Here is a 1,153,433-nt window from a genome sequence, read left to right on the forward strand (position 1 = left end):
TTTTCAGTCTGGCTTTAGTCCACTTCAGGATGTGGTTTTTAATCACTTGAACAGTAGCATTTAACTCAAAAAATATGAGCTTTTTTTGCCACTTACTATCCCAAAGTAGCTCAGCCTAGTGCCCCCATTTAGGTCTTCATCTCCTTAGGAGAGGAGATAACAGTTATGACTACTGATTCATCCAGCAAAGGATGACAGCAGGTTAATTTGTTACCTCTTTCCCATTTCATTCTGTCTTAAAAACTGGATGTTGCTGCTACTGTCTGCTAGCTCTGGGTACTGCTCCACGGGCAGGACATAATATCCCTCGTAACCTTGAACCCTTCCCGTGTTCAGAAGCTGCTGCTTCTCTCCGTCTGTCCATACGCGGCTGCCCTCTCGGCCATCCCGTGCCTTCTGCTGCTCCTTAGCCCAGGCCGAGCCCAGGGCTCGCTGCCGAGCCTGGTCTAACACTCTGGCCTTCTCCTCGTCCAGCGTGTCGGGGCTCAGCCCGTAGCGGATGTTGATCAGCAGGGTGGAATACTGAAACTCGATGTTGGTAAACCTTCGAGTCCTCCCGTTGACGAGGAGAGTGGGCTGGGAGACGGTGACGTTGACGCCGCTCTCCAGGACCTTCCTCCCGCTGGTCATCGCGAGGGTGACGAGGTCGCTGTCGGCCGAGCCTATCTTGACGAAGTAATGGGTGTCCTTCCCCTCGATGCTGTAGTGCATTTTTTCCAGGTAGTGGGCGCTGTTGAGGACGGAGGCAATCTTTCTGCTATCGTCTGTGGCTATGCTGGAAATGCCGGTGGTTACGCGGCCTTCCTTCACAGCAAACATGATTCCTTTCCCAATGATAGGAGTGGTTGTTGCGAACCAGTGACCCGCTTTTTCTCTAATATTGGCGTGTAATCTTTTAGATATGACCTGCCCCTCAAGAGCCATGAAAGCTTGGTTGTGTCTTTCTGTCGTCTGCTGAACTCCTGTAATCAGCTGCAGAAAGCAAAACAAAACAAAAAGACACCAAAGAAGGCATAGATCTGAAAATACTCGTTTCAGAGACTGAAACTATTCTTTGCTTTACTTTTTTAAAGGAAACCATGCAATGAAAAATTCTATGCTATGGGAAGACCACCCTCAGTTACCCACTGCCTATACATATCCCGTTCAGAATCAGGTAAATACTCATTTGGCAAATTATTTTGCTATTGGTAATACCAAATAAAATATTTGTCATCAATCACCCTTTGTAGCACACATGGACTTAATTTTGGCAAATTATATAATGCCCATTACAAGAAGAAGTTTAAAGACCCAACTCCGGCACAATTTTAATCTGAGTGGAAAATAAACAGAATAAATCTATTAAAAGATGTCACTTAACTTCTGGACATTTTTGCCCAGAGATTTCAACCAGTATATATGACCAAAATGCTTATGAATGCAAGCCTTTTTGAAAATAGGAGAAATTTGGGCTCCAAAATTCCAAAGCAATTTCTGAAGAGGGGATTTAGACTCTCTAATGACTCAGAAGCCTGTGAAAGCGGTACATTTAGGCTTATACGATCATTTCTGTTTTATTACCACAAATGTGAAGTAAGCCCAGCAAAGACTAATTTTGACCTAGTACTCCTTTTAAGTTTATTAAATGGGTTGGAATTTATTATAAATGTTGAAAGCATAAACCATTTTCCACCCTTAACCTGACAAGTAAGTATGGACACTGTAACTGAAGTTAACTGGAGTAGCAAACCAAAGCTTCTAACCAAGACAAGACAGAAAATGATGAGAAATCCTATTACAGGGTGAGAAGTAGAACCATTTCTTAGCAGCACAGCACGTACCAACCTAAGTTTATTGCAACACGTACGTTATTAGGATGGTTTTACCAAAGGTACAACAGATGATGAATTACCCTGACAAAGTCTCCCTTTGTCATTGCTAATCAAGTTAATCAAGTTACAACTTGTTAATCAAGGAAGAACTCAATAAAAGACAAACTAATGACACTGTAATTATGATAACAACGAAGGCTGGCAAGAAGGCATATGTTCATTAGTATAAAATTTAGCTATACTCACTTCATTTTACACTGAAATAAACACTTGGCCTTCTGCTGTAATTGCAGAAGTGCCAGCAGTTCTCTTTGTAGAGTAAGGCAAATTTATCAGGAAAAGTAACTTCATATTTCTGCCTACCTGGCCATTTTCACATGCTTGACTCTCAGACAGCTCGTACGGTGGTGACACAAAGTACATTTTTGCTCGAGGGAAACCAGGTATAATGTTGCTGAGCTGAAATCCAAACATCACCAACCAGCTTTTGACATCTGAAAATCAAAAGTAAGCAGGCAAGTGAGAAATAAATGTGTATAATAAATACAAGAAATCAAAAAATTTAGCAAATCCATCCTTGACCTCCTTAATTTCAAGTAGCAGTGGAACTTATGATTTATATTACAGTGTGGCACTTAACAGAATTGTAGTAATTCACCATGAACAGGCACAGAAGATATTGTTTAAGATATACTCTAAATTCATCAGGGATATACCATCTCTTCCATTCTTTTTCCACTACAGCACATGGATTATCCAGACATTTTACTGTATGCAATACTTGTTCCATCTCTGACACCTTCTGATGTGGCTACTTTAACCTATAAACTGTAACAATACAACCTGTATTGTAAAATGATGTTTTATGAGGTTAGTACTCCTAAAAACTTCTGCAAAGTTCCTTCAGGAAAATACATGGCTTCTCTTCTATGTCCTACTTCTATAGCTGTCATCAGGTCTCAGGAGGCTCCATTAAATGCAGCGAGAAGCTAAACTTGTAATTCAGATGTCTAAATTTAGGCACCATGAATACCCTCCCCATCCCTCCAGGCCCCGTACGGAAAGGTAGGAGCTGCATGGGAAAGTTCCAGCTCAGCCCTGGGGTGAGCCTCCAGAAGTTCCAGCTCTGGATTCGACCACTAAAACTCTGTCTTCTTATGTGGTTGAAAAAGCCAAGTAACTAAATTAATAACAGTAATTCTCACTCAGCAGGTATTAAGAACTAATGATGTATTTTAGTTATCAAAGTGATGTTTTTAACCAAAAAAAAAAAAAGCCCATCACCCCATTTTACAGAAGTTTTCTGCTTCTCTATTCTGGCTGTCATGGAGATAAGAAGCAGCGTGGGAGCACGGGCACTTCTCACTTGATTTGGACCTACGTTCATGACCATTTTTGTTTAAAAATCTCTCGTCTTTCACAGTGGCCTTCCCTCCTCTCTGGCCTTCAATGGCTCCTGGTGCTGCTATTGCTGCTCCTCCGTGTGAGCCGAGCTCCGTGGCTGACAGGAGACCGGACTGTGGCAAGGCGCTCTCGCACCACCGGGACATGCTCCACCACAGCACGGCACCCGCCTGATGGCCCAAAGCTCGTTTCCCCCAGATTTCTAGCAGAGATACCGTTACATCATAAAAAGTGTAATACTTCTTGATTGTGGACATTTGACAGCATAAGTCGTCTTTTCTTAGCCATTCTGACGCTACAATAAGTAGTAAAATACTCTGCTTTTTTAAAGATATTTGTATGTAGCTCCCATCACGCAATGCCTACCATATTATCCTCTACCTTTGGACAGCACAGGGTTACTGCTGCTTTTTAAGGCTTCAACTTACTTTATGGTATAATGGTACGTCCCAAACAATTAACTTCAGCTGCCCTAATTCCGCAAAAAAAGAGGAGGAGCTATATACAAAGTAGTTACTATTTTGCTTAGCTAACGTGCTTTGCAGCACTGCACTTGCTACAGGAACCCCTTTTCAGCAAAACCTGTGAATAAAGCAGCGTCCGGTTTACAGTAAGGATGGTCTGGGGTGGGGAAGTATTTTTTTGTTGTTTTCCGTTTGTTTTTTAATAATCTGTGAGAATCAAGGTGCTACCATAATCACTTTTTGTGCAGGATAGTCTGTTTAGTCCATACAGCAACAGGGATTTTCCTCACCAGTGAAGTATCTTCACAGACTACAGGGTGTGTGTTATACCGAAATGCAATTTAGCTTCCTAGATTTCAACCAGTGGATGGATAAGTTAAATGAATGCCATTTCAGAACACAGCAAAATATCATACAATGACACCAAAAATCTAAATCAAACAGTAGTGGATGAAAATGGGAATTTTGTTGAATTTAGGACAATAGAATTTGATCGCACGGTAATTTTTGTTACCAATATTTTCACACTGTCTCCAAATTGCAAAGTAGCTACAGTAGAACCTACGGTGTGTTACACATACGATTAAACCCCAACGTACTAATGAAACTTGCTATGATTTTCTCTGAAGGAAAGGTACACTTTTCTTGAAATTAAAATTACTGCTAAAATTAAGATGGCTCCTTTTTAAAAATGATATCACTGCTCTAATTGTATACTGCATATTCAATTCTGAAAAAAGCTTTTCCTGAGGACGTATTAATTACCTTTTTAGAAATTGCCAGCAGCTAGTTCAAGTACTGTGTGATCTCACTAAGTGAAAAATTATTACTAATTAAGAGGAGGTTACAAGTTTTCCCCAATTGTAACATATGTGATCAAAACTACTTTATTGTTTCTCTTTCTCGGCTCTACACATTCCATAAAATTTCTTAGTCTTTCAGGAGGAAATAATTTTAAAAAACATCAAGATATTTGTTTTAAAGACTAAAGACTGTTTGCAAATTAGAAGTTAAATGGGAAAAAGAGGTTTAATTAAATCCATTCTTGGTGCTAATTCATAATGTGCCCATTGGCTCAGTCAGCAGTTAATTTTGAAAGTAGCCCTGAAGGGGAAGAGAAGCTGAGCAGTTCCAGTTCCCGATTCTGCAACCAACCTGTCAGGGATTCTTGTAGGTGACTTCATTTTTCTTTATATAAAATCAGAATGAACACATCTTTGTGCAGTACTAGTTCAATAGGAAGAGTACTATGGCTGTGCTGAAATTAAATATTTAGACAAAATTTCCCCCCTTCTCCATCCTCCATAATTCATTGTGGCTTCTCATTTAATGCCCTTCATTCGGGGAAGAGCCATACCAAAGAATCAGGACGAGCCAGCCCTTTTCATAGCACAAAAAGGAAAATGGCCCAACCGTGTTGGGAGGACTCAGCAAATGGCTAGTAAGGAGAAGTCTGATTTCTTTTCCAAATCAACTTCCAAAGTGTAGTGTTTTTTTATAAGAAATGTAATGAGGTCTCACCTGTTACATAATTCTTTAGATCCAGTTCATTGCTGAGAGGGTTGTTACTCTTGAACATGTACAGATTGAAAGGAGCGGGTTCTTTACCAATGTTTTTCCACATGGTGTAATCAGGAGATGTCCAGCGTCCAGCCAGGACATCATAGTCCCTTTGGGTAAAATGGACGAGCTTGGTTAAAGGATCATACAGCCCTCCATGGAACCCGATAACCAGCTGGAAATCAGGGTTAGAGTCATAATAGATCTCCCCATACGCTGTGTACTGAAGCTGTTTGATCATGAGGCCGTTGATGCTGAACACGGCCAATGGAGTGCCGGTGTTATCAGAGGCGACGTAATACTCTTCCCCGCTGCTACTCTCCATGGCAAAGAGGTGGCCTTGCAGATCATAGTACAAAGAGGCGATTTCTGAATTGGAATGGTTGTAGACATGAGTTACCCTTGTTGGATTGTGAAGATCAGCATAAAAGTACTGGAGATGATGCCCCAGGTTAGTCTTACAGGAAGCCCTTCGGCCAAGTCCATCGTAACGGTACTGAACACTCCACCCGTTGGCTTTGTTGTAAGCTCTTGTTAAGAGTCCTTTGGAGTTGTACTCAAACACATCTGAGCCTCGCTGACACAGGAATCCATCATCATCGATCTTGTACGGTACGTCACCTAAGCGCGTAATCCTGTCCCTCAGGTCGTAGCGCAGAGGCATCAATCGGACACTGTTTCCAGGATTCAGGAGATGAAGGTTTCCGTTCAGATCGTAACTGTAACGCCAGGTTGGCCTGTCATTTACCGCTACGCTTTGCAGTTGCCCGTCTCCGTCGTAATCATAGGTGTACTTGGTTGTGTTGGCATAGGGACCGAGTTTCAGTTCTCTTTTGGTTACCCTTCCCATGCTGTCATATTGTACAGTCATCCAGTACATCAGCGATCTGAACATTTCATACTGAACCTCTTTAATGCGCCCATGGGTGTCAAAGTGCTTACTCAGTGTCATAACTGCTGTAGTAATAATTTGATTTATGTCATAATAAATAACTCCAAATTTGCCAAAGTGCTCTACTTTGCCAGAAATCTCATCATAACGGTAAAGATCAACTGGAAGAGGCGTCTCACTTATTATAGGTTTGATGCTCGCGATTCGAAAGCTATTATCATGATACGTATAGTCGAACCTTGCATTGACCATACCTTCTTCAGAGAACCTGTAGATTTGTTTGTCAACGAGAGGACCAATTTTACGATAGCGGATCGTACAAGAAAATCCTCCGCTTTGCAAATTCACCATTTTTAGGACACCTGTAGTTTCATCATATCCAAAAGTCACTGCAGTGCTGTCATAAACAATTTCAGATAGTTTGGATAGCTTTCCATACTTGTAGAAGACTTGTCGGCCAGTACCTAAAAATGATGTTTTCAAAATCCTCCCATCATCACTGTAATCAAAAATCACCGACGCATTGCTCTCAGGAGGATTATAAATATTTCTAATGTAGCCAATGGAGGTGTGAGTAGACATGCTGTGCCGAGCGACGCTGGGCATTGTAACAGCATGAAGTCGGTCTGAAGAATCATACTCGAAAATGTACTGTCGTTGACTCTGAAGCAGCAGCACCATTGACTACAGGGAAAGAATTAATACACAGTTACTGTCTTTCAGCACGTGACCTCTGAGAGGGTATTAAAGAAAAGAAAATTTTACTGAAGAGGAACTAATGTTAAATGAATAAAAAGAGACCTAGCTACATTAGTTAGGGGAACACAGCTGCTCAGGAATATTGTCAGATTGCCAGATGAGAGGATCTGCTACTTGGAAATCAATATGCTGACACTCCAGAGAAAGTGTAGGTTAGCAACCTATTAGCTACACTCCCTTTCAGAGGACTTCTATTTTTTTTCCTAGGGATGCAGAGGAGTTAGATATGATTTATCTTTCAGCTAGCAGTTGTACTTCACAACTATTACTGTGAAACACATGAGAAACTAAGCAGAGAACATCAGCTCTGGTTTGCTTAAAACAACAAATTCAAAGAAGGAAAAGGGAAAATAATACGCAGTTTCTAAGTATTTAAGACACTTTCATGATTGAGGTGTCTTAATTAGGCTAAGTAAAACTGCATTACCACGTTTTCATTTAATAAATAATGATTAGAGATGAATTATCTGTTTCTACTTGAACCTTTTGTCAGGCTTAGTCATGTATTTTTGGTCTTAATTAAGCACAGTTCATTGTGTTTATGCCATTATATGGCAGCCTAATCGCTTTCAGGAAAATATCAAAAGACACAAACCATGAAAAAGTATTTCCCATTAAAAATTAGTCAAATTCAGTTGACATTGAAAAATAAGGAATTTTGAGACCAGGAACAAAGGGATCTTAACAGCTGGAATACACCAAACTTTGGATAATTTCTCTGTATGTCATGTAGAGAGCTTAAAATGAAGCTGAGTAGTACTTTGTCTCTTTGTAGCCAATGTCAGAAGGTAAAACAACATCACTTACTTTTTCTAGGTAGGTGTAGCTCCAAACTTTCCCATCTGCAAACATGCGCGATACGATCCTGCCTTGCTTGTCGATGTCTGTCCTTTCGCTCATGGCACCACGTTGCAGCCCGGCCAGGCGCCCGTTGAAGAAGTACGACACGTTGACAGCAGCCAAGCCACTGCTGGGCAGCCAAAGGAAAGGCCGCCCCAACTGATCGTAAATTATCCTCAGTGTAAATTTCCGGTGATCGTCATAGATTTTTTCCGTGCGTATGTTCCGGTCGTAATCAATGGACAGTAAATTCCTCCCGTGCACCTATTGAATGAAAGAAGGCCGTACTTAGTTAGCAGTGAGCGCTACACCTTTAGGGATTTTCAGCGTGAAAATGGCATGCACAACGGAAAACTTGATTTCCCCACATTTTTGAAAAGTGTAGGATGCCTTCCTGTTAACTGGCTTTTGCTTTCTACTTCTCAGTATTTTCAAATATGTAACTTTGAGTGTTTTACTAGGGTATTTCCCGTATCCCTGCCACATGGGAGCTGTAATCCTATGGAGAAAGGCTTCCTTTATTGTCAGAACAGACAGACATACAGCACAGCCAGGTCTTAGCTATTAGCAGAGAAATGAATCATTTTGCATGGAAGTAATTCTTCTACTTTTGCCATCAATGGTTCTTGGCCTTTTTCCTTCCAGTGACTTCAGGAACAATAGAAGAAATTATGATTTTGTGTCTCTATTGAGGTTTAGCCACTTAGGTTCTGTAGCTGCAATACCCTGTTTATGAATTCATTTCATTTGATGTTTTCTTCATTTACTTTCCAAACACTCAATAGATCCCTCAGCAAGCTGATCACTTGGGATGGGTTTAATTTCTTCTGATTAAAAAACCTGATCATACAGGCTGGGAAGATGGACTTCTAGTTTTGAGAAAAAGAAGTGTTAGATATTTTTCTTTTCTTCCCCATTTTTTTCAGTTACAATTTTCAAATCAAAGTACAGCATAAAGTGTTTCAATCCCAGATTTTTTATTTTTATCTTTTTAATAAAAGAGCAAAACAGAAACAAAGGAGCATAAGAATGCCAAATGGAGAGGCTTCTAGTGAGAGTGCTATAATGAGAGATACATAAATATATTCACTGGAGGCTAAGCCACAGAATTCAGGCTAATGCTGCAATCTGACGAAGCCTCTCAAGTAATTTAATTGTAGATGCATCATTAATAAAGTAGAAGTCTTTAAATTAGATATAATTTGAGAGCAATGACTACTTAAAAAGTATTCATCAGTTTCTGGGAATTTGCTCTTCAGTTTATATTTTACAGTAGCTTTGATTAAGCAACATTTTCTCTTATCCAAAATTAAACTGCACATCAAACAATATGTAAATTAACCCTGAGCCTTTCTCGAGGACATAAAAGTTATTCTGAGATATTTTCACTGGCAGGGGTAAACCCAATTCCCATCCCAACCAACTCCGTAGGAATTCAGTTATACAGAAACCAAATTTAAAATTAATACAATTTTGTGTTTGTAAAGAAATAATTATTTCAAATTATCACTCATTATCCTAATTTTTTCCATTAATAAAACGTAGCTCTTTAACAGTTCCAATTTCCTCAGTGGGCAATTATTAGAAAAACCTCTCTTCTGTAGGTTTTCCCTAAGGTTATCCCAGCAACAGCTTCTCCTGTGATTCAAAGAAAAGATAGGGTTGGGGTTTTTTTTAAACCGCCTTGGCAAAACAGATCATATTCTGTTCTCCCATTGTGGTGGAAACAAAGCCAGGGAAGCCAAACTCAACTTCAGTACTTTCTCAACTGGTTACTCTAGTTTTGTAAGTATAGGATCAAGCCTGATGACAGACACATATCAAAAACCTTTCCTTCACAGAGCTCCTGGGGAAGCAGAAGAGACCATTCACTTCTCAAAAGTCTTTCAGAAAGATTACAAACTGAATTTTAGCTTTTGGTGTTTCGTTCGTTTTGTGTTGGTTTTTTTTGTTTTTTTTTTTTTTTTTTTTTTTTTTTTAATTTCTGAATTGTCATAAAGTAGTTGGTATTTCTGGAGTTTCTTCCCTCCATTGCCGTAACTGCACGTGTAATCTGCACACATCACTTGGAGAATAAAGAAGCACCTGCTTGGATAATTCAGTAACTCAATTTTCATTTGTAAAAATAAGTAAAACCAGAGAGTGTAATTGTAGTGTCATAGTAATTATATAGCAACCCAAACAGAACGACTAACTCCCACTCTTCCTGGGAAAACTAATAACGCTGTCACAAGTATCATGATTGAAGACTACCTAACAAATTCCTTCTCTTTGTTCCACTACCTACATGAATATTTGGTTTTCCCATGGCTGCTGCTGGACACGTGGCAGCAGGGACAAGCGTTTTGTGCCTTGGGTAAAGGGACCTGCAGCAAAAATTACTTATGTGGGGCTGCACTGTAACAAAAACTCTTCAGAAGGGTTTCTTATCAAGACTTTATCTGAAACTACTGCAAGACACTGAATGTGTGGTGCATAAAATAGTAGTGGACAGTGAGTGGGAAACATAAAGGTGAAGTGCAGGTCTTCCTTTCTTGGCTTAATGAAGTCTGCCCTGGCAAGTTTGCAGAGGCCCACACATACAGCTGCCATCTGCCCACAGCATGGATGAGCAGGGCTGGGGGCACAGGCAGCAGCACTCACTGCCTGAAGAATCATAGAATCGCAGAATGGTTTGGGTTGGGAGGGACCTTTAAAGGCCATCTAGTCCAACACCCCCCTGCCATGAACAGGGACATCTTCAACTAGATCAGGTTGCTCAGAGCCCTGTCCAACCTGACCTTGAATGCTTCCAGGGATGAGGCATCTACCCCCTCTCTGGGCAACCTGGGCCAGGGTTTCACCACCTTCAGTGTAAAAAATTTCTTCCTTATATCTAGTCCAAATCTACCCTCTTTTAGTTTAAAACCAATAGCCCTTGTCCTATCGCTACAGGCCCTACTTGGTCTGTCCCCATCTTTCTTACAAGCCCCCTTTCAGTACTGAAGAAAAGGGGCATGGTCTCCTGTAAGTACTCATTAAGAGGTGAATCCTGGAGAATAACAATCCCTTTCAGTAACCCTGGATTCAGGAGAAGGCTCCGCAGTCTCTGGCTGGTGGTCCCGGCACTGTGTTAGTTGTGCAGCAGTGTTCCCCCGTCTGTACCACTACGTGCCACAGCTGTCCCAGATGCCACTGCCGACCCTGCCTGCCACCTGCTCCCCCAATGTTCCAACACACTTGCTCTATTGCATTCACTAAAGAATTTATAAAGATGAATTAGAATAAATGAGATGCAAATAAATTCTATGCGTTCTTCCTCATTTTCAAATTTCATTTTCAGTCCACTCAACCTGTTATAATCTCATAGTGATTTTCATTTAAAAGAGCTAAATGGATATGTGATTATTGTTACAGGAACTAACACCAGACAATTAAATGTTGAGGTGTTGCTAGATAAAGCAGTGTTTTGATTTGCATAAACATGATGCAAGAAAACCCATCTCAGGCAAGGTTTCAGCTCTAAGACGTGTTTAACTTTAGCTAATTACCACAAGTACTTCTATTAAATTTTTAGTATTGAGAGTTAGGATTACAGCAATTTCATTTCAGGGTCCTATTTATTTTTATTTTGAACACCTAGTCAAAATGCAGAGCTGATCTATTTTCTACTTACAATCAACTTCTGCAGGTCAACACATCAAAAATCAATCACACAGCCATGAAATTTAGTCATTAAGGATTAGCTGCTAATCTCATTCCATTTTTTGTCTAACCTTCCTCCTCTCCCCAACAGGTGCATTCTGAGCATTTGTGAGAGTAAGTAAAGACTTGTTAATTCAACACTGTGAATTAGATGTTAAGCAATAGGAAAATACCAACATTTAACATCTGGTTCTTAGTATTTTTTTGTAAATCACCACATAGTTGTTTACATATATTGCATTTAATATATCATCTTGAACACATAGAACTGTATCTCACGTCAAATGATGTCGAAAGAATTACTAGAAGAATCAGGACTTGATCAGCGCTACATTTGTTTTCTGTCCAGAATCTTAAAGCCCTTCCAAAACTGTATATGCTGAAGCAGCCAGTCAAAGTTTAGATACTTAAGGGGTGAAAAACAGGCCAGCTAAACACAGAATGGGATTAATCTGGCTGCAGCGGATCTTTAATTTGGCAGGGGATGGATTACATGACCTGAGTGTTTTTCTTATCCTATGCTTATGACTTTGTAATTATGGCAATTATTTTCCAATCGTGCCATTTGGGAAAGGGAATAAACACAATATGCCTGTCTCGATGAATCTGTAGGGGGATTGTACAGAAGCAGAACTTAACCGCTCAGGCTGTAATCGCATTTGCTCCCCAGGACTAACTGTGGCAAGTGTGCCATAGCATCTTTACAAATGTTGAGTGGTCAGATTTTTTTTTTTTATCCCCCACCTTCAGAAGCAGAGTGACTTACAGCAATATTCTGGGTATTTTTACCAACCCCTTTTGGAATACTTTTAGTAATGAAGCTTCTATAACTGATTGCAGCAGATGATCCCATGCAGTTAACTGACCTCTCAAATAAAGAAAAGATTGTCATACCAAAGACAATCCCGGAGTTGTACATTTTTAACAAGTAAAAATAGGAAAGACGTGTCCTTCAAAATGTAAAAATAATTTTCTACCCACAGAAGAAAAGATCATTATTGCAATGACAGATTCTACTTACCCTGAGCTTTCTTCCAAACACAGTCACTTTGCCTTTAATTTGTTCCTTCCTCAGACGCCATTCAATTGAGTTTAAACCATTTTCCATTGGTAGAGAAATATTACATCGTCCTATGGTGGGAGTCACAGTCCCAGCCAGGACATGAGGTTCGCTGTGAAAGCTAATGCTCATGCCATTGGCATACATCACTCTCAAAGTACCATTATTACAGAGCTGGTAGCTGTTCCTCACTTGATCTACAGCAATAATGAAAAGAAAATAATTTAGCTACTCCAGTCATAAAGAAAACATATAGCTTAATTTGATTGGGTTTTTATTGCACTCCTGTTGATGTTAAATGAAGTCAGCCTGCAATTACCATTTACGTGGTACTATGGTGGGAATTACAGATGTTACTGATTCATGTAAAGAACGGTACTGTAACAGTGAGCCTGCAGAGAGATTCTGTGTTTATTTCATTATGTTTTCCCTTAAGTCTTAATTGTGAATCAAAATGCACAGTGATATGTGTTCAGCCACGTAATTTTTTTCTAATATGAACAAAAACTCCTGAAAACTGCTGGATAAACAACAAACCATTAAACTCCAGGACAAAAAGAAAAAAAAGACTGCTGGAATTTTTTTAAGTGGGAAGAAGCAAGCACCTCTTCTTTTTCCTTCCCTCTGTTTAAAAGCTGTCTCCAAGCAGAGGCTTTGTACAGCGTTACAGTTTGGCTTGAAATCCCCAAGGTGTGAGGCTGCAGCAGTGCAAGCTGGCAGCCACAGCCCTTTGCTCGCCTGCCCTCCTGCCACCCCGCCAGCACGCACTGGCCTGATGTGCACACCCGCTCTGCTGGCTGCCGGAGAAGAGCTATAAAAATAATCCTGTAGGTTTATGGCCGAGCAGTTCGCCAGCTGTGTGACACAGCCAAGGCCATGCTCAGCCAGGATGGAGAACTACAGTGCGCAACCGTCACCAAAGAATCAGCATTTGTCTGACAGAAGGACAGCATCCACATAATTAATCATCTGGTATAAGAGAAATGAAGACTTTGTAACCAGACATGGCACGGTATAATAGTCTATAAATGTTGACATTTATGTCAGGAGGAGACTATTGTTTGACGATGATATTCTTATTCCAGTGGCATTATATCTTAATTAAAAAACTCCCATCACTCACTAAATTCCTTTCAGTCTACCTTTGATAATTGACCATTTTCGTTTCATCAGATAGAATGCCTGGGTGGTGCTGGAAAGCTCTACACAAACATTTAACCACTTTGTTGCTGGTCTCTCCTGCCATACTTGGGCTGTAACACTGTTCTCGGGAGCACTAGCTGTGGCACAAGATCATCCACTGCCCTGACTGTTCTACATTTTATTTAATGGTAGTGTATAAATTTGGAAGATTTCATTTCTAATAGCAGGAGGTTACCTGAGCCTCTCTCTCCAGAAGGATCCCTCCCCAGGAAGCCAACGCTCAGCAGACAGACCGCATCTCTGCGGCACTGAAGTCAGCACCAATTTTGCAGTGAAGTACAGAGAAATATGGGGGTGGGTAAAGTGAACCTGACCCAAGAGCTAGCAGCAGGACCATCTTACACCAGCAGACAATGACCGTACATATTTGACAAAAAGCATGATTGCGAAATGTCTCTTACCTGTCCTGAAGACCTGTCATTTTAGCAATGAGCTTTATGGGAGTTTTTCTTGCAAACATTATGTGGTTTTCCCCTGCTCATGAGTGTACTAATGACACGAATCTTTTGCTAATTGCTTTCTCAAGTTGTGTGTGTGGTTAGATGTGCTGAGAAGTGTGCTTTGGTACCTTGAACAACTGTATAGGAAGCCTCCACAGAGGAGAGATTTGTGATGACCGTGACATCGTCATCCCGATTAGAATTCTCAATGTCGATGGTAATAGACTTTTCCATTTCTCGATGAAGGCTAGTTACCACTCCAGTGGGACGTGTTACATTGGTCAGACGCCCTTCATGATCATAGCTAATAGAAAAGTTAGTGAGAGCAAAAAAGCATGAGGATATATGTTCATTTCAATACCCAATGTATTAATAATGCACCACATTTGTGACAAAAAACCCCAGAATGAATGAGATTTTCAAGAACGTCCTGGCCATACCTATTTCTCTGTTCTTGAAAGAGTCTATAACAATGAAATAATAATTTTTAGAGATACTGATCTCAACTACATAAGTGCAAATCCAAGTTAGCAACTTTTAAATTATTAAATTATTTAATTAAATTATTATGGATAAACAGAGCGATATTTGGATCAAACAAGTATAATTAGTAAATTCACCTGTATTTTAATAGTTGCATTTCACTCAAAGGAAGTGGACTTACGATGGATACTACAATATACAATTGCATACACTGCACATTTGCAACTGAATACTTAGTGAAAACTACTAAGTATGATCTTAAGTGACATCTCAAGGAATAAACTTGCCACAAGAGATTAAAAAAGACATCAGCTTGAGAACACAATAATTTCATTTAGACCTTATCTGTGATATTGAACTGTACTTTGGGGTCAGTATTTTTGGCTCAGAAACATGAATGATGAGAAGTTACAGCACAGGACAGGTCGGAGTTGCACAAAGGGCAGCAGTCAGCACTCAGAATATACCTTAGAAGATGAATTAAGTCCTCCAGAGGCATAAAGATAAAAAAAAAAAAAAAAAAAAAAGAAGAAGGGCTCTCCATGAGTTTACTGAGTTAAATTTATTTAGAGGTATAAAGCCTGAGGAGGGGGGAAAGAAGGAATGCTGCCTGAAATCAAATCATACTGTTTCTCCCTTTCCTTTAGTATGCTATATTTGTGTGCATACATATGCTAAAGCAGCAATCTCTTGGATCTTAAGGGCAAGAAATGGGGACCTGAAACAAAACCAGTATGCCAGTCTGCCACTCTGCTTGCTGCAATTCTCTACTTGTGCAAGAGTCTCTCACCCAGCCGCTACCAAACCGCACATACTTCTAAACAGCAGAAAGGCAAGAAAAAATGTCCTGTGTAGATAAAGGGAAAAGTTTAGGTATACATTGAAACCAACTGGTCATCCTTCGAACGTAGAAATCCAGGGAGCGGGAAGCCTGGAAGAGAACTGGTAAATCCATTGCACTGCCTGAGAGTAACAGAAGAGAAGAGGAGCACATTTAGTATCACGGAGCTAGCTGAGTTCTTTGTACGTCGTGGTTAGCTGTAAAGATGAAAAAAAATCAGTGCTTTCAACAGGACTTTTCACAATTAAATCATTCAGAAACCTCAAAGTAGACCACCTGAACTGTACAGGATATCTCCAAAATTAATACACAAATTGGGTCCTCAACTAAGACAAATATAAAATATGCCTTTCAAATCCATTGCAAATGGTTGTACCCATTCAACTGAACATTGGGGAGGAAGGAAAAAAAAAAAATCACCTGTGGAGCAACCAGCCTTACCAGAACCAATGGAAGTATTAGGCAAAGAAGTAAATAAAAGAAAGCGTCATGTGACCTAACAGGGACCAATAATAGTGTTCATTTAAGCAGGTCAGGATCAAATAAAGATTAAGCAACATGATTTTTCTTAATGAAAGTCACAAGTTCCTACCCTTATATAGACATACATAATTTTTTTTCTCGTATTTTTTTCATCTCATATCAATAAGATACTGGATAAAGGATAATAACAAGGTAATCTGTGAAAGGGGGTTAGGTTAAGTCTATACAAAGGTCTTCACAAAAAAAATATTAAAAAGTACTCAAGAAGTACAGATGAGGGAAGAACATGATCCAGTCAAACATCCATCTAGTGCGGAAAAATGAAAAGTACAAAAAATTGACAGTTTCAAAACTCTAGAAGGTTAATAAGTAGTTAACCATAAGAGCCTGTATGTCGACCACTTTGGGATGTTTGGTGATGAGCAGAGTGACGAAGAGAATACTTAGGTGTCAAATATTACAGAAGAAACAATGGTATTTAGGACAAACGAGAAAAATCCATGAGTGGCTTCAGCGTGACTATGCAGAGCTCGGTGAACATCCAGAAAAATGGCTGGCAAAATTCTCCATCAGCAAATATATTTTAGGCAATGTAAATGAGACATTAATTTAAACTCTTCATCCACATTGCTGGGTTTTTAATTAACCCAGGAAAAATTCCTGGGGATTGCTGTGGGCTACTCACTGAAAATCTTTGTTAAAAGTGCAAGGACAGTCTAAAAAGTAAATATGGATGAGGGTGTACAGAGACTGAAACAGAAAAATGAAAATATTCTAACGCTATTTCTAGAAATTCATTTTTTGCCCCCTGCAATGGGGCATGTTTCCCAGTGCTGGTCACAGTTTTTGAAATCAGCTATGGCAGAGATTAACAGGGTTTATAAGCAAGTGATGGACACGCTTAAAATGATACATACATAAGTACTCTCTATGAAGATCTGCAGACCATTTAGTTTACGAGCTAGACATATAAAAACTTCACTGCTTAAATGATATATACACACTGCAATACCAATACCAAAAGAAAGCATTTCTACTTTATCCATTGCATCAATAAAATTCTACTTTAAAAAATATCTTAAAGGTAAAAAAGTTTAAAATTCATAAACCTGAAACCTTTGAGGTACTACGAAATTTAAAGTGACATATTATTGAGTGTTTGGGTTCTTTAAAATTTATGTATTATGTGAGAGCAAGTGCTTAGCAGAATACAACAACCAGATATTTAGCTGCATAATAAAAATAAAGCTATCTAGGAATTAATGGTTATATACCTTTGTTCTTCATGATATGAACCCAGGTCTAATGAAGCAAAAAAAAAAAAAAAAGAAAATTTTACACTGGAAAATATACTAATCAACCTGGGACTGCTCAGTATCTTTTTCAGAAGCAGCCACTACGTTATGACAGTCTATGACAGAGCATCAGGCTAGATGAATTGGATCTGATACGGCAATCTGTATCTTTGAATATGGTGGGATATGGATACAGTGAAATTCCTAAGCTTTTGTTAGTGACTTCAGTTAGAGTAAGGTTTCATCCCAAGTTTTTCTACTAATAAAATTACAAGGGGAGAGATCCTTTCTTAATCCCATTGTCTTAAGAAACCAGCATCTCCCTGTGACCGCTAGTAACTCGCTAACATACTGTGAATAGTTCCCAGCGCCGGCGTGGGAACTACAGTCTCGGAAACCATTGCCTGCTTGGGCAGACTTGGTCACAAACGGTTGCCCGATTCTGTCCGCAGCCCAGAGAAGACTCCTGACAGCCTGGTGGCTCGCGTGTGCTGGGCTGACAACACAGTGACACAGGGACGCGATGGACACCGTACAGCTCAATTGTGAGACACATCTGAGCATCTGTGACCTTCTCAGATAGCTACACACACCTGATCTGGGCATCCCTTCAGCAGGCTTGTGAAAATGCACCGTAGGCTCTTCTCCCATGTCCAATATTATGGCACCTCTACATCTCATCAATTTTTATTGCTAGCTTTCTGCTCTTTGAGGTTCGAAATATGTACTGCTCGAGGTGGGAGTAGCTAGGACAGTACCATATACAGTACTGCAGAAAGGAGTAACAGCAGCTTTTGAATTAACATAGAGCACGGCAAGGTGCAGATCCACATACATTTGCATCTATCCCTATTTTCTCTCCCTTATAAAAACCAAGCTGATTCAAGAAGAAAACTGCAGCATTCTCTCAGGAATACCACCAAGGACTGCTTCAAAGATCTGTGCTGTCATGCCCAAAACCAAGCTTAAATTACCCCATGTGAGCCCGCTGTTAGCTGTTGTATTATTTAAGAGCCTTGCTTGTTCCTACTGCAAATGAACTGCGTGCATACACACATGCTATATATATATATAAAATATACATATAGAGTGTGTATACACACACATAAAAATAGTTTGTGTATGCATTTCTCTGCATATCCACATGCATACCTAGATATACTGCACAAATTTAATACTGTCAGCCTTTTCAGGGTACAGTTTCAGACAAAACAGAGGAATATACCCAATAAAATAGGATGGCACTTCAACGTCTGGTTGATATAAATGCACTGAAATAAATTTTTCAGAAGGGTTCCTAAACTTTAGTTCATGTGTTATTTTACTACTAAAAAGATATTTTTCCTTTTCCAGTTCTGCTGCCATATTAACAATTTTGATCTCTGTATGAATGCATGAATTTAAAGCCACAGAAAACTATTCTGTTGTCCTTACAAACTCTCATTGGCTAAGTATGTCTTTTATCTTCAATTGATATTAACTTAGAGCTACCAAATAAATTGCATAGTGATGAATACAGAACTTTCCCCTTGGAACCGCTTCAAAGAAAAAAAATATACACCAGAGACCAGTACTGAGTGACTGTGGACTGTGATTGTTTAGGTTTGTAAATTTGATTTAAATAATTCCCATAATCTTAATAAACCCCTCAACTGTGGGGGGTCCATGGGATGACAAAGCACATTGAGGAGTTACCATAAGTCAGCTGCTCAGGATCAGCCTAAAGGAGATGTCTGTCTTTTTCTGGTATTTTGTAATGAGTATCTTAAGTGCATATCACTAACTTCTAGTCCTCACACAGGGTTTTCCATGCACATATAGAGATACGTATCTTCTTTCAATGTCTTTGTGAATGGCAAAATTTGTTTTATACATGCACTACAAAGAAAGTATATGCATTTTTAATATAAAAAAAAGTCTATACTGCCCTCTCATCTATGGGCTCTATGCTTATGAGAATGTACGTACAAATCTGGGAGAAAGTAAGTTATTTCTGCTGCCTCCTCAAAGTTACTAATCATCTAAGATAGCACCCCAGGCTGTACTGTTTAGACCTAAATACGGTACTTGACTTCCACTGCCCTGAGGCAAAGGGTTGTGCATATTTTCTTATTTATCTTGGAAAAAAAAATCTAGTAATCGTGTAAGCACTATATACACATTAAATTATATTTTCAGATGCATCTCAGTAAGACATCAAAGCACCTACCTTCTATATTTACTTAGGAATCGTAGTACAATTTTTCTAATAAATCATGCTAACTTAGGACTTCATGTGATTCTCAGCCACCAGTTACACCAGTTTTGTGACTTGTTACTTTATGACGACCTTTTTTAATGTTTCATTGATTTTCATGTAGAGTTTTAAATAACTTTGCCGCTTAATTTTCTACAATTAATTTCTGGTGTTTTGAGAAATAACTAGTTTATATGAATTCTGTTTTGATTCTTGAGCAAGCTATTGAAGGAAAAACAACAACAAAACCTACCTAGAAGGGCATCCACATCTCATCAGCAATAACGTGAGATTTTAAGAGCCTGGTACAGTGAGCTTTTACTTAATCTTGTAATCAGCAGGTAATACCTCCATGCGTTCACGTAACTGGATTATTTTGTAAATAATGTGTGGTAAAGAAATAGACTTTGCAAAATAGTAAGGACAAAAAACCTCCACATCTCTACCCACAGGCTAGATGAAAAATCACAAAGGTTTAATTTCCAGGGCCACATCAGAAAGGGACCACGAGAGGGCACTGCTTTCCTTTTTACGGAAACAAAACACAGTGCACAAAATACTGATGCGCAATGCTGATTTTGAGCAGACTGAACGTAGTTCTTTTTATTCCTGTATTACTTATGTTTTCTCCAAAAAAAAAAAAAAAAAAAAGTGGTGGCCAAGACAAATGCATTAATAAACTAAAGTAGGTGTCCATCATTGCTAGTCTGTAACTTTAAAAATAAGCTACAATTTAAAATTGAAAATAAAGCCCTATTCATACTTTCTACCCACTAGTTTGAGAGATGCTATTTAGTAATCATTAATTAGCTATTTCAAACACAATACATGGCATCATACTTGCCATACTTAAAAGTTATAAATATTTTCTATATGTCATTTAGTTTCTATTATAAAAATTGTTTTGATCAATAAATGGCAATAAGACTACTAAGAATAGGATAACTATTAATAAAAATCTGACTAGTTTTTCTATATTTTTAACATAGTTTTGAACTTCATCTCTGATGAATTTAATTTAAAGAGGAAGTTCTTTTTAATCTATATGCTCATGAACAGCAGTGTGCTTTTGGGTTATCTACAAATTATGGAAGTTACACCAGGGATCTGAAAGATAGCTGGGGATCTCATTTCCTCGCTTGTCTCAAGAATGAACAATCAGTGAAGTTAATCAACATTTTAACCACCACGAGTAATATATAAATCTAAACAGAAAGATATATATAACTTGAGTTGCAAAAGAAAGGGCACCATTAGGGTTCCTAGAGAGGCAGCTCAGTAGGAGCCGCAGATTGCTGGGGCTGCTCTGATGTGAGTTATCTGCAGCGTCGTGAGGACTAAGAGCAGGGCCCCAGCCTGGCAAATCACCCCCGGGTTTCTGCCCGCGGCACACAGTCCTTCATGCTGGAGGTGGGTGGGCTTCCCCACTGGCCTCAGACTGTGGGCAGGAATTTAGGGGGTTCTGTACCCACCCAAAGGACCCGGCAAAATGGATGAAATCAAGAAGCCACTTAATCATTTCCAGTACCACACTAGACTGAGATGTAACGGCCTTATTCAGTAGCAGTGAAAAGCCTACCACAAATTTCAGTAGGGTCAGTTTAGGGCCTACTCACTACTCATTTGAAAAATAAATGTACTCTTAATATATCCAAAAACATTCTTACTCATAAAATGTTGTCCATCCTGTTTCATCACTCTTCGTTGCTAAGAGACCACTGTTTCCGTTATATGTCATTAATCCGAGCTCCAGGGTCTGTGTTGAGACTAGCTTGAGTCCACCATTAGTGCCAACAGCCAGCGTGACAATCTGATTATCCGGCATCAGTAAATGGCGGGGCATCCCACTGGCATCCCGACGGACCTTCAAGGAGTTGCCATTGTTGTCCATCACCTCCGTGACATCGTTATCGCTGCTATAGGTGAAATTGTACAAGTACTCCCCGGTAACGAGGCTGAGAGTGTACTGGTGAATCCCATCAGCATTGAAGACATACAGCTCCTGTTCTCCTGGAGATGCAGCTTCATATTGGTTAAAAGAATTAAGAATGGGCCTGTTTTTACTGACAGCCCTAATGCGGATATTTCCAAGATCAGCTATGTAGATGGTACCATCTGGGGCCACAGCTAAGGAAGATGGTGAATTTAAGATGGCATCAGTGGCATACCCATCATCCCCAGAATAGCAATTACAGTTGACATCATTTTTGCAATCACAGTCTGAAGCTGCCCCTGCAAGAAGGCATATTTCTCCATTGGTAGTTACCTGGCGTAGCCGATTAATTTTTTTTTCATCTGTCTCACTGATGTAAAGAACTCCTGTGTGTGAGATGGCAATGGCACTGGCTGATTCAAGTGCAGAATGAATAGCCAGTTTGCTAAGAGAGTAGTCTATACCAGGAACCTGGCAGTGCATGGGGCGTCCAGCAATAATGCTAACTTGATGATTTTCTGTGATCCGTAAAATAACATTGTTCTCTAGGACATAAAGTGAGTTGTCCATGGGATTGACAGCGAGATCAGTAGGCCACTCCAGCCGTACCTATGAGTTGCACAAATTATTACTGTAAAACTCATAACTGAAAAGTACACTTCTAGTGTTTAAAATTCCATGTGTAACAACAGCAAATTAGTGAGGGGTTTATCAGCGTAAATCATGAAACCAAGTCATGAACGGCAACTATTTCAAACAATGATTTTGTTTTTCGGAAATATTAAAGCTACGTGCAGTGGTAACTTTGGCTAATTGTGTTTCTGTGCAAAGAATGAATGCTACATTGTGGAAGCTCTACAATAATTACAGAAAAACAGGCAATTAAGACAATAACTCCCATTATCTCAACCTTATTTCTCTATAGTTGCATAAATAACCTGTGTTAGCCACAGTAGAAAGATTGTTCACTCATTTCAGAAATAAATCAAATATGCTATCATCTTGTGCTGAATAATGTATTTCTTAAGTGGCCAGGCAGTCATCCAAAAGAGATGCCCATCTCTTATATGGCAGAAAAGAAAATAAATGCAGTAACAGTCTACCTGGGTGACATCCATGCTGGAATCACAGCTGAGAGGTCGAACAGCAGTTAGGTCATTGGAGCCCAGCAGGGTTGATATAATTCCGTTCTGATCCACTTTTCTAATCATAGTGGCATCAACAAAATACATGAGTCCGTACTTATCCACTGCGATTCCTGCAGATAGAAAAAACAGGCATCAGTGAAGCAGTGAGGCTCTTGCTTCAAGGCGGGCTTCATCTTATTAATTAACAAGCTTACAAGATAGTGACGTTTGTTCACTTTCCCTGTTCTTTCCTCCCTTCTAATCTGAGCACAAGTCCTGGAACCCTTCAAGTACCTGTAGTTCTGCTGAATAAATGGCATCAAGCAGGTTTATCCTTTGGGGCTTTAAAGAAAAAAAAAAAAAACCACAGAAATCCCCCAAACATGCCAAAGAGCCAGCAGAATGCATCAGTTTATCTCCAAATTTAAACTCTGTGTGATATAGTGCATAAACGCAATTTAAAAAAAATTATCTCCTAAATTTTCATCTCAGAAAGTTGAGGCGTTGCTTTCTTCACCTGAAGGATTTATTGAGGATGAAGAACTTTCAGAAATCTTTTAAAATTGCCTTAAAAATTTTGAAAAATTAAGAGGACATCATATTCTTTCAGGACGTTTATTAATTCTTTGACCTATTGCAGTAAGGAATATGGGAAGAACATCTGGTGTCTCCAGATGAAGACACAGGGGTTTCCAGCCTAGAAGAAAAGGAAAGGGTCAATGCCGGTCACATTGGGAGTCCTTAGAGAGGGAAGGCACAGAATGAAAGAGTGCTCCCTCGGAGGAACAGAAGGACGCTGCTGCCTGTTGTGAAGGAGGGCAGGCTTTTTCTCACTTGCCTTTCCTGCTTTGATTTGGCACTTCCTTCTCCATTCCTTGGGCTGAAAATAAAATATTGATCTAAAAATTTTGTCTTCAAATGGTTACAGTGCTCATTCTGTTGGCCAGTGACAGAAGATACAGCTTTATCTTCTCAACTTTTATATAGAGGCTTAGCTTAAAACATGCAAGCAGCTCTGTCCTGGTAATATACTCTGTATGTATTAACTGAAACTGTTACAAAGAAACAGGACCTTTCATTTTTATTCGCTTTTACAATCATCTAGTTGTTTTCAACCATTGAAATAAAACCCAGAGATGTTTGAAACACCTGGCAGTAACACCTGATTAATTCATCCTTACAATTAAGATGAAACACAGGAAAAAAATCTTGAAAAGAAATACATCCCCAAATCTCTACATCATCTTGGAAACTTCTTGTTAAAAATTAGAAACTGCAAAGGGAAAAAATCCTTTTATTTTTCCTCCCCCTCTGAAGAAGAAGGGGATACATAAAATAAAAACTCAGAAAAAAGGCACAGCAGGCAGTTTTTCTCCCCAAAGACTGTATCTCAAACAGTAATTTGTTTCCCAGTTTACATGCTTGCTTCTTGGAGTGAGCGGTACCCTGCTAATTTGTGTTCTGTTCTCCTTTTGCAGCATTTAGTGTTGGGGTAATAAAGTTTGCTTTAACTAAACAAAGCACGAACACTTGCCAATCCACTGTAATTAAAGCCCAGAATAAAAATTACCGAGCAAGGAGTGATTTAATTGCCAGATAATTATTTCCACATCCAGCCTAGCCTCACGCAGTCATTTTCTCCAGCTTCTTTTCCTACTTTACCTCGAGGGCTCATTAGGGTTGCATCCACTGCCTTCCCTCCGTCCCCACATCTGGCTTCGTCAAAGGGCAAGCATTGCTCTCCAGTCCCTGCCACCACTTCAGAGTTACCAGCTAGGTCTTTCGTGCCACTGAGGGACTTGACTTTGTATATCCGTCGGCTATTGGTGTCCGATACGTACAGGGAGCCTGAAACAGGGTCCACGGCCAGATAGTATTTATGAGCGGGATTGTTGCTTTAGAGAAAAAGAAAGCATAGAACAGAAACAGCTGAGCAGTCTAGAAATTTCACAGGCTTTCAAAGCTTAGATACTCATCAGGCACAGAGAGATCTGGAAAGAAAGTCTGACACCTTCATACAGAGATTGGGTCTGAAGCACAACTGTCTGAGGACCTAACTTGATTAGGGCCTGGTCAGTGTTACAGAAGGATTGTCGTTTTAAATCTCATTCATCCTGCTACACTAAGCCTTGCACAGCAGAGCCCAATAAGCCAAAGCTGCACAGCAGACTTTCCTCTTGATCTCTTTAGCCCTTTAGATCTGCTCCAGGTCAATTCTCTTTGGCTTATCTCTACCTGTTGCCCCCCCTCCCCACCACCTTGTTTAACTTCACTTGAAAGCAGAAGTCATAGGAGTAAGATCAAAGAATCATCTTCTGAGTTACTTACATTATGCCACAAGATTTGTGAGATCTTGTATAAATAGGAGGCAGAGGCATAACAAATTTATTCCTAAAGCAAATTTGTTCTCATTCATTCTTATCAAGACTCTCATTTACGGCAGATGAAGTTGGTTATGTAACTAAAACCAGAGACCCCCAAGTGTCTGACTTTAACTCCAGACCTTCTGCTATTGAAAAACTGGTCCTCAGTTTGCCATTAGAATGGGTACTCATATGGAAAGCTAATTCTCTTCTGAAATATATGTTTTTTGACAGCTTGTCACATTTTGGAACTACTTTAGCAAATCATCTGCAAATTGAGAAATGTCAGTCTTGACGATATATATATACATTCACATACACAGAACTGCAGTGCAGAAATATTTTCAAAATCTTTCCTGGCTAGTTTAACTCAATTTAGTTGGATTTTAAGCATGATGTGAATTTTCCAGCCTTTGGAGCCTATGGGTGAGCGTAAATAAGGTCAATGGTGGTTTCAAAGCATAGAAGACAAATGAAGACAGGAAGAAAAAAAAATGAAGGTTACTTACCAGTAACCAGAGATATTTGCCTCCAAATATCCACACTCCTAGTTTCACGTGGCAAAACTGCCCATCTCCAAGAGTGGGGATACACAGAGGTAAGTTATGATGGACATAAGCCATTTCTTGACCAGACTCGCTGAAACTACAGTAAGGCCACTTTCGGCAGACGGATTATCAGCAGCACAAAGACCACTGCCTTCATGTGGTCGTGACCAGATTTGGAGGAATGAGGAGGCCCAAAAATATCACTTTCTACAGTTATCTGCCTCTACGCCAGTCTTTGACGTGTCATGATTTTAGGCCAATAATAGTTCTAAAACTGTAGAAAGTAGGAAGGGATTGGTTTGATCAAAATTCAGTAGGCAGAGGTAATACCATCTGCTGAAGTCTAGGAGTGTAGAAATTAGAGATGAAAAAATACAGTAAACAAAAAATACTTGGCAAGTTTATTTCATGCATGGATCTCAAAGTACTTTAAAAAGATGGGCATTATACCCATTTTACAGAGGAGGAAACTGAGGCACAGAGAGGTTAAGTGGTATAGACAAAGTTATGCAGGGAGACTAGCGACATGCTTGAGATTAGAGCACAATCCCTTTATTCCCCAAGTTCCTCTCCTTATATTCAGCAGCAGGCTGCATCTCTTCACTAAACCCTTATCACATCCCTTCTCATCCCTCCAAAACAAAGCTCCATCTTCTTTGCCACACAGAAAATTATTTCTTCCCATTTACAAGATTTCTGCAGCCTCCCGTGTATCTGAGCCATACAAACACCTGCACATTTGTCACTTTTTTGAAATTCTGCTCTCTTCTTCCACCATGCTTTTCCCTTAACAACCTTTGCTGTGACACTAATGTTGTGCTATGCTTCACAAATACACCCAGACTTAGCTCAAGGCTTTGCAATAGCAGCAGACAAGCCAAGAACTGAGTGCTACAGCTGCAGGCTTGCTGATGCCATGTCCCCGCTAGGCTCCAGCCTGGAGTGCCTTTTGCCTGGTCCTTCTAAAACATGTGCCAGCCCACCTCAGCCAGATGGGGAGACCCGAGGCAGGTACAGACTGGAGCTGGGCACAGCCATAGCTGCTTGCTGCCGGAGGCAGGGGCCTTGCCTGGGCTCAGTGATGGGAGCTGCTCTCCACAGTGCCTGGGGGAGCTGCTCTGCCACCTGACGCCGAACAGCAGCCTCTCCTTGAGACTGAAAGGGTCTCTCTGCGTTTCGGATGTGATTTTGCCAGCCTGGGCTTGCCTTCCTGAGTGAGCACCCCCTGCTTCCCTTCTGCCCACAGCTAGCCTTGCATATGCCCACTGTCACCAGGATGGGATAAGGTACGAGTCAGGGTAAAGAGCAATGGGAAAACATGGGCTTATTTCCCTCCCCTCTCCTGCAGTCATCGGTGTGTCCATGGAGCTCACCCTGCCTTTCTCTGCAGTCTCCCCTCAGGGCAGTTTTACCAGGGAGTCAGTCACCAGCTTTAGTTGCAGATCAGGGAGTGACTCACTGGAGCTGCAGACCTGCTGTACACCCCTTTGCTCTTTCCTGAGCTCAGAAAGGGAACAGATAGGGGAAGACTCTCCACGTAAAATATCTGAGGGACTCTGGCAGAAAATGACTGGTGCAAGGCGACATGCGCTCACTGTGTCCCCAAAGAAACTACAAGATGACTACCTCAAACAGGGATGTATTTTATAAATGAGCAGTAAATATTTGTCAAACTGGCATCTGAGCAATTAAAGACCTCTGCCTCTCTTTTCTCCATGCCACTGTATTCTTTTAATTGAGTTATAGGAAGCCAAGGAGTGTACCTTGTTTTAAAAGACTTTCTATACCATTTGGTGTTGCTCAGAGGCCTCTGCCAATCCTGCCTCCTCCCCTCGCCCTGCCCGGTGGAGGCAGCAGTTACCACCTTCCTCGGGTCCATGAGGGACCCTGCTGCCTGACAACAAGCACAGGCAGCATCAGCTTGTCTCCCCTGGTCTGCTCATATGTGCATCAAATTCACAACAGTGCAACTAAAGCTTTTCTTTAAATTCAACAAAAAAGATAAGCTACCCAGAGCAAATCTCTAAGCACCTGAAAAATTAACTAAGCTTATAGTTGCAAATTATGATCCTCCAGCATCACCAGTAATCATTAGCATACTGTAAATGAATTCATCCAGATAAGAAAATTTAGTGGAGTTACACTTGCCATGCCAAAATATATTGTAAAGGGGAAATTATACTGTTTAGTCCAGACATCCTTTGCGTCTAACTTGTATTATAGAAATGGAAAGTGTATTTTTTAAAGGGTGATGCACAGGACACTGTGGAATAGTTTACAGGTTTACAACAGTTTTTACAAGCTCTTCTTGTTCTTGCCCTTGATGCTCTCCAGCACAAACATCGCCCATGTCCTAGGTGGGGCATGGAAGAAAGTGCAAGCGTTTCCTATGCTGCTGCCATGCAGAAGACCTAGTGCTCAGGTGAGACAAGGAAAAATCTTTTCTCCTAACATCCAGAAAGGTTATGCCTCCCTCATGAATCTTACAGTGACTGCACCTAGTGGTTGCATACAACCAACCCCACAGGTTGACTGACTGTTAAATCTATTTGATGAAAGAAAATAGAAACTAAATTATGAAAAAGGACAGAGGGTTCAGAAAATCATTAATGACCAGAAAATGAGTTTTTGACCTATTTGCAGTCATTAGTGCTTTTGTGAACCTTTCTGGCATTTGTAAAACTGCTGTTGTAGTTTACCTCGACCATTTAGACCGATTATAGACAGCAGGGAGAAGCGTTTATATAGAAGTTAGCTTGGGGTTCATTATACTTGCATTCTACTAGAAATTTCTAATTACTGTCAGAACTTATTTGGTTGCTTTTTGACTGCATTTCATAATTGCTAACGCTTATCATATTCATAACACACAATTAGCACATAAAAATGTTTCTATATATGGTACATGAAGAACATAACATTACACAAGAAGCACAACACAAAAAGCAAACACAATGAAGCAAACAAACCATATCAAATTATATGGGAAAGAGCTCGTGTCTTACCTATGTTTAAACTCTTTATTTCTTTATAGAAAGGGAACAGAAGAAAAAAGAACAAACAGTTAGCTGAAGAATAGATGGTAAAGCAAACATAGTATTTGTTTTATTTTACAAAAGGACACAGGAGAAGATATCTCTTTTCAGCACTAGCCTTTGCTTCGTTTACGGATGAAGAGACTGGGAGTGATAAAGTTGCAAGCTAGATCCCTAGCAGAATACCTTGTCCCCAACCCCCACCCCACATATATTTTACAGGACACTTTCTGGACCATTGAAAGAGTTTTCACATGGAAATACGTGTAGCTTGTGGGCTAGGAATGAGAGAAACTGGCAGATTTCTGAGTACAGAACTGGGAAGGTAGAAGCACTGGGCTTACGATACTGTCCGCCAGTTGGAGGCAACCTCTTTAATCAAAATAGTTTTCCAACAGGATATTTCTTAACAAATTTCCTCTGCCCCCAGTCTCTAAAATAATTGCTTAAAGCAAGTTTGGATGCTACTTGGTATCTATTTAAGCCCATCAAAGCAAATCTTAGGGTGAATAAAGCCTTCTAAGTGAGCAGTAAGGTACTGTACAATGGGAGATATATAGCATTGATTGCGCCCTAAGTTTACTGTCTAGACCCGAAGTCAAAGGAAAGTGTTCTCTGCTTCCCAGAAGTGAAATAATACATTCTCCACACCAGTGTTTCACTGTGTTAATGTCATTTCCATTTAGGAATGTCCAGTGAATGAAACAAAGGGGTGCATGACTCCTGACCTGCAGCACTCAATGCACAGCCCCAAACTTGCAATACCAACGTTAAGCGTGACATGCAACATTCTTGAGTCAAAACTCCTATTAGCCACTCAGATCAGGCCCCTTCATAAAGGACAGCGTGAAGCAAATATGCACACTGGGATATTGTGACTTATAAAGTTGCTCAAGATTTATATTGGCATACGTAAAACCAAAATTACATCCGTTGTGGAATCTAAATAAAGTGATGTGATTTGGTTTGTAATACTTATGGACATACTATTTGCAACATTATTCAAACTGCTTGATACTAGCTGAAGACGCTGCTCTTGTTCATACTGAAATGGCTCAAATCTTCCAACTCTTACGCATGTAACTTGTACAGATTTTAAAGTGACCACTGAATCACAATTGCTGCTATAGATGATATTTGCTGGAACGGACCTTAATTCCCTTTAGAGGAACAGGGGGCAAAAAAGATCACTGCAAATCCTAAAAATCTGTGTGTCAAGTCATTTGCAGCTGTCCAACAGCACTCAAAATACGATAGCTTCATTGTTCGTTGCTAATAGTTGTAACAGAAGCTAAAGAAACTACTCTATGGAAAGCAGATTTCATTAAAGAAAAGAGAAAGTGGACAAATGCAGAGTAAGTCCGTCTTCTGTTTCTTTACTGATGTCCTTTTCCATTTTCCCTCACATGTGCTGATGTGCTCAAGTTCTCTCTTGCATAGAGAGAAATCAAAGTACTCAGACTAAATACCGTTCCAACATTGGAGGCAACGTTTTCAAATATCAGGTGTGCCAGGAAACTTTGCCACTGGCTGATACTAGGAAGTGAGGTGCATATAAATGCCTTATATTAAGCATCTCAATTTGAAAATGTTTCTCTTCACCCATAAAGCTGTAGTCCTATTTACTAGAAAGCTGAACAGAAGTGAACAAATTAGGAAAAAAAAAAATCAGCATATTCTATATAATGCAGAGTTTGTGTATATCGATATAAATATTTATAGCAGATCACACATCCATAACCAGCTACCTTCTGTGGTTTATACTGAGCTGCTAGCAGAAAGCACCAGATGATCTAGGGCTCTTCTTTTTAAAAAAAAAAAGAAAATATAATGAGGCAGCCTGATGGTGTATGAGGTAGGTGTCAGAGAGTGATTTCAGAGTAGAATTGGCCTGAATCAGATCTCTTTTCTCTTATATAAATCAGAATTCACAACAGTGACATCAACAGAATGACATGAATGGAAGAGAGGTGTAAAGTAGAGCTAGGCCTCCTATTCTCTAACAGTCCAATCGTTTTGCACTTTTTTCCCACTAATTAAAAACTAAAAGTACAGTGGAAGCACAGGAACTGGTTACCAGCCATATCATTAAAAACAAGGCTAATGACCTAAATTCCCTCAATGTACTTTGCAGCTATATCCAATTTACAAGAGCACTAATCCTATTGCCTGAGTGGGCTGCAGAAATATCAGAAGGCAGCCAATCTAAACTATTTTTCCTCATTTTTCTGCAAATACTCAATAGTGCTGTAACCATAAGGTCCAGTTACATGAATTACGGTTTGAAGCAACAGCTCTTGCCTCTCCTAGAAGAATGAAAAAAAGGAGATGGAACAGAAATGGGTGAAGTGGTACACTCTACACTTAAGCTTTTCCTATTAAGTGACCAAATCTTAATGTTGGGGGGAGGGAGCTGGGGGGCGGGCGTGGGATGGGGGGACAGAGATACAACCTTAGAAAGAGTTCTGATGATGCGAAGTGACTCTGTATGTCAACCTTAACCGCACTTGCCAACCTGCAGACTCATGAGTATGGGAAAGAAGTGGGAAAGTGGCTCTCAAAACTCTTCCTTCTAACCTCATAAGGCTGTTATACCTTTGCTTATCACTGTGGCTCAATACCTAAAGGCAGTCAGTTCTATAGTTTTCAATCAAAACTAAATGATGTATAGTACTGAGAGGAGACTGTATCACCAACAAGACAGAAGAAGGTAGTTTGTACTTTTTGTACAAGTTGGTTTGTACTTTTTAGCCCTTGTCTATAGTCATCGCTCTGATAAGCTACAGACTTTGAACTATGCATTTCTGTGCCCCATTTCTCCACTGGAATTTAAATAGGTTGAAAGTGACAATGTTTTACAAAATTATAAAAAGTAATGGTAAAGGCTGATTTGAGCACAGGCTACAGAAATGAAGCTCTAGGATTAACACCTTACCTCAGCTCCAATATACTAGTAACATTCCTGGATGGGAAGATACGCCGAATATAATTAAAATCTCCAACAAAGAGACTTCCATCAATACCCACTGCCAGTGCTACAGGGGCCAAAAGCTTATTTCCTTCCGCCAGACCATTGCAGCTAGGACAGGATATGCTTCTTCGGCGCCCATTCCCCATAATGCTGGTGATCACAGCCGGCTGCTGAGTTAGAAACTGATTTTCTCCGTTGCCTTTGTGCAATATACCTAATAATGAAGAGGAGAAGTAGTGGTTATTTAATCATTTATTGCAAGGGGCTTCAGGTAGTTCTCTTTCAGTAGCTGCTGTGAAGGACTGCACACTGAAATGACTCCAGCACTGTTCTTTGATGGTGCAAAAAGAGTGAAAGAGCTTTGCAGTAGTAAAAATAAAGGTGTAATGAAGATTCTCTGTTAAAAAACACACATACACAACCACAGGCCCAAACCTAAACCCAGACTCCTTTGGTATTCATCAGGAAAGAAAACACTGCCATCCATCCCTCTGGCCTGGCACAATGGTTTAGACTGTCTTACTAACCGGGAAGTGAGAAGGCAAACCGTGGAGAGGACACGTTCCTTGCTTGTCTCCCTGGATCCTCTCGCTCCAGTCTCCTATGTTATGTTTTGTTTGGAACTTTGTGCCAACCTTGTTGTTCTCTTCCCACCTCACAGTCTTTCACACTTTTTTCATGGAAAATGAAAATGAGAAATGGAGATGGCAGAGAAGAGGATAGCACAGAAAATGAAAAGACAGGAGAAAGATGAAACTCCTGGAAGGGCTGCTAAGGATCAGTGATGAAAGCCAAGAGGGAAGCCAGTGGTAAGGATCTTTATTAGGTTTCAAGAAATACCTTTAAGATAGGATTTCCTTTCAAAATATTTGTTCAAAGAGCAGAGCCCTGCTCCAAGAAGGGATTGGATTCTCTGACAGGGCAACCATTTTCAGTGTATCAAAAATCGTAGATATCTGGGCAGAAACTTTTAGCCTCCTGCTCTTTTGGAAATGCAGTTGTATGATTCTAATGTCAAGTAACTGGCTCCCCACTGGTGACAACAGTGAGTACCACGCACTATCCAAATGGCTATCTCAACAGTGTTTGATCCGCCGCACAGCACTCAAAGTGTGTTCAAATAGCCTGATCTTCCCTATTTTGAACACGACTATAGATTTCTTGAGCAACAATACAGTTTGCAATTTGTTAATGCAGGGATCAGCAGGGAGGCTGTAGAAAACACTTTACAGGGATCAAATGAACTACATGCTAAGCACTCAGCTCCCTAAGAATCTCTCATAAAACATGAAGACCAGGAACATTCATCGTAGGATATGTAAAGACAAAGAGAAGTGAGGAAAAAACAGAGGTGACAAAAGAAAAAGACAAATGAGACTCAGTATCTCATCACAGATTCATACTTCTTTTAAGCCCCATCTCAGATTAGAGAGAAAAAGGTCAAACAAGAGAAACCAGGAACGGGTGTGATTAAGATCAGAAAAACAGGGAAGGAACATGGAAAAACATTATGGGGGAATAAACAAACAACAGAATAAAGGATAAAGATTTGGACTTTAAAAAAGTCATGCTGTGCAGAACAGTAAAATATCTATTGAAATTCCACAAAAATTTTCTGACAACTGAAATATGTCCCATACCTTACTGAGATAAAGATGAAACAGAGTGGAGAAAGTGCATTTTTAAAGTGAAAATATAATGCATGTAAGAAGTGTTCACAGACAAAACTCCATATACCACAGAAAATACATAGAATTAACTAACTCACCGCTCTTGACATTAAGTACATGATGTTTATCCAAAGACCATCCTCCTAAATTTGAAGGATCTAGTTCAAATCCTTGCAGCAGTGCTGTCCTCTTCTCCCATAAAATGAGACTGGGGCAAGTCTCATATTCAAAACCCACAGAAACTGAAATAAAATAAAATAAAATCTAATATACTTGTTGAACAAACACTGAATTAAATGCCCAGAGCACAGTCAAATCATTCCAGTTCCCCAGCCCCTTCAAGTAGATGGGGTGATTACATTCCTCTCTTTTATTCTCTTTGAATAGCTGGCACTGGGAAGTGACTGGTTTGGTGAGAGGATAGAGAGAAATATAATTTTTAAATAATAAATTTATTCTATCAGATACCAGGACAAGATCAAACTCTTAATTTACCAGATGCTCACAGCATTTATTCAGTGTGTTCATTTTACAATACCATATACCAAGGAGCAGTGAAAATTTTGTGTGCTTTTAAGCACACACACACTGTAAGCATTACTCAGGAAAGAAATACCCTATGCAATAATGTAAGAAAGAAAAGCTATAGCAAAGAAAATTTTAGAAGATATAGAAAAGAAGTAAGATTTTTAAAGTTTTTCTTTCCCCACCGGCACAGCTCCAATGCTCATTTTAAGCGTTGTATCAAAATTGTTCTGATATTCAAATGAAAATGAAAACTTAAAAATATTATGATGACTTTTTTTTCCCACCCACTAGAACCAAGCGAACTAAAACCAGCTACAGAACTACAAGACTGAATAGCACTAGAAAAACACCACTTTCAGTTCAAATGTATTATACCACAAGAGGCTATAATAACAGCATGCATGAAAATCCAAATGCACTGAAGACTGCTAGCCAGTCCAGCATGAGGTTCATTAGTTAACTGAAAGAAAATAAAACCACAGTGATGGACTAGGTTTCACCTAAGTTCCTGTAGCCAGTTTTTCCCATTGTCTGGTCTAAACCTTCTAAGTCAGCTACTGATCAGGAAACACAGGCATGTTGATGGAGTTTAGACCCTCTGAATGTGATCTTTAATGTGTAAAAGAAACATAATAGAAAGATAAGTTGTGTCAGGAAGACAAGAACTGTTTGTTCTATACATGCTTCTCCAGAAGAAATCTTTGCAGGTTTCTTACTAAGAATTACAGGTGTTATATGGAATGTTTTGGAGCTTGTATATGCTGACTTACCTACAGCATCTGACAACCCATAAACCTTCTGACCATATGCATCTGTTTTGTCCCAGATAAATGTATATGCCAAGTTGGGAGATGCCTGAAACGATTTTTGAAACAGATGCCCTTCTACCGCTACCATCAAATGAACTTTGATTAGATTCAGTGGCACAAGTGTCTGAGTCATGGCAATCTTAAGTAAGGATTTGTATCCAGCAGTACGGGAACTCAGGTAGCTGAGCTTTATACTCGACCCAGGGATCTCAATTTCTTCATGAAGAACCTGAACAGGGAAAAGATCAAACATTTTACATTAATCCTTTGTTGTTTTTTTTTTTTAGAATAAGCCAGCCTTGCATACTGTTATGAACTTCCGAGTTTATACTGCTGGGAACGGTTATCCTCAAATCAGTGCAGTGATGCCATTCAGCCGACATTTCTGAACAAATAATTATTTGGCATCTGTGTACACTTCTTTTTAAGAGCCCGCTACTGACAAAAGCACAAGAAAGTACAAGTAATTTTACTGCAAGTTATATGCAAGGGGAATGTAAGAGATACAGTCACAGAAACCTGCAACTTCCACTAATGGTATAAAGACTAACTGAATAAAGTAGTGAAACAATAGTACCCCTAGAGTTTTCCTTTGTCCTAAATAACATACAAGAAAACTGTGGTTAGCAGCACACAGTTGGCCTTTGCAAAATTCTCTTGAAAGACCTAAGCTGTCAACTGTAATAGAGAGACATATTTGATATATTGCATGATAATGAGAAGGTGCAAAGTAGTCAAAGTGTCTGGGTGACGTAAACCTGGGATATTTCCTGCAGACCTCATTAGAAAACCTGTTATCTGTCAGAATGAATGCAAGTCTACAGAGGGATTTGCTACAGCAATTCCAGGGGACAAGTGGTGACTCTGTGGTAAGTGCTCAGGTCAGCACTAGCATCTGACCAGTGATTTCTCTATCCTTTTCACTCACGCTGCTCTTACCTGGGTTTCTGGTACAATGGGATTTCGGCCAGGAGCATCACTGAAGAAAGTTGAAAGTGGTGATGAAATGATGACTGGATCAGGACGGACAAAACCACTTAGATCACAGCTGGGAATGGAGTTCTCCTCTGTCTTCATCACAAGTGTGTCCATGGCATAGAAGCTATTCCACGGTAACCATACTGTCCTCTCCTGACTCATAAATGGGGCCCGTTCAAAGTGCAAGGTTAGGGATGCTCCGCCATTTGCAACCAAGTCAAACCTAGAAAAATGTGGGCTTTAGAAGGGACAAGACTGAATAAATCCAGTAATATCATTCCTGGCTAATGAAATAGGTATATAGGTATACCTAGAGCAATAGGTATATTTTAAGTGTCATGCTTCAAATGATCAGTAATGGAATGTGAACCTCCGGCAACTAGACAACAGAAATCCAGCCATGACAAACAATGATTTGAAGTCACCCGGAACAAACCTTGTTCCTATATATTACAAAATCTGCATTAACTAATAAAAAAATGCACAACAAACAAACCACCACATTTATTATTACAAGTCACCTTTTTATATAAAATCAGCAAAGAAGCCAAGGTCATACTGAGCAGGACACTGAATTGTGCCTTTCCTAAAAGATGCTGTCCATCAAGCACGGAATGGGGCATATGGCAGTAAGGGAATAGTAATGAAAAGTTTTGCTGTTCTGTGTTCTTCAAATAAGGTAAGAATTCCTGTCCCCAGGAAAACTGATCTATCATTTTTAGAGAGATTAGCTGTTTACTCCCAGCCCCCTACATAATCGTAGCAGCCACGTAGTGCTGCGCAGGCATTTTGAAATCTGGCCTGAATGAGTAAAATACTCCTAGGCTGTTCTGACGAGAAGCAGATATCAGTTGTTTTGTGTAAATGCTGGCAAAGTAACAAATTACTCAATGATTTCAATAATCTATTCAGATCTAAATATAGTTCAGCTCACCATTTACTGTAGTATTAAACCACTGAAATCAACAACATTATACTTTTATGATAACAGAATAATATTCTAGGAAATGTGGAAATGAAATACTCCCTATAGTTCAGTTGACTTATATTAATTATTTCAATTGTTTGCATGCAAGATCGAGATAAAACGGCAAATGTTTACAATGCATGTCACAGATATACTGTCTTCGTTACCACAGCCAGTAAACTAGATAAACCATGTCACATTGATTTTTTTTTTTATCTGAATATGTATGCATATCAAATACAAGGGGGAAAAAAGCCCTTTTTTGCACAGCAGGAAATTGTCTAAATATATTCAATTAGAATCTTTTGATTACATTCTACCCTGAAGAAACTCAAAAGATAGTGTATCTTCAAAAGGAAAGAAAGGCAGAAGGGAACTTTTAACAAAATATACTACTCTATAATGATACTTTTTTTTTTTTCTAGCAGTGTTAGCATGCCTTGCATTTTAAAATAAAATATTTCTGGTCTCAGCTGGATATTACTGTAGTCCACAAATGTTTTCATAGATACAGAGCAATTTATTTGCAAGGAGTCTGCCTACTGACACATTATTCTCAGAAGCCAGCCTTTTCATATTTACTTGCAGTTAGTATTCAAAATGCCACGCGAAAAATTACTTTTGTGTTTACTTAATAGCTCTTTGCCCTGGGAGGAATGCAATGCGTGAGACCACATGGTTCCATTAGATCACACCATCTGTTAATCAGCAAAGATACTACATAGGAAATAGGTACTCAATGAAGCAAGCAAACTCACGTGCCATCCTGACGAGTGATGGTATAGCCGTACTTTGGATACTTGACAAACGACACATTGACCCCAACTAGAGGAGTTCCATCTGTAGTCACCACTTGGCCTCTTATAAGAGACACAAGACTGAAAAAGAAAGAAAATTAAAGGTATTAAATTTAGGTACAAAAGCAAAGTTACATTGTTTATAAACTTTTAAAACTTGTTTAAAAACTTGTTTAGAAATTTTTTAAACATGGAAGTTAAATGTGCAAAAAGACGTAGCTATTTTTTTTTCCTGAAAACATCATTTCATCTTGTTTCTGCACAGAAACACTCAGTGAGATCTAAATAATTTTGCAATCAATATGTTTTGTTATTTATTGCTTTAGCAGGGTAAGAAATAACTTCTTTTTCTTATACTAGTACGGGAAAATAGTCATAACCACTGTTCTGTCCCACTTTTTCACCTCTTTCAGTGGAATGAGAGGTTGAGCTAAGAAAAGAGAGAGGTCATTAATCTTTCATGGTGGCTACTTCTTGAGACTATGGCAGCTTCAGTATACATGAAACTTGGGTTCTATCCCTGTGGCACTTTTAAAAAGTCAAAAACTTTGGTTTTAAAACTTTCAATTTGACACTATACATTAGATTTGCCTAAAATTGGTACCGAAAGTAACAGCTGAGCTGTAGAATTCTCAAAAGCACCTTCACAACTTAGAGGCTAAGGCCAATTTTAAAATGTCATTAATATGCCATTTGCAAAGATAAGTTAAAATACTCAACGTACTTTAGATGAATAAAACAGAACTAAGACTCCCGCCATGAGGAACCTTAGAAAACATATTTTTAAAAAAAATTCTAAAATTTCAAATGAGATTTTTTCAAAGGAGACCCAGGACTGAAGTGCCCAGCTCCCGCTTAGCCTAGAGCTCTCATTCTTTGACTGTTTTGAAGACTCCAACCCATATTCATATATAAACAACGTGATTATTTCTAGTACAACTTCTAACATTTCTTGGATGGCACAAGAATGCCTGCATATTGCTGTACTTGTCTAGAAATCTGGAATAACAATCACCTGCTTTTTTTAAAATACATCAAAATGTAGGAATAAAGTGTTGGATCTTGTTAATAACACAACTAAACATTACCACGTGATAGTAGAATACACATAGAGGGAATACACTAATTTTCATTCTGGGTGGCTTAATGAGGCAACAGCTTGAGCACTGGTTATCATACAATATGTCACAGGAAACTGCTTGCTTCTCTTCACTCAAGGAAATTTTGCTGACTGTACCATATATAGAGCAGCATGTACCAACCACCCTGTGGACTATGTGCTTTTTATGCTGTAGCCTGTATTCCTTTTTGGACAAATTATTCAGCCTCATGAATTAGTAAGCTTCTCTCTTGTCTTGTTTTCCTTTTCATGCAACATTGCAGAAAATTGCAAGATTTCCTCCATTTTATTTTTACAGAGCTGATGAGGAAAAAAAAAACCACCACAAATTTAGATGAAAACAGAACAATTTTCTTCCATTTTTCCAAACAACTCCATGTGTGTATGCGTAGGGTATTTTATAGACTAGAATAAAGTCTGTGTTACACAGAACAACATCCAACAGGGCTTTTCTGATAGAACATAGAAATTATTGTGCTATTTGAGCATCATAGGCCACGGGGACCTGACTGGTATATCCAGAAACATTATGATCCTCATCTTACAGACAAATATTTAGTGACTTGCTCTACATCACCCAGTAAGCCTGTAATGAAATCCTTCCTGAAAAAAACAGTTCCCTGTAATGAAGTCCAGTGTTTTGGGTGTTATCTTAAATGAAGTTCTTTCTTCAGTTTTAACTTTGGCAACACGAACACAATTAACATATTCATCAATTTCTTAGCATCGTTCAACGAAGACATATTTAAATAATATTGATAAATAGGAACACCACTTTCTTGTAAGCATCCAGTGGCATCAAATATCAATTAATGATGTGCTTGCTGGCTTTTAGATTAATTATAAATATATAATTAATAATCATAGGGAGAACAGACATAGAAAAAGAAAACTAGGAAGAAAATGAAAACCTAGTCAGATATATTGATGATGCAAGTAAAGCAGTTTTATATAAGGAATAAATAATAATACCCCCTAAGTTAATGTATTTTTAAAATAATTTGTAATGTTATTCTACTGTTGAAACTTGTGTTAATGGCAGTAAATAAAATGCAATCTCTTTCTAACTGTAAACTAGTTTGCATTTTCACTGGTTTTAGATTGCAATCTTCATAAAAGATAAACCTCAGAAGCTCCTACTCAGTGGAAGGAACCTTCTTCTAGGTTATGTTAAAACGCTAATAAAACTTGGTGTTATAAAATAAAGGTGACATCATAAATCGCAACAGAGTGCCCTCAGTGGGAACGATGCCTGAGATGGAAACGCATGAAGCACCTGAAAGCAGCACCTCATGTTAAAACATGAATATCGTCTCTGAGAGAAATCTTCCTGCACAATGCAACTGCACAGATACAGCATCACATTTATAGCTGCTACCTGCTGTTGAAGGGATTTTCTCCTGGGATGATATGAGTGCTGTCCTTCCCCACTAAGAGCTTGATTCGATCATAGAATGACTTCACAGCTGGCGCACCGGCATGGCTCTGTTGTATGATGTCAAGAGGATCACGAGAACCCCGGCACAGCAGGCTGTTTTGACAAGTGGACTGGAGGCAGCAGTCTGGGTCCAGGCAGTCAACCAGGCCATCTGAAAGGTAAGAATCCCCAAGATTCAGCTGGCTGCACAGCGCTATCAAGCAATAATAGCTTGGATGTCTTAAGGCGCTGGGAAAAACGTTAATGTTTACTCTTCATAACATCTCTACGCCATAAAACTGGTAAGTGAACCAACAACGCAATGAGGATGAGACCTTCTCAAGTACACTGGTTAAACACCATTGCTGCTACAATTAATTGACACCAGCGTTAGACGAGAATCAATCCCAAAGAAACCTGTAAAGGGTTGAAATTAGGAAGAAGAACTAGCAGGAGTAGTACAGGATTTTTTGCTTACGTGTTCTATTTGTTTTGTTGTTTGGTTTTTGGGGGATTTTTTTGTGTTTGTTTTTTTAAATCTTTTCAACTGTTTGTTTTACAAAGTTTTTAGATTTCCTTGCTAGGCCATAAGAGTCTTGGGAATTATGCTGTTCAATTTCATTTGTTCCGCAGATAAAAGAGAAGGAGATGGTGGTGACAGAGTAAATTATCATTACCTAAGTAAAATAAAAATGACATTGTACCCATTTTGTCAATCAAGAGGGAAGTGCTGCTGGAACTCCCACCTCCCATAAATACCTGACTCAGAAGTTGTTCACTTGCTCAGATAAAGAAGGATTAGTCACAAAGCTGGTGGGCTTAGTCATCATATTACATACTAGGATGTCCACCAAGAATATTTCTTAAGAAGTATTTAAAAAAAAATAAAGAATTTAAACACCAGAAATTAAAATGGGATCCTCAGTGGGGAGACCGATCTGTATACTTGGATAAATCACAATTGATTATTTTTAGCACGTACAGTAACAGCTTCTAGCATCATCCCTTCCTTCGGTATCATCATTTAACTGAAATATGTTCTCTCAATGGAGTTTTACGGTGATTTAGAAATTAATAACCATTTACTTTAAAATATTATCATCTAACAATTCAGAAACATTTGTCCACTTACTCTGGCAAGAATCAGACATTCCTTCTGCAACGTACTTAGGTCTGTAGACTTTCAGAGACTCCTGAAGGCATATTAATCTGATCTTTGAATACAAATATAGCCAGGGCACATACAGAGTATCATACACAAGACGGAACATTCCAGTAGGTTAGTTGACAAAAATACCTTAGAGGAAGATCATGACTCATGTATTTTCAAGTTTTTCAAATGCAAACAGAACAGCATTACCCTAAAAAGTAATATTTGGAAAGACAACAGCAACAAAAGTAAAACCAACCCAAACCAAAACCTAAACCTATAGAAAGCCTTCTTATTTTACCATTAGGCTTGTATTTCCAACAGCTTGTGTGTGCCTGAAATGACTGTTTCTGATCGAAAACCAAAATTGCCAAGGTATGCTGACAATGTCTTATTCAGCCCTCTAAGGAAATTTAAGTTAGACAAACTACCTTGTTGGGAGAGCTATACATTACTTTAAGGTCAGTCCCCTGTTCACATTAAGAGCTCCATTGATCTTGAAATCCTTTCCAATGTGGTGGTAGGAATTTTCTTTTTTACTACATTCCATTTTTCACCCAGTTTACATAACCATTGTAAGGACACCTTTAGCTTCAGATTATAACTCAAGGCAGTTTTCCTATTAAGCTCTGAGAACTTTTCCTCAGCATTCTGCATTCTTTCTTGGTTTATGGCACCTCTACCACTATGAACATAAAGCTGCCCACTGCTTAGTCTGCTCAGTTCTTCCACTCCGACGACCACCAGCCAAGAGAATGCTATCAATATGTTAGAAATAACAGAAGCAAAACACAGGATATAAATTACTCCCTTTGACAAATTTACATTTACCTGTTCAAGCTGCATCATATTTTTGCTGTACCTGTTATTAGAGGTGAGCATATGTTACGTCTGTAATGACCTCATCATGCAGCAGATTATGGGATGCTGTGACCGAACGCTCCTGATGACACCACGAACTTTCAATCGGCATATCAATCCCTCAGCATCCTGTCAGTCATGCCAATCACATCTTTATGCTCGCAAGCCCTCTTGGATATAGTCTGACATTGCAATCTTCAGTAAATTACCCTGTCACTGCCAATCTCACCGTTCTCTCACAAACAATCAAGCAGGCAATCAAACCACTCTGAATTGCCAGTTCAGGACCTGGGAGGCTAGAAACATCTCCATTCAATACCTGGGAGAAACCTCTGTACGATTCCTTTCATGTAGGAAGGTTTTTATGCAGTTATGTGAATTCAGATTTGCACACTTCCAGATGCTTACAAGAATATTTAGGAAAGACAGGCATATACCGTAACATAAATACACACGATTCTCTTCTTTGCAACATTATTCCTTATAATATATGGCTATATTCCCCCATACTAATTTATTCCCAGATGGCAGGATTTGGGAGTCAGGATATTTTTACCTTATGCCAACTAGTTGATGCAGCTTGTTGCAGGGGCAGAACTGAGGTACGGATCTGTTCAGCACACACAGCCAGAACCCAGGCACTGCTGTCTGTGGTCAAAGGCTTATGCACCGCTATACTGCTTGTATTCAGAGTTGCATTGCTGCTATTATTTACCTTCTTGCTCTGAATTCTCTGACTCTATGTATGGAGCACTGATTACTGTCAGAATATATTTTTTTCTAGTTCATGTTTGCCTATCTGCTACCCGTACCTATTACCACAGAATGGCTGAGGCTGGCAGGGATCTCTGGAGGTCATCTGGTCAAACCCTCCTGCTCAAGCAAGGCTACCAAATGCCCAGGACCATGCCCAGCCAGCTTTTGACTATCTCCAAGGATGAAGACTCCACAACCTGCTCCAGTGCTCAGTCACCCTCATGATAAAAAAGTGTTTCCCAGCACACATTTGTGTCTGGGGTTGTTCCTCCCCAGGTGCAGGACCTTGCACTTCATGAGGTTTCTATCAGCCCATTCTCCAGCCATGTTGTACCATTACATATGAAGTGAATTGTTACAGAATCATTTAGTTGCATTAGACTCAGTTGATTAAAACAAGGGCTAGAAAAAACGTACCTTCTGTAGGAGAAAACTCTGCCATAAGCATGAATTTTAATTAGAATTCAGTACTTTGTTTTTTAATATATATTTCAGAACTTGTCGTCTTCCAGATTTCCTCAGGCACACTGAATTATTTATATGGTTAATTCAATGACAAAACCCTCACCATTATCTTCACCAAGATACTGCTGCGTTTCCTAGCATGCACATCTGAGTTTAAAGTGGCCAGTTCGCAGCTCTCTGAAACTCTGTATGCTAAAGCGAAGGGACGGTAGAGGGAGTTAAAGATAGTGCTGAACCTCCTCCAACACTCTGAGACCAAAAGAAGTCTTGACTTGGCCTGAACTGCAAAGAAAGAAATAGCAAATTTTGATCTGGTTTAAGCTGGCAGGATGGGATTAGTTCTCCATTGCTCTTTGTGGTTCTTCTGAATTCCCAATTCTTTTCAAAAACAAATCAAGTGACATGGTATTCCTCTTGAATACTTCATTTCTGCTAACGGACACACACATTTCTTGACTTTCTGTAAAGTGTTCCACAAGCTTTTTGGAAGACTTAACTATGCAGCAAAAAGAAAGTTATAAAGCATTTCATGTAAGCAAAATAATCTACTTGTGCACGCCATATTTTAAGATGGCTTTACTGTTGTTTTCCCCTGGAACATCATTACAAGGCGTAAAAATCACTCCATAGAAATAGTGATATGTTTTACTGCTAATGTATTTAGAACCTCTCATCATCAGTTTTCCTTCACCGCTGAATACATTTCTCATCACATTCAGGTGACCGGATTCCAGAATTGTGCTACACCTTTCTTTGGAACATTGACACTTGAGCTATTGGGTTTTTTTTTAAATTCCTACAATAAATTATCTTTAATTTCCACTCTTCTTCAAATATTTGCCAGTTGTGCTTCAGGTTCAATTCATGATGCACATTAGAACGAGTCAAATTTAACCTGACATCCAGGTGCTTGGGAAAATCCTTTCTGTACCCAGCAGGGGACAATTTTGTTTCCAAAACAAAACTTCTGAGCACATGCTCAGTAGAGGGCATCCTTACACTTCACTGGCTTCAGGAGCTGGTGACTTTCAGAGTGTAATTCCTGAAAATTTTTCTTTTTCCAATAAACATTTCAGACTGATGATTAAAATGGAGGCAGGGAGGCGGGGGGGAACAGCAGCTACTATGAGCCCTGAGGGCAAAAGGGCCTTTGATCACTCCAAGGGCAAATTAGTTAATTTATCATGATCCGATTTTAATTATGTGTAGTATTAATATACCCAAGGTGAAAGAATTAGAGATGCTCTATCAGATTATCAAAAGAGTAGGCCTTCTCTCTGCCAACACAGAAATATTTTAATTGAGCTCTAAAACTGCATGCAGAACTGTTGCCACAGCCAGGCTACTCCACAGCCCAGTACATCTTATTATCAGGAAGTTTTAGCTAATATTTAACCCAAATTTTCACTTTTGTAGGTTGATCTATTTACTGTTAGCTATATTGGCATACATTGCTCAAAATAATTCCTCAGAACTTTCGGGTGCTAACAAGAAAGGAGGTGCTTCTCGTCCTCTTCCAGCTCTATTCCTCAATTAGCAAACTGGAAAGCGTCTCCGTAAGCTGTCAGGATATCCATTACACCACTAGCTTTTATAACAAAACTGTGGGCACAACGGTATTTTCAGAACCATAAAGTTATCTTTCAGGAAAATCTGGACTGTAAATCCCAAATTGTGGTAAAGCAGAATAAAACTGACTTCTGTGTAAGCTGGGTGTGCCTATGAATACCTGGAAAAGCTCCCTAGTGAGGTTTTAAAGTACCCTGGAATATGCCAGCCCCACTTCACTTGCCCACTGAGGACCCTTGTGCTGCCCGGGGCTCTGGTAGACAGCAGAACCCTCATCTAAGAACACCAGCTGGAAGAAACTACTGGAGGTGTAGCTCCAGCTATGCACTGAGCGCATGGTGGTCCTTCACAACCTGTGAATACTGGTGGATTATTGATGCCCCAACTTCAAACCACACATCGCTTAGAGCAGAGATGACCACGGGGGCTCCGAGATGAAAACAATCTTAAAAAAAATAGGTTCATTTAGTTCTAGTGTGCACATGGATACCTACACTGCAACCGGTGGCTTTTTAAACCACAGAATTTGCAGTCACTGAATTTCTTGCTTTCGCTTCTCCACAGGTTATAAGAGCATGTTATTGTAGTAACACATCCCGGGAGGGACAGTGCAAGGATAAGCTGGCTAATGTGCATAAAGACGATTAGAGGCTGACATGAAGTTTTAGCAAAATCACACAGAAGCACACTCATTAGCTCTTGTCAAACTTACATAATGTCTGGTTTTGATACAGATTTTATACTCGAGCCTACATAACTCTGGCCCCCATCCACAATAGATTTCAACTACTCATTACATTTAATGTTCTAAAACCGACGATTGTACAGGCTCTCAGAAGATATTTTCTGCACCAAGAGTATTCTGGGTATTTATATTGAGAACTTTATAAAATCTTTTGTCTGTGCTGAATTAGAGACCCCTGCTGAGGCAATGCTTGTTGAGGCAAGCTAAATTACATGATTTGCTTTTGTGCTGTGAAATACTTGTATTATCTTAAATGTCACGAGCCTGATGCAGTATCAAGTCACAGGATTTGTAATTTTCTAAAAGCAATTTTTTTCTAAATGTTTATTGCAGGAAGACACTTTTCTTTCTATTTTCTTTCAGTCTAATTTCAGAGATGAGTTTTCTAAGACAACTCAAATAAACAGCCTTTCAATCAGTCAAGTGCACTGTCCTGACAGCGAACTTCTCTAGAAATGTATTTTTCTCATGTGTTGAAGAGAATTCATACTGGAGCAGATAGCTGGCTTTCTCTCGTTCATTATCTTTAATGTATTGTGCCAAACAGAACTACTGCCAACTGTATTTCTTGGTGGGGTTACAGCTATATAGTAACAAACTGAAGGGCAAAATTTGCCTTCTGAGATACGCACAACTCTCTTTGAAAAGCCAAGTGGAAATAAATTAAAATGTACTTTAAAAAGAATGTCCCACTTTGCATAACAAACAAGGAATTTCACATTCTATCTAGCTTAGTATTCTATACTGCTATATGTTGCTTCTTTTCCTTCCACACCCAACTACATTTTGAGGAGAAATGTGATCTGTGAAGTGATATAAGCAGTGACTGCATTTAAGCTTTTTTTTTAGCCTGCACGTACCTGCCCTCTCCCCTCCTGATCAATTCGGAAACAAATCAATCTAGGGAAATTTTGGTTATTTTCTGTTTTTCTCTCTCTGAGATGAAATCATTTACTGTCTTGTCAATAAAATTTATAAACGTGAGTAGAGTAAGTGTGAAAGGATGCAAAAGGTGGGAGAAGAGAGAAAGAGGGAAAAGTCTAGAAAGAGCAACCCCAGCGGGTAATACGGGACTCCTGACAGCACTGCTTCTGCAGAGGCCAGAGTTCTTACTTAAATCTCTCTCCCAAATTATCCCATTGAGTTCAGGGCAAAGGTCCCTCAAACATGAGCTCCTGGTATCAACTGCATCCAACTTCTAGTGAAACTATTCCGTAGAAAAGAAATATGATTTTTGGCTATGCATTACATTGTCCATTTTACTTGGAGGCACTGTAAGGTCTGGGGTGAAATCTAGTGAAAGATACACAATTTATGAAGACTGTTCCAAGATACTAAAAACATTTTTCAATTTAGGAACAAGCAAATTATTATATTTACTGTACAAAGATGGATATAACTGGCCACTGTAGTGATTTCCTTATGCAATATTGCAAAGGAAATATGAACTTATAAAGTAAAGTACCTTCTCTCACTCCTGAAAATATCATTTCTAATCCCTTAATTTCCTAAAATAAATCCATAGTGAATCAAATGAGTTATACATGTCTATTGGGGGGGATTATACATTGTAATCACAATTATAGGTCTTAAACCAAAGCTATTTCTAATCCCTCCAAAAGATGCCTAATAACTATTAGACTACTGAGGGACTGATTAAGGAAAGGGATTAGATTTAGAAGTGGCCACAGTGAGTAAATTATGTAATCCAAATAGGTTTTGGAAAACAGAAGCATTTTCCAATTAAAAAAGATCTTGAAAGTGAGTCAATGCCAGAAAACCATTACCGCTCAGTTAGGCTTCCTCCTTAAAAATAAATAAATAGATAGACAGATAAATAAACGGACAAACAAATAATTAAATAAGAGACTTCCAAGCTTTTTCAGCAAAGTAGCCACCCTAGACAGGTTCATAATGAAAACCCAGTTAAGCCCATATCTAGATTTGATGTGATGGTAAGGGCAAATACAGATGAATTTGCCAGTGCTGCCTTGGATCAGGCACAGCTCTACCTGAACAGCTCTAAGAGGAGAAAACAGCTCTGGACACACTCTTCTCTCTCTGCTCTGGAATCCTGTTTTATTTATGTGAGTAATACACATTGACATCTCATTTAAAATGAAGATTTGTAAGTCTCAACAAGACAGGGACACATCTGCCTCTTCTCGGAATAAACCAACTAAAGGGCATTAATCTAAAATTGAAAGAAAATATTAAGTATAAACTTTCATTTTTCTCTTTTTGAACTATGGTATGGAGTTTGTGTTGTGGCAGATAATAAGACAAAACAGGACAAATGGGAATCCCTTTGGAGTCCGTGGCAATGCTCTTCTTGACATCCATGAAATGAAGACTTGGCCCAAGGCCTTTGAATCTGATTGTGAGATAAAATTGCAGTAAGAATGGCTGAACAGTGAAGGAGCACCAAAATATGTTAAAACTGTGGCTGCATGAGGAACAATGGAAGACAGAAAATGATAGTTGCAGTTCAGTGACACACTGAAGCAACTCTATTTTAAAAACATGACTAGATGGAGGGAAAAGGAAGGAGGTTCAGCTGCCCAGATAAGGATCTCATTTAAGCAAAAAATTGTACTTTTAGCTACCCTACTGCCTCTTGAAAGAACAGCTTGTGTCTTCAGTACTACTCCAGAACTACATACTTATGTTAAGAGAGCAATGCTGTTAATAGAGCAGCAAATGAGTTCAACATTGCGCTGCAAATAAACTCAGTTAAATTCAAAAGAAAAGAGTGACTGGGAGGAGAGATGATTGCTTTAACTTTCAATAATCTTGCGTTTTATGTGAAACTTGAGGTTCTGGTAACTAGTTGAATCTTTAACATTGATTCCCATAGTACAGTTTTCAGCTTCGTCTAATGAGAAAACTTCATTTTACCTGTTCCTTTCTATACACAGTCACAATTGCATTAAGGTGCATCTGGAAGTACACAGCACACATCCCTTCTTTCCTCTCCATTCCTGCACACTCCTGTGCTCTCCCCTGTGTCAGCATTAATAAACCTACAGGTCAAAGGATGTGTTTCTGGCCAGATGTGCACTGAACCGGACACATAAAGAGTAGTGGAGCTTAAGGCAAAGGCAGAACTGCGCTTTAAGATACTGAGTATTAAGTGATCAATGTTATGTTCAGTTTTGAGTTTTGCTGTAGAGCTCTTTGACAAACTGACGGGAATGACAAGGGCTCTGTCCTTACAGGTCAGAGTACATTGGAAAGGACCCCATGCCATCTCAAAGAAATCTGAAACCCAAATATAATCAAGCAAACTGAAACAGCAAAAATAACACAGGCACGAGAGAGAGAAGAGTCTGTGGTGCCACAGAGCCTGTGGGTAACTCAGCCTGTGCCACCTGCACCAGGTACGAAACAGCATGGCTGAGTCTCAGGGGCTGGCTGTTGGGCTTTTCAGACAGACCTTGCAAGTACATGGAGAAACAGGGAGCAGAACAGGTGTTGAGTATCACCTCAGCTCCCGCATAGAAAAACCCCACAGAAACGTAATAAGGATGAGACTAGGAGAGAGTAATAATGATCCTTAGATGAAAGTACTGAGCTAAGGGTCAGGAGACAAGAGTTTCATTTCTGTCTTTATTGTAAAATCCCCATGTGGAAATGTATGGGTCAGATGGACTTTTCAGGTTGTTTAGACCTTGGGACAGGTGTAGATTTACCAACTACCTACACTCCCACAAGGAGCAATGGGCAGCAATCTCTCTGCCTTTGGAAAAATCCGACTTCAACCCGCAAGCATTGGGAACGTCTGAAGAGTTCTCCTCTTAGTCTTTCTTTTTCCTTCAGGTACAAATACGGTAAACCAGAAACCACGCGCCTGCATGGTAATGCTGAATAATACCATACGTCCGTTGTATGGTGTATTTATTCTATGTATTCTTTGACTTCAATGAACTTCCATGAAGTAAGTTTTAGAATTTTGCAATTTTAATTTGGGATGAACAGCTGACTGGTCTCACTAGTCATTTTTTCCCTGCTTGCCAGTCTGTATTACAAGTACAGAATATTGCCTTGGATAAGTAAGTAACCATCTTATTCCAGTATTTCTAATAATGTTTTCCAAACTCATGTCTTGTTTTGAGGAAAATCTGATGATACATCCATTTTAATTTTTTCCTTTTAATCTTAAAAGCCTGTAAAACTGCAAACCTGACCAATTCACCTTTTAGTTTCTTACACTGCATATTAACACAAGTTTAGTGGGTTTTTGTTGTATAGTTAAATGCCAACTAATGTAATTTGGCTGCTAGATTCTGCTCTTTACAATTCAGTAACAGCTATAAAGTAAGTTCCAGTTTTCTGAAACTGAATTAGCTCTATCTCTTTTAAAATATTTCTGTAAGCACTGATCACATGCGAAACCAAGGAATTAACAAAGAATTTATAAATTAAAACTAGTGGATTTGTCAGATGTGGTTAATATCATGTAATCAAATACACCTGTTCCTCAGTTTGGGACTTACAAATGATTTCTAGACCCTGAAATTTTATATAAAATTAAAGCACTGATTTTAACGACAATTTTAACCTAGAAGCAGCCTTTCAAATAAACCAAATGTTTCTTTGCAGTTTTAGGGAATACCATGAGTAAAACATTTATTAATCAGCAAACAACAGATGTGCTCTTTAGATTAATTATTGGCCAAAGAAAAGTGAACAAGTCTCTCAAGGAAGAAAGCTGTGTCTGATGTTTGATTTTTAATGAAGAGCAGAAGCACGCGAGAAAGGATCTACGTGACTTACTAAAGACTGCAATGAAAGGTATAAGAAAGCTACTTCAAATGAAGGAGGTACATTAAGCAATCTTATTTAGACGGCACAACTTGTCAGATCTGCTTTCAGCTCAGCATAGCCTATTACACTATGGAAGGTTCTATAAAATGGCATCAACAAAAGCCATTTTTGAAGGTAAACAGAACACAAATTCTGTATTTAATAGGGATATGCCTGATAAAGGAGCGAGAAAATTTAACGGGGATGTCAGAACCTTACCCTATATGACTGTTCCGTGCACCTTGCTCAGCCCTTTAAAGCCTGGCATGCGAACTGTGCAGTATGACAGCAAGCTACAGCCACTTACAGTTGTGTACGCGAGAGCATGACCCTGTCCTCTAGCAGAGAGCGGGAAAAATGTTGCTAAATACCCTGCTCAACCAGCCGCTGTGCTTGTGCACACAGGCACAGTAAGTTGTTTGGCAATTCGCATGCACCAAGAGCCCACAGGAAAAAGTTCTGGTCCACTGGGCCATGCTCTCCACCGCGGGCGTCAGTGGGATGTGGGGTGGGACCAAGCCTGCCTGTCCGCTCCCGACGCAGGCGTTGTGGGTCACCACATCCCTCCACGAGGCCACAGCTCGCTCAGTCTCATTTGTTTCAAAAGAAACGTAACACCACCACTTGACAACAATGACAGCCGAAGTCTTTCTGAAGGAAAATGACTCACGAAGAAAGCGTGTATAACCCTCTGTTCTTTAGGGACTGGGAATTGAAAGACTTATGCTCACCTCCCTCATTATCCTTGTTATCGGCACAGGCGGTTTCCATGGCAACGTTGCATCCAGGCCCCCTCCAGCCGGTCTGGCAGACACACTGCCAGCTGTTCTGACCCAGCGTGCATCTCCCGTTGCCATTGCACAAATCAGGGCAGCCATCTGGTTGAAGAAACGGAGAAGGTAAGTACAAGCCACGCTCATTCACACCACCACTCAGACTCCTGACAGTATTACTGTGCAGACAAAAAGGCTCGTTCCTGCTGGTGGGACAAACGCTCTCCTGGCCCAGAGCCACAGCCCTGGGGTGGAGAAGGAGGGTAAAGAAAGGGGATGCCTCAGAGAAACAGGGATTTAACTCAAGCCAAAAGAGGAGGAGTCCTACCATCAGCCATAGTGTGTTTTAAAAACACTGTAAAGGTTCAGATCGTGAGTTAAAAGGCAGTAGACAAAACTAACAGTCTGCTGACAGAAGATTGCAGCCTCTTATGTTTCCCCCTCTGTGTGTGTGCATACACCTATATGAAGGAGAATCTCTTCTGCAACAAGCATGTCAATGTTCAGGGTGCCTTTTACAGTGTGCTCTGTGTAACTCTCTGGAGCTTCTCTAAACACGAACTTTCTATAAATAGTTTTAAAAGACCTACTTATTTAACACTAAGTTTTTATATTATGATGTAGCATATCATGCTTTCTGAAAGATATGTTAGAAGAGATAACCCACAGAAGATGTATGATTTGAATTGACTATAGATATGATGTGACTTATTGTATAGCAAGAGCTGAATTAGGAACAAAAAATACTAATTTTCTAAGGTACTTGTGTGTTCTAAGAAAATGTCTATAGGTAACAGAAGAACACCACTGCTTTCTCCTGAAACTAAACGAGTCCCAGAAGGCAGTATTGTATCTCACTGAATATTCATTAGGAAAAAAGGTAAGAAAACCAAATTCCATCCTGTGAGGTGCTTGAAGCCTTGGCATATACAATCAAATCCATCAACATCCAATCCACACAAGCGTGTGTATTTTTCTGTGGAGGTGACAGATAATTTGAGAGTCCTGCAAGCAGACCTCTCATAGCAACTTTTCATTAGTCTGAGCAGGAGGAGAAAGCTGTGTTGCCATACTGCCAGTAGATGTTGGATCCCAATTTTTCACGAGCTCTCTCATTCGGGTTGGAAATACAGCCTAATGCTGCCACCTCTACAATCACCAGAGAAGATGGAATAATTAATCTCATTGCTGTTGGTCTTGGGCAGAAAATTTAATTTCCAAACAGCTCACAAAGCTTCATACACTCTCATTTTTCCCTCTACCAGCAGTGATGGGTCACCATCAGCATCAAGATCTGCAGGGAACTGCTGCAGCCCTTTCAGGTCTCAATGACTTGCTGGGTTAGTCCTTTGCATTTGCCACCGTGAGCCCAAGCTGTGACTATTAATTAAGTACTCCACTCCCTCCCCCAGGCATTTTAAGAGCACCAAGAAACTAATGGGCACCCCACCAGAGTGTGGATACTCTTTTCACCAGCTGTAAGTGAGGAAGGCAGCAGTGAGAAATACCCTGAAAGCAAATAAACATGTTTTTCTTGCCTGAGCAGCATCACTTCAGATGTGCAGGACTGGAGAAAGACTAAGATGACAGTAAGTTGCCTTTGTGCCTCTTGGCCTCTGCAGGTGACTGAGAATAGGAGGAACTGCCAAACTAGCACAGCTTTCATACTCGTGCTGAAAGGTTGAACAACCTTCCAGAAACCCCTAATTTAGGCTGCCTGTGTGTTCCTATAAACCTGGTCAGAAAGCCACAGCTCTCAGTTTGTGTCTCTTCCTACCCCTCCCAGCTGCCTTTACTGTGGCCAGGTGATGCTAGAGAGAAGTTCCTCTGACCCCGCACTGGTTTTCACACTGCTGCGGGAGCTCCCCGTGCCGAAAAGCAAGCTGCCTTGTGTATCCCTGCTACTCACACAACTAGTATCACAATACATAAGCATTCACTTTTACTTTTTCTCATCGGGTTGTTACCTGATACATTCATAGTGATTAATTAAATTTTAATAGGACTAAGTAGACCACAGCCTCATTAATTTTCAAGGCAATTCTGAAAGTTTCCTTAACTATTTTTTTTGAGAAAATGAATGCTGGGCTTATGGAAGGTGCTGGACCAAGACCTCTGAGACCTCTGCTGTCCCACAGAAAATGTTCTTTATAGATAACAGCAACCAAAGTTTCTGTGCATTGTCCTACCAAGGTGCCTGAACCTTCGTAATTTCTAGCACTGGTAGAGCAGCTTGGTCTCTGTGGAGTAAGACACCAGACCTCTGTCAACAAGGCCAAGACCGCTCAGTTTACACAGAAAGCTATCAGCAGATAGAAAAAGTCCTAGAAGTTTTATTTCAATGCTGTTCTGTAGTAAAAAATTACAGTGCCTCTTTCATGTAAATGTAAGGTTATTTTTGCATTACACATCTTAGCTATAAAAAATTGCACTTACTTTGCAGCACACGTAATGTATTTTCAAGGCATTTATTTTATCTCTCTCATTTGTCAGGTTGTTTGACTGACCAAAATGATAATGCTTGAGGGGAGGCATCGTACTGTATGACAAATTATTTGTTTTAAATGAAAAACAAATAGCAATTGTGAATATACACACACTGTTGGCTTTATACTGAGGCACTGAAGAGAATTAAATCACCAAAGCAGTTTGGTTTGCAGCATATGAGCAAGATGAAAACATGAACCGTGGGAAGCTAGCAAAATCTCTGAGAAGTTTTACGTGCAGCTGGGGATTAATGGACATGACTTTTCTTTTAGCTTAACGAGAGAAGCAAGCATCCCTGCTACAGACATGATGTTGCTAGGAAACACTATGCTACCTCTACAGAGTTTATTTAACTGTGGCCTTCCAAAGACAGACCTCAAGTTTCAATAAACTAAATACCAGAAGGAAGGGAAAAAACCAGCAGTAGACAATAAGATTTAAGTGCTTTGACAATAACGTCTTCCTTAAAAGACGTATTAAATTAATGATGTATTAACTTCCAAAACAGCTTTAGGTAGGGACAACTATTTAGATATTTTGCATGGTTATGTGTGTTTCTGTACATGCGTGTGTGCATATACGCATTTTTGTTTATCTTCAAGGAAATATTTACATAGCATTATAGTCTATAGTTCTAACAGCCTGTTGACCAACTAGACTACAGAGCTCCATAATGATCTATTAGTAACAAGTTTTCTTCTACAAAAGTTTATATTTAGGCAGTGCACTGAATATCTCTATGTAAATCTTCCTACATGTGCACAGTGATTAGTACAGATGAAGATCCTCTGCACACAAAGCATTTCCACATGGCTAAGGGGCTTTCATGCACTTCATCGGGTTTTGATAGTGGGCAAGGTCACATAGTGCCTAACCGAGGAGCCCTCAGAGCCTCAGCAAGCCCTCGGTGCCCACAGCTGGCCATGTGCTCTTTGCAGGAAACGCACACTGCACAAAGCACATCCTGACACTCAGTGCTTTGTTAAAGCTTGCTTTCATTCTGCAGTCCTAGCTCACACCAAGCAGCCCGTTACCTCCTGGCTGTCCTAGGAATTCACTCACAGAGTAAGGCAGTCAAAGAGAGAGGTAGTCACAGAGGGAAGGGCTATCAACATCTAACCCTGAGAAGTAATCCACCATGGTATGGAGCTCTCAGTCACAGCACAGAAAAGGGCCCTTCGTGCTCAGCAGACAGGCTGCTATTCCTGGTGTGAAGAGAAATTCTACTCATCTTTTCCACTACAGTATGCTTAATGGAAAATGTCAAAAAGCTAGGTTAAAAAAGAAGAAAGCGCTTGTTTAAAGAGCTAGATTGACAACCTATTTATTCACAGAACAGGCAGAGTATGGGCAACAGCAGTTCAAATGTCTCACACTTTTCTAGCAATGTCTCTGCACGGGCTGCTGCTGCTGGAGATGAAACACCAATGCAGCCTCCCTTCTCCTGCAGTCTCCAACTTGCCCCTGGGACTGCTTACTGGGAGCTTGAACACAGGTACATATGCATTTACAATTAAAACAGCAAGAAGGATTTCAGTACTTTTTGCAATGTAGCATCAGGAATCTGTGACTAACATTGTGAGGGACCATCAGAGTAAAAGAAGGTTTCAAAATCAAAATACTGAAATCCATTCCTCTCCATGCGACAGACAGATAAAACACCCAGCATTCATGTAAAGCAAATGTTGGAAAGCAGTGGTAAAGAAAAAGGAGAAAATAAAAGCATTATAACTCTGGATCTAACAGGGAATGATGTAAACTGGTGTTTTGTACATATGAGATCCAAAAACCCTCTTCAGCATTCTCACCGAACAGAACAATCTCTATAATCTTGCAGTTCTCCAACACTAGGGCTAGTATTTAATGCCTGAATTTATTTCCTCTCTTAGTTTTTTTTCCAGCTACTCAACTAAATTGGAGTAACAAATTCAAATGGACAAATTCATTAATGGACTTGATGGTGTTTCTTGCTTCTCTTTGTTCGAACAGGCTGTTACGTTCTTAACTTGCATATAGCTTAAAAAGCCCATTTCTTGGCAAGTTAGTATCATACCACATCTACAGCGGTAAGTAGCTTAAGAAATCTGATAGAACCTCTCACCAATCACGACAACTTTAAGACAACTCTACAATTTGGTAAGCAGAGATTCAGCATATTTATCTGTTTCAGTGCGCGGGGACACTTGCCTCCCATATACCTACACAGTTTCTCAGTAGTTGAAAGCCCTTCACTTACACTTCCTCAGCTTGTCCTTTCTGGCTCATTGCAGCTCATGACAGCTCATTGCAATGAAAGGAACTCTGGTGATACGTAGTGCAAATGAATACTCAGTAACAACATGAGAAGACTGTGGCTTAATAAAAAAAAAAATATTGTGATATCTTTGCCATAAAATAGTTGAGGTTACTTCTACTAGGAATTAATTAGATTTCTTTCCCTTAAGTGCGCCTGTTACTAAGAGGAAGAGAAGCTACCATGGACGCCAAGTAAATAATGTAGTACCAGAAGAACAGAACACTATTTAAGAAAACACTATGAGAAATGAGAACACATCTATATGAAAAGGAGTATTTAGTCAACTACTACTATATATATACAATTATTGCATTCATCTTATTTAACATTATTAATATTAATGGCAAAAGGAGATCAAAAAGGTTCGAGATCATTGGTCAGACATATTAGGAAGAGAAAGCTCCTGTCTGAAAGCCCTTATAATCCAAACAACAAAACGAGCTTAAAATACTAGATTTTGTTACTTGTTTGTAGAGCTCCACATTGCCACAGTCCATGATGGGACCTAGAATATGCTACAACAATACAAATCAAAGTGCTTTTAATAACAATAGCAGGAAAATAAATAGCGAGTCTAGGAAACAAACATTGCTGTTACCAAGGTCATTGTGAGCAAAATTAATTCTACTGCTCCCTCCAGGCCTATGTGAGCTTTATCTATTTCTATACTTTCATATATTCAAAACTTATGAGAGATTTATGAAAAGCTGAATTCAACAAGAAAGTCTGCAGAATCATTATGAATAGTAAACAAAATCAATATGGACAGTGTTTGTTTCTAAGAAAGTGATAGTGCTGCATATATTTACGAGAGAACACTCAAAGGTTTTATCTACAATGAAATTATTCCAAGACTAAACTGTAAGGTGATTAATTCATTTTTGAACTCAGAAAATTAATTTCCAGTATCCAGGCAGTATATCAAACATTCTAATCCCATTTTGGGTAAATTCTGCACAGAGTTCCTTTTCATTCCACTGATACTAACGAACTCCAGGTATACAAATACATACGTACCCAGCTACCGAGGTATACATAAATTTTCCTTTGCATAAACTACTCTAAAACTACAAAACAAACATTTTAAGTAAATCAAAATACACACTGTCCAATTAATTTGTGGTTTCAGTCTAAACCTTAATAATCATCAGAATTCCCACTTATGGTGGGGCCAGACATTCTGGAAAGGAAGGAAGGGAAAGGACAGCCAGGAGAAGAAAAGTTAAGAGAAATCTTGTTCTTTTCAAAGTTTTCAGACTTTGAGGGAATATGTAACCTCTTAGTACAATTAAAGGAAAAAGGGGAATAGGAGGGATGGAGGGGAAAAAAGTAAAATCTCTCTAGGTGATATCTCGTAACCACTTAGAGAAGCAGACAATGTTTTTAGCCTCTACTCGGTTTCTGTATGGAAAATTAGATGTAAATCAAGAGATTACATCTTCTGAGTCCTTCTGATCCAAAGCTTTCTATCAGCCATATATCCCCCAAACTCCTCTAAACAATATCTTCAAGCAGACAGAATGGGTTCCAGCCCCTCTCTCCATTTAGTGCACACGTAGTATCTCTTGTTTATCTTTCTGCCTAACCCCATTTGACACATCCTTATCCAAAGCGCGTTGGCAGTCAGTGGAGTCTTTCCATTTACTTGAGCTGACACTGGACCAGGTGGTCCTATGGGTGAAGACGCCCCACAGTAAAGAGTATGTTGTACAGCGCAGTGTTTTCTAGCTCACAGGATACACATGAGTTTCAAGGGGAACATTTAAATTACATTTAAACCTTTCTCTTCTCATTACAGCTGTTAACTACAGAACTGCAGCAAATAGAAGTAGTCTGGGATATGACGGTACCTAAAGAATATAGAGAAATGACATAAAAGCAGTAATGATAATAGCCTGTTTAATTTGGATTTTAGAGGATAATCACTGTTTTCATATTTTCTGTTCATTCCTTCAGTGAGCTGCTGGTATGCCTACGGCTATCTAACAAATAATAAATGAGGTACACAGAACAAGGTACCTAGCAACACTGGAAATAAAATTACGCTTTTTATTTGCTATTGTTATTTTTTAATCCTTCAATTCCAAAGCCTGAAGGGCTTAGTTAAAGCCAAAGAAAGGGCATACAAATAAAAAAGATACATAGTATTACAGTAGGCACACACAAATTATTTTCTATAGAGTAATATTTCAACTAAAATAAACTCAAACCCAAAACACGTAACTAAACCAATGTCACTGCCATATAGTATTGGCTGAGTGACAGGTGAGGTCCCTTTGAGTGAGTCTGGGCAGTCCCAGGACAGGCTGGAGAGCCACCCAGAAGCACTAGCTCAGGTCTTCAAAGCGAGATAGTCACACAGATTGACAAATTGTTAAGAATTAACCCAGCCTTTCAGTGCAATAAAAAGTCTGATTTCACTGCTCAAGTATCACAGCAGTGCTGCTTGCGGTTCCAGAGAGTGCTCCCACAGAGCAGGAGCTTCTCCGAGGCACTGAAGCATTTGTCTCCATGATGCTCTGGCTGGCTTCCTTGCTGCCTTTTTTTTTTCTTTGTTATTTTTTAGAGAAAACATTTGTAAAAATGTTTTAGATACCCTAAATATTTCTTTTTAGCTAGATATCAAACAAAAGAATGTATGGAATAAATAATAACTTGCAGTTGTGTCGAGGGAGATGAATACAGGCCCGAGTTAAAACTAAAGAATGGGCCAGCTACAATTTTATTTATTGAACAGGCTAAAAAAAATGGGAAGGCTGAGAAGTAAGTTTCAAGAATCCAGAATCCTGATTTTCTGCACTCCAATACTTTCTGTGCAGGCAGACAATTATGAATGTTAAGTAAGGGTCCTTAAATTGCCTGGGATATGTAAGCCATAACAGAATTTCCTTCTAAATTTTATTTACTATATATCTATGCAATTTCTGTCTTTCCCATTTCAACGTAGGAACTCAGAGAATATCTTTCCAAACAAAATAGGAAAATGTGAGAAAAACATGTGTGACTGTTTAGAAGAAGAGAAGAAAACCTCACACAAAGGGGAACTGCTGGTATTAAAAAGGAAGTATTAAGAAAAGTCACTTGCATCTTTCTGAATTAAAAAAAAAATATTTAAAAAAGATACAGACACACACATGCACAAAAAACAACCACCAAAACCCAGAGGAAAGCTCATGTTGCAATATAGGTCACAAAAATTTAAGATTGAAAATGCCCCCATGGGTGTCAGAGCATCACGCCTTGTTAACAAGGGATTGTTCCATTCTATCCAACTTCATTTTAAGCGACTCAAGCTCCTGGGCTCCCATTACTTTCTTGGAGAGGGACACCATCGAGGTCTCCCCCTTGTGCACAACCAACAGAGTTCTCTAACTATCACCAGCTGTTGGTGTGACCCCCCCTTCAAGCTGCCAACAGCTGGACAGGGAAAGAGGGTGACAGTTTGTGCTATACTGTCCTGAGACTTGAAACCAAACAGATCAATAATCAAAAAATCCATGTCCGCTCAGAAGGTTCAGTATACACAAAGAGCTTCAGCTGAGCCCAAGAATTCAGGTTATTTTTATATATATTTAAGAGTTTCAAGAAGGAAAGGAGACTGCATCAATGGGAAGTTCAGACTGAGAAGGTTCTGCAATGCTAAGAGACCAAGTGCTCTGCTGTAGCCAAGAGGCCAGATCCAGTCCTGCCAACATGGGATGTCCATAGGATCCTGTCTCCGCACAGCTCCTCCAACATCCGCAGGCTGCAGGCAGGGGTAAGGGATGGAACGAGTGCGGTACGCAGGCCGTGTGCTGTCTGCATCCCCCTGATATTGCTAACCTTAACACAGAACCCCAACGTCACATCCTGCATAGAACCTAACTCTGTGCACAGTGGCTTCATCAAGGATCAGGTGATGATCGGTTCAGATGTGTACCAGCATAAGCAAAATAGTTGTATGGAACATATGGACATAAGTAAAGACACCGCTGCAGCCCAAAAGCTGCAGTGCCTACATGGTTTCCTCTTTAGGCTAAGCAGATTATTTGCTGAGATTTTTGAGCAAGAGCTAAAATTGGACCCCAGCAGCACATTCAAGTTACACAGTGTATTCTTTTCAAACAAGACTCATATTCAACTCATATTCATATACCCAATAAAAAGATACATAAAAGATGCAGTAAAATTTGTATTTAAGATAGCTGGTTCTTTCAAATTAATCCTACTGTGACAAAATCCATTTAGAATATAATTCCGGGTGAAATTGCATTCATAAAACCAGTACCACAACCATAATCTTTTATTGTATTAATGTTTCTGATATGGGATACAAGGACTGGCATCATGCTTTGTAATATGTAATATCGTTTCTGAGAAAGAAGCATTCTCAAGCTGGATTTACCACAAAATAACGTCTATATAAATAGTTTAGTGGCAGTGTAATGATAACGTGACCTATCAGACAGGATGTGTAAATTCAGTCAATTGAAGAGTAACAAGCAAAACACTGACCTCATAGTTAAAAGAATATATAACCTAATTAAAATGTAATAACTAAAATCCCTACGTTAATGACAGTGCTATGGCAGGGAGTTTCAGTCATTCGTTCATAAAAATTAGGATTCACACAGCAATTGCTACTCAATCTCCTTGCACACAAAGCAATTGGCTTTATTATTTGAAATATGTGGCAGTTGCAGCTTTTCAAAAATATGCATTCAAACTTTTTTGAATAAATGTTTTGGTAAACTGTTGGTATATTTTTAGATATACTTATTTACTAGAAAGCTTCAAGAGCATGCTCTAGTGCCCGAGGTTGTGGGTGGATGTGGTGTGTGGTTGTGGGTGTTTGTTTTGTTTTGTTTTTGGTGTTGGGGCTTTTTTGGGTTTGTGTTTTGTTTTGGGTTTTTTTTTTTGGCTTTTTTTTTTTTTTGTTGGTTGGACTCGATGACCTCAAAGGTCCCTTCCAACCAAGAAGATCCTGTGATTCTGTGAAGAATCTCATACACACTGATGCACGAAGATGTGTCACATTTCCATACTCCTTACCCATTCTACCTTCTTTGTGTCACAGAGACAGACAAAGAGGAAAAAATACAATGTAATTTTTATGTCAAGTGATATCTCTATCTGTCAAAAGGATATTTGATATCGTGCTGTCAAATCCCAGACATTAGATTTCAAAAGCTCGGTTTCATTTGGCTAACTGAAATTTATAAAATTCAAAAGAAATTACCTACTTTTCCCCTGTTTCACTCCGAAAACAAGACAAAGCCCTAATTTTACAATTGTTAACAGCTAGGACTATGTAGGAACTCAGAATCATACCCAACTTACTGAAGTACCTGTAGTTTCTATTGTGACTTCGGAGGAAAGCATGAAGTCACGTGATGGTAAAGATTTTTCTAGTTTCACATTCCTCTGCAGTTTTCATACAGAGCCCAGACAACAATGGGTGCTGCTGCTGCTCCCTCCCACGGCCCCAGGCAGGCTCAGCTTGCCGGTGGAGATGGCACGGTGCCGTGCTTAGCCAAGGTTGAACCCACTTTAATGATGTTGAGAATGCAGCCTGTATAAACTAGAGGCAAGCCCTATCCTTCACCTGTTCAGATATGAACTTCTAAAATCCCACAAGATGGGATTTTAGTACACATCAAGATGCCACAAAGGTAGGCCCCAATTTCAAATATTTCCAATTTAAGACCCTGCTGATATAAAAAGCCCAAGATCAGGATTGAAAAGGGCAGGATCGCTTTGTCCGGTTGTGCAGGGTACTCCCAGACCTCTCGTGTGATTGACCGCCCTCCAGTGAGGCAGATGTACTTTCCCTCTATGAATGCCCCGATGGGCCAGCAGTGGAGACTACGCTGTCACTGGCTAGCTTTTCTCAAGACATAAATGCCACCCAGCATTTCTCCAACTTTAAAAGAAAATCGCAGTCAGTAGCTTTACTGTTAAGAAAATATTTTTAAGCAACAGTACTTGTTGCAACAAAGTTTCAGTGCAGAGACAGCGAAGGTAAATGCCAAAACAAGTGAAATCAGACATTTTTGGCAAGCTAATGTATAGGTACATTAAATATAACCACATTAAAGTCACTCTTTAGGACTTACATAGACCTAAAACTATCCTACAAACGGGATATCTGTAATTAAGTGTGAAGCACTGTCCTCTGCTGTGCTCACACATTTACATCTGAATTTAGATCTCTAAATCAGATTTGGTAACAAAATGATTTCTAGCATTCTGCAAACAACAACGGCCTAACACAAAATGGTAACAAGGCAAACTTTTGAACTCTGGTCTCTTCAGAAACAATGCAGAGACAGAACCAGGGAGAAGGAGGAAGCCACCAACAGGTACGCTGTGCAGAACGTGAGAACTGACACTACAAGCCAAGGCCTCGGCCCTGTCAAACACAGGGTATATTGCAAATACTGAAAAGTTTATCTGTCTGAGAAAAACTGAGATGAATGTAAAACTAAGCGTTAAATCTGAAGTAGCTAGACTTCTTGGGATCACATCCTTCCTCATTGACCAGACTGACTCTTGATCCTTCTCAGTTGTATCAGTAGAAGGCCAGGACACAAGCTGGTCCACGTTGGCAAAATTCAGCCAAATTAAACCGAATTACAGGGATTTCAATCAGCTCCTGTACAGCCTCAAGGCTCATGGCGGTTTGCTGTGCCTGGGCCCTTCATGTAATAGATAAAATTAACATAATGGTTATTCCTTAGGAAAGCATGCCTTTTCTCTGGTTTCTATGTGTTAACTGACTACCATGGTGAAACCCCTTGGATTATTAAACCACTGCTGGTGATTTTACAGCCCTTCCTCCCTCCTGAAAGGGTCCCGGATAACCAGCGCTTTTCCTGTCTGAAAGGCAATGAATCACTTAGAAACGGAGATACCAAAGAAGCCTGACCATTCCAAAGAAGCAACCCTTGGAGCCAAATACCACCAGCACCAAATTTTCCTTTCCCAAACATTTTTAGAAAGTCCTACTAAAACTGAACTAACATTCTAGACCTAATGCAATTTCTGATTTTCAGGGAAGAGACAGTTCTGAGTTCAGTCATTAACTTCAGAATACTCTTACTCACTTCACAAACCCTCCAGGCAGGGCACGCAGGACCTGTGCTGTCAGCCCCTTCTGAGGGGAGGTTGGACTCCATTTCCCACCCCCTCACAGGCCATTCCCCAATACAACATACACCGGCACAGCCAAATTCAGCTAAGCGAATTCTGAAACATTTCTTCTTAACAAGAACAGGTACATCAAATACTATTTTAATTCTATCACCAATGGCTTACTGAAGAAATTCAAAATAATTTTCACGGCCTTATTTCTTATCTAGGAGGCTCAGGATATTTAAGGGACTGCCCAAGATAGAGGGATGGAAACTGGGGCCAAGAGCTGTGCTAAACTGACAAAAGCTCCTCTAATCTGCGTAGGAGGCGGAGATTTTAAGAAGCTAGTTCAAGACTGCGGAATTAATTCCTTCACTCTATAAATAAGAACTTACATATATACTTAAAAAAAATAAATCACATATTATCCACTTTCGCTCCAAATACAAATTGCATTTCTTTGACCATAACTCCTTTAACATACAAGTAGCTTTACAAAGCAGAGGAATTTAAGTCAACCAAAATGCTCTAGTAACCGGAGCCAGCATTTACAGTAACCAAACAGAACTGTTTCCCTTATGCCAGTACTACTTAACAGTAGTTTACACTGGTATTCCTAATCCTATTTGAATGGAGAGATGTGCGGGAATGGGATTTGTGCACACACATGCATAGCCAAGTAGGGCACTGTAGTGAGAACAAGCAGACATTCTATACTTACATTGCTCAATATGCTGTAGAAGATGCTCAGCTTGGGCGCCGAGTGGTGAGCAATAGCCCATCCAACGTACAATCAATAGGGTTTTAGGAAGTTTGCCTTAAAAGCTATGGGCTGAATCCAATGCCTGACCTCATACTAACCCTGCTTTGAGGAGGAGGTTGGACAAGATGACCTCCTGACATCCCCTCCAACCTGAAGGATCCATGAGCCCTTCAGTTTTAGAGATTTATAATTCATAATTCTCAGGGCAGGGAATCCCAGTTTTCCCAGGCATTATTACAAAATAATTACTTGTTACTCATCAGATATTTATGTCTGCATAGAATTTATAATTTTGCAATTAACTTTCAGCTGTGCAAATGCAGATCCTCTATAAGTGTGCAGGTTATCTCTATCAGAAGAATAAATATGAGCCTTAACATAAGTACGCATTTTCCTCCATTACTGCGTAACAGCTTAGTATGTTCTATGAGCAAATATCCCTTAATTTGGTACAGAACTTTGCAACCCTTTCAGGATGAAAAGTGCTATATAGACAGATGTATTATAGTTTGCAGCTGATCTTCTTAAAGTATTAATTACATGGATTACATGACTGCACATGGTATGGCTTCAGACTAGAGAGTCCAAACACTTCAGCTATCCCAAAGGAAAACCAAAAGCAAGCGCTGAAGAAAAAAAAAAAAAGTTTTTAAAAAGTATAGTGGGATAGTGTGGAATGAAAAAAGATTTAGTAACATAAACTAATTGCTTCTCATACCCCTTCTGGCTTCCAGGAATCCTAACTCTTCATGACAGTAAAATACGATTCTGAAGTGACAAAAAATAATGGATATTTGTGTAATAAAATAAATATATCTCACAGGTTTGTTAGTGCTAGAATTTACGGAGTTTAAATATATACAAATATAAAGGATGAAATAATGCCCACAACATAGCAGCAGTACTCTGCCACATAGGCAACATACGTGAAACAAATTAAGATACATAAACAATGCATTCTGAGTTCTGTGAGTATTTGTGTATGCTGAGTTGTTTGGCAGATATAGGATAGAAGATGAATATTTTACTACATAAAATATATTTTATAAACACGCCTTTAATTCTAGAGTGCTATGCATCCATTCTGCATCCCTTTTCACCATACATAAGCCTCATGAATATCATGCAATTTTCCAATTTCTGTATCTATCAACTGCACAAATAAATAATAAAAGCTACAGAAATAAGAATGTTGTTTTCACAAACTGTTTTTAATCCTGCATGCACAGACAAAGCATAGGATAGCTCTCTTTTTGTTCCTTCTCTAAGTAGTGAAGGGGAAAAACTCATAATCCTTCAAACTTAGCCAGTTCCCTTGATATTTAAATCCTAAATAAATCTGGGAAACTGATTTTGATCTACTAGGGAGGTGATCTTCACCATTTCACCCCCAAGAAAGCCAAGAGTGCTTAATCTGCACTTGGAATAAATCTGAAAGAGAAAAGACTCTTTAAGCTCTGCTCGCTTTACATTAAAAACATTTACTATCTGGTAAGGGATAGCTCTGCTCCTCCCCTAGCCTCGCTAGAAGTGACAACTCTCTGCAACAAATACTTAAGTCTTTCTGCTTATAGACACAGTATTTCTTTTCCATTCCTCACCTGAAGCCATCAGAAGCACAAACCAGGCTTTTAACTTGGTTGCCTGACGTCTATATTTGACAGTTTTTAAGCCCGGCTGGGCCAGGCGGGATGTTATTAGTTATACTGGGACTGCTTGCTAGGAGCACTGCTCTCAGGAGGAGACGCACAGTATCTAAGAGAGTTGGAGGCGCAGGCAAGAAATCTAGAGATGGCTCCACCTTGGCTTCAATACAATTGTATGATCAATACATGGGATCAAGCCACTTTAGTCACTGATTCATGTCAGGTGAAAAGGTATCATCATGATATTTACTTCAGTTTTAAAAAAAAAAAAACAGAACCAAAACCAGAAAAGCTGACTTAACAGTATTAAAAACAAAGACCAGTCAAAAGGTCAGCCAATTACCAATAACAAAAAAAACCAAAAACAAAACCCCCCCACACAACAGTAACAAAAATCTGTGCATGGGACATCTAAAGCACAATTTGCTACAGTTTTGTGCAATTTGCTTTTTCTTTCCAACACTGAAAACATGACGTGAGTAGCTAATGGTATCTCCAAACATACCAAATAGATGTCAAGGAAATTTTACTTTTCTGTTTTCTATCCAGGTGATTAATTAGCATTATTTACCCTCAGTGTTCAAATAAAATTACAGCTTTGGTTCCTGTACTCTCTCTGTTTCCCATAATTTTAATTGGGTATAGTATATTGTTTTCATTTCTTATCCATAGTTAACTGTTACTATATTCCAAGGAAGGTTAGAAACACATATTAATTAGGCTCTCCTTTAGACAATAACTATTTGTTCAAAGCTGTGGAACCAAGCAGTATATAGCAGCCTTTTCCACCAGCCAGCAACATTTCCTCAGTTCAGAGCCGAGAGTGAGAAGTACTGCCCCAACAGCCCCAACACAAACTGCAGAGGGCTTCCATAATGCTCCACTCTATATTCCCTGAGTCGCCAACAAAAGAACGCCTTCCACCATCAAAATGTCAGCTGAAGGTCTCTCACCTGAGGATTGATGCAGTTTGACTCTATTGAGTTTATGAGATCTCCACGGGTCTTAATCAAGGTAAGTGAACTCTGGAATGGCTTTGGGTTTCAGAGTAAATACGTAGGTGGGAATACATTTAATCAGGCATAGTGCATATCCAATTTACTGTAATAACTTCTGTAAGTGGTTAGGAAGTTTTTGCAAAAATCCTTCTTAACTGGATATTGCTCACTGGAAAGACTATCCGGCAGTTTAATGACATCGCCTTTCTCCTCAAAGTAGAAACCAGTAAACTGAAGACATTTAAGTGCATTTTCCAGCATGCACACCTGCTTCTCATTCTGAGTGAAACAACTTACTAATTTGAATTATTTCCTAAGCTGGAATGAAGCTACCTAATTCAAGTAAGGATCAGTAGCAGCAGCCCTGTGAAACATTATCTTTAATAAGCCTGTAATTTTTAGTCACAGGACCAAAAAAAACCAGCAGCAGCACTGAAAAGAATAGACATCTTCCTTTTCCCTTCACTGTCATTTGTTCACATTTGAGTGACATCTCTCCTCACATTTTATCTCAAGCAATAAAATACAATAAATAATTAAAATCTAGGGGCATATTCTGCAAATAACTTTTACGAAAGCTCCCATTTAATATCGATAGGAACATTCACCTTAAGAAATCAGATACTTTATGTACACCTTGCTAGAAATTTTTAAAAATACAGTGTTTTATCTCAGAAATGCTGAAAAAAAATCCTTAGTATAGCAGGGGAAACTGTAACCATAAAGGTTGAATAAACAGATGAAGTTTTAAATGGAAGGCAAACATGTTAAATTACCTCAATTCTGCTGAATAAGTATTTCCCCTTACAAAGCACCTCATATTTAAAACTTTCCACACAGTAACACTTCCAAATTAGGTAATAAGGATTTTAGGAATTTCACGGTAACTAGAAATACAAACACTGGTGAAAGAAGACAGACTTACTGAATTCTCTGTGTATGGAAAATGCAAAGATTAAAAGGAATGGAGGAATAATCAGGTGTTAAGAAGCACCACCTTCATTTTATTTTAACAAAATTTTATGTGATAGGAGAATATTAACAATTTCAGGAGACACTTCAGTGTATCAAAAAAATTTGGTATCTGACTGATATGTCATACGTAATTAAGTCTTTTTATAAAGGATATGAACTACTTTGAAATTAAGGAAGGGGGGGCTGACTAATTTTGATTCCCTTTTTTCTTCAGCATACAAGCAATCAAGATTGCTATAGAATACATAACAAAAGATTCCAATGAAAATTCATGAAACTGATAACATCTACAGGCCCCTCTGGATTTGAATTAAGGAAAGCTGCAACTGCAAGCGAATGCTTGGGCATCAGGATAGATTTATTCATTTCCCCCTCAGCCTTCTAGCTACATATGCAAGAATAACGCAGTAGTATATAAATTGTTTAGGCTTCTGGTTCATAAACATCTCCGTAGAGGAACAATGCAGAAACAATGAGCGCAGTCCTGTTCACACAAGCGTGACGTCTTCTGTAGTGCAACACTCACCTAGAATTTCCTTCAAGCAACCGTTGCCCTCTCAGCTCTCACAAACAGTGACCTTGACTCTAATAACCTGTTCTCTAAATATGGAAGGCTTTCTCTACTCTAAATCAATATTTCTGACTTATTTTGGAAAAAAAAGAGTTTCAAACATTCACAGGACACAATGAAGATATATATGGATTGGCTTCATGATAAAGAATCAATTAATAACGATCCAAGGGAGGCAATAACAAAAAGCAATTTTACCCCTAGTTTCCAAAGAAGTCAACAAAAAGATGCATTGGATATAAAAATCTATGTCACTATATGCTTCCCTCCCGCCCCCAATTCAACTATCTATTAACAATGCTGCATGGTGAGCAATGTCAACTTTCATTTCATATTCCTAACAAACTCCTATGCAGTAATTTTCTGTCTTAAGCCTAAAACATCTTTTCAATTTTTTTTTAAACAAGAAAAGGCATATTGTCATTATTTTTCCTGTACAGTTATCAAATTACTCTGAAAAAAAATAATGTAAGGAGTAGAACTAATCAGAATCTGTTAACATTTTGACAAATTCATATTGTGCTTTCACTTTTCAGGAGTAAACAATGATCCACGGCTTCCTGCTTTCAGTAATACTTTTCTTGTTCAAATGCAAGTGACTCTGCAATTTAAAAAGAAAATAGGGAAGAGGGAGAGAGACACCCAACTGCCTTTTCTGTAACTGCTTAATTCTGGGCACACTGACTTGCATTGTAAAACTGTATGCTATAATGCTAATTCCTCTATTAATTTCAGAGAGAAGTGACCTGTAACCCACCATATACACACTTTGCCTTGCTTTCCTAAAAGGAAAGCAAAGAAGTCAGACCAGTTTACGTGCTGAAAAGTTGATGGCACCACACTACATTAGGAACTTGAGTTCTACTCAGTGGTATTCCCAGTGGTTAAAACAAGTAGTCAGATTCTCTCATCTGTACTAATGTGTCTCTGGTTTTAGGAGAATCAGCATCTTCTGGGACATTCAGGGGTTTGTGTTTGTGCATGCTGAATTTACAAAAATAGCTTCACTGCTATTCTTGAGGAACTCTTTCCACAAGAAGCTCAGCAATCCCTTTTGTTTCCTAACAACTGGAAAATCACAGTATTCGAAGCAGCACTACTTTTCAGATTAATAAATCACCATGTTCTAGGTAAACATGTTATGCCTAAACTGATCTCTTTTTTTTGATAATTTGTTCTTTTGGCCAATTGTCATCTTAGTATTGTTTCTAGCCTAAAATCACAACCTAGTATTTTTTTTTTCACTACAAACTGATTTAGTTTATAATTAAAAAGAATAGTTTTAAATCATGATTACACCATTATATTTATTTTTTAGATAACAAACTATTACCATTAGTATTTCTCTTCAGAACAGGGACGGCATCTTGATGCACTGTCGTTCTTCAGCTCAGTTGTTCAGTGCTCTGAAAAACTGACTGTTTGAAGGCAAATTAAAACATATGTGGTCTAGACGCGGTATGAATCTTACTCATTTGTCACACTCAGGAATAACTTTACTCTTTCAACATCTACCAAAAAAAAAATCTCATCTGCAATTTTATGATTAATTGGAATGAATACAGAAGAGATTCATCTTTACTTTATATGTGTTTCTGTAAAAATACACTAAAATGTTACAAGTGTATATAGTTTTTAATTATATGACAGATTAACTGTCAGCTCATGTAGTTCAGTCTACCCTAATCACTCCAGAACATTTAAGAAAATACACTTAAACTTTTTCTTGCAGCTGTTTTGAATGGTATCTTGTTTTACAGCATTTTAAAAGCAGGCCACTGCCTATTGATGCCGAGTTGATCACCCCCTGCTTTGCGCTGGACTGTTACAAACTGTGAATAGAAACTAAAAATACAACGGGATTAGAAAAAAGCAATAAACACTGACATTGATTGGCAGTTTGTCAAGATTATGGCTCCCTATGTTAAGAATGGAGGAAACCCACAGTCTTTTAAAAGGCATTGTACAACAAAGAAAACAGGAAAGAGTTGAGCAGAAATTTGGTGCCATTATGTAAGCTGTGTTTGAGCGAACGCAGAAACTCTTTTACACTTGAACATCTGGGACTCACTGTATTGCTCCCAGTAACCAAAGAGACAGCACAAGAAAAGGCAATGAATCCCAGATGTTGGACATCGGTCATGGGCCATGGAACCAGCAGATTACAGTAAGGCAGGAGTAAAAGTATCTTTTAAGTTCAGTAGAATGGGAGGGAGGAAAAGCTTTACATGGATAAGCAGACAAACATGCCTCCTCTGCCTAAATTTCCATTAGGGATAATGTTACAATCCACATCAAACTGTAATTTTTGTGAAAGCAAAAGTTACTACTTTTCCATGAAAACTGCTTAATTGTTTAAGAAAGGTACTTATCTAGAGTGAAATATTTAAGTCAAGTGTGTAGCACCCAGTGCTAAGGGCGAGCTCTCAGATTTGAAAATCTTCAGGGAGGCAGATGGACCATGAATGCTTTCTGCTCTTACCCTGTTATTGAATGAAGAGAGAAGGAGGATAAATACAGTAACCTTAATTTCTCATGTCCCACTTTTCCTTCGGCTTTTAGTACTATGACTACGAACCGCTGCTAGATTAATGAGACAGCAGTATTGCTCTGTCTCTGTCTCTTCCAGCATGGGTGTGTTTTGAATACAACTGACAGAATGAGATGGACAGCTGTATGACAATCAATACTGTACCGCTGAAAATGCTACATAAATATGTCCTGGAAATTGCAGAAATCTAAACAGTTACAATTTTCATGGCAGTTATAAATTGGGTAATAATGACCCCAATATTACTGGTTTTAGTTATTACATTTCAGTTACATAAACAATGTTTGTAATTACTTTGGGCAAACAAGATATACTACATTATACGATGATTTCTGTTGGACAGAAAACTTTGCCTCTTTTTACATATATAGAAAAACTGTATTTAAAATGAAATAGAGTGAGGCTACCTTAGGAATAATCTCCAGAAGCGAAGTTACCCTAGTAAGCATTTCATAAGCAGGTCAGAATAGAAATGGAAAGAAAGAACAAAAGATCAGAGCTGAATAACAAATTTTATAAGAACTTTGTTCAATAAGAATGGCTCAAGTTACCTCATAGCTGGTATCCTGAACAAGTCCCCGCATTCAATCCTTAAGATCTTTTTAAAAATTTTCTTACTATGGGCTTTTAGTGAAAGAAGGACGTATCAATATTCAACATCAGTGTGTATTTCATCCTCAGTGAGTAGTTACTGCACAAGAGATAACTGACAGTTTAAAGAGAAACCTTTCAATAGTTTCGTTTTTTTCCCCAAAGCCCTAAATAGATCACACAGCAAAATCCTGAACTGACACTTCAGAAATGCTATGGAGACCATTTTTTCCTTTTTCTTTTTGACACTAATATTTTAATACAACATTAAACTAAGAAAATATTAAGTAGAGAGTTTCAAAAGCATCAAATATCTTAGGAACACAAACCTCTAACTTCTAATGCATCTTATTGCTAATTTGATACTATGTAGGAATTGGAGACAAAATTGACAAGAAGCTGCAAAGGTAAAGCCTTATGTCTGAATTGTTATTCCACAAAGTTTGCAGCAATCAGGCAAAACACATTTGGCTTCATTTGCATCTTCAAGCATGAAAGATTATGTGATACTGATACTGAAGATACAAGAATTACACTTTGAGAATGTATAAGCAAGAATTCAAGTGATTAAGAAAGAGATCTTTAACAAGGAGGGCTCAAAAGAATGGGCAGATATTGTTCTCTTTTGTAGCTGTTTCTTAAAAGTATAAATATTATATATATAAATTTTTACATATATATTTCTCAAGATCTGGTACTACATTTCTATCTATACAATCTATGCCGCTGACCTCTCACAAGCTTTCCTCTGTCTTTGCTGTTTTGTATCCAGCAACACCATGTAATTCACTCACTTGCTGAAGCTCTGCTTGACACCACAGGGTACAAAATAACATAGAAAACATTATCTGTGGAAGAAGAGGAGATTTCCTGGCGCTGTGAATACTCCTATGAACAGCAAAATCAGTTTTGCCCTTTCAAAAGTTAGATCAGCTGCCTGATTGATTGCCCTCCCCCTCTTTTTGTGGTCTTTTAAGAGTTCAAGAATTGGCCAGAAAATCAATATAACTCATGTAGAAGCCCCTCCAAAAGGAGAAAAAAGAAATGTGATTTTAGTTTGGGAAACTATTCACCAGTATCTGCTGGGTGCATCTTTGAAGTACCAGACAAAAACGCAGGAAGCTTTGCTGAAAACACACTCATTAAATTTTTTGGGCTAGAAAGGGAAGAAGCAAGGTCATGTTCTGCAAATATCCTATATATAGAGAAAGAAAAAAGCCACTCAAGTGTTCTGACACTGCACTGTGACATATTTCAATCATTTACAGGAAGCCCTCAGCAAAGAATGCAAACAGGAAAGTTCTTCCTCATGAATAAGCTTGCCTTTTAGCCAAAAAAGATCCCCAGCTTCCCCATGTAAATTCTGCAAATGAAAAGGAATTCTGTTTCTAAACTCTCTGAAAGTCAAACCACTCTCAATGTATACAAATCTCTACACAGAATATTTCCTTCCAAATATGTACACTATTATCAATTATCTTGCTCAGCTACGCTAAAGAAAGAGGATGCATATGGTAGTTCTGGATTCCTTAGTGCTACAGAAATTGTTTAGAAAGTTTACTCATCCCTGATACACAAAGTATCAAAATATATTTTAGCTACTGGGATAGAAATTTACAAGGTAAAAATGAGAAACAAAAATCCCAAACAAGAGCTATTTATACAGCATGTGATCTGGGGACTATACAGACAAGAGATTTTATTCACAAGTTCTGGAGGTGAAACAAAAGATGACACATTTACAAAACCAACAAAGCACCCCAACAGCAAATGCAGTTGGAAAAGATACAAATCATCATCTTTCCAGGAAGAAATTTCTAATTCCTTACCTACAGGGAACTTAGAATCATAGAATGGTTAGAGTTGGAAGGGACCTTAAAGATCACTGGGTTCCAAGCCCCCTGCCCTGGGCAGGGACACCTCCCACCAGACCTGGTTGCTCAAAGCCCCATCCAGCCTGGCCTTGAACACCTCCAGGGATGGGGCAGCCACAGCTTCTCTGGGCAACCTGAGCCAGTGCCTCATCACCCTCACAGTAAGGAATTTCTTCCAAATAACTAAATCTCCCCTCTTTCAGTTTAAAACCATTACCCCTTGTCCTATCGCTCCACTCCGTGATAAAGAGCCCTTCCCCATCTCTCCTGTAGCCCGCCCCCTTTAGGTACTGGAAAGCCATTATAAGCTCTCCCCTGAGCCTTCTCTTCTTCAGGCTGAACTTGCATCAGCAGCAGTGATGCTGGACTAGATGACCACTGGTCTAATTGACTAGCACATTTCCTTGGTTTTGGTTGTAAAATGCAACGTGATACAATGCAACATACATGACCAAAACGTCACTTTATAAGGAAAACTTCTACCTTGTGTGTCTCTCTATGCTTGCATGGCAGAAATGGAACGGTAAATTATGTGCAGAGAATGACAGAAATCTTTGAGAATCTCTCACATGAATTCATGAGGTACCTGCTACCCTTCTGTTTTGCTGCAGAGACGCACGGCAGGGAAACCACCCTGTCACACTCCAAATGAAAGCTCAACACCACGCACCTGAAAGACTGCATCACAGATGTGCTCATCAAGAAACCTGCTACCGGCTGTAAAAACAATAGGAGAACTCTATTATACAGGCGATGAACCTGAATCCGCAGATACAGAAACAGCCAGTGCCTCCAACGTTTTGGTCCCGTCATCACATATATTACTAACATATTTCTGTATCAGTAATGAAAAGTGGTCATGACCCAAATATTCTAAGCATTTTTCAAATAAAATGAAAAAATCCGTTCCTCCCTCTACAGAGCATACAATCTAAATTTCTGTGATCATCATTAGAGGGTTTTTTTTTATGCCTTGATAGGTTATAAACTGTTACAGATTAATTTTAAGTTAGAAGTGCATCAGAGAAGTCTAATACATCTAGCTCCTTCTAAATTGCTCTTTGTCAGATACGATGGCTTTCCACTGTCTCCTCCCACACACTTTCCATCTCTCCTGAAAATTGCCTCATCTTTGAATCATTACTGTTGTAATTACAACAAGAAAAATCAGTAGTAGAAGAAAAAATCTTTGACACAAAGAGCATTATCACGGGACAAAAATATCCTGCTGTATCCAAAGATAACACAATGCTGCATTATTAATGTTTCTATCGATTATTGACTTCATGATAAGGTAAAAATCTAAATCTTTACACTACATATGTGCTATTCCTTCTAGTCTACAAAAAACATAAACATGTCTAAAAGCTGGAAAGGGGGCATGGTCATCCCAAAACACTGGGGGGTGTGTGGAAATTTAGTAAATTTTTTTTTTAGTAAATACAGAGGTGGAATACTATCCATCTAGTGTTCAGCTGGGTGAGTCTTGGTACTTCAAAGAGAGAGGATTTGAAGTGTTCACCTACTGAGTGTAATATTTGCTCTTTGTTTGAAAGTTTTGGAGTGGCTCAACATATACATCGACAACCCATTGTTCTGCAAATACAGAACACAGAGATTAGTCTCCTTGATTGAACAAATGACCAATTCTACTTCTAAGAGCGGCATGAGATTCTTAGAGTGGTTGACCGCACAAATCTTAACATAGGCCATTATAAAATAAGGTACTTAGAAAGAATGCTTCCCTTTAAGCTCATTTAAAATAAGACTGGAAGAGAACTCATACAGTTCAATGATTTTCTACCCAGCTTTCTGCTCCATGGCAGGATGAACTACCTCTCTGCTATTCCCACTCCAACCATTCTATGATTCCATGATTCTGTTCCTGACAGATGTTTGTCTGAATTGTTAGAAGCTCCATTGATGAGGATTCCACAACTTCCTTAGACAAACTACTTCATTTACTATTAAAAGGTTTTTCCTAACAACGAAACCAAATCTCCCGTACTGTAACTTAAACTTCATATCTTAATCACCCCGGACACAGAGATTCCTCTCTTTTTCCTGCACATTTTTATGTATCTGAAAATTTTAAGTTATTTCCCACTGTGTAGGTGACAGGATCGAGGTTCTTTCAAATCTTTCTTCTGTATTCAAGACCCTGAAAACCGTGAAGCTAAGGTATAGGGCTAATACAGACTTCCTTATTTACTAAGGAACATGCCCTACCATTTGACATTTTCAGTACAGAGGCCAAGGACTCGGTAGAGGAAAGAGAGTGCCAGATCCCCACCTCTGCAGCTCAATTCTGAAAAGCGGTACCAAGGCCAGGAAGCAAAGTCTGCAGAGACTCACACATACATCAGCCCTGTTTGTGTTCTGCCTACCAGGGAGATAGATGGAGCTTCAGCTTCTATGGCCGTCAAAGGGGGTACAGCTCACTTGCATTGAAAATTTAAAAAAAAAAAAAAAAAAAAAGGGAACAGAGAAGAGCAGAATTGTCTTGATCGTAACCATTGTGTCCGTATTATAGAACATCCTTTACTACAAGCTTTTGCCACTTTGTCTGAAAACAGGAGTGCTCAACCTACCTCTACTGTGGAACGTGAGCAGACAAGAGCAAGGCTTTGGGAATATGACAGGATGCCACACAGAAAACCTCAGAGATCATCTTTTGGTGAGAGCTTACCTTACACGATACAGTATGTTTGTAGACTTGTAAATTTTACTCATAAATATTTAGGATTAAATCCTGGTTTCACTGGCCTCTCGGTGAGATTTTTACCAATGACTTAATAACAGTCGTATTTCATGCTGCAGGGATATGAATTACAGATGGAATAATGCTTTTCAAATGGTATTTTTGACTGCTTCTTAAGATCTCCACATATATCACTGTCCTTAGTACGCAGGCCTGATAGTTTATACAGGAACATCTTCCACAACAGTTTAAAGCCAACAGTTTTAAACATCCAAATATTATTTTCAGTGAAAGTAATGGATCTGTTTTATAACAGCACACTTTAACAACACTCAGATGATTCAAGGAAAAGCTAAATCCCCCATCTTAAAAATCCGGCATGAAATTGATTCAAGATTTAGCAACTGCTATATCTTAGTCTTCTGCTTTGTTATTAGTTTTCCAATATTTTTTCCCCTCATCTAGATTACCCTCTATTATTTAGCTATAACTTCCTCCATAATTGCAATCAATGAATAGTAATCACTTAATAAACATATCCTGACAGGTCTATTTTTGCTCTGGGAAAAGATTCATTTTCTTTATCATCACTCCAGCAAGCAATTTTTCTTCTTACCTTAAGTAGCAAAGTGAAATGTAGTGCTTAGTGTAGAGTTCTGCTCTGCTACATACAGCACCAGAGCAAGACCAGACACCACTCCTTTCATTTTTATATTATTTGGATAAAGATTTATCAAACTCTGTGTAATTTGGAATTTGCATTCACTGATTTTAATACATATTTCTGTTGCTGCGCGTAGGTAAAAGCTGCTTTGCACAAACAGCTTGTTAACACTTAGCTCACAGCTGCATTCCAGGATACCTTTCAGAGTGTTTTTCTTTAAATGCAGGCAATGTAGAAAGAAACTGCCTTTTTGTTAAATTTTTTTGAGCTTAGATACTCAACACTGAAATGCCAAAGAGTATGCATTCTGTCAACCATCTATAGTGGCGTAATTTGATATTAAATAGAATAAAATATCCTGAATGAACTTGGATACCTGCAGGCTGCTATGACGATTTCTTTTCCACTGCCATATGAATATAGTGCATGAAACTGGTAAAGAAACACAAACAAAAGAAAATGTATTTTGGGTTGTATATAGAAACCTGTTGGTTTTTTTTTCCCTCACAAATTAGATCAATTTGTTCTAAGTGGGCTTGGTCTAAAGTCACCGGAATCAAAGCAAGTTTTTCTACTGACTTCAAGAGATTTCTGACTGGTGTGGCAATAAATTGAAATTCAGAGTAAATAAACTGTCACACTTTTCTTCTTGAAGCCCATATGGAGAAATTCTCAAATGGCTTATGCTGTAAGCCTGGCCATTCTTTGCTCCTGGAGACCTAATATGGGTATTCAAAAATTCAAACTATGCACAAGGAAAGGAAAGATTCAAACTCTGCTACGTGCTATTTTACTCTGGTCTGGCCTGGCTTTGCTGTAGGACAAACGGACTATGCTGTTTGCCAAGTACCTTCCAAACAGGATGAAAAAAATGTCTTTGGATTAAAAAAAAAAAGAAAAGATTTAAAAAAAAAATACAAATCAAGGTTTGAATACATCACATTTGCATTACTGAATATTATCTTTTTAGGTGGACAATCCTCAGTGAGTAATTCTGATATTACATGGTCTCTCTACCTTTCAGCTGAAAGCTAAACCATAAAGGGAGCACTCTAAATTAAAATGAGTTTCCATAAAATATAAGTACACTTTAGTTCTTCACACTAATGTTTAAAACATCTTGAGGAACTCATCCTTGTTCTGAAGTATCAATTCATCCTAAGGACAAATTTTCCAGTCGTAACTTCTAGCACTTTTAGTACAAATACTGACAAAAAAAATTAGTTTTACCATCCTTATCCTCCAAACTCTTTCTCTGTTTCAACCCCACGTAACCCAGACCACTGGGATCAAGCTGAGCTGTCCCTCTGAACCCAATCCCATTTCTGGCATCACGCTTTGTGCTTTAGCAAATGACCTCACAATCAGGCCTGACGATATGAGCATATGAAAATTCCCACTAATACAGGCCTGTCACAGGAATATGTATCTGTCTACATACAACAGGCAACTTATGACTGCATAAATCATAGAATCATAGAATTATCTAGGTTGGAAGGGACTTTTAAGATCATCTAGTCCAACCATTAACCTAACTCTGATAAAAACCGTCACTAAACCATGTCACTAAGCACCATATCAACCTCTCTTTTAAATGCAAATGTATGATAACTACAGGGGCAAACTTAAATTTTTTGCCCTAGTCTCAGCTTTGCTGCAGGCAGACGTGCATTAAGTTTGAAGGAAATCTTTCTGATCCGTACCAAACAAAAAAGCTTATGCATATTTTAAGCACTTCAGCAGTATCACCCTTTCTCTGAAAAGAAAAATTGATTATATACATGAATAATAGGGAAAATATTTCACAGCTCTGAAAATTAGACTAAAAATCTCACTTCGGAGTTTACTAGTTTGGCTTGCCATTTTCAGAATTCTTTCAAGATATCAGTGCCAGGCATCTTTTTGTGTGCACAGTAATGAAGACTTTAAATACACTCAGTATCTCCAAACACCGGCTTATTAATAAAAGACTATAAAACAAAACAATTTTTGCACAAAGCAGCAACTTTTAAAATAAGCAATTGTTACACAATGTAATGCCAAAAAAATTTAAGTACTAGGCATTTTGTAAAGATCTGGGAAGTACTTAATACGAAAACAAAATGCCTGGATTAATCTAGCAGAGATACGTTCATACGAGGGAAGTCAGAAAGCAATTGTGAAAAAACACTCTGCATCTATGCTGGTGACAAAGTGTTCAGTCATAAAAGCTTTGATTTAAATCATATTAGCATAGCGTGGTGGAAGCATGCAGCACCACAACATCAAAGGATATGCCTCAAAAATACAGATCTATTTTTCTTTTTTTTTTTTCTTCTCTCCAATGAGAGTACACTTTTAGTTTCCAACTCATATGTGTATCAGAAATGGTTTGTATATCCAGGGAGAAATCAGAGGGGAATGAAAAAGAAAAACAGCTTGAGGGATGCAAGAATCTCACCATACTTTCAAGTAAAGAAATAACAATTCACTTGTAATAGGACTGTCCCATTAGGGTCCCTGATTGCCATGAAAATCTCAATTGACCTACTTCTTTTCTTTGTTAAATTTACCACTTTAAGATAATTAAAACAATTTGGCCTTGGATTTGGACACATTAGGTATCTTTTAAGGTATACCTCACAGCCCTCCAAACATTCTTCAGAGAAAAATACTCTCACCTGAATCTCACATTGTCCTAGCAGCTGGATGCTCTTGTTCCAGATAATTTTGCTCAGAAGAGATGTGACCACTCAGAATTTCCTAGTTTTGATTACAGCACAGGGGAAATCACAATTTTTTCCTTTGTTCTCAGTAACTTTTCAAAACAATACAAATATACTACCTGACTGCTTGTAGAGACGAAATAAAGAACTTGATTTAGGAACAATTAATTTCTCTTCAGAATAAATTTTCAAGCAGGATAATTGAGAGGCTATAGAACATCATTGCTTTGCATAAGTATAACCTTTTTGAGCTTCCCAGGCTGACGCATCACAGCTGAGATGCCATCGTGTTAGTCACGGCGCTCTGCGTGATGCCCGCGCTGCAGTGAGCAGCGGTCTATTAGGGAAGGGTAGAGCCACACGCTGCAGTGCCACCAAGGCCCTCCCACGCTGAGATCCTCTCTATGCAAACACCATGCCCACTGCCACAGCACAACGCAGGAGAATGCTGGGCAGCTATTTCTGTAACACCGGGAACACTTATTCCTCCCCAGCTTGACCCTGCTCTGCGTGGTGACGGCGGGGATGTGTTTCAGATGTGATGTATAATAGCAGGAGAGCACTGATGCATCAGAGCAGGAAATTAAAAAAGATGCCACTCACACAAAGGAATGTTTAGTTAAGTTTGAAAATCTTGGCTCAGATGATACCGTGATGGACCATTTGTTACATCTTTACTTACTAATGTTCATTGGCTGTGGAATTTGTTGTTGGATTTTTTTTTTTCTCTCTACAAATCAGTTTGTTACTGATTTTAAATGATTCCAAGAGCTCATCTGCATTTCACCCAACACATTTTTAGTCAGAGATAATACTTGAAAGCACTAGGGTCCTTAAAGGAACAGCCTATTACAATACACAACAGTAACTATGTTTCTACGATTTATGAAAAGAAAGCAATATGTGCCTGTTTCGGTGCCTGTCGTTTGCCTACCAATGGTGCAGTGCTCCCCATTCCAGCCCTCTCTGCATTCACATTTCCCATCTTTACAAGTTCCGTGCTCCGTACAACGGGGATGACACACACGCTGGTCACAAGCCACTCCTGTCCACCCTTCTTCACAGCGACATGCTCCGCCAATGCACACCCCGTGAGTGCCACAGTCTACAGAGCACACTTCTGGGAGAAGAGAAGAACACGGGTTAGAGGTAGCTCATGCCAGCGGCAACGGGGCAGAGGCAGCAACCTACACACGAAGGGAAAAGTGGGTAGAAGAGTCAGGCTTCGGCTGAAAAGTGCACACTGTCAAAAGCTGGGCTGGTCATATTCAGTTCAAAACCAACATTTAACTTTAAGTGAAAGACAAATGAAATTGTATTAAAAAGCAATTTTAAGAAAATCTGTTAGCGTACGTTGGGAAACCTGCAGTAGAGCTGCATCCCCTATTCAGATACAAACAAGTTTCAGAGGCAGCTTCCTCGGCACCTGCCAGTCGTGCAGAAGGGGAGCACGTAGCTCTGTTTTACTCAGACCTGGCCCTCTGCTGATCTTGATACAGACATTGATTTGCTAAGAGTGAGACTGAAACTCACCTAAAACTCATTCAGCGGAGAACGGTGACAATTCAGGGTCACTTAGATTCTAGGAGTGACAGGTAAAAGAGGCTTTCACGGGAGAGCTTTTGGAATCCTATTACTGACATGGTCAGTTCTCCAGTGTCTCTACTGCTCTCTGCCAGCTGAAGTTGTAGAAGAGCAAAGAGAGGGGTCTCTCGCCTCATGCATCACCAAAGAAATTGACAGCGAAACTCTCATTCATTATTTTTTCTGGCTGCTGATGCATGAAGCAGAAAATACACTTCTTGATATTCATTTCACTGATGGGGTATTCTAACTCATTAATCTCAAAAAATACATGAATAAGTGTGAAAACTGTAAATATTATTTTGAGAGACGTGCTTATGACCTGCAGCTCTGTCTCAAGGCTCATCTTACAACATAAATGTAAAATTCCCAGTACTTTTTCCCCACAAATAGAGCATTTGCTGTCTTGTCAAAACTGTTTTTTTCTCTTTAGCTCCTTCTGTTAGAGTAATCAAGTTTTACAACTGTAGCTTTGGAGAGGATGAAATTTTTTAGCCTATACTTTGGTGCCTGCTTTTTAGTGTCTCTTGCTCTAAAACTGTTTTGTTTTTTTTTCCCTAAATATTCCATGTACCACTGAAAAGGGAAAAATACCCTTTATTTGAAAAGAGATTTTTCTGTTCTGTGATGTTTTTCATAAACAAGTAGCATTTTGATGCGCAGTAAAGCAAACCCATATTAACTGTAGTGTTCTCTATTCCCCAAATGTTATAAACATATTTATAAAGTATGGAAGCTTTCGTTTACAGTTGGGAAGCAGATGTGAAGCACTGAGGTAACTTTTTCAGTCCCAACGAAGGTCAGTATTAGAATGAAATAGGAACTCCAAACCTGCATTGCCCTCACTCTCCAGCTGACAGTCCCAAATTAAGAATGTCACAAAAAATAGCGTCTAAGATATTTACATACAGCTTCCCAATGTAACTAAACAGGACCAAACAAGTTCCAAAGACAATTTTCTGAATTATTTGCATTTCAAACTTGCCATAGATATTAACATTATAACAAAAGAGGAACATTATTGCAAAATCAGGATAAAATGTTTTTCTTACCGACGGAGCAGTCAGGACCCATCCAGTTGGGGTCACAGGTACAGAGCCCCGTGTCAGACAGGTAGGTACCGTGGCCACTGCACTGGTCTGGGCACTGCGCTCGGGGAAGCTCACAATTTATTCCACCCCAACCCGGGCTGCAGAGACATTCTCCATTCACACACACACCGTGGTTGGAGCACGTTGGATCTAAGCAATCAACTGCAGAAGAAAACAAAAACAATGGAGAGAAAGGTCAGTTCACACAATATGCTGTTTGGAAAACATGCCGATGCGTGCTCTGAGAAGTTTTTATCACTGTGATAAATAAAGCAAATTGATGTAGTTCTTCAAGTCACATTAACACCTGGTTTGAGAATGGGAAAGTAATTTGTTTTACATTAGCTCCAAGTAAAACAGGGTGTGACTGAACAAGTAAAGCTTACTGCAGGAATGCTGCAATGAAGAAGCACAAAGAATTAAAAATAACTCTTGAAATATATGTAATGAGTTCCACACATAAAGCATTCACGTGGGGACATTTCTTCTGAAATACATTGAAGTTCCAATGACTCATGTACTACATTTAAATAACAAATAAAAAAATAACTGAATAAATCACACATTTTAAAGGATATTTTTCTCCGGAGTATCTTCATCAATACTGCTATTATCAGTATTGAAATGCTAGAGCATTGCGAGAATAACGTTATGATATCCACTTTAAATACCTAGAAGTCAAAATATCAGTGGCTTTCAGCTTCACTTAGACTCCTAAATTATTCAGGCACTTCTGAACATCTGATTCGTGTTCCATTAGTAGCTGAACTGTGAAACTGAGAGTCCCAGTTACTTCAACCCATATTCCAACCAGCAGAAAATACTTCTTAAAGAAATAAAGAAGAAAAGAGATTTCATCTTTTCTCAATCCAGAAACAACAGAGTAAGAAAGTGAAAATAGTTATGATGGAAAATCATCCAATGAAATTTCAGTTGCCGTTTCAATCCTGATAAAAAAGGAATGTTGTGAGCTGTCTTTCAAATAAACTCTATCAGTAACGTTATGGTTTTCCAAATTTTTATCTTACATCACAAATTTGTATAAGTTTATTACGCTCTACTGCAAATACCAACATAGAGGCTTCACCAACTGCCTTATGCTGTGGAATTGAGGGCCAAGGTCAAATTCATGTCCTAAATAAAATGAATTCATCTCATGACTGGTATATATTAACTCACAACAGAAGGCCCGAGAATGATTGGCATTCCCTCTCGCAGCTCCAGGAGGATCTGAGTTTATAATGAAAGTGATTTATCTCTCATCTTTTCCAAACTGATCCTTCTAAATTAAGGCAGAGACATTTTCACTCTACCTTATGTGAACAATACTTGATCTTTCAAATCTCAACTTTTCTATAAACATAGAGTCTTGTCAAATTATTTTATGTAGTTGCAGAACATTTAAAGTAAGTATATAGATTAGATACAACACAGAGGACTGAGGCAGGCACATTTAGAGATGCAATAACACAAGTTATCAGAATCGTTTTGATTTTAATTCAGATTACAGTAGTACAGGAACAAATTACTATAACATTTCTTGTAAGATTTTCATTTTAATGATGACACTGGCTACAGGTTTTTTTCTTTTAAGATTTAATGCTTAGTTAATTGGACATGAAAATATGAAAATGTAATTTCATATTTATAGGTAAATCAAGATTGTTTTGTGGTTCAGTCTGGATAAGATTTGATAAATTAATAAATTGTTGTAAAATTATCCAGAAAGCTTGTCCTGTGCTGTTATTCCTTCTTGGTGTTAACAAAATTAGAAACCATCCAAAGTTTAGAGTATGTCTTTCATACTATTTCTGTTGAACCCAGTAGACACAGAGCTGCAATAAACGAATCTTATTGAATAAAATCAATAAAGAACACAAAGATTTAGGTCCATTTACTTTTAGGATGAAGGTTACTTTTCTTCCTCCCAAATCCAGTCTATTCCTTTTCTTTTAGATGATATTTTAATGGAAAATTAAAAAGGGTATATGTGTATAACATTGCATGTGGCAGGACAGCTAACTTTAGGAGATAACTGATGAGTCCTAATGCACTCTCAATTTCAGAAATGTATCATCTTCCTTCTCAAATGAAAGTATTAATGAAAGCAATGTGGAACATATGAAAACCACCACCTTCTGCTACATAAACTGTCTTCCCTCTGTCCTGAATTACAGTATTCATGCAGCTGAGACTTATTTCCACAGACTAAGCCTATCAATACCCCTAAGCCCCCAATCTCCCTTGTTTTATAGAATAACGCAATAACCCCCTTTGTTGTTCTAGACAAATATACTTTATAACTGTTTTGTTCTATCATATGGGTAAGTAATAGCTTTCAAAGTTTAAAGTGAAGAGAGTTTTTACTTTGAACTCAAATCTTGTTCTATTTTAATAGATGCTCTCAGAGTTATCATCTTGGGCCAGATCCTCAGCTGCTAAAATTAGCATAATGTGATTACCTGCAATAGAACTACACCAACTTCTGCTGCAAAGGTTCTGGCCCCAAGTCTTTAGAAGGGTTTACAATGGTATTTAATAAGGATTTATAAATGGAGCTTCTCTGGTGTTTAAACAAAGGAGAATGCGCCTTAGCAAGTAAGTATGTTAGACTTAGAACTCATAGCCCCTTGGCAGCTTAGATCATTAGAGCTCATTTAGTATTGGGCCCTCTGTAGATTTGACAAAAAAGGTACTGAAAGCAATTTATATCCCTAAGGACAGAAAAGGAGGTCAAGGAGTTTTCTGAACAATATGTACCATAAAACCCCCAAAGAGCCATGAATTACACTTACGAAGTTAAATGTCATTGAAAAATGACTCGACCATGAAACTGACAAGAAAAGCACCCTTAACTTAACCTAATTTGGCAATTTCACTCCTCTCCCCCCAAACCAGCCTGAATGAAACCTGACAAATAACGCCACTTCATCTTGTGTGCAAATTTGTTAATAGAACAACAGTGTTTATGCTGCAAAAAATGTGCATCACAAATATTGATTTTGGTGCCACTTTCATTTCAGGTAAATTGTTTGAACAATATGACCATGATGAATATCAGAAATAAAAAGCTAACGGGAAGAAAAAAATGCTGACCCACTTGCTCTAATTCAATATCCTAGTGGAAAACGGTGGATGAATCAACCTTCGCCATTCCTTTTAGAAGCTCAAATCAATACAGGAGATTTCATATATTATATATAAATACAGATATATTTATTTGCATCACTCTACCATTAGAATGGTAGAATTTTAATTCACACGAAAACTTCAAATAAGATCAGCTGATTACTTGCAACTGGAGAGGCACCACTTCTTATTATACCCTTTTTCTCATAGGTCTTGAATTAATCATAGAATGGTGATATGGGAGAAATATGTACAGATCAAATGGAATTTTAGAGTAGAAACATGATGGGGTTTTTTTTATTTAATTGTAAATTAATTTATTGACTGACTTATTGCCCAACGATGTAGGCAAAGGTTATTTTAACCTTTCTTGTGATGTTATTGGCCCCTTCCAAGTTTGCAGTCAATACCTCCTGCCTTTGTAATCCATTTATCTTTTTAAGAAAAAACTTTTTTCAAGCACACTGTTAATTAAATAATATATATCCTTTCACCTCACATAGTAATTCACCTCCCCAAAAACTTTGTTGACTGACAGTATTTTCTAGCGTTTCCAACTTTGAATGGTGTTAACATTAACACCTTTGCAAAAAGATCTGTACTAGCTTATTATTTAAACTTTTCTGGAGTGGGTGATGTGTTTGTTTCACCCATTTCAAACTTTGACCTTAGGGTAAGCTGAATTAAGCACTACAAGAGCTTATTTCTCTTATAGAAGTGCTAAGGGGTTCAAGATGTCTAGCTCAGCTATACCATAGCCATTCTAGACAACTGAGAGTAGAGAGAGAATTCCATGCAAGGAGCTGGAAATAACCATCAAGGTGAGGGAGGAACTGCTTACAAGGTAAAACTTGCAGAATCAAATGAAAGAAAGATAATTTTAGGCCAATCTACCATACTCTCTCTAATAATACAAGCATTTATACGACAACACAAAACATGATTGCATTTAGTACTAGAAAGAGAGCTTCCGCATTCCTAGGGAATAGACTGAATGTCGTAGGGCACGCTAAAGATCGTCTTTTCCGTCTTTGACTTTAGCAAGAATACTAGCTATAGCAAGGCTTTTCAGATTTCTTTTTTTTAGTATTTCCTATAAATGTACACCCAGGCTGAACTGAGAACTACCAATTCCAACAGACAAAAAGGACATTACAGACTTTTCTGGATATAGCTTAAAGTGTAACCCATTAAAACCAATGGAAAAACTCTATTTACTTCAACTGAGTTCTGGATTAGAGCTTTAATATCCAGTGTTGGGAAGCTTTCCTGGAAGGAGATGACAGGAATGAAGTGAACAAACAGTTGCAGTGTTGGCAGTCTTACTAGTGAGGATCCTTGCTTTTTTTTTTTTTTTTTTAGCAAAATAAGTTCACTCAGACTAATGCAAGCTCTTGTCCTAAAAGACTAATTCCTAAATGACTGCAGGTCATGCTCAAAGAATAGAACCCTTAGTGGTTTAGGTCCCTGTAGTTTTCTTCCCTTTGTTTTCTGATGGGAGAAACTGCTGTTTACTATAGGGTAAGATAAAAATTGATACAAGTGGACAGCCCTGCATCCCATTCAGAATACCCCATAGAGACTCTTTAGTCCTAAAACCATGCAGCTCCAGCCCTATCACTTCAGTCCTCAAACGGCTCCTCCTTCTGGAGAATTAATAAGCTCTGGAATGTCAACATAAAGTCACTTGAACTATTACTGCTCTGAGGATGTGCCTAGGTATGCTGAACTGTCTATTTAGCAATCATCCGGGGAGTTCAATTCCCTTTCAAAACCGTACTAATATATTTCTAAAAGAAAAGCAGTCTAATTTATGTTGTACATTCTAACAGAAATCACTGTGAATAAAACCAATACTGAGTTTAATCTATGACCACATTTTCCATGGGTTATTTTGTTAAATCTGCTGATTCTACGTACACGAGGAATTGGAAAGTTTCAAGTGAAGAGCTTTTCTGCATTTAAAGGACAGTTATTGTTTGTGTGTGACATCTACCTTTCTTTAATCCCATATGATTGCAGCTAACAGGAGTAATTTGCCCTATGTGAAGACTGTCAGTATCATGGATACCTAAGCCTTTCAAATTTGTTTCATCAACTTCTGTCTTAATAATGACTGAAACGTTTGCTTGGTGCGGAGCTGCAGCTATAAAATTTTGTGTGCTGCTTTTTCCTCTGTGTTTCACATCTAAATTGTTCAATAAATATAATCCATAAGGAAACATTTATCTTCACTCTTCAACAAAGGAACTATTCAGGTTTACTTGTGGCAGACTCTTAATACTGCAAAACAATGTATACAGAAGCCCAAAAGTTTTGTCTGAACTTTGTCAGACCAGTAAAATTGTGATGGACTACATTTTTACCCCTTTTACAATAATCTGCTACAGTAGTTTTAAATTTAAATTTTTATTCTGTTCCTTCTTTTTTTCCTGCCTATTAAATAAATCCCAAACCCAGAAAACAACCTCACAACATAGAAAGAAAATGTCCTACCTTCTTCACAGTTTTCTCCTTTAAAGCCAACAGAACAGACACAGTTCCCTTCGATGCAGGAACCATGACCTCCACACGAGGGATCAATACACTGGCTGATGGGTACATCGCATTCCGGACCTTTCCAGCCACTGTAGCATAAGCAGGTGCCTTTAGAGTATTGACCATTGCCACTGCACAGAACCGGGCAGGCAGCTGGAAAATTGAACGAAAGACAAACAGCATCCAGGGTCATACATGTATTCATGTAAAAGCGCACTAAAAGTCCACTCACCAAATACTTATATGTATGTTCACATATCTTAATTTACTGGGGAAAAAAAAATCTAAGGTAATTTGTAGTAATTCAGTTCTTCATTTAGTAGAGAAATCATTTGATTACTATTTAATAAAGCACGCATGTTTTGGGCATTCTGAGAATACAACTACTATTCTTTATAGACTATTGATGATGTTTGGGATAACTAATGGGGTAACATGACCAGATTCGAGTCTGACATGACTCTGCTTTGTTCCACTAGATAACATCCAGTTTTCACAGACAGCAGCAGACAAAACATTCAGTCCCCAGAACATTTTATTATATAGCATCTTTCTTCTTCCATAAGACTTTTAAAATGTAATGTCCCAAAATTTTTTAGACCCTTTGACTTGTTTTTTTCAGTGTAAGAATCTTGAACATAGGAATAACACAAGCTTTCATCTACGATAAATGCACCTTGCCACCAATATCCCTGCTGAACCTTGTTTTCCCAAATCCCAGAGTGACTGCCTTTAGCCTGTGTGTATTGGCAAGAAAGCACCATTAACCCTTATTCCTCCCTCTTGTATTACTAAGGGGGTAAGACAAATTCTGAGCAAATATTCATTTATGCAAATGAAGTGAAGCCTATGAACAATAAAGGTAGTCAGCAGGTCTGGGATGCCTGGAATCAGATGTTATACATATGCAGAGCAACGGAAAGAAACAAGTAGTTTATTAAAAGCGAGTTGCACATAAATGTTACACTAAGGCACATTCACACTCCTATATGCCCACGTCTCCCATGCGAACATGACAATCTGCAAACTTACATGCCTGCCAAAGATTGAATGTGTGGTCACCAGCCAGAGAAATGGAAAAAATAACAGAGGAATAACTGAAAGTGGGAGTAATGAAGTGAATCTTTGAGAGAAGGTACACTTCTGTGCTCTTCTCTCTGATGCAGTTTGATAAAGACAGAAAAGTATTTCCCTGTCTTTTCACCCTTCAAAGCAATTAGAAACTAACAGCCAGTTTTACAGTGCCAAAAACACACTCAAAAGCTACTATTAATCATTAAAAGGTCCTAATGTCTTCTTTCTTCTATTATCCCTTTAACCTGAATGATCAAGAAGAACCCAAGTAATTGATTTCCTACAAAGAAATGTGTAATTGTCCAGTTATACAACTTCTCCACTGTTAGTCCTGTAACCCTTATTAATCTTAGCTGTCTCATTGATCTGCTGCAAAAACACTCTTCAGGATAGTTTTTTTCAAGAATTTTCTTATTTGAAATGGGAAAAACTTGATCAGAAAAAAAAATATTTTTAGATTTGTAACCTGAGATGTTAGCTAAAACTTAAGAGTGCTGAGAATTATTTCGATTAAGACTACAGATTGATGGGCCACATATCACATGTATAATCTTTTTTAGCCTATTTTTTCCACAGTAGAATAATAACAAAATTAGTATGAGGATTTTTTCTACCCCTCTTCTGTCTTAGGGCTATATTGTCTGTCTTTTGGTTGCAATAGGACTTAATTCTGCTTCATTCCTGGTGTTCTCTCTTACTGAGTTGTTCAATCTTTTTCTTCGTCACTCCAAAAATGAATACAAGTCTGAGTAAAATATTATTTCTAGCAGCAACTTTCTGATTTCACATGTGACAAGTGCTTTACTGAGTTCAGTGAAAAAGTTTATGCGAAAGTTCTACCAGTTTTGCTTTTTGCAGGTGGTTTCAGAATTAAGGTTACTGACCCAGCTGGATTGAATTACAATACAGACAAATAATGTCCATAATGCACTCTAGGACAGCCTGTTTTACCTCTTTTTGCACACCCTCAGGAAACACCCTTCCCTGACATACATCACGCTGAACTAGGAGCAACTTGAATGCAATACCACTAACTGTTCCCCCTGTCTGCATGCCTTACATCATGGACTCTATCTCAGTTCCTCAGCACACATGGGCTTTTCACTGCCTAGATACGCTAACTGCTGCCACTGCGAGTCATACAGGTCAAATGAGGACCGCTTCCACTCTTCAGGGATGAAGACCTGGGGACACAGTCAATTCCTTTGTCTGTAACTCTCCATCTCACTGCAATTAAAAGTCTTGTTTGGGCTGACATTGATACATTTTCCCAAATCACTGTAAGAAAGGTAATTACTTCAGTCCTCTCTTCACTTCTCATGGTGTAGAGGATGTGGAGGTGAGTGATCAGAACGTAGCTTGTCCTGAAGACCTGAAGTAATCATGAGTGGCAAGTTTCTTGGTGCCACCCTCCACACACTGATGCTCAACTTCTGGGACACCAGAGGCTAGCACAGCAGAAGGAAGACTACTAGATGGTGCTGCGTCCTGGGGTAAAGAGCTCCTCCCACAACAGTTTTTTTTTTAGTGTTCCCTTACTCTGCTATGGTTCTTCAGGAATTTAAGTAAAGCTGAAAGCCGTGTCACAGCTTTTCACTCCTCCCTCCATGCTTCTACCAGGTCAGAGGCCTCGCTACGGTTCATAAATCTATTCAGTCCTTGTGAAGCTTGTATGTTAAGTCGAACAGTATTCTGCCTTCAGTGGTCTGCCACTGTGATGTGTGCTGCCAAGATGTTAGTGACACCAGAAATGACTTTGGAAAAATGAGAGAATCTGTCATTTAACCTTAGGGATGGAATTAATACAGTTAAGATTAAGACACTTGCAACCTACAGACATAAAGTTTAATCTACAACTCTCTGCTGGGGCTATTCTACAAACTATGTAACAGGAATATCACTTTGACAATAAGAAAAATTGCAGAGGTTCTGGGTTAGATTTTGGCATTTCCAAGACTGCCTTGTCACTAAGATTGCAGGAGAAACACACAAGCAAGAATGCAAGCAAGTGTAGGTTATAAGTAGCTGGCTTGTCACCGCTGTAATAAATAGCTCTTATTAATGTTTCTGCTATGGGTTTGTAGGCTGTCTTAAGTGAGAAACAGAGAGAGAATCAAACTGCTCTTCCATAGAAAACAGGAGCAGGCAGTCTAAGAAGACTAAGAAGCATCTGCTACACTTAATTGCTAGACCATGTTGCTGCAAGGCAAGACCCCGAACAGTCCACTCTAATCTTACATTCAGGTGGCTTCAATTAATGTGCAAACAAGTCAAGAGTCATCTAGAGTTCTTGTTACGTACAGCCGCTTATTTTCCCTATGTGAAGTGGATGGCCCCTATTCAAGGACAGAAGTGACTGTTCAAAGTCTGTGAAGGAAGGTTGGTTTATGGAATGGAACAATCAAGTTCCACCTCATTTCTGTGGACAGATAGGTTGCATAAAGACAATTGCGTATCACACACCAGCACTGTCAAAAAGCAGATAGACGTCTTCAGGAGTACTTATGGCAACACTCAGGTGAGTTAAACACAAGGGTATATCTCCTGAGTGAAGTCTGAATAAGCACAACAGGTATTAATCCTAAATGTGGTTTTGGTGATGTGATTATGCCCTTTACCAGTATTTGAACAAAACCAGACAAAGTTCCTAACATGGGCCTCAGCTACAGATCTTTAAGTCCTGCAGGCTGCATACATTTAAGAGCATGAATTGAGCAGGAAAGACCAAACATCCCTTTAAAAGTTTTCTCTCTAAAGGTTATCTTTGGATAGGTATTTTGGAGTAATGTTAATATTCCCTGATGCATGAGGAAAGGTGATTTGGTAACAGCCTGTTACACACGGACTAGGAGGGGAGAAGGTAAGGGATAATGCCCAAATGGTCTGGCATCAAAAGCCACCATTGCATCCAGTGACATTTAACACTCAGGTATCCCAGCTGCAGTCTGTGTATACACTCCTTTCACCCACACTTACAGCATTCACATGTACATACTCACCAGAGGTGTTCTTCTAGAGCATGGCAAGAAACCAGTAAAGGATATCTGAGGAGTCAAACTCTTGGAGGCTGTTGCAGAACTCGGTTTAGTTACACAGCTGCTTGGTTGAGAGCACTTGAAGTTCCAAACAGGATTTGAAGGCAGAGTTCTGGCTTGGTTCCTCTTGCTGTAGAGCAAACATTACCCTGGTGCAGAGAGAGCCCTGCACCACTAGGATCTGGGCTGTCAGATCTCTACTGCAGACTTTTCTCAGCTCCTCCTCATCAAATAGACAAATTGGTATACTTATCTTGAAAGTTAAAGAGTTTCTGGGCACAAAAATACGCAGACTTGAAAGGTTTTTGAACTTACATCTGCAACGCTTCTCTGTCCTGGAACAGGTCACAAGCAACGCCCTTATATTGCTCTTATTTTGCAAGCAGCTCAGTTTTACATCCAAAGGTAAATTTTCATATAGGGCATAAGTTTAGCTTCCTTTGTGCCATCTACAGGCTTATTCAGAGCCCAGACAAGCTGTCAGGAGTCACAGTGTATCAAGTCAAAATGTTTCAACACATGTACCACAGAATTCTGTGGCGAGATGCTCATGGCAGGCTGGTGAGGGGAGACACTGGTCTGGATGGACAAAATTGCATCAAGCCTGTTGAGGTACTGTTTGAGTAAGGACCAGAACAGCTGTATCCATAGTGCTTGTAAACTCTAATCTTGCCTATAAACCAGATTCTTCTTACCACAAGTTGGTGCACATAAAAGACGAGCGTGACTGCTTATTCACAAGGTAAGCAGTGAGGAAAATTAGGACTGAGAGACGAAATGCACCTTTAAGGCTGCATTAACAGAGCACTTAGACATTACCTGAAGTGCCCTTACATCCTAAGTATTGCTAACTGTTCCGTCAACCAATTTTAACAAGATTACCTGAAAAGTTAAAACTCATGGAAGAACATTCCCTGACTGAACACAACCACATGTAGATGAAAATCTACAAAGGCTACTGTACACAAAGAGACATCATCTACTGTAGGAAGCCCTAACACAAGTTACCTCTAGAACTGAAACAATTTGCTGGAGAAGCATCAAAGACAGGTATAATTTTTACTCTTCTTCAACTATGTGCTTTATGCCCCATCAGAGCTGAAATCCTGGGTAAAATGGAATTTTGGTCTGAACAATTACTACAGCTTTACTTCCTTAGAATAACCTCTATACAAATATTCGTTCAGAAAAAAAAACATTCTGAAGAGACACTATTTATATTCCTGTGTAAGAGATGTTCAGTCCTTGTTGAACTGTAAAGAACCTCGTCAGACCTAAGAGAAATAAAGAATATTTTTATCTGTAGATGTTCCTGTTCAGGAGGAGGAAGTGAGTTTCAGTCCTGAAACTTTTGCTAAAGAGTACAGATTAAGAGAAATGTGCTTGACATTGTGCACACGCACTTACTAAACTGCATGAAGATCACCTGTTCCGTAGGTGCGGTCACATACTTGTATGTCTAATTGGCCTACTCTGATTAGTATGGTGCAACAGCGGAGGATATGCACTCATATTAGCATGCATAGCACTTGTTGAGATTTACACAAAATTCTCTTGAGGTCAGACATAAACTTGGTTCTACTTCGGACACCATAACCAACACCACCAAACATACGGACACATTTTGAGTCTTCTCATCAAGAAGAATTCCCAAATTTTTTGAGCCTGGTTTTGCCCAAAAAATTCTCCCCTGTACTCAATAGTGCAGGGCAGTCCAGCATCTCTAAGCTTGGGGGAAGTCATTATGTATCACGAAACAAAGTACATGTTTTTCAAGCCTTTAATAGAACCATATTAACATTCTATAGTTGTCCCTCAAAAATTGTCTGAACCTACAGATCGGGCAGTTTTGATATAGTCTTTTGGACACAATTGCACAAAGTCCTAGCAATATAAAAAAAATGAAGCACACACTAGCATAACAGAAATCAGGTTGTTATTTGTTGCACTGACCACCGGGAATTGTACTGAAGACAGATGTAGGTCAAAATTCTTACCACGAACCTTACCAGTGAACCTTCTGAGTGCAGTTCCTCTGGGGGATAATTAATTCAGACTCTGTAATAGTTCACACTTGGACGTCCTTTTAGCAGAGATTAAGCTGCTACTGGTGAGAGATTATGCCTGATTTTTCCAGTATATAAAGAAACTGGATTACTGTTTATGACAGTCTAATCTGAAACCAATAAATGCAATCCAGGTCAGCTGCCAACTGGAGTAGAAATACAGGAAAGATCCCAAAGCAATTGTCATCTACAACTGCCTAGTTCCAAATACCTAAAACCCATGAATAGGGTCACACTGTACTGGCTTTTTTCTCTTTTTGGTCTTTATTTTGGTGACACATATGCAGCATTTACTCTACAAATGCTAATTTCTCTTTATTAGATTAAGATGTAAGCAGGTGAAGACATATTTTACTGGTGCTAGAGCTGAATCCTACTACAATTGTATACCAAAGCCCTGAATAATTTTAGATTCACTTTACAAGCTACAACCAAGTTGTTGCCTATAGCCAACTCCTAAAGTGAAGTTATATCTATTTAGATTAAAAAAAAATTTCATTTATCAATGGCTTACAATCCACAAAACCACTAAAACCAAAGGAATGGAAAAAATTTGCATTTTAGAAAATCAGCCCAGCATTTAAGAAGTTAATTTCTGACACCCTGATTCAAAATGTTGGCTCGAGATGTTACATTATTATTTTAAACAAAACAGAACTGAAATATAAAAAATTACCAAATCCTTGTTACACCAAGTGTTTGCCCATAAGACATTTCTAAAAATTAGGAGACATTAATTATATGAGTATTCTTATTTATAGTTTAAAAATACAGTTGTTTTGTTTGACAACACTTTCTTTCATATTTTATTTTGAAACCTATTTTAATCAGTCGGGTGCACATTTCACTATTTGTCTGCGTACCTGTCAGTTTTAACTGGAGTTCATTTATGGGTATGAAAGTCTGAAATAACTTCTAAGAGCACTTCACAGCTTATGTTGTTTCACTTCTACTAGTTTATGTCACTTTTATGCTTCTTCCCTGGTAAGAAGCTGCCCCACCCCTAGTAAACTTAGTCCCAAGAAAATCATTCTGGAATGGGAGACTGAATGAATCCAGGTGCATTTCCTCTCTTCTTTATGCCTCACAAACATATTTGCATGGCCAGGAAGAATGGTGTTTGACGAGACTGCCTGCTCTTCTGAGATCACTATCTTCGTCAGGCTGAAATGTTCTTAAGAACAGTGACAATTTGGAAGAGCTAGAACATCTTTTAGGTCGCTCTAAGACCCTGTGCTCTTCTAAGCAGAAGTCATCTTGAAGAAATCCACCCAGAAGCACAAGAATGAACAACTATAAATAACAGTTACTGACGTTAGATGCTTTCTTAATTACTTCAGGAAATCGTTTGCTTTGACTAGAGAACACACAAATAATTTAACTGCTTTAACAGTGGTGTTACTCTGTGCTTGCAGGCAGGAGGGCAGGAATCTCTGCAATCCTCACTGCAGCTGCCCAACGCCCCGCCGTGCCAAGCTCCCTCATCTGCCTCCGTCAGACCGCACATTAGTAAGCAAGGAAGAGATTCACAGAAGAATTTCCAGAAGGACAAAAAACCTATCAGGTGTGTCAAATCTCTGACATTCAGAAACCATTTGGGGAAAGCAGCACACGCTGACTTAAGCACTAAAGTATGGATGCTTTAATTAATCCGGGGTGAATTTAATTGCTTTAGTTAAGTGGAAATCGGGTTAAAAATGATGCAGAGCATGCTGGGGTGTGTTAAAAACATGACATATGAGTTGGATGAATCGATAAATTAAAAGCGCACAGATGTTTTAATTAAACCCAGGAAAGTTAACGAAGATCACTAGAGACTTTTAAGCCTATGATTAATTCAATTCATTTAAAATACCTGTAGAGATATGGGGATGCCTCCATTTTGAGAGTTATAGAAGTTCTCAATCGATAAATACTTAAGCTGTTCTACAAAAAAAATGGCAGGATTTTTACAGAAGTGACTGAACAGCATTAATTGAGCAATGAATATTTACATTCTTCTGAACACTCAGCAAACTTTCCTTTGGCCAAATTTATCAAAAAGGTCATAGTTTTTCTCATTGCCTTCCATGTGACGTTATCTGTCAAAAAGACCCCACTTGCTGTTCCCTTCTCTACCATTCTACAAAGCATCCAGATACATTGGAACTAATTTAGCGATGGATTGAAATGGCTGAAGCTCCATTACTGCCAGTACGAATATGAGCTTCGACAATCTAGCTAGCCTTCAACAAAGATTTAATTCTTAGTTCTCTAAAGATACTGAAATCCTGAGGGGAAGAAAAAAAAGGCCACTGTACTGCATCACTGAAAAAGCCACAGCTGAATATAAAAAAGATTTTCAAGTCGTAAAAAACAAAATAAAAAGTGGAGACAGAGAGAAAAGAGGATATTTGAGTACAGCAAGGCAGTTGAAGAATCAGCTGGCTGTGCCAGGGTTCAACTGTCTCGAGGACTTTCTCTTGTCAGCACATTGTGGAGCCAACACTTGGTCAGCCTGTTTGCTCCCTCTCCACGATTGCAGCAGCTCTGCAGCTATCACTACCTGTATCAAAGGAAAGATTGTAGTTCTCTGTGCAGTGCACTAAGATGATTTGCAGAATGGTAGATTGATTTGCAGCCGATCCAGCTAGAGTCCTCCCTATCTATAACATCATTTAAGAGCAGCACAGTTCAATTTCTTTTTCATATGCATCAATGCATTCAAGGAAATGGAAGTTACCCTGCACTAGTTCTGGTTTACCACAGGAGACTGTGACTGATCAGCTTGCCATATATTTTGTGCCTTTGAAAATAAAGGCAAGTAAGAAAAAAAAAAAATAAAAGGAGCAGGGGGAAGAATTCTTTTCAACTCTCTGCATGATATATGGGATTGGAGGAAAATATAGATGGTGGATAAAAATGTCCTGAAAACACTGCCTTGCGATCTAAAAGTCTTTCTTTTTTTTCTGTGGGAATTGGTGACACAGAATCAGAGCTGTGAAATTCCTGTTTTAGATATAAGCAGTGAAGTTGATACAACTACAGGAACATGCAGAGAAATAAATTTTACTTTCTACCAACAGATGGAAATAAACAGATGTTGAAATTGAATACTGTCATAGACAAGCATGTAGATCTTCATTTGTATGTCTGGATAACTTCATCATGAGAAAAACTGAGGAGGAAGGGAAAACGAAACTATTTCAGAGGTTTCAGTAGGTATCTCAATGGAAAGAGCCTGTGAGGAATCAAAGAAATGATGCTTCAAGCTCATAAGAAGCAGCAGTAAGGGCAAACACCAAATACCAGAATTATCCTTCCCAACATGTGTGTTGTGATTCACAACAGAGAAGCACTAACAGCATGAAGTCATGTAAGCATCTAGAAAAAGAAATGAAAAAGAGCAACATTTCTTCAAATATTTTGGTAACATTTTACACTGTTCCCAGTGAATGGTGTGAAAACCATTACTCCTCTGGTACTGATTTAGCTCTGGCTAAACAGCAGTGCAGTAGATGTAGGATTGCATCCTAGGCTGCAGTGTTCAGGGTATTTGAAACCCAGACAGCTTTGCTCTCATTTCAGTTACTGCTATTGGCCTTATTAAATTTAGCAGAAAAGATTTAAATCATAACATGATAAACTGCACAGTTTCACGTTAGCTGCAGATATTTAAAGATTTTTCTACATTAAAATTAGAAATTTTTTTGTTTATTTGAGAAAGCGAAGGGAGATGACAGCTAACTGAATTTAATCTCATTCAATTAAGGTCTAAACATAGGAAAAGATCTAAATTACAGGTTCAAGTCTAGATATAATGCAGATACGAAAAAAGTCGCGCGTGCTGAAATCTGAAGCTGTGATTCAGGGCTGTTTCTGTTATTCAGGGACGGCAAATGTCTAAGGACCTCATAACAGCTCTATTTCTATAACGTGATTTACAATACTACTTAATCATAGTTCCTTCAATGACATTTACTATCTTCACAAGGACTCCAAGATGATCCCAACACAACTGCAAAGACAAAACTCTTAGAACTTAATGAAATAAACAAATACCAGTACAAGTCCTTGGAGACAATGGAATCTAAAAACAAAATGTAGATTGCAACACAATTAAATAAGCTAACCAATTAAACACAAAAGCAAATTACAAAGCATACATCACAGTGAGCACAATTCAGCTCAGCAGAGCAGAGTTAGAACACAGAGCCACCGATGAAACTATTGTAAGATTGGAAGAAAGATTTTTGGCTTGCCAGAAAATAAGCTGCATTCTGCTGTATTTGTATGCATGTCCACCTCCTTTATTTATTGGAATCCCATTGAAACAGAAAATATTTGTGCAAATAGATGTGCTGTTGCTGCACGTGTATAAGAAGAGAAGAAAGATAAAGCGAAGTAACTGATAATAGAGCAGACTTCAAAAGCAGCTGTGAGAGATCAAATGAACACACCCTGCTTCTATTAAGTATGAAAATATTACTATAATGCTGCTGAAGAAAAATCCACTAATAAGATTTTACTGTGTTTCCATATGCTTTCCATCTTGGACATAAGCAAAGTAAACTTCCTTATACTAAGCCAACAACACTTGGTTCCAGTTTGTCGGCCTCAGCTACAGCCCTGCCTTCGGCTCTGCCTTCAGTCCCTGAATTTCTACAGGTTGGGTGATGAGTGATCAGATAAAGATGCTCCAGTGTTCACTGTAATCAGAGACTCATAATTACTTACATGCCTGCTTCTTTTTATCTATCATGTTTTGTTCAGCAGTGGCATTAGCAACTTTCCTCAGTTATTTCCCTCCTCCTTCATAACTGAATTCCTCAACTTCCTTTTTTTTTTTTTCATTCTGTTAGTCTTGTCTTTGAAATTTTCTCCTATAGAAATAAGTCTACCTCCTTAGCTGCACCACTGTCTTGCAAGCTCTTTGAGGAAAGGAGTCATACATAATCTCAAGTTCATACACTGCAACATTAATTTAGAACCATATGAAAGGGCAATGCAATATATAGGCACAAACTTGGCTGCATGTTTTCTGTTGGTTTAATATAGAAAACAAATGTGAATTAAGTTGCTATGCTAGATGCAAGTATTGGGTATATTTAGCAACATTAAATAAATATTTTAAAAATTTTTAAAGCATTTTTGCTGCACTATAAAGGCACAACTATGACAAACAGGAGGAAGGACGTGCTTCTAAACAACGGGAGCACTCCCAGTTGAAATTATTCAGGAGAAGCTCTTCTGTAGATAAATTCTTTATAACCCTGAATTCAATGCTGGAATCAGCAGAAGCCATAAAAGCTTTAAGAACAACGAGAAGTTAATATTTTGCTTGTTGAAATCTATATTTTTAAAGTCGGTTTTCTCAAATATTCACAATGCTAAAAGTAGCTCCTGGGTCCCCTTTCAACTTTGTAAATGTTCCCTTACAAAGAAAGCAAAGGATATGAAGCACCGATTTCTAGCCTGGCGCAGGCAGGGAGTTATCTGAGCACCTTATGTCACCATCCTGTTACTAAGAGCACATGCTTTGCAAAGACCTGCTAATCCTCACATTTAATCTACAATGTAGTATAGGGACAGGTACTTGTTTTTAAGGAGCAATGACATGTTAAGATGCTAAATGACTTGTGTTGTAACAGAAATTTAACAAGTTATCTGTTGTAGAATTCAGGAGTCCAGACTCTCCAGTCCCCTGTTTTTACCTCTAATCTCCATCAGAGTTCACGAGGATTGATGAGGAAAGCTGCAGACTAGAGACGATGGTTCTTGTATTCTATTTCTTGTCACACTACTGACTGTGTGTCTTGAGCCCCTCTTGGAGCCATGACCGCTAACAATCAGACAGAATTCAGCCCGTGACCCTTTCAGTTCTTGGTTCCTGTTTAAATTGCCAATTAAAAAGAGTTAGAGTGGTGGATTTTGTGTTGGCTCTACTTGACTACCTGACACTGGATCAAAGCTACTATCTCATTTCATGCAGGCAAGCTAGCAGCTGAGAGATGGCAATGACTGTCAATCATTGTCAAAATAGGTTACATGTCCATTTATTTATTCTGTAATTATTTCAGGCACAGTTAATGGCACAAAACCCTTTTCAGTGTTCTGCAGTTCTGTAAAACTAAGAAAACTGAGGGCAGACAGGCAAGCACTGCCCTGTACATAGAACTCATTGGAAGGCAAGCGAGGACATGATCAGTTTGCTAGAAATGAAAAACGTCTGCTAATAAAATAGGAGACTGGGAAAACGAGAAGAAAATTTGTAACAAAGGCATTTTAAGGTACTGAGTCAGAGAGGTGGGAACTGCTGGAGAGGAACATTGCCAAAGACAGCCTTGTCTGTTCAAGTATCAAAATGATGCTTCCACCCACTGTGAGAGAAGGTTTGAGTGACAAGCTAGGGCTGCGCTGCTGCTGCAGCACACACATAAGTTGGCACACAGACACACATAAACACACACAACCCAAAAACAAACCCACCCAGAAAGAGACACTAGGAGAGAAGCTGAACATGCTGAATTTTGTCAACTGCAAGAAAGGATGTGAGATATGTGTGGGTGACAAGTCATGAATGCAGAATTTCCAAAGAAAAGCACACTTTTTTTTTTTTTTTTGAGTACAGTGTGATGAGACATGCTATGATTATGAACACATAAAACGCTTGCCAATTAAGTTGTTATTTCTCCAATTTCTCTTTTCTCTCTAACCCACTACTTCTCAGCCCTCCCCAGCACTCTTGCTCTACCACAGTGGACAATACCATAGTTCTACCTGTCATTAAGGTTCATAATCTGGATGTTGTTTTTGACTCATCCGTTTGCTCGCCTCACGTTCAGGCTTTGACGAAGTCTTACAGATTTGTTCTGCATTGCATCTGTTTGTCAGAATTCTTGCCCTAGCTTTCAGCAAATAAAATCTACATTAAATCAACACTTTTTTCTCCAGCATTGATAAATCCAGTCTTCTTCAGTCATGACTGTGTGCAACAGTGCTGCAAAAATTGTTGTTAATCTGTTAATCTAACCTTCAGCTATGTTGCTCTTTTTTCCCAGGTGTGTGTCAGGTCCTTTCCTCTTATCACATGAAACATGAACTTCATGCTCCAACTTCATATACACACCTGCGTCACCCCAGACTGTTCACTGCTAGAATTCTGACTTCAACCTCTCCATGACTTATAATGCTTTTGAAAGTCTTAAATAAAAAGAGCTCTTCTCAGCTCTTTCCTATGGTCTGTCTCCTTTGGAGGCCCTATTTGCCCCTCATTATCCACATGATGTTATCTATCTGCCCCATTGGGATAATGAACTGCCTTTTACCACACTGTTCCCCAAAACTGACAACAGCCACACCGCTAGTGTGTTTATAACACTGCCTATCACATTTTTTCTTTGTATCTCCACATCGGTCAATTGGTTCCCATTCATTCCATTTCAACTTGTATTGACATGGTAAATTCCTGGAGGAAGGCTCTGGTTTTATTTATTTGGTTTGCTTGTAAAGCACTCACCATAATAGATTAGCTTTAACAAGTACTATTGCTCACGACAATCTCTTTCCAATGCCACAAAAATGGTGGTTTTCATATACTATTGTTCCTCTCCCACTCTTTTCTCTGCCAAACCAATCTGCATTGGGTACCATCATGTTTAATCTTCTTCATCTTCTTCACTTGTCTGATCTAGAATCTGTTACTGCATGAGTTTGCAGTGATTCACTTGAATAGTTCAAGACACACATTCACCAGTTTGACTGTGCCACGAAAGACCCGCAGCACTGCCTCACCACAGGCCCCATCTCTTCTGTCTGGCTGCCAACATACACGGGACAGGCAAAGGAGAAAGGCTATCAGTATCACCTCTCACCTTTCCCTTCAAAGTCCCGCGAGCTTCTCTCTGCTTGCAAGATTTTCAGTTCCTAAAATTTCTAGCCAGGTTATGAAGGCAAATATTGTTTTCCTGACTCACACAGAGAGAAAATACTAACTCCTATACATTACCAGCATATGCCGGACACCCCTCGTTCATGTGTGCCACATGCTCTACAGCAACGAACCAAGTACTGAATTATTCAGCAAGATGCACTCTGAAATTCACGTTTTCGCCACTGCAATCACTCCCAGAAGCTCTTATGCCACTGGGAGTATCCTGGACACGGCACTAAGAGAATAGTTTCAAGCAGAGTATTCAATAGAACAAAAAACCATTACTTTATGCACCATTGCCCAAGCACTATGCCTCTGGATAACCTCAGAGCAAGAAGAGTCCCAAACAACTGAAATTTGAATAACAACTGAGAAAAAGCAAGAGTTGCTACTTCTAGCAATTATACCTTACTTACCTAATAATTGACAGCTTTTTACATTTTTATACAGAGATTAACAGTACACACATAAAAAAGAAAATGGCAGCGGTAGGAACTCTTATTGTGGTGTGGGCAATCATCAGAAACAGCAAATCCATTAGAATAAATTTAAAAAGAGATAGACTGCACTTTACAGCTTAGTAACTATTTCAAACTAAATAGATGTCGCAAAAGAAATAAAAAGAAATTTAAAAAAACCTACCCTTCTTTTTATACTTATTAAAGTGGCGCCGTCCTTTGCCAGTAAGCCAAAAACAAACAGAATGAAAATAAAATAATGAAAAACCCACACAAGGAGAACAGGAAAAGAAACTGCGTATAACATAAATCTGAATCATTAGAGTTCTTAAAATCAGATTAAAAAGTCAACCAATCAAACATAGCACAAATTTCTGGTTTAAAAAAACCCAAAAGCCTTCAATTCATTTAGATTAAAATATTAAACATGTTTCTTATTACATTGCACAATCAACTAAAAGCATCTGCTAAACGGCAACTTCATGGCAGCTAACAAGAGCTACTTGACTCCAGTTTTTTCCTTCTACAAATGGGACACCGTCTCTTAACAGGCTTTACACATCATGTCAATGTAGAAATCCCACGTGATGGTACATTGTTTCACCTTTTCAGATTAGCCAAGTATGCTTATGATGCAAATCCTAGTATTTTACACCGCAAAATTAAAGGGGGGTCTGGACACATTTGTAAAACAGAATATGATAGTGTCTTTGGAAGTATTTTTGTTAAAGGAGTGGAAGAGTTGCATGCCCTTCAAAAATATTATGAGATGAAATGAAATTACAGCCAACTCCGAGTCACTTCTAGGAGCCCAACTCATTGAAACACTGAACTCTACAAATGGTGAAAAGCAGGACACAACGAAGGACGCCTGCTTGTAGACTTACCACAGAATTTGGCGGTTGAAAGACCAAACTATTATCAGACATTAACAGTGGGAACACTAAGAAAGAAGGATGTCTTGATATACTTGGTTGTTATGTTACAGAGGTTACAGAAAAATAGAGATGAAAATAAAAAAGTGACAACACACCAAAATAACACAATCATAGCTGCATGTCTGATTCTTTAATCGATTCTTGGCCATGTTATCTCTTCTTATCAATAACTCCTAGAGCTAATTGTGCACGAGAGGTTACTCACAGTGCGGTTCAATTTAGTGCAAATCTTCCACTGGCTTTAAGTAGCCACATCATCTTTAGCAGGATCCATCTCCACCCACTAAATTATCTTTTGATTGTATCAGACTTTCTTTTTCTTTATATGCTATATTTTATCCTCATGGGATTAACATGTATCATGACCTTTTTTGTGTGTTAGGTGGAATTCTTAATTAGGTTAAACTCCAAAAGATTTCAACGGGAATCTTGCCTGAACAAGGATGGAGTAAATTTGTTGATACCGGCTACCTGAGAATAAGTTGTTTCCACAGATAAGGGAGAGAAAAAAAAAACAACCAATATTTGAAAAGAGCATTTGAGAGAGTGAAATTTCTGCCACTTCAATCAAGGCATGAAAGTGTATTTCAGCCTGTGGGTTGGGACAAAAGTTCATCTCTTTCTAATAATTTTCATGGTATTTTCCTGGAACTAATGAATCCAAAGTCAAATCTGTGCTGTCTCTCATAGTTTTCCTTCATTTTTATCTTTTAGAACTACATGGATGGAGTAAAGCAACAGAGGGAGTCCCTGTGCACCCTCTGCAAATAATTTGCAGGTGACTCCCCTCAAGATTCATTGCCTCTGATGCCCTCAGGACCAGCCCTGTAACTGAGGATTCACTGGTGTAAAGGGTCATGGCTTCATCTCTATCAAACTTGGGTTTCACTGAATGTGAAGCTCTTAGATTGCTGTGTTATTGCATGAATCAAGTTTTTAAAGCCATCTGAGGAGCTTGTTCACATTTTGTCCACATTTCTCTATTTGAGTCTTGCCTCAAATTATTTGACAGTGGAGAACTGAAGCACTGAAAGATGTGCTCCTAGAGAAACAATAATAATAAAAAATCAGATGGAAAGAAAATCATCGTCCTTCCACACTTGTGACAGCTTAAATATAAATTTAACTTTATGGTAAATGTGTATTAACATGTTTCCATACATATAATATGCTACAAAAGATTTAATCCTCTATCTTGTTTTACTGCGTTTTACCACGCATGCAATCCCAATTCTGATTTGTCTTCTGAAACTGCTCTCACATACAATCAGCATTCAAGTAAGCAGAGAAATCTGTGGACACAAGAACAGGTATGACAGCGCCTGTGAAACGGGTGAGGCACACAGCCCTTACACTCCAACTCTGCCGCACACTTCTGGGTAGGTCTCAGAGTATCTTGATGTGCAGCTACATGCTTGCTCAGCAGCACGAGAATGCTGTCAACGCACCCATGTTGTCATTTTATGTGGTTTTCAAGCTTCTTTGTTCTTTAGAAATACCATGATGTCTGACAAGAAAACACTAAGAGAGTTGAAAGAAGCTTCCAGGGAACCATTTCTGCTTTTGAGGGGAAAGAGACAACATAGAAAGGACAAAGTGAGAAGCAGGGGGAACATGCTGAGGGGTAGGAGAAGCCTGACAGATGCAGTTTGACAAGTACCCTATAGAAAAGCTATTTATCTGACATAGCCTGAATGAAGTGTTTTCTAGAATTCACATAGAATGCAGTGTTACACAGAGGTTCAGTACAGAATGCAGGACTGCTCCACTACTCAAAATGCAAATGAGTTGGTTTAATGGCCATGTATGTGTGAAGAGTGGTAGTGAAGCACACAGTCACTGCATGCATACACTTTCACAGGTTAACACCACAGAAATGCATATAGCTGTCAATGTGTATTTATAGCACACATTATCACACCAGTTACTTTGTAATATATAGATATCTCCTCTATGTATTTGCCAAGTGTCTTAATTTCTCAGTTAATCAAACAACATGCAAGCTGTATTTGAAGCATTCTTTAAAATAAGTAGGGCTAGCACTGAACTAACATCATTAGCTTTAAAGGCCCTTGGGGGCTTTTTCTTTTCTTTGTACTGGGGCACCTTCAAGAGCCAAATATGGAGAGACAGACTGGAAGTTACTCACTCCACTACAACTGTAACGGATATTGAAGGAGTATTTCATAGACATGCACAGGCATGGTGGATGCCACCCTGCTACACCAGGGGAAGAGGTGGGGCACAACAAGCTGTCCTCAGGACTAGAACAGGAATCTAAGAAGAAATGAGCACATTTCTAAGGTGTTTCAAAAAGCTTTCAAGCACCAGGCCTTCCCCCTTTGAGCACTAACAAACCTGTCCCTGGGGAAAACAATTGTAAGCACATGATATTGATAGTGTGCCTAAATCTCACACAAACTAAGAAGGAAGCAAACTGGAACATGTTATGACTGTGCTCAGGAACAGCAGGGAATACAACCAAGTCATTGATTTTAGACAGCATACGTGATACCAGCTGTATAAACTAAAGAGGTCCTCCTTTATGAATCTTTTCCCTACAACAGCTATCCCAAACTCTCAGAAAGACTTAGTAAACACATACTGCCAATCCGTAGATGTCTTTTAGATTTCTGTTCAATCCTTGATGTTCATGCATCTCCCAATTTTAGTGTTAAAATTTACAATCAACATTTAAGAAAAGGTTTGTTTTAAGACTTTATCAAGCGCTACTTATTTTCCTAAAGGCAAACTTCCTTTGGTCAAAGAGTAATTTTATATGTAAGAAAGATGCTATGTACTAGAAGTAAGGCTCAGCAAAGCCAGAAGATATGTTACGTGTTATCAGTGAAGATAATATCTTCTGTTGCAGACCAGTTAATGATTATCAGAAAGCAGTAATGATAATTCATCCACTTTTACAGAAAATAAGTCTTTTTTTGCCATTTTTGCCTACTACCTTTGACACAAAAAAAGTTGTGGTTATGCAAGCTCAGCAGCAACGTAGCAAAACTTCCACTTGATAACATTTAACTAAGAGATCCAAGAAAAAAAAATGCATATTGATCTATTTGAATCTAGCTTGGACCCATGTTAACTAGCAGGCACTGCGGATCCATACATCACAAACACACACTGTGGTTATTTGTAAACACAGGGAAAATGATACCTTTAGCACAATCTGCTCCGTGAAATCCTGGAAAACAGTGGCAAACACCTGATACACACTCGCCATTCCCATGACAATTACGTGGGCAATCTTGCACTGAATCTGAAATACAAGCATCACAGGCACATCAGCTGGTTCCTATTTAGGCTACAAATTATTTGATTAATTTTTCTTCATTTTATTTTGCCTTCAAATACTTAGGAGAACAATCCCCAATAATATTAATACCACAAAGTTCAAGTGAAGCAGAGAGGCACCAAGTTTGATAGCAGCATGACTAAGCGTAGAGATCCAGCGATATACTAAAGTCGCATATTAAGTCTCTGAGCACCATTAGAACTCAGTGTTCTGACAGCACTCCAGCCCCCTGTTCCTACAGGTAGACAGCACTGCCTCTTAAGACCTCTACAGCTATGTCTGAATTCATATTATGTAGCAAACATATTATGTAGCAAACATTTTTCCTTCATCAGGAAAATCTACAATCTCCTTTTTGCAATGAGACTTTGATCTAGCACAAACCACTCTTCCACGTGAAACTAATTATCCTAAGGAGTGTATCTTCTTTTCCTTCTACAGACATTTAAAGCCTCGTTAATTAAGCTGACAGAAATATCTGCTGAACACGACAAAGAGGAGCTCTCTTGCTCTGACAAACATTCTTTGTCCTAAAAAAATTAATAAAAAAGGTGCAAGTAGCTATGCAAGAGGATGAAGAAGAGTTCTGTAAAAACAGAGGACGAGGTTTAACACCAGAGTTTAAGTGACTGACTGAAGTGTTGATTACTTCAATAATCTAAGAAGAGTAAGCACACCAGCCTGATAAGGTTTCAACTGTACCAAAATACTTACTTTCCACAACTTCTGTTATTATTTGCATAATATACACACTACTTTGCATAATAACAACCTAGAAATAAATTTCCAATTTTGAAATTAGTTTTTAAAATCACTTTCATTTGAAAGCTGTTGGATTTCAGTGGAACATATTTTCAACACTGAATTATTGGAACAAAAAATCTAAGCGGAATGTTGTTACTCTTCACTATTACTCCCTGTTGTTGTGGGACCTGTGGGCCCAAACTACATGGCTCCGTCAGTCCCAGACACCAAGCAAATGGCAGCTGTACAACACAGAAAGGAATTTTTAGATTTAGAATTAGCAAAACCATACAGAGTATTTTTCTGTCAAATTAAACTGGAAAGAGGAAAAATATTCAAGCACAAGTTTAAATTTAATTTCACAGTTACAGGACACCAAATAAAAAACCCTCTAAAGCAAATTTTCAGAGATGTCATTAGCTTGGCTTCTTGGAATAATTCATGTAAGCAATGGAAAGAAAAATTGAAACGTAATGCTCAAAGATATCAGTTTGTCTCATGAAGAAGCTTGTCTATAGATTTATTCATTATTTTGCTTCATGGCACAAAAAAGCATTTTCTGTGCCTTCAAAATCATGGTAAATTTAGTATTGTCTGGGAGTTAACATAATTTCTCTTACTCTTTCTTCTCTTCCACATCAGAGAAACATTCAGCTGTCTCAGATCCTTTGATTATGAAATGTCTGATACCAGGTGTGTGTAGAAGAACCTCTGAACTGGATGAAGCACTATACTTTTCTCTACATTTCAGTCCAATTACTATTATTGCACTATCAAGTAGTCTACCTGACTATTAGACCTTTGATGCTCTTGCAAGTTGTAGCCTAGACCAGGCAACTCTTTTAAGGACAGCTTATGGTATCTGAAGGTTTTCTAAGCACAGTAGGCACATAGAAGATATAAGCACAAATGTTCTTGTTGGTTTTGGAGAAGCAGAAAAAGCCTTCTATGGGCAAATATGCAAATACATATATTTATATCAAAATGCACAGCACCTAGTAACTCTTGCAAAACCACATACAAAAGAAAAATAATTTTTTCATCTTAATTGAGGTTAACAGAAACAATTACATTCATACTTAGTGACGTAGTATTGGCTATCCTCCTACACCCTTTAGGACTTAAGCCAACAAACTGAATTTTATACTAACGTAAAAGGAAAAAATTAAGCTTCATATCATTAATCAGGCATGACTGGAAAAGACCTCCAACTATTTTTCATCAAGCTTAAAATCTCACTTGGACTTTTTGCAGTTTCTCTTTCCCTAAACTAACAGGAATTACAAATTTATAAAACATAGTGCCATTTAACACCCAAAATACCACATAGGCTATCTCAGAATTTTTTATGCCACTGTGACAAGATATTCAGCAAAGTTCATTAAGTGCTTCAAAGTTCAACAAATCTTCAAAAAACCTTGGAGAATTCAGACTCAGTTTGATTTTCCACTAAACGCAACCCCGTTCTTCTAACAAAACTGACTTCTCAGGTCATAGGATAGATGTTCTTCTGCTCTTGATTCTGCCATGTTGAGGAGATGGTCCACTATCAGGTGAGTAGTAAGCTAGAAGACAGCATTTGGCTAATTAACTCACTCAATCTCCAGAGTGACAGCAAACAATAAACTCATTCACAGGTGTCAGTTTCTTATGCTGTCTTTCTACTAAGATTGAACAGCTCTCCCGCTGGATACTATTCCACGTGGGTGTAAAGCAGTTTCTCCAGAGAAGCAAATAAGAAGTATAAAAATGAGAGAGATGAGGAGAGGAATATTAATTGGGGAATGCCTCTATCCAGACTGAACTTATCTGAGTCTTGTTTCCCGGAACTAAATTCATGACCTACGGGAATGCTAAAATCTTATAAGAGAAATCAGCAAATTAAAATCAGCACCCCGTTACCAGAGTTTTTGACAGAGTAGCGTTGAGAAAAAAAAAATGCACAATTTAACATAAGGATAAACAGGCCGAATACCAAAAGCGTTATGACTTTAAGCAAGGGAAGGTATAAACAGAGAGGAAAAACGCTCAGCTTGTGGAGATACCTACCCAAAATAACTGTACTGAAAGAGACCACTTCTTTGTCCTTGCCATCGTTGTAGAACGCCAGGTGCCACAAACCCACATCCAAGTATTGAACAAACACAGCCTCATTCTGCACAAGGGTCTGAATGCTTCGACGTTCCCGGGGGGACTCCACCACACTCCATTTCTCTTTCCCATCCAAGCGTTCCATGAAATCATACTGCAGGGTAAAAAAAACAGGAAAAAAAAAAGAAAAGAAAAAAAAAAACCAACCAAACAAAACCAACACAAACAAACAAAACCCCAAACAAACAGACCTGAATACAGAATGATATTTCAGCTCAAAAATCTGACACTATATTTTCTCTTCTACTTTGTCATAAAATGGTATTTCTGGAAGATATGTCAATGTAAAATAAATATTTACTAGTCGACCATGCAATGCACAGAGATTCTGTGGCTCTTATCATTTCTTAAACAGTGACATAGAATTATGCATCTTTGCTCTGCAGAGGTGATTAAAAAATGTACAAATGGTATTTCTTGGCAGGCTGGGTTTTGAGAAAGAAGTTGAAATCAATGATTTGACCCATCAAATTTTAGGTTCCTATAAAGCTTTCAAAGCTGGAACCCTTCAACCTATGAGACACACACCCTTTTTCTAAGCAATCACCTACAATAAATTCTTGCTGCGAGAGGAACAGAAGTTTCAGATGTAGCTCCGGACACAGAATTGAATGGAAGCCCCCGGAACATGAAAACAAACAGGAACAGCATAAACAGGAAATGTGTCTGTCTAACGTTAGGTAACTCAGCACCTGATAAAAATACACTGTACAAGGTTTACATCACAGAGTAAGAGTTGCTTACCTGAGTTTGTACGTGGAACAATCAGGGACAAGTAAGATACAGAAACCAGAGGGAGCATGGAAAGGAATAACACAAATCAAGTGGCTGAAGGAATTGAACTTATATTAAGGAAAACTGAGAATTTCTGGTTGCATGGTTTCCAAGCAAGGTAGAACATAACATTAATCTTTGGAGAAAGGATCAAACAGAGCAAGTGATTATTTAGAGTATAAGAGGGATGGCACCATTAATGGCATGAAACTAAAAAAAGAAAGAAAGAAATTTAAGATGAATGTCAGATAAGCTTCCCATCTATTAAGCTCAGTAATAGCCTCCCAACGGAGATGCCACTGCATCACACAATTAAACAGGACTGGAAGAAATATTGGTTAATCTACAACAGGGAATAACTCTGCATAACAAAGCAGCTGGACTAGCTATCCTAATAGGTTTTTTTTTCTGTCTTTAATGTCTGTGATTCTGGAGCTCTCGAGCTGATGCTGTGCTCATCTTACTAGCTCCCATAGTCCCTATCTAAGGGAAGCCCTTAAGAAACAACAAAAACAATAAATCTAATCTTTTGATAGTTGTATAACAAGTCCCCTATGAAAACACATCTTGTTTTAGACACATTTATCTACGTAGGAGTAGATAGAGATAGATAGACACGTCTAAAGAAAGATGTATGTGTTCAATAAAATACAGTAATAGTATGTGCTTGCTTGCCAGTAGTTTCATTGCATTTCCCTCCGTTATCTCTAGCACATAGAGTCTGTGCTTGCGAGAGCTCTGAGAAAACATACACCTTCGCTTGCTTTCAGTTAAAACAGAAAACTTGCAAATCTTGTAATCTTGCAGCCTAAAAAGACTAAATATTCACAGAGGACTGTATAGAACACTGTATTCCATTCACTAGCAGTGAGCTCCAGCAAATAATACATGATGTGCAATAAAATTCCTTCTAGTAAAAGAGGCAGGCAGATGGACTGATTTAACACTTTACTGCCATGCTACACTTCTATCTAAAACTGGGGATTTCTATCTGAAATTTTCTAACAGTTATATATGAACAGTTCTCGATACACTTAGCCTTACAACAAAGGGAAAAGCATGGAAGTACTATTGCCTTCCTGTTAAACACGTGGAACTGACACCCATATGCAGCCACAGAGGAAATCCACGGCAGGATTGGAATTTGAGCCCAGGTCTACTGACGCTGAAAGCTGTTGTCACAGTAGTGCACTATCCACTCTTTCCCATGCCTTTAATCATGGGAAAGAGTAGGACAAGTGGAACAAAAAGTTTCACCAAACTGTTAATATCAGCTTGCCATCCACTTGAGCCTTTTTTCACACAGGATTTTTGCAGGAGAAGGTAAATTAGGTAAATGAGTGCATTTAAGCCAACACACAGCAGAGATTTAGAGAATTCTGGCACGTCAGTAACTTTCAGAGTATCAGAGGTGTCAAACACACGTATATCTATCTCTTAAATCAATGACATTTGGAAATATCACTAAAACCTATTGTCCAACAGTCAGAGGTTAAGGACAGACTCATCACCTCCTCAGGAAATGTTATTACTTGGGCAACATCTTGGGAAAAAGAAATCTTGCTCTTCAGAGCAATCATTCACAAAGGGTCAACTGAGGAAGTAGCAATAAAAGCTGACATTTCTCACTGGCCACATGCTGTTCGTCTCTGCTTGTGCTGGCAGGTTCCTCTGCCTCCCCTCTGTTTGATGCTGATTCTACCTCATACAGTAGAGAAGGCTCAGCAGTTGGCAAGATCGAAGGGGAAGAGTATTCAGGCTGAAACTGCTTGAAGTAGTTTTAGCTGCAGAATCTCTTTCACAATGATGGGGTGTGACCTAGTGAGAGCAGGTGCCTTGGCATGACTTTTAACTTTGGTAAAATTAAGACTGGTATCGCCCATCTTTAATCAAACTATGAAGAACTATAGCATGCTCAGGCAAAACCAAAATGACTAAACCTGAGTAACTTCATGAATGGTGAAGTACCGGTGCAAACTGATATAAAATATAACACAAATTTTTTATCCCTCTTTGGATTCCTTTGGACTGAGGAAAAAAGAAGGAAAAGAATGTATCTGCTGGTGGTTCCCTGGGTGTACAAATCTTAATGTGTTGCCATCTACTAGGTATTTGTGCCCCAAAATCTAAAAATCTCTTACTGAAGAGTCACCATGATGGTACTGTGAATTCATAACCAGATAAGATTTCTTCACATAGCTGGCTGAATCATCATTTTGCTTCTTCTGGGCCTGTTGATTTTCTGATTTACCACACTTGTATGATTAATTACTTTTATATAATGTTATGCTGAAGATATCGCTCTTGCTTTAAAGCTACTTACTAACAAATACGCACAGATTAGAAGACCCATATAGAAAAAGAATGAAAGTACTTTCATGATCCTTAAGAAACAACTGTGGAATTTTTAAGCTAACACACCCAGCTGCTAAGGAAGAGACAAATAAATCACATGAATTAGGGAATGGATCTGTTAAACCAAACTAAGCCTCTGAAGTAATTTGGAAGTTTCACGGACTCTTTTGTTGTTGTTGTTGTTTTAATGACCCTTTATATTTCATGGCTTCATATCAAAACTCACAGAAAAATTGGAAAAACTGCTCAGAAATAAAATGCATCAGAAATCCCAAATGACTACATCTTCAGAGTTCAATTTTGCAGGAGGGAGAACTTACTATGATTAAAGCTCTATATAAGCAAGTAACTTGCCAGCCTACTTCTCGAAACAAATTCCAAATTCACATTCTCAGCGAGTTTGTATATTTTTACTACACAGCATACCAAAACCCGACTGCATACTTTTATTTACAAACCTAAAACTTACACTAAGTTCTTTCTGGGCAATTTGTTTTTATAATTTCTCCATTCAGTGCTTTCTATCCTCCAATGCATTTTATTCATAGGCTAATAATGACTTTCTTTTTCCAGCAACCATGAGGACTCAGAAAAACAGTTTTGGAACTTTCCGTATACGGCAGTGACCACATTGTACAATGCCATCCCTATAGCACAGATCGACTGAGCCCAGTTGCATACAAGAAGTGACCTAGTTGTGAAAGCACAGAGAAGCAATGAGAGCTTGCAAGGGTCAAAACTAAAAACACAGAGAGCCTGCACAGTCTTTGGGGTTTTCTTAGATTGGAAACTATTTACGTATCTCCACAAAATCCCTAACAGTGTTTCAAATTAGGAATTGAAAAGAAAGATTTCTTAGAGCTCTTGTCTTAACAATGGATTCATATTCAAACCCAGGAGGGGAGAGGGGAAGAAGGGAAAAACATTGCAAAAACAGTGCATTGAAAAAACAGTGCAAAACAAAGTTTGGCACTGTGGCTAGCATTTGTCTTTATGCCAAAGCCCTGTAAGACCTAAGCAGCCAAGAAAACATATGTCAGGGACACTTGTTTGCAAAGTGCTTTAAAATTAGTTCTTCATAAAATCCAGTTGGTAATTATTCATTAAAATACACCCATGAAACATCTGATACCCACAGCGACAGCCAACGGATTTGTTTCAACATCTGAATGTGCCACAACACAGTCAGTGCAATGCAGCACAGCGTTCAGTGGTAACAGCACAGTTGCCATCAGGTAACTTTAAGGTCGTCAGAGCACCTAAACGTGTTTGAGCACTGGCTAAAAAACAAGGTAACACTGAAGGTCCCAGCAATTCAAGTAGTTTCAAATAAAGGCATTTCCTGTTCTAAATGAAAACAGTTTTTAGTTTGACATGAAAGATTTGTAAGTATGGAACACTCTGCTGGAACTGAAAACAATACAACTCCATGCACCGCCTTCTGCAGGCATTACAGTGATGTTTCTATAAGGTTACCTTATTTCATGCGTCATTTGGAACGTTCTACCAATGTGTAGTAACATCATAATTGCTGTAATCTCTGTAGAGTCACTTCATGCATTATTTGACATTTACAGTTCATTTTCTATACATTAGCAATTTTATTAATATGACTATCTTCTACTAATTTCCTATTTATCATTCAAGCCTGCAGTGTGTATTTTGTTATTTCTACGTATTACTACACAGGTTGGAAGAATCTTGCTTGAAAGCAATGCATTCCTGTTTGCAGTCTGCTTGCCACTCAAAACCACATTTTTACCTCTCCTCCAGAGCTCCATTCCCTGTGCACACAGCACACAAGGGTGCTTCTCGACAAGTTTACAGCTACATCGGTTTGACTGACTAAACCAGGCATTTGGAATATTTGCTAAACAGTAATACTGAGAAGGTTAAATCTCAGCAGGGCTCTCAGACAGGAACCGCATCTTGTTGTCTCAGGTTAATCATGTACCTAATTTGCTGATTATTGACTTGCTCCCACAAAGGATTTTACTTGGCTTGACATATCAGCACTGATCAGTGATGAACTGTCAAGTATAGTTGTTCACTGCTTTACAGCTCATGTCCCTAACCTGCAGAAACAAGGATTTTAAATTTCAATTTTAAAATATCGTCTGGTGTCAACTTCAGAGTATTTTCATTAATACAAAACCATTCTGCTTTCTGTCAGAACAACGCTTCTTTTCACTAACTCAGGTCTGTACCAGCTTGCCTTTCTTTTTCTAAAATTATTTCTCTTGGTAGCAGCTTGGCTGAATTTTGATTGCTGGGCAAAAATGCCAAGCAATCTTCTGCTGTACCACCCTGTCGACAAGCACCAGGACCCTGCATGAATATGGGAAAGCAATTCTGCAGATTATACTGGTGGATTTCACTAACTCCGGTCATGGAAGAGGGTTGGAATTGTTTCCTCTAAAGACTGGAAAACAGGTTCTCTAAGGAGGAATCCAGCTCAGCAGAAAACACAGTTGATATTTTGCAGTATTTAATTCACCAGAAAGGTCATGGAATTTATATCCTATCCACTTAAGGTGGAGTGAAAGAAAGAGCAACTTTGCCTGATCATAGCCCTCTCAGATGAGAGCATCATAATGAAACCTAGAACCAACACATTTGATGACAGTACGACAGTCCAGCTTGAATTAAAAAAATATTTTGTATTAACAGTTACATCCAACTGGATTTCTTGTAAAAGATACAGGCATACCTCCATCATGTCTTAGTCAGACAATTATAATTAACTTGTATTTATAGTAAACCGTGATGATTGCTTAGGAGCTTTGGTTGCCCTTGGCCATTTTCACTTCATGATTTATACTTTTGTTTGTTTTCCTCAACTAAATTGCTTGGGTTTTTATAGTGGAATGACAGGGAAAATGTGTGCCAAAATTCTGAATTAAATGAGATATGCTCAATGAATTATGCCATTACCTCATTGCAAGAGTTAAAGACCCATACACATAATTTTACCCTCAAGACAACATATTGAAACATTACAGCCAAAATCAAAACATTCTTAAGAAAGGATCCCACCCTGGTACGTATTCTCTGTGGCTATCTTCTGTGTTTCATGGATGTCTGGAAATGGCTGAAAATTAGTCAACAGCCCTCTAAAATTTCCCCAATTTATCTAGTCTTCGTACAGAACTTCAGGATGCTGTATGTTAACCTCTAGCTTTATGGAAAACTGACCACTTTCCCTCTCCTCCTTGGGATGTGGACTGCTGATCCTTATTTCTTACCAGACGGGTATATATCCATTCAGTAATTCACAGACCATTTTAAAACAGCATACTACAGGAAATTGATGGAGTTTGGATAGTCAAAGCTCCTTGTTCACAAATTCTTAGAAGTAGAGGTCATAAACCCATGTAAACCTCTTCTCTCCTCCCAACTCTGTTTAAAGATTTTGTTTCTCAATTCAGACTACAGGCAAGAATGAACACCAAGGAACAAGAGTCAATGCAGAATAGTTCCATAAATTTGCCTCACATTGGGAAGCAGATCCAAAATACAATGAATGCAAGTGTAGTTTTCCCCAGAAAATTAATTGGTTCACTGTTTGAATCATGAGTTTGCACATGCACATGGACACAGTTCACTTAGGGCTGATATCTTCTTGCAGGCAATATGAATATACCTTCCCTATATGGTAGTATGTAACAATACAATTATGTTAAAGCCTCCGGGCTTTTAGCTTAGATCATGCATTTTAACCATTTATGTAATTACAATTAGCTTTGTTAAATGGAAAAAAAAAAAAGTAGCAGCAGTTCTTTGCAAATCAGGGCAAGGCACCTAAAAATGTTAAATGGAGCTTTCCCAAAAGGGATCATGGAGTTCTACATTTGCTTTTTGGAAATCATATACTGTAAACCATTTTGCATTTTAAGTTTAGGTGATCATTTCTGAATGAAGAACCGATTTTTAGCAGCAAGCATATGCATGAAGGAATGAGTCCTTTCCAAAACCTGGTTGCTATTTCTACTTCCCTTGCACTCTAAAGAATGGAGGCTCTTTCCCTTTAGAATGTGTAACTGCAAATATATTATTTCTCATTACAGTTCTAATCTAAGTAAATGGGAATCCTTCCATTCACATTAATGATTTTTCGATATAATAAAACAATTCTCTCTGTAACAGAAAATATAGCTGTATCTTCTCACAGCAAAGACATTAAAACACCCACTGCACAACCTAAAAGAAAAAGATACTTAAGTTTGGTCTCACTCACTTTAAAACTATCTTTACCTACAGGCCTTAGCTCTGTACTACAGGGTCACTGTAGAAATACAGTATTACTGATTTCTCATCTTTGAGGCTGGTTAGAAATCAAGAAATGGCTAAGACTTGCCCCATGTCCGAGTCAGATATTATACCTAAATGCTGTCCCTGAGGGAACAGCAGTAAAATTAAAGCTCTCAAACACATGTTACTGCAGTATGTTCTCTAACAGGGCTGGGCAGCAGCGATGCCAAAGTCTGTTGCATACCCCAGTGATGCCACTCCATCAGCCTGCGGAGACTAAAACTTCTATGAAGGTAGAAAATTATATGATAACACATCTAGCTGTGTGTGCATTCCAACCATATACAGTACTTTGATACTGTAAGTTTGACCAACATCTCTCATCATTTTTGACTGGTGTATAACTGGGTAGGTTTATCGCAATTGGTGCCAAGATTTTGTCAGAGATTCAAAAACTTGAGTGCCAAACTGTAAGTTACCTTAAAAACCTAAATGGGCAAGAACATCACTGATTACTTCTTTTATCAATGTACTGTTGAGGTATGTAATAACCTAGAAATCTCAATATCAGGGTATTCAGTCAAGTATCACAAATTAAGTAACTCCCAGGAACCCCTAACCTTGAGCTCCAGAAGCTCCAACATAAATCTAACATAGATGCTCTAAACTTTTGCATTTTGACATTTAAAGCCAACAAATACATCGATAAAGTACCTGGGCATGTGATGGTGGGAGTCCTCTTCTTATATAAACACCAAAAAGAGCATCCTTCCCTAAGGATATGTTGAACTTCAGGAACTGTGGCTGGCTGATATGGATCTGAGACCGCCAAAAAACTCCTGGGGGCACTTCCTGGGTGACCCTGCGGCCCACTTCTGTTTCTCCACTGTCTATGCTGCTATTCCTAGTGACCCACGGTCCTATGAAATAAAAGCAAATATAAATCAAATGAGATAACCACTTTTAATACGGGCGTTTTTATTCATTCAAGATGAACACCTGTGGTAATGCCACCTTTTAAATCAAACCATAACTTTCCTTGCTTATTTTGATGCAATCTGCCTGCTGTTTCAATCAGTATGTAAGGACTTGGCCACTATATTTGAAGTAAGAAGGCTCTGAACCTTATTCTGTGGAGCATCTGCAATCTTCTAATCCCTCCAAACCTTTAAATCTGCGATTGCTCTTTACTGATCAAATATAGTAACAGTAGAGAGTCAATTAAGCACATACAAATCTCCCTGTGCTCTTTTCAGTTGCATCTCGTAGGCAACCAGGGTATTAAAAAAATTACCAGAAAGGTGAACTAAAGGGGTAACTTCCATCTAAATGAACTGATTGCAAATTTTCATTATCATTGTTTTATACAGTAAAGTAGTTCAATAAACTCCAGGACATAGACAAGAGAGTTGACAGAAGAAATTAAACACACAGCAAATGATAAAGAGAACAGTGTCTGTACTCAAACTTGCATCTTCTCCTCCTTGAAAGAAAGTCAGTACAACTCATGCCATGCCTTTTAAGTTCTCTCTGCCTGAAACAGGGACTTATCTACAAGTCTTTCTCCCTTGTGCTGTGGTTAGTTAAAATCCATCACTTGATGGTTCTTGAACATGCATTATTGAAGGCAAGATACAAGACCTTTCTGGTTGAGTGCTCTGACTTCCAGCCCATGAAAAAGTCAAGCCTTAAAATATGGTGTAAATCCCTCTGTTCTCAGCTGAACAGGATGGTTCTGAGGCTGTATTTTAAACATAGAGTGCAATATGTGAAGAGTTAGTGCTTTCAAGCTACAGTATACAGCAATGTTTGATTTTCTGTTTCATATTCCCAAACAACATGGTGATAAATCCATTCTAAAATTATTACAACAGACACTATAAAGACCAGAAAACCACAGAAAATATCTGTTAACAATCATAGAAATTTAAAAGTACCATTAATACCACTATTAATACACACTGGATGGCAGTGATACCGCTCATGCAACCTGACAGTGTTTGTTAAAAGCTCAATGTTTACTTAACATTTTTTTCATGGTGTAATGCTTTTTTCAATAAATGGCAAGTTACTTTTGAAATATATCCCAGCACTGTATGAATGTAACAGGATGGCACAGAATGACATATAATTCCAGCAGGTAAGTACATGACAGCTTTTCTGTCTTGACTATCTTTAATTGAGAGAGCTGCAATAGCATGGTTTCAATTATAGATTCCAAATTATCTGTTAGCAGCACTTAAACTTGTACATAATGAAACAGATATTATGCTGGCAGTGTTTTGAAATGGTAAAAGAATGCTCTGAATACCAACTGCTATACAGTTTTTGGCAACTTGTTTGTTTTTTCATTTTCTATGTTAATGGGTCTACAATCACAGCACTAAGAAAAAAAGAAAGCAGAAGAAGCTGCAAAGAGAGGCTGCAAAGAAAGGAAAAATGGCTGAGGATGTCAAGCAACGTGCCTTTGGAGCCGCACAAGAACACAGATATCAACCAGATTCAAACATGTAATGTTTCGTAAAAACTACACAATTTCAATTCTAATGGATTACCGCAACAGAGGAAATCTCAAAGTTCCTACCTCAATGAAGTCAGGTACCATCTCACTAGAATTTAAATTAGTCTTTACCCACATGGATAGGGAAACCAGGTACAGAACACATAAAAGCACCTGTTGAATGCTGTACTGGAATTACTGTCAGAGCCGGGAACTTGGCCTAAGACTGAGGGCTCCTTCATCTCCTTTGAGTACAACGTTGCACTTACTTCACATCACAATTCCAAGTTATGGTAATAAATGATGAATTTTTTCCATCCACTGTGCTGTAAATTATTTCCTTGGAAGCAGACTGTGCATACTTAAATGAACATCAATTGTACCTAATCTAAGAACAGTCTCCTTGACACACTCTGAAGAACCTTGCTCTTTGGGATCAGTATATCCATAGTCAAAGCAAAACAGTCAAAGAAAAAGCTGTTTCCAGGAAGTATTACAGTTGGCATTATTTTTATGATAAAAGCTGTATAAGTAATAAAGGCGTCAAGATTAATAGACCAGTGCCTCTTCCCATATTCTGACTCTGTCCACAGAGTCCTTATACTCAATGAATTATCTGCATTACGTATTTTTTCAGTTTGATTAATTTAATGACTACAACAAAGCTGCTCCAGTCCATGGAAGCTAGTGGAATTCCTCGACATAAAGAATACTGAAGCCAGTAAGTGTAATCCATTTCTGAAATCCACACATTAAATGGGTGGGAATCTGGAGCTTCAAACTGTTTGAAATCAGTAGCCTCCCCCCATGTGGGAATCTGCTTCTCATCTCATTTCTTTTTAAACAATACTTTATCTTTATACTTTTTAATACAGTATATATAACGCTTCATAATTTTTAATACAGTTCTAGAATTCAGTGCAGCAGTGGTCACATACATTCAGAGATATGGCTTGTATTAGCAGCACAAATCGAATAGTCCAATTAGTTAAAAATTAAGCAGCTTATACTCACTTGCCTGATGTCATAAACATTTATATAACATATATATATACACACATATATATATCAGGGATATTAAGTACTGAAACACCTCCTAACACACATAAGTGGCCTATGTCACAGAATAAGTTTCAGAAAAGCAAATCCTTGTCAGAACCCTTTAAGAAGCGAGGTGGTGTTAGAACGCTCTCATACATGCGTCTGCTTTACAAATTACCAAGTCATGTATTTTTCATCTACATCAAATAGAAATTAAACTAAATATTGCTTCAGCCATTGTACCTGACTTTTATCCAGTGCAGCAAGCTTAGTGAGCGTGGAGATGTGAAGACCACCGTAATCTCTGGTGGTTTCACTGGCTATTAAAGCAGCTCCAAAACACCACCATCAGTGACTTTTGCTAATTACATTGCTTCCAAGTCTGCCAAGTATATATTCCCTAGAATTATAACTTTGCAAAAAAAAAAAAAAATTTAATTCTTACGGAGGCTCAAGTTTTAGTATTTCTGGTTGAATTTAGCCTTAGACTCCTTTGGTTTTCCAAAATCTGTTTTCTATTTCTATCTGGGAAGGGTATTCTTCAGGAGTCAAGAATCCTCAAATAAATCAATTAAGCTAAAAAGAAAACATTCCAGTCATCAAAAGAACCAGAGTTACATTCCCACAACTTCATCATGCACCTCACAGGTAAACAAATATATTAGATGTCAAACTTTCCCAAAAAAAAGTTATTAGAAAAAGACCATTCCTTTATATTTCCCATGAAAAATTTGAAATTATTATCTTAAAAAATGGTGAAAACCGCAGATGAGACAATTGAATTTGTAATTATCAGTCTGCCTAGAGGCATGATTCAGGTTCCTAATACTGAAATGATTCAGTTTGGAATTACCTTTGGAAGCATCTCCCCACAGATGCTTTTTTTTTTTCCCCCTCTACAACATAAATGACCTGGTTTCTAGTTGTCCAAACCACTCCTTCTGGAACATTTCAGTGTCCCAGGAAAATCTACCTAGGAAAAGAACTGACAGCTCTAGAGGTTCAAATACCGCAGAGGATTTTAAGAGCAGGTTAGATGAGCAACTTTCACAAGTGATCGAGATATACTTAACCTACAAGAAAGAATGCAATGGATGGATGACCCTGTATTTTCAAGTCTGTATTTCTGCAGTACGGTACGTCTCTGCTCATTATCCAATCCATGCCACATCTGGGAGAAACAGCTTCTGCCGCACCTCTGGCATGCTCAAAGGAATCCTTATTTTTGCTTTGAAAAATTTAATACATGAGATCCTGTTTTTATGGCTCTACATTACAATGCTGAAATAACACAATTCAGAAATACTTGAAGTTGCACTGAAGTGTACGTTTTATATTTGCAAGTTTAACTAACAACTTATAACGTTTTAAGTCCAGCAAGCTATCAGAGCTCTAAAGATTATGTGTTACTGAACCATACTCTCATATATTCCTGTTGAATTACTCTCGTTGGTATGAGACAAGAGTAGTGTGAGTGTCTTGGTTCCACTCCTTGCTTTGACACAGCCAGTGCACCTGAGTTGGTCATGATCTTCACGTTCTCAGATGACTACTTGTAAAACAAATATTTACAATGACCTATTAAAAATTATCACCTTGAAGATAAGCAATGCAGAGCAATCACATAAAAATACTACAGGAGGCGTCTCAACACTGGCCTCTTCATGTTCCTTGCTCCCCAAGTTAGAAATACAGCAGTGAAATGCACAGTAGATACAACCTCTGAACCTCTTCTCTTCGATAATATGCTTAAGTTTATTTTTTTAAACCTGAAAAGCAGAACATCATCCTAGCTTCATATTTGCAATGGCTTTTTCTGTACTAACAGCTTCGCTTATAAAACCTGTCTCTAGAGACTCTTAAAGTAAACTTTTTTTTTTTAATAGCTTCCTTCAGCCTTCACCTCCTAATGTAGAGAATGTATCTTGCCACCTGACTCCCTCCCTCCAGCTATTTTTAGAAGCTTTTCCATTTGATGGACCACTGCAGATCACATTCAAAGAACATCAACTGTATTTAAGTGAAGTTACAGATGTGACAAACTGACAAATCTGGGAAAAAAGACTAACCCAAACCACTCATACTATTGTGAACAAATAAATCCCAACATCATTAACTCTGCTGTGGGTGACTGTTTTTGAGTTTTGTCTGTATGTTTGTCATCCATAACCCCATGGATACTTGGGGTTTTCATCTGTGATTTCCCCTCTATAAACATCTACAAAAGAGAGTTTTAAAAGCATACTTCTTCATCTTATCCAGGGGAGCCATTTCAATCGCTCAGTCAAACACATATTTATCAACTAAATAACACTTATTCATTTAAACTGCTGTGTTATTTACCCAGTTGAATTACTATTTTGGCATATATATTTGAAAAGACTGTTTTTGCACTCAAGTATATTTGCCTTTGAAGCTATCAAATAGGCAATACATGACAACAGCAATGCAAACTCCCCCTGCTAACTTGTCAGCAGGCCTCATCTTTGAGCTTGAGGTCAGATTCAAGGTGGCAGCTGATAGGACATGCCCAGTCAGCCTTTAATTTAACTGATGTCAAGCGGTGTCAGCTATGGAGGCAGAACTGTATCTACACCGAAACCAGAGATACTTGAGCATTTATTATAGGCTCCTCTCACATACTGTAGCTAAAATTAAAAAATAAAAATGAAATCTGGCTACCAGCAGTGTCACGCTACAGACATCACATTTAAATAGCAATTAACTCTGCCACTTTGACTGTGTGCCTTTATGATGGTGATGACTGTAAATTGCGTCTTGATAACACTCTTGAAAAATCTAGCAGAATAACCATTTCAACGGATCCATAATGAACTACAAAGATAATTTGGACAATTTCAAATTAAATATAAGGAATAAATATCACCAATATTGGTTAAAGAGAATTCTCTTTCGCTTCTCTTCCTGTACCTCTGCATTTCTGATAAATCACTGCTGCAGACATAGCTTTCCTTATCTTTCTATCTTACCTATTTTTCTGGTAGGGATTTTCACAGATGACTCAGGATTCCAAAGAAATTTATGGTACAGCTGTGTAAAGGAAACCATTCAATATAAAAATACACTCCACTGAACTTTTTGCCAAAAAAGAATCTGTGGGAATTACTATGGTTAGAAAATGCCTTTTCTATAAAAATTTCTTCTGTGGAAAAATCAGTGCTATGCACTATTACCACACCAATCACTTCCTATATGAACTTATGCTTCAAAATATCTACTAATAATAGCTAAGTGCCCTAGGACCCAAGTAAAAACAGATTCTTTTTGAAATGTGTACAATAGATTGACTGCTGATGACAAATTCCCACAGCTATAATAAAGTAAAAATCCAGGAAATGAGAATTTGTCTGGAGAAGCTGCTGTGACACATCTTGAACTTCAGCTATGCTGAAGATGCTGAGGTACTAATGAGCTATATTTTGTGAAGTGAGGAGAAGCTTCTGAATTTGTATGAGCTTCCAGGAGCCTAGTAAACCAGCTTCTGAAACAAAATAAAAGTCTTGCATTTTCTGGTCAGTATCCCACATTTCTATTGTGGTGAAAGGAAAGAAACTCTGCAAAGACAGCGTCAAGTGCTTAAGGCCACTGCTCTGGCTCAGCTGCAGTCAATCTGGCCCTGCAGGTGGAATTAAGAAACATGCTTTCATACCCTGAGACACCTAAAAAGGTAGGTACATCTTCACATTCATGTGAGCAAGGCTTCAAAAGATTCAGTGTTTTCAGAATGAAAGGTAAATTTTAACTGAAATAAAATTAAGATCTGTTAGTTCACTGCATTTCACAAAGAACAAATACATACTTGCACCAATTTCTACATCAACATAACAATCGTCTCTGATGGTATATAATACACTTCATCACCTAACTTTAAACACGGCAACACATACCATCAAGAAAATCACAAAAATAAAACTCCTGTTCTGTTGAACTTAGTCCAAATACTTTGCTTCTGCTAAGACAGCCCCAGAGCCTGGTATTTTTCAGAAGACCGCATCTGCAAGCCTTCATAGCGTCCATATTAACACTTCTGCTTGCTAACGTGTTAATTAAGATCTACATTACATTAGCCACATAACTACTTAATAAGATTAATTCACCTGGAAAATGATGGCATGTCTTGATTAAATTGAATGAAGGTAACGGAAGTGACATTTAAAATACATTGATTGTTATTACATTTTGATCATCTGTTTTAAAGCAACTGAAAGGAAATAGTAGAAACCAAAAGTCTCGTGTCATTTACATTGTTAATGAGGTACGAGTTTTTCATCTTTTTGTCTTTTGCAACATGACAAAGAGTTCCCTCCAGTTGTTCCTGAGCCCTTACACTGCCTGATGAGTAGGATTTGGTTTCAGCAGAAACGCAGCTGGGGGTAGCACCAGTGTCTCAGGCTTTCAGATCAGGGTCTATTCTATCTGCATCTCAACCCCAACTCATCAATACGTAAGAGCAGCGTATCTTCCCATTTAATAATTTTGTTATTCCTTTAACATTGCCCATCTGCTGCATTGCCAATAAAATACCTTAACGATTAGTCAATAATCATTTCTGTGTGCAAACCAAAATGTGACTCGGAGCTGCAGCATCTGGCAGAGGTCTCAAAATCATTTGGAGAGAGCTGAAGACAACCTAGACAGCTTCAGAGTGACTGCCGAGTTTAGCAGTTAGGCAAATTTCTGTTAGATTAGTAGAAATCTGTTTTCCCCCTCTCTCACCTCAAGCAAGTAAGATCTTGTCATATTTAGCAGCAAATTTAACCGTCTTTATTACATTATTGCCATTACATTTACAATGCTGAATTTGATAACTGGAAACAAGCTTACTTCGATAACTGGAAACAAGTAACACTTCAATACTTTACTGTTTAATTAACTGTAATTGTCTTTTCAAAATCCACACACTGTAGTAGACTTAGTGAAATATCTCATAAACTGAGCATGAACCCGGATCGAGCTACTTCGTCCAAAGAGACACAAACCCTGGATTAGGTGAGTATCAGAACACACATTCAAATCGACCTTTTCCAATTAGTCGGTATATTTATGGTAACTGAAGTGATCTTTCAAGTCCACAATCCTTGCCCGTAATTATCTTTGGTATCTTTTAAAATGTGGGTTTCTAGGATCGGAGACCACAATCTCTTACTATGTTTTTCAGCTTTATAGAAACTTAGTATAGCAAATAATCAAGATAAAAAATACTAAGTCAATTTTGAATTAGTAGACAATTTGCTAAATTTGTGAGCACACCAAAGACAATATGTCATAAACAGAAAAACTCTACGCTGAAGTATTCTTTACTAGGATTTGCAGCTGGAGTTAGTTTGGATATTTCCACATAAACAGTAGTTTATCTTAGGTGTCCTCTGAAATGATTAAAGTTGACTTTTATAGTGTATTCTGTCAATTAGAAAGGAAACAGCACATACATAGTCACACATGTTATGGAAACGTGTGTCTAGCCTACTACATAATTTTACATGTAGAATATATTTTTGGCATAGATTAACAGAATCTGGGCAGAGAAAAATCCTGTAAGGTCATCTAATTCATTTCTTTGTGAAGAAGCAATTATTCCAAAACATGCTCTTTTTTCCCCTTCCCTTTCCCCCCTAATTTAGATTTATTATACCAAAATTCCAACATTATCCTTATGCAACTGTGACAGACAAATGGGCTTCCCTCTCAGGAAGTTTTGGTTTTTTTTTTAATGTTATTACTATCTATTTCATCCCTGTAGCAATTCCACAATTCTACGGCAGTGCCAACTTCTTGGGTTTTACATACTATTAAGAGATACTACCCCATAATTTGTATTAAGAAAGGAATTTTTCTCTACTTTTGTCTCTTAATCTAAATCCCTAGTTCAGTACAACTTCCAGAGACTAAAGGCAAAAAAAAAAAAAGAAAAAAGTGCAAACTATCTTGTGCTTTGTTTAGTCAGAGCATGGTGGACTTCACCTGCAGTTTTACAGCAACACCATTGCACTTGCCTACTCCTTTCAGACATCCCCAGTATTAGTGAGATGTAGTATGTAATTACAAAAAACCTGTGACTGTGTTATCTTAATAGTGAATTTTGTTTTCATTAAGATAGGAAAATGCAGTAATAAAGTAATTTACATTCCTCTTAAATTGCAGTTTTAATATTTCATACCAGAATTTAGTCTCTTAATAAGGAACAAGCAGATCAAATTGAAATATCTGCTCTTTTTTTTTTTTCTCCTTTCAAATTGCTCTACTTTAAAATGCCTTGCTTGCTGAGTAGGCACAGCTTGCGTTTAAGTGGCCGTTCTCAGACTAGGGGTTAAAGGTTTCTTTGGGAGACCCATGTTTTGAAAAGAATGGCTTCATCCTGAGTTGTGTCAATTATAGAAAGGTCACTCTCCACAGCCAGAGCCCTGAGTCCTGAAACGGTTGTTGTGTTAAAAGCTGTCAGAGACTTTCCTAAAAACTGCTGGGACAGCAATATTAACTTGGACATAACAAAAGGAAAGGTGAGGTAGAAAAACTTTTCACCCTTCCCTGCTATGAGAACTTGTCTTTTAGATATTCCTTGTGTTCATCCAAACCTGTCATTCATATTATTCCACTGTGGAAGATTATCTGCCTAAATATTGTTCTCTCCCCTTCCCCCAGATTATCAACATTTCAGCAACCTTCTACGAAATGTCAGAAGAACAAGTAAACTTTTCCAACATGCTCCGAGGAAAGCTAACTGCTGCAATTTAAGACAGAACTGGCAGTTCTGTCTCCTTGTCTCCTCTACAGGAGGTTGCCGCTCCCAAAACAGCCGGCATCTTAGTCTCTTCAAATGTGCAAAGCTAATTAGAGTGGGGCTGGGATAAACTGCCAGAATTTGCACCGAAGTGCCCCAGGCAGATGAGCACATTCCAATTCAACAATCCTGCTGCCCTATATTTGCACAGAGATGGCAACAAAAAGCTGCAGGGGAGGGAATTTGGACTCGTGTTAAGCACTGTAGTTGTCTGCTAAGTGACCGTAATTGCAGACCTGAGCTCTTCAGGCTCCTGCCTAAAACCATAGGGTCTCTCACCTGTGCACAATCTGGAAAAAGTTCAGCAGTACTATAAACATTCTGCCTTGTACTGAGGGATGTGCTGTTCATCCAGTTTGACCTACAGTCAGTCAGAGACGAAAGCCAAGCCAACAAACTCCTGCCTGAAAATCTACAGTTTTTTGCAACCGCTAAGATGTAGGAATTAATGAAAAGGAAGAAGCCAAAATTAGTCCCTCCATGGAAAATGTGAAGAAGCTGAGATGCAGCAGCAGCATTTATTGAAAAGAGAAACAAATCTATGAAGTGATCGGGCACACCAAAGAACAACTCAGCTTCCTTTCCCAGCTCTACTTTAACTGATTTTTTTCCCACTATATCCAATGGGAGTATCTTGTGTTAGCATTTGTTTCTAACACTAGCTTCGGCAATCAGCAAGTTTAACATGAGCCACAGGTCCTCAGCTCTGAACAAAATTCTTCTGTTGACCACTAGCAAGTGCTCTTATTTCTCTTCTGTTTCAGTCCACCTTCATAGTACACTATGGCCTATCACGGAATTGTAGAACTCTATGAGGTGCTTTGACTAAGTGAAATGTTCTGTTCTCTCTTCATGTCATAATTTTTGTAATAACCAGAAAAGGCCTTATTGCAATGTAGGAAAGAAAACACCTGAACCTCACCACTAAAAAAAGGATTCAATTTAAACTATTAAAGTCCTTTTCATGACATGAAAATATAATTTTAATATATACTTCCTCAGTTTAAGGAAGTATTTCTGTTTCTAGATTTTCCCCTCATTCTTCTCATTGTCCCTTCTCTATCATCCTCCACTGAAACAGTTTCTCTTTAGGAGAGAAAGGATCCATCTGTTGCCCACATTGCTCATACTAATATCACAGGATAGATTATTTATTATGGCTCAAACTCTGCTGTCCTTGATGTTTTCTATTATTCTATTGCATCTGAGAAAGAAGAAAAAACAGCAGTTTGGTCCCAGCTGGAAGCCAAAGTTTTTGACTTCTCCCAAGCAGTAGAACGTACTTGCCTACTAAGTCCAGTCTCCTTCTCTGAGCTCTCATAGCTACACCTGGAAACAGCATGTATAGCCAGTAAAACACATTTTCTGACTGAGCATTTCTTCATTAGTGCCTGAGGGAGCATACCTTTATCAGTAGATGAGATTCTAGAAATTACATGATTTTGTGCACTGATGCACAGAACATCAGTGCATGATAAGAACAGCCGCACCCGCGCAGCGAACCAGCAAACATGCAGAAAACACCAGCGATGCTAAAACCAGCCTCAAACAAAGATTCCGCACACATCTCCGTGACAGTACACCTAGTAAAAACTGCGAGAGAGCTAAACGCGTCAAGCGCCGAGGGCCCGGAGCCGCAGCCTCACCTCTGCCTCCAGATGGCACCGTCGCCCCGTCCTCGGCGCCCGGCGGCCCCGGCCGCATCCCGTTGTTGAAGGTGTGTCCGTCTGCGGGTTGGAGCTGCCAGTTCAGCCCCAGGAGGTGCATCGCTGCCGGGACACAAAGGCGGGGACAGTCAGTGCACGGGGGAGACAACACAGCTCATGTCAATTAAGTATCTTTGGGAAACACACGGTAAGGCAACTTGTCTCAGAGGAATGCCGATACGCTAAAAAAAAAAAAAAAAAAAAGGCAACAAAAAAAATCTCCAAGAGAAAGCCTCGGTGACTGGCATAAATCTGTCTTATTTTTGTTCACTTATCAGATCTTCTAAATTACCGAAACACAAAAGTGCTCACAGTCCAGCGTTATCAAAAGATCGAGGTAAGCGTTTTGCGCAGCCTTTGGCATTGTGCACACCTTTGCGATGCACACATTCCAGGGGGAGACACGCCTGGAGAAAAAGCACGACTGCAAATACTAGCTCCGAGTTTAAATTACGTGCAAGAATTCATACATTGATTATAAAATTATCTTTAGCCCTATGTACACTAATGACATTGTAACGCAATTATTTTGCGTTTATTACAACTTCTCTAGGTCAACACATTTAACAGCCTCTGTCTTCATTTTACAGGTGAAACTTTCCCGACAAACCCAGGTCCTTGCCAACCCTTTAACCTCACGGTTTTTTGCACGAATCTTGGCTGCTGGGGCCACGGAACAGTGAGTTACCGTAGCTACCGTGCCAGGGAAGGTGTGCTGCCAGCGGAGCCCTCTGACAGCCACACAGCACCCCGGCCTCTCCAGGGGTCCCCGAGCCAGGGGCAGGTCCGCAGGGACAGCCGAGGCCAGGCAGCTGCGCCCCACGCCTGTGGTAGGGAGCGGCAGAAAGGCCACGGCAGCACCTTCGCCAGTGCCTGAGTTACAGCTCTGTGGTAGGGGCTAATTGAGTAAGTCCTGTGCATAATGCATGAGTCTTGACAGGTCTGAATCACTCAGCGAGGGGATTTATGTGCATCTTCACCTCCTATAAACAGAAGCTACCTGAATACATCTCCATACTTTCATAGTATTATCCCTATGGCATCCGCCATACAGAGGGGTGGTGAGGCATAGAAAAGCCCACAAAGCTGTTTTTATTCACTTTCTTTACATCCACCACGAGCACTCTTCCTGGTTACCCAGGATGTATGTAAACCTACATACCTCAGAGAACAGCATTTTCTGTTATATACTAAAATGGTATTTGAGGGGATCCACTGTCAGTTTAGGGGCAGAAAATAGATGTGATTATGGGCACCCCTGTAATTGTTCATTTCTGCAGTGTCAGATCCACCTAAGATTAGCAGGTATTTTGTGTTCAATTACAAGCAATTGTAGAAGAGCTGGCGTGGTCATGAGTGGACCATCAGTGGCCACACAGCTGAGTGTCCAGAGATTAAACATTAAGGATAGGTAAGGCAAAAGAGTTATCACAGGAACTGCAATTTACAGTGCTTGAAACATCACTCACATAATCTCCGAATACAGGGAATCCATTTAGATGTGACTGACTCATACGCAGATTCCTTAAGGCCAAGAAAAGAAAACAAAGCACTCCACATATCCAGAAACCACCTATCCCAACTCCTGGAAATCTCAGCACACAATCACAGTTCAGTCTCCGTATTTTTGGCAAAAGCAGCTGAGAAGCAAGATGCTTTCACATCACCTTGCCCTAGACATACCTACGGACCAAGCAGATCCTTAAGAATAGTAACTATAGCCAGGGGACATTTTGTGTGAAGAGGGCAGTTGCCAGATTTTGCATTCATGCGGAATTTTCAAAATGTTTTTATTAGGAAAAAAAGCTTGAAAAGACATTAAAGCGTCTTATATTTTAAAAATTACCAAATTACCAAAAATTACTGTTTTGTTGAGAAACTACTCAAAATTTATTTCTAGGGAATGTTTAAAAATTCATGGAAATATATATAAAAATTTTATGTGAGATCAAATGTTTTATCAAATTACAACTTTTTTGTTTTGTCAAAATAAACATTTTAAAAGGCTTTTTTAGTCTAATCTCAAGCAACTAATTTTCTTCCCAGTATGGCAATGAAACTGAAAAATTACTCATCAAGCTCAAAGAACAAACAAGTGGGCAGCGTATACAGACTCTTCCCACCGAGCGAGAGACACCGTCTGTGCCGCAGAGCGAGGGGGCCGGGGCCGGCAGGTAGCAGAGCAGCTCGGGCTGTGTTTGTGCTGTCAGCAATTCCCGGGCGACGCGCACACACCAGGGCTCCAGAGACAGAGTTCAGCTGGCCCACCCCCAAAAGCACAGAGTGCATAAAGACTGAGGGAACTTCAGAGCCCCAAAATGAAGACAAGTCATAGAGGGGAATTAGACTTTTGTGTTTCATACTTTCAGTGTGTCTATTCAAAGATGCTTTTCTTTTTTTTTTTTCCTTTTTATTGCAAGCGTAACCATAAATGTAGGTCACTTGCAGAGATGAAAGTGCTGCTTCAAGTGTGAACCATTCCTTACAACAAAGAGATAGGGAAATCATAACTAATAGTCCGTCCAAGAGAATTATAGTTGCTAACTTATAATTACCAGGTAAATACAGACAAGGAATTATAAAAAGATCTTATTAACATGGTATTAAGAAAAACTTTGAACCACCCGCTTCCAAGTATGTCATGATTTCATTAATAACTCCATTGCTCTGTGTTTTAATCATAGATGCACATTCGGTAGGAGCAATTAGAGCTCCTTCCTAACGGGGCAGGGAGTTGCACGTCTGCTATAGTCCCTTACACAGAAAAAATTACAATCTCCTGCACAGCTCACATATCCATTACGTGATCTACAAACTTCCACCAAGACAGCTGAAGTCACAAACATGAGGAACGTTCACCTTCTACCAACAATACCTCGAGAAAAGTATGTCACAGGGGCCCGAGGGAAAGCTCTGTGTTTGCATTGCACAGAGCAAACCTGACTGGCAGCCGAGCAGGGGGAATATGGAGCCACCTATTCTCTCCTGCTTCAGAACGCTATGAGATGGCAAATTTATATGATTAACCTTTTGTTCTGTTAATCAAACAAAAATGCCTCTAGCAAAGGAATAAGTAGAAGCCCGTTTAATTAGAAATATGGGCATCCACTCAGAAGTGCAGTGCACGTGTGTCAGAAGAGAAATTTGGGCTAGGGAATTTGTGCCTGTTTCCTATTTTTTCTGTTCTGTGGCTTTTGATGTTTTTTTGTTGCTGTTGGGGTTTTTTGTTGTTTTTTGAAACTACAACTAAATTATCTGTGATGCTGTGGCTTTGCCTTCTTCCTCCCCAAGGACAAACTTTCATCAGATACTACAGTAGTGGCCACATTTTCTCCAAAAGATATTCACCGGAGAACTGAGTTGGGGTACTCAGCTAGGTCCAAAGCCAATCACCAAGACGAACGCTGATTTTCCTAAACAGCCCACTTACTCAAACACATTTCCAGAGGTCTACATTTGGTTTATAGATTAATATTCAGAGATAAACACATCCCTGAAGATTTAAAACACAAAAAAAATGACATTTTATCTGTTACATGTATAGTGTACTCATAAATTGTATTTTACAGGGTACTTGCATATGTTTTGTAGGTATTATTTGTGTTTGTTTGCTTTTTTTCCTTCAACATTAAGCATATTTTCTAAGTTCTTGTCTCTGATCAGGTATCAAATATATTTTCAAACATTGAGCTCGGCAGAATTTATCTGGTTCATTTAACACTAACATCTAGTAACTCAGGATAGTGAATTGTGTATTTCTGTTCTCTAAAAAATGAGAATGTAGAAACAATAAATTTTGAAGTAAACCCCTTGAGGTTTAGGTAAAAAGTAATAATCTGCCTCTCACTCCCACCTCAACAACACACACAAAAGCACCTGGAAGCTAAGCCTGCATGCCCATCAAGAACAAAAGCCGAGAACTAGTTCATCACTCCAGGTGGTGGAGCTGTCAAGGATCAATCTAAGACTTATGTAAGTCAGAGGCTGCTGGAGTGAATCACATACTATTTTAAGAAATCCCCAAAGGTACACAAATCCACAGAAAAATGACAAAACTTACATGCAAAACTTTCTTGAATGTTCTCTAAGACTCAGCAGTGTCCCCACACTCCTCTTCCCTTCAGTCTTCTCTCATTCTGGCCATAAACCCAATGCTCACTCTGTTCAGAGTTCAGTCTATTGGACAATGGTTTCCAAGCTCAGAAAGCTCTGTCTTCCCTTTGTGCTCTCCTGTCGCTCTTAACCATGTATTTTTAAAATAAGAGACCTCTGGTGTCTTCACGTGCTAGAGGTCTGCCTGTAGCACAACTCATTATCTGTCTGGCAGGGCAGAATCAGGTGTTGCACTTACCCCTTTACTCTGGGGTGTTCCTTCTTAAAGGGAGAAACATTAAAAACCCACCATTTTCCCTATTCCTACTGCATCTTCCCAGTTGAGGTCTGGGAGATATACAATGCTTGCTTATTAAAAAATTCAGTATTCCCTAAACGACTCAAAAAGATGGGGAGGTTATAACAGTGAAGAGAACTCAGAATGTTTCCATATATTAATTTTCCAGGTGGTCACACTTACCAACCCTAAATTATTGTCATCCAAAATGAACCCATCAAACTATGATCTCATGTTGTAAGGATATATCGAGGCATATTATGTTTAACTGTAGCAGGCCAGCCTCTTCTCATGTGAAAAAGCAATTGGTCCATTGTATCATGAACAACACTAGCAAATGAACACTAAAAGCATATTTGCTGTATGTAGGCTATTGTATTACAGGGGAGTGAAAACACTGGAAGTTTTCTTTCCAGCCACTCCTGAGGTGAATGATGATCTAACTCTTGTTATTCCACTCTACTTAGTCTCAAGCAACATCAGTGTGATTTCCAAATCAGGTCTAATGAATCACAGACATATGAAACAAAAGGTACCTAATAAATCTTAGCAGCATGTAATTGTATAGCATATATAGTCAAAGAACTACCTGCACATCTATTTTTTATTTCATGTGGTCTGTATATTGTTTTAATGCACCACAATATTTGTATGAAGTAAAAGAAGTTTAGTGCTTTACACTTCTGTGTGCATATAGATGGGTAACCCAGATAACTTGAAAAGAATAAATCTATCCCAAAAATTTAAAAAATATTAAACATTATTACATGCTTATTTTGTATTAAACATTCCTCAGCTGAGACTTGTGGTTCTTTACTAGTTACTACTTCATGATCAGGCAACGGACTTCAGGAATACCAGAAACTGATGTTACTGATCTCAATTAGTATTCATAAAATAACAGTAACTTAAAAGACTACCAACATAGTAATTTAATGTTCTACTACTATTCCTCTGGAGAAACAAGTTCAAGTTCAACCCAAGTCACAAGCGAAATGAGTGTGTTAGGCCTATTCCCTAGTGATTACTTGCCCCCATTACAAAATGAATGCACAATTCATCACAGCTGACAACCTCTCCTCAAGAGAAGCCTGAGACAGGAATAGCAGGGGGCTGAAGGGCAGGAAAGAGCAATGCAGGAACTGCATAGGAGAAACTTGTGTGGTGCCTGAAAACACTCCACTGGATTCTGACTAGTGCTCTCAGGTCTCCATCTGAGGAGCACAGATTATTGGGTAGCTGTAACAAGGAAAGTAAGGAGCCTTCCCCAGCTCCTCAACACCAGAAGAGGTCACAAGACAGTTCACAAACACACACCCCATCAGAATTTGCTCAACTCAATCTCCACTGAGATCCATATTTTGCTAACATGTTTTAGGATGCAAGCAGTTGTCTCGAAGAAAGCTGCTGAATCCAAGAACCTGGACTCACACTTATATTAATGCCCTCTCATATTCTGTTATTGGGAGAAAGGGACAGTGTTTCCAGGAAGTTCTAATCTGCGATTCCTCCACTTTAACATACATTAAAGTGTTTGGAAAATCATTACAAAAAAAAAAAAAAAAAAAAGTCTTTGTTACTTGAAGGAACCATCTTAAAATAAACAATGGGAAACAGTATCACCTTTCCTTGCTAGAGAAACAATGATGCTTCTAAATTTCACGACTAACTGCCCGAACTTTCTGTTCTTCCTTGAATACCTGGTGTGACTGCAACAAGGATGCCAGAGTCCTCCTGAGGGTATCCAAGAGAGCTCAGAAAAATTCATCATGTTCCCAGGCCTTTTTCCAAATACAAAACAGAAGCCATATGGCTTGCTGGGTGGACATCTGCCATTTTTGATATATTATCTAAAGGAAAGTTTAAAGTAGTATTTAAAATATCCAAAACCTATCATATATAGTGCGATAGGATTCCGAACGGAAAACAGGCCATGCAGGGTGGTGGCAGAGTCTGCTGCTGGTACTGCATTTGTCAAAAAAAGGGCTGCCGAGAACTGTGCAAGGACAAAATGCAACCGAGCAACTGGGCCATAAAACAGCAGATGAAATCCACACTGGGCTAAGATAAAAAAACATACGCTGGAGAGGAGTAATCTTAACTCCACATATAAAATAATGAGCTCTGAGATGACGATTATCAAACTGAAGGGAAATTTTTGGCTAGATGATAAAGCTTCGTGACAATTTCAAGTAAGTCAAACACTGAATCATTATGAGAAGAGCGAACAAAGCAAGGAATATTGTTATGCCACCTCCACTCAGCTCAGAAAGGACATTGGAAGATCAGTAGGGAGAAGTACATACATGATTTGCCCGTTCTTACAAGACAACCACTTTTGGATGCTGGAGATAAGTTAATGGATTATTTGACTTTTATCTGACCCACAGCTGCTCTTACTCATATTGCAACACTCCATGGTGTATCCACTAGTCTCAATGTTTCTTCAAGTGTTAGGTGCAGTTTTGTCCTCTATGCTGTACCACAGCACATCCCTATCTTTCACAGAATCACATGGGGTTGGAAGGGACCTCTGGAGATCATCTAGTCCAACCCCCCTGCCAAAGCAGGTCCACCTAGAGCAGGTTGCACAGGAACTTGTCCAGGCGGGTTTTGAATGTCTCCAGAGAAGGAGACTCCACCACCTCCCTGGGCAGCCCTGACAATCTGAGGAGTGTTTAGATCCACACATTACAGGAAAACCCTTGAATTTTTATGCCACAAAGCATTTCCTAGAAGCAGTACGATTTTTAGATACCCTAGGGCATGAGCTTCAGTACATCTAAAAAGGCTGAGAATATAGTATATAAAATGGCAATGGCTGACATGCCAGAAGGTTTGTGCAAGTTTCTCAACCTACTGCAGTTATTCACCAGCACAACAGTAAATATTCTATTTCATTAAGCAGTGTCAGTTATAATTACAAGAGACACATTTTCAAAATACCTTGTTGGAGATCTCAGGGACACAGAAGATAAGAGTTTAACTTTTGCATTTAGAGAGATTAAAGGTCAGGTAAAAAAATAATTCTCTGGACTACCAGTACTTAGGGAATTTATGAACTCGTGTTGTAATATTAATGACTAAGATCCTACAGCCATCATGCAAAACATTTGGATGTACTCCTGATCATACTGGCTCCTCTACTTGTGAGCATTCAATTGTTTGCAGGAAAGGTTAAAGCAGTATTTCAAAAATAGATCATTTGATCTAAATTTAATATCATTGTTGTAGAAAATATGCAAAAAGTGCTGCTTATTGACCATGACCACTCAAGCTCAACTTATTTCCAAGGTCATTCATTCTCTGCAAGTCATCTTAATCAACAGTATGCTATTTGGTAGGCACTACATTTTCTTAAAAAATTAAATTAAAAGTTTATTTGGGAACTCCATTTAAAGCATTACTGAAATATACAACTTTAAGAATTAACAGATCACACTATTTTCATTAAAACAATGGGTTTGCCTGTATTATGGCTACAGAGCACAATTAAGAACCATTTTTCTGTCTTATTTATCCTACACATAACATTGAACAAGACCTTGCGCTTCTGAGTGACTTTTTTTTAGTTTACAGTGTTAAAAATGGAGAATTCCATTACCTACAATGGCACCGCTGCATATTTTTGTATCTTGTAACATGTTTTTTTCCACTTCACCAACTGAATTAAGCTTATATTGTTACCCACACACAAGCTTTGATATGTTACCCATCTACAAGTTTCTACTCTTAACTCTGCCTGAGCTCTTCAACAGTTTTACTTAAAATAACAGCAACAACTTCTTATAACTTTCCAAAGAGAAAGACAGTGTATTTTCTGACTCCATGAGGAAAGCCGTGCAGACTGATTACCCAGTAAGTTTATGAAACAATGAACACAATAAATGTCAGGCTACCACTTCCGCTAGATTTCTCTCAGCTGCAGAGAGAATACAGCTCTGTGCTTCTCTAATCCAAGAGTGATCCTAAAAACAGTCTGCCAGTAAAACTGGAATTTCTGGGACATAAGCCCAGGGAACCAGAGGCGGACCCTTATCTTTGCAAGGCTAGGGCTTGCTGCGTAAGAGGGGAGAGCACGGTGCCCCCCTCTATGGTAGAAACCTCAGGCGTGCTCCTTCCACTCCCCAGGGAGACACAGGAGACATTGTGCCTATTTGAAAACACAATGGAAATGAAAAACAACTTCACAGAATCTGAAACGTAAGAAAGCAATCCTCAGGCATAATTTCACCCTCAGCATGTAAACTCTTTTAGACAATAAACTGTTTAGAGCACGGCTTTCACTTTATGAAGCAACCAGCCAAGAAGCATTTTATAGAAATAGGATAAAGGATCTATGAATGAGTGTATTGTTATAATTGGCAGGAAAACTTCTGCTGGGAATTATTAATTGCTTTCCTTTGAATAAATGTTATTAGAGATGAAAAATGAGATGGAAGGAAGGCTGTAAGATAGTTCATTGTCACATGGAAGAAATAGGGGGACCCAAAAAAGGCAATTTTTTTTTAAATTGGTCACACACCCCCTCCAAGCTGACTGACTTCTTTCCCTGTGCACATCACTAAACTGAATGGAATGAATTTTCAAAGCACAGCATGAAAGATATACCCACAAATCCCATTAGTAGTAATGTGATTTGTGTGCTTATCTGCCATGCAACTCTTTGGAAGTTCATTCATCTATCTCCAACTTCAGTCTTTCCACTTCCAAAATACTTGAAAAGCTCTACACAGACTTGCAGTTACTGTGGGGGTGGGGGAAACTGGAGGACATGAAGAGCTGGCTCCCAGTTCGAAGGATAACCACAGGCAAACAGAGCTTCAGCCTGCAGAAATGCGAGGTGTACCTTGGGTGGTTGTTAGTTTCCCAGACTGGGACTGAGAAAGAATCCCCGGGTTAGACTTTTCAACTTTTCTCATTTTAGTCCTCTTTACTGAAATGTTTTGATTTTGTGCCACTTTGAGCAATCTTTTTGTCACAAGAAGGGTAACAGCATTGCATGCTACCTTCAGAACCTGGAATCTCACTGCAAAGACCTTAAAAGAGAAGCAGAATACAGTGCACTATTCATTTATTCTCGTGACAGGCCTTAGATTGTACAGCGTAGAAAACTGGCACAAGATTAATCAGTTCCTGAGACTGTATAAAATGAACTCACTTCTTACAGCAATTTTAAGAGCCAAGGCTGCAATCTTTTTGGTCTTGCATCTGCACTAGATGACTGTAACTAATAAGAAAAGTGTTTATATTTTTATTTACCTAATACAGCATCTTTCAGCCTGGAAGATCCCAAATCACATTATACAATATCCGCTTTACCAGCCTTGCCAAAACACTGCCACTTTTGAAATAGGCTTAGCATAGCAGAAAGGGATGCTCTTGACTAAAGCACAATGGAAAACCTCTTTTTCTTTTTTTTTTTTTGTTTTTTTTTGGAGCAATTGTGAGCATTTAATGTTAATACAAAGCAAATTGAATCCAATTTTAATTTCACACCTAAAAGACACCATTATCATGAACAAAGTACCCAGCACATCTTTATTCTGTTTCCAAGGGGAGGAAGAACCTAGCTGAGACTTGAAACTGGTGTTTCAAGGAATATGGACACAAATACACTCTCTTAAATCACTGATGCCTGAACTTACAAGAATTAGAATAACTGCTTTACTTTTAATACTGACTGTAACCCTAAAGGATATCACGTCCAACATTTATTTGACTACATTCATCTTCCGAAACTGAAACTGCCCTAATATCTAGAAACATGTCCAACAAGATTTTCATAATCTAAGTGTTCCAAAGCATTCAGATCTTGACTCGACCTCTGATTGTTAGCCATATTGCTAAGAAAATTGTTTTTACCTTTATTACTCCTTTGCATACACTAAATGAATTGGAACTGCATGATTATGAATGGCCAAAGTTCCGTCCACAGTGCAAAAAAAGTGTAATTTCTAATCACAGAGTATATTCTTCCCTTAATAGAAATTACACAGAATAGTTTAATTTAATCACCTGACTGTAAAACCTTGCATGAATGATAAAATTTAAGGTTTTACTATCTACACAAAGTAATTATTGGAGTTAAAAGTTCATTACAAAGAGGTAATAAATCTGAAGATGAAAAGTAAATATGATTTCTTCTCTGAAAGCTTCTCATTCACTTTCAACACTATAAACTGTTTATAGTTCTTTCACGATATGCCTCAAAAGGTACATCTAAACACAGCCTAAATTGTATCTCGATACTGAGATAGAGGTAAAAATTTTATTTAGCATCTAGGCAGATTTAGACCTCTATATGCCTCACAAAGCTGACATTATTAAAGTTTCGTGAATTAGATGTCCTACTGATCTGGACTAGAAACACATATGAAAATCAAATATACAGATTTTATTTGATAGCTTGTACAATCAGTCAGTTACAGCCTTGTAACTCACATTCCTTTGTGGATTTCTTTAATGGTAACTTTTTAAAAAATAAACAATTATGAAATTGGACTCAAGTCACATTTTTGAGAACTTTTTTTCCATTGTCCTTAAATGATTTCTATTAAGCATTTCCCATAAAGGGTTTACTATAACTGGGACATATTCAATTTTTAGTCTTATAGCTGTCTTATTCTGGGCAGGTTTCCAAGTCTAAAGTTTGCTTATTTTGCCTTCACAGGAAAAATACTTTTTCTAACAAAGCGGAGACTGAAATCTTGCCCTCCTGCATCCGTGCCTTCTCATCTTCCCATCTAGAATTCTAGAGCAGGTAAGGAGTGCAAGCTGCAAGTGAGGACATGATTTCAGTGTGATCACACCAATATGGAAGTACATTAGAGAACAGAGAAATCAATGAAGGGTTTATATGGTGCCAGGATTTTAGTTTCGGATCACTGCTTTATTTTGAAGTGGCAGAGTTGCAATTTTTCAGACTGCAGTAATATACATTTTACATGGAATTTCTCTGTGTGTGTGTGTTCATATATGATTATCAGTTACATCACCAAAACACCCTGTTACACAATTCCATCAGCCAATATAGGAATGAAGAAAAGCTTGCATATGCATTTTAAGTCCCGAGAAACATCGTGATGGCACGGGGGTTGGAACTCGATGATCTTTAAGGTGCCTTCCAACCCGAACCATTCTGTTGTTCATTCTATGATTCTATGATAGCACACCAGTCTACACAAGTCCACTTCAAGCACTGTCCACCATGCATAATGGAAGACAATTATATTTAATTTGGATACCTACATCCTGATTCATCTAAGGAACATCATCATAATATTAATATTTAATTATTGTATTTTTGTATTACTTTTCTTTATCTATTATGACTTAAATTGCCTTCTATAATATGGCTTTGTAAGACTAGCTCAATGTGATCTTCTTGATACAACAAATTTCACAGCAGAGTTAGTAGAAATGACTGTTACGGATGGAGCTGCTGTCCACAACAGAAAAATGAAGCCAACTTATTGTACAGAGCATCTGATACCTAAGCATTTTAATGAAGCTTTCCATCTCGCATACAAAATGGCGCAGAAGCCAATTCCACTGTCTGAGGTCAGCAATGCAGAATGCTCATCATCAGTCAGTTTAGCGCTGTTTAAAATCAAGGCCCATAGTAATCAAGGTCAAAATTGTCACTGACTTCAGTGGAGAGAGTTTCACTTCAGAACTCATCTATTTATTTTACGTATTTGAGACTGTGAATATCATGACTGAAAAAAAAAAAATAGTGTTTTCTACAGGCAACAGCAATCCACAAAAAACTTTACCCTCCAAAGTCAACAGTTAAAATTGTGGGGTGAATTGGACATGACTGATAATGCATTATCACATGCATCACTGTAAACAACTAATTAATGAATCATAGAATAAAATATGAGCTACATATGAGCTACAATTTGGCTTCAATTACATACACTTTGTAAAGCATAACTGAATTATGTTCAATGATTAATACAATAAATTTTATAACATGTAACAATATTACTTAATAATACTAAGAAAATAACTAGGAATTATCCTTCAAAGAGAAGACAATTTACACTACAAGGAGCAAAAACCGATATACAGTAGCTAGAACTACACATTAGTGTTTCACAGCTAATGCTCGAGTTGTGCTTCTTCATGTTGGTAACACCCAGTTGGCCAGTAACCAAACCAAGATTATATATCTTTTTTCTTTGATGGATGAAACAGTAAATACTATATTTAAAAAAAAAAACCCAAAGCCTAAACTATATTGAAAATCTATCTAGCATTTCAGCCTCACTCTTCACTATGAAATTTATTTTCCTTTTTTCTTTTCCTTTCAAGAATTTGCTTCATCTTGGAAGCAGGTATCAAAGCTGCTCCTTGATAACTTAAAAGAAAAATTACTAGAAACTCCTCAGTGTCACTGTATCTGACAAGTTTCTGCAATGTATTTACCTTCTTCTTTCACAACATTACTAACATTTAAGTACCCAGAAAGCGCTACAGCTGAGAGTCTTTTCCATCCACTTCAATTTGAAAAAGATGCATTTGATGTTATGGTCTAATAGAGAAAATCTGCTTCTGTCTACTGGAAGTGGCTGTCCATACTAATTAGTGAGAAATAAAACCAACACAACCTTTATTTTGCTAGGATACGAACAGAAATCAAAATGAAGACACTACACCAAACCTATTCATAAATCTTTACAAATCTCACCTTCTAGGACAGGTTTAAAACAAAAAAAACCCACCACCCTGTGATAACACCTACAGAGTTATTTCACCATTTTTTCCCATTTAAATGTGATTTTGACAATTTAATGACTGCATTCTTTCAAAAATAACAATGGTATTATGTGACTGTCATCTAAATGTAACTCAGGATTGCTATCAGTTCATAAAATTATTTCAGAAATCTGTTCACATCCCATGTTTTTGCGGAGTTTACATAAACTGCAGCTCTCAGTTCATTCTTGGAAAGTATTTTAACATTTGCATTCAAGTCCTCAGAGATAAATTTTCAGTTCAGATGCAGGACTAACAAATTTCCATCCCCATACTACATTATGGAATTTTATGCAAAAGCAGTTTTCTTTTTATAGAGGAGGACCACAGGCCTTTGGGACGAACGAGTCTCTGGAGCATTGCACTGTTAGCACTCATGTTGCAGAAAGCACCATGAAAAAACCTGCTTTCACACTGTGCTTTCTAAAACATGGTATTACCCCATGCAATAAGTAACGAAGCTGAAATGATCAGCTATTGTTCTGAGCAATGTAACTGACTGCACAGTACCAGGGAGGTCTGAGGAAGCAACTCGTTTTATTCTGCTGCATATTTCTGAGCCAGGCCCGTGAAGTTCTTTGAACCTTTGCTAAACCAATTTTGCATTTGAACTATTTTCAGAACTTACCTTCTCCATTTTAGCAAGCCAGACACAACACACTCCCTGCCTCCTGTCAAGGAACAATGGGAGGGACTGAGCGTGGGGCGGCTAAGCACTCTCATTGAAAAAACCAGAGGATGCTGCAATAATTGTCCTGAGAGGCTAGAAAGGAAACAAGACTCTACGCTGACAGCTTAGCTCAGCGTGAACTCTCATTTTTCACACGGAGCTAATTAAAAACTGAAATTAGTTAAATATGGAAATGACACTTGCAAGCACTTTAGCTGAATTCTGGCAAAATCCCTCTAGAGTGCTGCGACACTACCTGCTGCTTCAAAACTCCCCAACTGAATTTCACAGTTAAAAGGCTGAGCAAAGGAAAAGTTATTACAGAGATTTCCAATTCAAAATGTGTCTGTAAAATTCTAAATTAAATTTCATGGTAGTCCTTTCAGTAACTAGGGACATACTGTGCAGCCCAACGATATGGTGCTCAAATAACGTCCCCGCGTGTGTTCTCTGATTATCTTACCTTTAGGCACTGTGCTGGTTGTGCCAGAACTGTGAAGCTCACAAGGACGCTGGCACTACAATGCTACAAAGATAAGCCATGTATAGGCTGCTACAGAAGTAGTTATTTGGAAAGTATGGACACATCATGCATAAAGGAATTAATTCCACAGTTTAACAGCAGAAATCTCAGAAATCAGGCCCCAAGAACAAAAATACTTTATGCCTCATTATTTTAATTTATATTTGTAAGTGCTGACTACATATGCAGAGAAGGGTCTATATTGCAATAAATTACGTGGCCTAAATATATATATCAGTACTTTATAGGCAAGGTAATAATATAAAGCACTTCTGCATATTTAAATGGGCATAAAGAACCAAGGGACTGGATATGCATAAAAGGTATGATGACTGACATTAGCTTTTTGACTAAAGCACCATGTGAATACCATTTTGGTGCACGTGACTTGCCTAGTATGCATAAAAGCAAGGGTATTCGCCCAAGGGCAAATATGATTTCTGAATGCAATTTAACAAAACCCGCCCATGGAGCAGATCATTTTGGATCCATACCAAGGCATTCAGGATGGCCAATCACTTTCAAAACAACTGGAGCGTTTTGATTTTATTGTTTTTCCTACATTCCATCCCTTTACCCTTGAGGCAATCCCCTCCCACTGGCCTGCCGCCACTATTGCACCAACAAATTTCTGTCTAGGAAAGCCAGCAAAAGATGCCACGTAGCATGAAAGCCACTGTTACTCCCAAGTCTGCTGGCAGCAGGTATTGCTGCACCCAGCCTGCCAAAACCTCTTCCCTGGCAGCGAGCTGTATAATCTGTACATCACACCCAGGCTTTGCTAGTCCAGGGCCTTGAAACATCTCAGCTTACCCAGCTGGAGGGGATATGCTGCAGCTGCACCATCAGACCCTCTTATTTTATTGAATTTTGAATATGCAGTTTCAAAGCAATTCAAATGAATTTGCCCAAGGCCTCAGATCAGTAAAACTACTGATACCATCTGCAGCAGGCTTCCTAAATTTGAAGCATTTAAAAACAGGTGACAGGATAGGAGCTTTCAATGTAAGGACTGACACTCATGAAAAGCCTGCTAAACAAACTTGGTTATGCCCCATTTTGGCAAGGAAGGAACTGTATGGCTTTCAGCCTGATTCTCACAATAGCACTGGTAGTAATGGGAAGTTCCATTTTAAATTATTTTTTAAATCATGTACATTTTTCCAAGATGAAAAGGAAGCATTTGTTTGATACCTGAATTTCATCTATTTTAGAGCATCTATATGAATGGAGATAAAGAGCAGACTATGATGAACATGAACTCTTAACAAGAGAGTGTATTAAGAAATCCAGAAACCAACATCGAGCAGGTTGAAGCCTCTTTCAATTTTATGAAACTCCAGCGAGGTTACTAAAACACAGGTTGCTCTAAAGGAGGAAATGCAAAGGCAGGATTAGAACACCCTTCCCTTCAAGCAGTATTTTTAACAATGCCCATTGCTTAATCATATTCAATACCCTTAAACATCTCAGATTATGTTGAAATACATGTATATACAGTATTGTTTAAGGCCTGCAGGTACACAGAGACTAACAGCAAGGCTACAGTAAACAGTTACTACATTTTGACCAAGGTCCCGTGTTTAGAACTCTGCTTTTACAAAACAGAGGAACTGTAAATATCCAGAAAGGGCACAATAATTTTTTTTTTTTTAAAAAAGATACCTTGTTGCCCAGGGACACATGTAGTTACACTGAGCTGAGTCTCCTACAGATTCTGCGCTGCCAACGTAACCCAGATCTGCCAGCAAGGAAACCACTAATATTTCCCCACTCATAAGGCCATCCAATTCTTCTTCCAGCGAGCAGAGGCAAAAGATTAAATTCCCTATGTAGCAGTTGTCCATGCCCATGGCCTATTTAGAATATGCCTGATTGACAGGTACAAGCTTAAAAACTACCGGGACGTATACCTGGCTGGCTCTCAAACCAGGAGCCAGAGCCCCAGCCAGAGGAAGCAGAGCGTGCCAGCCAAAGTCCTTTGCAGGAACTGTGTCGAGGTGGTTGTGGTCCCAGCCTTGCACTTACCCACTTCTCACCGACCAGGGAGTCAGTGAGCTGCCCATCGGTCTCTGTCGTTTCATTGCCCTGACTCTGCCTGTATACACAACACTGTACAGAGTAATAATACAGCAGATTACTAGTACTAACTTCTCTTGCCTGTGGGTTTTAACATCACCCATGTTATTTGTATGAGTAACTACCCTATTTGGGGATCAGCATTCTTAAAAACAGAAAATATTTTTATCATCTTCTTCTTCCTCTTCTGTCATCCTACCTGAGTGTACTAAGAGGAAGATAGAGCTTCATGAGGGAGCTAGAGGCAGAGGAGGGGAATGTGGGGAAGGGTACTGTCAGATACAGTCAAGCAGCTTACTTTGAATAGCAACCGTAAGCCAATGACTTATGCCTTTTAAAGGCTCCCTCAAGAATAAACTATAAAGAACTTGCTAGAAAGAACAACACATATTCCAATCAACTTGTGATTGTACTTGAAATCTGCAATAAACATTCACTCTCCAAAGTGCTTTATGCTATACTCGGCACATGACGCAAATCTGGGTAAGCACCACTGGGGTAAAACCTAAGATGTGCCTACAAGGGGGACATCCATGCAGACAACTGCTTTTGTCACTATTGCTTCTGGGAAAGTATTTACTCAAGAAGAAATGAATAGTGGCTTAAAAGGTGAGAAATTAAGACTGAGGATTTTCATCTTCAGGCACTTCAAGGTATGTAATCATTCTCTTGTTCTTTTCCCTTCTCTTGCACTCAGAAAAACCCAATAAAATTTAAAAACTTGAATCAGAAAAAAACCTGAGCCTGCAGCCTCCCTTTGGGGAGGGAGAAGAGAGGAGGGAGCAAAGGGGGCTGACAGAGAAATACATTATTTATTATTTCCATAACCAATACAGCATAGCGGTGTGAGCCATGGAATTACATCCACCCAGCACATATGCTACAGACATCTTTGCCCTTGCAGAAACTATTCCAGTGCTCGGAAGATGCAGTACGCACAACACAGCAATATCATCCTCATGACATAAACCATCCTCCATGTGGAGAAAGCAGTGGAGCGAAGATTATTCCCAAAGCTGGGGCCAATAAAGGGCTACCGGTTCCAGGAGACTAGCAAGCCAGGTGCCCCCAGAGAGTTTACAAGCTGGTTCTTTGAGCCATAGGCGAGAACAAGACTCCTAAGATCATTCAGCCTCACACTGAACTGTTGCCTCATACCAATTTTCTTTGTAAACAGAGCCTAAAATCATCCCATAAGAGGCAGAATGAGTCACTTTCTGACTTTGCCAATACAGGATCCTCAGTGGGAGATACACAGGTTTTGCCCCGTAAAGTGATTCTGGTGTTCCAGACAGTCGAAGTCATTAAATTAATTCTTTGAATTGTAAAACTTTAGACAAGGTCATTTGCAAGTGCAAACCTTGAGTTCAATTATGTTTTACCAGTGGATGACACAATGACAAGAAGAAACCTGTTTTTATAACTCAACAGTCTTTTCCCTTTGGTTATCAATTTTTAAATACAAGGCAAGAAAAAAGTGTGCTTTTGAGAAAATTCTGAACACATAAATGTTTCAGATCAGTTCTACTGCACAGAACAAAAAAATGTTTCTTTTAATAGTGTGATTTGATCTAATCTGGCTTATGATTTTTCTTAAGGTACAGCAAATGCTGAACAGAAACCGGCACATATTTCATTTCAAGATACAGAGCCAAATTCATCCTTGCATTTTTGTCATGCCCCATTGGTGTAAGCCAATTATTTTCAGTGTAGCTATATCAGTGTGAAAAAGGAATAATGCAATCATGAATCAAGTCCGTACTATTTTTCATGACAATTCCACTTCAGCAAAGCCTCAGATATAACCTACTGAACCACAGATCATGGTAATATTTCATAAAATTTATTCAACAAAATATATTAAATAAACTTACCTTTCCGCCTGTATCTTAGCAACTTAGCAACCCTTAAAACATCAGAACACTGGGAACAAGCCTACAAAATCTTACCTACAAATGCAGACTTTACTTTTGAGAATAGCTGCGCCAGCACTGACGACAATAATTGAGAGAATAAATTTTGCAGAATGGGGCCATAATGCATACATTTTACCTGTATCTGCACCCAGTCCTTAAGGTATCTCTTAATTAGTGTTATCATTTTCTAGGCTATTCACTAGATATGTCATGTAAATTCAACAGCAAGGATATTAAGGTTTCATTACAGGAGATATAAAAATAAAAATATCCCTAAATAGCTTAAGTGTTCTATGGCCACTTGTCACTTGTTTTATGGTTTCTACTGATTACAAAGTGAGCCAGAGAAAGAATGTGCCCCGAGGCACTGCATCTTAGGCCCAGGTACCCTTCACAGCACCAGCTTTATGCTCTGTGACCAACTACGGCCAACGAAGTACCACACAAGCTTTATACCCTACTATGAACCCATCGCTAGAGAGCCAAGAACAATGCTGTCTAACTGAGGTTCAACAGCTGTATGCAGAACAGGGAAACGAACCTTAACTCCTCAGGAAAAATTCAATGGGACTGTATGAAAACCGCAGGAGCTGGTCCATACCAGTTTTAATCATATCTTTAGATAGATGGAAATAAATCCTAAGCATTTGTGAGGGAAACGGGTTTACTCTAAAGCAACCTGCAGTCTTCCCTCCTAAGAGCCGAAGAGGAACTTAACTGTGCACACGAAGCGTACAACCACCGTCAGCTTGTGAAGTGAGGGAGAATTCAGTCTCAACAGGACCCTGTCGAATTGATAATTAGAGCAAAGTAAGAAATCTGGGGTTAAACCCTGTTGTCTTAACTCAAGATTGTTCCCTCAGTACCTTTTCATCAGCTTCTGCATGATTTGGAGTTTAAATTAAAGCTTCTACCCCTGAGCTCAGTACTGTGAAAAGAAAAACTGCTCAGGAAAGCCTGGGTCTTCACTCCGCTACAAACAGGGCCAGATCCTCTCTGCTCGAGCCTCTGGGGTGCTCATCAGTTGTGGTTTGTGAGATGGGGAACACATTTCTTCCGTTATCAGTGCCAGGCTGACATCGCAGCTGTTGCGAGTCACCCCCAGCTCCCAACAGAGCCCGTGGCTTCCCACCGGGGCTGGGGCCTGCTGGGCCTGCAGCCCGGCCCGGCCCCTCTCCACAGCACCAGCGCCGCAGGGGCTGGCTCTGCAGGGAGCGGGGCCCAGCCTGTGGAAGCCGTCCTCCAGCGCTGCCAACAGCTGCATGTTCCCCAAGGGAAAGGGGAGAAACATGGCCCCTGCCACCTCAGAAACACCGTGACCAAACCCACACACGATAGATGTGGGACGGGGCGCGAGGGATTCAGTAAATGTAAACATTGAGGCACTAGACACACAAGAAAAGACTTTAGCAACACCCCCTGTTAAATATCCTCATGCTGGATTTACCAGAAATACCGTCAAATGTTGTAACTAAGAATCTGAGCAGTTCCAAGCAGCCACAGCAACATCACTCTGGCATACCCGAGACACTGGCACCCTGGAGACTGAGCTGGCAAAAAGTTAGAAGAAATAGCACAATATTGCTGTTTTCCCTCCTTTTTCTTTTTACTAGAAGACAAATACAAACTTATAATTACTGGAAACTTTTCCTGGCACAAGCCCTGCCAAGGAGAGGCAGCCGTGCCAGGGAAGCTCCAGCCTGGGGCTGCAGGGCAGGCGGCCGGGAGGAGAGCGGGGGCCCTGGACCCCATCTCCATGACCAGACCCCACACACAAACAGGCTCCCCTCACTTTTCCCTCTTTGACATCTCCCAGCTGCCAGCCGTGGCACGCTGCTTAGCTTAGTTTACCTCAAAATTTCCTGGTGGATGGCTGTACAACACCTTCCTGTAGGCTGTGATTTAGTGGATGCCCGCTGATATCAGAGAGAGAAGCATTTATCCTTCAGTGTCTGCCTTGTAAATCAATCGCTAAATTATGTGCTACTTCATTCACATTTTTTTGGGCCTCTATCTGACGAGAGACACCTGCTGTGGTGATAACTGACAAAATATATGGAACCTGGGGAGAGGATGAGGGAAAGACAGGGATGAGGAGGACTCTGACTGCCTTTGCACATGCAGCCTACTGGCAGAAGTGCTCAGGCAGTGGCGTACAAATGCTGTAGACTGAAGCTATTGAATTTTTTAGCAGCACAATACACCGCAAACCATTGCTGCTGCACCAGAATACAAGCACTTAACAAGCAATCTTCAAAGCAGTAAAATAAGACGTACCCAGCTGTGTTTCAATTCGTATACCTCAACAAGAAAACTTGTACTTTTCTATGCTAATTCCACAGAGAAATCAAAGAATAAAAAGCTATCAAAAAACTCAACAAAATTCTAGAGTTGAACTTGAACGATCAAAAAATAATAATCTAGTTTTATTAATCTGTATCATGGAAACACAAGCGATTCAAAGCAGCTTTGCAACTTCTCTCCTAATTAATCTGTATTAGGTTATTGGGATGAAATCACGATCTTACTGTCAAGATCAAAATAGTCACCGTCTTCTCCACAAAACAACTATTCAAATTTTTAAAAGCAATTTGGGAGTTGTCAACATTACAAACAAATAGGTACTGCTAACATTCACATCTCCTTATATTTCACCTTTCTTTTGCAATGCCTTATAGTTTTTTTTCAGCAGTAACATACAAATTACTTTCCTTGGAATCAGACTCAAGATTCTTGTAGATTCTTAAATGAGAAAACATGTTATCGCTACTAACAGTAACGCAAACGAAACAGAACTTCTTCTACTCGTGATACTATTGAAAGGAGGAGTGTGTAATATCAGCAGCAGAAGATGGATGAGTAAAGCAGAGGTGGGAAAGGGTAGATTACTGCGCAGGCAGAGTAAATTTGCAAGCTTCACGAGGGGGCTGGGATCTGCTCCCTCCAAAAGAAAATCAACCAGGAAGCAGAAATAACACACTGCTCTTTTTACTTGTTCTGTAAAGTTCTTTTCATCAAGTTGTATGGGAAATAGAGGAAAACTTCTCTTCTTCCTTTAAGAACAGAGCATTGATGTAAAATATTTAATTACTACTGTTACAGCTTCCACCCCATTAGATTGTACTATAACTCATTTTATTTTTTAAGGTGAATATCTTGCTAATAAAAGACACTAGACTGATGGCCCCAGAACCTGATATTTGCTATTTATTCTCACAATAGGAGTAGCACTGAAAAATTCCCCAAGTGGTCCAGCTTCACTGCTACTCTGAAGAAATTGCTCCTTTATCACTGTCTATTCTGGAAAAATAATACACCTCAGCTAAAATAATGATAAAAAGTAACTTAGCACTGAGTGTGGGCAAAGGGTGTCATACCTGCCTGATATCCTGGGAACAACCAGTGGATTCACTTAATATCACAGGGTCGGTTCCCCTCAACAGAGCCTTCTCAGAGCTGGGCAGTGCTGATTGCTATTTCCCCTCTGCTCAGCCTACAAGAGGAAAAGAAATGCAGAAATAGCTGCACTTCCCCAAGGAGCAGCACTTCCCCAGCAAGCAGCCTGAAAAACAATACTTTGCCCCACAGGGACAGTAATTTGGGGTCCTGAAATAAAAAAGGATAGATAAGGTTATGCTGAAAGAGCAAGTCCTGCATCCTAAAAGACGAGGGGAAGCTTTTAACTGCTTTGGTAGCACCCAAGGCTACAGCCCTCTCCTTGCATAAAGTTCCCCGGGAAAAAGAAAGTAGCTGGGGAACAAGCAGCGGAGCCAGACAGTGAGAAAAACACTCTGACACACAGATCCCCAAAGCTCAGTTGACCCTCATTTTAAGCGTTAACAGAATATGAGAAATCATCTTTAAAAGTATACCAATATTCATTAAAATAACTAACAAAATGTTAGTTATTCACAAATAAAGGTGTTGAAATGTTAGCTAGAACAAATTATTTTGCCTACTATAAGGGAAAACAATGTTAAAACATTGCTCCAAATGTGTTGTGAACATCTAGGATTCTTTGGGAAGTGAATCTTGTGTTATCATTCCAGCACTTGGCGAAGCTGCCTCATTACCGACAGCCACAAACATTCACACACAGAGATCTCTCCTCCTGAGCTACCTGAAAATAGGCATAAATTGTCTATCACACTTTACCACCTTATGCTATGATTTCTTTCTGAAACCCACTGCTCTTCACTAGAACTAGTTATTACATTACTTGCAAATACCAGAATATAGAGCCTGATACTACTCAAAACAGACACTCCAAACCAGCAGACCTAAGATCCATTTTTTACAGTAATGTAAAATATATACATTACTGAAACTCAATTTAGTCATCTGGAATGCAGGAATAATAACATTTACTTTCCCCACAGTAAAGTGCTTATAAGCTAAATTAGCATTAACTATTATTCATCTCAATTCTAGAAAACAGTGAATCATAGCCTTAACTTCAAGCGTTTTTTTTTTTAAATGAATAAGTAATTTTATTGAGCAGGAAATAAAACTTTTGTCTTTCTTTACAATTTCTCCAACTATCATTATTTACCAGAAGCTAATTTAGCCTATTTACAGAAAAATCAAGTCCTCTTTTTTGGCTCCTCTGTGCTAGAATTAATCAGAAGCAGCATGAATCCATGTTTAATTTCAATCACAGCAGCTATTGCTTTACAAATAAATAAAACTTACAAAATTTTTATTGCTCCTAAATAGGATGCTCGCTTTTTCTTAACAAAAAGAGAATTTAGAATAATGACTTCTACAGGAACTTTTGTTTAATTATGAGAGCACTACAGAACATGTGTTTTCCCTTAATAAAATTGAAATGCACAATTCAAACTACATTTTCTTGAAAGACATCAGCAATATCTGGATCATCTAGAAGATGTCCAGACCATCAAGAATTAAAATTCCCATAAGAAAATACAATTTTGGGGGGCGGAGGGAGAAAAAGAAAAGAAATAGTTATGATTAAAAGACATTAAAAGACATCTGTCAACCCTAACTTCAACCATACAGGCAAGCACTATGAGGTGGTATGTGGAATTCCTTTTGTAGACCTGGGACTTAGTTTATTTCAGTTTAAGTTGCAAAAGCTGGTTATCAATTTTCTAGCTAGATTTACTAAGAGGATAGCAGAATTTAGCCCCATATGTTAGTCCTTGGCTAGGACATTAGTGCTATTTGTTTTCCTAGCATGGCATCCCAGCCCATTTCTGCCTTGCAAGCTCATACAACAGATTGATGGTGCCAGAGAGACACTGTGAAGTGGTGCCTGCACCACTGCCAAGGGCAAGGAAGAAACGGATGGTCAAATCCAGATGATCTTGCATTAAGAGAGGAGGAAGTGAAAAATCTGCACTGTCTACCCTGCCCCCCCTCTCGCCCCCTGCTCGCAGGAGATTGCATCTAACCTTCAGCCAGTGAAACAGAGAGAAAACTTTGCTTTAAAGCTTTAGAGTAGAGGTGCCTAAAGGCTACTGGCAGCTCGAGTTTTGCCCAACAATGGGCTGGTTTTAAATCCATACTGTCAAAATGAGAGTTAGAGGGATTTTCCCCACCTTCATAACTGGGACAAACTGCTTTTGCCTGAAGACTTTCCCAGTGCCCCCTTTCACAAAAATGTACACAGGGAAGGGCAGTTTTCTGCAGAAGCAGCTGATCTGTAAATCTGTTGGGAGAGTCTAGATTTAGCCCTCAGAAAACCTTGCAAATACTATACTAAAACTTATACAAACCATTGCACTGGAACTACAGCCAACCCTGTAGCAATGATGGGTCTAAGTCACATTTCTCATTGTAACCATACAATTTTATAAGTCATTATCAATAAGCAATGATGGCCAATATGTACTAGGTTACTCCAACATACTGAACTCTTTGAGATATTGTGAATTTCACCAAAGAAAAGCCTACATGAGCTATGATTCATTTTCCCATTCCTGACTTACATGTGCATTGCCAACAAACTTCAGAAAGGTACATGTGGAATATTTTCAAGAATGGGTCAAGGGTAAAATTCTGACAAATACATAAAATAAGCACGCTAAAAACCAAGGGAAATATTTTCATCATTTCTGTCAATTTATAGCAATACTAGTTATTTTTAGTACAGCACAAATGATTATCTCTGTACGACACGTGCATCTAGTAACACACAACAAAAAGCAGGTGAAAGAAATCAGAAAAAAAATATATATAGGAATCAGTTCAATTTGTAGATATCTATACACATAAACACAAACAACAAGCAAACTAGAGACATGTATAATATAATTCTGTCTACTACAAATTCGGCCTTTTCATAATCTGCAGCCCAACCTCTATTATAAACTTGCCATTTCAATCCAGACCTTTGACTTCCAAGAAAACGCTTTAGGAAAAAAACTGTTTATATTTAGGAAAAGCTTTAAAAGGTAAAACTATCATAGAATAATATTATCTTTATCTTACCAGACTAGTCAGAGAGTTCAAACTGAAATGGCATTTTATACTAAGCAATAATGTCTCAATTTGTAAATGGCATGCAGGGCATCTATATTACTGAAAAACGGGGATAATGATTGCAGGATTTCAAGTTCCTGATCTGACAAAGGGGATATTTTCACGAAGGTGAGACACAGGGGTTTCAAAGGCCTCCCGCACTCCACAGCTGGCACTGATAAGTAGTGTGACTTACTAAGGACTTGAACACACATAGTGCGCGTGCATGTTTTCAGCAATCGTATTTACCAAAAGATATCCCAGCAAAAGAGGATTGGAAGAAGCCCTACAGATGCTTCAAGTGAGGAGAAAGCATCAAGGATTTTGTATTTTCCTTCAGCCAAGAAAGGACATGATTGTGTTTAAATTTCCAGTCAAGGGAGAAAAAATTCAGTGTTTAATACAACTGTATGCCTTCACCTTTATCTCCAAGTACCCCGGTGCGTAACCATTATGATGGAGACGAGCTAAACAGTGACTGCTGAAAACTCAACTTACTGTCAAAGCCCATCTCCTGTCCGCTGATCAAATCAGTAAATTCTTCATCTGAAGATTTTCATAAGCATGTTTACTGAGCAAAGTGAAAGACTGAATTACTGCTACCTCCAAAACCCCATATCTTACCCTTGGTATTTGATGCCTGATTTGCCTCGTGAGAAATACAGAAGTCTTTTGTCTCTGAAAACAGAAAAATTTGGGGTCACAGTAAAACTGAGTAAGAAAACTTGCAAATTTTGGCTAAAAGCATCCATGCAGAAACTTACTGGTGATCCGCTGTGTTCAGTGATTTACCCATGTGTCAAACCCCTGACTTGGGAAACTGCTTTGTACAACTGCAAAAAAATATAGCCAATTCCAGAGTCATGAGCGTACTAAAGAAAAAGCAAGGTATGCAATATATGCAACCTTTATATATACTCTTTTGCCAGCTGCTTTGAGATTGTCAGAGTATACAAGTTGTAGTACGCAGCAGAAGCTGTTCACGGAGAGCATTTAAAACAAAATCTGCTAAGAGTATGTAAAACATAGCTGAAAGCTGAAAAAACCCCTAATCTACATGTTAAGAGAACTAGAATTCCTAAGCTTTGGGTCGGACCATTCTATTAGGAAAAGCTAAGATCTGTGCTCAGGATAAGGCTCCATGCTCAAAAGTTAAAAAATAGGATGGATGTTATAGAGTCAGTCCAAGGCCATGTGCTGCCCCTTCCCTGGGAAATGACTGTGTGTGCACTGGTCACAGGTACAGGCAAAGGCATCCACCACACGAACTGACAGCCCAAGGCCCAGGACACAGAGCTGTTGGCGCTTGGCAGGGGAGAATTTGTAGCACAAACCCACAACCTGCAGTTCGCTCTTTCCCTGTGTCCCTGTGTCCCTTGAAAAAGGCAGTGCCAAAATGAGCCCAGGGACTGCACAGATTGCCCCAGCAGGGTAACATCTGCCCAAGGACCTAACCCCTCAGCTGTGCTGAACATCAGCAAACGCTGTTCTACTAAAAGTAGCTACTGAGACGTCTCCTACTTCAGACTCGGGTTGAAATGCAGGTAGGGATGCAGAAAGCTTTGAAACTGGTATCCAGGAATTCCGAAACGGTGAATTCCATACTAAATATCTGTTCCTCAAATCGTGGAAACCACAGTCAAAACTGTATTATTTTCAGATGCACACAGAGTGGAAGCAAAGAAAATTCCCACTCTTTCAGTTTACCTGTCGTGTATCTAGTATCCCAGGAGTTTCAAATCAATGTTGAGCAAATCGCACTGTGTTTAAAAGCCTTTTCCTGTTCTAGCTGTTAAGTTTTCTGCTGGTAAATATGGGAGAAAAGATAAGTGATTTATGAGTGCTCACTTTAAAGTCAAACAACATATTAAAACAATACTTCATAGCACAGTGAAATAGAGTTAAGCAGACCATTTTCACAGTGATTTTTATAGAAAGAACATGCATAGATTTTTGACAGGAAAGAAATAAAAGATCTAAAGATGAAGAGAGCTGCCTATAGTAGATGTTGTTAAACCTTTATTTGTCCTAAAGCAAAAGATAAAACTCGTTCTGTCGGAGTTCTATATAAAATGTAAAAGAAGAGATGAAAATCACAGCTTTTCAACCTCCGTAATTTCCCGTGACAAATATTCTAAGATGAGATTGAGTGAAACCCTTCACCAAACTACATCCTGAAAACCAATACTATTTCCAGTCTCTCTTTTCAGATGAGAGTGGGTAGTACTGATCCAATGACAGAAAACCAATCAAGTAGCAAGATGCATCTTGCTGTTTTCTTGAATGTCTGCAAGTACACTGCTTTCAGTCCCAGTAACACACTTCTGGAGCCCCAGGTCTAATTGGCAGCACTTGCCCGTGGCTGCTTAGGCAATTGCAGTGGCCCAGGTTGTGCAAGCAAATAACGAGGCCCTGAATTGACTAAGGAGTGTCACAATGACAGAAGAAAAAATTGGCTAAGGGAGCACATCAGCAGCTGTACATGCATCCTCAGGTGGCACTCAAGGAGAATGTATATTTTATTTTGTAGCCCATTTGCTGCAAAAGAAGAGAAGTTTAAGATAGGCCTGGGCATACAATACAGCAATCCAAGCAAAGAAAAGGAAAACAACTTTTCTGTATTTCTGAGAACAAATAGCTGTCTCTACCTTCACATCATTGTTTTACTATTACCAGCTAATACAACAGCAGGCAGAAAGTGCAGCTGCGGTCCACAGAATATTTGGCATTTCTGGCCCAAGCATAATCCCTCATGTAATGAAAAACCTATTTCTATTTCTGCATCCTTGCTACTCTTCATACTGAAGAGGCTTGCGTCTGTCTCCCATTTATTGAAGCTTATTCTTCATCTAGACAGCCAGGTCTGGTTTGTATTAGAAATCAGGTTTTAAATCACTATTTTTCTATTATTTATTTTAGGATTTTCAGGAAGCCTCTGAAGGTGCAGAAAAATTCTTCTTGTGAAAAAGACCCTAAGACTCTTAATGAACCAAGCCCCAAATCCCTGACCCATGTTAAAGAACTTTGATGTTTTTAAGGTTCAAATTAAATTCTGGCTTTAAAGACAGTAACATTATTTTAAGAGTTAAAATGACATTAAAATGTCCAAAAAATGTTAAAAACTCCCCATGCAAGAGTAAGACTAATCAGATCCCTGAGTTTTCTTTAATGAGCAGGCTCCATCCATTATGGGCTCTTCCTTTCGCTTTTCTCATGTGGTTGGGGTTTGGCATTTCAGTGATTAATGGAGGCTCAAGATGTAGAAGGGGATATACACGAAGAAAGAAACAAGAGGTGAAATAAACTTTTGGCTCAATAAATCTTATGGCTCCAAATTGCATCTCCTTTCTCTTTGTGCTCTCTGCTGCCTTGTGGCCAGTTTTAAGATGATTCTCTATTTTTAGGTCCCAGTTCTGCACCACGTTCCTATAAACATCCAAAGTTCTCTCCTTGGAGAAGAATTTCCATGATATAGGCATAATAACCCATTACTGTGAGGTAAATGCGACTACGATGTTGCATTGCCTTTCCCTGGCAACTGTTAGCATGCCTGCTGTGAAATTGTTTAACTTCTGTTTCACTTTAAAGTATTTTGCATTTAGCACAGGCCAGCAGATGTCGCAAGTTCACACCTGCCCCCGTATTGCCTTGGGGTATTTGCTACGTACTCCTGACGATTTTCCAGCATCTATTAATTTTCTCAGCATATCAAGCACTGTTTCCCTCTCCTTTAAAGGCTGTTAATAACTGAACACAGAAATCTTCTAGCAACAGTACGTTCTTACAGAAGAATCTCCTTTCTTCTGCAAAATAAAACATTACCCTCACAGCTCCAATTCAGTTGAGACTGATTCCAACTGTTGGGAGCAAAATCTGAGTTTGCTGATAAACCACATGCCTTAGATCAAACTCGCTCCCCTAGAATTACACAGGCGTTTCATGGTTTCCATATTTAGGAAACAGCTGTAGCACAAAGTTCCTGATTTAAAATTTAAAGAGTTGTAACTTTGTTCTTCTGACTACCCAGAAGTATTTCAGCTACATTGCCAGACCTTTGATAGCAGCAGGTTGGCTTCGCACTTTCTGCCGGCACAATCAGGCTAAAGTTGGTTTATGAGGCCAAAGTGGGATGATGAGAACCAGCAGTTCATGCCTTGCCTCCTGCTGAAGCAGTCACGGATAGGGCCTTCAGATCGTCTCCTGGCTTCCTCACAGAACTCTTCAGCCTCTGATTACTACATTAGTTACACGCAGCCACCTGCACCTCAGAGAAAGTGGGAAGCCTCTTGCAGGAGGAATGAATAAATTGAAAGGAGAAGATGGAAATATACAAAATATAAAACGTAATTGCACAAATAGTGCAGTAGACTCAGATTTAAACAAAACAGCTGTTAACATACAGGTACAGGCAGCATCCGTGCAATAGACTAACCTCCCAAAGAGTCTTGTCTGATCCAGGTCAATTCCTGCAAGGCAAATAAAGTCCTGCAGAAACAGGGTTCCCCTTCTCATCCAGCAAATGGAAACCTATTCTGCCACATTGCCATTGGTATCTGAAAACATCTTCTGTTCTGTGGCTTTCCTCAGAAAGTATTTAGTAAGGAAAATGTTGGAAGAAATCAGCTGATCAACCAACCAGCAAATTAAAAAAGAAGCTTAAAATTAAATTAACTGCAGCACTGTTATGCATTATGTATACTACATTTTAAAAATTGAACACAACACAGGGTTATAAATCTGGACATCCCAGAAAAGAAAACAAACTAAACCCAGATGTAAGGTCTGGTAAGATCAACATAAAGAGAATGAAATTCCTTTTCCATTCAGAGACTACATTAATACAAATGCTTGTCTTTTCTAGTAATTATTTAGTAATAGCCAAGATAAAGACACTAATAGTGTCTAATAATCACACAGTGGGGCTCAGTAGTGATTCTCTCATTATCAAATCTGCTCAACATACAAGTCAGAACATGATTTTTCTAACCAACTACATTCTTCATTTTGGCATTGTAATTCAAGCTTCTGGTGTCAGAAAGAATTATGAGAAATGAACTAGGACTAGAATACCCTGAATATTAAGAAAGTATATATGCATCAGTCAAAAAAGGAGCCTCCACCTCCTACACCCCTTACTCTATTAAATAAAATAGGCTTTGCCTCACCCATACCCATCATGGTCAAATTCTGTTGTGGAAAACAAACATTCCCTCATACTCAGTGAAAGGACATCATGTCTTAGAGTTTGGCATTTCTCATTATTCAGGCAAAAATGCCTCAAATCACTAGAAATGGCAATAACTCCATGCTGTGGTACGAACTGGGGACTGACTGCCTGGGGAGCAGCTCGGTGGGAAAGGCCCTGAGGTCCCCGTGGATGGAGCACCAAACAGGAGCCAGCAACATGCCCTGGCAGCAAAGGTGGCTGGCAACATCCTTGGCTGTAGGAACAGAAGCACAGCCAGGAGATTGGGGGAGATGATTATTCCCATCTGCTCTGCACTCATAAGTCTGCTTCTAGGATAACTGCATCCAGTTTTGGGCTTCCCAATACAACAAAGACATCAATAAACCAGAGCAAGTCCAGGGGAGGCCATCAGGATGGTTGGGGGCTGGAGCACCTGCCTTGGGAGGAGGAGCTGAGGGATCTGGGTTTGTTTAGCCTGGGGATGAGGTGGCTACAGGGGCTCAGAAGCAGCCTGCCAATATCTACAGGTCATCAAGATGACAGGTATACGGTAAGAGCATGAGAGAAAAGGATATACATTGAAACAAGGCTCAACTTTGATATGGGGAAACATTTACTCTCCATGAGGACAGTCAAGCAGTGGAACAGGTTGCTCCATCTCAGCCCTTGGAGGTCTTCAAGATCAGGCTGGACTGACCAGCAGAAGATTGGACTAGAGACCTCCAGACGTCCCTTCCAGCCTGAATTATCCTATAACCTTGTAAACCTAAATCTGGAGTGCAAAATTTGTCCCAGGGATCAGCTAGGTTGTCATGGTAGATGCTATTCTCCCTGACTATAACTACAAGGCTATCATATGAAGAATTAACAAGGCACAATATAACGTGAATATGGTGTGCTACGTATTCAAACTCACTGACTCAGTAAGTCAATGACTTTATTACTGGACATATAGAATGTATAAGACAGCTGGGATTTTTTTTTATCTGAGTAGTGAAGTGACCAGTTAACTCAAAGTATGATGCAGCAAGACTACATAGAATTAAAGCCTGAATGAGCAAAAGCTGAAATGAACCCCAAACCTGTTTCTTAAACAGTGTTTTAAAATACTGAAAGGAAGTAAATTAATGACATTGTATTATATGGTGAGTAAAGGTTTCTGTCATTTCATAGTGATGTGTCATTTCTCTTCCCACTGTTCAACTTCTTTTGCTCTGTAATCTCTGTAGTCTGTTACTCTCTTATTATTTTCACAACTTGAATTTAATTCCTATTTTTGTATTTTGTCCAACTGCAAGTTCCTTGAATATTCCATGAATAGCCTCTTGTCTCTTTAGTACACTGAAGTATTTTTTATTTGTGGGTTTTTTTTTTCATGGCTTTCGTACTAGTGTTGTAAGAGCTACCTTAGCCATGCTTACAAAATCCATGTCACATCTTTCAATCTGCTGTTTCCCCATTGAGCAATAGTTATATTCCTAAAGGCAAACATACTTGTACACTTGAATAAATCCGTAAGAGGGCTAAGTGCAAAACAACACAATGAGTTAACACAGTACCACACCAACAAATAATGAATATAAACTAATCCATAAATGATCAACTGGTGATCTCAATATAAATAGCTGCTCACAGAGGAATGTTTCCCTAGGGAGAAATGAGACATTTTACACTGATATTGAACAGTGACTTTTCAAAGAGAATGACCACAGGTTTATTTGATAGGTATCTCTGACTTGGCATTATATTAGCAAAATTTAATCTTCAATATCCCTTATGCTCACCCTTCCCCTGAAAAATGGTCTCATCTCGGTATGTTGGGCTGGGTTATAAAGCATGCCTCACTAAACTATCTCAAAGGTTTCACATCATTTTTCCCTCTGACTTCCTGCAAGATTTGTTTTGCTTCTGCTTATCTATACTATCTCTTTTCCCTGACAAACTTCATACCTGTGATTCTGGGATTAAATGCTAGACTACTCAAAAAATTCATAATATTCGGTATTTGCCCTGATGAAAGTGAGAATAGGCTCTGTTCCACAGCCATTATGAAACCCAGGATATTTTCTAGTTTGTGCATGGTAGGACAACAACAGCACATGTGAAGTAGAGCGTGTGCTTCACAACTGAGCTAAGAAAAAAAAAAAAAGCACCTCTGAGGAAGCCATTCTTGCAGCTTTGAGCAGAAAATGCTGAAACCTGTTATGTATAAATAATAATTGTATTACTAAGCTACTAATTTCAAACATTATCTCTAAAATTTCCAGTTAGCTGTTGTTATACCATTATATCCCATTGCTCATTTGTCTGGTACTAACCTCTACCACCCCACGTCTTGAGCAGAGCAGCACCAGGCAGTAGCTCGAGCATCATCTAGGCAGTTGTTACTTTACCCAAGTTCACAGCAATACATTTTAACAGCTTCTGGGGAGCACTACCAGCATCTGTCAAGAATGTTTTCTCAGACCCATCCTAGATTGTGTCAGGCAAGAAACGTTTCCTCCAAAACACAAGTCCAGTAACACACAACAGAAAACATCCTCTTGGTCTCCTCTTTCTTGCCAAGGTCCCAGAGTAAGTTTATCTGACTTGGTAGCTAAGCAGAAAGGGTTTTCAATTTCCAGCGCTAAGCATGTGATAGAACTTTGTGAGTTATGGCAACATTAGTCTCACTCTCCTTTCAAGTGCTGAGGTTTTTCTGTATGAAAATCCTCAACAAAGAGAAAGAGAATTGAACAGGCGGATAAGACTGGCCCTCCATGCTGAAAGGCAGCTACTTCCATTATCTCGGAGATCTCTCCTAGGCAAAACAGCAGGTACAGTGACAGAACCAATCTGGAGATCAAGCTTTTATTTTTGACTCAGGAAAAGCAGAGGCAAACTGTACCCAAGGAATTTCACGTAACAATCCTCCTGTTCTTTGCAGCATTATGCATAACCAGCAGCTGGAGCGTTTTGTCTGTAGGAAAATTGTCTCCTTCACCTCATGAATCCCTCACGCCTTTGGACTGTGAAACAGGACACTTGCTGGGCTCAAAAGCCACATCTAAGGTTCCTGGAGCCGGGCTCTGCGATTCCCAGCACTAGTGCATAGTTCTGTTAGGGAATGGGGCCAGATGCTTTTCCCTGAAAGGCTCAAAGCCTCTTCTCAGAGGTAGCATCAGACAAACTTACTGAGCTACTACTACTCTTTTCTCTCTCAGATTGACTGCTATCAGTCAATACGAATCACCGGATGTGTGACATTTAGAATATGACAGGCATATTCTAAAATTTAATTATTGCCCCTGAACTGACACCTGTCTTTGATGCAAATTTAAGAACTGAACCTTCTGTCATCAGCTAACCTTGCAAGATGCAGAGCTCCCTCGGTTTACATTGATTTCAAGTGAATCTGACCGCAGTGACTGGCAGCCAGTGACCTCTGCCTCAGAGGTTCCAGCTTCGCATGATTTTCCCTTTTTTCAGTCTTGGTTCCCAAAATGTCTAGCATATTTGATTTCAGTGAAGTCTGGACAAGTCAGTGGTTTTCTGACTCTACAAGTGAAAAACAACAAATGCAACCTAACAAACCAAATGAAATGTAAGTTGCCATTTATCAAAAAAACTCAGAGAGGGAGAAAAAAAATCAATTTATATATGATCGCCACTTGAGCAAACTGCTTTGATGAATCCTGATCTCTGGAATCAGGGTCAAAAAGACAAGTGGACTTTCGAGTAGAGGAAATTACAAATATGAATAAAGAAGAAACTTCACACAAGCACTTACATTAGCAAATATTTGACTTATTTGTGGGAAGAAAATAATTCAAGTTGATATCAACACCTGAAGAATACAATTTTATGCAAACTCTGGTTATGTACACATATTTGATGCAGAGTAAAGATGAGACTTCTATTTCCAGGTCTAATTTTTAGAGAAACCATAAATTTTATTGCCTGACTGTCACAGAAACAAATTAATACTTCTGTGGGTACAAGACGGATAACCAAATAAATTAACTGTTTATTTGCCTATAGGTCTTTTATCCTTAAAACACCTACTATGATGCTTTCTAAAATCAAGACATTTACAAAAATACTTGTTCTGTGCACAGCTATTTTTCAAGCTCTAATTTTAAATATATAGAGGGAATAATAAAAAAAGGCATTTTCATTTCTTAGTTAACTGCCAGACCCTTTGGCAATTCAGCACTTTCTATAGCACAGAAAGCACAGAAGTGAATGTATTGTTTTAAGTTTATGCAGAAAACCAGAATTTCTCTTAGACCTCATGTGTCTTTAAGGCCAAATAACACTGAAGAATAAATGAGTAATAACATTTTCATGTGCAACACATGCTCTAAAGATGTAGTGCAAAAATGCTATTCTCGTAATTTGTCATTTTCCTTTTTTTTTCCCGTGTTTTCTCGCACATGGTAGCACTAGATAAAACAGCATCAATACTCTAAAAGTTATCAGTATGAGTCTCAAGATACTATATTGAAGTGAAGCATCTTAAACCCATTGTAGCGTTTAATTTCCACAGGAAATAACAGGTTTGGGGTTTTTTTCCCCCCAAATAAAAGTCTAAATACTTTAAATTACCACATTTTTAATGTAGTGACATGTTGATGGTCAGATGTTCTTTGACGATCAAATTTAGATTGGCAGAAACCAGAGCAGTGTAGGGGCTTACAAAAATGTGGTATTTATGTTTGGCAGCAGTTACTTTGTGAAAAACACAAGGTGACTCTTTTTCCTCTCCTTCTTTCTTCTTTTTTATATTTTTTTCCCCTCCAAGTTTGGCATGAATCTAAAGAGCTAAAAACTAATTTAACATGACAAATGCTTTCATCACTCCCTTAACCTCTGAAGTGAACACTCTGACAAAGACAATATGTGTGGTATATGCTTTCCTTTTGACACTTTATAAATTACTTTCTTGTAACTGGGTTTTACCACCAGTCCAATATCTTCAGGATGTCCTAATCTGAATGGCTGGTTCTACATTCTTCATACGTCACCCCAGGATAATAGGAATAACTCCTGGGCTTTGTGAAAGGATGTACGTCTCAGACAGGACTGCAGGACAATTTTATTTACATACTGCATGCTGGAATTCACCGAAACGTTGTGCAATGCTACTAGCTTATACTCTGCATTTTGTTTACATCTGGCTACTGAAGAATGAGGGAGAAGTGATAAACCTGGCTTTAAATAAGCAGACAACATTTTGTATACCATGTAAGGAAGAAGTTAACTGAAGCGAATTTTTCCTGTTCTCTGCTATTAAAAATAGTGTAACACCCATGGAAACATCTTAAAATGTTCTTTTTTATGGAAATTATCTGATTTTTTTTTTCCTTTAACAAAAACCCCACAAAGTTGCTTGTTTGACTTTCAACCCAATGAATCTGATGTGTGTCAAAGTCTCTGCAGAAACTCTGTAAGGGTAAAGGAATTCAGGTATAGAACAGTAAGTCTAAGACAAACAATTGTACACACACAAAACCAAGTGTATTTTGCACACACAGATGCCATATCACAGCAGACCAGTGCCACACCGACCTGCAGAAATTTTTCCCAGGCATCAGTCAGGATAAGTTTAAGAGTAAGACTTAGGAAAACTCAGGTAATGAGGAAACAGTCTATTTAAATATCCAAACTTCAATGGCATTTTATGATCTAAACTATCAATCTGCATGCATCTTAAAGAAAATAAAAATGAAGTTTCCTTCTAACAAGATATATTGTCATTATTTTGACAAATGTTTAACTTCTTAACATCTCAGTAGTATCTTTATTTAACACCAATTATGTACTGTTGCAAAAATTTCCAAAGGTTATTATGCACTATGTATTTATTTTTAAACTTTAAACACACTGTCTTTTCATTTCATTAATTGTATTTTTATTTGTGTGTTATCAGAAAGGCAATCAGAATGCCTAAATATTTTTTAAAATATTTATTCTTTTCTATCATAATACTTTTTTTGCTTGTCTCTATAAATTGCCCCTCATTAGAAATTTTTTCATGTCACCCATAATCTTTGACAGTCCTCTGAAAATCCCATGTTTACAGCATGTCTTCAATGATCTATCCATATCAATTCCTCCCATCTCTTTTATTATTGGACAATTTACTTAGAACTCCTGAAGACTGAGAACTTCAAAGTATTCTTTCAATACAATTTACCTCATATCTGCCAGCATTGCCTTTTTCATTTAGTCCTGCAATAGTCTTGATTAGCATTGATGTGATCATCTTCACAAAGCCTAGATATATTGACAAACCTAAGCAGCAGAACCATTTGCTGCAAATTTTGATGACTTTTTCCATAACTATTATTTTTAGCTGATGTAACCCTGGTGATAAAACCTCTGCTATGGTGAAGAGCAAGAAATTTTCTTCGTGTACATGTACGGCAGAAAAACAATATCAGCACCTTTAAAGCCTCTCCTGCGCTTGAAGTTCTGACAGCAAAACCCACCAGGAGATGTTAGTGCAAAATGAAGTATTCCCTTCCTCCTGCGCGTCTTGGGGGAACTTAAAATTTCTCTTCATCCCAAGACTGCCAGCTCTCCTGGTACATCAACAGCTCTCGCTTTCCCATTGTCTCAACGATTAGGACAGAATTGGGATTTCAGTTTGATTTGAACATTATTCTGGTCACCCGTTTTGAAAACAGAAAAAACATTTTTCCTCCTGACAGAGCAAGACAGAGTTATTCTGTCTTCGCTGCAGCTCAGGGGTTAGCAGGTCAGGAGCTCCAACAGAGCTGCAGAAGAGTGGGACAGCTGGTATTCTGCAATGCTGCCCTTTCCCCATGAGAGCAGATAGTTCTCCCAGGATTCAAGTTCTGCACGTGCCCAGGAGAATCACAGAATCACAGAATCTTCTTGGTTGGAAGGGACCTTTGAGATCGAGTCCAACCACAAAAAAACCCACCAAAACCCAAAAAAAAAACCCCACCACCCACAAACACCAAAACAAAAACAAAAAAAACCCCACACAAAACAAACACCCACACCCCACCCCACCCACAAATAGACACAAACCAACAATCTCGGGCACTAGAGCATGCCCTGAAGTGCCACGTCTACACGCTTCTTAAATACCTCCAGGGATGGCGACTTCACCACCTCCCTGGGCAGGCTGTTCCAGTGCCTGACCACTCTCTCAGTAAAGTCATTCTTCCTAATATCTAATCTAAACCTCCCCTGCCCCAACTTCAGACCATTTCCTCTGGTCCTGTCATTATTCCCTTGGGAGAAGAGTCCAACACCCACCTCTCTACACCCTCCTTTCAGGTAGTTGTAGAGGGCAATGAGGTCCCCCCTCAGCCTCCTCTTCTCCAAACCAAACATGCCCAGTTCCCTCAGCCTCTCCTCATATGACTTGTTCTCTAGACCCCTCACCAGCTTGGTGGCTCTCCTCTGGACATGCTCCAGAACTTCAATGTCCTTCCTGTAGTGAGGGGCCCAGAACTGAACACAGCACTCGAGGTGAGGCCTCACCAGGGCCAAGTACAGAGGCAACATCACTGCCCTACTCCTGCTGGCCACGCTATTCCTGATACAGGCCAGGATGCCGTTGGCCTTCTTGGCCACCTGGGCACGCTTCTGGCTCATGTTAAGCCGGCTGTCCACCAACACCCCCAGGTCCTTTTCTGCTGGGTAGCTTTCCAGCCACTCTTCCCCAAGCCTGTAGCGTTGCCTGGGGTTGTTGTGACCGAAATGCAGGACCCGGCACTTGGCCTTATTAAACCTCATCCCATTGAAAAGGTAACCCTCCAGGGAACTGCAGGACAAGGAAACCTTCTTAAGGCTTTTTATAATAAGGAGATGACTTAGTGCCTTAAGTGTCAAGCACCTTAAGTCATACCATTGGAGGACAGCAAGTCCCAGCAATCTGGTGGGTGGATTAGCTTATAGCTGATGGTCTTACACCTGCTCATGTGGAATGAATCTGACAAGTTTTTGCTGAGAATGAGAGAATTAAATTAATGAATGGCCTAAAGCACCTCCCTTTTACCTTTCTGTTGCACCTAAGGCAATGCAATTTCTTTTTTGTTTTCTTCCTTTTCTTTTCTCTCTTTTCCATCACTTCCTATTATGATCACAGTGGATCTATCAAATGTATTCACGGAATTAATTGCAGCTATTTTCTGGTTTTGATGGCTACTCTTCAATATACTTAATCTTTACTGTGTATGGCATGAAGCTTCTTAGGTAACTTCTCATTATTTAATCCTTAAGCCAACACTCTCTTCCTAGAATCTGCTTTCTCGTGGTCATTAGCCAACTCTATTTCACTCATCACTCTTCAGTCAGGAAAGAACTCAAAAACTTCTGTCAAAACGGATCACTTATGTCATTACTTGAAATGATAGATCATTCATCAATTATTAAGAGAAAATGCATTGCCTTGCATTCTCTCTTGTCTTAGTATATGAAAGTGTATAAAGCAATAACCATGTCACAAAGCTTTGCTTTAGATTACAGTAACCTAAATACCACGGAAAAATACATTTCATAATCCATCACTTCAAAGTTATGCACATGATTAAAATATTCAACTTGCAGTATATCATTTCCCATGTGCATAATCACTCAAACAGAGAGCTGCTGTATGATAACTGTCAGGTTCAATAAATCATTTGCTCTCCAATCTTTTTATTTATATATCAAACTAAGCTTGTTATTCTTCTGAGGCGAGAGGTACAAAAAGATGGTTCGCTCTGTAGTACTGAGTATGCTGGGATGCAGGCCTGGCCTAAAGAGACAGCAGCAATAAAGGAACCAGTCAGCTCTCTCTTACTACTCTAGATATTAATTACATATGGAAGCTCTTTAGTATGAAAAATGGGATTTCCTTAGAAAATAGTGTCTATCCTGCTGAGTGAGATTATATAGGATAAAAAAAAAAAAAATTCTCTTCAAATGAGGAGAATAGGGTGAAAATTCAGTACATCTTTATAGGTCTTTTGAGCACTATATATGAGAAGAGTTTCAGAGATGAACTAAAAACTGCGCAAAATAGGTCTGGAAAGTATTAACAGAAAATATCGACAAGCTATTGTAATTTTGTCATTTACTCAGAGAAGCTAGAGTGTTTGTGCATTATGTCAATGTTATCAACATACTGTTGAAGGCACTGTAAAAGGTACTAAACACACAGCTCATTTGTGCAGACACTCAGAAAAAACCTCCAAAACAACAGACAATGAGGGGGAATTATGAACAAATTAATTAAGAACAAAAAAATAACAGAAGCACATTAAAAAAATCTTGAAAGACCACAGAAAGAATTAGGACATGGTGTGGTCAGTATTAATATATTAATCATGGGAATAAGCACAATTATTTAGAATTTCCTTTCTATATTTTTTGCTTACAAAATGGAATTATCTAACTATTTAGATCTAATACCACCAGGAATTTAGGCACACAGACAGATACAGGCTGACTTATTGATCAAAATTATTTTGTGTTTTTTATCTAAAGACAGCATGTGATGGTAATATTTGAATTCAAATACCAGTAGCTTCTGCTACTTATATGGATTCACCACCTATCACAATTTTTTCAAAATATTTTTAAAACATGGTAGTACATCAAAAAATCCTTATATCTCCCTCTTTTTGGACCATCTGTGAGAGATGCGTATCCGACACCTGAAGTTAACACTGTACATTGAGATCTCTGGATTGATTTCTTGCTTCCACCGCTCTTGAAACAGTGATCAGGATTTGAACATTTTCTTTTTCCCCATTATTTAGTATAAAGAATAATAATTTTCTTTGCTCATTAAGAACACAAATTTGTGAAACAGACTGAGTATCCTTTTATCTGCTGAATTTCCATTTGCTGACATCGCCATGAGATTTGACAGAGAAAACACAGCCTTACCTATGAAATATGCTAGCAGGATGGCAAGCAGGACTGCAGCAGCAATTGCAGATAAAGCAGCACATTTCCAGCTACAATACTTGGAGGGTTTTTTCAGCTTGAACGCATTCCTGGAGAAAGTATTTCTAGGTAACAGTCTGGGAGGTGGAGTATAAACTGTTCCTGAGGTCAATGGGTAACCAGGGGAAGAACTACTGAAGAGTGGAGTAGTTCCAGAAGATGTCTTAAACAAGAAATGCCTGAAAAACAGAAAATGGAACATAGTTGAAAATGGCAAGTCCTGCAGTTAAGAAGGAATATCTCCTATTCCTATTCCATTCCAGCTGCTACAATGTGTTCAATTCAACTAAAAAGAAAAAGGATTTTGTATGAAGAAATAAGGAGATGAAAGTTCTCATTGTCTTTTTGCTACCAGAGCTTAATAACTGTCACTAAAATACAATGTCAGGACATGTTCTGTCAAGACATCTGCTTAATCCTTTCTGTAACTACATGCAACTTGACCAGACACCAGGTAAAACACCAGCACGCCCAATGAAGTGTCTTTGAGTATCAGCTGGGATCGCTCAAGTGATCTGCTCAAAGCATGAGCAGTCGAGTAACAAAGCTCAGATTCAGAAGCAACATCACTATCAATTCCTTATGGCCTGCGTTTGACTTGGACAAAGCAACTAATTCCACTACAAAATACCTGTAATGTATACTAGTATAACAGAACACTTTAAGAGAAAACAACCTTTTTGAGTTCACAGGTTTACATGGTTTCCCTGAAGAATCCACTACCCAACAAATATTTAAGACAAAATAATTATGAGTCTCATTAACACTCTTAGCAAAAGCTGCCAGCAACATACATTAAGAACATATTGAGCAAAACCCCACAGTCCTGTAAGAAAAGATCTTGCCAGAATTAGAATTAACCATTATGTTTTTTTAATGGTACACAGGTTTCATTTGAACAACTAAGACAATCACCAAAACCACATGACTCGGCAGGAAAAAGGGAACTTCAACTGCCCATACATTTGTCAAGAAGAAAATAAGGGACAAAATATATTACCTAACAAAATCTCAGAAAATGCTGCCAACAGATTCCAGAGAGAGGAAATGAAGAAAGCAAACTAGGAGACTTGCTTCTTTAGATTAACTTCTCACAGTTGGGAAGAACTAACTACAAGCATTTTCCCCGTAAATGATGAAAAGAGAAGCACAGAAAAAAGGCAGTGGTCTCCAGCAAGGCCACTTGTTTTGAGACAAAAGAGCTTTGAAGATGTGTTCCATACCCTGTCCCTTCACAGCTCTGAAAAACAAGAGCTCCTTGGAATCAGTGAGAACGAAAATACTCAGTGATTTCCAAAACGAGCAAAACCATAGCCTAAAAGAATTCAAGTCTTTAGATACAAAAACGTTTCACAATTTTATTCAGATCAGAATCCAGTCTGTCGCTCTCAAACCACCTGTTAGAACTTTAAAATCAATTTCAGTCCCTGTCTATTACAACGATTTGGAAGTTTGAAACTGTGTTTCCTAAGTAGGTTTCCCAACCCCTCATCATACATGCTCGTACTTCCAAGCACAGTTTACTGTACACTTATTATATAGAATAACTGAAGTGATTTTAAAAAGTATTAAAGCATTTGTTTTGAAATGAAACCCAGAGCATAATGAATTGCATAGAATTTGCATACAGGTAGAAGACAGAAAAAGGACAGCTGGTTAGGTTTCCCAGATTTATGATTAAACATTCACATTTGAAGACAGTCTCCGAAAATATGGTCTTACTTTTTAATGCAGTCATTAATAAACTCTATTAATGAACATAAAAAAATCACTTAGTTTGACACTGCCTTTTTTAATTTATTAGTTTTTTTAAAACCCCAAATGACCTTGTACATGCCTTACAACAGTGATCAAAATTTAGTTTTTTTCAGGAAATATTTCAGTCACCTAAGCCAGTGGTAGTATTCACTGTCAGAATATAGTATTTGTAAAACAAAGAAAGAAGTGGAATAAAAAGGGAATATTCTAACCAGTTACTTAATGGAAACATTTGTCATTTTTTGCAAAAGAAAGTTGCCCTTCTTTTTTCTTTATCAGTGAGGCTCATTAGATGTGAGATTTGCTTCTTTTATGCACATTGTACATGATCTATAAGAATCAAAATTACTGAGCCTGTAAAATTAAAAAACGCACCTTCCAGTTACAAGAAAGCAAGAAATAACTGAAGTCTGATTTCACAAACACTTCATTTGAAATGTTTCTTTACTTTGCAACAATTCAAATAACTGCTGGGAAAATGATGTTATCAGGCTGGTTGTGTTACGTGAGATCTACTGATACTTCTATTCCTTTTGTCTGGTTAAAGCCTGATTAACACTTGTCAGCAGAAGGAGTTTTAGTCCTTTTTGCTTGCTCTCCAGTGTTCGGAACACAATACCAGTTCCACATAGGAACTAGGGATGGAAGTGACATGGAGCATGAGGAAGGATGGGAAGAGGAGAGATCTGGTGAGACAAAGGCAAGCTCTCTTTTGGGCTAACTCTGACTCATCCCAGGATCCCCTTCTCCTCCCTACATCCTCACGGCAGGAGTCACCCTTTTGGGTTTGGATCGAAGGGTCTACAACAAACACTTCTTACACAGTTCTTTGCTTTTCCCAGCCCAAAAGCAGAATAAACTGGAAATTGCGGTCCTTGGCTCTGTCTTTATCTGAAATGTCAAGATTTTTAAACCCTGGAATTTTATGTCCCCTTTAGCTGAGAAGGCAGCTACAGTACTAACAGAAATTTTAATATAAAGCATTGTTAAAGTAAACTCAGATATATAATGAAACTCTGCTCCCATTAAAATTGAATTAATGAATATCTAGATACGTTTTAATAGAACATGTCAATCATATACTGTTTCCTGTGAGAAGAAAAAAATGGATGAAAAAAATAGTCCTACCGTGGTCCACTTTGAGATACATAAAGTATATGAAGAAAACCAAAATACATGCAAACAGGATCTCTATTATATTGTTAAAACTTATCAGAACTTGACAGAAGCAAAAAAGGCCAGTTGAAACAGATATGTGGAACAGTGTCATTCTCAAAGCAAAAAAAGAAAAAATATCATTGGATAAACTCTGAATCCTGTCACACTTGTGAATCCTACCCATGGATTTTGAAAGTTGAAAGTTTATTGTCTCCATATGAGGATTTCTGACCAAGTGGCAATCATCAGAAGGTAGCACACCATCTTAAGGTACAGGAATTCTGCCTTCAAAAAATTTAAAAAGACATTTAACTAAAGATATGTTAAATAACCACCAAGCCCTGCTGGAAAACAGGCACTGCATTCAGAAGTTGGCAGCTGGATTAGCAGGAATACCATAAGTGATAGCAAAGCTCACCAGAAAGACTGAGAACATCACAGACAAAATACTTGGACCCCCAGAGTTTTAAGTCTAGATTCAGCTACTAATGGAAATAAATTGACTTGTCTTAACTCTATCCCTAAGCCCAATGATCTATAGCTATATTTTTATGTGGGATTTGACATGCTCTGGTATAACCAATTGTCTGTGGGCCCAAGCTGCACAGAGAGAACATGAGCATTTATCAACATTAATTACAGTCTCACAGCGGTAAGACTAGGAGGTATTGTACAACGACTGCTTATGAAAAGAAATTGTCTTATTTATACCCATTCATTAATTTCAAATACATTCCATATCAGAATTAAAAAAACCTGTATGTTCTCTGTCTTACCTGTTCACCTACTGAACACTATTAAGAAAAAGACATTTTCTACCACACAATTAGCATTAATGATTTGATTTATATTGCGACAAAGTTTATATTTTGAAAACATGGGAGTAAATTTGCTAAGTCTCAGTCCAGTCCCCCTAATTTCTGTGCATCATTAAGCCATTCCTATACTAGAAAATGACAAAATATGATTGTCAGTATACAGCGATTCAGGAATTTAAGCACCCATGAAAGCTCTGGAAGGAGGTTGAACGCTGCTCACAGAAAACAGGTTAACCCTTTAGCTCGCTCTGTGCTCTCCTCTCCTGCACGGCAGCTTTTGGGGCTGTAAAATGCTCCCCTCTTTGTTTTAAGCAGCTGCTGATGCACTGGATCACAGACGGGGACCTCATCACTGGTGCCAGGAGAAAGGTGACATCTCTGAAAGTTGAGCTTGCAAGGGGACATTTGTCTGTGGTTCTGTGGACTAATGGTAAATGGAAAAAGCTATATTTTGCTTTCTTCATTAATTCAGAGCTCTCTATAGCATTTATTTTCCCACAGGTCAAAAGGATCTCTGGTGTTGAGGGAACAGTGGTCTGACAGACACTGTATTAACTTCCATATTCTTTGAGAGAACAATCTTTTTTTTCCCCCCTCCTTTCTGGCCACATTGTCATGGCAGCACACTGCAAGAATCAGTGGAGAAGAAAAAAAATTGGTTTTTGTGATGAAAAACGGTAATAGAAAGGAAGAACAAGATACTTTCTAACATAAATTGCTTCTTTCCCTCCTCATACTATCCTAAGCTTATTCTGTATGAAAAAAGAAATAGAGAGCTGTAATGCTTAAATTGTCCTTCATAGTTTTTTCTTGCAGGTTTTAAACAGTAATTAATAACTAGAAAAGCTACATAGCAAGGGAATAGTAACAGCTCTATTTAGTGGTTCTAGGACATAAAAAATATCTTTAAGCTGTGGCAAAATCACATCTGTCTACAGTTTTATTGTACATTTATTCTCAGCAGAAAAAACCAATGAAATATAGAACATAACACATTGGCTTTCAGTGAGGGGAAAAAAAAGAATCTTCTGTTGTCTTCTAAGTCCTCCAAAAAAGTAGCCAAGAGTCACTTTATGCCAGTGGAAGGCTCAAAGTGGCTGCCAAATTCAGACAGTGAAGTTTTATGGCAGTCTTCTAACTTCCATACAAAAAGAAACCAAGATTGAAGAAAACTACAATCTGCTCTTATGCCTTTTAAGCTAAAATGAACCCTGGGTGTTAGACTGGTGCAAGTTTTGATTACTTGTGTAAGGGTGTCTCAGTGCTTCCCCCTAATGAGATTTAATTGCATGTTCTTGCTCTCAGGTCCTTGCAGAGTAACACAGGATTACCAGCTGGGAGTACAGAGCTGGGGGCTCTCTGACCTGCTAACATGGCACAGAAGTTTCTACCCTTTTTAGCGTTTAGAACACGGGGACTTGGGTATTCCCCAAGTGCTCTAAAGTCAGCAATAAAGATTTAAAATGTTATCTATGTGTGCTGAAATTGTATAGTTACAAGGAATTGTCTCAATTTTATAAAATCTATAGACTAAACTCAGTGAAACAGATTTTTCAGTGGAAAGCTGTTTAAAATACACACTTACTTAAATGAACTGGTCATTTCACAAAGTTGTGCCTATGGGCACCCTCACACCTAAATGCCTGCTGCAACCTGAGGATGGCCCTCACGATAACACACCATTTCAGTGGTTTTCAGCCTGCTGCAGAGAATCAATTTGCAACTAACAGTGCATGGTGTAGGAGCTAAGGACACTCTATTAGCCACGGAAACAATAATTCAGAATGAACACATCAATACCACTGGGACACTTCTATCCACTGTAACGCAACTCTGAACCTCGCAGCAGCCGCCCGGCGTCCAGCACAGCTCTAATACCAGCTTCCCAGCTCCTGAAAGGTTCACGATTTCTTAAAGGCTGGGTTCTTCACATCCCCAGGCAAAGTCGTCTAACAAAATGCAGAGTGTTAAGCAGAGTGTCACGGATGTTGCCTGAAGACCAGACTAGCTTGTCACTGCCATCTCCACACTCCTAACAAAGACACAGTTGGACACACAGAAGCACAGTAATTGAAAGCTGCCTGACAGGAAGGTAGGATGTTGTACAAAAAGGCAGGTGCCAGCCTTTGAGCATCCTGATCTGTCATATTATTAAACAAAACCAAACAGGCAATGTTCACAAAGCCGTGATTGAAAACGGAGCAGGTAAAACAAGGCAAAACATCTGTACTGTACCACAGCTGCAGCATTAGCTCTGTACTGGACACCCTTTCACAGGACAACCTGCTTTTCATCTGGAAGATGCTAATTGAGATACTGTTGGATAAGCTTTTATAGCCTTCCCTCTCTAAACCCGCTGTAAGCTGCCCCTCGAGTGCTCTGGCTGCTGGTACGTCCCAAAGTCAGAGCCTTGGCTCCTCTGCCGGGAAAGCTGCTCAGTCGTGACAAACAGCTGTGAGAGGGGCTGGAGAAAGACACAGTGAAAAATACGGAGAGAGGAAGGATTGCTGAAATGGGGGTCATCAGCAGCTCAAGAATTGGAGAGGGAGAAAAAAGGCATAAAAGGCATAAAATCTGAACGGGGAAAACCCGGGAAGGCTAGTGAGGATGCACTGAGGCGAGTGGCTAGTGGTGATGGAGTGGGTGGCACAGGGCAGCTCAGCGACCCCAGGGAGCTACAGGGGCCACCCCTTACCTTCCTGACTGGTGCCTATGTGGCCAAAAGAGATCCTGGGTGCCCTGCAACTGGTGTGAGCACACTCCCCCAGCCTTTCAGCTTAAATCCCAATTAGTTTCTGTGTGACTTAGCCAGTGAGTAATTGCTTTGCCCTTTAAATTTATGCATATCTTTCTTCCACTTGTTCGTTCTCTAGGAATGCAGCAATGAAACTGCTAGTTAACGCCTAGTGAAGAGTAGCAGGAATACCTACAAACACAAAACCCCAGCTACTTTGCTTATGTACTTACATTAAACAGGAGCAGGATCAACAATGCATATATAGGAAGATTTAGGCAGCTCTGACTCAGCTCAAACTATAAGACCTTTACCTTCTTAAGTGGAAAAAGTAGTGTCCTTTCTGCTGTAAAGTTCTGAGTAGTAGGTTGTATAGTGCAGTCAAAGTGATGGAGTCCAGTAACCCTACATTTGTTATTCTGGTAATGATGATAATGACAACAGTATTTTGCATTTCAATAGGTCCGATCATTTTTAGCTTTCTACATCAGTTAATGAACATAATTTCAAAACACTTCTATTTTAAAAGGCATGCATGTAAACTCTTTACTACCTCTTGATTCAAATACTCACTTAACAAGAAAAAAAAAGTATTAACTGCAGCACTATTTCAAGTCTATAAAGAATAGAATCGAATAATAAACTCAGATCTCTAAAATAATTTTATCAGTCTACATGTAAACTTAAAAAATAGAAACCTAAATCACATCATTTGAGATCAATTTTTTTTTTTTAATAAAAAGTAACACCCTCATTGTACCTGCCTCTTCCTGTACAGTCACTCACGCTGCCTGTTCACCCTGCACAACCCAAAACTTGAAAATGCAAAGCAACAAGATCGTGCAAACATGCAATTATCTGCAATCTGTAAAAACTTCTTTGAGCTTTTGTGTATGAGTGGGAGTACATCTAGATTGATTCTCTCAACCATCATTACGTATCCTGCTTTTCCAGTGTTTTCCTTCACCCTTTTTTCTCTCCTATCACAGTCTACATTTGTTATGAAAACAATGCTACAGTAGCCTGCTAAAAACGACCTTTCTACAAAGTTTTTGGAATTCCACCAAGTACATGGCCCAAATGTGAGTGAAGTCCTTGGGGATGCTTTTGACCGTGCTTTACTCGACTCCTTAAAATGCTTTTGATTTTTAGATAGATCCAGAATCTATCTAGGCAGCTCCCATTTATTTGGAAAGCCCACACAACCTTCCTGCAACTATCACATGCAGGAGTAAGAGAATGAAGGAGTCAGCTCCTCCCCCAGCCCTCAAACTCAGAGGACTAAACTGCTGTAGCACGTGCCTGTAGCCGTATAGTTTAAGTAAGTGGTAAGAGAAAGCCACGTAAGAGAAAGCAAAATCAGAGTGAGGAGTAATTTCACTGTTCCAAGTAGTTGTTTGTTATGCTGAATATATCCTAGAAATTTGCATTAACAAAAGGAAAAGAAATTCTTTCACTTTTCCGTTCCAGAACATTTTGCATCGTGTATAAAGATATCAAAATATTGAGACACCACTGAAAATAGGCAGACAATTGTGGAGAGCGGCTGTAACTTGGAACTTCTACACATTCAGAAACTTTTGGTTTACATATTCAGTTCTGAAGTTCTGCAGCTGATCTTGACATTTGAACGTGGTACAGCATCCGAATGCACTAACAACATTTCAGATATTTATAGACTCATTAAATGGTTTAGGTTGGAAGGGACCTTAAAGATCATCTAGTTCCAACCCCCCTGCCAGGGGCAGGGACACCTCCCACCAGACCAGGTTGCTCAAAGCCCCATCCAGCCTGGCCTTGAACACCTCCAGGGATGGGGCATCCACAGCTTCTCTGGGCAACCTGTTCCAGTGTCTCACCACCCTCACAGGAAAGAATTTCTTCCTAATATCTGATCTAAATCTTTCAGTTTAAAACCATTACTTTAACATTAAAGTAAAATCTTAAAAAACCTAACACAACAAGAAAACATGCTCCCACTCTTCATGTACTTTGCTCTTGGCTTTCTGCCGTAGCCTGTGCGTAGCCACTGAGTACCACACTCATTTCTTCACTGCCTGGAAGGCTGCAGCTACAAAAATGCTGAGGGCAGATGTTTCCCTGCTATGATGCCCCATGATTTTGTAGTTCATGCACTGAACTGGTACAGACTGGGATTCAGCTCACGGTGTTATTCCATCCATTAATCTCCCATTTCTGCTCTAGCTTGCTCTCCTCAGGCTCACCCAGAGTGACTGTGTCAACCCCAGGAGAGGGCAAATGTTCTGAAGAGCAACATGGGGATTCTTTCAAGGCTAATTTTCAGATTGCTCAATCTTTGAACTAAACTTTGCTTCAATGACCCCAGATTTGGACCACTGCTCTTACGCTAAAGCCCACAAGAGCTAAAGAAAGCAATTTCATAATCGTCAGAATAGCGACCATCATCCTTTCTCCTGAAATATAAAAGAGAAATTAGTATGTTACAATCTTCCTTCAAGCCTAACAAAAGATCCTTGTTAGCAAGCTCAAAGAAATTATAGACATACATACAAAATTATGTTTAAAACTGAAAGATTTGGACTGAAAATATTTCAGACTATGAGAACTAATTACGAGACTAAGGAATAAGACTAATTCCTATTTAATTTTGTCTTCTTTTCCTCCTGAATTAAGTATTATTAATTATAATGGTACCAACTAAATTAATATCAACATAAAGTACTGGAACAGGCATTAGTACATTAGGCAATCTCAGGCAAACATCCATCCATGAAAGCCCTTCTCTTATCCTCACTTATGAGTCATTGGGTTTTTGACCGGTGCCTGCAGATGGCCCTGTGTGAGGTTCCCGTACCAGAGAGGACTCTCACGGCACAGAGAGGGATGCAAACCTTCCTTGCAAAGCCATACTTTTCTCCCTGTGCCCTCAAAGCATTTGAAGCTTTAAAGCAGAGCGCTGCCTTTCCGGCTGTCTGGAAGTAATGAGACCCACACGGGGATGTTCAAAGGTAGTATTTTCATCATTCATCCTCTTCGAAAGCAATGATTAAAGAAGCAATAAAGGAACACCTCTTAACTGGAAAACGTAGAAACCAGCACTTTGGAAAGGAGGAGGAGGAGATGGTTTGAAATAGACTGCAAGAGGACAATAAAAGTTAAAGAGCATTAAACAGCAGCTCCGAGCCTAAAGGTAAAGCAGCTAAGTACTGCAGAAACGAATCATAAAAATAGTACCATAAAAATGCTATGGCAATGCATTACTGCATCCTTAGTTAAAGATATTTCAACCTTTCCTTTACGGACTCTTATTTCAAAGAAAACAGAACAATTACGCAGCCAGCCCAGGGGCCTGTTGCAGCCATAAAGAAGCAGTAGACAGGGAAGATACAGTCCATATTTGTTTCCCTTGAACCAGGAACAAGCACACTGAAATTAAGCACACATCCCTGGAGGTGTTCAAGGCCAGGCTGGATGGGGCTTTGAGCAACCTGGTCTAGTGGGAGGTGTCCCTGCCCAGGGCAGGAGGCTTGGAACAAGAGGAGTTATAAAGTTCCCTTCCAACCTGAAACATTCTATGATTCTAAAAAAAGCCTAATTAGCAACTCTGTATTTTGCATTGCATTTTGCAATCTTGTAACTCCAGTAAAAGCAACAAGCTACTACAATACAGGTAAGCATAATTACGTAAAAAATACAGAACCGCAAAGGGTACAAAGGAACGTGGGGTATAGCTGCCTGAAAAGGGCATGTGAAAAAACGTGTAAGCAATAAAAGCCTAATTTACATCACAAAGAAAATAAAACAAATTTGATTAACACTCACCCCCCCCATCAATATTAACACAAGGGGTGGAGAAAGGATATTTTTGGGAAATGTGCTGTCTCCAAACAGTCTAAATTCAACCCAAACTGCCTAAAACAGCAAAGGAAAGAAGGGAAGGGGAAAACATTCTTCCCAGGAAAAAAATAACAACATGCAGACACTGGTCGTACTATTCAATGATTTCAGCGCTGGGTACGGTTAGATAAGGAGACGCCTGGAATCTAAATTATGATCTGAATTCTGTAGTGCTGACACGAAGCACCCCCTTCAGACAGCTCCGGTGCCGCTTTTTGTTTCATAATCCGTAATGTGACCACTTGCACATTATTTTCAGCTGAGAGCAGAGTCTACTGAAGGTAACCGAAAGGTGAAAACTACAAGTTGTGAAACTCTTTCCTGATAAAGCAGGTGCTGTCAGCGCTGGCTTTGCCTCCTGAGCACTCCACTACCAAGATTAATAAACTGACAACAAGAAAAAAAAATTAGAGAGTAGTGCACTGTGAAGAGGCAGCGTAAGAGGGGTCACTGTTTCACAACAAGCTAAAGCTATAAAGTAAAAGCCGAACAAAAAAGTTACCAAAAAGCTCTCTTTTTTGTGCGGCTACTGGTATGAATGCAGATGAAATACCAGCTTTAAAGTGAAAGAATTACAGGCAAATTCTGAAAGTCTCCAATGGTTCTGCAGGCATCAATTTCAGCAAAATTCACTGCAATCCAGAGAAAAAAATAAAAACCATCATCTTCTGAGTTAATATTCTTGTGATGAAACTTGTCATCAAGTCCTGTCAGGTGTGTAATTTCAGAAAAGAAGAAAAAAAAAATCGATCCTGAACCAACTCTGGAATAGCCTTAGAACACACCAATCCTGTCAGGATGTTTTCCAATATCTTAATGCTTGCCTATGACAAACCTATCTATGGGAAAGCTCCAATTAACTGCCGGGTATCTTGCAACCTCCAAATATAACAGTATTCACAAAGTAACCTTTTGTCATCAGCATGAATACATTCATATTCCCAGAGGGTTTATGATTAAAAAAAGAAAAGGAGAAGAACCAAAGTTAGCAATGGAATTGATAATCTCCACTGACAGGGAATTGGCACAAAATCAGACATTAGAAGCAAAACAGGCAAACGAATGCCCACTTCTGTTTCTCAGAGATGACAGTATTATGAATATCCCAAGGAATTCCCTCCATATAAAGTGTTTGGTAAATTGGGACAATCTTAAGCCATCAAAAATGACATATTTCAGGTAGTGTTGTACCCACGAACAATTTCATATGAAAACAGATAGACAAGGAACAGTAGGGGATCATTCTACACTAGAATTAAAACCATGCTATAATATTGGGCAAAGAACCATACAGCAACAACGGGCCTGGGCTGAATACAACCAACATTTCAATCTTGTAGTTCTAGCAATAAATACCAAATTCAGGATGCCAAAGATAAGTTCTAAATAGCAGCAATGCTCTCACAGAAGCAGCAGTTAAGAGCAAAGCTTCACGCTTAATTGATTTTGTTTGGCCAAAGTTAGCTCCGAACATTCAGTAAGTGAGAATCCCTTTCCTTTATTTTCTTTGGATATCTCAGGCTTCAGATAACCTGCATTTGCTTTTCAGCCCCCCCCACTTCTTCATGGCACCCATGTTAGCACTTCAGCAGAGTAGGGCAATACTACTGAAGCCCCCTGTGAGCCTTCCAAAGCGGCACTGGGGCACAGACTGGGCACAGGCTCCCTGCTCTTCTCAGTCTCGTTTGCTCCCCACGGTGCTACAACCTCTGATTAACCACTGAATATTAGCGGCCTGGGTGTTGTAAGCTTCAATCCGGCCACACCGACTCCTCCCAGGGCTCCAGAGCAGATGCAGTGTTTAATGGAGAAAAAGTCTTATGAGGAGAGGCTGAGGGAGCGGGGGGTGTTCAGCCTGGAGAAAAGGAGGCTGAGGGGAGACCTTATTGCTCTCTACAACTCCCTGAAAGGAGGGTGTAGCAAAGCAGGGGGGTCGCTCTTCTCCCAAGTCACAGGCGATGGGACAAGAGGAAATGGCCTCAAGTTGGGCCAGGGGAGGTTCAGATTGGATATTAGGAAAAATTTTTACACTGAAAGGGCTATTAAACATTGGGACGGGCTGCCCAGGGAAGTGGCTGAGCCACCATCCCTGGAGATATTTAAAAAAATGGGTTCACATAGTGCTTAGAGAGATGGTTTAGTGATGGTTTTTATCAGTTTGGTTGATGGTTGGACTAGATGATCTTAAAGGTCCCTTCCAACCTAGACAATTCTATGATTCTATGACAGGCTGGGAGGGCCCCGGCCAGGGGTGTGGGGCGGTGTGACCATACCATACCTGGCTGCTCTGGGAGGAGTCCCCCACAGCCCCACTGGATTCCCAACTCCAACATAACTTCTCAGAAGCTGTGGCAACCAAGGAGCTGAAATCATGGCAGGAGCCAGAGCTAGAAGCCGTCCGGCTCCTCCACCCATATGCTGCGTTTGCAGCTATCGGGGCTAGCAAGAGCACCTCGCTATTCCAATCACTTTTACTAGCACCACAATGGCTCATTCTGAATTCTGGGAGATCAGCTCTGCCAGCTCTGCTATTTAAAGCCCAAGTTAAATATGTTTGACATTCCATACCCCAAATGACAACAAACCAGAATATTTAGAACGGCAGCATGTCAGGCATTTATTTCTTTATTTAACTGGCAGCCCTAAATGCTGCACCTTTTCATTTATATGCAACTGTTTGCCCCACGGCCATCAAGCTGTTAAGACGTACAGAAGAGATTAAAATGAGCTTGCATGCTGGATGAAATATAAATTAAAATTATAGTACTGTCGGTCTTGAATCTGGGACTGTTTCTCAAGGTCTCCCAAAATGCATAATTTCAAATGAACCTCTGTTGTTACTTCAGGTTGGAGGCTGTCTAGGGCACAGTGATCATGAGATGATTGAGTTCTCTATCCTTGGAGAAACCAGGAGAAGGGTTACCAAAACTGCCACCTTAGACTTCCGGAGGGCAAACTTTAATCTGTTCAGAAGACTGCTAGACAAAATCCCTTGGGAGGATGCCCTTAAGGATACAGGAGTCCAGGAAGGATGGACATACTTCAAGAAAGAAGTCTTAAAGGCACAGGAGCAGGCTGTCCCCGTGTGCCGAAAAACAAGTAGGCAGGGTAGGAGGCCAGCCTGGCTAAATAGTGGTGATGGGGGATATAGTATAGGGGAGAACTTTGTAGAGTAGGGTAGATGGTTGGACTCGATAATCCCAAGGGTCTCTTCCAACCTAGATGATTCTATGATTCTATTCTATGATTCAGGAAAAGCAAATGTATAATTTTTCAGCAACACAGTCCAAATGACTTACAGTTAAGTTGTCCCTGAGCCTGTAAGTAAAATATGCTGTAGTAATACCACGGGCTGTGTACGCAGGGATGGTCCAAACAAATAAAAGGCTTTAAAATGGGACGTGTGAACAGAGAGATGTCCATCTGTCTATCTTCCAATGCAAAGCACATCAGAAGCTTGTAGATATTCTAATGTCACTAACTCCCAATGCTGTGTCAGCCAAAACCATCACTGACACGAAACGAACTAACCCTCATCTCCTAACAAGCCAAATAGTCTCCTCTGTGCGCTCCAGAGACCCGTGCAGGGACATCCCCCAGGGGTGTCCTCCACATCACCCACCTGGTCTCAAGCGGGACGTTGCTATTGAGGACCCAGCTGTCCTGGAGCTGTACGGACTCCGGGGTGGTGGCCAGGTCGTTGGGCGCCGGAGTGGGCGCGTGGATCTGGTTCCGTCTATTTGTGAGCGAGTTCCTGTTGAGGGAGTTGGCAGAGGAATGATGATGGGACAGAGAGTGGTTGTGAGGCGGAGGAAGAGGTGGCCTCAGCGTCGACTGGCTGTGATGATTTGAAGGGCCTAAAATAGAAAAGAAAAATAAATCACAAATGTGTGTTGATGATACTATTCTCCTTGACATTTCCAAGGGACCACTGCCTGGAAAAAAAGCCAAACCCCACAAACGGGAAGCTAAGCCTGCGGGCCGCTTGGACCTGTAGGCATCAAAACATGGTTAAATCACCAGTGATCATCAGAGATCAGAGATATAAAACAGTGTTTCAAGGCTGCACAGTTGGGATGTTCACAAAGACTATATTTAGATTTAAAAATACTTCTTTATGGATTCTCCTGGAGAACGGCTCCTCTGTGGAGGAGCCAGGAGAGCAGTCTAGACTGACCATTCTCTACACCCACTCAGAGGAACTTTTTCCTCGCTGTTTCTATCAGGGACTTCAAGGGAAGAATCTTAATGGATTAAAAAGAGCTTTTGTGAATATGGTCTTTAGGCTTCCATAAAATGTAATCAGAGATCTCAATCTGCTTTCACTCACTGTTATTTTACCAATCAGCTTCAAAAGAACAGTATTTGTGCCAGTGAAAGAAGATTAAACTCCGAATATGAAAAGAGAGCAACAATGCAATGATGGTATCTTTCATGTTCTTCCACGTGATCAGGATTTGGCCTGTACTTTTCAATTTAGCAACGCCACAAACACACACCAAGATCTGAAAATCATGCTACTCTCTCAGCCTCTTTCATTGAAAAATGACAGATAATGGTTTTTGAGATACAGAAGGATATACGCTTTTCTCATTCTTTGAGTACTGACATGTTTGCATTGATAATGAAAATCAATTTTTCTAATCAATTAGGCAAGTGGATTAAAATAAAAAGTGCATGAGAAGAAAATAGAATAAGCAGGTGTCATTCTAGCATAGTCACTTTTCTGAACATAAATGCAGAATGGTAAATAAGTTTAAGTGCAATTCTGTATGTTGCAATAACTTTTAATAAAAATAGCAAGAGAGACTAAAGAAAACAAACCCTGTAAGTGTATTATGAACTGCGTGCTTTAGTCATTATATCAAGTTGTAGTTTTCTAGTGAACAATAATCAGAATAAGTGATATTAGGGAAATTGTAATTATAATGATGTATGTTTGTTTTTAGAAACTGAAGCACATTCTGTACTTAATCAAACAATAAAAGAAAACATCACAAGGGGAAAACATTTGCAACGAGACTGATCTATTTTTACATGAAACAATGAAGTATAGAAACACTGCTGAACTGATCAATTAACTGTACGTTAATTAAGCCCAATATCTAAAGAAAAACAGCAAACCTGCCCAAAACCCCAACAAACTGCTCAAGGCAGGCTATTCCCAATTGAGAACCAGGCCACACAGCCAGGAACTGAAACCGGTGCATCATTTCAGGCCTCTGGGTGCCAAGGCTCTTCTCAAAACTCCTTTCATAATCAGGGGGATCTCTTAGACTCCCACATTAAGCCATCCATGAGAGAAGAAGTAACCACCTCTTTTCTTTTGTATAGGGAAACCCACATGTTTCTGCACCTCAGACCCTGGTAACTGGAGGGACGAGTGGCACGGTGACTGGTGAACATGTCCTGCCTGGTCCTGGGGGACCTGCTCCTCCCCTGGCACTCCTCCCCCAGCTGCCCGCCCCAAGGAAACACAGTGCAAACACCTGCTCCAAACAGCAGTACAACCAGGAACAGGAGGAGAACAGAGGTTTTGGAGAGAGATGGTTAATGTTCTGAAGTGTTTCTGGGAGGCTGGGGAAGCACAGGACGATGAAGAAGGGACACGCAGGTTTCCAGGGACGTGTGCAAGGCAAGCAGAAGTTGTCTTGGGACAAGAAACTTTAAGAAGGGAATGATAATAAATTCCTCGACCTTCCCATGCTGCTTTAAATCTGCACAGAAGTTCCTTTATCTTTACTGAATGCCTGCTGCCTGAATGCTCACCTTATGGCAGCGTCAAGTCCTTTAAATACAAAGTCACCTTTCATGAGCACATCCTAAATTTTTAGGGCCATCGTATGTGCTGCTCTCCTCACTACCCCTGCCTCGGCTATGCCTCACCCAAGCTTGAAAGAGACTGTTTAGCCCAGCAAACTCCACGTCTAAAACCCCCATTTGGAACTCCTAACCCATAAACATCTAATCTACACCGGGTCCTGCGCCATTCCCCAACAGCATGTGGAGTAAGAAAGACACAGCAGGAAGAAGATGTGTTTGGACAATATCCACGCACGTAGAAGCTTAAGTGGAATTACTCTCCTAGTCTGTGTTCTGGCTTTAAACAAAGCATGTTTGGATTTCAGTAAGTAGATATTTATGAGTGATAAAACACAAACGCATGCCCTTTTGTTAAAAACTACTTTAGAAGATTCATGTGCTTTATATTTTCTCAGTTTACTTTGGATGCAGCTTTTCCTTTTGGAGGATAAATATGGAAAAGTCATACCCACATAAACAAAAAAGTTTTGCTCCGAGAGACACAGTAGCGCCAGCTTATAGAGATTCTGAATCTTGCAACCTCAAAATCATAGAGGCTGTTCTTAAAAATGAGCCAACTGCACATCAATAAGAAGGAACAGAATTTCTGTAAGATTAAGGAAGGAAGAACTCAATTCAAGATACCACAAATTAATTTAATCTGTCTCAAGGCTCAGTTCCCACACAGTAAATAAAATGTACTGCACAAAATAATCTGTGCAGAAGTAACTGAACATATATTGCAGCTGCAAAACCTCAGAAATCTGGCGTAAGATGAATGTACCATTTAATATAGAATAATAAAACAAATACCAGTATCAATGCTACATAGATATTACATAGTTTATATTAAAACATATAAAAGCTTATATATATAAAAAGTACTAACTAGGGAGCATACACACACACTCATAAGTATATATGAGAGAGATAAAAGCTTAATATGCTGCTTCTTCATACATCTGTTTAAATGAATCAAAAGCAGAGGCTGAACACTATTGAACTTGCCAGGGATATAAAATTGGATTCACATCTGAACATCTGAGCACTTCTTTATGAGCATCTTTGCCTAAATTAAAACTTCAACAGCAGTACCTACAAATCTGCTGAGCTCAGAAGTTCAGAAAAGTAAATCACTTGTCCCATAATAAAAGATCAGCAGCTTAAAGGACTGGCACAACGTACCTGACGATAGGACATGCTCTGTGGGCTCCTGCCGACTGCTTTATTATTTGGACACAATAAGTGTCTTGATGGAGTACATCTGGCTTTTTACATCAGGAAAGAGATTTTACTTTTGATATAGCAGTTGCCAGTATCGATCTGGGGAAAAATACTGAGGAAATTATGCCTTTTCTCAATTATTACATGAATTGGGGGTTTCACCAGAATACACCATAAAATCTCCAATGTTTAGGATTTAAGGAGAAGTCTCTTAAAACCACAATGAAAATTAGAGAACTGGAAATCTGAAATACTGGTAGTCTCCATGTTTTGGCTTTCCTTTTTTTTTTTTTTTTACTTTTTAATGTAAATTCACAAATCAACAAACATACCTAATTCTAATAAAATTTAGTACACATTGATTGTGCTGTGCACTTCTGAAAATTCAGGGTCCAATGACCATATAATCAACATGCGATTCTTCAAGAGATCTTACTGCAGTCAATATCAGCAATGTTCATTTCAAATGTGCAAATTAGAACTGAGTGAGGATAAACTGTGTTCTAATTAACTAATCTGAGAATAAAAAGTCTAATCTACATATCTTTGAAATAATCATAAGCTATCCAATTGACTTATTTGGGCTTAATCAGAACCAAAATGCTAAAAAAGAAAATTAAATAACGTTTTGCTCTGCTCATTCTTTCATCCAGTAAAACAAAAAATCAGGCTAGTGCAAAGGTAAAATTCAGCTAAAGAATGATGCAAAATACCTCGTCTCCTTAAAAAAAAACAACAAACCAAACAAAAATCCAGCCCTGAGCATAATTTTGTCTCTGTGGTCTCAGCTTTGCCTATGCCAGTGAGAGCGAAGGCTCTGCAGCCCACAGCACATCCTCAGGGATCAGGAAAAGCCACTGGATGTCACAGCGTGGCAGGTACGACAGGGACGGCTGTGTGCTCCACAGCACACGTTTCCAAACACCACTTCTCTCAGCTATTTTTGCAGTTCAACTGTTGCCTAGAATACCAAGTGAAACTTCAGATCTGCTTTAGCATGGTCAAATTATTTTTCAAAGTTCTTCCCAGGCTTTGGTAACACACGTACTAAATCCACGCAACACAATGATCTGAGGGGGACAAGTTAATCTCCCACCTCGGAGATTAAATTCGAAGCAGAATCAGCAGCATCCCTCATCTAAGCAAAGCAATCGCTTCCCTGCATCCCTGTTCTTTGTCAATACTACCTCAAAAAGTAATGTAGATTGCATCTTAGTTGTGCTGAATTGGCCTCTGTGCCATCATTAAATGCTAAGGATAAATATATATAAACACCTCTAAGGATAAATATATATAAACACCTCTCATCAATCCTTTTCACAAAAGAACTGAAAGAAAAAAACTAAACATATATTATTTTTCTGAAATGAACAATGATGCAGCTATTTCCTTATACATCTAAACAAGTACTGAACATACAAAGACAACTAAACTGATGCATTAAAAGAAAAAATTGAGTAAACCCACAGAAAATCTTTGTTAGCCAGCATCAGAAACCCAGTCTTCAGTATTCCTAGTTCTTTATTCAAATAACTCCACTGCACTGTTTTCTCAAGGAAGCCACATCATCTGCTATCACAATGAGTAACAGGTTTTTCACAGAACCACAGGGCCACCTTCCAAGCTAAATTCATCTTCAAAGGCAGATCACATTACTCAGAGTCAGGAAGAAAAGAAAGCACCGAAACACCCAGGAGTATAATCCAGCATGACAGGGAGCTGCCGCCTCCACGGCCAGCTTTCACCCTGGGATTTGAGCTCGGTGGGGTGGAACCAGGGGTCCATCCCAGCAATATCGACTCTGTTTTATGCTATGCCCGCTCCAGTTCTTGTTCGCTTGCTTTAATTCTCTACATTATTTTGTGCAAGGCTACAGTTAAATGGAGTCTAAATGTTCTGAAAATGTTTTCAACATATGCTGTAAAGAAGCAAGTTATCTCGCTCATAACCATGGATATCATTAACTCTCTCTCTTGTTGTTGTAAACCCAAAACATTTGCCAGGTGTTCCTTCTTTTGTCCGCATGTTTTTACAGTGTTTGAGGCAAGAATAGGTTGAATGACTGGCTGTCATCCCAGACTGTACATTTCAAACTGAAAATTCAGCAAACGTGTGGTATAAAATTGTAAGTCACTTATCAGTCTCTGCCAGTGTGCTGCAGCCATCTCCTCAGCACAATATTAGAATAGAAAATTAAGCGGTGCTGTGACAGAAAAAGAAACAACAAAAGCAAACAGAAACCACCTCATTGCTTACCCACAATATACAGATAATCACAGGAAAGGGGAAAGGTGGTTTAATGGATAAAGTCTACGACTTTGTCCTAGTGTCTGTATCCTCCTCTGACTTAGCCAGCCCCTGAGTGATTCTGGCCAAATCACTTGATATCTGTAAGCGTCTTCATCCATAGCCCTAGCAGGAGCACTGAGGGTAAATTACCTCCCCGCTTACGAGGCAGCTCAGGCCAGGGAAATGCTTGGTGCCTGTAGCTCTGGGACTGCGGGGCACAAGCCCCTGGCTGGGCACGCAGGAGCAGCAGCAGTCAAACGAGCTCGGCCAGACCTGTTCTTGCTGCAGACATAGAGCCCGGTGGCTACTCCATCACCCTCCCAAAACAGAGGTGCTGAGATCCAGACAGCTGACTGCACCTAGGCAGAACCAGCCTACTTGCAGCAGGAATATTAGCTTGTTCCCAGCATTGCTGGAGCTAAAAAAATGACAGATTTGGTCTTGGAACCAGATGGGTGGCTTGGTTGCGAAAATACGGTGTGCATACTCACATAAGCAAAGACCCTTCACTAGGAGTATAACCTGAGGAATTACAGTCATATAACCAATTTTCTCAAGTAAGGGTCACCTACAGAAAGGTTAAAAACCACTGCCCTACAAAATAGTATTATCTGAGATACCATGTACTAATTATATTTGCTGAAATACATCACTTAAATATTCATTATCACACCGCATGAGGTGTGCTGGCTGCATAAAATAATGGCTAGTCAATGGCAAAACACATCGCTTTAATAATAATGCTTGCTGTGGACTCAGTGTCCTGGGATACTTTGATATAGGTATATGCATGTGTGTGTGTATATATATGTAAAGATAGGCACATTATTTCCACTTTTACATAGTATAAAAATGAGCCAGAGAAAGGTTAAAGAACAGTCTTCTTTCCAATTAAAAAGCAATTCATGCATTTCACATCTTTCCAATCTACTGTTTCATTTAGTTTTCCAATAATGAAATAAATATAAAATGTATTTCAGAGAGACTAAGCGTGTATTTATCTTCTTTAGCTTAGATATATGACTTTTGTCTGAAGAAGGCACTGATGTAAGAAGAACTAAAAAGAACAGCGTATACATATATTTCTAAGCAATAAAGTTGATTATTACCATCATCATCACCATCACGGAACATTTCAGTGCAGAATGCTAAATGTTGCTCTGTATTCCTGTTTCTTCAGAATGGGAAAGAGTTGAACCTTATCTAGAGACTTAGACAAACCCTCTCCAAAGCCGACACAATCCCATACACTGAGAATCACATCAAAGAGAAAGTGAAGACATACATTTTTCTGAACAACATACAGAAACTTCTGAACAGAACTATTTAGGCCAGCATTATAAGCCTGGTGACATTTTCCTGATGGGAGTACAGCTTGAAAACTGCTATTTCCCTGCATGGTCCAAGGGTGAGCCCGAAAATTTTCATAGTGACGTAAGAATAATTGTCCTGTAATTTCCAATTCATTGTGAGTCTGGAGTCAGGTGCAATAGAAAGTCATCCCCGAAGCTATTACAGCAGTACTTTGGATTTTACATACCCCAGCCAGCCAGCACACAAAGCTGCTCTCCAAGGGGGCAAAAGACACGCCAGTCACAGGTGCTCTAATGCACATTATCTTGATTATTTCAGAAACATCACAGAACGTATCAGACATTGCCCAAAATAATACTTTTTTTTTTTTTTTACACCTAACCTCATAAAAAATTTATACAAGAAGGTTTCTCTCAAAATAAATTAATGAAAGTAACTGTGTCAGAGAGAAGATCTAATAGGAGGCTGAGACCTCGGCAATGCCTAGGTGAGCTTTTTAATAAATCAGCCTTCCAGGTACTGCCGATCCTTTAAGAAGGAGAGGTCTATCAGCAGAGTAATGATTTTGAATCCTTCTGTTGTTCTAAGAGTCTGTAATATCAAGTTTCGCCACTGAGAGGTTTGGCAGCTGAACTGTTAATGAAACTAAATGTATTGAACATGGCTTTCAGCATCAAGTAATTTCTCTGTTTCTCAGACAGTTATCATCACTTCCCAGCAGCACTAACTTGTGTCAACTGCTGAATTTTTTTCTTATTCCACCTTAGTGCCTTGGGAAGATTCAACATATTGCATACTGCACACCAGTCTAGAATTTTTTCAGTTGAACAAAAATAAATTAGATTTCTTGTTTAAAGGAAAATAAAATGTTTTAATCTTACTACAATGCTCTTCCATGGGTTTTCAGGGTTAGAGCATTTTTTTCAGAAATATCTACAATATTACCCCTTCAGCTCAAAGAAAGCAGGAAAATAATAATTAAATACAGGTTTTCCTTTAGGTTAAACCACCCGATAATCAAATGGTGGAAATAACCACTGATACATAAGAATTGTTAACATGAAGACTTACTGACGTACACCAGTAAATACAAGGTTTCTGCAGGAGCTTCCTGGGACAATTCAATTTCACAGCTCCTGGGAAGCCAGGTATTTACTACCTGGACCATCTGTTTCCCAACATGTAAACAGGTAAAAATAATTTGTGTAAACTATACGGAAAAAGCAAGAGGAGTGCTGCATAAAGCTGTAGTGAAGAAAAGCAAACATCATGCAATATATATGTTGCAATGAACCAGACTTTTCAATAGGTTATTTCTCATTTTAAAAGCAGGCAAGATACAAATAAGTACAAGAAAGAAACAAGTATTTGTCTGCCTCCAGGGTACCACAAGCTACAATACACTACATGACTGGCATTTCTTCCATATGCAGTGGAATTTGCTTTGAATCCTTTATTGGTTGGTACGGGACAAAAAAGAAAGGCAGAAACCATTCAAATAAGAAGTCCCATCCAAGTCGCCTGATTTTCAAGGTACCAGAGAGGTTAACTTCAGCTACAATAATAACAGGTTCTGGTATTTAGGAGATGAAACCCTGGGTTAAGGAGTGGAAATACAGGGTATCACAAGGTGGGGCACGAAAGCCCTCACACAGTTTATCACTCAGCAACAAATGAGCCAACATTAAGCCAGCAGTTCTTATGAAAGTTTTTAATTGGAGTTTTCAGCGCGTGAAGGAAAAAAAAACAACCCTCAAACTAACAAAGGACCATACCCCCACAGTCACACATGATAAAACAGAAAAATCAATACAGGAGAATTTCAGCTACGAAAATGATCTTTGTCACTGGGTGCTGCAGCGAGGCTGGAACATCTCAAAACATGGCATCTGATATGACTGGCTTTCGGGGGCCCATCCCAGTCCCCATCACCCACTGCCTGGATGCCAGGTGGGTCCCTGATGAACCACTGTCCTCCTGATGAGGCACCCACTGAGTTTGTGCTGTCCCGCAATCAAATATTTAACTGCTGCTGCATTTACCATGAACACATTTACTGCAAGCTAGAAAAACAGGCTCTAGCAAAGAAGAAACGAAGCAGTCCACTGAACGCTTTGACTAGCTGGAGAAGACCAAGTGTTGTCTTATCTAAATAGTATCCTGCAGAAACTTAATCCTCATCAAGATGTTAAAACTCAGTGCAGCTCTCCATTATGTCAGCTTGAAGAGGCTCTTGGAGCAAGGCTTTTTGCTTTTTTTATATTTTTATTTTTCTATAAAATACACCTGTCTAATCACTTACAGTCAGTGAAAAAAAAAACGACCGTCACTACTCACCCCCTGGGACCGTGCTGCTCGCTTATCTGACACCCTCTGTCCAGTTTCCCCAGCCTGCCCCGACACCATAATTACAATGCAACTATAAGCTTTGGGCGCCACTTTAAATATGCACAGTTCTTACTTCTCTAGCACGGAGAAGGCAATCGAATTTACAACCTGAAGAGACTGTGTAATCATACTGGCAGACACCAAACACTGAAGTGGTCCCACATTACCAGAACAAACAGAGCGCTGGGAACTGTAATGTCTTTCGGCAAAGCTTCTTGTTCCCAGTGTCAAGGGGAGAGCGAATAGCACAGTCCTACCCCTGATCTATATGACATACATGTTTGAAAACACAGCTTCGCCCCAGGTATTAGGATCAACATCATCTTTACCTGCCCTTCTTTGTCTCAAGGCCATGATTTTATCTTTCTGAGAAGACCAGCAATGCTAAGAGACTCAAGTAACAGCAGAGATGCTCAACAAGTCCAGGCATTTCTGCAAGGACATTTTATCGACCACATTTTCCAAGGAACATTCAGAAACAGAGAAGTCAAGCTTAAGAAATTCCTAAGTCAAGAGGGTATTTTTTTTCCTAAACATCTCTAGTATTTTAAGTAAAAGTTTCATTATACTGTTACCTATAAATTAGAACCATCTATAGTTTTAGCTAGTGGGATAGTTACTAGGTGTCCCTACTTAACATGGAATGAACGAAAATCAAATTACTTTAAAAAATAAACCTTATGTATCTAAATTGTTGCTGCTAGGTAACTGTGACTCTCCATGCCAGTAACAGTTATCTTATGAATAAAAAAATAATTAAGATATCCGTTCATTTTTAGTAGTCTTCTTGCTATTGAGATATGTGAAAGATTTTCATTTACACACATTTATCAACTCAGACAACTTCACTAATGGGGAAATTTATTCTGATAAAAAAAATCAAGCTGCATCTTCAGAAGGGTATCACAGGTGGGCACATGCATATGGCACCTGGATCAGGAATAAGTATCTTTTATGAAGCACAACTCCCAAAAATTAGGGTTTCCTTTAACATAGTCACAAAGGCAGACGGATGCCCTAATAGCAAAGATGTTATTTTAAATTAGTGTTTCTGAATGAGACATTTACAAACACGAGAAGGCAGAAGAGATGTTGAACTGAACAGTAAAACATGGTATAGAAAGTGACCATAAAACCAAGTAACTTCGACTCAGGCATCGTAGACTATGGAGTTTTTATCTGTCAAAACTGCTTGTAGTCAACTTTACACACACTGAACTGATCAATGCCAACAACCACAATGTAGTAAGAATGGTAATACTTAGTGTCCTCTAAATTATCTGCTGTATGTTTTGGGGTGTTTTTTGAGGTGCTTCATAAATGAAGCCTCATAAGGTAAGGATGCGATAAGAATTTTACAGGCACATAAAGTGAAACACAGAGAGTAATGAATTAATATTGAACCGTGTGACCAAATCCTAGTCCCCTTGTTTCATCCTGGTCTTTTTCTTCTTACAACAGGCCTTCCTCATCTGGCACATAGTAGTCTGGCACATCACTTTCTCCAGTGATAAAGTAAAACGAATGAAAACTCATCCCAGTGCATGCAAACAGAAAGTAACCCGCACTGGGGGACAAGAGGTTGAAGAGCAGCCCCATGGAAAGAGATCAGGGGGTTTGGGTTGATGGCAAGTTGCATGTGAGTCAACAGCGTGCCCTGTTGGGGGCACAGCCCAAAGGGCCAGCTGTGTCCTGGGGTGAATCAAGCACAGCATCAATAGCCGGTCGAGGGGGTGACTGTCCCACTTGAGACCACACTGGTGCAGCTCCACCTCGAGCACTGTGTGCAGTTTTGGGCACCTCAATCTAAGAAGGACATCAAACTATGAGAGTGTATCCAGAGGAGGGTGACCAAGATGGTGAAAGGCCTCAAGGGGAAGACTTACAGGAATGGCTGAGGTGACTTGGCTTGTTCAGCTTGGAGAAGAGAAGGCTGAGGGGTGAGATCTCATGGCAGTCTACACCTTCCTCAAGGCGGGCAGCAGAGGGGAAGCTGTTGATCTCCTCTCTCTGGTGACCAGCAACAGGACACAGGGAAATGGAATGAAGCCACTTCATGGGAAGCTCAGATTGGACGGCAGGAAAAGGCTCTTCACTGAGAGGATGGTAGGTCACTGGAACAGGCTCCCCAGGACAGTGGCCATGGCACCGAGCCTGACAGAGTTCAGGGAGTGTCTAGACGAAGTTCTTAGTCATATGGTTTAGTTTTGGTAGTCCAGTACTCCTGAGAGAAGCAGGGAGTTGGGACTCAATGATCCTTCAGGTCCCTTCCAACTTGAGATATTCTTCTAAATTTAACTACTATCTCAAACAGGTTGGGTTTGTTTTTTTTTTTTAATGCAGAATATTTGAATAATGTATTTAAGTAAGAAAAAAAAAAAAGAGGCAACCTCTACACTGGATAAAGATCTAGAAATGCAGTATATTTCTGCCTGACCTTTTAGCTAGTGTTAAAAAAATAACAACAAAACAATCCAAAAAAAAAAATCCACAGCTGATCATAGATTTTCCAACTGATGCATAACACAAGTCCTACCCACTGGAGAGGATCACATTTTTAAGCTAATGTCTAATTAGTACATTTTTACAAAAATGTAAAGACCAAAAGCTATCCTCTACAGGGCATGCAAGTCAATCATCATTACAGCTTAAAGACTGTTCCATGCATATTATCTGCATCATAAAAGAGTAGTCTGGAATAAAACCCAAACTACACATCTGTGTGGGATGCTGATAGACATCTTTATATGGTTTCACTATTTCAATTTACTTGCATATTGTTTGATACAAGCTCAGGGAAATACGACAAGCTGTACCATGAACAGAGGGGAAGAGAACTCTCCGTTGCTGTACATTGCCCTTTATTAACTGGGACTCCACAAAACTCTAAATCTATGAAATGCTCAAGAAAAAATTATTAAATTATTCATCAGTGATAAGACAATTAAGAAGCAAACTAAGGAGCAAGTGGAAGCTTGGTCCTGAGGGAGAACAGCTGGTCCTCTCATTAAAAGTACGTTTTGGCAGCAAAGAACCTTCCGAACTGAAGGAACCTGCTGCTAAAGCAGCCTTGGAGTCAAATTTGGGAGCAAGTGACAAAGACAGACTGGTGTGAAGAGAAAGGTGGGTGTCTCTGGGCATGGCTGTGTGGCTGGAGCAAGCTGCATACATCTTGCTTTTGGCAAAAAGCTGCTGTGACTTTACTGCACTTTGGAGCCACAGCATTGGATGGTGGCTGCCGCAGCCACTGGGCAACTTTGTGCTGCCGTGCAAAACTACACTGAAGTAAGCTTAAAACTCAAGGAAAGCTGTTGTTTGCACTGAATAAATCCTTAGCCATGCATGGAATCAAGTGGTGAGGCCGGTGTCCAAGTCACTAAATCACCATGTGCACGGATGGGTGATTCCTTCTTTATCAAGCAGGAAAGCACGCTGCAGACCCTGAAGGGGTGTCGGGTGGGTAAACACAGGAAAGTTTCATGACCAGCTTGAGATCTTCCCAGGACCAGGTACCACGGATGTGCTGAATATGATCATTGTCCATCTGCACAGCACACAACCACGCATGGCCAGGAAGGGGTATTTCACCTTTGCAGTGGCAATGGTGGAGGTGCTATTGGAAAGATAAAGGAACTGCATGATGTTAGTGACATGGAAAGCCTTTCAGAGGTGGAAAAGAGAAGGAAAAGGATAAAGAAAGGGAAGAAAAGACAGCACTTAGTGCAATGCCTTTCATGTAGTGAAACAGCCCATGCAAGCACAGCACCATCCTGCTCTAACAGACACGCTCATAGTGCCAGAGCTCCGAGGGCATCTGAAAAACTCCTCTTTAAATCCCATTGCTCCATTCCTTCTCATCCCTCTCTTTCTGCTACAGATTAGCTTTAGCCTGTGGGTTTTTTTTCATACTTTCCTTTTGTAGTTTTTATTTCTTTTCCTGTCCTGCCATCTTTGCAATAGTTCAGCAGATTTACCCCTCGGCTCATCATCTCTTACAATCTATCCTTCAAGATAATCCCTCTTAAGATCCTAGTGAAAAAAAACCTAACAACAAATCATCTCTCACTCACAGCATCGCAAAGGACGTATTATAATTCATATAATTCCATTGCTGAAAAACGTAGTTGGTGACAAGCATGATTTGTGTTCTTTAAAGACAGTATCCTTAGACATGTCTACAGCAAAAAAAAAAAACTTTCTGTAGCATCCACTGAAATACGAAATTCCCACTTACTGGCACACCTTGTTCTATACATTTGTCCTAAAGTTTGACAAACTTTTTCAAATAACAAAGGTCCATACTTTTTAGATGACGTAAAAATGCAAAATCGGATGCTTCATCTTAATTTCATACAATCTTATTTCCTAGTTAGAAGAAACATTAAGAATTTTCCTCCCTCAGTGCCATCCTCTTGTCTCCCATATTTCCCCGTGTGTGTAGAGTATCTTTACAGCTGAAAGTACAAAGACACAACAGTTTTTTTCCTAAGCAAATAGTTCTGCTTAAAATTGTTACTCCAATTCTTGCGTAAGATTCAAACATCTTGCATAACTGGCAGGAATCCTTACTTCTCTACATAGCACCAAATTAGTCTCAGCCTGTTTCAAAACCTGTTTCATGATATGAAATATAACAATTTGCACTCCAATCTTTCTGCAACTATTTGTTCACTCGGGTCAGCTGGCAAAATAAACATTTTAGCCTTTCCTACTGCTCCAGATATGTCATACCAAAGCAGGTTTTGCATAAAAAGAAACGGCATGCTACTATCTTTGTAACGTTTTTAGGGCCTTAGTTATAAATACTTCAGTGATGCTCTAGACAGGAACTCAAGCGATGCAGATAGCAGCTCTTCACATGAACAGCAGGGAGAGTTGCAGATTCAGTTTGAATCAGTCCTACACTAATTTACTCTAAATGATCAAAGAAAAAGGAAGCATAGACAAAGTTGAATTTCTAAAATGATGGAATTTATACATATCAGGTTTACAATTCACTAGGTACACATGGTTATCTCAGCACATACAGGTGCTGGGTATTCAGGAATACGCAGGACAACACCCTGCTGTACAGAAATGATCCCCAATATACAACCATGATCCCTACCTGCTCAGGAATGGATGGGAGCATGGGAAGCAAATGGAGAAGGGCTCTTTATCAGGGAGTGGAGTGACAGGATAAGGGGTAATGATTTTAAACTGAAAGAGGGGAGATTTAGATTAGATATTAGGAAGAAATTCCTTACTGTGAGGGTGATGAGGCACTGAAACAGGTTGCCCAGAGAAGCTGTGGCTGCCCCATCCCTGGAGGTGTTCAAGACCAGGCTGGATGGGGCTTTGAGCAACCTGGTCTGGTGGGAGGTGTCCCTGCTCATAGCAGGGGGGTTGGAGCTCAATGATCTTTAAGGTCCCTTCCAACCAAACCCATTCTATGATTCTATGAGGAATGCTGCTGGCCCTGAGCCTGGTGCCCAGCAGAGCCGCTGTGCCAAGCAGCAGGGCTGGGGTTGCCGGGGCAGGCATATCTCCTGGGTTTGGCCAGTGCCAGCCCCAGTGGCCCAGAGCCACAGAGGCAAGAGGGGAGGCCAGAGGAGTTAGCAGGGACATTGCTGGGAGAAGGAGGAGAGGAATGGGGTGGTAAAGGCCTCCCTGAGGCACTGAGTGCTGCACCTTTCCCAGGGTGCTGCCAGGAGCTGGGGAACCAGAAGAACAGAGCAGGCACCCTGGAAAAGGAGGGAAAGAAAAAGGCTCAGAGTTCCTCCAAGACAGTCTGCATTTCTCTTCAGGCAAGATTCAGGGTAAATTAAAAGTAAGACAAACAACCAGGAGAGCTGTCAAGGTCAGGACAGGGGAATTCTGCCGGTAGGAGGAATCCGGTATTGGGCAGGGTAAATAACTGCAGCCTTTAGACACATCTATACAGCTGTATCATATACACCTACATCACACACTGTTGACACACCTATACCTGTAATTACTTAGAAATACACAGCCCTGTTTTATTGATTAGTGCTACACACGTGCAGCAGCTTTTGTAACATACACCTTTTCCCTTAGTCCTGGTAATAATACCTTGCTTCCCAATTCAGAGAAGTTACTGGGAAGTCCTCTGACATACATCTCTTAAACCTCAGTACTATTTCAGAGGGTTTAAAAAATAGGGAGCCAATAGCTACATAGCTGTAGAACAGTAAATTAAAAAAGATACTTTCATGGACACATCTTTATTCTTTCAACACTACAGCTTTTGCAAAACTAACTTATTTTTCTTTCCCAAGAAGGAGCAGTTTCTTCCAAAAATGTTTCTGCTAAGAAAAAAAAAAACAAGCCCATGATTTTTAAGCCATGTTAAAGAAATTATTTTAATCCAGCCACTTAGACATACCATTTGAAGGGTCAACCTCACCCAGGGCAAAGACCGATAAAAGAATTATTTTAACCCCAACACTACAAAGTGCATCCTAGGAGTCAATCCTATTCAAGGCAAGCAATGACAAGACAAAATTGATATATAATTGATATATTCTATACTCTTCAAAAAATAGATTGTTACTTCCTAAGCTAACATAAACAGATCTGTCTCTTCTTTACGCATTAACAATTAATATGGATCCTGCTTATAGACATCTGTAATGCTTTGGGCTGTATTTATGGTGTGATAACTGTGTCATTTTGAGACAGTGCACCAGGATGATAGAAAGACATAGCTGAACTGTTCACTCATGATCCTATCTAAGGGACAACACTGTTATCTTGTTACAAAATACTGCCCCAAGCAATGAAAAGTTTCATAAATCTTTTTCTACCAGAGTTGTCAGCTTCTATTTTTGCCTGTAGCTGAATGTGATTATAATCTGTTTTCACCATACAAGAAAACAAAGTGATCTAGAATATGATGACTGGGGAACATTTTGGAGCCCTCCTGAGCTGCAGGATATTTCCAGCTGCTCGCGTGGCTGATAACGGACTTAATAGAGCTAATGATTTCTAATACCACTAACACAAGGCTATTTTCACAGTGGGTAAATAATGACTCTTTTGTTTTGGAAATAGTTAAGGAGTCATGTAGATGTTTGATAAGTACATGATACAGTACAAATGCAGCAATATTTGGGTAACTAATGGTAGATTACAACATAGCTAGAAGATAATATACTCTTTTGTTTCCTTTTAAGAACCTAAAAGTTTATAACCCTGTTAACACCACTGTGACAGCGAGGAGATTTCACTGTCAACAATTACAAGGAATGTTTTAATCTAAGTATAAAAATGCATCCATTTGTTTCAGTGCACTGCATCTTCGTTTTTATGTTGGTGATTAATATTACGAATCTTCACTAGAAATAAAATAAAAACTAATTGGATAGTAAAAGAAATTTTCTTGAGGGTTGAATGCATAAACTGCATTGATGGGGCAAACTATGAATACCATATATGCCTACAGTATTTTACTGGATCACGACTGCATGTTTGTGATGAGGATTAACAACATTTACTTAGTTTCCTCGTTTCCCAGCGTGTAATCTCTGTTCCCCATTCAAAGGCATGTGTTCCCACCAGGGAGAACTCCACTCTGCAGGCTAGAACATTCCTTCCAGTTTTTTGTTTGTATGACATTATATCTTAAAAATTCCCTGTGGTAAAAATGTATTTCTCCTTCCCTCTCCTCCTCCCTTCCAGAAGTTACATACCTATCTATATATGTTGCACATATATATTTTTCCTTAAAGACATTATTTCACATTAAGTTCATGGTAACGGTAAGGGCTGTTTGGGACTCCTACCCTAACTCACTGCAGTTCTCTGCACACCCAGCCTTTCATGCCCCCTCTCTTGCCCCTAATGTTTTCCCTCCAGCGTCCCCTGCCCCACGCTCCCTTCTCTGCTTGGAGCACCCAGCCCTGCTGGGGCCCTGCCCTGTCACAGGGAAACCCACCAGGGCAGCAGGCAGAACCTGCCCCATCTCCCACCAGAAATGAGGCCCCCAGTCCCACGGTGGGGCTGAGACATGGGCTTCTCCTGAGTGGGGCGGGATTCCCTAAAAGGGACTGTGTTTCAGAGTGCTCAGTGTTCTTCTGTCACCCAAAATGAGTGATGTCAAGCTGCCTACAATCCAAACTTCACAACAAGCAGAAAGAAGATTAATTATAATTCCGATGAAGGGAACAAAGTAGGTTTAAATAAAATAATTCAAGCTAGACAGAGCTCCTAAAGTCAAAATGAAAGAAATAAAAGAACTTAGGGCACAAGCAGAGGATAATAAATGGTATAATGCATCAAAGCAATATCTATCCATTATAAACTTTATAGATTTTAGGAAAACATATGATAACCCCCATCGTGATTCATTTTCACGTAACTTGAAATATTACAGGAAGCAAGCAAAAATAATTAAGTTTACCAAACTGTATTTCAAGGTACGGCTTCTACGGTTAAACGAAATGCAAACTTAAGCAAAGAGTCTAATACAGCTGCCGGTGTCAAACTGAGAATGCAATCTCTTCTCTTGTTTGTCGCTGCTATTGTTTCATTATGAGAAGAAATTGCAGACTGGAACAACAGAAATATTTCATGGTCTAAGAGTTAATAGCAGATTTTGCTTGTGCTGGTGATAGAGCAGTTCTAAATGACAGGTCAAACATGCAAGGAACACCACAAGATTGTTCCACATCACAAATAAATCAGGTTAAATATTATGAAAAATGAATCTAGCAGGAACTCCAGGTTCCAAATCAGGTTTTGTATCAGAAGCCAAGAAATACAGGGTTCGTAAATTCATACGCTTGACAGACGTGAGCAAGCCAATGGATATAATCATAAGGAAACAATACCTTGATCAAGTAATGCGACAGCTGCATTCACTAACTTTAATGACTTACTCAAATGTTACTTCTCCCTTAACATACAGATATGGAAACAGGAAAGCCACTAGATACAGTTATTTATGCAATCTGAATGCTAATGCTTTCAGAAAATATTAGGTTTTACATTAACTCAATTTCTAAATATAAATATTCAGAATTGAACACTTTTTTTTTTTTTTAATAGGACTCACTGCAAGACAGAACTTCAAGACACAGTAAAGACTAAGCTACAGCACACAACACAGTGGGGTACCACTGACAACCTGAGAAGCATGTCAAAGGGCCTACCCATCCTTAACACTGAGAATATTGAGCAAGTTTGAGAACAAGATGGCTAAGCTGCCAAAAGAATGAGAATTAAGGATTGCATAATTGAAATCAACTATAATATCATAGGGCAGAGATATATTACATGCATTAGCATATAAAAAATGAAAATGTGGGAAACTTGGAGATCAAGGAGCTCTTCTTCTGTACCAATACGGGAGTTGTAATGCCAACTAAAAATAGATTTAAACAGGCAGATCAGGATTTATGATAGGAATAGACTGTTGTTAAAGAAAAAAGTAATAATCAGTGAATTAAATATTTTCATTATTTGGAAAATGTTTATGGAAAAAAGTCTAGTAGAGAATACTTAACAAAGGCGGTCTTGAAAATGGAGAAGATATATAGGTAAAAATCTTGCTAAGTCTGAAACTTATATTTTGTTAAAAATAATTAAAATATAATATACTATGCAGTCTTTCAAAAGGAAGTAAAGCTATGTGACAGGTGATGGGACAGGAGACGTAACTAGTGTTGAGAAATGCAAGAGCATTTGAAATTCTTTCATTGACTTCATTGACTCTAAACTAACTAAATGTCCAAGAAGAAAAAGTTATGGAGGGATGAATTTCTGTAAACAGACCAATGAAATTAACTGCAATCCAGTAGATAGTCCAGGATAACATTCTAAATGCATAACAATGGAAGAAAATAAAAATGCAGCTTATCTGCTAAGCTCTGACATCAGGTGATTGCATGCTTCATCCTTATTACCAAAGTGAAAGACAATCATGGGCTGACTTACGACGTACCCTGCGCTAACATGCACGAATATGCCAAGCTGGGAAATGCCGCATCATTCACTCGCCCTGCGTGGAAGGTGTTAGGTGTTACCCTACATTCATCCTGCCTCATCCATGCTTAGTGTTGTGAAAAAGGCAAAAAGATTAAAAACATCTACTTACCACAACTGTTCTCTGTACACCGAGATCAGCATTTAGAACAGGAACCTCACAGCATCCTCCGCTGCAGACAGAGCTGAGCCACAGTCCCCGAGAGCAGAGGAAACCCAGAACGACCGAGGACCTTAACGCCTGCCCCTGGCTGGCACCCAGGCTGCTGGTATCTAGGGTCATGGTGCCAAAATCTCCCAAAGCTCTCTGCATTTCCATCTGTGTATTAGTGAACACAAGCCCACCACTTCTTTATCGACTATGCCCCTGAAAAGTTTATTCTCTCTATCAGTATAATGCAGACGCAGGTAAGAAATCTTAAATGATTCTGTTAGAGAACGAAGAATTGGAAAAACTACAAGGTGTGCAGACATAGATTTTTGATGCTCAAGTCTCAGCTGAGTGAAGCCAGTATTTAAAAATCAGTCAGTAATCTCTTCCAGTGAATCCTTATAGTAATGTTTTAGTGAGCCGTGTGTGTATCTATGGTGGCGACAAACACTTGATGAACTGCTATGTTGTGGACTAATAAAGGAAAGAAACTTCCCCAAAGGCTCAGGTACCCAAAAGGTGGCTTGTGATTTGCAGCATCAACAGAGCAAAATAAAAACAAAGGCACTGCTTAGGCACAGCCCAAGTACTTACATTACTGTCATATATGATACACAATAATACATTATCTTCAGTTTTATAACACTTTGTAATTTTTCAGTAAAAGAGGCAATACCCTTCTGCTCTCATTTTCTGGTAATTCTCAAGATTCGTACTAGCCAGTCCAGATGCAAGCATAACACATTTGTTCTTCAGATATTATTAGTTTACACATTTGATTTTCTAACTCCAAGCAATTAGAAGCCCAGCGCAACTGCAAACAAAGCTGCTGGTCAAGGAGATGTTGCAGACTGAAAACAGAATAAGGCTTCTTTAGACCACAAATTAAAGAGCTACAATGCTACAGGCGTTGTTTATTCACGTTTGATACAACTGTAAGAGACAGGCACGCTGTCCGCCTCAGTTTTTATGGCGGATGTGGAAAAAAAAATATCTCAAAATTCATAAAAGCTAGAAATAGCTCATCGTTCATTTGTGGTCCCTGAATTATCTATCTGGCACCATCGCTGTCAGGCTTGTGCAGACATACTGCTGGGCTGCTTTCAATCCCATCCCACAGAACAGGAGAACTCTGAAAAGGGAAAAACTATTTCGTTTTTATTTTTCTTTCTAAACACCATGTACTCTCCAAAACTGTATTTATTTTCTTGAAGTAAAAAACAATCTTCGTTACGTGAGAGAAGAAAAAAGTAAGGGAAGGAAATATAAGTGGGAAATGCTGTCACTGACAAGGACACTGCTGGAGGTAATGCATAAAATGGGTTCACTCGCTTTGAAGTTAGAGCTTCCAGAGTTGAATGAGGCAGGTGAATACTATCTTTGTTTGTCTTATATATATATGTAGATACATATATATTTCTGCTATTACCAAGTAACTCAATAAAGCGTTTAAATGCACATTGCACTTCCATCTGCCATTTCTCCTATTTCTATATCGAATTTTGACACAGAGGTTTTCTCTCCTGAGCATATCCATCAGTATCATTCCCTACCCAACTGGTGATTATCCTCTACAAATCAGTCAGTATTCACCCCAGGATGTACATGAATGCAAACAACCTTTTCCTCCCAGACCGTGCTCTTCCACAGGGTGCAGCACATTTTCCTCCCAAGAGGCCATTGTGCACCACCATCACAGTTCGTGACAAATGGTGAGCCGACGGTGCACGCAATTCACCCCCAGCAGAACGGCAGCGTCACTGAGGCACGTGAAGGCTGGGCAGTGGGTCTATAGACGGGAGAAAAGGAGCGGGCAGGTGCCCTGGCTACCTCGCTTCTACATCCCTGTCACCTCTGATTAATTTATTAAGTTCCCATTATCAGCCTTCACACCTAAATTGATCTATCGAGTATTGCAGAACCCTTTTCCCACGCCTGCTCTCTGCCAGGCTATGCTGATTGCTCTCATTATTCCTTCTTCCCAACAGAGAGATACTCATTACTCAGTACGTAAATCTGACTCGTTTCCACCCTTTGCTTATAGCTCCAAATGTGTCACTCCACGCAGATTATACTAGCATTTCTTACCTACTACATTATTTCACATCACAGCTTTTAACTGAACAGATTTAGGGAAGGAATCAAACACAAACTGTTAAAATGATTATTAAAAAGCAAAAAATCCACAGGAAGCAAAAGAGCTTCCTGAGGCCTCTGAAATTCAAACATCTCTTGTTTAATTCTCATTTATACCTCAAAGTTTTCCAGCTAGTTATTTTAGAAAATTAAAACAAAAAATATTGTTTGCAACCATACCTGTAAAGCAAAGTACCACAGAAAGCTCTACAGCACTCGGGACTTTACTCGGCTCCCTGCTAAGAATAAGCAATAACGTCTTTAAACCATCATTTGCTTCCATTCTGTGACTTCCTTTCTATTGCCACAGCATTCCTCTATGTAAATCGGATTTATTTATTCATAGGCACTGGCATACCATTACTTTTGTCAAAACTGGTCTCGCACATACTGTTGTCTCTGCGTTCTTATAAACGAACTGGAAAAGCAATTAAGATTCCCCAGCATTTCGGGGAGGGGAGGGGCAGCCACCGCACTGTTGCTAACACAATCTCCGTAGGCGTACGCTAGTGCGAAATGACTGCATCTCTGTGTAGAGGGAGATAAGAGAAGTGACATAGATTAAAACAAATTGTTGATCCATACCAGAGAGAAGCTCGGCAAACAATAGCAGTAAAAGCATAAATGTCAATTTGGGATGATAAAGGATACAATCTAAATGTAATATGAGAGGCCTCCAGACAAAAGGAAGAAATAGAAATTACACATTACTGAAGTACCAGACGCAATAAACAAACAAATATGTAAACACACACATGAATATGCATCCGGAAAAATTCAGATCACAGGGTTGATTGCTCAAGAAACTAGATTTCAAACTAAAATACTGAACGACTTCAAAAAAGTTTGACTGCTAGCTTTGAAGGAAAAATCTTATTTACACTCTTGGTAATTTTGTTATAATTTTGAATAATCCACAAGTATCTCAACATGCCTTCCCCTACACCCTGCATTTGCACACTGATGGCACAACTGTCCACAAGACACTGAAACCAAAGCCAGGAGATTCTTTCTTACAAGAAACTGGCTTTTTATCTGCTGAAAAGAGCTGTCAAAAGGTTTCTCTAATTGCTTTCAGAATTTCCTATTCTCTTCCCCTTAATGTTTTCTAGTACCCTGCAGCAGTTTGCCCAATGAATTAAGGTTTCAAAGTTCATTTAAATAATCCTATGCCTATTCTAGCCTTGGCAAAAAAAAAAAAAAAAGTAATTTCATCCAACCTATGACCTAACAACTAGTCACAGAGATCTGTTAAAAGACCTATCCAAAATTCACTCACAGCCCCCCTTGGGAGTAATATTGCTACATTCTACCTGGGCCACTGGATGACCCAAAACTTTATTTTGTTATGAGAACCTAAGACATCTAAGAAGGTTTAATTTAACTTAATACAAAAGAGTTCACAAATGCAAATATAATTATCAAAAGCTACACATTAGTAATCAGTTTCGAAAGCACAGCAGTGCAACAAAAATTTCCGCAGTGCCACCCAACTGGGAGATATCCCATTTATGATTCTGACCTATATTTGGGGCTGTCTGCAGACACACATCAACCTGTCAAGATCAATTTTTTGATGTCAACAAAAATCAAGACAAAACCAAATTAACCAAAAAAAGGTGCACATGCAGACATACACAGCTACACACAAACACGTTCAGTCAGTGTAATTACACAATAGCGGTAACAGAATTGCCGCTATAGCGAGTTGTGCATTTAAATAATCATATATTGCAGGTGCCTGGAGGTAGTCCCATGCTACAGCCCCCAACATCAAATGGTAACAGTGACTGTATTCACTGCTCAACCCTCTCCTCAGTTTAACATTTCAACCTCTTGCCTTCAAACACGCAGAGACGAGGGAAGGTGGGAAAGAGTGAAAACTTAGAGGCAGATGTTGAATTTCTCCATGTCTGAAATGCAACTCCTATTTGAAATACAGTCTCTAAATACTGGGTGAAAAATTTTAGAATAATGTAAAATGGCATCACTGTTGTTGCACTTGAGTCCTTCAGAACGCTCTCTAAAACTAGTGGAAGTTACTGTTTCAAATTAAGAATTTGCTGTGTTAATGATATATTATGAAAGACATAATATTGTTCTTTCAAATGTTCTTTTTAGAAATGTGAGCATCTGCTGAATCTGCCTTATAACTTAAGGTTTCCATTCACGACTATTCCATATTCTAGTAACAAACTTCCTTTTTGTTTACAACCAAATGGCACTGATATTTTGTATTTTCAGTATTTTAATTTTTGCTTGTATCCTAGGGATATATTAAAAGGAAATCTGACTATGCAATACAGCTGTTTCAAACGCTGCATCCATTCATTGTTATTCCAAACAAAAATGTATATTTATTTTGTAAACATTCTATTATTTTCTAGTGATTTTTTAATTTGTCTTATTCTTAAAGATGTAAATAAAGATTAATTTAAATGTAGCTGCTTCTACACTGTTTTTCTAAAGATTAATAAAATCAATTAAAAAAATGAAAGAATAAATACATAAATTTAGATGTCCACAACATATCTGGCTATTTTCCATCTGTACATACATCCCATGCACTACAAACACCACCGATTATTAATCTTGTCCTCTGTTGCCTACTCAAATATTCTGGTTTTCTTCCTCAGAACACCCCCAAACTACCTGGTCATCATTCCTCAAAAAACGTATTGGCCTAATCTTGTTTTGGAAGATGTCAGGCAAAAGACTTACACTTTTTCTGGCAGGCAGGCAGCAGGAACAGTTTGGTTTGCCCGTATCACAGAAAACCGAGGAAGTTTCTGTTTGAACAGTTAGAATACCCTGTGCACTGGGGCAAAGATAAGGCATGGGGAAGTATCTTCTGTATCAGGGAAATGCTTCTTGCCATCCCTGGGTCCGTGTAACAACAGCTTTATTTCGCTTTGAAAATTTCACATTTTCAAAGACTTTGTCTGCAGTCGGTTGCCTGCCAGGATCAAAGAAGGGCTTTCCTCTCTCCCCCGGAACCGGGACTCCAGGCTACTGCACACCACACATGACAAGCAATACAACAATACCATACTAATGTCACATATTTCAATGTACGTGAGAAAAAATACTTACAAAATTATTAGGAACTTGTAGCAGCCTCAGACCCTCCTCTGCACTGTCCTGACTTACAATGTCTCTGCTCACACGGACCGGTGATGAAATGGCCAGCAAAGCTCCGCGGCAACAGTGACAGCATAACATAGAATCATAGAATGGGTTGAGTTGGAAGGGACGTTAAAGACCATCTAGCTCCACTCCCCCTGCCATGGGCAGGGACACCTCCTACCAGAACAGGTTGCTCAAAGCCCCATCCAGCCTGGCCTTGAACCCCTCCAGGGATGGGGCAGCCACAGCTTCTCTGGGCAACCCGGGCCAGTGTCTCACCACCCTCACAGGAAAGAGTTTCTTCCTGAGATCTCATCTAAACCTACCCTCTTCCAGTCTAAAGCCATTAGTCCCTCTTCTATCACCACATGCCCTTGCAAAAGACTAGCAGTTGCTAACCTTCTGCTATCACCTGGCTCAAAGACCAGCATTCCTTTTTCTCCAGCCATCAATGGTAGCAGATAGGGGCACCTGAATGTGTGGAATCCACAGAGTCTGAGGGTCTTGGACAGGGTGATGTTGGGGTAGAGATATGCCCATCTCCCAGACTGGTGACATTAGTGCTCCTCTTTCTATCTTACACTGCGCTCTCCACCATGGTGAGAAGTCCATATTCAAGTCCTGCTACACCTCCACTTACAGAAGAGATCAGGAGGACCGGGGGTTATGAAGAGGACAGTAAGAGTTAGAGAAGAGGGTCTCCATTCACAATGAGCCCTTGTCCAAGAAGTCTAATGGTACCATAGGACTTGGTGGTGATGCAAAACTTTTCCTGATGTCAGTGCACTAGAAGACACTGCTGCACCCTGTGCACTCTCCAAAGCATTTCATGCTGGGCAGAGACAAACGATCCTACTGTGGGATGCTACACAGAGAGGAGAACCAGACCTGCAGAAGAAGCCACCAAGGGATGCCAGGCTGCAGGGACAGGACTGTGAAACTACCCTGAACTGAGGCTAGGACTTGTCTCTTACTGGTTAGTCAGAGAACAGGAAGCCTGGGACTGAGGGCTAGAAAAGACTGAGGTGGGACGAGGAGTTGGGAAATGGAAAGCTGTTAGTCAGGGTGATGGAGGCAATGAGAGAACAACACACCAAGGTGCTGGGAGAAAAGACAGAAAGACAGACCTACCAAAGACAGTGGAGAAAGAGAGAAACGCTTGAAGATCCCAGTAAAGGAAAGAGCGACTGAAAACTATTGAGAATGAAGAAAAAAATCAAAGCAACAACAACAAAAAAAACCCACCTGCAGACAGAGCCAGACAAAGAGAAGAGTGGAAGTCAGTTCATAAGGAACAACAGAAGCTGAGCAAGGAAAATGGGAAGTAGGACTGCATAGACAAGCAGACTGTGCACTAAATAAATAGGAACTCTGTAGAAAGTCCACCATAGACTGGTGAGAAGAGAGCCCTGCTCTCCTGGGGCATGTGCTGTGCGAGGGGACCAGAGCAATGCTCCAGCTTTTACTGCATCACAACATATAAGACTGGGCAAATTCAGATAGAACAGACAGCCTTGTTTCTGAGAATTAGCAAGCTTATTTTGCAACTTTAAGCTAAAGATCTTTTAAAGTTTTGTGTGGTTTATCTTTCTTTGGCCATTTTGTTGTAAAACAGACAAGTACTAACAGTGAAGAGGGCACTACGGCTTCAGATGGTGAGCAGGAGCTGCGGCCGCTACCAAACAACACATAGCTATTAATTTGTTTGAGGGTTATCCTTATTATTTCTCATCACAATAATATTAAATAAGCTGTGCACGTACACTGATGGAAAACAGACTTCACAGTTTCTATCAGCAGTGCTGTATTTGTTATAAGTTTGAATTTTTATTTGAAGTTTCCTGAGCTGCTTTGTTAGCGAGCGAGTTGATCTCAATTTTAGGTTGACACCAAAGCAGAGCAGATTAACTCGGAAACGATGCCCAAAGCTTGAAGTGCTGCTGGATCATTTGTCCTTATTGAATGAAGGCAGACTTCTGCATTATATTACACACTGCTACTGGGGCCACAGTTTTAAATATTGTTCTTTTCATCACTCTTTGTCAATTATCCTACATACAGAGGATTTTTTAACCAAATAAATATTCCTGCATGGCGAATGTCAGAATTAGGAGAAAAGTCCTGAAAAGCCAGCTTATAAATGAAATTCTGATTTCAGTAAATTCATCCCTCTCAGATAGCTACATTTCCAGAATAAATTATCATCTCTAATATCATTACCTGAATATAGCAAACCGATATTGTAAAGGGCCTTGGCACTGAATGATGATAGGCATCAGAGGCTTAATGTTTAATTACAGAACAGAGTTTTCTGGAGAGTTAAGTGCTAATATCATTCACTTGCTGCTGTTGGCTACGTAGCAGAACATTGTGGTTGTTACGATCTGTCAAGGAGAAGTGATTCATAAACTTTGCTGCGTGCTACTCAAAGGCACAGCTGGTGGGAATAAAAAATGGACAGCTATTTATGGCAATAAATCCCAACGGGAAACGTCTGACTTTAAGCATACATGAAAAATAAACAGAAAGTCTTAATGAGAAGAGCAATATGCATTCCTATACATTGTGAAGCAGAGGAAACAAATTAGTTACTGGTATTTCCCTTATATGTGTATGTTTTAGGGGCTAGGAGTAATCTCTGAATCACAAGTGTTACTATGAATAAACTAATTCACATGTTAATTAATGAAAGTACCCTCCCTGCTCAACAAAGAGAGCAAAGCAAGCTGGGCTTGGCATCTTAATTTAATACCCTCTCCATGTAAAGTATGCAGCAAAGGGACAAAAGAAGGAAGGGATTGAAGAAGATTCAGATGTTTAATTTTTGGTTTGCTGCAAATAGTAGGAACACTCAGTTCATCGAGGAACTGAAGACAACATCCCTGTAAGTGCTCACAAGGGCTGATAATTCCAGTGACCCACTGGCAACGGTTTCGTGGGGAACAGCAGGTGTAGGTGACTGACTCACAGATCCATTGTGATTCTTTTCTCCCCAGCCTGTTCCTTTATTCCAAACCATTGAGCAAGCTGGAATACAGCGAGTTAAAAATCCACACACACACCCCCCCGACAATATATCAAGAGCAAAATATACATCTGAGCATTTTTTTCACTTTGTCCAAAAATGCTACCAATAGAGAATGCAAGAGCGCTGCGAGCATTTCTGCAGGCACTGCATCTATCAGGCTGCTGCTCCCACCAAAGCAATCTTTTTTCCAAATGCAAGCTCTTAGCACCACAATTGATAACGTTCACTTTCAAAGACAATTTCAAAAGGCAAGAATGTGCAAGTCTCATTCCTAGATATGCTGAACAGTAGTAAGAACAAATGTTCGTCGTGGTGGTAATGAGAGGCCCAATTTCTATGCTAGATACAGCCTATTTAAAAAAAAATAAAAATCTACACTTTTCACTATTGACCTGCTTCTTTGTATGCAGGAGTAGTTGCATACATGTTTAAGAGCAAAGGAAAAAAGAAACAAATCCTTTTTCATATAGGAGCCTAAATGGAGATTAATTCCTGAAAATCTAAAGCTTGATTTTGGATACTGAATACAAATTTAAATTTGCCTGTCAGAGCTCTGTTCTCCACTCTCATCTATTTCAATCTAGTTAATGAAATAATGTTTTGTATAATAAATAACAGGGGAATTAAGCCATAGAGTTAACAGTAAGCATTAAATAATAAATCAATGCAGGTCTTGCAAAACACATAGCTTAAAGTTGTTCGCAGAAGAACAGATACATTAGAATTGATCTTTAAAAATGAAGCAGAACCGTAAGTTGTTTGGGAAAGGTGATCACTCCTATTTTGTAGCTGCTGGCAGAGGGCTCTGTGACTCTGCCGTGGCTGCAATAAGGAAGAACTGAACTGTTTACTGATAACTGGAAGACAGAAGAATAAGAGGAGGCAGGAAGAAAGGAAAAACAAACAGTGCAGAAAGGCAAAAAATAGAAGAGGTGGAATAAAATAGAGTCCTTTAACAGAGAAAGGACTAGCAAGGGGCATGGTGTTTTTCTGACATGTGGTCCAGAGAGCTCAGCAATGAGAATCCGTTTGGACTTACACACAGAAAGACAAATACAGAGCAGCACCTCCCAGATGGTAGGACAGACTCCAAAGGAGACATTGACAGTGGACCCAAAGCAGAGGTAATTACAAACTCATCTTTCCACAAATATCTGTAAGGCTGCAGCTTTCCAGCTGGTTTAGACAAAGTCCAGCCTGCTGCCAGAAGAGGCAGTTTGGTCCCAGCCCTCCCACCCAGCCTCTCTTCCCTTCTGCTGGCGAGTGACCACCAGTGTGCTCTGAGTCAGACCAGCCTCATCACCCAACTGAACACGAATCTCGCCATCCGGCCTGGCCCCACTGTCGGTCAGAGCACTTTGATGCCCCAGCTGGCCAGGCAGCTCCTGGAGCCGGCACAAAGGGAGGGAGAGTGGCAGCCATGGGATGCCAGCAGCCGGGGAACACAGGGCAGAGGCACAGACTTTGGCTGGTGGAAACCAATGACAGAAATGTACCCCAAGGCACAGATCAGCGACGGGATTCCCTGGCCAACAGATGACGAACTTTGGATTGCTACCAACCTCCACCCACTCCTACGCCATGCTTAATGCTTGTCCAGCTGTGGAGGAAGCTGGTGCCAGAAGCCATCAGCTTACAGAACTTTTCCCTGTGGGTGAGATGAGTTTTCCTGTCATCTACGTGGGTCGGTCCTTTCTTGGGAGTACTGGTGACGATACAGGGCAGGGATGGTGACAGCAATGCACAGCCCATGGGCAAGTATGTGCTCTGCCATCCTGACCCCCTGCCGCAGCCGGAGGAAACGGGGTAAGGAGTCTCCAGCCACATGGAGGTGCAGGGAAACACACGTAGTGTGAGAGACTAACTAGAACTAATTACACATACTGTTAATTCACTTGCTCTATTAAATACTATTTACAGAAGACCTAGGGTCTTAAGTAAATCAAGAAAAAACAAGAAAAGTAACCAAACTACTTAAGTACTTGCTTTTCTTCTGCAGCCCTCCAAAAAAAATTCTAAGTCATCTTAATTATAGTTTTAGGGAGGGGAAAGAACAAAAACATATTCTACTAAACATTACAGTAAATGCATTTAACACATTTTGAAGGATAAACATTTTTCCAGTGGTCTTATGACGGAAGCACATATATTCATAAACTCCCTTGACTTACGGCATTTGTACAAGTGGAAAAAATAATGTCTGGCACAACGGCGCTTTCAGACGTGTGTGTGCACACACTCAGTGTCCTATAATTTTACTAATTCCTGATTAGTTTGGTTTGTAAAGAGTCATATTTTAATTCTGAATTAATATGAGAGAGTATTTCACTGTGTAGATGAGTCTATTTGATAACAGGATATTGACAATTAAAATTCATAGCATCTGTAAAGTACCTATTTTAGTAGTAAAAGAATTGGATAATAATGTGTGTTTTTGTAAGACACTAAACTAAGACTGAAACAGCCTTTGAATATGAACTCCTTTACAGAACTCCTACAGCACTCTCTTTAAGATATTATACAGACTCTTTCAACTTTACAAAACATTATATTTGGCCAATATTGTACTGCACTTTAACAGGAGACACCGGCTGCACTTACAGATATAACGCATGGAGCCGTGCATCTCTTTTATGAAAATGAGGCACTTTAGAAACATTAATGCATTTTAAGAAAAAGGTGTCAGTCTTCCACAGAAGTGACACAAGTCGGCTCCTTCTCGAGATGGAGAGGGACGTCCAGCTCTGTGTGTTCAGCTGGGGCTGCTCGCAGCCATCAGCTCAGTCTGAGCCAAGACTTGTGCTGCCAAATGAAGGCAATATTTTGCCCATAAGTCTCAGCACTAGTGAATACTCAAAAGAAAAAGCTCTCAATATAGGCGTCATTATAGACATTACAGACACTGGGAAACGGAGGCCTTTTAGAAAAGCCTGGGTCTGAGGCTTGCTGCTTGTCGGCACCCGGAGAGGCTTGTCAGCAACACCCATAACCTGGATGCATCTTCACCCTGCGGTACCACGGTGCCTGGTCAGGCAGGAGCACGGGCAGAGCAGGATGGCAAGGATCTGTGCAGACCGACCCTTACCGGATAGATTAAAACTCACAGGTGTTAAAATAAAAAAGAAGCCAAACATTTTCATAATTTACACTTCAAAAACTTAGCATCAGATGCCTTTTTTTTCCCCTGTGATGATTCTAGGAAAAAATGAGTTGCACTAGCCAATCCAAAATTTTACCTAATGTATGATGCAATTTCCTTCCAAAAAGAAACCTGCTACACGTCTGCAATAACAGCAAATAGAGATGATAAAAAGTAGATTTAGTGGCTAATAGTGGTTAATAGTAATGTAAGATTATAATATAGGTAATATTACCTATATTATATAATATAAATATTTTATAATATTATAATTATTATAATTATTATATAATTATATATAATATATAATATAATATTATGTAATTATATTATATAATTATAATTATGTAATTATTATAATATTATAATTTATAATATTATAAATAATATAGCGATATAAGTGTTTCTTAAAACCACGTCCACTAACAATACTTAAACTAACGGTGTTCCGCTGTATACTTCTGTTTGGATCTAGATTATTCCAAAACACATTTCAATAATTTTGAAGCAGAGCAAAACCAGAAAAACATTAGTTTCTACCTGCAAAATGGTACCCAAAAAACACAGGAAAATCTCTTACATGTTTCTCACTGAAATTGTGGTTTTATAGGAAATCAGCACTGCTTCTTATGACTTGGATCGTCCTACCCCCCTGCTATACGGGCAGATACATTTCTACTATACAAGTGGAGCGATATATTGTTTTTCTTCACTTCAAAAAACAAATTCTAATCATATGGGTGAGTTTTCATGCTCTATGTGAAAGCACATAGCTGTTCTGTAAAGAAAATAGACAATTAATATACTATGTATTTTTTCAGAACATGGTCACCATGTGTAATGAATGCTTTGTTTGAAGTGCTTCATAATAGTATTTTTGTGTATCTTTTTGCAGAATTTTCTTAAAACACAGTGTAATTTGAGCAGAGCAGCATGACTGACTGACTGAAAAAAAAACAAACCCAACAAAACCCCCTCCAACCAACCCACACCTAAATCTTACCCACTGCTGTCTCCCAGGAAATAGTGACAGATTCTGCGAGAAACCTGGGACCCATGCACATTAGAAATTCTTTCCTGCCGGGTTAGCAGGTGTGGGCTATGTCAAATAAATTTATTGCAGTCTGTGCTAATAACGAAAATTATAGAAAACCTAGATGAAAGTGCTCTGCATCCAGCTAATTTGAAGCTACCTTACGAGACAATAACAAGCTTCTAACAGTTTTTCCCTTTTTTAAAATACACTAATTATGCTTAATGTTCCCTGTCGCATTAGCTTTCATGGTAATTATATTTCAAAACTTTTGCAATTAGGGTACAGTTAATATTGTGGAATATTGCAATTATTTTTCATTGTGACACCTCTATTGAAAACCGGTGGCATAATGATCACATTGTTCAACTAAATCAGAACTGTAGAAATATGGCAAATGAACCAATTATACATTATTATTTCTAATTACAGATAATGCCCTTTTCCTTGCTTTGTCCAGAAGAATTTCTCAAACACCCCGACTCTTCCTACCTTTTTAAAAAAACAACTAACAGATTTCTCCACCTTCACTTTTTTCATACACATACTAATGTATACGTATAGAATGCATATGTATACTGCACATTGTAACACATGTGAGCACGAACACGTGTGTACAGGTACATCACCATATCCAGACATAATGTACAGTTGACACAGGTTCAGTCAATGCTTGCTATAAATGTAAATACCACTAAGCTGTCCTCACTCTGGGTAAAGGTTTTACTCGCTGGCTGATCCTCAGAGGTAACTTCAAATGCACTCAGCGGCTTTTCTAATTCAGCCCCGTATTGCCCCAAACGACATTTCCTTATTTCTGCTCAACCTTCCTCTTAAATAAACTCCAAGTCTTTGGCTCTCTTCCCTTAAGCCTCTAGCTCTCCTCTCCATCACTAAACCTAAACATCAATAGCCCCAGATTTACAGCCCTGATTCTATGTTTATTGATAAGATCAAGTACTTGATAAATGACAACAGCAGAAGTTTTTAAGAACTAATATATATGATTGTTAAAATGGGATGTTCACTCCCAGGTTTTGAAGAGGCTGTTTGTAATTAAGCTGTCCTATAATCTGCTAAAACAGAACACTATTACACAAAAGTGCACTGAAAAAACACAATGGAGGAGTCAGAAAGCAACTGGTAAAACAGAGCAGCCCGACAGGTAATAGGAGAAATTCTAAGCATTTTCAGTACTTTAGCAATCTGGAGACTAATTAGCATTTACCAACATTTACGTTCTTCATATGGAATTTTAATCAAAGCTCACTTAATTAAGTTTTCATTTAAATTACAATAAACCAGTGATAAATAAATCAACGCTCAAATCACTGACTTCAAACAGAGAAGACCTTTACCAAAAAGACTGGCTTGCCAAACCCACCATCTGCACATTTCCCAGCTACCAGCCTAATGAACTTCAAGGTTACATTACCAAGTGGAAGACAGAATTTCTAGCCAACCTCAGACAACAGAAATAAAACCTGTATATGTTGTCACACCATGAAAAAAATCTGGCAACAAGTTTACATGACTCCTTATTACCCTCAGGAAAGAACAACGTAAGATTAAAAGCAGAACCCTAAAGATCATTTAAGGCAGAAATCTGAAAATCGCAAATCTCAGCTTATTCAATATTGAGGAGTAAGGTTTTTTAAGAGTAAAGCGCTTTTTGGTAACCTGAACAATGAGCACATTTTTAAAATGAACTATATAACTCTATCTCCTCTGACCCTCTGAAACTCTAAAAGCTGATTTGAGTGATTAAATGACAGCTGAAGTCCTGAGAAATCTGGCACAGAATATAATTTTAAAGAATGCCTCAAAGTCCTGCCATCACTAATGTCTCAGTCATCACCCACCTTCCCATCATTTCTTGGCATGTATTAATTGATTCTTTTTTTTTTGTGTGTGTGTCTTTACTTTTCTGGACATAGTATTTTTCATGCAATTTTTGTTTCCATTAGCTTAGACATACAGTTTCCGCCATCTGCTGAGCATTGACAAAATCCAGGACAAGTAAACTGAGCGTGTTTCTCCCACTCCGGGTAACACACTACTTCAGTACACGTACATATGGGAAGGAGAGTGTGACTCACAGGGGTTATGTGCACATGTATATATATGCATGTGCGATATGAAAATCGCCTATAAACTATAAAAGTCTCCAAACCAGATACGGGCAATAACCAAACACATCTAGCAATATAAATATCTATTAAATAATATCTGCTGAAATATTACTAATAGCAAAATATTATAATAGCCTTGAAATAATTTAACAATAGGGTTATAAGTAGCGGTTATCAGTTTAACAACAGAGATTGAATTATTGTCCTAATGAAAAAAATAGTAAGTATTCAAAATAAGTAGCTTTTTTTCCTAAGCTAATGGCCACATATAAGATCAGTGCTATAACGTCCATCATATTTAAGAACAAACTCATCTTCAAAGACTCCTCAAACATATTCTTCACTGGCAAATTCAACAGTGAGAACATTTTAACACAGTAACTGTTCCACAGGACACAATTTTTTTTTATTTTCTACAGAATAATTCTGTCAAATGCTTTCAAAATTTTCTATCACATTTTAGATAAAAGGTTTAAGGTAATGATCCCCTTAAAAAATAAGGGCTGTAAGATTTTGAAGATTTACAAAACAAAGACAATACTTATGTGTAGTTATTTAATTGCCAGTTCATCCCCTGCACGATCACGTCTATTGGATCAATTTTCCGGAGCAGTGAAGCATGTAAGCATAGGTGTTAATTACCCTGTTCTCTGCAATGATCATTTTTTCTATTGGACAATAATATTTGCTTTACTGACAGCTGTCAGAATATTCCATTAAGATCTCCAGAGGATACAAAATGTAAACTTCACCATGTGACATGCCAGGCAATGTAATATTTGAGCACAGTGATGCCCATCCAAAATGTGAGAGTAAATTTCATTTGTGAAATTCCATTAATTTTGTGGAAGAAACTTAGATATTCCAATTCAATTAGAAATCCGCTGTTATTTTAATTTCCTTTATTACACTTTTTTGTACTTTTTTTTTTTAATCAGATGTGTGTTGTGTTTATAAGTGGATAAGCAATTTTATTTCCTGAAATCTTCACTATGCGGTTTTAATTCTATGCAAATTCCTGATGAATTGATTAGCCCAACAATGCCTATGTGAGGCATAACAATTCTCCATAATGACATAGCAGAGCTAAATGTCGCTCTGAGCCACTGATATTTAAGTACTCCCAAAGTGAGTACCAACGGCTTTTTTAGAGCTCTTCCAGTAGTCAAAAAAGCAACCTAACTTTATTAAAAGCAACAGCATTATGTTTCTTTCACTTGTCTCATCTTTGTCAAAATTCCACTTTTACTTTTTCCTGGTGATTCAATTTTTATCAATATCGAATCTCAAACGTCTCATGAAAAGGATTCAACAGAGACAAATAATAAGTGCGGGAACCTGAAGTTTGATTCTAAATTCAAAAACTTATTCACAATACTGTCTCTATGTCTCAAATAAATACAGAATGTTTGCAGTGGACCAGCCAATAAATCACTATTTTAACATTGATTATCTATTCTTTTTTAAAAATCCTGTAAGTAAGCTTTTAACACTTTCAGCTAAAGAACTGTGGCATAAAAAATTCTGCAAAAATCCTAAGGTTTCCATCAAGACAGCATAAAAACTATCCATATTCGGATATAGATCACTTGTAAAGTATCAGCATTTTTAATATCCTTACTTCAAATTGCTTAGCAATGAAGATTCAGCTATAGAGAACATTGTTTTGTTGGTTTACATTTTGTGTTTGTGAAACAGAGATTGCCACACGAAAAAGTACTAAAAGTAGCACTAGGCATTGAGTTAGTGGCTCAAACAAGATTCAAGAAAAAATGAAGCAGGAAACCAGTGTCATTATTTGAATTTTGATGAATAGGGCAAACTAGGAATCATTAGAGAGTCTTTAACCACCATGTAGTAACACAGATTAATAAAAAGCAGCTGGGAGAGCACTAAGGAAAACACATTAATTTTATGAAGCCTGTTACAGCAGACCGATTTGTGCCACAGGTTGTTCCGTGTTTGAGCAATTTGCCATACGTCTGCTCTAAACATTCTCCATTGCCATGAAGTTTACTCATGAGAATATTTAGCAGCATTCACATATTCATAGAATCATAGGTTAGAGTTGGAAGGGACCTTAAAGATCATTGAGTTCCAACCCCCCTGCCATGGGCAGGGACACCTCCCACTAAACCAGGCCATTCAAAGCCCCATCCAGCCTGGCCTTGAACACTTCCAGGGATGGGGCATCCACAGCTTCCCTGGGCAACCTGTTCCAGTGCTTCACCACCCTCACGGTAAGGAATTTCTTCCTGAAATCTAATCTAAATCTACCCTCTTTCAGTTTAAAACCGTTACCCCTTGTCCTATGGCTCCACTCCCTCATCAAGAGTCCCTCCTCAGCTTTCCTGTAGCCCCCTTGAGGTTCTCAGGGGCTGTAAGGTCTCCCCGGAGCTTTCTCTTCTCCAGGCTCCCAACTCCCTCCGCCTGTCTTCGTATTTTTCTTATGCTATTAAATTAACAATGTCTCATATCTTCAACAGATTTCAAAATGCAAATCGAAGGTAGAGAAAGGACATACAGAACTTGGCAATTTCTATAGGAACAGAGTGGCCAGGCGAGCTGAGAATTCTGCTCTCATGGTTGGCTCGCTTTGGGAAGCACTACCCGCTTCCCATCTATGACATTTGCTCTGTCTTTGCTTTGCAGTGAGACAATACAAACTTTTATCTGAAAAAAGGAACAGGAGTCTAAGAGTTGCTCAGATTGAAGACTAATGGGGGGGGAGACACAGAGGGTTTTGGTGTTGGGCAACACAGGGGGAATGTAGAAAAACTATAGAGGGGAATGCTTTCTTTTCTATTTTATTTATATTTTTCCATTCTTTGGTAACACTATGCTTAAATCAAAATCTTAAATGATATTATTTCACCACAGTTTTTCTCAAACTTTTTAGATGCTTTCTCATAAAATTACCTGAGAGGATTTTTTTGAGAACTAGAAATAATTAAATTTTTGCACACACTGAAACCTAATGGTGATATTTTTGTAGATCCTTTTAATATTTTTAATATAAGTCAGTGTGCTAGAGCATTAATTCCTGAAAAGAACCAACTGCAATGTATTTCTTTGTCAAATGAACCTAATAGATTAGTTATTAAAAAACAGTTCAAAATTAAGATTCCCAGAAAGATAGCTAAAAAAAAACCAAAAACCAACGAAAACCCAAACCAAAACCACATCCATCCTCCCCATCCAACCAAACCAAACCCAACCAGAGAGAGAACCAACATCAAACCAGCAATCCAGAAACTGAATTCGGGCCTGCAGACCCCTTAGGAATTTGTAAATTTGAATTGAATCTGCCTGTCATATAAAGAAAATACCATTATACAAACCAACCTATACTACCCTATGAAGAAACTGGTCCAGCAGGACCCACCAGTACTGATTTCCTGAAAGAAATGTAAATGTTAAATATTAAGAAGGTGCTATCATCTGAACTAAGCTTGACTGAACAGTTTAACTTCCGCGTTCCCCAGAAGAGTCAGCTGCACTGTTGGGGTTCTGGGTCTCAATGAGCAATCGCTGTAGCTCCCCAGAATAAGCCTGCCACGATAAAGAGCTGTGAAACAGTACCAGTTGCTTTCTGACAGCAGGATATTAATGGAAATTGTTCCAAAAAAAGAAAATGAAACAAGACTCTCTAATGCATTTGCGTTTCTGGCATGATCTCAGAGGAATTGAAGAATGAAGACTGTGGAATCTTTCCAGCTGTCAACAATAAAAAAGAAAAGAAAGAAAAAGCAAGATATTTAGAAGAAATGGTGTGTGGTTGGAAACACAAGTGAAGAAATAAGTTTTGTGGGCATCTATATACTTCTGAATGATGATTTCTAGTGACTTGTATTATATAACTTTTTTTTTCTGTAAATGGTTTGGAAGAAACGGATGAGCTACCTGTGTAGATGGATTGGGCTTTAGTTGCTGACAGCATGCTTTTAAAAGTTTGGTTTCTAGCCAGTCTCTTGAGTCTCTTCCTCAGATGAGTTTTGTAAGTGCAGTCCCTCACCAGGACTTGCTGCATTACCAGAACCACCAATTCTCCGTCTGTTCATACACATCGGTCTCCATAATCTCATCAGGCTTTCATGTCACAGTCTGAAATCGGAAACTCAAAGTCTTGGAAATTCCTCCTTTTCTACAAGGCAGGCTGGTTTTCCCTGTGCCGTCTTCTCCAGCTGCATAAAGCACTCACAAGTATAATTGACTAGCCTTACCATGTCTACTAAATTCATAAATTTTATAATAAATAGCTATTTTTAACTGGTTCCTGCTCAGTGTCTGCTTCAGACCACAAGGAGACAAACTATTCATGAATATCTAATTAAATTTTGCTACATTTTGAACTGGAAAAGATAGGGGAGGAAGGAAGAAAAGATTTGAAAATTGCAGAAACATCTAATTAAAACAAGAATTATTTCATTTTTGAAATGCTGAACCATTTCATTGGGAAGCAAATATTTTCACCTTTCATTTTAAGGATTTGCTTCTGTTGTTTTTATTTTAACCCCCACTGAAAGAAAGTTGAACAAAAAGGATGAAACTTACAATGGAAAAAAGCAAACCCACATTTTGGTTTAGATTGAAGGAATTCATATTGTTCCTTCTAACCAAATTTGCAAATTGAAAAAATCCAAACTTCTGCTTTCATTCCAAATAAGCCTTACCAGTTGCCTTTGTTTGTTTGTTTTGCCTCCACATTACTCCCTTTTGCTTTTGTAGCAAGTTTTCAGCTACACTGGAAATGAAGGTGCCAGGAGTTGATAAAACCTGCATTGCAGGGTCACTAAGGATTTATATGCACTCCCAAACCATCCCAGTCCCAGTTCTCATTCTCACCACTTGATAGAATAATTGAAAGCCATCATTTACCACTTGAGCTCTAGCTCCCCAACTCCCTTTTCTCTTGATTTTGTAAAATTGTGTTTTCAGAAACCTGGAGCTCACAAACTTAGAAAGATTTTACACCTTTTACATTTGGTAGTCCCTATAATTGACAGACTTGTGTCAAGTGAAACAATTATCCACCTGTTTGTGGGAACAAATATTAACAAGCATGCTCAAACACTATGTTTTGTTAGGCAGAACATTTCACACTTCATTACAGTGTGTATTAACTGAGAAGTGAGCTTGGTGTTTGGTATGCAAAAAGTGATTTGTAAAAACCAAAATAATTTCCACGGTCCATACATTACAGATTTCATTAATCCACTGTGCAATATTAAAGTCCAGATTTCTCAGTTCTCCCCAAACCATGTGAATTAGCAGCTGGGACTTCCCATTTTATGATTACTAATAACTGTCCCCTAGGCTTAGAGATTCAAGACCAAGAAGGATGTTTCCAAATAACCGGGTCATAAATCTTCTTCTTACAGAGTGCTGAGACAATACTGAACTTTCCTCTTGTGGTAACAAATGGAAGTTTTGGGGCATGATAGTTCAGAATAAGCCAGGCCCTCTTCAGTAGATTTTGAAAGATTTAGCAGCAGAGAAAGACTCCCTGGCTTTTAGGGGTTTGGTATATATAGGCTTCTATACCCACACATTGCTTTTTAACATTTATAAAAGGTCACGGTCATTTTCTACAGTGTTCTCATTATTTCTCCTGAATTAACAGAGCATCAAGGACAAGGAGCCTTCTCAAAACAATACACCTTCTACAGCAAGTTGCCAATTCTCTTTCCATTTGCTTTACTATTTTTTTTCAGATCCCAGATATGCAAGATAAGTACCAGCTATCACTATAACCATAAAGATGCCGTTATGCTTCTGCTTGTATGTACGCATTTATTTATTTCACAAATCATTAGACCTGACCTGAATAAAAGGAATGAAAAGCTCAATTACTGAAAATCACACTGTTACAGCCCTATGATATCCAACACAAATGCATTAAATAGAGAGGAACTATTGTAAAGGAGCAACATGTAAGGCAATACCTTGGTGGGGTGAGGCAGGGGCTGAAGGAGAGCTGAATGACAAATAGCACCCTGCCTAGATGGAAAAGGTCACTGCCATAAAAGCAACCTAGGGAACTGGGAGCAAGCGCAGCATCACTACAGATGGGCAGAAAACACAGAATCCAAAAAAATGGAACAGAGCGAAAGATGCAATTTCATTCACGTGTGAATGCCACAGATTGAGCTGTGGAAACATTTGAGGAGCTGACAAAATGGAACAGGATTCCCTCTATGCCTTGATGTCAAGACATCTGAAAAAGTAAACATTTCCTCAGTCCAGCAAATAAGTTTTACAAACATTCAAAGTCCTCAGCTTTTCTGTGTAAGAAATTACATATATTTGCAACGTAATAAAGAAGGCAGTATTATTTGGTTGTTTAGCTTATGTGATAAAAATAACGCCTCATCTGCAGTTTTAGTATGTAATTACTACAAACAACAACATAGGAATTACAAGTAACAAACGAACTGGTCAGTTCAAGACTTTCACTCAGACCCTTTCAGCTCCTGACTCTGGAGAGTGGTGTAAGCCAGTTATCAGGACAGACAGGATGCACGTAAAGCGCATCCCCACAGACCATCTCCAGGCTGGAACGCCATGCTCAGTTCTGAAAGCATCCCACCATCAAAGGCTCTGAACATCTACCTCCCCTCCCAACATAAACCTATGGTGTGCACCTCCCTCATGCTCTCTCTACAGGAGACATTTCTAAATCTGCACCAAAATAAAGCAGCTTTTTACTGGAGGAACCACATACTTTTATTACATTCTCACTGTAAGAGTGACTGCACAAGGCTGCTGCTAAAGTTGATGTGGTAAGAAAGACAAAATCCTGGTCTACAAAAGCATCCATCAGCAAAAGCCAGCAGAAAATGCAGTGATGCAAGCAAAGGAGTCCTCTTTACAATATGGCTTAATCCATTTGAGGAATTGGATCAGGAAGCAAGAGGAGAGCATGTTTTGCTTGGGTGAGCTGTATTTTCAATGGAAGTTTTTGTCAATAAAGCTCTGTGTGAAAACCCTTTCAGTGTACAGACGCCCAGAGGGCAACTGGGCTGTTAGAGGTAAACAAAAAGGGAAAAATATTCAGAATATAATGATGGAGTTCAGATTTCTTTCTGTTTATGCTGAAGGGATATAAAAGACGCGCATGGGAGAACTGTCAGGCAAAGAATCAGGCATGAATGGGGAAAAAAAATAATTAAGTGAGAATAATTAATAACCACTGAGCAGTTTCTCCAAGTGATGTGGTGAGTTCTTCATCTCTTGTAGTTTTTCGAATAAGACTGAACATCTTCTAAATGAGCTCTTCTAATTTTTATTGATTGAATCATGCTTTATATGAAGATAAACTCAGTTTCTAGAGAAGTTAATGTGATCAATAGATGACTTATCTAGAGATTTGCCTGATAAGATGCTAATATTTATAAGCATATTAGAAATAAGTATTATATAACTGTAAATCTTTTGAAGTATTTCTATAACCAGGAATAATAAGTAAGCACTAGATAAGTGAATAATTTATCATTTAAATAAAACAGAAGCAGATAGCTTTGTCTTATCAAAATCAGGAAATCCATAGGAGAAGATACTGAATCAGATGAAAAGTGTCTTCTTGCCTTCAAGCGGTTGTAACAGCACTTACTTGGATTTATAGGGAGAAAGAATTAAGCTATAAGAATTTTTATTATTACAAAACCAACCAACCAAACAGAAACCAAACCATGGGAACTTCCTGTGCACAAATATTGCAAAGAATTCTGAAAAAATTGTATGATAAATTTTAGGTTCTCGATTTTATAATCTGTGCAGTGCATGTGGCTTACATATGCTTGACTCTTTGCTTTGAATCAGCTACCAAATTGTGTTGGTGACAGTTAAAAGCATGAAATGTTTTCTAAATGTTACATTTCCATGTAAACAGCTGCAGCATCCACTACAGAAATTGTCAGGACTATGCCACTGCTGACGAAAAAGGAGGTGTATCCCAGAATATTCAAAACACTGTATCAGGAGACAAAATCCTCAGAGAGCCTGAGAAATTCTTTCCATAGAGCACAACTTACAGCAGAGAGCATTAGCAAAGAAAATTTTAGACTTTTCTACACACAAAGGAAAACCACAGAAACAGCATCTGGACTCAGCATACGAAAGAAAAAAAAAAAAAAAAAAAAACACAAAACCACAATGTGAAAAAGAGTTATTCTGCTTATAATTGTAATATCCCCAATGTCTTTCAGTTTTCAAGCAATGTACCAGGTCTAGGCACCCATTTTCTTGGCACAACGGCATACAGCAATAATAACTAGCCTTTACATTTCAAATGCATGACATTTATTGGTGATCTCAAACCAGCTGCTAAGAGACAAAATAAGGATTGGTAATGAAAAAAACCAGGGCCTGACTGGGCATAGTAACTAAGTTGTTTCCCAGCCACTGTGGTAGATACCAGGAAAGAGCAGAGTAACATGCTGGAGAAATGGAACCTTGGGAAGTTGGTAGCACAGCTGCTTTCCTGGGCTGCTTTTATTACTACAGAGACTGCCAGTTCAACGTGTTTACAAGCCTCAAAACTAAAATGATGTAAAAGCAGCTAAGAAAAATCTCTGCAGCTCTCAAAACCATGGTGAGCTTAAGAAAAATACAGAAGCAACAGAATTAGAATGTGTTCTCATTTCTACGGTTTTTTGTAATGCATTATCATTTTTATTACCATAGAACCTTCTGTTACGATTATGAATTCATAAATTAATAAATACAATGTTTCTGCAATATCTTAATATCTAAAATCACGTCTTCTGGCTGAAATTCAGACATCTGCTGGCATTGTCAACATATGCTACACGGATTAGCAGCAGCAATAATATCAGTAATAGTTGCAGCAACATAGAGATAATACTTAAGAAAAAGTACACCCTTCAGTTTCAATGGGAAAACACAGTTCATGCTGTTCCCTCCATTTCTAATTCCAGTCCAAAGCTCTAAAATTAGCCCTCACGCTCAACAGATGCAACAGAATTAGAATGTGACTGGCCATTAAGAATTTCGAGCATTTAAGTATTAAAAACAAGATTGGGGGGGGGGGGGGGGGGGGGCGGGGGGGAAGTATCTATTTAAAGACCTTGCTACTAAATTCATACACTGTTTAAAACAATATGCATAGAAAGAGATTATGGCTTAAAACCCCGAAGCTAGGAGCCACACTTCATAGCATACACACTAGAAACCAAGAGGTTTTTGTTTCTATTCAGTCTTACCTTCCGTAATAGAGGAATCTTGATTGGACATTGTCACCTGCTGAAGAGAAGTCTTTGAGAAATACAGTGTGTTCTACGCTCTTCAGCTACATTAAGCATTAAGGAAAGGATTCTTCAAATTAGCATTGCTTTCTTATATGTCTGGGGCAGTGCGTAACAGCCATAGGTGCCAAGGTAGAAAAAAAGCCTATAGCCCTGAAATTCTCAATAACAACAGTGGATCCAGAAACAAACATACATACTTTTCCTCTAAATTTGGAAATAGAAATTAAAATGATCAATCTGCAACTCTTCTTTTGCACTGTTGTAAAATGTCATCAGGAAAAAAAATGGCTTATAGTATTTCCCTGTGAATATATTGAATAAGAAGCACTGTTTCTCAACATAATTGTGTATACAGATGTAACGCAGGGCTGCCTTTCGGAGGCAGACACAAGCATAAGTTAGAAAAACCAGCACTAGAACCTTAACAGTTCCTCTAGCAACCCAGCAACTGGGTATCATGCTGGGACACCTATGCATGCCTAGGTTTCTTATCTACAGTTTAAACCCATGTCTTTCTGGCAATAAGATGAAGGTGCTACCCACTGACATATCCGAACTCTTTTATTTAGTCTCTTCAGTAAGCCAAAGTCAATCCTTTATGAGGGAAAAAAAAAAAAAAAGAGCTATGGATTCTAGATTTTTGTTGATGCTGCTTTATTTCCTATCATGTAAGTTGGCAGATACAGACACTACTTTCTTCATTCAGTAGGGGGTGATACTTAATCATCTGAAGGTTATGTAATTATTTTTCTGTAGGACTCATTTATTTCTTAGAGATCGCTATCTTCTCTATGGGTTTGCATTATACACTAGAAACTGGAAATATCTGTTTATTTGATACCAGATTGTAGAGGGTTATAAAACACACTTCCAAGCACTCCCAGCAGAGGATCTCAAATAAGACCTCCAGCTACAGTGCATTAATGGAAATTCTGGCTTCCTTCAGAAAAGAAAAAGATTTTTACATTCTAGATTAAACTGCAAGGAGATAGTGGTAATTAAACATTAATAATTATGAAATCCTATAGACAGGTAATATCTGTTGAATGCAGGAGGTCCTTTCAGATATTTATGCTGAATATAATGAATATTGATATTATACATAGTAAAATAACAACTACAGTCACAAGCATAAAGAGTCTTATTCTTTATTTCAACTCTAACTCACAGGCAACACTAAACAATTGTTTTACTCAAACCAACCTATTTCTTCATTCCTCTCTCCTCGCTGCCAATAACTGCTTGTGAAAAAAATCAAAGCAAACTCAGTCTTCTAAGCAGCATCCAACCTATTCTGTGGGCAAATATTGCTTGCTGAGCCAACTGCTCTGTGTTACTGTCTCTGAGCCAGAAAGACATGTTAACATTGAGTCCTGGTCTCAGCTGGGATAGAGTTAATTTTCTTTCTAGTGGCTGCGGTGTTTCAGATTTGGTATGAAAGCAGTGTCAATGCATATTGTTTTAGCTCTTGCCAGGTGATGTTTATATTAGTCAAGGACTTTTTTCAGCTTCCCATAGAAGCTGAGAGGGAGCACAGACAGAACAAGCTGGCCAAGGGAATAGTCTATACCACAGATGTCACAGTATATAAATGGGGGTTGGCTGGGGGCAGGAATCCGCAGTCACTGCTTGGGACGGGCTAGGCAACCAATTCACCAGCTGGTGAGAGCAACTTATGCTGTATTACTTTATTTTGTATATTCTTTAACCATTATTATTATTATTATTATTATTATTATTATTATCATGTCATTGTTCTATTAGACTGTCTGTATCTCAACCCAAAAGATGGGGGTTTTCTTCCCTTTTTCCTCCTTTTCTACCTTTTCTTCCCCACCTTCTGGGGAAGGGGGGCAGAATCAAGTGAGTGGCTACGTGGTCCTGGCTGCCAGCTGGGGTTAAACCACAACGCACTGAAAAACCGCACATGATCTCCCTTCCAGCTAAACTTCAGTAACTTCTTGGGAATTGTGGCAATATCTAATGCACAGTCTAGAATTTTCCCAAAATCAAAATACTGTGAAAATAATTCTGCATCTACTTTCTAATTGCTAGAATAGTTGAAGATGAGGAATGTATCCAATTACGGATCCATTATATCAAAAACTATTGTGCAAGAAGGTATATCTAAGGTGTTTTACTCAGGTTGAAAATCAAATAAACACGAACCCAAATGCTTTTACTGTTGGGATTCCAAAACTTCAAAACTTGGTTTAATAAGAATAAATCTTATATAAAAAAAAGTAAAGGCAAAGCTGCTGACAACAAAACCCTTATCTTTTTTCCTATGTAAGATTGAAAAACAGCCTGTTATGTTATATTATGATTGAAGCCATTAAAATGGCATTCCAAAAAGATGAGTCACCTTATATTACCAGAAAGAAGATACATACAATATATACAGGAAGAAGAAATAAACCTATTCCTACTCTTATCTGTAAGAAACCATCCTAGAAAATGGTGTGACAGGAACCGACCTTCTTTTAAAAGGGGAAAAAAAACCCACTAACTTTTCATGGATAAAAGGTCTCATTTCCTTCTATAATATTTGTGGGTTTCAAAATACTATCAGCAGGTGCACCAGACTTCAAAAACCTCTTGTCCTTCATCGCTTATAATTGTACTGCATATTATATTAAGAAATACAAGCAGAGGAATGTAAGTGATGGGAGTTCAATTAAAAACAGCATAATATCTGTTGCATAGAAAATGATTCTGCAACTGAAATCAGGTTCTAATGAGAGAAAAAAGGAATACATTTTCACATATTTTTAATTACATAGAATTTCCTCAAACATGATTTTTAATAATATATTCCATTAGGTTAACATCATATTTAAAGAAAGTGCATTTTCTGATTTCATTTTAAGTCTGATTTTGAGCAATTATTGTGTCATTGTTCTGCAGTAGAAAGGTTGAATTCATTTACGATGTGGTTATGCTAGTTATGATTGATGTCGCTTCTCCAAATGATAAACCAATCACCCCGATGATGTAATGTCATTTTAAGAGTGCTATAATCACATTTCTCTCAAACTGGAAGCTCTGATGAGTTCTAACAAAGATTTATTGTAGATTAAAGGCCTTCATAATATCAACAATAGATTGCTCATTTGATGGAAGATTTGATTAGGTAATTTTTTTAGGCAAATGAGTTTTCCAGATACATCAAGAATGGCTACTGTGAAGGGCACAGGGCAGTGCATGTGGATGACTATCACCTCATATCCAAGAAGACACATCTTAAACTTGTTGAGGAGCTATCCTGTAATTGTAGAGGTTGAAGCAACCATAAGTGTACAATCAGAGAAACAAGTGGACACTTACTAGATAATGTAATCAGTACAAGACTTCTGCAAACAGTTCGTCTTCAGCATGTACTTTGAAGACTGTGATAGAAATGTTTAAGGAAGAGCCTAGAAAGTGCTAGCAAATATTTATTAATGATCAAAGATTATCTGCAATCTAAGCTTTAAATATAAATATCTTAAAATCTTCCTTTTAACCCAACCCCAAATTTAAACAAAATATTTGATTTATTTACTGTCTCCCAAATGTCTGGATTTATGTTGCTAAGTTTCCATAGGAACTAAAATAGGTTTTAAAAAATATTTTTAAATAAATTAAAAAAACCCCACGGTATACCTATCTTCTTATAAACTATCTAAAGGAAACATTGTGAGAACTACCGAAAAAAATGAGATCGCTAGAAAACGCTTATTAGTTTCCAGAGGATGTACTAAGACCAGGAGAACACATGCTATAGAACACTCTCAGTGGTGATCAAACAATTATGCCCATGGCTATGCTTAAGAAAAAAAAAAACCACAAAGAAACCAGAAAATCCCAGCTATTTCTTAAACCATGAAAATTAAAAGTCATTATATGACTGTTTATTAAAGAAGGAAATTGAATATTTTGGGGAAAAAAATTTAAAATACAGAATGAATAAATCAGCCATTCATAAACAAATCAAAGCATGCCAAAAAGGTTCCCTGGGTCAGTCCACAATAACAAGTGTAAAATACAAAGCTTTTAAGGATATAAAGAACAATGACCATTGTTTCCAATGAAACAAAAAGAGCTTTTCCATCAAGTTTTCAGATGTTGTTTTACTGCACCTTCCTTCATTTGGCTTCAGTAGAAAAGCCATGCTGGTTTCATTCAGTCTCCAACGGCAGCTACAAATACCAAGTACCAGGTATTCAAGTATCCTCTAAGTGTCTTTTTTTGGTTCACATTCCCTGACCTTGACTTTCTTCTACTTGTTGCATCTCCCTCCCATTTAATTTTCCCATTCTCCTTTAAGCCCTAATAAACTGTTTGATCCACCACACCCTTGAGACAACGTGCTCTGTTTTGTTCTTTACTCCTTTCTTCACCTGCCAACGTTCACCTGTCCCTAAGCTCTGAGGAGCAGCACGCACACCCCAACAGCTCACTCCGGACTGGTAATGGTCCATCACAAACCAGTGAAACAGAGCTGCTTTTTCCACGAATATAACTTTGCATTTCCCTGCCCTGAATTTTCTCTGCCATTTTATTGCCCTGTTACTTGGTTTTGCAAGGCCCTTTTGTGATTCTTCAGTCTGATCTCATCCTTAGTACCCTGCCATCACCTGCCTTTCTCACCCCACAGCTCACCCACTTTCTCCAGGTATCTTCATGTCCCATGAAAGTTCATTGGGGAGCTCCATCTTCCACTTACCATCTTTCAAATAACTACTTACCTTTACTTACTATTTCCCTCTTACCCCATGTTAGTTTAGTTTGCTTAAAAACAGTTAGTGACAGATTTTGTTGAGACCCTTCTGAAAATACAAAGACCCTTTATCAACTAGATCATCCTTATTCAGACATGGCTGACCCCTACAAAGAACTCTTAAACGTTTCTAAGGCAGGACTACCCGTTACAGAAGCTATAATGACTCATCAAAGATTGATTATATCCGCTTCGTTTTTTTCCCTTTTCTATGGTTTCTGCTGAGTTGCCCATTACAGATTTTGAGGTCTGCAGCTCCACAGAGCCCCCTAAACCTCTTAAAAAAACCATCAAAACCGGTATCATATTTTCCACATTCAAACCTCAAGTATCAAGAAAGCAAGCTCAATCTCTGAATTATTATCTCTTTGTGTAATTATATTTTAACGTATCTGAGATGGCAATTAGATCATAGGGTTAAAGGCTAATTCAGGATGGAAGGAACCCCAGGAGGTCCTTAGTTCAGCCTCGTGCCAAGCAAGGGCAGCTCTGAGGTCAGACCAGGAAGCTCAGGATTTTAACCAACCTGTACTGAAAACCTCCAAGGATAGAGACTGCACAGGGTCTCTGGGCAACTTGTTCCAATCCAATGCTTCGCAAAAAAAAAAAGTTTTGCTTTATATTGACTCTGAATCTTATGTTTCAACTTCTGCTCGTTGTCTCATCCTCCCACCACGCACCACCAGCCACTGCCTTAAGGGCACTGCTCAAGGCCGCTGTATGCACCCGCAAAGGCCAGCAGTCCCACACCACACAGCATCTCCCAGACTGCTCGCTTCTGTATCGGTACAGTAAAGAGCGACCGTGACCAGACCAGAAATTGCATGTAAGATACAAACTTACAGTGTTAAGTTAAACAGACAGGAACTGCACAACAGATATCTATGTTTAAAAAAATGAAAGGCGAAAATAAAGGTCTATAAAAGCCTTCTTTCATTTTGCCTGTATTTCTAAAAAAAGATTGCTTCTTCATTTCTCAATTTTTGGCTGTCAAAATGAAAAGTCAGCATCTGTTAATAATAAAAAAATAAAAGGAAAAGAAAGAAAACCGAAAGCACTACAGATTATATGACTGATAGCAGAGCTGCAAATGTTGTAAAACAGTGGCCTGAAAGACAAGAATTAATTTGCTGAAAAATAGCAGTATCTTAGTTAAATGTGACATTGGGAGTATAGAACCAGACAGACTCTGAAATAAGAACAGACACAGAATGGCAGAAGCAACACACATTTTTAGATACAGAACGTCACGACCTACATGAGATACTGGACTAGACTATGCAGAACAAAGAACCATGGTGCGTGCACCTCTCTCTTACAAAATGCATTAAGGAGCAGGAAACCCACCTAGAAAAATTAGTCCCTTTGATGACAAGAATTCAATAATATTTTTTTCACTACTTATAACACTCCTAAAACTGAAAAGCTCTCTATATTAAATGAAGGAAAAACATACATGAAGTATGGCATTTCCAAAAAAGTTTTCTTGAAATAAAGCTGTAAGATTTTTGTTTGTCTCGTTTCCCTATATGCTCTGAATTTTGTGGTGATGCAAGAATTACACATTTGTAAAAAAAAAAAATATAAATGCATAAAACCGGCACAAACATGTTACAAACAAACTCCATGTGTTTGCAATTTTCTTACCACTGCTGGAAGCCTGCTGTGGCCCTGAACACGCTCTTAGCAGATATGAATTGGGAGAGAACTCCTCATCAGGATTGGTGTCCATGATTTGATGGGACGTATTGCTGTCTAGCAATGGCATCTGGCAGCTAACTGGTGGAGGATTATGAGAACTGGGCAGCTGAGCAGATGGGAGAAGGCTAGACGAGGATGTAGGTGGAATGGGACGACCTGGGAAAGAGGACACAGGGATCAAAGATCAGCAATGAATGTAATGAAAAAACTCAAACAGCCAAATAATTGCACCGTAACCGTCCATCATTACATAGGATCGCTGCGCGCAGAGCCACAAAATCTCTCCACTGCTACAAACTTCTCCCTTTGTATCACGTTCAAGGCATTGTGAGCACCTAGTGTTGGGAACTCGTTCCAAAAGTCTCTTGGCAGCACCAGGCTGTAGCTCCTCTGGAGAGCGGAGGAGCTGGGAGGACCCCAGGGGAGCAGCAGGGGGTGGAGGTCTCTGCTCCACAGGGCACCGGCACTGGTCCCCTGCAGCCCAACACTGCCGGCCCCTGCCACGCGCTCAGGTGCTGCCCAATGTATGCGTATCAGCTACATATTTTACCGGGAGAATTTTCACATAAATAGGGTTTTTTTTAGCTAAATAAGACCAATGAGAAAGGACTATAATGAGTTGACCCCTGAAATCACAACACATACATGTAACCATCTCTTAAAACAATAGTGATGTTCTGATATTCATTTTCTTTTTATTTTTACCGGGGAAATTGCTCCAGTACAGAAATCTACTAGTGACATGTAGCAAGAGCCATATGAAGGCTACCTCCAACTAAGGTTTTTCCTACACTGTTGTAGACCATTCCCAAACCCACTGAGGGATGTGACAGAAAGCACAGGGGACAGCACGACTGAAAGGCAATTACTCCACTTGTACAGATGGGCTAAACTGGAACACGGGACAGAAACTCTAAGCTTTCCTGTCCTTTCACTCTTATTTCTTTCTGCTCTGGTGCTGTAGGGGCAGAATTTCCTGCCTCGCTCACCAGACAGATTAATTTCAACTCCAAAACCTGATCCTTGATGTGTACAATGTACCTCAGCCCACTGCAACAAGGCATATTTAGTCACTACACTAGTGGCATCAAGTCAATAGTAAAATAATTCATAATTGTTTATTCTTTGCTTTTGTGAACTTCAGTAACTTTCACTCCATTCCAAATGCACACAGATAAAGACAGGTTTTACAGGGTTTTTTTTTTGCATTGCCTATTAGAATATGACCAGTTATGGGGATGAGAGGAAAAAGAGAAATACACATTCTGATCTCTGCAAGTTTATCTAGTGCATTGGAGAAATTGTTCATGAATAATTTATACACAGGAAAATATGACCTCTGCGATACTGCCAAAGTCTGTGAGGCAAAGAGAGATCTGCTGCAAGCAAGCAACAAATGTTAAAACGAAGCAAAACTACATAAAATGGTGCATTCTTATTTCCATCATTCTTAAAGAAACAGTAGTGGAGCAAATACACACTGGCTTTCTCATCAGTTACATCTTCATTGTTTGAATCAAGAATCCCTCACTTTAGATGAATTACACTCAGGTTTACACCATTAGGTAAGCTTCTAGAGTCACCTGTCAAATTTCACAGGAGGAAAGAAAAAATAAAATCAAGAAAATGAAAAAAATTCTGGCCATCACATTTAATTTATATTTGGGGAGAAGCAGTCAACCAAAGGTACTCATATCTACTCAAAAAGCCATCTTTCACGGCATGGTACCAGTAAATAGCATGAACTACTTCCTTGCCTTCAAAAAGTTTGAAGTAAAATAAATACCTGAAGATAGGCAAATGACTGTTATGCTTGGGTTTTATTACATTTTTAGCACTGGATAAATTGATGATAAGACTAAATGACCAAGTTACCATATGGCAGAAATGGGTTTAAGCTACTCCATAGTAACCCCCATCTACTGTCTTTTATGCTAGAGAAAATTCAATATGCACTGAGTATTTTCTTTGTGGACTTGCATTTATGAGGAAATAATTCTAATATTGATGACAGGAATAATTACTGTTATTATTCATGATTATGCTATTCTTATGAAATACCACAGTGAATAGCCTAAACATTCAAAGGGTAGTGACTGAGCAAAACCAGTTTCTAATTATTTCTTTGCAATGTGTTGGAAACAAGCAGAGAGGCTGAGGTTTGACACACCTCAGACAGGAGCGTGACACCGTGCCCATTGTCTGCATTTAATTTTCACATATTCTGGCTCTGCTTCAACATTATGAAGTTAAAAGAAGAAGCTTTATAAACTCAAAATCTGCATTTAAAGTATCATATGGAAATATATTACTGTATTATACAAATTTTGGACGTGTGAGGTTATGAGAGGAAGGGAAAAAGATTTTTCCATCTGTGTAAACTGCATATGGTATTTCAGAGAAATTTAGGTACATTTTTGCAGAATACATTGAGACAAATGAAAAAAACCCAAGAATTCTTTTTTGCCAGGAAAGCTAATCACACTGTTACCTTCATGAAATAATACAGACCAAATCCCTGAAGACAAAGTAAAATATCTAATTACTAAAGCTCTGTTTGTAGCTTAGAGGAAACAGAAAGTATCAAAGAGTTAAAAACTTGCATTATTTTGGTGGGAAGTTGGCTCCCAAGGAAGATTTGTCCAAAAGCACATGGTAATTGAAAAACATAGATGCCTGTGAGCCATACAACCTATTGTCAATGTATCCTGTGGTTAGATTTCCTAATAAGCTGCCAAATTTGATTAAAGCTTTTCTTGTGTTTGGGGCATTCTTGATCTTCCCATCAAGTTGATTTTGGACATCTACTAAACATTAAAGTGCCACTACAGCCTTTCCCTCTACAGTAGCGGGGGTCTAGTGGAGTGTCTTCTCTCCGTACGGCCCTCTACCCCCAGCCCCTGAACCACATGAAATATGTTAAGACACCCAACCTTTTGCAAAATTTGGCGGGAAGTGAGTGGAAAAATTACTGAAGAGGAACAGAAAGAGATACTATTAAGCTTTGTTACCTTAGGAAACGAATCTAAAAGAACTATCTGTAGTACCACAGTTGAGATGATGGTTGTGAAAATACCAAGGAGAACTGAACATATGCAGATAGGCTATAAAGAACGTGATAAATGCAATTTATTTGTTACTATATACTCTTTAGAAATAATGGGTTCAATTCATACTGTTGAAAACTAGTATATTGGTCAAGTAAGTTCAATGTATTCTTGTACCATTTAAAATAACAGACCAAGCTTTATAGGTTTCATAAACCTGAGCTTCTTGCCAGAGCCATTCATGTGTCTGCAGATAACTTAACAGTTGTATTTTGAAACACCCCATCTCTTGAAATAATTCGACATTTCCACCACTTCACAATGGGACTTGCAATACCCTACAGTATTATAAAACATACTGTGATGTATGGTAACATCAGTATTCTATTAGGCTGCCGTTTTGAAAAGTTAAATCCGTAATGTAAACAGGATTATGTAAAATTTGTGTCCACTCCTCGTATGTTAATATGATAAAGCTTCTGTGAATAAGATTTTTATGTAGTTGTGAATTGACGGAAACCCTATGTAATGGATACTTACTTCTATTGACAGCAATAATTTAATTGTGTAATATACCCAAAGAAACATAAAACAGATACAAATGCTAGGAAGGGAAACCAAAGTCTAAAAGCTGATACATTACAATTTCAATAGTAAAAACTAATATTAGTTCTTCTTCCAATATCTGTTCATATGCATGTTCATACCGCATATACTCATGCACGGCAAGGACTACTACAAATGCTGAATATAGTATTTCCTACTACAAATGCTGAATATAGTATTTCTAAGGCATTTTTCTTTTATGAAACTATTCCTCAATTACTGCTATACTTCAAGATCCCAAAGGCTTAAAATCTGCCATAGAATCAACACTCAAAAATTGTGTCATCCTTGTAGCTGACAATGATGCCCCAGCTCCACAACCTTCTTCAAGAAGACACCCACAAAAGCTGAGTATGCAGACCAGACATCAGTGTGAGGAATTCCCATCTTCTCCTTGTTAAGGACAACTTCACAGCCAGACAGAGGTTGAATAAAGCACAAGCTCACCAGTAAGACCCTGCCACATGTGGTCATGGGGTGACAGAGCAGACCTGCTCAAGCCCTGACACTTATAAGACAGGTAAGAAGAGTTCTGTTCATCCTAATCACTATAACACATTTGGGAAAGAGATACCCTGGTTGCTGTTAGCCTGAAAGACCAAAACCCCATCACCAGAGAGGGAAAAAAAAAAACCAACCCAAAAAACTGACTGCCTGCAATCACTCCTAGCATTAATATACATAAATAAGAGATACAATCAAAGAAGAGAAGCACAGGCTGCTGATCAGTTACTGAAGGATTTTCGTGATGCACTTTCCATATTTGCCCCTTCTTCCTTCTCCTGCAAAGGACCTATGGAGTTTTGTGAATGAATAAAGCCCATGTGTGTGTGAAGCCCTGGCCTCTATGTTCCACCATGGTGCATGACAGGAAGCAGGGAGCAAAAATTACATAAATTACTAGAATTTAAGAGTTTTGACACATGAGCAGTCACTGTGAAAATATGTATTACAAAAATACCTCCTGAAGAGCTGTTAAGTAATGTTTCAACTGTCATATAGTATAGTGTTACTACTTAACAATACCATATAAAAACCAGAAATGTGTATATATATATAAATATTTATATATTTAAATATATTCACACACACACATTTAGATAGATGTACATAATATCAAAAAAATAACATTATTTTAAGAGGTCTAAAGAATCAATCCAGACACCTTAAATAGCCATTTTGCCATTTACTTTTTTGGAGGAAGATCACAACCTGTATGTTGCCATCCCACACTCCCAAGTTATCCCTTTCTGTATAAAAACTACCTTTGTTAGAAAAGACCTGAATCCCAGAGGTGATAAATACAGATCTCACCTGCATTGGAATTCTCAAGCTCGTCCCTTCAGGAGAATCTCACTTCTAAGGTTAGCACATGTGCAGCAAAAATCCACATAGATTGTTCGACCCCATGCATTTTCAGCATGTTACACTGAGAATTTCATATACCTAAGCAGCCTATCTTTATTGATAAATTCAATTTATGAAACCATCTTCCGATGTGCAGGGGCTTTTATAAGAAAAATCAAGTTTCAATAGCTTTAAACAGCTGGTCATTTTCATAATCAATATGTCATGATGTAACTATTTTATATTTCTCTTAGGCTACCTGCTATTAATGTAGAAAATAAATATAAATGACCTGTAATAACTATAGTTAGTTCCTTTTATTACTATCAATAAAGTCACTTTTGTGTTTGTTCTACAGCTCTGGTCACAAGGACCAGGACTCAAATAGAAAAGATGTACGCAAGCCAAAAACTCACTGCGCAATCCTCAACACATTAGACTGCAGAAAGAAGGGAAACTTTAAGATAACTGTTTGGGGTTTTTTTTAAACAACCATTTGGACGATGTAGTAGCATTCAAGTATTAATGCAGGAAGCTAGGGAAGTAGAAAGTGAAAGGAGATTAGTAGGTTCTACATAACTGATGGCATCAAAACAGAAACTGTAAAACACTTAATTGGCAATTAAGAGTTTGACATTTACTGATTGAAGATGATATTCATGTTACACCAATACAGAGTATAGCACCCTGTATAAAGTAATCCCATAAAATCATGTTAGTGACTTAAGTGATGGACAGTATTATTAAGAGCAGTTGCTGTGTTGCTTGTTTACTGAAATTATACAAGGAAGGCTATCCAGAAATGGCACTGGCTGGACATTAACTAGAGATGATGGAAGGGAAGGATCAGATCTCCACCCTCCTTTTCCCCCTTACTTCAGGGCACAGGGCCGGAAAGCCACACTGAATTGATATGAGGGACATGGCCAGGACCCTGCTACCAGGGGACACACACACACACCATCCTCCTCCTCCGGCACACCACACCTCCCTGCATCTCCACGTCAGCCTCATGGAGGCACCTACACTGTCAGCAATGTTAAGTTTACCTTAAAGAGTGAGAAACGTTACTAAATGTGTCAGGAAACAACTATGTAAGTTAAGAGGCATGTTTTTGCAGTGCAAAGCACTATAAATTAAGCAGGCAGCTGATGAAGGTGCAACTTTCCTGAGGTATAGCACACTCAGCAGACTCTCACGTTCCTCCCCAGAATAATTGCTTTCTGCAAGAAAAAAAACCTGTCCTTCCAATATGTGTGCAAAGCACGTCTTGCCAGTGGGCTGGGCACTCGCAAGCAGAGTCATATTTAATAAATTAAATATATATTGTCATAACTGGCATAAGGAATATAAATACTTTGTATTTGATGAAATTACTAGAGTTAACTGACAACAGGAAAAATCATCCACTTTCTGTATAGTAACAGCGTCTATTATTTTTGTAGCTAAAATGGCATTTGTATTTCAACGCACGGGAGGCCAGAGTGGAGCCCCAGCAGGCAAAGCTTTCCTCAGGGGTGAAAGTCGTCTTCCCCCAAAGATAAGCAGCCTGCGCTGCTGGCTCTGGGGAAAAGCACAAGACACACCACCTAACAGTCACCTCATCTAGCAAGGAGCAATGCTAATTTATCTGTAAAGAAGATTCCATTAACCCTTTATTCATCAGACCGCATTTCAAGTTGACAAAAGGCCAGAATGAAGCACAAAAATAAAAAAAAAAAAAAGGGAAAGAAATCTAACAGTTCGTGATTATTTTCTTCAGCATCAAGTTGCTTTCTGTTGCCTAAACTCCCAATGCGTTTTTTCCCCTAAGGCAAACAAGCTCCAAAACAGCAAATCAGGATTTGGATGACGGAGAGTTATCACCAAAGAAAGGTACTTCCAGTGCTTCTGAAGCTCCTATCTCTCTGAAAGCAACAAATGAACAAAACCAGCCAAGCTAAGAAAAATGTTTTCCCAGAGTCTATTTCTCTATTTCACAAGAGTCATAGGAGAAAATAAGGTCTTCCTAAAAGCACGGGGCTGATATCCCTGCACAGACCTGTTTATTGATGTTTTCGGATATTTCTCTGCATCGAAGCAGAGAGTCAGGGCAGCTAAAGATGACATTGATACCATGATATCATACCAGGGAAAGACAGAAGGTGGCTTTGAAACAATGGAAAGAGAATGCTAAAAAAGAGATCCAAGCACTGTAAGTCATCACCTGCCATTTACATAAGAATGAACCAGCCAAAAGAAACCAGTACTATGGGTTTGTATCTCCCATTTAACAAATCCAGAACCAGATGAAATGGTCTGAAGTTGCAGCAGGGGAGGTCTAGATTAGATTTTAGGAAGAATTACTTTACTGAGAAAGTGGTCAGGCACTGGAACAGCCTGCCCAGGGAGGTGGTGGAGTCGCCATCCCTGGAGGTATTTAAGAAACCTGTAGACGTGGCACTTCAGGGCATGCTCTAGAGCCCGAGATTGTTGGGTTGGGTGCTTTGTTTGTGTTTGGTGTTGTGTTGGTGTGGTGTTTTTTTGGTTTTTTTCTGTATGGTTGGACTTGATGATCTCAAAGGTCCCTTCCAACCATGAAGGTTCTGTGATTCTGTGAAAATGAACAACACCCTACCTGCCCTGCTTAGTTCCTTGAAAACTTTGGTTATGCAAAAAAAGCACAAAATCCAAGGGAGAGCATGAACAGAATGAAGATGATAAAAAAAAATAATGATAATTATGTAACTATGGTTTAGGCAAGAATAAGGCCCAGAAGGCAATTTCTGACCATGTCTAAAGGAAGGTTTGTGTCTTTTGTCAGTAGCTCCTCCGAGAGCAGAGCTGTGTGGCACAGAGCCCGGCTACGCCGCTTTCACCAATATGCTGCAGATTCTGCTCTGCCAAGTACGAAATGGTGGCACCATTTGCGGAGTGAGACATCCATGTCTACAGCTATGTTTTTATGGACTGCATGTATGACGGCTTGGCTACTGACCACTCCGCTCCCTGGTGCTGCCCGGAGCTACAGTCCTTCAGAAGGGCTTCAACTTGGGTCCCTGAAGCCTAAGACCTTTCTTCCTTTATTATTTTTTTTTTCATTTCAAGGTGGCTGAAATGTTGAAAGGCTGGTGTTGCCGTTCCCCCAGAAGCAAGAGGCACAGCTCCATCACATCCTCAGCACATGCACTCCCGCTGTGTTCAGGGTGAGTGACAGCATTTCTGTTGCCAAGATCCCCAAAGACAATACTGAAGCCACCAACAAGCCATTGTCCATACCCTGCCCTCTTGAGCAGGCCATGGAACCACCTCTTCTCTCAGCCACCCCCAGGTTTCCTAGAGCCTTTCTGCGAAACATTGAAAAGCAAAGTCAACTCTAAGGGGACCAAAGGCCCCAGGAAAAGGGCACTGAAGAAATTAACACATACCTGCCAAAATCTCTACCTTTATGAAAATATGAAACACAGTAATATAGGATGATCTGATGCAGCATAAAATATAGTTTTGAAAGATTCTTAGATTTCCATTGTACAAGTAAAATAATGCATTCCTTCAGAAAACATAATCCTAGAACTCATGATCTTACTTGTGTACATATAGCATTCTAATAGCGTAGAAGTTAAAATGTTGTTTAAATAAAATTATCCTAAAACTCAAGGCTATTTTCTCTTAGGTACTGTTCATAATTCATATATATCCTATGCAAGCAATCCTACAGAAGGTGGGAGTAGCTATAAATCAAGAAAATCCAAAACACAACAAAATAATCTTAGATTCTTTGTGACAGTAATGTGTAAAGTCTCGTTGTAGCCCTAGTTAAATTTTGCTGACAAAAGAAATTGTTTATAAAGTATTACAAGTGATAGAAAAAACCAAAAATTTTAAAATGACAACCAGTTTCTGTTACCAAAAAAAAAAATAAAAAAATCCAGTGTTAAAATATATTCATATTTAATATATTCTTCTTCCCTGTCCTCTGAAGTAGAAGCATTTACTGCATACCCAGGAATACAGTTTGAGAACTGTATTAGGAACTGTAATAGAAAAGGGATGAATGAAAAAGAACCAGCAAGTCCTGGTCTCTATTTTTTTATTACAGATGCATTCTACTAGCTTGTTCAAGTTTTGTTATCTTCCTTAAACTGTTTGACCTTTGTATGTGGTTAATATTTCCTGAAGTACTGCACGTGTAATTCTTGAATATGAAAATCACTGTACCAATACAAGATATTATCCTTACTAAAATCTATGCAGAAGAATAAGACTAACTTGGAAATCAATCACTTCTGACTTTCTGTGTTAAAGTTAAATTAATTTTCCTACGCAATCCATCTACAAAATATATCAGTTTTATGGAATTTAGATATTAAAAATAAGTAGACAGTCATGACTTAAAAATTATCTAAACCAATTCAGTATGTAAACGAACAATTTGCTGCTGTCAAAAGCTAATGTCACTTAATTCTTGCCTTGTTAAATCATCTGATGCCCCTTCCTTTTTTAGTTAAACAAAGATAAATAATAAAAACAATTTACAGCTAGAAGATGTTAGGGTTTTGCAGCTGTTCAATGTCTTTTGGGCAGATTAGATTCTGTAATGAGAAGTTATAAGCCTCATTTTATAAAAGCTGTTGCTGTCTTGGGAAAAACATCAGTGAATAAGATTAGAAAACCCTTTTCCTTCATGAACCTATTGCACTAGTGAGCTGATTACTTGGCATATGTTTGATACCTTCATAGCTGGAAAACAGTAATTTGTTTCAGTGATTTTTTCCCATCACTCAAAGTCAAAACGTCTTTTCTAATCTTACCATACCTCTGACTTAGCCAGTAAAATCAGAGCAAGAAGAAAAAGACAAATCCACATGAACATCATTCACATGAACTTGCATTAACTTAAGTTCTTTGGAAAAAAAAAAAAAAAAAAAAAGGTTCTACTGAACTAACTACAGCTAACATTAAATTATAACAACTCATCAGCTGTCCCCTGTGGGACAAAAATAACATTCTAAGATAAGGAATGTATTTAGAAGAAACTTATTGGAAGACTTACATCCATCATATGTAACTGAATTTCCACCTATATAGTAATAATATGTGCAGCTTTTAGAAATTGGGAAGAAAGAAAATTTCCTATTTATCAGTTGTATCAGCTCATACAGAGCTATGCATTCATTCCAGAGAGTTCCACTAATGAAAGGGTTACTAGGCCCTAGGCAGGTAATTAGCAGACATCCTATGAAATCCACCTCACATAAATCTACAAGCACTTGATCTGATTTTTATTCCAGTGACACAGAGAGGTAGACTATGCTGTGCTAAAAACTTGTTTCCGCTATCCAAACACCTCCTGTTTACCTTCCCCTTATTTTATTGAAATTCTAAATACTGTTAAACAACTGCTCATGCCATCTCCACTACATATCCTCCTGAATGATGCTGATGCTGAATTATTTCTCTTAGAGAAATTTATTTCCAGGTACGTTGCAACAATTAGTGATTCAGGTGCCTGGAGTCACTAATAGGCGGGAAAAATAGCACTATCTTGAACAAACATGAGAAAACACCAACCTGTAATTATTTAACAAACTCTGTGAAAGTCATACAAAGATAGTACTAACTGGTGGGAGCTGGATACCGATTAGAGAGTTTATGTTAACACTTTGCAACCTGCTGAAAAAGCAGCTCTAATTTCTGGTGAACAAATTGGAAACGGACACCAGGCTTCACATGATCACCATTATGTAAATGGCTAAATAATTTAAATAACAGGCTTAAAACCTGCTGCATCATATGGAGGAGTGCCAGTGCTATATTCTGGCTAAATCTGCTCCAGGTTATCAAAGTCTGCTTTTCTAAGTTACACCTCCAGTTTAAATACAGTGTTCCTATTTGCTTTCTAAACGCGTGTGGAATGCACTTCTGAACTGGTGCTAAACATCTGCTGTGATTCCCTCTAGATATGTTTGTATCTTAGTGCTGGGAGACACTAAGGTGCAAGCAGAGAAGTATGAAGGGAATTAATCTTCCATTACTCTTGATACTGATACTTATATTTACATGATATTATCTTGATATTTACACTTTTCTTGCTTCATCTGGTTCCTTCTCTCAAGACCCAGTCTTGCATTTCTTACACAACCCGTATTGACATTAGCAGAAGTTTTGGGTGTAACAGGCTTGACTTTTTTTAACAGATCCTGCTTCAAAAATGAACATTCCACAATGTAACAGCACACAGCAGCAAAATCTCAGATCTATATAAGTCAATATAAATTGTATTTTTGCCTTTGGCACAGCCGGGATTTCACCTGAGAGTCCTAAAATGCTTCTGAGCAGAGAGAAGTTCCCCCAGCAGCAGTCTTTTCCTGATGGGAACACCAGACAGCTGCTGCTCATTTGGTTAGGGATGGTCCACGGTGCCCAAGTCTAGGAACACAGCTTGGAGCCAAACTGCAGCTCAAAACCAAAGCGGGAAATGAAATACCATCACTAAGATGGAGTCAGGCCTATTTAACCCTTTAAAACCTCTCTGATGTCTTCTGGTAGAGCTGGCTATTCCCTGAAGAAGACATGGAATACAAAAAGTAACCCAAACACAGGATTATGAACAAAACTACCAAACCACTTGGAAATGAGCAATTTAAGTGCAGATAAAATTTTGTCCAGTCCCAGCATTGAAAGAGGTTTGAAATATTTTCCTCTTTGTAAAGTTGATTTCCCATTTAGAGTTTGGGAAGAAGAGTCAAATAAAGAAACAGAATACAGATTATGGAAAAAAGAACAATATCATTCACTGTTTGTGGGCCACACCTTAAACAAACACTGGAATCTACTCTCTTTTCTTACTTGAAAGCTGCAAATGTTGATTTCTTGAGTGAGGTTTATGTCAAATTTCACTTTATGTGAAAAGATTCAGCCTAAATAAAGCCTGAGTGGCAGATTGCAACACAACAGCTATCAGACCATTAACTATTTTAGCACTGCTGTTCATCACCATAATTAATGGCACTCTGGGAGAAAAGTACAGGAAATTAAAAAGATAAAATTTCCTTTTAATGAAAAGAAATCACAGACATGAAAGACTACCCTATGGAAAAGGGAGCTTCGCTCTGCCGTACTAAACAAACCTGTAACCTGATTAAAAGGCATTTGCAAGCACAAAATCGGATAAGTTAAAAAGGTAAGAAAACTTTTTGTTATAGTTGCAGTTAAATTTGCCAGAACGAAGGAATAAAGACACATGTTCTTCCCCTAAAAACAAATGGGCTTTGTTCCACGCCTTTTGGTAAAGCAAAAACCCACTGAATATCGAACAGGCTACAGAATAGCCTGAACGTGCTATTCTGTATTTCAGCGTGAACTGTATCTTTAAAATAATGATAGTTTCATCTTTTTGATCTTAGAGCACTTTATAACTACAGCTCAGAAATACACGGACAGAGAAGAATTAAAGCAACTGAAGCTGAAATATGCTACTTAGGAATCCAAAGTTTGTTTACACCATTAGAAGGCACTCAAATATATATCCCCATAAATGACAAGGTCCCAGCAGCAAATTAACAGGAACAATTTTCCCATCTCAGGAGCTGTCAAGATGGGCTCTGTTAGCCAATTTATCTTACTCTAGCACATCTCTGGTGCTTGTCAATCAATATGTGAAACATTTGGTGCTGATTGCCATTTTTCTATCCACTTCCTTTTGCCTCTCGTACCAGGCAATTTACTGCAAGTCAATCAAGGTTGAAGCAGACCTTGTTTAAATAAAACACTGTTGAGTTCTTTTCACACCAACAATTTCAAAAACAGAATGAGCTGTAGCTTTTCACATTTACATTTATACTACATTTTCTGTTTTTCCCAAATGCCATGCTCAAGCTATAAGTCATAACTAAACTCAGCCGAAGGCTTATGGAGAAAACAGTCAGGGAAGATGAACTGAATATAACTGTATATGCTTTCACTGTCAAAAATTCAGTCTATCAATGGAGACAGGGAACACTAAAAAGTACTTAAGTCATCTGGGATCACTTTTTTTTCACCCTTGCTTGAAGTCAGGCCTCCACACCATAAAAGCAACTTGTAACTTGCCTGATCTTCTTAACTCAGGATAATTACGTTAAATATTCCTTTACACTGCAATTTTTAGGTAAGAAGGAGACCAACTCCGTATTTATTGCATAGCACAAATAAAAGTATGAAGATAATCAATTTACCAACCAATAACTTGGCCCGATGTTAAATACACTTAGAGCTTCCCTTTCCCATGCAGACGAAACAATCCCACAGCAACCCCAGGTCACATCGTGTCTAACCTTGGCACTACCTTGGCATCACCTGTAAGCAGTGAGGTAGAGAAATACGGCAGAAACAACTTCCTTTGCGATACATAGTGTTACCTGATGTACAATTGAAACAACAAACATAATAGTACAGAACACTTGGCAAAAACAATTTTTAAAACTTTGACTTGTTTCTGCACAGTAAGACTTGGTTTTACAAACAATAACTACACATCTTTTCTGCTGTGCACAATGCTATTTCAGATGTTAGGTTCACCACGGATTCCAAAATTAACCCCATGATCATTCACAACAGTGGAGCGCACACCTACTGCCTTCTGAGTTAGAAGAGCAATTACATACCTGTGCTACAACTATACAGACTGACAACCATTTATTCAGCTTAATCCCATTATTTATTAGATCCAGGTACAGTAAATCAAATGATGTACAACAGCAACAAAAGAAAATGCAAGTCAGATCAGCCCCTAAGATCCCACAAGTAATAATCTCATAAGAGTAACAAAGGACACATTCCTTTAATAACAAAGAGACAAAGTGACTATGGTACTGTCTTTATTAATAAGATTATCCCTTCCTCCCCTCTTTAATTTTAAATGATGCAAGGGCATCAGACATTCCGCCCCCAACCTCAATAGCATACACATATGCTAGCATATATATAATACATATTATTTTATATATAATTTTTATATATATATTATTTTCTAGTGCACAGCATTCCATATATATGCTAGAAAATAAATCACTATATACATATGCTAGAAAATGAACAGATTTTGAAACAGACAAAAAATTATCAGTTCCTTCTCTGGTCAACAGTTTACAGCTATCATGAAAGTATCAAAAGAGCTTAGATTATTAAAAAGGATGCCTGCTGTAAGAGTCTCAAATTTGCCTGTAGTTAACACCTTGTAAAATTTCATGACAGGAACATCCCTGCACATTTGCTAGTACTTTAATATGAGACCTAGTATCTTCTCAATCCATAGCACATATGATAGAATACATAAAACACCTATAACAGAGTCAAAGACTGACTGAAAAATAAAGCAAGCATATTGTAAGGTGCATACAATCACCAGTCTCATCCTGTGCAGTATTTAAATATCCATACATTATGCCAACATAATGCATGATAAAACTCAAATGAGTTGTAGTTCACTATCTTTTGGATAAAGAACGCACTCATTTAATTATGAAAGAAGAAATGCTAAACGTTTTAGAACATTAGTCTAATAAGAAGCAGAAACCTCTTGCTGTTTATCCTCACTAGGGGTTTTACTGCAAGTGACCCTTCTGAGTCAGTCTCCAGGGTAAGGATCTTCCCTTACACTGCTGCAAGTAAAAGGAAACAAAAATCCACATAATATATGAGTTAGGTATATACCACACATGTGGATATTATATATGCAATATATGTACACACACAAGTATGTGTGCATGCCTAGGATATGCGGTGTCCTAACCCTATCAAGAGTTGACCTGTGAGTTATTTTCAGAAAAAAATCTCATTACTCCTGAGAAGGAAGATGGATCTTTCACTTTATATTGATGTCATTAAGGAAAAAAAATAATGCAAACAACAGACCAGCAAGCTAGAGATAGGAAAAAGTATTTCCTGCAAGGCAAAACCAGTTAGCTTGATTCATGCAAATATGATGCAAGTATATGCTTCAATAACAATAGCCGGTAGCCCACAATAAAAATTATCATAAAGGTAGTACAATAATTTCAGATTCCTAGTTTAGGCTTAACTAATGACAAAAGATAATGGGTGGTATTAAGAAATTTCCCATTCATTCCACCTCACAGATCTAAAACATCCCTGAAGAAAAAAAATATGCCATTTTAATCCTCAGAAAGCTCTGGGTTTATTCAAATCTAGACTTTGCTGCTGGCTAAGGCATGCAGGGTATTTTTACAGTCCTCTCAGCTGCTAGTCGGAGCCTGCGGAAAGCTCATGCCTGGAATGTAGGTTTACAGCTGGGCTCTGTCAATTTATTGGAAAGGCATTTCTTCCAGAAGAAAACCAAACACAACAAATAAAAGCTCTACACCTGCTTACAAACTGTTTCTCATTGCTCATAGCAAAAATTGTCTTTTCATCACTAACATATTTTTCCCAACAGTTATAGCGATTTCTTGGAGTATGTTTTCTGATTATGCATGTAAAAGGGAATGTAAAATGTTTCTGCCATAGAAAGAAGCAATAAATGATGGGTGAAGTTATTTGAAAGCTGAGTAACCTAAATAAGCAATTGGCTTCGGTTAAAATGGTTAGAGGAGTGTCCCCTTTCTGCCCGCGCCCCCCTCCAGCTCCTCTGTCCCCCAAAATCTTCTCAGACTTTCCATTAGAGCCCTACAAAGAACAAATGCACCATTTGATGGATTTTAGGGGAATGTAGATGAAGTTGGTAGGCCAGAGAGGATCGATACAGAGAGAAGCAGCCTACACAGCCTGACATATCACCTGCCAGAGGGTTACAACGGAAGAGTTAGTTACAATTCGCTCTGAAAAGTCCACCACATATTTCACTATCCTTACTGTGAGCCAAAAGTCCAGGATTTCTATCTGTTCCTATCCCTCTTTCTCCCCCTCCCCCAAGATTGTTTAAAACCTTAATTTTAACCTGAACCTGCAATTTCAGCTTCTAAGAGAATTGCACTTTCCTGTCTCTCTACAGCCCCTGGGACTAATTGAGAAGATTACCTGAAGGCTCGAGGTCTAAACGCTCAAGGAAGAAAAGCCTGCTTAAAACGGTTTCTACAAAGAAGAATGACAGAAATAGGAACAACGAGATCTTTCTGTCACTGGAGGCTTTTATATTACAAATGACGGTACGCTGTATGTGATCATGTGCCGGGAAAAACAGTAATAAGACAGTGAGTTTCAGTGATTTCTTTTATTGCAGTACATAGAAATCTAATTGATAGATAAGCAGCTTGTTTTCACTACAAATTATGAAACTAAAAAGGAGTTTTGATCTAAAAACATTCTAATCTAAGCAGGGATCAAATTTCTTCTGTCTTTGCTAACTTGCTACGGTGAACAGACGAAATTTGTTAAATACATCAGGCTGAAATAATGCTTCTCTGCAGCTATCCTGGAGATCACATTAAAGTGGCGCTGAGGACTAACTGGACTATATACATAAGAAAGAGTCAAAGACAATTTTTAAAGATGCCATTTTACCTACACCTAATGAAATGAAAACTAGAAAATCCACACTCCTATCAGAAGTCATGGCCCCATCAAAACCTGAGGTACAAAACTGTTCCAAGCAAAGTCGGTTAATAGAAATAATACATCACAATCCAGTCCATTTGGGGCTTTTGTTCTTAAACACTTCAGTAAATGGGCCTGTTTGTTAGCTCCAACAGATAATTATGAAGTGCAATAAAAAATTCAAATTATGTTAATAGGCCAGAGAACAACGGCTGTTTCTGAAATCACTGGCAATTACTACACATAATGGTTCTCAATTAAGCTGGAGGGTATTTTCAATCGTTCATAATTCACTATTTTAAAAGTATCATAAAAATATATAAATGTGAGCTGTTAATAAAACTTTCAGATCAACAATATAGTTGTTTCCCACTGAAAGTAATACCTATTTTATTTGTGTAGTGTTTTTTCTCTTGTGAATGGTATGTGAAGATACTATTAGAGAAAGGAAGGTCATGACATGGGAATTATATCTCATAATGCTCCTAAGTGCAAGAGGAGCTACATTCCTTTCTTAAGCAACTTCAGTTTCCCCTAGGAATACAGTCAGCAATCACACAGGTCTTCATCAACTCTATTTTTAGATACTGCAGCTCGCTATATAAACTTTAATGCATATGTGGATGTGAACTGGGGAACTCACTGCTACTCCATTTTCAGATTTTTACTTCAGATATTTTTCAAGGGAATATTTTTCAAAAGAAAAAAGGAAAAAATTAAGGCCTAAAATAAGACCAGGAAATCCTAAGGATCATCCTTCAGTTATGAGCTTGATGCACCATAGACTTCCACCAAACCAAATAAAATAAACACCTTTAATAAATGAAGCCACTAAGGAAAGATCAATAGGCAATAATTACTATCCACACTTCCACTAAAACTACCACTTACTTAGCCACCGCATGTGTAACCTTGCTTTAGGAAAACAGCACATTTACCAACTGCTAAACTCTGATCATAACTTTCCTACATATGATTAATGAACAATTTACTGGAAACATGCCTGAAAACCTTAAATAGATATATTTAAGCACACATGTGTGCCAGTGTTTTATTTACTTTTTTATTTTAAAATCAAGCACACCTTAAAAACATTTTCTCTAATCCAACCACTTCAATCTTCCTCCTGCCAAGAAGCAAAACTTCTTTAATTTTTATTCAAATACATTTGCATACATATTCCTAAGAAAGAGTAAATCACTCAAAAAGAAGTTCCTAACTGTAGAAATTTATATTTTCATATTTAAACAGCTACTCCTAAGACTTGAGCACAACACTGTGAATCAGCAGTGGAAGACAGTCATTCATCATCCAGACCTTAGGATCTGTTGAGACTCTTTATTGCTTTGACCTCATTAAAACAGTGCAAACCATGAGCTCACATAAATCTGCCTCTCTAAATACTTCCGCATTTAATTTTTTAATAGTTCCACACAAAGGGAAAGGTTAAAGCCAATTAAAAGAGATACAAATACCATTATTATTGTCCTGACAAACTGTTAGTTATTGGATTTGGTCATTTCACTTCAGAAAACCATTACTCTCATTTCTAAATGAATTAGTAATTACACTGCTTATTGACTTTCCTTGGGATTTTTTGTTTTGTTGTGGGTTTGGGTTTTTTTAATCCCTTCTTTTTTTTTTTTTTCCATTTTCTCTTTCACTACTTCCTTTTAGTTTCAAACTTAAAGCTAAACTAAATGTCAAGTGTTACAGCTGGAAAAGGATATCTACATAAGGACCAAATTGTAATTTTAACTTCATTCCAAATGGCGGAAAAAATATTCTGAATTCATTCCTATGCAGTAAAAACTTGTTTTTCTGTCCCATTAAGATCATCATACAATATCAACAGATGCTTAAAAGCATCTAGTGATGAAGGAACCGTTGAAAAAATTGAAACAAAAGTACTGATGAACGATAATCTTTCAGCCTGCAAGATTTTGCTTTCCTGTACTATGTCTAGCAAAACACACATACCCCCCCAACAACCACCTCCCCAAAAAACAAATGAAAACCCTCATTAAATAGCTACCATTTTTATATTGCTTCATACTGTTTGGCACTGTGAGCAGCAGGCATCATTTTACTTAAAAAAACCAAAAAGTAACACAAACCTAGGGGTTAAAGTCTCCCAGAATTCCCAATGACCTCAGTAGCTGCTACGCACACAGAACTGCGAACAGAATATTACCATTAACATTATAATCATAGTAAACAAGCATCTGGCTGTCATTTAAAATACAGCTTTTCTGTATCGATAATAAGAAGCATTTTCTGCTAATTTCTGTTATCTGTAAATCTCTCTTGGCATTCCAACTCTGCACTTAATGTGCTGTACACGCTTCACTTTATGCACAATGAACACTCTCATCAAATGTCAGCATGTCGTCTTGTTATCTTAAAGATAGGCAGGGATTCATTCAATAAAACATCTAAAGAATGAGGAGATAAGGAATAAGGAGGTATCTACTTATTATGCCACAGGTATTCAACAGAAACATATATATATATATAGATATATTTCTCTTTACGTTGGGGAAATAATCATAATTGCAAAACAAGCAGTTTTATTTCTTGGCTAGCCCCATTAATTTAATTGCAGAACAGGAGCTGAAGTCAAGTTTAGATCAGTTACTTTTTTATCCATGTATCACATCTGTAAAGCAGCACAGTATTACAGTACAGGAACCCCAAGTTAATTGGACCTGCTTGTTTTCAGGTACCACTGATGCTCATCGCTAACCTATTCCCACAGGATACCTGCACAGGTGTAAACCAGAAACCCAGTTGCAAAGAGCTGCCATATTTTGTTTTTCATACTTCCTGTACTGTTAGACTACTAGAAAATCTGCAAGTGACCTTAAAAAAAAAAAAAAAATACAAGCACAGCACAAAGGTAAGAAGCAGCAGCCTTGAGAAACTAAACTTGTGAAACTAATTTCTTTCCTTCTTGATTTCCTTGTGTAAATCACAAGCAACCCACTTGACTGAATTCACTAATATAAACCCAGCACAAGGAATGTCACAATTCTGCCACAGGTTTTGAACTTTAAAATGGACACTGCAAAGTATTTCATATGCATCAGAAATAGCAATATACTTATTAAATAAAAGTTTAAAAATCTAAATTGACTTCAAATTGAGTGCCGATCTTTTCAATTTTTATTAAACTTTATTTCTCATTCTTACCCTCATTTAGATGCTTGCAAAATAAATATAATTATATCCAACTTTAATAACTTTGGTACCTTGAGCTGCAGGTGCTAGTATGCTGTATCTATTACCATATTTTAAGCCCTTTTAAGAAGATTGCATTAATTTCTATGATAATTTAGAGCCCATAATGCATTCCAAGATGCGAGTACATGTTAATCACCACAGAATGATTTTCCTGTATACTAACGAAGTCATGCTGTAACCAGTAACTACTAACTTTTAAAATTCAATATTGCCGCTGAAAGACTTGATTAAAATTTTGTTAGAGTAACGATGCCCCTGAGAATGGTTTAAAAAAGCCAAACTAATCAACAACCACATGAATTGCTATATCCTTCCTATAGAAATTATTAGGGCTGAAAATGTTTCTAGTATCCACACCATTCTTTGACCAGTATTAATACAAGTTATCTATGCATATCCATCTTCTGGCACTACCATAGACTTAGCATAGCAGCTAACTCAAAGACAGCAGGCAGGAAAGAGCCTTCATTATTAAAATGATAAAATGTTCAATATTACAGGTACATCAAGGAGGAAGAGCTGACATTGGTGATTACATAACTATTCTGAGATTAGAATATTTTGATTGATAAAAAAGGGCAAGAGTTTGCCTCTATGACTTAAGTCAAAGTTGAGCTTGTTTTATCAACTTGAGCAAAATACAAAACTAAATATCTATACAAAGAAGTGAAAATTGGTAACATTTTTCTGGAATAAGCCCATTTACAGCTTTTCGGCAACCTAAAAGTAACTACAGGATGCGTTTTCTGCATTACCCTCTTCATTGCTGTTGCTCCTTGCCAATTGATGTACTAGAGGCAGTACATTGCTTTATCACTACCAGAAAGGTGACCCAAAATGCAGAAACACTCCCATCTGCTTCCAAAACATTGCCGGGTGAGCCATCACACAGGCCGAGAAAAGCTTTCGGATTTGCTACCGTTTGCCCTCCGGCCACGCAGGGACACTGGTTATCTGGTGCATGGCTACGTCAACACACGTGGCACTGACTATATTAAACCTCAAATCTGCCTTCAACAACCAAGGAAGAAACAGCCCTAGCAAGTATTATTGCTTTGCTCCCCAAATTCAACACTTTCACTCAACAATGGATGGTTTCAGCCATGTTATTGCATGTGAAGATTATAGTTCCATCATCCCAGATCTAGAGTACTAATTTCTTGAGGACTCTGGTCAAAGAACAAGCTTTTGGGGAGTTTACCACAGTTTGGTTTTTTGGTTTAAGAGTTAGCATAGACTAGACTGGACTATTTCAGTTGGAAGGGAGCTGCAAGGATCCCCCAGTCCAACTGCCTGAGCAATTCAGGGCATGTTCTTAAGGGCATTGTCCAAATGCCTCTTAAACACTGCTGGCTGCGGGGCACCCACCACCTCTCTGGGCAGCCTGTTCCGGTGTTTGACACCCTCTCGGTAAAGAAAGCGGTTACAACACAAAGTAGCACCACCATCTTTGTGTCTGCCCAGGTCCCACGTGATCTAAACAACAGAATCAAGTTGACATTTCAAACTTTCTATGTGGTTAAACTTTTCCATGTTGAGTTCTCATAAAGGAAAATTACTGGTTTAACTTTTTTTTTTTTTTTTGCCTTTAGACAACAAGCACTTTCAGGTGAGCGGCTGAGAGCCACTGACATTGCGATAATTCAAATTGTTCCTCCCTCTGTCAACAATTATCCTACCTGCAGAGGTTTAACTGGGTGCTGTGACTGAGCAGCGTGAGGAGGACTGCATGTACCGATCTCATTACAATGAGTCTCTTTCTCCAAATCTCTTCTTACTTATTCAAAGATTTTAAAAGTAGCAACTACTTCAGTGCCATCCTCTAAGGTAGGCTTCAATTTCTGGGGTCTTTATGATGCTGTCAGCACAATCCTTGAAATATACTATGATGTGCTGGAAGAAACAGCTCCTTTGTGAAATATGCCTTAAAAAAAAAAAGAAAAAATGGAGGGGGGGGGGGGGGCGCTTCTAGATGAATTTTTATTATGATCACTTAAAAGACTTTGCACTCTTTCTGGCATCATACTTGAAAATGGTGAACACTTTCAAATTCCACTGCCTTCAACAGAAGTTCATTATGCCTTCCCAAAAAGTGTCGAAAGGTAGAAGAAAGATTTTAAAAGACAGCTTAAAAGGTCCCAAATCCTCTGAAACCCACAAATCTATCATTAATTTTCCAGATGAAAGTTGAATTGAGAGATAAACTTTTCTTCTTACAGAAACCTTCAGTGTATTTACTCTTCTTTTACATTTAAGTTGTTCACTTTAGAAGATTAATATTTAATCGAGAAATAAAGTATTTAAAGCTGGTCTTTTTTTTTTTTAAATAACAATCTGGGATTTCTTTCATGGTTGTGTATTTTTGGAGCAGCAGTCAATGCCATTTGAGCAGTGACAGGATTTAAGCCGCCACCAATACAAATTAAATCATTAGCTGCTGCATGTAGAAAAAAAATCAGAATCTTGAATTTATGTCTCGACAAGCAGAGGAAGAATTTATTCTCACACGTTTTATATAAATAACCACTTAAATCTGTACATATTAAGTACAAAATGTGTGTTAGCATAACAAAGTATCCAGTTCATACAAATGTGATTCTTGCCTTCCTCATTGAAAGAGAAGAAATTATTAAAAAAAAAAATAATTAAACAAAAACCCCAAACAGTAGAATAAAACAAAGCAACTGCTTGAGGAATTAAATAACTAAACAAACAAGTGCAGGATATTTACTGAAAAAATATCAAAATGGCTAAAAGCGTAGAGTTGTAAAATCAGTCAAAACCCGTGACTTTCTACTGCAATAGACCTTAGACATTCTAACAGCATAACCCTACAACAAAAAGTGCTTCTAAACCAACATAATCAAAACCCTGGACAAGATTTAGTATTTCATTTGCTATAACTCCACTGATTCAATACGATTAAACTCAATGATCTTAAAGGTCTTTTCCAGCCTAAATGATTCTATGAATATACAGTACCGAAGATGAAAATCAGGCCTACTCACTTATTGGCACAGGAGTGAGAGAAAAAACAGTAAAAGTTAATATAATCAAGTCTCAGTATAGAAAAAGGATTAATGCTATACTGTCAGAACTGTTTTCTCCACACATTAATGCTTTACACAGTTGGAAAAAAACGAAAGGGCCTGAACAGGCAACAAGCATCATGAATCCTCCTGGGAGCTCTGGGGTCTCCAAAGGACCAAGAGGCTACAATAAATTAACACCACTTAGAGGAATGGAGGGGAGGACAAGGCAGAGCGGGAAATACAAGTACCGACAATAATTAAGTACACGCAGGGACTCTTCTATTTTAGTTCATAAATTCTCCTTCCTGATACCAAGTCGCAAATTGGGTAGCTCAAAGAACAAGATAACCAATAAAATACAAACTGATTTTTTAAAATCAGAAACAGTTGAATAGTGATGATTTGGTTGTTTACTTTTTTAAACAGGGAACCCCTGTAATCTCAGAGATGGTAAATTTATAGGACTATACAGCCAGACATTTAAAAAATGTTGAGCCCTTGATAAACTTCAGTGCTTAAAAAAATAATCATAATAGTCAGAATCCATGACAGCTTTTTTAAAAAAATATTTTACTTCAATTGTAAAGTTGAAGAGGAATTTTCTATTGTGTAATTTTCTATGTCAGTCAACCCACAAAAAACCTGAGATAGAGTTAGGAAGAATTTTCCAATTTACAGCATTACATTACAATATGTCTACACTATCGATATTTTATGACATAATAAAGTGTTTCTCCTTTGTCACTGTCAAAAAATAAGACAATTATTGTAGCTCCCCCCTCAGCCTGTTCTGCTGTAGAGTTGTCTGGTATATCCTAGAAGATGAAAAGTATTTTAAAAAATATTTTTAACTTAACTGCACAATGGATGCACCTAAAAAAAGGCTACTTTGTATACCTTTTTCACAAAGTATTCTCTGGTTCCAAGAAAAAACAAACAAAAAAAACCAACAACAAAAAAAGAAGAGTTAAATATAAAACTGTGTTAAAAGCTTAAAGCTTGTTTAAAAATTAATATCAGTGGTGATGCACAGAAAATGCCAACCAAACACCTGATCAGCATTATTCTATAAGAAATCCGGCTCCCTTTTTGAGTAACATTTTTTGAGTCAAGTTTCTTTTTCAATTTAGCAATTTCCCTAGAACTTCTTTCTGCATTTAGGCTGTACTACCTAACAAATGGCTTCAATGTCCTTTTCCTCCCTTGAATGGCCATGCATATTTTGCCAGAAACATGAAAAGTAGGAATGCAATTGCATTTGTGCTGATGCTAAATGTTAATAGATTTGCCTAAATGTCTGCTAATAGCACCCCTAGAATTAGCTAGACTAGTAGTGCATGCCTAATGTGTTGTTTTTGTTGTTGCTGCCTTAGCTGTTTCCTCCTTTTTTTCTCAGTAACAACAAGAAAGGCATTTTTAGTAAAATGTTTCTATACATCTGCAGCCTGTACAGCAGGCATGCCACTAGCAGCATGTAGCACTGACACAGCATCATTAAGATTATAAATCCCACCGTTCTACTGATTCCTTAAATTAAACATGAAAAGTTTAATGTTCTTTTAAATTAAACATGAAGCCCCGACTTTGCCAGCCAAAATATGTCTTTCTATTCACCTCTTCCTCCAGGTCACTTCGGTTAGAGGACTTAGCTCCATGCAGCCAGAGGATGATGCTCTCTTATTGGTGTGTACTTTCAGAACGTTGTGGGTGAACAAAGCCTTTGAAAAACATTTCCTACAGGCCAAAACATTTAATAATTCTGCTTTATGGTCCCAGAGCTCCAGTTTGCTTAGAATCACAAAGCAATTTACAAATGTAAAAGATTTTAAAAATAAAATGTTATAAGTGGCTTCATTGAACAACCATATTTTTAAAACTAAATAATCTGTGAAAATCAGATACTGTATTATGAAAAAAATCTGTATTACTAATTTGTGTTTGCAGTAGCTGTACAAATGCATCATGTGATCAAAGTCTTCTACTGTTTCAAAATATAATAAATGTAAAAATATTTTGGAAGACAACACCTTTCTTTTTAATAAGGACTAATTTCTGGCTGTCAGTTGACTAAGCCACCTTGAAATACTTTACCATTATGTAGCGCAGGACAGATACTTAGTCCTTCTATTTCTGTTAAAAGTACGTAAAAAGGCTGTATTCTAATTTTAGTCTCTGCAGATAGCCACTGCAGACAGAATATTTACTACTAGTGGAAAAAATGCATTGAAGAGAAAAAAAAAGCCAATAGTTTTTCCAGGACCAAGAAACTAACTTTCAAATCTCTAATTAGAAATTCTGGTCCTGATTCTAATGATGATAATATAAAAAAAAAACAAAACAAAACAAAACACAAACCTACAAGTCTTTTCATCTATGTAAATGGAAACACACCACTGTAAAGGGTATGAAAAATAAGAATCAAGTCTCTGATTATATTACCTTTCAGAAAATTTGTTCGCATGTTATTAGCAAAATGTTTATTTGTTAATTATAGTTTTAATTAAGATACAACAATAAATTATCTTGCAATATTTCTGCAGCTATTTACAACCCCTGAGACTTAGATATCTCATTCTATATCTGTAAAGCTGACTGAAGTAAATTAAAGTTACACCAAGACGATCACAGTTTGCTCACCCAAAATTCCTCCTGAAACTTGAAAGGAGGAACACAGTGTTCCTCCAGGCACCTCTGCAACCTACCACAGCATAAACACAACAACTGCTATTCTTATAAAGAATGCCTCAAACCTGGTTTTCAGGAAGGAAAATCCAGATTTTATTATTTTTTTTTTTAACTGACTGCTACACTGTTTGCATAATCTAGAATCTTGCTAATGTCAAGCAAAATCAAAGAGAAATGGCATGACTGGGAAAGAAAAGCCTGTATGTAATGGATCCATTTGCTGCCTTACCTTGGTGTCACCTGTTCTCCTCATCTCAATAATTTAAAATTATTCTTTACAATATGGTTCCATTAGAGGATATCAAGTGCGCTCTTCGCCACAATAAAGCATATTCTGCCTGTAGGAAACTCCTGTCTAAACAGTAGGTGTCCAAAAAGTCTAGGTGTAGGAAGACTCTTCCAAGATGTACTGCACTGAAATATGGCTCATCTATGACCCATACATTTATGGCATAACTTCTGACTTAAGTCTGTAGCACTTCTGTCACAGAAAATTGCAGCCGTTTGATTTCATGTGAATTTAGAGAATGCCAGACTACTATGGAGAGCGAGGTATGTGATGAGGAGCACATCAGACGGAAAATACACCCCACATGTCAACACATTCTAGGTTCAGCAGGAGATGCAGGAGCCACCTGCTCCAAATCTCAGTAATATTAATTTTCAGAATTCTGCAGGTCAGGGGCATTCTTCCAATTACAGGCAAAAAAAAAGTCTCTCCAGTATACACACTGCCATGATTTGAAAAGCAAGGTATGCCAGATTCAAAAGCAGTGTTTTCTCTTCCTGAAAGCAAAAGGATACGCCCTTTGAAGACACATGTACATTAGATTTTATCTTTCAGTGACAAGAATATACGAGACACAACTTCCATTGTGGTTCCTACCCCAAGTGGCAGTGAGCTCCTTACACACCATGGGACAGCGAAGGTTCCCTCTTCAACCCAGAGTAGTTCTATCCTCCTATAAACATGTTACTTCAGTTGAAAGAAGAACAAAGAGTTAGTTTCATAGGTATTCCACTGTGACTGTAACAGGAAAGCAGACCTTTGTTCATTTATTTCTTTTCTTCTTTTTTCTGCCCACCTCCATCTTAATTGAAAAGAAAGAAGAGCCACATGGATACCTTCCCATATTCACCACCTTCTTTTCCTTGAGTCAGAAAGCACAAAGAAATGCAAAACTAAAAGATGAATATTTGAAAGGCAAGTATTGTCAGAAGATGAAAGCTACGTGGCTCTGTGATTCTGATCTATGGGTCAAGGACACGGCAATACAACAGCACTAATACAACTATATCACAACAGTTGCTTTTTTGATATTTTTTTCCAGATTATTTGTACTTTTCTCATAACCTATCAATTATCTGGATTTTTATGGTCAAAATGTAACAAGGCCAATATATATCTGCCAGAAAATCCACAAACAGAAACAGGTTTTATAGACAAAACCAACAATTATTCAGTTTCATGTACACTGCTCTGCTGACATAAGCAGTACTTTCTCATGCTGTGCATCAGAAGTCTTAAAAAAAATTACTAATGGGGACGTGTGTGAAAAATAAAAATTAAACTCTTTAGACTGTATTTACTTAGTATTTCCACACAATTACTAACAAATTAGCTAATACTAGAAGTACCGATTTCCATTTTAGTAGCAGTGCTTGGAAACACCTGGGAATAAAGAAATTGTACAGTATTATTCAAATGCATAAAGCGCATCTCACTGGCAAGGTTTCATAACTGTCCAGCTAACTCTACTCAGAAAGCAGAATTCCTCTTCTTCCCCCTTTAAAGAAGAAAAAATGTTTTTCCTCTCTTCAATCAAAGTATTGCAGTAGAATGGTGCTTTAATTTAAAAGGTATTGAAGCTGTTTCCATTCTTCTGCTTGAAAAAGTCCTTCAAGTGCTGCCATTTCTGTATTTCTCTGGTCAAATATATTTTGCTGCCTTAGTTTTGCATAAAAAGGAACAAGGCTAGGTCAAGGATGCAAAACCACCCTCTGACATGAAGACCACCTGACCACTCCTATCTTTCTAATGACATATTGCTTATTAACACCTTAACTTTTTTCCAATAATATTCTGGTATTAATGTCACATTGCACTTCATAATGACAACAGTTGCTTCATAAATATATATACACACACTAGAAAAAAATAACTGAAAAATATGCCAGTTTCCCACAGCAATAGCAGTTGACAGCAAATAAATGTTACCCTCTTACCTCAAAATTTCTGAGTATGCATTTAACATCATTATTTCTGCAGCCACGTTATTTGATTTCATTATAGAGCTGAGCAAAATCTTGCATTTGAAATGTCTTACACTCGAAAAGTGACTCTTAGCTGGTAGGGGTATATTAAAAACAAGCATGGTCAAAGCTGTAGAGCAGGAAAAAAGATGATCACAGCCGCACAAACCTAACACTGATGAGTCGACATGGAGAACCAGATACTGTGCTGGATATAATCTAAAGTGTTACTGCCTTGTTGTGGCTCTTTCTTATTTTCCCCGTATCAAGGAGTAGCACAAGAGGTGAGACAACTTGATTTGAATATCAGCTCTATTACATAATTAGCATATATGGTAAGGATGTGTTAGAAACGTAATGAAAGGCAAGTGAATTGATACTGGAAAGCATACCCCAGGAAGAAAGTCCCTTTTGAAGTACTATATCTAATATTTTCATTAGGAGATGTATTAATGATAAAGTGCTGATAGTATTAAAGGTAGAAAAAAAACACATGAAAATTTATTTATTTAATTTCACCCTGTGTATTCTAGGAAAAGCAGAGAAACATGTTTAGATTTGGATTAGATGGTTTTAACCATCAAAGTTCAGCCTTTTGACAATGAGCTGTTTGACAAGCCCTGCTTAGCACTGCAGTCACTTGAAGCCTGTACTATATAGCGACATCTCTAGTAGAAAGACAAGAAGGTAACAGAAAGCGGTTATCCATTTCTTCAAAGATCCTGGCATAAAGTCCTAATAGAAACACAGGGTATCATTTTCTCTAAAAGGCTTTATACTGAAATGTGATTATCAGGCAATATGCGCATATTTTACCCCGCTCACCTCCACAAAAGTGTTCACAATCATAGCTGTATTGACAGCACCACTAAAGAAATTGGCTATGAGGAAGTATAAAACATTTGCTGTACTAAGAATGTATCACCTTCACTTCTTAAATTTCAATTCCTTTAGCTCGTGGAGTAGTTGGTGATAACTGGACTACAGCTGGCCATCAGCCTCCCTGCCCAACCACTGCCAGTAAACCCTTGCCTTGCCTTCCCTTTCCCCATCAATCAGCAAATGATTCTCCAAACTAAGACCTTGGGAGACTGTAAAAGCATTTTGGGAACATGTAAAACCATTTTGAAATAAAGACAGCTTAAGCAAGTTAGGATCACCATTACAGAAAGCTTGCCTATCATACCTACATCTTGAAGCAGTTCAAGCGCAATTCAAAGCTAAACTAAAAGCTCTAGTGGATTCCAAGAAGTGGAATCTGTGGCATCTAAAAATGTACTCTTTGTATCATTTGAGACTTAATCTACAGAACATGTTATAAACCATCATTATATGTTTTCTACCTGCACAAAAGTCTCTGATCTTCCTTGACATTTAGCAGTCAATCCTCATCCTGGTTAGATGGTCTGAAGTACAGCCTTTGTACTGCGCTCTTCCAACTTGAGCAAGGAATTTCAAGCCACAGAAACTCAATGACACAAACTGGACTTTGTTACCTGGTTACATGTTTTGTTTGCCTTATACAGAGCTGCTCTCCCTTTCGTATGATACTTTCTCTTTATTTATCCCCTAACATTGCAGTGTACTGCTGATGACTTTTCTCCCACCAAATTTCCAAGATGCCTATAGACAATGACAAGCAAAAGGATGATAGGGCACTGATTTTGATTTGTATTACGGAATGTAACCTCCATGCAACTCTTGCTTTTCAAGCACACATTGATTCCAGCATTGGAGATACTAAAATTGTTCAAAGGAGACAGGCTGGATTAGGTAGGAGACACAGGTTCATTAACATCTTACCTGTCCCTCCCTTAAAAAATTAATAAAAAAAGTGCCTTATTCTATTCAGGCCTTACTCTATGTCTACTAGCATGTACTCATTTTCTGCTCAAAACTAGATCTTGAATATAATTGACTGTGCAGTACATACGCTGATGTTGCAGAAGATCTGCACAGATAGATGTAGAAGTTCTCCAGAAGAACCTCTTGGTTGTCACAGCCCCATCGTGACCTGAAACTGTCAGAAAATTGCATCTCGGATAACATACAGCACATCCCTAACTTCACTTTGAGAGACAGGCTTGCTGTCTGCTGGCATCCAGAAGGAACTAGCCTTCTAGTTCATGAGCCTTTTAGGACCTTTGTTCCAATCACACTGTGCCCAGGTGGGCCTTCCCAAGGCTGGCCTTTAACGACTTAACCAGAAAGCCCTCTATTCTCTTCTTTATATCAAGCCAGTTTCTGTATGTTTACAAAGAGGCTGATATTGTCATTTCAAAAAATGTTCCAAGTGTTTTCAATGTAGGCCTCTAAGATCTATACAGAAATCCTTACGCGATTCCTCTTGAGCTCACTATTAATGTGTATGTACCGTTGTAATTTGGGCTTCATTTGTTTTGCTTATCCATGCCACTTCCCATCTTCATGTTGTCAACTTATGTTTCGTTCTTTTAATAGAAAATAGTATATGATTGAACGCCTGGAGGAATGAATCTTGAATAATGTGTGCTTTTACACTTGTCAATCTTCTCCAGTCTTTAGCTTAAGATCTTTTGATAATCTTTGTATTTTAAATGCCAGCAGCATGTAGTTTAGTACCATTTTGTTTTAGCTGAACAATAGCATTTAGAGAAGAGTTACAGAGAGGATTAGTGGTTCCTGAAAGCAGCTGTCTGACAGAGCTCTGACCTGCATGCCTACATCCACTGCTCACATATGGGAGAGGAACTTGTAAACGTGGCACTCGGCATAATTAATGTAGCAATTCCTAACCTTCTCAAATATGCATTTTATTTTGTTTCTAGGGACTTCATATCTTCTTTTGCATCTTTCTCAGCTTATGTCCAAGAATGTTTACTGCTTCCGTGTTGCAATCTCTCTCTACCAACTCAAAATTTAGTTTTTTTTCCTTATGTGTTTCACATGCACTATACATTCCCAGCTCAAGTACAAGTTTCTTGCTCTAGTCATAAATTTTTATTTTTGGATAGGACTAACATCACCTTCCCTGAACAGTTCACAGCTTGCTTCTATATGTGTACACCTTTAAGCATAACATCGCAGTCTGTGTGAAAGTGTGTGACTAAGACATACTAACCCATACTAGTGTCTCGCAGCCCCAGGAAGGTACAGAACAACTGTATTGGTACATCTGCAGTTGGCTATACTCCTATATTTTAAATGTGGGGATTAATTTAATTTGTGATTTGACTGTTAATTAAATAAAGTTTACTGTTCTAGGCTAAACATCAAGTAATTAGGACTTCATTTTATTTTAGTACTAATAAAATCTTATTTGGGACTTATTACCAATAGCAAATGCTAAGCTGAATTCATCTGCCTCACTCAAAATCCTAAAAACGTAAACCATGATAACTTTGAATCAGCCCAACTCAAGAAGTTCCATGTTGAAATGTTGGAACTATTGTAGTATTCATAAGAGAATGTTTCAAATAAGGAATACAACTCCATGTTCTTTGTCAATATTGTAACTGCAGTTTAGGTTTAAAAAATTGGTATTGCTCCACTTCGTAGAAGCAACTCATGTATTTTGGGAGAAAACTGAATAGTCATTTCCTCCAATGGATCTTAATAATTTGAAAAAATTGCTTTTATTTTAAAAAATAACCCTTCACTGTTCTTCCATTTCTCTTCTACTCCCATAGAAAACAAGTTATTCCTCATGTTTGGAATGTTGTCCTGTTTATGCTGCTCAGCCATTTGTCTGTTTGGTAGGTGCAAAGTGAGACTGTCTTGTTTGTCCAGGCTTTGGTACATACAACTCATGTTGTATGCTGCTGAACAGCACTGAGGTAGAAAAAACCCTGCACCTTCAGGAAATAAAAAAGCTGCATAGAGTGAGGTCATATCTATTCAAGTGGAAAATGTGGGATAGAGTGCACCCTCAGCAAGTTTGCCAACAACACCAAGCTGTGTGGCACAGACGACACGCTGGAGGGAAGGGATGCCATCCAGAGGGACCTGGACAGGCTTGAGAGGTGGGCCCATGCAAACCTCATGAAGTTCAACCAAGCGAACTGCAGGGTCCTGCACCTGGGATGTGGCAATCCCAGGCACAAATACAGGTTGGACGGAGAATGGCTGGAGAGCAGCCCTGAGGAGAAGGACTTGGGAGTGCTTGTGGATGAAAAGCTCAACATGATCCGGCAGCGCGCACTGGCAGCCCAGAAAGCCAACCGCACCCTGGGCTGCATCAAAAGAAGTGCGGCCAGCAGGTCACGGGAAGTGATTCTACCCCTCTACTCTGCACTCGTGAGACCCCACCTGGAGTACTGTGTCTAGCTCTGGAGTCCTCCACACAGAAAGGACATGGACCTGTTGGAACGGGTCCAGCGGAGGGCCACGAAGATGATCAGAGGGATGGAGCACCTCCCCTATGAAGACAGGCTGAGAGAGCTGGGGTTGTTCAGCCTGGAGAAGAGAAGGCTCCAGGGAGACCTCATAGTAGCCTTCCAATATCTGAAGAGAGCCTACAGGAGAGCTGGAGAGGGACTCTGTCAGGAAGTGTAGTGACAGGACAAGGGGCAATGGTTTTAAATTGGAAGAGGGGAGATTTAGATTGGATACCAGAAAAAAATTCTTTACTGTGAGGGTGGTGAGACACTGGAACAGGTTGCCCAGGGAAGTTGTGGATGCCCCATCCCTGGAAGTGTTTAAGGCCAAGCTGGATGGGGCTTTGAGCAACCTGGTCTGGTGGGAGGTGTCCCTCCCCATGGCAGAGGGGTTGGAACTCGATGATCTTTAAGGTCCCTTCCAACTCTAACCATTCTATGATTCTATGGTATTTCCTCTTAAACCTTTGTGCTCAACTTCTACTGCCAGACATGAACACAACTGTTTCCAAAAAAACACCCATCAAAACCAAAGAAATGGAGAAATAAATAAAACAACTCCTTTGAACGTTCTGTTTTGAAACTGAAAATCAATTATATATGCTCCCAGGCAGTTTGGGAACCTGTCCTCTTGCTCACTCTCCCTATGTCTAACGTAGCCCACAAGCACATCAGGGCAGGGATCAGCCACTGAAAAGCACTTAATAGTGTGTACATGATGAATAAATAATGCAACAACTCTCAAGGTTATGAGGTGAAAACACGACAGAGCTGGGAACATTAACATGAACCTGTACCTTAGTTCCCTTTATGAGGTAGAGGTGATGAAATAATAGCATGTCAAGATGGAAACTGTGTGAGTACTGACACCTTTCATGAGTAATGGCTTAAAAATAAAAAACAAAACCAAAAAATCATTATTTACACTAACTCCTATCCCTTAGCTCTTGAATGAGGAATTGTAATGGTTCCATGATTCACTTAGGCCTTTCTGAGCTACTTCACAAATACACCTTATTCCCCTTACTGCTTCGTCCTTCAAATAAGTGTCTACCCTCATAATGTATTTCACAGCATAAATTCTATGCCGATACTATTCTTCACAAAAGCCATCAGCGCTTCACTGGTTCAAGAGGCAAACCAATACACTTCTTCACACATACTTAGCTTAGGAAGGCTGAAGATGCTCTTCAGAACCTGAGGTAGTAAGATTTCTGGACCTCTTTTGTACGTCTATCACACATGTAAGATGACGTGTACATCAGAAATGCTAGCAAGAATTTTCCTTTAGCATTCTATCATTTCGAAGTTCAACCATGGGAAGATGCAAGCAAAATAAAGAGAAGCAGAAAGGACTCAACTGATTTAATGAACTGACCTACAGTAAACAATCCAAGCCCTAATATTGTCACAAAATTACTTTAAATGTTACAATAAATGCTAATCATTATGCATTACTTCAAATTTTCACTTGCAGAGCTGATGAAAAATGCTTATAATACATTTGAAAGCTAATATGTTCAACTGTTCTTCTCACATCTGAGAATAAGGTGACAGCCAAGCACCCTGTTCATGTCCCCCTAGCTGCAGTAGAGACCCAAGCTTCCTACCAACACTTGTGCAGAGACCCAAGCTTCTTACCAAGCTGACCGGCAATGCTGAGGCTGCTGCTCAGCACACGGAGCAGAAAAACATTTCTTTACTCACTTTCATTAAGTCAGATACTGCCCACTCAAAATCAGTAGGTCATATTTAAGTATTAACACTGTTATGTTCCAATGCAGAGGTAAGTTTAAACTCACCAAAGCAAAAAGAAAACATCTCTTTGTTGTGACAAGAGTCTGTTTCATAGACCAATTAATTTTTGATGAAACTTGTAAGACTTTTGTAACGCAAAGTTGAAAGCATGCAGTGGAGATGCTCTCTTTTGCTAACCATTTATCAAGACAATGAATAAAAACCAGAAGCAAACCAAAAAGCATGAGAAAAATTAAAGAAGTGAATCTGAAGTTGAAATGGGGTTTAAAATGCAAGTAGGATCTGAAAGCACCACAAAAAGGTAACCATCACTCTCTCAGGTGGTCAGAGAAACCTGGAGATGGGGCTAGGAAAGCTCAGGGGAAATCCATCTACTGGTGGCTGAACTTTCCAATGCACTTCCCACTGGTGACCTAGAAGAACAGTACATGCTGGAGTATCAGTACCAGTACTCAACAAAACTTAATGTATTTGGCAAGTAATGTACTACTATCCCACAATTATACGTTAGGATTTAAACTTGCTGCAGAAGCTGCTGTGTGGTCAAAGTTACTAGTCATCTTTTGTGTACATTCTCCGTTTTAGAAAGACTAAGCAATACACTGGGAAAATCAACCATTCCTTAAAACATTTTTTAATATAACCAATAAGAAAAATATCTTAAAAATCCCTAATTCGATGTGGATTAATCAACAAACAAGACAACAAAGCAGAAAATGTTTCAGATGCAAGTGCAGAGATTACCAGAAAGCCCTCCTAATAGAATTTGGAGTATTCTTAATACTATCCATCAGTTCTGATAGCTAGAGCTGCCTGGTTTGTCTGTAATGTAGGAAAGATTACTGCATTTCTCTTAATGAATCGATACTTCAGTGTTATATTAAGAATACGAATACAATCTTTATTCCCTGTTTCAGAGGGAAGAAGAAAGTCTCAAGTACTGTAGTTCTACAGCCTGTACCTAGAACACAAGAAACTTGAGCAGCACCCTCAGGAATAGCAGGCTGGGCAACGGGCACAATGCTGCAGAATAAATCTCTTAGAAATGAAATGTTCTCAGCCAGAAGCACTAAACCCTGTGACCTGGAGCAACTTGTTGCAGACTGACCATAAAAAGATGAATTAAAAGGCCCTGAGCTTTTCAAACTGTGTTTGGTCTAGAGAACCTTTCACTTCTCTTTTTTTCTCAGGCTTTAGCCTGCTTATCTCAGTGAAAACTGTTCTTAAACACACACTGTTCCATCTCAGCTCAGAAAAGAAATAGCACTTGGGATGTGTAAGGCCATACAGCTAAAGCTTGCATAATACAAACTACTGCTGTTCAGGTATGTGCCCTAATATATATATAAAACATGCTTTTCATAGACAACACTATATACACACACACACATATATATAAGCATATTAGATGTATGTATGTGTATTATATAAGCATATCATGTTTTATATATGAAAAGAATTTATATGTTTTAGAAGCATATTATTTATTGTATATAATAATACTTATTCTGTGTGTCTGGATATATATATATATATATCTTGCCTTAGAGGTTTTCCCCCTTTCACTCTGTCCCATGGCTCTGATGGAAGGAAAAGGGGACAGGATTAGTATATTTAAAAATGGGTCTTCCTTGGGGAAAGGGGGTGTCACAGACAAGTGCTGCTTCTATATATAGTATAGATAAATATTATGTATACATTCTATACATTTTATATCAAAACCACTAACTGGATATTGAATTGCAAAACAGACATTAATAATTTTGGACAAAACCTGTGCTTCGTCACCGCTTTTTCTGTCTTCTGCTGGAGGTTGCATAGGTATAAAAAAAACTTAAGGCATCTCAGGCAGGGGGGATGGAACTTGATGATCTTTAAGGTCCCTTCCAACTCTAACCATTCTATGATTCTATTCTATGATTCTAAAATAGCAGGTGAGAAATGGAAAACAAAGTAAGGGGTTCCCTGCAGTATGGACAGCTAAGGGGTAGAACTCCTTCCTAAGAGAGACTGTAAATACCAGAGTCTACCTGAGGTCAAAAAGCGACTAGACAAAAGAAAAACACCTCAGTGGCCAGTAAATATGAAAAGACTAATCCTGGATCACCAAAAGCAAAATGTAAAACACTTTTCTCATTTGATGAGATGTGTGTGGAAAAACTTCTCAAGTTGTATGTCCATGTGTTCTGGTTGAAAGATCTGCCTTTGGCTGGATGGCAGAATCTTGTTTTCTTCCCGGAAACTTACTGCTAATTTTTTTTTCATCTCTATCCCAACATTTCTTCTTAACACATATATTTGTTTTTCTAGGTGTTAATACAGCAACAGTTCTTTCTGTTTGAACTCTGGAACTGACAAATTTTTCTATTTACGCTTATCACGGTCTTTTTTAACAATATGAAACAGTAGAATTAGGCCTAACAGTAGTAAATTTCTCACAGGACACTTGCAACAGTCACCTATGGAATTTAGTCACCCTATGGTGTTTTTACATGCTTACTTCAAAAATTACAAAGCACTCCACATTTTGCAAGTATGATTGGATAACGGTGCTCCTTTCTGGTTTTAAGGTATATTCCTCTAGTTCTACATTTATTGGCTGATTGGTCTCCTTGCAATCTTTTCCACACTTGTTTAAAATTATTTAAATTTTTAAATTATTATTTAAAATTTTAAATGCCAGTGAGAGCCTTGTAGATCCTGATAAGAAGCATTTCGTATGCTAGTGCTGAGAACTGTGCCTTGACTCTCCACGTGTATCGTGTCGTTACTGATTGTGATTAATACCCACAGCAGACTTGGGTAGGAAGTTGTGTCTTTAGAATCCCGAACAAGTATCTTAATCTTTGGACATCATATTCTCTTTGTTGTAATGGATTAGATAGAAATCTAATAAAAAAGGTTTTAAATAGCAAATAAATGGCCACTATCAGGCTTATTTGCCTTTGATATTTTCAAAGCTTTACTTTTAGATATTAAAAAAAGGCACAGGCTGAAGTTAAAAAAAAAAAGAAGCCAAAAAGACAAAGAAGCAAAAGAAATTCATGAACAAGTGTAGCTTTCAGTCATATTCAGCAAGTATATAAGCATTTGTTAAGTTTTGGAATATATTTAAATTATGTTTAAATGTTTCAGTAAACAAGGACAACAATGGCACTAAACAAAATATAACATAAACTACAGGCAATTTCAAAAATAATGTTTATAACCACTGAGATGACAAATTCTTTAGAATGAAAGCAACAACAACAACAACAACAAAAAGGTCTGTCACCTATTACAGAGACTGGTAGTTTCATAACAAAAATATGGTAAGGAAAGCTAGAAAATTGGACTATGAATATCGCAAAATATCACAAAATTTATTTTATCATTTCAGTTACCTTTTTGATTTACAGTATTTTCCACTAGATCATTTCTTTCCCTCTCTTTCCAGTCCATAGGGAGTTAAGGTCTACCACATAATGGTGTCACCACTAATCTAAAGCTTAAAGCAAGAATAACACCACTAAGATCTCTTGCCTTGTTTCAGATAATAAATAGATTGCACTGGACAGAATAATTTGTGCCCAACTGATCAATAATGGCATTTTATCAATTTCTGCTATCAGTTTATCAAACTCATTTTTTTCCTGCTTCTTTTATAAGAGCAGTCCATTTTGACATGGCATCAGTTCTAATTCACCAGCACAAGATCAAGAACCAGTAACACCAAGGTAATCAGAATCATTTGATGTTCAGTCTGAGGCTGAATAATTTCAAATGAACACATTCATGCTAAAGGGATGTCCATATATTTTAAAAACTTTTTTTTTTCCCTCCAGAAAAAAAACCCAACACAACTACTACCAAAGTATTTTAAATTATCCTAGGGCATCAACAAATGCAGTTTATCTGCTGGCTTCCAGCTATTACATAATGGGTAATTAGATGCTGAATCTTCTAGAGACTTAGAAAAACAGTCTACATGTTAATTGCTTTTATGAGTCCTTTAATGTAATCTGGGGACAGAAAGAATTTTGGACTGTCTCTGAATAATAACATTACTGGCAGCAAGCTTAATTTCGTTCCCTTTTTCCCCCCCAGATATTTCTTAGAGGTTTTGACAGATATCGTTCCCTCCTCCCTGTACGCTATATACATATTTTTTTACCACAACAGTATTAGATTTTCTATTTAATTCCAACCAATGGTCACTGACCGTTTTCAATATAATGTCCTAGCCACCACTAGATTTTTGCCTTCCCCACAACAATATTTTAAATAAAAAAGCTTTGTCTCTTCCTTCTTGCTTAGCATCTTTTTTGCGAAACTGTAATTGAAAAAGGGACATTTGCTTTCCTTTCTCCTTCCAAATCCTCCCGGTGATCTTTGACCTTTGATTTCCTACAGACAAAGAACCATGAACAACCTCATCATGATTTCGATAAGCTGACAGTGGTGAATCATCTGGCTACTACTGCCACAACACAGAGTGCTAGAGGCTTGGCTTAGAACGGTGTCTACAAACACCTCAAGAAATGAGGTGAATGTCTAGATCTGAGTCACCAAAAGTAAAATCTTTGTGTGATTTAGTTGAGAAAACATGGAGTGAATTTGAGAACACAGAAAATGAAAAAACCACAAAAATTAAAAAAACCCAGAATATTAAAAATTAACATGGGAATATACAAACATAGGAACTTCCAGAACACTGCATCAGCACTGTATCTTGTCCTCAACAGCAACAAGTATGGGGCTAGAAAAAAGTATATGAATAGGATAAGTATATTGTTAGGCTTCCCAAAAATTTTTTCCCGTCTCCACCAGCTTATGTTTCTTGAAGGAATAAGACAGAATTTTGTAGCCAGAAGAAGAAAAGCAGCATAGCAAGAGAAAGAATGTCAACAATGGAATAAAATCACATGCTTTAGTGGAAAGAGTAAATCATGGAAATTCACATACATGCTCTTACAAGAATGTAACCTTGTGATGGTCTACACTTTGGCCTCCCAAATAAACAGAAAAAAATTTCTGTTCAAAATTTTTATCTCAATCATTTACATGTATCAACTACAGGATAATCCAGGAAGTTCACAAGTTCCCATAAATTTATGATCTCCCTTAACCACCTATTGTAATAACGATGCTGTAATAATAACAGCAGGAGAGCAGGGTACAAGAGACACAAGTTTCAGAGAAGATCAGCCTGAACACTGAAACTCATCAGCACAAGACAACAGAAAAATACTCACTATCAAAAAGAAATCACATGTTGACATTAACTGTAAAAGGTGGGTTTTTCTCTCTGTTTTCTTATGCTTTTGGGGATGTAACATGGAGGCATGCCGTAAATTCCACAATTTTTCTGAAACCTGTGCATTCTGCAGTTATTCAAGTACAGAATCCCCGAACCACCTCTTTGAAAGCCCTAGGCAAATCAAGTCTTCCTAAAGCATTATCTTTAATCACAGAATTCCTGAAGGGAAGAAAAACTGCCAAGAAGCAGTCTGTGCTACTGTGAACAACAGGCTTCTGGGTTGCTAAAGTCAGAAAAACCTACAAAACCAGAAACTGCTTCTAGAATATACCTCATGAGCACAGTTCAAAATGGTACCTGGATTCTTTTCAGAGAAAGTTTAGAAGAGAAGAGGGGGGAAAAAGGAAAAAAAAAAAAGCATTGATGCATAATTCCTGACAGTCCAGCACTTACTGGAATAACATAACTTCAGTCTTACAATTGATTATTCCACCCTGCCAATATGGTTTGACCAAAGCTCAGACTAACCTCTACCAAACTCTATCACGAAAAGTAGAATTACTAGCCTTGGGACTATATAAAAACAGAGTGTGTGAGGGAATGATTAATCAACATAGCTCTTCAACGGCTGAGGGGATGCAGGAAGGCAGATGCTGGTTAGCACGAGGAAGGAGAACACTTTTGCCCTCAAAAACTCCACAAACGGAGGAAGCAGCCTGAACGTGGGGTCCTGCCCCTCGATTCAACATGACCAGGACTGCAAACATGTCAGTCCTCTTGCTTTTTGCCTTTTAAAATTCAATTTATTCTCATTTTCTCAAGATTTCCTAGTCATGATCCTACTACCACTTAGGTACACCTCTGATCTAGTAAAATAGCATTGTTATTACAGAGATATTTATGTAACAGTAAGAAAAACAGAAAGAGGAGATTACCAACATATGTAACTGTCGAAAGCAGGCAGACAGATCTTTTTGCAAAAGTGGTTATGAAAATCCAGAGTACAATACATTGCTGTACTACATACACTACTGGTGAGCTGCAATCAGGCTGCGTGCAAGTTAGTAAAAATCAGAACAAGAAAGATTTATAATTAAACTAATCAAAATCTTACAGGCAGTATAATAAGTACTTCTGAATTTTTGATGTGGCATGCTGATTCTTAAATTTTGAGAACTACTGCTCTACATGATACAAGCACCCTATTGGGCTCCATCAAATAAAAGTCTAAGCCTTGGAAATCTCAATTCCTTAACGCAAATCTGGATGTCAGACTATAGAGACTGATGTGTATTGCTGAATGAAAAATTGATCTTTATGAAAATAACCTAAGGGCTCTAAGAATGTATTATGGCATGCAGAGAAACTACAATAATCCATGTGCTTACTCTCCAGTGCTGAAGAACATATTTTTTTTCAAGATACAAACAAAAAACCCCACACACCTAGCAGAGTAAAGGGATCCCACAAAATTTATATCAAAGTAATTTCTTAAAATAAACAAAAATCACCACAAACTTTTGTTTTTGTAGCTTCGTAATAGGATGTTGCATCAGTCTGCTTACTCTTATAAGGTTAAATATACATTCTATAACTGCCAACACAAATAAAATAACTTGATATAGTTTTAACTCTACAATTTTGACTTAATTTGGTGGAATTAAGATGTTCTATCCATATTAATGTGTGCCTGCCCTCAGATTCTGACATGTGAATTATTTAGAAGTCAGCATTATCGTCTAAGAAAGACAGTGCTTCAAACACACACTCCCTGGCATCCACAGAATTCAACTGCATATACACAAAAATTAAACTTTTCTATAAATACTTGTTAAGTATTTTTTAATTACCTTAAATCTAAAAGCTACACTTCCTCTTCACACAGAAGCATCACTGACTTTGCTTTATCAAACAAGCCTGGGAATAGAGCGGGAAAGAAGGCTGTGCCAACTCTATTGAGGTCAAGTGGATTGAAGTCTGCTTGTGCTATCTGAATCACACATTGGCAGATGAAAAGACATGCCTTTTACCATCTGTAATTTTAATGTGCCAGATTTTGGCTGCCATGCAACCTAAAGTATTTACTTCACTGAGGTACACAGAAAGAAAAAAGGACACAAGAAGTTTTTATGTAGATTTAAGCTGACAGCACCAGATAAAACCAGTTTATGCTACAGTTTAACCATTTAAACTTAAGCACCAAATAAAATTCTCACCCATATAGAGATGTTCTGATGAAAAAAAAAACAAAAAAAACTGATTGTCTCTTATGTCTCCATGGCTTCCTTTCTGCATTTAGAAGAAAACAAGTATGTGGATTTTTACAATGGCCTTGAAAATGCCATTTCACTAAAACTGAAGGTACATACAAATGTCTGATCCTTTCAGGGCTTGTGGTCTCAAAAGACCACAGCAAATGCAAATAGCTGTAGTTGTTACTGAGGAAACAGAAACAATGAGAAGAATAAGAATGGCAGCGGCAGTGAGGACACGAAACAAGATACCTGACAGAAATTATCTTCCTTGCAGCAGGAAAAGGGGGATCTGGTTCTATTTTGCAATAATAGGTCATGTGGTAGACTGAGAACTTCAATCAGCTCTATAAACCTCACAGTCTATTTTAAATGACCATGATTTATGCTTTGTCCAGAAACAGTACACATTGGTGCAACAAAATACTTTTGGCATATTAATACATTTGCCCCGTTGCTCCCCTCTTTAGTCTTTAATCCCATTCATATTAACCCCTTATTTCTCCAAAATCTGTACTGAATAAACTGATACTATATTTTCCCTGTATTTGTCAATAGTTTTTAAGGAAAATGATTATTTTATTGTTTGGTCAATCAGATGTCTACTGAAGGCAGCAGAGTACAACAGTATTTACACTTCTGCATTGTTCCTTTTCTCTTGGCACTAGCACAAATGAGAAGGTGGCAGTTTAATAGTGAAAGCTTAACACCCCCCACCCACAATTTGTGTGAAAGGGTACACAAAAGGCAGATGTGGAGACCTGTCTCTTACTGCTCTCATTTCAGTTTGACTGCTCTTTTGTTGTTTTTCCTTGTTTTCACTATTTAGCTTCAAGAGCCATAACTGTGTAGGACAAAGGAAGTTCACATTTAAGCAAAAATTGAGATAATTAAAGAAATTTTGCAGATTAGCTGAAATTTTAATCAGTTGTACTCTGAAATGGAGGAAATTCCTTCACAGATACGTTAGAAACAAAACCCACCATTTCTGGAACAGAAGGAAGAAAAGCAACAAAGCGTGCCACAGAGATACCGTAGTTTCTGTCTAAAAGCCTTTAAGCAAATGCAAATCTGGCAGAACGGAACTATTTAAATATAAGGAAGAAAGAACAAAAACATGAGATACACAGACCGGATTTGAAATCATGCTTTTCATCTAACTATCTTTAATACCTACTGAAAACAACAGAGACATTCCAAATGGCAGGAGTTTTTCTTCATTTTGTTCTCTGAGCAGCTCTGAAAGCAGCATTGAGAATATTAAAGTTTCTAGATGTAAGTTCCAACGTCTTCCAAAACCAGAAAGATTTGAATTGTGAGCACTGTGGCTACTGAAAACTGTAAGACCCCTTCCCGCAAGACCACCCCCATTGAAAGACATTACTTTTCTGGTCCAAAAACTGTTTTACTGTTGCAATTTATCTTTACCCTGGAGAAAGTGAAAACTCGGGCACAAACCCAGCCTTCAGACCGGCTGCTGCAGCTCTCCCGGGCCACTGCCTGCCACTTTCCCCACTCAGACCTATTCAGTTGTGTTGTTACCAGAGACAATGACAAAAAAGCAGAATTGTTACACGTGCACAGAATACAGGAATTTGTAAATGATTTTTGCATATCAGAGATTCAAATGTTTTGCAAGATAGATACTTAAATATACACATACACACATATATATGCAATATCTCACTGTGCTGCACACCCTTTAACGTGTTTGGGGATCTCCCCAAGCAGTGACCATCGTTATGTGCTCACACAGACACTTCGAGTCCACTACGGCAGAGGGAATGGACTAAACATCCCAGCTCCGATTTCTATGATTTTCAATTAAACTCCCTTTTCTGTTGGAACACAGATCACCTGCTCCACCGTGCATACCTCTGTATTATTAATTTGTTAGCTTGCTCGAATCACAGTTGAAAACCTTTCAGCCTTGGTTTGCAGCAATAAATTCGACTGACAGCTGAAATTTGGAACGCTCACTTAATATTGATTCTGAATGTAATAACAAGCGACATGACCTTTTGGAGAGTGTAAAATATGGCTGCCACAACATCTGTGCCACATTTCTTGCTGTTTAGTAATATGCTCTAACAGCATGTAGCTGGCATTGAAGTTAAGCTTTATTATCAAGCAGATCACTCCATCTCTCTGGCTTCATTAAAAAAACCCCACAAACCCTTAGTCCTCACCCCACCCCCAAAACGCTTCCCCCGTCTGGAACTTGTGCACATATCGCTGTTTCTAAGACCTAATTTATCCTGCAATAAGAAAAGAGATACTGGACTACTGAAAGACACCCCATTCTGTCAGACATGGCAGTTCCAGCAGACTGAAAAAACAGTACACGTCTTTAGTCAGTGAGGAGAAGGGATTTTACATCAAGTATCCTACCCAAATCTCTAACAACTTATACTGTTCACAGTTATCTTCCTATGTATGAGAAAATACCTTTACATCTTTCCTTCCATTCTGACAAAAAAACGCCCACATAAATACCATTTTTGTGACACCACGAACATCATTTTAATTTAGCATTACCCCAGGATACCTTGAACTAATTTTGCTAGGCTGGATACAGAATTGGTTGCATCTGATTTCCTTTCAGTAATTTCCTTTGAAGTGTTGGTATCTTTAAAATATAGTCCAAGTAGGCAGAATATCAATTTCTGTATTTTTTAAAATCCAATTTAAATAACTTCAAATTAGCCAAGCAGTCGAATTTCAAAAACAGAATTCTGCTACAGAAAACACCCCCCAACGCATTATAAAAAATGTTTTAAGTGTCTCCTCACTTTTTTTTTTATTGACATAACAAGTAAACTGAAACAGCGAATTCCTTTATCCTTATGAACAACATCTCCTTTATCTCTTAATGAATAATATACATAAGGAGCCAGATCTTTACCATGACTGTTTCATTTTGTATTTTTTGATTTTAGTTTCTATGCTGCCAACCACCTGGTAGCAACGAAAATTCTAAATGCTTTAAAACTGACCCTTTAAGGAGAATTAAAAACCTTTGTAGTTCACAGTTAAATAAAGTTTATAAATAAAAGACCTGCTGGCGCTCTAACAAATACGTATAATATAAAGAACATGAAAATATTTTATTTTTAAAAATCTTAATAGACCATATACTGCAAGCTTTGCTAGTATATATACCCGTACTGGCCTTCTGGCCTATCAAGCAGATTATGAATACCTCACAGTTACAGATGGAGAACCAGAGAGCTGTTCTTTTAGTAAATATTTTATAAAAAAGTACAAAGACAAAGAACTGAAGTATACCAAGTACATAAAAATATTCCTAGTGACATAACCCTGGAATAGGGGGAAAAAACTCCCAATACACAAGTTTCAAAAGGCATTAAATATCACTGTATACATGTATTGACACATACTAATTAACGAATATTACCTTTACCTTTAATAAATAGATGTATATTTGATTATTACTGAAGGCATAATCTCTAATGATTACAGATACTCAGAATTTGAAATTTATTTAGATCAATCATATATACACACTATCACATTAAAACGGCTAGTTCCTGTTTTTCTCTCCCTTGCTCTGAACATAATTTAATTTAATTAGAAGCACCTGAACCAATCGACTCTCCCATTGTGCTACAATAGATGAAACTGAGACTGTAAAAAAACACAATGAAAGACTGCTTGGGAAAGACACAACAGAATGACTAAAAGAAATAATTGTTAAACTTTTTCAACTACAATGAAGTCTGGGACTCGTTTGAAGGAGTTGGAGAATAAAATAAAATACCTTAAAAGCTGTTACTGACATTTGAGTTCCCTCCTATCTTATAAGTAGCTATTATCACAGAGAAATAAATTCCATGAAGGGTAAAAGTAGTAGAAAAAAAGTGTTATTGAAAGACCCACAGAACTCATGGGTTTGGTCTTTACCCAAGCTTTCATATTACATCCAGAGTGTCCAGAAACTTTGGCAGTTTAATCTCTGCTAAGCCTATTTGAAATCCGCACACCTCGGCTGCATGACCATTGTGCTCTTGAAGAGAAGTATTGAGAAGTCCTACATGACGGAACCAATTGAAGTATCAGAGATAGCCACACACTTGCAGCTTTGGAAGAGATTTCTCACTATGCAACTGTATTAGACTTGAGAGTTTAACTGCACAACCATGCATTTGAGTTTTAAGTAGTATACATCAAAACCACTGGGATTAGTCTCAACAGTTTCAAACACTTCCTTAGAGGCTAAAATCTGCAGCTTCTCTGCACCACGAACTCGCTGCCCTCCTCACCGAGACGCTGGTGTGTCCTTGCTCGCTTGCACCCTTTGAGGCATCGGCAAAAGCAGAGGTAAACAACCACGAATTGGATTACTCCTACATCCTCAGCTGAGATAGAATTCAAAACTAATCTGATTATATGTACATTATGAGCCACTAAGAATCTTTTTGCAGCAATTACCAAGCTTCCACACATAAAAAAAGGGCATTTCATTTAGCACTGGGCTAATCTACCAAGAGGTAAGCTTCAAAGGGAATGTTGGGGGGGGTGGAGGGTGGGGGAGGGAACAACCAAAAAAATCCTGAAGTAGATTTATAAAGCAGGGATATTTCTTTTCATTGAACTGCAAAGAATTATTTCAGACTCTTAAATGCACCGAAAGACTTTCATATAAAATACAATTTCTCCTTTGGACTTTCAAAGCTAATTGCCAGTGATAGAACTTCTGTAAGTTCTAAAAGGCTCCAGAGCAGCAGTTGCAAATGCTGTTGCTGTTTCCAATATGCATTTCAAACCCAAGAACTCTGGCTGGTTGGGGGAGAGGGAAGGCACACAAATGAGCAGCGGCTGACACCTGCCTTAAAAAGTCATAGCCAAGATTATATGACAATTATATTTATGCTTTTTAATTGAAACTAAAATTTGTCAGACAACCAAATATGAGCTATATGTTTGTTTATAGATAAAACAAGGCTGAAAATGAAAACCTGAAGTAATACAGTATAATGTTATACATGCATATATGCTCATGCGCACCTCTAAAACTAGATTCTTACCAAAGCTGTCAGTGGCTATATTAACATAGCTGTAGGAGTACAAGCACACAACACAGAGTAAAACTCAAAGGTAAAGAAGGAGGAGTTGTAAGTGGAGGAGCGATGCAAGAGGGAAAACCACAAGTGGCACCTTCCACATGGCTGCTCAGAAGTGAGGGCATTCAGACACTTTCCTCGGGTGTCCATCCCCTACTGTGGAGAGTTTGGAAGAAATTCAAGTTCAGTTAGAAATCTGTGACATGTTGATGATCATGGAGACACAGTAGAAGAGAATGTGTGACTGGAAAAGGGACCACTGATCTACAGAGGACAAGCAAGGATGAGAAGGAGAGGGATTACCACTTGACTGCACCTAGTACCAGTTTGAAGAGACCATGAAATGACTGAGTTAGGGATCTTGAGAAAGCCTGGGAAGGTCCAAGTTTGGACTCTGAATTTGAGAGTACGCTTTGGTGTAGTCAAGGAATTGCTAGACAGAACCTCCTGGGCCACAGCCATGAAGGACATGCCCAGGAGGTGTGGCACACAGTGACGGGCAGCGAGTCAGGGATGGATGCAGAGGATTAGATAGGGTTTGCCAAGAGTACTAAAAGCTGATGGATGTTGTCATAAGATGACATTCAATTGTGAGAAATCATTGCCATGGGGGCAAGTCCTTGCTAATGCTATGCTCATCTAAGAAAGGCAAGGAAGAGAACCTAAGGAACTATAGGCTGATCAGTCTCACCTAGAATGATCCCTGGAAAGAGTATGAACTATTTCTCTTTGGAAATCTTTTCCAAAAACATCAATGACAAGAAGATAATCAGGAATAGTTAACGCAGATTTACCAGAGGGCAAAACATTCCACAATGAAATGACTGCTTTAGAGGTGAGGAGAACAATCAATGTCGCACTTAGTTGTTAGTGAACCTTTTGACACCCTCTCTTACAGCATTCTGAACTGCAAGCTGAAGAAATATTGTTTGGAATGGACTTTTCAGTGAGCCAAAAGCTGGCTGAATTGCTGGGCTCAAAGGGCAGGAATTAGTGACGCAATGTCCAGCTGGCACCCAATAGCAAGCAAAATACTGCCTGGACAATGAGAGAGAGTACATGGTCAGTAGATTTTTGGTTGGTGTTAAACAGGGGGAGTGGCTGATACTACAAATTGCATAATTTCAATCCAGATGAACCTTTAAATTTGATGAATGGCAGAGAAAGGCCTCATGATGTTTTGCAGGGAAACAGTTCTCCAAAGGTGGTGGAATAATCCCAACCACTGGTACAAGCCAGGAAGCGAACAGCTGAGTGGCAGCCCTGCTAAAGTCTACTTTCTTTAGTTCTACGGAATTCACAAAACATTTTTAAATTGACTCCAAAGCCTGGACGATGGCTTTATTAGCTATTCAGACCTAGATGCAACAAAAGCCTCAGGGACTTGCAGTTAAGCACCGCAGCACTTGCTTCCAGTTAGGCACCTGTGATTCTCCATAAATAACATGGCAAGAATTAGATAACTCAGAAGCATGAGTAGAAACAGCAACAAAAACTCTGGAGGCTTCTCAAAGGAGTGCCTGGAGTTAGTCAACAGGAAGCACGGAGCATACTGAAGCATCCAAATCTCATCCTGCCTCTCCCTCCCTGCAAACCACAGGCAGGCAAGGCAGCATTGCAGGACGCACATCTGTTCATCCAGGATCTAGACTTTTGAATGTTTAAATTTACAAGCCTGGAATAGTTAATCCATATCCCACCTACAAAAATTGGCTTTCTTAAGTGACACAAATAATCAAACAACATATCAAACAACCAACAAACTCAAACAACATGTAATATGAGTTCATAACTACAAGGTAAACATTTGAAAACCAAAGCAAAACTAACCCAATGAAAATATTTACTCGAAGAATTCCCAGCTAAACTTAAGGAGAGTCACTTTCAGATAAACTCAATAATGTTTATTTGCTTCTATGTTGTTTTCAAGCTGCAAGAAATTCCTTCAAAAGAACTTACCTGCAATAGCTTCAGTGCTTTTCTGAGAAGCATAACAGTGAAGACTCTGCCCCAGCACAGTACTTTTTGAAGCACCCACTTCTGCAGTCAAGATTTGTTTCAAGAATCTTTAAATGACAACTGCGATAAATGCTGCTGTCCAGAAGTATCTTAAGAACATATCTTATTTCCTCACTTTTGTAACTCCATTTCTAGGCTAGCCATGTTGTTGCTTTGGAAACCGTTTATTTGCCATCTTTTAACTTATCTAAAATAAAAGCTAAGTGAAGAGAAGACTTCAGATAGGGTTACTGTTTCTTATACAGTGTCTTGAGAACATTTGCAAATTGAGACAAATCTTGCGAATATCCAGATTTGGGCTATGTGTCTAAAGAGCCAACAAGTGACAGCAGCTAAACCCGAGCACCTCTGGTCTCCCAGTGCCCTCCGAGAAGAAGCAGGTGGCAGCATGACAACTGATGCCAAAGGACAGAGCAGAGCAACTAATTAGTGAGAGAACTTCAAACAAAACACACTCTTCTGTCTTAACTTAGATGTTCAGGATGGGCTTCAATTAATTCTAACATTTTAAAAATAGTTACCTGACCATAACTAGTTACCGTCTGCAGTTAATGCACAGAGGTACACACCACAACAGAGAAATCTCCCCCACGTCAACCTGAGACGAAGCATGCAGGAGGGATCTCTCTGTAACTGCATGCCTTATTTTACTGACGATTAACTTTGATTAAGAGGAGATCTTTTATATTAGTGCAAATTAGACAAGATGAATTCTATCTTTATTTTCAAGTAATAAGAATCTTAAGCCCTCAGGCCAGAGGTTACTTGGAGCCTATAGAACGGTAGAACAACATAATTTGCCTTAGCATGTCACTTGTGCCACCTCCCTTTAATGTCTAACATATTAGCATATGCTTTACTCTTTATTACCCTGTTGAATTTGGCGCTATTTATGTCTACTGAGTCATGTATGTTCTATTCTGTTAATGTGACTAACAGCCTTATTCGGTATTTTTGCTTCAAGCTCCGGCTCCTAGAAGGAGTTGATTATGTGAAAGCCTCAGTGTTACAATTCCCCTAGCTTCAGGAAAAGACTTTTTAAAGAAGGATGTGGGTGTAGTCTAATGATTTAAAATAAAAAGGCCTCTAAAAATAATCCATTTATAGAAAATAAGCTCATGATATTGTCAGACTTAGCCCATAACCTGCACTTCAAAATTCTCCTTATTTTTAGACCTGTTATTTAACTATACATATATTTTAACCTTGTTGATGGAAAGAAAGATGACAGCCACAGAATCATCTAGACAAAACACCAACATCTAATTTGCATGTTTACTAGTATTATACATTGAAAGATGAGGGTTGCTTCTCCCCAGTAACTTCCCTTCCAGTATGATACCATAGCAGTGACTTTTCTGTATATTTTTATGTCATCCTTTTCATTCAGTTGCTTTCCTGTGCAAGGAAGCTTCTCACAGGCACAGTCCCATCCCCTAACTCCTCTGCAGCACTGAAGGTATATCGGGTGTAGGCAAAGGCGGATCTGCAAACACAGCGAACACCAAACCATCTCCTTTCATCATCACCTGTAGAGTTTGGACATACACACCACGCTGCACAAGTGCCAATATGTTAATCTCAGGCTGTGGGTAAAATTTATCTCCCAAAGCTTTATCACTCTATGTCTGTACTAGATAAAACTTACTGTGGATGTTTACAGTGAGAGCTGAAGAGTTCATCTACATATCTATTTGCATGCGCATATCAGTCAGTTGCAGAAAAAGCAGAAGAGAATAGGATTGGTAGAGCTCTCCATTGACATACGGAGCATGAACATTTTTCCAGCTATCATAAATATGTATTCTGACAACATTCCTCCATCCCAGTATGCAAGTAGAGACCAGAATAGCAAAGAGTAGTGAAACATACCCTCAGAAACCCAGTTTCCAAGTATTTTCCAGGAATATGAAATCACTAAGAACAGACAAACGCAGGACATTCCCTGTAACAACACTTTTTTTGGTACAGGTGAAAACATATTCACACAGTCAAGTGGAAAAATATTCAAAGCATCTTATTAATCACAAATACAGAACAAACATATCACTGCAACTGAAAATCATCAATGCTAATGCAGGAGGCATCTCTGATTAGAAAATGTTCAAAAGTGATTATACAGATGAGCAAGACTGATTTTTGGGATCATCTTCTTTCTACATCTGACATGTAAATGTAACTATTCTGATAAATCAGAGTAGGAAGCAGCACAGTATAATACCAAAAAGTTGTATTTTAGCTTACATTGATTTGACCAACTTTTTAGTAAGGAAACTGATTAACTGTAATGTTTATCTGTCGCTCTGCAGACAGGTTGCAAAGTGGAGATGTAAAACATGCAAACCATGTTTTCCAGAGTGGGTCAAAAACTCTTCTCTTTACACTCAAACTTCTTAGGACTAGTATGTTTGTGACCTTGGGGAATGCAAAATTATATAAATAATTTAAAAGAGAAAGAAGAATTAAGAGAGCCAGGGGAAAGGAAAAGGAGTTAAATCTTGAAATGATTCTAGAAAAAATCCCAGAAGCCATCTGCCATTAACTCAAAAGACATTATATGTAAAGAACAGAAAATGTCATCCCTTTCTTGTCCCTGTTTCTCTGCCGAGTCATAATTGTGTCACATTTCACAGACCCGGAAAGTGGATTGACCCACAGGATGCATCTCTTGGCTGGGCAGAGCTAATGGGACTGTGCTTGCCATCTACTGGCTGGAATACACAAGTATCACTCCACTCAGTTGTGTGCTGTTTGACCTATCAAACACATACAGATTTGCAAGAGGAAGAAAATACAGCCCAAGCAGCACATGGCAAACATTCTCAGCCCAACAGACAAGCGGAGAGGATGCAGCCATCACAAAGATGAAGGGGTAAAGAAATGCAGAAGAAGAGGGATAAGCAGGGCACTGCTAGCAACACTTTGTGCTGGTAGATTACAGCCTGCCATATGCCCCTGCTGTTTCTGAAGGATGCACGCTACTCCAGATATATGTCTTTCCATCACAGTTTTAGGGTATGTTTTTCTAAAACGTCTTCCTAGGTATAAGATAAACTAATTCCCAGCAGAACTAAAATTATATTACATGTTAACAGTTCCTAGGGTGATTATATATCTGAGCACAAGCATGTGCTCACATGTACCCAAGGTAAGGAGGGCACAGATAAGGTCATGGACAACAAAAGCTGGAGCGCTGAGGCCCTGTTTCTAGGAATCCTTGATGCTCATGCATTCACACCGTCTATTCCGTCCTCCGGAATCAATTAAAAAAAAAGTCGCATTCAGAATGTGGCACATATATATATAACAGCTCTTCTATATATACTTCTACATATAATAGCTATACATATTCTATATAGATATATATATTCTATATATATATATCTCCTCTCTATATACTTCTATATATAATAGCTCTGCTGGCAGCAACACTTTGATTTGTTTGACATTTACTAATCACGTGTTGAGCTGAATTCTCTGCTGAAACACTGCAAATTCTCAGTTGCAGAAAGACAAGAGCTAAGGAAGGAACAAACAAGTACCAGCACCACAAGGCTGGAGGAACAGAGAAGCCAAGCTAGTGTTCTGTTAAGTAACTTGAGACAACTCTACACATAAGCATGAGAAAGTGAAGGATTAAGCACTAGGGATAAGCTGTACTCACTGAAGTTCTTTACTCCAACACCAAATGTCTAAAATGGTAATGTTTTCCACTTAAGTGAAACCTCCACGAAATCTTCAGTGTAAACAATAATTCTCTCTTTTCTAAATTAGGCCCCTCTTCCTGCCACACTTAAGAGTAACTTATCAAGCTTTTAACACAATGCCATTAATAAAACATTGTCTGAAAATCAGGATTAAAATAATCAGAGCACCACGGAATCGCATCTTCAAATCCCATTAACACTGACTCAGATCACAATTCAGAAACAGTTATAGAACGCTTCATGAAAATAACACTATTTCTAAACATTAAAGGATTCAAAATACTTCTCCATTTGTTCCCTCTCTTCCTTGGTGCTCAGTTTCCCTTACTAGCATGTAGCCAGAGGTACATTTCAGTGCTGATCCATCAGTATGGGAGTTAAAAAATGGTATTATGGAACTTCAGCAGTTTTACATAGCTTTCTGGGCCATGCCTGATTCCATGTTTAAACATCTCAGCTTTGGAACTACCATTTTATTAATCAAACTACAGAAGAGGAAAAAAGATGAAGTGAAAGTAGATTTCTGCTTAAGTCAAGATATTTTAATAACTTCTTATAAAAGGAAAACAAATAGAACCACATAACTTTATCTTTTATCATATTGAGTTTTGATCAGAAGTTGTGACTTTCCATTACTTTCCCCATGTCTGCTAATGGTTCCTTAAAGAACACAGTAAGAGTTTTACAGTGGTTTAATAAAACATTTGGTAACAAATATGAAAAATATGGACAGCCATGTAGTATCACTGATGCTTTATTAACCATCATTATTGGATGTTTCAAACTTTGGTCAAAATGAAAATTTAACACACACACACACCTCTGGTACCACAGAGGGAGAGTTCCATAAGGAATCCTGAAATATTTCTGATGAGGAAAATACAAACAGAAGAGAAGAAATGGGTATTTTTTTTTTATTTTAAAATAACCTACTACATGAGATTATGGGAGAAATGTACCTCCAAGCCACCCTATAAGCTGGTACTACCTTTTACCTTCAAATGGAGTGCTAGGTATTTTTCTCAAAACCAAGAAACCTCAACAACTAGAACCAATTACTGAAAAAGCCTATTCCTATACATTTATTTCTTAACATATCTCTGAGCATATTTACTCATTGTAACAAATATTAAGATCCCAATGAAAAATTTCAACCCAAGATAAAAACGTGAAAGGATCTACAGGCGTCACTGAAACTCTCCGCAAGCATCCCGAAACTATCAAATTCTCTTCCTTCTTTTACGACACCAAAGAATAAAGACTACTTCTCTATCCAGAAGTTTAAATGGTCAAAATGACTTTCATTTCCCAACCCAACAGAGAGGGAATCAAAGTATGGTTCAGAGGAACAGTAAGTTCCTCAGGCTAGCCCCAAGCACACTGACGAGCTACAGCTGTTGAATTTTTTTTTTTCCTTGATAAGCACACTAGTTACAGTTGTGCTTAGGATTCATTTGAGAAAGACTATACTCCAAAGCAAAATTGTGCAGTTTTAGGGCTTTTTTTTAAAATTAAAAATGTGCTTCCATGAAACTGAAATTTTATAAATAAAACGTGATTACTACATCTTTTTTTTCCCCCCACATGCTCTTATATGTCACTGTATATTCTTCTCTGCTCAGACGCTGAGAAAAAGTTTACAGTCAGAATCATTTAATCAAGTGTTTATACAACTGAGCTTGAATCATGTACCATCTTCATATGGCAAAAGAATCAATGGTATTATTAACTATTACTGTTTTCCATTTAAGAAAACTTAAGAATAAGCCCAAGGATACTTGTGATATTTTTCAAGCTATTTTTCTAATTAATTTAATTCCATTCCTCAGTAATGCTATAAATAATTATTGCATTATAGAGAAATTGTGGTTGATTTTGAGTTAATAACACAGTGACATGTGAAGTACTTTTCTTATTAAAAAAAAAAAAAAGGCTACTTTTCCTCCCAGTTGAGTGACAGCAGTTAGTCCTTATAAAACAAAATTCCCACAGGTCTCCCTGATAGGAAATGGACAGTGACATTGCACCATCATTTTAACACTGAGGTTTATCTTCAGCTATTTCACCGTCCTGCACTTTTCTTCGCTCAGTTTCATGCAACGCATGATACAAAACCCCTGTTCAGAAATCTGTGACTGCAACGTACTAGACAAAAATTAAGCACGTAGTTCTTTGAGTCACCTTTGCCTTAGAAGGACATCCTCACTATGCAGCCACTTTTGCAGCCACGTAAGATGGTAGCAAGAACAAATCTGGGAAGAAGTGCTGCGCAGACTGTACAAAATACAGTAACATCCCAGGAATGAGGCATTTCAATGGGTGAAGGCTGATGCGCACTGATCTTAAGAGATACTCTAACAGTGGAATGACAGAGTAGGTTTTACAGGGAGAAGCTGATGTGGCAGCTCAATAAACCATCACAGTCCACGTTATTTTCCATATAAGCTGGTGTAGCAGAGATGGGATCGGGAATATGGCTGGATGAGGACCAGAAGCACTTACTGAAAGGGATTTCAGCTGAAGAAAACATTAACAAACTCAGTGCTTGACAACGCACTGGTGACTTCATAAATCACGACAGACATTTTTACTAATGTGGACCAACCATGCTGTCTCAATTGAAAGACAGGGATAATTCAGCTTTTATATCCTTTTTGATTACAATATGAAGAGCACTAAGCTAAATATCTTTGAATATATGCTTTGAAAACCTCTGAAAAAAGGCTTTTGTCCTTCATCTCCTAATGAACTACTTCTTGAGATTAAAAAAGAGCTTCACTATCTCCTGCTTGAATTTTCTCTGTGTAGTTAATTACAACTAAGGGCACTAGAAAAAGAAACACTCTTGCTGCATAATATTTTTAAGTCAAATAACAATTACTGCCAGAGATTAAATGCAGTTCAGCATTTGCATCTATTTGTTGTCAGTGAAGCTATAATGTACAATAACCAGAATTTTGGTCTAATCTTGAAAAAATTTAATGGAAAAATTGTCCATGAAGAAACACTATACATTTTTAACAGAAATTTAAGTGTCTTAATACACTTTTTGGAGAAATTTAAGGACCTTAAATTCCAGAAATAATTTTTCCTATTTAGAAAAAACCTATAATTCCACAATGGCTTGCAAAGAAATTCCTAGAGGAATGAGAAAGAATTCTTTTATGCAGACAGAACCAAGTGCATCTATCAGTGGTAACCAATTCTATATCAAATAACCATAATGAACACTAAAAATTTAAAAAAAAAAAAAAGGAATAAGGGAACTAATTGCTATAGATCTCACTTTCCATTCAATGTTGCTCCTCTACTTAATACTACTGTTAAATTTGGATAATATTGATTCCACTGCTTAAAGGTTATAGTCTAAAAGATGTTTAAAATCAATTTAAAGTAAATTTGCATTTTATATAGCTCTCTATGGGAAACACTGGTGTATAAACTTAAATTATACTTACCCACTATATTCTGTGTATTCATTATTATATCAATTTTATGTGATACAATCCTGCAGAAGATTTGGTTTTGAGTTGACAATTATACTTAAATTCCATTTCCCTACTATGGTCTTAAGCCTACATACTAAACCTATGGTGTCAAATTAAACATCCGTAGCTGAAATAAACAACTGTAACATCATCAACAGTACTGCAGGAATAGTGCACGTTATGGGGGCCAACATTTCCATTTGAATTCAATGGTAGAGTAAACAGGTTTTTTATTATCTTGCAGAACTGAGGGGAGAGGAGGGAAAGTAACTAAAATGGCTTAACTGGGGAATCAATTTCCCCACCACCCCTTTCCTTATATCCAAAAAGAGATCCCAGTAAAACAACACTATACAGGTCCCCCTACAACACTGATAATCCAGCAGCAGATAATGTTTATCAATTATACACATTTTTACACAATTATATACACATTTTAATATACATTATATTATACATTATATATAATATATAAAAATATATAAAACAATATATTGTTTTATATATAACAATATGTATACATATATTATATATATACACATTATTATATACACATTTTTACACAATTATTATTACACATTTTTACACAATTATTATTACACATTTTTACACAATTATACACAATTGTTTATCAATTATACACATTACACACAATTAAACACATCTGATTTGCAAGAGAAGAGATTTTTAACCAATTTTACGTGTAGCATACTAGTATTTGCCCATTTGTACCTGCAAGACTAATGAGCTGCACGGTTTGATTCACATTTTGCATAAAACATGGGTTTTATTCCAACTCAAGAAAATTATCATACAGCATGACTGACACAACTCATGGTCTTCCCTTAAAGAGAAAAAACCCTGTAATACACCTCCAGAAAATAAACAATATATGCTTCTACCCCTAGCCCTTCCTCCTTCCTGCAGACAGACTCAGCGTGTGGTTCCTGAGGAATTAGTTGTAGAAGAACTCCCCTGCTGACAGCAAAATGCCAAATGCACGTCCTGCACATGTAATGCGTCTGACATTTCCACATCTCACCAGGTTAACGTTTCTGACAAGTGCTTAAAAATATATATCTTTTAAAATGTGTGTTTATTGCTGCCTTCCTATCTCCACTTTATAATGTTTTAAAATGTTATTTTACTCATGAAACCACCTCCGCATTAGTCTTTTGATTTAAGTAAAAGTAATTGCTTTTTGAGGGTCAAATACCTTTCTGGAATCAATGGGTACATTTCAGTTGATGGATGGTATAAAATGTGCAAATACTATCTTCTTCATATACAACAGAACTGTTAAAAACTGAAAAGAATCAACATGATTGACAGATTTAACAGGGGCAGCACTGAAAATGTTTTAACACCCTACATTCTTTAACGTTGTTATTCTTTGCAGTAGGAGACCTTGGGAAAATCTGCAAAATTTTCAAGTGTTAAAGCAATTTCTTTCCTACTTCTGTTTTTTTCCCATGTAAGTACAAATCCCCAGTTGGGACCTTTCACAAACCAAATAGGGATCTGGCATATACTCAGGATCAGTGCATCAACTATTCTTGTAGTTGAGTCATTACAATTTTTCTTAGGGAGTAGTGTTTAGTATTTGCCGAACTGCAGGACTAAAACTGTACCTAACACATTTTGTGCATACCTTCCAAAAAGTCTTACAACATTATACACAATGGACAATACATTAATTTTTCTCAGAACTTCTAAAATGCTTCTGGACAGTAGGTCAGTCCTCATCTTTAAAATGTAAATTTTGGAAAGTGCTTTTATCTAATTCACCCAATGAGACCCTTTGTTTTAAATCTGGCTTCCTGTAAAATAATTCTAGTGCACATATATATATTTACACACATTTACATGTATGTTTTATTTATATATTTGAATTCATATTTGAAATATTTTCCCCTTAATAAATATAAGTTTTTCTCTCAATACTAGTGGTATTGCCAATGACAGTAACAGTCATTGATACTACTTAAACTTTATGATTTTGCAATGGGATTCATAAATTATATAATTTCTTTTATAAATTGAATTGAATAATTAAGCCTTCCTCAGTAACATGCTGCACACCATAAAAATGACGAAGCTCAGAAAACCAGAGGTATTTTAAACTGCTACAGAATACCTGCACCATTCAGTAAAGGCATTTTTTCCTTTCTGTACTGTCAGTCTTGTACTTTTTAACTTTGCCGACCACTGATGATGATAAAAATAGATTTCAAGGAAAATTAGATGGTTTTGAACTTCCTTGGTATTCAGTCGGAGAGGTCATTCCTGTTTCAAAGGAAGACAGACCTCACTGGATGCAACACAGAACACGGAGTTCTCTGTAAAATCCCGGTATCTGACCCAGCCACAACTACTCATTTTTTCCTCTCACTCACAATATATACTGACAGGTATATAGAGGATGGCAAATGCTGCCATCAAAACATTTTTTGCTTGAACTGAAATCACTATATTTCAAAATATTTCTCCTGAATCAACAAAGGAAATGAAGCTTATCATTCTACTTCACAGAAGATAATCCAGCTCAATGCCCTTACGCATAGAGGCATCTCTGGTGGATCAGAATGGCTGCCTGTACACAGTAAACTTGGGAAAAACAACTATGGCATATTTAGATGCAAAATAGCCATGTCACATACTTTGCTGAAATACACCAAAACCAAGAATATTATAACATATGCACTAGAGAGAATATTTTGTTAATCTGGTTTCAGAGTTAACCTAATTAAACCTTTATAGAAATAAACCTGGAATATTAACACAATTTCTTAGTGCCCCACGCATGATGCAGCAGTGGCCTCCTGACAAAGGGATAAGGTATAACTGAAGCCATACCTTCTTAAACTGCTCCAACTCACAAAAAAAAAGATGTGTATTCCCTACATCTTGCATCCAGTGCTTCCCTGCATATTCCTCTCTATATTCTGTAGAAAGAAAAAGTTCTCCTACAATCCACTGGAAAGGAATCCTAGAACAGCTCATTTTATTATGCCAGACATACTGGGCATGTATAGTGGCGAGGGCAACATGATGGAGGACAGAGCAACTTCAGACTGGCCTCATGTTGATGACCACAATGGCATTACATAGAAGATGCGCTTCAAGAGCTGAACTCCTTTTTTCCCTTGTCAGGATCAAACATCTGGTGGTACCTCTGACCTGCACACCTTCCAGACTACCAAGCTAAACTTCAGCAATTACCCTTGGCTATAGATAAGAGGACTTGGCCTGTTTCTGCTTTCTTTTCCCAGAAATATGTTCTGAATCAACCTGTTTTAGAAGTTTTCCAAAAGTTGCAATTTCTATCAAAATTTTGAAAATTGATTCCAGGCTCTCTGGCTCATCAGGGACTGTGTATGCCCCTGACTCTGAGACAAAGTTAATAAAATTATCTAAATAAACACTTGGTTCTGTCTCGTAAATCTGTTCACGTGCTAGGGGCAATGTAACCATGTAACCAATTAATTCTTAAGATACCAAAATAAACAAGGCTTAACCTCTTAACATACTTAAGACATTCACGGACTATCGTTATGTGAACTGTATTCTATACCTGAAAAAGATGAAAACAAATTATTTTACAGGATTTTTCTGATAAAGTTTGACTTCATTAGTGTCCCACTGTGCTTAATACTCCCCAAACAACAACCTGTAATATAAAAAAAAGTCAGTTTTATCATTCCTAACGGTCACAATATAATCTCAGGCCAGGTAGCAGATGCTATGTTACTGCCATAAGTAATTGTGTACAGGTGTCATTTTTGCTTTGTTTTGCACAGTCCAGTCCTACTGAATGCAGCACGATGTCGTGGGACCAGGCAGTATAATGTTACAACAGGTATCACAGCCACAGAAGACTGATTTTATACATCACAGGATTCTCAGGAGCTAGAAGAACAGATTTTTCTGCCCCCACCACCCTCTTTTCTTCTTAATATTAAGGCACATATATCTGATCTAGTTCAGATTTTTTTGCAATTTCTAAGCTTTATCTCTGTATCCTTTGAATTATCATCTCAGTTTGAGTAATATCTTTCCTTGGCACATAATGGCGTTTTTATTAAAACATTAGTGTAAATAATATACTGTTTTATTAACTGCATATTCAATTGCTTCTTTTTGTTACAAAGTTCTTAAAGTCTAAAAAATGTCTTAAACTCTTATCTAGCTAACAGATTGAATCGTGATTGTGTAACAGATTGAAATCTCCATAATGGGAGATTGTATCAAAATTCCTCTGGAAGTCTGCTACTTCTTAAATGAACTCTTTAAGATGCAGGGGAATACAATTGTGGGGGAGCGGGAGAGAAAGACAAAAAGTGAACTAGTGGATTCAACAAAAGAAAGGCACAGAGCGCATAAGAAACCCAGACTTGTTGATAAAGGAGCTCAAAAGCACACTGAAGAAAAAGCTGTGACAAAGAGTACCTGTCTGCTTGATTTAGGGATCAGTGTGAAAAACACAAGCCTACCTAAGAAATTCTGTCTTACATCAGATGCAGCGAACCTGCCTTGCTGCACCTCTACAAATATGTAACAGCATTCACAGACCCGATGAAGGGAAGGAGACCAAAAAAAAGACACAGAAACTTCTATATTTTTATCTTATTGTTTCTTTTCTTGTTTTATTCACTAACATGCAGATAACCAATGAGTACAGAGTTAGCATCAGTAGAAATTCAGATGCTAACCAGTAAATGGGCTTTTTTGTGCTTTGTGTTAAAGGATCCACTTCAAGAATGCTCTAGGCACTCATATTCCCTACACAGTGTATATATACTGTGTAGTGACATGCCATCAGTCAGGCACAGAAATAGGAGTTTCAACAAGAAGAACAGCCGACACATTTCAACATAGAGGTTACCAGCATCTCCAAGCCATTCTAACTGAAAAGCAGAGCAAGTAAGACAGCTGAATGCCTGCAGTTCATCAATTAAAGTTTAGGCATTCAGCTTAAGGAATCAGGACCAAAGATGATAGAAAGCTTTTAGCAACCAACATGTTTAAAAAAAGAAAAGAAAAGCCAATTCATGAAAGGAGTGAAAGGAACACTACACTCGATGCTGAGGGTTTCTTCTGATATTCTGTATGATAGCACTGCCTATGGAACCAACACTACCCAGACCACTCAGAATCACAGCACGAAACAAATTGAAAAGAGCTTTCTAGCACCGAAAAACAAACCAACAAAACTTTATTACGCCTCTAACAGACTCAGTCCTTTCTTTTTCTTGTTTTTCCACATAGAGCACGACCAACTATTGTACTCTCCGTCTTTGTCTAAACTCCACCAGTGTGATAATGTGATGTTGCTCTAATTTAACCCCATTATTCTTTTGTCTTTCCCCGAAGTGAAATGCCACTTCTCTTCTTCCCTTTGAGGTTCCTCTCAAACAACCGTCTTTGTTCTTAATGAGACCGATCCATATGTTTGCTCCTGCATATTGTGTTCAGTTAATGGGAAGATTTTCTAACGCTATAAAACCCCTTCTATTATTTGTTCCAGTCCGCTTTGTGTTCTTTTCAATAGCTGTTGTAACCGTTACCTTTGATAAAATGTCCTACATCCAACACATTCTACTTCTGAATAGTCATCCCTCCCACGAACTCAAGCTTATTTATGTCCCTTCAGTGTATGTATATCTCCTCTCCTCAATTTTTTCCTTTCTCATTGTAGGTGTTTAAAAAACCAAACCCAGAACCTAGCGTGAAGGCGTTGATCAGGCAGCCTGCTGCAAAGCACTACACGTGAACGGCACATCAAAACTGTCATTTAAGTTATTACTCCACAGTTATACTTTTAAATATTTACTTTGTGGATTAGCAATAAATCAACAGATAGCCATTAACAGAAAGAAGCAAGTTAATCTCGTTGCTTACTTTTGCTGGTTTTTTAGTTACTAATCAATGAACAAGAAGGAAATGATGTATACTAACTACTCAGGTGGTTTTTTTTCAATAAAAATCAGGAATGTGTATAAAAAGAACATAAAAGTAACACAGTGATAGATTTTTCTGAGTGCACACGTACAGAGCAAAATATTACAAAATTCACTGAAACCACTAGCTTTTCTTCTAATGTGCAATAGTGTAATGATGTTCTTGGTTGAAATGTAGACTCCTGTGGCTCAAACAAGTTGCTCTGGCAGCCAGACATGAACATGATATTGTCAAACCTCAGATCAACCCTGTTTCCATGCCATGTCACCTTACGCCAGAAGCAACAGCAGCACAGACCGCTGTGGCACAGAACAGTAGCCTCACACTCACCATGAGAGAACATGACTAATCCTGGAAAATATCCAGTGTTATCAGGCACCCCACGGGGATGCTAGGTGTTTGCTGCTGCTGCGCTCACAAAGCAATGCTGAGGAGCCCTCGAGGTTTAAGTAATATTCACGATTTTCTTTCCAAATAGATCTCATGGCTCTGTAAACAAAATATAAGACAGGACACAGGAGCTCACACAATTGATTCCAACCCCTCGGCATCTAGTATGCAAAACTGTTGTTTTGCTTTAGATTACAGTGAATATGAGTCCAACAATTTATGTCCAATTTTATGTTGGTGAATACCTAGTAAACTTACCCAGCACTGACAAATGTCTCATGGGTATTGTTGCTTCAGTTTTCTCTTATGTCCCTTCCCCAACAGGAATCACCTGAATTCTCCCAAATATGCTGGCCCGCTGTAGTCTAACCACTACAGCATTTATTCTTGAGCAAGTTTTCAATTTTTCATAGTAACCTGCCACTACGACAGGATTTACTAAAACAGTTTCTCTTTCCATATTCTATTCCCTTGAAAAAAAAATACATGCTTGTTCTCAAAAGGCTTTACATCATTATTCAAATATCACCTTTTACCAAATTCCCTTGTTTCAGGCAGGCTTATGGAACTTCTGCGCTCAAATTTTGTTTTCACAAGAAATAAGAGTTAGGGCTGAAAGCTGAACAATTCCTACTACAGTCTGAAAACATACATCATACAACAATCAAAACCCCTCACTATCTCCCTGCACGGGACTGCAGTAGCCACACAGTAACCATAGCTACTCATTTCAATGAAAACAAAAAGAAATAGCAATGAATACCAAAGAAACTATAAAATACATTATGAAGAGGCACACTGAATCCTCAAAGCTAAGAAAACCTTCTTAATGTAAGGGTGAAGAACATGTGCAAAACAGCCAGTGTTTTGGTTTGATTTCCTATAGACATATTTATTTCTTCAGTAACATATTCCAAAAGTATATGCAGGTACCCATTTCGACAGGACACGTAGAGGAAAATTTACCAGCAGTGTATTGCTGTCTGATAAATTACAAGAAATGTGCAAATTTTGTCACAATCCTGTTGCATTCAGGTCTGGAAGGTATTATGTCTAGTAGAGAACTTAATGTGAAGAGAATGAAGAAAATGGTTTGTTACAGTCTTGTGAATCCTCGCACAGCACCAGACTCTCCATTGCAAATTTACACAAAATTTGGATGTAGTGCTGGCAGCCTGATGGGTTGGCAAAGCAATTGTCCCTGCTGCCCGTCCCGCGCACCTTGTACACTCACCAAATATATGCCATGCAGAAAAGATCAGCCAATTCTCTCAAATACAACATGGGAGGGACAGGAGGATTTGGATCTTGCTGATGATTTAATTACAGGGAAATTTATAGTATTTGAACTCTAATTTATGTATTGAGACGACATCATTTTATGAGGCAATGAGCCTTTTGTTACAAATAGCAATAGGGCTCCATAACAGGCCTGCCTTGAAAGTCTGCGACTCCAGGAAAAAGCAATTGTTTATCATCTGGCACCCTCAAACAATTTAATGTTTAACTAATGCAGAAGTTGAAGTACTGCTGTTTCAAGTGCAAAAGAGAACTTTGTGATCAGATAAGATTTTTGATGATATTTTGTAAGATCAATTCTGAAAAATATTGAAAATTTGGGATACAAGTGTCATTTATTGCAGAACGGTGGGTCTCTACTCCTTTGCTATTCGTGCCACTGGAATAACCTGCAGCAATACAGCAGGCCAAAGTAACAATCTAGGTTCTGAATGGATGGGAAGTTCCAAAAGCGATATCAAAAGGCTCAGCAGCATAAGTGCCTACACTTAGGTCAAAATTATTATGATTTCAGGAAATAAATTACAGGGCTCACACAAATTAATTATCTTCTTTCTTAGCCACAGAGATATATAAGGAGATATTAAAACAGACTTGTAGAACAATTAAGGTTAAAAGGGACCTCTCCACTCCAACCCACCAACCTCAAAAGCCAATCTTAAAGTTAGGTAAGGTTAACTTCTCACTCATTTTCATTCTTGAAAGGAATATCCTACATATTGTAACTTCCAATACTTATTTTCGATGCCTCAAATAGGATCAGAAAGAGGAGAGATGAGCTTAGAGCCCTTACCTTTGCTACTGACTACAATAAGGGTCTTGATTTTGTTAGCACAAGATCGGATTCTCTTATATGTGCAGACTTAAACAATAAGCAGTTTTCTACTCCTTCTATGGACACTACGTTTCTACATTTAGACAAATTATGCAATGTGCTTTTACATGAATAATGGAGATTATTTCTAGAACTTAAAAATTTGTTATTTTCTGAAACCTGTAAGAAATAGATGACAGTAAGACATAATGTTCAAGTGACTCCAGCGTCAGAGCTTCAGGCATTAGAATAAATGTTTCTCTTTGTCAGATCTGGCACATTCATAACTTATTTGTAAATTGGGAAGACTGTTTCAAAGCTCCCCCATTCAATGATGAAATCACATTTTCCCGGTAACCCCAAGCATGTCATTTATCTCCATCAGAACAAAGCCTTCAATGAACAATAAAGCAAAGTGTCACCACTTTTCATTAGCAAGAAATCCGCTACTAATCCTGACTCTCCCAATTTACATGTGGTATAGATGGGGAAAGAAAAAAATTAAATGTGAACAAATATGAATATAAGCATTATTAAAGAAATTCTTGTAATTTTCAAATAAAACAACTTCAAAAACATGATTTAAAAATGAGGATCGGTTTTTCAATTTCTTATGATTTTAGCAACTCTTGTATGTTAAATAACATGGTCTTCAATTTTTCATTGGTATCAAAATGCAAATCCTGCATTTTTTCAAGATGAGTAATGAATTGTAAGTTACATTTACAAGAAACACTGATTTCCTTGAGGTCAGATTTTTTTTTTCCTTTAGAAAGAAATGATGAAACAATGATAAAGTAATTTGTCACATTACTTGACTGAAATATGTGCCACTTACACCAACACAGATCAGCAGGTGCACTGCTGCATAAATTATTCCCTCCTGCTATTACTTGCAAGGTAAAATTTATAATGTATCAAGATGAAAATTAAAAGTAGGATTGAACAACCTTACCAAGCTATGGAACTCCAGGGTTGCAGATGTTTAAGTACAGACAAATTTAGAAGAAAGATGATTAAAGTTGCATTTATACAAAACATATTAATCTGTCAGAAGCGAACTGATGCAACCTCATGGGAATATTTTCAATAGCAAGATCCTAGGAAAAAGATTACTCAAAACACTACCTAGGCTATGTGAAAGCTCAAAGTATGGTACACAAAGCAACCAACATAACTGAGCGTACGAGTATCTCAGTGCTACTCAACAAATCCTAGCTGGGAGCAAACCAATGATTTGAAGAAGTATAAACTAATGTCTGAGCTGAATTTAAGAAAAGGATTTTAGATTGAAACTCTAAACTCAAATATAATTAGTATCACATTATGAATATACACAAGATTTCCTTTATTAAAACTTCAGTAGCATTTATTTCAGATACATAAGAAAAGTGAAGGTCATGCTGCATGGAAAACAATACCTTAATCCAAGGTCTAAATTACAGAATTTATATCTACATAAGAGAAAGTTCAAAATCACCACTACATGTTCTCCTGTATGTACCTGCTATGACACAAAAACCTGAACGGCTAAAGCCTTCTTCCACTTAAGAACAACTGGGAGCTCTCAGAAAAAAAAAAAACAATCAAGCTGTTAGAGGTTATCGTGATGCTGACTGGGCCTAAGGTTCTTGCAGAAAAAAAGCAGGGGGAAAAAGGGGGGCGGGGGGGGGAACCCCAATCCAGATAGAAAAATGAAATAACCCTCCCAAAATGTAAATCTACAGAATAAATCACTCTTACCATGAAGAAAAACAGGTCTTGCTTTTAAGCAAGCAAATGTGACATACTCTGATTTTACCATATAATCAAGAATAGCATATTTGTATTTCAATTAGGGACCTTTCAGGTTTTAACCACTGACTAAACAGTTTCCATGCCTTAAGAAGATACACTTAAAATTCTTTCAAGATGTCTTTAGCTGTCAAAGCTTAACTGGCTTATAAAATAAAATAATAATAATTAAAAAATAAAATAAAAAACAATCTGCCAAGGAAAACCGTATCCTGACCCAGCTGCAGCAACAAGACACCGTGGGATAACCTAAGGTCTCGCACATAGTTAAGACTCATGGGAAACAAATATCACATGCTTCAGATGCTTCTGGAACACCAGAAAAACAGTGCAGACAAAACTGTGTTAGGAAGCATTATACAGGAAGGGCAGATGCTGTCCTTAAACACATCCAGGAGAATCCTACCGATTTATGTGCTTTGCTTTTACAGTGAACTAAAAGAACCATGTATATTATATTCCTAGCTAAAAAAAAAAAAACCACTCAAAACCTAAGTACTGTTTCAATCAATGAATAAACTGCTTGCTTTCAACACAGTTCTGTTTGCTTTCGATTAATTTTCACCTCTAGTGTACTAATTGTTGAGTCCCTTAACTGGCTGATTAGAATCCAATACAAAGTGTATCCCGGACTCCTTTTGAACAAATTCTTCAGCTTATTGAAAACGAAATTGTGTTGAAACAGCTGCTGGAGTATGTTTAGTACTTGGTTTACTCATCTACACCTCGTGCATGTTCTGCCTGTTTAACCTAGATGAATTATACGCTGTGCCCCTTAGCATGGTCACTCAGGAACGCGCAGCTTATGCTGCAGCCCAGAATCACAGCCCTTCGTCTTCACTTGCACCTGCTTTTTGGAAGGATAAACACCCGCTCACACTGCCACTCCTGAAAGTTTGCACGGTAGGAACCACCCTTAGCACAGACAATGACAAAACACTGGGAAGGCAGTGGATTTTGTGAGGTGTGCATAGACAATGCAAGGTGCTTACAATCTTTTAGATACTAAGATTATCTAGTTTTCAACTAACAAAAAAAATGTCCACTTATGACAGGCAAAGACGGGGTGGTGTGAGCTTGCCATAGATTTTATTTTGCTCTAATGAAGTACCTGTTGAACAGCGCAATTTACTTGAAAACTACATTTCTACAATATTCATCACAACACACATTGGGAATGTTAAGACCTTGAAAAACTCTCAACTACTCCGCCCTTTTTAGGAAGGATACTCATCTTGTGTCATTGCTTCTCTCACTTTCTCAGTTGCCAAACTCTCCACAGTTTATGTTACTATATATAAAGATGTCTATCTACATGTAAAGTGTATCCTATTGCTACAGCGTAACACTCTTCAGCCTATTTTTTCTGAACATGTCCCCTTTTTCATAATAGAAGAAAAACTTTGTGTTTGTATCTCCAAGTTACCAAGAAGCATCAGTTTAAAACCAATATAATTTTACTACCTCTTTAATCATACCTCCTGATCTAACGTGCTTAAGAAGTGATTTACGTTTAAGTTGATAGGTTCAAACAGTAGTTCAAAAAATTAATGATTCAGAATTCACCGCACAGCAAACCACAGTAAGGGTTTGCTTGTGAGAGGCGCTGCCTGGAGAGGAGCAGAGATTAGCTGAGTTTGGTAAGAGAATACCCAGCTACAAGGCGACACAGGAATCCAGAAATGCAAGGTGAAATAGAAAACAATTAACCCTGACTTTTGACAACTGGAGCTTACCACAATGGGAATTATGAAATCAAATTGTTTCTTTTTAGCCAATATCCCTCAAAATGAAACGTAACTTCATTACCTTGTCATGTCACAGACAGTAATAGTTGCCACATAGGAGAGAGAGAGAGAGAGAAAGAGAGAAAAAAGGGCATACTGTTACTTTGGACTGAAGAACAAAAGCTGACAGAGATTAAGTTCAGAAGTTGTTCTGAGAATTCAGAAAGAGTTAAATTCTGTACGTTTTTCTATCAGAAATAACAGAAGAATGGAACTCATTGCATGTATCTATAAAAAAAAAATTGAAATTATATTACATGTTCCCCTCCAACTAAAATAAGCAGTCATCTGTCACTCTTCTATTAAGTGGTACCACTCCAAGAGTAGTACCCGCATTTTCCACTCTAAGCAGGCAAAGAACAGACGGTTGTTGCAGCCAGAGGTTCACACGTCACATCTGCGTACTGATCAGACTAGTGTTTAAAAAAATAAATAAATAACTTATGTTATGCTGTTTGTAAAATCTGACTTCCCTGTGAATGTAGAAAAGGCTCAGAAAGAGTTGCACCACAGTGCAAAAGATGAGAGATGGATATTCAGAAAAGGACATAAGGTTATTTAAGTCCTGTACATTACAGTGAGCGAGATAAAAAGGCCTTCTATACATGACACTTCAGAAAATGAAGAGATTGAGACGTTACTCTGAAAAGATTCATGTTATTAAATACAAATTATTACTCGCCAATGAATTTTGCATTTCAGTAAGCTTTGTCTCCTATCATCATACAACCTATAGTATTTCAACTGCACAAACATTCACTGGCTATGCTCCTTTAGCTTCATAACGGCTCTTAATTTAAGTAGCCTAAGAACAGGAAGGTTTGAAGAAATCATTTTGCCTGCTACCCAATAAAAAAAAAAAACAACTGTGTGTCATTTGTTAGAGGCCTCTTATTAAAGCAATTTGATTAGGAGGTCTAACTAAACAAATGTGATACTACAATCAAAGCATATAAAGTTAAAGTTGGATAGGAAAAGTTATCGAGACTCAACTTCTCGCATATTTTGCTGTCACACGTGTAAAAGACACACATGCAGTTACCTGAAGTGTTCAAAATTTTCTAATTTTTTTGTAGTAGGAACCTTGTAGAAAATATGTTTGTTTAGGTTTTTTTTGTTGTTTTTTGGGGGTGGGAGGGTTTGTTTGATTCGGTTGTAGGGGTTTTTTTGTCTTTTTTTTTTTTTTTCCAATAGCTTAGATTAAAAGCTAGTTTAGATTAGGTAGATTAAAATCTAGTCCAGTAACACTGACAATAACACCAGAATACTTGTAGGAAAGGGTGCTTGTAGGAATAAACAGTTTTTGAACACGTATCTATAGTTGTGACAATACAGGCTAAACCACACATGCTGCATTATTCATCTTACTTTGAGAGTCAGGTTTAAACATATTTCTAGCCTGCTTATGTTAATGCCAAGAGACTTAAACTTGGGCAGTACAAATTTATGGCAGATATGGGAAAAATAAAAGGAGAATAGGTCACTATGTCAAGAGAAGCAGTGGAGCGCTCTGCCCTGCATGACTCCCTTAGGAGATGCCTGGTCTATCGGGTAGGGCAATTGCAAGAGTTACAGCACCTTAATGATGACAGTTCCACAGAAGCCCTTGTAACTCCAGAAAACAGCTATCCGCAAAGGACTTGCATGTAGGAAAGAAACCAATATAATGTATCTTTTAAATGTGTAGAATATATATAAATAATAACTTTCCATAGAATCCTGTGCTTACATTCCTCCTCAACAAGGAGGCTTAATAACTCCTCGTGGCAACAGGGCCTGGAATAAACAACCAGTACCTTGATTTAGTTTGGTTTTGGCAGTTTTACTGGAAACACATTATAATCAGTTATTAAAAACACAGCACACTTTTCCAGAGGTTGAGCACATTCTACATTGCAGTGGTCTGTCTAGCCAAGGGCTATAATCTTAAAGTTAGGTATTTATTAATGAAATTATATGACTGAATTAACTTAGCTGGGTAACTCATTGCAAATGAGAAGTCAAGTCTTTGCCACACGCACTAGGGTGAAAAAGAAAAAGGCACATTTCAGAAATGACAATTTCTCAACATCCACAATGTAACAGAAAATGAACAACAGGAGACAACACTTCAAAGGGATCTTGAAAAAGTCTGAGTACCTAATCCCATCCAATTCTTGCAGAAAAACTTGTATTTAACAAGAATTCCTGAAAATCTCATCTGGAATTCCTACCTCAGGTTGAGGTTAGAAAAAACTATGAAACTTGAAGTAGACACTTCTCTAGTGAGAACAATGAAGGTGAAGGAAAGGGAATTTCTAAATGCTGATTTGATTGTCATGTAAAACAACGCTCAGAAGCATGACCTGGTCAAAGAACCAAATTTAGAACTGCATTTAAATTAATTAAAAGCAGACTAAGACATTTGGTTAAGTACACATGCTCAGCATACAAATTTTAAAATATATTTTTCTATATTAATTTGACAAGGGAAACATAGGTAGAAGCATTCTATAATTATGCTGCCTCCATCTCATTAACACAAATTTTCTACATTTTCTAAGAAAACATTTTAAAATTTACTTGGAAACCTCAATACCTCAAATTCAGTCCTTTTATATTGTTACAGTAAAGCTAAATAATGGAGGAATGATCACATCAGGAAGGTCAGAGGCTATGACGCCTGTACCCCAACGATCTACTCCAAGAAGCTGATCACAGAACTATTTTAATGCTTTAGCAATCCAAATACTTCTTCCCACCCCAATGTCTCACTCTAGAGACCTAATCCATTGTAAAGTCCCAGTGAACTGTTGAACTTCTTAACTAAAATGCCAAGTTAAAATACCCCAAATCAAACCAGCTACAACCCAAGTGCTCTGGCTTAGGAATGATTTCATTTAAAATCCCTGAAGGTGAACAGCAGCTGCTGGTTTAAAATAACATTTCCTTATTTATATAAAGCAGCTCAACTGCTTAGATTTTATTGATTTCAAATTTTGTCTGTCTAAATCTCCTCCACATGTATTTAGTGTATATCTGTGCACTCACACTTAGAGATATTTCTGTCCTTTCTCATTACTTCACATTAACTTTGAGACAATTTGATTTCTACAAACACCACAGATTTAGAAGGACATACCTGAAAAAGCACAGTAAAGGAAAGAAAATAGCATTTACATTTTCTGTGATAATTAACATTTGCAACACTTTTCATATTACTACTACTTTATTACTTGACTGGCAGTATTAACCACTCTGGCAAGTACACATGGCCGAGATGACATTGCTTCCTGACACTGCAGACTTCACCAACTCTGAGCCGCCTTAAAGGGAATGTCAATAATGCATATCACAGAAGCGACTCAGAAAAAGAAGAAATCAATAGATAGCATTGACATGTATTGTATCTTCCTTAGTTTCACCTAAATCTACCTGAAATATACTTTCCTTATTTCAATTCTGCCTCTGGTTGCAGAACTTGAATCTTTTAGCCTTTATTACGTGTAGCAGTACTGCGCAGTCATGGCAGTTCTGGTCTTAATTTCCTTGTTTAGTCTTAATTTCTTCCTGTATTCAAGAGATTGTTGATACAAACCCTAAATTTAAGCTACAAAAATGCAGGTGTATTGAATACTGCCTTTAAGATATGGAGCTTGCAATTTTTTACAAAAATAACTTTTAATCAGACATAACGTTCAGAAACAACAAAACTACAATGAAGCCATTAATGAGCTATTAAATGAAGAATCCAAAACCCACTGCCGAGAGAAGACGACAATGAGAAGTTTGACTCTAAGTGTGGTTCTGTTACTTTTGACAAGGCTTTCTATAAAGAGAATAAGGCCTGATGGTGACTAAAAGAAGTGGTGCCTTTTATTACTCTGAATATATCAGTTCTAGTGACTAAACCAGGCACTTGGTAAATTAGAACATGGGGCTGTCTAGTCTGTACTGTCAGGGAGGTTGCACAAGCTGATTTTACTATCATTGAAAAGAAGCACCAATATATGTTTCCCAAAATGATATTATCACATGATACACAAAGTAAAATTTCTGAATCGAAACTCAGGGGCAACACCTAACAACTAATCCTCAGAATCACTAAGTATTCTTTGAGTGGAAAGAGGAGAGAAGGCAGCATTATAGGTCTACCCCAAAAATGAATATATTACAGTGCTCCAAAAAAAAAAAAAAAAAAAAAAGTCCTTTCAGAGGCCTCCTGGCATTAACACCACATTCAATACCCTCATTAAGCAGGGCCAGGTAGTTCAAACCATGTGGGATTTGAGGCACTGTATCCAAGTACAATCAAATATGGCCAGATTCTGAGAATATACACAACACAAAAACTTGTCTCTGAAGCACATGGATTCTACTGAACCACCGCTCAAAATCTAAACAATTATCTCGGGATCAAATACTAACCCCTAACATCCCTGTGTAAGGAAAGAAATTTTGAAGTGTGAAAACGTACTACTAGTTACGTCTGTAAATCTTACGAGCAGGAGAAATACTGTGAAGTCGGTTGAAAATACTGAACTCACCTGCCCCAATAAGGAAGTGGGTATCAAGAAACGAGCTATATGTCTCAGCTTTTCACCTCTGCTTATTATCCCAAGCATACTTAACTCCTCAGATACAATAATCCCATGCACTATCTACATTTCTATCAAAACGCTCGGCCTTCCACTCGCAACTTCTGAATGTAGTTATGCATCGTCAATATACAAATCTTTGATACAGGGAAGAGTTCACAAGTATCATAGTTTAGAATACTTCTCTGTCATCATTTCCTTGTTGCTTCTCCCTATTAAATAATATAATGCAATCAATTTTGGTTCACTTACTATTACGACATTAGATACTGTAAAAATTTTGCCCCAGATGCAAATAATAAATAATAAAGCACATTGTATTTCCAATTCATAATCCAAACAAGAAAAAAGTGCTTATAAAAGCGAGTTACAGATATTCACAAAGAAAGTACTAATCAGGCTCTCTCCACTTTCACCCTAGCAGTGAATATAAGTAAACCTAAACTAAGGAATTATGGCACTAGTGTAAAAAAAAAAAGTATATAATTTTTTTTTAATCAGTTCTTTTTGTCTCCCTCCTTGTTCAAGTTTCACAGCATGCATATGGATATGAATAAGGGATTCTTCACCCTAACTTCATGCACAGCAGCTTGAGAAATGTTTCAGATTAACATAAAAGATAATACACGTACATAAGGCTGTCTTTCAAAGAGGTTTGATAATTTGTAAATGCAATGTTTACACAGATCAGGTCAAGTCAAAAAGTCTGTAATATACGTATTTAACTTATGTAAATCTGTTTATCAGTGCTAAGGAACATGGGATGACTTTAAATGCTCGCTATCTAATATACACAGTACACATTTAGTGCAACTCACATGAATTCTCATCCCAATTTTTAATTACTATGCAGTCTGCAAAGACAAAAATCCACTAAGTCAGACTGCTCTTTTTTTTCTTTTAATCAGAACAATTATCATTAATCGCATATTACTTGACAGGCGCTGCTTTACTACACGTACATTACTAAAAAAATAAACTGAATGAATTTTGAATAAAAGTATTAAAATAATTAGAAGTACTTAAGTTTACCTTTAAACATATTTCTACCAATATTTCCTTAGCCAGTGTTCACAAGCACGTTATGCAAAGCTTCATTTATACTCACTATATGTTTCAGGACTCCCAACAAAAAAAAGAAACAGTAATTTCTTTTTAAATTGTTTATATAAGGTTTTTTCCAGAAGTACTTTTTCCTGTTAATACTGTATACAGTATCACTTGCATAACTTGACAAAACCATTAAACAGACCTTGGTGGCAGGAAGGGAAAACACTGAATCTGGTTTTACTTGAGATTTTTAAAGTTTCAGACGAAGAGTCCGAATTGATGTCACTGTGGAGTCCATCCTTGTTTTTTCACCTACTAGAGAACAAAGTAGCTGGTTTCCAATCCATTTGGAAATCCATTTAATTTCTATCTCAAAATCTTAAAATTAAATATCCACCCATCCATGTGGAGATCCAGAGATTTATTTTTTAGAGGGTTTTTTATTTATTAAAATCTACTTATACCAGGGATATATGATCTGGCACAGTAAACACAGGTTTGGTTTAACAGCCTAATTGCTTGGATTTTGCACAGTGATCTATGCAAAATGCCTCTGCAGTACAGTGTTAAATAGGAATTCCCACAATGATGACCTCTCATTGCTGACCAAGAAGGAAAAGGTAAGACATACTGGGGTAATTTGGGAAGAGACTGCTCTTCAGGGACACAGGAAAGGAATATTCAAACCAACAGGATTACCAAGGTCTACCAAAAGGAAGAAAACATGCCACAACTCAAACCACTATGAATTATGTCTTTGAATAATCCAGGGACACCAGACAATTACATCTTTTCTTAACAACCTCACTTGGGAGGAAAGATAGCTTCACAGAGCTCTACAGGATAAAGACATACTACATAAAAGTAAACAACTCTGCACGCATGTAGAATTTCTTACTGTAGAGTGAATCTTGAGATAAACCTTTTTATTCTGTTCTGCAGTTGTAACAAAGACGGTGTACATTATGCTCCCTTAAATACTTTCTCCCACGTAAACAAATCTGATGCCGATGCCATGTGCCACATGAGCCTGATCTGTCTTCACAGCCCCAGACTCATGGATGCGAGAGAAAAGTCGGCTTGCTCAGAGGACTAATAATGTCACTGTGGGAAGATCTTTGCTTTGGTAAAAGAAAGACTAAATGAGAAGTTTTCCACGATAACCAGGTATTCTGAAAGAATAAATACGTTTAACATTTTTGATGCAATAATAAATTGGATCAAAAAAAAAAACCAAACAAAAACAGAAGACCTCAACATAGCTATATATTTTCTAAGTTCCTTTTAGTAGTTTAAAATTTCTTACAGTTTCCTGAAAAAGTTTCATTACTGTTTTCCCTAAACTTATGTCCACATTTAATCACCCAGAATGCATCTCCACCACACAGCAGATATGTCATTAACTATTTCTGAAAAAAAGTGAAATAAAATCACCCAGCATGAGAATACTATAGAATAAGTCAACTCAAGCAGATGGTGTTTATTTTGTCGCTGCTTGTGTTAAAAATTACCACCTATTTCATCAGTTTCTTTAAGGTAGAAGCTTCATGTAAAAAGTGGAAAAGCTATTTTTTATAAGCTGTCACAGAACTCCTTAAAATATAAGTTCTTGTTTTCATGGCTTCCAGTTTTCTAGGACATGGTGCAATACACAGGAGATGGGTTTGTATAAATCTGACATGATGGAGTATTTTGCTAGCAGCTCAGTCTTTCAACACACAATCTGTTTTGATTCTTAAGCAAATTTGCAAATTCTTTAGTTCAAATACCGGTGTGTTTCAAGACAAATTCTGTAGCAAGTGTTAAGTCTGCTCCTAAGAGAGGCACCTGGTAGAACTGTCAGCTTGTTTTCTTCTAGGACCCAAAGTGCAAGAGAGTTTTACTCCCCCCTCAGAACTTCCAACATTCTCATCATTTTGTCACACAGTTTTGGCTTTGCGGTTTACATTCTCCGGTTGATTGTTTCTTAACAAAACAGTATGTTGCATGAGGAGCAATTGTACAACCTGGAGTCAGTTACTTAAAGAAATCATTGCTAAAATCCCATGATAAAACCAGGTTTTGCTCATGTATTTTTGAAAGAATTTCCATTAAAATGGAAAACGAAAAAACCTCCCTGAAAAGCAAACCCAAATAATCCTCAGTAAAGCAAATCCACACTGAAAGCAGAAAAGTGAGCCGAATTCCTCCTTACTTTGATTTAAACAGAATTATTATAAACGCTATCCACAGTATCCATACACAGTATTTAAATACAATTTTCAACTTATTTACATCTGAAGGCTACCGGACATCAATCTACCGTTCTCACTGATGATTTTAAATGTCATTCCATAAAGAGATCATCCTCCTAAATCAAATCCCCATACAACCAGTTGCGTTTTGTACCTAAACATCATAAGCACAGGATAAAATCCAATCCATTTTCTTCCTCTGGAAAAGGCATAACAGTTTTAAACTGAAAGAGGGGAGATTTAGATTAGATACTAGGAAGAAATTCTTTCCTCTGAGGGTGGTGAGACACTGGAACAGGTTGCCCAGAGAAGCTGTGGATGCCCCATCCCTGGAGGTGTTCAAGGCCAGGCTGGATGGGGCTTTGAGCAACCTGCTCTAGAGGGAGGTGTCCCTGCCCATGGCAGGGGAGCGGAACAAGATGGTCTTTAAGGTCCCTTCCAACCCAACCATTCTATGAGTATGTCTTCATTAAATTATAGGTCAATTGATAACATCCCAAAATTACTTTAAGAACTCACTTGCACATCACAGATTCCCATAGATCTCCAAGACAGCTGTACGCTTGCTGCAACAATATATCAAACCCACAGCTTATTAGCTATATCCATTCAAATCTCCTTTTGGTATTGACAGGATTATACATGAATTCAGAGACTACGGACTCCACTACGATGTCCAGATTTGCACGTTATGCTATCTGAACGCTTTCAAAAGCATTACTTAATGATTTTGATAAATCTCGGAGTTGCATTATTTTACAGCTATAAAAAGAAACCCAGGGTGGTTTTGTTCTTTTGTTTGTTTGGTTCTGTTTTTAATTCTGAATGCGCAGTATGAGATAGATGTGAGATATTTTGTTTTTTGGTTTGGTTTTTTTAATCTATTAAGAATTCTTCTCCAAGAAAAGGAGAAGTCAGAAAAGGTGAGATTTAGGTCTATCCAAATAGTAGGTAGGGGAGATATTTTCCTATAGGACACTTTTATCCTTTTTCCTTCCAGAGTCTGAACGTGGATCTGACAACAGTCCCTCTGCCTGCTTTTCTGAAGCATTGACCATTACAACATCCATGTTCAGCACTTAACGTTTTTTCTCATTACCTCTGGGTCTGCACCAGCAGCATCTTTCTCCTTTAGCAAAGCAAAGGCTGAATAGATCAAGAAATCTCAGATTTTATTAGAACACAGCAAAGCAATCCACCCACTAAGTGAGCACACTTGATAGCTGGGTACCTTTACAATGAAAGGTCCGAGGGCTCTACTTATGGTGACACAAAGAGTCCTCTTCTGTTGACACAACAGGCACACTGAAAGCTTCGCAACACTATTTGGATGCATTCTCAGCCAGCTGAGCCTTTAAACCAAGGTTAGTGCCATCTGTCTGGTTTTGGCAGCATCCAGGTTGATGGAAAATAAAAATCCTATGGCACTTTTAAAAAGGAACAGAGATAAAGCTTGGTTTTGGTCAATTTCCTTGAATTATTAACATAATAGATTTGGCTGACATCAATGCCAGTCAGCACATCTGAATCTATAAACTTACTGCACCCTTCTTACCACATTTAGAGTATGCAACAAACTCTCTTACTAGTGATACTAGATGTAGTACGTCCCAGTAATAAGAGTCATACAAGTCATAAAAAGTACTAAGTTTTTCTATTGCTAGTCTCAGTTCAATTATTTTCTTAAATCCATGTTATTGTAAAGCCAGAGGTGAGAATTAACACTACCGTCAAATATTTTTAAGTCGCTATATAGTCAACAAAAATTAAAAGCAATATATAAATCAAATTTGTTTGAATGGGGAAGGGCATCAGGTTGTCAGGGTAAAGAACTAAACCAAAAGAGAAACAATATTGGATGAAAAGCCTCGAAGCTTCATATGAGAACAGCCACTGTTCAGATGGATGCAATTTATAGGGCAGAACCTGTCTGTGATCCTAGAAAACGCACTCAAGTGTTATTGAGACTTAGTATGGCCTAAATAGCATAACCCATTCATTTTACCTGTGCCAAAATCCCTTCTGCAACACCAATAATCATCAATGCCTCAGAAACACAGAGATATATACAAGATCATTTCCGTTCTTTATTAATTGCACTTTTATTACCAACCATACACATGCCAGTTTGGGCAATTTTTAGTATTATATACCAGCACTATGGAAATGCAGTTAGCCTACCAAAAAAAAAAAAAAAGGTCCTTATCTCCAGTTTGAAAACACACTAACACACTGAGCATTCCCGGGCTGCATTAACTACAAAATGATCACAGAATGCTCAGTACTTTCAGAATTTGATGTAAGAAACTGTCCCAGTATTTGCTCAGACACTGTTTGAGATACAAAGCATAATGCCATTCACTAGTTCTACCAACAATCAAGCAATTACAGAAAAAAGTATATCAGAAAATCAAATTGGGGGAGACGAGAAAGCCTTGCTTTATGTTTTATTTAAATATTAAGCAACCAGAATATTATTCCTGGTCAGGGCCCTAATTTTGCAAAGCATGTACTTAAGTGCTTAAATGAAAAGCCCAAATGGAAAGCTATCTTTCATGTATGTACTAGGTCACGGTTGCAGCGGAAGAAAAGAATGAAATATCAAAATGTATCTTTCATCTCATTAGGCAGTCAAACACAAGGCAAAAATTGCAGCATTGAGGACAAAAGACTTTATGAAAATGGCCCCTACTAAATTAGTAAGGGCACATACTGATACTATAGTTGGTATAAGTGTACAGATGCCATGAATGAAAACTATTTTTTGAATTCAAAAAACATCAAGAGGAAGATGTCACTGAATCATTATTCTTGTATTAAAATTCCTTAAGATGTCTTTGAATTTATATTACTACAGCTTTTTAAGTTTTTCTTTTGCTAAAAAGTACATTGCAAGCTTTTTTCCAAACATCCTCCTCCCAAAGGCGCCTTGCTCTCAGGGAAACAAAAGGTATATGTGTCTGTGTGTGTGGAGTAGTGGTACTTAAAAAAATAATATAATTATCTATCAATGAGGTGATTCTCTACAAAACCAAAAAAACCCAACAAATCCCCCTGATTGCTTTGCACAGGCCCTGAGATCCAAAACTTCAGTGACACACCACGTGTGACTGTCTGAATCTGAAACTCTAAGATCAAAAAAATTCAAATCCAGACCAAAGATGAACCAAGCTATCACTAAATCTTTCATTAGAAAGTCAGATTTAAGAATTGCTGAAGCTTTCACATGCTATGTGGAGCTATCACACACAAGCTTTTACCAATGGGATAAAACATGCGCAATTGCCCAAGTGAAAATACTGCTAGATACAGACACTATACTGTTTTTAAATTATGTCTGTGTGTACCCAGATCTGGCATCTCTTACGTGTCTTAGCTCTCTTTATCTCCATGTAATGAGCCCCGTTCCATGAAGCAACGTTAGCTCAGGGAAAAAACAGCTCCTTCACCACCCAGTGAAGACTCCCCATAAAAAACCCACCATTAGTTAGTTCAATCAGATCGGGAAGGTAATACCCAAAAATGAAACAGAACTAGGTAGTAAAGAGAGATCAGGCTTATTCAACAGAATATACCCAGAAGGGAAAAAAAAAACCAAACCGAACAAAACACCCCCGCAATTATTATTACGTAGTAATAAGCAGAACATAAACAGAACTAGATCAATCATTGCAAAACTCACAAACACTAAACTAGAATTAGGTTCTAAGTTTACAAGGCATACAGTTTAAGCAAGATAAAAACCTTACGTATTAGAGAGTTCTTTGTCTCAGCCAGCTGCTGCCAGCTTGTCTGTCTGTCTTTCAATTTCTCAGAAAGGTGTGTGTGAAAATCTAAATGAAATAAAACAAATACATTTTAGAGATGGTTCTTTTCCTCCTTTTCTTCCATTCCATTCACCTTTGGTGCAACACAGCCAAAAGAATGTTTCACCTCCCCCCAACCCAAAGCATTTCTGAATAATCAAAAAAACAACCAACACATTACCCATGATTACCTAGAGATTGAGAATTTTTATATTGTTATCAATGACATATAAAAAGACATATTGAGTAGCAGTAGTACTGGTGAAATCTTGCTTTATAGGAGGTACATATACCCACTGTCAGTATCATTAACCACAAAAAGGACAGAGTGCATAAAAATCTGGCTATAATATGTGTGCTAGAATTTAACCTGAAGTTCGTGAGTTCCCAAACATGCTGTACAGTAGGTATTTAAGAACATACTAACTTATTTTCAGTGTGTTATCTGTTACTCCCATAGTTAAGTATCTATTGTTACATCCTTCTAAAAGATAGTTTTTATTATCTAAAAACAGATGCTTACGATACATTTGGAAAATGGACACTTTCAGCTGCAATACATCACTTCTTCCATGTTTATTGCAGCAGCATGACGACTTTTACATTGACTATCAACATAATCAGGATCATTCTGCTGCATCTCAGCTAGACTTGAACCAGTGAAACTACACTGTTGCAAGGATGGCAATTTTTTTTGTCTCATAAAAACTCTTCAGCTTTAGGAAGACAGATTTTAATATACATCAAGAACATAATCCTTTAGTTTTGAATAGTCTTTCTTTTTGACTAAAAAGAAAACAGGTTTCTTTCATTGTACAACTAATTCGAATATACCTGGATTTTTTAAACATGAAGTAATTAGGGAGTCCTCTTAAATTTGAAAAGCACAAAATCAATTGAAAATTGTTATTGAATTTCATAATAACAACAGGAGAGTTTTCAGATGTAGTAAAACAAGAAACAGAAAACCTAGATTTATTTACCTGAATTTCCTTGCACAAAGCAGTTAAGACAAGAAGCCTAATAATTAATGTATGGTCACTTCAATTCTTGTTCTTCACTGCCTTTAAGGCTTTACTTGAAAATTATTTTACTTGGTACATGTCAGGTTTAAATCCTTAATAATTTTAATAAGATAATAATTTAATCTTACACCCAAGACTCACCAGAATCAACAAAGAATATGTGTTTTGTATCCCACAGTAATTTATTACATGCAAAGAAAAAAAGGCAACGCATTGGCACTTAAAGATATAAAAGCAGCTGACCAAACCAATAGAAAATAAACTGCTTCACATGCCGAAGATGTAAGACAATATAATAACAAGGTAGTTATTTGTTAGGAGCACAAATATTTTGGACCTAAAATGCCTGCAACAGAAATAACGTGAAAGAATGACAGCTCCTGAGCTTTACATTGCTGGCTTTGGGGGTAAAAAGTAGTTTTAAGGGACAAGTTATACTTTTACAAACAATAAAATCCAGACAGTTTAGTAAACTGGCGAAATGTCTCCTTGTCACACATGAAATACAAGTTTGATGTGGTATGACTGTAAGTCAGTTTCAGGCATTTTAGCTCATGTCCAATTAGTTCAGCTTCCTTGTGATGATACAGGCTTTTATTTAAAAGGAAGGAAGGAAAACAAGAGGTTTTCAGGAATGCTCAGGTGAAAGATAATTCTAAGAACAATATGCAAGTAAAGCCAAGATATGTGAAGAAAATGACTATCAATACGAAAACTTTGGTAAATGAAAAAAAAAAAAAAATCATTGCAAGTGTCTTCATTTTGGTGTCACCAACAATTTTCATTAAAATATAATGCTAAAAATTGATTATTTTAATTTTTTTCATATTTTAAAAACAGGAGAACTTAATATAAGTAAACACATGCATACACAGGAATGTATCAGAAAGGAAGTCATGGAATTGTTCTACTAAGCTTTTTTTCTCTTTTCCTTTTATATGTGAAAATGGGACCAAATTCAGTGCAATTCTTTTGCAGTACTTAAACAATTTTAGTAGTTTGCAAATTTAAAGTGTCTGTTATATAACACCCTATATTATGCAAATTTTTGAAATCTTTACTGCCTCTAATTTTGTCTTAATAGAAGTTTTGCTTTCATTTCTCTTTCAAGAGGAAAAAACAGAATTAATCCATCAAGAGTTTATCTATTGACAGTTTATCACATTACCCTTTAAGCTTGTCTATGTTACTGAATCTGCTGTTTTCTCTTTTTACCTGTCTGTGGCCACCTTGGGATGTTTGATCCTTACAATCACAAGAGGTATAGATGAGGACAACAAACTGTTCCCCCGAGGAAGTTGAGCCATCCCTCTTTTCGATGGGAAACATCTAAAACTAATGGCTAAAACATAAGTTCCCAATCACTGTTTCTCCAACAACAAAAAAAGAAAAGTTTGTTACCAATACCCAAAGGAAAGAATAATTTACATGGCGAGACTCTTTAAAAATAGTGTCATCTGAAGGGAAGTCTCCATGGGTATTACCTTCCTTTGACACTCACAGGGAGTTAAGCCTAATTGCATTTAGGGTTATATCTAGCAGCTACACTCAGAATCAAACACCCTCACGAGGACTATTGTTCTAACTAATCTACTTATTAGGTTTTTATTCAGATTTAGTACAGTCTTTTATAAAAAACATCTCAAAGGGATAGTAATGGGTTTTGCAATTATCAGACGGGAAAGAATAGACTATGACCTACAATCTTTGGCCTTACCAAAAATTAAGAAAAAAATCTTTTGGAAGAAAATCTTTAGATCATTAAGTTAATTTTACTCCCTATCAGACACTTTACACCTGGAAAAAGGAAAACCTCTGTGAACTTAAAATGCTTTCCTCTTATATATTCCTCTAGAACACACCTCCCCCAGTGTCCACAGACCCATTTGCTCCCACAGTAACAGACAGAGAGAAAGAAATCTGCTTTCTCTACATTACTTTCAAAGATAAATGAGCGGTGGTTTTCAGCTTGTTGTCTTGAGTCCTAGTTTATGTTAAAAAACAATGCTGATAGAAGTAACTTTAAATAATAGCATAAATACCCACAACACCTTTTGAAAACTGAGAAAACAAACACTGCAACTCCAGAATCGGTCTCCTGTGATGTATACGATGTTCAGACAAGCTGCTTCTCTTCTGCACACCATTCACCAAACTCATTTTCTTCTCCTTTCCTCACAGCAGCCTCTTCAGGAACTGATACTCTGCTTCCACCATTTTGTCACTTGCTAACATTAACTAATTCCCCTCACACCCCAGCACTCTCCCACCAGGCCTAGCGCTCTGACAAGGCCTACACCATGGCTTCTTGCTGCCCAACAGACAGGCTGACAGGGAAAGGCTGTAATTACTCTCCCCATTCTCTTTCCCTCTCTGTCACTGTGCTGTGAAACCAGGAGGCACCTCTGAACACCAGGCAGTGAGGGTCCTGCTCCTCAGGATCCACCCAGAGCCCCGCAGGACACTTCCTCCTCACAGCAAAGAGGCTGGTCACCAAATACCATGGTGTTCTTAATTTATGGCTCTTCTTTTGAGCTGGCCTAACAATGACTCGTAACTGTTACCTCTCCAGGAACAAGTATCACTCCTGTATCTTCTTTCTCCTCCCCCATCCCCAGTTGTTTCTTCCCTTCGGAATTTTCCCCTTCATAGTCCTGTCTGACTGGATGCTTCCAAACATGCACCGTGAATTTTCAACCTCAGTGGTTTAGTCAGGTACTCTGGAATTTCACTTTTTAACATTTTGCAACAGACGTCACTAAAAGCTTTGCTACCAATGTAGTATACACTCCACCCTTTAAAATGATAGCGCATTGTTTATGGCTTTTTCAACAGCATGAAAACTTCTTGCATTTTTGTCATGGTTCAGCCTCAGTCAGCAACAAAGAACCGGGGCCGCTCTCTCACCCCCCTTCCCCTCACACAAGGGGGAGAATTGGGAGAAAAAGGCAAAACTTGTGGGTCGAGCCAAAAGCAGTTTAACAGAACAGCAAAGGGAAGAGGAAAACACCAACAAAAACACTGACAGAGGAATGTACGCACAGGATTATGATACCACTGCTCACCCACCAGACCGGGGAGGCCCCCTCTCAGATCCTGGGGAAAATTAACCCTGTCCCCACCGGAACCAGGACAGTTTTATACGGCTTGCTTCCTCCACTCATAATTCTTATACCTCTCTGCCAACTAGAAAATCACTCTGGAAATTTAAATATGACCAGAGCCTAAATATCCTTCAAAACTCTGTTCTCATTTCCCCTCTTCTATTTATCAAAATGGCATAACCCTATTTTTATTGGTCATAAACAATAAAAAGATGGTTTATTTTTATAAACTAGCACTTCAGAAGCATTAAAAAAGGTCTTATAAATAAATACCTTTAATTTCTCCAGCTGCTTCCCCTCCCTCTTAATAGTCACAAAACCACCCAGTAACAAACACTTGCTCCATTTCTGTCACACCAGTGTGGCTGAGGCTTGTCCCAATTGTCTGTGGTTTCCTCTCTATCCAACACTTCCAGTGAGCACAAGTTGCTCCTCTGTTCGTGCCTTTAGTACGTTGTCATTGCTCAGCATTTAGTACTGATCATTATAGTTTTTGAGGACTAGGACAAAACCTGTACCAACTGACAGAACACCCTCTCAGTACTGGGCAGATCAAAGCTCTACATTTTCCTCAAATAACCTTTTTTGGTTTTGTTTTTTTTATCATATTCTCCCCTAACCTTTTGGATCAAGCATACTGGACAGATGTAACATGCGGTACTCTAACGAATATGCATACCATTTCTGGAGGCAAATAACGATTATGAAGAAATCAGGAAAAAAGTCACATAAAAATCACATGCAAAAGTATTGGAATATGAACTGTTCTGTAGTAAGAGGGACATACAATTTTTCTTTTTCTATATTGTCTTGACAGAATTACTATCTGCTGTTTTACTCTATTACCTTCTATTGCATGTTTTATATCCAATGTTTTGTTTGATCTTTGACAGAAGTTGTATTTGTTTTTTCTCTCACATTCGCCAAGCCAGTTAAACTTAAAAAAAAGCTTTACCTGCATAGTATACTAGCAGCTGTCAAGCAGAATTATGCTCCAAAACATCCACAAGACTTATTTTATTTTTTGAAAGTATACGCTTAAATATGTTAACACACCACCAAATATTCATGCAAGAATGACAAACGTTACAAAGGAAAATACTCTAGTATTAGTTCAAGTACGTTTGAAAGGTTATTATAGTTCAGGGAACTCAACAGTAAACACACCATTTTCCCTCCCCTCAGTCTACCAAAGGTAAGGTTACAAAATGGGAGTCAGAATAATTTTTGGCTCACATTGCTATTTATGAGGTACTAATATTTCCAAACATGACGAGCAGCAGACCTACCGCACCAGGAGCTGCATTTTCCAAGCACGTTGCCCATATCTTTTATACAGAATCAACTAAGCAATTAGCTACATTAGAGACAACAATGCAGGACTTAAAATGACAAATACCTTCATTTTGTATTTTCATTTCCTATGGACTAATAAAAGCATTAGGATTACCAGTACCGTAAGAATCACAGGGACATGCATAATTTAGATCAGCACTTGGTACGAGTGCACAGATGTGTCTATTTCTCTGCGCAGAAGTCTGTCTACACTTAAGAACTTAAAAGTGAACTGAAATTAAATTTCAAGTAGATTTAAGTCAAGTTAAATGGTTTCTACTTGTCTTATTTCCAAAAAGAATTAAATACAGGCCTTAAGTCCAAACTAATATGCCTACATAGGAGTTCCAATCAATTTCACAATACCACCTTAAAGTCATGCTACAAAATCACTCATAATTTGGATGAATCTTCTCAAATGCTTCTCAATAGTCAAGCCCTAAGATCTCAAATACTCAAAATTCCCTCTTAATTCAACATGGCCATTGACCTGCATAAAAAGAAAAACTCTAAGTGAAACTTCATAACATTTTTTTCTCTTCTTCATGCTGTTTCCTTCTGGTTTTGTTTTGCTTTTTAAAGTAATGGTCAATTTAACAACTATTACTTCATGCTGTTACGAATGGGTTAGTATCCCCATACAGGTCAATGACTCGGCTCCGGGTCAATATCCCCATAATTTATAAAACCATAAGCCACAATTCTCATGGGAATAATTTATTAAAAACTAAGAAAAGCTTCAGTTTCAAGTAGTAACTACAGGTACTCTAAGATTGCTTTCTCTTTCTTTATTCCCTCTTCCATTCCAGTCTTTCTCCCAATTAACACTTTGCTATTAGTTCAGCCTCTGTTCCAATGACTATGTTTTTTGATCAAAAACTTAATGCCTGGATGTGAAAAAAACATAATAAAATTACAAAACCCAGCATCCTTACATAAATATGGCAACAAAAATTCACATTAACTAAGTTTTACAATGTAAGTGGTCAGGTACAAATTTTAAATTTGGAGGGGACTATACGGACTGTACTACAACCAATCAATACTTCAATTAAAGCACCCACTGCTGTTCTTCATCACTTTTGGCAGCACACAAAACTGCGCAAATAGAAACTCTATAGAGCATGCTAAAAATAATTTTAAGTCTAAAAAAAGAATTCCCTTGTAAGAATTTTTCTCCTTATTGTAGGATACATATTGATATCCTGTACTTTTTCAGCTTGAAAGTATAAAGAACAAGTCAACCAAAATGTTACCGAAAAAATTATCTGCCACATACTACTTTGCTGCTTCTTTTGTAAGGGATTAAACCAAGGTTAGCTGCTCTTGATAAGATTGCACCTCTTTTAATTTATTCACTAATGTCAGCAGAAGAGAGCACTGTGGCATCTGTGAAATAAACATTAAGACATAAATGATAACATAAAACAATGGAAAGAAGGTTTTCCAGTACAAGCATGGAATTCCAATAGCGCTGAATTATTATAACCACATGTCGGGTGTTGTATCACCCTGCCCCTCCTCTAAAACGAATCAACAAAAAAGCAAACTGACAAAACACGATTTCTTCTGTTGAAGGAACTGTGAAAAGCAAAGACATATGGACAAAAAAAAGGTAAGAAGGACCCAAGTGCTACCACATTAGTCCTACCGACATATTAGGCACTGTTTTCAATGCCCTACAACATCCTGTATGTTTCTAAAGCTGTAGCTCATTTAAAATCGAGCAAGCCCCTAAAAATACAAAGAAACACCAAAACAAATACATACAGTTGTGTTCCCAGAGAGCTGGTGATTGAGATCAATGTTCTAGCAATAATAGTGCCTTACAAAAGAAAACAAACAAACTCTTAAAATAAGAACTTCAGCATCTGACATCCTCATTATACAGTTATGTTCTTCCCTGTTAAGAACTAATGTTTATTTTTAAATTGTTATGGCAAGTTAATTAATTGATGAGCCTCAACCACCTTTAGACCCGCTTTTACTTACTTCTCTCTTTCTACAGCAAGTTCTATTAGTGAAAAAAAAATCAAATTACACTTTTCAAGTAATTTAGTTGGTAAAATCTAATTTGTCATCTGTTCCTGTAAACAATTTTGAAGCATTAAGAACTGACACACAATTCACAAGAAGACAAGCAGACAAACTTACTGTCTTACTGTGTTATTTCTTGGGGAAAAAAATTACAAAGGACAAGATTTCCATCTCAAATTTTACCAGCTATCTCTTCAGCCTCTATAATGAGATCACCTACAGCTCTGAAACAAAATTATTCCCAGTACTCTTTAACAAAGAATGTAAGTACAACCTGTGGCGAGTCAGATCAAAGATCTCTTATCACATCTCTAGCCTAAGGAAAAGTATCAAACTAGAGTAAACATATGAAGATAATCCTTCAGAATAGCCTCTGAAACTCCAGGAGTTTGTTTTTCAGATCTCCTAAAATTTTTATTCAACAGCCCCGGTTGGATTTTTCTTCCATCAATTTCTCAAGTCTGGCTTTGAACCAGTGTAAATTGTTAGTATTTACTAAGTTTGGGGACAAGAAATCTAAGGACTTCCCTGAATGTTATACCAAGTAGCTTTTTGTTCATTTTGGATTTGCCATTTGATAATTTGATGTTGTATAGTTCCCACATGGGGAAAAGTAGTGAACAATCATTCCCTATTCACATTCTCTATATCACTCACCACTGCACAGACTCATAGAATCATATAATCGTAGAATTGCTTACGTTGAAAAACACCTCAAGATCATCAAGTCGAACTGTTAACTGAGCACAGCCAAACCACGTCTCTAAGTGCCACATCTACATGGGCTTTAAGTATCTCCAGCGATGACAACTCAACTGCTTCCCTGGGCAGCCTGTTCTAATCCTCAACAACCCTTTCAGTAAAGAAATTTTTACTAATATCTATCCTAAGCCTCCTCAGGCACAACTTGAATTCATTTCCTCTTGTCCTATCGCCTGTGACTTGGGAGAAGAGGGTGATCCCCCTCGGCTATACCCTCCTTTCAGGTAGTTGTAGAGAGCGATAAGGTCTTCCCTCAGCCTCCTTTGCTCCAGGCTGAACAATCCCAGCTCCCTCAGCCTCTCCTCATATGACTTATTCTCCAGATCCCTCACCAGCTTTGTTGCCCTTCTCTGGGCATGCTCCAGCACCTCAATGTAGCACCTCACCTGTAGTGAACTGGACGCAGCACTCGAGGTGAGGCCTCACCAGTGCTGAGTACAGCAGGCCAATCACTGCCCTACTCCTGCTGGCCACACTATTCCTGATACAGGCCAGGATGCTCTTGGCCTTCTTGGCCACCTGGGCACACTGCTGACTCATATTCAGCCAGCCGTCAACCAACATCCCCAGGTCCTTTTCTGTGGGGCAGCTCTCCAGCCGCTCTTCCCCAAAACCATAGTGCTGTGTGGGGTTTTTGTGACCCAAGTGCAGGACCCAGCACTTGGCCTTGTTGAACCTCATACCACTGGCCTCGGCCCATCCATCCCCCCTGTCCAGATCCTTCTGTAGAGCCACTCTACCCTCAAGCGGATCAACAATCTTGCCCAAGAATATTGCCAATCATGTCACCAGTCGCTGTTTTTTCTATACTAAAAAAATACTAAACTATTAAAGTCATTCTTCACAAGGAAATTAAATTATACCTTAGGTAAGGCATCTCACTGGCTCTTACCTTTTGCAGTTCTGCTATATCATTCTTTAAACATAAAAAAGAGAATTCAACACATCATTCAAGATATGGACATCCCACACCTTTATAAAATGGCAGTGATGATATTTTCTGCTTTGTTCTTTATATGAAATTTCCACTGCTTCCTCCCGTTTGTTGTAAGAAGGGGGTTGTTTGCATTACTGTAATACTGTATGGACATCCTTTCATAGCATAGAAAAGCCAGAGTAATTGCTTGGACATAAACATATCACAAGTTCATGTTGTGGAGTGTTAGAGAGAAAGCATCAGACACAATGACTCAAAAGGAGTAACATCTTAGAGTAAATAAACATAGACAATACTTTCTACATGTACCAGAAAGGTATTTATGATGTGAAAAATACTGCAATATATTCTATCTAAGCTACAAATACTGAGTCATGTGGCAAGTGACCTAGTTTCCGTTTCAATTTAAGTGTATTTTTAGTTACTCCCTGTTGATTTATGTTTTCATTAGAACCTCAGGGATATGTCCTTTTGAAGTCCGCTGGAGACCGAATGGACATATGATGTTTTGTAAAGAACACCTAGGCATTTTTCCCCAATGTTCTCTCTCTCAAAGTCATACTTCTAACAGGAGCTCAATTGAAGAGCAAATAAGCATAATTTCTTTATGTCTTTATCATACCTTTCCTTCACAGGAATTTAAATGCACATATGAAATAGAACGAACATGAACAAATGCATCAACTGGTAGTGCAGTCTAATGACTACAATCAACAAAGGAAAGGAGACTACTGTGTCTCTGCTTGCTGCCACAGCATGCTGCAGTTGGCAATACTGCAGTGTTCTGTACACCTTATTTTTGAAACTGAGTTTATATAGAAGTACTCTGAAAATCACCCCCGTATTCATACAGAAGTGGTTGGTGTAATTCATTTCCATAACCTTGTGGTATGACATATAACATTTTATGTAGACAACTAAAGAGATTATACTGATTTGAAATAGAAAAGACAACTCACCTAAGAAAAAAGTCCCGAGTACCTCCAGAAAGTACATTAGAAGGATTTCATTTTTGGAGAATTCTGAACTTAATTTGAAAAAAGTGGAAACTTCTAATTGTTCTCAAAACAGAAATATCACGTCAGTTAAATGATGTCCATTGTTGTCAATTTTTTTAGCATCAAAATGGACCATAAAACTTCAAAAATGTAGGGACTCCAAAAGTTCAGAGCAATTGGTAGCCAAGTTTTTTGTTTTGTCCCTTCTCTACCACTGAATTAAGTTACAACATTAGATTTTTGTATAATAAACAAGCACAAAATATTGCATAACCACCTAGCTTCACATGAAGGCTCAATTACAGTAATGATCTTGATAATTATATTAGGACAGTCATGGTTTCCCTACAGCTCTATATTTTTCAAATTTAGAGAGTTATGTGTGATGACAGCTCTGTGTGCTCATAAGACTATTGTTACTTTACCCTGTCTACTTTCGCATGCTCCACAAATTCAGTTTTAAGCTGCAGTTTTCAAGTATTTTGTCAATCACAGTTTATCAAATGCATTCTGCTAAGGCAGCTGTCAGGACAAGATTCAGCAATGACAAGCTGTCTCAGCTCCTGTTCATTCTACCCTTAAGTCACCAACTCTTATTTTTATCTCTGAGGAGGAGAAATACTCCGGATAGAAAAGGCTCTACCTGTTCACTAAGCAGGCAGTTGAGTCACTGTGTTGGCAAGGCTCCTGATCAACAGAACAAGGAGTACCAATAAATTCTCAGCAGCCCATTTCTGCCTACTTTTTCCTTATCATAAGTGCTGCTCTGAAAATACTACTGGCACTCTGCACATAGAAGTGATCGAGTAAAAAGATACAGTGCGCGTTGTCAATTTATCCTGAAATAGCCTCTAGTGGATAGATAAAAGCCATCTATACCACAGCAGAAGACAGTGCTATTACACAGAGTCGCCAAATTCCCAACAAAACATTCCAGGCCAAATTCTGGCCTCTGTTACACACACACACGCCTACTGATGACAGCATACAGCACTGTTTATGCATAGAGCAAAAGATCAGTGCATACTGAAAGATTTTCTTATAAATCCTGGCAATTAAGAACTTCACAGCATCCTACTCCATATAAATGTTGTAAGTGATATTTCATAAAGGCTAAAACTGGGATTATGCCAAACTTGCCTTTTAACATTAACTGCGTTATTGACTATATTGCCTAAAAGAACGTTCACTTATAATGACAAATTGTGACTGGGGAAAAAGTATAAATCTGATTTCTTCTTTTCATTGTTCTAACAGTCTTTGTTAGAAAATAGAAAAGATGATTGCAGATATGGTCCAAATTCATTATCTTATCAGTGTCCACATCAGAGGAATTTATAGGAAGAGGCAAGGCTGGTAAGATATCAGGAGACATACAATTAGACTTCATTAACCCAGAAGAAAATCTGTTCCCAGGTAGCTACTGGTAAGAGGCAAGACAGGAAGGATTACAAACAGACCTAAAATAGATTAAATAAATACGTAGTTATTATTTCTGATGATAATACTTCAAAAGTTACCAATGATGTTGGACAAACAGCTCTGCTGGATTTTCTTACTGCAGCCCAAGCAGCACAAAAATACAACAACAGTCAAACAGCTTTCTGAGAGCACAGGAAAAAATTCATCTCTGTGCCTCGAATTCCTATTTTTAGGACACCTGTATCAGCTCTAGTTTGGGTGGAAGAGGAAATAGTTAGGAATAAAATAGTGGCCAGAACACTACTCCAATTCTGCAATCTGCTGCAATAGCTTTGGGGACTCAGGGGCAGTAAGATTTAAAAAAAAAGCTAAGTTGAATAAACTATAAGAAGTCTTTTGGTAGGGTTTTTTTTTTGTGGGTTTTTGGTGGTTAGTTTTTTTTTTTGTCTCTGATGTTTTGCATCAGAAATAGCTCATCCAAAACAGAGAATCTATTTCTATAAAACTAAACATTCTTATGAATCTATTTATGTAACCATTCAAACAATTTCCTTAGAGTAAGCACCGTTACACTTGTTTTTTATAAGTAAGAAACTGAGGGCACATAACGTTGCTCTGGCTTGACACCCATGCTCATCCCCATAACAGAAGACAGCTAAATCTGTCTAAAACTAATGGTAGAATGGGTGCTCCCGAGTTAACTATTCTGCCTAGAAGGATAAGGAAGAAGAAAGCCGATCAGATCTTGAGGTACACAAGGCAGAGTATGGAGACTGTACTAAGGTCCAGTATTCCACAGAAAGAACTTTTGTCTCTCCGGTAGCTTGGGTGGGCACTGAACAGACAGACAAAGTCTGAGTAGTTAAAACTAATGCAGGAGCAAAGCTATGCCAGCGGGAACAAATCTGTCAAGAAGTCATCCCAGTGATGGAGTGACTGCCTCTTTCAAGTAAACTTGGCTAGTCACCTAAAATGAAAAGAATTCACCTTTTACCACTCGTGACTCACTGAGGCCTTGGTATCAATGTGAGACTCATTAAAGTAACCACTGTGTTCTGTATCTATCTCAGTATTGCATATCCTACAGCTGCCATTCTGACACCTACAAAAGAGCACAAGAGAAGAATTTTGTGATACCTCCCAGCTATAGCCCTTCCCCCTCCTAACAATCTTTCATTATAACACGTGTAATGTTCCCTCAAAGAAAACCAGGACTTACATCTTTGCTCCCTTACATTACAAACAGAATAAGTGGTCTGAGATAAGCAAGATAAAATTCAGTTAAAACCAATTCTAGATTAGAGGGTGGGGCAGAAGAGATCAGCTACATAAAGGAAAGTAACTAGTCTGATGGGTACTGCAGGAACAGATGAAGCTGTGAAGGTAAAGCCACAAACTGAACGTGAAGTAACATCGCAAGAAAGGTTCTGTTGGGTGTATTAGCAAAAGTTTGCACACAACACACCAATAAGTAAAAAGGTTTCAGCTGAAGAACGTATACAAATTTGAAGTTTAATGATGTAGATGATTTAGAAGGTAAGGAAGAAAACAACTTGAACATTAAGGTGTTTAAAAAACAAGACTTGTGAAGGACTTGCTTAGTCCGCAGTAGCCAACCAGAGGTTAGAAAAAAAATGTTGTATTAGTGATCAATCACTCAACGTGTCCATTAACAGTAGGATAAATAATGATTTAAATTTTAGCAAGACAAATTGATATTGAATGCTCCAAAATATCTTGTAACCATGAGGTTATTAACAAGTGAAACAGATCACCATGAAATTTGTAGAGCCAATGTCACTGAATGCTTCCAAGAATAGGTCAGGTAAATATCCAAGGGATAACATCCTTAGATGGAGGACGATTGGTGTAAAAAATAAAAATAAAAAATATACAAATACACACAGGGATGACCTTAAGTGTAAACAGAAACCTAAGTCCCAAGTTCTTCTCCTTATTGACCAAGTTCTTGCTTGGTATAGTGACCTTCAAAACTGTTCAATCACCTGACTTTTGTTTGTCCACTGCACAAGGAACTTAAGCACTTCACTCAAGGTTGCAAATCCTACTCCAGAAGCAAGGAATAGTATGAACAGTGCTCAGCACAGCACGTGTATACAAGTTCTCTTGTGGATGTGAGCCAGTCCATCCCTTCCAACTCTGTTTCTAGGACTGAATGTAAAAAACAGGGTTTTGTTTATTTGAAGTGCAAGAGTTTAATTCTTCAGCCATCACAGTGACTGACAGAAGTTCAACAAATCCTTCAAAGACAGATCCTGTTCCTTGTTCTTTTTTTCCCCACTCTCTATATACACCGAATTAATTTAGATGTTCATACAAAACCTGTACCTCATGTTCACAGCTAGTTTTCCTGGTGAAAAACTGCTCAAAAAGAAACTATATAGGTAGATCCTGCCTGCTCATTGCACATGCCATGTTGGCATATAAAGGAGCAATAAACTCAAAAACCTGCAGGAAAAGTTGGAGTAAGATTCAGCATACCTGAGAAGACAGCTAAGTAGGTGAGAAAACAAAACACCTACACCATAATTGGTTGCAATTCTGGTAGACCGAGGAAAGAAACAACTCAAAAGCTCCAAGGACTAAGAATCAGAGAGGCCTATCCTGACGAAATATGTTCACATTGTAATAGGTGCAGCTGAGCATTTTATTCCTGCAAGACAAATAAATTTAACACCTCACACATCCTGAAAGGATAGATACCATCCAAACACTAAGACTCTATTTAATATGAGGCAGGGGAGAGGGTTGGCCCCACAGATAGGCCGTATTTCCTTTACCTTGACACTCCTGCAAGGCACTGTTGATATAAACGTCTGCCTTCTTTTTGTGCTGGGCACAAACACTGGACACATTGCTATTTTTCAGTGGATCCAAAGAGTGCGTTAGGATGGAAAGCATGCTTTATCTATAAAATACGACACGGAACTTCTAGTTCACCAGCTAATGTAAAAATATGCCAAGAGATAAATTTAAGAACATAATAAAAAGAACTTTCACGTGCCAGCAATTATTTTTAGATTTTCTTTTTAGTACTAGCCCTTGGACCAATTTACATCAGTCTGAAAACAGTTGCTTTAAAAAATAATTTTCCTCTTTCAATGTATGTAATATCTCCCAAATAAAAGAACATGACATAGTATCTCCCCTCAGAAGCAGGCATACTCATACTAAGATGGATTTTCTATATATGGTGCACTAAAATGAACAAGGCATTAATGCGCACAGTATGACAGAAATTTTTATATAATTGTCAAGAGAGTAGAATGAAGACATGCAGTAACAGGACTCTAGCGAAGTGAGATGTTACTTAAGCACTGCCAGCAAGCTGACCGCCAACCCTGTTCACTTTTTGAGGAAAGACAAGAGAAGATAATAGAAATGTATTCCAGACTTCCAGAAGACCACACGAAGATAAATAACAAAGGCAGGAGAAGACAACTCAATTGAGTGAACGGGTCACTAGAAACCTGTTTTCTCAACAGTGGACAGACTGTGCCTCAGCCCAGTAACAATCGCCCAATTGTCACTTCATAGAATCATAGAATGGTTTGTGTTGGAAGGGATCTTTAGAGGCCATCTAGTGCAACCCCCCTGCAACGGACAGGGACGTCTTCAACTACATCATCTTTCTATAGAACTATTCAGTCTTATTATTTCACCATAAGCATTTGCAAATCTAATTTTCCACATATCAAATCCTATTTTTCAGTAATGATAAATCCTAGATAATTACCTGGTACATAGAGACCATTAGGAAAATCACACCTATAACAACAGTACTTCACAAAAGGTACAATGACAAGGTGGAACACATTACTTCTGAAAGGTGCAAGTAAGCAATGTCACAGCTAAGTAGCCTTTTCAAAAACAAATATGTCAAAGTTTTTGACAAACAAAGATTTTATGACCTTTCCTTTTACAAGCTGACACTGACAAAACCCTGGTCAACATTTCCAGCATGCATTTAAAAAAATGGGTGGGTACAACCTAGTTTACCTCACTTAGACCATCTCCACATTCTTAAGAGTGAAGCCAAACCTCCTATTCTCTACAGCCAGTGGAGAGAAGTAAGCACTCCAGAAGCACGTTTAAAGGGAGACTTTGTCCACCTAACTTAGAACATTTCATCTTGAGTTCGCTCATTTTTCTGTGGCATGTATCCAAAAACATCTACCACTCTCTACTGATGCTATAAGGAAATCAAGATCTTTCGTTGCAAAATTGCTTCATTAAGCACAAGCTAGCACAGAATTATGCTGACTAAACCTGTGCTTTGGACACTTCATTCTTTTAATCCCCAGAACAGAGTGTAAGAACAACCTTGCTAAAAAAAAAAAAAAAAAATCTTCTTGCATGACTGGGTAATATAAATTGATACACCAGACAAAGAAAAATGCTAAATTTAAATGTCACTAAGCATGGACAACATTTGGCTACATTAAGGTATGAGTTGTTCAGCCCAGGCAAAGATACACTACGAAGAGAATTCAAGGTCTGTGACTAAGCCTGTATCTCCACTATGTCAGAAAATTCTAAAGAGCCCCTTCCACTATTTTTCACCAAATTCCTGTTGCTTTGTTCCTGGATTCTTAACATCCAAGGAAGTCCACTCATTGCACAGGTATGCAGATTCCATAAGACATCATTGGTTTGAGGTAAGAAGTGTACAAAGGGCCACAAAATTTTAAATTCATACCCAAATATCACACCTAATGATTCTTTAAATGGAGAAATGAAACCTTCTTGATATTGAAATAATATACACTGGCTTTTTGAATAATCATGACAACTTATACACAGCGTTTACCACATAACCCATCACATAGAGAACATACTGACAGAAGAGTTACTACAATTCCAGTAGATAAGTAATAGTAACTACCAGTAACGAACAGTACATTCACGTGCTAGACTACTTATGTACATGTACAGAGTCAATGCAGTATTATATATTATCCTATCAGTTCTATTTATTGAGACAATTTATTTAGATTGCCCAGTTTTATTTCAAGCTATGCACAGAAGTTTTTTAGTATAGTTTTTGAGAAAGTTGTGGGTTTTTCCAGAACATCTATGATGTTCCATGAGCCTACACCTAAAAATATGAGAATAATGGATCTAAGCAGGAAATTTAGGACAGTAACTACATCACATATAGCAAATACAATAAATAAAAATTGCCACAGTCTCCCTTACATGAAATTAGGATACAAAAGAAGATTATATCAACAGAACTATGAGATACTGAATTAAATTACCTTCAAATATTAGAAGCAGTAAATTTTCTGCTCATTTCCGGCTTTCTAAGAATTAACTAAATATGTTAATATAGCTGTACTAGTTAATGCATTTTTATACCATGATGTTCTTCACAGGACCTTGTGTTTAATAAACATTATGTATACTACATTTACTCAGTTTTAAATTTTAATTATCTTGGCTTTCAGAAAAAGAAAGAAAATGTTCTCATTGAATGTCACTTAGTCTAAAAATGATGCAAGTGAGGAATGTAAAAGTACCATTGTTATAAACTCTCCTTTTCTTTTTGTTCAGTTCATCTAAGACAGCTAGATATACGAAAAACAGGGTGATTAAAAAGAATATTTAGGACAGGTTATTCAAATGTACCTGGCAGAGCTGCACAATCAAGATGGATAACATCCCTCCTACAGCAGAAACATTTCTCCTTTTTACAATCACCTTTATAATTTAACTAGCCTGAAGATTCTGTTGAACTGCAAGAACTAAAGATAAAGACGATTTTAATGTTACTGTGAATCAGTTCATTTCTGGTTCTAATTTTCATCACCAAACAATTATATCTACAACCCTCCTTGCCCCTCCCCCGCCCCACACCCGCACCGTTACCCCCCAATTCTAATTTGTGCTAACTGCATACAGCAAAGAAGAGATGAGAGAGAATTGTATCAATCGCTGTGGCAGCAAACCTTTCCCTCACAGTGACATACTTTACTATTTGCAGACTAAATTTTTTTTTCTACATCGGGTTTATTCATCTCTCACATCTCCACAATGCTACTTTAGAACTGGGCTGTAAAATAGAATAAATTAATCCGTTATCGTGTCATTAAACTTACTAAGAATTTTTAATATGCATTTTTCCTCAGTTATTCTCCTGTATAGGCCCAAACCCCTACATAACCAATCATTTACTCTTTTTTCCCATTATGTTTTTTGTGTCAGACCATCATCATCTTCAATTAAATGTAGATATGGACTCTGAAGACAGCTACTTAAGGTCATGCCCGTGGGAAATTACAAGTTATCAGCTCCCCAACTATACTAAAGGTCTGTAGGAATTTCAATTCTCCAACAAGTTAATACTTAATTTATCTTGCTTTGCTTATTTTACAACCAGAGGTTTTTTGCCCACTGTTGAGAGCGTCTTCTTCTTTAATGATATCAATACTATCTATCTGTGTGATGTTCACTCTTCCATAGATCTAATGTTTAATCGCTTTAGCATGTCCCTGACCTTACTATTTTGGGGAACAGAAATACAGCAAGAAAGGACAAACTGAGGTGATCGGGTAAATGAGTTTCCCAAATCATTAACACCATGAAGAGCAAGGATTCAGTGTGTTACTTCAGCTTCATAGGATATAATTACATGTTTTGATTAGCAGATATATTTTCCCAGCCTCAGGTGTCAACAAGGGTTCAAGTGTGTAACATGTATAAATGGGTGCTAATTTTACTAGTCATGGAAATGTGTTTCGCTAATTACATTTATATCCTCTTAGCCAATTTTCATTCGATATTGCTTCTCTGTAGTACATCTTCCTGTTTATTTCCTTACGATGACATTTGAGCTCTTCCAAATGACACAGTGATTCTAAAATTCAGTAGGCATGACAAGTTACTTCCCCACTGAACATCTGTTGTAGTCATGAAAAAGTAACAAGATTTACAGAAGTCTATACAATTTTGTGGTAATTTCTGTACCTCTGTGAATTGTATCCCATGTAGCATGTTATCACCTGGGATTAAAATCTTAAGGCAAGAGCACTGCTCTTCTTTCACCCAGGTGATTCTGCTAGGATTGTAAGAATTTCTGATTGTTGACACCAAAAAATAAAGGAGCAAAAGCCTGTTCTAAGAGAGTGAAGCCCTTTTCCCCACCCTGCAGTTTCCTGAAAAGTCCTTCATGTTTTGCTAACAGAAACAGGATGAGGATTGACAACTGAAAAAAATCTCTTTTCAGACAGCTAGCCATGGAATGGTTTGGGTTGGAAGGGACCTTTAAAGATCATTTACCTTCCATGCCCTGACCAAAACCATTACGGAAAATACTTAAGGTTATGGATAGGAACATGGGATAAAACTATTAACCACAATGTGCTGGAAATTGGAATGCCTCAGTAAGAGCATGCTTCTACAATTCACACTGCAAAACAAGAGAATGACCCAAAAGGTTTCTGACCGTGATACTGTTGTCTTTTAGAGTATTTTTCCAAGAGCAATCTGGCGCACAAATAGCATACAGACCAGACTGCGCTCTCTTCCGTGCACCATCAGTAGGAAATGGAGTGGTAGGAAGCGAGTCCACTACCTCTTCTGCTGCTTATGCCCCTCTGCATGTGGAAAAATTCATCGTGACACTGAGCTTCTGCTACCTACAGGCACATAGAGCAGCACAAGGAAAGTAAACAGTATTCTGACCAAAATCTTAGTCTCTGGGCATCTTTGTTCTATATTTAAACATGAGGCAATTCCTTAAACAGAAAAGTTATGAACTTTTTAACATGAGACTAACATTCTCAAACTAGCCCTAAGATCTCTTACCTACCTTGTATAATTAAATGGTTTACATGAAGCCACAATTTACTAGAGAACATTATCCAATGTTAGCAAACAGCTAAAGTCCTCAACAGTTCAGTCCTGCCGCCGACCGTGTGGCCTCATGCAGTGTTGTGGGCATGGCTGAGGCCAAACTTTAGAGCACGTGAGGAAGAACAAGAGGCCAAGAACACAAAATTCCACAGTATGGCTTAAGGAGTCGCTTGAATGCACATGATAAAAATATTAATCTACTCAGAGTCTGCTCTTGCCACTGATACTTCAATACCCTTACTGATAATTATAAACATGACTAACTCCAAGAAATAATTAAGGGGAAAATCGCATGGAAATTACGAACATATTCAGACCGCGGTAAGTTATTACGGAAGACCAGCACAGGGACTGGATTTATAAGCTTGCACAGGGATCGATATACTTATATCGTAATTACTAACAACTGACAGACTTCAAAAACCACATTAAGACTTAATATGAACACTTCCATAGTCAATGGATTAAAAAAAAAAAGCCTAGCCATGCTGCCAAAAACAAGTACAGGTGATTCACACTTCCACTGTAAATATGCTGAAAGATTATTTAAAGAATAAATACCACATATTCTTCTGATAAAACCTGAGGACAATTTATGCTTATTCAGTAGGTAACAAAAATAGCGTCTCAAAGCCTGACTGGCACTCAATAAGTACTTAAGCACTGTTGAGAATATTTTTAAAGAATACAGTGCCAATACCCTTACAAAAAAAAGGTAAAGAAAGATTAAAACTTTCAACTTGTAATAGGTACAGTATGACAAATAACTGAGCCGTGCAACACACCTCACTGAAGCTGCACGCAGAGCTTGTTACAAAATACAAGTTCTAAAAAACAGTAAGTAGACATCTGTAAAATATGACCTTAAAACTGGTATTACATGGCTCACACAACAGACCACATGTGAGGTGGGTTTTTTCTGCTCCTTTGCATCAGTTATATTATGTGTCTTCAGAATTACCTAGTTGGATGGAAAAACATAATGAAGTAATCAGATTTATGACAAGAGGCTTCTTTTCTTATGCTTTACTCTAAAGGCTGCAGATAGCTTTACCCTTGCTTTAATATTTTAAGTTTGAAAAATGGGAACAATAAGGACATAAATTCAAAGATACTGCATGCATGTTCATTTTAATGGAGTCATCAGTATTATGTAGTTACCAAAGGACAAAAGCTATTCTTTCATATGGCCTTGCTAAGGGTTTCAAGCATGAGCAGCCTCATTTTGGAGAATGAGACTACTCACATACGAAGATAAGTGCATGTTTAAGTGTTTTAATCACAAGGCGCTTAAGTGTGCATGTTCTGCACTTGGCTAAAGAAAACGAAAAATTACAATTTTCTGGGTTTTATATCTTTCCACTAAAGTTACTCTTACTACATTCGATAGTTTTTAGCAAGTACAAACAAAAGCACTGTGGGTAGCACAGTATTTCATGTATGCAAAGAATGTTTAAAAAGTAATTTTTCAGGGTTTTAATGGTATATACATCAAATCAAGCCAGCTGCCATAACAGACAAATTGATACATTCAGGCTGTGTGTTATAAACTCTAATTATTGGAACCCCTTTCCTGTAATTTGTTCTGGATTTCTATAGGGTTTTTTAATGCTATTTCTGTTAATAACAGAGTAAGGTTATACACTGTACTTTTATTTCTGATAATTAGAAGTGTAAAGCATAACATGAGTCAGGAACTGTCAAGGAGCGAAAACCCTCCCTTAAACAGAGGGAAAAAAAGGAGCAAAGTTGTGCTAAAACTGGATGAACTATTAAGCACCGATTTTGCTTTTATCTTCAAAAAGGTGATGTACTACAAGTAAAACCTATAATTAAGATAAAAATTGTGTACAATATGGTTTTTAAAAAAAAAAATTCAAGGAGTTAATACTTAGGTATAACAAACATATTCACATCAAGAATAATAAAAGTTGAGCCTCGAGCTTTCAATGAAGTACTTGAGAAAAAAAAGAAGAGGTCTCTAACCAATTAGTGATCATCTGAGAACACTCAGAGAGGACAAAGCATCCCAGAGGAACAGGAAGGACTATCTGCCTTTAAAAGTGAGGGTAAGGGAGAAAAAGGAAATTAATAGACCTGTCGACTTAACTCTGATATCAAATGACACGGAACCAATTGCTAAACATGAATTTTGTGAAGATAAGAAATGAAGGTAAGAAACAGTCAACATGGATTTGTTATGAGTGAATTAAGAACCAATTCAAATTTGGTTCTTTAGCTAATAGGGATGTGGTACTCTTGGAAAGAATTTCAACATAATGTGCCAGATGATATGTATTATAGCAATTTAATCTACACCATGAAAAGACAATGAACAGATGCCTGGCCCAATGTCTGACTAACAAGTCATTCCTGAAAGATACTGTAGAGTGTTTCTGTTCTTAAGGACTACAAACTTTAGAGCTGGTTATCCTAAGAGACTGCGTTACCTAGATTTTTTTTTCCTTTTTTTTTTTTTTTTTTTAATTGACAGTAAGTCTTTCAGAAATCACCCGGTAAATCGGCAAGTGAACATCTGACCCAACTCACAGAAAGGGAATAAAATCCAGGTGTATATTTCAATCATGCATACCACAAACATACACTACATTTAAAAATACTCTGTGAATATTATATTATGATACAAATACTATTTATGGCAGTTCCAGCAGTGGAGATTTTCAAGTGAAAAGAAGAAAAAAGTGTTTCAAAAAAACATGAAGAAAAATAAGACTTACTAGAGAAGCCATAGAAGGAAAGCGATCCCCATTCCCCTGCACCTCTCCCACTTATTTTGAAGTGACAGGGAAACAGATGATGTGCCACATTTTTAAAACTGTTACTGAACAGACCAAGTGAAGAGGAATGCATCCTTCAAAAAGCTATAGACAGCAACCATTTTCAGGAATATGCTAAAAAAGCTTCCCTCCACATCCATAAGTACACTCAGACAACAGCGTTCAGGATTTTCTGTTTTGTATTACGCTATTTGTCACAGGTCTGGGCAGTCCTTGCTGTGATGGTAAAATAGTAACTTTGGCCTGGATGGGAAATCCCAGAAACTGAACCGTCAGGTGCAGAAGGGAACCGAGACACTCTGCTGTTCCACACACATTACCTTCTCTGCTCTCTCAGGAATGATGAAGGGATTGCCTGGAAAGTAAGCCAGTTTTTAAGATACAACTAAGCAATACTATGCAGCTTTCACAAGCCAAGTTATCCTAAAGCCTTGGCGAGGCTTTAGACACCCAGTGGAGTTTACCATGTGTGGCAACTACCTTGGCTCTTCGTTAACATCTGCTGGACATACAAACCCCCGTCAGTCTCCACTCACAGTTTAGTGCTGTGCAAATAATGCCCTCTAATTTCAGAATGCACCAGAAAAATTAGGTACTTGGTAACACTTATTTTTCTCCTATAGAAGCCCAATTTGCAGAGCTATTTTCAAAGATAACAACTTGGCACTTTCTCTGAAGGATGAGAACTCCCTTTCTTTATTGCACTGAAAAGACCCCTGGCAGATGTAAAGCACTTTCCTCCTTTGGCGCTGCGCACTCCGTCTGCATGTTAGAAGCTCACATAACTCCTGCGATAAGACATGCAAGCTAATACTGATTTGCTTAATTCACAAATTAAAATTTTCAGGTAAAATATAAAGAGACCATTACCTTGCTCAACCTAAGCATACTTTTGATATATTTTCAGGCTATTATTAGTTCATCTAGTTATTCAGAAAAAACAAGACATAAAAAGTGAATTTCTAGGTTAGCACAGCATGCCTTTGGGTACCATGACATAGCCTGGGAAGTGAAATAATCATTATAAAAATACATGGCCTGCCATGCAGACGTTCCTTTAACAAAATGAACTCTGTATTTAGAAATCAGAAAAAAACCCACAGATGAACAATATTTCAACATACATGCAATGACATCACTACCACAGCTTTAATAGCCCTCAAATCTCAAATATATTTTAATGCTAAATGAACTTATAAGCTATTTCTATTTTCCCACTGTGAAAATCATTGCCAGCTTCTGGCATGACTACACTGTATTTTTAGGACTTGTGTCAGGGCAGACGTTATTCACAAACACCTATGCACTATTTAGCATGCCTAAAGTAAAACAAGAAAACCAAAAAAATCCAAAACCCAAAACAAACAGAAAAACCCCTTTAACTCTTACACATCTAATATATACATCAACACCCTGCGGTGTACGTCTTCGAAAGGCAAAAAGCCTCAACCTTATCTTCTCCTTTACAAAGGGAAAGAAATACTACTGGAGGAGAGAAATAAAATGAACAGAAATTATACTAGTCCTTTTTCACATACCTTTTTTTCATAGCAGTGTTATGTATAATATAGAACTGCCTTTACTGTTGTTAGCAGTATTTACACAGCAAGTGGATTGCAGAAGAACAAATATTTTCCATAATTAATTCACAGTGTTACATGTGATTTGTTGCCTAGCTATTGATGAAAACATTTAATTTAATAAAATCCAGCCTTTTCCTCTGTATTCCCTCTCCACATTCTATTGTCGCTAATTACAGCACCTTCTCTCTCTCTCTTTCTCACACACATGCACAGGGAAAGCTGCCAAGCAACTCCCTCCGGAGCCAATGTCATGGCTACTTTTCCGATTACCAGGCAGGCAGATGTAAAGCGCCGTGCCGAGTACCCTGTCCACAGGGATTAAGTGTCTCGTGGCAGGATCTGCACTCTCAGATGAGTCAATCTGAAGTCCTCTTGCCCCGCTCTCAGTCAAGCCATCCCTGCTGGCAGCAAGTCACATTATACATTACTGTTGCCAAAGTTAAACTGTGAATGCTTATGTTTAAAATTGGGCTCCAAAATATTTTAGTACCAAAGCTCCTCATTCATGACCAAAGTATTATCTAATTAATTAGATACTGTCGTTTTCAACAGTTGTTGCTTGAAACTTATTTCAGAATATTTTGCACAGATCTCTGATTTTTTTCCACAGAAATTCAGTCAGGACAAATATTAAGGATAAATAGCTGGCAATATAGAATCATAGAATCGTCTAGGTTGGAAGGGACCTTTAAGATCATCCAGTCCAACCATCAACCAAACTCTGATAAAAAAAGCAGCCAAAAAAACCAACAACCCATCACTAAACATGTCATGTTACATATTTCATATCACAGCAATGCACATCTTAGCAAATTTCCAAAAGTCTATCAAATTCACATCAGAGGAATGATGAGCAAAATAATAATTCTGACTGTTTGAGAAGTCAGTATTCAAATAAAATTAAATTTCACCTTGTCCAGAATATTCTCCTTTATCTTGTAGAAAAAAAAAAATATTCCTACTATCTCATTTAAAAAACATAAAAATACTGGCAAGTTAGCAGCAGTTTCAAAATACAGACAGAGATAAATAAAAGACAAAACAATCATCAACAAAAGTGATGATTCCCAACTCAAGCTCCTCTCCAGCTGTTCAGACATGTACATACAGAGAATAAAATAACTGTGAGGCTGGTTTTCCTTCCTTGGGGAACTGCTGTCTTTTCCATCACTGCAAACACCACTTTAAGCAATTGTCACATCTGAAGATCTCTTTGCCTACCCTTTTTTTAACAAAATGTACTATAAAGCTTGAACGATAAAAGTATAAAATAGAGCAAAATTGTCACAGAATCTTAAATTTATTGACAAAACTCCTTCATACACATACATTTAAAAATACAGATAAATAAAGCGTGGGTTTTTTTTACCACCTTGAAGGAATACCTTACGTTTATCTAATCAGGTATGTCAGCCCGTACAGGAAAAAGAAAGCATTATCCACTTCCTTAACTCACTATGTTCGTGAAGTATAAACTTACAGTGTTGTAAGAAATGGCAAGCTAATATAATGTGACTAAGAACAAGTACGTAAATAGAGATGATACTTGTTGGTTGGAATGTCTCATGAATTTTCTCTATCAGCTTCAATAGTCCTATATGGAATATTTGGAACACAGCATGAAATTCTTTACATAAGTAAGGAGTATTTTTCACCAAAACAAAGAGAAGTTGAACTCATACCGTTACAGAGACTATTGTTTCACTATTTTCAGGCAGCCTATTACAAAAAGAGAAGTACACTAGCAAGGTAAAGGACAAGTGAATTTTCCAAACTAAAAAATGAGACCTGCAAGAAAGGGACCTTCCTTTCAAGGAAACATCAAAGTCATGTACAAACAGAAGTGTGCAAATTTTTATGATTCTACTAATGTTTGTTCCAAACACAGTATATTGAAAAAAGGGCTTGTCCTCTAGAAAATATTGATTTTTAGCAGTGAACTCTGACACACTCAATATCTTCCTGTCTCCTTGAAATTTTAATATAAATAGAAGAGTCTGAAAAAGCAGACACATGTATGGATCTAGAGTAAAGAAGATCAGCCACGGCCTAATTCTCCAGTTTTGACAGTTGAATGAACAAAGTCTCTCACGTTTTAGCACACTCTTGCTGGTTGTGCCAGAGACAGAATTTTAATGAAAGAACACATATATCCATATAAACCATATGCAAACGGATGATCCTATCTGCATTCTACGAAGAGTATGCAAATCCATAAAGCACATGCAAAACTGGCAAGTAAAAATATCCATAAGCTACATATAAAGAAAATACTCTGAAATATTTAACAATCAGATGAAGTACAACTCCATTAACACAAAGGTTTGTACCTGAAGATTCCTCCCATTGCTGTAGCAGAAAAGTTCAAAGTATCCTGCTATTTTTCATAGCGTTCCCCTTTACCAGTTTCACACCGCTCTATTCCTATTCTGCCATATGAATACTTGACATTAACAAAATTCAAACTGTAGACCATCATGGTGTTTCCTCGCTGCACTAGTGAGCTGACTTTAAAAGCCTTTTAAATGGTCTATTGACCACACCCCTCCATTATTAACTTCTGAGACATAATGATGCTATAATCTATAAACCTCAGCGCTTCTTTAACAGACCACAGAACAATCATTAAATTAGCCCTTCCTCATATAGCCTTGTGATTGTATTCCAATAAGCTGTGGAATGCACTGAAAATATTGTTAGAGGAGTTCACCGGTGAAGATCAGCGTTAGCTGGAAAACCCAGCTGTCACCATTCGTGATTTGCAACAGGTTCCATGACAGTCTGCCAGGATTTGCCTTACAAATTGTTCCGTGCTGCCTCGAGAGAAAAACGCCAGAAAATGCTTACAGATTTCAAACTCCACCTTACCTAAGGCACCGGCCGATCCGAGAACCTGACTGCTCAGGGTTCACGCTGACAAGTCATGAAACTGTTGGGAATTTCATTTCTTACCCAAACTGGTGTGTTTTGGGCAAAGAAATGTTATGGAAATTTCCATTTCCTAGAAAATTTAAAAACATACTGACTTTCGCTCTGTTTTGGGTAAAGATCAAAACAAAGAGCTAACTGCAGCCTGTGATTAGCTTAGTGGACGTTGTATGTTCTTGGTTGCGTGCAAATTTCAATAATAAATAAATAACATTCAGAGACATTCTTTATCAAGCTCGGTGAGCTAAACATGGCCTACGTTTAGGAATGCAAATACAGACAAAAGTGCTTCCATCTGCTCAGGAGGACAGAAGAGAATGGCAGAGCAATGAAGCCATGAGAACGCAGGGAATGTTTATCTTCTCAAGCCACTGTTTTATAAATACAAAAGCACAGAAATGTTCATGCATGTTCATGCATACCAGGGTGTAATAAAGAGAAATACATAATACCTAGGTAATCTTTCACTTAATTTCACAGTCTCAAAATAATCTTAAGTGATCACTTTTCACCAGTAACATTTAATTTGAACGGGCTCTTTCTAGCAAAACAAATACACAAAAAAAGCTGTTTGGAGGTTTTGGTACAGAATTACTACCACACATTTGCAGATGTAAGAAAGGCTGACAACACCCGCTTTCAATGGAATCTCAGGAACTAAAACCAAAGCGTTACATTTTCAAACACACTGCAGTTACTTTTTTAAGAGAAGATTTGATTTTAGTAATGCATTCTTAATTCACGACAGTGAAAATAAACATGCTTATACTTCTCAAAGCAGGAAGATTATAAAGCAATAAAGCAATGACGTGCCCACGTAACACATCTGACACATTTGCTAATTTGCTAATTTTGGTTTTGTTTAAACAGAGATCCCAAAGAAGAATGCCCACATTTCAAGCTCATCTCCCCAGTGTTTCAACTTGGTAGCGAACGCTGCACTGCATCAAATGCTTTAAATATAATTTGAAGTACTGGCGGAAGGGTGAGAGATCGCCCAGTTTATTGTGAAATGTGAGAAATTCGTAATTTCTACTTAACAGATGAGAAGTTTAAACTCAAAATGGAGAACAAACACAACAATTAATTGAGTGTGAATATTCATTCAAAGATGTCAGTCTGGACCAATGTATATAATGACTTTCGTATACTGAGCTTCTTAATCCACAAAGTCAAAGCTATCCCAGAGAGACCCAAAAAAATACTGAAGTCTTTCCCATTTCAGATGAATTTTATTTTTCTCTTTCCCGATGAGCAAGTTTAACCATCCACAAATTGAAAATTAATACTTAAGACAGTTTCCCACACAAGAACCTACGTGCAATTGAAAAAAATCAAACGCAGTTTTGCCCCAGGCTAACTTTTTGTTAGCAACTACAGTGTTTGGAACAAGGCTTTGTGCTTAAATTGGTAATAATTAGGGTAGGACAACTGTGAGGTGAAACTTCTGAAAAAAACCAAACAGATCATAAAAACTCCACACGGGCAAATGAATTAGCAATTGATGGCTTTTGAGATTTCTTAGTTGCAATATTATTAATTCACTGTGAGGCATTCTCTGTCACATATTTTGCATTCTTTTTCAAGTCAAGATGAAAGGCTGGAAACCTGAAGTGTAAATTCTTCTACAGAAAAAGCAGTGTTGAAAACACTACTGGCGTTAACAAAAATAAAAAGTAATGATTCCCAAAAAACCTACAAACAGTTCAAATGTAAACACATTTGAACTTAACTGACTCACTTTTTCTGGAATAATTATTTGGAGGTTTATTAAATCTATTATCCACTGAATACTGATTAATGAGTGAGTGAAAAGCAGAATAATTCTGTATCATCTAATAAGCTCTTAGGAATGGCAGTTTTACAATACAGAAGTCATAACAGAGTTCTGCTGTTTCTTTATGGGACACTCCTACTCTCTTCAATAAGGACAAAAATCAGTTGAAATGATCTTCCTGATCTTTCTGATATTTTATGATATGGTACAGAAATCTTCGGGGGCTTTATGAATTATACAGAATAGTAAATCCAAATAAGAGCCAACTACAGAAAATTATTCTACTTTATATGACAGAAGAATTTTTCAGGAAATCTGCTGCTACTTCTTAGACCTGGAACTACGCACAGGACCAGGATGTGAAGATACCATTACACTGTTCATGGGGTTTAAAGGTATTCATTAACTTACTTATGGATTATGGACATTCTGATAGTCAACACACAGAGAATCCTTCTGAAAAGTCAATCATTACTTATTGATGCTTCTGCTGTCTTACAGAGAGAAATGGATGTACTAACTCCCTCAGTCTGCACCTGAAATTTGATGTATCCACTATACTGGATGGGGTTCAGGTTTACAAGCATTTATTTTTGCTGAGCTTTATTCTACATGTGTTGCAGAAGGATAACTTAATTTCTGAAGACTAAAAGCGAAAAATGAAGCAGCGTGGGCTGCTGAAGTTGAATTATGTAAATAACTACTCAAAACATCTTTCTTCACAAAATTAAACAAGCAGTACAGGTTAAAGTAGATCTATTTTCCAAAGAAATAAATCAGTTCGATATTAACTTTATCTTTTACGATAAAGAAATCTTTCTTTTATGATGAAGTTTCTAACATTACAATGGTTGGACACACATATACAGTTGTCAACAAAGACGGGTGAAAGACACAAGAATAAGTATTTATGACTAAAAATATCAATCCCTATCCAAGTCGTCAAATACCTGAATTTTTGAATCGATTCCTATTATATAGTGGCTCCACCGACATAAAAAAAAACCACAAAACACCTGAATTAGGCCAAATTTTTACAGTATGCATTTTGATTCCCTACTGCATTAAGTGGTCTATAGAATACAGTCTCTCAAATGCGTGTCAGGTAGCCAAAGCACTCAAGAAACTTTTCAATCTTCCATATCGAAAGTTTGTAATTCTCCCTGTTTAATTATGCCATTGCACTCCACAAACAGAAAGCCTTTTCTCAAACTACTGGTCAAGCCATTTTGCAAATCCGCTGGCTCCTGCAAGCCAGACCGTCATGAGCTTCAGTCCATTAGTATGACAGGTAGTGCTCTTACTAACAACTGCTTTTTACTCCCTCTGACAAATGTGCTCTGTGCCACGGCTGACGTTTGTGTAGTAATCAGGACTGATGGATAGGGACGCCAGCGCTGCCGAAAGTGCCCCCCATTTTAATGCGAGCGATTTGTCAAATGTGCTGCTATCGCACTGCTGTCAGGCACAGCCAGGAAAGCACTCTGTCATCTTTCCACCAACCAAGGTCACTTTGGCAGGGACAGGAGGACTCTCCAATGAAATTTTCATCTTTACTGGCTATGTGAACGGCCTGGGCTTCACGGCAAGCCTTAAAACTTCTTGAAAAACGTCCTTGTTATCACATACTAAATTAAAACATAAAAATAAAAGCACATTGAACCCAAAGTTGCACAGGTAACTACACAAATTTGGAGTTTCAGAAATGCAGACCTACTGTAAATCCCTGCTTGTCAGGTTCTCACAAGACAGACTTAATTTAAGAATTATTTAACAATCCAAGGACTTTTGCCACCAGAACACCTTAAAACATAAAGACAACACAGTATGGAACAATGATTAAAAATCAAAGTGACAAATCTACAAAATGTATCTGCATATCATCGTAAAATTTTGAGTAAACTGAAGTCTCTGATAACAAAAGATACAGATATTGAGAGCAGTAGAATCTTTACTCTCTGCCACCTGATGTGAAGAGACTGGGTAACTTTCTGCATTAATTGTTGTCTTGGAGAATATTACAAGCTTTTTTTGCAGTACAGCAGCCGCCAACTCTTAAGTGTGCTTTTTTTTTAAACACTTTTTTCCATTTTTTTCTGTGGCAACACTCAAAAACATAAACACACCAATGAGATTTAGATGTTTATGCATTTCACAAACTAGTTATCTATATCTTTAGTCACTTATATAAAAACTTGATCTTCGGTGACCTTAATGCAAAATGTGAGAGCAAAGTTATACCAAAGGCATTTGTGAAGTAACAGCCTACTGAAAAAAAAAAGTCTTTTACAGATCAACCCAGAATGTAATGGGTAAGTCATATCATTCCTCTCACTTACAGAAACGTAATAATACGAGTTTGTCCCTGAAGCAGAAAACAAATCAGCGTGTACACACACAATACCTGGTTACCACTCCATCCTAAATCTTGAGTATTTACTGACAAAAAAATCAAAGCCTCTAAGAAAATAATTCAAGGTAAAAACCCCGTAAAACACAGGCAGAAAGTAGCTATAATAAGAGAAAATAAGATAAACCAAACCACACTAATCTTTTGCCTACTACAAACACCGGGATGGGATGTGCAGCCCCACACAAAGTTACTCTCACAGCTACATCCACTCCAACCCTATAGGCAATTATTTTTGTTTTCAAGGATTGCAAGGATGAACTAAAGAGTCTGGTTCACGAACACTGGTGCTACATCATCTTTTGCCGTGCATTCCTCCTGAGCCCCAGATCAACCGACAACAGCTGAGAAAACCTCTACCACTGCAAAGTCACTCTCAAGGCTCCTGCTTGCATCTCAGACTGTGAGCACCACTGAGCTGTTTGATAAAACCTTCACATAGTGTAAATGCATTATCTGTAACTTGGATGGACATCCATTCTATGACTGTAAAGCAAATACGCACTTACTCTTTTAGTGACCGCAAAAGAACTACTCTCTCCCTTTCTCTGTAGCATATCATCACTTCACATCAAGAGAGACTCAAGGATTAGGGAGAAAGAGATGGTGGAAAGCTCAGAAACCGAAAAAGGTAGGCATTCGTTATATTTTATTTAGAAATTGATCTAGCCAAAGAATGGCTGTCTCATATGAAACATGCTAAAAACCTATCAGGACATTTGACTAGTCTCTTAGTCTCCTGCTTTCCTTCTGACCAGTTCTTTAATAAAAATTTGGATCACTTAGTGATCGCAACTTGCTGTGAAAAGTGTAAATACAACTTCTGTGCCAGAAGGCCTTTGTTTGGCTGCAAACTGTGGCTTGGCATTACTAAAAGCATAGAAGGTAAATAATAACTACATATCTACATAGATAAGACTGTCAAAAACATTCTATTCTAAGTCAAATTTCTGAGAAGCTTCAGAAAAATGTGACAGCAGCACCTGGGAATACAGTTCAGGGAAAATACGATTTCTTGCGAAGGAAGAACTCTTGCTGTTTTTTCCATTGAAATCTTGAATACTCTATATCAGGCAAAGAAAGATTCATCCTGCAATCGTGGGTGAAACTTCTGCTGTTATAAAAGTTGATACCAAAATAGTAAATGTATGAGACTCCAAAAATTACCTCTTGTACAGGTACAGTAGAGATGTACAAAAGAATAGCAGAAAGATATCCCCAAACCCTGTGTTCCTTTAGAAATGGGCACACCACATAAAAGTTAACCAAACCTTTGTGAAACTACAGTAACGATAGGCATGGGACAGAAAGGAAGAATATCTGTTCTGCTGTATGTTAAGTTGTGGGTGCCCAGAAAATAAAAAATAAGAAAGCAGCTGAGCTTGAATTAAAAGACTTGAGAAGCAGCATGGGGAAAAAAAGTGAAACCAGGAAAACAAAAATGTGGACAGGTAGAAACCGCAAAAATCTAACTGCAGCAAAGATCAATGAAAGTGTGCATTCAGGACGTAGGTATGAGTATGTATGTACATCTCCCTAATTTACAGAAAAATACGTATGTGCAAACTCTATCATAAAAACGTTTCAAGTTGATCAACCACAATGATGGAAAGCTTTTGCCAGTCTCAGTTTAAATCTCTCCAGATCTCTCCTCACGTGAAAGTAAGGGTATCATAACCAGTTCTCAAACACAAGCACTTGCACAGATTACATTGAGACAACTGTATATAAACATACACATTACTAACACATGAATAAATGCACACTGAAGAAACCGTACAAACAGAATCCATCGGGGAAGGGAGGACTTTGGAGATAGAACAGCAGCAATTCAAAGTCTGAAAGTTAAACTGTTTGATATTGTACTTGAGGACAATCCTAAAAGAAATTAGCATTCATGGCTGCATACAATATCTATCAGTACAATTAATATCTAACCACACAGAGAAGTAATAAAGAATGTGGGAGCTTTAAAAAAATATATATTACCACACAAACAAAAATCATCATCATCAAACCAAGAAAAAGAGCAATTTCTAATCTGCTCTTACACCGATATCAAGGAATCTCTTTCAGCCTTCCTTATCAAACAGTAAATATTCATAGTCTCGTTCTCACAGCTTCCTGGCTAACACTATTCCTTGTATAGGAAGTGACAAATTGAACACACGTATATTTTCCAGTTTTCTCTGCTAAACTCTTCATGCTGCCTAGGAAGTATTTGAATAAATTCTAGGAATTATCAAATTATTTTAAAAACTTCAAAGAGAAACAACAAAAATTTACTTTCTGAAAGATGATAGTAAGCATAAATCCAACTAAAAATACTGAATTGTGTGTACAAGATGAAGAGCTGAGATATATCTCAGTTCAGTTTATGCCTTAGAAGTAACTAGAAAATTACTCAACAGACAAAGAAGAGTTATTAAGCACGCTAAATAATGGTAAAATGATAATTACACTGGAGATTTGTCTTACTAAATGAGATGCAGAGGGGTCTTTATTATCCGCCCATGTGCATGTAGAATTTAATTAGTTATCACCTATAAATGCTAATAGCAGAGCTGCCAGTCAATCTCTTACACAGTAATTGAGGAAACTCCCCAAAATATCAGAAGTGAATGATAAAGAACACTCTGGTTAGAAAATAGTTAACCCAACAGCAATATGGAGCAAAGGAATTCCTCAGAGAGCCTGAAGAAAGAGATGTTTTCATCTCATTACATCTACCTTCATAATTATAACAAACTCATCAGCCTCTAGATGAATACCACATATAATCATTTTCCTGCATATTTTCCAAAGCAGGAAACTTAACAAGGTATAAATGCTACAGACTAATTTAGGCTATTTGCAGTTCTCATCTCATCTTGAACTCAAATAAGAAGAAAAGAAGTATAGTTTAGCTAAAAATAACTAGATAGAGACTTTTCCTTGTTTATTTACTGTAAAATCCTTGCTCACAGCCAGGTAAGTAACAGGTTTATCCTTTTTAAAGGAAGGTAAATTTAGAGAATGGTTATACTATGGTCTTTAAATAATAAAGAAGTAATAATTATTAAATTTTAATTATTTTAAAGTATTAATTATTAAAAAGGTATTAATTATAATAATTATAATATTAATAAAATAACTAGAGAAGCTGTCATGCTTCTAGTCTACCTAAACGGCTGCTTTCATGAAAACATCTTAAAAAACATTTAAGGAAAAAAAAAGAAAACAAACACCAAAAAAACCCACAAACCAAACAAAAAATACTAAAAGATTACTCCACCAAAGATTAATTTCACTTACACTAATATGAAAAAAAACAAACTAGAGGATTACATCCAGTTGAACAAAATCAATCACATATGAAGCACAGTAATAATGATCAGGAAAATCCTGACCCACCCCGTGAAAGTGGAGCTCTGCCAGAAATACATTTCTTGGCAAGGCTCTGTGCCCACTAATTAGAGACTGAACCATTTGGGGAAAGTTACTCTGTGTCCTCAGGAATTGATACAGAGCTGTCCAAATCCACCTACCTCTCCAAAAGTGAAATTGTGTTGTTACACATATTGGCACAGAAGAGGACGAGGCAGGAGCGTCCAAGCCGAATCAGGAAGATTACAGCTGAACCCTTTACAGGGGGATAAAGGGTGGGTGTACGTACACGTGCACAACACCTGCTTTCTATTCCCCCCAGAAAGGCAGTATTTTTCTTCATTAGCTGACTGTGCTGGAGGCACACAAAGCTGCCAAACCTTTGCTTCCACAGTAGCAATGCTGCTCCATAGCTCCAATACTAAGATGACTGAAGGAAGTAATAAGTCTATCCCCTGAACATAGTTGTTTTTATTGACACATACAGACAAGGGAACCGGTGAATACCCATGTACCCATTTGACACCAAACACAAATTTCCTGTTTAATCCCAAACCTTTCAAATCTGTTTTCTTCACAATCTACCGCACAGTATCAATATGGAACTGCAGAGAGGACAGACACAAGAGTCATCTGAAGATGGGTCCCAGCAAAGACTTGCTCAACCACGGCTCTATGTTCCCTGCTTCACACGCTCAAAAAGGAATTTCCTTCTAGAGAGTCGGTGGGCACCACTCCAGTTGGGATCACCTGAAGTTTTTGAACGAACTGCTATGAAGTACGGTGAGCACACCCATCCCATTTGGAAGTTACCAGAAATTTATACATTTCTGAAATTACCAGGGCAGTGGGGGAGCCCTGCTTCAACAAGCCTTGGAATTTGGCCTGATAAGGAAACTGGTTTCAAACATACAAAATAGACTGAGATCTCTTTTAACGCTTAATAAGCATAACAGAGGTCTTTCAGATGTGACTTGATTAAACTGTACACTGAAGGAGAAAGCCGCTTTTTCTACTTTGCAATTTAACAAACTTAAAATTCAGATATTGTGGAAGTAGTACTTAAAAATGCCCCTCTGCCCCCACATCTCAAGCAGTATTAGCACATCACTTATGACTGATAACAACGAGCAAACGCATATGGACAGAGGCAAAAAGAACTGACACAATCATTTGCAATTTTTACAAAATATCCATGAAGTTTAACACAAAACAATTCAGTTTCATTTAAAAGTTTATTTGTTTGCCAAAAGCGTAATTTACACAAACGTTAAAGACAATTCACAGCTTTGCAAAAATAGCTACTATGTCTGAAGGGCTAAATTTGATCTGAAATAACAGGTTGAAATCATGCGAGTACAAAGATTTCGAAACTTTAAAAAAAAAAAAAAAACCCCAAACATATTAGCATAGCAGGTGTCCCACTATCCTTCCTGTCAGCCTGCTTTGCACTGTCTTTGTGCACTGATCATTATGCTTGAAAAGGTCATAAAAGAGAAAGGACACCAAGAAAAACAACCAAAACTGGAGGGAATATCTGAGAACTCCACAGAACAGCCCCAGGTGCCGACTCACACTGTAACCACGCCGAGTGGGAAACGAGGCCACCGCGGAGAAAACGATGGGGAGCCCGAACCGCTCGCTGCCTTCAGGAACGTGCAAAATGTGTGTTGGATAAAACAGCACGCAAAAGGAGGTGTCACAACTTTCAAGCAACAGCCTTATTTGGAAAATCCTCTGGAGTGCGTTGCTGCCCCGGGCTCCTGGCGCAGCGGGCAGGGCAGAGGAGCGGGGTGGCAGCCCCCTCTCTCGTCACCCACCCTCCCACGATGGCATCGGCGTCCCCAGGCAGCCACCACAGCCGCTCCCCGCGCTCGGGGGAACATCGCTGGAGATCTCGGCTCAGACTCGGAACACTGATGGTACACTGGAGACGCTACCTGCCCCCCTGCCCGACCCTCAGTGTCTTTTTAGCTGACTATTATTCTCTACTAATCAAGTAAAGCAGACTAATAACTTTCCTATTCAGACATAATTCATTATCCTTATTTACCCAAGCTGGCAAAATTTAGAAAGATTATTCCTTCCAGCCTTTTTAATTACCAAAATTCTACTTGCTTTAAAATACCATAGTCTCCCTTGAGTATTCAGCAGAGCTGAAGATCACCATGGCAATAAGAAAATGGTGCCAATGTTATCTTGGCACCGACCGATCTCAGGAGACTTAGCACAGGAGAAAATTGAGCTCGTGTAAAAGTAGGAACGAACTCTAATGATTTTAATATACCTTTTATTTTTGCTAATTTGATGTTAAAGAATTTGAATAAAAAAACCCCCAAAATTAGAAGCATACACTTTCCTCTATAGACAAGCAAAACAGCTAATGACTTTACTATTTCACGGTGAAATCCACTTTACTTACACACGAAAAAAGCAACGTCCTACAGTTAGTAGCTGGATATGTGTGAAAATGTTGCCAAAGCATTGGAGGAAAGAAAAACAACCCACATGAAAACAAAGTTGGAGAAAAAAACCCAAATATCTGGAGTTCTTCAGATCCCTTTAGATCTTAGATTCAGGCGATGAAGCTTTTCTACAACCAAAACAACCAGAAACCAGGAGTTCTGCTGCCCAGTGATAAAATGTCCATCTTTGGGGTTTGGTTTTGTTTGCTTTTTCCTTCTTTTTTTTTTCCCCCCTTCCCTAAACCATGTCAAGGAGACAAGAAATGCATTACTGATATAATCCTGATAAAAGGTAACACAGGATACGATCACACAAAACCTGGCAGCAATACAAATGAAAAGGAAATGGACTGCAATGACTGCTGTGAACTTTTAACTGAGCCTGTCTGTAAGAAGCCACTGCAGCACGGGAGCATCTCCTGAAGGCCAGGTACCACACAGACAACAGAGACAACACACACCAGAAGAAACTGCTACTAAACCACGCAGGTCAAGATAATAAACAAAAGAACACCTTCCCCTCAAATTTACTCTAGTGCCAGCACAACTGCAGGTCTTCCTTTTTACGGTATCAAACCAGCCACTGATACATTATGCTCTTTTGTAGTCAGCAAACAGGACAGAGAGGGAAAATAGACCGTATGTTATCCCAGTGCCTGCACACACAAAAGGACAAACTAATTCTGTACTAGTTGAAAGATACATTCAAAATTTCAATGAAGAATGAAAATGCTATATTGCAAACACCAAAAAGGGATTTAACTCCATATAGTGCTGAGTGGGATAATCACTCTGAATTAGGAGACTTCAACGTGAAAAGAAAACGCCAGTTCCCTCAATTCTCATTTTATACTTCTGGTTTCTAATTTGCATGTGCCACTCTTTCCATATACCCACAGAATAATTTTGGAAGTGGTTAATATAAATCTGACATTTTTCTTAAGGAAGTAAATGGAACATATTAGAATCTTGTTTTACAGTGATATGTTACTTATTATTAGATATGTTCTGGGGGAGCAAGGAGAAAGATGACAGTGCAGGGTGGGGGAACCAGCAGTGACTCTTCCACTTCTTCCATTCTGATGGTCAGAGCACTGCCACCAAGGGTATAAAGGCCATATGCAATGCGTGGCTTCTACAGTCAGAAGTGTCTAGGATATTCAGACCTTCAACTTGAGTCAGATACATTCTTCAGCCACTGTCATTTGCATCTGTCACAAGTGCCAGAGATACCAGGGTACAAATTCATTCACAAATTAAACTCAAAGTTTTAATTCAAAAACCAGACATTTTGATGCAGATAGCCTTTTTGTTAATGTAGATGAAAGGTTCATCAGCAGGCAGAGAAGGAATAAGTATTAAAAAAATCTCTCATGTGCTACCACACAAAATTACTGATACCTGGATAGCTGTAGTTTCATATACAGGTATTGCAAACACTTTGTACAAAACCTGCACTTCAGTATGGATTTGAAATACAACGTTAAGATTGCACAGAAAGCATTCCTACATTGCAAAAAGGATATTGTATTTCACATTAAATTAATTCAGATCATCATGAGTAATAATAATTCCACTGGTGAGGCTGAAAAAGGCTCAGTGCTTATGCAAGCTCATGGGAACATTTTAGCAAGAAATACAACAAGTTGCACTTGGGATAAGTACGGCTGGTAAAGACAACAATCCTAAAGTTCTCGTAACAAAAAAATGTGACATCCTGATGAAAGTTACTGGAGTTTGAGATGGAAAAATATGAACAGAGACTGTTGTCCTTCGCCATGTCAGCTTCAATTATCTAAAAGGTCCAATCATCCGACTCCACTAACTTGAAATCAGCAGGGCTACAATTCACACATCACTGTGAAAGGAAGCTTAGCAGGTCACCAACACACAAAAACATCTCAAGAACTAATCACCACTTCCTATTTAATAATAGATTTATATATGGATGGGTTATTTTCTGCACTCAAAACGTATGCATTTCATATAAACATTCCTGGAAGAAGATGTCTCTTGAACTTTTCAGGATGGACTCTTCCACTGATGGATTTGCAACCGCAGTTGCCGCTGCTGGACACAGAGCGGGGTGGACGGCAGGGGGAGGATGACGCCTTTCAAACTGCCGGGCCTCCCGACAGCTGCTTAGCAGACGTTTTCTGAAAAATAACAGAACTATCTGCTGGATTACAGTTAGAACAAAGCTAATCCTGACTCAATTAGCTTCCTGGCTTTTCCCCAATGTGGTACGCCAGTATCAGAAAATTGCAGGAAAGAATTAATTAATTTACAGTTATTTTTAGATATTAAGCTCAACCTTTCAGGTTACTTGCCTTCCCGTAACAAGGCTCTATCCTTGCCAAGTTATTTTTTCCAAGGAAGTTATTTCAGATGTGACCAAGACAAAACCTGTGATCCAAACAAGAACAGATCATCTTGCTTAGCTTAAGTGTCCTATCAGACAAAATTACTCAACCAAGTACACACAAAAGGCCATAATCTAGCTCTTTAAATATAAATGGATGCTGCAGGTTACAGTCCTCTGTGCATAGCATTCATGCATTTTAGTTCTCCATTCTTCATCCAAACCCACACAACTGAAGCCATATTTGGAAAGACAATTTTCGCTATTTGAAATAAAGAACTATTTAGTAACAGAAGTATACAGAAAAATAACGTTAGCTGTAGAAAGCTCCTTCTGACAGTCCAAATTTATTTTGATTTGAAAGGAGTAAGTTACTTTTTTAGACTTCAATCTTCCTTTGGAGCTGAATTCAAGTAAAATAAAAGTGTTTCTGAGTCTGGAGAGGACCAAATTCCAATTCGAAAGAACAATTACTAAGTAGAATCAATGATCTTCGGTGCTCGGATACACTATTTTACTTTACTACATTACGGATATTAGACTGAAATCTTTCTCCTAGGTTATTAGCCCAGGGTTTAACAACTGACCACTAAATCTGCATGAAAGTTATTTCACTTATGACTTCACAGTTCTTTACCTCTACGTTTAGCTACTTCCACCTACTCTGCGTGTTTCCCCTAAGCATTGCACTTTTGTTTTACAGATTGAAATGAAAATACTGCATACTTTATTAGGTTTGGCTCTCTTATAATTACATTTGGGATAAGAGACCAATGTTGTTTGTCAATGTAAAATGCAGCTCTTTGGCACAAACATTTTATTTGCTTGTTAATTCTCCTTCCACCTCTCTGGCATATGTCAAATGTTTAAACATCTTCATGTTACTACTTAATGTACAAGGTCAGCTTTCCAATGCAAAAAGCAAACTGACAAAATGTAATTGTTATAAAACTTTTTCTTAAAAAAAGTTTAGATTTAATCACAATGTATTTAAATGAAAATAAAACTCACATTTGGAAAAAACCCAACAAAACCCCCAAAACATAAACCCAGCCAGCACTTTCCAGTTTACAGTATATTCTAAAAGAGCAATTTTGAAGCACATGAACAAAAATATAGTAGTGTAGGTTTGAAACAAAGAAGTTCTAATGATAGGACTCCTGTAAAAGACCTTCTACTAAGTATATTCCCAAAAAGCTGTAGCACTACAAAACACAGCCCACTATGATTTAATGCTTTTCACACAGTCCTCCACAACATCCTTCTCTCTAAATTGGAGAGATGTGGATTTGATGGCTGGACTGTTCAGTGGATGAGGAATTCATTGGATGGTCATATCCGGAGGGTAGTGATCAACGGCTCAATGTCCAGATGGAGATCGGTGACGAGTTCTGTCCCTCAGGGGTTCATATCGGGACCAGCACTATTCAGTATCTTTATCAATGCCATAGTGGGATCAAGAGCACCCTCAGCAAGTTTGCTGATGACACCAAGCTGAGTGGCGCAGTTGACATGCCTGAGGGACAGGATGCCACCAAAAGGAACCTGGTCAAGCTCAAGAAGTGGGCCCGTGTGAACCTCAAAGTTCAACAAGGACAAGTGCAAGGTCCTGCACGTGGTTCAGGGAAACCCCCAGTATCAATACAGGCTGGGGGATGAAGGGATTGCGATCAGCTCTGAAGGACTTGGGGGTGTTGGTCAATGAGTAGCTCAATATGAGCTGGCAGCATGCGCTCACAGCCCAGAAAGAAAGCCAACCCCATCCTGGGCTGCATCAAAAGCAGCATGGCCAGCAGGTCGAGGGAGGTGATTCTGCCCCTCTGCTCTGCTGTGGTGAGACCCTACCTGGAGTACTGTATCCACCTCTGGGCCCCCCAACATAAGAAGGACATGGACCTGTCCATAGGAGGCCACAAAAATGATCAGAGGGCTGAAGCCCCGCTCCTATGGAGACAGGCTGTGAGAGCTGGTATTGTTCAGCCTGGAAAAGAGAAAGCTCCGGGAAGACCTAATTGCTGCCTTTCAGTACTTAAAGGGGGCACATAAGAAAGATGGCGACAAACTTTTCAGCAAGGCCTGTTGCAATAGGACAAAAGATAATGGTTTTAAATTGAAAGAGGGTAGATTTAGACTCAACATAAGGAAGAATTTTTTTTACAATGAGGTTAGTGAAACACTGGAACAGATTACTAAGAGAGGTGGTAGATACCCCATCCCTGGAAACATTCAAGGTCAGGTTGGACAGGGCTCTGAGCAACCTGATCTTGTTGAAGATGTTCCTGGCCATTGCAGGTGAGTTGGACTAGATGACCTTTAAATGTCCCTTCCAACACAAACTATTCTATGACTGTGAAACAAGAGTTTCAAAGTAAAACTTGGTTGTATCATAGGAAGTAACCAAACCGTATTAGTCTACTGATATACCACAAGTGACCACAGTGGCTGAACCACACCACACCGTTATACACAAAATAGCACTAAGAAAACACAGTAAGGCTAAAGGGTCCAAAGATAACAGCAGTTAGATAATTCATGTATTTACTGGTCATTACATCCCTGAAAAAATTTTAGTCTTCAAACAGTCATGTTTCACTCCACGTATTCTCTTGCACACATGCTATGCTTTGCACCTGCACAATGCAGAATTACTCTTGTCACTGTCATCATGCACATCTCCTTCGTTCACACAAAAGTGTACACAACAGTCCTGTAATATTGCCCTTCATTACAATTGTCATTAAAATGATTTTTTTCTTGCAACACCTGTTGACAAGCCTTGTTTATTGACCTCCACCATTTGTATACTTGAGATTATGCACATTAATTAGTACTGTACCAGTACTGCTACTGAATTTTTGTTCTACTAAGTATGTTCTGAAAGGATGTAGCAAAAATCTGAAATACAAAATTCAAATAAAGAAATGCAATATATTCCCTCATTCTATCATTATGATCTAGGTCCTACTGATTAGAACAAAGATTCATTCTGAGATTCAGTAGAACAAATTAATTTTATAAAGTAAGCACATTTCTGCTAGTAACCTCTTATTTCAAATTGCTCATAAGCAAGAAGAAAACCCTTAAAATATTCAGATATTACATCTTCATGTAAGTAGGTTGTAATTAGATTATTAACTCAACAATACATAGGTCATACCTTCCCACGTATTTGTTCAGCACATCAAAACCAGACTTTGACCTACTGAGACGTGTGGACTCTGCCCAGCGTAAACCAAGAAAAGGGTGGTTTCAGTAGGGAAAAGTGTTTGCTGACAAATCAGTTGATTTGGTTCCAGTTATAACACTGACCTGCTTGCATAACATACTGTAAGGAATTTAAATTTCACTACTTTTATGAAAGAGAAGACAACCTATTTATTCCACAATGAACAAACTGGGTTACTGGTTCCCGATTTTATATTTTAAGTGAGCAGATTATCTAGGCGCAATTCTTACAGCGTATGAATTCAGGCTCTTTCCAACATTCATAGGAAGGATGAGCAGTTGTGATATTCCATTCTGGGAACTAATGAATGCAGAAAGACAAGGAACTACCCAATCCCTTTTCTCCAAGACTGACTATTGCCAGTGACAGAAAACGGATCCAAGTGCCTGTCCACATGTGAGCAAGCACATGTGTGTAACAACAAGGCCCCCACAAACTTAACTGAGGGAATACTGCAAACATTAATTAATTAATATTTATAGAGCACTCAATCTCAAGTGCTTCTGTAAAGACCTCTCTCTTTTGCCTTCTTGGTTTCTGTTATCAAACATGCAGGAGGCATAAATAAATATAGGTAGAATGTAAAAGGTACTCACATGACTACTACTGATTGTGCTTTAACAAAAAGTACTCCATTTCTCTTCTCTCAGCTCCTTCTCTAGCCCTTACTGCTCACACACAAGATCCTAGCTATTCATATTAAAGTGAACCCTTGTATTTATAGCCAACACTATGGTAGAAATAAACACAAACATTGAAGAAAACAAAGAAGAAACAGTTATGAAGACTCCAATCCTTACAAGAATTTTCTGAGTTATTAAATAAATAAATACATAATGGTAAAGGAACTGCCTTGAATAATAATCCCTTCTGCCTTTATTTAAAAAGAAAATCATTAGCTGGAAGCATCTCATGAATCAAACTAATCCCAACTCAATACAGTATACACATCAGTATATCAGATATTGTTTGTCTGAAAAGTCACACTGACAAGTCCCTCTCAACTTATCTTGCAATATTTGTTCGAAATCTTCCCCTTTTTGATCCTGTTCTGAAATCAGAAGCTTGTTGCCTCTAGCATTTGGAATTTATCTGTCAAATAAATCTCCATGAAACACTTGGGAAAAAAACCAGTCATATCAGGTGCTGAAAAAGTTACATACTGGCCTCTTTCACCACTGGAGGCAGACACCACCTCTACACATGATTTTTTCTACCCCCCACCTAGTGAGTTTTAACGCTTCACATTCCTCCTACTGTGAACTTTTAAGAAATCATTCCTCTAAGTAAGATGTACTGGAGGTAGTTGATACACATCAAAATAAGCAACTACCATTCCATGTATGAAAGTTTCCCTCTTACCACTTATACCACTTGTTTTCCTCTTGTTTGCTTTACATTTCAGTTGACACTTTTCACATAGTACATTTACGAAAAAAGGAATAAGGTGCTTTCATGGAAACCAATCAGAATATTACAGTATCAATGCAATTAAATAATTAAAAATATAATGATCTTGACTGAAGAGGTATTTCAATATACCTCTTGGCATAATGATAGCAATCGAAAACCCTTCTAGACTGCAGCCTACTTGGCACTTGCTTATTTATCAACTTATTCATTTCTAGTCTGTTTACAAAGTGAAGGCAATGAAGGAAATCTCAAGGGGGTTTTGTTGTTTTTTTGGGGGTGGGTCTGCTTGAAGTCCCTCTCTGGCATTAAGGAAAAGACTCCCATTGAATGATAAAGGACTCACTGTTACACTATTACAGGAGAGGAATTGCATTAACCCCTGCCCTTCCCTATTGTACTCGCTGCCCACTGGAAACAACAACAGAATTACTAAAATCCCACACTCTCTAATGGGATGGTAATAGGATTCAGAGGCCATTAGGGTAAAGGCAATCCATATTTCACAGTTTAATAAGCTTTTGCTGAAGATGCTGGATCCCCCTTCAAAGCCAACAATTACTGATTTAGTATTAACAAATCCACAACTGTCAAGACTGCAGAATGCATTTTAGATGAAGTCAGCAGCTTATGGTGACAGACTTTAAAATGTGTGTAGAAAAATGAAACCACTTAAATTGAAATAATTTGTAATTTTACAGTGATACTGGTTATTACTGTCATTTCAGATTTCTTTACATCCAAATGTCTTGGTTACTCAAGTTTGCACATAATTCTCTCAGAGTTCTGTGGTGGTTGTTTTTGGAGGCGAGCGCTTCTGTCCTGTTTTCTAAGCAGACACCTCTTGTCACAAAGAAATAAAACAGTGAACACAGAACGAGAAGAGATCAATTGAGTCACGAAATCAAGTTCTCTACAATCCCAGAGACAGTTTATCAATATTATGATTACCTTTAAATGGATTGTCTACGAGGCTGCAGATTCAAGAGAACCCATCGTTCTCCAATAGCACACCTTGAAGTGTAGGGTATAAAATACACACTTAATACTTACTCTGCCCATTGTTATCTTAACTATTCTTCAAAAACACTGGTTTAGATATTTTTGAAAGGTTAATGTGCTGAATATTTTCTTAGATAATTTTAAGTTACAATCTTATTATCTGCATTTTTGCTGTATCCAGTTAATCCACATTCTCTTGTGTAACTGACTGGGGACATAAAGAACAGTCCACAGAAGAACCAATGCACTCCTCACATTCCTGAAACCAAAAATAGGCCTCACATACCCACCATAAGCGCTGCTGGATCTAAGCCCCTACTTTCCACTATTCTTTTGTCTACGTTTGTGATGGGGGGAAAAAAAATCCCAACGAAAACGGATGCACTTTTTAGAAGCGATAATTCCGAGACTCAGTTTTGCCACTCAGTTTGCCACCACAAACACTCATACAGTTCTCAGTGAGGCGGACAAGAGCCATCGTACCTAAAACTATGGACCACTGCTGTTACAGTATAATCACTTCATGCCTGAGAGCTCATAATCACATAAACACAACAGGTAAGCAATAAAATATACAGACACAAACCAACTAAAACCAAGAGCCTAAATTTATTTCAAACTCAGGAAACTGATTCTTCAACATTTGTTTTCAATAACCCTGACAACTTTGCCACATTTTTGAACTTTAATAAATATCCATTTACAGAGGTAATACTTATTTTATTCAAAGCAGAATAACTTTTTTTATTCAAAAGCAGACTTTTGCTTATATCAACTTCAGGTGGTCTTCAGTGTTATACAGATAAACTGTGAGATCAGGGTCTTCAGCATTAATTCCAGCACGTGAAATAACTCTGTATTAAAGGCCACAACACGAAATTCTGAGGGGTCATACCATTTTTCTTTTGTGCTTAAAATAGAAAACAAGCAGGTATTCCCCACAATAGCGGTTCTTCAGATATTGATTGCCTACTAAGTCCCTCCCTTGGAACGCAGCAGTGTCCAAGGCAAACTGAGTTTAGTCCAGGTTCCTTTCTAAAAATGTCATCCTGTCCCATACTTCAGTGAGGTATTTCCTTTGAGTGGGAACCCACCAGCTAACTACAAAAAAACCTGAAAACAGCAAGGAGGCAAGACAGGAATACCAGGGTTTAACACCCAATTGACTGTACGTTTCTCTGCAATGGGTTGAAAACACAGGCTTTTCTACGTGTGTCCTGCCTTCTCAGCAGCATCCCCACCTCAGCATGTCTGTCACCAGGAAGCCAAGAAATGGAGAACCAGAAACAGTTGTGTTTAGCTGTGCAAAGGCATTGCACCTGCACCTCCTTCACACAGACACATTACCCAATCTTCTTTTCTGAGGTGAAGCTTTGTATGTTCAGATATTGCAACTTCACACACCAGGACCAGGCTGTACTTCAAACTTTCTGTACTGTTTATGTGGAGAGCCACCAGACTTCAGTAAGGACCATGCATATTCACTATTTATCAAAACATATTAGTAACGAAAGTACATCTTTCATTACCTCCACAGTTTATGTTAAAAGCATACTTTTAATGAAAATTTAGAGTTGATAATGTCCTCCTCCTCCAGAAGCAGACACACTGCAGTTTGAGCTCCACTTCCACATCATCTTTGCTTTGTCCATCTAATGCTTAGTTTTCAGTACACTCAAAGAATAGTGGGGGAAGAAAACCAGAATGATTCCTGCAACAATTAACTCTGTTTAGCTCACTCTTAAAGTAAGTTCCATAAACTATTTTGAAAGATGCCTTCCAGAGTACCTAGGGACATCACAAAGATTTTTGAAACATAGCTTCCAAACTAACAGAAATAACTAGAAGCCAAATAAAAAAGGGAATTGATGACTTAACTAATACTAGGACAGGAATTGTCCTATCAATTTTTTACAAGGCAAAACAAACTACAACATGAACAGAAGACATATCAAATGCCACATGCCTAGCCTCTTTGAAGAGAAAAATAGAGAGCACACAAACCAGTAATTTCTAAAGACCTGTTTATATAGATAAATTTAACAGCCCAACTACACTGTTTATACAAAAATATATGTGTGTCACTGTAACACAGCCTGACTCTAGAATCAGGGTTTTTTTAGCTTAGGTAGTGTGGTCAGGCAGCAACTGAAAGCATCTTCAAAGATACTAAAAGCCACATGTAACCTTAGTGGTGTAAGAGAGTGCTAAAGCTGCACTAGTACATTTTCCGGCACAAGCATGCCTTAGGAGGACCTATGCTGCAGCACAATCAATTATTAAATTGAACGATAATTTGTGTGCTATGGATGGATACTACCCAGTTCCACTTTTTAAGAACTTTCATGTTTTCTTTTTGGACTAAAGGTGAAAAACATTTGATCAGTGGTTGGTGAATTTATGCTTGGTGAGTTTGAGTAAGTTTCAGAAGTGTTTTGTTTTTTTCTCAGATGTTTTTTTACAAAGATGAGGAAAAATAGGATGGTAGTAAAAACAAAGAAAGAAACCCCCACAATTTAGACAGCACTGAAACCAAACATGGCCGGCAGGTGCCATCATGGAATCACCTCTGTGAATCACCACATAACTGAATTGCTGCCAGCAGAATGCCATCAGATTAATAAAGCTTATTATTTCTGTGTTCATTACAGTGGACTTAGATTCCAGTGTCTTTTGGTCTGATACTGAATTAAAATATCAGCTCCGTAATGTAATGAACCAGTTACCATTCTCCTCCACAAAAGATGGAAACTTAAAACAATACTCACATATGTTCCAGAATCAGTAAACCTATTAAAACATCTACTTTTCATTCTGTTAGCTCACGTATTTTTATTGTTCAGTACAATCTCTGTTGTTTTTTTTTCAATATAAAGTCCAAAATTCTGCATCCAAATCGCAATAATTGTGAATCAAACAGTTAAAGAATATATTAAAACCCTCTCACCCCACACTTGGCCGCTCTAATGCAGATCCCCTTGAAAGGACTACATCAGTGTTAACTCACACTTCATCTGTAATACACTTGCCTATTCCTTAGCACAGAATTACAGTTGTTTCAAATTTTGATATGAATTTCTATGAAACACCACTAGACACACAGAACTCCTTTGCACTTGCAGCATAGATTAGAATTCCAATCAACTCCTTCAGAGATAAAAGCTCCACCTCTGCTTAGTTTCCCAGAAAACAAAACAAACCAAAATCAAGTCATGGAACACTTAAAAAAAAAAAAAAAAAGTTGTAAGCTTGTAATAAGAAACTATCAAAATAGTTTTAAAAAAGAAAATAGAATCTTCAACCATAAGTGATCAGTTCATTCAGAAGATTTCATTTTAGAAGGTGGTGAACAAAGATAAAGCAATTAATTTGTTAAGGCTGGCCAAGGCTAACTGGGTAAACATGACAAAATGTGTTGCCTGCACTGGTACTGATTTGCTTAATATTTGACATATGCTTTCTCAAAAGACCGTTTGAATTTTCATTTCTGTCATTCTAAAAAATCCTCTCAGAAAAGGTAGTAAGGAGATGCAATATAATGAACTGTAATACAATAATCATAGTTTGGATTTCTGTCAAGTTTCTCAGAACATAAATGAGCATTTATCAGGAATTTGCCCAAAACAAATAATTTACACTCATTTCCGCAACAAGACAGACATGATTCTCTTTCATTCAGCTCTTTGTTAACTCTGATTAATTACTTCAGTTCCAAGTTTCATTAGAAACATATTCATATTTTCTAGGTAGCAACAATTGATATGCTGCATCTCAAAGTCTCATATTAGAAAACTGAACATCTGCCCATTCCTTACATTCTACTGACCTCTAGAGACTGTATGTATATATGTATAGCACATATACATTATTTATGTCCATGTACACATACTAGAGCAATGCCACAATAGATTGACTTTAGTGAAATCTGCATGCAGTATTTGATGTTACATTTTTACCCTAATCACAAATTGTTCTTAGAAATATTTACTTCCTGGGTTTTCTGGACATGAGAGTCTCTTGGTATTTTTTTCCCTTTCCTCTCTGTGTTCTTCCAACCCAAACACACCATTGCCACCTTTATCTGTTGTGTACAGAATTAAGCTACAAGTATGAATATCAATATAAACATTGAGATAATCCAGGTTTCATTTAAGCATGAATACCTGCCAGGGAGGGAGCTCCACAAAACCAGAAGCTCTTACTTATTGAAAAACAGGGAGAGAAGACAAGTCTTGCGCAACTCAGTATCGACATTTCTTCCCCCCACCAAATGATAAAATCTCGCAGCAGCCTCCTTGTCTCCATTTTGCTGCCAGGGAAAAAACAGCACAGAAACCTGTGTTGGGTTTGACATTTAGACCAAACAGAAAGGAGTTGAATTTGTCAACTAAAACCTATTCAAAATAGACATTAATCCAATAATAAAGAGAAATGAGGGGAACAGAAAAGACTATGTTCCTCCATAACAACCGTAGCAGAGCTGACACTGTTATGAGACATCACTTGGTGATACTGTGTGGTCAAATACACCAAAAAACACTGCCACAAATATATACAAAACGAACATGTGAAGTTTTAAAGGCACATTTTCCAAATTAAAATACCTTGCATTAAGTTTTGTATCAAAATGCCCAGAAAATACACAAGGGGTTTTCCAACACTGCTAATGTTTTAAAGAAAAGGACCACTCATGAGATACTTTCATATGACTTTATCCTCTGGGATCTCACAGACAAAGATAAGTTTAGGAAAACGATCTGAAAAAAAGGTCCTACTTCAAAAAGCTTTGGCTGAAAACCTTTTTATCTCCCCCCCCCCCCCCCCCCCCCCCCACTTTGGGGGTGAGGGGATAAAGCTTTTTAATGCAATGTTTTACACTTATTATCATACTGCACATGATAACAATACAAATTTTATTTGATTTGGAATCGACTATGAGCTACAGGTTGAATTTTATTAAATCAATAAAGCTATAGACAGCAACTGAACTTTCTATCTTTCAAAAATTGCATGCATAGAGTAAGAACTCGGTTAGAGGTAAATATATTTTACACAGTGCAGCTAAAAGACCTTACATCCACTACTTAGAGTGACTCAGGAGTTACTTCAGCATAAATGAGGAAAATATATACATCCACGTCTTCTCCTTTAGAAGTAACATCCTTAAGATAACTTCACTGCCAAACCCTGTTTCTGCTTTTTTAAGTTATGTTTATTCACCTTATATCAAATTTTGATGAAACTATCACAGTGATGGAACAAATTATATAGATGCTTTTGAAACAAGCTTCCCAAATAAGTCATTAAATTACTATTGTCTGCAGTATGTTTTCCTATGTTCACATCACAGCCTTCTATGTCAATAAGTTACTGCAAACTCCTAGACATCCTTCCTCCTGTATTCCAATAACGTGAGACTAGGCATGTATCCTTAAATTTGAAATGGGCTTAGATTAAAATACATACATTCAGATTTATGTGTTTTTACATACATAAACATCCACAGACAAATCTAGAAGTACAATATTGCTGCTACTGAGAAACGTGGCAATAAACTCAGTTGTGGCCAGAATTATTTACCCTATTCAGCTATTCTGAGCTCTTCACTACACAAGTATGCTTGCTTTTCGCTTCATGACTTTGAGAACTGAGAAATACAATGATAAAAGTTTATTCCTTGGGGCTATATTGTGTCATAAGCCTTTAAACTGAATTTGCCAATGTTTTCAACAGGGAATTCTCTTTAGAAACTGATGACATATTACGATCTTTTTAACTAAATTACGTACCATTTCACTGAACTGACAAGTCTGAAAGTAAACTGAAGTAGCGAAGGTGCAAGAATATAATTCTGGTAATAGTCTCTCACTGCTATCAGGCTTATTTTTCTGAATGACATAGAACTATAAAATGTAAAAGTGCTCATGGACTTTTGGGCATGCCCAGCTGAGATGCATGATGTTCAATATCAATTGCTAATTGTCTCTAAAGCCCTGGAAACTTCTGAGCAAAAAATCCCACAAAAAACTACACGACTATTCTATAAATATATACAGCATTGATGTTTCCTAAACCATACTCAGGAAACACAAGAAGATTTCACTTCTTCCACATATAAAGTATGCAAGCAGTTTTCTGAAGGTTAAGGAATTACCTTAGTTCATACACAGTTATACGCATGCACAAATTCAACAAGAAAATAAAGAAGCAGAAGATGAAGATTTAAGGAAAACCCCTACTGGCAACAGTAAATCCGTATGGGGAAAAAACCACCAACCTAAAGCTTGCCAGATCAAAGACATTTCGGTGCATACATTTGCAAAAACCCAAGAAAATACTAAAACCAAACTACAGTAAATAACGTACAACGCAAATGACATGGGAGATGACTGTAGAGATCGGCCACACATTTTTCTATCTGCATTTTTTTTTTCAATTATAAGCAGAAGCTGAAATTTTCTTATACAGTAAGCAGGAAACTAAACAAAGCCATGCTGCTATGTATTATAAAATTCAGTGAAACATAGTAATTTTAATTCTAAAAACTGCAATCTCTTCTCTAAAAGGTCTTCAACTAATTCTTGTTTTTCCTTTCTTATTTAAGGTACAAACCAGCTGAATGCAGAGAGATCATGTTTTTATTATGACTAGGCTAAGTTTTCCATGTTTATCCTACTTTACATGAAAAGCTAGGATTAAAAACAACACAACACACATTACTGTTTTGAATTTGAAATCAGTTACGGTTGATAATCATCTCCAAAAATAAATATTCCCACAGATAGAGGTCAGTGGTTGCCTGAAATTGCATCAGTTAGTGCCTGTACACTAGAATCCTCCACTCCTTTGGGACTGTTTCATCATTTTATCACACTAATTAATAAAACAGTAATTTTTTGCATACGACTTCACAGTTTTCTATCCACTCATTTGCCATTGGTTACTCTACAATTTATTGATCTGAGACTCAGAGCATTTCTCTCCAAATTGAAGCACCTAAGAAGATGGTAACTCAGAATTGTTTATAGCTAAAAAAAACTAATATACAAATAAAAAAATAATGTACAAATTAAGAAAGCGGTAGTTTTTTGCTTTTAATTATATTATGTGTTGATCTGGTAAGTTCTTACTGTTCTCAAAGGAAAGCAACTTCACTGCATTGGAATTCTAATTTTGAGGTGCATGCATTCCATTCATTAATTTATAATTGAACATTCATATTTTGTGAATGTATTTTAAAAAATCCTGAACTTTTAGGGATACTCTTTCAGCCCTTTCTCTGCAAACACATATGGAACAATGTTAATACTAGTGATAAAATGTTAAAACTGGCAAGTAAAAACTAAAAACCTTAAAAGACGATGTATAGTTGTCTCTACATGTGTCTCATTTCTACACATGTACCTCTTCAGATTTTCAGATTAAATAGAACCTGTGATGATGATGTAAAAAATTATCGATCTCTTATTATTAAACTACCAACAGCCTGTATAACCATTCGCCTTGAGATTTTTCTTTGGCTTTTGTCATCTCACTGCATTTCTTTTCCTCTAGGAAGTAATCTTTACTTTGCTCTCCAGCAACATCTACTGGAACATCAGTAAAACGCTGCTATTTCTATTAATCACCCATTTAGCGTCGAGTAGGGCAGAGTTAGCAAATGCCAAAAGGAGAGAGAAATGATCTGCAATTCAGGTCCTGCATTCTGGGCTCAAACGGATCAAGTTAGCTCCCCTTCAACCTTCTAGTTTTCTGCCATTTCATAAGGAACAAATTCTTTATGACTAATTCATATCAAAAGTCATCTACCATTTACACTTAGATGTACTTTATTCAAGTCACGAAGTATCATTTAAAATACCACATTACATCCAGGATTTCCATTTTTGTCAGATAAATTACTCTTAATTTCAGCTTGATCCAACACGTGCTTAAACAGATCTGAAGCACGGAAAGAGCTTGGAAGAATGTATAGGAACATTCAGAAAGGTGAAAGAGAGGTGTAATGGCAGTTCCAATGCCAAATAATAAACAATACCAAGTTCAGCAAAACTACGGTTAAAAAGTGAAAATGTCCACTACAAATCAGTGAAACATTTACAAGTTCTTTTGTCTGATTTCAAGGCCTCAGAAAAAAAAAAAAAAATCTGCCCCTGTATATGAGGATGATTATGTATGATTAACTACCACTGAAGATCAAGTAGTAGTGCGTGAAGTCCCTCTGCACTGATGGGAGAGGAGGCTTCCCTGGGGGTTCGATCCCACTCGGCTGCGTGGTGGCTTGTCACTGCCTATCGTGTAAATCAGCTACTGCAAATGTACACAGAAAGCTCTGCCACCGGCTTCTGCACCGCACACAGCACCGCGCCTTCCCGGGGCTGCGGCCAGGATTGGGTCATCGGGGTAAACTTGCATAAAGACAAAAGTTCTCAAGTAAACATATTAATTTCTGTCTGCTGCATGCTCATTTGTAGGTCTGCAGCACTAAAATCTGCCTATCAAATAATGTTTACTCTATGACTGCTTATAAAGTTAGCTTTTCATAGCTCTGCTTTCAGAGCCAGTTAATTAGTACTCTACTTTTACAAATCACCACAATAATATTTGCTTCCCTTTAAATCCCTAATAATGGTCTAACAACCCTTGACTGCTTGTTCACTTTCCAGTATGACAATGAAATTCAGACCATCACTGCTGCTCAGAATCCCCTCCTTCTATTTAGAGTCTTAGTTTGCTCATACGGAGAGCAACTGTAAAATATAAGCACAGAAATGTAGGGAGAGAAAAGAAGGCACCAAAGCCAGCGAAAACCAAAAACAGAAGTCCCAATAGCTAAATACTCCTGTTGTGAATAAAAAGCACGTATCGGCATGTAACATTTTAAAAGTAATTAAAATTATTTTTGCCTTTGGAATCCCTGTAGAGCCTCAATGTATTTTTATAGAGAATAAAAGGGCATGCCTCCCCAAACCACAAACTCTTTAAGCTATATAATTTTATATTGCCACAAGACTTAAGTTCATAGGCTTTGCCTGATAAATTAGCTCCTCTCAATAACTGTTAAACAGAAAGCCCTTTATTGTAATCCAAGTGCACTTGCGGACAGCACTTTCAGAGTTAACTCCATTTGACAACTGACATAAATCCATTATTCTAATTTGGTGATTGCTTTACTAAACACAGATGCAGTTTATGAGTTTTAGTCACGTATTTCATTCAGGATGCCACTTAATCTCAATTTACAAAACATAAACATGAAATAGGTTTTACAGTATGCCTAAAAGGGTATAGCTATTCAGCCGATGAAATGCCAGGCAAACAAACCGTATTCACCTAGACCTAAACTCAATGCCAGATTTTACCTTACCAAATAAATAGTAAATAAACACAATTAATTTTTAGTTCAGATCTTGCAACCTAATTGCAGAATGCCAAGCTCCTCGAGGGTTATAAGACTGATAAAGCTTTTCTTATACTGAGATTTAAGCACTGAATTTAACCTTAAGCAAAGTCCAGCTTTCACAAAAGCTCATTCTCGGGTTTATTTTGATACACAGAGGAAAGGGGGGAAAACAATCATTCAGTTTGAATACAGCATCTTCACGAACCCATTTCTAATTCAATTTATAGCACATACTTTACATCTTAAACAAAAGGAATCTGATACACCACCGATGCTGCCTCTTGCTGCAGTTGCTCGTCTCAGTAACAAAACGCTGAAAATCTACCGCTCTGACCAAGGCACTCCATAAAACATTCGGATTCAGGCACTTCTTACCTGCCTCAGTTGAAGGCTTCCTTCCCTTGTTAGCAGTATGAAGCATCCTCTAGCCTTCCCAATCCTCACCACCAGCCTCAAATTGCACCGCTAAGTCCCTTTTTTGCAAGAAAACGCTTATTGAAAGTGATTAGTTTTTGTTGTCCCTTTTAAGTCCCTCCTGCAGGAAAGAGCAGGGGAGCGATGTGACGCCACCTTTTAATCTTTTGCAAGAGTGAAAAGGCAGAAAAGGAGCGCTCGATCAAACTGAGCTTCACACATGACTAAAACTCGCCGGAGAGGCTGCAAGCTCTGGCTAAAGCGCCACTAGGCGTAAGTGTAAGAACAGAGAAGAGGGGAGAGTCAATGAAATGTGACAACGTACGTGCATCAAAGACGGGAAAAGAGGGAGAGAACAATAAGAGAGAGATCGAGACAGCAAGGAGAGAAAGAGAAAGAATGAGAATGTGAGGGAGAATGAGCATGAAGAAAAGATAGGGGAGTTCTGAAGCAAAGAATTCGCAGAATAAAGCCAAAGTGTCTAGCAGCTTCTGTTTTTATCTCAGTGAGCATGACATACTGCCTCTCTCATTTAGCAACACATTCTTGTCTCTTCCAGGTTTGAAAACTGAGATAATCACAATGTGTGCCTGTTTTTGCCTGATTGGCACACTTGTGTGCAGTATACCTGAGATCCCCCTCGACCATCTTCTAGAGTCGCATTTATATGCAATTAAGTTCATATATTCATTAGGAAAGAGACTTCCTCCCACCCCCAAAACCCAGGAGCTGCTAATTTCTACATCAATTTACAATATAGTTTAACTGGCAGATGGAATTCTACTTATAACTACTAACAAACTGCCACTAATAAACAAATGACTGAACAAATGTTTAATGTTGATAACTGAGTTTTCATAGCAACAAAACATATTAGCATTGATAAATCTGTGTTTAAAAAAAAAGAGTATTACAGACACTTTCTTCTATTTATCTTGTTATTGCACTAAGAAGTAGGAGAAGAAAAAACGTGACCCAGAGCTAACATTTTTAAAGGAATCCATCAGAGATATGACCAGATTTCAAATTTTTTTTAAAAAAGTCATTACAAGCTAAAAAATATATTTCAAATTTAATTATTAATTCCTACTCATTTAGAAAAGGTTCTCACACTAAGTCCTCAGACAAGTAGGGTTCATTCTCATGCAAGACGGGCATGTGTGGGTTTGGATTTTTTTTTTTTAAACTAAATATACCACTGGTAACATTAGGACAGGTTCTGTTATTTGCTTTATCTATACCTTTTACCTTTTTAAGGTAAAGGCAAATAGGCTTTTAGCCACCTGGCAACTGGTCAGCTGGCCAAAAGGCGTAATACTTGTCTGCAGAACCAACACAATCAGTCCACAATCAGGCTCGGCTATTACATAGAGATGTACAGTTAAGAGGGCAGCAGAAATGTAAACAAACCTGAAAAAGAACATATATTTTTCTCTTCGCTGCAGCATCCTATTTGGGCCTCTCCTTGGATCCTAGCATCTCAACTCTACTAAGGAAAAAGAATGACTATGTCAGTGACGCAAGATTCGGGAAATCTGGATCTAGATCTCAACTGTATAACATATTCTGTGTCAGCTTATGCAAGTCACACAGTGCAGCGTTCAGGCATCTGTATCTTACGGTACCCAGCTAGTTTAAAAAAAAAAAAAAAAAATGTTTTAACAGCTCTATACAATTTAGTATCCTCTTTTGTAGGGATTTCCCAACCCCAGAGAGGAGGTTATGAAGATGAAGTCACGAGTCATTATCAGGGAATCAGTGACCCATTTCAACACTGAGTACTTGATATATCATCATTGTACCACAAATTTTTAAAGAATTTATGTTTTTCTGCAAATGTTAACCTCCAGAATCTCACCACAAACCATCATACCAAGCTCTGGGCAGATGGAATCCAGTTTTCAAATTTATAAAGTAAAACTTGAAAAACAACTTTTTAAGTTTACAAGCTGTCCCAAACTCTACACTTACTGCTAAATCTGTGACTGCTTCAGTGTTTCACCTCTTATTTTTTGTCCCCCAGGGACTGGTGATACACTTACATAAATACAGATCCATTAAAATCAGATTCTCACTGATCTTCTTGAGTAACCTTCATCACATGAGCTTAGAGTAAAATTTACCATAAGGAGAAAAATATTCCAAAGACCACTGGTCTGTTAAACCTCTCTCCATATGTGTATCAATACAGCATTAGCCTGTCCTAGCAAAGTAGCGTTTTGTGTGATGGTTTACATCAAGTATTTCTCCTTGCTCCATCCGCGTAAGGAATCCAATCAAAGCAGTGTAGCTGCTTTAAAGGCCTCCTGTTTTCTCTTCCAGACATGAAGGAAATAAATACCACCTGAAGATTCGAGGGGACAAGGAGAAATATAGATCCATGTGTTTCGTTACTGCAAATTTTTCCAGAGTATTATTAGCAAATACTCCAACGGAAGTGCCTAGTTACCTTTAAAAAGAAAAAAAAAAGAGGAAGTCCCAAGTTCCTGTAAGACCCTCACTCTGCCTGTGCACACTCAACTTAAAGTGAGTAATGGGAACAATTAGGAAAGAGATCTTTCCTCTCTATTTCCCATTTCATTTTGTATTTTCTCACCCTTATTGGTAAATTGCTTTTCTCATGCAAGTCTTGATAAGCGATTTCCACATTCCTTACAATGCGGTAGATTATATTCATGACAATAATCTTCAAAAAATGCAAACACATACATACCTACTTCTAGAAGTATTTATTCATTCTCACAGGCTTATCTACAAATTCACAATGCAATCAAAACCCTGTATTTACATCCAAGGTCAACAAAACACTTGAAAACATGCATGCAATTTGTTTGTTTTCATGAAAGATATGAGATTGAGCAGCTAAAACTATGCAAAAGCTTACATATTATACTAAATAAATTCTTTTCTCCAAGAACTGACCTTGTGTTTGAACTAAAAATGTTTGGACACTGAACTGCTTGAGTCCTGACAGCTCCAGTGAGCAAAGCAAGTTACTCTCCTATGGAAGTTATTCTATAGATCGGCCACATTTCCATAAGACAGGCTGGGCCTTCGACTAACATGAATGCAAAAGCTGTATTTTACTGATGGTAAATGCGCTTCCACGTAAGCTTCCTCAATCAGTACTTCAGTAGCGTATAGACACCACAACACAGAACATAACAAAATAACCACACAATGAAACATACTAGTAACGTCATTTTGTGCAAAGATATAACTCATTTCCAGTCCATTTTATTAATACTTTCACCATTACAAAGTAAACAGCTATTCAGAGCTTTCCCTCAATCTTAACCTGAAGAAGCCAACTCAAGTTTAATCACAGAAAACCTCTTGATCCCTTAATTCTGTACTCTAGCAGAAATTCTTGTGTTTGTTTTAGGTCTAAGGTTTCATTAACCTGCACACAAGCCCATACTCTCCGTCTGTGACTTAAAACTTGTGCAGCAATAGCATCATGAAGAACATTCCACACGTTGCATTGTTTCAGTGATGCTGAATCACACCCCCCCACAGCACCCTGCCGGTAAAATGCATCAACAGGGTTATTGAGAACATGGAGCGTCATGACAGCAAATCATGGGGAAATAGAGTGGCAAAAGACTACAAAAGTGCTCATGCCTATTAAAGGGACTACTGGCCAGAACTACTCATTGACTACAGAACCTTTGGAGCTAAAGGAAAGCCTCTGACTATGCAAAAGAGCTAATGACCACTTTTTTGAAATCAATATCCTTCTGTATTTTACATCTAGCAAAAACTTTTTATTTGCCAATTATCTAGTTGGATGGCATGAACACAGAACAATTTTTCCAACCTTTTGGTCTTGTTTTTTCTGTTTCAGACCTGAAGAAACACTCTTTCAGAAAGCATCTTTTTTTTTTCCCCAGTTATATCAGTTGGTTTAATAAAACATACCACCTTTTTGCCCATAAACCTTGTTCCAATAATACCTTTGGATCTCTCTCTTTCACCACAACCTCCATAAAAGTAGAATGGCACTGTGAGGCCCTTCATCCCTCCCCAACCACCACTCCCCAGACTGCGATCTGTGCTCTGCTCCGAGGAAATACAACAGAGTAGCACGAGGGCTAGAACAGAGGTAGAGCACACAAGAAAATCCCTTGTGTCTTATATTGTCTACACTTAACTTCTCAGCATCCAGTATATGACAAGAAATGAAACTCGTGTGGTAAAAGAAGCATCATGATCAGACGCCATTTTACTGGTGAGAGGCACAAGTAAAAGACCTTGCATGAGCATACGCTACATGTAACATCCTGGCAGGGTGAAGGAAAAGATGTGATGCTATTGCTGGTATGAATTATAAAACCACCTAAATACTGCTTTTTGAGCATAACTGAATACATGTGATAGCATCATTATAAATTAAAATTGTTTATGACCTCCATTTGGTCCAAACACTACAACCTTACTCACTATATGCATGGCTGAACCAATTTATCTATGACTGCTGGTGTTACATGATAGAAGAAATAGCCAAGTGTCATGCAAAGGAAACAAAGAAAAAATAACAGCAGAAGCTTCTTCAGTAGAAGCAACTTATAATTTGGTTCTGAGTCATACGGATTTCTTAACGGCTACTGAAAATAATCTTTGATTCTTATAATTGTCAACTCAGTAAGTGATAACTAATACCCAAGTTGTTATTTGCTTATATAGTTCATTTTTAGTTTTCTCTATTTCATAAAATAAGTGTTAATATACTATGAAAACAGTCATTTCATTTCATGAATGGAAATCAGTATTTTTGTAAATTTTGCTCGACAGAAGAACTAAACCAGAGGATAATCAGTATGTTCCTGGTTATTCGGGAATACTAATTTCAACAGACATGTAACTCCTCCTCTTTCCCTATTCTATCTACCTGCAAAATCATAGAGATATATGCATTAAAATGACATTTCAAAATTCAGACTTCTGTGGCACCGACTTGTACTACTGTCTGCTTGGTAAGTCTCTGTTCAGAATTTTTACTCCAGCTACAGCTCCAAATACAGTCACACAAGCTCAGGCCTTTTAAGACTGTCATACGTCAAAACAATTCCTGAAGTATCTCCCACAGAAGATTTACATTTTTCACAACAGCAGTAAACTGATTGCCTCTGCAGAATCACAGAATGATATGGGGTTGGAAGGGACCTCTGGAGATCATCTAGTCCAACCCCCCTGCCAAAGCAGGTCCACCTAGAACAGGCTGCACAGGAACTTGTCCAGGCATCATCTGTGCCCAAATGGCAGCCAGTTCACACGAACCTCCTGTGCCTCCATTAACATTAGGGGAGGCAAACATCAGGAGATTTGCCTGCCATGATTTCTCCTTGTAAGTTGGGCTGAGAGCTCCTTCACACTGTATAGACACATTCTGCTTGCAAAGACAAAGGCCAGCTTCCAGGAGAAAGCTGTATGGCTCATAAAGGACTTTCTTCCCTACTAGATAATTTAAGTTCTCTACATGAAGTACAAATCTACACTGAGTCAACAGAGTACATAGCTTCACATAGCATACAATTTATTTCAGAGTACTGGGCTACACACGTAAAAACTGAACAAAGGCTAGTTTTACTGCCCAGTCCTCTGAATTAATATGCAACATTCATGCCTTAAGTATACCCCTGAGCCTTCAGTGCTTCTCTGAGCCACAGCTTTGAAGACGTCTTGGTTTCCTGTGCACTAACTTGACCTATATTCAGGCTGACTTCTATTCTGAGAGTATTTCTACTGTGAATTCAATTCCAGATGCTATATACATTGCTTTGTTACACCTATGATACTGATGCCAAAAAGTAGAAGGATGTCAACAAATTAAAAGGCCACTCCTGTCACTCCCTAACAATTGGAGTTCATCAAAAAACATGCTTTTTTGTGAGCTGATCTTGGCACAAGCATATTTCCTTGATAACGTGGAAGCACCAAATCCAGAAATCTCCTTAAATTATTTGTTGTTATGCCAGGGACCAAAGACCCGCTGACTAGCCTGGACCTGAGCTCGATCTGCGCCATGTGCCAAGGATGCCTAAAACTCTTTCAAATGGGGAAGGTTTCCCTAAAAAGGGAAAATAAGTCTGCAAGAGATGACCAAAAAACGACAGGAAAAAAGAAGAAAAAAAAAAAAAGAAAGAGTTATTAAAGAACAAAGCTCCAAGACAAGAACAGATCCCCATCTCTAATACAGGGCACAGTAGAGGAAATGGAAAACAGGGACAAAGGTCCTACTTTTTAACACCTGCCCCTGCTTATTCACGTCCCGATCCACAATCTTTGCACCTAAACTCCAGTTTTCACATCTACAGTGTAAAGGTCTTACAGGATTAGATCTTACCCTACCACAGTAACACCAGTCGATTCAGTAAATGCTTCACTATGTCATTTAATGATCCAGTAGAACAGTCATACACTATAACAGAACACCTAAAATTCCTCTTATCTTATGAAACAAAATCATACAGCCCTCTAAGTCTACTAGGTCAGCTGAAAGGCCCCTAAAGCATTCCAAAGACTTCAATTTCTCCACATTTATAACAGACCCATGATGAACATTAAACTTCACACCAACAGTTACCCCACTAGTGATGATGCAAGAAATGCTGGCGATACTGCTACACAGACAATGCCATAACAACAGTACACAAACCGAACACCTACTTGCTGCCTGCATGCACGCAGCTTCCTACCTACACCATGAGTCAAGAGGGTTTTTTATTAAACAGATTCATGCTGGATCTACATTATGACTCAAGAAAACGAGTAGGTAAGAAAAAGAGTGGGTAGTTTCAAGAAAGTCTGTTTTACTACCCGTCTGTTGTGGTTCAGAATACGGAGTAAAATCCCACCAGGAAGGCTTGACGTGGCATATAAAAGCAGCCTTAAGACACCTGTCTTGGCATGCCACGCCATCAGCTCTCATCAGCCAGAGGATATTGGTTTTGCTGAACCTCTGGTATGAACCAGAACAGCTGTTCCTGTCTTTATCCCTGTCATACCACTAACAGAGAATGCATCATGAAGCAAAAGACTTAAAAAAAATATGGTAAACGTAAAGTGCTGATTAGAATATGTTGAGAACAGCAAGAACTTGACATGATTGACTCTCGAGAACTTTAAAACATAGTATTTTAAGTAAATTGTTAAAAAGTGTCAGAAGCGTTCAAAAGATCATATGTATATTGAAAAAAATTCTATCAAAAGCGAAGATGACATTACATTAGAAATGATTAAAATGTAAAAAATATATTTAAATGCACATTTTTGTTTTGGTCTTAAGACAACTGCTTCTCAGTTCACAACCAGATGACATTATAAAAATAGCAAGATGTGGCTTTTTAGGTATATTCAGTCTCTTTAAAATATCCATAATAAGTAACTTACTGTATTTAAAAATAAAATCTAATAATAACATTCAATTTTTTATTTTTTTTTTCTTTAGAATATATAGATTCTGATTCCATGGAAACTCAAATGAGACAGTGTCATTTCTTCCACTCAGCTGGCTAAAAGCACTGGTGAACTATCTGGCTGTTATTTGAAACGTTCCTCAACTTTATGAAGTCAGAGACATGAGAGCAAAAGCTTTGCAGTAAACACTTTCTGACAAAGTGAAAAAAGTAGTTAACAAAAACAGAAGTGTTAACTATTTTTACTTTTAATATTTTTCAGCCAACCAGTTTATTACAGCCATTGTCATTTTTGACATTCTCTCTCCTGTGACAATCACAGAAGCAATTCAAAACTTTACTTATCAGCCAACTCTTTTTTACAATGATCTGATTCTTACTTGTGAAATCTGGAATAAAACGGTACAGTTTCAGATGCTGAATACTTAAAAAAACCTCTGGAAGCCACCAGGAATAGATATGAACAGCACCATGCAATATGACGGAGTTACCACACACATTTCCTGGAAATACGCTTGTCTTAATGCATAACACCAAAAGCATGACATTTAAGGGGTCCAATCTTAGAAAAAAACCAGACAAACTTATAAATGCTCAAATTGTTCAATAATCTCTACTCCCTCTTTCTGTGAACCTCCTGGTTTCTTTTTTTAGGGCTTTCTAAAATACACTTCCTCTCTCTGTGACTCAGTACCCCTACCTATGAAGAAAATACAGAGATAACAGCTGGTTTGTGACGGTACTTTGAAAACTACTGTTGAAGAGATCAGGGAGGGGTATCAACAGCTGGAAAAAAAAAAAAACTGCAAGCAGAACTTTTTTAGCCTTTTTTTTTTTCCCCCAATACCCTGTTTTTTTCTCCATTAAAACTGTACTTATTAACCTAAAAGGGAAAACGTTTGGATCCCTGATGGAGTTTTATATAACCTTAGTTATATCTATCTATTAATGATAGATTTTCTGCTGATTAAGGTTTCAAGGTAACTACAATAATGTAAAGCAATACTATGCTATTGTGACTTTTTTTTTTAATTATAAAGGATGTGAGTGCAGTCATGCAATCCGTAAGTCATAAAGGATGTTTTAAACATTCTGTTGCCCTACTTATCTCTATTGTACCACGTATTTTGTCTCAACTCTAACAGATTTTCTGTTAGCCAAATTCACAGAGCATTAATTGACATCAACCGATACACGTTCACGACAAAGAAAAAAGTGTGAAGAAACATATAGTACTGTGAATTTCATTTTAAAAATGCTTCTCAGTTTGATATGAATTAAACAAACCCATTCTATCATCATAGGAAATGTCTGCTTCAAGGCCTAAGTAGTTCTGACGCATTTTCTGATATTCACCAGATCAGAAACATTTCTTTGTTTGTCAAGGAGTCCTTTAAGAGCACTGAAGGGTGTTACTGAAATAATTTCAACATCTGCTTATGTTTTAAGTTCACAAGGCAATATAAATGTTTACTATTAAGGTAGCAGTAAGAAAATGTTAGTCCAGGATAAGTCACCTGACAGTAAGGAGACATGGATTTCTCTTACATATGCTATTGAAATCATGTCCACACAAAATCAGCTGGCAGCCCTGCACTCCTGGAGGTAGGTGCTACCCTCAGCCAGCTCTAAACGCGATGAAGTGACCCACCTGCGTTTGGACTGCACAGAGCACCTCAGGTGAGACCTTGACTGCAGGACTACCTCCTCTCCATCAGCTCTCCTCCCCTCAGCGGTGCGAGGTGCAACTACACCGTCTTGCCTAAAGGTCTCAAAGCAGCTCATGAATTCAGGAAAGCACCGAAGTCTTCTGCTGTGCCACACTCCGAGAAACCTCTTCCTACCAAGAGGAAGTATGCCGAGATGTGACGGAGTGACTTACCTCTACAGATAAGGCTAACAGAACGATTGAGCCTGACAAACTAGAGTGGCATTAATCACTATGTCCATAACACATTTACAAGTTCTGTCAGGACACCTGATATTTGAGCTAGTTCTCAAGCAATTCAACTACAAACACAACCCTTTGCCCCCCAAACCATTAAAACTGAATTTAACATATCTGTACAGGTGGCATCTAAACAGGGCCAGGAGGCTGGAGGTTTTACTCTAGACACCTTCACCTCTAACACAGTGCTCACTGGAACACCACAACTCTTTTAAGACTGAGTCTCTCCGGATAAAGGTCCTCAGGCCAAAAGAAACCAAAGCTCACTCTCAAAGCTCACCCATGACCGGCCACTCTCAGGAAGCCCCCAGCAGCCCCATCACAGCCTCTCCTCCCCCAGCCCTCTGCGCTTTAGCATCAGTCTGAATTCAGTATCTGTTCAAACAGGGAGAAATGAAAGGATAAAGAAAGAATAAAGAAATCCTGAGTTCTGCTTTGGTTGTGATTTGGTTTTTTTGGTCAGTTGGGGCTTTTGGTGAGACTGCCATTGCCAGGGGAGGTGGCTGGTCACCCAAAGACTCCTCACCTCCCACCCGAGGAGAAAGACACCTCCCCACCTGAAAGACAGGGGACCTGTGTGGACCTTCCAGGATGGCCCTTCTGAGGAAAGGTGAAGAGAGGGAAGAGTGGTATTTGATATAAACCAACACTGACAACGTCAGAACGGAGAAAGAGCTGCAGAAAGAAGAGAGCAGAGAGATCCTTTGGGTACCATTTGTGGCTGAGATGTGCGAGGAATACCTGAACAGCTCGACAGGGCTCACTGATCAAAAAGAGATGCCAAAGGGCTAACACTAATGGCCATTCCGTCTAGCCACAGTCATCAGCGTGACAAGGCTGATGTTGTAGGTGCCTGAAGAAACAAGTCTTTTATTTTCTGAGAGACCCAGGTATAGACTGTGAGCTTTGCTCATGCATAAAAACCAAAATTAGCACAACTGATAGCTGCTAGTAATGTGAACAATTAAGGTGCATAGTTTTCACTTCAGATTAACAATTTTAAACACAGGATTCCAATGAATATTTAACTACACCACTGCTGAATGAAAAAAAAAATTACTTTTTAAATGGATCCAATCAGAACTGAAAGCTTTAAATGAAGTTATAATCAAATAAAACCTTATTAAACTGTAGCTGCCCTGTTATTCACTTGATTACAATTCAGCAAGACCAAAAAAAAACGTTAAAAAGCACACAAAAGAAGAGTAGGAAACTGAACAACAGAGGGAGACAGGGACATGTAGAATCAGTACATATTTCAAAGAACAATATGCAAACATGGAAATGTTTTTACTCTGGCTACAAAGAGTTCACTTGATATTTGAGTGCTTCAGTCTTTAAGCAAAGCAATTAATTGCAATCTTACCTCAGCCAGTTCCCTTGTGGCCTCAAAGCACATTGGAATTATTTTCTCAGTTGTATCTTTCATACTTTTGCTTATGCACATCCCAGATTCTAAACTTGCTACATCCCATCCTCTGTGTGCTGATGAGCCTTACGGATACGGGCCATAAGGGACAGGAGGTGCTCTCCTTCCCAGTGCAAACAGACACTGTCATTGCATCACCTACAAGTTCCTAGGGAAGAATCGTTATTCTAGGTAATAAAATAAAATGAAATAAATCCGAACAAACCTTCTCGGAAAAGGCAGAAATGAGAGCCCTGACTGAACTTCCACCTCCCAGTCTGTCTGCACAGGTGACAGATGCGACCCACTCCCATACCAACAGCCACCGAGTGGAAAGGGAGGTTGCATCTATTTCCTTTATTAAGTGGATAATGACTCCATATGCTGTCCTGCAGCCAAACAACAAATAAAAATTATAATGTACAGGCCAAATAACTTCCTTGGAATCTAGACACATTATGATGCATAATTCCCTTCTTAATGGTTATAAAGAGACCAGAGCAATATACAAAAATAACATTCTGCACAGAAGCATGATTATAATCAACTATGTATGACATTTCTGTGCCATTTGGGTTAACTTTCAGCAGCATTCTAACATAGCTTTTCAGTTTTCAGGTAGTACCTTGCTTCAGTAATTTTATTTCAAAGTAGAAAACAACACCTAAGGTTACAACTACTAATGCAGTTATAGAAGTCATCCCAAATACCTAAAAGTATTTTTTTTTATTTGCAATAGGGAACAACCAAAAAACCACCATGCTACTACCAACACCTTATTTCTGGTGTGATGTCTGAACAAAATATTATTGCTTACATTTTATTTTCTAGTCAAGTTACATTGAACTCATGGGAGTGAGCGTGTTAAAGCACGCAAAATCCATGACTGAACTAGAGCTTTGGAGATCAAATGGCACCTCAGTTTGCGATTCACTGCTGGAACTTGGGAAAGACAATTATCTTTGATGTGGTCAATTTTTTCTGTTTATATAATGGTGATAATGATACCTCATAGGACCCATTTAAGGGCTTAATAACTAATGTTTACAAAAAATTTTCAAGTTGCTAATTATGATTATTTAGCTAAGTGTTAACCTAATACATATGTAAGAAAACAATATTAATGTATTCCCAAAGATGATTATGATCATAATTACTGTTAGTGCCACATGCACAAGTGAATCGTTCCTCACCTGCCAAGGCCTGATGCCTGGATGACACGAGGGGTACCTGACAGGAAAGGCATGGCACGGCGCCCGGGCAAAGTGCTTTGCCCAACTTCAAAGTCGTAACGCATGGGAACTACGCTAGAAAAGGAAACCCTGGAAGGAAACTGCTAACCAGCACAGTCCTGAAATGCTTAAAAAGCCCCATTTAGAGTCAGCCTGGATCATTTAGGCTTAGCGCTGTGAGTTGCTGGCTCTGTCGTGGGGCAGCAGCGGCGCTGGTGAGGTCAAGGAAGAAGCAGCAGGAGCCCCAGCAGGGACAACCATGGCAGAGCGGCAGTGATCCTGCACTGGAGTGAGAAGCGAGGGAGAAGCAAGAGTCCTGGTGAGAACAGGGGACACAGATTTGGAGAAAGAAACGTCAATGCCAGTTTTCTCAGGTAGTGCTTCACCCAGAAAAGACTACGAACCACTGCGCTTGGTACAGTCCTCCTCAAAATACAGCAACGTTTTATTCTAGCAAATATGAATACATTAGGGAAGCGAATAATTGAGAAGACTTTAGTAGGCCCCAGGAAAAGAAAAATCCTGTAAACAAGATCGAGCAACAAGTCTTTGAAAGAATCCTTTTGTTCCCAGCACAATGCTCCCAAAATCTGCTTCTTCAGAACAGTATTCATTTAAAAAAAAAAAAAAAAAAGAGAAAAAAAGGAATAGATAGATAAAGGAAAAGCCAAGAAACCATTTTAAGGAAAAAGCACTTTAAAGATCTTTTTCTTACTCTTCAGATTTTTTGCACCTATGCCTGGAGGTACATTGCCCACACTCCTAAACAGGAGAGGTTCTCGGGCTTTACTGTAAGGTTTTTACCCTAGCTGAAATAGCATTTCCTAACAGGGCCAGCACAATTTTGTAGTCACCAAAAAAAAATTCCATTGATTGTCCTGCCAGTGGCTAAAGGACAACACATCCTATATGGTCCGTCCCGGTGCTGATGGGCAGCCAACCGGTGAAAATACATATATAGCTCTTCGGTGCAGCTCGCTGCTCAAACACATGGAACTCCAGCTGCAGGTGAACATTCAGCTGCAGTTAGGAAAGAAATGTTCTTCTCGGTGTCCAGTTGGGTAAACATCCACCCCACCGATTTCCCAGAGAAGTTTTCAGCAAAGCCAGCTACCCGTCTTTGGCCAGTAGTCCCCCCTCTGCAGAGGTGGGAGGAACGGGAAGAGGAAGCTGCAGACTCAGGCAAGGGGGGAGTACGAGACAAGCCAGGATGACCGGAGCAGGCCAGGAGCACATGTGGCTTGGCACTGGGAAGCTGGAGACTTCCAGTGACCCTTCGCTCTCATGAGGACCAATGGGCAGTGCTTGCATCATGGGTTATATCAGGATCAACTTTCCACTGATTAGCTTATGGCCACGTCAGACCAGAACAAACCTCCAACACAATAAGGATCACCCTAGCAAACAAAAAGGGACTGCTATTAGCATATCAAACAAAAACACAGGTTTCATTTTATTAAATAATGCAGAAAAAAACCACCCTTAATACCTACATTTCTTGCTCCTATAGTGGACTTTCAGCATAGCCCTGAGGCCGTAACGAATATTGTCACTTTTACTAAAGACTATAGCCAATCTACCTCTACCCACAAAAAGGCAAGGCTCATGCTTCAGCTTGAGCTGAATAATAAAAATATCAACAATTTAAAATTATCACACATTCAAAGTATTTTATGACTCTTAAAGAACAGACACAATAGCAATAATAAAGAGGAAAAAGAAAATTCTAGTTATACAAAGGAGACAAGATTTCTTTCTTCCGAACTCCAAATGGCGTGAGGAATCAAACATTAAGATCGGTACATTTTCACTCTGTCTCTCTGAGATCTGCTCCTCTGTCAGTCCCTCCCTCCCTGAAAATGTTCCGTCAGCTGGGTATGCACAAATCCGTGTCAATGTCAAAGGTCTGAAATTCCTAAAAGTTTCACCAAAAAAAATGTAAGATGAGTACAGAACAGGTACCAAGTTCCTAATGCCAGAAGACTTTGACACAAGCCAAGAAGTGCCTGGCACAAGGGCAAGCTTGTACCCACCCGCTCCAACCCTGCCTGTGTCCTGCGGGTAGGAAGGGAGAGGCGGAAAGGAGAATGAGGCTACCGAGGCTACTGAGAACGGGTAGGGGGCACAGAGTGTGCTGCTGATGCTCAGGTGGGGGTTGGTTTGGTTTTTTTATTCCTATGTGCCAAAATCCAAAAATGCTATACGTTCCACTGAAGTCAACATGGCTCTAGCAGTGTACACGAGTTTACAATGTGACCTTAGAAGTTTTCATTTTTCTTTCTCTGATCCTAGCACCATCTTTCTCACTGTAATTAAGTCTTTACTAGAGTAAACTTCTTTCTGAACTCTCCCCCAAAACCCTAAAACAGTTTCTGCAGCCTGTTATAGCATATTTCTCAAAGCAAAAATGAAGTAATTAGCTTTAAGAAAACACCAAATTATAATAACATGTCTGTATGTTGGCTGCAGTCAGTAGTAAGAAATGCAAGTTATTGTAAAGCAAACTACAATTAACCATATTCATGGCATTCAACGTATTAAAATTAGATGACAAATCTAAGATAAAAGTGACATTTTAGTGAATGATTTCCACAGTCTCTGTCCCCATATGTTCTCAACGTTCAAACGCTGTCTCTCTGAAAATATCATGCTGACATGGAAGCCCGCAGAGATTCCTTTCAGGGCACTTAAAAGTTTTCTATTAAAAACTAATGAAATACAGTGACTTATTGCAATATTTTTATACAATGCTCTTCCCGCTTTGAAACTAAATCCAAAACTACACCACGAATGAGCAACATAAGACGCTCCCTGAAGGGCTGTAGCGGTGTGGGTGACACACTCCTCGTCTCCCTAGAGGTGAAGTATGTCACATCCTCAGTGCTTCCAATCTCACCCGTCTACAAAGCTACTCGCTATTCCCAGAGAAAAATCTCTCATATTCACACGCGGTTTTTATGTGCTATGGGACTAACAAAAGCACAGCAAAAAAAACCCCCATTTTTCAAGCACACATAAATCAAAACCTAAAAGTAGAAGGAATGTATACAAATAAATTCATCTGAAAGAAGTAATTTAAACAGCTCTAACATTGGACTTCTAGCGTGTCTATCTATTAGAAAATACAGTAAAGCAAGCAGTCTATTTAGGTTTCACCGACTTTGAGGTAGCAGGCCCACTGACTTTAGTGAGGCCAGGATTTCACGTTGAATTTAATCTGGAAAAATGGCAGTAATATTCTTGCAGGATAGTGCAGGGCAGACTGCTGTATGATTGAAAGGGGCACACAGAAGCGTACCGAGCGTGTCACCAAGACACACAAGCCATATTTTGATGGAATGAGAATCCAGCACAATGCAGTGCTACATATTGCATTGAAGGCTTTTTTGTTTTGGTCAGTATTAGGATCTATTATTACTGGGTTTTATTAAAATTATACATAATTGTAATTAATAATGTGTTATTATATCTGCCTCTATGTGAGAAATAATGAATGTCCTAAATTAAGCAAAAAAATAAACTTGTAGGTGAATGCAGGGTTGTTCACACTGATTTATCGCAGGGAAGTATTTATCATCCTATGGACTGTTTCAAGACAGAAAGGCAGGGTGACATTTTCTAAGTTTCTAACTAACAAAACTAACATTAGAAGTTTGCTCTTCGCTTTTGTTTGAAATGCCAATTAGAAAGGGATCCAAGAGGTTAAAACGTATCGAGTTCTACTTTATTTATTCAAATTTTCAAAAGCAATCATTTAAGTATGTACATTTTCCAGTAGTTCATAGGTAGTGCAGATCTGGGAAAGCTGCAGCATAGGTGCAGCTCACTCAACCATATGCTGCTTTCCTTAAGTAACCCATTATACAAAAAAATAAATATCCTGTGACAGATTGTTTTGACAGCTAAAAAAGATTTAAATTTTTTGAATGCATTTGACTGAAAGGCAAAAATGTTAGATAGATGTTAATTTAACAGATGTCTAGTTTTGCATCATCAGCCTGAAACAGGCAATTTCTAGCAAGTCTCCTTGCTGTATCACAACATGAAATCCTATGAATTCCATACGGATATGACTTTCACAAACTTCAAATGAGCCATTCTCATTCAAAGGGAAGTTAAAACTGTTGTGAGAAGACGGTACCACCTGGTTGTAATTCTGATCAAGCAAGTAAACACATCCAGGGATAATAAAACTGATACACTATCATTTACGTTACAGTCTGGAATAAAAGAACATTATTTGAGACTATATGTTAAAAGCATTAATTTACATGAGAGAAATAAAACCCATACAGATTCTTGCAAATCTAATTATCACATGGCTGAATATGGACCTAGGATTTTTTTTTTAATTTTGCTTTGCATATCTTAAAAGTCTTTGTATGTGGAGTACATTGTCATACTCTATATATATTTCTGCAAAAGTTTGATTGTGGTTTTGTACTAGTTATAGAAGAAACTGAAATAACTGTAGCTTAACTAAAGCTGTTGTTGCTAGCACAGTTACCGACAATCTTAGGAAGCTCTGGAATTCAATCATCATCATAAAAACCACTTTGATGGTTTCATGACTTCAGTGGGTTGTACCGCATAAAAGAAGTTTAACACAGTGAGAAGTTTTCCTAAAAACAGTAAACCACAATTGGCTACATCCATTTTGGATATCTCAAGTGGCAGAAACTGTTCTGTACGTTTTTATACTGATTTTGCATACAGCAGTATTATTCCCATTTTACAGAAGAGGAAACAGAAAATAAAGAGATTAAGTTACATAGAAGATCAGAAAATACTCACTACTGCTTTAGAAAAGATCCTAACATTCAACTGAGAAGCTTGAAAGTCTGTTGCTGAAATACAGTGTGTGTTTGCTAATGGTACCTGATTTCTAAATGATGAGGATCAATAATATTTACCTACTTAATAGGAATATTATGAGACAAATCTAATTCATGAAAGGGTACTTAAAATTACACCCTCTGATTTATATACTTGTATAAATTTTATTTACCTGTTCTAGTTGTGATCTACATATTGAGGCAAGCCAACGTATTTGTGAAATTGAATCCAGATTTAAAATGTGCGTTTTTGAAAACGGAATATATGCTTTCCCAGGAACAACATTCAGCTGCTCCAGACTCTTTATCAAGTTTGTCACCTTTGACTATGAAGACACCTGTTAACTCATGACCTTGACTCAGTTCTAACTCTTTTTTAAAGAAGCATTTAGGTTGGATCTCTTCAGTTTTCTGCTAATAGGGAATATGGCCCATTTTTTGATTAAGAAACAATATGGCAACACGTAATTTCTACAAGCTGAATAATATTGATAACTCAAAGAATTCTGGAAGACAAAATATTTTACTTCTAAGATTATTTTTTACTTTGTTTTAACCTAAAAAGTAGAAAAAATCTAAGTACATTCAGATTATTCAAAACCAACTTTCTCAAGAATCAAAATTGAAAAGTTGAGTTAAATGAATGAATATTCTCTCTCTGGTGAAGCCACACCCTGAAGAGACTTGAAGATTTTGAGATTTATGGAAATGCTTTCAGAGAGTCACTTTTTACAATAGAGAAAGGTTAAAAAGACATGGAGACTATAAGCTAAAAATTAGGAAATACAGTAAATAAAGAACCTAAAAGAACGATTTTGCCCACGTATCTTATATATCTTACGTTGCTACATCAAACACAGAATGTCTTTTTTTTTAGTATATCTTTACAATAGGAAGGAGAAAAGTGAAATAAAACATGGAGATGAGGTTTTACCACAAGCAGTAAATCATCATGGGATATATCAAGAATCTGCTTACGATTCATACTTAACGATCTGGTCATTGTTGATTTATATACACATTTGATTTTTGACCTTGCTAATTAGGCTGTGTGGAAATACCATCAAATGCTTGAAACAGATGTCAAAACACCTGCAAATCCTACCATAAATTGATGTTTACAAGCCTGATTCCATCTGCTTAACTTAACAGAAATCTTACAAATAGTGAAAAACATTACTAATGAAGGTATTCTTTATTATTATTTTTGGTTTGACTAGTATAATGATTCAACAGTACTGATTATTTTCATTTTGCTTATTATTCTGCTACATAAAATCAATACAGAGCAATAAATCTTGGTATATGTAGCACATCTAATGTTGATCACCAAAAATAATAAATTGGGCTTAAATTAAAACAAACCCCCTTGTTCCTGGATTGACACAAACTAAAAGATGGCATAGAGGAATGGATCAATAGAAGGCATTTCTAGAGCTCCTTTGAAGAGAAGATAACAGCAGTGTCTCAGTATCCCTATTACCCATGGGGGGGTTGCTCTTGCATTTTCATTGACATGTCAATTACTTGGAAGGGGAGCAGGAATAAAGCCTAAGGGTGTTGAGTTATAAATTAGGACACTCAAGTTGACAGAGAGATTATCTCAGTCTTTGAGGAAAGAAGAAAGACAGAGTCCTATAGAATACTCGCTATCAACAGATTCTTCTTTCACCTCCGAGTGGTGTTTTAAGACAGACATTCTCCAAAAGTATGACAAAATCCTTGTCCTCACAAACATGCCCTGCTCTGACAAACATGAGGAATTCAAGAGAAATAAAAGACTCCTCCTCAAGTTTAAACAAACACAAAAAAATTATTACTCAACACGACACAAGAAAAGCCTCCTGTGTTGATTTTTTCCGTACATCTATTAAATTTAAACTTAACACACTTATTTAAAAAAAATTCAAAATGCTAAAATACATTATGTATTCTCTCTATTGTGTAGCAATTCCTGACCAGCTACAGCCTTAAAACAGGAAAAAACCTCTAAAGAAGGATTGTTTACCTAAAACCAGCAGTATAGGCTTTAATATTTTAGTAAGATTCGTACTAGAAATAAGAGTTTCTGAACAATACAGTAGCAAGGACAAGGGACCAGAGAAACAAACTGGAGTTTGGAAAAGAAGGCTGTATTCTCAAATTTGCTTCAAGTCATTTGCCTCCCTCTTCCTCACTGTTCTCAGCTGTAACTGGAGATAATGACACTAACCTTTTCTATAGAAACACTTGGCAACCAACTGATTACGGGCTGAATGCAACAGCCGAGTATCCTTATTGTAAACAGTAGCTGAAATTAGAAAAGTCACAATATATGGAAAAATGCCATTCTGCAAAGTCTTCGTGCAGCATTTTGATGATGAAAAAGATGCGCTGATGCGCCCCCTTAAGTTCTAAGGAACATCAGCAGACCATATCAGTGTAAATCAGTCCATTTCCAATAATGCTTTTAAGCCATGCATGGAAGCTTCCCTAAAACACACTCATTTTTCCATTTTCACGGATTCAATGCAGAGAAACATCACCTCCTAAACACACTTAACTTTCTAAAGGTCTCTTTCTAAACTTTCATTTTTTTCCAACATTATTTTAAAGTCCTCACATAGTCTTTATAATCTAAGCCCTGTCCGTCACACATTTTCATTCACATTTTAAAAAATTTCAGCTGTACTCAGTGACCCACAATTTAGGAACATGCAGTGGTTTTTAAAAGGGGCTGAGACACAAAGCAACATAAAATAAAAAAACTGAAATGGAGAGTTCACTGGTGTTGAATATGGGGAATAAATACTTCGCTCAGCAGTATAATGGATAAGATTTTTAAAAAGCTGACACTTGATCAAACAGCTGATAGTCACTTCTCCTGCTGTGTGGTAGGTGCTGTTGACCTACTGACGGCTTTATTAATAAACTTGGGATATAGGTTTAAACCCCATGCAGATTTGGCTGCCTGAACAGACAAAAAATGAAGCACGTCCTGCTTTTATGCTATTTATTTACATCTGTTTTCCATTCAGCTCCTTCAACAAAACAGACTACTCAATATCTCTAATATTTAGGGACTAGATTCTGGAGAGTATGACAAGTTGATATTGTGCAAATATTGCATCATTTGCAGGAAACATTCTGCTGGGGACAGTTAAAACTTCAATACAAGCCATTTCCACTGAAATGGAAATCAATTTAGTGGAGATCACAGATGAATTGCTTTTTTCCCTCTATCCATCTAAAAGCTACATTTTGAACCCACATTATCTTTAAAATTAAACTGATAGTAAAAAGTTATTGAAAAATGTTTATGAATATGAATTAAGAAGCACCCAGATTCGATAGACAAACACTTCATTTTCACGAAGTTGAGCAAAAGGGGTTGCATTATCAAATTAAATAGAAACAAAAAATTCTTCAGTCCTCCAGTGCTTTTTAATATTTTGTTGCATATTTAAACAGTATACAAGTATTTTATTATTAATATTATTTTCATTCATTTCCTACAGTATGGGTATTTTCAAAATCAGTCTCCTGCTTGCATTATTTTAGAGCAAACTTAGAAGTGCTGCCAAAATGAGGAATAAAAAGAGGGAATGAAATCTAGCTGGTTTTATTTCCTCCTTCCCGTTTGTAATTTTGATGATGAGAGAAGCACAATGCTATATACTGAGCATATACTATCTATGTTTCTAGGTAAAACGTACTTATCCGCTCTGTGACAAAATTACTAGTAAGGTAGATTTTGTTTACATAGAATTCATGTCTCTCATAAAAGAAAAATGCAAAATAAAAGACACATAACATTAACTATCATTAACAAGAACCTTATCAACATGACATACCTGAGCTATAAAACTTCAAAATGGTAGAATTCCTATAGCATTTTGATTATTCCATCCTTTGCTGTACCGTGTGTTCAACTGATTTAGGGTATGTATATTTATCTATTTTGGAAATGGGAACATTAAAGATAGTTTTTCACCTGGAAAGTAAAAACAAATCAAATTAATATTCTATTCTGTTACGTCTAGTGAATTTACCAGCATCTGCGGAAGTTTCAAAATACCTGTATTTTAGGTTTGCTGGATCTTGCCTCACCCCTTATCAATACAGTAGTTTTTCCACCCCCAATTATTGGAGCTTAATTTTGCTTTTATTTTAATTCACACAGTTCAGAGAAAAATAAAAGTTAAAGTTACTGTACCTTAACAAATGTACCTAAAGTGGCACTATTTTTGCATGCATGAAAGCTCAAAGCCTCAACAACTCCCATGAGCGATTACTCTTCTAACACTAATTAGATATTTGCTAATTAGTGTCTGATGTGTGAAATGAAAAACATTTTGAAGCTGAAATGGATAGGGTCTATAAAGATAGCAGCGCTATCCCAATTCCCTTTTTTCTGTTATCATATTTCATAAATATTAATAAGATCACATGATACCACCCCTTCTATAAAATTATCTTTCTGAAAGAAGTCTATTGTTTGGTATAATAGGACTGTGTCAATATTTTGCATTTACTGTAAAGCACTCAATGGAGGGAAGTGTTTTCTCTCAATGTTAAAGAGATGTCACATTTCATGCATCATTTTTATGCTGCATTAACTGGTCCCTCTTCTTAATAGTTTATCTTTATTGCAGTGAAACGAAGAATGCAAAACAGTATTGAATAACGCTTTCCACTTCTGAATAATCTTGCTAAATTTATCTCATTTCAAATGTATCTGGAATAAAATATAAATGATGAAACAGTGGGTTTTTTTCTTAAACAGATACTGAGAACATCAAATTAGTGTCTCTGCTGGTCATTTCCAGGAAAGGTTTTGGAATGTTAGAATAGTTAAAACATAATAGTGTCTTGAAAAGTAACTTATAAACTTATGCTACAGATGTTTGAACAGCATTTATCTTTGATCATGCACAGAAAATTGTTCCAAACTGCTAAGGAGAGTTACCAGTGTCATTTAATGATACAAAACTATTTATCTATCCAAGTATTAATATTTAGAGCCAAGAATGAGTTTCAAAGAAAAAAAAAAATCATTAAGGTGACACAAGTGAATAACTTCAGACAAGGGAGTTAATTCCGAACAGGAATACTGAAGTGCTGTTTTATTGTAACTGCTCCCCTGTAAATACTGGCCATATCACAAATGATATCTAATCACAGGATTGATACCAAAATTTTAAATGGTAGCTAAGCATGAATTGACCAAGGTGACATTGAAACATAATAACGACTAGATTATCACTTTCCTCAGGCTGACATTTTGTGATAATAATAATACCGATCAAGATGATTAAAACGATAATAAAAGGCAAGTTCTAAGAACCAGAATAAAACAGACACAGGCAAGATAATATATGGCAAGCGAAGCTACAATTTTGCATTACACTTTCTCAATGAAATGTCTTTGTTTCAGCTTGAAGTTAGGCAGTCTTTTCTACCAATACAATATGCTTTTCATTTTTCACATATTCAACAGAAGAATAAGTTCTTATTTATCCTGAGACAGTAAATTTATACTTCACATCAGTTTGATACCTTCATCTAACTTTCTTATTTAAAGCATCACGATATCACTCACACTGATATTCAGGGGAAATTCTGACTTATTTGCTTATAGGTGTAAGTATATTAGTGTCAACTACAATAGCCATGCCCTCTACCTTTAATTACTGTTCCTTCCTTAACAAACCATATGCGTTATCTTCTAGAATATACCGAAGTATTTTGCCATTTACAACCCTAAAGATTGTGTCTGTAACAGACAGTGATGGGGATACACAGGAAATCAATACGGTTCTGATTAAGCCGACGTACAAGGGGGCACCGAGGTGCACAGGAGTCTAGGATGGAAGATGACTACTTTTTCTGTGATTACGCAGGTAAGAAAGAACCAATCAAGACAGATGTACATGACATGATACAGTACACACGTATACTTTTTTTTCCTTTGTGCATTTTGGTACATCAAACTCAAAATTCCCATGGTTCCTAATACATACTCCCTTACGCGTGGCAAACCTTCCTCAGCTTTGCCTTAGGAATCATTCTCATTCCATCCACATCCATGACAGAAATGATGGAAGTCACCAAAGGCAACTTCACTGTGCAGAGCACCAAGTTCCCTCTTTGCTGATAAATGCCCGCAGTTACTTTACTTCTAGATCCCAGACTTGTCTGGCTGGGGAAGACGGGGTTTGCACTCCCAGCTGCCAATTCACATGAGCTAAAATTCTCGCAAATAATTACACTTAACATTTGTGAGCTCTGCACATACTAATCTAGTTGTACTCTGCTGATATTGTGAAGGAGGAAAAAAGCCACTACTTGATTGTTTCTTTGATCTGCAAAATAAATAACCGGTCAGAGCCAAACCTCTCACAACGACAGTATTTATGGTGCATCTATAAGGAAAAAAAAAAAAAAGGCAAGAAAATTTAGGTACCTAGACAAATGTTCAGATTGTTAGGAAAAAAAGAGTCTAAGAGTCACTCGGCTTTAACAAGTTGCTGCGTTCAGGGCAGTACAAACTGCTACCAGCCACCCCTATAATCCAGTTTTTAACTGCTACGGATGCAATGGGGGTATCTTTCCAACAAAATACAGAAACTGATTCTGGTTCAAACATATCACTTCCAAAACTGAAAGGAATCACTAGGCATTTTGAAGCTTTATAAAAAGATATAAGATGTCTGTGCTAGCATATTTTTGTTGAAAGTTTTGGCAATAGATTTAGAGTTCAGTTAGGTCATGCAGCTGCCTTGGAGAGAAGTGAAGCCAAAAAAGCATGCAATCTGAGGTAAGCACAAGTTACTATCTCTTACAGAAATCATTATGGTCCTAAAAAGATTGATCATATGCTCACTGCTAAAATTTACCTACGGTATCGTCAATACAGTAGTAACAACTGCTGTCCTGAAGCAATCCGTACCAAATATTTTTACCAGGGATGATCAAGGGACAAATCAGATTTTCCTTCAAGCTACTTTTCTTATGCAAAAATAGGAGAAGTCTTGGAGGGGCAGGAATGTATCTATTTTCAGAGAACATGTAGTTCAAGCAATAAGCTCTGTTTTTTTTAATAGGTAACTTCAAAGAAACCCTACATCATTGATGTGTGGAATACTAATAATTTGCACCTTTGTGTTCTTCTGTTTTTCATCAGTCTTACAAGCCGTGAAAGATATTTCATTTATATATTTAAAATATTTAATATTCAGTATCTAATTCTTTTAATTTCAACTGCTTTCTTGACACTCTTACAGTGCAAATGTATGGGATTGCGGTGCAGGACTAACCAACCTCACTGTATGGCTTAAAAAAGAAATCCACTAATTAAAATGAATCTTTGATAAGACTTGTTTTGTGAGCCATCATCTATAAGCTTAGGAAAAGGCTCCTCTAGTAACTCACAGCAGCTCACTGCTCTCTGTGTTATTCCTGCCATATCCTAGCAAAATACTGAATTAACTGACACTCTAGAAAGGTCTATTTCTTACGCTTCACTTATCTAGCAGGGAAGGCTTTCCTAAACATAGAGAAAATCACAACAGAAAAAATAATCCAGTCTTTACTTAAAATAAATCAGTTTTTTAAAAGTGTTTCTGTTATGACCAAACATCTATTCATTTCAATGTCTGGAGAAAGAGTAATAGTTTAAGTTTTAGGATAATGAAACTCACTGTCTATGAAAATGAAATTACATTATATTGTGTAATAAATGATTGTTTCTGCATTTTCTCTCTCTTCCACTAACTCGAATATGACTTTCATTGGCAAAGTTTAATTATTGAACTTTTTATCTAACTAAAAAATGTAGAGGAAGAATTTTTCAGAAAACTGATTTTATACAGCTGTCAAAAAATAACAGGAACACGTTCTTAGTAGGTATTAAAAGTATTTAACAGCCTTGGACTCAGGTAGCTGCAGATCTTCCTACACCTTGGTGGAATGCTCTGGGCAATCCTGCTTCGGCAGGGGAGTTGGACTAGATGATCTTTATGGTCCCTTCCAACTCTAAAAAATTCAGTGAAATTCAGTGAATGCCTGAAAGCCCAAGTGAATTTTCATGCTCTCCTAATGGTTCCTGGCACATGGAACCCGCTATTTTTTATCAAATGGATTTTGGTCTTTCACACAATTCCATTGTTCTTTGGAACTGTTCAAGTTGCTACATTCTTATTTTTTTTCCAAGTATTTCCAAGCGCATGAGCTTTTATTCAAAGGATGAAAGTCTTCAATGACTAAAACTTAATTAGCTGAACGTTCAGCTTTAATACCCCTCCTAACGGATCAAACAGAGAAAGTGTTAAAAAAACCCAACCAACCAAAAACCAAGAAAAAAATTCCCTCCCCCTTCTCCCCCCCCAAAAAACCCCTGCCAAACCTAAACCCCAAAAGACTCCACAAATGACAGGTAAGAGCTGGCTGATAAGCTGTACAGTAGCATCACCACCAAACCCCACAGAGCCAATATCCACATGCCCTCTTCCACCAGGCCTCAGAAAGTTTGTTGCAAAAAAGTTCTGTGCTCAGGAAATTAAACAAACTTCTGTGTCCCCATTATGGCAACAACTGTTCCTAAGACTGATCTCATGTAGTTTAGCTCCACGGGCCTGCGAGACTGTTCTATCCTATCATACTTATGTGGATGTTTAATGAAGGGTCAGTGGTAGGAACTGTTCTGGAGAAAAAGAGAAACTGAATAAAAAACACATACGTTCATGTCGTATTTATATACATGAGTGTACAGAGCATAAAAACGATAAAATATTTTAATATAATTCATTAGATAATAGGTATTGCTGTAAGGAGTTCAGAAGTTTTATTAAACAGACTCTTTAAGTACATATGATTCATGGTTTTCATATTTATTTTCCCTTTTTTTTTTGTTTGGTTATCCTTTTATATAGAGTAATACTTGTTAGGTACTATTAATCCACCATGGAACACTGAACTCCTGAGGAGGAGGGGAGTAGCAGTATGAAAAAGCCCAGTATAACCCATTGCAGAGATGTGTTGTCAGAATGCAGAGGCAACAGCACAGTTCAGTACTTGCTGGGTAACGGAAAACAGGAGAGCAAAGGGGACGGGGAGTTCAGTTGCATTCCTCTGCTTACACACTTACCCAGCCCAAGAAAATGGGAGACTGGAATAAACTGTAAGGGAGTTGTTGAACAACTAGCGTTAACGTACTGCCACCCTACAGAACGCGCTGCCACGTTATCACTGAGATAAAACACCTGAGCACTGAAATCCACTTGATACGGAAACATCAAGCAGAAACAATCACAATCAAATATTACAAAGAAAAGAAATGGTAAACTCTATAAATCCTCAAGCTACCAACAATAACTCTAACGCATAGATTTTTCCACTTAATTTACATATTTACAGTTTTCATATAGGTGTCTTTTGTAATTTGTTAAATATTCCTATGACATAATTGCTATCATGACTAGTAGAAAGAGAAGCTTCATTGTTTGCACCGAGCTCCAAACCTAACAGTAAAATTCCTGCAGTAATAAATTGCAAGACAAAGATTGGCCCCTAAACCAGGTGTGTAGGCACGGCTATAGATACTAGTTATAAATGGCACAAAGGAGCTACGGCAGCAGTAGGATTATAAAATACAACCATATTGACATAATGTTTCTCGTGACATGAGTGATTTTCCTTTTGTAACTTCAATGTGACAGATGTTGAAAGAGCCACTCAGATGATCAATAGCAATTTGTCATGGCATTTTTGCTGTTTCAAACTTATTCTTCCTTTACTGTTTTTATATTCACTACACCCAAAGGGTTAACCTCAGCCTCCATTCACAAAATTATTTAAGAAAACATACACATTCGCTTTCCATCTCTGCAAAGATCTGTGAAAAATATTCTTATCACATTGCTATTATTCATGCTATCGTCAATGCTATCAGCAGTATAAATAAATGCACGTAGGGAAGACCGAAGCAATGGACAATCCTATCAAAATCAGACAGCAGAGCTCTTGCTGACTTGTTTAATAGCGCAGCGGCGGATGCCAGTAGAAGCGGGGCTGCCAGTGCCTGTGAAGGCACCAGGCTTCACGGCAACCCCCAGCACGGGGCTCTGCCCGCCAGGCTTTGGCCAGGCTTGTCCTGGCCTCGCTGGAGCTTTGCTCTCAGCTCTAACAGCGGTTTTTTTAAATAACCACCTGGCTATTGTCTGATTTGTTTAACTTTTCCTTCGCTTTATAAACTAGTGTGAAGTACCCAGAATGTTAAAAGAAATAGTAATGACCAGTGGTTATTCTGGGCAGCGTTTGGTATTTCCGATCCTGGCGGAACGGCACAGCGCACTGCGGCACAGGCATGACTGCTAGAGAGGGGCACAGGGGGACATGGGAGACCACAGCACCAGCAACACTCCAGGGGCCAGTTACAGAAAAACAGACCTGGGGGGCAGGCAAAACTGTTTTTAAGGGTAACAACGGAAACAATGAACGACTCTCTGCCCCATATGAGACCCTGCATACATGGTAAACTCAGAAGATACGCTGATCTGCAGCTCAGTGAAGAAGGAGCAAGGGGCACAAGCATGTCAGAAACTAACAGGAGCCCCAGGCATTCCCTAGAGCGAGCAGGATGACAAAACACTGACAGCTCTTGCTCTTCCCAGCAAAAGAAAGAGCAAGAGGAGCTCCCCACCAGCAGTGGGGAGTGCCCACCCCTCTGCAACATGAACAACTCACTACCACCTTCCTCCCAGACTGAACTCCACAGCCATGGGACCCGGGGCAGCGTAGCATCATGCGAGAAAGGAAGGGGTAGATGCTAAGTAGTATGTGCCATGATTTTAATTGTATTATTTAATGGGGATTTTCTTAAGATTTTTCCTGTAATAGCTTTCTCCCCTCTCATTTTCCTTCTTCTGTAACAGCTACATCTGGCCTAACAGTAATTTCAGATTAGCCTGCTATGATTTCAATTACATTAACAATAAATTCTTGTCTTTACATACAGTTGTGCTGCTTCTTTGTCCTTAAAGATTGGGCAAAAAAAATAAGGAGCTGACCGGCAGTTAAGGCTAGGTCCCCAGTTCTCCAGTGGAACTGGGAGCTTTAACAAACACAGAAGATCCAAGTCATCTTATGCTTCTATAAAAGGAGACAAAAGCAGAATGTATTCTTTTAATTATTCATGTTCAAAATCCATATAGATTTTGTTTTGAAAGGCTAACAGTGTGATTAAAGAACAGAAGGAAAACATATGTCTAAAGAAGCACTGTTAAAAAAATACTTTAGAAAAATGTTTCATTGCATAAAAAAAAATCTCTAACTTCAGTATCTATTTAGCTAGATATTTGCGCACAACCAACAGGAAAAAATGACTGAGTCACTCCAAATGAGTGCGAATTGGCAGGTCTGCGGAGCTCAGCACTATCTCTGTTGCCAAGTGTCATGCTTCATACAGAAGACTCACGCATCAGGTGTCCATGTCACACTTTTATTTCACTCTGCATAAATCTCACACAGAGATATCTTGACAAGGTTTGTTTTATGCCAACAGAAGTACTCCATAAGCATTGCTCTGATGGGAGCTGGGAAGACCAAGAGCTGGCAGCGAGATCGGCTTAGGTGCAGTTTGGAGTCCTACATCAGATACAGAAGTTACCAGCAAACCATCGTGCCAGTGGTTGCTGGAGCCTCAGCGCTTCCCAGTAACATGTGTGTGATGTCCTGAGCGCCTCAACAACCCCGGCGGTCACGGCTATGCTCTGCTGCACGAGCAAATCCAATACAAGCTGACCTTGGTAATACTTCTGCTTTTAGGCTCCGGAGAAAACTTCTTTGTTTTTGTTAAATGAATGATATAATGAAACCTGTCATGTGGCAAACCACGTTCCAACAGATTTTAGTATGTCATGTAACCAGCATTTTATGTTTTACTCTATTTAGTGCCTTAAGTTTACTCTTTTCCACAACACTCACATATTTTGTTTAATTCTGTCTATATTTTATTCTATTTTGTCACATCTGATTAACCTCTATTTGAAACCCTTACCTTGCATTAGCACACTGCCTCTACTCATATCTGTTTTGAGCTACATGGATAAATCATGTGCTTGGAGCACTGCCTCAGTAATCAAATTGTCTGCTGAGAGTGCAGTTCCATGCTGTAATTTTTGCTGGTGGTGAACCCAGTGTAAACAGATCCTGCCCTCCTCCTCTCACACCCACTCATCCCTGCCCGTCCTGCCAGCTCTCCCCCACTCAGCACACTCAGCTATTTATGCTGATGAAACTGGCAGGAGAAGGGGAGACAACTGAAAACGTATTAGCTGAGGAGCTGACTTTACACAGAGTAACCGCTCTATCCTCAAAAAGAAGCCCAAAAAACCCAAACAAACAGAAAAAAAACCACAACAAAACAAAAAACAACAAAAACCCCCAAACTGAGTGTCATTTATAAACTGATCTGGAAATTTCACCCGTGCAATTTCACCTGCACAACTACAGGAACTGTCACAGAGGGCAGGAGGGAGAAGCTGAGCAGAAGCTGGGCAGGTGGCTCTGAAATCAGCCTCACTAGAAGAGATGGTTAGTGTAGACCTCTGCCTGGAGGGCAAGAAGGTGCTGGGGTGTAACACGCATCTTAGAAGTGAAAGGTCAGGATCCTGTACATTTCCCAAAGACAATTATGCTAAAGATTCTTCCTCTATAAAGAGGCAATTCCAACTGTGAGCTGTTTCCTTTGTATACTTTGTTCAGTACATATCACGACATCCATACATTATTTTACATGATGTTTGAAGAAATATTGCAGATTATGGAATCTTTGAAATATTCCATGGAGATTTTGCATCCGAATCACATTTTTTCTCTATGTATTATCCATGAATATAATCCATTTATTTTAAAAATAATTTTAGATATATATGCCATTCAGGGAAGAGATCTATTCTAAGAATTACTGGAAGCTAACGACTCCACAGCCATCTAAGAGAATGGTTCTTCCCTGCAGTATCTCCTGAGCAATTCAGACCACAGAGCTGAGCTGACACCTGCTTTACAAGACTCAGGAACCCTCTGCGTTAGCACCTCCAGGTTTTTTACTTTAATGTGATTCTGGTTCTCCCTCTGCATTTGCTGCCACCCTTGATCTTCCCAGGGCTCTGATGCCACACACAATTTGGCTACTGGCTTGCCAAGAACAAGTCCTGTAATAAAATGTGCCCTGCAATCATTTCACTCAGAGAAGGAGGTTTCATCTTGACAGTAGCAGTTTTCAAAAAGATCAACACTTAAGCAGGAAAAGAAAAATCGCTATTCCTTTATGTTATTTTTATGAAAAATCCCTTGAAGGGTATATGGGGTAAGCAACCCATATACTTTTTAAGCATAGGATTCCTTGGAAATTTTGTTTTCCAACAGACACAATGTTAAATCTGCCTATGTTATGTATCTCCTCCACTTGCACATTTATTTCCTTATCTCATCTTTTCAACTTACTCCTTGAAAACACTTTTAAACATCCCTGATTCTTGGACCAACTCAGACAGCAAACTCATTTCCCTGTTAGCAATGACATGCAATAACCCATGCCTGAAACTGTACTAACCTGAAACAAGGTGAGCTAGAGACGAATGCAAGCTTCTCCATTAAATATAATAATTCCTTCTTCCTTTTCTTGACTTTAGTTTCAGCATGCATTCTATTTTATATGGCAGTGGAAAGCTGGAAAAAGAATCACTGGTACATGACTATAGTTTTGTTTACCATGTGTGGCAAAACGTTCTTAGATAACACCTCTATTTGTCTGTGACACAGCAGGGAGTAAATGAAAACGTTTATTCTGACCCCTCAGCAGAAAGAACTCCCTTAATCCACTCACTGATGAGATAACACTGTAGGATTACAATAATCAACTTGCAGTATGTCCTCTATTAGGGCACTAAAGATACGACATTCCATATCCACTGGGAAATGATTCTTCCTTACATAACAGTGACAGGCTTTCGCCCTTTGAGATCACATTTTTCACCCCATGCTGAGCCCTCAACTGCTTCTGTATCAAATGGCTAATATTAAGCCAAATACTACAATTCTAAAAGCCTGCAACTAAAAGAAAAATTGTTTGCAATGCCCACTATTGATTTAAGTAATGGAATGATAAAGAGACAGATGTTAACAATATACTTAAGCTTCTAAGCATCCTCATAGGGGTAGAGTTACAATGAACTGCTTGTGAAGGGCTCTTATTTAAATGTAGATACAAATCTCAATCACTTCCTGCCCTAACAAATTTAAAAATTGCTAATACTGCAGGTAAAGTGACTGCTATGTGGATTCCACCACAGTTCAAGTCCTGACCGTTGCCTAATGTCGTGTAGGAATTCTCCATTTGCTAAAGAATTACTGAGTTTTTCAAAATTCAAATAATAAAACATGGGGAGGAGGGGAGGGAAGTCGAGAGAATTCAGATAATTCATTCAAACCTGGATTTTTTCCATACACTTTTCTAAAGGAAATTTTAAGTGTCAAAAAATACATATCTTGTGCTCATTATTAAATGCTAAATACCACAGTGTTTTGAGCTGCCTTGTGGCCATTGTAAAGAAAACAGGTGTTCTGATAGATTATAAAGTGTGAGTCAGAGGATGTGCAGAACAGAATTTTAATGAGCCTGCGAGCACAGAAGTCTGACTAGCCTTTTGAACATGATGCTAAAACACTGAAAGTAGTCTTAAAAGAGACAAGTAGCAGGAACACAACTAAAAAATCCTCATTAATGTACACCAAGTGAATGTGATATAGAAAGTCATTAAGTCGGGTTTTGTAAGGCGCCGGTGGAGCTGATTACCGCAAGGTCTGCGGTGGAGGAGTCGAATGCTTTGGACAAGCCCCTCAGAGGTGGGGTTGGCTGGTTCAAAGGGGGATTCATCATTTTCACCTTTGGTCTGTCTGACTCCTGCTGCTAAAACATGCAAATTTCTTAATGATTTGCTTGGCTATGTGAAGGTCCTATCTGACACTATAGCAACAATAGCAGAAAAATCTTCCCGGAGCACCTAATCCAGCCTCCAGCCTCCATTCTCTCCTGTACCAGCAGCAGATGGCACAGAGCCTCTGTGTGGGCTTGCTGACGCCAGCTCTGAGACCTTCCCAAAACACGAGCTAAAAGCATCCTTATCACATCAGATAACCATTCAAATCACTCCTATCATTGCGTTCACACAGAGCCTCTCCAACAGTTTTAAAAGATTATAAACAAAGACATTCTGTGATTGACATTTAGGAATAAAGTAATTTTGAAAGAAATTAAATAATTCTTGCAAGGCTGGTATCTCAGGAAAGTTTTTTCTGACTGATAACAAAATTGCTGGCTGAAACCCAAGCACGGGCATTACTGAGAGGTGTACATCTGGGTGGGTGCAAATGAAAAGGACTGAAAGTGGTCTTCCAAAGGGACACCACACCAACTGCCCTTGAGATAGTTTTACTTACGTGATTAAACCAAAGGAAAGGATGGAAGAAAAAAAAATAAATCACATCTCTGTGCAGAGTTGAAATGAGCACTTGCACATATACTCAGTTCTGTGAAAGCATTTGCTTTGATATTAGTGAGCTCGAAGTTAAGCACGAATGTAAATACAGGAGCGGATCTTTTAGTAAGAGGACTGCATCATATCTAAATCCATGTGCAAAACATAGAGGAAAAACTATTTTGAGCAAAAATATGACATTTACTTGACACACATTAACTATTTTCATATTTTTCATATAATTTCATTAGACTGATAATTAACCACACACTTTTTTAAGGTTATTCTCTTCCTACAAATTTCTGTCAAGCACATACTATCAGTATCAGTACTGTGTTTCTGCAGCTATGTAGTCCATGCTTTGTGAAGCACACAAGTTGTTAAGTGTATGCATTTTTTGCCTCCCACACACTCCTGGACATATGCTGTTTACTTTTTAAACTCCACAAAGTGAGCATAGAAAATTACTTCTACGCAGAGAGAATTTCTCTAGCTTAGTCTGAGAAGCAACATCCACTTGGGTTTCTGATGTTGGGAGCTAATGAGAAATGACACGGCATTAACAGCAGAGGGAGGGAGCTATTCATTACTGCAAGACCTACATTTAAAAAACAATCAGATATAGTAGTCAGAACAAGAAAAAGAGCAACAAAGTTCATTACAACACCAACAGACAATCTCTTTTGATGACACTGGAATGAGGATCCACACTCTGAAATACAGATGTACAGCAGTCAGATCAACTGGGCTGTACTGGTTTTCAATAGAGAGGGTCAAGGTTTTGACTATTTTCCTGGAGCAGAGAAGGTAAAAAGGCCAAGCAATGGAGATACCTCAGAAAAGGTACAGCACATCCAGGGGAGAACTTTCAGGAAGCCTGAGGATACCCTTGATAAAAGAAGGCTGCCAGTCTACTGCCAGCCTTACTGCCTTGGCTGGTGTCACCTTCAAGAGACATGGGCAGTGTAAACATCGAGAACATGCCAAGACAAGGTCTGAAACCCAAAACATAAAAAGTTGCTTGGAAAATGTGGTCACATGCTATTTGAGGGGGGAGAAATCATGCTCTTCTAGTGTCCTCGTGGACATGTGGATGTATAAAAGAGTGTGTGGTGTATACTTGTATGTATGTCAGAATATGTATCCACAAGATACATAAGTGACAGCTTCAACTCTCACTTCCACACAAAATATCCTCTAGCAGGGGTAAATTTGGAGGGCATCTCTCAGCAGCAGAACCTGTAAATATAGGGCAGATGCATATGGAACACTCCTAGGAGTAGTTTAATCAGTTCATTAAGCCTTTAACCTTCACACTGTATACTTGGTGTTATTTTCTGTCAGTTGTTTTAGTTCTGTTGTTCTTCTAGATAGATGTACATATTTTTAGAACACCGTCACATAAAATTTCTCCATATTTGGATAATCTTATAAAAACTTTGAGGACATTTCCTGTTCACTTTCATTCTTCTCCCTGCTATTATATCTTTGAAAAAAATAGATGGAAATGAACTTGATAAAGCCTAATTAAGAAAATCCTGAAGTTGAAAAGAGCGAATTAAAAGACAGAAAATTAATTGAAAGAGAAAGTATGTTGAAATTATCGTTTGTATCCTAGTAAGCAGAGGTAAGACTTACAACTAAAATGTATGCACCAACACCTTAGTAAGTACAAATACAATGAAACTACACTGACTTATACTGAAGTGCCAGCCCACACATAAAATGCCTCTATTATTATAGCTTAAAGCATACATGTAGGTGGTGGGAAAGGTGACTGTGAGTTTCATTTTCCTTGGCCATATACTCTGATCTTTCTTTAAAATAAAAAAAACCACAACAACAAGAAACTGGAAAAACAAGAGTACATTGGGATAAATACCTCAAAATTATTCCACGCATCCACCTCTCCCAATCACATTCAAAACAATTCATGATACAGAAAACCTGTGACCTGAACACACTTTCTGCACTAAAAATAAAATTTATATGACTGATTTGCAATGCTCATGAACAATACAACACATACAGCGGGTAAATCTATATCACAAGTATTCAGTCTATAAACTGTCAAGCACCTTTAGCTAATTCTTCAGCACTCCTCATTTCCCCCTTCAGCCAACTGAAGTGGTGCCAAGGATATTCGTTCAGCCATGAACGCAAGATCATCCCTCAGCATTTTACAGACTTTTTCTCTTAAGAAACTTTTTAATGTATAGTTATGGATTTCTGCACCAAGTGGATACTTGATAGCACTTTACAGTCTAGTGCAAAACATATGTTCTAGAAAGATATTAAAGAATAGCTTGACTGGGTATTTTGGTCATCTCAACAACAATTCCTACCTGGATATTCCTGTGGATACTGGACATTTTCAAGGCATCTGTTTACATCTAGCCGGTCAGAGAACATAAACATTAGAATTGTTTCTTATTTTGATGAAAACAGAAGCAGCTTCACAGATATCTTTGTATCACAGACTTTATTTTCACTAGGATTTATTTCAGTTTATAAAATGAATTGAGATTTTACAAGTTTCTTTAGAAGAATAAATGTCTCTGATTCCAAACCTGTTTCCCCTAACTCCCTGTCCTCTCAAACTCTCTATCAGTATTATCCCATTCTAGCATGTGGCCATTGCCATTAAGAACAGATTTCATTGCTTCTCTATCAACAGATGGCTTCCATGCACACTTTTTTTTCAGTCTCACACTCAAATCCAAACCTGCTCTAACAGCATCTTCTTCCATGTTTCCAAGGTGAATCAAAGGAAAGGAAGCCCTAACAACCAGCTTCATGGAAAAAAAGCACTTGATTGCATCCTCATTGATTTCAGCAACAGAAGTTACCAGTAGTAAAGCCCAGGCTCAGAGCAAGTAAGCATTGTAAAGTTTTGCCATTAGCATGCTAGAGATACCATTTAAGTTACATTTTAAAATAACTCTATTGTAAATACTACATATTAATTACTTGCCTACAGAGAGTAGGTAGGAGTTGGACAGTGTTGCTAAAGTAATGTCAGTAAATGAAAACTAAGTGCTTAAATTTTCTGTTGGAGAACAATATCCCTTCTAATTATTGCACGTAAGTTATCGCTTTTGTGTGGTAAACACCTAATAGTAACTGAAAGTTAACCCTTTAGGTTTAAGAACAAAACATTTGAAATATTTAAATGACAATATTAGTGCAATGGCCCTTTAAGACTAAGATGCATGAGGTTTAACAGTTTACACTCTGCCAGTTCCCTAATTCAGTTCAGAATGCTCAGATCTTCAAGGAACTAATCTTGTTATACCATTTACATTTCATTCCAGAATTTCTGTCATAGCATGTAAAAGAATAGTCAAAGCAAAAGGACCATACACATTTGATTTTTAAATATTTTTTTTTAAGTGGATTCCTTGGCAATAACCAATGCATGAGCATATCGATAAAGCAATTGCTTCAAAGATTTATTCCAGGTAACCAACTGCAGAGAAATGTTTAATTGTCCCAAAGGAAGCTTTATCTTTTATTCCTTTCCTCACTATGATAAAGCTGAATACTGCACAAATACACACCTTATTTCCAATATCAAATTTATCAATTGCTGGTCTTGTAAAAAACAGTATATCCCAAGCCAGAGAGATCAATTTACAATTGACATCAGAACTGTATTGTCTTTCCTTCACCCGTACAAAATAACTTCCTTCCAGCCCAGTCCCAGCGCTGCAGGGGGGAGCTGTACGGCTCGGCTGGGCAAGGGGAACCCCACAGACCTCCCCCTGGACAGCAGAGAGGCACAGCACAGCATCACCTGGCCGCACGAGGCATTTTGTCTGGATTTCAATGCCTTAGAAAAGAGGCAGAAGCCACAGAGTCATTGACATTGTTGCAATCATAGTCTGTAGTACAGACTACTAACGATACATAGTTCCCTATTCTAGTCACTAATGCACTAAATGGTCCAACAAACTTTGTCCTAAAATGAAGGAAAACATACATTAAGATGTAAAAACCACCTTTTTTTTTTCCCCCAGGCATTTCATTTACAAGTACAAATAACATTCAGAGGATTTCCACATTTGAAGTACAGCCAAAAATGGTACAGTAGGAAACAGCTGTAACACAGCCTGGTAGTTGTATTCATTTTTGTTTTCTGAGCATCATTCCAGTGGCACAAATGGTATTTCCCACATGCCCTCAGTCTACAAAAATGATGATGGAAGCTTCATAAATTACTGATGCATTGCTTAGACATACTTTATGAAATTAATAAATTCTTCATGAAGCAATGGAATGACACGAAAGCTACCAATAGAGATTGCATGTAGGTCTTCCTTGGGTAGCTGTTAAAAAGAAAAGCCCCTTTAGATTTGAGATTAAGATGGACCAGCTTCATGATTAGATAGAGCACTCACACAGCAAAGAAATTAGGAACAACTTCATTATTTTCCAACAGAACGTAAATGTTTTCAGGCAAAGGGCCTCATTTGTTTGTCAGTCTTTTCATTGCTACTTGCTTATATTAGCATCAGTCAGAAAATCCTAAAAATCAAATAAAAACATGGTGCTTTGCTTCCAAAAGTATCATCATACACATATTACCATCACTTATGCTGCTTATATCCATTATATGCTCTAGTATTTTTCTTTGCTGCAATTATTGTTATCATTCCTGCAATGCTATAAATAGGCCCTGCACTTAAAATTTTAGTGTTTTTTTTCTCAGGTTTCTTGGATGTACAGTTGCAATCTTGAGCTGTTTATGGTTACGAAATACCATGAATTCCTCTGTCATTTCTAAGAACCATTTCTTTTAACTGTATATGCAGCTCTACCTTAAAATGAGCAGATCCACATAGGAGAATTTAATTCCTTACAATAAGCAATGGGTAGCAGAGACCGATCAGAATATGAAGGAGATTGTATTTGTAAACCTGCCCAAAAGCTTGGGATAAATGCATATTTTAAAAGACTACTGAAATGGAAGTAATTTAGATGATGGCATTGAACTTCCATTGAGGAAGCAGAGATGCTTAGGAGGAAAAAAAAAGCTTGAAAGTTTGAAGACTGGAAAAAAGCACTGAAACCAACACTTCTTATAAACCACCACGTACTTTTTGTTTATAAAGGTATTTGGAGTTCATTACTTCTGACCTACTTATTTCACAAGTAAATTAATACATCATTCAAGCCACTACAAATAAAAATCATGTGTAGAACATATGCTTGGCACATCAAAGTTATTCAGGAGAGTGACAAATAACATTTTTTAATTATTGTTGTCGGCCTGAAACTAGAGAAGCCTTGTGCAACTTTCTTTGATCAATATTCTGAGTTGACACAAAGATCAAGGTTAAAATGTGGCCATCCCATCTTAATGAGGACCTTGCTTGCAGAAGAACCCCGCATGAACTGATCCCTGAGTGCAGCCACGTATTATCAATGTTTCTCTATAACTAGACGGAAATCTGGAGTTTAAATACCTTTACAAACATAACAAGGATTGGTACTAATCTCCTGCAGAAGGAGACTAGAAACAGATTTAATGAAGGAATCTGCTGATTTTTTTAAGTGATTCTCCACCAACCTTAATGACAAACACCAATGAGCAAAAAGTTTGGTGTCAGAGAAGAGATAGGTCTGAGAAAGAGAGAAAGGAGGGAAGGAGCTCACTCCGCCTGTGCAAGTCACCCCATAATACTAATGGTACAAGGCTTCGCCAACATCTTACCTCTTTTCAAAGAAATGACTTACGTGTGAAATCCCATATTGCATCCACAAAGCCAGCATGTTGTCCATACATAGCCGGCAACACCTATCCACAGTACCATCACGCACTATCAAGGACCTCACAATAGTTCTCAAACTACACACTGCAAAAAACTGACATCACAATCCTTAGAGTGAAACTACCCTCCCCATGGAGGAGTCTGGGCAACAGTGACAGACAGAGGACTTCCTCAGCCAACTGAAATTAGTGAAAGACCTTCCAGCTGAACAAGAAACCGTACTTCCATGGATTTTAGAATTAATGGTCTATATTATTGCTTTGTTTTGCAGAAGGAGCTCTGTAGGTTTTCTAATAGTCACGTACCCTGAGTACTTGCAAACTTGTACATACTTACAGATACCTAATATGCCCCTAGAGCCACACAAGGGAACCTCTTCAGTAACGGTTTATGGAATACATTGATGGCAAAGCCAGCATCACTCTGTAGCACTTACATTAAAAAAAAACAAAACCAAACAAACCAGAACAAAAAACACATGAAAAAAATCTAAAAATGGCCTGGCCAGTCCTACTGGTATAAGACACCAGGGTACGTATCAGTGTCCCGCTCCTATGCCACAGAGAGACCTGATGCCGACCAACGATGAAGTTTGGAGACATCCCAAATGACTCATTATTTGTGTCAATTTGAGAAGGTCATATCCAGACTTGTAAGAAAACACATAGTACAATTCCACACAGACAGAACAAATGAGACAGTCTACATGCTTGCTTGAAGGCTCCAGTACATCACATCCTACGCAACACAATTCTTTTTTCCTGCTGCAAATATTCGATCCAATAGGATGTTTTGGTGTAGAGACAAAAAAGCACAGCCAACAAGATCATCTTGAACTGTATGACAGGGGTTTTTTTCCCCCTTCCAAAAGCCTCAGATTGTGAACATCTATCAAGCCATCCTTTCTAATTTAATTGGGTTGTAGTTTACACTCACAACCAAACAATAAAGTTAGAGTAATGAGATTCAATCACAGGACTCTAGCAAAGACTTTAATTTATATAGATAATTTAAATCACCATCTTACTGTCCTTTCCTTGTTCTTGGTACTGTTCTAGAAATTGTAGACAGTGGAACATTATCACCAGTGATCTTCCCACAGTATTAGAAACTTATTTAGAGATGAGTAGAATTTTCCTACTTGAAAGCAGTATCAGGCTTCGCTACACCAAAATGAAATGAGCAGAGCACAATCCTGACTTCTTTATTGCATTTTTTTAAAGATCTAATAATACCTTTTGAAAGGGCTTCTTGCAACTTGCTATGTTTTAATAGCATTTTGTTAGTATTAATTATTAAGTAGTGGCTTTAAATATAATAAAAACCACATACATCTTCTGACAATGATTAATCAGGTGCAGGCCCAAACTTAAAGAAATTCAACTTGGCATTCATTATTTTACTTAATTTAAAATCAAGAGCATGTATAACTTTCAAAATGCTAATTGGAAATGTGAAAATAAAATCTTAAAATGGTTTTGAAGAGTAACATTTTGCACGATTTCTGAATTAACCTAAGCCAATCACTTCTTCCTCCTAAGAATTAAGCAAGAATTCAATTACACAAAACCGTTAAACTGGCAGTTTTAAGAGCAACTCTTCTTTTTGCATTTGAATATAAACACTTATCTTAATACCAAGCTAGGCACTGTTAAAATCCCTTGTATTCAAGAGAATCCTTGACTCTTGTTATACGAAGCAATTTTGATATTAGGAAATCAGTTGCTTGATTATTTTTTTTTAATTTATTTTCCAAACTAAATTAGTATTTGCCCAAACACTTCAGATTAGATAATAGCTTTATTATGAAATTGCAGCTAGTTGGTTTAGACTTCTTAGAATCCCCAGTTCACGTATAACTTCTAAGTATGGAAACCTGATGTTATCTGAGCAACTAGTACCAGAAGAACCTGGAGACAGGATCCACACTTATTTCCATGGGATCAGTAAGGACTTCCCAAAATAAAACACTTTCAAAAATTGCCTTCAAGTAAGGACTAGGAAACACTGACTGCCCATATTATTCCTGGATCCCAAAGGGAATTCTTTTCCCCCACTCTTACAAAGCTTTGCACGCACTTCACATTGCCATGTATATGAAAGCTGCGCTGGAGAAATGGTAACTTGAATCTGTTGGCAGCGTGAGAGAATGACAGGAATTACAGGCACTATTCTGCTTTACATGTCAATAAAAATACCAAACAATTAGTATATTATCAGTTGCTTCAATTGCTATTCATGTTCATCAAATAACATTACAATCCGCTCACTGTACAAAGGAGAGACGTATTTAAAAGAGGCAAATGACCATCTGTTGCCCCTTCTTTGTTAAGTGATACTCACTTCAGAAAAAGACCCAACATTTGCATGAGCAGAAAACGCAATTAAAAAGCAGCATAACAGGCAACCACTAGTACCTCCCTGTACCAGGACACTTAAACATCCATCACAGTGCTTCCGGAGTCATGTTGCTACTGATGGAAGAAGCACAGCACATGAGAGGAGGAAAAGAAATACATAGCACTGGTCTCCATTCTCCTCTCTGCCCTCCCTTTCTGAGAAAGGGCAGACGTTTATTTAAGAGAGAAATAGCCATGAAAAGTCAAAGGAGAGAAACCCTGAAAAGTAGCAGCATTAATAGGCCAAGGCAAGGCTAGAAGGAAGCCAAGACAATGAGGTGTCATGGTTTAACCCCAGCTAGCAGCTAGGACCACAAAGCCACTTGCTCAATTCTTCCCTTTTCCCCCGAGGAAGACGGGGGGGGGAGGGGGAAAGAGGGAGCAAAAGAGAAGAAAGGGGGAAAACTCCAAAAACTCATGGGCTGAGATAAAGACAGTTTAATAGAAAAACAATGGAAAAACAAAATAGCAATAATAATAATGGTAAAAGAATATACAAGATAAAGTAATACAAGTCACACTCACCAGCCAGTGATCTGGTTGCCCAGCCCATCCCAAGCAGCAGTCATGGATTCCTGCCCCCGGCCAAGCCCCATTTATGTATTGGGTATGGCATCTGTGGTACAGAATATTCCCTTGGCCAGCTTGTTCTGCCTGTGCTCCCTCTCAGCTTTTACAAGAAGCTGAAGAAGTCCTTGACTAATATAAATATAACTGGTAACAACTAAACCAACATGCATTGACATTCCTTTCATACCAAATCTGAAACACCGCAGCCACTGGAAAAAAAAAAAATTAACTCTATCCCAGCTGAAACCAGGACACGAGGGCAGGACAGGAGCCAGCTAGAACTCACAGTCAAATAACTGCAGGGCATAGAGAGCCCCATGAAAATCCCAGAAACACTCCTTTAGTGGCAAAAGCTCCCCGTTTGGTTACCTTTTCAGCTGCTCCAAACAATGACATTTCCTCATGCTCTACAAAAAATGGAAGCGAGAAATAAAAGCAAGAAAACATCACGCCAGCCTGGCAATTCTTCCTTCTAGAAAGAATCTTTGCACATTAGTAAATAATTAACACCACCTGCTTACTCCTCTCCAGGCAAGGAAAATGAGCACCTTGCACCTGAGACTGCTGATTGCTCTTCTCCTCTCCCACACACACCTGCAACTCTTGAATACGACCTCTGGTGCCCATCACTCACAAAGAAAAGTACAATACCTACACTGCTCCATTTCCCTGTGTGAGCAAGTATGGTCACTGCATTCCCCCGGATAAGCAAGAGTTTATTTTTCTCACTCTTGCGTTGTTTTGTGTTACAGTGTTTTGCTTTTCAATAAGGCCAGATACTAGCATCGTTGCAACAGGTTAATTATATTCTATTTTAATAAGCATCTTGCTTTAACCTCTGCTTGTATGAGATTAAACTCTCAACCTCACTTCCACATTTTTTTTTCAACAGGGAAATATCAGACTGTCTGTGGTAGTCATGAATTTTTCTTAACCTTTGTGATAATTTTTCCAATACATCTTAACTTATTAACTATTCGTGCAAGTGTTGTGCATGCAGTATCTGCAATGGTTTTCGTGATTATGGTCTCAGTGATTATCCCATCCCTCAGAAGTTTGGTGTGAGGACTTGCCCTTGCACAGTTGCTGAGTCAGAAACCATACAAAGCACCCTGAAGTAATCTGGAAATGACACTGAGGTGCACGAAGATTCCGTTATCTCTTCATCCCATCATCTCCCATTATGGAAGAGCTTGTGGACAAGTCATGCAGCTCCACTCCTCCCTCATGCTGGTGAAAACATGTGATGAAGGTGCCCGTGCTCAGGCTACAACACTGATGCACTTCTGCCACATCGCAGATCTTTGGGTAAACGAACAGTCAGTGACAGCCCCTCCAACCCCCTCCTCACCCACTTCAGAGACGTCCCCTTTGGGGATGAGAGTGTCACGGAGGGGACACGGGCGGCACCATTCAGCCCAGAGGGACAGAAATATGCCTCTTGGCCCACGGGTTCTTCACCTGGTGAGTTCTTTGATTTTGCCAAAACAAAGTATCTTGTTTGGTAGAAATGCAGAAAATAAACCAATTGTAAGTAAGTGCTGAGATTTTTACAGATTTACCTAAATCACAATTTCAGCTACTCTGAGCAGACCAGACCAGGCCCGGCAGAGTTTCTTCTGACGTAGCTGATGCCTCCTCAGACAGTTCAGTGGGGTACTTAGGGCAGCCACCAAACTCAGAGGTGGGCACTGGCCTGTGCCTTCCTGTGCACCTGCCCCACCCGCTTGTCAAGCAGGAGATGAGAAAAACCTGATTGCTTTTTCCTTTTTGGTTCTTCAACCTTACATTTTCATGTCAGGAGTTCAAGGACTCCCCTCAAGGAAACTATTGGTCAAATGACAAGTAAAACAGTCCAGCAAAGAGAGCCCACACTTGTGTTTAACAACTTTTCTCCAATCTGAGACTTGCTTAATATTTCCTGGCCCAGTCACTGTCTCCCCCACAGCCACAGGGTTTTGGTTCTTGGTGGAACCACAACGAAATGAACACAGAAATGATGATACCACATCCAACCCCATACATCACTGCACACTGGGTTTCCCAATCCACACAGTTGTGGGAAGAAATAAGGAAGTGAAATTCAGTTAAACAAAACAGCCAAGGGGGAAAGGCAACCCAAAAGCAACTAACTCTTTCTGATCAAAAGCATGGACATGGAAAAAAAAAATAAAATCTTGATTTTAACCAGAGATGTGGGGGTGGAGTTTTCCCAGATTTTTCTAACTTCAATATTTCTACAACCCTGTGTGTTGTATTGCAGTCCTTAGTCACTGCTTCTCACTGGCAGGTTTTGCCCTGCAGGATGCACATGATTTTTCATACTATGGTTTTAAGACAAGCTTCATACTCTGGAAACAAAAAAAGAGAAAAATCGATGATGTGTAGTATTTAGATTCTGCATATCTAAGTAGCCATGATGAATTAATCACAGCAACAATGAACTGCAGGAAAAAAATTTGAGAAATACATTAAACTTTCAAATTTTACATTGAAGCAAAATAAACCCCTCAAGTGATACAGTACAATTACCATAACACTGTTTTGGCTGTGCACAGTCAGTTAAATAAGATTGATTTAGCAACTTTTAAATATCAATAAGCAATAAACATCTTCATGTACAGGCCATGCTCGCTCATTCATGTGCTCTGGAGTGTATTCAAAAATGATTTCTTCAATTAGCTAGACATAGTGTCTAACGAAGGACCTAGTTCTCATTAAGGATTATTTAATCACATGTGGAGATTGGAAGGCATTTCCACCTGCTTTTCTTGAGTTCTTGATTAATTTAAGAGATGCTTAAAATGTTTTTCAAAAGTATTTTCCCCCTATAACAATTCCAAAGAATTTCCTCTACCCCAATACATTTTTCTACTACCATCAAGCATAGGAAACATACAAACATTGTCACAGATGTGCCAACAGACCTCCACCTACAGAATTCACTACTCTGATGCCTGCAACAGGAAAAAATAACAGTCCTTATGAAATTACAGGAAAAAAAACCAAGATACAATCTTGCTGCAGAATTCCACTTTGTCTTAAATAGCTTTTTTTTAAATAATCTGTAAACCTCTAATAATATTAAACTTTATTAGAATTTTACAACTTAAATCAAGACCTTCTAAACACTAGAACAGTAGCAATATTTTTAGTTTTACTTGCAACTCATTATTAACTTGATTCCCACCTATGAAAGGTTATATTACAGAAGTTAAGATGATACTTTTTTCAATCATCTGTCCTGAAATCCACACAGAAATGCATTACACAACAAAAACGTCTCTTATAAAATACTGTTTTCACTCTACACCCAGACAATGAAGAAGAGATGATATTTGTAGCTTAAGTAATGGAGTAAAATAAATAAAGCAGTAGATGTTAACATATTAACAACAACTTAATCTATTGAAAATGAGAAGTGAAAAGAAATCAGAAAGAATATGCCTGACAGCTATGGTTACAAGTGACACACACAAATCTTGTTTATTGTTCTCTTTCCTTGTGAGCTGTTATTTTATGTATCCTGCTACTTGGGAGTTGATTATGAAAGCAATGCTGGGGTCAAAGATTTGCTTACAACTATTCGTCTGTTTTAATTCCCACAAGAAATGCAGAAATAAGTCACACCAGCTCTGTCTAGCTAAGTTAGTACGCTAACTTCTATTAGCAGTACACTAAATTCACCTATAGTACATCACAAGCTGCTGACACTTTCATACATACAAATAATTGCTTTCCAAGAAAGTATGACTTCATCAGTACTAAGTTATGGGGTACTAAGTAATTCGTGAGAAGCTCATCTGAGAAGTCTACCACATGGCAGGGTTTCCCATTCATTTAAATAAAAAAAGCTGAAAGGAAAAGTATCACACTCTAAGTATTCCTCTTCCCTCTACTATTATTTCCATATATCATCATGAATACTGAATGAGCTTTAGCAAATGCAGAGACTGACAAACAGCATTGCTTTTGGTGAGACAAATCCTTCCTTGAACAGCCTCGTAACCACGTTCCTTTCCTGCCTTATCTCCTACCTCTATTCTGCACCTATTCAGACTGCTATTTTCTCTGCCAATCTTCTAAATCCTTTGCCTTTCTCAGCTCAGGTTCTTCACTTCCACTTTACTCCCATTACCACTCCTGCTCGTCTTTATTTCAGCTTTATTTCTTAGATGGAAGAGTGTGTTACAACACGTAACATAAAGGTAACTGTTATGAACAAATCCTAGAAAGCACTACTCCGTACCTGATGCTCCACTTCAAACATACCTGTCACACACACATCAGTTCAGACCTTGGGCACGAGACATTAAAGTAAATTCACCTACATCAGTGATTTTCCAGGTTCCACACTTCCCATAACTAGACAGCAATGTCATTAACAATAGAGCATTTTCTGTGACATTTTTGCCTGAGTCCTTTTTCCCTGAACTGATAACAAGAATAGAAAACAAATTATATGGTCTATACACTTAAGTGATTTGTAATGGATTCATTTCACACCAAGATGTGGTAAGTAACACCATCCAGCATGCAAAGTCAGTACCACAGAATTTGTGATTAAATGGGAAAAATAACTGTACAAAATGCAGGCAAGATATCCAGGAAACCTGCCCGAGCTCCCCCCGTGCCCCTCACTGACAGCCCACACTGACAGCCTCCCTAACGGCCAGAGTAAAAAAACCCAAGGACATGTAGTTACAAAGGCATGGCTGTGAAGTGGTTAAACTACCCCAATTCCTCCTGGGGAGTAAAGAATCCATCTTCAAGAGCATGGTCTTGGACAGGCCAGGGGGACTGGGAAAGCTTGTGGGATGGCTGCAGCAGTGTATTAAAAACAAAATAAAAAAACCCACCCCAAAACCCAATCAGCTGCTTGTGAAAGGAGATCTTACTCCACTTTGTTTTGAAATTTGTTTCTTTGATTTCCCTTGGTAAAGGAAATTAAGTTGTGTCTCAAATTGGGAAGAGAGTGTACAGGGTTAAGTCCCGTGCAAATCTATTTTCTTTGCCTCTGAAATCTTGTAGAGTCTGAAGAGACAGAAGACACTTCAGGATCTCTAGCGATCCGACTCCCCAGCTCAGTCTCTAGATGACAGGAATGCCCAGCGTTGTTATTTTTATATGATGGAACAGCCTTTTAAAAGGTAAAATTAAGACACACAGCAAGGAATTGCAAAGCAATATTATTCATGCTACAAAAAGCCTTACAGTGTAGAAAAAAAGAAGAAAGTACAAACCAAGGAAGGTATCTACAAGTATAACAAAAATCTGAACCAAAGAAATAACAGAACTAGCACCCACAAAGAAATACCTAGAAATGGAGAGGTCACCAATTTCAGATAAAAGGCTTTGTTCATCAAGGTGATGGAGAAGCACGCAGAAAATTAATGACTTTAAACTCAAATGGATAGACTAGGGCAGATCTCACTAGGTACACAATTAGCATATCATAAAGGTACTGCAAAATAACCAAAATGTTTCCAGTTGATTTGGGTTCTGACTTATTTTACTGTCGATCATTTAATCCTCCTTCTTCTTGCTTCCCATTGACAAAACCCAGATAAGAGAACTGCAGAACCATTCACGTGAGCAGGGACCTCCAGAGATTATCTGCTCGGAGCTGCTGCTCAGAGGAGGTTCAGCAGAGCCCGGAGCCCAGGCTGCCCAGGGCTTCCTCCGCCTGCTTCTGAAGGACCTGCAGGGGTAAGAGATTTCCCCAGCTTTTCCGGGCAACCTTTCCCTGGATCTTTTCAACAAAGGAGAAAATCCTAACCAAGCCTAAAGAGAAAATGGTTTTAATGTTCACAGATGGTGAAGGGTTTGAGCAGAAGTTGTGAGCCTTAAAAATGTATTTCCAATCTGGTTTATACAAGACTATCTGCATACGGCAAGTAAGTATGTCAATGTATGCAACTTAGTGCCTCCTACCTAAAGAGCTACCTGAGCTCAAGCATTCTGCAGTCAGGATTTCTCAGTGGGATTTTTTACTTTATTTAGGAAGAAAAAGTGAGCAAACAGAATTTTAGGGGGAAAAAAAAAAAAAGTTACAAGTTTATAGTTTTCCTTGCCTAGACTTTTTCAATCCCCAACTATGATGACTGATAGAAATGGTACATAAAAAAAACTGATACCATTCTTTAAACTGACTCAAGATGACTGCCTCGGTATGCTTCTCTGAAATTTGTGCATAATCCTTGGCCTAAATACTATACAATCCCAAATTAAAAAATAATACTGAAATCAAATTACTTACTTTGCTTGTGCCTCCTTCGACCAGACTTAGAAGTTAAGATAAACGTTACAAAGTTTTCATATCTACTGTAACATTAAGAAGGAAGCAACTTAATTATTTCATATATCTCAAATGTTGACACTTGAGAAACACATTGTATAGGTACACACAAGACATAGTTATACATGTGGTGCCTTTGTTACAGGCTGAAGAGATTATTAGGTTAGCCCTCTCCAACACCCACCTGCTTAATTTCTCAGTCCCAAAACCGCATTAATCTTAAGGTAGCTTTTCCATTTAGTGGAAGACATTTTGATTTTGTAAAGCTTTGTACGCCAAGGGAAGTCAAAGCACTTACAGCACTTCCCAGATAGAGAACACCTTTATCCAGGTTCGGGGCAGGAAATTTTTTAGGACTGATAACCTCACATACATTACAAAAGAAATCTTCTTCTTTACACGAAGGATCGAGAACATTGGTTACAGAAGTCTTTACAGAATCGTCACATCACCATGAAAAAAAAAGGAAAGAAAACAACACACCAAGGTTCAGTCACAGGACCACAGTCACGGTCTATTATGTTGACTAGTATTTTTACCAGGTGGCTACCTTTCATTTGTTTTTGAAAATGCATTGCTTGAAGAATCAAGCAAAATTTAATCCTAGTATTATGTTTCTTATTAAAATCCTAGATGGTTCTACACTTGTGGATTACTACAATTTTGAGAAGTACTGCTACAAGGTAGGAGAAGCTTCATGAACTCCTCAGCAGACAAATCCCTACTTCTAAATATTACACTAACTCCCGCTCAGGAAATCTCATCACACTGAACCCTCTTTTATTAGAAACTTTATCAACCTCAGCACGGTTTAAACTGTCTGAATACTTTTCTCACATAAATATATTAGCTATATTTTACTGTAGTATACTGCATGGGCTCAGCTTCAAATCCTACTCGTAACAATTATATTGGCAATAATACAAATGAGACATAATTGGACTTTTTTTTTTAAACTGCTAGTCTCATCCCCTGCCCAACCAGCAGAGCGCATGGAAACCTTTCCATTATTAAAACCTTTCGTTTTAAAACTTCTTTTTATTCCTCTTCTCAAATTCCAACAGACACAGGATACTATTGCTAGACAGCAAATTAGTGAATCTTTACAAAACTTCTAGTAATACTGAAATGAAATGGCATACATTTAGGTTCAGTCTGTCTTACAACATTCACTGTATTTGAGAATGTGTTATAAGAGAATGATGTACTGAATATGTGATTACATTATTTCACTTTGAACATACAGATGGTACTAACAAAAGTTTTTACTATAGATAATGAGTGCATGAAATTTTTAGGTCATGGAAAAAGCTTAAGATTCCTTTAAGTATGATTCATGATAGAAAGTTAAAATTTCAGGGTTTATGCATAGATTAAAAATAACAAAGATATTGTCTCAAAGATACAACTCCTTTTTTATAAGAATATTTATTTTGAATAATCCTGATTTGTCATGTACTATCTACTCATCCACTTGCAAATTAAGATATATTATAAAATCTACATCAAAATGAGAAACTCAAATAAAATGCACTTTTTACTTTTGAATGAATTCCATGAAAAAGCTTGTCAAAAGTATTCATACCCTGACATTTCTATTTCTGTCTATTTAACAGAAAACTGAGTCATCAAACCCAATGTAAACAGTTCTAATTTTACCGAGTTTCACAGTCTACTTAAAAGGCTATAAAAAGATTAGTTGTAAAAAGCAGGAATGATCTCCTAAATGTGATCATGGGAAGGGAAGCGGTCTCCTAAGGCCGGTCATAACCATCAGCAGAATGTTTTTACATTACGGCATTGGGCAGAGAGAATCATCCAAGCAGAAAACTTCTGTAAAAGAACCTTTTTGGAAAAGGAAAGACATACTCTATCTTTAAGACAACTTGTTTTAATGAAGAGAATTAGTAGTCTCTCTCTGTGAATTTTTTTGGGTTTCTAAAAGATACTGACTTGCCTGATATATAGAATCAGCTTAGGTGAGACACCCTTGCTATACTGCAAACCCAAACGTGGTATCATTCTGGTAGCTCAAGGAAATTATAAAAATAAGAAATAAAAACCAAAATTGTTCTTAGAACACAGAATGCAGTGCAAAACGCAAACAAAAATCCCACACAGGAGAAAGAAAATTAATCACTTAAAAATCTAAGTATTAATCACAAATAACTGAATTTGATTAATAGTTGGTGGGAGTTTTGTGTTGTGGGGTTTTTTTCCCCCCCAAAATCATGATGGCTTGAGGTACTTCAGGAACATCAACATTCTTAAAACTAAGGTCATTTGCTCCAGTTGTATAAGCTGGGTTTTTTTTTTCTCTGCTCCATTAACAGTATAATTATTTGTGGAAACTAATCATTAACTTTGTGTATTTGTCACAGCAAGAATCCGAGTCCATTATTTTTAAGTTTTTTTTTTTAAAGCTCCCCATGATTTTTGACATTTTGGAATGAAATGAGTGAGTGGGAGGGTAATGTGCAGGTGAAGAGCTCTACTAACTTTGCTGAGAGCTTTAAAATAATAGTCCCCAGCACTGCATCTGCGGTTGACAAGGAGCAAGACTGCGGAGCTGCGCTGCAGGGGGCAACAGCATCCATCCAGCAGACCTGAAAAAAATGGGCTTAAATACCTGAACTGGCCAAAGAATCAAAATTTAAGGAAAAAAAAAAAAAGTCTTTAAAGAATCTTTAAAATCTTCAAATTGAAGAAAAATATGTCAAGTTTTCAGCAAAGAAAGGGATACAGTTTTTTATCTATCTCTAGAACCTCGGACATCCCCCTTTGTGTTTCTCACCCTTACGCTGCAGAAGAATAAAATACATGGAGATTTCAGCAAGCCTCAGGGCCTCCAAACAGCCTTTCAACAGAGATGACAGACCTTGTGCAGGACCAAGGAGTTAAAGCAAACTCTCAGGGGCAACACGTGAATAGCTACGAGAAGTAAGACTTTACAGAAGTGAAATTAAAGAAAAAAAAAATCTATTGATTGATGCAGTACTACAAAATGTACATGTGCAGTTTAATTCAAAATCAATGGGGCATTTATTATCATGGTGGTTTCCAAAGCTCATTCCATTTAGTTCCTTTGCCATTATTGAAGTTTAAAAAACATACAATAGTATTTGTAAACAAGAAAAAGACCACAAAAAATAACCTGAAAACACCTCTTTGAGAAGTAACTGGGGAAGCTGTAAAAAAACACCTTAAGAAACAAGTATTATATTTACAACATAAAGTAACATCTTTATATTAAAGATACATTGGAAAGTTGCAAATGACAGTATCTGAAAGCAAAATAACTGTGAAATTTTTAACCACAGTTACAGTTTCAATGAAACTTAATTCTGATTTGGTTTTTTTTTTTAATAAATCAGAGTTTGTTTTGACATGTCAAGTATAATAGATAATTTCTAAGTTGTCATGGTAGTGAAAGAATATTTAGTGTTTGTACTGCAAAAACAATAGCTACAAGAATGAATCACTTGTTCACAATCATGAACTGCTAAATAGAACAGTCTGTGAGATATTCGATAAGTCTCACATGCCTATTTGCCAGAGCCAAAAGCAACACTTGTTAAGAGTTTTTCTGTCTTCATTTGTATGTCTAATTTATTCAAGAGACAAGTAGGTGATAAATTATCCATAAACTTAATTTTAGCAACAGAAGATAGGAGGGTTTTTCAGATTACCTGCAGATGATTTGCTATGGGTAGTTCTCAGTATATCTAACATGCTACCACACGCACTGCTGGCACATTGCCTTGATGAACAGCATCAGTGACAAGCAACTAAAATCCACTGACAGCACGAACTCAGAAGAGTAACCTATTTGTGCCACCCTGTTCTATACATTCCTATGTAGGCAAGGGCTAAATACAGTAAGGCAGTTGACACCACATCAGTAGCAGGTAACTGCCCAACTTCTCTTTTTATCGTGTACCACCTTTAAAGAACAGTTTTCTTTTACATTTTTGAGCAAGACTGGTCAAAGGCATGCTGATAAATACTATGATAATCAGAGGATGTGTGTTATAATAAGCAAGAACTAAAGGAGAACGATTAGTGATTTATAGTAGTGATGCAGTTAACTCTTTGTACCTGAGATAGTGACACCGCACATGGAACAACACCTGGTCCCACCGTCTTCAGCAGGAGACTCTCAAGCCCCAACTGTTGCCAAACAAGCTTTAAGTACATCCTGATTTCCTGCGACTATCTACAAGCAAGTTGCTAGAAATTAGCTGCTAATATTGAGTTTCTGATCATCAAGCAGATTTTCAGCTCCATGACTTGCGTCTGGGTAAAAGTAATGCTCCTATTGAGTTCCTGTAATACCTGTCTTTTGTAATTCCTGAACAGCTCAAAAAAACCAAATCCCATGATGACTTTATTAAAGATTTTTATTGTAGCTGATGGTTTGTATCATCAAAATAGTTTTCTCCTGTAGAATTTTTTCAAAACAAGATAACATGTATTGTGAAATCAAAGAAAAACTAAGTTCACTTTGTGAACTAGGGCAATTCAAAGAGTTACTTGCTTGTCACTTAGGAATGTTATATTCAATGGTATGTACATTAAAGTAGTTGAAAAAATATATTTGTTTTTTTTCCCTTCCATTGTTCCCAAACTCAGAAGCACAGAGTCTCACTGACTACAGAAAAAACTCTCTGAGCTTTGATTTATAGACTTTTCCCCTACCAGGGTGATTGATACTGTCTTTATAACAGTACGCATCTATTTCAAGTACTCCACTTTAGATCATTAGCTTCATAAATACTTTCTCTGCCTATAGCACAGATAGGTATAATCAAATAGCTCTAATAGATTAGCCTTACGAAGCCAGAATGTTCATCACGATATAGACTGGTACAGTAAGAGAAATGGACCAACTCCACAGCTGGCATTGAGCAAAACCGTTCCTTCGCAAAGTCCCAAGTTTTACTACTGGAGCTTGGACTTCATTCACTGACTTCAATTTATATAGACAAAGGAAATAGATCACAATTAAAAAATGTAATTTAAATCAAATAATGAAAATAAGTCCTCCGATTACATTTTAATGGCCTGGTTATTTCTGTTCTTCCTCGATTGTGGATTATGCATTATTAAAGGGGCTTGCCTGGCACTTATTTGAAAGGGTGTGTTAGGCATTACAAAGCACTGCTCTTACGAATAAAGTTAACGTTTGCCCTAACAGCCTGTCTGGCAACTATTAGTCATGAATAGCAGCATTCAGGTAGGTGGGACATCTTCTGGGAGTAAGGTCTGAAACCCTTAGTTTCACTTCTCGAGATTGCTGTATTCACTGGATGGCAATTGGATAAAAATAACGTTCTGAAAACCTCATACAACTGCCTGGAAACATACTGTTCCTACAAGGCTGACAGATTTGGTTAATTGTGAGGAACTCCTTCACTCATAAAATGAAATGGCTTCATGTCATTTCAACAAGTGTATACCTGGGAACTACAATATGAATTAGTTTTAATTTATCTGCAGTGCTGCCTGCATGGCTTTATGAAAAGTATATGTGTATACATAAACAGGGTAGAAATTAACTTCCGCCTAAGGCTACCACCAAATGTCAATTAAGCTGCCAGACTTTCACGGGTTGGTATTCTGTCTCTCTGCCTGGGGGAAGCTTTTTATTCAATTTATCGTTGAATAAGACAACCAGTTTGGCAGGGAAAACAGATCAAAAAATATACAGTATTTTTTTAAAAGGTGAACACAACTTACTGAAAACAAATTTAAGGAAGCTTTCTTATTATTGTTATAACTATTTTTCAATGTATGTAGCTGGAGAGGGAAAAAAACTTTAACTGTCTGTAAGCAGGATCTAATATGAGCAATATAAGTTAAAAATGTACTCTTGACTTTGTTTTATTATTTCACTATTTTATTAACATATAAATATTGGTGGGAGAAGATGCTGCCATGCCCAGCTAGAGGATGTAAAAAACAGTTGTGTTCTAAACAAGATACTAATTCACTGACTGTTAAAAATCCTTTGTTCTTTCTATTAAACAAACACATAAATTATCTCTGTCTTTCTCTTCGCAAAGAAATACTACTTACCATTTCAAGCTTAGGTTTGTCTTAATATTGCATACCTTTAGAGATGCTGAAATGGTTAGCTGCCAATTGGTATCCCAATTCTATCCAAACACAGGCATTCAAGTCCAAATAAATTAATTACACGAAAATTCACAGAGTAGTACTGTAGATAGAAAGGGTAACATGTTTGGGTTCACCCCACATAATGCCTACACTGATTATTTCCATACACGGACTCTGTGATTTGAAAGTCCTCCCCAAGCCCCTCAACCCCCAGAACTGACTGAGTTTCCATGTCAAGCAGAAAGTAAAATTTCCAGCAGGCTTCTGGGCTGGGTTCTCCACACTACACTGCTCTTCCTCAGGTTGGGACTTCCCATTTAAACCGGCCTATTTTTGGCAACGTGGAAGTCATGAAGTCATTGCCCAATGTGAAGGGCAATGGGAGCGAGGGTGTATTTATTTAGTAGAGCTGAGTTTCTCCTGCTCACTCCAAGTAACATTTTTCCCGGATTTAGCTCTCATTACACCACAAACATAGGCACCAGACAATGCCATCGCTGCGGGTGTCCTGCAGCTCAGATGCTTGGAGCACATGCTTTCGCGCTTTCTCTCCATACCCTGAGCATATTACACAGCGTCTTTCCATCCAGCGCACACTCAGCTTACGCTTTTCCAGGATCCATTAAAGGTTACCAACACGCTCACCATCAGCTCTCCATATTTGGCAACAAATATTGGCTAAAGAGTTCTTTGCTTCAACTGAATGATTTGCAAAAAGTTACCCGTTTACAAACACAGAACATCAGAAATAAAAAGGCCCAAGAGAGTGCTGTGGCAAACAAGAAAATCCTCACAGATGGAGCATCTACTCTCTCTTTTTCTCTCCAGGAGTATTCTTTGCCATTTAGATTCTTCCCACATTGAGTTGTGCAGTAAAAATATCTTTTGCTGTCTCTCCTCAAGCCATCATTTAGTAAAGTGCGGAAAAGGACTGAAACAAAAGTCTAAAAATTACTAAAAAAGAATAAAAATAAGTGTGCAGGACTAGTACAGTTTCCTTCAGAATAGTTTGTCTGTCGTGGCTATTCTAACTTTTAGTCCCTTTTTCCACGGGGCCGATGGGCCTTACTTAACCCTTGCGATGCCAAGGGCCTCCCTTCTACAGCTCCGCAGCTGCCCCTCAGCTGTGGGGCAGAGCCTTCCCCTGCTCCGGTTCCTGTCCTGGCCTTCCCATGGCCTTGCAGCTGCTAAGCCTGATGTTCTTATGTTGGGTTCCTCATGGCAGGAAAATCACTACTTCTTTCCTCCTCCTTTTCCTACCCCTTGTTTTGTAGCTTCTCCTTTCTTCAGAGAAAAACAAGACTTAATGAATAATAAGGTAGATAATAGTCATTTAAGTAGGCGATAAGCATGACCCAATGCTATGCCTGCAGAAAGTTTAACAGCCAGAGGGTGTGTGACACGCGCCCTGGTCACATCACACACTGCAACTAATAAGGACATCTTAAGCAGGAATGAGCAGAGGGACGTCTGAGCTGGTCTGCACGAGAATTACATAGTCCCTGTGGGCCAGGTATGTTGAAGGTGGGCCAGCCGAGCACTGGAGAAGACACTCCTCTGGGAGACCCTGCCTTTCCTCCGCCCAACTGACCACCTCTCTCCCCTTCCCTCTTCTACTACTTACACTCTCCGAGTTGCCACATGCCATTAGTGATGGCCCCCACAAGGAAATCTTGCAGCGTGTCAGCCCGTCTCACCATCTTCTCTGCAAGGCTCTGCAGAAAGCAGCTTATGCCAGACTAAACCTCAAAGTAACTCCTGACACCATCTCTTATGCTGCAGAAGACGAAGATAATTTCAACAGGAAACTGAGTTCTCACATTAGCAAATTTTCTGGATCACTATCACTTTAAGACAAAGGTGCAAATAGGGATGCATAACAAAACAATCACGCTCCAAAGAAAAAGAATTCTATCAAGGCAACTGTACTTGTTATCAAAAATTGTATTTTGATTGAATCTTTGCCTAAAATGCTACATATTCATTTTCATGGCACCTTTTTTTTTTTGTAATTAGGTACAAGTATACTATTTACTATGGCAGCAGTGCTCAAATCTTATTTATTGAATGGACATCATTAGAGTGAGCAGGGCTCAGAAAGGTTATTAGAGCCTCATCTGAACTACGCAAATGTCAAGTCAAGTGGGAATGGTGAATGGTGATATGAAACTTATTCCAGTTATTTTATGTTAATGAGAAAAAACAATGCAGAGTTTTCAACAAAAACAAAACAAAGCAAGAAAAACAGCGACACGAGGTGCATTTGTGACCAGAGTCAACAATATATTCAGTTTTATATATTCCCAACATCATTAAAATATGTCCATCTTACCATTAGCTGATCATCGCTTTTACCCCCAATCCACCAAGTCAGCTTTAGCATGCTGGAGATTGCTACTTACAACGTTGACAAAAAATAGCTGTATATACAGGCAAGTAAAAAACAGCAGAAAGCCTCCGTGAAAACAGTGACTTTTAATTGCTCTTCTCTAACTAGTAAAACTCATGCCACATCACTTCTTTTTTCATAAGCTTTTCTTTTTCCCCGAGACATGTCTCTCAATTTATTTGATAAAGTCAAAGAGGTCTGACAAGATTTTAGAGAAAACTAGTATATATTAATTCTACAAATTTAAAAAAAAATTGGTCATGTTCAAAATTCCTATTTTTCCCTTGTTACACATCTTTACCGTTTCAGAGTGAAGATGTCTTAAATAGGATTGTCAAATAAACATGTGACTATGAAGATGAAATTTTTACATTAATTTTAGAATATCATCTTGTAATCCAAATTAAATTAACTGGCTTTTTGTTGGTGGTTTTTTGTTTTTTTTTGTTGTTTTTTTTTTTAATATGGAATATATCCTTCCTAGTTTTCAGAGATAGCTTTTATACATGTAGGAAATACCCCAACTCAAGAGTGTTACGTGTAAAATACATATTGCTAAAAAACCCAGACAGAGCCTTATGGAAAAATACTACTTCACCATAACAACACACAAGCACACATACATTGCACACACTGTACTGAGGTTAATGTGCACGAAAAAGGGTTTTTTTTCAAGACCAGTAGAGGAAAAGTATTGGCTATGATCTTTTTTTCTTCTTTAGTGTATGTCTAAGTGTTGTTTTTCTTTCACATTCTGTTCTACAAAAGATCCTTAGCACCTATTCTGGCAGAAAGCTTAAAACACTAGGGCAATCAGAAAAGAAGTGCAACAGTGACTTCACAGAAAATTGAACCTGAGCAACAGAGAGGAAAAGGGAACGTCAGTAATCTGTGTAGGGCACCAGTTTGTTGTTTTGCTTAGACCTGTTTGGCATAAATTAACACCTAGATTTTGGACCTTTTTTTTTTTTTTTAAAAAAAAAAAAAAACAAACCTCTTGAGTTTTTTCAAGAGCTACGCTTACACAATAAACCCATCTGCAATCCCATCAGTGGTTATCCAGATAAACCAAGACCTACAGAGCAGACAAGACCTGAGTTGGAAGACTTGATGCTTGGCCAGAAAAAAATCAAGCATTATTAAAAAATAATAATTAAAAGCTCATACTGTAGTCCTCCTCTGTATTTCACATTAAAAATGGTATGATAAAATAACATTAAAATCATGACAGATGACCTTCAGAAATTAATAGGTAAGACTCAATACATTATAACAAAAGTTTTACATTCTTATTGTCCTTATTTCTGCTTATTTAAGACCTTGTCACATAGATCTGTTGAGTGGGAGGATTCTGGTTTCACTGTCTTTGATGGGACTGCAGTAAACCTGAGTCTGCAGAGCAGATTTCCAACCATAAACCTGCACATATTTATACATGTGTTGCAGTAAAGTTAACTGGACTGTTCCTATGCTCAGTATACTAAACTTAAATTTGAAAAGAAAAGTTTCTGAAGCCCTGATATGGCCATCACATCACTGTAACATAAACCTCCAGTAGAGAGAGACTTTCAAACTCAGGCTTAAACACAATGAGAGCAGAGACAGTATAGCAGTTCAGAAGAAATGGAGTCAAGGCAGAAAGGGCACAGGCACCGCACAAGAAGGAGAAAGGCAGGGGAAAAAAAAAACCAAATAAAGAAGCAAATAGAACTTGTACTCCAGGTGTCCTAAAGTCATGGCTGCATAGTTCGTAAGGTTTGAAATTTGAAAGGCAATGTTGCCTTATTAAGAAATGTTATCTTGATCTATAATTACATCTGGACCACATAAAATAAGCAATTAATTTTTATCAATACAGATTAATACAATTTATGCATTTAAGATCCAAGGAACTGATTTATGTGTTTGTAATCTTTGCTCATTTCATTTTGTGAGGCTGCCTATTACTGGCTTATTAAAGCCTCATTATATTATTAAGTCCAAACGTCAATCTTGGTTCCAGTCCAGGCTCTTCTCTCTGTATTTAGTCATTACCAACAGAAGTAATTTCCAACAGCAATGAGTTTGACACTTGCTGACCAATACTATGTTTACAGTAACATTTTGAGACTTCATTTCCTGAGCTAAAAGGACATATTTACTTAAGACTAATTTGCAGGATTGAGAAATGTGGAGCAAGGAAGATCTTTATATCATCTGTCTTTAGATGCAAATGGTAGATATGCATGTATTTTACATGGGGAAAACTCTCAGCAGAGCTACCCAGTTCGCACAACCATCCTCACCCATGACGAAAACAAGCCACATACCCTAGCAGACTCTCACATGTTTATTAGAAATGGGCAGTAGAATCTGCTCCAGCTTTCATGCCATCTAGAAGGTAAACGCAATTACTTCTTTTCTAGCACAAGTTAAGCTTGTCATATTTCATACTATTTTGCATATTCAGGAAAACTTACCTCAGTAGCTATGACCATAAAACAACTAAGATTAGCTCATCCCGCCAAGAGGGAATATTTTGTTGTTGTTTTAAAGGTATTATGGGCTGAAATTGTAATTAAAACTAATGAGTAAAAAAGTGAATATTGTCTTTTAGAATTTCAGAAATCAAGGAAATAATGACTTCATAGATAAACAGTCTGCAGTCAGGAAGACTAAGTGATGTCAAATAATTACATATATCACTATAAACCTAAGAAGCATTTAGTAATTTCCCCAAATTACACTGGATTAGGAATTTAAAAAATACTGTCCATATAAAAAAAGACGACGTAATCTACCAGGAACAGCTTCCAGGTTTCTGTCTAATGTGTTGTCAGTATATTTCAAATTGAGAAATTTGATTTTAAAAAGCAACAGATTTTTCAAAGATTATTCTCACACTGGCTATATATGATACCCATCTGTGAATTAAAATAAAGGAAACTATCAAAATGTTCCTTAAAATCAAACATATGGTAAGTGTTCACTATGTCAGGCTCGAGCTAATTTCTTCGGTAGCTGGGCTTCTCCATATCTGACCAATTTCAAGATTGTTGGTTTTGTTTTGGTTTTTTTTCTTTCCTTAATTTTAATCTGTTGCAAAGGTTTAATGAATTCAATGGGAACATGTGTAATATCTGAAAGAACAATTTAAGAATGTTTCATTTTAAAAATAGATTAGAAAAGCATGGTCTTATTTTTATTTTCAGTTTAGAAAAATTAACACCATACTGACAAAAAGTTGTTTATGGTTATGAGAAAAAGGACATTTTAAAGGTTTTTTGGGAGAACAGTCAAACTAAAGGAAAAGGCTCAGCTACTGTGGCTGTGGGCCCTGCCGATGCCCAAGCTGCTTGTCAGCTCCCAGAACAGCGTCTCTCTCAAACAGCAGCCCAGCAAAAAGCACCTTCCCTCTAAAACATACATGCACCCACCTGGGAAAGGAGAGTCTGTTTGGCAACAGAGAGCTTGCTCAGTAATATTTTGCTGTGTTATGATCTAAACCAATTCCAAACGATAAATTTAGAACAGTTAGCAGGAAATAGAACAGAGGTCTCTCAATCCTTTTGTGAATCTCTCCATAGGCCCTGAGCCCAATACCTCCAACATCAAGGGGGAGAAAACATCTTGTGGGAATTTTCCCCCCAAAAATCTCATGCATAAGGAGAGAGACGGAGCATGCACTTCCTTTGCCTTAATGCAAGCAGCCTCCATCTTCCTTCCCATTTCTACCTCTAAAAGAGCATCACCTGGACAAGGAGCTCAGATAAAGATGTCCTCAAGTGGGCAACGTGCTGGCAGTGCTGCCTGCACAGCACTGGGAGGCTGTGGGCCCTGCCGATGCCCAAGCTGCTTGTCAGCTCCCAGAACAGCGTCTCTCTCAAACAGCAGCACCAGCAAAAAGCATCTTCCCTCTAAAACATACATGCACCCACCTGGGAAAGGAGAGTCTGTTTGGAGACAGAGAGCTTTAATAATTCTTCTAAATATTAAAAATATATCATAAGTTTTTTAAAAAGGAAGCTGTGGGCTTTTCAAAAAAAAGGGAAAAAGTATTATGAATAAACCATTTCAGCAGGTCAACAGAAGAGACAGGGAACAGAAGAAGAAAGCAAAAACATAGTGGACTATGATGATAAAAATTGAAGAATACAATTTCCAAAGTTAGAAGCCTACTTGAACTTGAACCAGAAGCTCCCACCTTCATGTTCCTTTCTTGGCTTATGTATCTATTTATTAACCAGCTTACTTTTCAAGAGGTTATTTTAAGGACTCTAACCTGTACTATTTATGGACACCTGCTTCTATTGGTAGACAGATTCTAAGGGACAATTTATTTACTCCAGTTGTCAGGCTTAGAACAAGAGATCCAAAACCAATTTTTTCAAATTTCTCTATTATTTTTTCCTCGTTTACTAAGATATGTAACAATCTCTTTATTAATATATTTATTTATTAAATATAAAATAAATTTATTTATTTATCATATTAATATATTTATTTAATATTTTGGTGTATACAACAAGTGTAAATTAGCAAAACCATGGGAAGGCTGTGGAAGCCTTCTGCGAGGCTTCAGGTACAGAGGTGAGTGTGGGTTCCCAGCAGCAGCCGGAGAGGGGCTCTAACATAGAGATAACATAACGTTGTGACAGCTCTTAACAGACAGCTCTGGACACCTCACTCACCAATGGTTAAAATTCCCTGCAATTGGGTTACTCAAATTGAGGCTTTTGTGCTCCTAAGTTACTCAGCCTGTCCTGGATAGGTTTCTTATTAAAAAAAAAAAAAAAATCAGTTAAAGCTGATCCAGTCCATTATTTTTAGGCAGGCACCTTTGGAGGCCAGCGGATGACAACAGAATGGAAAATTCCTTTCCTTCTGCAGCTCTGCAGGTGCACTTGCATCATGAAGGAGCTTCTGAATAAAGCAAATTGTACATATTACTACTGTCTTCAAAATAGCTTATGAACTTTTCAGTCCATTGTGATCACAGTTCCCTGTATTAGAAGGGAGCCTATGCCCTTAAATCTTAACTCTGTGAACTCTTTCCTTTAAAGTACCCAACATGAGAACTTTTTCAGGAACAGGAAAGTCTGAACTCTAATGAGATCCTCTCAGACAACTGTAGAATAAAACCTTCTATTATATGTACTACAGAGATTGGAAACACATTTGCTATACTTCTCATTTTTCTTTACGATTCTCTCAGTCCCTTAACTAGAGTACAATGTCCCTGACTTGAATTTATATCATGCTTTTCAAGATGCAATAAGCAGTAGCTTGCAGAACCTAATCGCTTACGGAAAGATAACTTCGTGGAGACAGACTACTGTGAACTAGACTAAACAAAGCAATATATTAATGCCTGCAGTAATAAATATATAAATATGGACAAAGTGATGCTTCTTCATACTCGCACTTCTTTGAAAATCAACCAACTGACTGACTGAGCAGCAAACAAAACACAACAACAACAAAAAAAAATCATTCTGGAGTATCCAGCGTTACGTAGATTTTCTGTGGTGTAGCAAATGATTGAAGAAGATTAAACTTATTTCAGGAGGTAGGATCTAAGTATCTGAGTCTCTGTGTTTAGGAGGGAGAGTAAGGGAGGCAATGCACAACAATATGACAAAAATCTTGTTATCTTGACTGTGTGTCCTCTGCTGTCCTGCACAGCAAATTGAAGTGCAGAGCACAGGGAAGAAAGCATGGGGCCTAAACGTGGACGGCTGCCTAAGGAGATCAGCGCAAAGGGGTTTAGGGTTCGAGAGTTCCCTGAAGCTCTGCTAAAGCCAGGAGGGAATTAAAATTTCCAGATATCTGGAACAGGATATCAGCTGTTGCTTTTTCAGAACCATGGAAATGGCTTTATTGATTCTAATTTTAAAGTTTAGAAATGGTGACCTTCATAAACACATAAGCATTAAGTTCAAGCGAAGAACTATATATGAAGACCCTAAGGCAGAGTACAAGCTTGCACAACTCGTCTTCATACACGCTGTAGATACACAGCACACTCCATTGAAGGACACTGAACAAATTTACACACAGATGTCTTACAGCTCAAAGCGTTCTTGTGGTTAGCAGATATCACTGCTATTACTGCCATCCTACAACTCAGACAATGGAAAAACAGGAGATAAAAAGACAAAAAAATATCCCCAATGTCACAACAGTCACAAAACAAGGAACAGCCCTCAAGTTCTCCCCTCCTTCTTTGGTCATTATCATTCCTTTCAACAGCATCCTGTGAGACAATACTTCCTTCCACCCTGCACTACTGCATACATCACTTCAACTTTATTATTTTTTTTCAGAAGAGAGAATTCTTGTTTCATCACAGTATTCTGTCTTTTAATACTGGAAATATATCTCAAAACAACTGGGTCTTCAGCAGGCCTATCTTAGACCGTGTCTACAACACCGCATGCTCTACATGAGGATTTCCAGAATGAGAAAGGAATTCACTATGAGTTTTTTAATTTTTAATTTTTCTAAATAAATATTCTACCTTCCTTTATTTTTGCTTTTTTGTAAGGAAAGACATTTGATGAAAAAACTTCATGTGCCATACAATATCTCCTAAAACTAAATTTTAATGGCTGTATTAAATAATGGCTACAGGCCAACAGGAAAAGGGCTTGCATGGCAGTTTAATTGACAGAGTATCTCAAGTGCCCTTGAAAATTATTTAAAAGTTTATTACAGTCCTGGAGGTCAAGAATGAAAGGCTTCAAACAGCAGTTCTGCTGAGGTCCTCCTCTGACCCAGATGCTGTATCTTTGATGTTCCTATTAATTCAAAAATTTAACTTAACACACAGACACCTTCAAAAACTCTCCTCTCTTGAAAATTTGTGATCATTCATATACTGTACAGTTCAACAGTGTTTGAATCTCTGACTCGAACATAAATCTGTGATGAAGCATAATTACTTTAAACCAAAAAACCTGCAAGACACCACAAGCTATGGGAGAACACACTTTAAATGTCACTAATTTAATATTCAAGCTGTAAAGAAGTGAAATATGTTGAAAACAAGTGTAAAGTGACACAAGTACTTTATATATTTATGAAATACCTCACAACGTACTTACAGCATTCCCTTCTCATGAACATTATCACTGTAATGAATTTTACATGACAATATCTGCTAGGTAAGTAGTTATTGCTGTACTTAGTAACAAAGTCTGCAAAAATTAAATCTCTAGTGAGAAAGGGAGTACGCTTTCTACATTGGCATTACCTCCATCAGACATCTTGGGATACAGTTTATATATTAGAAGCATTTTAGCTTACATATTTGTGTAGAAAATAAAAAATGTCTTTATACTGAATGGGAAACCTAAATTTTCATTCTGCCAGAGGACAGAGAATACGCTAGTGACTCTACCATATACACAAAATTACCAGAATGGCAGGCTGACAAAAAAGAGGTTAACTGACAGATACAATAGCTTCACCTTAACCCAGATGTCAGGAAACATGTCATTATTGATATTCAAAGCTGGAACAGAACAGTTAAGTGAGTCACATAAAGCTGAATAGGCAGGTAGTTAAAATAACATGCACGTGAGAATAAATTCATAGCTCACCTTATCTTAGGAAAAATAAGGTCTTTTTGTTTTGTTTTTATTTCAGAGTTTATAATTCTGTGGAATATCTTCTCTATATGACTTTGGATGATTCTACAATATCCACATGTGGTCTAAGATAAACTGACTGGTTTTCCCCTGAGTTTTCTGCATCAAATCATCAGAATTATTCAAAGTCTTAAGAAAATCCGAGCTCAGAATTTGGCCTAACTGATCTCACTGTTATGTATGAATATAACCTCCAATTCAATCTAATATGAAACGTAGTTTAAACATGTTGATGACAGTTGGTCAGAAAATGTACATGGTGAAAACCAAATCTGCATGCTTCGCTTGCTTTATTTTCAAGAATGCAGAGCCTTTAACTCATGTTTTAATTATAACAAAATAAGATAAATGTTTCAAGGGAAATGAAGGACAACACATACAAACTCTGATTTTAATTAATTTCTCCTCTTCCACACACACATCAGGCATTCTTAAAAGGATTTATGAACAGTCAAAATAAGTCTTATCATCTTATTACTTTCACAGCACATATTTTTATATCTACTTAAAATCCCAGAAAGGTACATGATCACCACTACATATGAGAACCATAAGGCATGCCGTTACAGAGGCTCATGTTATGGATCACAGGACCTGCTCACATACACAGAGTATCCATACTGATTCTCTTATTAAAGTTAATGATTTTCTTCATATTTCCAGCAAAAAGTAGACTTACAGACATGTTAGGAGAATTTACTTTGGAAGAAATTAGTCTCTTGCTAATGCCAATGAAAGGCAGATGAATGGTGAAAGGATATCTAGCCTTAGTCTGATAACAGCTACTGGCCATAAACTCTACAAACTGAAATTATGATACGAATTAATATCTCCAAGACATGTTAGAAACCTCTCTTCACTTTACTTAGAACAGATTTATCAATCTGGTCTTCTCAGTGGAGGTGAATAATTTACAGTTCCTCACCCCTAACTTGATAATGAAAATGAGTCCAATTTAAACTGTTAGCTCTTTGACATTGGAGAATATATAATGCAAAATCAGAATGTAATATAAATGCAGGCTGGATCAAGCTATTAATCATTTTGTGATCTTAGTAGAAAAAAAAAAAATAAGAAAATTGGTCATTCAAATGAATCATTACATTTCAACAAATGTTAGCTTTTGTATTCTTCATTTAAGAGGAATCCCTACTTTTACAAGAAGTTGTATTTGTCCAGAGTCACCTTTCTTCTAAAACAATAGACTGAACTTACCCCCAAAACAAATTTGTCCCCACAAATTTAAATAACAAACATAATTTTTAACCCAGAAAGAAAAGCCTCAAGCTTTTCTTCTAAAAACACAAAATCCTTACAATTATCTTCCACTTTGTGCCTAATTTTGTAACTACATGTATCCTTACTACAACTGCACGTAAAACTTTATAGAAAGGCAACAAAGCAAAACCAGCAAGTTTATCATAGCTAATACTCAGGTAGCAACATGACTTGATACATAGATTAAAATGATGAATTATGACGCTTTCATCCATTGGTAATGACACAGAATTATTTCTACTGCCAAGATCAAGAAATTCATTGCATTCAGATCCCAGTTGAATTTGAATTCATAACAAAATGGATAAGAAGGTCCATGTACCAAGCCAAACAAAAAAAGAAGACATCTGAACAGATACTGAATATTCTATTTCAAGCATCCATCTTTGACAAGCAAGCTGCAATTAAGATAAGATTTACTTTTATGCATCAAGTCCTTTAGTTTGATCTGTGTAGCTGAACACACTTTCCCCTATTGTTTGAAGCATCATTTCAGAATGTTTAGCACAAAAATACATAAAACACTATCAGAAAATACAGTTGTTTCACTCTGTCACAGAACTGGTCTGAACCAAGGACAGAGAGGATGGCTGGAAGAGCAGTACACTCACTTAGAATTCAAGACTCCCAGCTTTGTTTCCCAACTCAATGGCAGTCTTGCGCAGCCTTTCTATATCTCTGTAACCCTCTCCTGTCTATAATGCAAGTGTTCATAATAATGGCATCAAAGTGATACCAAAGGAAGAAAATTTATTCATTAGTTTTAATGCTATTTAACCACCACGCGATGGGGACTACTGTCACCCAACATAGGGGCAATTTTATTTACGCAAACCCCAGTATTGCAGTAGAGCTCGTTACTCAGCAAGTCCTCCAACTCCTTGTTTCTAACCCTACTGAGAAACCAATGAATTTGTATTATATCTGCCCACTGAGCTTTCCTGTGTCATTGAAATGGAAGAAAATCACACAGCATGAGTTCAAATATAGGCTTAAAAAACCTAACCCAAAGCAGCAAAAGATCATGCTGCCTAGTATAAGTAAATCTAGACCTTAACCTTCCTCAAATACATGGATATACCAAAGATTCATAGAATCCTGTCAACTGGAAAAGAATTCCAGAGGTCATTTAGTCCAACCTGCTGCTCAAAGCAGGTCCAAATACAGCAGGATGTTCAGGACACCATCCAGTGGAGCTCTGACTTTCTTCAAGGATGGATAATGAGCTACCTCTCTGGGCAACCTGTTCCAGTGCTTGACCACCCTCATGGTAAAAACTTGTTACTTGTATTGAATTGGAATTTCCCATGTTGCAGTTTGCATCTACTACCTCTTGTCCTACAGCTGTACACCTCTGTCCCCCTCACTCTTCCATTGGGTACTTGTGAATAGAAATAAGGTCTTCTATTAGGGGAGAGCAAGTCCAGTTCTCACAGTCTCTCTTCTGGTGTTATGTGCTCCAGACAGGTACAAAATGGAGCTAATGTGTGCACATCTGCCTTGGTTATAGACAGTATCTCAGTTACATGAACAGTGATCACATCTGTGAGAATTCTCCAGCCTGTCCTTTGTCTTGTGCCTTAAACAGAGTCTGACTGAAGTTAGAGCTTCAGTTGAATGATATGTCACTCTGTCACTGAGTCATATTAATTGCCACAAGGCCTGCTAACAAAAAGGATTAGGTATCTTTAAAAGGGACGGTTCTGCTCCCACATCTCTGATACTAATTTTCTCCTTCATGTGTCAGATTTGTGACAGCCATGCGTCAGGTAAGTCATTGGCTGATGTACTCTCAAACGACCACTAGTTATGATAGGAACTCATCATGGTACAAAAACCAGAGAACAAGTCATATGAGGAGAGGCTGAGGGAACTGGGCATGTTTAGTTTGGAAAAGAGGAGGCTGAGGGGGGACCTCATTGCCCTCTACAACTACCTGAAAGGAGGGTGTAGAGAGGTGGGTGTTGGCCTCTTCTCCCAAGGGAATAATGACAGGACCAGAGGAACTGGTCTGAAGTTGCAGCAGGGGAGGTTTAGATTAGATATTAGGAAGAATGACTTTACTGAGAGAGTGGTCAGGCACTGGAACAGCCTGCCCAGGGAGGTGGTGGAGTCGCCACCCCGGAAGTATTTAAGAAACGTGTAGACATGGCACTTCAGGGCATGCTCTAGTGCCCGAGACTGTTGGTTTGTGTCTGTTTGTGGGTGGGTGTGGTGTGTGGTTGTGGGTGTTTGTTTTGTGTGGGTTTTGGTGTTTGGTGTTGTGGGGTTTTTTGTTTTGTTTTGTTTTTCTGTTGGTTGGACTTGATGATCTCAAGGTCCCTTCCAACCAAGAAGATTCTGTAAAAATATATGATCTTTATCAAACAAGAAAAAGGCAGAAATCAGTAGGACATGGAAGCCTAAGAACAGTTTCTGTCCTGTACCACCTGATAATAAGGCAGAAAATAAGGCTCCACGCTATTATTTGTTCAGCTTCTATACCACAGGAGTATGGCTCAAGGAACACCTCAGGAGACAAAGATAAATATCAAGGTAACATAACAGTTGCATTGCACTGCACGCCTGACTGACCATTTCTCTCCTGAAAAACAGTACTGGAACTGAAACCTAGCTCCTTTCCCTTCGTCCTCCTCCTTGTTATCTGAATGCTGTGCCATCGGACCAGTAGCAGCAAACCAGTACTCTTGATATGTAAGAGGGCAGAAAGGAGAACAATGGATTCCCAAAAGGGTTCACAGAATAGCAACCTAATAGCCACATAAATGATTAAGGGGATCGAACTGAAAACCACCACCTAGAAATTGGAAATCTGGGACGCCTGGCAAGCTGTAAGAAAAAATCCTGTCCTCTTTGTATGATGTGAACAAACATCAACTGCATGTATGAAATGAGCATCAGTACTAAAGAACAACCTTTTAGGGATAATAAAACCAAAAACTTAAAGAACACAATGAGCTAATAATGTGTACGGTTTAAAATAAATGTTTTTTCTTTGCTATCTGAATAGCCACTACTTCCTTTAAAGGAGTGTTTTTTGGTTTGTTTTTTTTATTTGGGGGAGGGGCTTTTGTTGGTTTTTTGAGGGGGGGGCTGGGTTTGTGTGTGCCCTGGCACCCCACCTCCCCCTGAGTTTTTACATGAAGAACACTTTACCTCAGGGATGATTAAGCTAGATAAGAATAAGTGATAGTAATCAGACAAATACCTAGCACTCAGATTTTTAACAGCCTAAAAATGTTCAGAGATGCCGGATATTTTTACACAGACCCATTCTCTTCTCTATATTACAACTGAGAGAGCACGAGAGAGAACGACCATTTAGGTCATTAGAGCAGCATTTCCTACTCACCAAACTGTCTTTGGAGCCTAAGTTTCATTGATTTTCCATGGGACTTATCTTCCTCAGTCACTCCAGGGCTTTTGAAGACGTCATCGTTAAGCAGTAATCTAATCTTTTTTTTCATCAATTGCTACCAGCCCTGACTAGTGGAAGTCAAAATCGTCCCACTTTCTAGCTTAAAATAAATACTTGAAACTAAACCATACAATAAAATTTTGATTTGCTATAAACAATATTGACCACAAAAACCCACCTTGGAAAGCTGATGGGTGTTGCTCGGTGAAGAGAAACAGATTAAAATAGTCAGAAAGGTGAATCCCCATTAGTCATCCAGCCTGTGAACAATGCAGAAAGCTCCTTTTTGCCATACTTACTTTCTTTTAATAAACTACTATCTTCAAGTATTAAGGTGGTTCAGGACAATTAAACTGCCATCTCAGATAGGTTAACTTGGCACAAAACTTTAGTCATGCGGCTAGATCTGATCTATTCCAATCTATTACAGTCTGATGAACTGTGTGTAGTATGACAGTGAGTAAAAATCCCCCTACTATGCTGCTAAAAATACCAGTACCATGTTAGAGATAAGCATTTAAGCCACACAAAGTAACAAAAAAAAAGAGAAAGCCAATACAATGTGCATTTCTCTGTTTCTTGTGTTTTGAGAAATATTTGCAGAAGACCAAATTCCTTTTTAGGTACATCTCAGACATTACAGGGCACCTTATTATCAAAAGATGTTCTCTACACTTGAAATAAAACCAGCAGACAAATGTGACTGAGAACTTATTCCCAATATAATCAGTAAGATAGAGAAGTAAGGACAAATTACAGAATTTTTCAATACTCAACTCTAATTTTCATCTTCATAAATTGCAGACCAACTCCCTGCTTGCGTGGGCTGGTAAAGGTTCTCCCTTGGATTATTATGTGCTCACTTAATGCTTCGGAGGCCAGAGGTGCCCTAACTCTACCTCCTCTCTCATTAGCATCCCCTTTCGGGAAGTGGGAGGTATTCAGTATGTACCAGCAACATGTTCACCAGAAATTTCGAAGGAATTTTTTTTTTTTTTCCTGGAGGACCTTTCAGCACTTTCCAGGCCTCTGAATTTTGTGAACATAGTTTTTATTTTATTTTGGCTTGGCTATTTTCACAACCTTGGAAAACAAAACCAGCACTGTATTTTGAAAGGTGGACTTGAATTAACATATCTGCAAAACAGAATTAATTTCAGTGATTATTCCTTGACTATCATGTTTAAGGTCATCCTACCTCAAAAAAGAAAGAAGTGTTATGACTACACAGCATAAATGCTGCAATTTCTCAGCAACCTCTAGTCGCTAGATAAGCTTACATCCCTTGTATTTCTGCAACATGCTGCCCTCTTGTAGGTCAGTATACGGGGATGAGGATGTAATTATCCTGCATCCTTCTCACCGACTTGGTAATAATTTCTTCCCTTTATTCCCTTTCTACACTTGTCAGCATATCTAGTGATAGACAAATGCTGCTTCCTTGTGAATACTGAATATTATTCCTACCTATTTTACCAAAGCATAATAATAATATTATGAAGAACATTACGAGGAATATTATTAGGTGGTTTAAGATCTCCACGTTTGGCCAGATTTCAGCTATGAAATGAATTAAACTGGAGAGAGTGCCCATTTGACATTTATACAGAAGCTTTTGCCATGAGTCTGTCTCAGAAAATCATGCATGTAGAATTACTCTCTCAAATTTGCTTTTGCAAGAAACTTGTTTGATATGTATTTCAAGCTGATGAGACCCAAAACCAATTGCCAGTTGCTAGTTGATTTTTCGAGCTTCATTTTGGCTGTGTTAGCTCCTGTTTATTAAATTTAAGATATGTATTTTTTATTTTTAAACAGCGCTTTGTAGTTTCTTCCATTGCTGGCAATTAATTTGTTCAGTGAAGAAAAAAAGAATACTTTCATGTATTGCTATGTTTTTTAATTCTCTGCTGATGTGTGATTAAGTATTCTCTTTCACACAGAACAAAGAGACTTGTTTCTCTGGTATTTTCTTCTCTTTTGTTTTAGGAAGTACAGATGAATCCATTTTATCTTAATTTGATATTTCTAGTAGAAATTAAACTGATGATTTACTTTACAAAGTTTTTTAAAGTGCCTTTTTTATCCCCAAAGTTATAAATAAGCTGAGAATTATGTATTTTATGTAGAACTTTTTTGCCTGACTGTGATAAATACTGTGAAAGAAAGGTTACTGTAGAAAGTATAGATATAAATTTGATATGAAGGTTTAAGTCTGAAGTCCAAAAGCACTTCATAGTCCACAAGGACCTGCCAGTCACTTCACCTTACGTATTTTCACTCAAAACTATTTTACAGAAAGGAAGGAACCACATAGTTAAATGACTTATTTTATGTTTAACATAGCAGAGCAAGAAAAAGCAGTTGGATCTAGTTTAAATTAACAAAGATGAAACAGAGTTCTCATCCTGATCCCACACCTCAAGATATGAAAATTCATATAAAATTGAATTTACAGTACTTAAAAATTATAGATGTCAATTTAAGAAACGCTGAATAGGCTCAAGAAACTGATTGTCACGATTTGAATTCAAGCAACTAGAGAATAATTGTGATAACTGAAGAACAGAAGAAATCAAGACTGAAAAAAATTAGATGTGAAGCTATGGTCTGGTCTTACACAAAGAAAAAGAAAGATAGTATTAAAGAGAAGGCATACTGTTGCAAGGGTAATAAAATGGAAATCACATATTGAAAAGACTAGATTATTTTTGGCAGCATAGACAATAGACTGCATCCCCAAGCCCATGTTTATCCAGGCATTTATGGTATTTCGCTCCTGTTGTGAGGGGGAGAGGGGGTAAGGTGCAGAGCAGGGAGGAAGTATTTTAAGGAACAAAGACTTTCTGGGAGCAAAAGAAGAACCATTTTATATGGAGGTAAGATGCGTATTGGTCAAAAAAGGCTAGCTTAATAATGACAAATGCTTATGCTAGATAGGTTATGTATGGCAGACAAACCTTCCAGGATGAGAAGACAAACAGGTGCAATTGTGGTAATAGAATGTATGTTCAAAATGCCTTTGGAAATAGGGCAACACCACGATTGATTCCTATAAAATCCTTAAGATGCAGTCCTTTATAATAGTGGTAATTAAGCAGAAGCAAATCTCAGTGACTGATAAAATGAATTTGATGGAATACAATCTAATATAACTTTTTAAAAGCAAATCTGTATCACTGGGTTTAATCAGCATCTACATAGCTTATTTTATGAAGCAAAATGTTGTAAAATACTAATACAGGCAGACAAGCAGGGAATTACCTTTTCAATATTTTTTATTCATTTCCTCTAACTGTATAGAGAAATTAAGCTTTATGTAAAGCAAAATCTAGCAACCTACGTATCAAGGCATACCTTCTGCTCACATCTGCATACCTTCAATTACATTAGATGGTCCCATTTCAAGGAAAGCACCAAATGCCCTACAATTCCTACTTCGCTTAATCATAACAACAATAATTCAGTTGAGTTTCAATTGGAAACCTGACTATTTTATTCTTCCATTTTAGTAAGCTTTGCAAATGGAAATCTATTACGTCTAAACAGCCTGTTATTAAAATAAATATAAAAAATAATATCTGAGGCTATGAGAAAGTCTTGCTTCCTTTAAAAGTGTGCTCAAAGGCTCCAGAAAACATTTAATAGTGCTTGATAAAGTGATTTGTTCTCCTTCCATTCCTCAGCCACTGGGTCTGTAACAGAGGTGAGTCCCTACAGAAGAGCTCTGTAGGACAGGTCGCATACCTTGAATGCCATGATGCCCCTCTGTTGGGTATCCTAGGCCAGATGCTCTGCACACAGTCTCTTTCAGAAAGTCTATGGCAATGCCAAAAAATCGGTTGCTATGCAACCTCAGGATCCCTTCTCACCAACAGAAGGAGGTGATTTATAAGCTTGAAAAAGCTAGTTGTTCAGGGGAAAGAGCCTGCAAAGACGTTACAATTCCAGGCTTTCTCATAAGTCATGATCAAGCTAATTGGCAGTCGTTGAAGTGGAACACTACGCCAACTTGGTACCACTGCCTGCTGGCCTGGGCTGAGGTGAACCTACAACCCGCGTGCCAGCTGCAGGCTGACAGGCGAGCAGAAAGGAATCCTGCGACAAGTGGTCGGTCAGTGAACCACCACATGCTAAAACAATGATGATTTTTGTTTCTCAGAGGAGCACCGGAGAGTGAGATGTCTTCAAAAGGAGAAACAGAGACTACAGTATCCTATGAAGTGACACAAATGTTTGCCTCCCTCCCTCAGGTTGCGGAGGTGGTGGAGATGACACTGCTGGAGGTGTAAATGATTTAACTGCTAAGTAATTATATGAAAAGGGGACTATGACCTTTGTTTTGCTAACTGTCTATTAGAAGAACTTCTCTAATTTTGACTGGGACAAATTAGACAATTTCCAGAAATAGTTCTTGACCTTGAGCACATAAACCTTGAAGGCAACTATCACACAGCAAATAATTAACTAAGTGATATATTAGCAGATGATACTATAGCGTCCTTTAACAAGATGACATTCTACATATTCAAGCAGTGAATTCCTATTTTCCAAGTCTGAGTTCTGCAGAGATAAAAGTGAACATTAATAAGGGAACAGAAACCAGAGGCTCAAGTATCTGAACCATGAAGAAGAGAATCATTTAAATTGTTTCAATCTTTTGTTTCTGGCACCATGCCGTCTAGTCGTATAAAGCTGTAACTGAAACCACGCGGTGTGTGTAGTGGGTTCATTACTGGTGCTGACTGAGGCGTCTCATGTGCTAACCACGGACTGACTTTTTGCATCCTTAGGGTCAAGAACTCTTCACCTACGTATTTTTTAGCACATATGGGTTCTTATTCCTTCTAGGAAATTAAAACTATCTAATATTTAAGAGCCACAAATTGATTTCTGAGTCCAACTCCCAAGTGATACTGAATGGCATGTCTAAGCATCCGTAAAATAAATCATCTGAGAAGATATTAGATTCATAGACTTAAAATATAACAACAGTTTAAATAATTGATTTGTAATACGTTGCGATATGATAAATACTCAGCTTACTGCAAATCCTTACTTGCTGAGTAATAGCTGTTAAAAAGAATGCATCCATTTTAGAATGAAGTACCTTGCCTAGAAATAATTAATACGTGATTTTAATATTAAGTGTAATTTTAATTACGTCTTGAGGAGATACCATCTAAGTATCTCCTCTAATATACCGTGAAACGAAACCCATGTATTTTACACAACATATAAAATTAAAGTCTGATAATGACATGGTTTTTAGAATTTAACACAATCATATCTATTTCATTAGACTTTACTCATTAGCTTAGAACTGTTACAGAATTAAACTTTCAGGAAATACAGGTGAAAAGTCTGTTACTGTTCAAAATACTCCTTGTTCTCTAAAGTAAGGCACTGCCAAGTAAGCTGAAGCAACAGAAAAACAGAAAGATACAGGTCTCTGCAGTGCAAGAAAGCTGTAAATTTTGGCCTGAGAACACCGAGAGGTTTTCAGAACAAGTACTATACTTTCAGGCTTGAATCCTGCTTTTTTTTCAGAAGTATAAACAATAAAAATATTTCACACAATTGATGCACTTACTACTCTTAAACATTAGGCATTTAACCTTATTTCACTATCACATGACATATTCTGCTGTCTATAGTAAGATTTTGTAATGTTTTCGGTTCAAAACAAGAGGATTAACTAAAAACATATTGTCGAAGGTCTGTCCTTATTCCCTCCCTAAAATGTTTTTAATCTTTAATATCAAATGGACTTGTGTTATCATGCCAATAAACTACATCTATGGTGAATGCAAGAAGAAAAATCCAAATAAAATCAAGACCTCATTTTTAGTTTTACAAGAGTATCACGAGATATTCTGAGGGACAGGGTGGAAGATATATAGGGAAAGAAGAATTCACAGATTGCTTCTATTCTATCCTGAGGTCAAGATTTCACCTTTCTCCTTTTGAAAAGCATTTGCCATTTCATTAGCCTATGAAACCATAAGCACTTAACTTTTACATTTCAAGCTCTAATAATCCATGGCTGCCCTGGGAATTCATGGGGGGAATAAGTTAAGCACTTCAACTTCGGAAGCAATATCATTAACATGAGGTATTTCAGCTTGTATTTATTTGTGGGTACAAATCTGGGCTGTGTTGTCCGTGAAACTACTTTCTTTAGATAAAAATGGAAGTAACTGCAATTCTTAAATAAAAACGTATTGTTCTTTCGCACTATACAGGAGTTGATCATATTCACGTCCGTACATGTCTGACCAAGAAGCTTCTTTGACGAAGAAGCTGATCTAAGAACAGTTGTTTTGCTATTTATAGATGCAAGTATTCTCATAACAAGTAAAGACAGGAATATTGCAAAACTAAGATGGTGGCTTTAAAAAAAAGTACGTACTCATTTTATTTACACTAAATAAAAGCTACGCTATGGCGCACGATTAGTGTAACATTTAAAAAGATTCTGTGCAAACAGTCAGCAACTCGTAGATTTCCTCAGCGTGATCCATTTCCTTCTGTAGCTTAGCAACATTAAGACTATAACAAACAAAAATTAATTGTGCCAATGCTAATTTCCATATGTGATGCTCATCCAAGTGCACTGGAACCATTTACATTTTAACCTGCAACATACCCTACATCACATGCATATAATAATAAATTATTACAATGCAGCTCAGGGAAGCGTAGTGTTGTTGTGCCGCATGTAAGTGGGAATTTCACTGTCTCGGTAACGTTGACTGTCAGTGGGAGCCAGTGCAGCTGAAGCAGATGTTTCATGTTGATAAGCAGAGACTGGAAAAGAAATTTCTAAGCCACTTTTTTCTTTTTTTCTTCATTTTCTCTACCATACTTGGCAATAACTGATCTAGTACATTTGCCATGTGTACCCACTCTGCTTAGCGTAGACTTCCTCATCTCTTTCCATAAATCCAAATTAGCATTAGTCATACTAAATCTCACTCCTCCAATCAGGAACTCTCTCTTGCTATCAGATAGGGGTATTCAACTTTCTTTTGGTTATCCTTTCTTAGGGATTTGAGAGGGAAAGACTCAGCCTATGTCAACACTATTTATCAACACAGCTATAAACATTCACATACAATGAGAATCTACAATCTAAGGCATACATTATCTTATTGCTAAGACATCTGAATTACAAAATGCAAATTTCAGTACAATTCTATAAAATTGTAATTATACCCTGCCAGATTCACAGTATTTGTTAAATCCACCACGACATGAATAGTCAAAACTAAAGACTAGCATTACAAGCCAGAACTAAGGTAATTGAAACCTCATTCTGAAACTAAGCAAAACAGGTAGGCTGGTACAAAAGCTACCCTGGATTTATAGAATAGCTTATATTGGATGAGACCTCTGGAGGTCATCTAGTTCAACTGCCCAGATCAAAGCAGATCCAATAAAACCTAGCTGCCGGGGTCCCTGTCCAGTCAAGTTCTCAGTATCTCCAAGGATGGAGACTCCATATCCACTCCGGGCCCTTATTCCAACATTTGACCATGTTAAACAAAATTTATCATCTATCAATTGAAATGTGTTTCAACCTGTGTCTGTTGCACCTTGTCCCATAGCTATGCACCCTGAAGAACAGCCTGGCCTCATGTTCTCTACACCCTCTGACTTGGCAGCTGTGGACAGCAAGGTACGTCAGGAAGGGGACCCGTGCCAGCCCTGTGGTACTGGCCTGGTGTTTTGTCATTTGAGAGCAGGAGCAGACAGAATAAGGTTAATCACTTACCCACCACCATCCCTGAAGAAATAATGCAGTCTATACTGAAATGGTCTCAGATACGTGCCTGCTTGTGGAGTCCCTTCTAGCAAGCAGTAGCTTTCCCTCCTGCCCTTACGGCATGGCTCTGGATACCCACACAGGTGACAGTTGGCCTGGATAGTGTTGTTCCAACACTTCCCTCTGCTTTTCTCTGACCATTCTTTACATTTGGGAATAAACTCCTCCTTGTAGGTGACATCCCAAACATTTGTCCCTAAAGGACAAATTATTTTTTGAGTATCTCTGGCGTTTTCCTCTCGTTCCCCACATAAAGGGCCGTGTTAGCTGTATATCCCAAACTTTTGGAAATGAAGTGAGCTATGCAGAGCTTTAGGAACTGTGCGCAGAGCCTGAATTTCAAGGGAAGGCAATCTTTTCCCTTACAAATTAGTTTATAAATTAGGTAACAGTTTACAAATACAGAACTACATTGGAACGCATTCTGGAAGATGTGAACACACCACTTTGCTTTGAGTTACAATAATAAAGAATAAATACATGGAAGTCTAACAATAAGATAAATTATACCTCCCTCAGTGGTTAAAATATTTGAAGAAGAAAAAATAATAAAAATCTATAAAACACACTCTGGAATTTATTGTCCTTTAAAAGCTCTATAATATTAGTTGCAATCACATCCCTACTAATTAAATATATATTAGGCTACAGAAATCAATGTAGTTAGAGAAAGTAAATCAAAGGCAGAATGTAGCTTACCGATTATAGTGAAAGCAGCTTGCTAAAAATGTAAGGACTCCTAAATACTGTGAGGCTTTTCAAGATATTTCCTTATCATTAGGCTGCTAGTTTTGTGAAGTCAGAAAAGATTTAACATTTATTAAAATTTAGTTGCAGAAGAGTGTTAATACATAAAATTTTATGTTAAGTACAATTTATTTAATTAATTGAATTACTAGGATAAAAATGACAGATGTTAGAGGACATCGGGGACAAATTTTTAACACTAAGATAAACACTAGAATTTTTTTTTCTACAAGCCATTATCTAATTGCATAATCTACACTGCCAAAAGCTTCAAGAGTAAGGCAGGTAAAAGGGGGCAGTTGTTTTAAATTTCCAGAGGTCTTCATCGCCGTCATTGCAACCATGCAGCTTTTTCCCAGTCACTGATCCCTGTAATCTGCCCACCTTAAAATGGTGCTGAGTAAAGACTAGTCATTCCAAAAATCTGCTTTGAAGCCATGGTTTTAGGGAGACATTCCCTGTTCATGCTATGCAGGGAAGAGGGAAGCTGCTCTGGAACAAGAGACAGCCCTGTGACACAGATCTTTCTGGAGAAGAGGAGAATTCACACAAACGGATTTATTCAGGCCTGTCACTGCACCTGAAAAATTACAATATGGGAAGGAACAGGGTAAAACACTCTGAAGCACCTACATGACTTGGCAATCTTCATTTTGCAAACAGATCAATTTTAGCGAGAGGCTGAAATTCCTATCTGCATCCGATGGTATGTAAAAATCTCACTTAAGTCCTGTGAAAATTTTATCTTGATGTAAACTGATGTATTAAATCTGAACTGGAAGGTGACCTTGATTTCATATCTTCTGGTACAGTATATTTAAAACATAAATATATGTATATATTTAGCTGAATACGTAAGAAAAAGAAAGTAACTGGATTTCTTTATTCTTGGATTAAAAACTGTAGCATTGTTAAGACACTCTAGTCACTGATAAACACTTCTGTACGTATTGTTTGTATTTTAAGTAGAAAAAATGCAAAACCAAAACAAACGGACCTCTAGCAATGAAAACCACCACGAACGTGGTGCTGCCTGTCAGACCTGCGCCTGCAGGTATAGATTGGTATGTTGCAATAACTTTGTAATCATGCATAAAAAAGAAGTATCTTTCCATCTGGATGTAAATGAATCATTTAAATACCATTAAGATTCTAAACTTGGTGATTTCTATATACACATAAAGCTTCTAATCTCATTTCCTTTCTTTTCACCCATTGAACCTTTGTGGTATTTATGACTGGTCAAACATTAACGTTTGTTTGAATTAACTAATGGCTTAGGGTTTTGTGAAGGTCATCATCCTGGTTTACACACATGGCTGAATTACACATCTCCAGAGCTAAACGCATCAGATATTAAATTTTGAGCTAAGCACCTTTTCTAGCAGGGACTGCAAATCAACCATCTGCAGCGATGCCTTCCTTCAACCTTGACATTGCCCTAAATGTCAGACACTGTCACCCAGCCATCAAACCCGTGCACCCTTCTGAAGGTCACAGTTGTCACATCGTCCAGTCCCAGCTCAGACGTTCAGGACAGCAAACCCCTGTCCCCATCAGCACCCTGCGCGAAGCTGGGGGCTGCACCTGCAGCCCTCCACCACGGCCACGCTCACTCCCGACTCCCTCTCGTTCCATGGCATGAGGCACCCTCCCCGTGAAGAAAGGAGCCTGCAAAACACACTGATCTGGCAGGTTTGTTGTTTTGCGTCCACTACAGGGACCAATCCAATCCTACCCACAGAAAATTGGGAATATGAAAAAATGCCCTGAGCATCCATTCAAACCAACAAATATTTCTAAAACTGCAGGACAGATGTAACATGCGAAATGCTCACTTACTGTCAAAGAAAGTACATTAACTATACAATACTCAGTAATGGCAGCTTCTATCTTCTCCCCTATAGCAACTTTGCTATAGCTATTGCTGCCACAGCACACTGCCAAAAAGACAAGAGAGGGGAGAATGAGAAGGAAAGAGAAAGAAGAGCACAAACTTAGCCAAACTTGCTTGGCTTAGACACTTGCAAGAGGAAGCAGCCATCTCCCATAACTACACTTGACTGCAACCCATCACAGAAGGAAAACACAACAGGCAAAGAAGCTGCAGCTGTTACTGGAAAAGATGTACGAAGAAATGCTGCCAAATTTACTTCCAAAAGTATGACAAACCTGAACATCCCAGGAACACAGTGTGTCTGCAATACGGCTGTATGTAAAGGAGGTAAGAAATGCCATTACATATGTTTATCTGCCTGCATGAAATAAAGGAAAGTGTAAATATTCATTCCCTCTTTCTCAAAAACCAAACAAACAAAAATCCCACAACTTTTTAGCAACGGCGGTGAGGCCAAGGGAACAAGTAGCAATAGACCTTGCCTGGGAAGGCTGTCTCTCTTTAGGGGATCTTGTAGGGTGCTGGACATTATGCTGACTTTTTATCTCAGAGCTCTTTCCAATGCATTATCTAGGTGTAACCTATTAAATGCACAACAGAAATGAAGAGTCATATGAACGTAGGCAAAAAGCAACCCAAAAAAAGCATTAGCTTATACAATTTATATGCATGCAATCTGAATTGTTGCTATTTTAATTATATCTAATAAAAAATAAACAAATACAAGTTTCTCACAGCATGGGGTTGCCAACATACTGTGGGCAGAAGCCGATGCATGTTACAAAGTATCCGAAGATATAAAAAAATTTCCTGTATAACTGTACGACAAAGTAAAGTTTAAAAAATTCTTTGTGATCAGAACCAGAGGTGCTGATCACAATCACCCAGATGCAAGAATATTTTGTTGAATACAGAGTCACCCAGAATGACAGCACTTAGAGATGTAAAACACTGCTGTTCATCACAGCGCAGCATTAAATCTGAACCTTTCAATCATGACTATTTAGCTCTCGACTTTGTTAGCTGCCTCATATAGCTTCTGAGCTGGTTCATCGGGCTGATGTTGGTTACACAAACTCATCTATCCGTGCACAGTCAGCTATTAAGGTGACTGCAACACTGAGGCAGGGTGATAGGTTCAATCATTTGTGGGCAAAAAGAATTTTTTTTAAGTCACATTGTTTTCCTTTCTCTCCTCTAAAATGAACAGTAAATGAAGGTGATGAGTTATTTTACCTTTACCAGAAACCCTAACCACCATCTAATACTAAAAGTGTATCTTGGAGTCTGAGCAGCTGAAGAAAAAAAATATATTCACATTATGCTGAATTCTCAAGGAATAAACAACGACATTCATTTTGAGTCATTATTAACCTAACAGACCATCAAATGCAAATACTCTAAAGTATGATTCAATTAACGTTTTAACAATCACAGCTTTTCTTAATAAACACATCCATGCCTTCTACAGATTATTTAATTAAAAAAAAAAAAAGCAAAGAAAAAGCAGCTCAGTTCCATCTTAACAAACTTGGTTATTAATGAAGTATAATGTAGCCAAAACAGTATTTCAAATGAGGATGCATTTGCACAAAGGAAGCTTGAAGAAGCAAAGGCACGTACTCTGTGTACCCAGGATCATTGCCCACCCTTACCGAACATGGTAGAACTTCAGCTCATCTAGTTTATCATGCTTCTTATTAAGATCAATGCCCATCAATACTGAGATGCAGAATGCTTTATTACTTAACAGCTCAAGATAAGGTCTCCAATTTCTGGATTACCATCTGTGTTGTCTGGCTATGCAGTGTGAAGACTAATTCTCACCTTTTTGGCATTGTAGGCCTTACTGCTTTGGGATGTATGATGGCAGAATTAGTTTCAACTTTGCTAATTGATACAGCTTGCCTGAGGTTGGCAGGTACGTGTCTGTGTCGATGTATTACATATGTATGTATGTAAAGACCTTCTCTTTTCTCTCTTTGTTCCCAAAGAGTGACTAGAAAGCTACATTTGGAAATTCAATAAATAATCTGAGAAATACAGTAAGATTTACTTTTGCTGTTTAATGAGTTAGTTGCATATAGATTAGTGCTGCAAACCAGGTTGTACAGCTTAGTGAGGGATAATAAAACCAAAGACCAGCATTCTCTGAAGCATTTCAGCTCTGTCACTCAGGAGGGTGACACATTAACTGATGATAAACCAACTCCAGAACATTTTAGTTTATGGAAGTCAATTTAAAATCCTGAAATGTACAAGATTTTTGAGCCTTGAGAAAATTAAACTTTGCTTTGGTTTCAAAAGATTTGGCTTCGATACCAGCAAAAGGTAATATGGTAAATAATTGGAAAAATATGGAGCTATTTTCAGTGTAGCAAATTCTAGAAGAGGAAATCTTAGCAGAATTGCTATCTCTGCTTGGAAGGCATCAGCCATGGCCTAAGAAGGGAACAATATTTCACATGCGAGAAAGGAAAGTCATTGCAAACAGACTGGCTTTTCTCACCGCACCTATCTTATCCTGAACTTCTCAAATTAATTGAACAAAATTAGCCAGGTCCCTATGAGACAAAAAAAAGCCAAAAAAAAAAAAAAAGAAAAAAGATAGCAGGGGGTTGAAATGAAGCTGAATGAAGCTGTAATATTTAATCAGTATTAAAACTGAGTTGGGAGCCAATCAATACCCAATAAATTCATTTTGGTGGCAAACTATTTAAGTTACAGGCTATTAAAGGATTTCTCTCCTTTAACGAATTGATGTCTCACTGCTGTAGAGAATTTCTGCAGTGTTTTATTTAAAAATTCAATTAACCCTTTGATGAATGAAACAGTAATTTGTTCTACTGTTCTGACAGGCAGAGGTGTTAATAGATTTAACTAACATATATAAAAGATCTATTTTTAAATTATAAGAACTTTCCTTTTAATTTTATTTTGAGAATCAATCACTTTTTTCCCCCATTTTGCCTGATATCACATCAGTGGTGCTGATGAGTTGACATTAACTTCAGCTGAAATGAATGAGTATCCCTCAGACCCTTGTAGGAGTAGCCTGCTCAGCACCAACTCCAGAGCCCAACTTCTCGCTCTGCTCGCTTCGTGTAAATAATCCCATTGACGCACACACAACTCGTGGGCAGAGCAGATCTGCAGGAATTCAGATTGTTTTCCTGATCCAGAAGTTATAAAAACAATTGCTGTTCTCCAAAATACACTGATACAATTGGTGTTAGATTTACAGCAAAAGATAAAATTCCATGAACCATTGATCAGTACTGTCTGCATAATTGTTGTTGACCTCGGGAGCTTCACCAAATTTTGTATTCAGCAGAGGTACTTCATCCTGTGCCACTGCATTTTTGTTATGATAATTTAAAATTGACATCATTATTCTTCATGACAGAAACAGTTCATGATATTACAGGAATATTAACACTGCAATAAAATATCTGCACTTTTACAAGATAAAACACAAAATTTAAGAAGTTATTCAAATAACCTGAATAAAAGTTTTTTCTTAAATTACATAGTAGAAAGTTCCCAATATATTAGAAGTTGTTCTTCTAAAATGTATGTTGGTTCCTTACCTTTCCTTTTCCCATGCCCTAAAAATAATAACCCTTGCATGTTGGGCTATGTGTATGTGTGTGAACATCGTTGTAAGACTTAACAGAATCAGAGAGAGAAGAATGTTTGTCACATATGAAAAGCAGCACCAATAATTATTCAATGAATTTAGAAATCAACTCCAGCAGTGAAGTATATGAGATTCCTGCTGATACTGGTCATCTGAGAAATAATGATTTATTGCTGTTCAGTGCCTGCTTACTTATGTGGATACAAATTTCCACTAAGAAATCAAAACAAAATAAGAAGCCCAAACATTTGCATGGTTCCTTCAAAGAGACTGGGAAATAAATTCAATACTAATAAGAATGTTTAACACAGCTGATTTAGTCCATGTCCATGAAGTGTAAAACATGCAAAAACCCCAATGTAGTCAAGTTAACTTCACGCATTTTTTTTGTAAACGTGTTAAGAAATAAGTACTCTTCTACACAAAATTAGAGGGAGACTCTATAACATTCATTTTTTAAGAACATTCTCACTGCTTGCTATTACTTATTTTAACCTCCATTCACAACTTCATTCATTTGAATGCAGCTACTTTTGATTTACAGCAAGGTAATCAGACTCTACATGTGAAATTTTAAATCAACTCTGATGGCTTAACAGGAGAAAAAAAAAAGAAAAAGAGAAGTCAAACTTTAAAATCCGACCTTTCAATTTGTGCCTTCAACTATATACATATTTGATGGCTGGATTGGAAAACGCATATTTAGCATACGCATGAAAAGCTGCCAGGTACCACGGTAATGTAAGAACATAAGAGTCTGCAGCACAATACCCTACAGACCCATCAAAACATGATTGGGAGACTGGATTACTCAAAAGAGAAGTGGAATGCCCCAAAAAAGTATTATTTGATTTTTTTTTTTTTTGCAGAGTACTACAAGACTGACCGAGTCACAAACAATTCCAGTAAGTTGTGCATTATGTACAGGTCTAAATTAGTGGTAGGGTCAGAAATCTTTGCAACCAGCACCCTAAAACCCAAGCGAACACCACCCTCCTCCAAACCCCCATGGTAATAATAACTGAAGAAAGCCTTTCAGGATGTTGAGTGAACATTAAACCAGTTAGAATTAAATGCATTCCTACTGCGAGCAGGAGTTTTGCAGTACTGTGAGATAAGGGTAGTGTTGCCACTGATTTCCCGCCCCAGTTCTCTGTGGGCCACATCCATGAGGGAGCAGAGGGGACACACAATTCCTGCTGCTTTTTTCCACACATGAGCAATACTGTCACTGCAGCTGGTTCTCTTTGGTCACCCCAAAACATATAATCAGCAATTCTAAGGCTCCTGTTTAACTGCAAAATGCACATTTGTACCAATAAAAATAAAGTAAATTTTCAAGAAAAAAGAAAAGGAATGAGAAGCTGTATTGTTTTTAGTCTGTAATGCTATTTCTATTATTTTATGTGGTTAACCTACATGGTAATAAAATAACCTTAACTTTTTTTTTTCCTTTGGAGCAGATCTGCCAGGTCTTCACTTTGTTTTACAGAAAAGAAAAATCCTAAAGCATTGTCTTAATGGCAATGCTTGGATTAAGGGTTTTTTAAAATAAAACAAAAACCTCTAAGCCTTTGCCTGTAGATGTGATTGAACATTCCCAAAGATGGTAGAATTAACAACTCTAAAAATGTACAGTAATGCCAGATGCTCCAGCCAGTTGTTGTTGACTATTTAAAAAAAAAAAAAAGTAAATTTGAACACATCCTGACAGTATGATGCTCTCTTATAACTTTTATGTTTCTTATAGAGTTCGAGCTGGGAAATTATAACCAGAAGACATCTGTCCTTATATTCCAAAAATCCGTAAAGGGAAAGCTTTTTATCAGACTGGCGAGAGCTTTTTGTTGAAAATATAATTTCTCAGATAATCAATTATCTATCCAATTAGATAGCTTTTTTAATAAATCCATCTTTTCAGAAAAGGGAATGACAACTCCTCAGCCTCCCACTAATATCCTACAAATATCCTAATCAGCTTCCTACACTCATACATGCTCTGTGTAGCAAAAGCCCGATTGGGTCTCGTTGTAATTGTGAGCCTAACTTCATCTAATAGCTCTTGCTAAGTAATAAGCTTACCAGATATCACACGAAAATTATAGCACCAAGTTGAATACATACTTTGTACTGCTCCCGAATGAATATGAATGCCTGTTTAACTTTACTTAGCACTTGATCCTGATTCCATTCAGCTCACAGAAGAAAAACAGTCCTTGATATTAATGTAGCAGAATCAAGTCGGCAGGCACGTAACCCACTCAATTTCTGCAGAATACTCAGTTAAGAGTATTTAACTCTAGTTAAATAGATGCCTATGCACTTCTAGAACTGGGTTTAAATATTTTAAATTCTACAGCCAAATATTACATGGTGAGAGATCCCTTCCTTCTGATCCAGCTGTCATAGAACTGTTGACAGGCTTGAGTCAGGGAAAGCGGATCACTCTATGCACTGAGGTGCCTAGGACCTCCCCCTGCAATTATCACGCTGAAGAGTGTCTGTACAATGCCAGGGAACACAAGGCAGGATGAATAAAGCACTTGATGAGCGAGACAGTGACCTCTAAATGATCTACAGCCATTCCTTCCAACCTAAAATGTTCTATGGTTCCCTAACACACACTTAAGTCCATGACAACATTTGTCTTTTTAAAACATAAATAAATGAAAAAAATCTAGATAGCTCCTAGTATGAGCCCACAAAAAAAAAATTGGTTGTTCAAGAGAACCTCAAAAAGCTAGAATAGAACCGTGAATTTTGAAATCTGATTTGTTTTATTTATGCAGTCCCCCATAAAACATAATTCTCTGTGAAGTCCCAGGTACATAAATTTTTTACGCTTCCAATTGAGATGCAAACAATCAGGAATGGACTTAATTCTGCTGAGAGCTGTATCACAGGTTGCCTACCTCTTCCCCTCCTCAGTTAAGACTGCACACACACGTCAGAGAAACTCACAAGTTAAAAGGCTTTTTGATGATCATTTTAGCTTTAAAATTAATCAGAAAAGTAGCTTTTCTTCTATGTAACTCCCTTCAAAATCGTCCAGACGATTTTATTAAATAGAAATCTTGCTAGACACCACAGTCAAATGTTACTTGTACTCTACTCTACACTTGTACTCTATCAGTAATTTAACTTTCAACGGTCAAACAGCAACGTCAACCAATTGCTACTTTGGTCCACTTCCTCAAAACAGATGAAAAAAAAATATTGCAGTGGTAAGCACAAAAAAGAAGCATTTGAATTTTAACTGGAACTAGTAAGGTGAAAATGATCTGTGCTTATGCAGCCAAGTCTGGTAACATGGGGTATGAAATGACATTGGGTGAGTATTCCAAGAGTTAATGAACACCAAGGGGGACACAAATAAATTTATGTTGATATTTTGATGGAGAATTTGAAAGAGATTAGGTTCATGGCATGCTCCTGAGGGAACCATGACTAAGATAAGAAGTATGAGCTATGAGACTTCATTTCTGAGAATTACTTAGAAAATAAATAAATAAGCAGCCATGGAAGTTTTGATGACTTGTGTACGGTGACTTATACCTGGCTTGCAACCCTTGGGGAAGAGTTAAAAAAAAGAGTCCAAGAAATAATGGATTTCCAAGCAAAAATAAGATACATTGAAAACAAGTGAATAGCAAATACAAAGGGGGGGTGGTGGAAATGAAAACAAGATGATTGTGGCGAACTACAGAAAACCAGCAAATCGTAAATAACACATTTAAACCATCACGGAGATAGATTCGTTGAAGTCCTTGGTATCTAAATGTCATTGTTCTATTTTTAGGTGCCTGGTATTTAACACAAAATATGACCTGTACTAATTGATATTTAACTACTGTATTCAATTTGTAAACACGATATAAAGGAAAAGACAAGATGAATGCTTTATAGACATTAAGAAGACAGCGTAGGCAAGGACAGTGATGAAAATTGGAAGGGTTCAGTTTACATCCTCTGAGATAGCATACTGTACACATCAGTCCCTCGCTGTCTGTCTCACTAATTTGCATGAGCACTATAATTGACAGCTTGTTAACAGCTTATTAGGGACTCTGAAACCCTGTAACAAACACCACACACAAAATAATAAAGTGGACAGAGACTCTAGTCATAAATTCTATTTTAACAATCCTAACTGAAACCTGCAGGTCAAAAACTGCATCTTGATTGCACAAGAAATAACTATGATTGGGGTGGGGCTAGAAAATCAGCAGATACAGGAGCAAGAAATAAGAACAGCCACACCAGGTCAGACAAACGGTCCATCCAGCCTGGTTTCTTGTCTCCAACAGCAGCAAGCACAGTGATAGCTCCCACACGCTCTCTCAGCCTCAAGCAATCTGCAGCTCTGGGACTGCCGGAGCCAGGAGTGGTGTTTCATGTTTAATAGCCACTGATGGATTTTCTTCTGCTATGAATCTCCCTAAATGCATTTTGAGCCCCTGTAAAGTTTGAGCACAATTAAATGGTGTAAAATATCTTGCTACTGCCAGTCTTTCTGTAGATATTATCCAAATGCTCATTTTTTTTTTGAGGCAAAATAAATAAACAAACAAATTAATACATAAGCTGCATCTCTTATTTTTCTGTATTTCTAAATATAACGAAGTTACAACATGGCCTTACCGCAGTCTACGACGGAAAATATCTATTAGCATGAATTGCAGCATATCACATGAAAGACAATAACAGCATCATAACACATAGAGAAAGCTATTTGTATTTTCTGGTGAGGGAGTACAGAGCTACTGAATGTTGTCCTTACTTATCTTAGGATGAAAGCCTTATTATAAGCTCATTTCAGTTGAACAAATCTCTCTGGGCTCCCTGCTGAGCAAGGCATTTAAACTTTAAAGCTAAAGGCATTCATTTTCCTTTGCTGACAGTGAAAACCTTACTGCACAAGCTCCACGATGCACATGGAAGCTTTTAGATCGCTCGGTGGCAGAATGCATTAAGGCATTTAGCTGCTTACTGCGTTTCTCTGCAGTGAACGGACATCAAAGGCATTCATTTCCACGGGTAGCAAGAGTGGACTCTTCAGTGCAACTGTCGTTATCCCGCTCAGGTTTAAGTGCTCTTTAGATTCCAAACACAGAATACAGTGACAAAATATTCTGGGCAATATTTTTCAGCTCATTCTGACTTGCTGTTATTTCTGAGGAGTATTTAGCATAGTGGTCCAGGCACTGGAGAGCTGAGAGGCTCTTCTCCGGGTCAAAGCACATTATATCCATCAATATGGAAAAGATGCAGGTTACAGAACCACAGCTTCCTATTTTTCACTGTTCGAGTTCCTAACAGCTTCTACGAGTAAAGCTTTTTTTGTTTTCTTTTTAAACAAAATAATCTTTTGCTTATTCCAGCTGGTGATCTCTGTTTGTGAAAAGTTCCTGTCAAACACAAATACTCAAAAGCCTGACTACACACTACAAAAGGGACCAAGCACTTTTGTATACACTCTTATAAGCAAGATCTTAAATGCTTATCTTCTTATGTATTGGGTGGCTGAGAGATCAGAGACGAAGTTTAATCACTGCAGTTCATCCAAGTGTAACATGTCCCCAGATCAAACACCCAAATCATAAAAACTCCCTGCCACGTGCAGCAAGGGCAAATAAAACGTAAAATAATTTTCATCTCATGTATCTCTTCAATTTTACTTAGCTTAAATGTTGGGTCTAGTCCTACACTCAGTGATACTTGCCCAAATAACAGAAGTTTGATTTATTTCACAAGGGCAGCTTTTGATCTATTCTCAGAAGCAGCTTCTTCCCTTGTAATACCAAAAAGAGTCTTTTAAAATAATGTTGCTGTAAATACGGCAAAAAGAACAACTTAAAAGAAATATTATGCTGTCTATTAAAATTTATGGGAGGGGGTTTGTTGTTTGCTTGATTAGGCTTTTTTTTTTTTAAAACATATTCAGAATTTACTGTTGCAAATAAGTGTGAGGGTAACTTAATACTAATTGTTATCAGTACACAGATGGGGAAGATCAGGAAATGACTGTGTGAGTGTGGTGTTCATCACCTGAACTGCGTGCAGGTACCAACACAGAGCTCACAATGCTGCGTGTTGGAACAAAGCATGAGACCAACCCAAAATCTCACTGAAATGTGGACTGATTGACATCTGAAGAGCTAAATGGATGCCACAATTATGGAAACACTATCTTACCAGACTGTATTTTTTCATATATCTATTGCAAAGGTATAGGCAAAACAAAAGTAAAACACCAGCAACCACCACTATTATTATTAGTTCACAACTTCAGGGAAGATCTTGTCCAGGTCAGTCTAAAAGAATACACGGCCCTAACAACTCATTTTGTTAGCTGACAAATACTTATCGTAGTCTACAAAAATATGTATGTACACTACTAACATTTAAAATGTATGAGCATTTGAGCCATTTTACATTGAAGTCAAGGGACTATTTGCTTAAACTAAAGAACTGTATAAATAGTTTTCTTAATTAACACAAGTATTAACAGTAGTATTTAGCACTTTACTAATATTAAGACTTCTACCAGTAAAATAACAAAACAGTTGCCAGTTTGTGTTACTGAAAACTCTGGTGGGGACTATGACTATATTATTCTACACGTTTTCCTTAATGTGTTAACTATAAAAAATTAATATATATCACTCAAACGCAAGATTTTAAATTAATCTAAAAATTAAATGACGACAGAAAATCTTAAGCAGAAGGGACAATTAATTCTTCATTAAAAAAAATCAACCAAGAGTGGTCTTCAACTGTGGTAAAAAAGACTCAAATTAAACATTAAGAAAAACTTTCTACTGACAAAGACAGCAAAACAGAGGAACAGATGACTAGAAGTGCTTAGGTCTTCATTGCGCGCATAAATGGATATGCCTTGCTTATGGACTAAGTAATTTTTAGAGGTCTGCTTCAGACTACAGCTATCAAAATGTTTCTCTAATGTTAAAATTAAAATGTGATATTGTTTTATGAAAATGAAAAATTGTATTTGTTCTTAAAGCTGCCTAACAACATGCATAAAGAAAAATCTGCTGGAGTAGACATCAAGACAAAAGCAGTTCTGCTGCCTGGGCGCCAGAGAGCTAATACAGAAGTCTGAAGAATCATCTCCAGCACCTATGCACCAGGAAGAGATCCTGGGGGATCAAAAATTATGGAGTAGTTACCTATAAAATTAAGAATTCCTTTTACAGCTCATCATGTAACTACTAAAAATATAACAGAGTATTTAATGTTTTTCCTTTTCTTTACCAGACTTATAACTGACGTAACCAATATTAACAAAACCGTCTTAACACTCCACTTTATAAAGCTCAAGAAGAATTTCAGTCCGATGTTCAGCAAACAGGACTACTGATATATCATTTATTAAGCTCGGAAAAAGAATGAGTTAACTATACAATCTGTTGTCTTTTGGTGTGGTCTGCTTGCTTTTATATTCAGGCTCTGCCTGTTACTACTTTGAAAATATATTTGTAGAATTGGCTTTAATGATTAAGAATATCAAAGAGAGAGCCAACCCACAATATGGTAAATGTTAAAGTGGCAAGATTTTAAATTTAAATTCCAAGTGTCCAGCAACTAAGCAGGGCAAGCTGAAAAGAGTGGGAATTGCTACAACGTTGGCCGCAAGTCAATTTTTACATGCTGATTACCTACTGTAACTACCAGCAATTTTGATGGTGTTTGGCAATCTTTATTTTACTTACACAGATTTGCATAAAAGCAAAATAAGACATTTTAAATAGCTTCAAATCACTTGTAAGAATAAAAACCAGCTGTATTTACCGTCCTCCTAAAAAGGCCCTGCTGCTGTACCAAAATTTGTGGTGCTCTATAACCACTGAAATTGTGATACAAGATTGCATTCACTTTTATCTTACCCTAAGTAATACTACTTTCTACATCTGTAAAGGAACTGCACTATCATATACTATGCACTATCATATCATAATCTATTTAAAAGAACTGGCACAGCTACAATAAAAGTCATCCTTTTCTGTAGCTTGTTCTTTGCAAATCACCCAAATGCTAGCAGTTGAAGAGAGCCTTTGATTTCTTTTCATGTTGGCACTGTAAACCCCCTCTTGTTCGATACACACATATCCCTCAACTTCTGTCAAAAGCAAGAACAAATTCCTAACCAAAACTGAAAAGTCCTTGGCTTTTCAAATGACTATAAATTGCATGGCTAAGTGCATATGGCCACAGGGCTGTCACAGTTACTTTTCTTGACAATTCATCATAGCATACTAATTCTGTAATATCATTACTGTGTCTCTTCTCACTGTACTGATCCAGCCAGTTAATTTAATCAACTAATAATAGATTCAGAAATGGATGCAAAGGGCCCTAGCACTTCAAATTATATTACTAGAGATGCACAGCAGTGAAAGCAACGTATTCTGTACTTGCCATTAAATATAACCCCAGTAAGTTATATTCTTCTAGTAAGTTGGAGATCTTCCTTTAAAAGGAAAAGAAAAAAATATTTGTAGAAGTTCAGGGAAGGTCTTTTTCAACAAGATTAAAAAAGCAGTTTATTTCACACTAAGCGTAACTTACAATTACATTGCATTAATTTGAAGAAAAAATTATAACCAACTATTTAATCAATTATCATAATTACTGCAGTTAAGTTTCAAAGTAAAAAAAACACTGCAGGAAAGAAATATGTATCGGTAGTGGAAGCTAAAGGTGTATGATTAACTGCAAAGTGAGCCATTCAAGAACGGACAATTAATTTTATTAAATTTTAATCTTCTCTGAAAATGTCAATGATGATTAAAAACATTATTCTCTAACATCTCAGTCCATTTTGCATGTCACGAAGACTAATACTTAAACTTTGTATGATAAAAAAAAGTAACCCAAAATGTAGGCAAAACTGAAATGCAGACTGCACCCTATTTTTGCTTCTAAAACACTGACAATCAAAGTAGCACCCCGTGAAATTTCTGGTATCTGCTCAACTCAGCTAAGAAATCTTCACAATCAAAGGGTACATCCTGCCAGATGCCACAGTAGACATACTTCATACGAGAATTCTGAGGTACATATAGATGTGTGTGTGTGCGCAAGTGTACCCAGTATACGTATGTGTATGCTCAGAGTAGCTGTTTCCTTCATCACCAACCTATTTTTTGCTTTGCTCTTCTCATGAGATGAGGAGCAGAGCTCTCACACAGGACCGTATGACGGAGGGCAGCACCGACTGCCATGGGGGCTGCTCCCCGGTCCTGGCAGTGACCAGGGACCGCACTCACCTGGAGCCGCTGGTTCAGCCACTTTAGTCCTGTTTGCACTATCAGAGCGTTAAAGAGGACAAGGATGCCTCTCTGGATATGGTGTACTGTGAGGAAATCATGTTCAACAGACCTGATTTCAACCCCCACGTAGAATTTTCTGCTTAAGATTAAATCTAGATGAATTGCCAATGTCAACCCAATTAATCTTTTAGGGAGCTTAGACTAAAGCCAATGAATCTCTTCACTTGTTCAAGCATTTTGTGTATTGGGGCCTAAAACAAGGCAAAAGTGTGTTTCCTGATGTAAACAGAGTTAATTCTGGCAAAACTCAGTAAGCAAGGGTGATAGAGATTTATAGACTTACTCGCTGGCCATGATTCAGGAAGGCAAACGTTTAACATTTTAAAAGCGATTAGAGGCCTCCAAAATGCAATGAATCTTCTGTACCTGCCAAAGCACTCTCGCCAAAATGAGGGTGCCTGGATTCAGGCTTACATTAAGGCCAGACTAAATACACAATTCTTAAAACACATTATGCAGAGATCACCATGTACTCTCTCTTTAAGGTGTCCAACGTCACTTGTTACTAAGCGTGATTCAAATTATGCCTACCTAGCCTAAAAGCAAGGCATCTGCTTGAGTACCATAATCTAACAAAACAAATAATTTTCCTTTCATCAATATACAACAGCTTTGTTCATTACTGGGAAACGTTAGGTGGTGAAGTATTGAGTGCTATGCATTTTACGCTTAAATCAATGTACCGTCTTGCAGTTATGCCACCTAATGTGTTTTTAAGCCATGCGCTACAGAAATCAATGTGGTTCTTATTTGATATTCAGTGTTAAGTTCAGCCTCATAAATTTAGAATTGCACTCTGTTATTTTGATGGTTATGTATTAACCATGTCCTGTAAGTTTTATGATTTTATATTCAGACGTGCAGTAAATCACGCCAGTTATACACAAACGACATACGGTGGCTTATTTTTACTGTCCATTCTGGAAGAGAAAGAAAAGGATGATTCATTTGACCTATCAGGGAAGAAAAACACAGTATATCAGATAAATTTCAGAAGGTGTATCAGTAACAAAATTAGGCTCCGTAAAATTTAACTGAGTCTTTTCTGAGACAAACTGATTTGCAGCAGATAAATGTGTTTGATATACTTCATCTTACCAATATTTTACACTGGAGCAGGCACACAACAGTTGATCATTCTTTGTAACACATCTAGCAGGTGCTATGCTATTGTCTAGAAATCAAATGCTACACTGTAAAAATTTTTTTCCAAAAAATTAATATTGGTATACAGAATAAAACCCAAGCCCTTTCTCAGCAACTTCTAAGATGTTTTAATAATGGAAAAATTTTTCTTATTTTGTTACTGTTCTTGAGGTACCGAAATAAACTTTCTCTTGTACAAGCAGCCAGAAAACCAGTGCTCTGCAAGGTGTGCTTTTTTTTCTAAGTGGAAATTTTACTTTCTTTCCAATTTGCAGTTTAATTTCTTGCATGAAACAAACCACAGGTTCCTCGACCACATGGCAATATAAAGATTTTTTTGCTCACTTCATTAAATATGGCTTCTCCTCAGCATTTCATACCATATTTTTTCATACAAAAGTAATGTCACTGCTTATTCAATATATTTCAAAACAATTGTCATCTGTATTTAATTTGAGAAATGTTTTTCCCTTGACTATTGTACTGGAATTTTCTCACTTTTCCATTTCTGACTCTCTCCCTGTCCCACTTAGGGGCAGCTCATTCAGGTACAAAACAGGCTCACATACCACTGAACTGACCAGCACCACCAGATTTTCCTGATCTGGCAAATTTCCAGATCAAACGATGAGCCAGCAGCAAGACAGTGTAATGCCCTTAGTGACAATAGACACTATGGTGACACCAGACTTACTATACTGTTTTCCACTTTCTCAAGTGAAATCCCGAAACTAAAATCCTCTTTCATTTTCCAAGAGCTGTTAGAGACTGAAAAGACCATTTAAAATCATGGTGTGCAGCGCTGTAATCTTTTTATTTAATGTCACTATAGCTTAAAAACTGAATGGGTAAGAATCCCAGGAAAGATTGTGTGTTTCTCCTGATAGCAATTCAAATCATAGAAAATAATCTGGCAGTATCTACAGTGTAATCTAGGAGAGAAAAAAGAAAGCTTTTCTTTAAAACTAGTAATGCATACACTGGGTATTTGCATGGATTCCTGTGTACTGTACCTCAACAGTTTATTGCTATAGCAGAATAAAAAGGTGTTAATTTATGCCATCACCATGGGCTGAAGTGTCCTGACTCTGGGGGAGGAGGTGTCGCACTCATCTGCCCACAGTTTACCTCATCAAAGTTTCTTGGAGTTAAGCCCTATGTTTTCTGAATTCCATGCTAGATCTATATTCCAGTATAGGGTGCACTTTACAGTTCACAATTAGCCCCATCAATACAGTAATGAAACCAAAACATAAATGAATCACGGAATGTATGAAATGAGGCATCACAAACAACTGCATTTGGTTTTGCATGGCTTCAAACAGGCAAGTAAGCCTGGCTTATCAGGCCTTGCATTTCATACCCACTTGGTTTTATTTTTGAACTTATTTTCATTGGTTTTGTTAACGGATACGGAACGACTGCACAGGTCTAATTGGGTGAGTTAAGAATCACAAATAAGGCCGCTTTTATGTGGCCTTTTTAGAGGAAGGCAATGCAAATTTATTCTGTTTCTGCCTATGTAGCCTTTGCCTATGCACTGGGCTAAGTGCTACGTACCAGTCCTGACGCAATGAATTCTTTCAGCACAACTTCTGCCAACTCGAACTGCAAACGTCCTATGGTAGGAGATTCATTATTAAGGCTATTTTGAATTTATTGCAATAATACAGTTTATGCTATGCATGATTAAAATATGTTGTGGCATTTGATTTTTTGTGCTTCTGCTAGCAAACTATCATCATCTGCTGCCAGGAATTAAAAGCACATTCTCCTGGGGGCAGGATCTATCTGTTCTAGAAGCTGCATCAGTGCAGAGAGCTCTGTAGTTTTGGAAGGCCACAGGTCCTTCTTCTCCTTTTGGAACAGTCATGAAAACTATCCAGTGCGCTGTACACATATAGAAACAAAACCAACAACCGTTAAGAAATTCCAAATGACTTATAAGAAATATAATCATACTCAAATTAGCTGCTGTGCATTTTTACTGTATGTGCAATGTACTTGCATCCTTTCACAGTATTTCTTTCTAAAACACAATGACATGCTGGCAAGCAAAATTAGATGCTCTTACCTTCCAATTTTTACTATAATCCTGAGTCCTGATTTCTCTGCACAAACCACATATAGATTTATATTTTGACAGTGGGAAGTGGGAAATATTTATAGTTAAAGAGAAGGCAAAAAGAGAGAGTGCTACAAAGTATGTTACATAATAATTATCCCTCTCTAAATGAGAAATGTTTTTATTCATCCTATCTGGTAAGTTGAAGGAGTTCACTGACATAATAATTTACGGAAAAGATTCTCTAGAACTAAAGCAACTTGTTGGTTGACTAAAGCCCACGGAACACCATCATGAGGACGGTGACAGACTTTCTTTGAAGAAAAACTTCATTTTATGTTAACAGCTAAGGTCAATGTCCAACAAAAAGCCATTTCATAGAGACACAGAAATGAGAGAGAGGGCAAGGGAAGGAAGAGAGACCGTAATATGGAAACATCACTTATTAAAAACATTAATCTACAGTGTCCATTTCTCCTGGATTCCCTCAGCACAAAAGTTTCTGGGCAGGTTTCACCAATGCATCAGTAGCCCATGTTTTAACGACCCAAGGGGAGACATAAAGGCAGCAGACTCTTGCAGGATCAAAAGAGAATCTGTGCAGCATGTTTCCAATTTTGCTACACTGGCAGGGAAAAAAATACCCAACCACCAAACAGCAGCAATAAAAAAATTACCCCTTTCCAAACTTTGCTGAAAGACCTAGTCCTTGGAAAACCAAGAAACCAAACTCGCTAGGAAAGGGTAGAGTTAGAACAGATCAACACAGTGACTTTCACGGAGCACAGGAGTATAGATCAGACCGCACAGAAAAGTGAAGAGAAACGACTCCTCCACACTCCCACTCTGGATCACACCTGCCCAATGACTGGCAACAAGGACCAGCTTTTAAGGAATCATCAAGTGACAAAGACTTTGCACCCGAGAAGAAGCGGGAAAAATGCAATCAAGGAACACACTCTGTTTGCTACTAAGGCAGAGCAGGAAGATGCTCAGAAAAGCTCGTTCCAGGTATTCTCTTATCATTTTCCCTGAAGGAGGAAAGGAAAAACCCCTCCACTACCACCAGCCTATTCACACCACACCCTATGCCTCAACATTAGCACCACAGTGCAAAGGAGCCCTGGCTTACGCCAGAATCCTTGCACCTACAACAGGATGGCGTTTCAACACTTGGGCATTTGTATATGATGTTAATTTATATATCCAAGGTCATTAAAACTTGCTTCTGCTCTACGTACCAATGCATTACATCCATCTTTTTAATCTCTGCTTCTCGCTGGGCGAGCACTGTGCTTTAAAATCTGCAATGCATTTTTTCTGAAATGTTCTTCCTGCCTACCATGGGAAAAGATTTTCCAGCAGCCATTAGCTACAGCCATTTTCACATCTCATTTTAACAAGCTATAAAAGCAGAACAACATGCCAATTACATGAAATAAATAAAATGAGTGGGTACAAGATGCCTAAGAAAACCTCTTGCACTGCATATATTTGTTACAGAGTGTATTAGGGTTTCACTAATGCATTTATAATCCTGCAGAACAGTCTGGCACATCTGCATCTTCAGTACAACAGAACGGCAAAGACGATACAATCCTCAGAGAATTTCTATTTGAAATAATTTTAGATCTGTTTTATGTATACCAAGGAAGCTGCCAGTCAATCTGATCTTCAAACATGCTGAACTCCACAGAGGGAACTCTGGTAAACTGCAGACTGTTCACCTAAATGCATTTATTTTAGCAACATGAAAACTAGTTGCTGCATTTGGCTAATAATACGTTGCACATTTGGAACTTTGTTAAATACCTTAATTGTGTAGCAGAGAATAAGGCAGTTAATTTACACAAAAGGACACAGAGGTGAATTTTATGTCTACATCTCAGAACAAAATAAGTAAATTCACTGAACATATGGCTTATTAAATTTAATAGTTCCTTTCCAAGATGATTCTGATTGCCATGTTTTGAAAGATAGGATTTTAAAAAAATTTCTTTTGGATATTTGCCGTTAAGCAGATATGCCATCTGTCTCCCCAAACGAAGAGAAACTCAAGACTTTGATTACTATTTTCCTAACCAAGATTTAGGGTAATGTATTTCTAGTACGCTGATTAAATAGATCTGACATCACATCTTGGACCTCTTTATTATTCTTTTTCAAAGAACTACCCACATACACGCACAAACGTACTACACGATCTACGATGAGGGAAGCATAAGGAAGCCCCATCACCTCTTGCATCACTTTCAAGCACCATTGGTGACACGGCGTTACTTAAATAGGCATCTTGTATTTTCACTGAAGTTTTAAGGAGACAGATGTCTAAAGCATAGCAATCCAAAGTGGACTTAAAATTTCTGTCATAAAATGCTCACATTAAAAAAGAAAATAAAAAAAAAAAGGAAGCCACTCAAAAATTTCATTGTAAAAATATATATGACAAATAAGATGTTGGACTGAGCAGATCACACAAATTCTGCATATCAAGGGAAAAAGTGTAAGCCTGACAGTATGCCAAATTCTTGTAATTTGCATCTTTTATACTTCAAATCCTCAGAAATCCAACTCATTTTTCCTGTCTAGTTATTTTCTAGGGAAATCTTTCCCGCTAGTAGCCTTCAAGCCAATACGAGCAGTAACTCACCTGTGTCTGAACCAAAACGATTCTTTCATTCCCACTGATAAGCGTATAGACTATGCAGCTACTTCTTAAGTCACCCAATATCTCTTTCAAATCCAGCGTGAAGTGGGAGAGAAGCCCAGGAGCAGCAATCAATGGCCTACTGGCCCCTCATCAGTCATAGGGGCCAGTCAGATAACACAGCCATGGCTACCGCAGAAATACTCCACGGTTTGGGCCTGACTCAGAAGGTGGATATCACTGTTCATTTACATCACAGGAAGCTTCAGTTGGGACTCTGGCCCATATTATGTTCAGCACTTTACAACAGAGCTCAACAAAAATAAATCCTATATGTAGTTGGATGGCAGAAATTTCCTCATGGCAGAAAACCACAGGTGGCAAAAACCCAAAAATGAATAAAAACCAGGTTTCATCACCCAAGTCCTATGTATCCTATGGAACTGATTTATTGCTACAACACTTCTCTGATAGTTTTAATAGCTGTATTAATCAAAGTATTAATCAAAGCAGCTTTTGAACCAGAGCTTGACTTCTTACTCGCATCCCCTCAAGCACTGAAAGGTCCACATCGCTCTGCCCTCCACGCCCCTGGTTGCCATCCTGTGGCAGGGCAGTGCCAGGCAGCTGAAGGCAGCTCTAATAGCTCCCTTTTCTGCACATAATGGGCAAAAATGGGTTATATGAAAAAATAAATAAATTAAAACTTGCATTTTAAGTTAATATTATTTTTTTTTTAATTTTCTTTTGTCCTGAAGCAAAACAGGGAAAATAAAGTTACTCACTTTGGTTCCAGCTCCCCACCCCAAGATCCCTGCAGCCAGTGGCCTGCCCTCTGCAGCGGAGAGCCCGGGGGAGCTCAGCCCTTGGTGCTGCCCGGGCACGGCTGGCTCAGCGTAAGGCTGGTGGGCACCGGCCCTGCAAGTACGTAGCGAATCATGATCAAGTACTAGATGCTTACTGTTAATGAACATCCATCTAGTGGAGTCCTGTTTTGCACTTTCAAACTGGCTGGCCTTTCAAACACTCCACTCGCTGGTAAGCACACATTGTTCAGCTGCCGCGCAGGTTCAGCACAGAAGGCTGTTGGCACCGGGAGCTCAGCAGTTGCAGGTGGGAGGTGATGGCCACCACAGCCCAGTGCCAGGCAGCTCACCTCGAACTGGTACAGACTGCGCAGCCACCTCTCCTCTAATGCAGAACAAGATAAAAAGAGCCAAGGTGCAGCATACAGCTGGGAGAGCCTCAGCCGAGGGGTGTGCAATCCCATCACCCCATCAAAGGGCATCCTTAACCGGGACACACAGAGCAGGAACGCTCGGAGCCCCCCCAGACCCTGCCTTCGCTTTGAACCACGCACAGGGAGTGAGCGCAGTTCATCTGCTGCCTGGAACGGGCACACGTGAGACTATGCTTGGGTAACAGAGAACAAACCTTACTTAACAAAATTACCAGGAGATAATTTTTCTTCCAAATATTTGTTTTAGAGTATGAAACGGTACTCAAGCATGTGTTCAACCTGCATGATGATCTTGCTATTGCTAAATAAAAGCTGCTTGGCAAGGGCTTTATATTAGCTCTTTTATAATAGCAGCTGAAATGAATTTACCTAACAGGATGGATCTTTCATAAAAATTCTTGTACAAAATCATCAGAATTCACGTACTGAACTTTATGTTTCAATAGCATAAGAAAAAGTCTGTAAAAAGGTCGCCTCTGTCATTTTAATTCCTCAGACTTCAGAAACTCTTAAATAGATGAGTCAAGTATTTGGAGACCATCAGGCTACAGAACTAATTTAATCAGTTTCGCAACCATTTTGCAGACTGATAAATACTTTTTTGTGCACAAATAAACAGAGCGTGGACTACACATCAGTACACTCAGCTCTGCTAGAAGTCCGCATGTTTATTCTAGGTTTCTTATCTACAATCTTCACATTTTTATAGCATTGCCATAAATTCACAATTTGTATGCATGCAACCCAGAACTTTCCTTCCTTATTACTGATAAATCGTAAAGTTACTCTCTGATTATTTCTTAAAATACCTAAAATACCATTAGTGTTATTTAATTAGGACTTAAATGGACTTGCAGAACCAAGCTTTTTTGCTCCTAATTCTTGCAAAATTCCTTTGAATGTTAAGATTTACTAAACTTGATTACAACCTATTGTGCTTACATAAGCATCGTAACAGCTCACAGTGCTATGGAATTTACCTTGCCTTTCATAAATAAGTGAAATAGATATTGAAAAAATAGATAAACTGCAATGAAGACTATAAATTTAATTACAGGATATCTTTCTTTTGGGGGGACAGGTGGGTAAGGCTTATCTATGAACCTTATATGGGAAGCTGCAATACAAAATCTCCTTTCCTGCTGCTGGCTTTTGTTGCAGCTGATCTGTAAGAACAGGTTTCACTATATTTGTATTCTAATGCCAAAATTATTAACCAACCAAATGATAAATCCATTCACAAATGCATTTTAAGCATGAATGAGTCATATACGTGCTCACATAAGAAATATGAAACAGAAATTATCATAGTATTAGCTGCTTTGGTCTGGCATCTGCCTTTGGATACATATGTCTCATTGCTATGAAAGTCTGTTGGGCTTTTACTAAATAGCAGAATTTTTTCATAATTACAGAGCCAAGTCTGTTGGTTATTATTCCTGTCAGAAATATGCAACTTATGTCCACACTGATATATGCTAGGTAATTACTTTCAGTTTTAAGAATCACTTTTTTTTTTTTTTAATTTAAAGAAATTAGAAGGAGGTATAATTTTATTCCCTCTGCTTGGCATACAGCTTATACTGCATCTGAATGCTTGAGTGGCACCAAAGCTAATGCCGGGCTTCTGAACAGTCATTGCATTACTCCTGATTATTTTACATCAGAGTATTCTAGCATCTTTGTAAATACAATAAAATATCTGATAAAATAAGGTATCTGTGATCACATGAATAATTTTTCTCATCGCACTCCCCGTGGTACAGCCCAGCTTTCTCACAAGTGCGTAAGCTACAGTACTTCTCTGTTGGTTAGAACAAACTTCTGAAAGTAAGTCTTTAGGTTTATGCCTATACTAATTTCAAAGTCACTGTCTACTTTCTCTTCTCTCTCCTTCTGCAAGTTTGTACATCTTTATAATAACTTCTGATTAATTTATCACATAGTAAAGATTTAAAAAAATCATTATCCTTTTGATCTAAAAATCCTTATATTTCATCTTTAATATGTTCTTTTGAGAGGATCTTTCTGGAGAAGTTGCCACGTATGTTCTACTCCTCTGAGACATAACAGCAAAGCTCAAGTAAGACTTTAGGAGCTTCAAATCACATTTAAAATTGTTTGAAAAGTTTTTGTTTGTTAAAGAAAACCTCTTCTTTCATGCTAAGAAAAATGAGAGTACTATTGCAGTACATACGGCAGAAGAAGACAAAGAAAAAGGTAATACATAAAACCAATATTTGGAAGAGTCAAAATTTATCACCACAGAAGTTATTTGAAGCATTTCTAACATGCATTTGTTTTGTGAACTAGACTCGAACGAGGAGGGACAAAAGTAGAGAAAAGGAAAATACTGATTTCTTCAGATCTTTTTTCTAAGATGATCAGTATTTCTGTAAGACGATCTGTTCCTCCATTTTTTAAGCCATGCAAAGAATTCATCATATGTAGTAAAAAACCCAACACCCACTTTGCACATTCATACTGTAATATTCTGGTTAATAAAGAGTGCTTTTAAGGCATCATGTGTGAAAACAAAACTAGGAGATTACCTGGAACCACATTAAAGTTTTAAGCTCAAGACACAATGTTATATTTAACAAAAAAAGGAGAAAGGGAGAACAAATGGTCTTTCAGGCAAAGACTAGCAAATGTCATAATATTTTTACCAAGACTGAAAATGATGGGAGAAAAATATGGTGAAAAATACCAGTAAAAAAAATGAAATACCTAAAAAAAGAAAAGTTTAATATAAATTATCGGGGGACTGACCAAAACCACAGAAAGCACGCAGGTATCTGGTCTAGCTCCTTTACACGTCACCACATACAACTATTTTTCTTAATGATGCTGACTGTGAAGTCCTCAGAATTACGTTCAAATCCTCCCCCCCCCCCACAACTCCAGCCTTCAGGTTAAAGCGCTGCAGTACTGAATGCTCCTGGAATGTTTTCTCAGGATCTTTAGCAAAACAGCTGGACTGAGGATAAGATAGAAAACACTGATTATTAATGTCTGCCTGCTGTGGTTATAGGTCAGTCTTCGACCACTTATCATAGGTCTCTTATAGATCTTTTTCTCCTATTACAAAAAAAAAAGTGCCACACGACATATTATAATTGTATTCACACCAGAGTGCCTTCATCTGTACTGGTATCTGTGGAAGGAAAATGTAATGAATTAAGTGAAACCACACAAAAATCTGAAAACATAAGAGAAATTCTGCTTTTAAATTAATAGAAATGTTCACTTGAGAAGATTATATGGCATTCTGTCACCTAAGAGAGCTGACAGAGTGCTCCGTTATGTATCGACTGTCCTTACGTCTGGGTGAGGGCATTAAGTCCATAAATAGAGAGTCCACAGGGGAGAGGACAGTGAGTCCTGACTGAGACACAGGACAGGCTTGGAGCGTGATCCAATCCCAAAATTTAGGATTAAACTGGTGGATACCTGTCTTCAGAGACTCTTAGGGAAGACAAAGTGTAAGTCAAGAAATAAAGCATCTCAAAGAATAAAAACTGGCTAAGTATCACAACAGAAGTGGTCTTAAGTATGAAGTAATTATCCAGAAAATTAGAGCTGGCAAATTAATCTAGACGATGAAGACTCAAGGAGTCTTTGAGCAGCTACCCAGGGACATATTGACAGGACTGGGCAGATAAGGTTTATTATTTTACTATTTAATACTGAAAATGTAGAGGACTCCACAAAGGAAGGAAACAAATGGAATTGTTTACATATATCGTTAGCTTTAGAAATAACTACAAAATGCATAAAAACGAGAAAGTAAAACTCCAAATATTTCTATCTCATTCACAAACATATAACACAAATCCAAGTATTCAATTCCTAGCAATCTTGTGGCATTCACTGACACATTAACCCCTCAAGGCCAACAGCTTAGACGATTTGCTACAGTATGTGAGGTTATCAAAATGAACAACAGTATTTACAGACAGATGAAAACGATCAAAACTTACTCTCTGTATTGCTACAGCATGCTTTTGAAAATCAGCATATGCACATGGTTAGGAAAAATATTTTACATGGCAGATTAGTACTGCTTTACAGTGGTGTGCTGTTTCATTGGCTCTCCTAAACCTAAGCATCTGAGGAGTTCTCTGCAGCCTCCTTGGACTCCTCTTTCCTTTGCACCTCATGTCCTCCTACTTGTTCTCACCCTCTCGTCTTTTCACACTGCAGGTCACAGTCTTAGCCTTTACCTGATCCTTCCTACCTCACACCTTCTTTCTATACATTGTACAAAACTGTTTGGAAACAACTTTTTAGTGCAACTGTTAGCGATGATGTGTTTTACCTAGCAAAAAGAAGTTTAAAAAGGAAAAAAAAAGAAAAAAAAAAAAACAACAAAAGAAACTCCATTGTTAAGCAATTATACCCATTCCCTTGTTTTGTTCTTATTCACACTATGCAATATAGCTTAAGGCTATAGAACTACATGTGAGATACAAAAATAGCACGACTCCTTAAAAATAATTCCCCTCTTTTGAAAGATAATTGGAAAGAGGAGTAACTTGACTGTAATTCATCTTATTTCAAGTTTACTAAATAGAAGTGTTCTATGAAAAAGTGATAAACCCATTTCTTATCTAGTACCACTCAAGTTTTTTTTTTTAAAAAGAAACATTCCCCCCCCGCCCCGAATCATGATTACTCATTCTTACAGCTCAGCATCTGAGGAAACAGAAGCTATATTTTCACTCTTGAACGCTAATCTGATGTTGAGAAAAGTCCCTTAACCATTTGTGTGAAAAAATCCAACTGCTACCTTTCAATATTTCTGAATGACAGTCATGGCTCTAAGCAAACAAATGATGCTCACATATTGTGCCTTGCCTACAGGCATGTTGTTATAATTGAATGATATTATGCCTTCTTACAAGATGGTATCTCAGTTTCAATAGGGCAAACATGGCAAGGAAGTATCAGTTTCCATAGGCATCTTGAACTTCCTGGCAAATACAGTTTCATCAGCTGAAGGCTCCTCCTCTCTGTATCAGCAACGTGCTACGGGAAAGCCCTACAATGACTTGAACAGTCGGCAACATCTGAGATATTTATAACAACTTCAGAAATCACGATGCTCTGACATGCTCTGGGCAACCCTGCTTCGGCAGGGGAGTTGGACTAGATGATCTTTATGGTCCCTTCCAACTCTAAAAAATTCAGTGAAATTCAGTGAAGCTATCCTTTCCATGGAACTGCTGCTCAGATGTAAAATCTGTCCCAGAGAGATGTTATCTGAAAGCCCTCAATAATACCAGCATGGCTTTTCATAATTAAAAAGTAAAAAACCTACTAAAAACTTTCTCTTCCATCCTATCCTATAGGAAAAGAAGCTTGATAAGTTCATCTTTTCATTTACCTGGGTAGCTACACTGTGTATTTGGGAGGACAAAGAAAATACTAAAGGAGGGAAGGTATAAATATGAGTTCATACCGGATCTAAATACAGTCTGACACACTCAGTGAACAAACTGTACCTGTGATATATTCCATGAATCAACTAAGTTAGAATCCAGCTTGTGTAACTGTCTCTCTCAGACCCTCTCACCTGACCACAGATGGATAGTCACTGTGCAACCACAGACTGAGGTGGACAGACAGGACAGACAGTACATACAAGCCTAAGGCTCTTAAACATTTTTAATATTAGGAAAGGGACCTTGAACCGGATGCCTTGGACCCAGCACAGGGCATATCAGCAACTTATTTTGTCGTAACTATATCTCTTTCTGCAACTTCATTCACAAATAAAACTGCCTCTTCCTCCAAGGTTAGCATTGTTCTGCTGCCTATACTGTCTAGAAACTTGAGGTGATTTTCTCGGTAAGAAATGAGTGATGAAGAGTTTGTAGCATCTAGAGTGTAAGTGGTGTTAGTTAAATGTATTTATGTAACCATCCCAAGTGGACAACAAGGAAACAGCCCCTTTTTAGGGCTTGCTTGGTCCAACTACTGCTTGATCTTCTGAAAGCAACAGTATCTGAAAATTGAATCTACACACAGCTCTGCTGCCAGTTGTGCAAATTATACTCCATAAGACCACTTTTTCTTGCCATTGCTTTACACCACTAAAGGAAGAGGTACTGTTTAGAAGCAGTACCTCTTCCAAAATTCAGGGGGTTTTAGCACGAGAATGTGGAAGATCACAGCAATGGCACCCTCTTGTGACAAACAGTAACACATTATAATGAGATAAATTATTCAGCCTGGAAAAACATTTAAAGTTACTATTTCATGTAAACCTATTACATGGAAAGCAATTCTACAGTAAGTTGCAAAATGCAGGCAGTTATTTTTAAGAACAATGAAAACTAACCTTCAACAGCAGGAAACTTTACTGAAAAGGCCAGTTCTGCAAAATACTTCCATCTTTCCAGTATCATCGTATCTTCCTTTCATGGGTTCTAGTCTAATCTGATGTTCTTCAATCATCAGATAGACAAATTACAATTGAAAAAATGGTCCTCTCTTTTTATCTATCTCGGATAGTATTTCATGTTCACACATAGTTAAGATTTCAGCACGGTCTCTGTAGGTTTTGAGATGGTGAAGAACATTGATGAGAGGTCTGTGAGCCAAAGACTTAACAGGCGTGTGTTTGGGAAGTGGACAAACAGCTGCTGGTAGGAAATCTCTCGCTTGATTCGAGAGGCAGAACTTCAGCCTTCCTGAAGCACTGCCAATCACTCCCATAGCTTCTTAAAGCAAGAGTGTCAGAGAGTCACCAATTTCAAATGCTACAGAAAGACTGAATGAATATATAAAAGTATTTCCCTTATCAATGTCAAGGAAGGAGACTGTCATAGAATGTGTAAAAGCTTAATTTAAGCAGAAAGTTGTCTTTAATCTATGTGAAATAAAGTGAAATTAGAAGTAAAGAAAACAGTTGAATTCCAGATTGCTCCTACAATATCTAACAGAAGTAGTCCAATTCTGCCTGGAGCTTCTGCAAAAAGCTGAGTCAAAAAAAAAACCCTTTATGAGTAAGAACATAAAACTCGGGCTCATGAATTAGATTTCCTCTCCTCTGACCTAAGGAACAGAACTTATGGCACATCTTTATCATTTACTACTTAAGAACTCAGTAAAAAAACGTTTTTTAATAAAAGAGAGTAAAGTAATAATAGTATATCTTGAAACTCAGTAATTATGAGATTATTTCGTTTTCAACAAGTTCTGTTTGTTCTAATATATACATATTAAAAATTTGGCACTAAAAGAGCTAAGGTATAGTTTCCTATCCATCTTCTAACAGAAGATGAATTCTATTCTACCTGAATAGAATGTTACATTTTGACAACACTTTAACTATCAATTGAGATACATTGTCTTCAGCAGGTTGCCAGACTACCTGAAAAGAACAGTGTGTAAACACAAAGTATATAAAATGAAATATTTAGAAATAGTAATAATAATGAAACAGCCATACACGTGAGTAGTTATACACGCATGGGAAATAGGCATTCATTGTACCATCAAACAGAGTTTGTTGGTCAGACACAGGCTAAGCTTCATAAATGAAGGGTCGACTAGAAAAAACAGTATGTACCTTGACCCAATTATGCACTAATCAGTGAAATATGCAAGTCTTTGTACTTAGAAAGATTATTAATAGTGGGATATGCTACATGAGCATATGTGCCAGTATCTGGCTTGACAAATGTAGAGGAGGCTTTAGGTAAAATTTCACAGTCCTTTGAAAGTGAAGACAGAAAATAAATTCAGTATATGGTTTCCTGTGATGTGTGCTTCAGTTTACCAGGGAAATGTGAAATAACGTTTTTTTTTTTTGTTTGTTTCACCATGATAAATTTTGTTAAATACCACGTACAGGCAAACCTTCCTGCAAAGGTTTTATCGCTCATCAGCCACTCACAATGTGTTTATTACCAAGCTGGATTAACTCTATCAGATCCACATCTCTGTTACAGAAAAATATAAAAAGGCATTATTCTAACTCAGTTATACTTTGAACAAAGGCGCTGCCGCTTATTTACCTAGGTGACCTATATCATCTCAGTTTGCTTTACTAAAACTAATAATTGACAAACTGAATGATGTGCTGTAATGGACTTCTTGTTAAACATGGTTTCATCTTTCTGTCTAGTAGATGGAAAGGCTCGTAATTAAAATATTAATTGAAAAATCTCATGGTTATTTTGGGAGATTTTTTTAAAAGCTGTGTCATGACCTTCACACACCAATGTAGATACAGCTACATGCAAAGGCTCTTACCTTATGAATTCAGGAGAAAGGAATATGACAGCTAGCCTCAGCAGTTTACGAACCCAGCTGCTGCAGTATTTTCCAGGTAGCCTTAAATCACCAGCCTGTATTTCTATTTTCCTCAGTTTCCTGGCTAAATATTGGATTTTATTTCCCAGATCTCAATTCCTGGTTGCCTTGGTTCATGCAACTATATAGGGAGCATTCATATGATCTATAACAGGCACTCTGAAGAGAGAGACTGCAAAACAAGGCACAGCTTCAGCCAGGTCCTTGGATGGTACAGGGACAAAAACCACAATGGTCAAGGCCCAGCAGCCAGGGCGCAGCACAGACTCTGCCAGAGGCACTGAAATCACTGACACCCCAGAGAAATAACAATTTACAAACGTTACAGACACTGAAGCCCTGACTTAAATGAATGGGCAAGATTACAGACACCCATGGTATTAGACCTCACTGCACCATTTGCAAGAGACTTTCCTTTTTATTTATTTATTTATTTACACTCCATCCATTTCTTCTACGATCAGGAGGGCTAGAAATACATGTATCTCTGGGAGAATAAAACCTGAGATCCTGGTATACATCTCTCTGGTTGACACTGAACTGAATAGAAAGTCCAATGGCTGCCAAATTGCTGAATGTTGGCTACAAGCAACTGAATGTCAAAAGGGCATTTTTTTACCCTTCTAGGCAGCCTAAGCAGAGCTGTCACTATTGCCACATCCGCATCCTTACTCTCTAGATTATCACCAAACACTGTGTTCCAGATAGTATCTATTTAGCTCTTTCAATATATCTGGTATGTTTAGCACTACTTCTGCCACATCACCCTGCTGACCTACACTATGGTTTTATTGGGTTACCTTAAAACTATAACATATGTTTAAGATTTTATATACTGTCATTTCATATTCTTGTCTTCCACAAGGGTATAAAGTTTACCAGTACTATACATCCATTTTTTGTCCTTAACCCCATCATCTAGTCCCCCCTGCACTGAACGCATAAGCCATTTACCTGGACAAAATTATAGTTGATGTGTAGTTAAGTCTTTATAAGTCATTCCTGCTAGTCAATTCTCTCATTAGGAAACCACTTCCTATCAGAAGTGCCCTCAGGTTTTGAGAGCACATCAAAATTGGATCCACTTAAGCAACCGAGCTTTGATACTGTGCTTAATGACTTTCTAAATTTGTCATTTACAAAGTACTTTACAAGCCTTCCTAAAGAAGAGATGAAGTATGCCCATGCACGAGCTAACCTCCTGAGCACTCCTTCTTAAGAAGTCTAGTTGATGTATGACGTATGCGATTCCATTTTCTGCGTCTATGACATTTCATTTAAATCTCATCATTTCCTTAGGACCATCTGGACGCTTTCTCAGCTATGAACAGATCGTACAACTGTGGCAGCTCTTCCTCTCTTCTCTTTCATTTCTGTCCCTGCTGCTGTTTCCAAGCTACCTGGGTTGATCTGGGAGGGAAATGGGCACAATGTTCCCAGACAGCACTAAAAGCTGGAATTAGCACTCTACTATGCAACATACAGCGAGTCTACAGCTTCCCTACTTCTTCTTGTACACAAAGCATAGATAGACTCTCTCAAGATAGTAAGGGCTTATTATTATCCCCCCTCCCCCCCAATTAAAGACTACACAGATCTGCTCCACCGTATTGCCACTGCTTAAACACCCCATTTTAACAAAGAAGGTATTTCCCATAGGTGAAAGTGAATATTTCTTAGTGGGAATACTTAGGATGCAAGCTTAAGCTCCCACTTTTTTAACGCAAACATAATTCTGTTACCAGAAAGGTTGAAACCTTCTACTTTCAAATTGATCTTACCACTTGGAGACATTAGCATGCATACAACAAAACCAAAACCTTCTCAAGAGTAGAATCACAGTTTCACCATAACCTTTCCTGCAAATTACGAAGTGTGAAATAGAAAGCTGAATAAAAATTGAAGTAATAAAATATTGAGAACAACATGTCAAAATTAAAACAGTAAAAATAAGAAAATAAATTCCTCGGCTGTCATCTGTCTGGTGCCTCTTTGTAAAACCCTCCATTACAATGGAAAATATCTTTTCCATTGTAAGTCTAAATCTGATTTTCAACAACATCCCAGGAAAAGTCCAGATTATACTGCTCATAAAAATTGAAGCAACAGTACAATATGAGGTCAGTTTGAATTATGGGGTGGTTTTTGTTTGTTTTTTTTAAGATTTACTTTACATATGCATTTGAAAAATTACTACATGAAATCACCACTGAAAACTTCATAGCAGCAGCAAAAATGGAAAATATAATTTCCCTATTTTTCATAAGATTTGATCAGAAATACAACACAAATACAGTTGGTCATATTTTATCTTACAATTTTCTTGACTTCATTTTACTTTATTCACGGTAGTCTATTTTTTTGTAATAAGTGATATACACACATGGTACTGTCTGGTATTCAAACTTCTAATTACTACAATAAAAACCACCACAAAAGTAATACAGAAAAAACCCAATAGAATTAATTGTCACCAAAATGTCTAGCATAGCAAAATATTGATGGATATTGAACCTGAAAATATCTGTGAAGCATCTTACATCACCTTTCCATGTGACTGCTATCCTCACACCTGATGCTGGAAACAGGCTGGCTCCAGTGGAATAGGGAAGACCTTCTCCAGGAAGAAGGTGAGAAGAAGTGAGGAAAGGGAAAGTGCATGGCACTATTGGATTCAATGTCAGGACTCTCCAGGTTCATTCCAGTAACGCACCACTTTTCCGCACCTCACCAGGTACAGCTGGGCTATCACCACAGAAATGGTTCCATACATTCAAAATTACTTGTTTTTCGTGGGCATTATCTACAAATGGCTACCAAAATCACAGTGGTTTATTGTGGATTCCTTTAAAGCATACACACGGGTTACCACAGCAAAACCTTGAACTATTTCCCTTGTTTTGCTAAAGTTTGATATTGATTTATTTCTTCCCATTCATTCTTGTCTTGCTGCTCCATTCAGTATCACTACTAGTAAGATAAAAGCATTCCTTGATCATCTTTTTTGGTCTGACATTATTTTAATAACATGGTTTCAGTCCTGGAAGTTCTCCTCCTCCCCCAAGACACTTTTTTTTTTTTTTTCTGACGCGCAAATGCAAAACTGAAACATCTCATTTGATATTATAATATCAGAGTAGAAAATTCATGAGAAACATTTTATGTTATGTTCCGTTCTACCAGTGATATTATCCATTATATACAATAATGGTATGAATACAAAAAGTCAAGGTAACAACTTTCTACCAAATAAAAATAGTCACCAGCACCATTCCAGATGTTTTCTCTTTTACAACAGGAGAACTAAACACGATCTAAATTAATATCAAAGAGAAAGCCCTCCTTGTGGATTCTCTTTGGGTCTATTAGTTCTTTTCAGCACTCTGAAATATTACTGGGATCTGCTCTGAGTTTACATGCTATTTTTCTGTTCTCCTTTCCTCTGCCTAGGATTATGTTTTCTTTTATACATTCCTAGCTTTCTTAGCTTTTCACTCTCATCTGTCTGAAGTCAGTTGAGTTTAATTGCCTCCCTAATAGTCTGTAACTGGTCATTCAATAAGAGTGAAGCCAGGAAATGAGAAGATTGCAGATCTGTTGCAAAGGCATTCTGTACATCAATTCTCCTTAATTATGACCATTCTGTTTTCATGAATTCTTAAATTAAAAGTTACTTTACAATGGGTTTTATATTTTTGGGAAGAACATAATTTTCAACTCAAAAAAATCAAGAACAACTGTCCTACTTTAAAAAAAGGGGAAAAAAATACCCTTGGAAGAGTACTTGCTTCAAGGTCACGACCCAAACATAACCAGCGCCTAAGCTTCACTCTGGACACAGGAATACTGTAGGCTTAGGAAAGAACACATGAGAACTGATGACAAATGCTACTTTTGAAAAGCTTTTCGTTATGTTTTGGAATAAATAGTTACAGGATTTAATAAAAGGAAAGAAAAAATAAGCTTTTAGCAGGAACTCTCTGGTCTATTCCTTGCACTCGGTACCTGTGGATCCTCGCAAATAATTTTTTCTACAAATCTGGCACATGACATCAGAGATAAGCTACATTTCTAATTGACTTTTTAAATTTGTATGTATCACAAAAAGATTAATTTACTTAAATCTCACAAGTCAATATATCATGTTGAATTTTGTGACAGATTTGCTGTTATATATTCACATTGCTGTGTCTAAAGAAGAGATGACCAGACCAAGACACTACTAAAATCTGTCAGATATGGTAAGAATTTAGAGCCTAATCAGACTTGTTAAAATATAAGTGTTGCTTTTCAAACTGGATTGCCAATAAGCTGTTTTGTTAGAAAGAATTTTAGTATACCAAGTAAAACATTGAATTTAAATAAGTTTCCATTACTTCAATTTATCTACAAGCATTTCAAACCTGCTAATATTTCAAGGCTCACAGAATTCTAATTTATGATAAAATTAAATCAAACTAAATCTAGATGTGCAGAAAATGGTCATAAGCTTTGTAAATGGATTTGAATGGCAACAAAATCATACTGTTAGAGCAATTTTTAGAAATTAAGCCTTCTCTGGGCTACTCAGAGATGTACTAAAAATGACAAAATAGATTTAATATTACAAGAAAAGTGAGAGGTATAGTTTGTTGCTGTTGGGTTTTTTTTTTTTTAAGTGCAATGATATAAATTGTGATAGCATCTCAATTTAAAATCACCTTTTGGAGCTGAACACAACGGTTGAACTGTATCAGGGGGAAAAGCTGCAATAGTACTTTAAATAAATTCAGTAGCCTATGCATCATGAGTTCCCTCTAATATTGCTAGGCATAAATGGATAAAATCTCACACCAAGAAATGTCTTGTTCTATGCCAGCATCCTGTAAAACTGAAACCATATATCAGAGAGCAAATTTCTCTTGGAAGTATAGATTCTTGTTACCTCCTCTTCAAGATGAATACCTAGCAGGTTATCGATCTGCTTCTGAAGGACACAGTGTTTATTATGTAGGAAACCACTGCTGGGCACAAGCGTGAGAAATTAATGATGGTTTCCTAAGTGTCCACACAGTGGTGCTGAACCAGTGGGGCAACTGTCAATCTATATGATAATGCATCCCAAAACTTCATAAAATCAGTGATGTGAAGAAGCATTGATTTTTGAGCTAACCAGGATTTGCGAGAGAGTAAAACTAAAAAGTTTACTGAAGTTAACACCTCTGTGTATATAATAGTTGCTTCGTTCTTGTGTATTTTTTTTAAACAACCAAACATACAGAAACCATTATCACAAAAACCTTTCCAAGTAAGAATGAATTCCATGTACTGGTTTGTTTCTCGCCTGCTGTTTGATCATGTCCTTCTTTCTCTTGTTAACCTCATTGTTAGAAAAAATACCTATTCACAATGGATTCACTGCACTGTATTGCAAATTACTTAATAATTCACTTATTACAAGGAAGAAAACAAAATGCAAGCAAACAGCCTCATCCTTTCATCAGTGCCTGCAAGCCCTAAGACTAAATTCTCTTAGACAAAATGTGTGACACAGTCGCTCCTGAAATGGGAGACGGTCACCTCCAGAGAAGTGAATTCATGCTACAGAAGTGAATCCCAACATTCCATAATGTCATAATTTCATTAATAATGTTTTTTATTTGAAATTATGCACAATAGCCTTATCAAAACTACACTAAAGTCAATGGAAGTTATCATATTTCCTGTGAATGGCATTATTAAAAATAAAAAGAAAAGGAAAAGTCAATTAATCATTCACTGATTCTTCTTAAAACACTGGCTTCCTTGTTGTAGCATTATAAGTAAATATACATTTCCTCTTTCGTTTTTGATGAAGAAATGTATCCTGCTATGCCGATGGAGAGGAGAGATTGCCTGAAGATTCAATTTAAATCAACAAAAAGAGACTGCTGTTACAAACAAAATCAATTGCACTTTTCTGAACTTTTTTCTATCAATATAAAAACTGCAATTTTGTTTTTTTTTTTGCCTTGTTTGCTTTGACAAGCAGTCGCTTGTGTTTCTAGTGCCTGGCACAATGGCTTTGCTGAAACCAAGACAACTGTCAGTAGGTATATGGAGGAGTCTAAAGTAAACATCTAAACCCACTAAAAACTTAACAAATTTCATTTTATCACAAGTAATATGCATAGAAGACAGCTGTTTCATTAGCTGGTATAAGCTGCCTGAACAGTAGCTCTGAGGGTACCGTGTTAGGGAGATTCCTCTTCACCTTCTCAGAACAGAAAGCATCAAACCCTTCAGTTTGTATTTTAACTAAGTGGAGTTTGCACCTTCACCACCCTACAGGATGGAGGACAAATTCCTGCAAATCCATTTTTACTACTTTTCCTCTTCAGTTTAGTTTAAAAATATGTGCACACAGAAAATTCCCCAGGTAAAATTTCTTAGCCGATAGGTATGAAGAACATGAATGTGGGTTACACGCATTTGAAAGGAGAGTTGGCTTAATGCAGTTTACTCTGAGAATCAACCAACATCTGGGTGTTTTGTCACAAATTATACTTGCACTGTCTAAAGTCTCATTTCTGTGAACTTAATAAAGTCTACTAAACAGAAGTGCTTTGCCGAAGTCAGACACATAGGTTTGCTTTCAAAAAGCCCCCCAATACTTACCAGTAACCAAATAGAAAATTAATTTTATTTTTTTATAACCTCAAAAACATGAAAAACCACACAAAATTAAATCTGATTGTCATGAATTAGCACCACTGTCACAGTTACTAGCATACTGTAGATTATTAATATTACTTCAAGCTGTGTATAAAAATCACATACGAAAAACTGCTTCTCAAGAAATTTCTTTCTGCTTCTTATCATTAAATTTAATGTAATGTACTCTAAGCACAAACTTCTGTGAAACATTATTGTGTGGAAAGTAAATTGTAAGACAAAACACAATATATATTATATACATACAAGTAATAGTTTCCTGATACTGATGCTAAAAAAAAAAACCTAACCCAACATTAAAAAGCAGCTTTAGTCCAACTGAGAAAGAAAAGTGAAAAATTCACCTTTAAAACAATACTCATGTATTTTTAAGTACGATCACATTCTCATACATATGCATGAAGAATATATTGAAGAAAAAGGCCTACCGTTTTCCTCATCTGACTTATTCTCGTTGTCGGAGTCGGTAAGCGTGAGCGCTGAGTTTTCACGACTTGACAGCCCGGAACTTCGTCTGGATTTGATCCCTCTTCCCCACAGCCGGATGGCATGCTCCGGAGACATCCCTCCCTCCGTGTCCGAGTCAGCGTCAGAGCCCGTGCTCAAGGAATAGCCTTGATGGAGTATTCCTATGTCTGAGCAGTAGCCGCTTCGATGGGGAGAGGGCTCACAGATTCCTAGTTCTGCAAGGGTAAAGTTTGTTCCTAGAGGACAATTAAAAAAAAAAAAAAAAAAAAAAAATTTAAAAGCTGGAGGGGTTATTTTAATTTTGAAAATAACAGACCTTTCTAATTTCTCTTAATTATGCTGTATGCCAAGCCTTCGTAATGAATTACATACAGAGATCTCTGGTGCACAGATCTAGTAAGACTAAACTAAACCATACTGAATATAGTTAACATGGATGAAATACACAAAAAAAAAGGTAGGAAAGGTCTCTAAATTTTAGGTTACTATTTTCTAGGATCAGAGCATGAGCTTTGAAGTTGAGCATTTCACTACTCGAAAAGATGAAGCAAATTGCTTCTTATGAAGCAAATTTTCTCATACAGGAGTCTTCCATACAGACAGGATTTTTAATTCTAATTTTCATATGGTTTCCTATTTCATAGAAAATAAACACTTATTTGGGAAAACAGAGTTTACAGATCAGGATCACTTGTAAGAATGCAAATCTATCAGGGGTGTCACATGAAACCTTGTTACCAGTTTTGCACTTTTACATTTGGTGAGAATGGTAGTTTAATATCTGCTATAGAAATCGAGATAGACCTCAATCATTGTCATTGCTTTCTATGTTTTCTCACCACATTCAAGTAGAAAGTGTGTATCAACACCAAATCAGGAGGTCACCGCGTTTAGAGGCAAAACTTCCAGGAACAATGTCAAAACATGTGACCTTTAGCAGTTAATAACGACTCTGTGGACAAAGTCTCATACATTTTTAAAGCACATGGAGTCCCCCAGGGTTCTCAGAAAGTATAGACTTGCTGGCTGATTTCTGCTTATGTATTTGTTTCCTACAGTAACGAACAGCATGGTAAAAAAAAAGTATAGGGAAATATTCACTGGACTCTAAGGCTTTCAAAGGTTTTGAAAAGCAAAGTGATTTTGGCTTCCTTACATTGTGTTAAAAATGAAGAACAAAGACAGGCTGAAGTCACTGGCAGTGTAACTGCCAATTATTTAATTAATTTCTTAATTCAGAGGGAAACTAGATCTATGGTCTGTGTTTCTAAAATGGTAGTTTTGTTTTGTCCAAAAGCAGTTTATACTTTCTCCTCTTCTTCATCAGAATGAAGCTATACAGTGGAAGATCACGCACTAAATAAAAAACACACTTAAGTGTCCTTTATTAATAAAGACATTAACTGGATTTATTATTTTTTTTTTTTTTAAGTATTACAACTCCTTTCATAGATTAGCCAGGAACGAGGATACAGTATTAAATCGATCTGGTTCATCTATCTGTATCACCCCTCTGCAGTCTCACACCTAGCTGTTAAAGTATATTTTGGATATGGGATGTATGTATACATCTACAGAAAGTAACACTGGGCCCTACTTAAAATTTATCTCCAGGGCTCATCAAAGGAAGGTGATTGATTTCTTCACCCAGCAGCAGCTAGAGAGCACCACCGAGCATGACAGGAGAGAGGAGACCTGCTCTTTCACCCTGGCAATAACCAGTGCACAGCAAGCGTGGCCAACAACACCAGGTACAGAAGTACCGCCGACTGGATGCTTTTAAAGAAATGAAGCATTTAGTGACAATTTTTAAAAAGAATATAAAAAGCCTGACATTAAAAGTGTCAGCTCTCGCATCAATACCAAATAAACCCAAACCCTCCTGGTTAGGAGCGTGTTTTAACGTGCCTTCTAATATTTATTCCAGTAATCAGAAATTTTGTGGTTTAGTCAAAAGCAATGAACTGAACAGTCCTTTCATGTTTACATGAGCATCTCAAGTGCACTTCAGTCAAGAGATTTTTTGACTTTTTTTTTTTTTTAAAATAAGTAAAGAGCTCTGGCATGACAGATGAAACAAAGTTACTTTTAACGAAAATGTAAATTTTAATCAAGCACAATTTCAGTAAAAGACATTTAACAAAACCAGCTTGATTGATTAGAGTTTTGGTTTGGCCATATTAGCAAACTATCCTTAGACTCATTAAGAAAAAGCTCAAAATCAACCCAAAATATAAAATACATACAGAAAATGGAGTGAACTGAAGCCTACTAGTCCCACACTTTCTGACCTACACAGCTAGAGTGCATGTTGACATTAGATGCATGTTAAAATTACCAAACTCATCATGCAAGTGAAGTTTTTCAAGTTTTCTTGTTTGCTGGTGACATAAATGTCTACAAAGACACACCAATTATGAATGTATTAGCTTAATTAAGCTGGTTTACATACAGAGTAAAACGTTTTAATGATATTCCGTGGATTTTAACAGCCATTACAAGCTCAGATGATTTCACTCTGATTAGCATCCTGTATTGATGTAAAAATCTGACTATAACATCTGATGCAAAAAGCAATCTTCAGATAAATTTGTATTTATTTGTCCAGTTATACCATTTATTTGAGGAAAATGGTAAAGACACTGAAAGTGAAAGGAAAATATAGTATTCGCAGAATTCATTCATCCGTTTGAGTTTTATTATCTGGGAACTTGGCATCTGCCAGAAATGTAGAGAAAGAGATTTGAAAACTGACCAAATGAAAAAATTTGAGAATTGGATCAGATCAACTCAAGAACAAACGGAATCAGCCTCTGAGCCTCTGGGAAAGGGTTTTCTATGCTGCTTCTCAGAAATCTCCTTACAGTCTCAGTACAGAAAATCTCAAGCATCCTGATGATGGACATGAAATATTCTAGAGATTTCCCCATCTAGCAACAACATGTTCTTGTCTGGTAGACTCTAAATTAGTTTTATTTATTAATTTTCAGTGTTTGCTTCTGCAAAATATCATTTGAGAGTCTTCTGCAGGCCAGCATACAATGGCAAAATAACTTGTCCTTGGATAACCATGGATAACCACGTAAGAACGTATTTTGGAGACGTTTCTCACCTCTATATACATACATAGATTTTATATATACGTAGGTATATAAAAGCATTTCTCACATACATATTTTATATTTAAATATATAAAAATATATCTCTATATATTATACTTCCGGATATCTTTATAGCCCTTAATTTACTGCAAAAACTGAGGAAAAGGAGATAGAAACACTATAGTTATGTTCTCTAGACATTTTCTTGATCTTGATTGTATACTCCTACAGGCCTTGTTTCCCTGAAATGAAACTGTCCACATCTCTTGAATAACATATGAACTACTTTCACTAATATAATATCCTCTTATTTGCTCAGCCATTATTGCGCATAAAGCATTAATGGCATTAGTAGACCACCTTTGTAAATTCACATAGAGCATAAATACAGTTCTGGAGGCACAGAAATCATTTATCAAATAATTCATAGCAGAAAGAACCCTACTACTACTTTGCAAATAAAGTATAGTCTTACAAATAGTGAGAAAACACCTAACTCATTTCATAGCCACTCACACTGGCAAAATACTCCACATGGGATCCCGGTGACAGAAAGGTCACTAAGAACAATGCAGCCTTCCTCGCCCCCACTGCCAGTAGAAATTACAGCACCTACGAGCTGGAGCAAAGAAACATAGACCCAGGATGGCCTGGGGTTAAGATTTAGTGTCTCCTTCAAGAAGTAGCTGCCTTACAACTCTTTAGGTGATTAGCAGATCAAGCAAATCAAGACCTCCTAGAAGCAAAGCGAAGGAAGGCAGCAGTACCTATTGCTTGCCATACCCTGGGAATTCAAATTGTACTGCTGTGTATTCACAGAGAGCAGCCTGGCCCGTGAGTTAAAATGCACTACTAGCACTAGCAGTCAAGGCAGATGGATGGCTTCGTACAGTGTTATACAGCACACTCTATCTCTAGGGCTTGCATGGAGTTGAAAGTAACTGCATTTTACTGAAACTTCACTTGCAAAGTAGGACTGAAATGTGTAGGCAGAATCTATTCTTGCACATTCAAAACTTAAGGGTGCTTTCTTTCAGATTCTTGTAGCATCTCCTACATCGCTGGTGACAGTGAAAAGAGATAAATAACGTCAAATCCTTATTGGTGGAAAAGAAAGAAACCTCTTTCTCCCAAAGAACACTTGACAAAAAAAAAAAAAAGTTACAAGGTTTTTTTGCTTTTTCAGATGCAACAGAGCTTACCAGCCTCCATCCCCATCCCTTCATCTCCACCTGCAGAAATCACCAGACCATTCTCATTAAAGAAAAGCAGTTAATAACAGCTGCTCCCTCAAGGTGTACGTAATCTCTCATACAAAAATAGACCAGTAGTATACTAGTTTAGAAGCATAATATAATGTTATGTACTTGATCATCATTGCCCACAACCTACATGCTGTGAATAGTCTCTCAATAGAATAGATGTTTTCCTTTTAATTAGTACATTACTTCTATTATCTTCTAAGCACTTTTCCTTTTACAGAAATTTACTACTTAAGTTATTTAGTATATAAATACTTACTAAAAGTGTGCTTAATTCAACGATGTACAATTCTACTCATTATCTCAGCAAAGACTAGAAAGCATTACCCTATAAGCAAAGGTTATTTTCACCTAACCTCTAGGCAGAGGTCTCATTTGGGTAATTACAAATTGCATGAATTGCCCTTCTGAAGATTAATCTAATCCAGCTGTGATCGCTACAAGATGCCTCAGAGGAAGATATCTGAAACCAGCAATGCACAGATACAATAAATTTGCCTTCAACACTAGCAGTTCAAAACTGGGCTAAGTCTAAAATCAAAAGGATAGTATCACTGACTTTCTTTGCTACTATAATCAATTACAAGAAGTAAGAATAACAAGAATACATTTAAGACATTCTATCCTTTCTCAAATTTTTGTTATGTTCACAGCTATAATGATTTTTGCTGGCACAAGTACCACAATTTAGCTCCAATCTGTGGTATATGAAGAGGTCGTTCTTTAGAACAAACTCTGATGCACACTTAATTTTTCTCATTTCTTTATGCATTCATTCATTATAATGACTGGGAGAGCAGATTATTAAAATCTAATTTTTTTATTCACTTACTGTACACATTTTTAACATTTACTCTTTTTACTTATCTTCCTTACCTGATAAACAACTGCCATCTTTTTAATCCTTCTTTTTATTTCACCTGTTTCAAACTATTCTTTTCTCACGGTTAAAGATCCTGTTCTACAAAATGTTTAACTTGATTTTGTTTCTAATTCTACACAATCAGATACTCCAAACAGACTCCAAACCTAAGCTGAGGGATACACTATCTTCCTGTATTTTTGAATTTTTTCTACTATTTTGAAAAGAATTATATTAATGTAAGCCCTTTCTTTTATAAATTTCCCCCTCCCCTCCGTCCCTGATCCATCATCATAACATATAATGCATCTTTCTGGTGGTTTAAATATACTTACATCAGAAGTATCTTTTCTGTGCAACATACAGGAATTTTAACCACGTAATCACAATGAATAGTCACTGTGGCAAATTTAATATTACCATGAAACGCGCCTGGAAAATTCTCTCTCATCACATCACTGATATTACAACAACTGCAATATTCCATTTCTGAGGGAAGCACAAACTCAAAAAGAAAAGCACAAGAAAAAGATAAACTCTTCTTTCACTGAGATCCCTCCAAGTAGAGGAAACATACCACGGCTGGGGAGGCCAGGTAAGAAAGGGGAGATGCTGACCATCCTAGCCATGAGACTCAACCTGCAGCAGTTTATCAGCTAGTTTTTCCTCCCCTTTCTAATATTCACAAATGTTTTTACATAAACTGAACTATTTGTCTCAACTCTCCTAACACTCCTAACTCCCTAACAATTTTTCCCTAATAATAAATTTTTCCCTTTGCTAGCACGGGGAAGGGGCAGTGTAAGCTCCTGGGGAAGAAACTCTCCACTGATCGAACACTAGAAATACCAGAGAATGGATTCCTTAGAAATTAGAAAATAAAAATAATGAGCAAGCTATACCTTGTTCTAGGTTTTTAAAATCTATAGCTGAAGGTTAAGAACAGCAGGGCTTCCTACATGTTTCTGTTACTGCCTACTAAGAAGATTCACAGATGACATATTTTCATTTAAGATTATTAAATTCCAGGTATTGTTAGTCAGGAAAGCTAAACATTTTATAACTAAGTGAATGTGAACTTTAACCACTTAATGATGATAAATCCTCCTTTCATAGAACACACTTGTGACAAAAGCATCAGGATAGATATTTTATATCTTTATAGATATTACCGAGAAGTATGAGAATACCAGAGAGGTCTTGATGCCCATCTCCATCGTGCTGTGACCCAGCCCACATATGTGTACATACATACACCCACACCCCCCCCACTCCAGTAATACTTACTAAAATTTAGAATATACATGTACACTGGGAATTTTTGTTATAAACGCACTAGCATGCACACAACTGATTTTGAAATTTAAGAGAAACACAATGATTTTCTCAAAAGTGAAACTCTGGCAGCCTCGGTCTCTTCTGCAGCACACTCACTAGAAGCAGCAAACAAATCCACACACACATTACAACACGTGGTTTGAATTTGAAATATATTTTCTAGCTTCTCTCATCAATGACAGAAAAATCCTTTAATTGTCTTTTTTATAATCCTCTTTCTGCCTTGCTTCTTTCTGACTCGGAGATCCCCAAGCCTAATACCAGCATACAGATGTTTCCCTTTCTGACAATAAGTCTGTTGACAGTACTAATACAGTAGATTCATATCCACTTAAAAAAATTATAAGGTTTATAAAAACCAGGCATCTAATGAGATTTCACTCTAGCTCACAATATTATATAATTTTCACTTATGTGATTGCATTCTATTTTTTCAGAAAAATTTCCTCCTTCAGTGAAGTGACTGGAGCTACTCTTTTTTTTTTTTTACCTTCCTCATTCAGTATTTATATACCAAATAGAGAATACAGCATTTTTAATTACTTCACACACGTTTCCTCAGGCTGTGTTGAATGTAGTCTCTCAGAACATCTCAAACACTACTTTATTTAGCCTTATCTCGTGAGGTGAGCTTTTATCGTCCCCATTTTATAGCTTTAAACTAAGGAAAGGAAGAATAGAACAGCCTCCTTCCAGAGCACACACTGATTTTGGCAGAACAAGTACTGTCTAAAAATTATATTTCTGGTATCACCTTATGGTGATGAACTTCTTTTTAGTGATGTGCTGGTTTAGGGCAAAGTATGCATTTATTGTTTTTTCCTCAAATACCTATCTTGATTAAGGACAAAATCAGATTTGAGAGCACAGGAGGATGGAGCTAGGTGGCAAGCATGATTATTATTTATTATCTACCCAAGAAATCCCAGGTTAAAATGTAATTCTTCAGGCTAACGTTTTAGTTTCTCAACCGGTCTTTCATTTATTTTAAGTATTCCAACTTTTCCAAGCACTGAGGAACGGTAAAAGCAGAACAGCTTCAATTATTACAAAGGTATGTGTTATTCCTACAGATATGTCCATTCCAAAACCTGAAGGGGACAGGAAAAAAAGTATGCAATTCTGTACTCAATTGCTCTGCTCTCCTCCGCTGCTTCACCCTTCTGCGTTCTGCCTAGGCGAACCTCTCCTCCTCCTCCTCACTGACTAAGTGCCAGCAGAAAGGAAATTCAGGGCTGAGTCTCCCCTGTTATTCCCCGAGCCGGTGCTGGGCAGCAGCACAGCAAGAACAGCCCCAGGAAAGTCCTGCTGAGACCAAACCCCGCTGGCCGGCAGCAGCTCCTGGGCTCATGTGCCACCTTCCATCCCTTCTGCAGGCAAACCCCAGTAACTCCATCAGGTTTCAGCAGAGATGCACGGACAGACAGCAGGGAAACAGTTTCCAAACTTGGAATCTCTGATTCAAAGGATGGAGATACTTTAGTTTAACTGATACAATGGTCACGTGAGGTTTTCACTGCAGGCAAAATAATGTATTTTCTCTATCATCATTCTCAGAACCAGTCCGGTTCTCCAAACAAATCAACCCAAAGCAGACAGAACTCGTGGCAAATTTCAACCTAAATAGTTTGATCTAACAAAGTTTGGAGGTGTTATTGTAATGTATGCAAACTCAAATATACACGACACACCAACATGCAAATAAGATCTTCCTTTCTCCAAGCAACTTCAGGCCTCTCCATATATCTACTTATCTCTAATGAAACGTATCATTTATCATTTAGAAGGCAACGACTGCTTTGTGATCAAAATCAAATTAAAAATCACAGGGTTTTGTGTGCTAAACATGCACAATGCATACCTGCATTTGCATAAGCATGTCCCGTGTCAATGATGGCTCCCAGGGCAACCTCCAGCAGAAGGGAAAAAAATCTGCTCTTTTTAGGGCTACTTATTGTCTAGCCAGGCCAGGAGTATGACCAGTAATCTAAAACAACTCCAATCCCATTTTCTGCACTTTTTGTTAAAGTGACAAGAAAACATGAGAAATTTCTTACATTTCTAACTACAACAATGCACTTTTTTTTTTCTATGTGAACAAGACACTTTAGCATTCTGAAATTAGTTGTGCCACATCACTCATGCCAAAATATATTCACAAAATACAGAGGTAACAACTGGGCTGTTGTGCAGCACTGAGGACTAGCAGAAACTAACTTCCACATAATAAAAAGACTGAAAGCAACCCACAAAAACTGACTGGGGAAAAAACAGCACAAATTCTGTTCTCTTCCTCTGTAGCACATAGACAACAACACTGTGCTACCACGAGTGTCCAAGTAATCTAGCGTACTTCTGCAGTGACAAATGGTGCATTTTGGGGATACAATCGGTACCAATTCACAGCTATGTGCTGCGATACAATCCAACAAAAAAGTGGTTATCAATGACTAAAATTCAGTTCCTATTACTTTTTCTTTTACAAGCAGCAAAGAAAAAACAGAACATGAAGCTTTGCGACAAGTAATGATGTTCTTGCTGTAAACTTCCCAGCTCCAGTCAAAACATCAACAAAGTAACAGCGGTTTATGGAGTAACAGTGGCCGGGTTAGGGTTTTTTTGGATGGAATCTCATAAAAATGACTTAGAGTGCGTATTTTCTATTCCCAGTCCAAAATGACTCAAACTATGGAATAATTTTATTATATGCCTGTTTCCTTTTTAGAGATCATGATTTTTTAAATAAAATTCACCACAGAAGCACCAAAAATATTAAGAATATACTGCATTTGTGTACATAAAGTGATAGCTACCATAAAAGAACACAGAAAGAATTATTTTCAAATTGCTTTTTCATCTTGAACAACCTGCTCAACATCTGATATCATCTCTTATCACACAAGCATAGTATTTTCCTATGAAGGAATAACAAATACAGCTCCACAGAAAACGGAACTTCAAAGCGGAGTCAGGATTAAAGATAGTATAAGGAGAATGAAGTGCCATCCCAATAGAGAAGAGCTAGCATTCAGTACCTGTATTGACTATCCATTTGAAATGGATAGTCAATGGTTAGGCTCATCTGGCACAAAGAAGTACAATGATTAGACCATGGTACCTACATGATCTAAAAATCTCAGTTTCCACCACTAAAAAATGGTATTTTGCATTTCCATTCTAGTCGAGCTCACAAAGATGCTGGTCTTCTGTTGTAAAAGCATTTGATTTATGTCAGAAAAGGCAAGTGAGTTCTCCTTGGTCTCCAGAAAAAAAACAAACCTCGGTTGACCATAAATATATAGATATAAGTACTTTTGGATATAATCACTGTACAGCTACTAATCTTCATTGATACACAAATCTGAGTTCAATTATTAAGAAAGATTTCTACGAAAATCTGTAGGAAACTAGCAGTGCATAAATTAGCTGGTGATAATTTGCTGAATTCATGAAAAGCCTTTTCTTATTTTTATACTGTTAATTCAAGATTTAAAAAGCAGCAAAAAGTAAACCACTGTTCATGACTTGATAAATAAACTGTGCTCTCAAGAAACAGTAGAAGTCACAGGTAATAAGCTTTCATACCTTCGTAACTGTTTAATTGGGAACTCTTGAAAAACCTGAATCAGCTGTCATCACAGATGAAACCTTAATTGTTTTCTTTTATACCTTGCTTTACAAGTTAGGAACACGGATACTCCATATTTTATGAAGGTCCCCAGGCACATATAAAGATTTCTTAGCACTAGCAGCTGTCAGCTGTTTAGTTACAAGGTGCTTCTTCACTGTAAACATCATGTCACCTAGAAATAATGGTAATGTAAATCGCGTTCTGTACAGTAGAATAAAAGAAGTTTAGACCATTATTTGACTCAGAACTTCTATGTTCACATTCTGAATGAAGTTACTCATAACAGGTTTTAGAAATGCCAGGGATACATGTAATTGCATTTCTAATCCTGCGAGGAGGACAAGCGGTAGACCACCATCAAGACTGAGAAAGGAATTCATCTAAAATGGAAAGAAGAGCTTCCCCAAAAATTGAAACTATTTAAATGCAGCACCTTATGAATTAAAAAAAACCCATATTGCACAAATCCATTTAAACTTAATGCCAAATTTAAAGAATAATGAAATTAAAATAATTTGAGCACTATAATTTCGAAGAAAAAGATATATATATTATAATCAGGTATCAAGGAAAACAGATTAAGCTCTGTGAGACAGTATACCTACTAAGTAACAGACACAACGACATTTTCTTTTATTCATCACTTGTGTTCATTTTATGAACAGATCAGGAAACGTCTTTATTTGTTTGATTGAATTATAAATTGCTTTCAGCTTTTCCTTTTTAATCCTAGTAAAATAATTAGTTATTTTCACAGCCAGTCACTTGTAGTATTATAAATGGAACAGCTGGCACCAATTCAGATTACTATTGGTCCTGAACTTTGCTACAGATGAAATACACACCCTTAATACAGGATTTCTTTTATCTATCAATGACTATAATTTGTAGACTGCACATACAATGGCAAACACAGAAACCGAGTCCATCCTGGCCTTTCTGGAATGTGCAATACCTGCAATGCTATAGGCAACAGTGCAGCACATCCATCCCTTCTGTTGCTGGAACTGATTGGTGTCACCAGTCTTCTGCAGAACTATGGAAGTACGACATAGGACCTCCCTCCATGCACCTCTTTTCCAGTCCCTCTATTTTACCTAAACTTCTGTCAGTTCCAGTGGCTTAGAACTTCAGTTCCAGTGCTTTCATTTTAATTTAGATTACTTTTCCCTTCTTCTTCTTCAATGAACAGAAGATTTGTGGTTTGAGCCAATAAATAGCTTATAAATTATGTTTATTCTAACTTTCTGCTGTTTGAAACTGTGTCTTTGTTCTCATAAAACTCCATCTTAACAATAGGGCCAGTTGTAGCCCTTCCATTGTCCTTTTCCTTCCATTTTTGTCTAAGATTTGAAGGACTGCTGGCACTGACTTTAATTTGGTTAATAGCAGAATGGAGATGCAAACGTGCCAAGCAGTAAGTTAAGCTCCAACCACCGCTTCAGCACTGAGTTTAACAGGTAGCAGTGTGTGATCTTCTGAAGAAGCAGTATCAAGATACCTCCACTAAAACTACGATTTTGTCAAACCGTCTTTTATGTGGAGGAAAGCATTGACCCTGATTTTTAAGAACTGATTTTAAAAAATTTATTTCCCCCCACTAGGGCAACTGTTCTACATAAGAACCAGTTGCAATAAAAAGCATTTTACTGCCTAGCCCTTCTCTGTTGCTTAGTTCTGCATGGAAAATCTTCAGTCTAAACCCAAAATCTTAGAGAGGTGTTATTGTTTGGAGATAACACAGTAAAAACTACAAAGAGAACCAGACCAAAATTTGGTTGGTTTGAAAGAGAGTTGCTGTGCAGGCGGTGTTATCTGACTGTTTTTAACACATGCACCTTCTCACTTCATAAGTGCCTTTACTTGCTTCATAAGTGCCTTGCAGTTCAGGTGAAACGATAAATTCACATCTCTCTGATAAAGGTCAAGTATACCTAGGTATCATACGATGCCATTACGTTTTTTCATCATTATTATTATTTATTTTTAATTTTTACTTTGCAGACTCCAATGATAGAATTCCTTGGATTTAACAAGAGGAAGATTAGATTGGATTATTCATTAATCCTCATGCTATTTCACCCTTTTTAACCTACCAAACATTTGCAAAGAAGCATTTTAGGCTATTTCATCTATTTCCTTTTTGCCTATATGGGAGTCATGGGCAGTTTTCAGCCAAAAATCTGGTTTATTTTGAAAGGGAGTATGGTAAGGACAGCACTGAAGACCAGGGATGGAAAAAAATCTCCTCTCCTGCTTACAGGACAGCTTGGATGAGAGCCTGCCCATCCTGCTCTCTTTTTCCACTATGTGAATACTGACAGAAATACTGTGGCTGTGTGGTACTGTTGTACATCTCTTGCCTCTTCAGTCACTGTCTTATCTGAAAAAAATTGTTTTCTTAATTACCGGTGTGATAGAGCACATGAGCTAAGCTGGCCAGTAGCGTCAAACGGCTTAAGCTACCATGACAGGCTTTGGATACTTCACATATTTATCCATCACTTTCAGACTGATGACCCTCTGATTCAGCTAAGCATATTAAAACTTGCCAGCACATCTATTTAAATTTCAGATTTGTGTTTCTCAACGGCATTTGGTTGCTCTGTTTTCTTCTTTGTCATCTCCTTAATGACTCCAGAACAGGGAACAGGCATACATGTTGGAAAACTATCCTCAATTTAAGTTCTCCTACAACTTTCTTTTGTCATGGAAACTGAGCACAGCATGTGTTTTATAGCTTTTTTTTGTATACCGTTTTTTTTTGGTGTTTTTTTTTTTTTTTTTTTTAAACTGGGAATTTGGCAAACATTATGCATGGCTATATAAAAATCAATAAGAAGCCATTTCACCCCTTAGTGGGAAAGCCAAAAGAAAGAACCCTCAACCTAAAATAGTGAACAACCCCAAAGTTTCTACAGATTTCTGATCTGGAAAATCAAAAGAGAAATCTATAGCTAGATAATCAAAAGTGTACAGTACCGATCAGCTACCATCCTCTAAGTCATTTTAGGGATGACTTTAACAAGTCCAAAATGGGGGACCCACAAATCGAGTTATTCAAAATCAGCCATGTTCTCTGTAGAGGGGAAAGATACATTTTTTTGAAAACCAAGATGATCTGTGCAGAATGAGGAAATGGTATGAAAGACGTCCTGGTAAAAACCAAACACTGAACTAATAATATTCCTATTGATTCTTTTTAAAATTACTAATACTTAAGAATATGTTTGAAAATGAGCTCTAAAGCGAAGTTGCTTTTAAAATTAAATGCTGGATAACATGCACAGACACCATGTACACACATCCTCAGGAACTACTCACGCAAGTAAATATTGTGCACTGACCACACACGTATCAGAATTTTCCAATGTGGTTTTGTGGGCTGGAGCGCACAGGAGCACTGCACTCTGTACATCCTCCATCTCATCGGACTGGTTTGAGCAGTCACATCCAGCCAGAATTAGTAACGCCAGACAGCGGAGGGCTGGTACCAAAAAGTTTGTAAACAGGGAACTGAAACAATGATCATCGGGCATCTTCTCACTTCTAGCTAACCCACCAGAGCTATACTGCAATGAGAAAAACACTGTCATTTTGTTTCCACTCTACCTAAAATTTTGGCTTTTTACCTTTGACCTATTTAACAATACTTGTCTCTTCAGAGGTTCCACTGCAGGCACAGCACACAGCAAATGGGTAATACTGCCGAAAATTTGTTTCCATTGCAGGCTAATGCCATGGCTATTCTTTTATCAGCTTTTAACACTTCTCTTATCAGCAAATTGCTCTTTTTGGAGGGGGGAAAAGAACCCTACAGAAGTCTGCTCTTATGAATGCCTCAAGCCTTCAAAATTAACAGTAGGGATCTTGTGGTCACTGTACACTCCTGTCTTAAGAGCAGATGTGGCACTGTATAGTTTTGGTATTAAGTACTGTCAAGCTTCCTTTCAAGCAAAGAACTGTTTATCTACTTAACACAGAACATAGCCAACTTTTGTAAGTTTCATATATTACATTTATTTCAAAATGCTTGGCATTATTAATCCTTTTTATATTGTTAATATAAAGATTCTGCTTCAAAACCTCAAAAACCCAGAAAGTTTATTTTTTTCTCTCTTTTTTGCATTGCATGCACTGATGAACTAGCCTGCTCAGCAAGCATTTAACAGATTAGACACTTGAACATGGTTTCAGGCAATGCTCTCTCATGTTTCTGCGTATTGCCTGATAAACACTTCAAAGTAAACCGCTCATAAATATGAAATGAAAAGCCGAGAAGTCGTTATGCACAGCTTTGAGATACAAATCTCTTTATTCCCCTCTGAAGTGGAGTTTGATTGACATAATGAGTCATAGATCCTGTCCAGGGACACACTGCCTTATCCCCTTTTCCTCAGGAGACAGGGAGTCTTTAAAGAAATCCACTTCAGAACTTTCTGACAGACAGCTACAGAAAAGTTGAACACTACACAAATTTATTATTTTGTATTAATACCTACTTTAACGACTGTGACATATGTCAAGGATTGATTCCAAAGCCACGAACAGGCCCCAGCATCTAAACCTTTCAAAGGAGGCCAAAGCCAAGATGTATATTTTATCTAGTTATCACTCACATGGCAACGCAGGCCTTGGATCTGCAAACAAAGGAAGACTCTTGGAGCCGGGGAGGGCCCTCGCCGAGGCGGGCACCGTGCCCTGCCGCTGCGGGGACCTGTGCAGCCACAGGGCCCCTCTGCGAGCTCGGGGCCTAGCAGCTCCATTCTCCGCCGTTCAGGAATGGCTATTACTAATGGAGCTTCAAGAAGAAACAGGAGAGCCCTTTGGGCTTGGGCTAGTTCACTGCTGAGCCTCCCAAATTCCCTCTGCTGCCTGCCACCTCACGCGTTCTTGGCACAGACCCCTGCGGTGCGTGCACGTCTCACCTCGGGCTGAGGGGAGAGGGCAGGGGATCACCCCGAGGAAGTCCACGTTGCCGCGACGACCCTCGTTAGAAGGAGCGTTTATCAGGTGCAGACCCCCTACAGTCATTCCCTACACTGCACAGGTCTGTGCTGTGAAGGAGATTAAGACTTTCATGCGCGAAGGAGCAGTTAAAATCATCCAGCCTGAAAAACCTCTGAAATGCTAATTCGGATACTGCTGTTCACAAATGATACCCGTATGAAAATGACAAAAACTATGGCATGTGTAATTGTTGGCCATTGCTACTCCACAAAATGTCTATTCCACAAAAAGTTGAGCTTTAAGCTACCACAGTGAAACTGCTAATCAGTAGCGCTATAAACGAAATTATGGTGTAATAAATTGCTACCCTACAATGTTATATTCACAATCTGCATTTGTAGTATTTGTGGAGGTTTTTAGAATGAATCCAGAAAATATCTGCCTAAATTGAGATGCAACTTCTGGCACTTTATTTGCTAGACATACTGTATGCATTAAATTATACATCGTTACTGGCTTTTGTTAGTCTCTACTCCCTATGAAATAACCATACATAAAGTATACAAGATCCACCACTCGCAACTTTGCTTTCTTTTGTTAATGGTAGTGCTATTATTAATGTTAGACATGAGCCATTCACGTAATTTATGCTATAATACATACATCATTAAGATTTAAAAAGCAACAGTAAAAAATTAGCTTAATTTGTGATGTTCAAAATGGACTCAAAAATGTTTTTATTTTGCCTATAAAAATGCAAAGGCTGGTATCTATAAAAAAAGCATACAGCGAAACAATGAAATGGTGAGATGACTAAATACTAAAAGAACTGAATTCATATTACGTGTAAATAATGAATCATTCCAGCCTAGTTTTGCATCAAAAGGCTGAAAGGGAGATTTAGAAGCTTAAGACAATGAAAAAGCCACAATGTGGTCTCACCATCCATCTACAAAGAACGTCGCTGCCTCTTCTCAGTCCTCAGTGACTGAGATTACCGAGATGTTGCTTTTTCCTCTGATACATTTACTGTTAAAAACTTTTACTGCTGTTACTTATTGTTTGCAAATTGCAAAAACATTTTGACCCTGCCCGACATACTGTCAGTACTCTTCCTTCTCTGATTTATATCACCATTCGTATCTTAAATGTCCTCAGCCTGCACCGGCTTTTCTAACCGCTAGTAAGCAATACACATTTACATCAAAATACAAATACACGAATTGCAACAAATTCATGAGCAAAACGGGGAAGTGCAAAAAGCCAAAAACTAAATCAAAGCTTATGACTATAAACAGGCATTCTCCAAGTTTGTAATTTTTTTATCATGAATTGTCCTTTCTATGTAAATTAAAGATGTGCAGAGCAAATTGCAACTGTTTGTAACTATTTTGAATATTTGTGAGGAATCATTATCATACATACAACTGAGGAATTAAGAGCATGCATCTTGGCACATACCTGAAAAAACTGTCATGCACAAGTATTAATTTTAACACATGTACTATTCCAGTGTACTGTTGATAGACTGTCACACTGAAAGGCAAATGAGGCATCTGAAATATTCTCGATTACTGAAAATCTTCACAAGATCTTCTGTAGCCCTCACAATCCCTATGCAACTGAATTAATATTAGACATATGAGTAAAATTAGATACTTCAAAAAAGAACTAGACCCTAAAATAAACAATCCTTTTTGATGATAACTATGCTAGAAATAAAGCGTGTTTCTGTGTACTAATGTTATTTTAAGAGATTATACCTCTATTACTGAGCTTTCATTACAAGATGTGAAATATTTTGATAGGGCTGCAAGCAGCATTAGGCATTCTGATGAGGTCCAAAAAGCACAGCTGTCAGTCATACCCTTGGCTCTGTCAGTCACTTCAGCGCACTGAAACCAAGTTGTCTCCAGGATAAGTGCTCCTCGGAGATCTGCAGTTGCTGCTTGACCTACAGCTGAAAAGCAAGTGCTTCACTCACTAGATCTATTAGCCCTTTGACTTCATTCATTCACCAGCTAATATAAATACATTGCTAAAGTGAGTGATAATTCATTTTCTTTAGACAGAGTGCTAAATTCTTGAAGCCTCTGCTATGACTATCCACGGAGGCTCCAAAACATTCATATAATTAGCTATTAATTATGGAATTGCAGTTAGAAATCTGGTAAGAGCCACTGAGTTTTTAAATTTTTTCTTTTCATCTTCCCTCCAAGAATACCCCTTCCTTACTGCACCATAGCTTCATGTAACATAGACACTAAATCAACTATCATCTCTACCTATTTTTCTGTACTTATCTTCGTGCTGGACATCTGCTCAACAAATCCTCATCTTTCCATTGCTTGTCCATGCTTTCCAGGCTTGACATCAACACAACAGTTTAAACAACTGCTTAATGTTGCTCCTAAAGGAACAAGACTTCCATTAAAACCTGCAGGAGTTAGACAATTTAAAAGAGAGGAAGAAACCCCAGAATGCTTACGTAGGTACTGCTGACTGCAAGCCTTTCCCTCTGTTACCAGAGAGAGCCAACAAATATTTAAAATTACCTAAGATGTCAATGGGTAACAAGGAGTCCAGAAAGCATTCTGACATAAAAATCTGGTAATCTGAACTGGCAGTGCATTGCTTTGACACAAAAACTGTAATCTTTTTTCTATTATATTTAAGATATGTCTTGACATCTTCTGATCCAAGTCTGGCATTGTGATGAGAATACTATAGACAACACAAGTGGCCAACCTGGAAGAGGAAGTTCCCGTACAATCATGTTAATTTTTTTTTTTTCATTTGTAAGCAGATAGAGAATACATAGTCAGTTTTGATTCCACCTTTTAAATTTTGTAAATGAGGCATATGTTACAGACTTAGTGGGGTAAACAAATCCACAACATATTTTGAAAGCATCTCTATGGACTTCTTTTCCTGCTTAAATCTCATTTTGTGAGGAGAAAAGAATGAATGCTTTTCCATGTACTATAGCAATTCTAGTTTTACATACTGGAACAGGCCATATCTGCTAGTTCGCTCATCTGAATTGCCTTCAGCTTGACCAGTTTTCAAAAAACAAAACAAAACAAAACCAAAAACATAAGCAAGAATGGCACAAAACCCCACAGAAGTCTGAAAAATGTGCAAAGAGGAGTGCTTCACTTTCAACGCTGACGGTAATGCGGGCATTCATTTTCAGTACACACAGGAGAGCTGCAGCTTAGTTCAAAGCCAAAAATTATTCCATTAGCTAAAAATTTCTGATAAATAGTCAGAAATTGAAAAATGTTGTAACTCAGAGCTTATTTGAAAGCTGGCAACCAATTGGAATATGTTTTTGAAGTCAAACTAAAAAAAGTAAAATATATATAACTATATGCACTTCTTTGGTTGCCGTTTTCAACAAAGTAAAATATATATATTTCAGTACCCTCAACTCATGAGAGTTATTTTTGAGTCAAATTATTTTTGACTGCACAGGTTTCTGTGCAATGGCCAACAATAAGCTGAGCTCATAACCTGAAGGATGCCTTCAGAAAGCCTGCCTTTCAGTGACGGAAAGCATGATCCTTCCTACACAGTATGCACCGCACTATGCATTTAGTCCTTTGAGAGCTTTCAGGATGAAAAGACTATAGTTATTACTACCATCATTATTATTAATGAAAAATACACATGTAAAATTAGTTTTCGAACACAATGTTTTATAGCCCCTATTTGTCTCTATGGACATACGCCATAATGGCTTTAACAGACCTTTAACACTCACCGACTAATTAATCTTTACACTCAGGACCCAGCACTGAGTTTTATTCAGTAAGGAGCAGAAAATAGCATCTGTGGATTGGGCTTGCAAGGTCCACTGCATGAATAAATTGACAGGCTACAGGAAGAGCCAGTATTAAACAGCCCCTCTCCTCCCCTCAGTACTCCTGTTACAGCCTTCACCAGCCACTGAAGCTTCCCTTCGCAAACTTCTTACATACAATTTATTTTTATTTCCTAAAGTGACTCTTTTCAACCTTACAGAGATGCAGTCTTCCAAATACATTGACACTGATAGAAAAAATATTACAGGGACTAGATATCGCTTTAAAATATAACTGCATTTCCGACACAACCAAAGTATGCACCAGCAAATCCAGCTTTCCTATGGAGAGCACAAACGAACCATACAAATTAATAGACCCCAGCAATTCGTCAGAAAAACCTTTAGGCTTCCATTTCAAACTCAAACATGTTCTAAATACGAAAAAGCAGAGTGAAAATATTCTGTGAAAAGAAAGCACAAAGAGAAAATACACCATGCAATTTCTTAATAGAATAAATTCAATCTTTACTCCTCTTTAAAAGAATTTTAAAGGTATTGTAAAAGAACAAGCATACAGGGGTAAATTTCCCTCATCTCATTTGCATGATACAGTTAGAGTCAATATAGCTTACCTGGAGTCTTGCCTTACTTTAGCTATAAAGCCAGGCAACCAGACCACCACCTTCAGTTACAAAAACTAAAGCGTTATGTGTTTACTAGTCAAGCTTCAGTGGTAGAGATCTCATCAAGATGAAATTATTAAGGATTCTAATTGTTTCTTCTAGTATAATGATAGGTAAACCGTGGTAACACCATGAAACTCAAGAACATGATACCTGTTTTATTCCGTTAAGCTAACTTCAAGAATAGCTTACTCCGTTTCTTTTATAAATGAGATTATATTAGGGAACAAGCCTTGTGAACTGCAGCACAATAAGCAGTGATGACGACAGAACAGCACTCATTTTGAGAGTCAAAAATGACCTCCCCAGACTGTCGCTTTATTGAGGAGGATCACAAATTAGTTATGGTATATTTCTTACAACAAAACATTCCTTTCTCTGTATGCCTACAGAGGTATTAGTTGTCAGATTAGCTCTGTTTCCTTTGGAGTTGTTAGCCACTTGTTTGGCAAGTGTACTTTTCACAGCAAAAAGCTATGAATTAAATCCAGTAGGACTGAAATCTGCACTTATTAATGGTTGGACGGTCCCAGGTAAAGACACATCTACTCCTACACCTCAGTCTACTCTCCTTTCTCCCCTTGTTTTTCCTCACTTGTTGAAGCACATTTTCCGTTTCCCTCCATAAATTCCACAAAATCCTCCCTATCAATGAGCGATATTCTACTCTCAATCCACCTCTAACTGATTTCTCAGCCTGAAAAAGGGAAAGGGAGGTGAATCAAGTAGGAAACAAAATCCTCATCTGCCACTGCTTGATCAGTTACAGCTTATGGTTTTATCTCCCCAAACATTTTCCCATTATAAAACATGAAGGGTAGTAATGCTCTGTGCATCCGTATATATAAAAAGAAGACTTCAAAATTTAATAGGAGTTTATAGGGACACAGCTTTGTGAATTACACTCATACAAACAAACAGAAAAAACACTAAACTAATTTCTACTTGATTTGAATCCCCATTTAGGTATGACAATATCTGCTATGTTAAGAGATCCTGACAGGACAGCCCAGCTGAAATTGCAAGCACGTGAAGCTGGGAGCTGGCTCTCTTCCCACTTACCTGCAATCCTCTCAAGTGGGGAGGAACGTTACCAAGTACTGTGTAAACCTTCAATCCTGCTCTAGAATCAAAATAAACCCTGGCATAAAAAAAATAAGGAATCCATTCAGTTAGTTTTTTACTCCAATCAACCACTTATTTGAAGATCACATTTAGGCTAACTTCCTAACTGGCATCACATTAGGCATACATTATAGAAGCAATGTCGTGTAGAAATAGTTGTTTTATGAATCAATATATCACATTTGTCATTAGGACTGAAATAGTCTTAACCCTGTCCATCAGAGAACTGTAAGCACAAGGAAATATAATTTCAGCGTAAGAAAGACTGGAAAAAACAGCTGCGTAATTCCAGTCTATTGGTCCAGTTCATCAGAGAACACAAATAATGATGCACAACACACCACTTAAATATGATGTGAAGGGTATGGTTCAAGACAGAAAAGGAAGGGAGCTCAGTATTAAACCAGAAACCTTGCAAACCTGACATGCAAGATTTGGATTGCTTTGAAGGACGGAATAATCTGAATAAGCCAGCCTGGAAGCCTTAGCTACTTCATTTTTTCCTAAACACTGTAAATATTGCACATGGGACTGCAAATTATACCGGCACAAGCAATATAAGTTGTTATCAACACCAGCATTGCAATGAATCAAGTGACCACAACAGCATCCTTCAAACACAATTTTCCTTCTGTGCTTCAACCGCAAAAGCAGCCATCTACTAGACTAATGAAAAATCCCTCAGACTTAGACCAAGAGGGTGGCTGAAATATTTGTGCTAGGGCTGCCAAAGGTGAAAAAGGCCATATCCATGCCATGTTAAACACTGTCTTTTTTCTTCTCTCGTGATGCCAAGACATCCGTGCTCAGCTCAGGGGCTGCATTTTGTCTGCTGCCTTTTCCCAATGGAAAGATGGTTTATGATTAGATCTCCTGACACCACAGGACACTAATAAGTACGAGAGCATTACTGTAATGGAGACTGTGGTAAATTTTCATTTAGAATAGCACTCGGAGAATCAAAAAAAAATTCCTATGTCTGGAAAAGATCCTGCATAGTGAATACAGTGTTTAGCCAGCAAGGCAAAAGTCTTCTTAAAACCTGCTCAGTCAAGTAGTATTTACATTTTCTGAGGAGTCATCACAGGGAGAAAATGAACATTGATTCACAGTGAAAGACATGGTTATCGCTGACTTCTGAAATCTTATTCCCACTTCTAAGTCGGAGCTAGACAACTCCTAAAATTTTTGGTGAATTCAGCTCATTTTTTCTTCCCTTCTACCTTTAATTTTCTTCTCCTTTAATTTTGCTGTTCATCTCTAAGGCCTGAGATGAACTCAGCCTCAGCCACCACTATTGTGTCTCTTGAAGCCTACCTTTCCCATTTATTTGACTATCTTTTGTTCTCCCCAATCCAGCAGTGTCAGACTTCTTTATTAAATAAATTATATTAATAAAGCTGTCAAACTGCTTGAACATGAGTAATTCCTATGTTAATAAAACCCAGTAAAAGCATGTCTTTGACTTCACCTTCATATTTTTTAAATTCTATTTTGTAACAACAAATAAAGCACCCTCAGCTTTATTTTTCTAAATTATTATTACACTTCTGTGACGGATAAAGGCAATATGTACTTGCCAGAAACACCAAAAAATTAGATGAAGGCAAGGCACACGGAACTAACTGAAGTGAAATTCTCCCTTGTGATTGATGGCTTGAAGTTTCACTAATCAGAGAATTTTGCTTAGAATCAAAATAATTTTTTATTAGTTAAGAATAAGTGCTACATAGCCAATAGATAAGGAAGAAACAAATCAACAGTGAAAATATTAGCTAATATAAATAAAAACGGATTACTAACCTAAGTGCAAAGATTTTTTTTTTTCTTTTTCTGCTCACAATGTTATTCATGCCCCTAAGCAAGTCACTTAATCTTTTTTCTCATGCACTTTGTCTGTAAAATGGGAATGAACCAACATAATTTATCCCAATGGTATACTATATGAGTTAGAGTAAGAGAAAAAATAACAAAATCCAAACATCTCATAATTATTTAAATAGGATTTGGTACATCAGGATGACATATATAATCTTAGCTTTTGTTCTCTTCAGGAAAAAACCTATGAATTACTTAAAATGTATACATTTTTCACTCTTAAGTATTCAACTGAGTATTTGTCTTCTTCCACTTTATCATCTTCAGCTACATAAAAGATGAAGTAGATGCATTTCAAGTTGTTTTCCTTAGACTTTAAATCTCAGTTAACTCTTCTCATTTACCACCTTTCACCACAAATTAATATGCACATCAAGACAAGATCATTATCATTTAGAGACCTGTTAAAAAGACGAAAAAAGAATTGCACCTTAAAGTGCCCTGGATTATCTACTGGTTAATAAAATCAGTACTGAATAATTTTATAGTTCACAATAATCAGTTTGCTTTTCTTCCTTTCTAATCAAAAAGCTCTGAAATGAAAATTTACATTCTAAGTAAATAAATGCTCATTGTTTGAAAGTACCATCATATTTGTTTTCTGAAGGTAAGAATGATGTCTATATAAAACACAAAATAAACACAATTATATAACTAAAACTGGGATATGAATGTATTTTGGTGTTTCTAAATACAGTACTTAGGGAAACTGTAGTTGAAAAATTACTCTTAGCATGTAACAATCCTATTTCAGAGAAAAATCTCATCTGCATCTTACAGATCTATATAAAAGTTCCATTATTAATACATTTCAAACATTTGTAAGCTACGTAGGAGGATAAGATATTACATTCTTCTGGAGCAAATAAAACCAAGCCTAGCATATGATTGTAGTGCTTACATGAAATTTCACTTCAGATAAGCAGAGTGACAGTTGCTTTATACGCAACCCCGACGCAGGAGAAGTGCAAGGTGAGCAGAGCATTCTAACACATGAAAAATAGTGGTTGCCAAACAGTCACAAAATCATTGTAAGCAAACATTAATAATGTCATAACAAAAACTGTAAAAATTAAAATGGCTGCTTTTTACAACGAAATCAGATATACCAGGGCTATTAATTAGTAAAAGCTAGAAAAATAAAGAAAAAGGCAGCAGCGTGGTACTTCAACCTCTGAAATAGTCTCACTGAGTTCAGTCACAGACGTGACTGTGGGGAAAAAAAGACTTAGGTGGGGAAAGATGGTATCACAGGAGCAATTCAGCATTGCCTGAGCTTGAGATGAGCACCTAATAACGCACCACACACTAACTCTGCCTCTAACACACTCAGGTACCTCGGTGTATTTTTTGGTCTCAGTATTATATTAATTCAGATCTGCACCAAAGTTTTCTAAAAACATCTTTAAAAACATTCTTCAGAAATTGCTGAGTTTGGGGAGGAAAAAGTAAAATTGGCCACTGACCAGTATAATCTTCCACTCCTACCAGCACTCTCATAAAATTAATTTTTATGTTGCTTTTAACTATATGTAAATTCATGCTGTATTTTTAAACACACATGGAAATTTAAACAACAAATAAAAAAATCTAAACTGTGTAAAGGGCATCAAGAGATCACAAAAATTCTTATCCGGCTAAATCATAGAATCATAGAATGGTTAGAGTTGGAAGGGACCTTAAAGATCATCGAGTTCCAACCCCCCTGCCATGGGCAGGGACACCTCCACTAGAGCAGGTTGCTCAAAGCCCCATCCAGCCTGGCCTTAAACACTTCCAGGGATGGGGCATCCACAACTTCCCTGGGCAACCTGTTCCAGTGCTTCACCACCCTCACAGGAAAGAATTTCCTCCTAATAGCTAATCTAATCTCCCCTCTTCCAATTTAAAACCATTGCCCCCTGTCCTGTCACTACACTTCCTGACAAAGAGTCCCTCTCCAGCTCTTCTGTAGGCTCCCTTCAGATACTGGAAGGCTGTCAGATATTCGTAGGCTAAAGAACAACATCCTTCCAGATCATAAAGTCTTTTAAAAAGAGACTGAACCTTTGAGGTTGATAAAACACAGTGACAAAATACTGATGTAAAAATATATACAGCATTTTGATTACTCATTGTTTTGTGATCTTTTGTCTTATTTATGCCATTTTTCTTTTTCCAGTCTCCACTTTACTTTTTGATCAAAATTGCTTTTGAAAGTCTTACCATGGTTTGTTCTGGAAAACAGACAAAAAAAATCTCCAAGTAATACAAACATCACGGTCTTTTCAACTGTCAGGAGGATGTGTTGAAACTTCATCTGGCTACAAAAACAAAAAACTTGTCTTCAAATTGGCGTTCCCCCAATGAGCAACTTTAGCAGATCAACTAGTACCTTCAGAGCGTTTTAATGTATTGGGATTTTAGCGTGCCACTTACTAGCCTAGCACTCTTAGCTATATCTATCCTACAAAATAAACATACAGAGACTTGGAAGGTGGAATCATCATACCTAGTTCATAACATTTTGATATTTCAACTCCTCAATTTTCTGTAATACTAATATATTGTTGGTTGACAAAAACTAGAAAAACACATAGTCCCAGTGGAACATTTGATTCAGTTCAACAGTTGAGGATTCCTCCTGAACTCACAGAATAGTTTGGGTTAGAAGGCACCTTAAAGATCATCTCATTCCAACCCCCCTGCCACGGGCAGGGACACCTCCCACCAGACCTGGTTGCTCAAAGCCCCATCCAACCTGGCCTCGAACACCTCCAGAGATGGGGCATCCGCAGCTTCTCTGGGCAATATGTTCCAGTGTCTCACCACCCTCACAGTGAAGAATTTCTTCCTAAGATCCAATCTAAATCTCCCCTCTTTGAGTTTAAAACCAGTTCCCCCTCAACCTACCGCTCCACTCCCCAATAAAGTCCCTCCCCAAAATTCATGCGCAGTTAATAAGGAAGGCTTTTTTTTTTTTCTGAACTAACTATTTAGTTAGGTGCAAGTGCTTTCCAAGGGCCACCAACCACTCACCTATCCCACAGCTGATGCCAAGGTCCCCTGCCACTCATACCTGCAAACTCACACCTGACCACATGGGCTGTGGATTCTGGGCAATGAGTCTTGTGCCTCATCCCTCCTGTCTCAGATCCCGCTTTGTCTGGTTCCCATCTGTTAGAGCATTCCTGCACTTACAGGCAAAGCCTGCTATGTTAAAAACTATGTTTTACTGCGACAATTGTATGTTTAACATCAGGTTACTTTGAAATCTTGCACATTAGGTATCCCATATAGATATGGACTTCACTATCACTGCACTTCAGAGCAAGTCCCAATTATGCCATTGATTTTTCCTTCAGTCTGTGGTTTTGAAACATTAAACAACAACTATATGGCAATATGAATTTAAGAGGCTTTTTCCCTCAAGAGCTGAGATAGTATTCATATTTCTAGCCTAAATACTTCTTAAAGGACACAACTGAACTTGGGAATTGCTAAAAAGGCTCTGTACCAGAAGAAAAATTCTTAAGGTTTTAGGAAATACATTTTGCACTATTTTTTTCCACCAAAATTAACACAAAAAGCCAAATGACAATTTAAGAGAGATGGCAGCAAGATCATTTGAAAAAGCTCATTAGCTCTTGTTAAATTAGAAACTCACAAGCTGTAGAAGAAAGGAAGGAATGCTAAAATGCAGTTCAGTCACATCACCTTCAGGTAAATAAAGCCAACCATATACATTTCAGCCATCGTAAAGTATCAGTTGTGCCACATGCACTAAGCAAAAAGGGCAGAGAAAGAATTAGAAGTATGAACATCAATTATATTTGCTCATTACCTCTTCTGGGCTTGGTCCATGGAAACTCCTGGGAACACACCCTCCCCTTCTGCCCTTCTCCTGACAGGATTTGATAGGGGTTCCCAGGTTGCAGAATACACGAGCTGTTTTTCTGGCTTCCACTTCCCAAAATGGAAACATACTGCAGATAACAGAAGAGGATCCAACAGGAGCATGAAGGTAAGAGGGTTACAGAAGCATTCGTCTGTGCTGCTGAAAGCACATATGTCTCTTATGAGCTTCAGGGTACTGCCTCCAGGTACAGACATGCTACTGCCTGCCCATAGATCTATTTTACTGTTGTCTATAGCAATTATACCACGTAGGCAAGAAGCAAACCCCAATCTTGTATCATCATCACCAGCTGATGCTCTCAAGTTTTGCTGAACAATGCCAATTGATACCATCTTACACATGCTTTTCCCGTTACCTCCTTCCAGGTTATTTTGCAAAACTGTATTTCCAGTTCCTTCCATGGTTGGGATGGCCTCTTTCCCACTTTATTGTTAAGACTCTCCAGATCAGAGATAATTCCAAAAATTCTGCTAATGCTTTCTCTTCTTGCTGCTTCTGTCCCAAGTTAGCACCCAGAAGTCCATATTGGTACCTTTCTTTCTTTATCCCTCTGTCAGCGTTGCTCCTGGCTAGCCTTATTCATCTTCTCTTTATCTTGGTAACTCTCTGGCGTATCAATCCTCATGTCTCAAAATTTACCTTGCGTTTTCCACACTGAAGATACTGCCACTTCATTTACCTTCACTAGAATTTTTTTTTTTTGCTGGGTTTTTAAAAGCCTTTATTGACCAGCATCATTCTGCACAGGTCAGAAGTCCTTAAGAAAAGACAACCAGCATAATAAAATCATGTAATTGCTTGGTGAATGCAGAGGAAAAAAAACAAACAAAAAAACCCAAAAATGCATTAAAAATATTTTGCCAAGGATCTAAAGATTCTTGCAAAGAATTCCTTGAGAGAAAAAAAGAACTAGAAAATTTGACAGACACACTCTACCACCTGCATATCCAAAAATATCTACAGATTTCAGCAGAAATATAAAACTTCAAGCATAACAGTCTCGTTGACAGCAAGACAAGAAGCCACTTTCCACAAGTGCCCTCTCTCCCCTCATCTGCATTTCAGATTACGCTGTATGTTAATTTACAACCTCGAGTCATCAGAAATTTAAGACAGTCCGTACAAAGATGTTTTTAAGTGGAACAGGAGGAAGCTAAATGATAAAGATACACAGTTTGCCCTCCTACGCAAGAGGGTCTTCTTATTACTTTAGCTGCTCCAATAGCTAACAGATTTCCTTTGGGTCTTTTGGGGGGGAGGTTTGTGGCTGCCAAAGATCATATGCAGAACTAAACCACAATACTCTCTTCTTGGAGCTGCTGACAACAGAAAAATATCTTTTAATAAAAGGGCTGTAGGAAGGTAAAGTTTGTGCAGAGATTTAGCTCAACGTCACCCTCTGTCTTGAAAGTTGAAGTGATAAAGGCCTTTTAGATATGTCATCTCTGTACAGGAGAATTTCTCTTATGTGAGCAATCAATAAGTGAAGCACTTTTTTTAAACATCTCATTACATATGAACAAGATTAACTGAAATGGAACAATTTAGCATTTTTTCAGGCATATTGTATAAGCATAGCTCTAAGTAAATTATATCGCTGGACCTAATGTAGGCTTTAAACTACCAATATCTATGAGTCTGTTTCCTTGCTAAATAGTCATATGACCTCCAGAAACAGAGATTTCAATTCTTATTCTGAAAAACAGTACTGTAAACATGTCCAGGGGCTTAATTTATTCAATTGTTTTGTGGAAATTTACTGTGCATTTCTGTAACAGCATTTTTTGATATGCTACCACATCTTCTCTCTTGCAGAACGTTAAGTCACTTGAACAGGATTTAAGGTAAATCTCTATCAATTTGAGCTATTTGTTTGATGTTTGCACATTCCTGGTGCGAACACAAGTACAGAGGGCTTTCCCATGCCTGACAAATATACTCACTACTGTAATTTCTCTGTTATATGGGACATAAAAAGAGAAAGAGGGATAGAGAGAGTATCAACTTCACCCTCTCCAACTGTAGCTTAAACAGTAAGGATAGAAAAATAGTGATGCTGGGGTAATTAAATATTTCTTAGAATAGTATTCAAAACCACTGTATGTTAGGAAAATCATAATTTTCAGGAAAACAGATTTGAATCTAAATTAAAATCCTATTCTCCAAATCCACTACTCCACAGCTGAAGAATTGAGCAAATTGATACTTTCGATTCAATAAGTGAATCAGTACTATTAAACCATATTTGTATATTTAACAACACAATATTACAACTGCGAAAATCACCTCTTAATTTTGGATTTCTTTAATCCGCCAAGTCATTCTATTTATTCTACATTGTTCCTATGTTCAGATACCCCACCTTGTTCTACAGATAATCATCATGTTTTGGAATGCCAAAGCTGCTGTTTTATCAGTATCACACCTATATGCTAAGAGGATCGGTCACCACACTTCTGAATTTTTTTTTTTTTTTTTTGGTATACAGCATCTTAAACTGGATACAAAGATCCTCAGCAGTAAAGAGATACTGGAGAAATACTGGATAAATCCCACCCCGTTATGGTTTTGCAAGCTGTAGAAATAATGAGGAAACACACAGATCAACAGAAAATTCACTCTAAAACAACACTTCAGAGGAATTTTACTAACAAAGACTGTTCTGCCTGGCAAAGCGATGTCCTCAAAAAAACCCCCAAACCACCTCACAGCAAACCCCCTGCGTGGGATAGGTATACTCAGATCGAGGTGTAACATTGTTATGCTGTCAAAAAAATGAAGGAAGGAGAGGAATTCAAGAGACTGAATTTAAGATGGAAGAGTCTGTCATGCAATAACAGCTTATAAGAGTTACAAAGCCGACATATAAACACAGAAAGCAAAGCTGACATATTTGATAACCACAAAGCCTGCTTATTCCAAATATACTCTCAATTACAGTCATTCTGGATTACACAAAATGAAAAAACAAGTTCAGGGAAGTGCAGTATTACAATGCTTGTCTCAGTTTCTATGCTGTCAAGCTCCCAAAGCTTCCCTACACGTAACGGAGTCTCCCCAACCTCCCGCCCGGGCAAGCACTCATAGGAAGAGAAGGCAGTTTCACAGCTTCCCACTCTGGGACACAGCCCACCCTGCACTCATCCTGGGGACACCGCGACAACACGGGAAACAGGTCATGGCAGCTTCTTATGCTTTGAAGCTGAATGTCATCATGGAAGGTAGATGTTTTCTTTAAGGGTCAATTCTAAAACCCAAGCTAAGCCTTACCTGTGCAACACCGTAGCACAAAAGCAAATACTTGTGGGTAGTGGACTTTTTTGAAAAGACCTTAATATATTAAGCCAGCACCTCATCTGTGTTGCTTTCTTACAATTACCCCGGAATAGCCAATGCACAGTAACAAAAGCTTCATTACAGTGTGTTAATAGTAAAAACGAGCACAAAGGTTCATTTTACTTAAGGAACGGTAGAGAAACAGGCAAACACAGATGAGAGATTGTTGCACTGAGTCAACAAGAGAGAATCACATAACTCAAGTACTGAAGACATCTAAAACCACAATCTGTTGTGTACACAGTGATTTCAGAGAGCAAATAACATTTCATTTTTCTGTGCTGTGTTCTGGTCGAGTCGTCCACAGTCGAAGAATCCTGAATATAAGTACAGGATTTTAGTCCTCTATCAATACTAGATAATACATATTTCTAAGTCCCTCAAATTTAATGTTCTTTCTTCTAATTAGACTGCTGCTAGATCTGTAGGCAGTCTTATAAACCACTTTAACCTTATTTTAATTTTTCATTATGAAAATTATAACTGTTCATTAACTTTGGAAGACACAGAATTACAGCTGTGATATATCATTCCTCATATTATTAACAACCTACTTTATAAATTCAGTGCTTGAAGCAGATATTGGTAATAATGTCTTACGAGTTTTATTTTTGTAAGAATTTACAAAAAAAAACTTAATAGGAGCACACACACTTAGTTTCCTATCCATATAGAAAATTTTATTCAGTCATGATTTTAAAATTAGTGACAAAACATAATTGCACCAAATTTAGCAGACTCATAAGAAAATAAAACCCAAACCAAGAAACCACCTGACTAATAGTTCCCTCCCCATCTCTCCAATTTTTTCTAAGATTAGTTAAACAAGAATGGTGTCCAGACTATCACTTTTTGTTTAGTAAACTTTTAGAATATTGTGAATAATTTTCATCAGAGGTAATAGTTTCCCACAGAGATTAAGCACTGTTGTAGCTTTGCTTCAGTATTGTTCAAATGGCTGTCTTGGGGATAGAAAAACTCCAGGAGACAACTGGATATTGCTATGAAATCAAATGTAACATTACTTATAAAAACTATTTTTTGGTCCTGTAATTGCATACTTTGGAATATTAATATTATATCTATGTGATCTTAAAGTGATCTTAATATGTCATCTTAAGTGCATTCTTAAAACACAGTATTCTACTGGAAATAATTTTAAAAAGCTAGAATACTGTGTAGACCAGTTACCACAGAATGGGCCGTTTGCTTGGGGGAGGAATGTTTATGCAATTTGTTCTACATGACGGTCTCTTTTTTCTATTTTTTAAAAAATTTTATTTATTTTTTAAATTTTCAGACTTAACATTGTCTCTGGCTTAAGTAGAAAAACCTAAAATACTGGTAACTTTTACTTCAATACTTATACAAACTGAACTAGTTAACGTATTTGAGAAGACAAAGTTGTACTGAACACAGTCATCCTGCAGCCGAGCACTTACTATTTCATATCATCAAAATTTAAACATGGTTCTAGCCAGCAGTCAGCACACAATTTGCTAATTTCTAGGCAAAAACTGATCAAATACTATCCAAATTTTTCACATGGAACACTGGAAAAAAAATGTCTGATGCTGGATATTTGTTTAAATTTTCTTGATATTAGACATTTCTTTACATTCTACAAGAAAAACAAAGCTAATTACCATTATCAAACACAATGGTAGTTACACAGAGCTCAGAGAACAGAATCATAAGCAAGAGAACAGGCACTGCTTCCAGTGTTATGGCAAGAACATTTTTGAATGTCAAATTCAGTTTGTAACATCCAGTTTTCGACCAAAGTTTAGAAAATAGCCTAGTTCTTAACTACTGTGTTTTTCATAGCATTTCTTTAGACTACTAATTTCTCCCATCATTTTATGGACTTGCTAAAATTCAGCTAAAATGAAATCTCCTACTTTACTTTTCAGTGTATTAAGAAGAAACAGAAAACTGGGTTGAGTTTTCCTATAAGCTTTCTGCATCCATTTTAACAAGGTTCTATCACACACACACACACACACACACAAACATCTGAGACCCATGTAATATCATGTATAAGAAACAGCATTCCTCAGAGAAGCTTTTTCTCCAAACAGTTTTAAAAGTTATCTTTTGATTCAGAATTAAACAGGATGTAGTGATTGCCACCAGCAGAGGAGTAGGAATCACAAACAGCTATAACCCAAATATTCTAAGGAAATGTAAGCAAGTAATTACAAATAAAACTGCTTACATTCATGCAACTTGTTTGGCAACAGCAGTATACCATAAGGAAAGCTGCTACAATTCATAACAGCATCTTGTAATAAAACAGCTTTATGCATCCCTCTCAAACTGTTTAGTGCTCAAATCTCATCAGATGGCTGAGTAAGCATTACACTTCGGGACAGTAAATCTCTGTTTCCAATATGGTCTACATTCACAGACATGTACTTTCGCATTCACTGTAAGACACTTCCAGCTAAGCACTCATATAAAAAAATAGCAATATATAAAAATATCTGCATGTTATTTTGTCTAGTCAGCTATCTAGACTCTGAAAAAATTTAGGAACCTTGAAGGACCAGCAGCTCAACAGGAACTGACTGCTACCAGAAAAAGCTTATTTGAAGTCTGGATTTAGAAACATGAAAGTAGTATGAAAGGGCTATCTTTATACATGTCATCATTTCTTCAACATGTCTTTATCCACGTCAGAGGCACATACAGCATTGCTATGGTACATTTTGCTTCCTTTAGAGAAAAAGTAAAAGATACAATAGGGTTTAGAAACGAGCAACAAATCTGATTTCATGACAGAAGATGATAATATACAGACAGATGCTTTGAAGAGCTCTACCTAGATAGATAGATAGATAGAGCCCACAGAAAAGACAGCTGGCTTAACTGCAGCATTTAATTGAATCTGTAAAGGAAAATCACTGGGTATTATGGGTGTTCCAGTGAAACAGAAAAGGGCATCACCAGACCTAATGGCTAGCAACTGAAGCCAGTTTCCAAAATCCAAAGAGAAGCTGGCATCTGCTTTTAACATGGAGGCCCACTTCCCCGAGATGCTGCCCGTCAGTGGCAACAATGGATTTTCTGCCTATTGATGTTTTCAAGACTCCAGAAAGTGCTTCATTCAAGGACAGATTACTGGGATCAATGTAGAAATAATCTGATGAAAGTTAATGAGCAACTGGATAGTAGGGCAAACAAGATAACTGGTAGACCTTCTGACCTTAAACTCTGAATCCAGAGAGAAATAATATAAACCAAAAAGAATAAATACAAAATACTGGGCCCTGCTTACCCAATTATACTTTCTTCTCATTTTCCTTTCTACTAATTTTGATTCCCATTTATGGGCTTTAAGTGAATTGGTCATCAGCACTTTGACTCAACTCCAAAACATCCATAGTTCTCTATGGAAGACAATGAGGTTTTGGTGGTGTTTTTGTTTGTTTGTTTAAAAGTATCCTTATGTTTTTCTTAGTAAGTAAACTGCATGTATTTGGGTCCAGTCAAAGTATTTGAAAATATAAAAACCGCGTAATCCATTTGAGGTATAAGGAGAACAAACAGGGACAAGAATACAAATATGAACATAGCAATCATCACCACAGATCAATCAGTTGTCCACTGAGTCTAGAATTTACTTCCAAACAACAGTAAGATATTTCAAAAGAACACGGGGGAAAAAAAGTAAGGTGTAAAAGACAATCACAGAATAAACACAATAACACAATAAACACCTAAAACCTGTTCCCAATGCATTTGAGCTGGAAGCCTTAACCCAAAAATATATAAATGTCTAATCCTTTCCTAATTTTCCTGGAGATGCAGACCTTAAACAGCTTGTATCGGAGAGTTCAACAATGTATAAATCAAACTAAATGTCTTTTGTCAGTTTAAAATTTATGGATTTCCACTTTATTTAAATATTTCTTTCCTCCTGTATTATGAGAAAGAGGAGGAGAAGCATATGGCCAAATTTTTCTTTACCAGAAAATAAGCTTTAGAGGGGTTCCTAAGTTCACAGCAGAAACAAAACAATATTCAGTAATGCATATTGGACTGGACTACTTGACTTCTGAAGACTAATTTTCTGGTACATGCCTAGGATGCGGGGACAAAGATGCCCAATTCAAACCCAGATCAAGCGTAAAAGCTTTTTAAATGTGAGATTTTCATGGTAATAGGTGTATTAGAAAACCATTTGAGTCTCTTCTTTTTATCCGTTTGAGAACATTCACAAGCAATCAGCCTCCTTTCCAAACTTTTCTTGCTGGAAAATACACCATAAGAGAATATCCATGTTAAACTGCAGATGCTTCTGAATACAAGAATCCAGAGCAGGTGGAATATTTGCAGAATTTGCATGAATTAGCCATTTTTCTCAGCAGGATTAATCACGAAATAAGTATTTTCATTTAGAGTATCTTATTTTAAAAAGAAAAGTATTATTTCATCTCCTTAGAGTATATTATTTCCCTTTACAATGGATTTTAATATGAGAAAGAGCATGGATGCTCCACACGGATATGCCTAAATATTACAAACTTCTTAGAAGAGAGTGTGCACATGTGTGTATGAGAAAATGGAGAAGGATTTATAGGATCAAAAATTATTATTTTCAGTATCCAAAGTCTTAGACTTCTATTACATAGCTGAGCAAAGGGATGAGGAGAAAAAAAGTATACAAAGAATAGGTTTTCTTCAACATTCAGTTAGGCCCTGGCAGTATAAGGCGAGCAAACCCCACTCCTCTATTTTGCAGCACAAGATCTTTTTGCTTGATACAAATTTGCAACTATAAAGTATAGGAAACATAATTCCCATAAATTTTGAAGAGCTTTTGAAGGGGTATTTGCATTAAAATGGTTACTAAGCCTATTCTAAAGCACACCTAAGGATTTTAAAAATTTCTTCTATTCACAGTGTGTGCTAACTACATGAGTTGATAATGTCTACTTTTTAGAAGTTATCCTTTTATATCTAGTTTACATAATGTTCATGCAACTTGGTAAATGGCTTAAAAAAAAACCAAACAAACTAACCTGGTTTAACTTAATTAATTAATGAGGAGTCCAGTATAGCAGCAGTAAAAAAAAGCAGAAGCTATTTTTGAAAGCTAGCTAACATTTTAAAAAAAAAGGGAACATAAGTCTATACATACCTATATATTTGCATCGGAAATCCCTGCATTCTGATTCTCTAATTTAAACTGTAAACAAATGCTGATTTTTAATAATGATCGCTAGAGAGAAACTGCCAAGAATAAAAAATTATTCCCTGAGAGAAACTGTGTGTACACACAGAGTTCATATTATATCTAGCTGTTTGTTGTTTATTCTACAAATACATATTAATATTAGAATAGTACTGTGTTTTTCAGCACTGGTCATATTAATTATTACTGGAGTCCTCTGTCAGCATCATAGCTTCTCTGTAAGAAGTTTCAAAAGACAGTACTTTATTAAACTTCAACTTCATCTTTATTATGTTCGCCTAGAACAAGATTCCTGATAACACTTTAATTGATTATATTGTGTATTTAGCTTGCTAGTTGATTATATTCTTTCTACAGCACTGACATTTTAAATACTTCAACATGCTGTACTGCAACAGCCACCTCTGAATCGCCAGGCTGGAACACCTCTCCTGTCCTTCAGTATCTGCTCCCTCAGAGGAGGACTCCTAACAGCCAGGATGCTGATCCAGAAGCTGGCTCAACTAGTCCAATCAGTAAAAGAGGAAGAGCTACACCTTCATTCCACAAGTCCCTGTTGGACAGCCCGGCTTCTCAGGGGTTAGTTCCAGCAAATCTGAGCAACCAACCCCACCCAGCAAATGAAGTCACAATGTAGGAAGATATAAAATGGTGAAAAGCCAAGAAAGGAGGATGGAAAGTAAGAGATTATCAGAACTGACTTATTACCAATCAGGGAGCTTGCTGCTCAAAAGGGGAAAAAAACCCAAACCAAACCAAAACAACACCCCCCCCCAAACCAAAAAAACCCTTGTTCTTTACTGCAATCATCTTGCCATACAAAAAGAGATGCTGTGACATATACAAAGCAATTTGACTGTGGTAAAAACAATCAAAATATTTCAGAAAACTATTAGGTCCAGTTTAATATGATTGTGTTTTTTAGACTTACTTTTAATAACTTCAATCATATGTTTTAGTTATAACATTTCAAAGCAGAGACTTACTGCTAAACTAGATCTGACCTGAGAATAAGAAAGCAGTCAATTCCCTAACTATTGGCTAATAAATTTTGCATCAGCTGAAGCCTGGTGTTTGGCTCGGGCAGAAATACAAAATCCATGAGCTATGAATGGCAAGTGAGGAACTCTGGAATAGCAAGGTTTGAACCACATCTTTGAAACCCAGTTTAAAAATCTAACAGCTCAGTAGGTGTTCTTTTAAGCGGAATCTGGTTACAAAGTTTACTTGAAGAAAAGCTGCCTTTCAAAGCAAGCTCTTTAAAGAAAAGTTTTCCAAAATCCTGATTTTCTGCCTCTAAGGACATCTACCCTCACCATGCTGTGTCAGCAGATGAAGTCAGAAAGAAGGTGGTTTGTTTTTTTTTTTTTAAAAAAAAAAAAGATAAAAGTTTGGTAATTGGTTCTCTTTGGTGGAAGAATACATGGCATATAGAGAAATTCACATATTACCACAGGATTGTAAAATATTCCAAATATTCAGAGGTGTCAGAGCTGTTTTAAGCTTTTGACATATCATAGGAGAAAGTAGAAAAGTTTCTATTCATCTTAAAATACAGTATTCAAAAAAGGACTCCTCAACTTTAAATAAAACTTGTAATGTTTGAGTGCTCACTCAGATCCACTGAAGAACTGTATTTTTCAGATTGATTGAATAACGAATATCCAGTGCAGGTACTGAATTACAAATACATTTCTATCTATGGTAGGGAAAATCTAAGACAAAATAATAGCTCAAGCATGCATTGAACCTGTCATTCTAGCCAAGAATCTGAACACCTGTTTGGAAGATAATCAGAAAATAAGCTTGACACAAAAATACTAAACCTATTCTGAATTTCTTTGTACAAATATTATTACTGATATGTTAAAAGCAGACTTTAAAAGGGGAATTTTATTACTTTGAAATACTACAGGTAAACATCTTAGGAAAAGTACAGTAGAAGTAATGCCAGACTAAGGTGCTTCAGGTATTATACAGTCACCTCATCCTTCATGCCTTTATACCAAAACTTCCAAATGCCACACCAGAAAGTAGCATCTACAACCAAAAGGAATTTTTTTGGGTAGGTGCATTTGTCAATGATCAGCACAAAAAGCTTATTGCAAAACATGCAAACAGTGACAAAGTTTTTAAATTGTATTCTCAGAGCTAAACTTCCACCAACATTCAATTTTCCTATCAAATGCTTTATTCACACTAGCTTAGAGAAGTATTTATACTTCTGAGATACGCTTTTTCTTGAAGAATGAGACAAACAAGTCAGAACAGGAGAACAATATAATACTGAAGCAAACCAAGATCTGTTTCAGACTTCTGAGCTCTGAATATTGTTTTTGTTATTAGCATTTCACTGTCGAACCATCATAAACAAAAATGGAAGTAGTACAACTTGGTCTTACGCTTAACAGGTTTTCAAAACCGAGTAATGTATGAGCAAGCAGCAGCTAAAAACAACGGCTTGGAGCAGTTCCAGGGCCATGGTTAAACCAGATACTTTTCAAGAAGTCAATTGCATATAGCTTTACTAACAGAAGAGTCAAAATATTGAGGAAAATATCTACAATTGCTTAAAAAATATGTGAAGCTTTTTTATAATAGAAGAATAAAAAAAAAATCTCTAAAGACTATTTATTTTAAGCATGTTTATTTCCTACAGAATTTAATCCCATCAAAACACCCACTCAAATTTAGAATAAATTTACATGTATAAATTCCTAGATGTCTGCAGCTGGAAACCGCAAGCTTAAGGCGTAATGAACAGTATTTCCTGCTATATGAACCACATTTTTATCCATATAGTATTAATGTAGAAAGTGGCAACATGTACCAAGTCTTAATCTAGATCTACTGGCCACACTACCTCAAATTTCATGTCAGTAGTGGAACTGTACAATAAGAAAATATCAAGCTTTCAAATACAAAGAATCATCATACAGTCTTATTTCCTAAAGAAATTTCCTTTCTAGACTTAACAAAAGCAGGAAAAATAAGGAATTAATGTTCATATTATTTAACAAAAAACCCTTACTTTAGCTCTCTAAAATAAACTTTATTCATCTAGACATAACAACACAGACTAACAGGGGAGGAATAAAAAAAAAAGCTGAGCATTTCAATTCAGTTACCAACAATTTGCACTCCCCTTCATAAAGAGGGCAGATAAGAACACATTAAGAGCAGGAGGAGGATGAGCAGTTGTCAAATCAGTAATCAAGAGAGAAAGAACACCCTCATGAAATGCCAAATAATGACCTGGAAACTAAAATGAGGCACTTGAGCTGAAGCATCAATCACCCAGATAGGGAAAAGTAATATTTAGATGACTCCTTTACACAAAAGCTGAACAAACCACAGTGAAAATGGCGCCAGTAGCTCATATGATCTAGCCGCAGTCTGATGCGTTATCTCTGGGTAAATACCTATAAGCAAAGAAAGACCCTACAAGAGCAGAGATTACCTCAGAAAATAGAACTGCGTGTTTGATAGACCAAGCGCAGTGCAAACACTTCCAAATGTATATACCCAAATGCAAGAGAAACAGGGGATTTGACAAGGGTTTAATTAGCGATGCTAATTAATAGATATTTTGATTTAAAGGTGAAGACAGACACAGACTGCCACCAAAATGCTTTAAGCAAGTTGCATGACATGATATCAAGTATAAAAAAAATAACCTCTCATTGAATGATCTCCACAGAAAAGTGTGATAACTTAGAATTTCCTGAGTCACAACATTAGAAGTGTGTAGTAGAGAACTATCATAAGCCATTAACAAGCACAAATATAAAAATAGTTGAGTTTCGGCAATTAAAGGCTTAGTAGATAATTTATCTTCCATTGAGAGGGGCACAAAGGGCTACACATTTATGCCTATATCTTGCTTGATATAAACCATGTATCATTCTTCAACTGAAACTAAACCAAATAATTTATTTTAAAAAACATATCTATTTGTTGACCGAGTGGCAATTTAATCAGGCTATTTGGTCACGTTAACCAGACGATTAAAGACTGTTCTGATGAAGCCATGTTCACGAATGGTTTCAACACTCAGACTTACGATTTATTGAGACAAGTAAATACCTGAATGAGAGTAAAACTATGTGTGTGTACAGGGCAAAGGCATAATCACAGTTTTTCAACTAAAAACATTTAGATTGTTAATTCATTGGACATAGCAGGTATTTAAAGCAAGGGAGATTTTATAAAAGAAGAGATTACTTCACCTTGCTTACAAGTTCCCACAGACAGGTTATTTCAAATGTTAGTTCCAAGATATCGATGCTGCAATAACGTATTATGGCCAGTTATAAAAGTAATTAGATGGGTTTCCACCTTCCAGTTTTTTTATGAGGTGAAGGATAACCAGTGACAAAATGAAGTCAGAGGAAATAGCATTCCCATATTTCAATTACACAGCAGTTAAGAACAGGAAAGGAATTCCGAGGCACCCGAGTATTAATGAATATCCATTGGCCATACAGTGTTTTACCATAACAGTGTTTAAGTTATCTTTTCAGCACAGGTATTCCGTTAAAGAATGACAAGTTTAGGTGAAAATGCCATTATTATTTCTACAATGAACCTAGGAAATGGAATACAAAGTTTGCATATTGGCCAACTGTGAGGTCTGTGACAAGCACAACAGCTGGTTAAGGGTCACTAGCCTTTTTGTTTATCAAATGTTTTGAACATTGTATCTTGGTTTGCTTCATTTACAAATAGTGAATTCCAGCCGTAGCAGAAATCTGAGAAGCGAAAGAACTTCCTAATTAAAAAAAAAAAAACAACAGTTGAAATGATGGTAAAATGGCAAACATTCTCTTACAGCTCTTTCATTAAAACTTGTAACTCCTGGTATACTTTAACAAGCAGCAGAGATTGCCTACCAAGGATTACTGCAAAATAAACCAGTTCTGACTTTAAACATACCTTGTCTGTGAAACTCATCCGACTCCCTGTGAACCAGGTCAGAAACTCGATTTCCATAGTGCATCCTGGTGTCATGATCATACGCCTTCAGTGTCTCACTGGAGCTGTAAGACTTCTGAGTGGGTACTCTGCAGTCTTCACTGTCCAGTGAAGAACTTGTATAGCGACATTCCTTTCCGCACCGGCCCCTTGTCAGAGAACGGTGTCTTCTGTCTTTTATATCCATTATTCTGAGTCAGGTAGGACGTTTTCAGAAAAGCCACTCTTATATTTGAGGTCAGTCACTGTCACCTAAAACCAGGAAAGGATAACAAAAGAATGAGCGATGTTGCTACTACATTTTGGTTTATTCCTTTCCCTGACTTATCCTTGAAGAACAATGTGGCACAGCTCAAGAAGAAAGAGAAGAGCCACATGATCCATCCTCAGAAATTGAAATAATTGACCCGAATGGGTGGGGGGGAAGAAAATCAAACGCTGTAAGAGAATTGCATTCTATCTAAATTATCATCTCATTGAAGAGTTTAAAAAACAATGATAAAACAAAACCACTGTTAATCTTTTGATTTTGAATGACAACACGGAACTGACAGAATAATATTTGTTCCCGTTACGCAACAGTACAAAGAAAAGCAGACTCAAACCAGCTTTAATTATTTCCATTCTTCCTGCAGGAGGGCTTGCAATTAAGAATGAAGCATGGAGGAGAGCTGCACAGAAGAGATGATTCCTACTCAGCATTAATGCATTACAGAGGTGTACATTATCCTTTAACAACGTGTTCGTAAGCAGCAGCAACTGATTTTATTACCCCTGGATACCATAATCCAAGGCCCTGTTCTCAACAAAAGGTTGGACCAGGTATCTCCAGAGGTCCTTTCCAGACTCGACATTTCTGCATTTTTATGATTCTCTGAGCACACTTTGGGAATTGGCTGCTCTTGTGCCCCAGAGAACATGACTAGATGCTCTTCTTCAGAATCCCTGAAGATGACCAGTTTATCTATCTCGGAAGTTGGAGCTCTTCAAAATTGTGTAAATATCTTCTTGCTCATTGGATCAGAAAGAGATAGATTCCTACAGTCTACTTAATTCGGACACCCTTACTGTGGCATATATACTTTAACATATGCCCAGTTAGCATGCATAAACTGCAAAATGAAAGATACTGTAGAAAGCAAGAAAGAAACTAAGCATGAACACCCTAACCACTGGGGTCCTAATTATTTTGAGCCGGTATTTGTATGTACGTCTTTCTCTCATGGCATCCCGTGCCCAGGTCTCTACTAGTCCTGAGAAATCCTCACGGCAAAACATTTTGCTGGAAATGAAATCTTCCCCCACAAAAAAAATACTCAGATTTGCAACAAGCAAAAACTGGAACAAAACCTCTGCTGTTCTATACATGGCTGAGGAGGTGAGGAAATGGGTTTGGCAAATTTAGCCGGAGCAGTTAAAGACGTTTCTTTCCCATTGTCCCCCCTCAGGTGAGGTGCCTACTGGAGAGCCCACCCAGAAGAACAGGAGCAGGGCCTGCAAGCCACCTACACCCAGCCCAGGCCGGAGTCTTTACTTAAACTACCAAAGCTCTGCAGCAGGACAACTCCTTCTGCCACCTCCCCCACCAAAGTAACAAACCCCAGTGGAAGATGATGAAAACCCCAGAAGGCAGTCATGCTTTTCACTGTTGTAGCTGTTTGCACCCGTAGGACAGGAGGGCCTAACACTGGCATAAGTATTGGCTAAATCAGTGCTTTTTGGCTGGAGCAGGTTATGTCCCTTAGAGATAATAAGTGTACTTGGCCAGAGGAGCTAGTGAACTTAAGAAAAGGTTTCTTGGCTTCATTTAGACTCTGACATTTAGACTTCTTGTGTGGGTTTTTTTTTCTCCTTTCTCTATTTTAAAGAAGAAAGTTAGGTAACGAGGAGAAACAGCTGCTTTAAGCCACCCACAGGTACTCGGCAATCTGTGAGCAATAAAACGTGTAAACACGCTTACTTTTTTCTCCTTTTTATTTTTAACTATGATAGTACATTTCAGAGGGGAAAAAACCCCCACAAAAACAACACACACAGAAAAGCCAAAACAAAATCAGAAGATGTTCAGCACTTAAAACCGGGAAGGTGAGTTTTAGAATTTTATATCAGAGAAAGGAAGACTCAATATACGCTCCTGTTTTGCACCTCTCTGAATGTCTAGCGGCTAAGATGACTTCTCTGTATCTGAATTATTCAGTTCAATTCTTTGCTCTTGTAATATTTATTAAATGGTAAAGCATGTTAACTGTAAAGCACGTTAACACTGGTGGCACAAATACTTGCTTGAAGTTTGAGGAGATGTATGATTGTTTAGATTATCAACGCCTGGCTCTGATACCAGTTCAATACTATCTCATCAAATCCAGATATCAATATATCACAATTACAAAACACAGAAACAGATGAATACAGTACAGTATTGAGCAAAACCTGCCAATTACTCTCTAGATGTCTTCGTGCTTCTGTTCAATACAAAAGCCTATTATTCCATATGAAGGTATTGTCTATCGGTTCAGAAGAACAAACAGCTTTTTGTTTTTATGATTGCTAAACCTTAAGCTGTCTGGCCTGATTTCTGTTTTTCCTGAAAGAACATTTAATTCCTTGTTACTATAATTAAAAGAAGGATTTACTATGTCTGAGATAGAACTTCTGAGTACTTCCATGATATTAGCTTATTAAAGCATCTTCTCAGGCAGACAAGACTTTTTGAAATTGTTCCCTCAATAAACATTCTTTTGTAGAGTTTTGTGCAATTACCCTGCAAATACAGAAATAAAAGGAAATGGTAAGACAATGCTCTGCTGTTGCTAACACCGAGAAATATTCCTCAGTCACTCATGTGCAGAATGCAAGGTGCAACACCCGCACTGTTGTTACCATGACAAGTTCAACAGGTTAACACAAGAAAATAAATGCAGAAATATGATAAATATGTCCCAAACAGCTTTACTTTGACCTTTCTTGAGGAAAAGCTTGTTACAAGACTCAGACATCATAATAATTTGGTGAATAACTTGGTCTTTATAATACTGTACTATTAAAAATTTCTTGAACTTTAATAAATTTCAAAAGATGCTTAAAATATTATAGATAATTTTAAAAAAAAAAACATTTTATTGGAGCTTTTGTTCAATGCTATGCTCATATTTATTAGAGAATTTTAGATTTTTTTTTTCTGATTTTTCTATTATTTGAGGACAAATCCCAACCATATGAGAGTAAATACATCTACCTAAATGCAACAAAATATCCTCATCGATTCTTCTCTTATCCTCACCTCTGCTTTGGGGATTTCTATGAACAAAACAGTTGGGCAAAAAGCAGTTCCATGGCATCGTCGGCAAACCACTCAAAATTCTGACAACAGTACCACCATACACAGCTTAAAATACGATGAAATGAAGTTGTAACACACTCCTAGAAAACTTGTTGCACATTTTTCTCATACTTATCTTAAATAGATGAAATACTGTTTCAATTCACTGCTGAACACCTTCCCTGTCAGACAGTCAAATCTTTATATAATGTATTCCTGGAAAGGTAAAATGTGATAGCTTTGATTAAGCGAGAATAATGGCGAGATTCAATTGGAGTTTAAAATTCCTGATGCTCTTTGACTTGCCTGTCTCAAGGGCACTGTATGAATGGTTTATTTTGAGTAATTGACCTAAATACTAATTGATTTAATAATTTCTTTTGTTCAAAGGATTTCACTAAGACTGCTCATATTGACCCACTTACACTACAGAGTAGTGCAACCACTAACAATTAACTTCAGCTGTTTTTCTCATCTATCATTGTTTTAATTATCTATGAAGCACTAATAGGCTCCCCCATCTAACTTTCTGAATAAGATATTTACGACTTGCAAAAGGGTTGGGCAAGTTTCAAAGGTTTATAGTCTCAGCTGATCTAGAGCTTCCACAGACAGTGAATCTAAAGCAATAAATGGGACATTCTGTATTTGCTGCTGATGCACAGACATATATCTCATGTGCCGCAAACTTACACGTGAATAATAAATTTTGGACTCACTGCTCACCCAGTGTAAGATTCCTTGTGTTCATGCACAGCAACTATTTACGTGGACACAACCACAGCAGCGCTAACAGGAGGGCAAGTGGTAACTGTGGGGTAGTCCAAGGTCATTAAAACACTGTATGTTTGGGGGAGACGGGGGAGAGCAGGGAGGAAAAAGCTGAGGAGCTGAGAAGTGAAAAACAGTTTTTGGTTTAGGGTTTTTTTAAAAAAATAATTGACCACTTCTTTTTGTGTTAGCAAAGTCAAATCAATAGGAGGCATGGAGGGAGGACTCAAAATGAATTTTAATGGCTTAGCAAAGCCTACGCTAAAACTCTCTTTAAATTTGAAGTTGATTTGTACACTGATCTTACTTAAGTTATGTGCTTTTTTTCTTGCATTTTCTAATGATCCCTTATACTATTACAGCGTACATGGCCATTAGAACTGCCACTCACAACAGACCGGGTGCAGTAATCACTTGGAAGTTCAAGAGAAAACAAAGCACTTCACATTTACTTTGTGCCCCTAAATAACCTAGCGCAACTAGATCAAAACATTACAATAGTGCATACAATATTAGAAACAGTCTTTTTTTTCTTTTTTTTTTTTTTAAATGAAGTAGTACACCATGTACCAATCTGTTCATTAAAAAACAGGTCTCTTAAAAGCCTGTACTTCTTTTCATCATCAACAATTGGAAATAAGCTTGTGATTTAGAGATTCAAATGCTGTTCATTATTTTATGCAAAGACTATTTCTGAAATGAGAAAATTCAATAATTCAGCTTTGGCACAGTACAAGTTTTCAGGGAATAAATAAAAGGGATATTTAACTACTGTATTTTTTGCTGATTTTAATATTGGTGAAAAAGTACATCTATACTTCTAGATCACCTCTGCTTTTTAAAAAAGGCAATAAATAAAATGCATTTTTTAATGAAATACTACTGTAGGATGTACACTTTGTTACATGAAATGCTGTTGATGACAAGTATGCTGGTTTTAATTTGGGCCAAAAATCAAAGTATATAACATCAAACAGACTGCCCAAATAATGTAACCTCATTTTCTATCGATAAGTCTTTCTTCTGATTTTTCATATTTTTTTTTTCCTCTCAAATACTGAATTTTCCTTTTAGTGTAGCTACTCTATGTACTGCATTGAAAATTAGACGTATTTAGTATGACATGTGAAACACCTATTTCAGAACAGTTTTGATGAATGATTTAAGTTTAAGTAATGGAAGACATACAGTGCTTACAGGCATTCTGCCTTGAGCTTTACGCAGAGAAAACCAGCTTTTTTTCTTTTTTTTTTTTTCTTTTAGTAAATAAAAGCTATGGGAAGTATTTTGAGACTAAGGGCAGTCAAAACTGTAAACACAACAACAAAATCAAACACTGTGCCAAATATTTATATCATACATGTACTTTAATCTACTAAAATATACGTATTTTTATTTCCAGACTATCTTGTGAGATTTCTGTACTCCAGGAACTTCTTACAAATCCCAGAACTGTTTAAATCTATTATGAAAATAACATCCCATTAAGAAAATAACATGCCATCAAGAACTGATGAAAAGCCCAGGAGCTACAGACAGCTTTCTAACAGTCTTAGTCTCACATCATTCACTGACTGCTAAGGATTAACCCCTTGTTTTCCACTGAGTGTTGGGCAGTGAGGGTCATACATGTGAGCACATCGTCTCTACTGAGACGCTTCAGAATCACAGCTGACGCTGAGGAAAAAAGGAGGGCTTTCTTTCTTACAGGTACTTTATGTCAGTTGAAAAAGTAGCTAGACAAACTTGGATACAAATTCCTAAATGTTATTAAATGTGGCTTCTAGTTTATGAACTTCATGAGCTGGGGATCACCACATCTGAATGAGGTATTAACTTTCCCCCCATTCCAAACACCACTCAAATAAAAAAAAAAGTAGAGGTTTTACTCTGGGATAACGTATTTCCACTTCTAACACAAAGCTATTTATAAATATTCATTAGGCTTTAGGACAGCCATGACATCTAAATCTTTATTATTCTTATTCTACAGAAAAAGTTAAATGCCAAAAGACTAAGTGTCCCACCTGAGGTCTTACAACAAGTTTGCTGCACACTAGGAACCCCAAGTTCCAGTTCTTGATTTCCTGTTACCTACACACTTCCATTACTTCCATCATTCTATGCAGTCAGATAGAAAAAGGAATCAAGTCACCATAGAACAATACAAGCCAACTTCTCAATTAATACAATTACTTAAAATTATATAGCTGAACAAGTTCACAAAATGGATGTAAAGATCAAATACAAACTGGCCACTTCAGAAGATTACGTTTGCTAAAAATAATTGCCTAAAGAACTTTAATACTCTTCTACTGCCTGGAAAGAACAAACAATACTATTATCTACTGCTAAAATGCTGTTAATGAAGAAAGGTAGAATAATTTATCATTGCATAATTAACACAATGCAGTTAAGCATGCTTTAACAATTCTGTATAACAGTTTCCTATCACTAGAGAATACTTCTGAATCAGGAAATAATTGTCTAAATAATTTTTGATTAAGTCTTTGATCAAACTGATCAACATTTATAGAAGTGAGAGAGATCTAAATGCCCATGCAACGAATGACAACTTGCTTTATTTAATTGTCCACTGGTGATGTTCTTTTTTCCTTCTAACCCTACAGTAGAATACTGACTTAAATTAAGTTAATAGGATTTTTAACCATATTAGCCATGGAGCCAAGACAGCAAGCTGGTTGGAGCACAAGTTACACTCCAGACATTCCACCTCTCTCTTGCTTTCACCAACACTTACTCATCAGTTTATTTAATTTTCTACCAGTGTTGTCTAGTGTTCTGTCCTCTTCTCAGCCTCCTCTGTCTTCGTGTTTTCTCAAAAACCTTATTTATCCCCACAGTTTCATTTATGGATTTGAATGCTGTTCATTTCCACAAGCCTTTTCCTTCACACCCAGTCTAATCCATCAGCTGTACCCGAGAACTCCTGGGCACTGTGCTTCCAAATGAAACTGAAGAGTTTTGATTTTAAAAATACGACTGTGCTATAAAGTTGAAGAAATGTAACTGACATGAAAAGACTTAAACTTGTCTTGCACCCAAGCAGATCGAATGCCAAGAATTTGAAGATAGTTCCTTCCTACTCCGCTTCCTTATATTAAGACATTCTGTAATTCTAGACCTCTTGGGCACCTCCACTCCTGCTGGCAATAGCAGAAGCTGTACCACTGGCTAAACGATCAGCCAAAAGAAAACCATTAGGAACACACCTTTCATTTCTTGTTTACTCTTAATAGATGAATACGCTGGGGCATAAGTTCTCCAGAATATGAGATCAAGCAAAGCTCCTGTGTACATCTCATCAGGGGATGCTACTGTAAGAAGATCATGTTGCTGAAGAGGTTTCTCAGCAATTTTCAAACCTCTACAAGACTATTCTCAGAACTCATCAAATGTAGTAATCATGCAAACAGTTATGAGTTTAGGTACTTTACTTACCATTTCAGTTGAGAACACCACCTGCTTTTGATTCTAAATTTACATCATTCCCTCTCATTCTGTCCAAGAAACATTTCCCTTCCTTCTTTAAAGCTTCCATGGAACCTCTCCTACCTCAATTTGACACTAACAATTTTCACATGCTCATTAACAAGACACTTTAACATGCCTTCTCCCTTCTAGCAGTTTCAACCTATGAAAATATTCTTTGAAGAATGCTTTACTAGAGACCGTTTTTAAGGTTGTATAAACTTATCATGATACTAAAATGCAATGATATTTTAAAACGCCTAATAGTACTTAGTAGAATTTCATTAAAGACAGCTATTCACAATAACACAGATAAATAACCCACTCAGATAAGCTCTGATACTCCCCTGGGATGGATGGGGGGGAGAAGGGAAAAGGGAAAAAAAAAACCAAAAGGACACAACCAAGCATAAACTATTAGCCTTGGTCCTTGGGAGTTCTCTGTCTTTGTAAATACACAGATTTTATCAGAAATAATAACTTCCTAAAGTGATCCTTTGTTTCAAAGGTTCAAGGTAAGCTAAGAAAAAGTTAAAGGGAAAAAAGAAATATAAGACAATGGAACATCATGTTAAGGCACTGGACACAGGCGACATATCTCAACAGCTTCCATGAAAGTATTTTCTGAAACATTTTAAATTCTAGATCACCTCACACAGCAATGAAACTTTGCATAATGAAATAAGAATGCTGCACTGTAAGTTTCTCAGCTAACAACTACACCTCAAGTGTTGTTCCATCTTTCAATAAAGGATAATGAATTGCTTTATAAAAATTAATTTAACCTTGAAGCAACAGATAAAATGAATACAATTATGATATAAAATGACCAACTGTAAATCAAAACTTCTGAAGTGAATTTCCAGTGTTCACATAGCAAGGCGTTGGCAGGAACAGAATTGAAGTCCTGTCACCCTGAAAGCTGGTCCACCCAAACCTGCAGCGCAAGGTTTGCTTGCATATTATCACAGCAGAAGAGGACACAAAGAGTTATTTTGATTAATTGAATTTTTTTTAATAACTTAAGTCAAGAAAAATAGGAAATCAACTGGTCCAAGACCTCAAGAAGCAGCAAATACTTCATACACAGTCACTGTGCAGACATTACTACATCCTCCGTGCCATCTCCAAATCATGAAGAAAAAGGTGATATCACTCAAGGAAAATCACTCTAGAGAAAAGGCCAAATGCTTCAAGCCATGTTAGCCGCCTACTCATTTGGGACAGTACATGTAATCCAACGTATACTCTCACTTTGCAACCTCCTTCCACAGACTTCTTAGATGGGACCATCATTTTGCTTATTATTGTCTATCTGTGGGTGTCTCCAAAGAAAGCCTGACATTTGCCGGTGGACAAGAGGTTTCCTCTGGGTCACTTTGTCAGCAGTCACTGCTCACGTGGCTGAGTTGTCAGAAGCAAGCCCACCCTGGCTCCTCAGCTGCCACGATTCTCAATCCTTTATGTGATCTTCATCCAACACCTACCAGTAGGTGCCTGAAGGCACCTGGAGACAGCAAGGTCTTAAGCTGTACCAGCACAGAACCTGGGAGCTCACACGGGGATATTCTCCGATACGTCTCAGATAAGCTACTGCATGAGAAATACAACCAACCATCTCCTGTTCACCATATGTGGCTGAGTTTTAGAATGCACAAACAGTCACAAGGAAGTAACCAGTTAAAAAACACTCTCAAAACTGCAAAGAATCTTTATAAAATCCATTTTGTCCTTTCTTTCCATTGCCATTTCACAGAAAGAACAATAACAAAGCTGCTCTAATTCCTTCTCAAGACTAAGCTCACTGCATTAAAGCCAGCCCCCACAATTTTGCCATCTGGTGCCTGGATTGCCATGTATCCAGAACAGAGATGCCTACATTCTTCAACTGCCATGGTCTAACTTCCCAGGCAAAAGGATCAGCATTTTATGACAAGGATGAAGATCAAACCTAAGGGAATCTGGCAAGAAAGATTTAAAACAAATGTAAAACAAATGTTGTTTCACCTACCACATTCAGCTGTACCACTGACTCTTGCAAATTAAAATTTCTAACTTCACTGAAGACATTTGGTTTAAACTAAGAATCTACTGTACATGTAAAGCTATACAGGCATCCTGTTCTGTGTCCACAGTACATGGAACTGAAAGTATTTTAAAATTGCTATTGAAATTACTTATTCTCTAAAGATTTGGAATTATAAAATTTATAGCTTTGCTCTTCAAAACAAAACTTAGTTAATTCTTCTACTAAGGATCAGATGTTCTATACAGAGAACAAAAATAAATAGTCCAGTTTTAAAAAAAATACATTATAAAACTAGAATTCTCTACAGTGATAACCAACTTATTACAAATTAAACACAAGCCTTAAAATGTTCTCTTTTTTCCCCCAAAGCTGTATTATCTACCTAGGTAAATGATTTCTTAATATTATTATTTTTAGCAGTACTTTACAGATGGCAACAGTATTGCACTGAGTTCTGCTCCCCCCACAAAACAAGAAAGATGTTCATGAACTGGAGCAAGTCCAGGAAAGGATGCCAGTGTCTCAAGGGACTGGAGCACGTGATCTGTGTGCAGGAATGAAGGAACTGGGCTTGTTTAACCTGCCAAAGAGTGATGTCTAGTAGTGGCCTTCCCGTACCTGAGAGGCTATGGAGAAGGGGGAGCCAGGGTCTTTAGTGAGGGGAACCAAAGGCAAGGAAGAAACCACAGGCACTAAGCGAAGCACAGAAGTTCTGATCAGAACTGAGGTGGCTAAAAAACACTAGGGGGTTAAATACGCACTGAAAGATTTTGCTGCAGAAGCTGGGGAATTCTGCATGTTTTCAAGACTCAACTGCACAAAGCCCTTAGCAACCTGGTCTCAGTTCAGCATTAAAGTTTGGGTTAGGTGAGCTTGAGAGGCCCTTTCCAGCCTCAACGGTCTGTGACTCTGCAATATTCTCAATTTCGGAAAATTTCCATAGTCATTAATTAAAATTTAAAATAATAATAATAATAAAGGTATTTGTTTAGGAAACAACCTGTAAAGTGAACGCATGATGAAAGCTTTGTAAATTGAGCGTACAGGCTTAAAAAGTTGGAGCCTTTTCAAGTAGAAAATTAATCTAATCTTGCAGGTTTAAAGCTGAGTTGAAAACTTCAATAGCACAATAAGGCAGGGGCTACATTATGCCTGCCCAGGCGTGCAGATTGCAGAGGACCAGCAAACATCACTGCAGTGGGGTCCTTGCTACACAGTCCTGCTGGTGACAGAACAAAAGGAAGTCACGTAGAAATGGTATGCCAGAGAACGCAGAATGGGCTTTGTTGCTCTTTCAGTTTCACAATACAGATCATCTGAGGGAATAGAAAATGCCCAAAATGTAGTTCTAGACTGACAAAAATCTACAGGGAGCAAAAGCACAGTTTAACAAAAGTAACAAGCACAAGCTCTATCGTAATTCCCAAGACACTGCTGCAAGCTCATACATTTCCAAACATGTCATTTGACAGTGCTGACTTCGAAACAGTCCCTTAAAAATATGAAAATAAACCCAAAAGAAAACAACTGCCGTATGTTATAACGACACTACCATAAATCTAAACAAAACAATGCATGAGAAGGAATTGTAACCTCTAACACCCAGGAGTCCACCTCTCCACCAGTCACAGCCACATCCCCACATCATGTAAATCAATGCAGACATATTCTTTTTCCACTGCGGATTTTGTCCTCCGTTTGGCAGCCCAGCAGGCATGGCATTCATCTGTGCCTATCCTGTAGATATGGGGCCAGTGACCAACTTCAGCTCTGCGTGTGTGTGGTACTCAGATATATGGTGCATTGTTCTATCTGAAAATCTATAGATTGTCATAAAGCAGGAAAAAATACCAAAAGCTGAAGTTGTTATAGTGATAAACCTACCTAATCCTTCCATTTCTATTTCCACTGCAGAATATGGCACAGATAGTAGGTATGAACCCATGACGCCACAGAAGCCAACGGTGTTTTATCTTTCTGTATAATCCCCTCTGCCAAAGGCTTGTTATTTTTAGCCAATATACTGGGATGGTGGGGGGCTAACAATTCCTCTCTGCTGTATTTAATTCAAAGCAGGGGTCATTCTCTGTGCATGGAGAACACAAGCTACTAGGCCTGGGTATACAGACAGAAGAGTCATATAACTGCAGTCTTGGGATAAGTATAGGAAAGGTTTGGTCCCCCAGGACCAGCCAGGTGTCCTGGTGAACCAGGAAGGAGTTTGTCCATTACTACCAGAGTTTTTCGTTTTTGTCAGAGAAAGAACTCTTGTCCTCTGCGTAGGTCAGAAAACCAATTTAAATTTTCTGGATTTTTTTGTTTTATTTTCCAGGTTTTACGCACCACACTGTGTTATTCTTGAGGAAACCCAAAAGAATTGGAACTGACCTCTGGAGAGAGGATAACCTATGCTAACTGCATCAGAGAGTTGTAATTGCTTAGTGTAAAAAGCAAACAAACTAACGAAATACTCAACCTTTTCCCCAGCATCTTCACTTCCCTATAAATTCTGAGCGTAAAAATACAGGCTGGCCGGCGGCGGGGGAAGTGTGACACCCTGCCCGGTTGGTGGCAAATTTCTCCAGACCGCGGCGAAGAGGCAGCACCTTCCTCCGTCCGTCCGTCCGACCCTCCGTCGGTGGGAGGGCGGGCGGCGGCGGGGCGCGGAGCAGTGCGGAGCAGCGCGGAGGGTGCGCGCCCCTCTCCGCCGCGCAGCCCGGGGAGTGAGTGGGAGAGGCGATGCCGGGCTCGGGGGGCGCTGGACGGCCGGGGGGGGGGGGCGGGGCGGCGGGGCCGGCGGCGATGCTGGCCCCCGGGGGGCCGTTTAGCGGGGGGCGGCCGGAGGGGGGCCGGCGGTGCCCGCGGGGCGCGGGCAGAGGAGCCGGGTGAGTTCTCCGTTTGGAAATACTATGAACAGACCCTCCGGCCCCAGCGAGTCACTTCCAAAGCAAACGGCTCGGGCTGAGCCTTGCCGCCCGGAGACACAATAACGCCTGAAACTGGGCGGCGAAGGGAGAGAGAGATTTTTCTCCTCTCTTTCTCTAAAAATGTATTTAGAACTTCAGTTTAGAAGTCTCGTGTAGCCGCTGCAAGGGGAGACAAAAGCCGGGAGGAGCAGGCCCCTTCCCTCCAGCCCGCCCCCTCATAGTGATGCCGCCCCTGTGTCCCTGCTCGGCGCTCGGAGCCTCTCTGCCCCAGCAACATCTACAGCACGTTCCATTTGCCTGGACACACTCCACTTTGGGTTCCTTCAACCACCCAGACTGGCTCCTGCCACCTTTTTCTCAGCGGGACATCAGCTGTAGCCGGGTGTCATGCCAGCAGTGACCCCAGCTCCTGGCTGTTTCTGCTGAAAAAAAAACGGTCCAAAGTGCAGCTATTTTTTTTTTCCTGCCTTTTCCAGTCATACGATGAGTTGTTGGTGGAAGTGGGCCGTCTCAGCTAGAAGGATTTTTTTGTTTGTCAGCAACAAGTGCTGAGCGTATCTATAGGCAAGGCTGCAATCTGGTGGTGTAGCAGAGGTCGCTGCGCAGAGCGCATCAGTGCCTGGATCAGTGTGCAAGAACTGTTTATGTCTTGCACGTGGTGCTGTAGATGTGGGCATATTTAATGTATACACCCGTAGATTTCACAGTGAGGCAGTGTGCACAAGACACAGAAGGTGATGTGTAGGCTGTGTAGTTGTTTCTTCTGAAAGAGATGCCACAGTCGATCTGTGCAGCAGTCCCTAATGGTATAGATCGGTACAGGGGAGACCTTATCAATGCTTTTAAGTATCTAAAGGGTGGGTTGAAGGAAGATGGAGCCTTTCAGTGGTTCCCAGTGACAGGACGAGGGGCAACGGGCACAAGCTGGAACACGGGAAGTTCCATTCAAATATAAGGAAAAACTTCTTTAGGGTGAGGGTGCCAGAGCCCTGGAACAGGCTCCCAGAGAGGTCGTGGAGTCCCCTTTTCTGGAGATCTTCAAGACCCACCTGGATGCAGTCCTGAGTGATGTGCTCTGGGCAACCCTGCTTTAGCAGGGGAGTTGGACTAGATGATCTTCTAGAGGTCCCTTCCAACTCTGACAATTCCGTGATTCTTCAAAGAGCTGCAGACCTGTGTGGATCTGTGGAGGATCGGGGACCATTTCTGCCAGCAGAAACTGTGAAGGAAGGAATACTTAGATACAGTACATGAACTAGTGTTGGTAGTTCTAGGGACGTGCAAAGTTAATAAAATGTCCTAATTAACCATCTCCTGTGTAACTTGCCCTTTTTGCAGTGATGTCTGAGATGAGTTGCCATCAATGTTGACAGGTCCAGAATTTCAAGCTGTGTATTTGTATGTTCATGAAATTTGATCACCCAGACAAACACTTCTGGCTTAATGGTAGTCACACACATCCCCAGTCCCCTGGACAAAGACTACAGTAAGTAACAACCTACTACATCTTTCACAAATGATTTTACTAATGCTCTACCCATTAGAACATTTCTCCTCTTCACGAAGAAAAGCACTGCAGCCCCATAATTTCATACGTAATGTTACTGAGGCAGAGAGGAGCAAATTCACGGAGCAAGCCTGCTATTTAAAGCCTCCCATAGCTTCAGTAGGTTGTTCTGCCTTACAGGCAGGGGGAAAAACAAGTCTCCTATCTCTGTACCTCTCAGAGCAGGAAGGAAACTGGAAACAAAGACTATAAATGCTTTATTACCCTGAACCAAAATCAATAAACTATGAACAGTTTTAACTTAATTTACTAGGAAGCAGAATTGGAAAGATATCTGACAAAGTTCTTCATATACATTAAGAGCCATCAAATTGTAAATTTAGGTCAATACTGAGACACAATGACCTACAGGTAAAAAAACCTATATACCACTACCAATTTACTCAGTTGTCCAAATTATCGCAGTAATTTCTAACTTGCATGAAATCTTTTATGAATTATTAAAATGAAAAACAAAAAGCAAGAAGTAAATGAGAGAAATCTCTTTCTTGGTACTGTTTTCAGTGGTATGCATGTCACTGAAAGCAAATTGTGCAGAGTGGTTGAGACTGTGACTGCCAAGTCCCAAAGGTGCCAGATCCCTGAGCTCAGTCCGTGGCCAGGTAACAGGCATCCTCAGGTACTGACAAGAGAACTCCAGGTATCTCAGAATTAAAGAGCTTCTTACAAACCTTAGACTTCTCATACTCCCCAAAACCAGTCTCCTACCCAAAAAAAGAACAGGATTAAGAAGTGTATGTTTATTTTGTAAGTGGCATAGCCAAAGCCACTTAAAGTGTCATCTCTTACAGCACTACTGTAAAGATTTCATGCAAGACAGAAATCGTTGAAGAACTCTGGATAGCTCTAGTTCTGCCCTTCCAGTAACACAGAACAGCAGGTGACACAGAAGACTGTATCTGAACGTGGTGCATTAGGCAGCAGAACACCTCCTTTATTAGTAATGTACCCTGACTTCATTCTCAAAAACCTGCTCCCTGAACCATACAGCCAACTTCCTGAAGACAAGAGTTTTATGCTTATACAAGCAGCTAGAATTTAAAGGAGAAATAGAAAACAAGTACTTGTTCAATCACATGCAATTAGAGTAAAAAACAAACCAACCAAGAACCTGTAAATAAACCACTAAACTGGCTTCAATTCTAACACCATTGGAGATCAGCTTTTTTATTTCAGAAAGAACAAAGGCTTTCCATTCAGATCACTCGGCTCTCCCCTTTCGCTCCCATTGCTCGAGGTGAGCTGAACAATCGACAACCCCCAGACTGAGCAAGCATACCACGAGTTAACGGCTGAGAAGAGAAGAAACAGAAATCAAGCTTCAGCAATTTAACAAGACTGTCCAACTCCTCAATTTTCACTGAAAAGTAAGTTTTAGTCAAGACCTGATAGACATAAAAACGTACAAATTTCCTTGCTTGAATTTTTGCATAGGGTTTTTTCCCAAATAAATAAACAAGGTATTTATTTACTTTGGCTGCAAGCCCCATACCTCATTCTCATAAAAATACTGTCAAGGACAGAGCTGTTTGCATGAACCCTTGGTGCTTTTTTTTCTTTTGTTTAATTTTATTTTTAAGCTTCAGGACAACCTTCGATTTTTTTTTTTTAAGTAGTGCAATAGCATGGTCACGTACTAAAATAATAAAATGCAAAAAAGAGCACAAGAAAAAAACACAATTACTTAAAAGTAGCTTGCAGATTGGGTTTATTTCTTTGCAATTTAGAATTGGTGGTTACATTTACATATTAGAAGATCTGCAGAGGAGAGATTCTACAACACAAATCTCAATGCCTAAGACTGAGGCAACTCCCCAGAAGAAAGACCTACAGTAACCTAAATTGCAACTGAATTTATGTAAGTAGAATCATCTCTATTTGAAAGTAGTGATTCTTAAGCATAAAATAAAACAAGTTATCTCATTTCCTATAAATATCTTCAAAAAAATCTAGATACTCACAGAATATCTTGATGGAATCCTCAGTTTTCCAGTTGGATTGGCTTAAATTTTCGTAACTAATACTAGCTCTCAGAAATACTAGCCTAAACAAACAAACTTTCCCCTCTGTTTTGCAGAGGTGAAAAATGTTAGACAGCTGCCTTTCTGTAAGTCATTTAGCCATCTGAAATGTTTTTATATTCAGTATCAAAAACTTCCATGAGGCTACTGGAATAGTTTCCAATAATCAAGAGTACAGAATTAGGAAATGTCCCATTTAGAAATTGAGTTTGGAGTAATAAGAATGAAATATGAATTGGTCCATAGTTCCATGACTCCATTTAGGCTGCACTAATATTAGCTCTGATACAGTGCAAGTGCATCACCAGACAGATGGTGAGATCAGTGCTTCCTATGGGTATGATTTAAAAATTGTAATTCAACATGAAATTGTGACATGTCAGCTAATTCTTTTTTTTTTAAATTAAGAATAAAAATGCTTTTAGAAGTTACTTCTTTATATACACTCATTCATACTTCCTAAGAATTCCAGAAATCAGGTAAGTCTAAGGATAAGTCTACCTATCTCACTTTGCTAAGTAACATGACTTATCAGAAGGACCAGAAGCATGTTTCCTTATCAAGAAGTTAACTATGGAAAAGCAAGGTGTCATATCATGAATCCCACCCAGAATTTCTACTAAAACATACACACAAGCTCCACAGTTAAACCAAACCTCTTTGATTCCCATTAGAACCCTGAACAGTAATAAAAGACAGAGTAACATCAATGGAAAAGTATTCGAGGCAGCAGAGAATTTTGTTCTAGATCAGTGTGTCACAAAAAGCAAAACAAGTCACACTGAAAGTGCCGAAAACAGATTTAATGGAGACGTAGGTACAAAGTTTGTAGTGCAGCACATAAAAATAAAATAATAAAAGGAAACCAACAAAGGTCAGAGTATGGTGCAGACGTTTCACAGCAATACAATGACAATACTGTAAGATTTTCTTTTTTCTGTTTATAATCGGAACATCATTAACATGCATTGGGTTTCAGCTATTTGATTGTGACCCATTTTTGCCTCTCTGCTTTTACAAGCTTCTTAATTTTGACTGTTCCCCAAACCCATCTGCATTTCTGGAAAATCTACTCCTTCATTTCTCTTGGTCTCACAAATTCTAGGTGGAGTCACATTTGAAACAACCTACAATTCTCTTTATAAATGAATCCAGCATGGGGCAACAGCACAGATTTGCAAAATGCAGCTACTCCTCATGTGCATTTTGAAAATTAATGAGTTTCTCCTGTGTATATTTATACACAACTCTTTGAAATAATAATTACTAGCCAATAAAAGTCACTTGGAGAAACAGGTTGATAAAAGAAAAATAACTAATACACTACCCCGGTATCTGCAGTACCATTCAGTAATACTTGTAACTGTTGTCCCAGATCTAAAATGCACTAATAGACCAAACTCTATATCTGATAAGTAATGTTGACCAAAATTATGAATTTTTAAGTATGCTGAACATGTCTTTAAAAGCGAAGTATAAAGACTTTTTCTCCCTGGAAAGTAAGGTGGATTCTTTTGTTACCAAGACTCAATTCCCTTTTGTCCCAAAATAAATAAGATTTCATGCACAATTGAGTTTATCTGCCTCAAATCGATAAAAGCATTAAATCAATCTTAAAAAAAAAGTATAGTTAACCAATCTGATTGTTACTGCAAGTCTTGCAGGAACACAGATGTGCTGAATATGAAATTTACTAGTTGAAAGGTACTTCGGAAGGTTTTTACGCATTACTAGGATGTTTTCAAAACATGTGCAGCCACTTACAAAAAGTATTGAGGTGCTTTACCCAGTTTCAAAAGCAGGGCTTTTTCCTGGCATTAGTTTTATAATGAGTCTTTTCAGGCAAATTTCAAAGAATGTATGGTTCACATACTTTAAACTGAATTCACTTATAACTCAATATTTGACAGAGCTAATGCTTAATTGTTTCTAAAGAGTCTACAAAGGAAAATATTTCTTTTCTTATTCAACAAACATTTAACTAAAATTATGTTTTGCTTTGTTTTCACACTAAGGATTGAATTTGACATTATAATAGAGAAAAGCAGCCTGTGCTAGTTAATGTGATTTTAATTATTGAAGTCAAAACTCTAGTTGTTTTGTATTAGAAAGAATTTAATAACACCTAAATTTTGGAGTATGGCATTAATGTTGATAGAAGATGCTTTCTTCCAGCAAATTCTGTTTCACCATCCAGGAGATTCAAAGAATTACTGACAGATGAGTTAATGCTACCAGCGTGGAGGTTCGAATCCAAATACAGACACAACTGCATGTTTTCAGAAGGCTACAAAATGATGGGCAGAGCTGTTTTAAGCAGTAAGTGATGTTAACGAGAAGGCCAAAATTATTGTTTCCTTTACAAGTGTTAGAAATCTGACGTTTTCTTACAACAGATACCAGAAGCTACTTTCTGTTTAACAGTGTAAGGTTAATAAACACTTTTCAAATAATGTCACAATCTACTGTGTAGATCTTCAGAGCCAGTTTTATCTTCTTCACACAAAGATAATGATGATTATCAGCTCTGAAGCTCCTATAAATCACTTCACCTCCACTGAGTTGATGGAGAGATGTTGATTTGCATCAGCTGAGAATTCTGCCAGTTTCTGCCCCCAAGCAGGGTTAGCACCGTCATTTTAAAAGCTCTTTTTCAGTGAAAACACCAAGTTGCATACCAGTAAAAGTTTTGGTTTTGTCAAAAATACCTTTGCATTAAAATTTAAATACACCATTTAGAATTTCAGTCAACTCATCACAGTAGAGAGTTACATATCAGCTGATTCGAAATGTCTGAGCAACAGTGAACAATAAAATCTAAGGTCATTGGACAGGTATGCCACGTTCACACTAAAAACATTTTAAAAATCTAAAAAGTGGAGAGTTGTGAACTGCTTTGTTTTCTTACATAACAACCTAAGTAAAAAACAACTTGTCAGGAAAGAGATCTGTATCACACCCCAGTCTACAATTCTGTAAAGGGCCCCTCCGTTTCTTAAACTTCAAATATATTTTAAACAGTAAAGCAACGCTGTTATCCTACCACCAGCAATGGAAAGTTTGCCAGCTTCTCTCTCTACAGGACATTGCAAGAGCACAGACAATTGAAATTTAAAATTAAGGCAGCTGGTAATTCTATCAAGATCTGAAACCTGCGGTTCTCACGCACAGGACCTTCTCCCTTTCTCCCTTCACACTTACTGCTGCTTTCTGTTAAGTACCCGAGGAGGACAGAAGTGTTTCTGACAACAGGTCCATCCCACCCAGCACCTTCTGTGCAGCAGTGTCAGTAAGTCAAAATAGTAGTAGAAATCCACAGAAAAAGAAGAAGAGAGGATGTAGGTTTGGTATGCCCAAACTCAGGGTCTTTTTACCTCAGGGTTTAGTCAAAGTCATGTGAGTGAAGTTAAATTGAAAGTACTTTTCAGTCCCCTCTGGAGCTTATGTCTATTTTTGCAGCCCCATTATGTGTTGGCATAGAGGCTCACAAGCACAGGCTACCTGCTGTATGAAGACCCACGCTCATTTGTTCATTTAAACTCTAACTAGAACCCATACTGGGTCTGAACATGCCTGCAAATGGCATGGACATTATTGTTTTAATAGAAAGTCTTCAAAAAGAAAAGAAGAAAATTGAGAAGTCTTACATAATCTGGAAGAGTGGGCAAGATGACCTCCAGAGATCCCTTCCAACCTCAACCACTCTGTGATTCTGTGCTTTTTATCTCTAAAATCCTGTGTTCTTTCAAAAGACCACTAGGAATAATTTTCAGCAATTCCCTATGTACATAGATGATGAAGAGGAAATGCAAAACAAGATGTAAGATTTGGACTCCAAACTTGTAGTGTTTCATTACAAAACTTGAAATTAGTTGCTTTAAGGTACTTCCAAGGAGACAAGGCCCAGCATGGAGGCAACTTAGTGAATGTTCACACGCAAGCTTTAGCTTTTTTTTTTTTTTTTAATCCAAAGGTTTTGCTCCTCATTTCCCCTTACACGTGACATACACAAACATTTAAATGTAGAACACTTTTTTCATTATGGAACCTAAGAAGGCGGTAGAATAAATTGTGCATAAAGGGCAGATGGAATGGGAAAGTATCCAGTAATTTTTCATGGACTAATCAAATAGCATGTATATTGTTCACTTCTCTAACTGTACATTTCATGTATTTGGATATTTATTTATTTATTTCTACAAGCAAATATTCTGGGTAGTTTTAGTAAAAAACCTGCAAGTTTGTTATTATTTGATGGATTTTTAATCTAAATAGAAAGAAAATACTCTCTTCCTATTATTTTCACAATCAACAGGAACCTTTAAAACCTCCCATAGACCTCCAAAGGCAATTATAGCAGAGGAGGTTTTCAGATTTACACCTGACTGAGATGGAAAGGTCTGTGTACATCAAATATTAAAAACAAACTCACTATAAATAACCTCTAACTGAAGCACAGCCCCAGTGACAACTAACATTTTTTTCTTTCTCTCTCATTTTTGACCCTTGACATAGCTGTGTGAAAACAGTAAAAGAAAAGATGGAATATGTATCTATAGAATGACCTAAAATTTTCCGATTCTCATGATGTTACCAGTGAAGAAAAGGTACAGGTATGTGGCAATTACCTTCACATTCTAGTTTCTTTATTGCATAAGCAAATGAAATTGACCAGAAAACAGCACAGTGTTAACTAAAATATAACCCTGCTACATAATTTGTAATAAGATATTTGATTTTAATACTATAAAAATAATAGTATGCCATATCTCCTATAAAATATTTGTAAATTATATTACAGATTAAGAGGTGGCCCTAACTATCTGAGCACCACTTGATATTTGCTTTATGTTAATAGACATTCTCTTGAGTAGCTGTGCTTGAATACGTTATAAAGAATAAAGGGAAACACTATTTAGCAGTGTTTCTAAAACCCTGAATAATTTCCATAATTTGTGACAGTTGGCAGATTTTGATAGTATCTCACATCGATTTTTATGTTTCAAGATGACAATCATTACATTATTATCTGTAGTTTGAGCAGTGGAACCTAACCTCCTAATTAGGATGAAAAACTGCTCCAGTTGCAACCCCAGTAAGTCACAACAAGTCAATAATTTGAATAAGAATTAATTTTAAAAACTCTACAAGGTTGTATTGGAAGTTATTCCGGCATGTCTATTGATTAACACTTGGTATTACATCCTATAAAGGACTCATTAAACACAGCACCAATTTAAGCGTAATATTTTGCTTTGTTTTTGTTTTGTTTTGTTTTTCTTACTATAAAATGAAATAAAACAGAAAAAAGCACTGAAAGATTATTAAGGTAAAGTAGGTTTTTGATTGGATGTGTTAACTTCACACTACACTTGAGAGTAATACCACGGAAGACTTCACACTGTGCTATACTAAAAAGATATATGATTAAGAAAGCTGGTACTTCCCTTGTATGTCAGCATGAAGTATCTCAACAAACCTCACAAATTTCCAAGCATAAAGTATCTAGTTGCTGCCACATACAGAATCAGTCATGTCTTAATGACTGTGACCCTGATTATTACTACCCCACAGACATTTTCCTTTTTAGGAACATGTACCGTGTACTAAAAACATGAGGAGATGTCTTCATGTTCCATTTTCTGCTTGATTTTGCAAGGACATCACTAATTGAAAATGAAACATTTTATTTTGAGACCTGCTAGAAGAGTAACATTCATTAACATGGCATCTATCAAGAAAAACTTGGAAATCATTAATATTAGCTATAATATTAACTGTATCTACTTAACAAAAAAAGCTTTTACTACTCCTGTTTCCATTTGTCTGAATCAAAAAGCTTTTCGTTTTAATATTTGAGGTTTACCACGTAAGAAATGTCTTTTTTCAGCACAGACACTTATACTCTTAAAGCTCATAACAAGGTTCAACAGAAAATTAAATTTAAGTAAAAGCCTGAGAGTGATACAGTGGTAAATCTACAAACACACATACAAATCTGTGAGTTGATGCTAGGTGGCAGTACTGTGTAATTAAACCCCAAAGATTTCTTCACTGTGTCTGATTCACTTCAGGCGTTTTTCAAAACAACCAACTCAAACATTTTGAATAATAAAATAAGCAACAAACAGATCTCTTTTTTTCCCTTTAGTTTCATCTCCTGAGAACTAGATTCCTTATACATAAAAGGTCTCAGAATTAAATTTCCTATCCATAAACCTGTGTTCTAGCACAGCAGCCTTACACGAAACAGCTCACAAACTAGGAGCCAGACTTTGTTTCCACCCCGCAGTATTACACCCCTATTCTTTGGTATTACACAATTTCTAATTTCTGTGTAGGTTCTGACCTTGCTTTTCTCTGCATCTTGGAAACAGAATTACCTCGTGTTTGAGTTACGCACTTTTACAGTCCGTTTTAGTCTCAAAACGTATTTGATTGAAGAGGTCACTCCTAATCACTTGATCCCTTTAAAGGCTATTGCTTTTAACAAGTTACGTGTTCACCACAGAGTAGTTATAATTATTTGTAGCTACCACAGATGATCAAGGGCTACACATATTCTCCTGTATAGAATTTCAGGAATGTGTCTCACTTTGTACAGTGATTATTTCCAGAAGGAAAACGTGTTCAGCTCACACAGTCACTCACTTCCACTGCAATTAGAAAAAGCTTTCCCAAGTAAGGAAAGCCAGCCTACTCAAAAAGCATCCATGACAGAAAGCTGTTAGGAGAAGTTTCAGTACTGTTATGACTGCAGTAATTACAATAACATACAATGTCATTTAAATTAATCTTATTCAACAGTGAGTACTGCTTATATATTATGCAGTGTACGTAAATAATACAGTGAGGATTTCTTCTTCATTTAAACACACATCCAAATGGGGATAGAGGAGGATATAATAGTAATACAAGAAAAACATATTTGTTTTTACTGTGAAACAGACTGTTAAGGACCTGAGAATCACTGATTATGTATGAAGAAGTATCAAATCTCACTTCCCAGATTTTACTAATGATGCACATACATTTACCATATTCATTACAGAGTATTAACTGAGATGTACAGAGTCCCAACTCAATAAAAAAGCAGAACAGTCAATTAACAGGCCTCAAAATCACAGCTCTGAGACTTATACATGAAAGTAAAGGACACGGGGCTGCTCCCTCAGCAGGAAACTTGTCCAGAAGTTCTGGAATCTAGTTACAAACACATCTGATGTCATCGCTTCCATCGCCTGCCCGGCCCACAGAAGCAGTTTTCTTGTCTAACTGACCTTACCTTTTATTTCTAGGAGATTAATTTAATGTTCTAGTACTCATATCACATTTCTCTTTCTTTCCAGTTTTGACCACCGCTCCACATTTTATTATTCAAAAATTCTGTTTATTTTGGGGTTTTCTAGTGCAGAATGTTGACATGCTGGTGTCCAAACATATCTAATGAATCCTCTATAATCACATAGTCTAAGTGTTGTACATATACATACCAGCTTTTTCTAATTCTACAACACAAGACTGAAGAAACTAACTGTGTCACTGGAACACAGTAAGAACTACTTACCATGACACCACCTCTCCATAACAGCAATATAATCTGTAGAAATGTTAAATAACAGAAAGGGTGGTTCTGTTTTGGTGTATCATATTAACATTTACAGCTAAGAATGCTAAGTTCTGCAACTGTGGTTCATCACTCAGTAACTATAATGCTTGCCAGAATTCTTTTAAGGCACACTCCGAAAGTTACTCAGGAACAACAATAACAACAACAAAAAAATCCAAACCCCAAAAAAAGAGGTTTGTAAACAATCCACATCTGCTGAAGAGCTGAGTCAGTCCTGTAATGCCTGGTGTCGTGCCACCCTGCTGAACAAATGCTTGAGGAACTGAACTGCAGCTGTGAACATTCTTAAAAAACTCTCTTCCTCTCACTAGTCAAATAGTAATTGTGGCCCCTGTGGCCCTGCAAAGACAAAGGATCTTCATTTCAATCTAGCGTCTCAATCTAAATAAGCTTAGAAAGAAATGGAACTCAGCTAAGAACGCTGAACTTTCTAACTCTTCTGCAAGTGAAAGAAACATTACTTTCTTCTTCCCTTTTAGCAGCTTTTCTAGATCTTTGCCACTGAATCATAATCACTTATTTGTTTTTTAGTAAAAGGTTAAACCCTTTCTGGAAATGACAGCAAGCCAATGTACTGTGGTTTTTTTTCCACAATGCAACAGTTTATAATTGACTGCTTATGTAGTAATTGCTCTATTTATAGTGATTATTTGCATGAGAGAAGTGATTGACATCACCTGCTATTAATGATAGAGAGACGGTTTACTTCACATTTATGACCTAAAACTCTTACATAAATTATTTTCCCTTCCTAAGAAACTGATGTTCTACAGTCTTAGGAAAGTATCTATGAAATGAAATGTCAGTCTTATCTTGTGTACATTAAGTATCAAATAAATATTACTTACTACCTTTCAAAAATACTTTTACAGTCTTCTCTAAAACTTCCTAAAAAAAGACTTCCTAGTAACTTAGAGGCTTGGATCTCTGCCTTCTGAGCCTCCATGTTTGTCATGTGTTTTTTCCGTAAGTATTCCAGCACAGTATGTATTACACATCCTTTAATTTTGATGGAGAAAAGCTAGATGTGTTATCAAGCAATAGCATTTGGCTATCACAGAATAAAAGTAAAAAAAAAAAAAAAAAAAAAAATTGGGAAAGAAATTAGGAATGGAGAGAAAATCCTCCTTCTCCTAAGTTCTTACTCTCCAGCACTGGAAAATGGAGGGGAAAACCCCTCAAACTTATAAAAGTATTATATTCATTTTCAGGAGCCTGGGTCTGTCCCACAGGAAAAAGTAAAGCTGACAAAATTGATCAAAGAGTATTTCAGATTGTAACTAATAATCAGATTCACCTCTCCTAATTTCACTGAGGTCAAGTGAGACTAAACAGTCATTGCGCAAGAAAGCAAAATATTCACAGAAGGCTTATAAACTTGCAGTGTAATTCAGCTATTCATTAAAAGGATAATAAAGACCACGACCCTAGAATTATGCATTTACATTTCTTTTCCATGCCTGTGTTCTAGAACTTCAGTCTATAGATATTTATACTTTGAATGGTAACACAAAGCCACTTTTTATAGGAGCAACTGGAAACACTGTCTGTCCTGGATTCATTTGTCAAATTAGTTTAAGAGATGAGAATCTGAATATGATTAAAGTTAATCCCTGACAACACCTTCTTACTAGAGCCCAAGCCTATAAATGAAAGGAGATGCTCTTTTTTATACAACACACTTGTTCTTCCACACCACAAAAGGTACATTACCGTTAAATAAATTATTTTAAAAAATAATTTAAAAAACCCATGAGAGATCTGCACTTGTGTGGCACTATCCTCTTCATGCCATCACAAATCAAAACTTTACATTGTGGGAAGTTATACCGGGATGTTACAGGAGGGATTGATAAGACTTGTACAAAGCTTAACATCTTAATTCAAGGCTTAGCTTCACATTTTACAAGCTACTTAGGAAGTACTAACACCTCTGTTGCTCACAGCAAACCTTTGAAATTTATCAAGGAGATAGCCTAAGGGTTAAAGAAAACATGCCTTTTCCCCTTATGAGAGTTTATTTAGTTTCAGCAGAGCTTTTGCACAGAATTTTGCTTCCCCCTCTCCACCTCTTTCTCTTGGCTGCACACCCAAGTCATCAGTACAATGGGAATAACGACAATTTAGGATGAACTTTCTCGTGAAGGGTCCCCTCTCTGCCACTCTGACTGAGGCCCTGTGAATGCAGAGGGGGTACCAAGAGATAGATGGAGGTAGTAGGAAAAGGCTTCCCGCAAAGCTACTGCCTTCTCTCAATTTAACATCTCAGAACTGAACTCAGAGCTTTGCACCAGCAGCTGCACCAACTGTTCTTCCTACTCCACACAACACCCAAAGCACCACCCTTTCTGGGCTACAATGAGGGAACTGAGACCTAGAGGGACCCCTAGGGATAGCCCCTGAACTGGGCATCTTCATGCCGCTTGCTGTCCAGCTCCCTCACCTTCCTCCCACACCAGCTGGCCTAAGTCCAGCTCAACTGCAAACAAAATCCAGGTTTCAATTTATGATGATAGTGTCGACAGGGTTTATTACAGATATGTATGATACAATGTGCTATGCTTTTTGGAATTTCTTTGAAACCGACTTATAAGCACATCCACAGAGTGATTCTTATTTACAGGTAGACATACACAGTCCTAATGTACCAATGCAACTCATTAGGGATTTTTGTTGTGATTCTAAACATACTGTTAGCATCTTTCAAGACTACACCATAATATTAAAACTCTCTAGTTAGCTGAAATTTATTTTCAAAAACATAAGGATAATGATTAGGTATAAAGCAGAACATCTAAAGAAGGGCTTTAACAAGTTAAATATACATCATGACTCTAAGCCAACTGTTAATTCTGTAAAATTAAAAGCAGACAAAAGAATTGTTAAATCATGTTTGTGAGTATTGGCAAGCCATGAAGAAAAACCTTTGCTTCCCTCTCTCTCTACACACTTTTTATTTTTTCCTAAAGGTGATTTTCATCTGTTACCCTGTATGGAACCAACATCCATTATATGAAAAGACAGCGTCTTAATCGAAATGACTTCTTATACAAGTCTATTTAATAAAAATTCATTGTTTTAACCTAGTAAGTGTAATATTCATGAACAGCAAATGCTGTCTCTTTATTATTCAGTTACTGATGCACCTCTGCAGCTTATGGAATTAGTTCTCTTAAAGCTGAATATAGTTTAAAACACAATAAAAAATTCAATGGCATTTTCTAATACAACAAAAAATGGTTAGGCCAGTACCATCAATAGGCTCTACTGCTATGTGACTTGTACACCACTTTGGAAACATCCACCTTAGCTTTTGCAAAAAATTCAGATACAAAAACTACATTCACATAACAAGGATCCTCAACAGGTATATTACTGTGTAATAAAAATTAATATATCTTGGACTGAGCAAGTGACTTGTAGTCTTATGTTGGAAGGACATGCTTTTACCTGACATAGCTTTAGAGAACATTTCACTCAATACGTATGTTCTGAAAAGAACTAATGAAAATGAAAATAACCAAGGACAAAACAGCTGTTGTGATACAGCATAAGGAATTTTTTTTCCTTGCATTGCACTTCTAAATAAGCAATCATGTATCAGTTTGGTCAGTGGGACTCCTGCCTCAGTGCAGAAGCTCAGAACAGAGAACAACAGACAATTTAGGTATGCTACTGCAGCATACCCTCATTTCTTGAAAATGACAGTTTTTAATAGAGTTGAATCCTTGCAGTTGTTAAAAGACTGAAAATGCAATCCAAATTTTTCGTAGATCAATGACAAACTTCATCTGCAATGACACCCACTGAAAAAAAAATGTCTCCATTGAGTGGGACCTTTGAGAGAGGTCTTAAAGAGACTTCTCATGCAGACCAACACTCCCATACGGTAGGAGAAGCATGATTTCTTTGATCTCTCATCTGAACTCTGTTCTTCAGATAAAACCAGTTTCTTGGACTTCTTCCAGAACACAATCCTACAGATCTCCTAACACTACTCAGACTCTCAGCCCCACTACTTGCAAATGCATTGAAGCAACAGACCAAACTCTAATTTGCACCTTTAAGAGCTTCCCCATTGGAAGCCTGTGTCCAGCAGCGTATCTGAGTAACTCAAAGCATATTTTTTCCTAACGAATTTATTTATTCAAACAATAAAATCCACAAAGGATTGCTTTTGTTCCTACTGTTAGCTCTCAGCAATCATTTAAAGTTAACTGCCTCAGAAACGTGCCATATAGCCCCATTCTCAGACTCTGCCTGCCCTCATAACTAGGCCACGCTCCCATTTAGGGAAAAGTTTGCTGCTGCTTACTAAATTTATCTTTATCTCTTGCCCTCAACCTTTGCGTACAAAGTGTTTGACACCGAGACACAGAGGAGAAAAGAATAAACAACTAATTAGTGATCCAGTCGTGGCCCTAGATACTCTCTTGAAACTATTTATCCTGAGACATTTCATCTCTGGACGTTGTTTCATTCATTAAGAGACTAAAAAGTGAAAGCAATTTATTACGAAGCAGTCCCTGAAACACAACTTGATAAAAATAGAAGCACGGGCCTCTACCACATCTGTCATAATAACGAACGCAAAAAAAGGCTGGAATCTAGAGACAAAAAGGCAACAGGTCTGAGACCAAGTGCAGCGTGCACCTCACAGGGCTGCAAATCCCCCAGCACTTCATCTCTTCAGTGCTGGCACTTCCCACCCACACCAGCCATGTCCTACCTGCTGGTGTAAACAGGAGGTGGCTGAAGTCCCTTTTGTAAGGGATTTTCTCGTTTCTCTCATCTTTCCCCGTCAAGTCACATTACTGCCAAGTACGGTGGCTGAGGCATGAGAGTAGGGATCTTTTGGGAGATGATGACGCCGTGGTTCACTCACAGCTCAGTGACGCTTCTGTTACAGGAGAGTTTTTTCCCTATTCTCTCTGCCAAGTGACGTAAAGAAAGTAAAAGTGACACCTCTACACGTTTCATATCACACACATCAATCTTTTCTAGGTTACGAACAGCATTTTAATACTTACACTTGTTTAGAAGCCTTTCTCCCTTACTTCCTTTATTTTTCTCAGGTCTAGTATGATCTCCAACTGCCCATGGCCCACAAGGCCGCCCACCACACTCGGGCAGCACCCCTAAACTTATTCTCATGGTTATCCTTAGATTTCTTAGACTCTAACGAATCAAATGAAGCCACACTCCTCCGGTGGTATGCAACAGGGAGAGCTGATTTCGATCCCCTTCACTGAAATCCAAGGGAGAGGAAAGGAGAATTTCTTTTCCCTCTGCAGGGAACTGCCACACTTAACGGCTGACAGAAACGCCTCAGACCTCTTCCAGCTGCCTCCCTCACTAACCGTACTAAGTTGTGCTAGGTAGCTGTGGTGGGGTTGTAATCATCTAAGGATATAAGCAAGACAAGTAACAACAATGGCTGTCATTAGACCAAATTATAGGTTAAAAAAAGCTTTTGGTAAACAAGCTGTGATTTTTAACAAATTTCTCATTCCTCTTGCAACTAAGAAGCTGTCACTGAAATTTCAGCCACTTGTTCCACCAGTAATGCACAATCCTCTTTCACTTTCCACTATCAACCTATAAGAACGCATATTTTCTTTCATACACAGGCCAAACCTTGACATTTATAAGCCTTCGGAATCGAGATCTCCTCAAAATCCAATACGAAAAGCACGTGTGTCCCTCCAGACACACTGGTGGCAGCCATATCTGTGGCTACTGGCAGCAGCACTATCTGACAGAGTAATAACTACGGTGTATGACTACATACATTATCCACACTAAAGTAATATTATCAATTACAATCAAAATTCATGAAGCTCTACAAAATGCCAACTCAAGATGATTTAAGTGCCATTTTACGTTCTAATATTTATAAGCCAATGTTTCACAAAATGAGTAGGATATATTCAGTACTATCACGTTTACTTCCTGTTGAGGCACTAACTAAAGCACTCCTAACTTCTATGTTAAGATAACAGTTGAAGGGTGTTGACAGTTTTAACCTACATCCTTTTATTCAGAAAGACTTCTAATCCTGAATCTTGGTTCTTTGTTTTAAATCAGGGACATATTGATTAACTGTGAGACTGAATGCATCTCAGCGGTGGCTGAGTCGGGTATCCACTATGGAATTAGGACAGTTAAACACTGGAATCGATCCTCTCATTGTAGAGCCACAGCTGCTGTGGCAAGCAGTTTCTCTAAGCTATTAATTTTATTATTAGCACACCTGGAGACATTGTTTCCCTGAGGGAAAAGCAATTCAATTGTGTGTGCTGCAATGACTAGTGGCATATGATCAATGAGACAGCTGGGACCACAAGCTTTCTCCTGGAGCTCGGGGTGGGTATGACAAAGTAGTTTGTAAAACAGTGCCAATACAAAATAATATTGCTTTATGTTTTATGCACCTCATTGTAAGCATATAGAGAGCTTACAGTTTCCAGTGTCTGGCACTTTGAAGCCTTTTTGGAGTAGTTCACCAGCCTCAGTCTTTCTAATGTATCCTGCCTACGACATCTGATACCGATTGATGATCATCCTTTTCCTGACCACTGACTCCTTCCATCCTTCCACTGTGCCTCCAAGGGAGCAATATGCCACCCTCCTTTAAAAGGCAACAGCAACACTTGTTTAACACAGAGGAGGAAGACTACTTACCAGTTTCTGAACATTTAGTTTTATTTCACAAGCACATTAACAATGGAAAGGCACAAAGCCCAGTAGACCTGCCAGCAAAGCATCAGCTATAACTGACTTCCTAATCACAAAATAATTGATGTGTCTCAAAAACTCTGATCCAGCAATACTTGAAATGTACTCAGTATTTAAACATGAGTCAGTAGAAATTAGCAGGAAAGGAGGATAAAAAAGGGACCACTCAGGTATTACAAGCACATATAAATGATGCACCAACATCTACACACACACAAAGACACCACGACACACATACAAACCAACCAACCAAACCTCTCATAAAAATAAGCTGAAGATAATGCTCCATCTGATAGAAACTGTAAAACTACAACACCCCTTGCAAACCTTTCAGGAGCTTCGGATCATTACCCTCTTTCTTTCTGAACTACCACTGTAGCCAAAGCAAGTTCTTTGTTGTGAAACCTTGTAAGAGATGCTACACATGTAAAGACTGCAAATTAACTGAATTATTTAGCATTTAAGACATTATTAGAGCAACTTAGTCCTGACACCACTGTACAATTTGTGCTTATTGACTCTGTTTTTTATCTTATAATACTAAATTTCTGAAGACAAATCCAGTCCCTACAAATCCATGAGAAGGTACGCTACATTTTGGAGAGCAGAAGGAGAAATCAAAACAAGAATTACTTTTGGGACAATCGAAAGCTATTATTTTTAAAATACAAACTTATATGCTTTCAAAGATGCCTCCCTATCATTTTCAAATGTGGTAAACTCTTATTTTTAAAAGTAAATTGCTGCTCTGCGATGGTTTAATAGCAGATTCTATTAGTTTTTAAAACAGCAAATTATTTTTTTTCATAACTTAACCTAGTGCATACATAACTATTGAACAACTGTTACTGTCTGAAAATCCCCCTCCTACTCCTCCCCTCAAATCACAGAAACCCTACAGACTTATTTTCATGCTACAGGCATCAAAACTCTAGCTAAAATAAAACAAATTTTATATTCTGATTACACATTCTGAACTAGGATTTCATTTTGGCTGCACAACCCAGACATATATAGGAAACTATTAGGGGACTCCTGCAAATAAATAATTGTTAGTTTTTAAGTTCCATTCCATGCTCTTTTTTCTTCCTCCTGTTTAGTATTTGGCCTAATGTAATTTAAGAGGATGTAGATAGAACTACTGAGTCTTTTGTTTTTCTGCCTGCTTGGTTTGGCTTTTGTACATTTGACTGGCAGCTGGTCATCAGCAATCATCTATTAAATACTTCCTGACGTGTTCTGGGGCCTTTTTCAACATTAGGCTAAATGCCAAATATTCAGGATCTGCTAGTACATGCTCCCCAAGAGAAGGGAAAGTACATTTCTTATCTTTACAATTTCCATTTTATATCCACCTTGTTTATATAAGGGGTTTGGTCCAAATCATCACAAGGCACAATAGTACACGGAATAGTATAAAAAACCTGTAGTAAAAGAATAAATCATCAAGTGAATCCTTCTGTCAGCATGCCTCTTTCCACAAGCTTTATTACAAGCATTAGGCATTTTACAGACAGAAAAGGAATTTAAAGATAGATTTACATAACTTGAGAAAGACGCCTGACAGCAACAGATACAACCCAGCCTGACAAACAGACAAGGCTGGGCTGTCACCTTCTGGACTGTGTAATCACTGACGGTCCTTTGTAGGTGGGTAGCAGTCGTCATTAAGTCTAAGCTCTTACTAATTCCAAGTGTGACTACATAAGGTTGAAGGTAAATCAGGCCCCTGGATCAAGCTTGACTTGACCTGTTAGGAGTGTACAGTGGAGACCTTCAGTGACTGCAACCCATCTAACCCAACGACAACAGCTACCTGACCACCATACTAGCGAAGGCGGCAGTTTGTGTGTATATTTAGTTTGTCCAGGGCCTTATGAACTACCCTTTGAGCAGGTAAGCAGTAAGAAAAAAAAAAAAGAAAAGAAAAATCAGGCATCTCTAAGGCCAACAGATGAGCAGAAAGCGTCTGTGCTGACTGGCTGTTCTCAGCTAGAAGACATGTACCCCCTGAGCCTGATAGAAGTTGGTTTGCACTCTGAAATACACCTTTTCACAGCTTCTGTGAGCTAGAAAGACCGGGTATTATGGCAGACTGTGTATTATGACAAGGAACAGGGTAAGGTCTTTTGAATACAGAAAACAGGTATACACCGGCTGTACCCTCTGATCTACAAGCTCCTGTTACACAAGAGTGCTCAGTTTTGCCAAAGGAAAAAGGCACCCACTGCTCTGGAAGGTGCTCCAGAGCCACGTCTTCTCCTCCCTCTTAGAAAACCCAGAAAGATGTTAAGATACAGGCACCCCTTCTGCTGTCCACCCATACATTTTTAACCAAACATAACATACACCAATTACTCATCAAATGGAACAGTGCCACCATTTTAGGACATGGTTAAAAACATCACATACTTGGGAAAAAACATTGTGGTCAGTTTTCTGTGGAGAGCAACTGATACTCTTTGTTATCAGTTGGTATTATTAGAGAACAGAGGCAGAATCCTGAAGAGGGTAGCAAAGAGGTAAGAGACATGGAAGCAACAAAACTTGAGTAGCCAGGAGGAGAAGCAGAAAGAGGTGACAGTGTGCAGCTCTATGCTAATGTACTGCACTAACTAATGCCATACATGGTCCTTGAGGTGGGGTTTTGCAGCTCAATCATATTCAAAACCTTCTTGGTCCATCCAATTCACAATCCACAAACTTAGCTACTGTCCTACAGGCTGGCAATCAAGGATGGCTCCAACACTCTCTCCCATGTAATTTCCATTTTGGGTTTTGATGAGAAAAATATTGATTGCGAGCACAATGAAATTCCCAGATTTTAATGATTATTTAATATGTTTAAAATTAACCTCTCATTATTGCCACTTCTGCACTAAAATCATTCTGTCAGTCTGCTGTATCCAAGTCTAATTTGTGCAATCAAGAAAAGAGAGTTGAGATTCACTATTCTGATGCTGACAAATTATTTCACGTAATCTAATCTCTGAGCCATATTTCCCAGATCAATAAAGGATCTCAGTGGCTAACCAAGGAACAACAGGTATCCTAGTCAGCAGACGTTACAGCAAAACCGAGACATAACCTTTATCCTTCAGTTTCCTCTATTTCCGAAATTGAAATAAAGTAACATTGAAATAAAGTAATTCTTTGTATGCATACATGAAAACTTGGGGAGGGGGGAAAGGAGGTCTAGTCAAACCTTCTAGTTGCTTTAGTTGCTTTAACTTTGGGATCACTGACTCAATAAGATTTTTTCTGCACAGAAAGCTACAAGACGCCTTCATTTCAGTAGATTTGAGACTGCACAGTTCTACAGTCAAATAAAGTCATTAACACCAAGCTTCAGCAGTACATCACTCATTGATACACATACTCAGTATGACCAGGACAAACAGGACAAACAAGACCCTGCACTTAAAGTCTAACTAATTCATTTACTAAGAGAAACGAAGATCTGAGTTTAAAGTTACTCTGCCTGTACTGCCTGATTATTTTTACAAAGAGCATGCTCAGAGCAGAAATTGCTAACATGGACCACACATTCACAGCAAAGTATGCAACTCCAAGTAATGCAAGCATTACAAGAATACTATCAGCAGCAGCACAAAATATCATTAATCTCATGAGATTACCTGTTTATAGACAACAGGCATTTCTATTTTCTTACACATTTAACCACAGGTCTGCCTGAGCACTGAATACTATTTATGTTGAATTTGTTACACAGCAGAACCATGAGCAGGCTTAGAGGACACACAGGGACACAATACAGACCACCAACTGGATGTGACACACGCAACTGGAATGTGTGCAGAAATACAAGAGAATGACTGTGATGAAGGTAAAATAGAAGCCAAATTCTCAGAGACTCAAGCTTAATTAGTAATCAACTCCCATCTTGAAGACTTATGTAAGGATTCTTCCAAGCTGTTTATAACCAATATATTCCTCACTCAAAACAAGATTAAAGAACAAAGTCTCAAAAATTACATCCCAATATTTTTCCTTTAATACTTGATGTACTTAAAGAGAAGGTGTCGTAACATCTCACATAAGAAGGATATGCTCTAAATCCAAACGAGGAATAAATGAGGATGCATCAGCACACGGTATCCGGTCACTCAGACCAGAATTAAAGGCAGAAGAATTTGGCCTTTAGGTGCAGGTACGATTCACAGGATTCACGTTTCCTGGTGCCTAGAAAACTTCTTTTCTGTTTTGTTCTCTAGCCCACCAATTCTGCCAGGTATGAGCACATGTGAATGCACTTAGGAAGGCTATATTTTAAAGTGACAATTTATTGCCAAATTATTTTATTCCTGCCTGGGGATGCTATCACATAAACAGTAACATATTTCTTGAAATGTAAATCAATTAATAGTCCCAATGAAGCTAGCAAGACTACACACTTTAAGCATGATCAATTATTTCCTGGACTGGACACTAAATTAAATTTATTAAAATTAATAAAAATGTCTTTCCATCATTTTGTATTGAAAATACTGGAAATATTACTCCTATAATGTTCACACTGCCTTTTACCATCATTATACATTTACATGATGAAAAAATAGTAAAGAGTATTATTATGTTTTGGAGAGTATTTTCACTTTAAATCCAGATTACTTTAAATATCCAACATATCTCCCTGCTTTTACAGGTGATGGCAATTCATATGTAAAATCTGTCTACAGCAGTACTGTATTCATAAATTCAGGGAAGGTAATATGATTCCAACTTGTAGCTTTGATTAGATAGATTGCAGCTTAAATTAGATTGTTTCGCTAAACAAAGAAACCCTGGATATAGTTTGAGATTCTAAATGAAAAAAATTAATTTCTTTTTACAACAATAATCGGACAAAAACATATCAGGAGACAGTTATTAAAAATCAATAAATCAATAATATATTTTAAAAAGTTTAGTGTCTGACAATATCTGAGAAGTTACAAGCAAGCATTTTCATTTGCCTGGCTGCAGACAACATGATTTACATCAGTGGTAACACAAGAGTTCCTAGAACCAAACCTCCTTTGGTAAATGTTAAGCTATTTGGGTTGCGGACTGAAACCCAGCACAGCCACAGTCAGAGCTGCTGTGAATGAACAGATGTCTGAGAAAGATTTTAACACCTTCCTAATTCTTACACTGAATTTGCTATTTTGCTTATCGACTAGAATAACAACGGAAATATTTTTTTCTAACAACAGACCAGTTTTAAATCCAACAAAATATAGGCATAATGTCTGAATTGCTCCTATGAGAGGAGACCGTAATGCTCCTCAGAGATCCATCATCATTAATTTGTAACCGGGCAGAGGTTACGGGACATATTTTTCACCCCTCAGAAAAGTAAAACTCTCACCACAGATAGGGAGACATGACTGACGACTTCCCTAGTTTTTCTCTGTATCTTTGAGATGCATACCAAGTATCCTGGTGGCTGCATAATAATTATATAATATTATATTCTATATATAATGAGTAATTATTTCTCACTTTTACTAGTGAACCAGCTCAAGACCATCAGCGTTCACCCATGCCAAGGAAAAAAAGAGCCATTGAACTTTTTTCTTCGCATCCCCAAAGCCCCCAACAACTTAATTCTCCTCTGTTTGTTTGAAATGTTAAATTAAGAGTAAAAATTAAAAGGTAACTGAAACTGCAATGCAGAAAGAAGAAAGCAAGCTAGTATCCACGTAAAAGCATGCAAATCCTTTACAGAATTCACTCCATTTGTTATAATATTAATAAAAAGACATTTTTAGCTTCTCTTCTGTTTGATTCCCATCACCTATACAATGCTTGAACTGAACTAGTGAGATATGCAAAAACTCGAAAAAAAGGAAAAAAGGTTCTTATTCCATGTGACTTTCTTTTCAAAGGAAGTGGTTACCATTCTGCTGAGGTGTATGAACAGGAGGTAGGTATTACTGGACAATGCATTACTGAGACAAAGTATTAACCAAGTCACATGCCAAAATACATATAAAAATTGGGCAAATACTTGAGTTACCACAAAAAAGCAAAGTACCAAAGACTTTTTTGCATTCCCTGGACTTGGAAATCCTTTAAGAGTTGAATAAGTTGCTTTCATACTGTTATCTGCCCCAGTGAGACTAAGAGAGAAGCATATATAAGTGCTGACCCTGCAAACACTTAAAGACAGATAACACTCTACTGACACATAGCTCTCGTCTTAAAAAGCACACCTCATCATTCACAATACAAAGCCCTTGTATTCCCTTCGCCAGTGGAAGACATAAAATGTACATAGTTGTATAAACTATATATCATTGATGTAAAGATTTGTCCTACTTGTTAACTATATTATTTGGGCAACTGCAAATGAACTTAAAAACTTCATAAAATAAATAATTTTTTTTAAAATCATATTTTATAGCTCTCCTAATAACATTGATTTGTTTTTCACCTGCTTTAGCCTATTATCAAAGCACAAAGAGATGGGGAGAACAGTAACATATTGAATAAACTACATGTTCTATACAACGTATGCTTGTAAGCAAAGCTTTTAAGATTAAAGATTTCAAGAAAACACATGAAATTTTGCAAACGTGAGAAGCAACAGTTTGGATTCCTATGAGTACTGCGAAATGACTACTATTAACAACAAATACTCATACATAATTTTTAACTTATCTATGTGTTTTCTTCCTGGTTCTACAGTGTATTCTCACTGGGTTTCAAACCACACTCTAGTGTTCCTGAGTCAGGTCTTTGAGGAACGGACTTAGAAATGTCATTTCTACAGAAATGTGGCAAGTGCCACACTGGATTACAGGCTGAGTATGCATAATTCAGAGGCAAGAACGAGTCTAACGGGTATTTGGATGGATGTAGGAAATAGGCAGCAGTGTATGAAAAATGAGGACATGGCTTTTTTTATTATTTTTTTAAACAAGATAACAGGAAAAAATTAAGATAAACATCTCATATAGCTAATGGAAAGGGACACTCAAAGTAAGGAAAGTAAATTCTGGTGTAAACATGCTGCATCAACAGTCTGACGACTGTGTGACTACTTGCACTCCATGAAGACATAAGGTAGTTTGCCCATAAGTGACAAAAGCATTTGATGTAGTCTAAGACGATGATTTGTCAGTCACCACAGAACAGATGACTTGTGAAAATAGCCTGACTTACTCTCCAATAACCTGATAATGTGCCCATTATGAAAAGTGCCCAATGTGAAATGGTAACTGGGGATGAGACGTGCAAGGAGATGCTTAACTGCATGGGTTTGATACATTTCTAAACACTTGAAAGGAGACAGTTCTTTCCTTTGATTGTATACTTACGGGGCCAGTTACACCACTCCCTCAGTCCTGAATGCAATAATTCTGCTCTTACACTTGTGAAGCATCATTTCACTGTATGTGGCTTCACTATATGTGGCTTCTGGTATTTCCTATAGATCTAACTTACTTGAGGTACTGAAACACAGAATAAGCTGAAATCAAGGTACTCTTATTCCCCTAGTCTCTGGCAGATGAGAGGGTAAGTCTCCATGTCTTACATAAGACAGTGTTATCAATACGTGAAGAGAACACTTACAGAACGAAAGCTGGCGAAGTCCTTAGATATTTGATGAAACGTGAATGAAAGAGTGTAAGTTGCACTCTGAGAATTAGTACTTTCCATATGCAGTTAAATGCCGATGGCCAAGAAGTTGAAAGGAGGGAAAAAGATAATTTATGACTGCCTTATTCTGAGGACAGGAAAGATTCTACAGTGCTACTGTAATCTGTGAGGTTACTGGAAGACACCACGACCTGCTGCTACGTCCTCGTCCTCCTTCACAGGGAGAATGCCTACATGCCCTCCAGGTCTTGGTTAGGCATTTCTGGTTCTCTGAGCCCCACAGTGTGCTAAATAAGAACGAACAATAGAAAGAAAATAGACAGAGAGAACAAATTGCCATTAGTATGTAGAGACAAATATGTCTATGAGCAAATACTTCTTTAATCTCTACAGATACAGACTTTATACAAGGCCCCTCCCAGGCAGGGACTATGGATGGTTACAAGCTGCACATGGCTCTAGTGGCCAATGGTCCAGCTCTGCAGGCAGAGCGAGAGAGCAATGCTGGGTATGGAAGCAAACGGATGGATGGAAAACGGATGTATTCTAGAGTTACACAGATCTTTCCATTATACATTTGTACATGCTGTGAACTGGAAGGGTGTGTTTTGAGTATAAGATTGCATTATGTGCCACAGACTGGTTCTGCATCAATCCTACCACGGTGTGCAGTTTGGCTTAAAAATTAAGAACCAGTAAAGAACACAGCATATACATTTTTGGCAATATATGAACAATTTGTTGCATGTTAAAACTTTAACACTGTAGTTTCCACTTAAGATTGCTTATAACTTTTTTCTATATTACTTCATTAAGGTGTAACATACACTGTTATAAAAACTTTTCCCATCAATGAAAAGCAGACACGCTTAGGATACAAGTGAGCAGGTGTTTAATAACAAAGCGTAGTTAAGAACAAGAAGCAAAGAATTAAACTGGTAGGGAATTCAGACCAAATCTAATTTCACAAGTTGGAATTTATCCAAGACACTGCATTTAACACCCTTACTCCTGTGAACAGCGAGCGAGTTCTTTAATGACCACAAGTGGTCAAGACCTCAGTTTTAGATCTCACCTGACGGACAGACTAATGAGATTTCCACTACTACTCGGTTTTGCTCAGATTGACAGCCACTATTCCATAATATTTCCACATTTCCAATCCCTAACGGAACCAAATAGTAAAGCTGTGCAAAAATGGTAATACAGAACTTTTTTTTCCCCCTCCAACTCTCAAAAGCAGTTTGACTTAGGATCAGGATGAGCTTTAAGGGTACTCGTGCATCAGTTCTTTTACCTTACGTATATTTTGCAATCTTTGACATACAAACACATATACATACCTCTTTGAAAGCCACCACATCAGAAAACCCAAAACAATCTTTCAATATATATCATGACTATAGAACATTCTTTACACAAATTTAAAGGATTATTACTATATCTATGCCTTTCATACATAAAAGCATAATACATACACAATAGACTGGAATGTCTCAAAAGGATGTGCCTTGTGCTAGCTACAATTAATTCAGATGGAAAAAAAGCAAACTGGAATTAACTAGAATATCAGAACTGAATAATTATTCTGAATGCTTCTCTGAAACACAAGTATACCATTTATCCAGCGATCATCACCTCTCGATTTATCAGATAGTCATTAACACTTTTTTATGTTATGAGTATTAATTTAAAGAAAGCCCCAAACCCTACACACAGCTCGATGTAAACCACACCACTGCTTAAGCACACAGATGAGGCACTGTCGGTGGCTGTGGAACAGCTGTTGTAAGGAAGTGCTTAACCTGTACAACATGTGCTGCCTTCAGTCTCCTGGAATTATTCATCTCAGCCTGTGATCCTCACTTGGAAAGCTTTTTTTTCAGGACAGAGAAAGTCAAAACTACAGATTAATGGACTGGCACCAGTACCTGCCCATTCTCAAGTGACATCTTTCATCACAGCATCTCCCTTACAAATCTGCGAAAGGATGGCAATAAGCCTCTGGGAAACAACGTGTCTGGGAACAGGACGGACAAAATTCCTGGTGTCAACTACTGACTCCCAGCTACTGCCTTTCCCAAAGCAACTAAAGTAAACAAGATGTGCAGTATATTCTACATGAACATGCACAACACACCGAGTACTTCAAGGTGGAATAATTTCCATCCATGGATTAGCAAAATGACTCGTGTGTGGCTCTTCTCTAACACTATAAAAAAATACTGGCTTGGTACAAAGCTTCTAAGAGATCAAGGAAGTACTGCATGTTACTGTGCATTACCAAACACATACATAATAACACAGTCAAATTTTTTCCCTAAAACCTGAATTACTTTATTTGAGCCACTGCACTGTTGTATTGTGACTATGCTGCATTGTATGACTGGTTTTAATGCAATGGCATCCATTTAATGATTTTTCTTAAAGTTACCACAGATTTATTTATTTTTTTATTTTTTTTTATTTAAAGTCTCAATATAGCCTAGTAACTTTGAAAAGCATGTGGGGTTTTCATTTATTTATTTTTACTTTTCAGGCACGGTCCTATTAACTGGCTTACCCATAACTTTTCGATATATCTGTAGCAAAGGCAACAACTATTCCAGTTGCAATTTACCAACCCAAACATCCCATCACCTTTTTTCCCCTCTGTAAATATTCTTGATTACATTTCACAGGTAAATAAAAAAAAACTTTTCCCTTTATAAACACTGGTAAAAATGCGTACATTCTCAGAAACATTTTTCACGTAAGCACCCATACTTACTAGTAGTCTGTTTATATGCAGATTTTGGTTTTTGCTATAAACCACCCTGTAAAAAGGTTCAACTATCTAAATTAGCAAGGACCTTATCTGCCAACTACATGTTGCATTTTAAGCTAGTATCTTTCCAGTTGACCCTTCCAGGCCTGGTTTCATCCTCAGACTCTAATTAATTATACTAGATTTCATCAGACCTGCAATATAGATTGTAAAAAAGAAGAGCTTTATTAAGGCGCATATTTTCTTTACTTAAACATAGAAATAAAAAATTTTAAAAATTATCATTTTCATATTATACAACAATAACTAGCTGGATACTTCAGTACTGATTTAATGATTACATCATTAGCACCAGAGAACTAGAAGCTTCAAAAGATTGAAGGACTTCTCTACGTTGCTTCAAGATTGTGTTAAAATTACTTCAGGAAATAAAGAATTCTGCTCTTATTTATCACATACTTCACAGCATACACTGTCTGTTCTAAGCTCTGTGAATTACATTCCCGTGGCATGTGCATACCAGAGATCTTTCTTAATCTACTCACTGTTAAAATAATGGAAAAAATTACGATTACCTGGCTTTTTGCCCTCAAAATTGATTTTTATAACAACTCATTTCATCTCGAATATTTTTTTTTTTAAAAATATACCTATACCATATGAAACAACAAGAACAGAATGTGGTTTTAAATCTGACTTCAATGACAGTCAATTACCTGTTTGCAGTCTTATTGCTTTGCCAGTGAATAATAATCTATGTAAACAATGTATTCAGTGGATCACTGCACTACAATCAATGTACTTCACTATTTTCATTACACGTAAAATTGAATACAAGGGATTTTAAAGCTTATTCATGTTATTCATCACAACAATTTACAGGCAAAAGAGTCTAAGACTGAACCATCCTGAAAAGGCGAGTAAAAGGGGGTTATCCGAGATAGTGTTTCCTGAGAGACATTTCCTATTACTCCTGTCTGAAGTTAACTACTGGCTTCTTCCCAATTAATTGCTGAATTTCTCATCTGGACAAATCATCTCTGGTGCAGGCAGTCTTAATCATGACATGGGACTGACTGAGATGATCAGAGCTTTAAGTGTGACTCCACTATTTCCCAGTAGTCTTTGTATTTTTGCTTCCACATTATCAATATGGAAAATCCCTAACTTCCTTAAAATACAGGTCACATGACACCTGTTTCCACATTGTTTCAGAGTACAAGGCGTAACATGAGTCTAGTAAAGAAAGTAGAGAAATAAAGGTATGTTACTATCTAGGATATGGGGTTTGGTGGGTTTTTTGGTTGTTTTGAGGAGGTTTTTTGGTTTCTTTGCTTTTTTGGTCGTGGGTTGTATATTGCTGGTGGTGGTTTTGGTTTGGCTTGTGTTTTTTTTTAAAGAGCATTCTCTTCAAGTTAGTCACTGAAATAAGACAAAATGAAGTTTAGCACAAGGCACTTTGGTTTGGCTGAACAGTCAAGGCAAAGCTGTCGAAGAGCTCCTTTCAGAGGTATAAAGGCCTGCAGAGCTCTGTACAAGCAAAAGCTGCAAAGCAAAGCCCATGCACTGCATCAAGGACAATGCCCTGTGGTTCTAGAGACAAGGCACTAGGCTGTGGGGGACAGGACACGACAAAACACCACTACCAGCTCCTCAACAGAACAGTCTTACAATTTCATCTGTTGTTTTTCCGACTCGACTCCAGCTTCACCTCAATCATCTCAAGATAATGTGCAGTCCAGTAAGGCACAGAATAACAGGTATCAGCATCCTGCCAGATCTACAGCACTTGATGCTTTCTGGTGAGTTTCAAAATAAAAATTAAAACACATCATCTTGACATATTTCTCACTAAGTACAGGCCAACATTTGAAACAAGAATCTGCACTACTAAACTGAAAGCCCTTCAGCATCCTTTTGAACGTCTGGGATACGAATGCTCTAAGTAAGCACTACTGAAAAAACGTATAAGCACCTTTTGCAACTGCTGCAGCAATGGAATTGTATACAACAGAGAAGTGGGATTAACACAAAAAGTATTTAATAAAAGATTTCTCACGGTCTTTTGTTAAATATTAGACAACCTTTGTTCACCCCTGCAGTACAAATAACAAAATAACGATTAAGTAATATATCACAGAATATGAGGAGGAATGGGAATTTGAATTCTCTAGGAAAGCTGACTGGTCAAAGTTGAAAATATTTTTTCTTTTCTAAGTTATGCTTTATATAAAGTGAAGTTGGCCCTATCGCTTTCATCCACAGATGCTGGGCTCAAAAATAAATAACTATTCCAATAAATATGAACTTTTACTCCGTGGATTTTTTTATAATGTATATACTAAAATGCCAACAATACGTCATGCCTAAGAAATATCCTTTTATCCTATTTTAAAGCCAGTGTTCGACTTAAATGGTAAGGCATATCTCTTGATCTTGTTTTGTAAAGGTTGTACTTGCTACAGGCTTAACACAACTGTGGGAGACGGTATGGAAAGGATCGATAAAGCAGTATTACCCTTTGTGATAGTGAATCTCTGCAGGACATTCCAGCTTAACTCTGTTGCCTGCACTTATGCTTCACACTTTCCCACTGGGAGAATGGGCTAAAACATAGTAATGGACTACAAGACAAGAAGAGGTGCGTAAAAATTCCCCTCTTGTTCCTGCCCTACAGTTGCTACCTATCTGTAAGAGCCACAAAATAAAATATATTCTATTAAATTATGGTTTATTAAGATAAAAATATACTCACAAGCCCTGCTGAACACAGGTCCTAGCTTCATCACAGAGTGTAGATGCAATAGGTTATGAGTTCAGGAGTTTAGTTTTAGCAGCATGATTTTAAAAAAAAAAAAAAAAAAAGTATGGTGCCACAGAGCTACATATTATCAATATGAATTTTACTAAATGGCAACTCTCTTTGGTATTATAGAAGCACATAACACGAAAGAGTTACATTTCAGCACAAACTGGGCTGTTAGAAATCACATGCGGGTGATTTTAGTGAGTCCAGTAGGCTGTATTGATGACAAGTTCTCTATAGGAGAATCTGACTTATAAGTAAATAGGGTTCTTGCTGTCTGAAAAGAAGATCTGAAGAGACAGGGGTATTTGGGGCACAAAGAGAAGTAAACAGCTTCATTTATAAGTAGTAGCATGGAAAAAGTCACAGGCACTAAGTGGGTCAGACATAAGATGAAGGCTGGAACAAAGCAGAGAAGAAAAGAGGAGGATGCTAAAACTGTTTAAACACAGTTTAGAAGAAAAGTTTCAAAAATTAGGACAAGTGTTTCAAACCTGAGTCAGACATGAAGGGTGTGACAGGTAGAGGATACAAAGATGGAGATGACAGCTAGTAGAGCAGAAAGGGAACCTTCTTTTAATACACGTACAGATTGCTACAGAATCACATTGCAAAGCATTAAACGACATCGGTACAAAGCCTAACACCAGAGCCAAGAGACAGTTGTGTAACAGTACTTTATCAAATGTGCTAGAAATATAAATACACATATACAGAAACAAACCCAACTACCAATATCTTTGTGTCCTTTAAAACATAAGCATTCTAGAACTGACTACAGTGAGCCACTCATACAGTGTGTCCTTGAAAAGTGGCACATAATACGAGTCTAATATTCTTGCTCAGACTATTTGGAGTTTGAGGTAAGAAACTTCTTCTGAGTTTCCCTAAAATGGTGCAAACTAATAAAGAATGAAATGTAGGAGTGAGGTAGGCATGAAATTGCAAGCAGAAGAGTTAAAAAAAGAGGTGATAGCAGCAGGTGGAAAAAGTAAATGACCCATTCTGCGACAGAGACAGACATATGCCAAAGCTGTTTGAGTGAAAGAAGGCAAGGAAATAACACTGATTAACTCAAGAGGCCCTGAACCTACTGAGTGTGGTGAGAAAGCTATCCTGTAAGTATGCATCTCTGCTTTCACCAATTGTAGAGCTGTCATTTCCCTTTTGTATCTTCTTTTTTCCTCCCACATCACCAAATCAATCACCTGCATCTCTTTATCCTTCCCTTTTCCACCTTTACCTGCGACCAACTAAATCCCACGAGCTTATATTTAAAGCTGTGTCTCGATGCAATGGGGATATATCTCAAAGCAGGGATCTGTGCAAAATTACGGCAGTTAAAAGTCACGAGCATTTCTGGGGAGAAAGGGAAGCATGTGTGGGGAATGATTACACAGTAAGGATTTTTTTTTTTTCCAGAGGTGCATTACGATACCTTCTACAAATGGCAGGATACAGCAGAATAACAATACTATGCCTCCTTATGGCAAGTTATCAAATGAAAAAGTGCCAGGGTGAAAATGGCGCAATATGAACAGTCTAACGAAGGAACATAAATGGCCTCACCTCTCCACAAAGTTTAGTTTAAGTAGCGATTACAATGAAATCCAAAAAAGGGATTAAAATATTTTTTTTTCAAATAAACTCTCAAGAACAACTAACTAGATGAGAAAAACGTTTCCATAGCTTCAAAGCTTTAAAGCATGTACACGTTAATAATTTCGTGAAACTTCAAACCAAGCTTCAGAATGTGAAAGGTTACCTGATGTAAGCACACTGCCTGTACCGACTTCAGAATTGCAACCTTTTTTTGTGCTGTTTTATTTTGTTTGGGGGCAGGCTTTGTGTTGTTTTTTTGGTTGGTTCGGTTTTTTCCTTTTAAACAGCAATTGGCTATGAGTCTGAGTAGCATGGAAGACAAACTAAGCATGCTCTTTCTTGTCAGGGAAAAGCCTTGTTACTGCTTAAGCAGATAGAAACCCTTCTGAAGGAACCCCCTATGATGCAGACCTGTCAGCTTTGTTCACGATACAGATCATGTACACAAAACTTGAAATTTTCTCAAATGTTAGTTGGAACATATTGATTTTAATATTTCAAATATATCCAAATACATTATTTTTTGAGACAGACATTTCATTAGTTTCCACTGTTAATGAAACAGGCACTGTCATGTACCTTGGCGTCATACAATTACCTCATGGAACCAACAACTAGAGCGCTTACACCAACAACTTCACCCTCCCGGGCTGCAAAATAGACAAACTATTACCTCCCAACAACAAAACAGACAGTGAGATATTCAAAGACTCAGGAGGCCAAGAGGCCCCCGCTGCTCCCGAGCGTGGGGGATGTCTGAGCACACCCCTGCCCCTTTGACTGACCACCCTGCAGCATCTCAGGCCTGATCCAAAGCCCTACAGGAGTCTTTCCATTGGCACCAATGGGCTGGGAATCAGTCTCCAGGGTTTGGCGGTAAGAACATGAATTCCCCCAGTGCCGTGGGCAGTCAGCCAGGGTACAGTACTGAATGGTTCCCAGTGAACCAAAGACTTTCCCAACCCCAGTTCTCCCCACCATATCCCACAGCTCCTGCCAACCACTTTGTCATCCCACAAGCAAAGCTTTCTGTAAATATGATAAAGAAAAAATCCACCTTGTTTTATAACCAACAATCCTGTAAGACACCTCAATTATCAGGTGCTTCTGCTCATATTCAGAATTTAAATTTATTAATACAAATTTGTGCTAGTTATGGAGAGCAACTGGTGAGTGAAGTCACCTGGAAAAACAAGAATAATTACATATTAAAATATTTAATATTGTTAATTATATATAAGTGCTTTTATTACAGGAGGGTAATAAAGAATAGGGTAAAATGATGATTTTTGGTCATGCTCAAGAAAGTATTTTTAATATATACATCACATTTACTCAGTTTCAGTACATACACCCCATTGCAACAACAGAAAGTGAAAATTACTTTTGATCCCAGCTCTTTTGCTATGTATTGTAAAACAGCTACTCTATTACTTCTCTTGCTGGCTTTAGCTGCAGGAAACATTTTGACATTGCACACATGAAACGATTTTGTCCTTTTTAACCTGCCCTATGGTTTCTTACATATGCTGTCAGATTGCTAGAAAATATTTTGTCATTTGCTGATATGCAGAACTCTCGGTTTATGAGCCAATTATTAAACTTCCCATCCAGCTAAGTGCAGGTGGCACGAGCAGCTTTCGTCGGAGCTATCGCAAAATCGTATGTGTGATGTAGTTTACATATGGAATTGAATGTCATGCTCTCACTGAAAATGAACTGTGCTGTAGGTAACACTAAGCCAGAAGTACTATTAAAGTTCTAGTCACTGTATCTTGTTACAAACTGGAACCAATTAAAATAACAAAATTATCTAAAACTTGCTAATGACTGAAGTAATTTCATACTAATGTTAGTTAGCACCCGAAAAATTAGACTTCAGAATTCATCTTAAGTTTTTCTTATGCTAAACAATGAAGAAATAGATACAAAACTATGTATTTTGCTATGTACATATCCACATTTTATGTAAATAAAAATGTATTTTTTATATATATGTAAAAGATATTTCTATAAATATAGACACTTGGGAAATAAGGTACATACATTAGGATCATTTCTATCTTTACTTGAAAAAAGTGATTCTAATAAAATAATCCCATCAGTCCTTAAATCACTGAAGATTTAAATGGATAATTTCTCATTTCCTAATAAGCCCAGAGTGACTGATGAAATATCAGCAACAAAGTGGTTAAAATTCATCTTAGCTTTTCAATGCAAAATTGGATTCCACTTTATCAGAAAACTTTCAAATGCAATATTACTTTTCGTTACATATACAGCCTGCAACTTACCTAGGGCACTATTTATCATTCAGACAACTTAAGTACAACACAAAAAATCACCTTGAGACAAATGAGAAATTCTCTCTTGGGAAACCCAAAACTGTATTAATATGATAAGCAGTAGAGCTTCACTTTTCCTTCATTAACTCTAAAAGACATTTCTGATATAGCCAAGAAAGAAGTTTAAAAAAAAAAGCTTAAAAAAGTAAAACCAAAAAAAACCCCTCCAAGGTTCAAACATCCTCCTGGTCACATCAATCATTTTCAGCTCAACCAAGTTTACTCTTTGTTAGAAAAGCCTTAAAATCAAGATAGAAATCAGCTGAAGGATTCAACGCCCAGAGGAAACACAACGCTGAGATAATCTAATCCATTTGGGAAACAAAAAGTTCATGTCAGGTATTTAGTAACCAAAGCAATTATCAGAAGCTGACTACTGAAATTGGGCTGAGTAATATTTCATCAGATTTCATCAATCCTGCTGGAACAAAGAAAATTGTGGGGCAAAAAAGCACTCAGTGTTGGTTATATAGCTGAGATAAACTGAAAAAACCATGCAATTACTGCAGTTATCTTTCTGTTAGTATTTCCTAAATACACTGTTCAATATATACTAAAGACAATCTTTTCAAACCACTGAAATATGCATAGCAGAGTAGCCGTCCCAATTTCTGCATCTGCAGTTCAATTATGTTACCCAAAGCTTTATATGCACCGCGACTCCGTGTGCACCTCTCTACCTCTTCCCAGTCTCCTCTTATAAACAAGAGAAAGATCTACCCCTGAATAAGGAAGATGTTTAACATTAACATCCTAGGAATAATAATATTAAGACCCATGAGTTGAACAGTTTGTAGGAAACCAGTCTGTTTCATGTAATCAGGGCTTTCCGAAGCTGATGTGCACCCACAGCACCTACCAGCGTGCTACAGATGTTTAAAAAAGCATTTTCATAGGGGATGTTTAAAGGTAGGATTTCTTTAAGTCAGGATTCTAGGGCCTGGAAAACAAATCATATGAAGAGCAGTTGAAAGAGTGGGACTGTTTAGTATGAGGAAGAGGAGGCTGAGGGGAGACCTTATCACTCTCTACAACTACTTGAAAGGACACTGTAGGGAGGTTGGTGCTGGTCTCTTCGCACAGGTAATTAATGACAGAACAAGAGGGAATGGCTTCAAGCTCCAACAGGGTAGGTTTAGACTGAACAGTAGGAAAGAATTTTTCACAGAAAGAGTAGTCAGGCATTGGAATAGGCTGCCCAGGGAGGTGGTTGAGTCACCATCCCTGGATGTGTTTAAGAGATGTTTAGATGTGGTATTGGGGGATATGGTATAGGGGAGAACTTTGTAGGGTAGGGTAGATGGTTGGACTCGATGATCCCAAGGATCTCTTCCAACCTAGACGATTCTATGATTCTGGAAACAGTTAATGTTTTACTGAAAGAAACTCTAAAAAATTACATTTTTGAAACACATTGCCTGAAAATGTGGTTGGTTTTTTTCAGAGAACAGTGTTAAGTTTTAAACAAAATTTCTACCTGTGAACATAAGCTACCATCCATGCAAACGCGTTTGATGCCTGCAGAATCTATCCTACCAGGCACTTTGGGTTGAGTAAATGTTTTATGTTCATAGTTAAGGTGGCTTTATATTTAGTTTAAAATAAACCCCCTCATCAACTGCAAAGACCATCAAGTGGGCCTTGAACATACAGACATTATGCAAACACTGGTTACCAGAAAGGCCTGTATGCACGTATGGGTATTACACATCTGCTTTGGAAATTTACTGAGCCATACTCAAATAACCACAACCATTTCCACCCAAAAGAAAAGTTCTTTGGCATACTAAGATCCAACCAGCAGAATGGGACTTTTCACAGGGAGCTGTATGCTGAGGACCAGTGCTCACTCATTTAGCACCAGGTAACCTCACATCTCTGCCTAATTAAAGTGAAGAGGAAATTCAGAGTCCGAGAGAAGTCTACTGCTGCTGCCACGGCCCACAACCAACCTCGTATCTCAGTACAGTGAAACATCCGAGGCATCATCACAGCTTTCCTTACCCAACCGGTATTTAAAGTAATACACAAGAGAATCAAGACGACTGCTTAGCAAACAGCTTAACTAGTTAGCTATGAAGACCCAGGAAGAAATGGTAAATATAAACTAACATTTTTGGAGTGGTATTCACTTGGAACAGCTACTGCTTACTGAATAATTAGTGTCCAAGATGTTGGAAGTATCTTAGATGAATGCTAAAGAAAAATACAATGCAAAATGATAAAAGCCTCTCATGAGAAAGTAAATAACAGCATGGCCTCTACTGCTTGGTTTGTAAGACCACTTTGTCTATGTAAACTATGTTTATGCTTGATATAAAAACATTATACCGGTTTTGTACCCGAGATGCATCCATTTAGCTATGTTCCTAATCAAACCTCTTCTTTTCCTGGAGTTGCTGTAACACAGACAATAATGACCTGTGTAATCCTCTGCCTTTGCACCTTCTCCTGGTTCCAAAGGGTTCTAGTTCTCAAAGATATTCCAGTGTTCACAGCTCTGTATCAGTTCAGCTTTTTAAACAGTTATGAAATAGAGAATTTATTCTAAGGCAAATTAATTACTGGTCTTCGCATGGCAAACATTTGCAAAGAGTTTTTGTACAAGGCTGCCATACTTCAGTGAGTCAGTATAGGTATTAGAACATCAAAAAACTTTAGGCAAAACACTAGGTTACAGGATATTTCCAAGGACAAAGATTATCACCTTTACATAACTAAAACCTTCTTGTAGGCTAATTCTTAGCCAGTGATTCACAATTTCTCCGAAGAAAATACTGAAGCATACGAAATAATAAAAAAACAGGGTATCAGGATATTCATGACTTGCTAACAAGCATAGCAGGATGGACGGAAGTAATTTAACTCTGCCCTGCTGAGTCACTTTGGCTGTCCATCTACACAGAATGAACCTAATTAGCTGGTATCAAAAATGCCACAGCTTGAGCAATGGGCAAAATGTATGAGGGAAATAAAATCAATCAGCATGAGACACCTTCATTTCCATTTACTAAATATTAAGTTCAGTATTTTGTCCCAAATTAACTAACAGCTAATGAAGGCCTTATTTAACAGTATTCTTCTCAAACTCAGAATGGAAGAAAGATTATTTCTGAGTACTCAAGCTTATCCATCCCTTTCAAATTCTTCCAGTATACACCATATCACAGTGTATTTCAACTTGCATTTGTATCAGAACACTCAACCACAAAACACTATATTGAAATAACATGAATGGTCTGTCTTAAACAGATAAACATTGGGACAAAAAATCATGCTGGCACTTTATTATGGTCTTCTACTGCTGTGCAACACACACAGCCGCCGCCTCCACATGACACCAACAGCTTATATTAAAACAAAAGTATCTGTTCAGATTTGTAACCTTTACCCAAAATGCTCTCGCTGTACTGCACATACACAAGCAACTAACACCTTAACATGTTCTGTAGCTGCCTGTCTGTCTGCGAGGAGCAGATCTGGATTTAAAGATGAGACGCATAACGTTCTCTTTTTAGCTGTACTAACCATCACTTTCACATAATAGCACAGCAGCTAGTAAAAATAAAGATACATTTTAGTTCATGTATATATATAGTTTCACTGATTAATGCATTCATTCTATGAACATGCTACATGCAATAAGAGGATCTATTTAGCATACATTGCATTTCACTCTCTCCTTCAGCTTTTACCCAGGTTGCAGCTGACATTTCCACCTAGTCCACACAGCAGCAATTTGACCTTGCTTTTAGAGGCTCTTTAGCATAAAATAATCTTTGTGGTTAGAGCCTGCAACTGAAGCTGAATTATGGGTGCTTTACAGTAAGGAAATAAAAAAGCATAGTCGAATGCTGACAGTACTCCAATGCTTTTCCCACAAGTCTCTGAAGAACCAGCCAATTACCCTGCAATTGACACAAGTGACTGAAAAAAGCATCCTCATTTCTAGCATTCGTACATTTATTTGCAAGTAGCTCATCAAAATTAAAGGTATACTTACTACAGACACAAAGACATGCTTAAATCACATTAAAGGGAAAATTTTATGATACTTGTAATTATTTTCCAAAAAAAATGATTTTTCTATGCTGTTTGTAGTAATCCTTAGCAAGCTTTAAACTTAAATTTGTTTCTTTACTAAACTGTTTTCTTGCAGTGTATGTGAATACTGGTTTGCTATAATAGGATTGCTCATGAGCATCAGGCTTCTGGCATTGATCTTTATAACAGAAAAAGGAACAGCGAAACATTTGCTCCTGGGGGTGACAAAACACACAGAAAGGACTGCATGGTGGTTTAGGAAAAAAATTTAAAAAAGGAAGCAGATCACAATTGTGACTAAATCCAAGATGGCTGCATTCCTTTTGCAGTCATGAAAAGCTGTCAAACATTATTGACATTAAAGACCTTTTATCTAATAAGAAATCATTAAGATCTGGTATTAGGTATCAAACCTCTCTGGCACGAGACGAAAACAGGAAGATAAAAGGAGATGTGAAGGAAATAATGGTAGCACTCATGACTCTGTGATTTTAAGCTTTACTTAGAAGTTTATTCATAATGCTTGTCACTAGTTTGTCTGACTCTTTCATATATACGTATTTATGGACACAGACACATTTTTTTCCTCCTTTTCCGTGCAAATGTGAGAAGCCTTTCATTTCTCTAAATAAAATTATGAATTGACAAATAAAGAAATTTGTGGCAGGAAACATCCAGGATAACACCATTTCCACGAGTCTTGCTCCTCTAGTCTGAATTATTCCTTCAATCATAAGGCTATTATACTTCTTTGTAGACACAATGTACCTTACTCTCCAACAAATGAAAATGCATTAGGGACTCAAAATATAATATACTTTTAAAAAAGCATGTAACTAAACGATAAAGAAAAAAATAGAATCAAGAATTAACATTTAAGTTACAATATGAAATAGTCTGCTCTACCCTTCAAAAAGAAAATCACATTTAAAACTCGGGAACCAAACAATTTAGTGAAGGACCATATTTAAATATTCTCTAACAGTCTCATTAAATGTTCCAATAATTTTTTTTAAACATGGCTTTACTCTTCCTTGGTTGCAACACACAGATAACAGGTATCTATTATATTCACCTCAATTAGAGTTTTTAAAGCTCATTTCTAATCAAATGATAGCAAATTTCAAGCTTTAACATTCAAGACAAAGCCCAACCCTTTGTCTGCATTTTCTGCTTTTGTAACAGTAGCAAACTCCTCAGTGCTTACCATAATCCTCATCTTTTAGTTCTCATCCAGAAAGCTGACACCTCTTTCTGATTAAGGCTACCTTTCCTAAGGCCACACATATCAAAACTCTCCTGAGCACCAACTCAGACTACACTACATTCTAAACCCTCAAAGTAAGCTTTATGTTATATTTCCCAGGAAGTGGTTAATTTGCACTGATCCTTTATAGCGAGTTTCTTCAAAGCTCCTAATTCAAACGTCTCTGTGTTTGAAAATCTGGTCGTGAACTGTTCCAAGTGTCCCTTAAAGCAGGGAACAGAAGAAAACATTGCTTTCACAGTTCCTGCACCCAGGGATGAGCAGGTTCTAGTCCTTATGCAACAGGCTTGTTTTTGGGTATTTTTCTGCCCTCATATATTTAATTACTCATGTATTATATTTTTATGTTTCCACTGTAAAAGAAAATTAATAGGATGATGTTTCATGGTTAAGTACGGAATAATTGTAATCAAGCTTCCAAGCTGTGACATGGCTAAAGTAACCCCTGATTGTCGTGGTCTTCTATATAGAAACCATCTGAATTTACTTCTGATCTATTCTTTGTGGATACATGGTGTCTCTCTCACTTGCAAACAAGACTTAGGAAACATGAAGAAGCAGCCACAGTTCGAAGGGCAGGTTTTGCATGCTGTAACATAGCCACCGGGGCTAGCACAGAAGATTTTCTCCTGCCACAACACGTTGTCAAATTATCACATTGGGGTAATGATTTCACACTTCACTAAACATTTCTGCCATGTTAGCCCCACAGACATCCGCTGCAAGGGCAGGGACTTCAACTGAGGGCAAAAAGCACGTTGAGGGAAAAGTTATAAATTATTGACTCCTGCAGAGTTAAAGCTCTGTGGAGACTGAGAACGGTTGACACAGGGGTCCACCCCAGCAGTGAGCGTGAGGTGACACACAGCCGCACAGGGTCTTACGGGGAAAATGGAGAAGTGTCATCACCAGTCTGACTGTTTGAATCACAGAGGAATTACAGTGCCACTTAGCAGTCCACCTTAATCAAAGGTGAAAAGATAAATACTAACTCTACAAATCTGGTCTAATTCCTCACCCAAAGGTTGATTACTTGAGATCTACGTAGAAAAGGGTGAATTTAATCTTTCATCTAAGTTGTAGCAGCTAGATAAATTACAGAGGCCCACATAAAATTGACCTTCAACTACCACTTTTTGATAACAGAGAGGAGTTTCTCACCTTTTCTTTTATCAGATCTGTCTCAGAAGTTCCTGCAGCAAGATTTCCCTATATTTAGAAACCAATCAGTGCCAGCAGCTGCAAGATTTGCCCTCCAAGCAATCAAGGGTGGGAAACACATAACTCAACAAATCCAGTGAAGCAGAAATTTGTGATCAGACTTTAGAGGAAGCTCTTAGGAATCTACACAGTCACCTAGAAATAATGAGGCAAAACCTTGACTCTTGCAAAGCACAACACTTTTAAGCATAGTTGGGAGTTGGTTGGGAGTTTTCAGGCTATATTTTGGAACAACAGTTTGGACAAGTGGCATGAACCTACCAGGACTGTCAAAAATTGCTAAGCAAATAAAAAAAAAGTATGTCATTATTATGAACTGCAGGAACAATTAGTACAGCAGGACACAGTGGAAACATGATGCTGTTCTGAAGCACTGAATCACAGTCTTAAAGTACAGCCATCTGGACACAAGGTGGTTGATGCAGCAGTGGAGCTACAGCATTTGATCACAGTATCTCTAAGCGTTTTTTATTTTGAAGACTCCAGACCTGATTTTCACCATGCACGTGATGCAGAAAGGGATGTTACGAAAAGATGATGAAGTAATTTTTTTATCCAGCATAATTACATCATCTGTGTTCTTCCTCAAATTGAAACATGGTAGAATGGGAAATATTTCCTCACTAAACAGGAGCTATGGTGTTGCCACAGGAACTCAGAATTACCCAATTCATCTTAGGCAAAATGACTGGATTTCAGAATTGCGCTCAGGCCACAGAAAGGGTAAGACCTAATAAGCACGGTACATCATCACAGTCACGTTAAAGATTGAGTATGTGTTACAGACACTTTCTTATCAGTACAAAGGCACATATTTATCTTGGGGGTTTTTGTCGGTTTGGTTTTTTTTTCAGTGACAGCACAATATAAACTAAGGGTATGCCTATCCCACTCTCTTCATGGCAATAAGCACTTCAGCTTCACCAGTAGCAAGACACAACATACAGCCTCAAAGGCAATCTGCAATCACCTATATGCTGCACTTCCAGTAAGAAAACCCTTAAGAGGTAACAAACCTTTCTCAAGATGGATGCAATCATGTTAAGTGTTAAAGTTTATGTTCTGATTTATTGAATTCTGATTCTCAGGGTTATTTGGTTAAACACAAGTAGAAATAAAGGTAAAAAAACCAACTTAAAATGTATTTCAGAGGAAAACTGAACTCCTAAATGGTGTAGAAAGTATGCTTCCATACAGAGAAGTTATCAAAGAAAAGAGTATGCTACAAAGTTACACAAACTCTACTTGAAATACTGACTTATAAGACTGCTGTTCTGCTAAATTAGATATTGTTAGCCTTTTTAACAGGTTATTTAAAGATATAACAAATAATTAGTAACTATGTGAGCCTGTGACCTACTATTGCCTTTTTGCAAATGCTGAGATTTCTAATTTCCTACTTTTTTTTTTTTTTTTTTTTTTTTTTTTTTTTTTTACAAAACAGGGCATTATACAACCCTTTTATTTGCAAATTGCTTTAAAGAAGCTCTAATCACAAAAACCAGTGTAATTCACTTGCCTTCTGCAAACATATCCTAATACAAAAATATGCTTGCTTCTCATCCATTGCTACCTAGCTTCCAACCATTATTTTGGTATCAGCAAGCTGTATTTGGTTCAGACAGAATAAAATCTAAACAGCCCTAAGAAGAACTAATCACTGCTCATTCTGACTTAGAGAATTAGAAATTATAAAAGTTGCTTTCTATTGATTTTGTGTTCCACTAAATTTAAGTTTCCCTATCATTGTCAGAAATGCAGAACTTTTCCACAGTCAGAAACATCCACCCCAAAATTAACAGGTTTTCAATAGAAACACCTAATGAAACTGCTATTCACAGCTTCTCTCACACAAATTTCAGACTATGAACTAGAAAGATCAAACTTCTCTAGAAACTGTAAATAATTGTATTTCACCATAGCTTTTTTATACTGCTGGACACATGAGCAAAGTTCCCCCAACAACAAGATATAAGGGGCTGACAAGACAAAAAAACGATGGGGGAAAAAAAAGAGAAAAGAGGAAACACAGAAAAAAGGCACAATTTCCTACCTAAAAAAAAAATTAGTTAAGTTCATCAATGCCAAGAGCCTGAAAACATGTAAATCTGTAATCAAGTCTTAAAAAGGTTTTAATGTCTCTCATAGTATCTCTCCTACAGCCAAAGAGAAGAAAGGAAATCTCCAGCTCATCAGCAAATCCCCAGAACGAGTTATGGTGGACAAATGATTAAGCTTTTTTTTTTTAATTAAAACAAAAGACAACTATGATCATAGCCATATTCTACCACTACACAATCCCCGTTTTTTTTACAACTCTATTGGTGTAGTCATATTGCAGATCCTGTTTACATCTAGCAATAAAAATATGTCCTATTCTTAAAATATATGATAGGTACTAAAGTAATATGGCATTCATTAGTTCTTCCAGCTTCAGTAACATATCTTACCATAAGAAGCAAAGTACTGACTACCTCTGATGTTTTGGAGATAAAACCTTGAATCTTGCGCAATAACTTCAAAAACACAGCTCAGTGTGGAATTGCACTTTTACAGGAAGGAGCCAGAACATTCTGTGATTCTTCTTTTTTGACATGTTAATTGTTCTTCCATACACAAGGAGAACAAAAGCAGCAGCATGCCATATTTATTCAATGAAAGTTGAGCCACAGGGGTTATGGTACATTCTTTCTCCAACATCAGCCAAATTATCTCAGTGCCCAACTTTTAAGAGGCTGCAATAATACTCCATCATTTGAGAAAGCTGGTAGGCTTATGCATCATTTTAACAGCATGAAGGCAGATTGAGATCATCTCCCTGTTATAGGAACCTGGAGACAAGCGGCAGCCCTGGTGAATCATTTTCATACATTCTTACTCTTAACAATAACCTTAAAGAGACACTACCATACTAGTCAATCTTCTTTCAGCACGTACAGTAACTTTTTTTAGGATCGAAAATGAGTTTATGTTGTATCTACAGTAATACCCGTTATTTTCTTTTTTATATATATATATTTGGAAAGCTCCAAAATAATGTCATTCTGCCTACCAAGAGAACCCAAGTTTCCCAGAATTAGGTTTTTTTTTTTTGGGGGGGGAAGTAAAAATAATCTTTGAAGGTATGAGAAAATGCATGACGTAGAAATACTAACTTGAGAACATTTGATTGTAATGCTCCAGAAAGAATAAAGCAAATTCTCTTGAACATTTCTATGTAAAGTTATTACTAACAGAATTAGGTGACTACACATATAACTATGAATGCAAGCCTTAATATACACACAGAAATTTCTTTAATAAAATGAGAGAATCCTACACACAACGGAGTGGCGACTGATGAAATAAAAGTGATAATTTAATTCTTAATGAGAAAGCTCCTGGCTCTTATAAAATTAGTTTATTTGGATATCAGATGTTAGCCTATGTTCTTCCCAGAAACCTAGTCCCTTAAAAGCAGGCTTCTTTTTGCATTTCTGTTTTTTTCAAAAGTAATTTTAATTAGAAAGAATGCACCAAACCCTTCCTTTCAAAGAAAACATATACATTTAAACATGAAGACATTGAAATTCAGTTGAAGTTTTGTCTTCATATTTGTAGGAAATGTGGATATTGCTATGAAAATACCTCAATTTTATTTTCAGTTGGACTTAAAGTAAAACAGACTTAAAATATAGCACCAGAAGAGCTGCCAATTTTTATTAGGGAAGTAATACCTATGCTCTCCTTCCAGTGTCACAACAGCAAGTACAACTGTATTTCTAATTATGCCACAGAGGTTACTCCATCACTGTTTCTTGTATTTAAAAAAAAAAACAAAAAACAAAAACACAACATGTATCTCATTAATGTACTTGAAGAGGATAAGTTGGCATATCCAAATGGCAGTTTAGAGTAGAATACTATCCTCAGTTTTAAAATATAACATGTTTTCCCAGAGCATAAGCAATCAATGCTACGTTAACTTATGTAGTCTTTGAATTCACACAGAAAAGGATGGAAGGTTGAAAAGAGAAGATGTACCTTGAATACAGAAACGTCTTGAGTCAAGAAAAAAGGATAAGGATACCCTTGACTGAGTGGTGTTTTAAAGAATGGGTGTCTCCTAGTCGTTAGTGCTTTAAAAATAATGGTAATTTTTCTTTGCATATACAACATTGCTCTACAAGCACTGATAACCGTAGCAGCCTATGCAGGGCATGGCTGTAGGTTTCAAGAGACAGCTGTCTAGTGCGAGTTTGGCAAGGGGGTGAATGGCAGGGAGCGCAGGAATGGCTGCCTGAGCCAAAGAGAGCTCCTTCTGCTCCTCCACATCCCAGGGACCAGATGAAGCGGTGCAGCATTTGTGGTGCAGGGTTTCTGAGCCTGGGACACCAATGCCCAGAGAGGCAAGTGAGAATGGCAAGTTGGTTTTGGGTACTGCCTCAGGGGAAAGCAAATAAGAGAGAGAATCATAAAGGAAGGCTGGCAATTCAGAGACTAAACCTCCAATAACATTTTGATTTTTTTAGTGGAGCTTCGTATTTAAAAACTACAGATGCATTCAGGCCACTCTGAAAGCCACAGTCATATGTTAGATTTAATTTTCATCCAAGTGAGAGATCTGCCTCAATACAGAAATCAAAGCACAAGGTATCACCCGACCAGGCTACAGGATGCTACCAATACACAATATTGAGCAAACGTCAATGGCTTTGGCCTCTCCTGTCACCCAGACATGCCCAGGCTGCAGCTTTGGGTCACAGGCTTCTATAGTGTGTTTTATTACAGAAAACAAGAGCCATGGCACTCAGAGAGTCAGATTATAGCAGGTAGCTCATTACCCAAAAATATTCTATTTGCAGGCAAGCGAACTGGCAACCTGACAGTCTCTCAACAGTCTTCAAGATTGGAAGAGATCCCACAAAATGTTCATTAATACAAATACCCAGCAGAAGAACCCATATACTGACTTTGGACTCAAGCTAAGCACCTTTTGCTTTCTCACAAGGTAACAGAGACGCTCTTTGGTTGTTGAGTCATGAGGTAAAAGCAGCTACAAAAGTCATGCTCAAACAACCACAGATATTCAGCACAACTGCCCCAGGTAATTTTTTTAATGCTAGCAGGAGCCATTGTTGCCAGGGAGGAAGCATGTCACTGTAGCAGAATGACTAGCAATGGGAGAAAGGAGGTGTGGGATCCTCTTCATGGCCCACTTTAAAGGATGTCAGTATGCTCTTCAGATTGCAACACCCAGTAGCATTAAAGGCTTGGCAGGATGTGCCCGAGGGCTTCTACTTGATCCTTCTTTTAAAGAAGCGCCAGCAAGCTCTGACTCATGGAAGGAAGCAGGCATTACAAAATACAAATCCTTATCAGAATTCTTCTCCAATCTAGCAACAAATATAGTTGGAAGAGTTTCAGAAAAGGTAGGTTAATTTATGGTGTGACAAGCAACTGTAGTAGTATACATAATCAAAAGGAAAACAGTCAAGTCCCCAGAGGGCCATATGGTCAGTGAAGACTTTGTGCTTCTGGTTTTTGTGCCGTGCATATGCTTCTCCTGAAAAACAGCAGAACAGATTATCTGTTCTGCTTTCAGAGAACAGAGCTCAAAATCTGGCACTCATGGGTTCCTAGGACTCCATGACAATGCATGTCCAGCACTAGAAATGGGAAACTAATGTTTTCCTGTAAGGTAGAAGAATGTTTTCTTCAAAAATAGAAATATTACTCCAAATGCAGGACTTCGTGTCATTTTGCTTAGTAATTCACATGGTCATTTTGCATGTTTAAATGGCACAAATGTCTGATGGGAAGGGTGAGGGCGATTTCTTTTATATGCAACTCAAACAAAGAAGCTGTTTATTTCATGTAGTCTTGTTGTCCAGAAAGGTTCAAGAATGAAGTCAAGCGCATTTGTCTCAACACGTTTTTAAAATAAGTTCAGCAAGACAGATGGATTGGTCAGCTTGTAAAATTTAACAGAAATGAAGAAGATTTTGCTTGCTGAACTCACTAAGTTTCTAGTTGATAGCAAGAGTCAGTTTTTCAGATAGTTTTTAGTTTCAATGTTGTCACTACTTGACTCTTGCATTATGAGGATTTCTGCTGGCCTTGCTCAGCAGAGACGGGTCAAAAATCAAATTCTGTTGATCAGACCCTGAAAAAAATCAGCAGCTACTACTTGATTCAGGCCTGTTACCTAAATGCTTTTTCCTTTATTTAACCATTCATTCCATTTGGCCATGCACTTAGTACCTTCTTTGTTGCAGAACTACATCTATGAGAAACCAATAATGAGCATATACGAACACTTGCTAATTCAAACTCACAAAATAGCAGAAGACAGAAGTCAATTATACCTAGGGTTATCAGCAGTGTAAAAACATACTGTAGCAGCCCAGCAAAGGCAGACCTGGTTGGGAACGGTGCATAATGCTGATTTTATCTCTATAAAGACACAAGGAGCCAAGGACAAAGATATTGTACCTCCTTAACTTGGAGAAGACAATCTAAGGACTACTTGTAGGCCAATTCTGACCCAGTTTTAAAAATTTATATATAAAAGACTGAGGTTCATGTGGCCAAACATATGCTGGCTTTGTTTGATGAAACGGTGCTATAAAAATGAACCTAGTCGTATCAAAGCCAAATCCCAAACACAATTATGAAGTCACAAAACTTCTTCTGCATGCCAACAGTATGGTATTTAAATAACAGTATTGAACAATACATTCATTCACAGCTGTTTGGGTACCCATTAATGAAGGAAAAGATTCATTATGTGGCTGGATTCAACAGCAGGTACTGACTGAACACTGCCTCTTAGACATGTCATACTTAGTGACATCTAACATCTAATTGCCAGAGGCTCAGCACAATTAATTACATCTATGCCCAGGGCTCAGCAAAAAGTGATGCTAAGCAGACTGGGCAAGCTTGATACAACCAACCCACAGGAGCAACTACCCATCAACATAGGGTCTGGTGGACATAAGAGCACAGGCTTCTTTAGGCACAATTTCCTTCCTTCCCTTTTTTTCTTCAACTTGGACTGAGTAATTTTGGCATTGCCTGAGACACGGATCATATGGTTGAAATGTCACACTCATAACTGGAATATAATTTATACCCCAAAACACTTTTTTTTTTTTTTTTTTTAAATGTGATCTGCCTTTATATATGTAAATTCTTTGATGTATATAGCTTCCTTGAAACTTCTGTGGCCATCTGGCCTAGAACCCTACGCCAGGGCCAAGCAAATCCTGCTGTGACTACAGAATTTACAGCCTTTATTCTCTGTCTGCTTAGCCCTAGCCAGAAGGACTAGGAAAAATATGAAAGTATTAAGTGTCTTGACTCAAAAAAAAAAAATATCCAAAACATTGAACTTTAAAACCAATATACACCATTCAAGATGATTTCCTTTGTTGTATCACATGAGGAATGAACCACTACCAACCTGCATAACATTACATGCAAAATGAATGTCCCTCTCAACATTATCGCAGGGAACCTAATCAAGCTGTCTGTACTGCTGAAGGAAGTCCATAACTACATATAATAAAGGTGTAAGAAGCTCATGAACAAAAAATTAAGTTAGTTTTAGTTTTACTAAAATATCTGTACTGTTTGTACTTCAGCCAATGAAGGACTCAGATACACGTGCCTCAATGCAAGGTTTGCCAATACTTCACCAACATGTCCCTCACAAAATAAATGAGCTCTATTTGATTCCTTTGACTATAACAGTGACTGCATCCATTGCAGTTGAGGCACTACTCTTTCTCAATTTGTTTTCAATATTATTTACCCATACAGCACCAGCCCATTGAAAATCATATATGCATTTGTTACAACTGTAATGACTGCCAGTCTTTATATCTAACTCTATTCAGCATACGAAGAACCATTAACTCAGAGAGTAACATCCTGCTGAAAACAAGACCACGTTTCAGGGTTTTGCAGAACACAGGCATCTACACTAGGTCTAATGCACCTATTTGAATACTTTGTTAAATTCAGGCTGCAGCTATACCAAAGGCCACAGTGTTTCTTACATCATTGAAATATGAGAGCCAAAGATAATTGCAAATGAACGAATCATTTATTTTATAATTATTTCTCATGCCTGTGCACTTGGAAACTGGGAGGGAAAACATAGGCCTGGAAAAGGCAACAGTCAAACTACCAGCAGCCTGTTAAGGGTCCTGAAAAAAAGCTAATAAATGTCAAACAGATTGACTGTTAAAAAAAAAAAAAAAAAAACAAACCAAAAAACCACCAACAACCACACACACCCCCCGAAACACAGGAATCAAACAAAGCACATACAAACTCAGTGTGTTGTTTAAAGACTATCCCATAAAAATTGATGCAGTCTAATATTTTTATTGTATTTTTAAACTGAATTGTAAGTGTCCCTTGACACAGTGCCTTAATGACACTTTGATTTTGATAATTTGTTCAACTCGGCTTGATTACAAGTCTGCTACTTTGACATTATCTACTTAGAAGGTACTGAACTAGTATTCGAATGTTTGACATCAGTGGCAAATCACTTGACTGGCAGACCTTGACCAAAAATTTAATTAAATCATTATACAGATAGGTATTCCTGTAAAAACAATCATATAAGATATCATTACTGGTCAAGAGAGTCATCAGCTCTGTGAGTTTCACCTATATTCACAGATGTGTCTGTAACAGCTACAGAACGCAGTCATCTCTCATATAAAAAGAGCAACTATACAAACAATGAAACTTTTGCTGAGTAAATAAAGACTAAGTAAATATAACAACTGAAGAACCCATTTTATACACCAGACTGAAATAAAACATGCAAGTTAAATATATTTACAATGAAAGACAGATACTGACAGTGTACAGGAGATCTGCAAGGAAAAAGCACAGGCACAACAGACACTGAAGAAGTCCATTCCTCTCTCACTGTACCACAGTCCTGCTGTAACAGGCCAAATGCATAAAAAGATTCTCAAGAACAACAGTAACTTTACCTCAGTTTTTTTCATATTTTATCTTCTGTCATTGTATTTCAAATGTTAAAATTTCTATCAAAAAGCACAGTTTTAACAAGATAGCTACGTTACAACTGAATTCTCTGCAATATAGGAGATATAAATAAATTACAGTGTAGTTTGATTTCTTTGAAACTTATGCACACTCATGCAGGTGCCTTTTTTGTTCTTTTTCTCATTTTTTTTTCTTAAAAGAAATCATTAAGAAAAGCAGACCATTAAGCACAAATGGTACTGAACACTTTTACAATCACAGATTTTCCTATGATGATAATCACATTAGACTTGATTTTTCTTCCCCAGTTAAGAAAAATCAGGCATTTCCTTTGAGAAGCTTTATAAAAGCTCCAACCACAAGGGAAAAAAGAAAAAGGGGAGAAAAATAAATAAAATCCAGCGAGAGCTTGTAATCCTGTAACAGGCTTCATTCCAGGGTTCCTGTGGATAAGGGACAAGGGAGCCTTTCTATCACAGCATCATCCAATAGAGATACACACTGCATGTATAGCATGTAGCATAGCTTCAATGCTCTTCTTTTTTAAAAAAAAACAAAAACTGTTGGTATACATAATTCCAACACATTAGCCTTGATCTTGCGCTGCAAGTCTCTTTATGCAGGTTCTGAACCGGCTGTGTGTGCCTGCTGCTGACCTTGGGCAATCTTGACCTCAGACACAGCCCTGCCACATGTGGGAAACCTCCACCAGAGAAAGGATGTGCCTGAAAAGATCCACTCAAACAAAATCCATACTAAGAAAAAGAGAGAATGTCCAGTAACGTTCTGATAAATTTCCTATTTTCCAACAATGGACAAAATAATGCCAGTCTTCCCTCAAGTTCATAGGATTGTCTGTCCTATAGCCTGGCAGAATTTATCTATCTTTAGGACATTCACCCTTTTGTCAAATTTGGAAGAAGTCAGTCTAAAGTTTAAAAGTGAGTGAAGACAGGAAGGGAGAGGCAGAAGCAAGGAAAACAGGGACAGACTGACAGCATCATCAGGTTAAGACCCAAGGATAAACATCCTTGATTAAACAAACATCCCTCATCCTCTGCTGTTAAAAGCTCCCCAACTACAAGGTTGAGCAAAAAGGAATACAAAAATTTTTCTCACGAGTAGATGGTAAATTCATGGTCTTTTCAAGTCAATGCCAATTCTGCCTATTTAACTAGTTAGCACTATTTTCAGGAATTCTACCTTCAAAGTCAGCTAACCTACCTATGGTGTTTTTTACCATACTGAGATTTTTTTTTTTCTTCCTACTGTTGCAGTTCTGGAAGATATGTCATTTTATCTATGGCCTGACTTTTCTGAACTCCAGTTCCAAAATTTCATGTTCCAACAGGATATTCCATTCCAAATGTGAAAACCAAACCAAGCTCCCTGTCCCCCAACATCACAGCTATTCTTAGCAGTCTGTTCTGCTACGCCATCACTACCATAATATTTTTCCATGCGGCCTCTGTACTCTCCTCATGACTATGTGCTCTGAAAACTATACATCTGAAGCAAATAAAGGAGGAACGTATGGGCCATCAAGGTCACTTATTGAGTGAAAAGTCGTACTATGAGAAGGGACTGCTGCTTTGAGAATGCTGCTGTGAAGGATGACCTTAGAGATGATAAATGCTGCTGTTCTTTACTGTGCATGTCACAGATTAATTCACTTGATCTGATCTGATGGTTCCACAGAGTGCTAACAGGAGCTAAGTGCTACTGGCAATAGGAACTGATTGGTTCAAGAGATGTCATTATCGCTGAATAAATGCATTGATAAAAGAGAATCATTTCAGACCAAGAGCTGACGGAAGTAACTAAGATATCACCATAAATTTTTCCTCATTCATATAATTCCCAATGATGCATATATTTGAGCATGTGTTTCATCACTTGAGTTGCTTCACTTTAAGAACATCCTCTTTTTCTCTTGCATGAGTATTTCTACTAAAATTCGTGTATATCGTATACTACTCAAATAAGCACAATTCACTTCACAGTAACAGCTTTCTCTTGAACTTCCATGGCTCAGTCAAAGAAGCAGTACCAAACCCCACATCCCACAGTGGTCTAGCTGTAGGAGTAAATAAAACTCACTAGTTCTTCCCAAACGTTTCACGTACATGTGGCAGCACGTCGTTTATGCCTAAGGTTCAGAGTGACTGAGGAATGTGGCAGTAAGGCCACTGCCTGCACCCAGAACACGTGCAGTGCCTCTGTGTGGCAACAAATCCAGCACAGACCAGGCACCTGTCGTTAGTTCTCCTTAAAAAAAAATAAAAAAAAAATTAAAAAAATCAGACAGTGGAAAGGAGAAAATAGTAGTGACAGAAATGCCGATCTTTCGCACAGTAATATGTAACCTTGTGAGAGGACTACACTCACATTTTTAAATTGGCAGAGGCATCTTGAAGCTTTTATTCAGCCAAGTGTATTCTGAAATGGGGGCAAGAGTGGAAGGATACTCATCTGGCCAACAGTCCTGAACATGGCAGCTGGCTTTATGCTCAGCAATGACAGCCCCTAGAGGTACCCAGTATCGCTTTATCTGTACAAAAATCCTAGGAATCTAAAACAAAGTATAAAGAGCCCACTCTATAAGTCCTCAACAGTATCTTAATGGTACTTTATCTGCCAGCTGTTTTTACTGACCTAAGAAAGCCCTTCAGGTTCATATGCTACAGAGACTTCTACATACGTGCTGTGATTACTCCCCATTTTCTTCTGAATATTCACAGAACATGCAAGTCAGCAGAGTAGAAACTCACTGCTCTATGGATCAGACTTAGAAGAGTTGAAATAACTCCTCCTAAATGCATCAGTAACCTCTCATACTTCTTGCACACAAATTTCTATATAAAACCCCTAAAAATATTAAGACTATCTGAACCCAAATTATAAAGTTGTGACACACAAAAATCTTCAGTAACTTTGCCATCAGAGCGTATTTTCATGATTATCAAATAATTTTTCAAAACAGTATGTATACATACTACCCCCACACTATTTATTCTTTCTACTATGAACATAAGGTTGGAACTTAACTACTTTATTTTTAGCATACTCTGTCTCCATAATGGCCACTATTATAACAGTGTTATCTGTATCACAGTGATATTTCCTAATTACATTAAACCCCAGTGGAGTATCCCTACAAGAACCACTAAAAAATCTCATTTTTCCAAAGAAATAGTTACAAAAAAATATAGTGTGATAACATGCTAACTGTTCTATCTTCAAAAAACACAGTGTAGCTTTGGTTCATTTTGGAAACACAGAAAACTTCCGTTAAGGCAAGCAGAATTTACATTGGAGGCAAAAAAATAGAATTTCTAACCACACAGGAGAAAGGATCATCTTAATTAGGACTGCTGTTCTTTTTCATTTTCCCATATATGCACCAATTCTGATGCAGCAAAGGCTCATTAGTCCCAAAGTTATGCAACAGAGTACTTCCATTTCTACAGTAATTCAAATTATATTTGGTTTTAACTTGAACATTCCTTTAAACTATTTCCATTAATAATCCAGAAAATAGGAACTTGGTACGATGGACGAATTTTGTGAACGTTTTTCAAATGCGTCTTCAGTAGCTGTTAATAATTAACATAAGCAATAATGGATTCCTTAGTTACTCGAGTACAATGATTCTCACAATTATTGCAAGCCATAAATTTATTTCCCCATACTTAGGGGCTAACCTGGTCTGGTCTTTTACTGAATTTTTTCTGATGTTTTTCTCTTAGAATTTGGGGAATAAAGTCCATTTTTTAATTGCCTGGGAGAGCAGATTACCAAATTACAAGCATATATTAGATGACTGCAAAAAAAAAGTAACTCGCGTTTTCTTTTTTCTGCCTTCACTTAGATATTTTTCAAGTACACCACCACCAACATAAGTGAAAGAAAATCACCTGTGAATTTAGTTTGTTGTGGGGTTTTTTATGACCTCTTCCACATGCACAGTAGGATCTACGTAAGAATTTACCTAGAAGTGGAAATTACATACTGACATTGTTAAATGTGTTAAATCTATTAATTATTTGCAAATCTCACATATCTGATGTGAGAAAAACAAACAAAAACACAGAACAAAATCACAACAAAAATCAGAGAACGCAGATGCTTAAATTTCCCAAGAAATTTAGGAATGACATAACGCTTTTATAGAACTCATTTAAAATAATTAGGATGTAATAACAACGTAGGGCACATGCAAACCCACTGCAAACAAAGGATAATGCCATGTTTTCCTAGCTTCAGTAATTTCCCTCATTTTCCTCCATTGTACATGCTAGACATAATGCTTATATTCTGAAAAACGACTAGAAAATTGTACCTTTTATCATCTCTTATTGTTTCCCAGTCATTCCATATTGCATTTGTTTATCAAAGCAACACTTATACTGTACTCACACAACTCTAGGATTTCTTTTGTCCTCTTTCTGCTTCATTAAAGGACATTTAACAATATCAGCTATCCATTTCCTTGTCAGGTTTAAATTAGGATAGTTATTACCTGATCAATCAGTTACTCATTCCCATCAATAACTATTTCACATATCTCCTGCTTTCAAGAGTTCAAGCTGCCTTCTCTTCTGTTACATGGGGCAGCTGTTATTTCATTGCTTCCTTTTACTTTGGCCGTGTATCAGGTAAGTTATGCTCATAAATGTCTTGTTTTAGTTGAGTATTTATCATCTGCAGCCATGAACTTCATTATCTGTATTATAAGGAATCTGGTTTTGAATTGGCAAAATTTCTTTTTAAATTAAGAACACAAACTGAGATGCTTCACCTGAACACATCACCCATCGGACTATATGAGACACATCTGGACTCTCCCTACACTTAACAAACATTGACAAGTTTTATGTCTTAAAAAAATGGACCAAAATTGTAAGGACCAGAACTGCAAGTGTTACATATTTATGTTCTTTGGTATGTTTTGATAGGTTGATTATAATACAACATTTGAGATATACAAATTTTATCTTCTTTATAGAAAGTATAAAGTATTGCATCTGCCTAACAAAAGAAATACCTTCTTGAATAATCACACTGAATTATTACATCCTTTGATAGCTTTTACCTTCCTGCTCCCCTCTTTCTGAGCAGAGCAATCTCACAAGAACTTTTAAGTCCATCACGAGGATGAGAAAATCTTCTGTCCTTTGTGATCCACAGAATATGGATTTTGGTATCACGGGTAAAAATCTTACCTTATTGACATGCATGAATTAGGCATGATTTTGCTCTAAATTTGTCATAAATCCTGAGCATACCATAAATAATTTTTGCACATTGAACAGAATTCTGCCATACACTCTGCATTGAAGCATTCAGGCTAGGAAGATAAAAGTTTCACAGGCTTAAGAATAAACCCGTACCATGTGTTACCTTGTCCCTGTATTTTAAAAATGAACCACTAAAAATTCTTAATTATTTCAATGAACTGTTTTCATGACTATTTAACTGCAGGCTTGCATTAGACTGCTCCAACTTTCTCACATTTAAAGGAATACAACAAGCAATAAATCAGGACATAAGGTCAATGCAACTCCTTCAGATTGGATTTCTTTTTTAAAAATAAATAAGCGTATGTACTAATCACTATATAACAATCTCATATTAATATTAAACTAATATAACGAACAACCTCATGTTAGCTGAATTAATTATTTCCATTCCTATGTATTTAAGTTCTTCCCTCCTGCTAATCCGTTTATTTTCTCATTGTTTAATTTTTATTGTAAGCTCCCTCACTTAATTGTAAGGTTATGTTTTAGTCTTTCTGCAATTATATTCATATTGTTAAAAGCTGTATGGAGATTATTGGGTTCTTCTTCCAGGTGATATATTAACTCCTAGATGAAAGCTTGCATATTACTCAATTCAGAAAAGCATTCATAATGCTCACTTCAAAATAACTTGTCAAAACACGTTTGCATAAAGCTATTTTACTCTGATAAATCGTACACATTGCTTTTTGAATCCTCCTTAGACAGTTGCTTTTGTTCAACTTATCAACACAGCAATTCTCATTTAGTGCTTAATTTAAAACCATACTTTTTTTAATGTCAATGTTTTTTCCTATATTTTGTTTCTCTGCAAAACTAATTAAATGAACATTTATTATGATTTTTTTTTGCCAGTTACTCTTCTTTTCATGTTCCAGATTAAGACTGCAGTTGCCCGTCCCAAAAACTGAATCCTACCAGCTCTATGAAGTATGATTTGAATTCCACAAATATTTTACATTTTCTCAACGTTTAACCATTTTACATTAAGGATATTTGTATAAAAGAAACAAATCCAATTGCCTCAGAATTTCAGCAGTAACATAGTGTCTATGAACACACATGCTAAGGTTTATGTTAAGAAAATTATCACATAATTTTACTCCAGTGTAGTCAGAGCTCCATGACTGACAGAAAAACGTTTCATTTTCAACCTGTCTCAGTTGCGTTGTCTGTAATTCCTGGGTTTGGTAGCTCTTTCCAAATAAATGTTGAGAAATAAAGGAAGTCAGGGGAATTCACGTGCATTCTGTTATGAGGCACAGCTCTCTAGGCCTCCTTCCTACATACACAGAGTCACACAGTACAGAACAAAATGAAATAGCCATTTGAAAAAAGCAGCCATGTAAGTACACCTCAGAACAATTTTTTAAAAAAGCTGCAGCAACTGAAGCCTAACGTACAATATGGAAAGAGAGAATTTCAAACGGCACGTATTATCACTGTTGGAGGGCATATAATTCCTGTATCCACAATGGATACTGGAAGCCTGTTCAGACAGAGCAGCAAAGCACTAAGCTTCCTCCCTTCAAGGACCACTGGTCCCTGACAACTTTTGTGACAAAAAGAAGTCACAGTCACAGGAAAGAAGAAAATTTTAAGTTCACATTGAAAGTATAAGGCACTTTCCACATTATGTAATTTTTTGTTCACTACTGTGGAGCAAATATGGGCCTGTACTGCAGAAGTAGCTTGTCCACGTCAACACCGTTCACATCCAAAGAAGCTGCAAAACCGTCCTAGTGAAAAGCTCAGATTAAAATAGCTGACTAAAGGCTTTAAGAAGCAGCAATGTAATAAAGCATGGAGAAACACTACTCAAAACTAAAATTGACAGAACCGTTTAACTGAGAGAAGTGACTCTGGCACTTAAGGTAATGAAAAATGCACTAAAAAACAGACAGAAATATGTATACAGTGTCTTTCAATGCCAAAATCCTTGCAGGATTCTATCCAAGTCTTTAAGGAGGGGCCTTCTTTACGTTAACTGCAAAATTTGATACAAGTCCATCTAGAAATGTTATTACTCTTACAGTAATATAAACCAATTCAGTAACATTACTTATTGATTAAAAATACGGAACTTAGCTAATCTCTAAGAGGCAGCTCCAAGAAACACCTCCGCTTGCTCAACAGCCTTGGCTTTTCCACGAAATACCAGAAAAATCCAAATTATGTTTTATGCACAAAACACTGTTACATGCTTTACTAGGAACTAGGAATGTTCTTATCTCATTCTCTTCCCATCAGTTAATCTATTTAAGTGCCAGAAATGGCAAGAGACAGATACTTAAGCAAACATTTTACATCGTGTATCTATGAACATGAATAAAAAAATTCTATAAACATGAACAAAATAATATTTAATTCCAACAATTCCTACACATAAAGGCAAGGTGAGGAATATCTTTACCCTTAAAACTGACTAGTGCAAATTTAACCCAGGGTTTGTGCACAAGAGAAATGCAAGGCAAACAGGGATGTCTAATGCCATCGCTCTTGCGCCCATCTGACTTGCAGCTGCATTACTGGCTTACCAGTGGTTACCACGTCCTACCCAATCTGAAGATGACAAGGCAACAACAAATGCAAAAGGACGTGCAAAACCTGAACTGCAAAGGGAATGGCAACAGTGCATTCGAACTGAAATTGGTAACCAAAGTGGTTTCTATCCCTTGGAAGCAAATGCAAGATCCTAGTTCTCTAGGCAACCAAGATTTTTAAGTCAGCTTATCCTCTTTTTAGCTAGAGGCATCATGAGAAGTTTTTGGCCTGGCTGATGATGGACTACGAGAGCACATGACATGATGCAGGAGGCCAAGACTAAACACCACCAACAACGCTCGCTTTTCAATCTCTCTCAGCAACGACACTTGGGACCAGCAATTCTTAATACTACAATTCATGGAGCTGTTATCAATGGTCAACAAAAGATATAGCTAGTTATCACTGAGAAATAGGCTGGTTCATTTCCTTCAAAGAAAATAACTTACATGTAAAAAACTGTTGCTACAGGGAATCAACTGACAGTGAAAGCCTTGAGACAGCCCACTAGCACAGAATGGCATCAGGGAAAAAAAAGAAAATATCAGTTTATATCAGTGTAGCCAGCTGCTAAAAACCACTAAAGCAGCCTGTATAAATCTGTTTTAATATTTACCATTCCAAGATTTTAGAAACATATTTTAAAAATTGATGCAGGGCATTTTACTCCTGAAATGTATTCCTTTTTCTGTATGTAATACCACCTTACGAATGTACCCAAATGAGCATGCACATTTCCTTTCCCTTCGTAAAACAATTAGGGTGCTTAAATGGTAAGAAAGTATACAACATAACCTGGAGAAAATTCCAGAATTTCCTATATACTCTGAAGATTGGGACTGAAATATCACTCATTTTTAGCTTACAACTATTAGGCTTTCTTAAAACTAATTAAACTCAAGTAATTAATGCCAGCATATTGGGAAAGAATTTGATACTTTATTTCTTCATCTAAAGTGCAGATAGCACAGCCTAGATGAAACCACCTCAGACTGGACGTAGAATTATCTACAGTTACACTACAACCTCACCAAATTTTATCAGGTCCATACACATTTTCACTTAATTTTCCCAGTATTTATATTAATTTTTCATGAAAACTCAATGTAACTGTTTTAAGAAAGATATTTTCTATTACAATTTCTAGCAATAAGATCTGTAAACTATTAAAAAACCCCCATATTTTTAAACCCCTGAACATGAAATCTTGCGTTGTTGATTTCTCAACAAAAACTATTAATTCTGTGCGCAATGGAACTAATGAAATTCAGTTGCTGAAAAGATATATAAGATGTGGGGGGACACTGACTGTCTGTGGTGCCTTACAAGGTACATTGACCGACTGATGGACATTTTCCTAGAGCTGAGGCATTTTGAAATCCCTTCTCTCTTCTGAGGGCTCCCCGTAATAGAAGCATTTGAAAGTTCTCTGCCATCTTGCAGGAAACAAATTATCTCTGAGATCTCTTAGCCTTTAATCAAAGTCAGTGGACATGGTGAACAAATTCAAAATGTAGGTTGAAGAAGTTGAAAGAGATGCAGAAAATGCCATCTCATGAGCCTTGTTATCATACACAGCAGCTAAAAAAGCCTCAAGTGCAACTTTTCAGTCCTGATCTGTTAGTACCCCCATCTTCCAAACTCACATAGAACAACATCAATCAGATTATTTAGACTGTAAAATATATTAAGTGGGAAGCATAACTGTAATCTAACCACTCAAGAAGTAGGTTTCTGAAATTTTTTCAAAACTGAATGCAATTGTAGACTTAATAGACTAAAAAGAAGCATAACTTTGACTTGTACACATACTCCTAGTGGCTTAATGAGCAAGAGTGAGCCTACTTTGCACATTCTTTAATAAAAACTTTCCAAAGGCAAAGTCTAATGGTTGGGTTTTTGTGTCAGTATGAAGGTTTAGCTTTAAACTTAGGCAATGGGCTGCAGAAGCCAACGTGGACTATTTCTACTATTAAACTGTTTCATCCAGTTTTACTTCTTTTTTATGGCACAGAAAGAGTATTTTCCAGCAACTTAAAAAGACTTGACTATTTTCTGTGCATTTCACTTCCTCCTGTCTGCAACCAAACTAGCATTGTAGTTAGTAAAAGTATCATCTGCATATTCATCACTAATTACTAATTTTTACAGTACCTTCTTATTTCTCACATTTACACCTGCAGATGGTCCTCCTCCTTCCAGCACAATTTCCCTACATGCACAACAGGCTCTGAGTTCTGCCAATGAAGTAGCTCTAATTCTTTAAGTTCCCATGCCTGATTTTCAGTCTTTAAGCATCTTCCTTTGTCTACTGCCCCTAAAAAGAAACGAGCTAGAAAAAATGTGTATGACTGACTCGCCAAGGGACTCTTCTTTTCAAAGAGCACAAAACACTACATGAACAACCTGGATGTAGACCCATGGCAAGATGCGAATGTGAAAATGCAGCATCAGGTTTCATGAGGGCAATTTTAAGAAGTTTGTCTTCAAAGTCGACACAGAGACACGCAGTAATGGAGACAGACATTCAACCTATGTCTAAAGAAGTATCTTCAATAAAAGCAGTAACGTGGCAGGATCAGCCAAGAACTTAAGGAATAAAGAGAAACCGAAATAAATAGGTCACTTGCACACTTAAACTCTGCAACATTTGGTACACTAACAAGCTGAAGCAAAAAGAATGGACTGATGTTCAACACCTACATATTCAAAAGCCAACTGTATTTTTTAATTGGTATTTCATTAGTTGTGCTATATACAATTAGGTAATGAAATATGAAATGATACATAATTCAAAAACGTCATTTAAAGATCTATTACACAGTTCCTTTTACAACAGCTATTAATCTTCAGACAGCTTCTATAAAGATTTACTGCATTAAATCACACGAGGAAAGAGGGAGCAATCCTGATTTACATTAAAATAGAGAAAAATGCAACAGCTCTGACATTTACCCAGGTACCCAAGTTATCCTCAGGCACTTGGGCTCATCTCTCATTTCAGCGATGAAGTTGTTCAGAGAAAAACAGTTCCTACACGTCATATACAGATTAATCTGCTTCTTGCCAAGCGAGCTCTGTCAAATCTTTCTGATGTCCCAAGCTAATGTGTACTACATGATGTATAATTATTATGCTAGCTCAGAAACATAGCAGCGAAAGGGACACAAGAAATAATATCCTCCAAATTAAGGTAAAAATGTCTGAACAAATATCACATTAATCATTTCATTCAGGTAGACACACTTCATTCAAGTAATGTTACCAACAGAAAAGCATACTGGTCTGAAGGAGAAAGGAAGGAGGCATGTACTTCCTATAACACTACACAACATTCAGATAATAGTAATAGTCCAATTTGCCATTTCTACATATACATGAATTTTTATATAGAGTTTCTAATTTATTGTACATGAAATGACGTTTTAAAACAAAAGTAATTTCTACTTTGTTACACATGATAAAAATAATCTTATTTCTATCCATGCAGTTCTTCCTGAAACAACTGGGAAATTGCTTGCGCGGAAAGTGAAGGAATCAGACCTGTGATGTGTTTTCTACTTGTAACACTATATTTTTGCTTCCACAACATGGAAAAGCTTACCATAAATTTCTGTTTACCCAAATATATAATTCCATTCTCATTCAAAACACTCTAGTGCAAACTTAACTTCTGAGTAGATACTTAAGTTCTTTTGCTGGACTAGAGCTTTTACACTCTTCAGACTTTTTCTTTTAATACTCTTGCAATCCAGAAAGCAAGAAATGACAATAATAATCTCATTAATCTTGGTAACTTCTTCTAAGTAAAGACAACCTTCAATAACTCTAATTCAGGAGACACTTCACCTGGGTCAAAGACTTTTGCTTTGCTTTCACCTTTGGTTGTGTACTTCCAAATTACAAGTGAGCAATTTGCACATTTACTTATCACCACAAATAGTACTTCCTAGATCAATACAAAGATAGTCTCAAAGTAACTTACCTTCTATTGCTTTACATGAAAATTTGAAGTCTTCATATGTGATTTTAACCTTAACAAGAACTATGAAATAGGAAACTCTGTAATCCTTTTTCTCAACGTTACGTTACAAAACTGAACTCCAGACCCTGTAGTACAAATTTCAACCTACACTAATGTTCAAAAATCTCAACAGGAGTCTTGTAACTCTCTACAGAGATTTGAGTTTTTGGCAACCTTTTCCAAAGAAGAATTATGCCTTTCTTAACAGCTACATAAAGTCTAAAGTAGCTTTGCTTATACACAATGAAGACATTTTCTAAATTTTTGAGATCAGTAAGAAATTGTCATTGAAAAAGAAAAATGTATTGCATCTTCTAAGAGAATTACAATAATGCAAAAAAATTTTAATTAATTAGAAATTGAAGAGCTATTCCTCACCTTCGACATTCCCCCTTCCCATCCTGCAAGTTCTTTGTCAGGTAAGAATCTGGTATGGCTCCATAAAAGTCAGGGAAAAGCTTAGCTGAAGAGCTGTGGTTCTCACGTGGATACAGGTAATGCAAGCTACATGACTGACAAAGCATGAAAATTCAAACAAGTACTGACATTTGCATCAGTTGGCCAAACAGCTACGTACTTTGCTTTAGTACAGTGAGCAATTCACAGAAACTATTTGCCACAGGAAAACTAAATACCCCAAAGCCACAGCAACAGGAGCTGAATTACAAACTAGAGAGCCGCTGTTTTACATGCAGAGCTGGGGAGAGAAGTGAGCCTCTCACAGCACAAACAGTGCATGTCTGCGGTTTATGATTTCGGCTCAACCAATACCAGTTTAAGGTGTCCTATCAAACGTCTTACCTTCAAATTAAATGTATTTTATCTATATATAATAAAATAAGGTTGATATACAGTGTCTGACAAAACCACTTTATCTACAGATTCTGATAGACAGCAAATCAAAATAATTCAAGCGACAAAATGCACTTTGTGGAAGTAGCTTATTTCACTGTGTAGGCTAAACGTATTTTGAGGAAGGATTACATTTTGTTTGGCAATTTGTTTTATTGACAAAGCGTATTTCATCAGATATTGCTTCGCATTTTGTAGACAAATACATGTTGTCAAATACCCTATTTCCTTTGGTGAAGGAAAAGTATTTTTCCACAGATTCTAAACTTCTCTGGAGAGCACGATAGATTCCACTCAACAGTAGATTCTACAAAGAAGGTGTTTATATTATAAATTTGTTAAAAATAGTATTGAGATGTGTGTGATTGTGATCTGTCACAGTAATGAATAATGATTATAGTAAGGTTAAAAAAAATAACATCTAAGTAACTTTAGGTTCTGTAATTCTAATTTATGCCATACTTTTACTGAAAATTTACCCTCAACTCAAAATAAGTATGAGGTCTTAGAGCAGTAACTGCCAAACATAGGTATTCCTACCATTTTTGAAGACAATTACTTTCCATTGCTTTCTTCCTGAAATATTTTCTTTTATTACAAGATTAAAGTGTCACTTTATCAGACCAAGAACCTGCTGGAACATTGTGACAGAATCTGGATCCAACTTAAGGTGATTACTTCAGCATGTTTTTAGGCTAGTTTTAACAAGCCAACAAAAAACCCACAAAAACCACACGTAAACCACATATGAAAAAGTCTTTGCAAGAACACTGATTAAATGCACATATTTTTTCATGCAGTTGTGACAACAGTTCAGAAAAAAACCCCAGGCAAATCCTGAATATTCAGTCCAGTTGAAGTACACATTTTAACACCTATATTCTAACATCTACTGCAAAAATATTAATTTTACATGTATATTTTCTTCTCTCTGTTACCAGGTTAGTAATTTCAAGTTAAATCAGAATTCAACTTGAAACATGAAAATTGTGTCTTGTTCACATTAGCGTTAAACTGACCGGGACTCATTCTTTGAATACCGAACAAGTATTCTTCATGAGAAGCCTGTCTTTAAAAACAGCTTGTGGACATACATCACAAAAAGCTTCAGAATTATCAGCTATCACCTTTAGGGGTAATTTACCGAGAAGGTTAAAAAGGCACCCATTTGCTATGGAAGCATTTGAAGAGTTATATCCATTAAACTTATGTGGAAGCACTGTTACTGGGAGTGCTATCTATGGCAAGCACCCTGTTTGCTATTTCTTTTTCACCCAGTGCTACTTTTTTACTTTAATGATAAAAGAATTAGTCATTTTCTTCAAATAAATTCCATCCTAAGCAAGTAAGCAAATCCACGGACAGTAACTGATAGCTTGCATACAAAACTTAAATACACAGAGAGCATGAAAGAAAATATGCTATTTACTCTGAAATACTCCACAGGAATCATCTACATTTATTTAGAAAGAGCACCAATACGTAAGCAATGATTTTCCAAAATCCAGGAAACATTGAGACAGCTGGTGCCAAGGGAAATGTTGCCTTTCAATGAAGGGTAAAGCGGAAAGAAGCAACAATAATCCCTTTCATATTTGAAAAGGCTAGGTGGTCAGCAGAGAACACATCAGGTAACCAAAGTTCCTGCTCTTTTTCCACCTGGCAGTCATAAACTTTTGGGCATTCCTACACAACTAGGCCATCTTGCAAAGAACCATACTGATGAATGCATTATTTCTCCACGTGGCAAAGTGCTTCCTCACTGCCTGATTTGCAGCTATCATGAAAGAACGCCACCTCCTGCTTCCAAGAAAAGGCCTCCTATTCCAACAATTCAACTGAGAGCGAGTTGGAAGCTAACCCAAGGAACTACACCTGCAAGTTCACATGAAACGCATGACCACAGATTTCATATGCCTGTTCTAATTATATTTAGAGAAGATGACACTGGCAGTCACATCTAACGTATTTAGCTACTCTTATTTTATAGGATCAATATCTGTTTCACCTAGAATAAACTGAAAAAACTCAACACCTAGTAGGAATAACCATCTACTTACTTCAGCAGCCGGCATCAGGCAGAAGACTCTGCTTACAGAGAGGCACACATCCATTGGGGCAGCCTGTGATGCTTCCCTGCCTACACTGCAAGACACCAGGGTTTGGTACATTTGTAAGGCTCTTCCCTGCAACAACACCACCTGTCCTTTTTGTAATGTTGTTCCTGACTGCAGCTGATGAAAGCCTTCCCTGTTCTGAGGTCCTCCCGTAGATGCCCTTCCTTATCCCCCACCCACAGAAGTTGCAGTAGGATGAAGAGACAACGGTGCCCGTCTTCACTAGAACTCAGCCTCTCCCCGCCCAGCCTTCCCAAAAACATCTTTACCCCCCTACAGCAACCTCATCCCTGAGGAGCTCTGATAACCAGCTCCACTTAGAGCATGATGAATACAAAGGATGTGCACTTACTGAGGAGTCAGGAATGATTGAAATGTTTGTATTTTAGACTACTCTGCACATCTAACTCGAATGCAGATGGCTTCCACTACTGCTTTAGCACAACCTACGGGGGAGTATGGCCTGCTATCCAAAGCCCCCAGCAAAATGGCATTTGGGCAGCCTGCCCATCTGTCCAATGTGCTGGCCAGTTAAAAGGATTACAGCCATAGTTTACTGCTCATTGCTCCACCCAACTAATCAGTTTTTCCATGGAGGAAGTTCTCAGTGTTCTTGGCCCTCATACAGGCTCCAGATGGTTCTTTGGTAAAGCTTCTCAAAACCATTTTTGCCACCTATGTGTGCCAGAAGTAGTCTCATGCAGAATTATTATTTTCAGGGTTGGACAGAGACAAAGAAAAAGAAAGCATGAGAGAGAGTACAAACGTGATTAAAGGTTGTAGCATAACAGTAATCATTACATTTTCCTTCTCTAACTCAAAGTTTTGCTGGTCCTGGTGTAAAATTCAAGTCAAAGGCTATATTTTCTTTTTCCTGCTGTACACATGCTATAGTCAAAAAGCATTACAAGCAATAAGAGAATATGTGCATCTCCCCCCCAAAAAACCCCATGAGATAAAACACAGGATATATAACACTGCAGAACCATCCAAGAAAATCTATTGTGTGCCTTCAGTGTCCAAGTGCACTGAAAGAAGAACTTGGTACTAAAATGTGTAAAATGACTGACATTGCTATTCATTCCATTGTAGAAGGTAATCAAATTGGTGAAACACTAGTAGCCCTTTAGTAAACGCACACTATTGCTGGTTACCTTCTCATGCTCAGTATGTTTGAAAGTGGCTTTCAAATCTGCATTCATGACCTTTCCAGGGACTGAGGTTAGGCTGGCCACCATGTAAAAAAGGCATAAAATTAGCCTTTTATCAGTCGGGCTGCACCTCTCCTCTTCAAAGATGGTACACACACAGGTCTGGAATTAGACTTGAAGAGCAAGGCAAAACTGGTATTGGATACTTAATGTTTTTCCATAGTGGCCATCACTAAGATTTCTCTCCATCCATCAGTGGACCCATGAACACCTCAAAGTTCCTCCTGCAATGACCATACATTCCTGTAAGACTCCTGGTTGTTACCGTCTAGCCCTTGCTAGTTTAGCTCCAGTTGAGCTTAAACCTTCCTGATTTTGCCGAACTGAACACTTCCCTCCCTCCCCCCACATTGTTGCTAATCTCCATGTGATGAGCTTTGTAGGTTCACACTATGAAGAAATAAGTTTCATTTTTGCACTAGTTTTCAAGCATTTATGCAGGTCCATCCAGGCGCAGTTAGCTCTAAATGACAGCCCCGTAAGACTACGGTAGCAGCAAAGGCCCTTCCCTCTCAACGCTGCAAAGGCAAGTCTGTTTCTCTTGGCTTAGAAAGACCAGTTCAAATCCTGATCCTGCAGTCCTTGCTCACGTCTTTCTAAATCTCACATGTGCCAGTTTCTTGTCATTTAGGAATTCACTCTTGGCCATACAGATGAAGATTAGGATTAGTAAGCCTTTTTGAAACCAAATACCAGCTTTAAATCAGGTTATCAAAATCCACAGAAAAATGTACAGCAATTTGAGAAAGAATATCACTGTAAAACAAAGTTCGTATTTTGAATTAATTATACTATTCCATATTGTAGACTGACACACAAAAATATATATTTGTAAGCCCATGCATATTTAGTCCTCTGTCTTCAAGGCAAACTCTTGACTGACTTGCTTTGAAGTTACAAATTAATAAAACATTAGGTGCAACAACAATCTGCACATTGATACTAAGTATCTCCTAAATAAACCAGAAATAGTCAAGCTCACTCTGGTCTCTGTCACACAGAAAAAAAATCACACAATAAATGCACTGTAAGAGCTGATAGATTATAGCTCACCTAACCAGCACAGGTTAACTAGATAGCTATATTTCAATTAAAGAAAAAAGCCAATTGTTGCATGTCTTATTATCATACTAAAACATCTTGGCAACAATTAATAGCTACCCAATTCATAGAAATTGCTTTCATTCTTTTTGAAGCAGCTACTCTCTTTGAATGTAATGACTAAGAGAAAAGAAACAGATGTTTCTGTTGCTAAGGAGATTGAATAAAAAAAATGAGATAAAGCAAATATTTAGAATATTTTTTTTAAAAGGAAAATTCCTTCCACTTGGATTTAACTACTTGCTTTATAAGCAGCAGCACAGCCAGCTATCATATAACAAAACACCACTGCATTTCTTGTTTTGCATTGTGATTGTTCTACTGCAATATATTCTGCATATTCATTCTGGAACAACATAGCATAACCAATGAAGACGCCTAGACACATACACCAGCATCTCTATGTCTTGAGTAGCTGCAGATGCTCATTGTCAAAAGCGGATATCTGAATAATAAGCTAGATTTCTGCTAAAGTGAGTGAAACTTCAACTGTCCATGAAATGTGCAACATTACAGATATGACAAGGCTAATATTAAAAAATAAGAAGAAAGATGCAATCTTGTAAAACAGAAAATCTCTCTAACAGTAGGCAGATTTTTTGTTAACATACATGTTCACACTACTGTAATTAACCTTGTGTTGTACAAGCACAGACCACGTTACTGACCTAACTTTCTATACCCCCTGGCAAAGACCTGTGTGGAGTAAAGCTGCTTTTACTGCACACATGCTCAAAAAGGTGAGATTATACTCACCCACCAGTAAAACAGGTAAATAGGTGCCAAGTTAAAAAAAAAAATAAAATAACCCCCTAGTTTTATTGAGTTTATTATACCAAAAATGTTATTCTGTTGAAATCCATATTTTGAAAGTTAGATATAATTTGATTTTCTATAGCAGATCAGGTAAGACAATGGCAGGCATACTGTTTTTCCACTGCAGGTCACTGTAAACATACTAACATTATGGGAAATGTTTACCTAGATGACAAACTTGTAGAAGGCACAGTGAAACCGTGAATAAATAATAGCTCGAAGACAACTAGCAAAGCACAACATTCCCTGCATAGAACTCCAAATTTAAAAGAAGATTAAAAATGTAGAACAAAAATTATTTGTGCTATGAATCATCTTGCCTCATACACCTACTGGAATTGCAACACTGCTACAGTGCAGCATAATCTTGTCACTCTCCAATGCCCTACTGACATGTTTTTCTACTGCATTATTAGCACCCTTGGAGGACTCCCTATTACTCAAAACTGATTTATTCTTGCAAGGTATCTTGCTCTCTCTAATATCTCCTTTCCTGCAGTCAATAGCAGCCACCTCCAGGATGACATCCGAGCCTGTTTTCAGGCTTATTGTAACTGATTCATGTCCCAGCTTCAGTGGCAAATATATATAGCTGTCAGATGGAGTACTGATGGTGGTAGCTCTTCCCAATACCAAAATGGCTGTAAGTGCTGAACATTTTGATTTCTCACTGTGATGGCTGTTTAGCTCTACCTACTTTTTCTGTTTTCTTCCTATAAAGCCTGAATTTCAAAGATCCTTTCCAAGCAGATACAACTTGCTGACTAGAAGTTAACTTGTGATTTGATCTCAGACTGGTTCAGAACTGGAGTGTATTTTATAACAGGCATTCAAAGCCTAATGAACTGTTTTATACCTGCTACTTTGATAAACACAAATAGCACAATCAAAATCAAAGGAAAAACCTGGAAGAAAATCTCTATTTAGACAAGATTCCTTTCTCTTGCAGATTTTTTTTTTTTCTTTCAATACACAAAAATAAGCTGTTCGTGAGGGTAAAGGCACCAGCCTGGACTGGAATGAGTGGCACTGAAAAGCAGCTCATTCCTCACACGTGCTCTATTCCACCACAAGCATTAATCAGACACCTACACAGTCACACTACCTCAAACTCCAGCCACAAAGTAATTGCAAACAGAGGGTTCCTTACAAGAAGGATGCTGACTGCGAACCTTTCCCTTTTCAGGAGGTAGCTCTGAAATACTTCAGTTCAGGATTCATCATCAAACCCGAAGGGCTACATCGTGCTCAAGCACACAGAATTTCTTTAGAAATCACACCAGTTAGACTTCAGAATCGAGTCCTCAAAAACCTAGAATTGCCAGTACTGAGTTTTCAGTACGGGAAAGGATGGATAAATCCATAAACAAAGGACAGATTACCAGGAGTACCACAGTTAGGATTTTACATTTTCCTTTATGTCAGACACCCTTATTCAGTGCTTGTGCCGGTTACACAAAAGTATTTCATAGAGCATCGCCTGTGATGAGCTATAATTCTTTTCTGCAGGCTCTCCAAGGACAGCCACAGAAAGCCATTTCAGAGTTTCTAGTCAAGATCTGTGCATTTCAGCCTCACTTTAAGAAGTAATCCTAATATTTCCCTCAAGCTTGCATTCTATGGCACCCTGAGTATCTAAAGCACATTCCCCCCGCCCTTTCATCCACAGTCCCATATTCCCATAGAAGCAGAAAGATGAGTTTTCTTTTTAAAATTGTGCCATATATTAGAACCTCCTCTTAGAAAAATCAAAGCTCAAAGTTCAAACGTGTTTTGGTTTGGTTTTTGTTTCACAGAGCCTTTTTTATACAAAAGCTCATATCTCACTGAAGTATATGAAAAATATATTAATTATACAACTTCACAGCACAGAATGCAGATTATTGTTAGTAAAATCTTACCTAACTCCAAAAGAATCTTTATAAAACACCAAAAACTATCAGCATCTATTTATCAACACTCAAATTTGTATGCTACACAGTCATCAGTCAAGAATCCAGGATTTCAAATATCTAGTTATCTTTGCCAGTACATTCTTACTTGACATTTCAGGATAATTTTGTATTTATTTTTTTTACAGTTAGTTTTTCTCATTACAGCCTCTCACGTCTGACTACTCATATCTAGAGTCCACTAAAAATGTTTTAAGATACGGTAATCCTTTTTTTTTTTTTTCCTTCTGTAAATCTTTCTAGACATATTGTTCTGCTTGAATTATTCCCATCTTTCATACATCTGACAGAGGCCTGAATTTATCCAAAATAAGATTCAATTTCTCATCTATTCATGCAGGACTTGAGAAATGACAGTGTTTCATTTATTTCCACAAATCAAATCTTGGGTCTTAAGAAATGCTGCTAAATAAATTTCTTTCCCAACAAGTATTTTTGCAGCGCTAAGGCCAATGTGTGGGCAAAAGTCCTGATAAATTTAAAGCTGTTCTTAAAACTATATAGGTTAGACCCCATTAATATTCTACTAAACTCCATAACGAAGACAGAAGTGTAAATACTGTCTCTTCTTCTTTAAAATGTATTTTAGTAAAACAAGTAATTGCTGATATGGCATAATTTACAAAAGCATGGGTAACATCTTAATCCTACTTCTGTAATCATCATTCATATTACAACAATCCATTTTAATTGAATATATATCCTTGCTCTTTCATTATCATGCTGAACTATTGCTGATAATTCCAGGAAGCATCCATTTTACTATATTCATTAAAAAACAAACAAACAAACAAGTTTCCAATGCATTGTTTCTTATTTAGCATACAGATTTTAGGCAAGGAGCGAGGAATGGGAGAACATTGTATCAATACTGATTTATTGGTTAGTTTATAATTTAGAGTAATTTACTCTAAGTAAGTTTTATGCTTACACAGGATGGTATTCTGCCTTTGCTGCCAAAATAGTTACGCAGGAGAAAAATCAATAGCAGAAGTTACATTGGTTTTGTGGTTCCATTTCTGAGTGCAAATATTTTATTTATCAAATTATGATTGTGAGGTTGCTCCTCAGGAAATAAAAGACACAACTATTCAAAAACACAAGCCTACAAAAAAAAAAAAAATCAATGGAAAGGAAATAATTTGCTTTAGGGAAGGATAAGAGCATACTTAAAAATAAAATTGTTTACAAGACTACATATTTAGGGAATATAGACTTTTCCCCCCCACATCTATTGACTACTATTGCACCAAAATGATATTTTGTATATTTAAAAGATACAAAGAAGGGCATTTATGCAGTCTCATGGAAGCGAATCCATTCAACAGAAGCAGAGTTTAGGGGTTTGCGGGAGAGTTTTTTGGTGGTTGTATTTTGGTGGTTTTTAGTTGTTTATTTGGGGTTTTTAGGGGGAAGAGGGGAGGCTGTAAGCACAGAATTACACCAGAAAGGAGCCAGAAAATTAAACAATTATGAAAATCACTAAGCAGAAGCACACTAGAAATTACTGTTAGGTCCCACTGAAGGTACCTCTCAGGAACTGGCCAAAACATCGCACAGGATACAAGGGTAGGTGCGACTGGCAGGAACAGCCCTGGAATTTGGCAGAAACCCTGCAAACAAGTCTTTGATCTTTAGGCTCAAAACCAGAGCATTAGCGTGGCGATGGATCCTGTCACTTCAAAGATCCATGAACATTTCACATTATTTTGCATCCTTTTGTTCCCTTTAAAAATCGTTGGAAACTAACAAATCAAATACGGTAAAGAGGGGCACGTAAGCCTGATAGTAAAAAGAGGGCTCCTTCAGCAATTTTCTTATGTATTTTTGATTATTCATACCAATGTGAGTTTACAGGTTTTCAAACCATACAGAATATGCTGTTTTATGCAGAGTGGCAGCCCTAAAAGTACAAAAAATTTTGCATCTTCCAGCCCCCAGACTAAGAGGAGCACTGAAGGTGACAGTGATTGAGAGCCTGTTCTCTTCCCATTCCCACAGAAGAAGGAAATTTACAATCAAGATGTGTAAAGCTAAGAAACGGATTCCCCCCTTGAGGATAAGTCAGGAGGGTTTTGTTCAAGAAGTTAAACTTGTTCTTTCTTTAAGATAGTTACTTTCTAAAGGCTTTGATCCACCATGATGGGATGATAGCAGCCTTTGTTGAAAAGAAAGCAAATAAAACCCCAAACCGAAAAGCAAACCTAACAAATATGCTGAAACATCGATGCCACAGCAACGGCCTCTGAATAACACAGAAGAAGTTGGAGAAGGACACAATGGAGAGAAATGAGTCTTGATATTTGTTTGGGAACTGATGGTGAGTCTTTGTCAGTTGTATAAAGAAGAACAAATCAAAAGGCAGAAACAGGCCATGCTCAGAGGCTGGGCAAACAACACAAAGGGAAGTAATTGAGAAGTTACCAGCACTTCCACATCACACCAGCAAACCACAGGAACACAAATTTAATGAGGGAAATAAAGAACAGACGGTACTGGTTCAACACTGTAAAGTCAACAGCAGAGTCTCCAACAGGCTGAAAACAACTGATGTCACTCGCACCCAGGACAGAACTCGGGACAAATTTCCAACCCCAAACCAGCAGCTAAGGAAAATCCACTGTGGCATGTAAAGACAGAACATCTCCCAAACCCCCCAAAGTAAAATCCCTGATCAGCTGAAGCAATATACTGTGTGCCATCTTCTGTGGTAATTATGTTCTTCCCCCATCCTGGGGGTCTGCGAGGACTCCTCTCTAAGATGGAGGATTTGGTGGGAATCCCCTTAAGCTACCACCCCACTGCTAGTGAAGGAAGGCTCTGCTCCTCAAACATCACAGCATTAACCTCTCCTGTCTCAACTCAAATCAAACCCATAGCAAACTCCCACAGCCATACAATAGCAAACAGCAGGACGAACTTTTTTTTCTTCAGTACCTGAAAATCCTTCCTGTTGTCAATATTTTCCAGAGCAATGTAAAAAAGCAATATACAGGATCTAGCCACCATTTTGAAAGGTTTAAACGGACACATTCTCCACCTCAATTACTGCGGGAAATTATGAATGCGATTTCACATTCAGCTTTGCTCCTGACCTGCTGTCTGACCTTGGGAGATCACTTGGTGTTATTCAGGTTCCCTCATAAAAAATAGGCAGCAAACCCAAACAAACCAACCAGCCCTACCTACACAGGACTGCAGCCGGGGATTCTGAGACTGAGCTGTTAAGCAGTTTGAAATTTTCACTGAGGACCTACTTCTGCAACCTTTTCCTGACAAACAGCAGTTGAGCTACAGAGCGAAAGTGAGAGCCCCAGGACCAACACTTTTTATCACTTAATGTTTGTTCTCCCGAAAATTGGCATGAGAAGTACTTGTCAATCTGTTCTTTAAGTATTTTAAGATGGGCTATGAAGATCCCTTAAAAGAAATCTGTGAACTTTATTACATAGAGTATAAAAGTAAAAACAACTTTCAGGAATCCCCTATTTTATTTTTCTAATTATACGGAATTGGCAAAAAGCTGTCATGGAATTCAGACTTGTAAAAAAATAAAATAAAAAAATAAAAAGTATCTCCACAATCTGACCAGACTTTCTTTCCCAATAGGAAGGATTACTTATACTGAAGCATTTCCATTTTTCTCACTTTAATTTTCTTATACTGTATAAATTTTGAAAATGCAAAGATTCAGGCACTTAGAATAATTTACTTTATAAGTAGGGAGCACAGATCTTAATGGTCTAAAAACTGAAGAAATACAGAGTCACGGAGCGAGAAAATAACCTTGTAGTAAAAAATATCTCATGACAACTAACTGACCCATTGCAAACCATGCAGAAAAATGTGTTGATTTTTCCAATGCCAATTTGTTTGGAATTTGGTGCTTGCTGTATCTAAAACCCACTATTTTGCCATGCTTTGGCAGACAGGTAATGCAATTTAAAATGCTTTATTAAACCAACTCCAATTAAAAGACTTATTTTACAAGAGGCACAATCTATAAGTAGCTTCTTAAAGAAATATTGCCACTGAATTAAACAGCTTGAGTAAGCACTCTGTTTGGTAAAATAAAAATGTGCAAGAGAATAAGAAGCTCAAATTTAAAAAAAAAAAAATAAACACAGTTTTAATTTTTTTATGGGAATCAATCAACTGAGGGTTATATTTCCTTTACTCTTGAGCTCCTCTTAAACAAGATAGCCTACTTCCTCTGCTGGACACATCGGGATAAGTGTGTTACTATATGTAATTACATGAATTCCCACAGTGTATGTACAACATTAATTAAATTATAGGGTGTCTTGTGAGCATTCTGTCCAGCAGTTAGCGACATCACAAAAGAACAGATAATTTGAAAGGCGGTTCTCTTTGTTTATCTTTTCTTTGCACATCATATATTATAGGATATGCAGATTTACAACGTTATGATGTGCAGCCATTCATATAAACTAAGTAGCTTTTGTTGTGTTGAAAATCTGAATAAAAGGCCTGCTTGAGTGAAGAAAAAATTCTTTTGATGCCAGGAGCAGTAAGTTCCTAACATCCTCCTTTGATCCTGAACTTGTCAGGATGGGCAACTCCAGCAAATCCAGGCAGGCAGGAAAAAGGCTTATTTCTCTTAGTGAAGCATTCTGAAGTAATACAGTTGGGCTGGAAAAGACTGAAGTAGATTCTGTAAAGAAAAGTGCTGAGACAAATTGCCTTCCTCTACAAAAACACTTTCCTGCAGAGATCTTTCTAGGTGTTTTTCAAGCCTAGATGGAAGCACTTTGGTCGACAATATAAACACATCTCGGAGCAAAACAACATACAAAACTGAAGTTGTGACTACTCACTGAAAGGGGAGGTCAGCAATGCTCTATTTTGCAGTTTGTTACAGGCGGTGTCTTTAGCTCATCAGGTGAAAGAGAATTCTTAATGCGTTGGGCAATGAAAAGCAAGAAAGATCTGTCAGGAAGGAAAAAAAAAAGTGTAACTTTAAGAAAAAATGAACTGTAAAATACTAGTAAAAAGCAAAGACTTTAAAAGTATTTTGGTACTCTTATCTCAGTTTTTAACTTACAAAAGAGCAACACAATCTAGCTACTCTAGGATGTAAAAAATAATCTTCTAAATGCATCTTTCCTTATACCTCTCGTTTTCCCTGCTCTCTGCCCCAAATATAGACGCCCAAGCAATGAGATTTCTTAGTCGTCTAATTTTTACACTGCTAAAACTAGCAGGTAGGAGTGGACCGCATCCTCTCTACTTAATTCTGAGAGAAAAAAATACATTATAATCTTGGACAGTATTCCAACACAGCAGTCAATACTTTTGGATCAAGACTTTTTTCCTCCAGGTATCTCCATTGCGAAAAGTTAAATTTAAAGTACTCTTAGATGTCACCCACTTCACAGATCACTCGTTGCTTCCTCTGTCAATTCATTCTTTTCTTTCTCAGTACGCAATACTTTATACTACCTGTTGGTTTCCGTATGTTCTTCAGAATTTTCATTATCCTCAAAAGTATTTTTGGAAAACAAAAATTGGCTAACATGTCAACAGCCTCAGCAATTAATTTTATTTTTTTTTTCACCTGGTCAATTAAATGACCCAGGTAGAGCCCCAACTACATGTAAGATGACTTGGAAAAAACATAGGTTTCACCTTGCATTATGAAGTTGAACAATAAGAAATAATGGTGAGGAAGTGATTGGTCATGATGCCAAAGACATTCGAACAGTTGATACCCACCCACACAAAAAATAAAAAAAATCACCACAAGCTGGAGGTGGGAACAGACAAGCAAACCATCAACACTACAGCCAAATATTTCATAAATACATACAAAAACCTGTAAAGAAAAGTGAGTGCTATCCACTGCTAAGCATACAACCTCTAAGCAATTTTCTTTTAACATTGAGAGTATTTAACACTACCAGCTTTATCTATTGCTTTCACTGAATTTAAATTAACAGTACTTATTTTTGGTTAAAAAAGAAGCTTGATGTACTAGCACTACTTAATTGCTGAGGTCTATCTCCCTGGAAATTAATAGGCATAATTGTATTTCAGTCCAACAGCTTTCCATAAAGCATCAATTATTTAAATAAGACAAAGAATTCGATACACATTGTACATTAGTATCATGTAAAATCTTTAAGGCCAGAATCATGGCATAAGATCTTCTAAGAATATGAATCAACGTGGAAAAAAAACCAGTGCTTTTAATTCGCAAATGCGAAAGCTGAAATACAGATAACCTCACTAATTAAGGGTTGGAATGCAGTCTTTACTTTCATAATCTCCTTATTTTCACTATTATGCTTACTTTCTTTTGTGCAATCCATCAACCTATGCCTCAATGCAAATTACACTCCTATTACATACCTCCCGCCTTGGTAATTCTGTGCCATTTACAGTATTCGCTTATAATTGCTAATTCTTTTATACCTTCCCTGTTTGTTATCACTATTTCAGGAACTGCTGAATTTGCAACAGAAACATTCATAAGAGCAGCAACAGGTTACGCTGAGATACAAACACTGATAATCTACCAAGAAAAAGAACAATAAGTAATTTGTGAGAGCTAAAAACTGCCTCAAGTCAGACTCGTGCAAAGACTGGCGACCAGATGTGTAGGCTCATCTTCAAATCCTCAAGAAAGATCATCTTATACAGGCTTTTAAAACCGATTATGGGGAGCTGTCGCCTAACAGAAAGACGTGTGGTGGCTGCTCCCAGCTCAAGCTCAGAAGTATTTTGACTTTGATAGCCAAAATAATGACTCTGAAAGCCAAAATAATTGGCGTGCACAGGGCTCCTGCTCAGGCCTGAGCCACAGCACAAAACCTTGCCCTGCTGGCCCAGGAGGGCCAGGTCCTTCCCCAGGAGGTGCCATCAGCCCATGGAGCCCCTCACCCACCGCAGGGGCCAGCAGCAGTGCCGGCAGCCCCGCCATGCACAGCGCTGCTCAGCCCACCCTCCCCGCGCCGGCAGCATCACCTCTTCTCATCCACTAACGCATAGGGAAGAGACAGAAGATGACACAACGACGATTTTAAAATAAGACTAACATAAGTACAGAGTTTTTCAAGCTCACAGGAGATCGAAAAGCATTTGATTTTGTTTCTCCTCCGACACTAAAAAACCACAGTAGTTTTAAGACGACTGCTTTTGGTTTCTCCTTTGGCCTGTTTTACATGTGAGAGATCCAAAGAAAGATGAAACAGCCCAGCTATAACTGAATAAAAAAAAAAAAAAAAAACCAACCAAAAACCAAGCAGCCATCCTAAGTCCATGTAGTAAATTAATTAAATAACAAAAATAAAAACAAGTTTCATGTTTCATTATAGGGCTTTTGGTAAGCTTTTTGTTACCGGGACTGGCTAAAAATGCCATCTGACAAGTTGCAATGTCTCTCTAGAGTCTAACAAATGGTTTTTCACCTCAATGTGTCTTTCTGCGAGAGGACAGGTGAGAAGTACCTGTATACATCTGCCAGCATTTACAAATAAGCAAAGCTAAGCAAGAAAAAAAGAGAAAAATAGATAGGATAGAATTCTTGCTTTTAGACTTCTCTTACAATAACAAATAATGCCAGGTTCTTTAAAAATAATTTCAGCAGATACTACACAAGCAGCATAAAAATAGAGCATACTATTTCTCAAAAGAAAGGGCACGTCCCATGTACCGGCCCGTCACTGACACTGAGCCTTTCTGGAGTCTGAGAGACTTTGTCTCTCTCCCAATTAATCAGCCTCTAATGACAACATATAATTATTTTCTAAGTAGCAGGTGAACAGGGAAACACCTTTCTTGTACCTGGAGAAGCATCTCTTTGCTTCACCGCCATACTGCAAGTTTACAACAAAATTGTCATCAAATGGTCCATCATTAATCACTGGAGAAAAGTGAGAATTAAGTTTGCATTGAAAATAAAGTGAAAAAAAAAAAAAAGAAAGGGGTAATTTTGTCAATGTTGATTGACAAATTAATTGTGCCGGTGCCAGGCGCTGTAGGGTGGGCTCTGTGAGGAGAGGCTGGGGCTGCCCTGTGCCGGGCCTGGCCGGTTCCAGACGGTTCCACAACAGCCCCACCACAGGAGGCTCTACCCCAGCAGGGTTCGCACGGTTCCATAGTCGTCCTCAACGTCAGGGAAAACAGGGCGGATGTAAAGATTTAAATATTCCAGTGGGTGCCGATTTGTACAAATACTGACCACACTTGGGCCACCCTCCCTGCTGCCTTCTACATTTCAGCTAATCCCAAGAGCGCTGCTAACCACGCTCGTAAGAGCGTGCACCTCATAGGAGTGCAAAGAGGGTTAATTAAATGTAAAGAAAGGTTGTAAATGACTTTGGGTGCCACTGGAGTACTTGACATAAAAATCCATAAATTTACTATATGCTGCAAGATCTGGTCCTTATAGAGCATCTGCCAGCGCTGCTGAGATGGGATCTATAAGCAGTCAGACACTTAAAAACTTTGAGAGAGGATCTGGCACACTTCATGCTGTCACATGTCTTGCCCTTGTTAATGATTAATTAATGAGTCGTGTTTCTTAGATGAAGGTTATAGATTACACATGCAGCAATGATAGAAATGGAATACCACAGCTGCAAGCCTATAAGAGTCAGGGAACTGCAAAATCCACATAATTCAGACAACTTGTATATGGTTCTGTTCAGTACATACTTTATGTTGTAGTCCAGTATTTTTTTATATATATATTTTTTTTTTTTATTTTTTTTTTAAAGTCTTTTAGTCACTAGATCATTTAGTGCAAGGTACTCGCCCACAGGGCGTCACCAAAACATTTTCCTGCTCATTTTTGGAGCAGCAGCCCCAGGCCCGGCTGCCTCCCCCGGCTCATCCCCGCAGCCCCTGGAGCCTCCCAGCACTCCCCGCTCCACGGCCACCGCTCCCATTCCACCTTGGCACAGAAGGACTGAAGACAAAGTGTCGACTAACACCATGTGCCCAATTTTCATAGCACTTCGCATTATACAGTACTTTGCATGCTATAGGACAGCTCTGGAAGCCTTCAGCTGTGAGCTGAGAATGATAAAAACTTGTATAAATTAAGGCATCCAGTAAATAAAGAACTAGTAAGCATTTACTGACTATGGTACGGTCTATTTAATACAGGTATCTATCACCATACAGAAGGCTACGGGACACAGATTCCAGCCACACATTGGTAGCAGTCACCATCTTCTGTGTGTGCAGGCTGTTAGAGGCAATATTTCTGCCAGAGGCAATTCTCTCCTTACCTCAGCAACTGCATTCCTAGGTTTGCAACATCTCCCCTCCTTTAAGCCAGGACAAGAGCTGATGTGGTTACTCAATGAATCTCACCGGGCACTTTACCAATATATTCCTGTTTCTTTTGTTTCCTGCCACAGTTTCAGTCTCCATCAGTTCTTTAATCCGGCTCACTGTATCGCCATGTGTGTCATGCCAGCACACGGGGCTGGAGGAGTGCACGGGGCAGGAACGAGCACATAGGGACACCCTGCCCATGACTGACGGCGGAACCGTAGTGTAAGACAACATGCAACCATATACATTATAGGATGATCCTTCTGAACTCTTTGCTTCATTGACTTCACGCCAACAGCGAAAAAAACCCTACAAACCAGTGATCTTACAAACACTACCATACGTGGTTTCGCAAAACTAATTTGTTCTAAGAGAGCATCTGATCAAAATACTGCATAAAGCAAGTGTTCTGAGGAAAAGACACCATCGTGCAACTTCACCCACAGGTCAGGACACATTCAAGGTAAAGATTTTAGTTTGGGCTATTGAGTTCTTTACTTTTCTTCCCCACCCTCATTCCCTTTTTTTTGGCAATTGGAACAAATGCACTGTAATTTAGCCCATGTTTCAATATAGACAGATAGACACTTGCAGAGTCTACTGTACTCTACGTGTACTGTATGTAGAACTGGTACACGGCATCTAAAAAATGAAGCAATCTAGTGCTTTTACGTCAACTCTGAATGTACTGTGCAAACTTTATATTCAATAAACAGCATTATCATCCTCAAGAAACTTACGTAAACTAATAAAATAATAAATTACGTAAACTTTATAAAATACCAAGCCTTCGAACAAATCAGGGAATATCTAGAATTTGTATACCTATGATATTTAACATAGATGCCAATTACTGAAAGTGATATTGATCAAAGCCCAACACCCTTGACAAATGAGAGTAAAACTTTCAAGATGTGCTTTTCCTCATCCTGACATCGATACATATAATGGAAATCACATTTATGAGCTCTAGGCCAAACTTGAAAGAAAAAATATTTCTTCTTCCTATTAGCCAGCAAAAGATACAAGAGAAAGTGGCAGACCAGTAAGTGGAAATGAACTGAATTTTGGGTAATGAATAATAATAACAATTATAAAGCTTTTAACAGCCATGAAATTATAAACACAAGTTTTTCAGTGTATTACAGCTGCAGAACAAAAAGAAAAAAAAAAATCAAATGACAAAAGAGAATAAATTACAGATTTCTCAAGTATTTAAGTTCTGTACCACTTCATAATTGTCATCTTTCCAAACTTCTAGCCTAATAAAATAATCCTTTTTTTTTCTAATGAATATTAGTAATAGTTGAAGACAACAGTTTACATTTTCAAGAGAAATACTGACCAAAGTCAACAAGTACAGGAATGCAGTCCTTGATGGTAACAGGAAACATCACGGCAAAAAAATCGAATAGCACTGCTTGCAAGAGGCAGATTATGAAAATCTCAGCTGAATCATAGCAGAATACAAACCACCATACATCTGAGAAGTAACTTTACTCAAATCTGCAGAGACACAGCAACCTTAATCCAAATAAAAAGAAAAGCAGTAAAAACAAAAAATATACCACCCTGTGTGACATAGCTACTGAAATATGTATCCAGAAGAGCAGGGAGAAAGAACGCAGAAGCAATATGGTCATCCAAAACACAAAGGAGACCATGATTCCACAAATAAATTAAGAACGCTACACTGGAGTAACACTAAAAGTTGGTGTTTAACACGCAACAGCTGTAGTACCGTCCCTGCAGGAAGAAGCCTCTTCTAGCATACCAATCAGGAGAGCTGACACTAATAAAGCAAAATCATGGTCAGTGCAAAAAAATAATCATTCACCACCACTGCTGGGTGTTTTATCCATGGTCTGTATCTAGTTACAAAACAGTGCTATAGATAAATTACAAACCCCTGGATAACAAACTCCAAAGATCCTGTCCTGTTCCAGAGTATCAGGAGTTCCTAAGACTACAAGGGGAAGAACCTGAAAGAAAAAGAAACAAAAAACTCTGGAAAAGAAATTACTAAATCAAATATTTTCCTATGAAATTAAAGAGACAAACGTGAAAGGGAGGTTCAGTAAAATTTTCAAGAACAGGTACAATGTATATTTACCACCTACAACTACTAATTCTTGTTTGCAAATAGAAGAAAGCAAAGGACTGAAAGTGTCAGATGAACAGAAAACATCTATCAATAACTCGGAGAGTGAAAAACAGGCTAATCGTAAGATTCATGAAAAGCACTCTGCTGTTGTGCAGGAAACACATTCTGGGCTCTGGCCACCATGGCCTGTGACTCAGTAAAGCCTCAATCTGTATGACCAACAAAAAAACAACTATCTCTTGGTATTTAGTTTTAGTTTTTCCTTTTAAGTAACTCAAAGGGCCACGAAAACGCTCAGAGGGCTGGGCTGGAGCACCTCTCCTATGAAGACAGGCTGAGGGAGCTGGGGTTGTTCAGCCTAGAGAAGAGAAGGCTCTGGGGAAACCTTATAGCAGCCTTCCAGTACCTAAAGGGGGCTACAGGAGAGATGGGGAGGCACTCTTTATCAGCGAGTGGAGCGACAGGATAAGGGGTAATGGTTTTAAATCGAAAGAGGGAAGATTTAGATTAGATACTAGAAAGAAATTCTTTACTGTGAGGGTGGTGAGACACTGGTCCAGGTTGCCCAGAGAAGCTGTGGCTGCCCCATCCTTGGAGGTGTTCAAGGCCAGGTTGGATGGGGCTTTGAGCAACCAGGTCTAGTAGGAGGTGTCCCTGCCCAGGGCAGGGGGGTTTGAACTCTATGATCTTTCGGGGTCCCTTCCAACCCAAACCATTCTATGATTCTACAAACTCAGCAAAACATTAATCAGTGTCACTGTAGAGTACCGACTACAGCGTAAACCTGAGAAATTACTAAAAGGTGCAAAGCTTTAGTGTGTATCCATGCACAAACACACACCACAACCAGCAGTCTGACGCGAATGAGTCCAAGGGGTTCACTGAAATGATATAAACAAACAGCCAAGTAGATAATCACCAGAGCAAATGAATCAGGAGCTTCATCTGTAAGCATGAAAATAAGTATAAGACTGTATTTACCATTACTTTACACTGAGAGTTTCCAATTAGAAAGGATACAATAAAATGGAAAAAAGAATAAAACTTCCAGTGAAAATGCCAGAACATCCTTAACTTTCAGAGCTAATGAAAAGCTTTGGAGATGGGCATCATGGTAACCGGATTCAAACAGCTACAGACAGCTACTTAGGTGAAGCTGCAAACATCAGAGGAGGAGGAGAGAGAACAGAAGAGGTGGATAATCCTATTAGGCCAAATGCAGGTCACCTAAGGATGAAAGGCACTAGGGCTACTAGAAAGTGAAGGGAGTATCGGCAGGGGAACGAGAAGATCTGTCTCTATCAGCCATTTAGTGCTGCCAGAGCAGCAGCTGGCACACAGTTACAGCTGGTCAACACCTAAAATGGATCTGCAGCCTTGAATCATAACTCACTCTGCAAATAAAGTCCTGGTCTTTCCTTCCTTGTGTTGCACCAGCCACTAATGCAGAGGCACCTGAAGCAGCTTAAAGCACTAAGAAACTTTCTTTTGGTGGGATGAAGGAAACTGCAACCATTCACAGCACCACCCCTAAGTACCACTAGAAGTACAAGTGTAATTTGGTCTGGATATAAGCAGAACTTAATATTCAAATAAATGAAGAACTATCCCATCAGTATTTTATGAAAAATCAATAGTAATTGCAATTCCAAACACTATTTTTGGATAAGAGCTATTATTTACGTGCATACTGAGATAACCAGTATATTGTCCCTTTGAAAAGGATTAATAAACTAACTCCAGGAGAGTGTCTCTCTCATTCAGAGACATAAGTGTGTTTCTCTGTAGAAATATTTATATAATTTTTTTTCAGACGGATACACACACACACCTCTATATAGGAAGAGCTGCTAAACCAAGTTGCTGAAGGCAAGTGCATTTGAAAGCCTGAATAAGAAGCCCTTGTCATTTATCTAATCTTGCACAGGTATGCATTCCTATAGACCGACTAGACCACAACAATACCACGACCCACAGCTCTTTACATTAAAGAGTCAAAACCCCAGCATGCTTTGAAGAGAGTGCGCAATCCGGCAGCGATCGTCTTCCCTTCTCCTGCCCACAGTTAAGAGGAAGACTTCCCCTCCCACCGCCACAGGGCAGCGCCTTCTCATCCCACCCGCAAACAGCACTGAGAACAGCAATAGAGCAAACACTGTGTAATGCACGCGATGTACTCCCCTTTGACAAAATCACACCGCTCGGAGGAAAGGACACCAAAGAGAAAAACTGCAATGGTATCCCAACCTTCCTGACTCTTCCCATACAAGAACCAGGGGACATCAAACAGAAGTTGCAGTAGTCTGGTTCAAAACAATTTTTTTCTTTCTTTCTTCCCCCCTCCTTAGAAAAGGTGGTTCTTTACACAGCAAATGCACATTTGCTGGAGGATGCTGGGCAGGCCACAGGTTTACAAGGACTTAAGCAAAGGCAGGAAAGATCCACAGAAGAGAACCCCACCGAGGTTTCCCAAGCAGCTGAGACCATATCCAGCTCAGAAGGCCCGGGACCAAAAGGGCTGAAAGCCTGGGAAAGAGTGAGTGGCATTTCAATTATGATTGCCTCTTTTACCGTCCCCAGGTATCCACTTATGGCCATCGATCTGAACCAGTATGGCCTATATTCTACCTCTTGTTCCTTCTAGTGTCTCTCTACCTCTAGACAGAGGCAGGAAAGAATTATTTGGCTTGATATCTACCAGGTCACCTCAATAATGCCTTTTGCACTGGCAAATGAAGACAAGAAGTTATATTTTCACCTTTCCCCAGACTGTTAATCCAATCCCAGAATATTAAGTCAGTGCATCAAACTCTATGTATTACCTTATTTTTTTAGACCTACAAGATGGTATGACTTAGAGACAAAGAATCAAGCCACAGAACAAAAAAAAAAATAGGCATTATGAGATGCTAATCCCCTTCGGCAAACAGCAGATTCAAAAAAACCCCACACAGTTCAGTCACTTTTTCTCCTTTCATGATTTTAGTAGATCCTCTTTCTTCAATTTTAGAGAGCAGACACTCTGTTTTACAAAGTGTCACAAACACCATACATTTTCAAGAACCGGTTTACCTGTAAATATATTCTCCACTGTATACAATATTAGTCAGCCATTAACAGCAACGGCTGCTGAAGAGCAACGTAGCACCTTGATGCCGATACACTGCTGCTAATGAGCATAAAGTGCACTTTGCACTGAACTGTATTGTTAGGAAGTGTGGAAAACTGGAAGGAATTTTTCACTCCTCTATATTTATCCATATTTAAAATATCTAAATATGGCCTGAAACTGCCTTTACTTCCCCTTTCTCTCCCCAAAACATGAGTTGTTTCGTAACAAAACTACTGCAATGAAATTTCCCCATCTCTAAGTATAGCACCGCTCTAATAAAACAGTGACATAAAACCACATGGGTGGTTAATTTGTGACACAAAATAAAAGGCCAACTGAGTGGCAAGCCAGAACTGTCATTTGAAATTAGGGCATACGACAACCCTAATGTGATTTGAAATTCAGATTTATATTAGGCCTCATTAAGCCGTTTAGAGAAATTCATACATCTTTTTATTGGGTCATTTTTTTTTTACCTAATTACCTTTACAGAATGATGCACATAAATATATAAGTAAAAATACAGTATTTCTAAGTAATGAAATATTTTAATATTCTATTTTTTCAAGTCCTATCATCTTTTAGCTATGAAAGCAGAAAAGGCAAGAGCCTTCATCCTTCATTTAAAAAACCCAGACAACAAAACAATGATTAAAAAAATCTGGCATATGTATTGGATGTTGCTTCCAAAATAATTTCAAAGTAAGCAGTACCAAATATTTAGAGAATTAAGCAGCGAGTTGCCAGTTGCCTTTTAGGTAAGGGTTATATTTATCATAGGACTGAAGCTTTTACAAATTGTAGTTAAAAGACAGATTTGCTTTTTTTAATGGAGATCCTGTTTATTATTTCTAGTCCTTGCCTCTTACAATACCTATCAACACAATACAGCAATAAAACATGCCTATCTATAAATGCTTATGGCTTATTAGTAGTCCCTCATTAACAAAAATAATTTCATTTATTCATCAGTTCCTAAAGAGCCACATTTACATTCTTTGCCAGCGTAGGATTCACTGACAGTGGTTGATTCGTTTACATTAAATTTCTGCTCTGTATATTTACATGGTAACCATTACAGTCTAAAAATCTCAGATTTTGTTTTTAAATGTATTTACTGAGTTGGGTTTTTTGGTGAGGTTTTTGGGGTGGTTTGTTTTGTTTTTTTCAATACACCTTTGGGAAAGTAACACATAGAGAAAACAAACTATATTGACCAGGAGATTTGGTGCTGTGAGGCTAAGCCAAAAGCCATCGTGCCAAGCCCAGTGTAATTCTGCTCCCAGCCATTTCTATCGCCAGCGCTCTCCACTGAGCAAACAGGTCAACTGCAAAACCTGCAGACATTTTCATTAAATGCATATTGATAAAAAAATACCATGCATGCTTTCATTTCTACAAAACACAGAAAAGACTCGATGCAACAAATGAGCTTAAAGGCCTTAGCTGAGAGTATGGAATTGGGATCCCAAATACTGGCTAGCACCTCAGTGAGCATAAACCCACTCAGACAGGAGTTTCAAGTATTAAAAGCTGAGACAGTGAACCTATACATAAAGCCACTGGTAAAAGTGGAGCTGAGAAAGACACTGATTGGTCCTGGCTTTGCTAACTTAAAACATTCATAGGCAAAAAGTTTTAATAGTTTCCCCTTTACAATGAAAATGGTAATCTTAAATATCTGTACATACACGGGCAGGTCAACTTTTAGGTAGTAAACCTCTAGAAAATGCAATTAGTATCTAAATTTCAGAGTACAAAATTTCAAATAACCTTCTGAAAAACACTTGGTTTATAGAAGAGTATGACGATTTGCACCTGGGTATTCAGTAATCCAAAACAAATATTGCTGATTTAAAAAAGTATGATTACAGAGTACAAAACTTTATAAATATAATGGCTAACCATTCGTTAACATGATGAAAAAAATATCAACAAGGTACCTTATGTAGCTATGGCCAACAAATTCTGCCTGAATATCTGTTGGGTTTAAGTTTTTAAAATATTTTCTACATTATCATGTTACTTGCAAGAATCCTCAAGAAACCATCTTGAAAACAGACTGTCATCCAACTTTTACTTTCACATAGTGATGCTCAGCTCTCAGATTTTTACACCTTTTCCTGCTTTTACCAGGAAAGCAAATGTTCACATGTACACATTATTCAACTGTTCTTCTCAAGTAAGAATCTTTATTCTGTGACATTTATTCCTTAATACTATGGTGGTCAAATTAGATTCAGGGCACATTTGTGCAACACACACACTTCTGTGTGTTAGAACGTGTGAGGAGAGGCTGGGAGAGCTGGGACTGTTCAGCCTGGAGAAGAGAAGGCTCGGGAAGCTCTCACCCACGTGCACATGTACCTGAATGGAGAGTGTAACGGAAAGAGCCCACTGAGAGGATGAGAAGCAATGGGCCAAACGGAGACACAGGACGTTTGGGTTAAACGCTGCTGCCCAGTGCAGGCGGTCAGACACTGGAGCAGGTTGGTGGGAGAGGTTGTGGAGTCTCTGTCTGTGGACATAATCAAAATCCAACCGAACACAGTCCTGAGCAACCTGCTCTGGTTGGCCCTGCTTGAGCAGGATCCAGAGGGACTCTGAAAGTAGGAGAAACTGGTAGGACTCCTTAAGTTCCTTCCAGCCACATACATTCCCTTATGATTTACATTTCGGTATCATTTATATGCTGCGATTGTGTGATCTGCTATCTTTTATTTTTTGAAGCTAAAGATTTTCAGTATTCCTCTTCCTCTTTTCTTTTTGGTAAGCTTAAAGGCAGTCTTCAAGTGCAAGATCTAGAAGTTTATTAATGGAAGTTGCACGCATACCCTTAAAAATAATAAGTGGCTAAGCATTCCTTTCTTGATCTGCGCTTGCTTTCTATCTGGTTAAGAATACCATTACAAGGGTGGCAACCATTGCACTTGATTTGCAAAACTAGGGAGAATAAGATAGGAGAAAAAGCAGCCATTTAGCAAAAATAAATCAAAACTAGTCTAACAAAGACCAATCACTGGAACAAGGAAGAGGGAATAAAGACACACTTTTAATATTGTTGATCCATATGAAATTTTAACAGAGGGCAGTCGTCTTGAAGATATTAAATTCCTCTGAGCTCTGAGAAAATCTCTCAGGTAGTAAAACAAGAGACTCAGATTAGCCTCACCTCTGGGAAGAGAATCCTGAGGCTACTAGCTGTTGGCTAACTGACCAGCTGCCACTCGCCACCCGGGGCCAGGCAGAAGTGCTGCAGATGGCTACAGGGGGCAGGAGGAACCTGAGGAAGGTATTGTAGGAAGGTTCAAAGGATGGAGGAAAACACGAACTGGCATTACTGGAGGGGAAAAAGGACAAGGGGAATATCATAGGGATTATGAGGAGAGAGAAACTGGTAATACTTCTGGTGGGAGGGCTGCTGAGGGGTTCAGGGATGAAGGACAGAAATCTGCAGGCAGTGAAGCTTCATTAGTTCCACTAATCACAGAACAATTTGTTTACAGGAAAGTATTTTGGTTTGTTTGTTGTTTGCCTTACAAGGATGAACAGGTGTCTTAATATATTCTGTATGTGGAGTAATAGAGGAACAGCCAATACTGAGAGCACTCTGTTCAGGCTCAATTTCTAAATGGAAAAGTGATTCTGCATTCAACAGGAAGGATAAAAACGGTATCCTGCTGTTCACAGTGGGAGACAGAATTTAAATATCCTGTAATATAATTTGGTACATCACCACATGTCAGGCTTGACTTTCCTAATTTACACCAGTAAGTTCTCACACAAGAATAAATCTTTTCAATTCAAGGCAGTAACCTCTGATTTACACCAGGGCAAGTGGAAGAGCATGAGGCCCTTCCTATCTTAATAAAATTTGTCATCTACTGTTAAATGCATTAATGGCAGATATAATCATATGTTAGTATTGTATTACAAGATAACAGTATCGGCACTGGATTGAAAGGAGAAATAGATTACTATTTGGTGTTAAAGTCATTGACATCGTCATTCACAAAAATCAATTAATAGGTTGCAGTGTTCTCCAATTTCAGATGCTTTTTAATTAAAAGAATAAATCAAATCACAACTAGAGAGAAATCAGAACCATCCACTTCGGGGGAAAAAAGTTTTTAAAGGATGGCTTTAACATATATTATGTTCAATTTTAGATGATACAAGGTCACAACAAAGGTATCATTTCCTTCAGTAAAGTCACACCTTAAACTATATGGGGAGTGCTTTTTCTCCTTCAGTTCCCAACTTCTTCCATGGTACAATGTTGTTTGGCCACAGACACGTAGTTTGGAGAAGACGACACCAACAAAGCACCAATCACAATGCAAATACCCCTTGCCTAAATGATTCCCATTAACATTTTTTAAAAAAGTTCCATTTTTAACCAAAGATATCCATTGTAAAGGTACTTAGACAACAGCTCAGCCCCATTCTTATTTTCAAGCTGAAGTGCCCTCTGCTGGCCCCACTGCTCACCCATTCGGACAAAATTCCAGATGCCTTTGCTCGTACATTTTGTACCTAACTTTTTTTAAACATGAAACTTCATTAGAAGAGGGCATACAGACTCCTACAAAGACATATAATTTTACTGTTGAAAATTATTTTCCGTTTTATGTCAAGAGGATCTGCATTAGGGAAAATTATAAAGGGGGCTTAAACTTTGCACCAAGCATTGAAACTTCGTTGGCTTTGCTCAGATGCTTCAGTTGTGTGGAGAGATGGAAGGCAGATGAACGAACGAGAAACAACAAAGCAGCTGGCCCAATGCTAAGGAACATCAAAAGATCAGGTAGCTACAAACACAAAATAGATGATTAAATGTATAGGAACAGAGACTGCAAAAGAGATTCAGCATGGAGATTCAAGAAGACAGAGCATACAAAACCAATCCATGCAGTAAACCATTAGGCAGCTACATCCTTCCCCTTTTCCATATTACAAACTGTAATTACTAAAGACTTTTTGCTGCTTTTCGTTGCTGCAGCATTCACAATGAGAAAGACAGAGGGACTAAACACAAATACACAGGAAAAAAAGATGATGTTAAAACAGGTTTTTGAAGAGAAAGTATATCCTGGATCAGTGGAGAAAGGGACAAAGATGACAACTGACCTCAAATTCAGGTCCAAGATGCAACTAGGAGAAAAGGAAGTCAGAAATCATTCGAAAGGAAAAAAAAAAAAATGGAAAAAAAAAATCAATAAAGAAAGACTTTCCATTTGGCTAAATTAGATTTCAGCCCTGAACTTAACTAGGATGATAAAGTCAGATTTCTGCACATCATGTCTCCAGTCAGGAGACGGGTAGGCCATCCTTTACTTCTCCTTCTGAACCTTCTGTAAATCTACAGATGCCTATATACTTGAGAGCTGCTTCCTTTGATTCCCTTAAGCTTTGCAGCAATCAAGTTCTTGAGAAGCTCAGCAGGGATAACAGCAGACTTGTCTCTCTTTGAGGAAGGAGGGCAGCTTCAGCCAAAGAATATTAGTTATGTGAAGCAGCAATAAACTCCTGAGAGATACCTGCCTGGACCTGAGAAAGAACGAATTACTCCCAAGCTGCTCCACCTTTTCCTGCTCTTACCTTGCCATCCAAATCCTTCATGAGGAAAACACCACAGAGGAAACATGTTTTCTTTCCCTTAAAGATTACAAGCCAAAAATGTGCAATTTTTTAGGGTAGGGTGTTTCTCTAGTAAGAAATGAACAACAAGACTGAGGCAGTAAGAAGGATCAGTAATGCTAAGGAACCACAATTAAAACTTAAAATTAATCTCAGGCCGCCCCTATATATCTTTCATTATTCTTACCATTAGCATGAGTTATACTTCTGTAATAAAACAAGTATCATCCTTCAAAGGGCAGGTGGAGAAATCAGCTTTCATGCTTGCTGACTGAAAGACCTGATAAAGGATACTAACTATTAAGATGCCTCCAGATCATTAAGTCTTTGTCTTCAAAGAATTTTCATCATTAGCCAGTTACTTGTCAGAGAATTTTTGGATGCATATTAAAAAACATTTTATTCCCTTCATAGTTAACATAAAACTAAAACTCAAGCGCTAAAAAACCCCTAACTTTCAGTGTTTTATTAAATCTAAAGCAGTTTTATTATCATTATGATCAATCTCCTAGTGCATTACGAACTTCAATGTCCTCAATGAAAGGGGGTGGGGGGGGAGGGGGGAAGAGTAATCAGCCTAAATAGGTTTAGCCAAAATACAGCCACTGGCATTCAACCACGTGCCAACAGTTGCAAACTTTCTGGAACAGAAACTTACCCCACCATCTCTGATGCTACTGTACGATAAACCCATTTTGTAAAAATTTAGTCCATTTCATAGCCATATAAACACACCTAAAATGACCTGAAATAAGTAAAAGATGGACAGTACCATTCATTTTTCTGCTCAATTTAGATATACACATAACAAAAATACTTGTTTTAGTTCTGCTTTTCTAGCAATAGGTGGCACTATCAAATACCACTTTCCTAACTATCTATTGTGCACCATATCCTTCTATATTCAAGCAGAACATCTGCAGGGAAACGTGGTAAAGTTATTTTCCTTTCTGCTTCCCCTAAACAGAAGAGAAATTAAATCTTGCAGTTGTTTTGTTTTCTGTTTTAAACTGTAATAATGCTCAAATGCATTTTTACAACAGTTAGAAACACAAGAGAAATATGTGACTGTTCTGAAGAGTATGCTACTTCAGACAAGTGGCAAGTAGATAAACATGCCACATGCTCCAGCAATCTGTATGACAATATTAATATAAAAATATATAATCACAGTTTTAAAATAGGTATTCTTTCAGCTACCTTTTTGTGACCTGTTAAAATAAATAATATTACTATTTTTCTCCGTAAATTTCCGTATTTTCCCAGATTTGTAGATAATATGCATGGCTGGCAAAGAACACGCCCTCTTAGGTTGCAAAATAAGCCCTTTGCTACTCTCTCCCTTGAACTTGTTGACCACTTCTCAGCTTCTTGCTTCCCAACTCACGGGTTTCATTCTGCGTGCAAGGGTCACTCCAGGTGTGGCTATCTTTGCTTCTCCCACTAGTGGGATGCAGGCTATGCAGTCCCGAGTTCAGAAAGATGCTCAACAGCCGTAACACAGAGTCAGAATCCTGAGCTCAGTGTTTACGAGGCTGATCATGTACATAATATTGTTTTTGAGATTTGCCACTTCTCCAGTGTAATTTCTGAAGTCCCAACTCCAATATAACATGCTTCTCACCTAAGCTGTTTACATAAGGGATATACTTCATAGGAAAGAAAAGTACACCAGACTAAGTCTCTTTCGGATTTTAATTTCTTTTGTTTCCAGGTAAAACACACTGGAAGCCCAGAAACAACTTCCGATTGTCTCAAAGAAAGGAAAGAATTAAACGCCAAAGCTGTTTTCTTAAGTCTTTTGGTTATTATGGCAAAAGCATTAAATCAGTCTGAAAATTGCTACATGCCATTAGGCAACCTTCTACTCTTTCTCCAAAGGCCAGCCACATCCCTGCAATTTCACAGCACTTTCTAATGCAAAGCATGCCCAGACTCCACTGACAGTGCGCTGACACGACATGCTTCACTTTCCATTGTCCACTGTCCTTAGCCGTTCATTATCCTGACTGCTGTTCCTACAGAATAATGATACACTTGGCCTCTGCCTGTGACTAACACGTTTAGCTACAGGGCTTCTTTTAATTGAAACACATAGCATACACTTTCTGTTTTGGAGCAACAGCCAAACATTTAATAGAGAACTTATTTGCTTTCCCAACTGGTAGAAGGCAAAAAAATAAATGCTTTTTAAGCAGGGGGTTTGCAGCCCAAACAAAATGGGACCACCCTTGCTGTACCAAACTTGGGGATTCTCAATGTGAGCTGAGAAACATTGACTCCAAGTTCTGCTGTGCTGAAAGATGCCTTCTACCAGGAAATCCCCCAACTATAAACATTTTCAATAATAATGAAACATATATGAAATTGCTAGAAAGTTTTCTCACCTTTTTTATAAAAATGCTTTATGATTTGGTCCCGTATAACGATTTCAATTCTAAATAACCAGAAATGGATTCTTTTAACCTCAGAATAATTTAGGGCTGAGCTTAGCCAAAAGCCAGCAATCAGCTCATAACTACAGCAGATGTTTCCCCAGCTGAAGTCACTCACTCTAATTCTCTCACCCAGTGACAAGAAACCGGACATCTAAGACTCAGGAACCATCACATTTAGGTTCTCAGTAATAAGGAATCGCTACTAGAGAAGTTATCAGGTGTGAAACCGTCACACCTTTAAATGAGATAATAGCTTTGAATAACAAATGTTCCCCAAAAAAGGGTAGCAGATTCTGTTTTAAAGGCTTCATTAGAAAAAGTCTGAACTGCAGAAATACTCAGCTCTTTCAACTCCAGTTGAACAAAGGAAAGCAAACAGTCAAGACACCTCACTTTCTTGCTAGCAGAGTAGCAGCGGACAACATGCAAAGGAAAAAAACAACCACCCCACACACACCCACAGTATCTTGATGGACTGGGCAGAAATTGTTCATTTTAATTAAGATTAGAGTCAGAAGTTAATAATTTTATCACATCAATTTTTGTTTCACTGAGTTCTCAGTTACATCACCTGTATGTCAGCAATAAATCCTACCAATAAATACATTTGCCATTAGAGTTCCAGTTTATGTTTTCACATCACTGTCCTGTATATGTTTAATCTGTGTCTAGCATATTCTAACACATTCTGGTTGCCCTGGCCCCAGACATACCTCAAGACAGCTTCAAGTAGCATTAGAAGTAAAACAACCTTGGCATAGGTGTATAAACACAGGAAACCTATGAGAACAGTATCCAGTCTGCAACTGCTTAAAGGACTCAGACAACTGCTCAGGTGCTCAGTCTGCGAGTCAGCAGCGCCCATAGCAGCAGGTGGAACTCACCAACAATCAGGAGGTAACATCCATCTCAACGCCAGAACAGACCCATTATGACCCAACAAAGAGAAGAGGGTTGGTCTTGATCTGCAGAAGACTTGTCAAGCAGTGAAGCCTGTGGTAGAGCAATGACACCCACTTTGGCTCCAGTTCCCTCCAAGAGCTCTTGAGCCTGGACATTTCAAATTCAGCAACCATCACAGCCAACATGGTACAATATAGCTCAGGCTTGCTTGACTAATATTTGTAATTACTGATTGCTTTTCATTGTTATCTGATAGATTGCCTAGTAGCTGTACATAAACACACACTTGTTTGAAGTCTGGAAATTTCCCTGGTGTCTCAGCCTCTCAGAAAGCTCCCATCACAGTGACCCCCCCAGCCTCCTAATAGCAACAGCGACCACATCTTCTACCCCACCGACTCATGGTGCTGTACAAAGCTAGATGGTGCTGTGACTCAAAACTGAGAAAGTGATGTCTCAGAGTAGTGTAGTCCTATTTCTTATAAGGAATGCAGTAGGCAAAGACTGAAAAGGTAGGTTTCTGCTGTGCAGGAGAACTGTTATAGGAGATACCAACAGGTGTGCTCTATAGTAATTTTTAATTTGTCATCTTGATTTATATATAAGATGAGCATGTACAGCATTACATGTCCTGAATGATTACATCTGTTTACATGTAAATCATCAAGGTTTAGCTGCTAAGGGCAGTAAAAGTTGCATTGATCATAGCTGCAAAGCCAACTAATCCACATACCTCCTTCTCAAAAACCCATAAACTAAAAAGACATACATTATCCTCATTGAGCAATTAAAATGAAGTTTTATTTATGAAAGTTTGGGTTATTCCAATCTGTTTTAAAAACCAACAAGAGTCGACTGCATAAGCAATAGTCTTTTAGAGGACTTTTGAAAATAAGCTACTAGTAAATCTTCCCCGCATGTGGAACAATATTAAATTTCAGCTCTGCCTCTAGCATAATTAAGTACCCACAACAGCATAAAACCTTCATTAAATTATGGTGTTTGGAGTGAAATGTAAATTTGTCTTCAGATATGAGGTTGATATTTCAACCCCTTCACAGCCTGAATATCATTAGGGGAGGCTGGGAGGGAGGGAAGCCACTGAATAAGCATAACAGAGCTACTGAGCACTCCTCTTCTCTGGGTACTGCATAATCAGCAAAGATAACGATTAAATGCCCATGTCTCTGCCACCTCCCCCCAAGGGAGAAAAGAAAATAAAAAAAGAAACAAAAATAAAGCTCAAAGGATACTTTCTAACTTCTTCCTCACTAGAAACAGTAATTACTTTATTACTTCTTATGATGTTCACGTGGAAGGCTTTTTTTTCCCTCATCAACAACAGCCCTCTTCATGGGAAACAAAACCAAACCAAAGCAAGCTCTTTCCAAAATAAGAAAGCGACACAAAGGCTCCATTATGCACCCACTCAAAGTCTATAGCACTTTGGTCACTGTTTGCTCACAAGAGCACGGACTGCCTGCTGAGAGAGAGAAGTACAACGCTGGCTGCACTTCCCCAACAGGAACAACTCCCATCACCTCCTCAATCCTGCTACCAGGCAGGACATCAGCTGCTCCGTTGAGACCCTCCTCATCTGTTCACAGTTCCTTCAGAGAGCCTCATCTCTGCAGCCCTCCCCACCCTCGAGCAGAGATGCGACTGCTGCGGGTATTTATCTAAGATGGGCTGGTCACCCTGGCCAGCATGTGCCCGTGGCTGAAAGCATGACTCAATCTACTTCTGCATCAGGCCCTTCGTCCCTACAGCAAGACATGCTGTGCTGAACCAAACTGACCAGCTTTCTGTATGTAACACAAACTTCCTGACTTGAGTATCTCGTGGACACAGTTAGGACTTGCTTAAATGTTAATAAATCCATGAGTTTGACATCAACTAAAGCTACGAGAAACCTGAAACATACTATCTGAGGAATGACCAAACAAGATTAATTCATTTCTGGTGCTGACCAGTGAAAACTAACCTTAAGAAAGATCAAGCTCATTTTTTCTTGATCTATTAAATAAATTAATAAAGATGACACTGGATCAGGTTTATACCAAAATTTCCTTACTCTTACATTACATTCAAAAGGCTTTAATTTGCATGCGTACCTCCTGACTAGTAGGAAAAATGCATAAAGTAGCTGACATTCAAAGTCTGGGGGTTTTTGGAACGTCAAGTACAGAAAAGAGGCATCAAGGATGCCATTCTAAGCATATACTTGGGAGCAGAGGAGAAAAAAAATAAATAAAAAATTTAAAAGAGAGAAAACCTTGTACAATGTCATTTCCTAATTTCTTTTCCTCTTTCAAGCATTTACAAATTAATTTCTCTGCAAAAATACAAGATACTAAAATGATTTATCAATATTGCAGTTTTTTTCAAATCGTTAGGATTGAAGAAAGTGTTTTTGGAATATACATAATTCTGTCCCTTTAAATAGTTCTGTGTCTATGATTATAAGGTAGTAACAATATTCTGAATATGGAGATGTGGGGTAATAAGACACTTCAGAAAGTCTAATGTAAACTTTATTGTAGAACAATTACTGTCAGTTTAAGAAATATACGAGCTTAGAAAGATAAGAATATCTATGACTTTACATTATAACTTCAGCTACTTACAATGTAAGTTAGAACACAATTAGGTAGTTTTCTGGTTTGTCTACATAGCATATCATGTTTGAAGCCTCAAAACACGATTTACAGAAATCAGCATTTTAGAATATTAATCTTCATCTCCTGAAATCTAGAAAGTGTTTACATTAAAAAAAAAGCTTGTACCATTAAGTTGGAATAATAATTACTTTTCTCTATTTATCTCCCAATGTTACTAGAGCCAAATAAGAAAAAAAGCAAACACTCAAGCACTCATTTACAGACATTCTCTTTATAATGAGAACAACAATAAAAGCTATTAGATGGTACATAGCTAAAGGAAAAAGCTTTTCCTTTAGGTCAAATATATCAGTACTAGCTTGTAATAATCAAAACAGAAAGATTATTCCTTTAAAATCCTTTAATTCTTGATATCCACAGTTCTAATCCTCAAGTCATTGTTGAAGGCCACTTTAATGTTTGTGTTATACTGTTTAAATTTTGGTGTCAAGACTTTTTTTCCCCCAATACTAAACCGCTCATACTTCACTTCTGTAATTTATGTCGTTTTAGAAGCCCTTAATTTAATTAAAAACTTGTAAAACTAAGCAGGTTTGACTTAATTTTCTATATGCAAAGGAAGAGAAGCACGTTACTTAGATATTTTGTTTGAACAGCTCATTTCAAAATTTATTATAGGTTACTATCATACTGAGAATAATAAAGATATATTTTTAATTACTTTTGCTCACAAGAACAGGCTAATACATATTCCATCAATATTATGATCCCCTTGGATGGAGAGAAGCTAAATGCTAACCCAAACGGATTTTAAAGCTATAATTACTTGGTAAACAAGGGAATCATACTAAATAATTATACATCGAGCTCATATTAAATTAAACTAAGATAAATATTTAAGATCCTCTGTATTGTATTTTTCTCTTTTGCTCCTGTCTGCTGCAGTGTCACTGAGCATATCATTATGCGAGTGACACTTCTCCAAACAGGTTTCCCCACAAAGCAGGCAGGCTGTACAGCGTGCTGTGCTGCCTTACTTCTCTCTCCGGTGATGAAGTATTGGTAAAGGTACAATGCCACTTCACCAGATTAAACAGCAAAATGTTGCTTTGATGATGCAGTGCCCAACTAAAAAGCAACAAACCGGGAGGTCACCTGGGCAAGGTCATGCAGAAAGATTATTTCTAATCTGCTTTAAAAATATTATTAGGGCTTTTTGTTATAATGTCTGTAGAAAGGCTCTTTGGTTGGCTGAATGATAAACACTGCTATCTGTAACACTAAGAAAAAATAAAATGACAGCCGCCTCTGCAAAATTTAATATTTCAGTATTAGCAAGGAAGGATCTCCTTAAAAGGCCATGCTAGGATAGAGCACCGCATACACAACACAAAGTTACTCAGCGCAGTCTTTCAAAGAAAGATACAGGCTGTAAAGAGTATTGATTTCATTAGAACACTTAGCTTTTCTCTTCTGAGCATCTCTCCCCAACCCCAGAACACATCAATAGTGAGCTCTGCTAAATCTGCAGGTATTACTGTTAAAGGTCTCCATACGTCATGCCTCTGTTTCACAGTGAAATCACCTGGTAATGTCACAGTTCTTCAGAGGCAGCATTTATCACCTTCCATTGGCAAGAATTTATCAAGTTTCCAGAAAAGCAAACCGTCCATTTGTTCTGAACGCACAGGAACGTTCATGATTAAAAGTTGTGCTTTTTGGACCTGACCCAAAACTTCCCAAGGTACTTAAAAGCTTGTCCAACAAGTTGATTGGACTTAAACATAAGACCAAGGCAGCAACATTACCTGGGAATTTGGCCTGAGAAAAGGATCAGCACTGCAGGCCATACCAGGGGGCAGTACAGGAGAATGATACTCATCCAAATACTTTACTTACAGGGCAAGAAATGGTAACGATGTTTTTTAAGCTGCTACAGAATTAGGCAATTGTAGAACGATGTTACAATTTTGTATTCTGAAGCAGATTTTTAATCTTTAATTAGACTAGAGAATAGCAAAGATGAATCACACCTTATTAAAAAAAAAAAATTAAAAAATCAAACCTTGCTATTAAGCTTCTTTTGCATGCTTAGCACACAAAACATTTTGTACAAAAAAAAAGTACAGCAATAGACATTGGTTTAATCCGTTAAGTAGCTCTAAAGCACCTGGTCTATGTTAAAGAAATCTGAAATCCTTATTTTAAATGAGTTTGCTTATCTAGCCCAATACCACCACCAAAATCTGTCCCAGTCTCCTACAAGCTTAGGACCATATCTTAACACAGGCCCTGACTCAGTCAATCATAGCACATGTGGCCAGATCTTTTCTCTGGTAGTTAACTGGCTTTGGTAATTATTCCTTCAATTGCAAAGCTGCATAACCTCTCCTTGCAGCATAAACCAAAGCTGAAACACATCTAATGCCAGCTCTGCTCCTCTCTCCCTTCTCTGACACACCCCCTGCTGAATGTGGCACCAACCTCTTAAAGGCCAAATCCAGCAAGGTCATCGGGAAGCTCTTGATTTACCTCTAACCAATGGGCATTTGATCAAAATAAGGATTTATATCTTCTCCCAAATTTAGCTCACCACAGATAGGGACTTACAGCAACAACTACTACCAATAATGCGTTTTGTCCAAATGGCCTTTCCTTTCCCATAATGACAAAACCTGGCATTCTGAAAGGGGCTGCCTTCTCCCAACTTAGTGGGGGATGCAGCTGAATTGTCTTAAAATAGCAAGACCATGACCCGAGAAGAACATGCAACTACCAACCAAGTACTGCTTCAAGGAAAAGCCAAATTAATAACCTCCATTTATGAGCCAGTTAAGGCTTCCATAGACTGCCTCAAGCTTTTGTTTAACCCTGAAGTAAACTAGCAGTGAGAAACTAAAGAGTTTTTTCTTCTGAAAATCTCACAATGTGACCTTCTATCTGACAACAGAAGGGACAAGCTGACCAAGCTAGTGAAGCACAGTCCAACCAGACAGGTAAGGGGTAAAGTGAGAAAGCTATTTCCAGAATACTCCACCCCAGAAGCCTCTAAGGGATCACAGTCAAATACAAGAACACATTGTGTCGAGATCTGCAGGGACGTGTGCTGGACCTAGTGCAACAAATACCTTGATTGAGAAGCTGCAGCAAGAGGTTGGACCCAACAACCTCCCAAAGTCCCTTCCAAATTAAATTATTCTGTCATTTTATAGACTAAAATCTGAAGTATTTAAATCTAGAAACATGATGAAAAAGTAGTGCACTACCAGACCGTTTTCAAATTAAAATTCAGCCTGACAAATGGGCAAATATTTCTGATAAAGAGAATTCACGACAGTGAGAAAAAGGGCAAGATTTTTCCTTTCTGCAAAAATACTCAACTGCACAGAAACAGATAAGAAACGAGTAATTCTACAGTAAAAAAAAAAAAGCTGTTGGCTGTGGCAGATCACAAGCTGCACATGAATCAACAATATCATGCTGTTCCTCACTCTCTAAATATATATTATGTTTATATTTATATAGGGCTGTATAAACAAGAAAACAGACTCTGAAATAATCTTTCCAACTCCGCTCAGTTGCAGTTCTGCACATAGTTTGTGCCATCACACTTCAAGATTGAGGAAAGCCAGACAAGGTCCAGAAGAGTGCCACAAGGATTATCAGAGAAAACATGACCTACATAAAACCAGAGTGAAAAAAAAATCTAAAGATTTAGATTTTTAGTCTAAGAGGAGTTGACACGGTAGAGGAAGGGGATGGGACAACACACTTTCAACTGCATGTAAAGCAAAAGTAAAAAGGAAAGGAAGAGTTTTATTGATATTCATGTAGTTATTAAGTTAGCAACAGTAAGAAATCTAACTGCAGAAACCAAAGTAAAGGTTGAGATTACAAAATACTTTTTAATGATAGAGAAGGACTTAGTAGGCGGGATAGAGGTTTCATAGATTCACCATCATTGGAGACCTTTAAAAATGGCTTAGCCAAATACCTGATAAGAATGACATTAAGGAGACTGCATCCTGTCCTCAGGCAAAAAACGAACCAGAGTCCCTCTCAGAGTCATCTCCAGTTCTATTTTTACATGATCCTATCATTTCTGCTTGGCTGGAGGTTGCAATGTTATCTAACATTATATGACTCTGTCATAACTGCAAACATTATTTGGTTTTGCTTGCAACTCACTGCCCTTAAAATCCTTACCTCCAACAGTGGGTCTTGTGCCTTCGATGTCATTCAAGCATGCCCTGAATCCCAATAAACCAGTGGCAGTCCTCAAGCAGAGAGAGGGTCACAGGTAAAGTTCAACATAAAGCCCACTGAAGCCACATCCTCAAACTCAAGAGCATGGTGCTGGCTGGTAAAATACACTATTGTGCATTTTTGGATCAGCAAATACGATGTGTGGAATAGCCAAGACCCCTGTTCAGCATAAGAGTTTTATAACATCTCCAAGAGCTGTACTGGTGTGCGTGTGGCAGGGGCCTGGAAGGTTTATCACACATCTCAGAATCAGGCAGAGACCAAATTTTTTATAGTCTTCATTAAAACATTTTTTAAAAAAACCTGAATATTCTCCTTTTCCCCTTAATTCTTGCAAAGGTTTGCATTAAAATGGTGGGTCTTTTGGTTTTGACAAGATTAATCTCAGACTGAACTGGTTCAGTTTGAGGCACATGTGGTAAAGAATTCAGCCTGTTCCAAAGCATCAGATTTGAGGTTTGGTATTTCATTGAAATAATATTATTCCATTACGACGTCCCTAGGTTAAAAGAAGTTTCTGTATCAATAAGACCTACATATTGTTTCCTACTGACAGTAATTAAGTATTTAGCTTTAATCAGTGGAAAAATGTATGGTTTATTAATTCTTTTCAAAACCATTATAATTTTTTAACTCAATGGAAGTAATTCAAAGATTTGAGTTAACTTCCCCACCCCACCCTTGCTGCTGGAGCAGAGGAACACGAAGGCAGCTGTGCACCAGCAGGGAGCTATATCCTATTCAACATTCAACCATGTATTTCTGCAACAGTAAATACGACGGCATTGGGTGTGAATCACTGTTTTGTTTGTTTCTGCTTCATTTCCGATTTTCAAGTAGTCAAGAGTGAAATACTGTGCTCAGTCTTTCACGCATTATGTGAGCTCTGAAACGAGGGACAGGCCACCGGTTAGGACTGCAGCCTGGGACATGTGCCACAGTGATACAGCTTGTCTGCACAAGCTTTCTTCATCTGGGGTCTCCACATGTAAAATAAAGAACCTCCTCTTTCTTACTACTCACACTCTGTGTTTTATTTTCAGATGTTAAGGTGTATTTGACCTTCAAACCCCTTGTTTGAGGTGTGCAATTCACAAATTTCTCAGACTACGCTCCAAACTCCTCCATGCTGCCACGTTAGACACAAGCACTCCAAGAAAGATTTACTTTATGCACTTTACTGGAATACCATGAAAAGCCTCTTCTAAAAGACATTGTTCCCAGTGTCCTATTTCCAAGATTTTCTCTTTTTGCCCTAATTCATACGAAAGAACCAAGAACATTCTCCTGGCCTCTCCCACCCAATTCTACACCTTCATCACAGAGTCGGTGCTTTGTTGCTACCAACTTTTATGTCCCAAGTTCCCCCTACCTTAAAAAAAATCTCAAATGTTTTTACCCATCTGGGTTAATATTAACAGGACTCACATCACATGAGTAGCAACTGAGTCAGCATAATAATCATATGCCTGAGCCTGACTCCAGATAAAAGATCTGTAGAGCCTTATTCACCAAGAGCAGAAAATTCCTCCTTGGCTCTGCTTTTTCATGGCTGTATTACAATCTCACACTAGGCAACTCCAGTTTTCCTGAGGGAATGTATTTTTTTTCTGTTCCTCTGAACATAATACTAATCTCATCATGTATTTGTCATCTCACTCTTATGGTTTCCAATACTTTTTTGTGTATCTGTGCATTCTACAGAAAACAATTACTGTACACTTCACTTAAAGGCTACTAAGGCAATGACCTCTGCAATATTCCTCCTGTGGTTTTCAGCAGCAGGACACCCTCATTCTGCTAATACTCTTGCAATACATGGACACCATTTTGTTTTGAATAGCAGCTCAATTCATCACTTTAATGGCAATTTACTTATAGCAAAGACTAAAATTAACTCACAAGAAAAATAGAGCACATCTCTCCACATGCTGCCACTCCCTCCTTCCACAAACACCACTGCCACAGACACTCTCTGAAGAGCCGCTATGTAACTAAACCTTTTTTTGGAAGGTGATTTCAAAGAACACCCCAATTTAACTTAAAAAGGAAATTAAAATTTTGGCAGGGCAGGAAAACAAAAAAATTCAGGCCACACTTCAAAAAAACCCCACAACAAAACAAAACATGCAGAAAGTTGAATGCAACAGCCTTTATTTTTGCTTTGTTCAATGACTACAAAAAAAATTTCAAGTCTGAGATGAGATCATTTTATCTTTGTATCTAAAAATATAACCCCTACTTTAATCAAAAACTTTTTATACTGGATGTAATGGTAACACAAGTGTTAGGAGTTCAAAGAAAGACAAGACATATGTACTTAAACTCCCTGTAAAATTTCTAAAGACTATTTCCTTAACCTACATCCAATTCTGAATCATTCTTGAAATACTTCACTGACTACCGGAGAAAAATGTAACCTCTTAGCAAGGGCACTTAAGTGGAAGCTTTTTATTAGGGGGACATGAACATCCCCCAATACTAGGAACTACCAAGCCTAAGGGACACTGGGAAAAGTAACTGGGAAAAGAGGGGAAAGCACACAGAACCTCTCTCTGTGCTTTCAGAAGGTATTTCTACGCTTGCAAAGACGCAAAGACAGTGAGCGCTGCTGAGGTTGTGACTTACTTGTCTGGGACTTGTCAGTCCTTCAGCAGCGCTGCCGAGTCCCAAGTACTGTGAAGACTCCGTGGAGGGACTGATAGACAGGAAGTGCAAGGTAAAGATAAAATACCGAAACAGCAGGGACTCTGGAGCATATCTGCTACCGCAAAACATGTTAGAAAAGAGCAGAGCGAGCCTCCACGTTTCCAGAACTGCCACAACAGAATTTCAGTCCCTGTGAACATGAACCAGTTCCTTAAGAATGTGAACATCACAGCACAGCACTGTGTCACCCTACTTATAAGTTCACAGGTGATTAGTATAAGCCTGACAACAGGTGTTCAGGTTTCAACTCTAAATCTGCTCTTAAAACATTTTGAAATAAATATTCCTGCTTTCCATGTCTTGAAAAAAGTTTCCTCCCTATGCCAAAAATAAGCTTCGTTCTTAGGCCAAAATGTCTTCTTATCACAAGTCACAAAAGCAGTATGAAAAACATCTCTCATTCTGGGAAGCCTTTCATTTGTATACACATTTTGCCTCAAACTTAAAAGGAAAAACAAACAAACAAAAATCCCCAACATTCTAGACTAGCATGTTCCTGTGCCAGAAAAATTGACAATTTAATTTGTCTAAATTTAGTACGTAGGAAGAAACACATTTTGGTGGATCCCAAAAATATAGCTTCAACCTTAAATTAAAGGGACAAGCAATTTCCCATAAGAAGTACAGCAGCTTCTCCAGAGAAGTCTGTCAAACAATTTTGCAAGTCAACCTAGTGTTTTTTATAGAGACAGTTCAAGGTCAAGGGGCAATCCTAGTTCATACAGCCTGACCTCCTCCTGTGCATCAACATGCTGGGCCATTCCATTTGATTACTTCTGGTTTGAGCCCAATAATCCATGTTAAACTATGACACAACTCCTAGCATTGATGTAAAGATTCAGAGAGAAGGATAATTCACCATTGCCTTTGGTACTTGAGCCTAACGCTCACAGATCAGTCCGTTACTCACCACTTCTCTGTCTACACAGGTAAGGATTGTTTGGGGCTTTTCTTGTATTTTGCAGAAAAGTAGTGCTGACTTTTTGGTTTCTGAGTCCTGAAGTTTCTCATTCTTCCATTTCTTACTAGCTTTGCTTAACATGCCTTTACTTCTCAGCTGCAAAGCTTAGCATCTGACTGAATCAGAATACGTTATGTTTGAACGCAGGCAGGATCAGTATAGATAATTCTGTATTACTCCCTGCCCTCATTATTTACTGCTTTGGTAATCTTTGTGTCATTTGCAAATTTTATCACAGTTCCATGTACTTCAGATCAATGATGAAACTGTTAAATGGTGTCAAGCACAGTGCTGATCCCTATGGAACTGCACTCTATTATTATGACTAATTTTTTAGGTTTGTCACTTGGCCAGTTGTTAATCCTTTTAACTTGTGCTTCGCTGATACAGGGCAGTGTTATTTTTCAAACTGGAATGTCACGCAATGCGAAGAACTGTCTGTCTGTGAGCCAGAGGGGCTGTGTTCCCTGCTTCATCCTGAATAATTCAACAATAACAAATGGATTGGGGGCTAAAGACTTGATTTAGAATCACAGAATTGTCCAGGTTGGAAGGGAGCTTGGGATCGTCTAGTCCAACCATCAACCTAACTCTGATAAAAACCGTCACTAAACCATGTCACTAAGCACCATGTCAACCCATCTTTTGAGTGCCTCCAGGGATGGTGCCTCGGCCGCTTCCCTGGGCAGCCCATTCCAAGACTTAATAACACTTTCTGTGTGAAAATTTTTCCTAATATCCAATCTGAACCTCCCCTGGTGCAACTTGAGGCCGTTTCCTCTTGTCCCATCACCTGCTCCTTGAGAGAAGAGACCGACCCCCCCCGGCTACACCCTCCTTTCAGGGAGTTGTAGAGAGCGATAAGGTCTCCCCTCAGCCTCCTTTTCTCCAGGCTGAACACCCCCAGCTCCCTCAGCCGCTCCTCACAAGACTTGTGCTCCAGACCCCTCACCAGCTCCGTTGCCCTTCCCTGGACACGCTCCAGCACCTCAATGTCTTTTTTGTGGTGAGGGGCCCAAAACTGGACACAGCCCTCGAGGTGGGGCCTCACCAGTGCCCAGTCCAGGGGGGCGATCACCTCCCGAGTCCTACTCCCCACGCTGTTCCTGATATGGGCCAGGATGCTGGTGGCCTTCTTGGCCACCTGGGCACACTGCTGGCTCCTGTTCAGCTGACAGTCGACCAACACCCCCAGGTCCTTTTCTGCCAGGCAGCTCCAGCCACTCTGCCCCAAGCCTGTCGTGTCCATGGGGTTGTTGTGACCCAAGGGCAGGACCTGGCACTTGGCCTTGTTGAACCTCATCCCATTGGCCTCGGCCCATCCATCCATCCATTTGCTACTTTGAGAAAGCCTTTGTGACTCCCCAGAGAGCTGCAGCCCACTTTCCTCTACGCTCTCACCGAACAAAAGAGAAGGTCTTGGAGTGACTAAATGCTTGTGTTTCTTATTTCTTTGTTGTCGGAGTGATTATGAGAAAAAGCAAAGTTGTCTTCTGACAAATTAAATATTTTTCTAAGAAAAAAATAAGCCTTAAAATGTTGCACACTGTTTTGCTTGAAGCTGTAGCCAGCGATCACCCAGCTCGACAGAAGTATGGAAGTACTGAAACTAATAATTTCACCAAGTTTTTTTAACAAGAGGAAATAACACCAGCTCTCATTTCCACTAGAGAAGAGGCATTTCTGTATGGAAAGTAATTTTGAAAAGGGCTACTTTGTGTTGACTTATTAGGAAAGAATTTTTCACAGAAAGAGTGGTCGGGCATTGGAGTGGGCTGCCCAGGGAGGTGGTTGGGTCGCCATCCCTGGATGTGTTTAAGAGCCGTTTAGATGTGGTGTTGGGGGATATGGTATAGGGGATAACTTTGTAGAGTGGGGTAGATGGTTGGACTCAATGATCCCGAGGGTCTCTTCCAACCTGAGCGATTCTATGATTCTAAAAGGGCTGTTACAGCTACACCTTCGCCTTTACCAGCCAAACCTTTGAACTTCTTTAAATATTGAAATAGAGCTCGCTCAAGATTCATTCCCTGTAAAGTTATGCATACTGAGAACTACATCCCTATGGCTTGTTTCTATGTCTTTTAAAAGATTCCCAATATCCTTCCCAGGGCTGATGTTTAATCTGTAGTTATTCCAAGTCTCTCCATGTCTTGTCTCTAGAAGAGAAGATTTCTGAACAGAAGAAGACATGGAGAGACTTGAAATAATAATTGATTGAATATCTGATTAATAATTGATTGACTATCTGATCTTACCATGTTCCTACCATTAACTGTTTTTACCATGTCCTCTCCTGAACACAAACAGACATGACAAGAACAGTTCATGGTGCAAGTGCTGATGCGTTAACAGAGTTGACATGATTTTTATATAAAGTCTTAGGATATTAGGATACAGAAAAAGGTCTTTAAAATTTATGTATGCACTGTAGACAAAACACATTCCCCTTTTCCTTACAAACAGACTTTTGGAACCCTATAACAAAGGCAACTGTAGGATTTTAGCATCTTTAGTTTGACTTTAGAAAGGAGACTGTGGTAATTCAGCAATAAATTCTGTAAGAATCTGAATGCTCCTTGCTTTTCTGAACTTCAGATGCCAAATAACACCCAAATACTGCCCTTTAGTATCATTTTCCAGTCACTCATTTCTCATCACTGTATTGTATACTGTACTGCTGCAATAATCCCAGTGAAGAGAACCGCCAAAGCAAACATCTTAAATTGTGCTGAAGTCAAGAACACATTGTTCAGAGAAAGGCCATAGATCAAGGACATTCCCTATGGATACCTGTTAGGTCATGCATACGCCAAAACTCTAGCAACATGGTTCAAGTAACATTCCACCTAAAAACCCCCAGACATATTGCCCATATAGGCCTGATCTCTACCCCTAACCATAGGAAGTAGCCAAGGTCAGCGGCAGTGATCCTCATGGTAGCCATTGGCACCCTTCATACATGATCTGACTGCTTTGTGACACAGTGAAGGCTGTTGTCTTTCCATCTCTCCCTGGGAACTACACACACCTCCAGCCTCATAAGAGAACAGCACAAGGACCTTTCTGTGAGAGCATTAGTAAGCACGACAAGAAAAAATACCATGAAGCTATCCATATTTGATTAATTTGATTTATTCTAATAGTTACAAACAAGTTTCCATTACCCAGTGCTACTGAGTTTTTAAACTCAGTAAGACCCCAAAACAGACCATCCCTCTTAACGCTGCGTTGCACCTTCCTCCCCTATAATCAATCCCAGAGTAGGCTGCAACTCCAAGCAAGCGAAGGGAGCAGACTGAGCTCTATGTAATTACCCATTTGATGCTATTAAGACACCAAATTCTAAAATTACAAGGCTGAGGCCTGTGCATTGGTACACTGCCATATACACAGGTACTCAAGCAACTTCAGCCTGAAAAGCTACCTACAGTTTAGTAGTTCAACACCTCTAAACCAAACAGATACGTATTACTTAACATAAAGCATTACAATAATAGAACTGTTATGCACCACTTCATCGCTTTTAACAAGGTTAATGTAGAGAACAATACAAAGCAAAATTCTAGGAATGTAAAATATCCAAATATATGATTTCTTTTTAATGTCATTAATGAGCACATTAATGCATAGGTATTAATTTGACAGGAATATCTAAAATACGAGTGCGAATTAAACCTACTTCCAAGGAAATTCAAGAACTTGATTTATCATTGTTGAATATCTTAAATCTCTACATAATAATTTATAGTGAAAATTATAACAGCATAACCCATGTTAAAATATTGAAGCTCAGAGAAAAATATTCAGCACCACTGAAGCGTATGATGAAGTGCAAGAGCAGAATTTGGCACACTGTTAACAGAAATAGTAAGATACTTCATTGACAGTACCAAAGAAATCTGGTTATTTACAGCAACTCATCAGTAAAAAACTTTATTCTTAAAAAAGTACGCGCATGTTACTACAGCTTTCAGATAAACATCTCTATCAATCATTTTATGATTATTTATGTCATTTGCTTCTTTATTACCTCATTGATAGAGGCCAATCGTCTCCTATTAACATAAAGTACAGAATTACTAATCATAAGTCATCTACATTTATTTTTAAAAAAATTCTTTCTGCTAACTTCAATACATTTGTGCAAATACAGTGGTAGAGTTAGGATAAAAGAGAAGTAGCTCAGTGTCATCTAAGAGGCAGAAAACATTTAACACCAGGTCTCCAAAATTTGACTGAGTTCCACCCTCCTCCCCAAAGGACAGCCAGCTCCCCCATGAGGGGAAAAAAAAAAAAAGAGAGCTTGCTCTTCATCAAAGGACTTTCAAAGTAAAATGAGAGGAAAAATAGGAGAGATGAAGGCACTCAATTGTCACCAGTTATAAGTTTTATTAAGAACAACACATCCACAGCTGGAGAAACACACAAAGATCAAGCAATGAGGTAGCTGAGATTTACATTAAAGCCAGAGCTACTCAAACATCTCATTCTTCTAGATACTCTAAAATATAACGTCTTGAAAAATACCCTCCATTAGTTGCTGCCTGTAATGGAAGTGAAGAATGATCAACCAAGAAAGAATTATTTTTGTTTTAAATTAAAAAAAAATAAAATCAAACTTTCTTGGCAACTACAACTAACAATCAGTATTCTTGACAGCCACAACTACCCGAACATCCAGCAGGAGCTCAGAAACCGATACCAAGTCTCTGCTGTCTAAGTACCATAGAGCAGCTAAAGCCCCTTGGAGTAGGTCTGTAAGAAAAACACTTTGATGGGGGGCAGGGAGGAATGACTGAGTCAGCGTCTGAATCACGGAAGGAGAGGCTAATCTTGATTCTAACTGTAATTAAGCATTTATTTTTTTTTGCACGAAAAGAAAAAGTAAAAATTTATAGTAGTATGAAGTGAAGCAAATATAAATTCAAATTACATTTTTTGCTTCCTTTGGAGATCACCTCGTCCCTTTTAATATTACCAGGAAAATGGCATTTGAAATCAAGTAGTAAAAATTTTTAATTATGAAACAATTTTCTATTAACCATAGAAATAATATTAAAAATCCCAATTTTTGTCCAAAAGCACTATCCAAACTAACTCAGAAAGCTATCTGAATGGAGGTAGGAAGAGTGCAAATACACTTTTGTCTTAAAAACTGTCCTAGAAGCACCTTTTGTTTCAGTGGCGAGAATTCAGCTCCGTGGGTCTATGGCGTACAATGTTAATAATCAACTAGTAGGGACTTCTGTGAATGTTGTTGGACTGGCAAATTAGAGTTTTGGGCATACACGAAGACATCAGCAGCATGGAGTGAAGCAGAAGTACAGAACGTTAGATCCACCCACTTAGCAAGGCCCAAAGCCTGCTATCATGAGCCGTCCCAGAAACCAGCAGCAACAGCTTACATGCGACGGTACCACACCAGCAGCTGGCAAACCCGCTGCTCGCGCTACTAACCTGACATATTAAAAAGCACACACGAGGAGCAAGAACATAACACCATCCAGCTGGTATGGTAAAGGTCTGTTCTTCTCCTGAAGTTAACAAAAATGACCTCTCTGAAAAACAGCAGTTGAGAAAATGTTTAAAGGCCTCCACTACAACTATACCTGTTTCATATGATAGCCATCAACGAGGTCACACAGATGTACACATACAAGCTGGTATTAAATGCTTGGTGCTAGTTGACTTCGATCTATTTCCAGTATTTTGTATTTCCAATGTGTTTCATCCCTGCTCATCTCATGAAGGAAAGTGAACAGTGCCAGTGAATCTGTGATATTACTGAATACAACATGATGCTATTTATGTTTATTAACAGCTTGAAGAAAGTGTGCTGAAATAGAAAATGGGAGCGTATATTTTCATGGCTTACTGCACCGGGCTAACCTAAGTAGCTTTATATTTATATAACTTTGTATATACTGTTACAGTGCTGCTTGAGCAAAGAAAGGATTTGTTTAAAAAACATTAAAGGCTGAATAAGGTGTAAAATAAAGCACCATTGAAATAAAAACTTCTCAGTTCAGTTAGTAGAAAGATTAACAGAGAACAAGACACATTATCACCAAAATTTAAATACAAATATGTAAATATCAGCTAATATGAATCACTGTCAACTTTTCGTGAAAGAATATCCCAATAGTCTAGTATGATACTATGCTACATAGGCAGCCTTTGTGAAAACAAGGAAGTCATAAAGTTAAGGAGGCGAGGAGCACCTTGGTGGAATTTAAAAGCTTTGATCTGACAACTAGGTTTGAATTCTAGAAACTGCAACAGGATTTATGACCCACATAAGACTTCAGCTCTCTTTGTACCAAGAATAATATTCATTCCTTTATTAATGAAACAGCAGCACAGTACAAGTGACAAGCATAAAATTATGCAGGAAAGTATTACCGAGACTGCTAAATGAAAGTGAGAAAAATACAGCTTTGTGTATTACCTTCAACAAGTCCACCATGCAGTACGATTCGGTCTGTAAATGACTTCCAGCCCTAATTTATCTCAGAATCTGTCCTTTTTACCTGGTGACAGCTTGGCATTTGTAATGGGCATTTGTCTGGGGCCAAGAACGCAGGAAACAACCTCATCAGTGTTTGCCTACAGTTGAGTGTAGCTAGTACTACCTTTAAAAATCCTGTATTAGTTCCTTTGGAGCACAGCAACACAACATTCTCCTCAAAGAAATAATAGAAACTAATCCTCAAGGAGCTCAATACTGCCAGGCCACTGCTTCCCCCCTCCCAGCGAGCAGTCACAGACAACTCGGACATCTGGAGCAGCACAAGTCAGTCGGTTTTAGCTCTGGCTGTACCAGCCTAGAGCATTTGGAAGAAGCCTCCTCAGAGAGTAGCCACAGCCCCAAGCCCAAGGCAGGCAGCACACACACAGTCCTATCCAGACTAAGAAAGTCAAGTGGGACTGACTGTCAAATCCTTGACAGTTTTACATCTCAAGCTTCTATTTCCACAGTGAGATTTTTCAAAATGCTTATTGATACTCCACCAAACACAGACGGATTTTTGATGACCAGAAGCATATTCCCAACACCATCTTATTCACCACATCTGCCAGTCAATCACCAAATAAAAAGCCTTTTTCACAGAGCAAAACTCCAACTTCCCACAGCTAATCCACCCTGCAGCCTGTCCTTCTAGTCACTGAGCTGGCTGGATGTTCCACAAAACCTGGGGTCCTTAAAAGATGGGCCTCCACGCGAAAACCAGAACCGCGAGCAGGGCTGCCCTCCGGTATCTGTGTGCCCTTGCAGAGGGAGCCTGTTCCCACCCACTCAGCACCCCCAAAGCCAGCACAGCAGGGCTAAGAGCCACATAAAGTGTCACCGGCAAGACAGACACTACAAATAGCAGCACTGGGTCAGCAAACAAGCAGAGAGCATATGGATTTCAGGTGCACTTCAGTGGGATGCGCAGATCTTACAGGGGTAAACTGAGCATCTAACCGTGGTTTACACAGTTCTCTCCGCTTTAATAAAAATGAAAAAGTGAATACAGAACTTTAGCCTGACTGTATGTTGAAAGTTTATTCTATAAAAATGCCCTGAAAATATTTATGTACTCACATTTTTTGGTTGGTTAGGTTTTTGGGTGGGGTTTTTTTGTGTTGTTTTTTTTGGGGGTGGTAGTGTTTTTTTCTAACTAATTCGGACATCTAAATAGAGAATTAAAGATTTGGGCACATGCACACCTGAAATACTCTTTGGAGCACCCTGCACAAACCAGTAGGTGAAACACATTCATCCCTATCTGCAACAGATAGGGTAATAGTTAATAGTTCATTTATTGAGGTAAATATTATTTAACGTTAAAATAATGTACATTAATACTATTCTTCATTTTATTTAACGGTTTATGATGTATAAGCCAGAAGAGCTTGGGATAAAAATTGAGAAATTATTAAAAAGAGAGAAGAGAGTAAAGCAATTTCTCACTAGTTCATTTTATGTTCTGATTTTTGCTGTGCCTGGCAGATGATGGGGTTTTACTTCCTCACATCAGAAAATCCTATTACAGGAATTTCTCCAGTGCCCCCATAACTTCCCCTTAACATTTCCCACATAGCCTACCTAAAAGTTAAAATAGGAAAAAAATAAAAAATGTGGTCTCTCTGTCCTCAGAAACTTCCATCCTGTTACAGCCTTACAGCAGAGACCAGGGAGGAAGACCTAGAGACTGGTGGAACGGAATGGAGTGATGCTTTCACTAGTGAGGAGGAAAAGATCAAGATCTGCCTTATCTTTTCAAAGAGGCTTTTCACCATCTGTGCTCATGACAGTTTTATACTCGACCAACAAACGGCCTTTTTTGAAACGTAAAATTAATTTGCACTGTGTTGATAGAATAGACTGAAGAACAGACACTTCTTACAAAACCATCATCTTATTCCTTTTGTAAAATAAATCAATATAGAAGGTTGTCACAGAAGTGAAACATCAAGCACTCACAAAAAGGTATGTAGATGACCACATAGGGACACAAGTATGGATAAAGCATTGCTGTTTTTCAGCCAGGAAAGTAATTTAAAAAAAAAAAAAAAAAAACACCACAAAGATATTTGCACATACATTCACAGAGAGAAATACAGATGTACCACTTCAGTGGAGGGGAGGAAATGATAATGTCATTTGTCACACCTCTGTGCTAAAAGATAATCTTTTGGCCTCAAAAAAACAAACTTAAATTCTATCTACAACTATCCTGAATGTTTATCTACTTTGCAGTCCACCGTATTTTTTTTTTAGCAAATGTATTTTGCCGTGTACTTATTGTTTCATTTTGCGGTAGTCCAATAATGGTAATTGTAATAATTTCCATTTTCAGCAAGTACCAAATAAACCTCCCATTGCTGTGTCACTCTCCATCATTGGTTTATATAACCCAAATATAACTTTCAATTTGTAGAAAAACTGTACTAAATTCTTAGAAAAGAAAAATTTTAAAAAAAGACGGTATCTTTCCAAACAATGTATTTGAAATGTTCCTTTTTGTTTTTATGCACAGACCTAAGCTTAGAGCGCTCTCTCTCTCTAGCAAGGAGAGAGATTATCACTATCACTTAAATCACCACAAGAGATACTATTCCAGTTCTGCTCAGGTGTCAGTGATGTTATCAGCTCCTTCAGAAGAAAGAAAATTCAGGTGTTGCCTTTGGCAAGCTTTAAAACAAAGGTTTTCACAATTAAATCTTAGTATAAAGTTTACAGACTTGATTCAGTGTTGATTAATGGAACTGACTGTGCTTCAGCTCTCAGCTAAATCACAGTTAAAAGGCAGATGAGAAGATATAGTTATGCTCATGTTACAGAAATTCAAGCACTTCTGTCCAATGAATAGCTGTATTTGAATTTATCCATCAGATACAGGAAATATCTATGTGAGAGCAAACTAACAGCATGCAATAGGAAGGAAAACAAGTTCAAGGATAAAATGTTACATTTCTCTAACATATGATTGTGTAGCACTATCTTCCAATAGTTCTATGTCATTAACACAATCTCTTTTTCATCAGAATATGAATTTTTATGATGAAAGTCTTTATGTAACACTAATCTTTCTATTATGACCTGAGGGAATATACTGGAATAATATTAGAAATCTTCATTTATTTCTTCATTCAGTGATCCAAAGACAATGTCCTGGTTTAAACAGAATTAAATGACTAAAAAAAAATTACACATACAGGCATTATGCCATGCCCTTTTAACTTCCCCTACACAGACCATTGGCACCTCAGTTACTGGAGGAAGCTAATGCCCTCCCAAGCACACTACCACAATACTGTAATCATTTACCTGTTATCCTGAGGTCACAGCAAAGGTGTCGCGCCATGGAGCAGTAAGTCGGTGGGAGCCCCAGCACCGAGAGCGTGTCTCTTTCTAAAGGCTTCAAGGCTAGTAAAAGACTCAAGAGGCAATAGAAGAGCTCTTGTACTAGAGACATTAGCTCACGAATCTGGAATCAGGCTAAAAATCTGTTAAATAACAGCAACCACAGCAAGGACAGATTTTCAACCCTGTAAAACTCGACTCTTGCCATGTAAGCACACTGTTCTTCTACTCCCTTCCAACGCAACATAAAAACAATCCAAAAGTACACAGACAGATTACTCTGTTTTCAGGGTGAGCGTGAAGCCCATGGCTGCTGCTTAAGGACCTTCAGAGAACTAAAGGGATAAAGACTATGAATCCCTCTCCCAATTCTTGATAAAATGGGAGGGCGCAGGGGGATGACTATGTTCCCCCCTTGTTCTTCCCCTCACTGTGCATTAACCTGGTCTCATCAAGGATCAATGAACCCGTCACCTCCATGTAGCCTTTGGAGTCAGATATTCCCCGGTGGCACTGTAAATTAGCAAGTCAATTTGGCCCTCAAAAGATAGATATTTGTAAGGGTGAAAAGATTTTTAAGGATTTTAAGTCATACTTTCCATTGGCTAATCGTTACTCAGCCTGAACTCCTGATGGTGAACTCCTTGACGCTAATGAGCCTACATCTATTCCTCTAACTCAAAATTACTTTGCTCAATGAGCTTCTTTTATTAGTAGACCAATGACCATAATGAATTTTTGACAGTAGACAGCTATTCAGCACAAATCAACTCAAGCAATTCCTCCATCAAGTTTAACGGCATTGCGTTAGAGGAAGCAATTGATTGCTCCTGTAAACCCGCACCTCCCAGGCAAGCTGATTTTTTCTCATGCCCAATTTGAGCAACCAAAATCCAAACAAACGAAAACACCCCACACTGGTTTTGGATAGCCAGGTCTATCTGTTATCGAGTAAGTAGAAAAAAAAATTGTGACTGTCACTGAAAGTCACAAGATTAGGTTATAAAGCAGATCAATTAAATGAAACAAAAAGATAAATACGAAAAGCAACCCTGAACTACCTAAAGATACTAATGGTCCCAACTCAAATTTACTGTAAGTACAAATGCCTGTGGAAGTCCAAGTGTTGCTTTTTCCCCAGAAGCACTGAGCTGATTTGGCAGCTGGCTGCAGAGGATCTATTTCTTCCTCTGTGCACAGCTTTTAACAGTAGCAATACTTGCATGAACAAAATGGAGAGACTGGAGGAAAATATTCTGTGCTTATATATATCCAGTCAGGACTTCAGAAAGATGGTTAACTCTAACTTGCAAAAGAAAAAAAAGCCTCTCTAAATTCACCCACAGCTTTCGATCTCAAAATAAAGCCATCTCCTTCTCATCTTAATAATTTTAGACTCCCCTTTACACCCCAGCTGTACAGCACAGGACGGTGATGACACTTCAACTCCAAGGTACATACGCAAACTCAGAAGCAGAACACTAGGTGAAACGTATGGGTTGGACGTGTCCAAAATACCTCACGAAAAATCATTTCCTCTTACCAATAGTCTCTGAAAGCTCATAGGGATTTTCAGATCTTTTCTAAATTCAAATCACAGTGCTGATCTGGGTATTTATTTACATGTACATACATATTGCATATTACATGTGCAGATGCTGAAATACGTTTGTGTAAAATGCAACCTATAAACCCCAGAGACACAAATACTGCTGATGCCTGACACTTGACAGGGTCTAAAACAGCTGGAAAAAAGAATTCCAAAATTTATTTCCAGAGCATTTCATAAGATGTCTGAATTTAAAAAGTCGTGGTTACCAAATAGGCAGCTGACAGGTATTTCTTGTGTAATGTATTTCAGAAATAACCTAACACGATCACAGTATCTCCAAACCTTACATTCTCATTAAGAAGTGAGCAGGTGGGTTTCAGAGTACATGAAAGCATCATGCTCCTAGTAGAGGTAACCTTTTTTGTCCTCATTAGGATGAGTGATGACAGCAGTGAAAAAATGAAGCATTTTCTCTTTTCTTCTTTCCTTTTCCCAGTATAGTAACAATAACCAGCAGAGAGGATTCTTTGCAGCAGATGAATAGATCCACACTGGTTTCATGGTTTAGTTTATTAGACAAGAAGTATCCCAGGTATTTCTATCTTGTGTTTGACTCAGGATGACATAAAAAGAAGATGCTGCTTGCTATTGCAGCATTTGATCCAAAATTCTTCTTTCATCTTGTTCTCATAACTTTGCATTTTGTCTTTCCTTCTATCATTCTTTTCAACATCCTGCAGGATGCAAACCAAACAGCACACCACCAGAAGGGCAATGACTGCAAGATTAATAGAACACACCAACAATCGTATGGCAAAAGACAGCAAGCAAAGTTAGGAAAGACCACTCTTGTGTAAAATCAGCTGGACACTTAATTCAAAGTGAAATTGTAAGGAAATCAAGAAAACCTGGTAATTGAACCAAAAATCACTAGAATTTATAGTACAGAATTTCAACCTTTTCCATGGCAACTCATCTTATCAGAAGCAAATGCATTTACACACACACACACACTAATGTGCTCTCTTAGTATTGATGTCTTTCTACACTAACCATTACATATAGCTTCACTAACACTCCTACCTTCCCAGAGAATGCAGAAATTGGAAGGTGTGTGCCTGTTGGGCCATGGAGCTTATTGGGTCATTCTGTCCTGTTAGAAAAGGTCTGAGACCGTTATCTAAAAGTCAGCATGAGGAAGAAGGAAAATAGCTCCATACTGTTTCACAGGTTAAAAAAACGAAAGTCATACTTCTTAATCTCACTTCAAATTATTCTGAACAATTCCCTGCACAATTCTTCTGCCTGCTCTTCAGTCCTCATGTCAATGGCAGAAAAGACAGAATTTGTGTGCGTCTTTGCATTAACAACACAGCCACAGGCAGGCGGCTGCAGCAAACTGTTGACTTGGGAGCAGTAACAGATGCAAGGACTGGGAGAGCTTTTAGACCTCCTCAGTGTCAGAAGCCAAGGGTAGTCATTGCCCATTCTTTGTGGCCTAGGGGAGGAACGCCAAGGGGTTCTCCAGTTTGTTCCAGCCACAGGCACGGCAAGGGCAAGAAGGGGGAAGAGTACAGATGAGCTGATTCAGGCTCACAAATCCACCATTTAAGAACAGAGAGGAACAGCCCATTGCATTTCCATTCATCATTGTTTAATTCAATCTTCCCTCTCTCAGTTCTTCTGCAAGCAGCAGGCTGAAAGGTCACGCATGAATATACATGCTGCGGCAAAACTTGCAGAAATGAAGGATACCCAGAATCACAACAGAGGAGTCCCAAAATCAGCATGAACTCAACTATGTTACAGTACAATTGCATCTGATATGAAAAGTTAAAATTTTGTTTAGAAATGTTTTTGATTCAAAGATTCACAAATAATATTTCACCTTCAAGAGCTCAAAAGGAAAAAAACCCAGCTCTCTCCAACATGATGGTAACAAGAGGTCTAAGATATGCCCAAAAGACTGAGGCTGTATGTGCTGGCACAGTAAGAGAGAACCAAAACGGTTCAAGGTCTTGAAAAAAAATATAGTTGACATTAAATACTCTGCAGCATATCATAAGCAAAAAGTAAAAGTATTTTCTTAAGTCTTTTAATGCTGAAATATAGTTCCTGTTCAAAAATTCTCGTAAGACTTATTTTAGTTTTGAAAAACAGACATGTTTTGTTTTCAATTAAAATAAAAAGCTTTCATTTTGTTTACAAGCAGCAGTGACAAAAGCAAATATTTGCAAAATAGCTGTGCATAAGAAAACTAAATAGGTGCTAGCATTAATTCCTACTAATACAAAATGCTAAGTAGGTTGCCCAAAATTAATTTAAAAATACTAATTGCATTCAATCACAGGACCATAAAATTAAGCGGTCTAATGTATCAACACTTGAAAAATATACTTGAACATACTTCCCTAGTGAGCAGCAGTCTAAGCTATCAGCTTCTGTAAAATTCTAACACCAACGCCTCTATCCACAGAGTTTCAATGATAGCTCTTAGTTATCAGTTCAGGGAGTTCACAGCTATAACGTTGCTCTCCTCAATCCATGGGCATTTCCAGCACTTCTCCTGTAGCTCGGGGTATTGATGAATATTAGAATGAAACACCTGGCAGAGACAGTCTCATAGCTCTTGTTCAGAAACATGCAGGACGTTTTGCAATTTAATTTTTATGCTGCAGCTACTGCTTCAGAAAGTCATGGGGTTGGACTCGGATTTTTCCTTGAGAGAAGGAGAGAACATAAGGAAGAGAGAGAACAGCGTATCTGCCTTTTCTTGCCCTCACCTATAGGCAGGAGGCTTTGAAGGAGAGGGTAAAGACATAACGGTAGTTTTGCATCCTCACAGATTTTGACTTGAAGTAGGAAAGGCCACTGTGCTTTTCTTGAACCATCACATTTCTCGAATGCCTACCTGCCTGAAGCGGCTATAAAAGTTGAACTCTTGCCTTTACAGACGGCACAAGATACGTCCAAGGGTGTGGTACAGTAGAAACACCCCAGCACACTCTCTTCTGATGGGAGAGCTAAAATTCTTTATGAAGTACTGCTTCTGAACTTATCTGCCATCCACTTTCACCCTTTTCCTCCCTTTCATCTATTTTTGGCTGAGTATGTCAATCTTCTATCCCAATAAATAAGAGTACCTCATACATTACGCAGTTACTGGAATTTAGGTTTTAACTAATACCATTTCAGGTCTTGATAAACCAAATCAACTCTCGGTAACTTTTCCTTTTCTATTTACCACATTATACAAAGTTCAAAACATTGAACCTGAAGCTTAAAGTTCAAGGTTGCAGCCCATCTTTAATCTTCTATTAATATTACAGGAGAGCAGCTCTGGAACATTATGGTCCTTTAATTATGAAAAATTAGTAATGATTAGCATGGCCATATTTTACAAATAAGACTGTGCTCTTACTTCTGCAAGCATAATCGACAGTGTTCTTGTAAAATTTGGTTTGCTAAATCCACTGGAGTGGAGGGACTCGATAATTCCCTTTTAAACCTACTTTTACAATTTCCCAGCTGTCTAGTTCTCTACATTTGTCATGACAGACAAAGTTAAATTAAAAATTCTAAACCATCACCCTAGGGCAGAGCTTGATAGAAAAGTGTAGAGCAATACTCTTTAAAACCAGTAACAAAATATATCCCAACACTATAGAGAAAACATACTGTAATTTTTCTGTGCGCATTTACTACCCTGGCCCTTTTTAATAGATGCAATTTTCAAGAAATCTAATCACAAAGCACAACTCAAATGGGTGTCTCACGCTATTCTTTTTTTGAATAGTCTAATTCAATTGGTCACAGCGATGGAATCTCGTATTCATGAAGGCATGCGTTTAGGCACAGAGGTTAGATGTCACATCTGTGATTGATAATGTTTGTTTTGTGCTCTGCTTCTCAATAACTCTTCACTTTAAGCAGCATTTTGCTTCTGAACAGGAGTGGGTGTAAGGACACTCAGCATAATGGAATGGGCCAGGTTTAATTCCCTTAATCACTTGGTCAGGGCAACAGAATTAACTGTCCACATCTGTTCCCTCCGAGCACACACGCTTAGTTCTCCCTCTTATGCAATAAAGGAGTGCAGGGTCACGATGCCACATCTAGCCTGCCTTTCCCCCCAAAACTGAACCCACAGAGAGAACCCATGGACTGACTGTGGATCAACACAGACTGGGTGTGGACCACAAAATACTTGTGATGTGGCAAAATCAGCTCAAACTTTTTATGTAATATGCTATACGTGGCCAAAGGAAAAAGCAGGGCTGTTGGCACCACTTGTAAACAGACAGACAAACAAAAAAAAGCACTAAAACCCTGACAAAAAGCGGTTGCTAATTGAAGGTGGTCTTCATAGACAACTGAAAACAGAGTGTAAATGCAGTCACAGCTAGGGTGATCTGTTCAAACAGGTTCGTAATAACCAATTTAACCACAATGGTAAAGATGATGTTCGATATCATTAGTCACACTGACACAGTACTCTGGTTAGGGGCTCAACAAAGTCTAGGAAGAGTCAGATTAAAAAGACAATTTGAAAAGTTGTCATTTAAAATTGCAATTAATTTAGACCCACTGGTTTGGTTTATGCTTCTGGATCACCTCTGAAACCCCATGTTTCTATACTGCTGAAAGCAAGATGATGGAGGTCAATTGCTCCAAGCCTCTGGTGTCCACAAAATGGTGATTATCATGGTGCTCAGTCTCAATCTGGAGCCAGTAATGAGCCACCTACACTCACCCACTTCTGACATTTCTATCAACTACGCTTGTTTAAGGATGAATAGACAGAGAAATATTAAATTCAGAAAAAAAAAACCAACAGAGTTCATGCTGGGAAACAAACACTGAATCCCCAAAAGGGGAAGGGAGGAGTCACCAACCACCAGGTAAGCACAGGGAACAAAGACAGGGATCTTCAAGAAAGTGACAAACCCCATCAATTTATAAGAACAGCTGCACTATTTTCTGGTATAAGGAATAAACTAATTTTGGAGAGAAAGAAAACAGCTTTCTCCTTTAAGGTTAAGGACTTCACACCAGTATTGGCAGCCTATGATGTATTTCACCAAGTTGTTCTCTGCAACAGCAATTTTAAGACATGCCGGATGCAAAAGAAGAGAGTGCCAGGAAAACCTGCAGGTCAACTGACAATAGGAAGGCAAGGGAGAACTTCCTGAATTTATTTTGTTAAAATGTGTTCAAGAATCTTTTTCCTAACTTATATCCTTTGCAGCAACATTTGTGTTGTTTCATTTGGACACTGTGACTACTTACAGTTGGCATTTTGTCCTTTGCCTGACCTGAGCTGAGGGCGCTTTCAAGATAGCAGGTTAAACACAAAATAATCCCCTCTCAAGGCTGTGGCAGTCTACGAAATGAGGCAGGAGGTAAGACACCTCTTAACTCCCTAGTACATGATATTCCACAGGGTAATCCATGAAACCGAAGGCTGACGGTGCCCGTGCACGAGCCTTGCGGACCCAGGGGAAAGGCAAGCAGCCAGAGCAGTGCGGAGCGCAGGGGTGAAGCACCACGGCACGGGGGCATCAGGCAAGGCAGCAGGGAGCACACCTGAGCCCCGGAGTCCCTCAGGAGTCTGTCAGATCAACGCCGAAACCTCATCCTCCTGGTCACTGCTACCAGCCTCCACATATGCAGAACCCAAGGCAACAGCACTTCAAACCTGTCTGTGGACCTCTGATTTTATCACTTCAGTAAATAATAAAGAAGTGCAAATGAGGATGATAATATTGCTTGTTTTACATGCAGAAGGTCAGAGAGCATGAATTAGTTACTCTCCTGTGTAGGCTACTGCTGGCTCTCTGACGGGGAAGAACAGACTACAAAGGACACTATTTCCTCTCTCAGAGTTAAGGAGAGACACGTGGTGCTGTGATTCTGCCTCGTCTCATCCACGAACCCACTAACAGCCAAGGAATGCGTAGGAGAAAATAATCAACTACTGTCTGGAGATAAGCAACGTATTACTTCTCCAGGGAGCGAGTGGGAGAACCAGGACGCAACAGCTGTTTTCAGTCACACTGCTTCTGCCTTGGACTGCTCCCACCACATACACTGCCTTACTAGGCCTGAAAGGAAGAGCCTATATTTATAAATACAGAGAGATAAATAGATAAGTCTGTGTGCATCTGGTTGTAATGCAAGAGTAAGGAGAAAATATCCTTCCCACACACATTAATGCAAAAGTAAAGAGAAAATATCCTTCCTACATACATTTATTTTAAAGTGTGTGTGCTAGCATATTTCTATTTTAGAAATCTGGTTACTTCATCATTGGATTGTATCCTTACCGCATTTAGCAGTTTGGAAAAAAAAAAAAAAAAAGAAGTATGAATTCAAATGTAACTCATAGGACAAACAAGTATTTATTTGAATTTTTAAACAGCCTGGCAATTTCTCTTCTCCATTTCCTACTATAATATAAAGCATGTTAAATGGAAAAATGTGTTATGAATGCAAATCCTCCAGAAGTGAAAGTGCATGGGAAGAGAATGAAGCTATTGAGCAAAGTCTAAAATAATTATTCTAGCAGCACAAATGAAAAGTAATGTTTCCAAAAAGTAAACATACCTGCAAACCAGATTTAGGCAATAAGTCAAATCCTCTGACCTGTATATTTTTGTAAATTGATCTAAAATTCATCCAGTGAACACTTAAAGATAACCCTTGAAACAACAGTTTTTCATAACTGGAACTTTTAGAAACATTTGCTACCATATTGTGATGTGTACCTAAAAGAGTGATGCATTTAATAGCATTCAGTCATCATATAATTACACGCACTGTATACAGCAACCATTTAACGATGTAGCTAAGCCAATTTAGGACAATATGCTCATCCACTAAGCTATTACAGCTTAGAATGACGTTCTTATCCACTTTAAAGTTCAACTTACCATTAATTGTTTAACACTAATAGAGTTCTGAATAAATAAAGTCAACAAATTAGAATGCTATCGTTAATTGTAATTAATGTTGCTGTGTGTAAAATCCTACTTCCATAAAGAATAAGATGGCAAAGAAGATAGCTTTGCATTTTGCTAATGAAGTTTGAATCCTTCTACTGCAAAACAACTACTTACCACTACCATCTTCACCCAAATAAAAAATGGTCAGGGAAGAATTAAGAATTAACAAATAACCTACATTTCATAGAAAAAATACTCTTACTGTCATTATTGAGTTCATAGCAAGGGCATCTGCATTGTAAGCCTTTCCACATATGTATCTATAGACACATACACAAATATATATATAATAAAGGCAACATATCTTCTCAAGAACCCTGATTTATAGGATTACTAACTGCAATTTACTGTCTTCTTTTCTCAAGTCTGCGTTCTAATTCTTTCTCTCAAGTTTCTATATACAACTCAAATCTGGGAGGGAAAAACAAAGCAAAAGAACCCACAACAAAACAAAATCAAAGCCAAATAATACAAAGGATTTTCATCTTTATCTATCTGCCTGTATCTGTTGGTTATATAATCACAGCTGTAATCTCCAGTAAATGCAGACGCAATCAGACAGCACAATAATGCTGGGGAAGATCTTGCAAAGCTGTGATGGGCTGCAGAATCTAAACTGACTGTTAAAGCTTCAAAAAGTTTCCGTCAAATGACCAGATGGGGATGCAATCCTTTACATCTTCTACAACAATATGTGTAGCGAGACCATGAAACTGGAGCTTCTTGATCATGTCTCATAAATACTGGGAAGGAAATCCCAAAGAGAAACTTTTTCTCTTATGTTTCTCCAGAATTATGCATACGAGACTGTACCAAAACATAGCCTCCTTGGTCAAATAACAAGTACTTGTTTGTTTCCTGTTTTGTGAATCATTTTCACATTTACTTTGCCACAATTAAATGGTGAAGTTTCCTTGTATATAGCAAGAGCATATGCATCTGTCTTTCTGAAAACAATGCAATTGTCTGTTGACAATTGCAGCTCAAGAAACATTTTGTGAGGTTTTAAAAAAATGTATTAACCCATATAATATGAAAACTATGGTCTAGATGTGTAATTTCACCTAATTTTCAAAGTTGTAACTTAACAGACTTAAAGCTGAAATGTTCCTCCCGAGTTATATCAGAATTTTGGAGAAGAGTCCAGAGCGTGCAAGAGAATGCAACCTAGAATAGAACAGCGAGTGCTACCATCATCTACTTTGTTTCTCTGTGCTATTAAAGAGCTGCAGAGAATGAAGTGTTAGCATTAAAGAGAGAAATAAAATGTTATTGTACATAATAAAGTGACTTGAAAACACCAAGGCATTTATACTGTATGAATTCAAGTCACATAAACAAAGATATCCTCCAATTAATGGCGAGCTCGATGGACAGTCAGAAGCAGCACACCCCAAATGGAGGGTTACTAATGGATCTCCACAAAGCACAGGCTATAAAAGAAAACACTTTAACATAACATTCCAGTTCCTAGATATCAAAGGGATGCAAGTTGCCAAGAAGTGGTCCAGATGCAGCCTTATTTCCTTTTAACCAACACACTGGTTAAAAGTGCAAAACACTAATACACTGGTAACACTGCTTGCAAAAAAAAAAAAAAAAAAAAAAGAAAAAAATCTCAGACTAATGACTTTGCAGAAAACAATACAGAATTTACAAGAAGGGAGTAGGCTCAGCCTCTATGGTTCACACACGAAGGACAGGAAAGTCTGATCTTGTAGCGGTTTACTTAATACTGGATTTAATCCATTTTCCTTGAGGGAGGCAGAGCTATTTTCCTTATATTTAGATGTAACACCAGGTGTTGAACACCACTTGCTAAGCATTCTAAAGACTCTACATTAGGCTGCTCATTTCTATTCAGCAGGGCAGGAATCAAAGCTGACTTAAAAATCCAATATAGCTATCATAGCTTTTTCTTTTCTTTTTTTTTTTTTTTTTTTAAAGTATTATGAAAAAGTCTCTTTGAGAATATATTTTCTGTGAACTGGGAAAGAATGAAAGAAATCCGTAGTACTTGCAGTCTGAATCACACACAGAATTCATATTTCTTGTAACTTTTTGTTTCTGAACTTCATCACCTTTAACCAAAGTGATAAACCACCCACCTTTTATGACCAAGCTCCTCTGAAATTATGGGCTCATTATGCAAATTTTAGATGATACTTGCAAGCGGCCAGGATAAAGAAATACCTCATTTTCTTCAGATCTATCAAAAGAGTTGGCTGCAGGTGAGATTAGATATTTAAGTCCATTCATGGTATTTGCTACCCTTACCATATTCTTTGAGAGAGAAAAGTAATGGCTAACAGGAAGCTTCGGCTGTGGAAAGGTATCAGAGTACAACTATCTGGACTTCAATATTTCACTTCATGAGTTGATTCATTTCACTTCATAAGAAAAAGCAATAAATTTTTTATTCTTTTTGAATCTCCCAGAGAATATGGCAATGAGAATAACGAAACAAACTTTCCTTCACCATTCCATATAGCTTGGAAAAGCCCCAAACTCAAAGTGCCAGTAGATTGAGATCAAGTACAAAAGTTCGTAAACTGTTCTGGAAAGACTTGTGACAACAGACCTTGGTGTTCATCCACAATACTTTATACATCTAATTTGGATATGCACAGGCATATCCACCCGTATCTAACCATCACATGTACTTTTTCTGCACTGGCTACTATCACAGACAAAGTACTCACACCTAGACAGATAGATATGTCTGAAGCAGAAAGGCCATCGCGTTTTCTCATGTTCTGTCAGCTTGTCACAGATTACAAAATGAAAAATCTGTTTGCAGGTATTAGACATCAACTCTTTAATTTCTCATACAGGGTACCATACCAATAAAACAATGATGGACAGCACTACTGCATCAATTGAGAGGAGAAAACAACTCATCCCAATAACAAATCTAAGAATTTCTGCCCTTCTGAATCAGCAGAATTCATTCACTTAGTACCTCACATCAGGGACCCATTAGAGGGCTAGACCCCCAGCTGCAGCATGACAGCCACTTCTCTTATGATGGGCATGTATTACACAGGCAACAGAATCCAAAATAAAGTGACTCCTGCTGTCAGACAGAACAGACCCAGGCAGTTCTGCCAAGACCTGTGCCTGGCTCATGCTGCACCAGCAAAAGCCAGATATTAGATGAGGACACCATGTTATCCAATTGGTTTTGACACACCTTGGTCACCCGGAAGCTGTGCGAGCTGCTCAGATACAACAAGTTCTGTTTTCTGCATCACAGAGAAGAAAAATCACAGAGATTAGGACCATAACCAGTTCAGAGCCAGCAGGACCATTAACTCTGCACTCTGACCTGCGGTCACTCTGCATGGCCGCAAGAATCACATGTACCCAGCATCAGGTACGAATCTGTAACCCTCGGTGCAGCAGCTGAACAAGACAGGACTTTCCTTTTTAACATCTTACTTCAGAAAGCTCCATAAGCACCACACTGAACACATTAACAACACAACAGCTATTCCTTCTCAAACGAAGTGCTAGATAATTTCATTACATTTTTCCCACAACATAATCAAGGATTTAACAGTCATTGCGCAAAAATAATCGTTACACTGAAGATGTGCGAGAAACCTGTTAGGATAGGTTTTGCCCCAAAAATGCATATTGTGAAAGTGTAACAGAGAAGCAAATTAAAGATAGAAATGTTTTAGAAAATAAGAAAATAAATTAATAAAGCTTTAAGAGGTTTTTAAATTCTCTGACATAGTAAATTTATTTAAGACTTGCAGACTGCACGTATTTATTTGCCTAGTTTTGTTACAGCAGTTAAATGTAACCTGATGGAGTACATTTATATCCACAGCAGTTCTAACTTGTTTTATTTTTAATTTTAAGAAATTGAATATTAAAACAGTATTATGCATGTGTAGTACAATCAAGTACTATATTGTACTTTATACCATACTATGTTTTGCTCTTAAATTTTGAAATATTACATAACCCCCATCTCCAGTATACCGAATGGAAAAGAAGGGTTTTTTTTAGATCAGTCATTAGACGCCTTTTAGTATCTGATGAAGATTTAGGGTTTTTCAAAATGTCAGTATCTGTATTCCTTTCCCATTTTCACATACAGATCTTAAACTGGGAAACAGTATTTTGGAACAAAAAAGCTCAGACATGATAGGAATTGTTTAGTTGAATAATAATTCTATAGTTAAATACCTCCTCTTAACAAGAATTTGTTTCAGACTTTCTCTTCCATCTTCACGGAACCTGCAATCAGAAATTGAACTTTCCACACTTACTTTTTTGAAGGCAGTCATATGTATACATGCATATCCTTCCAAAAGTTAAACAAATTTATCTCAACACAGGAACAAAATAACAGCCTACATGGTACTGTGCTTTCTCCAAAATAGATTCTGAGCAACAAGGATTTTATTTGAGATTGTCTGCCAACTCTTAACTTGAACTATACTTTTGTAGTATTACCCTCACTTGAAACTACTGATTCACAAGAAAAGGCAGTTTCATTTTCTTTTCAATACTCAAAGATTTGAGACTATTTTTTTTTTTAACTTTTGCTATATGTTTACTTTCTATCATTCAAAGAAATAATCACAGTTTTCTAATGCTTCATAGATGAATGTTTTGTAGCTAACATAACTAGGACATAATAGGAATCAGTATGCCATACCCCAAAAAAATTATATTACTTAGTAGGTAGCTAAAGGAAATTCTCTTACTACAGAAATATCACTGGCTGATGACATGCAGATGAATGACTTACAAATGCAAATAAGAAAAAGTATTCTACAAAAAGAAAGCACATTTGATTTTAGCCACAATTTAGAATGTGTTTACAAGATGTTCTAAGCCACATTCCTTTCAATGCCCCTGTACAAGTCCTCTACCTGTGTAACAAGAAAGGCCTCATCCACTAACCCAAATCAACAAAACTACCACTCCAAACAAAAACATCTACAAACTCACAAAACGAAACTTTTTTCTAAAATGTAGATTCTCTTGCATCACCAAGTAACTGATTTAATCATCTATGGTAAAGACATACAGTGGAAAGCATTTACTAGTTCCAGGGTGATATATTCACTCTGCATGATGCCATGGGGTTATATCTGATGGGTATTCAACCAGTAAGTAAACCAGCAAAATGAGATTGCACACAGTCCTGTTTTAACGGTTAAGCTCAATAACACCTTTGCACCTAAAGTCTGAAAACTGATCTGAGCTTTGACATCATGCATCAAGCTAAGCAGCATCCGTTCTCTTCTTCAAGAGCCTAACAGGCTAGGTCTGTTCTTCCAACAAATTCACTGAAATATCTGTGACGATCACAGCTCTGTCGTCAGCGGTGAAAAAGCCTGCCTAACAAAACCTGAAAGAATTATTGCAAAGTTTGATGGTTTTTTAAAACTAACGATTCAGTAGCCATTTGCTATCTGACCTTCATTAGAATTTTTTTCATTATCACGTTGCAAAAATCTATTAGATTACAGACTGAAGCTATTAGTCACTAGAAAGCCACTACCACGTTCCCCAAACTGGGGAATCATCATTACCATTAATTTCAAAGGATATCATTAAAAGAGACAATATTCAATATTTTACTCGCTAATTCCACTGTAATTTTTATTATAAAAGCATGCAGGAAGGTTATGCCAGCCTGGATGATCGGTCATTTTTTCCGAACCTTTTTGTTTTCTAGGGAAAGCCTCACTAGTATCTAGGGCATCTGGGGATACTTCCGTGGAATTCAGAGTTCAAGGAGCCGTTCTGTAGTACTGATACAGTGGTAGTCACAGAGGGCACCTATTTCCACATTTAAAAAGATCAGTACTGATGCAATACAGGGAAACAAGGAGAGAGGCAGGGCATTCCCTCACAAAGCTATTATAGCTTAAATCTTTCATCTTACTCTATTTCATGTGCGTTCTAGGGACTACCATGAAGACTTTGCTCCTATTATTCTCTCCTCACAGTATTTCTGTATGATCTAAAGCATGGTCTGCTTTTCTGTTCTTTAATTTCTCAGGTTCGTTTGCCCAATAAGGACACTCATTTTCTTTACATGGTATTTGATGCAGTCTCACTTGCTATTTGGGTGCTATTCTTAGGATATATGATGACAAATGAATTGCCTGGAATATACAAATATTTATTAGTGCAAAATTTCAACTATGGAGTTAAAAGGTTGCTACAGCACTTACAGAACAGCTAAGTGAAAGAGCTATCTTATTCTTGATCTTATCCTCTTTCCATACATTAAGGGCTTGCTTAGACAGGAAGCCTTAAAAGGGGAAGACAGTTTAACAAAAACAACGCAATATCCCCATCCTGTAATCACAGGGATTTTTGTATCCAAGTTGCAAAACCTTACACATGCATGCATTCGCAGAAATATACGTACATACCTGTTCAATCTCAAATAGCACTAACTGCTATAATCCACTTTTACCATTCTCAAATTATCCAAGTTTTCAGTTGTCCTAACTCAAAATTCCAGGTCAGCAACTTGAAAAACACATTAAATTCCTAAGAAGCATACTTTGAAAATAGTTGGAGGGTTCTTCGTAGACATCTGTTTAGATTCACCTCTTTCTATTGTAAAGTGCTAGTCCAGCTCTCTGCAAAAACACACAGCTGGGAGAGATGCCCACTGCAAAGTTATCTCATCTGTTCCCTAACTGCAAGACAGTATCAATGGTAATGCTATCAGCCTCGACGGATGCTTGTCTGGTCTGTAATGCAATAGCAGTAACGGTGAGGGTTTCACAGCCTCCACAGATATACTATTCCAATGCTTTACTATTGTTATCATTTGAAAGGGGATCGTGGGTTTGGGTTTTGTTTGTTTTCTCTAATTTCTAACCTCAATCTCTCTTCGTGAAAGCAATTCAAGCTTTAAGGAAGTCCTAAATGAGAGCACAGCTGTACAACGGCCATATAAAGTGAAGCACTGTGTCGACTGTGGAAAAGAACAAATAATCTTTCTGGGCTGGAATTCCTGCCAGGAGGTGGGAAAACAGGAAGATGAGAAGGTCTGAGGGGAAGTTCTGTGGACCTCAAAACCAAGATGAACAGAACTCACAGGTTGTTGAACCGGTAGCTAGGAATTGAGGAGCCATCTTAAAGAGTTCCTTTGTGGAACTCTTTATTGTTTTGTATGTTTACCTATGTTTTGTATGTAGGTATAATGTCTTTGCCAGAGTCCTGGAAGTGAGCTTTACCTGTAACACACACACACAATGGGGGTTGGGGTGGAAAGTCTGTCTTAATGGTTAAAGAAGCTACCTTCTGCTAAAAAACCTGTGCAAATTCATCTTGCAAAGTCTTGAGTAACTCGTATACAACAGACTTAGAGACATCTATAAATAAACCACTAAAGAAAAGCACGTAGCTCCAAGGTATAACTTACGCAGTTTTCCCAAAAACATGCTTCCCACTGAGACACTGTATTCCACTGTGAGCCACTGTATTCTATTACCCACAGGGATAATGGATTAAGTCATATAAGATGACTGGAGTAGCCCTTTCCAGGTGAGTTGTACCCCAGGATTAAGAGGAGCTCAGTTCTTGTATTCCAGAATTTCAGCTTTTAGTCAATGCAGATCTTCAAAACCATCAAGGAATTGGAAAACAAAATGACAGCGGGGTTTTAGTGCTGCCCCCCAGTTTTCATTTGGGAGAAGCAGAGGTGCTTCTGCACCTCATGACACAGTCATGGTGACCAGCGAGGTACATCTGCCCTGCTCACCAAAGGACTTCAGTCTTGTACAAGTTTTAAGAGAAGGGCTAAACTGGGCACTCATTACTCTACTAAACCTGAGCCTTGGTAATTGTAAGAAGAATACGGTCCCATAATGTGCTAAAAGCAATCAGTGAACAGGCCACCTAGCTACTATATATTTCAAATATAATATAGCCAGTTTAGTGATTTCAAAAGACTCTTGTCCATGTTCAGACTAATCACAAAGGGAGAAGACAGGCTCTATAATAAAGCTGTTTATCTGAAATTAAAAATTGGATTAATTTTTCTTTCCCTCCTACACTACTGGAACCTCATCCAACTTCTATCATCTTCCAAAACACTTCCTAATTGAAACATTTGCAACAAATGAAAAAAAACAGTGACAGCAAAAGGTGCACAATTAGCAAAAAGACATACATCCTTCCACAAAACTGAAATGTTACAGGCAGTAAATCCAGTTCCCAAATCAATCTACTATGGCAGGTCTGGAAGGAAAGTGCAGTGTTTAAGCTGAGAGGGTGAACTGCCCAGCAGAATTCTGTCTGCTGTTCAGAGGCAACAGATGCAGATCCTCATCCGAGGGACCACAACAGCCCTTTTTCGAAGTGGAGAATAAACTATTTTTCAGTGCGTTAGCTTATCCTGCACCACTGCTTCCCTACTAAAGGTAGGACTGTTTTCTGTAATACAAAAAGCTATTACAGATTTACTATGTGAGCAACCTGATATGTTGAATAACTGGTAAGTAGGGAAGATGAATAATAACTCTATGGACTTCCAAAGTAACCAAAGTGGAAATAAACATTCATTTATAACATTCAGCATTTAGCTACAATCTAATGGTAATAGCCACAAATAAGATTTCATACACAACAGCATAAATTGGAAGCAAGTATTCATACAACTTCTGGAAATAAGATAATCAGTCAACTACAAACATCAAACTATACCTCTAAAACCTTCCCCATCAATGTCATGGCTGAGGGGAGCAGGGCAGGGAAGGGGGAAGAAGGAAGGTGGAAGGGAGAAAAAGTACCACCATCCAATTAAAGGTATTCGTTTTAGGATCATGGCATAACTGAGGGAAATTCACCACCCAACCACCTGACGTTATTTTAAAGTACCCACTGATATGCATACTGTGACTTCTGCAATGGACAGACCTGTTCATAATAAATCTGGGGAATTATACTCCAAAATATTCATGAACTGACTGAACCAAGTCAAATAACCCTTGGTCATGGAGCTTATGTCTCAAAGCTTAAAATACAGCTGTGCTAGAGTTAAGTTTAGAGCAGATAAGTGAAGTGAGAAGGAAGACAGGAAGAAAGATTTTAATCCACATTTTTGCTAGCTCACCACCCGGATCCAGGGAACAGCACACTGGCCACAGTCCCTCCAGCCTGCCATGCCTGCCAATATTCTTTTTTTGCAAACAAGGCAAGACACAGATGGAGTAACACATAGGTGCTCTTGAACTACCAGGAGAGTCCCTGGTTTTACTTCTCTTTGCGCTGCCTGAATGGAAAGCAATGTTAAACCAAGTATTGAGTTGTTTTTAATTTAACCTCTGAAATTGTTTGGGTAATGTCTGCTGCCAGGCCCCATCCTGTTTTTCTTTTTCTTTAAAGAAAAACACTTAGAAACAAAGAAATCCAGGCTCCTTATCTAGCTAAAAAAGTAGCAAGTTTGATACAAAGTCACTGCAATTATTGCGAGGCATCCACTAACTTCAACTGCCACAAATTCAAGCTCGTATATGTGTTTGTTGCTGCTTATTTTGAAAAGATAAAACTTGCTAGCTATGCTAGGTTTTGTTGTGCCAATATTATGGCCTACTAAGTACTAAACAGCATTTAATTAGCAAAACTACAGTGACATCTCACCATCTTTTAAGCATCCTTCTCTCAAATGCATCAATTAAACTAAACTGAAAATGGAGGACAGTGAGAAAAACACCTTACAGTAGCGGAGCTTGCCTTAAGCAGGTGATCCTTTCTCACACACAGTCATTGGAACACCAGCAGGACAATAATGGCTATTCACGGGATCAGTCTCTAATATTCAACCATAGCCAATTCAGGTTCAACCACCGCTATATCCAAGTATTGTTACGGTGCAAATGTAAAGACAGTCCTACTCTACAATTCATAGGGACAAATTACTGGTTTTCACGGCAACTGCTTAGAGATTTTTGGAATACCTACCAGGTTCCAGCCTTACTAGGACCAACCCAGTCTGACACTACATAGGACTTCTAACACTTGGTCCTAGGGGCCAGGAAATTTTCAGTAATCAGAGACACTTTGGTATCCAGGGCTAGATGGAAAATCTTTGGGAAATGAAGGTAGTACAAAGCAGCAATCAGAGCAGCTTTTCAAAAGATGTAAACCCCACACCTCATACTGCTTCATTTCTATAAAAGCAAGGGAATGAACAAGTATTGTGTCTGTCTCCTTTGCATGGCATCATCAAGGGAAAAGGGACTGACCATCTACGTTGGGAGTATCAACAGAATCCGAACGCTGACTTTCCCCCAAAACACTGCCGAGGCAAACAGAATGACACAGTTCTCCCTACCCCAGTACCCTTCTGCAAAGGGAAAATGCCATCCAGAAGCTGGCCTTAAACTAACTGGGGTACAATTAAAAATCTTAATCTTGCAATACATGCTAAATTCAAGATCTAGAGAACTGACAATGTATAAACTCCGATACTTGCAGTCAATGAAGGTTATGGGCAAAGAGTTACAGGCATTGAGGAAATGCATAAGCTGCTCAGTAACAGAGCAATCTATTAAGGGCTTGTATTTTGGACACTTTGAGAAACACAGGGGGAAGTGATTACTGTTCCTTTAAAGGAACAATGCAGGAAAAAGAAAGGCAATTTTAGCCTGGAGGTAGCTGACACAGAATGCCAGCTGAACTAGAGGAACCTATGGAGGCCCCTGGGATTGCTGGAGAGATGGAAGAAGAGTTTCAGTTAGGTAATTAGAGCTTCAATAGAAGAATAAATACTCCACAGGCAATCCACAGGTTCTTCTCACCTCTCGCCACTTCTTCTCTCCAGCAGTGACAGCTGCTTGTGAAAGTGAAGGGAAAGGTCTTTCTCATTCAACTCATTAGTTAGTAATCCTCACAATAATACAACAAGGAGAACAATACCAGGAGAACTGCCAGCCCTTCCCTCCACTGCTCTGAGGCAGAACGCAGGGCTCAAGGTCTCCTAGGCGCTCACCCTAGTAACAGCGATGCAGTGGCAGAGCCAAAGGCCATGAATATGCTTTTGAAAGAGAAAAGACAGGGCAGGTGAGGCAACATTCAGGTCACTTTTTTCTGCATTATTCTCCTGCTCCCCCCTTTTCATTCCCAGAGAGAAAGGGGCTGCTGTTTGTAGCCAGGCTCCTGAAGCAGGAGGTAGCACCTTGCTAGGGAATGATCCAAAAGGAGCAGGAAGAAGAGTGCAATGACAGTGATCCACTGGAGATTCTCCATTTCAGCTTTTTTCTGTGGTGGTAAGACCAGTTACCAATGGAAGGCGTGTTGGTTACCAATGTTGTGATCTGAAAGAGACTACTTCTCCCCTTTGCCCTACAATGATGAAACAGTCAAAGTATCATGAAGATATTTCGACCTTCCAGAGGGCATGATTTAGAAGGATTACTGAAATAATTGTGACTTTGATTCCCTAGAAAAATGCTGCAGCAAGTTCTGCTGCACAGTGAGCCACTTAAGCATTGGTCCTGACCACTGACATGATATTCTGAAAAGATACGGTCTGCGCAGCTCCACTCTCATGTCATCTCTCAACCTCACGTAGGTTCCACAGAAGAAGGAAGGTGACAATGTCCTGGATTTCAGTCAGCATCCCTTCACAGGTAGGAAAGCCAAAAGACAGTCACGCAGCTTATTCTTTATTCTGTAGCCGGGGCCATTGGTGTCAAGTAAGATTTGCACTGGAACACCATGTACTTCAGTATTGGTTAATAAAGCCATAACCTCCAAATTCAGCACTGCACTAAGAGACTGTTTCTCCCAGACTGCTCTGTGCTCACAAGAAGCAGCTGGAGAGAAAGGGAAAAGGAGAATGCTTAGGTTAGTCTCTATGCAGGGAGACAACTACAGCCAGCTCACTTCTCAACAAAAAGGAAGGTTTAGTTCCTTTTGTGACCAAGGCTATATACAAATCTTTGGGTTTTGCTTTCTAGATCGTTATTAGTCTACCTGATGGTCTACTTCTCATAAATCTTTCCTGGAAAGACTTAACCACCAAATATATGCATTTATTTCAGGTGCCTTAACCGAAATACCTAGATGTAGGTCTTTTTCTCAAGGATTTTCCCCAGCTGCAGATGCAGGACAAAGTCCAGAGGGACATGAAAAATTGATCTTAAAGCGATTAAAGCTAATAGCAAGTTTTGATCATCTCACAGGCACCCACTCATCTCTAAACAGTCAACTTTCTTTAAACATCTGTGTTCTACTGCTTCACTTCCAATAGTGAGCTACACATTTACAGTTCCCTCAACAGCGTTTGCCACTGTTCTTTAGATGATATTTAGGCCACATGTTCCCAAAACAGAAGGAACTGATCGAAGCCATTCACCATGGAAATTTTCTGTATCTTCATTACTAGCAGACCTTCATGTGTCACAGGAATGTTTACATAAACTCAATCATGTTTTAGGTAACTGTACACATGTAATATAAACACTCAGACAAATCAAACTGTTACAAGATCCACTTTCACAGTACGGTTGTGTTTACTTACAGCTCTAGTTACAAGTATAAAGTTTCAACTCATTCAAATATTCTCCTATAAACCAGGAGTTGTCTAAAACTTCCTCAAGATTGGAAGGAGTAGGCCAAAACAATTATTTCTCTGTGAGATTCATTAATAATCCTTTACATTTTAGTGCCCAGTCAGCTACATTGAAGTGGAAGAGAAAACTATTTTCCAATCCTTCTATAGGCTCATGTTTTTATGGATGTTCTCATGCAAAACTAGCATACCAGTCATAGCTCACTCTCTCAAAAACCACAGACAACGATAAAAACATTTTCGGTGTCAAAACTCTAGAGAAAAGTTAGAAGAAATGCCTAGATGAGAAAACACACTTCAAGAGACAGTTCTATGTTCCAGGCTATACTCCTGACGGACCATGACTTTCTGAATGTCCCCGGGCACAGAACCAAAACCAAACGCACCAAGAACCTGCACACATGCACGTTCAATCCTGCATACATGTAAACACGAACTAAGATGAAAAGTTATTTTCTTTAAATTCCTAATTCTTCAATAATGGTGAAAGTAGGTATCTACACAGCGACAGCAGAACTAGGCAAGCAGCGTGCACCAACAGGTATTTTTAATGAAAGCTGGTTTTTTTTAATATTCTTTAAGTGTATTAAGTTGCATATCATTTGTTTTAATTTGGTTCAAAAACTCATTTAATGTTGCAAGTATGAAGTGTGTAACATCTCTTCCTAGAGAATGTATTTTTACATACTATGATGCATCTAATGTTTACCTTTGCTTCTTTATTTCAATTGGTGTACGGCCAATACCTCATTTTTCCCCCAGTCTCCGACTCAAATGCAGTATTTCCTATGACATTGCCAAGATGAATAGCAAGTAAAGTGAACTTTATTTTCAAGATCAAAAATCTTGTCTCTAGCGTCACTGTTATATCTCTACATCAAGTATTCTGCCTTTCTAGATACTCATTTTTATTTTTTTTTAATTGAAAAAGGTGCTTACCATTTTTTTAGAATGTAGTACGCTGGAGCACACTATTATGACGACTTATTTCACTACAGATAGCTGTGGTTTGAAGAGATATTAGAAAAGTCACTAGACAATCCATACGTGCAAAAAGCTTTGGAAAAATCTGTTTTTCACATTTAATAGGACTTTCTAAATTTTACTGTTTTTACATGTGTTTACATGTAAGCCCTATGCTACTATGTAAAAATGGCTTCAGAACAGAATTTGTACATTCATCCACATCCCTTTAAACTTACATTTTCTACAATATAGTTTACATGTAGCACTATATAGAGCCATTGAAAAACACAACAGAACCAACACTCCTAACTTCATTAGTTTAGGAAAAATTACTTGCCTAAACATTCTCAGTTTTCTCCCCTAAAAAAAAAAAAAAGAGTAATTAAAAAAAAACAGATTTTCATGTTCAGAGTTAAGGGAACACATGTAAAATTTCCCAGGAGACATCTAGATTCTCACATAGCTATCAAAGAAGTACTCACATGGACATGGCTCCATTTGCTCTGGTACATATGCACACATATAAAAAATGACTTACAATGTTAAGGTGCTACGCTAAAATTTGGCAGACCTGAACTCATATCCACGCTAAAAGCTTCTCCGGGTCTCTGAGAGTCTCTCAGACTGTGGTCCAAAAACTTTATGCTAGCTCATGCCCACAAAAGCCTTACATGAACAAGGATAAGCAAGAGAAGACAGTTGTGTTCCTATCTCTTATACCGCTTCCCCCAAATAGCACATCAGCATAAAACTATGTTGTTCTTGCTGACTGTGCCCACTCTGCACACACAGCTACGGTAGAGATACAGTACCAAGCTTCAACTGCTGCCTCTCCACAGACTCCACATGGTACCTTCCAGAAGGACTTGACATAGAAGTTACTTCCGTACTCTTAAAGTGTTTCACTGATAGGTTCATTAATGATTCTGATAGGCTCCCATACCCTTTTGAATGGTCCCTGGTGCTTTCCCTGCCTGTGTGGGCTGGGAAACAACAGATAAACTGGAGAATTGTGATCAGCTGAAAGCTTTAAATGCTCCTGCTATAGACAAGAAGGCAGCCGCGGTGTGCCCCAAACTAGTATGAAAATCCTTCAAAAGCAGCTAATTGTATATTTTACACAATTTTAACTTAGTGTTTTGGCTAAACGTACGCATTCATATACCAAAAAAGTCCCTTAGGAACAAAACTAGAATGAAGACTCTGTTATCCAAAACCAAAAAGTCTGGTATCTTGTTCTTACTTGACTTGCATTACTAATACTTGATTGGCATTATAGTTAAAAAAAAAAAAAAAAAAAAAAAACAAAACCAAACCAAATCCACCCCCCTCCCCCCCCAAAAAAAATCCCCAAACCCCACTACCTCAGTGCAAATTTGCTTTCCACTCATCAGCCAATAAAACTTATCTTCTACAAAACCTGTTCCTGAGTGAAAGAAAGAAGTGTGATTTAAGATCAGTTGTTTCCTTAACTATTACCCCAGGATGTGTCTGAATAGTTCCACTGGTGTAGGGCAGTATACGCATCATGTATCCATTCACAACCTGCTCAGCTAAACCTAAGTTTGTAATTCAACGTTGTGCAGCTTCTTGCTAAAAATCTTACAATTACATCCCTATTTGAATGACTACTAGGCTATTAATGTTCAGCAATAAACATGAAACTAGACAATTTATTACTATTTGGCACTGAATGTCAATCAATGCAACCAAAAAGAATCTATTTAAAAAATAATAAAAAATGAATAATAACTAAGCTTAACGCGCTTCCTGCTTATCCGAAAAGTCTATCTGATAATATTGAGTTAGTCAGCAAGGTGGATTTAGGACAATGTATTTGAACTTCAACAGCATTATGAGATCCCAACGCAGAGCAATAATTGTAAGACAAAATTCAGCTACCAAAGAATGCCCCACAGTATCTTTAAATCTGTACGTGGATTAGATGAGACCATATTGCAGAAAGCACTGTACATGTTGCTGTAGCCGCTCAGTTAAGTAACTCTGAATAAGGATCAGAACAAGGGGCTCTTTGAGGCTACAGAGATGACCAGGACACAAATTTGGTTCGGTCTGTGGTTTGAACAGCCTGATGCAGCCAGAGTCATTTCATACTCTACCTCCTGCATAAACTAAAAGTAGACTGTACAGGAGCTGTTTTGTGCAGTAAGAAATTAGAAAGATGAGTCACTATCAGTTGGTATGAAGGCTCTGAGATGTGATGCCTCAGGTCAGAAACTATGGACCAGTTCTGCATATGTTTACTATTAGAAAAACTCTCTTTTCTATTGTAACACAGTAAGTGTTATATGATTCTTCCTGATAAAGATCTTGTGAAATTATACATAAAGTATAGTTAAAAAGACAAAAAAAAAAGCCTGGAAAAAACTTGTCATTTTCATTAAATACTAACCTTCTGAAAAAGCAAGTCAGAACTAAGACATCTCTTATCAATCACTTTAGTAGAAATGAATTTAATTTATATTCTAAGGTTGCATTTCCTGCTACAGATTGAGGGCAGGGGAGGGCAGACTTTAGAGTATCTATTTATATAAAAGAATATTATTATTTAAAGGATCGGTCCAGTAATTTTTTGGTCTTATCTTTCAGCATGGAGTTCAGTGGTGCTGCTCCTATGTGTGCCTTTTGCCAAAAAAATTAAGAATTGAGGGATTAAATGCACAGTAAACTGCAAACAAACACCAAACAGCTTTTCAAACATCGGTATATTGACTTGAGTGGTCTAACAGTGGCTTGAGCTTTGTCTCCCTCTAATTTGACCTTCAGTTTAGTTTGACCTCTCAGACAAGAAAGTCTAGACAATTGACCTTGACTGAACTGAACAAATATTTTCCCTTTTCCATGTTATTCTAAATCATTTGAAGCACAAGATCACTAATACAGCTTACACCATAACATTACTCTAACAGTAATACTGTTCACAAGAAATTTTTGACTGCAGAAACAAAAATGACGGTATTTGACAGGAAAATGCCAAAGCCATGACCATAATACATCACAAGTCGATATATATGTATTGCTGGTTTTCCCAGAAATAAAAATGTTCTTTAAAAAGGCAAAGAAATGTAACTATTAGCACCCTCAAACCAACGCTCCTACCACTGTTAATCTCTGTGACCTAACAAGAGAAAGTGCCTTCTCTATTTTCTCATGCAGCTCTGTGACTTTCAGTACAAAATATTAAAAATTAAAATACAGTTCAATTTAATTAGAGGAAAACATCACTAGTGATGTTCATGTGTTAATTTTCCCCAATCTACATAAACAGTTCAAATCTGATGATACAGAAACACGATTATTTTATTTTTAATTATCCACATGAAAAAATAAGCACATAGAGAATTAAAAGAGTATTATTTTCATATAAGCACTGTCTTAGCAGGAAATGTTTTAAAATAAGCAGAATAAAAATTCAAATAGATTATCTGGATCAAAACTTTTTTTTTTTAATATGCCGAACTTGTGTTAACAATTGGCAAAAAAATACTTCTTTGAGTTCTTAGATGTTGCCAGGACACTAGGAAATCACAGCTAAAAAAGTCTTCCTCTCAAAATGAGTTAAAATTCAGACCTCACAGCTGGTTTTTTGAATACTACACAATCTATATCAGTGTAATATATAAATAGTTCTTATTTATTACTCAGCGACCGAAAACCTCAGCACATGGACCAAGCTAAATTAATCATCAACCTGGTTACTGATTTTTCAATGCACAGGAAAATGATGCCCAAATACATTAGTTTATATATTTTAAACCTTAACAATGCAAAAAAAGCCACCTATATTTAGGTTGTCAGCCCCCTGTAAAAATCCACTTTACCTAGCACATACATAAGCCCTGTAGAAAAATACCTGTCACCGTTCTATAAGGTGGAGATTCACCAGTTTTCCAAATTAGTAGGATCTGAATGAGAATTCAAATGTCTTGGAGAAAGAATCACCTCTCTAAATTCTTCTGAAGTTTGAGGAAAAACTTTGAGACTGTACAACCAAGGTTAACTATTAAACTTGCGTAAAGTAACCACATTAACAGGTGATACTACTTTATCATTAACTCTGCACTTAACAAAGACTACTTTTTTAAATACATCAGTTTTTAAGCAGCCTTCCATAAAGTGGTCTATGAGGATGTTAGATAACTACACATACTTATTGACAGCTTCCATTCCGTACTGTTTCAATCAAGCTTTATTTTCTTAAATTGCTACAATGCTACTACTTTTAGACTTTACTTCTCCAGAGTGCATGCATTTTGGATTTCTTTTATCTTATTATCATCTTTTAAGTATACAACTAAATATTTTAAACAAAGTACCTTTCAATTCCATGTTCCTGCATTTCAATTCTGTTATATTACCTGTTTTCTCCATATAATACAAGGTTTGGTAGATTTAAACAAGTACAAGCCAAACATTATACATATAAACACATAAATATTTATGTACACACATACACACACAGAGACAATACTTGCCATTACATTTTGAGCTTTTTAAAAGGACAGAACGCTTAAGTATGGAAATAAAAAAAAAAAAAGCAAAGCATAAAAAGCACATATTAAGACATCAGTAGTATTAAATCAGCTGAAATTGCTACAGATGTTTACACTAGCATTTACAAACATCCTAACAAGAAGTGTTGAAAAAGGAGTCTGGTTCCGAGATAAGGAGTCAAGAGCTCCATTCGCATCCATTAAACCACCTAATTTAAATTTCAGTTTGGGTGTATGCAAGAAACAAAATAGTATCTTGTCAAACTGCCACTCCATGCAAGGTCTAACAGGGACTTGGTCTGGTGTTAGCAGAGGTTGGTACATTGTCTCAGCAATGTATGCGATACATGCCAGCAATCTCTTCCTCCACGGCTATGAATTTATTATTAAGTGCAATTTCGAAGCAGCTCAATCGCAGGGCTATATGTGAACCAGCAAAGCGCTTCTATGTTTATTATCTTTGCAAACAACGTAATATTATTGTCCCTTACTGCTTCCTGCAAATCTGCAGCAATGATGCAAAGCAGCATTTTTTTTTTTTTTTAAATTCCCTTTCAGAATACAAATGCCTGCTTTCTCTTATTTCTGTCAGTTCTTAACCAAGACGCACTGTGGACAATAGTTTCTGAATCAGCGATACCTTTCCACATTGTTGGCAAAAACTGAGGAAAAAAAAAAATATTGTACTTCAATCCCAGAAGAAAGGGGAAAAGGAAAAAAAAAAAAAAAAAAAAAAAAAAAAAAAACCGAAGCAGCTTAAAGAACAGAGGCAACACTAAAACACCGTGAAAAATAAAAGAAATACCAGCGATCGAGGATGAGAATTAATGGGCAGGAAAGCAGCAGCAGCAGCACTTATTGCAGAGGCAGAGAGAATCCTCTTTCCCTGGAACTCATGCAACTAATGACCTCTCCAACTGCTGAAGGGAACGGCTGCAGCAAACACAGCACCCGCCGCCTGCTTTGAGACACACAGATCAGAAGTTGTCAACTCCGGTAACGCAATTACCGAAAAGGGGGGCGAGAGGGGGGCAGGCAGAAGGGAAGGGAGCGACACAGACAGAACCGCTGCAGCTTCGGGCGCTGCTGCCGGGGGAGCAGCAGCGGGAGAGCCCTCGGCATGTAGGCGAGTAAGAAGCGAAGAGCATTTACCGGCAGCAGCAGTAGCAGCAGGTTGAGCAGCCCCAGCGCCTCACACCGCCTCTGGGAGACAACTTAGCACCGGTGCGGATTCCTTCACTGACGAGGGACACCCCTTCCCTTCGCTCTCCCGTCCCGTCCCTCCCCGAGGAGCGGAGCACTGGAGCAGCCGCCGCCGCCGCCTCCCACCGCCCGGGGCGCGGCGGACCCGTCGTGAGGCGGCCGGAGGGAGCGCGGGCCCCGCCGCGCGCTAACCGCGCTCTGCCCGCAGCCCCGCCGGCCCCCGGCTGCACGCGCCGCGGCCGGGGCCGACAGCCAATCCCCGCGCTCGGCGCCCGGCCGCGCGCGCGCGCAGGGTTCCCCCCCACCACCCCTCCTCCTCCCTCCTTCTCTCCCTCCCCGCGCGCTGGCGGGGGCCGGGCGGCGGCGGCGGAGCGGCTCTGCGGGCGCGGCGGGGGGACACGGGGACGGGCGGCGGCGGCGGCAGCGCCCCGCTGTCACACCCCGCCGTCACAGCGCGGGCCCCCGCGGCGCTGCCTGGGTGTCCTTGTTTCCTTGACCGTTGGTGCGCATAGCGGGCGTCCCTCGGCGGAGCGGCCGGGATGCCCGAGCCGAGCGCTGCCGCAGAGGTGCGGGAGCGGGGCAGGCCCCCCGTCTCCGCCGAGCGAACGGCTTGGTGGGTGGGGGGACTGTCGGCGGGCGACGCCGGCATCGGGATCCTGCCCCGGCGAGGGGACGAGGATCGGGAGAGGAAGGACGGAGGCCGCCCCCCGCAGAGGCCCTTTCCCGCCGGAGCCGTGAGGAGGCGGCGGCGCTGAGGTAACGGCGGGCGCGGGCGAGCCGGGCCCCTCCGCCGCCCCTCGCCTCAGCTGCGGCCGGGCCGGGCCGGGCCGCCCAGAGCGACGGCGGCGACAACCAAATATCATCACGGGAAAAAAACTGCTACGAAATCGCTCCCATCGTTTTGCCACAAGTTAGAAGCGTTTTGACAAACTGTTCCGCACTTTTTCAGGAAGGAATTACTTTAGCGATCAGTTCTCAATGAACTGGGCATAGGTGAGACCCAGACAACATGTGCTATACCATGTTACTTCCAAACACTGGGCAGAATACCTACCTTTTCTGTAAAGTGCAATTAAATGTTGACTATTATTTAACCTCAGATTTTCCCTTCCCCCTTTGCTACACACCTGTGAAAGTACCAATAGCACAAAAAAAAACCCACTAAAGCAAAGCAGATCAGGAAACAAGAGAATGGCAAACTGCTAGACACAAGCTGATGTCAACCTATAAAACTGTACAGATTCTTGGCAAGGCCAGGGGGAAAATAGCAACTTAAATTAACCAGGTTATACAGAAACAGCAGTGGAAAGGAGGCTCAGACATGGGTAATGCACAGCAGCAGGGCTAAGAGTGCTGCTAAAACATAACAATCTTCATGTCTGTATCCCATAAAATAGAAAACCTGTGTGAAGAAGTAAAATAGAGCACATTGGATTACGTGTAGCTGGGAAAAGCGTACTGTAAATGTCTGATTAGAGAGAAACTACAGCAGAGTTAATTTTCCGACTGCAACTGTAGTTTTGTAACTGTCAACAAAGAGCAGGAGTTTTAAGGGGCAATCCAGAAATCAGCAGGGAAGTATCTCTCAGCTTTTCAAGGTTAATTGAGAAGAGGGGAGAGCTGAGCGTACTAGTAGAGCTTGGTAAATTACATGCAATGCTGTAGCTTGAGGACTGCATCTATTCACAGGGGTGAAGAAGATCCACATAACCACAACTTCTCCCTGGCCTCATCTTTTTCTATGGCATTTCAGAGATTTCAAGATGTGTCCTTGTCTCGAATGCTGTGGTCTAAATGTTAATGTAATATGCATGGTGATATCTTGATTCTGCAGAGAGACTTATGCACAGAGATACTGTGATAGTCATTTTACTGGAAATAATCTCTCTGCTTGAAAATAAACTAGATTGCAAAAATGAATGTTAGAGATGTATTAAAAAGATTGTTGCAGTTAAGTAATGAGTTGTCCCTATCGGGAAGAAAGACTGTGAATTACACTCAGATGGGAAACAAATCTTGCCCCACTACATTTTGATGCAACGCAAGTTTCAGTGAAAAAGGTAATGGAATGTCTGTAATAGCAGTCCATAAAGCATGTGACTTGATCCTTATGATGATTAAACAGAAATTAGCAAAAACCAAAATACATTTAGCCCATACAATCTAAAATATTTGTAAATCTTCACCCATTGGAGTATTTCTACTAGTGATATGCAGAATATTACAAAGCTACTTAATATACCAGCGAGTGGAGAGAGAATAAACAAATGGCTGATTAAATGCCATGCAACAAAGATTTGTTGATGGTCAATTATGATGGATACAGGGTAATGGAACAGACCAAGCTAGACGCCTTGGTAAGGTGGCCTCATTTGTTCAACAGAAATGTCGAAGTCAAGGTCAGGTATCTAGTGAAAAAGAACACGGGATTGTTTTCTGGAAGGCAGTTTAGAGTAAACAGCGTTAGTTTGTCCTGGTGAATAAGTGAATATATGCTCCCACCGTTATGGGTTAGTAAAGATGACAGCTGTGAGTGCATGGATAGCTGAGAGAGTATCAAAGCAAAACCAAACAATAATTACATGTCTAGGCATTATTAGTAAGACCAATACAGGCTTTGTGCCCACACTTAGGATTAATGATAACTATAGAACAACTAGAATAGTTGAGAGATAATTAAAGTACGTTTTAGAAGGATAACCATGTCTTCTCCCTAAAGTGAGTGTCCTAACAAGACAGGGAGCCATGTCCTCTCGTCCTCTTGTTCTCTATTGAAATTGATCTTGGATTCTTTTAGATGTGGTGATACAGCTTCAATGGAAGAGGTTTGTTCCCATCCCTTTAATCTGGTGGTAAGGGTATTCTCCTGGGAATGGGAGACGTGAGACTGAATATGCATGAGGCTGAGGAGAATAAACCAACTACCTCATTTCTTGGGTTATAACTTTAGCTACTGGATTAGTAAGTAAATGGTGACCACAGGCTACTTCTCTAGCACATTTTAAATCCTTTAGCTCTGTTTAGGTCTTTAGAGGAAAGAATGTAAGCGCCTTCCCTCAAGAACAAGTTCCAAGCAGCAAATGCCAAGAGAATATAAACGGCTTTCTTCAGACTTTAGTAAAGTGGCTTGAGGAATGGGACTGCAGGGGTATCACTGTCCTGTTTCCTGTTGGCTATATTAATTACTGTTCCATGCCCGAGATGCTTAAAAGGCAGGCCTGTGATACACAGCCTAGAACCTGCACGCTTTATTGGCTTCGGTCCCCAATATCTTTGGAGTCTCTCTCAGTATCACATTGTCACCTACAGAACCTGCTGACATGAGAACATCTTTTCCACTTTCAGAAGGGCTGGGGTTCTCTTTCTCACACCTCTTTGAAAAATGGAACTTCAGTGTGATTTGAAAGGAAAGGAAAGGAAAAAGGAGACAACAAAAAAGATCTGCAGTTTCCTGGAGATAAGTGCTGGATGCTTGTCCCCTTGCCTTTTAAGCATGTTTGAATTTTCTAATCTGGAACTGCTGATTTTTCAATGTGTCCCTATATATCATTATTCCTCTATTAGTATGGGGCTGCTCCACCACACATATTGCTATAGCTTGATCAAAACAGGCATAATTAAAGACAGTTTCTGAAAGCTGATGCTATGTAAATGCATTGTACAATGAAGGTGAAATATTAATACTGCTGCTAATTAATGACTGGAACATTTTACCTATGGAATGTGAATTCTGTTTTGCTTGGAGTCTTTAAATAGAACTGCAAATCTTTCTGAAAGGTATGTTGCATCTCAAATGTGAGTTATGGGACTGATGGAGTGGTTACTTGGGTGAAGTTCGGGTGAAGTTCACTGGCATTACACAACCGGTCACACCAGGTGATAAGCGTGGGTGAACAGGATTGTGGAAGAAGCAAGACCAGAGGAAGGAATAGAAGCAGCAGGAACACTGGCAGGGGACGACCTACAAACAGCGCCTAACGACCCTACCGATTGAGGGGAATTCTGCCCGTCTGGCAGTTGGGGGTTGCAGGGGCGTGTTGTCTGGGAAAGAAGATACTTAGTGCTATATAAGCGGCGTGCTTGTTGTAATAAATGATTCTGGTTGCACCTCCGAGCGGGGTCCGTGCCTTCATACGCTACTGATAAGCATAGTTTTGTCCAACCCAGTAAGCTATAAATCGTGATATGCAATGATCCAGCGTATCAACATAGGATTCAACTCTTCAGAATAAAGAGAGAGCTTATCTTACCAAACAATGCCTCTCAAATGCTTTAACACATTGTAAAGAGGATTATTTTAATTAATTGGTACAATTCCCCACATTTATTATATACAGTGGAATATCATTAGTTGCACCTGATTTAGATGTCCTATTTTCATTCTTAATCCTATGCCTGCAATTGCATAGGTAAGAAATACAACCTCCAAACAGTAGTCTGAATTAGAAAAAAACAAAAAAAACCCAACAAACCACATGGGAGTATCTGTTCCAAGGAAGTAACCACAGAGTGGTACGGGAGAAATACCGGAGTATCATGCAGTGAGCTACCGGCAGAGGAGGAGTGGCAAGATACAGAATTTAACACACTGGAATTACCATCTTTGGTAATTCAGTAAACGTGGTGCAGGTTTGACATTAAAATAAGGGAGTTTGTGTGACCTCTTAAATACTGCCAGAAGCTGTCCGTAATTTGTCAAACAAAAAGAAGGGAATGGTGTTGAAATTGTACTGGTATTTTCAGGTAGTTTCCAGCCCCTTTAGCCTTTTTTTTCCCCCTTTCCTTCTCCAGCCAGCCCATCCACCTTGTAAGAATTATAGCCTGTCTTTGAAATGGCTCAAATGGAAGTACCGAGCAGGTAGAAAGCTACTTGCTATATGCTTGAACGGCTCCGAACAATTCAAAGCCATCAACATGTTTGCAGTTCTGGAAGAAGAAGAGGAGAAAAAAGATGGTCGGTCTTTGTAGGTAATACCTACTCAATGGAAAGTAAAGAAAATGTGCAGATTTTTTACAGGCACAGAGCACTGCTGTACTGAACGAGGGATCATTCTTCTTTAGAGAAGATGCTGTCTGCAAATGAGCGTGTTGAGTACACACAGCCATCCCTAATGAACTTCCCACCCCCCTGCAAAATTCAGTAGAACACCACCTGTCTGTCCTGGTGCAGGTCAACAGCGTGTTCTACATACATGGAATTCCAAACCTACCTACCTCAACCCCTTTTCTACTATTATCTTTGCTCATCACAAATATTTCAAAGGAATGCTGAAGAATATGGCTGCCAACTTACTGTTAAAGTGGATTAGTGCCATTTCTAAGCAAATGATGAGCCTTCGTTCATCTGCCAGATCAAGAGGAGAATTAACTGGGCTCTGGGAAAAAAATTGTGTTCAAATTGTCCAGCTTTCAGGAAACCACACCTTGTGGGTATTGACATTAGGTATCGCTGCTGAAGAGTTGGTGGGATGCACTGCTTCCAATGAGTGACTGTGCTAAGACTGCTCATCTGATAATCCTAAACCGCTAATACAAACGTGAAACCAAATACACGAATATCAGGGCAATTCCTACTCGTGCGAATCAGGACCCAGGTCTCGTACCTTCTTCTGTCTGTCCAGTTACTGGAGCCATACTGGTTTCTAATACAAATTTTAAATTCCAGTTCCGGAATACTGAAATCTGTATTCTCACTACTGTTGTGGCTTAAGTAGCAGATACAGTTGTCAACTAGTCCGCAGTTTTGGTGTGCAAGCTACTGACTGCTGTTGAGTGTAATTGCAAGCTATTACAATGTTAATTCTCTTAGCCGTTTTAATGACTCTGATACCACAAAAGATGAACAGTTTCACTTGTCTTCCTGCAGTAATTACTGAGAGCTAGTAACCATTACATTAAAGAAAAAGTGTATGCTTTATGTAGTTGTCTGTATCTACAAATGCCTTTGCATTTTTGGTCTCAGAGAAAATACTACATGGTGATTATGATAAAAACCATGGAGGTCAGGGAGCATTCTGGTTAGTAACAATGAGTTCACCGACAAAATGAACTAAGGATAAAATCAACATTTATTTCTGATAGCAGAAGTATTTTTTTTCTCAGCTCTGCATGAAGCAGTATTGGTGTGGGTGAGGAACACCACAGATAAATACTTTGCAGGAGAGAAAATGAGACTAAGTTTGGGTCAATGGCAACACAGACAGTTCTAGTACCTAGTCCAGGTGAAAGGTCAGTTAAATTGTTTTATCTACAAGAAGTGGAAGAATAATATATGTGCAACAATACATAGAGAAGAAAAAACGAAACTAGCAGGGTGTGAAGGATGCAGTAGCTATTTTGCATAATATTGACATTAGTTCAGTCAGTACAAGATTTAAAGCCTGACTCAAAAGCAGTAGTAAGTTATCTGTCTGCTTCAGCCATAAGCATCTGAAAAGCTGCAGAGAAATCATTTACTGGAAGGTGCATGTAAAAATGCAAGAAATGATCGAGGAAAGAATGATGAGAACCAAAAGTAAAAACAGATGTGTACAATATATAAAATAGGGCATGCAATTTGTGACAGTTTACCTTTGAAGTGATACACTTCTATTCCTACATCGAATGCCAATGCAAACTTCAAGAGCAACGTTTGTTCCTTTTAAATAAGACCACTCCGGAGATCAGGGCAGGAATTAGAGGGGGGGAAAAGCTTAATTTGTTACCCGAAAATACTATGATATTTTAACTATCATAGGCTCACTTGACATTAGAAAATATAACAGAGCAATATTTTTTAAATTTTCTTAGTATGTAAGAATTAACAAGACAATGAGAAATATGAAATAATAATAAACCAAAATAAAATTCTCAGGATTGGAATAATTTTTTTTTTCCATCAGATAGAATAAATTCTGTACTATTGCATAGCATTTTTAATAAAGTAATGAAGTAACAGAAACTATGTGACTGATGTTTATTTTAAGTAAGCTATAAGTTAAACAGTTTGATTTTTTATTTGCTTAGCCTTAATTTAGCCCCATCTTTCACGAGTAATTTTTATGCTCTGGGCCTTCTTCTGCCCTCTTCTTTTAATGCAAAATATTTTCCTTGAAAAGAAGTTCCGTATGAGCAGACAAAAGCATTCACTTGCTTTATTTATCTTCTGACAAAATCCAACAACTCCCTTCAGTATCAGGGCCCCATTTTTGCTACTGACTACACAAGATGACACAGTCCTTTCTCTGTGAAGGTCATGGTTTAACTGCCTGATTTCCTGAATATTGCATGAAAGAAGGATGATGAACTTAGCTGTTATCAGTTACTTTGTGTGACGAAAGGTGCAAGATAAAGAGGAAGTTTTCATGCCTGATCTCTTTTCATTATCTGTTGTGTTAAACTGCAGTGAGCAGTCCATAAGAAGCCCAATATTTAATGCATTGGCTATAACAGCACTGGGCAATAGATTTATCAAGTGATATGGTACACACAGTTTATTTGCTGTAAATATGTATAATGCAAAGAAACACGTTCATTTATCACTCCTACCACTAAGAACTCCTGCAGTGGAAAAAAGAAATGAAGGCAGCCACAGAAGAGTGGGAAGCTAGAGCAGGATGTATAATCCAGAATGTCTGTTGTAAGATTACAAAAATAATGCATTATAGCAATCACTAATGAAATAACTAGATTCCAAAACACGTTCTTTTAAACTGTAAATAAATAGAAAAGAAGACAACAAAACATAGTAATTGTAAGGTTTACTATGTCTAGATGTTTTATGAAGCTGAAATTTGAAGTGCTGAAAAAGGTAAGAGAAGAAAGGCAAGTAACCCAAGGAACAATGAGAATATATACTCAACTAGATTCATTTAATGGATGTTTTCTTTTCTGTTGTTATCTTGCTTTAATTTATATCTCATTAAAAAAAACCTAAGTCATATTTGCTACATAAAATCCGCCAAATTAGTGAAATACAATTTCCTTCTAGTTTTAATGTCACTTCACTGTTACTCTTTTGTATTTTCAAACAATTGTTTAGCTTGCCATGCTCATTAAAGACATCATTTCTTTGTAGCCAAAGGAACTTGTAATTGCTGGCTAACACACTACTACACCAAGACTTACTAAGCAAGTTACTCCATTATTCCCATTCTCTTCCAAAGAGATATAGGTACACTTCTGACACTTAAAATAATTGCCTGGGTGTTCTCACATTATTCAGTGTAAAATATGAGAATGGCAGAACTTTCACACTGATACATGTTTGCAGAGTTGACATTTATGAAACTGTATTTCTATGTTCTCTGTATTCTCCTGTCCTATTAGTTCTAGAAAGGTTTGGGGGATCCTTTGAACTCCTCATGTCATAAACTATTCCTGGGCTAATTTCTGATCTCGAAAAAAAGAGTAAGCTGAGACTGTCAGATCCTCAGTGCCAGTGTATAAATGGGATGTAAAGGTACCCCAAAAAGAGAACTTAAAATTCTCCCACTATTTCTTTAGGAATGTGAAACTTAGCTTGCTAAAACCAAGATTACTTTATTTAATTACCGCTATTAAAATAGTAAACTGAAATAGAAACTCTGAAATATAAATGTGTTAAATAGAAAAACACGTACAAAATAAAAATAAATATATAAAATCAAATACATTTTTTAGATTGCTAATAAGGTTCTGCAAATGGAATTCACTCATCATTGAGTTCATCGTACGCAATTTATCATAAGAATGCTGCAGTCTCTCAGGTCTGATGACCTGCTTCACCTACAGAAAGAGTGAAAACTGACTTTTCCAGCGTTCCCAATAAATATGCCTCTAAATGTAATTAAATACATATGCCTGTTATGTAAGAAGACACAATTTGTACTAACTCATTAATGTGTTGATATTCAAACTTCAACACATTTCTAACAATGGGCCATAAAAAACTTGGTATCTGTCCACGACACCAATTATTACTACTGGCATAATTAAGCTTGCCTCTCGCAATTAATCACCTTGACTGCCAACAAATAGTGTATTTATCTTCATTATCTTCCTACATGTAAGTCCTTCCTGTGTGCTGTACGGCAGAAGCTGGTACCACGTTTGGCTACAGAGCGGATGGGAAGTCAGAGGTAACAGAAAGGGAGGCACAAGGTGCCCGTCACCTCAGTCCCTGGGACTGGGAGCTGGAAGAGCAGAGCGTCGCTCAGGATCGTCGCCTTGTCAGCTAGTGGGTCTGCTCAATTGGCAGAAAACCAGCCAAGAAGAACTTACGAAGTAAATCAGAGCACACCCATTTGGGCAAGGAACTCTGTGTATTTAAGTCTAACCCTACACTACAGCCATATCAAACCTCACTATCTTTAAGACTATGATTTTGTATTGTCAGCTTCCTCGTATATTTTAATTAAAGACAAACAGAATTATGGACAATACAAATTATTTTTCTCAAATGAGAAACAAAAGAGGGGATGCCAGACTAATTTATTTGCTTTTGTTTGCATCTCTTTTCCCATTATTATTTTAACAAATGAGTTTACTAGCAGGAATGTTTGGTAAAATAATGAAGCAAATATTGTTAAATATTGTGATTATTCATAGCAGAACCTATAAGTTATGTTTCTCCAATTGGAAAAGAGAAATGTGTTTTACGACCTACATACCCATTCAAAAAACGCTTGAATATTCAAAAAGCTCTGCTTATGAATGAATTACAGACAAAAAATTATGCATAGATATTATTCAGCAAACAGTTTGAACATATACATAAGAAAAACTAGTTTGTTTGGAAAACTTGCAAACACAAAATGGAGCAAAGAAATTATTCATTATGAATTATTTGCACAGCATCTGTCTTACTTTCTCATGTTAATTGCCTCTGCTAAACCACATTTTCTCCCCCTCACTATGCAAATTTAAATGATTTTGCATATTCTCTGAATACCCAGTAAATGCAAGTTTCATTACTTTACCGCTTATATCATTTTTGTCAGCCTAATTATACTAGAGTTTATATAATTTTAAAATTTGACCTACCAGCTTCCTGTAGATTGTCACCTCTTCTTCTGGATTTTGAGTATTGCCTAGTATAAAAAAAAAAAAAAAATTAAAAATATGCACATTAAATGTATTTATGAAAGATCTTGTAAGGAATGTGTTAGTTCCCACTGTACTTATCTATATTGAAAAAACTTGGGTATGTTTTTAATCACAATACTTTTAATGTAATTATTATGAGTCTAGGATATGACCCACAATCGATTTGAATTAACACAGAGAATTTTACTGACTTCTGAGAGCCTACCCCAGACCTTCCCCTATGGTAACCGGCCAAGGTATCACTGTGTCCTTTTGTGCTTCCTAGGAGGTACCACCCACGTTGTATGTGACTATTCTTTCTACAAATGCAAGTTTATCCATCAGAGAGTTGGATTTCCTCTGAAAACATGTATTTTTTCCACTAAATTTTCTGATTTTTTGATTCTTTGACCACCAACTCATGTTGTCTCTCCAAGAAACACCACGAGAAAGCGTGCACATTATATCATTTTCTTTGCAGTAACTTCATGCCTCCAACAGAAATAAAAGTGTCTTGTCAGAAACTGCGCTGCTCTTAGAAATCAAATGCAAGTTTAATCCTTCAGGCTTGTTAACAGAAATGCTCCCCCACCCCTCACCCCCACCTCCACCCCCCCCGGCCAAATCTGTCCCACTGGGTCACTGCGAACGTCACCTAAGTAAAGCCTCAGGATGGGTTCAACATTATCAGCACATACACTGCCTTACAAAGGTGCATCTGCAGAAAGCATTCTTTTTATAGATACAAACTTAGAAGCCAAGCACTTTGAGTAGTACAAAGATACACTTTTCTCAAGGCATAAAACCTTCTGTTTAAGATTCAACCTTCAATGTACCGCAAAATACATAACCCCTGAAATGATTTGTTTTTTTCTCTTTTATACTGAAGTAACAAAACAATGTCTTAAGATGGGTGGCACAACTGCGTAAAAGCGTATTTGTTCATTCGTTTCTGCTGTGGGCAGAAACCTGGCTGAATGCTGGCAGTGAGTGTTTGCAATAGCCGTTAGTACATTGCCAAGGCACGGCAGGTAGATGTTACTGCCTGCACATCTCTACTGAAAAACCAAATTTTCTACCATCTTAATGGATTACAACAAGGGAAAAGGAATCATGATACAATTTTATGATATAGTTGGTGCTGCAGCAATATGAAATTTCATTGACTCGTGCTCTACAGGTATTTGTGGATCATAACAGAATTTCTGTCTTAAGAAGTTCCTCAGTGCGTCATGGAAATCTCAGTACTATTTTTTGCTCCTGATCCATCTGCCCTACTGTTCTGTAACGCTCAGGCCTGCGCTGTCAGATGACTTCTGAAATGAACGGCACCAATAAAATTTTGGGCCTTATCTTCAGCAACTCATTTTTTTTTGTGATTTTTTTGTAATATACCTTTTGGGTAAAGAACATATCTATAGGGTTTTCCCTCTCTCCAGGATGTGTTGTCCTGTATGCTTTAGCAGCTCAGTGAGCTGAGCCGACTGAAATGAGCCTTGAAATGTTAAATACAACTTGTAATATCAAAGGTTCTCATATCAAATAATTTTCTTCCTGTGGATCCTAGGGAGATTAAGGACTCATGCAGGGACTAGTATGTCCACTACTCACATCAAACATCTCGGCATTGGCTATATCGTTATCTGTTCATTGAGGGAATGGCTGGAAAATACAGCTGCAGCACTACTTTATTTGTACATCAGGTGCAAGTGGCATACTATTAGGTCCATATGGCAATGAGGGAATGCTATATGTTGAGGAATTGTGTGGCAGTGTGACAGAAGCCTTCACGTACAACCTTGAGGTGATGTTTTCTTTGCAGCTGGTGTAGAAATTAATTTTGGGGTCAGACAGTAAACATGCAGTCTGGCTGCACGTTGATTTTTCTCCCCCAGTCTGGTTATCTCAAAGCCCAGAGAAAAAAGTTGTCTCTTTTTTGTTGTTTTTCTGGTTTTGCTTTCATATCTTGCAGCAGTGCCTGTTCATAGCTTGCTTACCTTTCTTTACTTCTGAGCTGAGTTCGGATGAAGTATGGTTTGAATCGTCCAAAATACCAGCCCCCGAAACACTCCCGTATTTTCTGAATTGAAAAATAGGAACTGCCAAAAAGTTGCCTGCTTCCTTCCCACCCTTTGCTTTGCAGATGCAGAAGCGGTACTTGGAGAGAAGAGTCCTCTTTAAATTTTAGATCTTGGGTTCTGGTCTATTTATCAGTACAGCCCTTGTATGCTCACCATTGTATGCGGGACAACCATAGCCTGAAAGGGATCCACAGTCCTAATCCTGGCACGTTCTTAATGGCACACATTTTTGTACTATAATTAACTGTAATTCTCACATCATCAAGCAGGAGTATGACTTCTCTCTATGCGCTTCATGACGGTCTTATAAAAAACAAATATTTTGAAAGGTAATTAGTAAGTAACTCAGTGAGAAAACCAGGGAGATTGTGTTTTCCAGGACTGGCATTCTAATTGGAAATGCAGTCACACATGGAATCAAATGTTCCTAAAGATGCTATTTGAATAACTCCAAGAATGACAACAGAGTGTAAGTGGGCATTACTCAATATTGCCAACAATTAGAAGAACTATATTAGGATATAGAAAATAACCCCACATTTATTTCAGGATCCTTGTTTAAGGAGAAAATGTGGAGTCTTGATACCACTGTGGAACAACTGTTAACTGCATAATAGCAACAACAGTACACAGAAATGAGTAGAGAGTATTTTAATGGAAAGCATATTGCCAGTTTTCCTTGCATTAAAAGTCAAAGGCAATTAAAACATAATTTAATTAGAGAATATCTTATCAGCTGTAAAAAGTAAAATTGATTGATATGCAGTTTAGGGATGACTTGGCTGCTGCTACTTGTAAAGCGATGGTGAAGCTGACAAATTGGTCACTTGGTTTTTTTATTTGCTAATTCCATGTATTTTTATATTTTCTTTCACCACTGGAGGCATTTTAATTAACTAATGTTTGATTGCTCATTGTTTGGAAATGGAAAATGTTATAAATGTAGTAATCTGAAGAGTTGTTGGCATTCAGATTAAGCATCTAGCATGACTATATCCTGCTCTCTCATTACTAAAAATACTTATCTGATACTAGAATTTTTCTTATGATTCTTTCTGTCTGTAGTACTGACCAAGAAGATGTTTTAGTCTCCAGCTTAAACATCGCATGTAGCTGGAAAGAGGTCGGTGTAGCTCACAGCAGCTACAAATCAGCGAGCAATCTCCTCGTTTGGAAGAATCCGTATCACTTACCCAAGGGCTGAATTTGGCCATGCAAGGAATACCGATCAGGAGTGATGAATGCTGACAAAACAGCAAACCTATTTCCATTTTAAAAAATCCACAAAAAAAAAAAAGAGATACCAATTTTTTTTTTAAAAATCACTCTTACATTCATTAAACCTGAAATGTGTACTCAATCGTTACTTCAGTAAAAATTGCAAATACAGCTAATAAATATTAGCAAAATACCTAGGTATCTATTCTTTTCTGTTCATTTTATTCTTTACAAGTGAAAGACGGTGATGACATGCTTTCATCAGTTTTTGGCTATTCCTTTAGTTTTGTACTAATATTTCTCTTCTAATGAGAGAACATCAGCAGGCTAATGTCTACATGGATTACAAATTAATGCATTACTTCCCCCAGAATGAGCACTTCTACAAGGAAATTCTAGGACATTCTCAAAGGACTAGTAAATAAATAAATTAATTAATAATTTAAATTAAATTGGTCTGCAACACTGACTACAAATCAGATGCCAAGGCTTTAGTGGTAGAACACCTGAACTTTGTTTATAATCCTTCTGTCCACAGAACTTCTCCAGCACTTGAGCAGATTGACTGAATAAAGAAAGCAAGAACAATCTTTGCTTCACTAAAATAACATCTTCAAAGATTATTTTTTTGAGGATTTCTAGTCCTCTTTTACAGATAAAAATCCATTCTTCTTGGCTCCATCAAAAAATTTTCTGACCTCGTCAGCTATGTTTTTTCCCTCTCGGGAAAATCTGTATAAAGGCACTTCCATGAAGCCCAGTTTTCTATATGGGCTGCCTATTTTCCAAGTGGCGAACCATAACGATTCAATGTGATTCATAAGATAACTTCTGTTTTGCTCAAAGAAAAGCGATCACTGTACATGTACAGCTTTTTATATTAGAATCAATTTAAGAGGAAAGTTTTTCCTATTAAATAGGTTATGAATAACAACGGTCTCCTTTAAAAGCAAGAAAATATAGAGAATCCTGTTTAAATATTGGAACAATCTGAAGATAGAGAAATAATTTGAAGAAGTAACTGAGTAGTTCTCTGACTTTACTGTGATACATTTAATTTAAAAGAAAAAAGCTAAGGACTATCAATTAGTTGAGTTTCTCAGATTGTTGGAGACAACTGCCCTCAGGGATATCAGATTATACATACATACTTATACTCTCTTTAATTATATAGCAGAAGAGAATGAACGTTAAAACCTGCATCCTGGATGGGGTGTACAACATCAAGAAAGAAATCTGTATGAAAACTTACACCACTGTCTGGTAAAACGCTAATACACTGAGATGTGGCCCAGAGATTATTACTTTTTTTACTGAATTGTTTGTACATGGCAAAGCCTGGGTTGCAAGGAAGGAAGGGAAGGAGAGGGGATGGACAGGACCAACCCTACTCTGCCATTCGTAATAACGCAAGAGTTTTGGCATGAAGTAGTGCTTAGGACTTGGTTGAAGAAGATCATTTCATTTTAACAGTCACACAAAAAGCTGTAAAAAACCAGCAGCATGTTGCTAGAGACTCACAAGTACACTGCTATAAAAGTATATTGACTAATAACTAGTCTGATCTAGTTGAAGATGTCCCTGCTCACTGCAGGGGTTCGGACTAGATGACCTTTAAAGGTTCCTTCCAACTCAAACTATTCTATGATTCTATGAACTAATACCAGAGAGTAATTTATAAGTTTGTGAATAAAACCACTGTGAAAGCCTCTAGCTACATCCAAAGGAGATGCTTCATGAAAACCAGTGCAGTTATTAGGTCAAAAGCTTAAAGAGATGAAACAGCAATTTGTTATTTCACCAATTAAAAGTAATCGGCAAGTGGTAGTTACACAGCCTAATAAAACGTCTCTCATTTTTGCCTCATTATAAAAGCTCTGTCCTTCAGATACTTTGTAGTGTAAATTTATTAAAAATATCTGAAAGCACTAGGTTTCCCAAAAAGGTATGATCACCTTTAAATGAGTAACAAAACCAAAACTCAGAAGTAATACAGACATGAGAAGCGTTCAGGAACTCATAGCTCCCCTCCAACTAATTAGACAGGACGCTTAAACCTTACATGCTAATCTGCGAAGAGAAAACCTTCCACAGTCTGTGCGTGAAGTTACCATTGTTTTCCTGACTGCTGTTGAAAATATCGTACAACTGCCGAATCAGGGTAGAGAGGATTTAGCAAAAGTACTAGTTCACAGACTTCACTTGGTGCTTTCCGTGGGTTTCTCAGAACTGGGCCTGGGTACCATCAGGAAGAGCTGCGCACGGGTGTTCACACTGTCGCACTTTAGTATCTACAGGAACGGAAGTTATACTGCAAGGAAGAGAATTAGGCTCCGAATTTAAATGATACAACTCTATTTTTGAGACTTCATTACCTTTACAGGGAGTCCTCTTAGAGGTCAAGACAGCCAGGAAGATGAAAGCCTCCTCTCTTCAGATACAAGATCTATAAGAGGAATATCTGATCTTTGCTTTATTTTTTGGTTTTAAGGGAGGTTTTTTTTGTTTATTTGTTTGAGGGATTATTTTTTTTTTTTACAAGGAAGATAAGGAATATCGTAAGGAACATATTACAGGAATCAAATTTACAGAAATACTTTAAAGTAGCTTTATATACTGAGCATCCAAAATATTTTTTGTTTGGCCTAAAAATTCCCCTGAAAAAAAAAAGTGAGGAATAATCTGTGACGTAAAGTAATGCCATGTCTTTAAATACCTAATAAAAGAAATAGTTGACTACAGACAATAAATTCTGGGAATGCAAATCTCTAACAGCCTAGAGAAGATGGATGATTTAAATCCAATATCATTATTTCAGTGTGCCAGTTTACATCTGGGAGTCTGAAGGGTGCTGGCAATGTCCACCTTGGGAGCTGCAGCCACACAGTTGACATGTATGTTTTTCCAAATCTCCCATTCCTGTTTAAAAATTCTTCTCCAATCATCTGTGCTACAATGTTAGCAGGAACATATCAGATGTTGTTATGAATTATATAGGATAAAAAAAGATTGAGAGGAAGGGTCTAGATGGTGTTAGAATGCATTTTTAGTATATAACGTTTCTTTTGAAAATGCCAGAAACATTGGTTTTTTTACTAACCTAACCAATTTCTTTAAAAATTCTTAAAACTTCCTAGCAAAAATCTATAAATAAGAAAATAGGGCAGGCAGTAGTGTATTTTTGATACATATTTCACTCAAAAGAATCCCAAAGCCCAACCCAAACACTATGGATCATGCAAAAGTGTAGACTCTAGGATAATCACTGATATTTAAAGGAACTTAGCAGCACGTTCCCAGTGACAGGTTTCTAATGTAGTAAAAGAAATCCTCAGAAGTTCTTTTAGGTGATAGTAGATCTGACTAAAATGGTAATGGATTTTTGGCCAAGAAACTCAATATAAAGGCAAATATAGAAGAGATGTGTTAGTCAAACATAAGTTATTGGACTCAGTACAGAGTAAATGGATGAAATTATATGATATGCTATAGAGAAGGTCAGGTTACACAATCTAATGATCCCCTTTGGCCTTAAAGCCTGTGATTCTGTGAAACCCTCCTCCTGCTGGAAGTCTGTAATTCATGTACCACTATTGATTTATTTATAAGAGACCATACACAATCATAATACCTGTGCATGATTATTCACGGTATTTGTTCATGAATTATGTTGGCAAAAATGTGTTTAAGTAGAATTATGACTTGCATGTTTTTAATTTCATGGTGAGATCAAGGCCTAAGGAGGAGAACAGGCATATTAATTTCCTAAAGAGAAAGCACAAAGCGCATTCTTTTGTTCACTGTTTCCCATGTTGGTGTTACCAGTGCAGCTTCTCTGTAGCAACAAAGAGAGCTGGAACAGAAAAGTCCCAGGTGCTGCCACTGTAACATCCAAAAAATGTTTTTTTCAGGGATTTGCACCAAATACTGGCATGTGTTAACATTTGCATCATAGCTCTCACTAGAGGTGGATTGTTGAGATCACTGGTAATTTTGGTAAGAAAAAGTTCATTAATGTATTGACTCATAACGATTTACAGATGATCTCCATGCAAATCAAACCCGTTTTTACAAAGAAACAGGCAGTGTAATACAGTGTGACCGCAATTCAGGGCTCATACACGTCTGATTCTGACTCCTGATTCAGTAAAATGGACATTTCTTTTTGTACTTCATAAAATGATGCAGCTGGCTTTTTATTTTCAAGCATCATTAAGAAAATAAGAGAAGTAGTAAATTACTATATAAATACTGTAGAGAACTAACCATAAAGTATTATAGCCTAGTAGAGGCTAGCGTCCTATGCTCATGCATTTCATTTTATATATACATATATAAAACTGGTGTCTAAAAATCTGTGTGTTACTTAAAATTGTAGTATCAAATCTTAATTTGGATAAGAAAAAAAATCCAATTAAAAACTTATCAGAACATACAGAAGAGAAAACCTTGCATTTATATTACGTATATCCTTCTGCTCTTACAAATATTTTGGGTGTTGAGTTTTAAGAGCTTTTCCTCACTGTCAAATTTTCAAAACAAAATCCTGAAAGATACCTGAAGCTGCTCACCCATTATTCCTATGACATTCTCTACTTTTTACTATAATTAATTCCAGTATAATGACATCTGGGGGGAAAGAAAACCCTTCAGGTATATACCAGAACACGTATCATTCACTTACTAAAATAAAATGAGGAGAACTGGTTTAACTTTCTAAATATTTTTTTATCTTCTATAACAAATTTCCACATTCAATGTTGTCAATATCATTATTTGAGCTGTAAATATTATTTTAGCAGACAATCTGTCCAATAACTTTTATTTCCTCCTATTTACAAAGATCCCATAAAGTGGATTTTTGTTAAAAGAAAGTGTTTGCTACACATACATTACTACGACTGCATTGCTTTATGGCTTGTTATTCTTAAAATGGTGTTTGCTTTGCTTAGTCCTTGCCTAGTTGCTATTCATTATTTAAAGCATATAACAAATTGGAGTCATGTGATAATGTCAGAGCTGGCTGACATGATAAGTAAAACTATATAAATGGCCACTGTGGCATGAATTGCAAATAACTATCTAACATAAATACACAGCATATCAATATAGGTTACATTTGTGTCAAATTACACCAAAAGGTTCATACACACAGTGAAATCAAATAAAAACTAGGAATTTTAAAATGTTTACCAACATTACCCCAACAAAAGGTACTATTTTAAAACTAGTTATTTTCTTTTGGCGTATTCTGAGTAACGCTGTTACAGTAAAAACAATTCATTTTTTATATCACAGAATATTTTGGTTGGATGGGACCTTTGAGATCATCGAGTTCAACCAACAACCAAAAAAAACCAAAACAAAACCAACAACAACAAAAAACAACCCACACCCAAAAAATCCCAGAACACCAACACCAAAACCAAACCAAACCAAACGCCCACAACCACACACCACACCCACAGACACAAACCAACAAGCTCAGGCACTAGAGCATGCCCTGAAGTGCCACATCTACACGCTTCTTAAATACCTCCAGGGATGGCGACTCCACCACCTCCCTGGGCAGGCTGTGCCAGTGCCTGACCACTCTCTCAGTAAAGTAATTCTTCCTAATATCTAATCTAAACCTCCCCTGCTGCAACTTCAGACCATTTCCTCTGGTCCTGTCATTATTCCCTTGGGAGAAGAGGCCAACACCCACCTCTCTACACCCTCCTTTCAGGCAGTTGTAGAGGGCAATGAGGTCCCCCCTCAGCCTCCTCTTCTCCAAACCAAACATGCCCAGTTCCCTCAGCCTCTCCTCATATGACTTGTTCTCTAGACCCCTCACCAGCTTGGTGGCTCTCCTCTGGACACGCTCCAGCACTTCAATGTCCTTCCTGTAGTGAGGGGCCCAGAACTGAACACAGCACTCAAGGTGAGGCCTCACCAGTGCCGAGTACAGAGGCACCATCACTGCCCTACTCCTGCTGGCCCCGCTATTCCTGATACAGGCCAGGATGCCGTCGGCCTTCTTGGCCACCTGGGCACACTGCTGGCTCATGTTAAGCCGGCTGTCCACCAACACTCCCAGGTCCTTTTCTGCTGGGCAGCTTTCCAGCCACTCAGCCCCAAGCCTGTAGCGTTTCCTGGGGTTGTTGTGACCGAAATGCAGGACCCGGCACTTGGCCTTATTAAACCTCATCTCATTGGCCTTGGCCCATTGATCCAACCTGTCCAGGTCCCTCTGTAGAGCCTGCTGACCCTCAAGCAGATCAACACTCCCACCTAGTTTGGTGTCATCTGCAAACTTACTGAGGGTGCACTCAATCCCCTCATCCAGATCATCAATAAAGATATTAAACAAGACTGGCCCCAAAACTGAGCCCTGAGGGACACCACTGGTGACCAGCCGCCAACTGGATTTCGCCCCATTAATTACAACTCTCTGGGCACAGCCATCCAGCCAGTTTTTTACCCAGTGAAGAGTACACTTGTCTATGCCATGATTCACCAGCTTCTCCAGGAGAACGCTGTGGGGGACAGTGTCAAAGGCCTTACCAAAGTCCAGGTAGACAACGTCCACAGCCTTCCCCACATCGAGAAGGCGGGTCACATGGTCATAGAAAGAGATCAAGTTGGTTAAGCCGGACCTCCCTTTCATAAACCCATGCTGGCTGGTCCTGATCCCTCGGCTGCCCTGCACTTGCCGTGAGGGCTCACTCAAGATGATCCTCTCCATGATCTTTCCCAGTACCGAGGTCAGACTGACAGGCCTATAGTTTCCCGGATCATCCTTCCGGCCCTTCTTGTAGATGGGCATCACATTGGCCACCCTCCAGTCATCTGGTACCTCTCCTGTTGACCAGGATTGTTGATATATTCTAACATTTAGTAAATGGACTAAATGGTGTTTCCTAAATGACTGGTCAATAGCTTGTCATCCGGTTTAGCTGGCATTCCTAAAGGATTGCTCAGGTATTTTATTCATATGTTGAGTGTTGCAATTGGTAACCATTTGACTAGATAAAAAACTATGGATTAGAAAACATACAGATTAAGCATTTGCATTTTTAGTTTCACAACTGTTTATAATTTTACTGCCAATGAAAACAGGCAAGGTAAGGCCTGTTTCTGAAATAGTATTTTCAATTAGACCAGCAAACATTATTTGAAAAGTTTGACAAGCCTGTGGAGATACAAGTCCATTTTTCAGATCCTGAATCTCCAAAAGCTAACAGCAGTCGCTGGCCTAATAGAAAGTATTATCCCTTCTTTCCCACCATGACAGTACAAAGCTCACTGGGTACACTCGCCACATTATTTCCGAAGGAATTTATAAGCAGTTCTTCTTTAAAAACATTTTAGAAATCCAGAGCTGAGTAGAGATGTGTGATAAACCTGCAGTCGTGTCGGAGACTGTGCAAAGCAAAAGCTGACCACCCCAAGCTGTAGCCGTAAGGAGGAGGAAGGTACCTGAGGCTGTCTTTGTGGCAGAGGGGCTGCAGGCAGGGGGAGTCTAGGAATGTCAATTCTAGACTGTCAGTTCAAAGTTTCTTAGAGCTTCCTGCATTCCTGTTGTTATCAAAAGCAAGACTGTTGAAATGATCTGAGCCAGAACACAGGCATACACTAAAGTAAGTGCAAGTGCTTCTTGAAAGTGGCTTTATATTTTTTTCAAGGAGAGTTTATGCCTGTGAAATAACATAGACCTATGTATCCTGCCAGTTCTTCACCTGCAAAGAAAATCGTAACAACAGGATACTTCCGCTGAACTTTATTATGGGACAGTTTATTTTCACTTCTGAAATCTTACCAGCTATTTCTGCTTCTCAGAGAAAATTTGTCTAGGTAACTGAAAGGATAGGAAATAATGCTGAACAGCAAACCAACTCTAGCAGTCAAGTAAGATGAAGTATTTAAATCGTATTAAATTGGATACAGTGTGCAGACCCTATCCCAGTCTCTCACATACATGTGAACAGTTCAAGGATACTCACAAAATGCCACCGAGTTCCACCCTTGAGGTATCTCTGCTACAGGGGCTACCAAGAATCTTGGTCTTGCTTTGGATTTGGCTAAAAGCCATGGCTTTTAGTTGTGGCTGTCTATTTAGTTGTTTGAACATCAGAAAGCAGAGGAGAATAACGAGAGGGAAGGGCATAAAGGAAAGGAATGTCTGATACCCCGAGGCATTCTTCTCCAATGGACTGCTGGCATACATTGACCCGCGGGGGTTTATATATGCTGTTTCTTGCTGATGTCCAGTGCCAGAAGGATTTTCATTCCAGATCTTTATGGGAATGTTATTTCAGAGGCAGAAGATACTGCACTGAATCTCGTATTAATAAGCTATGATGTTAAATAAAGCACCAAAAATCTTAATCAAAGTTATGAGTATCAACAAGAACTGAAGAAGTAGCTAATAGATTAGCTGCTGAACAAAAGTTTTTCTATGATTAATTATATTATAGCGCAGTAATTTAGTTTCTCTCGATCTGTAACTTCAAATATCTATACTAATTAGTTGCCAACCTACAACATAATAAATGAGATAATGAAATAAAGATGTTTTAAATATCCCTTTCTGTTACATGTACATTTTGCAGCATGTTAACAGACAAGATGAATTCTCATTTTTTAAAATTAGCATATGATTATGTACATGAATGCCAAATACTAACTTTCTCACAAGAATAACATTCAACTGCTAAATCCACAGGAAGTTGGAAATACAATACTGTATATTAGATGAAGGCTGGCAAGGGTTAAGCTTATAGGAAACAGGGAGACATCACACCTTTCTCCATCACATTTTCACCTGCTCATGTGGTGCACACTTCTGCTTTGATGGAAAATTCCTTTGGGTCTTCTTGGTGTAAAGCTGTCGGTGCTCGCAGCAAAATTTGCAGAGCAAGTGGTGAATAGAGAATGTTTTCATTTGGCTGTTAAGCCAGAGAAATATCTACAGCATTTTTCACAGATCATGAAAGGGACCATCACTTTTCTGTTAGCTTTGTTCAATTTGAGAACAAGTTACACAAGCTTTTTTCTTTTATGAATTTGTTTGGGAAAAAATATTTCTTTTTCTGAATTTGTTTTAGAAAACTGCAGTTCGTAGATTCCAAATGCATTCACAAGAAATTTGCAGTATTCCCCACATAAGCTGAAGAAACTCTTAAGGAGCGTTGCACAGACCGAGGCAGTATTATTTATTTTCCTGAAAGCAGTGATGACAGTCAAAGCACGAGCAGCGGAGCTTGTTTTATATATCAACCTTGCATGTTTTCCTGTCAGCTTTGCAGTTTGTCATCCACAGCTTAGCATCCAAATGGCATGCACTTTGAGGACAGCATGCTGAAATGAAAGACTTGCTGCCTCCTATAGAGAAGAAACAGGGCCACCAAGGCATAGCAGAATATCTGTGTATTCCACTTCATGTAGCCTAAATTGTGCAAAAATATTCCATTATTAGTAGAAACATGATATAATTCTGTTAATGGTAGTATAATTTGTTGTTACTATTTAGAGTGAATCAGTGAAGAATTTAGCTTGTGTAACAGATGAAATCATAAAAGAAAATACTAAATGCAAAATCTGATATACAAAAGCAAAGAATGAGTTGGAGCAGCTGCAATAGCTTATTATAAATACTTATCAGAATTGTTCAGCTAAAGCAGTGTTTGCCAGCTGGAGTGCAGTTGTTCCGAGAGGGAGGTGAGATATCCCTCCTCTTTATGTGCACAAACAACGCAGCTAAGCGAGCATAAATGCACTAAATGGGATGGTATTTTATTACTGGAATGATTCTCAGAGACAGAAACATTAGACCACTTTATGGCAGCGTTGCCAGAGAAGTGACGGGCCAGTCTGAAGCATGCAGATAAAGTTTAGTCTTCTATCCCTGCAATCTTTTTATAAACATTATCACTTGTTGGGGTTTTTTTCCCCTCATATGAGTGCGAGCCACAGCTGTGTGGTCAGTAAACTGCCCGGGTATAACCTGCAGAACTCTCTCTGAGTTCTGCCAAGGGATTGAATGGCTGGGAATTGTACATGTCCTGAGCAGCTACATTTATGACAAGAAGCTTCCCATTACATCATATTTGCAATTTAACTTGTCAGGTTATCATGGAGAACATTAGTTTGTAAGGTGATAAAAATTAGTATCGCATAAATTAAAAAAGGAGATCCAAACATCCATCAATATTTAAAACAAGTGCAAGAGGGCTTTTTCATTAATTAAAACTGGCATATAGTGAGATTATTAGACTGAGGCATACAGCATGTTGGTCATTATGTTGTAATCAGTTTGAATATGCTAAAAACACAGCATGAGGCTAAGTTCACACAGACTTGCTGTTATACTGGTCAAACAGCACTAATCAAACTGTTTTACTTGTGGTTTGATCTAAAGCCCACGAGAGTCTGGCTATTGCATTCAGCGGGCATGGAGTTCAACCCTTGATGAAACTGAGCACTTTATCCTTGTATAATTCAATTACTTATGTCACTTGCTGAATATATTATTTCTTAGATAATTCTTTACATGTAATAACCAATAGGTAGAACATCCAAAAACCTCAGACCACTTATTTTTGTTGTTTTCTTTTTCAACTCTTTCAAATCCTATTTATTACTACCTCCTGCTTCTGCTATCACTAGTATCAGCAAAACCAGTGTTTTCCCTGTAACAACAAATATTTATGGTATCACTGTGAAAGGCTTTCACATGCTTTTAGTTACAATACACTGCATCTCTTATGTTTATTTTAGAAATATTTTAGCAACTGGTATATTATTAATTGCCACGGTGTCGCCATATTTTACTGTGAATTGCAGGTGCTCAGTATCATCATGCATGTCCACAAAAAGGTGGAATCAGCTTTTTTAATTGCATTTGTCCGTGTCTGGTAAATTTGACCATCATCATACACAATCACACAGAATCACAGAATGGCTGAGGTTGGCAGGGACCTCTGGAGGTCATCTTGTCCAACTCTCCTGCTCAAGCGAGGCCACCTAGGGACCACGCCCGGGACCATGCCCAGCCAGCTTTTGAGTATCTCCAAGGATAAAGATTCCACAACCTCTCTGGGGCACCTGCTCCAGTGCTCAGTCACTGTCACAGTGAAGTGATTCCTGATGTTCTGACAGACCCTTGTGTGTTTCAGATCGTGCCCATTCCTTCTGGTCCTGTCACTCAGTGCCACTGAAAAGAGCCTGGCTCCATCTTCTTTACACCCTCCCTCCAGGAATTCATACACATTGATGAGAACTCCCCCGAGCATTCACTTCTCTACGCTGAACAGTCCCAGCTCTCTCAGCCTTCCCTTATATACCAGACGCTCCAGTCCCTTCATCACCTTTGCTGGACTCTCTCCAGTAGCTCCAGATCTTTTTTGTATTGGGGAGCCCAGAACTGGACACAGTACTCCAGATACTGCAAGGATCAAGTCTGGGAAACATTTATTTACAATAATACATAAACTAAACCATAATGTGAAAGAATTAAGATAACTTACGGTTTAAAAAACCTAAGAAAAGTGGAGTCAGAAGTTTTTACATACAAACATCACTAAATGAAGGAAATAAGACTGCAGGATCATAACCGAGTAGATGAATACAGAGAACTTTTTGCACTCTCTAAATAAGAGAATAGTAAGCATGTCTGCTGTGGAGAGGATGAAACATGGCAAATCATCCATTAATAAGTATCTATTTTCCTTGACAAATGCCTAATTATTCAGCAGAGTAATTTAATGTTCTGTATTAAGCTAAGAGGCACACGGATTAAAATACCCACATCAATGGGCTCTGTTCAGTATTCCCTAGTCACTCCCACCAAAACATTCACAAACCTCAGCAGGGAATTTTCCTGAGAAGATCAGCTAATAATGTATTGTACCCTGCAAATGAGCCCTTAAATCTCTGAAGTTGATGTTTGTCTACCAAACCACAAAACTGTCTTTCTCTCCTTCTTCTGTTAAGAATCCTTTCTGCCCATGTACTGTACCTCTGTATATATGCCAAGAAATAACTCCAGCTATTAAATCTAATGAATGAAAATATCACAGTTTAAGGCAAAGCAAAAATTTAGTCTCTAATAAAGAGACTCAAATAAAGCCAATGACAAGTGTTTATATTCCAGGTGAAACACAAGACTGAAATTTGGAGGCCTGTGGTAAACGCTAGAAAAGCAATTAGTCATAGGCACAAAACAACTAGTAAGAAATGCTTCCAGGCTACCAAGCAGCAAGCCTCTAAGGGAGACAGTGGATCTACTGGACCAACAGGAAGAGAAAGGAACCACTATGTAGAAAAGTGGCACTGTAAGTATCTAGGTGACAAGTCTCTAGAGATCTGCCCCAAAAATATTTGAAAAAAATACCTACCTTGAGGGCTAGTGGTCCCAACCTTTTGCTTGACACCAACAGTATGAATCAGGATGAAATCAACTATAGGAAAGGGACTTGCAATACTATGAAACCAGGGTCAGTAACAAATAATTTTGTAGTATTATTTTAATGAAAATAAAGATGAGAAAGATTTAGCCATACTTGAAGATACTGTACTAATTAACAGGAAATTAGTAATTGCAGTAGCTTAGAAGTTACCAGCACAGAATAATAGTGAACTTAAAAAGTAAGCAGCTGAACTTCTCACAAGGTATGCTATTTATTACTAAAAATCAGTGAGAAATGGGGATTAAAAATGTAGCTGTCGCTAAAAGTAAACAAGCAAAGCCTGCATCACAGACTAACACAGCAATTGAAGGACAGTATATTCATCAAAGACCAAAACAAGTACGGTATGATAGGGTCAAACATCTTTAATCTCCAATTTACTGTATGAAATGAAGAAGCATTCAGTTGGAACATGCAGAGATCACATTCCACATACTCCAGCACATTAAATGTCAGTGGAATTAGCTATGAATCTGACCTAGAAAAAAACAGTATGGGCTTAAAATTACAGAATATCTACATTTACATCCCTTTTTTTTTTTTTTACCTAATGTCAAGTTCTGGTAAAGTACTGTAGATACTGGATTTTAATGACTATATGATTTTGACCACTACTGGGATTATTAGCCCACGGCAGCCCTAGCATGGGACAAAGAGAAGGGAGGACTACTAAGAGCCACACTTTCTCTTAAGGCTTTTTCTGGCTTTAGCCAGTATTTTGTGTGTGTGTATATTGATGTTTTTATGTGTATATACCTATCAAAACAATGCAGCAACAACACCTTTTACTTATGCAGTTTCTTTCATCCAGGAATCTGAAAATATTTCACACACTTTAATATAGTCTCACATCTATAGAACTGTGCGCAACAGCGCTTTCTGCCTTAAGGTTAGATTCAGTAATGTACTTACATGACTGATTTGTAAGGATTTCACTAGACAGGAGGGCAGAGGTTACACTTGGGCCAGGCACGATCGTGAGCATGTTTAACCTGATCCTCAATGTGCTTTTTGGCCTAAGTCAACTAGCCCCTTCCCAGGCAAGTCCTGCATGTAGCTGAGGTTTAGATATTGGCCAACGACCACTCCCACCCAGCCCAGTTTGGATATACGAAATCCAGCTGTATGCACGAGAATAATGTCATGCCAGATTCTGCCTCACTTTCTTTACTATACAGAACCCTACCCTCATGAAATGCATTTTTATCCAATAACCGTGTAACAAAAACCACAAAAACACTGCAAAGAGATGAAAGCCAAAAGGAAGAGCTTCCTGCGCTAGAGTCCATGCTACTTCTTCTGCCCTTTCTCACCAGCGGAGTAAGGCTCAAATTCCCTTCTGCATCATAGCAGAACTTCAACTGGAGTGTGAGGAAAACATGAGAGGGAAATCCCCCATTAAAAAAGACCATTAACTCAGGACGTCCATTTCCTGGGAGAGAGCCCTCTTTTATAGCAGATAAAGCAATGGTATTGTTGTAGTCATGATAATCTAAGGGTACAAGCAAAGTTTGAAGGAAACGTTATTATCTTTCTAAGGCTGACTGATGTAGTGAGACAAAACTCTCACCTTTTTTCAGGTGTAGAGGTTTGTTAATAGGCAGAAGGAGCTACTACCATTGCCTTCCAGTGGGCTGTGAATGAATATGGAATGCTGTCAGAGTATCCATCAAGGACAGGGCTAGGAAGCAGGGCAGATCACCCCCAAATCATCGTTCCTTTCCCCCTTCCAAATGATTATACATCATCATCTCTAATCACCTCCCGGCCAGTGATGAGCATGCATTAAGCCCACTTATGCAGACTGTATTAAGTATGATTACTCATTAGACTGCAAGGTTACATGAAATATATGGATCGATGTATGGCAAGGCTCCACATCAAGGCTCAAACATTCTTTTGACAGTTGCAAGGACTTTTTTTACTTTTAAATTTTTGACGTAAGGGCAATTTAAATATCATTGCTTAACATCAGGGCATGCTATCCTAACAAAAGCAATGGCCTCAAACCTGGGGAAATGTACTGCTTTCCAAGACATTCTCTCCAGCCTTCTAAAGGGTAACACCAGACACTTTCATTCAGCTAAAACTTGTCAGTCTGGGAGCTGGGCAGATGAGGCTGCAAGGAGGGAGAGTGCTCCGCTGCGCAGTGATGCCCAGGAAAGCTCCGTAGCTGGCAGCAAGCCTGTGGGGAATACACCTGAACTGACAGGCTCCGGGCAGCTTAGCGCTGTCACTGCCACAGTTTTCAAGAAAGCATTTTTCGATTTATATTCCTACACTTCTTTTAAGTTCGTTACTGTATTTAGGGCTTAGCTTCTATTTTTTGTTCTAACAATAACTTATTTCTTAACCAGTCTCTCTTGCAACCAATAACTATTGCCTCTTTTGTAAACTGCAGTCCCCCTCGATGCCAGTAATACGTGTTTTGGGGGAATGATTTAAATGACAAAATGCTTACTTGTAACAACAAAAGAAATGGTACAATATAAGCTAAGTTTTAATAACTGAAAAGATCTTTAATTAAAATTGGTTTCTATTCAGGGGCTAGAGTTTTATTTAACCAGCTGCCCTATGAAAGTTATTACCTAGAGTTTTCATTTTCCCAGTACACAGCTGCAGAAAAGATTTTATTCTGGTGAATGAAGGGCTGTACAACAGCAAGGACAAAGCTCACTTAAACTAACAATGGAGCCATGGCAAAAGTCATAACCTTCTGCTGTCTTAGGGGAAGCACACTTTCTGAATATAATCTCTCTGATTATGCCTAGTATGCAAAATGCAGCTTTATATCTGCAGCTCAGATAGATTTCAGTATTACCACTGAATACTAATCACTGATGCAAAAAACGTACAGCTCCCTCAAGGCATTTCAAAAATCTTGATTATTTAATCAGTGCTCCTGATTTATAAGGCGAGCTGGTTGATAACTACCAAAATGTGACACATTGGACACTATCCAGATGGAATGCCAGTTTTCATTTGAGGTTAAAGAGGTAAAACTCTACAAGAGAGGTTTTCCAGTACCCTGGACTAGAGCTAGAGTTATATCAGATGATAAATAAAACCTGGCAGTTTGGCTTGCACATAATATTAAAACAGAAACTTCACTGAACTGTCAGTTGTAAAATGAAGTAATCAACTTTCTTTCTGATTATTCTCCGTTTCCACTATGGACTTTTTATTTATTTCATGTCTTCCATCTTAATGTCCTCTTATATTTTTAAATAGCGCTACTTTACTTTTTTACAAATACATAAGTGGTGAGCGCTGCCTCTTCATAAGCATGAACTTCCCAACGAGCTGGATGCAAAATTTGAAGAGTTAAGTTTCTTTCCCACATAACTACAGAGATATATGTATTTGAAAAGAGTTTTGTATCTACATCTCTATAAATCAACAGACGCTTAGGTATATATGAAAATCACTTTAATTCCTGCTTTAAAATGCAATGTAATTGTCAAAAATTCTTTAAGATACAGATATATAAGTTACATTCATCTCTGAACAGGTTTTACTACCTAAGTTGCTTGGGCTTTGACAGTCCCACCTCCATCCTTAATCGTCAGCAATGATATTCTGGTAAAGGAGGTTTCTGTAGAAGATTTCCAACAGTTTTCCTATTAAGACTTTAAGGAGCAGAATGACTTCAAATTGAGATACCATAGAATTAAATTCTTATTTAGATATCTAATTTTCAGCCTGACCCGTAGAAGTTAGGAATCTGATCACTTTATGTACGTGCCTCTATGGATACAGAGGCCTAACATTTCAAACTGATCTTGAAGGTATGGCCCTTATTAGACGCAGTGACTGGGACTTAATATTCAAAGCAAAGTGACAACTACAGAGAAGTATTTTACCAAATCAGTCCTTTGTCTGTGTCCGTGCTGGTGGCGGGTGGCACAAACAGAGCACCCAGCGCCGGGGGTAGTCTCCCTGCACAGGGGGCAGGGAGGGCAGTGCCAGCACAGCCGGGCTCCTTGCTGGGGGATCCAGCCTCTGCTCTGCACCAGCCTCTGCTGCTCTGTCTTCACCATTATTTATACCTGAGCTACCAATAATAAAGCTAATACATCAATGCAGATAACCACAGCTCCCTGGCAAGTGGGCAGTGTTTCAGCAGAACTGAACATGTACCAACCTATGAGGATAACCCCTGTGAACATACAAGCAATTTGAAGGTTAAGAGGCACCCTAGAAGGCTGACTTGGAGGTTAAAAGCATCCCCACATCCCAGTGCAATCCTCTCAAGCCTTCTAAAACCAAAATGACTAAAATTATAATCAAACCATGGGAACTCGATGGAAAGTTTAATTATAAATAAGCACTAAAAGTATCAAAAGCAGTGATACCAACGAGCTGTAAAGTCAACTCTACACCAGAAACAATGACTGAAGTGAAAGACTTGCCATTAACCATCCTGTGCAGTGGGTAAGAAGCTTTCCCAGGAGTTGATGGTCACGGGAGGGACTCATTACCATGGAAACCAGAACGGCCCCTCTCCCGGGAGCGGAGGCAAAAGCAGGAATTCAGCTTGCCCCGCAGACCGAGGGGCAGGCGTGAGGCTGCCGGCAGCTCCCATCCCGGGCTTGGGAAGGTGCAGCTCGGCTGCCAGCAGCCATGGGGGGCAGGCTGACACCCGCACAGCTTCCAGCCTCATGTAAGTCAGTGGTGACACGGCCTGCACGGTCCCTATACCCTCGTTCCCTCGCTCTCCGCTAGCAAGGCTTCCGTGTCCTGCTTTCTCGTACCTGTGCAGCCCGTGATCCAGCCTGCATGGAAGTCGGTGGGACTCAGCTCACGCTCTGAGGGTGCATCAGAGGGCAGGCAGCAGTCCAACCAGAGACCCAAAGCTAAACGTCGAACTCCCTTGCTTGAGTACAAGCAGCAGCACTGGCCGGAGCAGTGTGGAGAGCAGCACGTGCTGGTTTATGACACATAGCTGCCTCGCTGACGGCAGTACAGCTCTACGCTGTCTAACCGCCTCCTGCCTGCCTCCTTCCTTACGTTCCTGCTTCAGTACCTGGGTGACTGATACTCATAAAACATCGATTCCGCTCCTCGTTTTAAAAAGTTAGCTAGAGATCTCAGTAGTCTGCATTGCAACAGCCCAGCAAAAGGAAAACAGAGAGAAGCGCATACGATGACCAGAGCCCCAGGTGCCCGTCCCTGCCGTCCCCGGCCATTGGGAACGGGCCGTGCAGGGGTGACTGCCCACCTCAGCTGGGCACCAGGCAGGCAGCACCCCAGACACCAAACTGCTCCCAGAGTTGTAACAAGTGACAGCATCACCTCCGCAGAAGCCTCGCATCTAGCTTTTGGCAAAATTGCAGATTTGTATTCTGTTACGAAGGCAAAACACTTAAAAAACCTTCAAGTGTTCGCTTATAAAATGTGTTGTTTGGGCTTGTGCCCTTTATAATTACATCCTGTATCTTTCACTGTACGTGTAGATTTGTATCATCTGAAGCTTTTGAAAGCGTATCTATCTTCCTTGACTGGACTTGTGGGTAGGGCAATCGCATGATAGTTCAAATAGCTGCATTATTTCAATTTGCAGTCAGGAAGCCAAAAATCTGCTTGAAACACGGATGGCTATTTCCCTGTCAACATCTAGCTCCTCAGCTGATCTCCTCACCATTTCAGCTTCATTCTCTGTAACAGTTTCCCCTGAGTAGGGAAGCTTTTGCACCTTCTTCTTTAAGAGAACAGAGCTACAAACTGCTAAGTGAGGGTGTTTTGATCGTATATGAGAATGTCTTCCTGAAGACCGTGCCGCTGGGTCACACGCTGGGTGACTGCCTCAGGCTCTGGGTATTGCAAGTAACAATGTCATATATATCACAGGTACTACCAGGCCTTCTGCCATGAGTACAGCACGTCAGAAATAGCTTGTAGGGATTATGGCTCTATGTTCCAGTCCCGCACAGCAGGAAAAACGCGGGAGCCAGAACCTGACTATGCAGGAAAAGAGGGATCTCTCCCCTGCAGGTTAGAGACTGCTGGGGAAATCATAACACTGAAAGAGACGGGAACTGGAACTTCTCTTTACACACAGAACATGACACCACTGCCCACCCTGCACTATCCTTCCCCCGGTCCCACCTAGCCTCACCACATAACTGTGTCACAGAGATCAAAAAGCCACGTGATTTCATAAAAAGCTCCATAGAAAACACAGTCAAGAATACTCTTCTGCTACCATGCCATTCTGTTTCTGCTATTTAAACTGGGGCAAAATTTCAATTTTCCTTCACTGGACCTAGCTAAGCACAGTTAAAGCCAGTTCTCTGGATGCATCTGAACAATGAAGACTTCTTGAACAGAAAAGACCCTCTCTTACAGCTCTGGTATAAAGCCACCAGGCCATTGACTCCTGTCACCTTCTCCACATCCTGGTATAGACACGTTGTGTAATCACATATTTAATCTTAGCTATGGACTTAATTCTTCTACTTCCTGCTTTGTTCCTATATATACATGTCTCCACATTTTTTTTTTTATTTTTTTTTTTAAATAAAAAGAAACCAAAATAGTCTTGGCAAAGCAACTCATAAGAACCATCTTGAGGACGGGGCTTGTGTTTGCCGAACGTCGCACAATAGGGATGAGGATCAGGAAATTATCTGAGTAATTTCATACGTGACACCATCAGCAGAATATAGATGCGTTAGGTCAGGACAGAGAGCTACCGTATTTCAGGAAGCCGTTTGGGCTACTACTTGTAATGTGTGGGTAAGTGTACATGAAAGCTGAAAACGTCTGTTAAACCAACGACTATGCAAAAATCTGTCTATGTTCAAAGAAGAACTCTCCTGTTTCTTTGCTGCAACCCTATACTGCACTGCTGTATCAGAAACATAACAGATACGGTGAACTTTTGGTTTTTTTCCAGTTGATGGTGCATCTACAGGAGGAAAGATCATTCAGACTTTTCATTTTCAGAGAGGTTGGGTTTAAATAAATGTTCAGCACTTCTGACTCTTTGAACAAAGGACTTTTTACAGAAGTAGAAAGCAATATCCTAATATTGCCTTGCAAAATTCTGCTTCACAAAAATTTCCAATAGTAACATCAATACAGATAAAAGCTGTACTCAAAACTTCACAAACATGTTGAATCACTAGTGAAAACAATATTAAATTCCTGTTTTCAAGTTATGATGATTCCATCCTGCGTCCTACACGTGTGGGATATGCTATTTGAATACATGTAGTAGGAAAACAGAATACTCATTTCCAGAATTTGTATATGCACCATATGTCATTAAAAACAGAAAGTAGCACTACATTTACTTTATTAGTGGGAAACCTGGAATTTTGTAGAGTTACAAAAGGCCTCAATCCCACCTCAATCACTGGGAAATCTGAGTATTTCTGAAAATATACTGCAATATGTATATTAAGTGTAGGGAGAGATAATCTACCTGCTTCCAGACAGATTATTCTGATTTGCAAGGACAGAGAACTGAGAGACTTTATTCCTTCAATTTACACACACCTTTGTCAGAATTAATAATCCAATTCAAAGGCAAGAAGTTTCACAGTACTTAACTATGTGGCCTCTAACATCATGCTGATTGAATTCATATGATCTTATATATTTGGGCATCAAAAGCCCTTTGGTTTTCTTAATTAGAAACTAGATTCAATGCAACTTGCCTAGAAAATAAATTAAATTCATATACATTACCTCTGAGCAATGAGAAATAGCACTGATTGAACAGGGCTGTTTAAATCTCTGCGGTTGGCAGTGTTCATCAGCGAATTTGTTTACAAAGTGGAAAGAATGAGATGCTGTCAGAGAATGAAAAATAAAAGCTAGATTTCTTGGGAAGGAGACATCCGTCTTTTACTATTTGTAAATGCTGACGAGCAGGGTTTAAGGAGGGCTAATGTCATCCATTCATCTTAATTAAAGAGTTAATTGCTCGTGTATCCTGATTTGGTTAGCTGATCTTAGTAGCATGAAAAGCGTTTGCTTCTATGTATTTTATTGACCACTATAATGACATCATCAGTAAGATTCAGGATTTATTCATGCCTCAGCCTAAACTCATAACTTTAATAGCCTCCTACATGATAAAACTTTCAAGAGGGAAGGAGTTCTTTAGCATGGTACAGAATACCGAGAGGTCTGCTCAGCCCCTGTTCAGAAACTGTTAAAATGTCTCAGTTCAGCTGTCATTGAAGTATTACTTCAAAGTCTAGAGTCATGAAGATAAGTAAAAAGTAATTTTAAAGGCTACTTCTCAGCAAATGTATATATGGAAATAGCATAAAACATCTAAAAATCGCATATCAAATATAAGCAAGAGACTTATTACTATTCAATTTTTCACATCTGTAGTCATAGTCAAGTAAGCACTGACACAAAAACAGACAGGCGAGGTTGACAGCATGTTCTATGGATTAAAGACCAAATTGGTTTAGTCATATGTCTTACAACACAAAGAGGGGAAACTCAGATCTAAAGAAAGACCAGTTAACTAACTAGGAAGTCTGTGAGGTTTTTCTGTACAATGTCTTAACATTTACTGCAATTCCTGATGTTATTTCTTAAAGATTCTTCACAAGAATTAAATTAAATTCTACAGTAGAGGAAAATGGACAGTATCACTGCTTTTCGATTAATCAGCTATGCGACATTTAAAAATGAAATAAAAGAATACATTACAAAACATAATACATGATATTCGCTTATCCTGGTAATGAGTCTTCAGAACTGATCTATTTATGTTATGCTACTTTCATGGGATCAATTTCTATTGCTCATAATGCACATAACTTACACGAAGGGTCGAACTGGCCTTTAAGAAGCACCATGCACCAAATGTAACTTGTCCTAACCCAGTCTCGCACGCTGTGAGCACTTACTTGGGTTTGAAACAGTCCAGGGGTAGCTCCTGTGCACTCTCCTGAATATCTAGAAGACACTAAGAATAATGTGATAGGGTGCTACAGCTCATCTAGTTTTACAAACTTCATGGAGGACTTCACTTTGTGTTTTCTTTATGCAGTTTAAGCTTCTCAGCTGACTGGTTCTGAGGCCAGCACTGGCTCCCACGCTTCCTCTGAGAGGCAGGAGACTTTCTTTTTCATACTGATCAGGTTTCCATATTTTCTCAAAAAACTTTCTGTAAAATACAATTTTAAAAATTCTAATAACCTCTGCATGATATGAATGCAAAACTACATTGCTCCTCTCACAGGAAAGCAGCAGGCAAGTCCAGGACACACAACTGGGTATGGTGCAGGGTGTCACCCCAGACCAGCCCCAGAACTAGGCTGCCTGTGTCAGCTTGATGCTGCCTCCAAACTGATTAGCCCGGCTGAGAAGCAGGATGTGTGAACATGGAAACAGAACCATGCTTCAGCAGCTGCTCTCCTCTTAGCTCTCTAGTTCAATGGCATGTGGGCTCAGGAACACACCTTCAACCAGCTCACGCACCTCTACAATTACACAAGAACATGCAACGTGTTAAAGGGAACAGCACCAGAAAGCAGATTTGTTGGCTATCGCCAACTCCAGAGCTGCCTGGCCAGGTAACCATTAACACGTTGCTTCAGCTCACTCTGTCCCAGTTATCCCCCAAATCACCTGCATCTCTTTTCAGAGATACTTTGAGATTCATTCATGGAAAGATGCTAACTGAGAGTTAAACAGTATTATTATTCTGAACAGTTCACTACTGGAAAAAGCAGCACGATCAACGTATGGAGTTCACAGTAAGAGGACAACAGCTGAGGATGGATGGGACCTTGGGAAGTCATCTGTCCCAACTCTGAGCTCAACATGGAAGCTGTTTCAGACTTGAAAAACTCAAGGATGGAGATTCCACAACCTCTCTGGGCAAGCGCTCCAGTGCTGGACTGTCCTCGCGATGAGGATTTTTTCTTTATGTCAAGGAATGTCTATGGCTATGGAGAAGGCGGCCATTATAGCAGAATTTCTCAGTAGGGGTTAGATGTTACTTACCATCTTCTTTTACAGCTGAGTTCCAATTAAAAAATCTTTTTAAATAAAAGATTGTTCCAGTTTTATTTACACTCCAAGCAAACTACTCAGTCAAGCTTTCTATCATATGCTTGTGAGTCTAGTGCAGAATCCTTAAAAAGGCTGACAAGAATAACACTAATATACCCCTCTGCCATTTGGGGCTCTGTGCAAGGGTGGTAGCTACCAGTCTCTTTTACACAAGGGAAGGCCCAGTGGCTCTCAGACAGGGCTGGACACGGGCAGCTGCGGCCCTGCCAGGAATCCCATCCTGTCTCATGTGCTCACCGACACCCACTCACCTCAGAAATCTCTGCACTGCACTCCTCTGACTGACCACGTCTGCAGTGGGCTGGAGTAACCAGGGAACTGTTCAGACCACGTCTGAGCCTTCAAACCATGCCAACGCTTGCTCTTCCAAGATCTTACACTTACAGGTCAGTGACCTTGCAAATAGTTTTAAGCAACTGCAACTTTTGTATTATTTTTAAATCTCTTCTGTTATCTCCTGTTTCTTTGTTTTCTCATGCCTATTCTTAAACTACAAAATTATTTCCTAAACACTTAAGGGAAAAACTAAAAACGTTCTTGAATATAGACTGTGGACTAGGAGCAGTGACTGTCACTTTTGAAAGCAACTTTACATAACATTAAAATAGAATGTGAGTAAAGAGAAAGGCGTAACATTTTGTTGTTCAACAGAAACACTTTGGAAAATGCTGAAATAAAACCTCCAGTGGCTTCTGATGTATTTAGTTCAGTTGTTTAGCAACAACAGCTTTTGATTTGTAAAGCTTCTACAATACTTAACCTAAAAAAGAAAGTTTGTAAAGTTTTCTTTAACTAGCTAAAACTACCTCCTGTAGCTTGAATAGAGAGTAAAAGTTCATAAGCACAACCTTCTTTTGAGATAACACATTTTTGAATTACTACACTGTAATTTTTGTACCCTACATCAGGCAATGGCTAGTGCAACTTCCTACAACATTACTAGCTTACTAATAAACATGTGCATGAAGCGGAACGGTGCATACGAGTTAGAATTCTTTGGCTGTGCCTAGTAACATAAACAGGTCTGATACCATCATTTGAAGAATTGAGGAATTAAATCATCCAAAAGACTGATGTAAAGGATTGGACATGCTAAAAGAGATGGTGAAAAGAGGCTGATAAGAAATGGAACGACATTCAAAAGTAAAGCAATAGACCCACAATGGCTTGTGAATGAAAATAAACATAACCATGAGAAAATGCTTCATCAACATAAGAGCCACAACAAAGCTGTGAATCTCAAGATAAGCAAAAATTGTTTTTGAAGAAAAAAACAGCATGCAGGGTAGGACTTCAAAGACTAGAAAAGATCTAATAGACAGAAATAAATAATATAAAAAAAATATAAAAGAAGAGAGACCAAAAAAATCACACTAAACACAAGTATCAAGTTACTCTATGTCCCTGGTATTACTCCATTAACCCTTTGGTGCTGACGCTGTGGCACCAGTTTAGCAACTAAAGAGAACGAACATTTCAACCCCACAGCAGCCATCTGTCCCCAGTCAGCCCCACTGTTCCTCTCCTGAGCTGCCTCTTCAACCCCCCAGCTTGTGTTTTGCCCCGCTATCTATCTCCAGCAGCACACCTGCAGTTCACTTCTCGGCTGGAAGGCACAACAGCTCCCTTGCCCAGCGCTTTATCACGCTGTTCCCGTGCCTACCCACTGAACGCACAACTGCCTTTTCTGGAAGAAGCCACACAAATCCTTGTGCCCTGGGTGGAAAGCCCACTCGATACTGTGTTTCTAATCACAGAGAATAGGAGACAATGCATTCAAAAGAGGGACAAAGAATAAGTAATTAAATATCATACAGGTTCTAGGGTAGAAGATGCTGCTATTACAAGAAATACTGGCTTGCTAAATTGAAAAACACCCACAGAAATTATTTTTAACTGGATTAAAGGAAAACAGGCAGGTAACACCATGACTTTATGCAAAAATACACTGCCGCATTCTTTGGTCTTGGTTCTGAATCATTGACACAAGGAGGATTTTTGCCACTGGCTTTAGCAGAACAGAACTAGCTACTAATGAACTAAAAAAATAGCTATTTTTCTTCCTAGAAATTCAAAATCATTTTGAATCCAGAGAAGATACATAACACCATTAATCCAGGATGATGGGCAGAAATGGAGTTTAAATGGTGCTGGGGAACCTGAAAACTAAGTGGCTACCACACAGAAAACTATGCATAGAAAAAGAGATCTAAGCAAAAAATCTAACACATGTTCAATTCTAGAGGAAAACAGGAATGAAATTTTCATGGAATTTAATTTCAAGCATCTTTGCATGAGGGTTTCTCTTCTTTGGTTGGTTGGTTGGTTTTCCAAAATTTCATCCTGACAGCTTACTCCATATCTAAGGACATCTAAGGACACCTAAGGACATCTAAGGACAGCAGGCTCCAGAAACTTTTCTGAGAAAATCTTGATCATGATTCATACACTTCTAAACACCTATTTCAATCCCCTTTTTCAAGTGATTTTGGTAGTCATTGAAAAAGTATATATTCTTTTGGTTCGGTACAGAGTATGCCATGAAAACCAAATTCTTTTTACAGCAGGGCCAGGTTTTCCATGGTTTGATTTTAGACAGTCATTTCCACACAAAATATCTTTTATATGTCATTAGTAATGACATTACAACCTTCTCTAGTTGCCCTCAAGACCTAGATGTTTTGTAGCAGACACTATTTGACATCTTAGTTTGCCATCTCAGAAAAAGCCAAGAGAACACAAACTGTCCTGTCATTAAAAATGGCTTCAGAATCTGGTAAATAGATCACATTTTTATGGTGATGTGATAAAAATTGGTATTTTTGAATCGAGTGTACCTGCTTTGTGATTAATTGTGGATGTCAATACCTGGAGGTACCTGCAAGGCAATTAGCACTGTACTTGCCTAAATGTCACCCCATTGTAAATACAGAATGGAAATAAATAGACAGATTGGCGTAGTGCATGTTGTTTGGATTTGGAATGAGAATCTGAAAAATGTGAATCCTAACTGAGCCAATTTTTTATTATGTGCTGCTGATAAGCTGCAAAAGGCTTCTCTCTCTCCTTTTTTTTTCTGGTACACTGTGAGGCTAATGCCACCCTTCTCTCCAAAATGACACGTGGAGGTGTCAAAGCCATCATCATATTGATGAATCCTAACAAAACCAAACCTATCCAAATTTCTGTATTTGTGGCTGCAGATGCTGAGACTGACTCAGGTACAATTTTCTTTGTCCTTAGAGCCCAGATTGCTACATTTTTTAATATACTTTACAGTGGCCATTTAATTTGATAATCCTTTTCTGTCCTTCTTCCCCAATCTTACTAGTCACGTGAATGACTGAGAACAGAAATACAACTATAGGCTGAGAGTTCAGGAGCTGACAAATAGAGGCTGATGTCACTGTTATACAGGATTGAATATACATTACCATAATATCTACCAAAACTGACATTTAACTTCTATAAAAGGTAAATGGTAAAGTTGACCACCCCCACCCCTTTTGGGCACTCGTTCATGTTTTTACAGTATATTTAGATCTTCTGGAAAGTAGCTGTATTTAAAGATTGGATGGGGGAGCTTTTCTATTTCATCCCATAGCCAAGATTATTATTTTTTCCAGTATTTTTCTCCTTTTAACTATAACATATTAGCTGCTGGTGGCCTTTGGAAAGCTAGCGGATCATATGATGCTGGCTCTCCTTCTTTCCATCTGCTAGCCTGCATCATAAGAAAACTAAAATATATATTAAATACTACTTTTTTATGAAACTAATTAGTACAGATGCTGCAAGAATCTCACATGATCATAAAAGGTTTTGTGACAGAACTTATCTGTTAAAGTAAAGCTCATCTAGAAAGTTGGAAATCCTTGTCTTTAAGGGTCTTTCATTAGTAGCACACACTAAACAATGATCACTGCTGTACTATGAGAGACAAATTAATGAATCAAACATTACAGATTTCATCACATCGGCTCATTTGCATTTAAGCTGGTTTCCAGCTCTGTCATGCATTTGCTTTTAAACGAGCCCCTGTGGATAGTGCTGCAATGTTTGATTCATTAATTTGTTTCTCGGTGTACAGCAGTGCTCACTGTTCAGTATACGGTGAAATACTTAGAAAATATTTGCTTTAACTATCTATCTTTTATTTTAACAAAGAAGTAATAACCCTGAAGAAGGAAATGCTGGCCATTTTGCAACACAGCCCCTGCCAAATCTCCCAGTTGCTGCCCCAGCTCATCGTTATACCACTGTGATATTATCTGGATTAAGTCTTCACAGCTTGCTTTCACATATTCTACAATTTCATAAAGCTTTGAGCCAGCTCTTTGGGCTAGTATTACGATGCCCAATTCAGCTCCTGGGAAGTTAAAGGTGGCTTTAAGCCTTTACTCTCTGATCCTTGGATCAGTCCCAAAGAGTGACTTAGATCAGCCTCCCGGATGCTCGGTGACATTCTGCCACTACTGTGCCTAGTACACCAGTTCCTCCACGTTAACACAGAGTGGGCTGCTTGGCAAAGCCATCTCTGTGAGAGCTGAAAAACTTTGGAATTGGTTTTTGGTTTGTAACAGCTTGAATTTGGTGACCTTACAGCACACTGAAAGCACCATCTGTTTTAAAAGAAAAAAGAGGCATGTTCCCTCGCTGGTCAGTGCACAGAGACAAGCGTTTGGTAATTAGCTGGGTAGTTGAGTTCTCAAGTTCCTATCTGAACCTCACATTTTCAAGCTTATGTACTCGAATAGAACACTAATCGTATATATACAGCTTTGTTGTAGGGATCATTGCTCCTGTTTAATTCTAAGGAAATAAATACACGTAGCAAATGAAAAAGATGGAAGCTGTTTTAGGAGGCACTAGGAACTGGAGAACAAAATGCTTCTCTAGCTAGAGCTTCCCTTCCTCTAACATGGCCATGATGGATTGCAAGGTTAAAAGGCAAGCCCATTTGACAAAAGGATACATATGGAGTACGGGATTAATGGAAATGAGGGCTTAATTAAATGAGTTGTTTTTTTCATGAACCAGGCAGGTTTTCGTATGTTGAGAAACGGAGTTAAGTAGCACCAGCATATTATATCATATAGCCATTTACCTCCCACTTTGCTTATTTTTAAAAAAAAAAAAAAAAAATCTCTGAGCTGCGTATTAAACGTGTTGAAGAGAAAGAAAATAAATTGAATTGATACCAAACAAAAGAAAGCCATGAAGACAAAAAGGCAACATCCCAAACCTACTTTTCAGAGGTCTTAAATGGGAATGAACATAATTCTCACCTTTGCTTACTTCAAGTAATACAGAGATACAACTGTACACTAAAAAAACTTCTAAAAGGAACAAACCCCCTGCCTCACTGTCAAACATACCCAGCAAAGCTACAGTGTGCCAAGTACAACCAACAGAGTCTACCCTACAGCCAGAATAATGTGATACCGGGGAGCCTAAGTGGGCTGTATATGAGACGTTGCCCTCTACTGATCAACACAGAGAAAAGTTGTCTCCTGTTTCCATCACATCAGAAAGCCACCAGGAAAGACTATTAATTTTCAGAGCCTGTGTAGAAAGGGGGGGTGAATTTTGTAAGGGACGCTCATACCTTTGGAAAGACGGCTTGGCATTTTTCCTAAAATGTATACTTGGTATTTTCTGCAGCAGAAAACTGCTTGGTCTTTCCTTACAAATGCAATAAACGTTGTATTTAACCATATCCTTAGTTCTATCTGCAAGGAATTATATAATGGTCATAAGGTTGGAAGTTTTAAAAATTATTTGAAAGGCTGAAGTCATTTTAATGTTTTTTAATGAAAAATTTACCTCATTGAAAAACACATATTTTTTTTTTTTAAATAATCTCCACGTTTTTTCCTTGGAAGATTGCATTTCACAAAGACAGATCAAATATTCTCAGGAAAAAGCTAGGCTGTCTTCATATGAACACAAGAATTTATAAATATTCTTGTAGGAGCTTGCACAATCCAATTACATGACAATTTTGTATTAAATGTCCAATTAGGTCTTGCTTCAATTTGTAGAAATCTTTTCTTGATTTGTGGAAATCACTTGCCTACACACGTAAATATACTGAGTTAAATAAATATGGCAACAAATACTCAAAAAGAGCTGCCCTAACATGGAACTCCATGTCAACAGCATGTTAATTACATTATACTATTGTTTTCTCCCCAACTCTCCCACCAGACTACATGGAGCTAGACCAGTAATGATGGAGGAGGAAATAAATCTTGTCATGAAAAAATGTGTGCACTGCCCTACTTCCACCTTAATCAGAAGAAACTCTTTGGCCGGTTGCTTTTATAACTCATAAAATACCTCCAGTGCACAGCATGGCTTAAATCTCTTGAAATAGCTGACTTCATAACAAAGAGTAAATGATGGGGTTTCACAATACTTTGGTCTGCTTTCAGAAATCAACCATTTAAAAAAACCCAAAAAACCACAACCCGAATTTACAATTCCATACCCCTGGTAAACAAAGAAAAAAATACCCAAGCCCCCAAACAACCCAACAATCTTAAATTGCAGTGTGGAAGATTCATGTTAAACATTAGGGAATTAATTTCTGTTGTCTAAATTAAGGCATTTTGAAGCCAGGCTTTTAGCCACCTACAGAAGGTGACTCTTCTCATTTTAAGGTGGGTTCAACAACACTTCTGACTCTCCTCACTGGAATAAAAGTTCAAGTTGGCTCCTGTGTTTTAGATGGCAAAGTTAGGTGAAATTAGTCCAAATCTAATGAAATCACATACATTTTATTTAAGCACAAAAGATTGCTTACGGCGCCTATGCATTTCCATCACTCTTATTTGTTAATAGAGACAGCAGGCTCATCTCTTTCAGATATCACTGAGGTAGAGTTTTGTGTTAGGAGGTGCTATGAAAGGTAGCCATCATTCTGGTTAACTCTTCCTCAGCTCTTTCCAATATTTACATCTTTCAGTTTATTTCTTCACTAAAGAAAATTGATTCAACACAAACAGCAATGTGCAAATAAACTAATGGTCTGAAACGGTGAGCGTGAGAGAGTCCTCCCATACTTCTCACTGATATCCTTTCCATTTACAGAAAACTCGCATATCAATTAAACTCACCTGTTAATTAAAAGCTTGTCTGGAAAATTCCTTGCTAGTTGGAAGCAAAAGAAAGTGCAAAAAGTATCTGAATGCTGAAGCTTTGAATTTTAATTACTTACTCCCAGGTTTGCTCGTGATCCCTCAGGTGTTGGCTGGGCAACAGCAAAGAACTGGAAAAAAGAAACAAAATTATTTTGTAATTCCTGCTGTGGGGAAGAAAATGTATTGAGAAGGCTTCCAATTTTCTCTTCTTATCTTGTTTAGATTTATCCTTTATTAATGTACTTAGAAGAAAGTATCTACACACAAAGAAAAAGATTCTGGAAGATTACAGGCAACTACAGCAAATAATTGTTCTACAAATTTGATATTTTTTAATAATATGAGAGTTCCTATTGTGTTTTTCTCACAATGGAGAATATCAGTATAATTATAAAAGGGGGAATAATGCATATAAATTTGGCATAAGGGCTACAGTTTTTATCAGATCATCGATTACATATATATATTAAATTTGATGCGTTGTTTATTTTATATGCATCTAAATAGAGAAGATGTTAGCAGATTTAATAAAAATTCTGGAACTCGTAAGAATTTGATCCCTTTTCTCTAGCTACCCATATAATAATAGCTGAGGTTTTTTACCATTTTCTTTCTCTCCTACATTTTTTTGACAAATAATCTTTTTCTTAACAGAGAATATTTCATCTTAAGTAAGAGAGTCTGTAAACTAAATATGGAGACAGTGGACAGTTTTTCTGCTTTTCCTCATAAAGATAATCACCGTCTCCCCCCAAAAAATCTCAATATTTTAATAACCTGACTTTTTTTAGTGTCCTTTTATTGAGGATAAATATCTGAGACTCTGATTTGGATCAGTAATTTTTACAATAAGAAAATTCATTTGTGACATTTTATAGAGGAACTTAAGGATTTCATGAGGTTTCTGATGAATTCTTCCATGTGAAAAATTGGGCCATCTGAATCAGACAGAAGATTTACACATTCAGTTCTCCACGAACTGGAACAAGGACTTTCATTTTTTTATGCCATACACACAGCATATGTACATCTGTTTAAAAAAGTTCAATTATCAGTTAAACTACTCTTGCAAATTAACTTGCATACAAGTAGATGACAATAGCATATGCAATTGAAGTAACTGGGTTCATATTATGTAAGTTTTCTTTCTCTACATACTTAAGAATGAGTTTCAAATTGTAAAAAAAAAGAAAAAAACATCAAAAGGAATAGAAATGATAAACAGTTTATTTAGTATGTATATAAACCACATGCAATACACTGAGTGAAAATCTTAAGGAGAAACTGAACATACGTGAGTGCGGCTATTCAATTCTGATACAGGTTATAAGACAGTTAAAGGAGCAGATGCTTCTTTAAAGTGCATTTAAGGGACTGGTAATGTTAAATAGTTCAGATTCCACTTGTATTAAGTTCACGATGAGAGTTTCCTCATCAAATGACCAAGACTTTATGAACTGTAACAGCACAAGTCATTTTTTGGCTACTGCACTCATCTGAGTGCTACTGGTTTAGCAGCATATATTCAGTTATATATTCAAGTAGAGTCTTCTGCTCCCTGTATTCAGCTAAAAATTCAGAGTATTGCGCAACTCAGTATTTTTAAGACCCTTAAATAAACTAAAATTTTCAAGTGCATTAGGAATGGATGAAGAAGAAATTGCAAGAAATTTTGTCATAGTTAAAAAAGGGAGAGCGAGCAGGTACCTATCATCCATTTTGTTTTGAAGCTGGATGTCTTTCAAAGGGAGACAACATCTTGTTTGCTGCAGTTTACTGGGGGACAGCCCTTAGAAACAGAATCTTATTTATAACGGAAAATGCATTGCACTAGGAATAGCCATGATACATTCAAATACCCAAGCTACATTTGCTGAGACATTTTATGAATCTCTAATTCATAAAAGAATGCCTTATGAAAATTCAAGACATCAGCAGGTCTTATGTAGGTTACTTGTAAATATGACTTTAAAAATTAATACATATTCTTTCTGGAAGAATGAAAATCTTCTCTGAAAAAACGACAATGCCATATGTGGCTGAACTTCGACACTAAGATCTGCTGAAGTATTTTCTAGCTAACACAAGTGTAATTTCAAATGTTTTTATTTAAGAATTTATTTAAATGACAGTTACAGCTCCTGTTGTTATTTATAAAAAACCTTCCTTCTCCAACACGGAATGGACCTACCACATTCACTCCAATGTGATGAAAATACCTTTTAGAATACTTTACATCCAATCAAATAACCTATTCCAATGACAGCAGAATGGACTGCAGGCACCCCAGTATTACAAGTAACCCACCAGCATCTGGGGCACTAACGGTGGCGGAATAGCTTGGATTATCTGAAGGGACAGATAACATCCATCACTCGTATGAAATCCATCCGTCTCATCCATGGCAAGTTACATACAAAAACATGACATGAAAATGTAAGGGAGGAGAAGTTTGTGACATTACTGAATGCAGACAGCTGGGGGCCCTGAGCGTGCCCCAGACCAAGGTGCAACAGGTGAAGCTCATCCTGGATCTGATTTTTTAAGATATAATGGCCTTTGTCAAGCTCAGTTAGGAACGTCTACACTCATGTTTTTCCCATCTGCAAACTGTATAATCCTTCCACAAATAACAACTGTTGATTGCAGATATATTAGTCTGAGAAAGAGAGAAATTGTTATGCACCTGACACTTGACAGTCACTGATGCAATTAATACGTCACTCAGAGTCACAAAAGTCTTTTTATTACCAATTACAATAGCCACTGGCTTCTTTTATTTCCTTAGTTTTATTGATCCTCTGGAAATGAGGGTGGAGAAATTCTATGAATTTTTCCGATCATCAATTTTTGCCTCATACCTAAAGTATGAGGAAATGTCATGCATCCTGTTCTGTTTATGACCAAACAACTAAATTAGGAGGAACAAACAGTGGGAAAATACATTGCAAGTTTTCCCAATGTTTTGCATTGTGCAAAGCCTTTAATAAAAACACCAGCTGGAAACAATGGTAAGTTCCTAGGAGAAATGGTAAATACTAAAGATAATTTTCAATGTAATTCTTGTGAGTTTTCTCTCTTTAGCACTGATTTCTAATTTTTTTTCTTTTTCTGTACATGAATTCTTGAATTATTCTTTTGTTCATATATACATTTTATCCTTAAAATTCAAACATGTTTAAACAACAACACAAAAACCTTAACAATTTTGACTATTTCCAGGAAGTATTTGCCAGTGCACTAACTCAGTTCCAAATTGCTCTAAAAGTGTTACTTAAAGAGCAATAAGAAGTCCTTATTCATGCAGTCATGCTTGTTGGTTATGCTTACTTGTTGGCATCCAACATGAAGTCCAATATTTTTCTGCATATTACTGTTAATTTGTGCTTCATGGGGAGTGGCTGTTCTTTTCCTTTATGGCAGCAATCAATGACTACTTCTCAATAGTTATGAGACAGAATCCTATATAAAAATGGCAAATCATATTAAGCTTCTATATGATCCTTGATCTTTTGCCAGCATGTCTGATCTATTTCCAGAGCACACAAGCAGGGCTATGTGCCTTGGTTAATAAGTAAACAGTTCCTGTAAAACTTCTCTTTTCTCCTACCATCTTAACCCTCCATGTTCTTTGAAGAAATCCGTGTTGTATTTCAAACAGGGTCTCTTTTCTTTTCTTAAGAGAACATTAGTAGTGTCTTAGGTCTGAAGCTTTATAAATGAAGCAAATCTTTTTTTGCTAATGAGGCTTTTGGCAAAATATTTTTCTGTGTATTGCACAGTATGTTATCGTCATGATCAGCACAGATTTTTTAAGTCCCAACAGCCTGGTCTCTTATGAGTGAGAAATTTCACTTCTCCAAATGAAGTGAAAGGATAATGTATGCAAGTTACAATGGAAATCGTTCTCTCACTGTTGAGCACTTTTCTGGTTCTATTCTTGGGAAATATGAAAAAATATATGTCATTATGATTAGTAATATCGAGATGTATCAACTAAGACACAGACTATAGCTCCCAAAACAATTTCAAGTTGCCACTAAACATTTCAAGTGCTCAAACTAGACAATTTTAGCCACTGCCAACTTCACCTGCATTTGATGTAACTTCCACAATTAATCCATTCTTTTATCAATTAACAAATTATTTTGGATTTACTGTTATATTTAACAGTGTAACTGGTTTAGACACACAAACTGCTGGTTTAATTTCTACATGATCTGCTTTTCTATATTTCTGTCTGGCGCAGGAGAGGCAAGTAGAGGGACTGTTCCTCAGGACAGCCCGACCGATGCCGAGCCTCCTGGGAGTCCAGCACAGGAGAGACTCTCACCAGCTGAACACAGCTAATGGGGGACAGTATTGGCCTCTTGCATTTCATACCCAGAAGAGTGTGGGATGGAATCAAAAGCTGCATTTTCCAGCACTGAGCAAGACAGCTCTTTCCCAAATCCGGCTACTTTTCCAATCCCGCTAATGAAAGGGCAAAACAAAAACCGAGAATGTGAGCCCGTACTGTGAGCCTGTGTACAAGGACCTTCTGCTTTCAGATGAATGCTGCTGAGATTGGGAGTTGGGTCACATTTTTTTCCTACTGGCATCATGACCTTTCAGCAAATTATCGATGCCTAATCTATATCAAAATATTACGGTGATGGCTTTTGCTAATTTCAAGGATTTATAAATGAGTAAGGAATACTTTGTCAGTAGAAAAGAAAGCACAAATGAATAGATCAGAGAATAGATCAGAGCAACAATCATGCTATAAATGTCAGAGCTGAGCAATTTCCACACAAATAAAATAAAGCTGCGATCGGCAAACAGTCTGACTTGAAGCGTCAGACTACTGCTGTGTGACTGTGTTACAATCCCAAGGTCACTTACACGGAGAGCAGGTGGCGCGACACTCGGCAAGCCAATATCGCAGCTCTGCCTTTACATATAGTTACTCCCCAGGAAGACAAAGCTTAACACTTCAAAGTGACTTCCACACCCCACGCCCCTTTCACAAACTAAAGAGTTCAAGTCGGGAACTTTTACTTAACAAGAAAATGCAGAGGTTCTCTTTTTTCTGTTTAGTTTGTAACTTTTTCTTGCAAGTAGAGAAAGAGGAAATAGGGAAGAAGCAACATTCATAGCTTGCAATTTGTTACAGCCTATGGTTTCACCTCCCCTCACCATAACATCACAGATCTCTGACAACTGACCAGGCTTCACCTTCTGAGACAGACAACCGATACGCGATGCTGCCGAAAGCATCCGCTTGGGTCTTGCGTGAGAATCTGAGGAGCAAACATGACTCAGTCTTACAATTTGAGCATTGTGCCACAAGTCGAAAGTAAACTTTTTTTCAGGTAGGAAAGCCAGCTATTGTAACAATGCTGGTTCCAGTTTTTCACACCAAAGCTGCTTCTTTTTCATGAAAACAACTCTTTAGTAATAGATTTCTGCATCTCATCTACAACCTGAGATGTATCAAAGTCCTGTTCACCTCAGGTATGTTTGTAGTTTCCTTATTGTCTTGTTATGGTTTGAGAGAACCCATAACAATCTGTTGTCATTAGACAATTATTCGATCACCCGATGACCCCTCCCCACCCGGAAAGGGGAATTGGGGAACACAAAGAAACACAAGGGTTGAAATATAAATAGATTTAATAGACTAAGACTAAATAATTAACAATAATACTAAAGAACCAGTATTAATCCCGATACTGATATAAGATATGCAGGAATTATACTCAGCCAACTATATCAGTAGGAAGCTGTGCACTCCCAGCAGGGACAGTAAATGTCGGACACTGGGAGCGCAATGGCTTCAGGAGGAAGGGAAGGCCTCAGGGCTCCGGCACCGGGGCAAGGAGTTGTCTGGACCCACCGCCATCAGGGAGAGAGCCACGCAGCAAACTTTTCTAATTTATATTGAATGTGACGTTCATGGTATGAAATACTCCTGTTGGCCAGCCTGGGTCAAATGCCCAGGCCTTGCTCCTCCTTGTCCCTGCCCCTGGCAAGGCTCGAAAACACTAACCTTGAATCCCACAGAGCCTGGCTGGCTATAAAGTAAATATTTTCACAAATTCAGATGCTAGAGTCTTCTAAAAGTGCAATTTTCCCAGCATTAGAAGAAAAGTTAGTCCTGTGTCTCTCAACCCAGGACACTTATTTACCTAGAGGCTGACCAGTCTAAGCCTTCCGTCCTACTGTGCAGATCAAGCATGCATGTTATGTCAAATTAAACATCCCATTTTAACAGGAGCTCAATATTCAGTTAGAATGTCAATCTATGGAATCTAAAATATTATTCAGCATTTTAAAAACAGTATAACGTGTATTCATTTAAAAAATCTATGAGCCAGCTAAATAATTAATACGAGTAACAAACTTGTATATTTTGGGATTTTTTAAGTTTGATGAGAGTAAATGGGAGATTTTCAGAAGGATTCAGCACTCAGGAATTCCCCCTCCTGCCATTTCTATCCAGACATTTGAAAGCGATCAATATCTCACATAATGAGAGTATTTGAAAGCATGGCTGTTTCTTTCAATATCTAAAAGAGGAACAAATTTCTTGAAAACATTGCCCTGCTGTCTCTAACCACAATGTGCTGGTACCTCGGGTTTACAATAGTTAGATACGAAACTTCAGATGTGATAACTGAACCTTACACGAACCTTAAATTCATAAAGACAATAACCCCTCCTCCTCAATGTATTCAGTATTTTCTATGTGAAACATTACTATGATTTCAGCTGATCAGTAATCTCTTTCTGAACCACGATGCGCACGCAAGCACTGTAAGACTCTTGTACAGGGTAACCAGAGTTTTTTGACATTTAAAATATCTAGCGGCATGACAAGAATTTGTATTTGCATATACATAAATTGTGCCAGGGAAACTAGATGAGTGACAAACCATCAACAAGAAGCTGCAGCATTGCCTTCGGCTTTCACATCAAGCATGGCTGCATATAAAAATGTTACACTGTTGAGAAAAAGTAGCTTGACCGCCACAGCCCCTCTTCTATACACGCTCTTCTGAAAAAGAAAAACGTATCTTTTGAAAATTACTGTTAAGGAGAAATCTGTTTATTGTATTTATTTGAAACCTTTTTGTATTGATAAATAAAGGGGAAAAAGTTTCCTTTCTGTTACGATACTTGACATAAACTTCTACATGAGGATTTTCTTTCCCATCCTTCCCCGACTACCAGCAACGGTATCTCCTGAGGTTAACCCAGGCTGTATGATGCCTGTGAAAGGTTCGTTACAGCTTACTATTGCATCCCACCTGTATGTCTTCCCTCACCCGAAGAAGCAGCTGCACTGTACAACTAAACTTATGGCTAGTGAGGATTAATGTCACAGAAAAGTAAAACATGATTTTGTTTTCATGTGACTGATAGTGCATACATTCCTCAGAATCACAGCCGAGCCCGGAGGGACATTTCATGCAGTCGAAACAAGCAACTCATGCAAACCATCTGCAGCTTAACCACATGACAGACCCAGTGGTGATTTCAGAGTTGCCAGTGAAACAAACTCCGAGTCCTCCCAGAGAGACAAATCCTGCTGCAAAGCAATCCAGAACGTTTCACACCTTGGCGTATGAGTCTTGTGAGAGCTGACCAAAAGAAAAGAGGAATAAAGTAACAAAAAAACTACAGCTAAAAAGGAAAAAATAAACTACACCAAAAAAGCCGTAAAGCTAGAAACTAATGCACAAAGTAAAACCACTTTCATTGCATAACAATGCATTGCTTGGGCTCCAGCTAGTAAGGTTATGTACTGTACGAGACAGCACAGTAAGTGCACAAGTGCCAAATTTAGCAGTTGGTACTTTCAGCTCAGACAATGCAAGACAAAAACAGAATGGGGAAATAGATATGAAATTCCTTTGCTGAAGATTTTTTATTTTTCTAATAATGTCAATTTTTTTTTAGAGTTGCTGATGGGTCCAAACTGGTATCGCAGGGAATAATGAACGTGTACAAGTCAGAACTGTGAAAGGCTCCCCATTTTCCCCCTTTTTTTGTTGAGAAGGGAGTACCTGCTGTCCAGAAAGTGCTGCACTCCAGCTGCTGGGAGAGGACAGGCTTATCATTGACCTGTGCATCCCATTTCTGACTCCACAGACTGCACCTGCCCTGGAACCCCTGAAGACCCATCATAATTAGTTCCTTAGAAAAGTTAAGTAATTCAGGCAAATTCTCACCTCAGTCAATTTAGTAACACAAGCTACCCAGGAGGCCCCAGGGGCACATACTGGCTCAGTGACAGGCACTGATGGACTCAGAGGGAAGAGTTTTGTGGCACACCACTCACCGAAACCTGACATTTGTAAATGAAGAGTAGAGGTATATTTAGGAGTCAAAAGAGTTGTACTCCCTGTCTCTTCCTGAAGGGTACGTTTTGAAAGGAAGTATGTTACTTTGTGAGAAAGCATTGATGCATGCCTGGTAGGTCACAGCACTTCTCTTCAGTGGATTCAACAGACATCTGTTCCATAGCTATTAATCAATCACCTAAGTTGATTTCATGGTCACAAGTAGCACAGTCACATTTCAAGCAATTTCTACAATTATGGAAGCAGCTAATAGCTCTATCCTGAATGTCATTACACAAAAAATTAGTCTGATTCTATATAAAAGACTGAATAACGGAGGCTCTTTTCTCTATATCACTACTTTTAACAAGGTTAAACAAAAGGCAATGTGAGAAACCCACTTTGTTTTAGACTGCTGAACTGGTGGCCATTTTGTCACATCACCTGTTTGTTTGACGTGAGCTGATACCATGCATCACAAGATGACTTACCAGATTACAGAAAGAAAGCATTCCCAACAGGCTTTATCAGTTTCAGAGCTTCATACATTACACAAACTTGCTGCTAACCTTTCTGTTAGGAATTTCTACCTGGAAGAGTTTTTAGGCTACATTGTCTCTGTCTGTAACTTCTTGTGAGTAATTACTGCCTCAGGTACCAAACATACTTCGCCTTCTTGCTGCCGTGACACACTAATGGCCAGGCTGTGTATGAAGCTACGGATCTCAAGAAAGCCCAAACCATGATCGTGCCAAACTGCCAACTAGTGAGAAATGATTAACTGTTACACCTCTATCAAATCTTTTCACATCCCCAGTGCTTTGGTTATGTTAAATCTTAAAAAAACGAAACCAGATAACAAGTTTTAGTGATACTTCTATATAACACAATACATTTGTTTGTTAAGATGCCAATGAAGATTGTTTTTATATTCTGTAGTTTGGTCTACAAAATCTGGGGTAATAAAAAACTGCATCTATCAAGCACTTTACTGACAGTTCCTTACCCAGATGCCTACATAATGGTACCTGGAAAAAAAAATCCCTTTACTAGGGTTTTTTTATTTACAAGTTAGGGAAAAAACTTTCTCTAAACTTGCAGTTCTAAATTAAGTTGCGCTGTAGTAGCTGACACCTTTGAGGTACAGGCTGTCATTAAATCCAGCAGCCATTTAGCAACTTAAACCAGAGAAACACAATGATATAATTACACAGAAAATATAGAGGATAATCTGCAATGCTTATTGGCTTTGTTCTGTACTCTGCAAGCTCCTGAAGGTAACAAAAGCTTTAAAGTCATGAAATATTTGGGGTTTAAGTATTTTCATGCAATGAATCGTCTGTCAAAGGAAGTTCTCTTTCACTAGCAAACCTCTAAGGGCGTCAGTCAAAGATGCTCCAAAAATCAGCTGTTTTAATTGCACTTCATGGCTAAACTGCAACACAGGGAGGGAGGAATATTTATACCACCTAGTCTTATATCCAATAGAAATACTAAACTAACCGCTGGGTCCCCTGCACAGCAATAAAAAGGGTGAAAAAGAGCCTTAACTTAGAAATGACTTTACCTAGACTTCCCTGAATTGCTTCAAAACTCACCTTCCTCTCCCTGTCCCCGAGTATACAGACAGCCAATGACACAAGCTGCTTACTTGGGCAACATTAGAGTCTAATTTTAGGAATTCAGCTAAGGCTACCTACAACACTCCCATCATATTAACTTCCTTCAGTTTTCACCGTAACTCTAGAAAGAGAGCACAGGGCAACACGGCACTCCTGAAAATGTTATCAGCCATGAAAGGGCCTTTTAATAGCAAACACCACATGCAAATGCCTTTACTTTGTCAAGCTCATTTTTCAGCAAAGCAGTACAATATATTTCCTTCCTTTTTGGAAGTCTCTGTGTTCTCAGTTGCTATTTCAAATTAACCTAGATATGGAGATTAAACAACCATTTGGGAAAAAGTGCTAATCAGAGTGAAATAACATTGTCTAGTGTTTCTCAGCCAGAGTGGCTTTGCTGTGGATTAAGTCTATAGCACAGAAAATGGAGATGACTCTTAGAAATAAGAAATGAAACCATCTATTTTCTGTGACCTCCTACAATAAACAAGGCTTGAGCGCAGCAGCTGTGAGAATCCCCTGCATATGTTGGCGGATGGCGATCCAGGGCTGACTGGATTTCAGGCCATATCCCTTGTGAATGACTGAAAAGCTGGCTTATTCATTTTGTGGCCCTATTCCAGTTGCCAAGGTTTATCTCCCCAGTCTTGCAATCCTTTGTGCACACAGCTCTCGGTAGGAAGTCCCATACAAATCGCCTTCATCAACATAAACCTAAGGGCCGAGAGTTGACTTTTGCAACCACCATCCTTTTTTCCAGTTTTGGGTTTCCTCAACACAGCATCCTTGTGGCACTGGGCAGCAGCTTCCTCAGCCGGGGTGGCTCGTTTCAGGTCTATGTTTAAATGCAGCACCGAGTTGAAGACTCCCATGGGGGTCATGGTATTAAAGGGACTGAGTGTTCATGAAGACAGCTGAATCAGCCTCAGAAGCCTGACAACAAGTCTGCACTGCTAAAATAGAAATAGACTTTACAGTCAAATAGAAATAGATGAAGGAAAACAAACAAAAAAGTCATCTGAGGCTCTAGAAGTTGCCACTACTTCTGGGAAACAGTGATGACAAAGGTCAGAAAGTTGTATGAATTTGTCATCTCACATGGCCGGAGACAGCGGAGGGTCAGATAACACCTTCTCCAAATCTCAGGCACGGGAAAATAACGCAGAGAGGTGGCTCAGCCTCCCTGCAAGGGCTGATGGAGGCTTCCATCGCAGGAAAAGATACCTGCTTCACTTTAATTGCTTTGGGGAGTCCTAAAGTGCCTTACTCCACACTCAGAGTAACCCCACTGCTCATACAAAGCTCAGCTTACTTAAAAAACAACTCTCATATTTAATAAGCCACATGTCTCATGGCTACCTTGATTCCTACATTACTTAGAAGAAATGTTCATAATGATATTTTAAGTCAATTTATAAGCTTTTTAGCTTTTGTTTTTGAAACTCTTTTTCAAAAGACTACATGAAAAATCAAAGCAGAAATAATGAGCCAAATCAGCAAACGCAGTAATTTCTATGTGTAAAATAGTTTCAAATCAGAAATTGAAGTTATGTTTATACTAATGACAACCTTAACATCCTAACAGGCTCCAATTTTTGCATAAAAATGATACATTTTAAATATCCAAAAGCTTGATGGGAATTTTATACTCTGTTTATGTTAAACCAAAAAAGTGAACTTAAAGTAATCATGTAAATTGAATGATAATAAGAGTTCTTTTATATTTTTAGACTACTTCAAATGAATAATTTAAAAGGCATCAAGCAAAATATTTTATTAACATAAAGTTAATGGTATATTTTTATAGTATCTGATTTTCAAAAATTTGTACTAAGGCATTATCATAATCAGCTCATGTCAGTAGTATGCCATTTCACATGCTTTTATTTTTGACTACAGTTAATGTACTCCCTGGCACACACATCAAGTCTAAACCTTATTCCTGAGCTATCACTACTGCCTTTATTAAAACACTTGTAATTTGCTAACTTTTACATAGATCTCAAATAAAGACGGCCTTGCTCTGTGAATTGAAATTTCTGCTAGGATGTATTCCAATGACAAAATCAAGGGCTCAACAGTGGGAAATTCCAGCACTCTCAGACAAAGAGAAAGAAAATGAAAAGGATCAGCCAGCGTATGTGTCACAAAGCAGATAGTATGTTGTGAAACAAAGACAATTATAGAATATTAAGAGATTTCCTCTTCATTCCCTGGCTAGAAAAAGATGAAAACCACCTTACTTGGTGCCAAGCTGCGGACAGGGAAAATGATCCCACTAGTGTAACATTCGATTTCTAATTCAAAGTTTGGGTTCGTTTGGTTTTTTTCAAAACGGAGGTGTACTCTTATCACCAGCAGTGAAGAATACTTGAAATGTGATTTTTCTCCTACAGTTAAACGTTCATACGAGGTGCAGAAGCTGTCTGCAGGATGGCCACAACTTGCAGTATGTTTCCAGCTTCAACAGTGGAGACCATGCAAAAGCAAGTATTGCTTTGGGTTGGCATTTTCAGGTTCTGTCAGGACCTGAAGGTCATGACAATTACCGTGTGGCAGGTATGGGCTTGTAAAACCTCACAAAACCTACATTTAAACTACATTAAAATCCACAAAGTCTATACCACATTTGATTTTTTGAAAAAAAAAAAATAAAAAAATCCCAAACTATTTCATATAACGCACTAAAATATTTTTTCTGAGAAACAGGAATACTCTTTTTATTTCCTCTTCTGTCTTCCCAACAAAGGGCACATACACATCTCTTATCCTATCCAGACAACTCTCATCAATACTCAACGTAAAACTGACATTTATTTCCCTGTGATTGCGCTTTCTAATGTCCATTGTTTTATTATCTATTCCAAAATAATACATTATCATTAACACTGATGATAAATATACCACCATTTAGAACTGCCATTGGCTTTTCTGTAAATAAATAGAGCAAGCTGAAAAGTAAGTCATGTAACATAATGAAAGACTAAGCAATTGCAGACTTAGGGCTATAGAAACAAACTTGGCATGTTTAATTACCCTTATCAAAGGACTTGATACTTTGATAATATACTGTGTAAAAATGCTGTAACATTTGAGAATAGTTTGAATTAAAAATTCCAATTGATGGTTTGACAAAATAAAATTTAAAAAGGCTATGAGGGTGAATATGTAGCCTCATGAGTCTTCTTGAGTACTTCAGTGTCTTAATAATCACCCAGTAAACATTTGAAGCCCCCCAAAATGTTCAAATGATTAATTTAAAAAAAGAAACAAAGCAGGAAGATTTTTGAATGTGGAGTCCTATGACAGACTTCAAAGATCCCTTGAAAAGAGAACACTTTGTGATGGAAATATTTTTCCTCAGGGGTTTTCTATCACCATTTGAAATTTTATATGCTTTCACCATAATATTTTGCCCATTATATTACCATCTTCTCTACAGCAGCAAGAAAATTATTAAAAGATGAGAAGATGAAGAAAATCCACAAAATTACTTGGTCTCACAAGTTTTGAATTGGGGGAATACATGATATTTTTTCAAATGAAAAAATTAACAGTTTGTAAGGAAGGCATAAAATTTAGGGCAATAAATTCTGCTGACACTGTGGGTTTTTTTCAAATTATGAATGACACAATAAAGATTTTTTATTTTATTTATTAACCACTGTTAGATGTACAATGGAGTTCCACCTGGAGTTCCACATCTCTGGCAGTGAAATTTATCCTGTGCAAAGACTTAGTTCAAAACCTAAGCATTACCTGAAACACCCCACTTAGATTTGGAAATCTCAGAGGACTTGACTCTGCGGAAACTGCAGTTTCCTAAATATACATCTTTGGGGTGAATATGTGCATCGTCGTATTGAAAACATATCTCCAAGATCGTTAACAAATAAAGAAAACCCCCACAGTTACCACTTCATTCTGTTACTCCTATTACAGAGAACAAAAATGAAAAAACCCAAACCTCTAAACCCAGAAATAATAACAAAGAAAAAAGAATCCACAGCCACCTTGTTCTAATGTTATTTAGATAGTAAACAAAATAGTTAACAGACTTTACTATTCTTTAAATACTTGAGCTATTCAAACCTATTCCAATTCCTATTCAGTTTATCAGCAAATTTCCAGTAACCTATAAATTACAGGAAAATTAAACACAACGAAATATCTGTCATTTCTTAAGCTAAGAATTTTCCTATTATAGCCACGTCAGAATCTTTTCGTCTTTTTCTAATCTAATGACATGTTACATTAACATCAATTAATCATTGGAAAGAACTACCAAGTGAATTTGTAAATTCTCATTTCCCAAAATCTTTATATCCAGACTGAATGGATTTCCAAAATACACTATTCATAAAAATAAGTCATTCCTCTTATACAGGAGTAATTAGATAAAGACCTATCTCTGTGCACAGACCTAGAAATCAGATTACATGACCTTTCTGACATAAATTCACGTATCTAACTCCATCAAAATGATGAACAAAGTATGCAGAAAAGCGGAGTCCCGAGGAAGCCCCATTCATCCCACCCTCTGCATCGTCATGGCACCTACGGTAATTTGTGAACCAGAGAGCAGTGAATGTGTTGTGAAAGGACTGTGCCGGCTGGGGAAGCGCTGTGGAGCTGGAGTGGGGCTGGGGAGTATATTAACTCTCTGGAAATGCTGCTTAGCAGCTGGGGAACAAGGGGAAGTCTTTAACATGCTCTGAAGGTGACTAATTGTGAACATTTCAAAATGATGCAAGTAGAAAAAACAAATTATTCTACACAAAATTTCTTTATATATTAACAGATGTAAATGTCACAAATCACACTTGCACTCTTAAAACTGAGCTTCAATGATGCTTAAGATCCACATTGAGGGAAAACTTTCATCCATTATTATGAAATTGCTGAAAATAAATCTCCACAGAGAAAAGTATCACTTCCATCTTACTGCTCCAAAATAGTAATATTCTAAAAAGTTTTATAGAGATAGGTTTGCTGTTAGGGCTGGTTGAATGGAGAAAAAAAAAGTATACCCACTTATGGTTTCTACTTTATAGAAACATTATTATTACAAAAATGTCAACATTTTCATGCAGTTTTATTCTCTTTTCATTTGCTATATTAATAGCGCCTTCATAATAAATAACTACATCTAATACCATTAAAGTGTACCCAAATTTAAACAGTCCCATCACCTAACAGAAACTAACTTTCACTGAACTTCTAACTATTGACACATTGCCCTGTTGTTAACACTTGCTTTATTTTGAGCTAATAACAACCACTCCCTGGAAATCAAGGATACAAAACGTGTCCTTTCAGCCCTGCTGAGAACAGTACCCCTCCTCGACTCACCTGTTAAAGATAAGCTAGAGATACTAATTCCTGAGGGAAAAATTAAAAAAAGCCAAATAATAAACCTGCCCTTTTGGCAGTTTAATATTGTATCTAGTCATTGTCGCCTTGTCCATGAATGGAGATCAATCAGGATTAGTAGCTCCTTTGAAAATTCTGGGGAACTGAACAAATCAAATGGTGTTGGTAAATGCTCCTGGAAAGGTTTTAAGGCTGGCTCAAGGATCACTATCCATGACTCCAAGCAAAGCTTTGATAATCTAGGAGAGAATTATTTTAAAATTATTGTGACCATCTTGCTTTTGAAAGCAAGGAATTTAAAACCCAAACCACTTTTTCTTCCTTTTTATTTTTTTTTTTCTTTCCTTCTAACAAGACAAGCCCCTCACTGGAAGAGATTGTGAAAGACATTCAGTCTAGTTTTGCCTAAGTAATTAGACAAAATATTGTTTTTGAGTGTGGAGATGCCCAGTCTTTGTAAATTAAGTGGAAGGCCGCCTCAGAGATAGAAAGCTCAGTATCAGGTCTCCAGAGGAGATACACACACAGGTGGATGGAAATGGTTTGGTGGCCTTAGTTCTTTACTGTTTAATGCAAGTAGGCAGGAAACAAGATCCACAATTTTCTGTGGCCTCCATGCTGTGGTTATTTTCTGCTGAATAGCACAGAAATAAAAGCTTTCGTATGTATTTTTGGAAGTAGAATTCTTACAGTGGTAAAATAACTGTAATCAAGAACAAGTTGAATATGGAGTGTAGGAGGATAAGAAAGGTTTTCAGGGCTAGAGGGTCCTGCAGAAGACAAGAAACTCTGAAGTAAATATTATATTTTAAATGGAGCTTTGCAAGAAACTTCTAGATTTAAAAAAATCTCTTTTGGGGTCCATTACAGAGTATTTCTTCTAAGATGTCTGCATAGATATTTTGGGGCATATTTTCAGCTGTTAGTAGATTTAGACAACATTCTATGATTATCTCATTTGAATTAGAAAGCCAAAAGCAGTCAGGATAATTCTTCATTGCACCTGCACCTACACAGAGGAATAATTCCTTACCGCTTAATGCCAAGATGGAAAAATGTTGGTGGCCCAGATCAAGAATATGTCATGTACTTGAGGAAGTGATTAAAACTATAAAAAATAACCAGCAGACAGCCAGTCAGATAGCTAGGATATATCTGAATGCTAAAATTCACATCTGTTTCCTAGTCTCATCCAAATATGATGATCAGATGCAGGATTTTTGGCTCAGTCTCATAAATAAAAATGAATTTAAAAGTAAAAATGTTGACAGAAATGGTGAGTGTATAAATTTACTATCTTTGGTTTTGTACTATTCCTTTACTCCAGCAAACTGTAAACAACTCTTCAAAAATTCTTTGACTGCACTGTCTATACCATTTCTCCTTCTGCCATGAATAAGCACATACAGAAATACTCTTTATCTGCTGCGTACTTACAGCACTGTGGATGCACCATCCACACTAGGGAGACTTGACATAACTACACTCAAGCTACCTGCTACGGATTTTGTTCTTTGTGTATAGATCGTTCTCTAATGACTCTAACAAATTCCAGCCTCTACATTGTTTATTTAAACAATGGCATATTTTTCTGAGATTGAAATACAATGCTTCAGTCCTATAATAAGAATTAGTTAGGGAATAATAGCAATGCACAGATAAAAGGAGAACAAGTACTCAGATATTTCCCTGTATGTTTTATTTTCATCCATCCACACAATACAGGAAAGCACACAACTGTACGTACGTACACACACACACAAAAGCTTATATGAGGAGATTAGTAAAAAATACAAATGCACAGCATCATTGTGTGAGTTTTCGTCACAGCATCAACTGTACCTGCTTCTACTTAGTACTTAATTTCTCTTAACTCTTCAAGTCAAGAATTTTCATTGGGCGATACTCATCTGGACATCAATTGTAATTTCTCTGTCTTGCCTTATCATACGTTACTATTCAATTTAACAACTATAATCTATACAGAAATAATACTTCATCTGTTGATTAGAGTCCCAGGAAGAATAGCAACAAAAAAAAAAAAAAAAAAAAAAAAAGGAAAGAATTAATAATTTTAGAACAAAACCCAACGGTACTATAGAGACATCCATCCATTGCAGGTATAGGAATAACTTTCCACCCCAGCTGCAGCAGCGTATACTCAGAGGATGTGAAGCGCACAGCTTGGTGGTAATCCAAAAGAGCTGCTGCTTTGGTTTCTTTTCAATCTTCCCTTAAACCTTTGCCGCCCCTCCTTTTTTTTTTTTTAAATTTTATTTTTACAAACAAAGCAACAAGTTGCCACTGCTTAGGCTGCTGATTATGTTGAGATAATGCTGACGGATCCTACCTCATAGTACCCTTGTACCCTTTACTTTGTTTCTTATATATATTTTCATAGTCAATCTGTAAGATCTCTGGGACACGGACAATCTTTTGTTCTTTGTCTGTATGTACTGAATAATGTAGGGTCCTGATTTGTGACTGAGCTCCCAAGTGCTATGATGTAATACAAATAATGAATGAAAGCACTTAATTTTTAATTTAAAATAAAATTGTCAAAAGTGATTACTAATTTTAGACTTATCAACCAGAAACAGCTGGGATCTCATTTTAGGAGATCCCAAGCATCTACACTCTCAGATAATTCAAGTGCAGCTGGAGTGCTCAGATTGAGCACCCAATATCCTCAGCCCCAAAATTAATTGAGGATTTTGAAAGTGCTGGCTCAAATATTAGCACATTGCATTGATTATCTTTTTGAGGGGCCTGTTTTTTCTGTATTCACCATGCAAGGCAAAGGGGCTAACTCTCTTTTCTTCTGTCATGTTTCATTAAGCCCTTTCTTTTTGAAAGGACGGGTGCAAATTAAGTCTCTACTTGAGGATATCCAAAGAATCAAACAACCTGTACCTCAGTATCTAAATGCATTTCTACCTCTCCCTTGTTTATACCCATGCCATTCTCTGCCCACATACTGGGCACCTTCCAATAATTTCCTCCAGCAAAGAGAGCTGGGACAAAGCCACCTTGGATGCCGCTGGTGTTCCTGGATGGTCAACAAAGGGTGCTAATGGACATGGCAGCTGGCTTTCTCCCCCTTGAGGCTAAACATTTTCCCTGCACTAACTCCACACTTGACTGATCCAAAAGCTGACAGCTGTGAGTTTGTCCTGAAACCATGCTGCAGTAACTGCTGCCATTTCACAATATAACTCTACTTTCTCATGTGGATTTAGTGCCAGGCACACAGCGGTTTGTGAGCCGCGCGGTACAGGAAAAAGCTGAGAGAAACAAACACATTTCATTTCAGTCTACATTACCAGCACTTTCCCTTCTTTATTCTGATGCTATGAGCTAAGGAAGAGGGTAAAACCGAATCTGAGGCATTTTAAAAGACTCACCAGTAAAATCTGCTTTTGCATGAATGACAAATACCAGAATTACAGAGCCTAATAGAGATTCAACTGGATTAGCTCTTAACACTGTATTGTATTTTATTAACATTCAAGAGTTTTCTTCTGCTAATTTTCATTAGGAATGAATTGAGAAGAGTTCAGAGATAGAAAAACTGGAGGGTGCCTCTGAAATGATGTGTGTATATGTGATAGCTGCAAGTAATGCAAAAGTTAGTACAGTATTTTGCAACTTATGATTCTCGTTCCCGCTACGTAAAGCTGGATGCTTTACTTCTACTTTTCAGACCAATGCCAGACTACGAATGGCAAAATAACTGAAATAACGTAACCTAACTCAGGCAACTGATAGACAGTAAACTCGAGAGGTGCGGTATGCCTATGTGCATTATAGTATAGCAACAGTTGCCACTTTACAGCACCCCCTTATATTTCTGTTTCCATTTGATTTCATTCTCACAGACTGAAGCATAAACAAATGCTTAAGAGAAAAATTAAGGAATCATTAGTGATTATACTCCACTAAGCCTTTAGAAAACTGGACAGTTCACCTGATTTTTAGCAGGTAAAGATCTGTTTCAGAAGGTAAATGGCTGCTGGAGACTATTTTGGTTTCCTAAGCATTTAAGAAATGGTTGTATGTCTCACAAAATTCACTAACATTTAGAGGAAAACAAGTAACTAAGTTATACGTTATTTTAAATAACTAAATTGCATACAAAATATTTTCAAAAGCCAAAAATTCAGTCCTATAATAATAATCAGAAATAAAACGGGCATAATTATCAGAAATGCTAACAACTCTCAGGAATCCCAGCATCTCTGGATCACTTCCATGCCTGCACATGACCCCAAAAGCCCAGGGTGACTCCAGGTGCCACACCTGACATTTCCAGCTCCTGAGCGCAGCAGCCAATTCATTTTGAAAGCTAAAATTATTTTCTCTCTCTGAAGTTCTTATAATAGCTTATTTGTGAAAAATACCAGTCTGAATCGATTCCTTGAAGCCAAAATTCAGGGCTGAAGAAAATACGCATGCATTTATCACAACAATATAGCACTGGCAAAAGCAATATTACTGTAACGAATCTGGAACAAACAATGAGTACTGGGAGAGGTGGAAAACAGACTGCTCCACCAACGCCAGAAAGATTTCATGCTGTAAGACAGCACTGTTTCTATTTTTTCTGCCTTCTTTTTTTTTTTCTTTTAAGGGAATCAAAACTAATTTAAATAAGACCTGTGAACATTCACCTGGATTTGATACTTAAATGCCACATTCTCCTAATACTTCACATTAGAGAAAGGGGGTTTCCACAGTCACAGCCCGCGATGTCCAGATCACCAGCAGAAGAGCTAAAGCTCAGACAGCAGCAGCAATGCTGACTTCTCCACACTCCTCTCAGCAAAGTGCCGCAGCCTTGAAGATCTCAGCTGCAACAGAAACAAGGTTTTTCAACCTCCCCAGCTCAGATGGTCTTTGTACTCCCTTCTGAGACTGTCAAAGGGTGTTAATTATATCTGACTGTAGCCTGAGGCTTGGGATGTGAGCACTTGCCTATTAGGAATGAACTTTCACATTACTGCAAACCTGTACCAGCTTTAAAACAATAATGAAGAAGTAGAAATCCTTACATTTCTGCCTGTCACTTGTCACCAAGGTCTCTAAACATCACTACTCTTGCTTCATTTTAATTTCAGAATAGGGCAAGTGTGGGGAGCATTGCCATCTCTATCGGAAAGATGAAGTGAAATGCTGAGCCGCTCCAGCTGGAGCACCCACAAGGGGGTGTGAAGACAGGACAGCAGAGGCTGGTGTCGTTCTGCACAGTAACAAGGTCTCCACATTCTCTCTTTCTTTTTTCTGATGATATATCCACACTGACATTGTGAAAACTGCTCTGAATATGGACAAAGGGGGATGAAAGAAGCTTAAAATGTTTTAAGTAATTTCTGCGGAAAGAGATGTATTTTGATCACCCAACTTCAGTGCAAGAGGAGCCAAGCACTGATGCTCTGAGTGACCTCTGGAGGAACCTACTTCATCCCACTGATTCTTGAGCAGTCTCTGAAAACTCACCAGCTAAGGCCCTTACTGTCGGGTGCTGTGAATGATCCCACCTCTCCAAAATCTCCCCGTGTCCTGCTACTAAGGAAAACAGCACAGGGAGAGAGAAGGAGATGGCATTCAGGCCATGCTCATTCTCCCATGTGAGTAATCAAAAAGCCATGTGTAGAAGGCCCCTAGAAGGAAAACTCGGTCCCTCAGCTGTCAGCTTTCTGTTCCTGATGTTTCAAAACCCACCTTTCTTCTCAATAATGTTTTCATCTCCTTTCTTCTCTAGCTGCTTAGGAAGCTGCTCACCTTCCATTCCTTCCAATGCATCTTCTAAAAGTCATGCATTAAGTAACAATTGTTACTTGCACTGTTTAGGAGAAAAAATACTATTTTCATCTCCTATTAAATTATCAGTGTGTCCCTTCTATACTCAGTTTTGAGCATACAATGACAACTCTGAAATAAAAATGAAAATGCAACATGGCGCACTGGTTATTCATCATTCATAACCACAGGATTTTCTTAAAACTGCCAACTGCTTATTATATAATAAAAGGATGTGAAAAGGGCTGAAGAGAACATAGCATGTTTTTCTCTTTTCCTCCCTTCAGTAAGTCAGAGAAAGGGAACACAATCACAGTAAATATCTAGTTCTTCTGATACTTACTTCATTTTTATAAAGTACTGTTTTGCTTTTATGCTTAAAAAGGAACCAGCAGAGAGATTTGCTGCAAAGCTGAATTAGGAAATAGATGCTTTTTAAATGCTGAATAAGGAAAGAAATTAATTCTATCATTTCAGATCAAAATAGGGCACATCATCAGGGGCTGGATTTTGAATGGAAATGAAAAGTTGTGACTGAGGCTAGTAAAATTATTGAAAATACTGTTTACCAAGAATGTATTCCTTTTTCTGTTGACAACGCATTTATAAGCAGGCTACATTTTATATGAATCAGATCACAATTAGTGGACCCTGGGTGAAAACATATCTCAGCATCAGAGTTGCTGATGAGTTATTAATTTTACTCTGCATTATTCATGACGTGCAATTGGTCAGTTAAAATCACGGTATCACTTTTGTTCCTGGTGTAGACAAAACACACTTTAACTGATGAATAGAAAATATGCCTACTCATGTGTGGATATCTCTGCCCGTAAGTGGTTAGGGCCATTTTTATACAAAGAACAGTCATTCCACCAATAAACTCAGTTTAAAAAGGGCCAATAAGGCAAAGAACAAAAAAGCCCTCTCAAATTCAAACATCGTTTGTGATTTTTTTTTTTTCAGTATTTGAACAGCCTTGTTTGTGATTTTGTATGTAATTACAAATAATGAGCCCCAAAAAATGGGCAACATCATGTGTCACATAGGATTTTGTTAGATGAATAATGTTGCCACTAATCCTTGAGAGAAAAATTTATACAGCTAACCTTCCTTTTTACATTAATTTTGTTCTTTTTTATTAACTTGAGTTTGATTTTTGAGAACTATGAGTCAGAAGTCCCCTTCCACATAAATATTAGCACACGAGGATTAACCATGTCTCCACTAGAGTCAGCAGCGGAGTTGATATTGAAGATACTGATGTAGCGAGGCACTTAAAACACTCACTCAATCACTTTGCTAAAAGATTACGATTGGCCTCAGTAAAATGCTCTTTTTGCCATATATTGGAACCTGACAATGTTGAAGTGCTGGTTAAACAAGCTGGAAAGTAATGGAGAATCCCAATATCCAACCACCTCGCCCCTCTGCAGTGAGCTTCTGCTGCAGGGCGAGGGTAAGAGCTCCCAGGCACTTCCTTGCGAGAGCCCACAGAGCAGAATGGTTGCATTTAGGCTACTGAGTTGTCAAGATTGGCACATGGCAGAATTCTGCAGTAGGCAAATGTAAGGAAAACAGAAATGTATATCGACTTCCATGTTGCACATGCAATCCTGGATGAATTTATGTACCTCGTGCATAAGACAGGATACATGCACTTCTTATACCTTAAAACCTAGAAATTTAGGGAGTGATAAATCTTTTAGTCGAAAGTAGAAGACAGCAGATCAAAATAAAAATAAACAAAAATGGAGTACGTAGTTTGTGATTAAGTCTTTGTAATTCCGTATTTCACCCAAGACATGGAAAAACTCATCAATCTCAGGTTCTCACACATACTAACACTAACATCATGCTTATAGAGTGTTTATAGTGCTCCTTAAACACCCTGTATGTATATCTTAATGTTCTGCTACAATAGTTAATCCCCATTCAGTAAGGACATTTGTGTACACACTGTCTCCTCCTACGTTTCCACGAGACTAATTTTTACCATCACAAAACATACCTTATACTTGGCTTTACTAGTGAAAAATGCCAGTTTAGTACTGAAAAATAAGCCAACATTTAAGCAGATACATTTCTTCAGCAGTTACTTTAAAATGGGTATTTTTTTACTTTGTATTGTTAAAAACAGCCTTGGTCAATCAAACACAGTTTCCTTGTTGCTGAGTCTTGATTGCTTCCATGACAACAATGCTATTTCATAGCAAGAATATCCTCATATATAATTAAGATACAGGATGCTATATGCTTGTTTATATTGAATTTAAAAGATAACTTGAAGAACTCATTATGTTTCTTCAGTTGTGGTCTCTGAACAGTACTGTTAAACCATAAATATTAAGAATTAAGGTAACTTAATGTTCTGTTCTGTAATGGAGCTGTTTTCGTAACTGCTGTTAAAGCTCCAGAGTTTTCCATTTAAACAGCATTTAATATGACTGACACATTATTTGGAAACGGCAAGTCCTGAAAATCTAATAATCAACCAAAATAAATAAAATAATGGCCAAAAAAAAAGGAGAAAAAACCTAATCCTTGCATGAAAATACAAGTTCATTCAAAAATGTAGTCTCTACCATGGTATATACCCGGTATTTCCTACAGCATTGCAGAATACCTTCACACAGAGACACAATGCAGTCCGCATCTGCTGCATGCAGACTCTGCTGCCAGTAAGTATCTACAGCAAGATGTGGGCTTCTCCCGAGGCTTTCCATTGGAAGTTCTTCGCTTTTGAGAATTTAATTCATACTCAAAGTAACAATTCTTTTTGTACTTCAGTACTGATGCGATGATACCAAGGACTGTGACACAGAAAACTCTGGAGTTCAAAAGTAAAATCATTTAATGAATGCACAGCACATGCCTTATTCATTATGCTGAATCCAGCCCTGGAGTTGGGCAATGCATACACTAATTCTCTATTAGAAATGTGATTCTACATTCCATTTTAGAAAATAGCATTAAAAAATCAAGATGTTTGGCTAAAAAAGCTTTCATAGCATTTTGAACTTTCCTAGTATGTTTTTAAAAGCACGAGATAATCCTTTTTCTCAGCTATTGTGTTTTATTCTGTTGAGGGTTGCTGGCTGTAAAACATCGTACCTCCCTTTAAACTTTTCCATATAACTTGATTAGACAGCAGTAATCTCTAATGCTTTCATGTGCAAATTTAAGAGTGACCCGGAACAAACGAGTTTCCTTCATTGCCATAGCAACCAGGACGATGGAAGAATGCCACTCACCAGGCAATGCAAGGCAAATTTCATCCCTTTGATGTTAATTAACAAATTGCTTTCAGAAAAGTCAATGCATTTTTCTTCTTTAAATGTTTGTGATAAATTTTTAATATGTTTGAAAATGAAAGAGAAATACAGAAGCATCGGCTACTGACAGGTGAAGCGCAGACAACTACCTTGGCAGATAAGCCATGCTCGGGTGCTACTGTGGTGATGCACCCAAGGAAGGGTTTGCATCAACCGGCTGCTCATAAATCACCTTGAATCTTGGGATTTGGAGCTAAGGAGTCATGCCTCCAGCGAGTTCAAACCATTTCTAACGCACACCGTCATGTGGGCCCTACTGCAAGAAAGTGGTCTGTCCATTTTGAGTTTCTTGCATAAAAACATAACAGGATAACACACATAAAAAACTTGTAAGAATGAGGTTATAAGCATATCCTAACTCACTTTAATATATTTAACGTGCACACCACTTCTCACATATACATTTTGCTGTATAATTGTTAGGCTACTTGTTGCTTTTCCTCTTTCCCCGACTGTCCTAATGCTTTGCAACAGTTATCAGTTCTTAGTACAAATTCCTTTAGGGAGTACTGAATTATTCCTAATTTTGCTGATAAGAAAAGGCTTGAAAGTTGCCATAAAGAAAAAACCCGCCAAGAATCTCCATCAGAGTTCTTGCTATGAAGGACTACGCCTATTCACTGGTCAAGATGCTTAAATCAGACTCTTAAGCAAAGAATGTCTTCTTCTGTTCCTGGCTTTTTACGTCATCCAGGACTAGTCATCTGGGCTACAACTTCACTATAGAGGCGATATGAACAACTCCAGTAGAGCTAAGGTCAAGTGAAACAACCACACTGCAAACTAATACCCTACACAAATTGATTTGATTCCTACATGGTATGTCTTTACTGGACTCTCTTAATTTGCTCTGTATCTTCTGTTTCCTGATACAACCGTTTTCTTAAGTAAGGCAAGAGAAGCTTTCAGTTAAAGGCGACACTGTCACTTGCGTTAACTTCACCAAAGAAAGGTCCGACTCTCCTTCTGTTCCTACTTATTCAATAGGGATAGCAGAACCTCACAGGGTCACAGCATGTCCAGGCGTTGAACAGGTTGCCCAGACAGGTTGTGTAGCCCTTATCCTTGGAGGTTTTCAAGACCAGACTGGAGAAAGCCCCGAGCCGCCTGGGCTGACCTTAGAGCTGCCCCTGCTCTAACCAGGAGATTTGGACCTCGCAACCTCCTGCGGTCACTTCCATCCCAAAATACCCTATGATGCTATTATGGGATGGACACAAAAATACCTACAAGATGCCAGATATTATGGCAAAAGGTAAATGAACAAGAAGCAAGTTTAAGAAATCCATGGGTTTGATGGCACTTACTGCTCCAAAGTACCTTCACCTGCAGCCGAACTGAAAACAATGCTCTGATTGGAGAATAAAATACAGAGTTATACCAGGAAAACCTTCCTTTCCCTGAAACTGACAGATTCCCCTACTCCAGTGCTATTTTGCACCTCCCCATCAGTTAGGAATTGTGTCATAAAACTCTACGATGTTATTCTAGAGTGCATTACAGCAAGAGATTCTCCCTACCCATCAATTAAAAAAATTACAGAATAATTTCCACTTGTCCTGTATTTCTGTATGATCTTATTTAACAAGCTTGCTTTTCAGCACAGCAGGAAAAGTCCATTAGAAGAATAATATGCAGGAATCCCACCAGAGTACAATAAAAGACTTCACAGAAGGTAAAAAGCCACCTCCTTACTGCTCTTTGCTTTAACTACTGAAAACAAAAACCTAAACATAAATCTGCATGGCTGTAATCCCAGAGAAATAAACCTGGTGTGCTCTCTGGTGACTTATTTATATCTCACCCTAATTCACCCTCACATTAGCTACACTTACCTACACAGAATATGATTTTACAATCCAAGTCAGTATTCAGTGCATTGCCAGATACTGGCCCTTAATTCTCCTTCAAACAGGGCAGATGGTAAGAGTGAATGATGACAAGATAAATACCCTACCTTGTACAAAATAATGGACTGAAAAAACCTGGATATTTGAAGATGTGTGAGAAGCTTTTGTGCCCTATTCAATGGAAAGAGAAATGTCCAAAATAAAAAGCTTAATCTAAATTTTAAAATTATTTTCTAAATCAGAATTTTTAAGATATTAAAAATTAAGAGATTCATTTTGACTCTGTGTGTTGAAAAACATTTAGATTTTAATTCAGTATCTGAAATTTAAATCCTCTTTGTATACAGTGATATGAAAAGCACTTACTTCAACCAGACTTAGATTATTTCCTAAAGAGAATAGGACAGTTTCAGAGACTCTAAATGTGTTGACGTCATTTGCTCAAATTGTTCTCTCTCAACATTTCCTTTTTTTAATGTACAAACCTGTAACAGAACAACTGTATTTTGACAAGATCTCCTGGTCAAACAGCTTTAATGGTTTTCTACCAGGCAGGTTTTCAGCATTGTCTTTCCATACTGGTTTACATATAGGGACCTGTTTTGTAAAAGATATGTATTTTCAGAAAAATATGACTCCACATGTGAAAGTTGGGGTGTTTTAGCAAGCTGAGGCGTCACTCCTATCTGCCAATTAGAGAGTGGGGTGGAGCAGGTAATCATGTTTTCTTGGAGAAACATGAAAATATGCATATGCAATACAGTAAATACAATTAAAATAAACATGAGATTTTGAATTCTGTTTACTGGAAGTGGCTGGCTTAACTGTGCAACTGCTCAGCCTTGTATGTGAGTCATGCTAATGTATGAATTCATTCAATACAGTATGATTATTTTGCGAAGCAATATATTAGAAAACTTACCAGAACTTCCCAGAGAAGCCAGTCATATAAATTCATATCTCAGAATGAAAAGAGAAATCAGTCTGTAGTCTAATATGGAGCTACATAAAGATCCTTCCCAGTATCCTAAATATAAACTAGTGTATATAATCTTTGTGTGATTACTTTCTAAATTAGCATACTAAACCAAAATGACTAACAGAATTTATTGGGAAAGAAATAAATAAACACTGGGAAATAAACTGGAGTTTGAGAAAAATACAGCAAGATAGATGACTCCCTGAGAGTTGATCTATATATTTCTTACATAGTTTCAAGAGACTTTTGTTACAGGTGTTACAAGAAAAAAGATAAATTTTATATATACTATATACAATATATTACAATTGCTACAGAAGTAAAACTACGCAAGTACTTTTACAAGCATTAAGATGTTACACTTTGTAAAGGGTCTGCCAGCAATGGAAGTGGTGCCTGATTTGCACATATAGGGAGAGGCAGGAGTGGCTATTAAGTAAAATACTGGAATGTTCATGAACAGCACTGTTGAAACATTGTCTTATTTTCCCCATCTACAACTTACTATCTATAAGACATAAATTAACCCCAAAGCACCAGGAAAAAAATCAAGTTCCTGAAAGGAGCAGATCATTTCAAGCTGGAGTCACCATTTAAATGAGAGACAAAGCATATACATTTGCTGAGTACTTCAGTTCATCTATGTAAGGAGCGGAAGTCCATGCCTACCACAGAGATGACTGAACGACCACAAAGGCTAAGAGCAAAACTTTTCAGAATAATGGGAAGGCTTCACATATTACTTTCAGTTTTCAGTCTTTGTTACTATGAATTAAGCTAAACAAAAAAAAATTAATAAAATTATGCCAGAATATTAGTATTTATGCCTACTGATGGTATTTATTATTGCTGGTTTATTATGACTACTGGTATACAAAAAAAGATTAAAGATAGTAACAGTAGTTTAGTAGTGGTTTAGTGACACATAAGGAACTGAGCCAAATTCCTGTTGGCAGATAGAATAAATTAGTAGACTTAAAGATCAGTAAAGATATTTCAAGCCTAACAAAGGAGGAACTTCCATAGCTATTTTGCAGAAGAATGTGGATTCTGTCATCTTCGAGGGAAAAAAGAAAAGAAGAAAAAAGCTTAGGCAAATAATCTCACACTGAGCAGAAACTTATAGTGTAAGTAGTGAGAAGAGGATGACAGTTCTTGGTGGTGGCACTAAAATTAAGCAAATGGGAATTTAAAGCAAAGAACTTTGTTTACACGCACACACACATATTAATTGGTTATTTCAAAAGCAGCCCCTCAGACTACTCTGTATTTGGGAGGTGCTCTGCAGAGCAGTGCGTACACCACCCGGCACAACAGAAGAGGTAGCTGTTACAGCAAAAAAACCTCTACTAAAGAGACAAAGGGGGAAATCTAGGTTGCACACATGCCACTCTAATTAATAAATCTTACAGTAGAGTGTTTGGAGAAAGCAGATGTATCCCAAATATATAAACAGGCCTCTGAAAACCAGGGAAACAATTCTGGCTAACAAAGAAGCCCACATACAGCCAAGAGGAGAGGCGCCTTCATTTGCGATTGGCAACCGAGCTGTGCAATTTCATATTTTCCCATTATGTTTCCTATTGAGACTCTCTATATGCTCTCTATAGTTTACAGCAGAAAGCTGAGGAAAGGAGACTCTCTGTTGACAAAAGAGCAAAAAGAGAAGAAAAGAAGTTGTAATTTTTCCTGTTTGATGGCTGAGCAATCACCAGGACACCTTTCCCTTATTAAACAACAAAAGGGAAATGTGAATATGTAATGTTTATTGGTATTTTCTGTGCTTGGCAAGAAGTAGTTTGCTTCTGCAACTGTGATGTGAGAAATCTCTTCATGCTGGATGGCTTTAGTCTATCGGCACCCCGATGAGCACTAAGAAAGAATCAGAGAAAGACCTGACATCAAATTGGCTGCCAACAACACCCTCACTTTACTATAGTACAAAACCGAGGAAAACAAGGATATGCATGAACAGTATGGGTTTCTTCTTCTGTGCTTGGTATCAAGTAAGTTGCTAATATGTTTGTGATATGAAAACATTTCACACGTACATCAGTGCTTCCAGGCACCCAGTTGAGACCATAGCAACAATAGATTTCACTGCATTACCGCAGGAAGAGATTTTCCCCTTTGCTTGCTCTAAGTCCTTTTTAAACCAAAATCAGTGATCGCTTGTCTGTACAACAGCTGCGTGTCCTCTCTCCACACACACCGTCAGCCCAGTTCAGAAATACAGCAGAACTTGCTAATTCCTGACTACATCAGAGAGAAGAGAAGGGGTAGTACCCTTTGCAACAATAACTAACAATTAAAATCTTTTGTTGTCTTAATTTCATACCTTTTTAACAGGGTATTAACAGTCTTTTTTCAGCCCCTCATAATGCACAGCATAGTGTCTAATTCACATCATAGGATAATATAAAATAAAATTCTTATGAGGAGACCGTGAGATACAGACAGCTGCTTGTCATAAAAAAATTGAGCATAAATATTATTACTTTTCTGCAATGCCTTACTTTATAAAGCATTCCCTATCAGTTTAGCCAGGTAAGTACAATATGTGCTACTTTCACTGCACTAGCTCTAAACAATTCAATAGATAATTAGTTATCATAACTATGCTAGAGAGATGCATTCAGAGACAAAGCAGTCAAGAAAAAAATACCTCAATTATTGATAGAAGGGTTGCGCATTCAAAGCTGACTTATGCTGGCTATTTACATTCTCATTTAAAGGATTCATATTTTACTGTGAATCTTTTGACTTCCTATTCAATATACAGCAAACCATATTCTATTTTAAAAACCCTTCTATTTAATTCATAAAGAATTTTTTATTTAATAAAAAACTTCAGAAACCTAACAGAAAGAAAAATGTTAAAATCTAATTATAACACCAGTCCTATGTGCATTAATACATTCTGTCCCACGTTTAGTAAATACTATTATGTTCATAAATACATACTTTAGCTCAAAGATGTACTGTCAGTGAGATATATTTTCATTAAACATTTCTTAAATGTTAAAAAAGTGAAAGCACTAAACTAGAATAATTTTAAAATTCAGTATTTTTCCTCAGATGCACTTCATTTTTGCTTATAGCCCTGCTCACATTCTACCTACAGTAACAGCACATTATGCCGTGCTGCAGACACTACCAGAAAATACACCAAGAGGCTTTTGATTTTCTCTTTTCATTTTTTATATCTAGTTTTTCTTTTTATTTCAAGATTTTATTCTTAGTACTTTGACACTTTCAAAATACAGCACACAGACTGTTTCCTTATCAGTGTCACATTGAGCATAAAAAACAATTTTGCGTATTTGTCTATTGAATAATCACATCAAAGTATATTTAAGCACAATACGTGAAATAATTTAGAATTTAGCAAAGAGCTTTTGTCCTCAGGCAGCCTAACAACATAACTTGTGATAATCTTCCAGTAGCTGAGAAATTAGAAGATATACTGTACAAAGCACTTAGGTGATTTACAAGCAGTTTTCCTAAGTGTGTAAATGCATGCCTCCCATCAACTGCATTTCAAAGACACATATTTCCAAGGCTCTAAATAACTACATTTTCCTATAATGACAATATGATTCTAGTAACTATTTTCCACCTTATATTTAGGAACTATTTTTCAGTAATAATAGCATTAGCTTACTCGGGTTGAATTTAGGGTACCAAAGAATAGGATTTTCATTTTTTTGCCATTATTAAAAATAATTTTTAAAAAAGAGCCACATTTATTTGGTATACCCTAAGGCTTGTGTGGTTTTAGGTTCTGGTATACTATCAGTATCAAGTGCTACTTATTCACTGCTTAGCTGGTATAATAAATCAATCCTTATTTTATATTTTAGTGGCCAGTAAGGAAACATCAGAGCATTGAGTATTGTATGTCACATTCAGCCAGGCAATCCCTGTATTGTTTGACAGATTTGATTCTCTTTTCAAAGCAAACTGGGACTACAGATGCTTTTAACACCTCTGCTCACTTACAGGTTGCGCAAGTCATAAGTGTCCTTAGGATATCCTCTTTTTACTGTCCAAATTAAAAAAAAAGAAAAAAAAAAAAAGATTAAACGAGAGTGATGTCGACGCATTACAATGTCAAAGTCCTGTTTCATGTTGGTCAAGATGGCTCATCTCACAGTCTTTTCTCACTTTGATGTAAGGGAAGTATGATTGTGCTGTAGTCTCTGAAGTCCTTTCCCATGTCAAGTATTTTGAATTTTATGATAATAAAATGAGGAGGGGGAGCAATGAGGTTCAAAGACCCAAACAGCATATAGGAATGCTGCCATAAAGCTAAATAAGCGAACTCTAAAGATTATAAGCAAAGCACTACACAATAAGGAAGCAGATATTTGATTTCATTTTAAATGTTAAATGAAAATCCTCAATTTCTGCACTTGGACTTCTAAACAAGACATCTTAAAAGAGAAATACACAACCCAAGCAAAAAAGCCTGTATCTAACTACTTTACATAATCAGGGTTTATAATTACAAAGGTTTCTTTTTCTGCTTTTTCTTTAAAGCAACTTCCTAAAAATGATCTGCCCTCACTGTCATTGTTCACTGTCAGACTGGAAAAGTTCTATGAAGAACAAACATTGACAGGGATATTAATTTGTAGAAGGTTTTGTTTTAATGCAATAAAATCCTTTTAATTTTGTTTTCGAAATAAAGTGGGAAAGCAAAAACAGATTAAATGCTCGCTACTAATATTTCATGCCAAGAGAGCAGATAGCCCTTATCTTCAGGCCATCCTGCCCTCACAGTCACCCACTCTGTCTCCAGGGAAATTGCTATCTATGCTACAACATGTAACTCACATATCTGATATCACATACAGATTGCAGATATATGAGACCTCTTGCTTTTACCTCTTTGAAAAAAAAAAGTAAGCATTACTACGGTCACTCCCCAAATATTCAATAATATCAGTCAAAAAATGGTATATTGCCGGCAGAAAATTCGACGAACATTACGCAGACCAAATTCAAAACCTTCCTGTTCCAGAATCCAACTCCCCTTACGTGACACAAGTGCCCATCCCAGCAGCAGGAAAAGAGCCGAACGTCTACAGCCACAATTGATGTATCGGCAAACATGAATAACAGATGAATCCAATCAGAGCAACAAATGACTGAACATTCCCCCGCGCTCACATTTCAGAGACCACTTGCAGGGGATGACAGTTTCTCTAGGCACAACCGAGAGGAAAATGCCACAGGCTTTTTCAGCACCTCAGCAGAACCATTCAAAGAAGTCCAACTGCAGGCGGCCCCTGATGCCATCTCCATGGCCCCGCAGCCCCACTCGGCAGCACGGAATAAACCAAGTGACCTTCTGCCGGGCTCCCCGGTGCTCCCTGTGGAGCATGTACAGCTCTGGAATTGCTAATGGCCAATGTGGGAGCTACTGGACAAGGGTGTAAAGACTCATGAGGTCATACAAGGCCAGAGCTGAGAATCCTATACATACCAATGTCACAAAAATGCAGAAGTCATAGAAAAATTAAGGTTAGAATATCATCGACTAAAATCTCCTTTTAAAAGAAGGGCTAAGTTGTCTCATAGTCAACTTCCTTTCCACTAGGACCCCCAGATCCTGCAATGAAGAACCTTCCCCCTTCACCACAGCCTTCAAGGGCAGTAAATGGCAGCCTCACAATGACATGGGCCAACTCCATCCACACCTCTGACTTCATCCCATCCAGTCCCAAGCTGCCACTGTACAGCCGAAGATCTATTATATCACTTACAGAAATATTGGAAAGGATTTGGCAGACGTATAACTGTGTGTTATGTTAACATAACACAGAATCCCAGACGGGTTCACAAACAGAATGAGAGGCAGACAGAAATGATTGCTGAGAAGAGGACACAAGACTGAGATGTCACTAGAGGCAGCCTGAAAGTGTTTTTTTTTCTTCTGTTATTTGGACAGGGAGCATAAAGTCTCCCATCTACAAGGAGAATCACTGCTACACGATGTGACAATATGTGGCCTCTACAGTTGAGTGAGATGAATGCAAATATTGTTAGCCAGAGAATTTGATGGTGGGAAGGAGGAGGAATAGTCATGTGTGTGATATGGGTGTTTCAAGAGGAACTATAAAAGACTGCAGTCATTGATACTATACAAATATATATCATACTTAAATATATGGTAATTAAGTATGTTATGTATATTGTAAAACCAGGATGTTTACATCATCTTTTATAGAAATAGGGTGAAGTAAATTACATTTAATTTCTCTTGTGCTCTGCTGGTCAACAGGGAGATTTGCCCACAGAGGGCGAACCACTCCTGCATGGCCGACTTCCCACAGCAGCCCCAGGGGTGAGGAGCGCCTGGAGAAATTTGTCATTCTCCCGTTACTGGACATGCCTTCTTATTCCAAGGACAGTCAGCAACATTTCTGAGCTGCTGCTGTGCTTCTACCATTGCTTGATACACAGCTGCTTTAGGCTTTGATGGACCATTTTAACAGAGACAGCCTAAGGGGTCATAAGAATCATGCGCTCGGTTGCGCATCAGCTTCCCCCAAAGGCGGGACAGATTTTAATTCCCCCTCCACATCAGGAAAACTGGAAGGAATGCAAGTAGTGATTTAACTATCTGGAGGAATTTTCACAGGGCAAATGACACTTGTAATACTGTGAAAGGAAAATCCTACCTGCAGTCTGCTGCTGTCTGCTTTCCCATTCTAAAATCAGAACCTGAATTTAACTGAGGATGATGGTTTAACAAACAAAATGCAGAAGTATTCTAGATCCAAAAATATCCCGCTTGCAGAGATTAAAAAGAAAAAAAGAAGGATAAGAACAACAAGAATGTGGGCTTATAAGAGTCCATTGAAATTTCTGTTTTATCTGCTGTCTTGTTTGAAAAAAGCATTATGCATTCCAAGCCATGATTTTTTGATGTTTCCCAACAGAAAGGATTATATAATTGTGTATGTGTTATTATCAATGACACCACTATGCTATGGAACCACCAACAGTTTAAACTTAATTACAGATGGCAGCTTATGAAATAATTATAAAGAAAAGATTGGACAGCAACCACAGTGATTTCATGCTTCCTCTTCATGTGTGTTTAGCACAATATTGTTGAGTCCCTCAACTTTAAAAAATAATGTGAGTTATCAATCAGATCGTACCGTTGCAGACTGGGAGGTTGACTTACTGTTGTAGGAAATGATATCATGTCATGTTTGCCACTCAAAGTCCACGTCTTTGCAGAACACATCCCTGCAGCCTGTAAAGCTGGCTGTTGGCCACGTAATGACCACTGCCAAAATAAGTACTAATTAGCAAGCCAGGTTCACAGGCTGTTCAGTCAGGGCCATATACCATATTGAACAATGGATTTTCAGAGCAGCAGAGTATTCCCTTGGGTCTAAAGATCTGAATTGAAAAAGCAGAATTTGACTATGAGGATCTTACTCCTGCTTGATTTCATTCTATGGCATTCATTTCCAGCCCCAATGAAATTCCCTCCCCTCCATGAATTCACTAATTAAATTGCCAATGGCTTTGATACTGATGCTGCCTCACTCCAGGGAGAATTTTGCCTGGCTCTCCAGAGATTAGTTTAATGTGTTCCATCTTAAACGAGTAGACACTTTTTAACCTGTTCCTTCCTGATTCCATCTCACCTTTATGTTACTACTATTAGTGCATTAAGCCCGTAACTATTATCTTTTTACTGAAGGGCTAACGCAAAGTAGCTATTAAGCTTTTCAGCTTTCTACATACATTTTTTTTTCCTTTCCATCCTCTTAAGCAGAGGACTCAACAATTCCTTTTGTTATTCCCTGGCTTCTTATGCATTTTAAAAGCATGCTCTTTCCATTCACAAGTGGTGTTCCCCAGGGCTCAGTACTGGGGCCAGTTTTGGGCTACTCACTACAGGAGGGACATTGAGGTGCTGGAGCGTGTCCAGAGAAGGGCAACGAAGCTGGTGAGGGATCTAGAGCACAAGTCTTATGAGGAGAGGCTGAGGGGCCTGGGGTTGTTCAGTCTAGAGAAAAGGAGGCAGAGGGGAGACCTTATCACTCTCTACAACTCCCTGAAAGGTGGGTGTAGTGAGGTGGGGGTCAGTCTCTTCTCCCAAGTAACAGGCAATAGAACAAGAGGAAATGGCCTCAAGTTGGGCCGGGGAGGTTTCAATCGGATATTAGGAAAAGTTTCTTCACCAAAAGGGTTGTCAAGCATTGGAACAGGCTGCCCAGGGAAGTGGTTGAGTCACCATCCCGTGAGTTGTTTAAAAGACGTGTAGGTGTGGCACTGTGGCACTTAGGGACATGGTTTAATGGTGGATTATGGTTGGACTTGACGATCTTAAAGGTCTTTTCCAACCTAAACAATTCTATGATTCTGCCTTTTACGTGGTTTGCCAATGGTACCTGATTCGGAGCGTTTACCTTTCTCCTTCCTGACTCTTTCTTCAGACTCATCCCTTCCACCCAATCTCCCCTCCTGTAATTTCACTCTCTTCTTATGCAGGTACAGTTTTATTTTTCCGAAGATGCTGAAGAATTTGGGGGTGTGGTGGTTTTTGTGGTTTTTTAGTTTTGTGGAAAGAAAATAAGGCAGGCAGATTAGGAGTATGGGACACTGGTTCTGTGTAACCCTTATCCTAAAAATAGCTTCTTTCCTGTTTTTTTCACTGGAGCTGTCGAAGGTCTTTGGGGTGAACAGCATTAATTACAAACGTATCCCTCTTTTCTCACTCTCTCATAAACCAATTATGATATTCCAAACTATAGGATGCTTGCTGTTTCAATAGCCAGTCACTTCTGTTACATAATTATTTTTTTTTAAGCCATGTGATTAAATAATAAATAATATAAGGTGAAAGCTGCTACACACTTTCGGTTTAGCAACTACGCTAAAATTAAGGGTGCTGTAGGATCAGGAGACTTTTGTCATTAAACATAAGAGGTGTTTGGGAACATCTGTACATTAACATCCACACAACAATATTTTGCAATTTGTATTTCACACAGAATTTGTGAATTAATCATCAGTTTTTCACTATGTACTCAGCTCTTCAGGGGCTTGTTGCACCTTAATAATTATGTTGCCTGTAGAACTGGGCAACAGAGGCTGATTAACAAGTCTTTGTATCATATTATCATATAGAATAATTCAGACTGGAAAGAACCTCTAGAAATGATCTGCTCCAGACCCTCACTGAAAGCAGGGCTATCCTCAAGGTTAAATTCGAGTTCAACATAAGGCAACTGGATCCATCAGTACTTCAAGGTCATACGTGAATGAAACATCTATGCAAATGCAGCTGTGTCATTGGAAAAGGCAAGCTGAATAAAGAAATAACTGGTGACATCTAATACATCACTGACCTATTCCTGCTCTTTAAGCTCTTTGATATGATGGACAGCTATTAATGCATACACAGTTGATTTAGAGCTTCTTTCTAGACCAATATACCATGGCTTTAGAAGGAGAACTTTCCAACACCCTTTTCAAATGCATATTATTTCTGAGGCTTTCTGCAGTCGCTGAAGATGACACCCACTCCTCTAACTAGAAACGTTTTTAGAGTAAAACCTAAGGGGAAGGAGGGGGGAAGATCTGGTTTTTTTAAGGAAATGTGTGCAATAGTTGCTTACTTCCTCATCCACAAATGCAATTTTCACATTTTCCACCAATTACAGAATCTTAAGAAAATTCTATAGAGCTCTCTTTATAATCTATTGTCGTTTAGAAATCTTTGTCGCTGAAAAGTGTACTTCTACATTTAACAATATTTGTATTACATTCTGTATTTTCCAAGTCTATTAGACCACACCTTTTAAAGTCCCAAACTCTACTCTCATCAGCAAGAATGCATGATACATACTGAAAATCTAATACTTTGCTCAAGGAATATTAAATGTATATGTAATTAAAATCTCAAGTTCTACAGAAAACAGAAAAGAGGAAGACCAACATATTTTCAAATTGTATCATAAGGAAGTCTAAAATATTAAGACACACCACTGTGTTATGATAGATAATACTGTAGTTAGGAGTTTACATATAATGTGATTGTGATCTGAAAGATGTGTTTCTTAACATTAAAAATAAAAAATATACATTATAGGATGACAAAACACAAAATGAATCACATAAAGTAGTACAGTTTAAGGGACTGATTTTCCTCTACATTACAATGATATAAATCAGGAGCAATTCTGTGAAGTCAGTGGAGATACAGTTTGTGTGAGAAATGAATCAAGTCCAACATTTCTTTAATCTACTCAGCATTTCTTTTCCCTGTTAACAGACTTGCCCTCCATTCTCCCCAAACAGAAGGGACAGAGTAGAAAATTATCACCTAACAGTGATAATGGTGACTAATAGTATCCCCCATCATACCAATTATTTAAAATGTTTTAATGTAATCCTTCATAAGCCACTACATATAATTAACAGATGGAGACAAGAAAAATTGCAGGCAAAGCGCTGAGCAGCAATACGTATGCAGACTCACTGCTGAACTTGTTTGACACAATCCGACACTTCTTGGTAAAAGAACAAAGTAATTCCAGAAAGACTTGGTGAGGCAACTTCTATGAATGCAGGCAAAGTAATTATTCAGGAATGTATCAAAAAGAAGAGGAAAACAATAGATAGGTAGATGTTCTTAGAATAAAGCAAGAATGGGTCCAAGAGATGCCTTATGACAAAATCATGTGCTTCTTCCCTGTTGTTGGAGCCTTGCTGGGTCCTGAGCCTTGTCACAGCCTCCTTAGTCAAGCTCAAGTACCCGTGGACATACAAGATACATTCTACCTAAACCAGTTAGCATATTAAAAACTACACATTTTGGCCAAGGATAAAAATGCAAGATTTATCTTTTTTTGTGCTTTAGCATGTAAAACTGAAATAAGAGATACCGATCACGCTTACAGGGCTGTTAAAGAATTGGAATCTTTGGGTTTAAAAATATGGAGACCAATCATTCAATCCTCTCACATTCCATTAATGAAAGCTGCGTCAGTGCTTTGTGTCAGTCCAGCTCCGCAGCTGTACAGAGTGAGTTACTGCTCTGGCTCGCTCTGAAAACCTGATTTTTCTTGCCTCAGTTCTTGCCTTAACCAAAATAACTGTTACCAGAAGTTGCTACAGAAATCCAGTGAACAGCATATTTCTCTTGGAAATAACACTCAACTAATGTCCTAACAGAGTATTAGAGATATTTGTCATTACAGATTACATCTCGTGTAGGAGTTGCAAAAAGTGGCAATGTTAGCGTTGCTGTAATTAAAACATTCAGCCTCATCTCCTTTGTTTTGCTGCAGAAAAGCTAGTCTGCTACTCACAGCATCCAGTTAAATCCTACTGACAGATCCTCCACTTTATTTTTCCTTCTAAATTGCCAGACTACTGCTGTTAAATAGTGGACAACTTGCCCTCTGCTTGTATTTGAACATTCTACAGACGACAATGGAAAAAGGTAAAATATTAAACATATAGAAAGTATTTCTAAAACTGTAATAAATTGCTTTAGCAATATTACAGAAATATGCTTTGTGGTTTAAAAAGTTAAAAATTATATTTCTATTGCTTTCTATAGATTTTAGAAACATTTCTATCAAATGCTATTTGATTAAGAAGTATTACATTCTATAGGATCGTATCACAAAATTGCAATAAACCGAATTTCAGCAACGCTGAGGCAGTTCCTTCATGTACTGACAGCACCTGATCTTGTCTGGCAGGCAGGGAAGCTGGAGGACACGTGTAACCTTTTCTGTAGATACACGCATTCAAGTACTTTTTTCAGGGAACGGAAATAATCTCTGCACACAAGCCCGCATTAGCCTCGCGCTGATAATAGTACTAACTTCTCCAGTCTGGTCTCACGTATAAGGAAATATAAGCTGTACACTTTTCAAAGGTGTAGCGAGAGCCGCGTTCCCTGTTACTCTATTTGGAGGCCACTGAAGCTGCCTCGGGCACTTTGTGCCACGGGCGACCTCTCTGGGCTCAGTAAGCCTCTTCCTAACCTCTCCCAGGGCCACAGATCAGTCACAACTGAGATCACGGTGTTCAGAAATTGTAAGAGATCCATGGCCAAATTTACATTACATTTGCACTTGGTTGCGTTAGGATGGTGAACAAGTAGAGAATTATCAAATACCTGACCTTACTTCTATTTTTCATTCTTGCTTGCTTTCTTTAAAACAGACATCCACCCAACACACAGCATCCAAACCCCTCTCCTAAACAACAACTTCAGTCTTTGGAAGAAAAAGCTTGTCTGCTGGCACCGCATCCCCTCATCAGGCCCTTCCAGTGGCACCTTCACTTACCCATGTGCTGCCAGCAAAGTACCAGCTTCTCGAGTTCAGCTCCTGGGCTGTTTCCAAAGCCAAGACCCTGCAGCTGGGGTCGTAATACTTCTATAAACTGGAAACTAGGGCAGAGCAGTTTGAAGTCCCTCACTGCTGACAACTATACACACTAAGCATACATGCAAAAAGTCTTTTTGTCTCCTTGGATTGGCTTGAACTCTGCTCTCAGAAGTGACAGAAGATGAATTAATATCTCTCTCTCGTCTGACTTTGTGCCAGTTTCACTGGCCCATTCTTACAAAGTGAGGTTTAATAGAAACCGATTCACTGTACTTTTTAAAGGTATATTACCATTCTCTGTTCATTTTAGCTACTCCACTTGTGAAAGGGGATTATAAAGCTGGAGAGGGAAGAGTAGAAATCAAAAAGGAAAAGAGATTAATACAGTGCCTTTCCTCTACAGGAGCTCTGCCTTGAAGGTTGCCACATCCCCATTTCTTGATGTAACATTATAAGATGATTTGAACTAACACACCACATTATTTATAAATTATACTGAATATGCACTATGATACATTTGAAAAGATGCCATTAAAGGAACTTCACGCATAGGGAGAGTGTATAGGCTTTTTGATCAGAAAAAGAGGACATCAGCATTAAAAAAAAAAGATGTCTCAAATCTTAGTTGGAGATGTCAAAAAATTTAGTTCACTTCTTAATAAGAGAAGTTTCATTTTCGTAAGATTCTTCTTCCAGTATCATAAGCAGAATTTTAAAGGGGGCCTGGACCACAAGTTCATATTTCAGATTAGGTACCCACACTTTTGACACAGGCAGTTTTCCTTGTGGTCTCTCTGAACTTCAGAATTTTCCACATTCAAAAATCCAATATAAACACAGAAGAACCTTAACAGTATCAATTTTCTTTGTCAGTGATTTTGAAAACACTTTGCACTATATGAAGTTTCTCATTCATCAAACTAAAATCATTAAAATGAATAAAGCAATAAAAGTATGTTTTAAGAGGTTAATGGCCTAATAGCAAAAGGAAAGGGAATTCCGTGGTAAAAAAACAAAAGTATTTATACAAATACAATAAAAATACAAAGCTTCCAGGAGTTTCGCAATATACTGGGGAAGGGAGAAAAGAAAGCATTGCCAACAAGTCATGGGCATACAGTATGAGAGAAAGCGAAAACGATGCCAGAAGGGAGTGATAATGCTTTTGTATTCATAATTCAGTCATCTCGAGGGAGGCGAGATTACGTAATACAGTGGCACTGCTGTATCCTGATTCATTAGTAAGTACTACAGAGTATTTTCTGCATTCATAAGTTGGGACAGCGTACGAAACGCAGAGCCACTTTGTAAATTACTGACTCACATTTTCCTGACAGTGCTGAATGCTCTGACGGTTTGAAGTTCAATTTCATAGCAGTGGTAAGACAGGGTGAAAGTCTGAGCGACAGCTCAATCATCATTGCACGGGCCAATCAGAAAGACTAGGATTAATCACACTGGTGTTGAAAGAAGAAAGAATAAAAGAGCAGATACACTTCCCACTTGATCATTAGTTTGCGGTAACACAAAGGGTGATGGAAGCTTGAAGGAGACACAGATAAAAGTGGAAGTAATAAAAATTGGCACAGATGAAATATGGGACTCAGAATAGGGAAGTGAGAATTGGAAGAGTTCAGAAGGAATAGCAATTAAACAAGGGGAAAGAGACAGTGTTTGTGAGCATGAGTATGTTACAGAACATTTGGCACAGACATGGCAAGTGAAGGAAAAAAGGATGGTGAGAAATCAAAAATAAGGTCAACAAAGAAACAATGTTGCACTGCAATGAAAGAAAAAGAAAGAAAAATCAATTTGGAAAATGGCAGACTATTGGAGGAGAGGTTATTGTAGAACAGGGAACGAATCCTAAAATTTTAAACAGGGAATTTCAACATACAATTGAGAAAGACAGAGGGAAATGAAGTATGGAGTAGCCAAGAGAAATTACAGTGGTACCTAATCTGAATTAAAAACACATCTTTCATTTTCACTGAGCATAAATTCTTAGAAGATTTCCTTCTACATATAATCTCACATTGTCCAATTAGAGGAGAAGTGCAAATGTAATTCATCATAGAAAACACTGTGACTTTCCCTCCCTTCACCCCAACCATGAAAAAACCTGTGGGGATACTTCCAAGACATATCTATATGATTTTTATGCTGCAACAACAACTCTGAATTCAATCTGTGATCTCTTTTTTGGCCTTGAGAGCTGGGTTGTGTTGAGACTGTGCAATCAGGAACACTTCCTGGAACTGCTGCTTTTCAGACCCTTGGGGTGGGACTCCAGGAAGAAGATACATGGTTGTCCCTGGCTTTACTGCCTGTCAGGATAAACTGCCTTGGGGCAGAGAAGATACAACTGACACGTGCTCTTCCTCAGCCTGGCATTGTGACTTTTCACTCAGTCCCCAATTCACCCAAGCCCACAAGTGCCACCATGAGGCTCCATGAGGGCACTCAAGAAGTAGCCCGGCAGGGGGGCTGATGGCCTCAGAAAGCCTGGAGGGCGGCAAGGAGGCCTGGGGAAGGGCTCAGAGGACACCTGTGCCGGGGGGCAGCAACACCAGTGAAGAGGCCAAGCTGAGACCTTTCATACCGATCTCTACGTTTCGCTGCAATACTTTACAAAACAGTGAGCAGATGGCACGCATTTCACAGTAATGTATTTGGAAATTGCCAAAAACAGGGCAATGCTAATATTTTGACAAGCTGAACAAGTACACGTAGATGCTTGAAATACCTCATTTTTATTCATTTAATTATTAATGATGCCCAAAAAAGTTACTTTCTTCAAGCTCCGTGTACTTTCACGTAACAAATGCTACTGATACGAGTCTGCAGCAAACACACAAATATGCAGTTAGTAGCTTTTTCCAGGTTTGGGGTAATAAGAGATACTCAAAAAAACCCCCCAAAAAGAAACATAGTGCTGTGAAAAACAGCTAGAACTGTGAATAGCTCATTTTGAATACTCTGTTCCTCCCATCCAAGCATGGCAAGCTATATCCATGTACTATATAATCTAGAATTTGGAAAAAATAACAATATACCAACCAAGCATCTCATGAGATGGAGGATCTGACGCCAGGTGATGAGCATCTCCAAGAAGCACAGAAAGAAAGTGCACGCTCAAAACCACAAAGCAGGCACGTGCCTTGCACACAGTGTTAACATCTCCTGGCCAGCCAAAGGTCTGTGAAGGCTGATTGCTCCTTTGCCTATCGATCTGAAACTCTGCCTTCAAATTGCTTCTAGCTTTTCTTAATTGCTATCTTCCTGTAACAACTTGACAGTTTGACAGAGACTGCATTTCTGAGTAATTTGTCCTTTTTGCTTAGTTAGAATGAGGTTTAGGGTGTGGTTAATACAGGGAAATTAGGAAATAATATTTTGTATTGGAACACAGGTGCAGAGTGACACAGAAGGGGATTAGTACAAATAACTGGCATGAATTCTTAGTGGCAGCACTTCATGGTTGTGTCCGTGAAATTGAAATCCTAAAATTTAATCTCACAGAAAAAGAACCTGAATTTCACAGTGGACTTTGAACTAGTGGAAGAAAAAAAGACTTACATCTACATCACGATCTTTTATGGTATCATCAGGGCAAGTACAGAAGACAAAAGGGATGGGGAGATCCAAAAGACTGAACTGAAAGCAAAGGATAAAGTACTTGGCTCCATTTCATTCTCTTTTATTTTACTGTGGGGATCTAGTTACTGTCTCGCTGATCCACTGAAGTGATTGGTATCTTATATTAACAACACTTCAATCTGCCACTTCCATGTACACCTGTGTCTGTCACTGTGTGCCTGCCATCGTCCAGCGGGTACCCTAATCAAAGACACAGTAGTGTACTCAGGGTTTCTTCTTTTACTCTTCATTTGATTAATGTGTACATCTGGACTGAAAAGTCATGCAGAAATATTGTGCTTAAAGCACAGGAGGCTTAGCAGGCATCACCACCAGAAGTGAAAGACCGCTAATTGAGCACTTCCCAATAACTTATTGATTTCAATCAAGTCTCCCTGAAGAAGCATGCCAGCAGCGACGCTGACAGCTACGTACATGGAGAAACAGGTAATGGAGCAGAAGTGCTGGGAGAAGTATTCAAGACACTGCTTTTCACAGAACTGATCTGAATCCAGATTCTGAACAGTGGTTGTCCAAATATACATATGACAAGAATGACCTTACATTACAAGAAGGAGAATCAGATTTTTCAAATTGCTATCATTTGAAGCATTTTGTTCTGTTAAAAATAAGCAAAGCTCAAGGGAAATCCATTAATAAACATCCATATATTGGGGTTAATAAAAAGCTCTCATTGAAAACTAAGCTATCAGCTTTCCTTTAGACAGAGGGTGTTAACATAAGAATGCTTAAGGAGTTTTTTTGATCAAATATATCCCCTCAGATAAGGGAAAGCTACATAGAACCATTATTTTGACTGACGTGATGAGACAATATGTATTGGTCAAAAATGAACACTTCCAGGAAGTCCTGTTTCATACACAGAAATAAAACATTTTGGCAAGCTTTGGCTGTTGTAGTGTTGAATCGCTATTAATTTTAAATAAATCTTTGCAAATACTGGAGAATTTGCTTTGTGTATTTCCAGTATGTGAGGAACTAAAAGAGTCTGCAGTTTAGATACCTGATGGCTGGTGGTATAAAAAGAAAGATACTGTATGCAAGAGACCCTCTAAGAGCATAGCCTGGAAGTACTACGATAGATTTTAGAGCTGACACATCTTTTGCTTTGTACCTGGATCTGTGACTACGGTATGTTCAAATATGCTCTTTTGTCTCAGATCAAATGATCTAAATTGCCATCAACTGAGTTACTGGAGAAACTGTCGCTGTCATCTTGGGAATTTTTCCCATCTTGGAACAAGGGACAGTTTTTTTAAAGTCACTGCAATCTTGACTGTTGGGTTGAATTGTTGTTTCCTGGAAACCCCTACGGATTCCTTTGGATATTATAATTCTTTACTGTAGTTCCTTTTTGTTTCAGTGACAATTCATTTTTTCCCTAGTAGAACTGGGCAACTGCCCAATTCTTTACAGATATTGCTATGAATGTATCGCACACAAAAGCCTCCCAGTTTTATAAAGTTAGGGATCTTCTTTTAGAGCTGATGGGTAGGAAATTCCAAATATTGGACACAGGTGCCAGGCCAGAGGCGCAGTCGAGGCTCATGGTGGGGCTGGAGCTGGGGCCCAGCAGCTGCTCTCAGCTCCTGGCTCCCACCTCAGGCCAGACCCAGCTGAGCCAGGGGACAACACTGATCCACTTACCATCCTAATGCTGTGTGTACAGCAGCATTTCTCATCTCCTGCTAAATTTCTTTACCAGCACACTTTATGTTTGGGAAAAAAACCCATGATCTGGCACACTGCCCTTCAGTGGCTGAAAACCCAATTTTGCTGCAGTACCTGCCAGGGCTTCCTCAGCAATTCAGGCAATGAGATGACAGACGTGAAGACCCTATTTACTGGCTCCCTTACCTGCTGTGGATAGCCAGGAAGGAACATACACTTCTCCTCTGGCTCTTAAATAGTCTGAGAGCAACCACTTCTGTCACAAAAAGCAAAACCTCTCCACTTTAGTCTTGGGGACAAACACAATAACGGTTTTAAGTTTCAACAATTCAAATAATAACTGGTTATATATTAATTTATGTTAGTATAAATTAATAATACTGGTTATATAACAGTTTAAACATTTTACTAAAGCATGACTGCTCATTGTTACTGTACTGGCTCAATTTTATTGCTGCTCCAAATTCCATTATAATACCAAATTCAATTTTAAAAGCTTTCCATCTGCTAAGAAAACCTGGCATGGGTATCTCTCATGACACTCCCACCTTCTCTCTTTCCCAAAATTCTCAACATCTCCAAATTATCCCAACCCTTCACTCCTTGCATTTACTGTCACACCACAGCAGAGAGGAAGTGTCAGCACACAGGCCAGGATATAACCATCATTTTCTGAGTCACTAGACCTGAAGAACACTTTCTGATATGAAAGCCGTGCTGATTTGTGTCATGCCACTGCAGTCCCTCAACTCTCATTTCACTGCCGCAAGGGCCACATTTACAAATGTAAAGCAAGTTACCGTTAGGGAGATCAGTGTCAAGCAAAGTGTGTGGCTTATCACATCCACTCCTGCCAGCCAGCAAAACCAGCAGCGGCGGCGGCAGCGCAGGCTATAATTGATTCATGAGGTTCAGTCTGCACGGGAGGAAGGTGTTTCCTGAGCAGACACCAATCCTGGTCTCACCAAATGCACTTTTCACAGATATAGGCAAATACAGACTGTAATTGAACTAGTACTAATGAATGGAAAAATATTAAATGAGGCTGTAAGCCTGAAAGAGAATTAGGCAGAACTGTAAAGATCACTTGGGAATTCTTTCTTCCACAAAACCCCCCATGTTTATGTCATCTAGACACTAAGTAGATTTCTTCGAGAAAAACTGTTACATTATCTGAGTAAACATGTCAGTCAAGAACAACAACCAGCAATTTACAAAAATGATGCTCTATTATTTAACACTGAAAGAGTAAGGTTCCATGGGGAGAAATGTTTTTATTTACACACTGTATCTAGAACAGGTTTAGGCTGAGATGGAATAGCCATAACAAATATTAAGGGGTATGTTAACTCAGCAAAACTCCCCAGGCCTAATACTGCCTTTTTAAGTAAGTATGTTTGGCAGTTTCGCTGTGTGGCTCATTAACACACTGAACTCCTCGCTCTCTGTATCTTCCAAGAGATCTTCTAAAGAGCAAGAGATCCTCTATAAAGAGAAGAAAGATTCCCCCTTTTTTAGGGGAATAAGGCAAACCCTTAAAGTGAGCTGGGCTCTAGCTTTACAGACTCTTGAGAACTCCTATTTATTTCACTGTGTTCAGCACATCACCTGATTAGGCTTCGAATCGTTAAATATAGCTGCGCACAAAAGGAAATGATGGAATTATACATTGCTCCCCAGTTATTGAGGTTTTCATTACTGCAGGCTAATTTTCTCATTGTACATCCGTGGGGTTTCTCCTAACTTAACATTCTTTTAAGGTAGCCTGTGTTGAGGGAATTATCTTGTTTTTCAAAGCAAATTTTAGCTGATTACTAAGTATTTACATACTGTAATTTGAATGTCTAATTATACAATTAGTGTAAATACATGTAATATGGTTTATTTTTCACAAAAGCTGATAAGGTACATTGCTTTTTGCATTCCGGTGTTACGAGATTTTGCTTGTAATACACAATCCAAAAATTCACATTAAAAGCTTCCGGTAAAAGCTGCTTATTCATCATTTAACACTTTCCAAATGATGTGAAAAACATTTCATATTGTAAACCAAAAAAAGACATCTCTCTTACTGCTAAAGACTAAAGCTCCCAACACCTTCCACTCGTAATTTAAGAGTTGCCTTAAGTCTCTATATTTTTACCTTCTAGGGCTTTATGATAAGTTTCCTTCTACCTTGAACTACCCAGCACTGCATGAAAATTCACCTATTGACTCCATTAATACATCACGGCCGGCCTAAGAGACATTTTTGCATAACTTGTATTGACATTTACGATGATACCCTTGATGAAATAAGGAAAAGAGCACTTGGGAAGATGAATGAGGAAGATGCCCCTCAAGTTTTAGAGCTGCTTCCTTTTTAAGTAGCTATAGATAATAACTTCCTAATTAGTGGATGGGAAAGCGTTTCTTTAGTCTGAACTGCTGAAGCACTAACGCACAGGCACTGAGCTGCAGAAAGCTGCCAGCCACTTCTGCTCTTCCTCAAAAATCTCTAATATGTTTCCAGACTCAAGTTTGACTAAATCCAAGGCTTCAAATATAATGACATTTCTGTAAGTTTTATAAAATTTCATCTAGTAGCAGAGAAAAATTTAAACGTGTGCCTTTGGGAGCAGACATTTGCACTGCGGCAGGCATGCCCAGCACCCGCGGCCAAGCGGGACACACATCCGAAGGATACGCTGTGCGGTTAGTAGAGATCGGCGTGACGCACAGGGGGACAAATGAGGTGACGGGAGTAAGTGGTGGAGGGCATGGGGACCCAGGGCAGAAACAGAAGAAACCATTTCACTGCTTCATTGCTCCTGGGGCAACCTGTTTGCAAGTGATCAGGACTCTTTCAGAAACATTTTACCCTCCAGAGATGCAGCACCTGACAGTGATTAAACCAATTATTTATATACCAAATATACAGAACACAGATTAACACTTAATTCTTTTAAATTACTGCACAGGTTCTGAAAGACTGAAAATCAGCAGAGAGGCTTCCACAATTTCTGTAAAGCATGGACTTCTATTTCTGGTAGAATATAATTTTATGTCGGAGTGGGTTTCTATTTTCAGTTTAAATATGATTTTCTCTCACCCAAGCTATTGTTGAACTCACACGTTCCATTTTTTTTAATTTTTTTTTTTTTTGTAAATTTGACTTTATTTTAATTAAACATATGGAAATCTTATTTAAACAATGTGGAAAGATCAATTATGTAAGGAACATTTCTGAATTATATGTTATAAAAAGATTTCTTTATGCATATTTCCTTAACTTAGTATTCACCTCACAGTGGAAAATTACTTCAGTTGTATATCGGATTTTAGAGCACCCTGGAAAATTGCATCAACATTTCATGAGACTAAGTCTCACATTATCAACATGAAGCTTTAACTTCAGCAGCCGCTGCCATTCCCCAAATGTCTTTTATGGAGACATTCTTCACAGAAATTCATTTTAAAAGGGCAACTATAAGAAAAGCAAAACTAAAACCAGGGACCTTGACACTCACCTCCACAGCACTAAGAGCTACGAGCCTTGTCTTGAGATGGCCATTTGGAATTGCCTATGGTTCTAAGGCACAATAGATGCAACTCGGCAAGCACATCGTATTTTCCTTAGGTACACGTCAGATTTTGCTGTCCTTGATCACACTGAGAAATATCTTATCCTGAGAATAAGATAAATTTAATATGGTACTATAAAGAGTAGGTAACCTTTTGACATGTGAAGATGTCAGATTCTGGCCTAAAGGCAGCACTTCTATACATTTATTTCCTGTTCTTATTGAAAACCAGGACACCATTAAACCACAGTCAAAAGAATAAATCAAATCTGTGAAATAAGTATATTTGAGAAAAACGGGGGGGGAGGGGAGGAAAGAAGAAAAAGAACGTTTATAAATACACTGCTCCGCATCAGAATAATTTCAAAAATACATTTCTTAAAATTTTGGGCCCAGCAACAAAACATAGCCAAGTCATTAAAGATGCTGAACGTATACTTATTTTTCAGCTTATCTTTATGCCCCCTCACTTCAGTGAGATTTAAGGATGTGTTTAAATTTTCTATTTAATCAGGGCCTCAGTTATGAGGATAATAATGCATTTACAGCACATATTTTTCTACTGTAAGATGCAACTTACAAACCAAATGCGGGGAATATCATGGTTGGCAGCATTCCCTAAGGGAGTCTGGATCTATAAACACATGGATGTAATGCGCTTGTTAATGCAATTCTTCTTCCATTCTCTGACAGTTATAATATAAATAACATTTTCTCCTTAGGAAGCAATCCAAATACAATCAAACCAGTATATTAATATCTGTTAAGGTAATGTCCAACTTTGTAACTGTTTTAGAACTCCATTTTGTGAGACATTGTAAGAAACTGGCCACAGACAGGAGGCAGCAGCCATACATCACATCCCCATGCACTGACCACGCAGCACTAGGACAGGTCTGTTATACCTTGTGTTACTTGGCCATGGAAGAGAGAGGTGTCTCTCTGCCAGCCTATGATGGATGCTTAGGCATTATTCTTTGGCTTTAACCTCTTCTTTATCCTTTCAGTTTACCCTCAAACAGCCTTTGTATGAGCCCTCCGCAAGTTAGGACTCTCAGCCGAAAGCCTAGACAGATGGGAAGGCCGGATGCGGGTCCCTGTCTGTACTCAGAGCCATTCTGCAGGAGAAAGTATTTCTGAGAATCTGGAAGGGGACGCCATGTCCAGCTCAGATATGGAAGTCACATCTGCTTCCATGATCTGCCCCTTAAAAGCACTTCAATCCCAACGAAAACTTAAGTCAGGTCCATCAGGTCTAGTTAAGTGAGACCAGAAAGATCTTTTGTAAATCAGCCAGAACAAATCAATTCAATCTTCATCAAAATGAAATAACTCACAAATAAACACAGTCATATCAGCCACTAATTTATATGTGCTGGACTAATGAGCAGACATTCAAAAGAGCATGACAAAAAAGCCAGGAATCAGCCTGGGTTCAGAGGAACACAAGGAATCCCTAAGATGGCTTTTTTCAAGAACTTGCCATTTATTCAGGAAATATACAGAAGCACAGAATCAACAGATTGGAAAACTCAGCAAAAGATCCAGAAGTTGGAAAAAATGTGGGCTGTGAATATTTTGTTCAAATTAATATTCTGGCAGCCACATTTTGAACAAGCTGTAATTTGTATAAGGCACCTTCTGTTAAATTTGTGGCACAGAATTACAAGGACCAATCCAACTTGAAATCAAACCATGGATTTGCATCAGTACATCTATTTACCCTTACTCACCCCGGACTAAACTACTGACAATGAGATACTTAAAATAAGAGAACGCAGATAAACACTTGAAAATAATTTTCTTTCAAAAATAAAAGATGCATTTTATCTTTCAAAAGAAACTAAAGTAAAAAGACCTGCATAAGCCTTTGACCAATACTCACGCTCTGATAGCCTTTGTTCTATACATTAATTTTGTGCAACACATAAATTCATCGCTAGCAATGAGGTTTTAGGAACAGAATTAAGAAAAGGGCTAATCTATCAGCTATGTTGTCAACACTGTATTTCGAGAGATGAAGGCAGAAGTATTAATCTGTCAAAATCAAAGCCCTGGACTGCTCACTACTGCAGAGTGGCTGAAACAAATTTTTTCTGCCATGCATTTTGTTTTTGAGTGCTTACTAAAAAAGTAAGTCACTTCACAAGGGGTATGTAGCACAACAGTGACAAAATAATCTGGTAGAGAAATACAGTTGACAAATTATAACTTAAAGAAAAACGAATGACTGACTGTTCTTGGTGGGATAATATGGAAACTAATGGGAAAATAGAACAAGCGGCATGAATTTTTAAAACCAAAAAAAACCCAACAAAATTATTTTAGCTATATTGCAACACTTATGCATGCTACAAGCACTGTTTCAGCTCTGATCCAATATTTTACGTATCTCAGTTTTTTGCTCCTTACATTATTACTAGCAACATCAGCCACATTGGTTATGTTCAATACAAATATCAATATCTAGGAATCTAAACACGTAATTTTACTTTACCATCAGTGAACCAATGTTGATTTTTCAGGGACATCCTCAACTGTTCTATAGCACAAATATTATTTTCTGAACATCACAAAACAAAATGGTTTTTACAATCACTGATTTAGAGAATAACACTTTAACGGCAGCCAAGCTTTAGAGGCCACTCAGCATTAGGTGGATTGTACATGCTCTTCAGAATGACACCACTGATTTCTGCTGGGCCACCATGCCATTTCATGGGTTCAGCATGTGCGCAGTTTCCCTAAAGTCATATTTTATGTATTCAGCGAGGCCATACCTTGGCAACTGGATGACACACAGTGGGCACACACCTGATCTATAATTCAAAACAGCAAAGCACATTTCAGCTTTGATGGAAAGTGTGCTATGTATCTGATTTTTGCTTCTTTTCATTCAATACAAATGGCTTTGATAACCAGAACCAAATTATCATGATCCAGCCATCTTTCATATTTTAATGATTAAAATCATCTGATTATTATAATAAAATTAGAAAGAAAGTATTTCCAGGTCACTGCAGAGAGTGAATTTTGGTAATCCTAAAGACAATCCTGAAAATTATACCAAAAAGGTGTAACAGTACATCTATTAACCTTGTAAAGAAACTAGCATCGTCCAGGCTTGGTATAAGAACAGTATTCATCCTCCTCTGTTGCTTATTAGAAATGGAATCATTCTACAAGCAGTGGGAATTATCCAGTCCTGGAATAATTTAGGTTGGAAAAGACCAACGGAGGTCAACTAGCCCATCATCTTCAGAGTTAGTTCCAAGGTGAGCTGGATAGAGCGATCTGTTTCTTAAATGAGATTGCCCAGCCAGCCAAAATGAAATATAAAATAGTGCAGAGGGCACTGATTTTATGAAATCAAGTCACAAAACCTAGAAGTACTTCCACCTAATAGATGTCACAAAAACGCCTACGTATCACCAGAAATAAATGCATATACTACAGTCACATTTGTCAATATAATACAGTACCAGAAAAACCATTGTATTGAACTCTACAAACAACTTCTCCAAAACACATCAAGCACATACACAGCCTCTGTATTTGCAGTACATTTTTCCTGTGCATGATATAAACAAAATTATTGCCTATGGTAAGCCCCAGAAGGATGTGGGTTGCTGTCTTTGTAACGCTCCTTCAGAATGGAAGCACAACTCCAGCTGGCAATCTACTTTACAAACATCCACACCTCTGGCAAAAGCAAAAGATAACCCCCAGCCAGAAAGTTCAGAACTTTTCTCTGTGGACTACAACATGGCTCCGCACACAGTATGTTTCAGGCTCCACAACATCAGAAAAAAAGATCTGGACTGCAATTCTGAGAGATGCAACAAAAGTCTCAAGAGGAGAAGAACTGCTCAAAACGTTAAAAAAAAAAAAAAAGAAAAAAAAAAGAGGGTACGTGAAGACTGGAACCATGAGGTATACGTGGGTTAAATGCCAGGACAAACTTGTGAGGTAGGACGTCTGCCCTGTGCACAGGAGTGCCACAGCCCACCTGCAGTGAAAGATGCATTTCCTAAGGAAGTACACCAGAACAAGCTTGGGACCCTGGTGGGGTTGCAACAGACATAGTAACAGCCAAATATCTCTACCTTCCTATGGGTATCTAAGCAAAAACTGTTTGCTGAAGCACCTTTAGTTTCTTCTTACTCTCTTCTTCAGGCTGAGTATATAAATACAGCTAACTTCTTACAGCTGCAGATTAATGTAACTGCTGCTTAGAGTGACACTGTCCAAGGAGGAATATACAAAGAGCAGGGTTTTCACATGACCGTAAGAGCTGTATTGCCACCCCATATTCAGACGCTGCAGAATTGTGCATTGCATATCCGAGCTCTGTGGCTGGTTGGCAAGATGAAGCGTTTGTCATTTATCAACCCACAGAGTTCAGTTTAACAGGAAAGGCTCAAACCAGTTTGCTAATGGAGAAAAAAAGGCTTACGTAAGGGTGTGACCGTAACATTTGATAAGCCACCTGACTGACTGAGCAGCCCCCAAATCACCAAAGAGCAATTCCTCTTCAGACATCAGAACTGGCCACTCCAACCCCCCCTGCTGAGAAAAGTCACTGGCAGAAGAGGAGCTGATCTTAGACAGGACGTAGGAAATCTCTGACCTCCCGGTAGAGCTAGTCCTCCTTCCTTCTTTTCTCCTTCACCATCACTAAAATGATCATAAAAAACTTTAAGTAGGGAAAAGGAGCCCAGATCAATTGGATTTTAATTAACTTTATCTAAAAAAAACTTGTCAGATTCATTGAATCTGTGTTACAGTAAAACAAGATGTTCCATTTTCCAGAGCATGCGATTTCTTTCTAATACACATGAAACACTCTTCTATCTCATCAATGAGCATAAAGCAAAAACCACTAATGTAGGATATTTTGCGAAGGATATGGAGTTGCATAAATGACTTTGGAAAAATTGCTTTACATTGTTCTGTTTGACATATAATTCTTTTTCCTCTTCATGCGTAAATTGTAAAAGTATTTCTAAACAAAGTCTTATCATGAACTCATCAGTATGCACATTCTGTGCTCACATTTAGGATCTATTTATAAAATCAATTCTGTTCTAGGCTCTGACAAACAAAACTGAAATGCAGCTGTGTGACATGTTGATAATTTTCATTAGTTCTAAAAAGCCTCAATAGAAATTACAATCTTACTTGTTATAACCAAGTAACTCTGGAGAACCCACAGGAAAGGTGACTTTTCTATATTATCTTACTTGTTAATGGAAAGAAAGAAGTGGGAAGAAAAAAGTGGATAAAAATTGAAAGGAAAAAGTGAGATGAAAACTTAAAAATCACAGCTGTACATGCTTGAAGCCATGCTGACTGGAGAAAGTCTTCAGCATCACTGTCAGAGACAAATGTATATTGAATTACCCTTGCATTATTTGCACATCCTTTCTTATACTGGAGGAGTATTTGCTCAAATTTTGAATGAGCTTGTTACTTATTAATCTGAATGGTATTTAATACAAAGAGCCAAAATTCAGCAACTACGTCTTCAAACAAACATAAGCATATTTTCTTCTAAAAAATTATAGTAGAATTTACAATTATTCCTTTTGGGAATTAGGTCATGGTAAAGAAAATCACAAATACTTGAAAACAGTAATGGGGAAGGCAACAGAGAAAAATGAGATTAATTCCATCATTACATTGTCTTTACATAGAAGTCCATAAAGTAATCGAGTAAAATTAATGTTTATTTCTCCTTTTCCCATGTTTGATAAAGAAGGCATATAAAGCTGTTCTATTTTTTCCTGACAGGTATTTGGGGTGGGACTTAATTTTGTCTCCTTTTAGTACAATGCTTTTTAAATTCTTCTGAAGAACTACCTGAATTTCTTTTTTTTCTTAGGAATATCTGTTGATTACAGAGAGATTATTCTGAAGTATTCTTTAGGCATCAGAATTATAGAAGAGTTGCCAAAAAAAATAATAAAAAAGAAATGTCCTAGTTAAACATTCCTTCTAATTTGAATTATTAAATTTTAGGTCTCTTAGCTTTTTCTAGGGTTTTATTTCATTATTTCTCCTGGCTACACCTAAGTCCCAGAGCAGGCAAACATCAAGTCTCTACATGTGAAACAGAAGCAGGAAAAGCAAAGGAGACACTTCATCTGCTCAAAAGAGCCAGGTTTGTCAGCCCAGGCCCAATGCCAAACCAGGCAGGTACTGCACTGGCCCTGCCACACACCGCCCCAGGAGAGGACACGGGAGCCCCGCCTAGCACATATACCCTTCTCCATTCTCCTGTGACCAAGTTACTATAAATTCATCCTTCAACTGAGAAACTAAATTTCACATGGAGAAAAATTTAAGATATGTCTTGGTTGTCACCCTCATCTTTTGGCTAGTGGAGCAATCCCCACTGACCCCCTTCCCAGTGCCCTACTATCCAGGCACTGACCAGGGAACTTCTTGCACACCTCGTGGCTATGGATTCTTTAACAATCAGCAGCTCTGCTCCTAGCTATCAAACTTCCCTAACTCCCATCTAGGCTTACACCAAGTTTGCTGTGCAGCCTGAACACAGTTTCAGAGCAGACAGAGCCCAAGCTGGTCATTTTTAAGAATAAGACTCAAAAAAATAGGAAAAAAAAAAAACAAACAAACCAGAAGAAAACTATATTGCAGACAAACATCTGAGGACTGTATTTAATGGCAAAGAAAAAGAAATCAGAAGCATTTACTTGACTGAGAAGACAAAGTTTTCCCCTCTTTTCCTCCCAAATGATGTAAGCAGTAGTCTTCTAAATATCCACAGAGCAGATCTTTTTAAAGATAGTTCTAAAGAAGCAGACAAGCAATGACAGTGATATTCACAAGTTCCAGACTACATTTGTTTCAAAGAAAGTTATTATATAAGCACTTTTGAGAATCCACTAACCTATCCTTTACACACCCTAGATATTTTTAATACAAATCACTTTTGGAAATGAAACACAGGTTCATAAAAAAGAAATAAGTATTTTTCAATTTTCTTCATTTTCAGAATATCACAACATAAAAGAAGTTTGTTGGCATTTCCTTTTTTGATCTGTTTAAAATGCTACTTAAATTCCTATGTTTTTGTGCAAACTGCTATTTCTTTAATTCCGTAAGAGAGATAATGAGGACTGGTTTCTTTGTAATTCCAGTGTGATATTTATGTGGGTGGTTTTCAAAGTCCATGGTATGTAATTAGGGATAATGCAGACCGTTCCTTTGTTTTCTGGTGGATACTTTCTTTTTTAAAATAAATATTTGGGGCTTTGGGGTGGATTGGGGTTTTTTTGCTAAGTACATGCTATGTGATTGGACATAAAAAGGAGAGAGAATTGATGCTTTTATTCACTTGTGGTTATTTACACTTTAACATGACGATATCTGATTTTAAACCACGTGTCTTGCAGAATATTTAGAGAGAGGGAGGATTTCTTCAACCCAGATGCAAACGCTTTAGGGAAGAATGGCAATTACGAAACAGATGACTGCTCAGATCTTCCTGCAGGACAACTGACATAAGCCAGCAAGAGCCACTGGTGAACTGAAAAAGCAACATCTGAGTAAAAAGTACGCTATTGTACACACTATCATTCTACTGTGCATATATGGCCACGCTTTTGAAGATATGAAAACAGAGCATTCTCCTCAGTTTCACTGAAAAAATAATGCATTCTGCAGCTCTGAAAATCAGGATAACATTGAATGAATGGTTTGTACATAATTATTTGGTATAAAAAACCTATACTGAATAGCAAAATATGCTTTTGTGAAAAAAATCCCAACACCACACTCCCGTGATTTCTCTTTGCACAACAGTATGGCAACAAGTGTCTCATGAGGAACTCTATTACATGTAAAATCAAGTGTCACACCACTAATGATTCCAATGCATTCTTACTAAATTCTTACTCGTTCTTTCAAATTAAATTAAATTGAACCAAATTTTCATCATTTATCCACCATCTAGATTAAAAGTTTCACTTACAAAATCTTAAATTGCTGCCAGGGACCAGGTTACTGGGAAACACACACACACTTTTCTTTCCACTAACGCTGCACACTGTGAGTTTTTTTAAGTTTGCTGAAGTTCTTTTTTCCATTTTACAGTAGTCCCACAATGCTTCAGATCCTCCTCCCCATATTTAGACACCAGTACAGTTTCCATAATTAATAAATCTGCCTCTTTAAAAAGCTTTGTCGCCTATTTGAGCACACATAATATAGTACAATATGCATCCAGAGTAAGAGAGTTGTGTTCTTTTAACATTTTCAACAAAAGCACCTATAGGTCAATATTTTATATCTGTTAAGTTCTATACACTCCGTTATTGCTATTAATTTCTAGTGAGAGGGCCCAAGGGTCAGGGCAGGATCCCGCCGTGCATGGACTGGGCCTGAGGCTGGCTCCGTCCATGTGCTTCCTGAGACAAAGGAGGCATTTCCAGAAAATTAAATCAAAGGCTGAGCAGATGATCAACAGAGTGAAATTAATGATATACTGTTTGAACTTGTTGAAACATAAATGTAAGGATTATAAAAAGACATTCATGGTTAAGCTACTCAAAATCCATTACCATGAAGGGGTGGGAAGTGGTGCATACTACACATATTACTTCCATGGATGGGGACTGTAAATGAGGGGGCTGGCAAAGCATGGCAGCTGACATAAAACTGTGTGGATACACACTGAAAAGTTACAAGCACACTTAGCTGACTCAAAGTTGTCTTGTATTTAAAGTGGGAGCAAAAACCCACTCTGGCAAAAGAGGTCATGGAGCCATGTGATTTTTTTTTTTTCCATACAAATGTCCTGTTTGTCATTAAATTGTAACAATTTGGCACATGCAATTTGTACTTATGATACTTTTTAGATGGCATGTCACTGTCTCAACAAGAGCTAAGAAAGAAATGAAAACACCCCTACCATAGGCACTTTCAAAACCGTGCAGCTACAGCTGGCAAATCCAAAGTCTAAAAAGAAATATCCAAGACCTTGGTAAGTTCCTTAGTCTTAGGACCTAAGTCTTCCTAAGACTTAGTTCCTAAGTCTTAGGAAACCAATACTAGAAACGCAGCAAGAGAAGTCTTACTTGTTATTGATATACCCATGCAGGATGAAATACAGATTTTAACATTTGGAAGGAGTTTGATGAGGCTGGTTATGAACAGAAAACCTGTATTTTGCAAAGCAACAATCGAAATGCCGTTTGCCTGAATTAATCTCCTTGGGGCCAGGACATCAGATAATGCATTGAGAATGTCAGCAATGGTGAACAGACTCAAACCACTCGGGAATATATTCTCTGAAATACATGGCCTCCTCTTTACTCCAAAATTCAGGCTAACTTAAAGTCAGATATTAACAGATTACTGGAGGTTAAAAAAATGGCCAGGTTCTCTTCATTATAAAGAAGGTTACTTATTTTTTTCCAGCTAGTTCATGGTATAGATTCCTGTTCTATGATCACACTTGTCATATTGACAATGCCAAAAAGAACGGATCCGACACAAATTCAAAGAAAGATACTGTTTCTGGAATGGCAACAACAATAAAGGAAAAAGGAAAAAAAACAAGGAAAAATTAAAAAGGAAAAGATGTGAAATGGAGAGGGAGAGACCCTGGTATCATAAAATAACAAACACTTGTTTTAATGTTGGATGCCCTCAACAAATTCACAGTCCTCTCAGAGGCTTGTCGTTTAAATGTATCACATATGCAGCAGCCAGAAAGCTCACAGGAAAACAAATTATCATACAAGCAGCAAAAGGTAAAAGTATGTATTTATCCCTACTACTGAAAAACAGAGGGACTAGCCATTAGCAAAGATACTTGGGGTAAAAGAAATACACGTTCTGTGCAGAGCAATGAGATAAGGCTCCTAAACAATGAGACTGAATAACCTATGTGTGACAGAGGCAAAGTAAAGGGCGTAGTATAAAGTGAAAATAAAGAAAGCGCCCCAAACTACTTTTCAACGTGTTTGAGGAGCATTGGTTTGACTGGCATTTTTTCTATCTTGGAGAAACATAAATATTGATTTCTTCCCAAATATTATTTGATTCACAAACTCCAAAGACATTTGTTTGCATTTTAAGAGATCAGGGTATTTCAATACTATCAGTATGAAAAGACAGCAAACAGGAAGAACAAATGGTAAAACATGTATCACCTGGAATACAGACTAGATTTAAAAGGACTTATAAGGAGCCTTAATAGGTATATATAAAGCTGGTGAAAAAATTATGATCCTGGAAAGTACATGTACTCTCAGAAAAGATACCATTACCTTCCCATTTCTTCACCTTGTCATATGCAAACACTATCCAAAAGAGCAAAGTAGAAGTTTTGATGAGAAGACAACTGGGTTTCTACAAATGGGCGCTCCTCTGCTGCGCTTCAGCAAGGCTGGGGGGAGCGGTGGCAGGGCGACCCCAACCCTGGCAGCACATGCTGCCCCAAAGCTGCAGAGATCCCCTCTGGGTCCTGCTGCAGGTGCCCCAGTAAGTCAAGAACTTACCTTAAACCCCTACTCTGTCTGCAGATACACAGAGAACTTGGAACCATGTCACTCAGCTTGAGTTTAAATGCCGTTTACATTCACAGCAGATTTCTCTGAAGAGGAGCACTCCTAATTACGCAATCCCTGTTGTCAGCCACTTGCTCAATCAACTCCTTATGACGTAATCCAGATTCCCTGGAAACCAAGTGTACTGCAGAGCCAGGTACAACTCACTCAAGCATCTTTGGGCTCACATTGCATCAGCACGTTTGAAATTCAAATAAAGTATGTAACTTTGAAACATCCAGCACACAAAGGTGAGTTACCATGTTTGAAGAGGCAACAAAACAGTTGCTGAGAAGGCTTCCTGAAATGGTAGCAGTGTTAGAGGATAACGCAAAAATCTCTTCAACAGGAAAAATTTCTTAAAATGAAAAAAACATTCTATATTAAAAAAAAAAAAAAAAAGAAAATGGGATTTGGACTACATTCCTGAACTCAGACAGACTAAGAATCATACAAAGAGAAAAAAACCCTTATGTTTATTCATCTTTAGGAGATGCCAATATATTGACAGAGGTATGAATAAACATAAAATTCACCATCCAGTATCAGAATTAGAATACCAAATATTGCTGACGGATTAATTATGTTTTTGCAAGCTATTCAGATAATTAGACATACTAAGTTCAGAGCTATTTTTGCAATGATAATGGACTTGTTTTGTTGTGGTCTATTTAACAAACTGTTGGACGTTTTTTCTAAAGCTTGTTTACATTCCTGTACATCCTAGCTTTATTGATATTCTGTCCTTTGGATTAGAGTGTCATGCCAGCAACGCTACTGAAATAGCTCAAGACAATAGAAACCTTGCTTTTCAGAGCTTTTACAATATATCAGACCCCAGTAACTCTTTAGAGCCTTTCTAAATTGACATATGACACACTATGCTAAATAACTTTTTTTAAAAATTTATAAGCACTCACGTGTGAGAGAACCCTAGACATAATGGCTTCCATTCAGCAAACTGTTTCAGAGCTTGCATTAGCTAGAATTGTTCAAAATTGTATGTAACCTTAAATCATACATAGAGCACTCACCAAAGTCACATAGAAACAGAACAAAATTTAGATATTTTTGGTCTCAATGCTTGTAAGTAACACATTTAAATTTAGGCACACACATGCATGAATAAGCCTAATCATACTTTGCAAATTCTTACCTTTTCACCGAGTCAGTTTTTTAAGCTGCAGTGTATATTGTAGTGACGTCCCACTGGTCTCAACAGTCTACTATCACATCAGTCACATCAGGCTTTGCATTTACGCTACCAAAGCAGGAGCGCGTGAGGTGCCAGACATCCTCAGCTTCCAGCACAGTCTGAGACAACATTCTGCACCTCACGCAGCCAAATACTCCAGCAAAAGCATGTCACCAGCACTGGCTATTCTGAAATACGGAAAGCTTTAAAGAGAAGCATTTATACAGCTTCACACTTTCTTCTGCTCATTCAAAATCTGATTAAGCGATCGAAAGAACTATCTACTCTAGCTGTCACAGAAATCTCATGCATAACAAATATGTATATGCTTGCATATGCTTGTTTAAGATATACACATATATATTTGTAGTCATTCATGTTGTCTGGCTGCAACAAAAATAAACAAAAATTGCACAGCATTTTTGAAAGACTACAAACTCTTAACACTAGCATTCTCAAGAGGTAAAAGTTTCTGGTAGCCCAAATACATTCAAAAACATGGCTTTGTTGTTAACGTGTTAGAAATGAACAGAATCAAAACATGAAAGTATTGTAGAATTATATAATTAAACACTGCTTCTTTCCTTCTGGGTACCATTACTCACAATGTACAAATGTATTATGCAAAATAACATTAAAACAGAATTTTACCCTAGGGCTCATTCAATAGTCAAGATGAGTTATAGAAAAAGAAGTTAATTTAAGATGAAAATAAAGGGTTTAATAATAAGATTTTTCATATTGTCCTTCAAAGATCAATCCAGAGACTTGAAAAGAACAATGTCTGTTTCAGTGTAGGTCCAGTTAAATCTCCACTTTTCATTCATAACACACATCCCAAAAGTCCTGCAAGCCCTGTTTTCTTGCTTTGCTTTAAAAAAAAAAAAAAAAAGATAACTCAACTGTATTCTCAACCAAATGCATTCTTGGAATATAAATATATATAAGAGCTCTGAATACTAACTTTATATATTTTCAAAGTTACAATTATGTGGGTTGGAAAGGATTACACAGTGCTGAATCACCTTATGTAAGCAAAATTTTAGATGAATTTCCATTGTGTATTCTATTTTATAATCCCAAGATATAAAATTGCATCTATACCTCATCTTTTTAAAGTTGTTTGTGGGTTTTTTTTATTAATCCCTCATGCAAATTAGAACTGAAGATTGATTTATTTATAACATTCATCCAAATCAGCTTTGCTGGTTTATTCTTGTAGCTTACAGTTTAGCTTGAGATTCATTTTCTCAGGGGATTCATGTTCTCTGTCCGTAACAGCTTTTCTTCTTTAAGCAAAGCGCTGTCTATGTACAAGACTGGGATTGCAGGAGTTCATTTCTGTGTCCTTTATTGAAAAATGTTATTCTGTAGGTGGCAATTAAACAACGTATACTGTGAAATGATATTCATTTCCTTAAGGGGCACGCCTTAGTTCTGTCCTTGCATTACCCTTGAGTCTCCAAGAAAAAACCTGAGCTGATGCACATGAGGACTGACATGCTGAGCATGAGACTGCACAGTGGTTTTAGTCAATTTAAGCGAGGATTCCACCGGACAACCCTGCCCTTTCTGTGTCCTTCCCTTCGGCTAGTATCGTGCTTTTACAAACACATAGTGATCTATTTCATCCTCTCCATCACTCGTTCTCTCTGCCCACTATTTTTTTGGTTATACCCATACCTTAAGTTCTCTCCACACCCAGTCACTAGATTGTCACTATACAGAAAAGGTAAAAACACAGCTTAAAGCCAGAAAAAAAAAAAGGCAGGACCATTTCAAGGCTGGTCACCCTAAGAGTCACTTGGCTTCATCTAAGCTAGTGTTCCCTGATATCCTGAGACATAATTTGAGATGATCTTCACCTGCTCCCAAAGAAGCCACACCGCAAGGCTCTCACAGCATAGGACAATTCTGGAAGTGGACTGGCAGAGAACACCAGGGACAGATTCAAAGCCATGGTGTGTCAATCCCCAGCACAGAAAAAGAAGAGTGAAGCAGCTAATAGTACTAGAGCTATGATAGTGTAACACTGACCTGTGTTCAGACAGTGTCCCAAACCATGGACCAGTGATATATCCTGTTTAAAAGAAGTTGTGTATCCAGCATTTCTTTTTAGTAGCGTTACTCATTTTGGTTTGTCTGTTTTTATGTGAAACCAATTCCTTCAGTGCTAGGCAATACGACATGGCTTTAAGTCAGTCAACAAGTATTTACACCAACTTTTTCTATCTAGAGCTAGATTTAACTGCAGAGAACAATTAAGAACAGTAAACATTTCCTGTGTCTTTTCTCTCTCCTCCTTAAAGGAATTAAACCACTGCTGACACAGGAAGAAATTAATTGCTCGACTGCAGCTAACACTTCATAACCTCTTCAAACTCTCCTGGTGATCATGACCCTCAGTTTGAGATACAATATCCAGAGTAAATAACCACCTACTACCCCATAAACAAGCCACAAAAAATTCCTTATTATTTATTGGAATAGAATTCTTCATCACCCTTAGGTTTCTCACCTCAAAGGACTTGCTAAAACTCAAAAATAATTCATATCACAAAAAGTCTTACCAGGTAGCAAGAACATACACACATTTGTTCAAGGTTGCTCAAAAGTCACTGTTGATGGAAAATAAAGTAATCTTTATGCTCCAGGTCCCAGTATCTCTAAATAAAATGCATTAAAAGAAAAAAAAAAAAATCAAGTTTATTATCCCTATCTACAACTTGTGGGTTGATGATTTCCTTTATAATATTCTGAATCTTCCACCTCCCTGGAACAATAAACTTCAGAAAGCAATATGAGAGACAAAATCTCTCTTGCTTTCAAGATTATAATTTCAGAAGTGATTCATTGAAATTAGTGTCGAACAAAAAAGAGTTGGGATAAAAGATGAAAATGGCTGTTCTATTTGCTTTGTATTGATTCTGCTTTAATCTCTGTGCAAAGACTAGCTGTTTGTAGGTGTGGGGCATGGCAAGTAAGTGGAATGAACGGGACATCAAAATGACATAACAGTACTTAAAGTCTACTGTTCTTTGTTATATAGACTGTTGTATACATATCTATGAGATGCTTCTCTGCTCTGCACATCTAATTTCAGGAAAAGCAGAGAGAATACTGCTGCTGTTACTCATCTTTTTTTCTTCCCCTTTTTTAGAAATTGTTTTAATGAGGCAAATTATTTATAAATCTCACAAAATAAAATTCAGATGAATCTTTTACTCGTGTAAACATCTAACAGAAAAAAAACTTGATTAACTGAAGTCTTCTCTGTTCTTGAATTCAAGCAGCAAGCTACGTAACTTGAGCTGGTTTTCTACCTGAGTTTTCCCAATGGCCCCTGGAAACTTCAGGGGTTTTCCACCCTTCCAAGAACAAGAGAGAACTAAATTAAAATTCAGATACTTACGTCAACACCAAAATGAAGCATTGACCTAAACATCAATGCTGGGCTGAAGTTCTTAGGAACAGAGAATCTAATAGACTATACAATTACTCCACTGAGCCAACATGCTATTTCCATAAATGGATTACCAAAAGCCTAATAAATGTTTCTACAGATTGTCACATTACTTTTAAGTAAACTGTGTTTCTTCTCCTTTCCTCCCTTCCTGCCTACTCCAAATAATAATGATTTGATTTATAAAACGCTCAAAGATGAAAAAAACAACAGACATCCTACTTGCTTATAATACGTACCATAATAACACAGGGTCAGGAAACAAAAGCCGGAGTTATTTTAAGCCAGACAAACCATAGGTATCCTAGGAAAGCAGCAGGGTAACAGTGGCACCACAGAATACAATGATGTGCTGTATCCTGAATCAAAAGCCTCAACGAGCCAAGAGATAAATTCAGGCTCCTGGTCATTGTAGAGTTTACAGTTCAGCATGATGCAGCTGCGCCTGTACAACAGGACCAACCTAAGGCCACCACTAAGAATCTTGCAACTGAGCTTGCCATTTAGTAAAGTTCCTAAGGACATTACAAACCTCAAGTAGGACTTTGTATGTTTAAACTTTTCTGTGTTCACTGTCACATACTTCTCTTTTGATGGCTGGGTTCACATTTATATTTAAAAGATACATATCTAAGTGCTTTGCTACATAGTACATTCACAAAAAAATCCAAGGAACAACAGAAACTTGGCTGCCAACATCTTTTTGCAGTATCAAACTCACCTGGGAAAGGTAGTGATTTCTCAGGAAAAGCATTTAAGATGCTTAAAAGCAATTTACATTTTTTCATTTTGTGGAACGACATTTTATCACAATTTTTTTTTTCCATCTTACATACTTATATTTCATCATCAGTGTTCATCCAGCAAAATATTTGTGTTCAACTTAAAGCACATCTGTAGTTTCACATCAATGAGATTATTTCGTCAGCTAAGAACTTGTCTAAAAGTTTTTTTGCAGTTAAAGACAGTGAGCTCGGCACCTTGCTGGACATGACCCTTTAATGAAGCTAGGATAAACTGTAACCCTGATAAGAAATTATTGTGAAGTAGTTCGGAAACAGAAAAATAGTTCTGTAAAATATATTAATATTTTCTTCCAGGTTATAGGATTTAGCTGAACCAATTCCTAGTTCTGAAAAAGGTTTTCACAATACCTTTTATTGCTGCTTAAACCACTATCAAAATTGTTTAAAAGCACCAGACATGATTTTATGTTAAAAAAACATATTTCTTGGTAAATATTTTACAGAATAGATTCGAGACATGACTGAAGGAATTCTACTAAAATGTAAGAGAAACGTCAAAAAAAGCTCATACTTGCAGCAATGTTTTCACCACAAACAGGGCTTTTGAGAAAAGGTAAAACATCTTTACTCATAATGAACAGAAACAAGTTCTACAAATAGACCCCATAACAAAATTTAATGTAAGGAATCAATGTTTAGCATGACTTGCTGGATTTGGACTAGAAGAACTGTGGGCCTGATCATGTATAGGCACTGACTGCTATGATTCAGCTTATTGAAACCAACAGGACCAGTTTCACAGAATCACAGAATCATAGGAGTTGGAAAAGACCTCTGGAGATCATCTAGTCCAACCCCCCCAGCCAAAGCAGGGTCACCCAGAGCAGGCTGCACAGGATCGTGTTAGACGGGTTTTGATTATCTCCCGAGAAGGAGACTCCACACCCTCTCTGGGCGGTCTCGCCCAGCACTGACTCCTGAGGAACACCACGAGCTCCAGGCCTCCAACTAGACTGGTCCAGGCCGAGCTATTCTGCAGTACATAAAGAGTCTTCCACTCACATCATTGTGTTCTTCATCGTGCTATAGAAAGTTCCTTCATTCCTACATCCATATTCCATATTCCTACATCCATTCCATAGTTCCATATTCCTACATCCCTCTGGAATTATAGAGATAAGAAGCACAGAGAGAAGGTGTTTGTTCACTTACTTCTCACTTGGGCTATCCAGCATTGCTATTTTCTTACCCAGCAGTGGACCTTACTCAGGCAGTGCAGGAGGGAACCCCCTGTGCTACCACGGAAGAGAAGAGCAAGCGTTGTTGGTCTATAAAGCCGTGACACTAGGCAGCCCAGTAAGAAGAGGGAGGTGCTCATTGTAAGTCACAGGACTTTGTGATTTCTTTTACTTCCATCAAAGTAGGCTTCTTGGCTAGATGAAGCACTGCCTAGCTATGTGCAAAGGAATTTTGAGTAATTCCTCCTTTACAATGTGTTTTGAGAGCAGTTGACTAGCGTTATTTGCCTCAGCCATTTAGGACACAGACAGAAACAGAAGCTGGAGGAAGATGAAGATATGAGTGAGCCAAGGAGGAGCAAAATTCCTGCAACATTTAGAGCAGTAACTACCACTGCTGTCTACTCTCCAGAGGGTAGAATACAGCTAAGTATTTACTTGGCTTATTTGAAACGGCTTTTCCTTGTAATGGTGCATCTACAGACAAGACTAGCAAAAAGTGCCTCATTGGTGTGCATTTTCAGTAATCTGTGAAATCCAATTGCTAAACATGCATTTTTAAGGATGACGTTTTCTGCCTATTCCAACCAGCACTTATAAACAAGGGACCTGGCCTAGAAGTACCTGGGCTGGATAAGACAGCAGGCTTTTCAGGCATGTCCCATTTGATGAGAGATACCAAGCACATGTAACAGGGGTGATGACAGAAATAGGACTCTGTCCTATTTAAATAAGGCAGGAAAAATAATACTAAGTGTTACACACAATAATACACTTAATTACTTGTTGATCACATAAACATATAAGAAAGGATGAAAAATTCATTAATGTTCATGATGAATAAGCACAAATATTACTGAGTAGCAGTGTTACTCTCAAGAGGTCACATTCCTGGTGGGAAGGCAGGGCTCCACTCCTAAATTAACATGAATTTGGGTGCCTATTAGGACTTAATACTTTTAAAATTCTTCCCACAAAGTAGATTGCTAAGCCTGTCTATGCTAGTGTATGTTCAGACTTGTTATGAACTCTAGGCAAGTACTTGATGGAAAGAAACATCCCACAAACTTTCATGAGCTACTCTTTCACATCACAATTCTCTGAGTTTCGTAATTCCCATTTTCGGTAACTACGAGAGATTAAATACTTTCTGCTGATGAAATCTAGCAAACAATTCCCTCCACATACCGCCATGAGCACACAGCCGAGTGGCTGGGCTCCAGAATTGGGGATGACAGAGGAAACTCTGGACCATGCCCTGTGCACGATCCTGGGAAGGACCGAAAGCTCCTCCGGCCCACACCGCTACATCTGGTATGCAACTAATGCCAGCTGCGAGGGACTGTTCTGGCATCGGGGATTATTAAATACTGTAGTACCTTAATTACTACTCTTCTATTTGAAGACTGTTTTCTGCTCTGAGGCTTGCAGAGAAGCTTTATAAAGGAAAAAAACCTTCAATTGCTCAACATCCAAAGGACCTTTTTTTGTGTCAATGAGGCAGCACATCGTACCCAGCGAGCAATGAAAAATTGGACTCTACATGTGTTCTTATAATGCACATATATGAAAAAGATCACCTCTCTTCAGTCAAAGTGTCATCACGTAGGCAGTTTAAGTCATGTTAACTATCGAAATATTTAAAAAGTCAAATGCATTCATCCGTATTCTTTAAACTTCAAAGTCGTTTTGATAAATCTTTTGTAAGAAGAGCTGCCTTCTTCCTACTAAGCAAAACAACAGTTACAGAAAGAGATTTAAATATAAAAATCTTTATTTAGTAAAAGTTTGATCCTAAAGATTTTACTCGGGTACGCTGTCTTTGAAGCTAATACAGAGTTTTACCTGAAAAAGGACAAATCTTTACTGTGGACTTTTAGCTTCTTAATTGCTTTTAAAGCACACAGGCAGTTTTTTCTTTGCTTTTCAAGAAATCTCTCCAACAGAGATTTAGGATAGTTCCTACTAAAGCTTCCCATGAGTGTTCTAAACAGCCACCAACTGCTAAGAAGTGGAGAGAAGAGTGAGTTTCTCTTCTGAAGTTGCTACCACAGCACATGACAAACAGCCCAGACAGAAAAGAACAGCAAAAGTTTTTTCAAATTTTTGGTTTGGTATAAAACACAAGAAGTAAAACCACTCTTCAGTCTTTACTAGCTTTATAATTCATTTTAGTAAAAGGTAAAACTGAGACCTGCTTTAGTAAGATAAAACACTAATCCTTTCACATCTAGGACATCTGTTTTGTCTAACACAAGTTCCTGAACAAACAGAATTTGGTGTTCTGCTTTTCGACAGTAGTTCCTATCAGAAAACTGATCACCACACATGATTCAGAACAATCAGCTGCCTTTGGCAGAGACTCAGCATTACGCTGTGAATCATCTCTTATCCTGGAACGGTGCAATCGGGAGAAAAGGGTGGAGGTCAATAGCAATGCCGGGTAATGACAAGCCTACGTTTTTGACCAGATGCACAGTATTTGCTTATACGAATAAAAAGTCAGAACTCTCCATTTTCACCATTACTCTGACCTTCACTGTTCCATTCGCTCCAGGATTGGAAGGAGTAAATGAAAAAAGAAAATTAAAATGTTAGAACAATTACAGTCCCATATATGACCTTTAGAACTTTAGATTTGAACTACTGAGTGAGGTCGAATGCATAAAGGTCTGGCCATTGTAAAGTTAAACTTTTTATATATATCAAAACTGCAATATACACGTGGAAAGCTTTCCAATGAAATCTTAGCCATAAGCAGCCTCTGCAAATTTTGAACATTCTGCCAGCAACAGGAAATTAGTGCTTAGTTTTTTGAAGACATTTACTCTGAAACATTCTCTACTCCATAACCTGTATGCCTTGTTTGTCAATGAGTCAGTTCCTGTTAATAAGTCATGCAAAATGATGCAGATTGAAGTTATGCAAAGAAAATTATCTTTCTTGAAACTACTGTGTTAGCTGATTTGCCTACTTAACATGTTGTGACAGCTTCAAGATCCTGAAACTGTCTAGAGATATACACAAACCATTAAAAACTCCAGAAAAGCTGCATTTGAAATAATAGCAAGTGTCAAAATATCTAGGAAAACGTAGGCCAATAAAATATTAATAACAAAACAGCTGTTTAATGGCAGCCTACCAAACACTTACAACATGTTGATGTTATTTATACAAGAAGAGAGGGTATGTCACATTTGGAAAATGATATCCTATGATTCTCCAGGATGCTTTAAGCACATATTAGAATAAAAAAGGAAAAAAAAAAAAAAAGAAAAAAAAAAGACCTATTTCACTATATTTAAATTTAACCAGTGTAGTAACAAAAACGACAACTTACTTAGCTAAAAAGCTTTCTTTGTACACTGACTCTTGACAGCCTTCAAAAAAAATAAGAACAAACAATGCCTTATTCTGACATTAACATTTTTGTTACCTGTCAGTGATTTTTGTTTATCAGTTGGTTTGTTTTTAAATACCAAACACACAACAGCAGCCAGAAGACCCCTATTATCCATATAGATTGAATGAGCTTAAGTAGATACATGTGACCTCCAGCTCTAAGAGACAGGAAGAAAATAAAAACTTCAGATGGAAAACTGAAGATTATTCTGCAGGATTAAGGATCATCAGAATAAATGGATTTTTCTTTTATGATCTCCAATTTTGAAATATTATAAACATGTAACATCCTTTTAAAAAACTAGACAGTGACAGGTTTAAGCATTCCAGTATGAACCTGTAGTTGCAAAACTTAAAGAGTACAAAGTAGTTGTCTTTATGAAAAGGGCTACCTCGTCCTGGTTTTTTCAGTTTGATTTTCTGGGATCTTTAAAAAAAAAAAAGATAACCCTTTACTTTTTTCTTTTTTTTTTTTTCTTAAGTGCCATTTTCTTAATGAGAAATTGATGAATGATGACATCTGGCAAGAGAAAAAAAGCATATGGTGTAACTAGCTGTTTCTACAGAGGTTAAAATCAGCTTTGCAATTTTCTCTGGTTGCCATTCTGATTGACAGATCATCAAATAAATCACTCACTCTTCTCCCCCTCTGTGCTGGTCCTCTGTACCACCGAAGACACCAGGGGGTAAATTTGCACTGTAGTGTATGAAGAATTAGACACGCAAGATCCATTAACATAAATGGGATTTTTGCACCTAATTCCCTGCACACCATGCTGAAAAATGTAGCCGTAGGACATAATATTCATGTTTTCTTCTTTATTCTATTTATAATTTTTAATTATTAATTTCTAGCATAATTGGGTTCTTCTAAAGAAAATGAAATGCCTAGTATGTTCCCTAAAATATTGTTTAAGACCCCTTGGGCTTGATGTAGAAGATGACAGAGAGTATGTATGTATTCAATCCAAAAACTCAAAGAAACTAGGATGAAATAGGATTGTTGAGCACACATTCAAATTGGCTCTGCTTCCTGCACAGTTATTACCTAAAGCTTACCTGTTTCAGCCCAACCCATCTTATCCTCATCTCTCTCAAAAAGTAATCGAAATGGATAAAGCATTTGAAAATTAGAAGAAAAATAAGGTTGTTTAAAACTAACTCAGTCACTGAAACATGGATTTGTTTTTTTTAAAAAAATATTATTAGAACAACTCTGGATCAATGGAATGGGACAGAAGGGTTGTTTTTGCGGCTTTTCCTCACTGATCTCTCACACTGTTAGATTAAAGCAGTTTTTTCTGAATGATACTTAACTGCAGCCTGTTTCCATTCCTTTGCTTTCATTGAAAAATCCTGAAATTGATTTGATTTATCTAATTTCAATCTGCAGCAATTTTAAAACTTTCATTTTGATAAATGTGCAAATAATCAATTCAGGTTGATCTATTTTCTTTTTTCAGGGGCTTAATGACTATACTGAAAAAATTATAATTCAACTGCATTGACATAGAAATGAGATAAGAAATGAGATATGGGAAGTTCATGATCAGGACATAATTTGCTATCCTAAACCACTTCCAGTTACAGAATATATACCTTTCTATAAGCAGACATCATTCTTCGCTTTTCTATGTTAAACTGGCAAAGGTACCAGAGTTGTTTCTCTATGTTAAATCTGTGTTGTATGACCAACATTTTCCAAAGATTCAAAAAGTAAGTGGTCCTTCATACTGAAGGGCTCAAAAACAAAAGATAATAGAAAGTTTCAGGAACAAAAAAAAAAACCAAAAAACCTCAAGAAACCCAAAACTAACAAAAAGAAAATACCATGACGGAAGATGGGGCAGGTTCAAAGAAAAATAAATGATCTGAATAGCAACATAGAGTTGAGACGGCCAAGTTTGCTATCACACAGCTTAAGATCTGCAAAATTGAGATAACATTAACAAATTGCTGGGTCAGACAAATAATTTATTGCATTTATTAGGCATTGAAGAGAAGCCAAAGCAAAGAATGCTCTACCAGTAAAGAAGCTGACAATGAGGATGAAGCAACTAAAATATCTGATATCTGATATTGCACATTTGTTGAGGGAGATACTGTGAGATTTGTGAGATGACATGGTGTGCAAAAAGAAAAAGTGCAAAATAACTCCTGGCTCACAGATCTGAACAAGAATTGTCTTTTTGAAAGTGGTGAGGAAAAGTAGGAGGAATGTTGAGAGATTAAATGTCTCATTCATTTTGGCTAAGATTAATATTACAAAAAAAGGTCAATGGAACATGCCAGATATAAAAAAACACCACGTGACAGAAGAGAGGTCAGAACGGGAATGGTAATCTTGGAACTTATTCAACACATTTCAAATTGAAAGATACAATATAAAACTGTAAGACACTATTTGGACCTTTATTTCCAGTGTGTGCTACCATGTTTTCCTCCATACTGTCAGAATGCACTTTGTAAAAAAATACTGTCCTGGTTTGAGGTAGAACAGAACCAATTTTCATTTCAGTAATTTTACTTTTTAGTTAAGTCTCTTCTACCTAACGGCACACTCTGAAATTAACGGTGTATTTTTTCAGACAGTGTCTGCTTTTGGCAGTGATAAGGTCTGATGTTTACAGTGAATACCAAGGAAGGGTATGCAGAGAGGCTTATTGCTATAACAACCAAAGTCAGATAACTTTGTTGTGTGCCCCATTGGAGAGTTGGAAACAGAAGAGCATAGAGGAGTTGCGGGAAGGAGCAGGTGACCCAAACCTGACCAGAGTATTCCACCCCATCTACCTCATGCTCAGTATGAAAGCTGAGGGACCGAATGGGTCAGCCTCCTTCTTCAATGCCTGGTGTCCAAGAAGGACTCTGTTCATCTGCCTTTGATCTCAATCCTTGTGTTCCTGTATCCAGTTCCCATCCATCACTAAGTCCAGTCCGGGACCTTTCCAGTGTCTGCTGGTGGCGTGATAATCATCCTGGGAACTTGATACTGTTTTTTTTAATCGAGTGTTTATAATTCATTATTTTCTTCTTGATAGTATTATCTTTTAATTTTATTATTAATATTTATTTCATTACAGTATTTTTTGTGTTTTTTTGAACCCCTAAGTATCTCTTCCTAAATCTCTCCCCCTTCTGTTCTAGGAAGGGAGGGAGAGATTAAAAGAGAGCATCTGTCATTTGTTTACTGGCCAGCCCAGCCTAAACCATGACAAATAAAAATTCAAAGTCTAGACAAAGCATGCTCATATAAGAACAGTATGAACACAAAGCTTATTTTCTATCTTGGTTCCTTTCTGATAAAGCCTGACGAACAGTGCCGGTGTTCCTTACAGGTTGGTTTTATATAACATAAGCTTCTTTTGAACAAGTATTCTGGTAAGCAACAGCTATGTCTGAAATGTTTTCTGTAAAATGTTCTGCTTACTTTTTAATCTAACAGCTTTACACATCACTTCAGTAAAGAGAGAAGGGAAACCTGCGCCTGTTTGGTTCTTGTGTGACAAGTTTTTATACAAGAATATATTTTCACATAGTATAATGGCACCTTTCATACTTTCTTTTCCTTAAGATTTTTGTTTCTTTATACTTTTCAGAAGTATAGATTGAGAAAATGTTGCAATCTTTTCAATTTTCAAATAGAAAAACACAGTAAGCCTGTCTCCTCCTGTAGTGTTTTTTAAGTTTATACAGACTTTTTTTTTTTCCTCTCTTGCTACAGCCAAATACAATGGGAGAAATCCCTTCTGTTCATATTAATGCTCTTTCTAAGGGTAAGGTCTGTTGCAGTTTGGGAATTCACAACATCTTATACATGGCCCCCTCATATCTGACATAACCATTTATCCAAACAATGCTAACACTATCTTTGTTTCTGCTGAAGTATACATACATTTTTCAATCGGTCCTGAAATTACTGAGTAGGAGCTTTTTTGGATGCCTGCTAAAATGGACATGGTCATATTTGTCATAATTTCTCCCAGTTTTATTAGTCTGCATTTTTCTGTGATCAACAGAACTTGAACTGACAGCTACATTTCTAATGTTTCCAGAACTTCTCTGTTGTTTTCATTTACCTAACAGTTTACGGTACTCCAACTGCAGCTACATCCCCTGTGAATATACTTTCTGTTTACTATTGCTAGATTACAGTGAACATAATTAATAAGAAACACTAGGCAACTCAAACACTATGCGTCAAACATGGGATATGATAAATTGACAGTCAAAAAGACCCACTTTTATTTCTGCTGAAGACATGATGAAATGCCCAGCAAGTTACCAGAGATGGTGCCAAGAGATTAAATCTTCTTGTCAATAGCACAGAAAAGTCAATGCTACTTTCAAGAGATTGCTGATAAAAGATTATAGAAATATTTTGTCTCTTATAGGTAATAACCACCCCTGTTGCCCTTATCTTTTAAGTTCTTAATTAGGACATTCAAAACACTCTTGGTGACACATTTAATGCAAACTTTTGGACTTACATGGATTCAAGTTTAAGAGCACGTTTGCTTCTGTTCTCTTGGGGAGTATTGTTCCCTGGTGCTCTGAAGAATTTTATTTCCAACAAGGGCACAAGACACATATTGCATATAGGAAGAGAGTGATCACTAGTTTAATTTCTATATAGGTATGTAAAATATATATGTATATGTTTGTGTGTAATCTAAGTTGCCTTCATTGTGGTTATTACTTAGCTAGTTTAGTTCAGAAGAAAGTAAGTGGCCCAGATAGTCAACATTAAATGTATGTTTTGTACCTTTTGAAAAACATGAAAGGAAAATGGTGAAGGTACTTGTGCGTGTAACTGCACTCTGTTTGAGGGTACTGTATGAAAACAGTATATATTATGCACCTCATCTTATACATGTCTAAGAAACTCACTGCCTAAAGTATTTAAGACCTGTAAAGATGTAAAAATGTGGCCTTCAGCACGTTCATACTGTAATAACAAAGCTTGCAGTTTTGTTGCAATGTAGTTGAGTAGATGAACAATATATCCCTTAAAATGTTAAATGAAAGTGCTATTTCTCAAGCATCACTGTTCTTTAAATCTGACTCTAGCTCCCTTATCTATCTTGCTTTTCTCTAAGCAGATTATAATTGATCAGACTTATCAGTAATGTGGTTCATTATTTCACAAGCTTTACTGAAAGAGTCTTCTCTTCCCCTGTCCAAGACCGGGATGAGTTTGTATGTGCCACTTATGGTAGTACTGACCACGTTTGCAGCTATATTGCTGTGCAGACTGACACCTAATTTGTTTTCCCACTATCACCTCAAGGTCTCTCAGTGCTGTTTCTTCACAGTCATTTCCTCTCAGTTGTATGAGTTTTGATTTTCCCCTGATGAACTTTCCTATGTTCATTATGAAATTTTACTAAGATAATCTATTGACAAGATATACAAGACAAAAAATACTTTAAAAAAACAAAATCCTGAACAATTATGCTGAAAAGGAAGCCCTGAAATCAGTATGTGAAATTCTCTGTAATAATGTTACTCTCTCTTTATCAGAGGAGGCATGTTTTTTCCAAACTGCTTAAGTAGTTGCATAAGTATTTTTGTCATAATTTATATCGGTGAATCACTTGAAAAACAAATTTCTTCAAATTAATTGCAGCCAATGCTGTAATTACCATCAGTTAGGAGGTGCAAGTAGAATTTATTTTTGTTTTCATTACAGTGACATGAGAGATACTGTTCCTTCATTGGTCAATGTAATTCTCTCTTCATATTTAGCTTTATACTGTAGAATCTTCCTACCTCACAAGAAAACCTTAAGCCAAATTAATCTATGGAAAAAATAAATTGAAAAAAGTATCAATTAAACTAATTGTCAATGTGATTACTATTGTATTTATTATACCATGTACCTGGTTTGTTATAATGCTGATCGCAAAGCTAGATATATCTGATTGATATATCTAAAGATTAAAAATCACCAGAGAAATGAAGTTCATTTCATCTCACTAAGGCGAAATTAACCAAATATAAAGTTATTTTGGAAAATACTGCTAATCCTGATGTCTGTTTGGGTGGTTCCTTGGGTCAGATAAACAGTACCTTGCCTTCTATCATAAATGATGTATTATTTCATATGTATATACATACACACACATTCAAAACTTTTAAGTTTAGAAACAGATATCTACATGTATGCTCAATCTCTTAAGCAAGTATCATATTTATATATTTATAATAAATTACTTGCTTATTAACATTGACCTATTTCCTACAAATTGTTAACTGAGTAATGAATGCAGAAATCTTCCCACACCCCACAGCCAATGATCACACTGAGAATATTTAGTCCCTCATATCCTTGATTTGATTGTCTATAATTTTAAACTGCAATGCTTACACACAAAGGGACCACTTTATGGCAATAAAGTTCTTCAAAGATGCCACCATCTACTGAAGGACCATTTGCAGACCTTAATTATTATGATTGTTTACAGGAAAACTGTGGAAGAAACCTACCATGTAGTTAAAATCATTGGACACAAGCAGCTTCTCCTTCAGTGGTTTGTTGCTATATGAAAGGATGTAAGCATTTACTCCAGAAAGAAACAGACCTGCCATCTAATGTTAATTTTGTACAACAAGTTAACAAAAACCACACCACAAAGAGCAGGACAGAATCTGCTTCCTATCCCATGTCACAATACTGCAAGTTCACCCAGTAGTGCTTTTATTTGTTAGTCTTATTTCCACACGTCAGCTGTGCAAGCTAGAAACTTTAAAGATTTTTTTTCATGGTTGTGAAAACAAAACTGGAACTGTGAACACCTAAGCCTCAAACAGCAAAAAGGAAATGAACCCATTATATCTGAATCTTAATTTCAAGACTGTTATAGTTCATACAGGTTTGTTTGCTATTTGACTATGAAGCATTATCTGTGCTAAGACAGTATCTGATTTTGTCTCACTAAACCCTGTACTAATAACAGAGGAAAAAAGGAAAGATTCTGACTTAAAATATACGGAGAATATTATCTTAAATGTGTTAGTAGTCCCTGACCTTTCAGACTTGGTTAAGGAATGGACAAAGGGTTTAGCAAAATTTAAAGGAAGCTGAGAACTCCAGACAGGGCAGCTGGCAAGGATAAATCCAACATCAATGATAAAGACAAAGGTCAGGGGGCAAATATAGGAAAATTGCTATGTACAAGTGAGGACAGCAATACTATCACATCTGTCATTTCTTTAGAGCCCCTGAATAATGATTTCCCTTGGATCGGGACCCAAATGAGCCTTATGAGACTGTAATTCCCCTTTGGGTAAAAACCTCCTTTCAACACAACAATAGCCTAAAGATTACTTGAACAGGAATAAACAACATCACTTGGTCACACAGAGGAACTGCACCACAGACAACTCAGTTACAAAAGATTCCTCATTACTTGAATGTCCACAAAACGACGTAGGCATTGCGAGACAAGGAGAGAAAGAGCTTGAGCAAAAAAGGACTCAAAGTCATCAGAATCGGAAGACTAAAGGAGTTCTTTTCTCAGTTTGGATATACACAGACAGGCTAAAAAGTTCTTTGCTGTGACAGGAGCTTTTAGCCCATGACTACTTGAGGTGTGTATCCCCCTTCTCTGGGGCCCGCTGTCCTACACAAATGGTGGCCTGCACAGAGAAGGGAAAGATGTGTAATCTGCATCTGTACTCAAAAGATAAAAAAGTAGAAGCCTGGAAGGCTGAAAGCAATACAGTCATGCAGTTAATGCAAAATCAATGGCAGCAAAATATTTATTAGAGGTTCCAATAAGGCACGAGCCCAGCTGAGTAAGAGACCACCACAGGCTGGGACAAAGAAGTACCTTTTGAAGTGAGACTTCATCCTATGCAGACAGACCTGAACCCTTTGTTCCTTTGAAACATGGGTGGGGTCTTCAAGAAAGGAAAGATTGGTATTGAGCTTTAAATATATGTTATTTAGAGAATTATACACACACTGTTCTCAGCACTAGCATGATAAAATTGGCCTCTGACCAAAATGGAAATATATCAAACTAAGGACACTAATCACAGTAATAAGAAGATTTTTTTTTCAGAACTCCTTAGCAGGATAAAAGCAATGCATCTGATACGTTTGCCCTTCTACAGTTGTTTTTACATTTCCCATATCTGATGGAAGAATGCATATGCACACATGCAATCCACCACTTTGCATCACAACAACCCATACTCCTATCTGATAGTGCATTATGCAGCCCTGCCTTCAGAGAACATAATTGTAAAGGGAAGTGTTACATTCTGAATAAATCTGTTATACTGACAAGTGGTTTTGGGCAATTGAAAGTCTTAAGACACCCCAATACTAGAGGAAACATTCAAGCTAAAACAAGAATGGCAATGGTACAGAGTATTCCCGCTGTCCTGATGACGTCCAGCAGGACTTGGACAACATACAATACACCGGTAATATTATTTTTAAAAAAAAAATAATCCAGCTGCATAATTTAAGATTCCCATTTGGCATTGTAGTTTTCAGCCAAGACTAATCATGGCCATAACGGATGGTAACATAAACACAATGTCTTCGTTATTAAACTCTCACTTCAAAGTCATAACACTTCCCATGCAGTAGCAGTACAATTCATAAATTAGGGGAAAGCATTTGACATTCATTTGTTAAATAACCTCTTTCTGAAATGGAACAATGGGTCAAGATAAGCCAATTACTATTTACGCATTTATCCAGCTGTATGACAGCTGTAGTCATAGGTAAAGCACACACTTGCATACGGGAAGAAGGCTGTTTGGAGTGGAAAACTAACCCTCTAATTTGCTGCAGCCACCCCCATTCTCAGCTTTGCTCTGTGCCATTCTCCATCCTGGTATCCCGGCCTCCTCCTCAGTGCCAAGGAGTCTAAGCAAGGGTGGCAGATTTTCATAACTGCACCGAGTAAAACAATGTATTGCTGAGCTTACTCTCCCCAGAGCTAGAGCCACAAAGGCTGAGAAGAGTTTGGAATTGACTGTAACTGCTACGTGCTGCCCTTGGCTGGGGTTGTACTGAGCTTTGCCTCTGGAGAAGGGCAAATCCCCGTGCCTGAGGCAGGGAAGGGAAGAAGGAAGGAATTTGCTTCGCTTTCCTCGTAGTTTTGGTGTGTGTTATGAGAAGAGGACTGTAAAATTAAAGAGAAATTCAGAGGTAAAAGCAGAAAATGAAGAGAAGGGGGAAAGAAATAGACAAAATGTAGAGATAAGTAGGAAGTGATAGGGAAAAAGCCCACAGGGAATGAAATACTTGCAGTAGCAAGGAAGCAACAGGATAAGAAAGTTACTCTTCGGTTACTGTTTTATAGGATTCTGTCTACCCAAAGCACAGAGATGAAACATAAGATGATAAACAGCCAATGGAGTAAGTAATATTTATAACCATCTTTCATTGTAGGAAGTAAATTCAAGTTCATGTAAAAAGAAATATCAAACTTGCTGGCATTTAAAATAAGACAGGGTTAGATTATTTTAAATTAAATTTTAAATGCAGGTGAAATTTATAATTTGTTGTACAGCTGCTGACATTTTTGTTTTCCCCCAGACTCCTGGAGAGGCTAGAAGGCTTTATCTCAAAGAAGAGAGGGAGGACAGGAATCAAATTCCTGCTGAAAAGACGTACACGTAAAAACATTCAACCTGCGGTACCTTACGGTTCTGATCACAATCTTAGCCTTTAAATCAGTACAGCTCATTGTCAATGAGGAGAAGATATGGAATGGGGAGACAAATCACACAGGTACACGTGGGGAAGTAGGAAACCTAGCAGAGTAGATTTCTGGATGAAATAACAACCCTTTGTTAATATTAAAGACCAGGATACAGCCACGCTACAGTTGATTTCTAGCACGGCTACTCCTTTATATCAACACAAAGTTAATTTTAAATACTTGAACGGACTTTCTTCTCTGGTAGTGTTTTATACTCACTTTGCACTGATGCATGATTCAACAGTCATATAGGAAAAAGGACATTAAAGTCACTGCAAAGAGGTCTGGTGGTTTTAAATAACATTTTAATTTGAATTATAATAAGGTTAAGAGTGGAATTCTGAAAAGTTCATGACAAGCAACTCCATAGGCCATTACAGCTGTGATCATTTGAACTTAAGGTCAGGGAGATTTTGTTCTAATGATTCAAATTTCATTTTGCTTTAGCATCTGTATGTTTCTTTAAGTCAAAGCACTGCACTTAAACATGCCTCTGATACCTGGGCTGGGGTTCTGAAAGATAACAGGAGACAACACATACACAAGCCTGCAGTGTTACCTTTGGAATGTATGAAAAAATCCATTTGACAAATAATCAAAGACAGAATAAAAAAAGGTACGTGTGGGCAAGTTTGTCACAGAATTTGAAAGCTTCCTATTCTTTCATCTTCTGCACCAAGTCATAGCTGCAACTGCAGTCAAGGCTTTATCCTTGTGCTGACATTTTATTTCCTTTACTTACCCAAATGAACAACTACCTGTCTCACAAAGATGTTGTTCAATAGAGATCCTCGGTCTTCAATTTTAGAATCAGTCTTTGGAATACTAACACCAAAAGTTTCATACAAACTACTGATTGAAGCATGAATCATACACGGATATTACACCTGAAGCCAGAAGGAAATTTTACCTTTTTTTTTTTTCCCCCCTCTCCCTAATGGGGGCATCCTAAACAGGATGCTTAGGAAAAACTCCATTTCAAGCACCAACCCCACCTCAAACACTGGCAATCCCTGTTAATCACTCTAAGTGCATTGCTGATTTGTTTACCAGCAAAACTGCCACTTGTCAAACTGCTCGCAGTACTGTTGTTTACAAGCTGCAGATGTAAATCACGATATAACCATAGAAAGGTGACAACAACAAAATGTCCAAGCTCCTTTGAGGAGACAAGATGACAGGGTATAGAACAAACCTGCTCAATTGTTGATTTCCTGACATTGAACATAGATTGCCAATTTTAGTCAGTATTTTTTCAGTTTTAAATTAAACATGATTGATCTACAATCGATGGATATTGCTGAGGAGAACCTACCTCACTTCACAGAGTTGTGGGTCACACAATAAAAGCTGCCAAAGGAGGGATAATGTAAGAAGGCATTTGGAGATGCAATTTTGTCCTGTCTGGTGATTTCATCTGAGTCCACCATGCCCTTTGGCAGGGATAAGATATATTACTATTGTAATAGGGAGTAGACAAGAAGACAAAGATGTCTTTTATTTCTCTTCAGTGATTCTCCGTGAAGGAAAAATTAACTTCATTTAACTGCAACCATATTGACTTAGGTATTTTCTCAAACTTGCATGCTGTAAACCCTTAATATTTTGCAAGAACAAAGACTCCTACCTGAACCAGGTCCACTGCAAAATGGGAAAAGTAGATATGCAGAAGAGAATGTAAAACTGGCATGATAATTTTGTCAGGACTAGATAATTAATTAGAAAAAAAAGCAATGAACATTAATCTTCACTCAGTAAAATGACCTTCTGTTACCCCTTAAACAGCTTGTTAGTACTTATTATGGCAACAGTTTGATCCAAACCTGGTTTTCTAAGTCAAAAAATATTATAATTAAAAGTTGCTTTGGGTGCATGGGGGCACAGCTGTTTCTGAAACCCAGCTAAGCTGTTGTGACCCCTGTGGGTTCCAACTTGGCCTTCACATAAGATGGACAGCTGGGGAAAAGGGAGAGGGGGAGATAATGACCTTTTAGTCCCCATTATGAACCTGATCCAAAATCTGCAGAGGTCAACGGAAGGCTTCCTGATATTTTACATTCTCCAAACGTGCTCCAAAGCTTGTTGACTTTTTCTAATTTCTTAAAAGAAATTACCTATATGTGGAAGCAAACACACAAACAAGAATGCTAGAAACACACTTAACAGCTTTTCCCAGCTGCCCAGTGTCTCATTACTATTTACAAGTTTGTCTAATTCACCTTCCAACTTTGATTAAAAAAAATATTAAAGTATATGTTTAAAAAAATAGCTTAAAACTTGCAAAAAGTGTCCATCCAGAAATCTGATACCCACATCTACAGAAAACACAGTCATGAAGCCATACTTCATGTCATAAGTCATTGCAACTCCATCACTATCATGTGTACAGAGCACAGCTACAGGTTCATGCACTATATTAGGGTATATTAACATTCTGTGTACAGATTCTGTATTGGTTATATACAGAGAGACAAAATGCAAGGGAACTGAATGGCATGTTTGGTTTTCTTTGCTGCTCATTCTGACCACCACCAAGAAGACCACTGACATAATATCAGAGATGCTAATGTAAATATTACTGCCTGGAGATTCGATATTCACTATTATAATCGCCTGTCCCTGGCCAGGTAAAAGTCAGATAGGAGGACTGCTTCTCACAGCTTTCTGGTACCATTAAGATCATGAACTGAATTACTGGGATAAGCATTTGAATCAGGAATAGACATCAAAGAATACATCGTTTCATCAAGACTCGTAGGGAGAAATGGCTGCCTTCAGAACATTTCCTTCCACAAAAAGCATGAGTAATGCAGCAGGGAGGAAAAACAAAGAACAGACGGCAACCTCAGACTCTCTAAACGGGGGCACTGTGTTGTCATTAATGACTAACACCAGAAAGTGTCTAGAAAAACTGCAACAATAAGCATAAGGGAAACTGAAGCAATAACATCACACTTTCACAGTTATAAAATCTCTCTGACATGCTTGGCAAGGGAGTTTAGTGTGAAGGGACTAGTACACGCAGGATGTAGTAGCAGCAGAAAAAGAAAGAAAAAAAGCCTCTGCGTTCGTTGATTAATTACAAGTGTGTCCCTGAGTTGCCTTCAAACGTTTGACTATGATAAAAAAAATGACTATCCAATGAAAGAGAATGACACCACTTTTTGAAAGCAAAAATTTGACAAATCTACGACCATATACTTTACACCAGCCTACATGACTGGATGAAATTAGGGTCTGTCAAAGTCAGTAGATGTCTAGTAGCATTTGGAGACAGATGCAATTTATGAAGCAATCCTGAACCCTACTTGCAATGCTCTCTTGTACCCACATCTTTTTTTCCAGCAGTTGCTTTGTTGTAACTGGGAATATAGATTAAAAAATAGAAGAAAATTCTGTTTTAAAAAGCTGGAAGTCTTTGCTAAAAATGAGATCTCAAATGCAACAATTTTCACTGAATTACACTGAATTTTTAGAGTTGGAAGGGACCATAAAGATCATCTAGTCCAACTCACTTGCTGAAGCAGGATTGCCCAGAGCATGTTGGAGCATGTTACTCAGGATTGCATCCAGGCGGGTCTTGAAAATCTCCAAAGAAGGGGACTCCACAACCTCCCTGGGCAGCCTGTTCCAGGGCTCTGTCACCCTCACCGTGAAGAAGTTTCTTCTCATATTTGAGTGGAACCTCCTATGTTCCAGCTTGTGCCCGTCGCCCCTCGTCCTCTCCCTGGCGACCACTGAAAAGAGTCTGGCTCCCTCCTCCTTCAATCCACCCTTTAGATACTTATAAGCATTGATAAGGTCTCCCCTCAGCCTTCTCTTCTCCAGGCTAAAGAGTCCCAGCTCTCTCAGCCCTTCTTCATAAGGGAGATGCTCCAATCCTTGAATCATCCTCGTTGCCCTTCGCTGGACTCTTTCCAGTAGTTCCCTATCCCTCTTGAATTGGGGAGCCCAGAACTGGAAGCAGTATTCCAGTTGTGGCCTCACCGGTGCAGAGTAGAGGGGGAGAATGACTTCCCTCGACCTACTAGCCACACTCTTCCCTATGCAGCCCAGGATTCCATTGGCCTTCCTGGCCACAAGAGCACACTGCTTGCTCATTGTCATCTTGCTGTCTACCAGGACACCCAGATCTTTCTCTTCATAACTTGACTCCAGCAGGTCCACACCTAACCTGTATTGGTGCCCGACATTCTTCTTCCCCAGGTGCAGGACCCTACACTTTTCCCTGTGTGCTTAAAACATGTAATAATTTGGTTATACTGAGTTCTTCCATAACCACTGTGCTCTTCTTTCATATGGCAAGGCAATTATTTTCCTTTTGGGGATTCTGATTCTCCATCTAAAAGAAAGCTGCTCTCCACATGTACCCATATTTTGTAAAGACCGTGCTTAAAGCCCTTAAGGTATCCTTTGTTTACAGCTGCATAATTTTCCATGAAAAAAATAGATATTTTGGTTAACTGGTGACTGCACTGAAATGAACCCCAGGACAGACACTCACCGTCCACTGACAGATTGCTGCAGGCAGGGCGACACCTACTTTCTGTTTGCTTTTTTCAGGTAGGTGACCTGACTCAAGGAATTCAGGCAAAATTATCTAGAAATAAAGTGGTTTTGATGAGACTTCTTTCTCCTCCACCATTTCTTTTTTGTTTCTTTTCTGTACTGCAGTTTGCTTGGCAAAGCGTTTTTTGACGTATGCCCTAAAACTTCTCTGAGCTATCGGGGAGTAATTTCCCCAGCCTGATCTCCTCCACAAGACTGTAAAAACTGTAGGATAAAAGGGGAACTGTGGCGATTTACCTACTAATTAGTCGCTCTTATTAAGAAGAGCGAGATAATTGATTTTAGGATGCACTACCCCTTATTAAGACCTAATTTAACTGTATATCAAAGACTAATTAAATGGCATTATTCCATCTCACTGATGAGTTTTGATGCTTGGTGAATAGACTTGGGTGGAAGATGAACACACAGTAATAGATTTCTATCTCACACAAATAACTATAAACTAAGAAACTGAGCAAAGGGAATTTTGGATTATCTAAAACTAACACATTTATTGGTATTCCTTCACACTGATAGTTTACAGTGAAAAATTAAAACATTTAAACACCTGCTGAGCATTACAGGGAAAGGGAAAGACAATGATTAGGCTCTCACTGTAAACTGTTTATTTAAACATTTAGGTAATTTTCTTACATTGAAGAATTGCATTTGTGAAGAGAATATATACTTTCATAGCATATTTCTCTGTTTATTCCAAAGAATTGTGTAGCTACAACAAATCAAGGAACTACAAATAATAGATAATATTTATTTGTGCCATTTTTCAAAACTGCTTAGAGAAAACAGACAGCATCTCTCTCCACTTTAAGAATTATTTGAATTTCTGATTACTTGTATATTTTGTATCCAAGTATATTTAGTGCTGAAAAGGAATAAAAAGATAGAATTATATACCTGCGGTTCTTCCAAACAGTCTGCAAGTTAAAATGAATGTAAAATAAGAAAAGATTATGTTGCTTTTGAGCAAAGGAATGGTGGGGACTGAGTTTACTAATAAATTCTGAGGTTTTTGATCCTTCACTCTTCATTTAAATGAACTCATCTGTCCTAAAATAATTCCTTTAACAATCCAGTGGCTGGTTTAATAAAAAGCAACTTACAGCAAATTTGTGTGTGTAAAGCAAATCAATTCAAAGCTTTAATCCCATCAATCTACCCCCTAAATAAAACGTTTTGTCCTCTAGACAGAATTGCTCTGACAATACAAACTCATCGTTCTATTTAATCTGTTAAATCATGGCCCCAGAGATTATGATGAGCTGCCTCTCAAAGCCCCAGTTGCACTGCAATACAATGTCTCTCGGATAAATCACAAGATCCTCACCAAAAAAACCCCAATGACTTCACTATAACTCTAGGGCATATTTCCTTGTTTCTAATAGTTTCTTTCACTGGCAATAAGATAATCTGCACACAGAAGCATCGGTCATATGTCACTTTTTCATTCATTTTTGGCCAAGGTATAACTATCCAGCAGCAATCTAGTTTTAGACATCTAAAATAAATACCACCCTCTACTGACTGTAGGGTATGAATCTGAAACTGAAATTTTGCACGTATAAAGTTTATTCTCTATTATCTATCTGAAGGATATTTGTGCATTAATTATTCTTTTACTTATGCAAAAGGAAACAGTACTGTACAGGGAACAAATACTTATTTCATCATTTGCACAAATCATATTTATAAATAGATAAGTGAGCAAACTATTTGTGTAGACAAACCCTAAAGAACAACGAGGCATGACCAACCTTGCAGCTAAGCTATACGTAGGAGATTCTGGAGCAAAGAACTGCAATATAGAGTTTACTCTTCACTTTGTGGAAAGTTATGAGGTTTTTACATATGAAGAGAATTATATCCAAATACATCACAGAATCACAGAATCTTCTTGGTTGGAAGGGACCTTTGAGATCATCGAGTCCAACCAACAAAAAAAAACCCCAAAAAATCCAAGAAAAAAAACCCCACACAACACCAAAACCAAACCAGAACAAACACCCACAACCCCACACCACACCTACCCACAAACAGACACAAACCAACAGTCTCGGGCACTAGAGCATGCCCTGAAGTGCCATGTCTACACGTTTCTTAAATACCTCCAGGGATGGTGACTCCACCACCTCCCTGGGCAGGCTGTGCCAGTGCCTGACCACTCTCTCAGTAAAGTCATTCTTCCTAATATCTAATCTAAACCTCCCCTGCCCCAGCTTCAGACCATTTCCTCTGGTCCTGCCATTATTCCCTTGGGAGAAGAGGCCAACACCCACCTCTCTACACCCTCCTTTCAGGTAGTTGTAGAGGGCAATGAGGTCTCCCCTCAGCCTCCTCTTCTCTGAACTGAACATGCCCAGATGCCATACTGGGATGTCACTTTAGATGTCACTAGAGAAAACGTACAGCTTTTTAAAAACAAAGAACTGAAATGCAAATAATCTTAAACATTACATAAGAATATAATGCTTTTCCTTCTTATTTAATGCATATGTCCTTTCCTAGTACCAACAAGCCGATGGCTGGATTTATAAATGCAGATTTCCATGCCCTTCTGTAGACATTCATGTTCATAAATGCATGTGCACACTCTATGCAAAAATGCTCACAACTGAAGTTGCTGTGCAACTAGGCATAATTTTTATTCATGTTTTTCCCTAACACTCAGTCTCACTATCACCGATATTTGCTAAAACTGTAGGCAAAGAAGCGATACCTCCAGTAATTTGCAGTCCAAACGCAGACGTTGTACAGCTACTAATCCAACATAACAGGCAAAAAAATGCTCCTCTAAGACCTTTCCTCAAAATCTTCCCTGTCCATCTTTTCTCCTAACTTGGTATTTCATTAAAAACCAGCAGGTTATCTTCCAAGTCAAGTCTCTGCTCTTACCTTGGACTTAAAAAATAAAAATAAAATATCCCACAACCCTCTGGCACTTCTACGCAACTCTCTATCTCCCTATTTTCTTTATTTGCATTTTGCTCTTTCAAGATTTCTGCTGGCATTTTCTGATTAACACCTTGAGAGATTACAGTACCATCATAGTGCTTTCATGTTCTACTTCAGGCCTCTTCTCTTTATACTTAAAACAGAGACTAGTATTTAGTGAGCGCAACCTTTGATCTATCCATAAAGTTCCCATACTACTGACATGAAAAGATAACTCACTGTTGCACCAGAGAAAAGTTTAGGGAGAAAAGTAAACAGTTTGGAGCCTCCATCTTAATGTGATAGCACTGTCTCTTAATGGAGTACAGGAGTTACAGAGAGATTCTATTAACCAACAACTTTTTTCAAGAAGCCCACTGGATTCAGCGCCCAATACACAGATACGCTGGCAGTCCCCCTTTTCATTTTGTTAAAGATGTTGGCACAAGGATGGATTTTGCATTAAATAGAAGACGTTATACTAGAGAGAATAACAACTATTTCACTAAGATTTTTCACTACACTCATCAGATGAAAAGGTTAATCATATGGGGAAGTTAAAATACCAAGTTGGATTTTTTTTGTTGTTTACTCACAGAGCAACAGGAACATAAGGCGGCTAAATAAAAAACAAACAAACAAACAAAAACCCAAAAACCACAACATTTTTTCCCCCTCCCTTCAGTTAACATTTAAAAAAAGGAAAATCTGACAGTATTCAATACCCAAACTTTAGGAATTATTAAAAAGCACGACACAAATACATAATCAAGTCATATATTACCAAAGAAAGAACCAATGCTAGAACATGCTAAATGGCAAAACAAGTAAGCACTATGTGTCTAACCCAAAAACAGAGATTCAAAAATGACTGACAAGCTTCTCCAAAATGGGAACGTTCTATTCTGGCTTCAAGGTACTACTGCATACACAGTTTGCTTCCTTCCAGTGAGCAGTAACTAAATAACACAGTCACCAGAGTTTTATACTCGTTTCAGGTCTTTTGCCCACCATGCTAGAATGTCAACTTTTCTTCTATGCCTTTCTATCCTTAATGAAAAATCTGCTATTAATTTACAAGTGTGTGCACGATACCAACTTCCTTGTTTATTTTTCACATCACAGTCCTAGGAATACAGCAAACAATTCGCATAGAGGAAAAAGATTTATCCAGTTTCCTTTTTTGTTCTTTTTTGTTTTTTACCAGAAACATAAATAAGAGAAGCTTGAGAATCAATTGCATTTGAATTTCTCCTGATCTCAAACGTTCATCTGAACATATCGTAAAATCAGAGCACAGAAGACACTTGGGGAAAGAAAAAAGAAAAAGAAGGGAAAAAAAAAGAAAAAAGGGGGAAAAAGGAAAAAGGAAGAGAAAAAAAAAAAATACCTAAGAAATAGATGGTGTGTATTACTGAACTCCCCAATTTCACTTTATATTTATTAAGTTTTTTAATAAATATGCACATTTTGATAAAGACCAATAGAAAAATTTGTGTCAAATAGAAAATATAAAGTATTTTTAATGTGTCAAAGATTTTCTTGAAGATTACAATAGCAAAATGTGTGTCTAGAAAGTGAGTTGGATGGAGGTCTTTTTATGACAGTTTGACACTGATTTTAGTTTCCTACCTAATTCAACCAGAGTTGTTTGATGTATTTAACATCACCCTGCAAGTGAGGTTAGAGGTCTCTACATATTCCAAACATTCCTGCTAAAAATCACTTCCAGCACATTTGAGAATTTCAAGGCATATCACAATCCTGAAAGCCAGAGAACAAATTTGATCTAACATTCATTGTAATATTAAACAAGAAGCTCAGTATTCATGGTGTTTTGCTCTCTTTCTCCTGTATAAGAAATGAATGTAATTTTTGAAGTAATCCAAAGTTTTCTCATAAATAATACTGTGACTATCTCAACACTTGTGCAGTGGTCCACATAAAACTTCAGGAAATTAAACCACTAGCTGATTAATTCTATATAAACAAGTATTCTGGAAGGCCAGCAACAATTTATGGTAATAAGTTAGCTGCAATTAGTAATAGAAACCTTAAAATAGCTGTATCCTCCTGAGTTTGCTATATTCTGGAAATGATAACATATTTTTTTTCCAGTGCAACTAAAATGGTAATTGAAAGCTGATTTAGGATCAAAGAAAACCTCAAGGTTATAAATATTTGTAGTTGGCTGTGAAGTATTCTCATCAAAATTTCTTGAAAGTGGATGCTCCAATGGTAGTACACTTCCATGAGCCAAACAGAAATAAGATATTTTTTCAAAGACTTATAAACAGAAAAAAAAGGGAAGTTAAAAATGAAAAAAAAGAACAAAAAACCATTTTGATGGGGAAAATAAATCCAAATATTTTACCACAAAATCGAAGTGCTGTTAGCTGAAGATCATTATAAAATGGTCTATTTGACGTAGCTGGAAAAAAACCCCACAAAACCAAAAAAAGAACCCCAACACCACTAATGAGTAAATATCAATTGCCATTAAGACATCAGAATTACTTCAGTAATTCTTTATTTTTTCCATCCAGTCTTGTCACAGGACACCAGCCATTACAGCAGCTTTGCTTTTTCTTCATGACTGGCAAAATCTGGTTTATAATCTCTCCATGTACCGACTTCAATATTTGCCTTCGTTTTTAAATTATTTTCTTCCTATGTACAATAGTTTCCAGAACACACACGTTAAATTTTTAAGGCAATTCCATAAATATGCAAGTTTTTGACCCTAAGTAACACTGGGATCGAAACTAAGGCATCGGTTCCAAACTGAGCTGATCACATTTAGGGATATTAAAGATGAAAACAAACAATTCCCATGCAGAAGAAAGGTATGAGGTAACATTTTTCCATAAACCATGGGTTCTTCAGTTGCCTGAATCTCAAGAAAGAAACAGAGAATGTAGCTTCGAATTCCTGAAATTTATCTTACATTTCCTTAAGTGTAATTAGCATCTCACGAGAAACTGTATTAACATACCTCGTCAATATGCAGTATGCAAAAAAATTCCCTGTGGATCACTACTATATATTCTCATCCAGTTTTTTAGGGTATATCATCTGGATTGCATTCACCTCCTTTTAACACATTTATTATTTAAAAACTATTAGTAGAACTATTTATTCAAAATTGTTGTCCTCTTGAGCAACCTGACCAATTCATTGAAGGATTTGAAGGAATTAATATAATGTATACATTTTAAGAGATGACCTATGAAACAAAATGTTAAATTTCAAATTGTTTTTCTCCCCTAGTTATCAGTGCTGAATAATTAACATATGCACAAAACCTTAGTTCATAGCTGGAAAGTGCACTTGAATATTTGAAACCTACTTAGAAAGTGATGACCTTTCAGGTGTTGCTGCTAAGAAAGTGAGAAATCAGATCCAACAACTTGCTCATGGGTTATGGTGTATTAGCATAATAAATTCCAGAGTCTTTGGGACCGCAGAAGCTGGAAGGCAAGAGGGGGACATACAATGGCAAAATGAAAAAAGTCACTTGACAGAGGAGGATTATTATTTTCCATTGTCAATTAGTGTAACTATGTTTCTCTAGGTTTCTGACTGTATCTTCCTCCTGACAAGTAGGTTAATTTCCTCAGAGTTGACTACTACTAAGTTTTCCAGAAGAATCACTGTCTAAATTTTTCACTCTTCTAACACAATGTTCTGCCTGGCTGTACCATATACAGGCTGCAGATTTTTCATCTGGCAGTTCTACATAACCTGCAGGTATGAGCAATTCTGCAACCAACCATACCTATCAAGCTTGTCTCCCCAAAACCAAACATACACAGTGAAATCACGGAAGTAGCATTCTAAGGTGTTACTATGTTGAATCTCAAAACTCAGAAATAGGTCTTTCAGTACACGTCTGACTTGAAAGTGGAAACTATTGAGAGACAGAACCCCTCCCGTCACCAATTTATATGTGCCATAATCTTCTGCTGACAAGATTTTTTTTTTGCTGTGAAAAAGAACCATATTGTAAAACACACCACTAAACACCTAGGGGAAAGAAAAAGGAAAAAAAAAAAAAAAAAAAAAAAGAAGTGCTAGGGTAGCACAGAGGAACAGAGAAAAACTCTCCTCAGTAATTCCTTACAACAGTGAATTGCAAAACAGTGATACATGGTTAGCAATTTACCATCTTGCTGCATCCTAATCTAAACAACACAGTAATAGTAATCAATACCAGTGCTTGAAAAGACTCACAATTACATCCTATGTCTTTAATTTTCAACAAGGAGCCAAAGCACTGTGAATAACATACCCATTTTTATTTTCCCAAATATTAAGACTTTCTCATAAAACAAACCCAAGAAGAGGGAAGCAGACTGCTGCAAGAGTGTCAGCAGGAATCTAAAAAAACCATCACTACAGCCTGTGCTATAATACAATAGATGTTGTTTATTCTGCAAAGCACAAAGCTATCAACACAGCTCAGGAAGCAGATCAATAGATTACAAGGACCTTATAGTCATCACAATGTCCTCCCTTCTCAAAAAAGAATCTCACTCAGCCATTTAGGCATCTATGTATACTTTAAGTGTAGTGACAAAAGATGTAGATGCATATACATGTACACATATATACATACACATTTTTATACACACATATAAATGTGTATTCAGATGCATTTACCTGTATATACACAGACACAATCTTGAGGATTTGAACACACAAACATTCCACCAGAGCACCCAAAAGTAACCATTACACTGGAAAACCTTTTGAAATTCACATAGACAATAAGCTTATATCCAAACTGCACCAAAACTACACTCAGAGTTATTTCAAAAGTAAAGTGCACAAGCTCATTAACATGGCCATACACACAATGAACACCAAAAAATATTCTCAATAGAGAAGTAAATTAACTAGTTGAGTAGATGTGGCAAAAAAGTAAAAACAGCTAAAGGCACTAATCAAGCTGATTTCTCAGATCGGACCGAGGGAAAAATTCAAGCAGGATATTGAGATCAGTTGACTGCAGAAAAGGAAAAGATAGCACAAGCAGAGAGATGAAGTTGAAAAATTTGGCCAGCAGCATGGAATGTGGAAGTATGATTTAAAAAATTAACCAAAAATAACCAGAAGAAAGACTTGTATTGCTATTTAAGAAGCAAGACTGACAGAGGCTGCTGCTGGTGCTGAAAGGAATAATACAAACTACAGAATTCATAGGCTCTTTAGATGAGCAAGAAACATTTTTCAGAAATTTTGTTTACAATACGCCTGCTGTCATTCGTAACCATTACCTTAGAGAAGACTTTCAGCAGGGGATAAACTCTGAAAACACTTCAGAGAGAGGTGTCTGGATTTCTCTGTTGAATCTGAAAAACAGAAAATCACTAGTTAAAGCCATCAGCTTATGACACAGAGGTAGCACTGGCAAAAGTGATAGAAAATATCCATATAAGAAATCTGCCCACTGAACAGAGAATGTGCCAAGGAGAGAGGTGGATTAGTGGGTTTATCTCAGAAGTGACAGATTTCTGCATTTCAAAAGTGCCTTGCTGGAGTGGGTGATGGAGGGACTTACATGATCAAGAAGAACCTGTGGTTCACCAATAGCCAAGGGTTTTGATTTGATCTAAACTCTGTTGTAAAATCCCGAGATTAACCCCATATAGCCACTTTTCCCCTTTGAATTTCAGGAAGATTTATTTCAGGGAGGTTGAAGAGCAGTGGAAATATATCCAAATAATGTAACCATATGAGGACAGGTCAGAAAAGAGTGTAACATGGATGTTTTTAACCTTCCTTCTACACCTTCCCACCCACCCAAGGAATAAAAAGCAGGTTTGGGTGGCAATAAACTTTGTCATATCATATGTGCAGCTGGAAGGCAGCATATTCTTTTCATTTATCATTTAACGACAGATCATCAGGAAGCCATTACATTGCAAAGATTGGATCTCTGCACAATTGTGGTGTAATTGAGCACTGCAGTACGCAAATATTGTAGATTATGAAACAGAAAATGGTTTGCAGTATTGGACTTGTCCTTTTCCTACGTTACGGTGTCAGGTTTAATCCAATCAGCAAAAATAAAGAAAGTTTTCTCAAAACTCAAACAGACTTGGGTGGATTGGAAGCGATTTCATTAACTACAGTTAAGCTCTAAAATTAGATAAGTTTGGCCCCAGCTATGATTCTAGCTAGCTTGTGGCTATGATCTGAACGGCATCTCTATCTGTCAGAGGGTTATGAACATGAAAAGGGACTATTATCAGAATAGAAAGAAGTGGCAGGGAAGATGGAAAAGCAGGCAGTATAGCTTAATGGACACGTCTCAATTCACAGGTCAGTAGAGGCTATACTGCTTTTAAGTCAGCACCAATGCTCTGACAATATTTTTAAGCTGCTTCTTGCAACATCAGCTGCAACATCAGGATCACCATGGATGACAGACTTGCTGCAGGCTAAATTCAAGGAATATGCAGAGATCCTGTAACGGTTACAGATACTTCAATATATCATGTCTGTTTTGGCAGGGGATAATATTAGCACTATTGAGATAAGGATACAGTAGTGCTGTTTGAAAATATCTGTATCCTGCCTGCTGGGCTGTGATAAACAGATGTGTGTTTCACACATTAGGTATGAGTATTAACAGTATGCGTGCAGGCACTTAAAAGCAGGAGGAAAACAAAAATAAGTTTGCAAGTGTGATCAAGCTCGCGGTATGCTGGTAGTAGGAGCAATTCTGCATAGGTGAACTTGTGCTGCTTAATTTCTATCTCACTTCGTGATCTTAAAAGCTCAATTCAACTATTACTGGGTTCAGGTTCTGATTAGAAAATATAAAAATAAATCAAGATATGAAGAGAAGAGGCAGAGAGCAAAAATTCAACACAGAAGAACGGAGCCAAGCGAAGACTGCATAGATACATATACTCTGTGACAAAAGAGGGCCAGACAGAAATACTCTATAAAAAGATGTATACCACATTTCTATTCTACCAGCATCAAAATGACACAACACCATTTTTATGAGATGCTTTCGTTTCTAATAGCAAAGAATTCTCATCTCCTACAAAACGCACTTTTGTTTCAGTGTCCCCTTGAAGAAAGGAGGATACTCAGCAATTGCTTAAGACTGAAAAAAGAGACAGGAAAAAATATCTGCAATCAGAAAGGTTTTGCTGTGCCCATAACTAGTTAAAGAGGTTTACAAAACTCCACCATGCTGTATGATCCACTCACTTCCACAATGAATTATTGCTTTTATTTCTCCTTGCTACGTTTGTTCCGTCACTGTGATTAAATACCACCTCCAAATTTTCCAGGCATTCTTCTCTACTTTTTGAAAGGGTAACTTCTTGTTTGGAAGTGGCTTTCCCAATCTGAATACACACATCAAATCCAAATGCATCGGTCAAATCGTGTAAGAGTTCTAAGGCATTAGGATTTATTTCAGACATAGAAGGAACAACCGTGAAATTCCCCAAATGAATTAAGGTTCTGGAATTCTTGCCATTCAATAATTTGGGGCCGAAGAACCGCAGCTCAAGTAACTTTGGAATTGTAATTTTTTGAAGAACAGTGATAATAAGTTCTTGTGGATTTGTACTCAGGAGGAGTTGCTCCTATCAATTCACTTCACAGGAACTGCTTAAGAATTATTGGAAGAAAATGTAACAACATTTTCTTCAGAATACTCTCTCTACAAACAAATAGGGTAACTACCTGAAAGTAATTTCCTTTCCTACAGTATGTCTTAATATTAACAAGATCATAAACACTTAAGACAGCATTCCCCTCAGATCTCCATTATTAATCTCTTAAAGCTGAGTTACGACCAACATAAAACAGTAATGCATCATGCCCTAATAATTGTAGCCAATATGGCTCGTTAGATGGTTTGTGTTCATAAAAAAGATAAGTTTCTGTTTACCAGAAGATAGTAAAAAAAAATACAAGCCAAAAAAAAAAACAATGCCACACACAAAAAATCCCAAACCAAAAACCAACACACCCTGTCAGTACTATTCCCATCAACACCATTGTCATAAATTAATAAAATATTAATGAAGCAGACAAAATGTAGTAATCTGGTTAAATATTAATTTTATACTTCCTGATTTTTTTAACAGCATGTCTGCTGAACTTTGAGCGCTCTTTACTGACAGCATCAGAGCCAACACCTGGCCCTCCTTCTCCGAGCAGCTTTCTGTACTGACAGAAAAGCCCAGTGATCCCTCTCACCCTGGTGGGGACTGCCTACAGCCCCAGCCATTGCACGGAACAGCTGGCAACCAGAAAGAGCTACAGTCACAGCACCAACAATTCCACCATCTGCTCACCGATACCCATACTTGTTCCTCACACACAGCTAAATAGTTCTCATGGTGAACGGTTCCTCAACAGGCAAATACTCCCATAGTCATCAAAGAAATGCATGCCAAGCACTCATCAGCCTCAGAGGTAGTTAAAAAAAACATCCCTAAAGGAGATGGGAGAGTCTTCAACCACACCTGAAATTTCTGTCCTCTGGACTTTTCAAACTTAAGCCTTCTAGTGTGTAGTTCTTTTCATTACAGCAACAGGGTAAATTTGCAGGTTTTTAAGTTCAACAGTATGATACTAAGCATTTTGATAAACTGGCCACTGCATTCAGCCTAGAGGAATGAAGTTTGTTTTTCAATTTCTGCTTCTTGCCTAAACATCACAGTTGCTTGCTCTTTGAGGTTTGCAGTCAGTGAACAGTGACTCTACAAGAAAGATTTATCTTTCAACAAACTTAGTTACACCCTAACTTCCAAATCCTACCCTTTTGTAATAATTTTTAGATCACTTATAAAAAATAAACAAACCTCTTCTAGTCTTTATTGCATTCCCACCTTAACAGAGTAAAAATCTGAGACTTATATTTGCTTAATCTTTTGTCCACTATTACACAATGTGCAAGTAAGAGACTGTAATTTAGTAGAGGAAGCGAACCCTGTACAGACACGTGAAGAAGGAGCAGAAACACGTCTTGTTTCTGACACCTAACATACGTCAAGATTTAAAGACTTAAGTTCATCATTTTATATTCTAAGAGACAGATCTGGAGTTTTTTATGCATTTTGGTTTGATCATTTAAAGTGTGTTGGGGAAGAATCAGCCATTCTAAGGCCTATAGGGCAGTCTGTCATAAGGCTTTCTAGATCTTTCCACTTACTGTAAGCCACACAGCCTGCACTGCTCCACTAGTGTAAATCTCCTTAATGCTCTTTCACACTGCGGAGCAGAGCTTTGCCAAGAGGCAAACTCAGATTTTACAGAAACCAGGGTCCCAGTCTCATTGTACATCCTCTACCCAACAGAAAAAGTTTTACATCAAATGGTAGTTTCTGCTTAAGACAATATATTTTTACTCTGGGCAGCAGAAGCATTAGCCAGCATGGGAGTTTGACAATTACCAAACTGGGAGCCTGCTACTTTTTATCAGGAGGATTTTCTGTGTGGATTTTCCAGGCAGATCTGGGCAGTTATCACTACTGTATGCTTTAATTATGCTTTCTGTAGTACTAAGAGTTGTGTTGTCATTTGATCTACGCTTAGCATCACATTCACTAGTTGCCTTAAAGTTCACATTGTGATCCTCCTCATTCAGTTTAAGTATCACTGATACCATCATTCATCAAAACCTATGAAAAATCATAAGATTAAAACCTCCCCTGTTCCCCACTATTGCCTATACACCCAAGCCTCATCATAAAAGACGTGATCACCTGGATGTATATCCTCCCTGTTATATATAGTGGGCCTCTTCTCAAGGCTCCACAAAACTGGAGTTTTGACAGAAGTTTTAGGGCTTAGAGAACATAATTTTCAGCAAAACAATTTTTTTTCATTGAAGTATCAATTCTACTGGGAAAAAAACCCCACAGCACGTGAGGATCTGCAAAAAAATTACATCATCCAATTTGAAAATATCGTTGTAGCACCTAGCTACAATTTGGGTGCCCCCATTCCCCCCTTTCCTTATGTCCTCATCAGGCTTCCTCCTAACAGAATGCAGCCAGGAACTCATCTAATGCATATCAAGTCAGGAAGAAGCAGGCACAGGATACCCAACATAATAGTCCACTAAGGAATTTATCCCATAGAGAGCAGAATGGATACAGATTGTTATTTCTGACTTAAATTTTTCAGTTTATCACCAAGAAATGCGAGTTTTATTTCCTGAAGAGTTTACCATTTTTACTATCTGAAGCATTTTAAGATTAGCTATAGCTGCATCCAAAGTAAATAATTTCTGGGGCAACCCATTCATGCTTGCACTCCCGACCATTCAGGAAAAAGTTGCAGAAGAGGAGTTTAAAAACATAACGGTCTGTCTGACTACAAACAAATTTCCCATCAAAACAATTCCTAACAGGATTTAATTAATAGAAACTCAGCTCTCAGGCACAGCGAGGGTACTAATACCTATATGTACATTTGTCAAGAGAGGAACGACATGGCGGTTTGAGCAGAGAACCTGGAAGTACAGGTCTGTGCATTCTAATTCCATCTCTGTCACCAACTGTCTTGGTGATCATGAGCTAGTCACAAAGCGTTTGCTTCCCTTCCTTCATCTGTATAATGGCAATGATATCTAACTCAGAGGGATGCTGTGAGGATTAATTAGTTAATGTTGGTAAGTGCTTTGAAGATGAAAAGAGCTACAGAAGAGATAATCAGTTTTACAGTCTCTAAAAGCTTTTACTATGTCTGCAGAATTATTTTGGAGTACCACATGAATATTATCTGAGAGAATCTGTCATTTATCACGTACATCCAGAAAAGGGGGAGGGTTAGGGGGTAGAGTGGAAGGAGCCGGTATGCTAATGCTTCAGTGTTAAATCATGTATCCTGTTCTAAAATCTGTTGAGACATTGTAAGAATTTATTTCTGAGCCCTCTGAAACACATAGGGTATGCTGTTTCGAATGCTGATTTTATCCAGGGGTGGCAGACGTCAAGAGTCAGCGGACAGAGCCAAGGCAGAGCCCAAGGGCAAAGCTCAAACTTCCTTGGTACAAACTAAAACTACCTGTGCATTGTTACCACTTTCTTCAGGAAACAGACACCAAATGGCTTTGATGACTTAACTCTTCTTTTCTTTCTATTTTAAAATTCTGAAATCACAGCCAGCTTTGGGTTTCTCTTATATGTGTGTGGATACTCTCGCTTTTTCTCAGTATATTTATTACAAAGGACTGGGAGATGACATCCCATTCTCTGAAGAAATGTCCTCAAGGCAGAATATATATATTCAGCTTTAGTAGATTTATTTTCAGTTGCCTTCAAAGTCTTCAATATGTACATCCCAGCTGCATTTCCTCCATTAATTGATTTGCATTCCAAATAACCAAAATGGAAGTTTTTAATGAAATAGTCAGAGTCCACTTAAATTTTGCCAAGTCAGCCAGGACACAGAAGCATTAAAAAGTTCAGATTTTTCAGAAAAAATGTCTGTACTAACTCCACCTTACCCAGATATTTTCATATCCCAGTTAAAAACAACCATATCTTCTCTTTCAATTTTCAGTAGTTTTCATGAATGATTTGAAGCATAGAACATTAAAAGAATGTCAGCCTGCATACATGCAACTTTTTAATAGCTTTAACATTTTTCTGGACAGATTGCTTCCAAGTGCCATAATTATGTACAACACTTTGATTAACAACATATTCGTGGATATGCATTTTTCAAATGATTATCAGAAAAAGAAAAAAATAAAATTATTCTGAAAGAGGATCTCTACATAGAGCACAACATGACTTTTGTATGGATAACTGATGCATTACAGTGCAAAGGTGGTAAGATGTATACCTGTGCTTCTGTTACAAGCTAAGTGCAACACTGACTGGCAGTAGCTACTGTCAGAAAAGAAGAACATGTACAATTTCTGCAACAAGCAAACTTCAATACTTCATTAAGCCATACTTTCCTTCAAAAATAATGTCCAGTGGCAGTCCTAATGATTATCAGTAGCTAGAGTACAATTAACACATTATCAGACAATCCAAATTCAACATTCTTCTGCAATGAAATATATTATACTTTTGCTTATAATCATTGCATTTTGCCCACAGCCCTTCTCCTATCTTATGTCAAATGTCGACATTGACAGGGTTGAAGGGGAAAAAAAAGCAAGTATTTCAGCTTGCTCTTCTTTCTGAAGTCCTTTGAGCTTCACATTGCAGTAATAATTATTTATAGCCCCTCTCTGCTCCCAAAGATGCTATCCACTCATCTCCCAACACATTTAATACTGCAAGACTACACTTCTGTTTTGTAAAAGGAAGTGGAATGTCTTGACTTTGACGTATCCTTTTATAGAGAAAAAGACACCTCAAGATTTGAAGAAACAGTTACATATCTGGAACAGAAAATCTGGATAACTGAGAAAATCCCTTACAAAGAATATAACAACAGGAGTAATTGGAAAGCAAAGTGACCACATTCTGCCTTAAAATAAGTCAGTTCTGCTGACCCCATTAAACTAATGAAAGGTGACTCTAGGTTCTCCAGTAGGTAGGACAAAACCCAGTTTAATCATGGGCAGATGGTACTCTTTGGTTCTTTTACCAACACTTTCTTTCAGGTTAAATAGTTCTTTTCCCTTTCCCAGTATTTATTCTTAATGCATTTATAAAAAGTAGTTATAAATTCAGATCCTTTCTCATGCAGGCCCAATGATTAAAGCCTTTTAAGGACTCATTTGCAAGATAGGTTACCCATTATCCTAATTGTCATTGTACTGTGTCTGACCCATCCTTTTTTTCCCCTCCATTTATTTAACAAGGAAAACCCGATTTTAAACACTGTATTCCAATGCAAGGTCAATTTAACACTTCCCTGTCTGTAGCAAAGATGTTACGAATTGCACTCTGTGGGCAAGCGGCCCTGGTGGCAGCAGTCATCCTGCACCCGGATCTCGTATTGTGCATCCAGCTGACGAGAGTCAAACTCACAGCAGAAATCTTCCCATTCCTTGATTACATACCCCATACTTCATACTACTGGATTTAAATTTCATGTCTGTTACTGCTGCCCTCAAAGTTAGACAGCTTTCCTGTACACTGGAATGACAACGTCGTCTTGTTTTTTATACCAGCAAATGTCACCTACGCTGGTGTGTTTGCACCACTTTCAGAACTACTAGAGCAAAACACGTTCTTAAGCAACCTGATCCTACCGGCAGCACAGTATCGCTTTGATTTTCTGTCCTCTAGCCAATGACTTCCTCAGTTTACACTTCTCATGTCCCATAAAATTTATCTCCTCCGGCTCGTCCCTGTCCCTCACACAGCTGCGCCGGCTCTCCCCGCCCAGGCCCCTCTGAGGAGAGGCTGGTTCCAGCCAGTTCTGGAAAGCTTTTCTTTAGTGGCTGGAAAGCTGCCCAGCAGAAAAGGACCTGGGGTTATTGGTGGACAGCCGGCTTAACATGAGCCAGAAGCGTGCCCAGGCGGCCAAGAAGGCCAACGGCATCCTGGCCTGTATCAGGAATAGCGTGGCCAGCAGGAGTAGGGCAGTGATGGTGCCTCTGTACTCGGCCCTGGTGAGGCCTCACCTCGAGTACTGTGTTCAGTTCTGGGCCCCTCACTACAGGAAGGACATTGAGCTGCTGGAGCGTGTCCAGAGGAGAGCCACCAAGCTGGTGAGGGGTCTAGAGAACAAGTCCTATGAGGAGAGGCTGAGGGAACTGGGCATGTTTGGTTTGGAGAAGAGGAGGCTGAGGGGGGACCTCATTGCCCTCTACAACTACCTGAAAGGAAGGTGTAGAGAGGTGGGTGTTGGCCTCTTCTCCCAAGGGAATAATGACAGGACCAGAGGAAACGGTCTGAAGTTGGGGCAGGGGAGGTTTAGATTAGATATTAGGAAGAATGACTTTACTGAGAGACTGGTCAGGCACTGGCACAGCCTGCCCAGGGAGGTGGTGGAGTCACCATCCCTGGAGGTATTTAAGAAACGTGTAGACATGGAACTTCAGGGCATGCTCTAGTGCCCGAGATTGTTGGTTTGTGTCTGTTTGTGGGGTTTTTTTGGTGTGGGTTTTTGTTTTTTTGTTTTTTGGGGGGTTTTTTTGTTTGTTTTTTTTGTGGTTGGACTCGATGATCTCAAAGGTCCCTTCCAACCAAGAAGATTCTGTGATTCTGTTCCAGCTGGTTCTGGCCAGCCCCACCACCGGACACAGCTCAGCACATCAGGCAGGCTGGGGGGGCCTCTGGAATTCAAGAAAGGGCAAAACACCCCCTTGGCAGCGAGGACAAAACGCGTGAGAAAGAGCCCTGCGAACGGCAAGGACGGAGCATGAGGAGGGGCGGAGGTAGGTGCTGCGGGCGCCACAGCAGGGCCCGGCTGCGGGCCGTCACTTCTCCGTGGATTGTGCCTTTTGTCTATCATACTACACATGCGGTTGTCAGGTAGTTGTTGCCAGTCTGGTAAAGATATAAAAAAATTTTGGGAGTTCCTGTGTTTTAAAACCCAAGAGCTTTTCAGTTCAGCTTCACAATTTCACAGACATTCCTACGTATGCAGAGATAAACATTTTACTTAACACCAGTATTGGCTACTATGGTAGCAACACCATCACTACTGTCCCCTCAAAACCAGCATTCAGATGCAGTTAGAAATTTCTCCATTATTATTTATCTATTAAGGGTTGTTTTAAAAAACAACAAAACAACCTAGAACTACCATATGCATTAAGACTCAGTGGCACCCATGATTTTTTTCCCCTTTCTCAAGAGTAAATGCCTCAAAAATTTCTCAAAGAGGATCTGATACCATTATTTCACGTGCTGCACTGCCTCCCCGCTTACAAACGCATGATTCCAGCTGAGTACCCAAAACCTGCCAAGACAATTTACATCCTTCAAAATGCACAGAACTTGGTGTACCAACCACACAAACACCACCCATTAATTCCATGTTGCTATATATTAACCAATACTAGAAAAAATATGAAAAATTAAACAATTGCTAACTGCTGCACGCTGGTTCCTAGCCCTCGGGGAGCGCTGATGTGAGCTCACAGAGCTCCTGCTTGTACCTGAATTTTCTGTGGAGTAATTGACTCTGAGAGGAAGCCATCTTGATAGAAATGCACAACCCCCCCAGAAACATTCATGAATTCTAGACATAGATGTGACAGTACGTTATGTATTTCACCTAACTCTTCTGAATCCAGAGACCGTCAATAAAAGGGCAAATATCAATCTTAAAATAATCATCCTGTCTGATCTCTCACTCTTGATGATCAAGGAGCAACATACCCTCAGTTCTGGGGAATTAGCAACAGGTCATCTTTCCTTTTAAAGATATTTCCATTCTGTTCTGTCTGCACCAACTATGCTTCTTGCACAATCAACTTTGAAAAATGAAAAAATTATCTCAAATTGTCTAGCTGATTAACATAATTAGAGCACATACCAATCGCACATACCAATCTAAGAACAGGTTCACAAAAATTTCTGTGTTTTTGTGTTCGTACCAGACTTTATGAATGGTTTGTATGCCATCTTCACTTAGCCTTTCTAAAGGCCCGATAAAAGACCACAGAATTAATTAGGGTAATACCCTCCTGGACTATCTGCAGATTTTCATAATGCAGAAGTGCAACAGAAGGCTGGGAAGAGAGACTGCTACAAGTATTTCTTAAGAAAGGTTTCTGCTGCCACCTTTTTTCCCCCTTTCATCTTTAAGGATCAGGTTTTAGTACTATTTTCCTTGGACTTCTTTAGCTTTAAAACTGGACGTTTTATAACACAACTTGTATGCTATTACCTGTGCTCAGATCAGAATGATTTAACTTAGCTGGATTTCCCTCTTAAAAGAGATATCCAGCAACACAGGTGTAAATGGCTACCTAGCTAAATACGGTGGTTTTCCTAAAACAGATTTATATTTTGTCATCTAGATCACAGAAATAACAAAGTCTTATGACTAGCTTACCTGGTTGCTCTTAGCAAAGCTGCAACTAGGAAGAAAGCAGGCAAAATACTTATTTTTCTGCCTGAGCTCTAGGAAGAGTCTACACCCTTTCAAACTCCTGGATTTCTGTTTGTCTGTTTTCCTTCTCTGGCAGAGTTCACCAATAACATGCAGTGACCAGTCTTTATTAAGCCCTCCGCAGTGCTCAGACCCATCCAGGAGCTTCCCTCAGGCCACCATTTTTTCTCTTTTTGGACAGGGTAAAGAAAATGGGGAGGAAAGTAAGTGAAAGAGAGGGAAAGGTATGCATCATAAAGCATGGCAAAATATATTGGCACATTCTTCCCACAGCAACTTTTGAAATAAGAGAGAATGCATTTTGGATTGATTTCCTCTTCCCCTCATCTGTTTAATAAACGTATTTCTCAGAATTATATTAATAGCCTTTCTTGCTTTGAGAATGCTGTCAGGGTTTTAGTGTTTACAAGAGATGAACTAAGAACCAACTATATTAGCTTTCTCTCTTCTTAATTTTTCAAAGGTATTTTTCAAACTAGCTTTTAAACCACAGAGAAAATATTTATTCCTTACTGAATTTCACAGAGTAGGAGAAAATATGTCTGCATTACTGTAACATACAGACATCACTTCTAAGACGGCAGCTCAGGCTAAAATTAACACAGCAGCTACATAGAAATGCACTTTATCTGTTAACAAACAAACAAAACCCAGCACAAATACTCAGGTAGTTGATGGTACTGAAGCGCAGAGGGTTAGGAACAGTGAACTAGCCAGTCTGCATAATAACTGTAAGGAGTGTCATTACAGCAGTATAGACATACACTATAATTGCTTCAGTTTGGCATAGTAACAATTAGTGCAGGGGGGAAAAAAAAGGAAAAAAGAAAATAAGAAAAAGAAGAACGGACACACTTTTAATTAATTAAATTTGTTTGTTCTATGTATAAATACTACCTTACCTAATCAGAAAAAAGAAATATCCTCCATCTCGCTTCAGATCTACTAAGGAAATAACCATGCTCACAGCAACTATCCATTAGCTACAGCCAGCTCAGCTGTAGCTAATTTAAAGAATCACAAGCACAGCAGTATGAAATCAAGAGAACTTAGGCAACTGAAAGTACTTTAACTGTGTAAGAGCTCAGGTACCCTTAGTTTTACTTCTATTGGGTGTTCCAACTGTGAGATAGTAGTTAGAAAGACTGTTACAATGTAGCCCCAAGAAGTTTAATTAGAAACGCCGTGTCTTTCCAGAATCTGCGAATTTCTTATTTCTTTTCAAAACAGATGTTATTTAATACCTAAAAAATCACTTTAGTGCCTTTCAAGTCATTCCATTTGTGATATAGGAGAAAAAATTATGAGAGTTTTGATCTCCTGAATCACAATCTACTAAACCACAAGGATACTTTGTTTTCAAACTTTAAATAGCTTTCTTTAGGTAATTCAATTCTCAAATTTGGTAAATGTATTACCAGCCACTAGAAGCAGAATAGGGAGAATAACTGGATAAACTGGAATACAGATGAGCCTAAAGCTGCATTAACTTTAAGCGCACACTGACAGGGCTGTACAACACAGGAAGACACTTTTCCTACTTCAACTTATGCTGAGCTGGGCTATCATTTCTTAATGGCGGGTTGTTGAATTGACAAAGTTGTTGCCAACATCAGTAGATTCTCTGCCTCCTTTTGGAAATGTCTCCTCAGTGCTATTTTGTGTGTTGACCAGATTCTTCTGGCTCACGCCCCTGTTGCCTACTCTCCAAAGCACTATAGAAATGGTCACTAACCTCTTCTCTCCCAGAATGCACTCAAGTCAGAGCTCCTCAAGATACAAAGATGTGATAGGGCAAAAATTATGTTATAATATTTTAAAGCATGGAAAATGTAGCCATTACCTGCTGAAATGAAAATTTTGGGTAACAATTCTTGAGATGACACGATATATAGGAGAGATTTCAAAAGTAGACCTGCTGTTTTGCAGAAATGATCAGGTCAACCTGGGGGTGGGCGGGGTGGGGAGGGTGTGCAGCCTTCCTCTGTCACCTGATCTGACATACAGGGGTACCTTGTGTCTCAAGAGACATCATTCAAGACTGAATCATCATCAATCTGCCTGTTACATGATTGTCATCAACTTCTTTCATGAAAGGGATTTAGTCCTGAGGGGAGGGGATCATTCCCAAAATGCTGCCCTAAGAGGAGAGTATATTTCTCTCAGGTATTTCCTTCACTGGAGTGTTTTCAATAAATAATTAAGTGGGCCTTGAGATCCTACTATCAGCCATGATCTGCCCAATAAGAACAAGAATAGTGGCAAAAGGAATATACTGGAAAGAATGTTTTGCTACAGACAAGCTGGAGAATTTTACATGGTGATTGTATCTTCACCTAAGGCTGAAAACTGCAAAGAACGCAGTTCAAGAGCCGAGTTCAGGGTTGGATTGCTCAGAATGGGGTCAAAGTACATCTTTCATCTAGGAGCTGGCCCTGAACTGCCAGTACTTTAGCCAATTAACAAAGTTCAAAATGAGCTGAACTTAACCACAAGTATTCTTTCTATTACATCACATGTTGTTCCTAGTGGCTTAGAAGCCACAAGTATCAGGCTAACGTGTCAAAAAATCAGTAGCTGCTTTATTTTAAGTCTTTATATCATGGCAACTTATCACAAATCACTTTGGCACAAACAATCATACCTAAAATCAAGCAGAAGTGCTTCAGAAAAATGCCCATTGTAGGCTGCTAGGCAAAGAGGTTTGAAAATCTCCCTGAAAAGCCTTTGAAAGATCATTATGAGACTCTGCTCTGACTTTGGCATAATAAATGTACGCTACCCCAATGAGGTGGTAGAGGTTTATTTGATTTCAAATGCCATATTGGTTGCTTAGTACTAATACCACAGACTGGAAATGAAAAACATCTAGCACTATCACCATTAAATAATTTATTCAGACCTTAATGTTGTCTGTATAATACATTACTCAAAACAGACTTGTTGCAGTGCCAGCATGTATTGAAATATTCCCAATAGGAACTGATCATATAAATCTGACCTTGCTTGTTATAACAAGTCAATGTAAAGAGTGGAAGGAGAATAATCTAAACGCTGTTTAACACCTTCAGCATCAGTTTGAAAATAAAAACGAAGACTAATGTTTTCCTAGATAACTCATTCCATGTTTATCTTAATGAAGGCAAAACAAGCAACAGAACAACTGTTGAATGGAATTAAAATAATTTTTTTTTTCAGACAAAAGGGAAAAAAATCAGTTTTCATTTGGCTCGGTGACTATCCTGTATTTGAAAAGAATGTTACATATTCATTTCATTTATCATTTAAAGTCAGATAATCAGGAAGTCATTATGTGGCCTAGATTGGGCAGCTATTCGATTAGAGCATAATTGAACACTCTGTAAGGCAGCCAAAGCTGACAGGTTGGGAATGCATAATATCCTTCCCGTGATATTCTGAAGCAGGGGAAAACTGTAGGAAAATCATTGTCAATCAAAACCTGACAACCAAGTGAGAGAGGCTGGAATCTTTGGTACTTTAAAAAACAGCCAACTTTATTTTGTAAGCTATTGAGACATGTTGTGCTTTCTCTATTTATCAAACTAGAAGGCATTGTTATTAAAAGATTGTAACTGAAACCAGAAGACTTCATTTGGTCTGCCTGTCTTTGTCACCTATCTGAGGCAAACCAGTGATCACATATGAAAATGAGAGGAAAGGTTAGACTCACCAGGACAGCGTTTTAAACTTGGCTTTAAAATGTGCTGATTGCTGAGAACAGCTATTAACAATGCACACACACAAAAACCCCAACACATCGCTTGCAAAAAAAAAAAATTGGCATTCTAGTTGTTGACTATTTAAATTACTGACCAGTACTGGAAGAAACATGAGATTAAAATGTTATTTTTATTAAGATACTTGAAACTGTATTTCCAATTAGCAGCAATATAAGTTTTCTAATTAAAAACCTGTTTGTTTCCCAACATTATCAGTATACATTTTAATAGAAACTTAGAACTCCTTTGGTAAGCACCTATGCACTTTTCTGGGTATCTAAAATATGTCCACACACGTAGATCAGTAATGCGCCTGTCACTATTCTATCAAAGAGCAGGGAAAGGCCTTAGAGTTGTAGCTTCTACTTGCGTAAATATTCTTGTATCGCTAGCAAGCAGAATAACAGGGCTAGGACATAGCATCCAGTATCACCGAAATGTCTGTGTTCCAGCTGCTCATGGGAGCCTAAAAACACTTTTTAGACCCCAGCATCTTTGAGCAGCTGTAGCTGATATCATGGAAAGGCAGTATCTTAAGCTTTACAGAGCGTCCTTGAAGACTGCTTCTCAGCCTAAGTGTCTGCACAGCATCGCATGTCAGAAGACGTCAGAAGGTGGTCATGAGGAGATTAAAAAAATGCCTATGCAGTGCATTTCTACATGTGTACAATTGAACAAAATGGAGGGAAGTAACAACCGACCACTGAAAGATTAGTCTAATTTCTACTTGGTTGCCACAATGCTTTGCTTTTTTTTTTTTCTTCACAGAAAACAGCCCTGCACATAGAAGGTTGAGAAAACTACAAGAGTGGGAAACACAAGCAGGAAGCTCCTCATGTTATCCAGACAACACAATAACCTCTGATAACCACCATCTTAAATCATTCAGCCTATGCCACTAACAAAGCCTGGGAATATAATGGAGCCTTTCAACGTGAGCTGTAAATAACTTGAGGTAATTCAAAACCCAAGGGGAGTTGTATCCCAGGCTAGGATAAATCCACACAGTAGATGCCTTCCTTTAAAACAAAGGCGACATCTTGAGCTCTTTTGTGGGTATAGTGTCAAGACCTGGAGGGCAAAAATGTAGTGCGTCAGGCTGTACTTCATTAATTCCCCACAACTGCCAAACCCCTTGGGGTTTACAGTGAAATTAGCATGTACATTAAATTTCAGAATTTCACTGCATGACATTTAGCTATCAAATGTATCGCTGGCTGTAGGTCTGCACAGAGGGTATGGATCAGTGGCACTGGCATCCTGGGAAAGCACCTTGTCCCAGTGTGGAAAAGCTCAAATGTGAAACAGAAAGGAAGAAACAAAGGAAAAATCTGAGGAAAGAAATTGCTTGGAATAACAAAATTCTCACATATGCTCTAATTCTTTAACATTAAAATAGTAACAATTACTAACTATATGTTGTTCGTGAGATTCTCTAGAGTTATTTCACAGAAGATCAGTACCTGATTTACAGAAGAGACAGTAAGATACTATTCTTAGCCTTCAGTATCCATTTATAATTATTTTAGTATGTGTATTTATGCCAATTAATTTGTAAACTTGCAAATTTTCTAATCTAATATGAAAGTCATAAAAGTATTACAATCTTTCCAAGCATTTACCTTTCTTTGACTTTCCTTACACGTTGTTTTTCTCCTTGCTGTCTGGCTTTTTGCCTTCTAACGCTAATGAGCACAAACAGGAGTAAATCCAGTGGAGCAGCACTAAATTGCATTATTCTTCTAGAGGTCATCTCTCTCCTCTATTTAAAGAAGAGTGTAGGGTTTGCACTCTGCTGCATTATCCCAGCTTTGTTACCCGATACTACAAATCGTCAGAGTTGCTAAGGATTATATCCAATGAGGAAAGAGTGGAGAAAATTAAACGAAGAAAACAAGAATTACTTGTCAGACATTTCAACATTTCATATGGTTTGGGTTCTACAGCCAACCAAAAATATTAAATGATAGGAATTTTTAATTTTTATTTTTTTTACAATGGGGAATGGGACTGTAACTAAATTTGATGGAAACATCTTTATCATTCAAAGGCAGTAAATGTTTGCACACAGACATTTCTTTTGCCATCTGATGAAATAATTCAACTGATTTTACTGACCTAAAAAGTCAGTCCTTGATTTTTTAAAAGTTAAAATAAAAGGGGCATAGAATGGTCCTGTGATGATAATTAAAACAGTATGAACAGTATGAACAATAGTAACATATTTGTTAAAATTATTTCACCAGCAGGTCTCGCCTTATTTAATAGATTCCACCATTTCCTTTCATGAGGTTGTATGATCCATCTGGATTCCTGAGACCAGCCCAGAGCAACTTTGCCCATTGGTTTATGTAAGGGCAGAATGTCCCTCTTTCTGTTGACAGCATCTATCTCATATTAAGTTGGCATATTTCTCTGGTTTTGATCAGAAAGTTTATTATTAAATATGTACTCAAAATGAGATCCTGGAGAATATCGACGTTTCCAAAGTTCTTTTACAAAAAGAACAAATCTTTTCAATGCTCCTGCTTCTAGAAAGGGCTGACTCAACCCCAAATATGAGTGCAACAAAGTCTTTGGGTAGTTCTTCATTTAGAGATGACACTTCAACTCAGAGTAATTTCTGTCTCAAGTTTACTCATAAATTTGTCATAAACTATGCAGCACCAGTAAAGTACCCACATTTTTTTTTTTTAGTCATTCCCTCCACCTGCCACATTAGGAGAATATTTGTAAAAATAAATTTATTTCAGCTGCTGTGCAGCATCAAGTTTTATAACTGAGCTGGACATTTTTACAAATTCCAGAGGGTTGCTACTGCCTTTCTTGGTTTTCATTCAGTATAGACTTCTGTATTGCAATTGTATTTATTACTCATGTAATGTATCCTTAGAATAGGCACACAAAGTTTACAAGCAACAAAATTCAGTTGTCCACAGTGCATGTCAGGTCAAAATAATTTTGTATCAAAAGTAGTACTAGAATGGAGCTATCAGGATGCTGATACATACCAGGACACATGACATAACATATCTGGGCACAATGTAAGAGCATCAAATAATTTCCATGATGGTATTCTGGCAAAAAATTAGCCCTGCAACTGGACACAGAGGGGTTGAAAAGATAGAGCTACATTTCCCAGAAAAGCTGTACACCACTCAAAAGTTTGAAATATTCAACTTAAGGGTATAAAATGAGAAGCTATAATTTAAGTAAGATCCAAAGAGCGTTCCAACAAGCGGCTTTATGGGATTTTCAATTATAACTAAAATAACTGAAGATGTAAACAGAGACAGAAATGACTGTACCATCAAACATCTGCTTCATAATTATTTGAACAGCAGAATGCTTATGAATCTCCCATCTATTTATAACCCTGGCATATACTGAAAACTCTCATTTTGTTTTAGTCTACTCAGAAGGATGCCATTCAGTTAAAATATTATTCCCCATACTGATATGTTGTATTTATTCTATGAAATAATAGCCTACTCATTGAGGCTTGGATACATGCTGTTTAAGGTTGTGATTTTAAGAAATGATGTAAGAAATCACATCTGGCAGTGATCTACATCATTCATTATCTAAGGTTTTACAGATTGGTACCGCACAACATGAACATCTTTTATCTTCTTATCTGAAGATAAAATGGAGGCCACGAGTGCTGCTTCCTCTTTAACAAAAAGCTAGAGTTCCACATAGAAATGTATTTTAAAGTGAAACCAGGTAGAGCTTTTTTCCCCATAATTCATAAAATTAAAAAATACATGAAGTTGGCGGTGACTCATTATTGCAGCTCTCGACTATAATCAACTTTACACAAAGTTAACTCAAGCAACTAAGTCTCTCTGACAAAAAGAGTAAAATATTCAAATAATGGAAAATAAACCCCAACATTGAAATTTAAATCATTCCAATGAATTACTGGGAGACTGAAAACATCTGAGATGGTCATAAAATGCATAGGCAGAAGACGACAACATTGAAGGCAGCATCATTCCACCAAATGGTTTTACAGTGGTTTAAGGAAAGATTTCTACCTATTTATTTTGGAATGTCAGGCAAACCCTTACCCTCTAACCTCATCCCTCTTTTCATAAAGTGTATACGTAAAATTTTCATTTAGCGTCTTTAGCAATCTTACATCTGGTTTGAATAGTACATTTTCATTTCATTCATCATTTAAAGACAGATAATCAGAAAGTCATTACATCGGCTGACACCAGGCCCTCCGCTCGATTGTATTGTAATTGAGCACTGCAGAGCGTGTGCCAGATCTAATGGATAATGAATATATTATGTCAGCAGAACCGCCTCGGCAAAGCTCCTGGGGAATCAGAGGAGGCTACTGCAGTGACATGGAGGGTCACAGATGTTGTGCTGATTTACTGATGGAGTGATTGTGTAATTAGGTAATCAATGGTGGGTAGAGGACTATATGTGGACAGCTTATTTTATACAAATACAGACCATATGAGTACGAGGCTTACGTTCTGGACAATGTAAGACTATATTTTGGGTTGGCTTAATTAATTGTAAATTCTTGATGATACATTCCAAAAGTTTGAGTGTGGAAGGCCAGCGGTGGAGGTCTGACTCCAAACACTACAGTCACCTATTTTCACAAACTTTGTACAATATTACCTGCGTAATTTAGAAAGCTCAAATTTTCTACCTTGATTAAAATAAAATTCACGTTGCTTTTGGTTCAGCTGTACTTGTACTACAGCTTTTAATGTTTCATGCAGAGGTAAAAAGCAGCCCTCGTGATAAAAATGTGAAACGTCTCTAAACATTTTCTTTACATTTACTCTGCTCTCACTAAAAGCATTAGCAACATTTACTTTTTCCTTCTGAATGACAGTACGTTTTCAAAAGAAAATGTAGAGAGACAGGGTTCACATCCTAAAATATTGTTTTAAACTTTATGTATGTCTGTGATAGAAGAGGCTGTAATAGAAACGTGTTACTTTTTTTAAAAAGTCAGATGATTGAATTCTCTACTAAAGATGATGAATGATTACTAATTCATATTTCTGTCTTTTTCGTAATTTAGACTGACTGTATAGCAGCAGCTTCTCTCTAAACTGTGCCCCTCTCTCTGCCTCCATTTTAGCATAAGAGTGACACTTGGCTTCACGTACCGTGCTCAGCAGAGCCCTGTGTCATCCAAGCCCTCTCCAGTGTGGGAATACACCTGTCTGGTTCCCAGTCATGTTAATGACAGCATCTCAGTTGGGGTTTTGGCATCCATAGGAACTTCCCTACGGTGTCTGTGACAACAAGTTCCAGTTGAGGTTTGGCATCCACAAGAATTTCCTCCCAGGAGTCTGTGACAAGTTTGCAGTGACGTGGATCTTCAGGAAAAAGCATTATTTGCTCATTACTCAAAAATATAAAGTAAGGAGACAAGAGGTATGAACAGGCAAAGACCTGCAAATATGGTTAGCACTTATAGCAGTTTGTTTCATCCATGGTAAAGAGAAGCAGATGGCTTCTGCTTCATTTTCTACCTTTCTCCCTCTATAAGCCTTTGCCAAACTGTCAGCTTTTCACTGACACCCTGGGTGTCATTGACTCAGTTCACTCAGTTCTCCTATCTTTACTATGGACATGGGATCTTCTTTGATGCCAGGCTTTAGCCCTGGAAAGAATAATAGTTTCTAGCTGAAGGGAAGCCAAATAGAGAACATGCCTTAACAAAGCAGGTCAAATCCATTTTTTCCCTCTTCCCTACTACACTCCTTTAAGATTTCTTTTTTTGGCAACTCCATAGCACACAGACCACAACAAAGAAGCGAATGGAAAAGCGAGGCATGTTCATAACAAGTAATGCAAATTTTTCTCATTTTACCACAATCAGAAACGTGAACTCTATCAAACAATACTTTGTAAAGAATGATATCACTTTGATTCTAACAGATGCTTTTCCCTGTACTCTCTTTGGAGGTATACAAACCTCTGGACTGTGTTGTAATGATTTGGCATTATACGCTGTTACTTACCAAGTATTTCTAGCTTATTTAAGGATGCATATATAGAGTATGCTGTGTCTAGATCAACCTAAAGTTCACTAACCATTACATGGTTTAACACCTCCTCCCTCTCACCCCACCCCTGGTCTTGTGCACTCTTCAATAGCAACAATATAGGTTAGTACTGAGAATAAAACCAGGCTATTACTTTACCTTATTTTTCCATCTATTTGCCCAGTTTCTTACCCCACTATGAGACGAATACTCCTAAGAGCCTCATGCTTCAAATCCTTTACTGCTATACATTTTTATTTTTTTTTTAAGTATACAACATCTTGCAACATTTTGCTTGGTCATTGATTACTTTCTTTACTTAAGGCTTTACTGGGCTGTCTGAATGGTGAATTTTCCTTTTTTTCAGCTCCTCCTTTTAGAGAAAAGTATTCCCTGCTCCCAAATCATCTCCACTTTTCATGAGTCCTGAGAAGTAGAACAGGTACACCTGCTCCTTAGCAGGAACAGAGATTTGCTAAACCAGGATTCAAAGACAGCAGTTCTTCAGTGCTTAACAGCGAAGACCCTGGACAACACCTATCAAATGTGTATCTGCTTGGATTTTTTTCCAGACTGAATTTCAGAGTCTCCAGGCTCTGAAGAGCCATCAGTGCCAACCTCTTTCTGAAAGTAGGCCTGTCCTTCTGCTGCAGAGTAGTGATTAATGGAAACAAGATTTATATGCTGTCTTAACTGTGACACTCAAAATATCCTTAGTGTCATTAAGGAAACACTCTAGATCACGTTGTTTCAGGTTTGGTTTGTTGTTTGGTTTTGGGTTGGTTGGTTTTTTTTTTTTAATAGAGCATCCCAAACTGTCCACAGCCAGAACAAGCAAAATCTGTGTTCATATGTAATTAAAAAAAGCTAAATTTGCAGGTTTTTTTTCAAATTCAATTACCAGCATTGTTTAAATCTGTTCTCAAGTAAGGATATTTCTCTCCATAACCAAATCTTGAGAGAGATTCTACTGTAATTTCACAGGAAAAACTAAGTGAAAACTGAAGTTTAAAAATAAACTTCCTATTTTTATTCACAAACATGACTAGGAGATATCAACCATTTTTAAAGCGAAAGCCCTTAAGTCTCTTTATGACTGTCCAAGAACTGAGCATGACAGACTAAAAAAAATATTCGAAAGTCACCATAAACAATGCGGATATGCTGGCAAACACAGACCAATGTAAAGCTTTCCTTAGTATTCCAGCACATTCAGGCTGCAAGAAACCCCTCAGACTATCCTAAAAAGAGGGAACAGCATTATCAATGGGAGGTAATTGGTTTTGAATGGTGTTTGATAACATTGCAGGATATTTATGATGATAATGAGATAAAGCACTCGCCTCTAAAAGATACTAGGAAAGAAAAAAGCTTATTTATTTAAATAATTAACTTCAGTCGAGCAGTCTCTAGCTACCTCACAAAAATCTCTATATCTAGTACTTAACAAGTGGTAAGGGCTGTCTTTGAAATCAAAAGTTAACCACCTTGTCATTAAAGATTCCACCTCCCCACTCACCCTCCCCCCCTGCCATGAATCCTGTAGATCATCTCAGTTTCTGCAGAATCTCACAATTACCCTGGTGCCAGACCCCTCACCTTCACGAGGTGGCGAGCAGCCTGTGTAAGCCACACACGGTCCTCGCTTCAAAAATCGTCCAGAAGCACACAATGAAAATAAAACCTCTCCGAAGACAACTACCTTGGCACACATGGCATAGTTTCTATTCACAAGATTATGCTATTTCCAACCAGTTCTTCAAAAACATATTTTGATTGTGGGAGATGACAAGTGAAAGCCTAATTCCCAGAGCTGATGATTAGGCACACCTCAACACAAATCAGTAGTATGAGTAAATTTTAAATATTTTTAAAAGCCATACTAAAAATGTCTTATATGGGCTACATTCAAGTGATAGCAATTTGAAAACTGAAATTTAATCTCACACTGCTTCAGTTTTCTTATATAGGAAACACGGTTTTCTTTATCTTTGGAATTAGATTAATATTATAATAAATATTGAATAATGGTTTTATTGATCTTTAATGTTTCCACAGTGCTTAGCCCTTTTAAAAGTGTATAGAGCAAGAGGGTGAAAATTCTGGAAGCTATAAAGAGACATGGCTGGAGCAAGGTGTGCTCTGATGTTTTACAAAATCTATAGGAAAAGCAGCGGAAGATGTTCAGACATGCCAGAGAAGGAGGCGGGGGTAAACAAAAGAAATGTATGGATAAAAGAGAGGAATCTTTCGTAACAGTTCCTCAGTTCTTAACCAGGAACAGAGCGAACGGTCTTCGTGCACTAGAATCTTTTCAAAGCGCAGAGAAGGAAGGAAGGAGAGGAAAAAAAAGAACAGACAAAATACATTGCTAAAAATGAAAGGAAAATGAAACTGAGGCGGATGTGGATAGAATGAGTATAAAAAGGTTAACCACAGCTATTATTATTATTTCTAGCAATGTTCTACTGGTTTAGAAGTACCTGAAACATACCTTACAAAGCCTTAACTTAAGGGACTCACAACATTCTCAGGCAGATCTTTATTACTATGTTAATTTATTATTTGCAATTTCCACACTGCTCAGTGTGGATTTTATGACTAAATCATTGACAGTATTTTTGCAAACACCTTAAAAAAATGAGATTTTAATCAACTTTATCAAAGGACTCAAATGCTGAGCAGAAATAAGTTGGAGGTATTATAATATAAAACAGGATAAATAATATTAAATAAAGAATATTAACAAATGAAACAAAATATATCAAATTACAAGCAAAATGTTTTAATACTGAAATTAAAAGGAATTTAAGTGATTCAGACGAACTGTTCCCTTTCAAAATTTCAAAAAATAATTACTCGCTATAAAATACTGAGTTTTCAATAAAACAGCCTTTTAAAAGAATTTTTTTCCATGAAGATTCTTTGAGCTGATTATAATTGAAAAATTTCCTGTTCTTTAATACCTTTGTATGGACACCGGACTCCTACACCTATAATCATTTTCAATGGTCAATATACATCTTTTTCTACATAAATCAAAAGCATTGCTCATTCTTAAACTTAGAGACCTTTTTAACATACAAAAGAGGATGTGCCATCTTACTTCTGATAGAAATATATGTTCTGGCTAGGCTCTGCTTGGTTTTATCGGCAGTACTGATAACTGATGGGTTGAGGCTCACCGTCAGTTTCTACGGTTTCAAGGGATTTTTCCTGATATTCCAGTGTTTGTTGCTGTTTACTAGTAATTTTAGAGTGACTGCTCAGTAGTTACTATGTAATGTCCTTAATTCAGACCTCACGTCACCACATGCTGCCATGCCAGCCCGAGACTTTTGGATTACCCTGTGACTTTATTTGGCAGCTATTTGCACCATGCTGCCAGTTCTGTAACACGCTGACTGTCATAATGCCACTGCAATCCTACCTGGTTCCTTCCTTGATGCTCCTCTATTGCACCCCTTTAGTCCCTGCACAACAGGAGAAAACTAACACAGTTCCAGAAAAAGAATTCCGCATCTATGACATTGTATTATTTGTACATGATAGGGAAAAGGGTTTTTTTCTCCAGCCTGCCTTTACTGTGTCAGAAATGAAAAATGGACTCATTTATCTCCTACTCATGTCTGAACTTCATCTGAAAAAAAGAGGACATTCCTAATTCTGAAGGATTAATCAGAAGAGAGAAATGGATATTCTACATTTTCCCCCTCAGTTTAGTATCTCTTCTAAGCAACAGCATGCACTGTACATATAAACTCTTCCCTTCAACTCTTATACCCTAAACAGTTTTGTCCTTGCCAGTGAGGAAGAATATACCTTATGCCAAAGTGTGCGACAGAGATGATTTTTAATGGAATTTTTCATTGCTAAGGAAGTAATGATACAGCAGCCTCACAGCACAATGTCTTATTCTAGAGATGAACTGTCATTTCATTCGTGTCATTCACAGCAAACTTTCCTTCCTTTCTCTATAAAGCCAAACATTCAGCATTCTCATCATTTGAGAACTATAACATTTCCAAAGAGGCCTAAGACAACATTATTGCATGCCACAAATCAGTCTTGCAAGTTCAAATGATGAAATGCAAAATGTCAAACACACTTTTTCTTGTCAAATTGATATTCTTCTACTGTATATTTAATGTACAACTTCTATAACTTCCATCAACTTGCTGGATTTCTTGAAGGCAAAAAGACAGTTGCTATTAGGCATTTTTAAAGGCCGAAGAAAGAAATTTTAGAAATACTTCCTTCTGCAAAGACTCCCAGTATAGATTTTGGAAAACATGCCACCACACAACAATGCCTACCATGTCTACCTTCTACAGGGCTTACAATTGTATTGTGTTTGGAATTTTTTTTTTTAATTTCTGAACATTTTCTCTGAGTAATATACTTTGAAAAAGCTCTTGTCTTTGCACATCCAAAAACTCATGGCATTCTTGATAGGGGTGATAAGTTATATTTTATAGAGCTTAAGCATAATGGGGGTAAATAACTTATGTTACCCAAGCCTCCAACTCAAGGATCAACTTCACGGTGAATTTCATGTACTATTTCCATTAAATTGTTAAATATTAAACAACAAATTCACTATCATCAGAGGTTTTCAACTCACAATTTCAACACAAATAAATGTATACAAAACACTACATGGGCATAAATCTAATTAACATTAAATCATTTGCAGGATCTTTGCAATGAGATTCTGCTGTTATTTTTAAGTCTCAGAGGAGCAAAAGCACCCAAGAACACCTCTGATTTAAGTGGGTAGAGTCCCATACATGAGGAGTTAAGACTGACCATAACTACTGTGCTGACTTACATCATAATGATTAAAAATACATTTATACATTGAAACTATTTATAATGCAACCTCAAAGAAGCCTCTTTTCCTAAGGCTCCTGTATTAACTGTTCCACGAAGACCATTTGCTGAAATTTTTCTCCTTAACTTTTTGTTGGCATGAAAACATAGAGTGGTTTGTTGTTTTCTTCATTTCTGTCTTCCAGAATGTGGTGAGTACTTAGGAAAATACATTTTTCCTCTCTAACCTCCATTAGAATATACATGCTAGATTTGTGCTTTATTTCTTCCTTAATTTCTGTTTTACATGGTGGTCTAAAAGCATTTCACAGGTGTTTGCTGGAACTCATTAGACTATTTGGAACTCCTTCATGCTCTCTAAAAGGCAATTAAAATGTGTCTGCAAATTACCTCATGCAGTCTGAAGCACAGCTGCCTCTCATCCCCCTGTTACTACGCGGTGTGTCCAAACAGAATAGAAAAGCTGCTTTGATACCTGCAGTTTACAAAGGCAATTCATGCCTTCATAAGTGACAAAAATCCCCTGCATTCTTCTTAGGTCTTCAGTGCAATTGCCTTTGTTGCCACAAAAAAATTTTAAAAAAGTTGATAACGAGTTAAGAGACAGAACTAGTTAATGTAGATAATGCAGACAATGGGAAACCAACAAATACTCAAGTAATTCAAAGAGCAGTTGCTGGATACTCTGAAAACCCAGGTATGTGCAGGTAAAGCATATGCGATTCGAAAGGGATAAGATACATGGGACAGTATTTCTATTCCTTGCTTCTGCTCAAAAGCAGGGGTTAAAAAAAATCCATTATCCGAGCATATGTACTTGCAGAACTTACTGTCATTCTGCAAATAGCTGGCAATTAAAAAACTCAGTTTGAGTTTCTATTTTACCTACTTTTCGGAGAGATCAATTTCACTAAAATAAAGAAATAAACTTCTCTCTCAGTCCTTACTGAACTGCCCACTTCATCGGAAATTCTGCCTGAGTGAAGACTGAATGAAAGAATCTTAAACCTTCTTAGTTTCAATTGTTTTGTCCAATCTATTCTACTTTTAAAAATTAGCTATTTATGACACTGAACATTTTTATTTTCTCACCAGATGCAGACAAACGAAAGTAAAATTCAAGAAGGTGTTTAATCACTTGCTGTACTATCTGCATTTGTCAGTCCCAGAGGAGCATGGTGCTACTGAAGTCTGAACCAGTTACTGAACCAGAAAGGTTCAGCTCCAACATTTTTCCTTTTCTGGCCAGCTGCAGAAGGGAAAGGCATGTCTGGCCTTTCTCAGGGGATAACACAGAGTCCAGAACATCTCCCGGGCTATGGCCCCATGCTCGTGTCTCCCTTCTGTTCCAAAATCACTGCCATAAATGGCAGCAAGAAGGGCTGCAAATCCTTTAACCTTCCTTGTATCTCCAGCACCCATCACATCAAATGTACTTTGAGCTCTAATGAGTGCCCTGGCCCTTTCCAGCTACAGCTGATCCCTCATCCCATCACACACACACACACACCCCCCCCATATTTTCCCGCCTTTTCTCCCCCGCTCAGCTGTGATCTCCATTTAAGCTTATCTAGTCACGATGCTTCACTGCATCCAGCTGCAAGAATGCCCAACACCACACCTGCATTTATTCCAAACAAATTTCCATCTCTCCCATTTCTCAGCTTACCCTCTCTTCCCTTTCAGTCTTCTCTTAGTCCTTAACACTCATTCCCTTCCTGTTACTTTCTTCCAGTAAGCCATAAAAGATAAATAAGTAATTATCATGCATTTTAAAGAAAGCAATGTCTAGCAGTTACAAAACAACATACTGTTGCTTGATGGGAAGTTCTACATAAGATGTGTCAATTAAATTGTGGGCTCAATAATACTGACTCCTCTGAAAGCGGCAGCTCTGGGCCTGAAGGAAACCCTAAATATATTCTACTTTTGAAAGTGCAGTCACATACTCAGTAACAGTGAGAGCAGTTCTTAGGTTATATTGCAATTCCTAACATGTAGAGAGGACTTGCAGATTACAGCAAGATCTATCTGTAGATATAGAAGAATAAAACGTAGTCTAGAATGTAACATACATAGAAATTACACAGAACAGCAAAAATCTTTGGGTGTGATCCCACAAACTCTTATGTGAATCATTTCAGCAGACTCAGTAGGACTATGTACTTAAATATGAAAAAAACACCATCTCTCTGGACCCTGAGTCTTTATAGCACACTTGCAAACAAACAGCACATTCTTCTCACAACAGCCTGAGGGATAACCTTGTCTTTTATGTGAATATGAAGTTATTAGCTTTGTCAGAATCTTCCAAGACATCAAAGTAATTGTTTTGGTCCCAATTTCACATCTGTTTTCAATGATCAGAAAAAGAACTTATTATCACATAACATTCAACCATCAGATTCAGACAATGAAACTTTCAATAAGCTCAATCGTGCACTTGTTTAAAAATTCCTCGAGATACCGACTCCTGAATTCCCACAGCACCTTGTCTAGTCTCTATCCATCTCAGCTGTTTACTGCATGTATTTTTGTGGCTGATGATGTGATTACGTGAGGTAATTTCGTACTTTTGCAAACCTTTCAGAACCAGAAGAGAAATGAAAAGTTGTATTTCAGTTTTAGAAGGCTGAACTTTTCTTCCCGGTATAAGAAAAGATTTAAAACTCTACCAACCCATAAAGAAATTATTTTCCTATATGGTAATTGAATACAAAGGCATTGCCAAAGCTTTGGAAGACAACTAGTGAAAGCGCTTTTAAAACAGAAGTATCTGAACCTTCCAAATCTCCTCCTGTGCTCAGCTGGAAGTGCAGTCAGGCCCAGACCAAGGCAGACAGACACACGCTGTTAATTAGATTAACTAAACATATTTGTAATTTTTAAATAAAATGCACCCACAATTAAATCAATGAAGTAGTGATATGACACTCGCAATAACTATACTCTTTTCAGAACCACAGCAATTTTGGGGTGCTGTCTTGTAAACTTACATGACTTACTGCAGCGGTGATAGCTCTGCACTTCCTTGCTTTCAGTGCAGCTTAAGATCCTAATGTCGTTACACTGATAGGAATTTTTTAATTTAATGGTGTGGTGGTTTGGGCATGTGTTGTGTAATACAACATTTAATACAGCATATTTATTACTACCAGTAGTCAAAATCTTGATCCTTGTTATATCTGCAGCAAAACTGTATAGAAGTTTTACCGAGTAAATCTAGAAGTTCTCTACGTATGACTCAATTATCAGCTCCATTTGTAGAATGATGATCCATGTTAATATCTTGCAGAATCTATTTCTCAATAAAGCAAAATTTCCATGTACTTTAGAAACTAAAGATAAAAAAATGGACAAGCATTCAGGAAAATGGTGTAGATTTTCATTCAAATTTGTTTTGCTATTATTTCAGCAGTGTACTATGTGTATTTTTTAGACCTGCAGGGAATGTGTATAAAACAAAACTATTTGCAATGCTCAAAATGATTAAGAAAAAAAAAGTTACAACTTCATTATGTTCCTATCTGTCTAGTTACTATTTTAACTTCACCTACTTGGGGGTGTCAGTTTGCACTAGTCTTCTCATGCGAACTGACTGTTTGGGAATCGTGCCATCTCTGATGTGTTTGTCCAGTAGCTGGAATAGTTGGAGGAACTGTAGCTCCTATGTACCACAAACTCCAGTGAGGCTACTCATCAGCTTTCCATCATGTATTAAGTATGTGCTGAATCATGTTAAGAAGATCTTTTTCTTCATGTTGAATTAAACAACATTTATTCCTCTTCATCCTACAGATGTATAATTTTCATTTTACTGGAGACTGTTCACGTACCTCAGATACAGTTACTGGTATGTTCTCCCCCCCACCCCCTCAAATTGACACCAGTTGACAACCTGACTAATTTAACCTTACCAAATACAAATCTATAGTGGAAATGCCAAAAGAGTTACACATAAGAATTCCGTGTGAAAAAAACCCAACCTGATTGCTTCTCCTATGGGGTTCTTTTTCAGTATAAAAAGAGTATATAAACTAAATGTCTGCCACCAATTTTGTACTTTTACAAGCACTAACATTTTAACAGCAGAAATGTTAAATATCAAAGTAATAGATGAGCATTCCACTAGAAGGCAATTTCACTAAATACCACAGGTATTAATCTTTCTGAATCTTAATTATACCCTTTTGACATATTATCCTTATCTGACCTTTCCTCCAGAACTGCATGAATAGACGTGAGATAGGTAGGCAAACGCAGCTGTGGTTGCCACCAGACATGCATCAGTTTAATGCAAGGAGTGAACAGACATAAAGATGCAGCTCATATGCAGTGCAAAAAGCCATTACACCACTATTTTGTTAAAGTTATCATTTCAGGTCTAACTTTTGTTCCAGGATTTTTTATCAGCTTCCCTTTTCTGGCTTTGCTCATGCCACAGAACATAAAGTTTTAATGAATTACTCCGAGTGTAGAACTATAAGATATTGCTGAAGAACTAAACTTTTTGAACTAGAACCATCCAAGCAACATTTAAAAACAATTAGTAATGGCAGTACTTAATCGAAGAAACTGAATTTCAGTTGAGAATAGTAAGGGCTGGCAGTTCCAAGATTAAAAATGTAATGATTCTGCCATTAAGCCACACTTACACCAATCAATACTGAAAAGTATCCTGATTTTATTAGATCAACCGAATAAGCAAAGTGGGTAACTTGGGCGTATAAGATTTAGGAAATGTTGCCTGAGCAGTATAGCGTAGTGAGGATGCACAAGAGACCCGAGTCCTACTCTCACCTGAAGCGAGTTATTTCATCTTCCTTGGTCACAGTTTTCACATCCCCATAAATGTCTCTGATATTCTCCCTTAATTCTCCTGCTTTTCTCTGATGCTCACATTGTTCTTCATGCGATTTACAAATCTAGGGCGACTCTTTTATTACATGTTATATAATTTGACTCTCAAAGTGAAGGTTTGCATTATCAATCTCAGCTGGAAGAATCTGCAGCACTAAACTATGTGTATCTTGCAACAGTTTTAGAAATCCGTGTTCTCCACAAAGTTCCCTCCATGACCCGTTGTGCAGCGTAAGTACTTGCCCGCACCTCTGATGGCCTTCCACTAGAAAAACACAGCCTCTCAGATACTGCCTGAAGTACCTGAAAGCAGGATGGCACATTACAAAAGGAATAAAATTGTTACAATACTGCCTCAAAGCTGAAAGTTAAATAGGAATAGTTCCTTAGAAATAACCATCATTAGAAGTAAAGCATAGAAAAAATTTTGAGCCAAAACGCTTGCCAACTCAGTCTAAGACTTATGGTTGATTTTTAAGAATATTTTAACTTTTTTATTGCCTTGTCAGCAATTTTTCAGATTCATAATCATTCTCATATATATCACTAAAGCTGAACATAGCATGAAGATGAATTCTTATCAGTTTACGTGCACAATTCTACTTGAGAAATACAGTATCAACCAACTCAAATAAAAATACACTAATTAAAACACAAACATATTTCCAGAAACACAGACTTTCTGTAAACTAAAGATGTTTATATGTTTAACTGGAAATTAAAGACATTAAATAAAATAAGAAATTACAATAATGAAACTTATCAACAACTTCTGAGTTGTTATTATATGAATGCAACTTTTTTTGTGTATACTATACATTAACTGGGGTTTTACTTCATCATAGATAAATACGATCTGAGACAAATCCATAGCTGTCTTTCAGAGTCCTTCCAACAATCCCCATTTCCCGAGTAGAAACTCATTCAACTGAATGAGTAATATTTGATAAATATTTACTCCGCATACCTGCACTGATTTTATTTTTTTAAATTTTTCTGTTTAAATTTGGATTGCATTAAAAATTGCCATTTTCGCTGGTGTTTTGTTCATAAAGGTTAAATTATTAGTAAGTCTAAGTAGCAGGATAAGCGTCCTTTAAATTTGTGATAGTTTGATTGGGACTGTTGTTCCACTTTGTGATAGTCTTCATTTCCTCTCATGTTTCACTATTAAAGTAATTTTCATAGTTTATATCCATGCATACAAGAGAACTAAGCAGAGAACTCCAAAGCTCTGCCTGTGTGCAAACCCTAAACAGTTTTAATAAGAGAATATAAAATTGTATCCCTACAATCACTAAAGTATTCATAAATGGCATCCTTTTCAGGATTAAACCTGTTGGATTACATATAATCAGTGTGTCTGGTGATCTAGTCTTTTTTCCAAGAAACGTGTTTAAATTCCTAATCATGCATTTCCGAGAATAGGGCTTGCTCTTAAAATTTCAAGTGTCCAAAACTTAACTTCCAAATCTGTGAGTCAGGTGAGAAACAGACAGGAACAAGGTGACTGTTTTGCACACAAGGATAGTCTAATTTCTTTAATTTTTATTACAGTGCTAGTGAAAGGTATGTTTGTGAAAACACCTCTCCTACTATTAACACCAAACGCATGCATACATAATTATAAATGTAACTATGTTAATAACTAATTAATTCAATGTGAATTGTGTCTGTACAATTTGGGGTTTACTGATTGTGAAGGTAAGAGAAGATTTTCAGAAGTGATGTAGAGCAATACTTTCTATTGCTCAATGGATTAACTCTCTTACGTTACTGCTGTCTTACCCAGAGGTATTGTACCTACTGGATTAGGACTTCAAATACTGCCAGGATACAAAAGCTCTTTATAGTAAAATCCAAGACTCTAGTAATTATTAGCCAAATCTTTCAATGATTTTTTTGATGTTTGGGTTGAGCTTTCAGCAAGAAGATTAAAAAAGAGAGAGAAAAAACTCGAAAAAATATTTTCAGTTGATATGAGAGTCTTCAATGTCTCATCTATTGATTTTCCTCAGATCTTTAAATTCACAGTGTGACTTATATTCCATGAAATAGGGTCATTGACATCTGAAAACGTACTACAAAAAATATACACTTCATATCCCATGGACTGAAACACATAATTGTCTAATGAAAAGGTTATCCAGTGTGTTAAATCCATCACTTACAGAAATTTTTTCTTGCTTCTAAGTGAACAGATTTTGCCGCATTTTAAGAGAGTAAAAGCTTCACGGTGACTGAAAAAGTCTGTGGGTACTGTACTGTTTGACCATGAACTGCCTTTTTTCCTATTTTTTTTTTTAAATGTAAGATGTTATACAGTGATATACCTAAATTGACCACTGCAGTAACGCACTCTCTGGCCTGCGAATGTGTATTTCTTGTACTACTGCCTTTCACATTCCCAACGTTTATCAAAACAGAAAATAAAGAAGGTCTAAGATTTAAAAGAAACCTTGAATTAAATACTGATGAACAAAAGCAGTCAAAATCCATTAGCAAGCTGTTTCACAACAGGATACTGTCTTTACAAAGTGCAACCTCTAAGACAGTACTTTTTGTAATCTTATTTATTTCCCCTCTATAAAATATCTTTTAGTACATTTTCCAGCTTTTTTCTTTATGCACATGAAAGCTGTGATGCTCGGTAATCAAACCATCTCTAGAGCAGAGGCTTTAAGAAAAACATGGCATAGCGTATGACTAACTTTTTTCTTGCCAGTTGTATTGTTACTGCAAAGTAAATACAAAATTGCAGTTTTCTATCCAACAAAATTGCAAATCAAATAACAGAATAAGAAAAGCAATCTGTAAACTATTAAAATAACCAGATTATATTTTAGACATTAACAACTGTATGCGTATTTAACTTTTTATTATTCTCAATGAAGTCAATTAAGTTACTAACATTACTTTAATTTAATCACACCTGCATTTATCAGATTAAACTTTAAATTTTCATTTTTGAAGCAGACTAATTACTGGAAGAGTTTTTTACATTTCCAAGAAATCTTAACTCTTCCTTATTCAAATTAAATGAATTATAAATGAAGAATTAGTAGACTATTTACAGTAACTTTGACTGGAAGAACGATATTCCAGGTTCTTTATAAGCGTTATCAAAGCTGAGCAGAAGAATGTATTTACTTGGCTTTTTATGTTATAGGTGATCTCAAACCGTGCACTGCAGAATTCATTCACGGGAGGCAATAACCATGTAATCTCACCACTCCCTCACTTTCATGTTAAAGGAGACCTCAACATTGCCCCTACCGAGATATTTAAGGGAATAAGAGATTTAGAGGCACGATCAAGAAGAAAGCTCCACGTTAGGTATTAACAGTCAGAAATACAAAAAATCAAGTACATTTCATCCATTAAAGCCTTGCAGAAACATAACTAATATATTTTAAAGGCTTTCCTTGAAAAGATCATTTTTATCAAAACACTAATCTTAAAATTCTACAGGAATTGTCAAAGTATCTTAGGTAGCATAGTTTAATTTAATCCTTTTTATGAAAGATGGCAAATTTTGGTACTTCACTGTGAGTAAAATGAGATGCCTGTAAAAATACAATGATGCAATGCAGAATTTACATTCCTCTTCACTCCCATACTGAAAACTCCCAAAAGATGTTAATTTATATCCCTCCAAAAAGAAAACAAAACCCACCCCTTAAAATAGAGAGAAATGTAGATATCAAAATCTTACCAAGATCCTGAGTTTTAAGTGAGCATTTAAAAGCAGAGACCCAGAGAATGCCTTCCACGACGTATCAGCTCTATCACAACCTGTCAGACTTTGCTCAATGTTTGAGGCTTACCTAAAATTTCCCTGGGGTGCACAAGTTGATATATCTAACAAGAGGACAACTGGTATTTTTTTCCTTCAAGTATTAAGGCTAAGCCAATGTTTTCTTCTCAGGACTCTTGAAGGAAAGATTGCCCCTGCCCTTTTGAGGATACCAAACAGTGAAACTGCCTGAAAACAGCCACCACTATTAAGCATTATGAGGCAAAATACAAATAAACATGCCAACAAACATACAAACAAACATAAAACTGCAACAACTGCCATACCAAACACCCTTGCGGAAGCTGCCAACCTTTCCAAACCCTTAGGAGCATTCCTGAAGCCCATACCTCTAAGAAATCACATTATGGATTGCCCAAATCTTTTCCACTTATTTAAATATTCAACTTTCTTCCTTAAGTAGATTTACTACTTTAGAAGCTCTCGCTTTTTGTGGCCCGAAAGATAAAATACAGTAGTAAAGTAGCTAAAAATTACCATTGCAGTACCAACTTCAATATAGATTGTTGCTACTGATACACATTTTTTCCCTGAGGGATTTTTCATTTTGTCATACGCTTGTAAGGCTCTGACCTGAAGAAAGGAATGAGAGTGTTTTACGCAAGGGTGACGCTCACTGGAGCCGTTCCCACACTTGGAGTTAGTCATGTTTATACCTCTTACTGGACACAGCCCATGAAATCTCACTATAAGTCTCCTGAAGTCTTTGGAACATTTTATACTGATTTCAATTGATTTTAGATCATACATTTATAGACAAGTTGACGGTATCTTAATTCTATACCCCATATATATGTGTGTTTATCTGTGTCATACAAAGCTTTCACTGAATAGTCTCCTACTGTTCTATATCTGAGGAAACGAATAGTTTAGTTGGTTCAAGGGAAATGACGTTAAAACAAAAAAATGTTGATGAGAGTCTGACTGTTGTCAATCTATACTGATTATTTAGTCAGCAGTACTTCAGCAATAAGAGTCTGAAGGATCAAATTCTGATCTCTATAAATAAATACAGTCAATAAAGAAGAGTTAGAATTAAGACTTTTTACAGATGAAGATCCAGAGTTTTTCTCTTAAGCGAGATGAACACTGTTTTCTGAGTTAAGGCAGAAATTAATCTTTGCCTCTTTTGGTTTGGTCATTTAAAGGGCTTACTAAAAGCCACAACGAAGTAAAATGAAAATTTAAATTAATCAAAGAGAATAATTTATATTGGTTTCAGAGCAGTAACTATTGTGCTTCCCCGTGCTGGAAGTTGAGCACTTCTGTTGATGTATAGGCTGGAAGGAAGTTTGTCCAGCCAGCTCACGTACCGGGTTTTCTGAACACCCCATGAACAAATTCTCCACTAATACTGCTCTGATTTGTGAGCAACAAGCTTTTTCTAACTGTGAGCAAGTGAGCTTCAAGTACAGTCATAAGCAAGTACAAAGAAGTCAAGAAATGACAGTTTGTATTGATGGGACAATGGGAAATATCCATTACTAGTTGTGGATAACAATAAATTACATTATTCATACTGTTGAGATGAACACTAGTAGCAAAGCACAGCAGTAATTTATTAAAAATGGATTTATCAGTGAATAAGAATTCCTGATGTTTAAGGCAAAAGCAACCAGGGAACTTTGAATAACATCTTTAAGTTGATGATTAGCTAAGGGGATTCAACACTTAATAGCCAAAATAAATTACTATAATTATTTTATTACCTATGCTAACTGATTTCATTGTTTTTATTGAAATAAGAGCTCCCTAAAGCATAGAATGTTGCTTCAAAGAATCCCAGCTGCAAGCTTTTGTGTTCTCTTGTGGCAATCAAAAAATACCAACAAAAATAGCTGTCATTAATAATACTCTTAATAACTGTGCTACAGCATCTTAGAAATACATTCCAGATTTGTCTGTACACCTGGACTTGAATATGAAGTTTTCTAGCCACTGAAGGGTTTTAGGTGGAATTAAAATAAATCTGTAAGGCACTTATTAAAATAAACATGAATATTTATGGAGAACAACGGAATGCTTTAAATAGATTTTTAATAAATAAGAGTGTGATTAGTTGAGAAGCCTAAGAAATCTTTTCATTTGACCTTAGAAGAATTATTTAAAAATCTGTACACTTCTGTTTTTGCAGAAAAAAATGTTAAAAGCATACACTCTATGTCAGAATGATTTTCAAAGAACTTTACTGAAACATACAGTGAATTTTTATGGCGATCCTACCCAGGTCTGACTTTGAGCTAATCTGTATTTGTATCAGTCTGTCTTGCTGTTCAGTACCCGCTGCACCCCCCTTTTTCCTACCTTCCCCCCACTGGAGGATCCCATCTTACATCCCACTATAATCTAGAACCTACTGGAAAAACTCCAGCTATCTGCTAGGAGCTACAGAGCAGACTGATTTACATCATCTCCTCTCGCACCCTTAAAAAATCAGTAGTAATATACAACAAAGAGTACTGATGGCTTCATTTGCAGGCAGCATTTTACTGATTTGCACCAGATCTGCTACAAATGGATACTCATAAAATGTGCCCCTTCCTTTTCTCTAGTGGTTTAACCAGCCAGAACTGTGATGCTGTGAGGCTCTGTTACATCAAGGAGAAGAGAGCTGAAGTTCTCTGTGTTACACAAAACAGAGCCAAACCATTCTGGGACCGAGTCCAGTAGTAAAAATGCACATCCTAAGGACACTGACCAACAGCATATTCTGACTGACTGGTCTATGTCCCCCTGCTTTCTAACGCCTTAACAAATGCCTAATTCTCTCACACAGCTGGGGAAACTAATTATCATTGTAATAGTTGCTGGTGGTTTTTGTGATTTTGTATAATATAATACACTAGTACCATACACATAATTGGACACAGATTTCCTCATTTGTTACTTGTGGGGCTTCAATAAAATTTTGGGTCTAACGGATGTTACCCTGAACAGAGCAAACAACTAGCTACGGTACAGCTCATCACCACTTTGTACCAGGAGCTGGGACCTTAGATCAAAGCAAGAGATGAAGACTCGCAGAGTCACAGCAGAAACACAAGCTGCAGAAAGGCCAATTGAGCCACAACCTTTCTACTGGTGTGATGAAATGCGCGAGTCTCGGTCCACCTGATGGAAATGGTCTGATTACATTAACAAAAAATCTCCAGTCTATAATCCAGCCTAAACTCCACCCCAAGAGACAGTCCTCAATGTGCTGATAAGGCTTCAACATGGTATCACATGGCCAATGAACTGATGATGAAAATCAGTACGTATCTCCTTACTCTTGTAGAATCCAAAGAAAACAGATTGAAGAACTTTCAGCTAGTGTGCAAAATATTGGAGAAGTTCCTCATATTATTTATTAGTGGTACTTGTGATTCTAAAAAATGTCAAAAAAAGGCTTAGCATGATTCCTTTTTTTGTTCTCTTTTGTTCACCAAGAAAACAATTTCTTGAAAGGAAAAGCAGAATAATGCACGTAAAAAACTTTCTAAAATTAAATGACGCTGTCATTTGCCAACAATACTGGCAAAATTGCTGGCAATGTTGTCAAAAAACCCCACGTCAATCAAATAAGAACTGGCGTTAATGAGGACAAACTTAAAATTTCAACCTTAAAAATTAGGCATTAAATACATTATGGCTTCTCAGTATCATTAAATCATATTCACTATGTGTATCTTCTGACATTTTCAAAGTTAATATTTGTACACCTAACACTGATAAGAACAATATAATCCTCACGGGCTTTTGAAAAAATAGTATTTGCATTAGTAGTTGTGTTGTAACTGAGCATGGAACAGTATAAAGAAAATGCTGTTTGGTATATGAAACATTTTTTGCACTGACTTTGGACTACTAAAATTATAATTTTGATGCTGCAGTAATGCAAATGTTGGGTCTTAGTTTGCTTAATTTGTGTTTAAAAAAAATCAAAACCACCTCTACTGATTACACAGTGTATCTACTTGTGTTACTGGTACTGGAAACTCCACGATATCACAACAGCAGTAAACAAGAGTAAGGAACACCACGTTCAAAACCTGATACCGTACTTTCAGTAATCTAATACTACGATTAGAGATGGGAAAAGCTGACTGGCTCTCAGGCCTCTAATTCCTTCATCCACACTAGTAAGAAAAAGCATAGTCCAAGTAAAACACAGATTATGCACGACTGTTTAATGCAATCTTAAAACTTGGGGCAAATGAGCGGTGAATAGGGGGAAGGGGAAAGCAGGCTGCTGGGCACCAGGCCCCGGCGCCAGGCAGGGCTGGCACAGTCACGCTCTTCGGGCAGCTCCACGCGTCTGCACTCCTTTCTGTGTGACTGCTACCTGAAATCTGCAAATGAAACCAATGCCCAAACCATGAACCCTTCCCCAGCAATCAGTCCGAGGTCTCACAGCAGTTGTCCGTGGGGCCACATTTGTGCCATTCCAGCACTAGTCAGGCAATGGGCTGGCAGCAGCTCTTTGAAGGGCTTTTCCCCAGCACCAGCATAGCTGTTACGGGGCCGTACTGGGAAACAGTCTGGATTTACACAATCCAGACATTCCTTTTTGCCACCAAAGATGGTTATTTTTTTTCTAATAATTTCAGTCACCCTCGTTATGATGCAGCTCAACAACTACTTGCACCAAGCCAGTGGGGAGCAGGGTGCACGGATAAGGAGGTACCCCTGAAGCAGAACTGTACCTGCAAAGCATGGTTTTGACACTCGTGCTATTATTTCTTACATTTTAACTCTTGGATTTGGAGCTGTTCTTCCTCAGCACTGGAATTCAATCTCTTTGAATGTATCTATCAGTCAACAAAATATTCTGTAATCAAGTTGTCAGCTAATTCAAGTTGGATAAAAATACTGTTAATCCTACTTCACGTATTTAGGACAAAATTAACCTTAGGTGCATGAACTGCCTTTATCTTTCATATAGCATTGCCTTCAAATAGCTTTTTCACTAACCTCCTTCAAACCTTATTTTCTAATAATTCTATTTAGAATGATTTACTTTTGTGTATTCTCTTCTTTTTCACTGCTGATTTCCAAGACCGTGCATGTGCACATGCAACACAGAAGCAACTTCCCTCCTAATTACAGTCTGTTCCTCTTCTCAACTAGAGGCACAGGGAAAAAAACAATGATTCTGTGACGTCAAACTCACTTATGCAGTAATGAACTGTGATGCTACAAATACTTGGTTGTGGCAACCTGGAATGAATCACAGCCAGGGAAGGATGATGAGAACAGAAATGCTTCCTCTTATGCACGAATCTTAGTAATTAGCTGCAGTGGACAAAGGCATGCAGGAGCAAACATGATGCTTCTTTAGTTTGAAGGAACTTCACAAAATAAAATCTGTCTGGAAACGCAGATGATCAATAACAGTGGTCATTTGCCTGGATATAACTAAAAACTTTAGCCAAAAATTAGGAACCAAGGAGACCATGGATTTAAAATATTTGTTATGTAAAATAGTGTGAAGTGGTTGCAATATAAATTGTTTGGCTTATAAATTTTATGCCTGGAGGTAAAGACTGGATCATAATGTGATGTAAATCAGTCAAACCTCAAGAACATTAAAGGCTGATTTACACCAGCTCAAGATCTACCTCCATGTATTAAATCAGTCTTTGCACAGAGTGATCTCACAGCAGTAATGAACTCACAGAGATGAGAGAAACAAGCCCGGGTTACATGAAAACAAACCAAAAAAGATGCAGGCACATTCAAAAGCTGTTTAACAGCTTTCACGGGAAAGAGACAACGGGGAACGTCTTGCCTCTACTGCCATTCATCTTGCAGTAACCAACACTCAAACAGCGTAAAACACAAAGGCAACAAAACCCATCTATTTTAATTTAGTCATCAGTGCTCTCGGTGACTGCCCAAAGGACATCTCCCACTGCCAGTGTGGGTCTGCCCTTCCCAGTGAGATCACTTTGCTTTTTAAGTTAGTTACTTACCTGTTGTATGAAGAACAGAAGCACACAGAGGAAAGCTTCACATTGGGTTCCTGGCAAACACTTTGTTTAATGTAACTAAGCAGCGTCTACTTCAAGGTACAGAGACATTCCAGTCTTGATTTTACATAGATATCCAACCCTCAGAAGGAATACAGGTACTCTTTATATTTTCCTAACATTTTCCTAACAGATTGCTAAATCCAGTGAGGAGGCTCTTTCCGTTATTTGTATCAGTTTTACATCTACTTCTACTCAGCAACTGAAAGGTATACATCAAGAAAAATTCTAAATGTGGGGTAAACTGGGATATAAATTAAAGCAATTGTGAATCGGACAAAAAACAAGAGAGAGAACTGAAGTACTAAATAAGGAAGTAAAAAGAAGATTAAATAAATAAAATAAACATACAGGTAAAGATTTCGCTAACGTTTTTCTTGCTGGTCAGTCTTGCCACTTCATTTATTCTGACAGCCCTACAACTTTAACCCTGCCTGAGTGTGAAAACAGATGCAAATGCTTTGCATTGCCATGAAAAACTTATTTCTAAACTTTCTTACCCCCGCCCCCAAAACAGGACAACTGATCATTCATTCCAGATTTAGAACCAGATATTCAAGTAGCCTCGCTTCTGAGTAACCTTAGATTAATTTCAAAACAGAGGTATGGAAGATGTCACAGCATCACATTCCCCCTGAGTAACGTGGGTGAAGATGTGAAGAGTCAGTTTATTTTGCTGCCTTCAGTGACTCCCTCTCTCCCCCCTGCTCAAAACCGAACACGCAGGACTAAAAATCTCAGAAGATATAAACCATTTCAACAGACCTGCTTCTACTAGACATCTGCTACTACTCTTTACTGATTTTAAATTCACCAAAGAGCCTGTGTCAAACTATTTATCTTTACACGTTATTTCCAACGACATGCTCTTACCCAGGTTTCAGTTGTTCAGATCACTGCTGGCTTTGGACATAGCACACACCTCTGGGAATTACACTAACAATATTGCCATACTTAAAATTTCATGTGGTACCAGCGTGACTACATTTGTCTCCAAAAGCAAATGTTTTTAGCTAAAGAAATAGCGAAAAAAAGCAGAATGCAAAATGCAGAAACTGGGAACGCAGCTATCCGCTAGCGTAACACTGAAGATCCTGCCCTGCTGCTTTCTGTACTTCTATAATTTAACAGTGGTTTAAAAATACAAGAAAGAAAAGCAGAAAGGAAACATTAAGGGGCCCAAAGTTTGCATTGGAATAGAAAAATTCCAGGTTCACACCTAACAATAACAATGAATGTACACACAGGTACACATGTTGCATGTATGTATGGTACGTACTGTTTCTCTAAGACAGCTCACGTGCAAACTTCCTGTGACACCCTCCTGTGACACCCTTGCCAACTGCTCCAGAAGTACAGCCCAGCAGAGCTGTCAGGTACTTTCACAGTTTCTCCCAGGTTATAACTAGGAGGGTTTTAAATGTTTCTGTCTGTAGACCAGACTATTCTATGCCACACTAAGCATTGGCAGGACACGTAAGTTCTCATTCCTTTTGATGATCATGATGTATTTCAGGGACACCTAACTAAACGTGTGCTCATTCAAAGTGAGAGAGGGAAAGGGACAACTTTTTAGGAAGGAGCTCTGCAAGGAAGCATTGTAAAAGAGAACAAAAGAGGTTGCACTAGCAGAGAGAGACCACCAGCTTTTCTTCTGTTCGCATCCTCTGGGCAGGGCTACAGGACAATGATTCTGCCAAAACCATCACAAGAGATGGGAAGAGCATGGTAATCAGCTGCTCGTAGTAACAGCCAGAGCAGCCCGTGTGCCTTTAGAGAGTAGTCAGCCTGGGCGAGTCTGTGAGAGTTTGACTTTACCAGGTAGTTCAGAGGAAAAAGAAAATAAACTTCCTACCTTTACTCTGCTCCATTTGGGAGGGTAGTGCTTGTGTTAGCTTTAGCATGAAGATCATTACTGATACTTGAGCCACTGCAAAGTCAGCCGAAGTCAGCAACTTTTACAAACTAAGTGAGATAACGTAACGGTGATGTTCTAAGCTCATCAAAGTGACTGAAGTTCAGGTCTTTCCTAACTACTATGTGGAAATGCAGGTGTTATGGAAAAAAAGATTTATAAATGTTTTTCTTGTTAGGAAGAACATACAGAATCCTTTTATGATGTGGCCCACTGCGATTTTACTAGTGACCCTTAGCTCTTCAAAAAGACGAAATGAAGCACTGGTAATGGATGCTGCACTTCACAGCAAGAATCTCTACATCACGAATCAAAGTCTAGTTTCAGAGAACAGCATTGCTTATGTGTAGTCTGTTCTCATATGACGCACTGTTGCACCTCTTTACATGATGGCTGAAGATAAATGGACAACTGCTTACAGAATGACTCTATGAAGTGTCCCTGGATTGTGACAAAGAACAAAGAAACTTGACCATTGTGAGCAGCTTCAAACATTTAACCTTTATTTCTTCTAGGTGAGGAAATGACAGCACACAGACAGAAACCTAATCAATTATCATATCCTATTTTTATTAGCGTGGTCACAATCCCACTTATTAGCCTTGAACAGAATTCACTTCAACAGCACAAAGAATTACAATTCTCACTCAAACCCCATCTCCAAAGATCTTTTAATCTTATTTAGTGACCCTGCTTCTCTAAGGCTGCACCTACTTGGAATTATTTCTTCCCTGCCAAAAACGATATGAACATGCCATGGAATAGTCAAGCTACAAAACTGCCTCCAATAACACAACTAACACATTCACCCCTGCACACCCATGCACTATAACCAACCGGTATCATTTTAGCTATACAAGTTAAGAATCTCTGCAGAAGCAGCCAAGTCCTTTTTACTTTTATCTCTTTCAGTAAGGACAGCACCCAGAATCCTTAATTACTTATTGTTTCAGTGTTTCAAACATCTATTTGGCATTTTGTTTTATGCTGGGCCATGCCGTCGAAAAGTATTCAGTGTAATTTACAGAAGTCCTATCTTTATTGTTTCTTATTTGTGGCATCACAGCCACCAGCCCCGAGGATGAGGCAATCACTGCAACTGAGACAGCAATGCAACCACGTATTAAATGTTAAAAAGGTTCCTCTAATGGTTTCTAAAATAATAGTGGAAGGCAGAAGATCTCTTCAGAGATAATATAGGGTATTTACAGTAAGAAGGCATTTACATTTATTATCTAACATAATAGGAAACTCAGTATTTATGGAGAGAAAGAAACACATAGCATTATGTACATCCCACACAGACACTAGTTAATCTTAACTGCATCCTCAATGTATCGGTATTCTCCATCTCATAGACTGCAAATTGGCATAATTCCAGCAAGTCTTATAAGAATTACAGAATTCAAACAAAGCTTCCGCATCTGAACGGTTACTGAACAGCAAATCATCGAGGAAGGGTGAAAGCAAGCGTTTGTTTCAATTTTAACGAACATCTACTTTGATCAAAACAGAGTATTTGTTTTGTATTTGTATACTCAATGCTTTCCAAATACCTCTGAGTGAATCAGGGCCTGAATACGTATTTGTTTATGCGTTATTATAATACACTAATATGTGCATTTATAGTTCAAGTGCTGCTTTACAAACTTTTTTTTTCAGCATACAGATATATATTTCAAATATGACACCAATAAGATGATACACAATGTACTCAAACTGACATGCCATATAAAATAATAACAGAAATAATGGACCTCTGAAATTGTAGTTATCAATTTTACAGGAAATCATCAAAATTCAGATCACATTAAGCTTAAAAGGGTGAAGTAATACCTGTATACATTGCATTTATAAGCAGCTTATTATTTTTCAGTGTTGCTATCCCATGTTATCAGATGGTTGTCTGCAACTATACAACCTGTCAGGGTAGGAGCTCCACTATAACCAGTAAAATAACAGTTTGCAGCCAACTTCGAAAAAAAATATGAATTAATTTATATCAGACTCCCAACTGTGATTAGAATGTCAGTTACAGCTGCTGCCTTGTTACAACACCCCCACGCTTCTTAGCTCACAAGGACAAATTCAATGAGAGAATGCCCTGCATTCATTGTGTAATTATCAACCGCACACACCTTGGAAACGGAGTGCAGCTCCAACACGTGTCTGACTAAAAACAGTACTGTAAGATTAGGGTCTGGAACAATAAACCAATTTCCTACTGTAGTTAATAGACTATTATAACAGGAAAACAATGGCAATATAAAACCTTTTCCTTATCTTGACTTTTTATAGAAAGATTTATCATTGGAAAAATGATATGATTCGGATAAGTTGAAAAAAAACAAAAAGGAGTCAAATGCTGAAAGAGGAGGGCCAAGAACTTGCTCGTGAATTGGCAGACTGCCGAAAGCACCTCTGCTGGGGAATATGCAACTTTAATCTTTATTATGGAATGATCACAAATGGACTGTTTCAGAATACCATCTGTTCTCACTGAAGCATTGGATCAGCAGGCTGCATGCTTCAGTCTGTCCTTCACCTTGTATTTGGGATTTTCAGCAAAGCTCCTATTTTAGAAAGGAGGGGTTTGTTCAACAGAATGTTGGTGCAGTACCTAATTTATTTTTTTATATATTTTTGCGGTGTCTGTATTTTGACTTTGCATTCATCTGGTAAGCTCCAGATAAAATGCTTACAGTAAGAGAGCACTTCCTTCTGATTTCTACTTTCCCTTCTCGAAAAACTAAGTGTTGTTACCAGCTGTAGTGTCCAGAGAAGCTCTTATCAGACTAATGCTCCTCCCAGCAACCCTTCCAGCACATTGCGTTGTTTAGATGCCTGTATCTCTGCATCTACACACCATGTGTATGAGCAGATCTGAATTCACCATTAATTCCAGATGTTAATGCATAAAACATAAGGAAATTATTGGCACAAATGGAATGCAAAAGGACTTGACTCAGTCCAGCGCTACCCATCCCTGTGTCGAGGGCACCCTGCTGCACAGCTGGCTAAGCCACTGCAAAGCCATTAGCCCATCAGCAATTAATCGCTGATCCTATTTCACATCTGGCTAAATGTGCGATATTGCAACTGGATGTGCCCATGGGGTATTAGCACTCCCAGGATGGGGCAAACAGAAGAAAAAGGAACCAATCCTTTCAACAAAGATTCAGAAAATCTTTGAAGGATTAAAAAATGGGAGAAAGGAGACAAGCTTTATCAGCATAGTGAAAGGTAGCAAAGACACAAAGAAATGAAGAGGATGTAAAGGTTGGCATAGCTTGGCTACGTGTAATTTTCTCCCCTGAACACAACTAGGTGATGTATGGTATGTATATACCACGACGGAGTCTGACCACAGGGGTTCAGTAAGTGTTTGTCTGCAAGTCCCAAACTCGGTAAAGACAGAGAGAGGCCTCTTAAAGTCACCCTTTGGATAAATACACTTTAGCTGCGTGTCTTGCAAGTCCTACCCAACGGCTTTTTCAAAGACTTCGAGTTTCAAATTGTATAAATAAATACACTTCTCAGTCTGTAGTAAGAATGACTTATCAGTAGAAGCAAAACCAACAGAAAACAAGACACACCAACTTTGATCGACAAAAATGTGAAGAAAGTTGTTGTTCTGGAGAATGATACCAATGTGCAAATCTAATAGCTGATAAACTCTCTTATCTAGTGTAAGACACTAGACCTGGCAATGCAAACTAACAGGCAGTTTTCTGAGAAACTTTCAGATTGGAGGGAGGAGAAGGAAAAAGAACCTAAAAATATGCATTTTGGGGCATCAAGATATTTTTGCACCTAATTTTCATCATCTGAAGAAGAAAGAACAGAAAATTATTAGTTACTTCTGAAAGTCTCAGCTAAGTTCAGGTATCCTGCTAGGGCATTCCTGGCACACGCAGGAAGCACAGCCTAACAGATTTTCTTTAAAAATCATAACCCCTTTAAAAAAATACAGACCCGGTTTTGCTCCCTTTGAAATGAATGTGTCTTCTTTCTTTTTCTGAGTAAGAAGAATAAGCCTTCTACTTTGCCATGAAAAAAAAAAATCGTAACAATTTTATATAAATCATGTACTTGAGAAAATGAATAAACATGAACATTTTCTGTTATGTTTCCAGTTTTGCAATTTCATTGAAGATTCAGGGATCGCTCGTCTATCAGCAGACAGAAAAAATATTTTTTTCTGTTCCTTCTCCTTTCACCACTTCTGCCACCTTCCCCCCAAATCAACATCACAGTAAAGGAAACTGGAAATCATTTCAGGAATGGATTCTTGATCCGGTTGATAAGCAAAATTACAGCCTACCTTCACATTTCTTAAATGCAAAAATCTTTAGAAAAATCACTCTCAACAGAAGCACATTTTTGTTCTTTTTTATTCCTTGTGACCTCAACATCTAGTGTTTATCTGTTAAAAAAAAAAAGAAGTATTATTGTCAACATGCATACTTACTGCTGAGTGTAATTAAATTCTTCTGACAGCATTTCTACCATTTTCTCTTACTAACTGAGATTGGTGTATTCATTAAGACAAACTTTGGAAGAAATAAAAAGCATGCTAACGAAATCCTAATTTGCAAAGGCGATAAGAAATTACTTGAGTCTCTTACTAATGTGATTACGAAGGATGATGTTCTACGTATGTTTTTTCCTCAAAGAGAATTTTTAAGCAGATTCTTGTTTAAAGCTGGGGATATTGCTCGTCTGAAGCTGTCCTTGTGCAATGCACACAATGACAAACAGAAGGTGGCCTGGGAGGGAGGTGAAAGTATTAAATACAGGAGTGAAAAACGATTTCAATAGATTAAAAAAAATTTTTTTTTTTTTTCCATTTACAGTACACATTAAAGGATGGAAATCAAGCATTAAAGAAGATTCAACTGACTGTTATTTTAAAACTAAAGGAAACCGGTAAGTCGTATTTGTCATTAGGTACATAATTCAAAGTCTGTCTTGATGTAGTACACAGACTGCAAGATTAGAGGAAAAGACTTGTCTTTATTGGTGTAAATAGCCACATTTGCTGTGACTTCAGCCAGTGAGGGTTATGCCTGACTTCACTGATTTACATAACATCAAACTGAAAATTTTTCCTTCGTTGCCACAGCAATTCCCGTGTTCCAGGTTCTGCAGTGTTAGGTAAGGTGGCTCCTCAAAAGTCCACTCATTTCCCCAAGAGCTCAGTGGTGGTGTTCATCACTTCTGAAACACCTATTAGAAGAACCATGACACTTGCTACTTTCTACTAGCAAAAACCTGCAGTGGCTTTCAAAGGACTGCACAAATGGAGAGTGCGGGCAGCAATCCGCATGGCAGCAGCTCTGATCCAAACTGGGCACTGACATTATAAGGAAGTTTGTACAAAATGTGACTGAATTTAAAGAGTCTTTTTGTAACACTGCTTTCAACTATAAACTTGTCCCTGTAGCTACATTATTGGGTGGATTCACATTATGTTACCTTGTTTTCTGGGTAAAATTACTGTAAGGCAGTTGAGAGAATTAAGAATATGATATTAATTAAAACCAGAGCAATTCTACAGAAAATGTCACCAGATTATCAGATGGTAAACTACAGCACAAGAGCAGTGCAGCGCAGCCGAGTGCAGGCACACACCGAGGCGGCAGACGGCCTCGGGAAGGCATCCAGCAGAGAAGCCGACGGCAGCGCAGTCTCTGGATGGAAGGAAGCCGAGCTGTGTACTATGAAATGCAATTTGGAGCAGTTTGCAGTGTCGCTATGTTGAAACTTTTAGAAACTGTGGTAGGAGAAAAAGCTAACTGCTGACAAACTAACATGGTATCAGGTAAACTAGGATGGGAAGCAAACTGATGATGTAAAAAATAGGTTTTCTAATTCAACATCATACAAATGTCCTATAGTACAGAAAGGAATCTGCTTTGCTTTCAGAAAGACCAAAGTTCAGTGCCTTTGGTGTAACAGACAGCATTTATGCCTGAACCTACGGGAAGAACATTCTTGCATTTGAGAATGACATTTAAGGTCTTGCTATCATAAAAAAAGATGAATTAATAACAGAAAGCTTTCTGAAATTAGATTATGCTAGATTATTTTTTATCTAGATTAGCTCCCTTATCCCTTTCATGACAAAGCCACAGAAATAAAAGACTGAAACGAAAGGCCGCTTGGAAAACAGAGGGGAGAGGCCAGATATTCCTTTTTTTCAGTAGCAGTGCCGAGCCTGTGGCCTCAAACATCTTGCTATTGAGAACATCAGGTCCTTTTAATCTTGTGCAACGTATCTAAATCAGCCAGAGGTAATGCTGACTATCCTTGAATTCATCCTGCATAATGCTTGTGGAAGCTTAATTAAATTAACTGTTTAGTGAGCACATGCTCATTACAACTTACTGTACTCTGTGTTTAAAAAACAAAAAGAGTAATTTTCCTTTGGGAAACATGCTTTCATCAGCTGCACAGGTGATCTTCAGAATAAAGGAATTTTTAGCAAATTATTGACTATGGTTTTCTAAGTCAGTTGAGTAATTTAGAATTCCAAGAATATACACCAGTGCCCTTAAATTAATCACATGGGTCACTACTGTGTATGTTACAATGCACACTCCCTTTTATCTGTTAAAGGTCTCTGCACCTCCATCCCATAAGAGACAGACAAATTTTAACTACCATCAGTATAATATACATGTATTGGCAAGATATCAAACCCAAATCTACGATTTCTTAAATATGGTTCTTTAAAAATTATCCAAACCCTTTCTCATCCCATTTAATCACTCCATTCTTCTTCTCAAAGGATGACAATAACTTCCTGGCTTCTGCTACCCTGGAAATAATAGTGGACAAGCTTCTGAATAATTAGCTGGGGAGCTAACTTTCTTTTTCCATCAATGTCACTCAGGAAAAAAAAAAATAGTCCTACAGAGCTAGCCTTTACATTACATACATGTCATGCATTTTTGTTAGCTGTAATAGTGGAAAGAGCTGAAAAAATTGTGGTGAATGTTTGCATGTCAATTAGAATTAAGAAGGGAAGAAATACCAGATGATTAGTTATTATTCTTACTATATGTCTCCAAGGTAGATCTAAGCAACACAGAATGAGAAGTAGAGATAATATGGGTTTAAGCAACACAATGGGTTAAGAGCTGCCAGAGTGGTTTCTGTCCCAGTATTCTCACTTGCTTTTGTATCCTTCAATTCTGCAGGTCAAAGATTCCCAGGACCCTGTAAATTATACTTACTCAAAGTATTGTACATTCCTAAGTGACTACACATCTACAGCCTCTTTGCACTATTCACTCTACCTGCTGCTAAAAACTCCACTCAGGAGGCTAGTGAGAAAGGCATATATCTCTGTAGAAACCCCCAGATCGCTAAGACATGTTTGCAGGTGACACATAAATACCTACTTCCCAAAGCCACTTAACAAGAACACATCTTGCTCAAAAATTACATACAGTGTAATTTAGTTACATACAACGTAATTTAATTCAAAACTATGAACTGGTAAAACAGAAGGAAGAGTGCTGAATTTCCCTTCCTTTCCCGATGGTTTGCAGGGAGCCCAGCACAGAGTTCCAAGCGCTGAACATGGAACCTTCCGGATGATGCTACAATTGCTTTCTGCACATGAGCTCTGGTCTCTGCCATGGGAATATCAATGGCAAGATAAATTGTTTTCAGCAGCTGAAATAATCTAGGCTTTAATCAACAGTTCTGAAGGACAGTGATACGCTTTGCTTACCCTCTACATAGTTTCAGGGAGTTTGGAAGCAAGTGCTTAATATTAAACGATTAATTTCTTTAAAACTGTCACACAAGAGATATTTCCAGAGTTTTATTACTTAAATTTCCAGGCAGCGGTATTGCTGAGGTAAAGGACTTGACTCAGCCTCATGGAGTTACAGATAAGGACAGACGCTGAAGACTCATCAAGGGAAGCTTTGCCTACCCTGTTTTGAATCACATAAAACACCTGCTGCTGCAAAAGAGCTCTCAAGACATCTTAACTTGTCGGTTTTGCTTACTCTCTCACACAGCAGATGCTACTGGTTTCCATTAGGATTGGACGGTGTCTCCTGTCACTAACAGCAGTCCCTCTGGCTGATTATAAACGAATGGTGCTGATGGGCTCTGAAGGAAGTTTCATTAGTCCTGTCCATACCCGAGGAAAGTTTAATTCTTTTTGAAAACTGTTTTCTAACATAACTGAACTGTGTTAGCAAAACAAATTAGCTTGTCCTGGGCACTCCACTAATGCTTTCAGGGGCACATTCTCTTCCCACTGAAGTAAAAAAAAAATACCCTATTGCATTCCAGGGGATCAAGACTTAACTGTAAGTGTTTCCGACAGTGTTGTCAAGGAGAAGCATCCGAGAAATGCGTTTCACTCCACAACGCCTACTCTGACATCTAAAAGAGCGAACACACCTCTTGATGTATTTGCTGGGTAGCTGCCAACGTACCAGAGGTGCATGAACTTGGTCCCAAACTTCATTCTTAACATAAATCAAGATCATTTGTATACTACAGCAGTTACAAAGTAGAAATTCAAACCTCAGAGCAGAGGTGGGGCTTTATTTCTCTGTCACTGAAGATGGAGTTTTGAGGCAGTGAGAAACAAGGGAATTTTGTGAGAAACACTATTTTGAACCATACTGAGTTAGGCTAATTAGGCAATCAGTTTATTCCTTACATTTCCTTGGCACGATACTGCTATTTACAATGCAGATACCTCTTGCAATGCCTCCAGACCGACCAAAAAGGATAATATCCCAGAGGAACAAACACAGGACAATCCTCAAGAATCCCTTTTTTTAAAAAATAAACCAAACCTGATCATCAGTTTGAGTGTAGTGACATTCCAGAAACATTGGTTATTGTCTAGCTGATTTTCAGTGATGTATTTCTATTAGGAATGCGTAATTCAGGGCTTATAAAAAGTAAATACATTTTTAAAAGTAGGGTTTTAAAATTAAATATACAATTACTTTAATGGAATTATATAATAATTGCCTTTAAGTATAACCATTGGAATAAAATAGCATTGATGAGATCATATATACAGTTTATGTATATAATCATGAAAATCTCATTCAGAACTGCTTGTTTACTGGCTATTCCAGAATATCTGCTGGAGACGGACATCTAGCTTACAAAGTGATTTTGCAGGATGGAGATAATTTAGAGAGAGTTTGTCATCCCTTCTCTATTTCAAAACTTAGAAATATCTGCAAGACAAAAGGATTTGTGCTATCATCCCTGAAAGACAGGACACCCTGTATTAATCCCCACCTGGACTGAGAGCTGTTTGCAGGCAATTCCATTTTCCATAATTCAAGAAACACTTCATTTTTTCCAAGACCTGTTCTGTTTCAAGTACAACGACGCAGTACTGGTGCCAAAGATTTACACAGTGTATTCAATTAATATAAAATCAAGCAACTAGCGAAGATGGAGGTATTATGTTTTGTGTATGTTCCTGACAAAATGTATGCTGCACAACAGCAAGGTGAAGCTCTTTAAAAGCCAAAGGTAACATATTTAGTAAAACATGTAACACACATGCGTGAAGCAATATGCTGATCTCACCAGGAAGATTCTGAAAACGGACTTCCTTTCTTGGTCATAAACGGTAGATGTTTCTGGTGAGCATCCACAAAATAAACAAAAGGCACAAATCCCATGGCAAATTTTATGACCAACAAAAGGCAAATACTCAAAATCTAGCCTCTAACATAAATAACAAACCTCCTAACTCCTTCAGCAGGGCTAAGATTTCAGACTAAAGAGTGATTTGTAGATTGTCTCTGTTCAGTGAGATAAAGGACAAGAAGAAGAAAAAATGATGAAAAGAATAAATGGGACACCACCTAAAAACTTTAAGGCCACCTGTGATTTCACCGTAGCATGAAGAGGAATGCAAATATTCCTCCTGAAAGAAGAATAAAGACAGTTAAATCGTAAGTCAAAGCCCTCTAAGTTACTGGTATTTTAACTTGAACTCTTTGTGAAGGGGCATGAAAGAAAAAATGGATTAACTCATTCTGCTCATTTTGTGGATTCACATTTTCCTAATCAAGGCAGAGCTCAAACTTGAGGTTCTCAATACTGTGAAGAGTATTTTCACAGTAAGAAAAGCACATTTGACAGAAAACAGGAAGTCTCATTACAAGGCCTGGTCTGGGAAGTTTTCCAATCCACGTTTTGGAAATGAAAGGCATGTACATAATGATTTATTTCAGAAATTGTGGTTACTGACCAAAACTAACTTAAGAACACTTGTAAATCACCTGTCTGCAGAGAATACCAGCCTAAGACAAAGCTTTTGGAAAAGCACTGACCTGGTACCTCTTCTATGTGAAAAGGCTAACAGATAGAGAACTGAAAGAAAAGAAATCAGCTTTAATGGCTGGTTCAAAACAAGGAGGGTAGTAATGAGTAAGTATTGAGTAATGAGTAATGAGTATTTTTATAAATATATATATACTAGATACACATACACATCTATAAATATGAGAGAACTTATAGCTAAAAAGGGTGGCTGCAAAGAAGATGGAGACTCCCTTTTTACAAGGAGTCACATGGAAAAGACGATGGGTGATGGGTACAAGTTGCTCCTGGGGAGATTCCAATTAGACACAAGAGTAAAATTTTTCACAACAAGAATAATCAGCCATTGGAATAATCTCCCCAGGAAAGTGGCTGATTCCTCACCATTGGATACTTGTAAGATTCAGCTGAACAGGGTGCTGGGACATCTTGTCTAGAGCACGCTTTTGCCAAGAAAAGTTTGATTCCTGAGGTCCCTTCCAACCTGCTATTCTATGATTCTATGAAATACATATACTCCCAGAGGAGCCACCACTCTGGCTCTTTCTGTAATGATACTCAATTCTCTAACACTGCTTGCTCCAGTATTACAAACCATTCAGAATTCATGCTAGTAAGAAAAAACAGGACTTAAAAAATGAAAGTTCCTCTTAGGTCAGTTGGGCAAAGACTTATAACAATGTGGCATTATTATACAGCAGTGGACAACAAAATCTAGACTGACTCACAGCACTCAGGGGAGCTCTCCCAAATTGTACCATGTCTGGTGAATGTTTAGCTTCGGTGCAGAGTTATCCATTCATTCTGGTTAGACAATATCATTAAAAAGTAAAATAACAAAGGTGAAACCCTGTGGGAATACAGTATGCATTTGAATGCAAAATAAAAATGCATGTACGACTCCATTTAGATTTGCAGTAGTGGCAAATTGTCCTAATAAATCAGTATTTCAGTTTGAAATATATAAAGCTATACCTACCATAAGGAAATACATTTTTTTAGTGGTGAGAAGTGTCTAGCTATGCGTGCAGCTTCAGTAAACTTCTAACACGCTTCTGCATATCAACAAGGGATACAGATTACCAGATTTTCATTTGCCAGTTTACTGCAAAGCAGACATATGATTCAATCTTTAGAAGGTGGCTCACTTTAAAATCTAATCTCAAATTCATATAGCAAGTCCTAATGAGCCCGCTAGGAGTAAACAAATTAGTCTCCAGGATGTATTATGCATTAATTAATCAGACTAATAGTATTATGAAATGTGTAATAGATGAAAATTAGTTCCAAGTACAGTACTTGCATTGAAGAATGAACATAGAAGAATTAGAGCATAATAAAAGTATTCTCAAATTTCTACCACTGTCAGCTAATTCAACTATACTTAACGAATGACATATACTTCTCTTCCATTTAACTGCATGTTTTGGTGAGAAAAATTACAATTTTTCATGCTGTTTATTTCTTGACTGCCACGTTAAATTCACTTTTTGAAAAATCACTGTTAGTAATCACGGTAAGATATCTAACCTTGTACTGACCCAACTATTACAGCTCAGCATGAGGCATATAAAGTCACTTCCATCCAAAAGGTTGGAAACAACGGAGTATCACTCTTACTGCAGTTCTTTAACAGAAGAGCTTATTCGGCCCTGAGCAGAAAATCTTAAAAGTGCACTTACTCCTAAATAAAATGCACACAGCACTGAAGGACCTGGAGTTTTTAACAGAAACTGGAAGCTGGAGAAAGCTTGGGTCCTTAATAGGGAGATGCACCGTATTTGTTCCTCTCTTTTCCTCCTTGACTGTGAATGTTCTTTTAAAAAGATATTGAAAGAGATCCTATGGGATAGAAAGGATTATTAGATGGATATATTGCAAATAGTTGCAACTAATTCCACTGAGGTGTTGCCACCATCTGTTACTTGGTCTGACGCTAACACCTAACCGGCTCAGCTTCCAAGGGCCACAGGGTGTCAGGGTGGATTCAAATGCAATACTCAAATCCATACTGCGCTGAGCATGGCATGTAGTCAGATATAGCTGAGAACAGAACAGTACACAGGCAGAGACGTACGGCAGTTTTCCTAATGTGAAAGCATTGGGGAAAAAGCCAGGAAGCACTAAACTCTGCACACTAAGAAAGACAGGCACATCATGTGAATGTTTCACTAAATAAACAGGCCTGTGTGCAGCACAAAATCTCACCCTGAATGAATATGGTGGGAAAAACAGGGTAGAGGCAGTACATAACCCTAAGAGGAAAGGCATTACTGTATTCACTATGTAAATATTTTTAGTTGTGATAGTCAGTTTTGCAATACTTCTGCTGTTGCAGTCTTAACCACCTCTTAAACAAGAGTTTTGTTAACCTGCATTTTGTTTTTTTCTTTAGTAATATGAGGTAATACCTGTAGGAATTGGGATTACGAGTAACAAATGCTCCAATCATTACTTCTGTCCAGAACTCTCTAAATGTAGACAGTCCACTCAACTACCAGCCAGCCCCAGAGTTCTCATTTCAATAGAACTTGCTCATAGCTACACCTGAATCAGGCTTACCATTACAAATCAAAAGGAAATTAATAAAAGGCCAGCTGCAGTTCTATACCACTTAAAAATTATCATTGGCTGCAGAAAGGGATAATTTAAAGCAGAAATGTTAGCTGAGGTTTTCTCTTGAGAATAACTTGGAGTAATACACAGACCAGCTTTCCTACCTGAGCTTCCAGAGGTGCTTTCAATATCCAGCTCGGTCAGCATTTTCCCTGCAGGTAGCCGAGTTCCAACTGAATTCAGGTTGCCTACAGCTATCATCACTTCATAGCAGACAGCGCAATACACCTTTAGGAAAGGCCTGTTCAAACCAGTCAGAGTCCCAGGATGTTTTTATACAAGGCAGATTTTCTCAAATCAGTTTTCCTCCAGGATTTTCTTCCATATTCAGTTCCCAGCAGTCTTCCAGCATTAAAAGCAACTGAAGTGACCTGCACCACCACCTTAGCAGAGCAGAGGTGGGGCACCACTGTCCTGCCCCATTCCCATGCCCCCCCCCCCCCATCAACAAACAATCACAGTGGGAGACAGAATCAGCATCACATGTTCACCTTCAAGAAAGGAATCTGGTCTCAAAGCTGTTACAGCTGCCAGTATGTATGGGCAGTGTTCAGCAACAATATTGAATGGAAACTTCTCCTAGGCACAAGCGAAAGTTAAAGAAATCAACTTGTATGCGCTTTCAACAGAAACTAGACGCTTAACTGCCCTGTCTCTGAAAATCCCCTTCTCAGTGATGCAACTTGGCTGAGAACAGCAAATATTACAGTTGCTGTTATTATTGCTTATGGTTTTCTACCTTATTAGTCACAAGTCATATACATTGACCTAAATGCAGTAAAAATGTGTAGTCGTAAATACAGGCAGACTTTAATGGTAGTACTTCATTCGATGATTAACACGGTGTATTACTGAACACTATCATAATAAACAAAACATTTTTTGTAGTACCTTAAAATATGAACTATCGTTATTTCAAAATTAAATCCATGCAATAAAATAGTCATTTCAACCAATTAACATTTCATTTCCCCCCTTCATTAGAACAGACAGCTGTACTAAGAAGTCAGTTCAAGGAACAAAGATGGATCTGAGAAGGGGCAGAGCACACAGGCAGCACGGACCCCCAACAGCCCTGGGAAGACAGCCTCTGCAGCGGCTGCCTGCAAGAGAAGGTTCTGGGGGCGTAAACCTGTAAAACCAACAGCCAAGTACAGCCCTGTCTTCCTACAGTGCAAACTTCTCTTACACTTACCTAACTCCACTCTGACTCCAAGGACGCTTTAGCTCTGTTACACCAGAGAAAGGGCAGAATCAGACAGAGTCATAAGCAGAGGTGTGTAAACACAGGTGAGAGTAGGCTCGGCTACTAAGCAGTGCAGCAGGGATAACTCCAATAAACAGAGAGCAATATCACGAAAAGCCTGAGAAACCAGCAACCAGATTTTATATGGCATCCTTAATGTCATGGAGAGTCAGTACTGTAATTTCAGGACCACACACGAGGTTTGGAGCAAGAATGAAGCCAGAGCTCAAACGAAAGTTCTGGGAATAGCCTTAGTATTCCAGTGTTACATGGTCAACATATAAGCTTAAGTTAAGCTTTAGGGAACAAAAACCTATTAACTTAAATCCTATCTCTTATTGACTTAGGAGGGATGTATATTTGTGGAAGAGAGGACTTGTAGTACAGGCTGAAATAAGCAGAATAACTCTTGCATTAAATCACCCTGTTATTTTACGAAAAGGTTAATTTGTAAAACAAATTGAGCTTCATTAGGGACTAATTGACTAGAAAATTTTCTTTAAAAATGTCTTCTAATTATACAGGTGAAAAAAAATCTTTTCGAAGCACTTTTATAATTAAAAATCATCCTTGATCAATTTCTTTTAACATTTAGTCAAGAAAAAAATACTACAGGAAGGTTTAGCCAAGAGTTGAGCGTCATAGTCCACAGCACTGCAATAAATTCAACAGGATAAATAGATCAGTAAGACAATGTCTGCAACTGGCTTGGAATAATCTAGAAAGAAATCCATAAGCAAGTTTGAACCACTGAAGGAAAACACAAGATTTTCTGTGCTGTGGCTGGAGTGATTCAGCAGAAATTGAATTCTTTTTTCACAACTATAAGATGAATGCCCAAGGCAAAAAGACTCATCTCACTAGGAAATACCCTCCTCCAAAAGGTGCGTTTGACAAATCCTCTTCACCACCTGTGCCCATGGCACTGAACAGGAAGCTCATGGCTTAAGCTTGGCTTACCTGATTCAAAGCAGCTGGTCCACATCCTCCATTTTGGAAGACCTTCCAAAACAAAGCCAGCACATGAAAACCAACTACTTTCCTTCTCTGAGCTTCAAATACTACTCCCACAGCCTGAGCGAGGTCTGTTTCTTCACTGCTCTGTGCTTTGCTTAGCCTTTCTAAAGAGGATGTAAAATGTAATGCTCTGAATACTTCAGATGATGAATCCTCTTTTATTTCTTTACCCAATTAGGACTTCGCTTCCTATAAAAATTTTCACTAGTAATTTCACCTGTAATTGTGTAACATAGTATAGTAGGGGTTTATTTCTACCACATAACTACAGAAATAATATCAGTAGTTAACCCACGCTGACTGTGAAAATATGTTCCACTTACTCCTATTTGTTATAGCACTGAGAAATTACAGATTCAAAAAGATTATGTCAATGCCTGAGGATCCTGTTTTATATCATCAGTTGTACAAGGAATTTTTGTGCCCAAATTTTAAAACTTTTTCAAGCACCATTAGCCTCCATAGTTAAGCAGATTGTCAAAAGCAATGAGATCTATAATAACTGGGAAGTGGCTAGAAAGGCACTTCATATCTAGTCTTGATTCAGAATGAACTTTTGCTGTCTCGGTAAGAACTGCAGCGTGCTTTACAGTTAGAGCTTAGAAAGGGGAGAAAGGGTAACACACACACCACCACCCCAAATGCACAACGAAGAAAATAGTACTATGTAGTAAATTTCAATATTAGATCTAAGGAATTAATCCTCTGACAAGGCCTTGTATAAAATTAAAAGATAGCTTTGGGTAGGCCCATTAAATAGACACGCACACCCCCACTCCTCCTAAATTAGTATCTCTTAAGGCAACACCTTAAATACCAGGACTGCACTTTGTTCACTGCTACAAGAAAGAACAGGTTGGGCTACTACATTTTCTCATTTGCAAGCAAATCCTCAAGCAATACGCTGGAAGTACCATTGGTCCCAAATTCAGTTAGTGAACAACTGCAAATTAGTCTCTTTCCTAGGTAATGGAATCTCTAATATGGGCAGAGTCCTCCTTCATGTATTATAAGAGAAAGGGATGGATACGAAACGAAGAAAGAAGGATGAATGCTCATCAGCTCTGGAAAACAAAGGGTCAGAGTTCCAGTCTCCAAAAAAGTGGACAATATATAAATATTCAAACTAAAATAAAGGACAGAATAAACAGGGAACATGCATGATTTTGTGTGCAGTGATTAGCAGTAGGTGCTCTTTGTAATGTGGGGAAAATCTTCTGGAAGCTCAGGACCTAGTAGAACCAGTAACAGAAAACAGGCAAAGAATGTTTAAAAGGCAAGGCAGACAGAAAAGGTCAGAGATTTATTTTATTTCATTTTTCTGCCACTCCTTTCTAAATGTATCCTATGTTAGACTGTAAATAATCCTGAGAAGAATGTGTTTCCCGTCATACATAAAAAGCCTCAGTTCTCTCTGTGTACTATTAAAAAAAAAAGTAATAATGATGATGAATAATGGCTCCAAGCGTACCCACATGGGTGAATCTATTTTCAGACCTGGAAAGTGATTGTGTGGATTCAGGCACAGCATGCAGTGTTGGTCCACAATGAATCCACCTAGTTTGTTTTGGAATGTGACCTCATTCTAGTTTAATTAATTAAATCGAAGCCTGTAAGTCAAAGCAGTATCTGCTTACATCTGATTTCTGAAAAATGTCTAGACCTTTAGAGCTCCTAGTTTGTTGTTGATCCTGTAACCCATATAGTACATATTTTTCACGTATCTATAAGCTTTTACATATGTAGCCTTGTCTGTATCAGTTCTGTTTAATTTTTAATCACTCTACTGAATTAACAGTTATTGTAAAATGTAAGGAAACCTATGTAGATTCACAAAAAATCTGGATCTAATCTAAAATTTCAATTTCTCTGACTGAAAGAAATAACTTAATGAAAAATATTAGGGGAAAAAAAAAAAAAACACAGAAAAAATGAAGCATTAGGTACACTATTAGCTAACCAGCTTGAAAAACAATAGCAGGTGTCACCCCCTCACGATTCATGAGAAGAGTATTATTTTTGTCTTTTGCTTTTACAAACCTGAAATGCACTTTGACTCCTAGTTTTTGTTAATATGTTCCCCCAGTAAAAATTCCACAGGAAATCCTTTAAGTGGAGGATTCTGGTCCCTCTGATATGCCTTTTTTTATAAGTTTGTTCTTATTTGCATTGGCTCCCTGTCTGGGCTTATCCTGCTGGGATGCACGAACACTGGTACCAGAGAAGAGCACAAACATGACCAGAAGTGAGGGCAAAATCACAGCAGCCTGGATTTAGGTTACCTTAGGGTGCAATGAATCTTTACCCCAATATAAGACACAAGTAATGTAGAAATAATTTATCCCTACCATAGTAGTGTGAAGAAAGTCCTTGGATAAAGGCAGAAAACTTTCTGATATAATTTTAGGGTAAGTAAAGTGTGTTTTTAAGTAAAATGGGTTATTGCTTTGCTTGTTTTCATTTTTTCACTTACATCTTTTACAAACATTTGGGAGTTTTTGGATACCATGACAAACTTGTTTTCTTTGCACTTGACTGTAACCTACCTTCAGTCAAGGGTGATTTCAAAACGATTAGGTAAGAATGAGGTGTTTCTCACCCTAGGGCGTGCAGATCTCCAAACGGAGCACCAGGACATCCCAATACCAAGCACCCGGGTGCTGGGGTTCCTAGCCTGGTTTCCAGAGTATCACAAAGTGCTCTTTAAAATGCCTAACGGAGATTAGACAATAAAATCTATAGAGGCATCCTCAAGAGCAGGCTAAGACAAAGATCAAGAAATAGGGAATTGTCTCCTGCTGCCAAGCTGTATTGAAAGAAAGCTTTCTCATAGCAGGATACTCCAGACAACATTTGAACACCAAGGGCGTTTTGGGGGCAAGACACCATTTTTGTCTGTTATGAATGTAATGTAAGGAATGGTTTGTCCACAATAACACTAATACAAGGGACATTGTTCTAAAGAAATAGAAGGGTGTGAATTTGCAGAAGCCAACTGCTGAACAGAAAAAATCTAGCATAGTAAAGGAATGTTACCTAAATGAAAAGCTTAAGTTCGAATAGTATGAACTGAGAAATGTCTCTCTGTGAAAGACAGCAAAAACAAGTAGTTGGACTTACTTAAATGCTATCTGGAATTCAATCAAATGGCCTATAAAGACCAGAGTACTCCAAAAGGCTAGAAGGCATTTAAAATTACACTAGATGAGCTGCTGGGAAAGCCTTTGTCCCTGAAAGAATAGCCTCAGGTTGAGACAATCGTGAATGGTATAAATTAGCCCATGATATTGAAACCTGGGACTCTTGGAAGTTGACTGACCCAGAGGCAAAGCAACTCATCCAAGAGACCACACGGTTTTGTCAGACTCTATTCATAATGTAACAAAGGATTATATAAGTGAGGAAGAAAAGAAGTTTATTTGAAGAATAAAATAATAGCAAATGATCACAGAGGTCTTCTTTTAAATTTGCTTAGGGACTACACTAGCTTTACCACCTGCTTAAAAAGGATTTATTAAGAAAGGGTAGAATCTCCCAGAGCTCTATTCCCGGAAACTCCAGAACTTCAAGAAACAGGGCAGATAAGTTTCAATATATAATATCCCTTTTAAATATTGGCAGCTGAGGCATGGAATAATGAATAAACTTATTCAGAGTCAGAAAAGGAAAAATCCAAAGAGCTTTTCTATGTTAAAATTAAGTTAATTACAACCCCACACATATACCTTGCCAGACGTAAACTCGAGCTTCTTCCACATACTGCATGGGAGCATATTTGCATGGGATTTATTTAAATAGACAAGAGTAGGTACTGTTCATCTCTCTTTTTCAGAATAAAAGATTGAATGCGCCTCCTTCCTTATTTTTTAAGAAAGATGAAGTGCTTCATTTAAAAATGTGATCAAATTTATACCTTGTAGCAATATTAATGTGGATCTTGGAGATTTCAAAAATATGGAGCTATTCTCAAAAGTGTTATTTGCCAGATTGAATTCCTGGAATCTTTCACCATAAGGTGTGTTTTTCAGTACCTGATCATCCTCATAGTTATTCACCTATTTATTTAAAATCTGGAGAGAATTAGTAGGCCTATAAGCTACATACACAAAAATCAATGTATTATCCCTCTGCTACTTAGCTTTCCTCTATTTACACAGCCAAGAACTGTGTATGTCCTTTTTCACAGGATATTGCAATGGCAGCTGAGATTTGGCTAGTTATTCACTGCAATTCCCAAATACTATACAGTTTGCTACTTAACAGAATTACTTATCTTGATGGGATGGCTTACACTACGTGACCCAATGGCAACAGATATGGTCATCTGACCAAACTTCAGAATTTTCCATGACTTCATTTTCTATTACAGGTATCTCTGAATCTCGGCTAATACTCAACTTCGTTTTTAAAAAAGGTAGTTTTTTTAAGCGTATAGATATTTTGAAATTAAACTGCTAAAAAGAACATAGAAAATTATTTTGTGTGTATATACATATCAAAATTACATGTGAAGACATATTAAGAACTCGTGATGTCAATGAACACCTTTCAGCACTTTAAAGGCAGATTCCCCTTTCTCATCTCTTTACAAATATAATTTCTAAATGCTTAAATAAAAACTCAGCTTGTTGGGCCAACAGTTCAAATCGAATGAAAGGAATCGGCTTGTTAGAAGCACTTGTAGTGTGGAAAAGTGCTCTGAATAGCATTTGCTCCCTTCTGATCTCCACTGCCAACTTCACGCATGGCACTACACTTAAAATATAGAACTAGAATCACAGGAAAATGATAACAAAACGTGTTGAACTTCTGTGTTAATCACTAAGCTTTCACCTTCTTTGTCCACACATTCTCCAAACGACAGATGGACAACTGCCAAATGGACATCCTTTCTGTAAAGGTCACAGTTAGCTTCCTGCTCTTAAATTAGCAGAAGGTGGTTTCATAGTCTCAGAGATCAAGACAATGGTAACTGTTCACAACACAAACCAGGCAGAAGTTATAAATCACCTGCACAAGGCCTATATTTAGTAAATAGACAATGATGAAGCTAAATTTGCCTAGATAAATAGTGATTATATAGGGTATAAGTCCTTTCTGATGCATGCATGCAAGCTTCATTAATATTAATGAAGATGCATATGCCTTGAGAAGACACAATCATCGTTCACTGAACAAAATGCTCTACCTAGTCCTCAAACATAAAGATACAAAGACAGTAATCACTCATTAGCTCACTCCATATAGGCTGGCGGAAATAAAGCACTGCTATTTTAGCAGCCCTCTGACGGAATGCCCTGATTGTAATCTCGGGAAACAGTGTCCCTTGCAACCGTTTCAAAGCAGTTAAAATCTTATTGGCATATTCAAAGTACCTACTGCTGACAGGGCTTGCTGTCACTAAGAAACCAATGAAGTGATTTGCATTTGGAGTGTGATTGTGAAGCAGCAACATAATACACTGTGATTAGGAGACTGAGTGAACCACTTGTAAAAATAAGAAAGAGCACAGGATTAAAACTTAATATGACATGTATTTTGGGTTCACTTCTTCTACTGCAAATTCTATGGTCCCAAAAAGTCTGGGAGTCCACTACTAAACACCCAATTCCAAAACACAGCTGAGCTGATGGGAACCTAGACCCCCTGATGAACTTGACAAACTATACTTATTTACATCACTGACAATCTGGATCAACATTCATAGCTGCTACGTGTTGTCAGCAAAGTAACATGGAAGCTACTTAACTTGTATTTGACTGCATGATTCAGCTTTCAAAATAATTATTTAGTTTTGATGCTGATAAGAGCATATCCTTGTGAATGAAGCTGGTTTTACCCACAAGAACTGTCGTAAAGACTTGACTTTATATGGTCGTATGCTTTCCCCCCCAAAGGAACAGTCATCAATGCTCAGATTCATAATGTGTGTTTTACATTTGAATCAAAAAAGCAGTTAGTTACAAAAATTCACCATTACCCTCTTTGTAGATCAGTCTTTTGACACAGACAGGACATAAACATTATGATTTATTCTCAACTAGCAACACTTGAAATGGTCTGCCCCTTGATAGATGACATGAGTTTATTGCTTATTTATAATCTGCTGTGCATCACGTTGTCCTCCCTTAAAGTGTGAATGAATGGGTGGTAACGTGGGGGACCATGTCAGGTTTTTCTGGCTGCTGCTTCTGGGGCCAGTGTAACCCACTGAGAGTAAGAGGGGACTGGATGGGTCTTCCTCTGCGTGCAGCTGAGACTGGGGCTGAATGGGTGACCATTTTTGCCCTGGGGCAAGTGAGACATTCACACTGGTAGAATCTATAGTTCAAGCAGGGAGGAGGAAATTGCTAAATAAAACAAGGAACAAAACTAGGTCTCCCAAGTAATAAGGATAAAGGAACTTTTCCAAAGACATTGAACAGATGTAATGAACTTGTTGCCAATGAGTTTCTGGACTGAAAGCGCGGAGGAAATAACCACCCCTGCAAGGTACTGTTTCACTGTTGTCTTACCAAGCCGACTGCCATTTCATGATTCTAGCAGATGTTTTTATTAGAACTTTGCCTCTGAGATTCAAGGTCCTTTTGGGGACACTTTAAAAGTAGAAGGTGCAGTACAATCTATGTCAAATTTTCAGATGAGTTTGTACCCTGCCATATCACTCTTGCTCTACAAGCAAGTCTTCTCTCAAGCAGTATTCACAGACTAAGTGAAACTCTATCAGTCACGTCTTTACAACCGTATTCACTGAAAGACTGAGCTTGAGCCCTGGAACAAAATACCAATACGTCACCTTCTATTTCAGTGTATTCTAGCCCTTATCATATAAACTGTGTTCACAGCCCGCTGCCCCTCCTTCCTCTCCACAGTGAATCACTACTTGTAAGCAGTTGCACAGTAATGAGGCATCACCAGAAAGTGTTGCAGGACCCAAGATGACAGGGCAGTGCTCCCTGAGGGACAAAATTCAAGTGCTTCATTGTGTTTTCAGGCTTGGATACATGAGTACAAAACAGTTGGAAATGTATTTTGGAGTTTGCAACTGTGTAAGCTGAAGGGTAGACTTTGCCATAGAGTTCTCATATTCAAGAATATAGTTAAATTCTAAATCCCCTCTGTAAGCTCACACTTATGCACATATACATATGAAAATGTTTTTTCCATACTATTTTTGCTATTCAAAGTGTTAGCCAGCAACAAAAGTTAGGAAACACTAACAGCATTCACTAGAATGGGTGCTGGTCCCTTCTCTTTCAGCAGCATTTCCCAAAGAGTAAGAAATGTTCCCTTTACCAATATGACAAGGGCAATAGGTTGGGATATTGCCCTGCTTTTCAATCCCATCTTTACTTTTAAAAACTGCATAGGTCATTTCTCAACATTATGGTTGCACAGAAAATAATGAAAATATTCAAAAGTTACCTGTGTAACCAATGTCTGTTTATGTTTGTAAAGAACCCACAGAAGGAGTCTGGAGATGTGAACTTCCCACTAAGAAAAGCAGGTGCTAATTCACATGACAATAATGCAACGACACTCTCTGGGAGTAGTTACATGATACGTGTTCTTTTGGGAAAGCCAACAAGAAAAATTTCCATCCTCCTGCTTTTCAATGACTTTTTCCTCACACCTAGGCCAATTTGCTAGTCTTCAGCTATTTGAGGGGGTGTTCTAGAGACTGCATCACTGAAACAAATATAGAAAACATTAAAATAAAAAAAAAGAAAAGAAAAGAAAAAAAGAAGGTACTGGACCCAAACTAGTGAAAAGGCAGTAAGAAGAGAAGTTTATATATGCTGGGAGTCAGCTGGTTCCACTGATAACAGCAGCAGAACTCCTACTGACCGCACCTTTACATCTGAGCAAGCAACGTGCCCTTGTGGCCAAGGAGGCCAACGGTCTCCTGGGGTGCATTAAATAGAGCATGGCCAGCAGGTTAAGGAAAGTCATCCTCCCCCTCTACTCTACCCTAGTGAGGCCATGTCTGGAGTACTGTGTCCAGTTCTGGGCCCCCCAGTTCAAGAAAGACAAGGAACTACTGGAGAGAGTCCAGTGGAGCGCTATGAAGATGATCAGGGGCCTGGAGTACCTCTCTTATGAGGAAAGGGTGAGAGACCTGGGGCTGTTTAGCCTGGAAAAGAGAAGACAGAGGGGATCTTATCAATACTTATCAATGCTTATCAATGGGGCGAGTGTCAAGAGGATGGGGCCAGACTCTTTTCAGTGGTGCCTGGCAACAGGCACAAACTGGAACACAGGAAATTCCATCTGAACATGAGGAAAAACTTCTTTCCTGTGAGGGTGGCAAAGCACAGGAACAGGCTGCCCAGAGAGGCTGTGGAGTCTCCTCTGGAGATATTCAAAAGCCACTGGATGCCATGCTGTGCAACTTGCTCTAGGTGAACCTGCTTTAGCAGGGGGGTTGGACTAGATGATCTCTAGAGGTCCCTTCCAACCCTTACCCTTCTGGGATTCTGTTTGTCTATTTTTCTATTTGGTTTTTGGTTTTGTTTTTTTTTTTTTTTTTTTTTTTTTAAACAGAACTGACAAGCAATTTTTCATTTTCAGCTATGTTATTATACCAGAGCATAGACTTGGTGAGCTGCTGATGGAATGTGGTGATATTTACCTTATAATGCCACACACAGTGTTGCTTTATAACATGATGATTCTGTGGAGATGTGGCAGAGCTTTAAATGACGCTAGACTGTATTTGCCAAATTACACTGCTAACTCCTAATCCTGTAGGCCTTACTAATTTGCTTATTGGTGTAGCAGCTGCAACAAAAACTACAACAACCATGTTCATTACATTTGGTTGTTGAATTTTTTTGGGGAATTGGTGGGGTTTTATTTAAACATCTGACGTTTTACCTACATGTAACATGGCAAGTGTTGAAAATCTGGATTGGTCAGACTGGATCAGAAAAACGCATGAAGCCATTTCCTTCAGTGACTTGAAAATTCTTGCATTAGGCTTCTTTATTTACTATGACATTACGATAATTTTCTGGTAGTCTGAAAGATAGGAAATGTGTACAGTGCTTATACAGTGACACACACTATCCTATTACAAATTATATTACAGTTTAAATACTGTGTGAAAGACCACCCCAGGAGAAAAGGGAAGATGACACAGATTTTTTAGAACTGACAGAGTATCACTACGTATCAGCTTATTATTAAAACAGAAGAGTGTATTTAAGAAATACATGGGCTAAAGCTTTTTATCTTGGTCCTTGAATGGCAGCATGTAGCTCTACATCTCAGGCCAGCTACCACCACACGTCACAAACTGCTAAAAACAGTAACATGAATGTTGATGAAAAGCATAATTGTCTCCGATTTTAAAAATACAGTTTCTTACTGTATCATTACAAGATGGCAAATCCCTCACTAAAAGAACAGAAAAAAAAATAAATCTCTCTGACAAAAGCAATACTCCAAAGAAAAAGCCAGTAATTCAGCATCATAGTAACTTTTTCTGTCAATACAATGCTGTAACTGTTTAAAGAAAGAGCACAATTATGGCATTAGTAGGGGAGTAAGATGAAGGTCCTCACCACACACAAAGGGCACAAGTTTAAGGTCCAATCTGCACTACGAGTTAGGGAACATAAACTTATTTTTAATTGTAAACTGCTGGACTTACCATGCAAAGAATAATAGCCAAAAAATCCACACAACTGTTAAAAACTTTTTCATAAATAATAGCAAACAAGAAGAAAATAAAATAAGAAATGGCCATCCATTTGGCCAATGTGCCAAGCCACACCGTTAAGTCTCAAGATTAGTCCTTTTTCTGGTCCTTAAAATGACTGAAGCTATAGTTCAGACAGTTAGCGGCAGTGGAGAGTTGAAAAAGACTGGTATAAATTTTTAAAAATGAGAGTGATTCAGAAAAGAAACCACATCAAAGAATATATCTAGGTTTCAAATACTTTATATACGCAGTAACGAATAGTATGTACATATATATCTATCCTAAAATATATAAAAAGAAAAATAACAATAACCAAGGAAGAGATTCTGATTAAAATTGACTTTTAAGTTAAACTAAATTTAGTGTTGTTTGAGAGGTAGAGGTATATCAAATGTGCATAAAAATTTCAAAACTGTCCTTTCAAATGCAGATTCTTTTACAGGAGTGTTATTGCTATTGAACTTTCAACAGAAAGGAATACAAAGTTATTATAATTATATATTTTAAGGAGGGGGAAAATATTTCACTTGAGTTTGTTCTGTGACTTCCCCATGCAAAACCAACACCAACGGTAAATAAAATATTAATTTGACTGTAAAAATACTGCAGTTTCCCAGTTCAACAGAGAGTAAGCCGTTGCTCAGAAAGGCAAAGGATCAAAATTAGGGAACCAACTTATTAAAAGCTGCTGGTAACTCCAAATTATTCTGTAGTATTCTTTTATGTGTGTTTCCATTTGTTTAACATTCTCATTAAAAGAGTGCCATCACTGTCACTTGTAGTTCAGATTACAGATGTCTCTAAAGTGAGATGGAAAAGGATAGAAGCTTCTTGCTGTTTTGACACAAAGAGCAGCATCTCTCTTACCTAGTTCTGGTATTTCCTGGCTCAGTTCTCAGTGTGTTTTCCAAATGGCATTTAGTACTTCAGCAACTTCTCCTGAGAGCACAGTCCATCTCCTGAAGGACTCATTTATCCACCTCCTCCTCCCTTTCCACCAATGTGTTATGGAAATCATCCTTCCAGAATATAAAAGTACATTGATAGCCACACTGACTACCTCTGTATCCCTTTATATGATTTATTCTTGCCTCTTTTCTCACAGTCTCGCAATACCAACCATAGCCTATTATTTTCCATTCAGACAGTAAAATAAAAGAAATAGTGCCCTACTCTATTTTGTGCTCACACTGGATTTGAAACTGCTAGTTGTTGAACACAGTAGTCTTCTGCATAGACAAGGTTGTCAGGATACTGACCCTAAAAAAAGTTGTAATAGAGATGGACAACAAAAAGAGCCTCTTGGATCCCAGTTTATTATAGAAATCACCAACCTGGAAGAATGTGTGCCCTAAACATGAAAATAACACCTGTTTTCTCCCCACTGGATTCGGATCACAAAGCAAAGAATCAATGTAAATACACTGTTTACTTCAAATACTGCACACCACCTTGTCACTCCTCCTTTCATAGCCTTCTTCCAAAGCTCCCATGACTCTAAATACACTGAAACTCTGTCTCGATACCTAACAGTAAACTGGTAATTCAGAGGAAATTTTGATCGACTGCCAGCTAAAGAAAGACCAGTTACAAATTAAATAGTGTTAAAAAGAGTCGGTTAGGTTTTAAGTAGGAATGATTACAAATGCTCCCACAGACTGTTGTAGAAATAGATTTTGGGAATTTTTGAGAAAAAAAGTCTTGTTCTTTCAAATTGATAGACTTCTTGAAAATGTATATCATTCAGAAGGAATTTTCACTGCAAAGAAATACTAGAAATACTAATACATTCTGGCCTGAGATTGCGGATGGTCCAGAACAATTTTTCATGTCCCTTCCAAGCCTATATTCTGATCATCGTGATCAAAAGAAAATGCTACCATTCCAGTTCATAACTAATGCAATATTAAAATACTAACTTAATGCAGATAAAATTCTACCTCAACATTTGTTTTTATCTTTGTGGAACTAGAGCACAATGATTTTTAGCAGACCTCTTAACACCTTTTACTTGTTTCCCCTGTATCAGCATTATTGATACCGAAATTTGAATTAAGCATTTTTACATTTCCAACAGAGTAGGATTTTTAGCTATTCATTACTCCTGATGATACAGAGTAGAATTTGATTAATTCTCCTATTTAATTTATTTAAACACATTAGAAGCTTTAGTCTTATTGAGGAAATTTTATTGGCAACAAACTGCTTTGGAAAAAGAATGATAGCAGAATATTATTGATTCCTGTGTTTTTTTGGAATAAATATTTTTTTCTTGGAATACCTGAGCAAGGAAACACTACCAGAATTTCCTACAATTATTCTAAAAGTGCCTGAGAAAGGAAAGATAATGGTAAGGAAGCAGCACTGGCCTCGGGTGCATTAACACTAGAGTTGTCTGAAACATTTACTATCAAAACTAAAAATATCTGAACCACATCAAATTAGAATTCTTACCATTTCTTTGTAGAGGATCTAGATGGATGCCACTTAATGATATTTCTTGGATATACCTAGGACTAAACTCAATCTTCCTGCTATTTCAATATTGGACTGAATATTTTGTTAGTGTTTGCACAAGCATCTGTAAAACACGCCAATGTGGCAAATTAAGTATGGATTATGAAATAAGAAATTACTCTGAAATAAGCCACCTCCCATCAAGTGTTCAAAGACCACCAAAATGGGTCATTTGGACAGACGCGAGGCTTCTTCGATCCATTTCTGCAATATCTTCTAGCAATTGAAAACATTTTCAAACTTCAGTTTGAAACCGTCCTTTTCATTTACTCCTTTCTCCTTCAGACTGTCACTTTTGATGAATAAGTATTTTCCTACAGAAAAATATTCTCCAGAATATATCAGCCTACCTCTGCTTACCCATCTCGTGAGAAGGTGCAGAAATCCAAATTTGAGCCTGCTTCACTTAGAATTTTAAAAAAGTTCCAAGCAGGCAGAGCATACCCACTGATCTGAAAGTCAGCTCTATTGCAGGAGCCCTATTAGAGCGAAACGCTCTACAACTCTGTATAAAACTCCTGACTTACAGACACCGCATTTGTGAAACTCTTCCAATTGCATTTGCCCTGTCCGAAATGTAGCTGCTTGCTCTAAAGACAGATAGCTTTCTATAAATGGAGAGTACCCAATTCTGTTCAGCATGTGGCAACCGTTTTAATTATAAATACAAACTGAACAATTCTTTCTATATAATCTTCTGTAGTTCACTATATTTAGGAATCACTGCACTAGCCAATCATTTAAAAATCTTTAAGGTGAAGCAGCCCAATTCCCGTACAGTTCTGACCAGAGAAATGTCTTCAGCCTTTTGATCTAGCAACTTTGCTCTGCAAGATGCAGGAGAGTCTGGCACTGATCCAGCAACGCACAGGAACTCCAGCTTAACTTCTGATAGATGAGTAACTCTATGAAAGCCAAAGACTATTTATATGCTCATAGTTAGGCAGAGTACAAGCTTTTAAAGGTTTCAAAGGCTCTTAATTGAATAGCTGTACTCCCACACATGATACCCTTGAAATGGGAGTATTAATTTTCATGAGGACTCTCCATAGAACTGAAAGTTTACAGAAGTAGGCTGTTTGTTCTCATGAATTTTATTTGTATACTGTGAATAATGTCTATTAATAATACACTGCTTAGTGTGACTGATATAGAAATAAGATCTTCTTGTACGACTCAAGGATTGCAGAATCAGGTCCTTCCTTTTGTTGTGCTGTATTAGCAGACAAACAAGAGAGAAAGAAATAAGTTGTTTTCAAAACCAGTGGGGAATGTGATAGCCTTTCTTTTTAACCTTGGGTTTATTCACTTCGATGTAGAGTGTATACAAGATTAAGAAATGCTCAATCTCTTGACTATTAAACTCTCTGCCTACTTGTAGATGATGATTCATGGCTTATTGTTTCTCTAATAGTTCACAGTTAATTGGTATGGTGAGGAATTAAAGATTAACTGTCAAAATGTAAAAGTGTCAGGACTTTTTTTTTTTTAAGAAAACGAGCAGAAAATATCTGCAGATGAAGAACCACTATCTAAATAACCTCACACAATATCTACACAGCTACAAAATCAACCTTTATACCATTGCACAAGCGAGAATGCTTTTAAATAAGGCAGTTTCAATTTTATAGCATCCCATAACTTGCAATCAGCAGCTCTTTAATAAAACTGAAATAAGCACCTCACAGTCAATGGGTATTTCTTATATTTTTTTGGACAACCAAAAATAGGCTTCACATTAAATGGAAAATTGGGTCATGCTTCAGCACACAGTAATTTGACCTAAAGATAACATTCCTATCCCACAGTTATAAGATGTGCCTTTCAGACAATGAAAACATTTAAGAACTACAATTTTAGGTAGTTTGTATAATGTAAAGATGTCTGTCACACTCCTGGAATCCAAAACTTAATAAAACCTTTCAGTCTCGGCTGTATGTAGCACCATGTCCCCACAGAACAGGCAGCAGTATTGTATCATGGCATAATGTTGGCATAAGAGCACACAACAGGAAAAATGACATGTCTGATTTCATCTGATGGTTTATTTCTTACTAATAATCTGTAGCAAAACTGAACTTACAATTTGTAGGAGGCAAGACGAGTGTTTATTGGTGCCTGGTTGTATCATGAGAAAAGTCCTCAATTCTTTGATCATGGCAAACTTTGTAGCACCCTGAAGGCATGTTTCACTCAGCTCAGGTAGATCAGGGAGTATTCAGATCAAGAAACAACACATGGGTCATTTACCAGGTACCAATTACACTGGGTTGCAAACCAGTCACTGACATGTTAAAAGAAGAAAAAGTTAGAGCAAAAAAAGTAGCAATAAAATACTGCTAAGAATAAAGGTGCAAAGAGAACTAAGGAAAAAAAAAAAGACTGTGAATATTACAGATAACAGTAATGTTAACATCATTTGGATATAATTTACTGTTAACTCCACTTTAACATTTTCAGCATTTAAATCTAATTCTTTCAGTTGCAAAGTTTAACAAAGCATAGAACCTCCTGTCCATAAATATCACCACAAAGCCGTATCTTATGAAAATGATAACTTCCTGACAGCCTGGCCTCCCTCTGCTGCCTAGTAATGAGTGAGTTGGACACCACCTGACAGTTCAACCTCAGATAAATATTTCAAACATATCATGCAAGAGATTCACAGATCAATCCCCACCTCCAAGAAACCAGTGGAGTGAGACAGAAAGCCATTTTGAACTGGCGCAGAGTGGAACACAACCAGCAGTTTTTGTTGGTTTTTTTGGGAGGAGGGGTGTGTTGTTTTATTTTAACCTGTGCCAGAGTAGCGTGATTAAAGGTAAGAGTCTGATCTGTGGATTTGACACCTCAACACTAGAACACATCCTGGCATACAAACAAATATGCACAGTAAACTCCCATTACGTTCCCTGTCAAATGTTCTGACATAGAATTAACACGCTGTACATTGTCTATATGCCACTTTGAAATGGCTTCATAGAAGTCCCTCAGACAGTAGCATGCCAGACTTATGAACCTTTCTGCGATCCTCTTCCTTCCATACACAAGATGGGCACACACTGAAAACCAGGAATCGGAGACTAATACACTCCATATGTTTCTCATTAGGTTTGAAGTCCATGAAACAAACGAGTTATCTATTCAATAACTCTTTGAGAAAGGCAATTTATTTACAGATATGGAAAACGGGTAACTCCATAGTTAAATAATTTGAACCAATCAGTAACAAGTCTGCCAACAGAAAGAAAACTAAAACCATCGGAACATTTTCCAGATAAAGTAGAATAAGCTTTGACCAAAAATTCACTTCGGACCAATGGCTCTTTAGAGCTGAGTAATCAGAGCAAAACTATGCTCAACAAGGCTGAAAATCAAGCTTTCATCCATGATGATAGAAAAAAATGGCTCAGCCAAACATATTTACCCACCTACACAGCTGAATTCATGTGAGTATTTGGTAGAACGCACCATCTTTTAGGACAGCCGTGAATCGTGGACTAAAGGAAATCTGTAGGTCAAAGCACTCTCATGATGGATCACCAGGTACTGAATCCCAGGGCTCATCGTACAATTTTCAGACATTCTAAATAGTGACATTCATCTTGCTGGCTATGCCCAGGGAAACTACTCCCACCAATCTTTTCCCCATCTCTGCATACAGCGCCTACCTGTGAACTATGCCACTGGTACTGAATACACGTCAAATTTATCCTGCTGAAAAGCTCACATCAGAGATGTTGCAAACGTGGACTGCAGCAGAAGCTCATACTTTTTACAGGTTATGTGAGGACACCCCAACTTGGTGAGGCTGCTCCTGAGCTAGTGTCTCGCCATGATACTGCATATGTCAGCATGCTTGGAGCTAGATTAGGAATCTCTGCAATTCACTTCATTACACTACACAGATAGATGTGAAGGAATTTCCTATTCCCATTTAAAATCTGTTTTAAAATATAAATCATCTTATATTCCAAAAGAAAAATTAGACACGGTCATTTATACTGGGTAAATTGGGAACAGGGTATGGCACTGGCAATTAAACAAACTCTTAGTGCAAGAAAGGGAAAAAAAAAAAAAACAAAACAGGAGGGTGTAAGTTGAAAAAAAATTAAAAATAAAAGAAAAAGAAGAGAACTGAGACTAATTATCTGTATTTAAACATGTGAAGATCTTACTGAGTCTACAAGGTTGAGATCTTGTTCCCTAATCAAGTGCATCAAAGGCATTCCCCAAGGCTCACAGCAAAACTGCAGAACATCCATACAAATCATTTTTATTCAAGAAAGCCCCTGAAGTGGAGTGAGTTTTCCTCTCCCCTCTGTCACACTGCTACATAGCACTGTGTTCCTGGAGGTACACAGTTCTATACCATAAGGCTTTGCAGATTCACAGTGACATTCTGAATGAGCTCTTTATTTTTGTTCTACTTTAATTATTAAGAGGGCCAGACTCTGCCCTGATTCACAACCTCTTGAGCACCATTGACTCCAGAGTGTAAATTAAGTCAGACTTTGGCCATCATTTGGTAAGCACTATATAATTTAATGTTCTTCAACCTTCAGAATGATTGAAGGACTTAATTTACTAATAATTAACTGCAGGAAGCCTCTTTAGGGGTGATACTGAGTTTAGTACTAGTTTAAGGGACTAATATGTAATATATAAGTAGTTGTATACAAGCCATACACTTTCAACCCTTTGTTCTGACTGTAAAATGTCAATTGCTCTCATTCTGGTTTTGGGTGTCCCCTGCCCTGACTTGTAACTAACTCAAAAACCATGCTGTGAATTTGTAGCTGCCATAAGTAGCTGCCATAAATGCTTAATGTAAGAGCTAATTGTGCAATGCTGTCAGAATTCTGGATTGAATACTTTTTAAACCAACATTTTACTTACATTTTTTCCTTTCTTATGTCAAAAAAAGAGTACAGACTTCAATATCACAATCATAATAAATGCACAGTAACTTGTAGAAAATCATAGGAGTTGTTGTACCCTTCCACATTTCTCTTCAGAAAAGGAAAGATGCATAACATCATTTGCAGTAGGGGAAAAAACTGTCACTGTCAGTAGCATTCATGGCTTATTAGAAATTTGATTCAGAAGCTTCGACCTCTACATTCATTTAATTTTTTTCAAAGAGAGTGTCAAATAAAAAGATAAATAAGATGATCCATATTTTCTTTCAGTTATCATCATGTTATGGAATAATCACTTAACAAACTCAGATTGCTCTTCTAACAAACAATAATCAGCTGGCACAATCAATGCTTGATTTTTTTCTTTTAGTCTTTAACTTAATAAGCACACTTCTGCTGTGCCCAGTTCTAGAACAATTAATAGCACTCAGCTGCATCTAGCAACCTACAGATCTGGCAGTTAAGAGATCAAAGTGACACCAATTCCACACAGAGCTCAAAACTTGCACAGAATTGCTAAGACAACTGTGGTATGCAAAAAGTAACACCTAAAAATTAGTTATCTGAAACACAGGCTCTACAGGGGTGATATCAAAGTTATTGTAATTTCTTTGTTTGCTCATTTTCATTTCTTCATGTAAAAGCTACTTTTACTTCTCAGGAATGTAAAACAAGCCTCAGAGCTCTTCCTTAAAACAGAAAATACAAAACCTGCTGCCACTAGGTATCTTGGTATTACATTACGCCATTCTACTAATAGCGCTGAAAAAGAAATTAGACTTTTGAAAGCTGGGTAACATTTAAGTGAAAGTGAGCAGTCTGAGTTATGTTACAGAGTAAAGCACAGCTAAAACATCCATTTGATTTGAATTATTCTTTATATGTAATAAAATAACAGATAAAGATGTGTACTGGCTTTGGCTGGGATGGAGTTTTCTTCATAAAACCTCAAACAGTGCTGTGGTTTGGACCTGTGGCCTAACCACTGGTGGTAACACCAGTGGTAACAGGTAACACCCTGCTTCGGCAGGGGAGTTGGACTAGATGATCTTTATGATCCCTTCCAACTCTAAAAAATTCAGTGAAATACGGGGAGGTTTCAGCTTCTGCTGAACAGTGCAATAGCACTGTTCCACCTCTCCCTGCCAGCGAGCAGGCTGGGGGGCACGGGGAATTGGGAGGGGACACAGCTGGGACAGCTGTCCCCAACTGACCAAAGGGATACCATACGATGTCATACTCAGCAATAAAAGCTGGGGGAGAAAGAAGGAATGGGGGGAACGTTATGGTGTTTGTCTTCCCAAGTAACCATTATGCATGATGAAGAGGAAACTGCTAAACATCTGCCTGCCAATGGGAAGCAGTGAATCAATTCCTTATCTCACTTTGCTTGTGCACGAAGCTTTGCTTTACTTGTTAAACTGCCTTTACCTCACCCCACAACCCCCCATGCTGCTCGGGAGGAGTGAGCCAGCACCTATGTGGGGCTTAGCTGCCTACGGGGGTTAACCCCCACCAAGATGTCACAAGGCTCTATTCAATAACCCTACCATGAAAATATCTTTAAGTCTATGTCATGGTTTGGGCCAAGTTGGCAAATGCAAAGTGACAGATGGTCTCTCCCACCTCTCCCTCCAAGGAGAGGGAGAAAAGAGAAAAAGATATTTATGAGTTTAGGAAAAAAATTGAACTAATGAAATATTAATAATAAAGTAAAAAATAATTAATGAAATAGATACAATACATACAAAATCGTATCAAGGTCCTAGGGAGATATCACCACCAGGCACCGAGGAAGTTCCAGACTGGTCTCAGTGGCAATGGGAACTGGATTCCAGAACACACTGATGGGGATTGAAGGCAGACCAAGTCCTCCTCGTTGATCCCTCAGCTTTTATACTGAGCATGGGAGGGAACTCCCTATTGGTCAGTTCGGGTCACCTGACCTGTCCACGCATCCCCACAGGTGCGACCCCTCCATGGGGGAAACAACTGAGTCAGCTGACCCTGGTCGCCACGGCAACGAGCATAAGCAAGAGCCTCTCCCACTGAACAGGGACTTGGCTCTGCGCCCTCCCAGACCAGGACAGTCTATGAAGCCATTCATCAGAGTAAGATTTTGTGGGTATAAAGGCACACAACTGCCTCTGAGACTGCCTCCCCTGCTACTACTAGTAGCTCTGCCAACATGCCACAAGTGCATACCACAAAAGCAGGTGAAGAGTTGTGCCTGTCACTAGGATGAAACCAGATCATATTCAGTGCAACAACATTCTATATCCTTCAGAAAGCAGCAGCGGTAATATTGTTCTGTAAGGTTGTAAGACAACCATTATTAAATCATCTGTAATCCAGAGGCAGGTACAAAACCAGTGTCAGTATTTACAAAAGTAAGTCAATGCAAACACAGAGTGCTTTGTAAGCAGTAAGGAGACTACAGGAGTAATGATCCAGAAAAATTGGTTGAGGTGCTGTAAAATTTCTCATGAAGGCCTGGTGGATCAGCTCACCTCTGGTCTGCAGTATCCCTCTGCCAGACCGAAAGACAGCATTATAATATCTGTAATGCTATTCTTCTGAACCCATCATACAGCAGTGGCTGGGGAGGTTCAGCAATGCTGGCAAGATCAGTTCGCGTGAGCCAGCTCTTTCCAGCATGGGAAGCAAAAGCTGCAGGAGCTCTACTGATATAAATTGAGTTTGGCCTGTCTAATTTTCTTCATTCTTGCATGATAATATAACATGTAACAAAACCAGCTAAATCACTTAAAACTGAAGACATAAGTTTGGACTTGAATTCAGGTCCCCAAATCTTGGACTTCAACATTTGTGTTCTTAAGTTTACACTGTACAGGTAGGTCTTTTCATTGCTGTAACTTTCCTCTTCAAAGTCTGAATAGTGACATGGCTTGTTTTTCATCTAGGCTTACAGTAAAGAAAGTCACTTAAAAAAACCAAACCCATGCTATCTCAGTTCCCAGACATAATGGTAAAGAATGGCACAAAACATACTGAAGGACAATATGTTGGTAGATTTGGGAACCTCTAAAAAGCAGGTGGTCAGCTTGGTCCCTCAAGGTTCAAAACCATCACGAGCAGGTAGATATTGATACACATCCGCTCCCTCCACCCAACAGTGGGGAAAAGTGTTGGGATGTTCTAAAGGTATTACATGGGGAAAATTTAAGGATTGTCAATATATACAACTCTAGTCAGTGCCAATACTATCATAACAGCTCAGACGCCTTAAACCCTGCTCAGTACCACCCTCAGATTAGCCTCTTTGCCTCTATCATCTCCATTCCCTACCTTCTCAGTGTCTCAGCATTAATAAATGTATCACAGCACTAGAAGTGTGGAAGAAATAGGACTAGAAGGATGTCACATTATCCCTTTCCCTGGGCTAATGTTAATTCCTATTCTCCCCAAAGTACTGGAATAGATTTGCTGTCAGTGTGCAGTCAAGGGAGTCTGTGAGGCCCTGGAGAAATGGAGTTAGGGAGACTGTCACGCTTTGGTTAGGAGTCCTTCCCCAAGGAAGGATGAAGGGAATCCATCCACATTATCCAAAAAGGGTGGGAGTCCCAGCTCCAAGCGACACCGCAATCTTCATCACAAAGTGAAATTGCTCTGGGCTTGGCTCCCCAGTGAGATCAGAGCAAGAGTGGGACCGGGGAAACAGTGAAGAAAGACAGGCAAAACCCAAAGATATCTCAAATCTCATTAATTCCTTGTCTAAAAGTATCCTGCTTTTTTTGGACTAGTTGGCTGTTGTATTGAGAAAGTTTTGGCTGTTCTCGCCATCACTGATAGAAGTTATTTTTAGGAATCAGAAATATGAAATGAATATAGTGATGCCCTAGGGAGCTTCAAGGGAGGAAGATCCACATCTTTTAAAGCAGAAGGAAAATCACTTCATAATTCCCCTATATTTTGAAGGCACCTGAATTAATTGGATATTTAATTTCCATTTCTCTCTCTCTGATCATCCATCTAACAACCAGAGACTGAATCTCCCTCATTATTTACATACGTGATGCGGGGGGGCATGATGCAGACTTCTACATTGTTTGACTACTTTAACGACATGAACGTGGATGTGATGCCAAGAAAATTTGTGTTTCAGTGTGACTGTACCTGACTGAAGCCTGCTCCGCTGTGCTGTGTGAACCACCAGTGGCATTTCCATACCAAATAGTTATTCTGTGAAATAAACTGAGAGACCAGTCTTGTTCCCTGAGCACTACAAAATCCTTGAACTAATTTGATGGTGAAAGCAAATGCCCAAGGTTTCACACATATATAGATATACCATAGTCAAAAAACTATCCCTTTCAACTAGATACTATTACTAGGTCCTATTCATACCTTCTGAAAGAACTGTGTAAACTAGTATTAATAACATGGAAATAGCAAGGGGAAATACTTTTTGAGAAGAATATGTTTAAAAGATGTGTAGACATATACATAAGATTCACTTGAAAAACTTTGAAACATTGAAAAAAAAAATGTCAACACATACATATTAAGTCAAATATCCTTAAATATTCAAGTCCCTTCTCTGCAACAATATACTCTAAAATTCTTTTTACTGAGTTATGTTATTTCAATGTGTGTGAAAAGCTAGCTGGTTTTCTTTGCTTGTTTACAGTAGAATCATGCACACTGTTTTTTAATATGGTACTTTTTTAGAACTTGCTAACACATAGTAGTAAACCAAATTGTTATCAGTATTTCCAAGTTGAAAACATGAGGATGACTATTATTAGTCCATGGAACTATTTGTTCAGAACCACTGCTAAAAGCCTTGGATAACCTCTCTCTAGAAGTACTTAAAAATGCTGAATATAGAATTTAATATCTAAATTCACACACAGCCTTTAATTTGAAATAAGATTCATGTAAGTACTTATATAACTATACAGAAACCATATTAAATGCTTACATAGTCCCCGAATGTAATCTTTCGCGCATTGTGGAAGAAGAAAAGCTTGTCCATATACACATGTGCAAGTTGAGGCCAACAGGGATCTACAGAAAAGGTTTCTTTTCTTTAGGAGTAAATTTCAGGACTAGTAACCAACTGACGTTTGAGCTTAAGTCAATGGGAACTGTTGATTCTCAGCATGATGCTCAGCTCAAAATATCAGAGTTATAAATTGGTCAAGAAGTCCCCCAAACTAACTGTAGTTCAAAGAAAGGCTTAGCTGAAGGTTACACAACTCATCACTGGCAGAGTAATAATTTGAAATCCCATTCATAAAGTTGTACTTTCTCAAAACCATAATTTTTTGTGCTGAAACACTGAAGAAAAACCCTGCACAGTTATTCTGTTTTTCTTTATCTCTTTTTCCCATGGAATGGGGAACGGGTGGACACAAAGAACAGGGATACAATACATTGCCCTGTTTAGTACCTTCAGCCGGGTCCTTTCTTTTCTAACGCTTTCATACAGAAGACTCAATCATGGTCATTTCTGTCCCCCACTGTAAAGAAACTAGTGAAAATAAGCTTTGCAAAACTGTAAAAACAATAACCCAGTCTCTTGTGGCAGAGTTCTATGAAAGAAGCTAAGAAATTATTTTTAGAATATTTTTCTTACTCAGATAGCTTTGCTGTAGGCACTCAAGAGCCAAATAGGAAAGTATCTCCTTATATAATTATGTGCTGGTCCGCTAACAGCCTCTGCAAATGAACACTGAGATCTTCAGTATGATCTAATCATAATTGTAGAGCTAATTTTGTGAGCGAAGAAGAAGTTATAAATATGCAAGCCCTCTGAAATTTTTCCCCTTACTCATCTATTTCTTATTTGGATTAAGTATAAGACAGCTATTACAGAGAACGGCCTTACTTTGTTCAACTAACAATTTACTCTTAAAAGAATCTTTTATGACGAGCAAATATACAACTCTTGAGCATTGGTTTCTTAGCTCATTGCTAAATTACTTGCTTGACGGATATACACATATTATGGCTCTATATTTATAAATTTTAAAGAGATCAGTCTTCACAGAGTGACCACTATCTTGCGGAAGTCCTTTTAAAAAAGTTAACATTTGAAGCATAACAAAATATAAAGAGTTAAATCCACTTAAAACATATGGTTATCTTATTTATAAATGTTCTGTAGTAAGGAAGCAGACAGCTTCTATGAGTATTCAACTGCATTCTCGTTTTACTCTAGTGCAATTTAGCTAAAATATCCCTCGCGCTTTCAAGTAAAAATAATACTTTTGCTTCATAGAAATACGCATATGCAAGTGTACATAGTGGTCCTTTCATGTATATACCACACTTGCTTGAATGAATACTTATGTGATACAACAGGAGAAAGCTAACTTACCTTCATAAACGATAGTTATAAATACATCCTTGCTTTAGATTTTCTTAGCACTTTTATAATGCATATACCATAGTTAATTTTTTTATTTAACTCATTATCTAAAAAGTGATAAAAAAAGTCAGTGTTTCCATATGCAAACCCCCCCCCAAAATTATACAGACATACTGTCCCTCAGGCAGTTTAGCTTATTCCATTAATGCAACGTGGATTAGATTTGCTGCCAGCCAATCCCAACTACAGCAGCTGTATCCCACCCAGCTGTAATCCAACCTGCAGCGTAGCTTTGGAAAAATAACAGCTTCTGCAGCTCAGTGTGGTAGTGTTTCAGCCCTCACATCACTTAAGGACTGTCCTAATCTGCTGATGGACCTTTCCAAGAGAATTACTAGATATTAGTGTATCAGGCAAGTGGCTATGCTCTAAATAAAGTAAAGAGAAGCTTCCCTCAGGAGGTAAAATCAATTAGACCAGCCAGTCTCACACAACTACGACCAAAGGAGTTAGGGATCGGGGGGGGGGGGAGGGGGAGAGAGGGGGGAATTTTTTTCCCACTTTTTAATTTCTAAAGTTTAGATCTCATTGAGGAGTAAGCTATAGCTGAAGCTTTGTGTATAGTTTGGGAACTTACACTGCTACTGCAGAAAAGTACTGCAGCTTAACTGAATTCTGCCCTGCCTTATTCTCTACTCACACAGTAAAGTAAAAAAACAGGATACGGTTATTTGCTGCACCTTATAGTATGATACAACTTAGAAGACAGCTTTGCCCTAATTGTGGGGTTCCCCAGGCTGCATCCAGTTGCTGCTGCAATTCCCGAGTGTTTTGTTGCAAGGATTAGCAAGCACACATTAAACTAAAGATAGCAGGATTCTCAGCTCTAAAGAGATGAAAGAGACCTAGTCCAAGATAGCTGTTGAGATTTCTAAGCAGTGTAATTCCATTGATTTTAACGGCTGTTTTACTGGGGGTATCTCTACCCACTAGCTATATACCAACTGTGAACGTAGCAGTCAGAAGAGAAATATTCAGACCCCTGGAATTTGAAACCTGGTGATTACGATGCAATTGTGATTATTTTAATTCTTTTATTGCTGGTTGACTGTCTGCTTTTATTTATAGGTTGGTGGTTTTATAATATTCTAATTATTTTCCAGTTCAGACTTGATCTTGGTTGGCAAGCAGGCAAGAAGGTGAAGTATGGAAAAGCGGACTTCTCCCCCCTTTTGAACTCTCTTTCAGATCTGTTACTGTTTATCATGTGCTATTTCCCTGGGATAATTCTATGCCAGAAACCAAAATGATACTGTCATTTTAAATATCTAGAAAAAAAAATCATAATAGGTATATGATATACTGTCCTGGTTAAGCACTTTCAAATCCATTTTGACATTTTCACATTGATTTTGTCATAAATGCGTAAATCTGATCAGTGGGATTTCTGGGCTTATGGAATACGCAGGGTTCAAAACTATACAAACTGTGGAAATACAGAACAAGAAGTAAAAATACCTTCCCTTTCTTTCGATCTCCACTGCCTACTCCTGCAAGAAGAAGTGTCCCTGAAGATTTTTAATATAAGGACAGGAGAGATTATAAAACATTATCTTCCAGAATTTTGAAATCCATAGAACGAACTACAAAAAATGCTGAAATCTTCTTTATTTCATGTCAAAAGCTTGGCTCAGCAGAGGAGGATCAAGTGCCTAACACTAGTCTCTCTGTGTAACCAAAGAATCAATAGTTCCTCTTCATAAGAATGGATATTCTGATCCACAAAATATTCAGAATTAAACTTACCAATTTATAATTGAATTAACATTTCAATTGGACCTAGCATTTTCCCAAGTAGTAAAAACAAACCCCCAAATAAAAACGCAATCTAAATGTTGCTTTAGTTACAAAGACAAACAGAACAAAACTGTGCTGAACCAAACTGTTGAAGAGATGTTCTGCTGAAAATCTAAGCCACTAAATAACCACATTGGAAGAAAAAAAGAAAGTCTCAGCAGAGAAGGATAAAGCTCATAAGACTGATTTTAAAAATCTTCCATTTGTAATAAGGTGTTATTAGTCTCCTGGGCACACTACTTTGAAAAGCGTGATTTTTATTTTGATAATGTCACTTGCTATGTTCATGTAGGAAATATTCCCCAATAGTCATTTGCTAAGGCTATGTGATGTGGGCACAAATAAATACATCATATTGTAAAAGCTGAGATAGTGTCTGTCTGTCCACCTACCATGGAATTCACTTAGTGCTTATTCAATATAAAGCCTGCTTCTGTGATTTGGCACATCTTTATTCAGAAAGATGGGCTGATTGCTGACAACTTTGATGCAATAAAGACTGCTGCAGCATTACTGGAAGAAAGTCATTTGATAAATGTATATTTTCCATTTTGCTTAAAAGGAATCTATTATAAGTGCAGCTGCTTTCCGAATGAAATTAATGCCGAAGTGAAGCTTCGTATTACAAAGTAAAATGGGACTCGCTCTCTAATATTAGACTGAAAGGCATTGTAATGCAGCAGGAGGATTGAACTTTGACTCCTTCAAGAACACTGATTCATATAATAAAAAGGGGAAAAAAGGCTTTAAAAATGCTAACATCCTCTTTTCAAAGCTTAGCAAAGCTTCTGTCCAGAAAACAGAATAGCAAATACAGGTTGTGTGCAACTCCAAAGAAGATATACCCTAAGGAATACTGTAAGGAATCCACATAACAAAATTCTCAAGATTGTTTTGAAGTTTTTGAAGGATACTGAAACGTACAACTGGGAGGAGAATATCTCATACTTTTGCAGTCAGTGGTGATATACATTGCTTATTTAAAAGTGTTTTAACCAAGCTATACGATGTTGGATTACAGCTAAGATTTACCAATCCTTTATGATTACAACTTCGTGTGTGAGAAGTTCTCCCATCCTTTTCAAGATTACAAGAATACTCCTATTCAACGATGGCTATAAATGAGAGATTTTTTTTTTTAAGTTCTATTTAAGGTGTGTTTTTCTCTCTGAAGCAGACAGAAAATAAGAAGCCACGGGGCTACCTGCTGGGATGTGGGCTTTCAAGGACATTCCTTACTGTTCTCAGCACCCATAACTGGTAGGACTGTGCTATGGAGGGGTTCCCTTTCTGACCCAATGACCATTTAATTTGTCACAGAAATTGGAGTGACTCTGTGATGAGAGGCCCAATAGAGATGAGCCGAGAGCCTTGTGATCACTGGATGCATGTAAAGCATGCTGAAGGATCACGTCAGAGAATGTCAGAACATCTTTACACTCCGGACATACCACCCAAGTGGTACCTACTGTTGAGAGTTTTTCAAGCTCTGAGAGTCATGTTTCACCTAATGTTTTACCAAAAGTGGCTACATGGCCCACTGAAAAAAATTTGTTGTGAAAAGTTGTAGCTTTATTAAATGAAAAACTGTATTAATTAAGACAGTTTATCTATTGACCACGAAGCCTCCTGTCTAAATACATTCTGGAAAAATCAAAGGATTGCAAAGTCAGAACCCAAGTCAGGAACTTTTTAAAGCATAGGGAGGAAACCCAACAGCACCGCTCTTCTTCAGCATACTCTGCATTTTCTTTTAAGTTGAGCTACATTTTTACAGATCCCTATCCCTTTTTTCTTGGCACAACTCATGCATTATTATGATTCTAGTAGCTGAGGAATGGGTTTCCTCTTCTCAGTTTATATGGTTTAAAATGTAAAATGAAACAAGAAGATATCCATAAATGTTAACTTTAACCCATGTGTCTCCTACCCCTTTCTATATTCAACCAAGTGAGAAGAGTTCTCAAGAGAGTGATTTTGGCTTTGGCTCTGAACAAAGTCTGTGTTTCTCTTTTCTCTACACTGAAAGCCTACAGAAATTAGTCTCTGTGCTCACATTCATAAATACCCCATAAAATGTTCTTCTCAAGAGCAGGTCCATGACAGACAGGTGCTACCATGTGAGGGCCTGCAAAAATGGAAAGTCATATACAGTGCAGCTACAGCTTAAAAGTTGAAACATTTAAAATATAATATATTCAGGGCTCTTCTTACTCGCTCTGAGAGAGAATCTCTGTGAGATTAAGGCCTACTTTCAATCTTTCTTTCTGCACCCACAAATAAATCTACGTAGTGCAATGGTGTAACTGAAAAGTAAATCGCAGTGTTAATGCCCCAATCTGACTATTTAAATGAGAAGCTGATAACTTTACAGCACTCTTTCTGATTTTACTTAAACAACTTGAATACATACTTACTTTACTTACACAGCTTGAATACTGGTATCTGCCATTCCCTTGACATCTCCCAGGAGCAAGGGCCTTGAAAAATATGACTTGCCATAAGCATTGGCAGTACACTGAAAACTGGTAGGCATTTGCCTCATTCATTCAGATGTCTGTGATGTTACATAAAAGTATTTCTTAGTTTTTCAAACAGAAAGAGCTTTCACTATGTGATTGACAAAATAAGGAGTAAGACTTATATAAGCATTTTAATAATTAAAAAAAAAAATAGTCCTGTCACATCACCAAAACATTTTAATACGTTTTCTTGAAAGTGAGGAAGAAGAATACATTTCAGGAAAGATTATGCCTTGATAATTAAATGTAAAACTGTTCATTTTGTATCTTAAGTTCTTTAACACTGTCTTTAAATTATTAAAAAAATTCTTAAAATGTTTAGTTAAAAATTATTTTTTGTAAGTGAAAAATTCCAGTACTCTTTGAACAAGAATTCTGAAATTTTTTTTTCACCAAAAATTAACTGACACAGTTAAACTAGTGCCTTCAAAGCAAGAACGATGAGGAAGACAATATGTTTTCTTGAAAATCCTCATCTTGTGCAAATTGAGCAAGGCTCTGATCTCAAATATTGTTAAATTCCTTCTCCAGATTAGTTTTGATCTGCAACTAAAATTATGACGAAGTCCTCTTTGGCATCATCATTCAAACATTGGAATAATTTGCCTAGAGACTCTGGTATCTCCAGAGATTAAGAACTAGACTGGACAAGACACTGAAAACCTTAGCTAACTCAGTCCTGCTCTGAGGAGCAAGATAGACCAGACAAACACTAGAGGCCCTTTCTAATGTGAACTATTCTACCATTCCAGGTGCAAACTAAGATTCCTCTCCTTAACACAGCTGGAAGGAACAGGACAGTAAAACCTCCACACAGTATATTCTGGAACACCATATCTCTCTTTCATACGAGTCTCATAATGGGATGTTTTCCCCAGGTTTTAATTAAAACACTGTTTCTTAAATATAGTAACAGCCTTTCAACTACTCTATCTTCCTTTCTGGTTAGAAGAAAGCAGGAAGAAAGTCTATCTCCTATTTTACATATGGATTTCATACTTCAAAATGCTGTGCGTAGATTTGACATTCCCATTTCTGCTAAAGAAACCAGCTCTAAATGTCAAACTGATATCTGGATTTAGACTCAGATTTTAAACCCTCATCCCAGCAGAGATGAGAGGTGTTGCTTCAATAGTAACATATGAACAAACGCCTGGGTTTTGCCAGGACTGTTTGCAAACTCTTCCTCCTTATCTCAATTTCTCTTTAGAGACATTAAGGGGGGATAATCTGGATCATTTTATCTGTCTCAATACTAAACTATACTTCTAGTGTTCCAACCCTTTCTTCTCTACTGTCTGTTCATCAGTATTTCCTTCTCAAGCCTTCTGAAACAGAATCAGCATGACTTTTCCTCAGTCTGTTCCATCACAATTTCCTGTTCATCAACATTTCTGACTTATGAGCAATCTAGATATGATTTTGTTTCTGTGCATTCTTGCTTTTTGTGTCTGTAAAATATTTTGGAAGCAAGAAGTCTTCTAAAAAGAATACTCGTTATTTTCCCCTTACTTTGCAAGAGAAAAGCTGTCTCATATACCATCAAACAGTCCCTCCTCCTAAACAGACTTGTTTGTAAGATCACAAGTCCCAGTGCAGCCACCTCTTTCCAAATGTTATCTTTTGTTTCCCTGCTTTCTTTGTGTCTGTGCTTGCAATAGTCTGTACTTCCCTGCTGGATAGCTGGCTAACTCATTTCTAATATTTAAACGTTTTAGGTTTGCTCTCATCATGACCCTAATACAGTGCATTTACACTACACTCAAAGGAGATGAATAGGAAGCCTACCAGATAAATGGCCACAGACTCACAGCCTTCAAGAGACTTATTCACTGGAGTAACAGTATTAGCCCAAAAGGGCACTTTCAAAAGCTTTTCATGTCTCTCTACATTCCTGCTTCCAATCTCTGTCATTACTGGGTGATGGTGCTTTCAGATGGTTCAGGTTTTTGGTCACTGCCAGCTTGGGAAAGATTCATATTTATGACCTTGAACCGAAAAGCTTCCTATTGCACTTCGGCCACTTGCACTGTTCCTTCCATCTGGCCACTCACATAACATTCAAACTCATTTCCTTTCCTCTTCAGCTTAATCGCTCTGTGCTCTTGCATTTTGGTACTTGTGGCTGCCTACAAATACAAGGCAGCCACCAGGACTGCAGAAAATAAAAGGCTACTGTTGCAGTCGTTAGTGGCTGTTTTTAATGGCACCATATTCTGTGCTGTCCAAGCCAAAAAGAAGAGTACTCCGTCCTACAGACAATTCACAGCCTAGAGGTCAATTTTCCCCGTAATTCACAGACCAGTGACTCAGTTACACGCATGCCTGATTCTACTCCTGACCTTACTCCAATCCTATGTACATACCCTGTATAAAATTTGAGCATTTTATGTAATTGTGCCTGCTTCACTCAATCCCACTAGATGCTCACATAAAGCTCACAGTGACACGCAGGGGGAAAAAAAAAGGTTCCATACTCCGATTAATACTGAGCCTGTATCGCTATGCAAGGCTAATTTATATCAGAAGCGGGCATACACATTTCCGTCATGTTAGCTGGGGTCACCATACATCCAGATTTATCACTTCCCACTGGCTTTGTTTTGGCTATAAAAGAACAGATGAAATCTGAATAGATAGTAAATTGATCCTTCAACAAAAAAAAATAACTTGGCATGTAAGGACATCTGGCTTGACAGGATATCCAGTTAAAGACTAGTCAGCATAAAAACAAAGACAAGAGACAGAAAAAGCAATAACTCATACCTAGATACACAAACCCTAAGAAACAGGAGATAATGAAGACAATACCAAATACTGAACTCTCAGGTCCCTGAACGATGGGCCATTGAAGGAACCATTCAAAGTTCTGAAGAACTGATAAGACGGAGTGGAAACAAGATTACTGAGTCTCATAGGAATGACTGGTTTTATTGCTGGGGGGGTGTGGGTGTCTGAAAAATTTATGGGATGTTTTAAGCAGCTTATGACAACTTGCGAAGGAATGCTTAAGATCAGAGTGGACTGGAAAAAAATCAAGCACGGGAAGATGGAGAGGAAGGTTAATATTAAAAGAAAGGCTGATTGCATACAAACAAGCTGCAGTTTAGTATACTTGTCTGGCCAAGCCCCTGCCTGATAACTGCAACCTTATGAAACTCCATCCATCTATTTTCTGTGTGACTTTGCTCTGGGGGGTGGGTGGGTGGGTGGGTGAGACTTGCTCACAACTTCAGGTTCAGCTAGCCAGTAAGTCCTGGAAAGATGTGAGGCTGGACACGGAGACAGGATAAACAGGGCTTAGGTTCTGGGCTTGGATTCTGTGTGGATTTACGGTCCAGTGTAGGGCTTAAGACACCTGAGGAAGTGAGAACAACAATCAAGCTGCAGTATCCGGCAAGCAGGAGGAGACTGAAAAAAAACAAGCTGGAGATGGACAGGCTGAGAATCAGAGCATCAATTCTGCATGGTTTTATAGCATAGGGTTTGAGGGCTCTGCAAATATGACAGTGACTGTGAATCACAACAGAGAGATACATATTTGTATACATACACAAATATATATTTATAAACTCTCTATGTGTATATACACATGCATACACTAAATACTCAACTTCCTGATGAGGAGCAGGAGTGGGCTGTGTTGTTCATGCCCACGTTCATGTAAGTGCTGTAGGTGCCAACAAAGGCAATGCTCTGTGTTGATCTATGTACCTGAGTGTGTGAATTGTGTGTGTGTGCGCACCTGTGTATGTGCACACGTGCATCCATCGTGAAGACATACACAGCCTCGCTATTGGCACGAGCTGCAAACGGGAACAGCAGGAAACAAACTGGGAAGGAGAAATCCAGACTCTCCCAAGAGCTTCCGCCAATTTTGGACTTTTGTTACAACAATGTAAACAGACAGTTGCTCCATGGTTTTCCATGAAATGGCAAGAGCCTGTTTACACTTGTAGCAGGCCCCAGAATTTTTCCTCGTATTCTATTTTTTCTAACTACAGAACTGTAAATTTTGAAGTTCAAACTTGTTTGTTGATTTGTTATACACCTTCTATGTTCAGCAACTCTAACAAGACGAAGTGGAAATAAAACAATCCAACTAAGAAATTAATCCCTTTGTTCCGAAGACAGCAATCAAAACACATTCAATTGATGAGACTACAACTAGGGAAGTGGAATTACCAGCTCTGGAGTCTGTGCCAGGTATAACATAATACAAAATCATAACAATTATTACAAAGAAATAAAAAAGGAAACTGAGGTACTTTAAATTGGGACGACAGAACCACAACTACCATAGCATCAGTATAACTCAATTACTGCTCCACACCCCAAGTTGCTGGAATACAACAGGTTATTTTAACCGCTTATGTGAAACTGCAGCAGGAGTGCTTCGGCAAGTGTTGTCAGGACTGTAGCCCTCCTCAGCTGCATCCTGTGCTGGTACCTGAGAGGACAGGACATAACTTGCCTGGAGCTCCACATCACTAGGGCACAGGACTAGATATTTCTAAAACAACACTGGAGATGAGCGGTTCTGGCATATCTATGTCATGGCAATGGAATGATTTTCTTAGCCATTTGTTGATAACAATTGCTGATCCCATCTCTCCATTGGGACAAACAGTGTAAAAGACCAGGTTTGTAGATATGACAGGGCTATAAAGCTGATGGAAGTACAGTGTACAGGCAACACCCCTTTTCCCTTACTGCTGCTTTCTCTGGCTTTCTTGTGCAAACCTTGTAACTAAAGCAGCTGGTGCTGATGTTACAGCTACATGTTTTGAGTAACAACTAGACAGAACTCAGATTTTTGAGTAATCCAGTTAGATAAGAACACTAGCAGAAACACTTTTTTTTTTTTTTTTCCCTGAGCAGGTAACAAGGAGTTACCTGACAGAATCCACTCACAAAATCATAGCTCTGGGTCTCACAGAAGCTTCTCTCAGATGCTCAAGCTCTTACAGCTTCCTTCTTCATCTATTGTCTTACCACTTCAGCTACCATCCATCCATCCACATGTACATATATCCCATATAACACCTCATGGAAATCCCTGGTATTCACATTCCAGGAGAGCATTGCATTGCCTTTGTTGCAGCTGAGAACGTATGTCTAATTGCCTTTTACTACTCCTCCCACCAAAATAACGTTAACCTGTACTAGCAGTGTTTAACCCACTCATATTATGTTTGCCCATACTTGTGCACTGATACAAGTGTGGGCATTTGGCTCAAAGGATCATACCCAGCCTCCAAAGGACCACAAGGAACTGAGGATGTCTCTGCTGAAGGAAAGAGAGTGAAGAGAAGACAAAAAGCCATCAGAAGGTGGACTGCCCTACCTACTATAGCAAGAAACCTGCAGCCGGCCCCACAACCATTGTGGTAGTGGTTCTTCTATGTTGCCGAGATGGAGAGAATTCCCCCTGTTTTTTCTAAATATGATAATGTCAAAGTGCGGAAGGACTAAAAAAACTGTGTTCTGGGTAAAGTATTTATTTCTACTGAGCAGTTTTAATGAATAGGGGCCCATAAAGTAATTGCCTATTTAAACATCACTACTGTATTTTTCTTCCACCTTACTGTGACTAAGTTAACTTGCTCACTTTTCTGTGCTATGACAGCATAGCAGGTTATGTTAAACCTAAGGAAGTTTTAAAATACATTATAATACAAGAGCAAAATGAATGATTAAGATCTCAAACCCCATTCTTCCAGCCTCATCTCCATTTTGAGACAACCGTTGTGCTGCAACTATGAAGAGGCTACTGTTTACAGTTTGCAAAATATATCAGAGATTTACACCCAAACATCATTACCCTATCCTGTGCAAGACACAAATTTAAAAAAAAAAAAAAAAAAAAGAAAGTGAAGGAAAGAACAGCAGCAGCGATGAAAATGAAAATACCCTGCAGGAGTTGACATGGTAAGATTTCAACTGGACAGCTTCTGCTGTTTTCTTCCAGCTCTTTTTAGGGGTGATAATCAATATCTGTATTCATCATTTCTGGTATTTTGCCTTACATACAACAGCATCTTTAGGGAATAGATACAAATAGCTATTTGACTCAAAAATAATTCCTTAACCAAATATATTTAGAAATGCCTTTTTTTTCCCCGTGCTTAGGAGGAGACAGTTGAAAAAGATGCAATCAAAGTACAGAGCGATGCGATAAAAAAATGACAACACCGCAGCTGTACCAAGTCTTTCTAGCATGAGGAAAAACAGCATCTGTAAAGAAAAAAGCTGTGTGTGCACATGTATGCGCACAGGCTCACACACAGAGTTTTAGGCCCCACAGAGTAGTTGATTTGGCAGCTTCATAAGTTCAGTAAAAACATATGTAATATGACTGAAAGTATCTTTGCAATTCCCCTCTGTGACAGGCTCTTCTCTAAAACTGCAACGATGATTCAAGCCACCAAAACTAATCCTTTCTGGATTCTCTCTGAAATCTCTCTGAAACTGGCAAGAGTGAAGAGGAGGGTATACGGCGGCGGGGGCCCTGCAAAGGCGCACACGCACGAAGGAAGCCAGCGGGGACTCAGAGCCACCCCGGGCACCTCACACAAACCCCTGCCCCTTGTAATCCCTGTACGATTCTCCTAGTCTGGGCTGAATAAGACTAAGCAGCCCCCAGGTGAAAGACTGCTGGTTTCATTCCTGTCCGTTTAAGTCAGACTATGTGGCTGTATGACTTAAGTATTTTTTCTAAGATGTATAAAAGCTCAAAAAGTGAGGGAGCCCAAAGTTTCCTTTTTTTAAAGATAAATCATGTCTACAAGGATTATAAGTGTAATACTCTTTTTACTGCAAGTTCTGATAAAAGAGCTTGAAAGAAAATAAATATCGTTCATTAGGTAAAAGTCTTTGCCTTTCTCAAAGTAGTCAAAGTAATGCAATGACATTCCCTACTCCAGTATCAAAAACACATGTTCAAAGTAAACCTGGAATTATATATTCAGAATTTTACAAAAATACATAAATAAATATAATCATATTCTTAAGTATAAAACAACTACTTAGCATCCTATCTCAGAAGTGATCTTTAGAGGTATTAACAAGCATATTAAATTTTTCTCAGCCTTCTCCTAGTAAGTACTTTCCTCTTCCATAAATGAAGCAAGGACATTTATCATTAATTCAGTCAGTTGGACCATCCTCCTCTTCAGACTTGAGAAAAACATTATGAAGAAGAGTGGCTAAGCCAGGAGTCCCCATACATTGGAAGACCTTTGTTTTATTTTGTTTTTCCCTTTGGTAAGGATTATTATATTATATTATTTAACATACACACACAAATTAATTTAGTCACGGTATTATCAGCACTATGCATTAATGACTTAAGTTTCAATTTCTAGAATAGCTCCAGAGACCAAATCTAAATGACTGGATTAGTCAAAGGACAAATCCACACACGTATGGATTTTAAATAGCTTTTACAGCTAGATGGCCCCTGGCTCGTGAAGAGACTGTGATAGTTTTGGCATCTCTGTGCTGCAGCACAGTCACTGCTGAGCCCCACCTGGCTGTGGGGCAGTGACACACTGCAGGGCAGGCACACCCCAGAGTGGCCTCAGGTCACGCAACGACACAGAGAGAGAAATGAGAAGGCAATCCAGAAATGCCTACATTTTACCTTAGTTCTTCTACTTCTCTTTCCTTTTTTTTTTGCCTTCTCTTTGATTATAAGCAGCACATGTTACGAGCTAGTGGCCCACGGCAGAAACCAAAGAGCAGTGTGGAAGGACAGGATTGCAGCATTAGGGTTAGTGGAGATGCCAAGCTCAGCAGCTTTCCCTGGAGACCTTCTCCTGCATCAACTGGAGCTCTGTGAGTACAGTTACAGTAAGAACTGGATACTGTAGTACAGCTTTCCCTACTCTGTTCTTTCTTCCATATGCTGAAGACAGGGAGCAACAGCAAAGAGAAGTACCAAATTCTGCAGTCTTTGCTTACTCCTATTTACTGAATAATATTTTTTGTAGCTTCTTACTTCTAAGTTCTTTATGAATTTTTTTTTGTTTTAATGAATCCTCTTTATTTTACATTGAATGAGCTGTAGAGAAATCAAGGGAGAGCAAAAGGAATGGACACAACACTTGGGTGACAGAAAGTTACTTACTAAAATTGTTTTAGACATTTATCTTTTGGGGCTCTCTTTAAAAAAGAAATGAGCCTTCTACAATCTTTACTGAAACCTAATGCAATGTGGGAGATGTGTACTAGCTACTTCTGTGATAATCATGGTATGAATGCGCACAGTAAATTACCTAACAGAACAAAATCTTTCATGAGAGCCTTAAGAAAACATTCGATTATACTGTCAAATGTACCTGGCTAGATAATTACACTGTTGTGCAGTAAATGCTTTAGCATTTAGAGACACAGTCTCAACTGCTAACAGTGCACACAGATCCCTTTGGTACACTAGAGCTTTTTTTCTGACTATGAAACACTAAGCGGAACTGGATTGCCCAAGGATTTATTGCGCCTGTGACAAGATGTAGCTAAAACTGATTGAGAGTTTCCTCGTGCTGGGACAGCGTTCTCTGAAGAAGCTGCAAGGCTAGTCTGAGGTGAGCGATGGATAAGCTACATATCCCTACTTCTATTTATTTATTTCATCTGCTACGCTTCTCAATCTGCATTTTCATGAGTTTCTGTAAAATGATGGAATCCAAATGGACATAATCTATCTGGCTAACAAGGGTGCACCAACTCAATTGTATAATCTGGCAGAATACAAATGAACAGGCAATGGCTTTGAGCTACAGCACAATTCGAAGTGCAACAGTGAAGGCAGGAAAAAAGATAGTTACGGCCGACCATTTATTGCAGCAGTGTCCAGGCAGCAAGAACCAGCAGCAGCAGGTAATATACTAACCCCCCGGATACCTCACAGCAGTTAGTTTCCATCTAGTGTTTTTTAACAAATCACAATGGTGTTAACAATGTTGTGAAAAAAAGCCAATGTAGATAATGCACAGTGGTTAAATAATCCTCTTTTGACAATGGTAATTAAAGGGTGATATTCCTATTTTCAACAATCACATTCTATTACTTAGATCTGTTCTGCAGTAATTGTTTCTTTCTCCTGTAAAATCATTTTCAGCTATAAAAAAAATTAAGCAGATTCACATAGTCTGCAAAGGTCAAAGAGACCTGAATCTGAATGCTCTTGTTTTTCATACTGCTGACCTACAGGTTTAAGATAAAAGTCAGTCTCCATGATGATATTCATAGATGACTTTTTAAAGGTAACTTTGTTCGTAGTGACAGAAAGATACAGTAGCTTGAATACAAACTGAAGAATGAGGACAAATACCTCCCTGAGGAAAGTGGGCATAATCCAAGGTCCATTGAATTAATTAGCATCAACATTAACTAAAACCTCTTTTTTTTTTTAAAAAAAATTTTTTATTTTTGTTGGCCAAGCTGCATATCACAATATGTAGGCTGGCATCCAAAACTACACTTCAATCATCTTTGTTAGCTAATACATTTATGTATCTAACACTTAAAAAGAAAAAAAGAAACGGCATTTATAAAGCTAGTATATTCTTCTCACATTAGATCTCACTGTCCTCAATTCAACTGTTACCACTTTTAAGGCAAAATAAAATACTCCCTTGCAGCAATCTGAAACAGGAAAATCTGTAGATTAGCCAAAATTTTGTACTTTCAACCATTTAAATGTAACAAACTTAATCCACGCTTGAATGAAAATGTAGTATCACCCATCAAAGTAATTTGCATTAGCAACTTCAAAAGTGTTGAAATGATGAAGTAAAATAGAAACTGCTCATGTAACACGACAACTGACCAACAACTCACTTGTAATCGGGGAAAACACCGACAACTGACCCTGCAAGGCACCTTTCAATGGAGTGTAGGTCAGCTCGCAGCGCCACAGGGTTACAGCTGCCATGATCATACTCCCTAACTCCTTTCTGTGTGATTGTTTTCTATCTATGCTACATGAAAGCTGCTCATAAGATGATTTAACTTCATTCTGCTGCAAAAATAGTCATTAAAAATCAAGTGCGAGGACCAACCTATTATGTATCAAAGCATCTCCTCATCTATCAGATAACATTGGTCCATTATTTCTACACTGGCCATAGGAAGCTGTGCTCCTCCTTCTCCAGCTTGATTTCTGCTAGGCAAGGAGAGAAAAAGAAATCTAACAAGCAGCCATCCAAAACTGTCGGGCTTCATTAGCCAAAATTAGCACTTAAAGGCCTACTGAGGAACATACAGGATATCCTTATGTCACAAAGCCTGACTCTAACATCCTTAAGATACAGCCCCTTTATGCAATGCCTGGGAAGTTTTCCAAATCACCTTCTAGTGCAGAGACTTTCACCATTCTTGGCAACATGTAGAATGGCAATGCCTGAAATAAAATGCCAAACCTTAACAAGATCAAATTAAAATATAAAATAAATTAGCAGTCATGCAGTTACTTCTGAATATACCTATTGCTGGTGGTTCAACAGCAGGCCAGCATTGCAAAATTCTATTCACAGAAGACAGAACTGGATGGACAGCGCTGGTCTAAAAGAAAAATGGTAACTGTTTTAACTGCTTAATAAAACCTCAATGAACTGATCACCTACCACCCTAAATGAAATCTTTACCATAATCATCTGAAATCCAGTGAACCGCATCAGTCTTTTAAGATTGAATACTTAAAAAAATAGATCCTTACTTGACACGAAGCAATATATAGATCTGAACTTTTAGCAATAGTAGTTTGCAGTGATTAGAAAAAGGTAATGGATTAGATTTTAAAAGCCATTTATGTGGCTAAACATGGGCATAAATATTTAGCAATCACAAGAATCTAGCCATATCCTCCTTTAAATCTAAGACTTGCAACCCTTTTTCTTCGAGAAAACTACCAGCAGTGGCAAGCCAGAGAACATGCAGGATCAGTAAGACTGTATTCTTCCATTCCCAAATTTGAAAGCATTTGGCACAGCACAAAATGGTATGAATTATGGGCTCTGGGGCTTTGCTGTAAGACAAACATTTCTTTATTCAGTGACTAAGATGTATCAGTATCATGCAGGCCATCAGTTAAACCAACAATTCTTGTGCAGAAAGGACACTTTTCATTTCAGTTCCCAACTGTATCAGTTGATTTTGTTCACCTGTGCCTCTTAGATGGTCATTCACTGCCCAGTTTGCAAAGCAAGGTTTCATTTGAACAAATAATTGTACAAATGTAGAACTTTCCCCTAGCCTGATTATTGAGCATCGCTTTTTTGACTACCCTAATCTAGAGGTAGAGAAAACAATGCAAACAGCAGCTGCTGCCTGAAGTCCCTCTACTGTTCTTGCTACAGCTACTCATACCTTTATAGAAGCAAATGTTTCTTTAATCCTCCCTACAGGGCAAGTATTATCCTCCTTTTAAAGAAAGTAAAACTTAATAAATTACATCTCATGGTCCAAACAACAAAATCTTGACGGCAGACCTAGGACTGAAATTTCTAATTCTGTGTGCATTAACTGGAAATATTTAGCTGTTTTATCTTTAATTTGGGGAGGACTATGGGATTGTTCCAGTAATGATGCAGTCCACATCTGAGTTTTTATTTTTTTACTTACTGCTAAAATTTAACATGTCAAACATTTACAGAAGTGCAAGAGTAAAAATACTTCGTTGGCTAGACCTCCTACAGCCTGTGACATCTATGAAATCCCTGTATCATCTTGACTGGTTATAACATAGATACAACATCTGGGGACACAAGAAATGAAATTCTGTGCTCTCAGTGCTAGACTGCCTGTCCGATAATTTCAAAGATAATAAATCCTCTATAAGGGGAAGGTGACCATGAAACACTACACTTTGTATAAGCAAGACCTGCTCACTGGCGTTTTAGAGAAATCGTATGCACCCTTCTCACAGCTTTGAAAAAGGCAGCTTACATACGGAGCACTTTTCTTGCTGGACTCAAATTTTCTCACTTAACCGTCTCTTGGAGGAAAAGGAAAAGTGAATAAGGAGCACCTTGAAGTGATTGATGATAATGTTCAGCGCATTTGTGTGACAGCTCATTAGACACTATAAAAAGGGCCCCTCACAATGCACATTAAAGAATCCGAGGGGAGCACATTCTTGATAAGTTTTAGATCCCAACTCAAAGGCACCACGCCAGCTTTCTAACAATGGGGTGAGGCCAATGTGGAACACTTCAGAAGGATTTACACGAATAAGGTGTTCAACCATGTATCTGGGATGATCAATGAGGAAGAAGAGAGAAACTTTGCTACTGATGTGACAGACCAGATAGAGGAGACTGCACAATATGATAAAAATAAAATCAATCTTCTAAGTCAGAAGATGATAACTTCTGTAACCGTCACCCCTGCCATCACTGCCTCTTTTTCATGATTTTCCTTTTGATACACAATAATCTTCTATACTATCTGAAAAATAAGTCTGGGTCTGGTTACTAGATCTAGCTTAACAAATGACCCAATTTCTCCAACTGTCATTTCAAATGATGAATCATATTTCATCATTTTTCATTAGTAGCCCACAAGAAGAATTCAGTTACTCTTAAGAAGCTTATTCATGTCAGCATTTAGTTGTACATATACACTTGGAAAGAGATCACATTAAGCGTAATTCTTAGTAGGAGATGGAAAAGTAACCAATCTTTGTGGCCGTACTCTTTTTAACTGTAGCACTTCCACATGACTAAAATCAGGACAATAAAAAACTGAATGACATACAGCGTGCTGTGAGAAAAGACATTAAACAGCATCAAGAAATTTTTTGAAATTAAATAGATATTTTTCTTGATGAGGTAGCTGCTCATAACTAAACTTTAAGATGCTAAGACTTACTGACTCGTTTCCATTTACATGTTTTAGCGAAATGAGAAAGGCAGCAGGAAAACAGTAATCCTGGAGCACTCCCCCTCTGCAGCATGGTTTCCTGGCTGAACACAGAAGGCACTTCCACCCCTAAAGCCTACTCTGTCAAACTAATTGTTACAACTTCAATTTCTTCCAAGATATTTACATTTCCATCAGCACTCATTTCTCCGTCAAGAACAGTAAAATGTCATACCTGGAGATAGTTCAGTGGAGCTGAAGTAAAGCAGGCCTGCAAGCTCTACAAATCAATCTCCATGGGTAAGTTGCTTCATGCTTTTAAGAATCCTTTTCCCCAGAATTAATTTCTCCCTAGTCTGATAGTCCTGACAATTTTGAAGTATCTGTTACCTCCTCTATGTAAAAATCTATCAAAACCAACTAAGAATTACATGTTGTACGCTTTCTAATCCCTTTCTGATTTGGTGATGCCAAGACTAAGTGCTTTTAAGAAGACTGAAATACAGGGGTTTAGGTCTGTCTGCTGGGTGCATTAGGAACAGACAGCGGGGCCTGGTGTTACACTGCAGCAGGTGTGATTAGTCTGACTTATTTCACCGCAGCTAAAGGCAGTCGCTTACAAAGTACAAGAGTATCTGATCTAGAATTTTCCTGTGACTATCACAAAGGAACTGCATTAAGCTACAAAGTCAGAGGCTACAGACAGATGGAGGTTTGTTTGGTGACTAACCCACTCACTAAAACTCAGTACTAGTGAGAGTCACAAATAAACTTATCTCAGGGTTGTTGTGTCCTTCTGAAACAGGGTTGAACAATATTCCTGCTATTCTCACATAGAAAAATGCAGAAAATTCAGTAGTGATATTGCTTTAGGATTTGGATCCCAATCTTGAACTGACCCCAAACAAGAATGGTTTACAGAGAAAATGTAATCAGCACTTCATGAAACTCAGCTTCATTACATTATTTTAATTGTCAACCCCAAATCTTTAGGTTCTCTTGGCTATGAGACATACACTTTCTGTATCTCTTGACTGTGAGATACATACCTTATATAGCTCATATGCGAAATGCGGTGAAACCAAAAGGAGCACTCAGTCAGTGAGGAACACGGTGGCAATGGTAAGCTCTGGGGCTGAGTGCTAGATTGAGGTGGACAGGGGTTCCCAGACCCAGGGAAACCTGGTGAAGAGCAGAGAGCCCCACCAGGAGCCAGCAGCTCGTGCGAGTAAAGCTGACATGGCTTGGGAGGTGCCACAGAAGATTTAAATGGGCCCACAGAGCACAGAAACCAGGGCAGGCAAACAGGGCATGGCGTGGCAGTTCGAGTGGGACGTCATGCTACAGTCATTGAAGAATGTCCTGTTGTCATAAAACCCAAAACCCTCGCAACAGTAGGGAGGGATGGAATCCAAGTGTCTAGAAGGGGCAAGGGAATCTCAGGCAGCAGGCTCTCCAACTTGGTGAGGTGGGCTTTAAACTGAAGGAATCGGGGGGCGGGCTCTGCAATGGCAATGCTCATGCCATCATATCCTACTGCGGAATAAGCCGGGAAACCAGAGCAGTGACAAATGTTCCTTACTGCCTCCCAAGACAAGAACCAGAAGGCCAACCACCTCAAGGGTGAGTATGGCTATGGTGGATCCTCTTGCACCCCTTCAGGGAAACCTGCATCTTCACTTACCTCTCTGTATCCCAATGCACACAGCACAGGGAATAAACAGGAAGAACTGGAGATCTGTGTGCGGTCACAGGGCCATGATCTCATTGCAATCACAGAGACATGGTGAGATAGCTGACATGACTGGAAAGCTGTCGTAGATGGCTACATGCTTTTTAGGAAAGACAGGCCAGCAAGGCAAGGTGGTGGAGTTGCCCTTTATGTGAGAGAGCTACTGGAATACACTGAGCTCTGCCTAGGGGTGGATGAAGAACAGGTCGAGAGCTTACAGGTAAGAATTAAGGGGCAGGCTAATATGGGTGACACTGTTGTGGGTGATTACTACAGGCCGCTGGCTCAGGAAGAGGAAGTCCATGAGGCCTCCTACAGACAGCTGGATATTTCCAGCCTCACAATCACAGTCCCTGGTTCTCATGGGGGATTTCAACCACTCTGATATTTGCTGAAAAGGTAACACAGCCAGGCACACACAGTTCACCAAAGGACCGTGGAGGATAAAAAGCAACAAAAAAAGTCTAAATTAGAGTTACTGATGATTAGGAACTGCTGTTCATCTTCTACAATGCGGTGACTGTACTGACAAAGCAGAACTAACCATATTTATATTCTACAAAGACCTGACCCAAAACTCCAATGGAACTAAAAAAAAAAATCTAACACACCTTGCACAGTTGCTGATCTGAGGTAGAGCAAAGCAAACCTACAAACCCTCTTCCCTGTGGTCCTATTTGCCCTCTGAGTACTGGTCTGTGTGAAAGCAGGAGATCACAAGTTTAACAGCCCATACCCAGTCATCCTTGACATAACACTGAACAAGTACATTAATACTTATTAATCACTGTCACAAGCTGACCATGTGTCACGATGTCCTATTAAAGGTCAGAAAATGAAGTCAGTAATTCAATACCATGAATCTTAGAGAAGATACGAAAAATTTGATTTTTCATTTGATGATGTAATATACAATTATCAGGTGCTTGTCATATTTCACAAGTTAGCTGTAATGTATTTCCATTTACTGACTGATTTCAGACAAGTGCTGCTAGTAAATGGTAATCCTTTGTAGTGATAACAGATCTGTAAAATATTTTTATCAACGTACACAGCATTAGTTGACTTCTTTCTCCTGCTTTTTAATTTCTTTTGCTTAACTTTATGATTAACTTTATGATTAACTCTGGGGCAAATTACGGAACAGCAAATCAAAACTGCTCTAAAGCATGCCTCAGATTTAGAGTAAAATATCAGTATGAACAGCTAGCTAGGGCCATATAAAGCACAGAATTCTCAAAGACTTCTAAAATCGGATGCTGACCGAAGGTAACTTGCTGACCTAAGGCCTAAACAAGCATCACAGATACTTCATATGCCTCTGAATCATCAGGGAATGGTCAGTTAAAGAAGAAATCTAAATCAATGGATTTCATGGCTTGATCTGCCTTGGCAAATCGTATGTTTCAGATAATGTAATGTTAACTTCCTCTGCTCTGATAGCATACAATAGTAAAGGAAAAATTAGTCTGAAAACCAAAGTCATAGATGCATCTGGAATAAATGTAAATATCTGTCTACCAGTCTCTACCAGCTGAGCCAACTCCAACAGCTTTCAGCTCAGTCTTATTCTCACAGTCTTTTGTATTAGTTCTATTTCTACATTTCTTCTGACTTCCAAGAAGCGAAAGCAGTACAAATTACTCAATGGATGGGAAGTCAATAAAGAGGAAAATAAAAAAGCTCCACATGAAAATATAATAAATATGCAATAGGTCAGTTGTCAAAAAGATAATTTCTTGTATTAGGAAAACATAAGACTATTTCAGCTAAAGAATTCACATATACCCATTTTGTGAGGACTTGTTTCAACGTTCCTACATATTCAGGGTTAATAAAATGAAGTGTCTTTTGAAGTTCTGAAATTATTTTGTCAGGGAAGTGATTGAAAACTTGGCTATATAGCATTTGGTCTTGAAAGCTATCTCATCTATAGCACACTTCCTTGGAAAATGCATGAACTAAGTGACAATACTGGATGGAAACAAGCATTCTCATTTTCCTTATATTTGCATACAGATGGCAGTTTTTCAAAGATAAAATTATAAGCTGCTAATACACTGTCAAAGTTCGCACAATTTGTGTTTAGTACAAACATTTCTAATAGTTACATTGCTGTACTGAAAATAGTTCAGTAGACAATAGACCATTTCTCATCCATTTAGTAGTGCTGAACCAGTATTGAGAATGGTATTTCACAGCCTGGGCACTCTTTTTAGTGGTTTCTCAATGAGCATCAATGTTTCAATGGGAACGCTGTTGATTGGGTATAGATGCTCATTGAGAAATCACACCAAAAAAATTACTTTTTGAAGAGAGTATCATTCTCATCTCAAATTTAAAGCCGAGTTAATTTATTGTGTGAATACACACAGCTGTTTTCCCTATGAAGTTTCTGATTTTTAACTGTCAATAATATCCTGAAACGCACAAAATATTATTTAGCTTACTGTTGTAATCAAGCAACCTGTATTTGTTCTAAGACTACAGTAGACTTTTGTGCAAAATTTCTGCAGCCTCTGTATAATTCTCCATGTGTCCAGATTTGATAACAAAGAAAATTTACCAAGGTTTTTGTTCTTAGAAGGTATGCTAGAACAGTTTCTAATAATCTGTTCTCTTCTTATGTTGTCAGAACAGACCCTGCATCTTCTGCATAAAGCAGAGAAAGTATTATGACAGTTATTGATATCTTCAGTGATCCATGTAAAAATCATTTCTCCACTCATACTAGAAAGCATAAACCCATCTCTTCTTAAGAGATTATGATCAATGCTATAATGACTTGTGTACAGATACGGCTGGACTAGCTACAATGCATAGTCTAAGACTTCTTTGTGGATCATACTGACTCAATACCATTTATTTATGGAAACAAAGACAAAATTATTAGGCAAAATATGTATACTTAAAAGTATTTTCAGAAACTACCTACATTTTGCTACTGCATTGAAGTAGCCGTTGAGTTCAATTTGGTCTGAAGTTTGTAAGTAAATTAACTCTATGACTTAAAAGACTCTATGAAAGGTGAGCGACTATTGTTTCAGAACGTGGGTCTCGAGAAACATTCTATTGTTTTTGTTGAAATGAAACAGCCATCAGTATAGATTAAAAAAAAAAAAAAGTTCTTCAAGTGGCTGACTGTATTTCTACCTATTTCCTTTGTCTTACACTGGTCATGTTCTTCAATTCTTCGATTTCTGAGCACTGAGTGTCAACACAACTGTCTGAGGGAGTAAGTTTTAACTCTAATTGTGGGAATCTTTAATGCTCTTGGTTATCTTCTGAAATTTAGTCATCCTTCCTGAGCTCAAAAAGACCCTGTTTATTTTCTGAATTCCACAGTATGGCTTTGAAGTTCTGCCCAGCATTTTTTCAGCAGCTCAGCTGAGGAACAAGCTCAGCAAAGCTGTTGATGGCTGGAAAACTTCCTCTACAAACACATCTGCTGCTGTGCCTGGCACTGGCTGAACATTTCAAAAGAGCTCTGGTAAGACTGATGCCTAGCAACTTCTAGGAGAAATTTGATTTACTGTCACACCTCAGAATCACCCTGACAGAGGATGCAATGAGCCATAAAGGATATCAGTGTCCTGATGTAGCAACTGGAAGATGCTTGCTACCATAAACAAAATTTTCCAACTGCTTTCTTCCTTGTATACCAGCTTGCACATGCAAACACAGAAACCCTGATATTGCTTTCAGTCAAGATCTCAAACAATTCCTAATTTATATTTTGTATTTATACCACAAAAGGTTGCACTTTGGGGTTTTTTTCTGTTTCTTTGCTTGAGGGGGTGTGTTGTCATCTTGCAATATGCTGATGAAAAACCAAAATCTCTCCAGGTGAATTTGTGTTTTTGCTTCTTTTTGTATTTTTACTACTAGGAATCTGAGAAAATGTGATTCTTAATCAGAGAAATAATTTTTCCACAGAACAAGACAGAATTTCCCAAAATCTTGTTACTTCTTACATTCAGGAAACTGACTCCACCCCTACTACATTTTCATTGTTCATGGTGCATTTGTGACAGTTTAGAAATCCTGGTAAAAGTTCAAGCTCAAAATTCCCATAAAAACATGACCTAAAGCTGGCAAAAACCCACTTCTGTTAACTTCTGTGCACTCTGTTCTAGTGTTTCACACCATTTCCAGTGAAATTGAGGGTGGTATTGCTGAGGGCATTTGGTAAAAGCAGAATTAAAACTTTAAGGTTTGATCTCAGCCTCAATAAGGAGAACTGAATTGTACCAATAATCACGGAATCGCGGAAATGGTAGTAAACAATTCACCGTATTCTTTTCTAGGGTTGCATCCACCGAGTTTAAAATTGAGCACGTTATATTCTCCCTTGGGATGCAGTAAGGCAGAGCGTGTGGCCATAAATTTCAAGCTCATTTAGACATTCTGACTACCATGAGCTCAGAAAAGCACCTCCGTTTCTGCTAGTCCAAATACCAACTGCACTGTCTTGATTTCCTTCTCTGTGACTCTTAGTTAGACAAAACACTAACTTACATTAAGATGCTTGTATTATGGTACCATGATTAGGATGCAAGACCTCTAAATACTTTGTTTGCAAGTAACGGATGACTTTTCCTATGAAACGCCATTGTTTATGTTTGCAGAACAGTATTTCCATGTCTGATTTTTTCCATGTAAACAGAAACATGCCTTTAGATTATATATTTGAAAGACATGTTCACTGTGAATAGAGTTTGAATTAACCCTGCTACTGATGTCAGAGAGAGGTTACATGTAGCTAATAGCACAGCACGGCCAAGGCTTTTTAATTCAGGATTTGCTACAGACATTTGGTTTTAAAATTGAAATTAAAAATGCATATTCATAGAGTCTGGTCTTTCAAATATATACCCCCGTAATCTTGTTTACAAGAAAATGCAAGTGAGAACATTTATGATGGATTTAGAAAACTAAGTAAATGCTTAAATCATTTCAAGTCAAAAGGATATGAAAAGCATATTTAAACACTGAACTGAATATCAAATGGAAATGAGAGAAGTCACTTATAATTCATAGGTGGACTATATATGCATTCCTGTTTCAGACTTATAGGACAACCATTGGTATATATGGTCCCTTCCCCTGCAGACTTTCCAAGGTAAGAACTGTGCTTTACTGTTTCTGTATAGGCCTTGGTTATATTTTGACTACAGTACTATTATTATAATAAATAATAGCAAAACAGTGAGGACGTAATAAAAAACAACAAAAAAATGCTCCTAATAGAACCATTTATTGACTTCATTAATAGCCTAAACGCTTAAAGCTTTTATATTACAAACTGTGCAGCACAGAGACACCTACACATATCCTAATTAACAGCAATCACACACACTAATAGTATAACCTACTGCTTAAGTAAATGAATATCCTTGCCCCCTGCTGCCTTGAAGGGCTGATAGGCATGCGCTCTATTGACAAAGGAAGCTAATTTACTGAGTGATTGTCCAAGAGGGAACTGCTGTTTATTTGTAGAGTTTTTCCCATTGAACTCATAGGGCAAACAACACGCTTAAATTGTTAATTAAAATATCAACAGCTAAATGTAAATACTATGGTTTCTGCAACTACAGTGACACATATTTATTTAGAAAGAAAGAAATATACATGGTGGTTTCCTGTTTTAAAGAAATGCTGTAAATCAAATAACGCTACTACCAGGGGGAAGTGAAGGGATCCTTCTTCTGTTTCTCCAGTAATCACTGTCAGGGGTTACACACCGTAAAGAGCCCAGAGACTTACAGACCCATACAGGTTTTAATACCACTTCACAGTTTATTTGAAGATACCTTACTGAAAAATAATGAGGCAGGCTGCTGCTGGCAGAAGTAAAGTCTGAATGACACATGATGGTACAAACTTCTGTGGAGTTTTCAACATACAAACTAAAGGCTCACTTGAGTCTGCATTTTCTTTGGCTGAATACTGAACCTTTTCTCCCTGGCTTAGCAGGATACTGAACAAGCAAGATCAAAAAATATTTAAATGGTCAAGGCATCAAAAAAGCAAATGTTGGAATGTGTGGAAATGTTTTGGAAATCATGTTGTTTTAGGAAAGAAACTGGTCTGAAGAAGAAAAAGAAAACACAGCCTAATAGTAGAAGGTTAATTTATTGATGAAATACCAAGTGAGCACACACTACTCAACTGTTTTAACATGTGTTCCTCTCAAATGCCTTTGCTGAAGCTCTTATATTTAATAAAAAAGCTACATATTGGAATATTGACTCAAACTTGGGTGTTCCTTTTTTCCTTATGAATGTTTCAAATTATAGACTGTTATTCACTTCTCCAGAGAGATAATGAAAACATAATTATTTTTGTAAAAGTGATAGTTTCAGTAGGAGGATTAGAAATTGGACCTCAAAGGCAACACAGATACTTTCACAACTGGACCAGCAGATACACTGAGAACAATGCCAACTTTCTCTCCTTAGATTTCTATTTCTCAAATTAATCATTTCCAAATCCCTTCTTCTGAAATTAACAAAATTAAAACAAAATGTTGTATATCGTGTCAACTTAAGTGTCTTGTCTTACCAAAAGCGATTTTTGCTGGCTGGTCAGAAATAATTTGAAAAAATGTTTCAGGACAAATAAAACACATTCACAAACAAATAAAACAAACATTGTTCAAAAAACCCTCTACCTGAAGCTAACAATTACCTTACTATAAATCAGGGAGACAATGCTCTCTTCTTAGATATTAGATTAATGTCTACAAAGGAAGAAATAATCTGTTAGCTTTCATACAAATTTCTCGATGACACTTACTTTGTCACTCTAGAGTAAGTGTCGCTTTCTCTATGCGCTTTAATCTTTAAGTGCATGAAAGACAAATCTCACTTCATGTTATTGCAACGAATTATGATCATCTGAGGTGGTATTTCCAGAAAAGGGCCTTTAATATGGTTTCTGTGCCAATCCATCAGTCCAACCTTATTAGACTTCCAGAAAAGTGTAAAGCCTGTAAAACTACAGCCCTAATTTGCAGGTGACACAAGCCAGAGAGGGCACCGTGAGGAACTTTAGATTAAGTTTTCTTTATACTGATAAGCAGTATCTTTAGAGAAGGAAAATAAGTATGCTACCCATAAATAGGGAGACATAAAATTATTGAACACCATTTTACTAACATTTGAGTAAAATATCAGAAGACGAAAATTAATATTGAAAATTATTAAATCAAGTACAAAGCATTAAAAATGAAAAACAAAAAGCAGCAAGACAATCCTCTCAGATTATGCATACTAGCTATTACTGCTAAAGAAAGCCATTTGTAGTCACTGCAGATACTGCTTTGAAAATGCCAGTTCTGGGCTTCGGGGCAGGCAAAAAGAACGTCTGGAATTATTAAGAAGCAAATTTGGAACAAACACTAAATACGGTATTATACTGTGTGTAAATTCATGATGGAACTATCTCAGATAGATCTCCCATCTTAAAAAACAGCATAAGAATGCATGCCACGGATTTTAGGGAAGAAAAGATCAAGTGACTCAAAGTTCTCATCTTGAAAAAGATTACCTAAAGGAAATATGAAACAGGTCTATAAAATCATGCACAGTAAACAAACGTAAAGAAAAGTTATTCACTATTCCTCATGAAATAGGTACTAGAAGGAAAGGCAAAGAAATGCTCACACAGCAAGTCTAAAATGGTAAAACATGGAATTCGTATTTGAAACTGTGAAGTTAACTGCCACACAATGGCACGGGGGCCAAAATACAAAAGGGTTAAAAAGTGCTTACGTGAATTCATGATATATTGATAGCTGTTAAACATGATGGACAGAATTCAAATTCCAGCTCAGGAAGCTACAGAGTACCAACTGCCGGTGAAGTGTACCAAAGAAAGCACCGTTCCCTCCTCGCTCTTCTTTCCCAAGGCGTCTGCTACAGCCACCCACTGCCGGGAGAGTGGCTACGGAGTTAACTGAACCTTTAGGCTGAATCACTGCTGCAATCCTTACCTTCCTAGATTGCATCTCAACACACCCATTTAATTATTCTATGACAATTTGAACAGCATAGGCCTTGGTATGTGATGCATTTGCAAATGAACTCTGAAAGGCCTCATTTTGCGGGGGGTCTCGTAAACAAATTTTTATCTAATACTGTTAACTTTTGGAGAAGGGAATGTGTGGATTTAGATAGCAGTACTCAGTTGAACCTGTCATTTTACAGCTCTGTGAATGATTTCCATTCGGATTACACACCTTTTCATGGCATGATCTAACCTCTGGATTAAAAAAAACCACCGAAACCACAAACAAACCCCACAGCTATCTCTGGATAGGTTTGAGATTCAATACAAGTAATTCCTCTAACTACGATGTACAGATGGACCTCACAGCTTCAATTTGCATCTGGTAACTAATTTGTACAGTCTCAGAATACTATTGTTATATGTAACAAATTCCATGTTGATAGGTTACACGCTTCTGAAGAAACAACTGCATCAGACATATTTTGTTCCCCCATAGGCTAGAAAGTATCTGGGGACACACTAGATTTCCCAGTTCTTTAGTACTTAACAGATCAAGTGAACTCCATTTTGACGATGTTTGCATGAGTAATGGTGAGTGACATCTGAATTACAAATAGGTCTGCATTGTAACTGAATCACTGTGCAGACAGAAGTGGAGTTCCAAGATTTGCACACTTAAGGGAAAGAAAAGGAAGTATTTTTTTTAATCACAAACTTTATTAATCACTTGTCAGAGATGTAACCATAGCAGCTATTAATCATTCACATACAAGAGCGTTCCTGATGGCTTGCTAGCCCTGGTATAAATTATCATGTCAAAGATTAACCCATTTTGTTTCATTAATACTTTGTTTTATTTCCTTCCACCCCCCATTTTCTCTTGCAGAAAAGGCTTGAATTGTCTTTTTGGACAACTGGAGCCTGAATGATTAATCATAGTGACAGAGGGTTGACCACAGGGTCAACAAACAATGAATAAAAACATAAGACACAGGTTCATTCCAGGTTATACTCATGTTTCATTTCAGAAGTGAGAGAACAGCAGGCTCTTTTCTTCAGAAATTACTGCCTAATAGTCAGAAGGCAACCTTAACACAATGCATGTGCGGTTACTTCCCACAAAAAACCCAGAGCCATTTGTTATCAGAGTTGCTGTGTAGGCCACCCAATCTGGTGGAACAACACACTTCAGCAATTTCAAAGCACAGTTAAATGCTGATGTCTCCAGGGCTTTGACTACTGCAAACAAAGCCAGCAAGCAAGCTACAGCAGCTTTCCCTGAAGTGCGATACAGGATCATAAATACAGCGTGATGGCTATTAAACCCATAGGTTGTAGTCGGAAGATCTTATAATCAAAAGTCCTCAGGGTTGTACTACTAGAAATAAAAGAACTGTGAAAGAAAACAAAACGTACAGAATTGGACATTACTGATTGACTAATTAAAAGTCTTATGAAGGCTTCTAGTAATTCTTAGGACAAAAACAGGATGCAAATTACATTGCAAGTGTGAAAAGAGTAGATTTTTACAATATTTAAACAAATGCCATCGTTTCTGAGACGATGTATTTAGTGACAGGCAGAATACGGTCTAGTTCTGGTATAAAGCAAACAAAAAAGCTATTCTCTCCTCAGTGCATTTTTTCTGTTGCACTGCAAGTATAACAGTGCTATCTTAAGCCTATTGGAACAATCCTATCAAATGACTCAAAATCCCAAGCAAGTTTTCAAGGTCTAATTTGCAAGAGTAAAGGTCTAGAGATGGATGCTCATGCAAAACTCTCCAAAAGATGAAACTCCGTAAAAAGCTCTTTCATACCCTTCATTTCTGTGGTGACGCCTCACTTTTTTTTTTTTTTAAAAACGCTTGCAGAAATGAAATGGGAAAAAATCAATGAGAAAGTCTTCAGGTGAGTGCAAAAACAATGGGGAAACACTCAGAAAGACAATATAGACTGTTTTTCTATGTCTTTCATACATAATCTACACTGATGGACAACATAGCTACTCCATGACTTATGATCACCGTAAGCAGTGATCCTTTCTCAAAAGTAATTATTTTTTCAACAGACTTAAAAACTCATCTACATATCTATATTTTCAGAGCTCAATCTGAAAAAAAGTGAGGAAAAGATTGCCCACACAATTGCCACTTGCTAATTTAAGCTGGTCTTTGGAGTTAATTTTTTAAGATCTTAAAATTATGTGAATGGAAAGGGAGTTCACATTTTAACTCCTTTTTTGCCTGGTATTTCAGTTGGTCTGAATTGTAGCCAAAAAAAATATGGAAGTAGATAAACATTTTGTCACAAATCTTTTAAAATTAAACACATTGTAAATTTAGAAATCAGCTAAATTCCTTAATGCAGCATTACACTAAACAGAGTATTGGTACAAACGTTATTTGTACTCTGACTTCATTCCTCTAATGCCACTATCAGCGTCCAACCATGCAGCAGAAACCAAAATATTTATCAAATCTGTCAATCTTTGAACATTACCTACCTCCTGGGTAGCATTTTCTAGTTCTAAGCCTCAAAGCACATTACAAATATCAGCATCAGCATTTCCACCTTAGAACACGGAAACTCAGGTGAAGTGCCCAAACAGCAGAGCTAGGAACCAAACCAGAGAGATCTAAACGCTGAAGTGCATTTTATTCTGCACAGCCCCTTTTCCTAACGACACAAACCACAGACACCTTTGAACTGCAATTTGATTCACCCACCAGTACTCTCAGCAAAGGGGAGCTACGCAAGGACTACAGTGGTACAGTTTATACGCAATACTGACATATCAAATAAAACTACAAGCATTCTCCAGTATGTGGATTTCCTGGAACATAAGCCTATAAATCCTCATTCTTTTTAAATCCCGCTGCAAACGAGCATTTCTTCAAAACTAAACCAGCTGATTACTACTGACACAATTTTACCAATACAAATTTTGCAATACAAAATATTAACTTGAATATATTTGAGTAAATGACAACTCAAAACACACAAGTTACTCTGAAGATTTGTGTGACTGAACTGAATTTCAATCATCATCTCATTCTAAAGTGTTTTTCTAATCACTTCCTTTTCCTTTGTTTCGTAACTCCTACAATTACCAGGAGTCTTTCCAAGGAGGCAATTTTTGGCAACCAGTTAAACGCAGGACTCAGGAAAGATCTCTATATACAATCTGTCTGATCTAGCTCGTCACCTGAGAGGATGAACAGGATTTACACTGGTCTGTAGGCATTAACTCTGTGAGCTTTAAAATCCAACCTCTTCTCAGAGTGATTGCCTGCCCAGCTCCACTGCAGTACACTGAGTTCCTCTGAAATGCCGAGACTTCTGCACACAAGAGCTGTGCAAATAGAACTTTTTCAGGGTTCTATAAAAAGTAGGGGGCTTTTTTGGGTTTGGAAATTTCATCAAGTCTAGGATAAAATTGAAATTATTTTCCCCACACTCCTGCTCAGCAAAATTAACATGAAAGTATTTTACCTTGAAAAGAAGCGCCTAGTTTAATTCCAGATGATATGCTTTCATTTTCAAAGTTTCCCTCTTTTAGAAGGTTAATTAATAATAAAAAAAGACTGGCAATGAAAACCTGTGAGCTTTAATAATTTTTCAGTTAAAACAATACAATACAGTATATAAAACCCATAGTGTATAGTCACCGATACTTAAATAACTTTACCTTTTGGGCAAATAACATACTCCTTGGAAAATATAATTCAGTTTTCCTTAATATCTTTTTTTAATAACAAAGAACTACTCAGGATGTTATTTTCACTACCTTTCCCAGAGAAACTCCTGGTTTTAAATTCATTCCATGAAATGTGAGGCTTTGATCTCCAGCACGATAACTCTGCGTTAATATTTAGTGTATTTCATAACTTAATGAGACAAACGGTATTTCTGTAAAAAGATGCAGGTTTTAAGCACACATTTGAAGGAAGTGTGAGGTCAATGTTTTCCATTCTTCTATGCCCCCCTTCAATTATCCCCAGGTTTAAAATAGAACTGCAAAGGGTTTAAGTACAAGTGAAGTTTAATTCTGAGCCCTGAAGTCTAATGAATAATTATTAGCCATTTGTTTAAACTAATTGTTTTGCACACCAGTGGACTGGTGTTTTTTTATATATTTTTAGACACAAACAGAGAGTTAAGACCACAGGGAATATTTACTCTCAACAGCAGTTGGGCACCTGTCTTTAAAAATATCCTTTCATATTACTGATGATGTGAATCTAAAATTAAGAATGAAAGATTTCACGAAGCTTCGGTGTGGGGAAGGGAAGGATTTCTAACTTGAGAACTTTGTATGAAAAGCGTGATGATGCTTTCTCAGATCTGTGCTCAGAAACTGCATAAACATTTAGGTGATGTTCATACGTATATCTCACAACATGCTTGTAAGATGACAGCACTTAAGCTGTATCCGTCAGCCTTAGGCAGGATGGCCATGCGGGAGATAAGACTGCCATTTTCAACCCTGAAAGGATCTATTTTGTAAGCCAAAGCATTAGGATATGACCAGCTGCTATTTGGAGGTAAATATTTTGCCATTTAGAGGGAGAGGTGAAGAAATGGTGGTCAACAAAAAACATTAGTATGGCCTCCAAGACAGGTGGGGTGGCAATAGCTCTTCCTAAAGAGATATAATGCACTTTGTGGACACCATCTGGGCGGAGCCAGCAAATTAGAAAATGCTCAGCAAAGGAATCTGTTGCCCCTTGAACACTTCTCACAGTTACTAGTCACGAATGCCTTATGGAGAAAGGATTGCTCATTCCTTGTTTATCCCGAAAGGAGTGCAGAGGTCCTGGAATTTATGGTGGATCTAAGGGTGCTCAAATTCAAAAATTACTACAGTGAAAGATCAGCCTCTCTCTGCATATCCTTAGTGGTGTTTCAAGTATTGATTGACTTATGACATTACACCATATATTCACTATCCATTTACTATCATGTGTTGAAAAAAAGACAGACGATTTACCAAAAAAAAAAAAAAAAAAAAAATTAAGTTCTGAATAGTTCTGAACAAGCTCCATATAAACATTCTAACTTGGGGAAGTCAAAATACACCAGACAAAAAATACATCTTTGACCCTTAAAAAGCTCTCTTGCAACTATTTTACCAATTTATTCATTAAAATGCTTCCATATTCTATTGATCACTATGGAACACTGAATTTACCTCATTCTAGCAACAGAGGGAATAGACAATGATATATCGAACCAGTTGTGAAAACTGGAGCAGTTACACAAACTAAACAAACAAAATTAAACCAATTTTAGTTGTCTTGTGCAAGGTTACAAGGTGCAGAGTATGAGCTATAAAACAAAAGCTGCTCCCAGTGGTAGCTGATACCTGCTTGTCAAAAAGCCTGTTCAAATTAAAAACTACAAGGCCTGGAGGTTTACCTAGAAACACTGAAATAATTTCCAAGCCTTTTCTTGAAAATCAGCAGTGTTGCACTGGGAGCATCGGTCTTTGGAAGACCTTCTGTCCTATATTAAGCCACAGGTGTAAGCAAAATTGAAGAGGCTGCCTCAGGAGAAGCATAAACATTGTATTACACAGGATGACATTCGTAATTCAGATGATAGCATAAAATCCTAATTTATTCAGAAAATGACATTTTATTTAGCATAGCTCTGCAATTTGAAAACGTACTGAAGACACATCAATACAAATTTCTTGCTAAGAAAAGGTATAAGAATCTGACATTGCTGTCTGCTGCCAACAAACCACTTCCAGTATTCCCCCAGGATTTCACAAGCAGCAATGTGTTTGAAAACAAGAGGGAAGTCCTTTATAATGAAATGCCCATTCATTTTTCATGTTACACTGTTCTGCCCATTCTTTCCTTCTCTCATATATCATGCTTTTAACAACACAGGTTTTTTGCCACTGCTCCATTAGCTTGGTATCCTTTTTCCAACTGTTGTCAACTTGTTATTTTTCAGCGGTTGACAACCTGCCTATGAAGTGCTGTACCTGGAGGAATATTGTTTTCCAGATTCCTATAAAGATTACATAGGAATAATTTAGCAATGTACTACTGAACTATTAGAAATTCTATATGAATAACAATTAAAACAATGGATTTGTATTTTAATTGTTCTCCTGAATAAAGCCTGTCAGAAAACATCAACAAGTTTTCACTGAAAAATCTGGTTCCATTAAAAAGAAGACATATGGTGCGATCGTTTCAAATTTCATCTTAGAAGACTTGGAAGTACTGAAGAACCTTCTGATACCTTAAACAGTGGTGAAGCTCATTTGTATTTTTGATTCAATTATTTTATATCATGTATACAATGTAGATAAAGTAAAATTTAGATAAGAAGGACAGAATTCTTTTTTATCGAAATAAAAATCTAAACTCTTAAGAATACTTTTTTCCCCAAGAGATTGCTTTGCAAATTTGAAATATTTTTAAATATTTGACTTTTTTCAAATTAGTATTTAAAAAAAAAGATAAATATGCATTTTTTCCACATAATTAGAATAGGTATCTCCATCATAGGTCAAAGTCTTTGGCTGGACTAAATGTGTAACAGTAAGAAGAACGGACTACACAATATTAAAAAAAAAAAAAAAAATGAGAATTAAAACCAGAGCAGATAAAAATTTTAGAACTGCAACAAATTGTAGTAATAATTTATTCCTTTAGCACAAAGCCTAAATGACTGCACGCAACAGAAGTGTCTAACTCTTTAGTGATATTAAATTTGAGATTTTATGAGAATGCTCAGTATATACACAGTACTTGGAATGTTTTGTTGTTTTCCTGTCTAAAGCTCTTAACTTCACAATTTTCTACATAACCAGCACTGAGTAGGGATAAACATCCTCTCTCTACCCACAATACAACTCCTGTATCTATTCCCCAATGCAAGGTGCAAATAAAGTTTCTGAAAAAAATAGATAAAAAGAATGTATTATATCAACACTGTCAATGATATGACTCTCTCAATTACTGTTTCTGAAATTACATGTAACTATAATTTCTGCAACTATAAATATTTACAACTATATGTTTTGTATTTTTTACTTGCCTCCACGCAGAGGGGCTAAAAGAGGGCACATTATCAAGAGATGCTAGAGGGGGGAGCCGCAGCTGGGGCTTTAGAGATGATTACTAAGGGTGCTGTGAAGCCACCTCTATTAAAAATTTTTAGCAGGGTACAACATGTCTTCCACAAGAGAAGAATCTAATTTCCTGTCCTACTCTTCTGTCTTCCCTAGATCATATTTAGATGTAATGGAAATCTCGATTCCCAGTTTCTCTGCAGCAAGGAAGAGAAGCACTCAGGAATTCCAGCGGCAGGACCCTCAGAGTACGGGCTCTGCTGCTTCAAACTCCTCTTCTGGCACCCAGGAACTGACCCGAACTCTTCCTGCCAGCACAAAACCCCTCATGAAAAGCTTTCTCTTTTTATTTTTTTATTTTTTTTTTAAAGCCACACATATTTATGAGAGAGTCTAAAATGAAAAGCAAAATACTCTTAGGCAAAGAGCCTTTTCTAAGCAATTTGCATTTTCCCCTGAGAAACTTACTTCTTTAAAATTTCTAAGCAGTTATAATGCCTTTTCCCAATCACTGTTCTAGTTACTCAAGTGAACTCAGGAGGGCTACTGAGGAAGTCACTGTTACTTGGAGCATTTCCTGGTCTTTTTTTCTTACCTTTTTTTTTTCTTCTTTTTTTTTTTTGAAGTAATCGTACCAGATAACTGCAGGGTTCCCTTATGGCAAATGTGTTTTCTCTTTTTTACAGAATTCTCTTTCCTTTTTTCATTCTTTTTGTTGAATGGTAAAAGAAAAATATTTTTAAAAAATCTGAGTACTTGATCAGCCCTGGATAGCTGGCAGTGCACTTCCCCAGGAGCATAAGGGAGAAAAACCATCTGTACGACAGTCTTAAGCTTTCTGTTCTACTTCTGCTATTTTAATACCAGAAATTATCATCACACTCCAGCAGGGTGACCCAGCTGGGAGATTTCAAGCGACTTACAAGCAAAAGATCATCTTTATTTTGTGTAGTTTCTTTCTGAACTAACTGCTTGTAAGCCTTCTGAAAACAGAGCTGACTGATTTTTCAGTTTAGAAACTTTGATGACTAAAACAAAATCTTGCAAATTTTTGGCGAGAGTAGGACCACATGATCGAGAGAGCGAGCGAGCTGTGGGAAGGGGACTGGTATAGTCATAAGAGAAGGCTTTGGGCAGACCGGAGAGCACTCTGCAAGCCCCTGCGGGGCAGCCACAGGGAAGACAGAACCAGGTTCTTTACTGAGCTGGGTGGTGTGAGAATGACAACAGCCATAACCTGAATCAAGGGAGGTTCCAACAGAACATAAACAAGTTCACCATGATAGTAATTAAGCACTGGACCAGGTTTAAAAGGCAAGGTTGTGGAATCACCATCCCTGGAGGTATTGTAAAGTTGGCAGTCCTGAGTCCTGAGAAATCCAGTCTGGATTCAGTGCTGACACTGCTTTGAGCAGAACATTGGACTAGAGGTTCCATGAGGTGTTCCTAGTCTGAGCAGATCCATGATTCTATGAGTACTAGTAGAACAGGAAAGAATCTAACTTCTCCATATCCCAGAAAAACAAAAAATGAAGTAAGAATTTTTGGTTTGCTTCTTATAAAAAATGCAGTCACTTTGTACTGAATAAGAAATAGTTGACATTACACAAACTTTGAAAAAGTTTCTGCAGCTATTTTGAAATGTCATGAATTTTGAAGGAGGCAAGGCTTAAAACTGGATTTGTATAGAGCAGCTTGCCTAACTGACTGTTACCAGAACCTACTCCTTAGTTTTTCAGCATCTTGCATTTAATTTTTTCTGAAGAAGTAATTCTTCACCCATCTAATTGTATGAAAAAAGCTTGAGAAAGTCAAACTAATGGAATGACCTCTGCTGACTTGGGCTCGAAGTTGAAGCGCTAATTAAGGGACTAGTACACAGAAACGCACCATTCCCCTTATCTCTTGATTTGAGCTCTGTTCATTTATAAGAAAAAAAATTACCACTTTATTGTCATACCCACACACATAATAAAATACGGCCCTAAACAAGCCAAACATAAGAAGGAAGTCAACAGCTCTTCCACTGCAGGAAGCTAACAGCCATCCTGCATTGTGAAGTGATAAGAGAGCAGGGTTTCTGGGATATCCCAGCTCACATTAACTCAAAATCAAACCCATGAATGCTGGTGAGGTGTGCATAGCTGCAGTCATGATTGTACTGTTCTTCTCTTTAAATAACAGTTAGAGAAATACAGCTAAATATTGTGCTAGAGCCACAGTTTCTGCTCCTTCATCACAAGAGTGCTCTGTTAGTAAGCATCTTCTATTCTTCAGAGCCACAGAATATAACCATACAATCTCATTCCTAGACTGAAGTGAAACATACACTGAAAGACGATTGGTGTTTCAAGAAATTTAATGTTTTTACTACAAACAAATCCTCTGTGAAAAATACATTCCACAGCAGCAGCAAGAGGAATAACAAAATACAGAAATGCATGAAAAAATTAGCCAGTACTACTTTTAAAAATAGCTGATTAATCATTTGCTTAAAAAAAAAAAAAAAAAAAATATTGCGGTTCAAAAATATGTATGCCAGAGGACTCTGTTTGCAGGAAACCTGCTGGAGGCGAGAACTGACTGGTAGGTGGGGCTGGCAAGTTTAAGCACTTTAATACTGGGCTGCCACAGAGGAAAAAAAGAAAGTATTATGTCACCATTTTCAGAGGTCTAAATTTAGAAAGTTTCTAAAGCTGCCAGTTATCATCCTGTTTTTGATGCAGCATGCTGGGTTGTGGTTGCTCAAATTTCTCTCTACCAGTTTTACATAAATGCTTTTAAAATAGAAGTTATCAGTGCATGAAGGACACTGAATCCCACTGACTTCTAGTTACCTGGAAGTGCAAGGCTGGTAAGAATAAATTTGGAACTCTCTCAGAATTACAGGGGGGAAGGGAGGAAGAAGCAAGTGAAGTACAGATGTGTTCTCAAAGATATCCAGAGTCGGCAAGAGAATGGAATTTACCTCTTGTAAATACACCACCAAACACTACTACTGTGTAAGAGCACAGTCTCATTGATATCACCGTTACTGTAAGCTAAGGACTCGGACAGCTAGGCTAACAAGCATACTTAAAAAAATAATTTCCCAGCCCTCTTACTGAAATGTCCAAGTTCCAAGGAGTAAAAATGATGTAATTTGTAATGCAGACCAGTAATTACAACTCCAGTGGTTTACCACTCTAATAAATACAAAGTGCTAAGAAGTGCTAATCTGGACTTACTCATTCAATTTCTCCCATCACCCCAGTCCACTGCAAACAAGTCTGAAATCAATATTAGCAAAACTGTCTTTGTGGGATCAGGTTCAGTTCTGCTGATGTACTATTATATCTTAATTTTCCTAGACACAAAATCCAACATAATTAGACATACTCTAGAGAAATTGTTTCATTTATTCCCTTACTGTCATTAGTATTGAGATCATGGGGAAAAAAAGAACAGCACAACCTGCACAGCAGTGCAGTAAACAATTTACCATGGTTGCCTTCTAGCAATGTCATTTATTACTGTTTGAGAAGGCTCAAGCCAGTTCATACCAGTTAACAAAATATTTCAGCCAACCTAAAATGATACTCCTCCAGGGCTTTCACTAAAAAACAAAATTGTTTGAATTCAACAATTACTATGTGTATTTTCTGTATTGCTGTACAGAGCTATGCATTCTTTCATGAAAATGAATCAATCATTAAGCATTTATTATAAAACATTAATCAGTAACCATACTTTCCATTAATAACTCAAAAACATAATAAAAGTTGGCAATAAAATCCCCACCAGTTGATGTCAGCCTTTTATTTTCTTGTGCGTACCATTTTAAAGAAGATGATTCACATTTTCTAAAATACTTTGTATTGCATCAAGAAAGAGTATTTGAAATAACGCATTTGGAAAGCAGTACCAGAAAAGATTTTGATTTATACTGGAGCAGATGCCCATTTTTAAGAAGAAAATGATAGAACGTTTCTAGAGAATCTAATAAAAGGTTATTATGAATGACTGATAGACGAAAAAGCTTGTTTTTAATGCTACAGTCAAAAGGCATGTTTAACCTGATACCAAAAGACTTTACTTCCTAACTTTTCTATTCTTTCTGAACCCCGGGAAAAGTGCCCTTTCTGTGGGGACAGCTAAACAGCTTGACGGTAGAAACTTCCTTCTGCACAGGCCAAAGCAAAGTTTGGCCATCTTCACAAGATAATTGTAAGACAATCAGACAAAGCTCACTTGACTAAAGCATTTTGCTCGTTTTGTTTTGCTACATATATATGTGTGTGTGTGTATATACATATATGTATGTCTCAGCTTCTTCCCATACCATGTTCCCCCCGTCAGATGTACAGGAAATACCATGATAGACTTTACTCATAATCAATTATTGTGTCTTTTATGCATGTGCAATCTGTAATAGATAAGCAGTTTTTGGCCCGAATGAGACAATTTTTTCATTTCGTGGAAACTAAAGTTTCCAGCGTAGGTACAGGCTCCCTTGGTGTGGGGAGGGAGGTTACAGATGTAAATAGCTTGCCTTTCTCAATCACCTTTTGTAAATTCCCTGGAAGGAGTTCAAAAGGCTCCCATAGGCCAATATAGCACAGCATTGTATGTTCTTTGTACAAGAAAGTTAAATGTGTGAATATTTGAAGGATCGTGGAAACTAAACTCTTATTGTTACCAATAAAACAGACTTTAAAATACATCAGACTGCCCGAGTCATGCCAGTACCAGCTCCACCATTCTGATCAGACTTCAAATGGAAAAGTCCATAGGATAGAGGAGAGCACTTCACTGTATACACTGTGACTACGTGAAGGTAAAATGAAGCTAAATGATAGAACGGCTCCGTAGACTAAACAGGCAAGATCCTCAAAATCATAGACTGCCCAAATCTATGCATGATAAGATATAAGCCGTAGGTTACAGGCAAAACCCAAGACAGCCTGTAAGTACTTGGCCACAGTGGCTACCCTCAGCATAGCCATACCCACAACTGACATGCTTTGGTCTTCCGTCCCTTCAGTGCTACACAGCAGAAGTAAGGTTTTAGATCTGCACAGTTATTAACAGCTGACCAAGTTCAGAAGCATTCCTTGATTGGTTTGTTGCATCAAAGCCAACACATTTTTGGAGTGACTGAGGACTACAGGACTGCTACTTAGATCCCTGTAGACAGATGCAAAATCCCCATTATTCTAACAGCCTCCCTCCTTAGATAAAATCACAGTACTTTGTGACTAGAAAGAATTCTGGTAGTAAAAATCAATCAACTCTTCCAGGTCTGGATTAGAGTTACTGTCACTCTAAACCTTGGCCTTAATATTTTGAAAGAGTCATTACTCTAGATTTACCTAAACATACTGGTGATAGACATTGTGAGTTAAATCATTCACACTGTCTCACTTCTCAAATGACATTGGCAGTTTTCACATTGAGTATATACTTGGAAGAACACAATCTATCAATGTTGACTAAAAGCATCAATTAACATTAAAAAAACCCCACTGCAATATTAGGTGTTACAGTGTGGTTGTTCTCCTTGAAAACAGAGAATTGTTAACAGCAACCTGTTCTTTTCTTACTCTATTTAAATAAATAAACCCAGAATGAAGTAAATTCATGATTTGGATGACAGTGGACTAAGCAAAAAAAAAAAAATCAATCACTCTCACAGGATTAAGTAGAGCTTCAAGTTGACCAAGGTTGCTTACCTTTGAGAAGAAACTATTTTCTAAAAGAGACAATCTCAAAGACTTTGAACAAGCAAGTTACTTTCAGCTAAATCAAAGCAAGTTTTATATTTTATTGGATTTGTGTTTGCTATTTAATGTGGTAACAATGAAGCATTGCTAAACATTTGAATGAAATTAAACAGAAGGCATCTTTGATTTGCAGAAAGTCAAACCAAGTGCAATTTTACTTTGAGCTAGAGGTATAATGTGGAGCGGATGCCCTCAGAAAGCCTTTTTAAAAGTTTCCTATTAGGTTGGTTTTAGTTAACTGTCAGTTTCTGGTTCTGAGGTTTTGGGTTATTCTCTTTTGAATGTATGACACATTAATATAACTGAGAGGAGCAGCATTTCCCCACTGCCAGAATTCTTCCAAATGGCTGGAACACTAGAAGTACTCCTGCTGAAAACAGAAGCCATGACAAATGCCAAGTCAGTGGTACTGCAAAACATATCACATCCCCACCATTTTCTTAAATACATGCATAGATACATGTCTGAACTTGCTAGTACACACTCATGGGAATTAAGAACCTATCTGGGCCAAAAATACCTTAAACCATTACATTTATAGTTGATAAAACTTTTCAGTTTTATAAATCATCTTTCTCCCCCTCGCCCCCCATCCATTTGTAAACTTTAGAAGTCACTCATTGCAGGACTTTTCTTCTTTGCTTTAAGATTCTGCAGATGACGGTACAAAGACAGAATATTCCACCCTGTTTTCTCATGAGTTATCACACACTGCTGTGTATACAGCATTTTACAGCACCACTGTAGTTACAAACTTACGCCTGACCAGTCTTCCCCTCCATTTTAAAACATCATAAATATTTACTTGGAAAACTCAACCAAATGAGCTTGCACACAATTCACACTGTAGCTCTCACATCAACGAAGCACCCTTCTCCTACATAAAATATTTTTTGAGTTTATATAACACATCTTATACTTAAGATAGGCAAATTTCTCTTAAAAACTAAGTTGAACAGACCAGCATGCAAGTTAGTTAAGTAAATGCAGTCTCCATTGCACACAGGCGTTACACATGGACACAGGTTCACAGGCAGAGTTGCACCTTAAAATAGGGAAGCTTAAGGGTATTTGATTTTGTTAGGATACTGTAGGATGATGCCAGCAGGAAACTGATAAGGAATCTTTAACTTGAAGGTGAATGAATAAATAACCCAATAATGATTTCATATTTAACAGCATAGGTATTTTTACTAGCCAGACACTGTCTTCAGATGAATCCTTAGAGGATTTCTAAATCTTCTTCAATTCATCAGTCTTTATCATCCTAACAAAACCATATTTGATTCATCTCTGATGTTAACCAGGCCAAATCTGATTCATTCACAAACAGCTGGTGCTTCCATGCTTTTCCATTTTCTTTCAATGATCATATGTCCTGGTGGGAATAATGTCTTAGCCAGATTTCTGAAATGAGTACATTCTTTCTCTCTTTCCCTCTCTCTCATGCATATTCAGAATTTGTATTTCAGTGTGAAAATAGTACTTGGATTCAAGCACAAGAAATTTCTCAGACTCAGACTTTGAACAGAGCTATTTTCTGGAATTGATGCTAATGGCCTATAGATGCTGGCAAAGCTTCACTGCTGCCAAGCAAGTCTTCAGCTTCATGCTTTTAAGAATCAAAACCACTTACTCTATCCAGTTGTCACAAGGATACAAGGATGGACTGAGGAATCAGAAAATGGGGACAGTCTTTAATCTGTGGGGGAGAAGAATTGTCATCTTATATATTTGCACAACAGATTTTGACTGAGGATGATGAAAATCCCTATATTATAAAATAATACTAAAAAGTATCCTCTTCATCTCCGCTTCTGGTCTAGAATTATTGAATCTAGAAGAACAGAAGAAAATATATTTTTTGACAGGAAGCGATGATTTGTTCAAAAAACAGGACAGTGAAAATCCATTAGAGAATAGCCAGACTACCTTCTCCACTGCTGTAATTAACTGCTAACATCCTTAACCCAAGTCTGCAAGGCAAATGGTACTTAGTCATCAATGTGATTTGGAATGATGGATTTTTAAATATCCATGGTTGTGAGCAACCAAGGCTTTATTTAATCTATATCAGCAAGTCATTTAGTGCAATCAATGCATCGTACCAGCTGGTAGCTCAGGTTCCTACATGTGCACTATATGTGCTTCACATGTCTTATTCTGGAATAGATTCAGTCTTCTACCCTGGTACCATCCCTAAATAAACTACTAAGAGGCATATAAGGGGTCAATTTTTTGTTTGGACATTTCTTTTATGTGCTAGAGTGCATCTTGGGCACCCACAGAAAGAAGTTTCAGAATTTGCTTCCTTTGAGAAGAATCTGCTTTACACTTCTAAATGCTTTATGGCTGTGGAGCAGTTAAGTGGGGACAATATGGCACAAGTGAGAGCAATCAGGGCATACGCTCAAAACCTGCTACCGTTCTGAACTACAACACTAATGAAGACACAGTCAGAGACAATTACTATCGAAGTGCTCTGCCAAATAAATAGCAACTAAAACTAGGTAGGAAGAATATGTGGAATTGTTGACAAGAAAGCAGGTAGAGAAGCTGGCAGAGAAGGTGCAACCACCGGGATGCAGCCTGGGCAGCAGAGATCCAAGGAAACAGGGAAGCCATGAGAGGGAGCAGAGCACACTAGAGGTTTTCTAGAAAATTGGCTGCTATTTTAACAATTGGATCTATGCCTAATTATACTGAAGTAAGTCTAGCTGTATCATGAAAGTTATAGTTATATGGATTAAATATAATAATATGAAACTACAATTTTCCAAAGTATATTTTTGAAAATAAGTTTGTCGGTTTGCAGTATATGAAAAAAAAATGACGTGTTTGTTTTCTGGGTAATTTAAAAATTGATGTTTGAATTACTTACTAAAAGCATAAAGTTTCCAATCCATACTCTCTAAATGGGTAAAATAGTTATTTAAAAAAAAAAACCTACAACCAACCAACTCCCCCAAACACAAACATTTGCTCCAGTATCAACCAAAACCACTGTTGCTCCAAAGAGTTCTTTTAAATTTAAGGTTGAAGTCACAACTTGAAAATTACTTAAAATCTTTTTTAAAAGTGTTGCTCCTAATTCCATGTATCTGTATTCACGCTTATGAATATAAGGTCAGGACTAGAAGAACAAACACTAGTTCAGTTCTTAAAACTTTTTTCATCTGTTATGAACAACAGAGCTCTAATAGGCTATAACCAATTTAAATGTTACCCTTTATCTACAGCTAGGTATTTGTCTTCACTTACACTTTTCTTTTCTTCTTGAACTAACAAAATCATGTGGATGAATGAATTTCTACCATGTCTAATGATAAATTCCCATAAAGATTTCAAGATGCATACAGTGATCCCATATAACAAAACCAAGAAGACAGCAAACCTACTGGCTCAGAAGAGGGTTTCGTTTCTTTACAAGCAATTTCCAAAAGCAAATTCTCCCTTAGTTGCTTCGCAACATGATACAGTAGTTGCCAATTCCAACTTCATCAGCATGGTACCCATTGCAGATACCCTGCAAACCACCATCGTAAAATAATGTGACTACACAGCAGTGCTCTTCTGTCTCTATTTTCATGTATTATACAGACAGGTATGCAGGTTGGGAAGTTGACTTTGAAATATCCTCTGAAGTTTCTGATTAGATACTAGCTATTATTTTTCAGGAAGTATCAGAACTAAATTGACTGTTGTGAACAGAAACCACGCAAATATGAAAGTTTGTAGGTAGGATATCTCCATGTGCATGACACTCTCCTGGCTGGTTTCCTGCAGAACAGCAGTGTTATGACACCGTAGATCAGAGAGACAGTACCTCCTTGAGAGAAACAGTAAACTCACAACCAATGGTAAAGCAGAAGCAGAAAAAATTCGCTATAAATTCTGAATATCGTTAAACATGAGAGATATCGAAATCGTGGTTCAGGAAGGAGTATACACAGTAGGCATTTAAAAAATTTAGATGCACGAATGAGGCTGCACTCCTTTAAATTTCATTTAACTCCTTTAAATTTCAAAGGCTGACAATTCTGGAGTTTTTTCTTTGTTATCCTTCCGCAGGCAGTACTTACAGTTGGTGGTAGTCTAAGGCTTTGTACATAAGAATATATTAAAAAATGTAGCAAGTCAATGCACCCTGATGAAAAAGTAATAAATATATGCTACAAGTCCTAGCAAGGGTTTAGCTGTCCCTCAGGTAGAGCTAAACTTAGCCCTGTAAAGCATTACTATATATCACATCTGCAAATGCCAATTTTTCAGTCCAGCCTGAGCATTTTTCCTTATTTTCCCATGCCCTGCTTGTAAGTAACAGCTGCTAGGATGCAGTTTGCATGAGGTTAATGCCTCAAGCTTTGCCTCTACATTTTTGTGTCCAAGCATAAGTAAATAAAGCAGCAGATCATTCGGCTTTCAAATATGGTACCCAAACATGGCTTGAATCACACTAGCAGTGTTCACTCAGCACCACTCTTGCTCAAATGCTTGTATAAAGTCACCAACTCAACATCTTTAATGCTCATCCATCTGGATCTGTTTTCAAAGGCCACGTAAGGTGAAACATTGTGACAAGGTTCCCTGTTAAGATCTAGCCAAGATACCTTTTCAGGAAATAGGTCCATGATGATTTAAAATGTTTTCAGAGGTTTTACTGTATCAATTACTATAGTTCACTTGTTGGCAAATGCCTTCTCTGTTGTTAATCAGTTAGTCATTAACCTTCCTAATATCAAGTGTTGTCACCATGAATTCCAAATATTTGAACAAGCCATATAAAGCAGACTACAATGCTTATGCTGCAAGATAATGCTGCACTGTTTACAATACATACAATGACTCCGTATGGACTGTCCTGGATTCTTACTATTATTTTATTTGCAGTTTTCCACCTTTACTTTATTCAACTGCATATTTTATTTAGGTAACTGGCAGTGCAAAACCTGGAGGACAAATCTCATTTCAGCAGAGAACACAAATAGTAGAGTGGTAATTATACCAGACGTTAGGCATATTTATAATACTTAGTGGTGGTAGTTCAGATTAAGATCACTTCTGTCCTTTGGAATGACCTACACAACATAATTCATAGTTCATGTACACAGATGAAATAATATGTATTTCATAATATTATTTCAAAATATAGTAAATTAACAGTGCACTAAGTTAATGCTTACTAATAATTATTTGGGCACATCTGTATCGTGCACCATTTTTCCACAGTTCTCTAGCTGCCATCTCACTGTTCTTTGTAGCACTATAGGACCAATGTGTACGTACTTGTATGTCCCCTCCTTCTACTCTAAGGTCATGTTGGCTGGGTATTGCTTCTTTCTGGCACCTATCTCCTCTTCTAGCTCAAGAGGCTGTTTTCATGGTAGCAATAATTATAACATATTACAAATTGAATGTGATGTTTATTTTATTCAGCTAAGAAGTTGGATGCGCTCACTCTGAGCAGATGTAAGATTCCTAGCACTCCCTTCTCTTTCCCAGCTACCACGTCTGGCCTTCAATCATGGCAGCCTCTCCTTTTTTTTGATGTGCTCAAAAAGCAGTCTAGCTGAAAACACTATCACTGTAATGAAAATTTAATACTTGCCTACACTTGAAAGCATACAAGCCAAATGCCTTAGGAGACTGGCTGATCCTTCTGGCATCACATCACAGTAACACATTTTCCTCTGGGTATTCATATAGAGGCAATACAGAGGCCAGGTTTAACACAACAGCGTCTCAATGACTGCATCTGCATTAGTGATTCCATGTGCAGGGGGGCTTCTCTTTGACGCAAGCTTGCATTGCGTCTCCACTGTTTGAGAGAGATGAGCTACGAGTGGTACGTTCAAAATTGTGTTGCCTCATGCTGTAGCCGAGCACTTAAGACACCATATATAGTGCTCCTCTTGCAAAAAGGACACAGCCAGGAATGGTAACTGGAGTGAAAGGAGACAATGCCATTATGAAGTGCTGGAACCATAATCATAGAATCATAGAATGGTTAGAGTTGAAAGGGACCTTGAAGATCCTGTCCTTCCTCCTTTGCACTGTAGTCAGTAATGCCGAGAATTGAAAGGTTTACACCTCCATGAGCTACTAAATGCAATCTTTCTGCTTGCTCTACATGTTCAGAAATCATGCTTCTCTGTTGCATTAGGCTTACGAGGTGTTACATGAAAATATTCATTGCATATACTGCTAACACAGAATAATGTTCATTTCGATATTTGATCAATGAAATTTGAGAGTAAAACTTTCACTATCTGTTACAAGGTATACATCAGACTTAAAATAGCACCACCACCACCACTGAAAAAAAATCTTTCTAAAGCTGAAAGCAATGTGATTTTCCTGTAGTACAACAGTATCTGTTTGGAAAAAAAAAATAAAAATCCATGTGGCAGAAATGTAAAAATGCTACCAATGTGCCAATAAAGCGAAAGAGTGAGAAAATACAACAATTTGAGATCTGAATGATGTTTGCACAACTCCATTTATTTCATTATGATCTTCATAAGTTATTTCAGGGAAAATCACCTTTACTATTACACGACAGAGCTGCTTTGTCACTTCTACAACAGGTAACTATCTCTTTCCAGTCATGCAGGTATGAGACAAAAACTACTTGATGAACAGCATGCAGGAACATTTTGTTGGGCTTACTTCTGATTTCCCTTCCTGTGCCTTGGCTGCATTGATCAATAACATGTTCTCCAACATAAAGACAGCATCAAGGTGTGCAAATTAAAATGACAATTTGACCTAAGTCATGTTTTCTCTTCTTCTCCCATATTCTGGTAAGCCCAACCCTTCAATGCACTGCTGTAACATGTAACTCACCTGTATGCTGCTGCACAGTCATAAGTAGCCGTCTGCACTAACTATATACTCTAGAATTTACCAAGTTCAGCATGTACTGAGAAACTTATCTTTCTGGCCTCCAAAACTAAGGAGTCCACATCAATGGAGCATCAAACTTAGGAGCTAAAACTTTGTTGTGTATCATGAAACTTGGTAGTGAAACTTCAGATGTGGTACTGTTAACTGAATGGTTGGACTTGATGATCTTAACGATTTTTTCCAACCTAGAAGAAAACCAGACCACACTTGACTGCATCTTTCTTTACCAAGATCAGTACTCAAGCATAACAGATCATCAAGTCCACAACTTAAGTAGCAAACACTATCAGGGATATTTGACCATGAAGAACAGAAGCATTCAACAACGACTGAGAAGCCCATGATGAGCCAAAATGAGTGACTTTAGCAGGGATGAAAAGTAAAAGAACAGAAACACAAATTGGGACCTGGCTGAGCCGGGACTCTCTGGTTACCTCTGCACTGCAGTTCCCAGGAAGTCCCAGCTCTCAGGCCTGGGATAAGCTCAGGCTGCATGCTCCTTCCATGCTGACAGAGATACTCCTCCACTCACGACTCCTGTCCATTACTTTCTATGGGAATGAAATCCAAGTGTTGGAGCTAGAATTGAGCTGTTGTCTGCTCCAGCCAGATGCCACTTTGGACGGTTAAAGAACACAGCCTATAAGGAATGTCAATGGTATGCACCAGTCAGTTAATCAAACAATGACAAATTCATAATGTAAAGGCAGCAGAGATCATGAACATATGAGCAGCTTAGTGAAAAAACATCCTATGATAGCCTTTCCCTACTTCTTTCTGTGGCCCAAAATAAATTGCACAGCAAGCTCGAGGGCTGGTCCAGTTTGTTAGAGAGAACTAAGTTCCTGAAATTAGCTGTGGGAAAGTATGGAAGATTGGTGAGGAGGACTGTAAATACGCTCAAGTGACTCGCATGTGAGGTGCTGGAAAACACATATATCACACTAATTCTTGCTTAGTTTTGTGTGATCAACAAGTAGAACATCTGCACTTAGATAACACAGGCCTGGGATGGACTCAGGGGCACCTTATTGAACACGCCTGAGATTCCTGCCCTGCTGTTGATCAAAGCACAGCAGAAAACTCTGCCTGCCAGAATCCTTGAAATACAGGCCCAAACAGCAAGTGGGAGGTCTCTCGCTCTCGCACTCCCTTGCTAACAAGGACTCTCTTGCTAATAAGGACTCTCCTTGTGCAGTGCCTGTGTCCCCTGCTTGCCTGCCTCTGCCCAGGTGCTGCTTCAGAGGTTCCCCAATCCATGACGTATTGAGATTAAATTTGTTCTCTGCCCTTAATCCATGGTTTTGTGGTTGTTCCTGCGTCCTTCCTGCATCGGCTCAAACATTAGCCTATGCATTGCTGGAAAGGGCACAAATTATTTCCTTTTCTATGGTTAAAAACACCATCAGGTATTGACAGCAATAACTTCTAGAACTCCCAGAAGCCATCCTTCCCGATAGGGAATTTAAGACGAAAATCCTAAAGTCTCCTGGAAGATAACTATTTAGAAGCAGATGGTAAGAGGTGCAACCTGTTTCAACGGCCATATAGTACTTCTTCATTCGGCATCTTAGCAGCTGACTAACATTTACGCTACTACACTCCGTAACTTTGCCCTGTTTGCTCAATTAAGAAAAATGCATAACTTTGGCAAGTATTACCTAGTAGATGAAAAAAATAACAGCATTTGAAAGATTAAATTTGGTCAGAATTCCTCACTTTTTGTCAAACCTAAAGAGCACCAGCAATCATGAAAAATATTTTAAAGACTGAAGTATAAATGGTTTAGTTTGTGTTAAAACATTTCAGTTACATTGTACCAGGAGATTCTCGATCTACAAGATTTGCATAAGTTTATAGTTTGAGTTATACAGTGCAGCAAATAATAAAGACATTTTGCAGTTCACAAGGGAAATATGTCTTCTGAGAATGTGGTTATATCCACTGCTCAGCCTCCATGCTCTTTCCTGATCTCTCTTTCTTGATCATAAAGGTACTACAGCAGGATGCTCAGGACAGCCTGCAGGAAGGGAAACCTCTCCAGATTTCTAATTAAAAGAAGAAATTGGTTGTCTGTTCCATGTAAGACTGATCTAATGAACTGTTTGTTAAAGAACAATTGTCACTTTGAAGAACCTGTACGTATTGAAAATTCAATTTGTTTTAAGATAATTCCATCACTTTGGTCCCTTCTTTTTTTTCCCTATCCCATCACCAATAATATAAAGACAGAAGAAAAGGCCCCTGCACTGTCTGCTACCTGACTCCACCTGTGCTGAAAGAGCACACGAAGGGTACTGTGCCAGGGAGATTCCTCGTGTTCCCTGTTATCAAGACCTACAGCCTGCACACAGCGCAGTTTTTTGCTTTCTAGTGCTGAGCATATCTGTGACAAGCAAAATTCCCCAGGAACTGGCTACAGAGGTAATCTGCAACTATCTGAAAGATAACTTGAGAGGGACAGCAGATCTTTTAAAGTAGAAAATCTGAACAAAACTGGCACTAAGACAGCTTTCATCAAATCACAATGCTAGTGGAGATACAGTGGTAGGCTGATAAGCCTTAGATTAAGCTTATTGTATCATTGGGTTTATTTTCTCTTAGGTTTACATGATCAAGGAAAAAAACATTTAATTTCATATCATTTCATTAACGACACGGGGGGGCAGACAAACTTGTCTTGATCAGTTACTGATTTTATTTCTTTCTGTTAACACTATTGTCTGGGTAAAACAAAACAACGAAAAATCTCTGCATGTGATCTGTTTTTGTGGTGAGCTAAGCACTGGCACAAGATTCAGGTGATCTGAAGACAGAAATTGATGACCCTAAACAGCTTTAGCCAGTTAATGCAACAGAGAGTATCTTCAGCTGTGATATGCTGCTTTTATAGTTAAAAGTATCACCTAAAATATCCATGTTTTCACATGTGAAAAAAGATCATTCAACAAGCCATTGTACTGAGCATGCCTGTCCTGCTGTCTGTGAAAATTCATAATACACAATTGTGAAGATAGCAATGCCAATTACTTTCCTCCTCCAGAAAAAAAAAAAGTGGATTTAGTGCTGGCAAAGATGCCAAATTGACAACCAATCACTCTCCTGGCAGCCAGAGCATAAACAGGTGGATGTAGCTGGAACACACTCACCCAGTGACAGCTCAGAGAGAACCTGGCACTCCACCAGTTATAAGGGCTGGCAAATCACAGAAGTAAAAATCATCAGCTTAAGTCTCTTGACTCCAACCAAATAATCCAATGGAATAAGAAAGGTTAACAAAGTAAAATATGTTACAATCCTTCAGAATGATGCCAGTGCTAAAATAATCACTTACTCTTCCTAAGGCAAAGTCAGCAAGGTGGCAATCAAGTCTCTCCAGCATACACACACCTGCCACAGAATGCTTCTGTTAACTAAAATACTCTGTGTGAAAGCACCCTCTCTCTTTACTGCCTCAGGAAAAAGGGCAATACAAATGAATCCACAGAGATTTTATCAAAACAAGACTGAGGACTTCTCAGGCATCCTCCTAGTTTGTTAGTTAGGTATACCAGCTGTCTGTGCTTGATGCTGTACAGAGCTGATCCAAGACAAAACTCCTCCTTGAATTCTAAGCTAGACAGGGTGCTCTCAAAATATATGATTCACATCAAAATCATATGCTGTGCAAAGAAATCCAAATCTACATGTGGAAAGGAATTTATTACATGAAATAGAATAATTACTAACCGGACAGTTATTTAAATGCCTTAGGGAGGAAGAAAAGGAGCTGAAGTAGGTTTACAATGATTTGGAAAAAGTAGCCAGTCAAAATTTTCATTATCTGTTTACCTTCAAGGCATGCTGCAAGGTAGATCTGTTTGGTGTGACTGCTGCACAGGTTTTCTTTGAGACAATGAATTAGTGAAGGATGTTTATGTTCTGACAGCTGTTTACTTAAAGATAAATCTGCTCACTCTGGCTCTTGGACAAGTACATTAATTGTCAAGTTTCATTCAGCTAAACTTGATATTTTATCTAAGTTAACTATGTATAACTAGCACATAATTTGCAAAGTGAGGTTTGAAAGAGATTTAAAATATTATTTTTATACCATACTTCCCTTTCAGGCCTTCTTTTTAAAGTAAATGTACGATTTATTACATATGCACAGCTGAAGGGCCACAGTCAGGCTGGGAGTGGACAGAAGTAATGGGGAGTCTCAGCAGATGGGAATCGCTAAGCAGTGTGGAGACCGGCAAAATCTAGGGAAACATGGAAACAGCAAATCAACGTTTCACTCATTTTTGCTTCTCCCTCTACTCCTGCTTAGCATATTTGCTGTATGAATAACAGCTTTCAGGAATTCCTGTTTCTCATGCAGCTTCCTGATTAGCTCTTAATAACTTGACTGTCAGCCTGGGTACCTCTTGCTCCGTGCAGTCTGCAAAATTAACAGCAGAGGGAACGACCATTCAGCACACTACGCAGAGAAGCAAAGCTACAGTTTTGTGACAGGCAAAGTAAAGATATGGGAACAGCTGAGAGATGTATTTCTACAAGACGTCTATTTATTACTAGACTGAGAGGTATAGAGACAACACAAGCAAATAGAAGATTGATCAAAATAGATGCACAAATACTCCAAAATCATAATCAATGTTGGTAAGGTCAGATGTTATTACATACTCAAGGTTTTGACTAAGGGAGTAGCCTGCTCTTATACAGGGTTTCCCTCTTTCACAGGGTTTCCAGCCAAGGAACTATTAAAAAAAAAAAAAAAAAAAAAAAAAAGAAAATATATGTGAGGTAGAAAAGTATATTTGTATTACAGTTGCTCTGTCTTTTCTAACATACAACTTGGTAAGAGAACTCTTCCTCTGTGTATGTGTGCATATACAGAATTTTGTTTGTGTGTAAATGCTTGAAAAATTTGGAACTAAAACCAGTGACATGTAAAACCCTGATGAAAAAGTAGCTGCTTCTGAAAAGGGGGTTTTGATGAATTTTGTATGATCTCTTTAAAGATTCTCTAATGCATATTTCAAAAGATGTTTCAATACTGTAAGTTTTAGATCAGCTCATAACTGATAATTTAGATTTTTCCAGGACTATTCTCCTGTGGTATCTAGCTTCCAAACTGAGACTTAAATGTATAGTACTTCTGAATGAAATCACAGGCAGAATATTAGATTACAGCATATAAAACATCACAAAATCCTTTGTTAATGCTAAATTAAAACCTCAGCTAAGGCAAACTTACTAAAAGTATCTGGGAATACCTGCAATAGAGGCCTTTTGTGCTTAGCAGTTTTCTTGTATGATATGTTTCTACTGTCTCTGTATAAAAATGATTAAACATTACCTATTACTTTAGATCCTAAGACATCCACAAATTGCAAAGAAATAAATTACTTCTAAATAAGGTTATTTATTATGAAAATAATCCCAGAAAATAAATAGCTACAAAATTTCATCATCATATGGGTGTGTAGGCTTTAACCTTGAAACAGTTCTTGGATATTTTAGATAATTTAATATTCTTAAGTGAGCTCTAGACATTTTACTGACCTTAAACTCTCTGGGCTCAATACTGCAGCATTTCCTGCCCCCCTTTCCCAGCTCCCAAGGCTGTGTGTCCCCTGTTCCACAACCTGAAGTCAACTCACTTCACCCTGGTATCAAAAGGGCAATTTCGTACTCCTCCTGCTAAACCTGGCACAAGGGAGCAGGGGCTGGAAGAGGAGTGGGAGTATGAGCTCCCATGTTAGGCAGCAGCGATTAATTAGATTGGCTCAGCTGCGTGCAAAATTACAGACTCTGTTTCCCCACTGGAATCAAGACATTGACCTCTTTTGTGAAGTGCTTTGAGGACTTCAGATAGATAGCTATGCCTCAGTCTAAGCCCCACATCAGGATGCAGTCATAGTGCAACTGCAAAAAAAAAAAAAAAAAGTAATGAAATAAAAAAGCATAGGATATAATTATCTCTGTACACAAAGAAGTTAAGGCTCAAATTTCCAAAAGTTCTTAGTTCTCATTCAGGCATCGAGACAAATGGTTTCAGTAGGAGCTCTATTCTCTCAGGAAATCCTGCCATACATGCGGCAGGGCTACCAGCAACTGAAAATCATTCTTGGGCAAGCTAAAATCTGTTGCATCAATTGAGTAACTGAAAGTAAAAGGGAAGTCAATGGTACCACTGCTTTTTATCTTACTCTTGCTTTGCCGTCTTCCAATATAACAACAAATCAGCTTCAAATTCTAGCTAATGTCAAAAATGTAAATTAGTTTTACACTCTCCTACTCTCCTAAACCCATGCTTATTCACATCACACTTCAGTTTGGTATGCCTAACGCCTGTATTCTCCAAAAGGCTGAAACACGGTTCAGGATAAAAGCACTTTCAAGGCATCATGGTAAATCTTTCCCAATGTCTATCTGCACCACAGAGAACAGACCTATGCCACAGGACTCTCAGCCATAGCACAGGTACCCATTGCTTAGCTCTATACATCATAGCTCTTAGCTCCATTGGCTGTGACCACAGGATGAGTGCAGAATATCCAGGAGAGAGCTGCACTGTAGACAAGAAATCTCAGGTCCAAGAGGATAAGTCTGCTCTAGATCAGAATAAAGGCATTACGTCTCTCAGCTTCATAAGCATCATATCGTTCAATATAATTATATATTTAAAAAATATAAGTGATAGGTCTATTTGCCCTGTCCATTAACAAACTAATGCTTAGAGTATTTGTCAACTATTTTAATTCATGCTTTAATACAAATAAAATCAAGATTGCAAGTAAATCATAAATGAACACAGAAATGTGTTTGTAAACCTTAGCTCCCCTGCCATGATAATTGCTTAGTATCTGGCATTAATGATGTTTTTTCTAAAGTCAGATAACTGACATTTAAACACACTTAAACATTAATGTGCAGGCATTCATGCAGGTACAGGGGCTTATTTAAAAAGGAAGGAACAGTTTTAGAGACAATCAAATAATAAACATTTGCTGTCCCCCTGCAAAGGACAATCTGATTTAATCAAGGTTAGATATGTAATACATTTTCATGCTAGGTTTTATAGCTATAGTAAATGTATGTATATTTATATGTATATTCAAAAGGTGAATAATTTCAAATTTAATTTTGCAAATCGAATCTGCCTGTAACAGGCCACCTTTCACACTTTTCTGGAGCATCTAATACAGTTAATTTTAAATCACATTTGTTTAGTTTGCCTTCTTAGTTTGCAGCATGAGTTGGAAAACACTTATCTTTCAAGATACAACTGTGTAAAATTCTTGAATATGGAAGTGCTGCTTTTGCTTATATTAGGACATAACGTATTCTCTTAGCCACCAATCCTACTATGCAAATATTAAGAAAAGCATACTCAAACTTTCCTTGTAGCTCATTGCCAATCTTTTCTGTCCAAATGATATGCTATACAGATATTGCTGATACAGTGCTTGGCCAAGTTTGACTGTCTGCTGTACAACAATGCATTGCTTCATGGTAACGCTAATAATGACTAAAGGGTTGTGTATTGGGAGTTTCAACTGGGCTTAGAAGAAAGTCGTTCTTAGCTGGGGTTCCCTGACAAAGGAAGATCGTGACCTGTGCAATTAGTCTCACAAAACCCATATGCACAAGAATAATTTAATTTAATCTCATGTTGTATAGGGACACTTATTACAGCAGATGCCATGGCTCATACTAGAGGTGCTACACGTAATGAATGTAGGAGACAGTGGAAAAAAAAAAAATTAATCAATGATAATGGATTTTACTAAGAAAGAAATAAACTTAGAAGGTGAGCCATTGTAATTCTTTTCTGACTTTATCCTCCTATTTCAAGGAATCGGAAACTCTTATGAAAAAGCACATAAAGAAGTCATAATAAACTTTTTTCTTAAGCATAGGGCAAAACTGCTAAGGGGCTTGCATTGGTCTCTGTGAGAGCAATGAAAAATCCCTAAAAACTGAATTAGTATAATTAACAAGTATAAATGGAATCAACAGGAATTTTGATCTTTATTTATTTTAGACAAGGACTTGGCTGTCAGCGCACAGTATTTCAAAGAAAAGTCACTAAAGCTTCTGAAATAGTCTGGAGACTGCATTCGCTACAGAGCTAAAAGAAATACCTCATCAGACCCAGGGACCTGATTGTTTAACAGATTTGGCGCAGGCGCTGGCTCTCAGCGAGGGGAGGAAGTCCCAGTGACTTCTGTCTCTGAATAATAATAAGGAACTAGACATCAGATTCAATGCATATTGTTTTGAGCTAATTCCACTAGAAGATAAGCCACTCTTAAGACGCAAAGCATTTTTTCATCCCACAATATGAACATTTAATATCTGAAACTCTTATTTCCTGTGAAACCATAATACCCAATTGTTACAGCTCTGTGAGTTACTCATTTAAATTTCTTAATTATTGCAAGCAACTTTGTCAATAGTATAACATTTTCAAGAGATTAACTTTTTTTTTTTTAATAATAAAAGCTTTTGTGCCAGCCAGCAAACCCTTAAAGGGTTCCATCTGCTTTGCATTACTAAATGGCCAGAGCAACTCAATATTCAGAGACAAAAATAAAATGTTTGAACAAGGTACCGGTTGTGACACTGCCCAAGGAAACGAGTGAAATTCTATGTTCACTTTCCAAACCACAACGCAAAGATTTGTGCATTATGCGAAGATATCTGCAAGGTTTTTTTCACTCGCTGCAAGCACAAACTGCTCACTGAAAAACAAAACCACTAAACTTATATTTGAAGTGTAGTAGTTTCTTTTGCACACTAATATACAGATAAGCTACAAAACATAATGTTCCTCTAAAGTATTTTAATGGGAAATAAAAATGGGAAATCTAATGTCTTTAATAATGCCTCTTCCATTATATTTTCTAAATGTAGCTCTACAGATATTCAGAAAAGAACAATGCTTCATGGTTGGTAGTAGAGACAGCTTTCATTTAATTAAAAAATATAAACTTTACATGGAATTTTGTTTTAAGAAAGTAGAATTACGGGCATTTATGTTTCATCTCTCATCATTGCATCAGTTCTCCATGGAAGCAGGGTTTCTCAAAACTGACGTGTGTTTGTTTACCTGCTCTCTTCTCTAACTAGATATTCAACATACAGCTGAAAGAGTCAAACAGCATCTGGGACCTATACTTGGCAGTGCACCAGAGCTGGCCCAGTACAGCCCGGCCCAGCACAGCCCAGCCCAGCACAGCACAGCCTGCCGAGGGACACTCGCACCTCTGAATACTCTGGATCCAGCCACCAACTCTGCACTCATTTGTGCCTTTCCCTACCAGGCACTCATCATGTAGCATGGACTTGCTGAAATGTCTTTGTTTCTGGATAGAATACATAAGCCACTTAATCTTTTCTAGCAAAGAGCAGAGTTTTGCATGGTACACACAGGTTTTGCAAATACACATATGTATTCACTAAGTACACGTGATTACAAGTATCAAAATTTCTCTTTATTTTGAAAAGAAAATCAGCAGATTTTGACTGCTCTTGAAAAAAAAGATCTCTGATGAGACAGTGAATTTGTATTCCTCTGTCACAAAAAGTAAAAGGCTTCATTTTTGGAAAGTTTTAAATACAGAGGGTAGACTTGGCAGACTGTCACCGATTTGCTCCAGACATGAAGGAAGCATGCCATAACTATGTCATTCTGCTTCAGAAAGCATATCCAGAAAAGTACATGTAACAGAGGAAGAAAGAGACTTCTAGGGAAAGACTCCCTTATTTTGCCTACCCTCACAGTGGGCTGAAACTGTAAGTAAATGCAGGGGGTTGCCTGGCTGGATGGCAGGTGCCCACCAAAGCTGCTCTAGCGCTCCCCCTCCTCAGCTGGACAGGGAAGGGACAGAAAATATAACAAAAGGCTCGTGGGCCAAGATAAGGACAAGAAAGATTACTCACCAATTACTGTCATGAGCAAAACAGACTTGACTTGGAGAAAATTAATTTCATTTATTACCAATCCAATCAGAATAGGATAATGAGAAAAAAAAAAAACGTAAACCTTAAACACCTTCCCTCCTTTTCTCCCTTCCTCCTGGGCTCAACTTCACTCCTGATTTTCTCTCTGTCCTCCCGCTAAGGGGTGCAGGGAGATGGGGAATGGCGGTTGTGGTCAGTCCATCACATATTTCTGCTGCTCCTTCCTCCTCAGGGGGAGGACTCCTCACACTCTTCCCTGCTCCAGTCTGGGGTCCCTCCTATTGGGGACAGTTCTCCATTAACTTCTCCAACATGAGTCCTTCTATGAGGTGCAGTCCTTCAGGAACAGACTGCTCCAGTGTGGGTCCCTCATAGGGTCACAAGTCTGGCCAGTAAACCTGCTCCAGCGTGGGCTCCTCTCTCCATGGGTCCACAGGTCCTGCCAGGAGCCTGCTCCCGTGTGGGCTTCCCATGGGGTCACAGCCTCCTTTGGGCATCCATCTGCTCCAGTGTGGGGTCCTCCACAGGCTGCAGGTGGATGGATATCTGCTCCAGCATGGACCTCCACGGGCTGCAGGGGACAGCCTGCCTCACCAAAGACTTCACCACAGGCTGTGGGGGAATCTGCTCCAGCGCCTGGAGCACATCATCTTCCTCCTTCTTTACTGACCTTGGTGTCTGCAGAATTGTTCTCTCACCTACTCTGACTCCTCTCTCCAGCTGCAGTTGCCAAGCTGGTGTTTTTTTTTTTCCTTTCTTAAATACATTATCCCAGACGTGCTTGCACTGTTGCTGATGGGCTCAGCCTTGGCCAGCAGCAGGTCCCTCTTGGAGCCAGCTGGCATTGGCTCTATCAGACACGGGAGAAGCCTCTAGCAGCTTCTCACAGAAGCCACGCCTGTAGCCCCACTGCTACCAACACCTTGCTGGGCAAACCCAATATAGCAAAATAGGCACACTTCTTATATGATACAATAGATGTATATACCTATATGGGTATTTCATTACATATATATTAAATACTTGAGACGTATGCATAGCTAATATACATATACAAGAGGTATTTATATATATACACACACATGTATGTATAAATACCTGCACAGCAATGAGATCAGAGACTTGATTTAAAAAGGTCATTTTTAAAGTGCAGAAATTCTAGGTTCCTATCAAAGTAAGTCTTATAAAGAACTAGTTCATAGGATGTGGAAGAAATTAAGACCATTGTCTAAGAATATAAATGGCATGTTCCAGCTTGATTTCAATACATTCAGAAATCCTTAACTCTACACCAGAAAATCTCAGGCAAACAACCTAACAGCACTACATCACAACTTTAAAAAAATCCATTCTTAAAAGATCACATTTAAACTGGTTACAGCACTTTAATAAGTGTCATTAAATTTCTATTACTGCTCATCATTCAATGCCATTCTTGATGACCTTGCTGTTTCCAAATACCTCAGTCTCATGGCAGCTCTCCAGCTAATTACACCTGATTACCGTATGGACTAGTGCTGTATAACCACATATTACTCGAACAAGAATGAAATCTAAACTGTAATATAAAACTACAGTATCCAAACCAAGCCATTCCATAATCTCACCTGTGAAGTAGAGACTAGTAAAATTCACAGACTCAAAAGTGAATTAATGACTTCTTGGGCAAAATGCATTGCCCATGAGCAGCAAGTTTGCGGAAGAGGAAAAAACAGGTTCCTTCTCTCTTGCAAAATAAACAGGTCCGAACAGTCACAGAAATAATATTTCAAGCTGCTGCTTGAAATGATGCCACCATGACAGTTGGTTATTCTAGTTCATCTCATGAGAGATAATGATTAATATTAAATACATCTATGTATCCGTGCATTCACACAACAGCGAGTGCCCAACAAAATACTTCAGCACTACATGAGAGTTTGCATCAACATCTTCTGCTCTCTGCTTTTTTCAGAAATGGCACAACAGTTGGGTGAACGATTTGATACTTGAAACTGTCAGAAATTCCCTGGATCCCTAACAGAGGAATGATCTCTGGGGAAAAAAAACAACATAATTCTTCATTGCCAAAAGTACTAGAATCTACCATTGACTTCAATATAACACAGAAGACCTACTGTGCTTAAAGGCCTGTTTATTACTGTAATTCAGTCTTGAAAATTGCCGCCTAATTTGTAGCTTGACTCACTGGTCTGGCAACTGGACTACAAGGTTTCAGATCAGGCCATGTACGTTCTGCAAGGAGAGTGTAAATGCCAAATGAATAAACTTCTCATCTATTCATCGCCATAGAAGGACAAGGAAAAAAGGCCAAAGACACATTTCCCTATTGAAGTGATTTCCAAATATTTCTATTCCCATGGACCTTCTTTTTAAAGCAACCTGCTCAGTTTACTGCATTATGAATCCCTCTTCAGCTGATTGGTATTTTATGAGAAAACCTGTGAACATATGGACAATTATATTATGTGATGATATTCACTAGGCTCTGACTCTCCTATTTGTGTAGGATTTAGATCTGATAGACAAAAAGAACACAAGTCTAGCTTGCAGATGGTTAAATAACTGAATTTATAAAGCTGACTGAGCAAACTGGCTCTATTCAGAGGTTTCACTTTTAAATCTTGTTACTGCTCATTGGTGAGGATTTGCAAACACTGTGCCTGTCAAGCTTCCTGATCAGTGATAGCTTTGAAACCGAGCTAAAGCAGCATGGAGAAAAAGCCAAAACTGGATTTAGTCTCATTTCAACAACCATTTTAAAGCTGTTCTCACTGAAAGAAATAAAAGTTATGATATTTTCATGCTTTAAGTTTACTGCATATCTTTAGCAATAACCTTTGCCTGAAAAATAAAATTCAGCAAAGCAAGTACAGAAGGGAAATGTCCTGATTTTTTTCCCTATTAATTTCTGGGGATTGTTTTTGGACTGGATTTTCACTGACAATCAAGAGAGCTGAATCAGGTACCTAAATTTGGGGAATCATTACATGCATGATTTTCTATAGCTTGGTCAGCCCTAAAATTTGCTGGTTTCACAGCAAACTGTTTAGACAGGCATTACAGGTTGATTTACCTCTCTCCTCTCCTCACATTGCCAGGGTAACTGAACATGTCCGTCACAAAACTGTTAATGGAAAATGACTTTATAGAATTAAATCTAATATCATCGATTCCAAGATAAAAAGTATGGGAGGATATGACCGAGCAAATGTACATGTGCAAATGCGTGTAATCAGCACATTTTGCAAAAGCGGTAATTAGGATGAAGAATATAGAATATTACTTTACCTCAGAGAACACTGCTTTATCCTTAGAATTCAGAGATAAAAAGAGGAAATAAAATTTTTGAGTGAAGAGCAGGGTTTGAGGGGTACAGAATTACTTGCATATCTTAATGAAACAAGAGGATTCTTGAATGCAGGAAAGGTCCTGTGATATAACCATTACAGTGGAAGAAATAGTGTAAAGCTGCTTTTTTCTGTGCAAAATTTTATTTATATTTTCCCTGTTCTCTCTCAAAGAAGTGATGGAGACTTATCCTCAACGATAGGCTCATCCTCCTTCGGGGGTACTGGCGGAAGGGTGAGCATTTTGCTTCTCTTTGAAGTGCAAGCACACATTGGAGATGAAAGCAACTGCATTATTGTCTTTGATGTTTTTGATACTGAATTTCTCGTTTGATTTTTCTTTGTAGACGTTCAGAAAGTAGATTTACTTCCTCAATCAACCTTACCCTAAATCCTCAATAGGTACTTATCCCCTTAAATATCTGAAATTGATATCACTATTTTTAAAAGTTTGAGTTTGGAATACTTTAATAAATGCAAAAAATTCTAAGTCATGCCACAACCTCTTTATTTGTGCTGAGTCCTTAATCGCACTATGTGCTACAAAAAGCGAAGAGACAAATGAAATCCTTACAACTTACGTGAGATACCACAAAGACAACCCACTTGAAGTAAAAAAGCCTTATTCACAGCAACTCTTTATGCACAGCTCTTAATATTTGGAAAAATGTACTCATTAGACAAACTGGGAAAAAAACAACCAACCCACTCCAAACCCTAAAAGCTGTTCTTCCCAGCAGTCAAGATTTAAAAACTAAATCCTTCAAAAATATATTTATGCCTCCAAATGCATTATTCAGTTGAGTAAGGACTACCCGAATGGTGGGCTCTAGGACTCCTTGACAGGAATAGCAAGAAACAAAGGACAGCTGTAAGGAAATGGATAGCAGATGGGCTACGGATTCATATGATATGAGAACCACAGAGATTGCCTGTCTTGCACATATATATGGTTAGCTCCTTTAAGAATCAAAATTTTCCCACTTTGGGAGCCAGGTATAAAAAAATAGGGGGGATATGGGTAGAATACCGCTTCAAATTTGTTTCCCGTAGATACATTCCCTTTTACATTTGGAAAGGCAGCTGAATCTTCAAACTGAGTAATTATTGTTTCTTTCAAAAGGTATTTTATTTTCTTCTTGCACACAAATGTATCAAAATATAAGTCTTCCATATGATTTAGCACCTCCTACTTCAATTTAATATTGGCCGGATACATTTTTCCAGAAAGTAAAGAAAATTTAAATCCACATGTAATCACACCTGGCTGAGAAAAGCCTGCCAAGACAGTTGGCATCATTGCTTTTGCTCTCTGATCAGAAGAGAGTACATCCAGCAAGGATAGCAGGAGAACATTTAAAACTAGCGTGCTTTACCTTACTGACTTGAATTTGAAGGTGCAACAGAGAAGTACATTACTTAAACATCAGTGGCAGAAAGAAAAAAAAAATCAAAAAAGATGAAAATATTAACAGCTGTGGCAGGTGCTGGCAAACAGAAAATTTTTGTTATTCAATACCCTACAGGACTGTCTAGTTACCTTTTGATATTTCTAAGTAGCAATGCCATTGCTATATGATTTTTACAAGCTCTTAATATAATTGAGAAATAACATGAAAGTCATAGTTGAGGATGTTTTCATCTTTATGAAAGGGTGTCTCCAATACAAAGATTTCATCACACTGTCTCTAGTGTGATGTATAGGAGCTTCGCTACTGATGAAGAAGCTGGGATTTCATCTTTAGAACAAAAAACATTACAACAGAGAACTGCCAAAAAAGCCTATCTGGTATTTTGTTGAAAATCGTGGTCCTTCCTTTCAGAACTACACGGACCTCCTCATGAGTGCTTACACCTATGTAACAGCTATAGTAGCTACTTATACAGAAAGTTAATTGTATCTGTAAGTATTTGCAGGCAGTTCCTACGTACGTACTGTGCTTCGTTCACTTATGCTACATAAAGCTGAGAGAAACTCTCCTCCTCTCTTTGTACACCTTGCTCCTATCAAATATGTGTAAATCAAGATGCATGCTAAAAAAGTGACTCAACATTAAAATCCGCCTACAGTAATTCTCTCCAACTGGCTCTATAGTTTTAAGTCAGCAACGTCCTTGGTCTAACTAGATCAGACACACTTGAAGCCCACCACCAGTAAGGAAGCCAGTCACCAGTGTCTCAAAAGCTCTCATCACCTCCAACACTTGACTCGTCCCAAGTACAGAACTCCCTTCCCCGGCAAGGCAGTAGGGAATAAACAGCCTCCCTAAGGGAGCTGCAGCCTCCTTCTGTAGCAGTACAGCCTCCCTCAATCAACTGGAGGACACTGGATTAACTGGGCATAATTTTGGTCATAATGGAAAAATTGTTGGTAATCCCAGAGTACCTGCATACAGGCGACAGTCATTCCTTCCACAGTGTGGAATCCTGTGCCAGAGTACACGAGGAACTGGCAGCAATTTCTCTGTACCAAACAGCAGCTTATCTGGTGAATTAATAGTTTGTCATCCTGGCCTAAATGGAGATAAAGTAGAAGCTAGTTCTTAAACACAACTAGATAGATGTGTAGAGAGCAAAATACTGCCAAAGGAATTGACAAGAATAGTCTAGTACAATTTATCGAGTGGCTCCCAGTAAAAATACAAGTACTGAATAATTTTTTCTGTAGCATCAGTACAAGGATGCAAATCTAAAGTGCATATGCTGCTTCTCAACATGAACGCGCGCAAGCATACTCTGGGTATACACCAGTCAATTCAACACCACACTCGTGGTGGTACACTCTGTAACTTAACTTTGAGATGCCACAACGCTTTCTCTGAGAAGTTTTAAGTTCTCAGCCATCCTTGGTTTTGATCAGCCAAAAAAAAAGTTAAACACATCTACTGCTGCCACCTGTAGCCTTCCTACCTCTTCTGGCACACAAACTGATTATCTGGCCTGCACTACATTTCTAACATAATTTAGCAAGCAAGAGCTAAGGAGAAGCGCTACTTTCCTGTAACACACTGAAATTCTCTTTCCTGGATCAGTCCATAAGAAAAAAATACATTAAACGTAATGCCATAATTCACTATCTTATCAGGGTCAGATGTAAAATGATGCAGTTTTACTGACCAAAGAGCTGTCCCTTGTACGTTGTTACATATAACCGTATATTGTACAAACCAGAAAGGTTCCCAGAAAAAACAGGGTAAAGTGTGTGGTTAGCAGGATGAACTTTTTGTTTATTTAGAGAAGATAAACGCAGTTTAGTTTCTTTTTCTTCTTTTATCCTTAAAAGCTGCAGCATTTCAGAATGCAGTTGTACACATATATAGATAAGACTACAGATATGCAATTATTCGCCCTTTCAAGAACCAAAATGTGATAAATTATTTAAGACATCCTTTTCCGGAGACAAACAAAACTTACTCTTTTATCTTGAATCTGCCATATATAAATATAGATCTGCCATTTCTGGATCTATTTCTAAACCACCATGTTATAAACACACAGTCATACACAAATATATTTACAGCCTTCACTACATATATGAATTATGAGGCTAGTTCCTACCATTTCTCGTTAGACATTCAGTAACCAAAGTATTTTAGTAACTTTCAATATTTCACCCTGCATTCTCCTCTATATTAAATAAATAACTCCGGCAAATTCCTTGCTCTTTGAACTCTGTAATTAAAATTGCTTATATTTGTTAAGAAAAGCCAATTATTTGACCTCTCACTGTAAGCCACAATGACGTTAGTTAAGTCTAATTTTATATGAAATCTGCATCTTTTAAAGTAAAAGGGTGTAGAGTAAAACTTTTAAATCCTACAGAACATAGGCATTTAAGGGTGTGTCTCCTTGATTCCTGAAAAAAGCCTCACATGTTGACCGTTTTTATTTTCAATGGTGACAAAAGAGGACTTAGTTGATATTGGGTCTGTAAACTATATTTAGCACATTTCTTCTCTCCAATAATTTGCACTCTCCATTGGCGTCAGGTCAAGGACATCATCCTTTCAATACAAGTAACACTGGCTAAACTGGAGCACAGGAAGGAAATATTCCATTTCCAATGTCAGGAGAGGGTGTTGTAGCACCCAATGTGCTTGTCACCTCGCTTCTGCCAAACATTACTGCTGCTACCCAGCAGAAAAAAATTAAAATGTGCCTGCATCACCTCTTCATCAGTTAAATGACAGACTCCAGCTTCAAATGGTGGGAAAAACTGTTGAAGCTACCTTGGCTGACAGCGGACTGGAAAGAGCTGGAGAATATCTCTATCACCCTAGCAATCAGATGGACTACTTGTCAGGTTTTCTTATGCTGGTGGGTAGTAACATATTTAAAAGCTGCAGAACATCATGGCTTATGTTTGCAAACAAAGGTTTCCATTCTTTTCTAAGAGAATGAGCCGGCAACTCCCACTTTCCAAATTAAATATGCACCACAATGGCCAGGTATCAAGTGCCTGCAGTGAATGAAAATGGTAGCTATGGTGTTTAAAAACAAACTTAAAAAACAAGAAAGGAACAAGAGATAAAGCAGTATGGTGTAAAAAACTCTTCACATCACTCATCTTTATTCTGTATTCGAGCTGTGCTATGCTTTAAAGGCTTAGCAGCAATTCATTGAGAAAACTGCAACCTAAACCTCTAAGACATATTGACCCCTCCAATATTCAGCTACAGCCTTCCCAACAAGGACTGCTTACATACTCATTTCAGTTACTTTTTTCTCACAGCTACTGAAGAAATCACAACTGCATGACTTTTTTTTTTCTAAGACATGAAATAGTAAACCAAGTATGTTACATGACATAGTAGATTAATGTTATTAGTGGCAGCAAATCTGCCAAAATCTGGTATAAATAGCTCACTTAGTGTCTAGTCAAGTTTTTTAGTAACATCAGAAACTGCCCAAATAGTCTTCTTGAAATAACTGCATGTCTAGTGACTCTAGGAAAACTTTCAAACCCTTGCAATTAGACCTAAAAGAAGATTGATGTGAAAGTCATGGTGATAAAAAAACCCCAAAAGCTAAGCATATATATTGGCAAGAAACAGTCCATATACATTTGCTAGAAAATAAAATTAACCAAGTAAATTATTAAAAAGAAGAAAAAACAGAACAAGACAAAAGGGGAGAAATGTAGAGAGGTAAAAAGAGGACAAGCAGAAAAAGACGAAGTGATTACGAAGAAAAAGGTGAAACTATGGTAGGTGGAAAAAAAAAAATAAATGAAGGCAGAGCAGAAATTTAAAAAGGGAACACACTCCAGAAAACACATGTAAAAACACAGCTGAGTAAACTGTTAGTAAAAGAATTAGAAAGTGAACCAAAGGGGCAAAAAAATCCCATTCCTTTTATTCAAAAATTTTATAAGAAAATATTTTTCTTATAAAAAACAAGTACTACAAGGAACAAGTATTTAATGCCCTGGAGAGTAGTATATGTATGCAATCTGACAAATGGATTAACTGTATTTCCCTAGCTTACAAAAAACCTGCTTTCTATCTATCTGACTAGTTCCCCTGCCTTCCCCACCCCCCCTTTAATCCTGATAGATCATCCCAAGCTCTTGATTCTTTCTAGACCAATTAGAAGTCTTGGCTGGGTGCAGACTTGGAAATAATAGTCTGGCTCTGCAGCAGACCTCCTTCCTAGTTAAAATCTGTGTTTACAAAAAAGATTTTCACTATGTTATTTGTTATTATACTCAGGCATAATTGCTTTGCTATGCAGCTTCTAGAGAGTTAAATTTCATTAAGGATTTTCCATTATTTTTGTAAAAAAGGAAAATGCAACAAGGAGGCAAGAGAATTGTACATTTCACTCCTTTTTCTTCTCCTCATTCAACCTTGAGAGGACGTAAGAACCTCCTTGGTTTCTGAAACTTTTGGTCCCTCTCCTGGGTGACGATAGGCAGAGTAGACAGATCTCTAAAAGAACAGGTATGTCGCAGGACACAAGACTCACAGATGCAACTCAAACTAAGCCTACAATATCTTTTTGTAGCTCATTGGAAAGAAGTCAGAAAGTTTAAAAGAGGATCCCCAGCCACATTCCTAACTTCTTCTGTACACTTTTCTTCCACTTCCAGCTAGGTCCTAAGGAACATGCCACTTCAGTATCTGATGCGTTTGCTACCACCACGTAGTGAACCTAAGTCTATTTGGTCCTTAGGATCTTTTCTTTCCCCAGAGAAGTGTGTATTTCAGAAACCATTCATCCACAGGCAGTCTGCCCATGATTCCAGCACCTGGAGTACACAGAAAAAAAATCCAGTTGGGGTAAACTCCTGCTTATTAGTGCAGCAGAGCTGTTCTTTGAAAAATGATGGTTTCGGTGTAAGACAGCTCAACTATCCCTTGTTTGAAAATGAGGAAGATATCTAACTGAAAAGAAATTGTGTACACATTATTGTTAATTACTTTATTGTTTTAATTTGGCAAACATAAATGTATTTTCCACAATAAAGGGGCATGAACAAACTTCTAAAAACTTCTTAAAGCAACAGGCCAATCTGATGTGGTGAAACCATGCGAGTCAGCCATTTTACTAAGAGAAAAAAAACCCCACAATAAATAATTCTTGTAAAGCTGCATGCCTTCAGCTTTGTTAAGCTCAGTAAGTTTTGTTTTAAAACTTTTAGCCAGACAAAATTGTTTATGATTATGGAGGTCCTAATTTTTCCAGCTTATCCCAGGAAAAGAAGGGAGTTTTTTCTTGTCTTTTAAAAGCTCTAGAGACTAGAACTAGAAGAAGCTATTGCTCACAGCAGGAGCCTGAAATACTCCCTAGGCGAAGTGGAGGTAGGACCTCTGAGCGATATAAAGGTAAAATAAGAGAGCTACACCTGGGAAAAAGGTAAGAGACAACACAAGAAACTCCTATGAGCGCACAGATGAACGGAACTCCATGTTTCTACGCACAGATCAATGGAGCTGGATCTCCCATCATTCTACCCATTCCCGGGCATCTCTCAAAGAAATTACCTAATAGTTGATAAATAGTTACCAAAACACAGAGAGATACTGATACCAATTGGACACAAGTTTAGGAATGCTACTGGTACTACTAACTGTTAGTTAGCACTTCCACGATCCCCTTTCTTGCAGAGGCGTAAGAGGTTGACAGAAGCTACTCCCAGTAACTCAATAATTTATTTAGAGAAAAATTACCCACCACAATTCACAATGTTCTCTCCCAACTCTTAGGCCTTTAAGTCCTAACAAGCCTTCTGATAGGTGACAGGCACACACAATTCTCATTTTAAGAGGGCAGCGCTCCATTTCTCTATTCACAACAGTTACACTCCAGCATTTTACTGTTTAGGACTAAACTCTTAATATCTCAGTGGGATTTAGAGCTCTGTATGGAATGACGTCCACATGTAAAAGAATAGAAATAATCTTTCTTCTTCAAACATACTTCATTTGTGCTTAACATAAAACAATAAATAGATAGCTGAGTAAGTATTCTAAATAGGTAATGACTAAATCATATTGGCCTTTAGGAACTTCACATTGAACACTGTTATTATTATAATTGGAATTGAATAAAAGTAATTACTTGATAGAATTGCTTTGTTTTTTTCTTTGTTCTCTTTTTTTAATAGAGACCTGAAAATTAGAAGCAAACAGAACTGTTCATTATGAACAAATCACAAACTTTCCTGCATTAATATATTACAGCTATTCTGAAATAAACTAAACTACAAAACTTAACATTTACGGATTATCTCTATAGTGAGGCATTTATTTTTAATCCGTTAAAATAGGCTATTTGTTTTTAACATTTGATTGCCTTACCAAAATTTACATTTGCATTCTGCGCAAACTTCCTTTATAGCATATCTAACAATATTTAATTGCTTCAGCTGCTGGAGAGTTATACCTAAGATCCTTTTCCATAACACCCTCTCTGCTTTCTTAATAAACAAATGGTCTCTTCCCCCAGTAACTACTGGATAATTGCCAGCAGAAGTGTTAACAGACGAGCAGCCATGCAAGCAGCTTTTCCAGTGGGACAGACACTTGCCTTGCCACTCCAGATCTGAGTAACACCCCCTCATCTTTGCCAGACAACTGCTCGTCTGTGCCTTCCATAACCTCTTTTAATCTGTAACACGCAGGTTATTTTAAGCAGTTTAAAAAGAGCTCACTTTCACTAAACCAGATCTTTGTACTCTAATAGATTAAGGAGAACAAACATAAAAAGCTCTGCTGTCAACTGTCAGAGAGTGATAACGTGTGGCATGTGGGAAAGGTTGCTTCAACCTATTCTGGTAAAGGAGACCTGTCCACAGTTTGAAGTGTTCAGAAAGGAATCCAGTTCTGCAAGGAAACAAAATTTTTCGTTTTGTGGAAAAATGATGGGTGTGTTGGAAGACACCTGAAGAGTTAATACAAGTAGCTTTAACTGCACCTGGCAGCTGAGTATTAGGAGCTAGTTAACTTACTGGTTTGTTTTTTTTTTTTTTTTAAATAATCTATATTTACCTTTTCCAAGAAGTAAATATAGTTTTATCTGAAGAAAATATTTAAAAAAAAATAATAATAACATTTCTGCCTCAACTGTTGCTAAAATATTTTCTGCCTTTGCAGGCTCCCTACTCCTACGTTGCAGTGTGACAGTATTGGAAGTAGCTTAATCTCAGCCCCATGGAGGGGAAGCAAAGCAGAGTTGGAAGTAAATGAAATTTCTAGCTGTGCAAGAGGAGGGCTGATCTGCTCATGTTTATCATACAAATAAAACTTTGCTTGGACTAAAAGACAGAAAGCAAGGAAAAAGCAGGCAGAGACAAAAATGCAACTCCATTAAAAGGAATGTGCTGAGATGCTGGGCTTGGAGCCAAACCCGAAGCATCCTGCAGCATGGAAGCTCAGCTCACCTAGGGACAGCGGGAAAAAGAATAATCTCCACAAACGCAGTGACTGGAAAAAGAACAAACTTTTTTTCTGAAGAAACTCTGCTTTCAAGGTAAGAAAAGCGTTGGGGTAAAAGCCCAAAAATACAGGTAATCTGAAATACCACTGAAGCTCTATCCAAGAGTAATGACAGGATGATTTTCCATGCATCTTACAAGAGCTCAGCTTGTACTGAACAAGCTGGCGTCACCGAATGTTGTTTCGGTTGCAGTTCCATACTATCCTGAAAATAGTATTGTACAACCTTCACAGAAGCTCTGAGCCTTCACAAATGTTAGAGAGTAAAAACCATAGGTTAGATGTCAAGCTCCTTTATTCTACCTGACTCACAGTCTGCTGTGGACAAGATGGATGTCCCCCTCAAACCACCTGCCCCCGACCACTGGGATGTTTCTGACTGGAGCAGACCACTCTGAGAGCAGAGGAACAGGTATCCTGAATCCTGTACAACGCCTGTTTCCCCACTGCAGCCACACAGACACGTATGAAGTATTAAGTTGTCCTTATGTAACCCCACCCTATTAGTGCTTGAGCACCTCACCATTTTTGCAAGTTCAAGTTTACACCAAAGCCACGTGATATGAAAATGCTATTATGAGCATATGTTACTACAACACAGAGAGACTAAGTCCTGGATTTTAGTCTCAGAGAAGGAACTCGCATCACCCAGCTTCTACATGACTCTTTCAACTGTGTAATATATCTTCCTTCCTATGTATGAGGTGGGAGTAAATCTTTTTTCCTTCAAACACCTGATTTAATTGTTGGAAGAGCATTTCAGAATAATATGACATTTACATGATTCATTAAACCTTTCTACGACTCATATTTCAGGAATCTCATTTCAAGTGATCTGAAAGTAAGCAAACTTTATTTTGGTAGGGTTTGTTTCTGTAAGTCCAAAACACAAAAAAAAAAAAATTTAAAAATTGCGTTTGGAGACCTTAAAAGGAGTTTCCCAACTGTGAAGCCTAGTATTGTTGATTAAAATGGTATCTGGAGCAAAGTTAAATAATACTTCTGGGCTTAAATGCTGCAGTTACTAAGCAGAGAGACCAGGATGAAAGCCAAGTTTGGCTGATTTCCCCAAATGCATCACTCTGACCATCTGTGAGAGAGGTAATGTTCTCTTAAGAGAAGAAACAATTATCGAAAAATGGGTTTTGGGATTGTCTTGATAAGTACTTTGTTGTTGTTCAATTAATTCTTCATTTATAGTCTTCCCAAAGCACCAAAAAACAGATGAACCTAAACACTGTTGGCTCTGCTAACGTGTGAAGTTTTTTTTAGATGTGGGTACGCACACAGTGCAACAGAGGAACCTCCCATAACTCACCACTGCTACCTGTGGAAAACCTTTTCACTCTGCAATGTTCGATCAGCTCTATGAACAGAACACTGGTTACAATTTTTTTTTAAAAGCGGAGAAAAAATCCACACTCATCAACGTGATCTATGTATATGTGTATACCTTGTGCACATGCTACTGCCTAAGTTACACAAAGTGAAAAAAGGAGATTCTACTTTAGAAAAACAAATTCAAAACCTGAGAGGTTGATGATTGTCCATCTGTAAAGCTTGTCTTAGATCTCCTGAAAGGTGTTGCAGATATCAGAAACACACCTGCTGACATTAAGCAAAGTGTCCATTGTATTATCATTATGATATCTACAAAGGCAAGATTTCACTTATCCTTTACATTATTTCTAGGGTCATAAATCATTAACCCTGAATGGTAGAGGCTTATTACTTCCTGACTGCTCTCGTCTGCTGGGCTGGCTGCTGGGACATGCCACATCCCTAAAGCAGTCCTAATTTGCAGGGGTGACTGAATGGATTGCTACTGGCCTTAGTATAGAGTACAGAGCTGTAAAAATAGGCTGTTGAGGCTCCTTTCTCTAGAAATTCATTCAACCATCAGCACAAAAAAAAAGATGTAAAACAATTTTGAGTGAATCGCACCATCTTTTTGTTTTCAAACTCAGATTTGAGCTTCCTCCTGCATGTGATCTCATTAACACAGTATTTTCAGGGACAGAATGAAAGTAATTTTCTAATATAACTAATGGCCCAAACCATGGTGGCTTTAAAAATTCTCAGAGGTACACAAGCTTATCTGCCTCCACTCACACACATTTCTGTTGCCCTTCAGCACCAAATACAACGTTCTGATTAGTTTATCTCTCTACCCATACTAAGGTATAGCTTCTCTAAACTAAATTTAGAAAAAATAAAAAATAAAACATTCAAATATATTTTCCTATGATGCAGAATGTTACAAAGAGAGCAAGGACTACAGAATTAACCACATGAATCTAAGCGTTATTTCTAATGCAGACAGCAGAAGATATGATTACCTAGCCTGAGGCTCAAATATTACTATCCACTGAGATACAGACATTAAAAGTAATCACCAGAAAAAATGTTCTTCATCAATTACTTAAAATACATTGGACACTCCTTGCTATTTCTTCTTGGGAAAGGACAGAAGGAAAAGTATTTTTAAAGGAAAGGTATTTTTAAAGTATCTTTGCTTTTTCCCATTCTTGTTCAGTGTTTGGGTTTTTTTGGATACTCATTTGTAAAGTACAATATGAACACTAACAATTTGTTAGATTATTTTGAAATACGTTCTTTATTTTTCCCTTATCTGGATTTCTCTGTTGCACTACATATGATCAGAACTAAATGAATCTATTCATTGATTAGATGTAAAAATATAATCGAAAAGATAGTAATTTGTTATAATTATGGGCTATGTGTTGACGTTTTGATATCCACTGGATTTGAATTATATGGAGTGAATTCTGAGCCATGGATTCCCCAAATTTACATTATTATGCATGGAAAGCTGTGTCAGCTATGACGTAGTAACCCATTAATATAAGTTGGTCATAACGAGTGGGGGGAAATTAGATTAACTTGTTTGGTTTATATTCTTTATGATATATTCCCTGAATGAAATGGGAAGATATGTAATTCCCATTACTCGCTGCAATCTTTTCCTTTTATTACCAGTTATTTACACATATCCTTAACTGCCAAGAAATCTTAGAAAATCACTGGGACATTTAGAATCAGTAGATAATTTGGGAATAACAAGTAACTTTCAACTGGGGATAGGTCAATTGATTTGTTTTGAGAAAAAAAAAATCCCACAGAAACTTGAAATTGAATCATTTAACGTCCTGGATTTAAAGTTTATATTAAGTTAGCCAAAAAGGAGAAAAAAAAAAAAAAAGAAAAAAGAAAGGTTTTCACTCATATTAAAAAGACCCATTTTTTTCCTTTTTTGGGCACACTTGAACTGTAGTCTCTTGAGATGCTTGCCTGACCCAAAGCAGAACAACTGCCAAGATAGTGACACAGAAGAGCGTGGATAAAAGGGATAGAACATAAAAAGAGTGACTCAAAACAACCATGAAATGGAAGCATTTTTGCTTTTCCTGCCATAAAATAACTCTTATTCCATAACGTACCTCAAGATACAGTGAAAGGAAAGGGTGGCAGGGCAGTAGGCTTACATGCATTTCTGCCCCCACCTCCCCAGCAGCGAAGGCGTGGATAGAGACTGTGGCAGCGCCCAATACCGGAGTGACTTCATGAGTTATACGTGATAGAAGCCAAGATTTTAGGAAAACTGAAGTAAAACCAATTAAGTGAAACGTCCAAGGGAAAAAAAGAAAGACCCCGAAGAATTAAGGAAAGGGTTGGGATTTTTTTCTGCCTTCCTCCCCTCCTTTGTAATTAAGAATAGTCTGCAGATACAAAGTTAAGATTCATTATACTTTTAATTTACCATGATATAAAATTATGGGAAGCCACTAGAAAAAGCATCTTCTCTGTAATTTAAAGTACGTTGTCCCACAAGCTTTGCTCACATGCACAGATGCATTTATTATTTCCAGTTTATGCTACCTCTGATTTTGCCTACTGCATCTAAATTTCTTTCCCTTTCAACTAGAATATATTGTCTTCCATATATTACACACATAATGAGGCTGTGCAGGATTGTATAATGCTATCTTTTGATGAGGACTGCTTTATAAGTTATACGATAGATTGTTTGATCTTCTTACACCTTCAACCTATTACTTTATTTGCATATTTTTACACATTAAGTTTCAGCTATTATCAACATTTTTACTATGAACTTATTCTAAAAATCTGTTAGGCTGCATGAATATATTTTGTAATATTTTCTTCTTGTATTTATTCTACAAATTCATAAGCTGTATGTTTCCCTCTGCAATGGCATGGAGCTGGCATTTTTAACCAGAGCAGGATTAAATTTTCTGTGTGATCATGAAGCATTAAAGCTTTACCACACAAGGCAGTCCCCTCCGACCTCAGCTAGAGAAATGGAATAACTTTAAGCATGCTTTTCCCAGGAATACTTGCCCCCTGCTCTCCTTCAGGTCCCCCCTCTGTTACTTTTATTAATACTGCCAACTACATTATATCTTGCTGGATCATTATTTGGTTCTCTGAATGTTTTTGATGATGCAAAGGTAACCAAACAAATCAAACCTCTAAAAATTCAGAAATTTGACTTGAACCACTGTAGGCATAACTAGAACAGCTTTAAAGTCAGATCACAGAGATGGGCAGTTTCTTTAAAAAAGGAGCAATATTAACCTTTTATTATTTCTTGCAACACTCAGGTAACTCATACATGAAGTACGCAAAAAGTCTAAGCATTTTCCTATCTACATTTTTATTACTATTTCTCCATATCTAGTGTTTCAGTTCATTTTACCTTTTAAATGAGAGGCACTAACCCACTTTTGCCACCTTCTGAATCCAAGACCTAGAATTTATGCCCCAACTTTCCACCTAATTCCATCTATTACAAGCTAAACAAGGTTTGGTTTGTTTTGGTTTTTTTCTTGTTGGTTGGACTCAATGATCTCAAAGGTCCCTTCCAACCAAGAAGATCCTGTGATTCTGTGAAACTAACTGCAGTCCAGATGCTCTTGCAACATCTGCTGCTCTCCAGACCACCCAGTTCTCTTGGAACTCTCTCCTCTATTTTCCTCCCATGATGCTGGGGAAATGTAAAACTTCTGTCGTTTCTGAAATTCTAATATGACAATCTCCAAGCAGAGTTTACAGCCTAGAATTAGAGGAGAATTACATGAAAAAAAAAAAAGCAGATAGTAAGAGGCAGACACTTTTTGCAAAAACTTGGAATTCCAGTGATTGTAAAGTAATAAGTAATTTGTTAATTCTGGTTTATTTGTAAGGGAGAAAATTACAAGCAGCATACTCTCCTCGTAAGTCTGTAGGCTTCACCACTCTGAAAAGGTATAGAATCTCAGCATGTTGTATGGGCATAAATATATGACTGCACAATAGCAAATTCATGCCTTCCCCATGGCCACTGTCCTGTTCCAAAATCAGCCATCTCCCATTCTCATAACTAAACTACTATACAGGTCTACTCTTCATGAAACAGAAATAGATGCACACCACAATTTGGATACACTGTACTTAACACACAGGCATCAATTCTACTAAAAACACAGCTGAGCAGCACGGAGGGCAATTTCTCTTTTGTGAAACACTACCGATGTTTAGTTCTTACAAGTGAAGGGAAGGACCAGAAATACAACTAGATTAGTTCTTCACCAACACTTAACTTTCCGTGGAAACTTGCACGAGCATTACCAATAACAAAACATATCAAATATTCTCAAGAAAGCATATTTTGGTCGTATGCAAAACTTGGAGGAAAATGCGTAATGACTCCAACACATGATTCCTTCCATGCAGAGCGTGTGATGATGGAAGAGATGTGAGATGTAGTTTGTGTGGGTTCCAGGGTTATTTTTCCTTTGTGTTTCCTCTGTGCGCTATATATGGTGAGAAAGGGCCATGTGAAATTATTATCTGCATTTATAAAGTGCATATAAAATTTAATTCTCAAACACAGAAAAAAAATCTAAGATATAAAGAAAACAGCTCTGAAATCTTGATAAGGATCTAACCAAGCAATCTACCAATCCAGCCAAATAGCAAGAGTTTTAGAAGTGATAAGTAGTTTCCAGTGTTCAAAGTGTGCTCTCCTAGATATGTGCAGAACATCATAGCAGTGTTCTCCTGAAAGCAGCAGAGTCCTACTCATCCAGGCACAACATCAGCTGACACACCTATGCTGCTCCTTGGACCTGAGCTGACGTCTGCCACAGTGCTGCAGTGGGACATAGGGCCCACTGTCTCCAGCACAACGCCGCAGCAGGACCAAAAGCAACATGTACTAATGAATAAAGTACCTACCACATGATAAATGAAAACAAACAAACAAACAAAAGTAATAGTTTACCCATTACAGTATATTTACATCTACAGAAGTAATTTCTATTCAATTTTTTCAATTGAGATTAAGTCCAATTTTAGGCATCATTAACTTTTACGACATGTTTCAGGCCTTTGAAATGTTTTCCGGTTTTTAAGAGTTTCAGTCCCACTTACTATAAAAATGTTTAATTAACCTGTAAAGACAGCACTATGAAATAGGTGAGAAGTATTCACTTCCACATTGTAATTGAGCAATCAGGCACAGAGTCACAAACAAGCACAAGAAAAGTAAAAGGAGAGAGAGCTATTGAAAAATAAACATCTGATAATTATTTTATTGTCTCTATCCTATTGGAAGACATTGGCTTTTTATATATCTATAAAGCAGTCTTCTGCCCTCTGAACAGCTCTATTACAAGAGATTAGTATTTGTCTCCTACATTTTAACATGCTATATATATATACCACCAGAATAGACAATTGACTATTAATAAACCTTGTTTAGAAACGACTACAAACAATTACTAAATTTTCTTAAAGTCTAGATATAAATGATGGTAAACTCAAAGGCTTTAAGAAACTTGTTTTCCAGAGTCAAAAGGAGATCTCACAGAAACAAGTGCAACATCTCCATAACAGGATGACAACAGATAAGAACATGTGGTCTGGATACTTTTGTTGTTGTTTTAATTGTCACTTTAATGCAAATACTCCACAAATCAAGCAATAGACTGCATTATCCCTGTGATAATATATTCAAATATTTGACATTTACATTAATTGGAGGTAATGAAGAAAATATTTTTGTTGTTCGCTGGATGAGACTAAATGGGCTGGAAATTCAAATGAATAAAACATCATTACAACATACACTGTACACCTGTTCCTAGCTCTATTGACAGCTTGATATTTTTATTAGGTGCACGCACAGCAGTATGATAACAAATGACCGTTTTCCCACTCACAGGACAGAAGTACGCAACCAGAGCTCAGTGCGTGAGGTCGCTTAAACCACAGAGCTATGAGAAGTGCTTAACTATCCCCAAAATGCCTCCACTTAGTCATGACTTCTAATTTTATAAATTATTTACAGTTTAGTAGGTGCAAAGCTGGTGCAAAATGCCTTTTCTGGCAGCTTGATTGACAGTATAATTATACTGCGGTTTTGTTTTTAGCACTGTTATGCAGAATCATAATGCCATAAAAACAAAATATGAATGTTATGAGCTTTTAACTTTGACAAGGTCATTCTGAAGCCTACCAAAGAGATGTCATGAAAAGCCATAGCTGTCATTAGCCGTGCCCTATAAGTACAGCTGTACCTCTAGTTGCATTTTAGTAAGACTAAATACTTATTTCCATATAAATTTTAATTTTTTTTTTTAAAAATAAAAATCAAGACAATCAGAAGAAACATTTCAGGTATTTATCAACTTTAATTAATATTATTTCTTTTAAGGAAGTGCCTAGAACCACTAGTGACAAGTTGGATTCCTCTGTACAAGGCTCTATACTTCAGTTAGTTAATGCCTTGCAGAAATTTCTATAGAATTTCAGCTGCAAACCAGTACGATTCAATAGAAATGAGACAGCCCTACAGAATTTACCTTTTAATAGTACTTTTGACCTATGGTTTATGAAGAGTCATGATTATTATGGACTGCAGTGAGAGTACTCACATCTTCCGAAAACAAGAGGATACAGATTAGTCTAATTTCTTTGAATTTTTCAGTATATGAAAATAATATCATTTCAAAATACAAAAGAATTACAGCCTATAAAATATAAAGATTGGCTTTAAATTACACAGAAAGCTCACATATGTCTAGTTAGGATATGTAGGACTTCCCATAAAGAAACAATTTTCCAACTTGCAAGAACATCATTAATCTTGTGAAGTGTTAGTATTGAGCTGGCCAGATTTCCCCTGCTGGCCTTGGTCTTCTGCCGATACAGGAAATCTCACTCCAGGCTGTACTGAAAAGGTGCCAATCTCATAGTCTGAGTTAAAGGTTTCAACTCCCCTTGGATTTATCCCACATGGGGGTTCTTAATCAAAGGCAAAGCCATCAGGCTGCTCCTTCAAACTCAAAGCAACTAATAGCGCTAAACCAGGAAAGGGACACAGGAAAAATTCCATGAAAGAATAAACAAAAGTCCTTAAGAAGCACACTTTATTGCAGGCCCATCTTTCTACCAAATACAAACTATCCCAAGGGGCTCCAGTTCTCATCATTCAGCTCTTAAAGAAAATAGAGCTTCACCTTGTCTCTTAACTTCCTTTTCTCTGCAGCTTTTAGTACCACTCACTATCAGACTCTTCCATTTCCAAAGGAGAAAGAAAAGCAGCTGAGAGAAAGGTCAGCTGAGTGAGCTTATCAATGATAAAACTATTTGCCAGGTTGCTGCAGAACTACATTACATGCCTTATTGTGATATGATGGCAAAGAAGGGCTTGAATCCCACAACTGCTATTGTCTGAAGTGGTTAAAGTAATATGCATTCTGTTGCACAGAGGATATTGAGAAAGGGTAATATACGCAGCACTTTATTTGCAGGGTCTGTAACTGATGGCATCCATCAACTTTAACAAGAATGTTACTTTGGGGGAAAATTAAAAAAGGCTGCAAGAAACATTAACCACTAGTTGGTGTGACACCTTCAGTGGTTGGTCATCATCAGCCCCTTCACTGATATTTAGCCTTACACACAGCAGTGAGATTACTGGCACCTGTTGTAGTATTAGTCCTGCTACGCATATAGCTATACTGTCACGTAATATCCGCATGAAGATTAGAAAATTGGTTTTCCCACACTCAACTGATCCCCCACCTCCACTTTAGGCGGGGGTAGGACACTGAATGGGGAGCCACTCTGGAAGGCAGACCAGATTGCAACATTCTTGCCCTTCTATACCGGTCACAATACATAGGTCCTTCTGAACAGCAGTCAGGGTTGCACAGAGCAACTCTAATGCTAAGGGTTAGCCATTTGAAAAATCTCTAACACCTTTGTTGACAGCTCTTAAAGTTTGTACCTAGTTCCTGTGTTTTTTCCAAAGCCCACGTGGCAGTTTTGTGCTTGTTCTTCTCTTATTGTTGTTTTCATGCTGTTATTCTTATAGTCTTGCACTTGCAAACCTCAGTATTATTGGGGATGTTATTCTATGTTGTTTTATTGTTCTGTTGGGAAGCAGAAGCCATGGTGTGAGAACAATGGTGATGCCTAATAAAGTAAATAACATTGTAAGTATACGAACCACAGTTCATCTGATAAGTAGTAGCCAATACTATATATGCACAGAAGCCTGAAAACCAGTCAGCATACAACATGCTAATATCATTATAAATAGGCACAAACAATGGGGTTTGTGCAGGTCCTGATGAAAAGTATACAGTAGTAGGGTCAAAACATGGTGCGTTATCACATGCATCACAACCACATGCTGCACTGCGGAGAACACCCAGAGAAGGACACTTCTCTGGGGTTGCTCTTACTTCTCTTCCCAGGAGCCACTGGAGAGTTTTCCCCTTTTCTCACTCTCCCCTGTGTCTAGGATTTAGGTTTTGTTTCCCCATCCCCCTTACATATTAACTCTCACTGTTCATGAATGCCATAAGCTACAGAAGCTACTAATACAGCCTTTCTCAACATCCTTTGTGCAGAAGTATAATGACAAAGTAAATAGATTTGCTTAAATTTCCTGAAAATTGTAATTTTTACACAAGACATGAACACATATTTTCTCCCGGTAACACAGCATTTTTTCTTCACTTTTTACTCATAAAAAGCATGTATTTAGACTTCAAGGTTCCTTTTCAACTCTTATTTTACTTTTTCCTTTAAATTTCCAGCATTTTTGTTGAAGAAAACATAAAAACTGGAAATAATTTATGATAGCAATAGCTCTAATGCCATTTTAAGGACATGCAAAACCTTCTTCCTACTCCCATTCATACATGTTCTTACGCACATTTTCTGTTCACGCATCACTTGGGTCAGACTCATTCTTACACGCATTACTACAGCATGTTTACATTCAGCAGGTATCTATTTTTGTGCATTTGTGTTCTAGGGAGCCACATACAGCATCAAGTCCACCATTACATTGTTCCCTTTCCTGTCTTTTGATCTTTCCATATATTTTCACTCAACCAGTTCCATGACACATTCCCTTACTCGGTAATTCCATTTCCTTTTGGCTGTGTTAACTAAGTCACAATACAGTTTTGTGTCCATGTCTTTATTCACCCCTGTTGCTATTCACTCCTGCCAGCTGCAAACTTGATTAGCAATTAAAAGATTCATATCATTGGTAAAGACACTGAATAACAAGTTGTAACAAATCTGGCAGAAATTAGTGTCCCCTGAGGCCCAAACCACCCTGAACTGTAAAGCAATACTGTATATAACTCTGGGAGCCAATGAATCTTCTGAAGAACAGGTCTTCTTTATCCTTTATTGCAAAGTCTACTAAGAAGTGAATAGATTTCAGTGGCATGTCTATAAGGACAGAATATTCCAATAACGGCACTAAGATGTCATAAAAGCATAAAGAAAAAGGGCAAGGTCTCAGTGCATGGTACAGAAAAATGGATGCAGTTATTAGGTGACCAATAATTTTCTAACACATTTCCCTGTCAACTTATTTAATATTGCAACTTCTACTCATGCTAGCAATCCAGGAGAGGACAACAATTTAGTCAATAAGTCAATACACTGTTGCCCTTTTTGCATGATTCTGGATCTGTGCCCACAAGCAAAACTGCAATAACATCTCCGTAAAACCAAATACGGAAACTTACCATTCTTAAGAATGACAGAAAGAGCAGGAGACTTACAAAGATACAATACCAAACTGTATGGAGCAACGAGGGTCGCTCTTTATTTGTCCATGAGTACTCTTGATCAGCTCATTCTCCTTGTTAGGAAAGATTCTCATTTCCTGTCCGGACGGACGCCTTCACAGAAGCTCAGTATCAGCTCTGCAGCTGTTAGTTTCCCTCTCTTTTTTTATTCTCTCCCTTCTGTTGCTCCTTTACATACCTGCCCACATGCATTATACATAAAATTGTGCTCATAATAAAGCCTCTAAAAAGAATATCATGTCAGAAGTGTCACTTAAAAATAGAAACAAACAGATTCTACTTTAAGATATCTTACTGCTTCTTATGCCCAAACGGTTAAAAAAAATGTTCTTCCCATCCACTCCTTCTCATCAACCTAAGCACTACTTTATCTCTCAGAAACACTGCAGACAAAGTACATGAAGGAATGAATACACAAGCGATATCAGTAGGACTCAGCTATCAATTTGGGCTTCCCTGTTGTCTTTTTATAGACAAAGAACTGTCTACAACAGGCTTGAATGAATGATGACTCACCAGTGCTTCTCTTAAACCATTTACTATAAGGTAAGCTGTTCCAAAAAGTGACCTCTTCTATTATCAGGTACCCAGAAAAGCACTGTTTCAACTTTGCTGTGACAGGAGATCCCAGATTTCAGCCTGGTACTGTAGTCTGTTAAAGGTAAATGTTCACATGGAGGCCTTCACAACTGGTCCACAACTGTGGGCCTCACCCGCTTTAACAGTTCTGCAGAGAAGCCAACTCCAGTAGTAAACACAAAAGACAGCAGCTACACTGTGCCTGTGCTTAATATTTTCAGGTAGAATCAAAGTTTTATAAATAGTTATGACAGATTAAGGAGGAATAATATCTAACACTGGCAGAAATATTATTTCTCATGTAAAAGGCAAATACGGAAGACAAATGTACATAATACTAATATCTTAAAAAATTCATACGTACTGTAATCATTCTAGTAATATCCATGAAGAAGAAAGGTGCCTATAATGTTTGCTGCTGTTATTAAATATTTTATTTAAGACAGACTAGAAAAAAAAAATGCTAGCCATTTTGTCTTCTCTAATTCTAATGAGCAGATCAAGCTCAGACAGTCACCTTTTCTTGGGAAAGTATAAACCTTCCTTCATTAAGAATACACAGTTTAATGATTAATTTAGTGCGGCAATGGAGGGAAAGGTCTTCTCCCAACACACTGCGTTCTTTAGAAGTCTGTCAAGCAAATGCCAGAGAGGCAAAACTGGAATCATTTTAGTACTGACCCTGAGTTTTGCCTCACATACAAGCTACATGAGCTGTTTTAACTTTCTGTACTTGGTACTTGTACTTCCTGTACTTGGTACAGTATTATGCTGCTAGTAGGGCACCCACGGACTAAACCTGACTAAGTACAAAGGATCCTTTTGCTCACTTGTGTATGCAGATACATTACAGAAAGAATGGGTGGCCTATAAGCATTACAAAGGAAAGTTTAGATTCATATGATTCCACTTAGTGGTCTGTATAGCAGTCTAAGACATCATGCCATCCGCACAGTAAGAGGTGGAGGCGAGCTTGCAAACCACCTTTATGGATGCCCATGAGCTATGCATCAGTTCCTACTGGAATAAGCTATGTCCCAAATGCTGTCTCTTGCTAAAACCAGGGAAGCATATAGTCACAACTTGGGAGTACCAATCCTGGTAACTTAAAAAACTGCAGTCAAAATGATAAACTTATCATTTCATAGATCAATATATTCACATTTATGTCTATTACCTTCCTGCTCCTACTAACAGTGATGGTTATTATGGACTTTTTTTTCAGAATGATTAGGTCACACATCATCTCAAACCATCAAGCTGTTCTGCCCAGGCAACCTCGACCTAACATAAACTAGTCGGAAGCGGAACGAACCTTTACAAAATAGCTTTAGCCTATGCAACAAAATACCAGATCCAATGCAAGATAAGCTTTGCATTAAGATGCAAAAATAGCAGTAATGGACAACAAAAATAACCCCTATCTATCATTACTATTATGACTGTTGGACTCAAACTGTTTAATATGTTATTTAAATTTGAAAGAAAAAATTGGGGGTAAATTTTCAGAATCATACATGTTACTCTGGCTGTCTTTACATAGACCACGACACGTTGATACATGTTTTAAGAAGAATAGGGATATTGCAACTATGCATGCAGAAAATGTTAAATTCTTAAATTTTTATTTTCCTTCATTACTCCTCATACAGTAATCTAAACTTCTTTTCTGTGCATGATGTACATAAATGTAAGGGTACCAACAAAACGATCCTTTATATTTGCCATATTTTATACAGTAGAAAAAAACCCTAATGTTTCACTCTGCCTGATTCCTGATGCAATGTCTTGAATTCTGTCTAAGCTGAGAAGCAGGCCTTGTTTTCCCTTCAGTATAAGTTGGTTTTAGCTCAGAGAAAATGAAACCTGTGTATCACAATAGAACTGAAGGTTAGGAGGTTATTCAGCTTGCTGTGGCAAGTAGCGTTGATCTAAATCACAGCCGCCTGATCGGTGCTACTCACACAACAGGGAGAAGTGGAAGGGAGGTTGCACAAAGCCAGTATCAGGTTACTTCTAGCTCCGTCTTTGAAATAATTTTCTTACCCATACAGCCTTGTTTCCGTTATAATGTTCATAAACTGAACTTCCAAGATAAAAAAAAAAAAAAAAAAAGAGAGAGATAGAGAATGCCAAGAAATGGCAGAGGTGTCCTCCTGTAGGTATATGGAGGACATCACCTCTTTCCAAATAGTAACCTAATTAAAAATGGCTTCCTAAGGCATTCATATTCTCCAGCCAATGTAACATCTTAGTTCACAATCATTTTAGTCTGGCAAGCACCATTAGGGAGAGGAGTCGCTCCGCTCTCCTCACCCAGAGGCACTTGGTTCTGTTTCTCCCTGTGATGGAAGTGCTCTTGCAGTCACAGGGTGAGGTAGGAAATGTACCTAGCTCACAATCACAGCAGCAGCAAATGGGCTAGATCAATTCATAGATGAGGGTTGTCATGTGGCTGTGTGTGAATTTCTGTTGCACAAACACAGGGTGCGAACAAAGTCTAGTGACATACAGGACTGCAGTGGTTCCTGATGAATTGAACGGACACTGGAATTACGGTGTGAAGTACCTTCATCAAGACAGGCCATAGATTAGAAACTAAGCATCTTTTCACTAGCCTAGAGGGCAGGCATTGAGGGAAGGGCAACAGAATCACTTTTCTAGTTAACTCATTTAAAAATGTAAAGAGCCCCACCTGCTCCTCAAAACTTCACATAAATAAGCATGACTACGTTAAATAAATAAATAAGGGTAGATAAGACTGATCTTACTTAAAAGGTGAAAAACCCTGTGGGCAAGCCTGCCTTGAGAGACAGCAGTGTGTCCTAATGTGGGTAGAGGTCAACAGCTTGGGCACACCACGGCCATCAACTAGGTAAGACTTTGGCTTTTTACAGCACATTTGCTATCAACTGCTTCACCTCTGAGGTAAGACAGTATAATTTACATATGTAGTAGCACACAGAACCAGAGATATCTATTTGCAGTATTTTACAGAGCAATAGTAGAACAATTTTAAATGAACTGTGGCCTAAATTGAGGAAGAAGGGAAAAGGTCAATAAACAGAATGAAAATCTCCTAATTTGATCCATTTGCTGACAACAAACACAGATTGGGCAAACTACCAGGCAACTCCAACAGAACTAGCAAGGTTAATGGAGCTGCTGCTATAACATATTGTAGATCTAGTAGTGTCAGTGGCGATAGTGATAATGCTGTAAACACAGTTTGTTTTCCATCTGGTGCGTGGTATATGCCCTTGATAAAAGGCTGCTGCATTATGCATTTCTTTTTCCTAAATTTATTTACTCCCAAAAATGTATAATGATTTTAATAGCCATAGAAAAATAACTTCTGTTTTTAAAGAATCTTTATAAAAGATTTTCCTAATGAGATTAAGGACAAGATTAAATCAAAAATATTCTCATAATAAGCATGGGATTCCACCCCCCAAAAAAAAAAAACCCAAAAAAGTTCAACTACGTCTGCAGTTGAGCACACTCACAGTAGTTTGTGTGAACACTGCCTAAGTCTGGAATGGAGAATAGTATTATTTTACATTTATATTCATCCTGAGCACTTTACAAATTACATAAAACACATTTTTAAAGCTATTAATTAAAACTATAAAAGATCTATGTTACAAGGCAAATTAAAATCAATGGGAAGTCTTACCTTCATTGCAACTGACTTAGGATCAGGCCTTGAGAGATCGCTAATACAAAAATAAAGTACCTTTCAGTAGCATTTCGTGCTAACATGCAGTAGTTGTGAGTCTTGAATTCAACTTCATCCTGTACTCTTAAGGATACACACTGCTGAACGTGTCATTTTAAATCTCTTAATCAATGTTTTTAACTAATACTCTGTTGAAGCCTTGATCTGAAATATAATCGCTCTTTTCATCAAAATATTTACAAGAGAAAATGTGAAGCCTTGAAGATTCATGTTTGAATTGTGGGTGGTATCTATGGTTACAATGTATTATACATGGTAAGGAACAGTAACACACTGAGTGAAATAGAAAGAACTGCAATCAGAAAGAATGCAAGACAGCCTAAAGGAGATATACATTGCCTAGAGAAATGATGTGTATATTGGAGCAAGCTGATTAGAGGGAACAAAGCAAAGGGCTGGGGGGGAATAGGGAGTGGGACACGATGACACATGACTGCATACAAGTAGTCATCTGCTGGCATTAAAAAAATATGAAATAGAACTTCTGGGGTTGTGAAATGGCCACGGAGACAGGCCTAGCCAAAGGTGATGAGCTATCTAGGAAGGCAGGGCAAGGTGACTTGCCATTCCCCCATGATCCAGGCTGCTACCTTGTATGTCTGAAATGACGCGTGTCATCTCCCTTTGCTTCTGATGCTAGCACATGGATCAGTATGCTATGGGAGAGGAAAGGTTCTCTTGGTCGCTGACAGAACATCTTAGGGAGTCAGTCTTGTCTGCTGTAAATCTTGTTAGCAAGACTGAAATCGCCAACAGCAATGACTAACCAGTATGCCTGAATTTTACTGTAAAAGCGTTCACTTGAAGTCTACTCTCTATTGGAAGCAGTGAAAAACTGCACATAAACATCTGTGAAGTCACAAGGTCTAACTATTCGTTTGGTTTTAACTTTTGAGAGCAAACAGTTCTGCTGACAACCACTTTGAACAAGCTATGCTGACTGACAGTTCAGTGGGAATCTGCATTTCAGAGACAACGTCCAGTAGTGTGAGTGAACACCTGTGCAGGAGGGCAACAAAACTGTGGATTGTTCACAGGCAAGGGACAGAGACTTTTTATAAGAAACTAGTATAAAATCTTATACATTTACTTTACTCTATATTATAGGGGGGTGCTATACTCCAGCGATGCTGTGGAAGATCTACAATACATTGTTTCAACAAGTAATACTTAAGGAAGATAAATGTGCTGACTATAACCAAAAACTTTCTTCATCAGTCTAGGGCCTGAAGTGGACAAGCGGGAGACTGCACGTATTTGCTGCTGCTCATGTTACAGTGGTCCCTGCTCTTATCTTCAAACAGCTTCACAAAGATGTCTTTGCTCTACCTTCCTCTGCTGGTTTCCTCTAATTTGGAATGGAAAAGAGAATCGCTGCTGCCTACTTTGCTCAAAAACACCAGAGAAATGATACGGAGACAAAGAACTGGGGAAACGTCAACAGATAACAGGAACAGGCATGGGAAGCAGGAACAAGGAGGAGTTTTCCCAGTTACTGCTTCCGCTGTTTTTGCAGAGAAGGTGATACATAGGCTGCGTAGGATGTTTAGTAGGATCTTTTCTGAATAAACTAGGGAAGGCTTCAGATAAAGGGCAAAGGATATCACAGCAGGTCTTTTATTTTATATTTTTACCCCTTAATCTGAAAGCCTGTTTCTCCTTGACTTGAGAATCCAAAAAAATAATTTCTTGCCAACAGTAATAAATCTACGTACATGCCAATATATTTGGAGAAGTAGAGTGCTGGTTTAAGTTTCAGCATTTATAACAGACAAATTAACATAATAAAAGTAAAAAGACATTAACAGATTAATACCATCCAATATGAATTGCTAGCTGTGGCTAGTACCTCAAAGGTTCCATTGCACAATCATAATGGACTTGCTTTAAATGCAAAAGTATAAAATAAAGAACTGAGTTTTCACTCCAAAACAATCAAAACAAGTCCAGCCACTTCTTACGTACTGCTATCACTGAGACAAACAATTCTTCTTATTAAATGTTCTCTTCTAAGAAAGAAATTATTTTTTTCTGAAATTGAGGTTTGGTGATGACCATCTTTTTTTCTAGAAAAATGGAATCTGGATTTTCCCGCACTCCACCCCTGCCAAGCATTTTGTTCTTTAGTAGTAGTACTACTAAAATCCTAACTTTTCCAGTTCTGCATTCTAAAGTTCCCTTCTTTTACCCCTCCTTAGGGAAACAGCTGAACGAAAAACAAATTTCAGAAAGCAAGTATCAGTCTTACTAGCCTATTTTTCCCACTGTAGAAGGTTAAAAATATGAATGTGAAATGATATATATAAAATGCCTGAACACAGTTGGAAAGAAAGGGAGAGTTAAAAAAGAAGGAAGAGCTGATGTTAAAAAATTCTCAAATATCCATATTGAATTGGCAAAAAAGTGAAAACAGATTCAATGAAACTAGAAATGAAACATGTTTGTGTTCTCTCAAACATTCTGAGCATGTGATAACAAAAGAAAAAACTTCAAAAAATTCTGTTCCATTTGACTACACTTCCTTTGTTTTGTTCAGGTTTATAGAAGAAAAAATATGGCTTGGTTTTTCATTATGTTGCTTGCCAGATAGAAAGTATTCGAACTGTTCTGAAGAAGCTTTTGAGAGAATATTTTTTTTGAAAGAAACCACTTCCTTAATTGGAGAATCTGAATCGTGCTCATACTCCAAATTCTAAAGTAACCTTTAAATTTTAAGGAATACGCTATATAGGTTTGTTTAGCTAACAGGTTGAGTTACTCAGTATTTATTCCACATTTTTGAGAGAATTTTTGAAAATCCTTCATTTTCACTTAGACCTAATTTTATAAGTTATTTTCCACTGAGAGGTTGGAATAGGAAGATAATTTCTCAACAATGCTACTCCGTGTTACTGACAACACACCCACACCCCCTTTTAATAAAATGTTTAGATTACAGCAAAATAATATGCATGCAAATACCACGTTCAAATGATAGCATATTTTCAGCAAAACTATTTACAAGGAAAGCACACTATTCATGTCAGACAGTTATCAAATATACAGACGACCAATATATTTAGGTTACATATACACCAAATTCTGTGGCTGTTATTATGTAGTGGTTAACACTACAAGTGCCAAAAGTCACCAGCAATGATTAGGAGTATATGGTACTGGAGCTATTTAAGCAACTAAGATAAATACACTTATTGTAATAGGTTGCTGTTCACACACACAATATGCATTAGCTTTTGACCTGATGAGCATGTAGTTTAAAATAGTTAAGACAGAAAGCATAAAGCAGAAGACGCATTATTATGAGTATTACACAGCAAAATGATGCTCAGACAGTTACAGGACCCTGACAAGCAGAGGAGACAAACCCATATTACCCTAATTCGTTAGTCCTTTTACTTATTTTGTTTATCTAAACATATGTTTACACCTAATTAGTCCACTTTTGTCTAACTCCTTGTCATGACGCACTATCATGCCCTTGTTACACACAATGCAGTTGACTAGGATACCACCCTTTTTCCTTAAAATCCATTTTCCTTTCCACCCTCCATTCCCCACTTCTGCTTTTACAAAGAAAATCAGCTTGTGGTAATGACTAGTTTGTATGAAAATTACTACTGGAAAACAATTCCTGATATAACAGAATTTTTTATTTTTAAATCAAGTGGGAACAGGGGAACAATAAGTTGTTTCAATTACCTTAGCAATATAAAATATTCCTGAGTATTTAAAGCCTCTAAATGTGAAATATATAAACTTGCTTGTTACTTAAAGACTGAGAATCCAAAAGAGTAAAACAATGTAATGACACATACCCAAAAAATTCCATGGTGTTAAACATGGTAACAGTAAAATCTATTGTCTATCTACAGATTAAATTCTTCTGGATAGAAAATTTTTATTCTGTGCATATATAGCACCTAATACAATCAGGTTTTTGACAACAAATAGTAATTTCTACTGCTACAGAAATAAAAATTTTCTCCATGCTGAAATACAAAGGGAATAGCACAGTAAGTGATTAAGTTATGTTTCTCACTTCTTATTTAACAGTGCACATTTCAGACATACATACAAAAGATTCTAGGTTTGTAATACTAAAAAGTAACCATTTGTTTAAAGCTTGAAGTTTAGAAATGGAACAAAAATCTAGGGATATTCACGAAATCAAGACTTTCATCCTGTAGTATATTCACAGCACTCAATGTTGAGATTTGTCATCCTAAATATGCCTAAATTCAAGTGCATCTGAAATATTATTTCCTACATTCCTAGTTATAATGTCAGAGTGCAGTACTTGCACTATCAAACATGCCCAAACTACAGCTGCCTATAACTGTTGGATTATTTTATGGTTCCAACACTGCTAACTATAATTTCTATGTTATATATTATTGCACAGAACTGTGACTTCCAATAGACAGTCAATTACACCGCTGCATTCAACAGCCCTTCTACTTTGTGTGGAGGAATCACACATAAGAAACTCCCCAGATATTTCCCAGAAGCCAATACAAAGAGAGAATTTCGTTATGTAACTTGGGTTGTATGGCTTCGGGCAGCAAGTAGCAGTCCCTGCACCACTGCTAAAACAGTGCCATTGCAACAATAACAATTCTTTATTCACAGTTTATCTTAGAATTTCCCCAAAACTATTTCCTAGAGCAAGGACTGAAAACCAAACCTGAAATATTCGCATGTTTTCATCCTGGTTTTACCAATACGTTATTTGTTGTTTGGTGCATACCTATTTCCCTTCCATCTGCATTTTCACTTGCCTTCCAACAGCTGCCCAACTTGAACTAAACAAGAGTGACATCTCCAAACTGAGTTTATGGAAATCTAAATTACTGCACCTCATGCAAATACACACCACACTTCATCTTCCCCGTAAAACTGTAAATCAGTTTCCTGTTTCACAGAAACTTCTTCAGCAGAAGGACACTGCAACATTTTTGTTGGATATTTAATGTTCTATAACTCTACTGTAACTAATGGAAATCCTCTTCTCGGAAAATTGAATGGGGAAGACATTCCTGCACAGTATGTGATTTCTAGACAATGTTCTGTTAATTTTTAAATGCATGTCTTATTTTGATTTATAATTGTAGTGAAGGATATTTTATTAATTGCTTTTCATTTATGCTCTCTGCTATAGGCAAAATCAGCTGTAGCTCTTTAAAAGGACTATTTTCCATGCACTTTTTACTGTGATGCACAACATTACACAATAAAACTGTTCTACCTTAATCTGTTCTACATTAATCACAAGTGTTACCTGTGATGTGGAAAGCATTTACTTCACATCTTGTTCATGTTAGACCAACACATTCTTTAAGCTGAAATATTCGTCTTTTCTTTCACTCTAAAACTTTATCACCAACATTTTATTGAAACTTGATTGATATACATTGTGAATGTGGATCTTGTATTTAAAAATTCTTTACAACAGAACTCCTCAAAAGTTTGATGGATCTCACCAACTAACTACTAAAATGACTAAATTGTAGATTAGTAATATGTGCATTTTTCCATTGACTATCCTGGAAAAATAAGACCACAGTAAGAGATACATGTTCATGAAATGAGGTGTTTCTTTCAAAATTACTACATTTCTTTCTTTCTTCTTCCTATAATTTTGGATGAAGCCTTTAACTACTCCTTTAGACTACAGTCATTTGTAAAGTACATAATTCCTAGAACATTTTCTTTTACAATTCCAGGAATGTTTCCTTTTTAGATTTCTACTTTTCATGGAATCAAGTAATAGCAAATATTCTGTAATATACATGTGTATATATATATTTATTTCTCAGTTTATCTTTGATTCATGGATCAAGAGAAGAGTTATTTAATGAAAAACTATCTTAAATATGAATTATCTGTCACAAACCTGTCTAGGCTCATATTTAACCGTATTTTATTCCTTATGTAGATAATGTCAGGGCTTGATTTTCCAACAGTCCTAATCATCTTAAAGATAACTCTGAAATTTACTTGCTATCTTTACTGTGATGACCTTGAATAATATAAATGGTTATGCACGTTTTCTGGATTGCAAACTTCTGCCTGTTAGGCACCAAGATATAAACATTGTCTGTGTGGTTTCTAATCATCACCTTGCTTATTGATTTTAAATAAGCAGTTCCTGGAGTTTTGTGCTGCTCCTGAACTGCTTCAGAAAAAGCATCTGTACTGACACCACAATGAAAACACTGAATTTCCTTATATGCGGATGCATTTAAACAAACGTCCAAATTGCAAGTCAAATTTGACATGTTAATAAAGTACGTGAACTGTACCTTTTTTATTCTGTTTGCAAAATGCTAAATGTGAGGATTACTAGAAGCCTCAAACTAACTTTATGACACAACTTACCTTGTAAGGTGATTGATGGGGTGAAATTGCACCTAATGATATCTGCAGTACTTGGTAAGTGCCACTCATCAAAGAAAGATCACCATTTATACCAGTTATATCCACTGCTGGACTTCAATTAAAAATAAAACTAAAACTGTATCTTATAGGAAGCTGAATCATCCAGGCTTATTTATACTCTAATTCAAAGATCAATCTAATTCATGGAGAAGTTCTCTGGATTTTGTTGACTCCAGAGCATTTTCAGAGCAGTTCCACAATAGTTTCAAGCCGATCTAAGAGTACCCAAAGCTGCTGTTGATCTGCTGCTCCATACCTCTCTCTCTCCCCCTTGCACAGGCAATGATGACTGCAGAATTGTACAGTAACGTCAAACTCAAACCTATTCCTAAAGGAAAAATTTGTTCTTATGGTTTCAGACTGACAGAGTTGTCTGGGGCCCAGGGGGCAGTGGTTTGGTTTTCTTGGTAGCGTTTTTTTCCCTTTCTCTGATTGGGCTACTGTGCCCTTGCAATTGCCAGTCTAAGTAGGGAGAAGAAATACGGGGTCAGAGATGAAGAAATCAAAACTGCCATTCCGACTGCAGCACAGGATCAGAATGTTCCATGCAATCTTAAAACTTCACCTTAAGATATCTCTGCCAAGATATTCATGCATTCATTTCTATATACCATTTGTGCTGCTTTTTCTTTTACTTAGGTTTTGCATGTGACAGATGAAGCTTTCAACAGCTAGCACGTTACCATACTAAATTTTAGAACCAATAGAAAAAGGAAAAAACAAACTGAACAAAAATATGAACTTCAAAGGCTAGGCATGGAATAATAAATACAGGAAATGACATTACCACTTTCTCGGTGTTTCAAACCTCTGTTTTCCAAAGACAAACATGAGAAAGAAAGGTCATGATGTTCTGACCTCAATGGTTTTTCATCTATTTTCTGACATTACAGAAGTTTGTGTCCTAACTATTGGAGTGTAGAGTGTCACATTTATTTATTTTCTAATTATTACCAAATATTAAATATTTTGTACAAATAGCAACCCATTCAGGGTTGCACTCATCTCACCTTGTAACACCATGGGTCAAAAAGCCACTTATAGGTGATCAGAGAATGAATTTTTAAGCTTCTCTCTGCCTACCTGAAAGTAGGGATTTAAAGCCAAACCTGTCCTTACTCTTAACCATTCCAGAATATTCTGCAATACAGCTCTTTTTTCCATCTATTGTGGGAATTCTGAGGGGCTGCATCTGCTCTACTTTGTACAAAGCACTTATTTGGAACAGGAATTACCATTACTTCTCAAATCTGTGCGCTGACCCTACAGCAATTAGATCGCACCCAAAGGGAGGTAGAAGAGGTGGGGATTTGCCTGGGATTTTACGTCTCCCCTGGCAAGTCCTATTACTAAGAAATACTCTTAATGGGTGACATCTGCAAACAAGAAGCTACTGGATCCCTTGGCTGGCAAGGATGTGTTGTGTGCCAGAAGAACATTCATAATATCAGTCAATAAATTTAAAATGACAAGTGTCTAAATCCTGTTCTCTTTCTTAATTAAGTTTCACCCAATAGTTCGGAAAAAATCAATAGCGCTACATCTTTATACTTGTTGATCCCATTATATACCAATGCAGCAAAGACTGCTATTACCAAGCGTACGTGCCTCTTTTCTGCAAAGGCTGAAATTCATAATGCATTTTGCATCTAAAATCAATCTCCACACAAAAAAACTCACCAGCATAACACATCAAGAATCCTCATATATGTATGTGCCCTGAGTGACTCATAAAGGCACTATGCTAAGCAGCAAAAATAATTTTGTGCTGAACCGTTTAGACCATCAAATCAAGCAAGCACACTGCCAAACACTTCTTCTTTCACAATATATATTCTGCACTCTAAATTGAAAAAAAAATTAGTGTCTTAATACTTACCAGTTCTTTCTTCTGGTCTCGTCAAGACTGGCGACAATTCCCTCATTCAATAATTCTAAAAAAGAAGAAAGCAGGAAAGCTTATTTCAGGTGTCAAGGTCAACTTTAAGTTGATACAAATATCCCCAATTCAGCATTTTTCCCATACTTTTGAAGATGACATAGTAAAAAAAAAAGTTTCAAACAGTGTTCTACAACTTGCTACAATCTTTCCCATAACCAAAATAACCACAACAGATTTGAACATGTCTATGCAAGAAAATATCTGTTTCTCCAGTCCCCTTCAAGTCTCTCCAGTCCTTAAGTACAGATTCATCTACGTGTCTTTTGCTTATGGTCGTAATGCAGGTATGCCTCACAAATTACAACAATCTACAGTTTTGTATTTCCAAAATTCCTAATAATGGAAATAAGAGGTTACAGAATTCAAAATCCAAAAGATCATGACTGCACAAATTCAAAATACTCTTAAGGCCAGTTATGTTTCTTTGCTGCTTTCTTCATGAATGTAGAAGATGCAGCTCCTGTCTAACTCGAAGTGTCGCTGACAGTTACAGCCAAAAGAAGTTCATTTGAAGATTAAATAAAAAAATAACCAACTCAGAACACAACCCACAGGAAAAAAACATGTTGTTATCCACACAGATTGATATAAAAGTCCAAAATATTTTCTTACAGTTTGTGCCAAAATGTCAAATATATATACAGAAATATATATAAACACTGTCCTAATACATTTCTTTTACAAAGAAACTTACGGGTTTTTTTCCATTTTCTTACATCGTACAATTTCATTACAGAATTTCAAGCATAAGTTCATTAACAAAAACTTAATGCACAGCTTAATTAGCTTGGATTTAGATTGCACTGAGAGCTATCTATTCTAGCTATCACGAGGGCTTAGGGGAATGTTTTGGGTTGCTCAGTGCTCCCCACAAATGGAGAGCTGACCGGAATTGCTTTCAGTGACATGGAGGCTGGCAAAGCTACTTTTATTTCCTACAAATATGTAAAATAGCAACAACAAAGAACAGCACTTAAGGAGTAAAATGAATTTGTATACAATACTCTGTTCTGAGGCAATTAAGAGTTTCATTTACAGCAGCTTGTTACCAAAGCAGTGCCAGCAATGTTTATTAATTAAAGGTGTTTTTTCATCCTTAGCTCCTTTGTGAAGAAAGTGAGAATTAGCCTACTGTTTCTGGGGAATTAGAGTTTTCTAATCATTTAAAAAATGAGGGTGACTAGTTCTGCCACCTTTTTGCCCTGCAAACATCCTGCCTCTTATACACGCCAGAAATTCTGACAGCTCTCTTTCAGACTGTCTATACATTGCTTTAAATATTTCTGTACAGATTTTGAATTATTTTTTACATCAACTAAAATCTGTGCTGGTGTTCTTTTAAAGCAACTCTGCTCTTTGCTTTCAAAAGAACATGTTGTTTCATTCCCCTAAAGAAGCTCAGAACATCAAGGAAAATAACATCAAGTGATAGTGGGTTCAAATGTATTTCTAATCTTTACAACCCTTCAGTACTTACATTAAAAAAGTGAGGCATAATTTATTTCTGATGAAACAGAGTTGCTCAGCTTTCTGCTAATAGGATCCTCAGGGCAAAAGGGGTAGGGAAAGCACTGATAAAAGAAGAGAGCTTCATTTTTACTGTTTTTTTCCTAGTCTGGAAACAATAAATTAATAATAGTGTTTACTCTGATTATCGTTGATTTAGGATAAATTGTTCTCATTTAGCAAATGGGGAAATGAAATTCAGTGCCCAAGGGACTGAGCATATAAATCTATGCCAAAGGCTACAATTGAAGACACATTTACAGACCCTTTCTGAATTTCTGGATTAGTTCCAATCATTACTGATAGTAGGGAGGCTGATATTGTAGTACCATTTACCAGTGTAATGATGCAAGTTTGCACTCCTTTCCTCCCCTCTCCTCTCTCTTTCCTTCCCCTTTTGCTCTCCTCATGCCCCTCATGAAACTTTTCTTTCTTTTAATCTTTGAAGGGTCACCAGCTTTTAAGTTTCTTCTGCTTCTTTTGGGAAAAGACAGCACAATTCTTTCTGAGCAGTACACACCTATGTTTTGATACTGTTCTTCAAAAATTCTTCTTCAACTAGCCAATTCTTATTCAATTAGTTACAAGGAACATGTAAGAACCTTGAAATGGCACACTGTCCTATTTAAAAAGAAAACAAAAAAACCCCAAACTTCTCAGAAGAAGCATTATGAAAGCAACAGGAACACCATTACTCAGCCAAGAAGATAGCTTGGACTAAGTATACTGTAAAAAGTGTTTCCATTTCTTTAAAGCGCTGTATTATCATCATACTTCCTATGCTTAAAAATAATGAAAGAGGATACAGAACATGGTACTGAAGCTGATGGCATATGGCAAAAGCTTCAGGCTAGTATTGCATTTCCTTCTATGGAAGTATCACCATTTATTACCACTCATTAAAATTTAATTTTATAGAGCATCTTTAAAAGGTCATTTTTTTAAATGGGAGTATTGTAGCCAATATTACTGACTAGTTAACCCCTTTGAGAACACAAATCTTGACAAATTTGTTGCTTTGAATTATTAAAGATAAAGCATAACTGATTAACTCAGCTTTATTTTTTTAATAAAAAGTAGCTTATTGTTTTCCTATTTAACTAGCATAACCATTTGTTTTGGTTTATTTTCTACTGATAAATACCTTAATCTTACAAATGACATTCTGTTACCATGATGATGTTTGACTATGTATTCATTATCTCACATTGCATTTACTGCATTCTGAGATGGCATGCACCTTAATGTTTTAGTCACTGTTTTCACAGCTACTACATTTATCATTTAAACACCGTATACAGAAGTGATGAACTACATCTTCAAAAATCAAACCAAAGACTAGTTTAGAAAACAAAAAATGGATACCTGGCTTACCCTCCACAGTGCCCCATAGGTATATTCCAATAGCATATTAATAATTTGAGTCTTAATATTCAGTACAATTTGATGGTGCTTAGAAATCCATTCTGACAAGTGTTAGTACCAAAATGGGCTTAGCACACCACTGTTTACAGGGTACTGCTGCTTCCTACATAAGCTATCAATGCAACCTACATATATATACGATCCATATTTTTCAAATTAAATTGAATTACAAGTGCATAGAGCATCAGGTTTAACCCTTAAAAATATGAATTTAAACCTGAAACTCAATTTCTTTAGTGCTAGTTTACAGACATACTTGTGAGCTCTAACTTGTTCTGACAGGTTCTCCCTGTTGGTATGAAGACTATGTTGGCTGTTCGAATGTTGTCAATGCATTTTGGCATCCTCGACTATGGTTTTTAAATGATTAAACAATGACACAGTGGGATAAGTTTGATATACTTCTCAGTGGCTATGTTTTTACTTATAAAATTATTGACATACTCTTTTGAAGGATCTTCCTTTTCAAACTCGGATGCTTAACAAAGTGATGCAACTGTATGCAACAACGTACTTCTCATCCACGCTATTAACTTAACCACAAGAGTGGAATGCACACTGTTATTCTCTAGATGAATTACTGGCCATGACCTAAACTAAACACATATTTGTACTATGCTGTTGGACTGGATAGTAGTATCCAGGAAACACATCACTTCCACAGTGGGAAACAGGAAAAAAGCCAGAGTAAGAGAGATGTACCAGTGTCACAGAACAAACTCCTGGCTAGAAGATCTGTAAAACCTAACCTATGACTCCTCTTTCTCATCCCTCCAGTGGCACACCCTACCACAGGAATCTTTTTTAAAATATTTAGAAATCAGTTTCTTAACATTTCAGGATAAATTTCCAAATACATAAATAAAAGTTTACTCATCTGTCTTTGGCTACAAAGCCTTTTTAGAGTCTTACTGAGCACTAGCTCCTATCAGGTAGATTGAAGATAACTTTCTAAGACCATGAGTAAATTGCTTAAGATGTACCTTCATCACTTTCTTAGCCTCACTCCAATTTAAATTTCAGAGGGAAAGGGTAATACTACCCAGATTAAAAGAAAAATAAATAAAACTGAAAACAGACAAGACCTACTATCAAATGGAGATTTTCTAGGATACTCAAGACATTTAGAATAGAATGTAATAACAAAAAATGATCACACATGGAAACTAAAGAACATCAAGACTGCAAGGTGTAGATTTCATCTTTTTCTGTTTAATACGGTTAACATATTTACAACACTCTCTTCAAAGAACAGAGAGACATCTGTAACAGATGTATGTTCCTAACTTTCATCTACTAGTCTTGAAAACACCTGCTTAGCTCTAAACTCCATGCATCTTTTATTTTAAAGTTTTCCCAAGGTTTTAAGCACATACTTCTGTGTCACTAATTGCTGAGGTTTGTGCAGCACCGCAGAGTTTCAAATCTTGTACAGGTCTAAACCTAGCAGAAATTAAGCTTTACTCTATCCAAGTCTTGTCAGAAGATCAATCCAATAGTTACCTTCAGCATAGGCTTCAGTCAGAGCTCCACACAAAATGTTTTTAGCAGTGAACATTTTTTTTTTTAATGCACAGCCAGAGAATACCCCAAAAATAGTACAGCCTGGTTAGCAGTCGGAACTCACACAGAGGCCATGGGGTGCTTGGATTAAACTATTTGTTTAGACTGACCAGATTCAACCTCCAGATATCAAACTGCTCCCGGCAGAATGAATTCATAGGTGTATGAGCTATCCTGATGGTGAACAACTTCAGTCCTTGAAACTGAAGGTATGCCAGACTACTACGTAATGCAAGATTCTGCTGAACGTGTGATTCGATTCCTACTCCTTAGACTTCATCTACATTTTATACTGAAATTACAATGCACTCATTATGATGGATGTATTTGACTCTAAACTTATGTCCTCCATAAAGCCTACAAACGTCTTTCAAGGTACATGCTTTCTACTGGTAGTAACTCCTTGACAGTATGAGATTCATGCCAAGATATGCACTGCAAGGGCTCTGAAAAAACAATTTCCACTATTTCTCCACAGAAAGTAGCAAAGCTGCCTGACCACTGCCATCCCCAGAGTTTTTGCTCACACCATTTTCTGATGACCTTATGATTCTCATAAACGCTTCTGCATATATATTTTTAAAAGGTCTTTTTTAACTAGGGCAGGTGATTATGGACAGCATAGGAATAGGAAGCAATCATTTATATCAGGAAGCAAAATGTCCTTTCAGATGCAGTTTGCAAACTCACCCTTGTTTGCTCTCTACTGCCTATTTTTTAAATAATGCACAAATCACCTCCAGTACCATGGAAATAATCAACAGAGAATCAAAACCTGGAGCTTCTACTAGAGCACAAATCAAAAGCTGTTGGAATCCAACAGCTGGAGCCTGTCTCATTATTTCACCGTGCTTTGATGTGCTTTTCAGCCAAGTATCTTAGAGAATTACTTGCAGATATGTCTATCTGCGAATTCTACATTGCTTACGCATTATAGTTTCCAACAGAGATAAATACTGTAACTGAGTTCTCATTTTCAAAAAAAACCAACTTCTTTTTCTTATCTTCTATTAAGCACAAAATCCTGTAAATAGAGGAATTGAAAATCAGCTGCATCTAATAAAAGATTCAAGTTTGTTATTGACTTTGAGCTGGTAGTTTCCATTAGATTATCCATCATACTTTTATTATGTGATCAACTGCCTAATTAATTTTGTACTTGTGCATTTAGGCAGAATACTGTATGTTTCAATGGGGTTTACTATAATCCTGCACCTGCGGCCTCAGAGATTTAGACAGCCCTCTATCATAAGTTTATACTGTGCCTATAATCACGTCAGCTGGAGTATGGTTCCAGCTATTCAGTCTGTTGAAATATAACAGCATTTAATTTCTGAGGCACTAGAAAATTTGCATCTGTGGTTATGTGTCTTTGGACTTTAATCAGATCAAAGTCACTGAGAGATATTAAGAGAGTTAGATACAATATTTTGCTCAGACAGTTTTAGTGGATGTATCAGACAGTGTTTTGATTTTCCCTGCTTATCTAGTAATATGAACAGATGCAATCATGCTATTGTATAATGAATCTTGATTGCCAACAGTATTTGATTTTGCAACCATTCTGTAATGATAATTAAAGATAACGTGATATCCTATACAGTGATAGTTAAAGATTGCTTTGTGTGCATTATTGTATAAATAAATGCCATAGAGAATGAATGTATCCTTTATAACTTTTTATCTGGCATGTATTTCAGGGTAGAAAAAACTCATGAGTCTTGATAACAAAAATATTCAGATGCAAATGAAAGTCTTCATTCCAAAATTTGTGTTATTTATCCTTCATTTTCTTCTGGTTTGCGGCATTTACATTAAGTGAAGGTTTAGTACTTTATGATGCATTAGCTGTAACTTCTATAGAAAGGACAAGAAATGAAGTAACATGAAAGCTATACTCTTATCCACTGATCACACCAGCTCTGCTCTAAAGAGCCCTGTAGCCAACGGGAGTCTCATCTGTGATTACAATGAGCTTCAGATAAGGCCCACATGTGGCAGACATATATAAAGTTTATTACACCATTCAGAAACATTAGAAAGGAAACATCTAGATGTACTTTTTCCACTAACAAACATTTCCAAAATTCAGACTTTCATACCATTATAATTTTGGCCAAAACCTGATGTTCAAACTAAACTATACATAAAATATGAGACAGGAGCTGAGTTGGAGTTGTCCCCTTCTCAGCAGTAACCTAGGGAAAGCATGGATAGGCTCAGATTACAGAAATTTAATTTTTTTTTTTTAAAGGCATAATGACTCTACAGTTCTTCTCCTGCACAGTGGAGGAAATCTGCCACAACCTGTTGCTTTGCTCCTATCTAGCACATTCACTGGATAGAGTATATGTGAGATGACACAGAAATGCATCTTTATTCACTCAGGCATGTAAAGCACTGGCACTGTATTCTCTCCATTCCCTGTACACTCAGGAAGGCACAGAAGCAGAAACTCCTTCCTTAGTACTCCCACAATCAAGTCCTTTTCTGACTATTCTGAATACGTACAGCCTTTTTCAGAAGCAGACACGGCCTTAGCCCAATAGCCATCAACTATGCCCCCCAGCCCTGCAAACCGCTATATGCCAATTTGAGTAACTTCGCTTTGGAACAATGAAAGTCATCTGTATAAGTAAGCATTAGCAGAATCAGGATCATGGTACACTACATCACGTAACATATTTAATGGCTTCCACTTAACAGCTATTTTAGTCTCCCGACATCCAAATATTTTATGTACTCCTTTAGTAACTGCTTGAGGCTGAGCTGTTTGAGTGTCGTGGTTGCTATATATAGCACTAGGTCACTGAAAAGCACCTCCAATGCTAATACTATATGTTGCTTATCTCTAGAGTTTTATGTTTCACTTTTAATCATAATTCAATGGACAATGCAGCAAGCTTATTAGTTCACTGGTCAATACAGTTAGCAAGTGAACTCCCTATAAATGACAGAAACACTTTCATTACAGCAGTTCTTCCTCTTTTAGAAAGGATGTGTCAGGTGTTGAAACTTGCCAATTAAATTATCTTCATTCTTGATGTATTAGTCATTGAGTATATTGTAAGCTATATTCCCCCCCACCTCACCACACCCCCCTTAAGAACTGGAGGACTAACTCCTAGACATTCTCTTCTGTAAAATTGGTAATTTGAAGCTGATAATTATTACTGGTTTTCACCAAGAAACAGAAAGCTACCCATATCTCTGATGTAATTGCAATGTGTGTCATTGTGTATGTCAGAAAGATATCAGTTTCCTGCGATCTAAGAAAGCATTTCTGCTGACATTCTTCTTATGACTTTTCATTCCAATTTATGAAGTTACCTGTTGAGGAATTTTTATGATACCATCTACTTCCTATAGAGGCTACCACCTAAGCCTTGATTAGTTCACAGGAGATCAAACTCCCTAACAAGTTACTGTCAGTTGCAGTTTTAAGACTAGAACTAGGTCAGGTTTATTACCTACATCAATCCTTTCATGTAGCAAAGCAAAGACAAAAAATGGATTTTACAAAAAAATAAAGGAAAACAGGACTGAAAGTCTAACTAACAGATCTAAAAATGCTTCTCATCTCAAAAGTGAAACACCACAAATGATTTTTAAATTACCAAACCCCCAAGGCTGAAGCCATATAGTCTCCAGCTTTGTCTAAGAGACCTTACAATATTACAGCAGGTTTTTGTTACAGAGACAGTGTATGAGCAGAGTCATTTGTGATATGGAATCCCTTAGATATTCATTCAGCAAAGGCTGTGGAAGTGATCTGTGTTCTGATGAGGACAGAAATAGCTTTTGCACAATATTGATCTTCTCCAAGTGTTGGGATTGTTCAGGGTAGTTATGGAGGAGCTACACTACAATAGAAACAGCAGTAAAAGCTTTATAAAGTTGCTTTGTATCATATTTAGTCACCTTTTTTTTTTGACATCTCACGATAATACATCACTGTATGGAATCCTTGATACCTTTCTACAACTGAAGTCCGTTCAGTATTATACCTTTATTGCAGTGTTTTGTTATTTCAGTTCCTGGTAATCTTCAGATCCAGGAAATGCAAACACATTGCAAGAGAAGAAAGTATCTTTTTCAGAAGAAAGTACCTTTTCAAAGAGTTAAGGCTTGTGATTAAGTCCCAAGGGGTTTCTTTTATTTGGACTGAACTGCCAATCTGTATGTGACCACTATGTTCATGGCTAGGAACAGAAGCAATCATAAGTACAGAGAACGATACTTTCTCTTTTTTTATTTTTTAAAAAACTTTTGTTTCTTTTAGGTGCAGCATCAATGATGCTCACATTTTTTTGGGCCATCGGCTATTCACTGCTTAAGCAGATAGAGAAAACAAGCTTTTCCAAAAGTGCTGAGGGAAAGGAAATCATGGCTACGGCTGCAGCCTTCATAGTTTAAAGGGAGAATTATAATGAACCAAAAAGTACTAAAACAAAGAGTTTAAAGGAGTGAGTACAGGAAGGTAAAGGAAAAACTGTTATGTAACCAGAAATTCCTGCTGTAGTGGTGAAATAATCATTATTAATCCTTCTGCTTGAGCCCACTGAGTTTGGGGATAAGCCATGGCATTAGACACAGATGTTATTAAGATATACTTTGCAAGAACAGGCATCTCAGGAAAGAACATGACTTAAAAACATTTTTGGGTCATGACTCCTCTCCTGTATCCTCCTTACTCCTGCCAGTATTAATAACGTGCAAGCTCCCACAAACATTGCCAACATGTGTGACGAGCAGTCTAAAAGGGAAGATTTTCTAGCATTAATGAAATACATGGGAAGTGGAACAAGGCGTAGACAAAGTACCATTATTCTGATTTTGCTATCTATATAGTTAGTCAAGTGCAAAACCTATAAAAATCAAGAAAGAGGCTAGATTCACAATTTACTGATGCTACAACTTACAAAGAACAATTACAACAGTCTGAAGAATGTTTTCCCAATTGAAAAAAAACAACCTGTGTTTACCTTGTCAATCAGAATGCTCAGATCAAACACAGAATGTATGTGTAAATCCAGTTTACAACACTGAAGGGCTAGAGCTGTGCATCACTGTACAATTCCACACATTCCAATAAAACCAGAATATACCCATAGGTATATTCTCCCTGCAGGTCCTTTTCTTTACCAGCTCCAGGACTACTATTAAGCATCACCTCCATCCTCTTGTGAGAAATTGAGCAATACAAAAAGGACCAAAGCTCACCAGTTGCTTTACTTAGCAAGGTTTGAGAACAAGACCCCTGAACTGCCAGTGAAACTTCTCTGAGATTATACAATCTGTTCCCCCAACCACAACGAGCACAACCTTGAGGTAAGATCTACCTTTTCAAAGACTGAATGATCTCTTCACGTTGCAGAACAAAACGCAAAAATCCAAAATGCAGGAGACACCAGCTGGTGAGAGGAGACTGTTGGGTGCCTCCTCTGAGGACAGGATCCCACACTCCAGAATCTCACCAGAGGAAGGAAATGGAGTACTCTAACCCATGAAGGAGAGCACTAGGTGGGGGGTAATTCCCCTGACACTCCTATATGCATGGTAGACTAAGACTGCTTCTCACAAGAGCAAAGTTTTTGGATTACCTGAGTATAGGAAGCAGGTAGGAAACAGCACATCCTGGATTGTTGCGACAGAAACAAGACCTAGTTTAAAGATACTGCAGTGACTTTGCTGGAAACTCAAAAAACAAACAAACAGGTGGACTGGATGTTGCCTACTTCTAACCCATAGCAAAATGAATTGAAAAGATGCTTTAACTTCTTCCTTATTAAGATAAAATACCACATACTTCCAATTTGCAAACTTGGAGCCAATGCTCTTGCCTAGAAAAATCAATCAATACCTTTTAGCACGGTAGGCCTGAAGATAACAGCAGAATGAAGCTGTTTAAAAAACAAAAGCAAACCCCCCATGTGGTTATAAAGGAGAATTTGTTTAAAAACGCAAAAAAATTACCATCCTGCCCCTAACGCAGAGGGAAAAAGAACTGAAAGAACCTCTTAAAAGTCCGAAAATGTTTCTAACCTACAGACCCTTACTCTCAGAATGCCTTCTTGCTTGTGTCATGTATCTCTGCTATACTTCATATATATTCTGCATCTGTATTTACAGTGATGCATTGTTGCACACAAATCACTCTCAGACCCCTCCTCCTACTGTTTTTCATTGAAAGCATAGAATCCAGCTTTGTAGGAGCCTGCAGCACTCCAGATGGGTCAGACAGCCTTGCCAGCAGCCTTGCTCAATACCACGAGATAATTTTACAGTCTTTTGTTTAAACATTGTGCAGTGAATATGATTTCTGATTCAAAATAATGACATATGGCACTGCCTTAGTAGCACTGCCATTTTGTGTGGAGTGCAATGGTTTTTTTTTTTAATTTTATTATAACACAATAGCTTTATTAGCCACTGCAAATGGTCAGCAAAGAGTAATGAGGATAACCTATTCAAAATGGAAATTTTGTGGTAACGCATTCTGGGTAAGTTGGCTAAATGATGTAGTATCTGGCACAGGAGCTCTGGCAAAGGTCTGATGAGATGGCAAAGCACTATTAACTCAGTATCTCCTTAAACGTAAGAAGTATGGCCACAAGGGTTGTCTAACTCCCCTCCTTTCTCTTTTTTCGGTGCTATCAGAATACTTAATTGGGAATTAAGTATTAAGAATTGGGAATCTTTAACAACCTTTTAAACCATTAAAATGTTCTGATAAAAATGAAGTACAAAGTATTGCCAGCTACGTATCATTTACAGCTGCAACTAAAGGGAAAAAAATGGAATCTTTAAGGAGTGACAAACAATAATTATAGTCCAGTAATTTCCCAGTGATATTTAAATTCCCAAATAAAAAATAAACAACAAATTTTCATGTTTATCTAAGGGGAGAAAGAGGAAGGACACTAGAATGACCCCTTTGTCAACTTCAAATAATTTTTCCACTTTTGGAAGAATATGGGACAAATTTGTCATTAAGGAGAAATCACGGCATTTAACTAATACTCAGTAGTAACTGGCTAAGTAGAGATACAGAAAATGTAAGCACAGTGTATCTACCAGCAGCATTAAGTATGACAGACCTACAACCCCTTACGCAGGAATTCGCTTAGGCCACAGATCGGTGGACACTGCTACAATTGCCTGAAAAATTACCTCTGTATGCACTTTTAATACTCTTTCCTTAAGTATCCTGTATAAATTACTGTTGAAGACAGAATATGGTAAGAAATGAATGTTTGAGACTACTGATAATGGCCAGTCTTTTAATCTATACACTTACATATGTAGAACTTTTATTAGTACTATTTTTTAATTATTGTAACACTAAAAATAATTTCTCTGTTCCTACTTTGGCCTAATTTACACTATTTGCTCCAGTGCTTCTCCTTCCTAACTAATGATCTATTTAGTTCTACCATGAATGTGCCCTTGAAGTTCTCAGCTCTTCTTTAATTTGTCATTCTTAGGTTTTAAGTCTGATATATGAATTGGGCCTATTAATAACAACTACCAATATTCATTGTAAGTTTACTGAATATTTTTATTAGACCTATTCTACATAACGTTTGGGTTACCTATAACTGTTTGATACTTGCATGACTTGAAATTATCTGTTTACTACAGGTAATATTATCTGAGAGACACGTTATGCAAACTTTTTGTCTAAGTTTTTATGATAACTGAATTAAATGTAGTAATCATTTAGAAGATGCCAGAGCACTGAAATCAATAAGATACAGTAAAATATAAAGGGTTTCTGAATGCTGAGGATGACTTTCAATCATCATATCCATATCCATGCATATTTTAAGTAAGTTTTATATTTTATATTCTACCTCACTTCACTATGAAGTGGATCCAGACAAAATAATGAAGAATTAAAAACTCTCTGGTTACTCACAGTGGTTTTGGTCCTTATCTTCTCTTAGTTTTCAGGCTATTTTTCCTCCATCCTCCAAAATATAGTTGTACTTTGGGCAGGTGACCTATATTTTATTTTAATTCCCCTTCTATAAACTCGATTACAGCACACCTCCTTTTATCATTTAAACAAGAGAAGGAATTCAAGTGCTTGAAAGCGTTATAAGACTGCAGCTCAAGACACTGGCAGTGAATGACAACGTAAGATCCTCAATTCCACAGCTGAAATTATATGACAACTATTTTTCAAATAGTATAACTGCATAACACAGTAATATCACTTTATTCTACCCCTGGCTTTCTGGGCTGTGAGTGCAGCTCTTGAGCTTCTCATCCACCAACACCCCCAAGTCCTTCTCCTCAGGGCCACTCTCAATCCATTCTCCGCCCAGACTGTATTTGTGCTTGGGATTGCCCCAAGCCATATGCAGGACCTTGCACTTGGCCGTGTTAAACTTCATGAGGTTTGCACAGGCCCATCTCTCAAGCCTGTATTGGTCCTTTCCTTCTAGCATGTCCGGACAGCTTGGTGTTGTCAGCAACGGTGATCAGGAACGACCCTATCCTCCAAAATGCCTTTTTTGTTTGCAAATATTTTGACCAAGAACAACAATCCCCTTACTTATGCTTGTCAAGGATAAAAGCTGCTCCTTCTCCCTACTCTGCTTTTCCAGTGCACTCCATGTGTCTACCAGAGAACAGTATTCTGCAATTTTCCCGCTTCATCTGAACCTGGCACCACAAACACTATGTATCATCAAGGCTTCCACAGGTCCTGCATGAATTAAGCCTTGCACTCTTAGGAGACCATGGTGGATGGTAAACTGTGACAAAACACCATAGATTCAGAACTTCACCTCTTACAAGCCCACTCCTCCACCTTCCCATTAGAAACAGAACATGGAGAAAAAAAAGGAGACTAAAAACCATACTTTCCAATCTGCATGAACCCGTCTCACCTGAAAGGCTTCATTCCCTAACAGCATTTTTCTTGGATTTAAACTTCCTACTGTATCCATAGATCTGACCTCCCTACCTCTTTAAAAACATCTCTCCAAGATTGAACTTATCTTTTGAAATCTGTGGGCTCTCTCCCATCTCGATTCTCTCTCCCTCCAACTCTGAACAGTTGTAGAAAAGCAGCTTCTCATAAATCCTGTTTTCTTTACTGTCCAATACTGCATCAGTAATCTTTAACAAAGCAGCTTACCGAATAGCATCCACAAACTGTGGGAGAATTTTCAATTCTTGCACAGTGCAATGAATGATCTTAAAGTAAGAAGAGATGGTGACCTATGAAGTAGAAACCTTTCAGAAATTGTGTTTTCCTGTTTTCCTTCCCTGCAGCTTACACTTGAATGGAATGCTCATTTAGCAGCATAATTATAGCGTAAACTTTAACATTTTAAAACCTTGCTCTTGAGAACTGGTTTAAAATATAGTCTGGAAAATAGCTACTGCTCCTGTGACTATTATGTGCAGAGTACTGTCCACTGAGAAATGTTTAACTAAAAAGACAAATCCTTAGAAACTATTTTGCTTAGTTTCCAGCCTGTAGCATGCCTTGCTTCTGAATTCTACAGAGGGTTGAGAGTAAAGCTATATAATCTAGTGTTATTCTTCAGAAGTATTAAAGCATAAAATTACCATTCATTGTGAGTTGTAAGACAAATTAAATAAGAGATAAAATGGACCTTAATCTAAATAAAACTTATTTTTTACTTTTACTATAACTTTATCTCTTTAAAGAGGCTATATTCAGGTTGGTGATGATTAGGGAAACATAGAAGAGTTTGCATCTACTTCAAACAGCTATCACTAAAAGAGTGCTACTATATACTTTTTAAATATATGGTACAATTACTGGAATCACTCCAGTGTCAAGATGAGAGCTTAAACTGCAAGTGCAGAAACGAATTCATCAACTTTTCTTACTGGATTTGAAGTAGTCTTTTGCTCTGTTTACTTTAAAGGAAGAATGGGAGAATATACAAGACAAAGAATGGAGAGTTTCTATAGGGAAAGACTGGTATTCCTCTGCACTTCACCTGGCACAGAAACTGTGTTTGGAATGCAAAGATAAAGTCAGTAAGAAAGAATACATTACACTAGTCACTGGTAATACATATTGATGAATGGAGACTGAAAGCCAGGCTTATATTTGTAATGCATCTTTAACAGTGCATAACAGAATGATTATAGAAACAGAAATCTCCATTTTCCCCAGGAAATGACCTAATTTTCATAAAAAGGCAATTTTCTGTTACCTTTGTGTGAAAACCTCAAGTTCCACACTGTTCACCCACATAACTGTTCTGTAAAATAAGCCTAATGTTCTGCTCATCCCTTAACATCTTTCATCTTTCCCACATTGAGAAGCACTTAATGAACAGGCTCAGCTCTCCTTGTAATGACCAGGACAATCTAAATGCCACTAGGTAAAGTGCATCTGCACTCTGGTTCTGACGCTCTCACAGATCACGAGGACTAGGAAAACAAAGGAGACAGTTTAAAGATGCGAAATATAAAATTAAGCAGCAAAAGGCGTTCAAAGGTGTCTCTGCAATCTTAATCTGGCATTACTAGAAAAATAAACTAGAAATGCAGCCTAACCACTTCGTCCAGTGAAAGAGGATAAGGGCAAAAAAAGGTTAAGAACTGCTTTGTACTGCATAGCTATAAGGAAGAATCCTCTGGATATCTGTCACTGGAATCTTAATGATCTGTATGTTCCTTTAAATCAGTCTTTTTTAATTTCTCACCTGCCCCAGGATTTAATACAAGCACATCTCCAAATAAAAATAATTCTATGCAGAATGATATTGACAATTACTTGGTTCATCAGCAGAGACTGAACAAACCAGCCTGAGAAACAAAATTTCAGCCATTTGCTTTCTTCCCTCTTAGTCTGAAATACAGGTGACAATGCAATATAGAAACGCACTGCTTAGCTGAAACCAATGGTTTTGAAAATACAAAAACATTCCTAATAAATGACCTAGTCTTGTAAGAAACCAAAAGCCTGAAAAGCAAGTCAGCCTATGCTTTTCTATGTATATTCCCCTTTCTGATTTCCTCTTATTCCTCTTCTCTGAACTCTTTGTCTCTGCTCCCTCAACACACACTCCTTTCAATCTCCTGTTCCTCTCAGCTACTATCCTTGTCTGCATCTGAATTAAAGTGTTCCACCAGCTTTCCATTCTGCTGAAATACCAGGTGGATGAAATAAAACCTGAAGGAGACATTTTTTCATTAATTCTAGTGCCCAGCACACAGAGGCCTTGAATAGCCAAGTAGAGCAAAACCAGTCACAATTGTGTTAAAATTTAATTTACAAAACAAAACCAACAAACAGCACACATACACACACAACCCCCCACTTACTCAGTAAATTTAAGCTGAGTTCTCAAATTCAGGTTTCTATCTAAATTGTATCTTAAAGATAATTTGGAAGCTGTAATGCCCATGATCATACTGTAACATCATATAGTTATAAATTATAGTAAGTATTTACAGGTTTTCTGTATAATTGGAGACAAACCAACATGTGATCGATGTCCCCAGTGCTATATTCCTAGATTAACAAAACAGCATGTTTCTTAGGGTTTGCACACATCTTCAAAGCAGCAAAGAGGTAGCTCCTTCACAGCAGGACAAAATGGTTCCATAAACAGTTCTATTCATACGGTACAGTAGCTGCTATGTATACTCACTCCCTCTTTGCAACTTCTTAACTACCTAACAACTCCATGTTAAATGTAGAGTGGAGATAATCCTCCATTCCAAAGTTTCATGTATTTACTTCAAGAACATTGCCTCTATGGTGAAATATCTCTATGTAAGCAGCAAGCTTCAGGAAAGTCTCCTATGTTCTCTTTCTAAATTAAAATAACACTAATTAAACCCCTTAATCTTCCATTTTTACCTACCGGATAGAGAAAGCAAACACTTTAAAATCCTTGTGTTTTATTGGACATCTGAGAGATTAGTGACAATTTTGGCGTGCATCATCTTATTCATTTCTGAAAGTCAGTGAAGTCTTTACTACACATTTACAGTACTTCACATACTTGGGTTCTGGTAGACATCATTGTAGAGAGCAGCTGAACATGAAAACCATGCTTCCCTCCCAGCTATTACTAGACATACTTCTATTTCCACTGAAAAAAAGAGATCTGCATACCATGCACAACGCATACAAAACGCATACCATGCACAACAGATTCAACCAGCAGCAAATACCATGTTATACCAAGCCCCCTTCGATAAAGAAACATCCTTACAAGAAACTGTGTATAGATTACTTCAAACAATTATATATCCAGTGGCTAAGTTTTAGATTTCAAATGTTGTAGGAACTGCTTGAAAGTTACCACAATAATACGTTTCTACTGGAAAACATCTGGTTCAGGTAGTGTGCAGTTTTACAGGAACTAATGTTTCTACAGACTTTTAAAAACACTTCATTTTCAGATGCTTCATTTTAAACAATATTTCCTGTATAGATACAGAGACTGCTTAAAAGGTCTGACAGCATTTTGAGGTTTTTTTCTCCGTTTGTTATTATATCATTCTGATACTGTTTACTACAGCTGCAACCAGGTGTTACACTGAACTTTATACCCTGGCACAACACAAAACTCACTAACGTTGTTCATCTTGCTGCTGTACAACTGAGAAACTTATACCTACTTTCGTGAACTGAAGTTTTGCAACCAAAACTCTTGACTTATGCTACTGTTGAACTAAGGTTTAGTGAATGAAATTCTATGAATCATTCATTTCATGAATGATCTACCACTGTGATTTACTGTCTGAATTACTAGCTTGCAACTGTAAGATCGGCGATTGGTTTTCCTACTAGAATTGGTTTATCATACTAATTCCTAAAAGCACTTGCATTCTGGACCAGCAACCCTGAAGTAAACAAAAGAAGTCTATTAGTTTCCACCAGGAGTAATTTCATCTACCAGTTACCTTGTTTCTTTGGGAAGAATGATGATCCACAAGTTAACATACTAGTAAAATGTCACAAAGTCTCAAATTCAGTTTCCAGCTTCACCACAGACTTCTGACACAACCTGGACAAACCAGAAACCATAATCCTGATTTTGGAGGATTTCTGTTCTCAAAAAATGAAGGCACTTCACAACAATGCCTGATGCAAAACCCAAATGTACTCAAAATTACTTTTCTGTACAAAATTCAGGCTTCTGGTCTTTAGTTGTACTACCTACGGTGCTAGAGAACGAAAATCTCTGGTTTCAACCAGCAAACTGCACAGCACAGAGGACTCTGCTGTCTGTCCAGTACTCCACTACAGTCAAATAAGACTTTGCATGCAGCAGCATCCCATAACAAAAAATTAAGAGAGATGACACTACTCAGAGCACTATATAAAAATTAAAATAAAATTTAAGTCTAAAGTATATGTCCTGTTCTCTTATGAAAGCCCCTATGCTTTTAATACATGGAACATTTTGCTTCACTGAATTTTCATTCTATCAACCCATAACTAAATCTCTGCTAAGACGCATGTGCACACGTGCATTAAAGAAGAATTCCTCAAGATACCGTATTTCACATTTACATGTTTTATCTGAACCAAATTCTAGATCTCAGTATCTGCGTATTTACAGGACATACATTTAAATATATAGGCCTGAGCAGAAACAGGAGGGGGAAAACTGGGGAGAAAGAAAAAGGAAATTTAGAAATACAAAATGATATCCATTATTTGAGCAAAATGTCCCACTGCACTACTAAACCTCAATCAGCTTTGTGAAATAGGTAACAGTAAAGAGTGAGATAGTATGTCCCAAAGCCGTATTTATACTTTACAGATAAAAGACTGATAGTACGTCAGGGACTAAACTGTCAGTGTCACCTGTTCACCGAGTTAAACAGAAGGAGTTCTACTATGTGTAAAACCCACACAAGACAGTAACAATCATGTGTTTTAGCCTATGAAAGATATCAGAAAGAGGTGAACATACACACAATGACTTTGGTTTCTTTCCTTCTGATCTTGTTTCCTCAATGTATCACATCACCCAAGCATCTGTTGCCTTTACTATAAGTCAAGTGGCTTGGTTTTAATGGAACTTAACGTTCATCCTTCTCAAGTTCATTTCCAACCTAAAGAACTGCTATTCTTTTTCCAGTGCGTGACAGTGCACTTACTTTCAGTATCTTACGTAACCCACCTATTAGGTGGCAATACATTTGTTTTGGACTAGATTATTTCAGTTGGAAGGGACCTACAACAATCACCCAGTACAACTGCCTGAGCAATTCTGGGCTGACCAAAAGCTAAAGTGTGTTTTAAAGGCATTGTCCAAATGCGTCTTAAACACTGCTGTGCTTGGGGCACCCACCACCTCTCTACGCAGCTTGTTCTAGTGTTTGACACCCTCTCGGTAAAGAAACGCTTCCCAAAGTCCAGTCTAAACCTCCCCTGGTGCTGCTTTGAACCCCTCCCACACATCCTGCCTACCACTGGGTACCCAGGAAAAGGGTTCAGCACCTCCCTCTCCACGCCCTCCTCAGGAAGCTGTAGAGAGCCACGAGGTCACCCCTCAGCCACCTCCTCTCCAACTAGACAAGCTCCTCAGCCACTCCTCACAGGACATTGCTCCCAGCCCTTTCACCAGCTTCGCTGCCCACCCTGTTGCATTCAAGGACCTTCACATCCTTCTTAAATTGTGGGGTTCAGAACTGCACACAGTATTCAAGGCGAGGCCACAACCAAGCTGAATATAGCAGGATGATCACCTGCTGTAATAACCTAATCAATTAGTTAAGCAGGACTTTGCCTGATGATTGCTTTATTCTTTAAATACCTTTCAACAGTACCCAGTATAATCTTCTCCATAATTTTTCCAGGAACTGAGGTTAGACTAACAGGTCTGTAGTTCCCTGGGTGCTCCTTTGTGCTTTTTTTGCAAAACAGGACAACACTGACTAGCTAGTTTTTATGACATTAAAACAATACCTACGTACTCCCAGGATTCAAACATAAATAAATATAAATGTTCTTTTGAGAAAGGGCTACTACATGTTACTATATAATTCATACAGTGCCAACTACATATTAGCTATTTTATAAAAAAAAAAATATTGGGGGAACAAATAAATAAATTTGCATGCATTTTCTTAAGAGTGGTCCTTCCTCTTTCTTAACCTTGCTTTAAAGTTTCCAGTATTTGGTCCTCACTGAAAGGTTATATATTATGCAAGATGACAGATGAGGAGACAGACAGCTAAGCAGATAAATAGCCACTTGAATCAACAAGTCAGATGAATAAACATATATTTGTACAAAGCACAGAAACAAAGAAATAAAATTAAGCCTGCTTAATTTTAATGTCAGTTATCAGCTTAATCTGATATGTCAGTTATTTCAAATGACCTCATAGTTTTGCAAACTGCCAAATTTATCAGATTCAAAGCCATGGTGGCAAAATGAACAAAATGAACTTTAGTCTGCATCACGCTGTTTGAGACTGAGGAAAAACAGGCTTTCAAATCAGAACAAATTTCTTTGCTACATCCAGTCATTTTAATTTACAACCATAATTCACATTAGTATACCATCAGTACTCAATCAGCCCAATGAAGAGATTTGTCAAGTATTTGTATTGTGTAGAAGTGCCTGGGTCAGGAAGGAAGGGGACAAAAAGAAAATCGAAGAGAAAATATCAAGGAGAGAGGAAATGTGCAGAGGAAGAGAGCAAGCCAAAAGCTCCTACAAAAGTACAAGAAAACGATCAAAACTGGCCAGGATTTCAAGGGGGCAAAGACAACTTGGCTTAGAAGCAATACAGGAAGAACTCATTTCCACTCATGCAAAAGTGAGCAGGCAATGTCAGTTAAGTATCACAAATAGCAAGACTGGGAAGTGAGGTAGAAAGAGAGCCTTAAAAAGTGAGAAAGGTAGATATTGAACTGAATGAATAAGCATCAGCATCTATAAAGAAAAGGTACAGAATAAGGCCATTAATAAAGAAAGGGAGAACAGATAATAGATGGCTGTACGCATCACTTAAAAAGTAAGTTTAAAACAAAGATTTTTTATATTTTTTTTTTTATTACTGAAGAACATGAAAACAGACATGAAATCAAGTTCAGTTTAACTTGCAAAGATGGAACTTTAACCTGTAGAGCTGAAAGCAAGAGTTGATGCCTCTCTTAACACTTCTGTCAGTTACCTTAATAAAAACATTTTATGATAATCGCTTTTGAATTCGTCAGTTTGTGAAAGCTATATTCTGAATGATCACTGGATATTCAGCTCATCAGTCTCTTCACAATCACTGGTTTAGCTTACAAGCTCAGTACAATTTACTTCCAAATTATAAAATGAAGTTTCACATCAACATTCACTCACCAGACAAGCATGACTCTTTTTTTACCGCAAAACAGGGATAAAAGTGCATTCTAACTCAGAAAAAAACCCAGATTTTTTCAAGTACCAAAGCATTATCCTTGTTTTTTACCTTACCTAAACTATTAGAACACACTCATTTTGGAAGCAGCTATAACATTTCAAAATATATTTAAACATTGCAGAAGACCTAATTCCTTCCCCAAACTCTACCTTTTCTAGTCTGTATCAGCAGTTTCATTACAGATACTATGTATGAGTGCTTGCTGACATGCCACCAGGCACCACTTCCCGTTGACGATTCTGACCTTTATTAATTCAAGTCTGTGCAATCTTCACCACTGATCTGTCAAAACAGACACCTTGTCACACTAAGATTTTGCAGGGAGCATTCTGAAATAGTTCACAGGGCATTACACTGAATCTACCTGATACCCAGAGTGGAAATTTATGGCTTTTAGCTTTTTCTTTTATATTTCTCTGGTACGATGGCCATAGATGTTGTAATAAATAACCACGAAGAGGAAGACCAATCCTATTAAGTGGACAGCTGAATTATTTTCATTTGCTTTTATGAAGTAGTTTTCAAATGCAGGTTTTATTTTCCTACTCAAAATGTATCCCTCATGGCAGCAATAACAAACAAAACAATATGTCTCTTAACATCTGAAAGTTGAAATAGGTACAGTTTGAGGCCCTTACTTGTAGGTTCAGCATCTAAATATGCTAAAACAGTACAACCTAAAACTGGCAACAATTCTGCTATTAGCATCACCATTTGCAAAACAACCAAAATTTGGAGAAACCATTGTCTCAAATATTCTACCACCTGAGCTATTTTACAGGCAACAGTAAAAATAATAATTCGTGAATACATTAGGGAGCTTCAAGACCCTGAGATTTCATAGGGTCTTTGCACTAACTGCTGTAATACAGCAGAGAATCACCATTAAAATTCTTGTGCAGTTATAACATAGGTGTGGTATTTTTGATAACCACCTAAAATCCAGCTTAACAAAAAGACAATACCCAAGAAAATGTCTTCTGTGCATTACTGGCTTCAGTTCAGTGGCCAGCCCAGCTCAAACCACGACAGATTTGTTACATGGGTGGAACTAAAAAGAGTTCTGTCTGGAAGCAACTGAAACTTTTTATTTCAGTGGTGGTGGTGGGTGTTTCATGTATCCTGTCTCCTATGCTGAAGCATTCACATGTTTTTCAGTACTTTTAAATTGCCTGGGGATAAACATAGCATAAAAATGAAGAGATGACCCTTACTGACTTCTGTTAAAGAACTCCCACTTGTACTCAAGAATATCCAGTGAGCTGAATGCAACTTTTGCATTTGTAAACGACTCGTAGGTATTAAATACATTTATTACTGGCTTAGAGTATGGTAGCAGTCTACAGAAATGCCACCTGATTTATTAAGGAGACTTCTAGACAGGAAGCATAACCTCAACGGAAAAAAGTATTCACACTTCAACCGTTCCTTCATCAGGAGATACTGCAGACCCAAGAAAGGACAGTTTCCTTTGAAGTTTATACTTCCTATTTCAAATTCCTCTTCTTACTTTTAATTTTTTTTTGTGTTGTTCAGAAAAGACAGCAGTATTTTTCTCTCAATAAAACCATAACTGCTCATAATGATACACCACAGTTATATTCCTTGCAATAAACTGGGAATAATCACCCCATAACATGCTCATTGTCATTACTGATATACCATCTCCATTAACCTTATTTAAATATAAAAGACATCATTTATCAGTTTGCAAAGATGAGGAGCTTTTCTTATTCAATAAAAAAAGCAGTACTGCTCTTGCAAAAGTCCCAAAGTTTACACATCCTAAGGAGAGCAGAACTGAAAGTATCGGCCGTTACTTCCTGGTTGGTAGTCTCTTTCCCAGTCTAGCTTGAATACCTCTTCCTCCATAACTAATTTTCTTTTATCTAAGACATATAGTTAATTTTGAGTAGACCAGAGTTTGGCAGCAAAGAATTTTTTCTGTTTGTAGATGATTATTTTATTTTGGGAATATAGGGTTTTCAGTAATCTGAAATCATGTAATTCTGTGTGTTGTGATCAACTAGCAAACTGTTAACCTCGATTTGCTTTGAAAAGCTGTGCTTGCACTGATAAAGCACAGAATTGTTTCTCAGATGAAACGGAAGAGATATTTAGTGTAAGATATGGATATCACTGCAAAGATTCATAGATTCATAGATTGGTCCAGGCTGGAAGGGACCTCCAAAGGTCATCTATTCCGACCTCCCCGCTTCATTTCTTTTAGTATTTCTATTGCTAAAAATTCAGCAACTTACAACCCACTGAGTAATTACAACTTTTCATATAAGAACTAAGATATTTCTTTTCCAGGTTTTTGCCACATTTTCCCTGTTTATGTCCTTCTTCCCCCTATCAATTTTAGTCTCTCTGGTGTGGATTTTACTTCAGGGTCACATGTGATTTAATTTAAACACTGAGAGAGCATCCTCAAGGGAACTTGAGGTCATCTGCTCTACAGGTGAGAGATCACAGAAGTTTAATACAAAGGAAGAAATCAAATACACAATACCACCTACAAGAGAGAAAATCGTGTATTACACAATGGCAACAACAGGACCAGTTGTGCACTATTTTTTGAAATGTGTGGAGAAACAAACCAAGTAATCTTTTACCCAAGCTCCTTAAAATAATTATGGAACACAATTAAGACAGAAGACATCTTTAGAATAAGCACAGCATGAGTTTTTCTTCATGCCACAACTAACTTAAAAAAGAAATGCAACCTCCTTAAAACTATATCCAGCATAGTCACAGGGTACAATATTTTTCTCTGGAATAAGAAAGTGATGTTTCTACACCTGAAATTCTAGCCCCAACACAAGTGACAGAAGAAGTCTAATAGACTCAAAGGAAGGACAGAATTTTATGCATGTAGGTTTCAGAACACGGTTTTAACAGGTGATAATCCTACAAACTAATTTTCATACATTGTAGGCAGTATTTCAACTCTCCTGCTGTAAAGTGACTTGCAGTACAGTGGGACAGAACAGATGCCTCCATCTCTTCAATATAAAAATGGAACCTGAAAAATAATCCGTGACAAGAATATATCTAACTTTAGGGAACAAAAATTAGAGGAGGTGTACAAGACTCTTGCACCTCCTTACTTCTTTTGGAATTCTTTAAGTTGATCAGATTCTCCTGTGATGTCTCAAAAACCATTCAAAGGATTATCAGTGCTCTTCTGAAGTTCAACGTATAGTTGAAACAGTCTACTGCTTTTAATTCTCCAATTTTTCCATTTTGTAGGAAATGAGTGAAGTATAACACAAATGGCAAATATTCTTGACTACGTGGTATAGACTGATGCATGCAGAGATGCTGAGCTCTTAAGATTTTTACTATACTCCTGTTCAACTGAAGCACCCTTTGAAATCTCAGAACACGCATTGAGCGCAATTTGCCCTTACTTGCTAATCATGTCTGCTAGTTGGCACTTCTTTCATACGCACGTTAGTTTTCACACATACATACCTCCCTCTGTCTGGATGATACAGCTGAACATGATCTACACAACAAATTGTTTAGAACAGTATTATTCATTGTATTCAAGTCTCTTATGGTGCTCACTCTTGTAAGTCTTGCACGGTGTGCAATAAGCTCTGAAGTATGGAAGTATATGAATACATCACTACACTAGGGCAGACTGACTTTTTGTCTGCTGTAACTTCACTGAAACTAAGCCAAGGAGGTATTTAGTTTGCTTGAGCTAAGCCACTGTAAGAACCTGTAGCCCTTCATTGACAAGTCAATTCTCTATCTCAACATCACAGTTGTACACAGTAATTCTTCCCACTTTGGGTATACTCCCATCAATAAGAACATTTAGGGAGTTACATAGCGGCTGCAGAAATCCGCAGGCTGGACTGTCTTCACTGACCTTCTAGAGCTTCTCAGCATTCTACAGTCTTTAACATCAACTTGAGGAGAAAACACACCTTTTATTAAATGACACATTCAGAAACAACTTCTCTGTGCCAATACACAAGCATTTCTAAAACGGTGAATGCAACTGGGAAACTAATGCTGCTGGATGTTTATGTTTGTTAAAAGGACATCCTCTCAGTTTTTACTCCTGACAGAAACCACATGGCTAACATGGTTCTTCAGGACCTTCCCCGAGAGACATTTTGTTTGTTTGTTTGTTTAAAAAATATTGCCTGTCTTTGAAGAGATTAGGGTTTGTTGGAGAAGGCTGGGAAAGCAAAGAGGAGTCAGAATTACAGACTGGTCAGTTTCGCTTCAGCCCTGGGCAAACCTGTGGAACAAATACATTAAACTGACTATTTGTAAGCACTTGGAGAGTAACCCAACATGGGTGTGTCCAGACCTAAACAACTGTTTGACACATCAATCTAACTTCCTTCAACACAAACCTGGTAGCTCAGAGGAGAGTGGGAAATGTCATATCTTGACTTTAGTAAACCTCTTGACATTATCTAGCAAGATCGTCTTGCACAAGCTTGAAAAACACGGGCTACAAGAAAGCACGGTAAGAGTGGTGAAAAACCCACTGGATTTTCCAGTGCCTATCAGGCACATTTTATTAATTTCTTGGTATTTATAGCCTTTACTAAACTATGTACTTTACTGTCTTAAAGTACAGTAAAAAACTCCTGGCTAAATGCTAGTAAGATCTTTCAAATTAAAAGGACGATGAAACAATACTGAATTGAATAGCAAAGTCATGGGGAAACATCATTAAGAGAGAATGTCAAAAAGCATAGAATATTTGGTTTTAAGGATTTTTGACATCATTGCCAAAATAGCCAATGTAAGAGAAGTGGTGAATTCACTTCCTGAATGACACATTTACATTACAGAAATTTCACATGCACAAACACAGCAACTGCATTCCTTTCTCTATAAACTCACTCTGTATTTTTTCCTTCTATCAGCCTCATTTGTGGTCTCTCCTAGTCCCAACTTCTTCACTCTATTTTCTCAATCCTTTTTCATATCTACAGGAAAAAATTGGTGGAAGCCAGGAAAAAATTAAACTGAAATGCAAGCTGAATCCTGTAAGTGGTTAAAAGCCACATGCCCCTTTTAAATGTAATAACATTTAAAGTTATTACAAATTTGATGATAAAATGAAAATACACATAAAGCACCACTTTTCAAAAATCACGTTTTCTAATGAGGAGACTGTTTGCCACTTGCAAGGTATATTAAAAGAATGTACTAATTTCAGGTGGGATAGTTAATTTTCTTTCTAGGGGCAGCTGTGTTTCGGATTTGGTATGTTGCTAAGTGATGTTTACCTTAGTCAAGGACTTTTTCAACCTCCCAGAAGCTGAGAGGAAGCATAAACAGGACAAGCTTGCCAAAGAAATATCCCATACCACAGATACCATGCTCAGCGTACAAATGGGGGTTGGCCAGGGGCAGGAATCTATGATCACTACTTGGGACAGGCCAGGCAATCCATCATCGGGTGTTGAGAATTACTTTTGTTGTACTACTGTATTTTGTATATTCTTTTACCATCGTTATTATTATTATTTTCTTCTTCTGTTACTGTTCTATTAAACTGTCTTTATCTCAAACCATGAGGTTTTTTCTCCTTTCCCCTCCTTTTCTCCCTTCCCCCCCCCCCACCTTTGGTGGATGGGGGGGGTGGGTGGGAAATAAGCAGCTGCATGGTCCTAGTTTCCATCTGGGGTTAAACCACGACATGCAAACTCCAAATTAAACACCATAGTTTATCCTAAATGTCAATAAATACAGTAATCCCAGGAGACAAGAAAACATTGTGGGAATCCAAACCACGGATTGACTTAATTCTCCTTTCTGTTATCCAAGTAAAACTCAGTTTTGGGAGTACCAGTCAATTATCAAATTTTCTTGAAGTGTGGTTCTAACACTTGATACTAGTGGGATCAGATTGATAGCACATTACACTGCATGAGAAGACTGTAAATAAGCTGATTTATCCCCAACAGCAGCATTTGGACTATATAGGAAGTAGAAAACTCTCCTCCATAAATCTTAAAAAGATGGGAAGATCCACTACAAATAACAAAAAAAAGCCAGACAAGAATAAACTGAACATTGCTGTTGGAGCCACTAGGTAAATAACATTATGCCTGATCTGCTGGAAGAAAAAACCACACCTGTCTCCTCAACACTGCAGTATTGTACTACATAATCTAAAATTAAAGCACAAACCACTATACTATGCGATTACTCATTATCATGAATAATGAAAGATACATTTAAAGGTATCTCAATCAGATGTACTGACACCTTCATCAAAACACAGTGCATCTCTCATGCACAATTTACTGTGTGGGTAATTCATCAATACTTTGGGTTACTGACTTCACGAAGATCAACTACAGAAAACAAGTCTTTGGCTCAGGACCAAAGACTACACCCAAAGTACTTGCATTTGTGATGTGCCCTGCACAAAATCAGGGCTGACTTCTATCAGTGAGAAAATGACAATTAAAATCATGAGCCTCAACTCTTTTGAGCTAGGCATAAAACCACACACAGTTCTATCAACTGCAGCTCATGGATCAGAAAGGAAAGTCTGAAGTTAAACGCATATAGAATTATAGAATGGTTTAGTTCAGAAGGGACCTTAAAGATCATCTAGTTCCAACCCCCCCTGCCATGCGCAGGGACACATCCCACTAGACCAGGTTGCTCAAAGTCCATCCAGCTTGGTCTTGGACACCTCCAGGGATAGGACACCTACAACTTCTCTGAGCAACCTATTTTTTTATTTTTAATCTTTCAACATCTTCTGTAGTTTTTCAGAAGAAACCTTTTCCTTGATAATGCTTTGCTTCTGTACAAAGAATTTACCTAGAAAACTGATCAAAGAAATGATCTGTTGGACGTGAAGATGAAACCACATATCTTCTTTTCTGATATACTATTAAAAAATACCACTGTAACACACGCTTCATGATTCTACTAAAATATCTATCCAATCTACCATTAGATTGTTGTTGGGCTTTTTCCTCCCCTTTTAGAACTGAAAGGGGTGTTGGAAAGTCTTTACTACTTGCCTTTTTGTTAAATGTGGAAAGCTTTGAAGCAAGTATCTCTGAAATGAGGCAGATGGTGTATCCTTTGAAGTACCAGCTTATTCAAAGTAGAAGCAAAAAAAAGAGAAACAGCTCTATTGCAGTTACTTTATTATGCAATGCCCTTTTAATCTCATAGGGATGACCACAGATAATCAGAAGATGAAATCATGATTCCTCTTGCCACAGCTTTTCAAAAAAGAGAAACAAAGAGAACTACAAGGAATTAGTTCAATCTTCTCTATATGCAGTATGGAAGAAGAGCTTAGTTGTAATGATCCCCTATCTCACGGTGGCAGAGAATATGAATGCAATAATTATTTTTAAATCTTCAGGAACTATGCAAGTTCCTGCTTTTCAGTCTAAAGAAAGATGGAAGCTATCTAGAGAGTGAATCTAAAGAGACCAGACTGTGTTCTATCAGGAAAACAGTAGAACAGCAATATTACATATTTGAGTAATCAATATAGCCAGATCCAAAAGAAATTACCTGAATGCCAGTACTTCTTAGTCATAAATAAAGAAATAATCAATTACTAAATTAAATGTCCTGCCGGGTGAATGCTGATAACTTCTTGCTTTTACATGATCTATGCATAGGAATACAACAGAAAGGAAATTCTCTGCTTTAATGGGAAAGAGTAGAATTATTTGAAGACTGCGAAACTATCTGAATTCTCAGTGACATATTCAACCAGAGTACAGATGTTACCCAGATTTTCATTACTTAACGCATTTGATTGAAAGTTTGTTCACAGCACCCATAGTTCCCTCCCTCAAAGTGATAGTTATGTTTAAATTTGAGCTAATTGCTTTTCAATAAGTAACTTACTTGTTCCAGGAACAAGGCTATTTAAGCAACCTGTAAGTCTGCATTGGTGGGAAGAGACAAATTGTCCAGCTAGTGCTACACAGTCTGTTTCTTCCAGGGTGTTCAAGGTAATAGTATTTCATGACTGACGCTTTTAAACACTACCACTAAGTCAAGGAAAAGTATTATTACAGAGATGTGTTCCAATTCCAAGTCACTAGGATAACAGCTCAACATGCCTGAAAGAAATTAAACTTACATTTGTCGTCATTATGAAAAACTGCTCAGCACAAGGATAAATTCAGTTTTCTGTCTGAAAAGCCTGGATCTCCATGCCAAAAGAATGCTACTTTTATATTTAATACACAGAATGTTTTGGAATCTTCCTGAGAAAAGACAGTGAATTCATTAACTTTGCTTTTTTTCATCAAGATATGTGAGTAACTTTTTGTCAAAGGCAAAACTACACTACCTATATATCTGGAGTAACTGCTTAAGCCTGTGGAATGCTAGACTACTCATATCCCAGTCCAAAAAAGTTACAGTGCCACTATCATAATATAGCATACTTGTACTTTAGAAGACCTAAAGGTAAAAGGAAAAAAAAACTTCTCCTTCAAGTAAGCTGATCCTGCACGCAACTATCAAAAACTTGCTGTTCTCATTTGAAATGCCAGAGGAGTTACAGAAGTGGGAGGGTACACGCAATACAAGGAAAACAAATGGATGGATTGTGCCACATAATGATAGCAACATATACTGCCCCTGAAACAATATTATTCACACACTGTTCTATCAGTTCAAACCTCTGAAATACTTTTCTACAATTCTACACTGACTGCCACATTCTTGAAAAAGATGTATTCCACTGCCCTAAAATAAGCCTCAGATCACACACCATTTACAAGTTTCTTTGCAGGGGAAAAACCGTCTCAAGTGTTTTGAGGAAATTTCAAGGAGCAAGTTTGTTACCTCCTGAATTAACTTTGCAGCAGATGGGAATGCTACAGAGATGTTGGAATTACCGGAATTTGCAGAAAGATTCCAAAGAATGCAGTATTTTTCTAACATTGATTCCACACAAGTCAAAGGTAAGTTTGGTTTTAAAGGAGAGCCAAATACGGTCTGAAAAATAGTTAAAAATAAAGATTATGGAATATTCCTCTTACGAGGCTTACCAAGTTATTCTACCCAATCCAAATTAGTCCTTCCCAAAATACTATCAAGGTCTTTTTCCAGTCCTCTTAAATTATTTAATAAATGGTGCTTTCATTGCTTTCCTTGAGAAAATATCATGTGTAAAATCACACTGTCGTTATCTTCCTCATGCAATAAAGACTAAATTAAGAGTTGTAAGATAAAGATGGTAATGAAGATGTGAAATAATACCTTCTCATAATTTTCTCTTCATGCACTCAGCGTAACTGAGGCATACATTGTCATTTTCAAAATCTGCAGTTTCTACCTCAGTTAACCTTTTATTTCAAAAGAGAAAAAAAGGGTAAAAATCAGTCTGGCAAGCATCCCAATAACAGAGAATAATTTGGGTAGCAAAAAAGCAATTCAATTTTCTGACAGATTTTAGGATAATCAAAAACCCAGGAGAAACTAGTAAATTTGTTTTGTTCATGGTCAATTTGCCATAGCGCTTCCTCTTCCCCCTCCCATCTCCCAAACTCTCTACCATCTCAACTTTTTGCTCAACAGGGAAGTGTAAGCATCATTATGTAGCAGCTCAACTGGCTCACTAAAACAGGCAAAGACTGTAATTCCCGCAAAAAATCTCACTTATGTACTCTGCCTACCGCACAGAGCTTCCGTAAATAAATTGAGCTCAGAATACCATGCAGCCACCCAAGTATATTGTGCTGATAGACAGACAAGTTGTAAAAGTTATTTGAGCTCATCCTCTAAGACAGACTCTCTGAACTGATAGCGAGCTGATGAAATTCCTCTGAAGACAAATAGGTGTTTGCTGAATAAGGAGAGGGGTGATACCAAAGGGCCGAAACAAACCAGTCCAAGCAGAAAAAGTGTACAACTGTATACCACACTGCTTTTTCAGAAAGACAAAAAGTGGGGTCCTCCTAAGGATCAGTCACCTCAGATGCTGCAATAAAAAGGACAGACACGAGGGAAAACCTCTTTTGGTGACAGCAGGTTCCCATGAGCTGAAAGTGGTGCCTGCTGGCAAAAAAATGTTAGCTTGGGATCCCAGCAGGAAACATTCAAGAGCTTGCAGTGGCTAAAAGCTTCTGTTTTTTGTAAACAAAAAGATATTTTGCCAGCCAGATGGGGTTTTGCAAGTGCTTGCAGCTCTAATATAAAGAAATATTCTAAAAAGAGTAAACAGTGGGTAGATATAAATACCAGAAGCTCATCTTTTTTTTGTCACTTAAATAATTAAACCATATCTTATTGACTAATGAAATTATTTAAAGACATCAGAGTAACATTCCAGCCAGCATAAGCAAACTGCTTTTGCCTGAAGTGACATGTTCACAGCAGTAGATTTTATTATTTCTTCATAAAATGTCTTCTGTCATTTCTGCAAGAGAGCTATTTTTAGCTGACAGGTACCATGGCAAAAAAAAAAAACAAAAAAAAAAAACCATACATGCAAAGCTTCAAATGAAATGAATAGTGACTCATCAATCTGAATCTACTCTTAAAACAAGAAGAGTCAATAAAATAGGATTGGCTAATGGTGCCTTTCCTCAATAATAAAAAATACTCAGTTAAGAGTACTGAAGATACACGCAAAACTGGCCAGAGTAGTACAGTGTTATGTGGTGCGTGTGTGTTAGATTGAAATTACCTATTAGGTGGGAAAACAATTTCCTAAAAGGCATCATAGGGATACATTTGCATATCACCCACAAATAAGAGATTCAAATTACTGATAGTTGGAAAGAACACTGCATTTCACTTACCGAAATAATAAGATAAGAAAGCTATTTTTAACTGTGCACCTGAAGTAGGAAATAGGCCACTATGTCTCCTAGTAATGGTACACACTCAGCAATGGTACACACTCAGCAGACAGACAACATGAGAGGGGAAAACGCTAGACTAATTTTCTATATAACTCATTTCTTTATACAGTATTTCACATATTATTAGTCTATAGCTATTTTATTACATTCTCTTCCTGAAAAAAGTAAAATGACTGATTCTCTGTTCAAGCTTTCATTAGGAAGCAATATTACAAAACAAGAAGAAAGAATTAATTAGAGAATGGATAACATTCTACTTGACAGCTGTATTTTATCAGGTGTTGGGTCATTTATCTTTGTATTTTCTGTGAGGAAGATTTTACAAAATCTACAGGAACATAGAAGGCCACCTTTCTCAAAATTAGTATCTTACCATAGAAGGTAATACCAGCAATACAGTCTGGCAAAACATTTTTCATTAGTTCAATCTCAATGCAACAATCAGGAGTAGCTGGAGTACTTGGTGATGAATCAAGATCTCTCCAGTTCCACAGTATGATTCCTGCTTATAGAACTGAAGAAGAACGTTGAATAAACTTGGGACATCCTTGTACTGTTTCTACATTCTTAAAAAAAAAAATAAAAAAAATTAGATTAACTTCATACCGATAGCCTTTTTTTCTATAAGGTCTGCACGCTGATTGTATTTATGAGGGAGTAGTGGTGGAATTGACCATGCTTCTTCACAGCTCCCTCAAGACTGAATCAATCCATTTGACCGCTACTGGAAAAGGAAGATTTGACAATTTTATTTTCTCCAGTACAAGTTATCCTTTCCCAGTGCACTGGGAAAATTAGGAAGAAGCATGATCTGAGAAAAACCGAAGGTATTTACAGGCCCCTTAAAGCTTTTAGGGAAAGACTGAAATAAGAAAAAAATTGCTTTTGAATCCCAGGATTCCAAAATGAGTTTTACCCTCTCCACAAACACAACTGACACAGTGTTCATTAATCTGTTAAGTGCAACGAATTGTAAAAAATAAATCAACAAAAGGTTTTATTTTGGATTTTTATAGAAACAAAGTTAGGGAAGCACTCATATTTCACTTCACATCTTAAAATCACAGGCTCTATTCCGTCCTAGAATACTGGGAATTTTAGATTCCTACCTTGTAATAGGCTTTGATGTCCCTGCCAGAATATAACAAAAAATAGATTACAGAGATCACAAAGAGCTACAATACTATTACTGGGGTAAGTGAAAGACTCTTCCCTACTTATAGAGACTACCACATTCCTATCCCAGTTTTCTATCTAAATAGGCTGACACCCACATTCCTTCTCATAATCTGAAACCCTCACAGTTAACATAACAAATATGTAATAGAGTTATCTGATACAGGTGTAAGTGAAACCTCCTACATTACTGAGAATTATTATTAAGATTTATGTTTATTATCAGGAATTTAAAATGGAATTAAAGTTCTTTTGAATTTGCAAGGAAATTAACAAAGTTCTGCTTGACACACAAATACCCTCCAAGGTTGGAAAACCCAGCAAATGTACATGCTTATATTTGGTTCCTTATTTTATAAAATAAAATTTGTTTTTCCAACTATTCTAAGAAATTCTAAGTTATTTCTTCCTTCTGTCACGAAAGGCCAGAACTGAAGATCTAAAGGAGCCAACTCACTTTGCCATCAAATACACAAATATACAGGCCCGGGAATACAAGCTTATGTAAGTCTTACCTTGTTTCATATTTCTGCCATTGAGGAATACTTTACTACTACTTAGGGTGGGTTTTTTTGGTTTTTTTTTAAAGGTACACGGAATTTGTTCTTACTAGTTTTATGTTTGCATAAATCCGAACTTTTCCTTTAATCAAAATGGTTAGATCAGTAGACTCAGTCAAGTACCCTTTTTCTATTTAAAAAAAAATAATAAAAAAAAATATTAAAAAAATCAAGACACTCCAATCTGGTACAAGCTACCCATCAGTATAAATCAGACATAATTTAAAAAGCAAACCAATTCATAGAAATGAACTGACTGAAAGAAATTTATATTCTACAAAATCCCTTGACTGTAACATAAACAGAAAGAGTTACAATATGTTATCATAGTAATAAGGCATGTTTTAAAGGTCTTCTTTCCCATCTGTAAGGAAAAAAAGTGCTCTAGTTTAAAAAGATTCAAATGACGCTAAAAACTTTTGTAATGGAAATTACAGAATCACAGAATGGTAGCAGTTGGAAGGGGCCTTCGGAGATCATGTAGTCCAACCCGCCTGCCAAAGCAGGGTCACCCAGAGCAGGCTGGACAGGAACACATCCAGGTGGGTTTTGAATATCTCCAGACAAGGAGACTCCACAACCTCTCTGCACAGCCTGTTTTTCCCTCTGTAAGTATTCCAAGTCTCTATACTTGAGACTGATGATTTTAAAATATTTTCAGAGAGTGGAGGGGTGGGATGAAGAGGGGTGGTTTGTTTTGGAGGTTTTTTTGTGTGTTTTTTTGTTTGGTTCTGTGACATGTTGGTTGTGGTTTGTTTGTTTTCTATTATTTCTGGGGGTTTCTTTAGGGTTTTGTTTGGTGTTTGGTGGTTTGGGGCTTTTTTTGTTTGTTTGTTTAACCAAAAGGGTTCCCTCCACACCTATATAAATGAATGGACCCAGTACTCAGCCTCTCCTAGTAAGTGATGTGATACAGCCTCCAATTAGGTGGCTCCCAGGCCCCCTGCAAACTTACTCCACTATGTCCATGCCTTTCTTGTACTGGGGAACCCCAAAATGGACACAGTACTCCAGATGCAGTCACAGGTCTATTTCCCTGCCATGTTGTCTACACTCATGTTAATACAGCCCAGAATACAGTTGGCCTTCTTCACCACAAAGGTTGACTCATGTTCAACCCGTTGTCCAACAGGATATCCCTACACATCCTTCTCTGCAAAGGTGCTTTCTAGCCTGTTGGTAGCCAGCCTCAGCTGTTGTGTGGGGCTACTCTACCGCAGATGCAGGAGTTAGCATTTGCTGTTGCTGAAATTCATGAGGTTTCTGTCACACCATGTCTTCAAGCTTGTTAAGAATAGTAATATTGGTCTGCAATGTAACTACTATCCTGGATTTGTTATCACTCACAAACTTGCAGAGAGCATCCCATTCATTCCCATCATCCAAGCTGTTAATAAAGATTTTGAACAGCAGTGGCCCTACTGTTGCAAGATGATGCTGTTAATAACCAGCCGCCAACTTTGCATTCAGAAGACCAGCCAATGTTCTACATCCCACCAAACTACATCTAACCATCTTAAAGAAACTGATCTATTTGCATAACTTGACACCCTACGATCTCAGAATCCAGTCAGTACTCAGAAAGAATATATTCTTAGTTTTCTCCAGTTCTTCTTAACTCACTTTGTACCTGCTGATTCTCAGTGATGCTTTTTTCCAAGCTCCCTTTTTTGTCATTTTTCTGGAAACCTGGTAAACGGACAGAAATGCCATTTCAAGTATTTCAGTACTATGTCTGGAGCAAATCTCTGTGTATGCAATGAAATTTCTCCATGGCTTGGTTTTTAACAACTGCTTTACAGAACTATAAACTTCACTCCCAAATCCTTCTAATCGTTGTTACTTCTTTCTTATATAAACACCTCACATTGAGACATGCTTTTGGACTGTGTTATGAAAGAGGAAAAAACCCACATATTCCGCTGGAAAAGTGCAAAAAGTGTTTTTCAGTCCTCAGCAGCTTCTCATTTAGTATCTTCTATTATTCCTTGAACTGCTGGGATTCACTTTGGTCAGACACAGAGAAGAAAATAAGCTTTAAAATAATGAGCTAAAACACTTGGCTTGGCTGATCTCCATTATGCTGATAGTGAATACTATTTATTTATATGTATGCTTATTACAGACTCCACCATCAAACATCACTTTTAACACCTTTTGCAATCCTTTGCATGCCAGGTGACTGAAGATATGAATCAATACCCTGGCATCACACCTTTCTTATAAACAGGAAGAGAAGCAGCCTATCTGATACCCATCTATGGCTTTATGAATCAAACCATGTGTGGCTTTATGAATCAAAGCTGACACCTGAAATTGCACCTAGAATTACAGAGAAAGACAATGCAGTTGTCAGACAAATGATTTAATACATTAACTGTAGCTCTCACCATTCATAAGGCAGGCAGCCCGCTAAAGTGTGCAAATGTACATGCTAAATTATAACTTCTAAACATCCTCTTAAGTAGGTGGTTATCTAAAGAACATTACTCCAGTATAATCAAAAAAAGCCCAAACCCCACATTGTTTTAATAGGCAAAGCAAATGTAGCTTTGTTGTATTATTCTACATCTTAATTGGCTACCCTAAACATACAAAACATTTAACATCCTTCAACAACTATGTGAAAGACTGGGTGAATTCAGTTAAAGACATATCTAGTTGATTTCAGACACAGAACTACATCTCATTCTGTCATTAAGAATCCTTTTCAGTCCCTGTGCTAACTTATTAAGTTAACACTGTAGCAACACACACATACTGTGTTGCTGAGATGTACCCTCTGTGAAGTACTATAATGAGTTCTACATTCAAGACGTCAATGGGAGCGAAAACAAGGAAGAGGATAAAAATCTCTGCATACTAATCGCATTTAAAAGCTCCCATATAATACTCATTGCCCCTCAGTGCTCTAGAGATACTTAAGCAAAATATCAACAGGTAAATTATACAGCACAATGGGTTTGTTGTATTAATATAAAAGATCACGGATGACTTAAGTAAATATCCAGAAGGATTGCATTGCCTTCCTACTCCCATACACTCTAATCTACAAAGATGTGATCAACTGACACTTGGAAATAAAAAAACCTTTCACCCTTTTCAGTGAAAACCAGCATTTTGAAAGATGATGAGCAACATCTCCCTCATTTCTTATTAATGACACGTTTGTAATATGAATTTAGGAAGTTGTGATATCTGTGACCTCCCACAGGTCATTTGTAACTATGTCTCCTATGAGTTATGAGCTCTTGCCATCCATGGACTAACTTTAATCTGGTGACAGTAATGAGACAAATATGTATTAGCTTCATGCCTCTGAAATTGTAATGCCCCAAGTGAATCCTTGACATTTACTATTTGCAATTTCCCCTCATGTAAAATGCAGTGTAAAAAAACAACTGAAACGCATGAATGTGTTGGCAAGTTATTTCGACTTCATACAGACTCATTAAAGTTAAAACACAGTCTTTTCCAATTCGTTCAAGGAATAAAATTACCACACATAAAAGAGAGGATGCCATAGCCGGTAATATGTTCTATGACTTCGACACCAATTTTTTATCAGTTATTCTTTGATTTGTTACAAACTCTGGAAAACCTTTTCTAGTTGACGTTTATTTTGATGATTATCAGTCCACAAGCTACTGATTTAAGTGGGACACACTCTGCTCTTCACTTTGAGTACTTCAGCATAAGATTATTTGCCTCAGCACAGGGGCACTTGCACAGGGTCTCTCCTGCCATACAAACCTCTGTAGGATTCTTTTCCAATACCTATCCCCATTTCCACAGGGAAGCAGATGAAAGCACTGTGGCTCTATCTCAGGATGGCAGCAGACAGCACAGTACAAGGGAGAGGCCAAGACTACCTGAGGCACAAGATCCCTCACCATTCTTGTAGGGGACAAAGTGTCTGCATCATCCCATCTATAAGCCACCAGGGTTGGTTTGCTGCATGAATGACACTGTCTGCCCCCATATATTTGTAGAACAGCCAAGATTGTTCCAGTTGCAATGTACCACCAGGGTAAATAATCAACAATAAAATCAGTATTTGCGCAAACCCACTTACGTCAGTGACAAAGCATGTATTTGAGAAAAAAGATAGCATTTTTGTGAGGCATTAACTAAGACTTCTGTAGTGCTGGGATATTAATTATGCGTTCTCTATTAACATTTTCAAAGACACAGCAAACTTTTAGAAGACCAAATCTCAGGGTCAAAGGACAGATTCTTCATAGTTTCATCACTGCAGACTCACTTGCTCCAAAAACTCAGTCCTTTTTTTTTTTTTTAAAAAAACACCAAATCTGAAAAAAATTCATTTCTGGTCTGTTGTAGGAATATGTCTATACGTTTTTTAAGACGTGGGAAATAATTTCTACCTAAATTTCATTGATAATAAAACGTATCAATGTAAAGCTAGTACAAGTATGACTGAAATTGGATCCGTGAAACTCAAGCTAGAAAAATAAACGTGTGTCCTAACTAGGTATTTAGAAAACTTCCACCACAGCAAGCTTACAAAGTCCAAATTCTAAGACAGAGTCGCAAGTAAGATCCAGTGTTGGGGGGCAGGATGACATGACTTAGCCCAATTCTGGACTTGAAACTATGAAATACACTCCAGCCATAATTTATGCCACCATGCTAAGAGTGAAAGTGGGTTATGTATTTATGTACTTCCAAGAACAATTAACCTAATGATGAGCATTAAATATATTAAAAACAGTTAAAACTTCAGTGCAAATTCTGCTTGCAACAATTAGAAAGCTAAGTATTAATTCCCTTAAGGCACCTGGAAAATACAAACTAATATGTCAGTTACTTTCCTCCCTCAAGGCATAATTTGCCTTAGCATTTCTGGTGACACTGAAACAAAAAAGAGTCTTGCTGTTTAATGAAGGAATTGTGCAAATCATCACCCATATCCATAGATTATGCATTTACTCTATGTCATCAACAGAAAAATTCTTCTGATAAGAACGTAATTGTTTTGAAAATGCAAATTTTAAGAATAACTAAAATATCTACAAAGCTAAGACCTTTAATATACCTACAAAGATACCAACTTATGTACCTCTAAGTAACATGCAGTGTATCTTGCAATACCACCACAAATATTATCAAGCCAAACATAGCACAGGGACATGAATCTGTAGATTGCTCTCTACAGTCAAAGCAGAAAGGGAGGTTTCCCCAAGAGGCCACTTAAAACAGGAGCCTGCCTAATTTATCCATTCTGAACTGCTCCTAAGTGTATATGTGATCTCCAACAACTACAGAAGGTACCTATATAGCTGATAGGCTGAGATTGAAAGTCAGCCTTGAAGACATTCTGAGATTATATGCCCTGGTCTTTTGTTGGACCTTTCTGGTTACACTCAACTTTCAGAAAAATTAGTTCGCCTGCACTTAGTCAAACTGTTCACATGCAGGATTGTGATCTGGCTGCAGGTGCTCTGTATTTTAGATTATTGATATAAATCAAGGTAAATCCTGAATTAACTGAATCTTCCCCAATGCCAAGGATACTGCTTTTTTCTTACATGGGAACAACTCATTGCAGCTCATAATACACTATCTCAGAGTTCCCTAACCAGGAGCAGAACATCTATTTACAGTGATTCCAAAGAAATCTTTACAGTCTATTGGGTAAATAACCCTTATTTTGAAAATCCTCTTAATACATAGTTTAAAAAACAGAACTGATATTTTGTCTGATGGACTGTAATGGATCCTCAGGAAATAACAGGTATCTTGCAAAGTCTCTTTATATATAATTATGTGATGACTAGTGAATTGATGTTAAAATCAAAATGGGTACACATAAAATATCATCAATCTACAATTACATCAGCAATTTCAGTGTCCAATTCTAGACCACCTGTCAGTAATTATGGAGTATTTCTCAGCTCACACTAAATAATACGAAATTGTTAATGTCTCCAACCATTTCCCAGTACATTCTACTTGGGCCAGGTTCTTTACTCATAATTCAGGCAAAACTCCCCAGCAGCAAGTACAAGATCCCAAAACTTCTTTATGAAATGTACTTCATGAAGTACAAAACTTTGTCTCCCATCTTAATTCTGTATGAAAAGCCACATAACTTGGATGTCTACTACGTAATACCATCATACCATACTTGTGCACTTACTTGATAATTTTGAACATATACTGGACCTCCTGTATATTTTAGAGCAGTGACTGGCGTAAATAAGGATATCTAAATTGAATACAACAAACAACAAATATTGCAGGCTCATTCCTGTCCTCTCATTCTGCATACTACTCTCTTTCCAAGCCTGGAAGAAAAGTAGTAGTCTGAAGATTACGGGCTTCTGGAAATTGCAAGATTAGTCCTAGATTGCTGTAAATACTCAGCTTTCCAAATAAGCATTAGAAAAGACTGCAAGATATGACACACTACAGAAATGTAGTTCATAGGGCTTAAGTTAACAAGAGGGCTAACTCAGCAGTCATTCCATATTAAAAGTACGCACCCACTATCCAAAAGAACTGACAAGAAACCAGATGTCAAATCAGAAAGGTTTACGTATGCCAAAAGAAATACAAGGTTGGAATATGAAAAGCAGTTTGACATGAATGCTCCACAATTAGCAACTAAATAGGTTTGGCACTCTTCTGCAGGTACATTTCTACATGGCACTATTACCAGACATATAACAACTAAGGGACTATTTAAGCCCTATTTAAGATACTCAAAATGCAGTGACTTTAACTTTTCGTTAATGAGAAGATCTTCACAAAATCTTTAGGGTTGTGTACTTCAACAGCAGTATCTTAGCATAATTTAAATGTGCAACAGGACTCTCAAATGAGCTTTGAAAAAAATCTTACAGGGCAACCATAGAACCCCACAGAAACTCCAAAAAACCCCACATTGTATAGGGTAGCAGAAATGTAAAAAAGAATAAACCTTTAAGATAACAGGGGAAATATATATTGTAAACAAGGGGATAATTACATAAAGCTAAATAGATATGATATCACAAGTGTACTATTCTTTTAAATATATGTGTTGGAATACAATGACAATGATGGCACCTCACCATTCAGCCCTGGAATTGAAGGATGCTGAGCATCTTTCAGATACAGGAAGCAAGCAATGATAAAGAAAGGCTTGTTGACTACAACATGTTAGTTCCCCTAGGATCTCATTGAAGGCATTATTATACTGGCTTTCCAAAAAATAAATTTCTGGACATTTCTATTAAATTTGTGATTCTTGAGGGCTCTATAAATTCATTCCTTCATTTGCATGAGACTGAAACCCGACAAATGTTTTCAAGCCAAATTTGTTGTTAAATGCATTCTGAATAACACACGGGGTTTTTCAGTGGTTCCAGCATATTCCACAGCATAAAAATTGCCCAAAGATGTATATTGTTCTGCTCAAAAATATTCACATTAAAGATTTCAGTATTTGCATGCCCTAAGCTGCATGAAAAATGTAAGTATACAGTTACACAGCATTTAATATATATTAGTGATAAAAAAAATTTCTGCCAGTTACTTTTTGCATGATAGGCCACGTGACCATTTAAATCCCAATGTCTTCACTACTTGCTTTGTCATACTGCAACATCGCTTCTTTAATATTTAATTATATGTTTTAATATAGAACTGTGAATAACTTGATATTATCCTTGATTTCTCCCTGCTTTTCAGAGACATAGTTTTGCTCCTGCTTTTCAAAATACTACATTGTTTCTTGCCTGCTACCACACACACACACACAAACCTACCTCCAAGAAAGATAATGATCTCATATTTCAAAGTTTTACAGAAGTATTCAGATAATCTGTTGAAGACTATCTTTTCAAACAGAAACATTCCTCCACTGTTCTTTACTTTGGGAGAAAGACAGCATAAAAAATAAGGAAAAATTATTTTCTCTAAAATGTTAATTAACATTTTTACATAAAGCAAACTACAAGTATTTATTTGAGTCATTTGCAAGAGCTCTGTTATCAAAGTCAGTATTAGTCATATAGGCAGTATTAAATGAACGCAGATAATTCTGGGTCTGCACTCCGTTTACTTCAGATAAACTTTCATTCATTTATAAAAAAAATACTGCATCTGTTGGGTAAGAAAACACAGAAGACTTCATTGTAAATATCTGGTACCTTCTGTGAAGCATTCGAAATCAAGCCTGCCTGAAAGCACAAAGCTATTATCCGCATCCAGATCCTGTCCAGTATTTCACAAGAATTGAACAGAGAAAGCAGCACTGGTCCAACCTCTAAACAGTACATTTGTAACAAAACCAAAACAAACACACAAACACCCCCCACGCTCACACACAGCTCACCACCACCACCACCACCCACTCATTCTGAATTTTGTTAGCTTTGTACTGCTTTAAACTTAAACAGGATGTGCTCCTACAAACTCAGCCCAGTGATGAGTTACACTTCTTAAAGAAAGGCTGCCAATCAAAGAGAAGAATTCTTAAAAGTATATTCATGACGTTTTAAGTTCCCCTCTATAGCAGTAGCTAAGGCATTCCCTAGGTGTTCCCAGAAGGATCAGAGAACACAACTTTTGAGTAATCTCACACCTCACAGATTAAGAAACTGATAATTTATGTTTTATGCTTTTGATGTGTACAAAATGAAGCTGTATCTTATGGACTCTTCTAATAAGAAAAATGAAAATTATCAGGTTTCCTGTCATTAAAAATATTTTGACTTATTGGGAAAGACAACTTCACTGTTACAGCTCCTAGGCTTGGTAGAAAAGAAGACGACTGGCAGGTTACAGACAGATTGCTAACAAGCATGGCAATTAATTTATTTTTTTTAATGGTTAAATGGCTAACAGGGAAGGGAATTTTAACAGAAAAAGAAATTTTGCTTAAGGTTCAGTTCTTTCATTAAACTTTCCATAAAGTGAGTAGATTACAGTGCTATTTTCATGGAAGAATCAAACTTAACAATATGATGTTGCACAAATATGCGTACAGGTTTTACTTGGGTTTATTCTCATTTGACAAAAACCCAATTTTAAGCAGGGACTTAAAAACAATGTAAGAACTGGGAAACTCCAAAAATCCCAACTTTTAAAATATGATTGGAGCAGTCATATATCTGCACAAATAATAGAAGTTACTCTTTAATTCTTATCAGAAAAAACATCCAATAACATATTAAAAGTGAAAAGTAGTTATTTTCAGACTCAGAGGAAAAACTTCTATATAGTGATAAAAGATCAAAAGCTTCTGAGTCACAGTCCCTGGTATCTAGGTAACAACAGATCCTGGCATCTGTCTTTCCTTATTTATTTGCATGATTAACAAATAGATATCTGAGTGCCTTAATCCCTGAGACATCTACCCACCTACCACTACTAATTGACCGATTTTCCGCAGCCCACACAGGATATGAATCTGAGGATAAATAGTCATAACAAATAATACACTTGGAGAACTCGTAAAATCTTCAGTACATAACATAACCTGGTTTGTGAGCTGGAAACTCATTGGGTTATCATCATTTCAGTAATCATTCAAAGTCTTCCATAAAATATTAATGCTTTTTCTCTTTTGATTTAAGTCGTACTTTGCTATTGTTCTAAAGCTAGCATTTGCCTTCCATGAAGTACATTCACGCCAGGTCAGAAAATTCCTAGTTTCACAGCATTCTGAAATACTTACCTAATTGTGCCTAACAAATTTTATATTATCATTTTCAATTCCCTTTAGGCTTCAAATTCTGAATTCTATCAGTATCTAACATAGCTTCTCAGGTGCTTTAAACACATAACCCTGCAAAACAAAATGGTTCCTGTATTGTTATAGATGTGGAGTTCTTCAAATGTCTGGCAGTATCCCATTACTAATAGTCTACCATTAGCACTAAATGCTCACAGAGAGTAAGGCTGTACTTTTCTCCTCCTTCCTTTTTAATAACATTTTTCTTAAATAATATTCTGATTTTGGCCCAGAATAAGCTATTGATGTGGTCTCTCCACTGTCCCCCCTTTATTTTAAGTTATTTTAGTCTATCCTAAATTAAGCCTTATTTCATGTTTTTTTCACTTCAGAGGAAAAACAAAAAGAAAAAAAACAACCATGTGACAGTCTTATATTGCTCTGCCTTCTGGTCCAAGGTCATCGCTTACCCCATTAACATAATCAGGCCACCGACATATTTTTTATTTTATATTTCTAAATCTGAAACTCAAAAAATTCCGTTCAAAGTTTAACAAATTTATAATTGCCTACTAAGGGTTTGAATCTTGCCCTACCTCTCAAGACAACCTCTTCCTGCTGTCATTACCATTATACAAGATTATTAAAGATGGTGATGTATCTCTGACCTGTTTCTGATCCTTCTAGTCCCTTGACATTGGATTCCCTATATGGGTTAACATAAATTTCTTTCCTAAGGAAGTAGCTATAATCCTGTAAGGGTTGATTTATCACTTTGTATTCATTACCCTGTAATTTCTCATCTTGAAATTTCCCATCTTCACTTCTCTTTTTTTTCAGCAATAAGAGACACTGAACTCACCTGCTGTTTCCACTAAGAAACAATTTTTTTTTTTTAGATTCTCCTCAAGATTCCATTACAATGTGCTATCAACGTCCCCAGTGCAAGTATTTATAAGCCTCTTAATCACCACAATACCTAGATGCTTCACATAGATAGAAACAGGATAAAATCCAAAACATTAATTCTAGATTCAACAACTGATGGGCATGGCAGTATTACTGTACAAAGACAAAATATCTATTACTTTATACAGCACTTTTCTGTAGGATATTTATCTAGGATCTTTGAAAAACGTTGCCCCTTTCAGAGCACTAGCAGACAAAGATTTTACCTTGTGTATTGCAGATGTCTCTTTGGAAAGCAGAACAAGGGACAACTCCCCTTTGTTATGCCATGCTTCTGTCACAGCGAGATGATTACACCTTACCTGGAGCTTACTTGAGAACAAGAATCATGGAGCTTTAAGAAAACAGTATGTAATGTCACACATGCTCAGGTCAAATCTTAAAAAAACAAACAAACAAAAGGCACACCAAAAGCACCCACACACACACACATACAGACCACATTCAAACACAGATTTTCAAATAATTTTATCTATTGACCAAAGCAGATTGGACTTTCACTAAAGTAAATTTCAAGAACAAAACCTGGATTACTTTCAAAGGCAGACTACAGCACTATCAGTCATCTTACAAAAGCACTCAGCAACAGCAAACTGAGCCACTTCACACCTTTTAGAAAACTTCTTTCAGCTTCGGTATGAATGCAATTGGGCTGCTTTGAGTAATTTTTAAACACTACCATAAAATATTCTAAACCATCATTAAGCATGGTCTTGTGTATTGCACAGACTACCAATACTGCCAAGAAGGAAATCTGGCCAGTAAATATGGACTGCAGAAGCAAACCTAGACTTTAATATCATTTCTATTATAAGCATTTTCTGTGAGATACTGTTTCAGGAAAGATTTTTGTTTGAGTTGGGTTTGGGGTTTTTTTTGCCTCTCACAGTTCCATTTATCTATTCCAATGGACCTTCTGCTTCTTCTCATGTCACCATCTAACTACACAGAGGCTTCAATACATGAGATGGCTTCCACTGATCCTACTGAGCTTACAGAGTAGGGCCAAAATAGAAAAATCCTAAATAAGTCCATGTGAATCTGCAGCAACACCAATGAAAACGAAAAAGGGCATCACGAGAAATTGATGTGAAGTATTTACTGCCACTCTGAATACTGGAAAGGATTACTTATGAATACACGTTTTATTAGGCTAAAGATATTTTCTCGTATCTGTGAACTGCATCTGATAATACATTATCATTGTACCTCAGCCTATACTGGACTTGGTTTTATTATGTACTGATTTAGGTAGTTACTTTATTTCTGTTATACACATTGCCCAGCTGATTCATAGAGCTTACAGCTCAAACACCACTTGGAAAACAGAAGAGATCAAGAGCATATTACAGGATATACACTAGTGCACTTTAAAAGATATATGTTAATTTAAAAAAAAGGGTGCTCCATGACTCAACAAATCTGACAGAACTTTCTACAGAACTATTAATTCAGTCCCACTGCCCCTACTCACATTCTCATGTTGTGACAAAGGACAGTCCTGTTTCTTGTTCTTAAAATCCGTTTGCTATTTAAGAAAAAAGGAAGTCACGTTACCACCACCTATTGTCTAGGCCAGAATGTTGCATATACGTTTACCTTTGGTATGTCTGTGTGCCGTATTTTACTTCACAATAGAAATTTATTCAACTTTTCATCCTGTTTCTTGTTTCTGACCTTTACAACATCATACCAAAACAGTTAAAAAAAATTATACACCACTTTATTCTATTTGACATAAAGGAAAATGAAGACTTATTTGTGACTAATTTATTTTTAATTACATTTCTTTTATTAATTTGACAGAGTCCCTCTATGCTATCCTCTCTTCTTTGCTAGTTAAAACAGCAACAAACTCCTAGGCAATTGTGCAAATTAGTATAAATGCTGGTGAGTATCTTGAATAAGAGATCCTGAATGAGAAGACTGGAAATTACAACTTCCAATGGGGAAGAGGGGGTGGTGGTGGAGCGGGAGAGGCAAAAGAAAAGCATCCACTATGAGAACAAAGGATCTTTTACTTAAAACTCTCAAATAGAAATTCTGATGCTCATTACTTGCTGTTGGGACCACAATGCAGACCAATATAAACACCTCAGATTCTTGAGGGCTATCATCTTTCTTGTATATGCAGTTACATTATATCCAACTCCTACCAAAATGAAAGTCAAATAGTTCTTATATTTTACCAGCCATGAATGTTTGCAGACCAATTCAGACAGATAATTGTAGAACAACTGGTCAATGAAATAATTATTAGATGAAATATGAATGCTACGTTCTGGTCTTTATGTAGCATAAGAACAACACTTCAGTAACCTCAGAGGAAATTAGGAACCAACATCAGCCATTTCAAGCTTTTGATCAGTAATGCATGTTACTATTTTGTTTTCTAACAGGAATTAATTTTATTTTACCAATGCATCTATATTATTATCTCCTAAGTGAACTGCATGTATGTCCTTTGACTCATGTTAGCTTTGTATCAGCAATTCTCATTTGCACTTAAGTAAGCTGTTGGACAATAAGGCCAGACAGTAAGCCAGTTCAGCACTTCCAAAAGTTGCTCTGCAGAAAATGAAGACTCGGGAAACCCTGTTCATACAGAGTGAAACATCTTACACAGTAGTGAGGATTTTCCCCACACTGTTTACCAAACCACTACCCTGAAATGTAATGCAGATTTAGTTAAACTTTTGTGCTTTGGACCTGTGTGATTTAGTATGTCAAAGTTCTCACATCTAATTATGAATACTGTCTTACTACTTTCAGTCATTGATTACATATCTAAGTTTTTCTACTCCTAAACTTCCACAACAATATGTAAACTTCTTTGAAACACAATGAAGAAAAAAACAAACCCAAAACCAAAAAACCAACAAAAAAACAAAATTTGAAATCCACATTCCTTGCTGGACTCTGAAGTTAATCAAGAATTCAATTTAAAGTAAAATACAATCAACCTCAGCATAATGTATTTAAAGAAAATAGATTTCCATTTATATATCTTTTAATATTATTAATAACACTTAGTGACTGGACACGTCACTAGTTTATGCCTTCTGGATTCAACTCTTTTTAAATTTAGTTATATCCAATAACACAACCAATATTAGCAAGACATGAATTGCATTTATTCTAGTACTAGCAAACAGGAAAGCTAATTAGTGGCAACAATTTACTTCAGAACAGGATTTTTATGATTTGCTGGGTTATGACCTATAATTAAATGTATTTTGTGTGTTTCTTCCACCGAGATAATTGATATAATGCATAATGCAAGATGCTTTAGGGCCACTTCTTTTCTAAAATGCAATTAAAATTAAACCACACTGTCAAAGACAGAATGTGTTGGACATTTCAAGGCTCCAAATCTTTATGTCAGTGTTACATGGTTAATGAAAACAAAAGAACACAGAAAATACGAAGCCCATTTGTTTCAAGTGGCACAGATGAAATCACACACTTTCCACAGAATCCCATATGCTTCTATGTAATCCAAGTAAGCCTAAAAACATTAAGAATAATCAACCTGCACAACAGCACTTTCAAAAACGCACTAGTGAACTAACTTCTTTTCAGGTGATGTACTTAGGTTTTTTTTGAAAACAAGATTACACCACTCTCAGGGATTTTCATCCAGTCTTACAAAATGATACATTTCAACTGAAGAGGTCTTGGGAACAGACAGAAATGATACAGATGATCAAATCACAATAATTCTTTGGAACAATTCAATCTAAATACTTAATTACATAATTGAGAGCAACAAAAAATTAAGCATGTTTTAAACTTGTGTGCTGACAGCATACAAAGATAAATTATTTTCTTTTTTTTTAAGCAGCAGAGGAAGACTAAACTTTATGAAGCTGTCATTGTGACAGTCTGAAATGTGTTCTTCCTTTCTGAATCGGTATAAGCTGTTTTAAGTTATCTACAAAATGCTGTTTTAAGTTCTCTAAATCTGATTTATTTGTTTAAAGTACTAGGCCATGCTCTGTTTCCACTTAGCAATTAGTATTTCCACTAATTTCAGTAACAACTAGTTTGTTAATGAAAATAACTGCAACTGGCAGAACAACCTGTGATACCTCACTGGACTTGAAATAAAATGGGAAATGAAAGGAAAAGTGGGAGTTATGGGTTGAGAAAGACACCAAAATGGACACAACTGTGAAAAATAATAAAAATTTAAGATGGCAGTGTGGGATAAGAGACAAAAGTAGGACATTTTCATTTGAAGTCCATGTGCCCTTCAAAGTTTTCAGATGTTTTAAATAGCAAAGAACTGAGCAGATACAGAATCATTTCACCCTTTATTTTCTTGGAATGGACTAGGTTAAGTCGAGTTAAGATTAGGACTAACTCAGCTAAAAGTTTTAGAAAATGATGCGAAAGAAAAGCCTGAATTAAAATTCCCCACCAAAAAAGCTCTCCTGCATACTTGATGTAGATGTCTTAAGAACTGCACTATGAAATCCAGAGATGCAAAATACCATGAAGGTTCATAACACTACAAGTTTTTAAAGACTAGGTGCCTGTGAGTCACAGTAGTACCCAAATCAGACAGGAAAAAGTCAATGTTACTGTGCCTTATCGTAACCACACAAATAGATTTATTATAGAACTAATTTCAGAAAAGCATTCATTTACAATGCATGAATATTGTAAATCTGCTATATTACACAGGCTAAAAACATATAGGCTTTTTTTCTGAAATGTCTTCATTAGAAATAAAAGGATATATAATGTGGTTAACCAACTACTGCGGGTGAAGAGTCCTTGTAACTTGTCCCTGTCCTGTGTAAACAGGACTTCATTAGTTAATACTGAACAGAGGTGATCACTGCCATGTATCTGGACTAATGCTAAGGGTATCTGTTCCAGAACTACTCGATGAAAGGCACATTGCCAAGTGTACCTTTTCATGTACCACCACATATAGACAGAATTTATGAAGTATTCTTGGGACTTAGAGGCAAGCAATAACTGAAGCTGCAGACAGTCCCCAAATATGTCCAAATTCTCGCATTTTGGCAGGAAGAGAGAACAAAAGCATGAATGGAAGGGACAAATACAAATTAAATATTAACGCCATGGAATCCAGTTGCAAAGACAAATCAGTAGAGACATTCTCATGAATATCCAAGCAGAACATCCAGGAACAGAATCCAGTAATCAACCACGTTCATCCATAATAACTTACCTCCCTTTGATCACATAAACCACTCCAGTTCTTTGAACAGTTATTCTTGATGGGCAATTAACTGCCAACTGAATAAGCTCAGCAAGGGATTTGTTTGGTTTTTGGTTGTTTTGGTCTTCCCCTCCCTCCCCAGTGACAGCAAGTTAACATTACCAGTTGATATTATCATCCATGTGGATAAAGCAAGCCCTGTATTACTGTAGGCATCCCTTTGCCCACCATCTACCCAATTTCTTACAATTTCTTGAATTTATTAGCTAAATTTTGACTAATCAACCCATTATTTTCCAGTGGGAAACTGTCCAAAGCATAAAATGAAAGCAACTAATCACTCAAGACACTGTAAAACATTTACAGCTCTCAAAATAATATTTTGACTTTTTGAAAAATTGAATGTAAACAAAAAGCCCCTGAATACATACACATTGTATACTAATTATTTATTGGGACAAAATAATGAACAAATAGATTCTCAGAAGTACTGCAATAATCTCTTTCTACATCAAACCACCCATCACCTTACTGAAAGAAAAACTACTTGTTACATTTACTGCAAAAATTTTCAAGTCATGAGGACCCTGACAGTAAGTTAAGTGATAAAATTTTCTATAAGCAACACGCAAGTAAAATTATGTTTTAACATGTAGCTATCAGATCTCCTGTTACTTCATTATGCAGGAAGGATAAACTAAATGAATGCTTTTATTTTGACCGAGAACCTCCTCATCCTCTCTCAGCTTTCTTCTCACTTGTAAAGATGTCTTAGCCCCCCTCTGTCAACTTGGAAGCTCTTACTGTCACCAGCCAGAAAGAAAACAACTCACTGTGTATGAGGACTGTCACATGCCAGTAGATTTGGCTGTCAAGCACTGAAAAGTACTGTCACTCAGTGTCAGAGGACTAACAAAGCAATTATCAAAAAACCCCACTCATGAAGCCCAAAACATGCAGATTAAAATGAGACTCAGACAAATCTAGCTAGTTAGAAATATCTCTCCAGACTAAAAAGGTGTGACTTTCCCTCAATGATCCCACAAAGTCTCCCCCCCAAACACCATGAAAATAGAACCTGAAAGACCCTTATTCGGACTTGGTAAACATTTGAAGAGCTATTTCAAGGGAAATACTCTTAAACCAGCAACTATGAAAATATTACTTTCCTATTGCCAGTTAACTCCTAGAAAAGTAAACACTTTGATGGCTGGTCAGGATGAAAATTGCTCTCAAGGCGGCAAATTCATTGAGGAAGGTGAGTTTTTAGAAGATCGAATTTGGTATGAAAAGAACTCCAGAAAGCTAAGCAGTTGTGTCAAACTCACAAACCAAGTTATATGGTATCACCAAAAGATAGTTGGTTGTAAAGTCAGAAATAAACTGTATTATGTAGCGGGTTAAGCAGAATAAGAACACCAAAGAACATCTTGATTCATCCCAAGCATCCCTGGGCCCATAGGGCTGAACAATTTCAACTCCTCTTTATTTGGTAAATACAGTCATGTTACAGAAATTCTTCATGCTGTTGATTCTGTCCAGGTAATATGTCTGTGTAGCAGAATGCTTATCGGTGTTTTAATAGTCACTACAATCATTGAAACCTAAATGGTTCCTAAATAAGGATTTCTGAGGATTATTCTCCAACGTCTGGTGATACATTCGATTCCATTCATCCACCCTCACAGCTCAGCTGCAATAAGCAGCCATTTCATTTCTGAAGCAAAGACTTAATTTCAGACTGTTGAATGACTAAGCCTACTTAATCTATTAGTTGCCTAGTAAGCCCACTAAATAATTGCCTTATTTCTAGAAGAAAAAGATGTACAGTAATCCAGTGTATGTTACATTGGGTTGTTGATTTCATTTGGCACATCCTGAGAGCTAACAGCTCACACCAAATATCATTGGAAGGCAAACATTAATTTTTTTAAGCACACTTCCAGGTTACTGCCTTCTGTATATATTAACTTTTCCTGTGGAAGATCATAACAGATTTAATAGCCTTACTAAGGAAAAACAGCATCCGTTCATAAACACTGAAATGGGAGATACACACTCAAATTACTTCTGCCTGTAGTTGAAACGAACCAAATACCTTGAAGCATGACTTTCCAAAGGAACTACATTATGTCATTTAGAGATGGTGAGGCCATTACACTAAATGAACCCAGTTTGCAAAGATAAATCAATACACTAAAAAATATGAAACCATCTTGTATGCTAGCATAGTTACACAAAATATCTACTAAAGAATTTGGATATAATTGGTTTCACATGAGAAGTGGCTAACAGGTGTGTTTGATTTTTTTAGGGCGGAGTAAAATACCAGTTCCAGTAAACTAGACAGGCTGCAACTGATAGACTACTTCTGTTTACATATTAAACACTAACATGAAAACGGAAACCTTATCTCTAACTCTGCTGACCTTGTTCCATGTGTCACAATCTATATGCAAATCTAAGACAGAGATACACTGAAGGACGAAGATGTGGAAGATACAATTCTGGAACCAATTTTTATCTTAGGAGAAGTGATAGCCCCGATATTAATGGGTCAGATCTGCAGAGCAGACTATTCACCTTGGTTCCTTCAAAATAGGACAGGCAATTAAAAATCTGGAGTAAAATAAAACCAGCAGTAATTCTCCATCTTGCACAAAGATATTTCTATGGAAGATGACTAATTACAATTTCTGTGCTAACATTAGAAGGCTATGGGGATCAAAAGTCCTGATGCTAAATACTTTTTCCAGCTGACTTAGTTGTACACCTTTACATACAAGCATTCTAATACAGATATAGCTGTGTTTTTATGCACGCAACCCAAGTACCTTCAAAATTTTCATGGGCTATGAACAACTTGAAACTACAGATTTATATAGTATTTAATCACCACTTTTGAAATTAACCTCAAGGAGCCAGTTGAGGGAGATATGTTTGGCAAAGCTTCAATATATGGACATCTAACAACATCCTGGACCAAATGGACATTTTCACAATGTTGTATTAACCTGCTGCTCAGAACAAAACCATCAGCACATAGGCCAGAAAGTGCTGTGACTGATTTGAAAGTGAGCTCTTCAAGTCAGAGGTCAATTCTGAAAACATGGACTTGTCTAACATTTTGTTTCTTTCAGCTATACAAAATAGGTAATTATGAGATACCAATAAACAAAATTACTTCTCCCATATTTGTATACTACTTCAGAAATTAATAGAGTGGCTGAAGTATTTTGAACAGAACATTATCTTTGCTGGAGAGCAGGGCAGTCCAGAGTACTGTAAATTGTATGCCAAGCTCAGTGAAAAGCTTGCTCCCAAGATGTTTAAGCAAAAACATTTTCCCCTCTTTTTCGATAAATTAAACATTCTTATAACCCTCAACCCAGGGATTCAGCTGTCTGCAAATGAAGGCCAGTTTGGTGCAGCACAGGTATGTGACCTTGGCTCACTTTTGCTAAGAAAGCTGTTTTTAAGGTATGAGAAGGTATGTGACCTAAGGGAACGCAAGATAAAAGCACTAAAAGCAAACAGAACAGGGCAGCTACTCATAACATAATATTTAATTGCTCAAGAAAAATGTTCACAAGGAGGAGTATAAAACTCCTAAGGAAGAAAAGCAGAGAACTGGAGAACTGGAAAAGAGCAACTCAACGACACTGACACTTCATGTGTTCTAAGGAGCAGTGGAGGCCAATCCTTTGACGTATGCAATCACATAAAAGCTCAGTTTACTAGCTTGGCTGATACTGGCTTCTTATTGCGCCTCTCAGATTAATAACCATTCTAGGCTCCAGTGTACCTTTTTTACTTGGTCTCTCTGCACTTTTTAAAACATACCTGAACAAATCTAACATGCTCTAGGCAATCCTGCTTCAGCAGGGGAGTTGGACTAGATGATCTCTATGGTCCCTTCCAACTCTAAAAAAATTCAGTGAAATCAACTCTCAGAAAGCGGGTCACTTTCTGACAAGTTAAAAAAAAACTTTCTTGGTTAGCCTAAAAAAAACCCTGCCCGAACAACTTTCTAATAATTCCATATTTCATCAAAAAAATTGCAAGTTTTACTTTTGATGTTAGTCTGGAGAAAAAAAAAAAAAAAAAAACACAAAACACCACGAGTATTTGCACAACTACGAACAGATTGTACTTCTAAAATCTACAATTTTTTCATATTGCAAGGTGGAAACAGTAGAAGTGAGACTTTTGTGGATGATGGATTTGAAACAACCGAGGGTTGGGAGGATAACTGTTCTGCTGAGTTCATGAAGATAACTCATGAATTATAGTCATCCTTTTTGAAAGTATGTTTTTTTTTTTTTCCTTGCCTGTATTGTATCCTAGATATAGTAAGATTCCATAGATTTTTGAAATGCATTTAGGATTTTCTGCTCGCACTTGCTTATCACTATTTCATTGAAAACTCTTATCATTCTTGAATTGTTTGAAAGTCATCAGATATATATCCAATACATTTGAAAAAGACATCTAAAGCTTAAGTTGCTGCCAGGTGCTCAGTAAGGAAAAGTTTTAAAATTTCACAAATTCCATCACGACATGTCATGCTTTTACATTAACCTTTAAAGCTGTAATGCATCATGACTAGGAAAGCAGGTATCACTGAAAACTTTTCAGTCTCACTTATGGCAAACCTCTGCTTCTATTAGCACTAGAATACTTGAAATATGAATGTGGAAAATTTGATTTAAAATGTATTGTGAGTTGGATTTTGATAAATGAGACATTTGCACTATCATTGGAACAACTTCAAGTAATCGGTCTGTGGACATATTCAGATGAGTGTCTGTAGGACGTATGAAAAAGACATTCCTCTGCAAGTCATTTTGCTAAAAAATGATCATTCCAATACCTTTGTTTAAAAGCACGCTTGTCTCTTAATACACTGTTGTGGTGTAAAAATTACAGTATGTTAAGAAGATTAAAAAGAAGGTATAACTTTATTCTTTTTAGCTTATACAAACTTAAAACATATCCCTTCTGGTTTTTCTGTTGTACTATCTGATCAGAAACACAAGAAAAAAAAAATTAAAAAAAATCAGTGTGACATCCTAAATGACGAAAACATACATTCAAGATTTTTTTCATTTTACTGTACTGACTGAAAAAATCACTAGTACTTGAAAATGAACTTGTAAGATAATCTCAATTGCATTATTAGACTCAGAATTATACATAAAAGATCAAATCCGTGTATTCTTCCTCTTGCAAGTCATATGACCTAATAGCTGAAGGGTTGCAGGAGGAGAGTTGGTGGACGTGAATATGTTTGGATTAAGCAGACATCTTCCAATGTATTGTATTCTTTACTGTCCATATCTTTTTATTCTATATGACTCACCTTTCACTTACTGTTTTCTAAGTTATAGTGGTTCATCTTCAGGAAAAAAAAAAATACATACGACACTTCTCCCCAGTGTCTCCAACACTGGCATAGACATTAAAAATGGGAAAAACGGTAAGAAAAAGCTAAGACAGAAATTCAATTTATGGAAAAAAGTGCTTTTACCTGAACTCAGTCACAAGCAAACACAGTCCAAGACTGCATGTTTACAATGCTTTTTCTGCACTTCGTTGAAATACTGGCCAAGCTGGCTTTTGCCCAGCTTGGATAATTTCCCAGCAGGATGCATTTAAAAGTTATGTCATCATCTGAGTTTTCTCTGTTGATAAATGTTTCCATAAATGCTAACAGACTTCAGTGCTGCTTCTTGGTTTGCCTTTGTGTGCAAAAAGAAAATGTCCAAGTGCATGCAAGTGCTATCAAGGCCTTCTGGTAGATGGAGGGACACCAGTGGTAAGAAAGAGAGTGCAATTATTATACAAAGGGACTTTTAGAGGAGATCTTCCTACTCCAATCATTAAGCCTTCATCAGATGCTTGATAATATCAAATTTATCAGAAGAAAAGAAGTTAAAAGCATACACATTCAGATTTGTCTCTTTCTTGAGTATATTGTTAACGCAATTTACTTCATGCCATGTATCCAGTGGGGTTTGAATTATTAATATGCTCAAAAGAATCTTTTCAGCCTTTCAATAAAATATTTCAGGAATTGTAATATTGTTAAAAAAAAAAGAAAAGACTGCATTTGTGTTTTCATAGCCATAATTGTATTTGGCAAAAAAAGTCCATAGAAAGGTGTGCGCCCTTTTCAATAAAAACAATCACTCTGCTTCAGATTAAATAATGTCACCTGCTGTAAAACAATTAAAATCTATTTTGCTACTAAGCACAGCTAGTTGCTTAATAAAAGGGTCATGGAGACATTCACAAAAACACTCATTTTGCAAAACAGTCAAAGTCTGCCCATAGTAGTTACATTGAAAACAAAAAAAATTTTTTTTTAAATTGTCAATAGAATTGCAAACCTTTGTACTGATAAAGCTTGAGGGATACTTGGAACTGCTGGAATGTTCCCAAAACCAATCTGGCTTACAGGTTTTTAAAATACATTATTCATGGTATCACGGTTAACAGACTGGTGAAAAAGCTCCGAGTACACAGCTCTAACACATGTAAATATATCTCCTTTAAGATTTTATGATTGGTGATACCATTACTACAGCATGCAGCTTTTTTCTTTGCCTCTAGTAGAGTATCTATGATTACAGAGCATTCTCCATGGTTTTACCTCACACACATTATCATCTCACACTTCACTTCCAGGGAAACTGGGAGTTACACAAACCTCCACTCCAAGAGAGAACTTCCTCTACCAGGATGAATCCCCCTATATGATACTGCATAGACAGAAGAGTTTTGCTCTCATCTGCCTGCAAACAAACACATCTCAGTAGCAGGTCTAAAGCCTAAGACAATGTCTTAACACTTTGCAATAAAGAAGGTCCCCAAGTGGGTACATTTTGGACTACAATACTTGAAACAGAAAGGTGAGAAATACAAGCCTCATGGGATCGCTGAGGCCTTGAGAAGTGACGACAAAGGATACGGCCCAGATGACTACAGGCACGGGGTCACAGGAGATGAGGCACAGACCTGGCACTGGAGACTTCATGGCTATGAACACCTCACCAATAGTCAGTTAAAGAAATGCAGACCTGGAACTTGACAAAAGTGGTTAAGGAGTAACAAGGAGCACAAAGAAATAATATCTAAAATATGTAAGAGTAACTGAAACAACAAACAGCAACAGACAATAAAAGGAACTATTCAAACAGCTTGTTATACACTGTTTGGATCTATCACCAGTTGTACCCACTATGCTTTAAGTGTTATGTTTGACATCTATTCCAACAGCTATGGTATGCGAGAGCACAATGTGGCAAATAGCCAATGACTTGGAGCACTTTTTACGATGCAGCTACACTCAAGAGCTGGACTTGTTCACATTTTCCTCAGTATTGTTTAAGAGACAATGGTTGTAGCAGCTGTACAAATTTCAAGTACAGACAGTGACAACTTTCACTAACACAGCACAGCTTACTTGCTGTTTGGAAGTGTTCTAATTTATTATAATAAGCACAAAATCCTTCTAGTTACATAATACCAACTTGCCATAGTGGTACTCCACTGCCAGGTAATAATGCCAAGCAAGCTTTGGAATTCCAGTAGCAACATTACATTCACCAGGTGGCACTTTAACATGCAACCTGTACTGTTTGCTGCTTGTTACAGTTTCCCAAGAGCTGGCTAATCTCCAAATAAAGAACAGCTATTCACAGTCTCTAGTTTATTTCTGCAGCAGGCCTTCTTTTATATCACTCCAGGCACATTGGTATAGCAAATACTGTTTTACACTATTACAAGCATGGGTTTATACTGCATGCATGACATCGTCTAAAAAGTTTCTTCTAACTTCTACAATTTTTGCATCTGACAGTTCTACACAATGCCTACAACCACTGAAAGGAAAAAACCCACCATGCAATTCTAGGGCCTTGCACACACCTCACTAAGTGTGTTGTATGTACATTCTATCAAGGAATTTAAAAAGCTAATTTCAACTTGAATACACATCAAAATGATATATGTAGAGCAGTTAATAGAACCTACACTATTTATCTTTTATTCATCACAAAAGTGAACATCATTGCTTGATTACATCATTATATCAAAATTGGGAAGTGTTTAAAGAAAGCACCATGCTACACCAACGCTGTTTTTTCTTCTGTATGACACAGAGACCACTGGTTCGCTTAATTCGCCCATGGCCTCAACTACAATGAATGGATAGAAGCTATTTCAATTATTCTAGGGAGTTACTCATTATCTAGCTTGCACAACAACATTTAAAACTTTGCATTACTTCAGCTCAGATAATCAAAACCACTTTTTTAGAAGTCGTAAGAACACTTTTTAAGAAAAACTATATAAGAGGTCTAAAAGGGTACTTTAAAGCAGCAACTCCACAGCCCTTTACATCAAACGTTCCCCATGTAAGTATTTTATCCAAAATGAATATAGAGTTGGCTACAGGAACATGCCTTTTTCCATCCTGAAGCATGTGGTAACAGGAAAAATGATCATTAATACTTTGTAACATGTTATTAATAGATAATAAACATACACATTTACTCAACAAAAGGATCCAACCACCTTATTTTACATTTATAAGGGTGTTCATATTTGCAGTGCAAGTAGCAACCCTCATAGAAATACTATGTTATCACAAAGATGGTATCAACAGTGAACAAAACAGCACCTGTTACTAAAAATTCACTGCAGAAAAGTATTGTTAACAGCTAAGGAACATTTGTAGCATTTAGCAGGTTATCACCTTAACAAAGTGGACAAAACAACATCTTTTTCAAGACTGAACATCTGCATGACAAACGCAACAAAGATATAAATCCTTATAGCATTGTTTATTTAAACAGGAATCAAATAAGCTTTTTTTCCCTCAGAAACTTTCCAAAGTTGTGATTTTTATTTTTTAGTTTCATTTCTTTGGGGGGAGAGTGGGGGTAACAGGGAGGGGGGAGCAGGGGTGACGGGGAATATAGGGAGGCTTAGGGATATAAAAACTGGAAGAAAAAAATATTCCTAAACATGATTTAGAGAGGCTCTGAAAAGGGGCAATCTGCAAGACAGACCAATAGGTCATAGAGCTGGGTTTCGCTATAATTAAACAAGTGACAGATATTCAAAATAATGTTGAATTGGTCTGATCATGTTTACAAAGACTGTCTCTATCCCCAGTTTTAGAGACATGAGCCATCTACTACAAAAGGCCACATAATACTATGTTTAGCTCAAAAGTCTAGTTTGAGGTGTTAACACGGACCAGAACAGAAAGTTTTACAAAGTTTAACAAAAAAAATACCATCTAACTGTATCCTGACTCACAACTAACAAAATTAAATAGCTACATATCCCACAAAATCAAAGCAGAACACATTTCAAGTTTTATTTACTAAAAATTTATATACCTCTTTCTCTGCTCTGTTTCTGTTGCAAACAGACCAAAATATCAACATATATAATTTCCATATAATTACATGAGAGCATATTCTTCTCCAGGTCATACATCTCTAGATATTAAAGGCTTTTTGTAAGTGTTGGAAGTTAAAGTGGAAGACATTTAGCATTACAACCATTAATTGTCACTCCATATTCATATGTAATCTGTCCTGAAGAGGTAATCAGTTTCCACTCCTGAAATTTATATGAATGAACCAACAAACAAAAGAGCTATCTGGTAAGTGAAAGCACAGAGACTTTCTGTATCCATTGGGACATTCTGATTGATCTACACATTAAATCCATTCAGTGAAATTAATGATTTCAGGAAGCTTTTATGAAAATCTACCTGGAATGAAGGAAAATAGGAAGTACTCTGTGGAGAGCTTCCTTTTCCGTTCATATTTGAAGCAAAAAGTTTTATTAGACAACTGCACTTCCATCCAAGTATATGAATCTGCAGATAGAATCTAGATCATTCCACAAACTGAACACAAACTAAATAATTTCTCAGAAGTATGGCCAAACATCCTTCAAATACAGGGGAAAATAGGAACTTAACAATGAAAGTTGCAACAGGATGTGCTCCAGCTATTCCAAAAGCAATGCCTTTGGGACCTATCTGCAATAAGTTCAGATTAAAGCACCTGACAGCCTAACCTACTTAAAAAAAACAAACACAAACCAACAACAAAGCAACACAACACACTCTCCCCCTACAAACAAAAAAACCACCAAACAAACAAAACCCAACAGATGAAGATACAGAAAACTTGGTCTACAGATTATGGTGTATTTGTCTGAAGAACATGTTAGCCGCAATCAGGAGAAGCAAGGCACAGCTCTGAATCTGTCCTCACCCATCTCTGCCCCAAACTGAAAAATAAAAATAAAAGAAATGGGAAGCAGCCAGTGCTGAAGAAACAATACACAGCCTCAAGACACTAGCAGACATTGACATTGGACAAGTAACACCACTGAGCACAAATTTCTCAGTATCGGTTTCCCAATTGCCATCAGCTACCATGCTAATCACTTGAAAACTTTCAGTCCTTCTGTAGTAGCCACAATAAAATACTATCCTACCCCTAGCATCGCTATCTGAGCAAAAAACACCCTCAGAGTGGAAATGTTCATTACAGAATCTCAATGACACCGATTTGGCAAAAATTCAATTAAAAAGAAAAGCTGTTAGTAGAGGATGGCTTCTCCTCACCAATTAAGATCATTTTTGACAGTGTTACAGGATGATAATCAGTCTAATGGCTTTTATGGATTTCAATCTTCCACTTACTGGCTTAAAATAATAATTCTGCTTTTAAATAAAAGGGCCTGCAAGGCCCTTGTTGCATAGACATGCAGAACACCACTCGAATTCTCATTCAGAATTGTAGTATGGGTGATACGTATAAATAATACACATGTAACACAGAAAATCTACAGACGATGTATCCCTGTGTTAGTTTGAGTTACAAGAGCCGCTCAGTTTAACTACTTTAATTAGGGGGTCTCTTCCATGAGTGCTATCCAAACAGAAAGTTTTCTGACTCATCTCAAAGATTTGAGCTACTCAACGTACTATGTTATTCATTCAGCTCTGCATATTTCATGTGGCATTCATCTCACTTGACAAACGTCAGAATCCCCTTCTCTTGGTTTTCTTCTCAACTGCTTGGCAGTTTGAGGTATTTAGTCAAAACCAGTTTGGTGGTTTGGAGCCCACTCTTCCTCAACATTCAGAAACCAGAGACAGATACTCCCCCATTAGATTTTTCAGATATCATCTGATAATGCTTAAATTTATCAAGGATGTATTCTACAGTAGTTCTGAAAAGAAAACGCTTTTGAAACACTCCATTAATATCAACACTTCCCAAAGCTTCAGACATTGCTTGAACCAGTCCTTTCTGCAGTTTCTCAGGTGCCACGGTTTCTGCAGAAAGCAGCAATGTTTTTCATCCCATGGTCTTCAATTCACTGTTTGGGGTACATACAGCTCAGAAGAGAAGCAGAACTGAAACCACCAATTCACATTCTTCTCTGCTGATCGCTCCACAATCCTAGCTCTTTGGCATTTTTTATTCACCTTGCCACTTATGAAAAATTCCATGGTAGGAGTACTGGGTATATTTATAAAAAAAAGAAAAGCCAGTTCATTCAGATTTTATGCCCAGGGGATATTCTAGCAATTATACCTGTGCAGCTGCTACTCAATGACAGGGCACAAGCAGGAGGCCAAAGAAGTGCTGATTCAAGCATACCCTTTAACCATTCCTTCATATCACAAGGTATATCCGACAGTTATTGGAAGTGTGAAAATACAGTTAAGATCAAATAATGAAATACTAATAAAATGCCAGAAGGTGAAGGTGACTAACTAGATAGTTAGTGCAAGCAAATGCTTATCACAGAAACATTAAAGAACAACAACCCCTAAACCACCTAAGAAACAATAGGTTATACAAGTAAACCAAAAAACCTCCACTAGCTACAGAAATCACAGGACAGCATATAGTCCCAGCCTTTCAGTTTCCAGTTATGGATTTTGGTGTATACTGACACTTCGTGCCCTAACGGACAGACAGAGCCAACTATGACAAATGAGAAATTGCTTCCTCCACAGGCTAGACTCAGACAACCTCTTCTGAAGATCAATGTTTTCAGATGCGATAAGGATCAATGTCTCATTACAATAAGCTCAAATACTCTGCAGCTCTTCCAAGAAGCGAATGCAGCTAGAGCAAGCCAGTCACTAATGGGCACCAAAACATCCATCGGATGGCACAATAAGAACATCACACAACGCTGGTTTACAATATACTTCAGCTGTATTCAAGCACAACACTGGTCTCAACGTGACTGACCTACATTTTAAGTTACACATCTATTGTTTTGGTAAAATTTAGGACCCTTCAGAATCAGTTAATTTTTTTCCTTTTTTTTTTTCCTCAGCAACTTTTTTAATCTGTTTTGAAAGTGTATTTTCAACATTTTATCTGTTTTGCCCCATCACTACAGACTTGCAGTCTTAGAACTAGCAAAGCCATCCAGAATAGAGCATTTGGATACCTTGTGTAAGAGGGTATGCGTGCTCCTGCCTACTGTCTATATAGTCGTAAATTCAGCATTGTAGCCTCAACAATGGTTAATACGAGTAACAACATATGTAAAGGTAATTTAAGAAATAATTCTTAATATTTGAAATAGTTGTTTCAAATCATTAAATTGCTATAATAGTACCCCATCAAAATGATTGTGTAACCACTGAAAAAGGAAAACCAAGTTCTCATGTGCATTAAAAAAAGGGGCACTACCACAATCAAGGATTAAAAACTAAGAGACACACAGTAGGATCACAGATTTAGGCAGAACTTGTGAAAATAAAAGCAATCCTCAGCATTCCTCCGTTGCTACAGCCTTCTTTTTGATGTTAGAATTACACATCTTCCCAAGTACTGCATATAATCCATATTCAGCCAGTATTAAATGTCTGCACTATTTAAATCAAGCTAACATTATACTCCAAAACATCATGATCACCTGGATATTTTACTTCAACATACCTGAGTTGAGAAAACGACCAAATATATAATGTCATACTGTAAATCCCAGAGAAGAGTTCATGTGGTGACAGGGACAAAGCTTTATGTATTTTGAGAAACATTCCAAAAAGCTGCAAGGTACTTATCGACCAAAGTCTCCAATATTTTTTTTTCCTTCCCTTTTCTTTTTTTATTCTTACACACACACACACCCCCCCCCAATTCTTGGCTGTGTTAACAGGTTTTGAAATCTACTTTCCTCTTGCTGTAACATCGCTGGACAATATTAACAGCAGAGGGAGGTCAGAGTTCTTCATATTAAGTTAATTCTGTACTATTTAAAAACAAAATACTAATAGAAAACATGGTTTCTCTGATGATTTCCTCATATTTCACATGGTAATTTGAATTATATGATTTTTCTGCAGCGGTACATTAGACTGCAGCTCTACTACTAAGTAGACTGCTAACTCTTCAAATGAACATCAACAGAGATTATTCTGTAAATTCAATCACTAAATTCAGGTACAAAGGACATATAAAAACATAGAAACATAAATCTTTAATTTTGCAGTGTTTTAGCAAATTTGTAATGAAACAAGCATTGTGTAAACAAGCACACAATATATGCTTGCGCACAGCAATACAGTGAAACTGCACAGAAAAGCCAACACGATCCTGTACCAATCCAATGTTCACTCAATAGCACCTTGTCTCTTGCACTGAATGAAGAACTAATATGGGGCATATCCTGGCTAGCTCTCGCGTACGCTGCACAAGACAACACGTCCACTGATCCTAATTGCCTATTTTAGTTGCATACAAACAAATCTCCCAAAACGATGAAAAGGGCCACATACTCTCACAAAATCTCCTGAAACACAGACTAACCATGGAGGCTTATATTACTGCATTTCCTGTTTCTGACCGTATATTGCTAATAAACCTATAATTCCCTAGACACTTATCTGACCCCTCAAATACAGGCAAGAAATGTAGAACAGTCAGACAGATTCCATAATTAATTCCTCAGCTGCTGTTTCTTTCAGTCAGACTGGACTAGACAATAATGTTCACTATTTTTTTGTTTATTAAGGAATGTAAAATATTCTGTAACTTTGGGGTTTTTTTTCCCCAGTACCTGGAGACATTAGTGCAGGCAGTCTTATTTGCTTTACTCAGCCCATAAATAAATCAAAGTTACTTCTGTCTTGATGAGCAATAAAAACTGAAAATTGTTTACAAGTAAAAAGCTAAAAATAGTAATTTCAACCACCCACTTCCACTCTGACATTTCAGCCAGAAGCACCAGTTCTCTTCAGGGAAGAGAGCAGTCAGTAAAACAAGACAACAGTTAATGCTACCCATGCTTTTATCCCTCTGTGATCAGCTGACTGGAAACACCAAGGTCACTCAAAGAATCTGATCCTGGTTTTAGGGCGGAGCAAAAATCATTTCCCGAGCATATGCATTTTCTCTAAATGCTCAACAGCATTTGAGCAGAAAATAAGTAAGGTGATCCCAAGTACGCTTTCATTAAGGTATTACCCTAAAAACAGCAGAAAAAAAGAAAATGAGGTTTTGTAATAATATTTGCTTTATGTTCAGAACTCAAGAAGCAAAACCAAAACTGAACTGTAGTTTGCATCACGTTAACACATCTGCAATCTAGTCCTCTTACCAGGCTTCTTTTTTCATTCAAAGTCTAAGCTTCACACCTAATAGAAAAGCAAACCAAGAAACTACACAACAGTCACTCAATTTAAAGCTTGCTTCACATAAGAGTGACTGGGGAGACACAGAAGACAACTACAATTTTAAAAGTATTTATTGTTTACAGGGTACAAAACCAACACATCTTGAGAAATTTGTAAACACTAACTTATTTTGGAGCTTTTGTCTTTCCTTTTTGGAAAATACTTCACACACTATCCTTCAGAAAAGAAGACCTCAGCCATAGAAGTGCTACATTTTATTCACAGATTTGGTATTTGTTGAACTGGGATAAATGTATTGCCAAGTTCTCCAAATCAAGTCCCAGTAAGCATTTTGCTTCATCTTCCAGAGGTCATGGAAGAGCTAAAAATACTTTATCAAGAAGAGGTGAAGTGAAGCAGAGAAGTAAAAACTAACCTCACGCTGTCCACCTTTAACCATTTTTGAATCGAATCTAAAATAATTCAGCCAGTTCATTCAGACTGGCCTTGTGGCTGAAAAAAAGAGAAATTATTATTAGGAGAAAAGAAAAAGTGACAGTAAGGCATTTATGAAGCTTTTGTGAACTAAAAAATTGGGATACTTTTCAGATCAAAACAGCAGAAATGTGTTAATTTTTCTGTCTTTCCACTCAGCCTAAAATGATTCAGGCGAAGAGGCCACACCTCAGTACTATGCTCAGGGGACAAACTAGGAAACTCCCTTTCTTAGGTAGACACAAGAAACAGTCTTCTGAGGAGATCATCAGGAGGGAAACTACATGCAAAGCTGGGTACACTACAGCACCATCATTAAGTTTATTTTGTAGATTGATGAGAGAAGTGAACAGGCAACTCACTTGAGTTTCATAAAAGTGGAGCAACAGAAAATACTTACAGATGATTTAAAAAAAACCAAAACAAACAAAAAACAACCAACCAACAAACCCAGAAGTCTTAAACAGGCATTTGCTAAACTAGGAATATTAGGGTTCTCCACCTTTTCCCATCTCCCCAGCACTGCCTAAGTAATCTTTTGGCAAATGATTTTAACATTCATTTTTCACCCGATAGATCTTCTTGCTTGTACAATCCCTTTTAGAGGCATAACTTGTTTTCTTTGCTAAGATTTCATTTCCTCTCATCTCAGAACTTGATGAAATCTATTTCTTAGTTCCTCATCTCCCACTGAAAGCTGACAACAAGTATCAGACAAAATGTAGCTGTCCCGTATGAAGTAATTCCTTTCTGTCAAAGATTAGACTTTTTTTTCCCTTAACATAAGATGACTGATATTGTTCAGCAAGATCCAAAAGGGACAATTTAACCACTTAAGTGCCAAGAGAGCTTAAGGACCAGGTTTTCTCCTTAAAGCAGAGTCCACCGGGTGAAAGCAGATAACTGAGATGGAAGCCACTGGAAGGCCTGCTAATTTACTTACATTTTATTTGAGGCTTTAACTCACTTAGTCCTAACCAAGTATTTTTTAACTACACAATACTCTGCAAAATAGTAATATTACAGAAGTACACATTTGAACAATTTTAGCCATCTGAAACTTATTCTCTACTCTATACAGCACAGACGGAAGTCCTGAGGCACGTTAGGCATGCTTTACCTTTGCACCTATTCGTGACCTTCACTACAGTCAATTATTTTTTTTAAACTGAAATACAGTTCTCGTACAACTTTCCATTTACGTTAACAAGAGAAAAATTCACCCATCTAAAATCAGGCAAACACAAAACACATGAGCTCAACATCGATCCCTGTAACAACGAGGTGGAGGGAGGAAGAAAAAAGAAATAGGCACTTTTGAGGTATAAAACAACTCACCCAAAAGCATCCACTTGGAGAAGGACAAGGTGATTCACGCTCTAGAAACACTTATTCTTTGAATGAGTGTGGCTGACATAGGAAGGTGCCTCAGGCAGTGGCTGAAAGGACCCCACACCGCCCAGAACTTTCCAGATGAACCGCCCACAGAGCTCTTCACCGCACCACACATCCTGGAAAGCCGTAAAACCCGGCCCGAGGTCCTGGGGGCGCCCCCTTGGCCGCCATTTTCCACCTTCCAGAAGGCTCTAGCCCCTGCACCTCACAGAAGTCCAGACAGGGCCGGCAAGGCCGGCCCACCGCTCACCTCCGCCATGCCGCCTCTCCTGTCAGGTCTGACTGAAAACACGTAGGAAACTCTCGAGTGCGTGGGGTCCCGGCCCCCGCGGGCCCTGGGTGCAGGCGGAACGGGGGGCCGCGGTCACGCCTCACCTCAGAGCTGTGGGCGGGAGCGGGTGGGCAGCGGCGGCGCTGAGGAGAGCGGCGCGTGCGGGCCTCGTAAGCCCCGGTGAGACCGATTCCACCTCACCAAGGTAAAAAAAACCACCTTCTTTCTGAAAAGAAGGCGGCAAGCGTGGATTAATTAACTGGTCTGCAGAGCCACGCTCGTAAAGGACACTTGAGCTCGGGCTGGTTCCCCAAGGAGGGGGAAACAACAGCCTAACTTGCAGAGAAAGGAAAAAAACAGAAAATAAAAAAGAAGAAAAATATTCTTGCTCTTGTAAATGACTAAACTCCCTCAGGACTCTTTGGCAAAAGAAAGGTCTGGTGATGAAATTTGCTGAGCAGGCCATAAGAGCAAGCATAGTGTATAATTTAATTAATAACACTTAATTGAATTGTTTTTTACAATGGACACTGAGAATAACAAAATAGATGTGAGGCAAAGCTGAGCTTAAAGTTTTCCCAAAGAGATATATGATATAGAGAACAAAACATTTTGGTGCTGGCATCTGATGTTTTCCTCAAGAAATAGAGCTTGATGCCAAAAATACTTGAGAATCAGCGTTTGAAAGGTTAATTAGATTCTCCATAAGCGTTTCAATTACAGGAATGAGACATCTCATTTAATATTTATCCCAACACATCCTATTTGTTTCAGATTTTCTCTGCCACAAGATTTTTCTTTTTTAGGTAAGCATTATTAATTGTAAAATCCTCTCACAACCTCGTGTTTACAGCTATAGGTCACCTCTGGAGGCAAAGGGCTACTCTCCTCAAGATCTGCAGGTAAAGCTGTTTCCATCAGCAACAGGAAAACTGCACCATAGTAGCCCAGAAGTAAACTATGTGCTGTGTTTCTCACACCAAACCTTACATCTGAATTCTGCGAGATGAAGCTGTATTCAAAGACCCAAGATACCCTCTGAGTAGCCATGAATTATACACAGAGCTGCCCAACCTTGTTAACTGCACAGGATTAGTCATGCAGAAATTCTGGTAGGTAGTGCACCCTCTGGATTTCATTCTAGTTTCAAATTACATGGAATTAGATGTAGTTAAATAAGCATTTGTGAGATCAGAACTGTTTTGTGTTTTGAAAGAACAGTTTTCTTTCTGAAAATGTAGTTTTAGCAAGATGAGAACATGTTGCAAGAATATTCCAATTTTTCCTTACTCTGAATTAATAAGTGCAAATAACAAAGTTTCAGCAAGGTAAAAATATTTAATTAGAATTTCCATACTTCAATTTCAGTTAAACTTCTATTACAGAAAATAATAAAAGTAGTTAGAGTGGCTTTAGTAAGTTCCACTTCAAGTCAAATAAACAATTCTGAAACATGAAAAATCAGTGACAGATGAGTAAAAGTGAATGGAAATGATTTTGAGAATAAATGGTGCACCATTCCTTTTGGCAAAGATACCATGTCATTTGCTTTGCTACAGTTTAGGGTTTTTTTTACCTTATCCCTAAGAATCATTTATAATTTTGCTGCTGAACTTAGTAAGGGCAGAATTTCACCCAATGTTTACCACTTCTGTGGAGTATTGTTTGTGAGAGAAGATACTGATAAGTAAAAATGCACCAGGCTCTACACAGTATCTGTGTTCTTGCTTTATGACTTTCAGGTGTGGTTTTTTTTCATATGTGTAATTGTGAAAACATTTCATTAATGTACAGGATGAGTTTCCTTCAGACTGTTCAAATTAAATCCAAACACAATTTGCCAATACTGAGCAGACTGACATGATGTCTCTGTGTTTCACAGATCTATAGCAGTGAGTCTAAATTAGTATTCATTCATATAAATGGTGATAGTTCTGTTGTTTTCAACAGAAGTAGGACTAGACCTCTGGTAGCAGAATCCAAGGAATAATTTTCTAGGGAAAAACAAAACAAAACAAACAAAAAAAACCCACCAAACCCCCAAATTTTTTTTGGTCAAGTTTGCAGCATTTCTCAAAAGTGAATGGAAGCTGAGACAAGCTTGGCTTGAAACAAATAAAAATGACTAGTAAAAATCTCTTTCTTTGCTTCCACATAACTAGGAATTTAGTCCACTTACTTAATGGAGGAATGAACAATAGACCCAGTAAGATCAATCAGCAAGCAGACAAAAGGTGCTTAAGTAAGAACCTAAAAGATCCGCTAGAAGTATGACACTTGAGGTTTTACTAGCTGGCCATTCCTAAACAAGCAAAGTATTGCTAAGGAACTGCAGTCTTTGAAATGGAAGTAACAGTTTTCCTTTATCTTGAAATTTACTTTTGCACAGGATTTGAAAGTTTTGTTTTCATTGCTAAAATAGGTTATGTCATAATTTTAATCCAATCTAAAACTCCCTCTGTTCTCAACATTCACCCCATCTCCTAGTGTTATTCCTTATCAAAGCTACAAGTCCCATCCCTGTGGGCATTAAAAGGAAATGTTTCCCGTTTCTCAGGATTTGTAACTTCAATTATTTTTGCAATTATTTGCTAAATTTCATTTCTGATCTTGCTGTATAATCCCAGTTATAGTTTCTGATCAATTATTTGATGCAACTTCAAAACAACAAATCTTAATTTGCACCTCATGCAACATAATGTTTTATGAGTGCTCTAAAGGTTGGCTACTTGTAGGAATATCTCAAAAAACCCCAGCAAGTCTTCCCTTGGGATTTAAATCACTTGACAATTTTTGCATAACAATTTAATTAGCAAAATTATCAAGGGAGTACTTTGTAGTATTGCAATATTTCACTTTCCTACTAGTTTTCAGTTTCCTACTAGCAAAGCTTCCCACTCTATTCCTGAGAGATAGATCTGATTAAGTTATTGAGAAGAACAATGGATCATCCCATAGGGGACCCAGATAAAGTTGCAGTCATTTTAAAATTTGCAGAGTGCAGAAAGCACCTGGAGTATATAAGGGTCATTTAAATTAATCAAATATTATCAACTTAATAAGACTGGATCTGGCAGAAGGGGGTTGCACATGCATGTGTGTGTGTGGTCATTCTATCTGAAGTTGCAATTGAGCTGCTTTTTAGTGTAATGTTCTTACCCGGTCATTTTGCAATCCGAACAGTCAAAAAGATTTTTTTCTGTGTAGTTTTTGCTCCTGTAACATGTTTGAGAAATCACATAGCCACTTAGTAGGATAACGGCTCTCATCCAAATACGTTTAAGAATAGCAAAAACTTATTGCACAGAGATGCCTTTGTTTCTTGAATTACTACCCCTGTTCTAACGGAGACCTTTAATGTGAGTTCTAAATGAGAAGTAGATAGGAACAACAATCAGGAGTCAATGATACGAGGTGCAAGCTAAGATGGAGGCATAGGGCTTTCACGACTGAATCTATGTTAGAACCTCACATCCACAAAGAGCTTGACTGCAATTGCCACCTGCAAAAAAAAGCAATTTGGAAAAGACATTGCAAAGATAAGGTTAATGGAATTTTCCTAAAAGCAACTCCTAAGGGATTCTCTGTTAAAGGAACCACTTTCCACTTCGAATCTCAGTTTATTTCAGTTATCAGTCTTACAAATTTAAGCAGGCTTCTGACAATATAAAGTGTATAAATAATATGCAGCATTCCTTGATCTCTTACAAATTAGCCAGCAGTGAGTTCCAAGTGAAAGACCTCAAAATAGCACCATCCAAGCAACAAAACTGTTTCTTCCCACAAGGAAACTTAAAAGTCAACAGGAATGGACTGCTTATATTTAAGTCAGAGGAGAAGCTCTGTTGACTTTCCCATTCCATTCAATTTGAGAACTCTGTCTGAGAAGGAAGGTACCAGCAAAAGAGCCATAGACTGTAGAGCTAGAAATAAGTACATAAAACTAACATACTATGGAAACCAACAAGATTACAGTGAAATTGGTAGAACTTAATAAGGTTGAAGGAAAACTAAAGAGACAATAAATGAATGACCCAGGTAACTCAGATGCTCATAGATAAGAAATATTCTAAATTTGGTTCCTTTCTGTATTTTAATACAGGGCTTACAGAATGCTTTTACAGAGGGAAAAAATAAAAATACTTCAATAGTTTGTAAAAAAAAAAAAATAATCCCTCCATGGAGAAGTGTGATGAAAATATTTTATTCACTTTAATAGAATGCTCGCTCTTAGGGAGATAGCATTTTCTAACTTTAAGGCTTAAAATAGAAAATATGATATAGTGGAACATGATGGAAGTTAGGGACAGCTGTGTTGCAGTTGTACAGTAGGAAATGCAATAGCATTATAAAAAGGATAAATTTAGACTTGTGGACTGAGGGTGTAGGCTTTTTGTACCAAGCAGTGCTTTTTGTTTCTGATCCAGATAACAGAACACAAGCCATGGATTCTGGAGTGCTCTCATCATCTCATAGTACTGTGAGTATTTCAGCTCTCACTATCAGTATCAGTCTACAGACCTTAGTTACAACCCTTGGTTTTTATCTGTAAGTTAAATGGTTTCATTTTGCACAAAAACAAGGCACGCGTAATTCATCTGCAAGTGAGATATAAAGCCATGAAGCTGCTTCTCACTCATACTAGAGACAGGCTATTGTACATCCTGTTCCCACCATTACAATCCCATTGTAATAAAACGGAGTTTTGCCTTCAAGGTATTTCTTGGAACTACTTTCATATATTACATGGATACTCCTTTCTCGTCTGCATTGTTGGGGAAATTATTAAAGTTAAACTGCTTCGTTATTTGCTACTTTACCTGAAAGAGGTCAGTGCCTGGCTGGCATCCCGTATATGGAAAAGATCAGGAATGCGTTAGGACTGTCTAAATTTTAGCAAGTTTTCCCTATCAGGAGCAAAGACAGTTAGTTTATGAAAAGCAAATCATCCCAGAATTTTTGCTTATGATGGCTGATTATAATATTGAACTCTTATTTTATACAGCATATCTTCTATATGATTGGATCCTGTTTAAATGGTATTATGTAGGGAAATAATGTGCAAACATAGCTAGAAATGGCTTGTCCCTCTGTATTTCATAGATCTGTAGCCACACATGGACAGTGTTCTAGAACAGATTGCATTGTGAAAAGCAATGCTCCTGTTTCTATTTATTGAAGAAGGACTCTGATCTATTCATTTAGCAGTATAAGATACAATCGATGATCCTGAGCTTTCTGCTATTCCCTCTGTGAGTTACACAGCTTGCCTTTCTTCTAAGTTATTGAGCAAGAAGACAAAAATTATTATTTCATCCATAATTCTATCTGTATTGGTATGTGAAATATATGAAGATATCCCAGTTCAGATTACATTTTGATTTTAAGGTTGCATGTGCTGTTTTGCAACAAGGGAAACAGGATTTTTTCTGGCCTGCCTGTAGTAGTTTTTTAGAACTTGAAAGAACGCTCCATATGAACAGAACTGTAACGTTAGCCAACCTGCCAATCAAGACACTAATCCTCTACACATCTCTACCATCAGGAGACAGATACCTGGAAGCTGGTATGCAGGAGATAAAGAGAGAACTTGGACAGGAACCAGAAAATGTTCAAAATAAAAACTAGATTCATATGTCCAGATACATTTTCCTTAGCAAAAAATAACAATTCTAAAATGAATAATACAAAAGAATTTTGACCTCCACAGATGAAAAAAACAAAGCTGCATGCACATACTCATTGCTATCAGTTGCTTCTAGGTAACCCTTGGGTTAAAAGTACAGTGTTTTGTCTTCACTGCATTTCCAGACAATAAAGGCACAGCATTAATGAAAGCAGTAACTGCACTGGTTAATTTTGACTCATGTCAGTGACTATGGGAAGCAAATTTTAATATTTAAAGAAATATGTGATATTTTATATCCAAATCTTCACATTTGGATACAACAAAAACACAGTGAATCAGATAAGCAACAACTGTATTATAGTATCCAAAACTCACCGGTCATTGAATATTATTATTTTCTTTTATCCACTGAAAAAGAAAGACTGTTCTGTCCAGTTCTACTGTTTCTGGCACATTAGGTTCAAGAAGATAAAATGAATTAATTCAGTAAATTTTTTCTCATCAGAATTTATCTTAAAACAGATATAATTTTTATTAACTTCATTTCTGCCAGTAAGTCTTGATAGCATTCAGTTTTGGTCCCCCCTAAAAAACAAAGATGTGGACAGGCTGGAGGGGGTCCAGAGACGGGCCATCAAGATGATCCAAGTATGGGAAAGCCCACAATATGAGGAAAAGCTGAGAGAATTGGGGTTTTTTGGCCTTGAGAAAAGGCGGCCTAGGGAAGGGAGACCTTATCACCATGTTCCAGTATTTAAAGCGTGGCTACAAAGAAGATGGAGACTCCCTTTTTACAAGGAGTCACACGGAAAAGACAAGGGTTAATAGGTACAAGTTACTCCTGGGGAAGATTCTAATTAGACACAAGAGGAAAATTCTTCACAACAAGAATAATCAGCCATTGGAATAATCTCCCCAGCAAAGTGGTTGATTCCCCGCCATTGGACACTTTTAAGATTGTGCTGGGACATCTTGTCTAGAATGTGCTTTTGCCAGGAAAGGTTGGACTGGATGATCCCTGAGGTCCCTTCCAACCTGGTATTCTATGATTCTGTGATCTATAAGCATATACACAGGCCATTCATAAAAGTAATTTTACATTCAAAGTTTAGTTGTTTTGACCAAAACCATAAGTTATAAGAAATGTTTGTGCTCAGTGACTCACTTTTTAAGATTAGGATTATTTTAAAACTGTGTATCTGAATACTTGTAGTTATGAATGAGAATTTTGCTTTTTGTGAATATTCTTGCAATACTTACTTAAAATTGGCTGGTTCATTAAATGTTCCTGCCAGTAAAGTAATTTGCTGGAATACTGTTGGAAAGCAAATACAGAAGGGGTGAGAATTCACTTGCAAATCAAATGGATGGTGGAGGAGGAGTTGCATTCAACAAAGACACTATCACAATAAATGCAACAACATTTGGCAAGAATAAACTTTGCAAGCTTGCAACCTCTGTTCTGCAAAGTTATCCATATATGTAAAGTTCCTACTTCCACGCAGATTTTCATCTATACCAACAGATGTAGAATGGGCCTATTAAACAGTTTGCAGAGCCAGATCACTAGACTAATACTAACATTTGAAGCTAGAACTATAATGGCTTTTCTAAAGAGAAACCATTGTATAAAAAATTAGCTACTGCATATAAAATGAGGTATAGCTATGTAATGTTTTATTTTATCCTCTATTAAAAAAATGCATCAGGTACTACCATGATAGTCATGAAGGTGTGGGAAAGAAACCCCCAAAAGTTATAAATTCTACATTAGCTACAACTTGCTATATGATATTTATATTCCCGCTCTCCTCTTCAGGAGAGCACAGGAAAATAGTGTGTGGCATAAAACACCAGGAAACTATTTTATCATAAAAATCATGAAGAAACTGAGAAACAGCTCTGTTTACCTCATACTTCATGACAGTAGGAAAGTCCGCCCCTCCAGTTACGGTCACTTGCCTCTGGAAAAATTCCTTCTTCTCCACAAAAACCACACTATTCCTATCTGTCACTAGTTGCTCCTACCTGACCCATCCTAACCATATGCTGGTGTTATGCTAAAAAGTGGATTAGATTAACTAATTTTTCTGCAAAGGATATGCACTGTTCAGAGCAGCCAAACTATTTACCCTTGCAACATGTTACAGTAATGGGGACAAGGAGCTTTCTCTTTATTCTGGACTATACGACAGTGGTGTCAAAACCCTGACAGGAGATTTTAGAATTTATCGACAGTAAGAAATGCATTTCTGTTTTCTGAACTTTTATAAGTCAATCCACCTATGAAATAATATAGTCACATTTCTTTAATATTCTCTATGCCCTTCTTGGGTGTATTGGAATTGGTTAAAAGACCACAACCTTACTTGTGACTTGACCTCCTGAGATGCAGTATTGTGGGAGGGCTTTCTTAGCATGGTACCTAGCCTTTTGCCAGACAATGAGCTTCTGTATAACTCTTCCAGTTAATGATGGACTCTTCAATAGTAACAGTAATTCTACAGTCACAAATAATAGTAAATATGAGTCAAGATGCTTTCAAAAGGTATGTTTGGGCCTTTCTCAATAGAGCATGTACATTTTCCCCAAGAGAACACAGATCTATATTCCTAGGCAATCTTTTTATATTCCACAAAGCTTTCATGAGTTCACAGACTTAACCAATATTAACAGAAAAGGCCTGTTAAGTGTTTCTTTACTAACAAGATCTTGAGATAGGAAATGTTTTTACCATAATGTATTAAAAAAAAAAGTAGAGTTGAAATTATCATTGTATACACTTCAGAACTCTTCACTTCTTCCCCAAACCTCATCAGCTTCATCTGTTCACAATCCATGAGAAGCAAAAAACAAAACTATGAAACTATTTCATTAAACATGTAATTGATAAATAGAGTTATGTCACACAAAGCAATAATAAAGAGCAAATTACAGCAAAAAATACCAGTGGTACAATCCAGCAAGGCACATCTACATCATCAATAGAAACTTGACATAATGATTTCACATTCAAGTAAAAAAGGGTGTGTCTGCCTCAAAAGAAATAGATCTCCAAAAAAGTAATGAGCATATCAGTCAGAGAAGCAGAAAGTCAACCTTTTGGACGGAATGAATACAAGTGTATGTGAATTTATATGTAGACACATTCATATATATTAATATACATATGAGTAAGAATTTCAATGAGGTATGCACAATTTCTAAGGGGAGATAGTAAGAGTCTGCATCCTTTTTTGAGCTACTTAATATTATAAGAACAATAAGAACTAAATAGTAGAGCTGGATCTGTTATAATGTCAATTTATCAAGGCACTGGCTTCAGAAAGAGCTACATTGCTATTTTAATTGAAACTGGATTCATTGTGAAGTACTATAAGTATGACTTATTGGATAAAATACAATTAATCTACTTAGTAACAGTATTTAATAAATATTGTTAGATCAACAAAAACATCTACAGATAAGAAGTTGGAAAAAAAGGGTGGTTAAAAGAAGGTTGAAAATAGGAAAGGCTACAGTATCAGTGTTACTTTTTAAGCATACCAGGAAGTGAGTCCTGCTTCTGATGGCTACTGTGGATTATGTATTGCCTTTAAGGCATAGATTTTGGCCATCTATTCTGTATTAGCTTTCCCAACTAAGGCTGCCATTTGGTTCATTACAGATCAGAGCAAAAGTATGCTTATATCTTTATAAATGAACAAGTTAAGCTCAGATGAGAAAATAAAAAATAAAGAAACTTGACAATACAGATGTCAAGTGGTATCTTCTGATTATACAAAATATGTAAGAGAAAAATACCTCTTCCATACAGCTCCCAAAATATCACTGAGGGTCTAGCTTAATTATATGCTAGATGGAATATCATTAACAACAATATACAGTAGCTTTTTACAAAGTTATTTTTTATGCAATAGAGAAATTTAGCTTAGCTAGTTATAAAATAGCTTAAATTTATAACACCATATAATTACTCTAGTTCCTTGTGATTTATTATCTAATACTGGTAACATCTATATTAGTTGTTAACAAATTACTCTATGAGCAGTGGGAGTCACAACACCTGGATTCTTAAACCTTATTTTCTAAATAGCCAAGAACTGCCCTATTCTTGTCTGCCAGCCCCTAGTGCCTTTCCATGCTCCATCCCCACAGAAAGCTGCAGTGGCAATTCTGAGCTCATGTGCAGGCCGATTGCCTGTCTGGCACTTGATGTGACCTCTCACCTGGAGACAGACACAGCTCAAAAAAACTGAGGAGGAGCTAGTTTCCTAACCATTTTGTATCTAGCAGTGGTGATGCATCTCCATCTTGGTTTAAGTGGCAGGGAGCACAGAGGACCATCACAGCTCAGTCTATGGCTAATGCTTACTAGCCCAGCATCATGCTGCAGGTATTTGCTGAGACAAACCCAAAGGGTTAATCCGCACTTCACATGAAGAACAGCATCTAGTGTACTGCTATGACATGATCTATAAAAGATCAATTATTTTTCAAATACAGTCCCTACATGAGAAAAGATGGGGAAACGCCTCACATTGTAACAGTTGTGTGTTGTCCTGTTGGTTGTCCTGTGAGTTTCCAGAGAACAAACCTTGTAATTTTGTGGTCCTTAATTCTGCTTAATGCTATTCTCAGACTAATCAGAGCTGCAGCAAATCATGCAACATGAACAAAAAAGATATGATGCCTGCTGCTCAACAGTAGGAAATGACTGAAAGAAAGACTGGTATGGATTTTTTTTTTTTTTCCCTAAACCAAGCAACAAGTAAAATCAAGTCAGAATATAAATAATTAACTGAAAAGTGCATCTGCTGAGAATGGACAAGCAGATAAATATTTGAATTATTTTTAGTGTTAATTCTGGGTTGCTATCCTGAAGTTTGCTAACAAGGTCTTAAAAAATGTGTTTGGTACTTGGGGAAGTAAAATCTGGAAGAAAATGAGGTCTGTTGTGTGGACAGTGGAAATTAATAGAGAAGCAATGCAATTAGAGTGATGATTGGCTCTCATCTTGCTAACCATAGTATATCCATATCCTGCCACCACAATTTACCTTGTTCTTATCTTTCTCTCATGCCAATTATCAATTTTAATCAGCGTCCTTTCATTCCTCTTCTCAGATGACCAGGTCATTGTATGGGGAGATTAAAAAATTATGTAGGCTGCAATCCATCAAGTGCCTGCATATACGGAAAGAGTCTTTGAAGTAAGTGAAACAACTTATGCATCATGTTAGACACGTATATAAATACATTTTAGACTGAAGCTTTAGAAAGCTAGTTTCTTGAAGGCTTTGAAGAGAAATAATCTTGCAAACTGTTAAAATGGACTGATTTGACAATTTCAGTATGTGAACATTTTTAAAAATTTAATTATATTCATTTTCAAGTAGAAATAAAAGCTTAAAATAGAAAAAGAAATACAAAATTGAAATCAAGCAAAACCATTCGTTTTGAAATGTTTATTCTGACTAATATTTCTATTATTTTGATTTCATTACATTTCAAAATGAAAGTTTTGAAACTGTAAATTTTTTTCAAAATCTGTTAATTTCTGATAGATTATAATCCAAATCTGTAGAGGCACAAGAAAAACAAATGCATTGCAAAGACTGTCTGGTATCTTTTAATTAAAAAAAAAGTTGTATAGGTGAGTTAGGCAATGGACACTTGTATGGAAGCCAGCTTCCTGATGAGTTATAGAAGACTGTATAGTCTATACTCCCTTTTTCAGTGAGAATGCCAGAAGATTATGGTACATTTGGTCAATACTGAATTTGAACTGAACTGAATTTTGGTCAAAACTGAATTTGAAGGTTCCAGAGATGAAAGCCTATGGACTAATATGTTGAGCCACGAAGTCCACTGCTGTGCTGGTTTATAGAAATCCTATTAGCAGTGTGACTGAGGGGTCAACAGATAAGATAGCAGACTGCTGGAAATGCTGGATCAGACAAATATTTTACACAAGCAAGGTATTTCTTAGCCATGTTGTGCTTAACCATGTGTTTCCATCTAGGAAGTGTTGGTGACTAAAGGGTAGCAAATTCTTCTTGTATTGGTATTCTTGAATTTTTGGAGTTTTTAAGGTTTTAAAGGGCACCTATGCTACCTGCTGGGCCATCTTTTGTCATGATGACTTAGCATTCATTTCGTCTTCAGCAAGACATTAAATAACAAATTCATATAGCATATATAATCAGCAAATTTGACAAATAGGATTTCACACATTTTATACCTTTTATTTCTCATAACCTCCATGTTTCCTCCATGTTTCCTCTTGAAATCCACTCAGTATATGCGTTTCCCAGCTGTAGGTAAATAGCCTGGTCCAAAGTCCACTGACATAGCTAGGAAGATTCCCAATTATGGCACTAAGTTTTAAATTAATCTCCTGTCGTGGTTTTGGCTGAATTTACCAAAACCGGACCGACAGATGGCCCTTCCCCCCCCTTTCTCCCCCTAAAAGAGGAGAGAGGAGGAGAAAGAGATAAGGAGATTCAGAAGTTTAGAATGAACTAAACTACTTTAATGAAGAATTAATATTAAAATAAAAATAAAGATGAAAATAATGAAATAGATACAATATATACAAAACTGTATCAAGCTCCCAGGATGACAGTCACATCACCGGCAGGCACTGGGGAAGTCCCAGACTGGACTCAGTGACGAATGGGAACTGGATTCCAGCTCTGGAGTCAGGAACACACAGATTGGGATCAAAGGCAGATGAACAGACAGAGTCCTCTCTGGACGTCGGCCATCGCAGGAAGGGGGCTGACCCTTTGATCCCTCAGCCTTTATACTGAGCATGGGGCAGATGGGATGGAATACCCCAGTTGGTCAGGTTTGGGTCACCTGTCCTGTCCACTCCTCCCCACCGATGTGACCCCTCTACGTTTTTTCCGTTTCCGACCCTCTAAGGGGGCAAATAACGAAATTGCCTGACCTTGGTTGTTATGGCAATAAGTATAAGCAAGGGCCTCCCTGCATACCATTCCTTGGCATGGAGCACAAACATTGGGCTTATCATTCTGAGAACGAGCAGTTTTCTCCACAATATGCCATTAATTTCAGAGAGTTAGAGGAGGCCTAGCTAAGATGTAAAATTACAGAACAGAAAATTGGTTCGGTTTTACTTCAAACTGGGACATCTCCCCTCAGAAACCAGTATTGTTCATGGCGGCAAATTTAAAAGCGGCCATAGCGCGAGCTTCGCCCAGACCACGCGGACAGTGACAGCGGCAGCGGTGAGTGCTGCAGCTTTAAACTCGAGCTAGAGGGGGCTTCCCGGAGACGGAGAGGCCGAGGGAAGGCGGAGAGGCCCGAAAGGACTTGGGAATCGCGAGAGGGAGCGAGAGGCTGACGTGCCTGGGGGCGGGCCGGGCGAGCCGTGGCAAATTTAAAAGCGGCCATAGTGCGAGCTTCGCCCAGACCACACGGACAGCGACAGCGGCAGCTAGCCGCAGCAGGGTCAGAGCGCGTGCCGGGTGCGCGTGAGAGCAAGGGCGGGTATATTAGCGCATAGCGCACGAGCGCACAGCGGGTGGGAGCAGCCATCAGTTGTCGATCCCCTCCTGGCTCTAGACAAGAACATGGCCCCAACACGTGCAAAATGCCCCACAAGGAAGAATGTGGAAACTCAGACGGAGCTCCCACAAAAACACGTGTCTGTGCAGGTCTCCGGCTGCAGTGAATGCCTCAGCCTGGCATATGTTCCTAATGGAGCCAGAGACACCGCGTGTGTGCGGTGTGATCAAATAAACCACCTGCTCAGGCAGGTGGTTGAACTGAAGGAAGAGGTGGATAGGCTTAGAAGTATTAGAGACAGTGAAAGCGAAATAGATTGGTGGAGCCATACACTGAGGCATAGGAGTGGGGCAGAGGCTCTGCAGGATGTGGATGATCTCCCTTCTGCTTGTCACCAGGCAGAAGAAAGGAACCTAAGAGACAATGAGGAATGGAGGCAGGTCCCTCCTCGGAGGGGCAAGCAAAACTCCTGCCAGCCCCCTTCACCTTCCCAGTTGCACTTACAAAATAGGTACGGTGCTTTGGAAATCGAGGGCCAGGCATATGAGGATAAAGACAAAGATCTAGACAGTGAGCTACCCAGAGCCAGCCAGCCACCCCCACGCCTTAGGACTTCAGCAATAAAAAAAAAAGAGGAAGGTAATTGTGGGTGACTCTCTTTTGCGGGGAACAGAAGGCCCCATTTGCAGACCAGATCCTTCACACAGAGAAGTCTGCTGCCTCCCTGGGGCCAGGATTAAGGATATAAAGAAAAATCTCTCTACCCTGGTCCGCCCCTCGGATTACTATCCATTACTGGTATTTCACGTAGGCAGCGATCAGGTAGCTAACAGTAGTCCAAGGGCCCTGAAGAAAGACTTTAGGGCCCTTGGACAGCTGGTTAAGGGATCAGGAGCACAAACTGTGTTCTTCTCCATCCCACTACTTGCAGGAATTGATGAGGGTATAAACAGGAAGAGCCAGCAGATTAATTCCTGGCTCCAAGGCTGGTGTCACCGTCAGAACTTTGGTTTCTTTCATCATGGGATGATCTATAGGACATCAGACCTAGTGGCAACTGGTAGGGCAACTGGTAGCCTTACCCAAAGGGGAAGAGGAATACTGGGACAAGAATTAGCAGGGCTCATTGAAAGGGCTTTAAACTAGGGTTGAAGGGGGATGGGGATGAAAGCAGGATTACTAAAGAGGAACCTGGGAGCAGATTACCAGTGCCGGTGGGTAAAAGTGCTAGCAAGGTCTTGTGGCCTGTTGCCTCAGTAGAGGTGGAGGATCGTAACCCATGTGGTGATGACATGAGGGACAGTGATAGGCTGGCAACCACAGCAGGGTCTGAGCATGGTCAAGGAGGTGTTGGGCCTCACCCCCCCAAAAAAATGGCAGGAAAACTAGCCCAGCTAAAGTGCATTTACACAAATGCACGTAGTATGGGCAACAAACAGGAGGAGCTGGAAGCCATTGTGCGGCATGAAAGCTATGATGTAGTTGCCATCACGGAAACGTGGTGGGATGAATCGAATGACTGGAGTGCTGCAATGGATGGCTACAAGCTCTTCAGAAGGGACAGGCAAGGAAGGAGAGGAGGAGGAGTGGCCCTGTATGTTAAGGAGGAATATGAATGTGTGGAGATAAATGAGGGTAATAATAGAGTTGAGTGCCTGTGGGTACGAATCAAGGGGAGGACCAGCAAGGCTGATATTGTGGTGGGAGTCTATTACAGACCACCCAACCAGGATGCAGAGGTTGATGAAATGTTCTATAAGCAGCTAGCAGGGGTCTCGAGATCACTTGCACTTGTCCTGGTGGGTGACTTCAACCTACCAGATATCAGCTGGGCACTCCATACAGCTGAGAGGGAACAGTCTAGAAGATTCCTGGAGTGTGTCGGGGATAACTTCCTGACACGGCTGGTTAGTGAGCCAACTAGGGAAGGAGCACTACTAGATCTGCTGTTTGTAAACAGAGAGGAACTTGTGGGGGATGTAACAGTTGGAGGCCATCTGGAGTACAGTGATCATGAAATTATAGAGTTTCTGATTCTCAGGGAAGTGAGAAGGGGAGCCAGCAGGACTGCCATCATGGACTTCCGGAGGGCAGACTTTGGTCTTTTCAAGAGTCTGCTTGACAGAGTCCCTTGGGAGGCAGCCCTGAAGGGCAAAGGAGTCCAGGAAGGCTGGACACTTTTCAAGGAAGAAGTCCTAAAAGCACAGGAGCAGGCCGTCCCTGTGCGCAGGAAAGCGAGCTGTCGAGGGAAGAGACCGGCCTGGCTGAACAAAGAGATAAGGTCACAGCTCAGGGAAAAAAGGAAAGTTTATGTCCTTTGGAAAAAAGGACAGGCTACTTGGGAAGATTACAAAGGTGTAGTAAAGTTATGCAGGGAAAAGATTAGAAAGGCCAAAGCTCAGCTAGAACTTAACCTGGCCCTGGATGTTAAAAACAATAAAAAGAATTTCTATAAATATATTAATAGCAAGAGGAGGACTCGGGAGAACCTCCACTCTCTCCTGGATATGGGAGGTAACATAGTGACAAAGGATGAGGAGAAGGCTGAGGTACTGAATGCCTTCTTTGCCTCAGTCTTCAGCAGTGGAGTAGGGTGTCCCCCGAGTACCCAGACCCCTGAGCTAGCAGTTAAGGGCGGGGAGCATGATGAAGCCCCCGTAATTCTAAGGGAGATGGTGAGGGACTTGCTCCATAACCTCGACATAAACAAGTCTATGGGCCCAGATGGGATTCACCCGAGGGTTCTGAGGGAGCTGGCAGAAGTGCTTGCAGAGCCACTTTCCATCATCTACCAACAGTCGTGGTAAACTAGGGAGGTCCCAGCCGACCAGCGCCTAGCAAATGTGACGCCCATCCACAAGAAGGGTCAGAAGGATGATCCAGGGAACTACAGGCCTGTCAGTCTGACCTCGGTGCCTGGGAAGGTGATGGAACAGGTCATCCTGAGTGCCATTATGCAACACATGAAGGATGCCCAGGTGATCAGGCCCAGCCAGCACGGGTTCATGAGGGGCAGGCCCTGCTTGACAAACCTGATCTCCTTCTATGACAAAGTGACTCGCTTGGTGGATGAAGGAAAGGCTGTGGATGTTATTTACCTAGACTTTAGCAAGGCCTTTGATACAGTGTCCCACAGTATTCTCCTGGAGAAACTGGATGCTCACGGCTTAGATGGGTATACTCTCCGCTGGGTTAAAAACTGGCTGGAGGGCCGGGCCCAGAGAGTGGTGGTGAACGGAGTGAAGTCCAGTTGGTGACCGGTCACGAGTGGTGTCCCACAGGGCTCGGTACTGGGGCCGGTTCTCTTCAACATCTTTATCAATGATCTGGACGAGGGGATCGAATGCACCCTCAGCAAATTTGCAGATGACACCAAGCTGGGTGGGAGTGTTGATCTGCTGGAGGGTAGAGAGGCTTTGCAGAGGGATCTAGACAGGCTGGCTGGATGGGCTGAGACCAACGGGATGAGGTTCAATAAGGCCAAGTGCCGGGTCCTGCACTTGGGTCACAGCAACCCCAGGCAGCACTACAGGCTTGGGGCAGAGTGGCTGGAGAGCTGCCTGGCAGAAAAGGACCTGGGGGTGTTGGTCGACTGTCGGCTGAACAGGAGCCAGCAGTGTGCCCAGGTGGCCAAAAAGGCCAACAGCATCCTGGCCTGTATCAAGAACAGTGTGGTGAGTAGGACCCGAGAGGTGATCGTCCCCCTGTACTCGGCACTGGTGAGACCCCACCTCAAGTACTGTGTCCAGTTTTGGGCCCCCTACCACAGGAAAGACATTGAGGCGCTGGAGCAGGTCCAGAGAAGGGCAATGAAGCTGGTGAGGGGTCTGGAGCACAAGTCTTATGAGGAGAGGCTGAGGGAGCTGGGGTTGTTCAGTCTGGGGAAGAGGAGACTGAGGGGAGACCTTATCGCTCTCTACAACTACCTGAAAGGAGGCTGTAGAGAGGCGGGGGTCGGTCTCTTCTCCCAAGTTACAGATGATAGGACAAGGGGTAATGGCCTCAAGTTACGCCAGGGGAAGTTCAGGTTAGATATTAGGAAATATTTCTTTACTGAAAGGGTTGTCAGGCATTGGAATGGGCTGCCCAGGGAGGTGGTTGAGGCACCATCCCTGGAGGTATTCAAGAGAGGAGTTGACATGGTGCTCGGGGATATGGATTAGTGTTGGGTGGTGTGGTGGTGTGTGTGTGGGTTGTGTGTGGTCTGGTGTGTGGTTTTTTTGTTTGTTTTTTGTTTGTTTGTTTGTTTTTGGTTTTTTTTTATTGGTTGGACTAGATGATCTTAAAGGGTTCCTTCCAACCTAGGTGATTCTGTGATTCTGTGAGTTCAGGTTCTAAAAGTTTGAAACAATAAATAGCAACTGCCCCTTGTGGTTCCATCGTGGAAAAAAACCTTAAAATTAAAATTCTGAAAAAAGGTTAATATTACTTGTTCTAAAAATCTTGTTCTAGAAACCCATGTTTTTCTTTGTCTTTCAATATATTTATTTTTTTATTATCACAAACTACAAACTTGAAGTTCTAAATACAAGATAACTCAGTTCATGCTGAATTTCAAAACAGACACAAATCAGTATCTGAAGTTTCCAATTTAAGAGAGTCAGACTACAAAAATTACTAACTGAAGTTGGCTAGATAAGAAGCAAAATTACTTGAATATGAACAATTAAATCTTACTCGATTTGAATGTGAAGAAATGCTGAATTCCTGTAAGACCATAGCTCTAATGCTATCTGGGGTTTGCATTCCAAAGAGCTGGAAACACAGGAGGTCCACAGTATACTTTTCAAACAGAATGTTAAGAATAAGCAGTGAATCTACAAAGCACCAAAGAAGAAATAATTCAAAAGAATAGGTCAGAAAGCATTGCAGAAAAGTGAAATTAACAAAATCCTAATGAACTGGATTTTGCAAAGGAAATGAAACAATATAAATGAAAGGATTTTTTTATGGTTCATAGAGTGAAAGAGACCAAGGAATTAAGTACTCTGAAAACACAAGCAAGGGTGACTATAATCTTGGTATGACTTAAATGCAGAGTAAGCAAACTTGCAGTTCTTCAAGGAGTTAGTCAATAGGACCCCCTGGGAAACTGCCCTCAGGGACAAGGGAGCAGAATAGAGCTGGCTGATCTTTAAGGACGCTTTCCATAGAGTGCAAGAGGTTTAAGAAATCAGGAAAGGGAGGCAAGAGACCACCATGGCTGAGTTGAGACCTGCTGGTCAAACTAAAGGGCAAGAAGGAAATGCACAGGCAGTGGAAGCAGGGACAGGTATCCCAGGAAGAGTACAAGGATGCTGCCTGGTTGTATAGGAATTGGGTCAAGATGCAAATGGAGCTGAACTTGGCAAGGGACACAGAGTAATAAGAAGAGCTTCTCCAGGTATGTCAGCCAGAAAAGAAGGTCAAAGAAACCGTACTCCCCCTGATGAGCCAACAACATGCACTTGCAGCCCAGAAAGCCAACCACATCCTGGGCTGCATCAAAAGAAGCATGGCCAGCAGGTCAAGGGAAGTGATTCTGCCCCTCTGCTCTGCTCTGGTGAGGCCCCACCTGCAGTATTGTGTCCACCTCTGGGGCCCCCAACATAAGAAGGACATGAACCTCTTGGAGCGAGTCCACAGGAGGGGCGTGAAGATGATCAGAGGGATAGAGCACCTCTGCTATGAGGACAGGCTGAGAGAGATGGGGTTGTTCAGCCTAGAGAAGAGGAGGCTCTGGGGAGACCTTATTGTGGCCTTTCTGTACTGAAAGGGGACTTATAAGAAAGATGAGGATAGACTTTTTAGCAGGGCCTGTTGTAATAGGACAAGGGGTAATGGTTTTAAACTAAAAGAGGGTAGAATTAGACCAGACATAAGGAAGAAATTTTTTACAATGAGGATGGAGGTTGCCTAGAGAGGTGGTTGATGCGCCATCCCTGGAAACATTCAAGGTCAGATTGCTCTGAGCATTTAGGGGCTCTGAGCAACCTGATCTAGTTGAAGACATCCCTGCTCATTGCAGGGGGGGTTGGACTAGATGATCTTTAAAGGTCCCTTCCAACCCAAACTATTCTATGATACTAATTAAGAGCATATAAATACAAAACCAGAGGGAGCCACCTTAATTACTGAAATCAGTCCCCTTCAATCACAGTAAAGACAAACAGTAAATACTTAGTTTAAGATGTTCCACAAAACATGTACCTTATATTCAGTAACACTTTGTAGCTACACACCTTTTTAACAAAGTTCAGATCAAGTCAGAAACTACCAGCTGAACTATTATATGGCACAGCAGAAAAAATAATCAAGAGCATCCCTGCAGGACTGGGCAAAATCCCAGTCAATCATAGAAAACATAATCCCCACCTAGCTAGGAAGACAACATTCTTCCCATTTCCCCTTTCAATCTCTGTGTATTCTTTATAAGTCTGACCTGGAGAAATTTTTCTACCTGATTTCAAATGTCTAAATCAGTATAGCTCAAGATTTGAGTTTTAGACACACCAACCAGAAACTAGATAATGCACCTAGATGCAAAATGAGCATTGATGTACTGGCACATAGTACTACTGGAGACAGGGAGATTAATTCAAGAACTGCAAAGCTGATAAGTTGTTTTAAAAGGAAATAGCTACATTGGATATTGAGAATGGACAGAAGGAGCCTCAACGGTGGAAGTCCTGAGAGACTGATCTTGGGGGACCTAAGCAGAAGAGTAAAAAATGAGTGTGTTCATGAAATTCATAGATTACTCAGAAGCATTACTAGTCCTAATGCATCTTAGTGTCTATTTTGTCAATTTGCTTTACTCCCAGTGTCCCTTTGAGGTCTTAATCCCCTGAAGGCTGCAAGAACATGTGTATTAGTTTGCTTCTCGGCTTCTTTCCCAGAAAAGTTGACTAACGTAGTTTGTGGTAGGTTCAGCTCCAGACCTGCAGCTTGGATGTGACTGCACCATGTTTGGCCACAGTAAGATCATAGGAGGTCTGTGCTTTCAAATGCTCAGGGTTTCCCAAACAAACCCTTTGACACGTTACTAAAAACCCTACATCAGTGGGCTGTAATACTGCCCTCTCATTCATCCAGGTGCTTTGCATAGAAAAACCATACAAAAATAAATATTTTTTTTTTCAAGGCTATATAGGCATATTAAGCATACCCATGCTAAGGGTTACATCCACATGGATGCAACCAGTCTGCTTCAAGGGGTGCTAGTTCTAAGAAGGATGGACACAAGACAGTTTGCACCAACTTGCCCAGAGACCAAACTTCTTTCACTGTGCAAAAGGCAAAAATAGTATAAAGAAGTATGAAATAACTTTTGTTTTTAATTGCAGTTAAAGTGAAGAAGTGTAATAGTGTATAATTTTGTATTTCTTGATAATTTAATTAAAAGAAATGTTGATGGAGTTTGAGAGTTGAAAGTTAATGGAGATTAAAAACTGCAGATTAGCTAACTGCAAGATGAATAAAACCTGCCAGTGAATGACACTTGCAAGAAAGACTATTGTGACTTTAGGATAAATCAAGTAGGGAGCAACACACTAATAACATTTTATTTGGATTTCAGGATTTAGTCATGCAGAATTCTTTTGCTGAAATACTTGTAATTAGTGAGAATCACATATTTTTATTATTTCTATTAAAAACAGTAAAAAAAAATCCAGTACTTTGACCAGCTCTACAGACAGTTACCACAAAAATTCTCATTAGTACTGACAACACATCAATAGCTTAAAATCATAGAATGATTTGGGTTGGAAGGGAATTTTAAAGATCATCTAGTCCAAGCCCTCTGCCATGGGCAGGGACATATTTCACTAGACCAGGTTGCTCAAAGCTCCATCCAGCCTGACTTTGAATGTATCTAATGATGGGGCATCCATACCTTCTCTGCACAGCCTGTTCCAGTGTCTCACCACTCTCATCATAAAAAGTTTCATTCCTCATACCCAGTCTCAATGTAATGTGTCCTTTTGAATATTAGATAATTACAGAACGTCCCATAAAGGAATGTAATATTCCTTTTTTATATGACCTGCTAAGGATTTTCAGAAAACATATAGCAATAAAAAATAGGATTTTTAGCATCAGATATTATCTGCTTCCATTTTTTCCCTTCCCTCCTCTAGTAATAGTATCACAGAAAACATGACTTCTTTTCATGCCCATAAAGATTGAAAAGATCAGATAAACACTGCATACTCTAAATACAATTTAATTATTTTTATTTGCAGTAAGTGACAAACCATGTTATTGATGCTGGAATCACTGAAGGATTTCCCTTAGGAAATTAGGTTTTTTCCTACCCCAGACAAATACACTCTATTTTCTTGAACAATTAATTTAATATCCCTCCTTAAAGTGCTTTTAAAGAATTGTAGTGTTACACTGCACATTGAGTCACTTGCCTGGAAAATGCTTTCAGAGCCGAGACCCATCTTTTAATGTGTATTTTGCAGTCAAAGGTGGAGTAACACTTAGTCCTTGCTACAAAAAGCTATCACTATCCCTTTGTGTGATACACTGTGTGTGTTACACCTACCCCTCTAGGCAGGTAAAAGCAGTACAACAGACAGACAGTACCAACAACAAGACTATCTTGGCAGCAGAAAATAACTCCGTTCTGGATTGTAACATTCTCAGGCTTCTGTCTGCTTATACTCTGCATATATAGTATCCCTAGAAATAACTGCAGAAACATTTTATATTGCTCATTAAATATTTTTCAGTATGAAGATGTTCTTACCATTTTTGTTTTGTTCTCAGAAACTGTCCTAGGTTACATCTCCCCTCTCAACTCTATGTGGCTTAAAAGAAATGATACAAAACTGAGTCCTTAGTAAAGAAAGGTAATAGTCCCATGGTTGACTTCAAGTTGACAATGCACCTGGGACAATTTTAAGCTGTTTCTAAACAAAAAAGACTTCACAAATCAGTATTAAGAAATGCAGTGTTTGTAATTCAGTCATAATTTTCGCATAGCCTATGACCGCAGGGTGCCTTCTTTAGAAAATTCTCCACAGAACAGTGGATACTGATGCTGTTCAGAAGGGGCACAGCAAAGTCATCTGTCACCTGAAACAGTCGTTTGGGAAACCTTCTACACTGGTAAAATCCTGAAACGTAGTGATATGAAACGAGAATGTTTTTTTCTTTTTAAATTACAAGTTTCAGTGCGTTTAAAGGTCTGAACAGCATGGCAAGCTCGTCTGATGGATAGTACAGCCAGTAGCCTTTTTATGTAATGTTGTAGGTTTGATTCTATATTGATGAATTCAGCTTATACTGCGCTTAAACTAGTAGAGGTAGAAAACTTTTCCTGTTACCTCACAGTAACTTGCTGTAAATCAGTATAAACTCTATTACTTACAATGCACTCTTCTAACTGGAAAGTAGCCTTTATGTCTGCACAGACAGAAAAGCTATTACAAAAAGCTCCTTTCCCCAAAATAGTCACTGGTTAGGAGTTGTGAGCCTGAGAGAGACGTCTTCAAAACCCCAGAAAAAATCAACTTAGTGGTCAGAAAAATAATAAAATATTAGGAATCTGAATGTATAGAACACAAATATAACCAGTTGCAGCTACACATTTTTATAACATACAGATGTCTTGTAGAGATAGAAGACTGAAGTAAAATTATTAATTTGGCCTAATATCTCTTATATGATGTGTTCCACATGATGTACACTGTTTTATGTAGACTATGAATGTATGTACACTTAAGAATATCTATATACATAAATACATACACATTCCAAAACATGCATACATACATAGATCATCTCTCTCCACTTTCATCTCCTTTCATCCATCTCTCTCATCACAGATGCACACACACCTCAGCCCAAATGAAATAATTCTCACTGCTTGAGTTAGCTACAGTCTCGAGTTCAAACTAGTGATTTCTTTTTTCTTCTGTGTTCACATCTATATTTTTTCTCTACAGGATTTAAAGCTTGAGAAGCATGAAAGATAGAATGAAAATAAATTTGAATTCTATATTACAATAAATGTGAATATCAAAAGATTCTTTCACAGCTGTGTGACTGCTGGCATTTGTAAAGAGTCAAAGGATCCTGGAATATAAAAAGGCAGAAACACAGTTGGTTTTTCAATCAAGTGTATGGAGGAAAAGAAAAAGAAAAAATCTATAGGAACAGCAAGAAGGTCTAGGGGTGGGTGACAGGTAAAACCTATTTCCTTAATTCAAACAGTCATTTCTAGAATCACTTGAGCAAGGGGTTGATATGAAAGATTGACATATTCAGTTCTACTCTTTAAACTGTGGTTTGCATTTTACCAGCAGTATAAGGAAGAAGATGAAAGATGTCCTTCCTTATTCCTTACTTAATTGAAGTGTCTATTTAGGATGACATTTAATAAAAAAAATACAATTTTTTTTATAGTTATTATTTGTACTACCAGAGCATCTAGGATTTCTAGTTATAAACCAGAAACTTGCTGTGACAGTGATTCAGGTGCTGAGAAATGACTTTGTGTGACTGTAAGCATGTGCCACATTCTGCAATGCTAATAGGCAGAATGGGACAGGACTTCTTTAATCCCCCCAGTAAACTCCTGTCTGCTGTTCAAAAACTGTAGTAAAAAAGATCATCCATTGGTAGAAAGTTTCTATCTTAAGAGGAACAACTGACACAAAGACTTAGTGTGACGATACTATCAGCAACCTAATAATATCTAGTACTCTTCTGGGAACAAATGTTGAAATTAATATCAAATATAATCTTGGATTTAAAAGAAAGTAACTTTTCACTGTGTTCTCCTGAAATATTTTAAAAGAGACAAAGTTCTTAGTGAAGTATAAGGGAAGCTACTCACAAAAGGGGGATGCCTATGCTCTATTTTATAATCTCTCATTATTTTATTCTTTCCATTTCCCTACCTCTTCTAATTCTCAAGTCATCCTCTCTTTTCATGCATTCACCAGCTTCCAAGCCGATACCAATTAGAATATCTTGTCTTGTATGTGTTCCTGAGCAAATCTCTAGGCTGTCTTGCCTGTGTCGCTAAACAACTTTTACTCCAAAGTTTTCAACAGGACTTGTAGTTACTTAAATACAGATTTACCATAAACTGCAAAAATTTTTGATATCTCCATTTTTAGAGCCTGATCATACCCATTAGAAAAACTGTAATGTTCCCTTCTGATTAAGTCTATTAATTGTAAAAGAAAGATTCTCCTAGCCTAGTCAAGAATAAAGGAGGTACAAGACCATTTGGATCTCATATCAGAGAGGAACAAGATGCTTGTTGATTTTAGGAATTCATCCTGAATGTAGCTGAAGTATTAAGTTTGCTTCTATACTCTCACACAAATAAGCATACAAAAACATACAGACACTAACATCCATGTCAGTTTGTTGGTTCTCCTATCACAGTTTCCACTAGACAAAATATAAGCCAAAAATCAGAAACCTTATAAATACAGCATACAGACAGGCAAAGAGCTGAATCTGAAAGCAAGATACATCCAATGTTGTTTTATATTGCAGCTGATGACTTAAAATACACAAAAAACATAAATAATACTGAAGCTTTTCTTGAGACTCACTTTTATATGTTATAGGCTAGCACAGCTGGAGGAAGTGCACTTCATTTGAAGTCTGACAGCTATTTCTTAGAACTTTTTGTTTAGTTGTTTATTTCTGTCTTTAAATAGGTTGGCTATTAACATTTTTTATGAACAAGTAATTTTTTGTAAAATTTAATGTAAAAACATTTCCTATTTGCTGCCTCTTAAACAGGCAACTATACAAAGACAGACAGACACGCACACAAACAATTTTATTTTGTGGGTAAAAAATTGGATAAAAATTAGATGCAAGCAGTGCAAATCTCTAGATTCTCAGACTTCACCTGTTTGGTTCAGTCTCCTCTCTGTTAAAGTGCTTCTAAGCCAGCAGAACGTTGATGGCTCACAAAAACATATTTTTATTGTGGTGTAGGAATAATATTTTCTCGTGTGCATGTCATATAAAAATGTATCATATGGAAATAGCATAGTTACTAAAATATAAAGGTAAATGTCAATTGGAAGAGAGAGTATTTCATCTGAATCTTTTGTGGACAGTTTGCCCTTTGGATAAGCAGCTACTGTAATTATGAAAAACTGGAGAATGCTTTGCATATACTTTGCTTTTTCTGCATAGACGAGTATAATGTTTTCCAGCCAAGTAAGATGACTGGTTTTGTCCCTAAAACTAAATGGGATAAATGCAGCTGAGCTATGGGGCAATAGTGTTGTTTGAGGTTGGGCTTACTTATGGTGAAAGTCTCATTTAAGCGGTTACCTCAATCTGTTGAATAACCCATCCCAAATATTACATAAATGTAAATAGAACAGTTGGTTTTTGGAAAATGTTTTAAGGAATTTTCCATCATAACTATAACAATTGCAGTAGTGAATAAATAAATATGTGTGTGTATATATATGTACCAGTATAATCAAACTATCCCTGCCTGCTGTCACATGGGAATTCAGAAATGCTCCCTTAAATTGGAATGGCTAAGAATAAGAGTACTGATGTGCACTACCACAGTTTTTCTTTGACTTCCATGGAGTTCTATATAGCACAGCTTGACAAGATGCAACAACCAAAGCTAATCTAGGCAATCTACAATAAATAAATACATGTCTCTAATGAGCTGAAAAAGTAAAAGGTCAGAGGCTGAGCTTTTGACGGTCTAAGGAACATGTCTAGTTATTGGAATCCCAGCCGTAGACATCACATAGTCAGCTAAGTAGTCTTTAAATAATACTTTCAAAAAATTGTAGATGCTTTTCATGAGAGAAATAATATAAATAAAATAGGACCACATCCAAAAATTTTTTTTGTAGTAAACCTTCAGAACTGTTCTTTATTTTTTATTTTATATTCAGTTTTTGAAGACTTACTTAAAGTCTAAATCCCAAATCAGCTTTTATGAAAGTGGCTACATCAAACTAAGCTGCTCTCAGTGGGCACATCATTTGAAGCCAGTAATGCCAGAAGAGAAGACGCCGTTTTAGAAGGCAGCTTGCTTGTATTTTAGCTAACTGCCTTTTTTCACTTGACCAACGCTAAGTGGTAAACTCTTTACACTTGCATTCAGCTCTAGAGAAAACAAAAAAAATATATTTTTGTTAAAATCTTACAAATTATATGAAACAACTGTGTCACTTCTATCACAATGTGTTGCCCCTCAGTAATGCTTCTGAAGAACATTAAAATACTGTGAAAATTCACCTGTAATTAATTTCTTTCCCTACCTAAGTATCCACTCAGGGCAGTAAATGTGAAGCTGATTTGTTCTCCCCCTCCTATAGGAGCTACTCCCTCCAGTGGGTGGCTAGGTGCCTTATCAATTAAATTTGTGTGCTCCGTTGAAATAGGCATCTCAAGCTCTATATCCCTCTCTCTGTGTGTTTTTATTAAGACAAAAAACTTTGAACAGATTAGAAATGCAAAATGGATGTTTGAATAAACCAAGTAGTCATACCATGATTCTATAACTGTGTGTACAGCACAAACTAACTCTGAAGATTCATTTTGTCCATGGTAAGCAAAAAAATCTCTCAAATACTATTCTTTAGTAATTCAATGCTCGGTAAGCAGGCAATAAGAGTTTGCCCTCACTAGCTCTGCTGTAAATTTTTATGACCACTGTCAGCACTATTAGTCTTGGACTGATCCTGCAGTCCCTGTGTGCCCCAGACTAACACTGAAGGCACCGTGAGGGAGGGGGGCACAAATACCTGTAGATGAGACTCCTGAGCGCCACATGGATAATGGACAGAATATCCATGGAATGTTTCTAATTACAAGTCATCATACTTACTCACATTTGTGAGAAACTGCAAATAAGACAAAGATTGCTTTAACGCAATGTTTTTAAAAGAAAACAAGTAGTCCAGGGAGAATATTTAGCTGTGTGCTTCAGTGTTAGCAGTGTTTTATGACACAGCATATTTATGGTGAAAGTACAGTGATATTCCTAGTGCTTTTTATGCTGATTTAATCCACACTATATTGCATTTGTAACAAGAAGCAGTAGTATTTTTGCCCCCACAGGCTGACAGAACTGCCTAGTAATTGTGCTATTCTAATAGTGAATAATGGATGTTTAATATTACTCTTTTAACTAAGGGATAGGTTTCATAATACAACTCTGGGGATATCAACAGACTTCTAATAGAAGATTAATTAGCCCTCTGTAATTTTTCCTATTGTCATTTTCCTCCTATTGGTTAGAAACAACCTTACAAAAATATATTACAAGACATAAAACATGAGCAGATTGTGCATCGAGCAACACTTTATGTAACTTGTGAAATATTTATACTGAAGTCTTACCATTCTTCATTTCCACTTATTTTGATTTTGCTATTTCTCTATTCCAGAAAAAAAAAATTGTCATGCTGTAAGTTCAGATTTCTTTTTTATTTCTTTGAACTTACTTTAGAGATTTTAAATAATCACACTTTTCTGACAGTTTCAGGAAATGCCTGAGTTACACAGAATCAGTAATTCATTTAAAATAATTGTCTTTAAAATGATCTCAATTTTCTGTTACGTCTTTCAGTTAAACATGAATTGTAAATACTATTAATATGATGTTTCAAACTGAGATTTAAACTACTGCTTTGCAAACTCTTTAAATACTGCTCTGCTACATCAAAGGATCATTAAACCTGCCATCAAAATGTGACTATCTCTTGGTGAATCAGGGACAATAAACAACAGATACAATACAAAAAGGAAGAACATTACTTAGACAAAACTGTAGGAAATATTTCTGTAGACAATGCAGCCTTAAAGACAGGATCGTTACCAAATTAGCCTGTCCGTGTGAAGCACCCTACAAACCAGGTAACGGGGAATATGGCTGTTGTAAGGACTACACGCCAAGATGCCCCGAGGCAGGACCTTCTGGGAGTAAAGAACATGCAAGGCTGAAAAAGATTGTTGTCTTTTGTTGGTCTGTTTGTAACATATTAATGGATCGAAGGGAAAGAGCCTTGTGTAGCTGCAGCTGTGCATGGACAAAGAACTGCTTCAATTTTTATATTTTGCTTACATTTCTGAAAAAATAATAGGAAAGAAACTTCAATGTGGTAGCTAATTCTCCATTGGAGTCTGGGAAAAACACTTAGAGAGTGATGCTAGTCAGAAGTCAAAGTACAAGCAGGTGGAGACCACCACAAAAAGTGTCACAGCACTTAAAATTTCTTAATTTTTTACCAAATGAATGCTTACCAAATTCCCTGAATTTAGTGACATGACACTTGTTGTCCTTGCAGTCACATGCAGCAAAGTTGGGACTTGTATTTAAGCTGTTATTGATGTACTTAATTACCTTAAATGAAATACTAATCTCTTCAGGAAGAATAGGAGCGAACATGGAACAAAACTGAACTGCACAACATTGACAGTTAGTCCTCTAGTGACTGATATGTCATTTGATCGTTTTAATAGCATAAATATTCCTATATATCCAGTAATGCTTCTTAATACATGAAGTTTGGATTTATGTGACTAATACTGCCATTAGCTAGATTTAGGATTCTTGATTATTTGGGACTACACACAAATTGCTTTGTAGCAGTTCAGTTGCAATATTAATGCAGCAAATGATCATTGAAATGCACAACAGCAGCAAAATGCAAACGCAGCCATTTGTTTTCCAGCCAATCTAAGTGTAATTCATATTACTGTAAGGAGCTCTGCTTCCTTCCTGTCCTTTTTGAAGTCTCTACACCTTCTCAAGGGCAAAATTGTTTTCTAAATAGAGTCTACCTGCATTCAGTCTTTTCTGTTGAAGTACCCCATAAGAATGAATTAAAATAGCTCTTATTTACACATAGACCCATCCTCATAATATTTTCATGTTATCTAGAAAACTGCAGCTTTCTAAATCCAAAAACCTCTCACAAAGTCACGCGCTAATTTCTTAAGGGTCAGGAAGTTTCTTAAAGTCAGAAAAATATAAAATGCAATTACAAACCAAGAATAAATAATAAAAGTACTGTATGTGAGTATGTATGGGATGGAATAACAGTTTATGCTACTTTTTAAGCTCACCTAGCCACATAAGCATTGATGCACAGAGGAAGGCTAGCACTGAGCAACTGGAGTGCTTGCTGCTTAAAAAACAAAGAAACAGCAAAAAACCCCTATCCCCACTCCTGCCAAAAAAAATACAAGCATCCCAGCTTGTCAAACCACCATCTTTAATGAGTGCTAAACTCCTTTTATGAAATAAAACCAATGAAAGGAAATAAGAAGCAGCCATTTCTGATATTCTGTGTCTCTTATTTGTAATGTCTTCCATTCTAATAATGCTTTTACTGACAACAAGCGTTACTTAATGTCTTTTGGTGTCACCTACTGACATTTGGGTAACTCTTCTAAGAAAAGTGCTTAGGAAGCTAGGTATACAGCATCCATAGTAGTGAAAAACTGAATATCCTCTTTAATATGCTGTAGCTTTATCCACTGCTCTCAAATCTATCTGCTGGCTTGCTCTTTGTATCAGGAAATAGATAACATTGATGGCCTATGAAGACACCACAGACACGGTCACTGAAAGTGGAGTGATTTCAGCCTGGCTTAGGCAAAAACAATTTTTTTATCCTTTACTTATCCTGCATCTTTCCAATTCATCACTGACCAGTGGTCTTTGATTAACATAGTTCTACTTTGAGAGAAAGTGAATCTCAAAGCTTCTGCTGAGTTGTTCATTCCAACAGTGAATCCATTCACGATCCCTGAAAGTAGTCAAAAAGGACTTTCGATGCCTGAATGAAACTATTATTAGGAGTAAATCTTCAGTTAAAATGAAGTACTTCCCTCAAATTTCTGGCACCAGAATGATCATATATTTTCAATAGAAAAAAGAAGTCATCTTTTTTTCATAGTAACTTAGAGGTCTCATATGGTATGTTTTTTTTAATATATCAACTGTTTGTCACAATAATCTGCAAATATATTCACGTATGCCAATGTACGTTTACATGCCTATTCAAACAAATGGAAACCAAAGTTTCTCTACTTCCGTGACATAGGCTTTTCTTTAGTATACGTTATATTCAATATTGGTTAGCTGTTATTAAATGAACTTAGCATTATTTATCATAGAACTATGACTGGTGAATTACATGTATATAACAAAGTACTGTCTCAGCTATTTTGCTTTTCTCTCCTCTACTGAAAGCTACGATTAGGAAAAAAAATTAGAAATCAACATTAGGCAGATTCAAACAAATGCTCTAATTTCCTAGATCATTCATACATACGCACTCACTGGCATCCACCTCTTTCTATAGCAAGGAAAGTTTTTCATCAAAGCCTAGGAAAAAAACCCTCCAACTACCTCTATGCTCATTGTCCCTTTTGGAAAGCATTCTGTTTTTTCTGTCTGGTCCTCCTAAGCATTGTACATGCTTATGCAATAAAATGATCTACAAATTAAGAGCATTTGGAAAAATAGGTTCTGCTGTGGAACTTTAAAATGGTACTAAGCAGTACATGACAAATGCTGCTTCACCCACACGTATCTATGTGGGGACACACATATAGGCCATTATGATGACTCAGAAAATTTTGACTCTTGAAGGAGGCAGTTCCTTACAAATCCTCCATTTTCGTATGTCTGTTTACACTCTGTATTTACCAGATGTCACAACTTCACTTTTATTCATGCATCACAAAACAGATTCAATGCTGTTCTTTTCTATAATCCTATAACAGATTTAAGGATGACAGGTGGAAAAAGTAATTTTAGTAATCCCTTCATTACCTACACTCTTCTCACCTCAGAAAGTGGTAGAGGAATATCTGAAGTTTTGTCCCAGCTAAACAATCCTTTGGAAAACTTTCATCTCTCCTGCTAATATACTGGTTTAATCAGTTCTATTTGGGCCAAGCTAAATTAAGCTTCCTGTTCTTAGAGTAACACTGCAACAGTTGCCTTAATTTCATTTTTGCTGTCTGAGAGCAACAGAAAGGCCTGTGTAATCCATCCAGAAGACACTGATTCACTTGTAATGGCAGGTGTAGCTGAAAGCAGGAAAAGCCCTTCCACAGCTTAGAATTTGCTCTCTGAATTCAACATGTGCTGGATGTGCCAGGAATAGAGAAGAAAAATCATGTTGGGCTTATCGACTTTTTTTTTTCTTTCTTCCAGAGGTATATATTATACTAAATGTGAATGTAGCATTTCACATTTAACGTACATTTCAATTAAAGGCGAGATGTAAACATAATACACAATGTTGTCAAGCAACCTGCCTCATCACAGTGGCAAGTGATCCTCCTCAAAAGTTCCCTAGACTGATAAAATATCCTCCAACATATCCACTTCTCCATGAATCACCAAAAGTAATGCATTCTTTTTTTATTCAGAAGTGGCTTGCTTTGACTAGTATATTTTCTTTGCGTACCAAAAAGTTCATTCTGTCACTATTAATGGCAGGATTATTGAGGAAGAATACACCTCTTCATCTTCTCACCACTAATTTCCCTAATATAATCAGCAGTAAATTAGATCAAAGGCTGCCATATCCAGCAGAAGGTATCCATTTCCTGACCTTCCCTTTTTCCTAAATTGATGAATTTGGGGAGTATTTCTTTCTCTTTCCTCTCTTGCTCACCGTGCTCTCTGCATCAACAAACAGCCGTTTCTGATATTAAAGAGCAGAGTGCTCCTCCATCCACGTCTTTCCTTTTGTCCCAAGAAGAAAAACTACTTATTGCTGCTCTGTGCTTTGTGGATTTCTTTACCGTGATGTTCAGCCGGTTCAGTATAGTTTCAAACCTTCTTCACAGTACTATAAATAATTTCACAGCATAGAGGCAAAACTGAGTTTTGCCCTGAAAACATAGCCCATCTCAAAGCCTTCTGCAGGTCCCCATCCACTCACTGTAAGAAAGTGACTATGTAGTTAGAAGTATACAAAGCTTGCTTTTAACCGAAATTGGCCTGTCAAGAAGAGAAATTGCATGGGATGAATTTTAAAATATGAAACCTATAATTTTTTTAATGGAAGATTATTTGTTTAATCCCTAGTAAGTCCTACAGTGCATTTTTCTAAGACAACAAACCAGGATAATAATAACTAAAGAAAGTGTAAGTGAACAAAGAAAGAATAAGGTATTATATTCTATACATTTGCTTTAGGATGCAAAGGTAGGATACTCCTACTTTTGAGTAGGAGGAAGTACATTTACAGGAATATGGGCTCAGTATGACAGTATATAAATAGCCCTAGCTGAGGATGTAACAATTGCTTTGCATCTTTCAACACAGAGCAGAGGCAGTAACTAGAATTGAGCTGACTACAGAACTGAAATATTTTGCAGCTTAGATTTCTTCAATAAGGCTAAGGCAGCTCAAAAGATTTCACTGCTGCTCTAACACACAAGCCTTTGATGTTCCCTCATCTTTACATCATAGAAGGAGCTCAAAGGGTTAATTAAAATTTAATGATATCGGCAGTACTTTGAAAAAGTTATGAACTTGGGTGAGATCAATCACTTTCTTGGACTGCCTGACTTCAAAGGAGACGTTATGCAAAAGCAAAAAAAACCCTCTCATTCTGCATTGAATTCATAAGCAAGGATTTCCTCATTAGCGGTCTGTGCACGGAGGCGATTCCAAGTGCAAACTGGCAAGAGGTGAGGTGCCCAAAAAATGGTTAATCGGAATTTCATGCCTTTGCTGCTGATCACATGTTGAATGAATGCATCACTGCAAACCAGGGGACACTTGAACAATCCCAAAATAGGAAGTCAGGGATTAAGGGATGAGCGATTTTTTTTCTAATTCACAACTTGTTTGCAGAGATTTAGCTAAAATCTCATTAGCTTGTTTATTCGCTCTCAGTGACATTCAGTAAAATGTCAACTGAAATAACAAAAGTAAACTTTTAAAAAACATACACATTTCTGGTTTGCATCTGTATTTTTTATCTGTTTACCATCTACATTTTAGTTGAGCTGACAACTTTCACTTTCTGCAGTATGTCTTATTCCGAGCTGAAGGTTTTACTATATTTTCTAAGACAAATACACTTCAAGTGATGAAATTATGAAAATCCTCTATAAGAGATCAAAGTTTACCAGTGACTAGTTAGATTTATCATGAAGATTAAGAAAAATTTATTTTAATGCACTCGTATCAGTCAATTACTGTCTCTGCTCAGAAAAGGCTGTGTTGGGAGCCTGATTCAGCACAAACCTCATGCCTTCCTCTAATTTCAACACAAACCTGCTCTGTAAATGTGGAAACATGCCCTGTGGTATGAATACACCTGGAGACTTGTTTTAAGGCCATCCCATGAGCACAGCTAGAGCTCTCTTCCCACAAGGAATCTCACCTGGCAACACTGATTAAGGGTTCCAGAAGCGCTTCACAGAAATCAGATTGCTATGTAATGCTTTATTTATGCTAGATATGCTGTGAACAGGTTGTTTTAGCTTGGGTTCTGTTTTTTACTATTGGTTAAAATACTGGATTTTGCATTTTCACTTCATCCAGAAACATGCACACACAAGACAGGCCATATGGCTTCCTTCCAACGTACATGCTTTCAGGAAGACCTACTACAACACCATTTTTATTTCTTCATATATGCCCAGTATTTTTCTAAAAACAATGTCAGGTAATTCCTTACGACCTCTATCATGCCAGCAAGCTTGCAGCATCGTGGAGTCCTCAAACCTAACCTTATTCATTACAGACAATGATTTTCCATGTATCCCATTACTACATGCATCCTAAAAGTACCAGTGGTGTTTGCTCTTAAGCTTGTACTACTCGATGGTATAAAATCTTAATTTCTAAGGTAACTATGTTAGGCACAGAAGTTTGAAAGAGGATAGTCCAGTTCTGGAGATTGAAGTACAGGACTTCCCTACCCCACAGGCTGTTGTAATAATAAATGTATTACCAGTAGCACAGCACTTGTGTGCTGCAGTGACAGGTGCCATATGACTGCCTTCACTTCAATCATGCTTACTCAACACCCTACAGAAATATTATTTGAGGCAACAGAGTTTAGCAAACAATTAATGCCAGCTGTTTGTTGCTTTGTTGGTAATGTCTGTTTCTTGGTTAAAACTTATGTTTTGAGCTTTCTGTTTTCTGTTGTTTTGGGAGCACAGGAATAGCAATAAAGATTTCCTGACATTAGGAAGTACCTGATGCTTAGTTAAAAAACAAACAACTACACAAGCAAAACCCCAGACCTTTTCTATGTGAAAATCCACGTTAAAAAAAAAAAAATCCTGTTTTTCACTTTTTTTTTATTTTTTTGTTGGTGGGGGTTAAGAATTTAAGAATGGGTAATGGTTAAGAATATTTAGCATTTAAAACATAGCTTCTTAACACTACATAGAGACTTTCCCCTTCTATAAGATACTTTCATTTCCAATGAGGTTGTAAGAAGCACAGATTGCAGGTTGCACAAAATTTCCTGTATTTCATATATTAGAAATGTATTGGTGATAGATTCTAAATAATCCACAATACTGTTTAATACTTGTAATGAGAAACTGGATGTTGTTAGGATGAAAATAATAACGAAATAGTCTCTCTGAACTTCTTTTTCTGCCCACATCTTATTTTAATGTATTTTTCCTCTGAGATCCATCCATCCTCATGGAAGAAGAATACCTACCGTGATCAGAATCTTCTCTGGTTTCTGAAGTACTTTTACGTATAGCATTCAGTGTACTAAACTTGACATAAAAGCCTAGGTCTAAATATCTCCCCAGCTTATTTAATTGGCCTTCCATACTAACCTATTTTTAGTCAGACAAACTATTTATCATTTTTCGTCATGTTTTCTGCTTGCTTTAGTGATGATGGAATTAGAATTAATAGGTAAGATCCTGGATCCTTCTCATGCAGAATATCTATTTGGAATCTTTTCAGCCCAAAGGTTTGCCATTGCTGTTTTCATATCACCAAGCTTTACAATTCTGAAAATCATCTTAGAAAGTGTTCCAATGGGCAATTCATCTGTTAAACAGTAATCCATTAACTTCTCACAGGTCCTTCATAGAAATCACACCTTTCAGGATCTTTATCAGACCAGTCAAATCCTGCCACTCTTTGAAGAGCATACCGCTCATGTCCTACTTACATTTTTAGACACCATCCAAGTAAAAAAGTTGTTTTCTTTTGAAGCCTTGGTGCTTTATTGCCCCATCTTGCAGTTCTCAGCAGCAAAAAAATTCATGTGATGTTATGATGCCCAGTTATTGTGTTCAAGTTTTATACCATTATCCCCTGTCAGTCTTCACTTGTTGTACTTAAGAAAAAGAGCTTGAATTCATCTGTTGCAGTTAAACCTCTGATATTATTAAAGGTTTCGTGATACATGAAATGAATCACATCAAATTACTGATTCTAAGCAGCTATGCATTGCATTTACGAGAGTAACAAATCATCAGCTAAACACATTTAACTCTTGAAACTGGTGGCATTATGGTAATGTATCTGCTAAAAATACATATGTTAGTATGTTTTTGTATTTCCATATTTCAGGTCTGCTCCACCCAAATAGCTTTAAAGTCTGATAATCCCACTAGTCATAAAATGACATTAACTTCTGTTCCTGTCATTCAAATGCCCATTTTCTTAATGAGAAAAGCATAATAATAATAGTCATCTAAATCGTCATGTAAAGGGAGCGCAACAGAAACATCTAGTGATGGTGTAAATGAAATCTTCTTAGCGTATATCTGGTCTGACTACACAGTTCATATTACAGCAGACTTTAGGCAGTATATGTTTTACCACATATTTATTATTGTTCTCCATACGCAATCATGATGGTGCTATTCACACATCCATTTTAACCATGTGTTAGAAAGGTCTATTGTCCTCAAGGTAATTATAACTTTCCATAAGACATGTATTGCTTCATTCAATGCCTAAAATAAATCACTGTTTTTAAATGTGTCCTTTCATTGAATTGCTCCTGTTTGAAAATTCCATTTGCTTTAAAATGTCCTTCTATAGACGTAACTTTTTATTAACTCTACTGAGAAACACCAGCTGTGATATTGGACACAGAACAAGAAACAAGTAAAAAAGCTTTGCACAGAAAATGCATTACTGACATACTCCTGAAAGGTTTAGAGAGAGGGATACTTCTTGAAATGTGCTGCCTACTTCCTTTAGATCTTCCCCTGACTGTAGAGATTTCAGGGCACTGAGCAGGACGAAAGCCACAGGCATGATGCTTCCCGTGAAAGATCCCCTTGTTCATCCGTGTCCTCTCATGGCAATGCCTGGCTTCCTTCCAGCTGCTCTTTACCACCTCATCAGGGTAAAGCCCCAACTTCCCCATTTTTTTTATGCTGTCAGCATTTTAATTCCATTTAAAGGTGATTTGCCAAGTTACCCTGCAAATCTAGATCTTCTGATCAAGAACTGAAAAATAAGTTGTTTGACAGACAAGGAAATATTTACATTTTCACCATTTCAGTTGGCTTGTATCGGCTCGCGCTGTGCTGATTTTGGTGGAATAGAGTGATAAAAGGTATTAACATGATACTTCTCGTTGTATTCTAGCAAATATTTCAATAAAGTTTTGGATTTTGAGTTCATAGACCTCAGCTGAATTAGTTCTGTGGCAAACATTTTCCATTTAAAGTGCATCCAACCTTTTTTTAAGGATACAGGTGAAAAGGTAGCAGCAGTATTTAAAGAACTAGAGGTACAACAAGTTGAGCAGGATTTGGTTTTGGCAGTAACTCTTTCACCTACCTCTTTAATAGAGAGAAGTTCTATAAAATCTCTTTCTACTTTTTGTGTAGGACACAATAATAGCACCTATTTTTCAGGGCGGGGGAAATTACCTTAAGGTGTGGGAGAGCTGTCTTTCACTGGTGTCAAAACCAGAAAAACAACACAATAGGGATGAGAAGAACGACAAGACAGCAGCTCATATTTTTAGACCTGTCTCTCATTTCCTCACAAACTGTTGGGGAAAGACAGGCAGACCACTAGGTCTCGTCAGCTCCTTGAGAATGGCTACTGTGTACCAGCTTGGGACTGTTTCTAACATGGATAAACATTCACAGAATCTTCATGGTTGGAAGGGACCTTTGAGATCATTGAGTCCAACCACAAAAAACCAAACCAAAACAAAACAAAACACCACCCCACAAACAGACACAAACCAACAATCTCGGGCACTAGAGCATGCCCTGAAGTGCCATGTCTACAGGTTTCTTAAATACCTCCAGGGATGGCGACTCCACCACCTCCCTGGGCAGGCTGTTCCAGTGCCTGACCACTCTCTCAGTAAAGTAATTCTTCCTAATACCTAATCTAAACCACCCCTGCTGCAACTTCAGACCATTTCCTCTGGTCCTGTCATTATTCCCTTGGGAGAAGAGGCCAACACCCACCTCTCTACACCCTCCTTTCAGGTAGTTGTAGAGGGCAATGTAGTTGTAGAGGGCAATGAGGTCCCCCCTCAGCCTCCTCTTCTCCAAACCAAACATGCCCAGTTCCCTCAGCCTCTCCTCATATGACTTGTTCTCTAGACCCCTCACCAGCTTGGTGCCTCTCCTCTGGACACGATCCAGCACTTTCTAGCTGGTCAGAAGGGAGTATGAAAACAAACACTTTTGACCAGCTAAATCAGACTTTCTCTAAAATAGAGCATTAAAAAAAAGAGGATGTTAGGAAAGTAGATGCGTACAGGCCTTAACTCAGTAGTGTCCACAGGTATAACTAGCAGTAGTAACATTATTCCTTTAACTTTTCATCTACTTTATTCTTTAGTGTTTTTCTTTATTGCGACTGCTAAGACACTAACTCATCATATTAAAAGAGAAATGAAATCCATTTTTTCCAAATTAAATACTAAATTTTTTTCTTGATATTGACCCTCTTCTTTCAATTTACTTACACAATTCCAGAAATCCCGCATATTTTATTTAATGAACAAGATCATTAATATTTAGAAAAACAATATTTTCAATAAAAAGCTCAGGAAACTCAGAGTATATAAATATTTGGAACTGAAAAAACTACTAAAATAGGTTAATCAAGGGCAGATCCTGAGACTACTACTAGGTTTTTTTGAGTCACTGGGTTTCAAGTTAGTGATGTCTCCTTAAATTAAACTTTCATGCTATACCTCAGGCTCTTCTGTTCCTTAGTCTCATATTTGTTCATCTGGATTATTTTTGAATTCTACTCTGCTAGATACATACCCTAGACTAAAAATCAAAGGTAACACTGCTGATACTATTAATTCTCTAGGCAGTTCTGAGTAGATAGGTACTATGATTTCATTTAAGAAATTAAAATTCCAGCCTGTTCTAGTTGTAGTCATAGTAAAACTTTAAAAAAACTGAAAGATGATTTATGACACAAAAGTCTATGATCAGTTGCTAGCAATAACCTATTTTGATGATTATGTATAAGTAAATGAGAAGTCCAAAGAGTTCAAAATAGATACTATGACAATCAAATTATTTCCGTAAGAGCTACTGCATACAACCATTTTTACTACTGATAATGACACTTGATTAATATATCAGAGAAGCAAACAGTGTGTATGTGTTTCCCTGACAAAGGGAGGGAGAGTGTGTTGAAAACAGCGATGGCTGAATATGTACGCGTGAAGGGCTGAATATACTGACAAGACTAATAATCCATCAGGCATATGGTTTCATTTTTTGCTGAACAGTTTGGGAGAACAGCGAGAGGATGTTAGCAGTGACCATGAGATATATTCAGAGTGAATCCAATACCTGAAAGTTCTATTATACAAGGAAAGGCCTTAATGGGTTAATGAAAATTAGCTATGACATTGGGGAATCAAAAAGGAAGTTATGAGAGGAACGGAGAGTTCAGTTCAAGCTCTCAGACTATAAGTCTTCTCAAAGACCCTGTGGAGCTGTGACAAACTACTTACTCTACTATTATAAAAGGATCACATGTCTGAGAAGACCCTAAGGAGGGTGTCAGGCAAAGAAACAAAACATTTTTTCATGATACAAGGATCACCTGATTTAATGAAAGCGCTTACCATTCAGTCCAAAAAGATTTTCAGGTAATTTTTTTTTTTTTTTTTAAAAGCATACCCCAATGCTAAATACAATACAAAATGCCTTTGGCTGTGGTCACTGTATCTCTTTGTGCTTCATTTTTCCCACAAAACCTCTATACTGTAAAGGGGAAAGCAGTTTTAAAGAAATAATTCTTTTTTTTTTTTTCTCCTTCACAAAGAGGCATTGTAGAAAGACAAATAGGAGAATGAGAAAGGGGGAAGTATACACTGTACCCGTTCCCAAAGCGTATTTATTCTGCCCTAGCATGTGTTTCATTACTTCTCAAGGGTGCAGTTTATCTGCTTTTGTACTTCCAAGTAGATGCAGTGCTTTATACTCCCTGAACATGTCCTATTACAGCAGTGCCATTCAATACCAAAAGGATGACATGGATTCAAAATGTTCAAATGCTGATGTTATATTACATGCTTATTAAGCCACAATGTTCTAATATGCTGGTTTAAAGTTTCCAGGTTGGAGCCCTATATTCCTTTAGTACCTCTTACTCCTGATCATAAGTCTATTTAGTCTGTTGAGAATGTGAATTATTATTTAATTTTATAGAAGTCTATAGGGGGGGGGGGGGGGGGGGGGGATAAAAATAAAAATAACCAGCCCTTAGAAATAGCATGATTACATTTTAGTGAGATATCATTTGTACTGGTAACGTTGATCATATGAAGCTTTAATGTAGGGTCTACTTTTGTGGTTGTTACGCCTTCATGATACTACATTCAAGCAATTCCTCCACTTAATATAATATTAGTAGATAACAGTGTGAGCATCAAGTGACTTTTGATATGACTCTGTAATTGTGGGAAATAGACCTACACTCTGCATCCCATTGTAATGGCAGTCTTCATGCAAAATAATTTAAACTGTTGTGAGCTTAATACATGGTTGTTGAATTACTATTTTTCTGGTTATTATGACATTCTTAACAGAGAATCTAACTGTTTTGTATAGATTAAAAAAGAGGCACAATACATTAGTGACTTTTTTAGCTTGAACTTCAAAGTGCAGGAAAGCATGAAAAGCTTAAAGCACGGTGGTAGGTTGTCCATTAATACAAGAAGAATATGTAGTTAAAATTCAGTGCCTTTCATACAGTGTTGCTTTCTGCACTCTTAACTGTTAAACTTAATAATTTTATGAGTAATATGAATGTAACTATTTCTGGGTTGGTCTGAAAAAGGAAAAGATGAGAAAGCTTACATTTCCTAAGTGTAAGGCAGATTTTCAATAAAGCATTGTGACAACATCCTTGCACTAAAGTAACCATAGTTGCTGCGTCATTATAGCTGTGATGGTTTAAGTACAGAAAGAGTTGTAAAAAGAAGTAACATCTTTCATTAGACAAACTGATTTCCCTGGAAAAACAGACACACTTTTATGCATAATACCCATTCTTTAGATCTCAGATTAAGTTAGAGAAACTTAATACTGACTGGGAACAATCAGAAGATAATTAATAACCTAGACATGTGAGAGAACAGGTGGTGAACACCTTTGGAGTTAATATACATTCCCTAAGGAATAAAACTGTAACTTTTGTTTCAGCAAGTTATTTCTAAGTTGAAGTTTACACTCCCCTACAGTTGGCTGCAACCATTTTGCTTAAGTGTTATCACACAGTGGAGCTAAGCACAGCATCTTTTGGTGACAAAAATGGCATCCTATATTGCAAGTCCTAGCTTGCATCTTAATAGAAAATGTGTTTTCTACTGAAGCTAGAGCTTCGGTGCAAAGAGATTGCACATCACTCCCCATAATATCAGTGTCAAGAACAAGGAGTACATGGGGTTTTGAAAAGATCATTGCACAGGTAGATAAAATTCCTTCTTTACAGATCACAAGAAGGAGACCTAAGCGTCAATGAATCCAATTTTTAAAGCCTTTCAGTGTGACTACAACAGTGGAGAGACTACAGTTGAAGTATTTGGTAGCGCAGCAATAAGAGGGTGTCATCCTGCCCAGACACTCCTGGCTGGAATTATTATTATTCTTTGATAAGTCACACTCAGTATCAGAAAGTGAAGATTTTCCTTTCTGGATGAAATAAGCTCTGCTAGTGTAACCAGGTACCCAGTGGTGCTTTTGCAAGCACAGCCAGTATAAACCTTTTCGGTACATAATTTTTATGTTAGAAGAAATTTGTAGTTTAGACCTGGCCTAGGATTCTGCTTCCACAAAACAATATACATACACTTATTTGTGAAATCAGGATTTAAATCAGTGGAACAGATGCGGAACGCCTACTGCCTTTAAAAGAACTTGAACATATGCTTAAGTGCTATGCTAATTTTTTTGTTGTTTTAATAACAGCTAGAATTGCTCTTATCTGAAAGTGGTATCAAAATCTTTCCATTTTCTATTTATGTATTTCCTTCAATATGTAAAAGGTTTACATTTCCTCAAACTAAAAAAAAAACAGAACAGTAATAACTCATTCTGTATTGTGAGAGCATTTTGACAGTCCAAACCAAAACAAAACAAAAAAAAGAAATAAATGTTTCTAGCTTTCATCTTCTCAAATAGTAAAATATACAATTGCATCTCTGCCAAGATCCCAATGACGAATGAATGACACAGCTCCGTAATCAAACAGCTTACATTGCCCTGCCCTAAAATCTCCCACAGCCTTCCTGGTCTAACATTGACTGTTGGCAGGTACAGGCTTTCAAGATTTCAGTGGGGTTCAGACCTGTTAAATGTGGTCTCTAAACCCAAATTTATCTAGCCACCTAAACCAATTTTTAATGCTTCACTGAAGCAATGTGTGAACAGAATATTCTAATGACTTCTCTGGCTGCATGTTAAAGACTGAAACACCTTGATATGTCAATAGCTTTCTGGACTAAACAATAAAATAAATTGGGAGAGAAATCCCTGTTAGTTCCCAATGAATTATTTAAGCAGAACTCATACTCGTGTAGAAGGTCAGCAGGGGGATATGAGGGCAGCATTCTCACAGTCATGCTCCGTGCCATCTGCCAGGAACAGTTCTGCCCTGGTGCAGGAAGCAGATTGACAGGATGAGGTGAGCTAGGGCAGTCAATAAGACATAGCTAAAGCTTGGAATTCACACACATCTAAGTAACACTAATAACCTCTGTGAACAGGAGAGCATTCATGCTATTCTTCTAAACAGAATGGTTTAACAGCCATGAGAAAAGGACAATGAGCCCTAGTTTCCCAGTTGCAGTCATATAGCCATATGAAATTCAAAGTCACACGCACTGCATGATGAGGAGAAACATTTGGAAAGGCAGAGATTTTAAAGAGTTGTCATTCCTGGTAGATTTCTTCTTATAACTAAACCAAGAGAGAACTATAAATCTGCACTGAGTACTGAAAGTTGAGCAGAATGTCTTGTCACCTACTGCATTGCCAAGGTGCAGCCATAGCTCTGTGATAAGAACAGTAGGATGGTAAGAACACAGATTCAGTAGTGCCTATAACAGAAAGCAAATGAAGTTTTTGTGATGTGTGCAAAATCTCTGTTTTACAAATGCCAACAATAAAAATGTGTAAAGCGGTCTCTTATGAATCCTACAAAGTCAAGGATTTGCCACAATTTCTCTGTAGCTCAACATGCACAAGTATTCCCTGAAACATGCCCGGCCACAAAACACCTGTTTTGTCCTGCTAGAAGCTTCTGTGGCTGACTTTCCGAGTCACTTGAACATTGTGATGAGAATAGAAAGGTTGTAAAGCTGTGAAGGTTAGTGGGACTGCTGGTTTGTATCAGACACGCGACCTGGTGATCAATGACTGACAGGCTCTCAGAAGGGGAATGCATAACACAAGCAAGACCCTACCCCTTGGATGGATACTTGATGGCTGGTAAAAGACTTGCTAAGATTCACATAAGAATCAAGAATATCACTGCAACTGCTTCCATGACAACAAATTATAATGTCATAATGCATATTATGATTTCATGACAGGATGAAGCCTGTTTAGCCAGGCGGCCTCTTCAGCAATGAACAGGATTGGAGAAGAAGAGTTCACTTTGCGTACTGGTATACTACTAATAGTTTTTTTAAAAATGGATTTTTTCTTTAATGTAGAGATGGAAAAATTGGCTTATTAAGTCCAGCTTATTTTCATCTCAATCAAGATCGATACCTACAGTAATCACCAGGTACAATTTACTTTTACATGTTCCACGTAAGCAATGAAATGCCATGATTTTTCTTGGAAGGAAATTGAAAAAAAACCCATATCCAAGCAGATTTTATTGGTACACATACAGAAACACAGAACTGGATCACCAAGCACAAGCTATAACTATCATCCTGTTTGTAAACATACCAGGTTCCAAAACAGTGAGGTTCTCAGCTTCCATCAAGTTTTTTTGACCCTTGAACAGACTATATTAGTCTTGAGAATAGCTTGGCTCTCTTCTATGCATGTTATGGCAGTGTGTAAGGTTGATAAATCCTTAATGTTCCCATCTCGCCTGTGGAATAATTCCTAAAATATAATTTCTATTGAAAATATATAGCACTGTTCACACATTAAGGAAAGGTATAAAATCAAAACGTTTCCAGGCTGGAACACAGCGGCAGCTGGTATGCGAGGAATCCGCTACATCTATGACTCCCTGAAAAATATTGCTTGCAAAAGCAACACGGAGGATGGGGTGAAGTGAAGATTCCACGGCCAAGCTCTGTGACTACACAGCAGATATGAGAACAAGGTGATCCTATGGAACTGATAAGCGGCATGCTTGCTACCCTGAGCCAACAGTCTGTCAAATTTTGATGAAATGCTGTCCTTTGTGTGAACTTTGCTCATTATAATGTCATTATAATACCAAAACACACCTCCAGCCCGAAGGCTACCTGCCTCCAAGGTGCAACCACTCCTCCTTGAGTCTGCATCCTGAATTTTTTGTAAGCTATACCTTTAAATGCAAGGCAAGAGAATTTTACACCAATCATAATAAAGGTATTTATGACTAAAGTCACTCAAACTCCACCTTGAAGGTAAAAAATAGTATAAAAATAGCCCGAGAAAGGGGGGATGCTAGGGAAGACACCATCATAAACAAGTCAGGGAGGACCCCATCACGGACTGCCTTTGACTCCTGGGACCAGTCGACAGGCTGAGCCTTTCCTCCCTTGCATGGGGACGCCTTTGGGTAAGACATAGACTATACCGAGTGCTTCCTCAGGAAACTTAGAGATCTCTCTAGAGGATTATCTTTTTACATTTATAGCCAGGCTGTATTGTTTGTAACTTTGTCGCGCGCTTTGTACCATTAACATTTTTTTTTTACTTGCACGTGTTTTGCAGACAGTGTATTTATCACCGGCAAACCATAAGAACCTTTATATCTGTTGCTTAGATAAACTGCATTGCTTAAGTAGCTAGCCGTTTTGGTTTCTCATGGAACGCGACCAAACACTACAGTGCAGCCGTGCTAGTTCGTGAGCACAACTAGACTGAAGGTGCAGTCCACTATTAGTGTATCCAGAATCGCGATAGTTTAAGATATATTAAACGCAACTGGACTGATAGTGGTGAATTGGGCATCACTCAGAATTTAAACCCAGCCGCCCCTAGCCTCCCACCTCGGGTGAGGAGTGTTAGAACGCAAGGGGCTTTATTTTCTGCCAAAACTATTTTACCTCTTGATGAAACACTCGCCTTTTATTTCTGTTTTCTCTGAGAAGCATATCCTGTTACCTGTATTCCAGCACTATTATTCCACTGGGTTTGTGTCATACAATTAGCATTAAATTTTATATCATACCAAGTATACTACTTTCCTATCCTAGATACATATAAACATCTCAGTTATTGTTCTTTGACTTTTCCTATTTTTCTAGCCTGGATAGTTACAGTTTCTGTACTAAAGATACTGCTTATATATGTAGCTCACCTAGATCCCATCAGGATTACATATAAGCATTACGTAAACACCCGTGTTAAATACTCATCCTTGAGAATGGTTTCTGGTAACCCACACCTTCAAATAACCTGTACAGATGGAAAGAAATCTCACCTTGTATGTGCTGATGCAGAGAATGAGGGAGAGACCAATAATCTGCATGAGGACTCAACTGAGGTATTTGAGTAATAATCCATAGGCCCTACAAGTGTATACAATACAATGTTACCATACATCCTAATGGCAAGACAACGAGGCTGGCAGTTAATGACTTGGAAAGTTCCATCTACCGTTCACATTTCTGCGCCTGACAGGCTGGTACAATACTTACTGGTCTACTTAAATGCCATCTTCATGACCAGTTTTTAGTAGCAGTCGCAGCTGTGTGAGTGGGTGGTTATTACAAGCTTATAACGACCGCTAATGCTGGTACCCAAGCCTGTCAACAACGATATGAAAATTGTTTCTACTTAAAACCAGTTTAGCAGTCCCATCCCTACTCCAGTTAGTAACCTAATCTTACAATAACAAAAGCAAAATACATAACGGACAAAAATATTTTAAGATTAATTTCCTCATTCCTGCTCTTCCCCCCCCCCCCCCCCCCCTTCTGGAAATGAGTACAGTACTCATAGCAATAAACATCTAAATGATCAGAGATTACAGTAATCATGATAGGACAATGATAAAGTCACTACAGTTTTATTATAAATGGTTTTGTAATGTCAGGAACATTACGGATTCGTTATGAAAGAAACATATAAAGCCCTAAGTCTTCTATTTTTCATATTTAGTTTAAGGATTTCACTTCTATCTGCTTCCTCTACTTCCTTTTTAGAACTATCTTTGGCTGAGTGGCTAAGACTGCCAGTGAATACATAACGGTAGTTAAGCAATAATTTCCCCCTAGGAGAATATTACTTTTTGCATAGAATAAAAAGGAATTAAATTATTTGAGGCTCAAGAACTACATTTTTCTCGACACAATGAATCTATTTCTTTAATTTATTATTTTTAGTGCAGAGAAATGCTTTTTTCCAAATTATGTGTGTAATATAATAAAGACTGCATGCATAATTTTTAACCTTTCTGAAATAACTATGTAAAAATTATAAAAGCAGTCACAAGAACAATGTTCATGATATGCATGGCCTAATTACATGCTGAGAACATTTGTTCTCATTTTTTTTACAGTCTGAAATTCACCTTTTTTGTTTTCAGAAGCCATAGAAATAGCACAGCACACTTTTCAGAATAATGCAGCTGTCATAATAGGAATATGCAAATCATTATTATTTGAGATGAACTTGATCTTTTTCTCAAAGAGAGTTCTATCAGATGTGACTCATGCAGAAAGAGGTCCTATTAGAGTATGAGAAATATTATTCCCTCCTTTGATATGTAACTCTCAAAATAGTGCTACTGGATCAGACAACAATTACCTTACTTGTATCCAGAAGCACTTTTTTTCTTCTAAGTCCTACACTTAACTATGATTGCTCTCATATTTGCCAAAAGAAAATGTTAAAATATTAATAACCCAGTAACCTATTCCATGACAGTGAGTCACTGGTTTGAACTTTCATTTCAGTCATACATACACAAAGAGCTAAACTTTAGAAGTGGAAGTAGATAAACTATAAAAGTTGTACTATCAGGTCTTAATGTTTCCTACTACCATGAAATAACTAGTAGCACCAGTCACAAAAGAGACTTAAGCAGCACAGAAAAAAAAGGCATGTGTGTTTATGTATGCGAACTTCTGTTTTGTTGCATTCCATTTGGGAAAGAAAAGTTGATGACTTGAGAAAATCCTGCCTTGAACGCAAAAGGGCACCAATCCTAGTTTAGAGTTTCTTGCTATTTTTATGCATTAATTCCTTTTCCTTTCTAACAACTGAAGAAATATTTGGAAATCTCATTACTGAAAGTGTTGTCTATATCACTGATTACATGAAAGTAACTCATATCAACTATTAGCACAGCCATCTCAGTGGTGAGACTGCCCATGTTACAGAAGAACTAGAGAAACTCCCATGCACTAGGATAAAGGGTATTTAAAAGGACATACATAGGTGTGTTTTATCATTCCTTGATTGCAGACGAAATTTCACACTGTACAAGGGTCCAACATGTAAACAAGAGCTGAGTTTTCAAGGGAGTTTAAGGGAGACAAAAGCAACCCTTTTATTGTATTTCTGACACTGATTCAGAGGATCTCAACTCCACACTCTGGGCATCATCTTCATTTTTACAAAAGTCTTTTTATATTACAAAAGGAGTACAAAAGAAACCCTTATCTGGATTCACTATTAAGCTGACCCAAAGGAAAGAAAATATAAAATAAATAAATAACCCACTGTTTTTGATTCACGCTACTAATCACACCCAAAGAGATAGCTCTTACAAATTTCTAAAGAATATTATGTTTTACTATTAAATAAATTAAAAAATTGCACATTACTATTTAGATCCTGGGTAATTAAAAAGATATATTTTAAGTATGAAGAAAGGTTAAACACACAGGAATTCAAATGCATCAAGGTTAAGTGTGACACTTCTTCATTTGCAAAGATCTAATAGAAAAATCCAGTTACCAGAGTAAATATTAAGTAATATTACTATTACTTTCTAAGGACTTCCTGACAAAGCTACAGGAAGCAATTTAGGTATCCAAAAAATTATTTCAGCAATAAATGGATGCTTGTTTTAGAAAGTATTTAAAGAATACTAAAAAAATACTGTAGAAGTGCTATAATTTACAGGAAACTGTTAATGCAATTTGTATTACTAGAGGTTTTGCTGCATCCTCTCACACTAGAGGGTGCTATCATTTTCAGAGTACTGTAATTAGCCTGGTTTACAAATAGAGTGAATTATAGAGAAGGCAACCAACCTTCCTGACTGGCAAAAAGGTATTTGACAATGCACCCTCCTTGGAAACTATTCATCAGTTTAAGTATGTTATAATATATCAGCCTGATTTTTTGACTGATTAAAATGATATAGAACGAATGTCCAAATTAAGATTTTAGTTGACTTTGCTTATTAATATGTTCTTCATTTTTGTGCAGGGTATACAGCTTGTCTTCTTTTTTTCCATAACTGATCTTGAAAGGAGTATAGTCATTTTGTTTAATTAAACCCGTTTGCACCATGGTCACATGTTTAAAAACACTAAATGTCAGGTTATTATGAGCTGACTGCCCCCAAATCAATAATCGTGTGTGTGTGTGTGTGTGTATCTTTGCATAATTGTAAGCATGAACCTGTAAGAACTTGGTAGTGAAAAAAATTATTGAACTGAAGAATTTATTGTCCAGCCTTTAAACCTAAGCTCTGGGAAAATTCCCCTGTATTGTTTTTTTCCAAATTTACTACATAGTAACACTGAGTAAAATGCCCTAAACAAGTACCAGGAATTATTTACTCAAATACAAACTCCAGATTTGCTTTGGTGTTTTTCACAACTATTTCTACTTCTTTTCACATAGAATTAGGGGGTTGGTTGTTGGTTTGGGGTTTTTTTTTTATCAAATACAGGAATATCACTGTAAAGAAAACACTCACAAAAATTACCAAAAAATGTTTTGATTTAGAGATTTGAGTAGGAATTGGTAAAGAGCCATCTAGTTAGTGACAGCCAGCCTCGCTGATGTATTTAAACCCTGTTCCTGTTTATAATCAACTGTTTATAGAGTGTAAAATGTACTAGACATAGGGAGATAGCAAGTGACAAGTATGGAATACTGAAAGAAGTAATCTGATTGAATTTAATTTTGAAATTGATTGAAATTCATTTGCATATGAATATGTTTTGCAATTTATTTGGTTCAGAGTCTTTGCAGAGTTCAGTTTTCATCTTGTGCAGCTGAGGCTGTGATTGCTTATGGGACAAGGTGGGAGCCGGGGCAAGGCCCCTGCCAGGAGGTACCACAGCAGCACGTACCCGCTGCTGATGGTGTGCTCCAACACCCTCATCTCCCCATGAAGACAACTGTTCTGCTACTGAACTCCTACTACTACTTTTGTCATGGTTGAAGTTATCTCAAAGCTAAGAAAAGCTCAGCTGATGAAATCTAGAAGATTTTGTCAGGCAAGAATCTTCTGTAATTGCCAAATCCTTTGATAGCTTAAATAGAGTAAGAATTACCTTAAATGGGAAGAAACAATAAAACACAACAATCAAGTTCTTCCTGTCCTGCTTCTCTTACTGCTCTTGCTTTCTCTGAGGTAAGTGATAATCTAACCCCAAATGGGAATGAAATACCCAGAGTTTAGGGTGGGAAGGCCAAAAGCATTCAGCCCGTGCTTTTGTACTGGACTATGTTCCCTGTGTATTAATCTTAGATTTACATCAACACCACGAGAAGGTCACATTATGGCGTGACCTGAAAAGGAAGTTTTATTACCATTTCTAAAGAAAGTCTAACATAGGCTAACCGGCTAATGCCCGTCTTTAAAATTCTACTATTCCATTCACTCATTCTCAAATTACTTATTAATTTAGCTGATGATTTCCTGTGGCTAATCCTACAGACCTAAGTCTGCTTCTGTCTTCATCCTTCAAAAAAGAATTTAAACCTCTGTAATGTAATTCAGAAGTTCAGACTCGCTTTCACATATCCCTCTATCTTTTCTGTTTCAAGTCCATGTCCTGCATTTAAATGAACAATGATACAAAGAACTAATATTTTCTTGTATAATTTAAATTTAAGACCGAAGACTTAGAAAAGAAAAAGAAAAGGTACTGCTATTTAACTGTTTTCCTAGGCAATAGCAGCTATCTAATGGAAGTAGAAGGTTCTTTGCATTTAATCTCTTGCCATTTTACCAGGGGTAGTTCCATGTCCACAAGATTTCTTTTGTGCCTCTCTGACATGGAAAAATATAAAAATGCCAAGCTGTACATATTCTGATACAGAGTAATCTTAATTCAAGATTTCTTAAATTGAGAACTGGTTTTCTCTAAGCACAAGAAATCTCGACTGCTATAAGGAGCTGTGCTATACCACCAGACATGAACTTCTTAGAACTGAATTAAACCCACTTCACCAAGATTCATTTAAGGGCTACATTTTGTAACTTGCACAATTTCAATATCAATGAATTGGGATCTCTCTCACAGTAAACAGAGCCAAAGAAGAAATACGGAATAAACTCACATATCTTTGCAAGAATTATGATAATAAATTCATCTTGGCAGATCGGATGACTTTTTCCAGAGGATAACTGTCCCTTCCTGGTTGCCAAGATACAGAATTTTCACTCAAGAGCGTATTTTGAAAATTGAGAGAATTAGAATTTTTACAATAATTTTAAGGTGGTCAAAGGAAAGTGGCGTGTAGCTAAACAGAAATAATTTTGTTGAACACATAACAGAACCTAAACCAGCCAAGAAATATCGTGCAATCTTCTGTGAATCCAACTTACTGAATTCACAGGATTCATACAACTTACACTATAAAGGAAGCATTATTTTCTCCTGCTTTGTTTCAGTTCATGTTAACTCCTCAGTAACTTACTGCGAGAGGTGCCAAACCAAAACAGCACTTAGGTGCTCAGTTGTTAACTATCTAAATCTCAGTCCTTTCACCAGACATTTCAATGAGATTGTCAAGTTTCGCAGTGAAGGTAACCGAATGAAAGATGTCTACCTCCAAAACTCCACCCATTTTTTAATGGAGGGGTACAAGTCTGATTATTACTAACGAACAGCCTTCTTAACAAAGAAACCAACTAAACAAAATTCTGTGATTCTGTGAAAATCCTCAAATTAAATCCTCAAATTAAAAACCTTTGCAATATGGAAGACTGATGAAGAAATACTTAAAATACAGTACTTAGTAAACTTCACCACATCTGGCAACCCAGAACATGGATCATGCAGCAAGAGTTTAAGAGTTCAAGCAGACCACAACTCTCAACTCCACAGAGCTGAAGATCCATGCGTTGCGTGGCTGAGCCATTGGTCACTGGAGCACTGAAACTTTAACACAATATGGACATCAGTTTGCTGATATTGACGATGTTCTGTCAATCAGATGGTGAAATACAGAATCATAGGATGGCAGGTTGTTTTGAAATGCTTTTACATTATATAGTTAACATATTTCATTTACACTTTTTAAACCTATGGCTATTGATAGCGCTCTAACTACACTATAAAATTATGTTTCCCCCCCCGCTCCCTTTCACATGTTTTCCCCACACACAGCTGCCATGTGCTTGAATACTATTTTCTTGTGATAACAATAGTGGAGATAATTACAAGGATTAAGGTCAAATAAAGGTTGAATTGCCTTTAGGTCTGTATTTTACTACATTCACTAAAAGGAATAGTTAGTAACAGCTGTAAGTTTAGGGCCAGGCTGGATGGGGCCTTGAGCAACCTGCTCTAGTGGGAGGTGTCCCTGCCCATGGCAGCGGGGTTGGAATTTGATGATCTTTAGGGTCCCTTCCAACTCTAACCATTCTATGATTCTGTAAGTAGACACTCCTGTTACAAACAGAGCTGTTTGTGAACAAACACAACTGCACATAAAACAGTTGGTTTCTCACACATGCTCACAAAAAGGGAAGTGTGCTGAGTTTATTACACAGAGAATCCATTAATTATATCCTTACAAAAAAAAAATAATCAATTTGGACACAGATTAATTAAAGTTCTGAGTTAAAAAAAAAAGTAAAAAATACATCGACTGCAATTATTAACTGCAGTTTGTTTTTAACCATGGCATACCACAACTTTATGAATAATCTAGAAAATCTATTTTAAAAAGTCACATTACTTGGTGCTCCTCCACAAGAGCAGGGCCTGTAACCCACTATACATTCAGCTGTATGCGAGGTATTTCATCTGGCATGTACTCAAACTCACGAATGGGTGAAGCACATCCAATTAACACTGAAATTTCTTTCAACTTCAAACTGTCAGGAGACCAGGAATGTCTTATTCCAATTACTGCAGTGGATAGGACTGAAGAACTTCCCCGCTTACACTATTCTACTGAAGACAGAAGCTTTATACTTCCACAGGAATTAGTCTCGCAGTGCATTGCAACTGGGAGTGCTCTTCCCCTTGCTGGTGCAGAGAAATACGCCTTATAAACACTTTCCACAATATGGAACATGTTATGCTCCATATTAAGTATTATCTACTATACCAGTCACAGAGGTCACTGCTTAATATCACTTACAACCTTAGAATATCACTTAGAAACTGCTGATTTCCACTAGAAAATTTCATGGGTGGCTTCTAATGTTGTTGTGAGAACAATATCCTTTAACATAAACAGTTCATCACATCTACTGATCATGCTTGCTTCCCCCCACCACCACTATTTAGCTTATACAGATACACACTCTTACTGAGCTGGACTCCCTGCACAGGATCTATAGGCATTTTTTGTAATTACATTTCTCAGTGAGCAAAGCAATGAACAAATGGGAGTATCTGGCCCAAGGTGTATATCCAGCCGAGAAGGTACTGGTTTCACTTTCAGGTGTCGGTAGTGAGTTAAAGGTAGTGAGCTAAAGCTGAGACTGCTTTAGCCTTGGGTCTCTCCCCAGCCCCACTGGTGATCAAATAAGAGCCATTAGCATTAATGCGGCTGTCTCCCAACATCTTATTTAGCAACATAAGAATATCTGGTGCTTTACAAAGGGACAGAAAATCTTTTCCTTCTCCTGCCCCCACCCTGTGGCATTAAAATCTATGGTATGAATGTGTAAATAAATGCAAGGTAAGACAACAACAGATAAGGAAAGTAAGGGTAGAAGTTCAAGAGTGTGTTATATCATACCAGCTCAATTCTTATCCTCTTCATACTTTTGTAACACAATGTCCCTGAGAATCTATTAATGCTTGGACTGAAGCTGGAAAAGCTAAATCAAATCCAACAACGTCTCTAGCATGTGAATCTCTATCAGCCTGGTGACTACTGCAAGTTTTTAAATCGAGCTAGGTGAGTTCTGATGAATAGAAAATATGACAGAAAACAAGGCTCTGATCATCTTGAAACTTCACAAACTTGACAAAGTTGCTGAAAGTTTTGCCTGAAAGAAATTAGAGCTAGTTTTTTCTAAGTAACCTCGCACAGCTGGTTCTCCCAGCTCTTCAGTGGGCATCACTCTCCTGCAGTTTACACTGAGATTACTTTACTACAGATGAGCAAGGCTACCGGCTGGAAGGTCTCTCCCTGACCTGGCACATATATCTGAACCACAAAAGTTCCTCTTCGTTGAGATTAGGGCCCACTGTGTCAAGCAGCACTGGAAGGTAGAAGAAGAATTCTCCATATTGCGCTGACCAACTCTATGTGAAGAGGATGATATGTATGAAAATAACAATGTTAGGATAAGCAGGATATTCCTGGCAAGCATGCAGTTCTTCAACCCCAATGCTATTTTCTAAGAAACCGTATCAGAAAGTATTCATCATTTGACAGGGAAGAAGCTGCCAGGAGTAGCGAAGAGAAAAATAAGAAACCAGACAGAGAAGCAGAGAAAGACAGATGAAGCAAATTAAAAAAAAAGCAACAGCAGTGTCTGCAAACCCACTCCAGTAAATAACTGGTGGCCCCCAGATCTCTGCTCTGCATCCCCATTGGGTAGGTCATGGGAGGGAGAAAGTCCACTGTTACATTATGCAGATGTTGTACTTCAACAATAAGCCCTTCATTTTTAGGTAATATTGGGTTTGTATTTTTTTTTTAGAAGAGAAAGATTTCTAGACGATTTCTTTGTACTATTTCTAATTCATAATTTAACACATTTGTTACGCAACAACAAACGTTAGCTGAAAGTCATGAACGTGAGCATTTGGTTTGTTTGGTTTGGTTTTTTAAATGTCAACAAGGTCTTGTCCAAGCTTAAGATTGAAATCAAACATCTCAAGTGTGAAATAACACAGCGATATTTGAAACATAAGTAGGTTTTTTTAACTGACACCACTGTGCTGATACCACTGTCTTTGTCATACAACTTACAGACTCCCAAATACTATATACAAGTCAGGGGTATTCATGACAGATGACTCAACTGCTCCTTGACCAGTAACGTGGCATATTAACCAACCTTTGTACAGCATAAATCCTCAACCTTTTCCATCAATAGGACAATTGAAGAAGCTAAATACTTGAAATCCCTTTTTTTTTTATATTACTATTTTTCTTCTGAGGAGATAGAATACGTAATTCTTTGCATTATGCATTGCTTTTCAGAAAGATTTTTATGATGTATGATATCTTCTTACCTTTGATGTTCAGTCTTCTGTAGAGGCTAATCCGTGGATGAGCTTTTACAAGCCCCCTACTATGAAACTCAAATCAAGTGCCCTTATGAATATGCATGAGCAAAACAACTAATATAGTCATTTTCTATGGTTACTTACTGTGCTGGGTGGCCCTGGAAGCCATTCCAAATGGTTTTGATTTTGTGATTGAGATTCTTAATGGTAGTAATTATCTGTTGCAGCCATGCAGTACCAAACATGATGGGTGATAGAGATACTTAAAAAAAAAAAAAAAAAGATTAAAAAAACCCAACAACCAGCAACCCTGAAGATGCTAATGCTCACATTTTAGTTCCTACAGGGCAATTAGCCCCTACTAATGATGTTTATATTTATATGCAAATGTATAAAAAAAGAATCTTAACAGATACTTCATACTTATGCTCCTGGGATAGCTGACTATCCCATCTGTCTGCAGAAAATATTTTCCATTAGCTGTGTGTGTTGCTGATTTGGCAATAAAAACTATTTAATCTCTAGTAATTTCTTTTTGATTTTATGCTTTTCCATTTCCTTCAGCTCCATCATAAAAACCTCTACTTAAGAATATGAGAGTTGCTTAGTGCATCAGCAAAGGTTTTAGGTACACTTTCAACAAGTCATGCACCGAGTTTTAATAATTTATATTTTTTCCCCTCATTTACCACTACTTTTTAACTCAATAATAATAATTTGGTAGCCTAAACAAACCTTTTAAAAGCCACATCTTTTAAAGCCACTCACTAGAGAGTCAATGCTTACTTTCTAGACATCTCCGTTACATGCAAGCAAGAGTGACAACGAGGCTAGCAGTGTATAATACAGCACCTTTTTAAATAGGATAACAGTTTTTCTTCTTTTGCTGAGCTGGCCTTCCGAGACCAACCTTGTGAGCACAACGTAATGTAATTCCATTATATCACAGCAAGTATTTTATTTAGGTTTGCACTACCCAGTCACCTAAGTCTCCTAGAAACCAAGAAAATACATCCTTATGAAATAATTATCTTGTTGTTTTACATTATAATGATTAAAGACATTAAAATGCTTAGAGTTGGATACGCACAAGTTACTGATAGAAGTTGTCAGGAATTAAAAAGCCTTAGCCCAACCTAAAAAGTTGGCTGATCAATGCTTTGAAAACTTTCGACAAGAGTTATTCAAGCCAAGTTAGAACATAACCTAATGACCATTTCAGATCAATTATTTTCTTCCTGGGAATACAAATAAGTGAAATAATTGACTGGCTAATTCCAGGGAGTTTTCCATCATCTTCAGTAGATCTCCTGCATACTACGGGTTCCATAACTTGTTTGTGCTATAAATCAACATGGTATACGTTTCATATCTTTCATGATGTTCGTTACTTTGCGTGTGTGCCAGCCCCTGAAGCACCAAAGCTAACCCTGAGCCTTCCTGCCTTTCCTGGGCCAAGCCCCACCAACTGCACCATCTTGCACACAACACACTTTGACCCACACCCTTGCTCTTGAGCTAATTATCTTTTTAATCATTCATAATTTAGGAAAACAATAGCAACCAGCTCCCAGCATTCTTAAATAATAATAATAGTAATAATAATATTAAATGGAGAAACGGGTGCCTCAGCTGTGGCTTTGTTACACTGCACTGTAACCGTCTTGTTGTTCTGTTATGAATTCTCTATATACATATCTACTAATCACTAGAAGATGATTTGTTTCTATTTATTATCCAGACTTTAGGAGCTTAGGAAAAGCACTTGCCTTGCAGGTCCCTCATCCAATATCCGAACAATCAGAATGCATGACTAATTCTCATTAAGCTCAATGGATTTAGCTGCAATTCCCCCACCTGTTCCCAAGTTTGAGTTTTTTGTTAACTCTTCCAGCACAAGAAACAAGAGTAGTTGTTTAATTTTTTCTCTATTTTAATTACTGAATTGTAACAAGTCAGACTGTTCAAATGCTATCAAGTCTGTCTCTCTTCCCCCCATCGCCCATTTTTCTTACATATCAGGAAAAAAAAAATTAGCAGAAAAGATCTTGCATATGAATGTGTCCTCTTATAATATTTTTATTCAGAGAAGCTATGGTCTAATTTTCATGATCAGGCTTCTCAAAGATTTCACCTTCACCCTGAATATAGCTGTGACAAGTAAGTCAAGGTCCAATGATTCCAATTAGAGATTTTCTCATGAAGGTAAAGCATATTGCATTTCCTGACAATACTGTATTACAGCAGAATTATTGTGAAGGGGTTTATCTTTAAAGAGGGCAGTAGTAGCTACAAGCATCTTATTCAGTGACTTAAAATTGTGACATAAAGCAATGGATAGCACAAAATATCTGCCAAGCTAAATCTTTTTCTCCTATCAGTGTTCCACAAAGCAGAGCAATTACTTTCATGTGTTTTCACTCTTAAAAAAATAGAAGTAGCAAATGGTGACACATTTTCAGCAACAATTAGAATAATAGTTTCCAATATTGTTCGCAGTTCTACATCCAATTTTACCTTTTTTAAGATAAAAGACCAAATCTCATTTAATAGTGATAAAACATTAATTGACATAATACAGACCATATGTAGAAATATGTCTGTAAAACTGGAAAGGAAGATTAAAATAGGATTATATTTCATAATTAGAGTGGAAGGATTAAGGAAACAGTAAGTAGCAGATACTATCTACACAATCATGTTCAGCATTGTTTCTTTCCAGTACTATCTGTAGGCACGGGATAACTCTCAAATGACAGGGTTGTTTCAAGATGCATGAAGTTTAAGTCACAGAACTCAAGTTTACACTGTGATGTGTCATGTGAATATCAGATTCTTCACAACTGGGGCAGATGGGCAGGAAACTAATCAGTTTTAAGCCTGTGAAGCACCTGAAAGAGTGAGAGATTCGTGCCAACTGACCTCAGGTGTACAATCCAGGTCTATATCAGAGCCTGAAGTCACTAGTTCTCTTAACAGTCAGTGAAGATGTATTTGTGTAGTTAATGGACTGTTGGTGTCAGTTACCTGATCTGAAGTCCACATTTTCTTTAGAATGAGATATACAAAGTCGTGGATCAATTCTCAGACGTAAAAACTATTTATTGTCATATAAACCCCATCCTTAAAGGACCACAGTCCCTAGGCTATTTAATCAATCGAGTTTACATTTATTAATTTTGCTTTTCTATCTCCAAAATGGTGTACTGATCCCCTACTGATCCTTTAAAGCAGATATCATGCATCTGCCTTTTATTTCGGTAAAAACCTCTAAAGCAACAAGTACCCAGAGACACTTCCGTAGGTACTTTAGTGAGATAACTAATCCCAAACAGAGCACCAAAGACCTGTGGTCAAGTCTTGACAGTAAGAGAAACATCAAGTACAAAGAAAGATTTTCAGTGAGGATTTTCTCTGGCCAGAAAAGGCACCGGAAACATGAACACAAAATTCCCAGGAATAACTAACAGAATTTATAAACTAAGACCAGTTTTAGTGGATACTGGCCAGCAAGGGAAGAAAATGCTGCTTTGACACTTATGCAAGGAATGGAAATTGCCTGTTGAACACTAGGAGGAGTTTGCTGGCACGAGGCACTGAAGAAGAATTGAACAGACCCCCTAAGAAATGGAAGCTAAGGTAAATGGAAGCATTAAAACTGTTCAGTAGAGGAAACACTCCACTGCATAAGAGAACCATTCAGACAGCCGTGCCAATGTCCCCTTTCTGAATAACGCATCATTTTCTTCATTATTTCACCAGCGCTACAGTTCACCAAGTAACAAGACCTGAACATCTATAAATAATTCAGTGATTACAAACCCAGTATTTGACAAACCAACTTCATCTACTGTTTGAAAAATCTTGTGGATGTCCAAGGACTGGGATCCTGGACTGTTTGGTAGCTAATTGTGATGCTATCAGCATTCCCTGAGCTTTCTACAAGTTATTTGAGATTGTCTATGAAGATGTATTAACTGACCTGCTTGGAAGAGTGCTTACATTCCAAAGTATATTGTAGCTTCTGATGTAAGAGACTGAAACCACAGTCAGTGACATGCAGCATCAGAACTGTGAACCACTGTGAATTAATAAGTAGGAATCAAATTAATTTTTGTATTTGCTTATAAATATGAGGTCAGTGATAAAACTCAATGGCTATGAGCTGCCTTTAAATGCCTCAGTTAAACTAGGAGACTGGGATACTGTCCACAGATTTTCAATGACTTTCCATATACACTAAAGCCACACTACCTAGAAATATAACTTGAAGTTTCCCAAACAGCTGCTTAAAATATAGTACGACTTTTTTATCCAAGAGGCCTTTTAGCCATGTATGCATACAGAGGTACCCACAAAAAAATTACATGTGCATTTTCTGTAATGTTTGCTTGGTCAATACTTACCTTCGACAGAAGAAACACAGGAATCAATCCTTTTTGTAAGGTTGCCTAAATCTCTTTAATCTAATGAATGACATGATACTTCTTTAAAAATTATTCCCAGTGACACGGGTTAAAGCTTAGCACAGCTTTTAAAACATTATGGTGCTCCACGCTGGTTACAGAAATTTTATTGAATTCACTGGTATGATTACTGCTTTGCTGATATTTAAATTAGAGGCAGATCAAGATTTTCAATTAGATCAGTGTACAAGTATCTGCATAAGCAGCTATGCATATTATGAACTGTGCTCTCTACTGCAAAGCAGGCAAAAAGTATTCTCTTGGGCTTTTAGTTGCTGAAATTTCCGTACAAGTCCTTTCTCTACGCAACCTCAATACAGTTAGAAATAAGGAAGCAAAAAAAAATATCTATGACTAACACTCACAAACTGGAATTAAACAAACCCAGAAGATTTCTGGTTTTAGATTCTGTTATTACATACACTACAAGTGCCACATCTTAACAAATTCTTCAAAGCTTACCAACAATGCACCTTCCTTTTCCAGTGGTCCTGTATATCATTTGCTTACACATTTGTAAAAGGAAATAAATGATGGGGTTTTTTTAATCTTTTCAGTTTAAACAATGTACCATTTACTACAGTGTATTACATTACACCTGACCCAAAATAAAGAGTATTCTTTCAGGTTACTTTCCTGTTTATGATGAATAAGTAATAATTGATATTTATTAGGAATACTTAATTGTGTGCATAGCATACAATTTCTGGAGATGCTGATTACTCATTTCCTTGTTTTAAGTGCTCGGATGTTATGTATGATGTGACAGGTGAAGAAATGTCCTTACTGGTAGGCAGCAACATTAATTTGCTTTTAAACAATGCTTTCTGAGAAAGTGAAGCTTTCCTGTTTTAAAAGTTGGCTTCAATTCAATTTCTCTTCTGCATTGAATTAAGGAAAGACTTTGGAAATCCATTAACAGAGAGCAGTATTAAATTCCGAATGAGTAATGCCGGCCAAACACAAAAACATCAGAAGAAGCATGGCCAGCAGGTCAAGGGAGGTGATTTTGCCCCTTTACTCAACACTGGTAAGACCCCACCTAGAGTGCTACATCCAGCTCTCGAGCCCCCAACACAAGAAGGACGTGGACCTGTTGGAGTGAGTCCAGAGGAGGCCACAAAAATGATCTGAGGGCTGGAGCACCTCTCCTGTGAAGACAGGCTGAGAGACTTGGGAGTTGTTCAGCCTGGAGAAGAGAAGGCTCCAGGGAGACCTTATAGCAGCCTTCCAGTACCTAAAAGGGGCTACAGGAGAGATGGGGAGGGACTCTTTATCAGGGAGTGGAGCAATAGGACAAGGGGTAGTGGTTTTAAACTGAAAGAGGGGATTTAGATTAGATATTTGGAAGAAATTCTTTCCTGTGAGGGTGGTGAGGCACTGGAACAGGCTGCCCAGAGAAGCTATGGATGCCCCATCCCTGGAGGGGTTCAAGGCCAGGTTGAATGGGGCTTTGAGCAACCTGCTCTAGTGGGAGGTGTCCCTGCCCAGGGCAGGGGGTTGGAACTAGATGGTCTTTAAGGTCCCTTCCAAGTCTAGCCAGTCTATGATCATCACTGTAGAGCTGCTATTCTATTCACTCAGAACTAAAAAAAAAACACACAGCTTCATCACTTATAATATCTACATATGCAGTCAGGACAGCTCTCCTCCCAGTACAAAATGCTCCAAAGCATCAGACTCAAGATTCTGAGTCTCAGACTTCCAGAAGACCCACACCTTCCAGCTTCATAGTCAATAACTACTTCCTGGGTCACAGCATTTCCCAAATACATCACTCGGATCTTCCTTCTTACTTACTCCTCAAGGAAAAACAAAAACCAGTCTGTCTGCTTTGCATTCACATAGTTCTTTTTCACACGTAGACCTCAAAGCACTTTACAAGGGTGGTTAAGCTTTATTAGCTGGATTTTACAGTTGGTCTAGCTAAGTAAAGAGATTTTAAGCAATTTGCAAGAGGCAATGTGGTCTACTGGATTAAACATGTGTCGTGTACCTTGTCTTCACAGTCCTGTTCCCAGCTCTGTATCAGACTTCCTACACAACCTTTTGTAACTTAATTTTGCCTTTTTTTTTTTTTTTTTTTTTTTTTTTTACATTGAAAAGAAACTAATCCATGTTTCTTCTAGGGCAACAGAAGATACTGGTAAGAGGGAATCCTCAGCTTGATTCGAGGGTTTCATCTCTTTCCAGAAAAAACAGGCTCACACAGGATGACAGTAGCGCTATTTTCTCACTATGACTTCTGTACTTCAGATTTACTGGGAAAATTGTTTAGGACTTCATTAAAAGTGATTACAAATCCCTCCACAAACTCATGTTAAAAACTGGATGTACTTCAAGGATTGTAATACAAGATGCGATCCAACAATTCAAGAGACATGTAGAAGTGTAACATTCCTGGCTGATCCTACCCCACATACCCCTAAAACTCTTCGCAAACCAAAATAAAACAAATGAAAATTTATTACAAATTGTTTACTTGGCATATCAGGAAACTACTATAAGATCTTTGAAATTTGTGACTGGATACTTTAGAGGATTAAATACCCAAATGTACTGAAATTGACACCAAGATTCAACCTCAAAACAATTCACTGATTTTAAAAGTATGTGTTGGCAAACGCCTCTGTAAGAAACCACACACTCTTGCTTACTATTCAGTTACAAACACGGAGAACAGATCTCATTTTCTTATTAAAAACACTATAAAGTTCTCAAGAGACTACTCGTCAGTCAAGAGAGGAACAGTATTTTACTTACTGTGTAGAGAAAGATACAGTATCCCCCAAAGACATCGGTACCAAAATAAGGTAACAATTTTAGGAATTGCATGGTGCATAGATCTTGTGCAGAGGAATGAATTTCAACCAGAAAACTTGCACAGGGATATGAATACAGGAGATGAAAACTGGTTTAAACCCTCAGAAAAGCATTAGAAGAAAAATTGCATTATTTTCCCAGCTTTTTAACACTCATTGGCAGCTATTTGCTACAATACAATTCAGGTTTTCAAAGCTAGTATTCAATGAACATTGTGTTATAAACCAAATAAATTCCACGCTTTGCATACCGAAATTAAACTATTTGGACTGAGTCACAATGTACCTTTAAGCCTGCTACTTGATCCTAACTATTGTGAAAGACGCGCTAATATAATTCAACATTATTTAATCAAAGTTAAAGACAAGTTAAAGACTAACAATTTTCATAAACCTCTCTAACAAAAATAACATAAAAATATTCTTATTCAGAAACGGAATGGCTTGGAATAATCTTCTGGAAACTTCTCAGCCCAAAAAACTTCAAAGTCCAGTGTTTATGTCCAAAGTGCCCAGCTTTTGACAGCAGGGATTATTAAAGACTCCCATTGGTTCTGTGTTCCCTTCATTTTCTCTGGAAGCCACAGGGATCCTGCGTGGAGACCTGAGCGCCAGCTCTGGCTGACGGCAGAGCTGTAATAAAGCTGCTCCGAGCATAGTCGGTGCAACAGCTTGTGATATTAACAGCACCTAAACCTTCTTTGACTTTTGATAGCCTATGTTTAAAAAAAATAATATTACAGAAACCTTCCGAAGACTGGCTTCTGACTTATTTGCAGAATGGATTACACATCATGATGACAGAGTAAGCACACGTTATTCTTATGAATAGTAAGAACATTTCCCTTTCAAACTAGCAGATAGTTTGCTTCTTGACACAGGTTGCTCAAATAGTTTCTGAACCTTTTTTAACATAAAACTGAACCGAACACTGGTAACCAAGATAGGCAGAAAGATAATTCAATATTAAAATAGTTATTGTGAAATAAAAACATTTCAAGTAATTTGAAAATGCAAGTCAATTGTTCAATTCATTTATCAAGGAAAAAAAAAACCACAGAAAAAAAAACTTGGAGTGTAAATTCTGAAGGATTTGAGCTGAAAAGCATTGGGACACACACCGTGATTTCTCAGATAAGTTTAGACTCCATGTAAGACTGACTCTGCCATTGGTTTGCTGCTTTCCCATTTGACCCTGTGTAATTTGATCATGCTTTGTTATTCTTTTCTTGTGCTTTCTCCAAATATAAACACAATTAGAAACAGGAGACTGACCGTATCATACTACCACTGGCAAACCTGCCGTTCGCTGCTCGCACAAAATGGACTTCATGCCTTTCCTACTGTTCTCAAACCATTCCTGTTCCCCCCTCCCTGCACTTACTGTAAAGCAGCCCCAGGTAAGTGTTACAACAACAGCTGAAAGCCCCCGACTGCGAGCTGCAGAAGTCTCAGAAATGCAGTGTGGTGCTGGAAGACAGTTGTAGGAAATCAAGTAGACTACCAGCTTCTTAATTGTGTAGAGTAGTCAAATTATCTCAGGTAAAAGCTTCTGTAAGACTTCCCAATAGCAGTCCCTGTCAACCTAACATGAGAGAAAATTCACTCCTAACTGGTAAACAGTTTATCCTTGGGCATCTGAACATTTGCACACAACACCCCCACCACACACCTGGGAAGTTTCTTTACATGGTGAAAAGCAGAACTACGTCCTGCCACAACTGAGCTCAAAATAGCCTGGAAAGGTTGGAAAAAGACTAAAACTCTCCATGAAATTAACAGAGCACAATGATCAAGATTTTTTTCTTTTTCTCCTCAAAGAAGCAATTTATTTTCAAAATACATATTGAATGTTCTACTGCACCACAGCCTCACATTTCTGAGGCCAGGTTCACTCTCACCCTCTCACACAATCTCACACAAAATTATCCAATTCTGTTCTGAAACAATTGGGGTTTCTTCTTCCAATTTTGGCTTGGAAGGCTGTTCCAGAATCCTTTTCTTCTAGTGATTAAATCAACTTTCTAATTTCTAGTTCAACTATACATATTACCAAATTAAATTAATATATATATTTTTAAGGAATACTCATATTTCTCTTTCAGCTTTCGATTTACTATTATTTTGTCTGATGAAGTGTTCAGACTTTCATTCATGTAGTCTCTGTTGGCAGCCCTTATTTTTTTTTTTTTATTATTATAAGTGCCCAACACTGAGCACAATATCCTAAGTGAGGTTTATATCAAGGCTTAGTACTAACAGCTTTTTGGTGCTGAAAGCCTTCTTAGGTGCACGTCGTATTTATGACTTACAGTTACCTTTTGTAGCCATTGATAACCAACAGCTTCTTGGAGAAGTTATTATTAGAGATTCCTTAAGAAAAGCCCAAACTCCAGTATTTTATTTTTTTCCACTTCTACTACACCCTTTCTTTTAGGCAGAATTTGAAATGAACATCATTGGTTTTACTTCCTGTTATAATACATACTGAACTCTGAACATTGCGTTTGCTCACCCTGTATGTCTAGAGTTGGTCAGTTAATGACAAGTTAAGTTTGTGCCAGCAGATAAACAAATTAATTAGCATTATGTAATGGCAAATGCCTAAAGAAGACAGGAGGAGGCTGTTTACCAGTGATAATAAAGAATTTTGGCCTGAATTAATAATATTCGTAGGAAAAATGGTAGCTTTCAGGAAACCTACATCACTGGAAAAGCTTACTGTATTTTTTGACTACAGTGAAGGATGATTAAATTCATTCCTTAAATACATTCATTTTTTATTTTGTCAATTTTTATATACTCCATGTCTTAGAAATGCAGAACTATCATTCTACAATTGTGATACGTAGCTTAGAACATCTTAACCCAAATTGTTCATCTTGAAAACTGAGTTTTATCAGTGCTTTTAAAATATTCTTACCAAAACAGAATAGTAATGAATGATCAGGTTGATACAGGACCTTACCATAAGAAGAGGGAACAAATAATTCCAGAATAGGGAAAGGGGTTGAAGAAACACTGTTTGAAATCTGTCAGACTGGAAACCACTGCAAGTCCATCAGAGTATTGAAGAAAAAAAAAAAGTAGTAGTAGTACAGTGAAAGAGACAAAACTAAGAACGTGATTACCACACTGCTTTGATTTCTCTTATTTTCCTCTTTCTGTAAAGATTTGAGTCCTGTTATTCTTTTAAATGACTACTGGTTGTAATTTTCTTAATTTAAAAAGGTATTTTATTCCTGTCCCTTTTGTATCTTCGAGCTAGTCCATTTCTTTACATTCAGTCCTATGCAGAAAAAGCTATGCATTTTCTGAATTAAGAGTTATGATAAAAAGATACTTTATCTTAGCTATGGGTAGGTGACATTAAAAGGGTAATTAAAGTAAATGAGGCATATAGAAAAAGCCTAGCGACATGTCCATTGGGGAATGTCTATCAGCATACTGATGTCTAGAATATGATCATCATCTAGGCCTCTAGCACATACTTGGGCTGCCAAACACATGACATGTGTGATGACAAGATAAACAGCCTCACTAATTAATTGCCTTGATAGTTTCCACAAGAGGAATCTTAGATCTCTTCTTCATGGCCCTTCTTGCGTGTCTATAATCCAGCTCAACTCGTATAAAATATTCACAGATCTGGTTACCCTTCTTCCTTCTACAGTAAAATACCCACAGTAGCAGGAAGGTTATAGTACTCCCCGTAATTAATTGCTACGTATACTCTGTATCACATTTTGAGGAAAAGACTGCTGCCCCACTGCACCCGTATGTCCACTGCAATCCTGTATCTAACTGTATTTTCCTAACTGGATTATTTGCAAACTTCACTTTGGTAGACGGCAAGGTGCTGTTTCAGAACATAGATATGGCAGAAGCCAAATAAATATTTCAGCACAGTTTAGAGATCTAACAATTTATCCATTTTTTAAATTAAACTTACAACATTAATATAACTATCACATTGCAAATGAATATTAATAAGAAAACAGTCACTTGTAGTAATTACAAGATGCTATAGTAACTTCTTGTACTTATAAGAGACTATAACTTTTTTCCCTATATTGTATTATTCCCTATAATAGGGAACGAACTCACTAAATCCACATGACGCTACCCGATATTTCATAATTATCGCCCTCCCTCCTTCACATCTGCATTTCCAAATTATTGCAGCACCAAAATTCATTGTAAGTATCAGATACTAACATGAATGTATTATGCTTTAAATTTTAAGCACCATGTGGTGTTTTCTGTCACTTATGTTAAATTTTATTACATTTTATGACATGCGACCTGACACATAAAATTTAAATGAGTATAAACAACTTAGCTGAACTGTCTGAAACATTCAAGGAAAGATGAGTAGAAACTTGATTATTTTCCAAGCAGATAATATAAGTAAGCCTGAGAAAATAAGCAAATCATTTACAAATTCCCACCAAATTTGTTGTTCAGAGATTCCTTTGCTTACACAACTAGTTTTCTTTTGCTGTGATTATTCCAAAGTGCTGAAATATATTCCCCAGAGAAGTCTGCTGTTGCACTATAGAACTCCAAATCTGCTGCAAAGCAGTAAAAAATGAACTCTTACATGAAAATTCACCTTGCCAGAGACAAAATGAACCTCATATGAAGCAGAAGGAGCTAATCCCATTTATACAACTCTACTAAACTACACAATGGAGACTTCTATGCCTCCAGACATTTCAGACTTCATAATGGGTTTTTCAAGCTTATGCACGAAGACTTAATAATTTAAAAAATTTAATTGCAACTTTCCTCTCATCTATGTGAGGTATATTTGCAACTTCAGAATGAATATTCTTATAAACATATACATCAATGTAATGACAGATTCTGAATAAACATTACAAGTAAAGCTACTTGGAGGAGCAGTGATAGAAGGAGAAGCTCTATTGCCACTTAAACAGCCTGTATACAAGAACTTGACTACATTAATGTTGTTTCTACTAAATTTTCTTTTTAATGACAATAGGAGCTCCATACTTACTAGCTCAGAGCTACAGGTTTTGTAAGCTGAGTTATACGATTAGCACCTTTTAAAAAATGCTTCTGGCTCACACAATTAATCAGAAAAGTTCAAATGCTCTTCCTGAGTTGTGTATCTGTTAAGTTAGTTACAGTGTTCAGAGAAGAAATTTGTTAATATTCAGTATTCTTGTGTCACTTTTATCACTTCTACCTTACCCCTTCCCAATTTTCCAATAGCAAAATCACTTAAAATGGTGTGTCTTATTCAGAAAGAGAAATGGAATAATTTCTATTCCACTACACTACTTTTCAAAATTGAATTGTTTGCATAGCATGAACAATCTTGTAATGGCCCAAATTTAGAATAAAGATGACTTTGAGGTACCAAGGTATTAAAAAAATCTTAATGTGGATGCCAGCAAGATGAAAGTGCTGGTAAAACTTCCACAATCTCTTATGACTCTAGACTGTCCAGAAAGCAATAATATAACAAATTCCAAGAGAAGTACTATTGTCCAAATGCTGAAGTTTCAGCCTTTCGTTCTTGGAATTTTGTAAATAAACCCAGACGTGTACTTTATATGCTTCAACAAAAATCTCTCTCTCACATTCACACGTACACATTCTCTCTATGTATTTATGTTAAACTAGAATAAAGCTTTAAGTAACTTTTTATCGTCTTCAGGATTTAGCTTTTTCAACACAGAGCTGCAGCTTTCTTCCATTCATTTTGCTGTGAACATCATCTAGAAAACACTTAAAGAAGTAGTTCTGCTTACATGTCTTTAAGTTGCCTTTGAAGGAGAACTTTTTGCTGCCCATGATTGTTTCCGCTCTATTTAAGTTTTCTATTATCTTAAAGGAAAAGGTACCTCATAGCTTGAGTAGCAGGAAAACATTCAGCACGTGAATCTGTTTCACTGAATTTCTCTGAATTTTTTAGAGTTGGAAGGGACCATAAAGATCATCTAGTCCAACTCCCCTGCCGAAGCAGGATTGCCCAGAGCACGTCAGAGCATGTTACTCAGGACTGCATCCAGGCGGGTCTTGAAAATCTCCAAAGAAGGGACTGAATTTCACTGAATTTTTTAGAGTTGGAAGGAAGTTGTTTAGTTCATGTGTTTTTACTGTAATTGTTGTGATCGCACATGGATGACATGTCAATGGTAAGCCTCATCATTATCTTTCACACAGTGACCTCATGTATCTCAGAAACTTTCAAGTCTATATATTCCACTGCAATTACACCGCAGCATTGAAAGCATCAGCGTAAGACGTCCTCTGGTGTCCCTCTGTTACAGATCAATTGCATGTTCAGACAAGATTTCTTCCGTACCTGCTATCAGTGGTGAAACAATAGTGGGTTTCAGGAAGTCTCTGCAAGGGCAGCGAAAGTCAGAGAGATATACAAACGTCACTGGCCAGTGGCTACAGCAGAAGGCTGCTGAATTAACCTGTCTTCACCTCAAGATTGCCACTGAGCTGCTAACTGCAGAATTAGACAAGTCACATGATGTCACTGCTTCTCCCCATCCCCCCCCATAGAGGTTCAATAGCATTATGACATCTCTAAAATATTTCAAGATAGCTGGATGGAGAGATGCTTTATACCTATGACACGACAAAGTAAATGCTGTTCTCCCCTTGGGAAGATGGAAGAGAGAGCACGAACCACGTGTGGCACATACCAGTCAGGCTACCGGGCGCAGTACTGGAAGGCACTCAGTGCTGAGAGTGATTTAATGATCAATAGTGAAATATAACAGAATTGCCCTCTGCCAACACATGACTGACTACGTGATCACTTCGTGCACTGGGCCTAACAGCACTATAGCCAGTATCGAGAAACACTTTTCGTGATCAGATTGTTTTAGAGCAAGTGAAGACAGAATTAAATCACAATCTATAGATGTCAGCCTGGTGTCACCTACTAGGCAAAATGAAGAGAATCTTTCCCTTGAGGAGCTGAAGTACTCTTTCCTTGACTGAAAACCATTTCACAACTATTTGCACTTTAAGTTCCTTGTGTTTAAAGAGGTTTCCTCACAGAGTCCAATGGGGATTCTACAGTGTACCATGTTCCATTTCTAATTAATTAATTAACAATTATTGTAAATTCAAAGGAAGTCTCTTCCTTTCTCCTACATAAGCACCAATTAAAAAAAGACATGCAAACTTTTTCACCAAGAGAAAGACCGTAAGATAAACCCTCAGTTCCAGAAACTGAGAATAACTGTAGAATACATTGGTGGCAATGAAGCCAAAAAAAATATTCTTAAGTAAAGTTTGAATATGTTAACAATCCAAGCTTACTTCCAAATATCACAGCTATTTTCATAGATTTTCTAGCTTGCTACTCCCATAAAGAAGGTTTGAGAAAGTCACTAAAAAGACTATATTCTAAGTGGTATTCTGATACCTGGGTGCCAGATGGTAGCTGCCTTTCAAATACTTCATTTTTTTTAAGCTTAGCTATTGATTCTTTTTCCCCTTGCAAGCGCACCCAGTAATCACATTGCAGAACACGGAACACTTGCCTGGCTATACTGAGTCATAAATGCCTGAGACAGAGCACTTATTTACTACTCTCTACTGTACAAAGAGATATCAACAAAAAGCCTTTTATAATACACCTTACACTCGCAATTCAACACATGAAATCATGTTCCTCTTATTTGCTTTGAAAATGTCCTCAATGAAGCTGTGAAGCTGGCGATCACAAGAACTGCCCTTCCTGTGAAACTTACTTTGCTCATGCAACACAGCTGCGTCTCTTTCAAAGTGACCCATCTTAGAACCTCTAACAAATTCTAATGGATGTTGAGGATTGTGGTTTGCCAGTCCTTTGTGTTACTTCCAGGCATTTTTAAGCGCTACTTTTCCAGCTTTTGTGGTATGGGCTGACCTAACTGTTTCTTTTCATACCCTATACAGTGGCAAGAGGAAAGAGGGAGAGGAGAAGAAAAACAAAGCTACGCCTCGTGTCTCCTATTTCTAATAGAAAGACGGCCACGATGCTTGCACTGAGTAATACTGGTGTTATATGCATGAAGTCACTGGTGACATCCTTCAGCACTCTGTGGGGCTCCATTTCAATCTCTCTTTGCACACTGTGTAATCATTGTCTTTCACAAAGAACATCTGCTAGTATCTCTACATCAAAAGCTTCTTATCCTCTTGTAGTTCTTTCATTTGAGAGTACCCCATATGATGTTGACACTATATTTTTTAATGTCCTCTCTGATCTCTTTCCTCTAGGTCTCACGTAACTCATTGTATTCGACCTGCTCCCCTTGTCTGCTGCGATCTTCCTTCATCTGCCCTCTTCAATCGTATGTGTTTTGTTTCATTAGAATGTGGCTTTTCTCTACAGCCTATCTGCGCACCTACGATTTCCTCTTTTGTTTCAAATGTTGCTTTCTTTGATTTGTCATTCAAACTTCATGTTCCTTCAGCCAGAGCTTAAAATCTCACCCAGAACCGGAGAATGAATTCGCTCATCATTGTGGAGACGTGTTTTGTTGTTAGGTTTGTGAGGTTTGACACCTTTACTGCTGTGTAAGTCATTAAAACGTACACATTGGTGTACTTGCCTCATATTCAAAATCTTTAAGGCAGTAAGGACTAAAATTTGTTCCTTTTTTTTTTTTTTTTCCAAAAGACATGTCACAATATATTAAATACAAAACAGGTAGTCTGTTCATATGTTTGACATCAGTGACAGAAATAACTAATTAACTGAATTATTTAGTTAAATGCTTTGGATTCATGCTGGTATTTTCATTATAAAAAAGCATTAATAATCTGTTGATACTTTCATTTAACATAAGATTCTGTTGTCATTTTTATTATAATCCTATTTCTTCAACTATTCATCCAGTAATTTGAGTTTGCTTTAGGCTAGTTATTTGCAATTTTCCTGTGATTTTCATCAGACATTTCTTTTTCCATTGACAACAAAACTTAACTAGGAGACTTGATACGTGGAAGATGTTGCTTCGACCCTTCAGCATTTAACTATACTTAAGCGTTGGTTCAAAGACAGGTCTGCATTAGCATCACAAACCAGACATAGTTCATTCCATATTCAAATAAACAGTTAGAGGTTGGCTCTTTGCATCTCTCATGTTGAGAGACGCACCTCGGAGGACTTGTTTGAAGATGCACCAGTCATTGACAAATATTTGTTCAAAACTAAGGGACTTCTTTGTCTCAGGACAAATAATTAATCTGATTTCAAGCCATTTTTTTTTCACCTAGCAACAAACTTAAGATCATTTTTATCAGTATTATATTCACTTGGGTTGTATCCAAAATGGAAATGGTGTAATTATGAGAAAGGATACATTCATATTTCTTTTCTCTAATGAGTGCCTTGCCTAGGTTGTATGAGGAATTTCATACACTCTTTTAAAACCGCAGTCTTATTCATCATGACTTAAGTCAGGAAAATCCTTGATGACTTCTCAGTATCTTTAAACAACTCTAAGAGGAGTTTATTCTCAACAAATTTGTTTAGCAAATTTCTGTAAGGGAAGTTTGCCTGCAGTTTTCAAATCATTTATGCTTATCTGTGAATCACTTGACAGATATCTGAATTTTTATGAGGTGTACTGCAGTGCGATTTCTCATCACCCACGCCTAATGATAACTCTATGTAAGTGGGAAAGAGTCAAAAATTTAATTGGTGGTTGCCTGTTATCCTACAGAGCTACACAATCAACAAGTGTTTTTTCATAATACCAAAAAAACCTACCACCCCATCCCCCCAAAAAAACCCGACCAACCTATGCAGCACTCACCTGCTATATAAACCATGAAATAGTTAGGAAAAAAGTAATTTACATGGAAGTCGTAATGCTTTCTTAAATGGAAGCTACTGCAATAGCTGCTTCTTCAAAAGCTTCTGAATTGCCAACACAGTATGTACCACATTCATACTTCAACTACAGATTTAAGTCCATGTAAACAGGTATCCAGACACTTTGTAAATACTGTTGAGGGTCATCAGTTGTAAAGTTCGAATGAGAAAGCTATTAAACACAGCTGTCACACTTGAAACATCCTTTTCACATAGAATTGAAGCTAAACCCTAATGAAATAAAAGGAAAGATCCATGAATTCAATAGGTATTTGATCCACATAGTTGGCATTCATAATGAACCATGTCTATGCCTTAAAAAAAACCAAACTCCCTATAGTTTGTCCAGCTGCTATTTCCTCCACCATATAAGACAGCAGGAGGAGGTAGTCAGAGGTATGTTCCTTGCCTTTACTCAGCAAAGCAACAAACTAAGCCATGCCAACGTAAAGGGAAAAGCAAGGCTCAAAATGTTATTTTAGAACTCACGAAAACGTCTTGCCCTTCTGGTATTCCCAACAGTCCTCCCTTCTCGAGCGACACTCCACATTTACTTAGGGCAACCTGTCTAAGAGAGCAGACCTACTTTAACTCCACAATAAATCCCTACATTTCCCTTAATTAGCTTTATTGTGTAAATTGCATTCTTTGTTTCTGACGGAGTATATATATCTAAGTGTGGTTAGATATTTTGAAAAAATACTGAGAAAACAGCTGTGTGCACTTCTCATTCATATTAATAGTGAATAAAGTGTGAAACAGAACTCTCCACAGATGTGTCACATGCCTTTTAGATTAATGCGTTTGATTTCTCATTTTGCATAGCAACGTTCATTGAGAAGAAAAGACAGTTTCATTGGCTTTGGGAAGTTCAGAGGCCAGTCTTTACACATACAGTTAACATATTAGCTATAACTATAAAATCTCTCAAACTGTTAATAGAGAGCTGATTCGATTTAGAAACCTAAAGCTCTTTTTTTTATTATTCAGCACACAGTATATGAAACAATACAGTGCACACAAGATTACTGGGACAACTGTGGCATTGTGGGACAGAACAGAGAAACGACAGGAAACTTTGTAAACCCGAGAGAGGAAAAACATCTTTAAAGACCAGGAGTAATCCCTCCCTCCATTTAGTTTTTATTTGTTACCCTCTGCCATAAGGAAAAATGGACAGGGCCAGTGATGATACCTGAAAAATCTAAAATATGGGAGGGAAGCCACAGAATAAGACTCGTCTCCTCTCCCTGTTACACAGTCAGATCCACACCCGACAGGCTGACATAAAGGAAAAGTTCAAACTTTGCAGCAGAATCAATTCTTGCATTTCTGAGAGGTGGCATCTGCCACTTCCCTCCTCTACTCAGCTCTTTTAAGAAGCAGCTCTCTTGCATGTACGCTGTTTTGCTCCCAAGTGTACACCGCTGTTAAGTTCACATAGAGCTTCTAAACTAATTTACTCACTGTTATACCAGCGACATAAATGAGAGCGCACTTAACATAGCTTTAAAAAAAAAATTCATTTGGCAAAATGAAGCGTTCGAGTTTTATGCAGACCAAAATCTGTATCATGTTCAGACTTTATTAAGTAAATGTGGGTCTGAGCAACTATCAAGGAAGAAAAAGGAAACAAGGTGGGGGAGAAGAGGAATGTGAAAACAACCCAGAAACTGTATCAATGAATCCCGCAAGGGGGAAAAAAAAAGTAATCAGAAATAGACTTTCAATGCAGAAAGTAGCTGTGAATTCATTTTCTTTTGCAGGCAGTGAACATTCAACCCAACAAAACAACAATAGGAGTGAGCTGGAACCATTATGCCTTTTAGAGAAAAGAGGCTCTCATCGAAGGAAACATTTAATGTGTAGTCTGAAACTATCATAAGTGACAGAGATAAAATAGTGCAACACTGAAGAGGTTACCTTACCTGGTCTTTTATTTATATCCCATTTTTGTCAAAAATTAAATCCAGGAGATAAATCCCGTTGAAGTCAGAAGCACATACAAACCAGAGTATAAAGAATGAATATAAGGGGTTCTTCTGACAAGACACTAAAACTGTGCTATACTTCTTCCTCTAAATCACAAAATTACATATTCTTGCTTAATGTTTATGCTTAAGCTTACACAAAATGGAAAACTTCAAAAAATTAATTACTTATGAAAGTCAGACATTTGTGTTGCTAAGTCACACAGGTACATTTGAAACGTTTGTGAGTATTTCACGCTTTCATGTAAACATAAAAGATTGATTTCTGATGAAAAATGAATCTACATTAATTTTTACCTGATCTTTGGCTCTCTAAGTTTATGAGAGCAGAGCTTCATTCTACAGTGTCACAGGAAAGTGTCAAGTAAGATGTTAAGGACAGTAGTTGCTGATATTCCCATTTTTATAAAGTGATTTGAAGCAGTACCTGCAAATACATCCGTTTGTATCACTGCTATTTCCATCTTCTTACTTGGTTCTTCCATACTTGTAGACCCAATTGTCATGTTATATATTAAATATATTTTCAAAAGTCTTTAAATATCTCTGTAAAATTGTTTACTTTTAAATAATGGTTTAGTCATGTTTGACTAAATTCTGGGGGTTATTTCCTTCAAAAGGACTCTTCAAATCAAATAAACAAATGAAAAAAAAAAGCAGCCATTACCTACTCCTAAGCAGCCAAATAAAACAGTACACGAGTTAAAACAAAAGAAAAATAACCATCTTCATCCCCTTCTCTTCTCCCTCAAGGCCCCACACTTGCAACAAGGCAGTAAATCAACAGCAGCTGGTGTTTCACACCACTGGGTGGATCCAGGAACCCTGCCTGCCATGAATGACTGTCAAACAGCAATTAGGTCTACGCAGGAGTTGAAGGCCACAAGCTACAAGGTTCAGATTTGGCAAATTTAAAACCACCACCTATGTATGAGATAAAAATCAGTCTCTTTCCATCTTAACACTTAATCCAAGGCTCGACATGTAAATACCCATATAAAGCGTGAATAACCAGAACAGAGAGTATTGGATGAACCTCTCTCCCACTCTATTTCTATTTTACAGAATGAATTGCTAAATAAAGAAAAATTAGGGTTATAATTTTCACAGAAAGGAAACCAGAATAACATAAAAAGGGAGCCCAAATCCCTTGACTGCACTTCCAATCTAGCTATTTCTTAATACTGTCAACATGACTAACTAAAATTTTGCTCTACAGTATGACACCCACAAGGGATTCACATTTGTAATTAAATAATCAACAGGATGAAAGAAATACATCATAAAAAAAAAGGTCACTATCTAGGGGAGAAAAAGCAGGCATTACGCATTCCTGAAAACTGTCCTTCAAAATCTGTTATCATAGCAAAAATATGGAGCAGCTTGTACAGATAGAGTGGGAGAGATGAACTGCAGCCCTCTGAAGTCTTGGTGGTGACACCCTGTGTTTTAAGTGTAAGAGGACGTGTGAGTGTATCTATGGTCGGGAGAAGTCCGTGCTGCAGAGTGCACTTTTGCTGGAAAACAGCAAACACTTGGGTGTTCAGGATTAAGGAAAAAAAAAATCACCCGCACCCAAGAGAGGTGACCTAATAGTACAGCTGGGATGAATACAGCTGGGATGCCAGCTACTGGAAAGGGAAGGAAAGATAATAAAAAAAGACAAGACTTTTGCATTAATTTTATTTTTGTGTTTAAGCCCAAAAGTCTTTTCATTTTACGCTCTAATGATGGGTTACTCTGATTTTGGTTCAGCTAACTTTGCATAAACTCAGAGGTAATATTTAAAGGCTACTTTCTCCCTTGGCCAGGTCTACGTAGCAGCTGCAAAACCCATTTGTATCTCCTGGCTATTCAGACTTAGTTCTGTCACTACTATTATGTTTTCTGGTCCGTATTTATTTTTATCTTCTAGCAAGGTGTAATATTATTTGAATTTTCCCTTTAAATTATATAATGGGCAACCCTGTCACAAGAAACAGAGCAAAAATATTTACTCTGAACACCTAAAGATGAGAGCTTAGCAAAGTATCTTTCACTTTCCCAAGACAATTCTTACTGCTCGAGGGAGGCGGGGTACACTAAGCACTATTTTCATGGATCTTTTGAGCCAACATTTCTGTTTATGTGCCTTTGGTTTTGCTTTAAGAGACGGGTCTGTTTTCAACTAAGGTCACTTACATTTTCTTATCTTCTAAGCTTAGTCTTTTCTGATTACAACTAAGTACGTACTTCTTCTGCATTAGTCAAGCGGTAAAGCCATAGGAGTATGTTAAAACCATCACGTAAGAAACAGAGTGGCAGTCACTGTAACCCTTGACTTTCCTGTTAAGGCTCCTATCCTTCATGGAAGAACGTATTTTCTGTTTGCAAGCCTGAGCTAGTATTCATTACCTCTGAACACATAACTTGCTATGCTCACATCCCAAATATTTCAAATTCAGAATGGTGAACTCCAAATCATGTGTCTGATAGCCCCAGAAAACTGCATGTATACATAAATGTCATTACTGAAATACAGGATTCAAAAGCTGTACTTTCTGTTTGCGGATATTTTCAAAGTATACATGTTCCTGTATTTCAGACAATGACTGAAATTCATGAGATGATGCACGTGCTTAAAGAGCTGCTGGTTAATGTTCTAAAGGATCATGTCACTGATGTAGGACAAGTCTTCTCATGCAGTAGATAAACTACAACGTTGTGCTGATCAACAAGTGAAGGCTGCTTTTGGGGCTTTACAAATATCTACGGAAACAGTAGTGAGCTACAGCTTTTCATGGCTATTACTGCAGTTTTGTTTAGTATTTTTATACTAAGTAATCCAATATGATACCTTTCAGGACTTCCTCATTTCAGCTGAAGCAGAATATAGCAAGGCACACTGCAGCAGTATTAAGTGTTATTCATTAATATCCTTAGCTGCACAGGTTAATCCTCCTTCAACTGCAAACAGCACAGATAAACCTTTGAGACTCTGCAGACCTTTAAGGGGATATAATGGTCTATATATGCAGGCCTTCCTGAATAATTTGAACATACATTATTGATGAAAACAGAATTAGAAGGACAAAAGTATGCACAGAATGGATGCTATAGAGAGGAAGGAAGGAGAATTAATACACTAGATGTAATAATGTATGTAGTACACATAATAGCAGTTTACCTCCAGGTGGACCTCCTTTGCAAAGGACATTAAGGGCAAAGGAAAGCATCACATGCTTAATGGAAAGTGCCCTTTCATATCACATCAAACGTGAAATTCTGTGAGTGCACTGGTGATAACATTTTGTCATACATGTACTTGCTATCAGTATGTGCATGACTGTCTCTTAGAAACAGACTAAAGTAATGCAAACACCAGGGAAGGGCGTTGCTTGGGAACAGAGACACTCATTCAGCATATCTTAATAGAAATGTGGTATTTTTTCAGAGTGGTATAGAGATTTAACATTTCAGAAAACAAACAAGCATATTTATGCTCAAAAACATTCTTTAGTCTTAAAATACTAAAATACTATTTAATAAAATTTTTAAAATATTCATGTCCTAAATCAATACAAAGCTTTATCACATGTAAAATTTCCTTTTTAGACAGAAGAATAAATACCACTGGGTAATCATTAGGTAACTGTCTTCCTGTTGGATGTTGAAATGAACAAAAAGATAAACATGCATTTGAGGCACCTAGAGAATAGCAGAGCATCTTGAAACATCAGGCTTTACTGAAAAGGACAGGTAAAATACCTTAAAACACAACAGTCTTCCATTTTTATTTCTGCATGAATTTGAAGTAACTAGGTCACAATGTCACTTTTTCCTGAATCTACAAATTGTCCTAATCAATCACAGAAACGATACTCAATAGGAGACAAACCGGACTTATGACATGCATATGTTTATATTTACAAGCATAGCAAGGGGCCATTCAGGCACTCAGCTACTGATAGAAATCCCTCCCAGAGTGTAGGAAGTTTTCCATCAACAAAAGAGTTGATTTCCTTCCTCATTCTTTACACAAAAGAATACCTTATACTTACTGAAAACTTGTCCTATATATGTTGCAGCCTTACTTCTGCTCTCTATTTTACGGTGTATATCAGGAATTGCTCTAGTAAACTCAGCGGAGTATCGACATGGATATACACACACATCTGCCTTGACTTTGGCAGCTTTTCAGCTAAAAATTTGGCTTGGAGAAAGTAGCAGCAAACCAGCACGAAAGCTCCCATTTAACAAGAACTAAGACTAGAAGAAACACCAACTACCCTGCCCATTCCTATGTTTAACAGCAACAGAAATCTTTTTTTTTTTCCCCCAAATGCTCATGTTTTCAAGAACAGCTTTCCAAGACTGACACTAGGGAGAGAGTATCTTTCATGAGAATAACTGATACTGCAGGAAAAGTCTCAGGAAAGGATGAAAATGGGTCCAAGAATGGGTTGATGAGCTTAAGTTGGTTAGGGTCTTTCCATGCTGTTTCAGTGCGTTATTCATGGTTCTGCAGTGAGTCACTTCTATGACAAGGCTTACAATATCAATAATTTCTTCATTTGCATCATGTAAATAAAATATACAGTGAATGAACTTTGCTTCTGATTACATTATTTAACTCAAACATGGTGATTACAAATGATGGTGTTTTACATGAAACAGCATATTTTGGAACTATCTTCCGAAATCCCTGTTGAGACCTCAAAATGAAAAGCAATCTGCCATTTTAAGTATGTAACTTCCTCTGTCATGATAGCATCTCTTACTGCAAAATGAGAAAATTAAATCACTTGAGAATGCTACAAAAGACAGAAAACTTTAAACTAAATGCCATTCATAATGCTACAAAGCAAAGCAAATGATGTGTTCTCTTTGATATAGGAAAACATATTTACAGCATTATCTATCATTAAATAGAGGAAACTGTCAGATACATTTTTGTCACGATGATGGCTCTTTCCCAGAGTTAGAATATGCTGTTAAAATAATAGTACACATTTATATTGGAAATTTAAGTTTATTATATGTTTGTGTCTCCTATATTAGCCAGCTAAACGAAGTTCTAGCTCACTGGTTTGCAGCAGCCACCAAACACAGAGACTATAGCAAGACACTGAGGTGTTTTTGTGGTTACTTTCACAATAGCTAAGTACTGGTCAACTTTTTTGAAGAGATTCAGGATTCTGTTACTAACCATTTCAGGTCACTAAGAGTGCCAGAGGGCTCATTTTTATGCACCTGGTCTCCGGCTGCTACTCCAGAAGAATCCTGCTTTTTATCTGACAGCCCTATGCAGATACCTTGGATACCCTGTGACACCTCAAGTTGTACGGGGTGTTCAGGCAAAAAAACTCCTCCCTTTAGAAAACTTCATTCCAACAGGGGTATCTGATAAAGGCAATAAACACAAGTGACAGTAGGTGTCTCCGGCCTAAGACTGCAGAGTTGCCAGCTGCATGGCACAGACCATCGTTTCTTTCCTAAGCAATTTGAAGAGCTGCTTGTATGGCAGGGAACTACTGTTTTCTCCAACTACATCAGTTGTTCCTCAAATAGAAAAGACACCATCTCTAAAAGCTGTGCCTCACTTTTTAAAATATTGCATATAATCAAACCGCTTGTATGACCTAAATTATCTTTTCCGAGTCCTGCCTGGAATCTTCGGATCCCAACTTGAACTCCTACCACATCCATCCATATACAGAATACACCCTATGACACAACTTACAAGAGATCTCTACCAGATGTGACAGGTTTTTTGTTGTTTTGGGGTTGTTCGGTGTGTTTTTTGGTTTTGGCAGCAACTAGATTCAGGGCTTTTAGAGCTCTTTGCGCTGATGTGCAAAGCGGTCAGAGCTGGAATGAAGTTCTGCCTTTGCACCCTACCCTTGATTTTATCTTTGGCTATTAATTCTAGCAAGTCACTTTACGTCTTTGTAACAAAGCTCTGAGAACTGATAAAAGGACACATTCACTTTTTCTTCGGCAGAAAAAAAAAAGAAAGAAAAGATTTAAGGTAAAAAGCAAAAAAGCATGAGGAAAACATTCAAAACTGGGTAACACTTCCTGAAAGACAGTATTTTTGTAAAGAAGAAATTTCAAGGTGACCAGAATTATTTTAACATGCAAAGCTGGATAAGCTTTGGTACCTGATTTTTCCAGCTAAAAAAAATAAGGTGAAATAAAAAAAATAATTCATGAGAAAGACATGTTCTGAACCTGACTTGATAACCTGACTCCCATTTCAGTCTCTTAAAACAAACCATTTTACATCCTTCCATATATTTGCTATAAGGGTTATGCAATGTTTGTTTAAAAAAAAATTACAACAGTCATTACAAGGTATTTAAGTTCTTGGAATATTTAGGACAGCTTTTGAGTGAGTTCAGGTGATGTCACAGCTATCAATAATAATACTGAAAAGATATGTTGCATTTCTGAGGCTTAGGCTGTACTCCTCAGACTAAAGGCAGTTTTTCCCAAGAAATGGTTTCCCAACATCCAATTTTGGGAACACAATATATTGTAGAAATACTGATAAAACCTGATAAATACTGATAAAATTCAAAACCTGCCTGGACAAGTTCCTGTGCAACCTGTTTTAGGTGGACGTGCTTTGGCAGGGGGGTTGGACTGAATGGTCTCCGGAGGTCCCTTCCAACCCCATGTGATTCTATGATAAAACTTACCTAAAATTTCAAGAGTATCGAAGCTGCTTCTGGCTCTCCTGTCACCAAAAAAAAAAGCCTATATATATTCCTATTACTAAACTAGACAAATATATCTCTATTACTAAATGCAGGTGCAAAATGTCTTTTTTAGGATTTTATTTTTATACAAGCATTCTTCACATTGGTCTTTGTTCTTTCCACCATATTTTTCAGTATGTACAATATGGATATAAGCATTAGTGTGTAAGAACTGTTTAGTGGTTCACCTAGTGAGAACCTTTTTCCTAATCCTTTATATTAGGTTCCAACTTTTGCTGGGAGTTAGTATAGACGCAAATCATTATTTGCAAGTCAAGTAATGACTTGAGTAATGACTTGTATGAATTTGACCAATACAAGCTCTTCTGACTGGGCTGAAGTTAAGCAGTATCTCCACTGAATCTAACTAAATTAACTGTGGTAAACAGACAAGTGTGAATCACTAACGCCTTCAATCTGTGACTGTAGCTCCTTTCAACAGTATGTCCCAAAGACTGCAAATTTTAGCTTACTATTATTGCCTATTTGTCTGCATAAAAAATTTCAATTTATAGATAAACTGTGCCCCATCGCTATATTAATCCACCCACCCACCTCCCCCAATATTAGGATTTTCGATATATTGTATTTCCTAGGAGCCTGAAAATGCCCCGAGCTTGTAAAACCCCTCAAATATCTTTACCCTGGAAAGGCAGGCTCTGCATAAGAGTACTTCCTCTGTGCCTGGCTGTGAAGGTCACTGCTGAGTGAGCTCAGGTCCTCGGATTCAACCCAGCCGTGCAAATATATTTGGTTTTGCTGACCAGGGAGCCAGAAGCGGCTTTGAGAGTCTTGAGACTTTATCTATAAAGTTTCATCAGTATTTCTACCATATATTATGTTCCCAACATTTAATGTTGGGAAACTGTTTCTTGGGGAAAAGTGCACCTGGGTGCAGACTAATGTTTAAAAGATAAAGTTACGCCTTTGGATGTTCATATACCATACAGCTACATTTAGGTCATATATATTTAGGAATTACATGTTACTTTCAAGGAGGGGAACCTGTTATTGACTGAAACTTTTTCAAGCAATATTTTTCGTGAAACAAATCCACACTTTTCCTTCAACTTTCCCAAGTTTCCAAATTATGGAGTTCCTCCTCCTTTCCTGAGTCGCTAAATAGTGCCCTTACTAAATAAGGATGTAGATGTTTATTCTCTTAGTACAGAAAAAAATGGGATCAAAAATTGGGTGGCAGAAATTTCACAGAGGACCCATGGTCTTTAAGAAAGGAACTCAATTAAAAATTTAAATTGGTGCCATGCAAATGTTACTTCCTTTTTTATTTTTTTCCCCATATGCTATTTTCCTTTCAAAACTTTAAAGAGAGTAAGTATAAACATGCTCACATATACTAGAAAAGACTGAATAAAGCAGAAGTACTGCTTAGCGATAGACGACAGATTAGTTAACACAACCATGTATCAATTAGCAAAAACCAATTAAGAAAAACTGATTTACAGGATGTTTATTGTTCATACATAAATAGGAATTTTATGCCGACTGTATTAAATTCAGAACATAACTTGCAGACCACATTTTGCCACAATTTTTCAAGTTTCAATTTTGAAAATGAAAGGACAGTTACTGGAAATTAATATAAAATGGGCCCACATAATAAAGCACTAGAAGAACACAGTCAGAATTCAAACACATTCTTCATTGAGTGAACAGCCTGTAGCTCCACTACCATTTATAAACTTTTCAAATTTTTTAATGGCCAGTGCTTTAAGTGAGAAAGCAACCTAATTAGAAAAGATTATAGAACCAGACATTTCTAGGTGATGTACTAATCATGTCTTTTTCCAACAATAAGACTTAGATCTTCTCAGCTCCATGATTCAGTGTTTCCTCCCATAAATAATTTACAATAGCCACTGTGAGCCAACTTCAAGTCTGTGCGGGCCAGAGGTAAAATTAGCTGCAAAATGAGGGACATCTCTCACAATGAATGACAGTTGAGAAGTTTGCCCTAAAGTGATTTGGATTTCTAAGCCATCTCCCAGGGGTTAGAGCTTATCTTTTCTAGTTACATGCATGCATGTTGGGATTTGGCACAGACTATATGTCTTACTCTGTGGGATTGTAGCTCTGAAAGTGTTTGCTTATAATGTCCGATAATGCTCATAACTGTTACATGTGTACACTGAGCAAGGAGTACATACCAGCAATAGCAAAACATGTAATGGCTGATTTTTCTCCAGGAATGATAGAAGTTCAGCTATATCACTAATCAAGTCTGACTACAGGGGGAAATTTAATAATGGTACGCTATTTTATATAGGCATGATTAAAAAAACCAAACAACTAACCACCAAAATATCCCTCCCACTATGAAATATTCGTCATACATACTGTATTTGACTAAAATGGCAGTCTGAATAGATCCACAAAAACAAACAAAAAAAACCCCAACACAAACGAACAAAAAAGTAAACACCAGAAACAAAAGAAAAAAAACCCACACAAAACAAACACCCACAACCCCACACCACACCCACCCACAAACAGACACAAACCAACAATCTCGGGCACTAGAGCATGCCCTGAAGTGCCACGTCTACACGTTTCTTAAATACCTCCAGGGATGGCGACTCCACCACCTCCCTGGGCAGGCTGTGCCAGTGCCTGACCACTCTCTCAGTAAAGCAATTCTTCCCAATATCTAATCTAAACCTCCCCTGCTGCAACTTCAGACCATTTCCTCTGGTCCTGTCATTATTCCCTTGGGAGAAGAGGCCAACACCCACCTCTCTACACCCTCCTTTCAGGTAGTTGTAGAGGGCAATGAGGTCCCCCTTCAGCATCCTTTTCTTTCTGCTAATGTCTATAGCCTAAAATAACAGAGCGACACCTGTGTCTGTGAGGAGAGGCATATCTGTGCTGTTATGGATGCTTTTCAGAATTCTCTTCTGATGCTCAAGGCTAAATTGACACCAACCATACCAAAAAAGATGTTTCTGGGGGGTGAGAGGAGGTCAAACTATATCTGGTCTCCCATAATCATTTGTTAGTATTAAAGGAAAAAGAGAGGAGAAAAACCTTATGAGGTGTTCTGCATTGCTATTTAGCATTTTTTTGGAGGTCCTAAGAGTTTCCCCACAAAGTAACATATCACTGTCAGCAAGACAAAGGAGCAGGGAGGAAAAGGAGTCCTGTAGTGTCATCTTCACATCAAAAATGTCACTAAAGAATATGAAAAAAATGAAAATAAAGATGTTTGCTTATAAAATCATTATGAAACAGTTTCTTTTTTCTAAAAGATAAGAAATGGGTACTTCAAGTCAGGGTATTTCTTGATATTATGGGGCCTTACTGTAATTCTTGTATCTCATTAATGTACATATTGAAGTTTGTCTCAAAATAACTTACCCTTTCATCATTCAAAAATCAACACGATTCTGAGCCTTCAAGGTACAGAGCCTTCAAGATAAAATCTTGCAGTCCTTCAAAAGCATGAACCAGACACCGAACCTCAGAAAACCCCTAGAAATTCACCTGCTTTTAGTGCTGGGTTAATGTTAACAAACCATCAGGCTGATATTCAGGATGCTGCTCATTTCCATAATGTTTTGTTAAACTAGGTGCTAAACATGAGATCACTATGAATGTATCTAGCTGATGAGTATGAAGCTTATAAATTGTTCAAGCATGCACGGTACATGAAGGCATTTTCCAATGATTAATTAATGTGAACTGGTTCATAAAGGTATTCTGTAATTCAAATCCAAATTCCAGGGCACTGGTAGCCTGACAAGTTGTCTCTCACAAAACCTGAGATTCTTTTTGGAAATGGCTTTGAATGGCTGACATGACTCTTATCCCAAAAGTATCAAAGCAATTTACACATGAAAGTGTACAACTGTAACAAAGAGAACTTCAAAAAATAGGTTGGAACAAAATACAAAATCTTTTATTTCTAAATGCAGAACTCATTTCTTTAAAGTACCTTTCCCTAAATAATTCATTCTCTTAAACACAAACAATGTGTCTGCTGAACTCTACATACAAAGTTCCTACAAGCTGGTAAGTTTTTTTCCGGTTTTTTTTTTCCCCTACTATCTGGAAAAGAAGAGTGAAAGGTTGTACCTCTTATTGCAGTTTTAACTATTTGAGAGGTACTTATACATCATAGCAGAGGTACCTATAGAACCTCAAGAAGTCAGAAGTCTATTCAAAGTGTGAATTGTTAACTCTAGCCTTCCTATTTATAAAGGACTTTAAACTATGGCTTTGTGACTCAAATCCTTTTTTTTCCTCTCCGTATTCTAAGTAGCCAGGCAATTAGGTTAACAGTCAAGCTACCTGCATATAAGAACATCAGGAAACACCTATGTTCCTGTCGTATGTTATTACTGTGTTTGCAATATGTTTGGTAATGAGAAAAATAAAAACCAGAGGCATATGATTATTTCTGTAATTTAACTTACATTTTTCTAAAACCACTAATAACTAGGATAATTTAGATCTCATAAAAGAGATAGAGATGTGCTACTGAGTCTAAAAATCAAAGCCCATGAAAGCCTTTTAATACAAGATTTAATCAGACATGTTCAATATAAGCATCTGCCAACTGAATCTTATCATTCTTATTCATATTTCCTTTTTGTCCACTTAGCATCATTGGACGCAATAATGCAGAGAATCAATCTGCACAAACCAACACCATTTCACCAGATGTGTTCTGCGACGCTTGCTCTAAAACAAGAGTTTAGCACAGTTTGCAGTAAAACGTAAAAACCAACACAAACAAACAGAAAATCCCAACCCCAAATCACAAACAAGTCCCCTCAAGAAAAAATAAATGACACCAGCACCCCTAATTAGCACTGGCACCTTATGAAAGACTAGAACACTTCCACTCACACCCAGCAACTGTAAATCTCACATCTGAAGTCATCTTCCAGATTTTCATAATTGTTCACCTGTGCCTGTGGATGATTGCAAGCCAAGATGAAAGGTTGTTGACTCAGAACATGAGGCAAGATGAGGAAATTGTAAAATGAAGTCCAAGCAGCAGTTATCTCAACTCTCAGCATACAGAAGCTGGTTTGCAAAAGTCGAACTGGAACCACATGGAGCATTTATTTTACAAATACACCCCATTATGAAAGCAGTAGCAATCATCATTCCATGACCTCCCAGTGAAAGGAGTGCAGCACACCAGCCAAATTTGTTGATATTTACTTCCTGAGGAAATGCACTGTTTTGTAGCTTAAGGCCCTATGACATCTGCTCTGCACAATGCTCTGATACCAAACCTGATGCCTTCATATACCCAGGCTGCAGGGAAGGAGGAGGAAGGTAGGGATGCTGGGAGTTACGGCATTTGTCTTCCCAAGTAACTGTTATGCATGATGGAGTCCTGCTTTCTTCGAGATGGCTAAACCTGGCTTTTCCATAGAAATACCTATTAATTATGGTTCCAGAGCAAGACATACGGGTTTTTACCTGCTTGGAGGCCAATGCAGGGTTGCGAGGGTGGATGGGTATAAGCTTCACGGGTTGAGATAAAGTTTTTCAATATTTTCCTCTTCCATTACTGTTCTATTAATGGTAAAAGAATATACAAAATAAAGCCATACAGCACAAGCTGCTCTCAACACCTGATGATCAGTTGTGATCACAGATTCCTGTCCGCCCCCAGCAAACCACCATTTATACATTGAGCACAGTGTCTACGTCTGTGGTATGGAAAATTCCATTAGCCAGCTTGTCCCGTCTATGCTCCCTCTGAGGCTGAGAAGTCCTTGACTTAGGTAAACAATAAAAACTTGTTATCACATTATTCTCATACTAAATCCAAAACACAGCAGCTACTAGAAAGAAAATTAACTCTATCCCAGCTGAAACAAAAAAAAAAGAAGAATTTCTTCCTATGTGCACCATTCAAGTTATGCTGAATTTCACCATCATTGTATTGGGCTTCTGCTCTAACTCCTCACAGCCACTGCTCACCCTTGCTACCTTGAAAGAAGTCAAAAAACTGCTCCTTCACAGCAGACCACCTTCCAGATCCTTTAAGAATGTACATTACAACACAGGTCTCAGCAGAAGCCTGTGGGTAAGCCTGATCAATTGTAAGAATAACCTACTGTAAGAACTACAGCATAAGAAATGCCCATTTACTCCTACTCTGCCTTCCCTACCTTGTAATGGTATTTACAAAGCTATGATCTTCCCTCTACTGCCCTTATAAAACTTTTGTAAGAAGTTTTGTCAAAGCCTGTAGGAAATCCAAGCAGATGATGGAATCAGAGCACAATGCGTGGCACCTCCTGAGCCAGAGCTAAGAATAGTACCTTGTACATGGCATAAACCTCAAAGAGCGATGCCATATCGAAACTCTCCTGCAATGCCTGGTAACTGTTCTGACGTACCTGACTTGTTGGGGGAGGAACAAGCACAGTCCTTTGAAAGGGAAACTGCACCCATTTTTTTATTGGAGTTATCAAAAACTTCCTGATAAGGCTCTTGTTATTACTTTTTCTTACATTTAATTGCAAAAGACATAAAGGCTGGCTACACGACATACACTTAAGATGACAACGTCTTTTCCTGCTTCTAGGAGCAGGACAATCCAAATTTACCATAGATACCTAAAGAAGTTCCCCAGTTGTTTCACAATTACTCTGGTCTCTAGTAAACAGAAGTGGAACTGGGACATAAATGGAAGACACCAAACAGTGGTACTTTGTATAAGTTTGTTTAAATATTACAACTATTTGTAATTTATGTTACTGTACGCATTATCCTTTCACCGCTAAAACCAAGAATATAATATGTAGGTAACAGAATTTTCCTTTGAACTCTCGATGAGAACACCATATGGAGAGGGTTCAGCTATTAGTTTCAAATTCATTTTAGGTCTGTGAAATGCAGATAATTCATTAAAATGCAAATATGCAACGCAAATTCAGAGAGAGTAAAATGCTCTTCTTTTTAGTTCATTTCCACATTAAATTAAAGATCTTAACCTGTGTATTATGCAAATCTTTATTACATAAAAAATAAGAATCCTAATTTTCAAAAAAATTCTTAAAAAGCATTAAAGACATTGAATGATTTCTTCATCCTGATTTAAGCACAACTCCTTACCTTTCACTTCAATTTATAACAACTCTGGAAATTGCTCATCTAAGTCCTCCTATGTTCCTAAAAAATGATACTATAGGGGCTGAGTGAAGGGGGAATTTAAATGTGTTTGTGGGCAAAAAAGGGTAATACTTTATCATTAAATAAACTCTTCATACATAGCACCAGTACAAGTTCAACATACCTACCCCTCACCAGTATAACACATCCTACACTTCAGAAAAAGCTCATCACTGCACATTACCAGCTAACCAGCAGCAGCGTTCTCTCTCTCTCTCTCTCTCTCTCTCTCACACACACACACACACACACACACACACACACACACACACACACACACACACACACACACACACACGTTGCAAAGTTGTGCTTCAACTATTAGCAATCTCAGCCCCACCAATATATTAAACAAATATCCCTCATGCAGTGCAGCTGGAAAAGGCACTAAAGCAGGATCAGCTGGCTCCTTTGAGGATGTCCACAATTAACAAATCCTTTACAGCTGTATTCAATAACTTCTTGGCATGGAGACAGGACTCTTTTTTAATGATGCCAACCACATGTTCCAGTTAACTACTCTATTTCTTACCTATCAATATGTATTAGTAGCATTAACAGTAAGATGAATTTTCTTTTGGGCACAAGGATAACATCAGAGGATCTTATCCTGAATATTTAGTTCAATTTCATTAGCAAGTATTCAATAAGGATATAATTTTAGAAGTATGATGATAATAGCATCTTTCAGCATCCTAAACTAAATTCAGTAGTATTCAGTAAACTAAACATAGTTTACTCCAACCAGGCAATCACATACAATTATCTCAAAAATATTGTTTCAAATGTTAGTTCAAACCAAGTAATAGTTAAAAAACCCCCACATTTTTATTTTCTGTTACATTTTCTACTTCCAGCTACATGCATAATCTGTCATTATCACTAGGATCTGAAATGATTAATTATAATTAAAAGGTTTCTCAAACTCAAACTTACTAAAAAAAAAACCCCAACCCAAATGTAAAAATAGATATTTCTATGACAATTTCAGCCAAATTTTGCCGATTTGGCTCAAAGTCCAGGAATAGTTTTAGTAAATATGCAAGCACTTGATTGGACCTTCATTTAAGTGGGTAGAAATTGCAGAGGCATATAGATTTACCTCTGTTTAATCAGATGTCAGCGTGGCCTTGTGCCTCTGATTTTGCCTGAGTTTCAGAACTAGGCAGTGACAGATATTTTGAAGAGGATACTGAATCTAAATGGTCGCATTAACGTTAACCATACATCTTTGCTAGCAATACTAGCAGAGTAAATGAAGAGGACACAGTGAGCATGTGGCTGTAACTTTGCGTTTGGTATTTATAAGCTGGCAGTGTTTTGTGATCCAGGTAGAAGTTCGAAGAATATGCAGTGCATTAACAGTCTTCAGATTTGCACATCCTTAATGAACCCCACATCCCCCTCCAAAACCAAACAAAAACAGAAAAAAAAAAAAAAAGTAAATTCCAAAATAATAGTGCCGAGGAAATTAAAGTAAACCATTATTTTCTTTTTATTAAAACACATGAAACAGGAACAATTCTAACATAACTCTAATTCTGCTTCTGGCTGGCAGTTAAAATCCTATGACCTTTTTATTTTAGTCATAAGCTTTCATATCTTGAAGCAACATGGCACAAGCTATGGGTACCAGCTTATTAAAGTTCAAGTCATTGTTAAAAGCAAATACCTACTGAGCACAAGCTGATGCAAGTAAAAACTCTTTAAGTTGTTTACAAAGAGTACCTGTACTTAACCAAAAAAAAAAAAGGAAATAAAACTGGCACCTAGTTTATTTTCAAATGTTTCAACTCTCTTTTCTAGAAAACAATTAGTTTCCCAAATTGTTTGAGAAGACAGGTGTTACCACTGAATTCTCTCACATCAATGGAGTTCCACAGTTCCAGGTGTGCAGAACTGGCAGTAAAAATTGCCTTCTAGTATCTGAAGTTATTCCTAGCTACAAACAAAGCCACAGGGAAATTTGTCCCTTGTCAATTGTACATGTATCTGGCCTTCGTTTGGGAATAAAAATCCATTAGGTTATGTCTCTTGTGGATTTCTTTTGTAAGAGGAACGTTTAAGAGGTGTTCTCATGCCACGATGAAACAGCACTTCTTTGGTTTACAGCATCCATTCTGGATGTCTCTTCTCTTAAAAGCATTCCCTGTTGGTGCCAATAAAATTTCTGCCAAATTTTAACTCCGTAATTCCCTGTTAACAAGGAGGAAGGTCTTGTACTTTCAGTACAGGACAAACTCAGGAGTCCAGAGCTCATTTTGAGCCTTCCAAGCATCCTCATATGTGGTCAACTGGAAGCAATTTAATTTATGTCTTTTATTGGTGAGTGTTGATGTCAACATTGCAGTTTGAATCAGTTGCTTTTGAGGCCAGTCTCCAAACTGTCCCTAGTTTCATGCTCTGGTTTGCATTGCAGAGAAATTGCACAATGTGTGGAAATTAAAGTAGACAACAGGGAAAGTACCTGAAGTGGTGCTGGCAGATATCCAGTTCACGGAACCAAACTGGTCTGAACTAAACCCTCCGACACAACTATTGGGTTGAATGTTGAGTCCTTTGCATCAAATATTCTTGCCCACATAATGAGGCAAATGTTAACAACGCAAAATTTCTATCATTGGTTACATCGAAATTAAGAAAAATTGCTGAACTGCTTCACGTCAAGCAAGAAATACATTGGCAATACCCGGAGCAGAATCCCTAAACCTTGACTGTTAACCTGCAGCTCTGGCAAGGTCACAAATAAGAACAGAAGTTTATCTTTTAAAAGAGTGATTATTATTAAATGTATGATGAGTCATTAAAATGCGTTATTTCTGTGGCACTTTCAAGTGCTTAAGTTTCACGTAGAAATTACAATTCTGTTATATGAGTGCATGCTGAATTTAATCTCATGGTCTTTAGTGTCACTGTGCATAAGCAAGTATTACTGAATAATCCAGGTAGTATTAAATTAAAGAACATGTAGGAATGATTATGGAAGATGGAATATTTTACAAAAGCCGTGGGAATAATGATGCGCTAGGATTCTGACACAAATATTCTGTCAGAGTAATCCTATAGTTTTGATACAGAAGTATCAAACACTTGAATACTATGGAAAGTCAGTTCTGAAAGCAACCTAAATCACTGACAACGAAATTCCTCCACATGGTTGCTCCTCACATCCTGCTTCAAAGTCTAACAAAGTGCAAATATAAAAAAAAAAATTATTTCAGACCCACTGCATCACAAGATGAGAAATATTTAAGAAATCACATAATTATAGAAATCAGTATCTGTAAGTTAGGGAACACTGTGTATTTTAATATTTACATGGTCTTTTCATGACATTTTCAGCATATCAAATGTTTTATGATACAAAACGTAATAACTGTTAATAATAAAAATAACTGTAATTTCCATTTAGACCTAGATAAGCAAAATACTCAGGCATACATATTCTCTATGTTGAGATTGTCCTTGTACGTGTGCATGATGCACTGATCTAACATTCATCATTTAGGTGTGCATTTGGATAAATACACCTCAGGGACACCTGAATTGTCCCACCTGCTGGGTAGCAGTCATTAGTGTTGGACACTGCTGGCATTTTTACGTAGTTTGAGGTTATAGCCACTATGTTTCTCCTGGCCTATTTGCAAGATTCTCTTATCATCATGAGCAGTGATAGGGTGTTTCAATTCCTCTTCCCTCTGCAGCATCTCTCTAATTTATTTTTGAAAAAGCAGAGAGCAATTTTGCTTTCATACTTGCTATTTCTATTATCCCTCGGCCAGCCAGCTGCCCATGCCCCTCCGCAGCCCTGCCAATGCCCTTCTAAGACAATGAGCACATCCCTTCTGCAATGCATCTTTTCTCAGTGGGGTGCCTCGGATTCCAACTCTGTACAGAAAAACCTCAAGTGTCTGTGTAGCGACATGAGGCTGCACTGCACAAACTGTGCCACAAAGTAGAAGTTCCCAGGTTATTTCAGGGTTCCAGTAGACAGTAATACTGAACTGCATCTCCTGGGGCAGCTCCAAACTAGAACTGAGCCAACACCTCCAAGGCATGTAGTATTTTAATGCAGGATTCCGGTGTCAATCAATCATTCAGTATTAATGATTAAATACAAGTAGAAAGATGAAAGTTAACAAAAAGCAACTGAAATACATCTCAATCTTTTCACAAATATTTTGTGTATTGTTAAAATCAATGGACTTCACAGAAGTAAAACCCGTACTTGTTGAAACTACAATGAGCACAGACCGTAGAAGCCTTGTCATGCAACTTTGCTTTCAGTTGTTCATCTCAATATAATTTCAGTATAGTTTTTAAATATTTAATTTTTTTAACAAAACACAGGCATGTATTTGTCAAGAAAGAAACATCTTTAAATGTTTTAAAAAGCCTAATTAAGGAAATACTACTTCCTTGATAACCATATGAAACATTTTGGCATAAAAGCCCTCAATTTCTGTAGAGATCATATTTTATTTATTATCTCTGCATTTTAAATATTTCAGCTTTAGTTCACAGAATTTGAAAGACTAAAATACAGTTATCAATTATGACTGTAAGTTAAAAAACAACACAGCTTTGCTAATGCTAGTCTCAGATGACAGATCACTTGAATATGATATAAAAATAATCCTTTTCAGGGATTTGGGACTTAGTCTTTTCTCATGTATGACACTGCAATTTGTCAGTGAACCATAGTCAGGGCAGGGTAGTGAGGTTGTGCCAGACAGCTATGAGAAAAACAATTTCTTTTAAAAACAAATTAGAGATCTCAGTCTTCTTTGAATAGGGTATAAAAAAGGTGCAATTTTTCCTCTCCAACACAACTTTAGTTTTACATTAAACAGTTAAATAATATTGTCCTGATATCTCAGGTTAGAACCAGTTCAATACCAGATAATATGGCTTTATTCAGCCATAGTTATTAATTAGTACCAGTGATTTTAGTTTGCCCTAAATATTTAGGAAATAGTTAGTAAGAATCTTATTTTTAGGTGAATAGCAAACAAAAGCCACATGATTTTTATTACCTTTTTTTTTTTTTCAACAATTCATTAAGGAAAGAAGAAATATCATGTGATTTAGGTGAATAATCATATGACACAACTAATGACAGTAAATCACCATACTGCAAAAATTTTAAACAGATCACAAGTGTAAATAACCTGCATAAATCCTTTAGCTAGTAATTTGATACACCTAACAAACAAACCAGCCAAGACTACTCATAAATGATTTGTGAAAATAAATTAATACAATTTGTCATTGATTATTCTTGATTTGCCCACACCCCTGTAATCGTCTAAAGCTAGTCAACCATAGTCTGCAAAATCTGTGTTAATATTTAAATTATGTAATCTTTTCTAAAATAAACTTCTAAATATTTATTTTGTAACTCATTTATAACTCATGTAACATGCTTTAGTCTTGTTATGATATCATATACACACATCAATATCTTTTCTGTACAATCTCACAAGGTGATCAACTCATTGAACATCGCAAAGAACTGGAAAGCATGGAGGACAGCCAAAGAAGAGAGGTAAAGACTCACACAAACACCAGAGAGCCAGGAAATAGCCAATAACAAAAGATAAAAATGACAACAGAAGAGAACACAAAGAACACTGGGAAAAGCTTGAAAGGGCTGTATTGTTGTTGGAATTTTTCTAGTGCCTTCAGTTATGCTACAGGTTTGACCTGTAGAAGAGTATGGCTTAGGAAAATGGGAAACGAATGAGAAAATATTAAATTTTAAAGAAGAAACAAAATATTTTAAACAGATATCTTTGAAGCTGTTTAGTTAAAGAAACTTTAAAAATTAATTTTAAATGCATCTCTTAAGCAGCTGTGGGAAGTGTAGAATAGTAGCACTATGTTCTAAAGACGACATACAAAAAGATTTCAATACTTCCAGTCAGACGGAGATTAGTGAAACACACTCTTCTGTCTAGGTTGTATCCCTTTGTCAGTAAAACAGATTGTAATATTCATAAATGCTGTACAGGTGATTGGAAACAGAAAAGATAATTCCTCTTCTACAATGGATGTGTTTTGTGTGACTGTATAGTTACACCATAAACACTCTAAAAGCAGAAAAAGACCAAGGTTTCTAGAACTGAAAAAGAGTACAATTTACCAAAACTCTTATTTTGAGCTTTTATGTTAACTTTAAAAACCACTCTATGCTGAGGTACTTCAGATTTAACACATAAACCAAAAATCTCTCCATGAAATCAACTTGTACAAAAACAACAACGGTGATCACTATTTGCTTATGACAGCTACAGTTCCAACCGCTCTGCACTTCCACAGTGTATTCCAGAGGATCCCTGATTTATTCACAGCTAATTTCTTAAATGTCACAACAGCTTTATGAAAGTCTGCAGCATCACTGGAATACCAATATTTTTGCAAAAGCCTCTAAACTGCAGAATATCAACCATTTAAAAATTGCATACTGCAGCCGTAAACCACTATATATTGCCTAAGTATGGGTTACCTTTCTTTCCTCTTATGGAAATATTTTGAAAAAAAATCAAGATACAACTGAGCAAAGAACTAATGTATCATCTCTGCTAGATATTACAACTGCGTATGTAAAATCTTGTGAGGTACCGCCTTTCAAATGGCAAAACCTGGAATGTAAAACAGTTGTAGGGGAAGGAGACACGATACATGCATCTCAACAAACTGGTCAAAGAACCTTGGATAATGATAAAGCATTATTAAGGTGATAAAGCTGCAGCCAATTTTAGATTACTGCAGCACTGACCTCGTGGAAAAGTGAATCCCAGCAAGAGGGATAGTCTGGCTGGTTAACGCTTGTAATTGTTACTCCTGAAAACAACAAATCCGTCTGCCTAACAATTTCCTATGCTTCTCTCTGTGCTCAGCTTCTCCCGATGCCCTTCTGTAAGTAGCTCACTCTCAAATACTGGCAATATGTTAACATGGGAGTTGGTTGGCTCAGCAACTCCCAGGTGAGGAAGGGAGAACAGGTAACTTCATAAACAAGGTTATTTTGCTCGCATAGGGATTTTGAACATGAGTAGTTCTATCTGTAAGCCAAAACTGAAGTGTCAAACCCTAGATGAGGAAAATAGATCCTAAGGCGCAGATTAATTTTTTTCCATTAGAATTTTTATTTTCCCTTCTAAAGGTCATTTCAAGACTACATAACTAATGAGAAAGGATATATTCCTTGAGTCATCTGGGATCTGCCACAGAACATCTGACCAAAGGTGTAGCTACTGAACTATGACATTCAAGACAGATGAGGAGCTGCAGCTCATATCAAAGCTTGTGTGGCAGTTCATATTTGCCAATATATCTTTCAGGCTAAAAAGACGTGATTTCCTCCCTGGTGATTTCACAAGTAACTTTCATCAATAGCTTGTTGTAAATTTGGCATGGCAAGGGTTTGCAAGAACATACTTGCCAAGACACAGAGGTTTTCTTTATGAGACTATATATGTTTTAGTCTTCTCTGGATGATAATATGAACCCTAAGTAAGTACTTCTGAGTTTATTCCTCCAGGACTCCAGAAAGAATAAAAAGGAAAAGAGGGCATGCATCTCTTGACTTGCTTGCTAATATACACATTTATGATCCTGTGCTCCCTTCAGTCATTTTTGAGTACTTTTCCACTTAAAAATACATGCATTTAAAATGAAACAAAACCCAGAAAAGCTAGAATTTAGTATTCTGCTATGTCATATAAATATTCAATTAAATGCTGCAACTGAGATATGACACTACCCATCATCTTCAGCATTCCCAACATTTGTGACTTGACACTTAGCTGTTATTTAAAGCCTATTCTATATAAAAAGGAGCAGTAGTTTAAAATTGTTACTCTATGTTAATTATTTCCTGCCATCCTTTATGAAAGAGACTTTTTACTCCTAATCTCTGTTCACAGCAACCCTCACTACCCATTTTCTTCTCCTATTTTTCTGCTAACTTTTCTCATCTGTTTTAATAAATTTTGTTAAGGATGTTGGAACCATAATGGCTTGTTTTAATTCTACTTAGTATTTTTTTCTGTCTACTATGGCAGTCGTCTTATCCTGTTTGAAAGCTTTTCAAAGAACTATGTGCTACACTACTTGCAAAAGCTTCCCATGTTCTGGTAGTGATGAAAAGGAGGCAAGAATGCCAGATTTAAAATCACCCTGCACTCTCAAGCCTTGAGATTTCTGATTTAGCAAATGTCAGCAGAAGAGCCCTGGCTGATTCTAGCAGCTGTAGGGGGGTGGGCTGAGGGCGCAGGGAGATGCTGCTCACTTGGTTGAATGTTGTTCATTCGACACTTTTCTCACCAACTCGGCAAACTTCTCCTTGTCCTTTTACACTAAAATCTAAGCAAAACAAAAAAGTCTGCTTATGCTTACCAGGCAGGTTTCATCCAAATTTTACAGTTATAATTAAAAGCTACATTTTGATTAAGGAAATTATGAATTACAGTAAAGTACAAGGAACATGCAAAATGAATAATTAACATTGTATAGACTTCAGCCTCATAATTAAGATTAAATACTACATATATTCAAAGTGGATTAGCACATCCACTGAAAGCTGTTATATGCTCAGTAGGAGAGTCTATGCATTCACAAAATAATGTTTTATGAGGAGTATTCTAGCAACATTAAGCATAAGGTTGTCATATATAAAATGATTAATGTTTTATATAAAAGAAGCTGTAATTCCAGTAAATGAAGTCATTTCATCTCCCTGCTGCTTCTACCTTTAGGAATATACTGTAAATGAAAAGTAGCACAATGTGAAGTCTAGTTAAATAGAGTATGAATCCTCTTGTTTGAACTTAATGGGACTTGGAAACCTGCATTTAAAAAAATGTTGTGATTTTAAATCACCAATTGCATTAAGATTTGCATGCAGGACATCCATTTTTGTTCTATTAATGCTCCCACATTCTTAGCTCCATAGGACAGGATGTCACCTTGTTTTTCTTGATCTTTGTTTGCAATGTGTCCACCACTTACAGCTACTTCTCAAGACAACTCAACTGATCTCAGTCCCCCAAGAGCACATGCATGGCTTCCATGAGCTACAAAGAGAACCCTGCTTGAACTTAAGCACATGCTTAAGCGGGAATTGTTGAAAGCTAGGAAGTATTTCTATTGCTTGCAAGACTATTGTTGCTTACCTTCAAGGACTTGTTTCTTTATAATGGGGAGGATTGCTTAAGAGAACCTGCAATAATGAGTAATAGGTGAAGTATGAATCTGCAAAAATGCCCAAACGCCACAGCAGTGAGGAAAGTGACTCCCTGGCTACTGATTACGTAGTCACTTGCTCAAGGCCGAGTACATACAGATTGCTGGGGTATTACTCTCAGCAGTGAAATGTCTGTCTGTAGAAGGGGTGCTGACAAGTTGCCAGCTGCTCCAAGATGACAGATCAAAGAAGAAATGCACTGTAATTTTCTCCTCAAGAGAACGGACGATAGCAAGGTTAAATCATGTCTACATAGAGGACTGACAGGAATGTCAGATGCAGAAAAGGCAATATATGTATTGGTATTTATTGTTTTAAATCTGCTTTGTCTAAAGAAGTAGCTGCTCTTCTGGACACAACCAATTTCAGATCTGGGGAAACCAGGTTTCTTTTGACTAAAGTGATTTTGGTCGTAAAGTCACAGGAAAGGGGATAACTCACTTTATATCACAAATTAACAAACTACTTAGCAGCCTTTGCCCACTTGCCATCGTTAGCTGAATAGGTCGTATGGCTGGGCATAGACTCTTCAGTTGAAGAGATGATGCAGCACAAGACTGCGGTCCCCGGTGCAGCATACAAGTGGTCCTTCAGACAAAAGCTGCAGTCACTCTTCTGCTGTGGGGGTTATCTCACACGTGAGCAGGGCTGGCTGGGATCCTGGCTGGGTCCCTGCCCAAACACAGATCATTAGCCCTGCTGTCAGCGCTAGCAGATATGCTGCCTTTACTTAACCTCAGCGCGCCTGACCAAACCACAGCTTTCCTGGGCTGTTCCTGGCACCGTAATGAACTCCTTGTAGACTTTATCCACTTACACTTTCTTCTAAGTGGAGAAAGTACAGCTGGATTTTGATAATATTAAGAATCTTCAAAGAAAACATTTTTTTTTTCCTGTGAACTGGAAATGATTTTTCATTTCTATTCTCAATTTACAGCAATCCCTCAAAAACATTTTTGGAAAACTTCCACACCTGCTTAACCAAATGAGAGTAGGCAGTTCCTGAGGAGCTGTTTTCTCATTTACGTGCAGCTGGATTTCACAGAAATACAGTGTTATGTCCTCCTGTGGAGTAAATCTTTTTCCTCATAGTAGTAAGGAAAACTCTATGCAAACATAAACTAATATATTAGAAAGTTAAATTGTACAGTCTCAATTTAAAAAAAAAAAAACTTTCTAACGTGGTAAAAAACTTGGCAAGATGTCTATTGCTATGGTCTAGAGGAAAAAAAAAAAAGATTGCAGCTCCCACACTTGCTGGAACACATGTGTTAGTAAATAAGAGTAAGTCACAGACCCTAGAAACAGTTGGCTTGCAAGTTTTAGTTGCATTCATTAAATAATAAATAAATCACCATTTATGATATGGAAGACTATGGTTTCATTGTTTCATATTGTCTGTCCACACGTGCCTGCTGTCCCCTGCTCCCAGCTAGCACGTGAGCTTGCCCGAGTATAGACTTTGTTTGATCCTCATGCAGTAATTAATACAGCTTGAATACTGTCTGTGATGGAGGCCCCTAATACCTAATACAATATTAATGATAAACATTTTCATGCTAAGGCAGGACAGGCTCAGGATGGCCTTTTTGATGAAGGATGGGTGCAGGCACAGGTAAAGGGGTATTAGGTGAACTCTGTATCTCTGTGAAAGCAGGAGAGGCAGGAGGAGCTCACAGCAGGCAGGGAGGAACCACTGACCCACGGAAAGCTGCTGGTATGTGGGGCAGCGGTTCCCAGGACAGCCCCTGCACAGCCACATGCTGGCATGGGAACGTGGTGACAGCCTGGGCTTTGGCTGCCTGGGAGCAGGGCAAGGGCAGGAGACTGGGATCTGGTTTGGGATGCTGAAAGCTCTGTTCTTCCTCTTTTCACCAGAGCTCATGGGCATTGAAACTGTCAGTGGGAAACAGACTGACCTCTGAGTCATTTTATGCTATCGTGTATAGTATCTGCTTTTAATTTTAAAGCATGAGTTCAATTGTTTAAAATAGCCTCGTAACTTTGGGATTATAAGGAAATCACATGTGTAGCCAACCATGAAATATTCATAGAGATACAACTAGATCAATCTTATAGATTGCATGATTTTGAGTAATCTTCCTCCAAAAATAACATGCAAGCCTGGAATGTAAGAAAATGACAAAGTGGAGCTCATGTCTCAGGAGCCAACCACTAGGAAATCTCAGTGTGGCTTGTCTTGCAAGATATCAAGCCTTCCTGGAGCTAAGGAGTAGCTTATCAGCCAGGATAAAAAGCACAGAGTATGCCAAAGAGCTTTGTAAATTTTTTTTTTTTTTTTTTCCACTGGGAATCCCCTATCAGCCCAAAGGTATACAGAAAGGACTCAGACAACTGCTCAGACCCCTTCCTATGTAAGAGCACTTCCTGGAGTTGTCAGAGATGCCTGTAACTATACAGAGCATGTGTGTTATTCTGCTATGGCCATCCTACCTCCCGGAAAAGCATCAGTTTCCAGAGGGCAAAAGTGACAGATTATCTTTCCACTTAAAAATTATAAAATTAATCTGTCCACTCATACATTGCAAATTTTCATTCATCCTTGTTATTGGCAGAATGAAATCGTTTCTTCACCTGTTAACTTCGCAAGCCAGACAGCACGTTGGTCTTTGCACAATTACATACATCCAGCTCTCAGAAGAGGGAATGAATCTGGCTCAGGATGCTTAAAAGTTCTGCTCAAATCACAATATTCCTAAAATTTACACCGTATTTGACCATCAAATCAGTTTAGATAATGGAGTGCAGCTGGCTACAAGGAAGATGGTCTCCAGTGACACACGATGTAACCGACATCGCGTGTGCAAATAAAATGGAAGCTATTAAAACCAGAATTTAGGATTTATAACAGCGGGGTAGAAAGATCTTCCAGTCACGCAATAACCACACAAATGGCTTTTGTTTTTCTACTTGTATAATAATTTTATGTACCTATTTCAGAGATATTGAAGGAAACTTTCAAGAGACTTTTCAAAGTTCAAAGATGATTTTGATTTGTAACAAGACTACAAAGAAACATTGGATCTGAGATTATTCCTGATCATGTAAATTCACTGACCAGTTCCTGACAGAAAAAGTAATCAGAAATAATAGGTTCACCCAATAGCACGAATGGGTGTTAGCATTATATCAGAAATAAATCTCACTTTGCTAAGAAAAAGCTGTGAAACATCTCTGAAATAAGAAAAAAAGAACAGGTATGGTCCCTTTTTGGAAGTTATTACTGCATTTCTCAGCCTGGTGAATACTTCAACCATGTATCTCCCTCGGGCAGTATTACCAACCTATAGCAACAATGAAGGACACAGCCAAGGCTATGAAAAATGTAATTCCTGCTGTTTCTTGTAAAGCTTCTTGAGTATAAATTATTTTTTATTTAGAAATGCAGAATTTGCATGCAAAAATAATTTATGGATTTATAAAATGTATTTAGTTCTCAAGCTGAATGTCAGCGACTACTACCATAAGTATAAATTAGTTTTGTAGTGATAGAACTGCAAGTGCTAATACTACATAGCATTAATAGCATTATCAATTACAATGCCATAAACATTTTATAGCATTATAAGTTTTGAAATTAATACAACCAGGCATCAACAGTACTAATTCAAAGTCTTCTGTTACATGTTTAACTTCAAATTTGATGTGAATGTGGATCGCCACACAGAATAATTATCATATGCCAATTTTAATCACACTTAAATATTGTCTGAAACAAATAAGCCCTCTTAAATGGAAATACTTCAGGTGGAATCTGCCTTCATTAAATTAAGCTATTTTATGCTAAAAATGATAACAAGGTAAAAATTTTATTTTTTTTCATTAAGGCAAATGGTATTGATCCATAAATGACAGAGAAACACAAAATCCTGAACAATACAAAAAAAACTAACCTCTTTTTAAGTTCAAGGGCAAGAAATTTCTTTCCCCTTAAGTTCAAGGGCAAGAAAATTCTTCTAATTTCTTTTTAAGTTCAAGGGCAAGAACCACTTTCAGTGGTTGACAGTGAGAGGACGAGGGGCAACGGGCACAAGCTGGAACATAGGAGGTTCCACTCAAACATGAGAAGAAACTTCTTTATGGTGAGGGTGACAGAGCCCTGGAACAGGCTGCCCAGGGAGGTTGTGGAGTCCCCTTCTTTGGAGATTTTCAAGACCCGCCTGGATGCAGTCCTGAGTAACATGCTCTGACATGCTCTGGGCAATCCTGCTTCAGCAGGGGAGTTGGACTAGATGATCTTTATGGTCCCTTCCAACTCTAAAAATTCAGTGAAATTCAGTGAAATTGTGCAGAAAAAGGCATGGAAATGCATGTGATAAATTTATTTAACAAAATCAGACTCCAAGTGACTCTGCTGAAGAACCCTTCAGTAAGCTTTTTAAGGTTATGTCTGGTCTTGAGTTCACAGACCTCAGCAGACAAAACAAGTGGGTACGTATTTCTTGTAGAGTCAATCCCCACTGTTCCTCTGTTCCTCTACACAGAGAAACAATAGGCTCTCTCTAGGTTAAAGCCAGAGTCAGACATAAAGTGTATCTTTCTCACAAAAATTTTAACTTTTTAATGAAAAGAACATTTTCCACTGGAACATCCCTGACTTATCTGGTAAACTGTGGTCTTCCCATTCCACAGTGCCTGCATTTCAGCATGCCACCACGGTATTTCCACTGCAGCCTGATAGTATTCAATCTCTGCATTCATAATATTTTACTGGAAAAAACCTGAAATACAGCCTTCTGCTACGTGACTCTAAAATGATATTTTGAGGTTGCCACATTTACTATTTTATTAGCATAACATATCAGATATACTTAATATACTAAATAAAAAATGGCTTAAGGTAAAAAGTGCTGTCATATTGCTTAAAGGTTACCAGATTAAAAGTTTCAATTAACTCAAAGCTATCTAGGTAGTGATCGCACCCAGAATGGAACCATGCAGACTGAGGCAAAATCTTTTGTCTGAACTACTTTAATCTTGGCCTCTGGTGTTGTATTGCTCACTTGGGACTAATGCTTTTGGTAAATTTACCAAAATGGACTGGTTTGTTTACACTTGAGGTCTCCTCAGTTTACCTTTAAGGAAAGGACAGACTGGCCTGACAAAAAGGAAATGTCCTTACGGTAGACAGACAAAGTTCTGCCCTATGGTGGGTCTACTGTTTGATTAAGGCCTCAACCTAGTTAGAATGAATACTGATTACTACACTGTCACTATAGCAGTAGTAAATTGGAGCTGTAAAGCCCAATTGGTCACTCGGGTGTATTCCCAGGCAAACTATGTGATTTACACTGACCTCTATGACTACTGAAGTGTTGATTATTTTTTTCTGGTAGATTGGCTACTCACATCAAATTAGATCAGTGGCACATTATGGTCAAAATTTGTCAGTTTATACTAGCCAAGAATTTGGCCCCATTTACTTCTCTTTCCCATATTCTCACCAACGAGAAGCATTCTTTTGGAAATCACCTTCAAGTCTTACATATGTTGTATTGTTTAAATCTGCTTCAGCATGGAAAGAATGGAAGATAGTAAATATGATATCATTTTTACAAAGTAGGGATTCAGAATTTTACAAAGGAGGAATTCAGAAAAGTACAGCAAATTATTTCAGGTATTTTGGCAGGAATATTAAAAAAGGGTAGAATCAGCAGATACATGGATATACAATCTAACAGGATTAAGTAAACACCCTTGAGAGGGTAGTGATACTCTATAGAACTAATACAAATTTTCAAACACATTACTAAATGGGAAAGTTTATGATTGGATATCCAAAGAGTTTTCATTACTGTCTTTTATAAAGTACTCTTGAAATTTAGCTGCCAGGGTACACAAAATACAGCTATTGCATGGATTTGTAAGCAAATAAAAAACCTGAAATGACAGTTAAGTAATAAACGACAGTTTATTACAGTTAAAATCCTGCAGAGAACTATGCTGGGGACTGTGCTGCTCAACGTGTTCATAGATGACCTGGGAAAGGGATGAAATTTTCTGATGATACAAATTTATTAAGCGTAGTGAAAAAGAAAGGTGAGAAGTCTTACAGTATATGTAATGATATTTAGTGTCTCCATGATAAAATGGCAGAGTAAAATCAGTTTTGATAAATGCAAAATAATGCTTACAGGGAGAAACAACTATAACTTAATATATATAAAATAATGGGATCTAAACTAGCTATTACCACTCAAGGAAATCTTAAAGTTATAATAGATATTTCAATGACAATATTTGCTTAATGTTCAGTAGGAATTAATAGATTACTTAGAAAGCTACTTTTTTTTTTTTTTCCCCTGGAAGTAGATAGCTGTTGATACAAAAGAGAAGTAAGACAGTGTCAGGATATCTGCCTACAAGAATATCAGCCCATCCCTGATAATATTTACCCAAATTAAAAATGGATCTCTGAATCTAATAGCTCAAGGGAATTTCCATCTGGGGCTTTGGTACAGCCATGGATCTAGGGGATCCATGTGGATGGAAGGGGTCCAGCAGTCAGAAGTTTTAACCAGTCAGGAAAAGATGATTTGTCCAGAATGAGCCACAGAGCCCCATCCCATATAGCACACGTCATAGTGTATGCTGTGTTCTTTAACAGGCTTATGACCTTACAGCAGAAATGTAAGATTCTAAAAATTAGAGGAAAAGTGTGATATTAAAGACATTACTAGTGTTCCTTGTCCCTACAACAGTAGAGAATTTCTTAAGGCAAAAACATGCAGATTAGCCAGGTAAGTGCTCCCCAGTTACAGAAACAGGCAGACTTCTTTCTTTCCTACCCATCCCAAATCCTATAGACTACAGTGTGATAGAGTGAACATTTTCTTCTGGGAAACAAGTCTAGTGACCATTTTAATCCTGAGCAAAGGAGGGTACATGAATTAATCACTTATGAGATTCCTTAATATCTCTAGGCATGTTAGTGCATCCCTTCAGCATCTCTTTCCAGCCATGTTAAGTCTCCAAGCTGAACCCTTCAAGCACGGATTTAATTAATGTCAACATAAATTCAGCACCAGCAACAATCAACAAATGACAACTAAGAGTCTTAACAGCTCCCTCTTGAGGATACTAGCAAATTGAACACCCAAAGACAAAGGTCACAAGTTTTAATTTTTAATTCATTAATTTCTTAGTTCTATCATATTACACTGTCTCCTTCATACCCCACCTTGTCAGGTAATGTTTCAGTACTTTCCTTTCAGCTAGAGCTTAGAAATCTTTTTCTG

General features: G+C 37.9%; 1 protein-coding gene across 3 annotated transcripts; it reads right to left on the reverse strand.

The window, feature by feature from the left end:
* Positions 1-210: 210 nt before the first annotated feature.
* On the reverse strand, positions 211-520,529 carry TENM2 (teneurin transmembrane protein 2). Of its 3 annotated transcripts, XM_074155638.1 has the most exons (30): positions 520,304-520,529; positions 480,257-480,532; positions 311,313-311,396; positions 231,978-232,187; positions 182,176-182,410; positions 168,147-168,385; positions 128,175-128,297; positions 116,903-117,108; positions 108,707-108,902; positions 105,776-105,877; positions 87,082-87,276; positions 81,418-81,618; positions 79,689-79,901; positions 50,805-50,951; positions 39,683-39,893; positions 37,146-37,265; positions 35,382-35,643; positions 34,404-34,671; positions 33,204-33,347; positions 31,400-31,649; positions 28,435-28,455; positions 24,181-24,413; positions 22,495-22,649; positions 21,126-22,000; positions 14,249-14,424; positions 12,439-12,674; positions 7,701-7,997; positions 5,204-6,818; positions 2,178-2,308; positions 211-972 (listed from the first exon to the last, which is right to left on the reverse strand). In XM_074155638.1, the coding sequence occupies exons 1-30, from the start codon at positions 520,527-520,529 to the stop codon at positions 211-213; spliced, it is 8,409 nt and encodes a 2,802-aa protein (XP_074011739.1). The 3 variants fall into 3 exon arrangements, with proteins under 3 accessions (XP_074011739.1, XP_074011741.1, XP_074011740.1); XM_074155640.1 differs by lacking the exon at positions 311,313-311,396 and having other exon boundaries at positions 79,716-79,901; XM_074155639.1 differs by lacking the exon at positions 311,313-311,396.
* Between the last annotated feature and the right edge of the window lie 632,904 nt (positions 520,530-1,153,433).

Source organism: Numenius arquata, chromosome 11, assembly GCF_964106895.1.
Source record: "Numenius arquata chromosome 11, bNumArq3.hap1.1, whole genome shotgun sequence".
Taxonomy (NCBI): Eukaryota; Metazoa; Chordata; class Aves; order Charadriiformes; family Scolopacidae; genus Numenius; species Numenius arquata.

Excerpts from the sequence above, each read along its gene's own strand:
- TENM2 (XM_074155638.1), bottom strand. The coding sequence starts at position 520,529 with ATGGATATAAAAGACAGAAGACACCGTTCTCTGACAAGGGGCCGGTGC. Across the intron at positions 480,533-520,303 it reads GGATGAGTTTCACAGACAAG|GAACAAACTTTACCCTTGCA; the intron begins GTATGTTTAAAG and ends ATTGTCCTCTAG. Across the intron at positions 79,902-81,417 it reads GGGTCCTGACTGCTCCGTCG|AAGTGTGCTCTGTAGACTGT; the intron begins GTAAGAAAAACA and ends CTCTTCTCCCAG.